Source organism: Lissotriton vulgaris, chromosome 7 (assembly GCF_964263255.1).
Source record: "Lissotriton vulgaris chromosome 7, aLisVul1.2, whole genome shotgun sequence".
Lineage (NCBI taxonomy): Eukaryota > Metazoa > Chordata > Amphibia > Caudata > Salamandridae > Lissotriton > Lissotriton vulgaris.
Window position 1 is genome coordinate 443,582,940 of NC_141695.1, and position 1,153,433 is coordinate 444,736,372.

At 45.3% G+C, this 1,153,433-nt stretch overlaps 4 protein-coding genes and 1 pseudogene across 4 annotated transcripts; 1 reads left to right on the forward strand and 4 right to left on the reverse strand.

Moving 5' to 3' along the window:
- Window positions 1-114,497: 114,497 nt before the first annotated feature.
- On the forward strand, window positions 114,498-120,635 carry LOC147701818 (uncharacterized). The gene has a single exon (XM_086928705.1). It carries the CDS (start codon window positions 114,498-114,500, stop codon window positions 119,337-119,339), a length of 4,842 nt encoding a protein of 1,613 aa, XP_086784831.1. The 3' UTR covers window positions 119,340-120,635.
- Window positions 120,636-133,849: 13,214 nt separating this feature from the next.
- On the reverse strand, window positions 133,850-920,010 carry LOC147701819 (uncharacterized). The gene is made up of 9 exons (XM_086930459.1): window positions 919,954-920,010; window positions 537,235-537,338; window positions 508,572-508,598; window positions 380,298-380,612; window positions 297,758-298,054; window positions 223,149-223,202; window positions 222,548-222,601; window positions 188,477-188,620; window positions 133,850-136,634 (listed from the first exon to the last, which is right to left on the reverse strand). The coding sequence occupies exons 2-9, from the start codon at window positions 537,263-537,265 to the stop codon at window positions 136,237-136,239; spliced, it is 1,320 nt and encodes a 439-aa protein (XP_086786585.1). The 5' UTR covers window positions 537,266-537,338; window positions 919,954-920,010; the 3' UTR covers window positions 133,850-136,236.
- On the reverse strand, window positions 351,022-351,680 carry LOC147701820 (homeobox protein Hox-B1-like; annotated as a pseudogene).
- Window positions 886,321-896,547, reverse strand: LOC147701821 (uncharacterized). The gene is made up of 2 exons (XM_086928389.1): window positions 894,374-896,547; window positions 886,321-886,396 (listed from the first exon to the last, which is right to left on the reverse strand). Exons 1-2 carry the CDS (start codon window positions 896,545-896,547, stop codon window positions 886,321-886,323), a joined length of 2,250 nt encoding a protein of 749 aa, XP_086784515.1.
- A 154,233-nt stretch (window positions 920,011-1,074,243) lies between the features above and the next one.
- On the reverse strand, window positions 1,074,244-1,147,317 carry LOC147701822 (uncharacterized). The gene is made up of 3 exons (XM_086928706.1): window positions 1,147,098-1,147,317; window positions 1,121,070-1,121,294; window positions 1,074,244-1,075,056 (listed from the first exon to the last, which is right to left on the reverse strand). The coding sequence occupies exons 1-3, from the start codon at window positions 1,147,196-1,147,198 to the stop codon at window positions 1,074,918-1,074,920; spliced, it is 465 nt and encodes a 154-aa protein (XP_086784832.1). The 5' UTR covers window positions 1,147,199-1,147,317; the 3' UTR covers window positions 1,074,244-1,074,917.
- Between the last annotated feature and the right edge of the window lie 6,116 nt (window positions 1,147,318-1,153,433).

Consider the following 1,153,433-nt stretch of genomic DNA (forward strand, 5'->3'; position numbering starts at 1 on the left):
CAAAAGTACAATTATATGACGTTCTGTATATTGCTGCAATACCGCCTCCTCTCGAGTCTCTATTGATAGAGGTCATGGAGAATCCCGCCGGTAGCGTGAGATTAGGGATACTGGTGAGTTCATCTTTGAGCCATGTTTCGCTTAGAAACAGTATGTCTGGGTTGTCCTCTATAAGGAGCGTATGAACCTCAGGATGATGTTTAACCAGGGACCTGACATTGAGGTGAGATATTGTCAGCAAGGAAAGCTTCCTACTAGTATCCCTGTATCTGGGGAGATTTGGTTCAGCAATGAGTAAGTTACAGGACTTACAATTGAGGGCGGTCTGTCCCAAGCAGCCCTCTAGTTTGTCACATCGTGGACCCGGGTTGAGTGCCAAGAGTTGACTTTTCCCATAACAGTGTGCCGCTCGCGTTTTTTGAGCAGGGGGACTGGCGAGAGGCGATGACTTGGCGAGGACGGGCGAAGACGGGCTTGCCTTAGGTGCGCCTTCGGCGCGCAAACGGCGCGCCCGCTGCGCCCGCTGCGCCTGCCCGCTGCGCGTCCGGTGAATACACATGTTTTTGTAGGAGAGAGAGGGGCGGGGGCGTGGCCTCGGAGTGGGCGTGGACACTATGGGCTGCTGCAGTGAAGTCCTGATCTTGACATCTTACCTTACTTTGATTCACCGTTTAATCCATACAATTAAGGGACGCCCAGAAAAAGAATCTTTTTCACACAGTCAGATGAACTCCTTGGCTGAATAGGCAGAAGCGAGATTAAACCTATCTGTCTCTCCATCATAGGAGTGTGCCCTCAACTCACTGCTCATACATCAATTGGAAGCTGTCCCATTAAATTATTATGTTTTCTGGGGAATCCTAATTTTGAGTGCTTTCATAATATGCACTTTAAAACCTATTTTCTTGATGTCAACATGAAATGGGCATGATGTATTTTAGCTTTGTTTTGTTATTAATAGTTTGGGAAGCCTCTATTATTAGGGTTAATAATTGTATCCTCCCTTGGTCTTTGGCAAAATTTGGAGATAGAGGAAATATGAAATTGAATGCGTCAGAACGATTTGTGATAGCTGTTGCCAGGGGTGTTAAATTTAATAAAATATCTACTTGTCCACGGGACTGGTTGCTCCATGAATCTACCTGTCCTGTAACAATATCCACTTGCCCCTTTGGTGCTATGTAGTGCGACGTCAAATTATGGCAGCATTCTCATTATGTAAGACCCCTAATAATAGCCTCTCTGATTATGCCAGAGTTCATTCCATAGTGGGGTTTGAATGCTAGCAGTTCCATTATTTTGCCATTTTCCCGCAGCTGTACATACTGGGGCCGGAGGTAGCGATAAGCAATAGATCCTCACAGTTTGAATGCCCTTTTGAGTCTGTGCAAACTTACCAACTTGCATGCTTTATGGGTTTTCATCAGCTTGTCTGTAATCTTTTTCATATAGAGAAGGGTTGGAAATTTACTTGCAACTTTGCATCTAATCAGAGCATTCAAGGAGCTTTATACGTAGCCTCATACTGTTAAACTTTGCAAACGTGTGTACACATTTTTCAGGCCTTGAAAAACCATAAAACTTTTATTAGACCTGCAGATCTAGTGACATAAATAATCCACTCGACCTATTTGTAATTCTCTTGACCAATAAACTGGTTTCAAATGATTTGATCGTGGGCAAATAATTAAATTCATTGAGTTGCCATTTTCTTCATTATCACATATGAGAACACGTTCAAATGTGCGAGTTCAGCATGTCTGCTGTACAAAAAACTATTTTGCTTGATTTAATACACTAAATTTTCTTTCCATATATAATACAAATCTAGCCACATATAGGATACACATGACCCCTGACTTGCCTCTTAGTTAATTAACAGCATTTTCATCAGGGTGGGGGCAGGGATGTTTCCCAAATCATGTTTAAAAACAATACATTTTAATAAATACATAAATACAACTTGAAGTGGTAGCCCACTGTTATTTGTAGTCAGCAGATCTTACATTTAGATGGCACAAACTTTCGCACTGATATACAGCTTTACTGATAAAACTATATAGTGCACAAACAATAATGTTTGTAAATAGAGTTTCTGCAAATGTGTGTCATTTGCACATCACCAAGTAAAGTGTTCTGGTTTCTTTTGCTCCTATTTAACTCTTTGTTTGCATCATACTTCTTAATTACAAAAAAATATGCTTTGTAATTCCTGATATATTCTGAAATATTTGTAATATAATTGTTTAGGCTATTTATGCAAATGTTATGTGTTAAAGAAAAAGAACTAAAATCTTCAGACAGTTCATTTGACAAAAAAAGTCCCAGAGAAAAATAAACCTAATTTTCCAAGCAGAAATGAGTTAAAAGACTGAGATTTTACCTTTTTCCTTGAACAGACAGCAAATGTGTCAAGATAAAAACAAGATTTAATGGCATTGGTATTGCTCATTCACTTTCTGAATGAACAGAACACCTGTTCCTTTCCAGCCTGAGTTTACTCACCAGATGGGACTAGTAGGTGCTAAAAATAGGTAATAAAAATAGCTCCACCTGATAAAACTTTACTCCCAATTGTGGGCAAGTAGATTTTTAGATTTTGCTAGGCCTATTTGAAACTGGAACCACTGTTAGCAGTGCAGCCTGAACTTGCATTTCCTTAGAGCGCTCACTATAATAATAAAGCTTTTGTATTAATGAACCATAAATACCAGTTTAAACAGCATTAACATTTGGATACACATTTTACACTGCAGACAATGTCCTTCCGTGATCCATAATGTGCTATTGTATTCTGACATCCAAAGGGTTTGTGCTGCAAGAGGTTGGACCTACTTGTCCCAAGGATAAAATAAACATGACAACTTCTTGTCCTTAACCCTAAATCATTTGTCCTGGCCATTGAGCTTTGGGAGATTCACACCCGTGTATTGCGCTTTATTATATGTATTTATGTTCGGTTGGCTCTTAGGCGATAAATACCAGCCGATTTCAGACTTTGATATGGTTTTTCCAATGATATTGTTTAATCTCTTTTCAATAATGTGTTTTTTAACTAAGAATGAAATGTGATATTTATTTTTAATGCAATGCATTTTTATGGTTGGCATGGCCAAAATAAAGTAAAAATTGATCGAAGTGCACTGATTCAGTATGTTATGAACTGGGAATATTTGTTTTGTGGTAGCTTGCTTGACGCTCTTGATGTGTCAACTCATCTTGCTGACCTTATCTCTGAAGAACCTGAAAAAGGCATTGCATTAATCATTTGAGTAGTGTAAAGATGCATCTGGTGTGGGTTTAGCATAATGTTTGATGGTTTTGAAAAGTACTTTACTTCTGTATAAGGCATCTCTGATGACGTATTTTTGCTGCAGTGGTAAGGTCTTTGCATGTGGAACTGAAATTTCACTTCCATCAGAATGGCTTGAAATAGTGTTTTGTACCATTTATTTTCTTGTTTTTGGATAGATTGTTTGCCATTGGTGAGTTCTTCCATGTACTGAGGCGTGTAGGTATTCAGTTTTGGGCATCATAGTTTCATGCTGACACAGGATATTGGAATGAGTTGAGGTTTACTTTGTGTTCAATGATAAGCAGATTGTTCTGTTATATATACATTTTGAAGTCTCTGATAGAACTATACTATTGCATGGCTATTGAATTTGGTTGATCATGGTGGGTAGTTGGTATGTGTGGCATTCGAGCAATGTCATGGAGGTGATAATCAGATCTCAGGATAAGTGTTAGTACCTTGATGTGTGGTATGATATTGGTAGGATGTATGAGGTCAAGCAATGTAACTTGGTCTGTCTTGTTGATGGGGTCTTCTGGTAAATTGAAGTCCCTTGGATAAATGTTGTTGATGTACTCAATTGATCTGTTGCTGCACTTAGTTGATTGGCTTGTTTCTATTGAAGGATATTTAACTAACTGGTCCAAAAAAAAGTCTTATGCTAATGTTGAAGCTGATTATCAAACCAGAATAGATACTCTTCAGTTTTGTTTGAAACTGAAGGAAACAAAATAAACATAAACAGAACAAAACATGAAATTTAACTTTGCATTGCCATATAGAGCGAATTGTGCCTCAGTCGTTAAGATAGACTCAGTAAAATAGGACAACAGGGAGCAAATTTTTTTAAGCAAGTTTTTTTAACTGAAACATGGTTTTGCGATGACTCCCTCCCCATTCTATTGGCCACTCTCCCAGCCCCATATTACGCTCTACGCGCAGATCGCCAAAATGGTAGAGCTGGGGGCGGCGTTGCGGTCATCGCCCGAACTGACCTCCCCTTTCAAACTCTTTCTCTGCCAGATATTGCCACAACGGAGTATCTAGCTATCTGTACCACTTCTATTACACCCCCCCTCACTTGCATACTCACCTATCATCCCCCTCAATCCCCTTTGTTGTTTCTCCCCAATTTTCTGGAAGTTTTGGCCACAATCACAGTTAACAACTCCTCCATTTTGCTCTTGGGTGATTTTAATTTTTGGCCCTCAGACCCCGCAGAATGCCCATCCTCAAAAGAATTTTCAGACACCCTTCAAACTCTTAACTTTATATCTCATATTCACTCTCCTACCCATGTCAAGGGTCACATCCTAGACCAGATTTGGTCCTTGAACGGTCCCATAGAGTCCCTATCCATCTCACCTTGTACATGGTCAGACCATCACTTGATTTCATTTGCCCTTCCCACACAAGCCCCCACTTCCTAAGAACATCTGGGTTCGCGCTTGGGGGCGAGTAGGCCCTGAAAATTTATCCACTCTACTCACCACCTCCTACCCCTCCCTACAAGGTCTATCCACCCTTTCCCAGGTCACGGCCATTGAACAGTGGCTCTCCTCAGGCTGCGACTCTATTGCCCCTCTGAAACGGGTCACCTCAAAGCGGGAGAAGGATGCCAACCTGTGGTTTAATGAAGATCTTAAGGCCACCAAACTAGCGGTACGTCGAGCGGAGCGGGCCTGGAGGGGAAACTACTGCCCCTCACTGCGATTGGAGTTCATTAACATCCTGACTCAATATAAAAAGGATATCTTGGTGGCTAAAACAACTTATTTTTCCTCAAAAATCCTCGCAGCTGAGAACCAATCGAGGGAAATCTTCTCGATTGTGCACAACCTGGCATTTTCCGACAGAACCACTCTGAAGCCCACCCCCTCCCAGGAACTCTGTCACTCCCTCAACAATTTCTTCATTCAGAAAATAGCCACCATTAAAGCCAACATCCCTCCCCCCTCTCCTACTTTTGTGGATCCCCAGTGTCCTACCCCCAAGGGACAACTCACTACCCTCCCTTCCTTGACTAAGGAATCCCTGGCTTCCATAATTCCCCTTGTCAAATCCGTCTCCCCGTTAGATCCCTGCCCTGCCCACATTCTCCGTCACATCTTTACTACTTGCTCAGACCCCCCCCTTCACCTCCTCAATAGCTCTCTCTCCTAGGGCGTGGTACCTAATCCACTTAAAACAGCAGTCATCGTTCCCATCCTGAAAAAGCCGGGCGCAGACCCCTCAGTTCCCGCCAATTTTCGCCCCATCTCTCTCCTGCCTTTCCTGGCGAAAGTGCTCGAGCGCCATGTCACCTGCGCTCTGAGCTCTTTTGTGGAGAAGTACGGGGCTCTTGCCCCCTGCCAGGCCGGGTTCCGCCCTGCACACTCTACGGAGTCCGTAGTTCTTTCGGTCCTCGACAACCTCTGGGAGGGAATGGACACTAACCAGACCAAGGCCTTGGTTCTCCTCGATCTCTCAGCCGCTTTTGACACGGTTGATCATACCATCTTGCTTTCCCGTGTCAGGGCGGCGGGGATCGGGGGCACTGCCCTGGTATGGTTATCCTCCTTCCTGAGGGACCGCACCCAGGCAGTTCGCCTGGGTGATTTTACTGCTGACTTTTGGAAAGTTCAGTGCGGGGTCCCCCAAGGCTCCTCCCTTTCACCTCTTTTGTTTAATCTTTACATCGCCCCTCTTATTTTCTCACTGCAGCAAATGGAGGTCACCGTATTTAATTATGCGGATGACCTCCAACTTGTCTTTAATCTGTCTTCTTCCCCTGCCTCTGTCCTTAACTTCCAATCTATTATGATCCATATCCGGGACTGGATGAACCACAACCATCTGAAACTCAACCCAGACAAGACTGAGCTGGTGTTGACGGTGGTTCATACAGCCCCTGGTCTTCCTTGTTTTGGCCCCCTTCCCTAGGCCCTCCACCTGTCCCCTCTACCTCAGTAAAAACATTAGGCATTAATCTCAATTCTCAACTCACCCTTCACTCCCAGGTTAGTTCTGTAGTTTCTTCTTCCTTTCTTTCACTGCGCACTATACGCAAGGTGTCCCTTTTTTTTCTTTTGACGCTCTGAAATTGATCACCCTGGCAATGGTCATCTCCCGCCTGGATTATGGCAACGCCTTATATGCAGGTATACCTGCATATAGTTTAAGGTGTCTGCAGCAGATCCAAAACCAGGCGGCACGCCTGGTGTTCAAACTTCCAAAGTCTCACCACATCACTCCCCTCCTCAAGTCCCTACATTGGCTCCCTGTCCGCGCCCGTGTCCAGTTTAAACTTGCTTCCATCACCTTCCAAGCACGACTGAGCACGGCACCGGCTTTTATCTCATCTGAGATCATCCCCTATGTTCCTTCCAGGGAATTGCGCTCATCCACTCAATCCCTTCCCACAGTCCCGCGGTTCCGGAGGAAGAAATGGGGAGGTTCGAAATTTGCGACCCTTGCCCCACTTTTCTGGAACTCCCTGCCTCCTGAGCTTAGAGCCTTAACTCTTTATCCGCAATTCCGGAAACAGCTCAAAGCTCATTTGTTTACTAAATCTTTTAATTAGTTCATTAGCAGTTTTATTCCCTTTTAACTCAGCTCCTGCTCCTTCGCCCAGATATCTGTTAGTTGTAGCGCCATGAATCCGCTGGTGAACGTGTGCTTTATAAATAATTTTAAATTCAAATTCAATTCAAATGGAGTAGCAGGTATACTTGTGACTTGGGAATGGAAGGGCACTGGTGGTGAGGAGAGGGGCTTGATCAGTGCCTTGGGGCTGTTGGGGGAGGCGTGTTTATCATGGGAGAGAGGAGGCACAGAAGGGGGTGATGGTGTAGAGGAGAGGATGTGGCGTTATGGCCAGAGCTTCAGACTTTTTGGCTGGGAAACCAAGTTTAAGTCCCGCCTCAGAATCTGGGCAAATCACATAATCTCCTCGTGCCTAACAAACGAAGAGTAACCTTGTGTAATGTAACTGGAGATCATAATGTCTCTATCCTGTAGGTGATGGGGCACAACAACCAAGCGCACTGGTGAGTAATTCAAAGTCTTGTTTTAACAAATCACGAAGTCCTATATAAATGACGCTTCACTCTCCCAGGTCCCACCAAAAAGACCCAGTCCTCAATAATGAATTCTACAAATGGAAAGGACCGTCAATGTATCCGCTATGGTATCCAATCAATTATTGTTTTTTGAGAATCATTTATTAATTCAAAGGAAAATCATAGCTCCAAAATATAACAGTATGCAGTCTTCAGCCAAATATAACAATATCCAATCGTCAACCTATGCGTTTCTTCCTCACTTGGACGTCATTAGGGCTAGAAAAAAGGATATGTACGCAAATCAATATAGATCCCTATGTATTTTTAGAAAATCAATAATTCAATCATTCCCCAAAATTAAAAACATCATATCAATTTCCATGTTCAACAGCCCTTTCGAGTCTGCCTATTTACAATCTAATTTCCATATATTATCCCCATAAAGAAAGTAACATTAATGTTTTTTTGGATGGAAAACATCATGTGGTGTCAGCAACCTCCTTATTGCTACGACATCAATCCTCTTCAATTTCTCTCATATACTATATACACTGTTATTGTCATGCATCATGACATCATATTTAAACTTCTGGAAAAAATTGATCATGCAAAAATCTCTTAAATTCTTATCCATCATCAACTCCCAAACAGCCATACTGTCTGCTAAGTTTCTTTAGTCTTTAGGAACATACCTCCAATGTATATCCTAAGCGTTTATCCTTACTGTTCTTCAGCTCTTCATTTGCGCAACCCAAACAAGTGGAAAAGATTATCCTGAACAACAAAAAAAAACACAAAATGTATATGTATGCTTAAAATCAATTTATTAACCCCTATTCCCTTGGGGACGTTGTTGTGATAAATCTCACATTTATATTTAACTTTTTACATACTCCAAAATAGAGACATAATGGACAATGGGAGTCCTGTACATTTTTCAAATATATTATCCAATTATGTAACAAGAGAACACACAATACTTATTGTTCTCTTGATTGTTAGTCACCAAGCTCTACAGGTCTATTGCTAAAAAACCCCAGTCAGGCAAAGCTCCCCCATATCACCCCCTGGTTCTCACCTCTTGCCAGAGTGTCTTTTACTTTGGTCTTCCTGCCACGGCATGGCCCAATAAATCTCGCCGTAAAATTGGCCGTCTAGTATGCCTGTGTTTCAATGTGCCAAATGACCAATTGGAAGTCACTATTTTCAAGCCTCTGTATTAACATTACACCAATCGCGGTTCCCTTTCAGGTACTCACAGTACTTGACCAATCACCTTTCAAGAGCCAATGGTACTATTGTTTGAGCCAATCGTCTGTCAGTTTTATTTTTATGACTGTTTTCTCTCTGGTCTTTACTTATTTAGACCAAAAGGAAGTCGCTATTTCAAGCCTCTGAATTAACATTGCTACAACCGTGGCTCCCTCTCAGGTCCTCACAGTACTTGACCAATCTCCTTTCAAGAGCCAATGGTACTATTATTTGATCCAATTGCCTGTCTAACCAGTAACATCTAAAATCTTTTAATATGGTATTTAAATAATCATTCATTTGTTGTGATTAAATTTAAATTAATCGTTTTACAATTATTAATACGATACTGCCTGACCTGTTTGAAATTTTGCGTGGTGACTCATTACTTCGAGTACAGTTTCTACATTACGGCTGACAGTAACAAAAAGAATATATTCTAATAGTAGCTATTAACTCAAACATCAATGTACCATCTCAAGTAAATAACAAAAAAATGTATATACCTTCAAGATATTGTCAAACGTCTTACACTATATACCGACCTATTGCTCACAGTAGTTTATTTTCACAATATGTAAATCTGTTACAAAAAATAGTGCAACTCATTGTCACTATTTAAACCCTGATCAACTGTTCTGCTTTACGTAACCATCTAGCTTCCTGTTGCCTTATTTTAAGTTCCCAATCACCCCCTCTCACATTTGGAATAAGCCTCTGTATTCCTTGAAATTTAATATTCCTTCTCATAGGGTGATTGTCTCTAATATGTTGAAAAATTGGCGATGTAACCTACTCATTCACAATTGCTCTTATATGCTCTTGTATCCTCAACTTTAAAATTATTTTTGTGCTGCCTCTGTAGATTTTAAAACATTCACATTACAGTATGTAAATCACCCCACAACTGTTGCAATTTATTAATTCATTAATACTATACCACTTGTTGGTATTGTACTTGAACTTTTTGATCCAATTGATTCCAACCACACAAACATTAGATGAACCACAAGTAAAGGATCCCTTAGGTTGATCTGGGAGCCAATATCCGCCCCTAATATTCCTAGGTTCTCTGTAGTTCCTAGTAATTAGATTTCTGATTGTGGGACATCTCCTGTAAGTAACTGCTGGTTTGTCTGCAATGATCCCTGTTTAACCCGGCACTCTCTTCAGTAAGTTCCAGTTTCTGCTCAGTATTTTGTAAATGTTGTCATGCAAAGTATTAAAATTCAAAATAAAGGTCAAATGTTCAAATGCTGGGCCATTTTCCTTTTGGATCCGTGTGGCATTTCGTCTCATTATGCCCACCCGACTCTTCCTTTCCTCAGACCCTCTACATAATATCCTCTATTTGAGAGTCTTGAATGTAACTGATCTAGTTCCCTATTGAAGTCTTTGTCTAGACTGCAATTTCTCCTGATTTGCCCCCTCTCCCTATACAGTATTCCTTTAATTACCGATGGGGGATGAGCGCTGTCTGCTCTTAGGATCGAATTAGTGGCTGTTTTCTTACAAAACATTTGCTGTGTATCTGATTATCAACTACAGACAATTACACATCCAAAAATTCAATCTGATGAGTATGATGATTCACTGTAAATGCTACATTACACTCATTACTGTTCAGAAACTCAAAATACTCCATTAATTCTTGTCATGTGACCCTCCAAACTAATAAAATGTAATCAATTAAGCGACGCAAAACAAAATCAAATCAGTCCATTTGTCATCTCTCTTGCTCGAGGCATCCTCTTTCTCAAACAACCCCATGAAGAGGTTGGCATAAGGGGGAGCAAACCTAGAACCCATTGCTGTTCCCCTTTTTTGGTGGAACCACTCTCCCTAAAATAAGAAGGAAAAAAATTGGAGAATGAGATTACTCCTCTCCATGATCATTACTGAGTGTTCTTGCAAACTAGCACTACGAGTACCCAGGAAGTGATTCAGGGCTCGCATCCCCTTTTCCCTCTGTATGCAGGTGTACAGTCCCACTACGTCCAATGTTACAAAACTCATTCCCTGTTCTCAAACCATGTCTTCAAGTTTATTTAGAAAATCCATAGTGTCCCTTATATAAGACTGTAAATTCACCACTAATGGTTTCAGAAATATATCGTTAAACCAATAAAAAATAGCAAGCTGCTATTTTTTGTTGGTTTAACTGTTTACAGGGATAGTAGTACTGCAGGGTCGTTAAACTGTCCCTAGGAACCTCCCCCCCCTCTGTTTTGCTGATGTTCAGAAATATATCAACAAATTCCGAGAGGTGTTCTGTTAATTTATTTATTTATTTATTTAAAGAGTATTGTATAGCGCGAACAAGACCCACGGGTATCAGAGCGCTTTACATAGCATGAGGTAGAATGGAGACATATTGGAAGGAAGGGTAAAACAAAGAGATATGACATACAATACATGTGCAAGGCCTCAGAGATTAACTTATTGACTAAAAAACTATATCTAACGTGCGACCTCCTGCTTGCAGAATGGCGATAAATATCTTTCCGATGTGTTATACATTCTATATAATCTGGTAACAGGATTGATAACGTGCCGATCTAGGCAGAATTCCAAGAAACTAGCGGATCTATACATCGGATTAACAAAGTATGGTCCAAGATATGAGGTAGATATTGTTTTTAGGATATAAGCTCACTTGTCTTGAGTCTTGTCCTGTGATTTCCAGCTTCACCATCCATAGATTATAATCCTCGAGTAAGACCTACTCCGTTATTTGTAATTCTTTTTGCTTCTTGTGAGTAAGTGTCTTGGACTTGATTCTGACAATGTGTTAAATAAGATCGATCTAGAACTATGGGAGGAATTTGCTCATTAGAAATATTTTCGTTTCCCTCTTAAACGTTCCTGTGTTTGTTATTTTTCTGATGTTTGGTTGAAGAGAGTTCCAGATTCTAGGGGCTGCTCCAGAGAACGCTCTATCATACGTTCTCTTCTTCCGGAAAATAGGAGGTCTCAGTACCAGCTTCTTAGCACTCCTAGCAGGTCTATTTCCTCCCGATACTACTATTTTCTGGGTAAGATATCTTGGAGTGTTGTAATGAAGCGCTTTGTGAGTGATACATGCCATTTTTAGCAGAATTCTAGCTTCGTACGGTAACCAGTTTAATGCTTTTAGGTGTGGAGAAATGTGGTCGAACTTCCTAGACCCGGTTATAAGTCTCGCCGCTGCGTTGAGGCAGGCTTTTAGCGGTGTTGAGGAGATTTGTGATAAGCCTGCTAACGTAGTGCATCCATATTCAATCCTTGAGATGACCAATGATTGGACTGCCAGCTTAAGATCAACTTTTGAAATGAAGGGTTTCACCTTTCTGATATAGTTCAAGTGAAAACGGGCACTTTTTGTCACTGCTCATACATCAATTGGAAGCTGTCCCATTAAATTATTATGTTTTCTGGGGAATCCTAATTTTGACTGCTTTCATAATATGCACTTTAAAACCTATTTTCTTGATGTCAACATGAAATGGGCATGATGTATTTTAGCTTTGTTTTGTTATTAATAGTTTGGGAAGCCTCTATTATTAGGGTTAATAATTGTATCCTCCCTTGGTCTTTGGCAAAATTTGGAGATAGAGGAATTATGAAATTGAATGCGTCAGAACGATTTGTGATAGCTGTTGCCAGGGGTGTTAAATTTAATAAAATATCTACTTGTCCACGGGACTGGTTGCTCCATGAATCTACCTGTCCTGTAACAATATCCACTTGCCCCTTTGGTGCTATGTAGTGCGACGTCAAATTATGGCAGCATTCTCATTATGTAAGACCCCTAATAATAGCCTCTCTGATTATGCCAGAGTTCATTCCATAGTGGGGTTTGAATGCTAGCAGTTCCATTATTTTGCCATTTTCCCGCAGCTGTACATACTGGGGCCGGAGGTAGCGATAAGCAATAGATCCTCACAGTTTGAATGCCCTTTTGAGTCTGTGCAAACCTACCAACTTGCATGCTTTATGGGTTTTCATCAGCTTGTCTGTAATCTTTTTCATATAGAGAAGGGTTGGAAATTTACTTGCAACTTTGCATCTAATCAGAGCATTCAAGGAGCTTTATACGTAGCCTCATACTGTTAAACTTTGCAAACGTGTGTACACATTTTTCAGGCCTTGAAAAACCATAAAACTTTTATTAGACCTGCAGATCTAGTGACATAAATAATCCACTCGACCTATTTGTAATTCTCTTGACCAATAAACTGGTTTCAAATGATTTGATCGTGGGCAAATAATTAAATTCATTGAGTTGCCATTTTCTTCATTATCACATATGAGAACACGTTCAAATGTGCGAGTTCAGCATGTCTGCTGTACAAAAAACTATTTTGCTTGATTTAATACACTAAATTTTCTTTCCATATATAATACAAATCTAGCCACATATAGGATACACATGACCCCTGACTTGCCTCTTAGTTAATTAACAGCATTTTCATCAGGGTGGGGGCAGGGATGTTTCCCAAATCATGTTTAAAAACAATACATTTTAATAAATACATAAATACAACTTGAAGTGGTAGCCCACTGTTATTTGTAGTCAGCAGATCTTACATTTAGATGGCACAAACTTTCGCACTGATATACAGCTTTACTGATAAAACTATATAGTGCACAAACAATAATGTTTGTAAATAGAGTTTCTGCAAATGTGTGTCATTTGCACATCACCAAGTAAAGTGTTCTGGTTTCTTTTGCTCCTATTTAACTCTTTGTTTGCATCATACTTCTTAATTACAAAAAAATATGCTTTGTAATTCCTGATATATTCTGAAATATTTGTAATATAATTGTTTAGGCTATTTATGCAAATGTTATGTGTTAAAGAAAAAGAACTAAAATCTTCAGACAGTTCATTTGACAAAAAAGTCCCAGAGAAAAATAAACCTAATTTTCCAAGCAGAAATGAGTTAAAAGACAAACTGAGATTTTACCTTTTTCCTTGAACAGACAGCAAATGTGTCAAGATAAAAACAAGATTTAATGGCATTGGTATTGCTCATTCACTTTCTGAATGAACAGAACACCTGTTCCTTTCCAGCCTGAGTTTACTCACCAGATGGGACTAGTAGGTGCTAAAAATAGGTAATAAAAATAGCTCCACCTGATAAAACTTTACTCCCAATTGTGGGCAAGTAGATTTTTAGATTTTGCTAGGCCTATTTGAAACTGGAACAACTGTTAGCAGTGCAGCCTGAACTTGCATTTCCTTAGAGCACTCACTATGATAATAAAGCTTTTGTATTAGTGAACCATAAATACCAGTTTAAACAGCATTAACATTTGGATACACATTTTACACTGCAGACAATGTCCTTCCGTGATCTATAATGTGCTATTGTATTCTGACATCCAAAGGGTTTGTGCTGCAAGAGGTTGGACCTACTTGTCCCAAGGATAAAATAAACATGACAACTTCTTGTCCTTAACCCTAAATCATTTGTCCTGGCCATTGAGCTTTGGGAGATTCACACCCGTGTATTGCGCTTTATTATATGTATTTATGTTCGGTTGGCTCTTAGGCGATAAATACCAGCCGATTTCAGACTTTGATATGGTTTTTCCAATGATATTGTTTAATCTCTTTTCAATAATGTGTTTTTTAACTAAGAATGAAATGTGATATTTATTTTTAATGCAATGCATTTTTATGGTTGGCATGGCCAAAATAAAGTAAAAATTGATCGAAGTGCAATGATTCAGTATGTTATGAACTGGGAATATTTGTTTTGTGGTAGCTTGCTTGACGCTCTTGATGTGTCAACTCATCTTGCTGACCTTATCTCTGAAGAACCTGAAAAAGGCATTGCATTAATCATTTGAGTAGTGTAAAGATGCATCTGGTGTGGGTTTAGCATAATGTTTGATGGTTTTGAAAAGTACTTTACTTCTGTATAAGGCATCTCTGATGACGTATTTTTGCTGCAGTGGTAAGGTCTTTGCATGTGGAACTGAAATTTCACTTCCATCAGAATGGTTTGAAATAGTGTTTTGTACCATTTATTTTCTTGTTTTTGGATTGATTGTTTGCCATTGGTGAGTTCTTCAATGTACTGAGGCGTGTAGGTATTCAGTTTTGGGCATCATAGTTTCATGCTGACACAGGATATTGGAATGAGTTGAGGTTTACTTTGTGTTCAATGATAAGCAGATTGTTCTGTTATATATACATTTTGAAGTCTCTGATAGAACTATACTATTGCATGGCTATTGAATTTGGTTGATCATGGTGGGTAGTTGGTATGTGTGGCATTCGAGCAATGTCATGGAGGTGATAATCAGATCTCAGGATAAGTGTTAGTACCTTGATGTGTGGTATGATATTGGTGGGATGTATGAGGTCAAGCAATGTAACTTGGTCTGTCTTGTTGATGGGGTCTTCTGGTAAATTGAAGTCCCTTGGATAAATGTTGTTGATGTACTCAATTGATCTGTTGCTGCACCTAGTTGATTGGCTTGTTTCTATTGAAGGATATTTAACTAACTGGTCCAAAAAAAAGTCTTATGCTAATGTTGAAGCTGATTATCAAACCAGAATAGATACTCTTCAGTTTTGTTTGAAACTGAAGGAAACAAAATAAACATAAACAGAACAAAACATGAAATTTAACTTTGCATTGCCATATAGAGCGAATTGTGCCTCAGTCGTTAAGATAGACTCAGTAAAATAGGACAACAGGGAGCAAATTTTTTTAAGCAAGTTTTTTTAACTGAAACATGGTTTTGCGATGACTCCCTCCCCATTCTATTGGCCACTCTCCCAGCCCCATATTACGCTCTACGCGCAGATCGCCAAAATGGTAGAGCTGGGGGCGGCGTTGCGGTCATCGCCCGAACTGACCTCCCCTTTCAAACTCTTTCTCTGCCAGATATTGCCACAACGGAGTATCTAGCTATCTGTACCACTTCTATTACACCCCCCCTCACTTGCATACTCACCTATCATCCCCCTCAATCCCCTTTGTTGTTTCTCCCCAATTTTCTGGAAGTTTTGGCCACAATCACAGTTAACAACTCCTCCATTTTGCTCTTGGGTGATTTTAATTTTTGGCCCTCAGACCCCGCAGAATGCCCATCCTCAAAAGAATTTTCAGACACCCTTCAATCTCTTAACTTTATATCTCATATTCACTCTCCTACCCATGTCAAGGGTCACATCCTAGACCAGATTTGGTCCTTGAACGGTCCCATAGAGTCCCTATCCATCTCACCTTGTACATGGTCAGACCATCACTTGATTTCATTTGCCCTTCCCACACAAGCCCCCACTTCCTAAGAACATCTGGGTTCGCGCTTGGGGGCGAGTAGGCCCTGAAAATTTATCCACTCTACTCACCACCTCCTACCCCTCCCTACAAGGTCTATCCACCCTTTCCCATGTCACGGCCATTGAACAGTGGCTCTCCTCAGGCTGCGACTCTATTGCCCCTCTGAAACGGGTCACCTCAAAGCGGGAGAAGGATGCCAGCCTGTGGTTTAATGAAGATCTTAAGGCCACCAAACTAGCGGTACGTCGAGCGGAGCGGGCCTGGAGGAGAAACTACTGCCCCTCACTGCGATTGGAGTTCATTAACATCCTGACTCAATATAAAAAGGATATCTTGGTGGCTAAAACAACTTATTTTTCCTCAAAAATCCTCGCAGCTGAGAACCAATCGAGGGAAATCTTCTCGATTGTGCACAACCTGGCATTTTCCGACAGAACCACTCTGAAGCCCACCCCCTCCCAGGAACTCTGTCACTCCCTCAACAATTTCTTCATTCAGAAAATAGCCACCATTAAAGCCAACATCCCTCCCCCCTCTCCTACTTTTGTGGATCCCCAGTGTCCTCCCCCCAAGGGACAACTCACTACCCTCCCTTCCTTGACTAAGGAATCCCTGGCTTCCATAATTCCCCTTGTCAAATCCGTCTCCCCGTTAGATCCCTGCCCTGCCCACATTCTCCGTCACATCTTTACTACTTGCTCAGACCCCCCCCCTTCACCTCCTCAATAGCTCTCTTTCCTGGGGCGTGGTACCTAATCCACTTAAAACAGCAGTCATCGTTCCCATCCTGAAAAAGCTGGGCGCAGACCCCTCAGTTCCCGCCAATTTTCGCCCCATCTCTCTCCTGCCTTTCCTGGCGAAAGTGCTCGAGCGCCATGTCACCTGCGCTCTGAGCTCTTTTGTGGAGAAGTACGGGGCTCTTGCCCCCTGCCAGGCCGGGTTCCGCCCTGCACACTCTACGGAGTCCGTAGTTCTTTCGGTCCTCGACAACCTCTGGGAGGGAATGGACACTAACCAGACCAAGGCCTTGGTTCTCCTCGATCTCTCAGCCGCTTTTGACACGGTTGATCATACCATCTTGCTTTCCCGTGTCAGGGCGGCGGGGATCGGGGGCACTGCCCTGGTATGGTTATCCTCCTTCCTGAGGGACCGCACCCAGGCAGTTCGCCTGGGTGATTTTACTGCGGACTTTTGGAAAGTTCAGTGCGGGGTCCCCCAAGGCTCCTCCCTTTCACCTCTTTTGTTTAATCTTTACATCGCCCCTCTTATTTTCTCACTGCAGCAAATGGAGGTCACCGTATTTAATTATGCGGATGACCTCCAACTTGTCTTTAATCTGTTTTCTTCCCCTGCCTCTGTCCTTAACTTCCAATCTATTATGATCCATATCCGGGACTGGATGAACCACAACCATCTGAAACTCAACCCAGACAAGACTGAGCTGGTGTTGACGGGTGGTTCATACAGCCCCTGGTCTTCCTTGTTTTGGCCCCCTTCCCTAGGCCCTCCACCTGTCCCCTCTACCTCAGTAAAAACATTAGGCATTAATCTCAATTCTCAACTCACCCTTCACTCCCAGGTTAGTTCTGTAGTTTCTTCTTCCTTTCTTTCACTGCGCACTATACGCAAGGTGTCCCTTTTTTTTCTTTTGACGCTCTGAAATTGATCACCCTGGCAATGGTCATCTCCCGCCTGGATTATGGCTACGCCTTATATGCAGGTATACCTGCATATAGTTTAAGGTGTCTGCAGCAGATCCAAAACCAGGCGGCACGCCTGGTGTTCAAACTTCCAAAGTCTCACCACATCACTCCCCTCCTCAAGTCCCTACATTGGCTCCCTGTCCGCGCCCGTGTCCAGTTTAAACTTGCTTCCATCACCTTCCAAGCACGACTGGGCACGGCACCGGCTTTTATCTCATCTGAGATCATCCCCTATGTTCCTTCCAGGGAATTGCGCTCATCCACTCAATCCCTTCCCACAGTCCCGCGGTTCCGGAGGAAGAAATGGGGAGGTTCGAAATTTGCGACCCTTGCCCCACTTTTCTGGAACTCCCTGCCTCTTGAGCTTAGAGCCTTAACTCTTTATCCGCAATTCCGGAAACAGCTCAAAGCTCATTTGTTTACTAAATCTTTTAATTAGTTCATTAGCAGTTTTATTCCCTTTTAACTCAGCTCCTGCTCCTTCGCCCAGATATCTGTTAGTTGTAGCGCCATGAAACCGCTGGTGAACGTGTGCTTTATAAATAATTTTAAATTCAAATTCAATTCAAATGGAGTAGCAGGTATACTTGTGACTTGGGAAGGGAAGGGCACTGGGGGTGAGGAGAGGGGCTTGATCAGTGCCTTGGGGCTGTTGGGGGAGGCGTGTTTATCATGGGAGAGAGGAGGCACAGAAGGGGGTGATGGTGTAGAGGAGAGGATGTGGCGTTATGGCCAGAGCTTCCGACTTTTTGGCTGGGAAACCAAGTTTAAGTCCCGCCTCAGAATCTGGGCAAATCACGTAATCTCCTCGTGCCTAACAAACGAAGAGTAACCTTGTGTAATGTAACTGGAGATCATAATGTCTCTTTCCTGTAGGTGATGGGGCACAACAACCAAGCGCACTGGTGAGTAATTCAAAGTCTTGTTTTAACAAATCACGAAGTCCTATATAAATGACGCTTCACTCTCCCAGGTCCCACCAAAAAGACCCAGTCCTCAATAATGAATTCTACAAATGGAAAGGACCGTCAATGTATCCGCTATGGTATCCAATCAATTATTGTTTTTTGAGAATCAAATCCATAGACAAACTCCTTTCATATGTGTTTTCCATTTATTAATTCAAATGAAAATCATAGCTCCAAAATATAACAGTATCCAGTCTTCAGCCAAATATAACAATATCCAATCGTCAACCTATGCGTTTCTTCCTCACTTGGACGTCATTAGGGCTAGAAAAAAGGATATGTACGCAAATCAATATAGATCCCTATGTATTTTTTGAAAATCAATAATTCAATCATTCCCCAAAATTAAAAACATCATATCAATTTCCATGTTCAACAGCCCTTTCGAGTCTGCCTATTTACAATCTAATTTCCATATATTATACCCATAAAGAAAGTAACATTAATGTTTTTTTGGATGGAAAACATCATGTGGTGTCAGCAACCTCCTTATTGCTACGACATCAATCCTCTTCAATTTCTCTCATATACTATATACACTGTTATTGTCATGCATCATGACATCATATTTAAACTTCTGGAAAAAATTGATCATGCAAAAATCTCTTAAATTCTTATCCATCATCAACTCCCAAACAGCCATACTGTCTGCTAAGTTTCTTTAGTCTTTAGGAACATACCTCCAATGTATATCCTAAGCGTTTATCCTTACTGTTCTTCAGCTCTTCATTTGCGCAACCCAAACAAGTGGAAAAGATTATCCTGAACAACAAAAAAAAACACAAAATGTATATGTATGCTTAAAATCAATTTATTAACCCCTATTCCCTTGGGGACGTTGTTGTGATAAATCTCACATTTATATTTAACTTTTTACATACTCCAAAATAGAGACATAATGGACAATGGGAGTCCTGTACATTTTTCAAATATATTATCCAATTATGTAACAAGAGAACACACAATACTTATTGTTCTCTTGATTGTTAGTCACCAAGCTCTACAGGTCTATTGCTAAAAAACCCCAGTCAGGCAAAGCTCCCCCATATCACCCCCTGGTTCTCACCTCTTGCCAGAGTGTCTTTTACTTTGGTCTTCCTGCCACGGCATGGCCCAATAAATCTCGCCGTAAAATTGGCCGTCTAGTATGCCTGTGTTTCAATGTGCCAAATGACCAATTGGAAGTCACTATTTTCAAGCCTCTGTATTAACATTACACCAATCGCGGTTCCCTCTCAGGTACTCACAGTACTTGACCAATCACCTTTCAAGAGCCAATGGTACTATTGTTTGAGCCAATCGTCTGTCAGTTTTATTTTTATGACTGTTTTCTCTCTGGTCTTTACTTATTTAGACCAAAAGGAAGTCGCTATTTCAAGCCTCTGAATTAACATTGCTACAACCGTGGCTCCCTCTCAGGTCCTCACAGTACTTGACCAATCCCCTTTCAAGAGCCAATGGTACTATTATTTGAGCCAATTGCCTGTCTAACCAGTAACATCTAAAATCTTTTAATATGGTATTTAAATAATCATTCATTTGTTGTGATTAAATTTAAATTAATCGTTTTACAATTATTAATACGATACTGCCTGACCTGTTTGAAATTTTGCGTGGTGACTCATTACTTCGAGTACAGTTTCTACATTACGGCTGACAGTAACAAAAAGAATATATTCTAATAGTAGCTATTAACTCAAACATCAATGTACCATCTCAAGTAAATAACAAAAAAATGTATATACCTTCAAGATATTGTCAAACGTCTTACACTATATACCGACCTATTGCTCACAGTAGTTTATTTTCACAATATGTAAATCTGTTACAAAAAATAGTGCAACTCATTGTCACTATTTAAACCCTGATCAACTGTTCTGCTTTACGTAACCATCTAGCTTCCTGTTGCCTTATTTTAAGTTCCCAATCACCCCCTCTCACATTTGGAATAATCCTCTGTATTCCTTGAAATTTAATATTCCTTCTCATAGGGTGATTGTCTCTAATATGTTGAAAAATTGGCGATGTAACCTACTCATTCACAATTGCTCTTATATGCTCTTGTATCCTCAACTTTAAAATTATTTTTGTGCTGCCTCTGTAGATTTTAAAACATTCACATTACAGTATGTAAATCACCCCACAACTGTTGCAATTTATTAATTCATTAATACTGTACCACTTGTTGGTATTGTACTTGAACTTTTTGATCCAATTGATTCCAACCACACAAACATTAGATGAACCACAAGTAAAGGATCCCTTAGGTTGATCTGGGAGCCAATATCCGCCCCTAATATTCCTAGGTTCTATGTAGTTCCTAGTAATTAGATTTCTGATTGTGGGACATCTCCTGTAAGTAACTGCTGGTTTGTCTGCAATGATCCCTGTTTAACCCGGCACTCTCTTCAGTAAGTTCCAGTTTCTGCTCAGTATTTTGTAAATGTTGTCATGCAAAGTATTAAAATTCAAAATAAAGGCCAAATGTTCAAATGCTGGGCCATTTTCCTTTTGGATCCGTGTGGCATTTCGTCTCATTATGCCCACCCGACTCTTCCTTTCCTCAGACCCTCTACATAATATCCTCTATTTGAGAGTCTTGAATGTAACTGATCTAGTTCCCTATTGAAGTCTTTGTCTAGACTGCAATTTCTCCTGATTTGCCCCCTCTCCCTATACAGTATTCCTTTAATTACCGATGGGGGATGAGCGCTGTCTGCTCTTAGGATCGAATTAGTGGCTGTTTTCTTACAAAACATTTGCTGTGTATCTGATTATCAACTACAGACAATTACACATCCAAAAATTCAATCTGATGAGTATGATGATTCACTGTAAATGCTACATTACACTCATTACTGTTCAGAAACTCAAAATACTCCATTAATTCTTGTCATGTGACCCTCCAAACTAATAAAATGTAATCAATTAAGCGATGCAAAACAAAATCAAATCAGTCCATTTGTCATCTCTCTTGCTCGAGGCATCCTCTTTCTCAAACAACCCCATGAAGAGGTTGGCATAAGGGGGAGCAAACCTAGAACCCATTGCTGTTCCCCTTTTTTGGTGGAACCACTCTCCCTAAAATAAGAAGGAAAGAAATTGGAGAATGAGATTACTCCTCTCCATGATCATTACTGAGTGTTCTTGCAAACTAGCACTACGAGTACCCAGGAAGTGATTCAGGGCTCGCATCCCCTTTTCCCTCTGTATGCAGGTGTACAGTCCCACTACGTCCAATGTTACAAAACTCATTCCCTGTTCTCAAACCATGTCTTCAAGTTTATTTAGAAAATCCATAGTGTCCCTTATATAAGACTGTAAAGTCACCACTAATGGTTTCAGAAATATATCGTTAAACCAATAAAAAATAGCAAGCTGCTATTTTTTGTTGGTTTAACTGTTTACCTGTTTACAGGGATAGTAGTACTGCAGGGTCGTTAAACTGTCCCTAGGAACCTCCCCCCCCCCCCTCTGTTTTGCTGATGTTCAGAAATATATCAACAAATTCCGAGAGGTGTTCTGTTAATTTATTTATTTATTTATTTAAAGAGTATTGTATAGCGCGAACAAGACCCACGGGTATCAGATCGCTTTACATAGCATGAGGTAGAATGGAGACATATTGGAAGGAAGGGTAAAACAAAGAGATATGACATACAATACGTGTGCAAGGCCTCAGAGATTAACTTATTGACTAAAAAACTATATCTAACGTGCGACCTCCTGCTTGCAGAATGGCGATAAATATCTTTCCGATGTGTTATACATTCTATATAATCTGGTAACAGGATTGATAAGGTGCCGATCTAAGCAGAATTCCAAGAAACTAGCGGATCTATACATCGGATTAACAAAGTATGGTCCAAGATATGAGGTAGATATTGTTTTTAGGATATAAGCTCACTTGTCTTGAGTCTTGTCCTGTGATTTCCAGCTTCACCATCCATAGATTATAATCCTCGAGTAAGACCTACTCCGTTATTTGTAATTCTTTTTGCTTCTTGTGAGTAAGTGTCTTGGACTTGATTCTGACAATGTGTTAAATAAGATCGATCTAGAACTATGGGAGGAATTTGCTCATTAGAAATATTTTCGTTTCCCTCTTAAACGTTCCTGTGTTTGTTATTTTTCTGATGTTTGGTTGAAGAGAGTTCCAGATTCTAGGGGCTGCTCCAGAGAACGCTCTATCATACGTTCTCTTCTTCCGGAAAATAGGAGGTCTCAGTACCAGCTTCTTAGCACTCCTAGCAGGTCTATTTCCTCCCGATACTACTATTTTCTGGGTAAGATATCTTGGAGTGTTGTAATGAAGCGCTTTGTGAGTGATACATGCCATTTTTAGCTGAATTCTAGCTTCGTACGGTAACCAGTTTAATGCTTTTAGGTGTGGAGAAATGTGGTCGAACTTCCTAGACCCGGTTATAAGTCTCGGCGCTGCGTTGAGGCAGGCTTTTAGCGGTGTTGAGGAGATTTGTGATAAGCCTGCTAACGTAGTGCATCCATATTCAATCCTTGAGATGACCAATGATTGGACTGCCAGCTTAAGATCAACTTTTGAAATGAAGGGTTTCACCTTTCTGATATAGTTCAAGTGAAAACGGGCACTTTTTGCCATTGCCTTGATATGTTCTTTCATATCCAAGTTCTCATCCAGTGTTATTCCTAGTGATTTAGCTGAGTCGACTAAAGTAGGGGTGCAGTTCAGCGCTGTGATCATTCTAGCCCATTCCTTAACTTCTTTGTGTTTCTTAGAGGGTGATATTAGAAGGAATTCTGTTTTTTGAGCGTTTAATTTTAGATGATTGATTGTTAACCATTGTAATGTCATTTCTAAGGCCTCATTCATTAACCTGATGTCTTCCAACGACGAGATCTTGAGGTATATCTGTCTGTCGGCCGCGTACATGTGAAAGGAAATTTTGGAGTTACGGAGAATTTCTGTGAGCGGTTCGATATATAGCTTGAACAGTGATGGAGATAGTGTGGATCCTTGCGGTACTCCAATTGTGTTAGGACATGAATATGATAGAGATTGATTGACTAAGAATCTTTGTGTTCTATCCTGAAGGAAGGATTCAAACCATTTCAACACCATACCTGATATTCCCATCCTATCCTGGAGCCTATTCAGTAATTTTTCATGATTCACTGTGTCGAATGCAGCTGATGGGTTTAGAAGGATGAGTAGACATGATCTATGTTGGTCTGAAGCTTGTAAAGCATCATCGACTATATGTAACATCGCCGTTTCCATGCTGTGTCCTGATCTAAAGCCCGACTGACATTCATCGAATAGAGAGAAATTGTTTATGTGCTGGCTTAGTTGATTCTGCACACATTTCTCTATTAGTTTGGCTAGTACCGGAATGTTAGTTACCGGGCGAAAGTTATTCGGATCTGTCGGGTCCGCCGTCGTTTTTTTTATGATGGGGACTACTTGACTGGTTTTTAGGCATTGTGGGAGAATCCCTTGTGATAGAGAGGCGTTTATCATTTTTGTCCATAAGGGAATCACGGCCTGGCTGATTTCTTTCATGCATTTCGCCGGTAGTGGATCATTATAGTGGTTATTAGGTCTGATATCTCGTAGCACTTTGGCAATGTTGTTTGGTCTAATGATTTGAAAGATTCCCAATGGGCCTTATTTTTTGCCCCACTCTCCTTAATTAAGGAGTTGGCAAATCTCATTGTAGGTTTTTGGATTATTAGGTTATCCGCTGCACTCTTGAGCTCCCTTTCCAGTTTGTTGGCTTTGTCTGTTAAAAAGGAAGAGAATACTTTGCAGTTTAGTTGTGTTTTTGTGACTTCTTGAGTTGTTGTGGCTGCCTTGTTGGATTGTTGTTTTAGTATTTCGAATAATTTACGAGGTCTGTTTTTGGCGGAATCCAATTCTGACCTGATGAATTCCTTTTTGGAGTTGAGGATCTTTTTGTTATATATTTTCCTGGTTTCTCTCAGAGATTTCAATACGGGAGAAGAAGGGTGTTGTCTCCATTTTCTTTCCGCCATTATCAGTTTTCTTCTTTCTTCATTTATTGTCTCATTGAACCAAGGATTTTTAATCTTCTCTGTAACTCTTTTCTGTTTAAGAGGCATTGTGGAGTTAACTATATCCGTAATAGATGTATAGTATTGGACCGTTAGATCATTTACGTCCTGTAGGCACTTTGGTGGGTGTAAGTCCTTTACACAGCCTTCTTTTAAACGCTCAATGTTCGAATCTTTTGTGTCCCTCATCCATTTTTATATTCTATTCGGTTGTACGTTTTCATTCTTTTTCCATGTGGGAATCACAAATGTTATGATATGGTGGTCTGACCAGTTGCATGGATCTATTGCTAGATTTGATATATTCTCGTTTTTTGAAATTATCCAGTCCAAGGTAGCTCCTTTCGAGTGAGTTGGCTGTGTGCATGCTTGAGTACGATTGAGCTCTGCTAGGAAATCTTTGAAGGCATTTATTTGTTTGTCATTGTTGTTGTTCCAGTGTAGATTAAAGTCCCCTAGTAAAATGTTCTTTGTGTCTGAGTTGTGATTTGCTGTGATGATGTCCATTAGTTGTTCTATGAACGGCATATTGTTTCCAGGTGGATGATAAAGTGCATGCAGGTTGCATGTTAGGTTGTTGTCTGCCCTTAAATTGATGCCTATGTATTCGTACTCTTTGATCGGTTCCGAGTGAATTTGGGCGATTTCTATATCCGAACAATGTATGCATGCAATGCCAACTCCTTTCTTCTCTCGTCTATCCAGTCTCACGATGTTATATAAAGGGGGCACTAGTAGGTCTAGAACTGGAGATGATGAATCTGATAGCCATGTTTCAGTGAGGATTGTCACGCCAATTGGTATGTCTGATGCATGTTTAGCTGCAGACCTGCAGTTGATCAGAAGGCATTTCAGCGATTTTTCCATGCACTTTGAGGTCACAATTTGCGGTTCGGGGATTATCTGAACTTGTAAGTTATTAAGGTTGAGTTTCCTATCATTTAGCCTCGCCTTTCTATTGACATTGAACTGGATTGTTTTGATTTCCTCTCCTCTGTTGCTTTCCGATATCTCATAATCCCGGAGTAAGGATAAGGTTTCGTCTTCCGACAATTCTATAGGTTTCCTATCTGGTCGATTATGCCTGTTTGATAATGGCATCGCCGACTCATTCCTTTTGCTTTTGAGAGTGGTGTAACAGCTTTATGAAGCGCTCTATTTTTTTGTGGGTGTTTTCTGTACTTACATGGAGTTTTTCTATCTCTTTCAGAGAGCTTAGTATGTCTTGCGACATGTTGTTCATTTTTGTTCTAAGACCTTCAACTTCTCTCATGATCTGAGGAGATGTGATTGTTATGTTCCCTCGTTTGTTTCGTGATTTACCTTTTGTTGGATTTGATCTTTTCATCAAGATTCTTTTCTTTTTGAGATTATTTTGGTTGTCCGTTCCACTAAAAATAGTCTTGTTGTCTGTTCTGTCCTGATTTTGTGTTCTTGTTTTCCTGTTTGGGTGAGATAGATTTTTTGTATTAAGATAGGTACTTTGAGAGGTTCTTTGTGTTAGGGTAGAATGAGGTATATCTGTGTTGTGGTTTTCTAACTCTAGGCTTACTCAAGTTTTAGTGCGGGGCCTAATCGAGGGTGATGCTCCTTGGATGTTTCGGGATGTTGCATCTTCCTTCTGAACTTCATTGTCGTTATTCGATGTTGCGTAGCCATTTCCGTTATCTCTGCTTCAACTCTGGGCGGTGTGCTCCTTACTCGGTTTATGACTGTTCCCAGCGTAGATTGCGATTCTCTGATTATTATATTATCTGAAGATGTAATGCTCCTGGTGTCCAGGGTACCATGTGTTGTTCGGATCTTGTGTTCTCCGTATACCCTTTTAAAGTAGGGAATATATTGTCAAATTTTCCTAATTCGTTGTTAGAGGCCTGTATTAGCACTATACCGTTCTTGTATATAGTTATGCTTAGGTCAGCTCTGCATCTTGGCGCTGACTTTGTCATGATTTTTGTGCCATGTGGAATATTGGTAATGAATATTACGTTTAGTAAATTCGTAAAGGCATAGCGCCATTTAGCCGTTCGTCTTGTAAAGAATATCATGTCATTCATTATATTTCCTCCGATTGTGATGGACGTGGGGTCAGATATCAGCGTGTCTGGGTTTCTCCTTAGTAGGTTATGCTAGAATTTTTTGCTGCATTTTTGGACATTTTGGTAGGATACCTTATGATGTGTGAGTTCATGCTTACTGGTTCTAAGTGGTTGTCTGCCATGGTAGTTGATTGGTTGAGAGTGATATATCTGTGTAGTTGTATTATATTGACCGTGATGAAAGATCCAGTAATCTTTTAAATAGGCTAGATTTTTTTTTTTTTTGGAATATCTACTGTATAAACGTTCTCTATCTCTCTAGCTGCGTAGTCCTCTTTCCTATGTTTTTATCAGATGTACTAACGTAGTCCTTTTTAGTCCTTTCACACTTCTTCTTGTGGAATAGTCCCTTTTTCCTTTCTACTGCCCTGTGTTGTTTACTGGTCCCTGAGCTCATAGGATTGGGCGTACTCTACGGCTGCCATTGTAAAGTCAGGCCAACCAGGTTTAGTCATTTCACTCTTTTAGGGTAGTCCTCTTTTCCTTTCTACTTGCCCTATGTTGTTTACTGGTCACTGAAGCTCGCAGGATTGGGCGTCCTCGACGGCCACCATTTTAAAGTCTGGCAAGCCAAGTCTAGGCTCCTCTGCTCTTTCCTCCCCAATGTTGCAGGGATCAAATGCCAATTTTTGATTGAATCACATTGGTTGATATATATTAGTCAAATTCAGGCGCTCACCCAACTTTGCATGGGGGCTCTCTGTTGTTGACCACGCTCGCTTGATTTTCTCCTCCAGCGTCAGTTTCTCCCCTTGCTCGGTAGTGGTTTCGATCCTATCCCTCGACCTTCCTTTCCCTGCAAAGGCCACACTGCGCAGCCCGACACTTGAAGCTGAATCGCCCGAAGACACCGATCCTTTCGACGCGGCCGCAGGCAGCCCAGACAAGTCTCTGCACCGGCTCGCAACGACTCGTTGTCTGCCCCCTCCTTGCGCTACAGGGCCAAGTGTACTCTGGGTACCGATTCGCCTAGGGGCATCGAACCGCCCCCGGTGACCTGTATCCCACTCTCGGCAAGGCTCCGGCGCTTCTCTCGGGCACTCCTGCCAACGGGGCATCGATCGTCACTCCAGTGCATCTGGAGCCCGATCCCCACTTTCACTGCCATTCCCGGCTGTTCCTATCCACAGAGTTCCTCTCCCGCTTGGATTTCTCGAATTCTCTCTATCACGGTCTGCCCAAGGCCCTTCTTTTTAGATTACAGATCGTCCAGAACCAAGCGGCGAGATTGGCCTTCGGGATCCCGAAATGGCAATCCGCTAAACCTCTTCTTACCAACTTGCATTGGCTTTCTGTCACTTCGAGGGTAGCCTTTAAGATCGGCTGCCTCACCTTCAAATCTTTAACTGGTCCCTGCCCTGCCTTCCTGAAATCCCTTATCAGTCCCTATTGCCCTTCACGTAACCTCAGATCTTCTCACCTCCGCCTCCTGGTTGTCCCCTCTTTCAAACTCTGCAGAATCGGAGGCCGGAGATTTGCACATTTGGCCCCCAAATTCTGGAACTCTCTTCCACCCTTGCTTAAATTCTCCAATTCACTCATCCAATTTCGCAGATCTTTGAAAACATGGCTCTTCCCACAATCTGGCTAATTTCCCCTGCCTCCCTTAGCACCAGATCAGCGCCAGGAAACCCACGGTGACAGAGCGCTCTATAAGCTCACCTTAACATAACATAACATAACAGACCTCAGCCTTTTCCACTGCTGGAGATCCGTCTCTCATTTCAGACTCTCTCCAGTTGAGTCTTCGTCAATACGCCCTCGGTGAGTGCCATCTTCTCTTTTTTTTTCTACTTTCTTGTTGTTGCTTATATCTTCATGTTACTTTGCGGTGGGGGCTGGGGGGTGGTGGCGGGGTTATTTCAGGGATTTAGATTCGAATTTCGATATCCCGAACCCGGGAGCTCTTAGTAAGAACTCCTACTTGGCGGGTCTGCCTGGCGGTTTTTGTGTAGACGTATGGATTTTTGGTAAAACATCAATTAAACGAAAAGTCGTATTTGTGACATTAAGATATTTAAATCCCTGTTCATCCAAAAGATGTGTTCCTTCCATGTGTAAAGCCTCTCAGTAATGTGTCTGGCTGCTTCTTTAGTGGCATTCGACATCAATTTTGTGTAACATGTGACATCACTCAACTGTCTCCTGATTTTCTGACAATAATTTATTCTTCTCATAATCACTATATTTCCGCCTTTGTCGGCTTCTCTTATTACTATATCCTTGTCCTGTCTCAAACTCATTAATGCTCATTGTTCAATCTTGCAAAAACAACAGTTGATGGACAGAATGCAGAACAATGTCATTAATTCACCCCAGTACAGAGATCTGGGCCTAAATCCATTGTTTTTTTAGCACTCCCCACCAGCCCAGTTCAGACATGGCCATATGCAAATCAGCCTTGACCCTGTGCCTCATGGGAACAGTCCAGCCCGAACTGCCATCATCCCCTTTTGTATTGCTTTGTTCGCCCTAAGTTGGCAGGGTATGCTCAGACGTGAGTCCCTTGCTCACTTTGCCACTGGATTCAAGATAGCATGGCTGTTGAGGGTGATGAACCCGAAACCGGTCCCAGGATGCTTGTTTCCGGTTCAATGAAGACATGGCTTGGCAGTTCGGGCTAGACTGTTCCCATGAGGCACAGGGTCAGACTGATTTGCATATGGCCATGTCTGAACTGGGGTGGCGGAGTGAGCTAAAGAATGATGATAGATTAAACCCAGATCAGTTGACTGGGGGTGAGTGTTTGATTTGCTCAAACGCTCCGTTCATCATCCCCTTTTGTATTGCTTTGTTTGCCCTACGTTGGCAGGGTATGCTCAGACGTGAGTCCCTTGCTCACTTTGTCACTGGATTCAAGATTGCCTGGCTGATGAGGGTTATGAACCCAAAACCGGTCCCAGGATGCTTGTTTCCGGTCCAGGGAAGACATGGCTTGTCAGTTCTACCTGGACTGTTCCCATGAGGCACAGGGTCAGACTGATTTGCATATGGGAATGTCTGAACTGGGGGGTGGAGTGAGCTAAAGAATGATGATGGATTAATCCCAGATCAGTTGACTGGGGGTGTTTGATTTTCTCAAACGGTCCGTCCATCATCCCCTTTTGTATCGCGTCGTTCATCCTTAGACAAGTTCTCATTTGACCTGAGATTCACATTTTTCTGACCTACTTGGTTTTCTAATCTATATATATCCATTAAAGTTCTTTTGACGAATAAGTCAATGGCAGTATATTGTGAACCTTCTGCTATAAATTTAGACAAAGGTTTTAAACCACTGGTGCACCCATAATCTGTCCGGATATCTAACATAGTGGTAAAGTCTTCTACCCCAAACCTCTCCACTTCTGTTAAAGATATAAGTAATTGCACATTACGCATATGTTCTGTAGTCAACTTCGATTTTTTAATGGTGCTTTTTGCATATATGGGTTTATCCACAATTGAAAAAAAGCTTTTCAATTTTAATCTCTGTGCAAATTTATAGAAATCAATTTCAATGTCAGTGAAATCACACATCCTATTTGGACAATAAGATAATCCTCTCTTAAGTACAGAAAATTCATGTTCGTTTAGATTTCTATCTGATAGATTAATGACCTCTAAATCATGATTTTGTGATATAGACCACAAGAGTTCCCTCTCCTGTTCTATTTCCTGAACTTGTCCTGACTGCGTGTCCCAATTCGTGTATTTTCTGTGCCTTCTCTTGCCCCTCTTTGTTCTTTTACTATCTTTTTCTTCCTTCTTCGTATTCTTTGAATCTCCTCGGAAAAAGAACTAGTCGTTGATCTGAGTTCAGCTGAGTTACTAGCTCCTTGTTCTTCACTAGATGACAAATCAGAGCTACTGTAATTAACAGAGCTCAGTTCCCCTTGTGCCTCACCTATTCCTGGTCCTTTTGGCTTCTGAACCTCAACAAAACCTTTCCCAAAGGTGATTACCCTACCTTGCCTGTAGTCCCTTACACCCCTCCTATTTTTGCTGAGTTTCTTATCCTTAATCTGTAATTGATGTTGATTGATCACTCCCTTCAAGATAGCGTAATTCTTCTCTGTTAAATCTGGCAGATTCATATCTTGAATCTCCTTTTCTAATTCTTCAATTTGACCCTTCAATTTCTCCACTTTCCTTTCTGTGTTCTTAATAAGTATATGCATCATGCAAAATGAAGATAAATGCAAATTTTCTTTCCACTCTTTAAGTAAATCATCATCCAAGTCATCGAACGTTGGGAAGATCAATATTCTGAGACCTCTGGGTACACATTTTTGTTCCACAGTATTCTTTGAAGTAATACCGTCCCACCATTTAGACAGTTCTAATTTCTTCAATATCTCCAATTAAAAAAATTATCTTTTTAGACTGCTGTTGGGAAGATCTATATTAACATCCTTGGTGTTCAATTTGCTTGTTGAAAGAATTCTGCTTCTAGTTTTTCCCGGTCATCCTCCATCCTTGTACCTTGTTATTCCAGATAAGGGCCTTAATTAATTCATCTATATCCGTCTCTACCATGCTGCAACGCCCTTTTAAACACAATGTCTCTTTCCTGTAGGCGATGGGGGCACAACAACCAGGCGCACTGGTGAGCAATTCAAAGTCCTGTTTGAATAAATCACGAAGTTCCATATAAATGACGCTACACTCTCCCAGGTCCCACCGCCAAAGATCCAATCCTCAAAAATGAATTTTACAAATGGAAAGGAGCACCAATGTATCCGCTATGGATTATTGTTTTTAGAGAATCAAATCCATAGGCAAACTCATTTCTATGTGTTTTCCATTTATTAATTCAAAGGAAAATTATAGCTCCAAAATATAACAGTATCCAGTTGTCAGTCAAATATAACAAAATCCAGTCGTCAGCCTACGTGTTTTGTCCTCTCTTGGACGTCATCAGGACTGGAAAAAAGGATAAGTACACAAATCGATATAGATCCCTATGTATTTTTAGAAAATCAATAATTCAATCACATTCCCCAAAATTAAAAACATCATATCAATTTCATTTTTCATCAGCCCCTTCGAGTCTGCCTATTTACAATCTAATTTCCACATATTATCCCCATAAAGAAAGTAACATTAATGGTTTTTTGGATGGAAAACATCATGTGGTGTCAATACCCTCCTTATTGCTACCACATCAATCCTCTTCAATTTCTCTCATGTACTATATACACTGTTATTATCATGCATGATGACATTATATTTAGACTTCTGGCAAAAATTGATCATACAAAAATCTCTTTAAATTCTTATCCATCATCAACTCCCCAACAGCCATACTGTCTCCTAATTTTCTTTAGTCACCTTTTGGAACATACCTCCAATGGATCTCCTAAGCGTTTATCCTTACAGTTCTTCAGCTCTTCATTTGTGCAACCCATACAAGTGGAAAAGATTATCCTGAACAAAAAGACAAAAAAATCTATATGTATGCTTAAAACCAATTTATAAAGCCCTAACATGGGAGAGAGTGGGTGATGGTGTAGAGGAGAGGATGTGGCGTTATGGCCACAGCTTCAGACTTTGGGGCTGGGGAACCAGGTTTAAGTTCCGCCTCAGATTCTGGGCAAATCATTTAAACTCCCTGTGCCTAACAAATGAAGAGTAAACTTCATAAAGCTGCAAAAGATAAAGAGCCAAGGGACAGCAGGTCCCTCAAAACAAAAGGGAGGGCAGGGCTTGTCAGCACAAGAGGAGGGAAATTAAAACCTCTGCAGTTAGCTAACCTGTTGCTCACACTCCTTTTATTGGCTCAGCATAGAGCTGATAAAAGTAGGATCAGCCTCAAATTATTTAGAATGTCAAGTTTTACAGGCACTTTTGTAAAAATCACTGGATTTTTACAGAAGTGCTGATTTCACAATTAGTTTGCTAATTTTAAAATCACAATATCCTGGGGGGTCTGTTCAAATGAATCAGTGTAGGGTTTTCTTACAGTTGATAGGCTCAAACTCTAATCGTGGCAATAAGTCTTAGTAAAAATGACATATCTGATATTCACTCATGTTTGCTCAAACTTACATATACATTCTCAAATGCTTTCTTTCACGTTCTGACAATTTTAAAATGTATTCTGCTGATAAAAAAACTCTATTGAGATTTGTATATTTGGAATGCCATTTACTGTGAAAAATTATGTTGTCTCTTTCCGTGAGCTGCAAAAATCATATTCTCTCCAGGCAAATGAATTATGGAATTATCTTAATCCATGCAAGGTTTTCTTAGCCTTTCTGCACATGGTATCAAATTGTTGTCTAAGACATTATGTCAAAAATGTTATGTAATCTAACCTTTTTTTCAAATATTTTTATTTGCATTTTAAAAGCACACACAGAAGGAGCACAGATAAACTTACCTTTAGGCCCCAAGTTAATGCCATGACGTAAGCCATTCATTTCACACTGAAAATAATCCGGAAAATACTCCCTTTTTTACCCGACGAGTGCAGGAAAACAGTGGTGACGGCCTTGGTCCTATCTTGCCTTGATTATTGCAACAGCCTATTGCTCAATGCCCAACAGGGGCTCCTCAACAAATTTCAGGCCTTGCAAAATGCAGCAGCTCGTCTTATCACAGGCGTACCAAAGTTTGCCTCCATCTCCCAGGAATTGGTGAAGCTGCACTGGCTCCCAGTGCGGAAACGGATCTCCTTTAAAGCCTTGTGCATAGTTTTCAAGACCCTTCGGGGGCTTGGCCCGGCCTTTTTAACACAGTACTTTCAATGGTACCGGCCGGGTAGACATCTTAGGTCAGCCAATCTGTGGCTGATCGCTACCCCTCGGAAAAGGAAAGCTCGATGGGGTGAGCAGAAGCTTTATCCTGCGAGGGCCTGGAATGCTCGCCGTTGTCTACTAGGCCGATTTCAGATTTAATGACCTTCCGCAAAAATTTGAAAATGTGGCTTTTCGTTCAGTAAGTTTCAGGCCAGGCTAGGGGAGCTTTCATTCAGCGCCAGGACACCGACTGGTAACAGTGCGCTCTATAAATGTTATAAATAAATAAAACATCATTAATTATTTCATATTATTATCACAAAAAGTAAACGGGAGTGTAAGAGGGAGGGGAAGAAAATAAAAAATACAAAACGATAACCTCGTGGCTAATCATTATCCCTCTTCAGAAATTCATGACATGATAAGCCAGTCACAAATAAAGTGCAGGTGCAATAAATAATGCTTCCCTTAATTTACATTCCTATCATTAGACAAAAGTAGAAAGCTTATATCAAGAGGGGAGGTGTATATAAAATACTATACATTCCTTACCAATGACAGATCTACAACAAGGTTACCCTGTAACATAAAATCATTAAATCGTACTGTCAATCCATTTTGTAACAGGCTGTCATATCCTGATCCCCATTTCTGTGATTTCCGTTACATTCATATGACTTTAATTCCATATTATAAATAGCCAGAAACCTAGATCTCCATTGAATAAATTTGAGAGGTTCAGAGTTGAGCCACTTTGTAGCAAGGCACATTCGTGCTACAGCCATAGCAATAAATAGCAAATACTTCTCTTTTTTAGCCAGCCCATTACCAATTGAATCCTGTACTAATTGCTTTTCCTGAGCACTCACAGTCTATGCAATTCAATACCACAAAATACAATAGTATTTCCAATATATCCAAAGCAGTCCCAGGTGGGTAATCCAAAATGATATATCAAAGTCCTTCAGATCATGAGTCTTTATTTTTACTTCTCTTCAAATGTAACTTCTCCACATTCCATGTACAGATGTCATTGGATTTATTCAGCCAACACGTGTTTCGTCTCGTATATTATTTACACAACGACTTCCTCAGGGCTGAAATCATAATACAAATACAAATAAACAACTCTGTAATTCATTCAAACTGCATAATTTATACTAGTTCATAGAGTCCCGTGATGGGCAGAAAGAAAGAACCCGGCAGGAGAATTCCAAGAAGATCATACACCCGATATGTGCACGTCCTCAGAAAGCCACCACCAAATTATATACGTAAGTTCCATGCTCTCAGTCCAAATTATCAATAGCGTGTAATATAAGTCCTCATTATACTGAAGATACTATCAAAACAATTACGCCGCACTTAGGATCAACTATCCAGTGTCCCTCTATTATTAACGGACTGCCCTATATTGGGTGATATCCGTGATATTAGAATGATTATTCTCACGAATTACCATCTCATGTTAAATAGAGTGATATAAACTCTTAGTCACCACATACTATCAAAAGTGACTTTACATCTGTTTACAAAAGTTATTTATGTCAAAAAGAATATTTACCGTAATCTCAGTATCTATGAAAGCTCGTAGTTTGAAATAGTCTCTTTCCTCCTTACTTCTAATGGTGAAGTATAAGACCCTGCAATTAAAACAAGCCCAAGGACCTCCATTATAAATAGCTTCGTTTTTAATTACCAACAATCTATATTATCCATGGGTCTATAATCCACTTACCCTATTCCTTTAGAAAATGTTCATAAACAGGAGTCTTCCTATATCTCAAATGTGTTCTGTTATCAACGATCTACAATAAAGATCGAGTAAATATTAGAGGATTTCCTCATTCCATTGTACGCTCGATACTATCTAATTCTAACTTCTAGTGCATCGGTGCATACCTTGGTTTCACTCCGTGTTCGTCTATCCACGAACGCGTTCCGACCGGCGTTCAGCACCAGCGCCATATTGGATTTGATATTTATATTCTCTAATACTGGGCGCCATCTTGTAGTGGCCTAATAGGTCCAAGTACAAATGGAAAGGGGCGACCACTCGGTCCCCCCGAACGTATGGTAGGGGGACCGGATCCCCCCGGGAAACCATTTTGGGCGGGAGGTGTGTCTCGGCTGGTATGCCCGAAGCGGCGTAGCCAGGGCGCGCCTTTTTCCCGCCCAAGAGGGGTTGTCCTAGACACCTACACCGTTGGCCATGCCCTGTAGGCGGACCGGAGGAGGGTACACGCCCTCCCGAAGAAGAATAAAAGGAGCAACAATCCAAAGAAGCATCCTCTTGTTCCTGTGCTTGGAAGCTGCACCTCCTCGTTGCACGTGAGCCCTCAACGGAACAAGGAGCCAATTTTGAAAACTTGTAATTTTGTGCTTCTCTTTCAGTGACTCCGAATCTTTGGATCCAGGACCTCGTCGAGCAGCAAGGTTCGAATATCCGACAACGATGCCTGGCAAGAAGGTCGGAAAGAAGGCTGGAACTGAACAGATGCTTCGCATGCTGATGAAGGATATGGCGAGCATGAAAAAACAGATGGCGGCAATAAACAATACGGGCAGACCGAAGAAAGTCATCGGACCTGCATTGCCAGGAGTAGTCCCCGCTGGGAGAGGTAAAAGGGCCAGGAATAGGGCGGCAGGGGGGGGAGGCCCCAGTTCCCGAGTCACCCCCGGCAAGCCCGGTTAGTCCAGTGGAGGCCCCGGTTCCGATCCCGGACGCGGGACAACCGATCCCTGTTGTAGTTACGCCCATTAACGAGGTGGATATGCCTCCGGAGTTGGCCGCTCAGTTAGCCGCATGGCTCGGCAAAAATACTGAGGGTGCTACGGCGCCAGGAGACACGGCCGAAGAGGCCAGGTTACTAATGAAGCAGTTGCGGCAATCGAGAGATGCTGCGAAGGCAAATCTCCCTCTTGTTTCCCCTCAGGTTCCCTCGGAACGACCGGCGTCTGGCGTTGGAACAACAGCACGACCAGCTACCGATTCGGGTAAGCAGCCGTTGCCAATGGCAAGGGAGGGATCGTTACCCTCAAGAAGGGAAAGGGTGGTCCAACATATCCCGCTGGCCACGAAAGAATTGATTTGGGCTGATAAATATGTGAATATGTTTTCTCTCTTGACTGACCACCACGAGGTAGAGCATGTTAAAAGTCAGAAGGATTTGTTGCACCCGAGCGTATGGCGTGCGAAAATGGCGGGATTCAGGGTGGATGAGACGATCTCTAATTGGGCCAAGGCATTTGCAATGTTCACTGCGATCATGGGGGAACGTAGGCCCGAGGTGTTGACTGAATTGGCTTGCTACCAGACACGTATAATGGATTTCTATGAAACATATGAAGGCAATCAATGGTTGGGTTATGATAGTAAGTTTCGTAAGGCCAAGGAGCACGACTCATCTCTGACGTGGGATTGTTTCGACTCCATCTCTTGGCAGAAGCAGCTCCTGCCGGGCACGACGAAGTCGTCTTCGCTTGGTCGGAGCCCTCCCGCCATTATTTGGCGGCGCCCTTTCGAGCAGGCACCAATAGTGACCACCAACCAAGGAGTAGTGGGAACGGGGGTAAAAAAGGGGTCTGTTGGAGCTTTAGCAGAGGCAAGTGCACGAGGCCACAAGGGACATGTAAGTTCAGGCATGAGTGTGTGGGGTGCGGACACTCTTCACACCCAGAGAGTTCGTGCAGAGCCAAGAATGGTGATACAGGGGGTAGAGGAGGGGCCAAACAGGTCTAATGTCGACCAAGGGGCACCGCTACCTACCCCCGTAGACATCATGGCAATGATCCCCTGGCTGAATGAATACCCTGATCATGTCGCCGCTGGGGTGTTGCGAGACGGCTTCTCGTATGGTTTCCACATCCCGGCGGGGGATTTTCGGGGGGAATCACGGTGTAAGAACCAACTGTCGGTTCAGCAGCATACGGCGGTGGTGGAGAGTAAGATTGCAAAAGAGGTTGCCCGTGGCCGAGTTGCTGGCCCATATAGGCACCCGCCAGTCAATAATTTTGTTTGTTCACCACTGGGTGTAGTTCCCAAGAAGGACCCAGGTGAGTTTAGGTTAATTCATAACTTGTCGGCTCCTAGGGGTCTTTCGGTAAACGATGCGATTGATCCAGGAATCTGTACGGTGCGGTACGCATCATTCGATGAGGCCGTCGCCATGTTGAATCGCCTGGGGCCTGGAGCGCTGATGGCTAAATCGGATATTGAGTCAGCGTTTTGGTTGCTCCCGGTACACCCACAGGATCAGCGTCTGTTATGTTTTGTTTTTCAAGGACGCTATTACATGGATAGATGTATGCCAATGGGTTGCTCCATCTCCTGTGCTTATTTTGAGAAATTCAGTTGTTTTTTGCAATGGGCCTTCACTAGGGCCACGGGCTATGCCCAGGTTATGCACTACCTAGACGATTTTTTGTTCTTAGGGCCAGCCGGTGACACGGAATGTGCACAGGCTTTACGTGAATTTTGCACGCTCATGAAGCAGTTTGGTGTGCCATTGGCACCAGGGAATTGAGCTCGATTCTGTGAAGGGATGCTTCCGTCTGCCCAAGGAAAAAGTGGTGAAGTTCAGGGCCTCTCTAGAACTATGCATTAGCAAAGTGAAAGTAACTCTCCATCAGTTACAGCAAACTGTGGGACAGCTTAACTTTGCCCTTAGAGTGATACCGATGGCTCGCCCCTTTTCCCGCTCTATTGCACAAGCCATGGTCGGTCTCAAGGAAGGGCACCACCGCACAAGACTTTCTGCAGAGGTTCGCCAGGATATGCGCATATGGTTGGCATTTCTGGCGGACTTCAACGGTCGAGTTGTGTGGAGCAAGCCACCAGCTTCCTCGGAGGAGCTGGGTTTATGGACCGACTCGGCGGGGAGTGTGGGATTTGGCGCCATCTTCGGTAATCGATGGTCGGCACAAACATGGCCGACGTGGTGGCACGATAGTGGGCTCACAGGTAACATTGGGTTTCTTGAGCTGTTCCCCATTTTTGTGGCCTTGAATGCATGGCCAGATGGGTTTCGTGATTGCGCAGTGGTGTTTTGGTCCGACAACATGACCGTGGTCGAATGTATAAATAATCAGGCAGCACGCTGCAAGTGGATATTGAGATTACTGAAGGAAATTGTACTGCTGTGTATGAGACTGAACGTCCAGTTTAGGGCAAGACACGTGCCAGGTGTACTGAACCAGGCGGCTGATGCACTCTCTCGTTCCCACATGCAGGCCTTCAGGGGTTACCTACCTTCCGCGGACTTGGTGGCGGCACCATTTCCCGAAGCTCTCTGGTTACTCGGTGCCCCGGATTACAGGACCTCATGGGAGCAAGTCTAGCCCCCAGGACAAGGAAGGCATACGAAGGAGCGTTTCGTTCCTATTGGTCATTTTTGGGTCCAGCAAGAGGGGATCATTGGGGGCAGGAGGAGTATGTCCTGAAGTTTCTTGTGTCACTCCACCAGGCAGGCCGATCAGCGGCAACAGCCAATAGGCACCGGGCCGCCATTGCATTCATGGCGCAGGCGCATGGCATCAAGGACCCCACGTCGTCCTTTCTGGTAAAGAAGGCACTGCGTGGGTGGCAACGCCTCGAGGGTCATAGAATGGACGAGAGGCGCCCGATTGGGCTAGAAAGGTTGTCCCTGTTAATGTCCGTACTCCCTGCGACATGTTCATCCCAGTCAGAGCAGTGCTGTTCCGGGCCGCTTTCGCATTAGCGTTCCATGGGGCTATGCGGGTGAGCGAGCTGGTGGCAAGGAATAAGCAGGATACGGGGGAGGTCTGTGTCGAGAACACATTCTGATCAAGGGTGATTCAATGGTAGTCACAATAGCCAGGTCCAAAACCGATCAGGGAGCTATCGGGGACAGTATTGTTGTCCAGCGCATTCGAGGGTCCCCCATGTGCCCAGTGAAATGCGTTGAGGAATATTTAGCGCAAAGGGCGGAATCATGGGGGGGAAGCTTGCTGAGACACACCGACGCCACCCCACTGACTAGGTTTCAGTTTCAGCGGGTGCTAACAATGGCAATCGCGGCAGCGGGCTTGGACCCGAGCGATTTTGGGACCCATTCCTTTCGGATAGGGGCTGCTACAGAGGCTACAGCCAGGGGTCTGAGTGTTGAAAAGGTGAAACAATTGGGACGTTGGTCCTCGAACTGTTATAAAAGGTATGTGCGGTTGCACATGTTGTGAAGCCAATGTCATGCACTCACGCTTCTTGTTTTCTGTTTGGTTTACAGTTTCGCGAGCAGGCTATGCGGGGCGGACTGTGCAGTTGACCCGACACCTGGGGACCAGCGGTCAAAGATCACCGGCTGAGGGAAGAGTGGTGTGGGTCGTTGGCCACTCATACGTGAGGCGTGCCGGGGACGTATTCAAAGCAGGTGACATGATTCACGTGGCTGGGGAATACGGGTACAGGGTGACCTTCCACGGAAGGGGCGGGCTCTGTTTTGACCAATTTCAATGTTTTATTGAGGGACTGTTAGGGCGGACAAGTTCACCGCCGTCTGTAATCATAGTACACCTGGGAGGCAATGATTTGGTGACCGTTGGTCGACGAGTACTACTCGAGCGAATTCTATCCACTGTTAGTTGGTTGGCGAGAAGGGTCCCAGGGTGCACGATAGCATGGTCACACATGATTCCCAGGAAGGTGTGGCGGGGGGCCCTCTCTGTGACAGCTTTGAATCATTCGGTAAAGAAAGTCAATAACAAACTTAGTAGGTTGTTTCGCTCAGGACAGTTGCATTGTATTCCACATGGATGTATTTGGGGGGACCACATGTATCTCGAAGATGGGGTCCATTTGTCCCGGGAGGGGAATGTCTTACTCATAGGAGACTTCATAGCATGGTTAAGGGGTTTGTGAATCCATGACCTTTAGTAGGAGTTTGTGGGGGGTCCGGATAGCCGGTCAACTATCCGGCCTGTGGCGGTAAGGTCATGATCGGTGAGCAGTAATTTCAAGATCCCTAGAGGGGGGGCGCCACCCATTATGGATGGGAGCGCCCGGGGGGAGGCGGCCATTGGCCCCTCACACGGGGAGGCGGCACCCTCTAAGTATAGGGTCGCCTAAAGGGAAGGCGGTCATAGGCCCCTCCCAGGGGAGGAGGCGGCTACGTGCCCCTCCTACGAATTTCCCGGGGCAAGGACATCCGCGACGGCGGATGTGGTAAGCAGTGTGGGTTGGGAGGGGGGTCTACGCTACCTTCTAGACACCTCACACGAGTCCTCGGACGACCACTAAGATGGCGTCGAGTTAAATAAGGGGCCCCCGCTAAGACAAGGGAAATTGGAAGTTGGCACAGAGGTACAGTCCTCTGTGCGCCCGCCCCTCACAAGTGAGGGGGGAGTTCTGGTATTAGGGATCTGACACCGGTTACGACCTTGCCGTTGGCCCGTAATGTTAGGATGTACAATTTTTATTTAGAAAGTATGCATTTGCAGGATGTCTAGACTCGGCTAGGAGAACCTTTGTATTAGAGATTTGTTAAGGTTAGCCAATACGCGTGTTTGCATCGTAATGTCATAAATGAAAATTGTACATGATATGAAACTGTTATTTTAATGTTTTAATTTTGTTTCATATTTTAATAAATACGGCCGGGAGGGTAACTCCCTCCCGCCTTCCAAAAGTTCAAGAACTGTGTCCGTCTTCCCATCCTTGGGGATTGTGTTGGGAGGGGGTGACAGGCATCCCGGCCATATGGAAAGGGGCGACCACTCGGTCCCCCTGAACGTATGGTAGGGGGCCCGGATCCCCCCGGGAAACCATTTTGGGCGGGAGGCGTGTCTCGGCTGGTATGCCCGAAGCGGCGTAGCTGGGGCGTGCCTTTTTCCCGCCCAAGAGGGGTTGTCCTAGACACCTACACCGTTGGCCACGCCCTGTAGGCAGACCAGAGGAGGGTACACGCCCTCCCGAAGAAGAATAAAAGGAGCAACAATCCAAAGAAGCATCCTCTTGTTCCTGTGCTTGGAAGCTGCACCTCCTCGTTGCACGTTAGCCCTCGACGGAACAAGGAGCCAATTTTGACCCACCCACCAGCCCCTTATGGCAACGATTAGTATTGCAATTAAGTTGATTTGCGGTGATAATATCTCCTTTTTCCAGGGTTTTATGTGTAATAAAGTTTGGATCGTTTTTAAGGCAATAAAATGATTTGTTTCATAGCATGTTTTCTCACTCAAATTAAGCGGAGTATCACAGTCTAGTTTAAAGATGTGTTACATGTGTAGATAAAGGTTTATATGGCTAATGTCCAGTTTAACCGCTTTTCCGCTCTTCATTAGGTTCAAAACGTCGTATTTATTTTGGTCGGGCGGTAAGGTCATGATCGGTGAGCAGTAATTTCAAGATCCCTAGAGGGGGGGCGCCACCCATTATGGATGGAAGCGCCCGGGGGGAGGCGGCACCCTCTAAGTATGGGGTCGCCTAAAGGGAAGGCGGTCATAGGCCCCTCCCAGGGGAGGAGGCGGCTACGTGCCCCTCCTACGAATTTCCCGGGGCCAGGACATCCGCGACGGCGGATGTGGTAAGCAGTGTGGGGTGGGAGGGGGGTCTACGCTACCTTCTAGACACCTCACACGAGTCCTCGGACGACCACTAAGATGGCGTCGAGTTAAATAAGGGACCCCCGCTAAGACAAGGGAAATTGGAAGTTGGCACAGAGGTACAGTCCTCTGTGCACCCGCCCCTCACAAGTGAGGGGGGAGTTCTGGTATTAGGGATCTGACACCGGTTACGACCTTGCCGTTGGCCCGTAATGTTAGGATGTACAATTTTTATTTAGAAAGTATGCATTTGCAGGATGTCTAGACTCGGCTAGGAGAACCTTTGTATTAGAGATTTGTTAAGGTTAGCCAATACGCGTGTCTGCATCGTAATGTCATAAATGAAAATTGTACATGATATGAAACTGTTATTTTAATGTTTTAATTTTGTTTCATATTTTAATAAATACGGCCGGGAGGGTAACTCCCTCCCGCCTTCCAAAAGTTCAAGAACTGTGTCCGTCTTCCCATCCTTGGGGATTGTGTTGGGAGGGGGTGACAGGCATCCCGGCCATATGGAAAGGGGCGACCACTCGGTCCCCCTGAACGTATGGTAGGGGGCCCGGATCCCCCCGGGAAACCATTTTGGGCGGGAGGCGTGTCTCGGCTGGTATGCCCGAAGCGGCGTAGCTGGGGCGCGCCTTTTTCCCGCCCAAGAGGGGTTGTCCTAGACACCTACACCGTTGGCCACGCCCTGTAGGCAGACCAGAGGAGGGTACACGCCCTCCCGAAGAAGAATAAAAGGAGCAACAATCCAAAGAAGCATCCTCTTGTTCCTGTGCTTGGAAGCTGCACCTCCTCGTTGCACGTTAGCCCTCGACGGAACAAGGAGCCAATTTCGACCCACCCACCAGCCCCTTATGGCAACGATTAGTATTGCAATTAAGTTGATTTGCGGTGATAATATCTCCTTTTTCCAGGGTTTTATGTGTAATAAAGTTTGGATTGTTTTTAAGGCAATAAAATGATTTGTTTCATAGCATGTTTTCTCACTCAAATTAAGCGGAGTATCACAGTCTAGTTTAAAGATGTGTTACATGTGTAGATAAAGGTTTATATGGCTAATGTCCAGTTTAACCGCTTTTCCGCTCTTCATTAGGTTCAAAACGTCGTATTTATTTTGGTCGGGCGGTAAGGTCATGATCGGTGAGCAGTAATTTCAAGATCCCTAGAGGGGGGGCGCCACCCATTATGGATGGAAGCGCCCGGGGGGAGGCGGCACCCTCTAAGTATGGGGTCGCCTAAAGGGAAGGCGGTTATAGGCCCCTCCCAGGGGAGGAGGCGGCTACGTGCCCCTCCTACGAATTTCCCGGGGCCAGGACATCCGCGACGGCGGATGTGGTAAGCAGTGTGGGATGGGAGGGGGGTCTACGCTACCTTCTAGACACCTCACACGAGTCCTCGGACGACCACTAAGACGGCGTCGAGTTAAATAAGGGACCCCCGCTAAGACAAGGGGAATTGGAAGTCGGCACAGAGGTACAGTCCTCTGTGCACCCGCCCCTCACAAGTGAGGGGGGAGTTCTGGTATTAGGGATCTGACACCGGTTACGACCTTGCCGTTGGCCCGTAATGTTAGGATGTACAATTTTTATTTAGAAAGTATGCATTTGCAGGATGTCTAGACTCGGCTAGGAGAACCTTTGTATTAGAGATTTGTTAAGGTTAGCCAATACGCGTGTCTGCATCGTAATGTCATAAATGAAAATTGTACATGATATGAAACTGTTATTTTAATGTTTTAATTTTGTTTCATATTTTAATAAATACGGCCGGGAGGGTAACTCCCTCCCGCCTTCCAAAAGTTCAAGAACTGTGTCCGTCTTCCCATCCTTGGGGATTGTGTTGGGAGGGGGTGACAGGCATCCCGGCCATACTATCTATCAACCTGTGCCTATTGCACAAGTCCCAGGGTTTTAACTGAATTATTAAAACTTATCTGCTGACCGCTTTCTATTTTACATCGATTCGTACCCTAATTACTCACGTACTATTTTACATTCAAACACCACCTCGGACTTTAAAAGGTTTGCACGTTCACAAATCATCCCAGATCATCAGTATCCTCTCAGACTCCTGAAAGCTCACTCCTTTCAGCACATATCCAGTTTATTTAATTTAATTCCGAGTTAATTCCGAGTTGTAAGTAGTTTAGGGTAAATACTACACCTAGTAATACAAGTGTCCCGGGTCTGTAAAGAACGCACTGTCTCATGCATTCCATAGCATAGTAATAGATGGAGACAAAAGGTCGGAGGTAGGTTAGGCAGTAAGGCATCCTCAAATTCACATCTCTCCTGAAACATTTGAAACAAATCATCCTCATGTAAGTCACAATAAAGCAAAAAACCTCCTCTGAATTACACTTCTCATAAGTCTAATGAAACAATTATTAATAGAGCATCCTGTAATAAGCTCCATCCATTATCAGAATACAAGTAGGTTCACGAAAAGGAGATTCTCACATTTTCACAAATACAGCAAAATATCTGTACGGACAATTTACTCTATACATTATTCACGATACTTAATTATTTACCAGATGTTCATATAAATAAATCATATCATGTCTTATTTTGTCTTATTTTATCTTATTCCTGATCAGTGTTCAACATTAATCAATATCATCTTTAACAGCCAAAGTTCAGTCAAAATTATTGTCATGAAAATTTGCATATCATTCTTCTCCCAAATAGTACTGGAGCTCATGGTCATTATTCAAACCAAGTTCCACAGCTTTAAGTCTCATCAACCATATAACCTCAGTGCGTCTCAATTTAAGGAGTGAGCTTTCAGGAGTCTGAGAGGATACTGATTAGGTAAATAGGTCCATGTACCGATCTGTTTTGCCACTACAAGATGGCGCTGGTTCTTTAGATCGAACGCTAACGTTAGAAACGGATTGTTCCTTCAATAATACGGAACACCTAATATACTGGTTCTAGTAAAGGATACATTTTCCCTTTAAAGTTGTAGAGGATGATCTGGGATGATTTGTGAACGTGCAAACCTTTTAAAGTCCGAGGTGGTGTTTGAATGTAAAATAGTACGTGAGTAATTAGGGTACGAATCGATGTAAAATAGAAAGCGGTCAGCAGATAAAGTTTTAATAATTCAGTTAAACCCCTGGGACTTGTGCAATAGGCACAGGTTGATAGATAGTTTGTACTTGGACCTATTAGGCCACTACAAGATGGCGCCCAGTATTAGAGAATATAAATATCAAATCCAATATGGCGCTGGTGCTGAACGCCGGTCGGAACGCGTTAGATCTCATTCTGACGTAGATAACAGAGGTCTCATATTTAGAGCCACTATAATGGCTCTAAATAAGGTGGGCACTGGACTGGACTGGTGCCCGAGGGCCAGCTGCGTGCCGTTTGTTTGGCAGCATGTTGACTTTGCTGTATGTATTATTCGGCTATGGCAAGCAGCCCAATGGGGCCTGCACGGTCTATTGGAGGCCTGCGCAGGGGCAAGAGGGTCTCTGCTCCCTTCCTACCCAGATGGAGCCTCTCCTTGTCCTCATCTCCCCCCCTGCCATGCATCGATGCTGGATCCGTGGAGGCATGCAGGCACAAAGGGTCATTTTCACCCCTAGACCTCCCACTGGAGTCTGTCATTCGCACCGCCCGCTGGGACATTAAGTCCGTCATGGGCGGGTATGAGGTGATGAAGATGGCTTTAGTAGCCTCCTGGGGCCCAGGTGAGGGGGGGGAGGTCAACTGCCCTCTACCCTGCTGAACTCTGCATGTAATCGGGACCCTGTAGTGCTCACTGTCTGCCACAGCAGGGTCTGCGGCCGTCGGGCCTTTTGCGGAGGGGAGAGGAGGGAAAATGTGGGTGAATGAAGGTGAAGAGTGAGGGGAAGGAGCAGAGAGTTTAAACTAGGCAAAGGTAGAGAGAGAGGCAGAAGGAGTAAGCGCAGACAGAGATATGGAAGACATCCAGACGGTTATAGAAAGAGGTAGAGAGGCACGAAGAGGGCAGATCAGACATAGAAAAAGTGATGAGAGAGAGAGTGATAGGATACAATTGGGGAAATGAGAATGGGACAGCATTAGCTACAAATGGGAGAGAGGTGAGTGTGGGAGGAATCTGGAGCTTAGAGACGTGAAAACAGAGTGTGTGTTTGAGAGTAACAGAATCAGGAGGTATTTGAATAGAAATGTGTGGAATGCTTGTTTGTTTTTCTACACTCTTGTGTGTATATATAAGGATTGCACCAGATGCAAGCAAGTAGGAACATTAGAAATATTATGATATCAAGAAGATGCAAATATTACAAAACAAGAAAACATGAACATTTGGTAGTTCACCTTCATTTTGTATTATGAGTTAACACATTTTGTTGGGATTGATACATTTCTCACATGATTTGTTCTGTCCTGCAACAGGTGTAAGTGCCAGTCTCTATCGTCCTAAAGATCACTGATTATTAGCCTGAAAGTGCTAAAAGTACTGTTGATGGTTTGGCTCATTCGGGGTTAGTTGTTAATCTTCACAATGAAAAGTTTGAGACCACTATCTAGGGCAGTGCAAGGACAACATGAATACTCAATAGAAGTGTTTTTGTATTATGACTAACTCCGCCTCTAACCCCGCCCACAAGCCACACCCCTAGCTCAATTTAATGAGTACCTGCACTTATTTTTTCCCATTTAAAGCACTGGTGACAGCACGGCAAAATGTGACTCCCGCTCTTTTTAGGTCTCGCCTGGAATTAGCATCCGAAGGATGCGTCCAGGTTGGAGACTTATAGCTAGCTGACTCGGGGGAATGAGGACAAGAAAGTGCCACTCGCTTCCACTCGCTGGATTTAACTGCGTGCACGCGCTTTTCCTTCAGTTTCCTTCAGCATGTTTCTTTGTCTGTGTAGGCGTGCCTTCGGTTTCGTTTCTTAGAGCATCATTGCTTTCCCGCGCCGCGCCGTCCACATCTCTCCGATTTTTTCACGTTGCCACACATGAGCGCGCATATACAAACACAGCCAGACAGACACTCGCTCACACACATCCCCTCCCCTCCCCCACCACAGTCATCGGCCTCTTTTAAACACACGCATACACACACGCATACACACAGACTCCAAGACACACACACGCACGCTCACACACATACACAGCCCCCGCCGCCGCACGCGCACACACACATGCCCCACCCCCGCCCTCGCAGCTCAACGACAAGGTGAAGCCCCACTCATCGGCTTCATTGGTGCGGCGGCTCTCCTCTCATCGGCAGCTGCAGGGCCCGGCAGCAGGACTCTTCCTCCCTCCTTCGGCACCGGAGCGCAGGGTAGGCTCCTGCCTGCTCCGGTGCTCCAAACAGCCGCGGCTCTTCTGTGGGAGGCGGGGTAGGCTCCCACCCTCCTACTTCCGGTTTCCGGTTGTCCCGCCCGGCCTGCCTGACTTCCTGGTCACAGGCCGGCGGCGATGTTTGGTGATAAATTCATACCAGAGGTACTGCTGGTATTTATATCACGGACTACTATTTTTCAAAGAACACAGTCTCCATAATGAAGAGTATAGCCGTTTGCTACATAATGAGTTCCGTCCGCCCACGCTTCATTACCCCAGACTAGTACAGGAAAACGTGGTGTATTTTAACGATCCTTATTTTTCTGATGCTTGCCTTATCGCCTTACAGAATCTGTTTGTAAGGTCGGCCATAATCAACAATGCAGCCATTCAAGATGTCGGACATCGTAGGATTAAACACACCACAAATGATTTAGGCACAATCTGAAAGCATACAGAAGAGAACATGAAATAAGTATCGGGTTCCGGGTTTTTGCTTCTGTAGAATTTTATGAATGCTCAGAATCGTCAGGACAAAACTGCTTTATTGTCTCGTGGAAATAGTAGTTCTGGCTGAGAAAAAGGCAGACTGGTGTAATCAATTTGGATTCTGAGTGTTATTGACCTAATACTTCCGCCACGCGGTGGGTGTGCTGCTGTTTGGATATGTGACTCAGCGCTGAGTCATGGCGTCTCAAAGAAACATCAAAGCCACCTCAGTAATCACCTGAGAACAGGAGGGCCTCCCGTGGTCACCTCATCCCACGGACAGCGGCTCAGACACTCGAACACAGGCCCCCTAGCAGGGTTTCCGCGTTTACATGCACAGAGCAGCTGTCATTTGTTCAAACCCCTGTAGTAAATAATAACGACGTCAACGCTACGCAGAGGCGAGCGAGTACACTTAACGGGAAACACAGTGAATATTTGAAAAGCCTCCTTTGCTTTAAATTGAGTGCTGGGAAATGCTCACGTAGCGTTCAAGGCGCTAAAAAACGATATGCTTTACAGCTATGGTCCTGCACAAATCATATCCGTTCTGAAGAAAACGTATAGTATTGGAGACTATTTGTAAGACTCCATTCCCCTGTCGAGGTAGCCAAACACTGCTTTACATTTCTTGTGTAGTTAACTTCAAAGCTGAGTCCAGCAGGTGGGACTAGGGGGGCGTGGGGCTGGAAGAATTGAGGACAGCCCCCGGTTAGACCAGTACTGCAAGGAAGTTGAATGGGGGACATATGAAGTCTTCCATGTCTACCAAGCAGCGTTTTAGGCGTTTTTCTATACCATTTGATTTTACTAAAATTGTATATAGAATATACTTAAAAGAGTTTTGAGCCAGCCCTCATCATCCATTGGTCAGTTCTGTCATTTCTGATGTTCTTTCCAGTGTTCTGGACCCGTTGTCATACGCCCGTCTGCGGCTCCCTCTGTGCACTAGCGCCACTAAGGAAGGGGCGCGTTCGGTTCGCACCTGCCATTGTGGACGAATAATGCCCGCGCTCGGCTCGGTCCATTCGGTGCTTCGTTTGATAAATGTTTCCTAGCCTCGGCGCGGCTGGCACCTCGGCTGGCCGTGTCCTTTTCCACTCATTCACGGCATGTGTGAGGTTTGCCCAAGTCCGAGCCTCGTTTTCTCAAAGGATTTGACGTTCACACCCAGTTTCGGTCCGTTCGAGTAAGTGGATTCCAGTATATTACAAAAATAACAAATACAGTCCAGTAAGGGTTTTGGTTGTGCAGTTGTATTGATTTTAAGTGTGTGTGGTCTTCAACACTTCGTCTTCACACCTCTTAGATCCTTTATTCTCTTCTGTCATAGCTCCTCACACACACTGCACCCTCACACACACTGCACACACTGCACCCTTGCACGCACTGCACCCTTGCACACACTGCACCCTTGCACACACTGCACCCTCACACACACTGCACCCTCACACACACTTCACCCTCACACACACTGCCTACATTGCACCCTCACACACTGCACCCTCGCACACACTGCACCCTCACACACACTGCACCCTCACACACACTGCACACACTGCACCCTCACACACTGCACACACTGCACCATCACACACACTGCACACACTGCACCCTCACACACACTGTGCACCCTCACACACACTGCGCACCCTCACACACACTGCGCACCCTCACACACACTGTGCACCCTCACACACACTGCGCACCCTCACACTCTGCGCACCCTCACACCCTGCGCACCCTCACACCCTGCGCACCCTCACACCCTGCGCACCCTCACACCCTGCGCACCCTCACACCCTGTGCACCCTCACACCCTGCGCGCCCTCACACCCTGCGTGCCCTCACACACTCTGCACCCTCACAAACTCTGCACCCTCACACACTCTGCACCCTCACACACTCTGCACCCTCACACACTCTGCACCCTCACACACTCTTCAATGGAACATACACTCCAAATACCACTCAATGCCACATAACACTCTATATATCTGTCGCCCTCCCTCTATCTATCACCCTCACTCTATCTATCTATCGCATCACCATAGCATCACTCAGCTCCACCACAGCATCACTCAGGGCCACCACAACATCACTATGCGCTACCACAGCATCACTGAACGCCACAGCATCACTCGTCACCACCACAATATCAGTCAGCGCCACTACAGCATCAATATGTGCAACCATTCAACAACAACTGGTTCTTTTGTGTAGTGTTGTCCACTTTTGGGTCAAAAGCTTTGGAACCTCTCACATTCACACTTGATTATAAGTTTTTCACTTGTATAATATAACACACATGCAAGACACATACTTAGGTGCACTGAACAAGGTATTAGCTGCCGAATTCACAAGCTACATTTTGAGGGAGTTTACATTTTTAAATTAAGTTTACTACTTTTCAATATTCACAAACTACACTTTTGCAGTAACTTACCCTTTTAGGTTGAGCCTAGCAGCAGCACGCATGCACTGCTTGTTATAGATCGCCTTTGTCTTTGATTTGGAAAGGGTCAAAAATGATGCAGTACACATTTGTGTATCCTCTTACATTAGTTGTACTTTTAGGTACCCTTTCTGGTGCACATGTTGCTGAAGATCTTTTAGCAGCACTACACCTAGAGAGTCTGAAACCTTTGGCCTACCCAGCAGTGGAGACATGTTAAGGCATGGGCAAAGAGCCTTTCAGGAGGCCTCCTTATAAAGCTAGCTCTGTTCTGAAGCTGAGCATTGCCCTGATTAACTTGACTAATTCGTTTTTTAAACAGATTGTTTTAAATACTGTTTTTCCTTTTTAATGTGGGTGATATCTGAGAGTCTATAATGGACATTTTGGAGAGACATGCTGTTTTTATATTTCATGTAACTTCTATAAAAAAGTTTCTTTTAGACCAAAACGGTACCTCTCAAACATCACAGAGATTATTTGCATCAGTATTACTATGCTGCTGCTGTGTTAAATGTTGGAAACATAAGTCATAATCCTTCAATATTAGATGTAAACACATTTAAAATTTGGACGAATGTTCCCTGATCACATCACTTGCCTATCCCTGAGGCCTGCACTACTGGGCATTCATTGTCCACAAAAAATGCATTTTCCAAAGGTTTGAAGCACTGGACTAATATCAGCTGGCTATTTAATATGAATTAGCCAAAGGCATGTGGTAGTCTGCAAATATCAGCTGCCCATATGATGTGCATAGGCTTTCACAACTTGCCGCATATAATATACTAACCAAACAGAAGCCTGCACAAGTGGACATTTCTGGCTCGGGCATGTGACATTTGCAGACCTCTAGTATATGCACTGTAATGCTTAAGGCAAAAACATAAATAAAAGGCATTGCCATTTACAATGCCAATAGCTCTAACTTTAATAATGCGAGACCTATTGCATTGCAAATGCTTGTTTTAACTACAGAAAATGATTTTCCGGTTGTACCATAACGCTCGTGTAACTGACAGTAAACCTCTCCAGTGGTTGCTGTCAAGCTTTCGTTGGTTCCCCGATCACAATGCGTTTGCTATTGTGCTGAATTAATCTGCCACTATCAGATTGTAAAAAAAGAAAATATTTACCCGTAGTTATGGCCATTTTTGTAAAAGGTGATTTTTAAAAATGACCTGTTTGGGTTGCGAGGTTCTGTGGTAGTTGATGTAACACTTTTGGAGCGGACCTGTGATACCAGCAATCTGATCTGCTTGCATTAAAATCTGTTGTGGGCGTGACTTTTAATCCATGTAGTTAGCGCGTAGTTGTATTAGCCTCCATCTAACCCAGCAGCGTGTTTATTGTCTGAGGTAGTAGCCATTGTAGGCCATCCCTTGCTGGCCAGCTGTTTAACACTTAATTATGTTAACTAATCCATCGCTCAATGTGCATTGTCGATGCCTGTCTAGGATAAAAATGGCACCAGGCCTTTTATCATTAGTCCGCCTTATCCTGTTCAGTAAATAAAAAAAATGGTTTGCCTGCTAAATTGCCTGCTAAATTAGCAGCTGGTGTATGCTGCTATGATCCACCTATACGCAAGTCTTGCTGTTTACATTCCTCCCCGTGTTATTGTGCTATTGAAGTTTCCCTTGTAACGCATCTACTTGTTTGATTGCAGCAGTCGGATTTTTTTTAACACTTAACCCCTTCGATGCTGATGACGAGCTCAGCTCGTCATCAGCCACGGGGGGCGTGTGCGGATGACGGATGACGAGCTGAGCTCGTCATCTAACGCAGCTTTTGGAAAAAAAGCCGCATAGGGGAAAAATCACCGCAGCAGCGATGCGGTTAAGCCATTCAATGTGCGTTTTTGCTTTACTTGTATTCCGAAGTGATTTTAAAACGGCGTATTTTGTTTGTTAATGCAACGACAACCGATGTTATACGGTGTAATAAAATACTAATTTTATTATTTTTACACCTGCAGCTCCGGGATGATGTTGTGCCAAAGACAGCCGGTTGTATTTTTCCCTTTATATCCAATGTGGTCACACTATGTTATTGATATCGCCAAGCTCCAAAGATTGAGTTCAAACCTGTTCCTTTTCTGCAGGGCCTCTAAAGTAGTGTTATCAAAGGAGAGGGACAAGTAGGGCTTATTTGGAAGGGTCCAGCATACGTGCCCGGGAAAGTAACAACAAAGAGAGGTACGCAGTTCCCTGGCCAGGGAGCTGCGTACCTCTCTTTGTTGTTAAGGGCCTCTAAAGTACCCAGGTGGCAGGTGACTCTTGCATGCTGTCTGCCCTACTTCTGCAGGATTGGCGCTGTATGCAAACCACGCACACATGAACAGAACTGCTTCTAGGCATTGCGGTAGATCGGTATGTCAATTTTAATATCGCCAAAGATATTGCATCTATTTTCCTGAATGCCCAACTCCAGAAACGCGGGCTGTACTTTTTCCAAACAAAGTTTTAGTATATAAGGAAGCGGCAGCAATTTCCGTCAGGGAGCTTCCTTTGGCTTCCAGCCATCCACGTGGGAGATAGTTTTGATTGCTCAGACTTTTCAAAGTTATGCTCTGTGTTTTTTAAAAACTATTTATTGTCTAGTACGCCTCTGTTTTTATTATATTGAGCAAATGGGACCCCTGGTTTTGATACTTCACTACCCGCCTTCTTGAGGAAGGGGCAGCGTAGTTCAGATAGAACGGGGAAGAGGTTTAAATATTATGTATATATCAGCAGTGCCCTCTATCAGGCCTTCCCACGTGCACCATCGCAGATCTTGTATCCCTCTACTGCAGGCCTTCTTTCTTGTCATACTTTATGAATTAAAGTTTATTGTCTCTATAATGTGCTGCACGGCTAAATACTTATTCGGCCCCAAAGGCGAGACCTATTGGCTATGCAAATGCTTGTTTAATACGATCAACTGTACCACAAAAGGGGATAAGCCAATGTTGTCTGGGAGATACTAGCGTAGCAATATAACTACCTAACCAATTTGCCAATATTTTAGAATAAAGCTTGGCATCACAATTAATCAATGTTATCAGCCTATACGACCCAGGATTCAGCTGGAATTTATTTTATTTCTCAAATGCCACTATATGTGTATCCCCCCTGAAGCCTGCACTTTCCCCCATTTGTGCTTTTTGAAGGATCACTAACAAATCCCCTGCCAGTTCTTTTAGCAGAGCTTTATATAGCTCTAGTGGGATATTAATCGGCCCAGTGTCCTTCCCTCTGGATAATGAATCTATTGCTATAACCAGCTCTTCTAATAAGATTGGTTGCTCTAAGATGGCCCTATCCTCTGAGTTAAGTCTAGCTCAGTCAATTAATTGCAGGATCTAATTGTTATCCCCAACCAGGACCCCCTCATCATCTGTATATAACTTCTGATAATAATCTTTAAAGGCTTTCACAACTTCAGGAGGTAGCACATGTTTACAGCCTTTCTCATCCTCTATTGATTTTATCCCTATAGCCACTTTCTTTTGCCTGGTTCGAAGAGCCAGTAGGCATCCAACATTCTCCCCATACTCATAACATTCCATTGTCCACGTATGGAATTTAGCAATGACTTCCTTACTAAAAATCTGCATATTTTAGACTTAACTGCTGCTATTTTCTGTTGCGTTTCGAGGTTATCCCTCATCTGATGTCCTTCAAGGATATCTAATTCATTGGATAGAGCCTGCAGTTCCCTCCATTTCTTTCTTTCCAGATGCAGTGCAAAACTTGAAGTTTCCTTCCGGATCCCGGCTTTTAGTGCATTCCAAAACCACTGTTTCTCCCGTAGAGCCTCTATTAACCTCCAGAAATTGATTCATCCATTTTAGTTTGACTTCTGAAATATTCTTCTTCACATAAAAGCTTCATGTCAAACGTCCACTAGCCCGAGGTTTACACATTCCATCTATCGGAACCCTTATAATCACAGGGTTATGATCAGATAAGACACCTTGGATTTGTTTGTCCTAGTTTGACGTTATAGTTTGATTGCTGAGTGCCTTAGACATAAAAAAGTAGTCCAATCTGACTAACTTATTATGAAGATATGAGAAGAATGTGTATCCTGGGTCTGGGCCATATGTTTCCCCCATATATCATCAAAACCGTGCTTATCAACTGTAGGAAGGTAGGATCCTTCTGCATGGTTACCACCACTTTTTGCCTGGTGCTATGCTGTTGACTAGTCTGACTGGGATTCTGCTAATCAAGACTCCAGTCTCTCTGCTTTCTCCTTTAAATTGTTGTGGTTAGTACTTAAGTACATCCCAGATTGGATACTGGAGTACCCTTATCAGTCCCTAGTATATGATACTAAGGTACCCAGGCATAGATACCCCAGAGGTCCCCCATGGGCTGAAGCATGCATTGTGCCACCCATGGGAGACTCTGGACTTCGCTGGACTTTGTTTGGGCTCAACGTCATCTCCCTTCCTGTCTGCTGCATCGTCTGTACCTGGGCACCATACAGGAAACGTCAAAGGCCTGGGGGCATCAAAGACAGCTGAAGGAATCTCCCTTGGAGTGAAGGAGTCACTCCCCTGCAGTCACAGGAACCGCAACTAAGTCGACCGGTCTGCTGAACCTGAGCTCCTCCAGACTCCTTAAGGTTCTGCAACACAGGTGGTAATTTTACACAGCTCCCGAGGCCTGCCCTGCCCTCTCATCAAGTTTTAGGCCAGTATCCCTCATGGGGGTTGAAATAACCAAACCCCTGCGCACCACGTCAGCTTGCAGTTGCAAATGCTTGTTGATTTCCTTCCAAAGAGATCTACGGGCTCCAAGTAGCCCCACTTTGAGCACCTCCAGTAATCAGAATATTAAGCCATATCGCATTGTGTGCATCGTAGCCTGCATCTTCTGGTGAGCTGCTTGAGGCTATCTCGCGACTCCAGTGCCTCCAGCCTGTGGGTCCATTTGAGGGTCACCTTTGTTTCTGTGGACTCCCCTGATTGCTCAAGTCGCCTGCCCTGACTCCCCTGCTTGTGGTGAGTCCCCTGGACATTGCTAATCCCGACGTTGCTCCTTCCTCAATCCCTGCTTTGGGTGCATTTGCCAAGGCTTGTTGGTGCTCCCGCCAGACACCGTCCCCTAAGCACTTGACATCCTTCGTGGGACAGCTGGTGCACAGCTCCATTCCTCCTCAGCATCACCTGGTCCTCACAGCTGCAGAGCCAAGGTCCTCGTCACCCATCCTGCAACACCCGACATCGAAGTGCATTCGTCTTCCAAGTCTCATGGTTACTCCTGAGTGACATAGTCTCTGTCCCCTCTGCTTGCAGTGACCTCTCAACTAGAATCCACCTTCAGATTCCACCGGACACTGTCTCCTCCTTCAGCAGCGGCACTTTCCTGAAGTCCTTCATTGGGTTCGACGGTGATTTCCAACATCACTTTACACGTATGCACACGGCTTCCATGGTGTTAGTAATGTGGGTACTAGGGTATCCATAGATGGGTTGGCTCGCCAACCTTCTGTCTTCCACAGGGTTTCTTCGCGGTTCACTGGGAAGGGTCCTTAATTTTAAAAAATCACACTGCGACTTACACATAGAGTTGTACGGAGCACGGGGTTGTGTTCCCACACAGCACATGCTCCCTGTGGGGTCCCTATCTACTCACCTGCCATGGTTACCCAGCACTTCTACCTTCTCTCAACATTGTTTTGACCCAAGTCGTGGTTCATATACCACTTTCTTAGTATATGGTTAGGTCACCCACTGGGGTCCACTGTGTATTACGTGCTATGTACTGTATCTCTTTGCTAAAGTATTGTATGAATTGCGCATATCTCTGGGTAGGAGATATTTCTGTGTTATAGAGAGTATTATATAATAAAAACATCATTTTATAAATACTTCGTGTTGTTCTTTTTCACTAAATCTATACTATAAGTTTGCATTCTGGTAAAACAAGCTGTTTTACACTCCTTCTGGACTAAACCTGAAGGCTGCTCTCCACAGGCACTCTCCACAGTTACCACTTAGATAGCTTTCTAAGGTTGCCTAAGACCTCTTAAATCACCTTAAGGGTAGTCTGGACTGGTGCAAGGTGTCCACTTACATAAGTGTACATCATATACCAGGCCAGCTTTTCAAATTAACCAAATGAACAAGTGACTTAAAAAGTAAAAGCCTCCTCCCTGTATATACTTGAGGGAAATCTAACCTATTATTGATCTCTAAATGTAAGTTAAAATCCCCACATATTATCAATGGGGATAGCCATTTTGAGAGTCCAATATTAAGAAAGTCCAGGGAGTCAGCCTCATCTATATTTGCTCCATAGATTGAGCATAATGTGAACCTCTCTGTCCCACCTGGCAATCTATAATGACCCACCTCATCATCTTATCAGATAATTTACAAAGTACTTTTCAGGTGGATCTTTTAGCCAATACTGCAACACCTCTACGTGTTAGCCCTTGTTGTGTACACTCCAAAACATCCAATCCAAGATCGGAGAAAACACTCTTCTTACCCCAAGGGATGTGAATCTTTTGAAGACAAATAATATCAAACTTCGATATCCTAAAGGCTACTGCCATCCTCCATCTCTTAACTCTTAACTTTAAGCAACATATATTAAGTTTGTCAATCCTAAAATTGGTATTCCTCATATCGCGCTCCTATATCCATTACCATCACAGCCTTGCCTAAAGTTTCATAAAATCTTAACTGCCCACACAGCCCTCCCAAATTCCGTATTCCTCAAATGCCCTCTCATCTCTCAAAAGGTTTCTATCATAGTTTCCACCTTCCCTAAATAATCCTTCCTAGTAGAAAACCGCAGTTTATGGACATTTAGAAATGTATTTGTGACAATTTTCCTAGCTAGAAAACATTGGCTGAATTTGGGAACAAGATCTAATCATGAATATCTCTAACATAGTTTGTTCAACCTGTTTAGAGAACATCCAAATTAGTTAGAGTCTTTGGACAATTTTCTCTCAACAAAGAATTGTCATGACATGTTATTGTACCCCCTCTAAGATATAGATGTTTTATCTGTAAGATTATTTTTTCTTGTTAGAGATACAAAGGGGTATATTTACAAGAATTTCCGCTAACTAGCGTTAGCGTTAGTCTGAGCTAATTTTCGTAACGCTGCCTATCGCTGAAAACTATTGACGCATGTACTATATGTCACTACACTGCGATAGCATCACCTACCCACGGCGAAAACTGCTGCTAATGCTACTGTCAAGGCGATAAAATGTATGCCGCTAACGAGAGAAAAGTGAAAGGCCAATTAGAGGCAAAAAAACGTACGTTAGTCAGCCCAACATCACTTTTCTGCCCGTAGAGGCAAAAATAGCCTATAAGTCCACCACCAATGATAAAAAGAAAAAAACAATGGAATGCAGAAGGCAGCAGCCAAGACCAACTTCAGTACAGGTAAACAACCACCCCTCCATCTTTGCATAACACACGCCACCACTACATCGGGGTGCATGCAGGAGATTTCCAATGGTGTCCACGCCTCTCTGTACCAATCAATCAGGAGTTTGTTAAAGTGTGACTACTCCCCCATAACGGTCTCAGGGCCCTAGGGGTATGGGAGGTGTGCAGGTTCCATTCCATCAAGGAGGAGGTCTGTCGAAGAGCCAGGTTTTGAGGTTTCTTGTAAAGGGCATTCCATGGTTTGGCTGCGTGGAAGGAGATGGAGCGGCCTCCTGATCTGGTGTTTCTGGTGTGGGGGCCACGGCCTTGGAAAGCTGGGCTGCTCGTAGGGTCCTTTGGCGTGCATGGAATTTGAGTCGTCTGTTCAGGTATGCTAGTCCGTTGCTGTGGAGGGCATTGCGTGCGTGGGTGAATATCTTGAAGGTGATTCTCGCCCTGACGTGGAGCCAGTGGAGTGGGGACAGGTGCTTGGAGATGTGGCAGTGTTTTGGCAGGTTGAGGACCAGTCTTGCGGCGGTGTTCTGGATGTTCTTTAGCTTGCGGGTGAGGTTTTTGTTTATTCCGGCGTAGAGTGCCTTGCTGTAGTCGAGTCTGTTGGTGACCAGGGCGTGAGTGACGGTCTTTCTGTGTTCCAGGGGGATCCATTTAAAGGTCTCATGAAGGAGGCGGAGGGTGTGGAAGCAGGAAGGTGAGACGGAGCTGATCTGGCGGTCCATTTTGAGCTTCGAGTCCAGGATGATTCCCAAGTTGCATGCGTGGTCCGTGGGGGTTAACGGATTTCCGAAGGCGGGGAGCCACCAGGTGTCGCTCCAAGCATCAGGGTTTGGGCCCATGAGGAGTACTTCTGTTTTGTTGGTGTTTAGTTGTTGGCAGCTGTTTTCATCCATTTGGCGATGGCTTCCTTGCCTTCTTGAAAGTTGTGTCTAGCGGTGTTGGATTCATTGGATAGGGAGAGGATGAGTTGGGTGCGTCTGTGTATGACACAATGTTGAGTCCATAGGTTCTGAAAGATGGTGGAAAGTGGAGCTATGTAGACGTTAAAAGAGCGTCGGGCTGTGGGAGGAGACCTGGGGACTCCGCAGGTGGTAGTAGTAGGGTCCGAGAGGAAAGGGGGGAGTCTGACCCACTGCGTTCTGCCGGAGAGAAAGGAGCAGATCGAGTCGGGGCCTTGTCCTGGATTCATGCATCGTAGAGTCTGCATATTAGGGTGCGGTGAGAGACTGTGTTGAACGCCGCTAAGAGGTCGAGGAGGATGAGGGCTACTGTTTCTCCTTTGTCCAGTAGGGTGCGGATGTCATCTGTTGCGGCGAGGAGGGCGGTTTCCGTACTGTGTTTTTTTCTGAAGCCGGATTGGGAGGAGTCGAGGATGTTGTGTTCTTCAATGAATGTGGCGATTTGTCTGTTGATGGCTTTCTCAATGACTTTTGCTGGGAACGGGAGCAGGGAGATGGGTCTGTGGTTTTTGAGGTCGGTGGGGTCCACTGAGGGTTTCTTTAGGAGGGGGTTGACCACAGTGTGCTTCCAGTCGTCGGGGAATGAGGCGGTCGCCAGGGAGCGGTTGATGGTCTGGTGGAGCATGGGTGCGAAGGTGTCGGCGGCTCTGTTAAGGATGTGGTGGGGGCAGGGGTCCGAGTGAGACCCTGAGTGGATTGACTTCATGGTCTTCAGTGTGTCTTTGGTCGTGATGGCTGTCCAGTTGTCAATCACTGGTTTCCGGGTGTCGGGGAGGTTGGTTAGGGTTCAGTGTATTGGTTGTCTTCATTGAAGTTGTCGTAGATGCTCTTGATTTTGTGGTGGGAAAAGGTACTGAGTTTGTCGCAGAGGTCTTGTGAGGAAGGGATATCAGTAGACCTGCTGGTGGGTTGGGCGAACTCCTTGATGGTACTGAAAAGTTCCTTGCTGTTGTGCGTGTGGGTGGAGATTCTGTCTTCAATCGTTTTTTTCCTCGTTTCTCTGATGAGTTGGTGGTGGCGGCTCTGAAGTTGTTGTGGGCTTCTGTGGCTTTCTTGGCGCATGTACTGTTGTTTTTCTTGAAGAGGGCTATGGATTTGGCGTTGTCATAGATCCATCTATTCAGGGTTCGGGCTGTGGTGTTGGGGTCGTCAATTTTCGCATTGATTGAGGTGGAATTGTTAGAGTGAGGAGGTGAGCTGGTCATCAGTGATTTTGGTCCAGTTTCTTCTTGGGAGCAGGTGCTGATGTCTGTGAATGGTGGGTGTTCTGAAGGTTAAGTGGATGCAACGATGGTCGGTCCATTGGAGTTTGGTGGTGTGGCTGAAGGGGTGCGGTTTCCTGTAGTGAAGAGGGGGTCAAGGGTGTGTCCTGCTGAGTGCATGGGCTCGTTCACGATCTGGTTGAGTCCAATGTTGTGGAGGTTGTCCAGGAGGGATGATAATGTCCGTTTTTAAGTTGGCGAAGGCTCCTAGGGGTCCAGGGGGTCAGCAGATGAGGGTTCCTCGGAGGGTGGCGTTGGGGCTGGCCAGTATCTTGAAGTGAAGGTGTTCCATCAGGTCTGTGGGCTCGCCGTGGAGTTTGCTCAGGTGGAGGGTGTATTTGTGGACAATGGCGATACCGCAGATGGGGCGGTCCTTCCTAGAGATCTTGTATCCTTGGGGATGGCCATGGCGATGTCTGGTCCCGAGGTGGTGTTGGTCCAGGTTTCGGTGAAGAACGCTACGTCTGGGGTGGTGCTGTCGAAGAGGTCCCAGATTTCGGTTGCATGTTGTAGAGGGATCGGACATTGAGGAGGATGCTTCGCAAGGTCTTTGGTTCAGTGTGTTCTTGTGGGCGGGTTGTGCTGGATCCGTGTTCTTGGCGGTGCTGCAGGTGTGCTAGCAGTGGTGACAGCTGAAGGGTCCGTGGGTGTCGGCTGGTGATGCTAGCTTGCAGTTGTTGTTGCGTCCTGGGTTGAGTGTGTTGAGTACTGCTGGGTCCTAGCATTGGTGGGCGGAGGTCCAGGGTTCCCTGCGCTGTCGCGGACGGGAGCAGATGGGCTTGCCTACAGCGTCCCGTTAGCGCGCCCGCTGTGCGCGTCTGCTGCGCAGCCACCTTTAAGTAGAGGCTGGGGAGGGCTGGACAGCTGGGAGGGGGGAGCAGGGAGTGGAGCTGGATTGGTCACGCTGGTCATGCTGGGGGGAGGGGCCGCGGGGGCAGCAGCGGCAGGGGGAAACAGGTGGGAAAGGAGGAAAAGTAGGAATACAGGGAAAAAGAGAAAACAAGCAGAAATCAGAAAAGTACAGAAAAATAAATTAGAAAAGAGAGTGAAAACAAGGGAAACAATTAGTGAAAATGAATGGAAAAATGAAGCAGAAAGTAGGAGACAGAGGTCTACTGGACCACGAGGGATGAGGCGCAGGTGAACCTGCGTGTGGAGGATGGCCTTGAATACTCACACTAGAGAGTGCAGGGGCTGGGAGAGGCCCCACTGAATGGTGGAGCCGCGGGGGTGGGAGAGCAATTTCACTGACAAAGAGTCAGTGGTCTTTCTCACACAGGCCAGAGGATGTGGCGCTGCCCCGACACTGTGGAGGATGAGACCCAACAGCCAGCATGACCAGCCAGAGTCCCAGGGGAAGAGGAAGTGCAGATTCAGGACTCCATTTATGTAAAGAGGTGCATTGCTGGGGAAAACCAGTGATGCATCACTTTACAATATCTTTTTCCTTGTGACACCATGGCAGCTGAAGCCTGGAAGCGTGGACAGTCCCTGGGGCTCGGAGGCCTCACTAGGCCTGTGTCTGATACCCGGAGTGGGAGGCGGAGGTGCTGTGAAGTTGCGGAGCCTTTTGGCTTGGTGGTAGACATTGGGGCATCGGCGAATGACCTTACCTGGTGTTGAAGTCTATCAGGTCGCATGAAGACACGTTGTTCATCTGTGTGAGAAGACCGGCTTGCACCCCTTGGAGTTGTGATTGGTAGAGGCGCTCTTGCGCACCAATGTAGGGAGGTCCTCACCTCATAACACGAGCCACCACTACATCGGGGTGCATGCAGAAGATTTCCAATGGTTGGCCACGCCTCTCAGTACGACAGACCGGACGCTGTGGAGGGTGAGACCCCTGGGCTGCGCTAGATTTGTGTGGCGGGAGCATTGCAACTTTATCCCTTCGGTGGCCCTATTGCATCACCTGCATCGAGAGGTAGCCCAGCAGACTTGGCGCCCACTGCTGTACCCATACTTGAGTAATCCCATCTGGCTGAGGCTCCTGCTGACTGAGTCACAGATTCGGAGAGAGCGCATTGGATTAAGCACCGGTGTCGATATCCATGTGAGAAGAAGGTAGGACGGGGAGCGGAGGAGGCTTGAGGGTAGTGTTGTGCCAAGCCTAGCACCGGTAGGTGGCGTACACTGTGCCCTGAGCAATCCCTGGACTTCAGAGGATTTACATTGCAGAGGACATCACACAAGACTGGTTGGGGACTCCACTACCTGGCTCAAACTGCTGAGATCAGTCATTGTTGGCAGTGGGTGCCAGGGGGATGGGTCGGTTCAGACCTATGCCCTTGGGTATGCAGCTTGATCCGCTGTTAATCAATAGGGAACTGGGAACATGGAATCTGGTTACCATTGTTAGATCAGAAGAAGAGTCAACTGGGTGGTGCTGCCTTTCCTCGTCCCCTGGTAGTGAGCTCTTTGGTGTACGGGGGACTATCCCTTAGTGGACTTGCTCTTCCCACAGTGCAGCACTGTCTGGTAGCTGCTGCTGCTGTCCCCATCTGCTGTTGCTGGTTCCTCTGACCCGGAGGTCAGGTGTTCGAGGCCTTCCTCCAACCACAGGCTCCTGCCTGTGCCTCATCGTTGGTGGTCCAGTGGTAGAGCGTCACTGCTCTGCTGCCTGACTGACCTCCTGTCCCTCTTTTCTGATGTTCCTGTCCCTCTTTCTGTTCTTGGTTCCTTTCTATATTTGCTATGTTCTTTTTTTCTTTGCTTTGTTTGGCTTTGTCTTTCATGTGACTTTGTACAGTTTCTTTTTCCCTGTCCTCTCCCTCATTGACGTTGCAATCCCCTGCAGCCAAGTGCCCTCCAGTGTCCTTTCCCGCGTTTCCCACCTCCCAGATGTCCAACCCCCCGCAGCACTACTTAATGGCGGCTGTAGTGTGGCCATGCTCAACGGGTGTGCCACAAGTGCACCGAATGCGTGCCAAAGGCGAGCCCATCTGTGCCGTCCCTGCATTTACCGCGTCCAGTGCCAGGGACCCTGCCTCTTGGACACTCCACCTCTATGACGCCAGCACCTTCCTCACTCCCAACTCAGGACACAATGCTGCCTGCCATCTATCATCACCAAAGAATACCCTTACATCCTTCACCTGTCAAAACGGAAAACACACCTTCTGCCACATCAACATTAGCGCCTCCTGCCGCCCAGCTGACCAACAGTGCACCCGACTGGCTAAAATACATTCTCTTCAACGTGTGGTCCCTCCACAAATATGCCAGAGAAATCTGGGACCTCCTCAAAATCAACTCTTCGTCGCGTAAACCTCGACCAACCTCTGCTCCAGAACATGGCACACCTCTACTTCAAGATTCGAACCAAGCTCAACACCACCTTACAGCAGGCACTCTCGTCTACAGACTCCCTGGCCCATGACCCCCATTCACTGATTCTATCGTAGACCTCATCGCACCCCAGGCCCTCCCATTCACTGACTACATCCTGCTCAGAGAACTCAACTTCCACCTGGACAACCCCAGTGACCAGAACACCACCACCCTCCTGGAGAACCTCGCCAACATCGGACTCAAGCATCTAGTTACCGGACCCATCCACATAACCAGACACACACTCGACTCATCCTCTCTGCCAGCAGGAACATTCAACTACAGCCACATCATTGTATACATCATACTGTCACTATGCCCACCGTACACCACCGCCATCATTAGTGTACGCCACTTCTCATCAACTCCCTCAGCACCACCACTCCGTCAATGCTTACAGACACCAACTCCTCAGGCTGCAACCTCCACCAATGGATATCTAACTGCACCGACACCCTGGCACCCCTCAAGAAAATCCAGCAAACACCACTCCAAGAAGGCCAGTTGGTTGACTCCCACCCTCCACTAATCCACACGCACTTGCAGACATATCGTTAATAGTTTTTTTATTGTATATATATCTTGTGTTTTATCTTTTGTATGCTCTTGTCATACTGGACCTTTTCGGAGTTTCCAATCAAGAAAGAAAAACTTGAAGGACTAGATGTGTTTAATGGGAATATCACAGATGCAGGCATCAAAAAGCAGGTTTTTCTACCTGATCTCAGAAACCCTTGGTATGAGGGTGGCGCCAATGACAGGCACAGTAGCTTCGTTTGGTCTATACATTTGAGAGACCGATCTTGCATTTTCCCACAAGAGAAACCAGAAATGCCATGACAGGCCTGCAGGGTGGACACAAGGCAGAGTCTGTATTTTATGAGGATGTGGCTAAGTCAGTGTCAGTCAGAATCTTTTCCAATTGGAAACAATCAAGGCGGAGCATGGGAATTACTTTAGGAGAAGCAGCCAATTAGTTACATTCCCTAACCCTAATCCTTCCATAACCCTCTGAAATATACATAGTTGAAGGAGAGCACAATCATTAGGGAGTCAAAGGGCCTGAAGGTTATTCACTGACAGCGGCTTTCACCGTAGCCTGCAGGTGATTCATCACTTTGGATGGGGCAATGGTTACTTTTTTCAAGGAGCTAGAGTTCTCTCTCTCTGTTGGCTGCTTTTTATTCTGCCTCAAGGAGAAAACACCTATCAAAGTGGGCCTTTTATAGAAGTGACTATGACTAACTAATTCAATTGATGGTCTATTAAACAGATGGTCTATATAAAAGAAATACAGAGAATAAACCCTCTCACTGAGAAGAGACATTATGAGAAAGGATTCTAATTGAGAACACCTGAGAATACTTGTAATATTTAAGCTCTACAGGCTATGAAGTAATATACAGAATACAGATTATGTACACAACCATATCACCTACGTCACAAGACATGTGTATGAGAATGTGCAATGTGTTTCGTTAGTGTTGATGTTTCCTAATTTCATTCATTAACTTCATTCCAAATCATAGATTGTTAAAGCTGTTTGATGGCCAAGTCTCTTCTTATCATCAATGCAATGTGCCAACTGACAGTTGGAAAATACAGATGTCTTAATGTGCCAAATTAGATGTGACTGCCCTTTGTATAACAGACAGAGAGGCATTGTATAACAATATCTGGGGCTATTAGCTTAGCATCTACAATTGCGTTAACATTGACTCTTAGTAATTCAATGCATAAATGTATTGTATTATTAAAAGTCAAATGATCATGTATTCATTTTGTTTTCTGCACCAGAATGCTGTCTTAATTTAAAATGTAATTTAGATTTTCCCTGTAGAATATGTTTGTATGCTTCATTGTGGTATTACCAATATGCTTTAAGTTTTATCTTTTGGTGTCTGGTTTAATAGTAATTTGCTTCATTGTAAGTTTGATCATTTGGTTTCTTTTGGTACTGAATTATTTTATTTGACAATAAAAGGTTATAATAAACAAATATGTGTTGTTGAAGAAGAGAATCATTTCCCCACTTTTTTATTTTATTAAAGTGACATAATTTGATATTTGTCTGCAGACTAAGATAAAATCAGTTGTCTGTGAGGAAGTATTGCTAAGGAGGTACTCTGGAGATGTATGGTTGTTGGATCCAGGACAGCCATGGGTTATGAAAACATAGGGATGACAGAAAATACTCCCCAATATGTGTCTTCTATTGATGTATTACAAATTGTAGTCTGTGAAGAAGAAGGTGTTAAGAATGTGGAGGTGATACTCAGCCAGTTTTCCATGATGATCTATACTCAATGTAGAGTCTGCCATACTAGCTGCATGGAGGGTGGCTGGATGTCATAGATGAGCATAAGGTGTAATGTTTTTCTGTTTCTTGTTTGTGCATGGGGATGAGCAGGATGTGGAAGAGGTTATGAGGATTAGGCGTCCAGAAGTGGCTACTATGTGTGTTGTGTTAGCCTGTGGCAGTGAGTGAGTAGATAGTACTTTAGGACAGGCAGATGGCGATAGCCACCGCTATATGTGGGTTAAAGTATCTGCTCATTTTCAGGCCTTAACCGGGCCTAAGAAGTAGTCGCTGTTGTCTTTCTCAACTCTTTGCATTGAATGATCAGGTCGGAAACCCTGAAGACCCAATGAAGAAAGGCAGGAGATGGCCAGAAATACAGTAGGGACTCTGATTGGTAGTTGTTAGATGGTGCAGGAGCCTGAGGTTTATCCAAGGATGGTATTTATTTCTAAGCACCCAACTCAAAGATTTCGTCCCTTGGGAAATCCTGATGGCGCTTGAAAGGGTTGACGGACCTTTGCCACCGTTTTAGAACAGAGCTAGAACAAAGCCATGCACTTTGCATACTTCATCAACAGTTAGATTAATGTTCAATCAATGATGAGAGCTTGGTGCAGTTTTTAACACCTTTACCTTAAAGGATTAGTATTAATTTTGGTGTCTTTATTTAGAATAGTCATTTTACAGAAATGTCAAAGTCAATACAGATTTTTCCATAAAGGAAATGGTCACTAAACTAGTTAAGTAGCCTAATCTACCCTATATAAAACCCATGAAGAGTTCCTTCCGGAAAAGAGCAAGATTTAGAATATGAAAATAACTACCCACAAAGAGTGGTTCTAGAAACTCATGCGAGTTCCTTACAGCTGCAGCAGTAACTGCTTTAAAAGAGTGATCTTTGCAGTAGCATTGATCAAAGATGATCTTTAAATAAAGGAAGAATAAAGTCATCTTTAGCAGTAGCTGTTGGTACCAAAAGTAAAGAAGCTACTCTTAACTAGAAGAGTCACACTGGCAGGTTAAAGAGATCTTGGTCAGAGTCTTCTTCTCATCCGATTTTTCTTCTAATCTAACTCGCTTGGAACACTCATTAGTATAAAACTACATAACAATGCATCGATAATGGTCAGGTGTTAACTCTCCTCCTCCAATGTAAACCGTTAGTCCGATGGTGTCATCATCTTCCAATGCTACTCAATCAATCAGGGAATTGTAAGCGCGCTACTCACTCTTGAGGGTTTCAAGGCGCGATGGGGGTCCGCAGATCTGTTTAGCCGAAGCACCAGGTCTTGAGGGTCTTCCTGAAGGTTTTCAGGAAGGGGGCGCGTCTGATGTCTGTCGGTAGCTCGTTCCAGGTCTTGGCTGCAATGTGAGAGAAGGGTCTTCTGTCTGCTCTTGCTCTGTGGGTGCGCTGGGTGTCTGCCAGTGCGAGGTTGGAAGATCATAGGTTTATTTTGGGTACGTGGAAGTTGATTCTGTAGTTGAGGTATTTGGGTCCGTTGTTGTGTAGGCATTTGTAGGCATGAGTGAAGATTTTGAATGCGACTCTTTTCTCCACGGGGAGCCAGTGGAGACTTTGTAGGTGTTGGCTGATGTGTTTGTGTCGGGGGATGCCGAGGACGAGTCTGGCGGCGGTGTTCTGTATTGTCTGTAGTTTGCAGAGTAGGGACTTGTTGATGCCGGCGTAAAGTGCATTTCCATAGTCCAGTCTGCTTGTGATGAGTGCGTGGGTGACTACCTTTCTTGACTCAGAGGGGGGGGATCCTCTTGAAGGTATTGCGTAGGATGCGGAGGGTGTTGAAGCAGCTGGAGGTGACGGCGTTGACCTGTCAGTTCATGGTGAGTGAAGAGACGAGTATGATGCCGAGGTTCTTGTCGTGGTCGGAGTCGTAGGTGGGCTTCCGAGGGCAGTCGGCCACCAGGTGCTGTCCCATGCAGAAGGGGTGGTACAGAGGACGAGGACTTCTGTCAGCTCGGTGATGAGCTTCAGGCAGCTGTTGGTGATCCAGACTGCGATGTCTTGCATTTCTTTCTGGAAGTTGAGTTTGGCAGTGGTGAGGACGAGGATGAGCTGGGCATCGTCAGCATGGGATACGATGTTGGGGCCTTGCTGTCGGATGATGGCTGCAATGGAGGCTATGTAGATGTTGAAGAGGGTCGGGCTCAGTGATGAATCCTGTGGGACTCTGCAGGTGATTTTCGTGGGGTCGGAGGGAAAGGGTGGGAGTCTGATCCTTTGGCTTCTTCCGGCGAGGAATGATCGGATCCATTCCAGGGCTGTTCCTTGTATGCCTGCGTCATGTAGTCTGACGAATAGTGTGCGGTGGGAGACGGTGTCGAAGGCCGCTGATAGTTTGAGTAAGATGAGGGCTGCTGAGTGTCCTTGGTGCAGGAGGGTGTGGATGTCATCTATGGCGGCGAGTAGGGCGGTCTCTGTGCTGTTGTTGCTTCGGAATCCGAATTGGGATGGGTCGAGGACGGCTTTCTCTTCAATGAATCATGTCAATTTCCTGTTGACTGTTTTCTCTGCAACGTTGGCTGTGAAGGGAAGGAGCGAGATGGGCCAATAGTTCTTGAGGCCGGTGGGGTCAGCTGTGGGCTTCTTGAGCAGGGATCTGACTTGTGCGCGCTCGCAGTCATCTGGAAAGCTGCCTGTTTTGAAGGTGGTGTTGATGGTGCATTGTAGTTCGGGTGCAATGGCGTCCGCTGCTCTGTGGTAGATGTGAGGGGGCGGGATCGGTTGGGGCCCTCAAGTGGATGCTTTTCATGTTTGAGGCGGTGTCTTCGTCTGTGATCGGTGTCCAGTTGGAGATAGTGGGCTGGCAGGTGTTTCTGGGGGCAGCGGGCCATCTGTGGCACCTGGTGGATGGTCGATGAAGTTCAAAGGTTCAAAATAAGCTTTATTCGATATTCAAACAAATATCATATAAGCATACATTGTTATACAGATTTATAAAACATTAAAAACAAGAGAGATAACAATTTAAAAAGTCATCCAATGCTCGGTAGCAAATTAAAAAAACATTGATACGAGGACTATAAAAAATGAGTAAGAGACGACAGTTAAAAACAGAACTGATTGTTTTCTCCGATATCAGTCTAAAGTATTCCTGAATTTTATCAATAATTTTAAAAACTGCTCCATTTTAGTTATCACCTCCCTATCTTCGAGTTCCTGTAGACGCTCAAAGGCAAGTTTTCACGACCTGAGATTCCATCTCTTGAGCAGGGGTAATAATAAAGCTTTTCTCAATAACCCATAATATTTACAAAAAAGAATGGTATGGATGTTAGTTTGTTGAGATATGTTATCACAGGGGCAGGAGCAGAGAGTCCGAGACCAATCGTTACATATTGGAAATGTTACATAACGGAAGAAAGAACCCAGTCTGAATCTGGTGAGCAGCATCCTTGAATAGCACGAAAAGTCTGTTGAAAGGTAAAGCTGAAGGCCCTTGTGTGGTGTCACCCTTTGATATGCCAGCATGGTAGCACAGTGCTTCTGTTTGTTCCATCTGGCTATTTCCATGTGGGCCATTAGCGTCTTTCTTAGACCTTTCCGTGAGATGTTTTCTAATGACGAAGGATCTGTAAACCATTCTGGGTGCCCAATTTCCAGAAAAAACTTTTTCACGTAGGCCAGCAATTTTGGTAGAGAATGTTTAGCCCCTTCCAGTTTTAAAATGACTTGTATCACCTCTCTATTAAAATCAGTCTCGGGGTGGTCCAAATTTTGTGCCAAAGAAGGGGAGGTTCAGATTTTATGACATCTGATATATACGGTAGGTCCAATTCGATGTGCATCTGGTACACCGAAGTTGTTTTTGAGGAGGCCAGGAGATACCTAACGAATTTATTTTCCACAATTTGTATTGCCGAGAGGTTTTTGTCAATTCCCCAGAGGCCTGCCCCATACGTAGCGGTGCTGACACATTTTGCTTTACATACAGTTAATAATTGTTTCACCGGTCTTCCCCCTATTTTACTTGCGAAATCACGGAGCCCGCCAATGGCACTCACAAAAGCAAGTTTCCTCTTGTCTATTGCCGCCTTCCAGGATAACTTTCTATGTAGGCAGATGCCCAGGTAAGTGAATGCCTCCACTGTTTCCAGTTTTTGGCCCTCGATGAAGATAGGGCAGGGGATTTTTTTATGGCCTTTATTGCTTAGCATGGAGTAAGATTTACCTATGTTCACTTTGAGACCCCTGACCTTCATGAAAGCAGTAAACTCTAAGACTGCCTTTTGTAGGCCCATTCTAGTCTGGGAGAGAATTGCGGCATCGTCTGCATATAGCAGGATTGGAATCGGTTGACCTCCTATTTTTGGGAAATCGCACTCGATGTTTTTGAGATGCTCGCCAATCGCATTTATATAGAGGGAGAAGAGAAGAGGTGCCAGGATGCACCCCTGTCTGACCCCTCTATTGATATTAAAACGTGGCGAGCACTCTCCCCTCAGACCAAATCTAACTCTGGCTCCGGCTTCTCTGTACAGAGCCTTAATGGATAGTAGGATTGATGGATCTATCCCAAATTGATGTAATGTGTCCCATAGTTGGTCATGCTGGACGCAGTCAAATGCTCAAGTAAGGTCTATGTACGTTATGTACAGACTGCGTTTTTTAATGTCGATGTGTTTGGACTTAATTAGATGTAGATTGAGGACCTGTTCAATTGTCCCTCTACCTGTCCGAAAGCCATATTGTAGTTTCGACAATACGTTTTTTTCCTCCAGCCAGATGGTAAGTCTTTTCAGGATTATTCGTCCGACAATTTTCATCAGGGTATCGAGGAGGGATATAGGCCGATAGCATGATGGCGAGTGTCTGTCTCCTTTTTTAAAAATTGGAATTACTATTGCCTCTCCCCATGTTGGAAGGAGATCGACAATGTTTATCGAGTTTAGGACAGAGGTCAGAAGAGGTACCCAAAACTCCATTTCCGCCTTGTAGACGTCTGCAGGGATTGCATCCGGTCCAGGTGCCTTCCCTGCTGGACTTTCTGCGATCGCCAGTTCCACCTCCTCTAGTGAAAAAGGGATTATACGGGGACTCTCTTGCGGTGGATTTAAATTTGATACGGAGAGGCGTTCAAATTCCAAATTATTCTGACGTGTGGGATTTGAATATAGCTTCTGGAAGTGTTCCACCCACGTCTCTCCACTTATTGCCATATCCAAGTTCCTTTCAGGCATTTTCACCCATGGTAAGGGGGAATTGATAAGTCTCCAGAAGGCTGACATATCACCCATTTCTGATGTTGTGACCAAGTTCTGCCATGCTTCCTGTTTAAGTGTCCTTTTCCTATTTTTTATGGCTACACGGTATTGAATCCTTGCCAAGCGTATTTCTGTTTGGGGTTTGGGTATGACATGCAGCAAGTTTTTTAGATGTTTCAGAGCCTTCGAACAATTTGCATCAAACCATCCTTTATGTTCAATGGGACCTGGTTTAAACTGTCTTGTCAAAAGTTCTTTCAGGGTGTCCTGAATTTTTATGAAGGCTTTACAGATGTCATCAGGGTTGTTATTAATAGTAAGACAGGTATGGATCTCCTCCCTCCTCTTGTTGACTAAGTTTTTGAGGAGGTTATTTGGATTGATTTTGGACCATTTAACACAATATCCATTTGTAGCTCCCATTTTGATAGGTTGTTGATAGTTAACCTTGTGTGGGCTTTGATTTTTTATAGACCCCAGTAGCTCGATCGACATGGACAAAGGATAGTGGTCACTGTATAGGTGGTCGAGGGTGTTCCAGTCTTGTATTAACGGTGCATGTGTTTTTGAGAATAGAATAAAATCTATGGTGGTATTCGAACCTCTGCCATGAAAGGTTGATTTATGAGGTCGTGAGGTGTGAAGAAGCTCATTTACAAAACGTAAGTTAAATGAGGTCATAAAATTGTTGAAAAGATCCCCAGATATTGTATGCAGGAAATGGTTAAAAGTAGCGTTACCAGAGTCTGAATCATATGTCACGAAGATGTCACAATCGTCTCTGACAATGTGTGGGCAAATATGGCAATTTAGATCGCCCAGAAAGGCTATTGCACACTCTCCGCCAGATGATTCTTTAATATTTTGCAACGCTTGTTGGAGATTTTCCAAGTCAAACCCCAATTTTTCTACCGTGAGATTATTATAGAAGTTAACAATTAATAATGACAGTGACGGGGCAATGTCCATTACAATTATCTGGAAAGAGTCTCTCAGTATTGTTTTCCTGATCCTATGACCAACTGCTACGCTAATATAAGAGCATAGCCCCCCTTTATGTCTGCCCTGTTTACTCATGGCAGCCGGGGAGTGGAATGTCTGAAAACCTTGAAGATGGATAGAAGAAATAGCCCAAGTTTCCTGAAAACACAAGATGGAGTACTGGTTAACAACCTTTAGCCATTCCGGTATTGTAATTTTTGAAGAAAGTCCTGCCAAGTTCCATGAGAGGAATTGGAGATTGAGCGTATTATTAAGGTCTGCCTTGTGGGTGGAAATTAGGTTGTCAGATGTATTTAAGGAAAGACAGGATAGTCTTCTGGCATTGCCCCTTTCTAGAATTGTTACTCTATTCATAGGCTCGTTTTCTGTGAGGTTTTTAATGGTCCCATCTGCTGGATCGTCCTGTCTGGCATTGGTATGAGTAACTATATGATCCCGACTCCTCCTATCATAATTTACTTCCTTGTCTTGATTGAGTCATTCTACGTCGTCCAGCCCGTAGAGTGTCTCATAGTAGTTATGGCAAGGTAAGTTCCATGTTGGATTAACGAACGGGGGGGGGTTGAGGGAACCCCTCTGGGTAATGCCGTGGAGTCGGCAGATGCATGTAATCAATCAAAGGAAAGAATGGCGGTTCTCTTGTTCCATTCCTTCGGTTGTAGTTCCTGTAATGCGCAGATGTGGGATTATCGTAGTAACGTTTAGATTGGTGTAATTTAGGGTGCATTAACGCCTCGGGATAAAAATAGGCTAGGGGTTTTGGCGAAATTGGGCCCCTATTAAAGCCCGAAAACCAGTCTATAATGTGCGTGATGACCCTTGGATCTTTGAAAGTAACAATTACTACGTCCCCTTCAATATCTTTGGGGCGGATCCCGATCCAGTGGGTTCTTTTGACCATTATTATGTCGCCATTTATGTGAGGGGGTAGGGGCCTATTTTCTCTAAGCCAAAAAATCACCTTATTTTTTAGGCTGTGATGGTTTTCATAACCTCCTGTAGGAGGTAATGGTAGCACTCCCGTCAGAACGATAACGTTCTGTGCTGCGGCAGGGGGTAAGTCAACATATCTTTTGGGTGGGCGTTTTTCCTGTGGGACTGCAGACTGCATTTTTTCAGGGATGGTTTGTGCCTTGCCCATTTTTGATGAGGCTATGAGGGAATTAATTTGTGTTAAGTGAGTATCAGAAGACACTTTTGGAGGGGGAACAGGATTATGAATGGTTGCTGTCTTTTTTGTTGGGGCTGGGGAGTGGGTTTTTTGCTGATTTGAAACCGTAGGTTGCTTGTTAGATTTCTGTGCTTTGGACATTTTTTCTAATTTTGAATTTGTTCCCCCGTCAGCCGATGTAGTGGGTTTTGCATTGGGGGTTGTAAGTTTTGATTCATGAATAGGTTTGTCGCTAGCTGTTAAATTTGAGACGGCATTTACGGCCCCCTTAGCTGGGTGTTTTTGAGTCAGAGATTCTGAGAGAGTGTCAAGTTGGGTAGCTATTCTTTTGACTCTCTCATGTATGGGTATTAGCAAAGCCTTAACAAGATGTTCCATGGCGTCCACAAAATCTTTGATCGTAGGTGGGACGCAGGAGGTAAAGGTTTCCCTAGATGGTCTGGATGTTCCTTCTGCAATTTGTAGTAGTTCTTTGGTTAATAATTCTTTAGCCGATGTTTGGGTTTTAACAATACTTTTCATGGCGGCTTTTTTGCGTCGTTTTTTAGGTGGAGATCTAATAGTAACCTGTTTCTTATTGAGTTGATTTTTAGGATGTGAAGGTTTGTCTAGCTTTAAAACAACTGGCAAAGGTTGAAACATGGTTACCTTTTGGGTGACCAAAGAAGGAGGGATTTCGATTATTTCAGGAGGGACGAACTCTGCAATCTTTGGCAAATTTGGAGTGACCAAATCGATGAGATCAGGGGGTGCAGAGATTGTATTATTAGCGGATTTTAATGGGGATGGGAGAGAGGGTCCATTTTTTGGTGGAAAATAGGATCGGAACACTGAGGGAACATTATCCGTGTTCATTAGATCTTCATCTATGTTTTTTAAGGTCGAGTTAAGTAGAAGGGGCTCGGGAGTAAGAGTCGGATCTGCTAGTTGAGTGGTGTTTTTTAATAGCTTTATGGATTGACGCCATGCAATACGACGCTCTGCCAGGGCCAGGTCTCTGTCAATTTCACCTGTCGCCTTGAAGAAGAATTTATCAAGAGGTCCAAGGATAGGGGTCTCTTCTGCTAGTAGGTGAACCTCAAATCCTGATTTAGGCATGATCCTGGCTGCAAAGGAATATGGCCCAGCCCGGCCTTATCTGGCCTTTGAGGGCCCGCCCTTTGCCCGGGCTTCGCCCCGGGCGTCCCGCTCGCGTCCCGCGACGCTGAGGGCTTTCGGATTTGTAGTGCCCCTCCCGGCGCTTTTGCCGCGTCGGGGAACGCGCCGCCGCTGAGCCTGATGGGAAACGTAGTCCCGAGGCGGCGGCGCGACTGGTGGCGGGAATTTGGCGCTGTTGGCTGGTCCGCTATGTGTCACACTCCGAGCGCTCTCTCGGTTCAGGCGCTGTCAGGTAGGGCTCCGGTCGTTGTGGTATAACAGTGTCTCCCCCCCGCTCCACCGAGGGCTTTCGGATTTGTAGTGCCCCTCCCGGCGCTTTTGCCGCGTCGGGGAACGCGCCGCCGCTGAGCCTGATGGGAAACGTAGTCCCGAGGCGGCGGCGCGACTGGTGGCGGGAATTTGGCGCTGTTGGCTGGTCCGCTATGTGTCACACTCCGAGCGCTCTCTCGGCTCAGGCGCTGTCAGGTAGGGCTCCGGTCGTTGTGGTATAACAGTGTCTCCCCCCCGCTCCACCGAGGGCTTTCGGATTTGTAGTGCCCCTCCCGGCGCTTTTGCCGCGTCGGGGAACGCGCCGCCGCTGAGCCTGATGGGAAACGTAGTCCCGAGGCGGCGGCGCGACTGGTGGCGGGAATTTGGCGCTGTTGGCTGGTCCGCTATGTGTCACACTCCGAGCGCTCTCTCGGCTCAGGCGCTGTCAGGTAGGGCTCCGGTCGTTGTGGTATAACAGTGTCTCCGATGAAGTTGTCGTAGATGTTTTTGATCTTGAGGTGGAAATAGGTTTCAATCAATCAATCATATCATTTGTAAAGCGCACTATTCACCCAGGAGGGTCTCAAGGCGCTGGGGTGGGGAATGCTGCTACTGCTCGAAAAGCCAGGTCTTGAGGAGTTTTCTGAATGTCAGCAGGTCTTGGGTCTGCTGTAGGTGGATGGGGAGGGTGTTCCAGGTCTTGGCGGCGAGGTGGGAGAACGATCTGCCGCCGGAGGTCGCTCTTCGGAAGCGAGGACTGTGGGAAGGGCGAGGTCGGTAGAGCGGAGCTTGCGGGTGGGGGTGTAGAAGCTGAGTTGTCTGTTGAGGTACGTTGGTCCGTTGTTGTGGAGTGCCTTGTGTATGTGGGTGAGAAGCTTTAAGGTTATCCTCTTGTTGACCGGGAGCCAGTGCAGGTCTCTCAGGTGGGGTGTGATGTGGCTGCGGCGAGGAATGTCGAGGATCAGGCGTGCAGAGGCGTTTTGGATGCGTTGAAGCCGTGTTAGGAGTTTGGCCGAGGCTCCTGCATAGAGGCTGTTTCTGTAGTCCAACAAGCTGCTGACGAGGGCCTGGGTGACCATTCTTCTTGTTTCAGTGGGGATCCACTTGTAGACCCTGCGGATCATGTGGAGGGTGTTGAAGCAGGAGGAGGAGACAGCGTTGACCTGTTTAGTAATGGAGAGGGTGAGTCGAGGATGACCCCTAGGTTGCGTGCGTGGTCAGTGGGTATTGGAGCGGTTCCCATTGCGGTTGGCCACCAGGAGTCGTCCCAGGCCAAAGGGGTGGATCCGAGGATGAGGGCCTCCGTCTTGTCCAAGATCAGCTTCAGTTCCTCATCTATTCCTCATACATTCAGCGACGGCCTTCATTTATTTGTGAAGGTTGGTTTTGGCGGTGTGGGGGTCCTTAATGAGGGAGAGGATCAGCTGGGTGTCATCGACGTAGAAGATGATGTTGAGGTGGTGCCGACGGGCGACGTGGGCGAGCGGTGCCATTTAGATGTTAAACAGAGTTGGGGTGAGGAATGAGCCCTGGGGTACACCGCAGACGGCGTGGTTCGGAGCAGAAGGGGGGAAGGTGGACGCTCTGTGTTCTGCCGGAGACGAAGAAGGTGGTCCAGTCCAGGGCCTTCTCTTGGATTCCAGCGTTGTGGATGCGTGCTCATAGTGTGTGGTGGCAGACCATGTCGAAGGCGACTGACAGGTCCATTGGTGGCGGAGATGTGGGCAGTCACAATGCTGTGGTTGCTGCGGAACCTGAATGGGAAGGGCCCAGGATGTTGTTCTCCTCGAGGTTGCGGGTCAGTTGTCCGTTGATGGTCTTCTCGATTACGTTTGCCGGGAACAGGAGCAGGGAGATGGCCCAGAAGTTCCTGAGGTCCTTGGGGTCTGCCTTGGGGTTCTTGAGTAAGGCGTTGATCTCGGCGTGCTTCCAGCTCTCCGGGAAGGTTGCTTTCTCGAAAGAGGTTTTGATGACTGTCCGGAGATGGGGTGCGATGGCTGTGCTGGCTTTGTTGAACATGTGGTGTCGGCATGGGTCTGACGGAGATCCGGAGTGGATGGTATTTATGATCGTGATGGTGTCGCCGTCGTTGATACTGGTCCAGGAGAGCAGGCAGTTGGTGTGGATGGTGTCGTGGGGGCAGAGGTGTCAGTGGTTGTCGATGCGGTCGAGGCGTTGAAGCTGTCGTGGAAGTCTGCGATATTTTGGTGGAAGAAGGTGGCCAGCGAGTCGCACAGGTCTTGCGAGGGTGGGACGTTGTTAGTGTTGGAGCTGGGGTTGGAGAGTTCCTTCATGATGTTGAAGAGCTCTTTGCTGTTGTACGCGTTGTTGGCTAAGCGGTCTTTGACGGAGGCCCTTTTGGTGCATCTGATGAGGTGATGGTGTCTGCGGGTGGCGTTCTTGTGGACTGCGTGGCTGTCTGGTGTTCGTTCACGAAGCCAGATCTTCTCCAGCTTTCGGCAGGTTAGTCAGAGGTCTTCAGTGAACGAGTTGGCTTTCTTGTTGGTGTGACTGTTGGAGGGTTTCTTGATCGGGGCGAGGTTGTTGGCGCAGTCGTTTATCCACTTTCTGAGGTTGTGAGTGGCGGTGTCGGGGTTGGTGGGGTCGGCGGGTGGGCTGTGGGCGAGACTGGTGGTCAGCTGATCTTCCGTAACTTTGCTCCAGCAGCGGCGAGGCATCTGTTTGGTGCCGTGGTGCGTGGTGGGTTTCTTAAAGTTGAAGTGGATGCAGCAATGGTAGGTCTAGTGAAGTTCGGTGGTGTGGATGAAGGAGACGTGGGGGCTTACAGGGAAGATGGGGTCAAGCGTGTGACCGGTGCCGTGGGTGGGTGTTGTGACGAGTTGTCTGAGTCCGAGTTTGGCTGGGTTATTGATCAGGGTGGTGGAGTTGGTGTTATTGTTGTTCTCGAAGTGGAAGTTCAGGTCCCAGAAGAGGATATAGTCCTTGAAGGCGAGGGCGTGTGTGCTGACGTAGTCAGCGATGGAGTCGCTGAACTATAGTTGGGGTCCGGGGGGACTGTAGATGAGGGTTCCTCTGAGGGTGGTGTTGGTGTCGGTGTGGATCTGGAAGTGCAGGTGTTCGATGGTGCTGAGGGTGCCGTCGGTGTTGGTCGAGAGACTGAGAGTGTTCCTGTGGACGATGGCGATTCCTCCTCCTGCTCCGTTGGTGCGGTCCCTGCAGGTGATCTTGTAGCCTTCCGGGACGTCTATGGCTATGTTGGGTGCTGAGGCAGGGTTGAGCCAGGTCTCCGTCAGGAAGGCGACGTCTGGGGAGGTTGAGTCGAGTAGGTCCCAGAGTTCGATGGCGTGTTTGCGGGCGGTGCGGGTGTTGAGAAGGCTGCATCTGAAGTGGTTGGGTTCTTTCCTGGTCGGCAGCATGGTGGGTCGGATGCTTGTGAAGCTGCAGTCCCGGCAGGTGAAAAACTCTGTGGATGCGCTTCGGGCGGCCAGGAAGCAGGTGTGTGATTGTCCGGTATAGAGTGCGTGGAGGGTTTTGGCATGGTAGCTGTGTCGGGCGTCATGGCATTCGAGGGGTCCAAGGGTCCTGGTGCTGGGCGCAGACCAGGCACGGACAGGCGCAGACGGGCTTGCCTTAGGCACGCCCACTGCGCCCGTCCGCTCCACGGCGGCTGCACGTCCTCCATATGAGGGGATGTGGGAGGGAGGAGCAGCTGGGAGGCGGGAGCAGAGCTGCGAATGGGATTGCAGGGGGGCGGGCCACAGGGGAGGGAAAACCGGGGGCCACGGAGAACTGGCACAGGAAGGAAAAATAAGTTTAGGTCAGAAAACAAGTACAGGCACAGAGGAATAAAAACAAGTCTGGGCAAGAAAGCAAGTACAGGCAGAGAGGAATAAAAACAAGTCTGGGCAAGAAAGCAAGTACAGGCACAGAGGAATAAAAACAAGGTTTCAAGCTTGTCGCAGAGGTCTTGGGATGAGGTGATGTCTGTGGCTTTGCTGTGTGGGTTGGTGAATTGTTTAATGGCACTAAAAAGTTTCTAGGAGTTGGTGGAGTTGGGAAGGATTATGTTGTGGGTGATGTTCCTTTTGGTGGCTCTGATCTGGTTGTGGTAGTCCGTTATGGCGTCCTTGTAGGTGGTGTGGTTTTCGGTTGTCTTGGTTTTTCTCCAGTTCTTCTCCAGGCATCTACAGGTGCGTCTGGCTTCTTGGAGAGCAGTGGTGAACCAGGCGGCTTTCCTGGGGCGTTGTCTTTCGTGGTTGCGTAGCGGGGCAAGCTCGTCTGCGCAGTTGGAGATCCAGGTATGGAGTTCTCTGGCTGCGTCGTTGGCATTGTTTGTGTTGGGTGCCCAAATGTGGTTGTCTAGAGTAAGGGCGAGTTAAGTTGCTCGTCGGTAACCTTGCTCAAGTTCCTTCGTGGTGGGTGTGGGGCTGATTTGGGTGCCTTGGGTTTGCTGATGGCGAAGTGTACGCAGTGATGGTCGGTCCATGGAGGCTGCGTTGTGTGGCTGAATTGGCCGCTGTTTCCTGCCGTGAAGATTGGGTCGAGGGTGTGTCCTGTTCTGTGGGTTCGATGTGTTGACGAGTTGTTTAAGTCCGATGCTGGCGAGGTTGTCACGAAGGATAGTGGAGATGGGGTTGCTGGGGTTGTCGAGGTGGAAGTTCAGGTCTCCAATGAGTATGTAGTTTGTTTAGGCGATGGCGTGGGGTGTGATGAAGTTGGTGATGGTGGTGGCGAAGGATGTTCGGGCGAAGGGGGTCTGTATCTGGAAGTGCAGGTGTTCGGCGAAGGGGAAGGTTTCGCTGGAGGAGGTGAGGTGGAGGGTGCTCTTGTGGGCAATGGTGAGGTCCCCTCCTGGGTGTTTGGGGCAGTCTTTCCTCTGGATCTTGTATCCGTCTGGAATGGCGGTGCTGATGTCGGGGGTAGATGGTGCGTTGGTCCAGTTCTCTGTGAAGAAGGTGATGTCGGTCGAGCGAGAGTCGAGTAGGTTCCAGATTTCCATGGTGTGTTTGGGTACGGAGCGTATGTTGAGGTGGATGCATTTCAGGGTGTCGCCAGTGCTGGTGTTGGCGGTGTTGGAGACCAGCGTGGCGGTGAAGGTCTGGCAGCAGAGGAGGCACGAGAACTGGCCGTGGGTCGTTTTTGGCAAGGCTTGTTGGCATTCTCTAAGTCTTCCAGGGTTGAGTGCGAGGAAGGTGGTGATGTTGTAGCAATGGGTAGTGGGAGGTCCAGGGTTCCTGGTGCTGGCCGCGGTCGGGTCACGAACGGGCGCAGACAGGCTTGCGATTGGCCTGCCAGTGGCGCGCCCGCTGCGCGCTTCCGCTGTGTGACCACGCAGCGGCCGCCATTAGGTAGAGGAGGTGGGAGGGAGGAGAGGCTGGGAGACGGGAGCGGGGGAATTCCGTGGGAGAATTCCGGGGAGGAGGGGCAGCAGCGGCAAAAGGCGAAAGGAACAGACAGGCACGAGGAATTAAAAACAGTGATGGAATTAGAGCAAGACACAGATGGGCACAATAACATTGGCAGAACAGGGAAACAATTAAGAAAAAAACGGCTGAGAAAGGTTTAGGTGGATGCAGGCAGTCTGGTCCCTGTTTTAGTGCGCAGCAGGTGCACGAGTGGGCAGCAGCCTCGAACCTCCCAAGGAGAAGGTCGGGGTCTGGAGGCAAGAGCTGCGGGGAGAGGATGGACCTAGACCTAGGGTCGGAGGTCTCACTCCATTTCTCCACTCAATTTCCACAGTAAACATTTTTGTCAATATAGTGCAAACATTGTTTCAAGACTTTGTTACATGGAGGAAAGTTCTCACCATTAAAGTGACCTAATAATGATGTGGGGAAGCTAAGAAACAGGTATTTGAGGTCAGCACATTCTCAATCAAGATGCTGGTACTAGACAAAATGTTCTAAATACCATGTATTAAGTTATAAGCAAGATTTGCAAGGAAAGCCTTTAGGCCCTACTAAAGAATCACATTTAAAAATGATAGATTAGTACAAAAATGTCTTTCTATATTAGTTTGCATATGTTTAAATACTTCACATTTTCCCTACATACTTTTAGTTTAGGAATAATTTACTAAATTAATAATACATTTGAATATGAGTCTTTAATGTAATAAAACAGGCACAATTTTCTGTGTGTCATTTTATATGTGAAAACGTTTTTACACTGTTTAGAACATTTTGGAAAGTGCTTTACTACCAAGGGGTGTGAGTTGTGTTTTTTTTATTTTTAAAGCAATTTTCCTCAAATCCCTCCCTTTGATGATTTAATCATTACAAATATTTGTTTTCACATTCAAATTTGAGTCTAGAGAGCAATTTCATCTTTAGTAATTGCACAATTGAAAATTTGCATCAGTACCTGGTGGACCTAGGTTTAATTTCTCCCCAAGAATTGGGAAGAAGGCAGACCATTGGGTCTTGATTAGGGTTACCAAAACTTCCAATGTGGGTGATCAAAAAAAGGTATTATAAAACATCCAGAGGGGAAAAGTGGTGTGCCCCCAAAGATAAAAAGCAAGAGTCTTCTAAAGGCCCCCAGAAAACCTGCTCAGGAGGGTAGGCCCGAAGTCTTTCCAGCCCACTGGTGAGTAGAAGGGTAAAAATTATGATCCCCTAATGGCTTGGTGTCGCACCTGTAAGTAGGTTGGGCACCAAGCTGGAGACACTGCCTGTCCTAACAAGACTAGCTCTAGCCGACTTCTAGTAAACACTGGCATGGCAAAGCTCCAGATGGGGTCAACAGTGTCCCCAGAGCAAATCAGGGTACACAGTGAAGCTGTTCTAGTCTCTGAAGTAGAGGGTTGATTTGGCCACTTTAGTTGTCAGCCCCCCTAACTTAAAGATAGACCTACAGTACTCCTTGGTTAATGGGACTAGAGTAGAAGCACTGAGGGATACAGGTGCCAGTGTCACTCTGGTGAAATACACAATGGTATCCCCAGGACAATCAATAATTTGGTGGGTGCACAGCTAACAGTTAATCTAAAAAATACTTAAGTTCTAAGCAAAACTATATATACAGGTTGGGTGCTCCTTCAGGTGGCGTGTCCGTCCATTACACGTCAGTGTAATATAATCCAAAATGTGCAACCAACAAAATCTGGATGCATCCCTGATTAGGGCACACCTTAGGTTCTGTAGATAAACAGACTCCTAGTCCAGTTTTCTGTTCAAACCAATATTTCAAAATTGATTATGAGGTTTTTTTTATTTCAATTCTTCCAACTTTATTCAAAAGAACATTTCTTGTTAGAATCCATATTCATTCCATAGGTAATTCCGTTTATAAACAAGTCAAAAATGCTCCAATGCATTTCGGGCAGCTTGGCCCTTCATCCGGGAGCTCTATAACAAAAGAATATAGCATAAACATATAGAAAATGCACCCACTATTCAGTCATCATTTCAACTACATGTATATTCACACAGCGTGCTGTGAAGTGCAGTGATATCACGCGTGCTCAGTGGTGCATAGAAATGGCGATGGCATGCAAAAAATGAAAAAAACGAGAGTTTAGAGCTTAAACGTCTCGTAAACTTACATGATTGTGACGAGCTTCGCGATCTAACTGAAAAAATACATGACTCCGATTAAAATCGCAATGCTGCAGGAATGTAAATCCTACATGATAACAAACAAGTACGCGGCACATTGCCGACTTACTCATAATGCTGTACGTTGTTCTGTAAAAGTTGAATGAAGCGCTCACGGCGGTCGAGTCTAACAGGGACGTTTGTTGCTAGAGCGGTGAGCGTGTCAATAAAGAACACGCGCCGCCAAAATCAAAAACAGACTAACGTAAGGGTCGTACTCGCAGAAAGCATAGAGCGCTAACTAACAGAGTGACAGGTGGCAACCATATTGAACGAGGCGAAGTAAAACAACATGCAAGTGAAAAACGTTACGAAAAAGTGACACAAAGTGATCATAGGGTTCTAATGGGTAACAATTCTCAACGAGTAGTGATACAATTTAATCGACACACAGCACAAAAGAGAGCTAGCATCAATAATCTAAACAGGTGTCATTAAAGATAACATGAAAATTCAAAACGATCATTAAGCCTGAAGGGTTTCAAGAGTGCAATTTAAAAATCCAAGCATTTTCTCTCTGCAGGAGATATTTATTATTTTCTCTGCCCTCACATTTGATTACAGGACAATACCTGACTGGAAAAACCTATCCAGTCACCAATTCTTACAGAGTCACTACAGACCATTCCATGGTCATAGTGACATTAAACTGGAGGGTGGGGTGGTTGAGGGTTTACTGGCCTGAATGGGTAGTGATCTCTCCAAAGCTTCCAGCTGCATGTCTGCTTTAAAATGACCTGGAGGCCTCAGCATGGGCTGAGTTAGAGCCGAAAAGCTGTGCAGAGATACTGCACATCTCTGATATAGTATGTTTAAAGACCAGAGCACAAAGCACAAGGTGAAAAAGAAGTATTGGAGCCTCAAAAGATGGCTCAACCTTCTAAAGGGAAAGGCAAGAAGACTGGGGGACCAGCTTTTGAACAGCAGGGAGAGGACTTATCAACCCAAGAGGGAAGTGAGCCCATGGAACTTGGACGCTACCATGAGCTACCAGGTTGAACTCCTGGGCCCAGGGGGACCCTTCTAGGGAGCAGCTGTGCCTAGGACAGCGGGCCTGTCCCACTCTTGAGTGCCTGCGACAGCAAGCTCCTGCACAGAAAAAGGGATATGTCAGTGGCTCCCTAAGGACCTATTGGGAGGAGGTACTGAGGCAAGTGACCCCAAACCTGGTGCCACTAGCAGAGTGGTATTGCCTCAGCTGTATACAGCTTTCCTACTCACATTGGTCCATGACATTCCCTAGCCGGGTATCCTGGCCAGACTAAAACCAGTCATTTCTACTGGCCCCAGATGTCCCAGAAAGTAAAGGAGTTTGTCAGCTCCTATTTTACCTGTGAGGAAAGTGGCAAAACAGGTGGATACCCAAAGGCCCCCTTAATCCCACTACAAGTGGATGGGGTTCCCTTTGAGAGGGTTGGTGTGGACATAGTGGGTCCACTTGAGCCACCCACAGCGTCAGGAAATACATCTATACTGGTAGAAGTGGATCATGCTACCAGGTATCCTGAGGCAATTCTCCTTAGGACTACTATGGCCCCTGCAGTAGCTAATGCCCTCATTGGTATCTTTACCAGGGTAGGGGTTCCTAACGAGGAGGTGTCAGACAAAGGTGCCAACTTCATGTCTGCATACCTGAAATACATGTGGTGTTATGAATCCCAATGTACCCCAATATAGGCCTAAGTAGTTACGCAACTTTTTACCTACATCTGTCCTGCCATTGTTCTAGATAACGGGTTTTGACGCTGACCTTTTACCTAGTTAGGTGCTGTATGACTGTCCTGTGATTTTCTCCAAAACCTCGCCTCATGTATTATGCCTGAGGATTCCCAGTATCAAAGCAGGATTTCCATCTTCTCAATAATAACTCTGTATAAGGGTCACCTCTGTCGTCATTCGTGCCCGACATGCCCACAGTACACTTCTAGGTGGAGCCCCTGAAGATACCTTTTGTGTATATAAGTACTACGTCTTTACTTGGCAAACTAGTGGAGAAATAGTTTCATGCTGCCATGCTGACACGAGGCGCTTAGGTCCCTGCATGCAGACCCTCCAGCACACAGTGATCTGACATCCCTTGCGGGTTGTCCATCTTGAGACCAAGATGGGGTCCTTCACTCTCCCACATCTGGTAATGGGTTTGGCTCTATCCTAAGGGGATTCTCAGCTATACACCTACGTACATGCTAGGTACATTTAGGTACATCTAGTTAGGGTTTGAATCATAGGAGTACGCATTAGTACTGTTATGTATCTATACACCTTGTTTAAGCACTATGGTAGAATTCTACCTTTTCTTTACTCTACCCACCACCGTTTCTTCTGTATAGCTTTCTGATACAAAGTAAGCACGAGTGACTGAGCGATCCTTAACAGGTCAGGGTTGTCATGTTCAATAGTTGCCAGAACCTATTCACTCCTTGGTGAGAGGGGTTCATTCTATGGTCAAGTAATGTTCCCTAACGTGTACCCCACCGTCTCCATGTACCAGCTTAAAGTGCATGTAACTTCCCTCCTGTGCCAGTTATGAAGACGCAAATACATTTGCGTCCAAAGTTAACATGTCCTCTTTCAGTCCCGCCATGAACGGGTTGAATATTCAGTTTCTAAATATGCTATGCCAACGTCTTTTTGTGGTGTACTTTACACATTTTCCAGCCCAGGCGAAGTAGGCCCTGAATTCTGCCATCAAGCCTTTTCTGCCTTCTGACTCTGAGATGCCTCAGCCTGGGCCGGCCTCTGTATCCGTGACCTCTGCCTTACTCCCTGTGCGGCTCACGGCGCTTAGCTCAGCCTGCTGCCTGCCAAGACTGTATTCAACCTTCAAATTATCTGTTCCGCTCCTCGAAAATGCATTCCTGCCTACTAGTTTAAGTAAACATCCCCTCAGCTGCAGAGCAAAGGGCCCGGCCTCACTGTCTCCGTGCAAGTAATTCATAGCCTCTGTTACCATGGTAGGCCCATGCCCCCTCGCTTCTCATGCAGACACTTAGACGCTTATACACGCACTCACAGTCAGTATAGAATAGCTTCTGCCCCAGAGACCTTTTCCGTCTAGATAATATAGTTCCTAAAACATCAGATATCAGATAGGATAGAGGCACGAGTTGATCTGACCTGCCAGACTTCTGTCTCTTTCCGCTAGTGTAAATGTCAAGTCCCCTGCACCCTCCCGCTTCACGTCAATCACACGTCATGCAGCTGCGCGCGCATCCAGGCCTCAGATTTCTGCTGACATTACAAGATTCTGCTTTGGTTGCCACCCACTTATGACACCTACCTGTGACGTTTCTAGCACACACGCCTAGTTCACGTCTTCTAATTACGTGTCACTACCACGTGTGTGTTTTTATCTTGTTTCTCTCAGCTGTTACGCCTACTGTATTGGTTTCTATAATGTGATTTAAGTATATAAGCTATGTATTGTCAATAAAATATGGCTCTATCCCTTCCTGCACCCCAGTGGTGGCAGGAACAAGATATCCGATCTGGTACCATGACCATTCCTTTTTAAGGAATAAAACCCCTAAGAACTCTAACACCACGGACTCTGCCTCTTTCTTTCCGATTGAGTTATTATTGATTAAGAACTTACCTGCATAGAAATTAGGACGGTAAATCAAATATTTACCACATTATTTTGGCGCCCGAATAGGGACCCCTCCCCCACCCCACGCGCCGGTTGGTGCGTTGCAAGCTCTGTCCCCTGCCATCAGTTAGACGGAACTACGCGTACTGGCAGGATTTCCTGTATCTCCCTCTGGCCCACGGAGGTGACGAAGACTGCGATCAGCACTCAGACGAGGCGGTGAGGAGTGCGGCGGATCCCGACCAGAGCCTAGCCGAAAGAAGCAAGGTCCGAGGTGTCAAGAGGCCCACCAGTTTCCGAAGTATCCACGTGTCGAGTCGAGTCGAGTCCGGTCCAGTCCAGTCGAGTTTTCCGAGGCCTTCTGTTTCCGTGCTTCCCGGTGAGTACCATTGCTGGGACGTATCTAGACGGGTGCATTATTATGTATCCGGTAAAGACGGGTTTGGGTACACAAACACGGTCTGCACTGTTTTAGACAGTGTATCTGTACTGTTTAGCAGTATATCCGGTATTCCAGTTCTTGCACTGTTCTTAGCAGTGTATCTGTACTGTTTAGCAGTACATCCAGTATAGGGGGGTAGTCATATATGTCTCAAACGTCTTTCATGTGATTAATGTCGTGGTATGAGTGACTGTTTTTAATGTGCATTATTGTGTTCTTGTGTAACTAGCTGTGTTCAGAGTTAAGTAGTAAGGATTGAGCATTCAGTACTAAGTAAACAAGATGCCGTTTTTCAATAAGTTAAAGCAGATATGAACTAGGAAAGGGATACTAGAGGAAGAAATTCCTATCCCCCCTAGGGACACGCCTGGAAATTTCATGTACCATAAACATGGCATAGACGCCATATTGTATCTAGATTTATGGGCCGATTATACTAAGCACCTAGAAGAAAGACACAGGTGGCCCGTTACAGGAACGTGGGATGCTGAGTGCATCCTGAAAGTAGAAGAAGCTCTATGGAGAAAGAAAGCCAGACAATCCCAGAAAGATGCCATAGAACTGTGGCGTAAAGAATCACATAAACGTGCCGAAAAAGAACTCCGTAGAGAAGACAGACTTAGAGAGGCGCCGGATAAAGTCCGAGAAAATGAATTAGTTATTGAAGGGATTCGAGTAAAAGCAGAACAAGTAGACCGCGCACGAAACAATCTTGTAAATGGCATGTACTTAGTGGCCGAGGGTTCGCCTGAAGCCACTTCAGAAATACCGAAAGATCTGCCGCCACCATTGGTTCCAACTAAAGTAACTCACAGGACCACTAAAGACATATTTCTGAACTCCTATCTAGATGATGTAGCACCCGCTTACACAAATTCACACGCCCCGCCTACTGACGGTGACGGGGACGGAGGTGGCAACCCGCCTCCAGACCATATCCCGCCATTACCGCAACAAAGTTCCCCCGTCCGACAGCCTGTCGTCCCTCCACCCCCACCACTTCCCACACCTAAGGTTAAGATACCAAATCCGTTTCTGCCTGATCCTACTAAGAGACAAGTTCAAGTACATATACAGACTCCACAGAGGGATAATGCCCAAGCCTCTGCCTCGGGAGGTGCGACCGGGGGTTACCAGACCCCGCCAGCAACACACAGATTACACCTTAGGGACATGCAGAAGCACCCTACACTCCAATCACCCCGTCTCGACATACTTAAAGAACAGCTTCCAGTTTGCAGATACGATCCAGTACCCGGTAAAGAAGATAGGATGTTGATAGCATCACTACGCTTACGACAAGCTACAGATTACCTAGTGTTATTCTCAGGGATGACTGATCACCTAGATAGAATATATCATTTTGTCCAGACTGGGGAAAATCCTGAAAGTATTAAGGAGGCCCTGGCACATCAGAAAGTTGACACTCAAGCATATATACTACGTTTTTTCATAAATTGCTTAATAAGAGACCGAGACAGGCCAGAGACAGACCAGGATGAAATGGAAGCCCTAAACAAGTGGGGCCAAAATATATCCGAAGGAAAACATGATAAAGTGAATTGTATAGCTAGTATGTACAAGAAAATAAGAAAAACAGTCATAGAAATGCACGAAAAAGAAAAAGAAAATGCCTCCTCTGAAGAGGAGGAAGGACCTGAAGAACGAGAAAAGACTACAGATACGATAGCGTATGTAGGTAGGGGAACTTACCTTAGGAAAGGCATTCGCCCGGAAAGCAAGAGAGTTTTTCTCTCTGGCATATCAAAACAGAATTCTCCTGAACATCAGTTTCAAGACACTGATAAAATGCTTCGAGAACGAATGGGGTACCATGTACTCAATTCTATGGATGAACAAGAACTAGCCCGGTCAGCAGTACTATGGGCTGACAATCCTAATATATACAATGATGACACAGTAGCGCAGACATTTCTGAACCTTTCCCCAGACGAGCAGAAATTAGCAGGTACATATATGATTCAGCACCTCCTCACGTTATACAGAAATCAACATTCTGATCCAGGTTCCTTACATGATACATTAGAAGCACTACTCATGGATAGATGGAGAGGCCTAAGTACCAAGTTAATACAAATAATTCTAGAACAACGGCACAGATATAACACTTTCTTAGGCCCACAATGTGTTTCCGCTCCGCCCCCAGAAAGAAAAATGTATCATATGGAGCGTCTTGAAAGACAGAACCCATTACGAGAAGTACATCCAGTTATGGGTACCGATAATACCTTGAAACGTGTGTATGTATACGCACCTCTGACCAAGTTAGAACTATTGGAGATGAAGAAACTATTACCCTGTCATGATAAAGACCCTGCAGGTTTTCATAGAGAACTTAAAGACATGTTACTGATGGGAGATTACACATATACTGATGTTATGAAATTGTTAAAGGTATTGCTGCCAACAGGCATCTACGAGAAACTCAAGGAAAGAGAATGGGAGGTGGGAGACAAAAAGATTATATGGACAGAAATAGAAGACGAGGAAAAACTTCGTACCCCAGGGCTAGGCCTTGGGGAGAAAGCTAAAGCATTACCAGGTTTGATAGTACAGGTTCTACCAAGATTACTGACAACTAAAAAGGAAGACTGGGACGCAATCTCAGCCTGTAAACAGAAACACGATGAAGATACTAGTGACTTCTATTCAAGATTCGAGAAATGTTTCATTATTAATAGTGGCCTAAAACCAGGTAGCGAGTCGTACCCGCATCTTTTTGTAACGAAATTAGTAGAGAATTCCTTGACATCAGTTAAGAACCGTGTATACAAAGTTGAAAGCACATGGCAAGCAAATACGCCATCCCAGATGTTACAAATGTTACAGTATCACCAGAACAGAATTAGAGAAGAACAGGATCATGAACAGAGACACATGAAAGACACGAAAATGAAAATGTTAGTGGCCCAGTCGGTTCCAGCCGTCGGCCAGAAAAAAGGTACGACCCAGACCCAGAATACAGCAGCTCCCGTTAAAGGGACATGCAACTATTGCAAACAGCCAGGTCACTACGTACATGAATGTCCAGTTCTGAAACACAATATATTAACAGGTAAAACTAAAGAAAGACCGCGTCAGCCTAGACAAGATCAGGTCCAGCAACAGACTTCACAGAATATACAGCCTATGCATGTTTCACCACATCCAGCACAGACAGTAGCGGTACCACAGTCACAGCCACAGCCCATTGCCGCGACTCAGCAAGTTTCACAACAGATGTACCAGTATGCCCAATCTGATTACCCCGATTATCAACGATACACATGAAACAGGCTAGAGAGGGAGTTTGGCTTGCCTCTTATTGAGATTCCTGTAGATCAAGAGGGTCCTTATGTACACAGTCAAGTATTGGGAAAAGACAGAAAGTTTTTAATTGACACAGGGGCAAGTCGCACAACAATCAGCCATGATGAAGTCCCAGGGGCACCCCTCTCAGGCTCACAGAATGTTTCCCTTGGTTTTTCAGGACAACCTATTGTAAATGAGGTATCGAAACCCGTCCCCCTGGCTGTGGGTCCATTATCACGTGTTACAGACCTGTTACTAACGAAATCATGTCCAGAAAACTTGTTAGGAATAAAGACACTGAAGGCTCTAGGAGCCGTGATATGTTGTTCTCCGGAAGGAGTTAGACTTTTCTTGCGAGATTTCAAGGTTCACTATGTATTACGAGAGTTTGACGTCAGATTGAAAAATGTACCGGATCACCTGTGGGCACAAGGCCCAACTGATGTAGGCTGCATGCACATTACACCATACCGTGTTACACTCAAACCAGGTGTTGTTCTACCCCGAATCAGACAATACAAGTTACCACCCGATGCTGTAGTGGCTTTACTGGAAATCATTGAAGAGCTCATTGCCCAAGGAGTGGTCGTAGAGACCGACTCCAATATCTGTAATTCCCCTATCATTCCGATTCTTAAACGTACTGATCCCAATGCACCGCCAGTATATCGGCTGGTGATTGATTTACGAGAACTGAATAAATGCATTGTACCACAGTACCCTGTGGTTCCCGACATCTCATCCCTATTGACTGCTATTGATTCAGAAGCAACGTTCTTTACTGTAATTGACCTCAAGAACGCCTTCTTTAGTGTACCTATTGACCCAGAGAGCCAATATCTCTTCGGATTCAGTTTAAATGGACGAAGTTTCAAATTTTCACGCGCACCTCAAGGATTCACAGAAAGCCCCAGCATCTATAGCCAAGCACTGAAAAGACAACTTGATTGTATCATAATGCCAGCTAACACTGCCTTACTACAGTACGTCGATGATCTGCTGATCACCGCACGAAGTGAACCCGAATGTGAGCAAGCATCACTGACAGTTTTACATTTTCTGGCCGACAAGGGACACAAGGTGTCTCCTTCGAAGCTACAATTCTGTGGTCAGCAAGTTGTGTACTTGGGTCACTTGCTGTCCAAAGTGGGGAGACAGCTCACTCCTGACCGTATCCAGTTAATTGTAAATATGCCACAACCCCAGACACAAAAGGAAGTGCGGGCCTTTATAGGCCTCACCTCGTACTGCAGACAATGGATTCCTCAGTATGCATTTCTAGCTAAACCACTCATTCAGTTGACAACACAGGAGGCAGCGACTTCGACTGCCCTTCCTTGGACTCAGGAACATACACAGGCTTTTGAAGAATTAAAGAAAGCTTTATGCCAAGCACCAGTTCTAGCGACACCATGTTACAGCAAACCTTTTACACTTTTTGTTACAGAACGTGATGGTACAGCGGTGTCTGTCCTCACTCAAGACCAAGCAGGTTCACATAAGCCTTGCGCTTATTTTTCAAGTACATTGGATTCAGTAGCCCAGGCACTCCCTGCGTGCTTAAAGTCAGTTGCAGCGACAGCCTTAGCAATCAGACAGAGCGACTCAATTGTTTTAGGACATCCATTAACAGTTCAAGTTCCACATTCTGTAGAGGTTCTTAAAAACAGAACCCAGACTCAGCACTTGACTATAGCACGACTGACAGGTTATGAATTGACGCTATTCCAGCCACACATAGAAATCAGGCGCTGCAGCATTCTGAATCCCGCAACATTGTTACCTTCGAGTATGACAGATCCAGCCTCGCATGATTGTATAGAGATCATTAATGCAGTAACAAAGCCTCAACGAGACTTAACAGATGTCCCACTGACAAATCCAGACCTGACACTTTATGTGGATGGTTCATGCATGAGAACAAGTACAGGAGAATTAGTGGCCGCGTATGCAGTGACCACTAAAACTGAAGTAAAAGAAACATATCGTATTGATACACTGTCTGCTCAAGCAGCGGAGCTCATCGCTCTGACCCGAGCCTGTATACTAGCCAAGAACAGAAATGTTAACATATACACTGATTCCCGTTATGCGTTCGGAGTCGTACACGACTTCGGAATGTTATGGCAAGAACGAGGTTTCTTGACCTCTCACGGTGCCAAGATCCAACACGGTCCCCTCATTCAAGCACTATTAGAAGCAATACATCTGCCTTCATGCATATCCGTCATGAAGTGTAAAGCACATACTAAAGTTACAGATTCTGTTTCCCAGGGTAACGACCTGGCAGACCAGACAGCAAAACATACAGCATTGACTCATACCCAGACAACTGACGTGACAAAGACAATAGTACCGACACATTGTATGACAGTTAGGGATCCCACACTAGATGTAATCGATATTCAGACACATGCTACTCCAGATGAAATAAAGAAATGGACTGAACTAGGAGGGATCCAGACAGACCAAGGATGGATGACGAAGGGAAAATCTACATGGTTTCTCCCCGACTCTATGGTTCAAGTTATAATAAATACAGCACATAGTCCAGCACATCTAGGAGAGAAAGCGATGTTAGACAGTTTACAGAATCTCTGGTACAACAAACACTTACGAGCAGCAGCAAAACAGAAAGTGCGTACTTGCATGATCTGTTGTCAGTTCAATCCAGGTAAAAGCGTCCCTGTAGAGCAAGGTGGATTTCATCCTCCCGATCACCCTTTTGAAGTCCTCCAGATGGATTATATCCAGATGGACCGTTGTCGAGGATTCAAATATGTCCTCGTAGTTGTTTGTGCACTTTCCCGTTGGACCGAAGCATATCCAGTTTCAGATTACACTGCCCCGACCACTGCCAGGCAGCTGGTTCGAGAATTCTTCCCACGGTACGGCTTGCCTCGTGTCGTGTACTCAGATAACGGACAGCCATTCTCGTCCGAGCTCATGAAACAGGTTTCCCTTCTGCTAGGATATCAGTGGAGATTCCATTGTGTCCGACATCCCGAAGCCGCTGGCCTTGTAGAAAGGCATAACCAGACACTGAAAACACGCCTTGCTAAAGTTTGTAAAGAGAAAGGGGTCGACTGGATAGTCGCCCTGCCAGTTGCATTGTTCTATATGAGAATGGTCGCCCATTCGAGATCAGGACTATCCCCGTATGAGGTGGTCTTTGGCAGACCACCGAATATGTGGGGGACGCCCATGCCTAAGAAAATAACCGATGTTGATTGTAACATGCTGACAGATTACCTTGCCTCCTTGATGTCTGCACTCCAATCATGTCGTTCACAGGTTGCCGCAGCCTTCCCTGACAACACTGATGTAAAGCCACACGATGTCCGCCCCGGGGATACGGTGCTAATTAGGAACTTCGACAGGAAAAGTCCGCTGGAGCCCCGCTGGAAAGAGCCGAAGACCGTCCTTCTTACCACGAGGACCGCTATCAAGGTGGAAGGCCGAAAGGGGTGGATCCACACGAGTCATATTAAAAAATGTAATGAACTGTTGCCAGAAACAGACTCGTCCACCCCCTCCAAAGACTGCATCGAACCTAGTGACTTTAAAGTTCCCAAACAAGAGAAAACTCCCCAAGAGGAGTATCGAATGAAACTTCGATCTAGCAAGTCAGACAGTTTAATTGTTTAAGTCCTCCCCTAGGTGAATCGGTTAAATAGTTTCTGACATGTATCCCCTAGATCGAGATAGAGAGAGAGAGAGACAACTCAAGAAACGTACATATTGTAAATCACTCCGCAGTCACTGTATAGTTACATTATTGATTATGTTTTTTCTAAGTCTTCTGATTATTGTTGCCAGTATATTGCTTCCCATATATTACCCTATCTTCAAGCGTGAACAATCTGCTTACAATATTTCTGCCGAACATTCTTTTAGTGAATTACCGCCTCACGAACTATCTTACAGACTCGCGCTGCGCAACAACACATTCATTAGTATGTTACATCACTCCCATCAGACTAACAACGCTACAAACTGCTGGATATGTGGCTGACTCCCTCCCTATCAGAAATACAAGGGAGTTCTGCCTCTCTTTCCGTACCCGTTCACTCACAATGGCTCCTGTGGTGCATGGTTTAGAATAATTAATTCTTTAGATCCTGATATTGCTGTTTTCAAAGGAAGCTGGGTTTGGGGAAACTTGAACTTAGTTCTGCTTAATGCCTGTTACCCTGACAAGAAGGGACTTCCCATTAGAATAGGAACTGATCTAGAAAATGAAGTATATGGATTAGGTAATTATACAATTAGCCTCATGATTCTTACTATTGAATCCGAAGCTGCACCAGTTCTCCCCGCTATGTCAGTATTACCAGTCACTGGTCATTTTTGTGTCAGAAAGAAGGGTTCAGTACACTTAGGTCATAGTAAATGTACTACTGTGGTCGAATTCAGTGATGAGGGTAGGTCCTCATTCAGAGCTACACGTCATTCCTACTTTGTTTGTGGTCATACCGCATACATACGCTTACCTCCAGATTGGGATGGTACCTGTTACATTGCCTTCCTTCTGCCCCCTGTTTTTCTAGCCCCTCCTGATTATCACAGAAATACAAATCTAGTAAAGAATAGACTCCGAAGAGATCTCCCGATTGTCGACTATACTGAAACGGCATGGGAGCAATACACAGATTTCAATAAAGGATTCTTTTTCTTCACAGGCCCCGTCCAAAATAGCAAACTAATACGCCGATTAACTAGAACACTTGAAGCTGTAGTGAATGAAACTGCCTCCGCTCTAGGCAACTTAACAGAGGAGCAGTCCGCCATGCGGGTTGTTGTTCTTCAGAATCGTCTTGTTATTGACGTCATCTTGGCAGATAGAGGCGGAGCTTGTAAGGTCATCGGGTCAAGTTGCTGTGTTTTCATTCCAGAAAACGCGCCAACAGTATACCAAGCTATTACACGTCTTCATAAAATTGCAGGTTTGATACATCAGAATCCAGGCACCTGGACTTGGTCCGGTTGGTTCTGGACAACGTTGACCGCTTGGGGATGGAAGATCCTATCCTTCCTGGGCATTGCCCTTGTCATAGTATTCAGTTGCTGCCTGTGCCTACAGTGTGGGCCAGCGATTTGTGGACTGTGTGCCACATCGTGCATTGAACATTCCAGTTTTCTCTCAAAACGTGAAAGGAAGAAAGAAGAACAAATGGTGTTACAAGAACAGACTGATCGATTCATGAGGATCGATATATCATGAAGGGTCCGTAGGGAACAAGGAGGGAATGAGGAAAATTAAATTCTATGGTCAAGTAATGTTCCCTAACGTGTACCCCACCGTCTCCATGTACCAGCTTAAAGTGCATGTAACTTCCCTCCTGTGCCAGCTATGAAGACGCAAATACATTTGCGTCCAAAGTTAACATGTCCTCTTTCAGTCCCGCCATGAACGGGTTGAATATTCAGTTTCTAAATATGCTATGCCAACGTCTTTTTGTGGTGTACTTTACACATTTTCCAGCCCAGGCGAAGTAGGCCCTGAATTCTGCCATCAAGCCTTTTCTGCCTTCTGACTCTGAGATGCCTCAGCCTGGGCCGGCCTCTGTATCCGTGACCTCTGCCTTACTCCCTGTGCGGCTCACGGCGCTTAGCTCAGCCTGCTGCCTGCCAAGACTGTATTCAACCTTCGAATTATCTGTTCCGCTCCTCGAAAATGCATTCCTGCCTACTAGTTTAAGTAAACATCCCCTCAGCTGCAGAGCAAAGGGCCTGGCCTCACTGTCTCCGTGCAAGTAATTCATAGCCTCTGTTACCATGGTAGGCCCATGCCCCCTCGCTTCTCATGCAGACACTTAGACGCTTATACACGCACTCACAGTCAGTATAGAATAGCTTCTGCCCCAGAGACCTTTTCCGTCTAGATAATATAGTTCCTAAAACATCAGATATCAGATATGATAGAGGCACGAGTTGATCTGACCTGCCAGACTTCTGTCTCTTTCCGCTAGTGTAAATGTCAAGTCCCCTGCACCCTCCAGCTTCACGTCAATCACACGTCATGCAGCTGCGCGCGCATCCAGGCCTCAGATTTCTGCTGACATTACAAGATTCTGCTTTGGTTGCCACCCACTTATGACACCTACCTGTGACGTTTCTAGCACACACGCCTAGTTCACGTCTTCTAATTACGTGTCACTACCACGTGTGTGTTTTTATCTTGTTTCTCTCAGCTGTTACGCCTACTGTATTGGTTTCTATAATGTGATTTAAGTATATAAGCTATGTATTGTCAATAAAATATGGCTCTATCCCTTCCTGCACCCCAGTGGTGGCAGGAACAAGATATCCGATCTGGTACCATGACCATTCCTTTTTAAGGAATAAAACCCCTAAGAACTCTAACACCACGGACTCTGCCTCTTTCTTTCCGATTGAGTTATTATTGATTAAGTACTTACCTGCATAGAAATTAGGACGGTAAATCAAATATTTACCACACTGTGAGCTAACTGGTCTACAGGATAACGTATCCTTTGGGGGTACCTGGAATCAGTCTGGACACCAATCCCTTAATTTATGTTTTCTAAATGCGCAGATCCTATATTGATTTGTAGGAACCACATGACATGGTGCCGACAACATTGGTTTGGTTCTTATTTAACGTTCAAGTCTTAGTAGTTCCATTGTGCTTTCTCAGAAGAACCCTACTGACATATGCCCAGAGACGTCTGGAATGGGAAGGGGAAATTTCGCCACAGCTGAGTAGCCAAATCCTTTGTATTGGCTGTAGGTAAATTCAAGCTTAAAGGATTGTTGTTTCCTACATGGGGCATAAAACCTTATCTCCTTTTCCTTGAAAATCTTTTAACAATGTCTGTCGAAGAGCACACTGCCAGCATCACTTGCGAATGTAGCTCAGGAGCAGGAAGGTGCTATAAATATTTCAGAGAATGTCAGAAATGCACTTTGTTTAAAACTAGCAGAGTTTGGAGTCTCAGCATTAGGGGGGACTGTAACATTCATGATTGAGGCACACAAATCGTTCAGGACGGAGATATTCTATTCATGGGTTAAATTCCCACCTGCAGATGCACGCACTTATACATTTCATTTTTATACTCCACTCAGCAGAGACGGAGCAACTTGGCCTGTCCTAGCGGCTTACACAAAGCATCCAGATGTTTACACATTGCCAATAGCAGACCTACTTCCACTTCACAAAGAAAAATAAAACTTTACAGAAACCCGACACAGTTTGTCATGAGAACACTTACACGTCAACCAACTAAAATTACCCCAGCAGGTCAACTACAAGGAACTACAACTAAAATACCCCACAAACACTGAAAGTAGACATGGCAAGAATGCCCAGTAAACATGAGCAAATACCATTCTTGTTAGCACAGAAAGTAGCCCATTTAGAGGAAGTGTTTCCACAAGAAAAACACAGAATACTGACAATCTGCTTGCCAATGGGGATTACTCCCCGATAGAGGATTGTACCACTTGGGGTACAGTTACCGTTGCCCTCCATACCAGAACTCGTGGTATCCCTTCAATAGCAGTGATACCAGAAGTATTAAGACAAATACAGAATGAGTATGGAGCAGAACCTGCTCTGAACTTGGGGATGACATTATTAGGTACTTTTTCTCAGGTATCTACAATTATGTTAGCAAACATAAGGGCAGCGATGGCTATACACCAATGCTTGAGGGAATGTACTCCTGCACAACAGGAGCAAGAATTACCAAAACTTATCGAAGATACATATGCCGAATTAGGTAGAGATAATTTGGGAGCTAGGGCGATGAAACCACAAGTAATTGGTAGTCCTGAAAAGGATAACACCAAGCAAGCACCTGATTCTTCTAAGAAGAAATGGAATAATAAAAATAAAAAAAATAGAGAGAATAGATCACAATCAAGGGGTAGGTCTTCTCAGCAGGAGCCCTCCGAAAAGAGGTATAACCTTTGAAATCATGATAACACTAAAGAACCTGACAGGTATCACGATACTGATACACGTTCCTCTCGTTCCTTTCAGGGTTCATAAAAAACCTCCGAGAGGGAAGGACGGTCAGAACACAGATCAGAAGAGTGAACAGTCGCGAGACACGCATCACAGTTCAGACTTTATTATCAGAAAGGAAGATAAACCAAAATCAAAACCTCAATTTAAAAAGAAGAAGGTAGCAGGCCTTAATATAAGAAATGCCATGGCTACTGAGGCCTCAGCTTATGAATGGGGAATGGGCTCTGATGATGCTAGATAAGGCAGCAGAAATAACAATACCTCGCCAGACCCTGATGGAACTTCTGGTGACAGTGATGTTCAATGAACATATCACAGTGGAAACACCTTATACTCTGGCAAATGTCCCACACCAGTTATACGAAATAACGCTCAACATGAGGGGACATACCCTGGAAAGTTAAAGGTCTCTTTTGGGAGAACCTGTCCTTTGGATACGACATTCTTTTAGCAGAAAAAGATTGGGCACCTGAGTTTGTTATGGATTTCCCAAAAGGAGATACAGTGGGCCTCATTTATGAGGCTGTGCGTCACTTTTACGCCGCCAGTGCGTCACTTTTTGTGATGCACCAGTGGCGTAAAAAATGCGCCTTATTGCGCCATATTTACAAAGTGGCGCATCTAGGTAGAAGCGTTGCTTTGTAAACCCCTGCGCCACATTATACCTGCGGCAGGTATAATGTATGCAAGGGGGGGCGTATTGACGCAAGGAAGGGTCGTATAAGTGATGCAGTGAAATCTATGAGATTTCACTGCGTCACTTTTAGGACGCCGTTACGTCAAAATATTGTGCCTGCCTCACAGCAGGCGTAAGACTGACGCAGGCCCTTTCACATGGGGCTTGCCCCATGTGAAAGGACGCATTGCTGGAGTTGCGTCACTTTTGTGACACACTCCAGCAATGCGTCACTTTTGCGCTTACAGATACGTCAGAAATACTGACGTATCTGTAACTCCTTGCGACATGATGCGTCATACATTAAATATGACGCATCAGGAATTTCGCAAGGAGTGCGCACTGAGAAGTGACGCATCGCTGCTTTCACGAGGAAGAAGGACTAAAGAGCTATGCAGCAGTGGAGAAGAAGAAAATGCCTGACTTGGCACCAGCCCTACCGGCCTGTCTCCTCCTCCAGCGACCCTGCTCCAAAAAAATGGAGTTGCTCGCAGCCAGCAACCTCCACGAACCCTGGGGACCTGTGCTGTCTTCAACAAAGACTCTTGTCTCCTGTGGACACTGGATTTGTCCAGCCAAGAAACCAACACAAAGACTCCGGATCCAGCCAGATCTGAGAAACTTGCACAACTCTGCACCCGATGCCCATGGCCGAGTCCAGGTGGCTCAACGGCCCAGCAAAGTCTTTCTGGCAATCCTGACCTGGGATCTAGCATTGGAAGACCTCTCCTGACCTTCATCTCGACGCCTGCAGCCTCAACCTGAAGGGTTCCCCCAACTGATCTGATGAGAAAACCCAATGCCAAAAGACACCTCTGCAGCCCTCTGGTCTTGGCTTGCCCAACCCATGGTGTCCCTGTCTCCCCCCACTATCCAACTTACCTCTCCTGTTGTGAAAGTCCTTCAGCCAGCCTTGGGAACCGAGCCTGCAGTAGTTTTCTCCAACTGAGTATCTCCATTGATTTCAACAGGGCCCAACACCTCCTTTGTACTCTGCATCTGACCGCCTCTGTGCCGCTTGTGGTGCAGTCTCTGTGCTCTTTTGTGGCCCTTCCAGTGTTGATCTTAACCTCCCTGGCCTGTATCCTTGGACCGCAAATATTTACCTGTAACAGGTGCCTCTTCTAGGTGCCCCCAGCCTCCAAAGGATAACATTGGGCTCATTGACCTCTGCACCCAGCCACCCCAGTGCCGCTGGTGGTGCAGTACCTACCTTGGTCCGACCATTTCCCAGTGTTGACCAAATCCCCTGGAGACTGAAACCCAAACCTGCTTACTTGCCTCTAAGTTACTTAGCTGTCTTTGCCCATAGGATTGCTTTGGCCATTCACTGCATTGATCCTGAATACAAAGTATCTTTTACTATATTGAAAAGCATTTTATGTACATGCAAAGTGGTTTTTGATGCAAATCTATTGCCAGTAATTTGAAAGTATTGCATAAAAGTTTACATACCTGTAACTGAGTTCAACTTGATTCCTAGAAATAAAAGTAACTAAAGTAATATTTTTCTACAACCATTGGCCCGGAGCCAGTCATTGTGTGTGTGTGTTCCTGTTTTATATGAGTATGTCTTCCTTATGAATTCACACTACCCTCTGATAAGCCTAACTGTTCAGCCCAGGTACAACTAAATTTAGAGTAAGGGGTTATCTACTTTAAGCTCTGCCATACCTTTGGAGACTCACTGGATTCTGTGTACACCATACCTCTTTTTGGTATAGTATATTCAGAGCCAGCTTCCTACACTTACTCTTCTCTAACTTTCTTCTCGGTTCTAAGTTAGTCTTCTGTAAAACAAATAATTAACACAATAAACATCTAATAGGCACAGTTCATAATTCTTCTTTTAAGTTTGATTTGCTTTTCAATTGGCTTCTTGATATCAATCTCTAAAGCTTTCAAGAGGGTTCTAACAGTTCAGGATTTATGTTGTGCAGATCTGGCATTGTAATATTTAGTGCTGCGTTTACAAAATAAGACCATTCAGGTGCAGAATATCTCTGGCAAGGTACTCAAGACCTTCTTTGAACTTGATGATTTGGATCGAGTGAATCTTCGTCCTCCATCTCAATCTCTTCAGGTGCTCTTTCTGGAATTCGTGCTATTGATGAGCTTATTTTTATTCTCTCTTTTCCATGATTTCTTGGTCACTTTGCATGACATCGAATTGATTTTGTCCCAGCGATCTTTCCTTCACTGAGATCATGTTCGTTCTTCTCCTAGTTCTATTTCACAGATACCCTCAGCATGCATTTCAGTGTCTGCTACATCTCCGTCTGAGATCTTGATGCCACTTTGCGTTATTTCAGACACTTGTTCTTTTCTTTCAACTTGCTGATCTTCATCCCTCTCTACTACTTGTTCTTCTCTCTACATGTCAGCAGGCGCTGGCACTGCGGTCTAGGTGGCCTTGCAACTGATGGTGGAACTACTAAGGCTCTTCTCTTCACATCATAGACCAAAGACTCCTCCTCTGGAATACTCACTCTCTTGGTGTGCAAGGCATGTATCCAGTTCACAAATCCAGTACATTTAACAACAGAGTTCAAAAGGGGCCTTTCCATCTGGGTTCTAGACAAGTCCTCCAAACGTGCTTCTTGATCATGACCCAGTCATCAGGATTGAGATTGTGGCACTGTTCTTGATGAGGGTCTCGTGTAGCAGCTGATACCAGAAGAAAGACAGAATAAATCACATCAGAGAGTGTCTTGCAGTACTCAAAAATCATATCATCTGTGATATTCACAAGGGTGTTCGCAGTCACAGCTGGTAGCCTCATTGCCCTTCCCATAAGAATCTCATGAGAAGATAATCCTGTCTTCCTGTCTGGAATATTTCGGACACTCATCAACACCAATTGGTAAATCATCTGGCCATTTCAGTGCAGGTGAAGCACAAACCTTTGCCAATTTGAACTTTATTGTTCCGTTCATCTGCTCATCTGTGCCTAACCTTTCTGGTCTGCAACTGTAATGTAGCTTATGTTCAGTATGTAGTGCAGCACATAGCATGTTCATCACTTCATTATTGAAGTGTGTTCCTCTATCTAACTCAAGCAGGACCCGAATCTAGATATGATCTCCCATAATAACAGTTTGCACAGGCATTTTGTTAAAATCCATCTGTGGTCTGTTAAAAGGGACATTCGACCTCAGTGTGTGCTTCTTCTAACACGTATTTTCTGCCCTACATTTGGTTGTTGGCATGTGACACATCTGCATTTTTCATCTGCAGTCATTGGAAAACCTATGGTTAAACCAGCTTAGTCAGAAAAGTCTCACCATGACATCTCTCCCTAAATGTGTGTAACTGTGGTAATATCGGGTCATTGGAAACAGCAAGCTATCAGGCAACACTGGCCTTACATCAGCTGACATCCAGATTTCATTTGCATTCTTTACACAGCCTGATCTGATCCACCCATTTTGATATGCTTCAGACACTTTCTCTTGTACCCTTTTTAGTTCCTCACAGGTATCAGTTGTTCCTATCATCATTATAAAAGCACTTTCTTCCTCAGATTTGCATGCGAAACCTCCATTAAATGTGCATGATAGCAATGCACAGTATCTGGCTACTGAGCCAGCGTATCTGTTGCTCATGGCAAACTACCTGCTTCCAGCTTGGTGTCCTAGACATTTTACAACAGAAATTTATTTAGGTAACTGTAGAGCCTTAAGCATGTTCTTTACATGCTGGCCATTCCTGTGGAGGTAAGAAACCCTTGTTGCGACCATAATTGCCTAAAGTCGTGAACTACATCAAAACCATACTGGCTGTCAGTAAAGATGGTGACTCTCAATTGTGCAGTTAAACTGCTATCATGTGTAAGGGCAATTAACTTAGCAACTTGTGGGGAGAAAACAGACTGAAGCCAGGAAGATTCCAATACATCATTATGGAACACATGGCAAATGCTGCTCTTAGTGTGCCTTCATTTCCTCTCAGACATGAACCATCAACAAATAGGACATAATCAAGCTCAATTAGCGGTTCGTCCTTAATATCGGGTCTTAGCTTTGTGCATAGTTCAGTGACACTTAGGCAGTCATGAGCAAACTCTTCACATATGTCATCTGGCTCAGTTACAGGCATCAGAGTAAAAACATTCAATACATTACAACGTTTGATTGTAATATTTCTGGAGGCGAGCAAGGTCTTCTCATTTCTAGAAAAGTCTATTGTGGGTAAGATATTGTGTTTTGGTCTTAGTCAACAATAATTCAACTGAGTGTGGGACCATGACAATTAAATAATGTCCCATATCTATGTTGTCGCTCTTTTCCAAACTAAACCTTACTGCAGCAACTGCCTTTAAACAGCCAGGGAGACCTTCTGCTGCAGGGTCAAGTGTTTCAGAAAAGGGGGTGGTGATGAACAGAGTGTCTGAATTAAGCAGACCACTCTTACCTAGTCCAAAGATCAGGGTTTGATCCATCACCGTTATTTAGCTCACTGCACCATCCCAGCTCAGAACCTGGCTATATGCAAATTAGTCTCTCCCTGGCCCAGTGCATCATGGGAACAGGGCAGACCAAACTACCAAGCCAATTCTTCACCAGAAAGGAGACAAGCTTCCGGGGACCGGTTTCTGGCATTTCAGCCGTCGTCGGCCCGGCTTGCTTGAATCCTGATGGTGCAGTGAGCAAGGGACTCATGTCTGAGTATACCCTGCCACACCTATAGTGGCCAAAAACGATTCAGAAAAGGGGGTGGTGATGAACAGAGTGTCTGAATTAAGCAGACCACTCTTACCTAGTCCAAAGATCAGGGCTTGATCCATCACCGTTATTTAGCTCACTGCACCATCCCAGATCAGAACCTGGCTATATGCAAATTAGTCTGTCCCTGGCCCAGTGCATCATGGGAACAGGGCAGACCAAACTACCAAGCCAATTCTTCACCAGAAAGGAGACAAGCTTCCGGGTCAAGTGTGGCAGAAAAATAGTCCACAGGTCTTTGTACCCCTCCATGTGTCTGTGTCAAAACTAAGAGTGCACATCCATCTCTTTCACTGCAAAACAAGGTAAACTCTTTTCGATAGTCAGACATTCCAAAGCTGGAGCACAAAACAGTTTATCTTTTAATTCTAGAAGATCCTTGGTGCATTCCTTGTCCCAGGGGAGCGGACCGGACACATCCCGATGTGTTAGCCTTAGTAGAGGCTTCGCCATCAAACAAAATTACAGTGCCCACTGTCTTCTGTAGCCGACCATTCCTAGAAACATCCTGATCTCTCTATGTGACACCTTTCCGACTCTTTTCATGATAAAGTATCTCAGATGTTGAGCTTCTTTTTGACAGTACTTTCTGTCCATTCTCTGCCAGGTGATTCAAAACGTCATTGGTGTCGTACTTACAAGCATCAGGTGTATCTGATCAGTACATTATATATATACTGTACAAGGGTAGACTTGCAAGGCATCTTCAGGGATTCATGATTCTACTTTATGATCTGATGAAAAATGGAGGGACTCTCTGTACACCCTTGAGGAAGGCAACGCCACATGATTGTCTTCTTGTCTTCTATTGGAAGACAAAACAGAACTATTACTGGCTATCTTGGTGCAATGGCATGGAGAAGAAAACCTTGGACAAATCAATGACTGCATACCATTCTGCAGTACAGGAAATTTGAAAAAGTACAGTAGAAGGATTTGGCACTCTGAGACAAGGTACCACTATTTCATTGATCCGCCTCAGGTTCTGAACAATCCTATACTTGTTGTTAGGCTTTTGTAAACCCATTATAGGTGAATTTCATGGGCTACCAATCAACTGTCTTAATATGCCTTTCTGAAGCATGTCTTCTATCACTGGTTGTATTCCTGCAATGGTCACTGGGGACAAATGATAGGATCGTGTTCTGGGAAAAACATAATTCAGTTTTAATTTGACTTTAATTGGTTCTACGTCTTTTATATGTCTTTCCTTGTAAAATCCCAAATTCCAGCCTTTACAGTGTCGCTGAGATGTTCTGGCAGTTCAGAAATAGTCATTAGAGGAAACATTTCTACTTCAGCATTTTTCCATAACAATTTAAATCCAACATCATAATCGGGGGTCTGGAAGGCTACACTGTCTGGTGTGCAGTATATTGTACAATTTAACTTACACAATAAATCTCTTCCTAAAAGATTTACTGGGCTAATATCACAAACCACAAATTGGTTCTTTTCTTCAAAGGTTCCTATTTTTACTGGAACTTATTTTGAGATGGGATTTTGCCTCTTTTAATTGTACCCCAACTACTTGGATCATTTTCCCTGAGAGAATACTTCCACAGTTCTAACTGTAGAACGGATAGCTCCTGTGCCAATAAGAAAGGACACTTTCAGACCAAAGACGTTTAGATCTACAAATGGGCCACTCTGATCTACTTCTAAGACTGCGCCAAGTACGCAATCTTCTCCCTCTCTCCGGCACCATCATTGTGAATTATCAGAACCAAACTCATCTGTCTTAACCAAGGGATATTGTCCCACAATATCATGATCCAGGTTCTGGAATTGTGGCATTGCATTCTGGGATTGATTTACATTAAACATTGGCTTTTGGTTTAAATTCAATTTAGGATTTCCTATTTTAGTAGGAGCAATGGGCACAATCTGGGATTATTTTGCATAGGATTCTGCATTTGCTGTACGGGCATTCTCTGACCTGCCATACCTTGTTAATTTTGATTAATCCCCCAGAATGTTCAGGATTAAATCAACATTCTAATTTCCAGTTCCCTACTTCATTACAAAAGTGACAGGCGGTAACCTTTTTCATAGCAGCAGCGTCTGTCCCAAATCCCACATCTGAGGGAACAGCTCTACCTCTGCCATGGGGCACACGCATTCCATTCTGATTTCCTGTAAATCCAGCCTACGGAGCAACCACTCCCTACACCACTCCCTGATTTCCTACAAAAGAAAGATTCTGGGAGCCTTTCTGAGCCAACCTAGTCCGAGCTAACATTAATTTCTCCTTTATTTTCCTCTGCTTCATGTCCAATTCATCACTGAAATGTTTTGCGTACCACAAGATATTGCGTAGAGTCTGTCTGCCAGCAGATAACACTTTGCGTTAACATGAGCACTAATTTCAGGTTTCAATCCGAGAACAAACTGAGTCACAAAAATCCCCATATCCTTTTCTTCAGGATATTCACATCCACTGTGCTGTTTAAACACCTGCAACAACATTTCATAGTAGTCATGAACTGTCTCCTTCCGTACCTGTTTGGTTCCTTTTACCAATCTGTATCCCTGGGATGTATTTTTCCTTTCAAAAAGGTCACAACTGCTTAATATTTCTCCATCACCGATGGAGAAGATGCATCAGTTCCTCTCTCTCTCTGTGGTTCTACCTTTAGCCACTGCACTGTTACCTTACATTCTTCCCACAAATCACCTGGTACCACAATGTCAAGAAACTTATCTAGGTCTCTCCCCAACATCTTCAAAATCTTTATAAACCTTTCTACTTGTGCATACCACTGTACTGGTCTGGCTATCAATTTTGTCAAATCACCACTATTCCATGGAACATGTACATGTACAACCTCTTCCCTCAATGGATATACCACTGCCTAATCTAACCTGTTTTTCCTCTGCTTTGCACATTTTCTTTTCATTTCATTTTCTTTGCCCATCTAAGTTCCAACTTTTCCACATCCTTCCATCTGCGTATGCATTAAACTAAATCAGTAATGTGCAAACACAGTCCTGTAATCCTCATGTTTTTTATTGCTTGATCATCCAACTCGATTCGATAGCTACGATGCAGGTTCACATTGTGAGAAAGATCCACATCGTACTTCTTTCCTATCCCTGCCAACCTGTCATGTATTATAGCAGCTCTCTGAGTAATCTTCTTACACAAGTAAGTGGACTCATGTCTAACCCTGGGCAAAGTACTATGGTACGCTTGCGTAGTTTGCGAAGTTTGAGCTACTTCGCACTATGCGAATTGCACGTAATAGTGCGAATTTCGGTAGCATAGTGTAGCGGTCATTTTTGGCGTGCTCGCGGTACTCAACTTCAAATTGGCGACCGCGAGCGAGCAAAATGACACCCCGTCGAGACTTTTTTCTCATTTGCGATCAGCAACATCAAATTGGCAATCGCGAGCGTGGAAAATAAGCCTCCCGGCGAGATTCTCAACATGGGGAGGTCAGGTTTCTCATTGTGAGTGGTCGCGTATGCTCGTGACCGCTTGCGATGAGAAACTACCAGTCCGTGTTGAGAAAGCTGCTGCTCGAGTAAAAATGTACTCCAGTGGCAGAAAAAGGCAATTCGCGCTGTGCAAGATGCAATTCTTAATGGTTGCACAGTGCGGACAAGCATCTGGCACTGTGAAATCATCGCGAACAGCGTGCCATGCAGTTCACATAGCGCTACGCATAGCTCGCGTAGTGCGAAGTGTACTTTGCGTAGCTACGCCTAGCGCTACTTCACGAACTACGCCCAGGGTTACTCATGTCTCTGGTACTGATCTAGGTGATCAATTTTCAGGCAACCCTTGATCAATTTTTCCATTGTCATTTATAATTTAGGAATGTCAAATTGTTTCTCTTTTCTTGTCTCCAACTCCGTTGGGGGCTCTGTGGTGTCTACCTTTCTCTCCCTTGTATGTTCTTCAAGCCATGCTGGTAAACCTCCAGCTTCAGTGCCAGTCAGTTCATTTGAAGCTAAAGGAGTTGTAAAGTCTAGGGTTCCCTCTCCATCTACTAGAGCCTGCAAATTTAGTTGGGGTCTCCACAGAACTAACAGTGTATTTTGGGTTGTCGGTACCCAACAACCAGTGTTGTTAAGACCTCTGACCTTCTCTCAATTTGGGGTAGTGCAGTAGGAACAACTAGTGTAGCAAGTGGATCCGTATCAATAGGAGCCACAGCTATTGGCTGTCGCACAACTTGTAGTTCAGTAGGAGGTGGATCTGAATCAACTGGAGCAGTAGCTGCAGTCTGATAAGCACTTGCACTTATCTCTCCCCGGTCAGTATATGTTATAGGTGGTAGTGGTCAAGAAGATAACATTTCTTCTGATATCTTGTCTCCCAAGTCAGTATCTGAGTCACTCTCTTCTTGCTTAGCCAGATCCTTACTCTTTCTCGTACTCTCTAATGTAATACCAGATATAGTCTGGTTCCTTTAATAATTGCCTTCCTCCATCTACGCTGTTCTTCATCCCAGAGGGCATTTTTCAATATTTTTTTATTGCGCACCCTGTTCTTCGCTTATATTTCGCCTTCTCTTTTTCCCTGGCAACCTTTTCCCAAGCCTTAAAAGCCTCATATTGTATGGGTCGAGGTGGTGGCTTCATCTCATACAATTTTCCCTTCAAATGATCTAGGATTCTGGTGTAAAATGTCCCATACCTCGGAAATCTTAAAGCACCCTCAATTTCCGTAATTCTTTCCCATTGTTTTAGCTGTAGACATGAATTTAATACATGTTCGGTAGTCATGTGTGCTGAAGCATTCTCAGGAGGTGCCTCCTCAACTATCATACAGTAATAGTTACATCACCCCTGACAAATTTCTTAAAATCTTTAAAACATTTCATAGTGACAGTCGAATCTTCAACATTTTCATGAAAATCCAAATGTTTTGATAGAGGACAGCTAAAATTCCACGTAATTATTTACCAAATCCGATAGAACTCAAATTAACAAAACCCAATCCCAATGGGACCCAAGAAACCTTCTAACCAATGGCAGCACAAGAGTTCACCAACTGTCCAATCCCAGCGTGAAACACTGCGACGTATGACTCACTCCCCGCAGCAGCTCACACTCCTTCACAATTTTCTTCGCTTTAAAACACTCTATCAAATAAACTCTGAAATTACTTCTTGTTTGTTCTTCTAAAGAAATATGAAGTATCTCATTTACTCAAGAATATACTACACCTGCAAGTGCATTATCGACCAGCAAAAATTGTCACAAATAAATATGGCTTCACTCGTTTGCACAATAAGGTTCCACTAACATTAACGGGGATTCATCAAACAGAACAGCATGTCCCTAACGTTACAGATAGAAGTGATGATACCTCACATTCTACATCAACTTCTCCTGCAAACAAGATTATAACATTTGGTATTATTCCGGGGTCTTTCGACTTCAACAAGCCTGAAATCAACATCTCCCCTTCAACAACTCTTAAGATTTCTCATTCTTCTTCTCATACAACCTGCAAGGAAAAACACATACAAGCACCACACTCACAGCTGCTATATTTTCACCCTATTAATACTCACACCTTCAAAACTGCAACTCCTTTTGGACACCGCTTCGCCACACCATCTGGATCTGGACACTGGGATCGGGGATTACTTTTAATATAGCTTGGATATTAGTTCTCATGCTCCATTCAGGGTGCTAACCATTTTCTCTGCTACCAGAAACTGCGGCAGCCTGAGGATTAACCAAGAATGGTATTTATTTCTAAACACCCAACTTACAGATTTCTTCCCTTGGGAAATCCTGATGGCTCTTAAAGGTTGACGGACCTTTGCCACTGTTTTAGAACAGAGCTAGAACAAAGGGATAAACTTTGCATACATCATCAAAAGTTAGATTAATCTTCAGCCAATGATGAGAGGTTGGTGAAGTTTTCAACAACTTTATTTATCTTAAAGGATTAGTATTCATGTAGTTGTCTTCATTCAAATTAGTCATTTTACAGAGATGGCAATAAAAGTTTGATTAGTGACTGCATACATCAATACAGATTGTTCCATAACGAAAATTGTTACTAATCTAGCTAAGGAGCCTAATCTGTTCTAAATAGAACTCATGAAGTGTTGTTTCTAAAAAGAGCAATATTTAGAATATGAAAATAACTACCTATAAAGAGTGGTTGTAGAAACTCATTGGAGTTCCTAACACCTGCAGCAGCAACCACTTTAAAGAGTGATCTTTGCCGTAGCATTGATCAAAGTAGGTCTCTAAATAAAGGAAGAATAAAGTCACCTTTAGCAGTAGATTTCGATAACAAAAGTAAAGAAGCCACTCTTTAGTAGAAGAGTTGCACAGGGAGATTAACCCCTTCGCTGCGGCGGCTATTCCGCCGCAGCGCTAAAGGGGCGGGGCGGCCGCGCGGCCGCCGCATGCTGGTGACAGAACCGCTCCGTCACCAGCTACAGTTGAGCTGTGCTGGTGACGGAGCGGTTCCGTCATGACCCGCCCCGCTCTTTAGAACGCCCGCGCAGGCGCGAAATCAGCGCCGCGCAGGCGTGGCGGCCGGGCCATGACGGAACCGCTCCGTCATCAGCACAGCTCAACTGTAGCTGATGACGGAGCGATTCCGTCATCAGCATGGAAGGGGTTAAAGAGCTCTGGATCAGAGTCTTCTACTCATCCGATCCTTGTTCTACTCTAACTAGCTAGGATCACTCATTAATATAAAACCATATAATAATGTATCAATAATGGTTAGGTGTTAACTCTGCTCTTCCAATGGAAACCGCTTGTCATATGGCATCATCAAATTCCATTGCTTCTTCTGTCAATTCCATTGGTAAACATTCTCGTCGATATAGTGTCAAACGTTGCTTCAAGACTTTGTTCCATGGAGGAAAGTTCTCATGAGAACCCTCTTATCTAAGCTAAAAGATGCACTGTATGTCCATTTTGAATTCAAAGCAAGTTGAAAATGATGAAGCAAAGATAGCATTAACATTCTGTAAGGCATTCCTAAAATATATCTAAATCATTATTTATTCAAGTAGTCACAACAGCTCATTGTATTAAGAAAGTGGTGTAATGAAGCTGAAGAAACAGGGATTTGAAGTCAGCACATTCTTAAGCAAGATGCTGGTGCTAGGCAAAATGTTTTAAATTACGTGTATTAAACTTGAAGCAAAAGTCGAAAGGAAAGGCCTTTAGGCACTACTAAAGAGGCACATTTAAGAATGATAACTTGGTACAAAAAGTTTCTTCTACATTATTCTGCATACATAAAAATACTACACATTTTCCCTACATATGATTAGTCTAGAAATCATTTACTAAAATAATAATACACTTGAATATGACTTTCACGTAATAAAACACAATTTTCTGTGTGTCATTTTCTATGTGAAAAGTTTTCTACAACAGTTTAAACGCATTCTAAGTGCAATTCTACTGTTGTCTGTTAGTCAAATTCTTTTAAAGCAATGTCCTTCAATGTCCCTCAAGGGTATTCAGGAATGACAGATGACTTAACCCTGCACTCGTCATGCGAATGCCGGAGGGTAGTTAGCGACCTTTTCCTTTTAAAATAATTTCTGAGAGCGAGACACCAATTTAGGAATCAGATTGGTTTGTTCCTGGTGGTGGGTGGAGAATCACTTGACAGCTCTTACTGCTCTTTCTGTGAATGTTGGTAGGATATCTAGAGAACTTTTTAAAACTCTTTTTACGTGGGTCACAAAAGAAGGTAGGGATTTAAATGGTTGCTGGATGGTAAATGAACCCATGTGGACTCACATTGCTACTCTTTCTGTGGATGCCTTCCCATTGTGGTAAAGCTAGTATAGGTTCTGATTGGTTGATGCTGACTAGTGGCTGGAAAACCTCATTGACAGTAAAGACTGACACACGTGGGAACGTCATGCAGTCTCATGTCCCTGATCTGTCTGCTGATGTCATAGAGCTGGCGATGGTCTCCTTTGGTTAAAGTTACTTTTCCTAGGTAAAAAATTATATTTGGAGTCTTGTTGGTTGGTGTAGAGTAGTGGGCGGGATGTCCATAGAAATCTATCCAATATCTCTTACAGAGGAGATGTAATGGCTAGCGGGTGGACTCTTCTAATCAATGTATTTCCCAACTGCGAACAATGTCTTTGGTGCTGGCTGAGAAGTCATATGACCTGAACCTCTGCTTTTTTATAGATTCCAGAGAGCTGGCAGATTGCTCCTTCTTTTCTTAAACTCATTTCCTGGCTCAGGAAGCTAGGTGGTAGCTCAGAATGATTTGACTGAGTGGTGGGAAAATTCAGCACATGACCTCAACCTCCTGCTCTTCCTATGGATGACAACGTTAATGAAATTAAAGTTCAGGCGAAGTGCATGGATGTCTCTGTCTAATTTAGCCTAATCCTGAAAATGAAAGCAAGTCTGACTTAATGAGTTCCTTCTCATGGAGGTATAAAGGCACTTGCTCAGACTGTCCAACCTCATGCAGAGCACCCTAGCAATGTGGGATTTCAGGGATAAATGTTCCGTAAAATGCCCTTTATCCATGTGTATTCCTTCACATGCTGGTTAGAGCAACAGGATTGTATGTGCAATTTTATAGAACTGTGCTATTGTCAATGTGTATCATCGCCACTTTAGACCCAGCATTGATAGCTCATAAAAACTAGCTATACATTTACCATGTTTCTATGAAGGAAGGATTCAGACTTCTCTTATAAAAACACTTTCAGTCAGATCCCTACAATGCATCCTCCAACCAAACACAAAGAAGTCACTTATCACTGGGATATTTGCTAATGTAAAATGCAGATCGACACCAGAGTGCCTGACATGCAGACTAGGACATGTTTTGAATGGTGAGCTGAATTTGATCCCAGTGTTCTACTACTGGAACTGAAGGAGACATAAATGCTGTCTGGCATTGGGACTATGACAACAACAGTGTTGGATGCCTGGAGCCCCTTAAATAACAGAATATGATGAAGCTGTGCTACCATTTGTACTATGACCAAATCCTCCCGGGATGAGGGCAGACTCTTGCAAGTCTGCTCTCTAGAATAGCCATTATGAGCACTTTTAGCTACTTTCAGCTAGTATGAGAGAGTATTTTGCCAATATCTCAGTAAATCAGATTGAATAAGGCCTAATGCACCTGGGTCTAACAGGAAACCTCTCCAACTTGTTATCGCTTCTTAGAAGACAGTCGTCCAGATGAGCGTAATAGATAACCTTCCGAAGCCAAGAATAAGCCATCAAGGCTATCAGCAGTTTGCTGAACACTTAAAAAGCTGAATTCATATGCAAATAAGCTGTATTAAAATGCTGATTCCCTCTCAAAACAGTAGGCACTGTCTTTGGTCCTATTACACTGCTATTGTAAACCTGGGGCAGTAGTTTGCTTTAAGAAAGAGGGAACAACCATGTATAGTCCACAATACCAGCATATAAAAGGCCCCCTACTTGAACTGTGTATTAAAAAATATAAACATAATATTGGTGCATGGGCTGCTCAGACCTCTAGGTACCGGTATCACTGCGCCTTCTACACTCATGACAGCCATACCGAAGCATGCATCTGTTTTTTACTTCAGGTCTGCCAACTAGCCCCTTTAATATGCTGCTAGGCATGAACCTGGTGAGTGGCACAACGAAGAGTGTGTTGAAATAATAAAGGTGCAATTGGTGACAGTGTTTGGGCTGCATTTGCATTTTAGGTTTGCCTACATGTTTTCAAAAGACTTTTTATGTACAATATTAATACATAGTGGAATTTGGGTCACAATTGCTCACAATTAGTTGGATATCTTGCTTTTCCCAATTACAAATTTCCATCTTCTTGTGTTTGCTCCTCCCTGGACCATAGCTCAGTGGCGGCGAGACGGCGCCTCACTACTTTTAAGCAGTGTGACTAAAGGAAAAATAAAATGATAATAACTGAATGTTATTATCATGTTATTTGTTCCTTCTGCTTTGTGGGGCTGCTCTGCTCTCAGAGCAGGGCAGGGGAGGAGTGGTTGGCACACTGAAGTGCGCATGACACTTTGGCCGGCCCTCTGGGGCTGGCCAAACAGTCATGCGCACTTTCATGTTTTCCATCCAGGTGGCATTACAGCCAGGGTGGAGAACATGCCTAGGCCCCCAGTCCCCGTCTGAGCGCCCAACCAAGGTGCTCAGACCAATTGCAATGCTTTATTGCAGCGTTGTGATTGGTCTGTGGAGCCTTGGTGTGCCTCCTGGTTCCTGTTCGGATGCAAAGACGCGGCGATGAGGTAAGTGTTTTTTAATTCATTCCTTTTCCTCCTCCCCCACCCTCCTGCGCCTGATCCATGCTGGCCGCTGCTTCCATAGCTGTTTTACAGAGTTTACAATAGGATGAGTTGTGCCCTTCAGGAGCTTACAGTCAGGAAATTCGTTTTCATTTTTGTTTCAGCACTACGTGGGAGTGCATGTGTTTTCTTGCTGCTTCCCACCCCAAATTCTTTGACTCGTAAAAGGACTTTTGTGATCATTTGGAAAGGAATGCTTCCATGGTTTGTTAATGCAGCTGCAGTTGGAAACCATTGACGAGTATCAGCTCTCAACTTGGGGTAGTAACTGATTTGCATAGAGGGGCACCTTCCTGTTTGTAAACCATGGACAGTGTACATTGACATGCCAAGAATATAACTGATTGCTCACACCACTCAAGATTCATTGATCTTGGTACAGGTATGAATATTTTTTTTCATTTACACAAAGAAGGGTACGAAGTTCCTGGGTGAAATAGTGGTCACCATTAAAATGCCATGGCTGGTGATGTCCGGCAACGTGTTACAGGGGGTCAGCAGAAGGAGGGGGGAATTCCTCCTTTCGGAACTAGGGCTCTTGCACACCCAGCAAGCTAGGTGTCATGCTTCATCATATGAGCCTGCTCCTCGTTGGGCCGGCGCTGCAATGCCCAATGGGCACCCTTAAAAGGGCTCTTTGTCGGAGCTCTTTCGTTCCTTGCCGTAAGGGTGCAGTGGGTGTGAGGGGCCTAGTCTAGTGTAGATGTGTGTTGTGCAGTTTAAAACAGGTCAGGGAATCCTGTTGAAGACTTTATTCTGTTAGGTACCCTACCTGAAAAAAAAAATACGGGAGGGGTAACATATTTTGTTTTCTATGTGACAAATTACCTACTCAATCCCAGATGGTCGACATGTTTCTCGCCCTAGACTTGTCACAAAATGATCAATGGCGATTCTTCAGGACCGTGAACATACAATATTATAATGTAAGCTATCTACAAAAATGTGGAAAAGGTGCAATGCTACCTGCCACTGGTATTGGCCTGCTAGGGGAGTGATGCTACCTGTAATAGAAAAAACAATTAAAAACACAACTGTCCTGATTGTATACAGTGTTTGTCATGAGACGTTGTGCGCAAATTGCTTATTGTTGATTTAAAACACTGTGTTCCAAGGGGGTATCACAATACTCAGTGCTCACTTGAAAAACACAATGTTACTTCAATATATACAGGGAGACATATAAAACACCATGAAAAACGTGAGGGAACTGCACCAAAACACGTGAGTATAAAGAGCACTCACCTAAAATAGTATAGTGTATGGCCTCATCTGGTGCAGCGGATTAAAAGGACACCCAAAAGCGGTGTCACTGCGTAAATCGGAAGTTAGAAACGCATTGAAAGGGAGATGAATATTTGGGGCCTGGGAGAATGTAGGTTCACTAATACCTTCCGGATGAAACGGTGTGTGCTCGAAGCGTTTGGTAGTGCTAATTTAATTGTAAATACTGTGAGCTCAGGTATGAACATGCTGTCTGATCATCAACTCTCTTCGGGAAATTGCTTGTTGATAAAGGGTAACCTGGCACACCGGCTGGAGATGTACAATTTCTTTGATATAATTAACTTGAGACAATTTCATATCTATAGTTGTAATTTATTGTTGTTTTGCTTGTAAACATAGACTCATACTTTTCTGTTATGTCTTGCAGCAGAGGTTCAAAAATGGAACCCGAAGTGACTGAAGTTTTTGTCAATGGCGTCCTCAGTGAAGATGTCCCATCGGGCAGTTATGAACCAGCAGCCTATTGGACACTGTCTACAAAAGAGCCTGGAATGCTGGTACGGGCAGAACCAGAACCTCCCCTGGAGATAATTGAAAAAGTAATAGGCAAGCCAGACCAGTCCGAACTGGACCCCATATGGGTAATTAGTGATGATTCAGACACAGGAGAATGTGAAGAAACTGACTGTCAGTGGGTGGCACCTGTCCAATACCCAGGAACACTATTTGTGGCGGAGCCAGATCCTGTGTTGAACTCAATCAAGGATGGGGTAAACAAGGCAATGTGGGTAGAAGAAATACCTGGGTTGAATCTAGTCAATGAAATGCAAGGCCCACCCACACAAGGGGTAGAATCTCAGCTGGAGGTGCCCATGGAAGATCCAAGTACCCGAAAGCAGAAAGAAAAAGATCCTCTTACAAACATTTACATAAAAGAGTCACATCCAGCCAAAAATTCTGAAGCTAGTCAATACAAGGCGACTGAGAAAGGCCTGCCTGGCCCTAATAAGGTAAAAGACGTACATCAATGGCAAGAACTACGGGCCAATTCCAAAATTGAACATATGGCAGAATCTCAATGCATTGTACTGGAAAAAGAGCCACATGTACCCTTGCAAATAGATGAAAACCATTCCAAGGTGGTACCTGAGAAAGAGTCATGCTCAATGAAACAGTTAGACGATCTCCAGCTGAACTTGGACAATCTATCTTCTGAAATGCTGGATTTAGATGATCATCAAGAATTAATGCCCATGATAGCACCAAGAGCAGCCAAACTGATAGTCGACGAGCCTCGGTGGAACATAGTCAGAGAAGTAACAGACATGCCTAAGGCAGCAGATGAGCACAAAAGCCAGATTTACAAAGATGGGATAGGCACTCACACACTAACAGAAGATCTTCAAATGAATTTGTTCGAGAACAGACCAAGCATACCCAAAAAGACAGCAGAAAGCAAATGGAAGTCAGCAGGAAAAGAAACAGATGAGCTCAATCAGATAGGAGGGACTTCTTGGAGTATAACAAATCACAAGTCAGACACATCCACATTAATAGAAGGCAACCAGTGCAATATGGCTAAAGAAATGTCCAGTATTCCATTGTGGACTGAAGAACCTTGGAGTATGCTTTTCAAGAAAGATCAAGGTTCATCCAACACAGCCGAAGTACCTCAATTGAGAGTAGCCCATAAAGTAACAGCTAAACTCGTACTGGAAGACGAACTTTTGAACAACTTTCACTGGAAAGAGCAAGACATATCTAAGCAGACAGAAGCATTTTATTGCAAGTTGTTAAACAATGAGATAGGTAGTCAACAGCAGAATCAAGGAGAACCACGTAACATGCACAAAGAAATTCCAAGTGCAGCCAAAAAGGCTGAACACCTTCATTGGAATTTAGACAAGCAAGAATTAGGTTCATTAGATAATCCAGAAGAGGCTTGGGCAAATGTTCTGAAAAATGGGCAACGCTCCCTCAAACTAATGGAAGTGGCTCCAGAGAAAGTGTCCTCAAAAGTACCAAACATACTCAAAATGGAAGAAAAACACCTCAATACATCCCTTAGGAAAGACACTGATATGGCTAAACAGACATACCAGTCACAGTTTAACGTTCTAAATGAAGACATGGATAACCAAAACCAGGCAGAGGAACAACCCCAGTGGAAAAAATCCACAGGAGAGAAAGGCACAGTCAAACACATAGATCACGTAGATAATCCCTTATGGCAGTTGGCCAAGGAACCATTGTGTACACCCAAAAAAGCTGAAGAGCCTTGGAGGACGGATCTCAAGAAAGAGCGAGGTTCACCAACACCCATAGAAAAGCCACACACAAAGGTGCCTCTAAATGTTCCCAGTAAGCTCACACTGGGAGGGGAGCCTAAAAATAAAGACCCTATGAAAGAACAGGGTATGCCTATACTGACAGAAAAATTACAGTGGAACATGTTAAACGGTGAGGCCAGTACACCAAAACAGATCAATAATGGTCACCAATGGAAGGACCTAAAGAAAGAAACAGACACACACCAGCAAATCGAAAATACCGAATGGAATTTGGACAAGGAGTTTTTAATTACCCCAGGTCAGAATGAAGAGCCTTTGAAGAAGGTTCTTAAGAGAGAGCGAGGATCACCTAAACCAATAGAAGTTCCACTAGATAGAGTTCACCAGAAAGTACCAGAAAAGGCCAAACTTCATGAAGAAGATCTCAAGAAGCTATTCAGGAAAGAGCCTGCCATTCCTAATCAAATGGAAAAATCTGAGCAGATGATGTTGCATGACAACAAGGTTGCCTTGAAAAATACAGATGAATCAGCTCAGTGGAAGGTGCTTAATGAAGATACAGGCATGACCAAACAAACAGAAGACCATCTAAGGAACCAGGGCAAAGAAGAGTCATGTTCAGCAGAGTGGACTATAGAGCCATGGAAGAAAGCTCTCAAGAAAGAGCGAGGATCTCCAAAACCAATAGAAGTACCTCAATGTAAGGAGCCCCAGAAAGCACCAGACAAACTGAAACTGGAAGATGTACCACAGGGAAAGGCTATCAAGGAAGAGCCTGGCTCAACTAAACAGACAAAAGAAATGGTCAACTTGAAGATGTCTAAGGAAGGGACAAGTGTGCACAAGCATTCAGATGAGTCCCACTTGAAAATACCTAAAGACGAACCAGGTATCCACAAGATGTCTGAAAAAGAACCGCAACATAACTTGTTCAGGGAAGCAATTGGCCTGCCAGGACTCAATGAAGTAGACGCCTTTCAAAATAGTTTGAACAAGTGTCTTGACCCATCCATAGAGTATGCAAAACGACCAGAATGTCCTTCAGGACAGCATATGTACAAATGCCTTGCCTGTGCCAAATTGTTTACAAGCCCTTCTTTTCTGCACAGCCATTACTCCATGCACTTAGAGCAGAAGCCCGGGGAGTGTCCTGTTTGTGGTAAAGTGTTCAGCTGGCCACCACAATTGCAGCAGCACCTGCTGGAACATACTGGCCCATGGCCCTACAAGTGTTGTGTTTGTCAGTATCATCCATCAGATCCTAGAGCACTTCTTCAGGGCAGTTATTCCAACACAGGTGACCGGCTTTACAGGTGTATTTCCTGCAGACTCTGCTTTGTCAATGCCTATGACTTCCAGAGACACAAACAGAAGCACCACAACCCCTTCAATGGGAGAGGCTTCTCAGAAAAAGCAACAACACGAGAGTCTGGAAGGTTCCAATGTCCGGGCTGCAGCAGGTTTTTTGAATCAGACCTTTCGTTAAGGGTACATAGGTGCCGAGGAATTAGAAAAAAACTCCACAAGTGCTCTATTTGTGGTATGCAATTCAAATATCCATATTATTTAGCTAGGCACTATGCTACTCATACAAAGGTCAAACCCTTTCAGTGCAACATCTGTCTCAAGTCATTCCGCCGCCTGACTCACCTGACCCGGCATTATCTTATTCACAGCAACAGTCAGCTGACCCCAGGCACTGTTTGTTCAATGAGCTCCTTGGAACCCAACAGCCTGGTTCAGCAGCAGCAACAAAGTTACAAAGAGGAGAAAGAAGGGGAGGCTGAAGTGGCTCCATTAGACATTAAGAGAGAAAAATCGAATGATACAAGCTTAGTAAAAACAGAGCCTGGAGAGGGCAAGGAGACCACTCAAGGCCAAAGGGAAGGACTCACAGAGACAAGACCAAAGGAAAAACAGTTCTTGCTGCTGGAAGACTGGACATTCCTTTGTCTGGCTTGCAACCGGGCTTTCGAGAGAAAATGGGATGTAAAAGTCCATAAGTGCCCGGGGAGGGAGGGGAGCGTAGAAGGATCGAGGGGATATCAGTGCACTGTGTGCAGAAAATATTTTGCCCGACCATGGTCACTTAATAGACATTATCGAGTGCACACGGCTGAGAAACCTTTCACATGCCAGGACTGTGGCATGTCTTTTCGCCTTTTGTCCTCCCTGAAGCAGCACAGCCGCACCCACCTAGGTGAACTACCATTCTCCTGCACTCTCTGTCACCAAAGTTTCCAGAAATCCAGTGACTTGTCTCATCACCTCCAGGGACATGCAGAGAAAGAGCCCTACCGTTGCATCTATTGTGACCGCAGATTCTCTCAGGCCTGCAGTATGCAGCAGCACCAGCAGACCCATGCCCACATTCACGCCGCCTTGCGTGCTACCAAAGAAGAAATATCGCCAATTGACAATGGTGACTACCAGTGCCATGAATGCAATACCATTTACCCAGATGCCAAAGGTCTACAGGAGCATGATTGTCCCAAAGATCTCAGTAGCCCTGTGGATACAATGCGTCGGAAGGCCTACATGTGCCATGTGTGTGAAAAAGGCTTCAAGAGTAAGTATGACTTGGCCTCTCATTACCTTATTCACACTGGTGAGTTGCCCTTCCAGTGCCCACAGTGTGGGAAACGCTTCCGCCGGCTGTCTCACCTCAAGCAGCATGATGTATCCCACACTGTGGCAAGGCCTTTCCAGTGTGTGGTATGTAAGAAGGAGTTCAAGAGGCTGGCTGATCTCTCCAGGCATCGGGAGGTGCACAATAACCAGAAGGCACACCAGTGTGGTGTCTGCTACAAGTACTTCTCACGTTCATATAGCCTCCTGCGCCACCAGCGTAGCCATAACCCCTGTTTTGTACCCAACACTATGCAGGAATCCTTCATCAGCAACTCCTGCTTCGACAGCCAGGATCATTCTGCCTTTGCACAGATGGAAGAAGAGCAGATAGAGTAGGAAAAAAGACTATGGACATTAATAGGAAGGAGCACCCCGACTTTTAGGAGCATTGCACACTTTGGCTGCTAAGTTGGTATGGTGGTATTGCCATGGCAATCTTATTTCATTGTCAGTGGGATAAGTGAGAGACGATTGTAATCTCTGCCAGATCATTCAGGTGAGAAGCTGGCAGCTATGCTGCAGCTGCTGTTAAAAAGGCTGGATTATCCAGAAAAATACATAGTAACCATACGTCAAAAAGCACAGTAACCAGCAGAGATCCATACAAACTCATGAACGCTCAGACACCTGAAAGCACTTAAGTGGCAAAATCTAGCTAACTTACTTTGAGAAAATCACTCAAAACATATTTGCTCCTCCAACACTACAACTTCGAAATTGAGGCTCGAACTCTGCTCACAAAGTGCTTGGTTGCCCCAACTGGGTTTTTAGCAGATAAGTAACAATACAGAAATCACAGGTTATCATTGACAGTTATGTGCATTATGTTTGACTGACTTCTGAAAAAAACTAAGGAGCAGTGGCCCAGGTAACATGGTGGCAGCCATTTTGTATTGGCGTAGGCTGCCGATTCAAATAACATAATGTTTTTTTTTGACAGTGCATTGACCCGTGTGAGACACCTGTCTATGGCCAATAGAAATCAGCCGCATGACTTGCCCTGAAGAACTTCATAAACCTAAATCAGGGGCAGTAGTGACCTAAATCATCATTACTAGATGGCAACTTCTTTGTGGATCCTGTGAAATAGGACTGCTTGCAATAAGTTGGTGGCCTCAGTCTAGTTGCCAAGAGAAGGTTTCTACATACCCGCAACAACATATCTCACTGACAAAATGACATACAATCGAAAACAGTGCATAGAAGGGAGAGGAAAATCTTACACCCCCTTAAGCGCTGACAGTGAGGGATGCAAGGTAGAGGAAATGGCCGCCCGAATACATTGGGATCATTGAATGTGTGGAGTAAGACGAGTTTACACCCCTGCAGGCGTGCTGCATCTGTTCTAAATTGAGATTATGTACAAAATAAAATGTGGTAGATGGGAAACTGGTAAAAGCAGAGACACTTTGATCTTTTCTTTCATCATCTCTGACATCATCGGACTATCTTGTTGAAAAAGATAGATTCATTGTTTACCTTCAGCTACATATCTGAACATTATCAATAGTATTCAGAGCAGACCCCCAGCCACCTCATTAATGTTCAGCGCTAAAGTTGCAATGTAACTTAACGTAACAGTATTTTTTATTATTTACATAATCTAACTTGTGTTATATAAATTAAAAAGGCATTGGCAGACTAACAGAGTTACAAAGTATACCTTTTTAATGGAAGTAGTTGTGGTCATGTTGCAACATTGTTTGTGTCAGGATCTGATGGTCATCGCTTAAGTCTGAGCAGGAACCAAGACACACTAGTTTGGGACTAATCCATCATGGGCAGCTCCCCAGCTTGAGAATGATCCCAGATGCTCACCTTCCTAGCTTTAGACTGTTGTATAAATTAGACTCCCTCAGAAAGAGCAGAGCTTTGTGGGTATATATCCTGTTTGCCAATAAGAATATTCAATATTTAAAGTGTGCCTTCTAAAAAAGTTACTAAACACACAAGTATTTTCAAAGCAGTAAGGCCTCTGCGCAGATGGTGCACTGGTGGCAGCACACCAAAGGCAAGCTCATCAGAGCTAAGTTGCACTTAGTGCCTGGAACCTTGATTACCCAGCATCCCTTCTGTTGCAGGGGATCGCCTACTCTGCTATGTGCTGCATCTCATTCATCCCGCAGTTAATGTTTGCTCCTGTTGCTGCCTAGCTTAATTGCATCACACACTCCTTTTATTTGCAGCAAATGCAGTTTCTCTTTTCAAACCTCTCTCGATTCACCCTACACCATCAGATCATAAGACGGACTCGTACGACATTATTTCAGACCCTACATTGGCTAACTGCTATGTTGGATTCCTCCCAACAAATCAAGGTGAAGTTATCACTTTGAAATGGTCACACAAACCGGATATATTGTTTTAACTAAAACCTGACTTCGTGATACTTCTGGGCCAGATCTTGCAGTTACCATTCCCTCCGACTACTTGATCGTCCGTTGGGACTGTCAGATATAGAGTTGGTGGGGGCATGCCATTATTTTTGTCTTAACTCTTTCATGCACCTTTTATGGCAGTCATGATTTTCCAGACGCAGAGTGTCTTTTATATTTTTGTTAAACATCCTTCACAGGGGAATTAATCTGTTGCCCCCTAGGACCCAGAACAGACTTCTCTAATACATTACCTAACTTTCTAGCTCTATTCTGGGTGATCTTGATTTACATCTCGATTATCTTTCTCATCCTGACATTTCTGAACTTATTAAGCCAATGATGGTCCTTGGACTCTGGCAGGACTTGACTGTTCCCACTCACATCACTGGACACGTTCTTAACCCTTTTTTTTTATCAATCACACGTTCTTTCAAGAAAAAGTCCCTCTTTCGTAGTCTGATCACCTATCACTGATCCCTAGCAATATCACCACTTCTAACTTTCAAAGTCATTACTTAACTACCAGTAATTATCATCTAGACCACCCTTACTTCAAAACTAGTCAATCTAAATTGGCAAATGCTCTCAGGGGGAAACAATCATTACAACGCAGTTATACCACGCACTACCTTTACAAAGCAGTCATTACAATGCAGCTGCCTTTACATCCAATGCCATTACAACGCATGCCTTTACAACGCATGTCACTGCAATGCATGCCATTACAATGCATTATATGGTAAGTAATGGGGATTTTTTAGTTTTAAGATGGGTATGGGTTTTGAGGTACATGGGGATAGTATTTTTACCCCTAAACTATCCAACACTTGCCCTACTGTTACACTCACTGGCGTGGGAATAGTAATTTTTACCCCAACACTATCGAACACTTATCCTACAATTGCCCTAAAAGTATTACGCGTTGTGTTGGTATGCGTTGTAATGGTATGCGTTGTTATGGTATGCGTTGTAAATGTATGCGTTGTTATGGTATGCGTTGTAAATGTAGTTTCTAAAAATGTGTTGTGATGGCATGCATTATAATTGTTTGCATTGTAACGTCATATATTCCTCTCAGGGACACCTCCTCAAATCTCCAAAATATATATCCTCTCTTTCTGAAACTTTTGATACCTGGATCTCATTTCGTCCGGACTCTAGAGTGCCTAGGAAAATGACCAGGCCACATAGAAAGCTGCCCTCAGGACTCTGGATGCTGAATGCCACTGTAAAATCTTGAATTTGTATTAGTAGGTAATTATTTGTATTAATTAATTTTTATATGTATTTTTAATTGATTAATTAATATATTATATAAAAGTGTTAAGTATTTTAATTAATTTGTAATTGTTATTATTATTTATTTTATTTTTATTTATATATGAAGTATTTACTTTCCCTACTGTTGCACTCACTGGAGTGGGAATAGTAATTTTTACCCTCCTGCTATCCAATGCTTTCCCTACTGTTGCACTCACTGGAGTGGGAATAGTAATTTTTACCCCTACGCTATCCAATACTTTCCCTACTGTTGCACTCTCTGGAGTTGGAATAGTAATTTTTACCCCTACGCTATCCAATGCTTTCCCTACTGTTGCACTCTCTGGAGTGGGAATAGTAATTGTTACCCCTACGCTATCCAACGCTTTCCCTACTGTTGCACTCTCTGGAGTGGGAATAGTAATTTTTACCCCTACGCTATCCAGCGCTTTCCCTACTGTTGCACTCTCAGGAGTGTGAATAGTAATTTTTACCCCTACGCTAGCCAACGCTTTCCCTACTGTTGCACTCTCTGGAGTGGGAATAGTATTATTTACCTCTACGGTATCCAACGCTTTCCCTACTGTTGCACTCTCTGGAGTGGGAATAGTAATTTTTACCCCTACGCTATCCAGCGCTTTCCCTACTGTTGCACTCTCTGGAGTGGGAATAGTAATTTTTACCTCTACGCTATCCAACACTTTCCCTACTGTTGCACTCTCTGGAGATGGAATAGTAATTTTTACCCCTACGCTATCCAGCGCTTTCCCTACTGTTGCACTCTCTGGAGTGGGAATAGTAATTTTTACCCCTACGCTATCCAATGCTTTCCCTACTGTTGCACTCTGTGGAGTGGGAATAGTAATTTTTACCCCTACGCTATCCAGCGCTTTCCCTACTGTTGCGCTCTCTGGAGTTGGAATAGTAATTTTTACCCCTACGCTATCCAATGCTTTCCCTACTGTTGCACTCTCTGGAGTGGGAATAGTAATTTTTACCTCTACGCTATCCAACGCTTTCCCTACTGTTGCACTCTCTGGAGTGGGAATAGTAATTTTTACCTTTGCACTATCCAACGCTTTCCCTACTGTTGCACTCTCTGGAGTGGGAATAGCAATTTTTACCTCTACGCTATCCAACGCTTTCCCTACTGTTGCACTCTCTGGAGTGGGAATAGTAATTTTTACCCCTACGCTATCCAGCGCTTTCCCTACTGTTGCACTCTCTGGAGTTGGAATAGTAATTTTTACCCCTATGCTATCCAACGCTTTGCCGGCGCGGCTGGGGAGGCAAGATGGCGGCCGTGTAGAACGGCCGGGAAGCAGCTCGATTGAGGAGGTGCACAAATGAATGGATGACAACCCCGTAATCCCCCTACCGATTGTACTATGATGGCATGGTACCTATAGAGGTTGAAATCTAACCTGACGGTAGACGCGAGGCATGAGACGCGAGCTGGAAACACTCGGGTATTGGAAAAAAACTGCTGCATGAAACTGACCTGCCGTCAGCCGCTGAAGCGGCTGCTACTGGACGTATTGCAGGTGACGAGGAGGCTGAGAGGCGGGGCGGCTGTCGGGCTGCTGGCGGAGGCGGAGGCGACGGAGTTTGCAGAGTCTGCTTTCACTAGACAAGCGGTGCGGAGCCTCTCGACAAAACGGAGTCGGCAGCGGAGCAGAAAGCCCAGTTCAGCTGGACTTCGACAAGCTGAGACCGGATTGCGCTGGCAAGCGAGCTCTCCACAAGGCGAGGAGGGAGTGAAACTTTACGCCCTGGAGGTTCCTCTGGACTCGAAGGTGGAGGATTCTAACAGCGGTATTATCACAGGCGGTAAGGAGCAGTTTGGGCTGGAGGAGAGGAGGAGGGAAATTATGGCCCCTAAGATGAGCGCCAGCGCCAAAGCCGCTGCGAGGAGGAAGGCAGCAGCTGAATTAGCAGAATCAATGGTAGATCTAGAGGGCAATAAGAGGAAGAAACAAGGTTCTCCTTCATTAAAAAAACAGGTACAGCAACAAGGAGCCAGCAAATTGAATACGGACTCCCAGGGCATTACCCCAATCTCTGACATTTTTCAAAAATTGAGTAAAAATAAAGACTCCAAAGATATCAAGGCTGACGCTACCCAGACGCAGACCATATTAAAGATTGATGAGGGGATCCCCGATAATACAGAAGAGGGGCACATTGAACAACCTAATACTGTCGGAAACATAGAGGGGGAAGAACAGCAGGGGGAGGCTCCTGTAGCTGATCCCATGGTCAATGTCTCGGCAATACCACGAGCATTAGAAGAGATCCTGGAGGACGATACCGGGGGGAGTTACAGTGGTAAAAAAGAAGCCCCAAGTGAGGCATTCTTTTCAGTATCAGAGGGTGGTGAATGGTCGGAAGAAGAGGAGGTCAGCCTGGATCAAGAAGTCAGTGATTTAGATACTGGCAGTGATTTGGAACAAGATGAAGGTAGCCCCCCGAGCACAGCGGTGAAAACTATGGTGAGAACAAAAATACACGGCCAGAAGAGAGAACAGCCGCTGACTAATACTGCGTCAGATAGTCCAGGTGGGGAATCTGCACAAATGTCCCTTCTGGAGGTTATTCACCAGGAGATTTTAGCGCATCGAGAGGAAGCAAAACAGGAGAGCCGTAAATCTCAGGCGGCAGTCAGAAAAATGCAAGGGGTGGTCAGGAAGTTGACCAAGGCATGTGTGAACTTGGGAGAGCGGGTTACCAACTTGGAAGACAGAGTTGTCTCCACTGAAGCCGAATCAGCAGCTGCGTCCAACAAGGTTGATATGCAAACAAAGCAGTTAACTGATATACAGTGGAAACTTGAGTCATTGGAAAATAGATTGCGTCAGAATAACCTACGTATTCTGGGAATCCCTGAAGGATCAGAGGGTACAGATATGAAAACATTTGTTGTTAAACTTTTTGAACATGCCTTTACGGACCTGAAAGATTGGGATTTTGACAGGGAGGTTCAGAGAGCGCATCGTACCCCTGCCAATATCCATAAGAATGCGAAAGAGGGTGACAAGCCTAGACCGATTTTAATTTTTTTGGGCAACTTTAATTTGAGGCAAGCAAGCTCTGAGAGGGCGAGACCAGATAAAAAAAAGGCAGTTGATGGTTATACTTTTTTTGTTCGCCCTGACTTCTGCCATATTACGGTCGAGAGACGCTGGAGATTACGGCAGATGATCAAACCGTTTCAGGACAAGGGTATGCAGGCCTACCTGATTAACCCCGCTCAGTTGAAGATAATCAAAGATGGAAAAACATTATATTTCTCCTCTGAGATTAAGGCAAAAGAATTTCTGATGTCGCAGGTGGCTTAGCAAATGTGTAAAACTGTTAAATCTGACTGAAATAGTGGATTGTAACCTATATGTGAGTTCATTATATAGGCAGTTCAGATAAATGGGTGTCCTGTCATGTCCGGTCAAGCTTTTGCAAAAAGTATAAAGCGGGAATATAGACAGTGGGGTGGAGTGAAATTTATAAGGTAGGGGGTCACAGAATTTAAATAAAAAAGAATTTAAAAAAAAAGAAAGGGGAAAAATGGATACAGGTTTTTCTCCTCAATCTGAGCTGCAAACCATCACGTGCACAGACCATCGGTCTGAGCGCCTCTGAACAAGGGGGGTGGGTGAAGGGGAGCTCCGTTCTGGAGCTGGGCAAGGGGAGGGAGAGAGTGCAGAGGGAGGGAGGGGCGGGGGAGGGGAGGGAAGGGGGGGTGAAAACATTGGAAAATTTTGAGATGGAAAGGAATTGGATTTGGGCGGATATCAGATATATGGTTAATAGTCAATGTAGGAAATGCAAATACTTTAATAATGTCAGACATTAGGATCTGTACTATTAATGCAGGTGGTTTAAATGACTGGAAGAAGCGGCAGAGATTGAGTCATTTGGTTAGATCAAATAATATAGATATAGTCTGTATTCAGGAAACCCATATTCCTTGGAATAAAAGAAAGTTGTTGGAGATGTATGGGTATACCCTGATCGGATGCTCATCGCAATCATCAATGATCAGAGGGGTGGCTATTTTAGCTAAAAGTAATCTGGGTGGAGTGAAACGCAGTAAAACAGATGGTTCTGGTAGATGGGTATTAGTGGAACTGAACCTGGGGTTCACTCTGTGCGCAATATATGGTCCGAACGAGGACGATCCAATGGTATATTATAAATTAGAAGAAGAGTTGGCTAATTGGACTACCCCAATGATAGTATGTGGTGATATGAATATTTCTGCAGACTGGCAACAGGGAAGTAATTATATAGGTCGTAAACGCAAAGTTAATAGAGCTTTAAGCTCCTTGATCCAGTCTCATGGTTTGGTGGAGGTATGGGGAGAAAAAGTGCCCGGAGACCGAGGGTATACATATTTCTCCCACCCGGCACAGAAATATTCCAAACTGGATTATTTTTTTGTCACAGCGGGGGAAATCGGCAAGGTTAATATTGACAAATTACCGAGAATAATCTCCGATCATAATCCCCTAATTTTGACGTATAAGGTCCCTAATGTACAGAGGAAAACATCTAGATGGACATTTGAAAGGAAATTATTAAATGACGAAAGGTTTGTAAAACATATTAAAAAATGGGCAAAGGAATTTTTCGAGTGTAATAGATATAGTGCTTCCAGAAATGGAGTTTGGGAATCCTTTAAGGCTGCATTAAGGGGTGAGACGATCACCTGTGCAGCAAAACTAAGGAAAGAGGATAAAAGTAAGGTGGAAAAACTTATTTCAGAGCTAGCAGAAATAGAGAGGTGTCATATCGAGGAAATTGCTTCAGGTAAAGATAGTGGGGAGACCGTTAGAAACATGGCTCGGGTTAAGGGTGAAATTTTAAAAATAATCACGCAGAAGGAGATATGTGAATATCAAACACAAAGAGCAAGGAGGTACGAGACTGGAGAACAAGCTGGTAGAGCATTAGCGCTCCGCATTAGACAAGAATCAAATCGTAATAAAATTGGAAAGATTAAATATAATGGGAGAGAATATACAGACCCAAAATCTATAATGGATGTCTTTCAGAAATTTTATCAAAAACTTTACGATCAAGAGCCAGGGGTGGTACCATTCATGCAAGATCAGTCTCCCCTAATCCCAAGGGTGGAGGAGGAAGATAGGGCCCGATTGGAACTGGATATAACAGCAGAGGAGATAAAAACTGCTTTGAATGAACTGGCAGTGGGTAAAGCGGCAGGTCCAGACGGTCTACCAATAGAGGTTTACAGGGCTTTGGGGGATGAAATTCTTCCCTTGCTCGAAGATCTTTTTAATGGAATAATCTGCTCAGGTAATATCCCGGATACATGGAAACAGACCAATATTGTTATATTTCATAAGAAGGGAAAACCAGAGGAGAACCCCATATCATATCGGCCTATTTCATTAATAAATACAGACGCTAAATTATACTCTAAAGTATGGGCGAAAAGGCTAGGAAGGATTATTGGCCAACTTGTCTCACCCTGGCAGCATGGGTTTGTCCCAGGGAGAGGTACTACTGAGCATACAGCAAGGGCAATTTCATTATTTGATGCGGTCGCTGCTACGGGTGGAGATATGGCCATGATCCTTTTGGACGCCGAGAAGGCTTTCGACCGTGTGGTCTGGGACTTTATGTGGGAGGTATTGGTCAGAAGGGGTTTCGGAGAAAAATGCAGGAAAGCTATTAAAGCGATGTATATGGACCCAGTAGCCAGAATTACTACAATGGGTTTTCAATCGGATGAGGTAGTGATTAGAAGAGGCACCCGCCAGGGATGCCCCTGTTCACCCATACTCTTCTCATTGTACATAGACCCGCTAATCAGGAAGATTCTCGCTTCTGATAGAATATCTCCTGTTATATCTCACGGATATACCACCAAGCTATTGGCGTACGCGGATGACCTGGCAATTGTTACCACTAATCCGCAAACGGCAATACGGGAACTAAACAGTCTGGCTCATGAGTTTGGGAGTTATTCACGGTACAAGCTCAATACAGAAAAAACAATAATAATTTGTACTAAGAACATTCAGAAAAGGGATCAAAGGTATGTGGACTCCGCGGTCTATCTAGGAGTAAAAATCAATGCAAATGTAGGTAAAATCATTCAGGAAAATTATGGGCCCTTACTCGCTTCAATAGACAAAGATTTGAGAAGAATTGATGCATTACATTTGTCTTTGATTGGAAGGGTGAATGTTCTGAAAATGTCAATGTTCCCAAAACTATTGTATTTATTCCGCGCCATACAGTTATTAATTGATGAAGGCTTGATGAGAAAAATGGAAGCAGTGTTTTCACAATTTTTATGGCAATATGGTAAAGTTAGAAGATCGCTAGCCCGACTTTCTACACCATTAGAGGGAGGAGGATTATCTGCACCTAACTTAAGGCTTTACCACTGGGTCTGTTTATCGTTGCATATGAACCATCTATTGTATTATGATGCTCCCGAAGGGTCGCCCGGTACTCACAGAATCCCCACAATATATGAATTAGTAATGGGTGAAAAAAAAAAAAAAAAGCTATCCAACGCTTTGCCTACTATTGCACTCTCTGGAGTGGGAATAGTAATTTTTACCTCTACGCTATCCAACGCTTTTCCTACTGTTGCACTCTCTGGAGTGGGAATAGTAATTTTTACCCCTACGCTATCCAACGCTTTCCCTACTGTTGCACTCTCTGGAGTTGGAATAGTAAATTTTACACCTACTCTATCCAACGCTTTCCCTACTGTTGCACTCTCTGGAGTGGGAATAGTAATTTTTACCTCTACGCTATCCAACACTTTCCCTACGGTTGCACTCTCTGGAGTGGCAATAGTAATTTTTACCCCTTTGCTATCCAGCGCTTTCCCTACTGTTGCACTCTCTGGAGATGGAATAGTAATTTTTACCCCTACGCTATCCAACGCTTTCCCTTCTGTTGCACTCTCTGGAATTGGAATAGTAATTTTTACCCCTACGCTATCCAACGCTTTCCCTACTGTTGCACTCTCTGGAGTGGGAATAGTCATTTTTTTTTCTACGCTATCCAAAGCTTTCTCTACTGTTGCACTCTCTGGAGTAGGAATAGTAATTTTTAACCCTACGCTATCCAATGCTTTCCCTACTGTTGCACTCTGTGGAGTGGGAATAGTAATTTTTACCCCTACGCTATCCAACGCTTTCCCTACTGTTACACTCTCTGGAGTTGGAATAGTAATTTGTACCCCTACGCTATCCAAAGCTTTTCCTACTGTTGCACTCTCTGGAGTGGGAATAGTAATTTTTACCTCTACGCTATCCAACGCTTTCCCTACTGTTGCACTCTCTGGAGTGGGAATAGTAATTTTTACCCCTACGCTATCCAACACTTTCCCTACTGTTGCACTCTGTGGAGTGGGTATAGTAATTGTTACCCCTACACTATCCAGCGCTTTCCCTACTGTTGCACTCTCTGGAGTTGGAATAGTAAGTTTTTACCCCTACGCTATCCAACGGTTTCCCTACTGTTGCACTCTTTGGAGTGGGAATAGTAATTTTTACCCCTACGCTATCCAGCGCTTTCCCTACTGTTGCACTCTCTGGAGTTGGAATAGTAGTTTTTTACCCCTATGCTATCCAACGCAAATCAATTTGTATTTTTTTTTTACTTACATTAATTATTTATTAATTTTAGGTTATTTAAGTATTTTAAGTATGTTTAAGTTAATTATATTTATTATTTAATTAACTTTTTATTAATTTAAAGCATTTTTAAAAATTCGATATTTTGACTAACTATAGTTTTTTACATCGATATTTTTGATTCGATATTTTTGTACTTACCTGTTTGGAGATAGGAGGTCGATATTTTGGCATTCTATATTTTTTCCTCGATATTTTGGTAGGTCAATATTTTTGCATTCTATATTATGTCAGTGATCCATTTTCTTCCCATATGAACTCCCCTACAGGTACCTGGTAGAATTCCACTGCCCAACACAAAGATTCAAGCCTTAATGATTGCCACCAAGTTAAGTTTTCCCCTTGACGCTTGTCCTCCTCATGTTATTTCCTTGGCATGGAATCTCATCACTCCTGCTCTCCCTAAGTTTTGCAACTTTTCATTGACCATTGCTCCAGTCCCCAGCAACTGGAAGCTTTCCCTGATAGTTCCTATATTTAAAATGCCTTCTGAGGATACTGGCATCTTGGCCAACTACTGAACTGATCCCCTCCTACTTCTGTCACCAAAGGTTTTAGAGAAAGCAGTCAATCTCCAACTCTTCAATTATCTAGAAGACAATGCCTAATTCGAGCTTTGTCAGTCAGGCTTTCAACCACTGCATAGCACTAATGTTGCTTTGCTGGCAAAGTTAGATGAACCCAGAACCATTCAGGTGAGTATTGTTAGATTTATTTGCAGCATTTGTTACTGTATCTCACTCTGTTCTCATCTCTTGTCTCTTTGACCATGGGTTTTTTAACACCTTGGCTGCTATGGCTTTTCCCCTCCTGTGCTGATTATTTTTGAGCCCATTGTTCATGACGAGCTCAGCTCGTCATCAGCACAGCTCAAACGTGCCTCATGACGAGCTGAGCTTGTCATGAGCATGGAAGGGGTTAAGCAAGCCCTCAATTGGTTTCCCTCTTTTCTGTCGAATACAACTCATTCTGTATCTCTGCCACTTCTACAGGCAACTGAAGACTCCATCAAGTTCAGCACACATTATGGGTCATTTTTTAGAGTCTATTCAACTTACACCTCAACCCGCTGGCTGATTTGGTCTGTTCCTTTGGATTTAAAATTGTATTTTGTCTAAATCATCATATCTACTTCCAAAACTATCTCTTAACCCGATGACCGCGGTGCAAATTCTGCCGCGGTGTGGGCGTTTCAATCAGTGGGGGGGGGGGGGGGTTTGGACGGGTTGGCCGTCCTCCGCACATGCCCACCGTCACGTGGGGCTGCCGGGGGCTGTCCGCAGCACCAAACGGGTTCAAAGTAGGTCAGTTTTAATGCCTGCGTCTTCAAATGTTAAAACATAAACTTTCTTAAGCACAGTGGTGACAAAACCAAGGTTCTTTTGTTTGGTAAGGAGCCCTTGACTTGGTCTCACCTGTGATAGCCTTCAGATTAACAATACTCTCATACTCAGGTCAATTCTGCAAAAATCATAGTGTCTTTTTTTGACCCAAAGTCATCTTTTTCCACCTAAATAGATCATGTGGCCAAACGTTGAGGATGCTATAGAACGTCTTTCCTCTTGTTCCCACAGTCTCTCACAAAATGGTGGTTCAAGCTCTCATCTCCTCCCATCTCTATTTAGGCATACCAATCTGTCTGTTACTCTTCCTCCGCTTCGTCTTGAACCCCCTCCCCCACACCCCCAATGACTCTGTTTCCTCCTACCTTGAAATTTTACTCTGACTGCCTATCTGCAAACACTAATGAAGAGCAATCAATATTTCTGGCTCGATCGACCGCAGACATCATTTTTTACCTTACTACCGCTTTCATTTTCTGTGTTCCTCATCTTTGTACAATCTGGTCATTCTCCAGATCAAGCAAAGAAGACTTGGAGGATACTGCTCCTTTTCCTATTTGTCTACAACATACTGGAACTCCCTTTTAGCATATATCTGCAATATTCACAGCATTAGTCTCTTTAGGAACAAATGAGACCATAGCTTTTACAACAAGCTGAATCCCCTACTGAAAGACTGCATCTGCTGCCAGGATCCCCTTTAGGTAACATCTTGCTTTAAACAATCACTTTATCATCAGGACTTGTTCTACCAGACAGCCAAATGAAACGCCCAATGGACTGATTTAAAATCCAGCCACTGAGACAATTATTTTTCCATCACCTAAGTTGAGACTGATCACATAGGACTTTCAACTGAAAGTTGTAATGATTGGTGCCAGCACTTGTAAGGAGAGACATCACAAAGGTGGAAAAAAGATCTCCTGTTACAAGGGACAAGGGAAATGTTTTGGAGATATTCTCTGAAATGATAGACATGTGTGTTGTGCTTACATATGCTTGTTTAAGGTTCCACATAGAACCTTTATGTGTTGTCATGGTGCTCTGTGGTGCCTGTTCTGAGAAGAGTCAGTTGGTGCCTCTCTTCTGTGCTGAGAGGAGCGGTGGCTCGTTGTACCCACAAAATAAATCCTGTGACCAAAATACAGCGTCCTGTGGTGAATAGTCTACCCTTGGGTCACAACACTATTTTTGGCGACGACCGGGCGAGCCCCCGCAACATTTCACTGCTTCATTGTATATGCCTTGAAGAAATAAAGAAGGTGTACTCACAGCCTGAGACAAGGAGAATCCAGAAAAGAAATTGGAAGAACTATAGAAAACTTCCCTCCACAACGAAAGTTATTCTCTACCTCCTCCAGCGGCAAATTGACATTGAAGAGACGCTTACCTTTAAACTTCTCCCGCGGCTGCCAGAAGATCATCGCTAATCTGCATCTGTGCCGTGAGGAGGTCAAAGGGAGGGGTTGGAGTTTGCTCTGGAAGTCAGCTGGTGTCTCGTCGTTAGGAGAATCACTCCTGGGTGGCTGTGTGCTGGATGTGAACATCTCCTGCCTAATGGCCGTTGGCAGTATTTGTTTGTGAAGAGCTCATCTCTCTTCACCAGCAAAGGAAGAATGATGACGTATTAGAATCCTTCAAAGGATTCAGCGATTCATCTGCGTCATCAGTTTCACCGCGTAGAGGCTCAGCGTGAATACTCTGGAATTCCTTCCAGTCAAAGGTCAACAGCGCTCTGCATAGGTGTGCGTGAGCGTCTATCACATATCTGCTGTTTCCTGTCATAACGTTTTGTATGTGGCAGAGCTCTGATGTATTGTTTGGCATTCCAGTGACAGTCTTTAAACAGAGCTGCGGCGAATTTTGAAAAAAGAAAACTCGGCTCAGTGGTATTTTGTTTGCACATATTTTGAGCTCTAAATGCCATGTGTGATTTTAACATATGCAGCGTTTGACTTGCATTTTTTGTTCAAGATTTAACTTAGTACTTGCACATTTACAATTTAATATTCTTTCCTGGAAAAATGTATTCTGGATGCTTTCACAACTGATTCTTCTCAGAATAGGCACCACAGAGCACCATACTATACAAGAGAAGTCTCCACCCGAAATAAATCAAAAGGGCGCTAAGAATTAGATCTCCCTTCCAGGAAGGAACGACCAATAAACAAAATTAGAACATATTCATTAATTAGCTTTAATCAGCATTTGATTATATATACAGACGATAAATGTTCATTAATGAAATATCACAGAAAAAATAAATTTAAGAAAAGATACACATCCCCTCAGCACAATCATTCAAGCATTCAACACAACACATATTCCTCATCCACTCAATCTCATTCGTCCTGATCCTAAGGGATCCAATCATTCAGGCTAAATTTAAAACTATTCAGAGAAAGGTGGAGAAACCACAGTGCTAATTCATAGGTCTAAGAGACAGATAGCATTCCTACACCTATACCATTTTAGATGAAAATTTAACACAAAAATCAATTTTTCAAAAATATAACTGAAGTTTATACAATAGAATGTATGCAGTCCAAATGTCTAACCAAGATTTAGGATAATGAATAAACAAGAACATTTGGTATAAAGTATTACAATATGTGGTTAATCCGCGGGTTTCTTTTCTGTAGTGCATAGCACCATGACAACACATAAAAGTTCTATGTGGAACCTTAAACAAGCATATGTAAGCACAACAATGTGATAACAGTAAGATCTATGCTCTACAAAGAGAACTTACAAGAAAAGGAAGGTTCAATCTTCGGGTGAGAGATGTGCTAGCTAAGTGTGGAAAGTCTCCAATGAACTGTAAAGCTGGGTAGAAACCTGGCAGCCATGTTATGGTTAGAAGGACACAAAAGAGGTGTGAGAAATATGCTTTCTGTTGAGAGAGAATGAACAATTACTCATATAATTAGGTACACACGCAGGGGTCTGAGAATACCATTTCCTGTGAAGCATGAGAGATGTGAGGGGCATACTATGTGGCAAAGGCCATGCGGACGGGTCATGAATGTCACCTGAATTGAGGTCTACTTTAGAAATGTGAGGGAAATTTCAAGTAATTAAAGGAACATTGATTACGTAATTACTAACCTTTGGATTTGTAGGTTCATGTAATAGAAGTGTGGGATTGCTATGCTCTTTGAAGCTTTAGAAGGGTTGATGGTCATTCTATGTGGCAAAGGGCATATCACTTGTGATGAAAAGCCCATGAGATGTGCGAGGGTAATCCCTACAATAAAGGGGTATTAAAGAGGAGTGATCAAAATCCACTAATGTGGGACATGTAACAGCAATAAGGGCATGCTGTGTGCTATGGGCATAGCAAAGTTACTTATGAGGGGCATCTTTCAAGGTGAATAACATTTGAGAGATACTTTCTCTAATGAGGATAAAACTAGTGGACAGAACATAGCTGCTGATGAGGGATGTGCGAGAGAAGTGAGGGACTCCTGTTCGCTATAAAAGAAATGGGAGCATGTTATGTAGCTGAGGTTCTACCACTGATCTGAAGAATGGCGGATGTGTGAAGGGCTATGTGGTGATAGACATGTAAACATTGTGAGCTCATCCTCTTCAATGAAGGGCATGCTAAAGGAGGGACTGCCCTGTGTAAGAAAGAATGGAAGATGCCAGTAAAACCCTTCAATGAGCGATTTACAGGATAAATAGAGACTCAATGATTATAACTAGGAGAGAGGGTAAATCTACTTCCTTTGGCAACATGTAGATAAATGCTGGGAAAAATGCTTGGCAGTCAAGTGTTACGATATGGGGCACCTGGGCTAAAACATGATGAGAAGCAATATGGCTGCCCACCTTTAATAATGAATGGGCATGATGCATAACAGACATCTTTTGCCATAGAGCACTTTTGAGCGATGGGTGAGCGTCATGAGGCATAGTCTCTGAAGTATGTTAACATCATGTAAAAAAATGCACTTTACATGCATCTTAATTGCTCATGAAGCTATTAATGGTAGTGACACCAACTATTCCAGAGCCTGATTTCCCGATCCTTTTGACACCCGCACCCTCCACCCAAGGATCTTTCTTTGTCACCTCAAATTGTGCCTGGAATGTAGATACCAAACTTCACTATGCTTGGCTGGTCCATAACTTAACAATCTACACCTACATTAAATCATCTGGTACTTTAAACCAAGCAATCTGCTCTATTTGGATAAAGGCCCAACAAAGTCCTCATGTTCTGACACCATAACACCTACGGAATTACAATGCCCAGCCAAGCAAAATTTAATCCTACATTATTTTGCAAAATGCTATACAAAGCTGCCATACATTCACTGAATCATTTATATCCGTTTCACAATATACTCAATTTCTGTCTTAATTCGGCTCTAGCAAACAAGCACTGTCCCAATGTACACCTGTGAACTGTCCTCCATATGGCCCACTACTGTAGAAAACATTTAGGGGCCATGTGCTGCCTGCAGGGTAGCGGATAATCAGCAAGAATGTATTGTGGCCACCATGTGTCTACGGTTGCTTAAGGGATACATAGCCTTGGATATCCCAGCACATGCCTTCCACTTTAGCTTAATGTAGAACTACATTCTCCTTCCGTATCTTTAAATTGATTCGTACTCAGAGTGTCGTATACATTCTCTCCTAGTGTCTCCAAGTTGAGAGCCTGATAAGTACTGCCTTCATTGCTGTCGCTAGTAGGCTTGGATAAATGGTTGTTTTGAACCATCGTCTCATAGAGTCCACTTTTTTTCTGCATTTGTCCATTGGCGTCATTCAGAGGACCAGAGGACCGACATGCCGGAGTGACTTTTTCATAGATGTGAGGCGTGCCTGGCCTCCCTTCTGTCTGTATCACATAACGATTCTCATAATGGTGAATTGTGAATGGTGACTTGATGCTGCTGATGGATCCTCTCAACTTTGCTTGGTCACTACCCATGATCCTGCCATCATTGATATTCTCTGGAGGAGACATTGAAAGAACAACACATTAGAAAAGGCACTTCAGGATAAAGCAGGAGAGCACGTTAAAAAAACAGACGTTTGACGTATTAGCACCCACTAGGTATTAATCTGTAATCAGTCCTACTCAAGTCATGAACGAGGAACACAATCACAAATAAATTGCTCCACAAAATCAATGAAAATAAACTATAACAATACCCCAGAACACCAAAAAACGGCTCACAAATCAGTATTCAGTTGCACCATATGGGACAAGACTTGGATTGTCATCCATCAGTTCTCTACACAATATGACAAATGAAATGCTTGTGTCTTCTTACTTGAAATTGCCCATGAATTTGCGAAAATATAACTATACTGCAATATCTTATGAGGAGATAAGGTATGAGACAATGAGCAACGAGTTTGCTAAAGTATGTACCGTGCATTATCCAACAAAGTTATCACTAGTAATCCAGGATAAGATGTTTTCCATTCATTTCTTAACATGAGAGACACTCATTCTTGGTCCATGAACTGATCATATGAGCAATGGCGACAAGAGTAATGAATCTTCAAAAATATGACCAATGAGATTCCTACCACAGAAGCCATGAGTACCATAAATTGTATGCTATTAAATGTGCCACTTAATGAGACTCTAGTTCATAACATAACATTATATAAATTTAATATATATTTGAGACAACACGGGTGAGTAGCGTGCTTTAAAACCCCTGATTGATTGACAGAGTGAGGAGAGGCAAAGCCTTGAACAGGGTTGAGAGATAGGGCCAGACTGGCGTTGTGGGCATCAGGTGTTATCCCAGGAGACTGGAAGGGTGGCAGAAGGTTTTGTTACTATGGGTCGGCTTTACAGCAGTGCTGCTACATTAACCCCCAGTAACAAAAGCAGAAGGGGGCTGGTCAGGTTAAAATTGCCAGGGCTGCTTTTGGTTCTCAGTCTGGCTCTGTTGGGAGAGGAGCATTGGGCACTTCACACCAGCCAAAAATGGAGAGGGTGGGCTGGAGAGCAATGAGAGGAGGCAGGACTTAGAGACCAGCTCTGACCGAGAAGACCCCACCACTCGTCCAAAAAAACACATTACAGAGACTTTTAATGCTGCTGCTGACAGCCTGGGATAGTTGTAAAACACCTAATGGACATTGCTTGGGCAGAGTCTCCACACAATGAATTGGAAACATGCTCGCTTCAGGAATTTCCAGCTCACTGTATACACACTCCGTGATATCAGCTGTTCTCCAGGAGACCGTGTGAAGATATCCATTTTCCACAACTTAGGCAAAGTTTAAACCATGAATCTGCACCATTCATGAAGAAAACTGTGTTAAAGGGTAGCACATTTACAAAGTGTTGATAAGCCACGCAAAGTGGCCTAATTCCACTTTGTAAATATGATGCAGGGCATTCTGCCACCGGAACGTCAGAAACTATTATTTTTCCAAACTATTAGTCAGTCTTTTACAAACATACCCACTTTTGCAGGGTGGGTGTAAGTCATGTGTCAGGATATGAATAAGGAAATACATGAGCCAGACATTTTCCAAGGCAAGGATTGGCTCAGATATCAATCAGGAATTTACGAAACATGGTGCAAGTCATCTCAGGTTTTCTCCACCACTGAGCTGAGCACTCTACATGCTCATTGGAGGTGCTCTACAGTTTTGCCATTCTAGTTATTAACTGCTTAACAGCGGCACGAATTCCGCCGTGTGCGGCGGTTTGAAAGAGTGGGCGGGGCACGTCGGCCAACGGAAGTGCGCCGCACTAGCAAGATAGAGCTCGTGACGGCCATTGGCCGACAGAAGTTACGAACGGTTTAACAGAGCTTACCTCTGCTGACAAGGAGTGACCAACAGTGAAACGCAAACTTGAGTATGTATGGGGACTAAGTGCCCCGTTATCCTCAGCCATGAAGTGACTGTCAAGCTATCCACGTCGTCCCTTACCTTGCTTGAACAGAAGCCCTCTAGGAAGACGCAGATGATTCCGCAGAGACGTAAGGGACCAACTTCCCTGATTGCTAACTAACACTTACTGATCCTAAAATTACAGCAAGAAATTAACTAGAAATTAGGGAGGAGGGCCGGTACTGGACGTTGCAGTGAAGACTCTTGATTCTTGCTGTCGACCTGCGAGGCAACAAGCACAGAAGACTTTACTATTCAAGTCCTATAGTTTCCTCCTATTCTGTTCTAATCTTGAACTACTCTGGTTAAGATACTTAAAACTCTAACTGGTTTTCTAAACGTTCGCCTACCTGCGATCAGTAAGGAGTGGGCCTTCGTCCAGTATTTCTTTATGGAGGTGAAGACGGTGTCATCAAGTGTCCTCTGGGAATAAGTGGTCAGCTTGTAGGCTTGAAGACTCTAGTTGAATTAGGCTGGAAATGAAAGAGGAGGATTACTTATCATTCTTTAAAAGGCTTTCGCAAATCCTACCTAACTCTTTCACCACTTACTTGCAATAAACGTCTTGCCTCCTAGACTCGGGGTTCTTGAAAATCGTCCTCTAATTTCGGGAAAACAAGCAAATACACAAATCCCATACCTTAACAACATCAAGCGATGACTGTATTCGCTAACAAAATATAAATCTAAATAACATGCAAGAAAACCTAAACAAGTTCTTCTGAGACTGAAGTACAAGAACTAAATAGTCCAAAGTCTTTTCTTGCGTTTTCCTCTGTGAAGCAAAGTTCCAAAAATTGTCTTTGACCTTTCTTGCGAAGGGCGCCTTTAACCAAAAAATGAAAGTACTTAGCTTTCCGACTCTCTGTCCTCTAGGGTCTTCATCGCTATTTTCCAAGAATGATTAGCCAGTTGAAGAGCCATGAAGATGTCCTGCCGGTAAGAAGAATACGCGACCTTCTCCAAGTGAAGACTGAAGGCAAAGCGCCTTCCAGAAGGCTGGGTGCGGTTTAAATACAGGGCCGCACCCAGCTCCACCCAGTTACGCACACGGACGGTGCGCGAGACAGAAGTTTCCTGAAACCCCTCTGAGGCGCACCAAAAAGGCGCGTGCAAAGGATGCGATGAGACCGTTCTCAGAGCGAAGGTCTGGCTTCCGTGAGCGCTCAAAGCGAAGGCTTGGTCTTTCGTCTGCGCTTGCTCCTAAATCTAAATTAAACCACATGAAAACACAGAAACCTGCACAAATAGTGGAAACAATCACAATAGGACACAAGGCATGAAATAATGGCATGAAAAACAGTTCCACCAAACACACTGACTTTGAAGCGTGCGGGCGCACGGGACAGGGGTGGGTTTCAAAAAGGGAAAATAAAACTGTAGCCTAAAGGGGATACGTAGTTCTTAAGGATGAGCAGGTGTGGAATCATGACAGTACTCCCTCCTCAAGATCCCCCCAAGAACGGTGGAAATGGGTCTAGGTTTGTCCGGGAATCGTAAATGAAAGTTCCGAATCAATCTGGGAGCATTTTTAAGGTGTTCTAGAGGCTCCCAAGACCTTTCCTCAGGACCATAACCTTTCCAGTCAATGAGGTAATATAACCTTCCCTTAACTCTCTTGGAATCCAAGATAGTTCTTACTTCAAATTCTGAGTTGCCTTCAACAATGATGGGAGGCGGGGACTTGGGAATACGAGTTTGAGGATGAAAAGGCTTGATTAGAGAGACATGGAAGACTGGATGCATCAAGTACTTACTAGGGAGGGTCAATCTAACACAAACTGGATTTAGTATTTTCTCAATGGGAAAGGGGCCAATAAATTTTGGATTGAATTTTCTGTTCCCTCTTAATTTCAAATTTTTTGTACTCAACCATACTTTATCCCCTATTTCATAAAGAGGTTGTTTAGTTCGATGTTTATCCTTGGCTTCTTTCTGAGATTCTTTCGCTTTGGCCAAATTGAATTTGGCATCCTCCTGAATGGAAAATACCTGGGACACATAGTCATAAACTGTGGGTACGGAGTCATTGAGGTTATTGTTGGAGTTTTCAGGAATACTTTTTGGATGAAAACCGAAATTACAAAAGAATGGGGACATTTTAATAGAAGAATGCTCAGAGTTATTGTAGGCAAACTCCAAAGGACTTAGTAGATCGGACCATTCTTCGGTAACATTAGGTAACATACAACGAAGATATTGTTCAATAGTCTGGTTAGTCCTCTCAGTCAAACCATCGGTCTGAGGATGATAACTAGAGGACAATCGAACCTCCATATGTAGCAAAGAACTCAGTTTCTGCCAAACCTTAGAAATAAACTGTGATCCTCTGTCCGAAATGACAACCGAAGGAATTCCGTGTAACCTTATCACATGGATCATGAGCAAATGAGCTAGCTCCAAGGCAGTAGGAAGCTTTTTTAGAGGAACAAAATGGGCCATACGGGAAAACTGGTCTACTACTGTCAGAATTGTATTGAATCCCTTCTTGGTTTCAGGTAGTTCAACAATGAAATCTAAAGATATAGTGTGCCAAGGTTGAGGAGGAATAGGTAATGGCATTAACAAACCACTAGGAGCCTGGTGAGGAGACTTGTGCTGAATACAGATGCTACAAGTTTCCACAAATTGTTTAATGTCTTTGGACATAGAAGGCCACCAAAACTTCCTCTTGATGAGTTCCATAGTTTTTATAAAGCTTGGGTGTGCAGACAGAACGGTCTCATGATGAAAGTGAATAATGGCTCTTTGAATTTCCTCTTTTGGAACAAAGATCAAGTCATGGACCATTAGCAACCCGTCCTTCTCAAAAAGAAAAGGATGATCTTTTCTCCAAAGATCCAATGTCTTTTCTTTCAGAGCTTCCTTGATGTTATCAATGATGTCACAAACAGTTAAGCTTCCCTGAAAACAAGAAGTAGGGATTACAGGGTGAACGACTACCGGTTGATCCGACGCCATTTCTCCTAGTCTGGATAAAGCATCTGCTTTTAAATTCTCCTTCCCTGGGCGATATGTAATCACAAAATTGTAGTCGTTAAAAAACATGGACCATCGCAGTTGTCTAGCAGATAAAGCCTTTACAGATCTTAGAGCTTGGAGATTTCTATGATCTGTATAAATCGTTACAGGATGACTTAGAATTGGAGCCATGGTAAATAACCTTTTTAGGTTCTGAAATGCGTCTTCTGCGGCTGGGGACCATATAAACTTGGCTCCTTTTCTTAACAGTTTGGTAATAGGAGTTATAACCTGAGAAAAGTTCTGAATGAATCTGCGGTAAAAATTTGCAAACCCCAAAAAACTTTGGATTTGTTTCACAGAAGTGGGACTAGGCCAGGTTGTTACAGCTTCTACCTTCTTAGGGTCCATTTCTATTCCCTCTGGGCTGATAATATAGCCCAGAAAATCCACCTTGGAAACGTGAAATAGACTTTTTTCCAATTTTACGTAGAGTGAGTTTGAAAGTAGTCTTTGAAGAATGGCGCGAACCTGTCTTACATGTTCTTCCTCCGAATCAGAATATATGAGGATATCATCTATGTAGACTACACAGCAGATGTCAATGAACTCATGTAGAACCTCATTTATAAAAAACTGGAAAGCGGCAGGAGCGTTACACAAACCAAATGGCATGACTTGGTACTCAAAGAGACCGAATTTAGTACGGAATGCTGTCTTCCACTCGTCTCCTTTTCTTACTCTTACCAAATGGTATGCTCCGCGTAAGTCCAATTTTGTATAAATTTTAGCCTTCTTAATTTGATCTAGTAGTGTAGGGATCAAAGGCAAGGGGTACCTGTTCTTAATGGTCACGTTGTTCAAGGCTCTGTAGTCTATGCAAGTTCGCAACTCGCCTCCCTTTTTTGGAATAAAAAAAAGAGCTGATGAGACCGGAGACTTGGAGTGCCTTATAAAGCCATTAGCTAGATATTCATCTAGATAATCTCTGAGATGGGCGTTTTCAGCTTCCGTAAGAGCATATATTCGACTGCAGGGTAAGGTTGCTCCAGGCACTAAATCTATCCTACAGTCGAAATCTCTATGTGGTGGTAGGGTGTTGGCCTTCTTCTTGTCAAAAACATCAGACAGGTCATTATACACTGATGGAACTCCTTCCAGAATCAGTATATTGGGTGATTCCATTCCAAATTCAAAACCTTGAACCACATCCTTAGCCCTCTTAGTAAGGAAGCAAAGTTCTGTGCAAGCAGGAGACTGAAAAGTGATAGTCTTGGTCACCCAATCTATGGACGGGTTATGTTTAACTAACCAAGGGATTCCTAATATCATCTTGAATTGAGGGGCATCTATGATGTCTAATTGTATTCTTTCCCTATGTATCGGAGAGCAATCCATTTCTAATACCTCAGTCTGTCTATTAACTGGACCCGAAGTCAATTCCTTGCCATCTACAGCTCTAACGATTTCTGGATGGTCCTTCGACACGGATCTGAAGCCTAACTGGAGGAAGAAATGAGAGTCTATGAAATTACCTGTAGCACCAGAATCTATGATGGCTTCCACCTGTTTGGAGTAAGACTCTGGAAGTAGACCTCGGAGTTCTACAAGAATCGAAAAGTGTCTACATCCAATGGGAGGAATAGTTGAGGCCAAACTAGGGAACAAACTCGATAAACCGACCTCTCCTTTTACCGAGTTTTCTAGTTTTCCGACTTCTCTTGTGTGACTGCTAAGTCGGAAGATCTAACCTTAAATTTGTTTGGTCGTGTGGGACATTCCTTCACAAAATGTCCTGACTTCCCACAATAGAGACATTGATTTAATCGCCGTCTCTTTTCTTTCTCCTCCTTAGACAAGGGACCTCGGATAGATCCTATCTGCATAGGTTCTGCAGAATCAGTTTTGGAACTTGGTTCTCGGTTAGTTACTGATGTGGATCTTTCCTTAAAGAAAACCAACTTGTGCTCTGACTTCCCTCTTTCCCCCTTTCTCTCGAATATTCGATGATTTAATTTCACCACTAGGTCTATGAAGGCACTAATCTCTTCAGGGGGGTCTAAAATCTGGGTGATCATGTCTTTCAATTCGTCCTTCAATCCCCTATAGAAGATCGAGATTCGCTTGTCGTGAGGCCAATCGGCTTCTAAGACCAAACGATTGAAGGTAGAAATATAATGTAGCAAATCAGATGAGCCTTGTTTTAAACCTAACAGCTCATTGTCTGCAGACTGGACAAATAGATGTTTAGAAAACATCTTCTTTAAAGCTCTCTCAAAATCCTTGAAGTTATACAAGATCCGATCATCAGCTTCAACTAAAGGGACAGACCAAAGGGCAGCGTCACCACCCATGTAGGATAACATGAATGCAACCCTGGAAGAATCATCAGGAAAAGCTGTGGTTTTTGCTATAAAGTGTAAGTGACATTGTTGTAAAAACACAGAGAACTTATTACAATCCCCATAAAATCTCTCTGGGGGAGCTAAAGGGGTGGGGACCGGAGTTACAACATGGATTTGTGATGGAGAACTAGAACTGGAAGAGCCCTGAGTTGTAGCTGATTTCTGCTGTACCGAGTCCTGGAGAGAGGATAAATCCCTACGTAGAGCAGCGTTATCCTGCCTAATAGCGTCTAGCACAGCTACTAAATCCTGCATAGATACCTGATCCATTGCGTCTGGGCGGAATTATCAACGTGGGCTTTGCCTTCTGTCAAGCTATCCACGTCGTCCCTTACCTTGCTTGAACAGAAGCCCTCTAGGAAGACGCAGATGATTCCGCAGAGACGTAAGGGACCAACTTCCCTGATTGCTAACTAACACTTACTGATCCTAAAATTACAGCAAGAAATTAACTAGAAATTAGGGAGGAGGGCCGGTACTGGACGTTGCAGTGAAGACTCTTGATTCTTGCTGTCGACCTGCGAGGCAACAAGCACAGAAGACTTTACTATTCAAGTCCTATAGTTTCCTCCTATTCTGTTCTAATCTTGAACTACTCTGGTTAAGATACTTAAAACTCTAACTGGTTTTCTAAACGTTCGCCTACCTGCGATCAGTAAGGAGTGGGCCTTCGTCCAGTATTTCTTTATGGAGGTGAAGACGGTGTCATCAAGTGTCCTCTGGGAATAAGTGGTCAGCTTGTAGGCTTGAAGACTCTAGTTGAATTAGGCTGGAAATGAAAGAGGAGGATTACTTATCATTCTTTAAAAGGCTTTCGCAAATCCTACCTAACTCTTTCACCACTTACTTGCAATAAACGTCTTGCCTCCTAGACTCGGGGTTCTTGAAAATCGTCCTCTAATTTCGGGAAAACAAGCAAATACACAAATCCCATACCTTAACAACATCAAGCGATGACTGTATTCGCTAACAAAATATAAATCTAAATAACATGCAAGAAAACCTAAACAAGTTCTTCTGAGACTGAAGTACAAGAACTAAATAGTCCAAAGTCTTTTCTTGCGTTTTCCTCTGTGAAGCAAAGTTCCAAAAATTGTCTTTGACCTTTCTTGCGAAGGGCGCCTTTAACCAAAAAATGAAAGTACTTAGCTTTCCGACTCTCTGTCCTCTAGGGTCTTCATCGCTATTTTCCAAGAATGATTAGCCAGTTGAAGAGCCATGAAGATGTCCTGCCGGTAAGAAGAATACGCGACCTTCTCCAAGTGAAGACTGAAGGCAAAGCGCCTTCCAGAAGGCTGGGTGCGGTTTAAATACAGGGCCGCACCCAGCTCCACCCAGTTACGCACACGGACGGTGCGCGAGACAGAAGTTTCCTGAAACCCCTCTGAGGCGCACCAAAAAGGCGCGTGCAAAGGATGCGATGAGACCGTTCTCAGAGCGAAGGTCTGGCTTCCGTGAGCGCTCAAAGCGAAGGCTTGGTCTTTCGTCTGCGCTTGCTCCTAAATCTAAATTAAACCACATGAAAACACAGAAACCTGCACAAATAGTGGAAACAATCACAATAGGACACAAGGCATGAAATAATGGCATGAAAAACAGTTCCACCAAACACACTGACTTTGAAGCGTGCGGGCGCACGGGACAGGGGTGGGTTTCAAAAAGGGAAAATAAAACTGTAGCCTAAAGGGGATACGTAGTTCTTAAGGATGAGCAGGTGTGGAATCATGACAGTGACTAGCAGAGGTGGAAGTATGATTCTAAGCCAGGGTCAAAGGTTTCTTGGGGAGATGGTTTATGTGTTTGTTTGGGACAGGAAGTGACCTCTTTACATAATAGTGGGTCTTCCAGCAGATTTGTTTTAGCCCTTTTATGAGCATGACAAATTGAATGCTCATTCGATTAACCCCTCTCTGAAAGTGCTGGTTTACATTGGGTTAGTGAGGTTTTCTATTGCTTATTTCTTCGCCAGACCTTCAAATGGATCCCCCTGAATCCAGGAAAGACCATCATCCATGCACTCATAACTAGTAGACTGGACTACGGAAACAATGTCTATGCCAGAATCAACAAATCCTTGCTATGCAAACTCCAGACCATCCAAAATACCACAGCCAGACTCGTCCTCGGCATCTCACAGCATGAACACATGACCCAACACCTGCGAGACCTCCACTGACCCCAGTCGAGAAGAGAGTAACTTTCAAGCTACTCACCCATGCCTACAAATCCCTCCACAACACCGGACCTAAATACCTCAACGACATAGTCTCCTACTACGTACCCAAGAGAAACCTCCGCTCTGCCGACCTCGCCCTCGCCGAAACCCCACGCATTCACAGAACAAGAGGGGGTGGAGATTCTTTTCCTACATCGGGGCAAAGACCTGGAACGAGCTCCCGATCAATGTCAGATGCTCCCCGAACTTGCTCGCCTTCAGGAAGAGCCTCTAGACCTGTCTCTTCAGCTGACTCAGAGTATACCTGCTCTTGGAAAAGTCTCTCTTGCCATTAACTCTTGTCACCTTGTATTGGTGGTCTTCTACCGGATTTTGTCAAAGGGCAATCCACATTCAAATGCTGCTAAGTTTCAGCAGATCTGACTTTCAATAGTTTGATCTTTGAGCCCACCACAGCCATAGGACAACTCGGATGTATTCTGTCTTCCGTCCTTCTGGACTGAAGACTGATTTAAGCTTTTGAAAAGGCAACACTTTGGTTTTCTAAGGTTTCCTGTCCTAGTCACCAAGTTGGAATAAACATTGTCCACCTAGGACCTGTTTTTTTATTTTATTTGTAATCTTTACATCTAGAGGGCTCTGTGGCTCACACTGGAGCAAATGTATTACTAGGAACTGAACCTCTTCTGGTGTTAAATTATATTACTCACCCTGGAATCAAGCATGTGCTCTAAATAACCTTTACAGCTCTGACATGTGGAGAGAAGAGAAGTTATTCTGCCTTGGGATATTAGAGCTGGACTGCTCCAGTAGAGGCACACTCAAGGAACTGAGATCCCCCACAAGCCTTGAGCTACAAGTCACACGATCAAAGCAGTCCCTCTGGCATAGAGAAGTGAATATAAAGGTATTCACCATCTGGATAGAGGAGCCTCAAATAATCCTACTGACTCTTTCCCTTTAAATATACATACTAGTCCCATAACTGCAGTCCGTTGGCTTCCTTGTGTGGAGGTTGAATTAGTAGCGCCTGATGTCATGGTACATTTCGACTATGTGTTTGCTGCACAAAATAGTGATTCTCCTTCATGCAGGCTGGCTCTGTCCAGGTCACACCTTTTAACCCACTTAACCAGCTGTACAGGACCCCTCTTCGAATACTGATCTACCTGATGGGTGTGGGGGGGGGGGGGGGGGGAGGCACCCAGCACAATCCCTTTGTATAATACTACAGTAGTTTCCCCTGCCCAAGTGAAACCAATACCTCCTTCTCATCCTGTAATGCTGTTAAACGCATCCGTGTTGGAGTTTATTAGACATGAAATTCACAAAGTCAGCTTGACCATATCCAACCGTTCCAACCTCTAGCTCATTGCCTAAGAAACCCAGGAAACTTGAACTAGAAAGTGAAGATGCCTTTCTCTAGTATAGAAGTAGCCTTTAAAAAGTCAGCAAATTGGTTGGCTTTGACTTCCCATCTTTTCCACAAAAAGGGATAAAGACTATAAAACTGGCATCTTTATCCCATTCTAGATTAGTCCAGATTATTTTAAATCTTTTTACATTGATTCCAGGTACTCTTTGCAGTGGCTCTGAGTGTATGAGAAACAAGATAAAGCATGGAATAAAGAATGAAACCTGGGGACTTTGTAGTGGTGACTATCTTAGAGTCAGATCTGAGAGAATTATCTTTCTCTTGGTAATCTTTTCTTTTTGTTTATGGCAGATCATCAACTGTAGCTCAGTATATTGGGGAAAGTTAAACCAAGTTCGGTCAATATGCCACTAAAAGGTTCAACATAAAGTTTAGAAAGTAAAGGGTAAAGCATAGAGCCTGGAAGAACATCACAAGAAATTGGGGAGGGTTGAGATAGAAAGTTTCTAATCTTTACTTTTTGAAATTTGATTTATAAATAAAACCTGAAGCGATAAATTACTTTTTTTTTTACCAGATTCCATTCTCTTGCTGAAGCTATTGAGAAGGGTCTCATGGCCAACCATATAAAAAGCCAATGATAGATACAAGTGGACTAACTGACAGGAGAGCCCCCCCAGCAAACGTGCAAAGAATCATTGGCAATCCCGATTGATTTCAGTGCTTTGTGTATAGCAGAAACCAGATTGGAAATGACATTACCCATTTCATGATACTTAGTGGATTATTTGCCTGGGATGGGAGTCCAGTGATAAGTCTGGAATTCTCAGCTTGTTGCAACGGTATTTGTCTTTTAGAAGAGGATCAACAAGATCAATATTAAAGATGTCTCGAATGTAACCATATTCAGGGTGGGGCCAGCCAGTGTGGGATGAGGCAAATGTTATGCTCCTTAGCAAGGGAGATGAATTGTGTCAGCAAAGTAGTTAAAGGTTTGATATCTGATTTCACATTACTAAGAATGGTAGAAGTAATGGAGTTAATTGCGTTACACGAAGCGGAATTCTTGTTATTCATTGTTATCCCATCATCAGCAAGCAATTGGGGAAGAGGACCACTCTATCCTAATTTACTTTATTTTGTTTGAGAAATGAACAGCTAATTTGGTGCATCTCGAGTCAGAAAGTCATTTTAAAGAAGAGTCTGCAGATTTTCTCTGTTTAGCAACTGTCTACGATGGTGGCCATCACTGTTGACTTTTCGTTTGGAAAACAGCTTAAGTGTATGATATCCATTGAATGCTTCTTTCGAACAGGGCACAAAAGGGAACAACTGAGAGTTCTGATCAGTCTACTGATAATAGGATCATATTAAAATGTCATGCATGGAGATTACTAGGCTAATTGTAAGTTGGTTTCAAACAATGTTGAAAAAAACTTGTCGAACACATCTTTTCTTTTTCTCAAGAAAATATGCTAAAGTGAGCAGAGGAATCAATCAGTGAGCAAAGTTAAGAGTTCAGCAATAAATACATTATTTTTCTGTGGTCGTTGATAGATGATGTTGAGTTTCCAAAGTTGTTTATAGGTTATGGAATCTCTATTGGCAGACATTGGAAATATTTTGAGGTAGATGTTTTTGCACAGAGTTCTACACTGTTAATAAAGAAGCAATTCCATACATTTATGCAAATATTACCACGGAGTATCGATATGATGATCTATAACGCTAACCCATGGTGATATTATGCAGTTCTGCAACGTTAGCATGGGTGTGGAAAACAGACAGCTTAACAATGTTTACTTATAATCTTTATTGTAGAATTCGAAAATTCTACAGTGTTTACTCAAGCTAATTAGCACACAAAATTACACAATAAAAGTAGAGATTGTTATTGGATGTTTTATTAGGAGCATTACTGATTACTCACTGTATTCATAATATCTGAAAATATTTTAACGGCAGGTAAGTCTCTCCGACTGCTTGTAGGCGTAAGCAATTACAAATATGCTCTCAAAGGGTAGAAAGTGATGTTTAAGGAAATTACTCAAGTGTATATAGGCACAGAGAAATACATCAAATGGATCCACACCTATAAATGAGGGCCTTTGACAGGAGTGATTGTGGGTGAAGAGATGGCAAATAGTGGAAGTAAGACTCATACTGCCTAGCCCATGATAGGCACAACTAGGAATAGGTCCTTTGCTGAGGTACTCATCTGGGATGCCTCCCCAATGGTAGCTTTGTTTGGGTAACAAATAAGGGCATATGCATAGGAGGAAGAACCCACCGCTCAATGGTAAGATAGAAAAAGGAATAAAGGAAAATAGCTAAATCCAAGGAGCCTGCACTCCCACCCTGCAACTGACGTGAAGCAGGCATGGACATCCAGCTCATTGGCACCTGTGAAAGACAAACTATAAGTGTGGCATGATTGTAGAAAGCCTCCCAAAGCACGTTGGTGGATTTCTCTTACCCTATGGTCAGGGTTGCCTTATCTAAAATGGCTGCTTCACGCTCTGGCCTTCACCGAGTGATGCTGGTGGGTTGCTTGCCTGGGTATAAGGGTTAAGACATTTGTCATATTAAATGGAGAGTGAGAATGAGCTCATCCTGGGAGAGTGAACCCCTGTGATTGACGCTAAAACAGGCCACAGGACTACATTGGCAATTGGTCAAAGCTATAGAAAATCGCTAAAGCGGCGAAAATGGGCTTGATAATATGCTCTTGTGAATTTCTGGTGTAAACCTGGGCTTCTATTGGAATTCACAAGGGCATATTATCAAGCCCATTATCGCCGCTTTAGCAGCAGTTTCCTGTCACTGAAGCGGCTATAATTTTATCACCTTTCTTGATAATATGCCCCTATTCTTCTTTGAAGTTAGAGCAATGATAGAACATTGTTGCTATTGAATTTCATTTACTGGTCATGCTGTATGTGAATTTTCTGAATCCTGACACCTCACACAGTAAGTCTAAATTGTTCACCTATTGTTCCTAAAGAGAGTAAAGTGCCCATCGGGAGAAACTTGTTTTTCGAAATGGAGTTCAATAATATTGGTGGCCCTGTGACGCCAGTACCAAACTACAGTTCAGGCATAGGACTGGGACAGAAAATAAGTCTGGCACTAAAATAAATACAATACAAACACATTTTGAAGGAGGATCTGAGGCAATGTTTAAAGACCTGGCCTGGATACATAGCCCAACTAGACGTGTTTTAACACTGAACTACATTTCCCGTGATGGCCTGCGACATGCTGGGCAATGCGCGTATGACGCACTTTACAACACGTCGCGTAGTGACGTAGATGCGTTGTACCCAATGTGATTCATTGAATTGACAGAAAAAAATGGCGGCGCCCCGCTGGTCGGTACCTCCCCAGATGGCGTGGATGCCGGCCCGAGGTACCACCAGGAAGGTCAGCGGGGTTGTTGCGAGCATGTTATGCAGGCGCAGGGTGTATGTGACATTTACCTACTATCTAGAGATTTTCACCATGCCAATGTTTAGACAGCAGCATGAAGCGTTTTAGGCTTAATAGCAGTACGCTAGCCATAGATACACTTTGCTCATTTCACCGATTACCCACGCGCTTATACTTGGGTTACGGTAGGGATATGAGCTCCCATGGCATTGTTGCATTAACTGGAGTAGGCTACATCGTAATATATTAAGACACATGAGCGGTACTGGCGGACGATTTTAACATTCTAAACAGAGTAGAGACTCACGTCTTAACATCCATTACCTCAAGCTATAGCATAGCTAAAACAGAATATTTCTTTTAATATTAGGCATTTGGTATGACGAGGAGGCTAACATCTGCACAGTGCGGTTGTTTCTGCTTAATCTGTGTAGTAATATTTGTTCTAATAGCATTAAGTCTACGGGACAGACATAAGTAGTACAAGGGACTAATAATAATCCCCTGTCTATCCCTAAAATGGTGTTGGAGATTAGACAAGACTCACTTTATATCAGGAAATGATTCTAGGATTACATTACATACTGGACTCTTTTTAGTTTTTTTTAGTTCTGTGGGTTATGTGCACACGTGTAGCTATTGTGACGTATGGATAGCTTTTAGAATGTTGGGATTGGTAGAGTGCCATTACGAATTTGGTATTCCCCCTTTTTTTCCCTTCGAGCAGTGCCTCCGTATTCCATGAGCCACAGCCAGGTGAGGTGAGGTATCCTCCTCATGTCTTTCGGGTAAGGACGAGAGTGCATGAACTCACTTTTGAGTATTTGCAGATGATAAATATTTTATCACTGCAGTGCGAATAGTTTCCTTTGCTCTGAATGGGTGTACTCCTGTGTATACAAAGATGGTTGTGTTTATTGCCTTAATTTTCTTACAGAAACCGTGAGCTGTACGCGATATGCTGAGGAAGGTCTACACAAGCCTAAGTACAGGTGATTCCGTTGTATCTGTTCCAACCTTCTCTGGTGATGTCTTATGTATTTTTATACATTGTAGTGTCGTTATTCTACATTTTTACACTTATGCAGTAGCAATTAAGTAGTGCTCCTGAAGAAGGCATTGGACTAAATGTTGTCTGTAGGTGCTGAAACATGTTGACCCTCTTGTTTTGAACAACAGATAGTTATTTGTTCAAGACTGTAATTTTACACTGTTTTTAGGTTTGATTTGTGAGAGACAATAATAAAGATAGGGTCTCCCATAGGTCAATTTTAATTCACTGTTTTCTCTCTTTGAGTGCACTGCATTTTTTTTCCCATAACAAACTTGAAGACCTTATTTGCTCTCATCTGTAAGCGCAGATAGTGACCCTTATAGAACATCCTCATGCTCCCTCATCCCTCTGAAGAGGTTGTAGCCCTTAGTGGCACCAGTGTGACATCAATGAGGAGACCCAGATGATGAAGCATGTCACCCAAGGGTGAGTGATGGGAATCCGTCTATTTGAAAATTATTTCCAAATATAGTAGTTTCTATTAAGGAAGTTAGCGCACACATTTGGTTTGTTCAGGTTAGTATAGCATTCAGAGCTGCAGTCCTAGACCGTTGGATATTGTTTGTGACTAAAATAAATACCTCATCTCACCCTGGCATAGTTCTCTTCATGTAATTTGATAAGGAGTGTCAGGATTTCTAGGGGCATGCCCATCTCCTTGAGCACCCGCCAGAGCTTGTTCCTGGGCACGAGGTCCAACGCTGACTTCAAGTCAATAAGCCCTACATAGAGACTCCCCTTTCCCAGCAGTACCACCTTCCAATAGAGGAGAAGGAAGCAGAAGACCCAGTCGATAGTTCCCGTTTTCTAGCGGAACGCTGCTTGAAGTGAGCACAGAATATGATTGTCGGTCATCCAGTCTTGGATCTTCACTAGGAGGCTGTGGCAGAAAACTTTTTTGACACAATCGATCAGGCTAATAGGCAGATGGTTGGCCGGAATGCTCCTGTCGCTCTTTTTAAAAATAGGGATCACTTCTGCTGTCTTCCTTGATACTGAGATAGCCCCCCTCACCCAGCGATGTCATTAGAGAGAGCCCATATATATGAAATCCAGTTGTCCCTGTCAAAGCGAAAGAGGTCTCCCGGAATTCCATCCGGTCCAGGTGCTTTGGCAGATACAATTGCCTCTATAGAGGCCAAGATTCCCTCCTTAGTAAACAAAAGTCTCTGGGCAAGATGGAATGAGTTAGGGGAAAGTGACACTATTTCATGGCTGGGGATAATCATATATATGGCACTAAAGTGCTCATGCTACATGTTGGCTGCAATGTTATTGGTTATTGGCACATTTTCAACCCCACATTTCCTGGTGTTTGACTGGGAACAAGCCTCCCCGAGTTCTTCCCACCTCTTCTCATCCCAGCCTCACTTAGCCCTTACTTGAGTTTATATAGCCTCCTTAAGTTGCGTATCAGGGGTATGTGCCTGATTCTGAGAGCTGTGGCCAATCATCTCCTTAGGGACCTACATTCCTGTGAAAACCAAGGGTTCGCCTTGTTCGCTTCTTTCCATTTTGAACCACAGTTGTGAGGATGGGCAATGAAGTTTTGAGTCAAGCGGTCAAAAACTCTGGGTGCAAGGTGCTAATGTTCACCGAAGAGAGCAACTCATCTGGTGAAGATTGAATCACAAGTGGGCCTCAATGTCTCTTTTTAGGGTGTTAAGTTTGGACTCATCCTTCATAATGATATACCATTTGAGGCGGCTTTTGACATTCGATAATATCAGCTCTTTGGTGGTCAGTTTGTTTATCACTATGCTACCCTTCTCACCCACAGATGTTCAAGCATCAGATTTAATGAATTGTGGTCACTTTCAAATTTTTTAACTATGGCCATATCGATTACAGTTGGTCATAGCATAAGATCAACTAGGATGTAGTCTATACAACTGCCACCATTTGGGCAGATCAGCCCCCTCTGTCAGAGCTCGTTCTTCCATTCTTGGCCCGAAACCTGTATTCTAGGACCAGTGCATTAATTTGTAGGGCTGCTTGGGACCATTTATTTATTGGTGGGAGGTCCAGAGGTAGGACTGACCACTATTTGTCCTCCTCATCGACTTTTGGATGTCATCCCTGTTAAGGGGCTCAAAAGGTATGTTAAAATTGCCACCTACAATTAGAGGGTATGCGACTCGCCTTGTATTCAACATCTCATCAGAAATTTGTAGGTGATTTTCCCCCATTTGTGCCTTATGCATCGATGGTATAAATGTCTTGGCTCTTTTCTGTGCTACCCCCTAGCCGCTAGATTATCAGTAGGCAGCTCTTTGATGTTGCAGACTAGTGCATATTCAGTATACGTCTTTTTCAAGGTATGTCAGACTGCCTGGATTTTAGCTTTCTGCAGGCAATGTTTGTTATACTAATAATGAAATCAATAGTAAAAAAAATGGCCCACACACTGACCTATCAGACCAGCCCCTCTAGAACTGCCTGATTGCCCTGCAGGCGGGTCCATCCCTGTACAGTTTTCACACATGAAGCTACAGAAGAAAAACAGAATGTGTATGAACCCTCAAAGTAAGCAATACATATGGTGTGGAATGAATCTGCATTCTGAAGCCTAAAGGCATCATCAGAGCTTTGTAAGACCAGGGGCTTACCCATCATCAGGCACAAATAATTAATAGTTGATTTCTACCATTCTAACTTCTATATCCAGTGGGGGATTGGTACCATGTACCAGGAATAAGTAGTGGCTTAGAAGTCAGGGCTAGTCATTCAGGTCCACTCTTAGCCCTTCACAGGCATCACCCATATGGTGGTCCTCCTTTTGAAAACAAAAACAACTCTTGGTCCTTTTTCAAAGTGTGTTATCAATCAGTTTTGGAAAAATATTAATGTATTGTCGTAAATGAAAGGACAAAATATAAACACCGTTGCACACCTCTGAGTATATTGAGATGTGAATAAAGTATCTGAAGGTATCATACAGGCGTATTTTAAACCAGTTACTGTTGCGTTTTCTTGAGAGGGAATAACGTCCCCACGATGCACTCCAACTAAGTAGTTTTAGCAATGTGTGTTCTTTTCTGAGTCCTTCTTTGGGGTAATAATCAGAGTGCATTCTTGTTCATCAGTTACACTCTTTCTTTATTCGAAGTGCATCATGGGGCCATAAATGAAAGGACACATTCTGACATTTGTGTATAGTATGAATGTAATCCACATATTTAAAAATATGTACAAAAGCAGAAAAGTGCAAGTGACACAATACCCTGTTAGAATATGCAAATACATCAGACCATAGTGCATAATGTATTTAGAAATCACTAGGTTATCCCTAAATATAATGTGACAGTCTAAAAGGGGGTGAAGGACTTAACAAATCCTTATAAATCAGTCCTAATAAAGTATCATTTCCACTTCCATAATTTCAATGTTTAGACCCATACAAAACAATCAGCAGACCACCATCAGACCACCAATATATTTTACAGCCTCTGAAAATAAGGCAAACAACCCGCAGTCACTACCTGCCCTTGAGTAAAATCAGTGTTGGAAGCGTGTGTAGTATGCAGGGAATGTATTAAATGTTGTAGAATTATGATGTAGGTAGATTTCTGGAAAATTCATACCATTCGACATTAGCGATGCTGGCCAAGAAGTTGAGCATAAAAGGCGACCGTGGCCATCGCAGTATTTACATTGTTAGGTTGTCCTTTCCTGGCAGTTCTTAGTCCTAGTAGTTGCCACTCACCTGAACAGTGATGGCCTTTCTGTAAACATATGTCATAGATGATGAGAGGGCATGATGATTAAAGGGCAAAGGATTAAGCAGTAGCAGCAGGATATGCGAATGCTGAGACAAAACAGGATACAGCTTTAGAGACTATGGGGCATATGTATCAAGGAATGTTTTTGCGATTCTCAAATATAGATTTTTAGAGTATCGCTATTTGAGAATCGCAAAATGAGATGTAATTAGAAAATAGCTAATTTTTAGCGATTTCCTTGCATTCCTTAATTGTCGCAAAGTGCGAGTCGCAATTAAGGAATGGCTTCCCATTCATTACTATGGGCCAAGAGGCCTATAGGAATGAATGGGAATTGCGCGCGCAATTTCAAGGGTGCAAGGGTTCTAAAAGGACACCCTGTTGCACCCCTGAAATGTGCCCTAAGGGCATGTATGTGTGCCACATGGCACTTTGAAAAAAAAAGCAAAAAAGTGTTTTTTTAAAGGAAATCACAAATTACACCCAACTTCAAGTTGGTGGTAATTTGTGATTCCTTAAGGCAATGTCGCAATGTGCGATGCCTACTAGCATAGCATTTAGGGAATCACAAATTATGATTCTCTAAATGCTCATACAAAATAAGGAATTGCAATTTTTGCGATTCCTTATTTTGTGAGTAGGTATTTGCCTACCTACATAGCACACTGCTAGATTGCTATCGCAAACGCTGAAATTCTGTGAATTTCAGCGTTTTGCAAATGCAATTTAGCTTGATTTATCTGGCCCAAAGCTCCCCAATCTGTTGAAGCTTAAAGAATAGAGGCACCAAAGCTCTCCACTGCTTCACTACAGTTTCCACTTCATTTGCTTCTGTAACCATCTGTAATCTGTCTCATGTGTCAACATGCTTAAGGACACATCTCACTTTCACCATTGGCGCAGTTATACTTGTGTGGATTGCAGACATGTAGTTAACCTGCACATCATCTCCCCCAAATTGATCAAGGTTATTGTTGTAAGTAAGGTAGGTAGGTAGCAGGACACGTCTTCAGGTTACAAGATAGAATTATTAAGATAACACAGCAGAGCAGTACACCTCGCCAGCTGAACAGACCATCAACTGACAAGACTGGAACTTTCACATACAAGTTAGAACACTCATGGGTACTATGGGAGACTGGGAAGGTGGGAACACAAAGGAAGGCCTACTGACACCAAGTAGCCATATTGAAGGAAGCACAAATATACAACAGCTATCTTCAAGTTTAGTGATACTGAAAGTTTGAAATATTAAGTCATGAACGATGATTGGGGGAAATGTTTGGCCTGAAATAAGAACTTTAAGAGCCACAGTATGAGCTAAGGGTTCTCTTTTGAGATTTGGATGCATATTGCTCATAGGAACATTGAAGGCTAGTTAACTGAGAGGTAGGAAATATATTTTAAATCCCTGTACATAATTATATTTTCTGAGTGCTGTCTGAAGTAGTGCTCACCAGAACTGAAGCATCAACCTGCAGACCTAAAAGAGACTGAACAAAAACTATTGATTGTAGTAGCTGAGTAGTGGCTAGCAATAGAGTACACCAGATAGGGGAAGGTAACAGCATAGACAGGAGTCTGAAATAAATTACCTGAAAGCAAAGAGAGGCATTGATTCCTAGAACAAGCAACCAGTTAGCTGCTTTAACAGGAAGAGAGATAGCACAGAGCTGAATCACCACCCTGATAGACAATGCTCTGAATGAATACACTGAAGAGGAGTTTGCAGGAACCCCAACAGAATTAGGCCTGGTGGTCATAATTTGCAGAAAGGCAGATCTAGATTTTTCTCTCAGATCCCACTCAACAACAGCTACCCATACACATTTTAGGTAGCCACAGAAAAACTGCCCTCCAATATAGTTTAGCCAGCAGGTTAATAGTAAAGTCTAAATTTGTGTCCTGGGAGAGGTAGCTCTGAGGTAGCACAGACTCCTTGTACAGAAGCTTTGTAAACACCCCATGGCTTGTGTCTCCTTCTAGTTTGAAGGCATAGTAGACTGAACTTTGGTGGAGATAAGGAGGATCTTCCGGCTGAGTGACTCCGATGGTGTGATCTTCTTGAAACTGGTATAATATTGTGTTTCTTATCACAAGAGTCCTTTAGTGGACGCTCCTGGGACATATTCGCACCAGTAGTTCTAAGGCAGATTAGGTGTGTCTCTGACGGTTTCCTTAGAACAGTCATTTCCAGTGGCTACTTTGCAAACTAAGGAAGCTCACCAACTGCACGTAAAAAAACTCACAGACATGGAGCATATCGGAGTATATCATTCATAGAGTCTAATCTTAGAAAGGGCTCTGCTCCAAAGACAATACGTAGGAGTCAGTGCTGTAAAAGTCCAGACCCACGGAATGACAGCTAGACAAACCAATGGCAAAGACCCTTGCTCACAAACACGGTGCACATGACATCACTAGGTCTGCAACACATCCAATCGCCATGATTTGGGAGTCAAAGCAACATACTGAATGATGTTGCAGATCCTGATGCTATTAATCCCATGGTAAAGTGAACATGAGAATAGAAAAGACTATCAGTTGTACACTGAATAGTTTGAGTGTAGGACTGCAAGAGTGAGGATGCAAGTGTGTGAACTGGTGTGGCAGCAGACCGGTCCAGTAGCAAAGGACATCTTAGACTGGAGCAGACATGGAGACTTGTAAGGAGGGCGGGAATAGATGCAGCATATAAGGAGTGTGGGGGAATAGGTGCAGTATATGTGTTTATGTTCCAAATCTCGATCTCCCTATCCTCTCTAAATGCTATCAAATACAGCTACCTCAATTAACCTGCAGGCGAATGCCCCTTTTAACCTATCCTTAGAATGGGGTGAGGTGCCATCCATTTGGAAAAAAGCACTTGGTGTAACTTCTAAAAAAAAGAAAATGCTGATCCGCCTACTCTGGGAAATTATAGACCTATTTCCTGCCTCTCTGTCTTGGGGAAGATGTTGTGATATCTGGTGAACTATTAAATCACCAGGCATGTTAAGCAGAATATTATCCTTCATTCCTCTCAGTTGGGCTTCCGTGCAGGTTTCAGCACTGAATCTGCCCTCTTAGAAGTTGCTGAATATATTAGAGGGAGGCTTGACTTAGGACGTAAAGCGGTGGGTATTTTATTAAACCTATCTGCTGCCTTTGACTGTGTCCCATAAAATCCTTGAGCAGAGATTGGAGAAGGCACGAATTGTAGGAAGAGCCTTAGATTGGCTTCATTCCAATGTATCTTTTTTTAATCACCGTTCACCTCCAAGATTAGAGCCATAGGTTGTGGTGTCCCAGAGGTCTAAGCATTGAGTCCTACTCTCTTTAACATCTATATAGCTCCACTAGCCATGCTAGTTCAAAGTTGGGGTCTGAACATCTTTTATCTGCAGACCACACACCATGTATGTTGGCATTTCGACAGCTCGATGACACTGTGATTGGTGATTTTCAGGGCTGTCATTGCTGTTGCTGACTGGATATATAAAAGCTGACTACAACTTCATTCTGATAAATCAGAAATGTCCTGTCGATGGTACAAGACTTTGGTCTTCCGAGGTGGGGCTAGCACCCCCCCACAACTGTTGCCAGAAATCTGGGGGTGTTGTTGGATACGGCTCACTCTTTCACCCCCAGATACACGGCGCTGCATGCCACCTGTTTTGGGCTTTTAAAATCATTAAGAAAGTTCCTAAAACATAAATACCTTCCCCTAGTCACTCCGAAGGGTACTGTGCACGCATTAAGGACTTCCAGATTAGACTATGATAACCTACTCTATCTGGGAGTCTCTCAGGTCCTGGTCACTTGGCCTCAGCGTGTCCAGAATGCTACAGCTCAGCTTGTTCTTTACATTTCAAAAAGACAATCGATTAGGCGAGGCTTGAAACACCTTCACTGGTTGGCATTTAAATCTAGAATCAAATTTAAAATAATAAGGTTACACACAGAGCTTTTCTTCAGAATGGCCCTAGGAATATTCAAGAATAAATAATTTTTATCTCACAGTCTTTGGAATGCTTTACCATTATACCTCCGATCCATTCAAAGTGAAAGTCTGTTTAAGGCCCAGCTGAAGACTTTACTGCTCCTTGAAGTGTAATTCTGCTTTTACTTCCATTACCGACATAGCGACAGGACACTTTGAATGAAGTAGCAATTGCGCTCTATACATTTTTCTTCATCTATTCATTCATGTGTGTGTTCCTTGGTGTGTGCGTATGTGTTAAGCATGGGCGGAAAATCCACTCCGCTCGCGGATTTTGCGGATTTTCGGTACATTCGCAATCCACGAACGCTCGTGAATTTACCGAAAATCCGCAAATTCGCACGCAGCAGATTTTTTTTTCTTGGTGATACAATTTTGCGGCGTGCGGCGTTCACTTACCGTCATTCAGCGTTTGACGAGTTGTTTTTCTCGATATTTTGCAAGTGCTGCGCCATTTTGGATCTTGCTGCAGGATCCCACGGGAGTTTGGCGACGCATCGCGAGAGTTCGCAATTGCGAACATGTAGGTGCGGCGGGCAGCAACAATCTTGTACTCGCGAAATTACAAAATTTGCAATTCTGCACAAGAAATCCACTAGCAGGCAGCATAGACCTTCTGAAAATGATGATTTTTATCAGAATAACTCCTCAGGTTGACATTTGCCTGCACTTTTTTGGATTTGAGGCCTTTTGACTTTCTTTGGATCACTTTTGGATTAGAAATCAACTTTCACAAGTAAGTTTGTTTGGGGCATTACAGTTGCTGTTCTGCAGAAAAACGAGTTTTGCAAAACTGAAAGCACTCAGCAGGTGCAAAAGTTCACTCATCATTAGTAACCATTCCCTGTAGTACTTCCTGAGGGGCCCCTCCAGAGTTCAGTTGTCTATGTTTGTTTGGGGCATTACAGTTGCTGTTCTGCAGAAAAACGAGTTTTGCAAAACTGAAAGCACTCAGCAGGTGCAAAAGTTCAAACTCATCATTAGTAATAGTAACCATTCCCTGTAGTGCTTCCTGACTTGGGCCCCTCCAGAGTTCAGTTGCTAGTTGCAACAATTCTATGACCCTGCTCTGACCCTCACAGCAGGCTCATAGAATAGCTACAAGCAGGCCACAAAGGTCCTGGAAAAAAAATTGCACTGCAACAGAAAGCAAATTACAGATAAGGAAGCAGGTGCCAGACTGGAATTTTAAAACAGTGACACATTAATAAATCAACCCCAAATTAATTCATGTCAGTTGAAGCAGGGCAGGTGTGCTTGCTTTTCCCCCCCATAATCTACAGTGATGATGAACCAGAGGGTGGCATTGATGTACCAGAGGGTGGCATGGGTGAAACAGAGGGTGCTGGGAACCTGTGATGATGAACCAGACGTAGAAACAACATATTCGCGACCGTTGCGAGCCGACAAGTAAGTTCGCAATTGCGAACTGGTACAAAACCCTCGCGAACTAGCAGAAACCCTTGCGAACACAAAAAAAACAATCCGCAAATTCGCGAGAATTCGCGGATTTTGCGGATTGCGAGTTCGCAAATACGCAAATTCGCGAACGCCTGATTCGCAAAATTCGCCCATGCTTAGTATGTGTGCATGCGGTTATGCACATGTGGGTGTGTGCATCAATCAATCAAGAAATGTATTGAGCGCGCTACTCACTCTTGGGGGTCTGAAGGCGCTGGGGGTAGGGGGAGCGGTGCTGCTACTGTTCGAACAGCCAGGTCTTGAGGTGTCTCCTGAAGGTGATGTGGTCCTTGGTCAGACGTAGGTGGGGGGGAGGGAGTTCCATGTCTTGGCGGCCAGCTAGGAGAACGATCTTCCTCCGGTGATGGTTCTGCGGATCCGTGGGATGGGGAGGAGGGCGAGGGTGGCAGAGCGGAGCTGGCGGGTTAGAGTGTAGAACATGAGGCTTCTGTTGAGGTATTCGGGTCCGGCGTTGTGGAGTGCTTTGTGTGCGTGAGTGAGGAGCCTGAACGTGATTCTTTTGTTGATGGGGAGCCAGTGCAGGTCTCTCAGGTGGGCGGTTATGTGGCTGTGTCGGGGGATGTCCAGGATGAGGTGTGTGGATGCGTTCTGTATGCGCTGGAGCCTGTTCTGAAGTTTTGCTATGGTTCCAGCGTATAGGGTGCTTCCGTAGTCCAACCGGCTGGTGACGAGGGCCTGGGTGACCGCCCTTCTCGTTTCGGTGGGGATTCACTTGAAGATCTTTCAAAGCATGAGCAGGGTGTTAAAGCATGAGGACGACATGGCGTTGACTTGTTTGGACATGGTGAGCGAAGAGCCCAAGATGAATCCTAGGTTGCATGCGTGGTCCGTGAGTGTCGGTGGGGAGCCCTGCACAGTGGGCCACCAGGAGTCGTTCCAGGCAGATTGTGATGTTCCTGGGATGAGGTCCTCCGTTTTGTCTGAGTTTAGCTTTAGACCGCTGTATTTCATCCATTCCGCAACGTCTTTCATTCCTTCCTGGAGGTTGATTCTGGCGGTGGCTGGGTCTTTGGTGAGGGAGAGGATCAGCTGGGTGTCGTCGGCGTAGGTGATGATGTTGAGGTTGTGTTTGCGTACGATGGCGGCAAGGGGGCTCATGTAGACATTGAAGAATGTCGGGCTGAGTGAGGAGCCTTGTGGTACGCCGCAGATGATTTTGTTTGCTGCGGACCGGAAGGGAGGGAGGCGGACTCTCTAGGAGCGAAATGAGGTGATCCTTTCCAGGGCCTTTCCTTGGATCCCTGAGTTGTGGAGGCGGAATCTTAGAGTTTGGTGGCAGACGGTATCGAAGGCGGCAGAGAGTTCTAGAAGGATGAGGGCGGCGGTTCTCCCCTTGTTGAGCATGGTCCTGATGTCGTCGGTGGCTGCAATGAGGGGGGTCTCGGTGCTGCGGTTGGCTTGGAAGCCGGACTGGGAAGGGCCGAGGGGTCCATTTGCCTCGAGGAAGGTGGTCAGCTGTTTGTTGACGGTCTTCTCGATGACCTTCGCTGGGAAGGGAAGAAGGGAGATGGGCCGGAAGTTCTTGAGATCCTTTGGGTCCGCTGTGGGTTTCTTCAGTAGGGCGTTGATCTCTGCATGCTTCCAGCTCTCTGGGAAGGTGGTGGACAAGAAGGAGTTGTTCATGACGTTCCGGAGGTGGGGTGCAATGATGGCGTCCTGGTGTGCAGGCCCTTCTTGGCAGACAGTGTGCATTCCTGTTTGCAATTCCAAACATTATAGACCATCAGTGGCATTTGGTGGTCCCCTGTAATACCCAATCATCTCAGGCACACTTGTTACCATTTGACGACAACATTTTGCATAACGGTAACCCTTGCATTATAGTATCCATCTAGGCGTGGCTTATGATCACCCTAAGCTTTATTTAAACTTCTTCTTCTATAGTGGTGGCCTATCCCATCATTATGGTAGTGTCACTGAATAACATGTACAATATGCTGCTTTTGTGGTTTCTTCAGGAGTGACATGGATCCAACACTCCTTCACAACTTGCAATTACAGCCACAATTTTTCACAGGACAAAGGATACAAGAGTGATGGATCAAGATATGGAAGAGACCGAGAGAGAGTACACCTTGTGCTGCTTGATCAACATGCTACTGGTTGGAATGCACCCAGAATCTGGTCACGTCCTGTGTGCTGGATATGATGTATTGGACAACAGATCACAACAGTGGAAAAAGCAACAAGTTATACAGCAATCATTATTTTACAAAGGATCAGTCTACAGACACACAATCAACCCTGGAATTCCGTATCTAGAAAGCACAGTGTGGAGTGCTAAATGTTTATGTATATTCAATTGTACTGTGAAGGTAATACAAGCAAGTTTATCACAGTTCTGTCAAAGCTACTACTAAATATTAACAAAAAGTTATGAGGAAATATTTATGTATACTTGTTCTCACTCTTGGTGGGATGTTCTTGGATTTGACTTGCATTTATACATACACTGAGAAAAAAAACTGAGAGGTGCTGAAGTTCTAAAAATATTAACAATCAAAAGAACCTTCCACAGTATCTAGACAACTGCCAAGCTGCGTGAAACCAGGCCTGTCTCGAGTGCTGTGTTACGAGGCCTAGTTTGTAGTGCTGTAATACTAGGTAAAACTATGCTGGTCTCAAGTAGATCTTTTAGGTGCAAAACTGTAAAATACGAGCAAACCATATGATCTCCCTAAATGACTAAGTAATATTACTTTAATCTTGATCTTCCAGCATTCATCAAAGAAAGACCTGTGATGCAAGTGCTAGAATCGTACTTCTGGATCTTATAAGTCCTAGCACCTCGACTCTGAAAAACATGATGAAGCTCTACAGGAATACAGGCGAAGAGCTGGATTAGCTGGTCTGAAATGAAATAAACATTTATATAGCGCATGGCTACCTGGGAGCATCCCAGCGCTGGGCCGAGCACGAGAGAGGAAGCAGGAACTTAAAGGAACAGTAAATCTTCAGTTGTTTTCAGACGATAAGATGACTGGGTTCCCTGTGAAGATGCAGCGGCAAGGAGTTCCAGAGTTTGGCAGCGTTATATAAGAAGAGCCGTCCACCGCTTCTGGCCTTCTTAATCCTGGGGACTTCAGCCAAATGCAGCTCATCCGAGCGTAGTTTCCTATTGGTCTGGTAGGGACGGATCATGGCTGAGTTTATAGAAGGCCTGTTCCTTTGCAGGTGGGACCAGGAAAGGGGGATAAGGAGGTGGTCAGACCATGGGAGAGGAATGGAATGTTTCCCTTTTAAGTCCTCTAAGTTAGAAAACACTGGATCAAGAAGGTGTCCTTTGACATGTGTTGCTTGTAAAATCTTTTGTAGCCGTTGAAAGGCCGCAAGGTCTCTAGCTAATTCAACTGCATTTACTGCTCCCAAATCATCGCAATTAAGATTAAAATCTCCAAGGAGAGTAAAGTTTCTGCAGTGCTGGCTAGGTTAACTGCTGCCTATAGCAGAGATTTACAGAATGTCCCTATTGCCCCGGGGGTCGATAGATAAGAATGCCTGTGAAAGAGAGGTGTGGAGTGAGTTCTATAGCGAAGTGGGCATTCTTGCAGTCTGGGAGGGGATTCACAAAGCCTTAAAGTTGATTCTTTCCTGCACTGGTAGCCAATGGAGGGAGTGAAAGGCAGGTTTTGCCGATTGTCGATTAGAAACCCCCATCAATAGTCTGCCTGCACAATTTTGTACAGTCTGGAGCTTCATGACTACTGCCATTGGGGCACCCAGATATAAGGAGTTTACATAATCTATTCTGGAAAGTATGAGCAATTGAACTCATATTTTTATGGCTTGGAAAGGGAGGAGAGGGAGCAATTTGCTGGCCATTCTGAGCAGGCCATAGGAAATAGATGCCGTCTACCTGGCCTGCACCTTGAAGGTCAAGTCCTGATCTAACCAGATGCCCAGGCTCTTGTCTCGGTCTTAGGGACAGGTATGGGGCCCATACAAGCCGGCCACATGGTGCTGGATTTAAAGCTTAGGGGTTTGCCTAAAATCATGAGCTCCATTTTTCCACCATTAAGCTTAAGGTGAGATGCATCCATCCAGTTAGATACTTCCTCGAGACAAGAATAGGGGCCGTTAGACCTCTGATCTGCATGGTTTAGTGCTACCACCAATTACATATCATCCGCGTAGGTCACCATGCGGATCCCGGAGGGGGCTACAATAGCCGCCACCGGGTCATATAAACATTAAAAAGAGTTCGGCTAAGCGATGAGGCTTAAAGGGACTCCGCACAGTGAAGAGGTGGGTTTAGAGGTGGTGTCATCCTCGAAAACCTGAAAAAATCTTCCCTCCAGAAAGGAACACAGCCATTTCAGCGCAGTGCCAGTTACTCCTATGCTCCTGAGATGGTGAGCCAGGATACAATGGTTTACCGTTTCAAATGCTGCGCTCAGGTCGAGGTGTATAATGGCTGAGGACCCTACTGAATCAAGGATCTTTCTGCTTTCTTCCACCATGGCTAACAGAGCAGTTTCAGTGCTCTGTCGCGGGCAGAATCCTGTTTGAAAGGAGTGAAGCAGGTTATGAGACTCAAGGAAAAAGGAGAGAGTGTGATTTACATATTTTTCTGCGATCTTGCCTATTCCTGGAAGAAGGGAGATAGAGCGATAGTTGCCCAAGTCCGCAGGATCCAGATTAGGTTTTTTTTAGTAAAGTTTTCACCATAGCCCCTTTTCAATGGTAGGGATTATTCCTGTGGAAAGTGAAGCATTAATTAGGTCTATGATGGTGTGGGCGATTATCGGTGCTACCTGTTTCACGATGTTTAGTGGTGCAGGGTCCCTTGGCGACCCATTTTTTACCAAGGACAGCAAAGTAAAAAATTATTCCTGGGGTAAAGGGGGAATGGCCTTCAATAGGTGTTCAGTTAAATGTGGACGCAAATCCCCATAGTTGTTGGAGGTGTCACGTTCATCGTCCATTTGGGGTAGGGATTTAAGAATATTCTGAACCTTGGTGGTGAAGAATTCTGCCTGTTTGTTGCATCGTAGGCCTGAGACGTCAGGTGCAACTGGTGGAACACGGGATTTAAGTAGTTAATTATAATAATAAAAGTTTCTCTGGGAGAGTTGGTGGCTGACTGGATCTTTTCCTTGTAATTGGAGGCCTTTTTTATTTCTTCTTTATAAACGCCAATAGCTGCCCTATATTCCAACTTTTTGTAGGATAAAAAGTATTTCCTCCAGCTTCATTCCATTACCTTACAGCGCTGTTTTAAAATACGTAGTTCGGAGGAGAACCAGGGAGACTTATGAGGCCCGCCCTTCTTCTTTATCAATGTTTTTTGGAGGACCACATTCAATGATTCCTCTTTCCAGTTAGAGAAGTCATCATTGGCTTTGGCTGGACAGGGATCAGACTTAGGTCTGGTCCTTTCCAGTTCGTGGGCCCACTTGTCCAGGGGGAGCTTGGACCAGGAGGGACTCCAGGTCTGTGTGGATTGAGTAAGGGATGTGGTGACCTGGTGGGACCAGGAAAGGGGGATAAGGAGGTGGTCAGACCATGGGAGAGGAATGGAATGTTTCCCTTTTAAGTCCTCTAAGTTAGAAAACACTGGATCAAGAAGGTGTCCTTTGACATGTGTTGCTTGTAAAATCTTTTGTAGCCGTTGAAAGGCCGCAAGGTCTCTAGCTAATTCAACTGCATTTACTGCTCCCAAATCATCGCAATGAAGATTAAAATCTCCAAGGAGAGTAAAGTTTCTGCAGTGCTGGCTAGGTTAACTGCTGCCTATAGCAGAGATTTACAGAATGTCCCTATTGCCCCGGGGGTCGATAGATAAGAATGCCTGTGAAAGAGAGGTGTGGAGTGAGTTCTATAGCGAAGTGGGCATTCTTGCAGTCTGGGAGGGGATTCCCAAGTCGGCGGCAGGTGAGGTGTGTTTTATACATAATGGTGATACCATTGCCCTTGCCTGTTGTTCTATCCATTCTCTGCATCACATACCCCTGGGGGAGTGTTTGAACAATATCTGTCTCCCAGCTGGGGTTGAGCCACGTTTCCGTGATAAACAGGACGTCTGGGTCAGAATCTTTTAGTAGCATCCAGATCTCTGCCTTATGTTTAGGAAGGGATCTACACTTCAGCAGAAGGAGTTTGAAGGAATCATTGGATGAGGTGGGCGCTGTTGGCAGAAAATTTATACCTGCAATGAGGACATCTTTCAGGAAACGTTTCAGGCAAGATGGAATGGATGCAAGTTGTTCCCTGAGTGTGGTTTAACTGTCTGAGCTGTAGGCTGGAGTAACAGTACTGGTACGGGAAGGAAGATGCAGGGGTACTGGCTCCTGGGCCTGTAGGGGCGCAGAAGGGCTTGCCTTAGGCGTGCCCGCTGCTCGGTCGCGTCCTCAGGTGCCTTTATGCTGGTGGTCCGGCACCGGGAACAGCAACTAGACCGCTGACACGGTGTTCGACGTGCAAAAAATGTGGAAGAGAACAAGCCCTCCTACCCCCAGAGCACTGAGCACAGCTCTTTCCTAGCAAGCAGTAAACAATTTAAAAGTGTTAAAACAGTAATAAAGTAGCAGCAGTATGTGTTTAAAAAATAATTCAGCAGGTAAAAACCACTCTAAGTACGCCAGTGTTCTACCTCGGGTCTCGTGTCAGCCCCTGAAGCCATAAGAGTGGCTGCTTGAAAGAAAATCACCTACAAAAACATGGAGATTTAGAAATATTGCAGAAAATATATTCAGGACCATAATATCGACTTATAAAAGATGTACAAGAATATTGACTACAAATATATTGTAGACCAAAGAGTCAAAATTACTTAGGTAAGTATATGTATTTAAATTAATGGACCTTAAAATAATACATTCATAATGTTTCTTTAACAGGTATACATTTTTAAAATATATAATATAAAACTCAAAAAAATCACACATATATTTCTAAATTTGAAATAACTTAAAAAATAATGTAGAATAAATAGTTTTCATAGGCAAAATCTAAAATGCATGTTTAAACGAATAAAATAATTATTAATAAATATACCATAAACATCTACAATTATTAATACTTTTTTAAATATTGAAAGCATAATGTTATTTATCAAACTATTAAAATACATTTAAAAATGATGTTTCTAAACTAAAATATGACAAATAATAAATTACAATACAAAACACAATTACAAATATAAAGAAATTTAATTATTTTATGTACATTTTAAAATGAATACCGTTAGTATATCTAATGCACAAATAAAGGCTGAAAAAACCACAACCTAATGATAAACTTAAATCATTTTAAAGTTAGCCAATACCAAACTATTGAAATACACTACTATATATACAATCCTACAAATATTGTGAAAAATACATACATTGCCTGGGGACAGGGTCATATTTGCTATTTCAGATCCAATCTCACAGACTTTGGGGAAAATGCACAAACAGGGGGTCAAATATACTATTCTAACTCCAGTTCACCAAACATTGGAGAACGTGTGTATACATTACTCACCCATTTCACCTATTAACCCAAAATGCCAAATTGTACATCATTTAGTGCATATAAAAAATAATCAAATTACTAATCAGTAAACAAATAAGTGACAGTTGAAAAATGTTTGCAATCAATAGATGAATACATTTATTATATCTCTTTAATATAATTAATACAATTCAGACATCTATATAATTTATATAATTATTATAGCTTTAGAAAACAATACCTACTCATTCACACAATAAACCCATCAGCTTGAAATTACAAATTAATCCACAACTAAAAAGATATTAAGGAGTTAAACAAATAAATAACAAGTCATAACAAATTGAATACATTAGTCAATTATCATTAATTAATATATACATTAAAAACACTTCTCATCCACTCCTCCAATAAAACCCGCAATCCAGAATTAAAATGTGATACATCATTTAAGAAAAAACATTTAAACAAATTAGCAACAATTAAAGGATATACATGATTAACAAATGAATCAATGTAAATGAATATTTAAATATACAATAGTACACGCTACATTCACCAATTAAACCCAACAACTCGCGAAATATTACAATAATATTTTTTCATAAAAGTACATTTTACAATATCCAAAATACATTTTAAACATATATCATCAACATAAAAACAATGTTAACATGAATGATGTTTTAAACTGATATTATAGTATAACAATTACAACATTAGATACCTACTTTTGATATTTTTGTCCCCTATATTTTTGTAGTCACAATATTTTGAGCTCAATTTTATGATCAGATGATATTGATACTCAGGTGGAGACATGAAGAGCTGGAGTCCCAAGAGATGCTGCTGTCACCAGTTCAGAAGTCTAACAGGTATGCATAGAGGTCCAGACTGGGTGGGGATTTTATAATGAGACACACCCAAGAGATGGAGATGCACCCAAGAGCTGGAGCCAGAAAAAGTCTCCAGGCAACAGTGAGTTCTAGACTGGATTTGGTTTTCAAACTGAATCACACCAGAGGTCCACATGAACAAAGAATGACAAGTGGCCACTTCTAGAGTAATGATATCTATGCTTCATATATCATGAAGATCTTTGGAATTAAGGTACCAAGCACTGGCATAATAGCTGCAAAGTGTGGGCATCATCAACCTAACTGTGCCAACCGTATTCACAATGGTGGACATGCCTGATATAGTGATGGCTCTTGTTGGCATTCTTGGCATGAGCCCAGACATAGTAATATGTGAACAATGGTGGCCATCTTTGGACTATTGTAGAAATCCTTGGTATTACGGTACCCACCTCTGACATAATTGTGACCTTCCATGGCCTATTGGGGGCATTCTTGCCCTTCAGATATAATTGCTGCCATGTAATGATAAGGTGTTGCCATTTTAGGCAGAATGTATCTATGTAAAGAAGCTGCACATTTGAGTAGTTCATTAAAATGACAAGTTAATGTTTGGGGAAAACGATATATTTGTTCAAAAACAAAAATTAGCACCCTGAGGCAAAAATATATTTTTCAGAAAATGAAAATCTTTGGTTTGATAGAATTTTTGGGAGCATATTTATTTACCAAACATTAAAAGCTGATATCTGGAAACAAGATCAGCGCACTTCTAAAATATAGCTAAGGCTGATAGCTGAATGTTAATTTATGCTAAGAGGGAAAGACACATGGTAATATTATGTACCTCGTTTCAGAGAAGAAGTACTTTTCACACAGATATTTCATTATTGATATAAAGGTATTTCATATTGATAAAGCTTTCATCACATTACTGCTGGCAACCCAGCCTGATAATAGATGCGGACCCATGAAGGGTGTGACCTGGGAAATCTGCCACCATGAGCCAAAGGGTCAGTTGCTGAAGATTTAAACAAAAATTTCAACATGTTGTGAACAAGGCTATGGAGGTCTCTGACCCTCTGGAGATGCAGGTAAGCCTCACCAACAAAGAACACCCTGCATCAGTGAGAGATACTCTGGCGTATGTCTTTCTGGACTTTCCGTGCCCACAAACTATTATCCATTCTCAGTTGGAGCCTCTGAGAGTTATCTAGTACACTGGGAGCATGGGTCCTTTTGGGGCCCTGTGCTGTGCAGATAACTGGGAGGTCTCTGGGACCGCAAAGGTGTCCTCAGGTTAATACCATGGGTTCCAATGTCTCTTTGGAATGATGGGTCGGTATTTCTTGCTGCATACTCAGTGAAAAATCCCAATTGTCTAGTTGGGCCCTTGATCCATGAAAGGTGAAATGTCCTCCTCAACTCTTAGAGGAGAGGGAAAGCAGCCCCAAAAGGGCGGCCCTTAGGAATAATATTTTATGAGATAAGACTGGTTCTTTTACCTGGGAGAAAATAGTGCACTTCAGCACCACTGGATCAGTGGGACTGGGTTAGAGAGCAGTAAGGAGTTGTTGTCACTTCCCTTTGTACTAAGAATCTGAGCCCGTTCTATGTTTAATTCCATCCTCGTACTTACTTGCTCTGCTGAAACACAACCCTGTCTCTGCGATTGTGGCTGTCATCTGGCAATTACTGTTTTTTGATTGACTTTGTTATAGGGCTGCCAATGTTCACACCTTAGCCAATTTCATATTGGTCTGAGATTTGGCACTCTGCTTTGGAATCCATTGAACAAGGTGGAAGATACACTTGTCCAGGATTGGAGAAAGATGTAAAGGTTTGAAAAAGCTAGTGCTTTGGTTGGCTGTAGCCTCCATGCCATGGGATAAAAACTGCTGCTATTAATCCAGTAATGCGTACGTCATTTGGACATCAAGGTAACTCTGTGCACCAGCCAAAAGGAAATGGATCCATAAGCTGCAACCTATGCTGGGTTGCAGATTTCCTACTCAACATTAACTCTTGGAAGAATCCTTCCGCCCGATTCATCAAACAAAATTGCGCTCGCAAAGGGCCAGATTCTGAGAATCTGGCCCTTTGCGAGTGCGATTTTTGCATTTGGGATTCAGCATCCCAAATGTAAAAATCGCTAATTGCGATCTCGCAATTTTGCGAGGAATTACATTTAAGGAATCTCTATTTGAGATTCCTTAAATGCAATTCATCATCCAATTTAATTTTGCGAATTCGCAATTTCTGGCCGCAATTTACCGCGAGGTCAGACCTCGTGGTAAATTGCGAAAACTCAGAAAAATGCATTTAAATGCATTTTTCTGAGTTGCGTGTTACACACACACACATGTCCTTTGGACATGTGTGTGTGCAACACCTGTGTAAAATTTCATTTGAGGGGTGCTACAGGGTGTCCTTTGGACACCCCTGGCACCCTTCAAATCGCTATCTTATTTGCGATTAGCAAATTGCTAATCGCGAATAAGGAATACTCCCCATTCATTCCTATGGGCCTTTTGGCCCATAGGAATGAATGGCGAGTTATTCCTTATTTGCGATTAGCAATTTGCTAATCGCAAATAAGGAATATGTAGGAATCGCATTTCTTCATGCAATTTCTACATGAATCCCGTTTTGCGAGTCCTTAATAGCGATTCGCTATGAATCGCTATTAGGGGCTCGCAAAACGGGAGAATGATGAATCAGGCTGCTTGTTTCTGTACCTGCAGGGAGAATATGAGCAAACCTGCCTTGCAAGAAAGGAGCTGACTCGCATGGGGAATTGGAGAAAAACTCCTGATACTGAGAAGGCCCAGCTGACTGGAGAATCTGTCTGGAGGTTGCATCAAGGAACTGAGGCAGCTCAGGAGCAATGGCGTTCCCTATGGTTCAGTTGGGCTGAAGAACAAAAAAGTATCACCCAACTTGGGAAGGTGAAAATGTGCCTTTTCCCTATGTGATCCGTTGTACCTGCACCAACCCAAGTTCTCCCCTTACCTCTAAGGTGCTCTGTAATGGCCCCTATTAATACTGATTAGGTGGCTTCACCTACATACTCCAGGTGTGATTTTCGGAGATCAAGAACTATTCGAATAGCCTCATTAGTCTATATGGTTCCTTACAACAACACACAGTGTATTTGTGGTCAATATCTATCCTATAGACCTGCTCCCAAATGGTACTGTTGTGGCCTTTCGTCCAATGCATGCCCCCAGTCCAGTCAGTGCAGCTGCCACTTGAATATATAGACCATGACAGGTCGTTTCAGAGATATTGTCTAATGGCTGGTACCACTAAGTAGTTGGGGTTGATGATTAGGTACATCTGTCCTTTAAAAGTGTCTGAATGCCAGCTGGTCCTAATAGTGTATTTATATGCGGTCACTGGGTCGTGGCCCTACTCTGGTAACAGGACATCTGCTCCCCATTGGATTGTACTGAATTGTGACACTGATTTCACTAGGTGGGATCCCAGTTGTTTAGGGGGTTGAGATTTGGGTTCATGTTTTTTAAAATATCTCATTTGCTGGAAATGCATCCATTGAGGCTTCAGCCTGGCTCCGGCCTACTGAGTTGTCCAGTTTTTCACTCAGAGAGACATATAGCAAGGTAGTTGATTTTTATTATTTTGTCTTGTATTTCTGTCCCTTTGACTGAAACCTAAAATACAATATTTGTAAATATTATAAGATAACTCTTAAAGTAACCTGAGACAACCAGAGTCTAGCCCCATAAGAACAAACTGGCCATAGAGCTTAGTGTAGACAAAGCAAACACAAGGAGATCATGAACGGAGCGCCGAAACATTTCAGACACTTAACCCCAGTCACATAGTGCTTAGTGTGTAAAAGCTATAGAAGCGTTTGGTGCCACATCTCAGCCCCAGAATACTCTAACACCTTTTTGTTTTCTTTATGTATCACACTTCTTTGTTTGCACAGCTTTAAATAAAAGTCCTATACTTGAAGTTATACCGCTGGCTGGACACTCACATTTATTGCTTGGTATTTACTGTGTTATGCAATATCTTTTTTATTTTTTCATTTTTTTATTTGCATTTCCAACCAACATAAGCACAGCTAGTAAGTCACAGGTAGTTAACCTCACACCCAGGCGCTCCACCCACCATCCACAAGAACAACATCATGAGCATTAATTCCACAGTATCTAGCCACTTCTTACAGTACATAGTTCTGCAATACTCCGTTAGCCCCTACAAATCACTATACATTTCGGTCCCACCGCCCGTCTTCCGACAGCTCGAAACATGGCCTCAGCCTTTAGGACTCTTAGTGCATCAATCTGGACACAAACGCCCATCGAGACCATGGTACCTTCTCCATTTACGGGGACATCCTCTAGCCTTGTAGGTGACCCTTTCAGCCGCCATATACATATCCATCCCCTCCTCCATTCTCCATGCTCGCGCCACATCTCGTTTTGCCACCACCTGGGCCATAATCACAAGGATCAAATGTGGGTGACTCAAATCTACATCGGTAGTTATCCCAAGTAAAACCAGTTTTGGATCCATTGGGAGCGCTACCTCTAGCACCTCACTCGGCTCCCTCAATATATGTGTCCAGTAGGTGTGGATTGTAGGGCAGTCCCAGATGATATGGTAGAAGGCCCCTTGTGGGTGTCTACATCTGAGTCAGCAGGAGTCACTAGCATGGCCCACGCGGTGAAGTCTGACCCTGTTGTAATACATCCTGTGCAGTATCTTATATTGTATGAGTCGTAGTCGGGATTTAATTGCGACTTCTCTGTGATGCATCAAGGCTGCCTCCCAGTCTATTGTGTCTTGTGTTCCCATGTTGCTCTCAGCTTCCCTAATCTGTCCAGTGTGTTATTATTCAGGGTCTTGTACACCAGTGATACTAGCTTACTGGTTACCCATTCTTGCAACAGATGACCCTCCAGTGGGGCATATTCTGGTAATGCAGAGGCGAACGCCGTCTTAGCCCCTCATGCATGGCGCAGTTGCGCGTATTTGAGGAACTGAGCAGGGCCCAGTCCATATTCCGCCGCCAGGGTCCCGTAGGGTTTAAGTTTCCCCTTTGCTACCAGGTCCCCCAACGTGGAGATCCCGATATCGTCCCTTCTCCTAAAACCTGTGTGTTTGTGGAGCTCCTTTAACCATGTGCAGGTCCATATCGGTGTCTGGTAGGTTTATGTGACCACCCCATCATCTTTGTCGTCCTGTCCCAGTCAGTTATTTGTGTAGCCGGGAGTAATTGGATCCTCCCCATCCCTCCATACAGATAGTGGGGACTAGTACGGCGTGCCATAGTCTCTCTTTCTAGCCTATACGTCGGTGTTCTGCAGGTGCGTGAAGCCATTCATTGATTGGTGCCAAGTGTTCAGCCCAGTAATATGCCTCCTTATCTAGTAAGGAAATCCCCCCATTCTACTGATTTCTCTGTAATGTGTCTAGGGCTATTCTCAGTTGTTTCCCTAACCACAGCAATGAGCGTAGTTCCGCATTTATTACCTTGAACATCTGTCTGGGGAGGGGGAAGTACTCGTTCTGTAGGGCATACAGGAAGCGGGGCAATGTGATCATCTTAAACATTGCAGCCCGGCCTAAGATCGTGAGAGGGAGGGCCGTCCATCTAAGAGCATCATCTGCAAAGTTCCTAATCACTCAGACGTTTGTTTGATAGGAGACGTGTCAGTCCGTTATCAGATAGATCCCCAGGTATGTGAACCCCATCTGGGTAATCTGGAGGGTGGCAGGCAGAGGGGGCCACTCCCCCTCCTCGCGTGGGCAATACAGTACCGATTTATGCCAGTTTATCATGTATCTTGAGAAGGAGCCATACCTGCCCAGTAGCTTGAACAGTGCAGGGACTGTCGTTGCCGGTTGGGCCACATACAGAAGAATATCATCCGCGTACAGTGAAATCTTTTTCCTCCTGCATGTCGGCCTGTGATATATGAAATCCTCTTATCTCGTCCTTCTGCCGGACCTCACAGGCCACTACTTCACAAGGGGCAACCCTGCCGGGTCCCCCTCCTGATAGGGAAATCTTCAGATAGGATCCCGTTCTCCTCCACCCGGGCTCTAGGGTCTGCATATAGCAGTCCCACCCATTTCCTAAAGTTGGGGCCAATGCCAAACTTGACCAGAGTCGCCACCAGAAAGGGCCCGTGGACATCGTTGAATGCTTTTTCAGCGTCCAGAGAGAGGAACATATGCGGTTCCTCCCGCCCCCTCACCTCCATAAGCCAGTTATGTGTTTGTCTCAAATTTTGCCTGGTCGCCCTGTCTAGCAGGAATCCCGTCTGGTCCTGTTGGACCAGGCCTGAAATCACCTGGCATAAGCGAAGGGCCAGGACCGTCGCCAGGAGCTTAGCCTCCATGTTCAGGAAGGGGATTGGTCTATAGGATGCGCAGTCCTCAGGACGTCTGCGCCAGTACCTTATAAGCACCCCTCGCCAGAAACCCGCATTTCGTCCCTTTAAGGTGGGTCTCCTGGAGGAGGACTATATCCGGGTGTAATCGCTTAATATGCGCAGTCACCAGTCCTCTCTTAATGTTGTCCCCTAGACCATTCACATTCCACATAAGTACCTTTTAGGGGCCAGGCACTAGCCCACTCTTGGGGGTTCTATGCACCGTCAGGGGCCATGGAGTAGTGTGTGTCCAGTTCATCCCTGGTGGGGGGGTGGGCGATATGTGCGCCTACCAGTGTGATCCTGCGGTCAGTGTACCAAACAAACCTTATACAGAGCATAACCCAAATCATTCCCAACCAGAAAACAAGCACTTCCCCCTCTCCCCTCCCCTTACCCCACCTCCCCCCCCCATGACTAATCCCTGGCAATATATCGGGGAGTGTACTTTTAGGGAAGGCAGAGGTCTGTTGCCCTCCCGCACCCAACCTATGCCACAAGCTCAAACTCCTGCGGCAGTCCCAGAACCATCAAAACAATGTCCAGAAAGATACAAGGTCAAACACGTCAGTGCAAGAAACAAAAGAAAGAAAGGTAGAAACAGAGTCTAGATCAGCAGAGAAAGATTAGAAAGAAGAGAGCGTGCGCCCAGCTTGCCTGCTCCAGCATGTTTTAGTCCAAACCACGGTCATCCCTGCAGGCCCCTGTTGAAGAGTTGGAATCCGGGGGTTCACTCTGTCAACGTTGCCTGCTCCATCGCCAATATTTCGGCCGCGAAGTGGTGCATCGAGGTGCCCACTACCTCCTCCCCTCCGGAGGAAGAGTGTCCGCTCTCAGTTCCAACGTCCTTGACAGTGTCATTGCCAGTGCTTAATTTGTAAAATATGAAGTGCAGGTGCTAAAATGTTTGTCTGAGGCCACACCCACTTCCTCCACTGGCTCCACCCACTTTCTCCACTGGCTCCACCTACTTACTCTATTGGCTCCATCTCCACCAACATCCTCAACTGGCACAGCTAAAAGTCAGATGTAATATCCAATCTGAATTTCAGCAAGGGAGCTTTGCTCATAGTAAGGGGACAACAGTGCAAGATTCCCAAGTGTGAATCACAAGCTGTGGCCACCACTGCCATGTGCTACCATCACCTTATGTGCATTACTTGCGCTTGCAAACTTTTAAAAGTTAGAAATTATTAATGCACATTTCATACAAGTATGTACATAAATAATGCTGCACAGCACTAAACAACACTGCAGTCTTATCTTAACAGACTACAAACGCACTCATGAATGGCTGATGCCACCAGGGTTTAAGTTTCAACAACTGCCTGGAGAGCATTTGTATTCAAAAAGAGGATGAGGATCACAACTTTGTATACGTAATTGGGGTGGTTTCTCACCCATAGATTCTTTAAGGCAAGGCAAAGTAGGCAATTAATCTGGCCCCACCTCCCAAGGCCCTCCCCGGTATTCTATCTCTCACTTATTTGCTTCTATTCTTCTCTCTTAATCTCTCACCCCACCCCTTCTACCTCTGAGTGTCATTCTCTACCTATCACTCCCTCAACACCCTTTCTATACATATTTCCTTCTCTCCTCGCCCATCTCTTGCTCCGTCATCTCTCTCTTGGTATCTAGCCTAACCCCTCTTTACCTGCCTCTCTCTGTTTCCTACCCTTCCTTCCTACCCTCTGCTAAATTATGCTTCACCTCCAACCTCCCTCTTGCTACTATCATGCTTCTGGTGCTGGTACTCTTTCTTCACTTTTTTATTACTACCATTCTCATAGTAATAATAAAGTGAAGAAAGTAGAGGCATAAATAAACTTCTTTAAGCCCCAGGTATTTCTGTAGTAGACACACGCTGTAGCTCTACCGGCCTCTGCCAAAAATAAAGAAACAATGAATTCTTAAGAAAAATAAATCTTTGAACCCGGAGGCCAAAATTATTGCTAAGGTGTTGGCGAGCAGGATCCTGCCGTGTCTGTCCCACCTGATCCACCCGGACCAGTCTGGCTTCATGCCACATCGTAGCACTGTTTTAAATCTCCGCAGGGTGCATGGAGTGCTGGCGCGAGTTCCACTACTGCAGGAACCGGCTGCCATCCTTTCCTTGGACGCCAAGATGGCGTTCGATATGGTGGAATGGAGCTATCTTTTTGCAGTGCTTGAGCGTATGGGTTTTGGCCCGGTGTTCCTTTCATGGATACGCATGCTGTACAGAGACCCCGTAGCCAAGGTGACGGCCAACGGCCACATTTTGAGGACCATCTCCCTAGGCCGAGGTACACGACAGGGATGCCCGCTCTCGCCCCTACTCTTCGCTTTAGTTTTAGAACCACTAGCGGTTACGATACGTACCACCCAACTCCTGAAAGGAATACAATGGACCCCGTTATGGGAGGACAGAGTATCCCTCTACGCAGACGACATGCTAATTTATCTCACGGACCTAGAAGAGAGTCTCCCTAACCTCCTGGCTCTCTGTACGGCTCATGGGCGAATCTCGGGTTACACCATCAACTGGGCCAAATCCATAATTTTTGAACTACGGGGGCCGCTTCCGCCCCTCCCAGACTCCTGTCCATTAGAAAGGGCGCATTCGTCCTTCAAATATCTGGGGATTCATATCACCCGAGACGAGGCGGACTTCGCACGACTGAACTTACAGCCCCCCTTGGTACGTCTTCGTGGGGATGTACGCCATTGGAAGGACCTCCCCCTAACGCTACTAGGACGGGCAGCGCTGTTTAAAATGATGGCTCTGCCACGTTTCTTATATGTACTGGAAAACGCTCCGCATTTGGTGCCGGATAGCTTCCTCCAGAAAATAACGGCACAGATCTCAGGCCTGTTGTGGGGTAGTCAGCCAGCCCGAATTTCCCACGCCAAATTAAACAGGGGGTGGTACGACGGGGGAATTGCACTCCCAAACATACAGCTGTACTACTGGGCGGCTCAGCTCAAAATCCTTAACCAGTGGATACATGCCCCGCAGGATGACCCAGCGTTCAAGGCAGACAGGGCACAACTGGGTACGAACAGTTTACTGGCCCCTCTGTACCACCGTGGAGTGGCGGCAAAACTCACCGGGCCTACGAAACACACAGTTCGCATATGGTACAAGGCACAGGCAAGGTTGAAGTGGGATGGCATCATCACGAAACTTACACCTCTATGGGACGCGAAGGCGCTGGGCCATTTGCGGCGCTCCAAGGGCTTCACACAGTGGGACAACATCGGCATATCCACGGTGGGGGACATGTGGACGAGGGAAGGAGTGATCTCCTTTGCTACTCTGCAAGAACAATACGAGTTAGGTAACACAGAGCTCTACAGATACATTCAGGTCCGACACGCGCTACAAGCAGCGATCCCGCCCGACACCTCCCCACCCGAATCCTCCCCTCTGGAGGACCGTCTACTTACTGACTACCTGCAGGAAGGGGCGACATCGCTAACATACCGTAAATTGGTTAACAATATGCCTGATCCACTGGGGAAACTGAAGGATAAATGGATGTTAGAGGTGGGTGATCTAGATGAAACTGAGTGGAACGCAGCCATGGCGTCCCCACGTGAAGCAGGCATATCCTCCAAATTTCGCCTAGTGCAGCTAAAAATCCTACACAGAATCTACTACACCCGCACGATGCTTCATAAACTGCACAGGGCTGATCATCCGTACTGCCTTAGAGGCTGCGGAACAGAAGGAACCTTCATACACACGGTGTGGGAATGTCCACTGATTGTCAGTTACTGGCAACGGGTAGTACGCACAATGGCTCAGGCACTTCACACCACCCTTACTCTAGACTCACGGCTCTGCCTGCTAAACATCTGGGTGCCGACTGACCTCACCTTTTACGCAAGGACCTGGGTTACAGTAGGGATGGTAACAGCGAAACGGGACATAGCTCAGAAGTGGGGGTCGGCAGATCTCCCCACACTGGCCCAATGGATCCGCAACATGGACATGCTTATGTTGACTGAAAGGGCGGTGTACAAACTGAGAGGTAATCCACGTAAATGGAATGGGGTGTGGAAACCCTGGAACTCCTATAGAGGGGATATCTGTGAACCACTGGAGGAGGACGACCTCGAAGGATCTGAGAGTGACGAAGAACCTTGATTGGGTGTGTGCATGCATGTAGGGTGTGTGATACGGATTTGGGCGGGACCTAATTTCGGAAGGTGGTAGGGGGGGGGTGTAGGTGATGGGGGGCTTAGATACAACCGATTGCTCCTTTTACAGATGGACTGTGCTACGAGTTCCGAAAGATATTACTTCAAGTACGTGCCGGACTAAGTGTGCTAATTTTACTGTTTCATGTTTATTGCAAGAAAAAAAGGCAAAACTCGGAAGAATAGTAATCAACAAAACACAAAATTGCAAACTGTATTTCTACGACACATGTACATTCCTATTCATCACGTCGCCGATGAGGCCAGTAGCGCATTGGAGCTAATGCGGGTGGTCTACGTTCTATCATTTTCTGTATATTATATGACCTCATTCACCCAGTAATCATATATGACTACGTGACTGATGATGATGTAAATGCTATCTTTGTTCTGCACCAAAAATAAAAATTAAAAAAAAAGAAAAATATATCTGCACGAGTCACCTAAGAAAGCCAGGGGCATGAAGAGTCCACTATCCAAGGGACTGTCTGTTTAATCAAATGCTATTACGCTAGGTAGCATTGAATAGGGCTTGTCACAAGGTCACAACATAAATATCATACTACAGGAGTGTTTTCCTAGACAATTGGGCGGTAGCTAGAGATTTTCACCCACACACTTGAACCAGACATCCGCTCGGTTTAACACTCCTCTCTTGACACCTCTCAGACCACACAAGGGCATGCAAAAATTCATCCCTTGCCAAGGCTGTTTAAGTCGAGTTTATACCTACCGCTGAACTACCAAAGGCCAGGAAAAAGGACAGACACCAGCTGCCCTCCAGGGTGCTTTATGGGCACTTTCAAAAGAAAATAATTTCTTACCTTCAAAGTTGTGTTTTAAAAATTACAATTGCAGAGACTAAAATTGCTTATTAAACAGCTGTAAATGGCAACAGCAGATTCATTTGCAACCACCAATAGAAGAATATCCCATTCATATTCATTGGCAAAATGACGTCAGGCAGATTTACAAAAGACAATTTAAAAAAAAACACTGGCAATATATTGGAACATGTAATATCAAACAAACATTTCTTGTTGCTGTGAAACAACAGCATCAACTGATACCACAGGAACGTCAAAACTGAAAACATGCCATATGATCAAACACAAACTATTTCAAAACCACTGATGGGCAGATATAACAATCCGAAGTGTGAAAGCGGAGATCAGCAGGAAGTTAAAGCAACAATACGTTCACCGTAAATAGTGCTTACATTAGCCAAGCTCCTCGATGTGCTTTACACCTAGACAAAGTAATCAAAACACCCGACAACAAGTAAATGTCACTGTTGGGCCTCATTGTGCACCTGAGTGTATATTTTAGATGCTGGAGCCTGGATTTATCTACAAAACTGTTTTAGGAATTACAACTCTGTCTTCATTAGGACCCCAGCATAACGCCCTCCCTCCCACGCCCACACCCCCTCCTGCAACCAGGGCTGGAAACCGCACCGAATAGCCAGTATTATCATGAGTGACTCAGTGGTGTCGGATTGTGCCAGAGGTGAGGGCGAGGCCAGTCGTGTGGCCTGGTATGCGCCAAATTAATTGCCAAAGCAGCGAATGCGCGTGCATTGCTTGCAATGCAATCTGAAAAACAACTGTGCACGTTGCTTTCCCAGGCCCGGACTGGCCGTTGAGGGCACCGGGCAATCCCCCGGTGGGCCGCATGGTTGGGGGCCGGTTTTGGGCCCCTGGGGGCCGTTTTTGTTACAGGGCCGTTATGCTGCAAAAACGGCCCTGTAACAAAAACGGCCGAAAACCGGCCCTGCCACATAGCACGGTCGCACCTCTCCCCCCCTACCTTCTCCTCCCAGAGGGGGGGGAGGGGGCCGGCCGAGCACTTTGCCAGGGCCGGTTCTGGTTCCCAGTCCGGCCCTGTGCTTTCCGCGCACAGCCCCAATCCCCCCCACACTGTGTCCTAGGGGTCCTAAAGCTGCAATCCCCATTGCGGCCATGGCCATCCCCCTGATGACATCAGAGGCTAATGAAAGCAAGCAAGTCCAATAAACTCTGCTGAGTTGGAGCGCCGGTGCCAGTTGCAGCTCAAGGAAAGGTGGCGGGCTTCGCCCTCTTTGTGTCCGAGGTTGTCCTTCACAAGCAGATTGCGCACCATCCAGTGCAGGTGCGCCACCTTCCTGGGTACAGGCCGGTATTCAGTTTGGCCCAGTCCACCACCCGCAGCCGCAGGGCAGGTGCGCCGAGCCGAGAGCTGCCTGCAGCCACTTTCTAAAATCCCAGAAATGCCTTCAACCTCGGGGCTGTGGAGGGCCCCCATCCAGATCGCAGCCATAGCCCAAATCGCTACGCGTGTTATGCAGGCTGGTCAGAGTGTCGTCGGAGACCGCACAGGCCGGCATAATGCATGTCCAGGGCAGCTGAGCTCCCTCCCTCCCTCCCTCTCACCTGCAGGGCCTGGGCAACCTTCCAGCCCTCCTGCACTTGGTCCACCCTCAGAGGGCAGTGCACACTGCACATCCAAGTCTGTGCCCCCTCAGGATCAGCAGTGCCCCCTTTTCTTTAAGGGTCCTGCATGGCAGGGTGATGCATAAATGTTATTTACCATAAAGGATGATTGAAGAGGGATTCGAGGTCAGTGGCTCGGAGCTCGCAGCGCTTAACTTGCGACTGCCAGCAGTGCCATCTCAGATCTTCAGTCCATGCCTCCCCATTTCACATTATTTAATCAAATATTTATTCATGAAAGAAAGGTAAAGAACGTATATAGTCTAATTACAACCAATGCCCATTGCTAGGTGCAATTTAACGAAAAAAGCTAGGTAACAACCGCAAAATAAATAATTTAAAATACATAATGGGTAATATGTGTAATATGGTCCTAAATTGGCATCATGCACTCAGCCTTAGGTCTTGTGGTTAGGTCACCGTCACCCACAGACTTGTAAAACGCAGCACTGGTAAAACGGGAACCAAAACTGAATCTAGCCGCAACATCAAACTAAGGGCCCGCGGCCACCGGCCCACGCCATCAACATATATAGTGATCACCTCACCAGTTGAACCGAATAATCATAATCATCACGCAGGCACGCCATAATCAATCAACATATAATTATTAGTCGAATCGAATAATAAATTAAACAGTCGGACTCTCAATCACTCGGGATTACATCATTACTCGACTCTGTTAGGCAGGCTGCTGTGCAGCTTCAATAACTGATCAGGGCAGACCCCGCCTCGCCCTCACCACCCTCATTGGTGCGTGCTGCTTAGGCTGCGGCTGCGCACCTTTCTTTAATTTTAACTGATGGCTATTTAGACCTACCACCAGGCCTTGCCTCACCTGGTGCTGTGCTGCCTGCCTGGTTGTAAGTACTGGTATAACCACGTCGTCCAGATTGCGCTCGCCTCTCACAAGACAGAGCGAGGGGCAGCCGACCACGATGACTCGTGAGGCCGTGCAGGTATGCTGGGGCATGGTGGCAAAGCAGCATATGCGCGCGCATTCAATCAAAAAAAATATCTGCGCACGCTGCCTGCTGCCGCGCACAGCCCCAACCCCTGCAGAAGACCGTCACCAAAGCCCTGCCCAACTCAGTGTCCCGCCCACTGGGCCGGCAACACTGAGCCGCAGCTGCTGCATTCAACACGTCTTCGTCAAGAGATTAATTTCTGCATCAATGAGATGGATCATTATTACTAATACTTACTGACTGAAATACAAAGTAAGTGAGAAGCGTGTGAGTGGTGAAGCAGTACTTAACGTACACTACAGCAGTAACAGCAGCGCAACACTTATGGTGCCACGCATAAATAATTACTATAAAATCAATTAGGGCACTAAACGGGTGTAGACCCGGCCCTGATAATTAAGTGCCGGTGCTAAGCACCGGCAAGCACCGGCACAATTTAAGCACTGGTCATTGCCCATCTGAAACTGTCCAGAGGAGCGGAGCGACTGAGCGCCCGCCAAGAGCCAGGAGTTGAGAGATCACCCATGCATCTTCTGCGTCTGGCTGTGCCCTTCCTGGTCATATGGGGTTGCTTCCAGGGTGTGGGCCTTTCGGAACTGCCTGGGTCGAAGCATGCGCTGCGAGTCCAGGGGCCGGCCGCCCGATCCACTGGGAGGTGCCCCACCGCTGGTCTATGTTTCTGGGTGCCTCAGGGGGGGGCTCCTTGAGCCATTGCCAGGCCTCTTCCGGCGTCTGGAAGAAGTGGGACTTTCCCAGGAACAGGACATTCAGTTTGGCCAGGAAGAGCAGCATGTATTGTATCTTGCGTTCTCTCAGTTTAGCTTTCACTGAGTTAAAAATGCATCTTTGCTTTTGTACCTCCCTACTGTAGTCCGGGAAGATCATTATGCGGGTATTCTCATGCCGTATTTCCCACAGCTTCGAGCCTCTCTGAGGATCATGTCTCTGTCCAAAAAGTTCAGGAAGCACGCTATTACGGGTGTAGGCTGCGCCCCTGCAGGTGGCCGGGCCAACAGCGCCTGGTGGGCTCTTTCTATGACAAAACAAGAAGAGAACTTATCCGTCGGGAAGGTGTTCCGAAGCAAGGCGTAGAGAAATTCCGGCATATTTGTCCCTTCAATTCCTTCTCTAAAGCCCACGAAGCGGAGATTGTTCCGTCGGGCTGTGTTTTCCGCATCGTCCACTCTCCACAGGTCCTTATGAGAAGATTGGAGTTCCTGCACACCCTTACGTAGATCGCGCACTGAGTCCTTCATCTCTCCCAGCCGCGTCTCCGCCTCCGTGACCCTTCTGGACAGGTTCCCAAGGTCTTGGCGCAGGAGCGCCATTTCCGACCCAACTGCGCCAATCTGGCCTTCTAGCGCTACCTGGGATGTCTGGATTGCTTGGAGGAGGGTATCCGTATCCAAGCAGGTGCCCAGGCGCTGCTCCTGGGAGGGGGGCGATAACCTTCACATACTGATCCATCTTGCCCTAGTGCGGTGGTTTTGGGTCTCTGTTCTTTCCCATGATGAGCCCAGGCAGGCTCAGATGTTAGGCAGCCTCCACTACCGCGTGACCTGTAGTCCAGGCACCCCCGGCCCGCAGCGCACGCGATGCCCTCCTGACGCCCCCGCGAGCGGGAACCTCCACCAGTATACAGTTTTGCAGGAGGGGGGGCAGCCAAGTTCCAGTAGGGATGCAGGTACACAGGACATGGGGGAGGGGGGAAAGATGGCCAGCCGACGCTCCAACCCACCACCTGGCATCACCTCAGTAGCTCAGGTGCTCAAACCTAGGGTGCTCGAACCTCTGGCGGCCTCGCCCGCCTCCTTCAGTCAGGGCAGCCCGGTCTGAGTCTTCCCGATCACCTCTAGGCGTCGCGTTCAGAAGCGCCTCCTCCTGACTGTATGATCCGTGGCACCCTCTCCCGCCGATAGTGGGGCTATCCTCAATGCCCACCTATCACTCCACTTGCCAGGTGCCCGCCAGGGTGGTAGTAGCGGTGCCCGCCCTAGTGTGATGTCAATGGTTCAGGGGGAAGACGCCTCATCTGTCGCGGCCTCCCCCGTCGCCGTGCCAGGCTCCTTCTCACAGGAGTGATGCCCTGTGGGGGGGGGGAACGCCCACTCCAACCTGTCCACAGACCAAGCACGCGCCCCTTCTCTCCGCACCTCACCCCGCCTCACCCTCACCACTCTCCAGGCGAGTTCAGGGGCACCGGGGCACTCCACCGCCCAGCTGCACAGTGCAGAATTGTTGGCCCATGATTGGCTTGCTGTCGCTGTTCAGGCCCTACCCGTTCAGTCCCGCACTCCCAGGGGGTTCCACTCGAACGTTGGCAGCCTCCCTGCCGCGGTTTTCACTCGTGCCTCACAGCGCTGCCAGGGAGCGGACCCACACTCACCCTACGTGGGTCTCGGCAGTGAGCGCAGGTCTCCCCGTCGTCCCGCTCATAAAACTGTCTCCGCGGCTTCGCAGTCCACCACCTCAGCCGTCCTTAGGTCCGGTGGAGGAGGGGCCGCGATCTACCAGCCTCGGCTATATCCTCAGGAGTGTGGAGCCTATCGAGGCACTCCAGCCGTTGTTCCGGCGGGGCACCTTACCGCAGATCAGCCCCAGTACCCAGCGACTCCTCCGTATCAGGTCGCAGGTCCCTATGCAGCACCGCCAGTCCTCGACTGCAGCGTGGCGCCATTTTGGAGAATCGCCAGCTTGTCCGGGCGTCCCAGATTTTCAGCCCCTCGCCTTCAAATAACGGGATATTCCTCCCAAATTCAGCCCCAAGCAGCAGCGGGGCGCTTCCTCGAGCAGGTACAGTGTTGCCGGGTCTACAGGGTACCATAATCAATGTCGGATGCAGCTTTCAGCCGGAGCTCAGTGAAAGCACGTCTTACCCAGCCATGCACCATGTTATGCAATATCTGAGCTTCTAACTTCTACCATCTCCTAGAGTAAATTGTGATTGCTTACCTTTGTTTCTCTAGGAGAGTCAAGCTCCTGTTAGCCAATGAAAGTGTATTAGTATTGGGTGGGACTAAAATATTTTGGGCAAGAGACAGAACAACTGCCATAAATCCCCAAGAAGAGGCTTCCCAATGTGTGTTAGATTTACCACGTTACCTACTAGAGAATGACAAGTAGTGAATCAGTAATTTGATAACATGTAAGAACTGACTAATCAGTGTGCTCCCTCTTTTTTGTCAACATTTCCTAGTGATTCTTAATGTTGTGCTGAGGGGCTTTCCAAGTTGATTTAAAAATATTGAAAGAAAGGGACCCGGTAAGTGTGACGAAATATCAGGTACTTATGAGAGGTCACTGGAATAGGAAGGGGAACAAGGAAAGCAAAATGGAAGAAAGGAGGGAAGGAAAGAGGAACTGGAAGGTGGCGGGGAAGAGCAGAGCCCAACGTGAAGAGGGAGGTAGGTCGGAAGAATGAGAGGGTTGTGGAAGGGGGAACAGGGTTTGTACAGTGGAAGAAGGGTGCCCAGGAGAAATTAGAGAGGCTGACGGGCAGGAGGAACAGGAGCAAACAGGGAGAAGACAGGAGGAACAAGAAGGGTGATTAACAATAAGCAGAAAGAGCACCTAAAAGCGAGACACATAGGAGAGGCTGAAGGAAGCCAGTAGAAGCAGACATACATCTTCTAAAGTAATTACTTATGCAGTTCAATGTAAGTACCACTTAGGAGGATGGAAGATCCACTCTAACAACCAATAGCATCAGGTGAGAGAGTCCTTCTCATCTGGACTGAGCCTATATCGGAATGACAACGTCTAGACCACAAAGAGGCTGGTTCAAAAAAACAGTGGTTGAAGGGGGCAGAGCTAATGGCCATTGTAAGTATAGTGCAAGCTCCTTTGACAGCTGCAGTGGTGGCTGGTATCAGGGCAGAGTGGTGGTGTGGGGGAGACGAATGGACTAGGAAGAAAAAAAATAAATAATAAAAAAAAGAACTTACCTTCAGCTGCATCGCGCTCTTCAGCTCCTCTGCAGACAGGATTCCAGAATCCTGGGTGGCCAATCCGGACGCTGCACTCACAGCATTAGAACAAAGTCAGGATTGGCCTGAGCGTCCTTGATTTGCACTCTTAGGGAGACTGGGAGCCTCTGCTTGCTGTCTCCAACCCAGCCAGACAGATAGGGTTGGAGACGGCTTCAGTGCACATGTTGGTTTGGCCAGTGCTTTAAATGGGCCGGTACTCACCGGTACTGAGTACTGGCACTTCCGATTTTTTTTGCCCACAGTACCGACACTTCTCTACAGCCAGGGAGAGTTCTGGTACCGTGATCCACAGCAGGCACAGGTTAGATTTCTCCTCCAGGGCAGATTTCGCTCTGCTTCCGAGGAGCATCATTAACAGCTCCAGGTAAATGCTGGTCTTTCCTGTGGTCCTTGTCACTGGGCGGCAGCATCATGGTTAGTTTGTGATCGCTGTTTTCAGGATCCGTTTTGTGTGCAGTCGGGTGATAGATTAGAAATGTTGTGGGGTTCACCACGACTAGTTGGACTTGATAATTAGTAATTAGAGTGTGAGTTTTTAGTTGAAGGAGGTTTGTTTACATTTTAATGCAATATATGTGCGTGTGTTTTGACGTGCTGCAACTGGTACAGAAGTTATTAGGTACGATCATATATTACTCTTTGCCCCGCCCCATAGCCCCGCCCACTTGCCACACCTCTATTCTAATGAGTACCTGCACTTATTTTTTCCCATTTAAAGAACTGAGTTTGGCCATCCTGAGATGGACGGCCAAACCCACATGCGCACTGAAGGCAGTGCACCTACCACTCCCCCTCAGAGCCTTTCATCCCCTGACCTCGCCCCCAAGACTCAGCACACTGACAAGAAAAATAAATCGGGGTTACAACCTGCTTTATTACCGTTTTATTGTGCTAATTTTTTAGGGAGCTGACGGGGGGCCGATGCTCTTCCGCCACAGCAGAGGAGCTGCAATTTTATACCAGACTTCAAACTGAGGTAGGAGTTCACTTTTATGCTCATTAGTGAATTTGAATGATCTCACCTGTGGGAGAGCCTGTTTTCTTTGCAGCATTACCACGGCGCCACTTCTTGTTATATACAAAGGCTAGACCAGCAACCACGGCAGCAAGAACTACAAAGGCAACAACGATGGAAGTAGCAAGCACCGTCACATCAGGACCAGGACCTGGGAACAACAGAAGAGCATAGGGGACAGTCAATGACAGACTTCAGGCTGAATGAATGCACATACGAGTGAGTAAAGCACTTGATGACTTTTACCCCCCTACATAAATGGATTGGTCACCCAGTAAATTCATGAGGAAGTGGATCTGTGACCGAATGGTGGAGTAACGTATTAATGTGTGAATGAGTGTTGTAGGGAGAGGATGTTTGATGGAGTGGAACAGTAATTTAGTTCAGTTGTACTTGATATTAATGAAAGAGCTGCTTAGACAAATGGCCCTTATTCTGTGGGGAAACCCCGTCTGACTGTATCAGCCTGTCTTGAGGAGTAACAGACTAGCCTCAAGCCAGAATTTTCTGATTGACTTATGAACCATGTTAGAATTACACCTTAAAATGCGTTTAAACTGCTGCAGAAATGATTTCACATAGAAAATGACACATAGTCAAGTCAAGTCAATTTTTATTGTATAAAATTATTAAAAATTATTACAAAAACATTTCTAAAGTTAAAAACACATATGTAACTATTACTTATATTAGAGTCTGTTGATCATCTATAATAATATAATAAAGAGAGAGCTCAAAACCTTTGAGGCGAGTAATCTCAGGAACCACAGCACCAATCAAAACACCCAATACAGCATTGGAAAGGGAATTTGCAGCAGAAGGACATAGGCTATGTAGACGCCCACCATATACATTTAAAAGGTAAAAGAACCGTGCCAGCAAAGTAGTCCCTTGTGGGCATGTCTGCGTTGTGCTGTGGGTGTGTGCTGGGGGCTTGACAAACGCTGGGGTCGTGTGGTACGTTCTGCCCTTCATGCCATGTCTCATATCGTGTGCTGTGGGCGTGTGCTGGGGGCATGGGCGTGTGCAGGAAAAAAAAGCGAGCATTGTGCCCAATATTTCATTGTTTTTTCTTCCCAGGTTCTGTACATTCCAGGTCCGGGTGTCCACCCTTCTCCCTTTAAATACCCCTGCACCCCATAATCATAACCAACCCTTACTCCTTAAAATACTCCAGCACCCTTAAACACTAACCCATCTTAACCCTACAAATATACCCTGTACCCCAAAACCCAAACCTATCCCTAAACCTTAAAAATATCCCTGTACCCCAAAACCCAAACCTAGCCCAGAACCCTATAAATATCCCTGTACCTCAATACTCAAAGCTACCCCTGAACCCCAAAAATACCCCTGTACCCCAAAACCCAAACCTAAAAATACCCCTTTACCCCAAAACCCAAACCTACCCCTGAACCCTAAAAATACACCTGTACCCCCAAACCCAAACCTAGCCCTGAACCATAAAATACCCCTGTACCCCAAAACCCAAACCTACCCCTGAACCCTAAAATACTCCTGTACCCCAAAACCCAAACTTAGCCCTGAACCCTTAAAATACCCATCTACCCCAAACCCAAACCTACTCCTGAACCCTAAAAATACTCCTGTCCCACAAAACCCAAACCCAGCCCTGAACCATAAAATAATCCTGAACCCCAAAACCCAAAACTAGCCCTGAACCCTAGAAAAATCCCCTTGCCCTAAGACCCATAACTATCCCTAAACCCTTAAAATACCCCTTTACCCCAAAACACAAACCTACACCTGAACCCTAAAAATACCCCTATACCCCAAAACCCAAACCTAGCCCTGAACCCTAAAAATACCCAAACACCCCAAAACATATACCTCAGTACCCCAAAACATATACCCCTATACCCATACTTACCTTATCCAAACATTAAAAAAACATGCTTTTACCATTCTTGCATTTACAACGAATTTCGTTGTAAATATGTGCGTGGTAAAGGCATAAAAAATGTAATGCCAAGCATTATAATGGCATTGCGGAGTCATGGTACTTTCGTAATGAAAGTATGCAGAGTGATGGTATGCGGAAAGAAAGTTGCAGAATAATGGGTGTTTACCCTCCCCGGGTAAGTACTTTTAGGCACACCTCCCGCCACAAGTTCTAGAATTGCGAACTTTAGAGCTGGGGAGCTACGTTCGAATCTCGGCATCAGCTCAACATCCTGTGATTCGAGGCAAATCGCTTTGTCTCACCGTGCCGACCACAAATTAATGTGTTCTTCAGTAATGTAAATTGTACTCATGCCATGTTGTCGAGTTCGCGCAATATAATATTGCAAGGAAAAATAAAGTCGGGAAACTTGAGTTCACACACTACTGAATGTGCACTCTTAAGTGCATCAGCAGTGCACTGTAATTCAGAGCGTTTCACAGGCCTGTCACAGATAAGAAATGCTATCAAAATGAAATCCTACAAAACAATATATTACTGGCCGGCAGCAATTCATACCCGGACAACGTCGGGACGGGCTGCTAGTATGAAGAATAAAATGAAATATATTTCAGTTTTTTGCTATAATTCCCTGTTCGGCCTGCTGTAGGAGGGAGGACACATAGAAAAATGTGCTTGCTTTATAATGTGAAAGAATAATTTAGGAATGTATTATTGGCGCAAATAATTCATAAATTATTCACAGGTAGGGAAAATGTGCATTACTTAAATGTATACGAAATGTGACCTGTTACTTAGGCTTAAAATACTTTTTCTTTCAACTCTTGCTCATAGCTAATAAACGTTAATTTAGAACAACTTTGCCTAGCATCAGCATCCTGCTTAAGAATGCACTGACTTTAAGCTTATGTTTCTTTGGCCCCATCATGCCAAATAAGCACAGGTAAACTAATCAATGTACTATGCTGTATTTATTAGAATAAATAATGATTTAGTTATTTTTTGTATGCCTCACCAGAATATTATTGCTGGTTTATCCCAGCATATTCAATTTACTTTTGTATTCACAATGGACATACAGTGTATCTTTTAGCTTAGGTAAGAAGGCTCCCATGAGAACATTTCTCCATTTTGCAAGTGTACTACACATTGGTTTACTATACACCGGCATGAATGTTTACTGTAGGAATGGAGTGGAGAAGCATCGGAAGGTGATGACACCAACCGATGAGCAGTTTCCATTGGAAGACAGCTATCAACGGTTTCTAAAGTTTCGATACATCATTGTGCGATTTTATATTTATGAGTGTCCCTAGCTAGTTAGTCGGCCTGTCATCGTCGGCGTTCTGCAGTCGGCAGTTGGCACTCTCACCCTTTCTTGGGACTTATTTTGAGACTCGAGACTTAACCTATTTTCCTACGAGAATCTCTTAAAGGAGTCTTTATCCTTGTTACCGACAGCTATTGCTAAAGGTGACTCTTTTCTCTGCCTTATCTAAACCCTTTCTTGATCAATGCTACTGCAACAATCATTCCTCATTTACTGATACTTTGATGTTTGCTCCTGTGACTGGGGAACTCGGCTGAGTTTCCAGAAGAACTGTTTATGGGAAGTTCAACTTGCTCTTTTCCGAAAAGGAACTCTTCATGGATTCTATTACAGGGTAGATAAGGCTCTCAGTTAGTTTAGTGACAATTTTCCTTCTTGGAACACTTTGTATACATTTATGCCTGTAACTAATCAGTCTTTTACTAATATTTCTGCAAACTGAACTAATCTGAATAAAGATGATGAAAATCATACTAATCCTTTAAAAAAAGGTTTTGAAACTTTACCAACCTCTCATCATTGACTGAACATTAAGAATCTGCAAGTTGATTATGTATGTATAACTTGTATTAGTGTATAAGCTTCCTTCAAACTATGGTGGCCAAGGCCAATTGACCTATGAGGGAACCATCAGGATTTCCAAGGGATTACATTTGTAAGTTGGGGTGTTAGGTCTTTGAGACACTTTGTGAACTTTCCTGAGATTTCCTACTCATATCTGTGTCTATTTACTCTATTGCCTATGTTCATGGCAGTAATTGGAGTTATTGGAAGCTGCTGATAGCTTAAAGACCTTGGAAGCCCTCTATTAGTTTGAGGGAGTGAGGTTTGCGGCTCATGCTGCCATGGTTATGTGGTTTTAACTGGCATGTTGGGCAAGCTGCCTTTATATCATACTCCCATAATACCATCTTACTCTACATGGCACCAACGAGGTCTTTAAGAGGGGTAGGGTGACCAGTAATTATGGGTAGATAGGGAGAGGGTAGACCTTGTCTTCTCTGGTGCTATCCGAAGGGGCATCTGGGAGAAGCACAGCCACTGTAAGATGTCGAGTCCCTCTGGGCAATGCGATACCAGTGGTTTCATGATGGGCACAACAATGGTTGGTGCAACCACTTTGCTGTTGTGCGAGTTAGTATACAAAGGTGGTAAATATATCTCTCAACAAATATCCACTTTGTTTGACACAAATAAGCTTTGAAAGTTGGAAAGCCTATGTTAATGATTTGCTGTTTTTTTGGCGTATATTATGCGATGCATATTGTGCCACAGAAGTATGAAAGAATTCATAGAGGTTTACAAATACAAACAGCTACGTTGACAGGCTATCAAAATATTTGCTTGCAGGGTACATGCAGGTGGCATAGTTACAATTGGGTCATAGTGGCTTTTGGCTTTACAAACTGGATTAGGGGTGGCAGTTGGGTATATGCATTGGTTCATACACAGGAGGAGGGTATTCTGGTCAAGGGTGCTAGGGTAAGTAAGACTGTCACTCAGACATTTTGAGCAGATCTCACACCAAACTCTATGCTATCTTCTGGGGACACCTTCTCTAGAACAACCCTAAAATGGAGTCATGTTTAGGAAAACGCCTGGTCAGGAGTCAGGAAATGCCCAAGAATCAAGTTCCTTTCCCAGCATTCAAAGACCATGTTTATTCAGGAAATATATCAGATCTCTGGGAAAGAAGAGGAAGGCCAAGAATTGGCCACTGAGAAGAGAGGGTTTGGGGGGCAGTTGACTATCGGGTAGTCTGCCTCCTGGCAGTGTTGGGAAGTGGTTGCAGCCTGGCCACCCAACAAGCTTATTGGTTTTTTTTGGGCTTGCAGGGCTGGTGGCGCTATAAAGCCGGCCATTTTAAGTAGCCAGCCATCCATTGTTTATTGGTACCCAGTGGTTGTCAGTTTTTCAGGCAGGTTTTTCCCCCTCTCACCCATCCCTTTTGCCATGAAGTCTTTTTTTACTCTTATGGGCCTAGGTTTGAGGAAACAGAAGCAGGGTTTACAGTTTATGTATGTTGTCGCTTGAAGGTGCAGGGGCAGTTGTCCAAATTTAGTAGTTTATTAGTGACATAAACGCTTCATGATTTTAGAAAGGAAAGATTTTTCTCCCTTAAACTTCTGATAATTGATTTATTTACTTTTTCTTTGTAAAGTAAGAAAACTATTGCTGCAGTGCATTTTTAGTATTAAGAATACGCTACAAAGAGATGCCCGAAAAACAAACCAAGAGCAGAAGGGATGAGTTTTCAAACCCAACTATAAAGAGGGTAGTCACTAATTTGATGAAGCTGGACAGGGAGAGAATTCTAAAGTTTTAGACCAATAGCAGGAATGTTCCACCGCCACAGGGAATGCTTATGGAAAGCGGCATCTTTAAGAGATGGGAAAGGAACTGTGTTGATAAGAGACACGTCATACTTGCGGAGCTCACAAGCAAGTATGACTGACATATTGTGTGGTTTTTGCAGCAATTAGTAATTCTGGAAATCCAAAATATATATGACATCGCTGTAATCCAGATGTGATAGAATTGTTGCCGCAGAGACGACTGTTAGGACAGCGGTACGTCCTTTGAAGCCGGACCCATCCAGTTTCTAGGCACAAGCTAGTTCTGGGCACAACGGAGCGTAACGAAGAAACCGTCAGGCTCAGATCAAATCACAGTAGCCTGCTTTTATTGTTGAAACATTGGTTGCTATTTGATAGCCTATTCTTCAATCTCTAACCAAAATCTTGATTGACTTGACCACAACCTGAATCAGTCCACATAAATTGTTAAGGGTCATCCAACACTTGAATTTTATGTCCTGAAGATGGTCTAGCGGATGACTACAATGTAGACCGAAACGTCAACAATTGCACCTACTTTTACTTGGACTGTTGTTTTAAAGGATCTGAAACGTCAACAATTGCACCTACTTTTACTTGGACTGTTGTTTTAAAGGATCTGTTGTCTGTTGAACCAGTCACATCATCCTGTTGTATTTTTTTTAAATAGGTTTCCACATTAGTGATAAAGAGGTGTTTGTAATATCAAATTCAATTCTTTAAAAACATTTACACCTGTGTAAGATCTTTTTCTAACAGATTAGTTCAAGTACAAATGAGTTAAATTGAATTTCTAAATAATGTATTGCAAGTATATTGAATGTTAAAACTATGTGTGTTTTAGAAAATCCCATGTAGTAACCCTCACCTACTATTATAGCAGTGACTGTGGAGCACTTCTATGGGGGAGTGAAAGAAACAATATATCTCAAAAGCCCCTCTCCCCAACACAAACTTAAACCTTCAATGTTCTACCTCCTCCTAGACTAAGCTTCCTGACTTGAGAGTGAGACCTTAGCAGCACATTAACATGTTAGAACTGTAAATAAGGTGCCAAAATGACTGAGAGCATTGCTTTGTAATCTTCCAGCATCTTCATGAACTCCATATTCCAAAATCCATATTCCAAAAGTATGCATTTATTTTGAATGCTAAGATATTCCAGAAACTATTAACTATACAATGAATATTGTAGCAGTGTTCTTGATATAAAAGTAATTTGCTGCAAACTACAGCACAGGGTGATGCTGGGAGTGACTAAATTACCCTTCAGCAGAACATCAATTGTTCACTGTTTGATCACTGAATTTGTCACTATTCTTTGAATTGCTAATGCAGGTTTCTTACCAAGAGACGTCCTGTGTGCAAATACAACTTCAAATACAAGCAACGGCGGTTCCTCCGCTAAGACGGAGGAGCGTCGCCACACAGGAAAAATGACATGATAATAACTCCACAATATTATCGTATTTTGTTTTTAGAAGGCGCTGAAGGTGTGTGGCGTATCTGCCCACAGAGCAGGGGGAGGAGTGGTGAGCACTTTCTAATTGTGTATTACGGTTACGCTGGCCGTGTTGGGCCGGTCAAACTTTCGGTCATATGCAAATCAGTCTGACCCTGTGCCTCATGGGAACAGTCCAGCGCGAACTGCCACTGGATTCAAGCTAGCCTGACTGATGACGGCTGATTAGCCAGAAACCAGTTACAGGATGCTTGTTTCCGGTCAAGGGAAGACATGGCTTGGCAGTTTGGGCTGGACTGTTCCCATGAGGCACAGGGTCAGACTGATTTGCATAATGCCATGTCTGAACTGGAGTGGCGGATTGAGCTAACAAATGATGATGGATTAAACCCTGATCAGTTGACTGGGGGTGAGTGCTTGCAATGTTCAATGTTCAACACTCCGTCCATTATACCCTTTGGTTTTGCTTTGTTCGCCCTAAGCTGGCAGGGGATGCCCAGACGTGGGTCCCTTGCTCACTTTGCCACTGGATTCAAGCTAGCCTGGCTGATGACGGCTGAAGACATGGCATGGCAGTTTCGGCTGGACTGTTCCCATGAGGCACAGGGTCAGGCTGATTTGCATATGGCCATGTCTGAACTGGAGTGAGCTAAAGAATGATGATGGATTAAACCCAGATCAGTTGACTGGGGGTGAGTGCTTGCAATTTTCAACACTCGGTCCATCAACCCCTTTGGTTATGCGCTGCCTTTGCGACCCCTGGCTTTAAAGGTAGCAAAGTCAGAGCCAAAAAAACTAAGGCGCCGCTTGCTATTATGCTCATCTGCGCTCTATCCCTGTTTTCTGCCCGTCTTTTATTATTCTAATAGCGAATAATAGTTTATTATTAACCTGCGATTTTGCTATATTAATTTTGTGGCCTGAGACGTGCTCATTAGTGAGTGAGATTAATGCCGGGAGGGAGTCTCTGGGACTGGTCATATTGAGAAGAAGGTCATCTGCAAATAATCCAACCTTGTGGTCCTCCCCACCGAAGGGAATACCCTGGATTGTGGTGGATCGACGGATGGCTATTGCAAGGCGTTCTACTGCAAGGGCAAAAAGTAGAGGGGATAGCAGGCATCCCCACCGGGTGCCCCAGCGAATATGCACTGAAGGGGACGGGGGCAAGGAGTCCATTGATCTTAATTTGCGCCGAAGGGGAAATGTAAACCACCATAATCCAGGCGACCATGACCGGTCGAAGCCCAATCTTTTTCAAAACCGTTCTTAGAAAGGTTCAAGCCTATTGAATGCTTTCCCTGCACCAAAACAGAGGAGACATGCAGGGATGTTTAGCCGCTGAACCTTTTCCACCAGGTGGGCTATGTCAGATGTTGGCAGTGGTGTATGGATCCCTCTTGGGCAGGCTCTATCAAGCTAGGAAGATATGTCTCTATCAGTTTGCTAGGAGTTTAGTATACATCTTAGCTTCTATATTGAGGAGAGATAGGGCGACAGGATCTGCAACTCAGCTCGAGTCATCGTAGGGGTCACGTTAGTACTAGCAGAGAAAGAATTAAAGAGCTTGAGGAGGTAATCCTGAATTTGAGAGAAAAACAGGCGGTAGAAGGGAACAGTAAGTTTGTCAGCGCCCGGGGTCTTACCTACCGGTAGGCTTTTCAAAGCCTTTTGGAGTTCATCCAGTGTAAATGGGGCCTCAAGATGGTCTGCATGGGAGGAGTCGAGGGGCTGCCATGCGCAAGAGGCAAGGAAGGGCCCGATCTCCTCTTGGGATGTTTCACCTTGTCCATATAGGGCAGTGAAAAATGTATGAAATGCCAGCGGTTTGTCAAATTCAGAGGTAGCCCACGAGCCATCCTCGTTTTTAACCTTGGAGATGTTAGCACGAGAGACGTGCACGGAGTTGAGGGTCAACAGAGAACCGATCTTGTTACCATCTTCATAATATTTTTCCTTCAAGGCAAGTAGCTTGTGTCCGAGCAGTTACAAGATAGTACCACGAATAGTTGACTTCTCACAAGATATGTCTGTTGATGTCAGGAAAAGCGTTTGTCTCAAAGTAGCTTTGGATTGCATACCGTATTTCTGCCACATTGACCTGGTCGTGCATGGAAAGAGGGGGAGGGTATTCCAACAATAACAAAGACAAGAAGACCAACTGGGCCGTAACAGACCATTCAAGTCCTGGAGAGGCCCAGTGGTAGAGACCAGGACCACTCTGAGGAATCCACTTCCCTTCGGGACCAATTAAATGGAGGGTACCCTAGAAGGTAGTGTTGCAAGGCGCAAACTCCTCATCTGGCGGCCGGCCCTTGGTGCCTAAGTGGGGGAGGAGGGGCACCCCCGGGACCCGAGATCTCATTGAGCCTACTCTATAAGAGGAAAATCATGAAGAGAGAGAGGCAGGGATCGCAAAAGGAGTGTTAGGGCCCGGCTGACTCTCCCCCTTAGTCTCACAGTCCAGCCAGCAAATTAAAGCACACAGCATGCCAGTTCAGTTTGCGGGCAAGGAAGTTGTCAAACCAGTTCACCTGGGTTCCCAGGGCCCCGGGCACAAGCGGCTGCAATGACTAAGATGCTCGAGGTGAGGACGCAGTTGGGGTGGGCGGAGAGTGGGTCTGCAATGGGCCGCCATCCAAAGACAGTAGGTGTTGAAATATGTTTTGCTTAGCTTGCACAGCTCCCCGTCTGAGCCTTTTTTTGGGAACGCTGCACAGTTGTCCAATCTGGATGCAGTGGGACACTGGACCGGCTGTGTAGCGTGGCTGGGCTGGAAGGGCAGGACCCTGCCAAAAGCTAGAGTAGTTGCTGAGGTTCTCGTAATGCTCATATCGACTTTCGTCTGCCCTCCCACATGAAGACCACAGCAAACGGGAGGCCCCATTGGTATTTAACATTCAGCTCTTTCAGCTTGTCTGTGCCCTGTTTGAAATCCTTACGCCATCGCAGTGTGACAGGGAAGAGGTCCAGTGAGATTTGAATGTGGTGTCCCTCATAGGTAAGTTCTGGTTTCTCCTTAGAGGCTTTGAAAATTGCCTCGTTCTCTGTAAAGTGCACCCGGGTAATAATGTCCAGTACAAAGCCAGGGTTACCACGTAGGGTCACAACCCAGTGATCCCTGTCCAAGGTGGTCGGAAAGGCGTCATCGTTGCCCCTGACAGCCTGAAGGAGTTCTGCTGTATAGGTCATGATGTCCTGCCCCTCTGCACCCAGAGGGACTCCTCTAATACAGAGATTGTTCCTCCTTTTCCTATTTTCTAGGTCTTCCCGTTTGATTTGAAGTTCTATGTGTTGCTCTTCTAGAGTGGTCATCCTGCGCCAAAGGTCCTCTTGCCTCCGTTCAAGTGTCAAGGGTCCACTTAAGTTTGTCTGCCCCTAATCTAGGCCACATCATGCTTCAGATGGTGGAGACATTCTTTGAAATCAGATTTGAGGGAGCCTATTTCAGCCTTTATTTCTTGCAAGAAGTTGGTCATGAAGGCTTGCGTGAGCAGGCTTGCCTCAGGCCATTCAGGGTCACACACCATCAGGGGGTCCGGCAGAGCCACAGTGGTAGGGTTCATATTTAGCCACGTGGATTGAACTGTAGCTTCTCTGGTGGGGATCAAGGAGGATTCCTTTCCTGTTTTTGTACGAGGCATGGACCTACTGGACCTCACCACCCCAGCTCATCAAGGTGGGCGTCTAGGTCTTGGACAGGGGGCACTATGATGTATGAACTGGTCAAGTGTGGGCCTGATCTTCAGGGCTTAGCGGAGGAAGCAGCACAAGCCTCTCCAGTGTTAACTATCCCTTAGATCCACCTCGCCCCGATGAGGGACACTGAGCAGCCAGGTCACGAGCGCTCACCCACCAGCCCCTGCCCATGGTGCACCGCGTTGGCATGGAGGACCCCTCTCCACAACGTAATGCGAGGTCTCGGTCCACTAGGGAGTGCAGGGATCAAAAATTCAGTCCAGGTGACCACACTGAGGGGGAGAAAGCTATTCCAAACTGATGTACCTCTAAGTAGGCACCCCCAGTCCCAGTCCACAGTTCTCTATTTCCTTGATGAGGAGGGGGGCTGTGTTGTCCCCACTACCCGTAGAGCTTGGGTGATTTAGGAGAGAGTGAAGAAGGGAGTAGGGGAGATGCCCACTGCTTGATTGTACAGCTGATCACTCCGCCCCACCCCACCAATCCAGACAGGGGCCCTCCACTAAGATGTGGATCTGTGCCGCCGCCCACCTCGTCTTGATGCCGGCAGTGGCGCCCAACATCACACCAGGCCCCTTCCGGTCACATCATCCCATGGGCCTCTGCAGATCTGTGCATTCCGCATTGGAACCAGGGAGAGCTCAGGGCACCGCGTCTCTCAGGCCAAAGAAAGCGGGTGGGCTCGGGTATCAGTGGAGGAGGATGCAAGACTGGGCTTCCGGGGTCCCACAATGAGAGGGACGGGGCCCCAGCCCGACCACCGCAGCTTTAGAGTAGTCCACAGGGTCCAGACGGCCTTCTGCTGTAGTCCAATCCGCAAATCAAAGTCAGATGAGGAGAGAATGGGGGAGTGAGCGGGGAAGATGCCTGCTGCCCGATTATGCAGCTGCTCTCTCTCCCACCCCACCAGCCCAGACAACAGCCCTCCACCAAGGGAAGAATCTGCCTTGAAGTTGGTGGCAACACCACACTGCACGCCAGGCAACCCCTCCCCCCGGTCACAGCCTCCCTGGGGCCTTTGTAGATCTGCGCAGACCATGTAGGAGCTGTGGAGAGTTCGACAGCATGTCTCCCTGGCCAAGACGAGCTGGTAGATTCAGGAAGCAGGAGGGTGTGATATTAAGCCTCTGGGGTCCCACAGTGAGGCGGACGGGGCCCCGGCTCAGCCCGCCGCGACTCCTGAGCAGCCCGCAGGGTCCCGATGTACAGGGGAGGAGGGGCACCAAGTCACCTAGCAGCTTCGGACTCGAGGCCTACAAAATGGCGCCTCCAGTCTCCGGTGGTTGGGCGGCCCTCCAGGCTGGGCCAGGCAGCAAGCTAGAGCTGCGTTTGCTCCCCCTCCATTATGGCTTGTGTGCTAGCCCCCCTGGGTAATAACCAGCCGGCACCAGAAAAGCCCCAGGCCTTCCGGGGACGAGTTGCCTCCTCCGGGCCTGACCCCAAGATGGAGGGTCGGGCCACTCCTCGTCCCTGGGCCCTTCTCTCGCAGCTTCAAATTCCGCTCCAGAAGGCTCTGGGCACTCAAAGGGCATGGCAAATGGCAGGCTGTGTTGAAATGCTGAGTCTGCCTGCATTCCCCACGTCCCAATGCCAGTGGATTCTTTAGGGCCAGCCACGGGAGGACGGAGACACCGCAAGGTGCGTCCTACTCTATCGGCAGCTTGGCCACGCCCCCATGCCCACACGTTTAAAACCAGCATTTTAGATTCTACTGCTTTCTGATATATCCAGGTATTATTTCTATCCTGATGTAGCTCTCTATAGGTGCTGAGCCCTGGTGGGCCCTTCCACACCTAGAAGAGGTTTCAAACATGTTGAGCACATCGGGGCAATATAGTAGTATGGTACTGGGATGGTACCAAAGCATGCTGCTATAAGTACAGCATATGAAGTTGGTGTTTTTGATTTCAGCACATTTCAAACTTTCATGCTCAAAGCTACATCTTAAGAACTCCCCCTCTTGACATACCTATTCTGCTTGCAAGTGAAATCAGAAAAAACAAACTAACAACATAAAAAATATTACCAGTTCAAGGTTCTTCTTACACTGTTTTGGAGATCAACTCAGCTTTGTAGAGTACTTTATTGCTAGTGCTTCATGTGTATGTTACTCAAAACGTATCTTAGGGTAAAGTGTCAGTCATAACATTTTAGCTGGCAACCCTGAACCTCATAAATTGAGCCTTATGCCACAATGCCACAAGACTTGCATACTTCACTTTCAAAGAGCTCTCCCAGCATCACAACACTGTCTTTGCCTCCAGGCACAACGCTCTTGCTTCTTTCATACTCTCCTTACTTCCTTCCACACTATCCGCGTCATCTATTTGTTTTAAATTTTTAGTACACCTCTTCATCTACCCTTCTATCCATGCACTCAGCTATTCTCATCGATCAATTCATCTATACATTTATTCAAACACTGAATCATTCTGATGTTTATCTAATTACCCATCAACACAATAACACCGACATAAAGAATCAATTGAACCAGCACTTCAACTCATAAACCAGGTTTATTTGCTTTGTCAGTGCTTGTTTTAGATGCAAGGACTATTTCCTTTGAGAGTTTCAAGAGAGATCGTGCCTAATGCTAATAAGGGATCAGAATGACTCGTATGACACATGAAAAAGAGGGCCATATTTACAAAGAGTTAACTCCACCAGAACGTCATTTATTCTGACGTTCTGGTAGCGTTAACTCCTGTGCCTTATTTACAAGGCGCGTTAAGCCACTTAACATGGCTTCACACCGCCATGTAAATAATTCACCTATTCACGCAGCATTTTGTGTTAAAGGGGCGTGCAATTGGTGTTGCAGTGGGTGTTCCGCCGCAACACCCATTCCTTTTCTGCTTCATATTCACAAGGTATTGGTCAGCGTCAAAAATACCACCAGGGAATACCTGGTCTTAAGCAGGCGATACGAATGCTTTATTCCTCCTCATATTATGCTCTTTCCACGTCTGCTGCATTCTGCAGCACACATTGATAGAACAAATTGCATATAAAGATTGCATAAACAATATTGCCCCTGCAGCGCAGGCACCCTAGCAAACTGTTGCTTGGGTGCGTGCGCACCCACTAGGCAGCTTTTTTAGCACCAGCGCTAGGGGTAATTTAGGGGTGCGCCGCATCCCTGTGAATACGGCATATCCCTGAGTTTTGAAACTGTGAGAGCACGACGTTACCAATTTTGGCGTAACACCGCGCTCCGCCAGCTTCTTGAAAATATGACCGAGAGTTGCAAACAGTTGCACAAAATGAAAATACATTTTATTTCTAGAATGATTTTGAGATTGAGTTTGAGGAAGAATAAATATCTAAAAAAATCTGCTCTCAATTTCTTTTTTCTTTTTATAAATCTTTTTATTAACATGCATCGACATAACATACAGTGCAGTGAGTTCGACATGTGAGAATACAGCGGAGACAGACTATGATCACAAATATAACAGAATGTTTCTTTGGGTGCTATGGAGTTGGGACATTGTCACCGTCAATGGTACGGGGGGTACATATATTCCCACGAAATGAGTTCCAGGGGGCCCAGATGTTGGGCCATTCACGGGGGCAGCCTCGGGCAATGTAAACTATCTTTTCTCTGAACATGCACCAATCAAGGTCTTTCTTCCAGTCTATAATCGTTGGTGCATGCGCGGCTCCCCAGAGCTGTGCTATGTTCCTCCTCGCCACCATGAGCCCAAGCATAACCCATTGTGTTTTGTAGGTGTTGAGGTCAGTGGGCTCCCAAATATTTAGGAGGCATCTGTGAGCATTCAGTGACTGTCATTACTTCACTAATTACTTCATGTATCTTTTGCCAGTAATATTATATGGAGATTATCGCAGCCCCAAAGGATATGTATAAAAGTGCCTAATTGAGTGCACCCCCTTCTACAGTTCCCCCCACCCACCGGGCCACTCCCATGTGTAGCAGCTGGGGCCCTGTGACATAGATTCTGTGGAGGATTTTGAGTTGTATCAATCGGAGACATGCTGGGATCGCAAATGTCTTAGTGGAAGACACCTCTTCCTGCCACTCCTCATCATCTGTCGCAGGGATTCCGTGCTCAGACAGAACTGTGCATAGAGGCTTGGATCCTCAGCGAATTAGTTTGTGCCAAAATCCCCTACCAGACTAACTACAGTATCTCATTGGTTATCATAAACTCCCAATGCTCAGACAAACCAGAACATGAACTTAGTACACCTCAGGTAACGTGGATCACATGAACACTCTTTCGTTATACAATCATTTCAATCCAGAACAAGGAGTAAAAGAGGACACGTGCATATTTGAAATGTTTATTCACTAATGCCGTGCTCTCAAGCGCAGTATCTTAGCCAATACAAGCAAACCTATTATAAGAAACAAAGTAATCAGCATAGTCACTAGTCCATAGAACACAAACGGTTCAAGCATAGTATTATGCTAAAATGAATAGGGTTTAACAAAACCTAATTCTCACCCTCCCTACCTAGTATATTATATTATATCTAAGAAGGTCTCTTGTGGGTTTTAGCAGAGCGGCCCCATACCTCAAGATCCTAGTGGTAAGAGATCACATCATCAGCAACCATCAAGTGTGTGTGTGTGTCTGCTCTTGTGCAAAGCAATATAAAACGCGCCTAAAGCCAGAACTTGGCTGCAGCTGCATGTATGTTATGTCTAGGGACGTGCGAAGATCAGTGCTCATAACAACTACTGTGTTGAGATATCCTTGAAGGTTTCAGCACTCACTGTACAGACACAGCTCGCCAAGCAAGGCTGATATCAGTGTAACAACATATTATTCTCATATGAACCGAAAACATTTTACTAGGCTCAAAGCTAAAGCAGCAGATGTGTGTCATGTGCAAAAAGCAGCAGAAAGGTAAAATGGCGTTTAAACTCCTAAAAAGCTCATGCTAACTTAACACAGTAATCAGGCTATATCTATCCCTATATCACCCTCCCTTGATCCTAGCACGTATCAGATAAGATAAGATAAGAAAAGGGACTGTTGAAAGCAGAGTTCAAGAAAACGCTCAGTTCGAAATCGAGTAGGTAAGAAAAAAATGTTTTCCGCAGAAAAATCCAAAATCTGAGCAGCATGACATTGTAATGTCCACTGTTAGTAAAGCCAATAGGTCGGTATTTTTTTCTTTTTTTTTTTTTTAAAATGTCCATAAGAATTTGGAAAAATTTTGAGAGAAGAAAAAAGCATGACATCAATGGCTTCAATAGGAGTCAGCCTAAAACTGAGTAGGCAAAATAAGCACCAACCGCTTCCAAAAGAAAGTCACTGTTATCATCCGAAAACAACTCAGCCATCCAATTTAATAGAGAGAAAGAACATACATGCTCTTCAATTACCGGAGCCTCTAGTACCATCAGAGGACAACTCGGCGGGTTCTCAATGAAGCTGGGTGCCAAGAAATCTTGCGCCGCTGCGAATATATTCCAACAACCCAGAACTCCATGCATCACTGCAAAGGCCATAATCCCTCCGTTAGAACAAAGCAATTCATGAGCAACTAAGGGACTCATGAGATGATCATAATCCACTTCAGGAGACACCAAATTGCAGAGACACAAATCCAGGGCCCACATGAAATCACAGCTCAGGCAATGAAATACAGGCTGGACACAGTTGAAATAGGAAAATCGAAACGATAATCCATATGAAGCACTCAAAGTGGCAAGTGGCAGCACACCATAGTATTCAAGCATCCTGTTGCGAAACAGTGCTAACTGTTCCCGCTTGTTTCCGAAGACAGGACTGTCATCCATTTTGCAATAAACAAAATAGTAACAAAAAACCAGCAGTCAGTGCCAGCAAAACAGGAAGTCCACCAAATAGACCGGAGAATATCGAGTGAAGGAAAGCAGGAATGACTCCAAATATTTTCTGGAAAGAAGTCACTAAGCCACCGCTTATTACTTTAAAAAAATGAGCCAGCCCCGAAGTGGAGGATGCGTTAAAGATTGTGTGAATCAGCTCACCAAAATGTAAAGGAAGATCATTATTTAATAAGGCATGCACTTCTGTGCGGGTGTTAGCTACGTGAAGGACAAATGTTTCGCGAGCAGATGTCAGGGCAACTTCTTTTTGTGACAATAAGGCTCTTATTCTGCTCATCTTATTGAACTCTGACTTCAAGGCCAGAATTCTCGGGCAGATGGAAACATCCAGGTTCCCATGCGGGGTGGATAAAGCACATTCTTACAGCAAACGACACGCTCACTCACTGTTACAACGTAAGCTATGCCTTTCAATAAACCACAACAATCCTCATTGTTTAAACGTAAATAACTCCCGTTAACTAATAAGGTAAAAGTCGGGACTATAGCAGGCACCGGTGTACCTTTTAAAACACATGCTAAATTAGGGCGGTTCTGGTTACATGAACCATGCAATTGGATGTGCCTACACATCAACGAGTGATCTGGTGTTTCTTTACACTCATCTCCATTCAGATATACCTCTTTTCCGTCCCTAAGGCATCTATAAGTAAAAGGGAGCGACCAGGCTTCATGTACGTAGGAGGTACTGAGCCGCTCGTATCTGCCTATGGCAAAATACTTCATTCAATTTGAAAACTGGAAAAGCGCGAAGGGTAAAGTAATCAATCCGTGGATTAGCCACGTTGCAGCCGTGGCCTCTGCCACTGAAAAGAGTAAAGACTCTAAGCGTTCAATGTGTAACATTGAAAAAGAAGCATCTCTCATGGAAAGCAAACGTTGTTTTTCAGTCAAATTAAAAGGTGCAAACAGAGATGTGACATTAACACAGGTCCAAGGCACTTTACCATTTTTCAGCGTCTGTAAGGTACATGCAAACTGCTAACAGAACGCAATTGATTTTGACCATGGTACAAAACAGACACCTCATCATGTACAATTTCAACAACAGATGAAACAATATTATCTAATGTGTAAATTCGGGAGGAAAGGGTATTAATGCTGTTGTCCACAACTGAGAGCACTTTTTCTAAATTAGCTTGGTCAATAGCCCTAAGGCGGGTAGCCGCTTCAATCTGTGATGTTTTCCAGAGTTCATTATAAATGGCATAGATCCTTCTTTTAGATCGACCGTTCGCCGGGCCCTTTATGAAATCATTCAAGTCAACCTCGTCGGCCAGTTCAGATAAATGCATTTTAACTGACTCCAATGTAGAGTGCTTGAGCCAATTCTGACATAATTTGCCTACAGAATAAGTGGTAACAGAATGGTCACTCTCAAAACGGGGATCTACTCTGACTTGTGCAAAACCCTCAGCTAGGCCCAAAAACGATGCTGGCACGAGTCTGCACTTCGGTGCCACATTACCCAACCCTTGGGATCCAAACTGGAAATTTTAAATGATGAATTCAGAAAATGGGTTTGCAATTCTTTAATTGAAAATTTAGTCGAATTTTCCCAACCTGAATATTCCTCCAAATTTGGGAAGGAAGGAGAATTTAATTTTTTAGAAGTAGCCAATCCAAAGCATGTTGTCTGTGAGATAGTACAATTCAAAAACAACACATGATTTGGAATGAGACATGCACGGTGCAAAGCCTCAGTGCCTTGTACCTGCCAACTTTTAGAACCCCAAACTGATTTAAGGTCAATAGTTTCCTTCCACAACTCGTAGCCACCAACAGCCAGTTGGTCTAGAAAGGACTTCGAATACAGTAACTTAGTATCGGTAAGTCTAACTTTGGAATTGGATTTGTCTGTCATTTTAAAATAAAAGGACACGGGATTCGACTGAATAAAGTCAGTAAAATATATATACTTTTTCAAAAATGTGTCTGAGCTGCCTCTCAAAGGAGCTGGGCAATGTTCCCACTGGGTATAATTCACAGTACCCCTCCTATAATTAGTTTTGTGCAAGTAGTGATTGCCAAAATGTTGGTAACAAAACAAATCACAATAATTAGCAGATTATAAATATAAATCTTCAGCATCAAAGGCAGCATAATATTTCAAATCAGCAAACAAAGCCTCTACGGCCCGAACTTCCCAATCATCAGAACGTATTTTTTGTTGAACCACATCCCCCATATTAACTCTAAGTACAATAGGAATATTAAAAACTTCAGTCGGGCCATGGATTTGAAATTTAACTGCATCCCAGACTATTCCATCCAGGACAGGCCACGCGGTGATGTTAACAAAGGCCAAGTCTCTCTTCAACCTGTGTGCTGAATGTGATGAGGAGTGGGGAGCTAAAGTTCCATTCAGATGTTTAATGCATGTTCTCTCCTCGACATAATGTCCATTGACAAATCGGAAAAAATAAAACACAAAACCAATTGACATTAAAATATAGAGAGCAAAAAGCCCCAGCCAAATGTAAGTCCAAGGGGGTATCAAAAAATGTTTTTTAAACAAAGTCGCATAGGCTCTCAGCCTTGAGGGCTTCTCTGATGTACGTGAAACAGTGTCAAATGAAAATCTGGATTCTGTGGCTACACGAGTTTGCAAATCAGGCATCGATAAGTCAGTTGGGTAGGTGTAATCTGTATCATCAAGGTGAGCACCAGGCAAAGCACTCAATAAAGGACACTGCAGGCATCTCGGGGACCACCTCCGGTGCAAAATCTGAAGCAGTGGTCAAAACAGAATTTCTCACCATCGAAGGACATGAGACTGTCGGTGTCATGCTAAGAAAAATCGGCAACTCTGTGTATTTTGCCAACCAATTTCTACCAGTGACTATAACTTGAGCTGTCAGTGATTGCTTTAAGTCACGGTTCATTCGTTCCACAACACTATTACCCTCAGGCCGGTATGGAGACGAAAACTTGACTTGGACCCCCATCGAAGCCATGGCATCCCTATATGCCTTAGAGGCGAAAGCAGGACCCTGATCCGAATGGAAGGTACCACAGGCAAAAATCCCTACAAATACACGCAAATCCCTGATGACAGTCCGTGAATCAGCGCTGCGATGAGGCCAGACCCAAACAAAGCGTGTGCATGAATCAACTGCTACTAAGATGTACTTATACACAGTATCAGAAGAAAAAGGACCGCAGTGATCTAAATAAACACAACCAAAGGGTTTATTAGAAATGAACAACTGTGTTTGGGGCGGACGCGAAGCAGTTGAAGGCTTAATCTGCTGGCATATGTCACATTGAAGGACATAGTCACGCGTCTGTTTGTACAGTCCCCGCCACCAAAAACGTAGTTGTAACTGAGTCACAGTAGCCGAAACGCCCGCATGCGCAGACGCAACGCTCTCATGTGCTGCCGTGATCAGTGAATGTCTGCAATCAGAGTTGGGAATCAATCTCTCACCAACTTCAGGTATTTTCACATAAGGAACCTTATCGGGACTTAAGTGGTATGTGTACTTCAAAGGGAACCCCTGAGGATATTTATCTCCCTTCTCAGTGGCAGCAATAGCCGCCAAGATATCATCATCAATCTTACTCTTGGCCCGTGTGACTGCTGCAACTAAATATCTCGATACCGCTGATTTTGCTGCTTCATCAGCAAGCGAGTTGCCAACAGCGTGAACTCCCACGCGCTGGTGACCGAGAGTATGAATTACAAACACAAGTGGCAATTGCTCTTTAAGCTCAGCCACTCGGACCCAGATCATTTTATGTTTTATTGTGCTACCCTTGGAATCACAAAAATCAATCTGAATCCAGAAGAACAAGTTTTCATTGTAAAACTGGACACAATAGTAAGAATCACTTACGATAAGCGTAGTCACACACGGATCAGCGTACTCCAATCCAAGCTTCAGAGCACGAAGCTCTGTCAATTGTGTGGTGCAGTCCCCTAGAGTCTGCGTGTGCACGCCCCTGGACTTGAACTCATCGTTCACCATGGCACCTACAACAATGGCGTAACCGGAAACGTAGGCGTGTTTAGAACCATGCGCAACCTGCGTCGAACCATCAGTGTATATGATGCAATGGAAATCTTCCAAAGGCCGCATAGCCAAAGGAGCAGGATGAACAAACTCATACTGCAAAAACTCCTGCGAGCGTAAGGAGGCATCAAACATGAACGTGACATCCGGAGACGTCAATGATGCTGCCCATTGTATCCACCGAGGGTGCAAAGCCTTAGAATTAGGTACACTGGCTTTCGTAACTGCTTCCAAAGCATGACACGGGGTAACAACCAACACACGTTTTCCCTGTGACAGAGCGTGTTCCTTCAGAATCGCCATCTGCACAGCCGTCAAAACTCTCTCCACAGTGGAAAATTGCATTTCAGCCGAAGTGTACAAGTGTGACTTGTAAGCGATAGGTACTGTATCTCCTTTATTAAAAGTAAGGTATGTGAAACCCACCGTCCCAGGGATTTTTCTTATCACCAGCTTGGTGTGATTATCACGAGTCAATAAGTATTTAGAAGCGAGCAGGTCAGCTTGTAATTACTGCAGTATAGCTGAATGCTCAGGCAGCCAGTTCGATTTTGTAAAATCTGGTTGTATCAATGCATGCAAGGGCTTGATACGCTGAGCATAATCCGGAATGTATGTCCTTCCGAAATTCAAAAAGCCCAGCAAGGACTGTAATTTTTTCTGAGTTGTTTGAGCGCGCAATTGTGCACATTTCTCCAAGAAGTGAGGAGCCAATCCTCGACCTTCATTGTTGAGCTCGTAGCCCCAGAAACAACACTGTGTACTCTGCAATGTGCGATTTTGCAAAGTTGAATTTGTAACCGAAGTCCGCAAAACTACAAATTAAGCGGTCAACCCGACAAAGATGCTCTCAAAGTTCATCATCCATGAGATAAATGTCATCCACATATGAACAAGCATCCGGGTCAACCCTCTCTAAGAGGGAGACTATGCGAGCAGCAAACACTCCAGGACTATTCCTGTAGCCCATCGGTAAACGTTTGAAATGTGTATGAACACCCCCGCAAGTAAAGGAGGTCCATTGGGAACAAAGACCATCCAAATGGTGGGCATAAAAACCGTTGGAAATGTCAAGCGTGGTTTTAAACCACTTACGCACCAGACTATCCACTAAAGCAGAGCCGTGTGTATTCTGTACTGCACAAGTACGGCAATGCAAGTTTAAATGCCGGTAATCCAATACCAAACGATACGAACCGGCAGGCTTGGTTACAGTAAAAAGAGGGTTATTCATTGGTGACACACAAGTTTCAATAACACCCTGATATTCCAATTGTTCAAGGATTTCCGCAACAGAAGCCTTCGCTTCACGCTTTAAGGGATATTGGGGTTGAGGCTGAGGCATAGACCGCAAAGGAATCTCGTGGTGAGGGGAAAATGTATCCCATCCACAGTGAGTACGGTACAGAGCCGGCGCAAGGGCCTTAGCCCACTCTTCTGCAAAATTCAGCGCATGCTCCTTCGAGACTGTGTGCGCGAAACTAGGGAGGATTACCTCCTCTCCTCTTGGAGCTGCGAGCACAAAAGGGGGGGGCCAGTCAGCCTCCGCTAACAAAATATCATAGATAGTCGTAAGATTCTCCTAAAATACCCCCTCTATGGTGCGTTGAATGTTATGTTATGTTATGTTATGTTATTTATTTATTTCTATAGCGCACGGCTACTCAAAAAGAGTGTCCCGGCGCTTTATTGGAGAAAGAGACAATACTGCAACATACAAACATAACACCAGATAAAAAACTAACAGAAGAGTGGGCCAGAGATTCACGGAAGACCGGCTACTGAGTGAACAGCCAAGTTTTAAGGCCTTTCCAAAAAGCCAGTAGGCTGGTGGCTCCCCGCAGGGCCAGTGGTAAAGAGTTCCACAGCTGAGATGCCAGCAGTCCAAAGGAGCGGCCTCCGAGGCGCGCTTTCTTTACCCGGGGGACAACAGCAAGGTGCAGGGCTTCCGACCTCAGAGACCTGGTCGGATGATAAAAGACCAGTCTCTTTTGGAGGTACTTGGCTCCCTCCTTGTGAAGAGCTTTGTAGGCCAAGGTCAGCGCCTTAAAGGCGATCCTCTTGCGGATAGGAAGCCAGTGTAAAGTTGCCAGCAAGCCCGAGGCCCTGGAGCGCCTGCTAAGGCCAAAGATTGCCCTGGCAGCGGCATTCTGTACCACTTGAAGCCGCTGCAACAAGTACTCTGGGAGGCCCAGGTAAAGAACGTTGGAATAATCCAACCTGGACCCAATCAGAGCCTGGACAGTCAGCGTCCTATGTTCCACGGATAACAGAGGAAGAAACCTCCGCAGCATCCTGAGGATGCCAAAGCAAATGCCCGACACCCCCAGGATCTGGGATTTCAAGGTAAGCCTGTTATCCATCTTCACCCCCAGATTCTTAGCAACCTGAGAGGAGCAGGACGGAGGGAACATATCCCGTGGCCACCAGGTCTGCCAATCTGGTTCTGTGTCGCACCCAAAGAAGAGTACTTCGGACTTGTCGGAATTGCACTTAAGGCTGTTTAGATGGAACCAGTGAAAAACAGCCCCAAGGCAATCCCGAATACTCTCCCCATCAAAGTCGCCTCCTCTCTTACAAGAGAAGAGGAGCTGGGTGTCGTCCGCATAGGATACGATCTGGGCACCATGCGACTCCACCAACGCCGCCAATGGGGTCATAATGATGTTAAAGAGGGTCGGGCTCAAAATAGAGCTCGCACCTGCTTTATTTTATCTATTAGAGCTTCCTGTTGAAGCTAATTTAGTAAGTATTTTAGGATGGCGTTGGCAGCTTGCCGGCGCCATCGTAAAATATTTACAACATGCCCTTCCTGTGAGTGACTCATTCATCAGCCCAAAAACAATCGTGAGTGTCGTCGAGGCAGGTGTGCCTTCTTCCCAAATCTACCGTGGAAAATCAGCTGTGATGCTGGATAGAGGCTTTTGCATCCTTGACTTTCACAAGCGCAATACCCGTGCTGTTCCTGTGACCAGGAGCTTCTTTCTCTTCATCTGCTGAACTGATCTTTCTCTGACCTTTTATACACACAAGAAGCATGTGTGAACTCGCATGGAAGCCCTGCCCGTGTGGCTCCGCCCACACACTCGCGGTTTGCACCGTCTTCCCACCATTCACCCACTGTGATGGACAGCTCACTCAAGGGACCCCTGCGCCCTTCGGGGCGCCTGACTTTGGGCTTGGAAGCCCTCCCCCCCCCACCCACACACTCGTAGTGTGCACCGTCTTCCCACCATTGACCCACTATGATGGACAGCTCACCCAAGGGAACCCTGCGCCCCTCGGGGCGATTGCATAGTAACACACACATGGCCGCTGAAAGCCGTGGAAAATCAGCTGTGATGCTGGATAGAGGCTTTTGCATCCTTGACTTTCACGAGCGCAATACCCGTGCTGTTCCTGTGATCAGGAGCTTCTTTCTCTTCATCTGCTGAACTGATCTTTCTCTGACCTTTTATACACACAAGAAGCATGTGTGAACTCGCATGGAAGCCCTGCCCGTTTGGCCCCGCCCACACCCTCGCGGTTTGCACCGTCTTCCCGCCATTCACCCACTATGATGGACAGCTCACTCAAGGGACCCCCGCGCCCTTCGGGGCGCCTGACTTTGGGCTTGGAAGCCCCCCCCCCCCACACACTCGCAGTGTGCACCGTCTTCCCACCATTGACCCACTATGATGGACAGCTCACCCAAGGGAACCCTGCGCCCCTCGGGGCGATTGCATAGTAACACACACATGGCCGCTGAAACTAGTAAGCTGAAATGATTCAGCAGGGCAAATCCGCGGATCCGCAAATCCTCAAATCTGCCGATTTTGCGGATCTACGATCCGCAAATCCGCAAAATCCGCGGATCGTGGATCCGCAAAATCCGCCCATACCTAGGTAACGTGGAACACATGAACACTCTTTCGTTATACAATCATTTCAATCCAGAACAAGGAGTAAAAGAGGACACGTGCATATTTGAAGTGTTTATTCACTAATGCCGTGCTCTCAAGCGCAGTATCTTAGCCAATACAAGCAAACATATTATAAGAAACAAAAAAATCTGCATAGTCACTAGTCCATAGAACACAAACGGTGCAAGCATAGAATTATGCCAAAATGAATAGGGTTTAACAAAACCTAATTCCCACCCTCCCTAGCTAGTATATTATATTATATCTAAGAAGGTCTCTTGTGGGTTTTAGCAGAGCGGCCCCATTCCTCAAGATCCTAGTTGTAAGGGATCACATCATCAGCAACCAGCTCTCTGCATGCGAAGCACCATCAAGTGTGTGTGTATGATCTTGTGCAAAGCAATATAAAACCCGCCTAAAGCCAGAACTTGGCTGCAGCTGCATGTATGTTATGTCTAGGGACGTGCGAAGATCAGTGCTCATAACAACTACTGTGTTGAGATATCCTTGAAGGTTTCAGCACTCACTGTACAGACACAGCTCGCCAAGCAAGGCTGATATCAGTGTAACAACATATTATTCTTGTATGAACCGAAAACATTTTACTAGGCTCAAAGCTAAAGCAGCAGATGTATGTCGTGTACAAAAAGCAGCAGAAAGGTAAAATGGTGTTTAAACTCCTAAAAAGCTCATGCTAACTTAACACAGTAATCAGGCTACATCTATCCATATATCACATCTATTTCAAGGACGTCCCCCAACCATTTTTCTCGCAGTGTGTGGAGGGCGTTTTCCATGTTGTTTATAAGTTGTTTATATATTAGGGATTTAGGCCCATATGTAGGTAGCTTAATATCGGTCGGTAACGGCCGAAATTTGGTAAATTAGCCGTTACCGACCGGTATTTGGGCATTTGAGATGTAGGAGGCCAAAAATAAGGGTTCGGTAATTATGAATCGGTAAATACCAATCCATCATTACCGAATTCCAAATTACTGAGTCGGTATTTACCGAATACTTATTTACTGATTCGGTAAATAAGAAACTGTAAAAAAGAGAAAAGAGATGTAGGTAAAATCGGAAATAAATTATTTAAGAGTCAGTAATTACCATGGATTGAAAGCAGGTGGTAACCAGGTGCAGGACATAAAACAGGCCCCAAAATTCAACAGTGTGATCAGAATGGCAGCTTTCTATGTGATAGCAAGGCGGCGGCGGCTACGGCTACAGGCAGCAGGAGTGAGGATCTGGAGACGGGAGGAGCAAGTCTACAGACAGCGGATCACACTCTTCCAACTTACTGAGGCAGAGATCCATGAAAGGTACAGGCTACACCCCCACACCATCCTGGACTTGATAAGGGACCTGCACCACTCCTGGAGGACCCAACACTAAGGGCGCACGCCATACCACCACATGTGCAGCTGCTCTGTAGCCTACACCTACTTGCATCTGGCAGTTACCTGGGGGTGATAGCTGCGGTAGGTGGGGTGTCCCAGAGCAGCCTGTCCCGTTTCTACAGGAAGATCCTGGAGGCCATGATACAGAGAATGCATCATTACATCAGCTTCCCTGACACACATGCGGAACTGCTGAAGACCAAGACTGACTTTTACCAAATGGCACAGTTTCCACATGTCATCGGCTGTATTGATGGCACACACATCCCAATCTGCCCACCTGCAGCAACTGAGTACATCTACAGGAACAGAAAGTCCACCCACTCCATAAATGTGCAGGAAATCTGTGATGCTAACAACATAATCACAGACATCGTGGCCAAATTCCCTGGAAGTACCCACAACTCCAATAAGTAAAGGTGTCTAGCTAGCTAATTGATACCAAATGTAACTAAAATCTCTCTAGAATTGACAAAACCACCCTATTATAACAGATATATATACACCAGTGTATTACAAAACAATATGTTTTTTATTTAATTTTTTTGTATAAAGCTCTTGATTAGCTTGTTATTTGTTTAAACCATTTATGTATATCTTATTTCATTTCATTCATTTCAAATAAGATATTAATTTGAAAACAACATGATTACATATGGTCAAGATACGATAGACGTAGAGATGACGTAGAGATGATGGAGGCAGTGTGGCAGGTGTCAACTACGCGCGTTTCGGCATACTTGCCTTCATCAGGTAGCCGACTATTGCACAAGAAACACTTGAACCCGATATATGATAGTGTGAACTGAAGATCTAGCACTTCATATGTATGATAGTAGCTGGATGCTGCGGGATGACTGATATCACATACGTATTATAGGGCTCCAAAGATTAAAGCTTCATACGTGATACAAAAGTTATTTTTGATGATGCACGCGTGGTGTATACAAACGCTGCAACAACTCAAATGTTCAGGTGTAGATATTATTGATTATCTTATTGAACCGACTAATAAAAATGGTATTCAGGTCATATAACCACGATGGCGAAGAATAATAGACTGGGCTATACTGCGGTCGGGTACATTCCCCTTTCAGAAACCCTTATTCTGCTAGCCGCAAGCGTGGACGCCTGATGGGACTCCAAATGATGAGCACCCACGATGCCTACATATTCCAGAACAGTGGGATCTACACACGCCTGGCAGCGGGCGAATTCAGAGAAGGATACCTGCTAGGTAAAACACTGTGACACATCCTGATAGCGCATATCGATAGGCGATAGCGCATATGCCGTCCGCTCATTCATCCTTACTCCCTACCTGAATCCATCAACCCCGAGTGAGAGACGATACAATGTGGCACACAAATCTACACGCAACGTTGTGGAGCGCACCTTCGGGCTGTTAAAAAGCAGGTTCTGCTGCCTCCACAAAAGCGGAGGCGCACGCTAGTACTCACCCCTCATCTGCTGTAAAATCATTGCAACTTACGCAATGCTGCACAACCTTGCCACTAGGAAAGGACCAGCCATGGAATTAACAGATATTGAGGATGATGATGATTAATTTGCACACCCTGAGCCCAACACAGCAGGAGTGGTGCCAGCAACAGATGGGAGACAAAGACGGGCAGGGATCACACTCAACTATTTCTAAGTAAGTAAGGACACACAGTCAGTTGTTGTATGAACACAACGTAGTTTTAATATCAGGGCACTACACCAGTACACAAAGGCCCAAATGTGCCAGTCCAATTGTTGCCATCCATTAGGGAAGTCCTGGATTACTTCACCCATTCCAGTTCAGGGAGTGTGGGCAGAATCAGTGTCTGCGGGCACGCCCATCGGTGCTGGATGCCATTGGCTGGCTGTCCTCACTGAATGTGTGGGCAGTGGCAGCCCCATGCCGCCTGCTGCTCCTCCGGGTGTCAGTAACAGGGGGGGGGGGGGCGGCATGCTGCTCCTACTGGTGGTCTCCTCGCTCTCGCATTGGCTAGCCAGTTCACTGCCCTTGTGTGTTGTTCAGACCTCTGGCTCTCCCTGCGCCTTGTTGCCCTGTCCTCGTCCAGCTTGCTGCACAGCAGCAGCACTGACTGGGACATGTCCCACATACCCGCAGCCATCTCTCTCATTCCCTCGGCCATTGAGCTGATGCCCTTATCAATGTTTTTTATATTTTCATTTAGGTGCTTCATCTGTCGTTGGACCGTCTGGATGGCCTTCCCCTGCATGAGCTGCAGCTTTACCATACTTGCCTCCAGGCCGCAGAAGACACCAGGACCCTCGCCATGTTGGTTTTCACTGCTGTCCCTGGCCCTGCGGGGCTTGGCACCTGTGTGGGCTCCCTCGGCCGTGGACTGCTGATGAGTATTGCTGTCCAAAACTGCCACGGTTGATGTGTCAACCCCCCACCGTGTCTTCTGCTGAAGACTCCATTTCCCGGAGTGTGTCCACAACATGCCTCCTGGTTCTTTGCACTGCAGGTGTTGTTGCAGCTGGTGACGCTACCAGTTGAGGTGAGGACAGGAGTAGTGGTGAGGCCAGCTGCTGTGGGGAGGCCAGCAGCTGTGGTAACGGTGGCAGGTGTGGGGAGGCCAGCAGCTGTGGTGAAGCTGGCATGTGTGGCAAGGCTGGCAGTGTTGGTGATGCTGCTGTTGCTTGTGTGGTGTGCCCTGCACTGGTACTTGCCTCCTGTGTGCTTTCCCTCCTGGGTGCACTACCTTCCTTGTCCTTGGGACACCTGCGAGATGTCTCGCCTGTGTACAGAAAATCGTACATTAGCTCTGTGGTCCTGCAGCCCTGCTTAATCAATTAAATTCTCATCTCTGAAACACTGTCGCTATGCCTCAGCTTGCTCATCACTGATGTGTGTCGCATGCCTAGTTGTTTGGTGTGTTGTCTGACATGGTAGGTGTTTCACTGACATCTCCCATAATGCATTGATGGTGTATACTAATACCTGTACTGGAGTGGGGTTCACACTAACACATTGGGGAAGGGGAAAGGGAAGGGGAAGGGGTGGTGGTGATTACTGTGCATGCTTGTTACCTTTTTTGGTGGCAGCTCGGGCTGAGCTCTCTGCATCCCCAATCCCACAGACGCTGTCTGGCTCTATGGTGGACTCCACCAGCTCCTCAAGCTCAGTCAGGGCAGGTGCCCTGTTCTTTCCTCCTCCTTTGTGCCTCGCTTGTTTCTGGAGCTCAGCCATTTTCCTCTTTGTCACGCTCCGGAGGTCATACCACCTCTTCTTGAGGTCGTTGATGTCCCGTGGAGTCACTCAAATGGCATTCACCTTGGTTTGTATTGCCAGCCAAATCTTCCTTTTGGAAGATTCTGCCATCTGTAGGGTCTGTTTGCCAAACAACGTGTGGTGCTCCTTTACTACCTCCTCCACAAGGACCTGCAACTCCATGGTGCTGAATTTCACCTTCCTCTTTCTCTCTGCTCCTTCCCTTTCAGTGTACTTGCTTGACATCGTGCTGTTTTCCTGGAGTAAGTATCCCAGTGTCTCAAGGGCTCTGCTCTGCTCTCCCAGCCTCTCCAGCAGCTTCAGATTTGAGTGCACCTGCATGTGTGTGGCCACTTCCTGGTTGGGAGGTGGGGTGGTTGCACCGGATTGGCTGATTCCTTAATTGTTTCTTTTTTTTAATTACCGATTCGGTATTTACCGAATCTGTATTTACCGAATCGGATTTTACAGAATCGGATTTTACCGATTAGGTTTTTACCGATCGGTGTTGGTGTTTCGGTATTTCTTTACCGAATTTTACCGATTCAGTAAATATTACCGAATTTTTACCTACATCCCAAATACCGAATTCTTATTACTGAATCAGTAAAATTTGGTAATAATCAGTATTTAAGATTCGGGATTTGGGATTTACCTACATATGGCCCATAGTTTTCTCAAGTAAGTGTCCATCAAGTGTCCTGTCCTCTAATGGGGAATTGTCTGGGGGGGCGGACCCCTCCGGGGGAAATCATTGGAGAGCATGCCGAGCCTGCAGGTACCGAAACCATTCTGAATCCGCTAGTTCATGCTGGTGTTGAAGCGTGGCAAATGATTTCACTTCACCTTTGACCCAGAGATCTTTTATATGTACGATGCCTATGAGTTCCCATTTGCTTAAGGCCTTCGATTTCCACAGGTCACCCAGCATCTGCGAGTCCCACAGGGGAGTTGCTAGTGTAGGTCTCTGCCTTCATCCGAGTGATTTGTCGGATGAGTGCCAGACGTCGACTAAATGTTTAGTGGGGCCCGTGAGTGGGTATCTGCCTGGCTTTGTGTAAAGTGCTCGGTTATAGGAGCCCCCACGGAGGATCCACCTGTCCATCATAAAGCCAGGTTCATCAGGTCGGCCATATATGCTGTGGTTAATAGCTGCAAGGTGTGCTGCCCAATAATATTTTCTGATGTCTGGTAAGCTGATGCCTCTGTCATATCAGTTATGTGTGCAGTGCGATGTGTGGTTTACCGTCCCACAGAAGGTCACGCTGGAGTTCTTCAATTTCTTTGAAATAAGAGTTAGGGACAGGGTCGGCTGAGTTCTGCAAAGCATATAAAAACTGGGGTAGCGACATCATTTTTAAAAGAGCTGCCTTGGCTAACAGGGAGAGTGGAAGTGATTTCCAGCCGGCTATGTCTCGTTTGAGTCTTTGCAGTGGGGGTGGAGGTTACAGGAGTAGTGGAGCATCTGATCAAGGGTGACGAATATTCCCAGGTTTTTAAAACCTTCTGTGGCGATTTGTATTGGGCAATTTCGTGGTGGCAGGGGCGGGTTTCCCCAACGGGGATAGAGGAGGGATTTCTGCTAACTGATGCGAATCAGGAGTATCTGCCAAATATGGCCAGGATGTCAAGAACCACAATCGGGGATTTCTTAGAGGAAGCAAGGTACAACAGGATATCATCGGCGTAAAGGGAAATACGATCTTCCGAGTTCGAGGAACAGCGCAGTCCGCGTATGACTGGGTCTCTTTGGATCCACGCCGCAAGGGGTTCTAGTGCCAGTGCAAATAATAGGGGAGAAAGAGGGCACACCTGCCGAGTCCCCGGACTAAGCCTAAAGGTGTCTGAATTTTTGTTGTTAACTACTACTTGAGCCATAGGCTCACAGTATAGGAGACGTACCCACTGGACAAACCCAGGTCCAAATCCCATCTTTATGAGCGCAGCAAAGAGATATGCCCACTCAATTGTATCAAATGCCATGGTGGCATCTAGGGAAACTATTATAGCCTGCTCCTGTATAGTGCTACCCTACCCAGGACACCATGAACCCTGCGCAGATTCAGCGCAGTGTTCCTGTGTGGCATAAAGCCGGACTGGTCAGGGTGCACCAAACCCACTATGATTTTAACTAACCGATTAGCTAGCAGTTTGGCCAGCATTTTAGTAGTAGTCACCTCCAGTTGTTTGACCTTTTCTCTATTATTACTGAGGTCGGCTCTAATGAGCATCATCTCAGAGGATAGGGTGTCCATCCGTTGTTCCATGGAGGCTCGCACCCCGCTGATAGCTTCCATGACGTCCTTCAATGTCAGGTCTGGAGTGTCACTTTAGACTCCCCCCTGTTGCTTGTCTTTAGACTGCTTCTGGTCAGGTAGGTCTGCTTTTGGGCAGGTGTAGTTGTCCAGCCTACTTTGTTAGACCGTCTTGGTGCCCTTCTCACTAGACATGATGAGATCCGAGGAGTCGCAGATTCAGTGCTCCACTGCTGAGGGCTAAACTTCTGGGCAAACGCAGGCCTTATTTGAGCACTATAGGGTGGGGGGAGGCAGCAGAACGCACAATCGAGGCCTCGGCATCCACCGCAAGGTCGGGGTGCAGCACACTGCTTTCCGCAACAGTTGGGGGAGGGGCTCACAAAACGAGCGGTCTAGCCCTTCAGGGTGAACCAGGATGGCAAATTTCCAGCTGGCGCCGAGGTCAGGGGACCCCTCACTGCTCCCAATGGTCACAGACCCAGCTGCGTCACGTACTCCGGTCTGCATACAAGGGGGGGGGGGGGCAATACATTCAGCCAGGCCACAGCCTCCCACCGCAAGTCACCAGTCTCCAGTAGCCCCAGGATGCAAGTTGAAGCGTTTGACCCCGGCGCCTCAAGTATTTCCACTGTGTGCTGTTAGAATTACCCCAGTTGGGACAATGTGCATGGGGCATGGTCCGTTCCCGCACCACCCAATTTTCGGCCCTCTCCGCGGGCGCCACCCTGTGTAGGGATTCCACAGGTCCTCAATAGGCCCTTATACCGTCCTGTCTCTCTGCCGTGATGGTCCGTACCCTCCGCCCGCTCCGACCCCTCCTCTGCGCTGGCTCTGTCGCTGTCCTGCGCAGCTCTTTAATCGCTGGGCATAATCAGGCTGGAGCTGCGGGATCTTACTGTGTGGTAACAGTTGTGCCATAGTTTTGAGGAGGAAATCGGTCTACGAGTCAGTGCGGCGATTAAGACTCGCCACCAGCCACTCCCACTCTCCGGAGTTTCATTCGCCACATCAGGCCCCGGCTTCTGCTCAGCGAAGGCCTCTGCTAGCCGCGCCGCTAACTTCTGTTCCGGAGGTCCGCCATCGTCGCAACTTAGTTCGGTGTGCTCAGCGGCACCTCCGGTTGCAGATCCTGGCCTTAGGGGGTAGGGATGGATATGGCGGATAGGCGATTACAGGGAGGGTGTTACAGAAACCCCTCATCTAGCGGCCATCTTACTTCGCCACGTTGCCACGCCCCCTGATCTCAATTTCTTGAGAGTCCACTTACTTCTGGTTTAGGAAACCAACAAATAACTCTAGCTCAATATTTAGCTAAACACAAATGCGCTTATTTAGATTGCTATATAAAAGGCACACAAGTATATATTGCTGTTGTAAATATAGACTTTGAGTGATGTTGCAGTACTATGGTATCATATCACAGAGTGCACGAACGGTTACCACCTGCAAAAAGGAAAGTTGTAACAAAGTGGAAATAAATGTGAAATAAAAAGTGAAATTCTTTAACCTCAAGTTATTCCTCATATAGGGCCCGATGTAGGTGGCCAATACCGGTCGGAAACGGCCGAATTCGGCCGTTTCCGACCGGTATTTGGCCTTTTGAGAAATAGGGGACCTTTTTTTGTCCGATTCAGTATTTTACCAATTTCGTAAAATTACCGAATTTGAAAAATACCGAATCGGTAAGTTTACCGAGTTTTAAAAATCGGGATGTAGGTGGGACTACTTTCAGTCCCACAGGCCCTTCAGATTCGGTATTTTAACACCCAATCCAATTGGGTGTTAAAATACCGAATCCAGGTGTGCATGCACATGTGTGCATGCACACCTATGCCATGTGACAGACAGACATGCCCCAGGGCATGTCTGTGTGCCACATGGCACACAAGCCAGTATTGGGGGTGCTAGAGGGTGTCAAAGTGACACCCCCTGCACCCTTGCAGAAATCGGTAATTACCGATTTGGTTAATACCGATTCTTTAATGCACATTGATTCCTATGGGCTTCAAGGTCCATAGGAATCAATGGGGGATACCGATTCGGTATTTACAGAATCGGTAAATACCGAATCTTACAGATTCGGTATTTACCGATTCTGAAATACCCACATCTCCCCCCCTCCAATTTACCACTTCTTAAATACCGAATCGGTATGATTCGGTATTTAAGAAGTGGTAAATTGGAGTTTACCTACATAGGGCCCTTAATCACAACAGTACAGCCTGGAGTAGTTCCATGAATCAACATTACCATCTCAAGCGTCTGTTTTTCTTTAGTGTGAGAGTGTCTGTGTCAAATTATAGAAACTGATGTCCAAAAGTAACCCACTTGTTTCTGCAAAACTTCCTTCTATAGCTTGTTGACCAGACTACTGAAGACTATGAAAACATTATAAGCTGTGATTTATTTGTTAAAAAGAAAAAAAAGAATGGTGTTCATGTGTTGTTCTGGAAGCAGAAGTTCTAGAAGAAGACCTTCTTGTAGCATTAAGAATGAGGCTGAAACCTCATTTTTTCATTCAAGTTTGCAACTGTTAATTTAGCTGCTGCTATACTTGCAAGCTCACAGAAAATTGGCTTACTCTCTTTTTTTCTACTTTAGGTGCACCCAACAGTGTGTGATTGTGAGTTTGGTACCACCTTCATGGATGAAAGCCAGGCTATTTGTAACTCACCTGTCTCTTTTGGGCTTCTGCTTGTCATAGTAAATTCCGGCCCCAAAGAAGAACCTGAGACAGAAATGCAAACTGTTAATATGTTTGAACATTTATACACTCATCAAACATTTTTAATTACGCCATGGATAGTAGTAATTTAAAGTCTGGGGTAATACCATGAGGCAACATTACTATTTCATGCACTTGTTTTTTTTTTTAGAGTGAGTGTGCCTGGTACATATGCTAGATAGTAATGCCCAAAAGTAACCCACCTTTCTCTGCAAATCTTCCTTTTGTCGTTGAAGTTGCCCAGACTGCTGTAGACCCTGAAAGATAATTCTAAGCTGTAGTTTGCGTGTTAAAAAGAAAAACGAATGGTGTTTATGTGTTTTTCTGGACGTGAAACTTCAAGAAGCAGAACCTGTAGCATTAGAAATGAGGCTGAAACCCCATTTATCCATTCAAGTTTTTTTCAACTCCTAATTTATCTCCTGCCGTACTAGCAGGCTCACAGAAACATGGATTACTTAGTTCTTACTACAATAGGAGCACCTGTTAAGGTGTTATTGGGAGTTTGGGACTACCTTCATGGATGGAAGACAAGCTATTTCTAACTCACCATTCTCTACTAGGCTTCTGTCTGTCACAGTAAATTCCAGCCCCGGAGAGGAACCTGAAACAGAAATGCAAACTGTTATTATGTTTGAAAATATAGATACTCCTGCAAGCATTTTTTTAAAGTTAATAGAAATGCGAAAATAAAATAAGAAGGAAAGGAACCTGCTATTCAGTGTAATATAAATTCCTTAACCGAGGTAAAAGCAAAGGCCTGTATAATAAAACTGCAAAACTATTACTTCTCCTTTATGTTCCAACATCTCTGACGTCCCTGGTACTTTTTGAAGGTAGCATTATCTCTGCAAGTACTTTCAGGTGCCTCTGACTTTACACCAGGAGAATCTTAGCATTTCATCATAGTATGCTGTGTATCCAGGACATAATGGAAACGAAATCAATCATCCCATGTTGCGACAATGCATTTAAGCATGTAGATACACCAGTTCGTTAATTTGGAGGGGCTACTGGCGAGTTGGGCACATGCCCATCAGTGCAGGTAATTAAGGGAACTCGCCACGACAAAGTGCCTCAGTGTCTAGAGGCAACATTTGGGCTGTTGGGCTCATGAAGGAGCAGGAATTTGGGAAGTGAAGACACCATTGATGTATCTTTGACCAAGACCTTTTCATTCTCCCCTTAGTGTGGAATGCTGCTGTAAAGAAAGAAAGGATGGTGGACTAGAGCACATGTCTCGATAGTATGTACTATGGTTGTTGAAGTATTGTGGACAAGAAGTTGGAAACCATGTATATTCTTGCCTGGTACCCTGAAAGAGCAGTCAAGTGATGGAGCATTTCTAGGGGAAAGTGATGTAAATGAGTTGTTAGGTAGCTGGAGAGAACCATGGTAGTCACACGAAAGGCAGTGACAGTGATTCAGAGCAGGCACATCAAAGTAGATCCATCTAATTATACATTTTTTGCTTCAATCCAGCATAGTTCGCAAATCTTTTCTCCATGATTAGGTGTGACAAATTCCATGAAATTCAAGGCTTTTTCAGTAGAAGGTCACACCCCAAAAACTTTTTGGGAATTTGGCACATAGACGTTACCCTTTGCAGAGCCAGGATGCATTAGCAGAGAAATATAGTCAAATTTCCACAGACGGTGGGGGACATCACTGCATCTTGATATTGAGTCTGATGAATGGGAGTCTTCTCCAAAACGTATTGAATCTTCATGATGTATGAGACTATTCGTAAAGATAATTTACTTATGTAGTTCAACGTTCTTTAAAACGTACCGTAAAAGAGTAAAAAAGCATCAAATCACTGTGAGTAGACAGTAAAAATCACAATTTTATTTCATTATCAACAATGAACATGTCATTCTAAAAGACATAATAATCAGGAGAAACACTTGACTAGAAGATGCACATGTGCAAAAAAATTAGGAATAAGGCTGTTATTAGTGTAGGCTAAAAACAAGGGTTCCGATTCACAGACTGCATTTTGTAATATGGCGTACTACTCAGGTACTACAAAATACAATTCACAGACGTATGGGCTGAGACCTCTGCCTCTCCAAACTTTTTTCTGTGAAGATCTGCCACTTGTATGTTCAGATATATTTTTAGGTCTCACCCAGGCAATGATAGCGCTGTCTCTTCGAGACATGCTGTATTCAGCTATGGACTTGAAGCTCCGCCCATTTTCTGCCCATCTTTTCAATTGGCTCCTGGTACTGTCCGTTCTAAATGGTTGCTTTTGATTCACAAATAGGCCTAGTAGTCCCTCCTTAGTACCGCCTTTTCTCCTTTTGTAACCTCCCATGAGGACGAGCCCTTTTACTTGTGTTGTTACTCAGCATGTTTCATTTACAGTCTGTGTTTCTATTTTCTTAAATTAGTTTCTCCTACCTGCTGTTGCAGGCACACTTTTGGCTTCTCAGCCAACACATACAGCATTTGTTTCCTGTTCATCCTCAGAGGCGTTTGGAGGGCGCCTGTTCTGGTTCGTGCACTTCCCTCCTGCCCTCCCCCCTGCTTGTTTTTTTAAATAATTGTGAACATAATTTATCACCAATGCGCACGTTTCACAAGCGCTGCGATGGCTTTGCTTTCATTGTTGTGTATTTTACTGGCTTCTCGTCCCACTTTCTCTGCTCTCCCTCTCCCTCCCAATCATTCAGCAGGTGCCAGCCTGGCCTGCTTCACAGCAGGCAGCGGAGCCAGACAGACGAGAGGAGGGTTGGGCTGCAGCCTGCCACCGAGCAAGGGTCACTGCTGTGTGTGCCTGCTCCTCGCAGCTTTCCCGGCCCTGGACTGGCTCTAGTCTCTGCAGAGAACTGCAGGTATGAGTTCTTTCTATCAGTGTGGTGCCCATTTCACAAGCGACATATTGGTTATGCTTTCCTTGTTGTGTCCTTGCCCCTGCTCCTTCCTCACTCTCTGCTCTCCCTTCCCCTCCCTTCCAATCAGTCATGGGGCTCCAGCTTTCTCACAGCGGAGCCTGGTGGATGGAGAGGGAGGGCTGTGCTGCTAGTTTACAATGCCCCCGCCATAAGGCTGAAGAGCTGGCGGCAGAGACCGGTGTCCTTGCCTCGCCTGCTGTTGGGATTAGGACTTAGAACTTCCTTTGTTTACTCAGGCATACTTTCCTAACTTCGTCGTAACATTTTCACCATATCCCATATGCCCCTGGAAGACCTCTCTTTGATTGCTTGTTTTTAGAAGAGACAGTTCACATCACATGTCTCTGCCTACAAAATGATTTTGACAGACCGTCAAAATCATGCTGGGGCAGATCATTGCTTGGCTAAATGTAACTTGGCTCTCACAGCTATTACCAGGTGTGAAGCAACATCATGGTTAATATAGTGACTAGTTTTTTGCTTCTCACGCGTTAGGACGGTGCACAGTCAAAATATGGATTTTTAAATATTGACCTACCTTAATATTGAGTTTTTAATATCGTAGGGACAGAATATCGAAGTCAAGAATATCGTTGACCAGAATATCGACCTTAAGGTAAGTAATATAATTGTTTTTAATATCAAAGTAAGTAATATCAAAGTAAGTAATATTGTTAGCAAAAAATGTGTTTATGAATTAATATGTTTTTATTTATTGTTATTGATTATTAATGTATTGTCATAATTATTAATAGGTAATAAAAAAATATTAATTGGTTAAATTATCATTATAATAATTATAATAATGTATTACTATTATTTATTGTTATTGTTAATTTATTTATTGTTAAATATTTATTGATTGGTAATTAATTGTTATTAATGTATTAATTGATAATTAAATTAATTATGTGATTTTTTATGTGTAGTGGGTTGTGTGTTTATAGGGGAATAGGGTGGGAAGTAATTAAAATAATGAATTAATATGATTTTATTTATTGTTATTGATTATTAATTAATTGTTAACTAAATATTAATTGGTAATTAATTGTTATTAATGGTTTAATGTATAATTATATTATTTATAAATAATGTATTAACAATTTTTATTTATTGTTATTAATTAATAATGTATTAATACATTTTTCATTGCTAAATATTTTTTATTAATTGATTAATTGATCATTCAAATACTTGTGTTTTTTATGTGTAGCGTGTTATGTGTTAATGGGGGAATAGTGTGGGAAGTAATTTAAGTTTATTTTAAAAATATTTTAATTTTATTGGTATTTAATAATAACATTATTAATATGTTTTTTATTTTACAAAAATTATTTAAATGATAAGTATGTTAATTTAACCCTACGCTATCCTACATTTTCCACACTGTTACACTCACAGGAGTTGGAATAGTAATTTTAACCATTACGCTATCCTACACTTTCACTACTGATGCACTCATTGGAGTGGGAATATTAATTTTTACCCTTACGCTATCTAGCACTTTCCCCACTGTTGCATTCACTGGAGTGAGAATAGTAATGTTTACCCCTACGCTATCCAACATTTTGCCTACTGTTGCACTCACTGGCATGAGAATAGTGATTTTTACCCCTATGCTATCCAACACTTTCCCTACTGTTGCACTCATTGGATTGGGAATAGGAATTTTTACCCCTATGCTATCCAACACTTTCCCAACTGTTGCACTCACTGGAGTGGGAATAGTAATTTTCCCCCTACGCTAGCCAACATTTTGCCTACTGTTGCACTCACTGGCTTGGGAATAGTGATTTTTACCCCTATGCTATCCAACACTTTCCCTACTGTTGCACTTATTGGATTGGGAATAGTAATTTTTACCCCTATGCTATCCAACACATTCTCTACTGTTGCATTCACTGGCGTGGGAATAGTGATATTTACCCCTACGCTATCCAACACTTTCCCTACTGTTGCACTCATTGGATTGGGAATAGTAATTTTTATCCCTTCGCTATCCAACACTTTCCCTACTGTTGCACTACCTGGAGTGTGAATAGTAATTTTAACCCGTGCGCTATCTAACACTTTCCCTACTCTTGAACTCATTGGATGGGGAATAGTAATTTTTACCCCTACGCTGTCCAACACTTTCCCTACTGTCGCACTCGCTGGAGTGGGAATAGTAATTTTAATCCCACGCTATCCAACATTTTCACTACTGTTGCACTGTTTGGAGTTGGAATAGTAATATTATTTCCTCCGCTATCTAATATTTTTTGTATTATTATAGGTAATGTAGTATATAATTAATTTTAAAACGATTTAAATTTTTTTAAATTTGTTACATATATTTATTTAATTTGTATTTATATTATTGTTTTATGTGTATAGAATAATTTATAATTTAGAATATTTTTTTAACAATTTATAAGTTGTTAAAATAATTATTAAACCATATTAATGAGTGAGTATATATATTATATATTATATTTATGTTTAATGTATTCTTAAATTATATATATTATTTATATTTTTTACATTTTAAAATATTTTTAACTATGTTTATTTTAATTATATGTATTATTTACTTTATTTTACATTCCTTTTTATTTTTAACAACAATATTTTTGACATCGATATTTTTTTTCCGATATTTTTGTTCTTACCATAATGTAGATAGGATGTCAATATTCTTGATTTCTATATTCTTGCTGCAATATTTCTGTATGTCGATATTCTGAACTTCGATATTTTGTCAGTGATTCACATTATGACACGTGCCCATTCATGACACCGAAAATCTTGTGTGCACTTCAACGACAACTTATGCTCCTGACTCACTGTTTACGAAAGATAAACAAATATTTATTTCTCTGTCTCTTACCACCTATCCCATCGTAGGAGTATTTTGTTTATTTACTTAGGGCATTTTGGTATTGCATTTGGTTGTTTTTTATGGTTTGTTCTCTCCAGTGAGAAAATGTCACAAAAGGGCAGCAAGGCACTTTGTAATGTGGTGTTGACAAAGTTAAAGAAAACCATGAGCGCAAACATTTTAAATCATATGCCACAGCACTTTAGAAACCCAATCACAGAATAATTAATCTTCGCACAAAGTAGCACTGTGTAAAAAGTAGCTGCAGGTTAAGCGAAGTGCAAATATAGTGCAGCGTCAAAATTACGGTGGCCCGAACAAACATACATAGTGGCACAATACCAAACGCTAAGGAGCCAAACTGCATTTTGTGTAGAAAATCAAGCAACATTTTGCATCTCTTTACTACTTGGGTTTCACCCTCGAGTACAAATGGTTCACATTTGACCTACCAGGGTACATGGCATAATATGTATGATTTTTGCCCAAAAAATGCATGTTTCACACTTCGGAAAATTAGGTCCAGTGACTGCCCTTAATTTCACCCATTAGTTGGAGAAATTTTCATTTATCACTAATTTTCCATGCAATGTGCACAGATGCCACTTTGACTGACTTTTTAAATATAAGGGCCTTATTTATGAGGCCTTGCAACAGTATTGCGCTGCAGTTGTGTCACTTTTTGTGACGCATCAGTGGCATAAAACATGCCCCCTGTTGCGCGCTATTTACAAAATGATTCATCTAAGCAGATGCGTCACTTTGTAAACCCCTGCGCTACATTATACTGTCGGCAGGTATAAGGGGGGGGGGGGGCGTTCCCAAGCAAGTAAGTCTGGTAGAAGTGACGCAGTGAAAGCTATGAGATTTCACTGCGCCACTTCTAGGACGCAAATACGTCAAAACCTAATGATTATGGAGAAGTGTGGCTCAATGATTAGAGCGGCAGACCCTGATGCAGAGGTCTAGCCTGGGACCAGGGTTCAATTCCCCGCCTCGGCGCGTCTTGGGCTCAAAATTCCACGGACCTGATAATTCTCGCCTCGGTGCCTATTCCAATCATGGAGTCCCACTCTGCAACTCTGGGCAATAGCTTGCTTAATCTCCACAACGGCCCCCACAACGCTAAGGATGCCTGGCCTCCACCCTGGGGGTGCCCAGGAGTGGATGCCTCACAGGGAAAGCCAGGATGGGTTCCACAGCGGTATTCGTACAAGCGCCTTGAGACCCTTGCGGGTGAGTAGTGCGCTATACAAGTATCAATTTACATTTACATTTACATTTACGCTTGCCTCATAGCAGGTGTAAGGGTGAAGCAGAGCTAAATCCATAGCCCTCCCCCTGCATTGCTGTAGTTGCGTCATTCTTCCGATACAGCTCCAGCAATGCGTCATTTATGCGCCGACAGACACGTCAGTAAAGCTGACATATCTGTCATTCCTTGTGACATGATACATCATACAGTAAATGTGACGCATCTATCATGTTGCAAAGAGGGTGCAATGAAAAGTGACGCATCGCTGTTTTCACGCAGCTATGCTTTACTTTTCATAAATGAGGCCCATAGGGGCTTTTTTACAAGCAACCTGTGCTGCTTGGGTGAGTCACTTTTAATAAGGGAATAAATGACGTACCGGCAGCGCAAGGGGCTTGTAAATATGCTACCTGCAACATGCCCAATTTGAATAAATTACTGGATGTTTTTCAATGCATGTTAGCAATGCACTGGGGTCATCGCTCAGCAGAAAAATTCCGTTTGCATCTGAAAGTTGATTGAAAAGGTTGTGCCTGACTTCTCTCTCAAAGTAGGCATGCGTTCATATTTTGAAATGCTTCCGTGGCACCGCTAGCTGAAGTTGGAGTTGTCACAGGCAGAGCTGTGCCCACCAACGTCTAATGGTTTCTGTGCCCATTCTTTTAGAACAACCCGGTTTTTCAGAAAATGACACTGGAAGAAGATGACGACATGAGTTTTAACTTTCACTTCTCAGTGAAGGCCACTAATGCCGCCATGGAAAAACAACAAAGGCGATTTACCCTGCAAAAAAAAGGAAAAAAACAAGATAAGTGTTTCATCTCATCAGTGCAGCTCTTGCTCATCTCGCAGTGTCACGCTTGCAAGTCTCCCGTCGCATCAGTGCCACTCTGGCTGGTCTCTCATCGCACCGACGCCCCCTCTTGTAGGGTGACCAGACGTCCCCGTTTTGCCAGGACGGTCCCCGTTTTTGGAGAAGTGCCCCGTGTCCCGAGACTTTTCTCCAAGTGACTCAAATGTCCCCGTTTTCAAACAGTGTCCCAGTTAAACACAGAAATGTCCCTGTTTTTCATTGTTCCGGTTGAGCATGCGCCTTCATGCTCTCTTTGCACTGGCATTTGGTATCCTGTGATGTTTTATTGATTTTTGGCAAATATATGCTATAGTCCTTAACCCTTTCGATGCTGATGACGAGCTGGGCTCGTCATGGTGCACGGTGGTCGTGTGCTGATGACGAGCCCAGCTCGTCATGAGCCCCACCCTCGGGGGAAGCGCTGGCGCTCCCCCCGAGGTTCTCTGATCTTCGTTGTTTTGCTCGGGGCGGCAGCGGAAGAGCTTCCGCTGCCGCCCCCGCCCCCCCCCCCCCTGGGAATCCCTGATGACGTCAGCGCGCACAGCGCGCGCTGACATCATCAGGGATTCCCTGCGCTCGGGAAGCCATTTGCTTCCTGCGCGCCAAGGAGAAAGGTGAGTTTCTCGTGTCCGGCGGGGGTTTGGGGCCGCAAAGAGGCATCAGGGGAGAGGAAAGAGATTTTCCTTTCCCCTGAAGTCTCTTTGCAGGGCATTTCTGCCTCACGATCGCACACAGCGTCGCGATCGTGCGGCGGAAATGCCCCCACTAGCACCAGGGATTGTAAATTTAGCTTTTCGGAAGCGACCCCTTGGGCAAGGGTCGCTTCCAGGTGGGCAGACATTTTCTCGACGATTTTCTGCCCCCCCTGGGGGCAAATCGGCCCGTTATTTCGGCCGTTTTGCCCCCAGGGGGGGCAGAAATAAACCACTGGCACCAGGGATTATTTGTTTTGGCAATGTTTGTTTTTGGAAGCGACCCCTTGGGTAAGGGTCGCTTCCTGGGGGCCATTATTTTGTCGTTTATTTTCTGTCCCCCCTGGGGGCAAATCGGCCCGTTTTTTTTGCCGTTTTGCCCCTGGGGGGGTCCGAAAATGCCCACTAGCACCAGGGATCGTGAAATTAGCTTTTAGGAAGCGACCCCTTGGGCAAGGGTCGCTTCCAGGTGGGCAGCCATTTTATTTTCGATTTTCTGCTGACCCTGGGGGCAAATCGGGCCGTTATTTCGGCCGTTTTGCCCCCGGGGGGGGCAGAAATAAACCACTGGCACCAGGGATTTTTTATTAGTGCATGTTTGTTTTGGGAAGCGACCCCTTGGGTAAGGGTCGCCTCCAGGGGGCCTTGATTTTGTTGTTTATTTTCTGTCCCCCCCCCCCCTTGGGGCAAATAGGGCCTTTTTTTGCCGTTTTGCCCCCGGGGGGGGGGGGCAGAAAATGCCCACTAGCACCAGGGATCTTGAAATTAGCTTTTAGGAAGCGACCCCTTGGGCAAGGGTCGCTTCCAGGTGGGCTGTGATAATATTTTTGTTTTTCTGCCCCCCCGGGGGGAAAATCAGCCCGTTTTTTTAGTTGCTTTGCCCCCAGGTGGGGGCAGAAATTCCCCACTGGCACCAGGGAACTGTTTTGAGGCAATGTATATGTTTTGGAGGCGACCCCTTGGGCAAGGGTCTCTTCCTGGTGGCAAGTAATTGTTTTTGAATTTCTGCCCCCCCTTGGGGCAAATCGGAGTGGTGTTTGCCTGGCGGTGTGTGTAGTGGTGCTTGGCTGGATGGTGTGCGTGGAGTGGTACTTGGCTGTATGTGCACGGAGTGCTGCTTGGCTGGCGGTGTGTGTGGAGTGGCGCATGGCTGGATGGTGTGCGTGGAGCGGTACTTGGCTGTCTGTGCACGGAGTGGTGCTTTGCTTGCGGTGTGCGTGGAGTGGCGCTTTGCTTGCGGTGTGCGTGGAGTGGTGCTTGGCTGGCGGTGTGCGTGGAGTGGCGCTTGCGGTGTGCGTGGAGTGGTGCTTGGCTGGTGGTGTGCGTGGAGTGGTACTTGGCTGTCTGTGCGTGGAGTGGTGCTTGGCTGTCGGTGTGTGTGGACTGGTGCTTGGCTGGCGGTGTGCGTGGAGTGGTGCTTGGCTTGCGGTGTGGTGCTTGGCTGGCGGTGTGTGTGGAGTGGCGCTTGGCTGGATGGTGTGCGTGGAGTGGCGCTTGGCTGGATGGTGTGCGTGGAGTGGCGCTTGGCTGGATGGTGTGCGTGGAGTGGTGCTTGGCTTGCGGTGTGCGTGGAGTGGTGCTTGGCTTGCGGTGTGCGTGGAGTGGCGCTTGGCTTGCGGTGTGCGTGGAGTGGCGCTTGGCTTGCGGTGTGCGTGGAGTGGTGCTTGGCTTGCGGTGTGCGTGGAGTGGCGCTTGGCTTGCGGTGTGCGTGGAGTGGCGCTTGGCTGGCGGTGTGGTGCTTGGCTGGCGGTGTGGTGCTTGGCTGGCGGTGTGTGTGGAGTGGCGCATGGCTGGATGGTGTGCGTGGAGTAGTACTTGGCTGTCTGTGCACGGAGTGGTGCTTGGCTGGTGGTGTGTGTGGAGTGGACCTTGGCTGGATGGTGTGCGTGGGGTGGCGCTTGGCTGGATGGTGTGGGTGGAGTGGCGCTTGGCTGGATGGTGTGCGTGGAGTGGTGCTTGGCTTGCGGTGTGCGTGGAGTGGTGCTTGGCTTGCGGTATGCGTGGAGTGGCGCTTGGCTTGCGGTGTACATGGAGTGGCGCTTGGCTTGCGGTGTGCGTGGAGTGGCGCTTGGCTGGCGGTGTGGTGCTTGGCTGGCGGTGTGGTGCTTGGCTGGCGGTGTGTGTGGAGTGGCGCATGGCTGGATGGTGTGCGTGGAGTAGTACTTGGCTGTCTGTGCACGGAGTGGTGCTTGGCTGGTGGTGTGTGTGGAGTGGCGCCTGGCTGGATGGTGTGCATGGAGTGGTGCTTGGCTTGCGGTGTGCGTGGAGTGGCGCTTGGCTTGCGGTGTGCGTGGAGTGGCGCTTGGCTTGCGGTGTGCGTGGAGTGGTGCTTGGCTTGCGGTGTGCATGGAGTGGCACTTGGCTTGCGGTGTGGTGCTTGGCTGGCGGTGTGTGTGGAGTGGCGCATGGCTGGATGGTGTGCGTGGAGTAGTACTTGGCTGTCTGTGCACGGAGTGGTGCTTGGCTGGATGGTGTGCGTGGAGTGGCGCTTGGCTGGATGGTGTGCGTGGAGTGGCGCTTGGCTGGATGGTGTGCGTGGAGTGGTGCTTGGCTTGCGGTGTGCGTGGAGTGGCGCTTGGCTTGCGGTGTGCGTGGAGTGGCGCTGTGCTTGCGGTGTGCGTGGAGTGGTGCTTGGCTTGCGGTGTGCGTGGAGTGGTGCTTGGCTTGCGGTGTGCATGGAGTGGCGCTTGGCTTACGGTGTGCGTGGAGTGGCGCTTGGCTAGCGGTGTGGTGCTTGGCTGGCGGTGTGTGTGGAGTGGCGCATGGCTGGATGGTGTGCATGGAGTAGTACTTGGCTGTCTGTGCACGGAGTGGTGCTTGGCTGGCAGTGTGTGTGGAGTGGCGCTTGGCTGGATGGTGTGCGTGGAGTGGTACTTGGCTGTCTGTGCATGGAGTGGTACTTGGCTGTCTGTGCATGGAGTGGTGTTTGGCTGGCGGTGTGTGTGGAGTGGCGCTTGGCTGGATGGTGTGCGTGGAGTGGTTCGTGGCTGTCTGTGCACGGAGTGCTGCTTGTCTGGCGGTGTGTGTGGAGTGGTGCTTGGCTGGCGGTGTGCGTGGAGTGGCGCTTGGCTTGCGGTGTGGTGCTTGGCTGGCGGTGTGTGTGGAGTGGCGCATGGCTGGATGGTGTGCGTGGAGTAGTACTTGGCTGTCTGTGCACGGAGTGGTGCTTGGCTGGTGGTGTGTGTGGAGTGGCGCTTGGCTGGATGGTGTGCGTGGAGTTGTGCTTGGCTTGCGGTGTGCGTGGAGTGGCGCTTGGCTTGCGGTGTGCGTGGAGTGGCGCTTGGCTTGCGGTGTGCGTGGAGTGGTGCTTGGCTTGCGGTGTGCATGGAGTGGCGCTTGGCTTGCGGTGTGGTGCTTGGCTGGCGGTGTGTGTGGAGTGGCGCATGGCTGGATGGTGTGCGTGGAGTAGTACTTGGCTGTCTGTGCACGGAGTGGTGCTTGGCTGGATGGTGTGCGTGGAGTGGCGCTTGGCTGGATGGTGTGCGTGGAGTGGCGCTTGGCTGGATGGTGTGCGTGGAGTGGCGCTTGGCTTGCGGTGTGCGTGGAGTGGCGCTTTGCTTGCGGTGTGCGTGGAGTGGTGCTTGGCTTGCGGTGTTCGTGGAGTGGTGTTTGGCTGGCAGTGTGCATGGTCTGTCGCTTGGATGGTGGTGTGGGTGGACTGGCGCTCGGCTGGCGGTGTGTGAGTACCTACTTTCTGTTGGTCACTACACACACTGCTAGTTGAGTGACACTCTACTCAGTCCATCATTTTGTGTAGTTGCTGTGGCAGATATTTGGGTGTGTGAAAGTGATGGGCCCTTGAATGGCGCTGTCTGCTGGTGTGAGTGTTGTAATGTGATGGGTCTGTGGCTGGTGGTGTGAATGTTTTGTATGTGTCACACGTACGAAAGGTGTATGAATGTCCTTACTGCCCCCGTGTGATGGGGGTACTGGTAGGAGCAGAAGACCGACTGGCACCAAAGGGGTTAGGCAGTAAAATAAATTCAAAAAATTAACCAGTGTCTTGATGTTAAACCTCATCTAATCCCAATTGGTCTTTGCCCTATTTGATGGCCCCTCTGTGCAAATGTAAATTTGGGGGGCAAATTTGTGTGTGGTTTTTTCAATTGTTATATTGTTTGTGAAATGTGGTAGTAATTTTTTTATCTTCTCCATTTTTGCCTTGTTCCAGGCTTTTGCTGTTTGGATTGTTGTAGGTTGCGGGTCCGTTACTGTTGGTTTTGCAGCTTGTGTAGTTGCTTGTGCTTGGTAAGTGAATGTATTTTGTACTACTTTCCCTTGTTTTTTGTCTTTTTGAAAAAGGTTGTACTTATATCACTTTGTGTGGCTCTGTTTCTTTTTTTCTTCAGCATTAGTGTTTTATGTGCACTTTGATTTCTAATTTGTTTTTTTTCTTTTCTTTCTAGTGGGATATCATTTCTTTTTGCTGTGTCTCAGCAGAGTAGGTGCTGGTGAGTGTAGCTGTATTTGGTAAGAGTGAAATTGTTTTGGATTGTATTGATCTTTGTGTGAAAGCCTTACCTTGTTTACTTCTTACTTTGCACAGTGTAGGTTGTTGTTCACTTGTGTGTGCTGTCTTTCTTTGTAAGGATAATGGCTAGTCGCAGGATTACTGCTCAGCAGGTTCTTAGTTTGCTTTTTGAGTCTTCCTCTGACCATGGTTCAGAGACTGACTCTGATTCGGATTTGGAGGTTGGTGGAGAAGATTCAGGCAGTGAGTTTTCTCTTTGCCTGCATTCATCATCATCGGATGAAGAATCTTCTTCTAGTGCTGATGAAGTGTCTATGGTAGCGGAGGACATTGTTGCGCCGGTAGTGGACCAAGAGGCAGCTGTGCTACTTCCTAGGGCTGCAAGGTATCCTTTCTTTTTACGTCGGCATGAGGCAGGTGGGCTACAGCCTGCGCCCAAAAGGCTTCACATTGCTGTGGTGCACCAAGCGGCATATGGTGCTGTTAGGCCTCCTATTGTTGTAGAGCGGCAAGGTGCATCAGGGTCTGATTTGTTTTCCGGTGGTGTAGTGCAGCAAGAAGCTTCTCAGGCTGCTGGGCTTCCCGTTGGTGAAGTGCTGCAAGAGGCATCTGGGGCTGGTAGGCTTCCCATTGTTGTAGAGCAGCAAGATGCATCTGGACCTGCTTTGTTTCCCGGTGGTGTAGTGCAGCAAGAGTCTTCTGGGGATGCTATGTTTTCTGTTGGTGATGTGCAGCCAGAAGTATCTGTGGATGTTAGGCTTCCCGTACGTGTACAGCAACAAGTGGCTTCTGGTCTGCAGGCTGAGGTGGCTGCTCCCCCCGTTCATGGGGATGGCCTCTGGGTTCCCCCTGGCATGGTGCAGCCGGCATTGCCAGAGTTCACTGGTGTTCCTGGGTGTAGAGTGAATACTGAGAATTTTCAGCCAATAAATTTTTTTCAGTTGTTTATGGACGATGTGTTTTTGCAAAATATTGTTGACCAAACCAATTTGTATGCAGAACAGTTTTTGAGGGACAATAGTGCCAGGTTTAAGCCCCATTCTAGAGCTACTCTGTGGACTCCCACAAATGTTGAAGAGATGAAGAAGTTTTTGGGTTTAACTTTTTTGATGGGCTTGCTAAGGAAGCCATCAATGTCTTCATATTGGTCCACTAGTCCCTTGATGACAACAGCTATATATCCAGCAGTCATAAGTCGTGATCGGTTTTTGCTTCTTCTTCGGATGATGCATTTTGTTGATAATGGTTTAGCCTTGGCACGCGATCACCCTGATTGTGACCGTCTGTTTAAAATTCGGCCTGTCCTTGATCACTTTGTTGATCGTTTTTCTGAGATCTTTGCTCCTGGAAAAGAAATTGCAGTGGATGAGTCTTTGCTATTGTTCAAGGGCCGCTTGGTTTTTAGGCAGTACATTCCTAGTAAGAGGGCACGCTATGGAATCAAACTGTATATGTTGTGTGACAGTGAGACTGGATATGTCTACAATTTCAGGGTGTACACTGGTAAGGAGTCCAGCATTAACCCTCCTGGTTGTCCTTCCACTTTTGGAGTGACTGAGAAGATTGTATGGGAACTAGGTAGAGGATTATTTCACAAAGGCCACCATTTGTATGTAGATAACTTCTACACTGGTGTGCGGTTGTTCAAGGAGTTGGCCAAAGTGGGCACTGTTGCTTGTGGCACAATGCGCAGTAACCGGAAAGGTTTCCCAAAGGAACTTGTTTGCAAAAGGCTTGTGAGGGGACAGTCTACTGCATTGCGATGTGGGGAGCTTCTGGCTGTGAAGTTTTCAGACAAGAGAGATCTGTACATGCTGACTACTATCCATGACGAAAGTACTGTACCTCTGCCTGTTTGGGGTCAGGTTGCTGAAGTGCGCAAACCTGTGTGCATTCTAGATTACAATAAGTACATGGGTGGTGTTGACTGAGTAGATCAGAGGTTGGAACCTTATGATGCTATTCGAAAGGCTTACGTTTGGTACAAGAAATTGGCTATTCATCTTTTCCATTTGGCATCCTTCAATGCTTTTGTTGTGTTCCAGAAGTCTTGTCCTGAGTCGAAGATGCCTTTTGTTAAGTTTCAGGAGTCTGTAAAAGCCAGCCTTGTACTAGTGGAGCAGGCAAGTGTTCCTAGATTTGGAGTGGTGGAGGAGGTGGCTAGATTGAAAGATCGCCACTTTGCTGAATTCATTCCTCCCACTACCGCAAAAGACTTTCCGACTAGAAGATGCAGAGTCTGTTGGCGTAGAGGCGTGCGGAAGGAGTCTCGTATGTACTGCCCTGACTGTCCTTCTAAGCCTGGATTGTGTCTGTCAGCTTGTTTTAAATCATACCACACGAAAAAGAAGTATTGGGAGTTTTAATGAGCTGTGAAGTGAATTGCCTGGTCTGTATTCTGTAAAAAAATTTGGTTTGTTTCAAGGTTTGGCTTTAGTGCAATGTGTTTGGTTTTAGAATTTGTGTAAGTTGATTTGTAGGTATTTCCATTTGTTTAGTGTTTTTTTGAAAAGAATAATTCTAAATGTGATTGTGGTGTGTGCAGGCTGGCGCTTGGATGGCGGTGTGCGTGGACTGGCGCTTGGCTGGAGGTGTGTGTGGATTGGTGCCTCCCTGGCAGAGTGCATGGTTTGGTGTTTTGCGGGTGGTGTGTGTGGATTTTTGTTTGGCAGGCGGAGTGCATGGTTAGGTGCTTGGCTGGCAGTGTGAGTGTATGGTGCTTGGCTGGTGGAGTGCAAGGAATGGTGTTTGGTTGGCGGTGTGTGTGGAGTGGCGCTTGGCTGGATGGTGTGCGTGGAGTGGCGCTTGGCTGGATGGTGTGCGTGGAGTGGTGCTTGGCTTGCGGTGTGCGCGGAGTGGTGCTTGGCTTGCGGTGTGGTGCTTGGCTGGCGGTGTGTGTGGAGTGGCGCATGGCTGGATGGTGTGCATGGAGTGGTACTTGGCTGTCTGTGCATGGAGTACTGCTTGGCTGGCGGTGTGTGTCGAGTGGTGTTTGGCTGGCGGTGTGTGTGGAGTGGCGCTTGGCTGGATGGTGAGCGTGGAGTGGTACTTGGCTGTCTGTGCACGGAGTGGTGCTTGGCTGGCGGTGTGCGTGGAGTGGCGCTTTGCTTGCGGTGTGCTTGGAGTGGTTCTTGGCTGGCGGTGTGCGTGGAGTGGTACTTGGCTGGCGGTGTGCGTGGTGTGGTACTTGGCTGTCTGTGTGCGCTGAGTGATGTTTGGCTGGCTGTGTGCATGGTTTGGTGCTTGGATGGTGGTGTGGGTGGTCTGGCGCTCGGCTGGCGGTGTGTGAGTATTAACTTTCTGTTGGTCACTACATACACTGCTAGTTGAGTGACACTCTACGCAGTCCATCATTTTGTGTAGTTGCTGTGGCAGATATATGGGCGTGTGAAAGTGATGGGCCCTTGAATGGCGCTGTCTGCTGGTGTGAGTGTTGTAATGTGATGGGTCCGCGGCTGGCGGCGTGAATGTTTTGTATGTGTCACACGTACGAAAGGTGTATGAATGGCCTGTAAAGAGGTTGGTGCCTTGACGTGGCTTTACAGCTCACGAGCTGTGAGTCAGTGGTTCAGTTTATCATACTTTCAATTATACGCAGTGTATTTCATTTTTGTGAAATTACTTGCAAATAAAATTGTATGTACTGAATCATCACTCATCCTCGTGCCAAATCCAACCAGTATGTGTGTGTGTTTGCGGTTTAGATGGCTGTCCAGTAATATTTGTTTTTGTTTTCCCTTTTAGAAGTAGGGTGTACCTTGTCCCTTTTTGTGAATGTTGTAATGTGTTGCTTTTCCTTCCGGATGGTGTCAATGGTCTGGTGTGTAACAGGTATGAAAGGTGCGTGAATGGCCTGTAAAACGGTTGGTGCCTTGTCGTGGCTTTACAGCTCACGAGTTGGGAGTCACTGGTTTGGTTTTTATGCATTTATTTATTGACAGAGCATTTCATTTTTGGAAATATCTTGTTAATAAAATTTTATGTACTGAACCATCACTCGCCCTCGTGCCAAATCCAACCTGTATGTGTGTGTCTTTGAGGAATAGTTAGCCGTGCTTGAATGTTTGACTTTTGAGTAACTCTGTTACGGTGTACATTATAGCTATAAATAACTTACTAAATTTAGATTTTATTGTTAAACCATGGAAGTATATGGTCATGTCTTTCTGGTGAATTTTATTGATTTTTTTCCACAATCTCCTGCAAACTTGAAATTGTCGGTCAAAATTTCCTTGAATCACACGCTCTCAAATTGAAAACTTAATTCGCCACCGTACAATTTGGACCGTTTCCTTTTGCAGCCACTATGCCTACCCACGCAAGTGAGGTACCATTTTTATCGGGAGACCTGGGGGAACGCTGGGTGGGAGGAAATTTGTGTGAGCCCAGTGACGCCACGCTTTCCCACGCAAAAAAAGTATGTAAACACTGATTTTTCCAGCAAAAATTGAGGTTTGCAAGGGATTCTGGGTAAAGGAACGTCGGAGGATCCACGCAAGCCATACCTCCTTGGAAGCCCCTGGGTGTCTACTTTTCAGAAATGTGTGGGTTTAGTAGGTTTCCCTACATGGCCGTCTCGCACGGGGCCAAAAACCCAGGTAACCCCTCTTTCAAAAGCTGGTGCTATTGACATTCAATAGCCACAGCTTTTGCAAGAGAGGTTACCTGGGTTTTTGGCCCCGTGCGAGACGGCCATGTAGAGAAACCTACCAAACCCACACATTTCTGACAAGTAGACACCCAGGGGCTTCCAAGGAGGTATGGCTTGCGTGGATCCTCCAACGTTCCTTTACCCAGAATCCCTTGCAAACCTCAATTTTTGCTGGAAAAATCATTTTTTACACACTTTTTTTGCGTGGGAAAGCGTGGCGTCACTGGGCTCACACAAATTTCCTCCCACCCTGCGTTCCCCCAGGTCTCCCGATAAAAATGGTACCTCACTTGCGTGGGTAGGCATAGTGGCTGCAACAGGAAAAGGTCCAAATCGTACGGTGGAGACATTACAATAACCAATAGCAAGATTACCTTCTTTTTTTAGGGGGGGGGACTGAGTTATTGGACCGGGGCTCGGCGGGCATCTTTGGTAACTACCAAACCCAAACATTTCTAAAAACTAGACACCCGGGGGAGTCTGGGGAGGTATGGCATGCGTGGGTCCCCCAATGTTTTCCTACCCAGAAATCCCTGCAAACCATAAATTTAGGTTAAAAAAACAGTTTTCCATACATTTTTGCGTGGGATCGCCGTGTCGGCACAAATGTCCTACCACCCTGCGTTCCCCTTGTTCTCCCGAGTAAAATGATACCTCACTTGTGTGGGTGGGCCAAAGGCCTGTGACTAAGGCAGGGGGGCTTAATTTGCAACACTGAAATACTACTTTTTTCAACATTCATTTTTGGCCTGTTCTGCTTTGGGGCACCCACACAAGTGAGGTATCCTTTTACTCGGGAGAACAGGGGGAGCGCTGGGTGGTAGGACATTTTTGCCGGCACGGTGATCCCACGCAAAAAAGTTTGGAAAAGTGATTATTTTACCTAATTTTAAGGTTTGCAAGGTGGTCTGGGTAGGAAAACGTTTGGGGACCCACGCATGCCATACCTCCCTGGACTCCCCCGGGGGTCTACTTTTCAGATCTGTTTGGGTTTGGTACTTTCCAAAGAATACCACCGAGCCCCGGGCCAAAAACTCAGGTGCCCCCCCCCCAAAAATGAAGGTTGTTTAGTAATTTGGTATTGTAAATTCACCACCGTACAATTTGAACCATTTCCTTTCGCAGCCACTATGCCTACCCACGCAATTGAGGTACCATTTTTATCGGGAGACCTGGGGGAACGCTGGGTGGGAGGAAATTTGTGTGAGCCCAGTGACGCCACGCTTTCCCACGCAAAAAAAGTGTGTAAAAACTGATTTTTCCAGCAAAAATTGTGGTTTGCAAGGGATTCTGGGTAAAGGAACGTTGGAGGATCCACGCAAGCCATACCTCCTTGGAAGCCCCTGGGTGTCTACTTTTCAGAAATGTGTGGGTTTAGTAGGTTTCCCTACATGGCCGTCTCGCACGGGGCTTAAAAACCCAGGTAACCTCTCTTTCAAAAGCTGGTGGTATTCAATGTCAATACCACCAGCTTTTGCAAGAGGGGTTACCTGGGTTTTTGGCCCAGTGCGAGGCGGCCATGTAGGGAAACCTACCAAACCCACACATTTCAGATAAGTAGACACCCGGGGGCTTCCAAGGAGGTATGGCTTGCGTGGATCCTCCAACGTTCCTTTACCCAGAATCCCTTGCAAACCTCAATTTTTGCAGGAAAAATCATTTTTTACACACTTTTTTTGCGTGGGAAAGCGTGGCGTCACTGGGCTCACACAAATTTCCTCCCACCCTGCGTTCCCCCAGGTCTCCCGATAAAAATGGTACCTCACTTGCGTGGGTAGGCATAGTGGCTGCAACAGGAACAGGTCCAAATCGTACGGTGGAGACATTACAATAACCAATAGCAAGATTACCTTCTTTTTTTAGGGGGGGGGACTGAGTTATTGGACCGGGGCTCGGCGGGCATCTTTGGTAACTACCAAACCCAAACATTTCTAAAAACTAGACACCCGGGGGAGTCTGGGGAGGTATGGCATGCGTGGGTCCCCCAATGTTTTCCTACCCAGAAATCCCTGCAAACCATAAATTTAGGTTAAAAAAACAGTTTTCCATACATTTTTGCGTGGGATCGCCGTGTCGGCACAAATGTCCTACCACCCTGCGTTCCCCTTGTTCTCCCGAGTAAAATGATACCTCACTTGTGTGGGTGGGCCAAAGGCCTGTGACTAAGGCAGGGGGGCTTAATTTGCAACACTGAAATACTACTTTTTTCAACATTCATTTTTGGCCTGTTCTGCTTTGGGGCACCCACACAAGTGAGGTATCCTTTTACTCGGGAGAACAGGGGGAGCGCTGGGTGGTAGGACATTTTTGCCGGCACGGTGATCCCACGCAAAAAAGTTTGGAAAAGTGATTATTTTACCTAATTTTAAGGTTTGCAAGGTGGTCTGGGTAGGAAAACGTTCGGGGACCCACGCATGCCATACCTCCCTGGACTCCCCCGGGGGTCTACTTGTCAGATCTGTTTGGGTTTGGTACTTTCCAAAGAATACCACCGAGCCCCGGGCCAAAAACTCAGGTGCCCCCCCCCAAAAATGAAGGTTGTTTAGCAATTTGGTATTGTAAATTCACCACCGTACAATTTGAACCATTTCCTTTCGCAGCCACTATGCCTACCCACGCAAGTGAGGTACCATTTTTATCGGGAGACCTGGGGGAACGCTGGGTGGGAGGAAATTTGTGTGAGCCCAGTGACGCCACGCTTTCCCACGCAAAAAAATTGTGTAAAAACTGATTTTTCCAGCAAAAATTGTGGTTTGCAAGGGATTCTGGGTAAAGGAACGTTGGAGGATCCACGCAAGCCATACCTCCTTGGAAGCCCCTGGGTGTCTACTTTTCAGAAATGTGTGGGTTTAGTAGGTTTCCCTACATGGCCGTCTCGCACGGGGCCAAAAACCCAGGTAACCTCTCTTTCAAAAGCTGGTGGTATTCAATGTCAATACCACCAGCTTTTGCAAGAGGGGTTACCTGGGTTTTTGGCCCCGTGCGAGGCGGCCATGTAGGGAAACCTACCAAACCCACACATTTCTGACAAGTAGACACCAGGGGGCTTCCAAGGAGGTATGGCTTGCGTGGATCCTCCAACGTTCCTTTACCCAGAATCCCTTGCAAACCTCAATTTTTGCTGGAAAGATCATTTTTTACACACTTTTTTTGCGTGGGAAAGCGTGGCGTCCCTGGGCTCACACAAATTTCCTCCCACCCTGCGTTCCCCCAGGTCTCCCGATAAAAATGGTACCTCACTTGCGTGGGTAGGCATAGTGGCGGCAACAGGAAAAGGTCCAAATCGTACGGTGGAGACATTACAATAACCAATAGCAAGATTACCTTCTTTTTTTAGGGGGGGGGGGACTGAGTTATTGGACCGGGGCTCGGCGGGCATCTTTGGTAACTACCAAACCCAAACATTTCTGAAAACTAGACACCCGGGGGAGTCTGGGGAGGTATGGCATGCGTGGGTCCCCCAATGTTTTCCTACCCAGAAATCCCTGCAAACCATAAATTTAGGTTAAAAAAACAGTTTTCCATACATTTTTGCGTGGGATCGCCGTGTCGGCACAAATGTCCTACCACCCTGCGTTCCCCTTGTTCTCCCGAGTAAAATGATACCTCACTTGTGTGAGTGGGCCAAAGGCCTGTGACTAAGGCAGGGGGGCTTAATTTGCAACACTGAAATACTACTTTTTTCAACATTCATTTTTGGCCTGTTCTGCTTTGGGGCACCCACACAAGTGAGGTATCCTTTTACTCGGGAGAACAGGGGGAGCGCTGGGTGGTAGGACATTTTTGCCGGCACGGTGATCCCACGCAAAAAAGTTTGGAAAAGTGATTATTTTACCTAATTTTAAGGTTTGCAAGGTGGTCTGGGTAGGAAAACGTTCGGGGACCCACGCATGCCATACCTCCCTGGACTCCCCCGGGGGTCTACTTTTCAGATCTGTTTGGGTTTGGTACTTTCCAAAGAATACCACCGAGCCCCGGGCCAAAAACTCAGGTGCCCCCCCCCAAAAATGAAGGTTGTTTAGCAATTTGGTATTGTAAATTCACCACCGTACAATTTGAACCATTTCCTTTCGCAGCCACTATGCCTACCCACGCAAGTGAGGTACCATTTTTCTCGGGGGACCTGGGGGAACGCTGGGTGGGTGGAAATTTGTTGATCCACGCAGATTCCGGAACTTTCCACCACAGAAATGTGAGGAAAATGTTTTTTTTTTCCAATTTCTTAGCTTTGCAAGGGATTCTGGGTAAGAGAACCTGGGGGTAGGCAGTCGAGTCACCCCATCCTGAATTCCCCTGGGTGTCTACTTTTCAAAAATATATAGGTTTGCTAGGTTTCCCTAGGTGCCGGCAGAGCTAGGGTTCAAAAACAAAAGGTAGTCTCTTTGCCCAAAAAGGCCACAATTTCACAGAAAAATTGAGTTGTGACCACGTTGCGTTTTGTGCTGTTTCCTGTCGCAGCCACTATGTCTACCCACGCAAGTGAGATACCATTTTTCTCGGGAGACCTGGGGGAACGCTGGGTGGGTGGAAATTTGTTGATCCACGCAGATTCCGGAACTTTCCACCACAGAAATGTGAGGAAAATGTGTTTTTTTTCCGATTTCTTAGCTTTGCAAGGGATTCTGGGTAAGAGAACCTGGGGGTAGGCAGTCGAGTCACCCCATCCTGAATTCCCCTGGGTGTCTACTTTTCAAAAATATATAGGTTTGCTAGGTTTCCCTGGGTGCCGGCAGAGCTAGGGTTCAAAAACAAAAGGTAGTCTCTTTGCCCAAAAAGGCCACAATTTGACAGAAAAATTGAGTTGTGACCACGTTGCGTTTTGCGCTGTTTCCTGTCGCAGCCACTATGCCTACCCACGCAAGTGAGATACAATTTTTCTTGGGAGACCTGGGGGAACGCTGGGTGGGTGGAAATTTGTAGATCCACGCAGATTCCGGAACTTTCCACCACAGAAATGTGAGGAAAATGTGTTTTTTTCTCCGATTTCTTAGCTTTGCAAGGGATTCTGGGTAAGAGAACCTGGGGGTAGGCAGTCGAGTCACCCCATCCTGAATTCCCCTTGGTGTCTACTTTTCAAAAATATATAGGTTTGCTAGGTTTCCCTGGGTGCCGGCAGAGCTAGGGTTCAAAAACAAAAGGTAGTCTCTTTGCCCAAAAAGGCCACAATTTCACAGAAAAATTGAGTTGTGACCACGTTGCGTTTTGCGCTGTTTCCTGTCGCAGCCACTATGCCTACCCACGCAAGTGAGATACCATTTTTCTCGGGAGACCTGGGGGAAAGCAGGGTGGGTGGAAATTTGTTGATCCACGCAGATTCCGGAACTTTCCACCACAGAAATGTGAGGAAAATGTGTTTTTTTTTCCAATTTCTTAGCTTTGCAAGGGATTCTGGGTAAGAGAACCTGGGGGTAGGCAGTCGAGTCACCCCATCCTGAATTCCCCTGGGTGTCTACTTTTCAAAAATATATAGGTTTGCTAGGTTTCCCTGGGTGCCGGCAGAGCTAGGGTTCAAAAACAAAAGGTAGTCTCTTTGCCCAAAAAGGCCACAATTTCACAGAAAAATTGAGTTGTGACCACGTTGCGTTTTGCGCTGTTTCCTGTCGCAGCCACTATGCCTACCCACGCAAGTGAGATACCATTTTTCTCGGGAGACCTGGGGGAACGCTGGGTGGGTGGAAATTTGTTGATCCACGCAGATTCCGGAACTTTTCACCACAGAAATGTGAGGAAAATGCGTTTTTTTTCCAATTTCTTAGATTTGCAAGGGATTCTGGGTAAGAGAACCTGGGGGTAGGCAGTCGAGTCACCCCATCCTGAATTCCCCTGGGTGTCTACTTTTCAAAAATATATAGGTTTGCTAGGTTTCCCTGGGTGCCGGCAGAGCTAGGGTTCAAAAACAAAAGGTAGTCTCTTTGCCCAAAAAGGCCACAATTTCACAGAAAAATTGAGTTGTGACCACGTTGCGTTTTGCGCTGTTTCCTGTCGCAGCCACTATGCCTACCCACGCAAGTGAGATACCATTTTTTTCGGGAGACCTGGGGACACGCTGGGTGGGTGGAAATTTGTTGACCCACGCAGATTCCGGAACTTTCCACCACAGAAATGTGAGGAAAATGTGGTTTTTTTTCCAATTTCTTAGCTTTGCAAGGGATTCTGGGTAAGAGAACCTGGGGGTAGGCAGTCGAGTCACCCCATCCTGAATTCCCCTGGGTGTCTACTTTTCAAAAATATATAGGTTTGCTAGGTTTCCCTGGGTGCCGGCAGAGCTAGGGTTCAAAAACAAAAGGTAGTCTCTTTGCCCAAAAAGGCCACAATTTCACAGAAAAATTGAGTTGTGACCACGTTGCGTTTTGCGCTGTTTCCTGTCGCAGCCACTATGCCTACCCACGCAAGTGAGATACCATTTTTCTTGGGAGACCTGGGGGAACGCTTGGTGGGTGGAAATTTGTTGATCCACGCAGATTCCGGAACTTTCCACCACAGAAATGTGAGGAAAATGTGTTTTTTTTCCAATTTCTTAGCTTTGCAAGGGATTCTGGTAAGAGAACCTGGGGGTAGGCAGTCGAGTCACCCCATCCTGAATTCCCCTGGGTGTCTACGTTTCAAAAATATATAGGTTTGCTAGGTTTCCCTAGGTGCCGGCAGAGCTAGGGTTCAAAAACAAAAGGTAGTCTCTTTGCCCAAAAAGGCCACAATTTCACAGAAAAATTGAGTTGTGACCACGTTGCGTTTTGCGCTGTTTCCTGTCGCAGCCACTATGCCTACCCACGCAAGTGAGATACCATTTTTCTCGGGAGACCTGGGGGAACGCTGGGTGGGTGGAAATTTGTTGATCCACGCAGATTCCGGAACTTTCCACCACAGAAATGTGAGGAAAATGTGTTTTTTTTCCGATTTCTTAGATTTGCAAGGGATTCTGGGTAAGAGAACCTGGGGGTAGGCAGTCGAGTCACCCCATCCTGAATTCCCCTGGGTGTCTACTTTTCAAAAATATATAGGTTTGCTAGGTTTCCCTGGGTGCCGGCAGAGCTAGGGTTCAAAAACAAAAGGTAGTCTCTTTGCCCAAAAAGGCCACAATTTCACAGAAAAATTGAGTTGTGACCACGTTGCGTTTTGCGCTGTTTCCTGTCGCAGCCACTATGCCTACCCACGCAAGTGAGATACCATTTTTCTCTGGAGACCTGGGGGAACGCTGGGTGGGTGGAAATTTGTTGATCCACGCAGATTCCGGAACTTGTCACCACAGAAATGTGAGGAAAATGCGTTTTTTTTTCCAATTTCTAAGCTTTGCAAGGGATTCTGGGTAAGAGAACCTGGGGGTAGGCAGTCGAGTCACCCCATCCTGAATTTCCCTGGGTGTCTACTTTTCAAAAATATATAGGTTTGCTAGGTTTCCCTGGGTGCCGGCAGAGCTAGGGTTCAAAAACAAAAGGTAGTCTCTTTGCCCAAAAAGGCCACAATTTCACAGAAAAATTGAGTTGTGACCACGTTGCGTTTTGCGCTGTTTCCTGTCGCAGCCACTATGCCTACCCACGCAAGTGAGATACCATTTTTCTCGGGAGACCTGGGGGAACGCTGGGTGGGTGGAAATATGTTGATCCACGCAGATTCCGGAACGTCCCACCACAGAAATGTGAGGAAAATGTGTTTTTTTTTCCAATTTCTTAGCTTTGCAAGGGATTCTGGGTAAGAGAACCTGGGGGTAGGCAGTCGAGTCACCCCATCCTGAATTCCCCTGGGTGTCTACTTTTCAAAAATATATAGGTTTGCTAGGTTTCCCTGGGTGCCGGCAGAGCTAGGGTTCAAAAACAAAAGGTAGTCTCTTTGCCCAAAAAGGCCACAATTTCACAGAAAAATTGAGTTGTGACCACGTTGCGTTTTGCGCTGTTTCCTGTCGCAGCCACTATGCCTACCCACGCAAGTGAGATACCATTTTTCTTGGGAGACCTGGGGGAACGCTGGGTGGGTGGAAATTTGTTGATCCACGCAGATTCCGGAACTTTCCACCACAGAAATGTGAGGAAAATGCGTTTTGTTTTCCAATTTCTTAGCTTTGCAAGGGATTCTGGGTAAGAGAACCTGGGGGTAGGCAGTCGAGTCACCCCATCCTGAATTCCCCTGGGTGTCTACTTTTCAAAAATATATAGGTTTGCTAGGTTTCCCTGGGTGCCGGCAGAGCTAGGGTTCAAAAACAAAAGGTAGTCTCTTTGCCCAAAAAGGCCACAATTTCACAGAAAAATTGAGTTGTGACCACGTTGCGTTTTGCGCTGTTTCCTGTCGCAGCCACTATGCCTACCCACGCAAGTGAGATACCATTTTTTCTCGGGAGACCTGGGGGAACGCTGGGTGGGTGGAAATTTGTTGATCCACGCAGATTCCGGAACTTTCCACCACAGAAATGTGAGGAAAATGAGTTTTTTTCCCAATTTCTTAGCTTTGCAAGGGATTCTGGGTAAAAGAACCTGGGGGTAGGCAGTCGAGTCACCCCATCCTGAATTCCCCTGGGTGTCTACTTTTCAAAAATATATAGGTTTGCTAGGTTTCCCTGGGTGCCGGCAGAGCTAGGGTTCAAAAACAAAAGATAGTCTCTTTGCCCAAAAAGGCCACAATTTCACAGAAAAATTGAGTTGTGACCACGTTGCGTTTTGCGCTGTTTCCTGTCGCAGCCACTATGCCTACCCACGCAAGTGAGATACCATTTTTCTCGGGAGACCTGGGGAAACGCTGGGTGGGTGGAAATTTGTTGATCCACGCAGATTCCGGAACTTTCCACCACAGAAATGTGAGGAAAATGTGTTTTTTTTCCGATTTCTTAGATTTGCAAGGGATTCTGGGTAAGAGAACCTGGGGGTAGGCAGTCGAGTCACCCCATCCTGAATTCCCCTGGGTGTCTACTTTTCAAAAATATATAGGTTTGCTAGGTTTCCCTGGGTGCCGGCAGAGCTAGGGTTCAAAAACAAAAGGTAGTCTCTTTGCCCAAAAAGGCCACAATTTGACAGAAAAATTGAGTTGTGACCACGTTGCGTTTTGCGCTGTTTCCTGTCGCAGCCACTATGCCTACCCACGCAAGTGAGATACAATTTTTCTTGGGAGACCTGGGGGAACGCTGGGTGGGTGGAAATTTGTAGATCCACGCAGATTCCGGAACTTTCCACCACAGAAATGTGAGGAAAATGTGTTTTTTTCTCCGATTTCTTAGCTTTGCAAGGGATTCTGGGTAAGAGAACCTGGGGGTAGGCAGTCGAGTCACCCCATCCTGAATTCCCCTTGGTGTCTACTTTTCAAAAATATATAGGTTTGCTAGGTTTCCCTGGGTGCCGGCAGAGCTAGGGTTCAAAAACAAAAGGTAGTCTCTTTGCCCAAAAAGGCCACAATTTCACAGAAAAATTGAGTTGTGACCACGTTGCGTTTTGCGCTGTTTCCTGTCGCAGCCACTATGCCTACCCACGCAAGTGAGATACCATTTTTCTCGGGAGACCTGGGGGAAAGCAGGGTGGGTGGAAATTTGTTGATCCACGCAGATTCCGGAACTTTCCACCACAGAAATGTGAGGAAAATGTGTTTTTTTTCCAATTTCTTAGCTTTGCAAGGGATTCTGGGTAAGAGAACCTGGGGGTAGGCAGTCGAGTCACCCCATCCTGAATTCCCCTGGGTGTCTACTTTTCAAAAATATATAGGTTTGCTAGGTTTCCCTGGGTGCCGGCAGAGCTAGGGTTCAAAAACAAAAGGTAGTCTCTTTGCCCAAAAAGGCCACAATTTCACAGAAAAATTGAGTTGTGACCACGTTGCGTTTTGCGCTGTTTCCTGTCGCAGCCACTATGCCTACCCACGCAAGTGAGATACCATTTTTCTCGGGAGACCTGGGGGAACGCTGGGTGGGTGGAAATTTGTTGATCCACGCAGATTCCGGAACTTTCCACCACAGAAATGTGAGGAAAATGTGTTTTTTTTCCAATTTCTTAGATTTGCAAGGGATTCTGGGTAAGAGAACCTGGGGGTAGGCAGTCGAGTCACCCCATCCTGAATTCCCCTGGGTGTCTACTTTTCAAAAATATATAGGTTTGCTAGGTTTCCCTGGGTGCCGGCAGAGCTAGGGTTCAAAAACAAAAGGTAGTCTCTTTGCCCAAAAAGGCCACAATTTCACAGAAAAATTGAGTTGTGACCACGTTGCGTTTTGCGCTGTTTCCTGTCGCAGCCACTATGCCTACCCACGCAAGTGAGATACCATTTTTTTCGGGAGACCTGGGGACACGCTGGGTGGGTGGAAATTTGTTGACCCACGCAGATTCCGGAACTTTCCACCACAGAAATGTGAGGAAAATGTGTTTTTTTTTCCAATTTCTTAGCTTTGCAAGGGATTCTGGGTAAGAGAACCTGGGGGTAGGCAGTCGAGTCACCCCATCCTGAATTCCCCTGGGTGTCTACTTTTCAAAAATATATAGGTTTGCTAGGTTTCCCTGGGTGCCGGCAGAGCTAGGGTTCAAAAACAAAAGGTAGTCTCTTTGCCCAAAAAGGCCACAATTTCACAGAAAAATTGAGTTGTGACCACGTTGCGTTTTGCGCTGTTTCCTGTCGCAGCCACTATGCCTACCCACGCAAGTGAGATACCATTTTTCTTGGGAGACCTGGGGGAACGCTTGGTGGGTGGAAATTTGTTGATCCACGCAGATTCCGGAACTTTCCACCACAGAAATGTGAGGAAAATGTGTTTTTTTTCCAATTTCTTAGCTTTGCAAGGGATTCTGGTAAGAGAACCTGGGGGTAGGCAGTCGAGTCACCCCATCCTGAATTCCCCTGGGTGTCTACGTTTCAAAAATATATAGGTTTGCTAGGTTTCCCTAGGTGCCGGCAGAGCTAGGGTTCAAAAACAAAAGGTAGTCTCTTTGCCCAAAAAGGCCACAATTTCACAGAAAAATTGAGTTGTGACCACGTTGCGTTTTGCGCTGTTTCCTGTCGCAGCCACTATGCCTACCCACGCAAGTGAGATACCATTTTTCTCGGGAGACCTGGGGGAACGCTGGGTGGGTGGAAATTTGTTGATCCACGCAGATTCCGGAACTTTCCACCACAGAAATGTGAGGAAAATGTGTTTTTTTTCCGATTTCTTAGATTTGCAAGGGATTCTGGGTAAGAGAACCTGGGGGTAGGCAGTCGAGTCACCCCATCCTGAATTCCCCTGGGTGTCTACTTTTCAAAAATATATAGGTTTGCTAGGTTTCCCTGGGTGCCGGCAGAGCTAGGGTTCAAAAACAAAAGGTAGTCTCTTTGCCCAAAAAGGCCACAATTTCACAGAAAAATTGAGTTGTGACCACGTTGCGTTTTGCGCTGTTTCCTGTCGCAGCCACTATGCCTACCCACGCAAGTGAGATACCATTTTTCTCTGGAGACCTGGGGGAACGCTGGGTGGGTGGAAATTTGTTGATCCACGCAGATTCCGGAACTTGTCACCACAGAAATGTGAGGAAAATGCGTTTTTTTTTCCAATTTCTAAGCTTTGCAAGGGATTCTGGGTAAGAGAACCTGGGGGTAGGCAGTCGAGTCACCCCATCCTGAATTTCCCTGGGTGTCTACTTTTCAAAAATATATAGGTTTGCTAGGTTTCCCTGGGTGCCGGCAGAGCTAGGGTTCAAAAACAAAAGGTAGTCTCTTTGCCCAAAAAGGCCACAATTTCACAGAAAAATTGAGTTGTGACCACGTTGCGTTTTGCGCTGTTTCCTGTCGCAGCCACTATGCCTACCCACGCAAGTGAGATACCATTTTTCTCGGGAGACCTGGGGGAACGCTGGGTGGGTGGAAATATGTTGATCCACGCAGATTCCGGAACGTCCCACCACAGAAATGTGAGGAAAATGTGTTTTTTTTTCCAATTTCTTAGCTTTGCAAGGGATTCTGGGTAAGAGAACCTGGGGGTAGGCAGTCGAGTCACCCCATCCTGAATTCCCCTGGGTGTCTACTTTTCAAAAATATATAGGTTTGCTAGGTTTCCCTGGGTGCCGGCAGAGCTAGGGTTCAAAAACAAAAGGTAGTCTCTTTGCCCAAAAAGGCCACAATTTCACAGAAAAATTGAGTTGTGACCACGTTGCGTTTTGCGCTGTTTCCTGTCGCAGCCACTATGCCTACCCACGCAAGTGAGATACCATTTTTCTTGGGAGACCTGGGGGAACGCTGGGTGGGTGGAAATTTGTTGATCCACGCAGATTCCGGAACTTTCCACCACAGAAATGTGAGGAAAATGCGTTTTGTTTTCCAATTTCTTAGCTTTGCAAGGGATTCTGGGTAAGAGAACCTGGGGGTAGGCAGTCGAGTCACCCCATCCTGAATTCCCCTGGGTGTCTACTTTTCAAAAATATATAGGTTTGCTAGGTTTCCCTGGGTGCCGGCAGAGCTAGGGTTCAAAAACAAAAGGTAGTCTCTTTGCCCAAAAAGGCCACAATTTCACAGAAAAATTGAGTTGTGACCACGTTGCGTTTTGCGCTGTTTCCTGTCGCAGCCACTATGCCTACCCACGCAAGTGAGATACCATTTTTTCTCGGGAGACCTGGGGGAACGCTGGGTGGGTGGAAATTTGTTGATCCACGCAGATTCCGGAACTTTCCACCACAGAAATGTGAGGAAAATGAGTTTTTTTCCCAATTTCTTAGCTTTGCAAGGGATTCTGGGTAAAAGAACCTGGGGGTAGGCAGTCGAGTCACCCCATCCTGAATTCCCCTGGGTGTCTACTTTTCAAAAATATATAGGTTTGCTAGGTTTCCCTGGGTGCCGGCAGAGCTAGGGTTCAAAAACAAAAGATAGTCTCTTTGCCCAAAAAGGCCACAATTTCACAGAAAAATTGAGTTGTGACCACGTTGCGTTTTGCGCTGTTTCCTGTCGCAGCCACTATGCCTACCCACGCAAGTGAGATACCATTTTTCTCGGGAGACCTGGGGAAACGCTGGGTGGGTGGAAATTTGTTGATCCACGCAGATTCCGGAACTTTCCACCACAGAAATGTGAGGAAAATGTGTTTTTTTTTCCAATTTCTTAGCTTTGCAAGGGATTCTGGGTAAGAGAACCTGGGGGTAGGCAGTCGAGTCACCCCATCCTGAATTCCCCTGGGTGTCTACTTTTCAAAAATATATAGGTTTGCTAGGTTTCCCTGGGTGCCGGCAGAGCTAGGGTTCAAAAACAAAAGGTAGTCTCTTTGCCCAAAAAGGCCACAATTTCACAGAAAAATTGAGTTGTGACCACGTTGCGTTTTGCGCTGTTTCCTGTCGCAGCCACTATGCCTACCCACGCAAGTGAGATACCATTGTTCTCGGGAGACCTGGGGGAACGCTGGGTGGGTGGAAATTTGTTGATCCACGCAGATTCCGGAACTTTCCACCACAGAAATGTGAGGAAAATGCGTTTTTTTTTCTCCAATTTCTTAGCTTTGCAAGGGATTCTGGGTAAGAGAACCTGGGGGTAGGCAGTCGAGTCACCCCATCCTGAATTCCCCTGGGTGTCTACTTTTCAAAAATATATAGGTTTGCTAGGTTTCCCTGGGTGCCGGCAGAGCTAGGGTTCAAAAACAAAAGGTAGTCTCTTTGCCCAAAAAGGCCACAATTTCACAGGAAAATTGAGTTGTGACCATGTTGCGTTTTGCGCTGTTTCCTGTCGCAGCCACTATGCCTACCCACGCAAGTGAGATACCATTTTTCTCGGGAGACCTGGGGGAACGCTGGGTGGGTGGAAATTTGTTGATCCACGCAGATTCCGGAACTTTCCACCACAGAAATGTGAGGAAAATGTGTTTTTTTCCCGATTTCTTAGCTTTGCAAGGGATTCTGGGTAAGAGAACCTGGGGGTAGGCAGTCGAGTCACCCCATCCTGAATTCCCCTGGGTGTCTACTTTTCAAAAATATATAGGTTTGCTAGGTTTCCCTGGGTGCCGGCAGAGCTAGGGTTCAAAAACAAAAGGTAGTCTCTTTGCCCAAAAAGGCCACAATTTCACGTAAAAAAATTGAGTTGTGACCACGTTGCGTTTTGCGCTGTTTCCTGTCGCAGCCACTATGCCTACCCACGCAAGTGAGATACCATTGTTCTCGGGAGATCTGGGGGAACGCTGGGTGGGTGGAAATCTGGTGATCCACGCAGATTCCAGAACTTTCCACCACAGAAATATGAGGAAAATGTGTTTTTTTTTCCAATTTCTTAGCTTTGCAAGGGATTCTGGGTAAGAGAACCTGGGGGTAGGCAGTCGAGTCACCCCATCCTGAATTCCCCTGGGTGGCTAGTTTTCAAAAATGTATAGGTTTGCTAGGTTTCCCTATGTGCTGGCAGAGCTAGGACTCAAAAACAAAAGGTAGTCTCTTTGTCCAAATAGCACAAGATTTCACTGGGAAATTGAGGTGCAACCGCGTTGCGTTTTGCGCTGTTTCGTGTTGCAGCCACTATGCCTACCCACGCAAGTGAGGTATCATTTTTCTCAGGAGACCTGGGGGAACGCTGGGTGGGTGGAAATTTGTTAATCCACGCAGATTCCAGAACTTTCCACCACAGAAATGTGAGGAAAATGTGTTTTTTTGTCATAATTTTAGCTTTGCAAGGGATTCTGGGTAACAAAACCTGGGGGTAGGCAGACGAGGCACCCCATCCTGAATTCCCCTCGGTGTCTAGTTTTCAAAAATGTATAGGTTTGCTAGGTTTCCTTATGTGCTGGCAGAGCTAGGACTCAAAAACGAAAGGTAGTCTCTTTGTCCAAATAGCACAAGATTTCACTGGGAAATTGAAGTGCAACCACGTTGCATTTTGAGCTGTTTCGTGTCGCAGCCACTATGCCTACCCACGCAAGTGAGGTACCATTTTTCTCGGGAGACCTGGGGGAACGCTGGGTGGGTGGAAGTTTGTTGATCCACGCAGATTCCAGAACTTTACACTACAGAAATTTGAGGAAAATGTGTTTTTTTTGTCAAATTCTAAACTTTGCAAGGGATTCTGGGTAACAAAGCCTGGTGGTAGGCAGTCGAGTCACCCCATCCTGAATTCCCCAGGGTGTCTACTTTCCAAAAATGTATAGGTTTGCTAGGTTTCCCTAGGTGCCGGCAGAGCTAGGGTGCAAAAACTACAGGTAGGCACTTTGCCATAAAAGGGTCAATTTGTAACTGCAAAATTGAGGTGTGACCACGTTGCATTTTGCGCCGTTTCCTATCGCAGGCACAAGGCCGACCCACACAAGTGAGGTACCGTTTTTATCGGGAGACTTCGGGTAATTCAGATTTGTAAATCAACTGTTATTACCAAATGAGCTTTCTAGCATTTCTCCCTTTCAATGACAGACATTGTGTAAAAAAAAAATGTTTTTGAAAAATGACCAATAATTCTCAAGCTAGTATGGGTATTCCCAATTTTGAAAATGTGCAATTATATACTGTTTCTGAACTCTATATTTTGTACCCAAATCAGAAATACATAGGTGTCTTTCATACAGATTTTTCCATGTATACATTTTCTAAGACAAAGTGCTCTATACCCAGTAAAAGAAAAAAAACCATTGCAAGTTGCTGCTCAGTTTTTGGATCTGGGTTCGTTGGGTTCTTGGTGAAACTACAAGTCCTATATATCCCCACAACCAGGAAGGTCTAACGGATGTAACAGTATATTGTTTCCCAAGAGCTGTCAAGATTAGAAAAAGTTATAGGTGAAAACGTTGAGACAAAAGGCTGTTTTTTTCAACAAATTTTCTATTATTCCAAGATTTAACTGTTACTTTCGATAATGAATCCTTCATGGATTTAGACAAATGACCCCTTTCTGAATTCAGAATTTTGTTTACTTTCCGAAAATGTACAGCTTTCTAGGATCCATTATTGCTTTCAAACTCTTTTCTACCATTAATTGGAAGGAGGTGGAAAGCTCTAAAAATAGCAAAAATAGGCTATGTCCCAGAAAAATGCCAAAACTGTGTGAAAAATGTTGGTTCCCTGACAAAAGACTGTCATTCCCTGAAAGCTGAGAAAACGGAGATTTCAGCCCCACAAACCCTTTTTTGATACCATTTTCAGGGAAAAACCCAGAGGCTTTCATTTGCAGCCCGTTTTTCCCATTTTTCTGAAAAAAACAAAAAAATCACTATATTTTGGTTAATTTCTGGGACCCCTCCAAGGGAATCCACAAACCCTGGGCGCCTTTGGAATCCACATGATGTTGGAAGAAAAGGACGCAAATTTGGCGTGGATAGCTTATGTGGTCAAAAAGTTACAGGGGCCTAAGCGCGCACTACCCCAAATAGCCAAAAAAGGGCTCAGCACAGGAGGGGAAAAGGCCCAGCAGCGAAGGGGTTAAAAGTGTAAATGTACTAAGAAGTAGTAATGCTGCTGTGTAAAGGAGACGGGTGACAATAAGAGACCTCAGATTTTTTGTCTGTAATGCTTCATCTCGGTCTGTGGAGGGAGCTGTCATTGTAGTCCCCTTTCTATGTCTATGACAGCTGTCAAATAATCCTACTTTTATGTCGATGGTTACCGCAAACTGTAGTCCTACTTCTATGTCTATGTCCTGTCCCCGTTTTTTAGGTCTCGTGACCTACAAAGCGCGCAAGCGCATTGAGTGAACGAGAATTCAAGTGGCGAAAATCATCGTCAAACCAAGGGCTTTCAGCCCCGCGGTTTTCATGCAGTTCACGTGAATCACGTGATTAAACATGCACGCACATCGGCAGCATTTGTCCTGCAGGCTCGCAAAAGGCTCTCCTCCCTCCCCACATCAAAGTCATCAATCACCCTCCCACAGGCTTCCCCAGCGCTGCCCCGCCCCCTGCTTCACGGCCAGGCCATCTGTTCCCTGACAGACCTCTCACACCTCTGTCACAGCATGCCTGTGTACTTCAAAGGCTTATCACTTCACACGTGCAACCAGAGCACTTCAGTTGGTGCTCAGCCCCCTCCCAGCACTGCCTTGTTATTACTCTCGGCAGCCGTGACTCCCTAAACACTTTTTATATTTAAATAGCAGCAGCAGCATTTCGCCTGCGCCAGGCCACATCAAAGGCTCTGTGCCACTTTCACCCACACAGCACCACTTTCAGACACGCAACGCCACTCACACCCACGCAAGCCCACTATCACCCACGTAACACCACACTCACCCACGCAACGCCACTCACCCAAGCAACACCACTCACACACGCAACGCAACTCATCCACGCAACCCCACTCATCCACGCAACCCCACTCATCCACTCAACCCCACTCATCCACGCAACGCCACTCATCCACGCAACACCACTCACACATGCAACGCCACTCACCCACGCAACGCCACTCACCCACACAACGCCACTCACCCACGCAACGCCACTCACTCACGCAAAGCCACTCACACCCACGCAGTGCCACTTTCACCCACACAGCGCCACTTTCAGACACGCAACGCCACTCACACCCACGCAAGCCCACTATCACCCACGCAATGCCACACTCACCCAAGCAACGCTACTCACCCAAGCAACACCACTCACCCAAGCAACGCCACTCATCCACGCAACGCCACTCATCCACGCAACGCCACTCACAAACGCAACGCCACTCACACACGCAACGCCACTCACACCCACGCAAGCCCACTATCACCCAAGCAACGCCACTCATCCAGGCAACGCCACTCATCCACGCAACGCCACTCATCCACGCAACACCACTCATCCACGCAATGCCACTCACACACGCAACGCCACTCACACCCACGCAGTGCCACTTTCACCCACACAGCACCACTTTCAGACACGCAACGCCACTCACACTCACGCAAGCCCACTATCACCCAAGCAACGCCACTCATCCACGCAACGCCACTCATCCATGCAACGCCACTCATCCACGCAACGCCACTCACCCACGCAACGCCACTCACCCATGCAACGCCACTCACCCACGCAACACCACTCACCCACGCAACACCACTCACCTACGCAACGCCACTCACACACGCAACGCCATTCACACACGCAACACCACTCACACACGCAATGCCATGTAACGCCACTCACACATGTAACGCCACTCACACACAATGCCACTCACACACGCAATGCCACTCATCCATGCAACGCCACTCATCCACGCAACGCCACTCATCCACGCAACGCCACTCACCCACGCAACGCCACTCACCCACGCAACACCACTCACCCACGCAACACCACTCACCTACGCAACGCCACTCACACACGCAACGCCATTCACACATGCAACGCCACTCACACACGCAATGCCACGCAACGCCACTCATCCACGCAACACCACTCATCCACGCAATGCCACTCACACACGCAACGCCACTCACACCCACGCAGTGCCACTTTCACCCACACAGCACCACTTTCAGACACGCAACGCCACTCACACTCACGCAAGCCCACTATCACCCAAGCAACGCCACTCATCCACGCAACGCCACTCATCCATGCAACGCCACTCATCCACGCAACGCCACTCATCCACGCAACGCCACTCACCCACGCAACGCCACTCACCCACGCAACGCCACTCACCCACGCAACACCACTCACCCACGCAACACCACTCACCTACGCAACGCCACTCACACACGCAACGCCATTCACACACGCAACGCCACTCACACGCAATGCCACGTAACGCCACTCACACACGTAACGCCACTCACACACACAATGCCACTCACACACGCAATGCCACTCACACACGCAATGCCACTCACACACGCAACGCCACTCACACACGCAACGCCACTCACACACGCAACGCCACTCACCCACGCAACGCCACTCACCCACGCAACACCACTCACCCACGCAACACCACTCACCTGCGCAACGCCACTCACACACGCAACGCCATTCACACATGCAACGCCACTCACACACGCAATGCCACGTAACGCCACTCACACACGTAACGCCACTCACACACACAATGCCACTCACACACGCAATGCCACTCATCCATGCAACGCCACTCATCCACGCAACGCCACTCATCCACGCAACGCCACTCACCCACGCAATGCCACTCACCCACGCAACGCCACTCACCCACGCAACACCACTCACCCACGCAACACCACTCACCTACGCAACGCCACTCACACACGCAACGCCATTCACACACGCAACGCCACTCACACACGCAATGCCACGCAACGCCACTCATCCACGCAACACCACTCATCCACGCAATGCCACTCACACACGCAACGCCACTCACACCCACGCAGTGCCACTTTCACCCACACAGCACCACTTTCAGACACGCGTGTGAGTGGCGTTGCGTGTGTGAGTGGCGTTGCGTGTGTGAGTGGCGTTGCGTGTGTGAGTGGCGTTGCGTGTGTGAGTGGCATTGCGTGTGTGAGTGGCATTGCGTGTGTGAGTGGCATTGTGTGTGTTCTTAGGATGGTGCCTGCGGATGCAGGGTGACTACTCCTTAGTCACAAGGGAGAATCTTGAAGAAGAAATCTTGAGGTGCTTTCGCAGAAAGTCATGTCTTGATTCCAAAGATGATCTAATTTGAACAGGGGGCCCGCTCCTATCTTTATACTAAGAAAAGGGGCTGACCCGGTGACTAGGTCCTGCCTATGGGTGGGACTAGGAGGGGGGTGGTTACACCCCTCTCCCATGCCGGACTACCCCCAGGCCAGGGGCTGGTGTGCCCCTGGAACTGGTTCTGACCGGCCTATGCGTAGTGAGCACCGGGGTGCCACTCAGCAGTCACCTTCCTGTAAAGCCCTGCCTACCCAGGATACACAAAACCCTGTCTGGGATGGTGCTAGCACCACCCCGGACAGGAAACCCTTTCTCCAGGCTCTCCTCGCTGGAAGGACTCCCAGCAGCAGGAGGTCAGACTCGTGTCTGTGGTGGCAGCATCCATTTTGTGGAGCTGAGGCTTCGTTTAACTTTAACCGGGGTTCACAGTTACATACATGTCGTGTCCCTCTAGAAGGGTGGAATGCTAACCCCGTCGCCAGAATTGGCGAGGGGTTAGTATTCCAATTCGTATGACACCTTACTCGACAGGTTTTGATAAAGCAATACCAAAGATAGCATTTAACCGCGAGGATTATAATGCACTTAAGAGTATATGGTATGCGTTATCATGGAACAGCTATTAGGACTTGGTTCCGCAAGCTGCAAACGGGCTCAGCTCATGCCAGAGCACCATTTCACACAATTCCAAGCACTCTGCCTTCAGGATTGTTAAGGCCTGCCATAGGAGTGACTGATAGGAATCTTTGTGTCCATTTTTAGGGTTAGATATAGGTATACTATATCTACAGCAAAGGGTGATTACACGACTTTGCCCCAGCTGTCATGCAGCCAGTTGTGTCAAATTTAGGAGGCCAGCCAGGGGTGGCATAATACATGCTTCAGCCCCTGGCAGCCCTGGGTACACCCATGCCCTGAGTTACAGGGTCTGATAGGGTGGCCCAGTACCAATTGGAAATGCACCTAGGGTACATGGAATCCATTTTACAGAGAGAGCAGTAGGCCTGGGGTCCTGATTGGCAGGGTCCCAGGTCGACTATGTCAAAAACCAGCTAAAACACAGGGCAAAAAGTTGGGAGCAACCATAGTCAGGAGGTACCTTCCTACACAACCCCCCCCCCCCCAAACGAAAGGAGATAAGGCTATCCTTGTCCAGGTAAGCCTCTATTACCTAAGTGGCCATATAAGGAAGGACCAGCTGTGGCTTGGTTTCCCCCTGTGTCATGATCCACTAAGCAACCCCTCACCCTAAGGGTATCTGAGGGTCTCCACCATAGGGAATCTCTGTCTTTGGTGTGTCTTGGGAAAGAAGAAGGCTGATGCTGGGATGGAGCTCTGAAGTGAGGATCCTCTACCTTTGGGCTCAACTTCCTCCAATCACCATTCATCATGTGTGCCTTTCTTTCTTTAGCTGAGATGCACTGAGCTCTCAGGGTCAGCCTCTGGCTACCTAAAGCTGGAGGCTGAGTCCCTCTGTTTGGCTTACTGGAGGGACAGGTCAGGTCTGGGGTTTTTAGGCCCCATGTTTGGCTGTGCCCAACAGTGTCCAGCTGTGGGAGGTCCCTAACTACTTTTAAGGGGGATCCCTCAGGAGTCTGTCTTATTTTCACTTGGCTAGGTTTACCAGCTCCAGTGATCCTAATCTGCTGATTAAGGGGTTCTTTTGGACAGGGGGCCCTTTGGGGTCCACCACTGGCCTCCCTGACCTCTTCAGCCCTGGGCTGACTGAGGCAGGGTAGAGAGGGGCAGGTTACCTGCTCCAGACTGGGTCCCACCTTGGAAGGGTCCACTGACATCAGGGGCTCTGCCAGGCTAGGCCTGACTACCTCTGGGGCAGTTCCTTCACAAGGGGTCAGATCAGTTCCCTGAGGAGGCTGATCCTTTCCTAAAGTCTGGTGAGAGGGAGATTTCTCTTCCTCCTCAATACTCTCTGTCTGAGTGGAGTGATCCATAGTTTCAGGCTTCACAACACTATTATCTGTTTGAGTAGAGGCTGAGACCATTACAGCCTTGCCAACCTTTTCAGGAAGGCACTCAGTTTGTGTTTGGGCTGTGACTGTCACAGCCCTCCTATCCTGTTCTGGAAAGCCTGTCTGAGCCTGGGTAGTGGCTACCACTGCCCTTCCAACCTTTTCAGGGAGGAATGGTGCTTGGACTGGGGCTGTAGCTATTACTGCCCCACTAACTTGTCTGGATAGGCCTATCATTCTGGAGTGAGTTTCTTGCTCCACCTCAGCCCATGCTGAGAGTTCCAGGTCATTCCCCAGTAAGCAATCTACAGGTAGGTTATCTGTCACTGCCACTCTCATGGGCCCTGTGACATTACCCCAGCTGAGCTTGACTACTGCCATGGGATGCCTTCTTTTCACTCCATGAATATCTGTCACCTGATAACTGAAACCAGGGGTCAGTTGAGCAGAGGGGACCAGATGGTCAATCACTATGGTGATGCTGGCCCCTGTGTCTCTGAATGCCTCAACTTTCTGACCATTGACTAGGAGCTCTTGTCTATACTTTCCCAAAATGTGGGGTCCAGTAGTGAAGTTGGCAAACCCCATGCCAGTCTCACAGACAAGAGTGTTGTTAGGGGACCTGGCTAGGCCATAGTCCTCCTGATTGCCCAAAGTAATGCCCACCACATTCTTGGGGGCACTCCCACCACCTGGGGGATTACCACTAGTGGTAACAGGAGGTTTGGGAGTATTACCTGGGGGTATATTTCCCTTATTGCTATTTTGAGGGCAACTGGCATCACTTTTGTAATGGCCCACCTGTTTACAGGTATGGCAATAAGGTTTCTTCTGTTCTGAAGGAGTGTTCTGGGACCCACCACCCTTGTTGGAGTTTTGGGGCCCTTGGGAAGTCTTCTCTGTGGATTTATCCCCACCCTTCTCTTGAGGCTTGGTTGATTCCTTCTTTTGGTCACCACCCTGGTTCCTAGGCCTGACCCTGGTTCTGACCCATTTGTCTGCCCTCTTACCCAATTCCTGTGGAGAGGTCAGATCAGAGTCTACCAGGTGCTGGTGTAATAACTGGTTCTGACAATTACTTAAGATTTGCTCCATCATAATTAGATTGTACAATCCTTTAAAATCAGTAACCTTACTACCCAGTAGCCAGCCTTCAAAAGCCTTAGTGGCACAATCAACAAAGTCAGTCCAATCCTGAGACTGAGTTTTCTGGGTGTCTCTGAACAGCATCCTGTACTGTTCAGTGGTTAAATCAAACCCATCAACCAGTGTATTCTTCAGGACTTGGTAATTGTTAGCATCCCCAACTCTAGTAGTGAGGAGCTTATCTCTACCTTTACCTTCAAAGGAGAGCCACAAGATAGCTGCCCACTGACTTTGGGGAACACCCTGCACAGTGCAGGCCCTCTCCAAAGCAGTTATCCATTTGTGGATGTCATCCCCTTGCTTAAAGGGGGGCACTATCTTATTCAGGTGCTTTGTATCAAAACTCCTTTCCCTATTGCTAGGTATATTGCTGCCACCAGTGGGGACTACCCCACTTAACTGTTGCTCTTTAGCAAAGGCAAGCCTCTCTTTGGCCAGGGCAAGTTCTTCCCTTTCAATCCTCAGATTGACTGCCCTTTCTTTAGCTTCATACACTCTCCTCTGAGGGGATGTCATCCCTCTGTGAGAAGAGTTGTGAGAGCCATTGGTTTGAAGGGATCTGTTAGAGCCTCTGGATAGAGACCTAACTCGTCCATTCCCAATGTTAAGCTGGCCTGAGAGTGGTCCCAGGGGTCCCCTAGTACCATTCTCATGCCTGCTTAAGTTGGACCTGGTTAGTCTGCTGACTTCTACCTGTCCCTTATCTGCCTCATCCCCTGACAACTCATCCTCATCCTCATCCTCAGCATCATCTGCCTCCTGGAGGTGATGGTCATGGTTATCAAAGGGACCCTGTAAGGAGGGCATACTCCCATCTGGATTAGAAGGGTCTGGGTTACCAGCCCTCCTGGCATCATAAGTCTCTAAGAGACCAATCAGAAAGGGAATTGTAGGGTTAGAACCCTGTTTTAGCTTCCTGGATGTGCAGATTTGCCTCATCTCCTGGAAGCTAAGAGCAGCATATCTGGAAGTGACCTGTGGAAGGTCTACTGACACAAGGGGAGACTCAGAGTTTCCTCCTTTGTCTGACATGCTGATTCTAGTGTGGTGTAAGTGATGCACCTACCTACACTATGTGTTTGCCTACTGATCCCTTGCTAAGAGTTGTAGCCAAGGTGTGCTAAGCCTTGAGGAGCTACAACAGCTGGTTCAGTAGAACTCAGAGTATTCTAAGCTAAGTTATATGTACCTGAAGTACTTATGTGATCTTTCAACAAGATATTCTTTGGATACGTGTGGTAAAACAACAGCAAGCTCAAATCCCAACCGCTGCTCACCAATGTGAGAAGGTTACCTGATATGCAGTGCTCACTATTCTAGTGAACACTATGTATCAGTCCAACAACCCTTATTGATGATTGGTTGTAAGTCAACCTTATAGACCAGCTATCCTAGTAGCGTGGATACGAGCAGTCTAAGGCTAAAGACTCGAGAGGGCGTGTTAAGCCAGCTGTTATACCACACATATACCCCTTAAACACCAAGTGAAAGGACACCACACAAGTGTTATGAAAATAAACAGTGTATTTATTAAAATCACAACAGCCCTGTACTCTTTATGAGGACAGGGTACTAAGCACAAAACAAAACTCTTACGAAAATACTTAAGTTAGCACAGTATTTACAAATGCCCGAGGGGCACGGAAAACCATATACTCTGGAAGTGGAATGCGAAATTACTAGCAGGTAAGTACAGTACTAATAGGCTTTGGAATCGCTAGGTCTTGACTATAGAATCGTTAGATTACTTCTAGGAGGCCCAGGGGACTCGGGTGCAGTGTGTGCACTCTCACGCGAGATGCGGGACAAAGTCTATGGTAGCTAGATTTCACAGAGTTAGTGTTCTTGGGGGAACCCGACCTGGTAGGAGGGAAACGAAAGTGGATTCTGACCCTTGGATAGTGAGGCTATGCTGGGGCACCGAAATGCCGAAGTTACCTAGCCCAGGGGCTGCAGCTGCATATGTCTCAAAAGACGTCGGGAATCCTCGTAGACGGACCAGGAGCCTGGAAGAAAGATGCTGGCAGGCGACCAGTGAAGAGAGTTCGAAGTGATCCAAGCCTGGATCTTGAAGATGGATGACACCTGAAAGCAGAGGGGACCAAGTTCGAGACTACTAGCCAGTAGTCAGGTGGCACCAGGAGGGCACCGGATGGTAGTCACCTCGACTAGGTGAGTGGGCGACGCTGGGCTCTGCAGATCTCACGGACCAGGAGGCGTTGTCGGCGACCAGGATGGAGGAGCGAGCTGTCCCACGATGGATGAAGCTGTCGGCGTCGCTGGACCCAGGATTGGGCAAAAAAGTCTTGGCAAATTCAAGCCCACGCGGTGGGCCTAAAATGGCGTCTTGAGTGGACCAGGAGGGTCCGGGGTGCTCCTCTTTTGAAAGGGAGCAAGGGCCAGTCTGGAGCAACCAGACCAGCAGCAGTGATGTCATCGGGCGTCGTGAAGAAGGCCACAAGCCAGCGGGCTAGTAGCCAAACAACGCGGTGAGCAGGCAAAAGAAGAAGGGCCCCACGCAGATCGTGGAGATGCTGGAGGGCTGATCTTCGGTGCTGGAGCTGCTCAGGGTTGGGGCTTTTCGGACCCCAAAGCACTCACCAGAGGGACACTCGGCGGGCTTGTTGTGAAGAAGTCTTGCAGTCTTGGCGATCGTCGGTCCCTCGAGGTCTCGTCGCACTCACGGTTCTCAGCTTGGCTGTAGAGGTGAGTAGAGGTCAGAGGTGCCAGGGAAGCCGGGTCTCGTCGAGCTATGTCGTCAGATTCCTGAGGAAGGACTTGCAGCAGACCGCAGTGTTCTTAGGATGGTGCCTGCGGATGCAGGGTGACTACACCTTAGTCACAAGGGAAAATCTTGAAGAAGAAATCTTGAGGTGCTTTCACAGAAAGTCGTGTCTTGATTCCAAAGATGATCTAATTTGAACAGGGGGCCCGCTCCTATCTTTATACTAAGAAAAGGGGCTGACCCGGTGACTAGGTCCTGCCTATGGGTGGGACTAGGAGGGGGGTGGTTACACCCCTCTCCCATGCCGGACTTCCCCCAGGCCAGGGGCTGGTGTGCCCCTGGAACTGGTTCTGACCGGCCTATGCGTAGTGAGCACCGGGGTCACCTTCCTGTAAAGCCCTGCCTACCCAGGATACACAAAACCCTGTCTGGGATGGTGCTAGCACCGCCCCGGACAGGAAACCCTTTGTCCAGGCTCTCCTCGCTGGAAGGACTCCCAGCAGCAGGAGGTCAGACTCGTGTCTGTGGTGGCAGCATCCATTTTGTGGAGCGGAGGCTTCGTTTAACTTTAACCGGGGTTCACAGTTACATACATGTCGTGTCCCTCTAGAAGGGTGGAATGCTAACCCCGTCACCAGAATTGGCGAGGGGTTAGTATTCCAATTCGTATGACACCTTACTCGACATGTTTTGATAAAGCAATACCAAAGATAGCATTTAACCGCGAGGATTATAATGCACTTAAGAGTATATGGTTTGCATTATCATGGAACAGCTATTAGGACTTGGTTCCGCAAGCTGCAAACGGGCTCAGCTCATGCCAGAGCACCATTTCACACGATTCCAAGCACTCTGCCTTCAGGATTGTCAAGGCCTGCCATAGGAGTGACTGATAGGAATCTTTGTGTCCATTTTTAGGGTTAGATATAGGTATACTATATCTACAGCAGAGGGTGATTACACGACTTTGCCCCAGCTGTCATGCAGCCAGTTGTGTCAAATTTAGGAGGCCAGCCAGGGGTGGCATAATACATGCTTCAGCCCCTGGCAGCCCTGGGTACACCCATGCCCTGAGTTACAGGGTCTGATAGGGTGGCCCAGTACCAATTGGAAATGCACCTAGGGTACATGGAATCCATTTTACAGAGAGAGCAGTAGGCCTGGGGTCCTGATTGGCAGGGTCCCAGGTCGACTATGTCAAAAACCAGCTAAAACACAGGGCAAAAAGTTGGGGGCAACCATAGTCAGGAGGTACCTTCCTACAATACCAATGCCCACTCACCCAGCGTCTTTGTGTCACCAGGGATGACCAACGACTGGTCTTGCTCCACATCAACATTAGTACACACTGCTGACTATTCCCGGGTCACCAAGTGAGCTGCCAAAAGGCTTTAAAGACTTTAAAGCGCGGAGAGGCGGGCCGATGCGGTGAGCTCAAAGTAAGTGGTTTTATTTATTTATTTTAAGTATTTATTCGTTTCTTATTTACTTTTATCACGATGGCAGTGGTCCTCAATATTTTTGCTGTTGATATGATTCACTTTACAAAGTATGTAAAATTGATATTTGTGTTCTTGATATTTTTCTAGCAATATTCTTGTCACCGACAGTTTGTGTCAGTGATATTTCGTCATACAACTGTTTTGCATGTTGCAAAAACCTATGTCCTATAACGGCATGCAGCAAGCCTCATGAAACACAGAAGGCCTGTCTTGTGGATTGATTGCTGTTCCTTAATTGCTCTTTCTTTCAACAATTTCCGAAGATGCAAAGGAATTGTCAATATGGTAAATTGTCAAATAAGGTTATGTAAGGTCTGTGGGTGCTGGCTACATGAAAGTAGCAAAACAAAGACAATAAAGTATTACTTTTGTGAATTAATAAGAACAAAAGGCATGAAATGGGCTACTACTTGTACTATGCCCCTAACAGTGTCCCTTTGTATAACTATCCCGAACCTTTATGCAACTTGGATTTCTTTCATTTACCCAGCACAGGCAATCATTTACTGTATACAAATCCAACAAGGGCACATGTGTATATTTCCATTCCTCTGCCAATAACAGAACATTCTTTGTGCCATGAATGAATTATTTCAAACAGTATCTGTTACACTTCTCCTGCAAATTGTATGCAATAAAATAATGCCTACTTTTGCTTTAGGTTTAACTGAACACTCTGGTATTTATAATATCATTAACTTGAATACCATTAACTTGACATATAATAAGCTATAGGAAGTTACATAATGTCCTATATTTTAAAAAAATGACGTAATTTTAGTAGCCTTCTCCCTTTCAAAAAAATGTTACAACTTTGGGCCTGATCACGACTTTGGCAGTTTAGGAGCGGGCTGCCATGCCAGCGCCCGCTTCCAGAGTGCCAAAGTCAACAGACGCCTGCCCGTCAGATTACGAGTTTCCTCCTTGCCTGGAGTCATCAGTCCTCAACCTCCTCCGACAGAGTCTGTATCTGCTACATCAGAACTCACTACCATTCTCAAACTCGCAGAGGCTGCCGCACCCCCCCGCAGGGTGGGGGAGGCTTAGAGGCCGGCGCCATAACCCACGCGGTGCCCACCGGTGGGGGAAACTGGTTCTGGGCGCCTGAAAGCGCCCAGGAACCAGCAGAAGCGGAGTGCGCACCAGCCACTCCGACCGGAAGTGACCTGTGACCTGGGCGCCCCTAAAGGGCGGCCAATGGTCACCATGGCTTGGTTTGAACCCCCCAATCAGGGGGTTCACCTGAGCCCCCTATGGAGGGGTCAAGGGGATTTAAGTCGCCGCCTCTCCCAGCAAAGACATAACTTCTTCGAGGAGCTGGGAGAGCGGTGCAACAAAGACGACAATTGAAGAGGACAATCGAAGCGGAAGGCGAAAGTCGGAAGGCGAGGCCCTGTCAGTGAACACCAGGCCGCGGAATCGAAGAGGATCCAACAGCCTGCAGTGCGCCGAACCTCGCCTCATCTCCTCGGGTCAGAAGCAGTTTGCCGCGACAGGACAGAAATTGCTGCGGAGCGTGATCGCGAAGCCCTGCCCGGCCCCAATAAGTTTTTGGCGCCAAAAGGTCGCGTTCATGACATCGCCGCAGCCAGACGAGGTCTGAAGCCGTTAGCGTGGGTGAGAACTGCGGGAAGCGACGTGGGGGCTCGCTCGGCAACACCAGCCAAGCCCTCACAAAGAAAGCAACCGTGTCCGTCCGACCCAGTCCTTTCCTCCGTCACCCCCCTCGGACCTAGCGCGCATTGGGCCGCTACGAGGAAGGGAGAGCTCCTACGAGCGGAGGAATCTGGGTAGGCCTTAGAACAGTTGCCAGCACGCCCGCTCTCCGGCTGCATCAGAAGGCGAGGTGCTCTCTTCCCGCCTCAGCGACCTCACCGGACTGAAAGAAAAAAGGAAAGCGAGCAGAGAGCCTACCTGCCCCCGCAGTCCCGGGTCAGGACTTCCATATCTCTCCGTCGATCGGCTGGCGGCGCAGGAGTGAGCCCGCTAGGACTCCGCCCTCCCGGGCACCCCCCCGACCACGTGGGGATCGGAGCGCGTAGTCAGAGCGCGCCCCCGCCATCGGAGCCCACGCATCAGGCGGAGCATTTGCCATAAAGGGAGCGGTACGCTCAGAGCCCTGTGACCCTGTGAGAGCACACGCATCGAGCAAACGGCTTGACGCAGGTGCGCTGAGACGACAGAGGCAAGCCACAACATAGGCTGAACAGCCAGCAAGAGGCTGACGGCAGCTACACTAAGGAGCCATGGCAGAGGGTCAGCCCGAAGAGGTTGCAGAGCTACTGAAAAGGATTCGGGAGGTATCTGCCATTCACGGAAACGACTGGCTGCAGCCTCATTTGGACATGGGGAAGGAGAACAGACCGGAGGACCGGGCAGAGGAGGAACCAGGCCCTTCAGCACCCAAGAAGCGCAAAGGCACACCGCTGAAGAAGGCATCCAACAAGAACCCCCCGAAGAAAGAGCGCCAGAAAGCCCCTCCGCCAAGGCTGGACGATGGGGACCAGAGCGAGGCGACTGGCAGTGCAGCGAATGGTGAGCATATCAGTAACATCGTTAAAGAGTGCTTAAAGTCACTGGCGCCAGCATGGCTTAAAGGCACAGGGCAGGGGGTAGCAGGACCCAGGGAGCAGTGCGCAGAAGAAGCAGCAGGCATATTATGAATATGGTCGACCCAGGGTGGGCGCGCCAGACAAGGGTGCAGGAGCAGGTGGGTTTGTCAGCACAGGGCTAGCAAATTTCCCCGGTATCCGGTTGGGGGTACGGTCCCACGTCAGGGAGCCCAGCACTGTGTGGGCTAGTCACTGACCCCTACACCAGGCCATCCCCCGGCCCGGCGTCCTTGACAACAAAGGCCACTGGCCTAGCATGCCTCATCCCCCTTGCTGTGAAGGAAAGGATATGGCGCAAGGAATTCATAGATATATTTTCACTACTTGAGATACAACTCGAGGGCCTCGACCTCACCACGTGTGACAGAAAAGAAGAGGACAGGAAGGAAAGGCGCGGTGCCAGAAAGGAGCGTACTTTTGAAAATTGGTTGGATGCATTCAGAATTATGGCATGTATTATAGTGGAGAAGTTCCCCCATGGTTATACGAAGCCAATATCCATTTAGCACAGAGGCAGTTCCCTGGAGAGGCATGGCTGGAATACGATAAAGGTTTTAGGCTGAAGATGCAGAGGCATCCTGAGATAGAGTGGAACGAGGAGGACGTCTCGGGGTTCATCCACAAAATGCTCGCAGCCAAAGAAGTGAAATCTTGGGCAGGTAGAAACGACCAGTCCTTTCGGAGTTCTTACCAAAAAGGTAGTTGCAGAACTTATCAGAGGCAGACCACCGGGAGATCTTACTCACCAACCAAAGCCAAAGCGATCTGTTGGAGATATGATGCAGGGGATTGCTCATGGGGCTCCTCTTGCAAATTCCAACACGCACGCTCTAGCTATGGAGGCAGGCACGCTGCGGCCTCATGCAAGGGGGGCAAGCGCGAGTCAAAGGGTGACAAAAAAGAGAAGAGCAAGAAGCATTAGCCGCAAGGCAGGTAGGGGGGTGACCTGGTAGACTGTCGAGATTGCCAGCTGGCCAGATCCCCTATTAATACGCAACAGCTGCGCAGATTGGCAAACAAATATCCAAACAGATTGGATGCCAGGGTTCTGGTGGAAGGATTTGAGGAAGGATTTGTCATCCCATTCCAGGGCCCATTACCACTAGAAGGGGCGAGCAACCTAAAATCAGGGATGCAGCACCCGGAAGTGGTACGCGCCAAAATAGCAAAGGAAAAGTACTTGGGCAGAATTGAGGGCCCTCTCCCAAAGGAACTACACAGAGGCATACTGGTCTCTCCGCTGGGGGTGGTCCCCAAGAAGGAGCAGGGTCAATTTAGATTAATACATCACCTCTCATTTCCCGAAGGATCGTCCGTGAATGACGGAATCGCTCCTGAAGTCCTGCTCTGTGGGTTATGCATCGGTGCAGGACGCAATTGAGCTAGTTAAAGCGTCAGGAAAAGGATCCCTCATGGCCAAAGCGGACATCGAATCCGCTTTCCGCCTGCTGCCCGTCCACCCCTCCAGTTTTCATTTACTGGGCTTCCAGTGGGAGGGAGACATGTTTATCGATAAGGCCATGCCCATGGGCTACGCCATATCGTGTGCCTATTTTGAACAGTTCGCTACCTTTTTGGAGTGGGCTCTTCATGACTGTCACCAGGAAGGCGGCAAATTGCATTACCTGGATGATTTCCTGTTCACAGGCCCAGCAGGATCCCCTATGTGCGCTAGTACGCTGGCAGCTTTTGAGGGTTTGGCTAGGACCCTTGGGGTCCCCCTGGCAACAGAAAAAACGACAGGCCCAACCACGAGACTCACTTTCCTGGGCATAGAACTGGACTCCATTGCAGGGACTGCCAGGCTGCCAGCAGACAAAGTGAAGGAATTCAGGGAGGAGGTGGCCAGGTTGCGGGGCCGGAACAAAGCCACTCTCCGTGACATTCAAGGAGTGATAGGAAGGCTGAACTTTGCAGCCAGGGTGATCCCCACCGCCAGGGTATTCTCCAGGCGCCTGACAGGGCTGACATCATGCGTTACCCACAGACATCACCACATCCGGTTGAGTGCGGGTGTAAGACAGGACCTGCTGATGTGGGACGAGTTCCTTCAGGATTTCAACGGGGTTTTGATCTGGAGAGAGGGATGGGTGACGGCCAAGCAGATAGCCCTCTTCACGGACGCAGCCGGGAGCCTGGGCTTCGGGGCAATCCTGGGGAAACTATGGTGTGCGAGCCAGTGGCCAGACAGGTGGCATGCGCAGGGGCTCACCAAGAATATCACATTCCTTGAGCTGTTTCCAATAATAGTGGCTCTGACCATCTGGAAAAAGGAATTAAAAAACATTAAAAACTAACCCTATGGTCAGACAATAAGGGAGTAGTGCAGGCCATTAACAGAGGCGCAGCGAGATGCCCTGACATGTTGAGGCTAATGCGGCAGTTAATTAAACTACAGCTGGAGGGGAACCTGGAGCTGAAGGCTCGCCACGTGCCAGGGCCAGAGAACACGGCAGCGGATGCACTATCCCGGTCCCAAATGAAGCGGTTCAGAGAGTTGGTTCCTGGGGCAGACAGGGAGATGACCCCTTTCCCAGCGTACCTTTGGGACCTGGGGGGTAGACCTGTCCAGACTGATAGGGCACTCACTCACTCCAGAAGCAACCAGGAGATAAAAGAAATGCGCAAGTACAGTAATGAGAGTCGGGGGCATAAAGTCACTTGAGGACAAAGCAAGGACACGTACAGCAGTAGAGAAGTTCGTGCAATGGGCATTCAACGCCAAGAAAACAAGATCATGGGCACAGGCACACTTGTCCGCCATTGCCCATTTTGCCAGGCTCCACACAGGGGAGGATCCCACGGTCTCCCCATATCTAAAGACAGCCTTGAAGGGCTGGAGGAGGGTTGAAGGGACAAAGAAGGATAACAGGCACCCCATTGACTTCGACACACTGGGCCAGCTCCTGGGCGCTTTAGTAGGAATTATTTCAGATAAGTATGAGCTACTGCTATTTAGGGCAGCATTCACCACGGCCTTCTTAGGCGCTTTTCGCATCAGCCAGATAGTCGCGCCCAACAAGACAGGCCCAGCACAACGATGCCTACAGGCTAGGGACATCAAACCGATGGCAAGGGCCGTGGAGCTCACATTAAGGCAGTCCAAGACGGACAGGGCACGTAAGGGGGTGACGATACGTCTCCATTGCATTCCAGAGGCTGGGCTTTGTGCGGTATGCTGGCTATTCAAATACATGGTGGCTCACCCGGCTGGCGAGGGCCCCCTCTTTAAACATCGGGATGGAAGGAACCTGAGCAAGTTTCAATTCATGGCCGTGATGAGCCAGGGTCTTGGAAAAACCGGGTTTCACTCGGCGTCTTTTGCCCCTCACTCTTTCAGGATCGGCGCGGCGACCTCGGCATCGCAGCATGGCATGCCTGAGGACAGGATCCAGGCCGTGGGCAGATGGCGATCCAGGGCCTACAAGTCTTACATACGCCCACACCTGGTATAAAAAAAAAAAAAAAAAAAAAAAACCAATAGAGGAAAGGGGGGAGGGGCAGTCACTTTGGGATGTCGCACGGCAGGGTGCTGGGGGGGCCACCTCCCTACTAAATGCCCCTACACTACCAACAACAAACACGGTGCGCAGCACGCCACCATAACCGGATTCTTGTCTCTCAGCCAAACCAGGTGCGCAGCAGGCCACCTTAACGGAATTCTTTCTCTTGGCAGGGGGACGCCCGCGGCTGGTCTGGGTGGTGGGACATTCTTTCGTGTCCAGAATGGAGTCTTGGTGGCGGCGGTCGGGGCACAAAGCGAGCAGGCCCAAAGCGACGTACATCCGCTGGATAGGGCAACCGGGTATGAGATTGGAGCAACTACTGCCAACGTTGGACAGCCTCATGGCAGACTCGGCGTGGCAGCCTGACGTCCTGATCATTCACCTCGGAGGCAATGACCTTACGCGGCTAGGGCGCAAGGCGGTGGGACAGGCCATCCAAAGGGACCTCACCAAGGCGACGACATGGCTGGGCCCCACGACGGTGGTCTGGTCAGAAATGATCAGCAGAAGGCACTGGAGAGGTGCTGATTCCAACAAGGTGGTGGATAATGCAAGGAGAAAATTGAATATTGCAATGCACAAGTTTTGCTCCACGAATGGCCTGGAATCAATCAGGCACGGCCTCATCCACCCGGGACGCCCGGAGCTTTATGGCCAGGACGGGGTACACCTCTCCGACAAGGGGATGAAGGTCTTTTGGGATAACCTGTGGGGTGCAATGGTGCTTGCAGGTTGTAGATAAAAAAAAAAAAAGAGGAGCCACGAACCAGGGGCGGGGGGGGGGAGCCTCAGAAAGACGTGAGCCTCCCTGCGGCGTGGCGGAAATCCTACAATGATTGGCTAAGGAAACACACCGGCGGGCGGTGTGTAGGAGGAGGGCCACTCACTTTTGAATGCCGCACGGCAGGGTGACGTGGCCGCACCAAGGAGGGGAGTATCAGGAGGAGACAGCACTCGCGGCCCAGACCCGGCCGGACGGCAGGGTGCAAATGGTAGCGAGCTGGGGACCTAACTCCAGACAGAAAAACTCCCCTCCACAACACGCAGAAGGCGTGGGCAACCAACCACTGGAACACCAATGGACTGACAAGGAACTGGTTTTGTACAGTGCCATTTACGAACTGAGGAGTACACAAAAAGACTGACACCTGTTATCACAAGATGGTGTCATGGATTGTATATGACATGTATGATTGATGGGTACAGTTCGCAAATGGAAGATTGCATAACTAGTATGTGTTTTAATATTAATAAAACTGCGGCCAACAACGACCATCACTAATAACCATTATTGTTGGCTGACATTATTTTGAAGAATGGCATGCGGGCATTCTGAGGGGGGTGAGAAGCCGGGGAGTTGCGGTTGGATAACCACGGAATAGGCACGTGCGGGGGTTATCACACTATTGTATTTTCACTCCCTGCACTGCATTTCTGCAAGTCAAAGCCATGACCCTAAAAACCATTACCAAAGGCAATAGGTGTGGCCCTCGAGTGCATACACACAAAGACATAACATGCAGGGATCCCACACTCACAAAAATCCCTTCATAAAGGCAAATACCTCACGCTGAACTCACACAGGCATATGCCTCACTTGGCATAGGCACAACTTTCAACCTGTGGACCAGAGGTTCCCAATCTCTGTGCCAGGACACCCGAGTGCGTCCTCAAACCTAGCCTGGGGCACCGCAAACAGATTTGGGTACAACTGGAAGAAAGTCCTGCATACCCTGATCATAAATCACAGGCCTGCATTCCCCAGCACGGACTCTTAGAAGCTGGCTGCTTGACTGAAAAGCTCAGTGCTCGATGCGATACACTAGGAAATGCAACAATGACATTTTTTTTGATGTGGGGAAATTATGAAAACGTTGCTGTATGGCAAAATTAAAGGCAATGCTTGAGACTGACAGAGCTGGTCACACGCATCATTAGGATTGATGTTTTTAATTTTTAGGTAATACCCCAGAATAAAATTTAAAATGGTTACTGTGACATCTCCTAGTTTAAGCATTGTTAGTATTTCCTTTCAAACTTTGAAAACCACGCAAGGCCCTGGGCTTGCAGGTTTTAGAATGCCACAACTGTTCCAGCTCTTGGTAGCTACTTAAAGCTAAACATTTTAATCTGTGCATTTTGAATTTATTATTTGCAAGGACAGCTTCACCCAAGTATCTTGGCGCTAAACAGGACTGCTATAGACGGGGCAGTGTTCACAAGAGTTAATAAGAAAGATTAAAAATATAGGGGCATATGGAGGAGAAAATGTAGGAGCGCCGAGCTATAATAAATTTCGCAGCGCCTCGCTTTGACATTTTCAAAATGCAGATTTGTGTCGTATTCACAAGAATATGGTGCACCCCGGTGTTTTCCTTAGCGCTGTTGCTAAATTTAGCCATCTAGCGTCAATGCAGTCACCCTTGCACCAGAGTGCAAGGGTGCCTGCGTTAAAGGGAATGTTTGTTTATGCAGGAAGGTGTTCCTTCCTGCACATAAATAATCACTTATGATGATTTATTACTACTGTACTTACTGCATAGAACTAGCAAATCTTCATTATTTAATAATTGTTTATGTACAGGAAAGGACACCTTCCTGCACATAAACAATCATTAATGCCATTTTGCTCATACTATGGGCACATTAGGTATCATTATTAATGCTGTTTGCTATTTGAGTGTATCTATCCAATTCCACTTAAATGCTTGCATTGAACTGCATGACAAATTAATTGATAACTATAGTACTCTATGCTCACTCTACTCCTGCTGGCATGCATTGGCACAATAGCGTGATCTCGCAAGTGGTGCCAATGAGAATTATTTATTTCGTCCCCCGCCCATCTCCCCCTCCACTTGGTTCCCAGGAGTGAGCCCCTCAAAAGGCAATATGTTTAAAACAAAAAAATAGTTTTAAAAATTCCATATGCAGACCCCAGTGCTGAAGAGTATTCTTTTTGACTTAACCAATTAAAGTTTTTTTATTAAATAACTGTTTTATGTTTATTTTGTTACATCTATGATTATAATACCTTCATCAGCTACATCCCAATTATTTTCAGGTTGGAAAATGGAAGTACTCCTGAAGCCAGGCAAAAAAAAGTAACATAATGTCCAATAGGTCTAGGGACCCGTGGATTGAAAATGTTTGGGAACAACTGCTATAGACCACTTACTCTGTACTTAAAGAAGACAGTGTTAATCCCATATTCTCACAGACAGATCCCTCACGATGAACTCACAAAACATGTTGGCTATCCTTCACTCACAGAAGCACATTGCACAAACACAGAAGCACCGTTTGGAAAGATGGTGGCACATAAGACACTGGAAGAATATCTGGTGCATTGGTCCTGTAGTGTAAATCAAGGAGGTTCTTGAAGTAAGTTTCACTGAAACCTGAATGTTCACTGGGGTTATCTAATACCCCATAGGTCACACATGGACTAACACTGCAGACTATTGAAGTCTGATCTTTGTGGACTTTTGCGGCAAGATTAATGGCATCAATAAAAGTCTCACTTGCCTTCTAAAAACAAGGCGATGGTTTTCTTTGTAGTGCAAGTATATGCTGAAATAATGAAAAAAGAAAGAAAACTAAAAGAAAAAGATATGCTAGCTAAATGTGGAGGGCATGTGCGTCAATAAAAAAGTTAAAAAGTAAAGTTTCACATTGATCCACCATCTTGGAACAGAAAAAACTGATAAAGTATGCAGAATACAGTTTCAAGATGGTGACATGGTTTAGAAACTTGCAGCAGTGATCCCTGGCTGGTACAGTATTAATGGCAGCGGAGCTGCTGTCATTTTCGTAACGGAATCAGAACTGGTATGTGTTTGCAGGTGAGCTGCTGGGTGTGAACTAAAGAAAATATATCCTGAAGTTTCACTTCTGTGTATGCTGAGTAACAAATTAAGCAGTAAAAATCTTGTTACTCAGATTGCCTGACATCCTAAAGACCTGCGGTAACCATTGGCAGCAAAGCCACTGGCCAAATAGGGCTGATCCACTGCCCAATTTTACGTATGCTGTACAGAAGGGCTGAACTAATGTGTGATTTAGACTCTGGTGAATGACTGAAGTGTGCTTACCTAATGGCCATTTTCGCTAAGCAAAATAATGTCCTATTTATGAAAAAATTGTGCTGGTGAGACCGCTAAACCAGTCATTTAGTAAGACCTAAAACACACAGTAACAGTTATAGCACATGGAGCAGGAGCACAGAGGCACAGGGGGTCCTCCTTGGTCCACTTTTATAAGATACACATTACTGGTCAAGAGCACGGCAATCTTCCCTTAAAGGCATTGAACGAATATGCCACGTTACAATGCATACGTTTAGAACGCATGCCATTAATATGCGGTCAGTACAACAACCAGGTTGTTACATCGCAGACCATTACAATTCAAGTCATTACAACGACTTGCTGTAGGGGGGCGCTGGATGTTGGAATAGTATCATTTACTATTCCAACTCCAGTCTGTGCAACTGTAGGTAAGGTGTTTGATTTAAAATCCAACACCTTCTGCCACCTACAGAAAGTTGTTCTAATGGCTTGCGTTGTAATGGCATGCGATGTAACAACGCGGTCATTGTAATTACTGCATTATAATGGTATGCGATGTGTAAACATCGTTGTAAATGATGTTTACCCATGGAATAAGTGTAGTACTGCAGGACCACTGCAAGTTTCAGGCCCAGCTCGCTCATGCTGCTGCACCGCTCTGTTCCTCCCCATTTTTCTGAATGCTTTACGCTGCTTTCCGCTGCTTTTGCCTCGGTTTTTACTGTTTTCTCTTTCATTTCACCCATTTTTTCTGAATGCTTTCTCCTGTTTTTGTCTTGGTTTTTACAACTTCCTCCTTACTTTCCTCCTTTTTCTCAGAGTGTTTTCTCCTGAGGGTGCCTCATTTTTTACTGCTTTCTTCCTATTTTACCCACTGATCTGAGTGCTTGCTCCTGCTTTTCCCTCGCCTTTCACTGCTTCTCCTTGTTTTTTCCTCATTTGCTGCTCCCGCCTGCCACCCGCTCACTGCCGCCCAGCACTCCTCCCAGGACCTACTTATTGGAGACTTCAGCGCAACATCATTTAGCAGGTCCCAGGCCAAGATCTTCAGTGCTGCTGCACCGCTTGCTTCCTCCCCATTATTCTGAGTGCTTACTTCTGCTTTTGGTGCATTTTTTTTACTGCTTTCTCCTTTCTTTCCCCCCATTTTTTCTGAGTGCTTTCTCTTGCTTTTCCCTAGTTTTTCACTGCTTCTCCTTGTTTTTTCCCTCATTTGCCGCTTGCGCCACCCGTTTTCCCGCCTCCTGCCTAGCCCTGCTCATCGCCTCCCACCGCACCTGCCTCCTCCCAGGACATACCTAATGGAGGCTGCAGAGCGGCCATGCCGGCAGCTCTCCACAGACTCTCTAAAGGCAAGCCTGCCTATGCCTCTACATGCCTGGACCGCACTCAGTGCCAAGAACTCTGGTTCTTCCACCCCACGAAGCTACACCAGCGTAGACCGCCGAACCCTGGACCCCAGGCTCATCAACAACAACTGTTGCCGCACTACTCCATGCACCACCAGAGGACCGCTCTCAATACAGTACTGCCACTACACCTGCAACACAAAGCAACTGGCAAGGCAGGAGACACTGCAAACATGACTGCGCCCACCACGCAGCCCAAGACCGCCACAGCACAACTCCAGTGCATTCTACTCAATGCACAATTGCTCGGCAAACATGCCACAGAGATCTGGGACACGATCACATCCCTCACCCCAGATGTTATCTTCCTCACAGAGACCTGGCTTAACCTCACCTCCACGCCAGGCATCACCTTCGCCACACCCGTAGGCTATAAGATAACACACCAGGACTGGTTCAAAAAACGCAGTGATGGAATTTCCATCATCTGCAAGTACACCATCAGCTGGTCAACCCCCTCAAATGACTCAACCCCGATAATGAAACATGTTCATTTTCAGCTTCACACATACAGAAAAAGCACCATCACAGGGACCCTTGCATACAGACCATCTGGACCACAACTTCTGCAACACCATCCCTGTCCTTTTCACCCGAATCGCCATTGAATCAGAGAACTACATCTTTATGGGAGACCTTAACTTCCACCTTGACGACACCAACACAACCAACCTCATGGGGCTCAAGTATATCCACGTATCAGAGCTCATCCGGACCGATCAATACAGCATCCAATTCACCATCTCAGGATCTACCAGCACTGTCACCCCCGCTACACACACAGAAACTGGAAAAGATATAAGAAGACCAGTGGAACATCGCTCTCAACTCCCACCTTCCAGACACATCACCTGAGCCAAAACAGGCTGTTAACAATTTCTCCCACTGGAACACGGAATGCACTGACACAATTGCCCCCGCCAAGACAGCCTACCCAATGTACCGGCCAGAAGAGCCAACAGGTACTCTGCAGAGCTGGGATCCCTGAAACGCAACTGCCGGCAACTAGAAAGGAAGTGTTGTACTAGCCAAAAGACAGACGACCATACTACCTTCAAAACAGCACTCAACCAGTATTACCACTCCAGAGAGAAAGAAAGAAGAACATTCTAGCAGACCATATAGAAGCCATCACAAACCACAGCAAATAGCTCTTCATCATCATGAAGGAGTTCTCCAACACCGCATCAACCAAGAACAACACCACCCACTCCCAAGAACTGTGTGACACCCTGACAGACTTCTACTGTAACAAGATCTGTCCATCTACGAGAACTTCAAACTCCAACACCCTGCCATCGACTGCATCAGCCTACTCAGACCCAGAAACACAAACCCCAAACACCTGCTCACCTGTTGTGACCCTCTCACAACTCGAGCCACAGTCTCCATCATGAACTCCGCATACTCTGGAGCAACCACAAACCCATGTCCACACCACCTCTGCAGCAAGATGAATGGCGACAAGCTCAAGAAAGTCCTGAACACCTCTCAATCACCATGACCTCCTTCCCGAAGGACTGGAAACACACTGAAGTGAGGGACCTCCTGAAGAAACCATTCGCTGACCCAGCAGATCCGAAGAACTACCTGCCCATCTCCCTGCTCCCCTTTACAGCAAAGGTTCTCAAAAGGGCAATAGACCAGCAACTCATCAAACACTTGGAACACCAGGTAGCCCTGATAGCAGCCACCAACGACCTAGACTATGGCAAAACTGTAGCCCTCATCCTATTGGACCTGTCAGCCACCTTCGACACAGTCTCCCACCACATCTTGATCAACTGATTCCTCTAGATTGACATCCAGTGAGACTCCCTCAAATGGATGGCCTCATACCTCACCGGAAGAACCCAGAGAATTTGTCTCCCACCATTTGCCTCAGAACCCAAGGAGACCATATGCAGCGTACCACAGGGATCGTCCCTCAGCCCCACCCTCTTCAACATTTACATGGCCCCATTGGCCAACACCATCAGATTGCATAGATTGAACATTATCTACTATGCTGATGACAACCAGCTCATCATCTTGCTGTCACACCACTCCACCACCAGAACCAACTTCCACAGATGTATGATGAACATTGCTGACCGGATGAAGGGCAACTGTCTCAAGCCCATCTCGGACAGGACAGAAGTCCTCATCTTTCAGAACACCTCGCTCTGGAACGACACTTGGTGGCCTGCTGAACTTGGCCTCCCTCCCCCCCACCCCCGATGCTCCCAAACTTAGCATCATTTTGGACAACGAGTTAACTATGCAGAAACAGGTAAACGCAGTCTGGTCTGCCTGCTTCCATATCCTACGCATGCTCTGTAATGTAATATCTACAGGTGGCTCCGAATTAACACCAGAATAACAGTCACTCTAGTTCTCATCACAAGCATGCTGGACTAAGGTAACACTCCTTAGGTAGGAATCACCAGACACCTCCTGAAGAGATTACAGACAATACATAACACAGTGGCAAGACTCATCCCAGACCTCCCTGGAATGACTCACATCACACCACACCTCAAGAAGCTACACTGGCTTCTGATCTAGAAGAAATGCCAGTTGAAGATGCTGACCTACTCATACAAAGCCTGGCACGATGAAGGACACGCATACATCAACAAACAAATGACCTTCTGTAAGAAAGTGGCTCTGTATATACTGCACCAAAGTAAGGTACAGTGTGCACAGAGTCCAGTAGCCTCCAGAGGTTTGGCAGAGGCTAAAGTTAGATAGAACCTTACTCTTTAAAGTGGTAGCTCGGTCAAACAGTAAGGCAGTATCAGAGGACAGTGTAAAGCATTTGATGTACACACTCAATCAGCAAATGGTCTCACACACTCAAGAACTGAACTCTAGGCCAATTGTTTTGTATCAAATAGATACTGTTGTTTTATTTCTAGAACCAAGCAAGCTTGGTACTAGTAAGCATAAAAATACTTTTCAGTAGTAAATTATTTGTATGAACACAGTTCAAAATAGTAGTGTAACTTGTAGTGGTTTTAATTACAGTTTTTAGGTCTCGCGACCTATCAATGCGCGCATGTCCTCAAAACGCTTGTGAAACCAAGGGTTTCGTTCATGCGGTTTTGTTTAAGTTCACGTGGATCACGTGACCAAACAAGCACGCGCATCAGGCACTCCTCCCACACCTCACGGACATCTGTTCATTTCTCCTCCCCCTCCCCAGCCAGCTTCCCCCAGGCCCCTGCTGCTTCACACCCTCATCGCCGCTCGGCCCCCTCCCCTGCCCGCCGTGTCGCATTTCTCCTCCCCCCTCCCCTTCTCTGCCTTCCCTCCGTCTTGTTATTTTGCTGATCAAACATTTACTATCGTCTTTCTTGTATTATACAGCTCTATTTTGTCAGCGTTAACTTCAGGCCGGGGGGGAGGGCGTTTTAAAGACGGCTTGGATTAGAACTAGCCAAGTAAACAGGTAAGGCCTGCAGACTTTGGTCAACACTGCGGATGGGAAACCAGGCATCGTTGAACGATATGTCTATTTCCACCAGATACATTCTACTTAATATAGCTCATCTAATTCTCCTTTTCATGTCATTTCTGTCTTTCTCCGTACACACATTTCTGTTCACCTCTTCAGATACGAACGTGCTAATACAATATGGCCGTCTATACGTCCACAATAATTTTCATTTTGAATTGAACACTTATGCATCTGGCTTAATTTAAGCGATCGGGCTGGCACTAATAGAGTCGCTCAGTTTGGATTCTCGGGGTTGCATACCCCTGGCATTTTGTAATTTTGTTTAAAGATTAACCACATCCCCTCCCGTGTGTGAGCTGCGCAGGGGCATGATGGATTGAACTGAAGTCAGAACCTGAAAAACCGGAGAAAATTCCATCCCTTTTGTAAGGCCTGTCTCAGATTTTTTTCCAGGTCTCTTGTAGTTAAAATATAACTACGCTCATTCAGCAACTTCTCTTTGCCCCACAAAGTAAGTCAACGGATCAGCGTTTCTTTCTTTAATACTTTGATCCCCCTAGCTGTCCAAATAATGGTAAATCAACATTATTATAAGGCTATATTTCAAACAAACGTTATCGAAACAAAGTAATTATCTGCTTTTTCACGATAATTCCTGTATCACCCTGTTAGAAACACATGTAAAGTGATAGCGTGGATTGGCGAGAGTGCGTGTAATCTTGGATATATTATAGATGTTGTTATCTTGTTTCATGGTGGAAGAGGGTACCTCACAGTGTGTTTGATCCAGCCACAGGCACACACAACTCGCACGCCTTGGACTCGAGGTTTGGCCTGAGCGGCTCCGGTGAAGTTCGCCTGCATGAATTAGCATGGAGAGTGGTGGTAGTGATGCATGCTCCGTTTTTTGTAACATTTATCAAGGAAACAGCTTCAAGATGGCCACACACAGAATGTTACAGTGCTGTTGCCTTTCATCAAGCCACTCGTTTATTTTCTGCATTGGAGTTAAAAAGATTTGGAATGTGTTCAAAATTGTTTACTAAGGCATGCATATATCGCTAACCCAGACTGCAGTGTAGCTATTGTATCTCTCTTCAATCCCTGGTGGCACAGCATCAAGGATTATGTACTGCTTGGCTAAACACTTGTCTATTTTGCCACTATTTTATCTACTTCGAACCATTGCCATTATAAATTACAATCACTTTAATTTAAATATTAATTATTTAAAAAAATTAAAAGCCATTATTTGTAATATCAATACATCTAAGTCACGTCAATACAAAACATGTGGCATTACAAATGCTAAAAGTGTCACATTTGCTCAAGTTAAAAGTATTGGCATTGTAAATCACAAAACATAAATATAAAATGTCATTTACAAAACCAATAGCTCCAACTTTCCTACTGCGAGACCTATTGGCAACGCCAGTGCTTGTTAAGAAAGCAGTCTGCAACACATTGCAGGTATAGTACATTCAATTGAATGTTTTTTTAAGTAAAATGCAGTTAATTACTTTTCTGATTACTTTTGCTACCACAGGAATGGATCATGGATTCAGTCCTGGGACATTTCCTGAAAACAGGTGAGTAAATGTGTTTTGGTTAAAGGTACGATGTTTAAGGAATATTATTGTATTTCAAAAGTTGACACAAACTTTTTCACTTAGAATCACCAATGGTATCCTATGAGAAGAAATTCACTTAGCAGGTAAGTTAGGTTATTTTTACTTTTTCTTACTCAGTGTTGGATCCTGGATTCAGCACTGGGACATTTCCTGAAAACAGTTGAGAAACTGTGTTTTGGTTAATCGTCTGATTTTTAAGGAATATTTGTAGTTTTCAAAAGTCGAAACTTTTTGGGAGAAAAAGTGTCAATGTTATCCTTTAAGGAAAAATGAGTTATCGGTTTGAAGGTAAGTAATCAGTCTTTTGAGTTAGGGTTCTGGGGCTAGACTCAGGGGTCTCCCAGGGTCAGTGATGCACTGTTGTTGCACCCTCAGCGGCACTCGGGCGGCCGGGTGCAGAGAGTGTTGAGGCCCAATGTTATCCAATAGGAGATAGGGGAACTCCAGTTAGTGGCGGCTGGCAAGCAGGCCACAGGGCTGTGGGAGCAAAGCTCCTAGGGTTAAGCTCAGGGCACGTTGGTGACCAAGTTAGCACCAAAGGGGCACCCTCAGCTGCGCTAGGGCAGCCGGGTGCAGGGTGCTGTTTTGAGGTCGGGTGCCTTGTTGATTTCAATGGGATTTCTCCGGGACAAAGAAACACTGCAGGCTCGGGGATGAGGATCTTCCAGGAGTGACAACCACTTCGAGGGGTAAGTAGGATGTAGAGGGATGGTTAGGCACCACTGGGTTGGGCACACAAGGCTGGTGGGAGTCTGGTGCAGGGGTGCCTTTGGACGTCGGATTTTCTTACCCGCTCTGGGTCCCTTCACTTGGGTGGGTACACCCCCTATTCTGCCACTCTCTAGTGGGAGTGGGGCAGGAGTCTCTCCCTGGTTGGCTGGGTCCCCCCATCCTCAAGATGGAGGGGACTCGAGGTTGTGCTTCACCTTATCCCCCCCACCCGAGAGGTGGAGTTGGCAGAGGTGGGCACACCTCTCTTTCTCACTTTGCTTTTCCCGCCGGGTCTCCCGCCCAAAGTGAGGGGTAGAACCAGTGGGGACCAGTTGCTGAGTACAGCAAGTGGTCGTGAGAGGCTCACAAAGGCCGTATGCCTTTGAAGCTTCTCCCTCGTTAACCCTGCCCATTCTGGGGGAGGAGGCTTGGCACCACGTCCCAGGATGTGCATTGTCACAGGCCCCTGAGAGCAGCAAGCTCTCGGCCCAGGGGTTCAGAAACATGTCTGGGGTGGCAGCCTCGGCAGCCACTCAGTCAGGTCACTGGGGTTGGTCGAGTTTAATGGGGCATCTCTAAGGTGGCTTCTGTTGTGCATTTTACATTAAATCCCACACTGGCATCAGTGTGGGTTTAATGTGCTGGGAAATTTGATACCAAACTTCTGAGCCTTCAGTATAGCCATTATGGTGCTGTGGAGTTCGTAATGACAACCTCCCAGCCCCCTATACTCTTAATGGCAGCGCTGCACTTACAGTGCCCAGGAATGGACCTGGGCACTGTAGGGGTACAGGGCTCATGCACATGTCCCACCACCACTGACATAGGGCACCCAGCTAGAGGGGTGACTGATGTATGCCAGGGCAGTGGTTTGTGGGCATGGCACACAGGGATGTGTGCCATGTCGACTCTTTGTTTTGTTCTGCACCAAGACACGCAGCCTGCCAAGGCAGTGTGCGTGTGTCCGGGCACAGGGCCCCTAAGGGTTGCACAATAAGTGCTGCAGCCCTAAGGGGCCTTCTCTCGTCACAGTGCCCTGGGTACCATTTACCAGGGTCTGACATGTGGCCAGAGATGTCAATTGGGTTTAGGCTTCAATGCAGTTTTAGGGAAGGAACACAGGCCCTGGGTACCTGATTGGCAGGAGTCCAGGCACACTCAGTCAAAGCACATCAGCAATTCAGCAAAAAGTGGGGGCATACCATGCAAGAAAGAGGGCACTTTCTCACATCTTCCACCAACCAACCATACACCTGCAATCCACCTCCCTTTTCCTCACAGACACCCCCAGGATCTGCTTATCCAAGAGTGGAGGATGCTTTTACTCTCACCTGGTGGCCAAATCCTGGAACAACCTCCCCTGCACCTCAGAAACACCGCACCGCTCCAGGAATTCAGAAAAGAACTCTAGAAATGGTTGTTCGAATGAACAGAGCTCGCGAAGGAGCTAGCAACTCCAGCGTCTCAAGACCCTCACAGGTAATTTGCCGCACTTTATAAATCCTGACTGATGCTATCTTAGGGCCAGTCAGTGCAAGCTTCCTTCAAAGACATGCAACAGTGTGGTACTGCATGGTCAGTGCAAGCTGAATTCAAAGACATGGAACAAGTGTGGCACAGCAGGGTCAGTGCTACCTTCCTACAAAGACATGGAACAAGCATGGTAGTCAGGGCCAGTGCAAGGCAAGTTTACTTCTAGACATGGAACAAGTGTGGTACTGCAGTGCCAGCCAGTGCAAGCTTCCTTCAAAGACATGTAACAAATGGGATACTGCAGGACCAGTCAGTGCAAGCTTGATTGGAACAAATGTGGCACTCACGCCCAGTGCAAACTTGCTTCAAAGACATAGAGCAAGTGTGGTACTGCAGGTCCAACCAATGTAAACGTCCTTCAAAGAAATGGTGGCATTGCATGGCCTCTGCAGACCTTCTTTCGAAGACAAGGAACAAGTGTGACACTAAGCAGCCCTATTTAACGCCTATCTTAGATACAATAAACAAGCAACATTTCAGATTTGGTACAAGTGTAAGGAGCAGCACTCGGTTGTATGAGTGCAAGCTAGATTCATACACGTAGCAAGATTTAAGCACACAAAACAAGAATGCTTCCATCACACCCATAGAACCCATAATGGTCTGGTCAGAAGCAATGCAATCTTCCCTCGCATGGACAGAACTTGGACAGTAAAAACATTTTAAAACATTTATATAGTACTATATACAAGTATTAATCCTCCAATCCTAATATTCACAATAGTAAGACAGAGGCAGATTTACTTTGCACACAGTTCTCTAATCCTCTAGAACACTCTGTTATATATTTACAAGCTTTACTATAAACACATCAAAAAATGCACTGTCTATACAGTGATGTTCTACTATCTTATGTATGTTCAATATTTGTCCACTCTAAGACCTTAGTAGCAACCACTCACATTTACCCTCATAGGTTTGATTTCAGTTGGATTTACCACATTTAACAATGTGGTAAATTCAACTGTGAGCACGGCTGGTTCAGCCCCCTCCTTGTGCCAGCTGACTGTCTGGCTGGCCCAAGATCCTGGCTCCCGAGGGAGGCACGCTTTGTGTACACTGAGCGGACTGCCCGGAAGCCTGACGGTGGAGCGGCCTTTTCCTGAGCCCTGGCTGAGCGAGTGGAGCGTTCCCGTGACGCACTGCTTGTGCAGGATGCAAACAGGCAAAGTGTTCTGGGCGTCCAACTGGTGCTGGTGAGTGGGCCAGGGGTGGGCACGTTCCCCCCGGTCGGGGCCTGAAGGGCGAAGCTGTCTGCTTTGGGTCTGCTTGGGGAGACCAGGAGCCGCGTCTGCGCTTGGTGCCCACCCTGGAACTGAGAGACTGATGCTGGGGCCTCCTGGACCTCGGGGTGGTGCGTAGGTGGAGGGGTTGTGGTCCATCGCCACCCCTTCATGCAAATCAGTCTTGAACCTGTTCCTTATGGGAACAGTTCAGCCCGAACTACTAAGCCAGGTCCTCCCTGGACCGGACACAAGCATCCTGGGACCGGTTTCAGGGCATCACCCTGCATCAGCCAGGCTAGCTTGAATCCAGTGGTGTAGTGAGCACGGGACCCACGTCTGGGCATTCCTTTCCCACTTAGGGCAACATACGCAAAAGAAACAATTGATGGACGGAATGAAAGACAGTGAAAACATTCACCCCCAGTCACAGGGCGTGAATGCAAACATTCACCCCCTGTCTCAAGGATCTGGGTTTAATCCATCGTTTTTTGCTCACCACACCACCCCAGTTTGGACCTAGCCAACTGCAATCAGTGTTGACCCTGTTCCTTATGGGGATAGTCCAGCCCGAACTGCTAAGCCAGGTCCTCCCTGGACCGGAAACAAGCATCCTGGGACCGGTTTCAGGGCATCACCCTGCATCAGCCAGGCTAGCTTGAATCCAGTGGTGTAGTGAGCATGGGACCCACGTCTGGGCATACCCTTCCCACTTAGGGCAACATATGCAAAAGAAACAATTGATGGGGGAATACTAGACAATGCAAACATTCACCCCCAGTCACAAGGATCTGGGTTTAATCCATTGTTCTCTTGCTCACCACACCACCCCAGTTTGGACCAATCCTCATGCAAATCAGTCTTGACCCTGTTCCTTATGGGAACAGTCCAGCCTGAACTGCCAAGCCAGGTCCTCCCTGGACCGGAAACAAGCATCCTGGGACCGGCTTCAGGGCACCAGCCAGGCTAGCTTGAATCCAGTGGTGTAGTGAGCATGGGACCCACGTCTGGGCATACCCTTCCCACTTAGGGCAACATATTCAAAACAAACAATTGATGGAGAAGTGTGGCTCAATGGTTAGAGCGGCAGACCTTGATGCAGAAGTCTAGCCCGGGACCAGGGTTCAATTCCCCGCCTCGGCGGGTCTTGGGCTCAAATTTCCACAGACGTGATAATTCTCGCCTCGGTGCCTATTCCAATCATGGAGTCCCACTCTGCAACTCTGGGCAATAGCTTGCTTAATCTCCACAACGGCCCCCACAACGCTAAGGATGCCTGGCCTCCACCTTGGGGGTGCCCAGGAGTGGATGCCTCACAGGGAAAGCCAGGATGGGTTCCACAGCGGTATTCGTACAAGCGCCTTGAGACCCTTGCGGGTGAGTAGTGCGCTATACAGGTATCAATTTACATTTACATGGACGGAATGCTAGACAATGGAAACATTCACCCCCAGTCACAAGGATCTGGGTTTAATCCATTGTTCTCTTGCTCACTACACCACCCCAGTTTGGACCAATCCTCATGCAAATCAGTCTTGACCCTGTTCCTTATGGGAACAGTCCAGCCTGAACTGCCAAGCCAGGTCCTCCCTGGACCGGAAACAAGCATCCTGGGACCGGTTTCAGGGCATCACCCTGCATCAGCCAGGCTAGCTTGAATCCAGTGGCACAGTGAGCAAGGGACCCACGTCTGGGCATACCCATCTCTCTTATGGTGAAAAGGGCTACAAATAGAAGTGATGGACGGAATGCTGAATAAATCATACATTCACACCCCAGTCAAGAGATCTGGGTTAAATCCATCGTTCATTTGCTTACCATGCCACCGCAGTTTAGACCCAGCCATAGGCAAATCAGTATTGACCCTGTGCCTCATGGGACATCAGTATATTAAACACCTATGTCTCTAATATTGATGAGCCACATTTCTTTGCGGTCTTACAGGGTTTGATCACTGTAGACTTGGACACTCCCCTATTATGGCTTTGTGTGGTGTATCCAGAATTGGATAGATGCCCCTCTCGAAGGGGTACCAAGCTGCGTATGACTAAGCCGTTGCAAAAATTAATGAGTGACCTAGGCACCCGAGATGTTTGGAGGGAGCACCACCCGACCTAGAAAATATTCACCTGTTTTACACCCACTCACAACACGCACAGTCACCTAGATAGGGTACTAGCGACAGAGCATCCAGCGTTTATGGAAGTGGAGATTATATACCTGGCACTTTTTTGTCTAATCATGTGCCGGGGTGTTGCGCGGTGCGTTGGGCGGCTGGGGAGCAGGGCTCCCTTAGATGGAGGCTCCCTGTTGATATTCTGGAGGATCCGGTTTGGAAGGAGGCAATTTCGAGCGAGTTAACATGGTATGTGTCCCTTAATTGGGATACTTCTAGCAATAGAGCTCACAAGTGGAATACGATGAAGGCCTTGGTTAGAGCGGCGGAGATGGGGCTGACATATGGTATCCGGAGGCAATTACAATCTGAGCTGCAGAATAGGGAGAAAATGTTAGCTGAACTTCAGTCAGGGTCGCAAGGGCAAGGTGATTCCCAGGAACGGGAGCGTGCGGTACAGGAACAGGTTGCTGATATTTATGATAGTCTGAATAAATATACCCTTATGAAATATCGCCAGCGGCTACATGCAGAGGGTGATGAATCTGGTTGGTTATTGGCTTGGATATTGCATAGGGAGCAGTCCCTCCCCCCTGGTTACCAGTCTTCGGGCAAAGTCGGGCGAGCTGGTTTATTCTCGGGCAGTATGCTTGAGGTATTCCGGCAACACCTGCAGACAGGGTATATGGCAGACCCCCTCGTGGGTGCAGACCATTATATCCCCTGTTTAGAGGGTCTACAGTTGAGGCAGGTATCTGATGAGGTTAAGAAGGAACTGGATATGCAGATTGCTGAGGAGGAACGCAGGGAGGCGATAGCAGACATACCTAGGGCCAAAGCTCTGGGAGGGGAGGGGTTGCCCATTGAGTATTATCAAGCATATTTAGCAATACTGGCCGGGCCGTTGTTGCAAACGTTTAATGAGTCCTTTGAGAGTGGAATATTGCCCCCTACGATGCTTGAGGGTGAAATTTGTCTGATTCCAAAGCTGGGTGGCAATGTCCAGGACCCGGCAGCATACGACCCCTGCCGATGATTAATTCGGACGTAAAAATGTTATGTAAAGTGCTGGCCAAGCGATGGGTCTGCATATGTCCCATCTAGTCCACGAGGACCAGTGCGGTTTCATCTCAGGCTGTAGTATGTCAATGAATATAAGGAGGCTGGCGCATGTCATGCGCGAGACGCAGGGGGCTTGGGGAGATTGCGTTGGTGTCCATCGACCTTGAAAAGGCGTTTGACACGGTGGATTGGGGTACTTACTCGAAATCCTTGGGAAGTTAGGGATTGGGCCGTGTTTTTGCAGATGAGTTAAAATACTATATACTAATCCAGCAGTATGTGTGCGAATGGGTCAAACCAGATCAGCGCAGTAGTTGTTGGGGCAGGGTACACAACAGGGATGACCACTGTTGCCGCTGCTGTTTGCTCCGCCATTGAGCCTATGGCAATATGGGCAAGACAGGAACTGGGCCGCTGGGGCATTCAAATTGGACAGAGTACGCATCTTATTTCACTCTATGCAGGTGATGGGCTGTTTTATGTTACATCTCCGTGTGAAGCCATACCGCGCTTGCTAAGGCTGATGGACAGGTTCGCGACTTATTCAGGAGGGCGCATGAATAGATGTAAATCCCTGGCATTCCCCTTAGCAGGACTGCGAGATAGTGAGGGGGAGGACTTGCCTAATCTGGGATTGAGATGGAAGAGGGATCACTTTAGATATCTAGGGGTGCAGGTGGCTCATGGGGACGCTAGGCTGCTCCAGCTGAACATGGACAGGGTGGTGGAGTCGCTGAGGCACTCCATAGAGTTCTGGAATACACTGACACTGTCCTTAATGTGTAGAATGGCAATGGCAATGATGGTGATGCTGCAGCGATGTCAATATGCTTTGCAGAACGCTCTGTGCCCGATTCCTGCGAAAGTGTTTCGACACCTGAATTCTCTTCTGGTGACCCTACTTTGGGCAGGGAAGTGTTGTAGAGTTGCGCTGCAGATGCTCCAGAAACAGTGCGAGGAGGGTGGTCTTGGAGTACCCAGATTTGATCTTTATTATTATACGACACACCTTCAGTATGCAGAGCATGGTTGGATGAGGACTATCACTGGGAAAAGCGTTTATTAGCCGGACGAGTGCAGTCAGAGGATCTCCCTACGATCTTGATGGAGGGTGCTGGGGTGAGCGTGGAGTTGTCATATGTTGTTAGAAAAACGGCCTATATATGGCAGAAAGTTGTGGAACGAGTGCTGGGGTGCTCTACCTTCCACCGGAATTGTCCGTTTGGCAGTTGGTCCCTGTGTGCAGGATGGTGGAAAACATGTATTTCCTGGCATGGATCGAGTGTGACTGCAAGGTACTGGCTGATCTATATATAAATGATACCTACCTTACATTTGAGCAGGCATGTTAAGGGTTCGGTTTGGGACAGGGGCAATATCTACAATATGCTGGTCTGAAGGAAGTGACCAAAGTGACATGGCCTACATATCCGGGTATGCCCCGGACCACTGAGACCTTGGATATTTTGTTGACATGTGGAGGGGGCGAAGGTTGGAGTCTTTGTTGTATAAGGCTATGAGGGCATACTCGGGGTCTTTGGCACTTAGGGAGTGGGATGCTTGGAACGACAATTTGCAGGCACCGTTACTGGGGAGGGAGTGGGGCAGAGTATGTGCACTAATACGCAAGGTGTCTTGCAATGCCCGGCTGAAGTTGCTGCACTATAACTTCTTGCAACGGGTGAAGCTCCAGTGTATCGATGCCTCCCAATTGCATGAATGTCCTAGATGTCATTGAGCCCATGCTGGGTTCATGCATTTGGCATGGGAATGCCCAGAAGTGCATCAGTATTGGCTTGAGGTAGTAGCATGGCGCTTTGGAAGGGCGGGAATTGCGTTGGAGGTTAAGCCTAAGCATTGCCTCATAGGGCTAGTACTGCACCGCAAGAAGAGGAAAATGGACAAAAAGCTATTGCAGTTAGCAGTGGTATTACCTAAACTGAGGGATGCCATTCGCTGGATGGGTGAGTGGGCCCCCACTTTTGTGAATTGGATGAGAGACATGGGGGAGTGGTCCTTGGCGAAGGAACTACATATGAAAGCCTGCCGAAGGGATGAAAGGTTGGATGAGGACATAGCAACCTTGAGAGAACTTTGTAGAGAATTGTTGCACTCAACAGGGACAGATAGTGATCAGACTGCCAAGACTGATGGTGACGATAGCATGTAAATGCTGGTGCCTGTGTCTCCCTAACTGTACACAATGCTGTGTCTGCTGCTAAGCCATGAAAAGCGTGAAGTGTATCTAGCTGTGCTATGTGTTTGGGACTCTAATGTGTGTAACTTAAACAAGTCCATGGATATTGTCTCAAAGGATTCTGTATATGACCGCTCAGTTTGAGGTGAACATTTACAAATAACGTTTTTTTTTTAAAGCATGGAAAGATCTTGTGGGGGACTGCCAGTTGACTACACTTGCACTTTAGCTGGATCGGGTGTCCTACCCCATCAGAAAAGATATGGCCAAATAATTTTAGCTTTGTCCTTTAGAATTCACATTTATCGGCATTTAAAGTAAACTACATACTTGCCTGAGAGCTTTATCATGCTCCTTCTATCGAGCTCTGAAAACCAATATGTCATCACTATAATTAAACACATTCATAACAGGCTGTATGATACATCAAATGACATCTTGAAACAGCTCTGCAGCTGATGACACACCAAAACTTTGTCTTTTTCATTAGAACAGACCAATATGTGTAGAAAAGGTTGTGATGTGCATGCAGCTCTCCTCGAGTTCCCACTGATTTTATCCTTTATACAAATCAAGATGAGAGAAGACCTTCGCACCATTCAATTGTGTTATGATGTCGGCGATGTGTGGAACGGGATGATATTCTCATTTAATTGGCTAGTTCGCTTAGTGCATACAGTTCCTTCACTGTCCTTTTTGGGTGCTACCACCATAGGAAAAGCCCAGGGCGTTTGACCATCAGAACAATCAATGATATTTTGTTTGACCAATGATTCAAGTTCTTTTTCAACAGCTTCTTGTGATTGTAATGCAGTATGTCTATGTCTTTAAGCAATAGGACAAAAGTCCTCATTAATGTGTAATTGTACTTTCATAGTCTTGAGTTTTTCTAACCCATGAAACAACAAAGGGAACTGACTTACTATTTCTTGATGAGCATTCATGTTATAGTTTACTGATATCAGTCCCATATCAGCAGCTATGCTGAAACGGAATAAACAGGCACTTGACGCCATACCTTGAAATACATCAATGGGAGCTTGTACTTTTGTTTTCTTGTGTTTCTTTTTTGCTTCAAATGTAAATTGACTTTTTAATGGCGTTAATGCAGCCCATGTCTACACTTTAGTTTTCAATGGCATAAGTTGTGGCAATGGAGACAGTTCATTGTACTTCATTCAAGCATTATGTTCAAAGACGCACCACTTTCGCAAATAAAAGGTATTGAGCAACCATATATTTTTAGCGTATTCTTAAACAATGTTTGATTACTTTGGTGCTTTTTCATGTTGACGTTTCTTTGACTTGCATTTTCTTCACAAGTGGCCAGTCCAACATGAGCGTGTTTTTCTGAGGTAAACATTGACATTTTACAACCATCATCTTCACTTTCACTTGATGTTAACACTGAAGCACTTTTTGATAATGATTTAGATGACAATTAACTTTGTTTGATGTTGATTTGCCTCAACTGGTGTACTTGCCTGGCCTTATGGGCGTGCATTGAACGTCACTTCTGAAATGCACACCTGAAGCACAGCTTTTTCTGTGGAGACAGCACTCTGTGTCCCTCTGCCTTGTGCTTTGGCTTCCTTTTCATGTTTATGACTGACTCACTCTTGGCACCTCCAAACTCCATGCTCTGGAAGCCATGAGAACTCGTTCCAGACTAAGGGCCTGATTAAATGTTGGCAGACAGTTAGCTCCATCTCAACGATGACGCATATCCCATCAGCTGAAATATTAATCCCATAGGATATAATGGGATTTATATTTTCCCGGGCGGGATATGTGTCACCGTTGTGATGGACTAACCCATCCGCCAAGACCTAAATCAGGCCCTAAAAGTTTTCTCAACTCTGAGACGAATAACTGCCTCATCATTTAATTAATTGAACGTACAATGCACATCCAGTCTCTCAACAAATTTGTTGATGGTTTCACCAACTTTCTGTTCTTCTCCACTGAATTTTTGTATTTACATTTGGCATTGGATTCGACTTGAGATTCAAGATTTGATGGTATGTATTTATTTTTTATTTTCAAACTTTTACATAGCGCGAAACAGATCCTTACAGATATCAGAGCGCTTTACAAAAAGACAAATAGGACATGGAAGACAGTGTAGTACAGTGGAAAGATAGGCAGTCAAACAATATTTACAAAGTTTATATTCAAGTGAATTTAGCAATAAGGATCGATTTGACTTCCTTTTTGAAGGATGCAGTGGATGAGATAAGTCTTGTTTCTGGAGGGAGGGCATTCCAGATCCTGGGAGCCATCCCTGAGAAGGAGCGTTTGAAAGTTTTTTTCTTGTGGAATCTTTGTGGTTTTAGGAGGAGAGTTTGTGCGCTTCTTGTTGCTCTTGAGCCTCCTGAGATTGTCAATTTCTGAGCAATGTAACTGGGGAGTTGTGGTGTAAGGCCTTGTGCGTGATGCACGCGATTTTCAGGTGTATTCGGGCTTCTTATGGTTACCAGTTCAGAGAAGTCGGGGGAGATGTGTGAGTGTTTTTTAGATACAGTGATGAGCCTAGCTGCCGCATTGATAGAGACTCTTAATGGTGCAGTTGTAGATAGAGGGAGACCGCAGAGGGCGGGCCTTCCATAGTCAATCCGAGGGATAACTAGCGCTTAGACTGCAGTTCGCAAGTCGTTGGTTGGGAGGAAGGGTTTAAGTTTCCTCAAGGTGTTGATTTGGAAATGAGCTCTCTTCGTTGCATTGCTGATATGTCGTTGCATGTTGAGATTGGAGTCGAGGGTTATACCTAAGGATTTTGCAGAGTCTACAATGGAAGGTTGGACGTTGAATGCATTGAGGTGTTTAAGCCAATCTTGAGCGATGCAGATTTTGGAGTGGGAGGCTATTAGTAGGAATTCAGTCTTTAGAGCATTAAGTTTAAGATGGTTCTCTGCAAGCCATGCTTGTGTGTTCTTCGGCGTTGCTTTGAGAAGTTTGATGTGTTCCGGGGATTGAAGTTTGAGGTAGAGTTGGGTATCGTCCGCGTACATGTGGAATTGTACATTAGAGGCATGAAGCATTGCTGTGAGTGGCTCCATGTCTGGATTGAACAGGGTTGGGGATAAGGATGATCCTTGCGGGACTCCTAATGTTACTGGAACGGGGCTGGACATAGTGTTGTTAATTTTGAATTTCTGAGTACGGTTATGAAGGAAAGAGGTGAACCATTTGAGTACAGTCCCTGAAATACCCATTATGGTGTTCAACAGATCAAGTAAGTTCTCGTGTTTGACCGTGTCGAATGCTGATGAAAGGTCGAGTAGGATGAGAAAGCAGGTACCATTTTGGTCAAGAATTTGAAGCGCGTCATCAATAATTTGTGTCATGGCTGATTCAGTGCTGTGGCTTGCACGGAAGCCGGATTGATGTCGGTTGAGGAGGTTAAAGTGATCGATGTGTTTAGTCAGTTGGAGGTGAACACATTTTTCTAGCAGTTTGGCTAAAGTAGGGATGTTGGAGATAGGGCGATAGTTATTAAGGTCAGTAGGGTCAGCTGTAGGTTTCTTTAATATGGACGATACTTGTCCCACCTTGCTGCATTTTCTGTATGACTTCTTTTACTCCTTCACTAGCTAGATTCTTACGGTATTTGATAATCTTCTGTTAGCTGTTTCTTCTAGTGCATCAATAAAATTATCAGATGTCCCTATCCAAGCAGTTCATCTGCTGCAAATGTTCCGCTTTTTGGTGGAATTGAATGGTGATGGTGGTTTCAGGAAGGTGGCAGTATAATAACCATTGGTGGAACTTATTGGTGTAGACAGTAGTGTTCTTTCTGACGCTGCTTGATGATCTTGTTTATGCAAACCATCTCTGAGGGCCTGCAATGTGCCTCAGGGTCATCTTTGATAATTACAGGAAACGTGGCCTCTAACTTGGTCTCCATTGGGAAAACAACATTTCACTTTTTCGATCATCGCTCTCGGATTTCTGATCTTCAAGGACCTCTGGAGTTGTTCTGAGCCCCACTCAGCAGCATTGGTAGTGTGCAGCTTCGTGTATGGACGTCTCTGTAAACACAACCCCAGGTACTTCCAGGGCCACTTCCCCCAATGTTGCAGTATGAAAAATCTCTTTACTCTGTTCCGCAGATGATCATTTTTTGTATCTGACTTGCTTTGTTTTTAGGCGTATCCTTGTACTGTCTGACACCTGGTTGATCTCTGCCTCGCAGCGCTTTTAATCACAGTGTTATCTTACAATCTGCTGTTGCTTTCAAAATCTGGTTGTATCCGCCTTTATTGTTATCACTCCATATGATGTAGAGCTTTAGGTTGCATAATAGCCATGTACCTCTCTTTAGTGCCTTACCAGCGGGTTCTTGGCCAACGATGTATAGGCTTCTCTGTGAACCTTTCGTTATCTTCAAATGCTTTACACAGATGAGCTGAGCTTTGACTCCACATCCATCCAATGTTGCTTCTGACCTTCGACGGAGGCACACGTGGCATGCACAAGCTGGACCACAACAAACTCTCTCGGAGAGCACTGTCGATCTTGGGGATACTTATCCGCTATCTTGTCACCAGTTGTAGTGTCCTTCACAGCCTGGCTCCACGCTAATGACTATGCAACACACAGAGCCTAACGTAATCATGTCTATTCATTTACGTGTAACCACAAACTTTACATTCTAAGCCTGCATTCACTTTACAATGCTCTAACACTCATGTCACAGTTCTATGAATTCAATTAGGAGGCAAAGGGGTTCCATCATTGCTAACTCACATGACACTACAACTACAAAGAAGTGTAGTTTTGCTATAAAAAAGTTTCAGGAAATTCTTCAAGTTTATGTTCTCTATGATAACAAGAAATTAATTGATTAGCCCAAATATTACACCTGGTGAGAACGACTACTGACATTTGTGAAATTCATACACAGAGGGCTATGGTGACATTTTTATCTGCTTCCTGCAACACCTTTATTCGTCAATGAAAGTTATGCATTTAGAAAAAACGTTTGTGCTTTTTTTTAGAGCTGTACAAATGACTTACTGATGTGCTCATAAGTAACAGAAACTCACATGAATGTGGGCTTGGGTCTGTTCCATATATTATTCACCACCGATAATTATGGCGCTATATCATTAGTGATTTAATAGAAATAGACAACAGACTTACTGTTCACCTGTTTCACTATGCCTGCATCACTCATCGGGGAGAGGAACACCTGTAATGTTCGAGGAGCCTTCACTTCATACTGGCACTTATATGCACCCTGGATTGCAGTTTCTGCTCCAATGTCATGCACTGCAACTCTGATCCCGATGGACAATGATATGGTCTTTATGGGATTGAGGTCATCATCTTGATAAAAATGAACAATAACACTTTGGTGAAGTGGCGGCACGGTGCAAGTCAGCCTCAGGCCCCCTGACCTCAAGTCAGAGAGGGAGATGTTTGGTTTGGCTAAATCTCCTGCAGAAGAAACAAAGACACAGTGCAAGAGATAGGGTTACTGTTAAGCACCGTCTGCATCACGTGGATATAAAATGTTCCCTAAGGCTGCTGACAAACCACACGGAAGTTGAGTAGCCTGGGCCTAGTGCAATTCAACATCGAATTTAAAACTGAGGGGTTGGTATGAGGTTGCAATGCATTGAACAAATACATTCAGACCATAACTATACCTGAAACGAGGTAGAAGGAATAATCAAATCTCAAAACACAAGCATCAGAAGATAAAAGTGTGCAAAGCAGTAGTACTAAAAAGAGCCCAAAGCAAGCAGCACATCCCAAAGACAATCTATTTTATAAATATAAATATCACTGTGATCAACAAGTGTCAACACATATTTTTTTCTGTTAGCCCATTGACTTTAAATCAGTGGTGCTCCATTGAAAATGAACACTTAAAAGAAAATGTATGTCTATATCTCATTCCACTGAATCCTGTTCCTTGCCCACTCCCACCTCTCCTGGACCACTGTTAAATACAAAGATGTCTCATAGTCAAGTCATGTAGAAAACAAGTTATTTGTTTATTTATCAGGTTACAGGTTCAAATATAAGTTACAAGATGATAGTAAGATCCATAAAATACCCAACCAGGAGCAGTCTCCTTGCTGCTCAGCCCATCCGCTCCAACTGATTTCTCCTCAAGCAGAAACACACTCAACATTCCAATGACATCACCATTGGCTGAGCAGCAAAGCAGAGAACAAGAATTGGGAGGCTGCATTAACCTAACAAGTTGATTATAACAACTACAAAACAATCATTGCTGTTGTGGACTAATATTTATTCCTATCTCCCTTGGAATATTTTGTATACCTGGTAATCCTAAAATGTCCCATTCACTATGTCCTATATTAACTTTTTGTAAATTTCAACCTCTTCTGGATTGTGCCTGATTCCCAGATAAAAAAAGAACGTATCCATACCTACAAGAAGACTACTTTAAACAAGATACTGAAGGACGTTTCTTTTAAGAGGAAGGGGAGGTTACCAAGGCAATAGGAGGTTCACCAATGTCTCAGATTCCTCCTACAGCTCTGCCAGTGACAACGGACCATCAGGACCAACCAACAGTAACCAATATCAGGACCAATGGTACCAACCACAACAGAATTGCAGATGGGCCATCAACAGCCTTTTTTAGAGGACAGTACATGGAGACCTCCCAGAGGCAGAGGCGATCCTTGGAGCAGATGACCCAGAAGAGGCCAGAACCAGCAGAACTGGGATGGGGGAAGGCAACAGGGACAGATACCCAAACAAGTAAGATTCCCGCCCGAGGTCCATGGAGAAATCAGCACCAGGAGGAAAACCTACAGATGGTAATCCAAAAGAATCCAATCATCAACCTTTCCAAACATGAACTTTCGATGGAAGAGACAAATGTTTTGAGCAAAGGTTTGTCATTTGTGCCGACATCACGTGCCAATAAGTTCAATATAAAAACAGAACTGTTTAGATTTTTCCGTAAAATAAGGCTGATAATTTTTTTCAAGCACTTTCCTCCTATAGCCCCAGCATCATTCACTGGACTACGACCTCCCTCAACATTTACTCCACCGACACACTCTGTCCCACATAGGATTTTATCTTACGAAAGTATGGTACTCAGACACGTGATGCAAATCTGTACTATAAGATCATATGTGAAGCATAACATCTCAAAAGGTGAGAGAGAAGCCCTCAACTCTTTAAAGAATAACAAATCTGTTGTGATAAAACCTGCAGATAAGGGGGGGAGCAATTGTTCTACAGGATGTACAAGACTACAAAGATGAGATCTACTCACAACTGAGGGATGGTGTGAGCTATAAAGCAATTCTCGAGGGGGAACAGCGTTTACAACGCAACTTTTACAACGAAGTACCTTTACGACGCAACCTTTACAACGCAAGTCATTACAACGACTTGCGCTGGGGGGCGCTCTGGGATAGGGAATAGTTTTAATTTACTATCCAACACCTTCCCTACTATCCACAGGGACTGGAGTTGGAATAGTAAATTAAACTATTCACTATTCAGGGCCCCCCAACGCAAGTCGTTGTAACGACTTGCGTTGTAAAAGTTGCGTCGTAAAGGCATGTGCTGTAAAAGCATGCGTTGTACCGACGTACATCCATCTCGAGGGACCCCACTAAGGAGATCAGGACTAAGATTCAGGAGATCACAAGAAGAGGAAAAGAGGCTGGATTCCTCAACACCAAAGAGTATGAATATCTTAATGTGAACCAACCAAGAGTGCCAACAATCTACACCTTACCCAAGGTGCACAAAAATCCGCAGAAACCTCCTGGACGCCCCATAATATCGGGGTGCGGCTCCCTCTTGGAACCCATATGCAAATATGTGGACATTTTTTCGAAACCTCTGGCAGAAACTACAGCAACATATGTGAGAGATACTATGCAAGTGATAAACCTGATGGACCGGATGGCCTTGGACAAAGATAAACAAATATTGGTAACAATGGATATTGTCTCGCTATATACCAATATCCCCCAAGTACCAGCACTTGAATCAATGGCAAGAGCATTACAGAGACGACCACAACCTGCGGCGGTCCCCACTGACTTCATAATAGAACTTCTTGAAGTGGTGATGACACAAAACTTCTTTATTTTCCAAAATGAGTATTTTATTCAAAGTAAGGGACGATTACGAACAGAATTGCATCTTGTCACCACAAATCCACACAGGAATAACATCAGCGAATGGCGACGATACATCGACGAGGTGGTCATGCTGTGGACAGGAAATGATGATGACCTTGCATCTTTCCTAGCTTGGCTCAACACACAATCTACTGACATCAATTTTACAATGCATTGGAGCAGAGAAAGCATTGACTTCCTCGATTTAAGTATAAAATCTGCCAATGGACACCTATACACCACCTAATATAGGAAGCCAATGGAAAGGAACACGCTATTCAGATATACCAGCCATCATACGAGAAGCCTCCGTGACAATTTACCATTTGGACAATTTCTCCGACTCCGGAGCAATTGTTCTTTGAAAGAAGACTTTTTCAAAGAATCAGATGAACTTATTTCTCGCCTCCAGGAAAGAGGTTATCCAAAGAGACTGGTAATAAGAGCCAGAAAGAGAGCCTGGTATAATAACAGAGAGGATGTATTGACACCTAGAGAACGTACACCCAAACAAGACAGAATCACATGTGTAACAACACATTGCACGAGAAGCAATGATATAAAAAAGACAATCAACAAATATTGGGACCTTGTGGCTGACTTCATTGAAATGAAAGAATGTCCTATGTACGCATTCAAAAAAGCCAAAAACATCAGGGACCATGTTGTTCGGTCCCTTTTGGAGAAACCCGCTCCACCGACAATACAGACATTATGGAATCTACCTGAGATAGTAGGACACTACAAATGTACCAGATGTAAAGCTTTTGCCATATCTCTTGAGACTAAAACTTGGAAATAAAGAAACAATACTATTGAATTGAAATCGCACACCAACTGTAACACCAGTGAGGTGATATACGCCATTATCTACCCATGCAACCTTGCCTACATAGAACAGACCAAACAGAAAATCAAGAACCGTATTCTACAACATTGCAGCCGCATTATGTGCCAAACAGTAGGGCACCACTGGTCGAACATTTCCAAACAAAAGAGCACAGTCCAGAATCAATGAAATGGCTGGTACTGGAAAGAATAACTCTTGGCCCAAGAGGTGGAGACCTCAGCCCCATTATGAACATAAGGGAATGTAAATGGATGCATCAATTGGACACAGTAGAGAACGGTCTCAATGAGTTGGATGCTACTTATGCCCAAATGGCTGGTCTCGACCCAGAATAGGAGGGTCTGGGCCTCCAGCAAATGATAAACTACGCACATACTTTCTGGAGCCACACACAGAACACTGGCAACGATATACTAGCCCCGATGCACATCATATCCCCTGATATTGCATATAATATAACAACTGTTTGTGCACATCGAAATCCTAAGGAGAAATTGCAGCCCAAATGCACCACGTATTCCCTTATAATGTACAGATTGTAGGAACTTTGTATAGACACTTAATTGCATGGTTCTCCCAAGTATCACCATATGGGCATTTTGAACCATGCACTGATAGATGATGTATGACCACTCTTTTTGATAATGAAAAGTATGCGCAGTGTGCCTTGAGATGTATATAATGTGGTTCAAGGTACAGACATTGCGTGAATTGCTTAACGATCCTATATGTAGTTTCCAACTGTATGTCCTACCAAGATTGTATATAACGAATTCTTTTAAATTCGCCCAAAAAGTCTACAGTACTTTACGATGCACTAAAAGTAACAACAGAATGTATAAAGACATTGCGAGAATTATATAAATGATGATAAATGTGACCGCCACTTTCCCAACTTACGACGAGAAATGACTTGATGTACATTACAAATGCCTTACCACGATCTAACACGCGAAATATGTTTACTGTACTTTATTATGCATATAATGGAATCATATTGGAAGTAACAACAGAATCTACCAAGACGTTTGCGAGAACTATGTAATGATGACAAATGTGATCTTGAGTTTATCATGGTACATGACATTTGGGTATTATTTGATATACATCTCAGACAATTGACACTGCGGTATAATGAGATTCATCTATTTACATCCCATTAGTTGTGAATACTCAATAGAGAATGTCAAGAGGAATTAAACTATAATTTAGAACACGCCCGTGGTAGCACTATGATTATGCAAAGTTCCTTGGCTCCGGTCGATATTCCTATTGGCTAACTGACAACCTTGCCCCCGCCGGTATCTAGCGGCAGCACCGCGTGTATTGGCCACGCCCTCTGCTGCCCGTCAAGCAGATAGGACTGGTTTAAACAGCGTCTCTGCTTGTTAGAACAGTCATCGCAGGAGACGAAGTAAGATCTGTGCCCTTACCCCAAGTCAGTGGTAAGTGAGTGACTGTGGGTGACACACTTAAGACCCCATGCTATTTGTAGAGAAATACGGCACTCCAGGCCAGCGGCTGGCAGGTGGACCGGCAGTAACGAATGGCATACACAGGTTGTTTACAGAACTTGGAGTCAGCCATCCACCCCCTTTTTATGTGGCCATAGAAGCCGATTCAATGATCGTTTATTCATTCTCTGTGACAATAGAAGCCGTTTTTATGATTGGAGCCGCGGCGAGTGTATTTCATTCCCCGCGACTTAACGGCCAAGACGAGCTGTGTATAGAACCTGAAGTCAGGCACCCACTCTACCTTTCTGTGGCATATGAAACCAGTTTAAGGATCGGAGTCGTTGTGAGTGTAATCTATCTCCCTCGACGTCGTACTTTGATGTACAGACTCAGAACTGTAAGGGTAATATGTATTTGGCAACTTAATAACCACAGTCTGACCGTGCCGTCCCAGGCAGTAAATAAGCACACGACCCGTGTTCCTACGCTATCGACGCTTAACCAGTGGAATCATTATCCACTACTTTTAAGCACAGACTAATATACCTCCATAGTAGCAAATGCCCTAATTTGTCCTGTACTACTAACACGCACCATTCTTTAACTTTTTTATTTGAACATCTGTTTGTTCTCTCTTCAGGATGCGGATATCGACTGATTAGCGACATACCCCCCCTTTAATATTGGACTGCCATCAAGATATCAGACACTGATGCATACTGGGTAGCTGCACTATCCTATTAACCATTTATATTGATATACAGGAGGCACCTCCAGCGTACACCTGAGTAAGTCTCCCTGATTCATGCATTGGTTTCGAGTCACACAGATGTGTAACCTAATGATCTCATCCTACAGATACGGTTGAGCATCGCTGCCGCCACACAAGTTCGGACCTTTGGAGCCGACTTGAAGAGTAGGTACATTCCAGGTTACTTTGACAATAGTAGACCCCTTTCTCTGAAACTCGTACTGAACAACATTTATCGTTTCAGGTGCTCTACCACCACATCCTGTCCTGAGGAAGATCCCAGAATGAGGAATCATTAACCCTTTACTACCAGGGGTCGAAACTTTGACAACCATACGTTCATCAACATACACCATAGAATTGGAAGAGAACGAAATATTGTCACCCTATGTGTAATGTTTCATAAAGGGAAATACAGACCGAAACTAGGCAGTAAAGGTTCCATTGTACTCAATTGAATTGTGTCTACGTCACATCACCTTTACCCTGTCACTCACTGACCCAACCATTCCCATTCTCTTATATCCTTTTTCTTCTCTGCACCGAGAGCACTGTATCATATTGTATAAAATGAGACTATGTAGCAAACCGCATTGTATATAATGAAACTATGCAGAAATCACAAAAATGTACATGAATATTCTGAATTATAAGAGCATGTACTGATGACTTGATTGAATGAATTAAATTCACGTTCTTAAAGCAAACAATTTTGATTCACTCCATGGCCTACTGTTCAAAGTAATTTTTTTAATACTATTTCACTATACCGACTATTTTGCCATTGTACCTATGATATGACCCAAGTTGGGTAGTTTTAAGGGCCAACCCTGTTAAAACTTATCATTCCCAGATGGTGGGCAGACTTTGGTCTGCGTTTATTATCGTGAGGGACATTTCGCCACCCACACTGCATCACTTATTTGGAAAGTGCTGTAGCCGTAGGTGATGAAATACCTGTGGCACAGTGGGAGTGTAGCGGGGTCATGTGGGAGGGTGCACCCCTCCCTGTGCCCCGTAAGAAAAAACAGCAATCATCGCGGGGCAAACACTGGCGTTCAGAGTTTTTCGTTGTTTGCAGGGATTTAAGTGGGCCGGGTCTTGCAGAAGCCCGTTGAGCCCAATGGGTGTTGCTCATCTGCATGGAGGACATTCATTGTCAAGGTGTCGAGTTCATTCATTGACTGGTGCTGCTGTTGCTCAAATGTGAGCAGAAAAACTTGGAGCGTGTCATGCACCCCACTTTACACTCAACAATGAGATGGACGCATGCTTGTTAACTAGTTACACAAGATGTTAAGGAAATATAAGGATTTAAAGAGTCATTTAAAGGCCAGGATCAAAATTTACACGTAAATTGTGCAACAAACATCATGTTTGAATTTGATAGGCTGTCTCCAAAATTGTAATAAAGTATATTTCTTTAACACAGAGTAATGTTTTACCTTAGTGCATCACATAATATCATTGCATTAAAAGACATTTATTAAAAAAGAGAGTTTTTAAAGATGCAATGACAAATATTTCTGCCTGTCCTGAGAACAATGCTAGCAGTGAACTAAGAGATATTTGAGTGTACCCTTTTTTAGCATCATTTATCACACATGGAGCAACATTATAGGCTTTTAAAACAAACACAAAAGAGGTTTTTTGTACATAGCATATTCTGATTTGGGCCACGTCCCATTTCAAGTAATCCACACCTCTTTAGTATGTTTGCCACACCTCTTTTAGAGTCCCCCCCCGTCCCCCAAAACCCCCCCTCACCCCAATTTTTTTCACCCCACTTAAAGTCCTGGGTGTTTGTCCCGCAGTGAACTGTCCACAAATCTTCCCAGATATATGATCTGTATCATTCCTAGCTGCCCTGAAATACATTCCTCTTCCATCCAGCCTTGACTACATCCCATGTATTGGAGTTCTGGACTTTTTGGTTCCGTCCAGAGGTGTCAGGGAACAACACCCAAAGACCCCGGAGTTCCACCTGCCTTGGTGCGCAAATGAACAGAAACACGGGCTTCTCGATGGTGGCGTCAAAGACCAAAGGTTTATTACTGCAGGGACACAGAAGTCACAGAATCTACACACGGGCAGAGACTAGGAGCCTGTTCGATTTGTACATTGAGGGTTGCTCCTTATATACTAAAATTTGTGCTTCAGGCAAATATTTCACATCCTAGTACATTCCTAAACCTTTGTGTCTTAAACAATAAATATTTGGCGTTACACAGGAACTGTCGATAATATCTGATGCCAAACATCACGAAGAGGGGTTCCCACTAGTCCATCACAATCCCTTGTCAATATTGCATTCAAGAGCCGGACCGCCTCATCGTAAAGTTCGTTACCTCCCCCTAATAAAGGCCCAGAAGGAAAGGAGCAGAGCCAGGTGCAGGAGATAGAAAAGCGGGATAAGAGATGTTTGTGGGTTGTAAATGGGCAAGGCTACCGGCTTCGGCCGCCTAATCATGATCGGAACAATGGACACGAGAACCAGTTCAGGTGGGCTGGCCTCGGGCAGAGGAGGCAGCCTTTGTCGATTCATGCAGCTACAGCGTGATCTGGTTTAAGGCACACGTGTCATGAAAGAGGTGAATCTCCGGCTAAGGCTACGTGTCCTTAATCGAAATGAAGTGATCAGAGGTTATTGCATATGTGAGGGCAAGAAACACAAAATGGCGGACATGATCTAAGATGGATGCCGTGGGTAGATCAGAAATGTGTTCATAACAGGAGTGCTCTTGCTCGTATCGTAGCGAAAACACCAGGGTATACTAAATGGATCATTTGCGGTTCGCTGATACTAATATTATGTATTTCCGACAAACTTGAAAACACGGGTTCAAATCGTCACGGAACCTCAGACCCTCCTTTTGCCCTTACATAGGCAATTACTCAGTCTATATCAGAGTCTAGTTCTATACTCATCAGGTCAGTGACATGTTGTTGTATCATCATCCTTTCTCGTGCCTTTTCTCCAAACGCAGGTGGTTTTCTGAGACAAGTTGCAGCGCAAAAACTACACAGAGCAGGACCACACTGGATAATCAGGCAGCATGAGAACAGGAATACTAAGATGACACCGATGACCATTAGAACCTTCCATCCCCACGCTGAGATCAGAGTCCAAAACCACTCCATAAAGGACCAGTTTCCCTTGTCTACATGTATAGAGTCGGAAATCTTGTGTAGCTTAGAGATCGCCTCATAGACTGTTGGAGCATTATTAGGAATAAAGACACAGCAGCTCGATTGGATCATTCTGCATACCCCACCTCGATCTGCAAGTATAACATCTAGAACCATACGGTTCTGCAACGTCATGAGTCTATCCGCCTGAAGCTCAGCTGTCAAATTGCTAAGGGCACCAGCAGTTTCAGTAATAGTAGATTCAACTACCCGTGTTAGCTGACGTATGTTTCTACTATTGGCCATAGGCCCCCAGAACGGAAGGAAGCCTTTGAAGAAGTCTCCAGCTTCCTGACCAGCAGTATCTTCCTTGCTGAAGACACCTCTCGCTAATCTGGTTCTGTGGTAATCAGATGAAGCAGTGTATGTTGGAGGCAACAATCGAGCAATATAGCATGAACCTGAAAAGTCAGCAGGCAACCATGTATAAGCTCGGTCTCGACAAATGAAATAGGTACCCCTAGCAGTAAGGAAGGCAGGGGAAGAGTTAGCCGGAAACACATAAGTCTCAACGCACTCACTCTTCCCTAGCTGAGCTCTCGGATTTCTCCCATTACCTTGCAAACAGACCTGACCTCGGTGAGGTACGACCCAGATTGGAGTTGAGCTTTTACGCTTGCTTTCTCCTAAACTAAGGCGATACTCTGAAGAATTCCAACTTAAATACACTCGTAGTTCGTCTCTAGGGTATGATGGAGTATTATTGACATCCTTGATCATGTCAATAATTCCCTGGACTAAAGCTTTGTTGGCAGAGTTATATCTAGTGAAACGTGGTGGACGCGGAGGATAGGTTTCAAGGGCATAAGCAAAGATGGTTTGAAGGGCCTGAAATGATCCATTGTAGCTGAAAGGCAAAACCAGATAGGGAATACCTTTATCCATAGTGTGGGGTATCAAGCCACACACCCAGCAGTCTGTAGTGTTAACTACCAGTTGGTGTTGGTGCAAGAGCTGTACAAAAGTGTTGTTAATGAACTCTGTGCGTCGGGCTTGCTCATGTTCAGGAAACGAGTGAAAAGAGTGTATAGAAGAAACAGTAGAAATGGCAGGATCAAGGGGAGGTACTGTAGTAACTGGCACAAAAATCAGATTTATACTAAAGACGATTCCACCCACCAATGTTGCTAAGATAATCAAAAATGTAACGGCACATTGCATCAAAAAGCATTTGCTACGAAGAATTCTGTACAGTCTGTTTCTGCGAACATAAATCACATTTTCTTGTTGCAGCGCAGGAAGCTCCATCTTCTACAATCCGCTCGCGACCACTGATGATGTGTACGTAGATGAAAATGCCTCTGTCAGCCCTGGGAGTTCCCAGAACCAACAGAAAGATCGACCTTGTGTCAGACCCCTGCAAATTCAAACTAGGCACACAGCCACGACCCTACGGCTACCCAGACGGCAAGGCAATTTAAAAAAAACAATAAACAATAGCAAACTTCCTGGCTGAAGGCAAATGTTCAATATATCAAATGTCACAATATGCAGTTGCCTGCTTTATTTGTCCATTTTACGTTTTCTCAGGTTGTATTTCTGCTTCGCAGGTATTGTCTGATCGGAAAATAATGTATCACTAGCAGCTGTTGCAGTGTTTAAGTTCGCAGATTGCAAAGTTTCTTCTGATGCTGGAGACAAATGTTCAGTGTTCAAAAGAGTCTTTTCAGGAGGAGAGTCAGATTTTGGAGTGTCAGTAATCAATTCGGCATCGCTGAAAGGGATGAACTTCGGTGTGCTGTCAGTTTCGGAGGCACCAATTCCCTTTTTCACCCAGTTGTCGTAAGGTAGCGGCAAGGGTACACGCTTAACGTGAGACGCGTGCACCCAGTGTTTGCGGCCAGCTACACGAACGGCTGTCCTCGTTGTCAGTAAGATCTGGAAGGGCCCCACAAATCTTTGTTGAAGGTTCTTCGTCCTCGCGAAGTTCTTGATTACAACCAGGTCTCCTGGTTTCAGCTGATGCCCTGGACTCTCCGGAGGTTTTGGCAATGCATCGAAAACCTGTTGATGAATAAGACTCAATTTAGCAGTCAAGTCGTAAAGGTAGTCTATCAACATAGGATATTCCAGCTGTCTGAACTCCCTTGGTCTTGGTACCCCCCAAATATTGGCAGGACGACCAAATACAATCTCGTAAGGGCTAAGCCCCACTCGAGAATGTACAGTTGCTCTTGTTGATAGCAGAGCCAAAGGAAGTGCGTCTGGCCAGGCTAAACCTGTGGATGCTTGTATTTTAGCTATCTTCAGCTTAAGGGTGCCATTGTAACCCTCCACTAAACCAGCTGACTGGGGATGGTTCGCACTGTGAAATTTTTGTTTCAAACCTAGGCCTGCACATACACTCTGCATAACTTTCCCTATAAACTCACTTCCGTTATCTGACCATACAATCCGTGGCATTCCAAATCTAGGGAAATATTCTTTGAGAAGAATTTTGGCAGTTGATAAGGCAGTATTGTCCTTTAGTGGGTATGCTTCTATCCACCTGGAAAAAGCACAAACCACCACCAAGACGTATTTTAAATTATTACAGCGTTCCATGTGAATGAAGTCTAACTGAATCACCTCAAAGGGGCAGGAAGGAGGAGCGAAATGACCAGCTGGAGTTGGAGTTCCCTTGCCAGGATTATGCATCAAGCACACCATACAATTTTTCACCACTCTCTCTGCACACTTACTGATCCCATCATTCTTCCAGACCGGAGCCAACATCTTACAGATACCTTTAGAACTTATATGCGCTACTCCGTGCGCCATTGTCACTACTGCAAGCACATACGCATCCGGCAACATCCAACGCTGCTGTTCTGTCAAATCAATCCAACATCCATTCGAGTCCAACTTGCCCGTACTCTCTCTCCATACACGTTTCTCTTCCTCAGTTGCTTCTCTCTGAATCTCTTTCACACTTTCCATTGTATCTTCACACATCCCAGACTCAGCGATCCATCTTGCAGACGTTGCAACATACATTCTACTCATCATGTCTCTAGCTGTCTGTTTAGCAATTTCATCAGCAAAAGCATTCCCACGTCCAACATCATCCGTGATTGCTTTATGAGCACTGCACTTTACAATTGCAACTTCAGTCGGCAAGGTTAGAGATTCCAACAAGTCGTTAACTAGCTGACCATGTTGAATCTTAGTCCCATGGGACGTAATGAAACCTCTTTCTCTCCACAACCGGCCAAAACTATGGGCCACGCTAAATGCGTACTGACTATCTGTGAACACATTCACTCTCTTTCCCTCAGCTAAAACACATGCTCTCGTTAGAGCTATTAATTCTGCAGCTTGGGCAGAATTCTGACTCACTCTTGCAGTCTCCACAATCGTCTTCAACGTCGTCACCGCGTATGCAGCAGTCACATCACCATTCTCCAATTTAAAACATGACCCGTCCACATACAGCGTACCATCCGGATCGGGTAACGGAGTATCTTTCAAATCGATGCGTCCTTTTGTCTCTTCCTCCGTTTTAAAACAGCAGTCATGTGGCTCAGAATCACTCGACTCTTGATCAGTCGGCAACAGCGTTGCTGGATTCAATACATTACACCTTTTGATCTGAATATGACTCGCTAGTAGTGTCAGCTCGTAACCAGATAATCTCGCACTGGTAAGGTGTTGTGTCTTCGTTCGGTTCATGAGTGTATCCACTGCATGAGGAACCATGACCACTAGCATGTTGTTCATCACCAAACCAGCAGATTGTCGAATGGAAGCCGCAGCTGCCGCTGTAGCTCTCAAACAACTAGGCAACGCTCTAGCTACCGGATCTAATGTTGATGAGAAATACGCACAAGGGCGTTGTTTATCACCAAACTTCTGTGTCAGGACACTCAACGCGCAACCTTCTCTCTCGTGAACATAGAGCGTGAATGGTTTACTGTAATCGGGTGTACCCAATACAGGAGCTGAACACAAGGCTTTTCGTAATTCAGTAAAACTCTCTTGACATTCATCAGACCATGGCACCGGACTCGGAACATTTTTCCCAGTCAAAGCTACCAATGGTTTCGCTAAAAGAGAAAAATTTGGAATCCACTGCCTACAGTAGGAGGTAATACCTAAAAAGGCACGTACTTCTCTCTGTGTGCGTGGAACACTCATTTGCGTAATTGCTTTTATTCTTTCTGGGGTCAACTTCCTTCCCTCCTTTGACAAGAGATGACCTAGGTAGGTCACTTCTTGGCAGCAGTATTGCATCTTGGAAGGTGACACCTTGTGATTCAAATCAGACAAATGATGCAATAACGAAACCGTAGCTGCTTTGCAAGTTTCCTTGTCATCGGCAGCCACTAGAAGATCGTCTACGTACTGTACTAGGGCAGAACCTGGAGGAAGGACAAAAGAATCTAGCTGGCTTTTTAATACTTGACTATAAATAGATGGACTTTCACAGTAGCCCTGTGGTGCGCGTTTAAATCTGAAACTTCGACCTCCTAGACAGAAGCCAAACATATCCCTGCTTTCCTCGGCTATCGGAATGCTGAAAAAAGCATTCTTCAAGTCGATGACTGAGAACCAAGTGACTGTAGCAGGAATCAATGTTAACAATGCAGTAATGTCTGGAACCACAGGGAATTGCGGAACTACAATCTTATTAACTTCTCTAAGGTCTATGACAAACCTGTACACTGGAGGTTTCGTAGGATCAGTTCGTTTCAGAATCGGCAATACAGGACTATTACAAACATTTCCTCGAGTTTCTTCAACCACACCCTTCTTAATCAAATCTTGCACAATCAATAAAAGTGCACGTTCTCCTTCACTGGATATTTTATATTGGGGAATTCTTGGAAATTTTACATTTGGTTTCAAAGTGACTACATACGGTGGTATTTCTAAAAGGCCTACATCATTAGGACCAGTCGCCCAAAGAGAATCAGGGAGTGAGCGCAGCTCTGGCGGGAGTGCGTCCATTGACAAGTACATCGGAGAAGTGATTCTTTTACCCAGAGTAAGCTGTACCCCTTCCGGAGAACAGTACAATGTCGCATATAGTCGTTTTAACAAATCTAAACCAAGCAGATTTTCATTACAACCTGTCGTCAAAATCAAGGGTGCTTTCAATTGACATGGTCCAACAGAAATAGACAAAGGACCAGATATCGGGTTGTAAACAGGGGCGCCTGAAAAACCTACGGAAACATTTGTTGAGCCGGACAAAGGTGCGCCAGGGAGTTTCGCATGAATGATAGAACTTTTTGCGGCACCAGTATCCAACAGAAACGGTTCGACTACACCTGATGTTGCTACCGCGACATAAGGCCCACTCTGATCCACTGGAACTGATACTACTCCCTCTCTCTGTCCATGGCTGTCCTAGTACCCATTTTGCTGAAATCCCTCATCCACTTCACAATAATCTTCAACAAGATATTGCTGAGATCTATTCTGTTGAGCTGACTGTACATTTCGTTGATCAAAGTGATTGGAGGGACGATCATTCGTTTGCGGAGGCATAGCACCTCGCCCTCGACCTCTAGAATTCTGCGCAAAACCACCACGACCTCTCTGAGCTGCTGCTGCATTATTTTGCGCTAAGATCGGACATTCATTTTTGTAGTGACCCTCTTTCTTACAGTACGCACACTGATTCCACTGGTATTGGGGCCTGGTTGAACTATAATCTGTCCTCTGATACGAATTCTGTTGCATATTAGTCTGATTCGTGCGAGGCGGATACGCCTGCTGTAAAAGAACTTTGGTCTTTAAATCTTTCGTTTTCTTCTCTGATTTTTCCTTTTCCTCTTTATCCCTATTTTCGTAGTACTGTGCAGTCGCAAGTATTTGCGCAGTTGTGGAAACAGCCCACGCACTCTCTGAATCCTTTAATTTATTGCATAATTCAGGTAACAAATTATGCACAAATTTATCGACAAACAGTCTCTGTCCTCCTTCAGTGCTCATATCCTGACCACTATGATCTACAAAAGTCTCTTCGAACCTCGTGAAGAAGTCGGAGACACTTTCATCTTTCTTTTGCCTGCATGCGGATAATTTATCCCAATTAACACGCAACGCAGGCATCAGAGTCTTCATTAAGTCAATTATTCTACCTGGAAGATTAGCAATCAGGGGTTCGGGTTTTGCACCACCCGTTTGCTGACCATCCGCTGCAGTGATAGCTGCCCAATCACCACCTAAGGCTGCTTGATGATCCTCCCTACGAATTTTAGCCCACACTGGTTGTGGAACTACATTACCAAATAACATATCGATGTCCGCTAAGTTCATTATACAAGCCTCAACTGTCTGTGTTAATTCCTTGTAATATCCAGCTGGATTTTTACGCGGATCTGGCAAGGCCTGTTTAACCGCTAGCACTTCAGCTCGCTTCCATGGAATGTGTATCCACACTCGTTGGAACTGTGCTGGAGCAGCTGCAATACCCGCATTATCATCACGTTGTATTGCTTCGCGCCAAATTGGAGGAACCTCCCTCATAGGATATTGGCGACTTGGCTTCATTTTACCTTTCTCTAAATCTCTCGGCGAACGAAGAGATGGATCATTCCTAAAACTCAAAATAAGTTCCATCGCTTCTTTTATATTATCACCCACTATCATTCCTGCAGCAAACTCTTTTTGAATTTTAATTAAATCCTCCAAGTCTGATTCAACATCATCTTCCTCTATTTCCTCACGTAACAACGAGCACATCTCATCAAAGACGTACCGTTGCGTTGGTTCCTTCCACTGCATAAACGTATCTAGTACATCTCTCGTACTATATCTTCTAACTTTCGTAATCCATCTGAGAGCCGTGGAATCTAAAACTCCCCGTTCTTCAGTACTTGGTAGCTGACTACGTCTCTGAACTGAATCAGAAGTAGGAGTCTTAATTAAAGATTTATATAAAGGAGACAGTATATTAGCAACAGAATCAGTTATTTTTCGACGTACAGAAAGTGGAGTTAACACACTTGCAGACGTAGAGAACACAGTAGAGGTAGGAACAGATAGTGAGGCAGTAGGAGTATCGAGAAAAATAGTTCGTGATTTAGTAGGTGTAAGCGAGATAGATACAGGTATAGAAGACGGCAATCCAGGAAGAGGAGGAGCCGTAGGAACATTCACATTAACCACAGGAGGTACAGGAACTTGATTCTGAGGAACAAGAACACCAGGTTGTCCAGCAACCGGCAATTGGACATTCGGTACAAGTTGGGCCGTAGCACCTTGTGCATACGGTGGAGGTGACCGTAACAGATAAGACAACAGAGGATCGTTTTCGGGATCCTCCAGTATCTTAGCTGTTCTCGATGGCAAGGCAGGGTAGCACTTGTCAATCGCTAAATTATGCTCTCTAATTGCTACATCTATGGCCTTTTCGCACTCATTATCTTGCAATTGTTTAGTTGCTTGCTCTAGAGTTAGCTCTTCTTTCTCTTTCTGTTCTTTCTTCAACCTTTTCATTTCTCTCTGTTTGGATTCTTTTCGCCAATAACGGAAAGAATCAAACATTGCCGGCCGGGCTTTCTTACTAAACAATTTCGCTTCTAAATTATCAAGGATCTCGGGTTCAAAACTACCATGTAGTGGCCAACTAAGGACACCATCCTTCTTACAGTAACGGACCCACACCTCGTTATAGGATATAGGACCCACTCCAAATTTGCAATATAGGTCATAAAGGGGAGTCCCAATCGGAGGAACCAGACAAGAATCCTCCAATCGTGAGTCATGGTTGCAACCAAAACAAGACAACATTTTCCGACTTACCATTTTCAGTCTGGAACACAAAACAAACAAAACACGAAACAAATATGTGCACTTGAACCAAGAACTTAGGCCTACCAAAACCAAACTAATGTATCGATACCCAAACTGAACCAAATAGATTATCGTAACCAGAACAACTAGTGATAATCTTACGAAACCAAACCAAGAACCGATCAAGGATTTTAACAATCCTCACAAAGTAACCAGCTAGCTATCACTAAATACTTAACTGAGGCACTGAAGACGTCACCAAGGAGAAACCCGTCACGTTTCGCTGTACTAAGGGCTGCACCTCGGGTCCAAGACAGGGCGACGGTCAAGGCAACGGCCCACTGCAGCCGTCCTGAACGGGAACCCTCGTGGAAGAGAACTTCAGGGCCACTTTTGCGATATGCCGGGATCGATGAAGTGGGGCGCCTCCCTCGGAAATCTTCACACGAAGCTCCTCGAACTCTTCAGGCTTTTGGACCGGTACCGAATGACGTCGCCCCACATTGGGCGCCAATTGGAGTTCTGGACTTTTTGGTTCCGTCCAGAGGTGTCAGGGAACAACACCCAAAGACCCCGGAGTTCCACCTGCCTTGGTGCGCAAATGAACAGAAACACGGGCTTCTCGATGGTGGCGTCAAAGACCAAAGGTTTATTACTGCAGGGACACAGAAGTCACAGAATCTACACACGGGCAGAGACTAGGAGCCTGTTCGATTTGTACATTGAGGGTTGCTCCTTATATACTAAAATTTGTGCTTCAGGCAAATATTTCACATCCTAGTACATTCCTAAACCTTTGTGTCTTAAACAATAAATATTTGGCGTTACACAGGAACCGTCGATAATATCTGATGCCAAACATCACGAAGAGGGGTTCCCACTAGTCCATCACAATCCCTTGTCAATATTGCATTCAAGAGCCGGACCGCCTCATCGTAAAGTTCGTTACCTCCCCCTAATAAAGGCCCAGAAGGAAAGGAGCAGAGCCAGGTGCAGGAGATAGAAAAGCGGGATAAGAGATGTTTGTGGGTTGTAAATGGGCAAGGCTACCGGCTTCGGCCGCCTAATCATGATCGGAACAATGGACACGAGAACCAGTTCAGGTGGGCTGGCCTCGGGCAGAGGAGGCAGCCTTTGTCGATTCATGCAGCTACAGCGTGATCTGGTTTAAGGCACACGTGTCATGAAAGAGGTGAATCTCCGGCTAAGGCTACGTGTCCTTAATCGAAATGAAGTGATCAGAGGTTATTGCATATGTGAGGGCAAGAAACACAAAATGGCGGACATGATCTAAGATGGATGCCGTGGGTAGATCAGAAATGTGTTCATAACAGGAGTGCTCTTGCTCGTATCGTAGCGAAAACACCAGGATAGGCTAAATGGATCATTTGCGGTTCGCTGATACTAATATTATGTATTTCCGACAAACTTGAAAACACGGGTTCAAATCGTCACGGAACCTCAGTATAGCCATTCCGAACTGCAATCAATTCCCAACTGACCCGGCCTGCACATTATTATTTGCTGTGTACGAGTACTTCCCATTCTCGCCCTAGCTATCTCGGCTCATGCACATCTCTTTTTCACCCTGGATTATGTTCCTTTTGTATTTGTCCGAACTGTATACCATTCCTAAATGCCATAAAGTATTACACATTTCAGACTATTCTGCTTCATGCTGTGTTTCTACTTAACATGGACTACCACCCTTTCATGGCTGTGCAGGACTACTTGCCTTTTAAAACTATCCTTGATTAAATGCCATGCACAGCTAATATTAGCTCTGATCCAAATCTAAATGGCCTAAGCTATATATATTACTAGCTAATACTTTGGGTCGGACCACTGGTGCTGCAGTAGCCGCACCGCCACCATGGGTTTAGCGGTCCACCAAACCGCCAAACTATAATAAGGCCCTTAAGCATAAGAAATGTGCAGTGGCCTCACCAGTAAGTACTTGAATATTCTATTTCTGTTATAATCCTTTCATTGCATGCAGCCACATAAAGCTCCCTTCAGCCGGAAAGAATGAATCAATGCAGAATGCGTACCGTAGAAATAGGGTGCGTTTTGTGGCGCTCTGCCCTTATTTTGTACCCTGTACTTGGGCATATTCAATTAATCAATTTGGAATCTGTCATTTTTATCTAAATAATTTTGTTGCTCCGAATTTATACAGAATAATCCTTTATTTCATGAGTTTTTCTGTTCACATATTTTGTATTCAGTCACATCTTCAGTTGTGCATTGTTGATGTTTGGGTTCCTAATGCATTTCGGACTCGTCTCCTAGTATTTAAAACCAGGACATTTCCTACACATGGGTGGTGCTATATTTGTGGACAGAAAGCATTTTCTTTGGCTACTCTCGTAGGGACAAAAAGGATGGTGCATAAAGACGTCCACTTCTTCAACACTCCTAAAATTGCACATTTAATTTGCCGCATTATTTTCAACATTATTTTGAGCGGGGCGAAAAAACTAATTTGAACTTTTGCCCCCATCTGTTGTGCACAACGAATGCACACATATCCCATGGTACACAGCTGTAAACAATGTACAGAAAGACTGGATGATATTCTTCAAAGTACTATCCAATGTAATAATAGAAGCCAGAATCGCAAACAGACAGTTCTGTTTGTGCCATGATGAATGGGGAGGGTTCCGATGACAGGGTGGGAGCATGTGGATGTAACATCACTGAAGGGAGAAAATGCAGAAAAATGAAGTCCTTATTCACGATCAGGAGAGATCAAACAAATACCCTAAAAAAACTCAATCTGTCTTCTGAGCTCATGATGAGGTCTTGGAACATCTACAGTATAGATTCAAAAATGAAACAGCAAAAGGTTATGGATTATATCAAATGAGGTAAAGCAAATATAATCTTACTACAAGAGAAACAAAGGCCCCCTGGAAAGATCTCACAGAAATATTTAAGTGGGATGAGTCAAACAGATAGTATGTACAGACTACATAGGATAACACAAGGAGTAGCAATAATAGACAATCCCCCAAGATGGAGGTCTTGCAGTCTGAGACAGACATATCACTAAGGTGGGTAATAGCTAGAATTAAATATTATAGTAACTATGTGTGTGTGAGCTATTACGACCCAACCTAGATGAGAGTGGTCCTATATATTCATTGGTATCTCATATCCTGAAATTTCAAGGACACTATATCATCATGGGAGATTTTAACACCCTATTAAATATTATCTTAGTTAGATAATCACATAGTCCTACTATAAATACCCCAAGGATGCAGAAAGAAGTTTTGGATATGATGCAGAACGTGGGAGTGTGTCCGATATATGGAGGGAGAAGAATGGGGTGACAGAAAGTGTAGACCTTTAATGCCAAGAAAAATGAACACTTTTCAAGACTCATCAAGGCCCTTTGGACAGAACATGAGAATAATACCTTATTATGTAGCTATTCAATTAGACTCTCCTACAGTCCTATACATATTATGGTTTCGATTATGATGGCAGTGAATCCTCATCCTCCGGGCCGGTGGAAGCCACCGCCGGCCCGGAGGATGCGGACTCACCGCCGCGGATATTGTGAGGTTCCGTGACAATTGTAAGTGGTGTTTTTAACTCGCACGAATATGGTCGAGTCTAGTATCTATGAACCGCAAATGACAAGTTTTGTAAGTGTGCGCAGTTTCGCTGTGCTAACTTAAACCGTTCGTTTGTTATGTGGGTTTGTCATCTGTACCCACGGGTTCCATCTTAGATACGGCATCCATTTTGTCTCTTGCCCTCAAGTAGCCAGCGAACGGACGCTGTCCGCTTCGCGACCCTGGGACTCCCAAGATATGGCGGAAGACGCATGTTCTTTGTAAGTGTCTTTATGACGAGGGGGATGCTACTGTAAGGCAGATGGCGCCGCTCGAGGCTCATCTTGCCGCACGGACTTATTGTCTCAGCCGTGCATCTCATTAGGCACGTCCCTTTGATGCCTGTATCTCGTGCTTCTCGACACTCCCCTTTTTACACCCTTTCCGATCTCCCCACTGTCTCCGTCTTCCTCTGCACCTGTCTTCGTTCCTATTTCGATCTACTTTACTGCTGATTGGAATTTGCTAATGGTGGGAAGATGGGTTTTTACAGTTGGGAACCGCCAAATGTTTCCGCACTTATGTTCCGGATCTTGTGTGTTTCAAAGTGATCTAAGCGACCCCTCTGAGAGCGACTTGTGGGAACCAGGTTGTAAACTATTGTGTATCATGTTATCCTATGGGTAAAAACTGTATAAAAGGAGCGATCCACAAATACAATTTGAAGCAGTCTCCCCGAACTACACTCGATGTACTTCCTGTGACTTCTGTGTTCCCTGCAGTAAATAAACCTTGACTCTTTGACGCCGAAGGAAGTGTCCCGTGTCTCTGTGACTTGTACGCCGGAGCAGGTTACCCACGAAGGTTTCAGGTGTTGTGCCCTGGCACCGCTGGGTCCAAAGAACCCAGTCCTTCAGTTGGCGCCCAACGTGGGGCTGCATCAGTGGTACCGGTCCAAGCCCGATGATCGTGAGGAACTTCGTGTGAAATCTCCGAGGGAAGGTGCACCCCGCTTCATCGATCCTGTTGTCGAAATAAGTGGCCCGAAGACTTTTCCCGCGAAGATTCCCGCCTCCTAACGGCTGCGACGGACTGCTGCCCTGACTGTAGACCTGTTTTGGCGCCTGGCGTAGACCTTGGTATAGCGAGACGACTGACGGGCCTTCCTGAGGACGCCATTGATCTTTGAGTTAAGTATTTGTGGGTCGCTCCCAGAGTTCTTAGTTGTAGACACTTTAGCGAGTGTCTTTGTTGTAAACACTTTAGCGAGTGTTTTTGTTGTAGACACTTTAGCGGGTGTCTTTGTTGTACACGCTGTGTGAGTGTTTTTGTCGGTGACACTTTACTAGCGTACTTTGTTGTTGTTGTATTTGTTTGACGACTGCAGCCGCCAAAGACCGAGGGTTTAGTTCTTTGCTGGGACTTGGTAAATCCCGAAATCCCGTAACCCTTGAAGTTTGTGAAACTCGGCTAGTGTGCAAGATGCCTGGCCGCAGTACTTTGTTCAGTTGCTTTAGACCTTGTGGTGCGGATTCCCTGCTGGAGGACTCGTGTCCGATACCTCCGGTTGGAACTCCTACATATGACTTATATAGCAAACATGGGCTAGGCCCGATTGCTTTTAACGATTATTGGATCAAATATACAAAGAAAGACGGCGATCTTCGTTGGCCACCTCACGGTAGCTTCGAAGCGTCGATCTTAGATAATTTGGAAATAAAGTTGTTCGAACGTAAATCAAGGCCGGCCATGTTTGATGCCTTTCGGTTCTGGCGCAAAGAAGCCCGACAGAAAGAGATCAGACAAAATAAACGTAGTCAGCGAGATACTGTTGCTACTATAGTGAAGAAAGCTGAGCAGTTTCAGCGTGATAAGGAGGATAAGGATAAGGAAGTGTTTGAGAGATTACAGCGTATGTCCATAGACAAATGCTATCCTGTTTTGCCTACGGAGTCGGATAAGAAGGAAGAGGCAGTTGAGGATTCTTTAATGTCCTATCTTATGAAGTCGCCACCTCCGTACGTACAGGGTACCGCAGCTCCTGTGGTCCCTGCCGTACCTGTTCTTCCACCTGTTATTCCTCCACCAGTTCCTCAACCTGCACCTGCTCTTCCGACTGTTCCTGCTCCTTTGCCTATTTCTATTCCTACTGCTCCTCCGCTTCCACATACTCCTGTTCCCGCTACTGCTCACGCTACTGCTCCTGTGTTGTTAACCCCTGTTGCTGCTAACGTCTCTACTCCTTCTCTTGTTAGTCCTGTGTCTTACTCTTCTCCCTCTACTCGTAATCGTGATTCTCCCCTTGCGACAAACTTCTTTCAGTCGCTCGGACCTGTTTTTGGGTCTGCAGGTTCTGATGGTCCACAGAGACGTAGCCAGCTTCCTGGTAATAGAGAACGTGTTGCGCTATACAATATGGCGATGGGTTGGATGATAAACCCTGTTAGAAATCCACCTCGTGTTGTCCTCGAAACGTTTGATCAATTCAACATACCTACTCAGAGATATGTGTTTGATGAAATGTGCAAGTTCTTACATGATCAGATAGCGGCCAATGCGCCTGACGAGGTGCTGACCGCCCTGTCTGAACTCCGGCTTCAGTTCGCAACTGGACTGATAGTCGACACTAATGTCCGACGTGCTATTGAGCGGTTGCTATCTCTTCGTCCCGCTCCTATTCCTCATGCATTGTTCGTTGAGGACATTGAACAACGAGATGGGTCTGGCCAATATCCTATGCGTGAAGTTCCGCCAGTTTGGGTGCCCGCTGATAATACTAATGCTAATGCTCCAATACCAGCACATTTCCAGAGAGTGTGGATACACCTCCCTTGGAAACGATCGGAAGTGCTTCAGGTGAAACAAACTTTGCCTGATCCTCGCAAAAATCCTGCGGGGTATTACAAAGAATTATCGCAGCTCGTAGACGCTACGATAATGAATCTGGCCGATATCGACATGTTGTTTGGCAATGTCGTACCGCAACCGGTATGGGCCAAGATTCGTCACCAAGATCACGCGAATGAATTAGGTGGTGATTGGGCTGCCATTACAGCGGCAGACGCTGGACAAGTGGCTGCTACTAAACCCGATCAGTTGATTGAACTTCTTCCCCAGCGAATCATTACATTAATGAAAACGCTTATGCCAGCTATGAGGGTAAATTGGGACAAGTTGTCAGCCTGTAAGCAGAAGAAAGATGAGAGTGTTTCAGACTTCTTTACGAGGTTCGAGGAAACATTCGTTGATCATAGTGGGCAGGATATGGGTACTGAGGGTGGACAGAGGTTGTTTGTGGACAAATTCGTATCGAATTTATTGCCCGACTTGTGCAATAAATTGAAGAATTCAGAAAGTGCGTGGGCCGTTTCTACCTCAGCTCAGATATTGGCTACGGCACAATATTACGAAAATAGAGCAAAAGAGGATAATGACCGTGCCGATAAAAAGACGAAAGAGCTGAAAACTAAAGTGTTGTTACAACAAGCATATCCGCCGCGTTCTAATCAGAATGCGCCTCAGCAGAATAGATCGCAGTCGCAATCGAATCGATCGCAGCCGCGTAATGATTCATCTTTTCAGAGATCTTCATTAGGGTACAATCAATGTGCTTATTGTAGACAGGAGGGACACATTAAATTCAATTGTCCTGCTTTAAATGACCGTAGTGGTGGTAATTCATCCAGAGGAGGTCGTGGTGGTGCACAGCACGCATCACGTGGTAGAGGTCGTGGTGCTCAGAATGATCGCTCTGACCATTCATCAAATTCTGATAACTGTTTCGATCAACGTGGATCATCGCAAGGACGATCTGCGCAGTACAATGTAGACGATTATTACGTCGATCAGGGACCTGACGATAGTAATTACTAGGACAGCCAAAGACAAGGAGAGGGAGTGGTATCAGTTCCGGTTGATCAGAGAGGGCCTTACGTCGCAGTTGCTACATCGGGCGTCGTTGAGCCTTTTCTGTTGGACACTGGTGCAGCGAAAAGTTCTATCATGCATTCGAAACTCCCTGGCGCACCTTTGTCTGGCTTAACAAATGTTTCCGTTGGATTCTCTGGCGCCCCCGTTAGCAATCCAGTTTCGCGCCCTTTGCCCCTCAAAATTGGGCCACGTGAGCTCGAAGCTCCATTGATTTTGTCTACTGGTTGTGGCGAAAATCTTTTGGGTCTGGATTTGCTTAAACGCTTGTATGCGACTTTGTATTGTTCTCCTGCGGGTGTAAAGCTTACGTTCGGAGAGAGGGTAGTCTCTCCCATGTACTTGTCCCTCGATAAGCTTCCACCGGAATTGAGTTCTCTTCCTGCATCTTTGTGGGCGACGGGTCCAAATGACGTGGGCCTACTTGATATCTCCCCTTATGTTGTTCAGTTGAAATCGAATGTGCGATTGCCACGTATTTCCCAATATCGTATCTCCCTTGATGGTGAACGAGCTTTGTTAGCGATCATCTATGATTTGATCGAGAAAGATGTCATTGAAGAAACTCGGGGAAACGTGTGCAATAGTCCTGTACTGCCCATTCTTAAACGTACTGATCCTACCAAACCGCCTGTTTATCGTTTTGTTATCGATTTACGGGAGGTGAATAAAATTGTGGTTCCTCAATTCCCTGTTGTGCCTGACATTACGGCGCTACTGACTCTGATTCCAGCTACAGCTTCATGGTTTTCGGTGATTGATTTGAAAAATGCGTTTTTCAGCATCCCGATTGCCGAAGAGAGCAGGGACCTTTTCGGTTTCTCTCTTGGTGGACGTAGCTTCCGGTTCAAACGCGCTCCTCAGGGCTACTGTGAAAGTCCATCGATTTACAGTCAAGCTTTGAAGGGTCAACTAGATGCGTTTAGGTTGCCGGTTGGTGCGGCTTTAATCCAATACGTCGACGACTTATTGGTGGCTGCTGATACTCAGCACATTTGCAAAATTGCTACAGTGTCGTTGCTGCAACATCTCTGTGAGTTAAATCACAAGGTGTCACCTTCTAAACTCCAATATTGTTGTCAAGAAGTAACCTACCTAGGTCACTTATTGTCAAAGGAGGGAAGGAGATTGACCCCAGAGAGAATTGCAGCGATTGCGCGCATGGCTGTGCCACAAACCCAAAGAGATGTGCGTGCCTTTCTAGGTATCACATCGTACTGCAGGCAGTGGATTCCTAATTTTTCATTGCTAGCGAAACCATTGGTGGCTCTTACGTGCAAGGATGTTTCGACTCCTTTACCATGGACGGAAGAATGTCAGAAAAGTTTTTCTGAATTACGTGATTCATTGTGTTCGGCTCCTGTGTTAGGTACCCCTGATTACAGTAAACCGTTCACGTTATATGTTCACGAGAGGGAAGGTTGTGCTTTAAGCGTCTTAACGCAACCTTTTGGTGGTAAGCAACGTCCATGTGCATATTTTTCCTCGACCTTAGACCCAGTAGCTAGAGCATTGCCGAGTTGTTTGAGAGCAACTGCGGCAGCTGCGGTCTCCATCCGACAATCAGCAGGATTGGTCATGGATAATATGCTTACGGTGATGGTTCCGCATGCAGTCGATACTCTTTTGAACCGTACGAAAACTCAGCACTTGACGAGTGCGAGGTTATCTGGGTACGAATTGACGCTCTTGGCAAGCCACATTCAGATAAAACGTTGTAATGTCCTAAATCCGGCAACTTTGTTACCAATTAGTGCAGAGTCAGATGCAGTAACAGAACATGACTGTTACTTGCGGACAGAGGAGGAAACAAAAGGTCGTGTGGACCTTAAAAACACCCCATTGGAAGACCCGGATGGCATCCTGTATGTGGATGGGTCATGTTTTAAATTGCCGAATGGTGATGTGACTACTGCTTATGCTGTGGTGACATTGAATACTGTTGTTGAGACTGCGAGATTGAATCAGAATTCTGCCCAAGCTGCAGAGCTGATCGCTCTTACTAGAGCATGTGTATTAGCAAAAGGTAAACGTGTGAATGTGTACACCGATAGTCAGTATGCTTTCGGTGTAGCGCATAGTTTCGGACGATTGTGGCGAGAACGTGGTTTCTTGACGTCACATGGCATGAAAATACAGCATGGCCAGCTTGTGAACGATCTTTTGGATGCATTGACTTTGCCTGCTCAAGTTGCAATTGTTAAATGTAGTGCGCATCGTAAAGTGACGGATGATGTTGGTCGTGGTAATGCGTTTGCAGATGAGATTGCTAAGGAGACTGCCCGGAACCTTAGCACTCGAATGTATGTGACGAATTCGGTTAGGTGGCCTACAGAATCAAGTATGTGTGAGAATACTATAGAGAGTGTGAAAGCAATTCAGAATGAGGCCACCGACACTGAAAAGATGAAGTGGAAAGAAAGTACGGGAAGGTTGGATGTGAATGGTTGCTGGATTGATTTGTCAGATCAGAAAAGATGGATGTTGCCTGATGCGTATGTACTGGCCGTTGTGCAAATGGCACATGGGTTAGCACATATTAGCGCGAAAGGTATTTGCAAGTTGTTGGCTGATGTGTGGAAGAATGATGGAATTACTAAGTGTGCTGAACGGTTGGTGAAGAATTGTATGGTGTGTATAATGTACAATCCTGGCAAAGGAACCCCAACTCCCCCTGGCAGTTTTGCTCCTCCTTTGTATCCCTTTGAGGTGATCCAATTGGACTTCATCCATATGGAGCGATGCAATAACCTGAAATACGTTTTGGTTGTGGTTTGCGCATTCTCCCGATGGATCGAGGCCTATCCCCTCAAAGACAATACTGCTTTGTCTACTGCGAAAATCCTACTGAAGGAATACTTTCCTCGGTATGGAATGCCTAGAGTCGTGTGGTCAGATAACGGAAGTGAGTTTGTTGGAAGTGTGATGAAGAGTGTGTGTAAGGGCCTTGGAATAAATCAGAAATTCCATAGCGCCAATCATCCCCAGTCAGCTGGATTGGTTGAAGGGTACAATGGCACCCTTAAACTAAAACTAGCGAAGATTCAGGCTACGACTGGACTTTCGTGGCCTGACGCTTTGCCTCTAGCATTACTGTCAACTAGGGCGACTGTACACTCCCGACTAGGGCTTAGTCCCTATGAAATAGTGTTCGGCCGTCCTGCGAATGTGTGGGGGGTTCCTAGGCCAGGAATATTCGTCGATCTTGAGTATCCGATGTTGATTGACTACTTACATGACTTGACTGCTAAACTGAGATTAATTCATCAACAGGTTTACGACGCCTTGCCGACGCAGACGGAGGGTCCAGGTCACCAGCTCCAGCCCGGTGATTGGGTAGTCACCCGTAACTTCTCACGCAAGAAGAATCTGGACCCCCGTTTTGTTGGACCTTACCAGGTGCTCCTGGCCACGAGGACTGCCGTTCGTCTTGAGGGGCGGAAGAATTGGGTACATGCTACCCATTGTAAACGAGTCCCTATTCCTTTGCCGGCAGACCCGTGGGTGAGGAAAGGCATTGCGTCAACAGAAGCAGAGACATTGCCGGCGTTTGTACCTTTTAGCGACGCACAGCTTGTTGGTGAACACTCAGCGCAGCAGAAAGCCACTGTTGGAACATTGTCAGCAAAAGACTCAAGATCAAATCAACCAATTGATCAACCGGACGCTGTCTCTTCAACGGATCCTTTGTTCGACGAGCAGACACGTCCCGGGAAACATCGATATTCTTTGCGTTCTCATACTAAGGACAAATAAATTTTTTTCCTTGCTTTGCTGAAACTGATAACTGCAATATCCTCGTTTCCCCTGATCAACTTTGAACAATCCGTGTCATTGAGAATTGTTTTGTACATGTATTAAGATTTTTCCTTGTATCTTTTTCCTTCCTCAGCTGAACTTTTGTGCTAAATAAAATACATATTGTGTATTGAGGGCCGTAGGGCCGCGCGCGTACTTCCTTCTGGACAGTAGGTCTTGACGCTAGGTTAAAGACCGTCGGTTCCTAGGAACTCCTGGGAATTGACTATTGCTGCACAGAACGAAGTGCGTCAAGAAACGTTGCGGACGGTCGTAGGGAAATGGCATTTTCGAAGCTGAATGATTTGGAAGGAGCTCAGGCATATAGAGTCAAGCTGCAGAAACTTAGTCGTACGAAATGTTTTGTATCCCAGTTGTTTGTTTTGTTTTTAACTGCTTCTGCATTTTTGGCGGGTGGGGTGTATTACACTATGTCTTACTTCTTACTTCCTACCCCTACTCCTACTCCTTACCCTAACCTTACTTCTATTACTTCTACTGCTTCTCCTCATTCCTTTCATATGTTACCGGAACACGAACAGGCTAGACGTGTAGAATTCCGCAACAATTCCTTTATCCAGCTCCTCCATCAGCATCAGTTAGTGGTTAACACTACTAATTGTTGGGTGTGTGGGTTGATGCCACATACTACGGGTAAGGGAATTCCATATCTGGTGTTACCGTATAGTTCCCAAGGGTCAGCTCGAGCATACCAAACAATGCTTCGAAGCGCACTAGGTTTCCACCCCTCTTTAGAACGTTCCCCCAAACCGGGTCCTACCTCATGGCAGTGGGTGGTATCGATGATAATACAGGATTTGGAAGATGAGATCCATGATGCTTTTCTCATCCCTAAGGCAGAGGTACAAGCCTATAGGGCCTCGGATAGAGTGGAATATACTGCGTTCATTAATGAAAAGCAACTTAAAAGCTCGCCTCCGATCTGGGTCGTACCCCACACTGGTAACTTTTGTATCGTGGGTCGTGGTTCGCAAGCCTCACTTGGAGTAAGTGCTTGCACTGAAAGTTACGTTTTGTCAATGTCCCCGATCCCTGTGCTTCTGGCTGCCAAGGGTACATACTTTATCTGTCATGATCGTGCATACACATGGTTGCCCGCAGACTTCATGGGCTCATGTTTTGTTGCAAATCTGTTGCCTCCGACGTTTACTGTAGATGCCGATTATCATAAGACTAGAGTTGTACGAGGCGTAATTAGCGAAGAGGATACTGCCGGTCAAGAGGCAGGAGACTTTTTCAAGGGTTTCCTCCCGTTTTGGGGACCTATGGTTAATAGTAGGAACCTGAGACATTTGACTCGAGTGGTAGAATCGACAGCTAACATTACTGCCAGTGCCCTTGGTAATATCACCACAGAACTTCAGGCGGAGAGGCTTATGACATTACAAAACCGTATGGTTTTAGATGTCGTTTTAGCAGATCGCGGTGGGGTATGTAAAGTGATCCATTCGAGCTGTTGCATTTTCATTCCAGATAATGCTCCTACTGTCTATCAAGCCATCTCGAAGTTGCACAAGATCTCCGAATCCATACACGTGGATGTAGGGGATTGGACGCTACTTGGTTGGTTTTGGGGCCTGGTGTCGACTTGGGGTTGGAAGATTCTGACGATCATCGGGGTTGTGGTAGTGTTCCTGTTCACGTGTTGCCTTTGTGTGCAGTGTGGTCCTGCCTTATGTGGCCTCTGTGCTACAACGTGTATGAGACAACCATCTGTTACCAAGGGGACTCGGTTGGACAGAGCTATGCTACAGCGACATCTTGATGGTCTGATGAATATCGAGTATGATCCCGACTAGTGCTTGCCTACATGAGGGCAAAAGGAGCGTCTGAGGTTCCGTGACAATTGTAAGTGGTGTTTTTAACTCGCACGAATATGGTCGAGTCTAGTATCTATGAACCGCAAATGACAAGTTTTGTAAGTGTGCGCAGTTTCGCTGTGCTAACTTAAACCGTTCGTTTGTTATGTGGGTTTGTCATCTGTACCCACGGGTTCCATCTTAGATACGGCATCCATTTTGTCTCTTGCCCTCAAGTAGCCAGCGAACGGACGCTGTCCGCTTCGCGACCCTGGGACTCCCAAGATATGGCGGAAGACGCATGTTCTTTGTAAGTGTCTTTATGACGAGGGGGATGCTACTGTAAGGCAGATGGCGCCGCTCGAGGCTCATCTTGCCGCACGGACTTATTGTCTCAGCCGTGCATCTCATTAGGCACGTCCCTTTGATGCCTGTATCTCGTGCTTCTCGACACTCCCCTTTTTACACCCTTTCCGATCTCCCCACTGTCTCCGTCTTCCTCTGCACCTGTCTTCGTTCCTATTTCGATCTACTTTACTGCTGATTGGAATTTGCTAATGGTGGGAAGATGGGTTTTTACAGTTGGGAACCGCCAAATGTTTCCGCACTTATGTTCCGGATCTTGTGTGTTTCAAAGTGATCTAAGCGACCCCTCTGAGAGCGACTTGTGGGAACCAGGTTGTAAACTATTGTGTATCATGTTATCCTATGGGTAAAAACTGTATAAAAGGAGCGATCCACAAATACAATTTGAAGCAGTCTCCCCGAACTACACTCGATGTACTTCCTGTGACTTCTGTGTTCCCTGCAGTAAATAAACCTTGACTCTTTGACGCCGAAGGAAGTGTCCCGTGTCTCTGTGACTTGTACGCCGGAGCAGGTTACCCACGAAGGTTTCAGGTGTTGTGCCCTGGCACCGCTGGGTCCAAAGAACCCAGTCCTTCAGTTGGAAATACCCACCGCCACATTAGGATGGTGGTGGGATCAGCGGCGGACGGCAAGTCCGTCCGCCGCTGATCCGCGGTGTATGCACGCAAATATAGTGGCAGTGTCTGCAAGACACCGCCAACCATAATAGGATGCAGGCGGAAACATGCTTTTCCACAGCGGCTTTTCCGCCGTGGAAAAGCATGTGGTCTTTTGTTTTTGGGGGCCCGTTGCGGGCCCCCAGGGTGTTGGGGGGTGGGGAGTGCACATGGGGGGTACCTATGGTACCCCCTGCTTTGGCATGCACAAGGTGGTAGGCACAACGCGGTGCCTGCCAAGTTGTACATGCCAAAAGTAAACATGAATATTTTACATTGCGGCGGGTGCTGCTCAAAGCAGCACTCGCCGCAATGTAAAATATACGGGATGTGACCGCCAGGCTGGCGGTCACATCCTAATTGGTATGGAGGGGACGCCGCAGCCCCTGCGGATGGTCCCTCCACCTCGGGGGTGGCGTACGGACGCAGGTCCGTCCGCCAACATAATCGACCCCTATGTCGGTTTTATGTCACTACAACGCGGGCTATTACCACGCGTGCCATTACAACGCTGTTTTTACAAAGCAAGTCGTTACAACGACTTGCGCTGGATAGTGGAATAGTTTAATTTTCTATTCCAACTCCAGTCTACGTTACAGTAGGGAAGGTGTTGGAAAAGAAAATTAAACTATTCCCTATCCAACAGCGCCCTCCAGCACAAGTCGTCGTAATGGCTTGCGCTGTAATAGCAGAGTAGTAATGGCAGCGCGTGGTAATATTGTAAAGGCTGCTCACCATTATGTCCATGCCGCAGTAAAGAATATATAATAAAATATGATAAAATTACTGGCTCAGCAGGTATGCAATAGATTGAATTTTGACCACAAGTTCTTATATGAGGATAGCTTTACTGATCAAATAAGGGCCGAACTAAGGGTTGACATTCCCTTGGATTGCATGAGACACTTATAAAGTATATCTGAGAACTAGCCTGTCAAATTATAGGTTAATTGTCCTAAAAGATGTAGAAGCAAAGTACTCTCTCATCTCGGCAGACCTGATCGATTGGTCGGGTAAGTTTAACCTGATTCTGGTTAACCAGACAGGTTTTAGAAAAGGGATCGTAAAGATCACAAATATTCTAATTCTCTCACTTATAGCAGACAAATGCAAGCCGAAGAAACAACAACTGCCCCTTTGCTTTATAGATCTGAAGGTAACTTTTGACAGTGTGGATCGTCACCACCTGTGGAAAAAACTGAGAGCTTGGAACATCCCTGAGAGAATATTAAGAGGTATACTGCTATTCTACTCCCATTCATGGTTAAGAATAAAGTTAGGCGACCGCCCCAGATTATGAAGAAAGCTGAATACAAACAAAGACTTAAAACAAGGATGCATGTTGGCACTGTACCATTTTAGTCTGTTTATGTCTGACTTGACACAAGAGCCTCGATAAGAACAATTCTCATCCACTGCAATTGGGAAAGTTATCATCATCGCACCTTTCATGCAGACGATATGGTGTTAATGGGCCTGACTAAGATTGGTCTTCGAAGGTCGCTTATGGAAATGATGGAATGTATCCCACTAACAAACTAGAAATTAATACATCAAAAAGTAAAACAATGCTCATCGGCAATCAACCAAGCACCAAGCAGCATCTGGCTTGACGGCAAACCGTTAGGCAAAGTAACTAGTTATAAATACTTGGGGTGTTACATGGATAATAGATGAAACCATCAAGAGCAGGAAAATTAAGTGTCACAGAGGACTACCTCATTAACGTTTGCCTTTAGGACTTTGGCAAAAAAACTGAAGGGGCTGTCCTGCAAACCATTGCTTGCTGTGATAGCAGCAAAAATGCTTCCAACAATAACGTACGGCAGTATTGTTTTTCATGGCAAAGATTCGTCATTCTGAAAAAACTGTTAGTTACAACTTATTAAAAGGTCTTATTGACAGATCCATCAGTCAGCTTCACCAGCCGAGGTGTGACTAAAATTTGGGCTTATTAATGAAACAATAGGGAGAATGTATACCTCAATAAAGCTCTGGAAACAACTGAAACAGAATAACGTGTGTTCCCTACTTAATAAGGCCCTTTGGATAGAACTTGAAAATGATATCAAAATCAGTATATAATCAATATCTCCAAAAAGAGTTAACAATCACCTGAACGGCCGAGCTATTGAACAACAATCTCCTATTTTCAACTTTTTAACAAGTAATAAACAAAACAGCACATTTTCACTCCTTGCTACTCAATAAAAATACATTCAGCCTGAGATCGCAAAATTATAAGACACTTGCACCAGCACCTTGATTAAGTATTACATTTTTGATTCATCTAAAAAGGCAGCCGATGGCCCTACGCTTTGGAAAATTATTGTAGATTACAGACCAGCCAAGCTGGGTACCTAAAGGGTCTACAATATGCCACCTTTGAGGCAGCAAAAAAGAGAACTTGAATAATTTATTCTGCATATGCCTCAAACTTTATACAGCCAAGTCAGGTTATTTAAAAACGCCCTAAACATAGGAGGAATAAGGACTTGTAGAGGGGCTATATTAAAAGAGTTAGATCTGTCAGATTCTCAAATAAACTGCCAGCTGATAAAATCTCTCAACCTACACGACCAGGCTCTGAAAACCAACATTCAACTAGAGCACTGATCATATCCTTTTAAAATGATGGTGGCATATTAGGTTTTAATGTTTGAAAAAGAAAAAACCAACATGTAATTAAATACTGCATTGAAGTATGTTAGCCAGAGGTCTTATGTTCACAGTGGAGCAAATGACCATTTAATCTATCTAATTGTTATAATATCCTATTCACAATGAATTTTTATTTTATAAGTAAAAAAGTGTGTTATTGAATTTTGAAACTAAGTTTAATTGTGGATCAAGTTTCATATCATCATGAATCATAACTGAAGTTTATTTGACTTCTTTTTAAGACAATATTGGAGTTATTACTTAGGATCAGGAACTTTACTGGATGCATAGGAAGACTATTCATCATGAGGACCAAGGGTTTATACTGTAGAATGTGAAAAGTTTAGTAATTTTTAAGAAATGTTATTGTACAGGTTACGAACTTCATCAGATGTACACGAATATCATTGATCCTAACTACAGAGGATGCAAATCCTAAAATGAAAAATCTTGTTTTAAAAGTGTGAAGACATTTTATTGTATTCGTTTATCCATGCGAGAAATCGTTAAGGTTTTAATTAACTAAACAATAAACATTCATTATCATTATCATATCATGTCTGAGAGGGATTGATTATAAATAGAGATATAAAATATAGAATTGAGAAAATGTAGATAGACAAGCAAATGGATACCCATCCAAAGAGAAGTCTTCCAGGCATAGAAACTGAGGGCTGTTATAGTTAGAAATGTAGTTACATTTAAAAATTGGTCTGCACCCAAACTTAACTGATAACCAAAGACCCTAAAAGGATAGAGGAAATTTCTCATAATTATTTCCACTCAATGGATTAAGAGGAACAGATAGTAAGTCTTCGCTTATGTCATTCCTGGCTGAAGAATCAAAAGTTACCAACTATCACTGATGAAAAACTGAATAATTAAAAAAATGTAAACTCATCAATCACAGCGGAGGAAATTGCAATGGCCTAGAGGAGGCTGAATAAAGGGGAAAAGCTGCTGGGCCTGACAGTACTCCCAAAGAGGTATTAGAAACTGTGGGCCCTGTCCTAAAAGATTTTTTATTTTAACCTAATTAAAGGACAGAACATCCCATAAACCTGCAATGCGGAAACGATAACCCTAATATTGAAACCTAATAAAAAATCCAAAGAAATGGGACTCCTATAGGTCTGTATTGCTCCTCCATAGTGAGTATAAAATTGTTTCCACTTTTTCTTGCCGGACACTGAGTGTATTAATGGAACTTTTGATTCACAAGGACCAAAAAGGCATTATTCCTGGCAGGCAATTCCAAGATTTGACCCATCTTCTGATTGACATGTCAGTGGAAACTCTGACCCCTCTTACAGTCATCACTATAGATGCTGCTTAAGCTTTCAATAAAGTCAATTAGTCATACTTGTAGTAGGCACTTAAACAGTTCTGGAGAAAAGGGACATTTGCTAAAATAATGCAATCATTTTATAAAGAGCCTAGTGGATAGATATATCCTGGTTAAAGGCAATCTGACTTTGCATTTTTTCTAAATAGAGAGGGACTCATCAAGGCTGATCACTGTCCCCTTTATAATTTATCCTATTCATAAAACCACCATCTCAAGCATTCAGACGAGATGATGAGATTATCCCTTTAAATATCTAAAATAAAACATAACCGAAGGATTTATAGAAATATCAGGTTATAAGATAAACAAGTAAAAATCGGAAATAATGAAGTATCCACATTACTCTGATCCTAGAATAAAATAAGAACTTAGATATTAAAGGCATTAATAACACTCAGAAGGTGGAAGACATAGTCGCAAAACATTTTGGAGAAATGAAGGAGATCTGCCATTGTCTTTCAAGATGGGAAAATATTCTATCAACAACATATGGAAGGATCCACCTCTTTCAATGGCTTTTATTCCCAAATTTACTTATATGTTCGTTCAAATTCCACTAAACTTAGACAACTATGCTCTGAGCACTCCAAAATCATTAGATTTATCTAGAGGTCCCAGAGAGCTAGACTTTCCAGGAAAAAGACAAAAAAAAGAACAGAGGTCGACTGTGACTTCCTGAATATAAACTCAAGCTTCAGATTCAGACTTTAAGACTATTATTTAGGGGGTCCTAGACAATCGAAAATGGGAATACTTCTTCAGGAAATAATACCGGGGCAATATAAAAAACATTCTATATATTTCGAGGTGCTTTAAAAAGGTAAGGTTGAAGGTTTAGAGATCTGCCACAAGATGAAGGTTAAACATTGGAAGAATTATGAGTATCCCATATTATGGACTAATGGCACCAATTTGGGATTCAGCTAGAACCCCAGAATCATTGCAGACATATCTTCGTAGGAACATATAGTCTATATAGACAAGATAATTAGCATTGTTGCTGAAAACGGACAAAAAAATTAAGCATTTTCATGACATTTAAATCATTTTAATGTTGTGTTTGGTTCTGTTGTTCACACTCTAAATGCATTTTTCTGAAAGAAGGAGAAACACTTACACAAAGCTGCCATGAATAAGCACAGGATTGCTTAGCGATGTCTGCTTGTACTTTCTTTTTATTTTTTTCTTTTTTTTTATTGACAGAACAAGTAGGCATTCATTACAAAAATAAAGCATTTCCAAAAAATAAAATTATTGTACATACAGTTCCTTAATGACTTAATCAAATAGCAAATAGGCAAAAGGATTTACAGTATATCGAAGAAAAATACATCAGTTTTGTCTTGAGGTGCATCAAATAGGCTCGCAAACAGCTTTTAAACCAAAAGTTAGTCAATTAAGTAAGGATTCCCTAATGTTAATAGCCGGGTTTACTAAACATCATAGTCAGATAAGTGCTATACAGTTCAAATCCAACACGGAAAGGCAGTAAATCCAGGTCCTTAAATATTAAAGTGAAGGAAATAGGAGCTATTCACAGATCTAATACGTCAAAGAAAAAAAAAAGTCATTCATTCATAAGTAGGGAACAAGATACCCCATATTTTATCCACTTTCTTCAAGGAGCCTATCCCTCGAATTTTTGCGGATGAGAATTCCATATCGTATATCTCATTTATCAAAAGCCACCATTCGGTTACCAGTGGTGGTTTGTCTGAGATCCAGGCCCTAGCAATTATCAATCTGGCACAGGAAGTTAGAATAAACATTAGGTCCTTATAGATAACAGTATTTGGTTGTATTCCCAAAAGTATCATCTCGGCAGAAAGTTTACCGAAGATCATTTCATTCAGTTTCAACACTTTTTCTATTTCGTCCCAGAATGTTTGCAGAGTCGGGCATGAGAAAATTATATGTACTAAATCAGCTGCTAGTAGGTCGCATTTTGGGCATTTTGTACGTTCGGGTAATGCATTGTTCCCTGACCACTTAAAAAAGTGAAGAGGCGTGTAGTATAGCTGGCATACAGTCTTGTAAGATTGGAGTTTTAAGCTAGAAGAGTGAGTTAAAGAGTTGCTGTTATGGAGAAAAGTGGAGATGTTATGCGGGGAGATGGGCATTCCTAAGTTAGTGGTCCATTTCTGTGCAATTTTAGTGCAGTCATCAGGTTTAGATTGACAAAGACATTTGTACCCCAAGCTCATTATATCATTGTTTGTTTCCCCGTAAATGCAAGCCCATATTTCTGAGTCTAAAGTTTCCTTTAGTTTCATTTTATTCACAAATCACGTATCTGTGTATACTTGAATAGCGCGTTTAACAGTAGTTTATAAAGTATTCTTAAGGTGCCAAATGTTAGAAAGCCTGATGGTCCGTATAGACCAGAAAGTTTGGTTTATACCAAGATTAGCCCATGTTCTAACTATTAGATCGCTAAAAATCTCGGGTAGGCCCGGGTTATTCCAGATGCTTAGCTTAGGGTGAAAGAACGTAGTTTTATTGATAGCCATGATGGTATTCCATATATGAACCGCATCTTTAGCGGTCTTAAACTTCACTCGTTTGAAGTAGTTTGGGTCATTGCTTCTAGCTAGAAATTGTACAGAATTTGCTCCAAGCATAAATTGGTGAAAAAATAAGGGTATCTAGAGGAAAAAAGGCTGCGTATCCGACCCAGGAAAGAAGCGTAAAAATAAAATTTAAAATCGGGGAATTCAAGGCCGCCCTTATTAGCTGTTAATTTGAGAAGAGAAAGAGCTCTGCGATTTTTCTTGTAACCCCAGATATAGCTGCCTTGAACACCATCCAGTTTTTTAAAGAATAAGTTGTTAACAAAGAGAGGGATAGACCTAAATAAATACAAAAATTTAGGCAGGATGTTCATTTTTATAAGGTTGATTCGTCCAAGTAAATTTAAGGGAACCTTATGCCATTTTTTGAGAATCCCTGTTGTCTCCTTCAATAAAGTATCATAATTTAGAGCCATAATTTCTTTTAAGTTAGATGTTATTTTATTACCCAGGTAGTTCGCGGTATGACAGACCCCCAAAACTGGGGCCGGCAGCTTATAGTTAACAACGATTTGCGTTTTGTTCAGATTTAGTTTGTATCCCGAAACCGAGCCGAATTCTTCAGCTTCCTTAATGATCCCTGCTATGGCTTTCGGTACATCAGTTGTATAAATTGCTAGATCGTCTGCATAAGCAGTAATTTTGAGGGAGTTATTACAATGAATAAATGGTATAATACATTCTTGAGTCAGTATCGAATTAATAAAAGGCTCCATTGAAAGAGCAAACAGAAGGGGTGATAAGGGGCACCCTTGACGTGTACCTCTTAAAACCGGGAAACTATTAGAGATTAAATTGGCATACCCTATTTTTGCATTGGGTGAGTCATACAGTACTTGAATCCTGGTTAAAAACAGTTTCCCAAAGCCCATCCTCCTTAATATAGCCCAGAGGTAGTCCCACCCCACTCGGTCGAAAGCTTTTCCTGCATCTAATAACACCATACCGAGTGGGGAGGAATTAGTATTGGCGACGTCAAATGCAGTAATAGCAGTGTTAACATGTGCTGTTGTGTCTCTGCCATCACAAAACCGTGTTGATGTTGACTAACTAATTTAGGCATTAGCGGGGCTAATCTCATGGCTAGTAACTTGGAATAAACCTTAGCCTCGGCGTTTATCAAGGAGATGGGCGTGTAAGACCCACACTCCACAGGTGATTTGCCCTTTTTTAAAAAAAAGATTATTTTAGCAGTTTTCCAGGAGTTAGGGGCTTTGCCTGTGTTTCCAATTTGATTAATCACTGAGCAGAGTGTAGGTAACAGTTCCTTGCTACAGCATTTATAAATTTCCATTGGAAGTGTATCATCACCAGCGGATTTCCCCTGTGGGAGAGAGGAAATAGCCGTTTGTAGTGGTTCCATTAAGTCAGGTTCCCTATCTAATGACCAATTCTTGGTTATATATCATTGCATATTCTCTTCAGTAGGGGTAGATTCAGGTGTGTAAAGGTTGCCATAATATGTTACAAATTGTTGTAGTATCTGTTCTGGTTGGTTGTAGCTAATCCCATCCGCCCCTTTAATGTTTTTAATCAAAAAATTGGCCCTATCTTCAGCAACCTTATAAGCAAGAATTTTGCCAACTCTATCACCGCTTTCATATTGCGACTGTTTGTATTTGTGTAGTTTCGAACTAACTTTTTCTCTTAAAAATGTTTTAGTTTTAGACCGGAGGGTAGTCAGTTTTATTTCCAGTAAAGGTTTATTTTTTGATGTACGTCCCCCTAAGATGGGGTGTAATGAGTCCAAATTTAATTCCAAGAATTCTTTGATATGTTTCTTCAATTGAGAAACAAAAAAAGTGTCTGTTAACAAATATCTTGGAAAAGAAAATAACCTGGCAGCCGGTTTAGTAGATAAAATATTAAACAGTAGTATGATGGGATTGTGATCCGAAGTTGCTTTTGGACAGATCTCTATTTTACAACCCTCTAAAACACGATCAGTCGTCCATGCCATGTCAATGCTGGAGCACATTTGGTGGGGGGCATAGTAATATGTATAGCTCTGAAATAGCTGCCCTCGTTTTACGCATACGCTGTGATGGACTCATCTTGGTCGTGCCCCTGGTGTAGTTCATAACGCAGTTAAAGTCCCCCATCATTATTATGTCCCCTTCCCAGTCCAAAAGTTCAATATTGAGACGATCAAAAACCCCTGCATCATCAATGTTAGATCCGTACAAGGCACCTACAGCCTGATTCATCAATCATATTTGCGCTCGCAAAGGGCCAGATTCTGAGAATCTGGCCCTTTGCGAGTGCAATTTTTGCATTTGGGATTCATCATCCCAAATGCAAAAATCGCTATTTAGAAACTCGCAAATTTGCGAGGAATAGCATTTAAGGAATCTCTATTAGAGATTCCTTAAATGCTATTCTTGAAACATTTTAAAATTGCGAAATCGCAAATTTCGGCCGCTATTTACTGCGAGGTCAAACCTCGTGGTAAATAGCGAAAACTTAGAAAAATGCTTTTAAAAGCATTTTTCTAAGTTGCATGTTACACACACACATGTCCTTAAGACATGTGTGTGCGCAACACCTGTTGAAATGTGCATTTAAGGGGTGCTACAGGGTGTCCTTTGGACAACCCTGGCACCCTTCAAATCGCTATCTTATTTGCGATTAGCAAATTGCTAATCGCAAATAAGGAATACTCCCCATTCATTCCTATGGGCCTTTTGGCCCATAGGAATGAATGGGGAGTTATTCCTTATTTGCAATTAGCAATTTGCTAATCGTAAATAAGGAATCTGTAGGAATCGCATTTAATTTTGCGATTCCTACATGAATCCCGTTTTGCGAGTCTGTAATAGCGATTCCTTATGAATTGCTATTTCAGACTCGCAAAATGGGTCTTTCAAGAATCTGGCCGATAGTACATATTTTGAATTCGTTAGGTTAAGTTGTGCTAATGCCCATCTACCGGCGTTATCTGCAGCAGTTCTAAGTACCTCCACCTTAAAAGTTTTCTTCTTAAGTATGGCAACCCCCCTAATTGGTGCATTCAAAGAGGTGCAAGTAATCAATTCATATCCCCCTTGTTCCATCATTTTACGATCCTGAAAGAGAATATGGGTCTCATTTAAAAGAGCAAAGTGAGGGTTATACATTTTCAGTTCTTCGAAGACTAATTGTCTTTTAGTTCTATTGTTGAGACCAGAGACATTCCATGCTAGACAATTTATTTGATACATTTATTCGATTTTAACCTCTGTAAACAGTGCCCATTGCATTTATTCTTTAAATCATTATTCAGGTCTGTACATGTGCTTGTGCTGTCGCTTTCCCCCTTATTTCCTCTAACCCAGGGGTCTCCAAACCGGTCCTGGAGGGCCGGATCCATGCCGGATTTTTTGGTAATCCCCATTGAGATACATGTAGTAATTTTAAAAATCTGGCATGGATCCGGCCCTCCAGGACCGGTTTGGAGACCCCTGCTCTAACCCTTTTCCCCTCAGCCCTCTCCCCTTGAGCCTCTCCCCCTGGTCTAGAGGTCCTGCACCAAGTACCTACCCGGAAGCCTCCCACTATCTTCTGCTGCCGCTGAAAGGGCAGCTAACCAGAGAGGCCTCCCCACGATCTCCCCCTCCATATTAAACTCATATACGAGATCCCAACCAATCCCAACCCAAAAAACGTGCTTTTTTAGTTAGTAAAAATAAAGAACAAAGGGGTTATTCGTAACTTTCAGGTTCTAGGTTTCTGTAGGGCTGACTACTTAAGTTTAGGTGTCCATTTTCGCCAGAAATTGCTCTGCTTCAATAACGTCATTAAAAAAATAAGTGTGCCCTGCATTTATAACTTTAAGACGTGCGGGTTCTTGAAGATATACTGTGGCCCCCCTAGACTTGAAAGGATCTATCAATTTCCGCAGCCCCCATCTTTTGTCCATAGTAGCCTTACTGAGGTCTGATTTAGCAAAGAAAGTTACATTATCACAAGTCACCGGTGTATTCGGTCGAGCTTTAATTGAAATTGCCTGTCTTAGCAAACAATTGCCGAAATAAGCCAGAATTGGTCGAGGGTATTTGCTCTCTTTGTTTTTAGAAATGATCGGTAGTCTATGTACCCGTTGGAGTTGGCAGTCCCAATCCCAATCCCCAAGGTCCGGGAATGCCTTTGAAATAATTGGACCAGATAGGCCCTTGCGTCGGAGCCTTCAGACCCTTCGGGGATTCCAAAAATTCTTAAAATCTGGCGCCTCTGTCGGTTTTCAAGATCCTCAACTTTGTTCTTCAAGGTCTCAATGTCTTCCTTATGTTCTCCTGTGGAGGCCGTAGTAGTGGCCAGTGTTTCCTCGACGTCAACTACCCTCTGCTGTAGTTCTTCAATATCTTTAGTGACTCCACTTAGCTTGTTAGTGACTTCCTGTAGACAGGTATGTATCTTGCAGTTATCTTCCTTTAGTTGGCGAAAGTGTTGTTGAGACTCTTCATGATGGACCATTAATGTTTTGAAGATTAGGTCCAAAGATGAAGAAGAAGTCTCTGTTGGAGAAGGAGTAGGAGAAAAAATGAGAGATGTAACAGGAGATGTAATGGGTGTAGCCATTGTAGCTGATATAACCGGTAATGCTGTTGCTTCGTTGCATGGGGTGGTAGATATAAAGGAGTTATCTCTCAGATTAGATGTTGCACACCCAATTGGTGTGTGAAGCCTTGCAGGTGTGACATCCGTGGAGACCATAGTGATGGGAGCCAAATTGGTTATTGAGTTTTGAGCTAGGTCTAAACTTGGTAAGTCCCCTTTGCTGTAAGAGGTCTTAAGAGTATAGTCTTGTGAGTTATCAGCTTCTAAGGCGTGGTTTCCTGGTAATACAGTAGACTGTTTTTGAGGGCCCCCTTTAACCTGCATCCACTTAAGTAAGGGGATTTGATCTTTGATTATGTTCCCTCTTATAGCTCCTGCAGCTGTTGATAGTAGAGTTGTAAGCAGTGTTGCTGTATCTTTGGTCTTCCCTTTCTTAGCTCTTACTTTTGCTTTCTCCTTTCTTTTAATAGCAGAGGATTTCTCCCTTCTTGTTTGAGCTTGGGCATTCTCCACTCCTTCCTCCATTCCTTCAGTTCCTTCCACAAATTCCTCATACTCATCATTAGAGTTGATTTCCTGCATTGAATTAACCTCAGTATTCCCTGTGTCATTATCGATACTGGAGCCTTTCTCTTCCAGAATTGTATTCGATGGTGACATCAGTATCTGTGCTTTTAGTTGTAGGTGTGTAGGTTGAGGAATTAGTGGAGTGACTATGGGAGCCATATCGTTTTGTAAAAGTAAATTGATATCATGTACATCAGTGTCAATGTCAGTGTTCGTCTCTGATTTAACCCCCCCATTAGAAGCCTCAGAGGCCTCCGAAGGCCCGGTTATAGTATTCAGCGTGGATTGCGCAAATGCCCCTTTGTTTAGGTTACTCTCCCCCTGTGAATTACAGTCTGGCTCTCCCCCTGATGGTACGTCGTTATTTAATTCCCCTTGTTGAGTAGCCTTGCTACTAATGTTATTGATCTTCTTGGTCTTATTAGTAGCCTTAACAGAAAGATCATCCTCTTTTGTTTTAGTTTTTAATTTAGACAAAGTCGCTTTCTCCTTTACATTCAGAATAGTAAGGGGGAGATTAGGATGTGGCTTACCAGCTTGGGGCTCCGGTTGACTGAAGCGAGGCGTGCGTGCAACCACTGCAGGTGAAATAGGTCTGAGCGGCTGTGCTCTCCCTTCGTCCGTTCCTCTCCTCCGATCTTCTGATTCTTCCTTCAAGGAAGTACCTTTCAGCAGAGCTTTATTCTGCCTTGTGTTTTTGGGAGCCATGAGAGCCATAAGGGTAGTCCTTCGTACCCGTTCTTCTTGTCTGGCCAAGTCCTAGTTATATCGGCAGTAGTCAGTTGTCAGCCTCACCGATAATATTTGTCAGTGCTGGATGGAGCAGGACGGTGCTCCTCGAATCTCTGAACTAATAGCCCCCTGGTAATGCGCTAACAAGTAGCTCTCACTCGGGGAAAACGGCGCTGTATGGGAACTTTGTATTTGAAAACTTTGTAGTAGGCTTTGGTAAGGAGGCGGGTAGAAGCCGCAGAAACAGCACATCATCACAAAAGCAGCTCCGGCGGCAGGTCCTCTCACCACTCCTCGCTTTCTCCTGCCCCGGTCTCGGTGCCTCAGTGCCTCAGTTCCGCCCTCGCTGCAGCCGCAGTCCGCAGCCGCAGTCCTCAGTCAGCAATCCGCCCAGCCGAGCCCAGCTGAGTCGAGCGGTAAGTAGTAGATGCCAGACGCCAAACGCCAAGCGCCGGACAATCCCGGTCAGCAAAGCAATCAAAAGCAATCACCATCAGCGAGTCTCTGTCACTCGGTCACCCGCTATCCATTAGCGGTCAGTTGTTCTCAGTTCTCAGTTTCTCGGTTCTTCGCAATCGATCAGTTGGGTTGGCATGCCATTAACTTCACAGGAGGGAGATCTCTATAAGAGGACGTCGCTGCAGCGGCTTCAATCCGCCATCTTGCTTCCGCAATGTACTTTCTAGATACTAGATTGATTACCGTTTTATGGTCTTAGCCACATTTTTTATCAAGAATGAGGGGGTTTCATCCTTAGTTATCAATATTTCTAACTTTCCAGGTATGTGGCATATTCTAGAATGCATTTAAGTCCTAGCTAGCCTAAGCTATGTCCCTTTCTTAACTACTCTGTATGTTTTCAGATTGCTCTGTCCTATTTTTACTCTCCTCAACTTTTCCTAGTTCAAATGTATCCTCTACCACTTCTCCTTCCAAGTTGTTCTGGACTTTGTCCCATTACTAGTCATCCAGAACTACACCACATTTTAATGAAGGAATGCAACCTGACATTCCTGGTGCAAGACCCGCCCGCGCTAATGCCATATGCAGATATGTTTCATTGAGGTGTATAAACAATAGGGTGCCCCTTTGTGGTCTGCCATGCTGGTAAATCCACGTTAAGCAGATGGGGCAGCTTTCCAGGGATGCACAGCAATCCAGCCGAGTGAGTTTGCCCTTTCCTTCCTGGTCAGCCTTTGACCGTACAGGTTCAACACCATGTGACTCTCTCCCATGTATACATGTTTTAGTCACAGACATGTATTCCCTGGGTCACCCTTGGGTTGTTCTTGGAGTGACCCTTCAGCTCGCTGATTCTATAAGCCCCAATAAATGGTAAAGAAAAGGCAGCCTCTGTTGCGCTCCCCCTGTATGGTGATACCACCCATCACCCTCTGGAAGCGCACCCAGCACTTACGGTATGTGGTGGCGGTTTTGGGTGTGAGGGTCTTATCAACAAGGACTGCTAGGTCTGTTCTACCACAACCCAAAGGCTGATGAGGAATAGTGTCATCTGTTCCTCTGCCTACCGTGCCAGCTGGTAGAACCATTTTCACTGAAAACGAGAGAGCACATCCACGAATGAGTTATCGTATCATAACACGTCAAACTGTTATCACTATTTTGGTGCTCAACCGACAGCTCACCAAGTGCAGTAACAGACCCAAGACCATAGGGCTACTAGCTGTGCCCAGGTTTATCGAATGCATGGTAATCTGACCACAGAGTCATATGCTTATTGGTCACTTTTTTATCACATAATGAGACTGCAATGTTTTTTGTCAGGTCTGTCTCATGCCACTTGTTTGTCCTCTGAGCAGTGCACCAGGCTGAACCCAGAAGGGTGCTGAAGACCTCGCCCCCTGCAGCATTGGTAAAAAGGTTCAATTCCTCTGCAGTCAATGAAGGCTCATAATAGACTGGTGTCCCGCTGAAGTTGTCTAGGAAAGCTTTCTGCTGCAGGCGGTCTTGTTTAACCCCAACCATCAGCCTGATTCTATGGTGCTTCTGGATGAGGCCCCTTGTCAGCCATGCCAATCGCTTAGGGAATGTTCTTCCTGCAGGGGTGACTCTCCCTGCAAAGTTGAGTTTGCCCAGTAGTTGCTGAATCTCCCAGACTCCTTACTGAAGGGCTTCTTTCTGCTTTCAATTCCTCATTTACATAGAGACCTTTCTGAGAGAAGGTCTTTCATAATACTAAAGTCTAAACTTTGAAACAGCCTTCCTGTCGACCTTTGCGAAATCACCTCTCACCAAATATTTTGCAAACAGCTGAAAACCTTCATTTTTTATTACGAATGTTGCCATATTTCCTCTTTTTCCACTTAACTATGTGGCTCTCAGTTCCTTTGCTTGGCTGCTTTGAGTGTTTTCTCTGTTGCATCTGAGTTCTTGTTTTTCGCTATTTCTTGTGTCCACCGGAGTCCTAGTACCAGGATGCCCGCGAGTGGTAGTCTATGCTTTACAAATAAATAAATAAATAAACAAATAAATAAATTAATTAAATAATGTGTTTTCTGTCGCTCCTTTTTGTTCATGTTTTTCCTTTTTCTCGCTTTCTGGGTGTTATAAAAATAGTTTTTGACATTATGATTATGTATGATACATAAATATAATTAAAAAAATATAGTTAATACAGAAATATTGTATCACAGAATATTGTTGTTAAGAATATCATTTTATGGTATTTATTGTCATTTTCAACAATATTGTTCATTATCGTTTACCTAAATATAGTTGTAAAAAATATAGTTTTTTGTTTAATTTAACCCCTTCCATGCTGATGACAGAACGGTTCCGTCATCAGCTACGGGTGAGCTGTGCTGATGACGGAACCGTTCCGTCATGAGCCCGTTAGAACCTTAGAACCCTCAGCACAGCGCGAAAATTCGCGCCGCGCTGAAGGGGTTAACATATATTAGTTAACATATTAATTGTATGTGTTATTATGGTTAGAATAGTTATTATTAACTTTTTATATTTTAGTTTGCAGTTTTAAATATTTCATTTTTTTACATTAAGTTAGTAATGGTTGGTTTGTAGGGGAATAGGGTGGAAAGTAATTGACATTATCCTTAATATAATGTTATTGTTAATTACTTTTGTATTGGAAATTAAACATTTACTTGATTAATAATTATTCTGTCTACCGTTGTTACTCCCAGTCAATTTTGAGCAGTTGCTTGTAAGTTCTTTGCCTCTCCTTTCTACTATTTGCCATTGCTTGTTCATGCCATATTTAAACTTCTCTCCCTCTGCGTTACTTTCTTAGTCTGTCCCATTTTACCATCATTATTCCTCATTTTTAAGTCTTGGCTAGTGTAGGCTGCGCACATGCGCAGTCTCGCTGACGAGATTTAATGATGTAGGGTATTTTCTACTAACGAGGTTAAGCCCCGCCCCTATTTTCCATTGGCTGGCGTCCTAAATGGTGATCAGCCATTGGAGAAGAGGTCCTAGTGACGTTCTTCTTTCTCTTTAAGCCCCGTCCTTTTCAGACTGGGCTCCTTGACTTACTGCTGAGGTAAAAGGTTTCTTATCTTCTTTATGGGTCCAGATGGCCCCATAAAGAAGATAAGGAACCTTTTACCACAGGAGGAAGTCGGGGCACCCAGTCTGAAAAAGACGGGGTTAAAATAGAAAAGTTTACGCGAGCGATGATTCTAGAGTTGTGGTAGATCGAGTTGATTTGGTATTTTGTTTTCATTTCCTGGCCCCGGTCCTCGTAAGCCTTGCTTTTATCAGTAGTAGCGAGGAAAGATGGAGGGCGGGGATTGCAGCATGCGTGCGTGGTAGAACTTTCGCCTGCTCATTTGTCAGTAACCGGCCTATCGAACTTTGCTTTAGAATGTAAACAAAAGATGGCCTCCAGGAGCTTCATTGCTGCCTATTTTGGAGAAAGCATCTGAATATTTAAAAACTAAAAAGCTAGAACGGCTCAAACAAGCTGCAGGGGGATGCCATCTTATGTGAGGATAAATTCTTCAGTTGCCTACGGGAAAAGATACTACGTGTTCCGGGTTTAGTTTACTTCTATTAAGAATTCAGCGTGCTCAGTCTAGTTCGTGACAAGTCGCTACCCCTTGTACTCCTTCTCGAATCGTCACTGCCAAGCGTTTCTGGTTAACAGCGCCGGGCTGTTGATAGTGCTGGTAGCTCTTTGCCCTCCAAAGTGACGTCGGCCTGCCACAGGTTTTCTTAGACCCCACCATGGCTCCCATGGGCATCTACCTGTCGCCGCTGGGCATAGGCGTTTTAGCACTGCTAGCTCTGGGCGTGCTCTACCACCTATATGCAGGTTTCCTGGGTGGCCGCTTGTCCGCTCTCCTGCTGCCCGTGGAAGAAGAGGATGGACAGGCGCCTGTGGCTGTAGAACATGTTGACCTGCGTAAACTGCTAGCTGTATTTCTGCTAGCTGCGAAGCGCAGGGGAGACAAGGTGCGAGAAGTGCGGGAGGTGGGTGTCTTGGGTGAGAAAAGCAAGGGCAAGACCCGCGAAGGAGCCGACGACAAGATCACAGTGGCGAAGTGCAGTCTAACCGGCTGATGTACTACACTATCCACAACACCTTCCCCGATCTCCAGGTATCGCTCTTTCGGGCCAGCTACTGACAGTAGCCCTGTGTGTGTGTGTGTGTGTGTGAGAGAGAGAGATTGTGCGCTTGCATATCCCTCTCGAAGCCAAACTAATGTTTGGTGGTCACAGCTAAATTCCCCACCACAAGATTTCTCCTATAGCCCACCATGCAAACCATCCTCCCACTTCATACAGTTGTTAATCTCCACTGATTTTAACAATGCCAAAATTTAAGACTAACAATCTTACCTTTGTTGGAGAATCAGCAGTTTAGTGGCATATCCTTGTGTTTGTAGCACATGCCCTGTGTTATGAAAGTTGATGTTTTGTTGCCTTTTCCATTGTGTCTGTAAATTAACCTCCATAATTAAACATTAATCATATCCTTCCATACTACCTTGCCAACCTAGTCCTCATGACTGTCCTCCCCAGTAATTGTTTGATGTAATCCATGTCATCATATTATATGATTTACAAATTAATTTCCTAGTCCCTTCTCATCAACAGGCACGCGTATAATGTGGAGCTGTGTGTGTGGGGGGGCTCAGTGTGTGTGGGGCTCTGTGTGTGTGGGGGGGGCTCTGTGTGTGTGTGTCTGTGTGTGTGGGGGGGCTCTGTGTGTGTGTGGGGCTCTGTGTGTGTGTGTGTGGGGCTCTGTGTGTGTGTGTGGGTCTGTGTGTGTGGGGGGGTTCTGTGTGTGTGGGGGGTTCTGTGTGTGTGGTGGTGCTCTGTGTGTGTGTGGGTCTGTGTGTTTGTGTGTGGCTCTGTGTGTGGCTCTCTGTGTGTGTGTGTGGCTCTGTGTGTGTGTGTGGCTCTGTGTGTCTGTGTATGTGTGTGTGGGGGGCTCTTTGTGTGTGTGGGGCTCTGTGTGTGTGTGTGTGGGGGGGTCTGTGTGTGTGGGGCTCTGTGTGTGTGCGGGTCTTTGTGTTTGTGTGTGTGTGTATGGCTCAGTGTGTGTGTGGGGGCTGAGTGTGTGTGTGTGCATGACTGTGTATGGCTCTGTGTGTGTGGGGTCCTGTATGTGTGGAGGGCTCTGTGTGTGTGTGTGTGGGTCTCTGTGTGTGTGTGGGGGTCTCTGTGTGTGTGTGTCTGTGTGTGTGTGTGTGGCTGTGTGTGTGTGTGTGTGTGTGTGTGTGTGGCTCTGTGTGTGTGGGAGGCTATGTGTGTGTTTGGGGCTCTGTGTGGGTGTGGGGCTCTGTGTGTGTATGTGGCTCTGTGTGTGTGTGTTGCTTTGTGTGTATGTGGGGCTCTGTGTGTGTGTGTGGGGCTCTGTGTGTGTGTGTGTGTGTGTGTGTGGGTCTGTGTGTTTGCGTGTGACATTTGCGAGAGATTAAGCTATTGGCATTGTAAATGACAATGCCATTTATTTATCTGTTTTCAAAACCAGCACATAAGTAAAAATGTTGTAATTTACAATGCCAATAGCTCTAACTTTTGCAAAGGCGAGACCATTGCATTTTAAATGATTGTTTCTGTTTTCTTTCTGGCTCTTGAATGCACAGGCTAGTGAAGTGTCATGCTCAAAGAATGTATGGGAACCCGTCTCACCAAATTATTTTTGTGATCCTAGTAGTATTAGTAACACTGTCGAGACCAAACACCCTGCAAAAAGAGCATGACATCCTTACCTACATGCACGAACAGCAGTGGAAAAACCCAGGAATGACCATACCATGAGATCCTTCGGTTATTAATTTTGTTGAAGACCTACATACAAGAGCCATACACCTACTTTGTCTTCCTTTGAGCCTTAATAACAGGGAACAAGACCAAAAGATATAGCTGGAGACAAATTAGCAGTCGAAAGTTGCAATTATGAAACAATGGTCCGAGTGCACCTCTCAGATATCACCAGGCATACATACTTCATACACTTATATAGTTTATTCAATTCATATACTTCATTTTCACATGTACCCTATCCTGATTTACCAAGTACAAATCATCACACACTATGTTCATGCTATCTAGTCTGGTGTCCCCAAATCAAATCACTTCCGAATCATTTACCTGCAATATGTTCACGATTGTCTTAATATTCTTAGAACATAGATTCCTTTAAAGAGAATAATCAATACATTCAATTTATTGCACTTCTTCAGAGGATTCATGCTCTGTATTCCTATCTGACAGCTGTTTAACTTTTTAATTACATTTGTAGAAATAAAGTAATTTCAATATAAATCCTGTTCATCTTCTCAAATATCTTCTCAAAGTAATAATGTGTGACAACAGGACCATTTTTACTGAGTAGATCAAATGTTCTTTTTACATTGTTACAGTAAATACTTTAGTGCTAGAGGGCAGCCACCAGCCGGCTAGTGTGCGGTCACATATCGGAGTCCATGGAGGAAATCCCTATAATGACAGGACCACTCCCTCCATCCTATATTTTAAAGGAATCTTGTTCCAGTACCTGGCAGGCCCCTCACAAACGTCTACACGCCACTGTGTGTAAGAATGGGTAGTGTATTCAGGCAGCCTCATCTATGAGTTGTGGCAGGAGAGACCTGCCCAGATCTCTCTGAATAGCAGCGTTGGCAGAGTGTCAGCCTGCTGTGCCTCACCCGGATTGTGGAGCATCCAGGATTCAGGCATGGCTCGAGTGGGAGCACTGAAAAGTGACATAAAAGCGAGAGCCTGGGCCATAGGAAGGAGCAAAGCCCCCAACAGCAGTTCTTTTCCGTCATTTGCAGCAGAGAAAGAAGCTATCAGTACACTACAATCACTTTGTCATGCATGGAGTCACCTAACGCTGTGAGGGCTCCTTTATCCGTGCAAGGCTCAGGGGGGACCACACCGCAGCAGATACTCACAAGGCTCCGGTGTGGTGGGGAGCATGGTGGGAGCATGGTTTGTCCACGCATAAGGATAAGGGTGGAGAGGCAACCCATGCAGACGCTGATGATAACTGCACTCCTTGTGTTACAGATCTGAAAGGTGCCTTACTGGTAAAAGCTTCAAGGCTGCACCCCCCTAAATCACTGGCCAGAAAGTTGGGCGGTGCATATATTTAGAGGCAGGGCAAAGGTGCTGGTAAAGTTACATGGGGTATATCTATAAGTTCTAAGATTACACGATCCCTTAACTCATTCTTTAGAATCACAGCACACAATGGCAGTAGCCCAATCATCTGAGTTGAGCACAACATGGGTGTGACCCCAGCGACTACAGAGACAGATGGGATTGTTCCAGAGGGGCTTCCCAATCACCAGGGTACAGAAGCTGGGGAGGTTGGATGCCAACATACCGTGCAAAATTGTTCTGCAACCAGCGCAGGAATGTTGACCAACAGTAGGTTTGAGGCATTGAAAGTATGCTAGATGCCGTAGGAGATTGTGAGGGAGGGGCGAAGCGAGTAAAGAATAATTTAATGGAGGTTAGCAACACAACTTTGATAACATCAAATCCCAGTTCCACCTCCAGAAGCTCCACAGGAGCAAGCTCCCTCCAAAATATTCTCTTAGATCTTCGATCCAAGATACAAAAAAGGTTTGAGTTATCGGAATATAACTAGAAGAATATCCAAGGGACGTGCCAGACCATAGAAGCAAAGTTGGATAAAGTCACCCAGAAAACTATGGCCTAGAAATTAATATGGGCAAAATACAACAGGAGCTAAAACACAACTCTGCTGAGACTGAGGTATTGAGAATGAAAGATTCAGGCCTGCAGGATGATCTTTAGAGACTGGAAAACCTCTTGCAAATAACAATCTGAAAATCTTCCTGAAGGGAGGGGAGGGGGTAATGCTCGTATCTCAAGCGTTCTGTGATCAAGCTACTCAACAAGGTAGTGCTCAGGAGCAAGCCAGGTAAAGACCTGGAGATAGAAATCCAAAGAGAACACAGGGACCCCCTTCAGGCTTAAAGAGAACCAAAAGAAGCCAAGGAAAATCAGACTAAACTTCTTGTCCTTTAGCATGAAGGAGCAGATTCCGGGACTTGCGAGTGAAGCTCAGTTATTGTTACTTCAAGAAACACACTTGACACCCTTAGAATGTGAGGTTTGGTTTGGTAAATTAAATTGGGTTAGGGGGGTGGCAAGTATGGAACAAGCGAAGAACTGAACGTCTTTTTAGGTCTTGCTCGAGACCTATTGCTGCTAAGATGCCTGTCAAGGGAGACAGACCGGTGCACGAGCTGCTCAGGGTCTGTGGACGCGCTTACGCAGGCCGGCCGTAGGCACCCACACACGTGGATACACACAGACAGACGCACACATGCACGCGTGCACACAAACACACACACACAGACAGAAACACACACGCCGCCGCCCCCGCCTCCCTTACCCGCCGCCGCCGCTGCATGGAATGACCCACATCTTCTTCTCCTGCCTCGATCTTTGTTGTTTCTCCTGTTACTGCTTCCTCCTCTTTATCTTGCTCTACCTTCTTCGCCGGCAGCAGTCCCAGGGCCGGTCCTAGGCATGGTCTGTATGGGCAGCTGCCCAGGGGGCCCCGCAGAATAGACCGCAGATCAGTGGGCCCGGCCCGACATGAAATGCGGAAAGTGCACTCGCGCAGGCAGGAAGTGGAACTAGTGCATGTCACAGTGCGCGCGCGCACCCCTAGTGGTGGTGGTGTCATGCGCAGTGCGTACGATGTGGATCCCAGGACTGTCAATTTGGTAGCGCTACCAATGACGGCCCTGGACATCATTTTGGCCAGCCCCCACTCAGCAGTGATACAGCACGCCCGCCGCATGCGCTCCCTGGCCTGCAGTCTCTACTCTCTTCAGCCAGATGCAGGGCGGAGTCGGGAGTCGGTTTGGGCCGCGTTGCCTTAACGTCTTAGATGAGGGTAAGATCACAGTCTGTTTACTATCTGGTTGTCACACAGGTATCACTGACTCTTGAACATGAGATATGTGTGAGTCCATTGCACATATCACACAGGCCTCTCCAGCCCCCGAACATGAGATCTTTGTAAATACACCTTACATATCACGCAGACACCATCAACCCCTGAACAAGAGATCTGTGAGACTACAAAGATCACACAGGCCTCTCGAGCCCCTGAACATGAAAACTGTGTGAGTCCACTGCACGGATCACACAGGCATCTCCAGCGTGAGATCTGTGGGACTGCACTGGACAGATCGTGAGATCACTGTGAGTGCACTGTATAGATGACAGTTCTTCTGGTTGAAGCATTGCTGCTCACTAAAGAGCTCTATAAACTATAGTGAACAAAGCCACTTACCGTTTTTTGGGGGATTTCTCTTCACTTTCATCCAGTCGAAGGTGTGCGTGGTGGAGGCCTGTTCGGGGTTTCCGAGAGGCGAGGTCGGCATGTGAGTGTAGGTGCTCTGCAGGAAGCCCTGCTGCTCCTGTAGAAAGGGGTGCTGCTGCTGGTAGAGGCCGGGGGAGGGGCAGTAGGTGTCCGTCAGGCCGCCGAGGCTGGATCCGGTGTTTGCGGGGTATACAGAGGGCTGGAAGTACATCTCCTCGCCCTCCTGGCTCAGGTAAAACTGGTGCCCGTAACCCGTGCTGCAGCTTTGAGAAGGGTACACGGGCGCCTGGCCTGGGTATGCCAGGCCACCCCCCGATGGGTAGGCTGAGCCCTGTTGATGGAGCTGGCTGGACACAGCTGCGCTGCCCCTCACCATGAAGCGCCCATCTTAATTGTAAGTGTCAGCACCTGAGCAGGCCGGGAAGGCTGGGGCACCCTGGTCCAGGGGGTGGTGGTAGCCCTTGGGCGAGTAGGCGCTCGTTCCGCGGCTACAAATTGCAAACTCTAAAAAGGAGTTCATCCTGGGATTGTCCATCTGCCACTGCCAGCGGAGTGACAACCTGTGTGAGAAGACTCCTCCCGCCCGAGACCTTTGAATAGACTGTCAGAGCTGCGAACCTTCTCTTCCATGGTAGGCGAGCCTTCAATCCTCGTCCCCTGCACCAGGACATGTGTTTCTGGCGAGGAGCCAATGGCAGAGGACCTCCTGAAGCCTGTCACATATCTGAGCCCATCCATCACCCCTCTGACATTTGCATGACAAAGAAACTTCAATCAAACCCGGCCCATCAATCTGATAACAACACACTCTTTGCTGACGCTCACATTGAATACAGAGGAAGCCGTGATTCAAATCTGCTTTCTATTCATACTGGTTTCAGTTCACTCCCAGGCTTTTCTTGTTATCACCGAGAAGCTTCATCACACCGAATACCTTTAACAATAGGATACTAGTGAGAAATCTCAGCGGGGGCACACTCCACGAAGAGATCTGTGAGAATCTGCAAGTTACAGTTCTGAATACTACCTGAGCGGACTTTCATCATCCGGAGGTTCACACAATGAAGTTGGCAAATAAGGGCGTTGTTGTCTTGTTACAACTGTGATTATTGATGTTGTTAAGTTGGCAAGAACAATTTTCGATTCTAACTTTTGAAATACCAGCCCCTTTCACCCTCTCAGATATTGTGTCTGTCTGTCTGTATCTCTCTCTCTCCTGACTGGCATTCAGACTCCGAGTGTTTTGTTTTGAAAGCGTTTAAACTTTGCAAATACTCCACCTTAGTGTTTTGGTTTAACTAGATAACAGTACAATAAAAGCCAAAATAATTTGATAATGGTGCATTTCTTAAACATTTGAAAAATGCTATGCATTCTGTCAAAATAAAACTCGTAAGTCAGAGAGACTCAGTGCCCTGTTGATGTATCATGTTAATTGGTCCTTTGTGCCTTTTGTTATTCCCGATTCGCCTTTTGCACCTCTGCTTCTAGCACTCTTGTTACCTTTCTTATATTCGCTGGGAAAAGACACAGTGCACAGAGCAACAATGTGTTGGATTACTCGTAAAAGGATGTTTTCTTCCTACTTGCTTTTGTACTTGGTGTGCTTTTTGTAAACATGGACAATTCAAAATCCCTTTGGAAGAAAATAGGTTGAGGCTTTAAGTAGTACTGCGCTACACCAACAGACGAGAAACAATTTGTGTCGGGCAAATAAAATAACAGAATCTCCTGCTGGTTCGGATATTTTAATCTACCATGGTCCGCACAATTAACCCCTGTTCCAAAACTACTGGCAGACAATTATGCTCATGGCAGGACAGCTTGCGGTAAAGGCAAAGTGTGAATAGAATAACTGTGCATAGTTGCTACATTATACATACGACATCTGAGATGAGTTATAACTTTTGATAACCTTGTTACTGTTGGTTATTTTGTTAATCTTATTTCAATAACTCAAGGCTGCTACATACACCGCGAATATTACTGAAACTTGGTTATTTTCACACGAATGTCCACCCTCCCTCCATGTTGCCTGTCCATGTTGCCTCCTGCCCGCCCACCCTCCCTACGTGTTGCCTCCCGCCCACCCTCCCTCCGTGTTGCCGCCTAAACAGTGTTGCCTCACACCCGCCCCGACACCCACCCACCCTCCGTGCTGCCTCTCGCCCACCCACCCTCCGTGCTGCCTCTCGCCCACCCAGCCACCCTCTGTGCTGCCTCTCACCCAGCCACCCTCCGTGTTGCCTCTTGCCCAATGTGTTGCCTCTCGCTCAATGTGTTGCCTATTGCCCCTCCACCCAGTGTTGCCTACCACCCACCCACCCTCTGTGTTACCTACCACCCACCCTCCGTGTTGCCTAGCGAACCCCAAACCACAGTCAGTGTTGCCTGCCGCCCGCCCACCCATTCCCTGTGTTACCTCCCACCCTTAGTGTAGCCGATCGCCCACCCACCCTCCGTGGGGCTCACCGCTGGCCCACCCATCCTGCATGTTGCCTAACCCTCCGTGTTGCCTAACCCTGAGTGTTGCCTAACCCCCCGTGTTGCCTATCCCCCCTGTTGCCTAACCCCGTGTTGCCTAACCCCACGTTGCCTAACCCCGCGTTGCCTAACCCTCCGTGTTGCCTAACCCTCCGTGTTGCCTAACCACCCGTGTTGCCTTACCCCCCGTGTTGCCTAACCCCCCGTATTGCCTAACCCCCTGTGTTGCCTAACCCCCTGTGTTGTCTAACCCACCGTGTTGCCTAACCACCCGTGTTGCCTTACCCCCTGTGTTGCCTAACCCCCGTATTGCCTAACCCCCTTTGTTGCCTAACCCCCTGTGCTGTCTAACCCTCCGTGTTGCCATACCCACCCTCTGTGTAGCATTACACCCACCCACCCTCTGTGTAGCATTACACCCACCCACCCTCCGTGTTGGCATCCCGGCCACCCGCCCTCTGTGTTGCATCCCACCCACTCACCCACTGTGTTGCAATCTGTGTTGCAACCCGCCAACTATCCTTCTGTGTTGCCTCCCTGTTGTCTAACCACCCACCCTCCATCACTGATGCCTATTTGTCACTGTTTGCTCCAACCCACCATCCCTCCCTGTTGCCTCCCATCCACCCTTGCTCCTTCCCTGGTGCCGAAACGTGTTTCTTTCCAAACGCCCTTCCTACATCCGTGTTGCCGTGGACTGCCGTCCCTCTGTATTGCATCCTGTTTACCCTCCCTCTGTGCTGCCTCTGCCCTCCTTCTGAGTTGCCTACTGACCGCCCTCCCTCACTCTGTTTTGCCTACCATCCAGTAGCAAAATAAAGCACAGAGTTCCCCAGAAAGACTGAGAAGGAAGAGTGTGTATGTGTATAGGGAAAGCCAAGAGGGGAATGAAAAGGGAAATTCCCCTCTTGGGAACTAGAACCCTCACACACCCAGCAAGCTAGGTGTCATGCTTCATCATATGGGTCCTGCTCCTCGTCAGACTGGCGTTGCAATGTCTGATGGGCACCCGCGAAGGGGCTCTTTTGCGGAGATCTTTTGTTCCAGCCATATGGTGCATGCGTGTGAGAGGGCAAAAGAAATGTGTAGTTGTGAGAAGGTGGTGGTGATTAAAAAGGTAAGTCAGTCACAAGGATTTTTAATAGCGTGGCTGACTCCCTTGGTTAAAAGGTGGGAGGGGAGATAGAACGCTACAGAAGTAAGTGGCGGTGGTATCTACAACACTCTGGTTAGGTCGACATGTTTCATGCTAAACTAGTAATTCTTCAGGACCTTGGTGACTAGTACTACACAGTGAACTAAAAAACGTATATACAATGGTTTGTCTGTGATGAGCAGGCCAAATGGTCCTGCTTCAAGTGATGCAACCCTGGGAGTATCCCTAAGGTGCCCCGCAGTCTGCTCCTGTGGGACCTGCACAGAGGAGTCAGGGACCCGAACGGCGTGTGGTCTCAGCCTGCAACACCTACCCCCACGTGGAATCCGTGGCGGATCCGGAGCGACTGGTACCCTCCCTCTGTGCTGCCTCTGCCCTCCTTCTGAGTTGCCTACTGACCGCCCTCCCTCACTCTGTGTTGCCTACCATCCACCCTCTGTGTTGCCTCCCACATGCCCTCCCTCCTTCTGTGTTGCATCCTGATCTATCGCCCTCACTCTATCACCCTCACTCCATCGCCCTATCGCCCTCACTCTATCTATTTATCGCCTTCACTCTATCGATCGCCTTCACTCGATCTATCTATCGCCTTCCCTCTATATATGTATTGCATCACCACAGCATCAATCTGTGCAACCTTTCAACAACAACTGGTTCAAATATGTTCTATCAATGTTTCAAGCTTTATTACAAATGAAACAAAAAGATGTTAATATTTCACTTCTGTTCTTTGATTTTCGTCGCAATAAAATACAATGAACACAATCTTCACAAAAGGTATTTACAAATGTTTGAGCTATTGCCATTATAAATTACAGTAACTTTTATTTAAGTATTAACTATTAAAGCCTTTGTTATTTGTAATATCAATACATCTAAGTCACGTAAATACAACACATATTGCATTACAAATGGTATAGGTGTCACATTAGCGAAAGTTAAAACTATTGGCATTGTAAATGACAAAGCCATTAATTTGGCTATTTTCAAAACCATCACATAAATAAAAAATATGTGTCATTTACAATACCAATAGGTCAAATTTTCCTAATGCGAGACCTATTGCATTGCAAATGCTTGTTTTAACGGGGAACATCACTTACAACGCATTTTTTACAACGCACTACCATTACATCGCAACCATTACAACGCATACCATTACAACGCATTGCGCTGGGGGGCGCTCTAGGATAGGGAATATATTTAATTTACTATCCAACACCTTCCCCGCTATCCACGGGGACTGGAGTTGGAATAGTAAATTAAATAATTCACTATCCAGCGCCTAAAAGCATTATGCGTTGTAATGGACTGCGTGGTAAAAACCGCGTTGTAAAGGCATGCGATGTAAAAGCATGCGTTGTAGTGACACCAATCCGTTTTAACTTGTTTTTATTAGCAATGGTATAGCACACATCAGGACAGTGCAGTATACATGTCGGTGTCACAAAGAATGAACATAGCACAATCCAGTATAGCCTTCAACAAAAATAAAACAATTTGAAGAATTATCCACATTTGAGGGCTGAGATCCCAGTACAATAGCCTTATCCGGTCCGACACACAACCACACTTCCGCAGCCAATTGTGGACAAACAAGAAGCAATACCAAGCCTGCATTTTTCCTGATCAAACTGAAAGGAAACAAAAGGAGTCTAACAACATTAACAAAACATAGATTGACTGCAGCTGCACCTTATACCCATTGTGGACTCCCCTCTTCTGGACCCCAAACTGTCTTCAGGAGGAGAAGGGAAGGTTGGGAGGAAGGAATACAGGGGGGAAATCACCATCTCAAGAGAATGTGGGGGCAAAAAAGGTTTAAGGATCATCAGAGCACAACCTTTGGAGTCCACCTTTCAGCCCTCTGACAGCCGCAGAATTGAACTTCTGAGGACTATTCGTATGTGTCCACCTCAGGCACCATTGAGTCCTCATCTGATGTGTGCTCTAGAGTGGCAGCAGACTGAGGTCCCTCTGCTACCAAACACTCCCAGCATATCACCCCATATCTCCAAGTCTCTCTCCGCATTTTAATTTGTGCGCACCAGTCCTAAACTCCACTCCTCTGCAACTCCCCACTCGTGCAAGCCCACCAGCCATTGGCCAAACACAGGAAGACTGGTACACGTCCAGTGGATGGCGAGTCGTCGCTGAGCCAGCACTAACCCCAACACAGCGAACCTGTGTTTCATCCGAGTTCCCTGTTTTGGAGTCTGTAACACTCCCAACAGGCAGTGTTTGATCAAGAGCTCCACCGGGACCCACATGATCTCCTGCAGCTCCTCCAGCACCTCATCCCAATAACTCTGCAATCTATGCAGTCCCAAATCATGTCTTAGGAATGTTGCAGGCTCCACCCCACATCTAGGGTAGCTGGCAAACCGTACTACGTTACACCCTTGCAATCACTGAGGAGTTAAAAAGGTGCGGTGTAAATACCCAAATTGGGTGAGCTTGAATCTGAAGTTACTGGCAATCTCCTGGTCCTGCCCACAGGCCCATCCCCACTCGCCATCTGTGAGAGGTTCAGGAAGATCATCTAACTACCTGTTATGGACTCCCGTCATATCAATCCTGCGGTCCGCCTTCAGGGTCTTATGAATGTGGGAGATCAGGCCCCTTTAGTAGCCCGGGTCCAGCAGCATTTGTAACATCTTCAACTCCTCCAGTTCTGTAGGGAAATCAGTCCAAACCTTGTGTGATGCCCGGAACACCTTGGCATATTGTAGAAACTCCAGACACAAGTGTAAGAACTCCAAAGCCTCTTCTAGCGTGAGGAAGGTGCCATTGAAATATAAGTCCCTAGCAGTGGTGCATCCCCTATTGTCCCACTGCATTAGGTCCATCACAGAGTGTATCTGTCGCAAAAATAGACACTTAACTTCTTAATTTCAGGATAGGCATTTCTGGTAAATGGATTATTGTAAGTTTTAGGTCAGGGTCTTGGTCATTAACCTTTACTGCTCGCCTAGGGTGGGACTAGGTCCCCCAGCCTTTTTTGCTGCCTTGCCTGTCACCTGGGCCACCCACAATAACTACGGACATCAATCTAAAATCGCGCTGCCGCCCCAGCAAAGCAGAACAACCTTGCTGCTTGGCTGAGGTGGGACCATGTCTTCCAGCCTCTTTTGCTGCCTTGTATGTCATCTGGGCCACCCACAACAATGCCAGACAACGTGCTAAAAGTAAATGGCACAATAGCAAGACGGTAAAGGAAAGGCGGGGCCGACATCTGCCCTGCCGCAGTTATGGCGGGGCGCACCGGCCCCCACCCGGCCCCAGGGTCCCCTTGGTGACCCGGAAGTGATTGAATCACTTCCGGGTCACGAAGGGAACAAAGGCCAGGCCGGTTAGATCCGGCCTGGCCTACGAAGGGTTAAAAGGCCGTGCAGCGCAGGAGTCGGCCTCTTTGACTCCTGCGCGCCACAGCCTTTCCCTTCCAGCCTCTAGGAGGCGGTAATTCATTTTCTTTTTCATGCTTGTAGGTCATCGAGACGGAGGCAGCTGTGCGACCTTTTCAAGTTCCGGAGTGGAGGTTTCCGACAGCCAGTGGTGTGCGCGCTCGGAGAAGCAATGAAGAGGAAGCCGCGCCAATGATCGTCCTGGTGGAGGAGGGTCGGCAGCTGTGCGACCTGTGCAGTTTTTTCAAAGTTGATTCATGGTGATAGATTCCGGGCAGCAGTGGTGTGCGCGGTCGGAGGGGCAATGAAGAGAGGCAGCGCCAAAGTTGAGTATACGTGGCGTTTGGGTGCATGTGCGGTTGGTAGCAGTAAGCTGTTTTGTGCACTGTAGGCGTGCAGCTTTTGCGGTGCAAAGCAAGCAGGGTTGTTTGCGAGTTTGCCAACGTTGGCGCTAGAGATCAAAGTTCCAGCCTCATGGTCACGTTCACAATCGGTGATTTAGCAAATGATTTAATGGGAATTTGTGTGTTTAATTGCACAACATTTGGGGATAACTGTTTACTCTGAAAAGTAATCGGTGCTCATGATTTGCTGCCTGTGCGCGTCTCAAGGTGAGCTATGGGCCGCGGGTAGCGTGTTCTCCTGAGCGCGGGTGTTGTGGGCATGCTGGGGCCAGGTGGTGCGGTTTGCTTTGGTGAATGTTTAGATCCAGACTCGAGCGGGGGCCAAAAGATATAATCGATGTGGCCTAACCGATAGAGCTGCCGTCTATGAAGCTGAAAAACAAGGTTCTAATGCCAGCTTCTGCACAGCGTTCGGTTATTCTGGGCAAATTATAAATGTCTAATATCTGGCATTCGAGTTCGCTGTTTGCCCTTTGAGATAAGTGCGCGCTGTAGTGAACTCCTAAACAAAATACGTATATACCAAGTTTGTCTTTCGTTTTTCTGACCTGTTGAGGACAGCTTAAGTGCATTTTATCTAGACGCGTCGAAAAGGCCTAACCTCATAATGGCCGTCTTGTCTTGCAAAATCACAGCACTTGCTTAGCCACGCCTTATTATCGCAATAACTGTGTTCCTATTGCTGGCGGGCTCTTGTGGGCACTTGCGGTGCTCCTGGCGGCTCCTTTGGTGCTGCTGCTTCGCATGCCGGGCGGGTGCTTGTCTACAAATCCCGGCTTTCGTCCGGAGCGCGATGCAGCAAGCATCAAGGGGGGGGGCTGCAGTGTTATACTTCGGAATCTCCAGCACAGCCGAAGTGTTCCAAAACATAGTCAAAAATGTCATCCAGGGGCTGGAAGGAGTACTCAATGTAAGCAATGATATTCTAGTGCACCCACCCACACTAGAGGAACATATCCAACGCCTCCAAACCGCGTTCTCCCGCATCCAAGACAGTGAACTCATCCTCCACTGCTAAAAGTGTGAGTTCTTGAGAAGGGACATCAGTTTTTTTGGCTATCGCTTCTCCGACACGGGCATTGGCCCCGACCCGGACAAAGTAAAAGACATACAAAATCCCCCCGCACTGACGTCAGTGTCCGGTGTCCGCAGCTTCCTGGGCATGGTCACATATTATAGACGTTTTATCAAAAATCTGTTTGACCTGACTGGACCCCTCCGAGACCTCAACAAGACCACCAGCCAATTGATGCGGGAAGCAGAGCAGGAGGAAGCATTCCGCCTCACAAAAGCTGCCCTTTCACCTGACACAACGCTGGTGTACTTTGACCCCCGAAATGAGTCCCAGCGTGGTGTGGATGCCAGCCCCACGGGCTTAGGAGCAGTCTTGACACAACAACAGACCTGCGGAGAATGGCCCCCTGTTGCCCACGCCAGCAGGACTCTCACGCCCATGGAGCAATGCTACTCCCAAATTGAGAAGGAAGCTATCGCGATTCTGTGGGGCTGCCGCCACTTCCACATCTACCTGTACGGGCACCCCTTTACGGTTGTGACCGACTGCAAACCCCTCATTGTACTCTTTCAGGGTTCTTTGTAACGCCCTTCCCCGTGGATAGAGAAGTGGGTGTTGCAACTCCAAGAATTCCAGTTCACTGTAGAGTACAGACCAGGCACCCCCAATCCAGCAGACTTCTTATCCAGGCACGCCAGACCGGTCACCGAGCCAGAAGCAGCAGCAACCGAAGACTACGTGCGAATGATCATTGAACGGTCCAGACCGCTCCCGTTCTCGCTGTAGGAAGTCAAACAAGCCACAAGAGAGGAAGACTGCCTTCAAATCGCTACCCAGGCGGTCACATCAGGAGACTGGAGGCCATTACAAAACCCGACACCGTTTCGCACGATCGAAGCACAGGCCACGTTGAAAGCCCTCCTCCAAGGTGCGCCACGAGTTGTCTGTGTCCACCGATGGCTGCCTCCTGAGAGGTCCTCGCCTTGTCCTATCAGAGCACCTGACCCACCAGGCCACCGTCCTCGCACATGGAGCGCACCAGGGAATTGTGAAGTCCAAGAACCGCCTCCGGAGCAAAGTCACAGCCTAATTGGAGAGCTCTAAACAGACAACGCCCCCCCATTCACTAGCGCGGAACTATCAGAATTCCTCTCGTCCCATCGGATCAAGCACCGAACGGGTGACCTCCAGGTGGCCCCTAGCGAATGGAGAAAAGGAGCAGCTGATGGGGACATTAAACAAAATGATCCAAATAGCTCTAGCTGACGGCCACATCTTGGAACAAGCTCTGTACCAGTTTCTTAGAGAATACAGCCTCACACCTCACTGCACCACCGGCATCTCTCCGAGGAGCTTGTATTTTAGTCGAGCAGTGACCGACACCCTCCTGCACATCCGTTGTGGGCCGAGTCCCCGAACCCGTCGAACCAGTCACTAGCACGGAGGACGAAGACCAACCAAGAAGCGTCCCGGAGGAGGCATGCAAGGGAGACCCCGATCACCATTGGCGGCCAAGTGCTCGTGCGAGACAGCCACCCTGGCGGAAAGTTCAGGATGCCATTTGAGCTGGATCCATGGGCTGTGACCGAAGTCAAAGGCAGGATTGTGACTGCATCGCGAGGACATGAAATTGTAACCCACAATGTATTGTTCTTCAAGAGGGTCCTGGACGACGACGCAGAAGCGTTTCCCCTACCGGACAGCCCGGAGAGGTGGAACTAGATAGTCCTCCTAGGTCCGAAGGAAATAGTGACCGTCATGCAACCGTCAGCGTGGAAGTTGAAACACCCCTGCTCCAGAAAAGACCCAGGACCAGGACCTTTGAAGCGGTCAGCCAGGGCGAGACACTGATTGCCAGGCTGAGGCGTCTCCGACCCCTCCCGCCAGAAACAGCCAGAGTCGGTACAGCCGGCGGCCCTACCCTAAGCAGCCTCAAAAGTATCAGGACTATGTGGCCTGCTGTCGACCCCCCTGCAGGCTGGGGACAGGAGAACCTCTGCAGACCAAGTAAGACTGTTCCATGTGTACACTGTTTGATAGATATCGATGTTTACAGTTGTTGGAAGCTTGCTGTGCATAATTAACCGATTGGAGCAGTTTGGCGCAAACCACCGTTTGAATGGCGATGGATGTTGGACTATCGAGGGTGGTATTTCATTTACACAGGGCATTTGAAACCATTCTTGCTTTGCTTTTCATTTTGTGTAGGTACTGAGACTGTTTTCTGGTTTTGCATAGCCATGCTCCCAGATAGTTATGATGTTGAGCACAATCTAGCCTCTGTGGCCCCAGCCACCACCTGGAGGCCCTCTTCTTGGAGTATTTACTAAAGATCACTACTTTCTTTTACTCCCATTGGCCACAAGCTCATTCCTGAGATTGTATGTATTCAGGGCATTGAGGGCTTTTTGCAGGCCGATTTTTGTATGATCTAACAGCACTAAGTCATGCACGTGCTGCATGAGTTGGATTCTCCTATCAATGAGTCTTGGAATGACTAGGGCCGCGCTAGATAAGGCCCAGACAAAAGAGGTTGCATAACAGTGGGGCCAGCATTCAGCACTGTTTAGGCCGTCAATCTTAGCAGCGCTGTCTCCCCCATGAGTTTCACTTGTACCCAGGTCCTGGTGTAGAGAGACATGATAGCTCATAGCAGTTTACAACAGATGTTCTACCTCTTTAGCTTCTGCCATAAGATGTTCCAGGCAACTCCGTCAAAAGCGGCCATGTAGTCAAACAAACAGGCAAAAACACAGACAGATGTGTAAGTTAATGCTTGATGGCAAGGTATGAAATTACGATGATATTGGCACCGTTCATGAAACCCCGTTTAGCCTTATGAGCTGGCTCATTGGACTAGCTCCTGGATCTGTATGCTGGCGTAGGCTTTGTGCTTGATGTCCATCAGTGCTATTAGCTGATAATTTTTACTGTCAGTAATGGACCCCTTCTTGAAGATAGGCTGAAGAAGTGATCCTCACCATGAATCCAGTACATCTTTGAGGAGCCTGTATGCGGCGTACCTTGGTGCCAATATCGAGGCCCAATAATGCGTGTTTTCCTTGAATAAAGACTGGGGGAGACCATTAGGACCCGGGGCACTGTCTTTTCTGATCTTCTTTAGGACTTTGAAGATTGCATATTCGCTCTGTGCCAAATATTCCTTTGGTGGTGCTTTCATCGCAGCATCATTTACTTATACGTCCATCTTGTGAACTGAATAGATAGAGAAGGGTTCGTCCTGAAGTTCGGAGTAAAGAGATTTGACTTGCGAACCATTCCCCTGCTTGAACACAGTTTCCTCTGCTTCTGTCCCCGTGGCATATGGAATTGAGATATTGCTGAAATTACTGATGTTTCTTCGCATCTGTCAGGTCGAATATTTAGATCGACTTGTCCTCCTGGGCTTTCCTCCAATGCTCCCATACCAGTTGTTTGTGTTCCCTGGGTTCTGGTCTTAGCTGCTCCTTTGAATAGGTGGTGTTCCATTTCCTATGCGCTCTTTGTTTGACCCTTAATTGCTGTGTGCTTTTCCTGATCCCTGCCTCTGCACCTAACGTAAGGGTGCTGTTATGTTTCGTTGCAATCGGAGGTTTCCCTTAGAGGAGTGCACACAGACCAGAAGACGGTTCGGATGAGCATGAGAGGATTGCCAGCTTTTGGGGCATAGAAGGCCATCCAACCCAACTTGATTTCCATCTTCCCTTCGGACACAGCTGTCCATTTGATTCTCCGTGTGAGTTTATAATGTTCTTCGTCGTTGGTACTTCCAAATGGACATAGGCAGAGGCAAGTTCTAGTTGATGCATCTAGTCCAACTAGGAAGGCGGTGTGTTCGCTTTTGTATTGGTGGATCACCTTGTGGTGGTGATGCATTTGCTTAAGCCCTGACTAAGAAAAACATAATCAATGGTATTGTTAAAGGATGGGGGATATATGCAAGACCAGACTAGCCGCTGCGGGCACTGGGTCTTTTCCCAGTAGACCGGAAGGGTGGAGGTCGGTTCTAGAGCAGTGGGGGCCGGTTTTGCAGCAGTGCTGCAATATCGGCTCTCTGTAACAAAAGCATCTGCAGTGTTTCCCACCAATTCACCCCTCCAGCCCCCTTAATTGCCAGGGCTGGTTTGAGTTCTCAGTCCCTCCGTGAATATATGACCCATGGGCATTAGCAAGGCAATAACTTGAATGGCAAGGTAGATGGCTACTTGAAATGAGAGCACAGATACTAGCTGGTGACCAGAGACTTACTGAAGGGAGTAGATCTACTAGAGCCACTCATCTACACCACATCTTCACCACATATGCCTGCATGAGTGATTGAGCTCACACTGGAGGCGACTATAACCTATGGAGCTTTTGTATGCACAGAAAACATCAAGATCATCGAACAGTGGAGAAATTTCAGCAATAATGTGTGAAAATAGGGGTACCCCTGAATTAATTTCCTAAGTCAGGGTAGAAATATTATGTGTTGAATAAACATTTAGGAAATGAGTAAAGGAGCGGACCTATGCTAAACAAAAACAATGTGCGGCCTTAAAAGATTAGATATCAAAAATATAATATTTTATTTATTTTTTAAGTAATAAGTTATTTAAATATTTTTTCTTTTCAATTAATGGAAAAAGAGGATAATTAAGCATAACATCAATAATAACAAATTTGGTAAATATACAATTTTTCTCTTTGCCTATGTATGTAGTACAGATTAAATACATGGATGTTAACATTATTTACACATATTAGTCTCTTCATACATGGCCTAATGATGCATCATATTATAGTACTGTGTGTCTGACATGATGTTGTGCTGTTTAGACATAAATTAATACAAACAAATGATATTTAAAGCAAAAAAACTCAATACATGTATAGACAATATGGTTATGGCTAACGTAATTCATGTCTACGCGCATTTCAGTGGTACGCCTTCATCCGGTAGCCATATTGGTCTTATTAGATGCAGTATATCATCTAATAAAGAAGTGTTGAGTAGAAACTGATAATGCCGACTACGCGCGTTTTGGCAAGACGCCTTCCTCAGGTAGCCATATTGGTCTTATTAGATGCGGTATATCATCTAATCAAGAAGTGTTGATCAGAAACTGATAATGACGGCAAGTTCAGAAGGAGCGTCTCATGTCATATCAACAGAACAATCCTGTTGGTAAACTGATAATTCTGCTAGATATCCGAGGCGGTACTAGATTAGGGTGTTGAGAATATAATCTAAATGACACGCGTTGAGTTTATGACCAAACATTCTGCCAGATTAACTAATGTTGGTGGCAACAGCTCGATACGGTGATAAAAATGCAGAGTTCTCACTTAAATAGAAAACCGATAAAAATCCTCTAATTGATGTAGACAAAACCACGATGGATGATGTCAAGAGGTTCCACTGCAGGAGTCAGTAGCAATGCGAGAATGGCTTCCCCAGCCAGGTAAAGGCCTCAATGTTCTCTCGGTGTAACTGCAGGAACCACAATACCGTACCTTGGAGGAACGCAGAGTCCTCTTTTGCTCATTTCCTAAATGTTTGTTCAACACAAAATATCAGCAATATGCATGGAAATGTTCTCAAACTTCCTTTGGTAAACAGCAATTCTAATGAAGACAGGCAACCTGTTGGCTATGACCTACAGAACTGTTAAGAGCAAACAGATCCAGGACCCTTGCACATGTTTTTGGACAGGGAGGCATTTTAGGCTAATTCTCTGAGTCATGTTTTTCCATCTTTCCTAGTTTTCTCACATATTGGATCTGTTTTTGTAGCATTTTCCACCCACATATGTGTACTTCCCCCTTTCTACTCAATGTGATTTAATTCCTTTCCTTTTTCTTATCCATTCTTGAATGTTTATTGTTAGAAATTGGATTTTTGGTAGGCTAGGGTGCAGGCAAAAGCCAGGCAAAAATCTCCACTCTAGTCAGGCTAAGGGAGTTACACAACTAAAATAACCCCTGCTCACCCCCTTGGTAGCTTGGCACGAGCAGCCAGACTTATCTTAGAGGCAATGTGTAAAGCATTTGCACATGACCAACAGTAAGACAGTGTACGCACCACAAAAGGACACCACACCAGTTTAGAAAAATATCCAATATTTTTATATAATTAAAACGAGACCAAAAATGAGGAAAATCGACAATACTATACATAAATGTTCACAGTTCAAAAATACTTTGATTAAAAAGAGTTCCTTGTGTGGATAGCTCCGTCCGGGCTTCCACGGCGTCATGAGCATACAAATCCAAAAACAGTTCTGGCTGACCGCGGGGTCACAGGCCAACTACGGTGTCGGGAAGACCCGCAAACAGTATCTTTCAGAGATGCAGGGCGATGGGGCCCTTGAAGTCACTCGCATTGCAGGTCAAGTTCCTTTTGGATGGGATCCAGAGCGCTGGCGTCAACAGGTGTGAAGCGCAGCAGTGTGTTGTTCGGTGCCCCCAGGTCACGGTGCAAACAGCAGCACGGTGGCGGCGTCAGATGGCAGCGTTGGTGAGACCAGGGTCGTGGGGGCTAGATGGAGGCAGTGCTCGTCACTGTGCTAGCAGGTGACGGTGCAAGCAGGGAGGTCATCGTAGCTGAAGCGCTGTAGTCGGCTGACGAACGAGAGTCGATGACACCGGCGTCAGTGGGCCGAGGCTGTAGTGTGGGATGAGGGTGGAGCGTTATGTAACTTACGAGCGTTGCCCCCGAACCATGGTGCAAGCAGCTTCTTCGATTTCGGGGGGAAGGGGCAGCGTCAGGAAAGCCACAACATTTTTGTGTAGCGAGGTGGTGCAGAGTGCAGGCCCACAGGTCGCGGTGCGAGCAGCGGCTTGGTGATGGCGTCAGCAGTGAGAACAGGGTCACGGTGCAGCGTGGTGGTGGTGCCCTCTGCGATGCCAAAGCTTTGGCATAAAACAAGGTGGTGCGGAGTGCAGTGCCCACGGGTTGCGGTGCGAGTAGCGGCTCTGTGGTGGCTTCAGCAGTTGTCGTCGGTGAGACCAGGGTAGCGATGCGGCGTTGCAGCGGTGTCCCCTGCGGTGCCTTCAGGACACAGTTTCAGCAGGGTCATCGTAGACGTCGTCGAGTGGTGTTCTTCAGGTTGCAGCACAAAACACACAATCCCCAGTGCTGCGGGTCGAAGAACCTGAAATCTTTGCTGTTTCTGAGTCTTCGTGAACAGGGGGCAAGCTCTACCTCAAGCCCTTGGGGAGTCTCACCAGTTCAGTTGCAGAAAGTCCAGTCTAGGCCTTTCACTGCCCAACAAAGAAGCAGCCACTGCAGGTCAGCCCAGCAAAGCATGCAGCAAAGCGGTCAGTCCTTTTAGCAGCTTCTCCGGCTCTTCTTCTGTGCAGTCTTCTTGATTCAGATGAGTTCTAAATTTAAGTGGTCTGGGACCCAATATTTGTACACAGAAATCCTTTGATCTTCCAGGCAGAGGGTATCGGTGTCCGGCCAGAACCAGTTGGGCCTTCTCTGGCATGAATTCCTGGCAGGAGGTGGAGACAGCTTTGCCAGAGGCAATAAAGGCCCTTTGAGGTGCACGGAAATCTCCTCCCTCTTCCCTCATCGTAACCCAGGTCTATTTTCTTTCCTGACCTACCTAGACTATCAGGAGTGTTAGAAATGGCCCTTTTTGCAGGGTTATCCCCAAACTTTTTTGCTTCTTCCTCCCTTGTTTTTCCTGACCTGTGGTTGTTGGCTATAGGACTCTGGGCACTTTAACACTGCTGATCAGTGCTAAAGTGCATATGCTCGCCCTGTAAATTGTTATTGTGATTGGTTATCCATGATTGGCATATTTGTTTTACTAGTAGGTCCCTAGTAAAGTGCACTGAGTGTGCCAGAGCTGGTGATTCAAATGCTACTAGTGGGCTTGCAGCACTGATTGTGCCAACCACATGAGTAGCCCCAAAATAGTGTCTCATGTCTGCCACTGCAGTGCCTGTGCGCAGTCTGTGAACTGCCATGTTTTCCTGGCCAGTGTACACACTGGCCAGGTCTGACCCTTCCCTTTTATTACACATTGGACACCCCTGTGGTTAGCCCAAGGTTCCCCCTGGGCAGGGTGCAGTGTATGTGAAAGGTAGGATATGTAATAGTGTGGGTAACATGTCCTGATAGTGAAATACTGCCAATTTCGTTTTTCACTATTGAAAGGCTATCTTGCCCATAGGTTAATATAGGGAATGCTGTGTAACATGGTTACTTGCAGATCTTCCTATAATGGCAAGAGAGACATATGGAATCTGGTATCCCTGAACTCAGAATGTAATAACACATCTTTCAGTGAAGATGGTTTTTAAATTCTAAGTTTGGAAATAGCACTTTTAGAAAGTGGCTATTTTCTTGTTCATGCTTTCTGTGTGCCTCTGCCTGTTTGTGAATTGGTTGTCTGGTTTGTGATTGAGAGGGGTTGGGGGTGGCTCCAGGAGGCTGGGTGAGTCAACCATGGGCTGAATAGAACCATCTGCATGTAGAGTGGTGGGGAGGAGTAGCACCTGGGTCTGAATAGGGCTGTGCCTGCCTGCCACAATGCTGGCTCCACCTCCTGCGGTGCGTCTGATGGCCCTTGCCCACACTCACAGAAGAATATGATGTGCCCTGGCAGAATGCACCCAGAACTGGTTTGGACTGGGTCCAGGAACCCTCACAAAGAAAGAACAAACACTTTTAGGGTATAAAAGTAGGACTGGAACCCCTGTAAAATTAGATTAGGAAACTTTGTGATCAAGAAGGAATGCCTGCCAAAGAAGAACGCCAGGAATACTAAGGAAAAGTGCTGCCATTGCGGAGTGTCTGGAAGCTGACCTATAGTTGCTCTTACTACTGAGGAGAAGGACTAAGGGACTCTTGCTGTGTGCTGTGTTCCCCATTACTTGAAGAGGAGCTGTGCTGCGTGCTTTGTCCCTCTAAAGCCTGCCTATCTCCAAGGGCCTGAGAAGAGCTGGCCTCCTGTTGGGAACTCAGGGATACAAAGGTTCTCAAGAACACACGCTTCCAGCTGTTGTGTGGATGTCTCTGCACACAGCCTGTGCCTTCGTGAAGCTGCCCGTGTGAACTTTAACTCGTGTGCCCTTGGCACACGGTTGTGGCCTGTCATGAGGTCTGCTCTGCCTCAAGTGTGACCTGCCCCATGATCGTGCCTCCCACGCACTGGGCAGACTAGTGCGCCGCTGAAGATATGCGGGCGTCTGCTTTGCTCCTGATTGCGGTATGTGCACAGATTTCATCGCCAACGGCCCGGTACAGAAAAGAAGTGAATCGCTTGGCCCAGAGATCACTGCTGCTACTGAAGCAGCCTGCCGGAGGCCAGTTCAGTGATCTAAGAGGGGCAGCGTCACCATGGAGTCAAGCCGGAGGTTTGCCTAGTGATGAGGACGCCTGTGTTGACGTCATCGCTGGAAGGAGCAGGAAGGCCGCCGGAAGGAAGACCGGTCCCGACCAGCGCGTCACCGCCAGACGAGAAGGGCTCCTGCTGAGGATCTCGTGAGGAGCACCATCACCGTGAGAGCAGCCTGAGGTAACACACTCCCGGCAGTGCTGTTTTCAGTGAGAGGTCAGGAGCATGTGGGGGAACCAGCGGGGGCTGCCAGGGACCGTTGGTGTAACACTGTAGCAGAGTGCATCCGTCTCTCAACAGAGCAAAGAGAGGGCAATATTCAAAGATTGCATTCTTAGCGGGGACTAGTGCGTGCTTGCGCTTTTGAAAGCCCAGTTTGATTTCAAGTGCAGAGAGGCGTTTAAGAGACCGACACCCTTTTGGATCCAAAGTGCAGCTGCAGCGGAGGCATTTAAAAGAACAGAGCCCCATGTGAACTAAGGTGCAGTAGGAGCAGTGAAGAAAACGTCGCCCTTTGGTATTTAAAGTGCAAGGAGGGCATTTTGAAAATAAAGTGTGGGCAATAGTTGAAAGCAGTGGCCTGTTGGTGACTGGCACGCGCTCGAGCTTTGGTAAGGGGGTGATTTCACAAAGGTGAAAGCGAGCACAGCAGGGTGTTCATCAATACAGGCACCATTTTTGGAGTTCATACAAACTAGAAAGAAGGGCTCACAGCCGGTCTGAGCCTACCAGTATTTTGACTATTTTCAATACGTTTTATAGAGAGAACATTGCTACAAAAGGACATGTCTAAGGAAAGGATTAATTGTGTATGTGATTTTTATGTCGTTATTGATCTGCCTAATCTATATAGAGATATCTTTATTTTTATAAATACCTTGTTTAGTATCCTTTTGTGGTGTTGCATGATGCCACTGTGAGGGTTGGTACAAATACTTTACACATTTCCTTGGGTATAAGCCTGTCTGCTCGTGCCAAGCTACCAAGGGGGTGAGCAGAGGTTATCTACACTGTGTTTTCCCCCTTGCCCTGACTAGAGTGGTTGTTTTTGCCTGGCTTTGGCGCAAGCCTTAGCCAACCAGAAATCCCATTTCTAACATTGGTGGTCAGCGGTGAGGATTTGAACTTGTGTTTATACTTGACCAACAGTGATTGGTGTACATCATTGGATTAGTGGAGACCACTAGGCAACCACATACTGTGTTTGTCTTTTTTGATTCTATTTTTGAGTAAACCTGAAAGTCATCCGTGCATCATGTCTCAGAAGGGTGAACCAGCAAGTGGTGTTGCAGGACTGGAGTTTGATATCAAAATGTTTAGTATTTACAAAGTAGGTCACCTCAAGCTGTTCTGCAAGAACTTTGGATATCCCCTGAAGAGCAGCTCCAGGAAGGAGGAGCTCCAGGAGGCCTTAAGCTTTGGTGGGAGGCCAAAGAGGCTGGAGAGGCAGAGGATGCAGAGGTGGATGAGGATGCACAAGGGGATGGTTTCAGGTCACAGATCTGTCTGTGTCCAGAGCAGCCTCCAGGGATGACAGCAACCATTCCGCTAGCAGTCTTTCCGCAGAGGAGTTGGAGGAAAGCCAAAGGGTTAGAGATCATGAGTTAGAAGTCATGAGACTAGAGATGAAACTACTGGAAATGGAGATCTAAAAGGCTGAAATGGAAGAAAAGATTGCTTGAGAAAAGCAAGAAGATTTATGCTTTGGAAGATTTGACCTTGGCATATGAGTTAAGAATGGGGGAACTTGATTTGGAGCTAGAGAGGCTTGAGGCCATGAGGGTCTCAGCCCCGCAAGAAGAAATGTGTGTAGCTCAGGAAGTGAGCTTTGCTGAGTTGGAAGTGGAGTCCAGCTCAGATGGTGGCAGCAAGTTTGAGTTATCTACTGCTGAGGGAGCAGTACAAACACCCAGACATGGGGAGCACCTGACTTGAGGGAGGGGGTTGGCATACACCAGGGGGTGCAGGTTTATGAGGTAGCTCCAGTGGTGTGCAGTGTTCTTGAAGAAGATTTGGGAACTGACACAGGGGATCATATTCCCAGAATTGGGAGGGACTCTCTACTGACTAGATGAGAGACACAGGGAGAGGGGTTCCCCCATGGTAGAAGTCCTGGTGTGTGAATGTGGAGACCGTCCAGAAAAGTGTGGGTTGAGTGACAGAGACAGTCAGACACTGTCTTGCCAATCTCAGGAGAGTGGTTTGGGGTACTTGTTTGAGGCACTGGAGGGGGAGGCAAAGGGTGGCTTGGCTAACAACTGGAGGGGGGGGGGGCTGTGTGATTAATTTGTTGGAGAGCATATTTTAAGTTCCTGTTTTCCAGAGCTTTGCCAACACCCGGTGGAGTGTGAGTTCTCTGATTCCAGGGAGCTTGCTTTGGAGGCAGACCTCTTGGTTGATTCCAGAGGGGCTGAAGAGGCATTTGGGAGTAATCCTAAATGGAGTGGCTCAGATATCTTCCAGACCTGTGTGGTGGAAGAGGTTCACAGTAGCCCAGCTAGGTCCCGGTGTAGTGGGAGGGTATAGGGGCTCACGTCCTATCTCAGTGAATGTGGGACTGTGTGACCCAAGGTCTCAGGGCCTGGAGGGTTCCCTAATGGAACACCAGGATGGGGGCCTAGGCTGTACTGGTAGACCATTTGAGGGGGATCTCCTAGTGTCAGGAGAACCCAGAGCGTCTGTAAACGTAGCTCCAGGGGTTCTGGTGTCTGGTGGCACCACTCCAGTTGGGAGGGTGCAGAAGTCTAGATTAAGGGGTGAGAAGGGGATGCGTCCCCCAGTGGAAGAATCAGTGGGTCAGGGAACAGCCAGTAGGGCGGAGCCTCCCAGGAGTGACCATGGTGAAACCACTTCTGTCCTGGGGGATCTTCACGCACAGATGGACAGGGGTTGGTCACTCCCCACGCTCCCTGCCTGAATTTTGCAGCGCTTGGCTCACACTGCTTGCCTGTGAAGAATTTTGGTGCCTGGGTATTGTAGCGCTATTGCTCACTATTAGATTGCTATTGCTCGCTATTGATAATTAATTAGTGTGTCCTTTGCTCGCTTTTATTTTGTGCAACTTAGCGCTCGCATTGCTAGACTTTTAAATTTAGAATTATTTCTTGATTGTGCCGGTGCCACTGCCCATAGCGTCGTTTATCTCGGTGCCCCAATCTCGTCCTGTTTTAGTTTTACTTTCGCTGCCATTTTGTTTGTTGTGCCTCGTAGCCAGCCTCCAGCCTCTACACCCCGCTCCCGCCTCCCAGCTGCTCCTCCCTCGCCCCACCCCCTCCACTATCCACTTATGACACATGCATTTGCGCGCAGCGTTCACGCGCAGCGGACGCGCCCCATGCGCGCCGAAGGTGCGCCAAAGGTAAGCCCGTCTACGCCCGTCTGCGCCTGGACCGCGCCCAGCACCAGACTCCCTGGCCCCCGCAAACCCCTCTCCACCCGCATAATTAGTTACGACTCCGCTACCCTCTCATCTCTTAACCCTGCCCGACTCCCAAACTGCTACGCAGCCGCCCCAGGACACAGCCATGGACCCTTCACCTACCTCTCCTGCAAGTTCGACTGCATCAGGACCCACACCAAATCCACTAACTCCAAACAAAGCTCCAACACTAACCACCTGAAATGTATCCTGCTCAACACCCGCTCGGTCCACAGACACGCCATTGAACTCTGGAACCTACTCGACACTACATCGCTGGATGCCGCCTTCCTTACAGAAACCTGGATGAACGCCTCATCAGCGCCCGACATCGCCATAGCCATCCCGGACGGCTACAAGAATATCCAAAAGGACCGCACCAACCAAACAGGAGGAGGCATCGCCATCGTCCATAAGAACACCATCCACATCACGACCACTTCAGATAATGACCTCACTACCGCCGAACACCTTCACTTCCAGATCCACACCGACCCCAAGACCACACTCAGAGGCACCCTCATCTACAGGCCACCTGGACCCCGCACACAATTCAGCGAAGACATCACTGACTTCATCAGCCCACACGCCCTCCCCTCCGAAGACTACATTCTACTGGGAGACCTCAACTTCCACCTGGAAAAGAAAAACGACCGCAACACCACCACCCTTCTGGACAACCTGGCCAACCTCGGTCTCGAACAACTTGTTAATACCCCCACCCACTATGCCGGGCACACGCTCGACCCAACCTTCACCTCCAACAAGCACATCTACTTCAACCACACCACAGCTCTCCATTGGACGGATAACAGCTGCGTTCACTTCAACTACAAAAAAAACCTCGACCCACAACCTCCCACAACCAATTCCCCGAAGAAACTGGAACAAAATTACCACCGACCAGCTCTTCACATCGCTACACCAAAACCCTCCCGCCAAGTCATCGGACCCAAACCAAGCAGCCACCAACCTCACACATTGGATCACCCACAGCGCCAACAAAGTAGCACCCCTGAAAAACCATCAAAACATGCAAGGTAGCAAAAAAGCCCCCTGGTTCAACGATGACCTTAAGAAATCCAAGAAGTTCTGTCGCACCCTCGAGAAAGCCTGGTGAAACCCCAACCACTGAAAACCTGACCACCTTCAAGAACGCCACACGCAAACACCATCAACTGATCCGATCCACCAAGAAAGCAGCATTCAAGGATCGACTTGACAACAACGTCCACAACAGCAAGGAACTATTCAACATCGTCAAAGAATTTACCAATCCCACCGCCGGCACCAACGATATCACTCCCTCCCAAGACCTATGCAACTCCCTAGCCTCATCCTTCCACAACAAAATCGCCGACATACATAACAGCTTTGAAAACCAGTCCCAAGACCAATCCACTCCACCCACCTGCGAACCAAAACCCCCCTCTAACAACCTCTGCGCCTGGAACCCAATCACCACGGAAGACACCATCCGCCTGATGAACTCCATCCACTCAGGATCGCCAACCGACCCATACCCACACCACATTTTCAACAAAGCAGACTCCATCATCGCTCCCCATCTCCGAGACGTCATCAACTGCTCCCTCAACTCCGCCACCTTCCCAGAAAGCTGGAAACATGCCGAACTCAGCGCCCTCCTGAAGAAACCCACAGCAGACCCCACTGAACTTAAGAACTACCGCCCCATCTCGCTCCTCCCATTCCCTGCCAAAGTCATTGAGAAAGCCGTCAACAGTCAGCTCGCCGCCAACGGCTCCCTCGACCCATCTCAGTCCGGCTTCCGAGGCAAACACAGCACCGAGACCGCCCTCATCGCAGCAATAGACAACATTCGAACACTACTGGATAATGGAGAAACAGTTGCCCTCATCCTACTTGACCTCTCCGCAGCCTTCGACACTGTCTGCCATAACACCCTCATACAACGCCTCAGCAATGTCGGAATACAAGGAAAAGGATTGGACTGGATCATCTCGTTCCTCGCCGGAAGAACCCAGAGAGTCCGCCTCCCACCTTTTAGATCAGAGGCCACCGAAGTCATCTGCGGCGTATCACAAGGATCATCTCTCAGTCCCACCCTCTTCAACGTATACATGAGTCCCCTCGCACCCATCGCGCGCCAGCACAACCTCAACATCATCTCCTACGCAGACGACACCCAGCTGGTCCTCTCCCTCACCAAAGACCCAAACACCGCCAAAACCAACCTACACGAAGGAATGAAAGATGTAGCCGAGTGGATGAAGAACAGCCGTTTAAAACTGAACTCGGACAAAACGGAAGTCCTCATCTTAGGCTCATCCCCCTCTCCTTGGGACGACTCATGGTGGCCACCGGCCCTGGGAACCGCACCCATACCTACGGACCACGCGCGCAACCTAGGCTTCATCCTAGACTCCTCCCTCTCGATGACCAGACAAGTCAACGCCGTCTCTTCATCATGCTTCAACATCCTACGCATGCTCAAAAAAATCTTCCGTTGGATCCCCGCCGAAACAAGAAAAACGGTCACCCACGCACTGGTCACAAGCTGACTGGATTACGGAAACACCATCTACGCCGGAACCACAGCCAAACTACAGAAAAAACTCCAACGCATCCAAAACGCCTCAGCTAGACTCATACTAGACCTCCCCCGCCAAGCTCACATTTCCGGTCACCTGAAAGACCTCCACTGGCTCCCCGTCAACAAGAGAATAACGTTCCGTCTCCTCACCCACGCACACAAAGCCCTCTACGACCTAGGTCCTGAATGCCTCAACACGCGCCTGTCCTTTTACACCCCCACCCGCCAACTACGATCGTCCAATCAAGCCCTCGCCGCAATTCCGCGCATCCATAGATCCACCATGGAGGGAAGATCCTTCTCCTACTTAGCGGCCAAAACCTGGAACTCTCTCCCCACCCACCTCCGCCTTACACAGAACCACCTCTCCTTCAGAAAGCAACTTAAAACTTGGATATTCGATAAGTAAACTACCCCCCCTCCCCCTCAAGCGCCTTGAGACCCCCTGGGTGAGTAGTGCGCTATACAAATGTTAAACTTGAACTTGAACTTGTCACACAACACGAGTCATGTGTTACCCTTGGGGGATACTGTGTGAGTCCCCAGAAGTCCTGGTGTGGCAGGAAAGTGTTCAACTGCAGGGTTTGGTCCCTGGGTTTGGAGGCCAGGTTCAGGATCAGCCTGACCTGGAGGGAAGATTGGAGTAACTGCTTTCATTTTCTCTTAACCACAGGAACCCGGGTCTGTGGTTAGGAGAAAATGAAAGCAGTTACCACTGACGAAGAGCAAGTAATTGCTCGAAATGCATTGGGTCATGAATAAAAGAACGCTGATGAGAACTACTTTTTGTGTATGGATCGTATTTACAAGGAAGCTTGGATGGGCACATGTTAATACGTTAAGTTTCAAAAACGTAATTTGGTGAAAATGTGGAACAGACGGATATATTGAATACAACATAACAAAGACAATGGTTGAAATATGGATAAATATGTACGAAGACAAATGGATAAACGAACGGTGGATCTAGTATCCTCAGATTAAAAATGCAGTGCATCAGGGTGCGGAGTGTGAATGCAGCTCTCCCCACTTTTGGATTCAGTTTGCTCATCGGCACACAGCTGGGGCCTGTCGTGAGGTCTGCTCTGCCTCAAGGGTGACCTGCCCCAGGATCGTGTCTCTCGCGCTCTGGGCAGACTAGCGCGCCGCTGAAGATCTGCGGGGTGTCTGCTTTGTCCCCGATTGCTGTATGTGCACTGATTTCACTGCTGCCGGCCTGGGCCCAGAGAAATCACCGCAGCTACTCGAGCAGCCTGCCCGAGGCCGGGTCCGTGATCTAAGAAGGGCTGCATCACCATAGAGTGAAGCCGGAGGGTTGCCTCGTGACGAGAACGCCTGGGTCGACGTCATCGCTGTGAGGAGCCAGAAGGCCGCCGGAAGGAAGACCCGTCCCAACCAGTGCACCACCTCTGGACAAGAAGGGCTCCCGCTGAGGATCTCCTGAGGAGCACCATCACCGTGAGAGAAGCCTGAGGTAACACGCTCCCGGCCGCGCCATTTTCAGTGCGAGGTCAGGAGCAGGTGGGGGAACCAGCGTGGGCCGCCTGGGACTGTTGGTGTAACACGGGAGCAGAGTGCATCCGTCTCTAAACAGAGCAAAGCGAGGGCAATATTCACAGATCGCATCCTTGGCGGGGACTAGCGCGCACTTGCGCTTTTGAAAGCCTAGTTTGATTTCAAGTGCAGCAGGGGCGTTTAAGAGAATGGCGCCCTTTTGGATCCCAAGTGCAGCTGCAGCTGGGGCATTTAAAAGAACGGTGTCCCATGTGAATTAAGGTGCAGCGGGGGCAGTGAAGATAACGTCGTCCTTTGGTATTTAAAGGGCAACAAGGGCATTTTGAAAATACTATGTGGGCAATAGTTGAAGGCAGTGGCCTATTGGTGACTGGCGCGCGCTCGCACTTTAGTAAGGGGGTGATTTCCCAAACGTGAAAGCAAGCACGCCCAGGTAGTGCATTCCGTGCTACAAGTACAGCAGGGCGGTCATCAATGCAGGCACCATTTTGGGAGTACCCACATGCTAGAAAGAAGGGCTCACAGCCGGTCTGAGCCTACCAGTATTTTGACTATCTTCAATACGTTTTATAGAGAGAGCATTGATAAAAAGAACTTTCTCAACAAAAGAACATCTCTAAGGAAAGGAATAATTGTGTATGTGATATTTATGTCGTTTTTGATCTTCCTAATCTATATAAAGATAACTTTATTTTTTTAAATAACTTGTGTAGTGTCCGTTTGTGGTGTTTCATGATGTCACTGTGAGTGTTGGTACAAATACTTTACACATTGCCTTGGGGATAAGCCTGTCTGCGCTTACCAAGCTACCAGGGGGGTGAGCAGGGGTTATTTACAGTGTGTTTACTCTTTCCCTGACTAGAGTGGTGGGGTCTGCCTGGCTTTGGCGCAAGCTTTAGCCAACCAGAAATCCCATTTCTAACAGGGAGCCACCCTGCTTCCTAGCCATCTGTCATCCAAAAACCAGACAGGCAATCCACATTCCAGCAGAGGCACACAGGATGGCAGAGCAAAATAGTACCCACTTTCTAAAAGTGGCCTCTATGAACTCAGAATGAAAAGGGCACCCTCGCTAAAGGCTGCGGGCCTCATTTATGAGGCCTTGCATAAGTTTTGCGCTTCCGATGCGTACCTTTTTTTAACGCATCAGTGGCGTAAAACATGCCTCCTGTTGCGCACTATTTACAAAGTGACGCGTCTAAGCAGATGCGTCCCTTTGTAAACCCCTGCACTACATTATACCTGCGTCTGGTATAATGCATGCAGGGGGGGCGTTCCCCCGCAAAAAGCCTTGTAGAAGTGACGCTGTGAAATCTATGAGATTTCACTGCTTTACTTCTAGGACGCCGCTGCGTCAAAATCTTGCGCCTGCCTCACAGCAGGCGTAAGACTGACGCAGGCCCTTTCACATGGGGCGAGCCCCATGTGAAAGGACGCATTGCTGGAGTTGCGTCACTTTTGTGACACACTCCAGCTATGCCTCACTTTTGCGCTTACAGATACATCAGAAATATTGACATAGCTGTAATTGCTTAGAATATGATGCGTCATACATTAAATATGACGCATCAGGTATGTCGCAAGGAGTGCGCACTGAGAAGTGACGCATCGCTGCTTTCGCGCAGCGATGCGTCATTTCTCATAAATGAAGCCCTGCATCTTTAGATGCTGAGTTCAGGCATGCCAAACTTCATTCACTTATACCTTTTTCGGGCTACGTACGTGGGTGGCACAATCCGTGCTGCAAGCCCCCGAGAAGCGGTTGATTCACAAACTCCGGCACCTGCAATGCCCTTTACTGGGGACTGACAAGTAAGTCACACATCCAATCATAACACAATTTACCACAGGAGCACCAGAGCTTTACCACTGTTCAGCAGTGCAAAAAGCGCGCAGAAACGTTATACCAGCAAAAACAGAGTCAAAACCAGGAGGGCAGAAAGCAAAAACTTGGGGGAAACACGCCAAAAGATGCCAAGTCTAACATTTTTACTGTAAAATGTGTTAGGCTGGAGCTAAATTGAAGAGCTTACTTCCCTGGCTGTGGCTTGGGTGACTTAATAATAAAGACTTTTTTAATCCACTTGGAACTGTTTACCTAGTTTTATTGGATTTTTCACTGACGGTGTGGATGGTATAAGTACTTGATAACGGACACACCCTAACACACCTGGTATGTCAATGCCATTTTACTTATAAGCAACAGTGTGAGTGCAGGAGAGGGGCTGAATCCTGATATTGTAGGATTACAACTGCCCCTCCAGTGCGCATGTCCTGCTGGCCAGCTGGTTTGATACGGCCAGTTCGACATGTGCACTGTAGACCCAGAAATCCTATGGCTGTGAAACAACCGGGTATTGCTCGCACAGGCCCCCACCTCCAGGGCAGGACTGGCCGTAGCAAGCACCTGGCATTTCCCCGGTGGGCCGCCAGAGCGGGGGCCCCGTTTGGGCCCCTGGGGGCCAGTTCTGTTACAGGGCCATTTTTGCAGCATAGCTGCAATATCGGCCCCTGTAACAAAATCGGCCGAAACCAGCCCTGGTTCACTGCTCGGCCGCACCCCCAACCCCCTGGGGGGGCCAGCTGAGCACTTTGCCAGGGCCGCTTTTGGTTCCCAGTCCAGCCCTGCCCACTTCAAAATTAGCGCTGGGTTAGCATGTCCCACCATTGTCTTATTGCTCCATATTACACTTTTAGGGAGTTAAATAAAGAAAATGTTTAACCTCACCTTTCACTCACTCACACCACTGTTGTGAATAAACCTGCTCCATTGTAGACCGGTGTTGAAGCACACCCACGTAGCATTCGTCTACTCGAGTGGGACCGCAGTGATGAAGCATGTCACCAACTAGGTTGGTGAGTGAGAGGTCTTTTTAGAAAAGGAACTCTTTCCTTTTCTTCCATGTTTACCTCCTCATTTCGTTGATATTCTGTATCCCCTGGGTTTACTCCTTTATTTGTTTTTGGTTCAGATTGTAATTATTCAGTCAGAGAGAAGGAGGTGTTAGCTGTACTTTGGGCACTGACCAAGTTTAGGATTTTTGTGTGGGGCATACAATTCAAAGTACGGACTGAAAACAAAGCAATGAGGGAGATTTCACAAAGAAAGGTTTAGATGCTATCTCCATTAGGATAAGACGCTGGGTGATCAATCTGCAGGAGTTAACATTTGATGTGGTGTACATTCCTGGTATAAAGAATAAAGCTGCAGATTGTCCAGATTAGTAGAGGGTAATAATCTGAACAAGGATGAGGAGAGAAATCTAGATTGTGAACAATGGTTTCGTGTAAAGGTGGGCTTATTCGCACAGTGTGTGGTATCAGAAAAGGAGTTGAAGAAAACATTGGATCAGGACCAATTGAAGCACTTCGTAGATGAGCCAGGCTCTGGCCAATTTTACCCATCTTGAGCTACCCCGCCTCATTAGCCAATGCCAGGTTTCTTGGACAATGAACCATTTCTAATTATAGGAGTAAGTAACTTATCTAACTGTACTAGTCTGTCTTCTTTTCTAGCTACTTAGAGTCCTTATAACTAGGCCATGTTGAAAGAACGTACAACATACTTACAGAAATCCCAACCATCTCTCGCTATAATAGATTCAGTGTATGCAGCCAAAATACATGAATACTCTTACACATATTTATGGTGCTTGTTGTCACCTCTGTTGAATTAAATCAAGGCACTCGTAGGGTTTTGCTGCATTAAAAAACAATTGAATGGGATGACTGGCCATGCATATTGCAGGATTTTCCATCCCTGTTTCCTGTTCCGCAGTAACACACTTTCCTGTGCACAAGCTTTTAATTAATTCAATATTCACACACCAGCAAATTTCACACAAACCTTTTGCTCCCTAAGTTGCTAACTTCCGCCCCATCTATGTTTATGCTTCATCATACATTAGGAGAGCACATACCTGAGCACACGGCACTAGCTGCTTCTATACTGTGACAGTTATGCTTTCCCCAGGGCCTGGCAGTGCAGTCACTGAGCTTGCTCTCCGTCCCATCGCAGTTGACATCATCCAGCCAGAAAGCATCAGTTTCAAAGCCGAAGGCAGCATTGCCTGGTGCAGACAGAACCACGCCGCAGTCCAGCTGTCTGCACACAACTCCTCCCCTCAGTGTGTCCCAGTTGTCATCGCACACGGGTCCCCATCGATTCTGGTAAAGGATCTCCACTCTGCCAGCACAACGGCTAGGGCCGTTGACCAGACGTATAGGTTCTTGATCTGCAAAAAACCAAAACAAATTCCTTTACAGCTGATTGATACAAGTTTAATGCCACCAGACTGGGCTGCTCAGCCAAGTGTGGTCCTATCAAGAGAAGGTCATGTGTGTTGTTTAAGCTCAAATAACCAGTATGTAATATAATGTACCAGACAACACCAGATAATATCTATTCAAAACAACCCTCACTTGACAGGTGCATTACAGCATGAAGTGCATAATGTGCCTAGGGGTTCATTTAATTGACAATGCTCCTTAACATAACATAACATAACATAACATAACATAACATAACATAAAATAACATAACATAACATAACATAACTTTGTTTCAGATTAGTGTCATGAAGTAAAATAATGTAGCACGACAGCAAAATTGCATGATCCATGAAGAGCTATACCATATTCTATAATGTACCAAGACATAAATAAACCATAATATAATTTATTGCAGTATCACATGCCAGATTATATGTTACAGCGTAACATTTACACATTTCTTAGCCTTTTGGAGTCTTGGGGTGCCTTGGCATGCATACTGCTGTTTGCTGGATGGCCACAGTTTCAATGCAAGAGGTAGAAAGACAAGTTGGGTCTTGAGAACCAGCCACAAGCAGTGTGTTTTGAGTATTTCCCTGAGCTCTGTATTTCCCTGTCATGAGTATTCCGATTGTTGGCTACTGGTTGTGTGTTTTCACATTGGTGGGGGATAGAGATGTTTTAACTTCCTACCATACCCAAATTCAAGTGATCAATGGATGCTGCTATTCTGGAGAAGTTGTGCAAGCCTTGCCTTGACCAAATTTCTAGGTATTATCTCAAATGTTATGGATGTTCCTCCTTTTCCCAGCTGTGTAAGCGGAGGACCATAAAGGAAAAGCTGCTTCTCAGAAACAAGGACTCACTGAACATTTGTCCTTCACTGTGTGCCTGCTTACAACCGCTCTACAAGGCCTTCTAGGGAGTAGACCTCCCGGCTCACACTGTGTCACTGTGTGTTACACAATATCAGCTCCCTTCACATGGTCACTAATTTCCAATATCACACAGTGGCAGGCAAGACCAGCAGGAAACACTTGCACTGTGTGGGTTTTCAGCTAGTTTTGTTTCAAGGATCTAAGCAGTAAACGTCCATTAAGAGGTGCTAAAACACCCCAGGACATCAGCTGCAGCCTCCGCAAGCTTTTTATTTTTTTGAAAGGGTGGAGATGTTGGAGGCAGAGGGCAGAAGCTGCCTCTCAGGCAGTTCTCGATGTGAAGCCCTCCCCCTCAAAGGCCTCTGTCCGTCCTCACATGGTGATATTTAGGTCTCGCCTAGCGATGCAGCGCATGCGGTGCTCGCCTTGGCGAGCTCTATTGTTGTTGGTTTTGCTTCCAAAGGGGGACAGGAGATGTGCATTTGCACGTATCTCACGGCTACAGCTTATTGATATAGAAGAGACTGTGCCAGGAACGCTCCCGTTCGGTGTGATTGACAAGACGTCATTTGTTTTTATTTTATGTGTTGGCGCCACCTGGAGGTCTTCAAAACGTTTTGTTTTTTAATATTACTACTTTTTAGAACAACGCAGCGACTGCTTCATGAACACCGCGTGTTCTTTCACCTTTTGTGTGTTTTATAAAAAATGTGCATGCTGAGCGTGGTGTCCCTATGCTGAGCGCGGCGCCCACTTCAGGTACACAGCGCTCAGTTTCATTTTTTTATTTGTTTAACTATGTCAAGCACGGCGCCCGCTTTAGGGACACCATGCTCTACAATACAATAGGTCTATCTGACTGGAATGACCTTTCATTGCTAACTTCCTGTGACTGTGGCTGGCCCTTTCAATGACTGTCACAGGAAGATAACTTGTGCCGCCAGAGAGCAGAGCGCCCTGGCTGGGGTCTCTGGAAGCAGGGTGCACTGTCTGGTTCTCTCTGGAAGGGAGTGTACAGGACCTAGTGGTCTCTGGATTGAAGTGCGCACCACATGGCACTATCTGGGTTCAGTTTCTGTTGCTCTCTGAAAGCAGTACGCAACGCCTGTTATTCATGCCTGATGCTCTCTGGAGGCACGTGCAGTGCTGGTATTTAGGCACTGCCTGGTGCTCAATGGGGCAGTGTTCGTTTTAATTGCTCCCTGCAAGCAATTTGGAACGACAGATATTCCCTACAATTGAGTGTGCAGTGTCGTATGCACTCTGCATGCCTGTGCAGTGTCTGGTATTACCTGAAAGGGAGTGCATAGTAGCTGCTGCTGTCTGGAAGCAGTTAACAGGTCTGGTGCTCTCTTGAGGGGAGGCTATAGTGAACGCTGGTCTCTGGGGACAGTGTGACCTGCTCTGGCAGGGAGCGTGTGTGCAAGGCCCGGTGGTCTCAGAAAGGAAGTGCGCACCGCATGGCGCTTGCTCTCATGGATAAGTTCAGTTTATGTTGCTCTCTGCAAGAAGTATGCAGCGCTTATTATTCCCTGCAGTGTGCAGTGTCTGACAGGGACTGTGGAGTGACCGTTGCTCAGCTCTCCAAGTGCAGAGTGAAGTCTGTGGTATTCATTACCTCGGTGGCAGAGTGCAAGGAGGGTTCTTTCTCCCAGGCACTGTGTATACAGCACCAGGGCATCTCTGTTAAGAAGTGTGCAATTCCGGGCTCTCCCTGGCATGGAGTGAGTAGTTCCTAGCACAACCAGACAGGTGAAAACAACCAGAGGCCGCATCTGCTTGAGCGTTCCCGGTCGCTTCTTATCCATGCTCAGTTTTCCCCTTAATTAAAGCAAAAATAAACATGCAGCTTTTTCATCCCAAGTGGTGTCTGGCTAGAGTTCCGTATGGAACTTTTTCACATGGAACATTTTGATAGTGTTAATGTCTGTTCTCACTAGGGGATGGAATTGCCGTATTGTCGCTCGTCTAATCTGTGTAGGTGTGGTGACCTTGTGAATGGCCATGAAACACCTCGCCCTTTGTAAGGAAAATTGAAAGAAATATATATCTTGAGTACGTGCCTCTTATTTAGCAACCAGGCCCCTCCATCACTTCGTATGCAGATAAGGATTAGAAATAGGAATATTTTTGCTCCCTACTTTTGAAGGCTGAGAATAAAATGCTTTTTTGCATAAAAAAAGTAGTTCTCATTCCTGATGAAAATATTTTAATAGGATTAAACATTAACATATATATTTTCATTGTAAACAATATGTATTTATTTGTATATGGAAATTCACGCATGAAAAGATGTAATCAATAATCTGAAAAATGCGGCTGATTTCATTTAATGTTTGGTATATATAGGGGGATTGATTCAATTAAGGACTTCAGAGGCTGGAATCGATAACACTATTTCAACACAAAGGATACCTCTGACACCATAAATTACACTTATTATTTTTAACACATGAGTCCCTTTTATTGACTATGTGCTGTCTTACGTTTTGACTTTTTCTTTGTATATCTTATTATATATTGGTATCTGCATTCATTTCAAAACTCTCCTTTATACATATCATATATTGCTATTGAAAGACAAAATACATTTAAATTCACAGTACATTCAACTATACACAAAACATATATACACTGTACATGTTGCTAATTATTTCATTATGTACATATTCATTAGTTGGTTTAATCGGATCATTCCAAGAAGCAATAATAATATTCAATAGCTCCTACTTTATATAGTCAGGGATTCACTAACTGGGGTGATTAGATTTTTAGTCCCTCAGTTTAAAGCTATGTTTCTGGTCCTAGATAGTGTAGGAGGATATCACTATATACAATGATGCTCTGCTGGGAAATTGTTCTATTGTCCAGTGTTCCTCATATAAATAAGGTCAAGAGAGCATCAATGTCTCCAATCCACTATTAGATACCAACGCGTTTCGACCGTCTTAGGATTAGGACAAGGTAAGTATTCTGTATGCGGTCTTCATCAGGGCTGTGTGCTTGGGCTGTAGGACGTCACCCTTAGTTTTCTTTATCCATTGTGGTAGATTCAGTTCTCCCACCTCTGGGTCTGTATTGCAAATGCCGACGTGTTTTCTTCTGTGTTTTCTTCTTGTTCCGTAGTTTGTTGCGTTCTTGCTCCCGGCTAGATTTGCATCTACATCCAACTAGAGAAATGATGTGTCTCTTGATCATAGAGAGGTACTACCATTCTAACGGTAGTAGGCTGGATCACACCCACACTCACTTTCGAGAAAGCAATGAACAACTGAATAGTTGATCATAAAAGAAATGAAGTGCAGTGCATAACACAAAAAAACTTGTGATGAGTTAAAATAGGGTGATGCGGCCCAAAATAGAGAACATTTTATTAAGGTATAGACACATACCCTAATTAAAAACAGAACAATGCAAGGGGCAGTTTAAACAAATGACTGCCAAAAAAGGGCCAACATGTTTCAGCCAATTGGGCAGGTAATCCCTAGGCTTTCTTCAGGGCCTCTGCTCTCAAATGTTGCTACTGCATAAACACGTGCTGATTAAGCATGAGTGAATTTTGCGAATCTGGCGTTCGCGAATTTTGCGAATTTGCGAACTCGCAATCCGCAAAATCCTCGAATTCTCGCGTTTTTTTTTGTATTCGCAAGGATTTCTGGCAGTTCGCGAGGGTTTTGTACCAGTTCGCAATTGCAAACTTACATGTCGGCTCGCAACGGTCGCGATTATGTTGTTTCTACGTCTGGTTCATCATCACAGGTTCCCAGCACCCTCTGTTTCACCCCTGCAACCCTCTGTTTCACCCATGCCACCCTCTGGTACATCAATGCCACCCTCTGGTTCATCATCACTGTAGATTATGGGGGAAAAAGCAAGCACACCAGCCCTGCTTCAACTGACATGAATTAATTTGGGGTTGATTTATTAATGTGTCACTGTTTTAAAATTCCAGTCTGGCACCTGCTTCCTTATCTGTAATTTGCTTTCTGTTGCAGTGCAATTTTTTTCCAGGACCTTTTATGGCCTACTTGTAGCTATTCTATGAGCCTGCTGTGAGGGTCAGAGCAGGGTCATACAATTGTTGCAACTAGCAACTGAACTCTGGAGGGGCCCCAGTCAGGAAGCATGACAGGGAATGGTTACTAATGATGAGTTTGAACTTTTGAACCTGCTGAATGCTTTCACTTTTCTGCAGAACAGCATTACAGCAACTGTAATGCCCCAAACAAGCTTACTTGTGAAAGTTGATTTCTAATCCAAAAGTGATCCAAAGAAAGTCAAAAGGCCTCAAATCCAAAAAAGTGCAGGCAAATGCCAACCCGAGGAGTTATTCTGATAAAAATCATCATTTTCAGAAGGTCTATGCTGCTTGCTAGTGGATGTCTTGTGCAGAATTGCTATTTTTGTAATTTCGCGAGTGCGAGATTGTTGCTCCCTACATGTTCGCAATTGCGAACTTACACCGCACGCCGCAAAATTGTATCACCAAGAAAAAAAAATCCGCTGCGTGCGAATTTGCGGATTTTCGGTAAATTCGCCAGCGTTCGCGGATTGCGAATTTCCCGAAAATCCACAACATTCGCGAGCGGAACGGATTTTCCGCTCATGCTTAGTGCTGATCCAACCCAGAGTAAATCTAGTGCAAACAAAAAGAGTTAATCAAAATTCCTACAACTAATCATAAATAAAATAAAGCAATAGAGGTTGGAGTGAATACAACCTGTAGCGTACTAATCCTCCGCATCAAGGAATGCAGATGGCATCCAGCTTGACCGGAGACTGGACCTCACCTCACCTGGACCGTGCTTAGGACTTAGAGGCCCCGCTCTTTCCATCGTTGCCACGAGACTATCCTGAGTATTGGAACGGTCCAGGTGAGGTGAGGTTCAGTCCCCGGTCAAGCTGGATGACATCTGCATTCCTTGATGCGGAGGATTAGTACACTAGAGGTTGTATTCACTCCAACCTCTTTTTCTTTATTTCATTTATGATTAGTTGTAGGAATTTTGATTAACTCTTTTTGTTTGAACTAGATTTTCTCTGGGTAGGATCAACACGTGGGAAGAGGTGTGGCACCGCGGCCAGGGGGACTGACGCTGGGGATCACGGTTCGATCCCCGGCTCCGGCGGCAGGGGTCTGCCCAGCACCATGCGACTTTGGGCAACAGCTCGGTTAATCTTCCCAACGGCCCCTGCGACGAGATACCCCTTCGGGGGTGATTCGTGCGCTATACAAGTACTGGATTTTTTTAAAAAATGTTAGGCAGTAGCAACATTTGAGAGCAGAGGCCCTGAAGAAAGCCTAGGGATTACCTGCCCGATTGGCTGAAACATGTTGGCCCTTTTTTGGCAGTCATTTGTTTAAACTGCCCCTTGCACTGTTCTGTTTTTAATTAGGGGATGTGTCTATACCTTAATAAAATGTTCTCTATTTTCGGCCGCATCACCCTATTTTAACTCACCACATATTTTTGTGTGTTTTGCACTGCACTTCATTTCTCTTATGATCATCTATTCAGTTGTTCATTGCTTTCTCGAAAGTGACTGTGGGTGTGATCCAGCCTACTACAGTTGGAATGGTAGTACGTCTCTATGATCAAGAGACAAACCATTTCTCCAGTTGGATGACCAAATGATAAGACTGATCACGACAAATAAGTTGATGGCAATCCAGATACCTGAACTTGGATCTTACCACTTATCACTTTAGTGTTATCTTTCTGTTGTGAGTTCTCTTTCTTGGGCTTTTTTGTGACTTGGGTACCAACTTACCTTTGTGAAGTTAAGGTTAGCCCGCCATAGTACTGGCCTTTAGACCCCCGGTTCGTTCTGGTGTTCATATGTTAGTATTTGGGGATGTGAACCTGGGCTGGTCTTTAAAATTTCCTTATGACCCTTCCTTTCCCGGTATCGTTGTATTCGTTTTGTAACAAGACACCTGCAGCAGTGAGTGCCGCTATGCAGCTAGGAGAGGAAGGGTATATATAACTGCTAGATCCTGCTGGATGCCTTCCACCTGGGCACTTGCAGGTTGTTTAGGGTGATACCTAAGGGCATGGGAGCGGTCATGGCCAAGTAATCCTGGACCGATTCACCTACTGGGTGTGGTTGTGGTCCCTACCTCATTTCACAGGATCACTCCCTGTTGGGTTTATCCATTTATCATTCCAATTAGCATGTAGTACTGCAAGATTTTGAACAGGGTCAAACAGGCAGGGAACTGACTTGGGGGGCACAAAAGACAATCCCCCAAGACCATTTCGCAACATTGTTTCAATACAGTTGTATCAACAATCCAGGGGAGGGGCAAACCTGAGGCCGGTTAACGGGATCGTCCCTCAGCATAACCAGGGGGGGGGGGTGCACCGGTACGGCTGCACCTCGTCCAGTCATAACCCTTGGTCGGATGGGGCTTGGAGCCTGATGAGTCTACCCCCCCGTTCTCACCACCCACTTACCTGCTTCCTGGTATACACTAACAGAGGTTTGGCACAGGGCAACTCACGCCAGAGTTGGGTCAGGAGCAGGGTGACTCAGCAGCTATAGATCGCTGTCAGGTGGCGAGGAAACTGCAGGCTAGTGTACAATAAAGGGCAAGCTCGTTGTGCGTGTTATTTTCTCCATGGTCCCACCAGCCAAAATCAGGGGCCCTGTTTTGACACACTGGTATACCTCTAGCAACTGCTGACTTATGGGCTACATCTCTAGTTCCAACTGTCAGCCTGGCAGGTTTCGCTAGTTGGTCATGCAAAATGTAGCAGATTACTGTGGGGTCAGGTGCGATGCACCCCTGTGAGGCACCTGAGGTTTGGTGGGGTGCAGTGTTATTAGGCAAATATGTGCAAGCTGGATTATGTGGTATAGAACGGTGTGCAGTGCTCAACAAAGGGGGTTTTGCAACTTAGCATTTCCTCAAGTTGCCAGGACTAAGGGTCGGGGGAGAGGGCTTTCCGGGCGTCCTGTGAGTGGGGGTCCCAGTCATGTGAGTGAACAGCTTGCTGTAGCGGCTGCAACATAGACAAGGGGGGGTGTCTCCCCTCCCAACAACTTTGGCCATACACCTGGGAGGCAATGACCTGATTTTCCTGGGTAGGGGGGCAATGAGTGGAAGCCATGGAGACCTCGCGAAGGAGGGTGAACAACGCAATGCATAAGTTCACCGACCAAAGGGGTTTTGGTTTTATCCGGCATGGGTTGCTACACACTAAGTCCACAGGGTGTTTTGATACAGATGGGCTACTCCTGTCCAAAGTGGGAATGGACATATTCTTACTTGATCTGGGGGAGGCCATGGAATCAGCAGGGTGTAGGTAACTAGGTCTATTGTGGTGGGGGGCCCAGGGGTGACGTTGCCACTCCCAGTGCTGTGGCGGAGATACACAGTGATCCAGAGGCTGAAAGGTTCAGAACGGTACCCTCGGCAGGAGCAGAGTAAGGGTGCTTGAGCCTAATATCCCCATGGAGGTCCTCGCATTGGATCCTGGAGGAGCGACGGCGCCCCATTAGTCCTACGGGCGTTTGTGGACCTGAGCAACCGGGGGTTGCCTGCAACGCTCCGGCCCAATTAGCAGGGGGGCGTGAGTAAGAGGGTGGACTGGTGGTCCACCGGTGAGAGGGGCTACCACCTCCCCCAAATTCGACAAACACCGGTTGGCTAAGGCCACAGTGTAATTTGGCTCATCATGCGGGCAGGCGGTGAGGGGCTGCCTACCGTGGGATCGCTCGTAAGATAACCCACCATGTTGGCATATTTATCAAGCAAATAAACCTGCAGCAATTTTCTCCACTAAGAATGTGTCTTGTCTATTTATTTATCCAAAGTATTGCTGTGGGAGGTATGAGGAGTGTGGCCGATATTGGCACTAATTTATACTGCAGCTGCAACATGGAGTTTGGGTCCTGTTTAAAGTAGACCACAGAAAACAGTTCAGTGGGCAGTGAGGCATGGAATATGTATTTGGGCAGAACTAGGCAGCACATAGCACAGTGCTATCTTCTGTTAAACATATTTGCATTGTGTATACATACAGGTTCATGCGTCTCAATCGGTTTTCGCAGAATTACAAGATGTGCTAGTCCGTTGCGATGCTGGGATTAGATTTAGGATCCCAGCATTGCAGGGTCAGTAATTTTACCACGACGCACTAATTCCTTTCCATATTCCCCATGGCGTCCATTTTTAGGAAAGGCACGTGGAGTCAGTTTGGGACCCTAAAGATTTATCCATCCATTCATCACTCGAAAGATATCCGGCACATTACCATCCATACATACGTATACTTGAGTATGCACACAAATAAGGTGTGCTAATTACGTGCTTTTTTTTCTTCTTCTTTTTACAATTTTATATAGCGTTAACTCGCCGGGTGGTTTCAGAGCGCTTTACATGAACACCAGTTACGTTAAACGAGGACACATTAATTCCTGGTAGACACAGGGAGATGAAGTGATGTGACCAGAATCACAGGATGTTGAGCAGACGCCAAGACTTGAACCTAGTTCCCAGCTCCAAAGTCAGCAGCTCTAGCCTCAGTCACCCCTTGAATATATAACATGTTCCTTATGTTTGCGATATGCTAATTGAACTCCAGTACACATTGTAAACAAAACATGCAGTTATTCGCATAGGGCGGGCGTATTTCAGTAGGGACCCGTTTATGATGCATTTAAAGTGACTGGGGCTCAGCTTACGTTTCCTGCTCATTGGCCACTTCGGGCGCCAGTGCCTCCAAAGGTATTTGCACCGTCATAAAACCATAAACACAAATGCTGCGTGTCAGTTGTCGGATTGACTCGGCCTAATTTGAATGCTAGTACCTCCCCTTCTTTTAATGTTGAGCTGAAGTTGAGAGTATTTGCCCAGTTTCAGCTTTCATCTTTGCTTCTAAAAATGGCCATTTCAACACCTACTGTATTTTGCTTCAGTTGTATTTGGAGTGGTGTGGCTCACTGGTTAAAGGTGGCAGACTCGTAAGCAAAGAACGACCCGGGACCAGGGTTCAATTCCCGACGCGGCAGGGTCGTGGACCAGGGTCAAACAGACTTGATAATTCTTGCCTCGGTGCCTACTCTAACTAGGGAACACACTCTGCAACTCTGGGCATTAAGCTTGCCTCATCTCTACAACGGCCCCCCCGCAGACGCCGGGGATGCCTGGTCTCACCTTGGAGATGCCCAGAAAGGGACCATCTCACAGGGAAAACCAGAACGGGTTCCCCAGCGGTCTTCAGCGCCAGGATACTCCTTGGAGTCACAGTGCGCTTTACAAGTACACCCACATTTACATTTATTTCTTCTTTTTTCTTCATAGTTATTTATCCTGCTTTCTTTACTGGGTATCCCACCTACATGGCCACATGATTTTGTCAGACCCCATGTACCACTCTTGAAAAGGCTATCTGACTTTGCTCTTCTTCAGTTTGATCTTTCCAATATGGATAATGCATGCTGTCCCCTTTCGCTTAATGTCCTGCTCAATATGCCTACAAAGCTTGGATGCTCTTTAGTGGCACCTCCTGGCACATGCTTTTTTCATAATAGAGCTCCTCCAACACACAAGCATCTCAGGCAAGCTTTCTACTACTTTTCTTAGAGGTCCTGTGAGGACACAACACATGCATGTTTGGAATCTCCCTTAAGTCCACTCCAATGTGGCTGGATTCACTGACCTTTGTTTTTCCCATTCGGGTAAGATGCACCCCCTTGTTCACAACAAACAAATCACCAGGGCATATTCGGGCCTGGGACTTCATCTATAATGGGTCTGATCCACCTGGTCCACCTCCAATGAGGCTGTGGTTTGATCATAACAACTGAAACTTGGGGCTACATTAATCTCCCTGTTACCAACTCTGAGGTCCAGGCTGTAAAGGCCAACACCGCCCTAATGGCCCTCAAGTAGCTCATAGGACCAGATATTAAATTGAACTTTGCTCACATAGAACAGGTACTGAACAGGGACCAGCAGTGCCGGCTTACTTAACATAGATAGGCCAGTTGCGGTATAGGCAATGGCAGCCGAAGCTTGTCTGTCCTTGCGGATGTTTGAGTTCTTATATCAATTGCCTCAAAATAGGTAAAGGTTATGGCAAAGTAATTTGTTTAGTTCTGAAGGAGACCTCCTTTGAATCGTGACCAGTTTCGGATGTCTCATCGACAACACTGTGTAGTCTGGAGGTACTCTATCAACGGTATGACTTCATTTTAAGTTTTGTGTGCAGTTTGTGAGACCTCACTTGGAGTATTGCTATTATAAGTACAGGACTCATCTGGCATATTGTGGGCAGTTTTGTGGGCAACATCTGTATTGCTGTGTCCAGTCTCAATGCCTCATTTGGAGCCGTGTGTGCACTTCTAGAAGCCTCCTTCTGAATATGTGCCTATCTCTTGAGGTCTCATAGGCGGTATTATGTCTGTTTCAGGAGGCCACCTCTAACATGTTGTGTTCATTACTGGTGGCCACATATGAAGAGTAATGTTCAATTTGAAGTCCACCACTAGCATATAATATTCTGTTGTGAGGGCCAACCATGAGTTGGCCCTCACAACAGCTCTGTAACCAACCTGTTGTGTAAAGCTCTGAGAGAGTGGTATTGTCGATCTCATTCTCGGTGCATTTCTGGTGTGTACAGTTTGGACATGAAAACATCTATGGTCCAAATTTCCAAGGTATGGTATTGATCTCTGTTTCTTAAATTTAATTCAGAGATTTCAAGATGTCACATGGGTGTTGGTTGACCAGAGTAATTCAGGTGCTTGCATGAACCAAATCCTAACCAGCAGTGGTCTTATAGAGGGGGAACTCAGAACAGCCAAAGGAGACAGCAAACAGTTGGAGAGGAGATGGCACTCCAGCAAGGACCCTCCTACTGGGCAGCCTTCAAGACCTCCTTCAACCTCTCCCATCACCTGCTGAAGGCAAAAAGAAGACAGCCATTGCCCCACGTATTGAAACCAGTGCTAACAACACCAAGGAACTTTTCAACATCGTTAAGGAATTCTCAAACGTGTCTGCCACAGACAACAACTTCACACCCTCACAGGAGCTGTGTGACAACATTGTCCACTTCTTCAGCAACAAGTTTGCAATCATATACGTAAACTTCGAACACCAACCCACGTATATGGGCTTCCTCGACAGATACGCCACCACTGTAACCGACACGAACCACATACTGACCACCTGGAACATCTTCTCTACCCAGGGCTCCACCTCCACCATGAAATCCATCCACTCAGGAGCTCCCACAGACCCATGCCCGCACCATATCTTCAACTTCGGAAAACAAAGGATCGTCTAGCAACTCAAAACTCTACTCAACACCTCTATCACCACGGCAACATTTCCCGACAACTAGAAACACGCCAAAGTCAGACCACTACTCAAAAAACTCTTTGCCAACCACATGGAACTTAAAAACTACTGGCAAATCTCCCTGACCCCATTTCCAGTGAAGGTATTGGAGAAGATCACCAACAATCAACTCATGACACCTGGAGCAGACCCAGCTACTCAACGCCTCCAAATCCAGATTCCACAGCAATCACAGCACCATAACTACCCTGATCGCAGCCACCAATGACATCCAAACCCTCCACAACTGAGAAGACACAGCAGCTTTGATCCTCCTTGACCTCTTGGCAGCCTTTGATACCATTTCCCACTACACACTGATCGAAAGACTCCACCACATCGGCATCCATGGTGACGCACTCAAATGGATCACCTCCTTCCTCACCGGAAAAACCCAAAGGATCCACCTCCCTCTTTTCACCTCTGAACCCAAGGAGATCACCTGTGGTGTCTCCCAGGGCTCATCCCTCAGCCCCACTATTTTTAATGCACATATGACCCCACTGGCTAACATCGTCAGATCCCACGGTCTCAAAATAATTTCCTATGCAGACATCACCCAAAACATCCTCTCACTCACTGACAACACCACCACCAGAACTAACTTCCACAGATGTATGACAAAGATCGCAGACTGGATGAAGAATAACTGCCTGCAACTGAACTCAAACAAGACGGAAGTACTGATATTTGGCAACAGCAGCAACATACGGAATGGCTCCTGGTGGCCATTAGACCTAGGACCCACACCCACACCCTCTCCCTCCAACGATACCAGAAACCTTGAAATTATCATTGACAACAAGCTCACCATTAGATCACAGATCAATGCTGTCTCCTCTGCCTGCTTCCTCACTCTGCGCATGATGCCTGAGATCTTTAAGTGGCTACTCCTACACATGAGACGCACAGTGACACAAGTCCTTATCCCCACCTGACTGGAGTATGACAATGCCCTCTATATAGGAATCACAGCACACTATCCACAGTGACTTCAGACCATACAGAATGCCGCAGACAGACTCATCCTTCCCCGATGAACCCACATCACACTGCACCTCAGGAAACTCCACCGGCTCCCCATACAGAAGGGATACCAATTCAAGCTGTCGACCCATGAACACAAGGCTCTACATAACCAAGAACATGCTACATTAACCACCGCCTGAACTTTCACCATCCATAGAGAAGAATACGCTCCGCCTCCCTTTCACGTGCCCATATTCCCCACATCTACTGAAGCAGAAATGGAGGATGCTTCTTCTCCCCCACCCAAGCAAAGACCCGGAACAGCCTCCCCATTCACCTCTGGACCATGACCTCACATTCCGAATTCCGTATGGCCTTCAAGACCAGGCTGTTCAAATAAGCCTCTGAGGCCTGAAAACGCCTGGATACCCTATTGGGTGATTAGCTGCACTTTATAAACCCTGATTGATTGTGTCCTTGCGAATACCCTCTTTAACCTATACTTTGCAGATCTTCCATCTCAGATAAAAAATGTGAATTGTGTTCTAGCAAATCTTGGAGTTTTCCAACTCTCATTACTAATGTATGTTCCCCAAAGACCCTCCTGTGGGCCTGTGGAGTATTGCCGCGCTGACCCCACAAGGAGCCAAGCCCAATGATCCACAAACACTGGCAGACTGGAGCACTATGTAGAAACTATGCTGTGGGAGATTATTGGAGCTGAGCACATGTCTGCCACATTAATAGTGGAGCTGGCACACTGGTCTCTAATGGCTCGGCTTCCTCCAGGAATACCCCCACAACCAATTATTGTCAAACTGCAGAATTACACCGACCATGACATGGTACTCTGATTATCAAGGGAGAGGAAGGCCATACAGTATCAAGGGAACGATATTGCTCTCTACCCGGGTTTCAAGGCAGCAGTGCAGGTAGCCAGCAAGGAATTCCTTCCTGTCAAAAAGAGGTTGCAGGCAGCGGGAATCTTATATGCCATGCTATAGTCAGCATGCGTATGTATTGAACATTGGGGCGCACAACATTTTTTACCATGCCCAAGGCAGCAATGGATTTTGTCAAGACAGGTCGGCCACGACGGAGCCTGCCGGAACGCGAGTCATATACAAATGACAACTGAACCTATGCACAGATAGGACAGCTAGGATTGTTTTACGATGCTGTATAGAACCTGGTAGGAGGCACAGGGTTCACGGACTGCCAATGACACTGAACAGTGAATTTACAGCAGCCCTTGTGCTGGAATGGCCGGGGTTTGGTATTGTGTACTCCAAATGCATATAGACTGCTTAGGGCCATGGCCCGTGTGCCCCTTGGCTGTCAGGGAGCTCAAGGGGAAAGGAGATGATATCTACTGCTGATATTTCTCTGTCCCCTGCAGGTATACCTCTCCTACATAGCCAACATGTGTTGTTCCTGGCCACCTCTGTCCACCAGGAGGGAAGTTAGGGTCATATGTATCAAGCAGAATTGCATTCGCAAACGCCGAAATTCACAGAATTTCAGCGTTTGCGATCGCAATTTTGCCAAATGGTATGTATGAGGCAAATCTGCGTGTAAAATAAGGAATCGCACAATTTGCGATTCCTTATTTTGTGATTGTATTTAAGGAATCAACTTCTAATTGGTGGTAATTTGCAATTTCTTTGAAAAATTCACTCTTTTGCATTTTTGCTATGTGAAGCACATACATGCCCTTAGGGCATGTTTGTGCGCCACATGTGCACCCATGCTTATTTCAGGGGTGCAACAGGGTGTCCTTTTGACACCCCTGCACCCTTGAAATTGCATTCTCAATTTGCGATTCGCTAATTGCAAATCGCAAATTGAGAATGTCTTCCCATTCGTTCCTATGGGCCTCTAGGCCCATAGAAATGAATGGGGAGGTATTCCTTAATTGCGAATCGCAAATTGTGATTCACAATTAAGGAATATGTAGGATTCGCAACATTTATTGCAAATCCTACATGCATAGCATTTTGCGATTCTCAAATAGCAAATCTCAAAGAAACGCTATTTGAGAATCGCAAAATGACTTTTTGATACATATGGCCCTTGAGCCTCTAGCTGCCCCACAAGGGTATTTCCCACATGACCTTTAACCGAGATGTTCAATTTGCCAGTATGTACTGTGATGTTATGTTGGCATGTTTGTTACTTTTTCTATTGTTGTAGGGATGTCTTTAGCATAATTGGGATGCTGAAGTGGTTTATTTGTTTGCAATGGCACTACTGTACTAATGCTTATGCCCACCATGCATCATGCCAGGCCCTGCCACGACTAGTACACAAACCGCCACAGGCATGTTCCAATGACTCCACCATGGGTCCCATATCCGTCCTCACAAGGAATATACCTGTGCTTAACAGCCCACGAAAGACACGCCCGATCACCATCACATGGAAATTAAACTATTGCAAGAGACACACCTCACACAATACAAAGAACAGACCATAGTCATTAAATGGGCAGAGATCCGAGTGGCTTCATCCTATTCATCATATTCAAGGGAGGGGGGCTTCTATTAATCAAAAGCGGGTGCCTTTTTCAATCACCCACTCTGAATCCGATGATCAGGGCTGTCTGTGCAGTACCAGGGTGACTGTAATAAACTCTTATGGACCCTGCATTGACAACCAGGAGTTCTACACCCAGATCTAGTGCCGTCTGCACACACTGCAATCCTCCACTGTTATTTGGGGACGGGACCTCAACACGTTCCTTGACCAAGCACTGGACTGCACTGCTACAGCAGACTGACGGGGCAAACAATCCACCCAAGTACTAAGAGAGGGCATGGATGGGGGGGGGGCTTGCTCTAGAGCAAGATGACAAATATCCAACAGCCTCATAGAGATAAGTCCTGCATAGAACGACATTTGCCTACCTTAACACGCCCAGAGCACAGCGGTGGAACTCTGTTTTTTCAGCGACCGAGGGAAGGGACGCTGCGTGACCCGGATGCTGGGTGCCTCGGAGGGCCCGGATCCCCGTGCTGTGGTGGTGCCCTGTGGTGAGCGCTGATCGGGATTGAGCTGCTGGAGCACCGGGACCTTGCCTGGTCCCTTGAGCCCCTGCGAACTTGGTCCGATTCGCTGCCCTGGAGTACCCTGCTACCGCGAGGAGCCCCCTGGAAGGACTAGAGCTCAGGACGCCATAAGGTGAGAGGGGAGGGGGCGCAGAGGCATCGGGAGTCGGCTGGGCAAGCCTTGGAGATTCCGGTGAGCTACTGCGCCCGGATATCACTGTGGCGGCGGGTATACCGCCCCTCCCCCTCTGTACCGAGGAATCAGGAGTTAATCTACGGGGCGATTGACTGGAGACGGAGCACATGTTCGCTAAATAGACATACCTCCTAGCCAGTGAGACTCTGCACCCTCCGTCACCACCATTTTGCCTAGCAGGGGTTGCTCACGTTCAGCAATCCCTGGAAGAACTGGTGTGTGTAGTGCGGTCAGCACTCTAGTGGACGCACGCACGCATCCACGCATCCGCAGGCCAGGCGTGGCCTGCGGGGATCAATAAAAGGAAGGCGCGCGCTCGGGCACGTCACTTCCGACCAAGATAGTGTGTGTGGCTAACTGGCTGGCGCTGCGCGTTGCCACCCCTGCGCAAGCGGCCATGCCGGCCTAACGAGGCCCACACACACCAGCACAACATTGGCGACGAGCGGAGGGGGCCCAACCCTCGCCCGTACACCGTGCTGTGATCGGAGCAGTCCGTTCACCCCCCGCGGTGCCTACCGCGTATGTCCAGGCGCTCGCTCCTGTGCCCTGCTGAGCCGGCGCGCTCCTTCTGGCCTGCCCGTACCTGCTGGAGGTCACGCTGCCATCCGCCCCCCCACTGCCTGCTTGGGGATCGCTCCTGCACCAGCGTCTGCCGAGAGAGAGACGCGACGCGGAGCACACCGACACGGCGCACGTGGTGCCGCTTCGCACGCATCTCGCGTGGTACGCGAGAGAGCCGCCCCCTGCCATTCCTCACGCATCAGGGGTGAGGTTTTGGGTGCATGCTGCAAACGGATGGATTTTTCCCTACCCGACCTCCTCCTCACCACAAGAGTGATCTAGCTGCTGCCTGGGACTGTCCCTGAGATTGGTACCTGCCTGATTGGAGCTCCATAAGACCCCTGTGACCACCCCACCTGTGGATCACGTGCCTCACGGACCTAGTCGACGAGGGAGACGACGCCACTGCCAAGGTACCTCCTACTACAAGTTTGCGCGAGAGCTGGGGTATCCAGAACTTTACATCTAAGAGTCCCTGCACACTGCCACTATGGGGGATGGAGACGCGGCGGCCCCTATTATCAACATCCCTTTCCAGCACGCTGCCGCCGGGGTATTGCCGCCCTTCAGTGAAGCGAGCGACCCCTCTACGGCGTCACCTCGCTGGAAAATTTGGTTGGAAAGACTTGAGAACTACTTCGTAGTCACAAGGGAAACAGATGACGCAGTAAAAAGATCGCTACTCCTCCACTATGCGGGAGACGAGGTCTTCAGGCTCTTCAAACATCTACCTAACCCGACGGGGGTGACCACCTATGCTGCCGCTGTGACCGCCCTGAACAACCATTTCGACCCTCAATTAAATGTGGACTTTGAGGTCTTCAAGCTAGGGCAAGCCGGCAACGTGAGGGTGAGTCCATGGACCAATTCCACACCCGAGTTCGGGAGCTGGCTAGCTCCACGGACGAAGATCAGCCAAAGGCCATACGACGCCAGCTAATTCAAGGGTGCCGAGACAAGACCCTGAGGGGCCACATCCTGAGAAAACCAGGAATCTCGCTGGAAGATATCCTCATCCTGGCTAGAGCGCATGAACTCTCTGACGCCAGAGCCACGGCCATGGAGCAGGCCCTGCACAAAACTCCCGCCAAACCGGAAACCATCAAGGTTGAGCGCGCTGACGCAGTACGCCCACGACCGCGTGGCCAAGGGAAAAAGGGATTCCGAAGAGACACGCCGCAAAGCCGCTGTGGATACTGCGGACACGAACCGCATGCAGCCAAAGATTGCCCCGCCCAAGGTCAAACCTGTGGGAACTGCGGAATACCCAACCACTTCGCGGCGGTCTGCCGCAGGAAGAACCAACCCCGGAATGCCAAGAAGTCATGGACACCTACCAATGCTGTCCGCCAACTATCACTCACTGATCCACCCCCGGAGAGAACAGACAAATTCCTACCAACGACCTATGATGAATCAGATTCGGATGACGAGGAGGCGTTTGTAGTCACGTTTGCCAGAGAACTGAAACTCAGACGTCGACCACAACCAACATGCGTAATACAGGTGGGAGAGAACGAGGTGAAAGCCGTCATTGACACCGGCGCCACCGTCAACGTCATGGGACTGCAAGAATTTAATAAGCTACGCCCTCGCCCGGAGGTCCTGCGCTCCAAGACCAGAATCTTCGCCTATGGAGCAGACACCCCCCTTCCCCTGAAGGGTAAGATCATAATACCCATACGAGCTGATGAGAATGAAGTGACGGCAATGATACACATCATCGACCGGGAAGCCGACACACTGTTGAGCAGCCACACAGCGGAGGACCTGAAGCTGATCGCCTTCGCTAATCGCATCAGGAACCACCAGGTGGAAGAACTACTGGAGCGTTTCCCTGAACTGTTCAAGGGTCTGGGGTGCATCAAATGTGATCCGATAAAACTCCACATTGACAAATTCGTCACCCCCACCGCCCTGCGCCATCGGCGAATACCATTCCACCTGAGGCCGCTGGTGGAAAAAGAACTCGAAAAGTTTGAGAAGATGGGGTTCATCGAGAAAGTTACGGGACCCACCCCCTGGGTCTCCCCTATGGTCATAGTCGAAAAACCCAAGCAACCGGGCGAAATCCGGCTATGCATCGATATGAGGCTGCCAAACACCACGATTAGGAGGGAGAGACACCTAACACCCACGATGGATGACATCATAGCCGACGTGAATGGATCGAGATGGTTCTCGAAGATCGACCTCAATGCGGGCTACCACCAACTGCCCCTTGCCGAGGAAAGCCGCTTCATCACTACGTTCAGCACTCACCTTGGCCTCCGACGGTATAAGCGCCTCAACTTCGGAATATCCTCGGCAGCGGAGGTGTTCCAAAACACCATCAGGGAGCTGCTGTCGGGACTGCCGGGGGTCATCAACGTGAGCGATGATATCCTCATCCATTCTGCCACTGCCTCTGAACACTACAAACAGCTACGAGACGTGTTGAAGAGACTAAGCACCTATGGCGCTACCCTTCACAAAGAAAAATGCCAATTTTTCCAATCATCCATCGAATTCTTTGGTTATGTGTTCAACCAGGAAGGAGTCCAAATCGATCCAAGGAAGTTAAAATCCATTAAAGATGCCCCAGCCCCGAAGTCCCCAAGGGAGGTGAGGAGTTTCCTCGGAATGGCCACATACTGTGGCCACTTCATTCCAGGATTGGCCACCCGCAGCGAACCCCTCCGAGCACTAACGAAGACGGATGCCACGTGGACATGGGGCCCAAAAGAGCACGATGCGTTTCAGGGCATAAAAGACGCACTCCTGGAAAACGCAACACTCTCATACTTTGACCCAACCAAGCGAACCGAGGTCATCGTGGACGCGAGCCCAGTGGGCCTAGGGGCGGTCCTAACGCAAGAACACGAACCAGGAAAGTGGACGGCCCTGGCATTCGCTAGCAAGGCGCTAACTCCAACCGAGACCAGATATGCACAGATAGAACGGGAGGCTTTAGCCATCAAGTGGGCCTGCAGCCATTTTCACCTCTATTTACAAGGCCAATCGTTCGTGATGGTCACCGATCATCAGCCCTTAGTGCCGCTCTTTAAGGGCACCGCTCCACATCCGCCACCACGCATTGAGAGATGGGTGATCCAGCTGCAGACGTACGACATGAAAGTAACCTACAGGCCGGGGGCCAAAAACCCCGCTGACTACCTGTCGCGCCACCCCCTTCCTCAAGAACCAGCGGCTGCCGATGAAGACTGCGAAGAATATGTCCAGTGGGTAGCACTCACATCCTGCCCCCAATGCATGACCATCGAGGAGATCAAGGAGGCGACCGTAGACGATAACCCGTACATGCGAACACTGCAAGCAGTGCAAGAGGGATCTTGGACCGACTACCTACACCCTCCCAACAGCTGGACAGCGTCAGATAAGGAAGCACTCACGAAGTTCTGGCACATCCGCCACGAGCTCAGCGCCACAGAAGAGGGAATACTACTAAGAGGGGCACGCCTAGTGATACCAAAACGACTCAGACACCGAGCCACCCAACTTGCACACGGGGGCCACCAGGGGGCCACGAAAATGAAGGCACGCATGCGCGAGAAGGTATGGTTCCCCGAACTAGAAAACACCGTGGATGAGTATGTTAAAAACTGCATGCCCTGTCAATTGACCAGCGATCCTGAAAGGCCGGTCCCCATAATCACTGAAGAAGCATGCACGACCCCGTGGTCAAAAGTCAGCGTAGACTTTGGAAGTTTCCCCGGAGAGGGCCACACTCTAGTGGTCATTGACTCATACTCTAAGTACCCCATCGTAGAAAGAGTACCATCCACAGCATTCACACATGTGGGGCCAGTGTTAGAAAAGATATTTGCCCTGTTTGGACTGCCTGGTGAGATCAAGAGCGACAACGGACCACCCTTCCAGGGAACGGATTTCGCCACGTTTCTGAAAACCAGAGGCATCGTCCACCGGCGCATCACTCTCCAGTGGCCACAAGCCAACGGGGAGGCAGAAAGGTTCATGCGGACTCTCAATAAAATGTTCAGGATCGCGGTGGTAGAGGAGGCCGACCCAGAACAGAGACTGCACGAATTCCTGAGAAAATATCGGGGAACGCCTCACTGCACCACCCAGAAAAGCCTGTGGTCCTTAATGTTTCAAGGTCAACGCAGAGACCTCCTCCCCATGCCTGTGAGACCGGCACCAACGGGGAATGACATGAGGGAGGTCCAGGAACGCCGGCGCAGGAACAACATGCGAGTAAGCCACCGACGCCGAGCGACACCAAGACAGCTACATCTAGGAGACCGGGTTGTCATCAGGAACAGACGCCCTGGAGGTAAATTTCAAACATTCTATGAACCAGGGCCATGGACTGTAACCAACACCAAGGGGACCATGGTAACTGCCAGCAAAGGGGGAGAAGAGGTATCGAGAAACACCTCATGGTTCAAGATGATCTCTCCTGGCCCGAGCGCTACCACCGAAGCCACAGATGGAACCAATGAGCCATCTCGAGCAGCGACCCAAGAAGAAGGGGCCAGCCCGGCAAACGACACCCGAGGACCGGGGCTCGAGCAGGGAGGAGGAACATCGATTACATCCACCCCCACCAAGAATCCATCACGCAGCGGGGAACGCGGGCCGGGTCGCAACCCCCGCCCAAGCCAAAGACTCACCGACTACGCCTGTCAGCTGAGACCCTGAAGTCGTCATCTAAGGGACACGCAAGTACAGATCGTCTGATGTGGTCATTGTGAACATTTTGGTTTTGAACATTATTGAAATTGTGTATAGTTGGATAGAGATGTAGTGCGGTCAGCACTCTAGTGGACGCACGCACGCATCCACGCATCCGCAGGCCAGGCGTGGCCTGCGGGGATCAATAAAAGGAAGGCGCGCGCTCGGGCACGTCACTTCCGACCAAGATAGTGTGTGTGGCTAACTGGCTGGCGCTGCGCGTCCCCACCCCTGCGCAAGCGGCCATCCCGGCCTAACGAGGCCCACACACACCAGCACAACAGTGTGCACAGCGCTTGTGGTTGCGGATCCACGTGACACAGGGCCCGGGGATAACCCCCAGTATCTGGTCACCTGCGGTGTGCGGACAGTGGGGCTTGCCGCGGAGGAGTAGTGGAGATGAGGGAAACGCCAGCAATTTATCACCTGCAGGCGCGGCATAGACACACCTGTTAGCATTGAAAAGTGAAGAGCTCCACGGGGAGGAGGATTGAGATCTTTGCAATCTGTTGTCCTGGCCCCCGGGTTAGGAACTTTGGATTCGCACTTAGGCGGCTGGGAGGCACAACCTGGGATACAGTGACGACAGGCAGGGCGGCCTGAAGCAAAGCGATTGATTCCTGGATTGAAGCTGCAGTACTTATAGCCGATTACTGAGGCATAGCTTTGTTCAGCACTACAGACCACGGCTTGCCCAGGGGGCCACCCTGATCACGAAAGTAAGGGTCAGTCGCCAGCTGCTGGCATATGAGAGCTTGACCCTGGCCATAGCCTGCGTGGTGCACAACTCCCAGAACGAAGTACAGGACACCCCACGGTTCTAATTATCGGATGGTGTACAGTGTTTCAGGGCTGGAGCCATGAAGTTTCCTGCTTAAGAGGTCTAGTTGTGAATCAGAACGGGCAGGGTAGACAGAGCTCAGCCCCTCTTTTGAACAGAAACAATTGAAATCGCATGATGCCTCAACAGATGAGACAGACTGGATGCAAGTCCCCCCGACATTCAACCCTAACCCAGACATCAGGGGGATGTTAGTGGCCATGGAAAAGAACTTACAGGGCGGAATCACCTCTCTGGGTACGAAGATGGATGCCCTCCCCTTTAGAATGGATAGAATGGCAGAGCGAATGGACAAACAGACTGAACGCTCAGACATGTCCGAGCGTAGAATAATGGAGGTGGAGGAAGCCACACTTCAATGGACTTGGAACATAAGCAATTGGGGAGAGTTCTACGTATCCACCAAGACAAAACTGAGGATTTGGAAGCACTTTCCCGACGCTGTAACCTCAAGATCTCCGGTCTCCCGGAATCCACCCCGACGGGCAACATGGAACAGTTTATTGAGAAACTGCTGGTTACGTTATTGGGAGAGGGGTCTTCTCTACCATGTTCGTGGTGGAAAGAGCCCACTGCTCCCTGGGACCTATCCTACCCCCGGGGGCACCTCCGCTACCTATCATCGCTGAACTGCTTAACTATTGTGATAGGGACACCGCGCTGAAACTGGCAAGGGCAAAGCAGTCATTATCTTACGAAGGCTTTGCGATATCACTGTTTCCAGACTTTACTATCTGAGTTCAGTAGGCACGTCGTCAATTTGTGCTCATGAAGAAACAACTGCGGGACATGGGCACAGATTACGCCATGTTATATCCAGCAAAGCTTTGAGTCAACAGACAGGGACGTTTCCACATTTTCATGGACCCAAAGGCCTTGCAGAAGGCCCAAAGAATTGGTCCAGGCAGCGCCACCGTAGCCCAGAGTGGTGCCTGTTGGATGAGGCTGCTGGGGGATCCTTGGAAAAACAAGGCTTATGATGGCCTTTTGCCTCTAGGCGATAAATATGATCTGCGGGTCTGCGGTGGGGGGGGGAGTGGGGGGGGAGTTTTTTTTCGGAGAGGGGGCAGATATTTGTGTGGTTAACTAGATGCATACTGTGGTCTGCAATTGTTCAGTCTTAACTGTTGCGAAAGGGGGGAAAGAGGCCAGGTCCAAGATCTAATGTAGCATGGATTTACAACACTCCCTAGCACACGTACAGTTATAATATAGTTCATGTGTATCAGTGTTTCCACCGGTTCTTGCAGGAAAAGTAGAAAAGAGTTCTTGTTCTCGTAATTCAATTCCAATTTTTATTCTTGATCACTGGAAAGCGTTCACACAGCCAACACGTGTTTTTCACCTTGAAAAAGTCGTAGGTTACATTCCCAATTACAACGAAACACGTGTTGGCTGTGTGAACGCTTTCCAGTGATCAAGAATAAAACTTGGAATTGAATTACGAGAACAAGAACTCTTTTCTACTTTTCCTGCAAGAACCGGTGGAAACACTGATACACATGAACTATATTATAACTGTACGTGTGCTAGGGAGTGTTGTAAATTAAGTGCAGTAGCCAAATTGAACAGGGATAGTAGTTCCTTTTACCCTATAGCACCGTCAAATAAATTGGAATTCTCATACTGTGTAACATTCTAAGAGGCGCCTTAAAACCTATAACAAACCACTGCCAAGTCCATTTAATGTAGCATGGATGTAGTAGATACTGGACAAAAAACTGTGAGATTGGGGTGCCAGTGGTTCTATAAGTTGAGGGCATGGAGCTGGTGCTATAACTGTGCCAGTAATGTGACAAGTGATCTGTCGTGCTTCTTGGTATTATGGGACCTGGATATGAAAGGGACATCGACAAATTTGTTCTGTAGGTATGTTAGGGCCCAAAATATACAGGGCCTGTGAAGCTGTTTTGTTATCCATTTACGGTTCATGGAGGGAGGCTGTTCATGTGTTTGTGGTGTTGGATACTGGGACGAGCAACATCCGCCCACGAGTGCATCACACAAAGGGGGATCTATGACAGAATTTCGACAGACAGAATTTCGACCTACACAAATATTGGCGTAATTATATCGATAGCAAAAATATCGACGCCCTATGTACAACATGGTAAGTACCAAAATATCGAAAAAATAATATCGATGTTAAAAATATCGTTGTTAAATATATCGATTTTTTTAAAATTTAAAATAACATAAAAATACTGTAAATAATACTTATTAATTACTTAAACATATTTAAATATATGTAATAATGGTAAAAAAATTAATAATACATATTTAATTTAAAAAATAATAATTAAAAATCATATATAATATATACTTACTTAACAATAATTACTATTCCCACTCCAGTGGGTGCAACAGTAGGGAAAACTGACCATAAACCCTAAAAATACCCCTTTACCCAAAAACCTAAAACTGACCCTGAACCCTAAAAATACCCCTTTACCCAAAAACTGAAAACTGACCCTGAACCCAAAAAATACCCCTTTACCCAAAAACTGAAAACTGACCTTGAACCCTAAAAATACCCCTTTACCCAAAAACTAAAAACTGACCCTGAACCCTAAAAATACCCCTTTACCCAAAAACTGAAAACTGACCCTGAACTTTAAAAATACCTCTTTACCCAAAAACTGAAAACTGACCCTGAACCCTAAAAATACCCCTTTACCCAAAAACTAAAAACTGACCCTGAACCCTAAAAATACCCCTTTACCCAAAAACTGAAAACTGACCCTGAACCCCAAAAATACCCCTTTACCCAAAAACTGAAAACTGACCCTGAACCCTAAAAATACCCCTTTACCCAAAAACTGAAAACTGACCCTTAACCCTAAAAATACCCCTTTACCCAAAAACTGAAAACTGACCCTGAACCCTAAAAATACCCCTTTACCCAAAAACTGAAAACTGACCCTGAATCCTAAAAATACCCCTTCACCCCAAAAACCAAAACTGACCCAGAACACAAAAAATACCCCTTTACCCAAAAACCCAAAACTGACCCTGAACACTAAAAATACTCCTTTACCCAAAATTAATTAATATTACAATTAAATTACTTCCCACCCTATTCCCCTATAAACCCACAACCCGCTCCAGTAGTAAAACATATAATTTAGTTAAAAATAAACATAAATTATCAATTAATTATTCTATTAATCAATTAAAATGATTCATTGCCAATTAATATTTAATAGCAAAAAAATAAATCATTAAAAAATAATTATTTAATTACAAATAAATTACTTCCCACCCTATTCCCCTATAAACCCACAACCCGCTCCAGTAGTAAAACATATAATTTAATTAAAAAAATACATAAATTATCAATTAATTAATCAATTAATCAATTAAAATAATTCATTGCCAATTAATATTGAATTGAAAAATAAATTAATCATTGAAAAATAATTATTTAATTACAAATAAATTACTTCCCACCCTATTCCCCTATAAACCCACAACCCGCTCCAGTAGTAAAACATATAATTTAATTTAAAAAATACATAAATTATCAATTAATTAATCAATTAATCAATTAAAATAATTCATTGCCAATTAATATTGAATTGAAAAATAAATTAATCATTGAAAAATAATTATTTAATTACAAATAAATTACTTCCCACCCTATTCCCCTACAAACCCACAACCCGCTCCAGTAGTAAAACATATAATTTACTTAAAAATATACATAAATTATCAATTAATTAATCAATTAATCAATTAAAATAATTCATTGCCAATTAATATTTAATTGCAAAATAAATTAATCATTAAAAAATAATTATTTAATTACAAATAAATTACTTCCCACCCTATTCCCCTAAAAACCCACAACCCGCTCTGGTAGTAAAACATAATTTTTACTTTTATATATTTTTTATTTATAAAAACATATTAAACACATATTATAACAATTAATTTAAATACTTAACTAACATTTCTAACACATATTAGTAAATCGAAATTACTTACATCGATATATATGCTATCGATATAAGTAATTTCGATATTACTTACCTTAGGGTCGATATTCTGGCCATCGATATTCTGGACATCGATATTCTGTCCCATCGATATTAGCAACTCGATATAAGTGTAAGTCGAAATTAAAAAATCGATATTTTGACTGTTTACCCACAAAGGGAACTTACTTGGTTTTGAGGTGGGGCGTAGGGGGAGGATGATCAGGAGATCTAAGGGATGCATCACAGCCGAGTTGGGGGTGGGGACGGGAGGGACGAGGGGAGAGTTCTGGTGTTTTGGTTGTTTGAAGCTTGACATTTGTTTTTATATGATGTGCGGAAAAAAAAGAGAGAGGGCATGGATGAATAAGGGCTCCTTGATTTATGGAGATTACAAAACCCAAGAAGGTGGGAGGGCACTTTCACACCTTCAGCACATGTCTTGCGGTTCAGATTGGACTACTGGGTTGGTGACACGGGAGGTGCCCGCCTGTGTGACAGCTGTAAGACGGATGCAGGGAACACTCTCAGACCATACATGGGTGCTTATGGTAACTACAATTCCTACTGAAACCCCAAATTAATTCTAGTAGATGATCCAGGCCAAGGCCATACTGGATATGGCATTTTGGGACTGTGTGTGCATAGTTATCCTAGAATACTGTGAGATGAATAAAGGCTCAGTTGAAGGGACGGACACATTATGGGAAGTGTTTAAGGTCACCATCAGAGGGGTATTCATTGGGTTGCAAGTGGGCATTTTAAAATGTATACGCTCCCTAATCACAGCAGCTAGAAACTAACCTGAGGAAACTAGAACAAGCCTATGAAAATACCTCAAGCACTGAGATATTCACAGAAATCAGGGAACAGATCACTAACTATAATTTGATATCCACAAGGAGCATAGTCAAAGTTAGACAGCGTCTGACAAGCCTATCTAACTTTGATTCGGACTTTGGACGTTGCACATGCTTCGTGTTGGGCTCCTACGCTTCATGTGGCTGAAAAAAGAAAAGACTTTGTTTTAACGTAGATTCGGACTGTGGAGTTAACATATGCCTCCCGAAAATAATAACTGTCGCGTTGGGTACCTATGCTCCTTGTGGATATCAAATTGAAAAAGAAAGATCATTTAAGGAAGAAGAATTGCATTACAAATTAGAGTGATGGTTTTCCCATACTAATCTAGGAATGTGATGTTGAATCACTATACGCTGCCTGGTGACACGACATGGGAAACTAAGGTGCACATTTATCAATGACGTGAGAATTCAAGACCATTGAGGAGAACTCTGGTTTAACCTCCATACCAGCACTTATAACAGGAATTTTTTAGGAATTATTTGGTCAATGCAATTGATGTGGGAATTACAACCACTTTGTTCCAGAGAAGGGGTCATCATATAGATCTCTGCTTTGCCCCGTCACAGTTTGTCCTGAAGAAGACTCGCATGGCCCAGGCATAATTAACCGTATGGCCGCAAGACGAGTCGAAACGTCGACAATATATTGAAACCTGGACCACTACTAATATCTCTCCCCACGATTATGTGCAGATATTAATGACATATAATTCTTTTTGAAGTTAACAATAGAGAGAGTGTGGATTAATCAATTTAAGTGGCTAGGTTATGCAGATCGGGCATTTATAGGCCTGTTACTGTCTGTTAATTACTACATTTTTGGAACTGTATTTCACCTTTTTTGATTTTCATTTTCCTTCTTCTTTAATCACTTTCACAATTCTTGACACCCTTTGCTATGCTGCACGTTTTATACGGGGCAATGTACATATTTCTGTGTTGATTTACAAATTGAAGCTTTGAATTTCATATTCTTGGTTGAAATTGATACAATAGATTAAAATATTGTACCTGTGTTTGGAATTGGATGCTATTGCCTTATTCATGTGTTTTTCATTTATGGAGTGGAGCTGATCAAAAGGGATATGCTCCTAATTTGAGAATCTTGATTGTTCTATTTGATTGTAAATATAGAGGTCTCGGACCATTGTTGTTTAATATCGATGTAATACCCAGGTCCAGTACCTTTTGGCTTACCCCATTTCTTTAATGGATCAATGCTTGAAGACACCTTGGCCATTGTACACTGACATACATCATCACTGAACTCTGCCTACTATAATTCCACACATCGCTGGCCTCGTCCTTGAAAACCCCTTCTGGTGGCTTTTCCTGTCGCTGTGATGCCACAGACCTGTAGTAGACACATTGTTTTCGTGAGGTGTATTGCTGAGTGCCCCCATTTGAATATTTGCCCTTCCTCAAATTGCGCCGCTTATTCACTTCACGATGGGATGCAGTGATCCCAAGCAGCGCCCACTCTCCGTTGACATATCTAAAACCCATTGGCACGTAGAAGATGGTGGTTACCACGGTGACCTCATGGGCCAACTGGGGCAGATGCCCCCCCCTCTAGACGGTGCTGCGGCCACAGTTGTGTAGTTAAAGCGGGCTTTAAGTCAATTGATGCAAGATTTAACATGATGACTGCTCAGCTGGAGGACATGCATGGCCGACTTGAGCAACACTAGACCTGCATTGGTACAGCCGAGAAGAGATTGTCTGATCTGAAGGAAGTTTAACCCTGCTTTTGCGGAAAGATTTGAAGGAGCCAAACGACTCCTCAAAACAGTTTCAGCCGAGGCTGAAGATTTAGAGGTACGCTTGTGCCAGAATAATATCCGCATAGCCAACGAACCAGAAACCCACAATACCGGCCCTATGATAACTTATTTTAAGGATTTACTTGAAGACCTATTTGGCAGGAAGGCATTCTCGTTTACATTTGCAATGGAGCAGGCCCACAGGTCATTGGCTCCACGACTGGCGCTTTGCACACCTCCTCAGTTGATAATCTCCAAGCACTTCAATTACCATGACGAGACGCAGTTATTCATCTTGCCCCTGACAAGGGGACCGTTCAACATCAGGCACGACTCTTGCGTTCTTTCTCAACTTCACCACTCTTGTACAGGAGGCGTACCCCAAATTCATTTACATCAAGCATACACTCCAGAAATCAAACGTAAGTTATGCTATGTTGTACCCTGCACAACTTCGCATTCAGAATAATGGCAAATTCCATATCTTTGATTCGCCTTCTGAGGCCATTAACTTCTGTAAGCAACATCGGGCTGAATCTGGATCCCCTACTGGTGGGGAATTGGCTGCTTCCCCTCATTTAGACGGGCGGACCAGTGAAGATTCCTAGCTTCTCTAACCTCTTCATTCAATTGAATGTTCACTGCCCCTCCTGATGTCTTGCACCAATTTGATCAAAAAATCTAAAAAAAAAAAAAAAAAAAAGAGACCAATACTCTTCTATGTACAGGCAGAGGTACAGCGCCTCCTAGGGCGTAATTTCGCCAATCAGGAGGGTAGGGTTCCTCGGGGGGAGGGAGGGGAGGGTTCACAGGGGAGAGGGAAAAAAACAGATAAAAAAGTCCTCATTTGCCATAAATCTTTATTTTTCTAAACTCAAATGCTACTATAGGTCACTATGCTCTTTATTGGCCATATACAGAAGGGTAGTTATGCCACATGATGACTCAGTCTAGATGTAATAAAATCCTCTCCTGGAACTTGAATAGTTTGGGGAGCCGTAAGAAGCAACAAAATATCTGTCACTTTCTGAAAAACACTGGAGCTTCTATACTCCTTTTACAGGAAACCCATCTGGAGGCAGAGGAATGTAGGAAAGTATTTATTAGGTACAAATGGGTTCAGGATATCTTTTGCTCAAAACAAACGGGTGCCACGAGAGGGGTAGCAATAGTAGTTAGTGCCAATAAAGGGATTAAAGTTCATGACTGGACTACAGACCAGTCAGGAAGGTGGCTGGCTGCTGTAGTCTCAATAGGTATTGTAAAGTTTCTATGCGGGGTTTATTATGGCCCGAATGAAGACAATGCCTGTTTTCTACAAAAGCTGGAAAAATACATGCTACAGCATACAATTCCTATCATATTAGGAGATGACTTTAATTTACTATTATATCCTGAAGTAGATCGCACCTCGAAAGCCAAATATAACTGTCCAAAAAAATCCCTTACAATCTTGAAAAATATTATGAAAGATTATACATTTTGCGACGCGTGGAGAGTTAAACATGGTACCCAAAGAGAATATTCCTTTTATAGCAAAAAGTACCACCAGTTTTCAAGAATAGATTTCTTTTTACTAGACCAATCTTTCTTAGCAAATATTTCTTCCATTTCTTACATTCCAGTAGGTCTGTCAGACCACTCAGCGGTTGAAATAAACATTAATCTCCAAAATAACATTCTAGAATATAGGTGGACACTGGATAGGACCATTTTACTAAATGAAGAGTTCAAGAATAAAATTAAGGAAAAGTCAACAGAATTTTTCAAGTTTAACAATAATACCACTGCTGATCACATTATATGGGATGCATTTAAGTCTTATATAAGAGGAATATACGGCTCCCAAATGACTTTAAACAGGAAGCTTAATAAAGAAAATGATATTAAAGAGCTTAGCTTGATTAAAATAAAAGAACAGCAACTTCATTCCGCAATTTTGGATGATAGAACCAATGTACCAAGACTAGAAAAGGAATTATTAGATCTACAAATAAACTTCAGAACAAGAACTGAAAAAATACTTGAAGATAAAAGGGAAACAAGTAAGTTACGCAACTTTGACTATGGAGAGAAATGTGGGTCTTTGCTAGCATGGAAGGCTAGGACGGAGAGAAGCAGAAACAATATTAAATCCCTGATACAACGTTCGACCGGTGTTTTCCTAACAGAAGATGCAGAGATTAAAAGGGAAGCAACTTTATCTAGAAAAAATCAATCGACCTACGGGAGAACTGGACATTTTGTGGATTTTAAGAGACCTGCCACAGCTGAGTGATATAGATATAGCTTTGCTGGTAAAGGAGATATCAGAGGGAGAGATTAGGTCCCAATTGAAGAAGATGGCAAGAAATAAGGCTTCTGGACCCGACGGACTCCCGATAGAGGTCTACAAAGACAGTGTTGAAGAAATTTTAGACCCATTACAGAAACTATTTAATAAAATATTCATTCAGGGAGAACAAATACCGTCTTCTTGGTTAGATGCCACAATTTCTTTAATAGCTAAACCAAATAAAGATCCCGAAAGAATTGAGTCGTATCGTCCCATCTCACTCTTGAATTCTGATTTAAAAATATATTCCAGTATTTTGGCAACCAGACTCGCTAAAGTCATAAAATCTATCATCCATCCAGACCAGAGGGGATTTATTCCTGGCAGTCAATTAAATGAACTCACCTTCCAAGTAATTGGAGCCATAGACTTTGCAATAGAGAAGCCGCTCGCCATTGTTGCAATAGACGCAGCCAAAGCGTTGGTCAAGTGAACTGGCTTTTTCTATGGAAAGCGATGGTGAAATTCGGCTTCCCAGAGATCTTTGTTAAAGAGTTGAAACCTTATATAGGGGCCTGAGAGCTAAGATCTTGGTAAACGGTGGTGTGTCCGACTGGCTGAACATCTGCAGAGGGACAAGGCAAGGATGCCCCTTGTCTCCACTTTTGTTTGATATATATATTGAGCCTTTTGTTTGTTCCCTTAGACAGGACCCAGTAATTAAACCATTTAAAATAGGAGATTTAACAATTAAGACAGCTCTATACGCAGATGATCTTCTTCTTTATACTTCAAACCCTCTTGAATCAATACCAAGATTATTTAAACTAGCTGAGGACTTTGGTACAGTATCTGGGTATATAGTATCAACAGAGATAAAACTGATATTATGTGCTGGAATAATACTGTTCCTATCCCAGAAGCTAAAGCCAAGATTAGATTTTTGGGTATTCAACTTACTCAAAAACTGGAAGATACTCCTAAGACCAGCTGGGAAATTGTAATAAAAGAGGTTAAAAAACTCCTATCCAGGTGGAACACCCTGCCTTTAAACATCTATGGCAGAGTGAATTTAATTAAAATGATAATCTTGCCAAAGGTAACGTTTCTCTTTAACTCCATCCCCCTAGTATTCAATAAAAAAGATATTCTTAACTTGCAAGGCAGGATAGGCTCTTTCATTTGGGCGACAAAATCTCCCAGGATAGCTTGGAAGAAGCTGAGGAGAGGATTAAAACTTGGTGGTTTTGCACTCCCAGACTTACTTCTTTATTGCTATGCCTTCCAATTCAAAAACTTTAGACTTTTAGCCAATAAGCTGGATTTTACTTCCCATGGTATACTCTTTCAGGCTATGCTACTAGACCTCCCACATAGTGCAGATTTCTTTCTGTTTAAGTTTGGTGACCAAAAATGTTTTAAAAAAGTACGACTGAAGCTTCTGAAGGCAGCCCTAGATAATTGGCTACAGATCCGCAAGATGTTAGGTATTCACTACTATCACTCACAAGCCCCAATTTGGGACTCCCCCGGCACCCCGGACTGTTTGATGGATCAATTAGCTCTTCCATTGAGGAGAGCCGGTCTCTCAAAATGGGGGGACCTTTGTGATGCTTCGAAATTATTAAACTGGGAAGTCCTAGTGAGTTTAACCGGGGGCACTCTTACGAGATGTAAATTTTATCAACTGTCGGCCTGGTGGGGAAGTCAAACTTGGAATATAGAAGATGAGAACCCCTTGTTAGACCTAATAAGTGGCAATACAGGAAGGAAAGGGGAGACTGCTCAATGGTACAAAATTTTGCTGGAAAGTAAGGATAAATTGGAAACAGATATTAGTAAATTATGGGACCCCTCCACGGTTCAGATCTCAGATAATTTAGTGGAACTTTGGGTAGATTCTTTTACGATGTCTCAAAAAATTATTAAACCTTCAAATTTAAGAAGAAATCATTTATTTACAATGTACAGGGCTGATTGGACTCCAACCAAACTTTCCAAGATGTCAGCAGTTCAATACTCTTGTCCCAGATGTAAGTCTCAAGAAGCTAATGACATACATATGTTTGTTGAATGTCCCGAAATAGGTAACTTCTGGGGACAAGTGTGTGGTTTTCTGGAAGAGGTACTTTCATCTTCATTCACATGTACCCCTAGATTGGTTTTCTTTGGTTTCCCATCTGATTATGATATTAACAGCAATATATCACAGTTTATTTTTTATGTAATAGTCATCGCTAGAACTGAGATCTGTAAAGAGTGGAAGTCGGAACTCCCTCCAAAATTTGCAGACTGCCTTAAAAACATCATGGCGGTGAGTAGACTCGATACACTATGTGGGGGTGAGAAGTCTGTTAATCTGTGGTCGGCCTTTAATGCATGGAGTGAGAAATAAAAAACTAATATTCCAATGATTATCCCAGAGGTATTGTGGTCCTGTCCTCCCTAAGTAGCAAGTACCATCATGAGAGGGAGTTGGACGGGTAACAGCCCTTCCTCTGGGCAATCTTCATAGGCTATCCACAAACACAAGGGTTGGAAAGGAAGGTTTGTGTCAGTGGCCTGAAGAACGCCTATCTAGAGCTAACATCTACTGGTGGCATATATGAGGACGCAAAACAAAAAAAAAAACCTAAAAAAAGAAAATTTGATCTCATACTTCCTATGTACACTAAGGTGGAACTTTATCCACAGACTCATAGTCTTGCGGTCCTAATTGGGCAGTTTTTTTTACAGAGTTTTATATAGTGAAGACTTGACTCCAATTGGGTATCAGAGCGCTTTACACAGCACTAGTTGCATTACATGAAGACACATTCATTTTTTGTTAGGCACGGGGAGATTAAGTGATTTGCCCAGAATCACAGGATATTCAGCGTCATTACCGAGACTCGAACCCAGTTCCCCAGATTCAAGGTCAACCACCCTAGCCGTTAGGCCAACTCCTCTCCTGTTCATTGGCTCATCAACATTATTGACTTTAGGTGGTCTCCATTGAGTGTTGCCTCCCCCAAGGAGTACTGATACTAATTGAGTTAGTTGCTTGCTGTTTGGGAAACGATGGGATTAACTGGATACTGGATGTTTGTTATCCGATGTAGGTGGGGGTTATAGGTTCTTATGTTATTTGTGTTATGTACTTTGCTGTCTCTTTATACAGGGTGTTGATTATGCAATTAGCTTTGCATCTTTATTTACCACGCATGCACACAGGTCCATGCACATACCCATGGTTTAGTTAACACCGCCATCTAGGGGGTCTGAGGCGCTAACTTTGAAATGTATGACGCTGAATGTCAGCGGGCTATTTAATCCACAAAAGGGGTGACAAATCCTGTCCTAGCTTGCCAGACATACTGTTCAGGTGGCATTTTTGCAAGAGACCCATTAGTCTCCGAATTTCTCCAATCGGTTTGTATCGCACAGAGGTGACAATCGTTTTTTTGCAAATTACAGCACCTTCTCCAGAGCGGTGTGTATCCAGATCCACAAACCGATCCAATTTCGCATGCGGGATGTGGTTGCTGACCCTGAAGGCCATTATCTCTTGGTCGCTGTTACCCTGGGGACTGAATCCCTCCTTTTGATGAATGTTTATGCTCCAAATATGGACTTGCCAAAATTCTTCTCCAGCATATCGATACATAGCTTCCAACTATCTGCGGACACTATACTAATGGGGGTGACTTTAATCTCGCATTTGATCCATCTTTAGATGGGCACTGGACAGATAACTAAGCTACACTCATTGCGGGTACTTTCTTCCCTTTTGCAGCACTTCCTTCTTGCAGAGTGAGGTCACGGACGCCAAAGTTGAGTACTTCTGGCTTAATGCCGGAATAGTTTCACGTCATACCACTCTCTGGGAGGCTTTTAAGGTTTATATTAGAGAGATATGTATCACCAGATTACTGCTCTTACTTCTCGTGAGGCGGAAGCTCTCCCCCCCTGCCTGATACTTAGAGCTCCCGGATTTTAGCGTGACGCTCTATTTTATCTCTTACCTCTCCCTGCCGTGACACGGACCTCCCAGCACCTTGCACTTTGTTCCGCTGACTATTACCATCAATTCCCCTACTTACACACCTCAGGCGGTTCTCGGCCGATTGAAGGGCTGAAGCTCCGGGGCTGTGCAAATCGGCGGCGGCCATCTTACATTGGGCATTCTTCGTTCGGCGCTCTAGTCGCCAGTACTTAAGCAACTAGTCATGGCTCCGCGCAGCAGACGCGTTCAGCGGTCACGCCGCAATTGCGCCGGAGTCGTGCCAGAGTCCTGCCCGTCTGCGCCTGTCTGTGGCCGAACAGGGCGCAGGGCCGGACCCCCTGATCCTCACGCCCTCACTGATAGTGATAATAACAATAGAGAAAAGTTTTCCTATACTACAAATGATATACTTGCCCTCCGTCCATATTTCAAAGACAGCTGCTGTCACACACTGTCAGTGGACTTGCCGTCGCTTCACTGCGCGACTTGCAATTTTACCACCCTATGGAGGAAGAGCTATGAGTTGGTGCCGACTACAACAAAAATTATATTATTAAACTGCAGATCTATGAAAATGCACAAACTAGAGATACATGATCTGTTGCAAGAAGGGGACCTTGATGTTCTCTTCCTAACAGAGACATGGCTAGATGAAGCCTCGACGCCCGAAATTCTGGAAGCTGTTCCCCCAGGTTACTGTCTGCTCAGAATTGATAGAGAAGGGCAGAAAGGCGGGGGACGGGCATTAATCTATAAAAGTGATCTACAATGCACTTTGGAGAAGGCAACACTGCCCAACAGTAAGAGCGGCTTTTTTTTTATAAAAGTCAACCCTAAAAATATCATCAATGGGTTCCTTCTATACCGCCCCCCAGGCAGGACTACACAGTTCTGCAATCATTTGATTGAACTGGTAACTCAGCCGGCACTCCGGTATAAAAAAATTCTCATCTTGGGAGACCTCAACCTCCATTTTGAGGACATTAACTGCGTGGAAGCAATGGCTGTGGCTGATGCACTGAAGTCCCTGACGCTTAATTTACAATCAATGTCCCCGTTCCATCAATTAGGTCACCTCTTAGACCCTGTATTCGCCAATTGGGAGGGTATCAAAGTTTCCTCTCCGATCAGAATAACATGGTCTGATCATTTTATCATTCCCTTCGAGGTAGAAGATGCCCCACAGGATATCAGGATGATCAAGCCCAGGCCCCAGAAGAGATTGGAAGAAATTCAATCAGGAAACCTTTAAAACCGCCTTGCTCAAGGAGCCCCCCCCCGTAGCGACACTCTGTTGGAGGCGTGGGACGACTATGAAAAATGGATGTCCAGGGCTCTAGACACAGTAGCGCCATGGACACTCAATCCCCCTGCCAGAAAAACCAAAACCGCTCCTTGGTTCTCCAAAGAGCTTAAGGAAGCTAAAGCCAAATGCAAAAACCTCGAACGAGGCTGGAGGAAAAATTAAAATTCAGATTGTAAGCTTAAATATAAAGGAGAGTTAAAAATATACCACAAACTTGTGAGAGCAGCCAAGAGCGCTCATTTTAGGGAACGTATAGAATCTGCCAATAATCCCACCAAAGAACTTTTCTCCATTTATAGAGCGCTTACGGTCCCCATCAGACTTGAGGCCCAAGACACCTACTCCAATGAGCTATGTGATGACATTGCAGATTATTTTGTAAACAAAGTGGACATAATACATACCACTTTCACAGGCAGCACGGACTTGCCGATTAAACTCACGGAAGTGGGAAATGACTCTGCCATCAAACCTCATCTAACTTGCTTTAAAGTTCCTGACAGGCAAGATCTGCTCAATATTACAAATAGCATCCAGTCCGGCTCCCCCAATGATGTGATTACTCCTAATCGCTGTAAGGGAATCCTAGAATGCATGATCAACCAGATTGAACATCTGATCACCCTTTCCTTTCAAGAGTGCCATGTGCTTGACGCATGGAAAACAGCCCAAGTCATCCCCTTGAAAAAAAAATCCAACGTACATATCTCCCAGTTACAGAATATCCGTCCCTTCTTCCCTTTTGTGGGAAAGTGGTGGAGAAGGTGGTTAACAGCCAACTTATGAAATACCTTGAGGAGGAATCCCTTCTCCATCCCACACAGTCAGGGTTCAGAGCAGGCTACTCGATGGAGTCGGATGTTCTCTTCTCCACAGAATGTCTCAGACAGTCAGTAGATGAGGGGCAGACAGCAGCGTTAGTTTTATTAGATCTTAGTGCAGCTTTCGGCACCGTGCTGCACACGACGCTGCTGTCTCGCCTCTCAGATATGGGAGTGGAGGAATCTGCCTATGAATGGATAAGATCTTTTCTAGAAAACAGGAGTTTTCAGATGTATTGCCCTCCTTATAAATCCTCCCCCCGTAAGCTGAGGCATGGGGTTCCACAGGGCTCTAGTCTGAGCCCTACCCTGTTTAATCTTTACAGGGAACCCCTTGCTCATATTGTGGAAGCTTTCGGAGTGTATATCGTCACATATGCTGATGACACCCAACTGATGATCAAACTCACGCACAATCAGATGGAAGATGCCACCAACTATTCCAACTGTATGCTAGCTGTGGCAAGGTGGTTGAACAACAACTGCCTGCGCCTGAACGGCGACAAAACAGAATTGCTGGTTGTTGGCAAATCCCCCTCTGCCTGGTCGCATGCATGGTGGCCCACTGAATTGGGCGCGATTCCCTCCCCGGAAGAATCCGTCAGAAATCTGGGAATCATGCTTGACGCGGAGCTTTCTTTTAAACAACAAGTCAGTAAAATCACGGGAAGATGTTTTGGCATACTCAAAACTCTTCGCAAAGTTCTTGACCTTCTCCCCATCTGCGCCAGGAAGACACTTATTCATTCCCTAGTCACACCACATCTGGACTACGGCAATGCCCTGCTCTTAGGCTAAAGCAAAAAAGGTATACACCAACGGCAGAGCGTTCAAAATGCTGCCGCTCGCCTGGTGCTCAACCTTCCACGTAGAGCATCAGGAAAGACGGCACTATTTAAACTTCACTGGCTCCCTATGGAGGAACGCATTACGTTTAAAGCACTTTGCTTTGCACACCGCATTGCCCAGAGAAAAGGTCCAGGTTACTTGCGACAACTTCTTACCATCCACAGCCCCATCCGGAATTTGAGATCTGCCGGAGCGATGCTGTTTCAACTTCCCCGCACTCGTACGGCCAGGATGGGAGGTCGTTCCTTCAGACTTTTAGCAAGTAAACATTGGAATAAACTTCCACTTGACCTGCGCATGGAACCTTCTGAAACTAGATTCAGATTGAAACTGAAAACCCATCTTTTCCCACGTGAATAAAGCTTTCAGGTTCCTTTTGACCCAGGTCATTCACTTCCGGACCTCTGTCTCTCGGGGAGTAGCAGTAATTTTAGCGCGGGGACACACTGTCTTGAGTGTAACCAGGCGCTCTACAAATGGTTTTATTATTATTATTATTATTACCTAACAGTCTGGGGTGCTCCGCTCCGTATGTCGGAAGCTAGAGACTCTTGAGAATGCGCTGTAGGAGCTTGATGAGCAAGCTTTGACTGATGCCCCCCAGGTTGCTGCATTGGTGAGCAGCACTCCTCTCAGTTTTTCAGGACCCTGCAGCTCACTAGGTGAACTATCGCAGCAAATAGGCACGGGCTAGGATGTTTGGCTAGGGTGAGAGACCTGGTCGAACACTAGCTAAGTTCTCCCCCAGTACCAATCTTCCTGTATTACACACCTCTGAGTGGACGATAGTACCTCGGTCACGTGCAGCTAGGAAATTTCCTTTGCCTTTCCTATTTATTATACTTGCTTATAGGACACTCGCTGCCCCCAGCTGACAACGCGCTTACCGATAATCTTGCTGAAGTGGCTATGGTCTGGCTTGATGGACGGCAGCAGCAGTTCCTGGCCTCACCCATTACAACTGATGAAATATCGCAGGTCTTTGATGACCTGAGTGGTAACCAAGCCCTGGGGATGGATGGATTATCTGCATATTCTATAACAATTATAAATCTTTACTGGTTCCCCAGCTATTGGAAATATACACAAAATTCTTGGAGGGTGGATCTCTCCCTCCTACGATGCGCGAAGCGGTGATCACCCTTTTACCTAAGCCGGACAAGCCTCCTCATTGCTGCACTTCCTACAGACCCTTGTCTTTGTTGAATCACAATTATAAAATTCTGACTAAAGTCCTCGCTACTCGCTTTTCCCTACTTATGGATAAGATAATCTTCCTGTTACAGTCTCGTTTTGTACTGAATTGATCCACATCGGTTAAGCTTTGTGCTGTTTTCGCGGCCCATAACCAAATGACAACTGATCTTTCTGCCACATCTGTATTGTTGGATGCTGAAAAAGTGTTTGACTCACTGGAATGGTCTTTCTTATATGAAACATTACGGAAGCTGGGGGTTCTAACGAGCTTTTCAGATCTTATCCGCCTCTTGTATTTGAGTCTAATGGCCCGGCTTCGAGTAAACGGCAACTTAAACGACCAATTTATGCTCTCACGCGGTACCAGGCAGGGGTGTCCCCTGTCGCCTTTACTACTCATCATAGCCATGCACCCCCTAGTTCAGCTTTTTCAGAAACACCATTTACAGCGTAAGTTAAGGTTTCAACAAAGACCACTTTTAACCTCTTTATATGTTTATATGCAGAAGATGTGATGTAGATCTTAAGGGACCCCAAAACCAATCTCTCTCCTCTTCTTCACGAAATGTTGTGCTTCTGGGTGTTCTTTGGCCCCCTTCACTTTAGACTTCCTTCTGCGTTGGTGCACAGATCCTGCCACCCCCCCCAAGTATCTAGGCATCTTTCTATATTGTAGTGCTGCGGAGGTTATCCGTCTCAATTACTGAGCCGTGACTGTTAGATTATCAATACAATGAAAATAGTCAGCTATTCCTGTCCAATCATTTGATTAATATTCTCAATTGACATGATGTGGGTCCATATTTTGATAGTCGGGACGATGGGGTATATTTATTAACAATTAATTCTAATTCACCATCATATATTTTAATAGGAGGGGAACACAGGACATTTCTTGGTGATTTGCGCTATATAAATAACTGTACATTTACATTTACATTTTCTTAACAGATTTACATGGTGCACTATTGGTACCAGCCTGACGCACAGCTACAATACTTGAAACTGAAATGGACTCAGGCTCGCCCATGCTCACTCTCCACTACCATACCACGATACCTACCTAGGTCTCCCTCAGGAATGCAAACACATCCAACCACACACTGGGTTAAGCTCTAATGGTATCTGAAGGCCAACCACCTTTTCTACCCACAAAAGCCGCTCTACGACAACACTTGGCTTCCTCTAATACCAGAAGCACTATCCAAGGAAACCCTAGCCTCGCCTCAACTCCGTACTCTGGGTGACCTCTTTCTTGGTCTCCCGACCCTATCACTTATCCTTAACACTTCGTCCTGTGGTAGGGATGGTGCCTTGGGCAGCGTGGAAGAGAGATCTGGGTCACCCCCTACTGGAGACGACATGGCTCTATTGTTGTGAATAAATCTAGTTCATATCTAACAATCACCAGCATAAATTTTTACATTTTAAATACTTACGCAGGGCATACACCACGTCACAATTGCTAGCGAAAATGGATCCTACCAAATCACCCTGCTGCTCTAGATGCACAGCAGAGCAGGCCTACTTTTCTCATCTGCTGTGGAATAGTCCACCAATACTGGCGTACTGGGAGGAAGTTTTTTGGAAGCTCTCTTGGATGATAGAAGCCAAACTCAGCCCGAGCACGCTATTGAACCTGTTGGGCTATGGTAAGCCACTAGCCGCAGGAGTTCGGTGTTACATTGTCATTGCTTTGCTTCTCGCTAAACGGCTGGTCTCTCTACACTGGGGTGGAACCACTGTCCCAACAGTGAAGGCTTGGATTCGGGAAATAATGCATTGTGACGTTACTAGTGACACGTATGCTACACTGAAACCACCTACCTCCAGACCCAAAGACACATGACAGCCATTGCGGTCCTATTTATTACTTTACCCAGAAGAGAAGGAGGGATCACACAGTACTTGAACCATGCACAACTGGGATACACATGAGCACACAAGCATGAATATTTATTTCTGCAATCGTACCCCCCGGACACCCTCCCAGTGTGGTTTTTGCTGCCCTCCTCTTCAATGTGAACCATTAGTGGTACTAAACACCTCTCTTCATAGTAGCATCTGTGGCTCCCTATTCATTCCCTCCCATCGTCATGCCTATTGTCACCGGCGACATCTGGCTCCTCTATGTATGTGTGGACATGCTCTTTACCAAACAGTGTGTATTTGTTTTGTTATTCATGATGCCTAAGCTGACGCTTCCTTTTTTGTAACATTCCTGATCCCCCTGTATATCCCTTTGTTTCACTCCCCTCTTTTTCTGTTGGTATCCCTTATTGTAAAACTCATTAAATAAAGTTTTTTAAAAAGAGGGAAAGTTTGCATGGTTGTAAACTGGCAGATTTATGGACTATGGCATTAAATGGTACATGTGATGTGTAATGCTGAATTTGATACATGATGGCACAGTAATTGCACCTGTTATGTATGTTTGAAAAAACGAATAAAAAGAAATAATTTAAAAAAAATCACAACTGAAGTGTTTTTTGTGTGTTCAATGATGGGTGAGGCTATCTAGTTGTTAGATGGGTGATTGGAAACATAGATGGGTAACTGAATGGGTGAGTGGATGGATGGAGGGGTGAATGGGAGGATGAGGGTGTATGAATGTAGCGGAGTCAAGCGGGGATGGATGGTTCCCAGTCAAGCGCAAAGTGAGAAGCATGTACTTACAGTAAGGACAGCTAACTGCTGTATGGTGGTAAAACTGGCCCTGTATTCATGCTCTTAACATTAATGCCAAAAACATGGATTGATTTACGAACAACGGATGGTAAAAATGTTAAGGTAATGCATGGCAGCAATTTAATTTTTCACGTTACACGTTTTACTTAATCTTGCATTCTACAAGAGAATGTTTCTGTATTTTTTTGTGCATCCTATTACTCTTGCATGGTGCATACTTTGTTGTGTGCCAGGTGCTTATGAGGGGCTTTGTTTGAGAGGTCTGGCACTGAGGCTGAAGGCAAAGCAAAGTGCGTGTCAGTGAGTTGGCGTCCCTGCAGAGCACACAGAACAATGGTTGTGTATTCCAGTTGCAATTGAAATTCCATGTATATGGTGTTCAGGGGCTTCACGGATGCCAGAATATTTGCAAGTTAAAAGCAAATGGAAATAAAGTGCTTAAATGTGAGTGAGTGCAGTGTATGTTTAGGGGTGGTGAAATGAGGGAGATGCGAGGAAGTGCTTTAAGGGGAGAGTGAAAAGAGGGTGCTGAAGAGGCAAGAGAGGAAGTTAAAAATCTGCTTGTGGATGAGATGTGCACAGAAAAAGAGCATACATATCTAGGATAAAGCACATATAACCGAAGGCCAATATTCCTCTCACTGGCCTAAATAATATTAAATTCAGTCTCACAATTTCTGAATTGAAACATTTACAATGTTAATTATTTATAACAAATCATTGCTGTTACTTATTTATTTTATACAGCTAACAACCATTGACAAAGCCAATCGTTTTGACAGGTTTTAGGTGTATGTCAGTTGCTGTGTAATATATCTGGATGCAATAACATCTTAGAGAGAAACCAAAATACCGGTCGGGGAGCACACTATGGAAATTACAGAATTTTTTTTGACATGTTCCCTTTTAGAGAGCCCCCACTTTTTCCATTCCATTTAAAGACTTGCCTGCACTGATTTCTATGTGACTGGTTGCAGCCAGCAGTTGTGGGTGCTGACCGAAGCCAGGTTAGAGCATTTGCTTCCAAAGTCGATCCTGTATACAGTGCAAGACATTAGGCAAGAACACACTTTAAAGGGCCCGAAGTTGTCCTGATGTACAATTTGCACATTAAAATAACTTAAACATATTAATGCAGTAAGATATGGGGCAGTTGTTAATGTGTTTAATATTTCAAGACTATATGTTCCCACTACTTGTTAACCTTTTTTCTCACTAAATTCATTTGTTTTCAAATGCCCTATTTGACAGGTGTTTTTCATTTTTTCTCGGGAGGAGGACCCACCCGGGACCCCATATGTGTCCATTAAGCTTGGGGCGTCGCTGGCAACTAGCCGCCACTGAAAGGTTTTTTAGGCATATCACAGCTACTTCAGCAAGGATTTAAAAATCCATAAGGACTGGGTCCATCGGCGGCGGCGCCTCTCGCACCCTCCATGCAGCAGGTGCTCCTAAGAGGCTGACTGTACTGCTGAAAGGAGTCAATCACGATTCATGGCCTACTCGACACTCGAAGACTGTGCATCTTCCCAGCCGGCCTTCAGAGACCCCAGCTCTGCCAGATTTCACCAGCATCTGCTTATTGGGATATTTCTGTGACTCTGAAAGTAATTAGCAAATGCAAAATTGTATGTGGACAACTTGAGATAAATATTCTCGTTTTCTTTTCTAGATTTCCTCCAGCAGGTGGCAGACTGACCTCAGTTTACTCCGAAGTGGTGTTCATGCATGTGCCAGGAATTGTGGTAACGTTATCTAGCTTTAGGTAGCTGGGCACGTGAACATGAAGTAATACAATGAATTGATGCCAAAAATTCCCAGCGGCACAACTAAACGATTGTTGCTCAAAAACGAAGCCATGCTAGAAAAAACAAATACCCCCTGGCATCGCCAGTAATAATAATCAGAAGCAAAAAACAGGAAAGGTAAAGGACGGTGGTTTAAGGATTAAGAGTCTCCCACCCTGTCCTAGCCACACATTGGATAATAAACAAACATTGGCCAAGCCAATGATCGATCTGGTGTTGGCTGGCATCCTTTTGACTTTGTGAATGCTTGTTATGTTTTGTGATGGGTTCTCCAAAACGTTATTGTTGGGGAGGTTATTGGGCCCTTGTCAATCTTAAAAAAAAACATTGGCTAAAAGCAAAAATATTCTTCTGGTCTTAAAAAGTAAACGTTGTCATAGTAGTCCCTGGTACTGAAAGGAACTACTTTGGGTGTGGACAGCGGCCTTGTGGAAGGGCAGAATGTTGTCACTCACAGTGAAGTTAGCCAATGGCTGAAATGGTCTGACACACTGCTTCATGCAGTATGCTGCGGTGGGAGGAAGAAACATGGGAATAACACAATAACAGACACATGGATGTAGGGGTTTGGCTGATAGCCTCAATAAGTAAGTATATGATACATAGAATTTTGTTAAAGTCAAAAAAGTTTTGGTTCTCGCCAGACCAATACACAAAGTTACCATGTGGGCCCATTGGGTCACAAACTCCAGTGGGCCCTGGTGTGACTGCACCTGCTACACTATTGATAGCTACGCCCCGGAAAGGTGTATGTATTTATTGCAACTTGCAGTGTTCACAATATGCATCGGCAAAGCCATTAGGCTTGGCTTTTTTTGTAGTGTATCCATTCCAAGGCACACACTATAGTAGCCCACACTAACACGCTTATATCCAGACCTATAAAGTGCCCCAGGTACGTGCCTGAGTAGTCTGGTTTATCCCATTATAAACTCTGGCCCTAACTACAAACATGCAAATAAAAAATCTGAACTGGATGAGTATTTATGTATGTATGAATATGGTATTTCTATAGTGCAATCCTCGCCAAAAGACTGGTGAGCGCTGTACATGACATAAGTTTAACGAGTAATAAGGGAAGAAGCTGGGTTTGGGATGGTTAATGCATTGTGAGATAGGGATCTTTCTTCAATACAGACCCACACGCTTAAATGTTCTCATGCACACTAAGCAGCATAGATACAGGCACAATGAACGCCTGCGAATTGGTATACACGTATTCTACAAATGAAAAGAGGCGTGTAGGTACCCGTGCACACAGACTAACAGTCAACTACAACACTACAGAAAGGAACACGGGGTGGTGTGCATAAGGAGAGCACAACGCATTATGTAGTAGGAGAGGGCAGAGTTGTGTCCTTCAGGGGGGCACTCAACAATACCCAGTATGGAGCACAGGGTGATGTGCAAAAAGAGAAATATGCAAATTATTATGTTGACTCCACACCTTTTACATGATCTAGCGTGGTCAAAGGAGAAGTACAGTTTAGTTTAGGTATTTGTTAATGTCTTCTTTTTACTAAGGAGACATTTAAGGGCATTTGCTCTGTTCATAATTTGCTGCTGTACTGAGATTGAGGGGCAGTGAAGGGTGCCCTATTGGACCTCTAGTAAGGAGCTACGGTCCGGCAGCCTGCTACAGAAAGGACTTGTGTTGGACTTGATGGGCCTTCAGAAAAGGCTGAAGGTGCCGCAACCTGCATTAGGAAAGTGTGATTGCAGCTTGTCAAACTTTCCTGGGCATGAAATGCCACAACTGGGTGAGTTTTTTTGATGGTATTTTCGGTTTATTTAAAGCTTGTAAGGTTTTCACCAGGTGCAGACTAGATAGAGATGGGATAGCGCGGGAGCTGCGAACAACCACTGTCAAAGCCAATGAATTTAATGTGGCATGCATTTTCAGTTACAAGTCAGACCCACTGACTTTAGCAATGCTTACAATAAAAATGTGAAACTGTGTGGCTTTGCTAATGTGCGTGCTCTTATCGTTCTTTACAGTGCTGAGTCCAAAATACAAAAACGTGATGGATGGAATGCTTGAATTCATTTTAGCCACTGGTAATTACTTGGGCCGGATCCCAGTCCATCCTTGTATGCTACGGTGTGATGCCCTAAGTGGGATAGGTGTGCCCAGATGTGGGTCCAGGGCACACTGGGCCACTTGACCTAAATTATATACCTCGCTGATAAGCCCCAATAAGGCCAAAACCGGTCCTGGGTTGTTTTTTTGAATTTATCAAACCAAAATTCCCCAAAACTGCAGATAGCTGGAAAGCAAGATGCACAGTGTAAAGAGACCCCATATACCTGCTGTGCAAACTGTGGCAGATTGCCACTGATTAGTGTAAGCAAACCAGCCGTTTTCTAACCTCTGAAATAATTTTCGTGTTTAAACCATCAATTTTAAATCAGGCCTTTGACTCAAACGATGGAGAAAAGGTCGATTACAGAGAATCTGTAATCAACACCGACAATACATATTGGTTTAGCATTAGCACATTAAAAACTTTTCTTACTTGTGAGTCAGATATAAAGAGCTGGCACCACTTAGAGAGGAGAGCATGCTTCAAGCACACAACAGTAGCAACACATAAAAAGAGGAACAACCAGAGGACTTGTTGTGCATGCAATGTAAACCAAAAATGTAAAACTTATTTTAAAACACAACTGTGAAGAACTGAACAAACGTGACACATCTTGAATAAAAAAAAGTGGTTACACACAGGCTTGTTTTCTTAGGGAAACAACCTTTACATCGCGGTCATTAGACTGCGGTGCCTTTACAACGCGGTTGTTACAACGACCACGTTGTTACAACGCAATGCCTTTATTGTAGTGTAGTTCCTATTTTCCCTATAGGCCCTGCGCATTGGAATAACATAAACAGCATTGTAGACGTAGAAGTGCGGTCTTCCAGGTCTCTACTGACTATGTTAGACTTAATTGGGTTTGTACCAACTAGCTCAGAGGTCACTGGAAACTTTCTTGACTGAATAGGAAGTGATCCGCTCCCCTGGCTCAGACAAGAAGGGATTCAGTTTTCCAACAACCGCATAAACATGACAACTTTGCTCCTTAGAACAAGAGTCAATCTCTAGAGTCGTGTGAAACAATAGACAGCTATTTCACTCAGTCAGTTGTGCAAGAATTACTTTCACCAGGATGCAGAGAATAGAGAGACGGGCGTTTTCAATAAAAGGTATTATTTATTGAACAGTCTTTCTTCTCATGCAACAGAAATGAATTGCCACAATTGCAAGACTTGTTATTATAAAAAGTGCGTACAGTAAAAGGACGATTGCGAAATAATACTGTAAAAGCATTGATATGGTTTCTTAGCCATACAATAGTTAAAATGAGTAAAATATATACATTCATATATACATTTAGCTAACGTCCTCAACTGGTGCTTCTAACTACGCCTACCCCAGTGTACCTGACCTAAGCCTAATACTTGGGAGGGAGTAAGTAAGTAGCAGTTTAAGTTAATTTGGTTTTGCCCAGTGTTTGCTTCAAGAATTCTCTCTAAGGGTTTAGTCAACACTGCACATCTGGAATAGAATGTTGGAGGTCTGGTATCTCCCCTCAGGACTCGATATCCCAGTCACCCGCAAGGGTAGGCTGGGATTTTCTCGGCAGGATAAAAGACAGCATCTTTCTCAGCGCGTCAAGGAGGAGGAGGGGCAGCGTCCGTGGGCTTCTCGCATCTGCTGGGCTCTGCAAGGGACAGCTGTTCTGCTCCTGTATTCACAATCACCACCGCTGTGTTTGCTTAAGGCAACGTTGGTATTATTTATACCTGGAAGGTGCCTTGTTTGACGTACGTTTTTGGACATAAGACGTCAATAAAGATGTCACTAAGAACCGGTCGTTCTTACAGTGCTCATTAGAGTTCTATTACTAATCAAAACATAGCAAGCGGGGCTTTCCCAGGTTGCTGGGGGTTTTATCTTTTGAAAGAACTCGGAGTGTAATCTAGGAATCTAAGATAGTGGCTTCTGCTGTGTCATATATTTTAATGAGCTGCAGATACGAGTTTCTGAAATATAGCTGAAATATGGCTCTGATCGTTTATGCCATTTTAGGGGTATGGATTGATTATAGCCGTATAGGGGCATAAGGTCACAATATTGATCGGGGTCCTAGATAGAACACAACATTATTATGCGTCATTACATCGACTTGCAGTAGATGGTGCTCTAACATAAGGAATAGTATAGTTTATAATCCAACACCTTCCCTACTGTTGCGTAGGCTGGAATTGGAATAGTAAATGATACATTCCTAATGTTATAGCACCATCTACTGCAAGTCGATGTAATGCTTAGTAATGGCATAGCGTTGTTACCTACCGCGTAGTAAAAGCACGCATTGAAACATGCTATATTCGTTTTCTTATCAATGCAACATTCTAGGAAGTAGAAAGGTGGTGGTGGTAATGGTGGTGGTGGTAGAGGTGACGGTGGTGGAGGTGGTGGCTGTGGTGGCGGTGATGGTGATGGTGGAGGTGATAGTGGTGGTGGAGATGGTGGGGCGTGTCTTCATGCAAGATAATGCCACTTTTTGTTGGTGCATAACATTTTCAATAAGATCTATTGAATTAAATGTTTTCATTTGGAAGAAACCTGTATATTTTTTAGAATTTAGATCCATTTAATCATAAGAAAGGCAAACCTCAGCACAAGTCTTCAAGTGAAAAAAAAACAAGAGTAATGCAAAGTAGTGTACGGAATTGAGAAACACAGTAGTCGGAATCCTTTCTTCCTTTATTCTTTTCTTTTTTTCATTACTTGCAAGAGTTCTTAGCCAGCCAACACGTGTTTCATCGCCACACTGGAAAGTTGTTGCGCGAGTTTTTCGAGGTTAAGTAAACAAATAACGAATAAATGGCCATTGTGACACCATACGGAAACTGGTCCACATCTGACATTTCCAGACATCACAAAGTGACTGAGTACAGCTCCAATCAAATCACAGATTGGAGCAACATGAACAAAACATGCACAGTGTGGATCCCTCATGCCCAATTACAAAAAGCTAGGAAAATTGGTGGAGAAGAGAAGGTCTTATGATCCAAATGTTAACCTCATGCGCGCTAGCGTTATTCTGCTCCTGCGCTGAGATTTTTCAAATCGCACTTTGCGTGACGAGCTGGGCTCGTCATCAGCGTGCGAGCGGGCTACGCCATGACGAGCCCAGCTCGTCATCAGCCTCGAAGGGGTTAAAAGAGGACCCCAATACCCCCAACACTAAAGTTTTGAAGAAACAATGGGGCATATTATCAAGGATGGGCGATACATTATCACCGCTTTTATCGGCAGGAAACTGCCGATAAAGCGACGATAATGGGCTTGATAATATGCTCTACGGAATTCCAATCGAAGCCCATGTTAGATGTCTTGACATCTAACATGGGCTTCGATTGGAATTCCATAGAGCATATTATCAAGCCCATTATCACTGCTTTATCTGCAGTTTCCTGCCGATAAAAGAAGCGATAATGTATCGCCCGTCCTTGATAATATGGCCCAATATGCGTGAATATAATAGCTGCATGATGCAAGAAAAAAAAGTATATCAATAGTATGCTTGAGAGCAGCATAGAAAAGACGGAAAAGTGTAATGGACACCAACCAAATCCAAGAAAATCATGTGCAAAAAAGAAATCTCCAAGTACCTCAAATATCTCTAGTAGAAATCTATGTCAAGGGAAATGAAATCAATAGAAATCAGAAAAGCCAAGTCCATCTACAGCCTACTCTCATCTGTAATCACGAAAGAACACCATCAAAACACTGTATCACCTACTTCTCATGTGGTGATAATTCCATCCCCAAATTATATAGGACGATATTGTCTGGTCAGGTTTATTATCCGACCTTGATGAAGATCCCATTTGATCCAAAGAGTCTAAAACCTGAAATTGAAAAAATATATATATGTGTATATCACCTTCTAATATAGGCCAGTGTCAAATCATACCACACATCCTCCTACGATATCGCACTACCACCAAAAATATGAAAATCGGTCGTTAAGACCGTATATTACATCCTGCCCATATGTTAAGATGAACAGGTGAATTCCGGGGTAGGAAGTAGAAAGTAAACCCACATCTGTGTGTCAGACATTCTGTGCCAATATCATTATTCAAAGCATGTTTAAAATTACACATTTTCATAAGACATAACAATGTACTTTATAATTGTTCAAACCCACAGTCATAATAAGTGATAAAGCAGTTATAAGTGCTCATAACAAGCGTAGGCTAACAAATCCCAAACCAAGCAACCTTTCGCTTACCAATGCATATGCCTATGTAGAACTATATATCAGGGATAATAAGATTCATAGTACACTCTTTCGCAAAATAACTGCTTGTAATGCGTTGCTGCATGCCTCTAGTGCACACCCTGCACACCAAATTAGGGCTATAACCTTTGGAGAACTAATTCAGGTGAGACGTAGTTACAGCTAATACCCCGAATTTGAGGAATGTACAAAAGGAATTATGGCTCGCTTCAAAAGAAAGGGCTATGATAAAAATACACTTGCAAGAGCTAAACATAGAATACATAAGATCAAGAGATAGGATACATTAAAAGAGCAAAAAAAGCTGACCAAGAAGGATGAAAAAATATGCACGGTCCCGACTTACAATGCTCCGTCAGGAATACTTGTGCGTAGCCTGAAAAGGCATTGGGACATTCTGAAGGCAGACAGATCCCTATTTGGCTCAATTACGGAAAGAATCTGACACTACCTATCGAAGAGGTGTCTGCCTCACGAACCTATTAAGTCCCAGTTACCCTGGGGCGAAAATTATTGTTAATTGGTTGACTCCACACACGACAGGATTTTATGGATGTGGTCTTTGTAATGTATGCCTGTGGGCCTGCAACAAGAAAACACATTTCAACGGCCCTGGTGATAAAATATACAGGATCATGTCTAATATTAATTGCAATACGAAATTTGTTGTGTATGTCATTGAGTGCAAATGTAGTAAGAGGTATGTGGGCAGCACTATCAGAACCTTACGCAAGAGAATTGGGGAGCATACCAGAGCTGTCAAGCAAGGAGGCAATAGATATCCCATTGCAGCACATATAACGCAGTGCCCTTCCCAGAACAGAATAGAGACTTTCAAATGTATGGGATTAACCAGACCCTGAGGCACTCAAGGGGTGGCAACAGGGAATTGGCTTTACGCAGACGAGAAGCCTTTTGGATTCTAAGACTACCTAGCACAGAAATAGGACTCAAACTCGATCAACAGCTTCATTACTTTATGGGCAGATAAATGTCATGGGGTATCTGATGTCAGGAATACATAATGTACGAAAAAGGTTATGTTTGTCACTGTTACTGTCATGCTTATTAATGAAGGGTGTTACTTTAATGATTTTTGATACACATGTCTGAATTTGATTTTGTTACATTGAGGAGTTTGAGGAGATGTTATAATATGCCATTTTTTGGTTTTCACCCATTCTAGTCATTGACCTCCTTTTTACTTTACCTTTTCTGCTCAAATAAATTTTTTTCTTTTGTGTGAGCACACCATTATTAAGCATTTTCCCATTACACATTTTCGGTAACATCTATATATAGGAGCACCTCGAGAAGATGGAAAGTCCAATATGTATGATTCAGACCAGCATCATATAACTGGTGAACGGACCCTGAGGGATCTGAGCTTTTGCGCACTGAGTAAGAGGAATATTGATGAGAATGATTTGAACTTTGATTATTGTCACATGTTTCTCCAGAGTTCGTTTCTATTGTGCAGCCTTTTGCTTTATACACATATGGGATATCATATTCACAAATACATATGACTGTCAGGTACATTGGCTGTCATATCCGTACTGATACATATACGGTTTATGTTGGTGACACTTTACTGATTGATATTGTGTACAGAACATGCAGAGTCACGGTATTAAAGTATATCGACTCGTAAAGTAATGCGGGCTTCAAGATACCTAGGGAGCCAAACCCCACCCATCCAGAACATATGCGATCAACAGGGCACGAAGGCTCGAAGAATCTTCGTCTTACCGGTAAAGAAGAAGAAGCCGGTTTTCACTCAGCACACCCGAACGCCGAGCTACAGAGTTTAGACTAGAAATAGTTAATGGGCTTTGAAAACACGCTCGCGAAGTATCGGGAGGGCCCGGGTCCGCCATATTGGAAAGGGGAGAGTCGCATATAGCATGCGGAAAGGCACGAGTTAGTGAATAATTGCCTCTCGACTGCTAGAAGCGCACCATGGAGCCGGGAAAGCTAGTATGATGTAAATACATTGAAGGGGCACTAGATATAGAGAACAAACTTGCGAATTGTCGCAAGAACGGGGGTCTGCCATATTGGAATGGATAAAGTCCCTCTCTTTAAAAAGAAGGAAAAAGGAATTTGATCCAATTACTGCATAAAACAACGAACAATGCAGATGTTTAAAAAGGGGGGAAAAAAGGAAGTTTCCACTAGGAGAAAGGAAAGTACTGATAAGAAAGCGAAGGAATTAAAGACGAAAGTGATGTTGGCTCAGGTTCATGCTACACAGCCGAGAGGGAACGATTGCGCAGTTTTGCCCGTAAACTAAATTTGAACAAAATAACTATGTCAGAGAATAATGATGAAATGAGTAAGTGGTCCGAACGAGAACGGTTGTATTTTTTGAGTCAGTTTGGAGATGAAGTTGTAGAACGGTTTAGGAAAAATTCAACTGATCTAGAGCCTAAGGATATATCAGTTAATCGTGAGAATATGCGTAAAGGTTTATTTGTTATTGCAGATGCGGATCGGTTTTTCCAACGGTTGGTCCAGCTACGGGATGAGGCGTCAAGATTATGGGAAGCAAGAAAAGCATCAGATGTGCCTGCGCCGGGGTCGACGGAGATATCCAAAAGTGTTCTATCTTTGGAGCAGATAAGAGTTCTACGGTTCATGTTGTGCCTATGCGTGAAGCTGCACCTTTGTAGGTCCCCCCTAAAGGGCAAGGTACAAGTGACGATAAATTGTCTGGGGATGCCAACGGTTATTTCATATATAATTGGGTTTATACACCTTGGAATAGAGCAGATGTTATGGCACTGAAAAATGCTTTACCTGATCCCCGTAAAAATCCGGCAGCTTTCTATGAAGGAGTGGAAGGGGCTATTTCTTCATGTGTTATGACGTTAGTTGATATTGATCTTTTCTTTGGGTTGATATTGCCCCCTGATATGTGGAGAGCGATTCGTAAGTTCGACGATCAAACGATCTTGGGAGCGGATTGGAAAACTTTGGCTCAAGCTGATTTAGATAGGGAGCCTACATGTAAGCCGTGTCAATTAATCTTAGATCTTCCGACGGCTATCTTAAACAAATTAAAAACGCTTGTCCCCCCTAAAAAGATTGATTGGACTATGCTAGCCTCTTGCAAACAGAAGGCGGATGAGTCGGTGTCTGACTTCTTCTCACGTTTTGAAGAAGCATTTCATGATTACAGTGGGCAATTATTAACAGATGACACGGGTAGGCATTTGTTTGTCGACAAGTACGTGGCTAATCTCCTGCTGGAGATTGCAAAGCGTTTAAAGACTAGTGAAAGTTCCTGGACCACGGCAACCCCTGCGTCCTTATTGACTATGGCTCAGTATTATGAGCGACAGGAATTAGAGGCCAAGGAAAGTACTGATAAGAAAGCGAAGGAATTAAAGACGAAAGTGATGTTGGCTCAGGTTCATGCTACACAGCCGAGAGGGAACGATAGAGGCAGGCGTGGAACGTATGGTGCGTCTTCTGGTCGCACCGACATTGCTGAGGATCAGTGTGCGTACTGTAAAGAGTTTGGACATTGGGCCACAGATTGTCCGGTGCTCCGTGAACAACGTAACCAGCGTGGTCGAGGAGGTGGAAGGACACGGAATAGTTATTCAGGAGCGAGGGGTGGAGTAAGTGATCGTGGCAGGTTTGAGGCGAGGGGTCATGGTCAGGATGATCATAATACTTTTGATCGACGGAATCAGTATCAGATATCGGAGGGTGAGAATGTGGAGTCTCAGGACTATGTCCATGCATAGGAGTGCGTAGGATGGGGTGTGGAATCGGTTGAAGTACCAGTAGATCAAAGAGGTCCATATGTATCAGCGGGCGTTTTGGGTTCTACTGATCAGTTCCTGGTTGATACAGGAGCTACTCGTAGTGCTCTGTCTAAAAACTTGGTTCCAAGGGCTCCCCTGTCTGGCAAAACGATTACATCTATAGGGTTCGATGGAACACCCTCTCTTAGCCCATTGTCACAACCCCTTACGCTTTACATTGACAGATTCTTTGGTCCGTGCCCATTTTTATTGTCGCCGAATACTCCAGACAATATTATGGGAATAGATTTGCTCAAATACTTGCGAGCAACAATACGCTGCACCCCTGAAGGAGTGCGGGTTATCTTGAACGATAATTACCCAGCTGTAGAGAGACTGTGTACTATGCAAGAAATTGAAGCGTTGGCCTCTCTCCCACAAACGTTATGGGCTACTTCGGACACGGATGTGGGACAGATGCTTATTCCCCCTATTCTAATAACTGTTAAGGAGGGTGTGTCTCTGCCACGTGTGCCACAATACAAAATCTCTAGGGAAGGTGAAATTGCCTTAACTCACATTGTACACGATTTGATTATTGCAGGAGTAGTGGAGGAAGTTCCCTATAATGTCTGTAATAGCCCGATTCTTCCGATCTTAAAGAAAGATACTGATGACAAAGTCTATCGATTTATTATTGATTTGAGGGAAATTAACAAGATTGTAGTGCCCCAGTACCCGGTGGTGTCTGATATTACCACCTTACTTACTTTGATTCCGCCCACTGCTACCACGTTTACTGTGATAGACCTCAAAAATGCCTTCTTTTCCATTCCCATCCATCCCGATAGCAGATATCTATTTGGCTTCACATTAAATAATAAATCGTATAGATTTTGTCGAGTTCCTCAAGGCTATACAGAAAGTCCTAGCATTTATAGCCAGGCTTTAAAAAGACAGCTCGATTCTTTTGATTTGCAGCCTGGAGTGACTCTCATTCAGTATGTCGATGACATCTTACTGACAGCAGATACGCATGAACAGTGTGAGGAAAGTACTCTTGCTTTGCTATCCTTTCTTGCTCAGAATAATCATAAGGTATCTAGAAAGAAACTACAATATTGTAGACCAAAGGTGACCTACCTTGGTCATCTTTTGTCTAAGGAGGGACGTGCATTAACATCTGATCGAATTCAAGCGATTTTAGATACACCAGTTCCTCGCACTCAGAGAGATGTGCGCGCTTTTATAGGTTTAACGTCTTTTTGCAGGCAGTGGATAATGGGGTTTTCACACATTATAAAACCCTTGTTAGCGTTATTGTCCAAAACTACACCACTGCCCCTTGAATGGACAGATGAATGCCAGAATGCTTTTGAACAATTGAGACAAGCTCTTTGCTCTGCACCAGTGTTAGGTACACCAGATTACACGAAGATTTTCACGTTGTACGTACACGAGAAAGATGGGTGTGCATTGTCAGTTTTAGTGCAGACTCACAGGGATAAGCAGAGGCCATGTGCATACTTTTCGGCAATATTTGACCCTGTAGCACGAGGATTACCTGGGTGCTTTCGAGCAGTTGCAGCAACAGCAGTGGCGATACGGCAGAGTGAGGGAATAGTTTTGTCACACAAATTGCTGGTGTTAGTTCCCCATGCGGTAGATGCTCTGTTAAACCAAACAAAGACCCAGTATCTCACAAGTGCGCGTTTAACAGGATATGAGCTCACACTGTTGGCGCCACACATCACACTAAAGAGATGTGATACCCTGAAATGTATGTATGTATGTATATGTATGTATGTATGTATAGGCATTTATATAGCGCACTACTTACCTGGAGGGTCCCAAGGCGCTTCGACCGCTGCGAAACCCTTCCTGGCTTCCCTGAGAGATGGTCCCTTAATGGGTATCTCCAGGGTGAGACCAGGCATCCCCGGCGGTCTGGTGGGGCCGTTAGTGAGGATGAGGCAAGCTAATGCCCAGAGTTGCCGAGTGTGATCGCTGATCAGAGTGGGCACCGAGGCGAGAGAATTATTGAGTCCGCTGACCCTGGTCCAGAAACCTGCCGCGCCGGGAATCGCCTGCTACTTTATTGCCGTATCCAGTTGCTGAGGGCCAGGAGGAAGAACACCATGATTGTGTTTTCCTGACTGAAGAACAAACAAAGGGTTGTGTCGACTTACAGGATACGCCACTTCCAGATGTGGATGGGGAACTGTCTGTTGATGGAGCGTGTTTGAGGCTGCCAGATGGTACAACTTCTGCAGCATATGCGATCACGAGACTTAAGACAGTGGTAGAAGCAGCACGAATACCACAGAAATTGGCCCATGCAGCGGAACTGATAGCCTTAACAAGAGCATGTGAGTTAAGCGCTGGCTTGTGCGTGAACATCTACACTGATAGCCGGTACGCCTTTGGAGTAGCGCATGATTTTGGCCTACTCTGGAGAGAGCGAGGGTTTTTGACTTCACATGGAGTGCACATCATGCACGGAGAACTAGTGCGTGATCTCTTGAATGCGTTACTTTGTCCAAAGAAAGTGGCGATAATCAAATGCAGTGCACATAAGAAAGTCACGGATAAAGTGGGACAAGGAAACGCTTTTGCAGATAGCATAGCGAGGGAAACTGCTATGTTACGAAATGCCTCACCAATGTATGTAGTAAAATCACAGGCTGAGCGATGGCATGATGCTAGAGAAGAGATACTAGATATTCAGAAATCAGCGTCTGAAGCAGAACTCGCAACCTGGGCAGCAGAGGGAGTGCTGGATGATGAGGGTTGTTGGAGAAGCAAAGATATGGAAAGATGGAAATTGCCTGCAGCTTACTTGCAAGCGATGGTCCAAATGACACATGGATTGGCACATGTTGGAGCTCTTGCAATTACTCGATTGCTAACACGAGTTTGGGAGCATCCTGAGATTGCCAATACGGCCAAAAGAGTAGTGCAGACCTGTCTGATATGCTTGCAGCACAATCCTGCAAAAGGGACCCATACTCCAAAAGGAGGGTTTGTTCCACCTACTGCACCATTCGAGGTACTGCAAATGGATTACATCCAGCTTGAGCGTTGCAATAACCTTAAGTATGTCTTAGTGGTGGTGTGTTCTTTCCGTAAATGGATTGAGGCCTTCCCCACGAAGGATAATACAGCGCTGACAACAGCTAAGGTTTTGCTCAAAGAGTACTTCCCACGCTACGGTGTTCGTACATTTTTGTGGAGCGATAATGGTCCTCATTTTGTTGGGAAAATTGTGGAATACGTAATTAAGGGATTGGGAATTCAGCAGAAATTTCATGCTGTATTCCATCCGCAGTCAGCAGGTCTCGTGGAAAGATATAATTCTACTCTGAAATTAAAGCTAGCAAAGATCGTGGCATCCACGTCTTTGAAATGGCCGGATGCTCTGCCACTGGCATTGCTATCCATCAGATCAGTGCCCCATTCTCGAACTGGCCTCACACCTTATGAAGTGGTGTTTGGAAGGCCTATGAATATATGGGGAGTTCCTAAGCCTCGATTGTTACATGATGTGCCTTGTATAATGATGAACGATTATTTGGCACGGTTAACAAATGATTTTCTTTCTATTCATCAACAGGTTCGAGAAGCGCTCCCTGACAATTCCATTGGAGAGGCTCACAATCTTCGTCCTGGCGACCATGTGATGGTCCGATCCTTTGAGAGAACAAGCAGCTTGGAGCTGAGGTGGCGTGGCCCCGAGCAGGTGCTACTCGCAACTCGAACGGCTGTGCGAGTTACCAACAGGAAGCGCTGGGTGCATTCTACTCACTGCCGTCATGTCTCTCCGGACCTGGTGAATCCAACTGTGCTATCTGATTATCGAGACATCTTGGACGAGGAGAAGAGCCCAGCTGTTGCATCCAGTGAATCGGAGGGAGCCTTCCTGGACCACACCATCTCTGGAAGAGAAAGATGCAATCTACGACCAAGAAAAGCAGTTGTTTTGTGTGAGACTGGTTGAGTTACCGCTCCAGGTTTGTGAAACGGAAGCCGGGAATATCAAGGGGGGGGGATCTGTTCTGCCAAGTGTAGCGACACCCGTTTTGAATCTCGGAGAAGAAACCAACGGCTACCTCGGAGCTCAGCACTCATATTTTTATTTTTTAGTTGTTTTTGAGACATTTTGAACTTTTGAACTATGGCATCTTCTACAATGCGAAATAAGAACATTTTTGGTGCAGTACTATTTGTTATGACAATTGTGGTGATAGCTGTGATAGCTTGGGTAGTAGAACTCCTGGTGCCGGCAAGAGAACATTTATTGCCAACTACCCCAATTCCGTCTGAACATTTTCATTTTACTCTGCCTTATCATGAAGAACGACACAGACAAACTTATTTGAATAATAGTTTTATCCAGATTCTGCATCACACCCATAATATGACAAATACTTCGAACTGTTGGGTATGTGGGATGTTGCCTGGACATCAAAAGAAAGGAGGCACACCACTTATTCCACTCCTGTTTTCCCATAATAGTTCTTGCAATGCTTGGTATACACTTTTGTTTACTTTGCGATGGCCAACGAAAGGTGGACTACTTTTCCGACTTAACAAGGTCTGCTTTAATGATTGAGACGGTTATCCACAAGCTGCAGGAACTAAGTTCGAATGGGAAGAGTACAGACCTGATAATGTATCCTCGCCACGAATTTATAGCAACCAAAGAAGTGTAAATATGTCTAATCTGCACGTGATTACTGTTATCGATACGAAAGCCGATTTATGCGTTCGTAATAAAGGTACAATCCCAGTAGGAAGAAGTGAATGTAACACCACTCTCACCTTTGACACTCCAAATGGTATTACATTTGTGGCCTCACGAAACACGTACTTTATTTGTGGAAATAAAGGTTATCACCGTCTCCCTATAGGATGGTTAGGAACATGTTATATATCCTTTGTATTACCCCCTGTGTTTATTGCCCCGCCTATGTATCATAATGATTACGTGTTGTATCATGACTTTATATTGAATAGAGTGAAGAGAACATTAGTTCTCGATGATATCGACCAAACCGACACTTCTCTGCAACAGTATGTTGATTTTAATTTAGGCCTCTTTTCATTTGTTGGGGCTGCTTTAAATAGTCGAAAAATAAGACGACTGACATGTGTTGTAGAAGCTGTCGCTAATGAGACAGTCTTCGCCTTAGGAAACTTAACAGAGGAACTTCAGATTACCAGAATTGTAACGCTCCAGAATCGTATGGTTTTAGATGTAATATTAGCTGACCATGGAGGTGCATGTCGCATTATCGGAAGTAGTTGTTGTGTATACGTGCCAGATAATTCACCTTGTGTATATGATGCAATATCTAAGTTACACAAGATAGCTGCTGAGATACATCCTGATAATGGTACTTGGACACTTTCAGGGTGGTTCTGGACGTTACTTAGTATGTGGGGTTGGAAGTTGCTGACAATCTTATGTGTAATAATGAGGATATTATTATTTTTATGTCTTTGTATCCAATGTGGCCCTATGTTATATTCCATGTGTCTTTCTGCTTGTATCCCGTCCAAACGAGCTATTGTAAAAAATGAACAAATGATTCATAGAGAAGTAGCGAAAATAATGTCCATTGATATTGAGGATGAATACCCTGATTATGTCCACTATGAGGTAGCTTCAGCTGAACGCTAAAAGGGTCGTCTGTCGTAATTTGACGGTGATCGGGTTAGCGTTAAGCTTTGCTACACGTATTTCCCCTTATCTTGACTATAGTGTTCAGGGGCCATTTTGAATGCATTGGCGGCCATTTTATATGAATGCGTCGCCTCGTGGCCAGCATACCCTTTGTCCTTTTTCTGTACCACTGACCACTCGAATTTGCCCAGCAACAGGCTATTTTTAGTACTGGTCAAGCCCGCACATGCGCAGTTAAACCCTCTGTATTAGGGGACAGTCATCACTTAGGAATGTCCCTCCAAACTGACCAGTGGTGTTGTAACTCCTCCCATGAGTTGGCTGTGTTCCAAAAATGACCATATATGTACCTAAAACTCTGTAAATGTGTTCCGCCTACACTTTTTATTATTGTAAAACTGTATGAAAGAGGGCTCGCACCAATGTTGGGTGTGATACTTCTTGCATTGCCGAAGGGTGCTGTAGGAATGTACCACCACCCCATGGGGTCCGAATAAACTTGTCTTTTGCATTTTCCAGTTTCCGTGCCAACATCTTTTTATGGTGTAGCGGGTTTTGCGGAATATGTAGGCCAGAAGAACCCAATACCACAAATGCAGTGGCTTAAAAATCTGTAACGTGATGAAGAAATTGCCCAGAATGGAAGTGGCAATGAAACATGTCGGCAAGTGGAGTATGGCTAGATAGGCATTAGCCACTCGCACTTTTTTAACACCCCACGACCAACACGAAAGTGACAGAATAAAGCTAAGTTCTGTGTTGCTCGTGGTCTTTTACGTATTTGTTGTGTGACACGTATTGTGTTGTTTGTTACTCCCACACACTGCATTCTCTCACAAACACTGTTTTTGTTTGTTTTGTGGACACCCATCTTTCTTTTGAGCTTGATGGCGCCAATGATGAGATCAGGGCAATCCTGGTGAGTACCTGCCAGGTTCCCATTGGTGGTTCGCCCGTGAGGTGCCCTCTCGCTCACACACACTTTTTTCTAAATTCTTTCCATTTACCTATTTAGGCACATAGGTGTGTGTTATTTGTTGTCTCACAACTGGTTTATGTTTTCAAGGGTTTGGGCATAGTTCTTTAATTATGGCATAATTTGGATGTACCTCCTACCTAGGCAATTAAAAGAGAGGAGTATTTTGCAAAAAGGTTTGTATTTGATGGTACACCAGTAATTGATTGAATGTTTTATGCCGACTTGGTCTAGGTCTTGTTTTGTGAATACATAACTGAGTGGAGGACGACCTATGACCATTTTTCCCTCTAAGCTCCTTGTTGGTAACTGGAAACTTTAAAGCGACAGTTTGGGAGTAAGTGGTTTGTGCAAACTGGAGGTGAGTTTGTGAGCCTGTGGAAAATGAGGTATCAATTTATGGGCACTTTATGGAAAACATTGAGGCACAAATGATGAAAGCTGATTGGCTCCCTTAAACGTGGAAGACTCGAAACTCTTCAGGCTATTGTATCTGCTTACATGGTATCAAGTGGTGCTTGGATTATGAAATTGTCTATTTCCATTCCTACTCTGCATGAGACACTTTCCGGCTTTAGGGTAGGTTTCTTTATCTAATAAAACAGATTTGTTTGACATTTTGACTGCAAATTATGAATGCAATAAAAAAGTTACAATACATGAAGGATATAGTGCTGCACAGTGCATTCATGTTAAATTCATGTGCTGTGTGTCTGTGAGTGGTATAAAATATGAAGGTACTCTGTTGTGCAGCATGTGTATGCTGAATACAGGTGCTGGGTGTATTTGTGACTGTAAAGGATAAAATAAATGGAGGTCTTTGGATTGCCAGTTTGGGAGACCCGGGGCTGCCTGGTGAAACATGAGGAGATGAGGTGGAGAAATCCCCAGCTCCCCCGGGCAGATTTGTGTGTTAGTGCATTACTAAAAGCTGGGTGTGGCACCTGGAGAAGGAAGAGCCATACTCCCTCAGTACATTTCAAAGGGTGCTCTTTGATTTAGAGAGAGAGAGAGAGAGAGAGACAGAGACAGAGAGACAGAGAGAGAGAGAGATCAAGAGATCACAAGGAAGGGGCCTGGCATATCTCAGGAAGGAGTTGGGGCTCGTAAGAGAATCATAAAGAGTAGCGCTGAGACCCTGGGCTAACCTATTCATATCAATGTGACTGACACCCAAGTGTGAGCTCTTGTCAATCTTGTGTACTGTGTTGTGGGGCTATCCGCTTTGAAGTCCGCTATCCGCTATCCGCTATCCGCTGGCTGTGCTTGCTCTCCTGCCCCCTGGCTGTGCTTGCTCCCCTGCCCCCTGGCTGTGCTTGATCCCCTGCCCCCTGGCTGTTCTTGCTCCCCTGTCCCCTGGCTGTGTCATCAGCCGGGAGTATTTAAACTGGCCTGGTGAAGCTGTTCGTGCCCCATCCTTCGTGCCGTGACGTCTTGGCTCTTGCAGACCTGCTGACAGTCTTATACAGGTAAGCCTACTTAGGGAACATTGTTGCTTTGTTTTGCTTGATGCCTGGATGTTCTAGTCTTTGATGAATTGTGTCAGGTATAATGTCTCTTGCCTGAGCGGCTACCATGTGTATGTATTTCCAAGGGGGGGATGGGCTATACTTTAACTCTGGAACACTGCCTTGATTTCATACTTGATGGGTGAGACTCGAGGCTTAATGAGGAGGGCCTAGCCATATGGTCATTACATATATCTATCAGTGATGGCATTATGCCTTTAGTTAGCAGAAGCTTGGATCATAAGTGGCTCTGTCTGTGTGTGGCTCTGTCTGTGTGTGGCTCTGTGTGTGTGGCTCTGTTGTGTGGCTCTGTGTGTGTGTGTGGCTCTGTGTGTGTGTGTGGCTCTGCGTGTGTGGCTCTGTGTGTGTGGGGGTGGCTCTGTGTGTGTGGCTCTGTGTGTGTGTGTATGGCTCTGTGTGTGTGTGTGTGGCTCGGTGTGTGTGTGTGTGTGTGGCTCTGTGCGTGTGTGTGTGGCTCTGTGCGTGTGTGTGGCTCTGTGTGTGTGTGTGTGTGTGTGTGTCTGGCTCTGTGTGTGTGGCTCTGTGTGTGTGTGGCTCTGTGTGTGTGGCTCTGTTGTGTGGCTCTGTGTGTGTGTGTGTGGCTCTGTGTGTGTGGCTCTGTGTGTGTGTGGGTGGCTCTGTGTGTGTGGCTCTGTGTGTGTGTGTGGCTCTGTGTGTGTGTGTGTGTGTGGCTCTGTGTGTGTGTGTGTGGCTCGGTGTGTGTGTGTGCATGTGTGTGGCTCTGTGTGTGTGTGGCTCTGTGTGTGTGTGTGGCTCTGTGCGTGTGTGTGGCTCTGTGTGTGTGTGTGTGGCTCTGTGTGTGTGGCTCTGTGTGTGTGTGTGGCTCTGTGTGTGTGTGTGTGGCCCTGTGTGTGTGTGTGTGTGTGGGTGTGGGTGTGTGTGTGTGTGTGTGGCTAGCTTTTTTTGTAGGTGGCTCTATGTGTGGGTGGCTCTGTCTGTGTGAGAGTGGCTCTGTGTAGGTGGGTCTATGTGAATGACTCTGTGTGGGTGGATCTGTGTGGGTGGCTCTATGTGTGTGTGGGTGGCTTTGTGTGTGTGGCTTTGTGTGGGTGTAAATGCAATAGGTCATGCATTTGCGAGCGATTAAGCTATTGGCATTGTAAATGGCAATGCCATTTATTTAACGATTAAGCTATTGGCATTGTAAATGACAATGCCATTTATTTATGATTTAAAAAAAAAGTCATGAGCAATGCCATTAGCTCTACCTTTAATAATGCCGAGACCATTGCATTGTACATGCTTGTTTTACGGTTGACATGCGTTTTTTCCACATCACCAAATTCCCTCGTTGTTTTTTGAGTATTACTTAAACGTTATGCGTTTTTAATAAAACCAGCCTTTCAGAATTCCCATGTGTGGGCATTTTCTTGCCTTACTTGCAGGGCAATATATACAGAAACGTGCAAGAAACTGGTATGAATGTAAAGGCCTGGCGTCATCTAATCTGGCATTCTAAAGTGTACATAGCCTAGGTATAAGTGCTGCCCTGTGTTCTCACTGCAGCACGAACCTTAGTTTGTAAATGGGCGGTCACAGGAAGAAAAAATACTACTGTCTAGGTGCTCCTAGCTCCTTTTAATAGAAGTGAATCTCCCCCAACCCTGGTGTCCGGTGTACCTGCTAAAATATTTTCTCTTTAACTGCCTGGCAGGCTCATGTGGACGAAGCAGAACTCTGGGATGCATGTTATGAAAAATGCATTGTAATATTCTGTTCTTTCAAGTAGGAGGGCGGAGTCTCCATTTTAACTTGACTCCAAAGCAACCCCACCACGGAATTCACACAACCACACACACACAACCGCACACAACCACATACACAACCACACACACAACCACAACCACACACACAACCACACACACACAACCAACCACACACACATCCAAACAACCAACCACACACACAACCACAACCACACACACAACCACACCGTCAGTGCACACTTTCACCAGGCACAGAAACCATCAGTCGTCAGTGCACGCTTTTAACGGGCACAAACACCACCAGCCGTCAGTGCACGCTTCCACCAGGCACACACCACCAGACGTCAGTGCACGCTTTCACCAGGCACACACACACCACCAGCCGTCAGTGCACGCTTCCACCAGGTGCACACACACCACCAGCCGGCAGTGCACACTTCCATCTGGCACACACACCACCAGACATCAGTGCACAATTTCTACAGGCACACACACCACCAGCCATCAGTGTACACATCAATTGTTAACGCATCCACAATTAACTATTGTAGCAATCGCAGTATGGCACACTTTACTTTTAAACATATTCATCTAAAGCGCAGTATGCCACCATTGCTGCAAAAAATTAATAAACATTATTTTTGCCTACAATTTATAGACCTTTGTTGCAATTGGTGTTGCAATATTGAGCAATGCCAATAGCTAAAACTTAATTAATGTGAGACCTATTGCGTTGCAAATGCTTGTTGTAATTGGGCATGAGTGATCCACACTGTGCATGTTTGGCTTATGTGTCCCCAATCTGTGATTGAAGCCGTACTCTGTCACTGTGAGATGTCTGGAAATGTCAGATGTACACCAGTTTCTGTATGGTGTTACAATGGCCATTTATTCTTTATTTGTTTACTTAGTCTTGAAAAAGTTGCGGTACAATTTCCCAGTGTGGTGACGAAACAAATGTTGGCTGGCTAAGAAAACTTTAAGTAACGAAAAAAGAAAGAAAGGATTACATTACTGTATTTCTAAATTCCGTACACTACTAAGCATTACCATTGTTTTTTAACTTGAAGACTTGTGGGGAGAAATGCATTTACCTGTTTTGTTGGCCTAGGCCAAACGTTTGGGTAGGTTGTTGGTTCTCTTCACCTTGCAGCTCCGTTATCTAATATTGTTCTATCTTTCAATACATGTGTGACATCTCCTGAGTGGCACCAGTTTACCTAGTTATATACCACCGAGCGTTGGAACCATTTTGGCAATTAATTATTGCCACAAAACGTGCCACCTAATCTGCCTTTATTCACAGATTTTGAGCATAATTTGCTCTTCTTTCAGTGCTTTTATTGCCTCCTATTTGAGATAATGCTGTAACATAGTTTGGTCCTGCCTAGCCTCTTAGTTCAGGTGGTTCTGCCTGTACCTGTTTGCATGATACTAGCCTGTACTGTACAATGAAAATAGAGGGATTGTAAACCTTTATGACTGTATGTTGTTCAATGCTTGGATTCCTTTCTGTACTGGCTGACGTCAATGCTCTAAGGTATGAATTTGGCGTCTCACAGTGAGAAGGTGCTGAAGAGCAAGCATTAAACTGCAGGCTTGCAGCTTAAACTTCAGTGTCATGTCTTGTTAATGCATCTTTTGGAAATTACTGTATGTGGCCAGGCCACAACCTGTCATCTCTGTTAGCCTGGAGACCCCATAGCAAACTAAACACATCCAATGCAAGTCAGCATGTGAAAGTACAGTGGACTATGCAGGGATCCTCCATGCTTGTGAGTCGTGGAAGCTGCTCCACTTTTACTGTTGCTAGGTGAGCTGACACTGGTACAAACTGCTTTTATTCACTGCAATGCGCAAATGGGAACGAGGATGGCACAGGGCCTAACCACCTTTCAACACTAGAACTCTTTCGCTCTGTGTACTCGGCTAGCCGACTTCCTTGTGGCTTTTACATATATAACTAATGGGGAAGCCAGAAACACATATCTCTACATAATTATTTGACTCAGCCTCCAGTACTTTTGAAGCTTAATTTGAGCCGGTGGTTGTAGGTCAGGCCCGTCAGTACTTAATTTCCTTCATTAGACTTGACCTAGAGCACGAAAGAGAAAACAAGAAAAGGAGAAAAGAAAGAGGAGGAGAAGGAGAAAGGCTGAAACAGTGACAAAGAAAAAAGGCAGAGACAAAAAAGAACATGAAACAGTGAGATAACGGGGCTGTGCGTGTGTGACGGTGGATGAAAGAGGCTTGAGGTGGAATTAGGACCACGCAGCCTTGGTGTTCACTACCCCAAAATTCAATATCTATGAGTTTTTGAGCAAAACATTGGGACCCAGCACTTATTCTTTTAGTAAATATATGGTAAATATATGGTGTTAGTAAATATATAGTGACAATGACACACTAACCAAAAACTGCTCCCCTCCAGTGGCGTAACACAGGCTTCGTCAGCCCTTGCGGTGCAGGGGGCCCCTAAGCTCCAGGGGACACCCTGAGCGCATAGTACTCTGGCAAGAGAGCTCTCGATTTAATCCAAAGAGGGCCCCTCCATGTACCTTGCAGGGACCCCCTCAAGTTCTGTTACGCCAGTGCTTCCCTTATGTGATTGAATGAGATCTTATTAGACCTGTCAGTAGAATTTGCCCATTTCCCTCTTTCTTTCTTCATGGGCTAGACTCAGAAGGGATTGGTGGTAAGGTACTTCCATGGTCCCATTCTTTTCTATCAGAGGGGACACAAGCAGTAGCATTTGCAAAGTTTAGATCTATTTCAAAACCAATTTCCACTGAAGTGCCACAAGTTTAGTTTTAAACCCAACTCTTTTTAGGTCTCGCCTAGGCAATGGCAAAAACAAGGAGAAGACTAGCTTGAATCCAGTGACAAAAAGAGCAAAGGACCCACATCTGGGTATACCTTACCAACATACGTCGAACAAAGCAAACACAAGGAGATGATGGATGGAGCGCTGAAACTTTTCAGACACTCACCCCGTCACAGATCTGAGTTGAATCCATCTTCGTTCTTTAGCTCACTTCACCACCCCAGTTCAGACACAGCTATATTGCAAATCAGTCTTGACCCTGTGCCTCATGGGAACAGTCCAGACCGAACTGCCAAGCCATGTCTTCCATGGACTAGAAACAAGCATCCTGGAACTGTTTTCGGGCTAACAGCCCACATCAGCCAGGCTAGCTTGAATCTAGTGGCAAAGTGAGCAAGGGGCCCACGTCTGGACATACTCTGCCAACATACGGAGAACAAAGCAAACACAAGGAGATGATGGACGGAGCGCTGAAACTTTTCAGACACTCACCCCCAATCACAGGTCTGGGTTGATTCCATCATCGTTCTATAGCTCACTTTGCCACCCCAGTTCAGACACAGCTATATGCAAATCAGTCTTGACCCTGTGCCTCATGGAAACAGTCCACACTGAACCGCCAAGCCATGTCTTCCCGGGACTGGAAACAAGCATCCTGGGATCGGTTTCGGGCTAACAACACTCATCAGCCAGGCTAGCTTGAATCCAGTGGCAAAGTGAGCAAGGAAACCAAGTCTGGGCATACCCTGCCAACTTAGGTCGAAGAAAATAAACACAAGAAGATAATGGATGGGGCGCTCAAACTTTTCAGACACTCACCCCAGTCACAGATCTGGGTTGAATCTATCATCGTTCTTTAGCTCACTTCCCCACCCCAGTTCAGATACAGCTATATGCAAATCAGTCTTGACCCTTTGTCTCATGGGAACAGTCCCAACCGAACTGCCAAGCCATGTGTTCCCTGGACCAGAAACAAGCATCCTGGGGCCGGTTTCGGGCTAACAGCCCACATCAGCCAGGCTAGCTTGAATCCAGTGGCAAAGTGAGCAAGGGGCCCACGTCTGGGCATACCCTGCCAACTTAGGGTGAACAAAGCAAACACAAGGAGATGATGGACGAAGCGCTGAAACTTTTCAGACACTCACCCCCAGTCACAGATCTGGGTTGAATCCATCATCGTCCTTTAGCTCACTTTGCCACCCCAGTTCAGACACAGCTATATGCAAATCAGTCTTGACCCTGTGCCTCATGGGAACAGTCCAGACTGAACTGCAATGCCATGTCTTCCCTGGGCCGGAAACAAGCATCCTGGGACCGGTTTCAGGCTAACAGCCCTCATCAGCCAGGCTAGCTTGAATCCAGTGGCACAGGGAGCAAGGGACCCACGTCTGGGCATACTCTGCCAACATATGGCGTACAAAGCAAACACAAGGAGATGATGAATGGAGCGCTGAAACTTTTCAGACACTCACCCCCACACACAGGTCTGAGTTGAATCCATCATTGTTCTTTAGCTCACTTCGCCACACCAGTTAAGACACAGCTATATGCAAATCAGTCTTGACCCTGTGCCTCATGGGAACAGTCTAGACCAAACTGCCAATCCATGTCTTCCCTGGACCGTAAACAAGCATCCTGGGACCGGTTTCAGGCCAGCATCCCTCATCAGCAAGGCTAGCTGGAATCCAGTGGCAAAGTGATCAAGGGACCCATGTCTGGACATACCTTGCCAACTTAGGGCGAACAAAGCAAACACAAGGAGATGATGGATGGAGCGCTGAAACTTTTCAGACACTCACCCCCGTCACAGATCAGGGTTTAATCCATCATCATTTTTTAGCTCACTTTGCGACCCCAGTTCACACCAAAGGCAAGCCCATCTGCACCCGTCCGCCCACCACCTGCGTGTAGTGCCAGCCATGCTGCCAGAAATTGGAAAGTAGGGTAAGAGTGCAACCTAGTTGCGGTTAATCCAGAGACAACTACTTGACATGGGTAAGCTGTTTGCTCCTACTGGGGTTACACTGCTACTAGGGACTGACCCCACTGCCCTCCTTGCTCAGCAACCCGGCTCCTTTGGCGGTATCCTTCAATGCAGGCTGTTAAATGTCAGATCCCTGGTCAAAAAGACGATTCTACTCTGATGTAATAACCAATATGCACTATTTCTAACAGAAACCTTGACCTCCCCTGACTCGCCGGTTGATCTGGGTTTAGCCTGCCCCACGGGATATAGGATTTTTAACGAACAAAGGAAGGATAGGACTGGCGGGTGTAGGAATTATTTATAAGGAGAAGTAGAACTTTGTCCCACTTAGTCTCAAAGATTTGGTCTGGCGCAATTTACTAGGTTTTTCCCTCAAGGACGGTGAAGGCTGTATATCTTCTGGTATCTTGTGTTACCGCCCTGCTGGGCCAGATGGCTCATACCTATTTGATTTATTAGACCTATTTAGAAACATGATGCTTTGGCTGCCCCAAATGCCCCAAATTTTAAATGCCTTAAATAAATTGTACCCTCACATGGTCACCCTGTAAAAGCCTTTAAGGTCAGGGTCTGAGACTGAACAGGTGCCCTGGCAGTCCAGAACATTCGGGGGTGGGAGACACCACTCCTTTCAATGGTGACACAACCGGTCTGCGTGATATAAATCTCCTGCACTCTGTCTCTGTGACAGTGCAGGCAGCAACTCCAGGTCAGAAGTAGCCTTACCAGGGTCAATCTTGGGGTGCTCTTCCCTCAAAGCAGGTAACCCCTGGCTCACTAGTCCTCTCAATGGGGGGGCATACGACTATTGCTCCTTACTTTTTATCTAGGACACTATACCCACTGTTTCTCATTGGTAGGAGCTCATTCCCAAGGGTGCATTCAATGGGCATCTGGGGACTGACAATGACCTTCCTCTGGGCAAGTTCCCCATCCCAATCTAAGGATCGTACAGCCATAAGGTGGAGAAAATTCTACCAACGGGCCTGGGTTACCCTCCTGGCAGATACTGTTCTGGGGAAACTAACCTTGCTACCACCATGGTATGGCTGGCACAGGTGTCGCAATGAGCACTGACAGGGACCCCATTCACTGTGACCTCCGGGAAGAGATGTCCACTACCATCAGGGATTACGAGCTACTCTGAGGGTGGGGGGGAACATGGTGGCCACCAGCTAAGCAGCCGCGGGTCTTTTGTCAATCGGGTATCATAATATGTGGGGCACTATCTCTAAATTCTCCGTCCCCATTTGTAATTCCAATGTTCTAAAAGAAGCCTTCCTGCTCCTTCTCCTTTGAGGGCTTTGTGCATTCTGCTGCTTCATGGTGCCAGAGCCGCATCAGGCAATAGACGCTGGCCGAGTCCCGCTGGGGGAGGGTGCGGCCCGGGAGCTGCGTTGCTGCCACGCGGCCTCCCTTCAGATCCATGTTAGAAGAGGAAGGGCCAGCACCGGCCGAGGTGCCTGGGAGCTCTTTCCAGGCATGTATTCTTCTTCGTGGCTGCCTCCTATTGAAAGCGGGGAAATGAAGATACCTTCCTGCTACTGGCAAGCTGGAGGTGGTAAGAGAGCTTACGGAGCCGTAGAGGGCCCCTTGTGTTTAGTTTTGGCTCTCTCTACCAGGGGAGGCCTTATACCTTATGGAGAGGGGTAGGAATCCACAACCTAGACCTCCCCTGCCCATAGGAAAAATCTATAGGTACACACTTCGTACAAGGGGTGCGCTACCCAATTCCTTGCCAGGATTGGCTGCCTTGGCGCCTTCTCCTACTCCTGCAATCAGTCCTGGAAATACAACTGAGGGTCAGTTTAACTCACCTGAGTGCCCAGAAAAGGAGAGAGTATTGGCGGGAAAGTGGGTGAAGACAACTGCAGTCAACAAGAACCCCAGAAGCAGGGGCAGGGGAAAGAAGGCCACTTTATCAAAAGTAAAGGTAACATCCTCGTTAAAATCTTTCTACAAGGTTATTGCGTCACCGGCCTTCATTCCTACTCAGGAAAGTGTTTCCAGTAAATATAATTTCACTACGATGGAGGAAGATAGAAGTCAATCTCATTCCTTATCTTCCCTTGGATGCCCGCCGAACAATCACTCAGGCCCTCATCACCTCTCACCTAGATTACGCCAACAGCTTATATGCCGGTGCTCCTCAATATTTGATCGATCGGCTTCAGATCGTTCAGAATGCGGCAGCCAGATTGATCGGAAATATCCCCTACCGTCAATCGGTTGCCGCCTACCGCAAAGAGCTCCACTGGCTTCCTATTGCAAGCCGCATTCAATTTAAGATCTTAACCCTCGCCTTTAGAGCCATCAACGGCCTCGGACCTGGCTACCTGAAAAAGCCAGTGATAATTTCTCAATCTGTCAGATCACTTAGATCCAACAACCTTCGCCTCTTGATCACACCCCGCTTTCGCCGCTCCAGGATGGGCGGTAGAGGGTTCAGCGTGATCAGTGCCAAACTATGGAACTGCCTCCCTATCGACCTCAGGTTCAGCCCGTCCGAATCCATCTTCCGTGCCAAATTAAAAACCTGGCTATTCTCCAGACTTAGATTGTCTGTATAAAGCTGGTTCCACCCCTCCCTCCCCTGAGATCCTGTTTCTAGCGCCCAGACACCCCTCCGGGGGTAGCTGTGCGCTGTATAAGCTACTTAAATAAATGAGGCCAGTTTGTTCCCTGCATCCACTCCGCACCCAGTTTCCAGGATCCCTAGTTGGGCTGACCGGTGGAGCCCTAGAACAACTATGCAACCTTTAATAACTACAGTAAATAGGATGACTGCATTGGAGACACTCAACAAGGACAGCAAGGAGGAGCAGGTGACCCCCCCCCCCCACAGTCTAATTCAGGAATCAGTCAAGTACCTCAGACGGCCCCAGGGACTTTGGCCGATATCCTTTTAGCCCTTAAGATAGAAATTAAAAATAGGTTTACAGTCTCTGAAACAAATCAAGTCACGATCCAGTCCTCTTGTGCAGTCCTAGCTCAGAAGCTGGTAAAAGTTTCTACAAGAACTGGCATCCTGGAGCAGGAAATCCCTAAAATAAATCAGGAATTAGATACATCCTTTGCAGAGATGAGCCGATTATTGAGGCAAAACAAAGAAATGAGGGATGTTTTAGAACGCCCTGATAATCACTCAAGAAGGAACAATCGAAGATTAATCAATATCCCCGAAGCCTCAGAAGGATCAGACATCAAGACCTTTATGATCTTGTTGTTGTGAGATACGGCTTTAAAGAATCGATTGGACATTGATCTTTCCTTGGAAATTCAGTGTGTCCATCAGGATCCTTTTAAGAGGAATCCTGCGAGGCAGAAGCCGAGGAAAATTGTAATCAACTTTCTTACATATACTACGAAGGAGGCAATCTTGTCCATAGCAATAAAGGAAGACTCCCTGTCGGCTGGATCCTACTCTTTTTTCGATATGGTCTGATGTGGGTCACACTACTGCCCAGAAACAATGGGAAATGGGGAAACGGATGGAGGAGCTGAACAAACAGGGGGCTAAGGCACAGTTAAAATTTCCGGCCTCGCTCTGCACAATGTGGAACAACAATATGTATTTGCATTGCTCAGTAGAGGAGGTTGATGATTTGACTGCAGAAATTAAGAAGGGGGCAGGTACTTAGGGGAGGCGGGAGAAAGAGGGAGAAAGGAGGCCCGACACATTGCGTTTCCCTCTACCCGATGATTGAAGCCCATTGGGCTTTATGCCTAATACAGTAGGGAGGATTCAGCAGGAACTGGGGGAGACAGGGCACAGGGGTTGGGCGAGGGGATGGGTGAGGGGTGAGGCACAAGGTGAGGGGCAGTGAGAAAAAATCATTTAAAAATGCTCTTTCATCTCAGAAAGCTTTCTGTTATGTTATAGTATCAGTTTTGATAGTATATCCTCGACAATGGGAGTTAATAATTTAGTATTCCTCTCATGGAATGTTAATGGTCTCAGGTGCAAGCGCAGGCAGAGACTGGTTATGAAATATATTGAGCAAAGTACGGCGCAGATATGTCTGATTCAGGAGACCCATTTAGATATTTTGGAGAGTCGAGCCATTTTTCCTGGGTACCCTTGAATAGAGTCCTTTTTTTGTCTCAGAGCAGACAGATCATTGTAAGGGTGTCACTATATTGATTAAACGGTGGGCAGGCTCTGTTATAAAATATTTCAAAACTGATAAAACAGGGAGGTGGTTAATTGCTGTATTAGACTTTGTAGGGACAGAGCTACCCTGTACAACTTTTTATGGCCTTAGTATCGACGACCCTACCTACCTATCTAACCTCCAATGCAACTTGATGGAAATTGCAGCTCCTATAATAAATCGGGGGCGATTTCAATGTTTTACTTGACCCCAGATTGATAGATTGAATAGGAGTTGTCATGATAGTGCTCCTAGGGTTCGTCAGGCCGTAAACAACATGATGCATGACTTGGCCCTATCGGACGTATGGAGGACTAAGAGGGGTGACAGCCAAGGCTTCACCTTTCATAGTAAAAAGCATGGGCATTTGTCAAGATTAGATTATCTTTTCGCAGATAGATCCATTATAGAATCCATAACCACTATCAATATTCTCCTTAGTTATATCTCAGACCATGCTGCGATCTGTTTGTCTATTGTGGCCTATAGTCGGCCATCTAGACCAAGATGGACTTTAAAGAGGGTAATGCTCACTGATCCAGAGATAGCAGAAGCACTCAAACAAGCATGTGTGGGTTATTTGGCGGGTAATATCTGTCTACTTCCCTAGATGTGGTATGGGATGCCTTTAAGGCTTTTATTTGGGGCACTCTACATAGTCTTACCCCCGAAAAAATAAGCGGAATCTTTAATCCTCAAAAAGATGGAGGATAAAGTGGGCTCATTAGAGACTCAAATGGATAGCACTGGCGCATGCATGCGTGAGCGACTCCCAGGTCACTGGTGATTAGCTGAAATATTCAGCAAAGTTTATCAATAAAGTTTTGTACCATCACAATTTCAACAATGATGATGAACGTATCCTCTTGTTTTTCTTTCGAAAATCATTTATTCATATTATATTTTTACTTCCTAGGTGCACCCTTTTTGAATGACCACAGGGTAGGTTGACATACCTACCCTGTGGTCATTCAAAAAGGGTGCACCTAGGAAGTAAAAATATAATACCACCTGGAACCCTAGTGGTGTAACCCAATACAAATCGCAACCACAGTGGTGTCAGGCAGGCAGGCGTAATACTCCATCTGCCCCCGCCTGTCTCTTGGTTTCATACCCCTAAGGACTGGTTTTTGTTTGTAGGAACTTTTTCACTGTATATAAATACAATTTATGTTTGGACATTGATTAATGTTATTTTTCTTTTGGTGTGTCGTTTACAACTGTATTTCACTCAAATTTCACTCACTATGTAAATAATGTATATTGGTAGTTGTGTATAAATGTAAATACTGTATTCATGTATTCACTGTCGTGACAGTCTTCAGTTTGTCCATATGTTTTGATGAATCTAAAAACCAGAAAAACTAAATAAATTTGTTTTTGGTACAGAAGGCCTTGGTTACGTAGTACATTTTGACTACGTCACTGTCACTAATGATAATGACTTTTCCTATCCAGCCATCCCTGTTCTGTTGACAGTGCCTTCAGCACGTTTCTGCACGGTGCGGCATGCATGCCACACCGTGCAGGAATAGGGATGCAATTACAGGGGGGGGCACAACATGTGCCCACCCCACATCCTCCCCCGGTCCAAATCACCACCACCCTTTTCATGGCAGGCTCACTACCATGAAAAAAGCAGTAAAAAGACAACTAAGAATATTCGTGCCAGTTGCAGACAGCCCACCCAGCGGGTTCCTTGTTCCTGATTGAGCAGGCAGTCTCAGGGCGGTCCGGCTGCCACACTCATAATACTGCAGGCAGGCTCGCAGTGTGGCGGTGTGGTCAGACCACCACTGTGAGTTCGTCATAATCAGGCCCTAAGTCAAAAAGTACTGACAGCCTATCTCTATGGGATGTTTATTGATTTTACTGACATGAAAGCTGGTACTGTTGTTTATATCTTCGGGCACAATTTCCTGAAAAATCGTATTTAAAATGACCAAACTTATTCTTCCTGACGAGAGAAAGTCGATTTGTTGCACTATGTTTGCTGAACTAATGTGTAAATCATTTGGGCAAAATGTTGTGATGTAACCATATTTCACAATTACTATCTTTATTACTCGCCATAAAAATGAAATAAAGCCTCAGAAAACTAGAGTGTGATGACATAATAGGTGCCAGGTGCTTCGAATGATCTTTCCTGAAAAAAATATTTTGGGTGCAAAGTTTTCCAATCTAATTAACGAAAGCATATTTTGTGCAGTTCCTACTGCACAATGGGTTTTTTTAATTAACAAACCTAAAGCTTTATTATGTGCAATTATATAACAATTTGTAATTAGGCACATCATGTTCTATTTCCGTGCCAAATTAGAGTTGCTTTTACAAAAAAAAAAAGAATGTTGCATGCAAAAAATACACTGTAATGTGAACTTCGACCTAGTAATTAATTGAACGTTACAAAAATCTGATGCTTGACAAAAAATGCCTATGTTGTGAGAAGTCGTCCGACGTTAACAATCATCTTCAATCTTTGCACACATCATAATATCGTGAAAAGGCATGCTTTGGGAGCAGAAAGGACCATAAACACTGCTTTATGCAAGTAATGAAATGTTACCCTTGATGTGTGGTTTCATTTCACACAGCGCGGGTGCACACATTGAGACACTTGCGGGTGAGTAGTGCGCTATACAAGTATCAAATTACATTTTGTGTGTAGGATCGCAGGCTGGCATTACAAGAATTGGCCCTAAAGGTCCCCTTCTCTAACTTTAATTTCATGGCCGTAGTGACATATTTCCACATTCCAGATGGGAAAAGTCTGTGGACAACCTAGGATATTGCTTACAAAGTACACTGCTCCATCCCAGGTGGGAGCTTTAGGAATGAAGAAGAATACTTAGCAATCCAAGCGCTCCTACACGCAAGGATGGAGGGCTATTATGCATCACCTCGGTGGGGTTGACTTGCTTGCCAAACCAGGCCTTGGGCGCTCTGGAAGAGAGCTTGGAGCCAGGTTCGCGGGTTGCCTTGCCTCAGTGACAGCCTCGTACCCACTGCTTTCTTAATGAGAAGCAGGTGACGCCGCCGCTTACAGCTCGCTGTGCCGCACAGCAGGAAATACACCTGCAAAGTATAGTTTTTATGACCCCATGCACATTATGAAACGGAGAATGGGGCAAGTAATTTAGTGTACCTCTCAGTTTCCCTGCAATGCCCGGCCTATCATCATACAGCCTATGGCGTACCTGATGTATTCTTACTGCGCCTATGCCTCATATTACGGTATAATATCAACGAAGCGCCAACATATGATAAAAGACGGCACAAGTTTGAAACCTCACCGTGTATAGTGGCACGGAGTGGGTAAACATCGACCCCATAGGGCAGGCAGGTGACCTTGTTCTGTATACGGAGTTGTGCTTATCGTATTGAATTATTGAGACAGTATTCTACACTCGTTAAAAAAGCGCAGGTTGATGGCTTCAAGTCCCTCTTTCAAGCGCTGCTTGGCTGAGGGGAGTCGGTGCGCTATGCAGACTGTCACGAGGAATGGGCATCACCCGGTCTCCCCTCGGCACGGGAGACCGGACGGACACAGCAAAGGCTTCCCCCAGGCAGGGGGAAGCGGAAACCACGTCCTCCCGGCCCCGCCCACAACCAGGCGGCGGCCATCTTAAGGCACCTCGGGCTGCGGCGGTGATCTCGGGGGGCAAAACGAGGAGTGGGCACCCTCGAAATTAAATAAAAAACAATAAAATGAAAGAGAGAAGCCCCCCAAGCCCCCCCCACAAGCCCCCCCCCAAAAAAATCGCGAAAAATAGTGGGGTGCGCGCACGCGTTCGCGCTTATAGATATATAACTGATTTCTCTTTGATTTCTCTTCTAATTTTCTCAGGAACCACTGGAGGGATTTACACAATTTTACCAAAAGCGTGATCTGCATACCAGACACTACCATTTTGACAAGTTTTGTGTAATTCCCTTCAGCGGTTCAAGCTGTAGCTGAGTCTAAAGGTCCTATGGAAATTAACATGGGGAAAACACGTTTTGGGACCCCCCTTTTTTCTCAGCCCCCACTTGACGAATCCCCCCCAAACTTTCAGGGAAGGAGCGGAGCGGAGCGAGCCATCTTCTTTGAGAAATTTGCGAAGATTCATCAACCAGGGCCAAAGTTATTCCCAATAGAATGTTGGGGATTTCCTATGGTAAACCGTCCTAACTATATATACCTACTGGCGACCGCCAGTAGGTTATATATATATATATGATGTCATCAGTGATGTCACTGACCATGTCATGAGTGATGTAATATGCGACGTCATCAGCAGTGCATTGCGGGCGCGCGAGTTATGGTTAACTAGAACGCTGGAATTTCAATGGTTTTGTATGAGTGAAATGTCCAGCTAACTATAACATGTGTGAAACCTATGGGTTTTCAGTGAATTTCTAAGGTTTTTTAAATGCTAATTTTTAACTATAACATGTGTGAAATCTATAGTTTTTTCAGTGAATCTCTAAGGTTTTTTAAATGCTAATTTTTAACAATAACGTGTGTGAAATCTGTGTTTTTTTCAGTGAATTTCTAAGGTTTTTTAAATGCTAATTTTTAACTATAACGTGTGTGAAACCTATGGTCTTTTTCATTGAATTTCAAAGGTTTTGTAAATGATCATTTTTAAATGTATTAATTGTTATATTTTTTTATACTGATTTACTACATTATTTTAAATTATTTATTTTTAGATGTTTTATTTTTTAAATTACATTACATATTTTTTATATAAATTGAAAAATAAATGTTTTTAAAAAATATTGAAATTGTAATATTTTTATATTTTTTTTATATTTTTTTAATTTATATATATTTTATATAGCAGGCAATGATATCCTATGAAAGGAAATTCAAGTTACTGTAACTATGATTAGAATTACTTTGCAGGATCAATAGTGGGCTGTAAGATGCAGCACTGAGGTCTCTCCTGATAACAGGTGAGTAAATCGGAATTTGTAGTTTGGCTGATTTTTGAGGAATTTTTTAAAGTTCCAAAACTCCACACTTAGAAGAATTTTCAAGTAAAACATATCAATGTTAGCCTATGAAAGGAAATTCAAGTTACTGTAAGTATGGTTAAATTACTTTTTAGGATCAGTAGTGGGCTGAAAGATGCAGCACTGACGTCTTTTGTGATAACAGGTGAGTAAATCGGAATTCGTACTTCGGCTGATTTTAGAATAATATTTCGCTAAATAGTGAAGGAAGAGGTTGGGGCCTGAGGAGACATGTGTGCAAACACGCCCTGTGGCGCGTTTTAGGTTGGGGAATATATTCCTCTTCAATCCTGAGGTCATCTGTGAGCCAACTAAAAATATATATATGGAGAACCAGTTTACACAACAACTGACAAAGTGATACAGATATTCACACAGTTTAGTCTCTATCCACTATATTTAGTGAGACACTAAAAATTGGTAAAGTAAACAGTCAATTACACTGCTACTAAAACCTCCATCCAAATATTTATTTTTTATATATCCACTCATTCTTCAATGCAAATTGCTATATATATATAATGCATATTTAAATAACGAAGCAAACCACATTCACTGGATGATGTCATCAGTGATGTGATCAGTGATGTCATTTGAGATGTCATCAGTGATGTCACTGACCATGTCATGAATGATGTAATATGTGACATCATCAGCAGTGGATTGCGGGTGCGCGAAATATAGTTAGTACAACTAACTATATAGGAGCCATTTCAATGGTTTTGTATGAGTGAAATGTCCAGCTAACTATAACACCCCTGAAACTTATAGTTTTTTGAGTGAATTTCAAAGGTTTTTTAAATGCTAATTCTTAACTATATAAGCCCTGAAACCTATGCGTTTTTCAGTGAATTTGCAAGGTTTTTTAAATGCTAATTCTTAACTATATAAGGCCTGAAACCTATGGTTTTTTCAGTTAATTGTCAAAGGTTTTTTAAATGCTAATTCCTAACTATACAAGGCCTGAAACCTATGTTTTTTAAGTGAATTTGCAAGGTTTCTATATATATATTTAAACTGCTATTATCATAATGCAGCTAAAGCAATCAGCATTAGCCATAAATATTCCGGGCCTTTGGCCTGAGGCACATGGTATGCAGGTACTTGGTGGGCACAAGTATAAATAATGGAAGTTTTCAGTGTGCTGTGCTTCAAGGTGTAGTGGAGCACATTCCATTTGTGGCTAATGAATACCACTTATTTGCAGGTGACCCAGCTCTCATGATATAGAGAGAGATGCATGCAATGCTATAGACATTCAGGAAGCATTGTGCACATTAAAACTGAGGATCAGTATATTAAAATGTAAATATACGGTCGTAGAGAAGCCCATCGCCTCAGAAAGCAAACCCAGTCTCAGAGGAGAAAAAAAAGAAAAGGTACCATTTTAAGATTAACAGGACATATGCTATGAAGGCCACTCTGCCTCATTGTGAGGTGTGATTTGCTCTCCAATGGCCTTATTTGTAGTTTGGCAGACAGAGTACTTTGGTACAAAGACAACTGAGTACCCTGCCCACCAAACTCCCAGTCTTTCTGGACAAATCTGAATCAGGCAGAGTCAGATTTATGCAGACAGAGTGCAACCTTCCTCTGATGACCGAGGGAGCAGGAACCGTTGGAAGTAAGCCATCCAACTATCTGCCCTATTTAGAGGAGGGGGTTGGATGCTTTTATTTTTACTGTTTATCACCATTAGGAATAGCCTTGCGCTGAGGGATTGTAAAAATAAAACGATGACCCCCCAGCCCCATGGAGTTAGGTTCATTAGCTTTTGCTTTTCAAAAAACAAACTAAGTTTCAGGGGTTAGTTGTTGGAAAACTAGAAACTTTTAAAAGTTTGGCATAAGCATTCATGACCAATGATGCACGTACATCAAATATTTCAATGGTTTGTATGAACCGCTGTGACAGTCGTTCATGTAAACCCATAGTGTCTGGGAGCAATACACAAAGTATATGCTAACAAGGGAGAGAGAAAAGGATCGTGTTCACTAGAAGTGAACGGAGAGTACTCCTGTTCCCCTGAGGAATAACTTAGATAAACAAGTCGAGGAGTTGTAGCGTTCTAATCTAGGACCCTGATCGATACTGTGACTTTATGCCCCTATTCGGCTATAAATCCATTTATTCCCTATATTGGCATAACCGTTCAAGTGCAATATTCAGAAACTCGTCTCTGGCCTCACACGAACAGAGCCACATTTCAGAATAGCTTTCTCTGCCACTTCCTTTGCAACCAATTAGTGCAATGACATAGCAGAAGTTACTATCTGAGATTCCTAGATTAACACTCTGAGATCTTCAACAAGATAAAAACTCAGCAAACCTGGAAATCCCCGCTTGCTGTGTTTTGATTAGTAATAGAACTCTAATGAGCACTGATAGACGATCACTTCCTAGTGACATCTTTATTGACGTCTTATGTCCAAAAACTTACGTCAAACAAGGCACCTTTCAGGTATAAATATTACCAACGTTGCCTTAAGCAAACGCTGATGTTGCTGCTGTTTACGCTAATGCCATCGCTGAAGCTGATGCTGCCAGCTATCTCGCTGCTGCTGAAAAAGCTGTCATGCTGATGATACCATAGCTGCTATCGCTACTGCTATCGCTGCTAACTAGCGAACGATGGTGTGGTGAACTTAGGAGCTGAACAGCCGTCCCCTGCAAAAAGCCCAGCAGATGCAAGCTGCCCGCGGACGCTGCCCCTCCTCCTCCTCCTCGACGCGCTGAGAAGAGACGCTCTCTTTCTCCTGCCGAGAAATCCAGCTCCGGCGTTTCTGGTCTACCCTTGCGGGTGACTGGGATATCGAGTCCTGAGGGAGATACCAGACCTCCGTCATTCTATTCCAGAGGTATGGTGTTGACTAAACCCTTAGAGAGAATTCTTGAAGCAAACCTTGGCAAAACCAACTTGACTTAAAGCTACTTACTTACTCCCCTCCCAAGTATTAGGCTTAGGTCAGGTACACTGGGGTAGGCGTAGTTAGAAGCACCAGTTGAGTATTTTAGCCTAATGTATATATGAATGTATATATGTTTTATTCCTTTTAAACCATTGTATGGCTAAGAAACCATATCAATGCTTTTACAGTATTATTTCGCAATACTTATCTTACTGTATGTACTTTTTATAATAACAAGTCTTGCAATTTTGGTAATTCATTTCTCTTGTACGAGAAGAAAGACTGTTCAATAAATGTTACCCTTTATTGACAACGCCCGTCTCTCTATTCTCTACATATTGTGAAAGTAAACTGCACAACCACTGACTGAGTAAAATAACTGTCTATTGTTTCACACGACCCTAGAGATTGACTCTTGATCTGAGGAGCAAAGTTGTCATGTTGCACGGCTGTTGGAAAACTGAATCCCTTCTTGTCTGTGCCAGGGAAGCTGATCACTTCCTATTCAGTCAAGAAAGTTTCCAGTGACCTCTGAGCTAGTTGGTAACAAACCCAATTAAGTTTAGCATAGTCAGTAGAGGCCTGGAAGATCCGCACTTCTACGTCGATACTACTGTTTATGTTATTCCAATGCGCAGGGCCTATTGGGAAAATAGGAACTACACTACATGGCGCCCAAACGTTTGGTAAGGCGATAAACTAACGCAAGACGGTAGAGTAACTCAGTCGTGCTTTTTTCACACAGACCCCTTTCTCCCGTAAGTACTCCAATAGACGTCTGGAGTGGGTGAAAGGTTAAAATCCGCCCGAACTCAGTAGGAAGAGATTCCTATGTAAAGCTCTGGTTTATTCAACGTTGAAGGATACAGTGTTCCAAAATATTGTGCACCTAATCTTTGTCTCCTTGGAGACCTACTCTGCAAAGCCTGCATTTATAAAATGTCAGACAGTGAAGAAGAAAAGGAAGCAGCTAGGCTGGCAACCCTACTAATAGAGGAAGACTCGAGTCTCCTACAGACTGACCCGGATGCTATCGACATCCCGGTCCACTTAAGAAAATCTATAACTTTAAAACTTATAGAAAACGGACTGACACCACAAGGTGGTACAGTAATTTTCGTGATAGAGGCTCACGAATATCGGCAGACAGAGGTATTCTATTCATGGATAAACTTTCCAGCGGCAAACGCTAGAACAAAAGAGTTTCACTATTACAAAATAGAGAAACCTCCGGATGAGTACGCTCCTTTCAACGAGACTGAAATCCCACTAAAATTCCAAGAGCACCTGCTCTGGTTTAATGGCGCCCTAAAACATAATGATCATATTACCAGGCTCGGTCCACTAGGTAGACCAGGAGCAACGTGGCCGGTTCTAGCCAGCTACACACCACATCCGGACATTGAAAAAATATCAAAAGAAGAGCTGTTAGTACAGCTAAAAACATTAATAAAACTACATAGGCAATTAGTCCAATATGTAATGCGGACTGCAACAGTCCAACCAGCTGTTAATGTACCACAGCTGACCCCTCATCAGGGGAACAATAATAAAATTACACCACAGAACATACAGTCATGTCTTGGTAAAACACCTGTAAAACGGGAACAAATTCCTTTCTGGTTAGCACAGAAAATCACTCAAATAGAGGCAGTATTTCCGGATACTACCCCTATTGAGAAACACAGAATCTTGACCATCTGCCTTCCTATGGGAATCGCACCACACATAGAGGACTGTGACACTTGGGGTACAGTCTTTGCTTCCATTTACACAAAAACACATGGTGTTCCGTCTATGGCGGTAATACCAGAAGTGCTACGACAGATTCAAAATGAATACGGTCCTGAGCCCGCTTTAACTCTTGGTATGAAATTACTGAAAGACTTCAAGCAGGTCTCGGCTATATTATTAGCCAACATAAAGGGAGAAGCAGCATCTGTGGCGATCCGCCAGAAGTTGAAGGAAACAGATATAACACATCAGCCAGTTGAGCTTGCCAGAATCATAGAAAAGTGCTATGAAGAATTAGGTAGAGACAGCTTAGGTGGAAAACCAGTAAAGCCCCAACTGCTCGAAAATCCTGAAAAATTATTTATTAAAAATAATTTAAACACTCCTAAAAAGAGCTGGGATGGAAATAAACAATCCACTCCCAAGGAAAAAGTTTTCCAGTCCAGAGGAAGGTCTCCTCGACGGAGGGAAAGAACTCCGACTCGAGAACACCAGTCTCCCCAGAGGGAGCCCTCTGAGAAAAGATATAACCTTAGAAATAGGGATAATTTGAAAAAACCTGATAGATATCAAAGTATTGATACACGTCCCTCTCGATCTTTTTCGCAGAAATCGGAAAGAAGAGGACGGTCAGACCCAGGAGAGCACACCAAGTCCAAAGACAAGGAACCTGCTCAGAGTAAAAAATCTCAATTTCCAAAAAAGAAGGTAGCCAGTATTAGAGTAATCAACCATGCCAAGAATACTGAGGACACAGTTGAAAAACGGGGAGTGGACACAGACAATGTTAGACAGTGCAGCAGAAATCAGTATAGCCCGCAAGATCTTGTTGAGTCATCTGGAGACAGTGGACACGAATGAATACATTCAGGTTGAAACTGCCGACACCAGACTTAGCGAGCCCCATAAGATATACGAAATAACATTGCGTATAGAGGGTGATAAGACAAGGAAAAAAAAGGGTCTATTTTGGGATAAAATCTCAAAAGGCTATGATATTCTGTTAGCTGAAAAAGATTGGCCCCCAGAGTTTGTCAGGGAGTGCCCTCGTGGCGAAGAAATGATTATGCCTGCCTTCTCGAATCACATTCCGATTCACAAAAAATATACTTATGCAAGGAAATGGGCAATAGCCCAGGCACCGGCATTATATAAAAATCATGTAGGATGGGATGAGGACTCACCTCCTCACAAAATCCAGTTAAAAAGTGAACCAACTGCCCAACGGCAGTATCCCATTAAGCAAGAAGCTAAAAAACAAGTCAGGGAGATCTTAGATCAACTTGAATACCAGGGGATGATTGAAACATGCACCTCTCAAATGAACAATCCTTTGTTTCCTGTCTCCAAGCCAGACAATTCATATCGTCTAGTTTTGGATTACAGACACTTTAATGCATGTTGCAAAACATTTGCAGTGCAAAACTCGCATAGTGCAGCCCTAATGAATAACATAGTTAGGAAAAAATATAAAACGACATTAGACATATCTAATGGTTTCTTTTGTCAAAACATTGCACCAGAAAGCAGATATTTGACCGCTTTCTCAGCATTTGGGTCGCAGAAAAAATTCTGTCGACTCCCACAGGGGTTCAAGAACAGCCCAGGACTATTCTCAGCTAGGGTAACAGAGTTACTACAAATGTATGATGATGAGGCATTATCCTACGTAGATGATATCTATCTCACAGACGACGACTTGGATACTCATTTGAAAAGAGTGAACACCATTATACTTGGGTTCGCAGCAGAGGGTTACAAATTCAACTTTAAAAAGTCTCGAATTGCCCATCTGACAGTATTATTTTTGGGATACGAATTATCAAGTGAGGGAAAAAGCCTAGCGGACAACTTCTTAGAGAAGTGCGCTGTACTCCAAGCTCCAAAATCGCTGAAGAATTTACAATCCATACTAGGTTTTCTGAATTTCGGAAGAACTTACATTCTAAATTACGCAGAGAGGGTTAAACCTCTCTACGAACTAATTAAACCTGATTTTAAACAAATCAATTGGACTCAAAAACACACAGAAATTTTGAGATCACTGCAAACAGACATGTTAGCAAAAAGAAAATTAGATACACGTGACAACACACGCGATCTTGTAATCCGAGTCATCCCAGGAGGATGCAGATTCACGTACCTAACCTCTAATGAGGGAGAAAAGGTACCAATTTCAATTAAATCTCACTTGTACACACAAGTAGAAAAAACATTCAGTCACACAGAAAGAACTGTGAAAGCAGTGCAAATTGCATTGGCAAATGAACGAGAATTAGCACATGGTAAAAGGATTAATATCCTCACAGCGGAATCCGCCTTCGAGGCGCTATTCAGCCCAGTAAACCTGCCTACAGTGTCACTGGATCCGAAATGGATACAGTGTGTAGATTCTCTAGGAGCGGAAGATGTGAAATACTATTTCGCCCCGCAATTCGAAGAACTGAATGATTTAGAATATGAAGAAGAATATCCTCTGCCAATCGAACTTCTGCCTCTCCCACAGTACGCCTGTATAATCTATACAGATAGATTTGTTCAGCATTTCAACGTAGAGAGCAAATCCTACGATGCAGCTTGTGCGATTGTTAAAGGTCGTTGGCTGTGCGGTAAATTGAGACCGAAAGTAACAAAAACAGAATCAGTAAGAAACTGTTCGGCTCAGAGAGCTGAAATCAGATGTTTGAAGATGGCGCTCGAAAATGCAGAACGTGAATTCCCGACACTAATCGTGTGCGATTCTCATTTTTGCGTCAACTCTTACAATAATAAACTGCAGAGTTGGATTGAAAACGATTACAAAGATGACACAGGTGCCACAATAAAGCATAAATTGCTCTGGAAACAGGTAGCTCTTTTACAAAAAGAACTACAAAAGACTCACGTGATACACGAGTAGAGTCTTCCACGTGATGGCGTTCACGTTGTAGGGAATTCATTGGCTAATACAGCCATAGCGGAAGCAACTAAACCGGCTTCCGTAGCCACAAAAAAGCGTACAGAAAAATACATAGACGGGGAAACCATGCTGGCAGTAAAAACGACCGTAAAAGGCGACTGTGCAGCACTACCCGTGAACTATCCACTCAATTATGCATACGTAATTGATGCAAACTCCGTTCCTTTTGCTCGAATCCCTGGAGTGGGGGATAGGGTAATTCCAAACAGGGACCGGAGGGGCTTCCTATTACAGGAAGCACATATGGGATTGGGTCTGAGACACCAAACAATCAGGGACTCTCTGAAAGAATTAGAATCAGAGTACTGGTGGCCGGAAATGAGTGAAGGCATTCATGAATTTGCAAAAAACTGTGAAGGCTGCAATAGAGATTGCAGTGGTGAACCGGCCAGTGTAGTGTCAGAAGCCATGATAGAAAGCATCAGGCAATCTATCCGCGCTATCAAAAAAGAGAAACGCGTTCCATTGTACATCCTTAAGGCTAAACACACTTAAAAAATGCGGCCTCCAGCGCTCGGCTGACGCTAGAACGGTTATAAGAAAGATCTGCGAGTCTTTATCGGCACATACGCAATTGCCAAGTTCCATTCTGACCAGGGTCCTGCTTTCAGCTCTCGAGCTTATAAGGAGGCCATGGCCAGTATGGGAATTGGGTTGCGGTATTCTTGTCCGTCGCACCCCAAACGGAATAGTGTGGTAGCAAGAAAAAACCGGGACATAAAGCGATCTATAACAGCGAAGGTATTAGGTTCAGGCGCTGGGTGGGTCAAACATCTAATAAGTGTCCAAACCAGTCTTAACAATTTGCCAAGAAATTCTCTAAAAGGTTTCAGCCCATACGAACTATTGTTCGGAATTAGAATGAGAATTCAGGACTTAGATCATCAGGTATCAGTGGTACAAGATAAGAAAACAAACTTTGACATCAAAGATCGTTTGGCTGTTTTACAGGAACTGAATGAAACAAGAAAATCCTTAAGCAACATAAAGTTAAAGCAACAGCCAAATACCACTGACGAGGCACCACAAGCAACAGCCCCAGCAAGGCCTGTCTGGATTCCAAAGATTGGGGATCTAGTCAGAGAAAAAATAGCGGTGAAGAAGGAATTTGGGCCTTCTTACAGAAAAGCAGTACCTGTCTTGGCAGTCACCGGAACAAGATCAGTAGTACTACCGCCCCTTGCTGGTAAAAAGGAGAACAGAGTCGTGTCCATCGACCTGGTAAAACCACAAGCATGTGGCCTATAATCAACAGTAGGCCCAGTGGACTCCCAAGAAACAACAGAATACCCAAACTTGCAACAATCCAAGAGGTTCAAACTGAAAGACTAATCACATTCGATCAGCCTTCAGTGCACAGAGAAGGACTATGCAATAATGCCATGGAACTCGTGCCTCTTGAGACACAGATTGAAACAGTTCGTCAAGAAATACCAATTTACAATAATGTGGCATCAGAAAGTGCTACCGAAAGACAGATTGAAAGAACAATCCCAACAATTGACAGAACTGCCTCTGGTTATTTCATCGACTTCGACAACTTTTCCGAGGATCAAAGTAACCCCGAAGTGATGCCAGAAATAAAAATGACTTTTAAAGAAAATACAATGGGACTCCTTCAACAAATCAAAGAATTATATCTGGATACACCGTTGATTGAGCATTGGATTATTTCAGGGGTACTCATACTCCTACTATGCCTAATTTTAGTTTTAATTTTAGGAAAGTTTATTACAATTGAATGGACACAGCAAGTCAGAACATCAACCTAGTCCTCAAACCACATCCCACGTGAAGAAAAGAGAACTGTCAACAGTAAATGTCACAGCCATTCCAATACCTGGTGGGGTAGTATGGGAGAAAACTGACTATGAGATCTATGGTCCGGTCGAGATCCTGAAGTATCCTCATCAACTGAAGGTTTCCTTAAGTGACTTTGTAAAAACTAGTACATTCTCTGATGATTGGGACTTTAACAGTATTAATGACATGATGTCTGATTTAGTAATGTCAGCTAGATTCACAGAACATGATTATTTACAAGGTTCGTCTAGTTATGAACAGTTATTCTGTTATACACATTATGGCGATCAATTTTTGCATAAATCTGCACAGCCTAGAAATGTTTTTAAGTATAATCAATGGGAACATTGTGCTACACCACCTAAAAGCAGTTCCAAAACATTCTTTGAGAAATTCAAATACTTCTCAGGGTTTAACACCAGTGATGCAGAAACGTTTTATTACAAACTGTTAGATAAAACAGGAATGAAAACAATGCTGACAATCACTAAATTAATATATTCAGAAACATTTTATGAAAAAATTATGACATTTGGTTTTGATTATTGGAAAAATAACATTGAAATAAAAATCATTTGGGGTACAAAAGATTGACAGGTACAAGGTCAAGAAGCACTATTCAGAACCTGCATGATACCAGAACAAATGATGTTTTTAAATGACACAATTCACCAAACATCCTGTCTTGGCCTAGCTAAGATCAAAGACCTTAACAAACCGTCTATTCCGAAGCCAATACCTGATAATGCAACAACAGATATTGAGATAGACGTAACTAAAATTTTACATTTTAACAGAACACATCCTGATTGGAAAAAGTGGTTAATCTGGCCTACTGACACAAATAACTGTCAAGATAGATTCCTGAATAAAACACAGGGGTTAAAAATGACCAGACAAGACCCTAGATACTCCCAGAGACAACATCCAGGGATAGTAACAACATACAGTGTAGGGAAACTCTGCCTCGAATGGCTAGGATCATCCACACTGGCTGATTTTAAGCAACACTTATCTTTACTTAAAGATGGTGCTGATTTGCGCGATTTTATTATGGGACCACGCAAACAGCGTCAAAAGCGTTTCATAGCGGCCAGCATCTATGCTGCGTACAACGAGGCTTGGAAAGTCACACAAATTGAAACAGCAGAAAAAATACGAGGAATTGATCGTATTAATTTGGAAAAATCACTTTCTGTAGTGGACAATTGGTTAATGACTCTGTCCTCCAGAATATATTCGTTGGACAATATTGTATCTTCTGCCTTTGACATAATAGACAGAGACTTGCTAATGTTACAGCATGGCCAATCTCAATTACGTTCTATTGTACAATTAGGCTGGACGCTGCAAAATCTTCGTTCAGGCTATGTGCCTTGGCGTTTAATCAACACAACGTCATTATTTTCCATTTTTAACCTTACTGATAAACAAATCAGTTTGGCACAGAAAGGAGCAGACTATACAATCCTGAGCATCGAAAAACTTGAGAGATTACCATTGACAATGTCAGAAAGTCCTGTCATTGAATGGATAATACACGGAATTATCACTATTCCGATAACAACTTTCCGATTTAAAAAGTGCCTTCAATACATACCTACTGGCCAGTATGACTGATTGGGTAAAGGATATGTTAAATCAGCATGGAAATTACCATATACACATTCATGCTATAGTGACAGCGACAAAAATGTATTACTTAGTGGTGAAAACTGTAAACGTTCACTAAGCGTTATACTTTTGTGTCAGGGTATTAATTTACACGGAGCCTGTGAAGGTAATTCAAACAACCTTTCATGCCACCTGCTTATCACACCTGCAACTCAAATAGAGCCTTTCTTTATGCAACTTGCGAATGGGAGTTACATTCTTAGAACGGATCACAGATGTTGTGGCCTTGTTCCAGGGAAAAGTTATCTCGTAAGCGTGACTTCCATGGTCAAATGCTGTATGCAAGCATTGTTCCCGAGCGGGCCTGGAGACATAGAGACTCCCATCTGGCCTCGTCTGAATCTCTATTCTATACGAATTGATACTTTAAGCAAAATGAAGTCTGTGCTTTTGCAGACAACAGTGCCCATAACGTCATCAAAAGAGAAGTATGATCTCCTAGTTGCAAGGACAGCTACGGAGGTTCATAACCTTTTATCAACAAATTGCCCCGTGCATTTCGTAGAAATGTTGAGCCAACTCCTTAACATGTCTAGTGCCACAGGCATCCCAGGCATATTTAAGACGATTTTTACGGGACTGCTAACACCATTTCAAGCAATTCTGGGAATCGTTCCAAATTTTGTCCACTCTGTTTTTCGCGGCATACCCCTAGTTTTGGGACTTGTAGCAGGGATTTTATTTTGGACCCTCCTGCTTCGTTATGGCAAGCCACAGCTCAGACATGATTCCTATGGGAATGGAAGAAACAATCCTAGCAGTTCGCTACCGGGACAGAATAACTAGAGTCCTTGGATTGGCCAGGCTGAGAGATCTAAACATGAACTGGTTCCTTTCATTCAGACCGATATGGCAAAATTGCATCTTACCTGTACTACGATGTATGCTATGCGGAGATGAGTGCGTGTTGGACATCTGTCTTTCACTTCCATCAGCAGTACCAATGGATATCAATAGTTTGCTAAGTCCGATAACGGCTCACGCATTGTGTTGTCCCCAGCGGCTACCAATCCTGATGACGGCATTCGTTGAGACTCCTGTGCTACGACTAGGTGGTAACAGTGGAGCGAGTGACAAAAGCAACATCACCCAGGTACGACTTTCTGTGAGCATTGCTGATCCAGCCTTTGATGACAGCAATCATTCTCACACCTGCCAAGTTACAGCACTATCGAATTTGGTCGAACTGTCACCTGATTTTGTAGACCAATTCTTTGAGAGCCTGTCTGATATGATGTTCTCACCCGAACAGAAACAATAACTTTGGAGAAGCATTCTGACACACAGCGTTCCCATGAACTCTGAATTCGGCCTTCAGTTTTGATCAACAAAAACTACTAAAAGCGTTGGAACTCTAATTTCCCCGTTCAAGCATTAATTCTTTTGAATTGAATACTTTTTAATATTCACCCTTTTTGGCACGAAATATTCTTTGCTTAAAGTAAAAACTATTCATAGGGAACAGAAGCTTCAACTTCTATTTCTAAATACATCTAGAGACATAATAACTTTACACCAGCCTCTAGCACATTTTATTGCAATGCATTTATATGTGATGAAATTATCTCGCCCTTCTTCTGTTTCAGAGATATTTCATGTGTAATTCTTTTTGCATAATCGTTCATTGATTTCATATGCTATAATTTTTGAATGATTTCTATGCTTTAAAAACGTACAGTACCTAAATTTTCACGTACTACAAATACGCCTATTTCAAATGCATATATGTATTTTGGGGTGGGCAATGTTACACATGCATCTTATTGCACTAGTTTTAGTAATTTGATGGACATGAATTTGTGGAATGGGTGTAGCGTTCTAATCTAGGACCCTGATCGATACTGTGACCTTATGCCCCTATTCGGCTATAAATCCATTTATTCCCTATATTGGCATAACCGTTCAAGTGCAATATTCAGAAACTCGTCTCTGGCCTCACATGAACAGAGCCACATTTCAGAATAGCTTTCTCTGCCACTTCCTTTGCAACCAATTAGTGCAATGATATAGCAGAAGTTACTATCTGAGATTCCTAGATTAACACTCCGAGTTCTTCAACAAGATAAAAACTCAGCAAACCTGGAAATCCCCGCTTGCTGTGTTTTGATTAGTAATAGAACTCTAATGAGCACTGATAGACGATCACTTCCTAGTGACATCTTTATTGACGTCTTATGTCCAAAAACTTACGTCAAACAAGGCACCTTTCAGGTATAAATATTACCAACGTTGCCTTAAGCAAACGCTGATGTTGCTGCTGTTTACGCTAATGCCATCGCTGAAACTGATGCTGCCAGCTATCTCGCTGCTGCTGAAGAAGCTGTCATACTGATGATACCATAGCTGCTATCGCTACTGCTATCGCTGCTAACTAGCGAACGATGGTGTGGTGAACTTAGGAGCTGAACAGCCGTCCCCTGCAAAGAGCCCAGCAGATGCAAGCTGCCCGCGGACGCTGCCCCTCCTCCTCCTCCTCGACGCGCTGAGAAGAGACGCTGTCTTTCTCCTGCCGAGAAATCCAGCTCCGGCGTTTCTGGTCTACCATTGCGGGTGACTGGGATATCGAGTCCTGAGGGAGATACCAGACCTCCGTCATTCTATTCCAGAGGTATGGTGTTGACTAAACCCTTAGAGAGAATTCTTGAAGCAAACCTTGGCAAAACCAACTTAACTTAAAGCTACTTACTTACTCCCCTCCCAAGTATTAGGCTTAGGTCAGGTACACTGGGGTAGGCGTAGTTAGAAGCACCAGTTGAGTATTTTAGCCTAATGTATATATGAATGTATATATGTTTTATTCATTTTAAACCATTGTATGGCTAAGAAACCATATCAATGCTTTTACAGTATTATTTCGCAATACTTATCTTACTGTACGTACTTTTTATAATAACAAGTCTTGCAATTGTGGCAATTCATTTCTCTTGTACGAGAAGAAAAACTGTTCAATAAATGTTACCCTTTATTGACAACGCCCGTCTCTCTATTCTCTACATATTGTGAAAGTAAACTGCACAACCACTGACTGAGTAAAATAACTGTCTATTGTTTCACACGACCCTAGAGATTGACTCTTGATCTGAGGAGCAAAGTTGTCATGTTGCACAGTTGTTGGAAAACTGAATCCCTTCTTGTCTGTGCCAGGGAAGCTGATCACTTCCTATTCAGCCAAGAAAGTTTCCAGTGACCTCTGAGCTAGTTGGTAACAAACCCAATTAAGTTTAGCATAGTCAGTAGAGGCCTGGAAGATCCGCACTTCTACGTCGCTACTACTGTTTATGTTATTCCAATGCACAGGGCCTATTGGCAAAATAGGAACTACACTACAGAGTACCATCATGGGAAAGTCAATGGAATGAGATTCCTAATGTGGTGATAGATAGACAAAAGGAAAGAATTTATCCTTTTGTAAAAAAAACCCTCACTCACCAGCCTAGTGGTGACATGCTTCATCATCGGGGTCCACCCTAGTGGCCTAGCGTCACTAGGGTGTGCTACGACACCTGAGTTACAGTGGAGCAGGTTGTGAATGTAAGTGCAAAAAAATGTTAAAAATTGTCCTGGTTTAACTTGATGGGTGCATATATTTTATTAACAAGTAACTGGACAATATTAAAAAGGGTGGGGTGAGATACTGTGAGGGTATATTAAGGCCAAGAGTATCTCTTATATGTGTGTTGGTCTATATGTGTGTTGGTCTACATGTTTCAACCATAATGGTTGAAACATGTAGACAATTTGTAAAACATTTTTTGCACTTACATTCACAACCTGCTCCACTGTAACTCAGGTGTCGTAGCACACCCTAGTGACGCTAGGCCACTAGGGTGGACCCGATGATGAAGCATGTCACCACTAGGCTGGTGAGTGAGGGTTTTTTTACAAAAGGATACATTCTTTCCTTTTGTCTATCTATCACCACATTAGGAATCTCATTCCATTGACTTTCCCATGATTGTACTCCTCGACTTGTTTATCTAAGCAATTCACAAAGACCATCTGCCAGCTACTCCAAGTCATGTACCCAGGATACAGGCATCAAAAAGTTAGGACAAGAAAATGCCAACTTTCTAAAATTTTGTTAAATTAAGGAGTTAGGTCCTGGGACATGCAGTTGGTTGGACGATCAAATTCTCAATCATATACAAGATTACCAACTACACATTTCTTTTTACCTCAAAATTGAGCGGAACAAACTAGTATCAATTTAGTTTGTTAGGTACCCTTTATTCATACCTCTTTATTTTGTTATTTTTAATTATTTTGATTTTTATCAATGTATGAGAAAAACACTATACACTTTACACATAAATACAATACAAATCCGCATACATACAATACAATTCCGCAATCCATATATATATGCAATATACAATTTATATCCAATTTTCACCAGCAAACATCTGATTCTGTGAGGTGTTATTTAATGACACCAACAACAGGGCTACGTCACGTTAAGCTAGATATTCAATCAACAGCAAATTAATGTGGAAAAAAATATTGAAAAAGGAGATTCAAAGAACCACAAATACATTCATTGGTCTACTAGACATTTAGTGTCAGTCTCTTTTAATATGCCTTTTTTTTGATTTGTTTTTTAGTTTGTTAGGTACCCTTTATTCATACCTCTTTATTTTGTAATTTTTAATTATTTTGATTTTTATCAATGTATGAGAAAAACACTATACACTTTACACATAAATACAATACAAATCCACATACATACAATACAATTCCACAATCCATATATATACAATATACAATGTATATCCAATTTTCACCAGCAAACATCTAATTCTGTGAGGTGTTATTTAATGACACCAACAACAGGGCTACGTCACGTTAAGCTAGATATTCAATCAACAGCAAACTAATGTGGAAAAAAAAGATTGAAAAAAGAGATTCAAAGGACCACAAATAAATTCATTGGTCTACTAGACATTTGGGCCTAGATGTAGGTAATAGCAAATTACCGAATGGTAAATATCGAATTTTACAGATTCGGTATTTACTATTCGGTAGTTGCTATATAGGTTAAAAAATTGGTAAAAATACCGAATCGGCAAGATTCGTTACCGAATCTGTATTAGGCCCATAGGAATCAATGTCAATTACCGAATCGATAAATACCGTTTCTGTAAAATTACCGATTTTGCAAGGGTAACAGGGTGTCACTTTGACACCCTGTTGCACCCCTGATTTTGACTTGTGTGCCATGTGACACACATACATGCACTTAGGGCATGTCTGTGTGCCACATGGCACAGGTGTACATGCACAGATGTGCATGTACACAGGTATTCGTTATTTACCATGCAATATAATAACATGGTAAATAACGAATCGGTAAGGGCCTGTGGCACTGTTTTCTGTGCCACCTACATATTGATTTACAGATTCGGGAAATTTACAGAATCGGTATTTTACGGAATCGGTAACTTTACCGATTCAGTAAATATACCGATTCTGTACATTTTAAGGCCCCTACATCTCCATTTGTGACTACCAGTCGGTAACGGCCGAAACCGGCCGTTACAGACCGGTATTTGTTGACCTACATCTGGCCCTTAGTGTCAGTCTCTTTTAATATGCCGACGCGTTTCAAACCCAATGACATCAATTTTTGGGTTCTCTTCAGGGCTCTGTCTTTTGTGTTTGTCTGTGAAATATACATAAAAAAAACTTTGTTTTAGTTCTCTATCCTTCCTAGTAGCTCTCCCTTGATTTGTTATTGTCGCTACGTTATACCTGTTCTCCAGCTTGTTGCCGGTCCACAGGGTCACTTATTGTTCGATCATTCTTCTATAATGCTACCTACAATGCAAGTGGGACATATCATCACCATTTGTAGGGGCGGTAAGCTTAGTAGGCGAAATTTTCAAGCCCCTCTTAGACATACCGGCATGTGTCATCGATTTAGTGTAGACACTTCTTTCTATCTTTTATTCTTTCAGGTTCACACTTTTGTCGTTATCAGTTTGTGGCCAAACGCACCTGCAAGCCACAAAAAAATTGCTTTCAGTCTCTCATCTACAATTTATCCTACTCGCGTTTGCGTGAAAAAAGGCATACCTGTTTTATCTGTATGCGTGTTTGGCGCTGTGTACTTCGCGCTCTTCGTCTAGTTTTTAAAACCGATTTCCACAGCTTCCTCCTCGTGGGGCCATTGTACTTTTGATTCCCTGTACACAAATAAGGGTTTTAGTCGCGAGTTTAATGTTTTGGTTTATTAGTTCTCTAATCGTTCTGTTCTTCTTAACTGTGCATGCTGCAGACCGGGGACTAATGCTTCAGTCTCGGGTGTGGCGTCCATCTTTTAGTGTGTTTTTATGTGATTCAACTATGTACTAGATTATGGTATAGAACGTGGCGGCCATCTTTTAATGTGTTCCGATGTATGTACTTTTGGGTTTTATTATGGGTGAATGCTCTCGTGCCACCAGAGGGGACAGTTTATGCTCATCAAACTTCATAGTCTTGATACTCCAGACAGCGCATTGAGCCCAGTCAATGCGCTGTTGAATTTCAAGATTAGATACGCTTGTTTCTTTAAAAGTGTTTTTTCTAAATCAGCAGGATTCTGTTGTTGATTGATAGTAAACAATACTGACCATCTGAAGTCATTTTCTCCATGTTGTTTCTCAATAAAATGTTCGACCATCGGTGCAGTTAAGACTTTATTCTTAATGCGTGATCGATGCTGGGTTATTAGTGTATTAACTTGCTGATTGGTTTTACTAGTATAGATTTTTGGGCATGGGCACATAACTAAACGACATTGCGTGTTCGACAATTTGAAAAACCAACATGATTCCACTTTACGTTATTATGTTGGATTCTTTGCCCTCAATCGTGCTAGCACAGGACACACAGTTCCCACACTTGTGGTGCCCTTCGATGGGTTTCATCCCCCATTGTGACAATAAGTCGCTTTTTGGTTTTGGCAAGGCTATATTGGCGCGCACAATTTGTTGGCCGATGTTTCTATTTTTCCTGTACGCAAAGAGTGGACGGGGAAATGGGAATTCCAAATTTTCAAGAAGATGCCAGTTTCTTAACACCATCTGTCTAAGTTTATGGGTGTCTGGGCCAAAAGTGGTCACACAGACCAATCGGTCCAGTCCCTGCTTTTCTTTTATCCCCAGTAGACACTCTCGGGGCATGAAGCGTGCCCACTTATAAGAGTGTTTGAGCAATTTCTGGGGGTATCCTCTGTATTTCATTTCTCCACAGAACATCTGTGCATGCTGTTCATAGTCAGCTATTTCCGTACAGTTTCTCCTTATGCGGAGTAGTTGGCCACATGGCAAATTAGCCTTTAGGTTCCTCAGGTGTGCGCTCCGATGGTGCAATATTGTATTTTTGTCTGTCTTTTTCTTATTTAAGGAAGAATTAAGGAGCCCGTCTGTGCATGTAATTTCTACATCCAAAAATGTCATTTTAGTACAGCTAGATTCAATGGAGAATTTAATGTCTTGATGTTTTGTGTTCAACCACATGTGGAACTCAATCAATTCGGTGTGGCTCCCCTGCCACAGGAGCCACACGTCATGGATGTAGCGGTACCACTGTTTTATGTGTCCTTTGTATGGGTTATTGTTATCAACAAATCTTCTTTCGTACTCTGCCATGTACAGTACTGCCATCTCTGGGGCATAAGGGCATCCCATCGCTGTACCGTTCGCTTGCATAAAAAACTGATCATTGAATCTGAAGTAATTCCTTTTTAGAGCCACTTCCGCTAGCTTGAGGATAAATGATGTGGGGACTCTATGTGGTCTCCCATGAGCATCTAGGTAAAGCTCCATAACCTCTAGTGCTTCTTCCTGAGGTAACTGGGTATACAAGGACGTAACGTCCATTGTTACCATTAGTTGGAATTCAGGATCAAACTGGGTTTTCTAGACTTTTACTAAAAAGTCAGTAGTGTCTCTTAGATATGACTTGACTGTGCTAACAAAAGGTTTTAGAAAAAAGTCCACATATTTTGCAATCGGCTCTAAGCAAGAATCGCACCCAGAGACGATGGGCCATCCTGGGAGATCACTTAAATTTTTGTGAAGTTTTGGGAGGAAATATAAAATCGGAGTTCTCGGGAATTTTTTGACTATGTACTCACTTTCTTTGGGGCCCACAAACCCATGATCTCTCCCTAGCTTGATGATGTCAGCAATTGTCCCTTGTATTTCTTTTACAGGATCTTCCTGTAGCTTTCTGTACCAAACCTGATTTCCTACCTGTGAAAGTGCCTCAGCTATATATTTCTCCCTAGGCCAGAGGACAACCGCACCGCCTTTATTGGCCTGTTTTACCACTATTGTGGGATCATCTTTTAGATTTTTTAGCGCGGCTCTTTGGCCTTTACTGATAATTTGTTGGACATATTTTTTGCTCTTTTCTAATTTGTTTATTGATGACAACATTATTTGTTCGAAGGCATAGACCTGTTTTGGGATATTCTGACTTGGTACAAAGCCTGATCTGTTCCTTAGACCCGTGGTCTCGTTATCTGGGCTCGGTGGTTGATTGGAAAAAAAGACCTTTAGTCTTATCTTGCGACAAAACTCAATCATTTCAAGTTTAGTTTTTGTGAAGTCTGTATGTTGGCTGGGGACAAATTTGAGTCAGAGATTTAATACAGACTCCTCGTCTTTCGTCAATATCTTAGGGGATAGGTTTACTACAGTGGTTGGGCCCCCTACGATTTGTAGTAGTTCCTTCTTGTTCGCATCTCCCATGGTGTCTTGAACCTTGCTTTTGGTTGTGGGCCTTTCTCTAATAAAGAGACCTGTTTCTTATTACTATTACCATGTGTGTCTGATCCAGTTGAATCGGACGATGAGGTCTCTGAAAATGGTTTGAATCTATACCGAGATCGCCCTTGATAATTATACAAGGCCCCACGGGAGTCTGGCTGCGTGTAATATTCGTCTTTTAAAAAGTGATATGCCTTTTCAAGTGTGAACGACTTAGAATCTCTTTCGTATTGTGCAGTCTTATTATTGATCGTAATGTCTTTAACCCCTTCCCTGCTCATGACGAGCTCAGCTCGTCATGAGGCACACTGGAGCTGTGCTTATGATGAGCTGAGCTCGTCATGAACAATGGTATATCTTACTTTGTAGCAAAGGAGGGGAAAACCTCTAGCAGCCAAGGTGTTAAATGATCAAATTTCTTTCTCTATTTTCTCTAAGAGAGATTTGGCATCTGGGGCTACCTCGCTGTTCTTGATAGCTTGAGTTAGTTCCTCTATTTCTTGAAGTTCTTTTACACAGAGTCTTTGTGCTGTTTCTTTTGTGTGTACCATTAAATCCCTGCTACACTTTGTGTTTATACAGCTGAATCCTTTTCTATATTCAACGTCCTCTGTGAATATCACTGGGGTGTTTTTGACTTGGAGCCCCCAAGGAATCGTTCCTCCTACTAGGTGCTTTAGGAGGAAGTGTCCATGGAGCTCAGTTCTGATGTGTTTCTTACTCAATCTAATCAGTTTATCTGACTCATTTTCCTGTTGCGCAGAGGTGCTTAGTGCGACATTTGCAAATGGGGAGGAAGCTATTAGGTTTTGTATATGGCTCTCAGTGAACGATAAGGTGTCTTTCTCAGCCATTCCTTTGGAAAGACCAACAGTCCCCCCACGTAATTAATTCTATCCAGTAATGAGACTCGACTAAGTTGGGTGCCCTTGGAATTCTCGCGGGTGGACGTTGAGTATAGAAAAGGATTCAGCTGTATAAACACAAAGTGTAGCAGGGATTTAATGGTACACACAATAGAAACAGCACAACGACTCTGTGTAAAAGAACTTCAAGAAATAGAGGAACTAACTCAAGAATAGCGAGGTAGTCCCAGATGCCAAAGCTCTCTTAGAGAAAATAGAGAAAGAAATGTTATCATTTAAAAACATTACAATCAATAATAAGACTGCACAATACGAAAGAGATTCTAAGTCGTTCACACTTGAAAAGGCATATCCCTTTTTAAAAGATGAATATTACACGCAGCCAGACTCCCGTGGGGCCTTGTATAATTATCAAGGGAGATCTCGGTATAGATTCAAAACCTTTTCCGAGACCTCATCGTCCGATTCATCTGGATCAGACACACAAGGTAATAGTAATAAGAAACAGGTCTTTTTTTTAGAGGAAGGCCCACAACCAAAAGCAAGGTTCAAGACACCATGGGAGATGTGAACAAGAAGGAACTACTACAAATCGTAGGGGGCCCAACCACTGTAGTAAACCTATCCCCTAAGATATTGACGAAAGACGAGGAGTCTGTATTAAATCTCGGACTCAAATTTGTCCCCAGCCAACATACAGACTTCACAAAAACTAAACTTGAAATGATTGAGTTTTGTCGCAAGATAAGACTAAAGGTCTTTTTTTCCAATCAACCACCGAGCCCAGATAACGAGACCACGGGTCTCCGGAACAGATCAGGCTTTGTACCAAGTCAGAATATCCCAAAACAGGTCTATGCCTTCGAACAAATAATGTTGTCATCAATAAACAAATTAGAAAAGAGCAAAAAATATGTCCAACAAAATATCAGTAAAGGCCAAAGAGCCGCGCTAATAAATCTAAAAGATGATCCCACAATTGTGGTAAAACAGGCCGATAAAGGCGGTGCGGTTGCCCTCTGGCTAGGGAGAAATATATAGCTGAGGCACTTTCACAGGTAGGAAATCAGGTTTGGTACAGAAAGCTACAGGAAGATCCTGTAAAAGAAATACAAGGGACAATTGCTGACATCATCAAGCTAGGGAGAGATCATGGGTTTGTGGGCCCCAAAGAAAGTGAGTACTTAGTCAAAAAATTCCCGAGAACTCCGATTTTATATTTCCTCCCAAAAATTGACAAAAATGTAAGTGATCCCCCAGGACGGCCCAACGTCTCTGGGTGTGATTCTTGCTTAGAGCCGATTGCAAAATATGTGGACTTTTTTCTAAAACCTTTTTTTAGCACACTCAAGTCATATCTAAGAGACACTACTGACTTTTTAGTTAAAGTCCAGAAAACCCAGTTTGATCCTGAATTCCAACTAATGGTAACAATGGACGTTACGTCCTTGTATACCCAGATACCTCAGGACGAAGCACTAGAGGTTATGGAGCTTTACCTAGATGCTCGTGAGAGACCACATAGAATCCCCACATCATTTATCCTCAAGCTAACAGAAGTGGCCCTACAAAAGGAATTACTTCAGATTCAATGATTATTTTTTTATGCAAACGAAGGGTACAGCGATGGGATGCCCTTATGCCCCAGAGATGGCAGTACTGTACATGGCAGAGTACGAAAGAAGATTCGCTGATAACAATAACCCATACAAAAAAACACATAAAACAGTGGTACCGCTACATCGATGACGTGTGGCTCCTGTGGCAGGGGAGCCACACCGAATTGATGGCGTTCCACATGTGGTTGAACACAAAACATCAAGACATTAAATTCTCCATTGAATCTAGCTGTACTAAAATGACATTTTTGGATGTAGAAATTACATGCACAGACGGGCTCCTTAAATCTTCCTTATATAAGCAAAAGGACAACAAAAATACAATATTGCACCATCGAAGCGCACACCTGAGGAACCTAAAGGCTAATTTGCCATATGGCCAACTATTCCGCATAAGGAGAAACTGTACGGAAATAGCTGCCTATGAACAGCATGCACAGACGTTCTGTGGAGAAATGAAATACAGAGGATACCCCCAGAAATTGCTCAAACACTCATATAAGAGGGCACGCTTTACGCCCCGAGAGTGTCTACTGGAGATAAAAGAAAAGCAGGGACTGGATCGATTGGTCTGTGTGACCACTTTTGGCCCAGACACCCATAAACCTAGACAGATGGTGTTAAGAAACTGGCATCTTCTTGAAAATTTGGAATGCCCATTTCCCCGTCCACTCTTTGCGTACAGGAAAAATAGAAACATCGGCCAACAAATTGTGCGCACCGATATAGCCTTGCCCAAACCAAAAAGCGACTTATTGTCACAATGGGGGATGAAACCCATCGAAGGGCACCACAAGTGTGGGAACTGTGTGTCCTGTGCAAGCATGATTGAGGGCAAAGAATTCCAACATAATAACGTAAAGTGGAATCATGTTGGTTTTTCAAATTGTCGAACAGGCAATGTCGTGTACACAGTTATGTGCCCGGGTCCAAAAATCTATATTGGTAAAACCAATCAGCAAGTTAATACACGAATAACCCAGCCTCGATCACGCATAAAGAATAAAGTCTTAACTGCACCGATGGTCGAACATTTTATTGAGAAACAACATGGAGAAAATGACTTCAGATGGTCAGTATTGTTTACTATCAATCAACAACAAAGTCCTGCCTATTTAGAAAAAACACACTTAAAGAAAGAAGCGTATCTAATCTTGAAATTCAACAGCGCATTGACTGGGCTCAATGTGCTGTCTGAAGTATCAAGACTATGAAGATTGATGAGCATAAACTGTCCCCTCTGGTGGCACGAGAGCATTCACCCATAATAAAACCCAAAAGTACATACATCGGAACATAATAAAAGATGGCGCCACTTTCTATACCATAATCTAGGACATAGTTGAATCACATGAAAACACACTAAAAGATGGCCGCCACACCCCGAGACTGAAGCATTAGTCCCCGGTCTGCCGAATGCACAGGTAAGAAGAACAGAACGATTAGAGAACTAATAAACCAAAACATTAGACTTGCGACTAAAACCCTTATTTGTGTACAGTGAATGAAAAGTACAATGGCCCCACGCGGAAGAAGCTGTGGAAATCGGTTTTAAAAACTAGACGAAGAGCGCGAAGTACACAGCGCCAAACACGCATACAGATAAAACAGGTATACCTTTTTTCGCGCGAACGCGAGTAGGATAAATTGTAGATGAGAGACTGAAAGCAATTTTTTGTGGCTTGCAGGTGTTTTTGGCCAAAAACTGATAACGATAAAAATGTGAACCATAAAGGATAAAAGATAGAAAGAAGTTTCTACACTAAATCAATGACACGTGCAGGTATGTCTAAGAGGGGCTTGAACATTTCGGCTACTTAGCTTACTGCCCCTACAAATGGTGATGATATGTCCCACTTGCATTGTAGGTAGCATTACAGAAGAATGATCGAACAATAAGTGACCCTGTGGACCGGCAACAAGCTGAAGAACAGGTATAACGTAGCGACAATAACAAATCAAGGGACAGGTACTAGGAAGGATAGAGAACTAAAACGAAGTTGTTTTTTATGTATATTTCACAGACAAACACAAAAGACAGAGCCCTGAAGAGAACCCGAAATTTTATGTCATTGGGTTTGAAATGCGTCGGCATATTAAAAGAGACTGACACTAAATGTCTAGTAGACCAATGAATTTATTTGTCGTCCTTTGAATCTCTTTTTTCATTTTTTTTTCCACATTAATTCGCTGTTGATTGAATATCTAGCTTAACGTGACGTAGCCCTGTTGTTGGTGTCATTAAATAACACCTCACAGAATTAGATGTTTGCTGGTGGAAATTGGATATAAATTGTATATTGTATATATATGGATTGTGGAATTGTATTGTATGTATGTGGATTTGTATTGTATTTATGTGTAAAGTGTATAGTGTTTTTCCCATACATTGATAAAAATCAAACTAATTAAAAATAACAAAATAAAGAGGTATGAATGAAGGGTACCTAACAAACTAAATTGATACTAGTTTGTTCCGCTCAATTTTGAGGTAAAAAGAAATGTGTAGTTGGTAATCTTGTATATGATTGAGAACTTTCTAAAATTGGCATTGTCAGAATTGTGACTTAAAATGCAATTTTACCATTAAAGAGGGTTCTTTATTACAATTCTTTAGACACCCACCAAACTTGAAATTCTTACCTGCTCCCAATTGAAAGTTAGCATTTATTAAATGTAATAAGGTAACCCAAGGACATCCTATGGGAGAGGTAGGCCTTGCACTAGTGAAAAACAAATTGAAGAGTATTTCGCTACTGCATGTAAGATATGTAAAACTTTAAAGTACATGCCCAGCTATTTAAATACACCGCACCCTGCCCTCTGGCTGCTTAGGGCCTACCCAAGGATGCAAGCATTTACAATGCAATCGGTCTGGCTTTTGGGACCTGATAAGTGCTTAGGAAGAGCTTTTGGCTCCGATAATGCACATGTGGGGTTACAGAAAAATAATGTTAGAACAACAAAAAAAGGCATGCACTAATAGACTGGCACTGCTTTTTATTTTTTGTTAGAGTCAGTTATTTTAACTCATTAGTGAATGCAGCATTTTCCCACCAACCCCTGTTCCTGTAAATGTTCTTAGGGTTCTTTCCACGTTTCACTACCAATGACCCAGGGTTTCAGTCATTCTCAAGAAATCAACTAGTTGCTCCTAACACACATCAGAAATCTTGAGAACTTTCAGGAAAAGTACTGCAAGCCACATGTTCCCACAGAATTTCAAAATTATGAAAATGTCTCACATACACAATCTGAAACCTTAACAACTATGGGTAAACTGACGCTCAGGTGTACTGTAGGAATAAAATCCGCCCTGCAACTACTATAATAAGCATAGTAGGCATTGAGTATAGAGAACTGTGTAGCATAAAACATGCTACAGTGAAGAGTATCAGAGTTGAACATACTGCAGTGGAGACAGAGATAATGGAACACTGCCATAAAGCACAACAGGCACCAGTCCATTGGTGCATCAAGGGCATTGCACAGTGTAGAGACATTAGGGACGGAGCACAGTGAATGCACAAAACACATTGCAATGAAGAGCATCAGGACTGAGCCCACTGCAGCCAAGTGCATCTGCAAGGAATCATAATAGTCAGACAAAGCAAGTATACTGCAGTGTAATACATCAGGCCGTTTTTTTTGTATGTATGTCATTACATCGCATACTAATACCACGCATGCCATTACAACGCGGGTATTAGTACGCAATGTCAATGACATTGCATGCCATAACATCGCATACTTTTACCACGAGTATGCTTTTACCACTCATGCCATTACAATGCAAAGGCATGCGTGGTAAAGCTATACTTGTGGTAAAAGTATGCAAGGTAAGTAACATCCCTATCCCTACACATACACAACAGACTACTCCCACCCCATACACTGCCCCAACCCAAAAACACTGCCACACTACTACACTACCCACACTACTCCCACCCTTGCACTACCCTAAACCACTACTACACTACCCACACTACTCCCACCCTTACACTATCCTAAACCCTAAAACACTACTACGCAACCCACACTACTCCCACCCTTACACTACCCTAAACCCTAAAACTCTACTACGCTACCCACACTACTCCCACCCCTACACTACCCTAAACCCTAAAACACTACTACGCTACCCACACTACTCCCACCCTTACACTACCCTAAACCTTAAACACTACTACGCTACCCACACTACTCCCACCCCTACACTACCCTAAACCTTAAAACACTACTACGCTACCCACACTACTCCCACCCCTACACTACCCTAAACCCTAAAACACTACTACACTACAACACTACCCACACTACTCCCAACCTTTTACTACCCTAAACCCTAAAACACTACTACGCTACCCACACTACTCCCACCCCTACACTACCCTAAACCCTAAAACACTACTATGCTACCCACACTACTCCCACCCCTACACTACCCTAAACTCTAAAACACTACTACGCTACCCACACTACTCCCACCCCAACACTACTCTAAACCCTAAAACACTACTACACTACCCACACTACTCCCACCCCTACACTACCCTAAAACCTAACAACACTACACTACCCTAAAACCTAAATCACTACACTACATAACATAACCACTACACTACACTCTCCAATACACCACACTAAACAAACACAACACACACTAAAACGTTTTTAAAAAACACACATACACAACACAAACATTACCACACTACTTTTAAACTACCCTAAATCCTACAAAAGTAACCCCCACCCCATGCACAAACCCCCTTACCTCTCTCCTTTCCAGCGTCGCTGTGGGATCCTGCTTCCTCCTTCCTGTTTGCTTCACGTCGTTGTGAGGAAACAGCCTAAATTTCCTCACAACGACGTGAATAGCCACCGCCACCGCCATTACACATTACATCGCATGCGTTGTAAAAGAGCATGCGATGTAATGGTACGCGTGGTTTTACCATGCGTTGTAACATCGCATGCGTTGTAATGCATGCAAGATAAAAGCAACGCGTGGTAAAACCCGCGTTGTAATGGCTGTTCCCCGTTTTTTTTACCAAACTTGCTGAGTACACACGACTGCTGCCAGATTTATGCCGGTTTAGACATGGAAGAGTTCCTCTCCCCACGTGTATATGTGTCCGACCGCCCAGTGTTCTGTAACCTTGTTGGTACTATCCGGCCATGTCATTTGTTTGGTGCATCTCTTGCCTGAGCGCGTACAGAGGTGAGTGGAATTTGCGCTTTTTAGGTATAATTGTATACCGAGTGAAGCTGTGAGGTTACAGTGTGCGCGGGTTGATGAACGCATATACGAGTAAATATGCATTGGCCCCAAATTTGTAACGTCTTTTAGCTGTCTCAGATCAACTAGATGAAGCCAGGGCATAATTGGGCATATATTAGGACGTGTTGGCACTGTTGAATATTTGTTTGATTTAGGTGTCACAATCTACGCATGTGCGTGAATGTGAGAGGCGATGGCCGTAAGTGCGCAAGGAGTTCAGCCCAAGTGGGCTTTGGCTCGTTACTCGTAGGAGAGATGCCTGGATTGCAAAGATCTCGGTGGTTTCTGAGGCTATTAGTACGGATTGACGTTTGTTGTAAGGGAGCATGCAATTTATTAGTACGAAGGGGGAAACTCTGTTAACGCGGTGGCTGGCCGGCATGTTTCGGGCTCATGGTTGTTGTGCGTAATTGGTGCATGTGTATGTGCGTTTAATGGTGGAAATAATAAGTTTAACTAATCCCAGTTGAGGGGTGCACTAAGTGATTTAAAAAGGATTAAGTCCTAGATGGTGAAAGAAGATGTTGCTCAGTAAATGGGTATGTCTTAAGGAACGTGGTTAAGGATGTTACTGCAATTAGTGCAACGCCATATCATAGATGCACACTAAGTGCCTCATCAGCGTTGAGACCAAAGGGTATCTTACTGTTGAGCTCTATGATATATTTCGATTCGAGTCTTCTTAATTTTTGGACTCTATTTCCTCCCCTGGGGTTCGGTGCTACGCTGTCCAAAACAAAGTATGTGAGTTCGTCAATTTTACCACTGTGGTGAGCGTTGATATGGCGGGCCACAGGGTATGCTGGATCGTCATTAGTGATTGCTCTTAAATGCTGGAGGATCCTCACATGAGCTGGATGTATGGTGCTACCCACATAGATTAAATTGCAGGAGCATTTAAGCACGTACACCGCAAAGTCCGTTTTACACGTGTAGTGTTGTCTGATTTTAAATGGGGATTTTCTAAAGGGGAATTTGACCGTTTTGGTATTAACCCCATCGTGGCATGCTTTGCACTTTGTGCATTTGTAGAAACCCGGTTGGGAATGTAACCAGATTTTTTTGGTTGGAGCAGATGGTGCATAATTGACTAATTCTTGGCACATTGAAGTTGCTCTTCTGAAGGTCAACTGTGGAGGTTTAGTGCAGCTCTGCCCTATGACTGTGTCGTTTTTGATCAGAGGCCAGTGTCTGTACAGGATTTTCCTTAGGTTCTTGTGGTGTATGTTGTATCCTGTAATCAATCTGGGCGTAGTGTCAATCTTAGTTGTTGTAGTGTCATTCATTTCTTTGAGCTTTTTTTGGAGTAAGATTGACCTCTCTAAACGTTCGCTCTTTATTCTTGCTTTGTTTAAAGTGGCTGGGCTGTACCCTCTTTCTTTTAGTCTATCACAGAGGGCGTCCGTGCTTGAGGTAAGATCTTTTTGTAAGCTACAGGTTCGCTTCATCCTTATGCATTCTGCATAAGGGATACTTTTTTTGAGGCTAGTGGGATGAAAACTAGTTGAGTGCAAGATGGTATTCCCTGCAGTTTCTATTCTGTGGGTGCGGGTCTGTATTTTCCCTCCCTCATGGAAGACCTCAAGGTCAAAAAAGGTGATTTTTTCTTTACTAGCCGTACATGTGAATTTGAGATTCAGATTGTTGTTGTTTATGACTTTTGAGAATTGGAGGGCGCTCTCTTCTGTGCCTCGCCTTAGAATGAATATGTCGTCTATGTAGCGTCTATACAGGACAATGTTGTTAGTGACTGCATCCTGGTATTGGGTCATGAGTACTTGCTCCTCCCACCAGCCCATATGCAAATTAGCATAACTGGGGGCGAAGCAAGTACCCATGGCAGTGTCCTGTATTTGCTTGTACAAGAGCTTGTTATACGTGAAGGTGTTGTTCTCCAGGCACCATTCTGCCATGTGAAGGAGCATCAGAGTGTGTTGGAACAAAGAAATATTTCTGCTGCCAAAAAAGTGTTGCATTGCCTTTAAACCATCTCTGTGTCTGATGCTCGTATACAAGCTCTGGACATCTAAGGTAACCAAATTCAAATCCTGTTCCCATACAAAATCATTTATACAGTTCAAAAAATCCCCAGTATCCTGAAGGTAAGCTGGCAAAGTTCTCACTATAGGTTGCAGAAAATAGTCAATAAATTTACTAGTGTTCTCAAAAAGGCTTCCTATTGCCGAAATTATAGGCTTTCCTGGTGGACAGTTCGGGTTCTTGTGAATTTTGAGGATCAAATACAGTTGGGGAGTGATTGGGTAGTCATTTTTCAGGTATTCCAATTCCTGTTTTGAGATGAGTCCTTTTGCTCTCCAGCCGTAGAGACTAGTGTGGTATCTCTCCTTGATATTATGGATGTTCGTGCTGCTAGTTCTAATATAGCATTCTCTGTCTTGCAATTGGAGCATGGCCTCTTTATCATACATCTCGAATGGCCATAACACAATGTTCCCTCCTTTCTCCGCGTTGCGGATAACAATGTCAGGTCTTTGTTTTATCTTTTCCATTATTGTATAGTACTTCTTTCTTTGGTTGTTGATGTTTTTGTTGTAATCCTTGTTGCTTGAGAGAGCTAATTCCTTTAGGTCATTGATTACTTTATCCGCAAAAATGTCAATGTTGTCTCTGGGCATAGGCGGATAGAACGTGGATTTAGGTTTGAACGGGCTTTTCTCCGTAGCATGTATTTGAATGTTAGACAGTGCCCCTGTTTGTGTGTTGGTTAGACTGCCATCTTCGACGTTCATTTCCAGTTCTGTGATATTCCTTAAAGTCCCCAAATCAGCCACATTCATGGGATGTGGGTTTGTAGTTGATTCTGTTGAGAGCATGTTTTTCATTGTTTTTTTCTTTTTGTGATGAAAAATATTTTTGTAATTTTAGTTTGCGTGTAAACTGATAAAGATCAACTCTTGTTTCAGCATAATTAAAATTAGTTTCTTTGCAAAAGGAAAGTCCCAGAGTTAAAGTTTTTAATTCATCATTCGTTAGCTCCATGGATGAAAGATTTATAACTGTGTTGGTGGTTGTTGTGTCTGTATTCACCGTCTCCGTCTGTATGTGTTTTTTGTTCTTTGCACAATTAATTTATGTATGCAGTTTTTAAATACAGCGGAGTGACATCCAACATTCTGCGACTCCCTGGACTTCACAGACACCGGTGGGCATGTCTCCCTCCGTGCCTTTGCAGCCCCTCGGTACTGTTCTTCCTTCGTTTCTTCATATGACGTAGAGGGGCCTATTGACTTCCTGGCCTAGGGGTAATGGTGGGTGTGAGCTGCAGGGTATTCATGTTGCACGCATTCCTCGCTGCAGCTGCAAATCCCGCAGGAAGTTTGTTGAAGTTCGGGACTCCAGGGGTGGGGGAGTAGGGACATGCCTGGTCCTGGGAAGTGTATGGCAGCTGGAGAGGCACAATTATGCATGCAAATATTTTTACATTCCATTCCATTAAAGAGGAATCGTTTTAAAAATAAGCGCCACGTCTTAAGTCTAGCTTTTGGGTGGGTTAGTTGGGGGAATCACCGGCATGGCTCTTTCTGAAAAGCCATTGACAAACCCTGACGCAGAAGCTGACAAGCCTTGTTTGTCTGCCTGCCAAGGGCCCTGCTTGGAAATTAGGATGCACCTTGCAGATTCAAGAATTTAAAAGACAACCAAGGTCTGTCTTTATCATTGTAAGCCTCTGGCATCTCAATGCCGATGCAGGCGAAGGGAGGAGGGGCCATCACACGCTGGACAGTGTGATGGCCAAACAAAACCTTCTGTGAGTGAAATCGCTGGAAAGAGAGCTAAGCACATGAAGGAGGGACATTTACAGAAATGCACCAATAACAAGCCAGCATTTCTACATGCCACATGAACCAACCAATGGCAATTGGTGGGTGGGCCAGAGCACATAGAAGAGGATACAACAGGTCGATCGAGGCTCGACCTAAAAAGGAAGGTTTAGGCCTGGCAAAGGTTAATTTTGCCAGGTCAGAATGGCAGTTTAAAACTCAATTATTCAATCAATCAATCAGGATTTGTACAGAGCGGCTAATCAGCAATGAGGGTATCCAGCCACTGTGAGTGCTGCAGTAGGGGGGGAGGGGTTCAGTCGAACAGCCATGTCTTGAGTCCTTTTCTGAATTCCAGCAGAAAGGATAAGGTCCGTTGGTGAAGTGAGAGGTCATTACAGGACTTTGCAGCGAGGCAGGAGAAGGAGAATCCTCCATACTTACTTCGGAAAATGTAGGAGTGGGCGAGGCAGTGGGAGGCAGAGTGTTGGTCTCTGGAGGGAAGGTGGAAGTTCAGTTGGTGGTTTATTTAAGGATGTCCCTGGTTGTGGAGAGATTTGAAGGTGTGGATCAACATCTTGAACTGGCATTTCTTCTGAATGGGGGCCAGTGGAGTTTCTTGAAATGGTAAGTGATGTAGGTCTGTTTAGGGAGGTCCAGGATGAGTCTGGCTGCTGAGTTATGAATTGTTTGCAGTCTCTTGAGGAGGTGTGAGATGATTCCTACATGGTGGGTGTTGCCGTAGTCCAGTCATCTGGGGAGAAGTTCAAGTTCAAGTTCAGGAATTTGTATAGCGCACTACTCACCCAGAGGGTCTCAAGGCGCTTGTGGGATGGGGTGCATTATTTATCGAATAGCCAGGTTTTAAGTTCCTTTCTGAAGGAAATGTGGTTCTGTGTGAGGCGGGGGTGAGTGGGGAGAGAATTCCAGGTCTTGGCCGCTAGGTAGGAGAAAGATCTTCCTCCCATGGTGGATCTGTGGATGCGCGGAACTGCGGCGAGGGCTTGATTGGAGGATCTTAGTTTGCGGGTGGGTGTGTAGAAGGACAGTCGTGTGTTGAGGCAATCAGGTCCTAGTTTGTAGAGGGCCTTGTGTGCGTGAGTGAAGAGACGGAACGTTATTCTCTTGTTGACGGGAAGCCAGTGGAGGTCTTTCAGGTGGCCGGTGATGTGAGCTTGGCGAGGGATGTCCAATATGAGTCTGGCTGATGCATTTTGGATGCGTTGGAGTTTTTTCTGTAATTTGGCTGTGGTTCCGACATAGAGGGTGTTACCATAGTCCAGTCGGCTAGTGACCAGTGCGTGGGTGACAGTCTTTCTTGTTTCTGTGGGGATCCAACAGAAGATTTTTTTGAGCATACGGAGTACGTTGAAGCAAGAGGATGAGACGGTGTTGACTTGTCTGTGGTAAAATTAATTACCTGGTACTGAATTTCTATGCGGTAAAGTCAATAAGAATAACTCATAATAAATAAGAGGCAAAATCTGTGATATTTGAGGTTTCTCAAAAAGGGTTTTATTCCTATAAAAGGAATTGGGTGATTAGCATATTGGCTCGAGCCAAGGTGGCATACCGTTCCGTCACCACATAGGTTCGGGAAGGGACAGACTGACAGAGTCAATGGTAATATGCGAATATGCAAGTATGCGACAATACATTATTGACAGGCATTCATATATATAGTCAATGCATTACAGTAAAGGCATATGCAGGAGGCGTAACAGCTGAGAAGAGAGATAAGAGTGCATGTATGTAATACAAAAAGGCGTTACAATAGGCGTGCATGAAGGCGTGAACAAGAACGTCATTTATCATGATGTCACAAGTAGGCGGATCCATGAGTGAATCCGGCAGTGTCAGCAAAAATACATGGCAGAGATGCGCGCGCAGCAGTATGACGTGTAATGTACGTGTAACTTGAGGGGTGAAGGGGGACTTGACATTTAGCCCTACATGTGGAGACAGATGTCTGGATGTCAGATCAACCTAATCCCAAGTCGTATCTAATATCTCATGTTTAAGGAACTGTATTATCTGGAAGGAAAAGGTTTCTCGGACAAAAGGCTATTCTATACTGACTGTGAGTGCGTGTATGAGCGTCTACGTGTCTGCGTGAGATGCGAGGGGTGCGAGGGAGGGCATGGGCCTACCATGGAAACAGAGCCATGAATTACTTGCATAGAGACAGTGAGGCCAAGCCCTTTGCTCTGCAGCTGGAGGGATGTTGACATGAAACTACTAGACAGGAATGTATTTTCGAGGAGTGGAGCAGATAATTCGAAGGTTGAATACAGTCTTGGCAGGCAACAGGCTGAGCCAAGCACCGTTAGCCGCACAGGGAGTGAGGCAGAGGTCACGGGTACAGATGCAAGCCCAGGTTTGAGATTCAGAGTCAGAAGGCAGGAAAAGGCTCGATGGCAGAATTCAGGGCCTACTTCGCCAGAGCTGAAAAACGTGTAAAGTACACTACATAAAGACGTTGGCATGGCATATTTAGGAACGGACTATTTGACCCATTCATGGTGGATCTGAAAGAGGACATGTTAACGTTGGACGCAAATGTATTTGCGTCTTCATAGCTTGAAGGGGAGGGAACATACATGTACTTGTAGCGTGTACACGGAGTCGTTGGGGTCTAAGATAGGGGACACAATTGATCACAAAATTTATATTACCTCATTCCCTCCTTGTCCCCTACGGACCCTTCATGATATATCGATCTGCATGAATCGATCAATCTGTTCATGTAACATCATTTGCTCTTCTTTCTTCTTTTGACGTTTTGAATGGGAATTTGAATGCGGAATACATGATGTGGCGCACAGGCCGCAAATCGCCGGTCCACATTGTAAACATAGGCAGCAACTGAATACTATGAGAAGGCCAATGCCTAGGAAGGATAGGATCTTCCATCCCCAAGCGGTCAACGTTGTCCAGAACCAACCGGACCAAGTCCAGGTGCCTGGATTCTGATGTATCAGACTTGCAATTTTATGGAGACGTGTTATAGCTTTATATACCGTTGGCGCGTTTTCTGGAATGAAAACACAGCAACTTGACCCGATGACCTTACAAGCTCCACCCCTATCAGCTAGGATGACGTCAATGACGAGACGATTCTGAAGAACAACAACCCGCATGGCGGACTGCTCTTCTGTTAAGTTGCCTAGAGCGGAGGTAGTTTCATTCACTACTGCTTCGAGGGTTCTAGTTAATTTGCGTATCAGTTTACTATTGAAAACAGCACCTAAGTAGGGGAAGAAACCTTTATTGAAGTCTGTGTATTGCTCCCATGCCGTTTCAGTGTAGTCGACAATCGGGAGATCTCTTCGGAGTCTATTGTTTACTAGATTGGTATTTCTGTGATAATCAGGAGGAGCTAGGAAGACAGGTGGCAGAAGGAATGCAATGTAACAGGTACCATCCCAATCTGGAGGCAAACGTATGTATGCGGTATGGCCACAGACAAAGTAGGAATGACGAGTAGCTCTAAACGTGGATTTGCCTTGATCACTGAATTCGATCACAGTAGTACATTTACTATGACCTAAGTGTATGGAACCATTCTTTCTGATACATAATTCACCTTTGACTGGTAACACTGACATAGCAGGTAATACTGGTGCGGCTTCGGACTCAACAGTAAGAATCATGAGGTTAATTGTGTAATTACCTAATCCATATACTTCATTTTCTAGATCAGTTCCTGTTCTAGTGGGAAGTCCCTTCTTGTCAGGGTAACAGACTTTAAGTAGAACTAAGTTCAGGTTTCCCCAAACCCAATTCCCATCGTAAACAGCAATGTCAGAATCTAAGGAATTAATCAATCTAAACCATGCCCCACAGGAGCCATTGTGAGTGAACGGGTACGGAAAGAGGGGCAGAACTCCCTTGTATTTCTGGTAGGGAGGGAGTCGGCCACATATCCAGCAGTTTGTAGCATTGTTAGTCTGATGGGAGTGATGTAACATACTAATGAATGTGTTGTTGCGCAGCGCAAGTCTGTAAGACAATTCATGGGGAGGTAATTCGCTAAAAGAATGTTCGGCAGTGACATTGTAAGCAGATTGTGCACGCTTGAAAATAGGGTAGTACATGTGTAATAATATACTGGCAGCAATAATAAGAAGGCTTAGAAAAAACATAATTAATAATGTCACTATACAGTGACTACGAAGTGATTTACAATATGCACGTTTCTTGAGTTGTCTCTGTCTATCTCTCTCTCTATCTCGGTCTAGGGGATACATGTCAGAAACTAATTTAACCGATTCACCTAGGGGAGGACTTAAACAATTAAACTGTCTGACTTGCTAGACCGTAACTTTAGTCTATATTCTTCGGAGGCGGTTTTCTCAACCAGGGGGAGTTTTGAGTCAGTATGTGGAGGAGGGCAGGGCTTAGAGTCCAAGTCCGAAGGAAGTCCGTGAAACTTTTTGATGTGGCTCGAGTGCAGCCATCCTTTTCTGCCCTCCAATTTAACAGCCGTCCTTGTCGTCAGAAGAACCAACTTCGGGGTCTGCCAGCGGGGCTCCAGTGGACTTCTCCGGTCAAAATTCCGCACGAACACAAAATCGCCAGGGACCACTTCATGGGGCTTCACCTCGGTGTTGTCGGGAAAGGCTGCAGCTACCTGTGAACGACAAGATTGTAGTGCAGACATCAAGGAGGCAAGGTAATCTGTCAGCATAACGCAATCAACATCTGTGATTTTACGAGGTATAGGCGTCCCCCACATATTTGGTGGCCTACCGAAGACCACTTCATACGGGGATAGCCCAGTTCGAGAGTGCGCAACCATCCTCATATAGAAAAGGGCAACTGGCAAGGCTACTATCCAGTCAACGCCTTTCTCTCTACATATTTTTGAAAGTCGGATCTTTAGAGTCTGATTATGGCGCTCCACGAGACCTGCTGCCTCGGGATGCCGGACACAGTGGAACTTCCACTGATACCCTAACAGGAGTGTTATGTGTTTCACAAGCTCGGATGAGAATGGCTGACCGTTATCTGAGTACACAATACGGGGCAAACCATACCGTGGGAAGAACTCGCGAACCAGCTGCTTGGCTGTGGTCGGAGCAGTGTAATCTGGGACTGGATATGCTTCTGTCCATCGGGAAAGTGCACATACGACTACGAGGACATACTTGAATCCTCGACAACGTTCCATCTGGATATAATCCATCTGGAGGACTTCAAAAGGGTGATCGGGGGGCTGAAATCCACCTTTCTCTACAGGAATGCTTTTACCTGGATTGAACTGACAACAAATCATGCAAGAACGCACTTTTTGTTTCGCTGCTGCTCGTAAGTTCTTATTGTACCATATGTGTTGAATGCTATCTAGCATTGCCTTTTCTCCTAGGTGTGCTGGGCTATGTATAGTGTTAATGATGACTTGAACCATAGAATCGGGGAGAAACCATGTAGATTTTCCCTTCGTCATCCATCCCTGATCTGTTTGGATCCCTCCTAGTTCAGTCCACTTCTTTATTTCATCTGGTGTGGCATGTGTCTGTATGTCAATTACATCATGTGCGGGATCCTTGACTGTCATGCAGTGCAATTGCGTCGGAACTATTGTCTTTGTCAAGTCAGTTGCATGCATTCGATTCTGGGCAGTTTGCTTAGCTGTTCGGTCTGCCAGGTCGTTACCCTGGGAGATCGTATCGGTAACCTTTGTATGTGCCTTACACTTCATAATAGATATCGCAGTAGGTAGATGTATTGCATCTAACAAGGCTTGAATGAGGGGACCGTGTTGAATGTTGGCACCGTGAGAAGTTAAGTAACCTCTCTCTCGCCAAAGGACTCCGAAATCGTGAACGACTCCGAATGCATAACGTGAATCAGTGTATATGTTAACTCTCTTATTTTTGGCTTGAATACAGGCTTGTGTCAGAGCGATGAGCTCTGCTGCTTGAGCTGACAGGGTGTCGATACAATTTGTTTCTATAACTTCGGTGTCTGTCGTGACTGCGTAAGCTGCCACTAATTCTCCTGTACCTGTTCTCATACATGAACCATCCACATAAAGTGTCAGGTCTGGGTCTGGTAATGGGACATCTGTCAAGTCTTGTCTGGGTTTCGTCGTAATAGTGATGACTTCGATACAATCATGCTTCAGTGGGACTACACCGCTTAATGGCAAAAGTGTGGCAGGATTCAATGTGCTGCAGCGTCTGATTTCTATGTGTGGTTGAAACAATGTCAATTCATAACCTGTCAGTCTTGCTATGGTCAAGTGTTGGGTCTGTGTACGATTTAAAAGAACTTCCACGGAATGTGGAACTTGTACTGTCAATTGATGTCCTAATACTATGGAATCACTCTGTCTGATTGCTAAAGCTGTCGCTGCGACTGATTTCAAACATGCAGGTAAAGCTTGGGCTACTGGATCTAATGTGCTAGAAAAGTAAGCACACGGTTTGTGTGAACCTGCTTGTTCCTGAGTGAGGACTGACAAGGCAGTACCTTCACGTTCTGTAACAAAAAGTGTAAAGGGCTTACTGTAACATGGTGTTGCTAAAACTGGTGCTTGACATAAGGCTTTCTTTAAGTCTTCAAAAGCTTGTGTATGTTCCTGAGTCCAAGGGAGGACAGTTGATGTCGCTGCCTCCTGAGTTGTCAACTGAATGAGTGGCTTTGCTAGAAATGCATATTGGGGAATCCATTGTCTGCAGTACGAGGTGAGGCCTATGAAAGCCCGCACCTCCTTTTGTGTTTTCGGTGGTGACATGTTTACAATTAACTGGATTCGATCTGGAGTGAGCTGTCTCCCCACTTTGGACAGCAAGTGACCCAGGTACACAACTTGCTGAACACAGAATTGCAGCTTTGAAGGGGAAACCTTGTGCCCCTTGTCAGCCAGGAAATTTAAAACCGTCAGTGATGCTTTTTCACATTCGGGTTCGCTTCGGGCGGTGATCAGCAGATCATCGACATACTGGAGTAGGGCGGTGTTAACAGGCATATGGATACTGTCAAGTTGTCTTTTCAGTGCTTGGCTATAGATGCTGGGGCTTTCTGTGAATCCTTGAGGTGCGCGTGAAAATTTGAAACTTCGTCCATTTAAACTGAATCCGAACAAGTATTGGCTTTCTGGATCAATTGGGACGCTAAAGAAGGCGTTCTTGAGGTCAATTACAGTAAAGAACGTCGCTTCTGAATCAATAGCTGTCAGTAATGAAGAGATATCTGGAACCACAGGATACTGTGGTACAATGCATTTATTCAATTCGCGCAGATCAATAACTAATCGATAAACAGGTGTTGCATTTGGATCAGTACGTTTAAGAACTGGGATGATAGGAGAATTACATACATTGGAGTCGGTTTCCACGACCACTCCTTGTGCAATGAGCTCGTCAATGATTCTCAGTAAAGCCACTACAGCATCTGGAGGTAACTTGTATTGTCGAATTCGTGGTAATACCACTCCTGCTTTAAGTGTGACTCGATATGGTGTAATGTGCATACAACCTACATCAGTGGGGCCTTTCGCCCACAAGTGTGCAGGTACACTCTGTAACCGGGGATCCATGTCTCTTAATACATAATGGCCTTTAAAATCTCGCAAGAATAATCGTACTCCTTCCGGAGAACAGCATATTATAGCTCCTAGAGCTTTCAGTGTCTTTATACCTAATACGTTTTCTGGAAATGATTTTGTAAGCAATAAATCTGTAGTCCGTGTCAAAGGACCAACTGCAAGTGGAAGTGGCTGTGATACTTCATTAATAATAGGCTTTCCTGAAAATCCAAGGGAAACATTCTGTGAGCCTGAGAGGGGTGCCCCTGGAACCTCATTGTGACTGATTGTGGTCCTGCTTGCCCCTGTGTCAATTAAAAACTTTCTGTCTTTTCCTAACACTTGACTGTGTACATAAGGACCCTCTTGATCTACAGGAACTTCAATAAGGGGCAAGCCAAACTCCCTCTCTAGGCTGTTTCATGTGTACCGCTGATAATCGGGGTAGTCATTCTGTGCATACTGGTACATCTGTTGTGTCGTGTTCTGTGTTGCAGTAATAGGCTGTTGCTGTGGCACTGCTACAGTTTGTAATGAAGCTGGCATAGGCGGAATATGTTGTATATTCTGTGGTGCTTGTTGCTGGGCCTGATCTTGTCTAGGTACGCGCGGTCTCTCCTTGGTCTTACCCGTGGAGATATTGTGTTTCAGAACTGCACAATCGTTTACATAATGACCTGGCTGTTTACAATAGTTACATGTCCCTTTAACAGGAGCCGTCGAATTACTAGGCTGGGTCGCACCCTTTTTGTGACCATCAGCAGGAACTGACTGGGCAACTAACATTTTCATTTTCGTGTCTTTCATACGTCTTTGTTCATGTTCTTGTTCTTCTATAATTCTATTCTGGTGGTACTGTAACATTTGTAACATTTGTGAAGGGGTGTTAGCTTGCCAAGTGCTTTCGACTTTCAGTACTCTGTTCTTAACCTGGGGCAGGGAATTCTCGACTAATTTCGTCACAAAAAGGTGTGGATAGGACTCGCTACTTGGTTTCAGGCCGCTATTAATACCAAAACATTTCTCAAATCGAGTATAAAAATCACTAGTGTCTTCATCGGGTTTCTGTTTACAGGCTGAGATTGCAACCCAATCTTCCTTTTTCGTACTTAATAAACGTGGCAACACTTGCACTAACAATCCTGGTAATGCTTTAACCTTATCCCCAAGCCCTTGGCCTGGAATTCTAGTATTTTCTTCGTTTTCTAATGCAGTCCAATCAATCTTTGCATTTCCCACTTCCCATTCTTTTTCTTTAAGTTTCTCATAAATACCAGGAGGCAGTAGTACTTTCAATATCTTCATAAGGTCGGGGTAAGTATAGTCACCCATGAGTAACATGTCTTTTATTTCACGGTGAAAACCTGCGGGATCTTTATCATGGCTAGGTACTAGTTTCTTCATTTCCAATAATTCTATTTTGGTTATGGGTGTGAACACAAACACACGTCTAAGTGTATTATCGGCATTCTGAACTGGGTGCACTTCTCGTAACGGATTCTGTCTATCCAGGTAATACATTTTTCTTTCCATGGAGTGTGCTGAATCAGATTGTGGACATAGGAAGGCACTATATCTGTGCCGCTGTTCTAGAATTACCTTAATTAGATCGGTACCTAGACCTCTCCACTTATTCATGAGTAGTTCTGCTAATATATCAGGCAGGGGGCCTGGATCGGAATGTTGGCTTCTATACAATAGAAGTAGGTGTTGTATCATGTATGTACCAGCTAAACGCTGTTCACTTGGTGTCATGTTCAAAAATGTGTGTGCTAACGCATCATCACTATATTTCTCGGGACTGTCAGCCCATTGTACTGCTGACCTCGCTAATTCTTGTTCATCCATAGAATCTAGTACATGGTACCCCATTCGTTCTCGGAGTCTGTTATCAGTAGCTTGAAATAAGTGTTCAGGAGTTCTTGGATTACACATGGCTTCTTGAAAAATTCTTTTACTTTCTGGACGCACTGGGCGCATTGAATTATTAAAGGGTCTTCCTTTACCTACATACGCTATCATTTCTCTAACTGGTAATTGTGTTTGTCCTGTAGCTTCTTCTGGTTGCTCCTCTTCTGAGGACTCAAACTTGTCTGATTCATTTTCTGGTTCTATCTGTCTTGTTTCATGTATTTTTATTACTACGCTTCTGATTCTTTGATACATGTTTTTTATACAATTCTGTTTATCATGGCTCCCGTCTGCTATATTCTGACCCCATCTATGAAGTGCTTTCATTTCCTCCGGGTCCATCCCCGGCCTATCTTGTTCTCTTATTAAGCAGTTTATAAAAAACCGTAATATCTTGGCTTGAATCTCAACTTTCTGGTGAGCCATGGCTTCCTTAATACTTTCAGGTCCCTGCCCTGTTTGGACAAAATGATATATTCTGTCTAGATGTTCAACCATTCCGGGTAGGGTCAACAAAAAATTGGTGACCCGTCTTAGTCGTACTGATGCTAGTATTAATCTTTCATCATTTCTACCGGGTACTGGATCATATCTACAATCCCCGAGACGTTCTTTTATTATATCGAAATCGGCTGATCGAGGTGTACGTTGTTGTGCTAGATCCCTGTAAGTCAATCTATGTACCTGTGGAGGTGTCTGGAAACCTATCGCCCCTCCGGACGCGCCTCCTGAGGCACTGCCTCCGAAGGGGTTGTTCGGATGTAAAGTGGGAGGAATGGGTGCGGGAAGAGCTGGAAGAACGGGAGGAAGACCAGGAGGGACATTCGGAACGGGAGGAAGAGGTGGAGGAGTAGCTTGTCGCGGGGGTAGGGGCTGATTGTCTCGGGGTCGAGCGCCGCCAGAAGGAGGTGTGCGCGGCGGTGCGGTATTAGCATATGCGGGCGCTACATCATCTAGATAGGAAGAAAGGAAAATGTCCTTCGCGGTTTTGGGATGCATTTTAGTCGGGAGCATGGGAGGTGGTAGATCTTTTGGTACTTCCGGAGTGGCCTTAGGTAAACCTTCGGCCAGGAGAGGATACATACCATTCCTAAGGGTGTTTAGTTGTCTGTCTACTTGTTCTATTTTTACTCGGATACCTTCCTCAACTAATACGTTTTCTTGGGCCTTGTCTGAATCCTCTTTCCTTTTCTCTTCCTTTCTAAGTGCTTTTTCTGTACGCCTATGCGATTCTTTACGCCATAATTCGATGGCATCTTTCTTTGACTGTCTGGCTTTCTTTTTTCGTAATGCTTCTTCTACTCTTATGATGCAATCTGAATCCCATGTCCCTGCAGCGGGCCACCTCTGATTCTCTGCTAGATCTTTAGTGTAGTCCACCCATAAATCGAGAAATAGAACGGCATCTAGGCCGTGCTTGTGGTACATAAAGTACCCTGGAGTGTCCCTAGGTGGGATGGGAACAGCTTCCTCGAGTATCCCTTTTCTAGTCTTTATCTGTCTTAATTTGGAGAACAACGGCATCTTAAAAATCTGGCTACTTAGTGCTTACTCAGATATGAACACAATGAACACAATAATCACAATAATGACGATCGAACAATCACTCATACCACGACATTTTGAGACACATTAAAACATTTTGAGATGAACAATCACAATTAGAATGTAACTCGCTAACTGCATAATACTAGATACACTGCTCAACAGTGCAGACTGGATATACTGCTAAACAGTACAGATACACTGTCTAAAACAGTGCAGACCAGGTCTGTGTACCCAAACCTGTCTTGACCGGCACAACCTAATGCGCACGTCTAGATGCGTCCCCAGCAACGGTACTGACCGGGAAGCACGGAAACAGAAGGCCTCGGAAACTCTGGACTGGACTCGACTGGATTCGGACTGGATTCGGACTCGACTCGTGACGCAGATACTTCGGAACTTCGGAACCTGGTGGGCCTCCGTATACCTCGGATCTTGCTCTCTCAGCTAGGCTCTGGTCGGGATCCTCCGCACTTCTCACCGCCTCGTCTGGGTGTCGATCGCGGCCTCAGTCACCTCCGTTGGCCTGAGGGAGATACAGGAAATCCTGCGGGTACGCGTAGTTTCCGTCCGGCTGTGGCAGGGGGCTAAGCCTGCAAAGCACCTCCGGCGGGTGAGAGGGGGGGAGGGGTCCCTGTTCGGGCGCCAATTATGTGGTAAAATTAATTACCTGGTACTGAATTTCTATGCGGTAAAGTCAATAAGAATAACTCATAATAAATAAGAGGCAAAATCCGTGATATTTGAGGTTTCTCAAAAAGGGTTTTATTCCTATAAAAGGAATTGGGTGATTAGCATATTGGCTCGAGCCAAGGTGGCATACCGTTCCGTCACCACATAGGTTCGGGAAGGGACAGACTGACAGAGTCAATGGTAATATGCGAATATGCAAGTATGCGACAATACATTATTGACAGGCATTCATATATATAGTCAATGCATTACAGTAAAGGCATATGCAGGAGGCGTAACAGCTGAGAAGAGAGATAAGAGTGCATGTATGTAATACAAAAAGGCGTTACAATAGGCGTGCATGAAGGCGTGAACAAGAACGTCATTTATCATGATGTCACAAGTAGGCGGATCCATGAGTGAATCCGGCAGTGTCAGCAAAAATACATGGCAGAGATGCGCGCGCAGCAGTATGACGTGTAATGTACGTGTAACTTGAGGGGTGAAGGGGGACTTGACATTTAGCCCTACATGTGGAGACAGATGTCTGGATGTCAGATCAACCTAATCCCAAGTCGTATCTAATATCTCATGTTTAAGGAACTGTATTATCTGGAAGGAAAAGGTTTCTCGGACAAAAGGCTATTCTATACTGACTGTGAGTGCGTGTATGAGCGTCTACGTGTCTGCGTGAGATGCGAGGGGTGCGAGGGAGGGCATGGGCCTACCATGGAAACAGAGCCATGAATTACTTGCATAGAGACAGTGAGGCCAAGCCCTTTGCTCTGCAGCTGGAGGGATGTTGACATGAAACTACTAGACAGGAATGTATTTTCGAGGAGTGGAGCAGATAATTTGAAGGTTGAATACAGTCTTGGCAGGCAACAGGCTGAGCCAAGCACCGTTAGCCGCACAGGGAGTGAGGCAGAGGTCACGGGTACAGATGCAAGCCCAGGTTTGAGATTCAGAGTCAGAAGGCAGGAAAAGGCTCGATGGCAGAATTCAGGGCCTACTTCGCCAGAGCTGAAAAACGTGTAAAGTACACTACATAAAGACGTTGGCATGGCATATTTAGGAACGGACTATTTGACCCATTCATGGTGGATCTGAAAGAGGACATGTTAACGTTGGACGCAAATGTATTTGCGTCTTCATAGCTTGAAGGGGAGGGAACATACATGTACTTGTAGCGTGTACACGGAGTCGTTGGGGTCTAAGATAGGGGACACAATTGATCACAAAATTTATATTACCTCATGTCTAGTCATCGAGAGGGAGGAGTCTAGGATGAAGCCTAGGTTACGTGAGTGGTCTGTGGGTATGGGTGCTGTGCCCAGGGCCGATGGCCACCATGAGTCGTCCCAGACAGAGGGGGATGACCCTAGGATGAGGACTTCCGTTTTGTCTGAGTTAAGTTTTAGGCGGCTGTTTTTCATCCATTCGGCTACTTCTTTCATGCCTTCATGAAGATTGGTTTTGGCGGTGTTTGGGTCTTTGGTGAGGGAGAGGATCAGCTGGGTGTCGTCAGAGTAGGAGATGATGTTGAGGTTGTGTTGTTGCGCGATGGATGCGAGGGGGCTCATGTAAACGTTGAAGAGGGTGGGACTGAGTGATGATCCTTGTGGTACTCCACAGATGACTTCGGTGGCCTCTGATTTCAATGGGGAGAGTCGGACTCTCTGGGTTCTCCCGGCGAGGAATGAGATGATCCAGTCCAAGGCTTTTCCTTGTATTCTGACGTTGCTGAGGCGTTGTATGAGGGTGCTATGACAGACTGTGTCGAAGGCGGCGGAGAGGTCGAGTGGGATGAGGGCAACTGTTTCTCCGTTGTCCAATAGCGATCGGATGTCGTCTGTCGCTGCAATGAGGGCGGTTTCGGTGCTGTGTTTGGCTCGGAAGCCGGATTGTGAAGGGTCGAGGGAGTTGTTGGATTCAAGGAAGGCGGCGAGCTGGCTATTGACGGCTTTCTCAATGACTTTGGCAGGGAATGGGAGGAGGGAAATGGGGCGGTAGTTCTTAAGTTCAGAGGGGTCTGCTGTGGGTTTCTTCAGGAGAGCGCTGAGTTTAGCATGTTTCCAGCTTTCTGGGAAGGTAGCGGAGTTGAAGGAGCAATTGATGACATCACGGAGGTGGGGTGCCATGATGGAGTCTGCTTTGTTGAAGATGTGGTGGGGACAGGGGTCGGTTGGCGAACCTGAATGGATGGAGTTCATTAGGCGGATGGTGTCTTCAGTGGTGATTGGGTTCCAGGCGCTAAGGTTGCTAGAGAGCGGTTTAGGTTCGGAGGTGGGTGGAGTGGACTGTTCTTTGGAAATGTTCTTAAAGCTGTTATGTATGTCGGCGATTTTGATGTAGAAGAAAGAGGATAACGAATCGCAGAGGTCTTGGGAGGGAGTAATGTCGTTTGAGGCTACGGCGGGGTTGGTAAATTCTTTGACGATGTTGAAAAGTTCCTTGCTGTTATGGGTGTTGTTGTCGAGTCGATCCTTAAATGCTGTTTTCTTGGTGGATCGGATCAATTGGTGGTGTTTGCGGGTGGCTGTCTTGAAGGTGGTCAGGTTGTCAGTGGTTGGGTTTTTTCTCCATGTTTTCTCGAGAGTACGGCATAGTTTCTTGGATTTCTTAAGGTCATTGTTGAACCAGGGGGCCTTTTTGCTACCCTGTTTGGTTTGGTGGTTTTTCAAGGGTGCTAATTCGTCAATGCTGTGAGTGATCCATTGTTTGAGTTTGGTGGCAGCTTCGTTTGGGTCCGATGAGAGGGTGGGAGGGTTTTGGTTGAGCGATGTGAGGAGTTGGTCGGTGGTGATTTTGTTCCAGTTTCTTCGAGGAATAGGTTGTGGGGGGTTGTGGATCGTGGTAGTTTTGAAGCTGAAGTGAACACAGCTGTGGTCCGTCCAATGGAGAGCTGTGGTGTGATCGAAGGAGATGTGTTTGCAGGAGGTGAAGATAGAGTCGAGCGTATGTCCGGCTACATGGGTGGGGGTGTCAACGAGTAGTTTGAGTCCGAGATTGGCCAGGTTGTCCAGAAGAGTGGTGGTGTTGCAGTCGTTTTTCTTTTCCAGGTTGAAGTTGAGGTCACCCAGTAGAATGTAGTTCTCGGAGGGAGGGCATGTGGGCTGATGAAATCAGTGATGTCTTCGCTGAATTGTTTACGGGTTCCTGGTGCTCTGTAGATAAGGGTGCCTCTAAGTGTGGTCCTGGGGGTCGGTATGGATCTGGAAGTGGAGGTGTTCGGCGGTTGCAAGGTTATCGTCGGTGCTGGTCGTGATTCTGATGGTGTTCTTATGGACGATGGCGATGCCTCCTCCTGTTTGGTTGGTGCGGTCTTTTCGGATGATCTTGTAAGCGTCCGGGATGGCTATGGCGATGTCGGGTGCTGATGATGCGTTCATCCAGGTTTCTGTAAGGAAGGCGATGTCCGGTGACGCAGTGTCGAGTAGGTCCCAGAGTTCAGTGGCGTGTCTGTGAACCGAGCGGGTGTTCAGCAGGATGCACTTCAGGTGGTTAGAGTCGGAGCTGTGTTTGGAGGTCATGGATTTGGTGTGGGTCTTGATGCAGGCGAACTTGCAGGAGTGGCAGGCGAAGGGACCGTGGGTACGTCCTGGGGCAGCTTCGTAGCATTGTGGTGTGAGTCCGGGGTTAAGGGCTAAGAGGGTGGCGGCGTCATACGTTATGCGGGAGGAGTGCGGTTTGCGGGGACCAGGGGGTCTGGCGCGGTCCAGGCGCGGACGGGCGTAGACGGGCTTACCTTTGGCGCAGCTTCGGCACGCATGGGGCGCGACCGCTGCGCGCGAATGCATCTGTCATATATGGATAGTGGAGGGGGAGGGGCGAGGGAGGAGCAGCTGGGAGGCGGGTGCGTGGTGGAGAGGGCGGGCTCCGGGCACAACAACAACAAGAATGGCGGCAGAAACGAAACCGGAATCCGGTTGGGGGAATTAAATAAATAAATTACTCTGTGGGCAGAGAGGCACTAACAAAATGGGGCACAAGTAATTAAGACAATCAGGTAATGCGAGCGCTACTATTTCCAGGCAATAAAGGCACTCTACACATTCAATGCGAGCAGGTACAGTGGGGCTTGTGTGACGGTCCATCTGGTGTCGATGGGGAGCCACTTGGAGATTTTGCGTAGCATGCAAAGGGTGAGGAAGCAGGCAGATGAAACTGTGTTTATCTGCACACACAGGCTACAATGAAGGCCTGAGGCATGTTTAAAAGGCTACTTAGTGCTGCAGGCCCACTAGTAGCATTCAATTTACATGCCCTGGGTACATGTGTTTTCACTTTACTAAATTTGCAAGGCATTTAGAAGTCAATTAAATGTGCCAATGGGGTGCAGGCCAATGTTACCATGTTTTATGGAGTGAGGACCCGCACTTGGGCACTAGCTAGCAGTGGTAACGTGTGCGGAGTCCTAAGGCCAACAAAAACAAGACAAGCAAAAATGGAAGAGTGAGGGAAAATATTTGGGGGAAGACTACCCTAAGAATGACAGGTCTAACACCACCCCAAAACCCTAAAATTACCCTTACCACCCCTAAACTATAATATTATTCTTAACACCCTTTATCAATATCCACCCATAAACCCCAAAATTACTCCTACCACCCTTTATCACTACCCACTCCATAACACCATTACTACCCCTAAACCCTAAAATTACCCTTACTGCCCTTTACCACTGCACATCCCTATACTCTTAAATTACCCTTACCATCCACCATTAGTTACCCCCTAAAATTAGTCTTACCGCCTTTTAGAAATACCCACCTTTAAATCCTAAACTTGCCCTCTCCTCCCTTTACTACTACTCACCCCAAACCCTAAATTTAGCTTAAAGGCATCTGCGCGGTAAAGGCATGGTGGTAATGTGTCTATCATCCTGAGAAGTCACTTTCAAGCACCTTGTAGATTTTTCTTGCAGCTGTTTTTTTTCTGGCTACTGTTAGAAATAAGTGTTAGAGATTTCCCTGACACTTTGGTCCACTAATAAATGTCGCAGTTGGCTCCCGCTCCATTTACAGATTCATTTATATGTTCCTTCCCTTGTTCCCTAGGTGGTTGTGGAAGGAAATCTATGATTTTATTTGGGAGAACTCATGTGCTCTGTATGGTTGTGGGAAGGCTTCTTTGGTCCCAATATTCTAAGCTCTTGGGGTAAATTTCTCATTCCCGTATTAGGAAAGTCAATGAGACTCTTCTCTGGTTCTAGAACTAGTGACCTTTCCTAGATGCTATGAGTGGCTGTGAGAGGACTTCTCTAGTCCCCCTTCGAGCCATCATTCCCATGAACTTTGACTGGCTGGGAGAAGTCTTCTCCTGCCCCATATGATTGATCCTCAACCGTGCTCCCATGACAGCGTCTTCACCCATATGCTTTGTGTTTCTGTCAACTGATCTTTGTCATCTCGTTAGATAGACCCTTCCACAGTTCTTTTAGTAAAATTACTTCTCTCATCCGCTGGCTTTGAGCAACTGAGACAGGAATATTCTGTACCCCCTTATGAGACAGCTTAGGAGGTTTGCTGTGGACTTCCTGTATGAGGAAACCTTTTTTTGGCACACGGACTGAGGCAGTAGTAATCATGGAAGCCTTCAGTAAACACTCAAGTTGTCCACATAGTGAGCTATTATGCTGCTCCGAGGATGGACAAGAACGTGGCATACAGTTCTCCTTGCCCCACCTCACCCTGAGTCATGGTGGAGGTGCACACACTTCCATCTCTCACACCTTTAACCACTTAGGTGGTCCTACAGAAACATACACAGCAGAGAACAGAATTCTCTAGAGACACCGGTTTGGCTGCACACACAGCCTGAAAATTGTGCTCTTTTCACATCTGGGACTAACTGCTTTGTTTCAAGGGACAATGGTGTCCAGACCCTCACATCTACATAGACACAGAAGTGTGGCTCAATGGTTAGAGCAGCAGACCCTGATGCAGAGGTCTAGCCCGGGACCAGGGTTCAAGTCCCTGCCTCGGCGGGTCTTGGACTCAAAATTCCACGACCTGATAATTCTCGCCTCGGTGCCTATTCCAATCAGAGTCCCACTCTGCAACTCTGGGCAATGGCTTGCTTAATCTCCACAACGGCCCCCACAAAGCTAAGGATGCCTGGCCTCCACCTTGGGGGTGCCCAGGAGTGGACGCTTCACAGGGAAAAGCCAGGACGGGTTCCACAGCGGTATTCGTACAAGCGCCTTGAGACCCTTGCAGGCGAGTAGTGCGCTATACAAGTATCAATTTACACACAACTAGAGTGATTTACAAAACTGACAGCACCCAGCACGAACAGGTCCACTTGCCAAAGCCAGGAGAAATCTTGCCCTGATCCAAGGCCATTTCCGCCATGAGAGCGGCGGTAACCGTTTCGAGTTACCTCACAGGTTGCATGGATCTAAATACCCTGGCACCTTGAGTAAGGACTCCAAAGAAAAAATCATCCAACAGTCCTACAAAATACCCCTCACATTTCTAATAATAGAATCAGACGACTGCCTGCAAAGTTTGGTTGTGTGGTCTTTAATGCTCATTATCAAACAGCATAACACGTACATTTGGTGACACATTGCAATGCCCTAGCTTTAGCTGGGATTTGCACTGGTTTATCAATCGAAAAGGCCCTGTTACTAAACCGGCAACTATTTATAGTTAGAAGTTTCCAAACAAGGCCTTGCCTGTTTAATCATTTGAGGAATTGCATCTCAAAAGTGCTGGCCAGGCAATTCGTTTTTAATCGCAACCCAATTTACCACTTTTTCTGTTCATTTTGAAAGTACTCAGTACCAGGTGGTGTGAAAGGCGAACCGTGAAAAAACGTAATACTCAAAATCAAATCATTAGATCAAAATGGTTACTTGCCTGCCACTGAAAACTCCATGATGATCACTGAAAGACATAAATAAGGGAATTTGTTTAGATATCAACGCAAGTGTCTACAAATGGAATGTGGTGTTCAGTCAAATTTTCAAGATAATGCTTTTTGAGATAACACCAACACACTTTAGCAAACCTTGATTGAGCAAAAAATTTTGCGACAACCAAAACAGAGAAAAGAGATGCCACCTATAGAGAACAATGAGATGTATAAAAAGTATATGTGAACTTCCTCTGCTCTACATGAGCAGCAGTGGAAGTTATAATATGCAAACACAAACAGCTGCAATTTGCAACAAATGAAGTCAGGAGAAAGCTGCGTAGGAAAGAATTTGCAGAGAAAGTGTCACAATATTTGGGTCGCCAGACGTCATCATAGCTATCTTCTAAGATGTACAAATATATTAGAACTCCTTGAACACATGTTTCAGTCCTGTGACTCAAATACTGGTTGGCCCCTTGCAATCCCATTCTATGTACAAGAACTTGCAGTACTGGATCTTCTGTTCTTTAGCTCCTTTCAATGCACCTGTGCAGTAGTAGCCGGTGTCTCGCAGCTTGCATTATCTGTATTCCTGCAAAATGCTTGGGGACCTATGTACATCAAACCACAGCATCTCAGGCACCCTAAATTAGTGCTAAGTTTGCAAATGAAAAAGGTGGGTTCTATCGTATAGCCAATTTCTCGCATATCACAGTTGCCATAGATTGCATACATCTCCCATGTGCCCTACCCGCTGATATGGCACACAATTATTGAAACAGAAAACCCATAAACTCCATCAATTTGCAGGCATAATGTGTTACATTTTACTGCTTCATAAATATGATTCTTACATTTTCAGACACAGTACAATGCGTTCAAACTAATGTTTAAATATAACACCCACTTACTGTTAGATATATATGAAAGACATAAGCACATGAAAACATTGAAACATATGTAATATGTTCTTAAATCCCTGAGAAAATGGGTCCAGGGCTATGTATTCAGACAATGGCAGGTTTCGTTGATGGGAAATAGCTGAAACATGGTGTGATGGGTCAAACAACACACTTTTGTTGATCACCTGCTGACCCAAGGTGGGGGACATGTTGCTTTTCCAATGCTTAATATGACTTGGCCGTCACATTTTTGCTTCCACCCCTGTCAATTCCTGGATGTATGATAGAAATGCAACCCATCATAGAAGGAGGCCCTATCTTTGGTGAGATTGGGTTTTCCATAGAGTTCCCTGGTTCAGGGCTTGACTGACTTTGCGATGATTTACCTGACCATGGTATGATTACTACTCTCCCTATTTCCTTCCTTCCCTTTGCCAGTGAGTATACCTCAGACAAAGCCTGTTTGGTCCTATGAATTTGCCAGAGTCAAGGCATGATTGCCTCCCTCGTCCAACATTTGGCATACGTTTGGCATTGCATGACTGTCTGTTTTGGGTTCAAACACCTGGAAGTGGTAACAAAGCTATAGTCACCCAAGTACCCCCCTCAGTTTAGTCAAATTAAGAAAAAAGAAAATTAAATCTGACTTACTAGTTGAAAACCCTGTGCTGCTACTAGCAACTCTTACCTCTTTCCTAGAAAAAGGAGAAAAGAACATCGACTTCCTATTCTACTCACTAAGCACCTCAGTCTGGAAAGAGACCCTCCAGCTACCGTTTCATAGCAGACATGGTCGGCAATTCCAGGTGGTCACAAACTCTTACTTTTCCTGAGTACAACACCCCATGACCGTCTACATCTTTAACCCCTTAAGTGCTGCTGACGGCCAATGGTCGTCAGCAGCGCTACCTCCCCAGTGCTGCGCACGACCATTGAACGTCCATTCAGCACTAGTTCTAATGGACAGCGCAGCACTGGGGAGAAATGTTTACACGCAGCTAAGGTGTTAAAAATGGTAAAATGGAAAGATAATGATCTAGAAAAAACACAATAACATCCTACACTTTGATCGAATGTTCCACATGCTAAAGGACTCCCAAATGACAGATATATACTGTTGTTGCCTCACTTGGTCAGCTGGGACACCCAATGACCACCCTTCAAGCAATAAAACCACCTTGGATGTTTCAGCATCTGCCACCTTCTCCCACAGTTGCCCTATCCTGTGTGCCCTTACAAATGCTAGATCTCTAGTTAACCACACCATTGCTGTTTATTACCTCATTCTAAACAATGTACTACACTTCCTGGCAACACAGAGACCTGGTTCAACTACTCAGAAGCCTCTCATATAGTTAATGCCCTTCTCTTAAACTATATCCTGATGACAAATAGATTTTAGGAATTTGGAGGCGGCGTGGCTATGGTACATCTCCACGGAATGGCCCTTTCTATGGTTCCCTTGAGTATCTGTTATTCACAGTGATCACAACCCCAACCAGTTTGTGCTGTCAGCTACCACCTTCTCAAAAAACGACTGGCCACATTCTAATCCATTATCCTACCCCTCAAACAACATTTCCTTGCCATCTCTGACAATGCCATTATTATGGAAGATCAGAGTATCTGGGTCGAACACTCCTCAAATACATATAGAAAAATCTACTTTATAATATGGACTCAGGAGGTTTTATTCAAATTGTCAAGGAGCCAACAAACTCCAACAGCAGCCCAGCTACTCGATAAGGATTTGTGTGGATGGGATTTGGCACCATTCTGCTTAATGTAGCAGGTCCTGCTGAGGATACATTCACTCAACACCTGCATTGTTATCGGATTATCTCTATCCAGAAAAGCATCAATAAAAGAGATAAGAACAATAATTTTTCTAATCCCTGATGAAGTCCCTGTTAGAGACAAAACACGTTGGCTAGGCTGCTGTTGGATTTTGTAAAGAATAAGTTTGCTTTGAAATATCATGCATTGGCACCTGCATTATATTGAAATCTATGAGAAGAATCTCAGAGTTCGAATGATTACTACATCAAGTCAAATTTGGAATAAAGCTTACTTGGCTTGCCAAGCAATTTTTGTGCATTGGCTGGACCTGAAAGTGGAAGTTGCATGATTAGAATAAGAATTTGGACTCACATTGTATTGAGTGAATTAAAATTTAGATGTCATTTTTTGGGGGGACTTCCCATGCACTCCCTTTTTACTTATATTTGTTCATTTGAATTTATGGTTTCTGAGCAGTAGACCCATTAAAAGGTTGAGTGTGAGTGTATTCATACTCAGTGTTGGGTCCTCTGCAAAAGAGGAGGAGCGTTGCCCCACTGACAAGGTCAAATAAGCAAAGAAAAAATGATGATAACTCATTGTTATTATAATTGTATTTGTATGTCCTTGCTCAGCTGGGTTGTGGCTGCCCTGCTCACAGAGCAGGGCAGGGGAGAAGTGGTTTGCCCACTTCTAGTGAGAATGATGCTCTGGCCTGCCTTTTATAAAGAGGACCCTTATAAAATGAGTTTTACATGCCCTGGGTTAACTGAAATTGCATATTTCACTCCCCACATTGTGATAAAGTACTTCACAAAATCGACTTTTGTGCTAGAAGGACTTTGGAGTGAGTTTCTGCAATATGTGTGCATATTCAGATTCCTAAAGTCTCCCCTAAGTGTGCCAGGGGTGGGGGGGGGGGGGCCTGTGGATATAGACAGGGACCTTATAAAAGATAGTTTAATTTGCCCTGGTTTCCCATTGCAAATCTCCTGTCACAAAGGTTAACATGGCAAGAAGTTATTAACTAATAATTCCCGCTACATGAATCATAAAAATAGCATTCAAGGACTTCCTCAAATGGTATTGATAAATCCAATAATATTGTAGCGTAGTTCCTATTTTCCCAATAGGCCCTGCGCATTGGAATAACATAAACAGTAGTATCGACGTAGAAGTGCGGATCTTCCAGGCCTCCACTGACTATGCTAAACTTAATTGGGTTTGTTACCAACTAGCTCAGAGGTCACTGGAAACTTTCTTCTCTGAAATAGGAAGTGATCAGCTTCCCTGGCACAGACAAGAAGGGATTCAGTTTTCCAACAACCGTGCAACATGACAACTTTGCTCCTCAGATCAAGAGTCAATCTCTAGGGTCGTGTGAAACAATAGACAGTTATTTTACTCAGTCAGGTTGGTGCAGTTTACTTTCACAATATGTAGAGAATAGAGAGACGGGCGTTGTCAATAAAAGGTAACATTTATTGAACAGTCTATCTTCTCGTACAAGAGAAATGAATTGCCACAATTGCAAGACTTGTTATTATAAAAAGTACGTACAGTAAGATAAGTATTGCGAAATAATACTGTAAAAGCATTGATATGGTTTCTTAGCCATACAATGGTTTAAAAGTAATAAAACATATATACATTCATATATACATTAGGCTAAAATACTCAACTGGTGCTTCTAACTACGCCTACCCCAGTGTACCTGACCTAAGCCTAATACTTGGGAGGGGAGTAAGTAAGTAGCTTTAAGTTAAGTTGGTTTTGCCAAGGTTTGCTTCAAGAATTCTCCTCAAGGGTTTAGTCAACACCACACCATACCTCTGGATTAGAATGATGGAGGTCTGGTATCTCCCTCAGGGCTCGATATCTCAGTCACCCGCAAGGGTAGACCAGAAACGCTGGAGCTGGATTTCTCGGCAGGAGAAAGGCAGCGTCTCTTCTCAGCGCGTCGAGGAGGAGAAGGAGGGGGGACAGTGTCCGCGGGCAGCTTGCATCTGCTGGGCTCTTGCAGGGGGACGGCTGTTCAGCTCCTAAGTTCACCACACCATCGTTCGCTAGTTAGCAGCGATAGCAGTAGCAATAGCAGCTATGATATCTTCAGCATAACAGCAGCTTCAGGCGACGGGCAACAGGGGACTTGCTTAAGGCCACGTTGGTAGTATTTATACCTGAAAGGTGCCTTGTTTGACGTAAGTTTGCTGGACATAAGACGTCAATAAAGATGTTACTAGGAAGTGATCGTCTATCAGTGCTCATTAGAGTTCTGTTACTAATCAAAACACAGCAAGCGGGGATTTCCAGGTTTGCTAAGTTTTTATCTTGTTGAAGAACTCAGAGTGTTAATCTAGGAATCTCAGATAGTGACTTCTGCTCTGTCATTGCACTAATTGGTTGCAAAGGAAGTGGCAGAGAAAGCTATTCTGGAATGTGGCTCTGTTCGTGTGAGGCCAGAGATGAGTTTCTGAATATTGCACTTGAACGGTTATGCCAATATAGGGAATAAATGGATTTATAGCCGAATAGGGGCATAAGGTCACAGTATCGATCAGGATCCTAGATTAGAACGCTACACCCACTCCGCGAATTCATGTCCATCAAATTACTAAAACTAGAGCAATAAGATGCATGTGTAACATTGCCCACCCCAAAATACATAAATGCATTTGAAATAGGCGTATATTGTAATACGTGAAAATTTAGGTACTGTACGTTTTTTGAAGCATAGAAATCATTCAAAAATTATAGCATATGAAATTAATGAACGATTATGCAAAAAGAATTACACATGAAATATCTCTGAAACAGAAGAAGGGCGAGATAAATCATCACATATAAATGCATTGCAATAAATGTGCTAGAGGCTGGTGTAAAGTTATTATGTCTCTAGATGTGTTTAGAAATAGAAGTTTGAAGCTTCTGTTCTCTATGAATAGTTTTTACTTCAAGCAAAGAATTTTAGGTGCCAAAAAAAGGGTGAATATTAAAAAGTGTTCAATTCAAAAGAATTATTGCTTGAACGGGGAAATTAGAGTTCCAACGCTTTTAGCAGTTTTTGTTGATCAAAACTGAAGGCCGAATTCAGAGTTCATGGGAACGCTGTGTGTCGGAAAGCTTCTCCAAAGTTATTATTTCTGTTCGGGTGAGAACATCGTATCAGACAGGCTCTCAAAGAATAGGTCTACAAAATCAGGTGACAGTTCGACCAAATTCGATAGTGCTGTAAATTGGCAAGTGTGAGAATGATTGCTGTCATCATAGTCGGGATCAGCAATGCTCACAGATGGTCGTTCCTGGGTGATGCTGCTTTTGTCACTCGCTCCACTGTTACCACCTAGTCGTAGCACAGGAGTCTCAACGAATGCCGTCATCAGGATTGGTAGCCGCTGGAGACAACACAATGCGTGAGCCGTTATCAAGTCAAGTCAAAGAATTTATATAGCGCGCTACATACCCGGAGGGTCTCAAGGCGCTTGAAGAAGGGTGGGGAGTTATTTGTCGAATATCCAAGTTTTAAGTTGCTTTCTGAATGCTAGATGGTTCTGAGTGAGACGAAGGCGAGTGGGGAGTGAGTTCCAGGTTTTAGCTGCGAGGTAGGAAAAGGATCTACCTCCCATGGTGGTTTTATTGATGCGAGGTATGGTAGCAAGGGCTTGGTTGGAGGATCGTAGCTGACGGGATGGGGTGTAGAAGGAAAGACGTGTGTTGAGGCATTCAGGTCCAATTTCATAAAGTGCTTTGTGTGCGTGGGTTAGGAGTCGGAAAGTAATCCTCTTATTGACGGGGAGCCAGTGGAGGTTTTTCAGGTGACTAGAGATGTGGTCTTTACGCGGGATGTCTAGTATGAGTCTGGCTGATGCGTTCTGGATGCGTTGGAGTTTATTCTGGAGTTTTGCTGTGATACCGGCGTATAAGGTGTTTCCGTAGTCCAGGCGGCTTGTAACCAGTGCATGGGTGACCGTTTTTCTGCTTTCGGTGGGGATCCAGCGAAATGTTTTTTTGAGCATGCGAAGAATGTTGAAGCAAGATGATGAAACAGCGTTGACTTGTCTGTTCATAGAGAGTGCGGAGTCCAGGATGACGCCCAGGTTCCGTGCGTGGTCCGTCGGGATGGGTGCTTTTCCAAGGGCCTCTGGCCACCAAGAGTCGTCCCAGGAGGAGGGGGATGTACCTAAGACAAGGACTTCTGTTTTGTCTGAGTTCAGTTTCAGACGCCTGTGCTTCATCCACTCGGCTACTTCTTTCATTCCTTCATGTAGGTTAGTTTTGGCGGTGTTAGGGTCTTTGGTGAGTGATAGGATCAATTGAGTGTCATCCGCGTAGGAGATGATGTTGAGGTTGTGTTGGCGTGCGATGGCCGCGAGGGGGCTCATGTATACGTTGAAGAGGGTGGGACTGAGTGAGGATCCTTGGGGTACGCCGCAGATGACTTCAGTGGCTTCTGAGTTGAATGGTGGGAGGCGGACTCTCTGGGTTCTTCCGGTGATCCAATTCAATGCTTTTCCTTGTATTCCAATGTTTCTGAGGCGCTGTAGAAGGGTGCTATGACAGACTGTGTCGAAGGCTGCGGAGAGGTCGAGGAGGATGAGGGCGACTGTGTCTCCATTGTCCAAGAGAGTTCGAATGTCGTCTGTTGCTGCGATGAGGGCGGTCTCCGCGCTGTGTTTGGCTCGGAAGCCGGACTGTGAGGGGTTGAGGGATTTGTTTGTTTCGAGGAAGGCAGCGAGCTGGTTGTTGACAGCTTTCTCGATAACTTTGGCTGGGAATGGAAGGAGCGAGATGGGGCGGTAGTTTTTGAGTTCGGTGGGGTCCGCTGTGGGTTTTTTCTGAAGGGCGCTAAGTTCTGCGTGTTTCCAGCTATCCGGAAAGGTGGCGGAGTTGAGGGAGCAGTTGATGACGTCTCGAAGGTGTGGTGCTATGATGGTGTCTGCTTTGTTGAAGATGTGGGTGGTGAGGGCAGGGGTCTGTGGGGGATCCTGAGTGGATGGAGTTCATCAGGCGGATGGTGTCCTCAGTGGAGATTGGGTTCCAGTCATTAAGGATATTCAAGGGGGGTGAGGGTCCTGCAGAAGGTTGGGTGGGTTGGTCTCCGGGACGGTTGTCGAAGCTGTTGTGGATGTCTGCGATTTTGTTGTGGAAGAACGAAGCTATGGAGTCGCAGAGGGCTTGAGAGGGGGTGATGTCGTTGGAGTTAGCTGCGGGGTTGGTAAATTCTTTGACGATATTGAATAATTCCTTGCTGTTGTGGGCGTTGTTGTCTAGTTGGTCTTTGAATGCGGCTTTCTTGGCAGATCGGATTAGTTGGTGGTGTATGCGTGTAGCGTTCTTGAAGGCGTCCCTGGTGCTGGTGTTTGGGTCTTTTTTCCAGGCCTTCTCGAGGAAGCGACAGAGTTTCTTGGATTTCTTAAGATCATCGTTGAACCAGGATGCGTTTTTGCTGCCTAGTTTGATTTGGCGTTTTTTCAGCGGTGCTAGGATGTCAGCGCTGTTGGATAGCCATTGGGTGAGGTTAATGGCTGCTTGGTCGGGGTTTGAGGAGAGGGCAGGGGGGTTTTGGAGAAGCGATGAGGAGATCTGGTCGATGGTGATTTTGTTCCAGTTTCTTCGCATAGTAGGTTGAGGATGGTTGTGAGTTGTGGTCTTTTTGTAGGTAAAGTGAACGCAGCTGTGGTCCGTCCAATGGAGAGTAGTGGTGTGACTGAAGGAGACATGTTTGCTGGAGGTGAAGATAGGGTCGAGTGTGTGCCCAGCGATGTGGGTGGGCATAGTGACAAGTTGTTTGAGTCCGAGGTTGGCGAGATTGTCCAGAAGGGAGGTGGCGTTGCTGTCATTGCTCTTTTCTAGGTGAAAGTTGAGGTCTCCCAGCAGAATGTATTCCTTGGAAGGGAGGGCGTGTGGGGTGATAAAGTCAGTGATAACGTCGCTGAATTGTGCACGGGGTCCTGGAGGTCGGTAGAGGAGTGTGCCTCTAAGTGTGGTCTTGGGGTCGGTGTGGATCTGGAAGTGAAGGTGTTCGGCGCTGGTAAGGTTGACGTCTGAGCTGGTTGAGATGCGGATGGATTTCTTATGGACGATAGCGATGCCTCCTCCTGTTTGGTCGGTGCGGTCCTTACGGATGATCTTGTATCCTTCCGGGATGGCTATGGTGATGTCTGGAGCTGATGAGGCGTTCATCCATGTTTCTGTTAGGAAGGCGACGTCGGGAGAAATGGTGTCTAGTAGGTTCCAGAGGTCGATGGCGTGTCTGTGGACTGATCGGGTGTTGAGCAGGATGCATTTTAGGTTGTTGGAGTCAGATCTCGGTTGTGTGATCGTGGATGAGGGGTATTTCTTGGTGCCGTCGAACTTGCAGGAGTAGCAAGTGAAGGGTCCATGGGTGTGTCCAGGAGCGGCTTGGGCGCAGTTGGAGAGTCGGCCGGGGTTAAGGGCTAGGAGGGTGGTGGCATCGTAAGTAATGCGGGAGGGCTGGGCATTGTGTGGACCAGGGGGTCTGGCGCTGGGCGCGGCCTTGGCGCGGACGGGCGTAGACGGGCTTACCTTTGGCGCACCTTCGGCGCGGCCGTAGCGCGTGGACGCTGCGCGTGGGACCATCTGACTTAAATGGATGGTGGAGGGGGCGGAGCGTGGGAGGGTCAGCTGGGAGGCGGGATCGTAGTGGCGGGCCAGGGGATATCACAACAACAAAATGGAGGGCAGAAATGAAAGTGAAAACAGCGAGGGCACAGCACAATGCACACCAGCAAGCAGTCTAAGGCTCCTAGGTACAGCAGACTAATTCTCCACTTAAAGCGCTATTCACCAAATAGTCAGCCTTAAAATCGGACTGAGCAAAGTATCGACGTCCATTGGTACTGCCGATGGAAGTGAAAGACAGATGTCCAACACGCACTCATCTCCGCATAGCATACATCGAAGTACCGGTAAGATACAAGTCTGCCATATAGGTCTGAATGAAAGGAACCAGGTCATGTTTAGATCTCTCAGCCTGACCAATCCAAGGACTCTAGTTATTCTGTCCCGGTAGCGCATTGCTAGGATTGTCTCTTCCATTCCCATAGGAGCTATGTCTGAGCTTTGGCTTGCCATAACGAAGCAGGAGGGTCAAAAATAAAATCCCTGCTACTAGTCCCAAAAATAGGGGTATGCCGCCAAAAACAGAGTGGACAAAATTTGGAACGATTCCCAGAATTGCTTGAAATGGTGTAAGCAGTCCCGTAAAAATCGTCTTAAATATGCCTGGGATGCCTGTGGCACTAGACATGTTAAGGAGTTGGCTCAACATTTCTACGAAATGCACGGGGCAATTTGTTGATAAAAGGTCATGAACCTCCGTAGCTGTCCTTGCAACTAGAAGATCATACGTCTCTTTTGATGACGTTATGGGCTCAGTTGTCTGTAAAAGCACAGACTTCATTTTGCTTAAAGTATCAATTCGTATAGAATAGAGATTCAGACGAGGCCAGATGGGAGTCTCTATGTCTCCAGGCCCGCTCGGGAACAATGCTTGCATACAGCATTTGACCATGGATGTTACGCTTACGAGATAACTTTTCCCTGGAACAAGGCCACAACATCTGTGATCCGTTCTAAGAATGTAACTCCCATTCGCGAGTTGCATAAAGAAGGGCTCTATCTGAGTTGCAGGTGTGACTAGCTGGTGGCATGAAAGGTTGTTAGAACTACCTTCACAGGCTCCGTGTAAATTAATACCCTGGCACAAAAGTATACCGCTTAGTGAACGTTTACAATTTTCACCACTAAGAAATACATTTTTGTCGCTGTCACTATAGCATGAATGTGTGTATGGTAATTTCCATGTTCATTTAACATATCCTTTACCCAATCGTTCATACTGGCCAGTAGGTATGTATTCAAGGCACTTTTTAAAACGGAAAGTTGTCATCGGAATAGTGATAATTCCGTGTATTATCCATTCAATGACAGGACTCTCTGACATTGTCAATGGTAATCTCTCAAGTTTTTCGATGCTCAGGATTGTATAGTCTGCTCCTTTCTGTGCCAAACTGATTTGTTTATCAGTAAGGTTAAAAATGGAAAATAATGACGTTGTGTTGATTAAACGCCAAGGCACATAGCCTGAACGAAGATTTTGCAGCGTCCAGCCTAATTGTACAATAGAACGTAATTGAGATGGGCCATGCTGTAACATTAGCAAGTCTCTGTCTATTATGTCAAAGGCAGAAGATACAATATTGTCCAACGAATATATTCTGGAGGACAAAGTCATTAACCCATTGTCCACTACAGAAAGTGATTTTTCCAAATTAATACGATCAATTTCTCGTATTTTTTCTGCTGTTTCAATTTGTGTGACTTTCCAAGCCTCGTTGTACGCAGCATAGATACTGGTCGCTATGAAAAGCTTTTGACGCTGTTTGCGCGGTCCAAGAATGAAATCGCGCAAATCAGCACCATCTTTTAGTAAAGACAAGTGTTGCTTAATTTCAGCCAGTGTGGATGATCCTAGCCATTCGAGGCAGAGTTTCCCTACACTGTATGTTGTTACTATCCCTGGATGTTGTCTCTGGGAGTATCTAGGGTCTTGTCTGGTCATTTTTAACCCCTGTGTTTTGTTCAGGAATCTATCTTGACAGTTGTTTGTGTCAGTAGGCCAGATTAACCACTTTTTCCAATCAGGATGTGTTCTGTTAAAATTTAAAATTTTTGTTGCGTCTATCTCAATATCTGTTGTTGCATTATCAGGTAATGGCTTCGGAATAGACGGTTTGTTAAGGTCTTTGATCTTAGCTAGGCAAGACAGGATGTTTGGTGAATTGTGTCATTTAAAAACATCATTTGTTCTGGTATGATGCAGGTTCTGAATAGTGCTTCAAGACCTTGTACCTGCCAATCTTTCGTACCCCAAATGGTTTTTGTTTCAATGTTATTTTTCCAATAATCAAAACCAAATGTCATCATTTTTTCATAAAATGCTTCTGAATATATCAATTTAGAATTTGTCAGCATTGTTTTCATTCCTGTTTTATCTAACAGTTTGTAATAAAACGTTTCTGCATCACTGGTGTTAAACCCTGAGAAGTATTTGAATTTCTCAAAAAAAGCTTTAGAACTGCTTTTAGGTGGTGTAGCACAATGTTCCCATTGATTATACTTAAAAACATTTCTAGGCTGTGCAGATTTATGCAAATAATGATCGCCATAATGTGTGTAGCAGAATAACCGTTCATAACTAGATGAACCTTGTAAATAATCATGTTCTGTGAATCTAGCTGACATTAGTAAATCAGACATCATGTCATTAATACTGTTAAAGTCCCAATCATCAGAGAATGTACTAGGTTTTACAAAGTCACTTAAGGAAACCTTAAGTTGATGAGGATACTTCAGGATCTCGACCGGACCATAGATCTCATAGTCAGTTTTCTCCCATACTACCCCACCAGGTATTGGAATGGCTGTGACATTTACTGTTGACAGTTCTCTTTTCTTCACGTGGGATGATCTGTGTGGTTTGAGGACTAGGTTGATGTTCTGACTTGCTGTGTCCATTGTACTATATTTTCCCTCAATGAATTTTCCCAAACAAAGTACCATGATGAGCCAAAGCAGGAGGAAAAATACACCTAGACCGAACCAGAACTCTAACCAAGGGGAAATAAGGTAGATTTCCTTCAGTTGATGAAAGAGTTCTGTTGCTTTTTCTTTAAAAGTCTTTTTTGTTTCTGGCATCACTTCGGGGTCGTTTTGATCTTCAGAGAAGTTGTTGAAGTTGATGAAATAACCAGAGGCAGTTCTGTCAATTGTTGGGATTGTTCCTTCAATCTGTCTCTCGGTAGCACTTTCTGATGCCACATTATTGTAGACTGGTGTTTCTTGACAAACTGTTTCAATCTGTGTCTCAAGAGGCACGAGTTCCATGGCATTATTGCATAGTCCTTCTCTGTGCACTGCAGGCTGATCAAATGTGATTAGTCTTTCAGTTTGAACCTCTTGGATTGTTGCAAGTTTGGGTATTCTGTTGTTTCTTGGGAGTCCACTGGGCCTACTGTTGATTATAGGCCACATGCTTGTGGTTTTACCAGGTCGATGGACAAGACTCTGTTCTTCTTTTTACCAGCAAGGGGCGGTAGTACTAGTGATCTTGTTCCGGTGACTGCCAAGACAGGTACTGCTTTTCTGTAAGAAGGCCCAAATTCCTTCTTCACCGCGAATTTTTCTCTGACTAGATCCCCAATCTTTGGAATCCAGACAGGCCTTGCTGGGGCTGTTGCTTGTGGTGCCTCATCAGTGGTATCTGGCTGTTGCTTTAACTTTATGTTGCTTAAGGATTTTCTTGTTTCATTCAATTCCTGTAAAACAGCCAAACGATCTTTGATGTCAAAGTCTGTTTTCTTATCTTGTACCACTGATACCTGACTATCTAAGTCCTGAATTGTCATTCTAATTTCGAACAATAGTTCGTATGGGCCGAAAACTTTTAGAGAATTTCTTGGCAAATTGTTAAGACTGGTCTGGACACTTATTAAATGTTTGACCCACCCAGCGCCTGAACCTAATACCTTCGCTGTTATAGATCGCTTTATGTCCCGGTTTTTTCTTTCTACCACACTATTCCCTTCGGGGTGCGACGGACAAGAATACCGCAACCCAATTCCCATGCTGGCCATGGCCTCCTTATAAGCTTGAGAGCTAAAAGCAGGACCCTGGTCAGAATGGAACCTGGTAATTGCGTATGTGCCGATAAAGACTCGCAGATCTTTTATAACCGTTCTAGCGTCAGCCGAGCGCTGGAGGCCACATTTTTTAAGTGTGTTTAGTCTTAACTGATTAATAGGACGCTGAATGGCTTGCGGACATCATTACCCTTTCTATAAATGGTAACTGTGCAACAGGCAGGACCGGTTCATTACTGCGATCCCTGTCACAGTCCGGACAGTTCTTTACATATATCTGATGTTGCACGCTCATCCCCGGCCACCAGTATACTGATTGCAATTCAGTCAGAGATTCCCTCATCTGAATGTGCCTTGGACCTTCACCCATGTGTGCGTCTGCTATTAAAAATATTCTCCTGTTCGTGTTTGGAATTACCCTATCCCCCACTCCAGGGATTCGAGCAAAAGGAACGGAGTTTGCATCAATTACGTATGCATAATTGAGTGGATAGTTCACGGGTAGTGCTGCACAGTCGCCTTTTACGGTCGTTTTTACTGCCAGCATGGTTTCCCCGTCTATGTATTTTTCTGTACGCTTTTTTGTGGCTACGGAAGCCGGTTTAGTTGCTTCCGCTGTGGCTGTAATAGCCAATGAATTCCCTGCAACGTGAACGCCATCACGTTGAAGACTCTGTGCGTGAATCACGTGAGTCTTTTGTAGTACTTTATGTAAAAGAGCTACCTGTTTCCAGAGCAATTTATGCTTTATTGTGGCACCTGTGTCATCTTTGTAATCATTTTCAATCCAACTCTGCAGTTTATTATTGTAAGAGTTGACGCATAAATGAGAATCGCATACGATAAGTGTCGGGAATTCACGTTCTGCATTTTCGAGCGCCATCTTTAAAGATCTGATTTCAGCTCTCTGAGCCGAACAGTTTCTCAATGATTCAGTTTTTGTTACTTTCGGTCTGAATTTACCGCACAGCCAACGACCTTTAACAATCACACAGGCTGCATCGTAGGATTTGCTCTCTACGTTGAAATGCTGTACAAATCTATCTGTATAGATTATACAGGCGTATTGTGGGAGAGGCAGAAGTTCGATTGGCAGAGGATATTCTTCTTCATATTCTAAATCATTCAGTTCTTCGAATTGCGGGGCGAAATAGTATTTCACATCATCCGCTCCTAGAGAATCTACACACTGTATCCATTTCGGATCCAGTGACACTGTAGGCAGGTTTACTGGGCTGAATAGCGCCTCGAAGGCGGATTCCGCTGTGAGGATATTAATCCTTTTGCCGTGTGCTAGTTCTCTTTCATTTGCTCATGCAATTTGCACTGCTTTCACAGTTCTTTCTGTGTGACTGAATGTTTTTTCTACTTGTGTGTACAAGTGAGATTTAATTGAAATTGGTACCTTTTCTCCCTCATTAGAGGTCAGGTACGTGAATCTGCATCTTCCTGGGATGACTCGGATTACAAGACCTCGTGTATTGTCACGTGTATCTAATTTAGTTTTAGCTAACATGTCTGTTTGCAGTGATCTCAAAATTTCTGTGTGTTTTTGAGTCCAATTGATTTGTTTAAAATCAGGTTTAATTAGTTCGTAAAGAGGTTTAACCCTCTCTGCGTAATTTAGGATGTAAGTTCTTCCGAAATTCAGAAAACCTAGTATGGATTGTAAATTCTTCAGCGTTTTTGGAGCTTGGAGTACAGCGCACTTCTCTAAGAAGTTGTCCTCTAGGCTTTTTCCTTCACTTGATAATTCGTACCCTAAGAACAGTACTGTCAGATGGGCAATTCGAGACTTTTTAAAGTTGAATTTGTAACCCTCTGCTGCGAACCCAAGTATAATGGTGTTCACTCTTTTCAAGTGAGTATCCAAGTCGTCGTCTGTGAGATAAATATCATCTACGTAAGATAATGCCTCATCATCATATATTTGTAGTAACTCTGTTACCCTAGCTGAGAATAGTCCTGGGCTGTTCTTGAACCCCTGTATGAGTCGACAGAATTTTTTCTGCGACCCAAATGCTGAGAAAGCGGTCAAATATCTGCTTTCTGGTGCAATGTTTTGACAAAAGAAACCATTAGATATGTCTAATGTCGTTTTATATTTTTTCCTAACTATGTTATTCATTAGGGCTGCACTATGCGAGTTTTGTACTGCAAATGTTTTACAACATGCATTAAGGTGTCTGTAATCCAAAACTAGACGATATGAATTGTCTGGCTTGGAGACAGGAAACAAAGGATTGTTCATTTGAGAGGTGCATGTTTCAATCACCCCCTGGTATTCAAGTTGATCTAAGATCTCCCTGACCTGTTTTTTAGCTTCTTGCTTAATGGGATACTGCCGTTGGGCAGTTGGTTCACTTTTTAACTGGATTTTGTGAGGAGGTGAGTCCTCATCCCATCCTACATGGTTTTTATATAATGCCGGTGCCTGGGCTACTGCCCATTTCCTTGCATATGTATATTTTTTGTGAATCGGAATGTGATTCGAGAAGGCAGGCATAATCACTTCTTCACCACGAGGGCACTCCCTGACAAACTCTGGGGGCCAATATTTTTCAGCTAACAGAATATCATAGCCTTTTGAGAGTTTATCCCAAAATAGACCCTTTATTTTCCTAGTCTTATCACCCTCTATACGCAATGTTATTTCGTATATTTTATGGGGCTCGCTAAGTCTGGTGTCGGCAGTTTCAACCTGAATGTATTCATTCATGTCCACTGTCTCCAGATGACTCATCAAGATCTTGCGGGCTATACTGATTTCTGCTGCACTGTCCAACATTGTCAATGCCCACTCCCCGTTTTTCAACTGTGTCCTCAGTATTCTTGGCATGGTTGATTACTCTAATACTGGCTACCTTCTTTTTTGGAAATTGAGATTTTTTACTCTGAGCAGGTTCCTTGTCTTTGGACTTGGTGTGCTCTCCTGGGTCTGACCGTCCTCTTCTTTCCGATTTCTGCGAAAAAGAGCAAGAGGGACGTGTATCAATATCTTGATATCTATCAGGTTTTTTCAAATTATCCCTATTTCTAAGGTTATATCTTTTCTCAGAGGGCTCCCTCTGGGGAGACTGGTGTTCTCGAGTCGGAGTTCTTTCCCTCCGTCGAGGAGACCTTCCTCTGGACTGGAAAACTTTTTCCTTGGGAGTGGATTGTTTATTTCCATCCCAGCCCTTTTTAGGAGTGTTTGAATTATTTTTAATAAATAATTTTTCAGGATTTTCGAGCAGTTGGGGCTTTACTGGTTTCCCACCCAAGCTGTCTCTACCTAATTCTTCATAGCATTTCTCTATGATTTTGGCAAGCTCAATTGGCTGATCTGTTATATCTGTTGCCTTTAACTTCTGGCGGATCGCCACAGATGCTGCTTCTCCCTTTATGTTGGCTAATAATATAGCCGAGACCTGCTTGAAGTCTTTCAGTAATTTTATACCAAGATTTAAAGCGGGCTCTGGACCATATTCATTTTGAATCTGTTTTAGCACTTCTGGTATTACCGCCATAGACGGAACACCATGTGTTTTTGTGTAAATGGAAGCAAAGACTGTACCCCAAGTGTCGCAGTCCTCCACGTGTGGTGCGATTCCCATAGGAAGGCAGATGGTCAAGATTCTGTGTTTCTCTATAGGGGTAGTATCAGGAAATACTGCCTCTATTTGAGTGATTTTCTGTGCTAACCAGAAAGGAATTTGTTCCCGTTTTATGGGTGTTTTACCAAGACATGACTGTATGTTCTGTGGTGTAATTTTATTAGTGTTCCCCTGATGAGGGGTCAGCTGTGGTACATTAACAGCTGGTTGGACTGTTGCAGTCCGCATTACATATTGGACTAATTGCCTATGTATTTTTATAAGGGTTTTTAGCTGTACTAACAGCTCTTCTCTAGACATTTTTCCAATGTCCGGATGTGGTGTGTAGCTGGCTAGAACCGGCCACGTTGCTCCTGGTCTACCTAGTGGACCGAGCCTGGTAATATGATCATTATGTTTTAGGGCGCCATTAAACCAGAGCAGGTGCTCTTGGAATTTTAGTGGGATTTCAGTCTCCTCGAAAGGAGCGTACTCTTCCGGAGGTTTCTCTATTTTGTATACTGAAACTCTTGTGTTCTAGCGTTTGCCGCTGGAAAGTTTATCCATGAATAGAATACCTCTGTCTGCCGATATTCGTGTGCCTCTATCACGAAAATTACTGTACCACCTTGTGGTGTCAGTCCGTGTTCTATAAGTTTTAAAGTTATAGATTTTCTTAAATGTACCGGGATGATAATTGCATCCGGGTCTGTGTCTTCGGGACCCTGCTGAGTCGCATCTGCTGCGCCCCCAGTGGTTCCGTTTTCTAAGTCTGACATTTTATAAATGCAGGCTTTGCAGAGTAGGTTTCCAAGGAGACAAAGATTAGGTGCACAATATTTTGGAACACTGTATCCTTCAACGTTGAATAAACCAGAGCTTTACATAGGAATCTCTTCCTACTGAGTTCGGGCGGATTTTAACCTTTCACCCACTCCAGACGTCTATTGGAGTATTTACAGGAGAAAGGGGTCTGTGTGAAATATGCACGACTGAGTTACTCTAACGTCTTGCGTTAGTTTATCGCCTTACCAAACGTTGGGCGCCATGTAGCGTAGTTCCTATTTTCCCAATAGGCCCTGCGCATTGGAATAACATAAACAGTAGTATCGACGTAGAAGTGCGGATCTTCCAGGCCTCCACTGACTATGCTAAACTTAATTGGGTTTGTTACCAACTAGCTCAGAGGTCACTGGAAACTTTCTTCTCTGAAATAGGAAGTGATCAGCTTCCCTGGCACAGACAAGAAGGGATTCAGTTTTCCAATAACCGTGCAACATGACAACTTTGCTCCTCAGATCAAGAGTCAATCTCTAGGGTCGTGTGAAACAATAGACAGTTATTTTACTCAGTCAGGTTGGTGCAGTTTACTTTCACAATATGTAGAGAATAGAGAGACGGGCGTTGTCAATAAAAGGTAACATTTATTGAACAGTCTTTCTTCTCGTACAAGAGAAATGAATTGCCACAATTGCAAGACTTGTTATTATAAAAAGTACGTACAGTAAGATAAGTATTGCGAAATAATACTGTAAAAGCATTGATATGGTTTCTTAGCCATACAATGGTTTAAAAGTAATAAAACATTTATACATTCATATATACATTAGGCAAAAATACTCAACTGGTGCTTCTAACTACGCCTACCCCAGTGTACCTGACCTAAGCCTAATACTTGGGAGGGGAGTAAGTAAGTAGCTTTAAGTTAAGTTGGTTTTGCCAAGGTTTGCTTCAAGAATTCTCTCTCAAGGGTTCAGTCAACACCATACCTCTGGAATAGAATGATGGAGGTCTGGTATCTCCCTCAGGGCTCGATATCCCAGTCACCCGCAAGGGTAGACCAGAAACGCTGGAGCTGGATTTCTCGGCAGGAGAAAGGCAGCGTCTCTTCTCAGCGCGTCGAGGAGGAGAAGGAGGGGGGACAGCGTCCGCGGGCAGCTTGCATCTGCTGGGCTCTTGCAGGGGGACGGCTGTTCAGCTCCTAAGTTCACCACACCATCTTTCGCTAGTTAGCAGCGATAGCAGTAGCGATAGCAGCTATGATATCTTCAGCATAACAGCAGCTTCAGGCGACGGGCAACAGGGGACTTGCTTAAGGCCACGTTGGTAGTATTTATACCTGAAAGGTGCCTTGTTTGACGTAAGTTTGCTGGTTATAAGACGTCAATAAAGATGTCACTAGGAAGTGATCGTCTATCAGTGCTCATTAGAGTTCTGTTACTAATCAAAACACAGCAAGCGGGGATTTCCAGGTTTGCTAAGTTTTTATCTTGTTGAAGAACTCAGAGTGTTAATCTAGGAATCTCAGATAGTGACTTCTGCTCTGTCATTGCACTAATTGGTTGCAAAGGAAGTGGCAGAGAAAGCTATTCTGGAATGTGGCTCTGTTCGTGTGAGGCCAGAGATGAGTTTCTGAATATTGCACTTGAACGGTTATGCCAATATAGGGAATACATGGATTTATAGCCGAATAGGAGCATACGGTCACAGTATCGATCAGGATCCTAGATTAGAACGCTACAATATGGTATTCTTTAGTTTTTCCTAAAATGAACAGACAAGAAGTTATAAGGCTTTCTTGTCTTTTTGCCAAAATTCAGCCTTCCAGTGGTCTGGCCTGATTGGTCAGAGTTAAGTGGATTAGCTTGGCTCCTTTGATGAGGTGATAAAGAGCCATTGGGGTAGCCATCTCTTCTGGGAAGGCAGGTTTCTGCTACACAGGAATGCCAGAGCAGGGGGGGGGTTCGTAAACAATATCCTTGAATGGAAGGAGACGGGCAGAAGACACAATTTTAATTTACACCTCTCCTCTTTGGAACCCAGCCAAAGGCTATGTTTAAGGAAGGAATGAGCAGATGCAAGGGGAGAGACTATGGAGATAAACCATCCTGGGGGTGTGTTTAGCCAGTTCTCCTCTTCCTGCTGGAAAATCAGCCATGATGAATTTTGGAGAAATGGTGCTCTCTGGGAGAAAATAGTGCCACACTTTGGAGGATGTGGCCCTACCCGGGTGTGTTGCCCTGCACCTCGTTGGACAGGGGTGCCCTCCTGCTTGACCCAGAGAACTTGGAATAATTATCTGAGAGGGGCAGAGCCTCTCAGATCTGCTGCTCGAAACTTAAGAAAGAAGAAGAAGGGTCCATGCTGAGATGTTTGATTTGCTCCCACCAGGCCATGCACTCTGAAGACTGTGCTTGATGCTGCTCAATCTAGAACTAAAACCCTGAGGAGTACCTTGCTTCAAAATGACTGAAGAGTGGGGTCCCTGCAAGCTACAGGTTAACTGAGCTCTCCTGGAATATCACCACCAAGAATCCTCATGCTGGATTACTACCAGTGCATTTGTAAGGGTTTTGTCCAAGTGGATTGTGGGAACTGAAGTCCCGTACTTTCAAGGACCATCTCGAAGCTTCCAAAACCTTGGAGTAAGTTTAGGACAAGTTGGGACCCTTTGAGGAACTTCATGGTGAAGTTCTAGAAGTTTGGAGCAACTTTGGAAAAAAGCTCCATAAGTGAACTGATTCGACCTAGCCATCCAAGTCGGCGACCTTCAATCTTGAGCAGGTCGGCCGTCCATCTTCGTCTGGCTGAAAAACTCCGGAGGTTCGACGTCCAGAGTTTGACCAGGAGTAGGCTGAAACCCAAGCCAGTGAACCCTCATGGAATCTGACCTGGGAAGAGCATCGATGAACACTGCAAGAAAAAGCTCCTTAAAAGTTTCTAAGTCGAACATAGAAAATGTGACCGGGACCAACTGCGAGAGCCAAGCCGCCCACCTTCAACTGCGCGTTGGCCTGGATCCCTGGTTCGTCCCACTGGAAAGCTCTGGAGGTCTGACTTCCACAAGTTTGACCGGTAGATGGTCGCCAGGCAAGCTGGCAAACCCTCACCAAATCCAAACTGCCTGAGAGCTTCGAGGGACCCCGGAAGAAAAGCTCAAGAAATGTTTCTGAGTCAGAAGGTAAAAACTTTAAACCAGACCTACCATGAGGGGGACCTTTAAACCAGACCTACCTACTGTGCAGGGCTTCATTGCGGTTGGCCTGAAACTTTGACTTTGTCTCGGAGTAGCGTGACCATATGTCCGAAAAGGCGCTATAGGCTTCTATGTGCTATATAGTGCTAAATCTTTAAAAAACACATCTCTGGTTCCCTACATTGGGTTTTGTTAGTTTTGGTGTCATTTTAAAAATTCAAAATATGTCCTATTTTTATAAATTGGTGTTGGATTTCTATTGTGTGATGTGTCTTAATTATTTACTGAATTGGTGTTTTTAAATGCTTTACATACCTTGTTTTCGAAATTAAGCCTGCCTGCTCACAGCCAAGCTACCAAGGCTTGAGAATGGGAATAATTTTCTAAGACCTATTCTGAGCCCTATACTGTTTTAGTAGATTTATAGCCAGTGACAGATATACATTTGCCACTACTAATAGTCCACTTTCCAACAATGCTTAGAGGACGTCAAGGAGTGGATGACCAACTCCTCCCTAAAGCTAAACGGAGAAAAAACTGAGCTCATGCTCCTAGGCCCAGCCTCACCAGTGCCTTTCACCTCCTTGTGGCCCCGCGCATTGGGCCCTCCTCCCACCCCTAAGGATAGTGTTAAGAGCCTAGGAGTGTGGCTGGACAAAAAGCTCTCCTTCTCCACCCAGGCCACCAAGCTGTCCGCTACTTGCTTTGGCCTACTCAGAACCTTGAGGAAGGTCCTCCCGCTTCTGCCTCTGGATGCCAAAAAGGTGGCAGTACAAGGCCTCATCCAGTCCCGCCTGGACTCAAACAATGCCCTATACGTAGGGGCACCTGAGATGACTCTCCAGAAACTGCAGGTGGTACAAAACTGCGCAGCACGTACCCTGCTGCAGATCCCGCGAACCCAGTCAGCCAGACCTGGACTGAAAAGTCTCCACTGGCTGCCAGTGAGGCAGAGAGTGGCATTTAAGGCGCTGTGCATTGCGCATCGTGCCTTCTGGAAGACGGGCCCAGCAATCAATAATAACCTTGTCATCCCCTACCACCCAAACAGGAACCTCCGGTCCACGGAGGCTTTCCTGGCTGTTGTTCCCAGAGTGAAGAGAGCCAGGTCCGGGGGTAGGCTGTTCTCTCTGAACACCGCCAAGCTCTGGAATGCTCTCCCCCTTTCACTTCGGTCCAACCCAGACCTGCTCTCATTCCGGAAAGCATTGAAAACACTACTGTTTGCCAAATCCTCCTTGCCTTAAACTCCTCTGCTCCGCCACATCTCTGCTTCAACTCAGCGCTTGGACGGCCGTGGGCAGCAACCGCGCTTAACAAATCTATTTTCATTTCATTTCATTTCATTTCACAGTTCACTTGCATGCAAAAATAAGTATCCTACGTTTTTGGGGGTCAGTTATAAGACACACATCAGGTAAGTTTTTCAAGCAACTGTGACTTCAAAGGATGCTTACAATAGCAGCGTTTATGTGAGTTCCTAGCTATATCAGTTAACAGCTACTGTCAATTTTGCAGCGCCTGATCTTTGGCGACAACCCAAATTCCACCAGTAACTTTGCCACTTTCCAGGTGAATCTAATTTCCATGTTGACAATCAAGACAATCTTTCTACTTTGAATTTCTTATGGCTTTGGATTGTTTGGTCTCATATCATTGGTGAATGTGCCCTCTCACATAGCTGGCAAGTGCTTGGTTTATTAGTAGCTAAAGAATAGTGAAAGACCGCATAGTTTCAGCCTTTAGTGTCTACAGATCATTACATGGTGCAGCTTATGGCTTTTATCCGTATTCCTCAGGGTCCACTCTTTTGGCACCCAACCCACTTATTTGGCTTGGAACAAGGATAATCGTGATGCATGTAGACTTGATCTAACCACTCAGAACGTGCCTTGTAGGAAGGCCACCACTAACAACCTGCAGAACATTTATTCTCCTGGTTCCCTGAGAGCAATTACGTTTTGCACCAGATAGGCTGAATGAACCTGAAGAGCCTAAAACTACGGATTGTCTTTAAAACACAGTCCGAGCTTTCTAAAAAAAACGAATTACAACTAAATTGAAACCTTTATCCGAGATCGTTCGAGCAGCTGAAAACATGTCCAAACAATTGTTTACTTCTTTGAAATCCTTTACTTATCTTTTTTGCCTCTCCGTTAACAGTCCAGCTAGCCAAGCCTTTTGTGAGAGAGCTGCCATGATGAATGTATGATTTTTCCATTTTGAGGGAGGTGCTGGAGTTGAAGGGTTTAAATTCCCACTGTATTCCAAATAGCAATACACTTGATCAAGCCATGGATTTGTCCTGTGAGCATAGTTCCAGGGAGGTGTCAAGGGTGAAGTCTAGAGATGTAGCGGTAATAACCACTTTATGGGTAATATTGATATCTGGCAGGGAGATGGTTAATTCCTTTTCAAGTGTACATTCATGTTGAGGAATTCTGATTTATAGGTATTAATTTTTTTCATGGCACATGCGTTCATTTTATTGAGGCATTTAAAACATTTAATTGCCATCTTAAAATAAGCAGAAACAGAAAGATAAACACACCAAAAGGTGACAAAAGGGAAAGATACAATTCTATTCTGGATAAAAGAAAAAGCACTCCTTCAGATGAAGTACACATCACTATAATACCAGTAAACCTAAATGAGATTGCCCTCCCAGCCAGTGGATGACCCAGAATATTGATGTTTTAATGGCGGTGATGCTTTGAGCTCAGTCTCCTCTCAGAATTTTAGTAGATCCCTTTTTTCACCCACGGGTTAAAGTTGGTTTACCTCACCCCTAGTGCATTTCAATGACCAGTTGTAGCTGGATTGTTCTTGCTTCCAGTGCAGATCAAAGGGAAGATAACGTATTATTATTTTTAGGTTTTACATAGCGCTAGCTAGACCCGAAGGTATCAGAGTGCTTTACATATAATGTGAGATTGTTTGATTGAAGTACATACATATATACAGACAAAGAAAAGCATAAGACATTCAAAGTAGTTACATCAGGTGCACATCAGAACAGCATAAGAGAATGAAGTAAATGACAGAGTAACAGCTGAAACAATCAATTGACCGCCACAATGGGTCTAGTCGGTTTGGGTGTGAGCTTTGAGAACATAGCTCGGTTTGTGTGCGTGTTGAATTAGTTTTTGAGCAGTAGGTATTTAAGGTCCTGTTTCAAGCAGTAAAGGAGGAATTGCGGTGGAAATCTTTAGGTAGAGAGTTCCAGATCCTATGTGCATTTTCTGAGAATGAGCATGTCTGGGAAGATTACTTCCTACGCCGACGACACCCAGCTCATCCTTTCCCTCACCAAGGACCCACACACCGCCAAACGCAACCTCCATGAGGGAATGATGGCCGTCACCGACTGAATGAGGAGAAGCGTTCTGAGGCTGAACTTGGACAAGACGGAGGTCCTCAACCTCGGACCCACCCCCTCAGCCTGGGACGACTCCTGGTGGGCGACCACACTGGGAACAGCACCAACACCCACCGCCCATGCACACAATGTAATCTAATCTCATCCTCGACTCCTCCCTCCCCATGTCTAAGCAGGTCAATGCCGTCTCCTCCTCCTGCTACAACACCCTGCGCATGCTCCGCAGGATCTACAAGTGGACCCCGACCGAAACCGGAAGAACGGTGACACAGGTCCTCGTCAGCAGCAGACTGGACTACGGCAACGCACTCTACGCAGGAATGCAAGCCAAACACCTACGACGACTACAACGCATCCAAAACGCCTCCGCCCGACTGATCGTCAACGTCCCCCACCGCAGTCACATCACCCCCACCTGAGAGACCTACACTGGCTCCCCGTCAACAAGAGGATCACCTTCCAGCTCCTCACCCACGCACACAAAGCACTCCACAATGCTGGACCAGCCTACCTGAACAGCAGACTCAGCTTCCACACCCCCACCCGCCAGCTCCGCTGCCAGCCTCACCCTCGCCACGGTCCCCCGCAACCAACGAACAACCTTCAGTGGCAGATCCTTCACCTACCTTGCCGCCAAGACCTGGAACACCCTCCCCACCCACATACGGCAGACCCTGGACCTGCTCGCCTTCAGAAGACTCCTCAAGACCTGGCTCTTGGAGCAGTAGCAGCATCCCCTCCCCTCAGCACCTTGGACCCTCACGGGTAAATTGAGCGCTTTACAAGTACTCTGATTGATTGATTTATTGATTGACTTTTACAGATTAGGAGGTGTGAGAAGAAGTAAGTTGAAGCTTCTCAGGGTCCTGGCTCTTCTTGCTTTCGAATGTCTGGTTTCTAGATATTTGCAGTTATGTGTATGAAGGGCTTTGTGGGTGATGCAAGCAGACTTGTAGATACATCTTCTTTTGATGGGAAGCCAATTAAGGCGCTCGAGGGCCAGTGAGATGTGCTTAGACTGTGCAATACCTATTAGGAGCCAAACAGACGCATTGAGAACTGTTTTAGGGGGCAATGTCATTTTTCGGAGTTCCTGTGAAGATGGAGTTGCCATAGTAAACTTTCAAGAGGACTAAAGATTGCACCATTGTCTTAAAATCATCAGGGAAAATGACCAGTTGGATTTTCTTGAGATGTTTTTGAGTGTAAAGTGCTCCTTCGGCTGAGTTGTCGATGTGCTCCTTCATTGACATGTTTTTGTCCAGGGTGATGCCCCAAGCATTCATATTCTTGAAACATTCTAGGATTGGTAGAGGTTTGTTTTGAGAGAGAAAAGTAGTAGTTCAGTTTTGCTGGGGTTCAACTTAAAGTGGTTTGTGTTAAGCCAAGTTTGTATCTTGGTTAGTGCAGAATATGTAGTATGTCACTGGGTGATTACATTTTGTAGTAGAGATAGATGTCATCAGCATATAGGTGATGTGTGTGTTTCCTACATGGACATTGTTGTTTTCCCTATGTTAGTATAACAATGCATGTTGTAGGTTGCTTCTGCTTTGCACACATTATTAAAGCACACACTTGTTTTTGTGCCACATTGTATTTTCACATATAGTTCGCACACAGTTTTGTCCTTTTCCTGGGATTTAATCTGCACAGCCTAGGCAAGGTCAAACAACACTGCATTTTGATATTCCCTGTGGCCAGATACTAGCACCTAGACATAATAGATACACCCAGCTGCTGTTTTTGAAAACAAATGTTTTGTCATATAACTCTGGACATGTCGTTTTAAACACACACAGAGCGGAGACTGGCAGACAGCGCAAACATCCTGAGACAAGAAAGCTGCGTCAGCTGGGATTTAGAACAACTACCTATTACTGCTAAGGTATGTGGGCCGCAATCTATAATATATAATCATTTAGCTTTCATAGTGAGGGTGGGTTTAGGCAAATCTGTCAGATAATATGATAGGACTCTTTATTGTATACGATCTAATATCTATGCACATTAGAGCACGATAGTTTAAATAACCATTATAAACTTTCCTTGTGTCTCTTTTCTATTTGTTGTGTACAAGTGAGAGAGCTAAAGGCGATGACCTGCTACCTCGATCCTGAGAGGGTTGAGAGTGTCTTGTTCTGGGGTGCCACATCACTTGTCTCTCTGGAATAGGTAGGAAGGCAAGTGAGGCACTATGAGCTAGTCGGATTCGGGCCCATAGATGCTGATGGGGTATGGTGTTCAGTCCCTACATGCTGACATTCTATGGTCCCAAGCATAGTTCTGTTTCTGAGCGGAATCGTGCAATAGTGATTATTTACCCTTGCTTGGTTCAGAATAACAGTGAGAGGTTCCATCAAGAGATTGAAAAGAGTTGGGGAGAGAATTGAACCTTGAGGTACACCATGTGGAACTAGTGTAGGTTCTGAGATACACTTGTTGAATTTTATTTGTTGTGAGCGATGTTGCAGATAAGATGGGAACCATCTCAGGACTGTGACATTGATACTAGTGCGGTTCTTGAGTGTCTTGTGTGATGCTGGGTGAGCTACTGCATCAAAAGCCGCAGACAAGTCAAATAGGATTAGGAGGCAGGCTTCACCTTCTTCTAAGGATCTGTCATCAGAGATATTGAGCATTGCATTTTCTGTGCTACAGCCTTTCCTGAATCCTGACTGGAAGGTGTCATGGAGGTCGAATTTGTCTATGTGTTGGTCGAGTTGTAGTAGGTCTTCTTCATTGTTTTGGCTAGGAACATAAGGTAGATGAAAGGTCTGAGGTTACTGAGGTCATTGGGGTCCGCCCCTGGTCTTTTTGAGTATGGGTGTGATTTGGTCTAGTTGGAGGGAGTCAGGCACACAGCTTGAGGAGAGAGATGCATTGATGATTTTTGTCCAGAACGGGGAGATGATATGGTTGAGGTTCTGTAATATTGTGGATGGGAGGGGGTCAGTAGTGTGTAATGTAGGCTTCAAATTTGCATTTATATTGAAGACTTCACTTTGTATCATAGGTTTGAAGTCAGACCAATTAGCATTGTTTTTCAGTTAAAGGAGATCATAGTTGACTTTAGTTTTTCTTGTTCAATTAGGTCATTATGTTAAGTGTTGAGGGGGAGCTTCCGTGGTGGTTTGTGATTCAGTGTTGAAGGTTGGTAGGGATGTCAGATTTGTGACTTGGATGAGGGATTGCTCACTTTTTTGCTAATTTATCAGTGAGGAAGTTAGCAATTTCTTCACAGCGTTAATTTGTTGCTGTTGTTTCGTGTGGGGAGGGAAGGGCAGTGTGTTGTTTAATAATGTTGAAGAGCTCACTGTGTCTGTTCATAGTGCGGCCAAGTTGGGTGTGAAAGAAAGTTATCATTGTGCCCAACTTACTTATATTAAATTTGGAACACATGCAATAATTTAATAGGGGAGACTGAATAATTCTGCCACATTACTGAAAATAACTCCTCCCATTGTGTTTTCTTACGTCAGAAATTAATCTGATGAAGGCTGATTAGGAGTCTGACAAAGGCTTGGTCATTGGTATCTTTAAACAAACTCAACTATTGTTAAAAGCAATATGATGCCTGCAATCAATGTAAAAAACCTGTGTCTATTGTTAGCATGAAAGTATAATGATGACACTATTAACCACCTGCAGTAAGAAATAGTATAGCTGTTACTCAACTGTAACTTATCACAATTCAGTTGTGATGCCATAATGCCTGCTGCCAGAGCTAGCAGAAGGAGTAAAAGGAAAGTAATAAGCAAAATTACAACCGCTGGCTAATCAATGGGAACCAGAAACAGCTTTTCAGTTCATGATGTGTTTCCCTGAACTGAAGAGTCATTACAAAGATGACGATATTGATGGCAGTGTGTTTATTTCTTACACGTCTATAGTTCATTACACCAAAACAGGAATCTGAACATTCGGCCTGGTTCCTTTTAGAGGGGCATATATATCCTTGTAATATACAATAGAGGGTCCTTTACCACATATATTAGGATAAAAGCAGTAAGATATAAGAAGCATGGCCAATTACGCAAGCGGACAGCTCAAAAACATTATATTAATATTTTGTTGACAATTAAAACAAACCTTTCGACATACCAGAAGGGAGACAAAATTGCATTTGAGAAACCACAACCTTGCCTTTCTCAAGCAAGTTTCCGCTACGAGCTATGTGGTGTTTCTAGAATTAGACAATACTTGGCCATGGTCCATCAGAGTTGAGTAACTCCAGTTTCAGTCCCGTGATCTCCTTCACACACCCAATCTCACACCCTCCAGGGAATTCAGCATGTTTGGAAGCCTTGTCTCCTGGCACCTGTGGTTCCATAAAGTTCCCTGCTCATTCTTTCAATATATAAGGCAAATATTTCACGAGTGTACTCACCCAAGCCAATACACCACAGAGACATCTTCATGTATGGTCTGGCCTTTGGATTAAAACCAAGATGTGTTCCGCCTGAAGGTGGCTGTCCCCACAATTTATAAGGCCTGTATATAAAGGTAGAAATAGAATAATATAAAAGTTGTAATTGTGTGGAAGATCTCCTGATCATTCAGCATAGCTGCAAGCAACAGAGCCTCACAAGGCCTCCAATAGACTCTCAGGCAGCTTCCACCATAGTCCTGAACTATACCTCACATGCTCCACAACAAACACTTACATAGGACCTAAGAGACTTGACAGCTCCCATAGAACCTTTTTATAGCTCAAATCAAACCCTTGTTCAGCCCCAACAGCTCATACCACACCCCACAACAGACCCATACATGGATCTCAACCGACCAGCAAATAGCACTCAATGATCCTCACGTGACCCTGACCTTGAGCAGAGTACCCTGCTGGACTAGCACCTGTTTCAGAGGCATTACCCTTGAAACCCACCTTCACCCTAAAGCATATGGTAAAACGAGCAAGTCAGCAAATCTCACAGCTTTAGAGATGGAAACACCAAACTAAGCTATTGACATAATTAAGTGATGGAATGCAGTAATACAAACTTGAATCAAAATATATTTGACACCAATAACAATGTAACGCTGACCACAACAATGAAAGACCAGGAGATGTACACGAGCTGTCCCACGTCAGATGTCAAGAGTTGAGGGGTCAGTGTCCAGTGGGAGCACCAACAAGCCTTGGCAACTGCAAGCAATGTGGAAGTTAAAGAACATGCAGTGTCGGTAACAGCAAGGTCCAGGTGATACACTACAAGCAGGGGAGTCAGGGAAGGCCCCAAGCAATCAGGGGAGCCCAAATAATTCAAAGATTTCCCTCAAGAGAACCCACAAGCCAGAGGCACTGGAGTCGCGAGAGGACCTCGAGCAGCTCACCATAGATGCAGGCCCTCGGTGCAAGTGATGTGCTTAGGATGAATATCTTGGTCACTGGAGATGCTTGAGATTGGGGCTACTTGGAGCCCCCCCGAAGATATTGGTGGAAGGAAGCCAATAAAACTTTGCAGCTGCAAGTTGACATACTGCACAGGGGCTCAGTTCCTGCGGCTTCGACAAGGGATATTGGCCTCAAACTTAGTGAGAGTACAAAGACATGGCAGACCTCAAGGAATGTGAAAAACCAACATCTGTGATGCTGAGCCTTTCAGAGTCTGTGCGAGCCCATGATCAGCAAACCAGTCAGCTCAGTTGCGGTGCCTGCAGATGCAGGGAAGGGACTCCTTCCCTTCAAGGGAGATTCCTTTAGGTGTCTTGGATGCCCACAGGTCTTGAAAGGTTCCTGTATGGTGCACAGGCACGGACGTTGCAGCAGACAAGCAGGGGGATGAGATCACAAGCAGCAGGAGTCTTCCATTTTGCAGCCTTGATGCCTAGAGCGAAGTCCATAGTGCCCAGATGGTTGAAGAAAAATCTGGGGGCCCACCAAAAGGTAAGCCCTTAAATACCCTAAGGAAAGGGTTGAGACAATTTAGGGGTCCCTCCCTAAGGAGGAGCTGGTCAAGGGGAGGATACTCCCCTGTCCTTTGTCCAGTTTCACGCCAGAGCGGGGTCCAATGGCTCCCTCAGCTGGTTTGAACTGGACTATCCATTGAGGGCACCAAGTGTGCCCTGCACACAGACTATGTGGTGCTGCCAAGTGCCCCCACCCTGCCCTAATACACTAAAACCTGTCTGAGAGGTGGTCACACCTCCCTGTGACAGGATACCTATTGTTCTGCCTTCCCCTCCCGAGCTTGTCTCAGCAGCAGGAGAGCAGAAACTATCTCTGGCTGGCAGCAGCCCAAGCATGCAGTCCAGGTCAGGAAGCTCTGAGGGACTCCTAAATGAGCTTAACAGTGCATGGAATCAAACTCCCACACAAGTATGATTCCAGCATGTTCGATACCAAACATGATAGGATTCGTTACAGCCAGTTTCGGGATGGCCATTGCGTAATGACATGGTTTCCCTTTATATGTTATATGGCTGTTTCACTTACAACGCAAGAGAATGGACTTCGTAGGCTGTAGGGGTGTCCTGCTCATGCAGGGGCACCCTTACACTTAGAACCGAGCACCCTGCCTTCAGGATTGTAAGGCCTGCCTTAGGGGTGACATATAAGTTTTAAGTGCAGTGACCTTCGATATAAGTAAACCTATAACTTTCATAATTGGTTTTAGCACCAACTTACACAGGCTGCAATGACAGTCCTGTTGTTACAAATTGAGGGGTCTTCCATGGGTGGCATAATACTCCAGTCCATGGGGGATCCTTGGTTTAGCTTTGCCCTGGGTACATTACACCATATACTAGGGACTGGTAAGGTTACACCAGTGTCCAATCTGGGATGTACCTAACTTACTTACAAAACCAATTTAGGGGAGAAAGTACAGAGACTGGGGTCCTGATTAGCAGGATCCCAGTCAGACTAGTCAGAAACAGCATTACATCAAGCAAAAAGTGGGGGTAACCTTAAAAAGCAGATCCTACTTTCCTACAGTGTATCAATGTCAGTTGAGGAGTAGAAAGCACAAGTCACGAGTAAGCAGAAGTGAACATTCTGCATACTGATAGAATGCCGAGGCTGCTGTTAACTGACACATCATCACAGTTAGAAATTGGGTCTCTAGTTGGCAGTGGTAGGCACCCTGTCCAAGTAGAGACCACAATCCTATCGAGGGTAAGCTAGATACACACTGAAGTATAACCTGTGCTCACAATCTGGTAGCTTGGCACAGAGCAGTCAGGCGTATCTAAAGAAACAATATGTAAACTACTTGTGCAACACACACACACACACACACACAGTAACACAATGAAAGCACCATAAAAATACTCCACAGGGGTTTAGAACAATAAAGAATAATTTTATGAATTAAACAAAACCACAATGACAAACATCCAGTAAGTAGAACCAGAGTTCTAATTTTTTATAGAATAAACTAAAAATAGTGCTTAGAAGTCAAAAGTGTCAAAGGGTAACTTGAGATTGCGCTAGACTGTGGGAAATCCAAAGTTCATTGTGTCCACGATGGAGGACAGGCCAGCCACAGAACTCAGAAAGATCCGATGGAGGCAAAGCATCTGCATTGATCTGCACAGTCGAGGAAAGCTTCGGCGTCGAACCCCTTTATGGTGCAGGCACTGCATCAATGTCGAGTCAAGCTGTCCATTGGCGTTGATCCACGCAGTCCGTTGAGGCGATGTCATCACTTGGCTGCTGCGTCAAAGGTCAATGCCTCAGTTCTGAACAGCGCAAAGTTGTCCCTAAATCGGTTTTGAGGGTTCTGGAAAGGAGAAATCACCATTCAAGTGCCCAGGAATGTGTTAACATCACTTGGCAGGTTAGGACTCATAGATTGTAGATTCCAGGTGCTGTAGCAAAAGTGAAGGAAGTCTTTGATGTCCCTGAGACTTCAGAAAAGGGAACAAGCCGGCAAGCCTTTGGTGTAACTTTGGGTTTAAGTGAGTTGGGTCCAGTCCTTTTCCTCAGCAGGACAGAGAACGAAGGCAGCAGGGCAGCTCAGTAAAGCAGAGAGTAGTTCCTTCAGAGCTGCAATCAGGCAAAGTGGCATTCCTTATTGCATAACAGTCCTTACTAAACATATATGGGGACTAAGAACACTTTAAGGTCCAGCATAAAGGCTCCATGGGATACTAAGTAATACAAAAGGTATGCAGTTCCTGGGGGGAGTGAAGGACAGGAGGATTTAGGTAAGGGAAACTGAGTCAACAGATCAGGTGACCTGATTGCTCAGAAGCAAGAGCCTTCATTCACCCATGTAGGTGTCAAGCTTTATCATCGGGCAGCTCCTTGTTGGGCCAGCGATGTAATACCCAAGGGATCCCTCAAGGGGGATCTTTGCCAGGGCTCTTTAAGCAAGAGATGCCGATGTGAGGTGTAGGGTGGAGGTGCTCTAGGTGTAGATTGGTGTAATATGAATAAGTAATTTAAAAATACCTAAAAGATACCTAATTTAATTTAAATGGGTGATTTCTCTTGTTATGATTAAAAAGTAATGGGTGGCTGAATATGGAAGAAATGGTCCTATTTAGCTCAGAAAATAGTGTGTGTGTAGATCAACATGCTTCTTGCCTCAAGTGTTGCTATCGACCCGGGCAATTCTTCAGGACCGAAAAATGAAACTTAATCTAGTTGTGGTTGGGGAAAAATGTATATAGCACTAGAAAAAGGTACCTCAATCACACAATCAAATTGTTACAGCACGATATACATGGGGATATCTAAAACCCCTCCAGGGTGGCAGAGAAGAGGTAGGTCACAGCTGAATCAGCATGCCGGAAACCTTTTGTTCCACAGGTAGCGTGGTCTCTGTCATCACCCAAGGTGTCAGTAGCTTACCGAACTTAGGTTGGGACTTATAGCCAAAAGGCCTTCGAAGCGGGGCAAGTTTAAAGCAGGCCCTTGAAGTGCACAGGACCCCTTTTATTCCAACCCTGTCTGCCAGGCTATCTGTGGGGATTAATCAGCCCTTTATGTGGGACACAGGACACTACCTAATCAGGTGTAAGTGTCAGCTCCCCCTCCCTCTTCCTGCCCAGGAAGAGGTATCAGAATGTAAATAAGTTATCTGTCACACCCACCCTTCCTGTGTTTGTGGCTGTATGGAAGGAACACACAAAGGGTAGCTGTCACCCATCCCAGACGTGTATTGTAGACAGGCTGCAAGGCACACAGGGTGGTAAGAGCAGAGAAATGTCCACTTTCTAAAAGTGGCATTTCTACAACAATAATGATAATACAACTATACCATTAAAGGAGATTTATCATTATCATTCTAAGCATATTGAACATGATGCAGCTACTCCTTCCTAATCAGGAATTACAGCTTAAAAGTGGGTTAAGGAATTTCTAATGCTAGCCTATGAGGGGATCAGGCCTCACAGTAGTGAAAAACTAATTTAGCTGTTTGTCACTCCCAGGACATGTAAAACATAATGGTGCATCTCCTACCTTTTAATTGCACGTCACCCTGCCCTTAGGGCTACCTTAGCCCTACCTTAGGGGTGACATATGTGTAATAAAAGGAAAGTTTAAGGCTTGGAAAGTGGTTTTAAATGCCAAGTCGAAGTGGCAGTAAACTGCACACACAAGCCTTGCAATAGCAGGCCTGAGACAGGTTTGAAAGGCCACTTGTGTGGGTGTCACAACTAGTGCTGCAGGCCCACTAGTAGCATTTAGATAACAGGCCCTGTGTGTATTGTATACCACTTTACAAGGGACTTATCAGTAAACTAAATATGCCAATCATGTATATACCAGTGTCACCATGTAAAGGGGAGAAGCACAAGCACTTTAGCGCAGGTCAGCAGTGGTAAAGTGCTCAGAGTCCTAAGGCCAATAAAAATAAATAATCAAAAAGTGGAGGTAAGCAGGCAACACCATCCTAAGTAGGACAGGTCTAACAATCATCTTTAATTATATTTGAGCTTAGCAACATGCCGATAATATGCCTTTGTTGTCAATTAAATATAGTCTAAAATAATGGTCCTTTGAAAATACAATCCTGCATGTCCTGGTAGCTCCAACCAAACACTGCCTTAATCTCAACAGACCCACCTCTGAATGCATATTCCTTACCACATCCAGTTGACCCAAACCACTACACTGCTGTCCCAGGTAGCTCTATCATACTCTTACACAACTCTCTGGCTACGCACCCTAACCTCAACACCACAGCACTATGGCAGATCCATCATACCCTCACCATTACTGCAATATTCCAATGTTCTGCCAGCTTTATTCTACCACACCCTATCCTCATTAGGTCCACACCCTTGCTCCATAAACGTACCCCACCTCAGTCACAAAACAGCCACATATTGCAGCACTGGACTATATTTTTGGGTGGATCCTTCACCAGGTGTGGAGGAAGTTATGTTGCATGGGCTCATCACTTCCTCAATCAGTGAGGAAATATCTGAGAGAACTTTATGGTGAATAGATGGTGATGGTGGATGAAGCATGGCTCTCCCTTTCACAGAAGCCTGATGGAGACAAGGTCTTGTCACTCTCAAAAAGCTATGTGGATGTCTCAAATGATCTTTTGCTACATTTGGTGATGTGGGACTCTTCATGGAGTGACACTGTGCCTATTCCTGATGTATTTACCCTGACCAGTGCACACCAAGCTTTCTCCTTGAGGATGCCTCTAATCTCAGTCTACATGTCAGTGTAGAAAGGCATGGACGTTGTAGTATTCAGAGAGTTGACAACAATGATGTCTTCCATGTGTTCATGGAGGTCATACTCCCAGAGAGGTCCTGGGTGGATGGGTAATAGTCAAAGTGCAATATCGGTGCAGCAACTGCTTCATCAGAGACTTTTGGTTGCCTAGGGTTCTTATGGCCTCCATTTCTGATTGATGTGTGCTGTGAACCAGGTTAAGGGGACATTTCAACTGTGTGATTCCCACTATAATCCTCAGGGTTGGTGATCAGGATGTCCCCAGGCAACTACAGTGGGAGGACCACCTTTCCAAACTCAGTGCCTACTAGGCATGGAAATAGCATTAGAGTTCATAAACACTGTGGTGCTACTTTCTGCATAGGCGGTGGAGGCAGATGTCTATGCACCTGATGGGCCCTTATCCCCATCGTGTCATCCAAATCAGAATGGTGTGAGCCAGCTGCTTAGGGATGAGTTGATCACTGTGTGATCCACTCTGAGACCACTGGACTGATTAGGTGGTGAATGATCTATCTAAAACACTTTTACCACACATTCACAGTATTACTCCAAACACATTTACTGCCCAATTCCAATCTTTCTCATTTGGAATGGGGAATACCATGTCATTTAGTTCTTCATAATTATTTTTTGTTTATTTTATTTATTGTGGTTTTCAAACATAGAAACAGACCATAGCTTTATCAATATACAGACATTGCCAGGTACATGAAAGCATCAAAATGAAAATTACATGCATTGAGATCTCATGTTTGTATCTGCCTTGTATATTAACACCTATATGACTCAGCCCACAACCCCCGATAATTCACGGCTCGCCCACGGAGCCTGAGGACCCGCCTCCCATAGATGTCAAGAGGCTTGTGTAACAGAATTTTTAATCTGATATATACAGTGCTCTCTTTGGGTAACTAGTTACATACATTATTGTGGTAATAATGAAGCAGGAACTCGTGGAAAGTTGTAGATAGGTTTAATCTTGTAAGTAACCATGAAGAAACCCGACCAGCAGAGCAGAGTCGAAGTCAAAGACTAACGGCTACCTGAGAGAACACTGGGCTCGGAGGCACGAGAATATTGCCGGCACGAGCTCAGGTAGTCGCACGAGCCAGCACGAGAAGGTAAAGTAATACAGTAAATATAACAATTATGTTGCATTGCTACAATTTAGAGATACCCATTGCTCATCCAGCAGGGGTGGCACACAGTTTCACTCATTATGTACCCTCAGGTATGATATCAGTGGTTCCCAAATGTCTCTGGGGCGGGATGTAGCTGGTAGTAGTTCTGCATAGGTTGTGAGCTGGTCTTATCCATAGATGAAGTCGTTAAGCCAGTCTTTGAATTTTGGGATCTTCCCCTACCCCATCTGCAGGCCACCTTGCATTTGGCCAGTAGTAAGCCCTGGCAGCCACGTGATCTCCCACTGTAGAAAAAGGTAGGGCTAGGACCTTTCTCAAGATTTGCCCGGCGCTAACCGCCCTTGTACCATTCAAGTTTACCAAGCAATGAGGCAGGCGCCGGAGACCAGAAGGCAGGAAACAGAAGTTTTATTCCGACGGAGCAGAACACATCAGATCAGACAACAAGGTATCATCTCGAGGTGCTCTAACAGCCTCTCGGAGGCCTGGCCTCTTATACACTGGTTTATGGCATGTGACCTTCCTTTAATACAATCAGATCTTTGTAAGGCAAGAAAAAGACATCCCCGTAATCCTAGTGTCAATCCCACCCCCATATACCTTCACAATAGAGGTCCTCAACCTGCTGATAAGAGGAGGGGGCCATCACGCAGCTGAGTGTTCCGTCGAGTCTTAGGATGTGTGCGCCTGATCATATCACAGGGGGGTGGGGAGGCCTGGATCAATAGAGGGTCCTTTGAAGGAGAGCGACCTCATACAATAAAGGGCAGTAAATGATATCTCCCGGCTTATGCAATGCCTCGGACCTGTGTGGACAGTCGGACACGGGGTGAGGGGCCATCAATGGAGTGGTATTCATGCTGCGTGGACAATCCAGCGCAGGAGGGAGGTTTATCAACAGAGGGGCATTCATGGGAGGAGAGGAGGTGTTGGTCAGGCGCTGGCGTGACTCCCAAGGACAGGGTCATGCAGAAGGGTCATGCTCATAAGGAGGAGGAGGGAGGGGGGAGCCAGGGTGCGCGGAGGATGCTTGCTGGGTCAGAGGGACGTGCTGGCGATCGATCGTGGACAGGGAGACCATGATATCTAAAATGGCTGCCGTGCACGTAGTACATAGGTGACAAGCTGGCGCAGATAATGTTCAGATCGCAAATTAAAATTCCACAGTCCTCCCTTTTAACATGTCTCGCCAACTTGTCAGTTTGGATTTATCCCCATAAGGCCACGTATTTCTACTTCATAGAGGGGACTCATGTGCTCATTTCGGAAGTCCAAAGTCTTTGGGCACATACAGTTAGAAACAAGGCCGCACAAAGGTGGCAGACATTGGATACCTAAGCAACACCCACATAATATTACAACAGGTATCAGCACGAAGGAAAACAACTTCCAACCCCAATTCTTCAAAGTGTCCCAAAACCAGCTCCCAAGCGACCATCCTTCTTGTTCTTGGTGAACCTCTGAGGAAAGTCTGTGGAGGTGTTCAATGGCTTTGTAGACTGAAGGCGAGTTGTCAGGCACGTATGTGCAGCAGCTGGATCCGATGATGCGGCATGCTCCTCCTCGGTCGGCTAGGACCACGTCTAGGACAAGTCTATTTTGAAGGGTCACGAGGCGGACCGCCTGAAGTTCCGCAGTGTTGTTGGCGAGGATACCAGCAGTGATGTTGATCGTTGTTTCTACTGCCTGGGTCAGGTGCCGGATAGCGCGGCTGTTTGCCATTGGGCCCCACAGAGGAACAAGTCCCTTTGCTGCATCTAGGAACTGTGCTCCGGTGGAGTCGGCTTGTCCAAGGTCGTCTGCACGCCTCTGCCGGTGATGGTTGGCAGGGGCTACATATGTGGGTGGGAGAACGAAGGCAATGTAACAGGTACCCTTCCAACCCTTCGGGAGCCAGGTGTAAGCCTTGGTGCCACACACAAAGTACATGTTTGGAGAAGCAACAAAGGAAGGGGGGTCAGCTGAGTCCAATGTTCTGGTGATTCGGCAGGCGCTGTGACCCACCAGTTGCGTTCCCTGGCCTTCTAGGCATACAAGGCCGGTGACATTGATAACAGACAGGGCCACAGTCAGAGTGGCGGTAGTTTGTTTTTGCAGATGAGAGAAGGTGGTTCTGGCTGGATTGTGGAGCACCTGTACTTCGACTCGTTCCTTGGCTGGAATGTCTTTGAGGAAGGTGGCGCCGGCGAGCGCAGGACACAGGGCAGTAGGAGTCTTTCCTGTTTTGTTCAGCCAGAACCCAGAGTAGAAGTGTGACACTGTCCGGCTGGAGGTGGCGTTGTCCTTGTGGCTCTCTTGCATGAGGATCAGCCAGGCGAGGCAAGAGCCGTGAACTGAGAAGGGTGAAGGGATGAAGGGAATAGAGTGTCCAGTGGCATGCGGGAGCAACCCGCAGATCCAACAGTTCGTAGCATTCGCAGCAAGGTTGTGTTGGTGCAACAGTTGCACGAAGGAATTGTTCCAGAATTCCCTGCGCCTTTCTCGGAGCTGAGGCGACAGAGAGATTAGGTGATGCTCTTTCAGGGGGGTCGGCTGTGCAGTAGGTAGCAATGCCTCATGAGCCGGTGTGCTTTCCTCCAGAATCCAGAAGGAGGTCATGAGGAGGAGGCAGAAGAGGAAGACAATGAAGAGCGCGATTGTCTTTGATTTGTGCAAGTTGTCAGTCTTTGGATTTCTATACTGGGTATTTCCTGTTGCTTCCATCATCTTCTTATCTGGCGCTTCCATCATCTTCTTATCTGGCGCTTCCATCACCTTCAAGGGAGCTCGGTAGCGGGCAGAACCACAGACTTCGTTTAGCTTCTCTCCCGGCAACCCTTGATTGTGTTTAGGTCACCGTTCTGAGATTTAACTTAGTCCGTGGCCTACTTAGCCGAAACTCCCTCCTTTTGACGCAGGAAATACCCTTCTCTGGATGGCACAGTGGGATCGGAGAATTTTGCAAGTTCGAGTGCCTCAGTATCGGGATAACAGTCCAATATCGGTCGGTCTTTGCTCAGGAGCTCTTCTTGGGTGCTGACGTTTTCTGTCGTGGCCAGGTTTGCAGAGACCTTCCGACAATGATGCGCGTGCAGCCAGTGCTTCTTCCCCTCCACTCGGAGTGCCGTTCGGGTGGTGATCAGCACTTGCCAGGGGCCCGTCCACCGAGGTTCCAGACTCTTGGTTCGCTGGAAATTTCGTATCAGCACGAAATCTCCCGGTTGGATGTCATGGCCGGGGCCCCTGGAAGCATCGGGGATGGCTTGCTGCACCTGTTGATGAATGACAGACAACGTTTTGGTTAACTTGCACAAATAATCAGATAGTAGGACGTCTGGGACGTCATGAATGGAGGTCGGTTTGGGAGCAGTCCAGAGGTTCATCGGTCGCCCAAACACGACCTCGTAGGGGGTCAAATGGTGCTTGGTGGGGGTGGAGCGCATCGATAACAAGGCCAGTGGGAGGGCATCCGGCCAGTTAAGTCCAGTGGTGGCCACTATTTTTGCCAGTTTCAGCTTCAGTGTGGCATTATGGCGTTCCACTAGACCGGCGGATTGGGGGTGGAAGACCGCATGAAACCGTTGCTTCACTCCCAACCCCTTTAGGATTAGTTGGATAACCTCAGCTATGAAGTGGGGGCCATTGTCGCTCCATAAAATTCGGCAAAGGCCATAGCGAGGGAAGAATTCCTTCAGTAGTACTTTGGCAGTAGTCATGGCAGTGTTGTCACGGGTTGGATAGGCCTCTACCCATTTACTGAAGGCACATACAATGACTAGTACATACTTCAGGTTCTGGCATCTCTCTAGTTGGATGTAATCCATCTGAAGGACCTCAAAGGGATGATTGGGGGTCCCGAACCCTCCCCGGGGTACTACAGCTCCTTTCCCGGGGTTGTGTTGCAGACAGATAAGGCACTGCTGAACTAGGCGTCTGGCTGAGTCGGGGATTTTGTCGTTATGCCAGACTTTGGAAACGAGTTCGATCATGGGTGCAGATCCTATGTGTGCGGGGGAGTGGGCCATTGTCAGTATGGGAATCAGATATGAGTCGGGCAGCAACCATTTGTTCGCATCCTTTGTTCGCCAGCAACCCTCTTCGTCCTTCAAACCCACCCTTGTCCACTTAGTCAATTCGTGAGGGGTGCTGGCCGACTGTATGTCTCTGATCATTTCCCTTGTGTCACTCCATTTTTCTGCTTGCGACCTGGTCACATATATGTGTGTCACCGTCCTATTCTCAGCTGTGGTTCGTGCAGTGATGTCGGCTAATGCATTCCCTTGTCCGACTAGGTCTGTCACTCTTTTGTGTGCCTGACATTTGATCACCGCTAATCGCTTGGGGAGGAGAACTGCCTCAATCAGAGCGGACACTAAATCTCCGTGGAGGATTGGGGTACCGTGGGATGTCAGGAATCCCCTCTCCCTCCACAGGAGCCCAAAATGGTGGACCACCCCGAAGGCATACTGGCTGTCCGTATATACGTTCGCGGTGGTCCCTGCGGCTATGATGCATGCTCGGGTGAGGGCTACCAGCTCTGCAGCTTGGGCAGATCGTTGTGTGATGCAGGCTGTCTCAACTACTGTTCGGGCTGTCGTGACTGCATAGGCAGCTGAAGTGGTGCCATCTGGGAGTTTGATGCATGAGCCGTCTACCCATAGCTCCCCGTCGGGGTCAGTGAAAGCAGTGTCTCGGAGGTCAACCCTACTCCTAGTTTGTTCGTCCGTGAGGGTCACACAGTCGTGGATGGGAGGAATGTCGGGGTCATTTTCAGGCAGGGGTAACAATGTGGCAGGATTCAGAGTCGTGCATCTTTTTAGTGTAATGTGGGGTGCAAGCAGAGTCAACTCGTACCCTGTCAGTCGTGCGCTAGTCAGGTGTTGGGTCTTTGTCTGGTTCAAAAGGGTGTCAACTGCATGGGGCACTAATACAGTGAGGGAGTTGGAAAGTACGATTCCCTCGCTCTGACGGATGGAGACAGCAGCGGCAGCTACTGCTCGAAGGCAGGCAGGTAAAGCTCTGGCTACAGGATCAAGAGTGGCGGAGAAGTAGGCACAAGGGCGCTGCTTAGGACCAATCGATTGAGTCAGGACAGACAATGCGCATCCCTCCCTTTCGTGGGTGAAGAGGGAGAAGGGTTTGGAGTAATCCGGCGTTCCGAGGACGGGTGCTGAGCAGAGTGCATCCCGTAATTCCTTAAAGGAGGCTTGACACTCAGTGGTCCAAGGAAGCGGGTAGGGGACATCTTTGGTCAGCAGGGCAAGTAATGGTTTCACAATGAGGCTGTAATTAGGCAACCACTGTCTGCAAAAAGAGGTTAGGCCAACCAAAGAGCGGACCTGTTTTTGTGTTTTTGGGATGGGGGTGTCTAGGATGGTTTGGATTCGGTCAGGGGTAAGTTTCCTCCCTTCTTTGGACAGAAGATGGCCTAGGTAAGTCACTTGTGGCTGGCAGAACTGTAACTTCTTTTTGGAGACTTTATGGCCATTTTCTGCAAGAAAGTGTAGGAGTTGGACGGTGGCTGTCGTTGCAAGCGGGGTGGTGTCGGCCGCCAAAAGGATATCATCGACATATTGGATCAACACCACTCCCTCTGGTAGCTGGAAGGCATCCAGCTGTCTTTTGAGGGCCTGGCTGTAAATGCTGGGACTTTCAGTGTACCCCTGGGGAGCTCTACAAAATCGGTACGAGCGGGACTTTAAAGTGAAGCCGAAGAGATAACGGCTGTCTGGATGGATGGGGATAGAGAAAAACGCGTTCTTAAGGTCGATAACAGTGAAGGTGGTGGCGGTGGACGGGATGAGGGTCAAAATGGTGGTGATATCAGAGACTACGGGATATTGGGGTATAACCACTTTGTTAATCTCTCGTAAGTCGATGATGAAGCGGTACGCTTTCTCATCTCCTTCACCTTGCTTCTTAACAATAGGTAGGATTGGGCTGTTGCAGACGTTGCTAACCACCTCTTCAACCACTCCTGCATCTACCAGAGACTGAATGATCGCTACCAGTGCCTTCTCACCCTCTGGGGATATCCGATATTGCGGGAGTTTCGGGAGCATAGCGTCCTGTCGTACAGTTATGTGGATAGGATCAATCATCATTCGCCCCACATCAGAGTCGTTTTTGGCCCACAAGTACGGGGGCAGGGCGTCAAGCAAGGACATGTCAGCGTCAGTTATGGGGCACATGTGTCGTGGGGGACGGGATCTGGGCATGTCTGGGTTGTCGTACAGGATGACTCGTATTCCATCTGGGGAACACCTAATGGTAGCTCGAAAATGCTTCAGTAAGTCAATGCCCATAATGGCGTCAGGGGAGTTGGAGGAGAGTAGGAATGTCGCGTCAGCAGTGTTGTTTTCTAGGTCAAAGGTAATAGGTACGGACAGGGGGTTAGTGGAGGGCGTCCCATCGAAACCTATCGACGTTATGTGTGAGCCAGACAAGGGTGCCCTTGGAATCAGTCGTTTTGATAACACACTACGTGTCGCCCCAGTGTCTACCAAGAATGGAGACTCTGTACCCAGGACCTTAGCGGTGACATAAGGACCTTGCTGGTCAACACAGAGCTCGACTGGATCCCTCCCTTGCCCCTGGCAGTCCTATGCAAAGTCGGGGGCATGTTCACCTTCGGACAGCTGGTATTGATTCTGTCGGGGACGGTCAAACGTGTTCAGTCTCCCTGATCTGTCATTGCTGGTGTCGTTGGAGCTCCCTCGTCCTTGTACTCTATTTCTCGGACCACCTGCCACATCCCTGGAATCCCTATTTCTATTCATTTCTAGCAAAACCGGACACTGGAATTTCCAATGGCCGAGCCCTTTGCAGAAGGCGCATTGGTCATTGCTAACGTCTCTCCGTCCAGTGTGGGATGTTGGGGTGTGATCCTTAGGAGGTAGATCTCTGGGGGTGTTTGATTGGTAGTTCCCCCTTTGATGTTCCCGTCCTAGCGCTATACCCTGTATCTGGGCTATCATTACCCTTTCCTTTAAATCTTTCTTTTTTTTCTCGGACGCCCTATCATTCTCATTCTTTTGGTGCTCGTAATACTGAGCCATCTGAAGGATAGCTGCGGGTTTGGAGGCCCCCCAACTACTCTCACTTGTCTGCAGTTTTTGGGAGACTTCTTGTGTTAGTCCCTTTACATAATTTTGCACAAACAGGTGCTGGCCGGTTGCGGTGGTCATGTCTTGGCCACTGTAGTCGGAGAACACTGTCTCAAATCGGGAGAAGTATTCTGACACATCTTCCTGGGGTTTCTGTCGACAGGCCGTGACTATCGACCAGTCTACTTTTCTTTCCGGGACCAGTGTTTTTAATTTCTGAACTATTTTATCTGGGAGTTCCAGTATGTCCTTCACTGGTTTACTCCCCGGCTCTCGCTGTCTATCTAGTTTACCGAGTTGGTCCCAGGTATGTCCGAACAGATCCGTGTGGTCAGCCTTCCGGATTTGCTTCCACACGTCAGCCGGCAGACATAGCCCAAAGAACAAGTCAATATCTGCTAAAGTCATTATTGTCGAACCCAAGGCTGTGCCTAATTCGGTATAAAATGCTGTCGGGTTCTTTCTTAAGTCGGGCAGGGTTTGCTTAAAGGTTAGGATATCTTGTCGGTCCCATGGTTGGTAAACCCAATTGTACACAACCCTTCCCTTTGCATTTTCGTTATTAATATCATCGCTCGTTCCCTGGCCCCGTGGCGGGATCCAGTAAGGAGCCGCTTCTCTGATAGGCATCATAGTATTGGCTACTCCTGCCGAGGTTGTTTCGGGGACCGTAACCTTGGCTTCGGGTTTCTGTTCCGCGAGGTGGCGGAAGACCTCAAGCATTTGCATGAAGAGCTCCGTCGCCTCACGTTCAGTCCCATCTCCAACATCAATTTTCCTATACAGTGTTGTTAGTTTAGCGGGTCCCTTACTCTGATACCTATCTTCATACGCGTTCAGGGTATAGTAGCTAAATCGCAAGATGAAATGCCATCTGTGGCTGTCGGCATGTGAATTATATACGCTCATTGTGTAATCTTAGCTCTCCCTTCGTTCTACTAATGTCTTTGCTATTTTGTCGATCCCATCCCGCTCGTCTTTGCTCAACCTATTTAGTCTGGCTGGTGATTGTTTGCTAGGCTCGGGGTCGTCTGATGAGGTTGTTAATGTGGCTGGTGCAAAGGCCGTGAGGGCTGGTGCACTAGCACTCAGATCGCTTTCGCTCACACTCGGAGCGTGAAAGCTTTGTCGGCAGGGGGCATATGGAGGGGGCATGTAGATGATTGGGGGACCAAGTAGTAACTCATCGTTCGCCCGTTGTTTGGAGGGCAATTCAGGGTAGAGCGCAGAGGGGGTCCTAACAGGACATTGGCCTGTCGACCCTGATTCTTGGTTTTGCACAGTATCTTTTCTTTCTTTTATGTCTTCTTCTAGTTGCTTCGCGGCTAGGTGGGATGCCTTTCGTAATTCTTTCCCTATTTTTGCTTCTTCTCTTTTCTTTCGTTGTTCCGTTTCTTTGCGCCACATGCCGATACTGTCGAGCATAGTGGGCGTGGTCTTATTCTTCTGGAGCGCTATTTCTAATGTTTTTATTTTATTTTCGTCAAAGGAACCTATCAGTGGCCACTGACTTTCAGGGTTCTTCTTCGTATATTTATGCCATAGTTTAGTGTAAGCTATAGCGACTAGTCCATACTTAGTGAACATGTCCTTATTAGGGGTGCCCTCCAGTGGAGCTGGATGGTTCATCTCTAATAAGCGGTCCGGGCTAAACAGGCTACCAACCAGTGGGGAGAAGACAGGCATGACGGATTACAACGGGGACAAAAGTCTGCACTACCTATCTTATCACGGCGGACAAAGACTAGACAGAATATTTCTATTCTACGTTATTTGGAGGCCGTGAATACCTCAAAAGAACCAATACCGAATAATCGGCCAATCAAACAATCCAGTGGGGAGAATAAGTGGGCACGAAAAATTATCGTTACCCACTCTTTCTCTACCTGCAAAGAGAGGCCTTGTTCTTCCCTGTTTGCAGACAAAGAATCTCCAGACAATAATCCACGAACGACAGTTCGGGAAACAGTGGGGGAGGAAGATAGGCACGACGGATTACAATGGGGACAAAAGTCTGCGTTACCTATCCTTCACTGCTTGCAAAGAGAGAGCCTGTTTGTTTTTCCCCGTTTGCAGACAGTGAATCTCCAGAGGGTTTCAACAAAGCGTAATACTAGTATTATCCAAACAAAAACAATTTTCCTCAATTCGTCGTGTTTACACGACCTTACCCGGACCGCATGGACGGTTTCCTGTCCTCCGGATCCAGCGCCCGATCGTCCTCTCTCCTTCGTGTTGTTCGCGGCACTCCTGATGGTTCCCAGTCAGGACCGTAGATCACTCGAGAGAGGTCTGTTCAGAACTAGTGAAGGTCGGATGATCGGCTGTCAGACGAGGGTCTATCGGACACGAGCTCTTCCCGATCGTTGCAGTCGTTCACTCTGTCATCGGGACCTCTTCCACTGGATCCACGTGTCGCTGATGGGCCCCACGCTTTGGGACGCCAATTGTAGAAAAAGGTAGGGCTAGGACCTTTCTCAAGATTTGCCCGGCGCTAACCGCCCTTGTACCATTCAAGTTTACCAAGCAATGAGGCAGGCGCCGGAGACCAGAAGGCAGGAAACAGAAGTTTTATTCCGACGGAGCAGAACACATCAGATCAGACAACAAGGTATCATCTCGAGGTGCTCTAACAGCCTCTCGGAGGCCTGGCCTCTTATACACTGGTTTATGGCATGTGACCTTCCTTTAATACAATCAGATCTTTGTAAGGCAAGAAAAAGACATCCCCGTAATCCTAGTGTCAATCCCACCCCCATATACCTTCACAATAGAGGTCCTCAACCTGCTGATAAGAGGAGGGGGCCATCACGCAGCTGAGTGTTCCGTCGAGTCTTAGGATGTGTGCGCCTGATCATATCACAGGGGGGTGGGGAGGCCTGGATCAATAGAGGGTCCTTTGAAGGAGAGCGACCTCATACAATAAAGGGCAGTAAATGATATCTCCCGGCTTATGCAATGGCCTCGGACCTGTGTGGACAGTCGGACACGGGGTGAGGGGCCATCAATGGAGTTGTATTCATGCTGCGTGGACAATCCAGCGCAGGAGGGAGGTTTATCAACAGAGGGGCATTCATGGGAGGAGAGGAGGTGTTGGTCAGGCGCTGGCGTGACTCCCAAGGACAGGGTCATGCAGAAGGGTCATGCTCATAAGGAGGAGGAGGGAGGGGGGAGCCAGGGTGCGCGGAGGATGCTTGCTGGGTCAGAGGGACGTGCTGGCGATCGATCGTGGACAGGGAGACCATGATATCTAAAATGGCTGCCGTGCACGTAGTACATAGGTGACAAGCTGGCGCAGATAATGTTCAGATCGCAAATTAAAATTCCACACCACATACAACACTGCATTTTAGTTGGGGTTTGCGGTGATATTACTCACAATCTTCATGTCGTTGTTTCATCACTTTTTAATGCCATTCACTTCCCAGACATATATGGACACAGTGTTGAATTTGTCGGAGACTGCTTGCCAAGTTTTAGATCTGGCCTCTATGATTGTTTTGAACATTGGGCCTCCTTCCAGACAACATTCCCAGCTAGTTGTGAAAGACTGTATATGTTTTGGCTGATAAAGATCCTCACTAAACCTAACCCATCCTGTGACGAGAAAGAGAGGTGACAAAGCAAGAAATTGAAAGCTGGTGCCTTCATATCACTGCTCAGACTCCAGCTTTAGCTTTCTTGCTTCAGTGGGAGCTGTGTTCTCGTCCCAAGTGTATATCCTGTATCAGCATTTAAGGACCATCGAAGGAAGCTAAAGGTAAATTAAAAACAAAACCTCTAAAATTTAGTAAGCATGGATGTGTGTGTGTGTGTGTGTGTGTGTGTCTGTGTGTGTGTGTTTGTATGTGAGCATTTGTGTGCATGTGATGTGAGAGTGAGTGACAAGGAGAATGAGTTAGAATAAATGACAGCGTAGCTGTGAATGAGAGCAATTAATAAGTGGGATTAAGTTAGAATGAGAAAGTTAGTGTGAGAGGGAGTAAGAAAGAGTAATTGTGAGTGCAAGTGAGTGTGACAGTCACAGAGTGAGAATATTAAGTGTGAGGGAGCCTTAGAGAGTATGAGTGCGAAGGAGTATGACGGAGTGAATGTAAGTATTAGTGTGTAAGTGTGTGTGTGAGAGAGCGGTGTTTGCAAGTGTGTGTGTCAATCAAGTTGGAGCAGTGAGAATGAGTGACAGGGAATGAGTGAAAATAAATGCTATAAAGTACAACTGTGAGTGGGAGTTGATGGATAAGCGAGGCTGAGTGTAAATGAGAGATTAACACACACACCCGCATGCACACACACACTCACACACACACGGATGGAGACTCAGGGAATAACCACAATGAATATAACAAAAATAGTGTAATCAGTGTAGAAATGTGGTTATTATAATGAGTAAACTAGGAGTGTGGAGATAACTAGAAAAGAGACTGTAACCTAAGTGACTACAGATCCCTTGCTTCAGTAAAAGCACCCCTTAATAGCTCTCCTTCATTCTTGGAAAAGAGAAATAACAACCTGAGAATACACTTGGCATAAAACAACACCAGGGACTTTTTAAGGATTTTGGGGCCCTGGGATGAACGTATTTTGGGGACCCCTGTTCAAAACAGCTTTTATTTTATGTTCAAGTTTCGGCTCTTCCATGCCTCAAACATATGCCCACCCCTAACGTTTTAGTCACCAAATGTGCCTAGTATTGGGCAGGGTACTTATGGTGTGCCATGTGATGACAATCCTCCAAGAGCAAATGCGTCTCCTGTAAGAAGATTATTTCTGGGTTGTGGTGGGGGAGGTAGCACCATAGCTGTTTCTGCTTACTGGGAGAATTAAGCCCCTTCACATTTAGGGAGAGAAACTTGGCCTTAGTCAGGGCTCCAATGAAAAGAGAGAGAGGGAGATGCATCAATGCAGTTGCAGTATTGGCCCCACAAGAGTATTCAGGCAGAACCAGGGGAGGTAACAATCCCAGACCAGCATCACCTAGGCATCCAGGGAGCATGCCACGCTAAACAAATTGCAAACCAAAAGAAAACCAACAGGCCAACTGGCCCAACATAGTGAAGCCCTCCATCTTCGGACCAATGAGGGGTCCCATCAAGATCTGGAGAGGTGTCTCCTCAGGTGGAGAAGTGCCCAAGTAGGTGGGTGGGGGTGGGGGGGGGGGGAGGCCAGACAGGTAAATAAGAGCAGGTAATAGTGCAGTATATGTCTATTTGACTACTTCAGACTACCAGCATAAAGCACTACACAGGGCAATTCAAGGAAGGATGGCCCGGAGCTGTGGGCCCTGCAAGAAAAAAGGAAAGGTTAGCATGACAATGTGCTCCAGCTAAACGCATAGGTCTGGTGCAGCCCATTCAGGCTAAGGTCAAGTGTCCGAGCCAGAGTGTTGAGAAGATTCCTACTTCATGTTCTGTAGATGGGATATGATGTTGTCTTTCACCGCAAATAAGGCCCTCACTTTCCCCAAGAGATCCCTCCGGCAGGCCCAGAAAGCACCTGGCTTCAGTCAAGGAGTGTGCCAACCGTTGTTTACCATTCAACTGGAAGAACAAGCCGAAGGGGAGCGCCAATTATACATTATTACATTATTAAGGCATGTCATGCAATTGAGATTTTGTTAGAGTAAAAAACCTGTGATGGGAGCATGAGAACAGCGTGAACTAACCAAACATGAGTGAATGTTGCTAATCTCATGTGCAATTTTACACTTTTTTTAAAGCGAAATTCTAATATCCAAAACAGAAATGTTGTTATAAAAAGGTAGTGCGAATTTCAGACTGGAATTCTGTGTAATAATGTATAATTTCACATCATTTTTGGGCATTTCACATAATTTCTGCTAAAGAAACTCTGCAAATTTCCCTCAGGCCTATATACAAACATGAACAAAATGGCCTAACAAGAATTATCATGCTGAAAATCTTCTACCTCCAGGGCTTGTCAAAGCAGAGGCCAACACCAAAGTCCTAGCTCTACTGTGGTGCTCAATCTGAGTTCATGTAAAAAATTACATCTCTACAACCTACAACACAGTCTAATAACACTCCACTTTCAGGGCCTAATAAATGCATCACACAATAAATAAACTAGACCAACTGCATTTATTTTAAGTTTTCATAATAAACAGAATATACCTATGGCATTGGAAATAACTTTTCCCAGCAAACCCAACTGGCTAAATTGTCTTTATCATTGATCTGTCACCATAATCATTTCAGGGCGGCTGTTTTGAGCATAAGCTTTCACATAAGGCAACTATAGGGTATAAAGTAATACATTTGCAAATATGCACTCATTTACAGATGTCAACACAATATAACATCCCTCCTAAAGAGGTCTAATAAGAATCATGACATTGCAAATATTCTATCACCCTGGTTTGTGTAAGTGGGCCACCAACACCAAACCCCTTGTCTATTATGGCAATCAGTAACATTCCATGTAAAAGCAAATACACTGTAATGATGATCAAGCCTTAAAAGCCTGTTGGATTTACCACGTTTCTCACAATCAGTCAGGCCTACAGGCTTTGTCATAACTTTTCATAATAAGCAGATCAAACAAATAGAATCTGACATAACTTTTCCCAATGATCCAATAATGGATATAGCCAGGGCTACCGTATTTATGCAGGGCAGGGTGACAGGATTATACAGCAAGAAAATGCAAACCATGCCGCATAATACAACATATTCTGTGGCATTATTATTTTGCTATTTTTATACATGCTAGCACTGTCTATTGAAAACTGTCCCCTCTTTAGCACTCAGTCAACACAAAATATAGAAATTAAAAACTGAAAGGTGACTAGTTAATCCATGGAAATCATCCCACTGTCTGGCACACCATGTGGTGCTTTTACTAGTAATCGGTAACCTGTTTATTCTAGAACTAAAGTGTTTTTCTTGAAATCTGCAAATTGTGCAGCAGATAATGGATTATGTGATAAGTGCAGTCAAATTATATCTATGGAGAAAAAGTATTAGCTGAAGACTTGCATAATTCCAGTGGCCTTGCTTATAGCCTTCGCCATTGGCTTGTCAGTATAACCAACATATGCCTAATAAACTATGCATATGCTGGCAACCTCAAATAGGTATACAATTAGAGTTTACAAAACAATACAGGATCTCTCACAAAAATGAACGAACTAACAAGGATTGTCATATTGAAAATCTTTTACAACCAGACTTGGTCAAAGGGGATTACCAACACCAAAACCCTTGCTTATTACAGTGATCTGTAAGACTGCATATAAAAAAATATCTGTCAGTGTGTTATAATATATATGGGATAAAGTCGCCCCTTCCATACACCATAATGATACTGCAAGTCACTGAGGAGTTCTGTGACCATATAGGGAAATTAGGCCATAGGCCTTCTTTTATAAGGTCATGAGACTTGCAATATAATTATAATTACATTAGGGGGGTACTTTATTCCTTATAATACATGGTCAAACAATAACCCTTCCACAAACTACTTAAATACTTGATGTAGTGCTCTTTTTTAAAAAAAGATATAGATGTTTACCAACAGGAATAATAAAAAAAGAACCTCTAATGCAAAATTAAACACACAAAATGAGTTATATTTTGTTGTAAAAAGACATTAAAATCAGTTTTATAGAAGTCAGACTTAAAAAATGATGTAGCTCAGAATGTTTAGAAACATGAACAGTTCATTTTGAAAGAAAGGCCAGAAGTGGGTACATCAACATTTCATTTTTTTAAATGCAGGGTCAATATGCTCTTTGTCTGTTGCAGGCTCTGGCAGCAGGCACTGTGATGTCAGAACTCAAGTGTAACAATGTATTACAGTGGAGCGACTATGTCATTTTCTTTATTATAGGCGGCTAGAGATGCTACAAGTCACTGGCAGAAAGGAAATTACAAAAGGGCTTTTTCACAGGGAATGCAGACTTCCATGCATTATAGAGTAATAACAATCCACCCTTAAATGCTTATTGTATTTAACATATGCTTTTTACAAATAAAAACATCAAGCTTACTGCCTTTATTGTAACTTTTCATACTAAGGTCAGGTCAATAACCTTGATCAATGGCTTGCCTCTATAACCAACAATGTTCTGCTAAAATGAGCACACGCTTTTCTACAGTGCAAATAGTGAAAAACAAGCACTCTTTTTCAGTGGAAGGACACATCTGTCCAATCAAAAGCGGTACTCAAGACAATCAACATGAGGACAGAACAAATATTTCACTCTCAGTAGTTTTTTTAAAAGTATCTTCACATATGGTCTGCCAACAGTTGTGCTGTCAAGACGTACATAACAAGCCTTGACAATTCTGATAGATTTGATTGATGAATGAATGTGCCTTTTGTGTCACTGATGGAGTTAGGCACTCAATAAGCCATCACACATGCACTGTCAGACATCTTTGCACTCATGCATCCAGTACACTGACTTATTCTTGCATTTTCCCTCTGACGCAACCTCAATAAAACAATCACAAACTCAACTACAGATGCACGATAAATTAATAGAATACATATAGAAATAAGAAACATGCTGGTGGCTAAACATGTTGGTCATATGCTTGCAATAATGAAAATACAAATAACAGGGGTGTCCATCTTATCAGGGTATTGTGAATTGTCTATCTATTTTAAAATTTTAAGCATGGCTGCCACATTTAGAATCAACGTGTTGGCCATCTTGAAATGGTACAAATATTAGACACTATAGACAACATCATTTCATAATGGTATCCTAGTCTACAGGAAGTTGCAACATGGATGCAGCCCACTGTAGATGAACTGAAGGACAAGCAAGAGGCCCATTAGAACTGCCTGAAGAGCTGAAGTGTCCTGCTAACAAACGTTAAAAAAGAGGAGATGCTAAGGTGGAAAGTAAAACTCGAAAAAAGATTGCCAACCAGCCTTGACACTGAAGCACACTCGTTTTCAGGTGGATGTACACATTGTATCAGAAAATATTGTCATACACATGACTGATGTGGACTTAACCATTACCCCATTCAGGACACACTGTTGTGGATTAAAGTGGAGTGGAAATGACACTCAGACCAATGGCAGAACAGAGCTGACCCAAAGACCCTTCATGTATCTATATGGGCATAGATGTATACATATGGATGTATATATTAGTTAATTGTGTTATTACAAGACCCATTACAAGACCCTGGCAGACAGCTAAGAAGCGATTCTAGCAAGAAGTATTACAGTGTAAATCTCCTACCCTTAGGGTTTGTTATAGTTAGCGATCAACACTAAACTCCTTCCCTACAGAGGTAATTTGTGACATTTGAGTAACAAAATACCTATCTGTTTGCTTTAATACAGAGAATTAGCAACCCAAACTTAAAAGCCTATTAACTTTAAAATAAGCTTTTCACCATCAATATGTCAGGCCTACTGTGTTTATCATAATTTTTCATACTAAAACTATTTTTTCTTAGGTAACCCATCAGGCATCTAGCTGTTATCATTGGCTTGTCACCATAACCAACTGAGGCCTCATGTACTGAATTTAGGTTTTGTACCACATGGCAACTATCAGGCATACAGTCATAAAATTACATAGTATACAAAATTACAGTTGGCAAAGAAAAATACAATTTTTTCCTAATAGGTTCTAACATGGATTCTGACAGTGTGAATCTTCTATGCCTACGGTCTGTCAGAGGGAGTAGGAAACAACATGACACATGCCTACTATGCTAATATGGTAGATTCCATGTAAAAACAATACATATCTGTAGGCTTTAATACAGAGTGAGAACAATATTGCCTTAAATGCCTATTGAATTTAACATGTGCTTTTCACAATGAATATGTCAGGCTTACTGCCTTCATGGTGACTTTTCATTATAAACATGCAGACCTCTAACCTTTTTATCACTGGCTTATCACCATAACCAACCCAGACCTTCTATGTTGGTCATAAGCCTTTCCATTAGGCAACCATCAGGTATATTGTAATAAAATTACAAACATGTGCAAAATACAGTTATCAGAATAATATAAATTCCTGATAATAAAGCCTAATAATGATTTCAATACTGCGAGTCGCCTATCCCTATGGTTTGTTGGGGTGGGTCACCAACACCAAAACCCTTGCCTACTATGGTACTCTGCTAGATTCCTTGTAACAAAATACCTACCTACAGGCTTTGACACAGTGTAATAGCAATCCATCATTAAAAGCCTATTACCTTTAACAAGCAGGTTACACAACAAGTACGCTCTACTTGCTTTGTCATAACTTTTTATTATAAACAGATCACACCTGGGCAATCGAACATAACTTTTCTCCTTGAATCAATAAGACTTCTAACCATTTACAATGGCTTAACACTATATACAACCATGGCCTACTGAAGTGTGCATAAATTGGCAACCTTCAGGCCTATAATTAAAATATTACAAATATGTACAAAATTACAGTTGGCAAAACAATACACAACTCCTCTCAAAGTCATCACAGTGAAAACCCTCAGTATTTGTCAGGGTCTGAGACCAACACCAAAACCCTTGCCAACTACTCTATTCTGTGAGATTAAAAGTAACCCCATGTGATAACAACCAGCTATTAAAAGCTTGCTGGCTTTAACAAATGCTTTTCATAGTAAACAAACCAGACAAACTACAGTTGTCATACCATTTATTAATATGCATACCAGACCTTTGGCATTAGACATAATGCTCCCTGGGAGAGATGTGGCGCCTCGGCCAGGGCGACTGACGCTGGAATCTGGGGATCATTGTTCGTTTGTCGGCAGCAGATTAGCCCAGCACCATGTGACTCTGGGCAATCGCTTGTTTAATCTTCCCGACGGCCCCCAGCGCCTGGAGACCCTTACAGATGATTGTTCGCGCTTTATAAATGTGGATTAATATAGTGCACCAATCAGGTCTATGGCTTATCATCATAACTAACTCATGCCTACAGTTTTGAGAGTAAACTTTCCTCAGGCACACAGTCATAAAATTAGAAAGGTAAGCAAAAGTAAAGTTGGCTAAGCTAAACACCATCTCTCCTATGAGTGCCTAAAAAGGAATCTCATGGAGCAAAGCCTTCAATATCCATAGTTTGTTACATTAAGTACCCAATACCAAAGCCTTCGCCTATTACAGTAATCTGTGAAATTCTATTTAAGAAAATACCTATATTAAGGCTTTCATATAGGGTAAACAACAATTCACACTTACATTCCTAATGACTTTAACATATGTTTTTCTGGATAAATATATCAGGTCTAGTGGTTTTACAATAACATTTCATAATAAACAGATCAGGACTAAAGCCATGATCATTGGCTTGCCATCATAACCAACTCAGTCTTGCTATATTGAGTATAAGCTTTCCCACATGCTAAAAATTGCAATACAAGTAGTCTTTTTAGATGAAGCGCTCAATCAAATTCTATATTCAGGGGAACCAACATGTAGGTGGAGCCTACGTCCCTCTCTCAGCAGTATTCTGAAGGCTCTTTTTAGGTTTTGCCTGCACAGAGCTTGCACTGTGCTTGAAAAATCTATTGTTTTTAATATAAACTTAAAAGGGACTTTTAAGGTTCTAATCTCTTTCCTGGCTTCTCATTGGTTCCTGTGCGAGCTACTTACCTTTCCTTCACTTCTATTGGCTGTAGCATATTTTCCTGCATATACCAATGCATGTCCTCCTCTGCGTCCCTATCAGTTTCCTGCCACAGAGATATTGTTAACATCTGCTTTGGTGGAATTATATTTTCATAAAGTTTTGCCTTTTATTATTGCAGCATATTTATATAATAATTTATCACCCGAAGAGATTAAGTGATTTGCATAGAATCACAGGATGGTACGCTCACACTCAAAACTGCACTCTGAAATCTAAAGTTAATAATAGAACTAGAGGGTGCTGAGACTGCAATACATTCCTCATAACTTCCCTCCTCCTTATTCAGCTGCCAGAGAAAAACAAACAACGTAAATTACGTGGTTAACTAAAACACGTTAAAAGCATTACAATGCCCCCAAAAGATCAAGCTTAGTTAGCCATAGCGATGTTGGCTCAAGCAAGTAGATAAATAAACAATATAAACACATCTGCCTCAAGAGGAAGCACATTTTTCTAAATACGTGTAGGAGAGTAGGATCTGCTTCTTATAGTTACCCACACTTTTTGCTGATGTTTCACTGTTTTTCGACTTTAGTCTGGCTGGGGCCCTGCTATCCAGGACCCCAGCCTAGCTCCTTCCTCTTTAAAATGATTCCATGTAATTTAGGTACACTCCAGTTTGGTTATGGGGGTACCCTTATGAGTCCCTAGTATATGGTACACTAGGTACCAAGGGCATAGGTGCCCCAGAGGCCTACCAGGGGCTGAAGCATGTATTATGCCACCCCTGGGCAGCCTTCCAAAATGACACAACAGGTCTGCTACACCAACCTGTGTAAGGTGGTGTATGCACCCCTTACTTAGATATAGGTTCCTATATCTACCTTATATCACTACACACATAAACCTATCAGTTACCCCTATGGCAGGCCTTATCAATCCTGAAGGCAGGGTGCTGGGTTTTGTGTGAGAGGGTGCCCATGCATGAACAGGGCCCCTCTGCAGCCTTTGGAATCTATTCTCTGGGGTTGTTCTGTGATACAGCCAGACCATATACTCTTAAGTGCATTATAACCTCGCAGTAAATGCTAACTTGGGAAAGCTGCAAGGAAACATGTCATATTGGGTGTCAAACACTTTGGAATCATACCCCCCCCTCCGCCAGTTCTGGCGGCAGGGGTATGATTCCACCCTTCTAGAGGGACAGACATGTACACACCGGTACACCCGGTACCAGTTTAAAAGAACCCTGGCATCACAAAAAGGATGCCACAGACACGAGTCTGGCCTTCTGCTGCTGGCAGGCCTGGACAATAGGTTTCCTGTCACAGGGGTTGTCACAAACTCCCAGACAGGCTTTATTGTATTGTGGCTGGGTGGGTGTTCTCCAAGAGTACTTTGAAGTCAGCACTGGGGGCACATTTGGTGCCCCTGTGCATAGCCCAGTTCAAACCTGTTGCAGGGGCTACCAGTCCCTGCTCTGGCGCAAAACTGGACAAAGGAAATGGGTGTAGCCACCCCTCTTTCCAAACCCTACCATAGGTGGGTCCCCAGAGTTTGTTCCACACCTTCCTTGGGTATAAGATAGGAACCCCTGGCAACAGGACTTTTGATTACACCGGGAAGAAACTCTGATACTGAATCCTGGAACTTCGACAATCTGCATGACACTGGATGACTGAAGAATCACCCTTGGAGTAAAGGAGTTACTCCCCTGCGTAGCAGGCACCAAAGACGCATCTGACCGGTTTGCATCTCCGAAGCTCCCGCCAGACTCCGAAGTATTTGCAACACAGGAGGGTAGCAGTATCTCTGCAACATTACAGCAGTGCGGGGACACACTGTCTTTAGTTTAACCATTGGGCTTTATAAATGTGCCTAATAAAATACATTTAAAAAAACAGGAGGTGGGTTTCCAGACCTCCCAGAAGCTGACCCGAGTCCCCAGCAAAACTGAGACATGTAGCCCTCGTGGGTACCGTGGAACCAGAACACCTGGACATTTGCAAGTGCATCAGCTTCTCAACGATCTTTGAGGCTGTGCATTGGGTTATTTGTAGCCCAGACCCCACGCACCTTTTCCACTAAAGATTGCTGGCCTACACTCCACAAGTGTTCCGTGAGCCGGCCCTTTGTGTTTTCGCTTGAGGTACCTATGCGATCCCTGGTCCGTCGACTGAGAAGGCAACTTTGACTTTCCTTGGGCTTCCCTGGTTGCTCCAGACGTGCCCTGACTCTCCATCGCTTGGGGAGTCCCCTGGACCTTGCTGGTCCACACCGAAGCATCTTTTCTCTTTCTGCGTGGGTTTCTATTGCCAAGGCTTGTTGTGTTCAATTCGAGCACCAATGCCGCAGCACTCGACATCCTTCGTGGGACAGCTCAAATCCAGCTCCTTGTCGACGTCTCCTGGTCATCGTGGCTGCACAGTGAAGCTTCAGCTCTTCAACCTGGAAACACCTGACATCGGTGGGCATTCGTTTATCGTGCCCCTGGTCACTGGCAAGTGGCCCAGACTCTGTCCCCTCTGCTTTCAGGTTCCTCCCATCTTCGATCCAGGCAGGGATCACACCAGACACTTTTCTTCTCCACGGCAGCAGCACTTTGCAGCAGATCACCAGTGAAATCAATGCCGATTCCCTACACCATTTGACACCTATGCACTCAGCTTCCCTTGGTGAGGCAACTCGAGTACTCTGTTGCTCCCCTGGGTGTTTGCCCTAGAACCCTTAAGTCTAAAGGGGCTTGCCCCAAGTCCTCTCCTAAGTGTCCTTTATCTTTAAAATCCCAACCGTGCCTTTCCCCATAGAAGCTAACGGCGTCTCATGGCTGGAAGTAACAAAAATACAACGATGGACCCTTCCTAATGTCAGCACCTGACTACCTTTCTCCCCGTAATATTTTGTGGCCCTTAAGTTAATGAAGGGAATTGTGTGCACACTGGATGGCACCCATCATTACTATGCCTATTCCCTAGGGAATCACAGTGCAAATAAAACAACCACAAAGGTGCACCACAAAGGACAAGACAATAAGTGCAAATGGTATTAAGCACAAGGAGGAATTATTTCTCAAAGAGATGTTGATAATCTTCTGATAATCTTTATTTTCAGTTTTCAGTAAAACATACAGCCGACGCGTTTCGTCCCAAGCTGGGACTTCTTCAGGGCTGTCGGTAAAAACATATACATTCCATCAATTTTTTATGTACAAAAATCAACACCCATTCAAACAGCATGTACAATAAAAAACAGTTTAAAAACACTACAAAATAGACATGGAGCTTGTGCATACATAGTTAAGAGTATCAGCCCACAAGAGATCTATAGACAGGGGCCTATATGTATACGCAGGGATATGTACAAATATATATACATTATTTACAGTTGCAAGGAGTGATTCCTTGGGCTATTTACATTTGGGACAAACGATTCCATTGAGCAGTTGGCGAGCATGTACATAAGGCATAAAGTATTTGCTAAGCCTGTGTTTGTACAAAGGATTTACATGGCAAACCGAAGACCGGGAAAAGAAGAACAGAGAAGAGAGGAGAAAGCACATTAAGAGAAAGATCCGGATAGAGAATGGGCTAATGGTATATTAAAGGTTTATTGTTATTTCTGGCAACTGAATCAGACTTGGGCATTTATTGAGAGAAGGAGGGTGGGGCACTTAGGGTCCAACTGAGCCCCTGGGTAAGGAGGCCACTAACTTAGAAAACCTTTGTAGCACGAAATAAAATATTAAGTTACCTTTTAAAGTTTTGATACGTCGCTTTTTAAGCGGATGTAAAAGAAACGGGGGTCCAAGGGGCGCCTTCCCAGACACTGTGGTCCTAATGTGCGAGCCGGAATATATATTTTCCTTCCAATATCGAACAGTCAGGGTTGTACCTTCACGAATACAGGAAAATGAAAATAACAGACTTAAATTTTATCGTTGTTTAGTTTGGCGGCAAGGTTAGCAGTGCTTTTTTGACTTTGCGGTGGAATAATACAGATAGCGGGGGGGGTATCCTAGAATTAAGTCTAAATATCCATTGCGTCAGTCTGCTTACTGTAAAAATATTTTCGAACGGTGAGGACAGTGCTTTGCAGGATTCCTGAACAGTAAGTGAGGACGTTCTTGCAACCTTAATTTGTGTATGACTCAATTCGTGTTCTGTAAAACATATAGAAGGAAAGCAGGATCATCCCCTATGTGAGGGCTTTGTAATTGGAGGCTGGAGTATTTTAAACATTTTAAACTAAGGGAGAGAAGAGGAATAACGTATTCAACATGGTGTTTACCTGAGTAATTTGTAGGAATTGCAGAGGACAGGTGGTCCTATCTGTCCCCGGGAGGAGGGTGTGGGCACTGTGTTCCAGTAGGCCTGCCAAATGGAGAGCAAATGGATAAGGTGCTGTCTATTAGTGTGGCACAACTTATTAGGATCATGGAACAGCATTTATACGTTCAGTTTCCAAAAAATATGTGTAACCTAGGTGTACATCTTTAGAAACAATAGCTCAAGGAGGGTCCCACTATCTATTTTTAGGAATGTGGAGCAATTAATATATAATCTGCCCCATAGCGTTTGTACATATATGTAAACAGTATAAAAATAAAAAATAAAAAAAAAAAGAATGGTGATGAGGTTTATTTAAAGAAGATTCCAACTGGTGGAAACATTGTATATAGCAGGAGTTCCCTTGGTGGAAACATTGTATTTAGCAGGAGTTCCCTTGGTCTAGGAGAGAAAAATAGCCTAATATCAGATTAGTGCAGAAAAGGCAATTAGTTAGGGACCGCTATTACAGGGAGTCCTAACAGAGTTGAGGGGAAAGAACATGGATCCCACAATTGTTTCAGATTTTGCAGCCACCCTTACCGTTCGTAATAAAGCAGCCGGCGCCCATCCACAGCCCTCGTCCCGCTGAAACACCCGCAAAGACGATGTGTTCGAGCGTTGTGAACACATCTTGTCCTTTTTATGCTAAGGTCAATTACGTTTGAAAGCCTACACCTGACAGTAACGCGCCAAAAAACGAACGCGCTGAGTGTGGGTAATGCGCGATTGAAACATAAGTAGAGGTGGCGGCCATATTGTAGTGTCTACAAAGACCCAGGCTTGCATGCACACCCTCTTCCACTTGTGCCTGTATTGGGGGATATCCGCCCTTCTTGGCGCCCGAAATTCCTATATAATCCCAGTAGAAATGCCATGTGAAATGTAGAAGGCATTGTGAGAAAAAAAAAAAACGGCATAAATTTTATAAAACCCGGATGAAATGCGAACGAGAGCTTGGGAGTCGTAATACTGTTCTGTTGGATTAAACTGGGTGGAAAAACAGGAAAACCTTGTTTTTAGAAGAGTTTGGTAGTAAGGGAGGGAGGCATGTTACAATGAGGTAAGGTTTACAATTCTGTGGTCAATGGGAAACCGAAGAGAGTGCGGCGGCCATCTTTGCCTATGTTCCTGTCTGTGAAGTTAAAGTGGAATTTGTTGTAGGAACGTGTCTCGCGGTTGGTGTAGTTCCCTATGGGGAAGAAAGAATGTATACAGTCAAGCCCTGTTAGTCTTTATTGGAGTTGCCAAAACTATGAAACCGTCAAAAAGTCGTAAAGCGCGCGTTTCTATGGGTCCAAAAAGTGGAAACCTGCCCAAATCTGTGTCTACAGCCCATTTTCATAAGGCTGAAGGTTGGGAAAACGGATGAGATTATATCAAGCTTCGTCCGCATAAAATAGACGTAAAACATAACCTGCCTATTTTATAGCCATTCAACCCAGGTTATTAGGAGCCTCTAACGCGTAAAGAGGGAAGGCGGTGGAGGGCAGCAAGGTGCAGAGAGACAGAAATGAGATTGTAATGTGCTAAACTGTAAACAAAGAGAGGCGTCTCATGGCTGGGTTCTCACACTGCACGCGTCCCCCATGGGTCCCCTGTGTCACTACCTTGGGGGGTTCCTTGTGGTCCCAGCGATTCTAAAGGCTCTAAGCCTTGTGTCTAGTCAAGTCGTGGTTCCTATACCACTTTCTTAATATATGGTTTGGTTCCCCTCTGGGGTCCGGTGTATATTGTGCTATTTACTGAAGTTCTATTGCATTTAAAGTGTGTACTTTGCTCTGTATTCTCATTAAGGAATTACTAGAGAGTGTTTAGTAATAAATACATGTATTTTATATATATACCTTGTGTGGTTCTCCTATCATTTAGACATTCAAGTGGTTATATTCTGGTGAACCAAGCTTCTTTACACTCCTTGAAGACTTAGCCTGGAGGCTGCTCTCCATAGCTGCCACTAGGATAGCTCTCAATAAAGGTTATCTTAAACCTATCATCAATAAGGGTTGTTTGGACTGGTGCAAGGTATAACCAGTGGACAGCATATGCCAGGCCAACTTCTCACACTAAGCACACAACTTCTTTGAAATCAGGATATTACTTCTTGCTACCAACATGTGACTGAGCCAAAGTCCCTCTCTGTGGTTCTCTTGAAAGCTCTTTTTCTAGGTTGATCACATTTCGTTTGGTGACAGCTCTGCTGTCAAGTCAGACCTAAAAATCAGGGGACTGTAATTTCCCCATTCCACAGGGTATATAGGATTTACATTAAAGCTGTATGTCTGTGATATTCAGCCGAGACACGAAGAAGATGCAGCTTGCTGGAAGGTGGTTGAAGAGCGGATGGAGGAAAGGCGCGCCACATCAATACACTGTAAGGTTTCTAAATGTGGAAAGAGCCCTTCTTTCTGCACATGCTGCTGCCTGATTTGCGCTCTACTTCCACTGCCAATCCTGCCTTGAGCTTATTCAATGTCCTACTGTTACAGCAGCGTCTGTTGCGGTTAATGACTTCTTTGCCATTAAGTAATGCTAGCAAGTGTTGAAATATTAGGAGTTGGAATAGTGCTGAAACAATTTTCAGACTTTGGGGTGCTGCAATCAATGGTCCATCACTAAAGTCATAGGGATTGTGAAAAATCCACGTGTCACACACAGAACAAGTGCAGCAAAGGAGCCACGCCCATTCAGCTGGAGAGGGGTAAGAGTGCTGTATGTAGCTGGTGGTGCTTTTTTTGTAGCACACCGCTCAAACCCACAAATAAATTACCAGAGCATTGGCTGATAGCGGCTAAAACTTGCAATTCTCTTCCTCTTTTCGTATGCCTGCTTGATCAACTGTTTCCTTTTTGCAAAGTCTGGCACTGATCTCGTCAACTCTGATACTGTTTTCTGCATCCTTTTCCTGGCTTGCAGCGCTAGCACACCATTGGGTGATCGTTGCGCTCTATAAATGAAAAAATACAAATGCAACTATAATTGTCCTTCTCCTCCTACGCTGAGCTTTTGCTCAGATTAATTTGCTTGATTTGCTGGTGGGATTACAGGTAAAACCTGAGGGTGACTTTACTTTGCTTGTGCTGGCACTCCCGAAATGAGGCATCTGGCTCCATCCATGCACTGTGGCCTCCATTCTGAGTGGCAAACTCGCATATTTTGATGCTTTTATAATTTAATTTCTCATGACTTATATTTCTTTTGTATGTCCTTTACCAGCACTTCCCACTAGAAGGGAAGCATTCCAGTGGTTTGGGGAGTTGCTGGGCTATCATGAAAATTATATTTCCCCTTTTCTTGAGACTTGACCGCAATATGCCCGTAGCCACTTCCCTTTGTCATGGCGAGCTATTTGAACTTGTGCAGCAGAAATGCAGAAGTCATGCTGTTGGCAAGCCGAAGCCTGTCCATGACCCCTGGTCCACTTATATGTGTCCATTCTCTTTATGCTGCCTCAGAGCAACTGCCATTGAGCCCTTCTAAAAAAATATCCAGGCTTCCACACCTTTTGTCCTAGAAGAACATAAGATCTTAGACTCCTCTCAATCAGGTTTTAGAGAGCTGCACGGTACTGAGACTGCTTTGTTGGCAGTCACTGACAACATCAGATTCACTTTAGACGCAGGAAGTCCAGTCATGTTAGTACTACTAGATCTATCTGCGGCTTTTGACATGGTCTCCCACTCCATCTTAGTCCGCAGACAACATGAAGCCGGTCTTCATGGCAGAGCGCTACATTGGCTCAAGGACTTCCTGGACAGTTGTGTCCAAAATGTCTGTCTCAGCCAAGTTAAATTGAGAAAGATGTATACTAACAAGGGGGTTTCCCAGGGTGCATGCCTGAGTCCAACATTGTTCAATATCTACGTAGCGTCTCTGGCACAAATTGTGAAATTGTTCGTGTGGAGATAGTGTCATAAGGAGATGACACTCAACTTCTCATTTCCTTTGGCCCTGATCCAGATAAAGTGAAAGCTCAATATGCCAGTTGCATGAGGGAAATCGCTGTCTGTCTGTCTGATCAATGACTGTCATCAACTAAACAGTGAGAAACACTAGATTATGTTATTTGGCAAAGCCCACAAGCTATGGTTGGCTAACTGGTGGTCAACTAAAGTTGGTCCAGTCCCTGCTCCTAAGTGAGTGGGGAAAAACCTTTTTTGGTTCTAGTCAACATTGAACATAGCATCCATTACATTATATCACAATCATGTATAATGTAAGATTACATCACATAGTACACATTCATAGTAGTGTGGTTCTTTTTTTCCAGTATCCCGGGGGATCACATATCTGTCAGCCCCACTCAGGTTACTCAACTTAGATTCCTTAAACGTACTACCATAAAATGTACCTTCTTTTTTTGGACATTCTGATTCACATTTCCAAACAACACCACTGGTCCCCTCCTACCAGGAGGCCCATAGGATTGTCATATATTCTACTGTCCCACTATTTACCATGATGTTTTTTTTACCCGTCTGTTTGTGCATGTTGGAGATATTGCAACGGGGGTTCCCAGTAGTCTCTAGGCCTGGATGCTTGCGGTAGTTCTTCCGCATAGACCTCCAAGGTGTCTCTACAATATGACATGTCCTTAAGCCAGTCTTTGAATCTGGGAGGGCGTTTACTACCCCATCTGATGGCAACCCGGCGCTTTGCTAGTAGAAGCGATAAAGCGAACAATTTCTGTCTTTTTACAGGTGTCAACTTATATATACCTAATAAACATACCAGTGGCGCATTTGGTATCCTTTTGGATAACATGGTTGTGAGTGCTCTCGTAACCTCCTCCCAGTATTTATGTATCTGTGGGCAGGCCCATGCCGTATGTAAGAGTGGTGAAAAACCTTGGAGTAAAAATAGATCAATCACTTTGCATTAAAGATCAACTTAATGCTGCGTGTGGCACTTGCTTTGCTACAACGTTTTTCCAGGATAACACTTGTCCAGGCTCTTATAACTAGTCACCTGGACTATGGGAACGCTTTACTGGTAGCAGCAAATGACACCTTGCTGGCCAAACTGCATATTGTGCAGAAACCAGCTACACAACTGATCTGTTATTTACCTGTACAGTTGTCCTCAACCCCCATTTAAAAATGAATTATTGGTTTCCTATGAGAAAGCAGGCAGTCTTTAAGCTATGCTGTCTGACACGTGAGGCACTTTACAAGGCCCGTCCTGCCTACCTGCATTCTTGACTAAGTCACTGTCAGCCTTCCAGACAGTTAAGGTCCTCAAACAAAGATCTTTTGCAGATTCAACGCATTTTCACCTCCAGATTTAGGGGCAGATCTTCTTTTGTACATAGCCCCTTAACACAGCAATAGGCTCCCTCTCCATCTTCGTACCTCGCATAAATTTTGTGAATTTAAAAAGATGCTAAAAACTTGGATCTTTTAGAATATACCAGTTTCCTGATCAGCACATCGCCGAGATACTCCTTCAGGAGTGAGTTGTGTGATATAAAGAACAAGAAATAAAATTAACTAAATAAATAACCTGGATACTACCTTCAAGCATTGTAAGTTTTCATTAAAGCCAAGGCTTACTTGCGAAAATGGACCTATACCATCAGCTAAAAACTAAGGGGCATATTACCTACAAACAGGGATATTTATCGCTAAGTAGGGTTAGCGGCAAAATTATTATCGCCGCGCTTCACCGATTTTTATCGCTGAGATAACTTGCTATTAGCAAGGTTTATCACAAAAGCGATAAAAATCAGGCGAAATGCGTGAATATCTCTGACAATACAGCGATATTCACGCATTAGCGTGAAACAGCTCTTAGCCATGTTATCCACCTCCCATTGGATAACATGGCTAAGAACTGGTATTAGCAGGTGTTAGCTTTCAAAGATATTCGCGCTTAGCGCGAATATTTCCATCGCTTCGCCTTTGTAGGTAATGGGTGATAGCGATGTTAGGGACTGTTTTCAGTCGCTAACATTTTGGCACGCCCACTTTGCATGTCATTAGCGATAATTATCGCTGACATGCAAAGTGGGCCCCAAAATGCTCGCTATCGCCTACAAACTGTCGCTAACTGCTGTTAGCAACAGCTTGGTAATTGGGCGATGAAATTTTCGCCGCTTTAGCGGCAAAAAGTCCCGCTAAAGCGGCGAAAAGGCCTTTGGTAATATGTTTTGTGTTTGTTTAGCATGAACTGCATATCTGTGGCTATACCCAAAGTAGATATCTTCAATTTTATTCTGGATTATCATTTTAATGCCTTATTTCTCACAGAACGTAGCTTAGTGAAGGCTCTATGCCAGATATGGTTCAATCCCTTCCAATGGGCTACTCTATTATTAAGCAAGACCACATTGACAAAAAGGTGTTGCCATTGTCTTTAATTCCTTCCTTACCTGTTCAATTTATGATCTGAAAGTTTCCGAAAGAGAATCTTCACACTTAAGCTTTCAAACAATTCTTCCTTCTCCAGCGCTCATCTTTATCAATCTCCACGCCTGGCCTCTAAATTTGCTGGTGGTTTTCTGAGGTTATCATACATTATGCTCTCAAATTTGCGAATTTCATATTATGGGATCTACATTAGCACTTTGATAATAAAAGTTGCTCCCATGCAGTGGTGGCTGGTGAAGTTTAGAAGTAGTGGGGCGTAAAAAGCATTGTTCACCCCTTTCACCTAATTAACAAGTGAAGCAACAAAAGTGTGTAAGCACTAGTGCCAGGCAGCTACAGAGAGAATTAAACACAAATGCGCTGTGACACACATGCTCTGACACGAACACACACACTCTGACACATTTGCTCTGACACAGACGCCCACGCTCTGACACACACACTATGACACATGCTCTGACACAAACACACACGCTCCAATACATTTGCTTTGATACACACGCCCACGCTCTGACACACACACTATGACACACATGCTCTGACACAAAGACAGACACACACACGCCCACGCTCTGACCCATATGTGCTTGGACACAAGGACGGACACACACACACACACACACAGATGAGCCCTGACAGTACCTTTCTGCCTCCAGTCTTGTACTGGGATCTTATTGACCTGCTGGAAAATAAGCAGCATCACGGCACGAAAGACAGCAATACGAGCTCCAGAGCAAATATGCCCAGAGGTGCAGATGATGGTTTCAGGCTACTGTGACTCAGACTTTTCCCGTCATATTCCGGCCATGACTGCGTGTTAGGTTTTGAAGTTAATTCAAAGACTTTGTATTAACTTCAAAACCTAACACGCAGTCACAGCCAGCATATGACAGGCGGGTGGGGGGGAAGGGGTGGAAATGGGGCCATCGCGAGTGGGGGGGCTTGGGCTGAGGCATGAGGGGTGTATTTTAAAAATTAAAACATACAGGCCCACAGCACCTCAGCTCCCGCTCTCCTGCGTCCTCCAGCAGCAGCTCTCGTCACCAGGACAGGGAGCCTCCCTCCCTACCCTCTGCCAATCATACCGGGTGAGGCGCATTGGGGCGCGCCCCACCTGGGCCATTTTCTCTATGTAGGCAGCCGCAGGCAGCAGCATACATAGAGAAAAAGGGAGTGGGCGGTGTTGCTCGAGGGCTGGGGGGGAGTGGCTTGCCCATTATTGTTTATACTGACTGTTTGGGCAGCCTGAGGGCGCCCAAACAGGCAGTATGAACAACAGTGGGCAAGCCACTCCCCCCTGCCCTCGAGCAGGACCGCCCACCCCAACCAGGAACTTCTGCTTTCTCGCCGTGCGAGAAGGCAGAAACAAATGGTAGTTATTATGGTAATAACTACCATTTGTTTCTGCCTTCTCGCACGGCGAGAAAGCAGGGGGGCGGCACCCAAACGCCCCTAAAGAGGAACTGCCACTGCTCCCATGTGATGAACCTTATAAATGACCTAGAAAGTATTGAATTATCACAACGAGTCAGCTCTACTATTCACGCAGCTGGTCTTCTTCTGGACCCAGTGTTTACGAATGTAATTACTCTTGTAACCAACTCTCTAATCCCACTTATGTGGTTTGATTGTAATGCCATACCATTCTCCATTTGTTTGGATGCTGGCACTACTCCTAATCTCTTGCTGACTACCATGACTAGATGCTGGTCCAAACTCTCATCTGCTACCTTTTGAAATTCTCTATTCGCAGCCAAATCTAGTCATCCACTGGATATCACAGCATCTGATTGTGCTTTTAGCACATAGCTTGGGTCCACAATCCCGCATGAATCCTTCTAATAAGACTCAGTTCCCACTTTCATCTCAGGCGCTTTCTGTTTACAGAAATCTAATTATATTTATGTCTCTTTTCTCTAAGCCTGGAATGCTATGGCCCCTGACACTTACAAGCAATTAATTATTGTATGCACTTGCTTGTCCATATTCAGTTCTATTCAGAAGGAAGACTTTCACATTCTGTGTAATTTAATTAAATCTGGCTCTCCACTGGATTCTGCCCCCTGCACAGTGTTAGCAAAGGCTTGCCAATCATTTAATCTGTCCTAGTTGAGACATAAAACCTTTCAATTACCTCGGCTACAATTCCTAAATCTTGGAAGTATGCTGTGGCTATTCCACTGCTGAAAACAAATACACACTTTAGAACCTTTCAGGGCAGAAAACTAATGTCTCATCCCATTGCTTCCTTTACCTGCCAAAATTGGGGAAAAACACATCAAGTCAAGTCAAGTCAGAAACACTTTATTCGATTGTTTTAAAATCATAAAAGTATGCTACAGAACCATTTTCAATCATACAGACAAGTTTTTAAAACAAGTTAAAAAGTTAAGAAGTTACTATACACATGAGAAATTCATATAAAAATCATCTTTACAAACATATTTACAGTAATCACAATCTTATGGTCCCTTGACGGTATTCAGATTATAAATACAGTGCAAATCTAGAATGTCTTTACGATTTTAAGTACAAAAATGCTAGCCGCCTGGGGGTAAAGTGCAAAACGTGCAGTTCATGAGTTCATAATTGGCACAATTCATGGTTACATAAACAATGGCCAGTTATTCAATACAAGCAGTTAAGTTACGTTAATTATTTGACTTTACTCTTGCTTGCTTTGACCGGATTGACATAGTCAGAAAATTGGCTACCCCGTACATTACTACTGAAGTTTCCATGAGTTGTAGGTACAATAGGGCTGGTTTAACCTGCACAAAACCTCTCAGAATTGGTTTAATGTATCTTTCCCTCCCATTCTTATAAAAGGGACAGAAGAACAAAAAATGTAATATATCCTGATCTGAGAAGTAGTCACATTTGCAGGGAGCATTTTCGTGAGGCTTACACCATTTTTCAAATTTGCCTAGCAAAAAATGTGCTTGATTAAAACGGAATTTAGTGAGGACCCACCTATGAAAAGGTTTATTTACTATTGTTAAATAGGATTGAATAGATAACGAAGCAATCATCATATAGTGGGCCCTAACAGTTGGTTTTAAAATTTCGATAGCCTCTCTCTCTGATTCCTTTTTCTCTATAAAGTTTTTCTTTACCCAGTCAATGTCCTCTCTCATAATGCTCTCGGGGTTTGTATATAACTCCGGTCGGCCTAAGTATTCTGCTGTAATTTTAATGTATTGTAGCCACCCGATCTTAGCCACGTTTTCCCTCCCCATACAGTCCCTAATAATCACATGGTTTAAAATTAAAGCTGGATTAAGCCATATCCTAATCCATGACAGTAATGGGGCCAGAGTCAAAGAGTCTTCAATGTACCCTATCCCCAGTTCCATATGTAAGGGAAAGGCTGGGGTGGATTTTGGGAGGCCCAGTAGGGATCGCAAAAATAAGTTTTCTTCTCTTTGTATATGGGCCAGATTTTTATAACCCCATATCATGGCCCCATACCTCGCAATGGACAGTGTTTTAGCTTTATAAATTGCTAATATAGCCTCAGGTGGTTTACCACCCAACCTTTTAGCAAAGCCTAGGATGGCGGCAGCCGATCTTTTTACTGCCGCAGCTTTACTTTTAATTTGTGGAGCCCATGTCCCATTCTCATCGAACACCACACCTAGGTAGGTAAAAACTTTTACTTTAGATAACACTGAACCATTACAGGTGAGGGTTTTCATACCATTTTTGCGACTACCTACTGCCATAACGTGGGATTTCTCAATATTAACTGCTAGATCCAAGCTTTGCATAAAAGCCCCAAAAGATTTTAAAAGGCGTTGTAAACCATTAGGGGTTCTTGCCAGCAATACCGTATCATCGGCATATAATAAAACCGGCATTAAAGAGTCACCCATACGTGGTACATCAATGGAGGCCGTTTCCAGGGTCTTTCCCAGTGAGTTAATATAAAGTGAGAAGAGCATTGGTGCCAAAATGCACCCTTGGCGCACCCCCCTTCCTGATTTAAAAAAGGCAGTGCAATTTCCCTCTTGTGACATGCGTATCGTTGCCCTCAAATCACTATGCAGTTGTGCCATGAAATTCACCAGTGCTTGGTCTAACCCCAGTTCCAAAAGTATTGTCCACAGCTTTGACCTATTAACTAGGTCAAAGGCTGTGGACAAATCCATAAAAGCCAAATACATCATACCCTTTGACGCTACAGTGTATTTACCCAGGGTAAGAAGTAAATTTAGGCACTGATCCTCTGTGCCTCTCCCGGCTCGAAAGCCATACTGGGCTTCACACAGAATGTCATTATTTGTCGCCCAAGTTGAGATTCTTTCCAAAATAACTTTACCCAAAATTTTAAAAGAAGAATCTAACAAAGAAATGGGTCTATAGCATCTAGGGTCTCCCCTTTGACCCTTCTTAAAAATGGGAATTATAACAGACTGTGACCATGTAGTTGGCGCTTTTGTCCTTTCCAGGCTAATCACATTGAAGACATTAGTGAGAACCACTGCCCACATGCCCGAATTTGATTTAAACATATCGGCTGGTACGCCGTCTGGGCCAGGGGCCTTCTTTCCTGCTGTGTCCTCTATTGCCTTCTGCACCTCTTTAATGGTGAAACTGGCCAAAACCTCTTCTGTTTGAATCAGTTTTTGATCTAAGGGGTCTGCAGCAATGTTACTACCATAGATGTTTTGGAAATGCTCTAACCAATCTCGCTCCGCAATATTCACTTCTAACGGTGCATTTTCAATCCCGTTAAATAAGGGGGTATTAACGATTTTCCAAAATTTGGCACTGTCCTTCAGGGTGGCTTTTTCATATAGATCTTCCCATGCACTTTTTTTAATTTCGTTTTTCCTTCTTAGGATGTTTGCCTTATACTTTTGCCTTTTACTGGCCACTTCCTGCTTATCACGTGGTATCTTATTTAGAGCTTTATATAATTCACTATGGGATTTGGAGCATTCTTTGTCGAACCATCCCATAACCCTTTTCTCCTTCTTTTTCGTGTTACTTTTTAGGTCGTCCGATACTTGACAACAAATTTTTCAAAGGACTGGACTATATTCCCCTCATACCTAGTAGGGTCCATACAGATGTTAATTTCTTTACCCATCTTTAGGTTAAGAGAGTAGAGAAAGTCCTCGGGGATGATATTGCTCCATTTGACCCGTCTCCCCTGGTCCTTAGCAATCAATTCTGTAATTCCTACTGTATTCAAATCAATGTTGTTTCCTTTTGAAAATAAAAACAAATTATTATTATCTACTTCTAATATTACCGGATTGTGGTCACTGAAGGTCGTCTGTACAGCGTTATAGAACAATACATTTTGTAGCATGCCCGGTGAGATAAAAATATAATCAATTATTGTATTGCTGTCCCTAGCACTATAGGTAGGCACCCGTTCCTTTCTGTCGCAGAACTCTGGTTCATGTAAGTCATTTTCTAAAAGAAGTTCTTCTAAGGCAAACCCCTTTTCTGAGTGCTCAAAATGTGGTCATTGTGGCATGTCAGTGTTGATTGTATCTATAACATGACAGTTCTGTTGACATAAATGAGTATTAAAATCTCCCATCAGGAAAAAATATACAAAAGTGGTCTGACTCTCCCTATATCTTTTAAAAAACTCCATCAGGGAGTTGATATTGGCATTTAAAGCTATACATTGAATACTGTTATAAAAATTAATGTAAACACATTTATATCTATTAGGCATTGTAACCTCAAGAACTAAATAGTTTTGGGATGGTGCATCCAGTACCTTCACCGTGCCTTTTACATTTACAGATATCAAAAACAACAGGCCCCCTTTATTTCGGCCTGAACTTGATGTCTGGGCAGCTAGAAAATAAGAGGTGTATCCATCTAGCCAAAAATCACAGTCCCTATCCCACGTCTCCTGCAGGGCCACCACATCACATTTTTTTAACAGGTCCAACCATCTTATATCGCTCCTCTTAGAGCGTAAGCCTGCAATATTCCAGCTCATCAATTTCACTCTACTATCTTTTCCAACAATATTTGACCAAGTATGTTGGGATGGAGGGAGGGCATCTCCTAGTTTAGTTGCTGCGTTGCCCTTATCTATTACAAGTGGGATAGGGGGTTGTGGCTGATTTGTGGTACAACCTGGTGAGGTTAGTCAATCATTTTCCTCTAAATTGGAAAGGGCAGCAAACCTATTTGTTAACATAAGATCGTTTCTAAGTTCACCTCCCTGTTTATCACTGTTTCTTGGCATCATACCTGTTTTTTGTGTGGCCCATGTACTCGGGCGGGGGGTGTATCTAGGTTGTGCTCGGTGCAAATCCCTTCCCAATTGGGGCTTTTGTATTGTAGGTGGAGGATAAAAGTATCCTAGCGGTAGTGCTCTGATCCCATCTTCCGTCACTTCAGTGGCATCCCAAAATAACCGTTGGGCCTCATGTGGTCTATTAAAATTAACAATCATGCAGTCCCCTGCAAATTTTTTGGGCGTGTACCCCACCCATTTGACCCTTCTGCCTGTTTGGATATGCTCTGATATATTATTGGGGCCTGTACAGTTTGCATCACACCACATCTTAATATTATTTAATTGAGCAATATCCGACTCACATTCTCCACTTTTCAGTACTGGTACGTTCACTAGGATAGCAACAAAAGGTGTTGCTTCCGGGGGAAGGTGTACAGGTGGTCTTACGCGTTGGGTTCTAGGCCCTGGAAGATTAGAGGTGTCTATTGCAGGGGCTCTAGATGTAACTACAGCAGAACGGGGATTGCTCGTCTGGTGTACCCTGGTTATGCTGGTGACCGTTTGGGAATTTACATTACCCGCAGATACTTGGGGCGGGGCAGATGGCATTGGAGGATGTAACTCTCCTATTTCTTCCGTCACAGATTTTGTTTGTATATTTGGATTGCGAGATAGCTGTGATGCAGTATTTAAGGTGCATGTGCAAGGCCTACTCGGACCAGAGGACAAAAATGTATTAATCCTATCACATTTCCCCATTATATCTGCTACACAATCCTTTAGAGTTTCAATTATATCATTAGAAATCTGCACTAGTATCCCTTCAATTTTATCCACAAGTACTCCCTCCACCATATCTTTCAAAGAGGATTCAATGTCAGTTAACGGGTGTCGGACCTTTTTCCGTAAGTATAATCCTTGTTTGTTTGATCTTTGGATTACACGTTTAGTACGTTTAGGAACCTGAGGAGTTTGTACATGTGTGCTGGTATCTTCTAGTTGTTGAGTATCTTGAATGGCATTATCTTGGCCCTCATGAGAAATGATATATGTTAAGCCTTGTGCGTCAGTGTTAGGCAAATTCCCAATGACTATAACTGGGTCCAGAGGAATAGGGAGACTATTAACAGTGGGAGATAATTGACTGTCCAGAGTTATCTGTTCTAGTCCCAACTCACGTTCTTTGGCAGCAATTTCCTTGGTCAGTTTTCCCACTGCAGTAGTTAAATAGTTCATAATACTTTCTGATGCAATAGCTTTGCGTGGTACTTTGGCTTTGACTGGACCCCCATTTGCAGAAGTCTGCAATTTTCGCTTACCCATTTTGAGGAGCGGATCGAAAGGAGGGGGCCCGTCCCATCCCTCAACGTCCCTAGACGGCCACAGACGGCCCGCCCTTTTCCCGGGCTTCTCCCGCGCGCGACTCGCGGGTGCGAGAGGCGTTCCCTGCTAATGAAGCGCCTCCTGGCGCGTGTCCGTCGTCACGCCCGCCGCGTCCACCCCCGGGGCAGCTGGGTGATGTAGTTCCCCAGCTGCTGCTGCACCGGGTGGATGGCGGTGGATGGCGTTGTGAGCGCTGGCCGTTTCCCTCACGGCGCGGTTGTAGAGCTGAGCAGGGGTAAGTTTTGTAAGACAAGTTGGCCGTTCCCCTCACGGCAGGTTAGGCAATGATTGAGTGTCCACATCAACAGACAACTTTCAACTTAAGTTGAACTACATAAGCTACTCTACCCATCACAATCAGGCTTTCGACCTTATGATAGCATGGAATCTGCTCAGTTAGCGAGGATTTAAGATTGACCCGTCATCAAAGGTGCTCTGCAGCACTCATACTGCTTGACGTGAGTGCAGCTTTCAACAGTGTAGGCCATAATGCCTTATTAGCCAGATTACTTGAATATAGAGGGTCTGCAATGAAGCCCTGACATGGCTTGCTTCTAGCGTGCTGCACGGTGTCCCTCAGGGCTTGGCAATTAGCCCTATTTTATTCAACATTTACTTAAAACCTCTAATTGCGGTCTTCAAAACACATAATATCAACATCATAAATTATGCGGATGACACACAGCTGACCCACTCCTTTGAGGGAGAGGACTCGACACCAGTGGAGGTGTTTCATAACTGAACAACTCCCTACAATTTAATGCAGGAAATACCAAGGTGCTCTTTTGCTCCGCGAACGGGATCCCTCATTCCCTTCCCTGTAATTTCTGTCCCCCTGGAACTACGACCGCAGTTCGGCCGGTGAAAACTGTCCATAATCTGGGCATCATGCTTGACAACAGGCTTACTATGGAAGCTCAGGTCACTAAAACGACAATATGCTGTTTTGCGATCATCAGGTCCCTTCGGAAAATGTTTCCGTTATTACCTTCTCAGGCGCATGCACAAGTGGCAAGGTGTACGATTCTCAGTAGGCTTGACTACTGTTACACCCTTCTGCTTGACTCCCCTAATTTCCTGCTGGACAGATTACAAAGGACCCAGTCAGCAGCAGCCAAGTTAGTCTTAGGGCTGCCTAGAAGATCTTCTGCATCTGCAGCTCTGGCAGAACTTCACTGGCTCCCTATGAGACAGAGAGTGCAATTTAAATCTCTCTGCCTTGTTTTTAAAGCCCTTCATGGGATAGGGCCTGTGCTGATGCGAAAAAAAATTGACTGGTACACCCCAACAAGATTGCTCCACTCCTCATCGGCGAGACTGGTGAAGGTACCAAGGTTTAGGAAAGCTAGGTCAGGGGTTAGATCTTTTGGGGTGGCAGCGGCCAAACTGTGGAATAGACTCCCCTGGGAGATCAGACAAATTAGGGAGCTCCTCCCATTCAGAAAAAGTGTAAAAACCTGGCTGTTCCCCAAGACCTAGATGCCTGACCATGTCTTTGACACATCCTCCTGCCTTTTCGAGACGCCAGCGCCAGGATGCCTGCAAGGTGACAGTGCGCTTTATAAGCTGAATAAAATAATATAGTTCCTTTCAAGTTTTCATTAAACCTTTTTCATACAATAGCTTCTCACAGGCCCAGAGGGATCCCTCAAGGCTCATCCTTGAGTCTATTTGTACGTCCACTAGCTGGCATTATAGAATTGTTCCGTTTACTTTCCTTACATATGCTGACGATGTTAGAATAGAATAGAATAGAACAGAAGTGGCATTTATAGAGCGCATGGCTACACGTGGGCATCCCAGCTGTTCAGCTTATCCTTTATCTCTCTCAAGATTCTAGAAAGTACTCTTCCCAAGAGAGAAACTGCCTTACAGACATTGATGAATGGATGAGCCCCAGCTGCCATAACCTTAATGGCGGAAAAGCCGAAGTGATGGTGCGGGGTAATAACATAACCTATAGTCCACTTCATGGTGGCTCGCTTCTCTGGGCACTTTTACATCTCACTAACCCAGAGTGAAAACCCTTAATAAAGTCATTTGGCTCCTTCCATTTTCTGCTCATAAACCTGTGGTCCAGGCCACTCTCACCTCTTGCCTGGACTATGGGCAAGTTCTGTATATGGGGCTCTTCCAGAAGGTTTTGAGACATCTCCAAATAATACAAAAGTTGGCAGCTCGGCTGCTCTTAAAAGCTCCTAGACATCTCTCCATCTTGTCCCCCCCTTAAAGATCTGCTTTGTTTACAAGTCGACAGGCAGATTAAATGTACGTCTCCATGCTTTGCATATCGGGCCTTCCCCAACACAGGACGTGTTTACCTTAAGCACTTCAATCAGCCCCAATATGATAGGGCCCTTCAGTCCTCCTTCAGGTCACTCTTTCACATACTTGGCCCCCAACCTGTGGAATAGCTTACCTCTGTACCTTCGCATGAACTCTTGTCCTGAAACAGTGTTTAGGAAACAACCTTGAACTAAGCTTTTTTACATTGGTTTTCACGCATCCCCCCTTGCAATTCTAATGGTCAGCATCCTAGCGCTCTACAAATCACATTAAATCAAATCACATCCTATAGCGCACAAACAATACTGTGCGGAAAAAGGGTTCCAGTGAATATTTATCATTTGCACATTGCCAAGTAAAGTACCTTGGTCTGTTTTGATCCTATTCATTTTTTTGTGAACATCACAGTTCAGAACTGCACAAAAATATGCTTCATTTGGGCTATCCTAAGTGCTGATTTATTTTGAAATATTCGTACACTTTATTTACAGGTATCTAAATTGTTATGTGTAAGAAAACAATTTGCATTCCACAGCCTTTCCTTTTACAATCCATGTACCCAAGCAAGATTGTCGCATAGATAACTTCACAAAAGCCTCACTAGTAGCGAAACAAAAGTAAATATCAATCTCCGTGTAAAACAATATGCAGCAATTTGTGAGAAGACAGAGCCTGACATTTGACTTCCGTCAAAAGTGTGACAAGATAGAACTGCAGTTTAAACACATATTTATTGCTCACTTGCCTTCAGAACGCCAGTTTTGTTACTTTGGATGTAGTGCAGCACCCCTATATCCCTTACATCCAGCGCCAATGCATTAGCTGTAAAATGCCAGACACAGGTTTCATTTGCACTTCAGAGAGTCTGCCCACCTGCGACTCGAAAAGAAACAAACACTGACACAGATGTAGGATTATTTGCAAAAGCACACCCGAATACCCCTGTTGATTACATTCATTAGGAGGAGGCATAGCTCTAAATTGGCAGCAATAGAATCAATAATAATCAAAGTATGTGACAGAATAAAAGATTAGAGAACAGCTTTCAGATAACAGAGAAAACACTTTAGCGCTCATGGGACATGTTTGAGCTATATAAACCTAAAAATAAGTAGGGAAATGCCTTGCATTTAAAGTATCAAATGAAGCATTCAAAGAAATTGAGATTTTCCTCTTTGACCTCTGGGTAGCTGAATTATGGGGTACTTAGCCAGAGTGTACAGATGGATATATTTACTACAGAGGTAACATGCTTTCCAGGTATATCCCTTACATACAGAAATAGTTTAACATACTACATGGTTGTCTCATTTTGTAACAGCATTTTCATGGTCTGGCTTGACAAAGCAGCTGTCGCCAGACAATTATGTTAGCATCACTAGAGAGGGGCGCTTGCTCCGCCCACATATTGGTAGGCAGGATTACATGTTTTGATTGGTCAGAAGTTGTGAGCTTCCACAAAAAAGTGCTGGCCCTCAATGCAACTGTTATCATCCTGTTTTTTTATCTAACTGCCTTAAGCTTGAATTTTCAGGGGCACGCATGACATTTGAATGCTGTACTATTGCCTTAGATAACTAGGTAATGTGTGTTGTTTTCTCTGGCAGCAGCACAGGTGAGAGGAGGGCAGTCATTAATCTACATGAATTTTTAGGTCTGGCTTAACAGAGCAGTCACCACAGGACATTTTAATCTACACCAATATTATTCAACAGTTCTTTGCTTCCACCTAAGACACATATATTCCCATGCTATTCACTTACACAGCTTCACATTACCTTATAACATTCCTTTAAAACCAGACCTATTGGCATTGCCTGTTGGCAATGCTTGTTAAAACTTTGGTCTGATGCGAGGGTATCCCTACAATCAGGTTCAAATACATGTAGATTCTGTACAGGCCAGCAATGTCAACAGTCGGAGCGATGACTGTTGGCTGAAAAACAAGACTGGCTGAAAGTCAAGCTCAGGCATGTGGCCAGGTGAAACCTTAGCAGCTCTTCAACTGAAAAATCTGCTTAGTGTCTAACAAAGCACCTACCTTTGTGTCATGACTGAGTTTCATAACATTTAGGCCAGTGACAAACATTCAAAGCGACTCTGTAGGTCAGTGCAAATCTCTTCCCTTCCTCCTCTTTCATCACACGGTGCAAACTACCGTTTTTTGTCGGACCTACCTCTCAGGGACGTATTTCGGTCAAGATGTAAATCCTATGAAAGATTAGACACTGAAAACCAACACAGCAAAACATAAACTGAGAGGCAGAAACCGGATCCCTCTTTTCTCTGGTAAACAGGTGTTCTCAAAATAAAAAAAGGACTGGTGGAAGTGAGATTAGTACGATACTCTAATGCCATCATCCGGTTTCAGTAGCCCTCATAGACAGAGGCAAGAGCGGAGGCTAACAGTCTAGAACACGAACCTTCACATAGCACATCTCTGCAAAGTAAATCCCCTCAAGGCGCTTCCTGGCTCACATGAGAAGATGCATGAGGAATTAATCAAATAAATGATGATTGTTTTTCTGAATGTTCTGAAATGGGTGTGCTGTCTGCAGATAGCGAGCGTGATGACCATGCTTATCTGCCCTCATGTTGAGCTTTGGTGCTATTTTTGAGCCAGTCGTTTATTGTCAGGTTTCCACTTTGGGTGATACGTGCGACATGTTGAACGGATACGATGACCGTGAGCTGAGTGGCCCTTAGGTGGCAGGGCCTTGAAGAGTCCATTGAGGATGGGATAACTGACACTTATCCATCAGCAATAGGTGTTTTTTTGGATAGGTTACCTAGGCCGGGCCTGGCCGTTGATGTTCCAGGTGCTAGAGCGATATTAGGTGTGTGCCAGAATGTTCTCTGATTGACTGAGTTCCCTTCTGAAGGCTGTAGTAAGTGAAGCCGCGAAAGAGGTGGTACATTATACATGCTTTTACACATCACCTGCCAAAGACCCTCTTGAAGAAGGGTACAACCCCAGTGAGGAGCAGAACCCAAGGACGACCCCTGATGCCAGGAGGTGCACACTAAAACCAACGTGAGTACTTAGTCAGGTGATCTCTTGAGGTTATATAATTTCACCATTTTGGAGATCAAAGATGTGCAACAGCATGTGACATAATGAAGCAGACCCATAAGGGGAGCACTAAGTGAATGAGACATCTCCACCAGGTCCACCGCCTCTGTAGACTGGACGGTAACTGTGTCAGTCTTCGGCTTACAGACACAGGTGGGTGCGGCCCCAACCCAGCCCATATGCCCTACAGATCAATCCCTGAGGTATATCAGGCAGGATGGTGTGTTTCCCTCACAATGGCTCACAGACTGCTCTCCGTTCCACTGGCTGGTGGGAGTGCTAAGAGTTATGGATGCCAATTATAGATGCCACAGGTAAGGTGAGTGGACAGCACGACAGGGCACCTTATTACTGGATAACAGTGCTAGCGCCCATGCCATACAGTAGTCTCTTCTATGGTTTCTTACATCAAATAGCGCCTATGACCCCAGGACTGGTGCTTCCTCTTCTAATGCAGTTCATTACTGAGACAGTATCCTTCCATTTTTCAACAGCAAGTTGACCTTTGTGTTTGCTTTTCTTTTCTAGGGCCTTTTGGTCAGATTTTGTCACTTTTCTCTAAGAACACCAAAGTTTCATTCTTTCTTTTCTTTTCAGGAGCACGCATGCCACCTTTTCTCCCTGAATTAAACTCTCATATTTCCAGTTCTTTTCCCCTAAGGCCCTAATTCTGTGTGCAAATGGAGGACTTGATTTACTTATACAGTAAATCAGTATTTAGTACATATGCAATTCTACTTTTGTCACCTCAGAATGGAGAATAACACGCTAATGGGATGTATTAATCCCCTATCCTGGATGAACAAAAGACAAACTTTGCACTTGTACACATGATTTGTGTCTGATTTTACCTGATGAAAATACTGTGAACAAAAACCAAGAGGGCTCTAATTAGCGCCAGGTATAGAATCCTATTTAACTCCTATTTGCACCTGAAATAAGATTTGCACGCACGTGGGAATGACAGCCTAAATGATTTTGGAACTAGTGTTCTAAAATATTTTCTTCTCGATACTCCATCGTTTTCTTTTCTTTTATAGGGCACTTTGACGTCCAAGTTAACATTGCTTTCCCTTCTATGTAGGGAACATTGACACCAGTAATTCACTGTCTTTCCTAGGGCACTATTATTCATTATTTCCAGTCTTTTCTAAACCCCCAAATCAGGAGTTATTAATGTACTTAAGTTACTGTGCAGTCTGAAAAGTTTTTCTGACTTGCATAGTGCAAAGACAGGGTGTGTGAGAGAAGGGTCGGTCCTCCTCCTCTTTGCAATTTGCAATGTTCTGTATCCACAGCTTGCAGCCTCAAGTGAGATCGCAAAGTAATGTAGAGTTACCAACACTCGTTTTGGAGTGATGTCTAATTCACAAAGTAGAATCTGTCTCTGAGAACGGTGGTGGGCAGACTCAGACAAAGGGGACAGTGGGCCAGAAGACCCCTGCATCCTCCCCACTGATGCAGTTACCTGCTTATGAACATTAAAAAAACGCTGTCTTCTTAGGGGATGGGGGTCACTTAACCACATGCGTGCAGGGGTTATTTTTGCACTACGCTGCTTTTTTGCAAAAGCCGCGTTACATGACGAGCTCAGCTCGTCATCAGCACACGACCACCGTGGCTGATGACGAGCTGAGCTCGTCATCAGCATCGAAGGGGTTAAAAAAAACTCACATTCAAGCAATTAAATTAGAGGAGCGGAGGTCTTCTGTCCCTCGTAGACCTCCATTACTGCATTCACAATGATTCACCAGGAAGTGCACTAAGCCTCCTGCCTAATAAAGATCTATGAGTCAAGAGGCTTTGCGACATTTTGCAAAAGTGCATTTTGGGATGCAATTGATTAGTATGGCAGTTACAAGCATACAATGGAAAGCATGGAGTCACTAGGGACCTGTGGTATGTTAGTTTAGTGCATGAACCATGATCTGTAGTTCCTCAAGCAAACTGCACTCTAAGCTAAATGGGAATTTAATGTACAAAATAAATGCAAAAAAGCAAAAAGGAATAACGTAATACACAACGGAGTGGGTGCTAGTGACAAACATGCTTGGTGCTCTTTGAAGTGTGATATACATGTGTGATAAAGGTGCTAAAAGTGCCTATCAAAGCAGTAAAGAACAGCACGGCCGGTGAATTATAATATACAATGCAATGAGGAGCAATTCAGATACAGGACCAGATTCATCCCGCTGAAGATTTTATCTTCTCTGAGTCCAAGTCCACGCGGGTAGCTGCAGAGGAGCTTGGCATTGGCAGACGACACAAGGAGACTGCTGTAGCGACGTGTATTAGTTCAGGCGTCACAGAACACGACTGTATGGTAGTTGCTGCACCCTCGCATTGGCGGTCGATGTGGGCTGTTGCCATTGTTGCTGATTCCTGGGCCTGACATGAAGAACAGGCCAACACTGGAGATTTGTGTCATCAGGCATCTTGCATGGTCATTGAGCTTAGCTAGGACTCCATTCACTGTTGCAAAGAGCCCATAAACCTCTGGATCTTCACCTGGAGCTCAGGATTTGTGATTTTGAGGTATGAGGAGTGCTCTCTGATGCCAGCCAAGTGTCCTGGACCTGGAGGGCTACCTCCGTGGGATCAGGACTTACACCAGCAGAGGCCAGCAGCAGGACTCAGGCAGATCCAAGCAGGTCCAGTTGGGCAGTAGCAGGACATAGCTCTGGAAGCTTGTTGTGCCCCTGTAGCTCAAACAGGAGTTAATTCAAATGTCCCTTGGAGTCACTTCTGTGGAGCCAGGGTTCAGGGCAAGAGGGTCCAATCTTCCTTCTTCGGACAGCAGTGCAGTCCTTATAAGGAACATTCCACAGGTTCAGAAGTAGTCTGAAGGTGCCACTTTGATCCCCAGTGACAGCCTCTAAATGGGGGATGCCCCCTTCGTCTAACCTTCCCGCTCTCCATGGTTTGGCTTGAATCTGTCTAGGAAGGTCTAGGTGTGAGCTGCAGCAGTCAGTGGCAGAGCAGGCAGTCCTTACATCTCTGAAATGTAGGGCAGGCTTCCAGCTTTCCACTGAGGCTTAGAAAGGTCTGAATACAACCCCCAGAATATCTTGCTCAGAAGATAACACCCTGCCCCACAACCAAGGCTTTTTGTCCCCATGTCTGGAAGGAATACAGAAAGCTCCACGGGAGAGCCATTCACGGTCATGTGATCCTGGACCCTGACAGAAAGGCACATTTAGTTTAGCAGAAAAATGAGAATTTTCTAAAAGTGATACTTTCAGCATAGCAACTTAAAATCAGTCTTTACCATTAAAGAGGATTTTAAATTGCAATTCATTTGAGTGGAAGAAGCATTCCTCTATCTGTTCTCAAAGGTTAAGGGTAATAAGATAAACCAGTGTTAGTCTAAGGGAGCGAATATAATACACACAATTGATGGACGGAATGCAGAACAAATCAAAACATTCATCCACCAGTCAATAGATTTGGGTTAAATCCTTCATTTTTTTGCTCACCATGCCACCCCAGTTTAGACCTGGCCATATGCAAATCAATCTTGACCCATGCCTCATGGGAACAGTCCAGCACGAACTGCCAAGCCAGGTCCTCCCTGGACTGGAAACAAGCATCCTAGGACCGGTTTCGGGGTTTCACCCCTCTTCAGCCAGGATAGCTTACTTCTAGTGGCACAGTCAGCCCAGGGCCCACATCTGGGCATACCTGGCGCACTTAGGGCGAGAAAGCAAAATACACACAATTGATGGACAGAATGCAGAACAAATCAAAACATTCACCCCCAGTCAAGAGAACTGGGTTAAATCCGTCATTCTTTTGCTAACCATGCCACCCCAGTTTAGACCCGGACATATGCAAATCAGTCTTGACCCTGTGCTTCATTGGAACAGTCCAGCCCGAACTGCCAGGGAGGGAACATGTCACATGTTTTACATGTCAAGACAGCAAAAACAACGTTAGGAGTGTTTCACAGTCATGACATGTAAAACTTAAATACACAGGTCCTACATTTACATACCATGCGCCATGCCCAGGAATGGTTAGGGCCAATAGTAAGGGTGACTTATAGGTATTAAAAAGGAAGGTTTAGGCCTGACAAAAGGTTTATTTTGCCAGGTTGAACTGGCAGTTTAAAACTGCACCACAGGCTGCAGTGGCAGGCCTGAGATGTTTTATAGCGCTACTTAAGTGATGCAATAAGTTCTGCAGCCCACTAGTAGCATATAATTGAGAGGCCCTGGGTCATGTAATACCACTACTCTCTACTAGGAACATAGTAGTAAATTAAATGTACCAATTAGGTACAGGTCATTTTTACTTGAGGGGGAGAGCACCAGCACTTTACCACAGGTGTAGCAGGGGTAAAGTGCACAGAGTCCTAATGCCAACAGTATTGAGCTACGCAAAAGAGGGGCGTACAGGTAAAAGGTCTGGGGGCATACTCCCAAGGATGACAGGTGTAACAAATGCCCAACCCCAAGCAGAAAGCTTGGGCATGGGATTTCTAATTGCTAAGGGGGGGAATCTGACAAGTCTCATTGCAACGTTCCACCATAAAGTTCTTTCCCTGTAGGGAGCTGGACCACCTCAACAGTTTGGCATTTTCACACATCATCTGCATTAGCCATATGAGGAGCCTGTGGTCTGCCTGAACCCAGACGTGAGTCCCAAATAAGTATGGTCTCAACTTCTTCAGTGCCCAAACCATCCGAGCCCTCACTGTACAGCTGTAAGAGAATAACCCCAATGCCATGCTCTGGTGTATCAGTCCAAACTCTTTGGTGTTGTCAGGTGCCATGAGTACTGGTGTTGTTCACATGGCGTCCATCAAGGTGTTTTATGCTATTAAGATCAACAGATCACCTTCTTGGGCTGTTTCTTATACTTAGAAGTCAGCTCTGTTAATGGGACAAAAACATTGCCATAACCCTTAACAGGTCTTCTGTAATAACTAGAGAGATCTAGGAGGGCTCTCACCTCAGTGTAGGTCTTGGGGGGTTCCCAAGCCAAGAGGATTTGTATCTTGGAGAGGCTGAACCTTGGCCCCACTGACATCCCAAGATCCCTGCCCTATCAGACACTTACTGGCCTTGATAGTCAGGCCTGCTGTCTGCAGGGCCTGAAGCACTATTCGGCGGTGGGGTAGGTTGTTATTCCAATAACAGCTGAAGATTGTAATGTTTTCTAAGTAGGCAGCATAGAAGTCCTCCAACCTGCCATGGCCCGATTAACCAACCTCTGGAAGGGGGAGAGACATGTTTTGATTCCAAGCCCATCAGCCCAATTTGTAAGTGGCCTCTGGGGTAAAGAATGCAGACCTCTGCTTGGCCTCTTCAATTAAGGCAATCTGCCAGTACCCTGACGTCAAATAATTAGGGACCCTATAGACTCTAAGCCAGTTGCTCCATTTCCAGGGAGAACCAACCTTAATGATGAGGGGGAGAGGAAGACCAAACTCTGGCTATAAAGAAACCAATGTTTGAGGCTTACTAGACAATGGACAACCACTGGGACAATTCAGTGATGACTCATTCAATATTTTCCTTCGAATATATCTTTTAATTAAAAAAAGGGGAGTGTCCATGGCTACAAGGCAAGAATGAGATTAATCAATGTTTAAAGAAAATGTGCAGATAATTGCTAAAGTGAGAATAGGAGGCAAGGCCACTCTCACCCCAATAATATCCCAGCTGAAATAGTGGTCTTTGAGCAAACCCTTTTGTAAGGAGTTGTAAAACATGAAAAGCAGGAACTCTCCCCACCAAACATGTTGAACTCATGGGGGGGAGGGAAGAATTGAAAACTCTTGGACACAGCAACTTGATTCAATCAAACCTAAAGACAAAGGTGGGGCCATGTAGGAGATTCATAACCAGTTTAAAAATCTGGATCACTATGCTAATGTTTTAGGTGATCTCCCCAATTGTATCCTTACACCTTGCTTTCAGGACTTGAAGGTGGCTGGGTGAGCAAGAAAGAATTTCAATTTCTGAACAATCTGGACCCTAGCACTCCAGTGTTATAAACCATAAGAAAGATACACCAAAATGACAATCTTGCCCCAGGAAGACCCAATGTCTCTGGTTCACAGTCCAAGTTGGAACTACTGCCAAAATGCGGGGATCATTTCCTCAAGCTATTTATTCCCAATATCAGCTCCTAAACTAGGGATAGCATTGACATTATTTAAAAAACAGAAGGTTTTCCACTTGATCCAACATGAAACAATTTGGTAAATCTGGATGTACAGGAACTGTACAGAAACATCCCCCAAAATATGGCATTTGAGGTCATGAAGAAGGAACTGAATTCCTAATAAAACTGCCCAAAATGTGTCCCATAAAGAATTTCTTCAAATTCAAAGATGAGTTTTACATCCAGTTTAAAGGGACAGCTATAGGATGCTCTTTTGCTTCAGAAATGAGTGTTCTATACATGACAGAATATAAGGACAAAGGGATTTATAGTAATAGTTTGTTCAGTAATTCAATGTCCTTGTGGGCCAAGTAAGTCAATGATGTTTTAAGTTTAGTTAAGTTTATTTATTTTGCATAGTTTGTTAGAACCATTGCAACACAAAAATATTTCATTACAAACACATAAAATCTCCATAATTATAAAAAGGTAAAACATTCTTTTAAAAAGACTGTACATTAAAAGTTCGGATATAGGCAGACACTTGATCAGGCAGGTTAAATCCAGAAATACATATCGCAATTATTTACACCACGGTGATTCTTGGATATAATACTTTGTTTATAAATGCATAATTACATTTTAAAAGTTAGTTTTCAGTCAGTATTTTTAAGTTCCGGCAATTTCTTAGTGCATGCTGTCAAAAATTTTACCAAGGCGCAGTTTAGTTGGAGATCACTTGGAGCAAGGCATGCCAGAACTGCTTGCCTCCTTGTTCGAATTCCCCGCTGGTTGAATTTTGCTTTTAATAATTGTTGCTGTTCTTGCGAGAGTTATTTACAGGAGCATAATAGATGCAACAGGTCTTCCGATGCTAACCCACATAGGCGGCATCTAGGGTCCGCCTTCTCCTTCAGCCAGGGTGGAGAATGTTGAGTGCCAGGCAACAAGCCAAGTCTAAACTTCATAAACCTAATTTTGGTATGTTTGGCGTAACCTGTGTTAAAGTACTTCTGGGCTGCTGGCTCACAGTACGTATTCAATGTCATCCAGCCGTGAGACCTTTCAGCAAGTGAACCTTTATCCTCCAACCGCGATAGGTATTTGACCGATTTCCAGGTTAATTTCTTGAGTACACCGGAGCTAGTGGGAGTTTCCCACAGCTGGTTCAGACCCAGTTTGTTTAATCCTTCTTTGAGATATTCCGCTCCAGGTGAAGTAATATATCTGCTTATCTCTTTCCACAGATGTACATTTAATGATCCTGGAGCAGCTCTTCGTATTTTATCCCACGTTATGATATATGCCCCATGTCTTGCAAGTGATTGCTTCTGGATACCAAGCTCAAGCCTTATTTGCGAGGGGGACGTGTATTTGGGTAGTCCGAATATAATTCTAATCGTATTTGTAACTGTGGAGTCCAGTAATTTGGCGTCTCTTCCTTTCTGGGCTTCACTTCCATACGTTATTGCAGGCAATAACTTTGCACGAATCACCTCGACTATAGGCAGGATCGACGGGCCTGTTAATTTGGAGTTCAAATTTTTTAGAGAGATTGCCAAAGCGATACCTTTGCACCTGATGCTATTTCTTTGTGCAAGGAATTGACCTCCTTTGTCGATCTTTACACCCAGGCATTTGTATTCCGTGGTGCTCTCTATACGGGTATTACCCCAGTACCAAGTTGAGGACTTTTCCCTTTTTTTACTCACGGTGATGGTTTTAGTTTTATCGAGGTTTATTGTTAAGCCATTTTCCTTTGAGTAATCATGAGTTGCATTTATAAGATGTTGAAGGCCTACTCTCGTTTTACTGATCAAGACTATATCGTTTGCATATAGGAGACACGGTACTAAGATATCTCCCAGTTTTGGAGCGTGCGAGTTGCAGGCGTTTAATCTCGGTACAAGGTCAGCTACAAACTGGTTGAAAAGTGTGGGGGCCAGAACGCAACCTTGCTTAAACCATTTGTCCGTTGGAATGCGTCTCGACAAGTGTGTTCCGTCGCCCAGCTTAATCTGGACCCAGGTGTTAGTATGCAGACTTATCAGGAGGTTTAGAAGGGGTTGGGGGAGCCCCCAGTTATAAAGTTTGGACCACAATCTGTTGCATTTTACATGGTCGAAGGCTGCTTTATAATCAATAAAGCACAAATGCAGGGAGCTCCCAGTCGTTTCCCCTCTGTCGAAAAGCATTGCCATTGTTATTATATTCGTGGTCGTCCCCACATTCTTTGCAAAACCAGTCTGATTCAGGGGGATGATGGATTTTGCTTCTGCCCAGGCCTGTAGTTCTTCCAGGAGCGTGCCCGCAAAAAATGTTGCCTCATTATCCTGTAATGCCACTAACCAATAGTTCTGAGGCTCTGACCTATCCCCTGCCTTGTGGATTGGTACGATGATGGATCCCCTCGATGACTCTGGCAGAATATTTGTCATCCTGATTTCCCAAAACAGTGGGTCTAATGCTTCTGCCCAGAATGTTGGCTCTTGCTTATAGAGTACAGGCGGTATGCCATTTGGGCCAGGGGCCCCTTCCCTCCTTCTCTTGCCTATTTGCATTTTTATTGTCATCATTCGGATTAGTTGAAGTATTGGCAGTTAAGCTATCGTTATCAGTTTTGCTTTGTATGATCTGGTTAATTCCTGCATGTGCAGCGCTGATAAAAGCATCATGGAAAGTACCCAAGGAGTGTTTCCCTTTTATTTCTGACTCTATAGCTTCATGGAAGTGAGACCCGAGATATTTTGACCAGACTGCCTCAGAAATGTTGGAGGTAGTTCCCTGGTTATTTGGATGGACAAAGCTGTTTATGGTTCTCCAAAATTGTGCGCTGTTGTTTTGCTTTGTATCAGCATGTAGTATCACCCAAATTGCATTCTCTTGGTCTCTTTTTGCATCCTTTTTTAATTTTTTTAACTGGGCCTTTTGTTTTTGCAATGAATTTAGTAGTGTTAAATATTGGGGGTTCCACCATAGCTCTCTCAATATGCGGTAGATAACTCTCTTGATGTGCTTTATTTCTTTCAGAGCAAGTTGAGATATCGATTTCACTCCGCCAGTTCTTTGTTGGGTTTTTGGCTTGATGATCGTAGTGTAAGCTGCCATGCTTTCGGTGAAGCTTTCCCACTTTTTGACTTCATCTGATCCGGCTCTCAGTTCAAAATGCTCCTTAGCTACTCCAACCATTCTGCAATGTGTCTCTGGCCCGAATTTAATTCTTTTAAGATTAATAGTATAGTCTGCGCCTTCGGTGGTCCGGCAGTGCTCGAACACTTGGACTGTTGTTCTAAGCTTAATTTCCTGTGGCCGGTGATCACTGTCCTCTTTGTCCCCTAAATGAAATAGAGTAAGTCAATGATGTGTTTATGACATGGACCAACACCGAAGAGAGCTTGTTGGAATTCAAACAATGGTAGACTGGAAGATTATCTGACATCCAATAATTAATGGCATATGACAGATGCACCATTCCGGACCAGCCTATCTGAACAGCAGACTCAGCTTTTACACCTCCACCCACCAGCCCCGCTCCTCCTGTCTCGCCCTTGCTGCCGTCCCCCGCATCCAACGAACGACATCCAGTGGCAGATCCTTCTCCTTCCTCACCGCCAAGACCTGAAACACCCTCCCTGTTCACCTGCGGCAGACCCAAGACCTGCTCCCCTTTAGAAGACTCCTCAAGACCTGGCTGTTCGAGCAGTAGCAGCACCCCCTCCCCTCAGCGCCTTGAGACCCTCACGGGTGAGTAGCGAGCTTTACAAGTGATTGATTGATTGATTCCCTTCTTATAACTACAAATACAGAATTTCAAAGACCTGTTTATGCCAAATGATGAAACCTGTGTTTTTATGATTCATTGATAAATATTTGTCTGCATTACTTATTTTATTACGTTTCAGTGCCCCCTCTGTCTGAAGCAATTGTATGCAATTTTTGTTTTTTGGTGAGTATGTGTTGTGTGGTCTCTACACTTTAATCTGATTCAAGACAAGAGCGTTAACATTCATCTTATAGAATTTTAAATCAGTGGAAATGGTCTTATAGTTAACAGAAGAATACTCAGGCACACACTTATGGTTGGCTCTTCTCTCCCACCAACACCAGCACACACAGTGTCAATTGATCTTAGACCAGGGGCAGATAGACATATTACATGCTCTCCCATGGGTGAAACCGCTGACCCCAATCAGGGGCTGAATCATAAACTCCCCATTCCACAGAGCCATACACTAAACAGTGCTCTATGGCACACCGCCCCACCTAATCAGTGTGGGAAATCTGTAGCTCTAGGGCGCCCCGGAACATCAAATATTAGAAGCACAACAGAGGCTCACGGTCCACTCTCCATTCTATCCTGGAATGTGGCTGGGTTAGCTAACAAATTAGATTCCCCCGATTGGATAGATTTAGTAGAGGGCTATGACATCTGTCTCTTACAAGAGACTTGGGCTAGAGAACAACTTAGCCGCCAGGGATTCGCGACCTTTAGCATTGAAGCGAAATGGGGTGGAAAAGGCCGCCCTTCAGGAGGCCTTTCAACCTGGGTGGGGTCCCACCTGGCCTGCAGGGCCACACCTATGGAAACCAATTCTTGTGACTTCCAATGTGTCTCCCTAGAATGGCCATGTGGAGGGAAACTTGTAGTGATCAACTTTTATTCGAGGCCAGTTGGGGTTGCTGCAACATCGGGCCCAGTGGAAGATCTAGCACATTTCCTCGATACACACAATTTTTCCTCCCCTTTAATCATAGGTGGTGACTTTAATAATCAATTTGAACCACTCCCCGCCTATGTGGAAGGTATATCGGCCGAGGAGGATGACCTATGGGATATTCCCTCCTTGGCAGATGTAGCCACCAAGATATGTTCCCCCCTCGCCATTCAGATAATGTCCCTTACACTCAGTCACTCTCTCAGGGCATGCAATGGCCGGATGGAGGGTGATATTCCGCCTAAAAACACCTTCAATAGGCTGGGACACGAGTCAAGGATCGACTACATAATGGTATCAACCAGAGATTGGAAGAGGGCGAAAGACTTCAGAGTCATCTCCAGATATGACAGTGACCACAATCTGCTCTCACTAAGGTTTGAGATCCCTTATCGCCATCTTGAGAAGGTAGATCCCAATGCACCATCCCAGTCCGACCTAACGTTAACCAGCAATAGGCGCAGGATAAAATGGACCAAATTGCCTGAAAACCAAACCAATATTGAAAGACTTTATGCATTAATCACACCTGCCCTGGAAAAAGTAGAGTGCTGTGTGAACTATCTGGGGAGCGATTTAGAGACTAACACCATGGGTAGCCTGGACTCTCAGGTACATCTGGCAGCAATGGGGAACATCCACTCGGAGCTATGTACAAACCTTGCAGATATTTTGAACCCAGTTGTGCCAGGCTTCGGAAGCCCAAAAAGAGAAGAGCGACCTGGTTCAACGCCTCTTGCAGGGAAGCAAAAACCCTCCTGCTCCAATCATTGAAAGCCCGAGAAACCCCAACCGTAATTAGGGAGAAACGTCTTTCATACAAATCTGCCCTCCACACCGCAAAAATAGAATGGGACGAGGAGAATTGGTTAAAGATTACAGCCGCCCTTGCTTGCCAAGACTCACGGACCTTTTGGCAAATTGTTAGGCACGGCTCCTCTGAACCACTTGCTGCTGTTGAGGCTTGTATTGCACCATCTGTTTGGGAGGAACATTTTAAAAACTTATATCTCCCACATAACAGTGACAATGAAAGCAGCGATCATGGTGGAGAGACCCCCTACATCACAAACAGGCCAACTGAGATCGAGGGCTTCACTCTAGAAGAAATTACCCTGGCAATTTCCTCCCTGTCTGCTGGCAAGGCGCCGGGCCTAGATAGGCTCCCAGGCGATCTCTACAAGCATGAACCAAATGTCTGGGCTCCCTATCTAGGGGTACTATTTAATGCTATCTTGAAGGGCTTGCCAATCCCTTCCACTTGGCCAGGGGCAGAAATTGTGCCAATTTTTAAAAAGGGCTCTCCCCTCCTTCCCGCAAACTATAGGCCTATAAGCCTAATCGACGTTTCCCAGAAACTCTTTTCCAAACTCTTGTTAAACCGCCTACATGAGTGGATCAGAGATTATAACATCTTGAGCCCCTTTCAAGCAGGCTTTAGGGAGAAGGTCTCCACAGTGGACCAGGTCTTTCGCCTGGCCATGATACACTGGAAAACAGTACTACTGGAGGGTGGCAGCCTCTACACGGTATTTGTGGACCTAAGGGCAGCGTTCGACCTGGTACCGAGGAACAAGTTATGGGAGGTCCTCGATAATCTGGGGGTCCCTGATGGCCTCTTGAAAATGATAATACGTCTCCACACTAGAAACTATGCCCAGGTTAGATGCGGCAGGATGGGAGAACTGTCTGAGAAGTTCCCCGTTGGCAGGGGGGTAAGGCAGGGTTGTGTGCTTGCACCAACCCTGTTTTGCCTCTATGTCAACGGGGTAATTGCCCACTTAACAGGTGTAACCAACTCTGATGCACCGAAACTGGCCTCCGAGAGGGTATCAGCCATCATGTTCGCCGACGATACACTGCTCTTATCCAAGTCGGCAAAAGGTATCCAGTGCACTCTTGACGGCTTTGTGGACTTCTGTGAAACCCACGGATTAGAAATTAATGCCACAAAGACTAAATTCATGGTCTTCAACCCTCCACAGAAATTTCACTTCTGTCCTAGTATTTTACACACCAAACTGGAAAGGGTAAATACCTTTGAATACCTAGGAATTGTTTTGAACGATAAATTTACCTGGAACTCCCACCTGGAAAAAGCGGCACTGAAATTGACCCAGCAGACGGGAGGCGTAATGAAGCTCGTGGCAAACAACAAATCCTCGGTTAGGCCGATTGGCCCCCCACTACAGATCTACAAATCCCAGGCCAAGGGGGCAGCCCTCTATGGATCTGAACTCTGGGGCCACGAAAATACATCTAAATTGTTGTTGGTGGAGAACAGATTTATCCGTAACCTTGTAGGGTTACCACCGAGCACCCCCCTTGTTCCGCTGAGGATGGACCTTGGTTTACGACCACTTAATGAGGAGCTGGCTCTACGCCCACTGGCCTTCTGGCGTAGATTATGGTCAACCCCTGAATTGGCCAGCTATAGGGAAGGACTACGGGAGATCCTAGCCACTCCTGGTGCCGGAAAAATCAAATGGCTCTTCCACATCAAGCTCGAACTGGTGGCTGCAGGTTTTTCAAGTATGTGGTCTGACCCCCAAAACGAGTGCCAAACCCACTCTAAAAAAGATCTAGCCAGGTCTTATTGAGAATCTAAACTTTCACGGATTCTTAATCATCTAGATCCTGGGTCCCTGACAGCGTCCTTTTTCTCCCATAAGGTGAACTATAATATGGAACTGACTCTAGACAAAATGTATCCCAATGTACTGAGAAAACTATATCTTCAGTGGAGGCACGGCTCTCTTCCAATTAAATCTTTTACAACCAAATGGAACCGTGATTCCAGCAGTACATGTCCTGCTTGTAGAAACACAGATGAGAGCGAGCTCCACATTCTCTTTTTTTGTCCAGCTTATCATGGGATCCGTAGGCACTGGATTCTTCCTTTATGCAGAAACTTGGGATTCAAGAAGTGCCTGCAGGCTTACAGAGTCCTAAAAACTGATTTGTCAGACCAAATTGTATTTACAATGGCCAAGTACCTGGGCGCCCTCTGGTCCACCAGAAGGAAATACCTCAAAATATAGACTGAATATGGATCCGTTTTTATCACATGCAGGTTTCTTTCCAGTAACGTTTTTATGCATTTTACATTTTATTGCACAAATCATTTAAATGTATTGTTCTACATGACTGTCTTTTATGGTAAATTTTTACCGAAATAAAGGTTTTTCAAGTCAAGAATACTCAGGTACATTTATTATGTCTGCAACATAGTTGTGAGGGTATGTTCACGGCCTAGATATCAAGGTGTAATGTGCAGTTTAAAAGTTGAAGCGTGTGCAATGCAACAACACAGACTTTCATCCTTCCAATACAAGTGAAATGAGTGCCATTCAATTAGATTCAAATTGCAAGGTTGCCTGGTGATTTAAGTGCTGACTGCAGGTATCTCTATATGACCTGCTGCTCATGCACTTAAATACCTGCAAGATCAGCAGCACCTTTTATCTTTGGGTATTAGTTGCATCCATCAGTCAGACACATGAAAGCAACACAACTGTTATCATGCTCTGTAAAAAATTATTAGTAGTGGTAAGAGAACCTGTTAATGTGTTATTTTGTTCTTTTGGAATAGGTGTGCATCTTTTCATTCGCTTTGTAGGAAGTTACTATGCATTGTTTGAGATTCTGAGGGCTTATGCAGATTTCAAGTTTAGGGGGGGGAGTAGGCAAAGACGTCTAATATTCATTGGGTCCATTTGGAGTTTTATGCTTAGTATTTGGCTGTGTGTGAATTAAAGACCTGTTTGACGAGATACTGCGTTAGCTCATGTAATCACATAATTAAGTTTTAACAAGCATTTGCAATGCAATACGTCTCGCATTTTCGAGAGTTTAAGCTATTGGCATTGTAAATGACAATGCATTTTATTAATGTGATTGAAAACCTGCAAGCGATGGGTAAACACGCACTTTGTACTTATAGTGCTTGCTTATGAGAAACAAGGCTGGAAGTACAGGAAGCACAGTTTGCCAGCCTTGCTTCACCTAAGCAATGACTAAAAATAAAGTGCATGTTTTCATTTAAAATGCCATGTAGCTTTCTTTGGCCTTAGTGAAGCTTGGCAAAACATTTGACTGTAAAAAAAATCTCAACAAATGGCTTTATTAATGAATACAGGTGGAGGTCCAGGTGTATAGCCTGACACTGTCTATGCTCTGGGGTCGATTTCAGTGCATAGCTGCCACGTGACACCGTAAGCCAGTCTCTGCGGGGTTTAACATGTAATATTGTGCACTACAAGACTTCTACACCTTTACCGTTTATAGAAAAAACAGAAATTGCCATTTCCAGTATAGAAAAAAGTGGCTGGCTTAGTTTAAAAATGTAAATAAATAGCGTGCAGCTGATGAAATCACGTGACAAGGAGAGGGGAGAGATCTGACGCCCTGGTCCTGCCTTATGATCTGTTGGCAATGCATTACATCTGCATAAAGAACAGCACTTCCGTACTTTGTGCAGGGAGACCTAAAACTCCCTTTTTCTAAATACACATAAAACCCGTGTAGAAATCTCTCTCTCGAGAAGATTAGGGGATTTGCCCAGAATCACAGGATGTTGAGCCCCCTCAGAGACTCGAGGGGTGATTTACAGTAAGGGCTAAATAATATAGATACTAAAGAGCCCATATATAGGCATTCCATTGTTTGTATACACCGAAACTAGTTCTGTGTCTAGTCTGTTTGCAAACTCTACAAATTTTGGTTTGTATGTAAGCAAGCCCAAACAAGGAGTAAAGTGGCTGGTCCAGGGTCACATAATTTTATCATGAGGGTGCGCCAGGATTGTCACTCAGGTATTAAGGTCTCTTAAGAAAACATTTAGCTCCTGCCAGGCCCCATTATTTTAATGGCTAAATTACACCCTCTGCTAAGATTACATTGCATATGAGAACAGCACATTTTTTTGGGCCAAGTCCGTTATTTAGATAGCACTATATAAGCAGCATGTGACATATTTGTAATTGTAAGTACTCCTAGGGCTGGCATACAGGCACAGAGGAACACTGAGATGATGTAATCTGTCCAGGATCACAGGGTGTTTTGCCATGTGGTAAAGCCTGAGCTTGCACTTAAGCCTGGTGGATACACATTCACACCTTAGGCTCTAGGCTAGGGCATACATTGTTTTGCAGTCAAAGCATTTTATTTTTGTTCTCCTTGCTAAATTCTGCCCAAAAAATACACTTGGATAGTAATAATGAAATATCTTGGTGTGAAAGATGGGGTGCCAGTGCACTGACGATTCGAAACAAACCCCATGCTTTTCACTAATGAGCTTTTAATGTGGATAAAAGGCGGCTTAATCGGTCGAATCCGCAATTTGTAGTTGGGGGTGAATGATGCAGTGGCATATTGTGCTCTCAATATCAAGCAAAATGGCTCTGCGAACTAACAGCCTGATTCATGAAAGGTAATTGCGCTCGCAAAGGGCCAGATTCTGAGAATCTGGCCCTTTGCGAGTGCAATTTTTGTATTTGGGATTCATCATCCCAAATGCAAATTTGGCTATTTCAGAACTCGCAAATTTGCGAGGAATAGCATTTAAGGAATCTCTATTAGAGATTCCTTAAATGCTATTCTAGAAACATTTAAAAATTGCGAATTCGCAATTTGGGGCGCTATTTACCACATACAATGATGAATCTGGCCGTTAGTGTTATTATCTACTAAACAAGTGCAATGTTCAAGTCACAAGCTCTGATCCCGGCCCGAACAACTCATGATTTCACCCGGGAGTCCTGACACAACCCTTTTCTGAATAAAAATATTACAGCTACTAAGTTAAACACACTGATATAGAGCTCAACAAACTAAGAGGATACCTCACTCAATTTACAGCAAACATTTGTGACACTCACCGGCATGGTAACCACAACGATGTTTATTAGCACCAAGGTCTGTAAACTATGGCTGCCATATATATGGCCCAAAAGCTAATCACGTGGTAATCATGTGTTCCATTCAACCACCATGAGCTTGATTAGCAGATTGCGGCCCCCAGGGGAAGTGAGGTCGGCAGACCAGTCTTCCCCTGGGGAATTTGCGCGAGACAGGGACAAGGTGTGAGGTAGGGTAGGGGGTGTATTAGAGTGTGGGGTTAGGGGAGTTTACTTAAGGGGGCAGGGGAGGAAGTTCTTCCTTTTGCTGTCCCCAGTGCCTCAGGGTGCAGGTTAGGAAGTTTGGGGAGGTTAGCGCGGGTGGTGTTAGTTAGTTAGGTGTGAGGTACCTGGTCGGCCGGCTGGGGTGGACAAAGGACGCTGCTGGTGCCCCGGTGTGCCATCCTCTAAGCGGTGTCGGCTGTGGGAAGGCTTCGCCGGCGTGAACCCGGGACATGCGGTGTGTTGTGGGGCGGGGCCATGGAGGCGCCCGATCCGACGGCGGTCCGCGCCGCACTGTTGGTGCTGGGCCGGGCTGGGAGGGCTGACCTTCTGCAGCCCGGCCTCCAAGAGCCGGGGCGAAGCAGCAGGGGGGTCTGCGGCGGCCTGCCCTCCACCAAGGGAGCGGGCAGCAGCTGTTCTGGAGTGCGAGTTTGTGCCTGGAGTGAAAGGGAAAGGTGCGAAGAGAGTGGGGAGCGAAGTGGGGAGAGCTGTGGTGGAGGTTGTGGATGAGGAGCAGCTGGACTATGATGAGGATGGTGAGGACTTGGACGAGGGTGAAGTGCGTGATGAGGGATGTTGGGAGAGGAGCAGAGCGGCAACAGGAAAGCTTGATCTTTTGCAGGGGGTGCAGGCCAGCACCGGTCGGGTCACCAAGGATGGTCAGAAGACGGCGGATGCCAGGATGAAAATCCGGGAGGTGCCTGCGTCGCTTTCAGGTGAGGGTGACTGGTGGGATGCGTGGGACGAAGGTCCTAAAGGGGGGCGTAAAAAGGCCTGCCGGTCGGTGGGTGTGGGGGATGGGTCTGTCAGGGATGTGGGGCCCCAAGGGGATGCGGGGGCCCTTGCAAAGGATGGTAAGACTCAGGTTGTGGGGGCCAGTGCGCTGACTGACAAGACTGACGACAAGGGTGGGAAGAAGGATGGGGGGGACAAACATCAGAAGAAGTTGCCATATATGGGTTTGGCGATGCCACTCGGGTTTCACCTGTCAGAGAAGACGAAGGCTACGATTTGGAAGCATGAGTACGTCGATGTTTTCAAATTGTTGCATAGGGAGATTCAGGCCAAGGAAGGTTCCAAAGAGGAAGAATGGGAGTTGACGAGGTGGCCGAGGGTGCCTGTCAACATGGAAAATTGGACGTCGGCATTTTTGATCTACACCAGTATCTATTGTGAGAATCATGTGGACAGGGCGATAGCTTTGTTTAAGTACATGGATGTGATCAGAAAGGCGCAGATGCATTTCGGGGGGTTTGCCTGGCTCAGTTATGATGAGGAGTTTAGGGCCAGGATTAGGGTTTACCCCGATAAAGCGTGGGGGGATATTGACAAAGAGCTTTAGGTGCAGTGGATGTCCTCTACGCAGGCGGCGGCGTCTACGCATACTGCCAGTGGCCTCCCGGTCGCCTATGGGCCGTTTCAGTTGCGTCCCACCCAGTCTGGGGCGGGCGGACAGGGATCTTCCTCCGGAGTGGGGAGTCAAGGGACTTACACAGGAACCGCTGGTCAGCAAACAAAGCCTGGGGAAGCTACCACTGGGGCATGCTAGGACTTTAATAAAGGTTTCTGCACGCGACACCCTTGCAGGTTTAAGCGCAAGTGTTCCAAGTGCGGTGGACGCCACCGGTCACGCAATACCTTAAGCTGGCCGCACCCTCTGAACAGTGGAGGATTGCTAAAGGAAGGGGACAAGCTGGGCCAAAGGGCCCCTACTCCTGTTGATGTAGAGGCCATGGGTCCATGGCTCTCTCGGTACCCCGATAGAGAGGCAGCGCTGAAGTTGCATTGGAGGTTCACAGAGGGGTTTCGAGTTGGTTACCAGGGTCCTTGGGAGAGGCGATGGGCTGAGAACTTGCGTTCTGCAAAGGAATTACCAGGGATGGTGACGAAAAAACTGCAGAAAGAAGTGTTGGAAGGCAGGATTGTGGGCCCGTTTGACACGTGGCCGGTGCCAGACCTCATAATTTTGCCGTTGGGTGTGGTCCCCGGGAAGGAACAAGGGGAGTTCAGGCTGATTCGCCATCTGTCCTGGCAGGAAGGGAGTTCAGTGAATGATTTCATTGCGGAGGAGGACTCCAGGGTGTTGTATGCTTCGGTTGATGATGCCATTGGGCTGGTGCGGGTTTGTGGTAAGGGGCGGAGTTGGCTAAATGTGACATCAAGTCAGCCTTTCGCCTCCTTCCCATTCACCCAGCTGATTTCTCCTTGTTGGGCATGCAGTTTGAGGGGGCCATCTTTGTGGACAGGGTTCTGCTGATGGGTTGTGCGATTTCCTGCGCACTTTTTGAGACCTTTAGTTCCTTTTTGCAGTGGGCCTTTGTGGACAGGAGTGGGCATCGGCTGGTGTCGCACTACCTTGATGATTTTTTGTTTGTAGGGAAGGGTCAGACGGGGGAGTTTGGTGTGGCTCTGGGGCAGTTTCCGATGTTGACTCAGGAGTTTGGAGTTCCTTTGGCGCCGTAGAAGACGGCCGGACCTAGTTGCTGCTTGACCTTTTGGGTATTGAGCTTGATTCTTTGGCACGGCTGGCACGTTTGCCGGCGCAGAAGGTGGCGGAGATGCAGGTTTTTCTGTCCCATGTGATTGGGGTTCGCAGGATTGATTTGAAGTCCGTGCAGCATCTTCTGAGGTTGCTGAACTTTGCTTGCCGGGTGGTGAGGGCTGGGAGGACGTTTTGTAGGCGCCTCAGCATGGCCATGTCAGGGGCAGTGCTCCCTCACCACAGAGTCAAAGTCACGCTGGGGGTCCGGGCAGACTTGCGGGTGTGGCTCAGTTTCTTGGAGGATTTCAATGGCGGGTCCCTGGATTTTGCACATGATAAGATGGTCTGGCAGGTGCAACTCTATTCAGATTGGTTTGGAATCTTCTGGAACGGGCAATGGTGCGCTGAGCAATGGCCGGCTCATTGGTTGCGGCAGGGCAGGAGCATTGCTTTTCTTGACTTCTTCCCCTTATTGGTGGCATTGCAGGTGTGGGGACCCGAGTTTCAGAACAGGTCAGTTTTGTTTCATGTCGACAACAGGACGGTGGTGGACCTGGTGAACAACCAAAAAGCAAGGGATCTGCGAGTGTTGCGCTTGTTGCGAAGTTTCATGCTGCTTTGTTTGCGATTTAATGTGCTGTTTCGTGCGCAACATCTTCCGGGGGCGAGTAATGACATTGCGGATGCGTTATAACGTTCGCAGTGGCAGCGTTTCAGGAGGCTGGCGACGGTAGCGGAGGCTTGCAAGACCAAGGTGCCGGAGGGTTGCTGGGCCTGGGGGGAGTGAGAGTAGTGGGTTTGGTGGAAAAATCTACAGCTGAATCCACGAAGCGCTCTTACAGGTTGGCATGGTCTGAGTTTGGTGCCTTTTTGGGTTGGAGCAGGGATGCATGGCGTATGTCCAATAGTGCCTGTGAGCAGGGGGTAGTGTGTTTTGTGTTGGATTGCATGGACAGGGGATTGTCACCGACTACGATCGCTGGCAAACTGGCAGGCATTTCCTTTTACAGCATGGTATACTTGGGATTTGATCCGGCTAGGACTGATTTGCTGAGCAGGATGTTGAAGGGTTGGGGACGGGTGAGGGAAGAGGCGGGGGAGGTGCCTCGGGAGGGGATTACATTTAAGTTGTTGCGGAGTTTGTTGGCGGAGTTGCCACATTGCTGTTATGATGGTTATGAAGTGGCTTTGTTTCGGTTGTGCATGGTGTGGATGTTTTTCAGGGCTTTTAGGGTGTCGGAGTTGGTAGGTTCATGGGGGGGCTCCTGGTAGGATGTTTGAGGATGTGCTTTTTGATGGGTCCCAGCTAGGTATTTGGTTGGGACGTTCTAAGATGGATCAGGTTGGCCGGGGCAAGTGGGTTTGGCTCAGAGAGAGTGGTTGCGAAGATGTGTGCCCTGTGCATGAGTGGAAGGTTTCTGTAGCCGAGTACAGAGGTCTGTGGGGGAGATATTTTGGTATGCCTCTCAGAAGCGTTTGACATCCTTTCAGTTGTTGGCAGTGTTGAGGATGGCACTGCGGCAATTTGGTAGGGATCCAGCTCGGTATGGGACGCACTCGTTTCGCATTGGGGCGGCCACGGCAGCGGCAGGGTTAGAATGGTCATGGGATGAGATCAGGAGGATTGGGCGTTGGAGGTCTCGCTGCTGCAAATGCTATGTGCGCAAATGATGAAGGGGAGGTGTTGGGTAGGCATGGCTGCTGCTGTTCTGTATAGTGCCTTAGCTGTGGTGTTAATCTCTTTTTTCTTCGTAGGTTGCGTTCAGGGGCCGGGAGCCAAGACGGTTACCCGGATTGTTGGGCACTCCTTTGTTCACTGGGCCTCAAAGTATGCGGACAGACAGGTGTACGGTCGTAGCCTGGGCCTGCGGAGAAGTCATCATGAGGTCCATTGGTGGTGTAAGAGCGGGATACGATGGGGCTCTTTGTTGCCATGGCTGACGAAGAAAGTGTCTCAGCTGGGCTGCCCGGACATGATTGTTATCCACCTGGTGGGAAATGACTTGGTCAAGCAGTCAGGAGTGTCATTTCTACATTTGATGCAACGGGATTTGGAGGCAATGAGGAGCAATCTGACTGGCGCCTGCATTGTTTGGACTGAGTTTGTACCACGAAGAATCTGGAGGGGGCGCTGAAGCCTGCAGCCACTGAAAGGGCAAGGCGAAAGTTGAATAGGGCTATGAGACTTTTTTGTGGTGACCACGGGATCAAAGTGATTTCTCATGTGGGGTTCCGGCTCGAGGAGCCCCTTCTCTTTCGTGATGACAGAGTGCACCTTGCAAACACCCACAGACCTAATAGAAAATGTTGACATCATTTATACATCGGGACAGACACCATCCATTATACTGTAAGCCCTTGCTTGCATGCTTTTCCAGGCTCTGGTAGGTACGTGTAAGCACTAGCCCCTTCCCTCCTCACATTCCCCAGCTCCTGCTGCTGCCCTGTTCACCTTGTGTGGGCGGGTGTGTGTGTGAGCAAGCTCAGATACTTCTCAAGCAGCCACAAAATTGCAATCAACTTCAAGGACCATGATTGCTTCATTCAATTAAGTTATAGCGAAGCCAGCACCTGGTACGTGATCAGGGTTAGACCCGCTATACCTTTGCATTAAAAAAAAAGACTGGCGAGCTGCCAGGAGATGACTTAAAGAACAAGGAGCAAGGGGCGGGCGGGGGATGACAACACAGAGGAAGGCGGCCGTGCAACTCCGAGGAAAGCGGCTGTGCATATTAAACATATTATTGCGCGAACCAGGCGCCTTGGCAAAAAAAGAAAAGTAGTCCCTACATTAAAATATAACGCCCTGCAGCATAAGTTAACTCTAGTTAGTTGTTGCTTCTTCCTCCAGAAACGGAATAAAACGGAAGTGACGTATCCGACCACTAGCCAACAATGAGCAAGATAAGAAGGGCAATGCCAGATTTCACCAATGGCAAGCGACAAAACAAAGAGAAACGCACAGGGTGGAGTTTCACTAGTAATACTGATTGCTTGATGCCTCGAGAGGCAGCGAATGAGCTGCCTATGCGAGACCTAAAAAGCAGTATTTCAAGAGGGACATTGCTTCCACACTTATGTTGATCTTCTTCTCAGCAGGCATTTGATTGGTCAGCAGTTGCCTTATTTTATTTCAAAGGGAGTTCCACTGAAGTGCATGAAAGTAGACGTTGTATGGATTCAATATATATTTCCTTTGATCTCCCTAAAATAATGTATTGGGTTCCTCCTTGTGTTTATTTATTTAAAATTATAAATTGCTGTTGAAGTATATGAGTTTTCTTTTGAACACCTGATTTGTATCTCTTTATATTTACCTGCAACAGTGCAGAGACACCTAGAGAGATATTTGTTCCTTTGGGTTCTTATAAGGGTATATGGGCATTAAGGGCAGAAAGATCTTCTTATGGAGTATTAACAGCTGTACCAGCGCTTTCACCATAGGGTGGCTCAGGTGATCATCGATAAATGCTAAAATAGTGTGCAACAGTTTCAATTGAGAAGTACAAGACTAGTGACTTCTGAGACATGCATAGATTTGAGTTCAGCTCAATACACAGATTCTGAAATGAGGACTTAGAGGTAGGGGAAGAGCCATGAAAGGTGGTCAAAGCAGATTGCCAAAAGTAAGGTTTTGTGAGGCCATCAGAAGTACATGAGCTTCTTTGCAACTGGTTCAGTCATTTGTCTCTGGTTGAAACTAAAAGCTCTTGATTTGATCAAATATTCCACATGCCTAGTGACAAGCGGTTTTCCATTACAGATCTTCAGGCTCATACCTTTTCTTTAGCATACATCTATGCCTCTTAACCGACCTCCTTGTGCAGTACCTGGAAAAAAACTCAAATGTATGCCAATGCCACTCAAATCTGTTTCCCCTTATAAAATAGACAAAATAACCTAATTAACATTTCAGTGTGCTTCGACCACATTCCACTGGATTTAGAACCTAGTAATCAGAGATTCTGAAGCTCCTGAGCCACTGTTTGTCATGCAGCTGCGGCAATTCCCAGGGCAGCTGCCATCCCGCCATTCCACAGACAGCATGCCTTAAACGGACGGAACACCTTTCTTTCCCCTGATTTCCTCTTTACGATTTACCTGGTGACAACCAACCCGCTGGTGCATCCTCCTTTGTGGCATTCCTCTCTGAAAGGGCTATTTTGTAGACAACATGTGATAAGTCATGGGCATGGTTGACCTCCTCCTTCCCCGGGTTCTTTGGTCAGGTACTTAAAGAAGTCCAAATGTAAGATGGTTGTTGCCTTGCAAGTTACTGAAAGTCTTTTCCATATCAATATGGAGATGATACGACTTCCTGTTTCCTGACCATTCAAAGAAATTGACTCTGTCTATTCTTTGTATCACAATGCTGCAAGTAGTTGTTCGTCGGGTACCCTTCTCCTAGATTTCTTCCTGGACCTATGCCTGTATCATCTTTCAGTAGTCTGAGCTGCCCCTTGTTATATTATAAAAACATTTCCCTTGTATGGAGAGCATTCCTTCATTCGTGCAGCATCTTATGTTATGCTTCTTGAACATCCCCTTCGAAGGCCTTCTTGCAACAATACCTGCTGTGACTTATTTTCCAAATACATTTCCTTGCTGGAAAAATGTCACTGGGTGCTGTACTCCTGACTTTGGTAAGAAATAAATGGTAGGGTAATTATTTTTCTCCAGTTGGCAATCCTTCAGTTCTTGTATGCCTTACATATTTTATGTGCCTTTATTTTATGTTTTCAGTATTTACCTTGCCTGATGTTGACATGTCAACACTTCATCCATAAAACAGAGTATCACCGAATTCCCAAATGTAATAACCGTAATAATAAACTATCACAACCTTTATCAGAACACATTAGACAGAGCATGGCAAACATATCCAACACAGCGTGGAGGTATTATTTTGTACCTCACTGAGATCATATCAACACTTCATAAAACAATAGTAACAAAACAGAATAAATGTTTACGAATAAATCCATACGTGGCTTAGAAGCCGCGTATGGATAATTGACGAGGTTTCGAGACATTTATGATGGAACTTATCCTGGCTCCACGACTATTGGAATTAAAGAGAATTTGACGACTTCCATTTGCTACACTGAATGTGATTACATTTACAGCGAATCTTATAAAAAGAATTTCGTACATTGGCAAACCTGTGATTGCATGACTTTAGTGCTCAATACATTGTGAATAAGCCTTGAGGAAGGGCGAAACACGCGTCGGCTGTGGAGCATTGTGTTTTAAAAGAAATGAAGTCTGAATTTTCTACGCAACGTTACTCTCTTGGATTGGAATAGAGTGTTCCGACAAGAATACTAATTGAAGAAAAGTGCTGACTGCACAGAGGATAAAAGTTACCATATTTGATGTGCGCTGGTGCTTTGTTACTGTTGATGTGATTATCTGCTACACTTTTTGTGGGCGGAAAGACTTTTTTGATATCTTAGGTGGATGAGCATCAAACACCAAAGTTGCACTCAATATATAATGCTTTGAACTCAGTATTCAGAAGAATTCAACATAATAAGGGGACACTATCTAATGTGCACGTCTCTAAAAGCAAATCCAGCTTTCTTTGTTTGTTGTATACTTCATATAACATTTTTTAACTCCCCAGAACATAGTAAAAAAAAACAACACCCAACAGTTAGTTTAGTTCAAGGGATACTATGGATCCCTAACAAGCAGTGGGAGTTGATGAACTTTGAAAGTGGCGTGGCAAACAATACCTACCACGAATAGGGTTGAGTGAGTGTGTGAAGTGATAGAGCCCAACTCCTTCTAAGAGACTTTGAGGGAGAGGTAATCCTCCCACCAGAAAATACTGAATAGACCTGAGCAAAATGCGCATTTGTCAGCACAATTGCTAGTTAATGAAGGAAAAATTACAGTATTTTGTGGCACATCAGATAAACCTAACTCTCCTCACTGGTACTGCGAATCACCTCACCCTCCCCAAGGATAGTGATTTCCTTTAGCACAAGTTTCTTAACAATTGGATGAAGAACTATATATCACATGCTAGTTATCCAATGCCACATGACCCAATATGCTTTCAATATCTCTACTACTTATTTCTTCAATGCATGTTTCCATCATGGCTCATCAGTGCAGATTCTTAGTTATATTTTATGACTGAGTGTATACTTTGAAGGGGCAGAATGTAAAAATAAAAAGTAACATAAATTGAACAATCACAGGCCAAAGGCACCAGAGGTAGATGAACCTTACAGGCTCATACAGTAATGCACTCACAGGATGAGACAGGTTAAGCCAACTGTGTATGCTCAGCCCTCAACAACAATAGTGATCATCTCATAGAATGTATTATCAACATAAATTATGAAATGTCACCACATAAGTCATGAAATATAAACCATAGCAGTATGTGGTATCTGGTACCAAGCAGCCAAAATCAACAATATAATTCCAGAATTAAATATCACTTGGCCTCAAATACTAGCATTAAGTGTATTTCATAATTGTCTAAAACATCAGTTTGATAGCTAAAAAATGTAAACTTCTCATCAGAAGAACATAATTTTTGTTTTAGATCTTTATGTTCAATTCTCCTAAGCATATACATATTATTTACATTTTTTATTTGGTCCCCAAAGAACTGTTTGTCTTTTAAACCATGTACTACCATGAACTACTGTCACACATGCACAGACTGTACCTTTCATGCCCACTTGTCATCAAATACCAGGGAAGGTCATTATATGACAGCGATTTTCATAATCATTATGACAAAAATAGCTAGAATTAGTTCAGGAATGCTCACAATACACCAGGTACCCGCCACTATTAAGCTAGGGAGAGCTGGAATTCTGCCAAAAATGCTGTCAATATGACAGAGATAGGCAGTATGTCAACAAGAATGCTCACCTTATAACAAGGACAGGTCTGTATAATCTGTATATTGTCAGAGAAAGGCAGACCTTAATAAAGAATTCAGACAATATATCAAGGAGGAGCCACTGTCATGTCAGAGATAGGCAGAATGTTGTCAGGAAGGGCAAAAGTAATGACAATATGCCAAGTAATAGCCAATATTATGCGATGAGTAGCCAGATGTATGCCTGCTTGTCCAACAATACGTCAACCCTCCACTCAGGCAAACATATGCAGATGGCAGTTACCTCACTCAGGCTCACATCAATACCAAAATCAAACACATTCTCACGCTCATTCACACTCATCATGCTCATTATTACTCTCACAAACTGTCATTCCTCTAACTCACACTCCTCTCTTATACACACACTCCTTTCACTAACATTCATATTCCTTTCACTCTCACTCCTCGCATTCCTCTAACATTCACCACACACACACACCTCTCACTCTTACACCTCTCACTCACACTTCTCTCTTCCAATCTCACTTCAAATCTAACTCACACTCTTTCTCCTCTGACATTCATATTCCACTTCATCACACACTCACTTAAAATCACACTTTTCACAGAGATGTTCATATCACTCTCACACCTTATCCTGGGTGAAGACAAGCAAGCATATACTTTACAAAAGCTCAGACAGACACACGCTCTCATGTGCACTTACACTTCTCTGACTCATACTGTCACGCACACCCCTCTTACCCATACTCTTAAACTAATTAAACTCACTGATTCTATCATACACACCACTCACACATATACTTTTTGATTCTTGACACTCCTGTCCTTCACAAGTCCTTCTCACACTTCTCACTGGCACTCTCACTCCTCTCTCGCAAATTCACTCATACTTATCTCATTCACTCACTCTTATACACATACTCAGCTCATTTACACTCTCACAACTCTAATTTCCATACTCTTCTCACTCACACTCACGCTCTGCCCTACTACATTCTTCAATCACATTCACACACTTTTCATTCACACTTGCTCACACTTCTCTCACTCACATTCACACTCCTCTTACCCATACCTATCTTTTTCCTCATGCAGTTTGCCAACCCTTTGAAATGTTACAACAAATCGTTTGCCCCCTCTAAGGCCAGGGGTCGCAAGGAAGTGCCAGGAGTATCAGGGAGCAAGCTAGAGGTCACAGCTGCGACCCTGTACTACACCAAATGATGTTTATGATCACCAGAAAGATGGACTAAGGTAAAGCATTATATGTTGGAGTCAATGCTCAACTGACCAGAAGACTCCAGACCAAACAAAAATTTAATGGCCAGGCTCACCCTTGACAGCCCACCTCACACTCACAGCAACCCACACTTCAAATAGCTCCACTCGCTCCCAATCCACAAACCACCACTATTCATACTCCTCATGTAGAAAGCCTTATACAGCATTGGCCCGTATACCTCAACAAGTGCATAACTCCCACAAATCTATTAGACACCTCCACTTAGTTGGACTCCTACTTGCACACACTGCACATACGCAGATTCTGATCAGGCAGTGGCGCCTTCTCCTATCTTGCTCTACACCTGGAATGACTTGCCTCTGCACATAAGAGCATCCTCCCTTGAGCTCCGCAATTCCACAAAAAAACTGAAGACCTGGCTCTTCACCTAGCTGCGACCCTGACTCAGCCCAAATAGTTCCTGCTTCAGCAACAGGATAATTTCCAGGGTTACTTGTGTGCTATACAAATATACATAACATAACATAAACGATTTATATCACATAATATTATGCAGGCCAATGAATCATAAAGCTGAAAAAGTAAACGTACCGAAATGTTACATAAGACAAGGAGGGTTACAAGATGCAGAAGTCAGATATCATTCCTACTGGTAGGAATTACATATTTTGAGCGAATGTCTGACATAATATCGACAGACAGAATATCGAAATACTAAAATATCGGCACAAAAATATCGACATCAAAAATATCGGAGTCATATCTTCATAAAGGTAAGTACAAAAATATCGAAATTAAAAATATCGTTTTTTTAAATGTATTAATAATAATGTAAAAATAATTTAAAAATACATATAATTTTACAAATATTAAATAAAAATATTAAAACAAAATTAAAACTAATACTTATACATTTAAAATAAATAAAACACTTAATAATTTAATGTAATTTTCTTTTTTTTAATTTCATTTAATTGATTTAATGTAAAAAAAAATATTTTTACCCTGTACGCCTGTACCCCAAAAACCCAAAACTGACCCTGAACCCTAAAAATATCCCTGTACCCCAAAAACCCAAAACTGACCCTGAACCCTAAAAATACCCCTTTACCCAAAAAGTGAAAACTGACCCGGAACCCTAAAAATACCCCTTTACCCAAAAACTGAAAACTGACCCTGAACCCTAAAAATACCCCTTTACCCAAGAACTGAAAACTGACCCTGAACCCTAAAAATACCCCTTCACCCAAAAACTGAAAACTGACCCTGAACCCTAAAAATACCCTTTTACCCAAAAACTGAAAACTGACCCTGAACCCTAAAAATACCCCTTTACCCAAGAACTGAAAACTGACCCTGAACCCTAAAAATACCCCTTTACCCAAAAACTGAAAACTGACCCTGAACCCTAAAAATACCCCTTTACCCAAAAACTGAAAACTGACCCTGAACCCTAAAAATACTCCTTTACCCAAAATTAATTAATATTATTTAATTACCAATTAATTATTAATTAACAATAACAATAAAGTAAATATATTACCACATTAGCTGTAATTAATGTAATTTAATAATTAATATTATTTTTCCCAATTAATTAATTAAGAATAACAAAAAATTATATATAAAAAAATTACTCTAATTAATATAATTAACTAATTAATATTAATTAATCACCAACTAATTAATAATTAAAAAATGTACAAAATTATATTAATTAATTAACTAATTAATATAAATTAATTACCAATTAATTATTAATTATAATATGTACAAACATATATTAATTAATTAATTATTATTAAATTACTTCCCACCCTATTCCCCTATAAACCCATAACCCGCTACAGAACATATTTATCAATTAATCAATTAATTCTCAATTAATTAAAAATTAATTCTCAATTAATTAATTAATAATTCATACTAATTAATAATTAATTTAACATAATTAAATTACTTCCCACCCTATTCCCCTATAAACCCACAACCCGCTACAGTAGTAAAAGACAATATTTAATTAAATTACATTAAAAATAAATAATAAAACATAATAAATACAATATAATATACACTAAATTTATTTAAAAATTGATATTAGTGACATCGAAGTTATTTATTTCAATATTATTGACATCGATATTTAAAACTTCGATATTACTGATATCATACTAATATCAATATTAAGACTGTCGATATTACTTACCTTCGATATTTTGTCCCATCGATATTTAAACTTCGATATAACTGTATATCGAAATTTAAAACTCAATATTTTGTCTGTGTACCATTTTGAGCGCTTCGTCAGGAGAAATGCAAAGTCAGGATTTAAAATGTGTTTGAGTTCTGTAATTTCTGTATTTGTAATTTAGGTACAAAGTCTATTTAACCACAGCACAATGCCTGCGAAGTTAAACATCTCACTCTTTTCCCGCTGGGTTGTATAATTTCCCCTCTTCCTAGTACACCGGCTATCTAATCCGAGACACATGGTCTCCACTGCAATCTCAGAGACTCCAACTAGAAGACCACATTGACCCCAACTCAAAAGCACTCATTGAAGAAACCTGAGCCTCACCCAGCGTGTAAAGTAACCTAGCCACATTCCCGGACACCCCATGGGTTCTGTTTTTACCACCTTTGAAAACATCTGAATCAATGAGCTCACATCAGTCTCATCCGTCACCTGGACAGACCCCATCCTCATCAAGTTCAACATCTGCGTCCTGGCCCAACGCACACACACCACTAGCAGACCAGCCTGCTGAAACTGGAACAAGAACTGGAACACCGCTCTCAACACCTATTGATCCAAATACAGCAACAACCTCCCCAAACCTTTAAGAGATGTCAACAATTGGTTCACCTCCTGCGCCGTCTCCCTTGTCTCCTTGAACACACTAATACAAGAACTAACTCCAGGCCACACAGGAACTGAGACTGATGAAACACCACTGCAAACAACTGGAGTGTAAATGTAGAATGAAACAGGACAATGCAGTTTGGAACATGTTAAATCCGCCCTTAGATATTACCACCAAAAGATCTGGACCAATAAATGCGCCACCCTGATAGGCTGCATCGATGCCAGCACAAACAGTAGCAAAGAAATCTTCGTTATCATGAAGAATTTCACCTCAATAGCGGCTGCCTTCAAGTTCCTCATACTCATGGAACCTCTGCAACGGTCTATCTCCGTTCTTCAATATAGAAAAAAGTGGTCCTCAAACCAATCAGTTTACAAGAGTAAAGTTATTTCCAGTATTTTCTTAGTTTAGAGCTAAAGTAAATTTGCGCTCCTTGTGGACAACAATGTTCAAACATAAGATATTTGCAATGGTACAGACATATATATATGTGACAATTTAGAAAAAATTTAAAGAATTGGACGTGCAGAAACTTAAATTTGTAGGCAAACAGCATGAGTTTATTTTCATTCCAAGCTTTTTTGGAGGTTTCTCATTAGAAACAGTGGTTGCTCCAAGGGGAACGTGCAAAGAAGTAGTGCTCGGAGATTTGAGTGGGTGGGGTAGTATTCCCAGGGTAAGAAATGAAGAGAAATTAGAGAGGTTCATTGTGAGATTGATCTAGAGTATCAATCTCAATATTTTACATGGTCTATTTACATTGGTTTATACAATCACAGATTGTAATCATCTGTGGCACGTTATCAATAGGGGCTGAGTAGGTCCAGGTACAAGGGTGTGTGTTCGTCGACGTTTCGACTCGGCTTGTGGCATATAGACAGTTGAGCCTTTGCCTGCGAGTCTTCCTCAGGAAGGGATAGGTAGGGGATGGGAGGCAACCAGCTTGTGGTTTTAGGACCTCATCTAGTGGGAAGAGAGTAGCTATCAGTCTAACATTCATGCTTGCACATCAAATAACCAACACTATAGAACCTTCATAGTGCTTACCCGCACTAGAAACATAGCGGGGATTGTAGCCATGTCAAAGACATAATTCCATATTCATCGGATGCCCCGGGGTCAGTCCTGAAAACTATTCAATTGTTTAAGTCCTGTGTAGGAAAAGTCCTTTCTTAGTATCACTCGCAACCATATACAATAGTTCAAGTTAATATGTGAATAAAGATCTATTCACTCATAACCATATTCAGTAGTTCAAGTTTATGTGAATAAAGATCTATTCTCAGTATCAATCCTAACCATATTGTCTCCTTCATATTCGATACTGAAAAGGGTGAAATGGAATCACCATCGCTTGCCCAACGCGGTATAAGTGTTTACGGCTCTACTGAATAAACGATTTCCATGGGTACGCAGATGTATCAATGTGGACAACCCTTTCTCGCTGCGGGGGCGGTGTGTCGTTAAAATGAGTGCACTCCCAATTTAAAACAAAATTAAATTCATCGCTGTGACTCTGCAGCGTCTAATGATTAATGGCCATTCACAAAATCCTATACATGCAAGTGGGAACCAACGCACTTACAGGCGATTCAATCAACAATAGTATCTACAAAGTGGAAAATCGCTCAGTGCGGGATAATTACACACGGTGTTAGGAAAGGGGGCCCTGAGTTATACATGAACAACCGTAATCCGTAACTAATTCTCAAACAAACATCCCGTGGGCACCACCTGTTGCGGGCCGCCGTGAGAGCTGGCGATAAAATCAAAGTGCTCCATAGGCACCTCAAGCCACTATTCAAGGGGAGAGGGGGGTCCAGGCACCTGCTCACCTGGTCTAACAGCCGATGATCGCTACCGGCAACAGAGACCTTACCACAGGGCACGTTCACAGATATGCGTACTGGGGCGAAATCTCCCGCCTTGCGCATGGAGAATGGAAATGGAAGGAAGACTTCCATGTCAGCGTGTCCCAACGTATCATGCTTAGCACGGGGTGCTGACAGTAATTCACTTTTAAATTTCAGTACAGCTTAGAAAAAAACATACAATTGTAACAGTAACTGTGCACGTTGTGTGAGATATTTACAGTATGTACAGAGCTACGTGTACATAGCTGGCGTGAGCTAACATATCGCGCTTATGGTGGTGCATAGCGCGGGGTAACTGTAATAAACGTATTAATTCCGGTATCGTTTTTACAAGGGGGAACACAGACATAAAAAAAAAATTAACTGTGCATTTGCACATTGTGCGAGATATGTACAGTATATACAGACTTAGGTGTGCATTATACACAGTGCATCGAAAAATGGTTTTAAATTGAAAAAGCATATATAGGTTAAAGGGCGTGCACAAATAGGCAGTAATACAGTAATGCATAATCCTCATGTTTGTATGTTGTGTGGCACAGACAGGTGACAAGTAATCGATGGGTAGCCACAGTACAATAGGTCGCATGTGTCTGCGTCTAAAGAACAAGAGTTCTGTGGAAATGAGCTTGGTTTAAGTGTAGTGAAGCATTAGACAAATGGACTCACCGAAGCAAGCCATAGCAAGGCCTGTAAGTTGCGAAGGCCTATGTGTATGCAAGGTTGTCAGGTAGGGAGTGTCTGATTCAGGAGCGGAACTAGGTGTTATTTAGAACCGCTGCCTGTCGCCCTATTTCCTCTGATTCGTTAAGGCCCCTTGTCACTGTGCCTAACAAATGTAACAAATGTATCCACCTACATTCTCTGACGCTGAGGATGTTAGCAAAGTCTCCACCTCGTGGGTTGGGTTTGACCTTCTCAATGAACGACCACTTCAAGCTTGCTGGAGTATGTTCAAATGCAGTGAAATGGTCAACTAGTGGTGCCCCTTGAACCTTGCACCGGATACGACTGCAGTGTTGTAAGATTCTGCTCTTGACTTTTTGAATCATTTGACCCACGTACATGAAGTTACAGGGGCATGTGATGGCGTAAATAACTCCTTATGTGTTGCAGTTACTATGTTCCTGAAGCTGGTGGGTGTAGTTGTTGTGGCTGAAAGATTTACATTCCGTAGTCATAGGGCACGCCTTACAATTACCACATCTGTGGTGTCCCTTGACAGGTGGAATGCCCCACAAAGTAGTCACTTGTTGGGATTCCGACAAGGGTAGCAGTGATTTCACCACGTGCTCCCTCACGTTCTTCGCTTTCTTCAATGCATGTAGGGGCGGTGGTATTCCCCCTATGTCATCCTTGACCAAATGCCAATGTTGGTTAATCACCTTTTTTTTAATTTTTTTTAATTTACTTTATTGTCAGGATGCATCATATACATGACTGTCCGCCTACAACCCTTCTCAGGCCGGCATTACAATGTGATTGAGCAGATAATAACACATTACCAAGAGGCAGACAGTATACAAATCAGTTGATCAAATAGGTGTCACAGACGGAGGAAGACACTCCGCCCTCTCTGTAGTATCCTGTAATATTTTGTTTTAACATTTTCATCCCCCCCCCCGAACAGCCCGTCCCAACTCCCCCCCTCCCCCCGGACTGGCTCCAGAAATACGGGCATGCAGGTGTGGTGAATGTAGTGCTTAGGTCAGTCGTGTGGGCTTCAAACTCGTCCTCTGGGCCCGCCCAAGAGAGGACCTCAACTGGACACGCACCCCCTCTCTCCAGTGAAGTCAAGGCACTGAGTGCCACCCAGCTGTCTTCCACCCAGGGTATCTGCTTTATCGTGTACCCCTAAGTCGCACTTCTACTCTTACGATGCCTCTGTGTCTGCGTCGTGTAGCTCCGACTGCTCCTCCCCCTCCCGCTCCTCAATGGTGTCCCTCGAATTGAGGTAGGTCTGGTATAGTCCCCAGAAGTTCTTGGGTCGACTCCTGGGAGAGAGCAATTCAGCATATATTTCTGATTGCGTGTTACAATACAACATGTCACTGGACCATCGTTTCAATGTAGGTAAGGGGCCCCTCATCCAGCACTTTGCCACCACTCTTTTGGCCAGGAGCATTTCCATACCAATCAATTTCCTCACTGCCACTGGCACCCCTTTCGAGTAGCCTAGTAGGGCAAGGACAGGGTCCATTGCCAGTTCTAACTCAACCACAGCACCCAGTTCTGTGAACACCGAGCGCCAGAACTTCAGCACTCCCGGGCAATTCCAGGCCATGTGTAAGAAGTCCGCCACTGGGGCGCGGCACCGTTTACATTCCGGGGTCTTGCGCAGGCCATACCTGTGGAGTCTCTCCGGCGTGTAATAAACATGTTGCAGGTATTTGAAGTGGACCAGACGATGTCGTCCGTTCAGTGATATCTTCCTAGAATTCGCGCAGCAGTCTGCCCACATGTTATCATCTATTTGGATATGTAAGTCGTTTTGCTAGTCTAGGCGCGCCTTAGTGTACCTCTGTGCAGTGTGCTCGTGTCCTATCTTGTAAAGTTTCGTAATGAGCTTCTGAGGTGCAGCTGTGTTGATGACACATGTCAGCTCCGGGACCTCGGGTGGCTCCTCCAAGTCCGGGCCCAACAGCTCGAGGAATGCACTGCGCACCCTATGGAAGTGAAATCGTTGTAAGTGTGTAGGTTGTATACCCTCCCGCGTGATCTGCTCCCATGTCTTGACCTTCCCTTGTTCGAATAAGTCCCCGACCGTGTGTACACCAAGTTTCCGAAGCGCTCCTGAGACTGCTGGCTCCACCAGAGTCGGACAACCACAATGCCCAATTTGTAGGCATGTGCGGCGAGTACAGCAACTCCTTGTTCTGCTTCCGCAACAGGGAGTGCCAAGCGTGGTTGGTTGTCATAATGGAGTCTAATGTCCCCACTCTGCGGTCCATACGGCTGCATATCGTTGCTGGGAGGGGGGACGGATCAGCAAACAGTTTCTCCATTATTACATGCGGGATATTCGGATCGCCGTGTATCCACGTGTGGAGATGAGCGGCCTGTGCAACCCTGTAATACCGATCCAGATCTGGCGCGCCTAGGCCTCCCTGTTCATACGGCAGCTTTAAGACATCCCATTTCACTCTCGGTTGTTTGCAGCCCCAAGCCAAACGAATAAGTAGTTTTGTCAGAGTGGCAAAAAATGCTTTTTATTGACAGTACTATCGGGATGTTATTGAAGAGGAATAAAAACCTTGGGAGGACTACCATCTTCATTATGGCTATTCGTACCATAAGTGACAGGGGGAGTTTACACCAGATCTCCACATCGTCTCCAGCTTACTATAGGCCACGCCATAATTTTCTCTGGTCATGACATCCGGGTCCGTATGCAACTTAATGCCCAAGTACCGGATCGGCTCCGTAGTCCACTGTAGTGGATAGTCCATTTCAAAGGGCTCGGTGACGGGAGTAAGCGGGAAGGCAACTGACTTAGCCCAATTCACACCGAGTCCAGAGAGTACGCCGAAGTGCACCACCTCCCTCAGGACTGAGGACAGGTTGTTAGCCGGGTCTCTGACATAGAGAAGGGTATCATCCGCGTAGGTAGATATTCCGATCTTGTATGTCGGGTAGTTGATGGCTTCAAATGAGTGGTATTCCCTGATCGCACAGGCCAGAGGCTCCGCCACTAGAGCGTAGAGCAGAGGCGAGAGCGGGCAACCTTGCCTGGTGCCCCTGCTTATTTCAAACGGCTCCGAGACCCTGTCGCCCAGTCGGACGCGTGCCGTGGGCCTGTAGTAGAGTGCACCCAGCATCTGGAGAAAAGGTTCTCCCAGTCCCAGTCTCCTAAGGACCCTATTCAGGAATGGCCACTCTACTGAATCAAACGCCTTCTCCATGTCCAGGAACACCGCTATCGCCTTGGTGTCCTGACACGTGTGCTGGATGGTCCCCATCACCGTGCGTATGTTATAGGTGAGGTGGCGTGTAGGGATGAACCCCGCCTGCTCTGGGGCCACCAGATCCGGGGCCACCAACGCCAGTCGGGCTGCAAGCACTTTCGCATAGAGTTTGGCGTCTACATTTAACAGGGACAGCGGCCGATATGAGCTCGTTTGCGCAGGGGGCTTACCCGGTTTTAGGACTGTAACGAGCATCGCCTCTCTCATTAAGGGCGGCATGGTCCCCTCTTTGCAAATATCGTCAAACAGCGTGGAGAGATGCGGGAGGAGCCTGTCTTTAAATGCCTTGTAGAAGCCTACCGTCAACCTGTCCACGCCGGGTGCACTTTCAGACCTCATGCTATCCAGTGTATCCGAGATCTCTTCCTGTAGAATGGGTGCCATCAGGAATTCTCTTTGCCAGTTCTCTAGAAGCGGCATCTTTATGTAGCTTAGGTAATTGTCAATCTGTTCCTCTACCCCCGAGAGCTTAGTGGAGTATAGATCTGCATAGTAGTGTTTAAACTCGTTCAGAATGTCTCCCTCCTCAGTAAGCAGACCCCCCGCCTCCGAGTTCAGTTCCGTGATCACCCGTCATCTCCTGGTACCCTTCATAATTTTAGCTAGCAGGGAGCCGGGCGCTCACCCTCTCCATACACTCGCGCCGTCACATATTTGCCCATGTGCCGGACTTCCCTGTCTGCCTCCTCATGAAATTCTGCGAGTAGCTTCTGCAGATCCCCCGACTCGGCCTCTGCTGTAACCGCCATGTGTTGCTTCTCCAGGTCCGCTATCTGCGTCTCAAGGTGTGCCAGCCTCTGTCTGATGTCTTTCAGCACGCTAGAGTGTTTAGCCATCGCCACTCCCCTTATATAGACTTTGAATGCTTCCCACACTGTTCGGAAACTGTCTACCGATCCTATATTTGTAGCAAAGAAGGATTCTATCCCTTCACTTAGCTCGCCTCTAAACACCTTGTCCAGCAATGAGAATGGGGGGAAGCACCATGTGAATGGGAGGATCCTACATTTCGGGAAATCAAGTATCAGTAATAGCGGGGAATGGTCTGACAGTGTGCGCGGCAGTATCTTGCACGTTCGCACCCCCTCTCATATAGAGAGAGCGTGGCCAGCCAGTAGTCTATCCTGGTGTGTATATTGTGGTAGGCAGAATAGTGCGTAAAGCCCCCCTGTCCTGGTGTCTCTCCCTCCAGACATCTACCAATTCCAGCCGTACCATTTCGGCCTGCATTTGTATCGCGGCTGCCGCCAGTCGTCTAGGGGGGCCAGCAGATCTGTCAAGCTCAGTGTTGAATATCAAATTGAAATCCCCTCCCCACAGCATTCTAGAGGGACCAACCCCCGCACAGTGCCTGACCGCATCCGCATAAAAGTCCGGGGAATCATAGTTGGGACCGTACACATTCATTACCACCATGTCGTGTCCTTTACCCACATACCGTGATAGCACATATCTCCCCTCTGGGTCAGCGCTCAGCAATGAAAGGTTCAATTTGGACTTTGGGGTCACCCACGTGATAACCCCCCTCGCGTGTGTCGAAAAGCCCGCATGTGTGATGTTCCCAAGGGAGCATCTTACTGTGAACGGGGAGGTGCGTCTCCTGTAACAATGCTAAGTCTATCTGGTGTCTCTGGAAGTAGTTTAGGACTTTACGAAGCTTCCGGTAGTCATTGAGACCCCTTACATTCCATGTCAGTGCCTTGAAGGACTCAGTGTCTCCCATCGTGTTACCTGAGTGGACATCAGCCATAGCCATGCTTGTGTTCTATTGTGTGTACACGTACAGTCCTATTCCGGCTACCCATCGTAGAAGGGATCCCAACAGGTGGGGCGCAGGGAAGTAGACCTATGAACAACCTGAGTGCAGAGGCAAACCTGTCAATAGTGTTCGAGCACTGAGCCGTGGGCAGTCCAACCCAGCGTGGAAGGACCTGGGCTCCAGCACTTGAACTACTCAGAGCACACATCCAGACCCCCATACCACTCAGTGACAGAGCATCCCCGAACTTTCCCTGAAGCCGCTCAACATTTAGGAACCGTAACATTGCCCCCGAACCCCCCCTCCACCCACAGCCAACCAACCCCAGCCTGGTCAGACCGAAATCCCTACCCTCCCTCTCTACCCTCCCCCGTCCGAGGCCCCTACCCGAACCCAAACTGGGCCCAATGTGGGCCAGAAGTGCCAACAGCGCTAGGGCGTAGATTGCCACACAGAATACATTGTCCAGCTCCTCCAGACTGGCTCAACCGTCTTGTATCACATACCCGCTCCTACACCATCGCCCCTCACATGTTTGTCGACCGCCACTTAGAAGTGTCTTTCTCCAAAAGGTGGCAGTGCCCCTCTTCGTCACCCCCCCACCCAGGGGCGCGACCGTAGTCAATCCACGTAGATTAGGCAGCAAACATCATACGGTCCCCAACTCCCAGCAGGGTCGAGAGTCAATGCACCCCTCCCACCCAGCGCCAAAACCAGTATGCAAGGATCTCACCCAGTGTAGGTCCTGTTGATTCTCCCGTCCATGTTCGCCAGGACCACAAGGAGCCTCCGCCCACACCCTGGGGGTCTGCAGTTCGAGACCTTGGCTCCAGGGACGCCGGTGGCGCACCCAGCTCCTCAGCCGCCACCTAGTCCTGTTCCTGCAGGTCGTTGTTACCGGCGTGCTCTCCGGACTGGCTTCTTGGGCTGCTGCGTTGTTCCTTGGCCCAAACCTTCAAAGACTTCTGCAGTTCTTTAGGGTCCGTGAAGAAATGCGAGCGCCCCTGCCTGTTGATCCGCAGCCTCGCAGGATACAGCATGGCGTAGTCTAGTCCGAGGTCACGGAGCTGCTGCTTGTATGGAGCGAAGTGCCTTCTCTCCTCCTGAACCTTCGCGGTGAAGTCCGGGTAGAGTGAGATTTCCATCCCCTCGTACTGCAGATTCCCTTTCTCCCGCGCCGTCTTTAGTGCCGCATCTCTGTCTCTGTAATTGAGGAGTTTCGCTATGATCGGTCTGGGGTTTGCGCCCAGGGATGGACGTGGACCCAGAGTGCGGTGTGCCCGCTCCACTATGAACATTGGGGAGAAGACGCTGTCCCCCAGGAGAGTGACCAGGAGTTTCTCAACAAACAGTTCCATCTTCCCAGTTTGTGTTGTTTCCGCCACCCCGTGATACGAATGTTCGATCTTCGAGAGCGCGCCTCCAAGTCCTCGGACTTGTCTTGTATGACCTGGAGCAGTCTGCTGAACTGTTTGCGGTCACGGTCCCATTCCGTTTGGGCTTCCTCAGCTTCAGTGAGGCGTCTTTCCGTCATGTCCAGCCTCTCCGCATGTTTGTCTACTCTCTCGGACATGCGGTCCATGCGGTATGAGAGCGCGTCTATTTTGGTGCCAATCGCAGACATACCCTCCTGAAGCCCTTTCTCCATAGTTGTCAGCATGTCCTTGATTTCCGCGCAGAGTGAGCTCCCCGGGTCTCCGCCACGTGTTGGTGTCGACTCTGCCCTAGGCTCTGGGTCTTTTTGCCGGCGTTGTTCAAAGGACAGTTTGGTCTGGGTTCTGTCTCCCTTCCCCATGTCCACTCCGAGGGGGGGCAGGGAGCGCCCGTGAGCCTGTGTCGTCGGCGGGGGTCTGTGCGCTGGACAAACGCTCTGTCGCCCGCTTCAGTACGCGCACCAGTCTGGTCCCTGCACTGCGCGGGGCCCCTCACAGCGGGGGGGCTGTACCCTGCTAGGATCCTCAACTTCACTGGTGCCCCAGTGCGTGAGAGCCCGGCCTGGCGCCCGCGTCCCCGCAGGTACACAGGAGGGCAGGAGGCGAGGTGGCAATATAGAGCCGATGGTGTCGCTCCGAGGATGTTCACAATGCACTCCCCCCACAGGGTCAGGGGGATAGCGCAGATCTGCAGAGGCCTTCGCGGCGATTCCGCGTAGTTTGGTGCGTAGCCCAACGTCCGTCTGGCCGAGGCGCGCTCCTCCCGTTAGGCCGCAGCCGCCACTTCTATGTCCATATTGTCACCGCCACCGGTCCGCTCCCCGCAGTGTTTACACCCCCCGACACAGACCGTCAGTCCAGAAACAGGAGCCACTCCGCAAATGGGGAGGGGGGTGGGGGGGGCCTCCACCGTCAGCCGCCACGAGGTGCCCCCGGACTCCGAGTCCGAGCGCCGACTCCGGGCCACACCGGGGGGGGGGGCTGCAGGCTTCCACGGTCTCCCAGCAGGACGGAGACCCCGACCCCCACTGTGCAGTACCTGTAGTGCCGGGAGGGTGCGGGATCAAAGGCAGTTTCTCCGAGGCCCCGGAGCCTCCGGGGGCCGGCCCTGCCTGCGCCCGCACGCAGGGTGACGCTGGGCGGCGCTCCTTCCAGGGGAGCTCGGTGCTTGCGGCCCGGTCCGGCGCTCAATGGAGGGGCTTGCTTCCAGCGATGTTCGGGAGCGTTCCGTTCTGAATCGGACACCGGAGCCTGGGCAGGGGGATCCGAGGGGACCCCCGAGTGTCTTGAATCGGTCAGGTCAAAAAAAGGATCAATTAGCGGATTTTGTTGAGGCGATAGTCCGGAGCTTCGCGCTTACACGTCCGCCATTGACGCTGGCTAGCTCCGCCCTCCCGGTTAATCACCTTTTTAATGGCATTACTCAAAGTAGAGAATGTAGTGACACAAACCAACCGTTCTTTTTCTTCTTGTGATTTGATATGTGGCACGAGGAGGCATTCTCTGTGGTTAAACTATGCTCGTTTACGTGCACTTTTTAGGAGCCTGATGGGGTATCCTCAGTTTCTCAGTCGGTTTAATAACATAAATCTGATAAGTCTGATGATTGCTCGAAGAAGTCTTCCTTTCTAGAGCAATTCCTCCGCAATCTCCGGAACTGCCCAAAGGGTAGGTTTTCTCTGAGATTGCGGGGATGGTAGCTGGTGTATCTAAGCAACGTGTTACGGTCACTTGTCTTGCGGTACAGGTTAGTGTACAGTTTACCTTGTTCTACACTGATAGTTATGTCTAGAAAATGTATGGTAGACGCATTAGACTCCATGGTAAACTGGATATCCATTGACCGTGTGTTCAGCCACATTTGGTAGGCTTTAAGTTGTTCCTCATTGCCCTTCCAAATGATCAGGACATCGTCTATATAACGACGCCATAGATCTATATTCTCTCTGTATGGGTTGTTCTCACTCAGGACATGCTCAAACTCGTCCATGAATATGATGGCCAAATTCGGTGCAAAGCTGGCCCCCATGGCCACTCCCTCGGTTCGCAAGAAATATGTGCCTTGGAAGAAGAAAACATTCTTTGTCATTGCCACCTCCAGAAGTTCTATCAGAAATTCGGTGGGCACTTGATGTGGTCTGGGCCGTTTGTTCAATACCGTAAAAATACACCTTAAGGCTTGATCTTGTGGGATGTTGGTGTATTGCGCCGTCATGTCCATAGTAGCCAGTAAACGGCTATCTGCATCGTACGGGCATTTATCCACCAGCTAAATGGTGTACATCGTAACCCTAAGGTACGTGTCAGTGTTCTCAGCAATGGGCCTAAGGATCACGTCTATGTATATGCATACAGATTCAATCAAGGAACCGCACCCTGAGATGATTGGTCTGCCTGGTGGGTCCCGCATCCGTTTATGAATTTTTGGTAAGGTATATATGGTAGATGTTCTAGGAAGATGGTTATTGAGGTAATCGTGTTCTTGTGTGGTGAGGAAGCCACTGTCTAGACCTCTTTTGGTAGAGCCCTCTTATTGTCTCACTGATTTCTCCTGTGGGATCACCTCTCAACTTCATGTAGTTTCCTTCTACTCCTAGTTGTGACAAAATCTCTTTTCTATAGTATTCAGTGTTTTGTATGACTATAGCTCCACCCTTGTCGGAGGGCTTAATAACTATCCCTCTATTGTTCGTAAGGGTGTCGAGGGCCAGTTTCTCAGATTTGGAGGTGTTGTAGCTCAGGTATTTTTGCTGTCCCAAAATCTGGTTGACGTCACGCATGACGACCTGCTCATAGGCCAAGATTCTATGTGTCATCATGTGTGTAGGGGGAATGAATTTAGATGGTGGTCCCAGCCCACCCACACAAAACTCCAAGCACTACTTCTTTGCACGTTCCCCTTGGAACAACCACTGTTTCTAACGAAAAACCTCCAGCTTGGAATGAAAATAAACTCATGTTGTTCGCCTACAAATTTAAGTTTCTGCACATCCAATTCTTTTCGTTTTTTCTAAATTGTCACATATATATATGTCTGTACCATTGACAAATAACTAATATTTGAACATTGTTGTCCACAAGCAGCGCAAATTTACTTTAGCTCTATACTAAGAAAATACTTGAAATAACTTTACTCTTGCAAACTGATTGGTTTGAGGACCACTTTTTCTATATTGAATGCTACCCAGGTCCACAGGCTTGTTTGGGTTACCCCATACTTGTAATGGCATCTCGGTTCTTCAGCAACAAAATCACTGCCATTTACAGCAACTGCAACCTGCAAATGGACCTGACATACTTGGCACAACACCTTGCAATCTGATCCAAAGAACCATTCCTAACAACATGGTTAGTCATCACCTCCCGAAGAAACCCCTGCAATCATGAAGTCCATCCACTCTGGGGCTCCACTGTACCCCTGACCCCCATTCCTACTCCAGGACTGCAACCAATTAATACCTTTCGCACACCCATTCTAAACGTCTCCTGCTCTTCTGCTACTTTACCAGATGTTTCAAAAGATTCAACTATATTCCCAATGCTGAAAAATCCTTCCACAGACCCTTCACTGCTTGCCAGCTAAAGATCTTCTTGCAACAATTCCAGGTTGAGATCTTAGAGAAAATCATCAACAGATACCTCACTGAATAACTCAATGACCCCCAACTCCTCAACACCACTCAGTATAGTTTTAGATCCAACTACAGCATGGAAACTGCCATAATCCCTGCAATGGATGACATCTGAATAACTCTGGACAGAGGAGACACAGCGGCCCTCTTCCTCCTTGACCTTTCTGCAACGTTTGACACGGTCTCCCACCCCATTCTCATCCAACACCTACATGACATCAGAATCCAAGGACAAACACCCTGATGGATCCACTCCTCCCTGGCTAGAAGGACCCAGTCAGTCAGCCTGACATCGTGCTCCACAGACACCTTGTGACCTCATTTTCAGAGTTCAGCACCCTGAGCCCGACTCTCTTCAAATCATACATGAACCCTGTAGTCAGCAGCATCCGCTCTCACGCCATCAGTGTCCTCTCTTAGGCCAGCGACACGCAACTCATTCTTTCCCTCACAGACAAAACGCCCAGTACACTGGATGAAGAACAACTGTCTGAAGTTGAACACTGCCAAGACTGAAATTGTAATCTTCAGGAAGAGCACTTCACCATGGGGCTCCACCTGGTGGCCAACAAGGCTAGGACCAACAACCACCCCATCCACTGACAAGAACCTTGGGATCATCAATGACAACACAATCAACATGACTATGCAAGTCAATGCCGTCACCACTTCATGCTTCCATACCCTGAAGATACTGAGGAAGATTTCCAAATGGTTTCCAAACATCATCCCAAAAACCGTCACACACGCCCTTGTCATAAGTAAGCTGGACTAGGGAACACCCTCTTTGCCAGGATCAACAAGAAACCCACCAGAAAGCTGCAGACCATTCAGAACTCAGCGGCCAGAATCACTCTCAACCTCCCACACTGAGCTCACATTACACCACACGTAAAGGAGCTCCACTGGCTACCCAAAAACAATTCAAACTCCTCACCCACACTTTCAAGGTACCACATAAACAATGGCCCAGAATACCTCAATTGCATCTGCTTTTACAAAACTTCCAAACATTGCCACTTGTTCAGACTCCTACTTGCACACATTCCACACATATGGAAAACCAGATTCAGCAGCCAAGCCTTACCCTGCATTCCTCCAACAGCATGGAATGACCTGTCGCTTCATACAAGCGCCTCCTCCTCAATGGTTGAATTCCACAAGAAGCTGAAGACTTGGCTTTTTGAGTTGTCACACTAGGCCCTAGGTTTGGCCAGACTCACACCTGCTTAGCACCAGGATACCCTCCTGTGTAATAGTGGGCTCTACAAATCTGCATAACCTAACAACATGATTCTAAGGGCAATCCTTGTTATTTACCAGAAGGCTGTCTCAGTGGTCCGACCATATCGAAAAACCCTTATTGAAATGTATCAGGCAGATTGTTGTCCTTTGTAAATTAAGTTTTGTGTTGAAGCAGCATGTTAGTATGTTGGCCAGAATAGCAGTACTGAGACCAGACGATGGTTGTTGAGGTCTCTTGGTTATCAGTTGGTTTTTTTTTAACAAAGAAGAGACTTGCCCTATTTTTAGGCAGTGTTTGCAAGTGCTTTTCTGTAGGGAAAGATTTATGAAGTTAAACCAGTGAGGCATTAGGACATTGCTAATCTCTTTGGCTAGATTGTCATTGAGTCTAAGATGTGGCTAGACAGATTATATCCTTACCAACAAGGTGATGGTATACATTCTCATTAGAGGGAGGGATGTTTCAATGCTTTTGAATTTTAGTGTCAAAGAAGTATGCAAATTTCCCAAATTTTTTTCTCTGGGTCTGGGAGTTCTTAAGTGGTACCAGGCTTGGAGGCAGCTTTATTTCGAAAACTTTCGATGTCTCTTTTTAGCTGACTTAATCTGGGATATTTTGGATTGAGCTTTTGCTCAAACGACATGTTTTTGTAGGGTCTTCTTGCATCATGCAGGAGTTCTAAGTTGTTCCTTTTGACAACATAAGCGTTCCCACAGTCTGGAGATTTTTTTTCACTGAGGTTTTTCATATACCATAAGTGGGTTTGTCTCCTTTTGAACATCCTTTCTTTGAAGAGCTCAACGTCATCAATGCAGTTGAGGAGTTGTTGAAGTGAGTAGCTGCTCATTTATATCTTGCTCTGCTAATTGGTAAGCAATACTGGCAGATATGCAAGATTCTACTGTTTCTCAATTGATGTTCTTGGTGTCTTCAATCCATTATATTGGTTGTCTAGGTTAGCCATGTGTCCTAAGTTTGGAAAAGAAAAGGTCTAAAGGGCTTTTGAGGTGGTCTACCCAGTCAACTGCAACAGTATTAGCAGTGCGTATTAGTTTTTTTTCTGTAATAATCAAATCTATCATTAATAAGGAAAAGGTTAAAAAACTACTAGTCTTTTGGATGTCCACAGTACAGGTTGAAATCACCGAGAAATATATGATGGTGGGCAGATATTATGAATTGTGAGTTGATTAAGCCCATGTATTGTGCCACAAATAATTTGTCTCCTTGTAGGTGGAAGATGCCTTTAAATCTAGAGATTTTGGGTGAGCAGCTCACAGACCTACAGTGAATAATTAGAAAGCAGGAAGGGAGTCTGCCCCCTCTTGTTTACAAGTGATGTTTTTTTCTGGATGATGGCGACTCCACAGCTAATTTTGCCTTCTCTATTCATGTGTATAATATCTTACTCCGGCGGAATGACGAGAGTCATAGCCAGATGGGAGTATTCATTGAGCCATGTTTAAGTCAGTATCTTAAGATATAGATCAAGGTCTAGGTGGGAGTTTGGCGGCAGACCTGCAGTTATCTGTAGGGCGTTGGACCCTGTAGGGACCCATCAGAACTGGTAACTTATAACTTGTAGGTAACAGAAGGATTTCTGGTACAAAAGCAATAATCACTGCTCATTCGTCAAAACATACAAATTATTGACCTGCATGTTACATGTTATGCTTTGCAAAAGCATCAATAAGTTCTATTGTATTTTATGATAAGTCAAACCTGTGACTAGATCACACAAAGATCTCTCCAACAAGTGCATTAACCACTAGAGTTATCTTATAATTGCTATACACTGAACATTGCTGGATACAGAAGGATCTCTGCAGCAGGTGCCTTAACCCTTTGAGATATCTAGAAGGTGGCCTGTCACTGACCAATTAAGTAAGCCAGAAACGATTTAGTGTCACATTTGTCCTTGTGGGCAATTTCTTTGGAGCAGAGTTTTAAAAAATATATGTATACGTTGACTGCCAAACTCCACTCCTCATGACTGCTCCATGTGATTCCAATCCCTTTCTGCTGCCACACCTTCAGGTCCTAATTTAGGGGATCCGTGGATATATGTTTCATTTGTCAGCACTGACCTCACATACACAAGGATGAAAGCAGACGATGAACCAACTCTACTACACTCCGGTTTGTGACAGAACCCCCGAGACCAGTGTGCGAAGGCATCCGAATTCCACCCGCTCCGCGAGGCCACCATAATGGCAGGCCGAGCTAGGCAAAATTCTATAACATTATTAAATTAAACATAACCTCCACGTTATTCTCCTTCTTATAAGCATTCTCGCCCAAAATGCTATGAGGCTACCGCAAGTCAGCATGGAGCGGTTCAGAAACCCCACAATAAATAAATGAATAACTCGTCATAAGGCGGTCATCCGGTGGCCAATGGGAGCACTTACCAGGGAGGTGCAAGTGTCACTACTTGTCGGCTCCAGACAGTGCGTCACAGGCCTCCGTGATGTCGGCCCGGCAGCTGACCTCTTCAGGCAGGTCGCGCGCCTTTCACCAACGACTGCTTCCGAAATCTGCCGCTCGGCTGAGCCCGGTCACGGGCATCTAGCAGGAAGGAACCCAGTGAGAAAAAAAAACACACCACAAGCCGCCTGCGGGGAATTCCCGTCGGATCGGCAGCCTTGGCAGTCTAAAGAGCCGCGGCGTGCCCACTGTCCTTCGCAAGTCGACTGCCAACCACGTGCGGCTCTGTTTGTTGAAATTATGGTTTAAGAGAGCAAGGGTTGTTTACCTCTCTGGCAGCATTAATCGCTACCATTTGAAAGTTGCTCCACATAAGGATTATTGCAGCCTTTCGGCTAAGAAAACGTGCAATGGTTTGGTAAACCTTTCGCTGTGTGAACAAGCCTCTTGTTGCCTTACACAAAGACAGCAAACACGTTTTATTTACATTTGAATTCGTCTTTGGCGATTTAGACGATAAATTGTCTTACCTAATACAACACTAGATGTACTTTTGACTGAAAAGTTGCTCAAGTCCAAAGAAAATAGAAGGGGAATAATGATCATATTCCATTGAGGAAGACATCACAGGAAGTGACCTCCGGTTAGTAATTACATTCTAAAACTTTTAGTAAGTAAATGTGTGTATTTTTTTGCATTAAACTTACTGTTATTGATTCTTATGTTTTCTTATGGTGTTATTTATCTACCTCCAGAGCACTATGGTTTCACATAAAGCAATTCGTTTGTTAATACTTAAGCAATCTTGAATAGTGTTATGTTCCTCAGACAGATTAAAACACTCCTGTGTCATTCCCACAAATAAAGGGCATGCTGCCAGTGGGATGGAGGTTTACAAACACATCGAGACCAGATTAAATGCTTAGTGTTTTCAAACACAAGCAGTTGCAGGGCTCGGGCACTCAGAGATAAATCTCAGCCTAAGGCTAAGGGGAACGGAATCCTCTTCCTAAAAAATAGTGCGGGGACTACACCCACGTCCACTCCACCCCCAATTTGTGCTCTGCTTTTCAGCCAGGACTTCTCTACAAGAGCTGCTGACTGCAAAAGCATTTTGCTGCACATAAGGCCAGACCTCTAGTTCCACTGCTTCCAACTGGACAAGTTTGTCTGCTTCGCTTATGTAAATATAACATTAGGTCGAGCTGAGGCAGCACACATGCATTGCTCTGCGAGACATACTGAATCCAGATTATGAGCTTCAAGCACCTCCCATATTTTCTATTGGCTCATTTTACTGTCCTTCATGAATTCCGGATTTTGATTGGTGAAATGCCTTACTAGTTCCTCCATTTGCATTTCTGTGAACATGAACATGAAGATGAAAACAATATTTAATAAAGCGCACTGCTACCAAGCGGCTTCCTGGCGCTGGGGGACCTGGGTCAGAACTCACAGAGGGGGACACAAGGGAACCTAAGAAGGGAAAGCCAAAGAAAAAAGAAAAGTTTTTAAGGCTTTACGGAAGTGGCTAAAAATAGGAATGGAGCGAAGATGAAGTGGGAGACTATTCCAGAACTGGGGAGCCAAGACGGAAATACGAGTGCCCCCGGATCTGGATTTGCGGAAGCGGGGAATGTGAAGAAGGGAGAGAGAGGAAGAGCGGAGGGTGCGACTGGGAACATAGGAAGAAATGAGGGAAGTGATGTAAGCAGGGGCAGAGCGAGAGTGGGCACGAAAGGCAAAGCAAGCAATTTTGAAAAGGGATCTGAAGCGGATGGGGAGCCAGTGAAGGGATTTTAAAGCCGGGTAATGTGAGAGGATTTGGGGAGGGAGAGAATGAGACGGGCAGCCTGGTTTTGAATGGCCTGTAAGCGTCGGGATTCGTGGGAGGGGATGCCCACGTACAGGCCATTGCCATAGTCGGGGCGTGAGATGACTAAAGCCAAGACAATGGTTTTAAGCGCGTCGATGGTGAAAAAGCGAGATATTTTCCAAATAAGACGGAGGGAAAGGAAACATGAAGACACAACAGAGCTGATCTGGCTGTGCATGGTTAAGTCAGAGCTGACTTTAATGCCAAGGGTACGAACAGAGGAAGAGGGTGTGGGGGGGGGGGCCAAAAGAAGGGGGCCAATGTGCAGGGGACCAAGGGTTAGAAGGGCCACCCGTGAGGACAAGTTCCGTCTTATCGGGGTTGAGCTTAAGATGGTTGGCGCTCATCCACTCTGAGATAAAGATAAGGGTGGAACTGAACTTGGGAATAGAATCGGGAGAAGAAGACAGATCAAAGACAAGCTGGAGGTCATCTGCGTAATTATATACAGAGACCCCCAGCTTGAGAAGAGAAGAAACAAGGGGACAGATGTACAGATTAAAGAGGAGAGGGGAAAGAGAGGAGCCCTGAGGAACACCAAAGGTGACCGAACAGGAGGGGGCAGAGAAACCAGAGAGATGAACAGCCTGATGCCTATCCTGAAGAAAGGATGCTAGCCAGGAGAAGGCCGCGCCCCGAATGCCCGCTGCGCAGACACAGTCGAGAAGAATGGAATGGTCGACCGTGTCAAACGCAGCGGACAAGTCGAGAAGCACCAAGGCTTGGGGAAGGTTAACATCTGCCTTGCCCTTGAGTTCATCCAAGACCGCTAGAACCACCGCTTCTGTAGAATGGCCAGGGCGGAAGCCCGCCTGGTGGGAAGCTAAAAGGCCATTGTCCTCGATGTATGAGGAGAGGCAGGAGGTGACGTGGGTCTCTAGGATCTTACCCAAGTAGGGGAGAAGGGAAATGGGACGGAAATTAGCGGGGAGGGAAGGATCTAGACCAGGTTTTTTTAGAATAGGGAGAACAACAGCAGATTTAAAGGATGAGGGGACAGCACCGGAGGCCAGTGAGGAGTTGAGAAGAGAGAGGGGAGGACCATGACAATTAGTGAAGAGGATTTTGAGGATGCGCGTAGGAGCGCCGTACAAAGGAGAACCAGATTTAACTTTAGACAGGTAGTTGTGAAACAAGTCAGGGGAGATAGGGGGGAAAGTGTCGAGGGAAGAAGAAGGGGGAGTGGCAGGGCTGGCGAGGATAGGCTGAGGCACAGTAGGAATGTTAGCTTTAATTTTTGCAATCTTGTCGATAAAAAAGTTATTGAGTGAAAGACAGAGGGGTTGGGAGGGGACCAAGCCGGGGGAGGAGCGATCAGAAGTGGCAAGATTGCGAACCAAAGAGAAGATTTCGCGGGGTTTATTCACGGAGTGCGATACTCTCTCCGTGAAATAAGAGGTTTTGGCATTAAGGACTGCTTTTTTGTAGTTGGTAAGGAGTTGTCTGTACTGAACTCGCAGAGGAGGGGAATACTGACGTCTCCAGAGGCGTTCCGCCCGCCTGGGATCAAGTTTTAGTGCTTTGAGCTCAGTGGAGAACCATTTGTGCGCGTCGTATGGATGAACCGCTTTGATCTTTTTAAGCGGGGCCACACGGTCACACGAAGCAGCAAGCCATGTACTTAAGGCTTTGGCCTGGGATTCAAGGGGGAGACAAGTAAGATCAGGAGCGGAAGAAACCAAAGAGAGTGAAAGGGAATCAAGGTCGGTTTGGTTCCAGTTGCGGGCTAGAAGGTTTTTAGGGGGAGAGGGTTTGTCAACCACACCTAAGTGAACAGAAAAGGAAATAATAGAGTGATCGGACCAGACACAAGGAGAGATGGAGGGAGGTAAAGCAAGGGGACAAGACGACCAGATTTGGTCAAGTATATGGCCATGCACGTGGGTCGGGGCTGTGACGTAAGTGGTAAGGTTCAGACATTGAAGAGTGGCAGAGAAGTCTTTTGAAGAAAGATCTTCCTTAGGGTCTCCTGGCCAGAAGTTAAAGTCACCAAGAAGGAGCACAGAGGAGTTGTTGACCACGAGGGTGGCCAGCAACTCCTGGATGGAGGCTACAAAAGAAGGCATTGATTGAGGGGGGCAATAGACAAGAACCACAGTAAGGGGGGAAGGAAGGTTGAGGGAACGGGCCACCAGGTAGTCCACGTTAGGAATAGGGGGGTGAGGAAGGAGCTGAAATTTAAGTGGCGACCGGACAATCATCGCCACCCCCCCGCCGGCCTTGCCATCCGGGCGGTCTGTAACCTCCCATTTGGATTTCCCCTGACACATGTGCTGTTACTCTTCATTATCTGCGATACTTTCGGGGCACTCTGTTCTTTTGTTGGCCAGCCTCTGCTCATGTAATCAGAAGTGTTCGCGTTTACTTTCTGTGCCGGCTTGTTTTGTTTACTACTACAACGCCAATGCTTCGTCTTTAACAGTGATGCTGCACGCATTTCTTTTGCTCTTGCCGGCTCGGCCAACTCTATTTACTTTTAGCAACATTGTATGTTTTTTTGAGGCACCGCGGAACGCTTTGCTTCATCTTTAACAATGGTGGCCGAGCGCGTTGTTTTGTTCTGCACAGCTTGCCCAACTCTATTTACTTTTAGTAACAGTCTCGGGTTTTTTGGGGCAGGGTGGCACGCTGAGCTTCACCTTTGACAATGGTGGCCGTGTGCCTTTCTTTTGTTCTGCGATGCTCGCCCAACTCTATTTACTTTCCTCAACATTCTACTGTTTTGGCCAGCACTTCAGCTTTAACAATGGCAACTGAGTTCCTTTTTTGTTCTGTGTGGCTTGCTCAACTTTTTATTTAGTGTGCCTCAATCCTACTTGCACTGGCCAGCCGTGAATTCAGTCTGATACCTGCAGTTGATCTTTTAATGGATGTAATCTGTCATTGATTTTAGCACCTCCCTGTCACCTAGCAACAGATCCCTCAGTAAAACATAAATATTGAGAATCGTCTAGGAGTATAAGAGTTCATAATATGTAAGAGCACCGAGGATTGGACCACTGGTGGGCCTCAACCAATCCCAGTGTGTTGCACAAAATTTCGAAGTGTTGATTGGCTATGGAGTCACTTTCTGGCCGTCCTCCAGGCTCAAACAATTCAATGTATGCTACCCAGAAATGGAGAAAATTCGGTACTCGCCGGAGATGAGAGATTAGGGGAATGTCACGGACAGGGCGGTAGCAGTGTATTTCGACTTTGGTAGACGAGTCTGCTGTTTTGGATGACAAGAGGGAATGATACAAAAAGAGGGACGGATGCAAGAAGGCCTGACCCCGGGTTGTCATATTGAGCCATGGTTCGACCAGGTCAATGGGTCATTGTTGCTCAGATTGCAGAGTCTCAAGCTGTGCTGATGGCTTTACAACCAGGTGCTTGCAGCCTACTTGATGGCATTTCTTTATGTACCATTGTATTTTTACAGACAATTAACCCCGATTGGCCCCGATTAGAATAGTAGAAACAAAGGGCGGACTCTCGCTACCTCTGTTTCCTCGGTCGCCATATTGTGTAAACCGACGGCGATCATATTGAAGCCGCCGCACTCCCTCAGATTATCTTCAATATGATCGCCGTCGGTTTACACAATATGGCGACCGAGGAAACAGAGGTAGCGAGAGTCCGCCCTTTGTTTCTACTATTCTAATCGGGGCCAGCTGAGAAGGAAAGCCCAGGAAGCGCGAACATGACGATACTTAAATAGGACGCCAGAAACGTGAGAGAAGCCGACATCGATCAACTGGCCGACAGACTTAGTCGGCGGAACCCCAATTTGAGGACACTGGCGTCCGGGAAAAAGGTAAGCGCTTTGACCGAGTCTCGCGAATTTCGGAACACTACTAGGGGTATTCTCCGTTTTTAAATACTCTCTACTATCCCCCCTTAGGCGATGTAGCAGTTAGCTCCATATGAAAGTGGCCCGGAACTACGAGACCCGTTCACTTCTATCAAATAGCAGGGAAACAGAATAATAGTGAAACCGCTATCCAGTTACGACCATCCCGCCTACAAAGAGGTAAATACGATAGCATTAAAAACGAAAAAATGAAGAGGGATAATTTAGGTTACTAGCCGCCTTAAATCGCTGTTTCTATTCGCAGGCTTATAGGTGCCTACTGGAATATTGCATCCCTATGCCCCCGGAACCCACTTAGAGACAGAACACATATACTTGAATACGAGTGGCATTCCTGAGTGTTAACACCGCTTTGAATCCTGAAAGGTAAACAAAACTAGATAAAGATCTAAATGTACTAAAATCTCGAGGGTTGGGTGGATCAGTTTCTTGAAACACCCTTTCACCACTAATATAGACTGTATAGGCTCTATACAAGTGTATACCCCTGGACATTAGACACCTCGAAAAGAAACGGATTAACACTAAAAGTTTGCATCCCAGTTATGTACCTGATTAGAACACCTGCCACGGGGAGTAGTGTTGGAATGTGTTAACAAATGTCCCCACAATCTCCTCATAGCGATAACTATCTACTAGGGGTGGCCAGTATTCTAAATCGATATAACTATGTTTTACTTGATAGGCCCTGTGTCTGCCAACTGCTATCTTGAACTGCTATCTAGAACCCAGATGAACGCTAAAATCGGAAGGTGCTATAAAATATAACGCAGAGAAGTCAAACTATTCTGGTAGGTGATTAGAACATCATAAAATACATCTTGAGCGCGATCAACAATAGATAGGTTTCCTTTTAGTAGGAGTCTATACAAATAGTTTCTATCTAGCTAAATAAATGAAAGAAATGGTAGAGAGATACTCCTATAAATTCCGTATGATATGAAGCTTAGAAAAGATTAAGGTTCAAGTTAAGCACTTTAATTTTGACCTGTCTAGAAATAAAATAGGTTTTCCATCTGCTCCCCACAGGAATCGAACTGTTAATAGCCTGTCTCGTGAAATAATTACAGCGTAGACGCTCATGCACCCTATGATGTCATCTAAAGTCTGCTACCTTTGAACAGCAGAACCCAATAAGGAATCAGGTAAAATATTGAAAGTATTGACTTTACATGGCGGAGAAAGTATCTAACAACTGTACACTTGGTCATAAAAACCTGGCCACTCTCCACTAGGACCCACTCTGACTAACCAGGATTAGTTAACTATAGTGCTGTCCCAAAATTCTTTTTGGACTGTAACAGCAAGTCATGTGTGTACCCTAGAGGAGTACTGAAAGAAACCTAAATACAAGTGAATGTGTGTGATAAAAGGAAGATACAGCTGTATGTAAGGGAAGATGTCTCTTTTTGTGCTAAATGTGCTCTATGGTCCATACAGTCAAGGCCCTCATGATGCCTTCCAGATTCCACTTATCAGGGAATCTGTACAAGGGAGTGTCTTAAGAGGGTTGACATGGCATAGCGATCACTGGCCAAATGTAGGAGCTTTGCTCCAAAACTGTTTAGACTGAAAAAGTAATTGATTGAAATATTGGAAGCATGGTTTTCTAAACATTTGAAAAATGAAATTATCTATGTTGATGAAAACTGGTTGTTGTGTTTTTTAAAAAAAAGATCAGTATTCTGAATATGTACATGACTAAACAGAATAGTAAAAATGTATTTTGTTCTGCTCTTTATATTGCAGAGTTTTTACCTTTGTGCCCGCCCCAGTATACTGCCCCTTGCCCTGACGAAGGTGCGGCCTCATTGGCCGGTCACCGAAACGCGCGTCGGCGTATGTCTCCTGGAACACAGTTATTGTCCTCATTACACCAGGACCCGTAGCTAAAACCAACCACCCGGATGAACATCCCGACTTGACCATCTATGTGCTATAATTGCAAGGAAAAATAGAATGAATGATAGAGTGATGGGTGTATGAAATTAGGAGAGAGAGTGTGAGTAGGGATGAAGTGAATGATTATGTGCGTGTAAATATAGGCTGCTACTGGGTAGGACGAATTGTTGTGACATTATTGTTTCCATATCTGTCTGTCTTATTTATGACTTATATGTACCTATAATATATCCCCAAAAAAATATATTGCTCCCAAAGAAAAGTTTTTTAATTCCTAGTATCAGAAAATAAAAATAAAAATAAAAAATATATTTTCTTAAAATTGAACTGTTTAGTCCTCTTGATTCGACCATGTGATTGTTTTATGTCCTGTCAACCCCTAGGTTAACCACCCCTCAATACATATCAGTCAGGACCCCCTAGTTAGGGCCTATATATCTTGAGGCAGGGTACTCTCTTTTTCTATTTTTGGTTACAGAGAATACACGAACAGGCAACATGCATAGGCGGATAGAGCTGGCCCCCTTCTAGCCCGCCTCTTGCGGGACTCCCCAGTGAACCACCCCATTCTAAGAATCTTGGACCAAGCAGGCAGCCCAACTACCACCCAGGTCGGGATCAACACTGCGTTCAAGGAATACTACACAACGCTGTACAGCCCCCCACAACCCCTTCCTGAGGTTGCATTCGAGGCCTTCACGAGGGACTTAGCCCTGCCTCGACTTACTGACGGGCAAATTAAAGACCTTAAGCGCACCATTACTATAACTGAAATCAGACAGGCAATACGCGCCCTTCCAAAGGGCAAGACCCCTGGAACAGATGGCCTACCAGCCGACTTTTATGCAACATACATAGACCTACTAGCCCCACGGTTACACGCTCTCTATTTAGAAGCTCTGCGGACAACTACCCTACCGCAATCGTCTATGCAGGCGTTAATCACGTCCCTTTTGAAACCTACTAAGGAAGGGCTTCAGATGGCTGACTTTAGACCCCTGTCCCTTCTCAATACTGACTCCAAGATATTGAGCAAGGTGCTGGCATCGAGGCTCGTGCAATACGTACCTCAGCTGGTCCATTCGGACCAATGTGGTTTTGTCCCTGGCCGCAATACGGCCATGAACCTCAGGCGATTAGCCCAGCTCATGCTCAGTGACCGTGAGGACACGAGCTCCGAAGGCTGCATATCCCTAGATCTGAAGCAAGCATTTGATTCCCTTAGATGGGACTATATGTTCGACACGCTGTCGAAATTTAGGATTCCACCCGAATTCCTCGCTTGGATCAGATTGCTGTACACCGCCCCCACAGCTAGAGTGCGCACCTCAGGCCATATATCAGCCCCTATAGCTATAGCACGGGGCACCAGACAAGGCTGCCCACTTTCCCCCCTCCTCTTCGTCCTTGCCCTAGAGCCGATGCTCTGTAGGCTCCGCCAGATGGCCCCCCGATATGGCATTCTACGACATGGGACGGCACATATAGTGTCCTCTTACGCGGATGATATTATCTTATATCTCCGGGACTTGAGGGGCGACTTGAGCCCTGTTGCCCAGGTCTTTGAGGACTTTAGGTCGATCTCAGGCCTGACCATAAGCGAATCCAAACCATATGGATATACATTTGCAGCCGCAGGTCTGGCTACTCCGCTACCCTTCGCCCCCCACGAGTTCCAGATGGCTGAAGCCACCTTCAGATACCTGGGGATGCAGATCTACAGAGAGGCCGACAAGATGCTTGACGGTAACCTTGGGAGGGCCATCAGAGCACTGAAATCGCAGATACAATTTTGGCTCACGCTACCACTTTCTATACCCGGCAGAGTGGCGATATCTAAGATGGTGATGCTCCCCCGCCTACTCTACCACTTCACTAACTTGCCACACCTGATCCCGGCAGCAACCTTTAAGACTCTAGACACTCTACTCACCGAACTTGTGTGGGGGCACGGCCGCAGGCGTATAGGTCTGTCCAAGCTGCAGCTCCCCTCTGATGCTGGTGGCATGGGTTTGCCTGATTTTAGAGCCTACAACTATGCATGCCAGCTGCAATGGCTGGCCTTCTGGGTAGCGGGCCGCAATCTTCAGGAGATCAATATGACGGATAGGGAGCATGCGTTGGGGAGAATACACACGTTACTTTTGCCCAACTCGGTTATACCGAGGGATGCCCCCCCTCTCCTCAAACTGGCGATAACTTACTGGCGAAAGGCATTAAAGTATACGTCCCCTGGGTCGTCTTATGCACCCACGATCCCGCTCTTGGGTATCCCGCTGGCCACGGGGACTCTATCGGCGGACTCGCTGGAACAATGGAATGACGCGGGAGTGTCACACGTAGGTGACCTGTTCGCGGAAGAGCACCTGTTGTCCTTTGCAGACTTTAGAACTACCCATGGAGTCCCTAGAGGCACCTTCCTCCTACACGCTGGCCTTCGCCACTATATCACACACAAGTGGTCCCCTAGGGGCCGAGAGCCAGCTACAAATCCTCTCATCACAATGCACTACCTGATGGGCACGGGCGCCCACCCGACAAGGTGGCTCACTGCTAGTGTTAAGAAGGGGAGGGCTTTCGATCTGTCACCACTCCGGGCAGCATGGGAGGGGGACATTGGTAGGCCCCTGAGGGATAGAGAGTGGGAACGTATCCTTCAGTTTCCCAAAAAAGTAGCTAGGAACCCCAAGTTTAAGTTCATTCAATTGATGCTCCTACACAGAGCCTACCTGACCCCACGCCGCATACATATGATGTTTCCTGATGCGAAAAGTAATTGCCCCCGATGTGACACCGAGGACGCAACACTAATACACATGCTTTGGCAATGCCCCAAACTAGGATACTACTGGACCACGGTCCATGAATCGCTTCAGAAAGCGGGCGCTCTGTCCCGATCTCCTACACTGGAATGCACGTTACTGGGGTTGGGGCCCTCACAACGCACCAGAACCGTGGCGGCACGTTTCTCGGACCTGGCCCTGTTGCTGGCGAAGCATGCCATCACGATGAGGTGGAAGTCACCCAGACCTCCCAACCCTGAACTGTGGAGGGCAGAAGTGGTGCGGTGGGGTAAAGCAGAGGGAGATGCTCTGCAGCGGGAGGAATACAGAGGCCTGAGGAAAACGCCAATCTCACTGGACTGGTTTACCACACTAGGTATGTTTGAAACTGGGGACGACGGAGAGGACGAGGATGCAGGTGCCTCCCCGAATGTAAGATAAATGTGTCCTTAGCCGGACTGACATGCACTGTCACGGACCATGGTGCGCTATGGAGAGGTGCGAGGGGTCCCCCATTCACATTCACAATCACTGTACTTGTCTCGTTCCATCTATGTGTACAGACGGATGGAGCCATATGTTGTAATGCCGTAAGTGCCCCAGTCTAATGATTGCTCAATCATATGTTTTTGTGAGAGTGTTGTGTGGGTTTGTTGAGGGTGAGGGGAGGGATAGCATTGACTGGGGTTTGTCTATAGTGTGACGGTTGTTGTCACCAACAAAATGAAAAAATCAAGACAACTATGCAATTATATGTTCTAAGCAACCTTATGTATGTATTACCCTGTTTCCCTTCGGGACTGGAAATTTCTGTGACTGCTTTACCTACTATGCTAATAAACAGATTTTCAAAAAAAAAAATGATGGACTCAAACACCCCCCAATTATTTCAGATCACTTTCATGTTTTAACATGCAGCGCCTACACATAAGTTTTAGCAGACTATCCAGCACATTCATGTACCTATACATTGTAGAGAAATGCCTGTACGTCCTCATCACCGAAACTCTTTAGTAGAGCTGTTCACGTTTTCATTAAGATGCATCTAGTGCAACTCTGAACTCTCTCTCATGCCTCTTTACTGAGAAGTGTAATTTGCCTACATTTTGTATCTTGTGAAATGCCCATTACATTGACTCTGCCTCAGCTTAGCCAACCTTTCCGAGCCTGTGGCATGTTGTGTCATCTTACAGTGTTCGCAGACAAATCAATTTTAGGAAGGCAGTGTTGATGAATGGTTGCATTTCTCAATCATAACCTAAAAAAATATTTTAAACAATATTAAAAAAAACTGAGTATGACCTCATCATAAAACATTAATTCCCTCCAATTCTGCAAATTTTAATGAATGGATTGGTTCGACTGGCTGCTTCTGCTCACAACGCTTTATGCAGCAAGGTTTAGTAAATTATGCGGCAAGAAAAATACAATTTGAAATATTGAAAGTACAATCAGTGGTCAGCTAAGTTTCTTTGTGCATATTTAGCAACCACTCTCATCTCTCATTGCACACACATTTGACCATAATTGTTTTATGACAAGTACTCAAAGCAGTGCTATAATGTACCTATTAGTGTGAAAGCTTCCGTGTTAAAGAACAGTGGATGTTGCAGCACCCAGGATAATATGCAGCATTACCAAATACTAATAAGGTCCCAAAGGCAAGACCGATTGCTTTGCAAATGCTTTTTAGTTCTCGAATACAGACCGAAATACATCTTGTGAACAATACAAAAGCTTACCGTGGGCTTAGACCCAGCTCATTTTATACCACTGGTTGGCTTTATTGTCACTCTTATTTGCTTGAGTTTTAATGTATGGCTTTTCTTCCTCTTGTGTTTGTCCCTCTCTAGCAACTCAGCTTCTTTACCATCCTTTTGATTCAATGACTTGCATCCTTCCGCTGTGCACATTCAGGAACTACTTTTTACTTTTTCTGTACCTTGTGTGATGCTTCTTCCACAACTCTCCTCCACGAATGTATTGTGTTGTTCACTCCTCCCCTAGTGCCAAGCTCACCCTTGCTTGCACCTAGTTTTTTTGGCTTTTTGTTTAATACCCTCCCTTCAAAGCCCCCTGTTGCTTCCCTCCTGAATTTTTCCATTGCTTCTCCTAAATTTATTGTCTTCCACACACTCCCCTCATTCTTTGCTCCCCACCTCACCAGTAACAGTCCTTAAAAAAAACTAAAATGTTAGTCTCATGTTTTATGGAGGCCCCGGCAGCTGCCATTGGCTGCCAGGCTGCTGCGTTTTTCAAGTGAGCTTTCACACTTAAAATTCTTTTATTTACTGCAATAAGTGAAAAATAATTAAACTGGCAGCTATGTTATGTGTTACGTGTTACGTGTGTGCATGCATGATGATGTTATCACACTGGCCCTTATAGCATCTTTAGGCATAATCGCGCATGTGCGCATATATTTTATTGCACTCTTTTGAAATGTTTTTCAGCCTCGGCCAGTGCTGCACATTAACGACAATTTATTTTTCTTTTCACCTATGTAATACAGCTGATTGGCAGGAACCATACGCCATGCCAATAGGTTAAAATGTAAGAGCTATTGGGTTTGTTGTCTTCATTTAGCACTCATTGCTGGGGGTTATTCTGCTCTGAGAACTCCCATTTTCACAGGAAAGGTACCTGAGGTACATTGACATTCAGGGGCATTTGATCAAGTACGGCATTGCAATTATCGCCAGTTCAGAGGCAAAAAGCTGCAGCTAAAGCGGCGATAATGGGCTTGATAATATGCCCTGAAGAATTCCAATAGAAGCCCATGTTCACACCAGAACATGGATTTCTATTGGAATTCTCAAGGGCATATTATCAAGCCCATTATCGCCGCATTAGCAGCAGTTTTCTGCCGCAAAACCGGCAATAATTTTTAAAGTCATTCTTGATAATATGCCACAAAGTGTTTTGAGCAGTATCACACAATTGAATGAATTGCAGAAGTCGAGATTTTCAGTGCAACCTGATTATCACAAGATTTTCCTCTTAATGACTAGTTTTCCCTGCACACATTTCATCGTGTTTTCCCTGACAACATTTGCACGAGGAAAAGCCTAGCCTGTCTGCGTCAGTCGACGCAAGCGGCCCACTCAGAATGAAGACCTGCACCTGCTGAAGCATAAGCTGGTGATGGTTGACTTAGGTGCTCACTGCTTATTTCTGTGTGCGATCAGCAGTATACTATCTGCAATCCTGGCAGAGCCAATTCAACCTTAATCCCGCTGTGTTCAAATAAATCAGTAACATATTTGCATTAAGCTCTAAATACGAAACACATTATTATGTAGCAATCAACTAACTACTAAGGGCCTGAAATCTAGTTTGGAGGGCAGAGCAATGTCCGTCTGGATGGCAGAGGACATTATCCCCACCATTCCAAGTGTATTCCACTGCCAAATTTAGAGATGACTGCTGGCCCTGCAAACATCTATGTACATTGAAAGGAATCACTATCATGGCGGTTCCTATCAATGCACTAAACCTATAATGTACGCCTGCTGTCAGATTTGAAGGCCATCCACCAATAAATATTTGGGTTTTCAAAAACAAACTCCCATTGGTGGAGTATATATTTGAAAAACTAAAAAGACGAATGCCCGCCCCCCACAAACATCCTGGAACTTTTCTTTCAGGGTATGTGAGTCATTATTGGTTTTCTTCCTGTCCCTCCCTTGCAGATTGTTTTTTTTCCTGTTCCTCCCTGGCAGGTTTTACCTGGCAGTGACCGACAGGAATAAAAAGGCATTATACCATCCATTGGGCAGGCTGTGTATTGTATTGTATTGTAATTGCATTTTTTATAGCGCTTACTACCCCTGATGAGGTGTCGAAGCACTTTTTCGGCGGGTAGCATGCTACTCCGGGACCCATAGAGGATTAGTGTGAATTAGTATAGTGAAACATGCAAGTACATTTTAAGTGGTGGGTAGGTTAGTCAGTTATTTGGATTTGGAATGATAGCAGAAGGATAGAGGAGGAAAAATAAGGTTTGTATTTATATAGCGCTTGTTACCCCTGATGGGGTATTGAAGCACTCTATTCAGGAAGCCCATAAAGGGTTAGTGGTGAATTAATATGGTGAAATATGAAAGTAATTTCAGTGGTGGATATTAGTCAGTTATCTGGAGTGAGAAGGGTAGGGAGGGATAAAAGTGGAAGAATGGTCTACATTCATATAGCACACGTTACCCCTGATGGATGTTGAAGCAATTTTCTGGCGAGTAGCACGGCACTCCGGAACTCATAAAGGATTAGTGTTGAAAATTAGTATAGTAAAATATGAAGTAATTTGAGTAGTGTTTATGTTATCCAGTTATTTGGGTAGAGAAGGGTAGGTGGCGGGATAGTGAAGGGAAACAGGTTTGTATTTATATAGCGCTTGCTACCCCTGATGGGGTTTTGAAGCACAAGTAGTACGCTACTCTGGAACCCATCAGGATTATTGTTGAATTAGTATGGTGAAACATGAAAGTAATTTTAGTGGTGGATATGTTAGTCAGTTATTTGGATTGAGAAGGGTTGGGGAGGGGTAGAAAAGAGGGAAGAGTTTAGAAAGGTTTGTTTTGGGGGATCGTTATAGTAAAAGAGGTGTAAGATGATGCAAGGAGGGGTAGAGTAGGAGAGAGTCTAGAAAGGGTTATTTTGGGGATCATAGTAGTGGTATGGGGTTTGGGGTTAAATGAGAGAGTGGATGTAGAGGAGATATTGAACGAACTATAGGCTGAGAAATAGGGAAGTGCATTGGAAATGTTAAATTAGAAGAAAGTGATAAATATATAGATCCATAAGTACATAGAAAGTATATAGATGCATAATGGAGGTATGTATATTGGGCAGAATTTCTGGCTCTGGCCCTCGTCAGTCTCAAATAGGCTCAAACAGGCAACTGCCCTTGTCCACTCCGCCCTTAGCTGAGACGCCCTAAGCCTGGCCTTTTGTAGCGCTAGTAATCAGGTGACCCCATCAGCCAATGGGAACCCAAGCCCTAACACTATCCAGCTGCTTTTCCTGTTCAGAATCTCCTAGGAGACAGACAGGCTTAATCCTCACTCTGGACTTCTGCAGGTAAAGGCCTCACTAACATGAAATCTAACAATACTGTTTGAATAAAACTTTACTCCCTCTACTGGCCAAAAAAACCGAAGTGCACAGTCCCTAGTAAACACAGTTTAAACAGCTCACAGAAGCACCCTCTGATGTAGAATATCCCTGTTGCTGGGGGGGAGGCAGGAGGGCTGGTTTCACGGGCTTGTGAACACAAAATGGTGGCTGGGGGTGCACTGTTTTAACATACATGTCTTAGCACAGAGCAAAGGGGACATTTGGAGGGAAAACTGAAAGTCATCAGCAATGAGAGGGAAAAACTACAGAGTTTGGACTGCAAATTCCACAATTCAGCACGTTAAATGGAAACAATCATGGGCAGGAAAAAAGACAAGTTTAAAACACAAAACAGGTGATAAAATATCCAATCACAGGCAGGTTAAAACAACAATTTTAAACTGTAACAACCACAGGCAAAGACAGAAATCACAGAAAGGGAAAATCGTTTTTTTTAAAAAACGTTTGTTTAGGGGAAGAGACAGCACTAGTCTGCCTCCTTATCACTTACTGTACTCTGCTCACTGCAATCTGGGGCACAGGGAGGCTGCAACTCACAAGATGGAGGAGAATGATTTGGGGTGCATCCAGCAATGCCTTAAGGGGCCTTGCTGGGTGCAAGTTGGGCTTTCGGAGGGAGTGTTCCATCGATGGAGCCAACCGGGGCTCAGTCGATGGAATACCTGTCTCTAATTGAGATGAGCAGACCGAGGGTTTGGTGGGTAGGCTACTCAGTCGCGTCTGCAACCCTGTCAGCCATACTCTAAATGGGGGCCTAAGTAAGACCTCTTTAAATGACTGTAAGGAGGAGTTTCAATTCCTTTGAGTTCAACCTGTGATATTGAATTTAATAAATAAAAGGCAAGGCAAAGACAAAGAAATTATTCTTCTAAAAACAAATGTTGCAACTATCAACTAATAAGCAATATGTGGGGACACGGCCGAGATGGACGCACTGTAAGGAGCTGTGGAGAGGGCCCGCTCATGCTCCTACAAAATCCTGCCATGTACTGTGTTTACCTTACTTCACTACCAGCTGCAGAACGATTTAGGGCAAGCAGCCACCCAAGCTGATACAGACAGATGCCGTTGGACAGGAGGGCACCAGCAGGGCCTCCACGGACAGACGTCTGCCACAAGGCCTCCAACGGCTTTACGCCGAGAGGTGCTGCTGTCAGAGGCAGCTGAGGTGGGCGGCTGGGAGCATGGAGAGGCTTGCGAAAAGGTGTGGGGTAAAAAAGTATATGATTCCCTTGGCTATAATGATATTGTGATTACCGTGGCCAGAACAAGACAAAATATTGGTTCTTTCACCCAAAAAAACAATTACTGTATCATGATATTTATTCAAATATTAAAACCGAAAGATATACACCTTTCCAACATATAAAGAATTATTTAAAAACATAACACATTATACATTTCATAAAAATTTGTTTCCAATCCTATCAACACAAAATTCCACAGTGACAGTTATCTAAATTCTATTCATGACCAGCATAAAAAGAGACAATATGGCGGTATGACCTAAACCCTTGTCAATTACTCATACACATTTAGGGACAATTATAAAAACCTCCTAGTCCATGTTGCAATTTCATTAAAATTTAACCAGACAACGTTCCTCCTTAAATTGTGTGCACCCCAGCGTCGACGCGTTTCGATGGTATCTTTTTTATATTCCCATCTTTTTCAAGACCAAAATAATTCTGTCTCCTTTTCTGATGTTCTTGACAGTGATTTTCTCTTTAGTCCTAGCTGTTGTGAGTTCAGATATCTTTCAATTGTACTGCATTACAATTTGATTTTCCTTCTGCTGCTGCGCTAAACTTCTGCTCGTCTAGACTGTTTTAATATTGGTCCATAGAAAACAAAATCCCGCGCACACAGATTAGGTACAAACAAGTAGAATGCTACTATATATGATTCACAGTGACACATGTCCAACGTAGGTTCTTTGATGTATATTTCCTTTTATTAGATCGTCACACCAATGGGAATTCACAGCCAGCCGACACGTGTTTCGTTATAGGACTATACAATTCTAGACGCTATAACTCTTCAGGGCTGGAAAGATACAGAAAACGAATGACCTATAATTGATATACTACCAAAGTAGTATGTAATCAATGTGCCAAAGTGAATGTGACATATCCTCATTCCAAAAGATAAAACCAATCATATGGAACCCAAAAGTGATTCTAAAAGCAAATTTAAAATGAAATTAATCCTATTTCGTCAGGTCTTAATAAATGCAAAGTAATTGAAACAGCACTATTGAATGTAATAGTCAATATGATCACAGAAACAGTGGAAAGACACCCGTGTTGACTATGAGATATAAATCCATTATTCATGGTAAATGCAGCATGAGTATCCACACAATTTAATTCAAAAAATTGTTACTATAAGTACATGAGCATAATCCGACTGTATTTTTCGCTAAGGAATATGTGACAGAGTAAAGCCGTAATAGTTCCACCGCATGCAACCCCATCAGTGCAATGCGTTATACAAAATGTTAAGAGCTACCTTAATGGCTGGATCCTTATCTGTAAGGGCTGTGTATATCAAGATAAGTCAGAAAGAGAAAAAGAAAAAGAAACAACAGAAAAAGCAAAGGTTACGCAGGTAACAGAGTGTGATAATGCGAGAGATCAAATAAAATTGCAGAGTAGCATAAACAAAGATTCTTACCCCCAGTCCGGTGATAATTCCAACCCGGCAGGGTAACCTATTAGTAGGAGGATGACGGCGAAGTAGTCCTGTTAAAATGAATGAGTGCCCCAAATTAGGCATAGGATATATCACAAAGGTAGTAACCAACAACAGAGTTATCTAGAGGCTAAATTCTATTACAAATGCTCATATCAAGCGACTAAGAAAAGGGGGTGGTGATGAACAGGGTGTCTGAATTAAGCAGACCACTCTTACCCAGTCCAAAGATCAGGGCTTGATCCATCACCGTTATTTATCTCACTGCACCATCCCAGCTCAGAACCTGGCTATATGCAAATCAGTCTGTCCCTGGCCCAGTGCATCATGGGAACAGGGCAGACTAAACTACCAAGCCAATTCTTCACCAGAAAGGAGACAAGCTACCGGGGACCGGTTTCTGGCATTTCAGCCGTCTTCGGCCCGGCTTGCTTGAATCCTGATGGTGCAGTGAGAAAGGAACTCATGTCTGCGTATACCCTGCCACACCTATAGTGGCCAAAAACGATTAAGAAAAGGGGGTGGTGATGAACAGAGTGTCTGAATTAAGCAGACCACGCTTACCCAGTCCAAAGATCAGGGCTTGATCCATCACTGTTATTTATCTCACTGCACCATCCCAGCTCAGAACCTGGCTATATGCAAATCAGTCTGTCCCTGGCCCAGTGCATCATGGGAACAGGGCAGACTAAACTACCAAGCCAATTCTTCACCAGAAAGGAGACAAGCTACCGGGGACCGGTTTCTGGCATTTCAGCCGTCTTCGGCCCGGCTTGCTTGAATCCTGATGGTGCAGTGAGAAAGGGACTCATGTCTGAGTATACCCTGCCACACCTATAGTGGCCAAAAACGATTAAGAAAAGGGGGTGGTGATGAACAGAGTGTCTGAATTAAGCAGACCACTCTTACCCAGTCCAAAGATCAGGGCTTGATCCATCACCGTTATTTATCTCACTGCACCATCCCAGCTCAGAACCTGGCTATATGGAAATCAGTCTGTCACTGGCCCAGTGCATCATGGGAACAGGGCAGACTAAACTACCAATCCAATTCTTCACCAGAAAGGAGACAAGCTACCGGGGACCGGTTTCTGGCATTTCAGCCGTCTTCGGCCCGGCTTGCTTGAATCCTGATGGTGCAGTGAGAAAGGGACTCATGTCTGAGTATACCCTGCCACACCTATAGTGGCCAAAAACAATTAAGAAAAGGGGGTGGTGATGAACAGAGTGTCTGAATTAAGCAGACCACTCTTACCCAGTCCAAAGATCAGGGCTTGATCCATCACCGTTATTTATCTCACTCTACCATCCCAGCTCAGAACCTGGCTATATGCAAATCAGTCTGTCCCTGGCCCAGTGCATCATGGGAACAGGGCAGACTAAACTACCAGGCCAATTATTCACCAGAAAGGAGACAAGCTACCGGGGACCGGTTTCTGGCATTTCAGCCGTCTTCGGCCCGGCTTGCTTGAATCCTGATGGTGCAGTGAGAAAGGGACTCATGTCTCAATATACCCTGCCACACCTATAGTGGCCAAAAACGATTAAGAAAAGGGGGTGGTGATGAACAGAGTGTCTGAATTAAGCAGACCACTCCTACCCAGTCCAAAGATCAGGGCTTGATCCATCACCGTTATTTATCTCACTGCACCATCCCAGCTCAGAACCTGGCTATATGCAAATCAGTCTGTCCCTGGCCCAGTGCATCATGGGAACAGGGCAGACTAAACTACCAAGCCAATTCTTCACCAGAAAGGAGAAAAGCTACCGGGGACCGGTTTCTGGCATTTCAGCCGTCTTCGGCCCGGCTTGCTTGAATCCTGATGGTGCAGTGAGAAAGGAACTCATGTCTGAGTATACCCTGCCACACCTATAGTGGCCAAAAACGATTAAGAAAAGAGGGTGGTGATGAACAGAGTGTCTGAATTAAGCAGACAACTCTTACCCAGTCCAAAGATCAGGGCTTGATCCATCACCGTTATTTATCTCACTGCACCATCCCAGCTCAGAACCTGGCTATATGCAAATCAGTCTGTCCCTGGCCCAGTGCATCATGGCAACAGGGCAGACTAAACTACCAAGCCAATTCTTCACCAGAAAGGAGACAAGCTCCCGGGGACCGGTTTCTGGCATTTCAGCCGTCTTCGGCCCGGCTTGCTTGAATCCTGATGGTGCAGTGAGAAAGGGACTCATGTCTGAGTATACCCTGCCACACCTATAGTGGCCAAAAACGATTAAGAAAAGGGGGTGGTGATGAACAGACTGTCTGAATTAAGCAGACCACTCTTACCCAGTCCAAAGATCAGGGCTTGATCCATCACCGTTATTTATCTCACTGCACCATCCCAGCTCAGAACCTGGCTATATGCAAATCAGTCTGTCCCTGGCCCAGTGCATCATGTGAACAGGGCAGACTAAACTACCAAGCCAATTCTTCACCAGAAAGGAGACAAGCTACCGGGGACCGGTTTCTGACATTTCAGCCGTCTTCGGCCCGGCTTGCTTGAATCCTGATGGTGCAGTGAGAAAGGGACTCATGTCTGAGTATACCCTGCCACACCTATAATGGCCAAAAACAATTAAGAAAAGGGGGTGGTGATGAACAGGGTGTCTGAATTAAGCAGACCACTCTTACCCAGTCTAAAGATCAGGGCTTGATCCATCACCGTTATTTATCTCACTGCACCATCCCATCTCAGAACCTGGCTATATGCAAATCAGTCTGTCCCTGGCCCAGTGCATCATGGGAACAGGGCAGACTAAACTACCAAGCCAATTCTTCACCAGAAAGGAGACAAGCTACCGGGGACCGGTTTCTGGCATTTCAGCCGTCTTCGGCCCGGCTTGCTTGAATCCTGATGGTGCAGTGAGAAAGGGACTCATGTCTGAGTATACCCTGCCACACCTATAATGGCCAAAAACAATTAAGAAAAGGGGGTGGTGATGAACAGAGTGTCTGAATTAAGCAGACCACTCTTACCCAGTCCAAAGATCAGGGCTTGATCCATCACCGTTATTTATCTCACTGCACCATCCCAGCTCAGGACCTGGCTATATGCAAATCAGTCTGTCCCTGGCCCAGTGCATCATGGGAACAGGGCAGACTAAACTACCAAGCCAATTCTTCACCAGAAAGCGGCAACATCTCAAATCAAAGAAGGATCACTGATGTATCAGATACAATAACCAATCTCACGATCACTACATAGTGTTTAAAATTAACAACTATAATTGAAACCAACTGGCGTGGCTGTCACAGCCCCACGTATTAAACTAAAGTAGCCTATAATTGGGTACATGAACTGAGCTGTCATCAGTCCTACCCCAACATACAAAGGTAGTTTCTTACCCGTTAAAACAGTTCAAAACACACTGTATTGAGGAGACGCCAACTTCCATCATATCTATGCAAGCAACAAATCCATGTTCCCAATCGTGGAGTTAAAGAAATTCTTCAATGCACACCACATGGGTACGTGTGGTGTCCGAGTTCTAAAAATGAGAAAAACCGATCTATTAGTAGATCGATCCCAGTACAGAAAGCTACTCATGTCATTCAAGCAGTATCCGATTCAAAGTCCGCAAAATAACAAAAACTGGCCATACCTGGGTAGAATCACCCTCGATGTAACTCGCGCCCCCGACCCGGAAGTGAATCACCCCCGACCCGGAAGGCACAGTTATAGCCTCCGCAAGTAGAGAAAGCCTGGAATGTGAACCTCCAATGTGGATGGCGAGATAGATAACAGACTGAATAACCGCTGGGGAGGTTAGAAGTCCCGCAAATATATAACTAGGGAGGTTCGAGGTCCCGTTAGTCAAAGTAAACACCGGCAAGTAAAAAGTACAATTAAGCGGCTCCAACTACAGTGGAAAAAGGTAGGGCTGATGACCTTTTTCAGAGTTGCCCGGCGTTAACCGCCTCTATACCCACTCAAGTTACCAAACAAAGAGGCAGGCGCTGGAGACTGGAAGGCAGGAAACAGAAGTTTTATTCCGACGGAGCAGAACACATCAAATCAGACAACAGGGTATCTTCTCGAGGTGCTCTAACCGCATCTCTGAGGCCTGGCCTCTTATACACAAGTTTATTGTTTTATTACGTCAAACACATCTCTGTCATTTCTTTGATGTAAGGAAAGACATCCTCGGAATCCCCGCTTCAGGCCCATTCCCACACACATTTACAGTTGAAGTCCCCACCCTAGTCACAACAGGTGATGATTATCGCGCAGCTGGACATTCCGCCGATTCACGGAATGTATGAGGTCGATCGGATCTCATGGGGTGGGGGCTTTGATCAACTCATGGATCCTTTGATGTGGGAAGCTTCCTACTGTACAGGAGGAAGGGGGCAATAACAGTATCCGCAGGGCCAGGTGGCGGCCTGGGAACGAGTAAGACAAACGGGCACAAAGGAAAGGGGGTTTTATCAAAGGATCCGGGACCATGAAAGGAATGGAGGGAGGTGTCGCGCTGGGAACAGGATGGGGTTCCGAGGCAGAGCTGTGTGGAAGAGGGGTTTATGACCCAAGGCATGTGAGAGCGGGGGCTGTCAGCGTGCGGGGGGGATGTTTTGCGAGGTCATGAGAGAGAGAGAGACGCGCTGGCTATCAACGATGGGCAGAGAGGCCATGGTACTCAAAATGGCCGCCGCTTACGCGCACGAATGGGCTCGAAAAGGGGGGCAAGATGGCGCCGATAATGTTGATGCTGCAGCTAAAGTTTTAACAGTCCTCCCTTTTCAACATATCTAGCCAGCTTGCCTACTCGATATCGATCTTCATTAAATTCCTGACCTCGGTATCATACAATGCTCCCATGCGTTCATTTCCAAAGTCCACAGTCTTAGGGCAAATACAATTTGTACATAATGAACACAGTGGTGGCAGGCATTGAATTCCTAAGCATAGACCACATATTGCAACTACAGGAATCAGGATAATAGTAAACAGTCTCCAGCCCCAGTTCTTAACAGTGCTCCAGAACCATCCACCAAGTGACCATTCTTCCTGCTCCTGGTGGACTTCTGAAGAGAGTCTGTGGAGATGTTCGATGGCTTTATATACTGAGGGTGAATTGACCGGTATGTATGTACAGCATCTGGACCCAATAATGCGGCATGCTCCACCACGGTCCGCAAGAACCACATCTAGGACAAGGCGGTTCTGGGGTGCCACCAAGCGGACCGCTTGAAGCTCGGCCGTGTTGTTAGCAAGGATACCAGCTGTGATGTTCATTGTTGTCTCAACTGCCTGAGTCAGATGTCGGATGGCACGGCTGTTTGCCATCAGGCCCCAGAGCGGAACGAGTCCCTTCATAGCATCGAGGAACTGTGCTCCTGTTGAGTCGGCTTGTTCAATGTCCTTGGCTCGTTTTTGTCTGTGGTGATTCGCTGGAGCCACATAAGTCGGAGGAAGGATGAAGGAGATGAAACAAGTTCCCCTCCAGCCTTTGGGGAGCCAGGTGTAAGCCTTTGTGCCACAGACGAAGTACATGTTTGGGGATGATACAAAGGAAGGTGGATCAGCGGAGTCCAAAGTTCTGGTAAAACGGCAAGCACTGCGGCCTACCAACTGTGTCCCAAGCCCTTCTATGCACATGTGGCCTGTGACGTTGATGACAGATAGAGCCACTGTCAGGGTGGCAGCCGTTTGTTTCCGTAGGTAGGAGAAGGTGGGTCTGGTTGGATTGTTGAACACCTGCATTTCAATTCGTTCTTTAGCAGGGATGTCCATGTGGATAGAGTTGTTGGAGGTCTGCGGGCAGAAGTGAGTCTTGGTTTTGTTCCGCCAGACCTCGTGGAAGAAATGCGTTATGGTTTTGCTGGAGGTGGCATTGTCCTTATAGCTTTCTTGCAGGAGGATCAGCCAAGCAAGGCAGCAGCCGTGAATTGAGAAGGGCGAAGGGATGAAAGGTATTGAATGTCCAGTGGCGTTGGGTAGCAACCCACAGATCCAGCAATTGGTGGCATTGATGGCAAGATTGTGCTGGTGCAGCAGCTGTACAAAGGAGTTATTCCAAAACTCCTTTCGCCTCTCTCTGAGTTGAGGAGAGAGCGAAATCAGATAATGTTCCTTCATGGTGGTAGGCTGAGCAGTGGTCAGGAATGTTTCATGGGCAGGTGCATTTTCTTCCACAATCCAGAGTGTGGTCATGAGGAGAAAGCAGAAAAGGATTGTGATGAAGAGTGCAATTGTCTTTGAGCTGTGGAGTCTGTCTGTTTTTGGGTTTCTGTAGTGGGTATTTCCTGTTGCTTCCATTATCTTCTCATTTGGCGCTTCCATCATCTTCTTATCTGGCGCTTCCATCATCTTCAAGGTGCTCGGTAGCGGGCAGAACCACAGACTTCGTTTAGCTTCTCTCCGGGTGACCCTTGGTGGTGTTTAGGTCACCGTTCTGAGATTTAACTTAGTCCGTGGTCTACTTAGCCGAAGCTCCCTCCTTTCGACGCAGGAAATACCCTTCTCTGGATGGCACAGTGGGATCAGAGAATTTTGTACGTTCAAGTGCCTCGGTATCAGGATAGCAGGTTAGTGACGGTCGGTCCTTGTTCAGGAGCTCTTCTTGGTTGTTGATGCTTTCTGTTGTGGCCAAGGTCGAGGAGACCTTTTTGCAGTGGTGTGTGTGCAGCCAGTGCCGTTTCCCCTCCACTCGAAGAGCCGTCCGGGTGGTGATCAGTACTTGCCAGGGGCCCGTCCACCGGGGTTCCAGACTCTTCGCCCGCTGAAAATTCCGGATCAAAACATAATCCCCCGGTTGGATGTCGTGACCCGGACCCCTGGAAGCATCGGGGATGGCCTGCTGCACCTGCTGATGAATGACAGACAGAGTTTCAGTCAATTTATACAGATAATCAGACATTAGGACCTCTGGGACGTCATGAATGGGAGTCGGTTTTGGTGCAGACCAGACGCTCATGGGTCGGCCGAAAGTGACCTCGTAAGGTGTCAAGTGGTGCTTGGTGGGGGTGGAACGCATCGATAGCAATGCCAGGGGGAGAGCGTCTGGCCATTTCAGTCCTGTGGTAGCTACTATCTTGTTTATTTATTTTATTTATTTTATCAATTTATAGGGCGCAACAGCTACCCAAAAAGGGTTTCCCGGCGCCTAATCTTGGCTAATTTTAATTTTAATGTGGCATTGTGTCGTTCGACAAGTCCAGCAGACTGGGGGTGGAAGACTGCGTGGAACTTCTGCTTGATACCCAGCCCCTTTAAGATGAGCTGGATGACTTCGGCTATGAAGTGGGGGCCATTGTCGCTCCAAAAAATTCGACAAAGGCCGTAGCGAGGGAAGAATTCCTTTAATAGTACTTTTGCAGTGGCCATAGCGGTGTTGTCACGGGGTGGGTATGCCTCCACCCACTTGCTAAATGCACACACCACAACAAGTACGTATTTCAGGCCTTGGCATCTGTCTAGCTGGATGTAGTCCATCTGCAGGACTTCAAACGGGTGATTTGGGACCCCAAACCCTCCCCGGGGTACTACAGTTCCTTTCCCGGGGTTGTGTTGCAGGCATATCAAGCATTGTTGGACCAGACGTTTGGCGGGGTCTGTGATTTTATCATTGTGCCAAACTCTGGAGACAAGTTTAATCACGGGGGCTGATCCTATGTGGGCAGGGGAGTATGCCATAGTCAGTATGGGAATCAGGTATGAGTCAGGTAGCAACCATTTGTTTGTGTCTTTTGTCCGCCAGCAGCCTTCGTCGTCTTTTAATCCCACCCGTGCCCATTCAGTCAATTCGTGTTGTGTGCTAGCCATCGGAATGTCTCTAATAGTTTCCCTAGCGTCAGTCCATTTTTCTGCTTGTGACCTGGTCACGTACATACGTGTTGTCGTCCTATTTTCAGCTGTCGTTCGAGCAGTGATGTCGGCTAGTGCATTTCCCTGTCCAATAATGTCTGTCACTTTCTTGTGTGCCTGGCATTTGATGACCGCAAGTCTTTTGGGGAGAAGGACAGCTTCGATCAAGGCGGAGACTAGATCTCCATGTAAGATGGGGGTGCCGTGTGAGGTCAAGAATCCCCTTTACCTCCAAAGGAGCCAAAAATGGTGAACCACCCCGAAGACGTACTGGCTGTCGGTGTAAATGTTCGCTGTGGTTCCTGCTGCTAGAATGCAGGCTCGTGTCAGGGCAATCAGTTCCGCTGCCTGAGCAGATCGTTGCGTGATCCGGGCCGTCTCGACTACAGTTCGAGCCGTGGTGACTGCATAGGCAGCTGAAGTGGTGCCATCGGGGAGTTTGATGCAAGAGCCGTCCACCCACAGCTCTCCGTCGGGGTCAGGGAAAGCCGTGTCTCTGAGGTCAATTCTACTTCTAGTCTGTTTGTCCGTAAGGGTCACACAGTCATGCACCGGGGGCGTATCGGGATCATTCTCTGGTAGGGGTAACAGAGTTGCTGGGTTCAGAGTGGTGCACCTTTTCAGAGTGATATGGGGTGCAAGCAGAGTCAGTTCGTATCCAGTCAGTCGTGCACTCGTCAGGTGTTGTGTCTTGGTCTGGTTCAGGAGGGTGTCAACTGCATGGGGTACTAGTACCGTGAGGGAATTCGAGAGTACGATCCCCTCACTCTGTCGGATAGAGATAGCAGCGGCAGCTACAGCTCAAAGGCAGGCAGGTAAGGCTCTGGCTACAGGGTCAAGAGTGGCAGAGAAGTAAGCGCACGGTCGTTGCTTTGGGCCAATGGACTGGGTCAGGACAGATAAAGCGCACCCCTCCCTTTCGTGAGTGTAAAGGGAGAAGGGCTTTGTGTAATCAGGGGTACCTAGGACAGGGGCCGAACAAAGGGCATCTCGTAATTCCGTGAAGGAGGATTGGCATTCAGTAGTCCAAGGGAGGGGGGAAGGGACATCTTTGGCAAGCAGAGAAAGCAACGGTTTTACAATGAGACTGAAGTTTGGTAACCACTGTCGACAGAAGGAGGTGAGGCCTAGTAGGGAGCGAACCTGTTTCTGAGTCTTAGGGACAGGGGTGTCGAGAATGGTTTGGATTCGGTCGGTCGTGAGTTTCCTTCCGTCTTTGGACAGGAGGTGGCCTAAGTAAGTGACCTGGGGTTGGCAGAATTGCAACTTTTTCTTGGAAACCTTGTGGCCATTTTCCGCAAGAAAGTGCAAGAGCTGAATGGTGGCTGTGACTGCTAGCGGAGTGGTGTCAGCCGCCAAAAGGATGTCATCGACGTATTGCACCAACCCCACTCCATCGGGTAACTGGACTTGATCCAGCTGTCTCTTGAGGGCCTGGCTGTAGATGCTGGGGCTTTCCGTGTAGCCTTGGGGTGCTCGGCAGAACCTATATGAGCGGGCTTTTAGGGTGAAGCCGAAGAGATATCGGCTGTCTGGGTGGATGGGGATAGAGAAAAATGCATTCTTGAGGTCAATGACAGTGAAGGTGGTGGCAGTAGAAGGAATCAAAGTCAGGATGGTGGTGATGTCTGAGACCACGGGTACTGGGGTACAACCACTTTGTTGATCTCTCGAAGGTCAATGATAAAACGGTATGCTTTCTCATCTCCCTCTCCTTGTTTCTTGATGATGGGCAAGATAGGGCTGTTGCAAACGTTGCTCACCACTTCCTCTACCACTCCTGCGTCTATCAGTGACTGAATAATCTTTACCAATGCCTTCTCGCCCTCGGGCGATATCCGATATTGTGGAAGTTTTGGGAGTACTGCGTCCGGTCGGACAGTAATGTGCACTGGGTCAATCAACATGCGCCCTACGTCCGAATCTGTCTTGGCCCACAGATACGGAGGCAGAGTGTCAAGCAGGGATGTGTCAGCGTCAGTGATGGAAAACATGCGTCGGGGAGGGCAATGTCTAAGCAGAACGGGGTTGTCGTAAAGGAAAACTCGAACTCCGTCTTGAGAACATCTAATTGTCGCTCGGAAGTGTTTCAATAAGTCAAGTCCCATAATGGCGTCAGGGCTATTGGAGGAAAGCAAAAACGTGGTGTCAGTGGTGTTGTTTTCTAAGTCGAAGAGGATCGGAGCAGACAAAGGGTTAGTGGAGGGCGTTCCATCGAAACCTGTCAATGTTATAAGTGAGCCAGACAAGGGTGCCCTTGGAATCAGTCGTTTAGATAACGCACTACGTGTTGCGCCAGTGTCTACCAGAAATGGAGACTTTGTACCCAAGACCTTAGCAGTGACATAAGGGCCTTGCTGGTCAACATAGAGCTTGACTGGATCCCTCCCTTGCCCTTGGCAGTCCTATGCAAAGTCGTGGGCGTCATCGTAGTCAGATTGCTGGCACTGGTTCTGTCTGGGTCGATCAAATGTATTTGGTCTGCTTAATCTATCGTTAGTCGTGTCATTTGTGGGCCCTCGCTGCTGTCCCCTATTTCTCGGTCCGCTTGCTATGTCCTTGGGGTCTTTATTTCTGATTATTTCCAAAAGAACCGGGCACTGGGATTTCCAATGGCCGGTTCCTTTACAGAAAGCACACTGGTCCTCTCTAATGTCTGTACGTCCAATGTGGGGAGTCGAAGTGCGGTCTTTGGGAGGTGCGGTCCTAGGGACGTTCGTCTGATAGTTTCCCTTGTATTGGTCTCGTCCTATAGTCACCCCTTGCAGTTGTGCAATCATCACCCTCTCTTTCAAGTCTTTCTTCTTTTTCTCTGTTGCTCTATCGTTTTCATTTTTCTGTTGTTCGTAATATTGGGCCATCTGGAGGATAGCCGCAGGTTTGGAGGCTGCCCAACTACTCTCACTGGCCTGCAGTTTCTGGGAGACCTCTGGTGACAAACCCTTAACATAATTCTGGACAAACAGATGGTGTCCGGTTGCAGTGGTCATGTCCTGGCCGCTGTAATCGGAGAACACCATTTCAAACCGGGAGAAGTAGTCCGATACATCCTCCTGGGGTTTCTGGCGACAGGCCGTTACTATCGACCAGTCCACTTTCTTTTCTGGAATCAGGGTTTTTAATTTCTGTACGATTTTATCTGGGAGGTCTAAAATGGATTTCAAAGGCTTCTGTCCAGGTTCTCGTTGTCTATCTATGCCATCGAGTTGCGACCAGGTATGTCCAAACAGCTCAAGGTGGTCGACTTTCCGGATTTGCTTCCACACATCAGCTGGTAGACATAACCCGAAAAACAAGTCGATGTCGGCTAGGGTCATAATGGTCGAACCTAGGGCTGTACCTAATTCAGTATAGAAGGCAGTGGGGTTTTTACGCAGATCAGGCAGAGATTTCCGGAACGTCAGAATATCTTGCCGATCCCACGGCTGGTAGACCCAGTTGTATACTACCCTCCCTCTTGCATCTTTGTGATTAACATCATCGTTAGTTCCTTCACCTCGTGGAGGAACCCAGTAAGGGGCAGCCTCTCGTATCGGCATCATGGAGTTAGATCGCTCAGTTTGTGGTTCGGTTGCTACGGATGTCGTGGGTTTAGCTCCCGATTCTTGTTCAGTGAGGTGGCGGAAAACCTCAAGCGTACGCGTAAGAAGGTCCGTCACATCACACTCACCCTCATCCCCGATATCGACCTTCCGGTACAGAGTCGTTAGGCTCTCGGGACCTTTGTCTCGATATCGGTCCTCGTATGCGTTCAAGACATGATAACACAGTCGTATGGTAAAATGTCGCCTGTGACTCCCTGTATACGAGTTGAACATATCCGTGATGTACTCTTCATCTTCCTTTCTTTCTACTAATGTCCTTGCTATCTTATCAATCCCTGCTCGCTCATCTTTGCTTAATCTGTTAGTTCTTGCGGAACCAGCCCTTCGGGTCTCAGGGTCGCCTAACGTTGTCGTTTGTGTAGTATCCAATACAAGGAGTTCGGCCGGCACAGAGGCCATGGGGGCCGAAGCTGTGGTGCTACTCTCGTTTGTGCCTGGGGGTAGTGGGTGCTGTGCTAAGGGTTGGGAGGGGGCGTATGGAGGGGGCATATAGATGATTGGAGGACCTAACAAAAGATCATCGTTGGCTCGTTGTTTCAAGGGCAATTCAGGATAGAGCGTAGGGGGCGTTCTAACCGGACACTGGTTTGATGTTTCTACCTCTGGTTTCTGCTTGGCTTCCTCTCTTTCCTTGATCTCTTCTTCTAGTTTCTTAGCAGCTAGGTGGGCTGCCTTTCGCAGCTCTTTTCCCAACCTACTCTCATTTCTCTTTTTACGCTGTTCGGTTTCTTTGCGCCACATGCCAAGACTATCAAGCATAGTGGGCGTTGTCTTGTTTTTCCCAAGGGCTGTTTCTAGCGCGCTTATTTTATCCTCATCAAAGGACCCTATCAGTGGCCACTGACTTTCTCGATCCTTTTTCGTATATTTATGCCACAGCTTGCTATATGCTATAGCGGTCAATCCATGCTTTATGAACATGTCCTTATTAGGGGTGCCTTCCAGTGGAGCCGGATGGTTCATCTCTAATAAGCGGTCTGGGCTAAACAGGCTACCAATCAGTGGGGAGAAGACAGGCATGACGGATTACAATAGGGACAAAAAGTCTGCACTACCTATCTTATCACTGCGTGCAAAAACTAGACAGAATATTTCTATTCTTCGTTGTTTGCAGGCAGTGAATACCTCAAGAACCAATATCGAACAGTCAATGTTTGGTCAATCAAACAATCAATGGGGAGAATAAGTAGGCACGGCGGGTTACAACGGGGACAAAAGTCTGCGTTACCTACCCTTTCACTACCTGCAAAGAGAGAACCTGTTCTTTCCTGTTTGCAGACAGAGAATCTCCAGACAACAATCCGCGAACAGTAGTTCGGGTTCAAACAATCAATCAGTGGGGGAGAAAAGATAGGCACGACGGATTACAATGGGGACAAAAGTCTGCGTTACCTATCCTTCACTGCTTGCAAAGAGAGAGCCTGTTGTTTCTCCGTTTGCAGACAGTGAATCTCCAAACAAATCAATCAAAAGAGTAATACTAGTATTTTCAAAACAAATCAAACAATCATTTCGCAATTTGTCATGTTTACACTACCTTACCCGGACCGCATGGACAGTTTCTTGCCTTCCGAATCCAGCGCCCGATCGTCCTCTATTCTTCGTGATCCTCGCGGCACTCCTGATGGTTCCCAGTCAGGACCGTAGATCACTCGAGAGAGGTCCGTTCGGAACCAGTGAAGTTCGGATGATCGGCTGTCAGACGAGGGTCTATCGGACAGGAGCTCTCCCGATCGTTGCAGTCGTTCACTCTGTCGTTGGGACCTCTCCCACTGGATCCACGAGTCGCTGATGGGCCCCACGTTTGGGACGCCAATTGTGGAAAAAGGTATGACCTTTTTCAGAGTTGCCCAGCGTTGACCGCCTCTATACCTACTCAAGTTACCAAACAAAGAGGCAGGCGCTGGAGACTGGAAGGCAGGAAACAGAAGTTTTATTCCGACGGAGCAGAACACATCAAATCAGACAACAGGGTATCTTCTCGAGGTGCTCTAACCGCATCTCTGAGGCCTGGCCTCTTATACACAAGTTTATTGTTTTATTACGTCAAACACATCTCTGTCATTTCTTTGATGTAAGGAAAGACATCCTCGGAATCCCCGCTTCAGGCCCGTTCCCACACACATTTACAGTTGAAGTCCCCACCCCGGTCACAACAGGTGATGATTATCGCGCAGCTGGACATTCCGCCGATTCACGGAATGTATGAGGTCGATCGGATCTCATGGGGTGGGGGCTTTGATCAACTCATGGATCCTTTGATGGGGGAAGCTTCCTACTGTACAGGAGGAAGGGGGCAATAACAGTATCCGCAGGGCCAGGTGGCGGCCTGGGAACGAGTAAGACAAACGGGCACAAAGGAAAGGGGGTTTTATCAAAGGATCCGGGACCATGAAAGGAATGGAGGGAGGTGTCGCGCTGGGAACAGGATGGGGTTCCGAGGCAGAGCTGCGTGGAAGAGGGGTTTATGACCCAAGGCATGTGAGAGCGGGGGCTGTCAGCGTGCGGGGGGGGGATGTTTTGCGAGGTCAAGAGAGAGAGAGAGAGACGAGATGGCTATCAACGATGGGCAGAGAGGCCATGGTACTCAAAATGGCCGCCGCTTACGCGCACGAATGTGCTCGAAAAGGGGGGCAAGATGGCGCCGATAATGTTGATGCTGCAGCCTAAGTTTTAACACTACATATTTAGCCCGTATTACGGCTATCATTACAAAAATGCTCATGTACTGAAAAGGCCACCATTAGTAGCCCACAAAGGTCCCCATGTAACGCAAAGAAAGCGGAAAAGAAAGGGTATTGCGGATAACGTGAAGGTGTACAACGAGGAGAGAGTGTAATAGCAAAGCAATATGAGAAAGATAAAAAAATTTACTGATAGAGAAAGAAAAGTGGAACATGGTAGACTCTATTCAGTGTGACAATAATTCACAAGGGTACAGATCAATAATAAGTGACATAGTGAAAATTACAATAAGCCATTGTTCAGACAACAATACGTATGAGTGTTACAACATCCACTCTACTTGTCCCCAATAACAATAGGTTTAGGTTTGAGAGTTTCTCCCCTCTTGACTCGCCCAATTCTCTTTCTGGCCTTGTGAAGAATGTTAGGGGAATATCCTCTTTCTACGAAGCGTTGGTTCATATCTTCAAGACATTCTAGAAATTCTGGTATATATAGATATATAGATGATTGTCTCCTTCTATGGACAGGCACACAGGTTGAACTTTTTGAATTTCTTACATACATGAACAACAATTTATATGGGATGCAATTCACTATGGAATTCAGCAGTACACACATGTCTTTCCGAGATATAGAACTGTACACTGAGCACAACAGATTAAAGACCCGTCTCTTCAGGAAAAACACTGCTTGTAATTCCATCTTACATGCTGATAGCTCACACCCTATACACCAAATCAGCGCTATACCATATGGTGAGTTTGTTAGGGCCAGACGTAATTGTAGTGAGGAACCAGAATTTCTAGAATGTCTTGAAGATATGAACCAACGCTTCGTAGAAAGAGGATATTGCCCTAACATTCTTCACAAGGCCAGAAAGAGAATTGGGCGAGTCAAGAGGGGAGAAACTGTCAAACCTAAACCTATTGCTATTGGGGACAAAAAAGACAATATCCGTATGGTCACTGACTTTAATGAATTGAGCCATGTCCTACGTAGGAGCCTCAAGAGACATTGGAGCATCCTTACTGCGGACAAGACTCTGACCAATTATGTGACCAAACAACCTCAGATTACATTTAGAAGGGGTAGGACTCTGCGCAACAGACTTAGCCCTACAGTTCCTAGAACACTAAAAACCAACTCATGGCTGACCTCTCAGAATAAAGGTTTTTTCAAATGTGGATTCTGTGGAATATGCAGGTGGGCTAAACATAAGACGAAAAACTTCAAGGGTTGTGACAACAAAACCTATGACATTCAAATGAATATCAATTGCTTAACCAAATTCATGGTATACATCATCGAATGTAAATGTGGACTCCAGTATGTGGGTAGCACCATTAGGAGCTTGAAAGAGAGAATTGGGGAACATGTTAGAGCGCTTTTACAACAAGATGCTAGATATCCAGTGGCAATTCACGCAAGTATCTGCCAAGCTCAAGGCCCCAAAAAAGAATTTGTCTTTTTTGGAATTGATCACATTCCTATTGACACTAGAGGGGGCAACCGAGTGCTTCGCCTTAGACGTGCTGAAGCGTTTTGGATCATGAGACTTCATACAGTGGGGCGGTGTCTCAATTGTGACCCCGAGATGCAATTCTTTCTGGGGGACTGATGGACTTTTATTGGTCTGAAATATAGTCAATTTAGGTATGCCATAGTCCTGTGTCTCACCATTTTCTCCTTATTTGTGCTCATATTCTGTAACCATATTTTTTATTAATGGTAACTGGAATAGATCATTTTCGGAATTTTGATTAGATCGCTTTACACATGTTTTGGGCATGACTCTGTCCTCTGCCCTTCACATTAGGCGTATTTCTGTACCCACTTAATAACCTGGACGTAGAGTGGATGTTGTAACACTCATACGTATCGTTGTCTGAACAATGGCTTATTGTAATTTTCACTATGTCACTTATTGATCTGTACCCTCGTGAATTATCGTCACACTGAATAGAGTCTACCATGTTCCACTTTTCTTTCTCTATCAGTAATTTTTTTTATCTTTCTCATATTGCTTTGCTATTACACTCTCTCCTCATTGTACACCTTCACGTTATCCGCAATACCCTTTCTTTTCCGCTTTCTTTGCGTTACATGGGGACCTTTGTGGGCTACTAATGGTGGCCTTTTCAGTACATGAGCATTTTTGTAATGATAGCCGTAATACGGGCTAAAGATGTAGTTGGAGCCGCTTAATTGTACTTTTTACTTGCCGGTGTTTACTTTGACTAACGGGACCTCGTACCTCCCTAGTTATATATTTGCGGGACGTCTAACCTCCCCAGGGGTTATTCAGTCCGTTATCTATCTCGCCATCCACATTGGAGGTTCACATTCCAGGCTTTCTCTACTTGCGGAGGCTATAACTGTGTCTTCCGGGTCGGGGGTGATTCCTTTCCGGGTCGGGGACGCGAGTTACATCGAGGGTGATTCTACCCAGGTATGGTCGTTTTTTGTTATTTTGCGGACTTTGAATCTATATCCTTCGGATACTGCTTGAATGACATGAGTAGCTTTCTGTACTGGGATCGATCTACTAATAGATCGTTTTTTCTCATTTTTAGAACTCAGACACCACACGTACCCATGTGGTGTGCATTGAAGAATTTCTTTAACTCCACGATTGGGAACATGGATTTGTTGCTTGCATAGATATGCTGGAAGTTGGCGTCTCCTCTATACAGTGTGTTTTGAACTGTTTTAACGGGTAAGAAACTACCTTTGTATGTTGGGGTAGGACTGATGACAGCTCAGTTCATGTACCCAATTATAGGCTACTTTAGTTTAATACGTGGGGCTGTGACAGCCACGCCAGTTGGTTTCAATTATAGTTGTTAATTTCAAACACTATGTAGTGATCGTGAGATTGGTTATTTTATCTGATACATCAGTGATCCTTCTTTGATTTGAGATGTTGCCGCTTGATATGAGCATTTGTAATAGAATTTAGCCTCTAGATAACTCTGTTGTTGGTTACTACCTTTGTTATATATCCTATGCCTAATTTGGGGCACTCATTCATTTTAACAGAACTACTACGCCGTCATCCTCCTACTAATAGGTTACCCTGCCGGGTTGGAATTATCACCGGACTGGGGGTAAGAATCTTTGTTTATGCTATTCTACCATTTTATTTGATCTCTCGCATTATCACACTCTGTTACCTGCGTAACCTTTGCTCTTTCTGTTGTTTCTTTTTCTTTTTCTCTTTCTGACTTATCTCGATATACACAGCCCTTACAGATAAGGATCCAGCCATTGAGGTAGCTCTTAACATTTTGTATAACGCATTGCACTGATGAGGTTGCATGCGGTGGAACTATTACGGCTTTACTCTGTCACATATTCCTTAGCGAAAAATACAGTCGGATTATGCTCATGTACTTATAGTAACAATTTTTTTAATTAAATTGTGTGGATACTCCTGTTGCATTTACCATGAATAATGGATTTATATCTCATAGTCAACACGGGTGTCTTTCCACTGTTTCTGTGATCATATTGACTATTACATTCAATAGTGCTGTTTCAATTACTATGCATTCATTAAGACCTGACGAAATAGGATTAATTTTGTTTTAAATTTGCTTTTAGAATCACTTTTGGGTTCCATATGATTGGTTTTATCTTTTGGAATGAGGATATGTCACATTCACTTTGGCACATTGATTACATACTGCTTTGGTAGTATATCAATTATAGGTCATTCGTTTTCTGTATCTTTCCAGCCCTGAAGAGTTATAGCGTCTAGAATTGTATAGACCTATAACGAAACACGTGTCGGCTGGCTGTGAATTCCCATTGGTGTGACGATCTAATAAAAGGAAATATACATCAAAGAACCTACGTTGGACATTTGTCACTGTGAATCATATACAGTAGCATTCTACTTGTTTGTACCTAATCTGTGTGCGCGGGATTTTGTTTTCTTAATTCTTAGATGTGAATTCTCACATTTAAATTGAGGGGTTCTTGGGGTCTCCCCTCCGTGCTAGCACCAGTGATTATTGTAATTTCCACTTGATATACACGCTAATACTGTTTGAGCGCCATTATTTCCCGTATACTTAATACCCTTTAATTTCTGTTGTGTTTAATATTGGTCCATGGTTGCTATTATCATGTACCCCTGCAAACTTGTCCTACGTGATATTGTTCCCTGAGTTGTGCCGTATTCCTCGATACTGATTTTTCTCTATTAGTTCTAAGTGAAAACCGGCGGCTGATTTGCCTGTTTGTCGGTTCTTTTGATTGTCGCGGCTTTGTCGATGTTGCCGTTGATTATCTAAGTGAACTGGTTTGTAATTTGGTTACGTTGGTGATGGAAATCATAGTAGGTGCCATCTGTGACATCTGATCGTAAGGTGAGATGAAACACATTCCCCTAGGGCTGTGATTGAATCCTAAGCGTTGGGGACTCCCCTGCCTGACCCATCGTGGAATGCCGAGAGACTAGTGACTCAGCTTCACTGCATACTAGGGGTGGTGAGCCACCCACTTGAAATCCAGCCAAAGTAACAGTACTTACCTGCTGGGTATCAATGGCACCCTCCCCCTGCGGATGCCAGTTGATACGAAAAGAAATACGCAGTGGTCAGTAGGGTCCTGTGCCTGTTAGGATATCAGGACCGGCTCACTCGCTGATGGCGGCGATAATTTGGGCGTTTCCCGCTGCAGCGTTTAGCTCTGCTGCTTGGCGGTGAAGGTGGGAATTAAGCCCCCAGTCTTCGTGCAGTCGGGGTGAAAAGGTAGGATTTTACAATGACAAATTATCACACACAAAGGTTCAAATTCAGCGCAATTTTGTTAAAAACAATGCTCCCGGCTGTGCCTCAGGAGTACATTCTGACCAGAGCTTGCGATCAGCTCGGTTTTTATAGGCGGAGAGGGCATGGCCTCGAGCGAGTGGGCGTGGCCACAGGACCGGCTCACTCGCTGATGGCGGCGATAATTTGGGCGTTTCCCGCTGCAGCGTTTAGCTCTGCTGCTTGGCGGTGAAGGTGGGAATTAAGCGGGGGATGGATCTGTCTGGGTGGTTTGACGGCGGCTGCGTAGCATGGAGAGCCTGGAAATGTTGCAAAACGCGACAAGACTCCCAGTTGACATTTCGATTAAACATTGCCTCTTATCAATCAATCAATCAATCAATCAAGCAAATTTGTAAAGCACGCTACTCACCCGCTAGGGTCTCAAGGCGCTGGGAGAGCAGGGATCCGCTACTGTTCGAATAGCCAGGTCTTGAGTTGTTTCCTGAAGGAGAGATGGTCTTGCGTCAGTCGTAGGTGGATGGGGAGGGAGTTCCATTTCTTGGCCACCAGGTAGGAGAAGGATCTTCCTCCGGCGGTGGCTCTGCGCATGCGTGGGACGGTGGCGAGGGCGAGGCTATACGAGCGGCTGCTGGCGGGTGGGTGTGTAGAATGTGAGGCAGTTGTTGAGGTACTTGGGGCCCAAGTCATGGAGAGCCTTGTGTGCGTGGGTCAGGAGTCTGAACGTGATTCTCTTGCAGACGGGGATCCAGTGCAGGTCTCTCAGGTGGGCAGAGATGTGGCTGTGGCGGGGGATGTCCAGGATGAGTCGGGCGGAGTCGTTCTGTATGCGCTGGAGTCTTCTCTGGAGTTTGGCTGTGGTTCCCGCGTAGAGGGTGTTCCCGTAGTCCAGTCGGCTGGTGACGATGGCCTGGGTGACCGTCTTCCTGGTTTCGGTGGGGATCCATTGGAAGATCTTTCGGAGCATGCGCAGGGTGTTGAAGCAGGATGATGAGACGGCATTGACTTGTTTGGTCATCGTGAGGGAGGAGTCCAGGATGAAGCCCAGTTTGCGTGCATGGTCTGTTGGCTTGGGGCCGGTGCCCAGGGCAGGGGGCCACCAGGAGTCGTCCCATGTGGATGGGGATGATCCTAGGATGAGTACTTCCGTCTTGTCTGAGTTCAGTTTCAGGCGGCTGGTCTTCATCCACTCTGCGTCGCCTTTCATTCCTTCCTGGAGGCTGGCTCTGGCGGTGGAGGGGTCATTGGTGAGGGAGAGAATCAGCTGGGTGTCGTCTGGGTAGGAAATGATGTTAAGGTTGTGTTGGCGTGCGATGGCTGCGAGGGGGCTCATGTAGACGTTGAAGAGGGTGGGGCTGAGCGATGATCCTTGGGATACGCCGCAGATGACTTCGGTGGCCGCGGATCGGAACGGGGGGAGGCAGACTCTCTGGGTTCTTACGGCGAAGAACGAGATGATCCACTCCAGGGCCTTCCCTTGGATTCCGGTGTTGTTGAGGTGCTGTATTAGTGTGCGGTGGCATACTGTGTCGAACGCTGCTGAGAGATCCAGGAGGATGAGGGCAGCTGTTTCCCCGTTGTCAAGCAGGGATCTGATGTTGTCGGTAGCTGTGATGAGGGTGGTCTCGGTGCTGTGGTTAGCTCGGAAACCGGACTGTGAGGGGTCGAGGGATCCGTTTGTCTCAAGGAAGGCGGCGAGTTGCTTGTTGACGGTCTTCTCGATGACTTTGGCAGGAAAAGGGAGGAGCGAGATGGGCGCGGAAGTTCTTGAGGTCCGCGGTGGGTTTCTTCAGGAGGGCGCTGAGTTTGGCATGTTTCCAGCTCTCTGGGAAGGTGGCGGTGGCGAAGGAGATGTTGATGATGTCCCGGAGTTGGGGTGCGATGATGGAGTTGGCCTTGTTGAAGCCGTGGTGAGGGCAGGGGTCAGTTGGTGATCTGGAGTGGATGGTGTTCATCGTACGGCTGGTGTCTTCGGTGCTTACCGGGGTCCAGTTGCAGATGGTGGTGGTCGGGGGCACTGGTTCGGTGGTTGGGTGCGTGGTCTGTGCGCCGAAGCTGTTGTGTATGTCGGCGATCTTGCGGTGGTAGAACGAGGCGAGTGAGTCGCAGAGGTCTTGAGAGGGTGTGATGTCGTTGTTGCAGGCGCTGGGGTTGTGGAGCTCTTTGACGATGCTGAAGAGTTCCTTGCAGTTGTGAGTGTTATTGTCCAGTCGTTCTTTGAATGTTGCTCTTTTGGTGGTGCGGATCAGCTGGTGGTGTATGCGGGTGGCATTCTTGAGGGCTGTCATGTTTTCTGTAGTCTGGTCGTGGCGCCAGGCTTTCTCGAGGATGCAGCAGTTTTTCTTGGAAGTTTTGAGTTCGTTGGTGAACCACAAGGTTTTCTTGCTGCCCGGTCTGCTGGGAGGGTTCTTCAGTGGTGCGAGGTCATCAGCGCAGTTGGTGAGCCACTGTGTGAAGTTGCGGGCTGCTTCGTTGGCGTCCTTTGTGTTGGCGGGAGGGTTCTGGCTGATGGAGGTGGTGAGCTGGTCGGCGGTGATCTTGCTCCAGCTCTTGCGGGGAACCTGTTGCGGGTGGTGGTGGGTCATGGTTCTCCTGAAGTTGAAGTGGACGCAACTGTGATCAGTCCAGTGTAGTCCGGTGGAGTGCCTGAAGGAGATGTGCTTGCTGGAGGAGAAGATGGGGTCTAGCGTGTGGCCGGCGTAGTGGGTGGGGATGTTCACCAGTTGCTTGAGTCCGAGGTTGGCGAGGTTGTCCAGCAGGGCGGTGGTGTTGCTGTCATTGTTGTTCTCCAGGTGGAAGTTGAGGTCCCCTAGGAGGATGTAGTCTGGGGAGGTGAGGGCGTGCGGGCTGATGAAGTCTGCGATGGCTTCGCTGAATTGTGTGCGTGGTCCCGGGGGTATGTAGATGAGGGTGCCTCTGAGGGTGGTCTTGGGGTCGGTGTGTATCTGGAAGTGAAGGTGCTCTGCGGCGGTGAGGGTGTCTTCAGAGTTGGTTGTGATGCGGATGGTATTTCTGTGGACGATGGCGAGTTACCGGGAACGAACACAGTGTCCCCAAATAAATTATAAAGGCAGCCGTGGCCGCAACGGCCCTCCAGTGCCGCCGCCGCCGCCCGTGGCCGTTTAGAAGTGCAAAGCCGCCGGGTAGAAGATTTAAAGAACAGGGTATCACACATGCGTCCCGTTCTACCGAGGTGTTTTTGACTTCGCAGACAAAAAGAAGGGTGAACATTATACTCCGTGGATCTCCAGTTAATCTTGGTCAGTAATGTTGTCCTATGACTTTAGAGTCATTCCGAGTGATTGTAGTTTATGTTGGTAGAACTCATTTCATTTATTTTGGCAGTCTGGTGCTTCCACAAGGATAACGTTTTGGATCAGTGTAATCGTTAACAAAGGAGCAGCCCGAATTTCGAGATAGAACTCCCAGGTTAGTAGAGAGACGAGTTTTTTAGTAGTGTGTGGTTTATATTATACCCATTGACGAACCATGACAGGTCTCTACATTCTATGTTCCTTGTATATCACTCCATTGATTCGCACGTTTTCAGGAGCGCTTTCAAAGTAAAATTTTATTCTTTAGTGGTTCAGTTTTCACGAGGCTCTTCGGTTTAAAGTTTGGTGACACCAGGGGGACTCGAACGTGCTTTATTTATTTATTCTTTGAAGTGTGCATCCAGCACTGAGAACCCTTATTTTCCACATTTCACTTTTCAAACCTCTTGAATGTGGCCTTTCATTTTTGAAGTGTGCATTCAGACTGATAACTGAGCAAAGATGCAGTGTTCACAAGGCAATAGTTCTGACTTGTATGTATGATGTTACTTGTTGTATCATATATCTGGATGCAATGACAGAAACAGCAAAATACAAGTCGGGCGGCACACTATGCGAAACACAGATTTTTAGCTTACATGTTTTGAAGCCATGCACTTAATTACATTGACTACGCCCTTTTGAGAGATCCTCCAGGTATTACATTCCACTTAAAGCCCTATTAGTTTATAACCTAAACGAAGTAAAGGGAAAATATGGTTGCCCTGTTTGGCATTTCTAATTGGGGTGAAACATGAGGTAAAGGGTGCAAGAACAATCAGTGAATTTGCAAATTTCTTAAGTATCATAATTTCAGGTTTGAATAACCTAAAGGGGGATGTTTGACTTCCACTGGTATAGTTTCAGTAATAGTAAATGCATATTTCTCTCCCTAGGCCAGGACAAATAATTAATAAACATGATAGATCTGGAAGAGAAGATTATCCTGAAATTTCCAAAGGTAACAATTCTCCTGTCAGGAGACTTCGATGCAAACATTTCCAGCCAACCCATGTGAGACAACTTCCAATCAGAAACTAGAAATTCCCTGGGTATTTTTTTCCAGATCCTAACATCAAACCTGGGATATGGTAAAGGTAGAAAACTGGGCAGAAACCTGGAAAGTCTGCGTATGACCGTAATAAATGGGAGAATCAAAGGAGACCAGCTGGCGAAATAAGCCTTTGATAATGGGAAGTCATGTTCACTTATTGACTGCACCGTAATGTCATCTTTATATCTTGACACTGTAAAAGGTCATGAAATTGGAAAGTTATGAGGAAGTGACCATAAGCCCCATCTGGTATCACTTAACAGTTCTTCAAAAAAGGGAGGGTGTTCGCAGAATAGCTATTCAATGCAGTGGAAGCAGAAATGGCAGATCATATGAGCAGCAAGCCTAAAAAAACCCAAAGGATAAAAAAAATCTGCGACCAACTGAATACAAAAGATTAATTTACTCAGTGAGAGATACTGCATCTAAGGCCTTAAATTATGGAAAGAGGCTCAAGGGTAAACAATGGTCAGCTAGGGACAAGGCACAGACAAAGATAAATAAACAGATAAGGGAGGCTTTTAAATTGAGCGTAGACAACAGAAAAGCCCTAATCAAACTATACAGGAAGGAGATTAGAAAGTAGATAAGTAAGACTACCTGGACAGAGAAAGACACAGCCTGGTCCAAGGTTATAACAGATTTACGTAAAGGAAGATCAAAGTGTTTCTGGGACACTGTGCGCAAACTTTTGGGATCAATGAGTAAACCAGTAGCAACTCTTGTGACTGAGGATGAATGTGTCATAAGAGAGCTATGTAAGGAAAAAGAGTCCAATAAGAATGTAGCCCTCATGGAGATCCCCATAATTCAAATGGACAATATAGAACTGATTTGGAGTATCTCTCCCTGAATCCAATGGTGAGAGAACTTAAATAGTTTGCAGCCACAAGGCATAGTTGTATTATCTGCTGATATACTAAAGCTTAACCCAAGCCTGTGGGCCGAAGTGTTGACCCCAGTGTTTGAAGCTGAAATAAGAGGTCAAGAAATTCCAGAATACTGGAATGGAAGCATACAGGTCCTGAATAAAAAAAAAAGGGCCTCAAGAGTTACAAAGAGCTACCACATGAGCACCCTGTGGGAAATACCAAGCAAAATCTAAGTTAGATACCTATTAGAATCACTGGATGCATGGGCTGTCAAGGAGGGAGTGTGCCCGAAGACACAGTTAGGCTTTAGGAGAGGATATTCAATGGTGTGGTGGAAGGTTTCCTGATATTGAAATTGCTGGCCAAAGAATATGCCTTCAGATGAAAACATGAAAACAGACCCTCTATGTCTCATATATAGACTTACCTACAGCGTACAACACCATTAACGTGCCCTCCTTTGGGGAAAAAATATAAATAGGAGTGAATATATATATATGTATATATATATATATATATATATATATATATATATATATATATATATATATATATATATATATATATATATATATATATATATATATATATATATATATATATATATATATATATTGCCACAGCTTCTTCTTCCTACGTTAAGTAGACCAAAGGTCACGGCACAGCAACAGATGGCTTTCAGCGTTCTTTATTTACACACCAGTGCAAAAAGTAACGTGCATCAGATGGACGGTCAATATATATATATATATATATATATATATATCTATATATATATATATATATATATATATATATATATATATATGTTGTAAAAATTGATCATTCAACTTCATGAGGGTCATGGATGAGAATTAAATAGGGTAGGAATTAAGCTTTATCAAGAAAAATACTTGAACCAAATATCTTAAGGCAAAGGTGTATATTAAACCCACTCCTTTTCTCCATATATATCGCAGATGCACTTACGACACACTTCACTGACATGAAGCAGGTTAAGTGTGATTGTCAGCTGCTAAAATACAAGTGAAATACATCTATATTAAAGGAAGTAAATGTACATAGATGAGTCTTGAGCAAACCAGGTAGGCTGCATTATGCAGCTAAACTTACATGAGATGCTTTAGGTGTGTTTATTTAAATATATTGCCAAAATAATACCATATGACTAAATTATACATTAGAGAAGATGGTTCGCTGAACAGTGTCATGTATGTGCATGTTTGCATTGTGCTCTCTGATGGATGTCACATACGATTTTTCTGAGTCCCCAGATAGATCATGCAGTCTGTGTGTTCTCTTTTGTACTGCCAGTCACCAGTATATTCAACTGTGTAGCCTTTGACCGTGTCATGTATGTGCATTAGCGGGGAACCGAGGTGCTTGCTTACCAATTTTTAAACACCTGAAGGGAGGGGGGCGACTAGGCACTCACCCAGACGGCCGCCATTTCGAGTGGGCCAAGGTGAGCGCTCTAGCCTTTTTCCCTCCCCAGCACGTAAAAATCGGGCTGGCGCGACTGCGCCGCCGGCGCGCCAAAGGCAAGCCCGTTTGCGCCCGTCCGCGCCGGGCCCACGCTCGGCGCTAGGACCCCTGGTCGGACCAAGACAGGTACGAATCTCCGAATCAGTTATGACAGGGGAATACTACTGGGACTCAAAGGATCAGGTGGTGGGGCAGACTGCACATGTTTAGATCCTAGAAGTGAGCTAGCCCGTAGTGTTAAGACATGCCTGGGTTGTAAGACAGTTCTACCTAGACTACGAATGACCCCTAGTCAGCTAAAAGGGGTGGTGGGGGATATAGGGGCCAGAAAGGAGGAAAGGAAAGGAAAGGACGAGGTGCATAATTACAAATGTGTATCCATCAACACTAGGTCCCTGGTGAAGCACAGCATGGAATGTGCAGAACTACTAATAGAGAAAGAGATACATATAGCATTCATTACGGAAACCTGGATGGACGCTGCATCTGGGCCAGACGTAGTGAAGGCTACTCCCCCTGGATATCTTTGCCACAGGCATGATAGGAAGGGGAAAAGAGGAGGCGGCCTAGCGGTGATCTACCAAAGTGACATTAAGGCCATCACCGATGGACGCCTGTGAAGCTCTATCTTTCAATTTTACGTTTCTGAACCACCATGCTTTCAAAGGAATACTACTATATAGGCCCCCTGGGGCGAAAACTACGTTTTTGTACTCCATGGGGAGCTTATTAGAAGTAGGTATGTGCGAAGAGACCTTTACTATACTAGGGGATTTCAATTTTCATTTGGAGGATGGTGGAGACCCTGAGACTATGGCCTTACTAGACTTGATGGAAGCAGTTGACCTTAAACAACTGATGGCTGGACCCACCCACTGTGCCGGCCATAGGTTGGATGGTTTATTTTCTAACCATCCAGCAGTAGTGGGAGCTGGAACATGGCCAGTGGCATGGTCTGACCACGTGATAGTAGAACTTAGCATAGTGGTTAGGAAGCTTAAGAACAAATAAAGACTAATAGAGCCTGGAATAAGTTGGCAGGAGGAGATTTGGAGGAACTCCTTATGGCATCAAAAGAGGAGCCTCCACTAGACGTGAAGGAAGCGGCTCTAGCATATACGAGCTGGCTGGAACACGCAACTCCGACACTAGTGCCTTTGAAAAAAGGCTGCAGGCAGAGGGAGATCCCTTCAGCCCCCTGGTTTTCTGAGGAGCTCAGATTAGCTAAAATAGGATGTAAAAAGCTTGAACGGGAATGGTGGAAAGGTTATAAGGAAAGGGGAAGAGGAACCTAAAATATGGGCTTCTTGAATATAAGAAGTTGATTGCCCAAGCAAAACAAGATTATTTTACGACCCGTATCAATCAAGCTAGTAACTGCTCAAAAGAATTATTCAGGACACTTTCTAATCTTGTATCCCCAAAAGTTGCAGGGCCGCAGCCCACCCAATATCTGTGTGAGATCCTGGCAACATTCTTCAGGAATAAAGTTGAGACGGTTTTTAATGCTTTCTCAGGCTTAACTAGGAGATGGCCATTAGCACGAAAGCAGATCCTTAGGGGTGACCCACGGAAAGACATTCTAGAAGAGTTCATACCTGTAAGCACGGAAGAGACAAAAAAAGTGCTTTACGGGATAAAATCAGGATCCCCGTATGACCCATGTCCAGCAACGGTAGCCAAGCTGGCGCCTGGTCCCATTGTGGAAACATTAAGAGCGATCTTTAACAACATGTACGCAACCGGGCAGTTCCCCTCTTGCTGGAAACGTGCATCGATCCTTCCACTGTTGAAAAAGTCAAATCTAGATACAACGGATCCCAACAACTATCAACCCATATCAAGGCTCCCACTCCCAGCCAAACTAATTGAAAAGATGATGAATTCTCAACTCAGTGTGTTCTGGACCCCTCTCAGCACGGTTTCAGAGTGGGCCATAGTACTGAGTCGGCCCTAATAAAGGCAACTGAGGAAATTAGAGAAGTAATGGACCTAGGGGGTAGAGCTGCACTGGTCCTTTTGGACCTTTCCGCAGCCTTTGACACGGTCCATCATGGAATTTTGATGGACCAGTTGAAGAGCTGTGGGGTGCAGGGGAAAGCAGGAGACCTGGTGAATGCGTTTTTGACTAATAGAGAACAGAGTGTGGCGATGGGGGAGTACGCATCCAAATCTTTTGTTCTACCATGTGGGGTTCCTCAGGGCTCCTCCCTTAGCCCCACTCTGTTCAACTTATATGTCTCCTCCCTGGCCCCAATTATTAAATCCTTTGGCTTTAATCTAACCTCCTACGCTGACGACACACAAATTGTGGTGTTAGTGCTGCCAGGAAGGGACAATGGAGTGGCTTTACAATTTCAAGAATGTATGCTGGGGGTGAGAAGGTGGAAGGGCGAAAATTGCTTGATGTTGAACACCGCAAAAACGGAAGTTATGGTTTTTGGCCTCAGCAATGTCTTATGGAGCCCAAAATGGTGTCCAGAAGAGATGGGGGTCCCCCCGCTTCCGGTGGCAAAGGTGAAGAATCTAGGGGTTCTAATAGACGACCAATTCACATTCAGGCCCCAGGTCAAAGCTTTAACTTCTTCAATTTATTTTCTGCTGAAAATGTTGCGGAAGATACTTCCTTTTCTCCCTGAAAGCAGTAAAAAGACAGTGGTTACAGCCCTGGTTCTACCCCGGCTGGATTACTGCAATAGTCTGTTGTTGAATGCCCAACAGGGACTACTTAACAAGATGCAGGTCCTGCAAAATGCAGCAGTCAGACTCCAGACGGGCATTCCGAAATACGCCTCCGCGTCGTGTGAACGAACGAAATTACACTTGTTGCCAGTGCGGAAGCGGATTGCGTTTAAGGCCTTGTGTCTGGTTTTTAAGGCCCTTCAAGGCCTTGGACTGGCACGTCTGAAGGATTATTTTCAATGGTATAACCCCCGCAGACAGTTAAGATCATCGAGCTCGCGCTTGGTCACAGTTCCTCGCATAAGGAAAGCACGATGGGGGGATAGGGGCTTTGTGTTGGGGGCCTCAAAGGCCTGGAACGCCTTGCCCTTTGCCCTGAGAAACACCACCTATCTTATGACTTTCAGGAAAGGCATCAAGACTTGGTTATTCACAAAGTAATCTCGTTCGGCTAATACCTTTGGGAGCATTTCATCAGCGCCAGGACACCTCCGGGTAACAGTGCGCTCTATAAATGTCAAAAATACATAAATAACTTGCACGATCAAGGTAACTATTAGCGGCAATACTACGTGTCTCTCGGACATCTTTCTAGTGCTCGCCATCCTTTTTCCCCAGAAGCTCCCCTCCCCCCCCCCCCCGCCCACGGGGCGGCAATCTGAGGGATAGCCCCTGGCACCACGAGCTCTAGCTACGCCTCTGTTCCTGAGGCACCGAATTGCTCTACACTGGACACAGGCTCTGACTCCTCGCCCGACTAAGTGAAGGCAGATATGTGTGATTGGGGGATTGCAGAGGAACGCCGTCTGCAATCTGCGTGAACGGTCAAATATGCTGAAAGAGACTTGGCAATGTGGGGTTTTATGCTAGAAAGGTTACGGGCGACGGATCAACCAAGTGGGAACACATCAAGCCTGCCCGAGGGGGTGACCCCCCACACAGCGGGGACCGCCACCGGAAAGTCCCCTCGGCAACAGATAGCGACCATGGCTAATGGTTTAATAGACGGACGGCAGAGTGGGGGTCGGAAACCTTGAAGCAGAGCCAAATACCCCATTCGCATTTTCGAGGGTGGGACCTCGGTGGGGCACAACAGCGGTGGCAATAAAACGCATGCCTGCTTATATGTTGGCCGAATTGGCGTTCAATGTAGACCCTCAAAGCATTGTCCCCTTCCCCCGCCCAGAACTAGTGGGGCCACACCTCCAGGAGGGGGCTGGGAGGGACATCTGCTAACATATATATGGGCCTCTCTTAATGTTGTATAAAATAAGAAAAAAAGATAAAAAGATCATGCTGAATTGTACCACTACTGCCAATATCTGCCGAAAGTTCTGTCTTGTTCTGCGTACATAAAAGAATAGGCCATAAAAGCACAAGTTAATGCATTATGGCCGAAATACTGCAATGTTCAGTGGTTAAGCGCCCACGGACAAATACCTGTTGGTTTAAGGGTGTGATTATCACTCTTAACATGTATGTTGTATTGTATTTATACGTGTCCAATCGACCATATACGATAACCATGTGCCACCTATATACAGACATTAAGGTAAATTGATATGTATCATGAGGTCGTTGCCCGCACCAGTCAGACACACTGGAGATATGCTTAATATATGTATATGCGTAAATGTCCTTTATAACAAATACTAATGAAAAAATGGTTAATAAAACAAACTAATAAGTAATATTGTTATATGCCCTCCATTTGGAACACAATACATGTTTCAATAGAATGAATCTTGCCAGCTTAAAGTAAAAATATTATGTCTATGATGAAACATTAGTTTCGATGTAAGAAATAAGATATCTGAATACACACTGATTCTTGTAAGAGCTTGTATACAAATTAGTGTGAGGTAACTTTTACAGCTGAGCAATCATTTAAATACAATGGCTCAATGATAGGGGTTGATCTCATAGGTCATGAAGTTATGTGCTGAACGAGGTCCAGAGAGGTTGTTTGAGTTTATAACTAAAAATTATATTTTCAGGTCTTCCTGCATCTCCTTTACAGTACCAGCAAGAATCAGACTTAAACAGTCCTAGTCCAGTCAGTCTGACAGGCGTTCAATCAATCAATCAATCCGGTTACTTGTAAAGTGGGACTACTCACCTCTAAGGGTCTCAAGGTGCTTGGGGGGAGGGGGACAGATGGTCCACCGGAGGCCTTCAGAATGCTGGATGGCACAGGAATAGTTTGCATTGCGAGAGAGATGTCCAAATCTTATTTGCCCAAGGATTGGCACAACTGTCCATGACATATTTGCTATAATATGTTTGTTTATTGTCAGAAGTATGCTTAGGCTGATTTTCCGGGGTCCGATCCCGCCCAGGCCCTTCGCAACACACTCTGTCCTCCTTGGGGTCCGGGTCCCACCCGGGAACCCTGTTCTTCCACTCGCTGGACAGCCACTCGGGGAGCCCACCCCGGGTGGCTCCGGCCGGCTCCCAACCCGGCCAGCACCCTCGCATGCTTGCATCATCAGTGATGTCATGAGTGATGTCACTGACCATGTCATGAGTGATGTAATATGTGACGTCATCAACAGTGCATTGCGGACGCGCGAGTTATAGTTAGCTGAACTAACTATAACGGGGGAATTTCAAAGGTTTTGTATGAGTGAAATGTCCAGCTGATTATGACATGTGTGAAACCTATGGTTTTTTCAATGAATTTGCAAGGTTTTTTAAATGCTAATTCCTAACTATAACATGTGTGAAACATATGTTTTTTTCAGTTTTTTTCAGTCCTCTCTGGTTCAGAGAGGACTTTGCTCATATGTATATATACACGAAACTCCACCACGCCACTTCCAATCCCCACTCGGATCAGCGAAGCGATAACCAGGAGACGGACTACTGGATCAAGTTGCAGGTTCTTTATTTCAGTTCAGCTGGTAAAAGTGCACAACACGTTTCGGGATAAGCAAGCCCTTGCTCACATGCAATTACTGTTTGTAACTTTTTTAATTTTATACTGCTAGGTGGACCGCCTACACCCGCCCTCTAACCAGGCCATGTGACCATGAACATGGACAACATACTATACATTGTAGTTCTTACTGTGCAAATAGGCAAAGTTGACAGTATAAATAGCTGTATACAATAAAACAAGTATTTAAAATGTTCAACTATTACCGGATAAATCCATAAATATGCAGAATAAAATAACAGATTCCTAAATAATATGTCTTGCGAGCACATCAGTATGTAAAGGTAGAGGATCTAGAACTAGAATAGGCGGGTAAACTTTAAAGTGATATTAACAGTGCAAAAACAGTTCATGTCTAAAGTGCAAAGAAGCTGACTAACACGTGCAAAAATTTGGGAACAAAGTGCTCTAGTGAATGATAAAACAACTTGTATAAATATGATAAATCAATGCTTTCTAAACAATTAGGATAAACCCTTATTTTGTCAGATACAAAAGCATGATAAAAACATTTCATATTAATTACGGAGTTTATCATTAAAAGTGATAAAAAACACCCTGTGTATAAAAAAGTGCTAAAAAAGATCTTATTAGAAAAAACAGTATATTTAAATATATTTACACAGAGGAGCTGGGGAACTGAAGAACTTCAGCCCCTGGCTAACAGGGAACCTGACTAGCCATGGGGAATTTAATAGTCAAGATACTGAAACACAGGGAACCATTATATATAATTTTAAACCCCCCAGGCAACAGGGAACCTGACTACCTGGGGTCACAGAATTCATATCACCAGAATAATGGAGTAGGCCAGAATGTAGTGAGTCCCTTTATAAGAAAGTATGCAGCTCCTCTGTATTATTCAGCCCATTGGGCCACTTACTGTCAAACTCAAGGATCATGCTGGACTCTAGTTGTCTTAGTTTGAGCTCTCTATTACCACCTCTACGGAGTTTGGGCACTGCTCCAACTACATAGTACGATAAACAGTTGACATCCTTGTTGTGTTTAATTTCAAAGTGGCGCGCCACTGGGTAGGAAGGGTCGCTGTGCAAAATTGCTCGTAGGTGTTGCAAGATCCTGACGTGCACCTGTTGTTTAGTGCTCCCAATATATTTGAGACCACAGGTGCATGTCAGGACATACACAGCGAATTCCGTTTTACAAGTATGATTACCAATAATCGGAATTTCTTCCAAACTGAAAGGGGTACAGTAGTGGGTCTTATTGACACCAAACTTGCATGCTCTGCAACTGGAGCATTTGCGAAACCCTGCTGCAGGTTGCAGCCAAATGTTTTTTTGCTTTAGTTCTGGACTGTTTGATCCAGAACTGCTCCCATATTGCGTGCTTTGCGAAAGGTCACCTTGGTTTGGGTGGTAATATGACCCCTAGGACATTGTTTGTGAGGACAATAGGCCAATTTTTGTTGATAATCTTTCTTTACTTACTTTTCTGATCACTAAAGGCCGTGATGAATCTGGGACAGACATTGGACCTTTCATCTGCAGTCTGGTTCTGTTATTCAGTAGCATTACTGGTAGAATCAACAGGGAAGAGATTTGCTCGGGTTCTGGAACTAGTTTTAGCTAGCATAACGTTTGAATACCCCCGGTCTTTAAGCCGGTCTCGTAATTCCCTCACACATCTTTCAAAGTCGTCAGCAGAGCTGCACATTCTTTTTAATCGTAAGATTTCTCCAAAGGGAATGCTATGGATGGTATGCTTGGGGTGGAGACTAGAGGCATGTAGAGTGGTGTTACCTGCGGTAAATAGTGTGGTTTGTATTTTACTAGAGTCATCTATATATACCTTGACATCTAGAAACTCTACCTGTTCCGCACTAATATTAAATGTAAATTTCAAATTCAGGGAGTTATTATTGATTTCCTCAATGAAGGAGACAGCTTCTTCCTCTTCTCCTTGCCACACAATAAAAATATCGTCAATGTACCGCAAGTATTTGAATACTTTTTCATTCACCCAAACCATGTGCGTGGCGTTGAGGATCCGCTCCTTCCACCAGCCCACGTGCAAGCACGCATAGCTGGGGGAGAAACAGGCTCCTATCGCAACGCCCCTCAATTGTCTCCACACTTCTTTCCCAAATGCAAAATAGTTATTATTGAGGCACCAGTCCATTAAACTTAGTACAACTTTGTTGTGTTCATAATATTCCACAGGTCGTAGACTCAAAAAATGTCTTGCAGCGTTAAGGTCACTCTCATGGGCTATACTGGTGAACAAGGACTCCACGCCCAACGTTATTAACAGCATGTCGTCCTGCCACTCAACTGCTTCTATTTTCTTCAGGAAGTCACTAGTGTCCCGGACAAAACTTGGCAGGTTCTTTACTAGATCTTGTAAGAAGAAATCTATGTATTGTCCAACTTTCTCTCCCATACTGTTGATGGCCGAAATTATCGGTCTTCCAGGTATGGGCGTGATTCCTTTATGGACTTTTGGTATTAGGTAAAAAACTGGTAGCACTGGGAACTCATTGTGCATAAATTTAAAATCATCTCCTGAAATGAGGCCATCCCTACTATCTATAGCAGCAGTTACGAAAAAGGATTGTTGGGGAATCGCGATAGCACAAGAACTTGGCAAAATTCATCTCCCATTGAAGGGAAATCATCGTTGGCGGCAAAGCAACTACAGTGACCAGGAATCGCGATAGCACAAGAACTTGGCAAAATTCATCTCCCATTGAAGGGAAATCATCGTTGGCGGCAAAGCAACTACAGTGACCAGGATGCTCGACGTTAAATATACGCCCATTGATGGGCTGGACAATGGACTGAAGCACCGATATGACCATGGTGGTTGCAGCGCTGCCTGTTCAGATGCGCCGAGCTCCTCCTCTGAAGAAGACCGTTGCACGGTCGAAATGCATTAGGAAATTAAAACGGAGCTTTAAATAAATCAGCTGCAAAGAAACGCGATGTGTGTGCGACTCGAATCTTTTTTCAGAAAGGTGATAACAATATATATATATATATATATATATAGATATATATATATATATATAGATATATATATATATATATATATATCTATAGATCTAGTGGATCTAGCACAGATCTCAGTGTCAACAACCAACCTCTGCCTGTTTTGGAAATTGATGAGGAGCTGGGTTTTTTAGTGGAAGAAAAACTGCGCACATTGAGGCCACGCCAAAAAGCAACGGCAAAACCCGCCGCAACCAAAAGCGCCGGGAAAGGCGAAGAAGAAGAAAACAAAGGGTCCAAGAAACCACAGAAAAACAACCAGCAATGGAAGAAAAAGAAACAATAATGGACAATTCAATTATCAACCTGTCCAATGTAGTTCTGACCAAGGCGGAGCAACAACTTCTCGCGTTGGGTTTAAACTACTGTCCTAAACAAAAATTTAACTATGCTTCCACCAGGGTGGATGTTTATTGTTACATCCGAAAATTAAAACTGCAGAAATTTTTTGCTCTACAACGACTTAAAACTCCGATTGGCACCAACAGCTCTGCCAACTCAAATACTGCTGACACAAATCAACCTTTTGTAGTGTCGGATGCCCCGGCGCTTCTGCAATACATGGTTTGATAAATGATGATAATGTGGAAGTAACCGGAGAAAGTGAAATGGAGAGTACACAAATCCAATTAGAAAGAATCAACATCGCTAAATCAGGAGCAGGCATTACTCCTTTTAAGCGCAAATCGGATTTTGTACCCATTATGACTCGTGATGCAGTTGATGTTTTCCAGGATTGTGTCATTACTGAAATGAAGGAACTGCATAAAACCACCAACATCCACAAACAAAGAAAGAAATTTGATGCCAAACAAGCGCAATACTCTGCATTAATGAAGAAATTGAAAGATAATCCGGACATTGTTGTAAAAACGGCAGATAAGGGTGGCAACCTTGTCATTTGGCCAAAGGCAGCATATATTCAAGAGGCTCAAAGACAGCTATCGGATCCAATTTGTTATAAGAAATCCACAAACAAAGAATACATTAAGGCTAATGAGAATTTGAACAAATTGCTACAAAAACATCGAAGAGAGGGCCTGATCTCAGAGGAAGAATATTTATTCATGCTCAATGAACATCCAACTCTACCTACTATGTACCTGATCCCGAAAGTGCATAAAGGACAATCACCAATACCCGGGAGGCCAATAATCTCGGCAATCAACAGCTGTGGTGAAAGAGTTGGTCAATACGTGGATTTCTTTCTGCAAAAGTGGGTAAGCGGACTGCCTAGTTTTGTACGCGACACTGGAGACTTTCTTGCCAAAATAGAGGATCTAGAATGGCAGAATGATATGCTCCTTATAACTTTGGATGTTGAACAATTGTATACCAGCATTGCACATACAGATGGTATAAATGCAGTTTCTCACTTTCTAGGCCAACGGCCAATTGATTTCTATGAGCATAACAAGGTGATTCTGGGCTTAATAGAATGGTGTTTGTATAATAACTATTTTTTATTTGGCAAAGAGATTTGGAAGCAATTGAGAGGCGTGGCTATGGGGGCCTGCTTCTCCCCCAGCTATGCGTGCTTGCACGTTGGCTGGTGGGAGGAGCGGGTCCTCAATGTCACGCATCAGGTGTGGGTACGTGAGAAAATTGTCCGTTACCTTCGCTACATTGATGATATCTTTTTAGTGTGGCAAGGTGATGAAACTGAAGCATGTGCGTTTATAAAAGCCATCAATGATAATCCATACAACCTTAAGTTTACCTCCAAAATAAGTAACAAACAAACAGAATTTTTGGATGTAACTGTATACATTGATGAACATGATAGAGTGCAAACTACTCTCCACCGCAAAGCTACTGCAGGTAACACTACCCTTCATGCCTCTAGTTTACACCCTAGGCACACGATCCAGAGTATTCCCTATGGGGAAATACTTAGGCTGAAAAGAATCTGCAGTAGTACAAATGATTTTGAGAGCAGTGTCAAAGACTTACGCATTCGCATGCAAGCCCGAGGATACACTGAAAAAATGTTCAACCAAGCATTAGCTAAATCAAAAAATAGAACCCGGGCAAGTCTTTTAAGCACATCTTCTGAAATAACTAACTCACCTGACGAGACAATTGATACCACCAAACAGGAATGTCCCAGGTTCATCACCAATTACAGTAGCCAACAAAATAAAATAAGACAAATCATCAACCATAATTGGCCCATTGTACTAACGGACAACGTACTAGGCAATATGCTTCCTAATAAACCTATGGTTACTTTTCGACGTGCTCACAGTATGGGCGCTGTGCTTGACCAAAGCAGCCCTGAACTCAAGTGCAAACAGAACTGGCTAATCAAGGAGGGATTCCGAAAATGCTCTACTTGTAGAGCATGTAAATTCGGAATAAATAAGACCCATTACACAACTCCCTTCAGTGATACAGAGATCCCAATTAAAGGCCAGCATACTTGCAAAACAGAATATGCAGTATACGTCCTGACATGTACGTGTGGCCTCAATTATGTAGGCAGCACCAGTCAACCTGTACATGTCAGAATTTTACAGCATATACGCGCAATTTTGCACTCGGACCCAGCATACCCAGTAGCACGTCATTTTTTGAGCACTCACAGTAAAGATATTAATTGCTTATCTTACTATGTAATAGCCTCGATTCCCAAGCCAAGACGGGGGGGCAACCGTGAGCTTAAACTAAGGCAATTGGAATCACGAATGATCCTCGAACTTGACAGTAAATGGCCTAACGGGCTTAACATTACTGAGGATCTTCGTCACTTTTTATGAGATGCTCTTGGGAATACTATACCTAGGTTTCCTTTCCACTAGATAGTCAGGTTCCCTGTTATCTAGTGGGCCAAATTTTCTAAGTGCTAGCAATGTATTATGGTGTCGTACTCACTAACTGTACAGTTGACCAGTCAAGTTCCTTGCTGGTCAACCTACCATTGACAAATGTAACTCCTTACCTTTTTCTAAAATTGTAAATATTGTTATATAATAATTTTGATACACGGGTTTTATCAAAAAAATGAAAAAATATTTTTGTACACCTTTTATCACTGTATTTTACACCGGGTATTTTTTAACAACTATGAATTCTATACATGGTGGTTTTATTAAGTATGAATTGTTAACTTTTGTATGAGATTTATATGGGTTTATGTTCCCATCTCTGACTTTATGCATTTATGCAATGATAACAAAAGGTACTTAATAACCTGTGAATTCAGCACTTTATTCTCACCTACCTCTCCTCCTTATGCACTTTATCACTCTCCACCACTCGCAGACTTGGAACCAGGTTAAAATGTAAATATTGGCACCTTTAGCAATCCCACAATTCCCCAGTCACTACAATACTGTATATAGACATTTTTTATGGTTATTTATATAAGGATTTATCCTGTTATGAAATCTGAGTACCGTATTTTTCTAATCTGTTTACTGACTTGATTTTACATCCCATTGTTTTTATATTAATTTGTATGCAAATAATATGTATAATATTGAAAAAATGGTTTGTTTAAAGACAAGGGAAAACTATAGATTAGACAGTACCTTTTTCCTCATAATGTGGAAGTAAAATGTGTTTTTTATGTCTATGCAGTTGTTTACCATGTGACAGGGCGGGCCAATTGGGTGTGCACAGCAGTATAAAATTAGAAAGTTGAAACTGGCTCATTTGCATGTGAACAAGGGCTTTTCCAGCCCGAAACGCGTAGTGCCCTCTGGCTTACCGGCTTCTCTGCAAAATAAAAGAACCTGTGCAGCGCATTCTGTGGTCCGTCTCCTCTGTTGCCTCGCCGGTTCGACGTTTGTTGACCAGGAAGTGGTATTTGGAGCTTTGTTGGATCTATATATCTATATATATATCTATATATATAGATATATATATAGATATATATATATATATAGATATATATATATTTTTTTTTTTTCACAAAGAACCAGAGCTTCGGAGAGCACACAATTTTCAAGCATAAATAGCGCACGATGGCTCGTACATCCTCGGGTCAATTTTCATATGTCTTACGCGTTTCGGAGCTTTTGTCCTCCTTGATCACAGGCTGTTCCCGAAAGGTACAGGATTGAGAGAGGCACAATTTTGACACGTTTTATTCTTTACGTCAATGGTTCTCTTAAAATTGCATGATGGTACTTTGAGTCCATATATTAACTATAGTAGTCTGGGGTGCCCCTTTCTCAGTGATTTTACCTTAGTAGGTTCCGTACTCAGTCCGAGTCTTTCATTAACTTTGCAACACCCTCAGTGGGCCCCCAGGACAAGATGAACCATCACAGGTGCAGTTTGAAAATTCCAACAGGAAACTCGGCACAGTTCCATTGTTTCCATGGCCCTCATTTCGGCGGTGCTTCTCCGCGACACGGAACTGCCGCCTTATTAGTTTTTCACAAAGAACCAGAGCTTCGGAGAGCACACAATTTTCAAGCATAAATAGCGCACGATGGCTCATACATCCTCGGGTCAATTTTCATATGCCTTACGCGTTTCAGAGCTTTTGTCCTACTTGATCACAGGCTGTTCCCGAAAGGTACAGAATTGAGAGAGGCACCATTTTGACACGTTTTATTCTTTACGTCAATGATTCTCTTAAAATTGCATGATGGTACTTTGAGTCCATATATTAACTATAGTAGTCTGGGGTGCCCCTTTCTTAGTGATTTCATTAACTTTGCAACACCCTCAGTGGGCCCCCAGGGAACAGCCTGTGATCAAGGAGGACAAAAGCTCCAAACCGCGTAAGGCATATGAAAATTGACCCGAGGATGTACGAGCCATCGTGCGCTATTTATGCTTGAAAATTGTGTGCTCTCCGAAGCTCTGGTTCTTTGTGAAAAACTAATAAGGCGGCAGTTCCGTGTCGCGGAGAAGCACCGCCGAAATGAGGGCCATGGAAACAATGGAACTGTACCGAGTTTCCCGTTGGAATTTTCAAACTGCACCTGTGATGGTTCATCTTGTCCTGGGGGCCCACTGAGGGTGTTGCAAAGTTAATGAAAGACTCGGACTGAGTACGGAACCTACTAAGGTAAAATCACTAAGAAAGGGGCACCCCAGACTACTATAGTTAATATATGGACTCAAAGTACCATCATGCAATTTTAAGAGAATCATTGACGTAAAGAATAAAACGTGTCAAAATGGTGCCTCTCTCAATTCTGTACCTTTCGGGAACAGCCTGTGATCAAGGAGGACAAAAGCTCCGAAACGCGTAAGGCATATGAAAATTGACCCGAGGATGTACGAGCCATCGTGCGCTATTTATGCTATTTATGATACCGTGGATAAGCCACACAGCTGAATCGGATCTCCAATGAGTGACCACTTGTAACCATTCTCATAGCGCGCCCTGTGCTCTGATTTGACAGTGAGAGAGTGATCGCACCATAGTTTGTACTGCTAATCATTCTCAGCATACGCTAAGAATACGCTTTCATGTTACGCGTCGCATCAAAGCTTCCGTGTGACATCATGTACGGCACCCCGTACGCAAAGACGCAAATTGTTTTTAAATATTACTTTTAAAAGCAATTACACAAATCGCGGTGGAATGTCATGCGTACTCGCATCGTAAGAGTACCGTAATCACAGCGTAAGCGTACGCAAAGCCATGTGACTTTAAAAGAAGAGATTTGATTGGTTCATAACACTTCCTATTACAACTGTTGAAACTTCCGTCCCATTTTAATAATTCTACTTTGACTTTCTAAGAAGAAGCATCTCTTCTGAGAATCTTGTCAAATAGAACGAAGTTTACCATAATAACAGCAATGGAGTCATCTTCCAGCCATTCTTCAGAGGAATATTTCATTCCTAAAGAACCTCCAAAGAAGAGGAAAGAGGCTCTAATTTGGCAGTTTTTTACTTTTCCAGAACGGCAAAAAAAGGTTAATGCTCCAAAAGTAACCTGTAAAATTTTGCAAACTCTTTCAAGAGGTGATCCATCTCAAAAATACACCTTTGACACAGCAAATATGGAGCGACACTTGAAGAACTTACACCCCAACAACTTTGCTCGAGCTGCAACACGGAGGTTGAAGGACAACCCACCTGCTGCTGCTCCACGGGATCCCCCCTCGGCGTGATCCTGTTGGATGCTGAGAAGGCATTCGACAGGGTCTCCTGGGGGTTCCTATGGTCTGTGCTGCGCTGGAAGGGATTTGGCTCTGAGTTTGTTCAAGCTCTACAATCATTATACATCTCTCCAGTCGCTACAACCCGGGTCTCAGGGCAAGAGTCAAGGTGTTTTATCATCAGCAGGGGAGCCAGACAAGGATGCCCCTGCTCCCCCCTGCTCTTTGCCCTGTATATTGAGCCTTTTCTCAGTATAATTGAAGCGAGCGAAGCTATCTCTCCAATCAGGGTCCAGGGGGTAGAGTATAAGATATTTGCCTATGCCAATGACATGATGGTTTTAACTAACGATGTTGGATCTGCTTTCCCTGCCTTAGAGAGGCTGGCTGCACAATTCGGTTCTCTTTCAGGATATAAGCTGAATATCACAAATACTCAGGTTATTCAGTCGGAAAGTATGCCCCTTTCGGGTGTGCCTGTTGTAATGGAAGCAACATACCTTGGGGTTCAAATTTCCTCTGCAGTTACTGAAATTCCGGACTTAAATCTTCTCCCGGCTGTTGACTCTCTTAACATTAAGTTGGAGAGGCTAGACCACCTGCACTTGTCACTTTTTGGTCGTTGTAATGTCCTGAAAATGTTAATCCTCCCAAAGTTCCTATATTTCTTTAGGACAATTCCCCTGGTGATTCCACAGATAACGCTGGCCGGGGCTGAGAGAGTTTGTCTTCGGTTCCTCTGGGGCTATCGCCGGGCATGAAGAGCGGCAAAGTGGACTTGTCTTCCCAGGGATCGTGGGGGTTGGGCTGTTCCTAATTTCCTATATTATTATTAGTCTGCCATGCTACAACATTTTGGTTCACCATTGCTGGGTGACAGGGCTGATGTTCCTCTAAGTATCAGACCACCTATATATGAGATAGCCCTGGTTGACGCTGTCAAGGGTGTTTTAACACAGGTTTTAGAGCTGAGCTATTTAAAAAAAATAAGGTTTAAGGTTAGCTGGGACATGTTTTCCGTCTGGCCGAAAATTCGTCACAAGTTTACTATTTCGAAGGTTTCTTTTTTACACCCCTCTCAATGCTGCGAGTTTGCTTCCACCTATATTTCAGGATAGTGTCACTTTTAAATGGCAGAGCATGGGCTTAAACAATTTTGATGATCTAAGTCTAGATGGGCAGATGGCTTCCTTCTCCTCTTTAAGGGAAAAGTTTCATCTGCACTCTAATGATTTTTTTAAATATCTTCAGATCAGGAGCTTTCTAGATAGATATTATTATAATACTCCTACTCTTTATAATAAGATTCCTTTAATTGAACTTGTTAAAACGAGGGCTAGAATAGGAGTTATCTATCGATGTCTCTTATCAGATCTTCCTGATGATTTGGATGTTCAGAATAATAAGTGGGCGGGGAAACTGGGTATTACAGGAGTGGATCTGAGACCGGCGCTGGAGCTAGCTAGCTATGCTTTAGTATCAGGTAGTATACGTACGCAAGGCTATATGGCTCTCTTCGATTTATATCATACTCCGACCAAAATCGCTAAATGGGGGGGGCAAGGAAGACTCTTGCTCTAGGTGTAGATTTCAAGCAGCAGATGCAATCCATATGTTTTATTCGTGCCCAAATTTGAGGGATTTTCTTTAGGATATCGAGGTCTTTATTAATCAGGTGCTCCTAGTTCCAGTTGAGATTTCTCCAGAGTTAGTCATATTGGGGTGTTTATATTCTGGAACTATCGAAAGATTAAGGTATACTAGAGCATTTCTTTTCATTGCTATGGCAATGATACGTCTATGTATAACCTCACAGTGGCTAAGTTCGGAGGCTCCTACATTTGTAAATTGGAGAGCTAGGATGTTAGCTTGACATAATCTGGAGTCTTCTGTGTATTTGCTAAGGGGGAGAAGAAGGCGTCAGTTGGCCTCTAAGATTTGGGCCCCCTTTGCGCATTGGTCTATCCTTTGATATGTTCTTTTTTTCTTGTATTTTCTCCGCTGTTTCTACTTCCTTTTTTTCTTTTTGTTCTTTAAAACAAATGTTATTATGTTCTGATTCAGATTCATGTGATTATGAATATTGTATCCATGACTCGGTATATATTTTTTTGTGTTATGCATTTTTTGAAAAATAATAAATAAAGTTAAAAAAAAGAAAAACCAGAGATGTATTTGTATTCGGTTGGCTTCTGCCAAATAGTCAAGAACCGCTCTTCATATGCATAGCTCATTGACCCGGCATCAAATATCCCAACTTCAGGGTATGAGCATCTTTCCAAATGCAGCATTTCTGATCAACTTTTACTTTGTGGAAACTCTTGGCATCAACTGAAAGAAAGGATTGGCCTGAAATAGAGCTCCATGTTGGAAACAGGGCTAGAGTCAAGGGAGGGAAAGAAATCTGATGTGACTGAAACTTGAGGAAAATAGAGAAGACTGCTACAAGTGTAGAAATCCTCACTCGGACAACAGGGAAGCCAAGATGATTTTACCTTGCCCCGAAAAACTCCTGACTGTGAGAAGAATCTATGTCAGGACCCGAATGTTGCTGCTGCTACCTAGACCATCCAAGAATAACAGTATTACATTGAGTGTCAGCTTTTGCACTTGCCTTTTCGTTTCTCTGCAAGAGAGCTGAAAGGCAGTCCTCATCTACAAGCCACAGAGAATGGGGCTTACTCTTGGTAAGGCAGTATGAGTCTTTATATAATTGTGTGACCCTGCCTTTCCACTACCCCTGTAGTCATTGAGACCTGAAGTTCTACTACCTGGTCCTGAGGCCTATGGTAACAGAACAATGGCCTGTCTGGCAGGGGCGGCTGGTGACATTTGAAAGTGGTGAGGCGTAAATACTGCACTGTGGCGAGCGCGCGCAGCGAGCGAGGCCCAACCACCTTAGGGGATTCGGGGGTTCTCCCACGAGAACATTTTGAAAAAAGAGTGGGCAAATGGTGCATCCTTAAGCACCCTGGACTCACACAGGCACACTGCTCACCCTGCGCTTACACAGACATCACCAACCCTGCACTGTCACAGACATCACTCACCCTGGACTCACACAGGCACACTGCTCACCCTGCGCTCACACAGACATCACGGACCCTGCACTGTCACCGACATCACTCACACAGGCACACTGCTGACCATGCGCTCACACAGACATCACTCACCCAGGACTCACACAGGCACACTGCTCACCCTATACTCACATAGACATCACTCACCCAGGACTCACACAGGCACACTGCTCACCCTATACTCACACAAACATCACTCACCCAGCACTCAATTTTGTGCACTCTCCCTTGCTCTTTAAAATGGTGGTGCCTGTGCATACATTAGTGCAGACGCAGTGTGTCAAGTTTGGCCACCCTAACTACGCAGCCTCCTTTCAGCTGCTTGGCGAGCTTGGGAGCAGCCTGACGCAACTGAAGGCCTGTTTACGCCAGCCACCACTGGCGAGTCAGACTATGATATCACCAAATCCATACAATGCTCATCCTTTAGAGATGCCACAGTCTGCTCAACATCTCGGCATTTTGCTCAAGTTGCCACTCCATACTGTTTGTGAGGCCTGTTTGCATGAAACGCTGGAGCCAGTAGGTTTCCATATTGAAAACATAATGCAATGCCCCATAGAAGCGACAGTAGTAAAACTCTACTAAAGCCCTGCCGCATGACAAAATGAACAATGCACACATTCTGAACTGAAAACTGGCCAGCCCATCAATATACATACAACTGTGATGAGCAAAAAACACGGAGCATGTATATGTTTCACTTTTTAACAATCATTGTTGCTTAGATTTAGGTGACCGTTTTGACCGATAATTGGTAATTGTCTGTCCACGGTTACACAACGTTGTGTTTCATCTATCCCTTAAAGAGAATAATATTCATAATGTGTATAGAACCGTTCACAAAGCGACTCGTCAAATGGATGGTGATGTTTACGTCAGAGTGGATGACGTAGGACTGCTAGGGTTCGAACCTGGGATTGCTGCAGCAAAGGCTTAACCCATGGAACTATCCTACCAGTTGGAAGTAATCTAGAATAGACACTCTCACTCTGTTCTGCTACTGATGACAATTGTTTGACATGCATCAACTTCAAGGTCGGAAACAGAGCAATGATGTTATAGCGCTATACATTATCTATGTGAAGAGATCAAGAGATGAACGCATGAACACTTTAACAAACTGACAAATTAATGGAGTACTCGCGAGGGGGGGTGGCGGGGTGTTTGCGGTGGGAGGGGGTCGCGGTGGGGGGTGCGCCAAGGGAGATAACATTAAGAAAACTTACCTGACCGCCTCTGCTCCTGGTCCGCGTTGGCGCCTCATCTCCAAACAGGAACCGGAACAGGAACAGCAGCACCGAGTGGCAACCCATAAACCAATCTGCAGCGCCAGGGCACAGTTAATCCTCGCCCGCAGCACGCCCATTAGGAGACCTAATGGGCATGCGCTAACAAGTTAGAACACAAGTGCGCATGCGTGGGCACGGTGCAGAAATTCGCCCTCCGTCCCCACTCATGCGCACTTGTGTTGTGCTGCTGCCCCCATGTCTGACAATGCATGTCAGTCAACATGACGCGCGGTCTGACGTCATGCTGGCTGGCATGCATTGTCAGTTCTCCCTCGGCGTCGGTCTTTGAACTTAAGTAAACTATTCAGTTTACTTAAGTTCAGAAACGTCGGAGCTGCGGGCGGCTGCGGGCGGGGGGGCTACTCCCCCACGCCCTAATGGACGCACCGCGCCTGCTGTCTAGTTTGTATGCTAGCCCCACACCTTTCAATGAAACTACCCAGCCACTCCCTGGCCTGTTTTTGGGAACCTAATGCCTCTCTCAGTGCTAACACAGCGTAGAGAGACAGAATGTGTTGACAGAAGAGCTGACATGACAAAGTATCAAAAGTGATGGACGCAACCTATAATTAAATAACAAAATAACTACAGGAAACGTGATTCAGGAAAAAACAGGAAGATTACACAACACCAATTATAAACAACCTACATGATAAACCTTCTGTATTTGTCCCGTAGGGCAGAGACGAGTGGAAACCATAGACACCCGAATGCCACATTTGGGGCATTTTGAGTCTTGATGAAGACCCTACAAAAGTGTTCCCTAGGGTTGAAACATGTTGACAACATTTAATGAGGAATATATGTTTAAAAACGTACAGTTTAGCACTGACCACAGGGTTCCATCGTATAGTGCAATTAGTACTTGGAAGCATACAGCATTACATAATATTTAAGAGCATGTCTTAGCAACTTAAAGTGTTGAGCACGTTTGGATTCACATTTCTTTTCAGACTCATCTTATTGGTCTATGCATCACATCTGTAGCTAATAATTTACCACTCTTAAAAGAAAATGTTTATACTGGATGGTTCAGTTTTAGTGGGGAGAACTACCCCCTGCTACTCAAGGCCATACATGGAATGCTTTGAAATAGTACCCATTCACCTGCCCCCTAAGACAATAGGCTATACTTGTTACAAGATTGCCCAGGAACTCCAGGTCTACCCCACTTTCTAGAAGAAGGTCTCCAAATCACACTCTGCAGCTGAGATCGCAAACACAGAGCAGTACAAGGCCCTACACTCAAGGATGCAAAAGCGGCCATGTTTGTAGTCTACTTTAAGAATCACTCAAGCAAAGACTTGGCCCAGCCTCTTCCCACAGACACAGGTACTGACATTAAAAAATGAATATCATTCACCATTAATAAATAAAGAGGTGATCAAAAATTTAAAGAAGTGGTCAATGTCCTAATGAGGTAAGCCCATGACAGCCCTTAAACTCTCAGGTTACTCGCCGTGTGGGTCACACTTGGGCTCCCTCCAGGTGGATCTCCTCAATAGAGGAGGGGCTCCTGCCAATGACAGCTGATCAGATTACCTCAAGATAATGCCTGATTGTTCCAAAAGGGAATTTCAACAGCTGTATTTTAGGAACTAGCTTAAGTGAATGTCACATAAAGACACATTGTTTTAATTAATCATAATATCTTAATTTGGGACTTTCCACCGAGTCGTTATGTACGACAGCAGACAGTAACTACTCTATTCCATTGTAAAGCGTCCACTCCTCTTAGAATAATTTGATGCAGAACCAGATACACACTATTTCTGGGAGGGCCAGTGAGCTATGTGGCCCAATCCCTGTAGTGTTTTTAGGTACTTTCGAGCGAGTGTATCAAAAAGGTAAACGTGCAGTAATTGTTTCTTCGGTCCGCTTTATAACCGACCCCAGTATCAACCCGCGTGTGGAGTTAGATAGTAAATACACAATCTATTACAGTGAATGGCCTGTCCTGTGTGTTTGTGTGTGTGTATGTGCGAGGGAGAGGGAGAGAGAAAGAGAGAGAGAGAGAAGAAGGGAGAGAAAAAGAGAAGGAGGGAGAGTTGCTGTATATTTGCAGATAAAACTGAAACACAATGTTGAAAGCGGAGTAGTTCGTACATGACTTTGTCCGACCATAATAGATAAGCTATTCATCATGCATTTTTTATAATCTGCATATTTTGTAGCAGTTGCATTTTTTTTAATAGTTAGTGAATTAATGGGAGGACATTTAGCCTCTCACGAAGAGCCAAGATTCTTCTTTGATTTTGGTGTGAGCATATTCAGTAACTTTTTTGTAGTACTAAAAGGAAAATTCATGTAATTCTTGGTGGGAAAGCACGAGAAGATTAGGGATGTAAGAGCACTTCACGGTGTAATGAGTGGATATGGAATCAAATTAGATGCCCATCAGCTATCCTGAATTCCACAGACATCGTCTGGAAAATATATATAAAAGTAGTAGGGTTCCTTTGGTCCTGGACAGTCAGTGATTATTGGGCATTGAGCACGTTTAAGTAGGTAAGGGGGCCTCGGATTCTTGTGCACTCCAATTCAATAACCAAGTTAGCCTCTTTAGGCATTTTACTTTCTGGGGGTAGTTAAGTTGGGTAGTCAAGGACTACTTTGGGAACGGCAGAGGTTAGCAGCCCAGAAACAGCATGACACTGAATAACCCTCAATAAACTGAAGGTACAGCCAGTGCTGTACCTTAAAAAACAGGAATTTGTAAAGAGTTAAGTGCAATTTACTTATAAAATGTGATTCACACAAAAACAATAAGTGCTAGTACTGTCTGAGATCAAATACAACCACAAATGAAAGGAGAAATATGTTAATTTCTCCTCGTTTTTTCCTCTTTGAAAATGCCTAGTAGGATTGTTTTTGATCAGGAAGGTGCCCCTTACTGCACAAAAACAATCCTTCCTGGCCCAGTGGCACCCTTACACAAATGTACAAGGGTGCCTATGTTGGTTGGCTCTAGGCTGCCAATACGGCGCCAGCACAGGCAGAAAGGACATTTCACTTTGGCGTAGGGCAGCGCAGCAACGTAACGTGCCTTGATACAGCCTGTCTCTAATGTTTTTATTAGAGTCGATTTATATTGTCTTCAGTTCCCAATAATAATGAAAATAAAATAGCTACTAAAATGTAATTGGTTATTACAGTTGGGTTGTGGCATTACAATGCCTGCTGCCAGAGCCAGTAGCCAGGGTGAAAGACAGGTTGCAGAGCATAATTGCAAATGCATTTTAAACAATGAAAACCAGAAAAGGTTTTTCCCTCTCATGATCTGTTTTTCTAAAATGGGAAGTGATTAGCAGAAAGGAGATATTCTGGCAACTTCTTTTTTATTTGCACCTAAGGGTCATTTTTAGGAAAGAAAACATCTCTGCATGTTTCTACACATTCTGATATATAGCATTTTTTTTAGCCTGGCTTAAATTTAATTGAATCTAATATCTTTTTGCAGCAGGCTGCTAACTTTCTTTTGCACAAATATTAACAATAGGTCGTTCTATAGGTAAATCTTTGTGCATGGTTCCTCAAAATAACTTGCCCTTATGATCCAGGTATTGCTTTTACTGTTTTTTCGCATAAATATTAACAATAGGTCATTATATGGGTAAATCTTTGTTTGTGGTGCCTCAGAATTAGGGTTGGGCGGAAATTTCGTTATGCCACTTTCGCTGAATTTTTGAAAAAATGTGTGGAAAACTAGCGCACGTCCTGAGCGCAGGCTCCCCAATCTCCCCGGCCTGGCGGGATTGAGAAACAGGGACCGACCCCGGGGCCTGGGTTTTGGTCAGGGCCTGGGATGTCGGAGCGCCCGTCCTGCGGCCTGCCAAATGTCCATCTGCCTGGGACAAGGGTCCCTGGTGCAGAGCCCCGGAGCCCTGCAAGGGCAGGCGGGAGCCCTACCGCAATGGCTCGGCTCAGGGAGGGGGCAGATGGGAGTCCTTTCAGTCCCTGCCAACTGGTCGCACCTTTCCCCTCGGCCATCTGGTCGCACGCAATTCTTTCCAATGGGGCGACCAGATGGCCGTGCTGCCCTGGAAGTCCTGATGAGGGCTTATTTGCCTCCCCGATCCCAGCCAGGGCTCCAGGAGGCTGGGTGCTTCCAGGCCTAGGGTCCCCTGAGTCTCTCGGTGCACTGGTTCCCAGAAAGAGGGGTGGCTTTCCTACGGATTAGTAGGGGCAGGGTATGCCGGAACACCAACCCCGGGGCTGGCTGTTCTTTGCGGAGACCAGATGGGCTATGCCCGGACAACACCTCCACTCTGTCTTGGGGCTCCTTCCTCCAGCTCACAGCGAGGCAAAGTGCCTGGGACGGGCTCCATGGGTCCCGGGCAGTCCACCCCCGGGCGTCCAGGCCCGAGAGCTCCGGTGGTCCTCCCCGTGCCTGAGGCCCAGCCGGAGTCCTGAGCCCCAAGGAAGCAGAGCCCCCGAGCCCTGCGTGGGCAGGCGGGAGTCCTACCGCCAAGGCTCGGGGTGGGCAGATGAGAGTCCTTTCGGTCCCGGCAATCTGGCCGCACCTTTCTCCTCGGCCATCTGGTTGTACGCAATGCTTTCCAATGGGGCGACCTGCCGTGCTGCCCTGGAAGTCCTGATGAGGGCACATTTACCTCCTGGATCCCAGCCAGGGTTCCAGGAGGTCGGGCACCTTTGCACCTAGGGTCCCCTGAGCCTCTCGGTAGGCACGGGTTCCCAGAAAGAGGGGTAGCCTTCCTCTTGATTACTAGGGACAAAGTAATCTGGGACCCCTCTCGGCCTAGTGGTCCTCAGCCGGCAGCTGGATGGACCAGGATGCCGCCCCAGCCCTGGGTCTGTCCCTGGGCCTGCCGCGTGGCAGGCTGCCCTGGATGGGGTTCGGCAAGACCGGGGAGCCTTCCCCTGATGGGCTGGGTCCAGGGGCCTGGGAGGGCGGCCTCCCCACCCCAGGCTCCGTCCTCGGTCCTGCTGAATGGCAGGGTGCCTGAATGAGGTCCGCCAGGCCCCGGCTTGGGTACTCCAGCGCTGGGGCCGTCCCCCAGCCTGCTGCCCTGCCAATGGCCCGGGACGGGATTCCATTGTGCCCCGGGAGCCTCCCCTGGCACGTCTGGGTTCCGGGGCTCACTGCGGCACTGGGGAGGACCCCTGGCTCCGTCCTCAGTCCCGGAGCGTGGCAGGGTGCCTGGGATGGTGTCCGGCGGGCCTGGGGAGACTTTCCCTATGCCTCCAGACCTTGGAGTCCCGGCTGAGTCCAGGGACCCTGCCAGACCCCGGGTCGGGTGCTCTGGCCCTCGACCTCGTCCCCCGACCTGCCGGCCCACCAAAGGCCTGGGATGGGGTTCTGTCGTGCCCGGGGAGCCTCCCCTTCTCGGCTGGGTTCAGCGGCTTCCAGGGGCCCCGGGGAGGGCGGCCTCCCCACCCAGGCTCCGTCCTTGGTCCTGTCATGTGGCAGGGTGCCCAGGACGGGTGCAGCAGGCCCGGGGAGGCTTCCCCTTCATCTCTGGGCCTGGGAGCCCTGGCTGTGTCCAAGGGCCTGCCGGTCCCCGGGTCGGGTGCTCCTGCCCTGGGTCCCATCCCCCGGCCTGCCGCTCTGCCAAATTCCTGGTACAGGGTTCCGTTCTGCCTGGGGAGCCTCCCCCTGCTAGACTGGGTTCAGGAGCTCAGGCCGGGGCCCCTGAGGGCCCTGGGAGAGCGGCCTCCCCTTCCCGGGCTCTGTCATCGGTCCTACCCGTGGCAGGGTGCCCGGGATGATGCCTGGAGGGCCCGGGGAGGCTTCCTCTGTGTCTCTGGCCCTGGAAGCCCGCGGCTGGATCCAGGGGCCCGGCCGGGCCCCGGGTTGGGTACTTCGGCCCTGGGCCCCATCCTCTGGCCTGCCGCTCTGCCAAAGTCCTGGGACAGAGTTCTGTTGTGCCTGGGAGCCTTCCCTTGCTTTGCTGGGTTCAGGAGCTCTGGCCCGGGCCCCTGAGGGCCCTGAGGAGGGCGGCCTCCCCACCCTGGGCTCTCTCCTTGGTCATTTTAAATCCTTTAATGAGGATCCCTTAGAGGGCAAGTCTAGGGTGTCAGCAGCCGCGGTAATTCTAGCTCCAATAGCGTATATTAAAATTGCTGCATTTAAAAAGCTCGTAGTTGGATCTTGGGATCGAGCTGGCGGTCCACCGCAAGGCGAGCTACCTCCTGTCCCAGCCCCTGCTTCTCGGCGCCCTCTTGATGCTCTTGACTGAGTGTCCTAGGGGTCCGAAGCGTTTACTTTGAAAAAATTAGCCGGTCGACTGAATACTTCAGCTAGGAATAATGGAATAGGACTCTGGTTCTATTTTTATGGTTTTCGGAACTGGGGCCATGATTAAGAGGGACGGCCGAGAGCATTCGTATTGTGCCTCTGGAGGTGAAATTCTTGGACTGGCGCAAGATGAACCAAAGCGAAAGCATTTGCCAAGAATGTTTTCATTAATCAAGTCGAAAGTCGGAGTTTCGAAGACAATCAGATACCATCATCCACGATCCGGCAGCGTTATTCCCATGACCCGCCAAGCAGCTTCTGGAACACCAAAGTCTTTGGGTTACGGGGGGAGTATGGTTGCAACGCTGAAATTTAAAAAAAATTACAGAAGGGCACCAGCAGGAGTGGAGCCTTTAGCTTAATTTGACTCAACACGGGAAGCCTCACCCGGCCCAGAAATGGAAAGGATTGACAGATTGATAGCTCTTTCTCGATTCTGTGGGTGGTGGTGCATGGCCGTTCTTAGTTGGTGGAGCGATATGTCTGGTTATTTCCAAATACGAATGAGACGCCTCCATGCTAACTAGCGGTCGGCGTCCAACTTCTTAGAGGGACAAGTGGCGCCCAGCCACACGAGATCAAGCAATAACAGGTCTGTGATGCCCTAAGTTGTCCGGGGCTGCACGTGTGCTACGTGACCTGCTCCAGGGACAGTGGCAGGTGGGGAGTTTGACCGGGGCGTTACACCTTTCAAACGATAACACAGGTGTCCTAAGGTGAGCTCAGGGAGGACAGAAACCTCCCGCGGAGCAGAAGGGCAAAAGCTCGCTTGATCTTGATTTTCAGTATGAATACAGACCATGAAAGCGGGGCCTCATGATCCTTCTGACTTTTTGGGTTTCAAGCAGTAGGTGTCAGAAAAGTTACCACAGGGATAACTGGCTTGTGGCTGCCAAGCGTTCATAGTGACGTCGCTTTTTGATCGTTCGATGTCGGCTCTTCCTATCATTGTGAAGCAGAATTCTCCAAGCATTGGTCTGTTCACCCACTAATAGGGAACATGAGCTGAGTTTAGTGCGTCGTGAGACAGGTTAGTTTTATCCTACTGATGATGTGCTGTTGCAATAGTAATCCTATTCAGTACTAGAGGAACCGCAGGTTCAGACATTTGGCATATGTGCTCGGCTGAGGAGCCAATGGGGCGAAGCTACCATCTATGGGATTATGACTGAATGCCTCTAAGCCAGAATCCCCCCTAAACCGTAACGATACCGCAGTGCCGTGGAGCCTCGGTTGGCCTGGGATATCCGGGCCTCTCTCGGGGGACCGGTGTGTAGAGCTGCTCGCTTGGGAACCGGAGCTCAGATGGAAGGGGGCCACCTCCATCGCCGTTAGTGCACTGCATGTTCGTGGGGCACCTGGTGCTAAATCATTTGTAGACAAACTAATTCTGGGTCAGGGTTTTGTAAGTAGCAGAGCAGCTACCTCGCTGCGATCTAGTGAAAATCATCCTCTGAGCCAAGCTTTTGTCTCTCCGTGTGTGGACGCCCATGGACGCCCTCCTCCACCACACCCAGGGGTGGGTCCCTCTGCCGTCGGGCCGGCGGGAGGGATGTGGAGGGAGTAATACGGGCTTGCAGGAGACTGCCTCCACCACGTGCCCTCCGGCACGGGGGCCTCCCCCTCCTATCCCTGCCCCACCGGGGTGCAGGGACGGGGGCCACCATCCCTTGTGGGTCGGCAGGGTCACCAGATAGCATGGGTCGGCTGGGCCCCCCTTTTCTGCTGCTCCCGGGCAAGTCGAGCAAAGAGGTGAGCAGCGGCAACCCCGGGGAAGGAGCCTCCGAGCGGCTGCCTCGGAGCCCCATGGCTACCCTCGCTGGACTGTAAGGGCGACTGGGTACCGCACCCTCCCAGGCCATCCGGGCGCTGGGTCATCATGGGTCATCTGGTTGCCTGGCTTTGCGACCAGATGACCCTGCAGGCCGGGTGACCTGATGGCCCTGCGGGCTGGATGACCAGATGGCCCTGCGGGCTGGGTGACCAGGTGGCCCTGCGGGCTGGCGGACGGGCTAACTTCAACTTTTGTCCTTTTATTATTATTATTATTATTAAGTGACATTTATAGAGCGCACTGACACCATGAGTTTCCTGGCGCTGTAGGACAGAGGCAAGATGCAGGCTGGGAGATTTACAAGATTAGCAGGGTGGAGGGAAGATAAAGGTTTTAAGCTGCTTCCTGAAATGAAGGAGGGAGCTGCTTGATTTAATGGTCAGAGGGAGGGGATTCCAGAGCTTTGGGGCCAGGGAGGCAAACCTTCGTCCACCGAATTTATTGGTTCTGATTTTGGGTACGACAAGCTTTTGAAGGTGGGAAGAGCGTAGGTCGCGAGCAGGGCGATAAGGATGAATAAGTGAGGTTATGAAGGCGGGGCTGGTGCCGTGAAGTGCTCTGAACTTAAGGCAGCCCACCTTGAAAGCCACTCTCTGCTCTATAGGCAGCCAATGAAGTTTGTGCAGCAATGGTTTGGCCGATTGCCATTTGGGGGATTTATAAATGAGGCGGGCAGCTTGGTTCTGAACTACCTGTAGGCGGTAGAGAAGTGACTTGGGAAGACCGTGGTAAAGGGAGTTGGAGAAGTCCAACCGGGAGAGCACTAGGGAGACAATCACTTGAATTAGAGCAGCAGGGGGGAGTAAATGGCTGATTTTACGGATCTTGCGGAGTTGGAAGGAGCAGGATGAAACCACAGAACCGACTTGAGATCGGAGGGAGGGTTCGGCGTCGATGGTCACGCCGAGGCTCTTTACAGTGTTCACAGGAGGTGGTGGGATGCCCAGTTCCGTGGGCCAGAAATGCGCCCCCCAGGAAGACGGACTACAGCCCGGAAGGAGGAGCTCTATTTTCCCAGGGTTCAATTTCAGATGGTTGATGTTCAGCCATTTCTGTATGTGGACCATGGCGGTGTGGAAGTTGGCTACCGCGTTCTGGGAATTAAGGGGGAAGATGATTTTCCCAAACTTCGGTAAGCCCCCACTATGTGGGTGCTTAATAGTCAAGAAAAATGGGCTCTCGGGCAGGCCATCAGGAAGAGGACATGGCTTGGGCTTAACCCTCCTTGGTTCCAGCCCAGGGTCCGTGCCCTGGCGACGGGGTCCACTGCGTCCCAGGGAGGCCCTTCCCAGCCTGTCTAGGGTTCGGAAGCTGGGCACGTGGCTTGTGCTCCGTCCCAGTGTGCCAGGGTGAGGGAGCACCCTGTCCTGCAAGTCATCCGAGGCTCCGGGCGCTGGGGACGGGGGTCCACCGGGGCCCGGGAGAGGCTCTCCCTGGCCTGGCTAGGGTTCAGAAGCTGGGACCGGATCCGGGGCTCGTGCTCCGTCCCAGTGTCCCAAGAGCCTCTTATCCTGCAAGCCAGCCAAGGGTCCATGCGCTGGGGAAGGGGGTCACCGCGGCCCGGGGAGGCTCTCCCCGGCCTGGCTAGGGTTTGGAAGCTGGGACCGGGCCCAGTACTCGAGCTCCGTCCCAGGGTGCAGGAGCCCCCCTGTCCTGCAAGCCAGCCAAGGGTCCAGACGCTGGGGAAGGGGGTCCATCGGGGTTTGGGGAGGCTCTCCCCAGCCTGGCTGGCGTTCTGAAGCTCGGACCGGACTTGGGCTCATGCTCCGTCCGGCGGGCCCCGGGGTGCAGGAGCATCCTGCAAGCCAGCCGAGGGTCCAGGCACTGGGGAAGCGGGTCCACCGGGGCCCGGGGTGGCTCTCCCAGGACTGGCTGGGATTCGGAAGCTCAGGCTCTCCCCAGCCTGGCTGGTGTTCTGAAGCTCGGACCGGACTTGGGGCTCATGCCCCGTCCGACGGGCCCCGGGGTGCGGGAGCCCCCATCCTGCAAGCCAGCCGAGGGTCCGGGCGCTGGGGATGGTGGTCAACCGGGCCTGGGGAGGCTCTCTCCTGCCTGGCTGCTTTCAGAAGCAGATACCGGGCCGGGAGCGGGGGTGGCTGGCCGCAGAGCAGAGCAGAGTTTTCTGCCCATCCCCACTCAGAATTATTCACTCTTATGATCTGGGTATTGCTTTTATTTTGTTTACCCTACATACTCTTGTATCCCACATATTTTATAAAAAAGGAGAGGTTCACTTTTGCACTGTTATAATTGTACTTTGCATATTAGAATTGTATTTAGTATAGTTAATAAGGGAATGGGTATTTGCATATCTTGAAAATAAATAATTGCATTTTGCATAAAATAAGAAATTGCTATACTGTAGGTAATACCAGCTTGTGTTTTTTAGGTTGCAGCCTACCAGACGGCACAGCTGTATGGTATACGAAAGACATCTTGGGGCGTGTCAGAAAGTTGAACAGGGAAAGCATTCTGCCCATTGCTTGCCATTGGCTTTGTGGTTTGTAACTCACATTTCCTTGTTTTTCATTTGTTGGCTTAAGCTCGACCTTCACTTAACCCCTCCCCATACCAAAACTTTATTTACCAGTATCCTTCTGAGAGCTCCTTTTGTATAAACAAGCCTGTACGTCTTGTTCTTCATTTACTTTGCCATCGGCTCACTTCAAAGTGAGAGCGTTTATAGGAAAGACATATGCAGATTACTTTCACCATGAAGCCCACTAGTGTCAACTTTGCTCCATTTATGATGCTGTAACATGACCTTTATATGGTACATCATGTAACAGGCAGATGACAGATTTTTTTTTAAGCACCGGTAAGTGACTTGCCCAGAATCACAGGACGTTGTAGAGTCAAACAAACACAAGACATAAATAAACAAGTGATTCCACAGGAACACTCTTAACACAAACACTTAGGGCCTGATTCCGATGGCTGATGGACTTCTGTCCGTCCGCCATCGGATGGGGACTTACAATGCTTCTGCCACCACGGCGGCCGCAAGTGCCATGTTTTCCATTGCAGCGGTTGCTGCTGGCAGCATCACCCACCTCAATGAAAAATTAGCAATTTTTGCATTTCTCTCAACTATGTGGCAGGCACCATGCGGTGCCTGCCACTTGGTGTAGGGAAGTGCAAAACCGAACTGCCCCTGCTCAAGGGGGGCCTGCAACGAGCCCCCAACGTCCATTCCGCCAGCCTTTCCATGACGTGTGAACTGCCATTAAAAGGCTGGCGGGGAGGCACATTCTAATCTCTACGGCGGTGCCTGGTAGGCACTGACACCATTTTGGTGATGTGAAGGCCTCCACCACACCGAAGAGCTCAAGGAGCCCGTCGGATGCGGGGCAGTTGGATTTTCCCACTGCCATGGACCCACCTGCCATTATAATATGGTGGGCGGGAAATGGCCTCACGATGGCGGTGAATCCTCCACCAACAGCCTGTCGGTGGCGGGTTCACCTCAATCATAATGACCCCCAATATTATCATCATGGTAATGGAAAAGCTACACATTTCAGAACAGGAACAGACTGTAGTTTTAATCTCGTTCCCACTGAAATGTTTTTAAATCATAGTCACCCCAAAAATTCTCACAACAATCCTACTGAAGCACCAGTGTCTGTTAACTGCCAAACCCTTGATCGGATTTAATGTTTTTTTTTAAAATAATTTTTATTGCAGATACAAAGAAAGAAACCAGCATAGAATGCATATTTCAGCCGTCCCAGACGCGGGAGAGTCAGTATGTAGAACACAGTGTCACACGGCCATTCAGCCCACACCCCGGAGGTTGGGTGGCGTTTGTAAGTTTCGTGCTGAGGGCATACCAGCAGAGCCGGCATTGGCATTCCAAATCATATTGAACATCTGCTTTTCCTGTTTGAATTTAGTCCCAATTAACCCCCAACTCCTCCCCCTCCCCCCAACTGTTCAACTGAACTGCCGCAAATGCGACAGGCTTGTGTCGAGCCACGTTTTGCACCTTGGGCTGCTTTCGAAGCTTATTCTCCGAACATATACATATCCATGTGCAACCCTTCCAACCCCGTCCCACCCCTCCCCCCACGTAACCGCATTCTTTAGCATTTCTAATTTACAACCTGTTCCCAACCTCCCGAGGTACCTCACAGCGGGGTTCACAGTGAATACAGGTCCATTTTCATGACATTTTTACATTTCACTCCTCCTCTTCCCTCCGGTGCCCTCCTCACTGCCCCCCTTCCAGACCATGATATTGTCTCCACTTTGCCCACACTCTATGGAATTTTTTGGGGCACCCTCTCGCCTTATATGTTACCCTCTCCGCTGCCATATAGAGGTCTAGCCCCCGTCTCCATTCCTCAATGCTCGGCGATTCTGCGGCCCCCCCAATATTTTGCTATGTCTCGTTTGGCAACTACCAACACTAGCACCAGGAAAATGAGCAGAGGTCGAGGCAGGTCTACTTCGTTGGTCATGCCCAATAGGGCCAGTTTAGGCTCCTGCGTAAGTTCCACCCCTAAAACTTCCACAAGTTCAGTGAAGATGTGTGACCAGTAGGTTTGTATGTTTGTGCACCCCCATATGGTATGGTAGAAGTCCCCCTGCTGTTGGCAGCCCCTAAGGCATGTTGGGTCGCTTATTTTCCCCATTTTAAGGAGACGTACTCTGTCGAAATACGTCCTATGAAGCACGTTTAACTGAATGAGACGTAACCTAGATTTGATAGCTACTTCTCGAGGGTGCATGAGGACCATCTCCCAGTCTAGATCTTCCATCACCCCCACCTCTGCCTCCCATATGCCCCTAAGTCTCGCCAAGTCACCCAGCATATTATTAGTCAGGGTTTTGTAAGTGAGGGAAACCGCTCTGCCCACTATATGTTCTTGGAGGAGTCTGCCCTCTAGTGGTGCGTATTCAGGTATTTCCGTAAGTGTGATATTTTGTGCCCTCCAGGCATGTCTCAGCTGCGTGTATTTGAACATTTGTGAATGGTGGAGCCCGAATTCAGTCCGGAGTGCCTGGAATGACTTCAATTTCCCCCTGGAGATCACGTCGCCTATGTTTGATACACCGATAGCGTCCCACCGTTGGAAGCCCCTGAGCTTAGCAATTTCTCTCAGCCACTGGCAGTGCCATAACGGTGTTTGTCTGGTGGGTTTTCCTTCCCATCCCGTACGTTTGGTGGCCTGCAGCCAAGCTTTCAGTGTGATTACCGTCGCAGGTAGGAGCAACTTCCTCACCTTACCCCCGTACAGATAATACAGAATGTTTTTGGGTGACAGTTTATATCTTTCAAGTGCATATGTCGGGTGGTCCGCCGGGACATGGATCCAGTCGTTTATCGGAGTCAGGTGTTCCGCCCAGTAGTAGGCCTCTAAGTTAGGTAGGGAGATACCCCCACTGTATTGGTGTCGCTGGAGAGTCTGCAGGGCTATCCGCGGTAGCTTTCCCAGCCATAAAAAGGTGCGAAGATCTGCATGTATCTTTTGTATCGTATTGGTCGGTAGCGGGTAGTATTCATTTTGGAGCGCGTATAGGAACTTGGGCAGGGTAATCATTTTGTACATTGCCGCCCGGCCCAAAAGCGCGAGCGGCAACCGTTTCCATCTATCCATGTCCTGCACAGCGTCCCCCATGATTCTGCCTATATTTTTGGAGAATGAGAGTTTCTTGTCCAGTGTAATATATACTCCCAAGTATTGAAAGCCTGTGGAGGTTGTGACCAGGCACTCAGGGACGTTTCCCCATTGCTCCCTCCCCTGTGGGTCGTAGAGAACCGACTTGTGCCAGTTTATGGTGTGGCCTGCTCTTGCCCCAAAGCTGTCCAGTTCCCTAAACAACTCTGGATTGGTGATGTAAAGCAGTACATCGTCGGCATAAAGTGATATTTTTTCCTGCACAGCCACTGAGGGGTCTAGTGAAAAGCCCTGGATGTCCGGGTTCCATCTTATATTAAGCGCCAAGATTTCGATGGTTAGTGTAAATAGGAGGGGGGACAGCGGGCACCCCTGGCGTGTACCCCGTTCAACCTTGAATTCGCGGGATAGTCTCCCATTCACTCTCACTCGTGCTCTCGGGGCAGTGTACAGGAGTTGTATCCAGCCACGCAGTTTTGGTCCGAAGCCAAGCCGTTGGAGCACCGCCATGAGGAAGGGCCAGTGCGCCGCATCGAACGCTTTTTCTGCGTCGAGTGAGAGGAACCAGTGCGGTTCGCTCCTCCCCTTGACCTCTTGCAACCAGTTGTGCGTGCGCCTAAGGTTTAATTTTGTCGCTCTATCAGGGAGAAACCCCGACTGGTCCATATAGACAAGGTCTGGGATCACCGATCTCATGCGGGTTGCTAAGATCGTCGCTATCACCTTCACTTCCATATTAAGGAGGGAAATGGGGCGGTAGGATGCGCAATCCTCTTTAGGTTTGCCTTCCTTGTATATCGGCACAATGGTGGCCAACGCGAGGTCCGGTGGCAGCGACTTCTGCTGATATGATTCAGTAAAGAGGTTTTTAAGGTGGCGTGTCAGGAGATCTGCCGCCTTCTTAAAGAATTCCGCTGGGAACCCGTTAGGGCCCGGCGTCCTGCCCGTTTTCAATTTCGCTATGGCTTCGGAAATCTCGTCTAACGTGCTGGTACCTCCATCTGTTCCATATATTGTAGCGCCACCTCTATGTCCCCCAGGTCTTTGGCTTCGTAAAATCGTTCGTAGTGGGTCGCAAATGCCTCCGCTATCTCCTCGTCAGTGCACCACATACCACCGTCCTCCAATTTGATTTGTTCCACCCACCTGGCATCCCGTTCTTTCCTGCTCAGCCAGGCCAGGAGCCTACCCGATTTGTCTCCCACATCGTATAAACGATGGAGAGTTGCCAGTGATTGTGTCCTTGCCTCGTTCGAGACTACCTCCCTATACTTCTGTGGGGTATCTAGCAGTCGTCGCAGAATGTCCGCACCCTTATGTACCTGGTATTCTTCCTCCAGTTTCAGGATAGAGGCCTCCATGTCCGCCACCTCCTCCTGCTGTTTTCGTCTTGCCTCTCCCAACCTTCCCTGGATTCTGTCCCTTAGTACTGGTTTCATCGCCTCCCAGAGGGTTATCCCAGAGGAGACTGACCCCTCATTTTCCGCTATGTACACCTTGATGTCAGCCCTGACGCCACGTGCGATCTCCGGAGACTGGATATCCCATGCCGCCAGGCGCCATTCAGTGCCTCTCCCCTTTCTCGCACCACCTATCTTCGCGTACAGGGGTGAGTGGTCCGAAATACCCCTCGCTTTGTATTCAACCACATCATTTGCCGTTAGGTGTTGCCTTGCCACGAAAATATAGTCGAGCCTGGAGAAGACTTTGTGTGCCCCCGAGTAGAAGGAGTAAGCAGTTCGTGTAGGATGACGCCATCGCCATGTGTCTGTGAGTCCTATAGTGGTCATCGTTTGTGCCAGAACTGTCTGTGTTCCCCCTCTGCGTGGTTGTCCCGTGCGGTCCAATTCGTCAGACATCACGTCATTGAAATCATCCCCCACTATTTGTATAGTGTCTGCTGTGTCTATGAGGATGGACGTGATTGCCTTAAGCGTACGCGACTGGAGCTTCGGCGGCGCATACACCGACACTATAGTGAAGTGCTGTCTCCTCCACGTCCCCTGTATCCCCACATACGTACCCTGCGGGTCACTCCATGTGCGCGTGGTGCTAAAAGGTGTTGATTTTTTAACCAGAATCGCTACGCCTCTGGAGTCTGAGGTGTACCCTGCATGTGCCAGAACCCTGTGTCTACCTCTCGCTATGAATGCACATTTATCCCCTCTGAGGTGTGTTTCCTGCAAAAGAATGACGTCCGGTGCCATTCTCTTAAGGTATGCATTCACTAGTCCCCGTTTAACTTTCGATCCCAGGCCATTCACATTCCATGTTAGAATGGAGAGTCCCCTGTCCTCCCTAGGCTGTGCTGCTAATGTACTTGCCATTGTGTGGGCCGAATCTCATCTGCCAGCGGTGCAGACGGTGGGTGTCTGGGACGGAGTGTCAAAGTGTGCATTCGTGGCTTTCCCCTAACTGTGTCCCCCCCCAACCTTGTTCCCCCTCCCCAACTCATTGTAACTCTGGCCCCCCTCGTACCCCCCACCTCCCCACCACCCTCCCCTTCCAGACTCATCCCAGTATAGGGCAAAGCTTTCAGCGGGAGTCGGTCTGTCGCCCACCCTCGCCCCCCCTCGCTTAACTACGCCTCACCCTTCCCCCAACGTGGAATGCTGTGAGGTCACTAGGCCCAGTACCGTGCCTAGTCAGATAACTTAACCAATGCAAAGAAACATACAAACTGGGCAGGGTGAAAATAACAAGGGGGATTGTCAACTTGCTTGTCTCCGGTCTCCCCGGCCGCCTTCTCTGGTACGCCACTCGGTCATTGTTCATGAGTGTGAATCTTGTGTAGCTGAGTCAGTTCCGCTATTTTTGTCGGAAGAGTCCTGCTCCAGATGGCGGATCTCCTTCTCCAGTGGATGCATCGAGTCCTGATCCCCCCTCGGCTCTTCCTCCTCAGGGTCCGACTCTCCACCATCTGCTTGGTCCTCGCCGTCTCCCTCCGAGAGTGTTGATTGACGGAGGACCTGTCTTCTTGAGCCCGCAGTGGAGGATTCCCCCGGCGACTCCGATCGCCCTCTCCTTATACCCGCGGATGTGGGGGCCTGGTATGGTGTCCCAGGTGTGCGAGAATGCAGTCTTCTGGACTTCCGCCGTTGTGGTTTTGGGAGCCCCCATTGCGTCCTCTCCCTCAGAGACCTGTCCAATTCCTCGCGCCCTGCCGTCTCTCTGCTGTTGAGGATCGGCCTCTCTTCGAGCCACTCCCATGCGTCCTCAGGGTGGTTAAAGAATATCGATTTCTCTTTGTATAGAACTTTGAGTTTCGCAGGGAAGAGCAGCATGTATGTAATCTTCAGTGCCCTCAGTTTTGCCTTCACCAGGTCAAAGGAGCGTCTCTGTTTCTGGACCTCCTGGCTGTTCCGGGAAGATCATGATGTTGGTGTTCTCTAGTCGGATCTCTCCCAATTTCCTGGCCTCCCGAAGTATCAAGTCCCTGTCCGCAAAGTTCAGAAAGCGTGCGATCACTGTCCTAGGCCTTGCACCTTCAGGGGGTTTCGACAGCAGTGCCCTATGCGCTCTTTCAATGACGAAGCACACAGAGAAGTGTGCCGTCGGGAAGGTCGTAGTCAGCCACGTGTGGAGGAAGGCCGCCATGTCGTTCCCCTCGATTCCTTCCCTAAATCCCACAAAGCGCAGGTTGTTGCGGCGTGCCCTATTTTCCGCATCATCCACCTTCCAGAGGAGTTGCCTGTGTGATGCTTGGAGTTCCACCATGTCTTTTCGGAGCGTGGTGAGTGAGTCTTCCGCCTCCCCAATTTGTGTTTCCGTTTCAGTGACTCTTGCTGACAAGTTCCTGAAGTCTTGTCGCAGGAGGGTGACCTCCGACACCACCTCACCGATTTTGACCTCTAGAGCCGTTCTAGATTCATGGATGTCTGATCTCGATGCTTGAATAGCTGCCAGCAGCCTACCAATGTCTATTGGCCCCTCCTGCGCTGTGTTGGGGGTCTCCCTGCCCGGGCGGGAAGTCGCAAAGTTGTCCATTGGGTCTTGTTTCAGGGATTTGGGTATAGTCTCTTTCTTCCCCATGATTGCCTGCGGTAAGTCTGTACTCCACAGGTGTCGCTGTAGTGCTCTCACCTCCGAACACTGTTCCGTCACGCCGTAGGTCTGCACACGCGGCGAGTACCTGTCACCAGAGCCTTTACAGTGTGCCGGATGTGACCCCACGTGTCCACTCTTCTTCTCACTTGTACATCCCCAGCATCAGAGGCATTTTGCGGGGGTTCGCTGCTGTTCCGCGATGAGCCCACTGTCTCACCTGTCCCAAGGGCCCTCAAGTAGATCTCTGCGCTCTCTGAACACGTCCCTGCAAGTGTTCTCCCCCCAGCGTTGATGGTCATGGAAGCTCAGCTTTCCGTGAAGGTTAGGTCAGGCAGGGATGCGGGGTCAGGAGATTATTTATGTCGAGGATCAGTGTGCGCCTCTCGTTGCAGTCTCCTGGTAGTCTCAGGCAGAGATGTCGCCTCGATCCATGACCCGCAACACACTGTACGTAGAGCCTCACCGCACACACCACAGCCTGGGCCACCCTCTTCTAATATCCGTCAGGTTGTACTTAGGCTTTTCCCTCTTGTCTGGCGGTCAAACCCAGTGCGCCAGCGAGTGCCCGCGGGCTCTTCCGCCCGTATCAGCCTCTATCAGCGGCGTTCCGCCCAGTCTCCTGGAAAGCCCTGGTTCTGACCCGCGCCCGCTGCCTGCAGTCGCGGGCTTCTTTTACCTAGCCGTCATGTTTGTAAAGGGCGGCCGGGTACATGGAGGGTTAGCAGCTGCTTCCCCCTTCGCCTGCTCCTCCAGTGACTGCGTGGGGCCTCCTCCGGATCGCGCGCACCGTTTCCGACCAGGTTGGGCCCCCCGAGCGACCCCCGAGGTCCGCCGACAAGTCACGCCGCTATCTTGGTTAGGTGTGCTCGGGCTCGGGGGGGGGGGGCTCTCACCTCTGTCTCGGGTCCGTCGGTGCTGCCGCCTCAGGGGGGTCTCGGGCTCCGGATGGGGTCTGCTTCGTGGAGCGCCTGTACCTTCCCAGTGCAGGCTCCTGGTCACTCCGTCCTCCTCATGCCGCCATCTTGGTGAGGTGCGGCTGGGTATCGGGATCGCTAGTACCGGGTAATCGGCCTGCCAAGCTCGCTCCTACTGCCCTGAGTCCTCCCGGTGTCCGCCAATTGGCCTTCTGGTTACCGCAGGTCACTCCAGGCTCTCCGATGGTCGTCCGGCCTTAATGGCATGCCGGCGTCGCCATCTTGCTCCCACGGCCCTCTCGGTCGTCGGCCAGGCAAACTGCGGATTTCAGGCTCCTACCGCTCCAGCAGGTTCCTTCCGACAGCGCAGCAGTTACTGTAGGCTCATCTGCACTCTGTCGGTTATTTTCGAGTGTGTGGCAACGATTTTAAGACGGATTAAGGAATCGGCGGCCGGGAGCTCCCGAGCTGCACGTCTAGCTCGGCATGCTGCAAGCCACGCCCCCCGATCGGATTTAATGTTGATGAACAGCCACTCATATTTTACTCCAACTCGTGCATCTACACTACAGCACAAATCAGTGTATTGCATGCAGATCACATGCTTAAATAAAGGTGGGAAGACTATCTCTTTCATCTTTCTGAGGCTAAGAAAAAAACACCCGCTGCCCACAACATCCCAAAGATGCAATACTGTGCCAGCTAGATCTTCATATACAAGTACTTTCATGGTCAGGGCAAAGGCTGGGGACGTCGAAGTGGGCTGTGGGCTCAGCACCTAGTTACACTCAACACCAACTCCTGGCCTGCGCATGGCCATTTCTTTCAGAGTCTGCTGGGTATAGTTTAAAAGTTAAAACCACTAGATACTGGGATGTGTAATCGTTCAACGTCTTTGTCTTGTTAGAGTTGATGCAATATTACCAATGACACCTGTTGATTTCAGCATATCATGCAAATTGCCGTGGATTTTAGGTTGTTCATTGCAACGGCATTACATATATATTTGTGTGTTTGTATGGAGACACACAAGCCCACATTTATGCATTGGCAGTGAACCAGTGGGCGTGATCAGTAACTCATGTTATTTTGAGCAACTGTCCTAAGAAATAAATATTTACTCATGTTGTTTGTAAATGTCATCTGAACACTGAGATATCGATATAGGACCCTGTAACAAGTACGTTACCCATTACGATTTTAACAGAGTAGCTGTAAAACAGGCCTATTGCTAGTAATGTACATAGAGTTGGATTTTAATCGGCCCCTTTCAACTATCTCCTTTCTTCACCAAGCCTTTTTCAGACATTGACCTGAGACTTTGTTGTTCATGGCTTGGCCAAGCCCAGGGGAGTTTTTACATCCCTCCCTTAATGCTGTTACCTGTTTGAGTGAATCCTTGAGTCCTTGGACAAAACTGCATGGGGAACTGTTTTTCAACTGTAGCCCTCTGCTGACTACCTCCTGTAGGTCTCACTGTAATATGCTAGAAGTCTGTGTCTTAACACATTAGACCCAGATCTATTGGCTTTGCCAGTGGCTTTTTATATTACATGTTTACTTTGAGAGAATTCAATTGTGAAACATGTTTTTATTTTAAACATCAAAATGTTTATTGAAAACTGTAAGTGGAATAGTAGATTATGCATTTGATTGTCGGCAATATAATCAAGAGAACATGTCTTAGACTGTTGAAGCTGTTTTCTGCAATGTGCAAATAACAATGGGTACCCTCTGTTGATACATTTATACAGGTTTTGCTTGCCTTTCATGCAGAGAAAGTTGATTAAACAAGCAGTACAGAATTGTTTGGGGCAGTTATAATGATGAAGCCCATATGTTACAGTGACTCGTATCATATTTTCCATAATTGACTGGTCCCTGAGAAATGGTTTTTAGGTTGAAGTCTACCAGACAGCATAGCTGTCAGGTTTGCTGAAGACATCTGGGGACATTCAGAAAACGTTACTGGGAATATATTCCACCCATTGCTTACCAGTGGCTTTGTGGTTTGTAACTCACATTTGCTTGCTTTCTATTTGCTGACTTTATTTGTGTTCGGCTGTCCAGCTGAGTTAGTCCATCCCGTGGATTATATCCTGTTTACTGTATCCTTCCACAAACTCGCTTTCTCTAAACAGGCCTTTAAATTTGGTTATTATCCATTATCTTGTCACATTTGCTGTGCATTCAAAGACAAAGGTCAAAAGTCAAGCTCTGTTCTCCGAGGGAGTTTGGTGTTTAATTTTCTTTCTCTTACTTCAAACTGAGAGGATTTAGTGCCAATCCTGCTGGGTAGTCATGGGAGATGAAAGGCTGTAGTGTTTTATTTTTTTTAGCACACAACAAAATTTAAATGTCTGTAAATTAACTATGCAAATATTTCAGAATATATAAGAATTCGGAAAGCACAAATAAAGCACTTTTTTTTGTAATTCTGAAGTATGGAGGAAACACATATTTTAATGCAATCAATACGCTTGGTGATGCCATTTCCACAATTTTTTTGATAGTGTGCTGTATACTTTTATCAGTAAAACTGGGTGTCTGCACAAATGTAATGAACATTTCAATTGAAAATGTAATGTCTGTAATGTCAACGTCCTATCTCACTCTACGCAATTCCAATATACAACAGTCTGCTCCACTCTACGTCAGTCCACTCTACAACATTTTACAACACACTACGACACTCTACTTCCCTCTCAGCTTCACCACTCCACTCCAGGCCACTCCTCTCTACAGTCCTCTACTCCACTCTGCGCCACTTCACTCAATGACACTTTACTCAATTCTATTCTATGCCACTACATTCTACTACACTCCACTCCAGTACACTCTAAGCCTATCCACTGTACTCCCCCCTATGCCCCTCCCCGCTATACCCCTCTCCTCTATGCCCTGTTATCTATGCCTGTCCCTTCTATGCACTCCACTCTGACACTTCAATCTACTACACTATGCCACTTTATTCCATTGTACGACACTCCAAGCTACAACATTCTATGCCACTTTTCTGCACTCTTCCTGACTCCACACTATGACATGCCACACCACTGACACTCTACTTTACTCTAGGACAGTCTACTGTACGATAATCTATGCCACTGTACTCTACTGTACACCACCCCAATCTATGACACTATGCCACTTTACTTCACTCAAAAACACTCCAATCTATGACACCTTACTCCACTCCACGCCACTCTACTGCACTCTATTCCACTCCACTCTACAACACTTTACTATACACTACAAGACTTTACTCTACTCTGTGCTACCTATCCTAGCTCACTCTCTAACTAAGGTCTGTAATATCTCCCTGGATACAGCCTCTTTCCCAAGAAATTAGAAAAAGGAGCATGAAAAACCTTTGCTTAAAAAAGCGCTGGTAGACCCGATGGAGCTGCAAAATTACAGACCAATCTCCCTTCTTCCGAGTAGTTCAAAGGTCTTGGAGACTTTCTTAAATAGGCAACTGATGCTATATTTGGAACAGCATAGTATACTTGATCCCTCGCAATCTGGATTCCGCCCGGCCCACAGCACTGAGGCGGCATTAGTGGATGTCACCGATACCATCAGGATGTCACTTAACAGAGGGTCCCCCACTATGCTTGTGCTCTTAGATCTTTCGGCAGCCTTCGACACCATCTCCCATCATGTCATGTTGGATAGACTGCGGGAGATTGGTGTCGGAGGGGCGGCCTGGGCTTGGATACAGAGTTATTTGAACAACAGAACTCAATGTGTACAATTAGACACATTTGTCTCTCAGACCATGGCAGTAGACAAGGGCGTGCCACAGGGCTGAATTGTAAGCCCCACTTTATTTAACATCTACATGGCTCCCATGGCTTTCATTATTAGAGCCTGTGGCTTTGAGACAATCTCGTATGCAGACAATACGCAGGTAATAGTCCCCATCGAGACAAATCCAGCTCAGACGAAAGCCAAGTTTAAGTCCTGTATGCTGCAAATTGCCGTCTGGATGAATCAGAACTTCCTGCAGTTAAACTCCAACAAAATGGAGATCCTCCCATTTGGGAAAGCAACAGAGATATGGTCCGTAGACTGGTGGCCATCAGAACTAGGGGAGACACAAAATCCTAAGACACATGCACGGAACCTGGGCATATGGATCGATAATAAAATCTCGATGGAGGAGCATGTAAAGGCAGTATCAGAAACCTGCTTTGGTATCATTCGAATGCTAGGAAAAATGTTCCCATGGCTCTCTATGAGTGATAGAAAGACCTTAGTACAAGCTGTACTAGTCAGGTACTTGTCGGGTGAAATGATCTGGTTCTGATCACTGCAATGGCAGCGATGCATCAGCGTTGAGAGTTGCAGCACAGAAAACCTCAATTCCAAGAGCTCAGGACTGGATTGGCACTGATTGGCAGGAAAGGTCTCACAGATGGCAGAGTCCAGGTGCTGTTGCAGGGTTGAAGGAAGTCTTTGATGTCCCTGAGACTTCGGAACAAGTGGCAAGCCAGCATGCCCTTCGAATCACTCTGGTTTCAAGTGATATGGACCCAGTACTTATTCTCAGTGGGGCAAACGATAGCAGGCAGCACGGCAGCACAGCAGAGTAGAAAAGCAGTTCTTCCAGAGCAGCAGTCCAGCAGAGTGTCTGTCCTTGTAGTTGCACAGCAGTCTTTCCTCCTAGCAGTTTTTCACAGGTCCAGTAGTGTCTGATTTCTAAAAGAAGGGGCTTTGAAGTACACAATGGTCTTATCTTCACATCCATGGTTCCAGACAATCAATAAGGGGTAATCAGCCCTCTGTGTGGGGACAGGGCACTGCCTTTTCAGGTGTAATTGTCTGCCCCTCGTTCCCTTCCTGCCCAGTAAGAGCCATCAGAATGCAAATGAGTGCTCAGACATACCTAACCTTACTGTGTTTGTGGTTGTCTAGAGGGAATTCACAAAGAGTAGCTGTTATCCATCAGACTTGACTATGGCAATGCGCTCTTGACAGGCATTAGAGAAGATCTTGCAGCAAGGCTACAGGTGGTGCAAAATACAGCTGCACGACTGGTTCTTAATAAACCATGGCGTACTCCATCTCGCCCTCTCTTGCAACATCTGCACTGGTTACCTGTAAAGAAGAGAGCATTGATCAAGCTACTGGTAATGGTGTTCAGAGCTCGACAGGGGATCGGCCCCCTTTATTTAAGAAGAAAGATTACAGCCTATACCCCTGGGCGCGTTTTAAGATCCAGTAATCAAAACCTACTCCGTCCATGCAAGATTAAGAAAACAAAAATGTGAGGACGTGTATTTTTTTATCTAGCCCCTCTCCATTGGAATAGCTTGCGGACGAGCTGCGTGCTTGACCCAGCCTGAAACATTTTAAGAAGCTACTAAAAACGTGGTTGTTTTAAAGTCGCAACTCCTGGATTAACAGTGTGCATTTTGCTGCCAAACACGCAAGAGATCCCTCTGGGGATGATTCGTTTTGCGCGATATAAGTCTAAAAAATAAAAATAAATAAATACTCCATTCTATGTCCCTCTACTCTATGGCCGCCACTCTAAGCCCCTCCACTCCACAACACAACACTCTACTGCACTCCACCCCACAACACTCTACTCCACTCTACTCTATTCTGTGCCACTCAATGGCCCTCCAAAGTACTCTACGACCCGCTACTCATTGACAATCCAAGCCACAGCTACTACACTCCACATCACTCTGCTCCACTTTAAGCAACTCCACGCTACTCCCCTCGACTCTACACCACTCTACTTCATATCACTCTGCACCGCTCCACTCTACTTCACTCCACGACACTCCACTCTATGACACGCTGGGGCATATGTACAAACCCTTATCGCCACCACAACGTCACCATTACCGATGTTGTGGTGGAGATAGGGACTGGGCCTTATTTGCAAGTCAGCGTTAAGTCACTTAACAGGGCTTAACGCTGCCTTGTAATTAAGGCCCCTTTTCACGCTATGTTAGCGTGAAAGGGGTGGGCAGTCGGTGTTGCTGTGGGCATTCCACTGCAACACCCATTTATTTTGACGCTGCCCCCTATGTACAAGGGTGGCATACATAGGAGGCAGCGCCAAAATTAAGACCAGGTAAATCCTGATGTTAAGGTGGCGAGACGAGGAGAAATGCATTTGTTTCTCCTCGATTTTTGCTTTTTCCAAGTGTGTTGCCTTGTGCAGCACACATGGAAAATGCAAATTGCCATGGTTTGTTTATGTACAGGAAGGTGTAGCTTCCTGTACATAAACCATCTTTTTAAAAAATGCCAGTTTGTCACTTTCATGTGTGCTCCATGAAACAGCACACATGAAAGTGACAGAATGTCAATTTAGCATTGTTTATGTGCAGAAAGGAGCACCTTCCAACACATAAACAATCCTCCCCTGCACGCAGAAACCCTTGCACTACGGTGCAAGAGTGCCTCTGTTGGCGCTAAGTTGATAAACTTAGCGCCATCGCAGGGGGAAACGCAAGGCTGCCCCACATTCTTGTAAACGTTGTGCAGCCTTGCGTTTCAGAAGTGGCCAGGAAGGCTAATGCCTCTCTCCACCACTTCATTGTACATATGGCCCTCTGTGCCACTTAGCAGACGTGTATTGGAGACCGGCTGCAGGCACACAGAGCTATAAAGAGCAGAGAATGGACGCTGTCTAAAAGTGGCATTTCTAAAATAGTGATGTTAAATCCAACTTTACCAGTAAAGAGGATTTATCTTTATCATTCAGAGATATTAACATGATGCAGCTACTCCGAAATCAGAAATTACAGCTAGTGAAAAACTAACTTAGGTGCTTTTCCCACACTAGTACATATACAGATTAAAAATACATCCTACCTTTTATTTACACATCACCCTGCCCTATGGGCTACCTAGAGTATACCTTAGGGTTGGCTTATGTGTAATAAAAGGTTTTTTTACGGCATGGATAAAGGTTTAACATGCTAAATCAAAGTGGCTGTAAAACTGCACACACAGGCTCTGAAGTGGCAGGCCTGAGACATGTTTAAAGGGCTGCTTGTGTGGGCGGCACAATCAGTGCTGCAGGCACACTAGTAGCATTAAAGTTACAGTCCCTGGGTATTTGATATATCACTTTACAAGGGACTTGCAATGTTACCATGCTTAGGGGAGAAGTACATGCACTTTAGCTCTGTTCAGCAGTAGTAAAGTGCTCTGAGTTCTAAGGCCAACAAAAAGAATCAGCAAAAAGAGGAGGTAAACAGGCAAAATATTTGTGGGACGACCACCCTATGGCTGAAAAATCTAACAATCTGCAATGCATTTGTTAAGTTAATTGGCTACAGAGGCATGGATGTCTCAGCTGTGCTAGTACTTTGTCGACCTGGGCAGGTTTTTTACCACAAATTTGATACCCCAGTGTTTGAAAACATTTTTGTTTGCATTTTGGGTCTGAGCCTGTGGAAATGAATGATCCCATCCATTGTTCGAGACTGCAAAAGCAACAGATGCAGGTAGTTAATCAACATTCTGGACTTCCTTTTGTGGGAGCACTGCTGTGTAAAAGATGGCCACCAGACAGCTTGGTTGGGGCTTTCATGACCAGACTTTCAAGCATGGTGGAAACCCAAATCTCCACACTCTTTGCATGCAACATTTTGTGCCTCACAGGAATCCTGGGCTCTCACCAACACCGCTGCAGAGAGGAGAAAGACTGGGAGAGGCAGAGAGGAGAAAGACTGGGAGATACAGAGTAGCTGCACATCCAGAGGGAAGGATCTTACACACCACTGTCCAACAGATACGTTATACAAGTTGGATTTTCTTACTCTGAATGCACAAGTCAAAAGTAAAGCAACCAATATCAGCATATTTACTTATTTAATGCTAATGGCAATGTCTTAATGTCTTAAGGTTGACCAAAAGGGTGCAGGATCTCGTCTTCTGTGACTGTAGAGCTTGCACTTCAATTCCGTGTGAGAACGCTACAGCCATCGGATCTTCTTGCCTGAAAATATGCATCACCCTTTGCTAAACCTATCAGCCATAGGGTGGTCTTCCCCCAAACTCTTTGCCTGCTTGCCTCACACTTTGCTGAGTTCATTTTTGTTGGCCATAGGACTCTGTGCACTTTATCATTGTTAACCAGTGCTAAAGTGCTTGTGTTCACTCCCATAAACATGGTTTGATTTACATATACTTAATTTGCATATTAAATGTACTAAATAATCTCTTGTAGAGTGGTATACCACATACACAGGGCCTGTAAATTAAATACTACTAGTGGGTCTGCAGCATTTATCGTACCACCTACTTAAGCAGCACTCTGAAACCTGTCCCAGGCCTGGGGAATTTGTAAAGCACAAATACACCAATTGGTCTCTTTACAACCACCACAGATGATGTGTCTAGCAATTGGCTTGAGTAAAGAGCCAGATTTTCAATTTTTTCCTAAAACTTATATAATCAGCTGTCTGTCTAATCTCGATCTGCATGGAGTTCCAAAGTAGAGGGGGACCAACTTGAAAAAGCACCAACCGCCCATTCTTCTGCGCTTAAATCTGGGAATTATCAACAAGTTCATTGGTGCCTGTCTGAGATTCCGTCTTGGGAGGAATGGGTAGATCTTTGTGGAAAGGAATGTGGGACTTCTGTTGGTGATCCCGTTGAAAATAATACAACCCGTCTTAAAGATGGACCGCTGTACTACAAGAATCCAATGGAGCTCCTTCATCAATGCTTTCGTATGACAGTCCTGGGTTGTTAAAACATGATTCTGTCAGCTTGATTTTGGATCAACTGAAGTTAATAGGTTTGGTTGGTAGGGAGACCTAAGTAAATGGCATTGGAATAGTCAATTCTAGACTGAACCATTGTCCTCATGATTAACGTGCTGGCCCCCCTGGTGAAAATTATTCAGATGTTTCTGAAATTTCTCAGTTGACAAAAGCAGGATGACGCAACCATGATTATCTGGAATTGAATAGAAAGGTTAGTGTCTATTTGGATGCCAAGACTCTTTACAGCACTCTTGGGGGTTGGTGGAATTCCTAATGTTTTAGGCCAGTGTGTAGGGGTCCAATGGTTTAGTCTGTTGTTGGAAATGACTATCTCTGTTTTATCAGAGTTCAGTTTAAGGTGGTTGTGATGAAACCAGTCTTTGATGAATAACATAGTGCCTTGGAAGAATACCTTGGAGTCCTGTGTCTCGTCAATTGAAAAAATCAATTTCATCTTGTCCGCGAAAGTGTGAATATTAACCTTCATTTGTTGGAGGGAGTAGATCAGGGGGTGAATATAGAGGTTAAAAAGGTGGGGGGACAGGAAAGAACCGTGAGGTACCCCACAGTTTGTGGTGACTATCGCAGAGCTCTAGGGGGCAGACCTAACTGATTGGGTCTGATCTGTCAGAAAGGATCTCATCCATTCTAAAGCAGTGCCTCTAAGACCTGCTGCCATTCTATCTGCTAGTATCGCCTGATCAACGGTATCTAATGCTGCAGACAGGTCAAGTAGTAATGCTTGCGTGTGCCCCCCCTCAGCTCCTTCTTTCAAGTCATCCACAACACAGTTGAATGAGAGGTCCGAAAACCTGCTTGAAGTTGGTCTCTTCAATGAAAGCAAAATAAGTTTGGCTACATGTGCCTCGAGGACTTTTGCAGGGTATGGAAGAAGCGAGATAGGTCTATAGTTTTCTAACTGTCGGGGGTCCATACCAGTTTTCTTTTGGAGCGGGATTAGGACTGCTTCTTTAAAGACGTGTGGGACTGCACCTTGCATAAGTGAAAGGTTAAGAAAGGGGAGGGTACTGTCTGAGAAGAGGCTAAGGATGTCTTTTTGTGTTGCAGGGGGGGCAGTTGTATTTAGGTGAGACTGATTTTACTTTATTTGTTAATTCTGTGAGACGTTCTAAATGTATGCCATGGAAGTTAGAAAGCGTGGAGGTGTTGCTATCTTGCTGTTGGGATTTCCAGTCCTGTGTGCTAGGAGCAATGGAGTCTTGTATTTTCTTTATTTTATTCACAAAGAAAGAATTAAAACCCATCTATTTAGACACTTATTTACCCATTTATTCTTCCGTCGACCTTTAGATATACATATATAAAAAATATGTATTTTTTAGAAAGACACACATTCACTGGATGATGTCATCAGTGATATCATTTGAGATGTCATCAGTGATGTCATGAGTGATGTCACTGACCATGTCATGAGTGATGTAATATGTGACGTCATCAGCAGTGCATTGCGGGCGCGCGAGTTATAGTTAGCTGAAATAACTATAACAGGGGAATTTCAATGGTTTTGTATGAGTGAAATGTGAAATTACGTATGGTTTTTCAGTGAATTTCGAAGGTTTTTTAAATGCTAATTCCTAACTAAAACGTGGCTGAAACCTAGGGTTTTTTCAGTGAATTTCTAAGGTTTTTTAAATGCTAATTCCTAACTATAACGTGGCTGAAACCTATGTTTTTTTCAGTGAATTTCAAAGGTTTTGTAAACGATAATTTTCTAAATGTATTAATTGTTATCTTTTTTTATACTAATTTACTACATTGTTTTAAAGTATTTATTTTTAGATATTTTATACCCTTTCGGTGCTCTTGTGCTCATGACGAGCTGAGCTCGTCATGACCACACCAGTTTCTATTATGGTCCAGCACAGGAGATAAATATCTCAAGCAGCCAAGGTGTTAATATAAATTGAAAATATTTTTTTTAAATATTGAAATTGTAATTTTTTATTTTTATTTTATATTTTTTTAATTTATATACATTTTATATAGCAGGCAATGATATCCTATGGAAAGAAATTCAAGTTACTGGTAAGTTCAGCTAAATTTACTTTTCAGGAATAGAAACCAGTCAATGTTAGCCTACGGAAGGAAATTCAAGTTACTGTAACTACGATTAGAATAACTTTTCAGGATCAGTAGTGGGCTGAAAGATGCAGCACTGAGGTCTCTCCAGATGACAGGTGAGTAAATCGGAATTCGTAGTTCAGCTGATTTTTGAGGAATTTATTAAAGTTCCAAATCTCCACACTTAGAAAATTTTCCAAGGGAAACCAGTCAATGTTAGCCTATGGAAGGAAATTCAAGTTACTGTAAATATGGTTAGAATTACTTTTCAGGATCAGTAGTGGGCTGAAAGATGCAGCACTGAGGTCTCTCCTGATAACAGGTGAGTAAATCGGAATTCGTAGTTCGGCTGATTTTAGAGGAATATTTTGTTCAATAGTGAAGGAAGGGGGCGGGGCCTGGGGTGACATATGTGCAAACATGCCCTGTGGCGTGTTTTAGTTTGGGGAATCAATTCCTGTACAATCCCGAGGTCCCCTGTGAGCCAACTAGCCCACCAGGTACCTCCAGTATGCACCAGGCAGCTGTGTTGCAGAGAGGTGTTCAAAGGGCACGTCCCCTTTTTACAACACCATGCAACGCAGCTCTGTGGCACTTACTGGAGGTACCTGTTGGAATAGTTGGCCCCTTGGGGACCTCTGGATTGAAGAGGAATTAATTCCCCAACTTAAAACGCGCCACAGGGCATGTTTGCACACATATCACCTCAAGCCTCGCCCCTACCTCTAACACTGTGCAAACACGCCCCGTAGCGCGTTCTAAATTGGGGGATTAAGTCCCCTTGCATACTGGGGGTCCATGGGGGCCAACTAGCCCACCAGGAACCTCCAGTGTGCGCCAGGGGGCTGCGTTGCAGAGAGGTGTAAAAAGGGGCGTGGCCTCATTACACCTCTCTGCAACGCAGCCCCCTGGCGCGTTTACAGAGGGGGAACTAATTCCCCTTGCGTACTGGGGGTCCCTGGGGGCCAATTAGCCCACCAGGAACCTCCAGTATGCGCCATGGGGCTGCGCTGCAGAGAGGTGTAATGAGGCCAAGCCTCTTTTTACACCTCTCTGCAACGCAGCCCCCTGGCACATTTGCAGAGGAGGAACTAACTCCCCTTGTATACTGGGTGTCCCTGGGGGCCAACTAGCCCACCCGGAACCTCCAGGATGCGCCAGGGGGCTGCATTGCAGAGAGGTGTAATGAGACAACGCCCCTTTTTATACCTCTCTGCAACGCAGCCCCCTGGCGCGTTTGCACAGGGGGAACTAATTCCCCTTGCATACTGGGGGTCCCTGGGGGCCAACTAGCCCACCAGGAACCTCCAGTATCCGCTCGGGAAGGTACGGAGTACAGTACAGAGTACTGTACAGAGTACTGTACTTCGTACAACGCGATTTAAAAAAAGATATATATTTGGCCTTGGGGGTCCTTGTAAGACCCCCTGAGCAGGCCTAGGGGGTCAGGGTGTTTCTACCCTTCCCCCTTTGCGTGTTTTGCACATTTGTTTCACTGCATTCTTGTGCCTCGGTTCTACCGAGGCACAAGATGGCTGCCAACATGTCCTGGTTTGGAGTGTTGACAGCCATTCAGCATGAAGCTCATGCTCGGGAAGGTACAGAGTACAGTACAGAGTACAGTACAAAGTACGGTACTTCATTTATAGATATATCTATGATTTTACTTTTGATTTTCTCAGGAACTACTGAACGGATTTACACCATTTAAAAAAAAGGGTAATGCGAACCGAACTCTACTTTTTTGCCAAATTTGGTGTAATTCCGTTCAGCCGTTCTGGCTGTAGCCCTGGCTTAAGGTCCCTGTGGAAAATTGCATGCGGAAACAACGTTTTGGGACCCCCTTTTTTCTCAGCCCCCACTTCATGAATCATCCCCAAACTTTCAGGGAAGGAGTGGAGCAGAGCAGGCCATTTTCTTGGAGAATTTCGCGTGTATTTGTTGACCGGCACCAAAGTTATTCCAAATAGAATGTTGAGGATTTCCTATGGAAACTAGGTCCTAACTATAACTACCTACTGGCGACCTGAGTAGGTAATATACACACACACATATAACTATATATATATATATATATATATAACTATATATATATATATATATATATATATATATATATATATATATATATATATATATATATATATATATATATATATATATATATATATATATATTACCTACTGGCGGTCGCCAGTAGGTATATATAGTTAGGATTTTTTCCCTATGGGATTTCTGAAAATTCTATGTCTAATAACTTTGGCGTTTGTGGACGGAATCGGCTGAAATTTTCAGGAAAATGGCACATTTTGTTTCTGAGCAGCTCCTGGAAATTTGGGGGGTGTTCGGCAAGGGGGGGCTGAGATAAAAGGGGGGTCCCAAAACGCGTTTTCCCATGTTAATTTCCATAGGGCGGTTGGCCTCACTTTTAGCCCGAACGGCTGAATGGATTTCCGCGAAACTTGGCAAAATTGTAGGGACTGTTAGCCCGATGTGCCTTTGCTAGGTCTCAATATATGTGCTTCAGTGGATTTTGAGAAATTAACGTTTAAAACAAGATATATATCTGTAACAGCGCTCCGGGCAGCGCTCCGGTTCGCGAACTTTTCGCGTATCGGAACTTTGCGAAGCGAAGCTGATTGGCTCTCCGGTGTCTGTCAACATTCTAAACAGTCCGGAGCGGCCGCCATCTTGTCTCTCGGTAGGATCGAGAGACAAGAGGAGGCCAAAACAAAGGGGGAAATTACCATAAGGGGGCATAGTAGATCCTCGTTGACCCCCTAGGTTTTATGTGGAGGTTTTAAAAGGGCCCAGGAGCTTGGTGAGCGCCAAGTTCGCGAACCGGGAAGCGTTCTGGGCAGCGTACTATAAGGATAAAAGAATGATAGACTTTTCTAATACTGTATGTTAATTGTTTGTTGTTTTTGTTGTTTTTTTTTTGTTTTCTTTATTTTTAAAGTATTTTTTTTTATTTTGATTGTTTTTCATAATTTATTAAACTTTCTAACATTTCAGTGTCTGAAATGTCATTATTTTCTTGGAATATTGTTTGCAATCTGTGAGGTTGTAAAATGTCCTCATTTTCAAGGAGGTCATCTACTGCTTGGACACATTGCAGCAGTAAATTTATCTTTGGGCAGTGTATAGTATCAGAGTGGAAGTAGGAATATAAAAAAGTGTATGATTTAACGTAAGTAAATTTATAATTATACAAGAGAAGTCTAAGTCCATCCATAACTATAACAGAGAAGTCTATCTAAATCTATAACTACTACAGAGGGATAGTATATAACTATCTGAAAAAGTTTACCATATTTACTTATAGTGCACAATATACTTCAGTTTTAAAAATAACAACTTACCTTTAGAAACAAGTTGAAGTGATTACTGATATTCCAAATGATATATACAACAAGAAGTAGTAGTCAAAATGGCTGTGTTTCCTTCTCTTCCTTTATACATATTCAGGTATATAACCAATCAAATGTCAGGTAATAAAAGTAGAAAATGAAAGTAACATTTTCATTGGTTGTCAATTCCAACACTTCAGATGTGTTTTGTGAAGTAATTTACCTCACGGTACTTAGAGAGGTCTACAGGCTAAATGGCTAAATGGAATTTCAATCAAATTTGTGAAAATGAAAGGGATTGTTATGTAGTATGAGCTAATCTATATTTGGTGAGAGTGTCTCTGGTCGTTTTTCTGTAAATTACTTTCCCACCTTTTTTTGACCGCTTCCCGGGAAGCGGCTCGGTTCGCGAACTTTAAGCGTCACGGGAGTCCACCATTTTGTGTTTCGGTCGCATTAAGATACAAGATGGAGGGCAAATAATGTTTAGAATGGGTAGAATGGGTCATGGTAGACTTATCTTGACCCCCTAGGTTTTCTGAGGGTGGCTGAGGAGGCTTATATGTGCGGAAAAAAACATTTTTTTTAAAAATTCCGCGAGGTTAGCTTCCGGTTCGCGAACCGGGTAGCGCCCCGGGGAGCGTATTTTGTGAAAAATTAGTGAAAAAAGTTAGAAAAAAATAATAATTGTGAGTGATCAGATGAAGGGTAGCTCTGAGAAGAGCTTTTGGGTTTATGGTACATTTAGGTACTTATAAGTAGGTACCAATGCACAGTCTTAAATTCAGAATGAAAATTCTGTTGCCCTCATCTGAGAAGTGAACTCCATCTCCTCTGTAGATATCTTGCATGTAGTAACGCAAGTTATTGTTGTACAAGGAGCCCATTCCATGGTCTCTCATGTAAGCTGAAACAGATTTGTTTACATGCTTCCTCGCTTTCTCAATTTGTGGACAAAATTGGTTGGACCACCTCCATTTCTGTCTTTGGCATATATTGGAATATACCAAGGCAGTTTGAGGAAAAAATGCCATTAATTGCTCAAAGGTGTCCTTTAAAAGCATTTCCAGACCTACCCCAGTCAAAGTGCCCAAATCATTACCTCCACAGTGCACAATTAACAGGTCAGGTTTTGGCAAATGCATAAAGGTTTTCACCAATGGTATCAATTGGTGACATTTTAATCCCCTTTGGCCCAACCACTTAATTTCCACATCTTGTAAATTGAGGTTAGGTAAATTTCTGTTCTCAGCATACCTTTGAGCCCAGTGGATGTAACTATGTCCAACAATCCAGACTTTAAACATGGTGAAAGAAGGTTGTGCTGCAGTCAGATGAAGTGTGGTAATGAAAGGGCAGTTGAAACAGTTGGAGTTTGTAAAGAAAAAAAACTGTGGAGTTTCAGTGCTAATGATTCATTAGCAGTGATTGGTGGATTTCCATTTCTGAAAACAGAAAGTTAGGGTGCATGGATGTGTTCTTTGAAAGATGTAATTTGAATGGTCAAGGAAAAAACATTTAATGAAAGATTGCACTGGATACGCAGGTGCACTGAGAGTTCAGAGTTCAATTGAAACATTGTTGTGTGAACTTGCAAACATGAGAGGTCTTTCAGGAGGTGGTTGCTAAGCAAAAAAGGCAGAGAGGGCAGAGGGGGGAAGGGTTTTGATTTGAAAAAAGTGAGGGAAGAGTTATGATTGGCTAATATGAGAGATATGTGTAATGAATATCTGTATTTCTGTGCTTTCAATAGCTGCAGCCTCTGGAGTGCATCCTCTTTGTTCTGCTGAAGACAATTTGGTGTATTTCTGAGACTGTTTTGAAACTCAAAAAGTATTTGCTAAGGTGAGAAAAGATTTATTTAATTTAGATAGAGAATAGTATGATTTAAGGAGAAAATGATGAAGAAAGCTGTGTTTTTAAAATGTGGCTTTGTCTCAAGTGATATACAAATAGATTTTGTTTCTTTGAGAAATTTTAATTGCATATTTTGTATAGCAATCTGGCATGCAGTAACACAAGTTATTGTTGTACATGGAGCCCATTCCATGGTCTCTCATGTAAGCTGAAACAGATATGTTGTGTTTAAAAACGATTTTTGAAAACAATTACATTTCTGGATATGTTCTGCTAGAGCTTCATAGGTTGTTTGGGTCATATTTATAAGGCATTTGAGTGTCTATGATGTTATTTTACCCTTTTTAAATGGAAAGCGTTCTTCATGGGGCAAGTTTGTTGTAAATACGCTCCCACCTGTGCTTTGCAAATTTAGATTTTGATTATGGGAGTTACATAGCCATGTTAATAATGTCCCAAAAATGGTGCAAGGGCATTCAATAAAACGCTTTCATGTGTCTCAAGGACATTTTCAGTCATTTCCTCTTGAATGCAGGTATACAATTGATTTATATGCTGTGTTTAAAAATGATTTTTTGAAATCAATTACATTTCTGGATATGTACTGCTAGAGCTTCATAGGTTGTTTTGGGTCATATATATAAGGCATTTGAGTGTCTATGATGTTATTTTTCCCTTTTTAAATGGAAAGCGTTCCTCATGGGGCAAGTTTGTTGTAAATACGCTCCCACCTGTGCTTGGCAAATTTAGATTTTGATTATGGGAGTTACATAGCCATGTTAATAATGTCCCAAAAATGGTGCAAGGGCATTCAATAAAACGCTTTCATGTGTCTCAAGAACATTTTCAGTCATTTCCTCTTGAATGCAGGTATACAATTGATTTATATGCTGTGTTTAAAAACGTTTTTTTTAAATCAATTACATTTCTGGATATGTACTGCTAGAGCTTCATAGGTTGTTTTGGGTCATATTTATAAGGCATTTGAGTGTCTATGATGTTATTTTTCCCTTTTTAAATGGAAAGCGTTCCTCATGGGGCAAGTTTCTTGTAAATACGCTTCCACCTGTGGTTGGCAAATTTAGATTTTGATTATGGGAGTAACATAGCCATGTTAATAATGTCCCAAAAATGGTGCAAGGGCATTCCTAAAAACGCTTTCGTATGTTTCAAGGACATTTGTAATCATTTCCTCTTGAATGTAGGTATACAATTGATTTATTTGCTGTGTTTAAAAACGATTTTTTGAAATCAATTACATTTCTGGATATGTACTGCTAGAGCTTCATAGGTTGTTTGGGTCATATTTATAAGGCATTTGAGTGTCTATGATGTTATTTTTCCCTTTTTAAATGGAAAGCGTTCCTCATGGGGCAAGTTTCTTGTAAATACGCTTCCACCTGTGGTTGGCAAATTTAGATTTTGATTATGGGAGTAACATAGCCATGTTAATAATGTCCCAAAAATGGTGCAAGGGCATTCCTAAAAACGCTTTCGTATGTTTCAAGGACATTTTTAATCATTTCCTCTTGAATGTAGGTATACAATTGATTTATTTGCTGTGTTTAAAAACGATTTTTTGAAATCAATTACATTTCTGGATATGTACTGCTAGAGCTTCATAGGTTGTTTGGGTCATATTTATAAGGCATTTGAGTGTCTATGATGTTATTTTTCCCTTTTTAAATGGAAAGCGTTCTTCATGGGGCAAGTTTGTTGTAAATACGCTCCCACCTGTGCTTGGCAAATTTAGATTTTGATTATGGGAGTTACATAGCCATGTTAATAATGTCCCAAAAATGGTGCAAGGGCATTCAATAAAACGCTTTCATGTGTCTCAAGGACATTTTCAGTCATTTCCTCTTGAATGCAGGTATACAATTGATTTATATGCTGTGTTTAAAAACGATTTTTTGAAATCAATTACATTTCTAGATATGTACTGCTAGAGCTTCATAGGTTGTTTTGGGTCATATTTATAAGGCATTTGAGTGTCTATGATGTTATTTTTCCCTTTTTAAATGGAAAGCGTTCCTCATGGGGCAAGTTTCTTGTAAATTCGCTCCCACCTGTGGTTGGCAAATTTAGATTTTGATTATGGGAGTAACATAGCCATGTTCAAAATGACCCTAAAATGGTGCAAGGGCAATTTAAAAAACGGTTTCATGTGCATTAAGGACATTTTAAGTCAATAAGGAAACACAGGTGATGTAATTCTGAAATGAGGAAAAGAAATTTCACATTTTTCAATTACATCACTAGTGTTTCCTAAGTTTATGAATGACATTGTGCAGATGAAGTTTAGGTGTGACCACAGATTCAAAAGATGTCTGCCCTTTGTTCAAGAGTGAAGTGGACATGGCTTACTTCATTGCTAGGCCTTCACATGTATTATCTCCTTTGTTTTCTTAAACAAGTGAAAATCTCATCTGCAACCATGTGTTGGCCTCACCTCAAACAAACAAAACAGGTGATGGACCGAATGTGGATCAATGACACCCATTTACCCCAGTCCAAAGATCTGGGCCCAAACAAACCTCTAGATAGGCCACACTTTATCGTCAACCTGAATAAATCATTTAAAATGTTAGGGAGAGATTTATGATTGTTGTATGCCTGTTTTATACCACTGTGTGTCATTTTTGTGACGCAGTGGTGGTGCAAAAGATTTGCTATGTTATATAATAAGTAGGGTGTTAAGTTTTTGATGACTGTTATTCATTTACTGTTTGGTAATAGTGGTTAATAACATTTTTTATTATATTTTTCCACAGATTCAACTGCACATCATTTCTAAATTTAAAAAATGCCAACTAAGAATCGAATTAGAAAGGCGAGAAAACGTCAAAGACAGCAAGATCATGTATTATTGCAGCAGTCCTCTACCCAAAATACTCGTGAAATCACCAAGAAAGCTCCGGGTAAGAGCACGAAATCATTCATAAGAAATATTTGTAGTAAAAAAAGTATTTCTCCAAAAAATGTTTCAATCCAGAAAAAGAAAAGCAATTTAAATGGAAAGGAAAGACCCATCAAAAATGTTACTGGTAGAGGAAGAGATAACTCTGTGCATGATAGTAGAAGGAAACAACAGTTTAGGGACATTCAAAAACGAATGTTCCGCAACAGGATAATAGTTAATTTATTAAAAAATATTAAGAAAGGCCAACAGAAAGTGGCATTTTATAAGAAGAAGAAAAATGTAGAGAAAATTATTGATCATGCTTTTGAAATTAGGCGAAAGTTGTTTATTTTGATAATCAATAGAATTAGGAAACTAAACAAGGTAATTTCTGATTTCAAATCAAATAGTAGATGGAAGAGAGTAGTAAATCGTAGTAACTTTTGTGAAGTTTTTTCCGGAGAATGGATGCATAGTTCAAGTTGTGAGGCATTTTTTAATGAGGAGAGTTATTTTCAGGATAATGATTTGGTGTTTGCAGTTGACACCAGTGGTCGAGCTTATGAAGTGAAGGATGGTTGTCCAGTTGAAAAAGAAAAACTTGTGACAACAGAGACAGACGAGGTGTTAGGTAATGAGGTTTTAGGAAGACGTCCTAAGGGTCCTGTGTACATTTGGAAGTGTAGTTCTATTTGCAGTGTGCGACAGGTTTCCATCAATTTGTTTTGTGATTCTATACGGACATTTAATAAGAAAAGTTTGAAGCAGAAAATGAAGTTGTTGCAAGATTTAGATCCTTGCAGAGTGAGACAAATGACAGGTTTGCGTGGTCATTCACTGGCTTGTCTTTCCAGGAGAGTATGCCAGAGTGTTTTTCATCATTTCAGGATGCTAGCAGTGCATCATAATAAAGTGAGAAAATTAGTGAGAATGTTGTATTATGCTAAGAGTCCAGCAATTATGCTTAAACAATTATGTGCTGCTCTTTTGCATGGTTCTGAAATAGATGTCAAGAATATTTGTGAAGAAATTGAGTTTTGTTACTTTGGTAGTAAAGATGAGAATGTTCAAATTGACCCAGAAGTAGAGGGTAATGTTGAAGATAATGTACAGGTTTCTAGTACAGATAAATTTCAGAAGGAAATTGCCACGTTTCAGATGAAATCAAGTGAGAGGCCTAATTTCACTTGTGTGTGTTGTCGACGTACTTATTATAAGAATCAGACTAAGTTAGTGGATTTATATGCAAAAAGTGAAAGGGAAAATAATAGTGAATGGAAGGATTTTGCCACATACTTGATGGTAGAAAATTATTTTGATTTGGGATTGGATCAACGTGTATGTACTTATTGTTGTAACAAATTAAACCAAAACCAGATGCCTGCTAGGGCGGTTCATAATAATCTGGAATTGGTTGAGGTTCCTTCTGAATTGAAGGATTTAAATACTTATGAATCTATTTTGATTCAAAGTATCCATCACTTTCAGGCTATTGTAAGAATGGAGCCAAAGACAGGGAAGTTGCCTCCATCAGATTTACAGAGAGGATTAAAGGGAAGAGTTGTTTATTTGCCTCTAGATTTGAACAAAAACATTAACACAATTGGAGTAGAAAAAGTGGAAGAGGAACCTCTGGTTATCTTGGTTAATGGGGTTCCGACAAAGAATAAGAAAATATGGCAAGATTTAGTGGATGTTAGGAAAGTCAAAAAGGCAACATTGTATTTGAAGAAAATAATAAGTACTATATAAATGTATATGTTGCAGAAGAGGAAGTAAGTGATGAAGAGGATAGCGATTTGTGTGCTGGCCAAATTGAGAAAGTAGAGGCCTCTAAAAGTGAAGAAATATATGAACATTATAGTGTTCATCCTTTGCATTCCAAGGAAGTCATGGGGAATGCAATTGAGTTGTTTCAAATGAAACTAGCCAAAGGGAGTCCCATTAGTGTTTGGGAGGAAAGTTTAGAAGCTCGGTGTTTCCCACAGCTATTTCCAACAGGTCAAGGAGGAAGATATGATGAGCGGCCTCATCAAATTCCTGCGTCTGAATACCGGACTTTACGATTGTATGCAGAAGATCCTAGGTTTCGTCAATGCATTCCCTATTTGTTTCATCTCCTGTTTGAAAGCGATCTGTCTGGACTGTCATATGCAGTGAACCACATCTTAAAAAGTGGTATACAGATGCGAAACATCTCGGCAAGTGACTTTATGCATAAAGTCAATGTCCAAGACAGTATTTTGGATTCTCACCTAATTAATCTCATGGCGTGTCAGCGTGGTACTAATGAGTACTGGTACCGTCGTCATGGTGATTTAAAATGTATGCTGAGGAACTTAGGAACTCCAACATGGTTCCTTACTCTGAGCTGTGCCGAGTATGGCTGGGAAGACTTACTTGAATTTCTACGAGAGGCAAATGGAAATATTGAAAACATTGAATTCAAGACACCTGGAGAACTGTGTTCTTTGGATCCAGTGAATGTATGCAGGTACTTCAATCATAGATTTGAAGCTATGATGTCTTTCATCACAAATAAGAAGAATCCACCTCTTGGAGAGGTGTTGGATTTCTTCTGGAGAAAGGAGTACCAAGCAAGAGGTGCTCCTCATATACATATGTTGCTGTGGATCAAGGATGCACCTAAATTTGGAACAGATCCGGATGACTTAGTGATGAACTTCATAGAACAGTATTCTACGTGTGCTGTTCCAAACGCAACGGAGAAGAAAAGCCTAAGAGAACAAGTTCTACGTTTCCAAAGCCATCGTTGTGGAAAGTACTGTCGTCGTAAATTCAGAAACAAGGACAAGTTCTACACCAAATGTCGTTTCAACTTTCCACGACCGGTGATTTCTAAAGGAAGAGTGAACAGTTTGATGTCTTCGCTGCGACAATGTCACGAGGAAATCACCCAAAAATACATACAATTTGAAAAGGAACGAAGAGTCCAAGTACATCAACGACTACAACCCAGTGATTTTGTCCATGTGGAATGCTAACATGGATATACAGTTTGTGGCTGACAACTGTATGGCTGTGGCTCGGTATGTGACATCTTACATCACCAAAAAAGAAAAGACAGAATTGAAGGATATGTGGGAGGACATTTCCCATGAAAAGAGCCTCAGCAAGAAGTTGTACAGTTTCAGTCTGAAGATGTTGTCGCATCGAGAAATCGGAGCTTACGAATGTTCTGACCGGTTGTCTTCAGCAAGTCTCTATGCCAAATCCAGGAGTATCGTTTGGGCGAGTCTTGGTCTTGCTGCAACGCGAAATCGAGTTCTAAAACCTGTCCGGGAAATTGAGTATTTGGCAGAAAAGGAACCAAACAGTACCGACATTTTGAAGACCAACATGTTGGATACATACTATCCAAATCGAAGCAGTCATCTTGAGAATGTTTGTCTATATGAGGTTCTCCAAAATTATATATTCAAGAGGAACATCAAAGAAGATATTGAGAAAGGAGTGTATGCTGTAATTGGAAGTGAGGGATGTCTGGTCAAGCAAAGAAAATGCCAATTAGTAAACCATCGAAAATTGAGTGGCGAATCTCCAGAAAAAAAGGAGTTTTTCTATTTAGCACTTTTGCAACTTTTCAAGCCTTGGCGTGCAGAAGAGGAACTGCTTGGAGATTTCCTCTGTTACGAAGACTCTTTCACTGCTGCTAAGGAGACCATAGAATGTCCTGCTTTTCCCAAATATCAAGAAATGTTGACTTTGGAAATTGAGCAGGAAGCAATGATTGCAGCCGAAATTGCCAGAGACAGTTCTCAGGATAGTCAGAGTTCTGTTTCATTGAGTCAGGATCCACTAGGAGGACCTATTATCGAAAATGAAGCTACCACTGCTATGAATGAAGTGGAAAGAGCCACGGCACATGCTCAGGAGGATTCAGTTAACTTAGAAGACTTGGAAAAACAACTCAACGTTGAGCAGAGGAAAATATATGATGAAGTTACCAAGCAAATTGAGCATGGATTAAGTCATGAGAAGAAAGAGTGCTCATGTACATCGTTGAAGCCTGTCCGACTGTACGTGAGTGGAGAAGCGGGAACTGGAAAAAGTTTCCTTATTAAAGCAATTTCTTGTTATTTGCAGGAAAGGACTGAGTCATCGCTGTCTTGTGTTGTCACCGCTCCTACTGGACTGGCAGCACATAACATTAAAGGTATTACTTTGCATCGTCTACTGATGCTGCCAGTGGAGCATGACAACAAATTACAATACCACAAGTTATCTGGGGATGCTTGTTGTGAAGTTTCAAGAGTCTTGAGGAAAATGAAACTTCTTATCATTGATGAAGTAAGCATGGTTTCCAATGTCATGCTTGCCTTTGTGCATTTGAGAATGCAAGAAGTTCTTAAAACTGAGTATGATGTGTTATTTGGTGGCAAACACATCATTGTTTTCGGAGATCTTCTGCAGCTGACACCAGTAAAAGGTCAACCTGTGTTCAAAATACTCACGCATGAAGATACCAGGAAGTGCCTAGGGAGCATTGGCAACGTCAATATATGGTTAAACTTCAATTATGCTGAACTGCATGAAAATATGCGTCAGGCGAAGGATGAAGATTACAAGAATATTCTACAAGATATTAAAATTGGAAAAGTGACCGAGCATGGAAAAGAAGCTTTAAATGCAAGATTACTTTCAAATTTATATCCCGAACAAGACATTGTGCCTGAGAATATTTTTCAGAAAATTACTGAGAAGAAATCCGGAATATGTTTGATGCCAACTCTTGCAGAATGTGCCATCTTCAACAACAAAATGTTGAATTTAGAAAAGCAAGAGATTGTCAAACTTGAAGCTATTGACAGAATAGAGCATATGGGATCAACAATTATTTTGTCTGAGAATTTGAAATCAAAATTGGATTCATTAGAGAAGACTATATCTAAAACAGCGGGTTTTGAAAAGACTTTGAATGTGTGTTTAAATTGCCGAATCATTTTGAGAAGGAATTTACATGTTGAAAGAGGTCTGGTAAATGGATCAATGGGTAATGTTGTGGATTTAGAGAAATACCGAAATAGAGATGGAATTGAATTTTTAAAAATTAAATTTGATGGCATTGAGGAAGTACAGCTAATTGGTCGTTGTTCTGCTAGGTTTTTGCTTGTTAAAGACTTATATGTTCGCCGTAAACAGTTTCCTGTTTGCTTGGCATATGCGGTGACAATCCATAAATCGCAAGGTTTAAGTGTAGATAGTGCATTGGTGAATATTGGCAGTTCTGTGTTCAAGGAGGGTATGGCATATGTGGCATTGTCACGAGTTAGAACTTTATCAGGATTGTACTTGATTGACTGTGATGTCACAAACATTTGTGCGGATCTAGATTGTGTTAAGGAATACAATAGGTTAAGAAAAGAGTATGCGCCACATTTGCCTCAATATCCTATGTTTGAGAAATGTGTGGTAGGCCGGAAACGAAGAAATATCAGTAATAGTAGGGAGGTTGTAGCAAAAAGACCAAAAGTCGATGAACCGAAAATTGTTAGCAGAAAGAAAGTGGATTCTGTTGAAGATGTTGTCGGTTTTCAATTTGAAAACAGTTCTGGTGTCAACTGCTATGCAAATGTAGTGGTTAATGTTCTCTTTTCACTAGAGAGTTTAAAAGAACAGATTGTGTTGAATTCAGAACAAAGTTTATGCTGTTTGTTGAATTCTGTTTTCGAGAAATGTAGCACTGATCGAACAAAAGTAGAAAGTGTGTCTGAAGTTTGTTATCTGTTAGATGAATGTTCAGGTCAAACAGACTTCTCTGAAAATAATCAGCAAGATTGTCAGGAGTTTTTAATGTATATGCTTGATGTATTGCAAGATGAGGGTGTAGATGTAGATCACCTGTTTGGGCTTTCTTATCAATGGCAGCATGACTGCGAGAACTGTATGGTATCAAGTACTACTAGTGTAGACTCAGAAAGATTTATATATTTAACTTTGCCAGACAGTAAATCAGTCTCCTTTAATAAGCTAGTAAATGCAGCGGATCACAACATGGAGTGTAGCCAATGTAAATCTGAAATGATGTCAACATTATTTATACGTAGATATGGCCAGTATGTCATTTTAATGATCCAACGATGTAGGCCTGATGGATCAAAATTGTCAACTTTAATAAAAAAATTTGTGGCTTCTCAGCTGTCAATATCAGGAAGGACTTTTGTAACTGTAGCAATTATCTATCACGATGGTCCTTCAACAACATCAGGACATTACACAGCTTATTTAAAGTCTCGAAACGGCTGGTCATTCTGCAATGATTCTGTTGTAACTTTCAAAAAAAATTTGCCGTTTGACCTTAAAAATTCTTACCTGGTGTTTTTAAAACCAAAATTTTAAGGAAAGAATCTCGGGATTTCCTCTAAGGAATTGCAAAAGGTTCATCAAGTAGAGGGAATGTAAGTCTGCAATGCTGTCTAGATTATTGGTCCAAAACTTTTAATTATAATGTCAATTTAAAAATCCAACTATATAAACCTGATGCAAGTAAGTCTGCTTCATAGTAAGCAGTATCAGTGTCATAGGAAAAGGAGAACATGAGTGAGAAAGAAGGGTAAGATATTAGTAGTCCAGGATTGTGAAAATAATCTTAAATGTTTTCTTTTTGAAAGTTGCGAAAATAGAAAATGACGGGATTTGATTGGAAGAATTACAAGAGTTGTGAATCGCTGCAACATGATTTGGCCAAGTGGAAACATGTGGTAGAATGTGAGAAGTCTTTTCTTGTATGTAACATATTTTTCAAAACGATGGAGGTTTTCTTTCAGAAAGTGGCGGGCTGAAAATATTTATAGCACAACAGAGTGGACGCTGTTCATAGGACATCCTTCGACGTTATGGAAAGTAAGTTAATTTTAAGGAGTTTTGAATTCAGATTTCTTATGTTGTATGGGTTTTTTAAACACAATCATTTTGATTGTGTTTTTTTTTCCCCGCTGTTACATGATGAATACCTTCAAGTCACTGATTTAAGTGAAATTTGATACATTCTGAGAACAGCAAAAATAAACCATTTAACATGTATAATTAATGTTCTGCTTTTTGTACTTATGATATACATTTAGAAATGTGAGGTAGATATGGAGAAACTGAGTCTTCTGTAAGTGTCAAAGTTAACGCTTACAGTGCTGTACTTCTGGGTACTGTTTTTAAAAAGAAAACTGAATAGGCCTCACCTCAAAGAAACCTCTTGAAAGCACACATCTTATTTGCATCCTGAAGCAATCATTTAAAATGCTAGACACAATTTTATGATGGCTTTACATCTTTTTTGCGCTGCTATTGCATCACTATTGTGAGACATCAGCAGTGCAAAAGAAGCACCATGTTCCAAAATAGGCCTCACTTCATCAGCATGAAGATACTGTTTGTTTAAAATATATATCTTTAGGATTGTGTAGGGGACGTAGAGAAGCAGAGGCTTCTGTAAATGTCAAAGTTGTTGAAAAACTGTTTCTTCTTGAACCTTTTCCCTTCTCTTTTCTAATTTTTAAATACATGTTTTAATATTTTTGGAAATGTTTGTTCTCTCTTTTACAGATTGAAAGTATGAAAAAATATTTTAAAAAGTTAACAAGAATTATAAGGTAAATGTTTTCTACTCTTTTTACCCGAAATGCACTGCTGATGATGTCACTGACCATGTCATGAATGATGTAATAAGAGGACATGACTTACTTCATTGGTAGGCCTTCACATGTATTATCTCCTCTGTATTCTTCAACAAGCGTAAAATTGATCTGTAACCCTGAGTAGGTCTCACCTTAAACAAACCTCAGGAGAGACCACACCTTATCGTCATCCTGAATTAATTATTTAAAATGTTAGGGACAGATTTATGATATATGTATGCCTCTTTTGCGCCACTGTGCGTCAGTTTTGTGACGCAGTGGCGGTGCAAAAGATATGTTATGAGGCGTCAAAATTACAAATTGATGCATCTAGGCAAATGTGTCATGCTGTTTTAAAACCGTGCCACATGAAACCGATGCAGCAGTGATGAAAAAGATGCACCATGTTGCAAGACAGGCCTCACTTGGGGTCATATGTATCAAGCTAATTAGAATGCTTTGGCGACATATTTCTGATGATAAAAAATGCAAAACTTTTATTGCCTATGTTGATGATATGGCTCTATGTTATTTACATTTCTTTGCTGTTTCAATTAATCTTTTTCTGTTATTTTTTCTTTTCTGTTTTCTATTTTTTCTCTCTGTTATTCCACATGTTTTAATCTTATTTTGAACATTCACTCACATTCTCCAAGAAACTCTTCTTTGTTATTGTTCTACTCTCTTTTTTTTCTTTCACTTCCTTATCCATTTTGTTTTTCGCAATTATACCCTCTTCCATCTTTTCTTCGGTAAATAGATCTATTAAACAGTATCTCTGGTTTACTCCCTATAGCTGTCTTTCTTTTAACATTACTCTCTGTTTACTTCCCTTATACTAACTCTTCTTTTTTTTAAAAAAAAATTTGTTGGTTCGCTTCTAGTTCGCGAACCGGGCAGCGAACGGGAAAGCGAACCAAAAGAAATAGAGCTTGCCAGAGTGCTAAACATTCTAGCAATTTTATTTGAAAGGGGAGGTAGTTCTGAAAAGAACTTTTTTTTAAATGTTTTTGTTGTTTTATTTATTTATTTTTTTTTCTAAACATTTTTTGTTTTTTTTGTATTTTTTGAACAGTTTTATGTTTTTTTTTGTTTTTGATGGAGGGGAAACAACAAAAAACAGGCATTGAAAAGGGCTCAACAGGAGCAAAAAAAAAATTCCTGTCTGGGTTGGTTAGGGCAATTGTGATTTTCATAAGCAATGTTCATTAACTTTATGCTCATGTTACCACATGAAAGCAATGCACCGCAATACAAACAGGTTAGTTTCATGTGTTTAAAGTTCTTCTGAATGTTTGGTACGGTTTCCTGTGCCTCTCCTCCTGTCAAAGAGATATGCGAAGTTGACCTGGCCACAGGAGTTGTTGGTGGATTATCCTGCAGGTCACGCAACTCTGCACGGCTGTAGTTCAGTGGATGCCACCTGGTCATATGGCGATGCATGGTATAGTTTCCCATGCTATACTTTTTTTCAGTGCCTCTTGAAAACCTGTGTTTGCAAATGAGGCAGGTGGCATACTTTGCATTCACTTTCTTCTCCCCTCGAGGGATTGAAAAAAACTGCCAGATGAAACTGGTTTTCCGACGGGAAACACTGGGCAACTCCTGTATGAACTGTGGTTCTTCTGTCTCCTCTTCCTCTAGTTCATCCTCTTCCTCCTCTGTGTTGGTGATGAACTGAGATGGTGGTCCTCTCTTCTCATGAGGAGGTGGAGGTGGTGGTGGGGGTGCACCAGCTGAAGCAAGTACAGAAGCCATTGCTCAACTATAGGAAAATGGTCTTTCTCTCACCAAGATGAAAGTCAGAGTGAGGAAAGAAGGAGGGGTTTTCATCATTTGGGAAAAGCAAAAGTTCTAAACCAATGAAAAGTGTTATTTTTAGGTCATATGACCTAGTCTTACATCATTTGGAAACCAAAAGTGAAATGAACCAATGAAAAGTTTTATAAACAAGTCACATGACTTGTTCCGCTCACGTTACGCGGTGCGCGCCGCGTCCCGGATCGCTTCCGGTTCGCTGTCCGGAGCACTTCCGGGAGCGCTAACGCGGCGCGTCATAAGACGCATTATGCGACAAAGTGATACGTCGCGCTTCCGCGACGCGTCACAGTTGCGCAAACGAAACGTTTACCGGTTCGCGGACTAGGTCGCGGCATCAAGATGAGCTAACGGAAAGCTTCCCGGTTCGCGAACTGGAAGCGAAGAAAAAAAATATTTTAAAAAAAATTATTAATAAACATCTAAAATATATTTTTGGATTTAAAGAAGAATACATTTTACAGCTACAGATGTTAGCTTTTAAAAAAACAATGAAATTCACTGAAAAAACCATAGGTTATAGACCATATATAGTTAGGAATTAGCATTTACAAAACCTTGAAAATTCACTGAAAAAACCATAGGTTATAGACCATATATAGTTAGGAATAGGCATTTACAAAACCATATTTTACTCACACAAAACCATTGAAATTCCATATATAGTTAGTTGCACTAACTATATATCGCGCACCCGCAATCCACTGCTGATGATGTCACACATTACATCATTCATTACATGGTCAGTGACATCACTGATGACATCACTGATGACATCTCAAATGACATCACTGATGACATCACTGATGACAACATCCAGTGACTGTATGTTTCTGTAAAGTTAAAATATGTCTTACATATTGAAGAATGAGTGGATGTATAAGTGTCTGGATGAAGGATTTAGTAGGTGCATGACTGACTGTATGAGTGAGTGATTAAATGTGTCTCACTGAGTGCATGGGTTAGTGACTAAACTGTCTTAATTTGTGCATCATTATGTCTGTTGTTCTGTAAACTGTTGCATGTGTTGATAAGTAGCTATATGAGTAACTATATGGGTTATTGATTGGTTGCCCAAGTATTTGTATGGGAGACTGAGTGTGTGTGTGGGTGGCTGGGAGGTGTATGACTCTGTGCATAGATGTGTGAGCAGTTGATTCACTAGATGTATGGTTTCAAAAGTGCATGTGGAAACAGCTGTATGGGCGGTTGACTGTGTGCATGAGTGTATTGGCGAGTGAATGGATATCTCAGTGCTACATGTCAAAGTAAGTACATATGTAAAACACAGTACATGTGAGAGTTGACATATATAAATAACTGTGCATAAGAGCCAGTGAATGTGTGAGTGGGTGTATGGATCATTGTGAACTTGTATCAGGGATTGTATAAGAGAGTAAATATGTGTTAGTATATGTTTGAATAAGTAAAGTTTGTATAACTGTATAGTTGAGGAAATGGAGGTGTGATTGATTCTTTGCATGACTGACTAGGTGTGTGAGTAACTCCATGGATGAGTGGCAGTCTGTGAGTGTCTGTTTACACTGATTGTATCTAAGGTTATATTAGAGTCTGAAGAGGTTCATCGTATTATCACATGAATGATATCATCAGTGATGTGATCAGTAATGTCAAATGAGATGTCATCAGTGATGTCATCAGTGATGTCATTTGAGATGTCATCAGTGATGTCATTTTGAGATGTCATCAGTGATGTCATCAGTGATGTCACTGACCATGTCATGAATGATGTAATGTGTGACATCATCAGCAGTGGATTGCGGGTGCGCGATATATAGTTAGTGCAACTAACTATATATGGAATTTCAATGGTTTTGTGTGAGTAAAATATGGTTTTGTAAATGCTTATTCCTAACTATATATGGTCTATAACCTATGGTTTTTTCAGTGAATTTTCAAGGTTTTGTAAATGCTAATTCCTAACTATATATGGTCTATAACCTATGGTTTTTTCAGTGAATATATATATATATATATATATATATATATATATATATATATATATATATGTGTGTATATATATATATATATTCACTGAAAAAACCATAGGTTTCACACCAGTTATAGTTAGGAATTAGCATTTAAAAAACCTATTAAATTCACTGAAAAAACCATAGGTTTCACACCAGTTATAGTTAGCTGGAAATTTTACTGATATAAAACCATTGAAATTCCCACGTTATAGTTAGTCGGACTCACTATAACTTGCGCGTGCAATGCACTGCTGATGACATCACATATTACATCACTCATGACATGGTCAGTGACATCACTCATGACATCACTGATGACATCTCAAATGACATCACTGATGACATCGTCCAGTGAATGTGTGTCTTTCTGAAAAATAAATATATTTTATATATGTATATGTTAAGGTCGATGGAAGAATAAATGTTTAAATAAGTGTCTAAATGGATGTTTTTTTTTTTTAAATTGATTGGTTAACTGGCTTATTAAGTGTATCTTAGTGAATACATATATTAGCGAGTAATGTTTAAATATTTAAATATATGTAGCAGTGTTTTACTTTGTGTATAAGTGGCTGCATGGGTTGGTGAGTAGCTACATGTGTGTGTATATGGGTTATTAGATGTATTTTTAGTATCAGTATGAGTGTCTGTATGGTTTGGTGGGGCTGTTACTTAGCACATAGATGCATCAATGACTGACTCACTGTTTGTATGTGTTTTGAAGACAGCATTTGTGTAGGATTGTATGGGTGGATGAGTGTGTATATGTGTGTGTTAGAGAGTGAATGCCTCTCTCACTAGTGTCTTTATGAGTAACTACATATGTTTTAATCTTGTATATATTAGAATTGATGTATATAAGTGAGTATATGTGAGAGTGAGAGATTGAAAGAGTTCCTGTTTAAATAAGTATGTGTTTCTATAAGTGATTGTTTAAGAGAGTAAGTATGTGTAAGTTTCCTTAGAAGTAATGTGCTAATGTGTGTATAGTTGTATATGCAAATAAATGGATGTTTATTAGTTTATTTGCATGTGTGAGTATATGTATGAGTAAGTTTTTGGTGACTGTCGGTGTGTAACAGAATGAATAGGGTTATCACTACATATGATGAGTGAGTATATGTATTAGTGAATACATAAAACTGTTGGTGAATGTGTGAATTTGTATATAGATGGTGAAATTACTGAATTGGTTGTTGTAACTGGTATGGGTATATCCACTTTTTTGTTAATGTTAGTTTCTATTTTTGAATATGTGTTTCAAAGGTTACTTTACAGTGAAAGGAGGTCTGTCACTGTGTCACAAGGATGTTGTCATCAGTGATGTCATGAGTGATGTCACTGACCATGTCATGAGTGATGTAATATGTGATGTCATCAGCAGTGCATTGCACGCGCAAGTTATAGTGAGTCCGACTAACTATAACGTGGGAATTTCAATGGTTTTATATCAGTAAAATTTCCAGCTAACTATAACTGGTGTGAAACCTATGGTTTTTTCAGTGAATTTAATAGGTTTTTTAAATGCTAATTCCTAACTATAACTGGTGTGAAACCTATGGTTTTTTCAGTGAATTTCATAGGTTTTTTAAATGCTAATTCCTAACTATAACTGGTGTGAAACCTATGGTTTTTTCAGTGAATTTCATAGGTTTTTTTAATGCTAATTCCTAACTTTTTATACAGACTCATACCTATGTGTTTTTTAGTGAATTGCTAAAGTATGTTTTTGTAAAAATGAACACTATAATGTATATTGAGATAATATTTTTAATTTAAAATATTTTTTTTTTATATTTCACTTTGGTGCGCTTCCGGTGCGCGCACCGGTGCGCGTACCGTCAGCGCACTAACAAAAAAAAAAGAAAAAAAAAATGAAGGAGTGACTGTGTAATAGATAGTAAGACAGATAAAAAGTTTAAAAGGAAGTAACTGAGAAAAGAAAAATGAATAAGGGAGCAAAAGAAAGAAGAAATAGGAAGAACACTAAAGTAGAGGTTAAGGGAGAATATAAATGGATATTGAAAGTAAAAAGAAGGACAGATAAGTATGAGAATGACAGGTAGTGACGGAATCAGAGGAAAAGAATAGCAGTGATTGAGGGAAAGTAAATATCAGTGAATATAAGTAAAGAGGGGTGAAAGAGGGTACATATAAGTGAATAAGGGCAACACATGGGGAGTAATAGAGAGAAAGAAGAGAGAGAGTAAAAGAAAGACAAAAGGAAGAACTAACTGAACTACAGTACAATGAGTGTGAAAGAAAAAAAAATGGAGAAAGAGAAAGAGGGTTAGGAAACTAAAGCAGTGGTACTAAGAGAATATAAAAAAGATAAAAAGTGGTGGAAGGAACTGAGGAAATGCAGATAGTTCTTATTACATTAAGAAGTTGTGAATGAAGTACAGTAAAGAAACAGCAATGAAAAAAGAGTGTAAATTAGTAAAGAGAGGTAAATAAGGGTGAAGAAGAAAATGAGTGCATAACAATGTGAACACAATATAAATTACATAATGCAAACTACACAATAACTTCTACAATATGTTACATTATTTATTTTTGCTGTTCTCAGAATATATTGAATTCCACTTAAATTAGTGAGTTCAAAGTCTTCATCATATAACAGCGGGAAAAAAAAAACACAATCTAAAAGATTGTGTTTAAAAAAACCCATTCAAACATACATCTCATATATGTACACTAATCTTTGATTCACTTACTTTTCCATGAGGCCAAGTAGAAGATAGTGAAGGTCCTTTTGGTAGAAAAAAAGTCTGCTGTTCCTTATAAGTTCCATTTCATCGACTTCCTATGAAAAAAGATCTAAAAACATCATACCATACACAATCCTCACGGCCAATTTGTGTCTGATATATCGGTATTTTTTACTTTGAGATCCACTTAAAGTATCTACATGAGATAAATAATTTAAAATATTAGATTAACTAACTAACTAACTAACTTTTATTAACTATTCCCGTCTTCAAAGGCCAATTCCCCTTACTAAAACTTTGGTTTTAAAAACACTAGATAAGAATTTGTAGAGTCATAAGGCAAACATTGTTTATAAGTTAAATGAGAATCATTGCAGTAACTCCATCCATTTTCAGATTTTAAGTAGCATGTATAATGTCCTGAGGTGGTCGAAGGTCCATCATGATAAATAATAGCTTCAGTTGTAAAGGTCCTTCCAGAAATTGATAACTGAGAAGCCACAAAATTTTTTATAGAAGTTGTCAATTTAGTTCCATCAGGTCTACATCGTTGGAAAACTAAAATGATATACTGCCCATACCTTTGTATAAATAATGTGGACAGCATTGTACAGTTACATTGGGTACACACCATATTATGATCTGCTGCTTTAACTAGATTTTTAAAAGACACTGATTTACAGTCTGGTAAAGTCAAATATATAAATCTTTCAGTGTCTATTCTAGTAGTACTTGATAAACTACAATTGTGGCAGTCATGCTGCCATTGATAAGAAAGACTGAAAAGATTATCTACATCTACTCCTTCATCTTCCAAAACACCAAACATATACATTAAAAATTCCTGACAATCCTGCTGAATGTTTTGTGAAAATTTATCTTGACCAGAACACAAATCTAAAATATTTCGAATTTCCGTTACACTTTCTATTTGTGGTGTACCACTGCTACATTTCTGAAACACAGAATTCAATAAACCACACAATCTTTGATCCCGATTTTCAACAATCTGTTCTTGTAAACTTTTAAGAAAAAAAACAACATTAACCACTACATTAGCATAGCAGTTGACACCAGAACTATTTTCAAACTGAAATCCAACAACATTTTCTCCACAATTCTTTTTCTTCCTGTTTTCAATTACAGTTTTCTCTACTTTTTGTCTTTTTGCAACTACCTCACTACAATTATCCTCATTTCTTCTTTTTCGGCCTACCACACGTTTTTCAAACAGAGGATATTGAGGCAAATGTGGAGCATACTCTCTTCTTAACCTATTGTATTCTTTAACACAATCTAGATCGGCAGAAATCTTTGTCTCATCACACGCAATCAAGTACAATCCTGATAAAGTTCTGACTCGAGATAATGCCACATATGCCATACCCTCTTTAAACACAGATCTTCCAATGTTCACCAATGCACTATCTACACTTAAACCTTGAGATTTATGAATTGTCACCGCATACGCTAAACAAACAGGAAACTGTTTTCGGCGAACATATAAGTCTTTTACAAGTAAAAATCTAGCAGAACAACGACTTATTTGTTGTACTTCTTCAATGCCATCAAATTTTATTTTTAAAAATTCAATTCCATCTCTATTTCTGTAATTCACAAAATCAACAACATAACCCATTGCTCCATTTACCAGACCGCTTTCAACATTTAAATTCCTTCTCAAAATGATACGACAATTTAAACACACATTCAGAGTCTTTTCAAAACCAGCTGTTTTTGAAATACTTTTCTCCAATGAATGCAATTTAGTTTTCAAATTTTCTGACAAAACAATTGTTGCACCCATATGCTCTATTTTATCTATTGCTTCCAGTTTCACAATCTCTTCATTTTCTAAGTCTAACATTTTTTGATTGAAGATGGAACATTCTTGCAGAGTTGGCATCAAACATATCCCAGATTTCTTCTCAGTCATTTTTTTAAAAATATTTTCTGGAAGAATGTTTTCATTTGCATACAAATTTGAAATTAATCGACTATGCAAAGCTTTTTTCCCTTTCTCAGTCATTTTTCCAATTCTTACATCTTGTAGAATATTTTTATAATCTTCATCCTTAGCCTGTCGCATATTTTGAAGCAGTTCAGCATATTTAAAATTTAGCCATATATTAACATTTCCAATGCTTCCAAGGGACTTCCTGGTATCTTCATGCGTGAGCATTTTAAACACTGGTTGTCCTTTTACTGGAGTCAACTGCAATAGATCTCCAAAAACAATAATGTGTTTTCCTCCAAATAACACATCATAGTCTGTTTTAAGAATTTCTTGCATTCTCAAATGCACAAAAGCAAGCATTAGATTTGAGACCATGCTTACTTCATCTATGATAAGAAGTTTCATTTTCTTCAAGACTCTTGAAACTTCAGAACACGCATCTCCAGATAGCTTGTTGTAATGCAATTTATTATCATGTTCAACTGGCAGCATCAATAAACGATGTAGAGTAATCCCTTTAATATTATGTGCTGCCAGACCAGTTGGAGCAGTTACAACACAAGACAGTGGTGAATCAGTCCTTTTCTGCAGATAACTTGCAACGGCTTTAATTAGAAAACTTTTTCCTGTCCCCGCTTCTCCACTTACATACAGTCGGACAGGGTCAAATAATATACATGAGCACTCTTTTTTCTCATGTCTGAATCCATGTTCAATCTGCTCTGTGACTTCATCATATATCTTTTTCTGCTCAATGTTTAGTTGCTTTACCAAATCTTCTAAGTTAACTCCATCTTCTTGAGCTTGTTCCATAGCTCTTTCCACCTCATCCATGGCAGTGGCAGCTTCATTTTGGATAATTGGTCCTCCTAGTGGATCCTGGCTCAATGAAGTAGAACTCTGACTATCTTGAGAACTGTTTCTAGCTATCTCTTCAGCAATTGTGGTTTCTTGCTCCATTTCTTCATTCAACATTTGCAGATAATTTAGAAAAATAGGACATTCTATGGTATCCTTAGTTGCATTAAAAGAGTCTTCATAACACAGAAAATCTCCAAGTAGTTCCTCTTCTGTACGCCATGGCTTAAAGAGTTGCAAAAGAGCTAAATAGTAAAATTCTCTTTTGTCTGGAACTTCACAACTCAATTTTCGATGATTAATCAAATGGCCTTTTTTCTGCTTCACTAGACATCCTTCATTGCCAATGAGTGCATATTTTCCATTATTGATATCTTCTGTGATGTTCCTCTTATAACTGTAGTTTTGAAGAACTTCATACAAACATGTGTTCTCAAGGTGAGTACTTCTATTTGGATAGTATGTATCCAACATATTTGTCTTCAAAATATCTGTACTGTTTGGTTCTTTTTCCGTCAAATATTCAATTTCTTGTACAGATTTCAAAACTCGGTTTCGTGTTGCAGCAAGACCAAGACTCACCCAAATGATTGTTCTTGATTTGGCATAGAGACTTGCTGATGATAACCGATCAGAACATTCATATGCTCCGATTTCTCGATGCGACAACATCTTCAGACTGAAACTGTATAATTTCTTGCTTAGACTCTTTTCATGTGAAATGTCCTCCCACATTTCCTTCAGTTCTGTCTTTTCTTTTTTGGTGATGTAAGATGTCACATATCGAGCCACAGCAATAGAGTTGTCAGCAACGAACTGAATATCCATGTTAGCATTCCACATGGACAAAATCACTGGGTTGTAATCGTTGATATACTTAGATTCTTCATTTCTTTTCAAATTATATGTGTTTTTAGGAGATTTTCTCGTCACAGTATGTCGTAGAGATGACATCAAATTATTTACTCTTCCCTTAGAAATCACTGGTCGAGGAAATGCAAAACGACATTTCGTGTAGTACTTTTCCTTGTTTTTAAATTTTCGACGACAGTACTTTCCACAACGATGAGATTGAAAACGTAAAACTTGTTGCCTTAAATTGTTTTCTTCAGTAGATTTTGGAACAGCACAAGTTGAATACTCTTCAATGAAACTCATCACTGTTTCATCTGAATCTGATCCAAATTTGGGTGCATCTTTAATCCACAACAACATATGTATATGAGGAGCACCTCTCGCTTGATATTCCTTCCTCCAAAAGAAATCCAAAACCTCTCCAAGGGGAGGATTTTTTTTGTTGGTAATAAAAGACATCATAGCTTCAAATCTATGATTAAAATATCTGCAAACATTCACTGGATCTAAAGAACACAGTTCTCCTGGTGTTTTCAATTCTATATTTGGTATGTTTTCATTTGCCTCTCGTAGAAATTGAAGTAAATCGTCCCATGCATACTCAGCACAGCTAAGAGTGAGGAACCATGTAGGAGTTCCTAAGTTTCTTAGCATACATTTCAATTCTCCATGACGACGAAACCAATACTCGTTGGTTCCACGTTGACATGCCATGAGATTGATTAGCTGAGATTCCAAAATACTGTCTTGCAGATTAACTTTCTCCATAAAGTCCCTCGCACAAACATTCTGCAAATGAGGTCCACTTTTTAATATATGATTAACTGCATAAGAAAGCCCAGACAAATCACTTTCAAACAGTAGATGAAATAAATAAGGAATGCATTGACGAAACCTTGGATCTTCTGCATATAATCTTAGAGTCCGGTATTCAGCTGCAGGAATTTGAACTGGTCGATCATCATATCGTCCACCACAACCTGTTGGAAATAATTGTGGAAAACAACGAGCTTCCAAACTTTCTTCCCATACACTAATGGGACTTCCTTTTGCTGCTTTCATTTGAAATAAGTCAATTGCATTTCCCATTACTTCTTTGGAATGCAAAGGATGAACAGTATAATGTTCATATATTTCTTCAGTTCTAGACACATCAACTTTTTCAATTTGACCAACTGAAGAATCACTATCTTCTTCTGTAGCTGTTTCCTCTACTCCAACACTTACATTTTTGTAGTACTCATTGTTTTTAACTAAATACAACGTTGCCTTCTTGACTTTTTTAACATCCACTAAATCTTGCCAAATTTTCTTACTCTTTGTTGGAACCCCATTAACTAGAATAACTAAAGGATCTTCTTCTACTCTTTCTACACCAATTGTATTAATATTTTTCTTTACATCTAGAGGCAAATAAACAACTCTTCCCTTTAATCCTCTCAGTAAATCTGATGGAGGCAATTTCCCTGTCTTAGGCTCCATGCGTACAATAGCCTGAAAAGGATGGACACATTGAATCAAAATAGATTCATAAGTATTTAGATCCATCAATTCAGAAGGGATATCTATCAACTGAAGATTATTATAAACTGCTCTTGCAGGCATTCTATTTTCATTTAATTTTTTCAAACAATAATTGCAAATACGCTGATCCAAACTCAAATCAAAAGAATTCTCCACCAACAAATAACTTACAAAATCCTCCCATTCACTATTATTTTCCAATTCACTTTTTGCATATAAATCAACTAACCTAGTCTGAATTTTATAATGAGTCCGTCGACAACACACACAAGTTACATTAGGCCTCTCACTTGATTTCACCTTAAACTTGATAATTTCCTCATCAAACTTTTCAATACTTGAAATTTGTCCATTATCTTCTGCATTACCATCCATTACTATATCTATTTCTACACTGTCCTCTTTGTTCCCAAAATAACAAAACTCAATTTCTTCACAAATAGTCTTCACATCCACTTCAGATCCATGCAAAAGAGCACTATTTAACTGTTTAAGCTTAAGTGCAGGACTTTTTGCATAATACAACTTCCTCACTAATTTCCTTACGTTATTATGATGCACTGCTAACATCCTAAAATGATGAAAAACACTCCGACAAACTTTTCTAGAAAGACATGCTAGTGAATGCCCTTGCAAACCTGTGCTTTCTCTCACTCTGCAAGGATCTAACTCTTGCAGGATCTTCATTTTTTGTTTGAGACTTTTTTTACTATATGTACGTAAGAAATTTCGAAGCAAATCAATTGATTCCTGTCGCACACTACAAATACTACTGCATTTCCATGTGTACACTGGACCCTTAGTACGTCTCCCTAAAACTTCATCAGCTAACACCTCTTCTGCATCTCTAGATACAAGTTTCTCTTTTTCCATCACACAACTATCTTTCACCTCATATGCACGACCACTGGTGTCAACTGCATGCACCAAATCATTTTCCTGAAAGTAACTCTCCTCATTAAAAAAAGGCTCAGAACTTGAACTATGCATCCATTCACCAGAAAATACTTCACAAAAATTACTCCGATTAATAATTCTTTTCCATCTACTGTTCGATTTGAAAACATCCATTGCCTTATTAAGTATCCTAATTCTATTGATTATTAAAATAAATAATTTTTTCTTAACTTCAAAAGCCTGATCAACAATCTTTTCTACACTTTTCTTTTTCTTGTAAAAAGCAGCTTTTAGTTTACTTTTCTTATCATTTTTTAGCAAATTTAAAACTACCCTATTGCGGAACATTCGCCTACGAATGTCCCTAAAAACATTTACCCTTCTATTGCTAACCATTCTCTTCTCTCCTGGTCCAATGGAAACATTTTTTGTGGGCTTCTCTTTCCTTTTTAGATTTGTTGACTTTTTCTGTATATTCACATTAGCAATTTCATTTTTTTTCCTACGACATATGTTGCGAAGAAAGGACTTAATTGGCTTACCAGAAGCTTTTCTGGTGTTTTTTGAAGTACTTGTTGAAGAGGATTCCATAAAGTCTGTTGTTGATGTTCTCCTTTTCCGTATGGTATTTTTGATATTTCTTTGCCTTGAAGGCATTTTTGCTTCCTTTTCAGAAGTTGATTTGAATCTGTTGTTCTGTTAAAAAAACAAATTAAAGACCACTATTAGCAAACAACAAAGTAATGTTAAAAAGCAAACAATATAAACAATAAATTGCAACATATTTAAGTTTATACAATAGCAACTCATGGCTTTATTTTTAAAGGCCTTGCGCCACCAGTGCGTCACTTATTACCCATGTTTAAAGTGATGCATCAGCTGCACATGGCATTCATAAATAAGGGCCAAATGCATATACCAATCAATTGCACCAAAAAATCGATTTTTGAATAACATGTAAGAAACACTGCGCAGAACCTATGTACAACCACTCAATATCATCAAACAAAGTCAGGGCCTGATTTATAAAGGCCTTGCACCACCAGTGCATCACTTATTACCCATGTTTAAAGTGATGCATCAGCTGCACATGGCATTCATAAATAAGGGCCAAATGCATATACCAATCAATTGCACCCAAAAATCGATTTTTGAATAACATATAAGAAACACTGGGCAGAACCTATGTACAACCACTCAATATCATCAAACAAAGTCAGGGCCTGATTTATAAAGGCCTTGCGCCACCAGTGCATCACTTATTACCCATGTTTAAAGTGATGCATCAGCTGCACATGGCATTCATAAATAAGGGCCAAATGCATATACCAATCAATTGCACCCAAAAATCGATTTTTGAATAACATGTAAGAAACACTGGGCAGAACCTATGTACAACCACTCAATATCATCAAACAAAGTCAGGGTCTGATTTATAAAGGCCTTGCGCCACCAGTGCATCACTTATTACCCATGTTTAAAGTGATACATCAGCTCCACATGGCATTCTTAAATAAGGGCCAAATGCATATACCAATCAATTGCACCCAAAAATCGATTTTTGAATAACATATAAGAAACACTGGGCAGAACCTATGTACAACTACTCAATATCATCAAACAAAGTCAGGGTCTGATTTATAAAGGCCTTGCGCCACCAGTGCATCACTTATTACCCATGTTTAAAGTGATACATCAGCTCCACATGGCATTCATAAATAAGGGCCAAATGCATATACCAATCAATTGCACCCAAAAATCGATTTTTGAATAACATATAAGAAACACTGGGCAGAACCTATGTACAACTACTCAATATCATCAAACAAAGTCAGGGTCTGATTTATAAAGGCCTTGCGCCACCAGTGCATCACTTATTACCCATGTTTAAAGTGATACATCAGCTCCACATGGCATTCATAAATAAGGGCCAAATGCATATACTAATCAATTGCACCCAAAAATCGATTTTTGAATAACATATAAGAAACACTGGGCAGAACCTATGTACAACTACTCAATATCATCAAACAAAGTCAGGGTCTGATTTATAAAGGCCTTGCGCCACCAGTGCATCACTTATTACCCATGTTTAAAGTGATACATCAGCTCCACATGGCATTCATAAATAAGGGCCAAATGCATATACCAATCAATTGCACCCAAAAATCGATTTTTGAATAACATATAAGAAACACTGGGCAGAACCTATGTACAACCACTCAATATCATCAAAGAAAGTCAGGGCCTTATTTATGAAAGCCTTGCGCCACCAGTGCATCACTTATTACCCATGTTTAAAGTGATGCATCAGCTGCACATGGCATTCATAAATAAGGGCCAAATGCATATACCAATCAATTGCACCCAAAAATCGATTTTTGAATAACATGTAAGAAACACTGGGCAGAACCTATGTACAACCACTCAATATCATCAAACAAAATCAGGGCCTTATTTATGAAAGCCTTGCGCCACCAGTGCATCACTTATTACCCATGTTTAAACTGATGCATCAGCTGCACATGGCATTCATAAATAAGGGCCAAATGCATATACCAATCAATTGCACCCAAAAATCGATTTTTGAATAACATGTAAGAAACACTGGGCAGAACCTATGTACAACTACTCAATATCATCAAACAAAGTCAGGGTCTGATTTATAAAGGCCTTGCGCCACCAGTGCATCACTTATTACCCATGTTTAAAGTGATACATCAGCTCCACATGGCATTCATAAATAAGGGCCAAATGCATATACCAATTAATTGCACCCAAAAATCGATTTTTGAATAACATGTAAGAAACACTGGGCAGAACCTATGTACAACTACTCAATATCATCAAACAAAGTCAGGGTCTGATTTATAAAGGCCTTGCGCCACCAGTGCATCACTTATTACCCATGTTTAAAGTGATACATCAGCTCCACATGGCATTCATAAATAAGGGCCAAATGCATATACCAATCAATTGCACCCAAAAATCGATTTTTGAATAACATATAAGAAACACTGGGCAGAACCTATGTACAACTACTCAATATCATCAAACAAAGTCAGGGTCTGATTTATAAAGGCCTTGCGCCACCAGTGCATCACTTATTACCCATGTTTAAAGTGATACATCAGCTCCACATGGCATTCATAAATAAGGGCCAAATGCATATACCAATCAATTGCACCCAAAAATCGATTTTTGAATAACATATAAGAAACACTGGGCAGAACCTATGTACAACCACTCAATATCATCAAAGAAAGTCAGGGCCTTATTTATGAAAGCCTTGCGCCACCAGTGCATCACTTATTACCCATGTTTAAAGTGATGCATCAGCTGCACATGGCATTCATAAATAAGGGCCAAATGCATATACCAATCAATTGCACCAAAAAATCGATTTTTGAATAACATGTAAGAAACACTGCGCAGAACCTATGTACAACCACTCAATATCATCAAACAAAGTCAGGGCCTGATTTATAAAGGCCTTGCACCACCAGTGCATCACTTATTACCCATGTTTAAAGTGATGCATCAGCTGCACATGGCATTCATAAATAAGGGCCAAATGCATATACCAATCAATTGCACCCAAAAATCGATTTTTGAATAACATGTAAGAAACACTGGGCAGAACCTATGTACAACCACTCAATATCATCAAACAAAGTCAGGGTCTGATTTATAAAGGCCTTGCGCCACCAGTGCATCACTTATTACCCATGTTTAAAGTGATACATCAGCTCCACATGGCATTCATAAATAAGGGCCAAATGCATATACCAATCAATTGCACCCAAAAATCGATTTTTGAATAACATATAAGAAACACTGGGCAGAACCTATGTACAACTACTCAATATCATCAAACAAAGTCAGGGTCTGATTTATAAAGGCCTTGCGCCACCAGTGCATCACTTATTACCCATGTTTAAAGTGATACATCAGCTCCACATGGCATTCATAAATAAGGGCCAAATGCATATACCAATCAATTGCACCCAAAAATCGATTTTTGAATAACATGTAAGAAACACTGGGCAGAACCTATGTACAACTACTCAATATCATCAAACAAAGTCAGGGTCTGATTTATAAAGGCCTTGCGCCACCAGTGCATCACTTATTACCCATGTTTAAAGTGATACATCAGCTCCACATGGCATTCATAAATAAGGGCCAAATGCATATACCAATCAATTGCACCCAAAAATCGATTTTTGAATAACATGTAAGAAACACTGGGCAGAACCTATGTACAACTACTCAATATCATCAAACAAAGTCAGGGTCTGATTTATAAAGGCCTTGCGCCACCAGTGCATCACTTATTACCCATGTTTAAAGTGATGCATCAGCTCCACATGGCATTCATAAATAAGGGCCAAATGCATATACCAATCAATTGCACCCAAAAATCGATTTTTGAATAACATATAAGAAACACTGGGCAGAACCTATGTACAACCACTCAATATCATCAAAGAAAGTCAGGGCCTTATTTATGAAAGGCTTGCGCCACCAGTGCATCACTTATTACCCATGTTTAAACTGATGCATCAGCTGCACATGGCATTCATAAATAAGGGCCAAATGCATATACCAATCAATTGCACCCAAAAATCGATTTTTGAATAACATGTAAGAAACACTGGGCAGAACCTATGTACAACCACTCAATATCATCAAAGAAAGTCAGGGCCTTATTTATGAAAGCCTTGCGCCACCAGTGCGTCACTTATTACCCATGTTTAAAGTCATGCATCAGCTGCACATGGCAATCATAAAAAAGAACCAAATGCACATACCAATCAATTGCACCCAAAAATCGATTTTTAAATAACATGTAAGAAGCACTGCGCAGGACTTATATAGTAACATACAATTTCACTTCTAAAACATAACTATCTGCTTCCAAATATTCTCCATAGAGCAAATAAATCTTTATCTAAATTAAATGAATCATTACTTACCTTTACAAATGCTTTTGGAGATTGAAAACAGTGTCAGACACACACACCAATTTTTCTTTAGCAGAGGAAAAGGTGTGCTCTCAATACACTGAAACCAAGACTGGCATAGAAAATCTCTATCTTTGTACACATATGCCTTAATTCAACCAATGAAAACTCTTCCCTCACTATTTTCAAACCAAAACCCATCCCCCTCTCAAACCTTTCTATCTGTTACCATAGCAACTCCCTCCTAACTGAACTGTAAGGTTCAAAAGTTTATCTTACAATGTTGCAAATTAACTCAGCAAGGATGTTTGACCTCTCAATACAGCAGCCTATACAGGGTATTTTTGCTTTTGGTGACTTTTTTTGAACCATTCAAATTGCTTCTTTCACACAACATAACCATGCACCCTAACTTTCAGTTTTCAACTATCTGAATCCACCAATCATTGCTTGTGATTCAAGAGCAGAGAAACTCCACAATTATTTTTTTGTAAACTCCTACTGTTCCAACTACCATTTCATTCCCACACTTCATCTGACTGGACCAGAACCTTCTCACATCATGTACTCTGTCTGGATTATTGGACATAGCTACATCCACTGGGCTCAAAGGTATGCAGCTAGCAGAAATTTTCATAACCTTGATTTATCAAATGTGGAAATCAAGTGGATTGGCCACAGAGGATTAAAATGTCACCAATTGATACCATTGGTGAAAACCTTTTTGCATCTGCCAGAACCTGACCTTATAATTGTGCACTGTGGTGGGAACGATCTAGGCACATTGACTGGGGTAGGTCTGGAAATGCTTTTAAAGGACACCTTTCATCAATTGATGATACTTTTTCCCCACACTGCCTTGGTATATTCCAATATATGCCAAAGACAGAAATGGAACTGGTCCAACCAATTTTGTCCACAATTTGAGAAAGCACGGAAACATGTGAATAAATCTGTTTCTGCTTACATGAGAGACTATGGAATGGGTTCAATATACAATAATAACTTGCGTTACAACATGCAAGACATCTACAGAGGAGATGGAGTGCACTTCTCAGATGAAGGGAATAGAGTATTCCTCCTGAATTTAAGAATGTGCATTGGAACCTACTTGTAGGTACCTAAATCAACCACAGAACCCAAAAGCTCTTTTCAGAGCTACCCTACCTCTGATCATTCAAAACGTTTATTTTTTTTAACTTTTTTCACTATTTTTCACCAAAGTACGCTTTCCGGTACGCTCCCCGGTGCGCGTACCGGGCGCTTCCCCCGCGAAAAATATCACATATTTTTTTTTTGTTTTCACCTTTATGAGCCTCCTAAGACCCCCTCAGAAAACGTAGAGGGTCAAGAAGTCTCTACAGTGCCCCCTTCTACCCATACCGAACATTGTTTACCCTCCATCTTGTGTCTCGATTGTACCGAAACACAAAATGGAGGACTCCCGTTACGCTGCCGGTGCGCGCACCGGAGCGCGCACCAGTAAGCGCACAATAAAAAAAGGTGGGAAAGTAATTAACGGAAAACCCAATGGAGACACTTTCATCAAATATAGAATACGCCCTACTACATAGCAGTCCCTACCATTTGCCCAAATTTGGTGAAATTCCATTGAGACATTTAGGCTACAGGCCTGTCTAAATATCCTGAGGTAAATTACATGACAAAAACACACTTGTAATGTTAGAATTTACAACCAATTAAAAAGTATCTTTCATTTTCTACGATTATTTCCTGACGTTTGATTGGTTAAGTACAAGAATATATATAAAAGAAGAGAGGGAAACACAGCCATTTTGACTACTGCTTCCAGAAGTACATTTGAAAACAAATATCACTGACAACTTCAACTGATTTCTCTAAGGTAAATTGTTATTATGGAAGTATATTGTACCCTTTAAGTTAATTTCTGAAAAAATATTCTGTTAGTTATATGCTTTCCCTCTTTAATACTTAGAGATAGAGATAGACTTCTCTGTAATAGTTATGGATTGAGTTAGGCTTCTCTGGTATACAGTACCCTAACTCTACTAATATAGTTAATTTCTATGCAATTTTCAGAAAGAAAATGGAAGGAGAAAATAAGACAAATGATACTTCTATCAAAGTAAAGGTGGAAAAAGCAGAAGAGCAAAAAAAAGAAGTTGATTTCATGGATGACTCTTTGGATGAACAGTTTATAGAATGTTTGGAACAAATGGAATCATGTACTTATAATTATGAGGAAATTCCGGACAATATTATGTTAGAAATTTTATTAAATTATGAAAAAGAATCAGAGGAATAAATTTATATTTAATAATTTCAAATTGTTTGAGACAATATTCATTTTTATATGTAATTCATAAAGTATTACGAAAAAATTTTAAAATATAAAGTGAGACTTATAGTATACTGTTCAACTATTTTTCTATTATTACATAGTAAGTTTACTCATAGTTACTACCTTTCTCACACTATAGTATCTCCTATGTATATTTTACACCTCTTTTTCATAAGGGAGCAGGATAGACTACTCATGATCCCCGAGAAATTCTCAGGGAGTGCTTAAAAGATCTGTTTCAGCTTTCCAGACAGACTATGTTATAACTTCCATATACCACAAGAAATACAATAACAACATGCAAGATATCTACAGAGGAGATGGTGTACATTAAATTAAAGTCTCTGCATTGGTACCTACATGTAGGTACTTACAAAAAATAAAAAAAACAATTAATAAACATACAATTTTTAAAAGTGATTATTTTTCCAAAGTACCCTCCTTGGAGCGCTCCCCGGTGCGCTCCCCGGTGCGCGTACCGGGCGCTTCCCCCGCGAAAAACGCAAAAAAAAAAAAAATTTTTTGAGGCCCCGCGGGGCCCTTTAATGGCCCCCATATCAAACCTAGGGGGTCAGCGGGGGTCTACCCTACCCCCTTATGGTCAATTCCCCCCTTTGTTTTTGCCACCTCTTATGACTAGATTTTACCGATAGACAAGATGGCGGCCGCTCCGGACTGTTTAGAATGTTTACAGACAACTAAGAGCCAATCAGCTTTCTGCGCGCAAGTCGCGTGGCGCGCCCGGTGCGCGTACCGGAGCGCGTACCGGAGCGCGGCTACAGATATATATATTTTTTTGAACCTTAATTACTCAAAATCGACTGGAGCACATATCTTGAGACATAGCAAAGGCACATCGGGCTACCAGTCCCTACAATTTTGCCAAGTTTGGTGGAAATCCATTCAGCCGTTCGGGCTAAAAGTGAAATCGACCGCCCTATGGAAATTAACATGGGGAAAACGCGTTTTGGGACCCCCCTTTTATCTCGGCCCCCGCTTGACAAATCCCCCCCAAACTTTCAGGGAAGGACCGGAACGCCGCGAGGCCATTTTCAGGAAATTTTCAGGCAGATTCGTCAACCGGCGCAAAAGTTATTCCAAATAGAATTTTGAGATTTAACATTGAAAAAAATCCTAACTATAACTACCTACTGGCGACCGCCAGTAGGTAATATATAAATGTATATATATATATATATATATATATATATATGTATATATATATATATATATATATATATATATATATATATATATATATATATATTACCTACTGGGGGTCGCCAGTAGGTAGTTATAGTTAGGATTTTTTTCAATGCAAAATGTCAAAATTCTATTGTGAATAACTTTGGCGTCGGTTGACGAATCTGCCTGAAAATTTCCTCAAATTTGCCTCGCGGCGCTCCGGTCCTTCCCTGAAACTTTGGGGGGATTTGTCAAGCAGGGGCCAAGATAAAAGGGGGGTCCCAAAACGTGTTTTCCCCATGTTAATTTCCATAGGCCGGTCGAACTCACTTTTAGCCCGAACGGTTGAATGGATTTACACCAAACTTGGCAAAATTGTAGGGACTGGTAGCCCGATGTGCCTTTGCTATGTCTACTTTTTTGCCAAATTTGGTGTAATTCCGTTCAGCCGTTCTGGCTGTAGCCCTGGCTTAAGGTCCCTGTGGAAAATTGCATGCGGAAACAACGTTTTGGGACCCCCTTTTTTCTCAGCCCCCACTTCACGAATCATCCCCAAACTTTCAGGGAAGGAGTGGAGCGGAGCAGGCCATTTTCTTGGAGAATTTCGCGTGTATTTGTTGACCGGCACCAAAGTTATTCCAAATAGAATGTTGAGGATTTCCTATGGAAACTAGGTCCTAACTATAACTACCTACTGGCGACCTGAGTAGGTAATATACACACACACATATAACTATATATATATATATATATATATATATATATATATATATATATATATATATATATATATATATATTACCTACTGGCGGTCGCCAGTAGGTAGTTATAGTTAGGATTTTTTTCAATGCAAAATGTCAAAATTCTATTGTGAATAACTTTGGCGTCGGTTGACGAATCTGCCTGAAAATTTCCTCAAATTTGCCTCACGGAGCTCCGGTCCTTCCCTGAAACTTTGGGGGGATTCGTCAAGCAGGGGCCAAGATAAAAGGGGGGTCCCAAAACGTGTTTTCCCCATGTTAATTTCCATAGGCCGGTCAAACTCACTTTTAGCCCGAACGGTTGAATGGATTTACACCAAACTTGGCAAAATTGTAGGGACTGGTAGCCCGATGTGCCTTTGCTATGTCTCAAGATATGTGCTCCAGTGGATTTTGAGTAATTTAGGTTAAAAAAAATATATATCTATGGCCGCGCCCCGGTACGCGCTCAGGGGAGCGCACCGGGCGCGCCACGCGACTTGCGCGCGGAAATCTGATTGGCTGTCGGGTGTCTGTAAACATTCTAAACAGTCCGGAGCGGCCGCCATCTTGTGTCTCGGTAGGATAGAGACACAAGAGGGGCCAAAAACAAAGGGGGAAATAACCAAAAGGGGCAGGGTAGACCCCCCTGACCCCCTAGGTTTGACGTGGGGGACGGTGCTGGAAAAAAAAAAAGATTTTCGCGGGGGGAGCGACCGGTACGTGCCCCGGTACGCGTACCGGGGAGCGTACCATGGAGAAAAAAGCATGACAGAGTTTCCCCAAAAAAGTTGCTTTTTTTATACATTAGAGGTAGTTCTAAAAAGAACTGTTGTTTTTATTCTTTTTGTTGTTTTATATGTTTTTTATTGTTTTTTTGAACATTTTTTACTTTTTTTTTACTTTTCTGAACATTTTTTTTTTGTATTTTTTAAGGGGAGAAACAAAAAACAGAGAATTCTAAAGGGCTCACCAGGAGCAAAAAAAAATGTTTCCTTGGGCACTTGTGGTTATCCCAAGCACGGTTAATAAGTGTGATGCATTGCTCTCCATAGCATATTGTTTGTCCACAAAAAATACAAACCATTTTAAAATTGTAAAACTTGGTTTGTATGGTGGAGCACATCTCCCTAACTTCCGGTCCTGATGGGGTGGAAACATTAGTTTGGGAGGTGCTGGCAGAAGATTGGACAGGGTTTTTGGCCAGTTCCCTGACCTCTTCCCTAGCATAGTTATTTGGATGCTTCTGTTGCATGTGACTGATCATGGTGTGGTTTCCAAAGGAGTATTTTTTGTTGGGATTCCCCTTGACAGCTCCTGATGACATATTAAGCAGGTTGCCTTAGGCGCATTTACTTTTTTTTTGTCATTGGGGATTGAAAAAAATTGCCAGATGATGTGCTCTTTAGGTTTGTAGGTAATATTGTCCTCTGGGACGAATCTCCTCTCCTCCTCCTCCTCATCCTCCTCCTCTTCTTGATCTCCACCACTGTGAAGTTGTGGTGGTCCTTGTGGTGGTGGTGGTGGTGGTGGTCCAGAAGATCCAGCAGCTGCAGCTAATGTAGCCATTTTCTACTGAAATAACTGCAAGTCTACCTCTCTCAAAGCACAAAGGTAGAATGAGGAAAAAAGGTGGGGTCTTTCATCATTTGGAAAAGAAAACTGTTCTGAACCAATGAAAAGTGTTATTTTTAGGTCACATGACCTGGCCTTACATCATTAGGAAACCAAAAGTGAAATGAACCAATAAAAAGTTTTATTTTCAGGTCACATGACCCGATGCGCTTACGCTACGCGCCCCGGGCTGAGCCCCGAGGTGCGCCCGAAGTCGCGGGCCGGTAGCGCGCCCGGGGGCGCGTAGCATAAGCATGTCAGGACGTTGCGCGATCGTATGCGCTCACGTGCTCCCAGGTGCGCTTATGCAGTGCGTCATATGATGCATCACACGGTTACGTGAAACGTCACAATGTTGTTTTCGTACGCGAGAATAGCGCTAACGGGACGCTCACCGGTACGCGCCCCGGGGCGCGCAAAAGCACTGCGCTTACCCGTGCGTTCACTGGTAGGCGCCCCGGGAGCACTCCGGGGCAAAAAATAAAAAAATAAAAAAAATATTACATAATTATACAATATAAAATTCGTTATAAAATGTTTTACTTTTTATACCTATAGAGAAATGCTATTAAAAAACCATTGAAATTCACTGAAAAAACCATAGGTTTCATACCAGTTATAGTTAGGAATTAGCATTTAAAAAACCTATTAAATTCACTGAAAAAACCATAGGTTTGACACCAGTTATAGTTAGCTGGAAATTTTACTGACATAAAACCATTGAAATTCCCACGTTATAGTTAGTTGGACTCACTATAACTTGTGCGTGTAATGCACTGCTGATGACATCACATATTACATCACTCATGACATGGTCAGTGACATCACTCATGACATCACTGATGACACCATCCTTGTGACAGAGTGACAGACCTCCTTTCTCTGTAAAGTAACCCTTGAAACACATATTCAAAAATAGAAACTAACATTTTCAAAAAAGTGGAGATACCCATACCAGTTACAACAACCAATTCAGTAATTCCACCATTTATATACACATTCACTCATTCACCAACAGTTCTATATAGTCACTCATACATATACTCACTCATCATATGCAGTGATACACCTATACATCCTGTGACACCGACAGTCTTCCAAAAGTTACTCACACATGCAAATAAACTATTGAACATCCATTTATTTGCATATACAGCTATACACACACTACCACCTTACTTCTAAGGAAACTTACACATACTTACTCTCTTAAACAATCACTTATAGAAACACATACTTATTTAAACAAGAACTCTTTCAATCTCTCACTCTCACATATACTCACTTATATACATCAATACTCACATATACTAGATTAAAACATATGTAGTTACTGATAAAGACACTAGTGAGACAGTCATTCACTTACTAGCACACACATATACACACTCATCCATCCATACAGTCCTGCACATATGCCGTCTTCCAAACACATAAACAGTGAGTCAGTCATTGATGCATATATGTACTAAGTAATACCCCCACCAAACCATACAGACACTCATACTGATACTAAAAAAACATCTGTTAACCCATATACACATACATGTAGCTACTCACCAACCCATGCAGCCACTTATACACAAAGTGAAACACTGATACAAACATTTAAATATTTAAACAATACTCGCTAATATATGTATTCACAAAAATACACGTAATAAGCCAGTTAACCAATCTTTTTTTTAAAAAAAACATCCATTAAGACACATATTTAAACATTTATTCTTCCATCGACCTTTACATATACATATATAAAACATATTTATTTTTCAGAAAGACACACATTCACTGGATGGTGTCATCAGTGATGTCATGAGTGATGTCACTGACCATGTCATGAGTGATGTAATATGTGATGTCATCAGCAGTGCATTACACGTGCAGGTTATAGTGAGTCCAACTAACTATAACGTGGGAATTTCAATGGTTTTATGTCAGTAAAATTTCCAGCTAACTATAACTGGTGTCAAACCTATGGTTTTTTTCAGTGAATATATATATATATATGTGACAATAAGCATTCCTCCATGTCTGTGTCAACTACTGCCTTCGATCCACACTACGGACAGCAGGGTTAAAAACTTGAATTCAGCTTTCCATCTACACTATGCACAGCATTCAAATTAGCCTTCATTTATGTAGGGCAGACACAATTTTATTAATGGATGGCCCAAGAAACATTCCTTAATGTCTATACTAAGTACTACCTTCAAATGTACACTACGAACAACAGAGTTTACCTCTTCATACCACGAGCACATCAGTACTACAGAAAACATTGAATCCAGCCTTCCTTTATTTAAGGTAGAGACTAATGGATTCTATATCTTCCGATTTGTAAAAGAATGTGACAAATAGTATTCATCTATAACTGTGCTCACTGGACCCTCCAATCTACACTGCGGACAGCAGATTTCAAAACTTGAATCCACCTTTCCATCTACACTAAGGACAACATTGAATCCAGCCTTGCTTTATTTAGGACAGAAAAGTGTACTGTGTCCTCAGATTCTGTTAACTGTGACAAAACAGCATTAATGTATCTTTGTGTCAACAACTGCCTTCAATCTACACTGCGGACAGCTGGGTTCACTAATTGAATTCCGCTTTGGAACTAAATTTGTCTTCAATATCTGTGCTGACAACTACCTTCAATATATTCTGCGGCTAGTAAAAATCAAAACTTGGTAACAGGAGCTCCACTACTACAGAAAACATTCAATTCAGACTTGCTTTATTTAAGGTAGAGACTAATGGATTTTATGTCTTCCGGTTTTGTAAAAGAATCTCACAAATAGCATTCATCTATAACTGTGCTCATTAGAGCCTTCAATCTACACTGCGGACAGTAGGGTTCACAAATTGATTTCACCTTTTACATCTACACTAAAGACAACATTGAATCTAGCCTTGCTTTATTTAAGACAGACAAATGTACTGTGTCCTCAAATTCTGTTAACTGTGACAAAACAGCATTCATCGATCTTTGTGTCAACAATTGCCTTCAATCTACACTGCGGACAGCTGGGTTCACAACTTGAATTCAGCTTTGGAACTAAATTTCTCTTCAATATCTGTGCTGACAACTACCTTCAATATATTCTGCGGCCAGTAAAAATCAAAACTTGATAACAGGAGCTCCACTACTACAGAAAACATTCAATTCAGCCTTGCTTTATTTAAGGTAGAGACTAATGGATTTTATGTCTTCCGATTTTGTAAAAGAATCTCACAAATAGCATTCATCTATAACTGTGCTCATTAGAGCCTTCAATCTACACTGCGGACAGTAGGGTTCACAAATTGAATTCACCTTTTACATCTACACTAAAGACAACATTGAATCTAGCCTTGCTTTATTTAAGACAGACAATTGTACTGTGTCCTCAAATTCTGTTAACTGTGACAAAACAGCATTCATCGATCTTTGTGTCAACAATCGCCTTCAATCTACACTGCGGACAGCTGGGTTCACAACTTGAATTCAGCTTTGGAACTAAATTTGTCTTCAATAACTGTGCTGACGACTGCCTTCAATATATTCTGCGGCCAGTAAAAATCAAAAGTTGCTAGCAGGAGCTCCTCTGCTACAGAAAACATTCAATTCAGCCTTGCTTTATTTAAGGTAGAGACTAATGGATTTTATGTCTTCTGATTTTGTAAAAGAATCTCACAAATAACATTCATCTATAACTGTGCTCACTGGAGCCTTCAATCTACACTGCGGACAGTAGGGTTCGCAACTTGAATTCACCTTTCCATCTACACTAAGGACAACATTCAATCTAGCCTTGCTTTATTTAAGACAGACAATTGTACTGTGTCTTCAGATTCTGTTAACTGTAACAAAACAGCATTCATCGATCTTTGTGTCAACAACGGCCTTCAATCTACACTGCGGACAGCTGGGTTCACAACTTGAATTCAGCTTTCCTTCTACATTAAGTACAGCATTGTACTCAGTCTTGCTTTCATTAAGGCAGAGACAATTATACTATGTCCTCACATTCTGTTAACTGTACAAAATAGCATTCATCGATGTTTGTGTCAATTAGTACCTTCGATGTACATTACGGACAGCAGGGTTCACAACTTCAATTGAGTTTTGCATGTAAATTTCTCTTCATTTTGTGTGCTTAGAAGTGCCTTCAATCAAGTCTGCACTCAGAAGAGTTCACAACAAGATACCAAGAGCTCCAGCACTACAGAAAACATTCAATACAATCTTGATTTACTTAAAACAGAGACAATTGCACAATGTCCTCAGATTTTCTTAAAGTTTGAACACTAGGAAATTCAGCCTTCATTTATTTAATGCAGACACAATTCTACTATATGTGTTCACATTTAGTTTAAATAAGTGACAAAAACCATATGGCTGAGATACCCGCCACCCCCTCTCAACACAATCCCCAAAGGAGGGAAACCGGAAACAGTTCTTGAAGTTTTTTGGAAGAGGGAGGGAGTGACCCTCCCCGGCCGTATTTATTAAAACAAAAATTAAAACATTAAAAGGTTTCATATTAATGTACAATTTCATTACCACATTGCGATGTTTGGCTAACCTTAACAGATTCTCTAATACAGAGGTTCTCCTAGCCGAACTAACAACCTACAAAACATTTTCTTGAATTTTTGAAATTGTACATCCTAACGTTTAAGGGCCAACGGCAAGGTCGTAACCGGTGTCAAGATCCCTAACCAGAAATACCCCCCCCCCACTTGGGAGGGGCGACAGCACTGAGGCGTACCTCAAGTGCAACTACCAATTTCCCTTGACTTGACGGGGGCCCCAATAAACTCGACGCCACTTAAAGGTCGTTCGAGGACTCGTGTGAGTTATCTAGAAGGTAGCGTAGACCTCCCCCCAAACCCCACACAACTTACCACATCTGCCGTCGCAGACGTCACTGGCCCCGGGAAATTCCCCAGGAGGGGGCTGTAACCCCTCCTACACAGGAAGGGGCCTTGACCGCCTTTCCTTTTCTTTCGGCGACCCATCCTTAGAAGGGACCGCCTCCCCGTTGAGGGGCCAAAGGCCACCTCTCCCGAGCGCTCCCATCCGTGTTGGGTGACGCCCACTCATAGGGATCTTCCAATTACTGCTCACCGATCATGACCTTACCGCCCGACCAAAATAAATACAACAATGCTAACTAAACCAACAATATATTGGCCACTATGACCGAAAAAAGCATGCTTATAAATGGACACTAAATCCGAATTTCTTTAATCACAAAACATACATAAAATCGACCAACTTTATTACCCACTCAATATCAACACGATAATACCACAACCTGTAAACGAAATAGAATTATTGATCCATTTTTATTACAAACAACTGGCTGTCTTCAGGGGCTGGTGGGTGGGTCAAAATTGGCTCTTCGTTCCGTCTCGAGCTCACGTGCAGCGAGGAGGTGCAGCTTCAGAGCACAGGAACAAGAGGATGCCTTCTGGTCTTGCGTCCCTTTTTATCCGTCTTCAGGGCGGGCGTAAACCCGCCCCTGCCTGCCCCGAGGGCGTGGCCAGCCGCGTCAGTGTCTAGGCCAGCCCACTCTAGGGCGGGAAAAAGCGCGCCCCGGCTACGCCGCTTCGGGCATACCAGCCGAGACGCGCCTCCCGCCCAAAATGGCTTCCCGGGGGGATCGAGGTACTCTGCCATACGTTCGGGGGGACCGAGTGGTCGCCCCTTTCCATATGGCTGAGATACCCGCCACCCCCTCTCAACACAATCCCCAAAGGAGGGAAACCGGAAACAGTTCTTGAAGTTTTTTGGAAGAGGGAGGGAGTGACCCTCCCCGGCCGTATTTATTAAAACAAAAATTAAAACATTAAACAGTTTCATATTAATGTACAATTTCATTACCACATTGCGATGTTTGGCTAACCTTAACAGATTCTCTAATACAGAGGTTCTCCTAGCCGAACTAACAACCTACAAAACATTTTCTTGAATTTTTGAAATTGTACATCCTAACGTTTAAGGGCCAACGGCAAGGTCGTAACCGGTGTCAAGATCCCTAACCAGAAATACCCCCCCCCCACTTGGGAGGGGCGACAGCACTGAGGCGTACCTCAAGTGCAACTACCAATTTCCCTTGACTTGACGGGGGCCCCAATAAACTCGACGCCACTTAAAGGTCGTTCGAGGACTCGTGTGAGTTATCTAGAAGGTAGCGTAGACCTCCCCCCAAACCCCACACAACTTACCACATCTGCCGTCGCAGACGTCACTGGCCCCGGGAAATTCCCCAGGAGGGGGCTGTAACCCCTCCTACACAGGAAGGGGCCTTGACCGCCTTTCCTTTTCTTTCGGCGACCCATCCTTAGAAGGGACCGCCTCCCCGTTGAGGGGCCAAAGGCCACCTCTCCCGAGCGCTCCCATCCGTGTTGGGTGACGCCCACTCATAGGGATCTTCCAATTACTGCTCACCGATCATGACCTTACCGCCACAGGCCGGATAGTTGACCGGCTATCCGGACCCCCCACAAAGCTCCTACCTAAAGGTCATGCTTTAACGTTTTTAACCATGCTAAGAAGTCTCCTATGAGTAACTCATTCCCCACCCGAGACAAATGCACACCATCCCCCAAATACATACTGTCATCATTAATACAGCCATGCGGAATAGAATGCAATGTCCTGGAACGGAACAACCTACTCACTTTGTTATTAAGCTTTCTAACAGACTGATTCAAAGCAGGAATAGAAATAGCCCCCCCGCCACACCTTTCGTGGGATCATATGGGACCACGCAATTGTGCACCCCGGAACTCTCCTCGCCAACCAACTTACAGTGGAAAGCATTGCCTCCAGGAGAAGTCGTCTACCGGTGGTGACCAAATCATTGCCCCCTAAATGTACTATGACTATAGACGGCGGTGACCTCGTCCGCCCTAACAAACCCTCGAAAAATGCTTGAAACTGGTCAATACAGAGACCGCCTCTTCCGTAGAAGGACACCCTGTACCCGTATTCTCCAGCTACGTGAATCATGTCACCTGCTTTGAATACGTCCGCGGCACGCCTCACGTATGAGTGGCCCACGACCCACACCTCCTTTCTCACAGCCGGTGATGTCTGACCGCTGGCCCGGTGTTGGGTCGACTGCATAGTCCGCCCCGCCTCGTAGGCTTGCGCAACTGAAAACCAAACAAAAACAAGAGGCGTGAGTACATCATTACAGCTTCACAACATGTGCAACCGCACATACCTCTTATAACAATTGGAGGACCAACGCCCCACTCGTTTCACTTGTTCAACATTAAGACCCCTGGCTGTAGCTTCCGTAGCAGCCCCTATCCGAAAGGAATGGGTCCCAAACTCGCCCGGGTTCAAGCCCGCAGCGGCAATTGACATCGCAAGCACCCGCTGAAACTGAAATTTCGTCAGTGGGGTGGCGTCCGCGTGTCTCAACAAGGTCCCCCCCCATAATGCCACCCTTCGTGCTAGGTAATCTTCTAAACACTTTACCGGACACATGGAGGACCCGGGAATCCTGCGTATGATTATGCAGTCACCCATCCCATCTTGATCGGTCTTGGACCTGACAAAGGAGACAGTCATTGCCTCTCCTCTGATCTGAACGTGTTCTTGGCACAAACCCCCTGCCACATCCTGTTTGTTCCTTGCCACCAGTTCGCTTACCCGCATCGCCCCGTGAAATGCTAGCGTAAAAGCGGCTCGGAACAACACCGCCTCAAACTGAGATGAACATGTGGCAGGGAGTGTAGCCAACAACTGGGCCAACCTATCCAAACCTATCGGGCGCCTCTCATCTACTCTGCGACCCTCAAGGCGTTGCCACCCACGCAGCGCTTTCTGTACAACGAAAGACGCTGTCGGGTCCTGGATACTATGAGCCCTGGCAACAAAGGAAATAGCAGCACGATGCCTCTGGGCCGTAGCCACCGATTTCCCAGCCCTACGTAAGGACATCAGAAAATTCACTACCCATTCCTCGTGGCCCCAAAGCCTCTCTCTATCAGTCCCCAAAAAGGCTAAATAGGACCGAAACGCCCCTTCATATGCCTTCCTCGTCCTTGGTGCTAGACTCTCTCCCACGAGGTGACGAAGTTCGGGGCACCGAGAGACCAGAGAGCTTCGGGAAAGGGTGCCGGCTCTGGGTCCGCTGAGGGAAGGAAACCCGAGAAAGCCTGCATATGAAAACGAGACAGTGCATCAGCCGCCTGATTCATTACCCCTGGGACATGTTTTGCTCTGAATAGCACATTCAGTTGCATACACAGTAAAACAATTTCTTTGAGCAGTCTTAAAATCAGTTTACATCGTGCTGCCTGACTATTGATGCACTCGACCACGGTCATATTGTCAGACCAAAATATCACAGAGTGATCTTTGAACCCTTCTGGCCAGGTTCTCAGGGCCACCAAAATGGGGAAAAGTTCCAGGAAAGCAATATTACTTGTCAGACCATTGTCATGCCACCATGTCGGCCACCTTTGTGCCGACCATTTTGTGCCGAAGATGGCACCAAAACCTATGCTACCTGCTGAATCTGTCCATAGCCCCAGCTCTTCAGAGGACACGGCTGGTTTGTTCCAGATGACTCGACCATTAAAGTCCGCCAGAAATGCTAACCAAATACGCACGTCCTGGCGGACCTCAGCCGATAGTCTCGTGCGATGATGGCCCTCCCTTAGGCCGACCATAGCTTGGGCAATTGAACGGGAAAAGGGGCGGGCCATCGGTATAACTCTCAGGGCAAAATTCAACTGTCCCACCAACTGCTGTAATTGATGCAGCGTAACTTTAGATCCATTTAGACACACTTGCAGGGCTGCCCTGAACTTCCACACTTTGTCAGTTGGCAAACGAAAACAACCCTCTCTGGAGTCTAACTCGATCCCCAGAAACTCGAGGCAAGTCGCAGGACCCACCGTCTTACCTGGTGCCAATGGCACACCAAACTGCTTCATTAACACACAAAATTCGGCCAAGGCCCGGCCACATTCGAGATCCCCGGCTGCCCCAAGGAACAGAAAATCATCAAGGTAATGCATTACATGTTGGAAACCCGTCTTCTTTGTGAAGACCCATTGTAGAAAACTACTGAATTTCTCGAAATAGGCACAAGATATAGAGCACCCCATCGGCATACACCTATCCATGTAATAATAACCCTGAAACATGAAACCCAGGAGACGCTGGTCGTCTGGGTGTACCGGGAGCAACCGGAACGCTGACTCGATATCTGACTTCGCCATCAGCACCCCGGGCCCCAGGCGATTCAAAATGGCTACGGCCTCATCGAAGGATGCGTACCGCACCGAACACACTTCTGGATCTATTGCATCGTTTACAGAAAGACCACGTGGAGCTGACAAATTATGAATCAGTCGGAACTCACCTGGGTCCTTCTTGGGGACCACCCCTAAAGGAGAACAAACAAAATTCTGTACCGGGGGTACACTAAACGGGCCGGCGACCCGACCTCGAGTAACCTCTTTCCGGATCTTATCCTGAACCACGGTCGTATGCTGCAGGACGGAAAGTTGATTTTTACACTTCTCCACACCCTGAAAGTCCCCTACCGGGATGCGGAAACCATACGAAAATCCGTTCCGCAGCACCCCAGCAGAAGTACGATCCGGGTATTCACTGAGCCAGGGAATCATCGCCAAGGTATCAATCGGGGTAGGTAAAGGCGCCCCTCGGACTACGTTAGACCTGTTTGGCGCCTCCTCTCCCCCCGTTATCACCCGTTTTGGCTCTGCACGTGGACTCAGGATGGGACAACCCGCACCCACTACATTCATGTTTAAATTTACACGATCCCTGGGGCCTGGTACATTTACCTCTGTTGAAATTGAAGCAGAACCCCCTTTTTCCTGTATTGCCGGCAGGTCTCGAGTAATCGTCGGTACTCGTACCTGAACGAAAGGGCGTCCCCACATATTGGCGGGAGGATTCGCCAACATTACTTCCTACCAATGGCATTTTCAACATACCTGTCTCCTTCATTTTATCCCATGTCAAAGAATCATAACAATCCCAGGTTAAGCTTTTATTATGCTCTTTAGCCTTTCTAAAAAGATTATCGTAGCAGAACCAATGGTTACCCTGGTGTGATGTCGAGTACCCCATGATTCGTGACTGATAGGTCGGCAACTCGGAAAGCAACTCGGGCCTACGTTCCCCCAAGATCGACGTAAAAATTCCCCATGCATTGCCCCAATTGCCAATATTCTCATTCACTTTAAAGGCGGCCATTTTTGCGCGCCAAACACTCGGATGCATAAGATCTTTCTGACCCTTAACATGCTCCACCTCATAATGATCAACAAGCAACGAGAAGATGTTCACATATTCCCCCGCCCAAATCTTCTCCTTAATTGCCAAAGGCACATGTTGACCCAACCTTTCTCTACGAGAGGGTGCTGACTCATCCCTCGCAATCGGCAATGGCCGCTTACCTGCACCGGACGCTGCATCTGCGGTCGCAATCGTCCCTTGTGGCTTGTCAACTACTGCAGCCGGCGCGGACACCTTGGCTGCATCCCGTTTCTCGCGCAATTGCTTCATCAGCGCCTGGGCCTCGGCAGCCGTGGCGCCCTCACTACTGTCGCCCAACCACGCTGCAAGTTGTGCTGCCAGCTCGGGCGGCATATCCTCATTCCTGTGGGGTGACCACCACAGGAATCGGATTCCCCTCCGCCGGTACTGGGGTTGGCGCTTCGAGCGGGGTACAGGGAACCGGGACGTCTCCCCCAGCTGGTCCCCTCCTTGGCCTCTTGGCTCTTCCTCCTGGAGCTGCTCCAGCCGACGGACGTTCCGGCCCCCCTTCCCCGTCTCTCTCCGCCACCCGCTTCTTCAGCTCAGTCATCTCCTTCATGAGGACCCGAACCATCTGTTCAGTCGTCATTCTCTTCCCGCCTTTCTTGGGCATTTCTCCGACAGAGTATCTGTAAGACAAAAGAAAGATTACAACGCTCAAAATTGGCTCTTCGTTCCGTCTCGAGCTCACGTGCAGCGAGGAGGTGCAGCTTCAGAGCACAGGAACAAGAGGATGCCTTCTGGTCTTGCGTCCCTTTTTATCCGTCTTCAGGGCGGGGGTAAACCCGCACCTGCCTGCCCCGAGGGCGTGGCCAGCCGCGTCAGTGTCTAGGCCAGCCCACTCTAGGGCGGGAAAAAGCGCGCCCCGGCTACGCCGCTTCGGGCATACCAGCCGAGACGCGCCTCCCGCCCAAAATGGCTTCCCGGGGGGATCGAGGTACTCTGCCATACGTTCGGGGGGACCGAGTGGTCGCCCCTTTCCATTCTTCTATGACTGTTAACAACTGCCTTCAATCTACACTGCACAGGAAACGTACAAGCTCAACGCCAAAGATACTACTTACTCAGTGCACCATAAATCATCACAAAGAAGAGTGAACAGTTTTACGTCACAGTGAGACATACTGTCTTTTTAAATGGAATTGATACAGAATTCAATCAACAAAAGACATGACTTCAATTACTGTACCTCCCCCCGACCACACATCATCACAAGGTACATTCAAGCTCAGCGCCAAAGGTATTACTAACCCAGTGCACCACAACTCATCACAACGTGACCGTATTGAATGAGATGACTTATTTAGAAAAAATATATCATACTTTTTAAAGATGTACTTCAACTTCTGTGAATGGACAACCAATATTTATTAGAAAACTTGATTTTAAAGACTATGGGACATATGTATGAAGCAGAAATTAGCTCGCAAACGATGAGAATCGCTAAAAAGAGCGTTAGCGAACCTATAAATCGCAAATTCCAATGTATGAAGTAAAAAAGGCATGCAAAAGAAGGAATCGCTATTTTGCGATTTGCAAACCGTGCGAAAGTGGCAAATAGCGAATTCCATAGCGATTACCAAATTTGCGCTGAAACCGGTTAGCGAAATTCGTAAATCTGGGAATCGCAATTAAGAATTCGCAATGGAATATATCAACCAATCGCAAATTGCAAAATAAGGGAATTCGCAAATTAAGGAATCACAATTACCATCAAGTGGGAGCAGGTGGTAACCAGGTGCAAAGTATAAAATGAAGCCCAGAAAGCAACACACTCTTATCCACAATGTCTGGGCTGTACATGATAGTGAGGAGGCGAAGACTGAGAGCCGTGGCGCAGAGGAGGAGACGGCAGGAGAGGATATTCCGGTTGCGCACCACCATCTTCCAGCGCACTGAGGAGGACATCTACACCCATTACAGACTGGAGGAACAGAGCATACTTGATTTAATTGAGGAACTGAGGCCCCACCTAGAACAACCCACCCGCAGGACCCAGGCCATACCCACACACATCCAGGTCCTGTGTTCACTACACCTGCTAGCCTCAGGCAGTGTTCAGGGGTTCATAGCCTCAGCAGGAGGGGTGTCACAAAGTGCCCTGTTGCGCTTCTTCCATGCGTTCCTCGACGCCATGACACATAGAATGCAATACCACATACACTTCCCCAGCACCCCACAGGAACTAGCACAGACAAAGTAGGACTTTTACAACATTGCCAAATTTCCCCACGTCATAGGATGTATAGATGGGACACATGTTGCCATTTCCCCCCCTCAAACATAGAGTATGTATTCCAGAACAGGAAATGCTACCACTCACTGAACATACAGATGGTGTGTGATGCTAAAAACATAATCCCCGACATAGTGGCAAAGTATCCAGGAAGCACACATGACGCCTTCATATTCCGTCACAGTGGGCTATACCGTAGACTCTCAAGAGGGGAATTTGGAAGGGATACCTACTAGGTAAAAGCACACAATGACAGCCCACATTCCAAATGGCCAGCATGTTCATGACAGTGACTGACCTTTCTACATTTCCACCCACAGGGGACAGTGCCTATGCAGTCTGGGATTTCATCCTGACACCCTACCTGAATCCTGCCACTGCTGGGGAGCGGCGCTACAACCGGGCACACATTTCAACAAGAGGCACCATCGAGAGAACATTTGGCATATTGAAGAGCAGGTTCAGATGCATTCACAAAAGTGGAGGAGCCCTCCAATACAGCCCAGAAACGCGCTGCAAAATTGTAGTAGCTTGCGCCATGCTGCACAACATTGCTACCAGGAAAGGGACACCAATGGAGTTGAGTGACTCAGAATCCTCTGACGTGGAGGGACCTGGACCTGTACACATGGAAGCTGGCATAGCTGCTGCAGCAGCTGGGCTACAGAGGCGTGATGAGATCATGCACAACTACTTCTAGGTGAGAAATAATGATACCATGACAACTTGAGCCTTTGCTAATGTGTTTAATTCCCAATAGCAAAAATGTCACACATCAAAAGTAACAGAAAGGAACTCTCCCTATCCAATGCACATGTTGTATTCACAGTGCAACAATTGTAGTCTAAACAAAAACATTACTGCCTATTGTGACTACATCTCCCATAAAGCATTGCTGTGGGTGCCTGTGTACTTGCTCAGGGCTGACATGTGGTTCCCCTTATGCCTAGGTCGCTGCAGGGGGTTGCTGGGGGTGGTTTAGGGTGGGGAAGGCATGCTCCTTACCTGGTCTTGCAGCTGGTTGGGCTGAGCTGTCCAGCAGGGACACGCCCGCAACACTCTGTGAAGGCAGTGTGCCCTCTACCAGTTCCTCCAGTGGTGTTGAGTCTGTGACATTGGAGGTTCCCCACCGGTGAGCTGGGACTGCTCCAGCCTGGCAGCCAACTTCTCCTTGGAGCGCTGGCGCAGGTCGTACCAGCGCTTTCTCAACACTTCTATTGTCCGGTGTGTCACTCCAAGGGCATTGACTTTAGCTTGGATGCCTTCCCAAATCCTTCTCTTCCTGGCTTCAGGCACCTTGTGCGAACTCCTCCCAAATAATGCCTCATGGTTTGGCACCATTTCTGTGATGAGGGTTTCTAGTTCTGCCTCAGAGAACTTGAGCTTTCTCTTCCTGGCTGCTTCCCCGTTTGCTGCTCCTGCTGGGTTGCTGGAACATCCTGATTTCCTCCTTCTGCCATGGCTCCTGAGTAGCAAACAACAGTCACACCCTCTCTCAGTAGCAATACTGAAGCACCATGGGAAATCACTCACTTTCTGGATGGTGATGTCATCATAAAGCATCAGGAATGCGATTGGAAGTTTCCAGAAAATCGCAACATTGCGATTTTTCCCGTTGGAACATCACAATTTTGCGATTTTCGGCCAGCGATCTCGCAATTTAGCGATTTACAGTCTGCGATCTCGCAAATTAGCGATTTACAGTCTGCGATCTCGCAAATTAGCGATTTTTTATGATTAAGGAATCGCTATTGGCCATCGCGCAATTATTTAGCGATTTTATCCGAATCGCTAAATATTTGCGATTGTGTTGATACATGCCGATTTGCTATTCTGAATTTGTGATTCGGTAAAAATCGCAATTTCCGATTCGCAAATCGGTTTCTTGATACATATGGCCCTTTGCTACCAATGCGTCGTGCTTGGACCACGCATCAACACACTCCACAGAACTTTGTTGCTTTAGATACACACTTGCTGCCTTTCTTGGCTGGGATTATCAATTATTCCTCAATTTCATATTCTGATTGAACATCATGGCCCTTTATCGAACCTTTTTGTCATAGCTACTACCCCAGCCAAAGGTTAATACTCCAAAAGTAATCTGTAAAATTTGCCAAACAACTCTTTCAAAGGGTGATCCATACAAAAAATACTTCTTTAGCACAACAAATATAGTGCGACACATGAAGAACTTGTACCTCAACAACTTTGGTTGAGCTGCAACACAAAGATTGAAGGGCAACCCACCTGCCGCTCCACCAAGCACATCAACTGCTGCAACAGCATCTTCGGCAACCAGTCCATACTCGCATATTAATCTTGATTGTGGAAAGGGGCGACCAATCGGTCCCCCCGAACGTATGGCAGAGTACCACGATCCCCCCGGGAAGCCATCTTGGGCGGGAGGCGAGTCTCGGCTGGTATGCCCGAAGCGGCGTAGCCGGGGCGCGCCTTTTCCCGCCCTAGAGTGGGTTGGCCTAGACACTGACGCGGCTGGCCACGCCCTTGGGGCAGGCAGGGGCGGGTTTACGCCCGCCCTGAAGACGGATAAAAGGAAGAACAAGACCGGAAAGCATCCTCTTGTTCCTGTGCTCTGAAGCTGCACCTCCTCGCTGCACGTGAGCTCGAGACGGAACGAAGAGCCAATTTTGAGCGTTGTAATCGTTCTTGTTTGTTTTCCAGATACTCTGTTGGAGAATGCCGAAGAAGGCGGGAAAGCGAATGACTACCGACCAGATGCTGCGTGTTCTCATGAAAGAGGTGACCGACCTAAAGAGGCGAATGGATAAAGACGAGGAAGGGGGCCGAAACGTCCTTTGGTGGGAGCAGCCCCGGGAGGAAAAGGCAAGAGGCCCAGGAGGGGAGCAGCTGGGGGAGATATCCCGGGTCCCAGTGTCCCGCTCGAAGCACCCACTCCCGTGCCGGAGGAAGGGAATCCGATTCCCGTTGTGGTCACCCCCGTGTCCGGGGAAGATATGCCGCCCGAGCTGGCAGCACAATTAGCAGCGTGGTTGGGTAAAGGTAGCGAGGGCGCCACGGCTGTCGACGCGCAGGTGTTGATGAAGCAACTGCGTGAAACACGGGAAGCAGCGAGGGTATCCACGCCGGCTGCGGCCGTAGAGAAGCCACAGGGGATGGTTTCAGTCACAGACACAGCGTCCGGTTCAGGTAAGCGGCCATTGCCGATTGCGAGGGAGGAGTCGGCACCCTCTCGAAGGGAGAAGTTGGGTCAGCATGTCCCTTAAGCTATTAAAGAAAAGATATGGGCAGGGGAGTATGTAAACATCTTCTCGTTGCTTACTGATCATTATGAGATGGAGCATGTTAAAGGCCAGAAGGACCTCATGCATCCGGGTGTTTGGCGCGCAAAGATGGCCGCCTTTAAGGTAAATGAAAACATTGGCAATTGGGGAAAGGCGTGGGGGGTTTTCACATCGATCTTGGGAGAACGAAGGCCCGAATTGCTACCCGAATTGCCGATTTATCAGTCACGGATCATGGGGTACTCTGTATCACACGAGGGTAATCATTGGTTCTGCTATGATAATATTTTCAGAAAAGCAAAAGAACATGATAAAAACTTAACTTGGGATTGTTATGATTCTGTGTCCTGGTCCAAAATGAAGGATACTGGTATGTTGAAATTGCCATTGGTAGGGAGTAACGGGGGCGAATCCTCCCGTCAGTATGCGGGGACACCCTTTCGATCAGGTACGGGTACCGACAATCACTCGAGACCTACCGGTAATACAGGTAAAAAGGGGGTTTGTTGGAACTTTAACAGGGGAAAATGTTCTAGGCCCCAGGGGTCGTGCAAATTTAGACACGAATGTAGTGGGTGTGGGCAATCATCCCATCCTGAGTCCACGTGCAGAGCCAAAACGGGTGATAACGGGGGTAGAGGAGGTGCCAAACAGGTCTAACATAGTCCGAGGGGCGCCTTTACCTACCCCGATTGATACCTTGGCAATGATTCCCTGGCTCAGTGAATACCCGGATCGTGCTTCCGCTGGGGTGGTGCGGAACGGGTTTTCATATGGTTTCCGCATCCCAGTGGGGGACTTTCAGGGTGTGGAAAAATGCAAGAATCAGATATCGGTCTTGCAGCATACGACCGTGGTACAGGAAAAGATCCGGAAGGAGGTTACTCGAGGTCGAGTCGCCGGTCCGTTTAGTGTACCCCCGGTTGCTAACTTTGTTTGTTCGCCTTTAGGAGTGGTCCCCAAGAAGGACCCGGGTGAGTTTCGGCTGATACATAATTTGTCAGCCCCACGTGGTCTTTCTGTAAACGAAGCGATAGACCCGGAAATGTGTTCGGTGCGGTACGCATCCTTCGATGAGGCCGTAGCCATTTTGAATCGCCTGGGGCCCGGTGCGCTGATGGCAAAATCTGATATCGAGTCAGCGTTCCGGTTGCTCCCGGTACATCCAGACGATCAGCGTCTCCTGGGATTCAGGTTTCAGGGTCAGTATTACATGGATAGGTGTATGCCGATGGGATGCTCTATATCTTGTGCCTATTTCGAGAAATTCAGTAGTTTCCTACAATGGGTCTTCACTAGGAAGACGGGTTTCCAACATGTGATGCATTATCTCGATGATTTTTTGTTCCTGGGGGCAGCCGGGGATCCGGAATGTGGGCAAGCTTTGGCTGCATTTTGTGTTTTAATGAATCAGTTTGGCGTGCCATTAGCACCAGGTAAGACGGCGGGTCCTTCGACTTGCCTCGAGTTTCTGGGGATCGAGTTAGACTCCGGAGAAGGTTGTTTCCGTTTGCCAGGTGATAAAGTGTTAAAGTTCAGGGCATCCCTGCAAATGTGTATGAGTGAATCTAAGGTTAAGCTGCATCAATTACAGCAGTTAGTGGGACAGTTGAATTTTGCCCTAAGAGTTATACCAATGGCCCGCCCTTTTTCCCGTTCGATCGCTCAAGCCATGGTCGGACTGAAGGAGGGCCATCATCGCACAAGGCTCTCGGCAGAGGTCCGCCAGGACATGCGCATTTGGTTGGCATTTCTGGCGGATTTCAATGGTCGAGTCGTCTGGAACAAACCGGCCGTGTCCTCTGAGGAGCTGGGGCTGTGGACAGATTCGGCAGGGAGCATGGGTTTTGGTGCCATTTTCGGCACTCGATGGTCTGCACAAAAATGGCCGACATGGTGGCATAACAGTGGCCTGACAAGTAACATTGCTTTCCTGGAACTTTTCCCCATTTTGGTGGCCCTGAGAACGTGGCCCGAGGGGTTCAGAGATCACTCTGTGGTATTTTGGTCTGACAATATGACCGTGGTTGAGTGTATCAATAGCCAGGCAGCATGATGTAAATGGATTTTGAGACTGCTCAAGGAAATCGTATTACTGTGTATGCAATTGAATGTGCTATTCAAAGCAAGACATGTCCCGGGGGTAATGAACCAGGCGGCTGATGCCCTTTCTCGTTTTCGTATGCAGGCCTTCTGGGGTTTTCTTCCCACAGCGGACCCGGAGCCAGCACCCTTTCCCGAAGCTCTCTGGTCTCTCGGTGCCCCGAACTTCGTAACCTCGTGGGAGAGAGTTTAGCACCCAGGACGAGGAAGGCATATGAAGGGGCGTTCCGGTCCTATTTAGCCTTTTTGGGGACCGCTAGGGAGGAGCTTTGGGGCCAGGAAGAATGGGTGGTGAACTTTCTGATGTCGTTACATCTGGCAGGGAAATCGGTGGCCACGGCCCAGAGGCATCGGGCTGCCATTTCCTTTGTTGCTAGGGCTCATGGGATCCAGGACCCGACAGCGTCTTTCGTTGTGCAAAAAGCGCTACGTGGGTGGCAACGCCTTGAGGGTCGCAGAGTAGATGAGAGGCGCCCGATAGGTTTGGATAGGTTGGCCCAGTTATTATCCAGACTCCCTACAACATGTTCATCTCAGTTTGAGACAGTGTTATTCCGAGCCGCTTTTACGCTGGCATTTCATGGGGCTATGCGGGTAAGCGAATTAGTGGCGAGGAACAAGCAGGATGTGACGGGAGGGCTGTGCGCAGAGCACGTTCAGTTCAGAGGGGAGACAATGACTGTCTCATTTGTGAGGTCCAAGACCGATCAGAGTGGGATGGGTGACTGCATAATTATACGCAGGATTCCCGGGTCGTCCATGTGCCCAGTGAAGTGTTTAGAGGATTATTTAACACGAAGGGTGGCATCATGGGGGGGGACCTTGTTGAGACACGCGGACGCCACCCCACTGACAAGGTTTCAGTTTCAGCGGGTGCTTGCGATGTCGATTACAGCTGCGGGCTTGAACCCGGGCGAGTTTGGGACCCATTCCTTTCGGATAGGGGCTGCTACAGAGGCTACAGCCAGGGGTCTGAGTGTGGAACAAGTTAAACGTGTGGGGCGTTGGTCCTCCAATTGTTATAAATGGTATGTGCGTTTGCACATGTTGTGAAGCTGTAATGATGTACTCACGCTTCTTGTTTTGTTTGGTTTTCAGTTACGCAAGCCTACGAGGCGGGGCGGACTATGCAGTCGACCCAACACCGGGCCAGCGGTCAGACATCACCGGCTGTGAAAAAGGAGGTGTGGGTCGTGGGCCACTCATACGTGAGGCGTGCCGCGGACGTATTCAAGGCAGGTGACATGGGGCACGTGGCTGGGGAATACGGGTACAGTGTGTCCTTCTACGGAAAGGGCGGTCTCTGTATTGACCAGTTTCAATCATTTTTCGAGGGTTTGCTAGGGCGGACGAGGTCACCGCCGTCTGTAGTCATAGTACATCTTGGGGGCAATGATTTGGTCACCACTGGTAGACGACTTCTCCTGGAGGCGATGCTTTCCACTGTAAGTTGGTTAGCGAGGAGAGTTCCAGGGTGCACAATTGCGTGGTCCCATATGATCCCACGAAAAGTGTGGCGGGGGGCTTTTTCTGTTTCTGCTTTAAATCATTCTGTCAGAAAAATTAATAACAAAGTGAGTAGGTTGTTCCGTTCCAATGCACTGCATTCTATCTCGCATGGGTGTATTAATGATGACAGTATGTACTTGGGGGATGGTGTTCATTTGTCTCGGATGGGGAATGAGTTACTCATAGGAGACTTCATAGCTTGGCTGAAGACGTTAAAACATGACCTTTAGGTAGGAGTGTGGTGGGGGGTCCGGATAGCCGGTCAACTATCCGGACCTGTGGCGGTAAGGTCATGATCGGTGAGCACTAATTGGAAGATCCCTATGAGTGGGCGTCACCCATTACGGATGGGGGCGCTCGGGGGAGGTGGCCATTGGCCCCTCAACGGGGAGGCGGTCCCTTCTAAGGATGGGTCGCCGAAAGGAAAGGGAAGGCGGTCAAGGCCCCTTCATGGGTAGGAGGGGTTACAGCCCCCTCCTGGGGAATTTCCCGGGGCCAGGACGTCTGCGACGGCAGATGTGGTAAGTTGTGTGGGGTTTGGGGGGGGTCTACGCTACCTTCTAGATACCTCACACGAGTCCTCGTACGACCTTTAAGTGGCGTCGAGTTTTATTGGGGCCCCCGTCAAGTCAAGGGAAATTGGTAGTTGCACTTGAGGTATGCCTCCGTGCCGCCCCTCACAAGTGAGGGGCTATATGTCTGGGTTAGGGATCTTGACACCGGTTACGACCTTGCCGTTGGCCCTTAAACGTTAGGATGTACAATTTCAAAAGTTAAGTAAATGTTTGGTAGGATGTTAGTTCGGCTAGGAGAACCTTTGTATTAGAGGATATGTTAAGGTTAGCCAAACATCGCAATGTGGTAATGAAATTGTACATAATATGAAACTGTTGATTTAATGTTTTAATTTTGTTTCATATTTTTAATAAATACGGCCGGGAGGGTCACTCCCTCCCGTCTTCCAAAAACTTCAGAACTGTTTCCGGTTTCCCATCCTTGGGGATTGTGTTGAGAGGGGGTGGCGGGTATCTCAGCCATATGGAAAGGGGCGACCAATCGGTCCCCCCGAACGTATGGCAGAGTACCACGATCCCCCCGGGAAGCCATCTTGGGCGGGAGGCGAGTCTCGGCTGGTATGCCCGAAGCGGCGTAGCCGGGGCGCGCCTTTTCCCGCCCTAGAGTGGGTTGGCCTAGACACTGACGCGGCTGGCCACGCCCTTGGGGCAGGCAGGGGCGGGTTTACGCCCGCCCTGAAGACGGATAAAAGGAAGAACAAGACCGGAAAGCATCCTCTTGTTCCTGTGCTCTGAAGCTGCACCTCCTCGCTGCACGTGAGCTCGAGACGGAACGAAGAGCCAATTTTGACCCACCCACCAGCCCCTGAAGACAGCGAGTGGTTTTAAATAAAGTTTGATGGATAATTCTGATTTTCGTTTACAGGTTGTGGTATTATCGTGAAGATTTTGAGTATACAATAAAGAATGATCGATTTGTGTGATGTTTTGCAAATAAAGTAATTCTGCTTTAGTGTTCATCAGTAAGCATGCTTTGAATAAAGTTGTTGTTGCTACTGTCTGTTATATTTAGTCTTTAGTTATTTAGTTATCATTGTCGTATTTATTTTGGTCGGGCGGTAAGGTCATGATCGGTGAGCACTAATTGGAAGATCCCTATGAGTGGGCGTCACCCATTACGGATGGGGGCGCTCGGGGGAGGTGGCCATTGGCCCCTCAACGGGGAGGCGGTCCCTTCTAAGGATGGGTCACCGAAAGGAAAGGGAAGGCGGTCAAGGCCCCTTCATGGGTAGGAGGGGTTACAGCCCCCTCCTGGGGAATTTCCCGGGGCCAGGACGTCTGCGACGGCAGATGTGGTAAGTTGTGTGGGGTTTGGGGGGGGGTCTACGCTACCTTCTAGATACCTCACACGAGTCCTCGTACGACCTTTAAGTGGCGTCGAGTTTTATTGGGGCCCCCGTCAAGTCAAGGGAAATTGGTAGTTGCACTTGAGGTATGCCTCCGTGCCGCCCCTCACAAGTGAGGGGGTATATGTCTGGGTTAGGGATCTTGACACCGGTTACGACCTTGCCGTTGGCCCTTAAACGTTAGGATGTACAATTTCAAAAGTTAAGTAAATGTTTGGTAGGATGTTAGTTCGGCTAGGAGAACCTTTGTATTAGAGGATATGTTAAGGTTAGCCAAACATCGCAATGTGGTAATGAAATTGTACATAATATGAAACTGTTGATTTAATGTTTTAATTTTGTTTCATATTTTTAATAAATACGGCCGGGAGGGTCACTCCCTCCCGTCTTCCAAAAACTTCAGAACTGTTTCCGGTTTCCCATCCTTGGGGATTGTGTTGAGAGGGGGTGGCGGGTATCTCAGCCATATGGTAAACTACAATTTCTATGCATTTATTGCGATGAACTTTTGTGTTACATGAAATAGTCTATCAACCTCATCAAAAACAAGAAACAGGAGCATCGCTGTCCTCAACATCAGTCACTACAAATTTATCAAGTTTTTTTGTTGTAAGAACTACCCCGTCCGAAGGCAGTGGGAAATCTGCACACTTTCTGCCTTTCTTGGCTGGAGTTATCAATTATTGTTCAATTTGATGTTCTGATTCAAAGTCAAGGCCAGATATCAATTATTGTTCAATTTGATATTCTGATTCAAAGTCAAGGCCCTTTATCAAGCCTTTTTCATATACATACTACCCCAGCAGAAGGAAGTGCGAAATATGCGCATTTACTGCCTTTCTTCGCAGAGGTTATGAACTATTGTTCAATTTGATATTCTGATTCAAAGTCAAGGCCCTTTATCTAGCCTTTTTGTTGTTACTACTTCCCCAGCTAAAGATACTGATTATTTTGCACACTTGCAGCCTTTTTTATTTTTGACATAATTCATCTTCCACTCAATCAACACATCATCTACACGTACACACACCTACTTGCTACCTTTCTTGGCTACGGTTATCAACTATTCTTCTTTTTCATACCCCTATTCAAAGTACACCCCCTTTATCAAGCCTTTTTTATTGTAACAACTACCCCAGCCGAACGCAGTAAGAAATGTGTACACTTACTGCCTCTCTTAGCTATGGTTATCAATTAATCTTGTATTTTATAATACAGTTGTGACTAATTTAATTAGGAAAGTGAAGAATTTTTTTAAAACGCATTTTATAAGAAAAAGAAACTAGAAAATCTACTTGACAAGGTTTTCAAATTGTTTTTTTAAAAATTTGTTATAGTAATCAATACAATTTGATTACTAGATAAACCAATTCCTTTAATGAAGGGCAAAAGTAAGTGGAAAAGAGTAACTAACAGAAGTAACTTTTTCAGAGTTTTTTTGGGTGAATGGAACCATAGTTCAAGTTCTGAGCCTTTTTTTAATGATGACAGCTATCTTCAGAGTAATGATTTCTGACATGCAGTTGACACTAGTGGTCGTGCCTATGAGCTTAGAAATGGTTGTGTTATTGTGAAAGACCACATTGTTTCTAGAAATGCAAAAGAGGTGTTAGCTGAGGAAGTTTTAGGGAAACGTCCTAAAGCTCCAGTGAACACTTGCAATGTAGTAGTATTTATACTGTAACTCAAAAATCTATTGCTTTTCGTATGCAATTTCTTACATAACTATATTAAGAAAAGTGTTAAACAAAAGATTAAGATGTTGCAAGGACTACAGTCTTGTAGAGTGAGAGAAAATACTCGTTTGCAAGGTCATTCTCTAGCTTGTCTTTCTAAAAAAGTATGGCGAAGTGTTTTTCACCAATTCAGAATGTTACCAGTTCATCAAACTCAAATGAGGAAATTAGTCAGAACATTGTATTACGCAAAAATTCCAGCACTAATGTTAAAAAAAGTTGAACAGTACTCTTTTCCGTGCATCTGTATTTGATGTAACGAATGTCTCTCATGAAATTCAGCTTACTTACTTTGGTCCTCAGGAAGACAGTGCAGAAACTGAGATATTAATAGAAGAAAATGTGAAAGAGAATGTACAATGTTCTACTGTAGAAATTTTTGAGCAAGATATTACAAAGTTTAAGGTGATTTCACTTCAAACGCCAAATTATTCTTCTATTTGTTTTCAACGAACTCATTATAAAAATGAAACCAGGACTGTTCATCTCTATTTAAAAACGAAAATAATAATGAATGGAAGCATTTTGCAACTTATTTGTTGGTAGAGAATTCTTTTGATTTGGGTTCTGATCAGCGTATTTGTAAATATTGTTATAACAAATTAGATGAGAACAAAATGCCTGCTAGAGCTGTGCATAATAATCTTGAGTTCGTAATTATTCCCTCTGAACTGATGGATTTAAATACCTATGAGTCTATTCTTATTCAATGTGTGCAATCATTTCAGGCTATTGTTCGTATGGAGCCTAAAACAGGAAAATTGCCTCCTTCAGATTTACAAACAGGATTAAAGGGAAGAGTTGTATATTTGCCTGTAGATTTTTTTTATAAAAAATTTAAATTGGTGTAGAAAATGTACAAGAGCAACCTTTAGTTATTCTTGATAATGGCGTTCCTACTAGGTGTATGAAAATCTGGCAAGAATTAGTGAATGTTAGCAAAGTGTAAAAGACAATGTATCTACTAAAAAATGTATCATTATAAAAATGTGTATGTGAGCTGTGCTGAGAACGCTTGGGATGATTTACTTCAATTTCTTTGAGACACAAATCCAAAGATACTAAATATTGAATACAAGACACCTGGAGAATTGTGCTCTTTGGATCCAGTTAATGTATACAAGTATTTCAATCATAGATTCAAAGCTATAATATCTTTTATCACCAATAAAAAAAATTCTCCTCTTGGAAAGGTTTTGGATTTCTTTTGGACAAAAGATGCTCCTCACACACATATGCTAATATGAATCAAATATGCTCCTAAATTTACAACTGAGTCAGATGATACTGTGCTGTCTTTTATTAGAAAATATGCCACATGTAATATACCGAAAAGTACACAAGATAAGGACCTAAAACAACAAGTCTTACGATTACAAAGCCATCGTTGTGGGAAATACTGTCATCAAAACTACAAATTTAAGAACAAGTTCTACACCAAATGTCATTTTGGATTTCCACGTCCTGTAATATTGTAAGGAAGAGTGAACAGTTTAATGTCATCTTTGCTACATACTATCACAAAAAAGTCTCCAAAAAATACAGACAACTTAAAAAGAAATGAAAAGTCAAAATATATAAATGACTACAACCCAGTCATTTTGTCCTTGTGGAATGCTAACATAGACGTTCAATATATTGCAGACAATTCTGTTGCTCGATATCTAACACCCTACATAACAAAATGAGGAAAGACAGAATTGAAGGAGATGTGAAAAGAGATTTCCTACAAGAAAATTCTAAGTAAAAAATTATATAGTTACAGTTTAAAAATGTTATATCATCGAGAAATTGGAGCTTATGAATGTTCAGATCGCTAATCATTTTCAAGTCTTTACTCCAAATCTAGAAGAATCATTTGGGTGAGTCTAAGTCTTCATGCAACACAAAATTGAATACTTAAATCTGTAGAAGAAATTGACTATTTAACTGAAAAAAAGCCAGAAAGTATACGTATTATAGTGTATTAGTTCATAACACTTCCTATTCCAACTGTTCAAAGATCCCACCCTTTTTATTCATTCTACCTAAGAAGGACCATCTCTTCGGAGAATCCTGTCAAATAGAAAGAAGATCATCATAATAACAGTAATGCACTCATCTTCCAGCTTTTCTTCAAAAAGAGATTTCATTCCTGAAGACCCTCCAAAGAAGAAGAAAAAAGCTCTAATTTGGAACTTATATACTATCCCTGAAGAACAAAAAAAGGGTAATGCTCAGTTAGTAACCTGTAAATTTGCTAAACAACTCTTTAAAGGAGTGATGCATCCCAAAAAATACTCCGTTGGCACACCAAGTATGATATGATATATCAAGAACTTGCACCCCAATAACTTTGCTTGAGCTCCAACACGGACGTTACAGGAAAACCCACCTGCTGCTGCACCAAGCACATCGATTGCTGCAGCAGCATATTCAGCAAACAATCCACACCCTCAAATTGATCCTCAGTTCGGTGAAATTAACATTCTATGCATTTATTGTGATGAACATTTGTGTTACGGGGAACAGTCTATCGACCTAATAAAATGCAGGGAGCAGGAGCATCGCTATGCTCAAAATTACTTTTTTTGACATTATCTTGTAATTGGTACCAACTACCCCAGCCGAAAGCAGTGCTTAATTTGCTCACTTTCTGCCTTTCTTGACTGGAATTATCAATTATTCTTCAATTTTATATTCTAATTGAATGTCAAAGCCCTTTATCGAACCTTTTTGTCGTGGCTAATACTCCAGCTGAAGTTTAATGCTCCAAAAGTAATCTGTAAGCATGGGCGAATTTTGCGAATCTGGCATTAGCGAATTTGCGTATTTGCAAACTCGCAATCAGCAAAATCCGCGAATTCTCGCAAATTTGCGGATTTTTTTTTGTGTTCGCAAGGGATTCTGCCAGTTCGCGAGGGTTTTGTACCAGTTGCCAATTGCGAACTTTCTTGTCGGCTCGCAACGGTTGCGACTATGTTGTTTCTACGTCTGGTTCATCATCACAGGTTCACAGCACCCTCTGTTTCACCACTGCCACCCTGTTTCACCCATGCCACCCTCTGGTACATCAATGCCACCCTCTGGTTCATCACTGTAGATTATGGGGGGGAAAAGCAAGCACACCTGCTCTGCTTCAACTGACATTAATTAATTTGGGGTTGATTTATTAATGTGTCACTGTTTTAAAATTCCAGTCTGGCACCTGCTTCCTTATCTGTAATTTGCTTTCTGTTGCAGATCAATATTTTTCCAGGACCATTGTGGCCTACTTGTAGCTATTCTATGAGCCTGCTGTGAGGGTCAGAGCAGGGTCATAGAATTGTTGCAACTAGCAACTGAACTCTGGAGGGGCCTCAGTCAGGAAGCACTACAGGGAATGGTTACTAATGATGAGTTTGAACTTTTGCACCTGCTGAGTGCTTTCAGTTTTGCAAAACTCGTTTTTCTGCAGAACAGCAACTGTAATGCCCCAAACAAACATAGGCAACTGAACTCTGGAGGGGCCCCTCAGGAAGTACTAAAGGGAATGGTTACTAATGATGAGTGAACTTTTGCACCTGCTGAGTGCTTTCAGTTTTGAAAAACTCGTTTTTCTGCAGAACAGCAACTGTAATGCCCCAAACAAACTTACTTGTGAAAGTTGATTTCTAATCCAAAAGTGATCCAAAGAAAGTCAAAAGGCCTCAAATCCAAAAAAGTGCAGGCAAATGTCAACCTGAGGAGTTATTATGATAAAAATCATCATTTTCAGAAGGTCTATGCTGCTTGCTAGTGGATTTCTTGTGCAGAATTGCAAATTTTGTAATTTCGTGAGTGCGAGATTGTTGCTGCCCCCCGCACCTACATGTTTGCAATTGCGAACTCTTGCGATGCGTCGCCAAACTCCCGCGGGATCCCACAGCAAGATCCAAAATGGCGCAGCACTCGCAAAATATTGATAAAAACAACTCGGCAAACGCTGAATGACGGTAAGTGCATGCCGCAATATTGTATCGCCAAGATAAAAAATCCGCTGCGTGCGAATTTGCTGATTTTTGGTAAATTCGCGAGAGTTCGCGGATTGCAAATTTACCGAAAATCCGCTACCGGAACCGATTTTCCGCCCATGCTTAGTAATCTGTAAAATTTACCAAACAACTCTTTCAAAGGGTAATCCATCCAAAAAAGACTTCTTTGACACAACAAATATAGTGTGACACATGAAGAACTTGCACCACAACAACTTTGCTTGAGCTGCAACACAAAAATTGCAGGGCAACCCACCTGCTGCTGCACCAAGCACATAAACTGCTGCAACAGCATCTTCGGCAAGCAGTCCATACTCACATATTATTCTTGACTTTAGTAAAGTTACATTTCTATACATTTATTGCGATGAACTTTTCTGTTACGTGAAACAGTCTATCAACTTCATAAAAACAGGAACATATCTCTCCTCAACATTACTCATTAGACATTTATCAACCTTTTTTGTTGTAACTACTCCCACCAAAAGCAGTTGGAAATATGCACACTTGTTGCCTTTCTTGACTGGGGTTATAAATTCTTCTTCTTCTAATACAAATTCAAAGTGCACACCCTTTATTCAGCCTTCTTGTTAACTACTTCCCGTAAATTGCAGTGCGTAATTTCCACACTTGCATCCTTTCTTCCGACGCACAGTCTGTAATGAGCTCGGTATCCAAATATCTACTTCCATGGTAAGACAATGCTTACATTTCTACCTTTTTACCTTATTCATCTTCCAATCAATGAACACATCATCCACATGTACACACACCTACTTGCTGCCTTTCTTGTCTGGGGTTATCAATTATTCTTGAATTTCATATTCTGATTCAACTTCTAGGTCCTTTATCGAGCCTTTTTAATGGAGATACTACCCGGGCCGAAGGCAGTGAGAAATTTGCGCACTTGCTGCTTTTCTTGGCTGGGGTTATCAATTATTCTTCTTGTAATACAAATTCAAAGTACAGGCCCTTTATTGAGCCTTCTTGGTAACTATTACTCGCGAATGGCAGTGGGTAATTCGCACACTTCCTGGTGTTCATGTATAATAAAAAGCTTAATAAAAGTCTACCAATGTTAAAAAAGAGCCAGTAAGGTCTATTGTTATCAAATCTTCTGTTTGTTATTCTAATTCAAAGTACTGGCCTTTTATTGAGCCTTCTTGGTAACTACTACCCATGAATGACAGTGGGTAATTTGCACACTTGCAGCCTTTCTTATTTTTTACATTATTTATCTTCCACTCAATCAACACACCATCAACACGTACACACACCTGGCTATGGTTATCCACTATTCTATTTCATATTCGTAGTCAAAGTGCAGGCCCTTTATCAAGCCTTTTTGTTGTAACAACTACCCCAGCCAAAGGCAGTAAGAAATTTGAACACTTGCTGCCTTTCTAGAAGTGTATTAGTGTTTCCTAGAAGTGTAAGGAAACAGAAAAAGTGCATACATAGTCTATAGGAGTATGAAGCAGTCCATGCCCTAAGACCCACTTTGCAACATAAGTACTTCAGTACTAGCTGAATGATTAAAATTCTGCAAGAAGAATGTCTCAAACCATTTTAATAAATGTATTCTTATAAAATCTCATAACTTAATAGAGCTTCTAAAATAATTTCATCATGTATTTCATATTCCTGATTATCAATTTCAAAAGTCATATGATCATACTCAATGTCATCTAATGCTTACAGAAAATCAACGTCTAAGGTTTAGTCTAGGAAATCACAGCTAATATCTGCATCATTTATATCTTCCTCTTCATTCTCGCTACTTGTAAAAAGTATGTTCACCTCTTCTATGACACTGTTACTAATTTCGAAACTGTATTCCAAAATGTTTTGTTGATTTTCCATACTAAAGTTCTTATGTTGTAGGTCCTTGTACAAAAACATAAACACTTCATTTTGTCTTTACTGTAATATCAGCATATGTGGTGATTCATATGAATTGAATTAGATATTTATCTTGCAAATAAAGCAACAATATTTTGTACATGAGTGTATTTTATTTTGAAAACATTTGAAAATTAAATACAATAAATAGTGTCACTCTGCTTTGTGTCAAGTGCTTTATTTATTTATCCTACCTTCTGTGTTGCAAACTTAAAACAGTGACAACACCAGTGCCATGCTCTGACTCACCCCATTACGTTGTAAATTAGGGTGGAGGGAGGCAAAGAAAAGGAGTAAAGTACATGTCTACAGATAAACTGCTATATTCAGAACACTGGATGAAGCACTGAATAAAAAACTCAGATTCAAAAAAACATAACAAAATAAGGCTGCACAAAAGATACACAAATGAAAGCTACTCAAATAAGACACCGAATCTTGAACACAAACTGGTAAGTAAGCAACAAAAAACATAAAAGCTAAAAGCACTGCAACGCGCGCTACGCTGTGGAACTCATTCTTAAGAGAGGTAGAAACATACTGTAAATAAAACTGAATTCAAATAAAGAAAAAGTAAAAAACATACATGGATGACAAAGTCACTAGAGGAATACTCTGTTCCCCAACACAAAAAAGGATTTTGCAGAAATTAAATGTACGAATGTTTAAGGAGCTGCAAAGGAACCCATTCCCCGGGACTCAAAAAATATCATTATGGACCGTGTAGGGAACACCAATGCCCCCACCGTCCCAGCCGGCTCCCCGCATCCTTCGAGAGCCGGCATTGCTTTGTCAAAGAGAGCAGTTTATATGCTGCTCTGTCTAATGAAAAGGAATCTGCTTTCCTACTTGAAAGACACAGCAGCTTAACTTGCTCTCTCTTTCAAATAGGAAACCGGTTTCCTGTGCTAAAGTGGGAGCCGCGACGCTCCTGCCCTACCATACCAAACGGCAGTGTCCTGTGGGTAGACACTCCGGGACACTGCCGGAGTCGGCCCTGAGAGATGGTGGTCCCCAGAGCCATCAAGAGCTCCAGGACAGAGACCACGCGACCCCCTCCCAACATTAAAAAAGCCCGAAAAGTGGTAATCCCCGGGGCTGGGAGGTCCGTGCCGTCACGGACCCCCCCTTTTTAAAATATTACTGCCCCAGGAAGGTGGCGGTCCCCGGGGCATGTACAAGGGGCATGAGCCCCCCTGCATACTTCATTATAAGATGGCTGCCAACACTTCCTAGTTTGGAGCGTTGACACCCAATCAGCATGCAGCTTGTGCTCATAATTGTACAGATTTCCATACGCGTACGCCGCGATTTTTTAAATTTTTTTAAATTAGAATATATAGCCTACAAATCCATGAACAACCCCCTGAGCAACCCTAAAGGTTCAGGATGTTTCTACACTGCCCCCTTTCTTTATTTCTCAACTTTGTTTTACTATTTCCTTGTGACTCGGTTCTTGCGACCCACAAGATGGCTGCCAACACTTCCTGGTTTGGAGTGTTGACAGACAGTTGACAACCAATCAGCATGCAGCTCGTAATTGTACCGATTTCCGTACGCGTGCCGTACTCCGTCTCTAGATATTGCTATGATTTTACTTGTAATTTTCTCGGAAACTACTGAACAGATTTACACCATTTAACAAAAAGCACAATCTGCACACTGAACTCTACCTCTCTGCCAAATTTGGTGTAATTCCGTTCAGCCGTTCGGGCTGTAGCCCTGGCTTAAGGTCCCTATGGAAAATTGCATGGGGAAAACATGTCTTGGTACCCCCTTTTTTCTCAGCCCCCACTTGACGAATCACCCCCAAACTTTCAGGGAAGGAGCGGAACTGAGCAGGCCATTTTCTTGGAGAAATTCGCGAAGATCCGTCAACCGCCGCCAAAGCTATTCCAAATAGAATGTTGTGAATTTCCTATATATATATATATATATATATATATATATATATATATATATATATATATATATATATATATATATATATATATATATATATATATATGGCTGTGTGAACTGCAATAAATAAACACTATTTGCCTGCCAGATTGGTGGTTCGTCTTTTCCTTCCTGTGGTTGGCGTGGAGGCTGTGACCGCGTACGCAGAGCTGAAGTGAGGGAATCCTGTGCTCATATATATATATATATATATATATATATATATATATATATATATATATATATATATATATATATATATATCCTAATAGAATGCAACACCAGGCATTAAATATATGATCCAGGGCACACGATTCATGGGGGCCCTATAATAAAGACAGGGATCAGGTGTCACCTTTGGCTGAAAAGCTTATGCAGTCACCCGCCTTGAAGTTGACAAGCTCAATTTGCACAATCACATTTTTTGTACTAATGATCACTCAGTTTTAAAATGAGTTTAATTTACATGTTTTTTATAACTATTTTTAAAAACAAGTATTTGACTTGTATTATTCTATTTATTTATTCAAGTATTTATTTGCCTATGATCCTGTATTAGGCCATTGAAATTGCTTCATTACACAATCAGGCTATTTACAAACTCATGGTATTACAAGACTGGGGGCTGCCTTTATATATTGAATATTTAAGTACTAGTATTTTATCTACGCACTTACTACGGGTCCATGTCTACGTTGCTGCGGTGGGGACAGGATTGCCTTCGCCGACGCTGTGGATGCTGTGATATATAATGGCGGCATATGATGGCGGCATTGGCAAAATAAAATAATGCACTAAGAAAACCTGGGTCTACGCTTGTCTGTTCGAGTTTTTGGATTTGATGCAGTAAGGCGAGTTTGGAGCTATATATATATATATATATATATCTATATCTATCTATCTATCTATATATATATATATATATATATATATATATATATATATATATATATTCACTGAAAAAAACATTGGTTTGATACCAGTTATAGTTAGCTGGAAATTTTACTGACATAAAACCATTGAAATTCCCACGTTATAGTTAGTTGGACTCACTATAACTTGCGCGCCTGCAATGCACTGCTGATGACGTCACATATTACATCACTCATGACATGGTCAGTGACATCACTCATGACATCACTGATGACACCATCCAGTGAATGTGTGTCTTTCTGAAAAATAAATATGATTATATATGTATATGTAAAGGTCGATGGAAGAATAAATGTTTAAATAAGTGTCTTAATGGATGTTTTTTTGTAATTGATTGGTTAACTGGTTTATTAAGTGTATCTTTGTGAATACATATATTAGCGAGTATTGTTTAAATATTTAAATGTTTGTATCAGTGTTTCACTTTGTGTATAAGTGGCTGCATGGGTTGGTGAGTAGCTACATGTGTGTGTGTATATGGGTAATTAGATGTTTTTTTAGTATCAGTATGAGTGTCTGTATGGTTTGGTGGGGTGTTACTTAGCACATAGATGCATCAATGACTGACTCACTGTTTGTATGTGTTTTGAAGACAGCATATGTGCAGGACTGTATGGGTGGATGAGTGTGTATATGTGTGTGTGTTAGTGAGTGAATGACTGTCTCACTAGTCTCTTTATCAGTAACTACATATCTTTTAATCTAGTATTGATGGAGCAAGGATTCGCACGTTACGCGACTTGCTTGTATTCATGAACCTCGAATAACGTTATCGTCATAACCAACACGTTTTGTCTTATTAATATTGCACTTTTACACTATACAAGGGTATCCCAGCGAGGCTTGCCTATGTGTTTACTAATCCAAACTACGCTTGCATCTAAAATGGTCGCTGCTATGCGGGATTCTAGTCTGCGCATGCGTCGGTCATACCCATGTGATGTGACGCACTCGCAGTTCTGGAGGGAACTTGTCACTCATGCGCAGTACTGCTAAAGATGGCTGCTTTGTTTCTCACATGCTCTTCGCTTGCACTGCTGCTTTTGCTCAGCCGTTTCGTTCTGCTTAACTCCTAATGCTATAGTTATTATAAAGTAAGGGATGTAGTATAGCCAATCATGGTATACAGTGTATTCATTTTTTCTGTGTTTCTAAATTGTTTTCGCTTACTTTTCATGTATCGATCTTTGCGGGCCTGGGAGAGGTGTACCACTCCATCTTTGAAGCCCGTGCGGTACTAATCACGTGATGAGGGAAAAGAGAGTCTCGCAGCAGTGGAAATCCGCCAGATGGCTGCTGAAGCTAAGATGCTCCTGGGAAAGTGACCCATGCCCAGCGAAAAGACTTCAACTCGTACCTGTACTCAATACATTTTATGATGTTTTTGTATGCTCTATTGTATTCTGAATTTCTATGCCATGGGAACTGGAATGTAAGGGGTGGGTTCAAAAATTGAATATTTAATCTGGGAAAAAGAAAATTATAGGTGGTTTCATGACCTAATCACCACTCTTGTCCAATCCGAAGTTGGGGATCCTTTCACTTGCAACATTGGTGGGTGGTGCACTGACCCGAAAACAGTATAACTAGCCTAGGTTTAGCTAGAGAAATTGTCCGACTTGTCCGAATAGCTGACCTGTCACTGACCGTACGAACTCTATAGGTGATTGATACAGAGAACTGCGGAGCACTCTGTCCGTAATTTCCACAAACTCAGTCTGGGGTGGAGAAACCTTAAGTGCTGGCGAAGCACTTTGCTGGGAGATTCGAGAACCCAATCGGGGTTATTGGCAGATTCCTTGCAGAGAGGGCATAGCGCAGGCGTTGCATCCAAAGCTGCAGGTGTTGGTCGTAGCCTTTGGTGAGCCCAGTACTGACCCAAATCCAGGGGTTATCCTGTCTTGACTGTCCATTAGATGTACCTGCTCGCCTACTGGCATCCAAAGTCCTTGAGGGTTCTTTCCCGCCTTTCCTAACTGACCCGTGGCCAGGGTTAGTTTCCGTCCTGTCCTAGGAAAATATAATCTCCATGTGGGTGTTTGTCTATCTAAACTCTCTCTCTCCCATTTCTTAAATAAAGCAATCTTGCCTATGTAAAGTTCTCTGTCATTTTACTCTCACGTAAAGTATTTTTCCTAGCATATTCCATATCTTTTCCCTACCTTTAGTCAAACACTGAACTGTTTTTCCTATTTAGTATGTTCCACTCTTACCCTCCCTATAGAAAATAAGTACATCTTGAAAAGTTTCATTTTCTTCTAAATCATTAGTATAATTCGAAATCAGCATTGATTAGTATGTTCCTTTTCCTTACCCGCCTTTAGTAACGCCGTGAAAGTCTGGTAGACAAAATTTAGCGTGTTCCTTATTTTTCCCCTTCCTTTATTTTTCGAGTTATAGATGATTCTTACTTTGATTCATAGCTATATTATATTTCTGATCTTAGTTATTGATGTTTTGATCTGTGTAAATTTCATTCTCATGGCACTGGATAATGAAGATTAATTAGATAAAGGTGTTTAAAACTTCTTGCGTTTGTGGTTATTATAAAAGGACAAACATTTTCAATGGTATATGGTATTTTTGGTTTGTGTTATCTTCCTACCCACTGCTAGCTCCTGATCCGTCGAGATCTTAGGTACCTGTGACAAGGAGTGGTAAGTCAGGTACACGGAAATAAAAATTAAGGGAACAAGAATTACTGATAGCGGTGTGTAAGTTACCTGACAAATAAAATATAGTGATAAACAAGTTATGGGCCCAGAAGTGCATATTTTGGTAAAATAAGAGTCGGGTGACCTGCGCGCTCTATCAGTAATTTTCTGATAGCAGAGCTATGGTTAGGACTAGTTAAGATAGGTAGATAAATTTGTTGCGTGTTTATCTAGGTTCCTGATCGATACTGCGACCTTATGCCCCTATTCGGCTATAAATCCATTTATTCCCTATATTGGCATAACCGTTCAAGTGCGATTTTCAGAAAAGTCATCTCTGGCCTCACACGAACAGAGCCACATTCCAGCATAGCTCTCTGCGACTTCCTTTGCAACCAATTAGTGCAATGACAGAGCAGAAGTCACTATCTGATATTCCTAGATTAACACTCCGAGTTCTTCAACAAGATAAAAACTCAGCAAACCTGGAAATCCCCGCTTGCTGTGTTTTGATTAGTAATGGAACTCTAATGAGCAACTGATAACTATCACTTCCTAGTGACATCTTTAATTGACGTCTTATGTCCAGCAAACTTGCGTCAAACCCGGCACCTGTCAGGTATAAATATTACCAACGTTGCCTTAAGCTCGTAGCTCGTTGCCTGTTGCTAAGCTGTCTGCAAGACCTGTGTTGGTGAAGCTAGCACCCTGTCGCTGCAGCCTGCTGTCCCCTTGGTGGTGAAGCTACTGATACCATTATCGCTGCTAAAGCGCGAACGATGGTGCAGTACGCTTAGGAGCTGAACAGCCGTCCCTCTGCGAAGAAGCCCAGCAGATTCCAGCTGCCGCGGACGCTGTCCCCCCTCCTCCTCCCGACGCGCTGAAGAAGAGCCGCTGCCTTTCTCCTGCAGAGAAATCCAGCTCCAGCGTTTCCGGTCTGCCCTCGCGGGTGACTGGGATATTGAGTGCCCCCTGAAGGAAATACCAGACTTCCATCATTCTATTCAGAGGTATGGTGTTGACTAAACCCTTAGATGAGAATTCTTGAAGCAAACCTTGGCAAAACCAACTTAACTTAAAGCTACTTACTTACTCCCCTTCCACGTGTTAGGCTTAGGTCAGGCACACTGGGGTAGGCGTAGTTAGAAGCACCAGTTGAGTATTTTAGCCTAATGTATATATGACTGTATATATCTTTTATTACTTTTAAACCATTGTATGGCTAAGAAACCATATCAATGCTTTTACAGTTCTATTTCGCAATCCTTATCTTACTGTACGTACTTTTTATAATAACAAGTCTTGCAATTGTGGCAATACATTTCTCTTGTACGAGAAGAAAGACTGTTCAATAAATGTTAACCCTTTATTGACAAACGCCCGTCTATCTATTCTCTACATCTCGTGAAAGTAAACTGCACTAAACTGACTGATTGAAATACATGTCTATTGTTTCACACGACCCTAGAGATTGACTCTTGATCTGAGGAGCAAAGTTGTCATGTTGCACGGTTGTTGGAAAACTGAATCCCTTCTTGTCTGTGCCAGGGAAGCTGATCACTTCCCATGCAGAGAAGAAAGTTTCCAGTGACCTCTGAGCTAGTTGGTAACACACCCAATTAAGTTTAGCATAGTCAGTGGAGGCCTGGAATATCCGCAGTTCCACGTCGATACTACTGTTTATGTTATTCCAATGCGCAGGACTAGTGGGAAACTAGGAACTACACTACATGGCGCCCAACGTTTGGTAAGGCGATAAACTAACGCAAAACGGTAGAGTAACTCAGTCGTGCATATTTCACAGACCCCTTTCTCCCGTAAAATACTCCAATAGACGTCTGGAGTGGGTGAAAGGTTAAAATCCGCCCGACCTTAGTAGGAAGAGATTCCTATGTAAAGCTCTGGTTTATTCAACGTTGAAGGATACAGTGTTCCAAAATATTGTGCACCTAATCTTTGTCTCCTTGGAGACCTACTCTGCAAACCTTGCATTTTAACAATGCCAGAAAATAACGGAACCACTGGGGCCGCAGCAGATGCGACTCAGCAAGGTCCCGAACACACAGACCCGGATGCTATTATCATCCCGGTCCACTTAAGAAGATCTATAACATTAAAACTTATAGATAACGGACTGACACCTCAAGGTGGTACAGTAATTTTCGTGATAGAGGCTCACGAATATCGGCAGACAGAGGTATTCTATTCATGGATAAACTTTCCAGCGGCAAACGCTATAACAAAAGAGTTTCACTATTACAAAATAGAGAAACCCCCGGAAGAGTACGCTCCTTTCGAGGAGATTGAAATTCCACTTAAATTTCAAGAGCACCTGCTCTGGTTTAATGGCGCCCTAAAACACAATGATCACATTACCAGGCTCGGTCCACTAGGTAGACCAGGAGCAACGTGGCCGGTTCTAGCCAGCTACACACCACATCCGGACATTGTAAAAATGTCTAAAGAAGAGCTGTTAGTACAGCTAAAAACATTAATTAAAATATATAGGCAATTAGTCCAATAAGTAATGCGGACTGCAACAGTCCAACCAGCTGTTAATGTACCACAGCTGACCCCTCATCAGGGGAACACTAATAAAATTACACCACAGAACATACAGTCATGTCTTGGTAAAACACCCGTAAAACGGGAACAAATTCCTTTCTGGTTAGCACAGAAAATCACTCAAATAGAGGCAGTATTTCCTGATACTACCCCTATAGAGAAACACAGAATCTTGACCATCTGCCTTCCTATGGGAATCGCACCACACGTGGAGGACTGTGACACTTGGGGTACAGTCTTTGCTTCCATTTACACGAAAACACACGGTGTTCCGTCTATGGCGGTAATACCAGAAGTGCTAAAACAGATTCAAAATGAATACGGTCCAGAGCCCGCTTTAAATCTAGGTATGAAATTACTGAAAGACTTCAAGCAGGTCTCGGCTCGATTATTAGCCAACATAAAAGGAGAAGCAGCATCTGTGGCGATTCGCCAGAAGTTGAAGGAAACAGTTATAGAAGATCCTGTTGAGCTTGCAAAAATCATAGAAAAATGCTATGAAGAATTAGGTAGAGACAGCTTGGGTGGGAAACCGGTAAAGCCCCAACTGCTCGAAAATCCAGAAAAATTATTTATTAAAAATAAAATAAAATAAAATTAAAAATAATTCAAACACTCCTAAAAAGAGCTGGGATGGAAATAAACAATCCATTCCCAAGGAAAAAGTTTTCCAGTCCAGAGGAAGGTCTCCTCGACGGAGGGAAAGCACTCCGACTCGAGAACGCCAGTCTCCCCAGAGGGAGCCCTCTGAGAAAAGATATAACCTTAGAAATAGGGATAATCTGAAAAAACCTGATAGATATCAAAGTATTGATACACGTCCCTCTCGATCTTTTCCACAGAAATCGGAAAGAAGAGGACGGCCAGATCCAGGAGAGCACACCAAGTCCAAAGACAAGGAACCTGCTCAAAATAAGAAATCTCAATTTCAGAAAAAGAAGGTAGCCAGTATTAGAGTAATCAACCATGCCGAGGATACTGAGGACACAGTTGAAAAACGGGGAGTGGGCATTGACAATGTTGGACAGTGCAGCAAAAATCAGTATAGCGCGCAAGATCTTGATGAGTCATCTGGAGACAGTGGACACGAATGAATACATTCAGGTTGATACTGCCGACACCAGACTTAGCGAGCCCCATAAAATATACGAAATAACATTGCGTATAGAGGGTGATAAGACTAGGAAAATAAGAGGTCTATTTTGGGATAAGCTCTCAAAAGGCTATGATATTCTGTTAGCTGAAAAAGATTGGCCCCCAGAGTTTGTCAGGGAGTGCCCTCGTGGCGAAGAAGTGATTATGCCTGCCTTCTCGAATCACATTCCGATTCACAAAAAATATACATATGCAAGGAAATGGGCAGTGGCCCAGGCACCTGCATTATATAAAAATCATGTAGGATGGGATGAGGACTCACCTCCTCACAAAATCCAATTAAAAAGTGAACCAACTGCCCAACGGCAGTATACCATAAAGCAAGAAGCTAAAAAACAAGTCAGGGAGATCTTAGATCAACTTGAATACCAGGGGGTGATTGAAACATGCACCTCTCAAATGAACAATCCTTTGTTTCCTGTCTCCAAGCCAGACAGTTCATATCGTCTAGTTTTGGACTACAGACATCTTAATACATGTTGTAAAACTTTTGCAGTACAAAACTCGCATAGTGCAGCCCTAATGAATAACATAGTTAGGAAAAAATATAAAACGACATTAGACATATCTAATGTTTTCTTTTGTCAAAACATTGCACCAGAAAGCAGATATTTGACCGCTTTCTCTGCATTTGGGTGCAGAAAAAATTCTGTCGACTCCCACAGGGGTTCAAGAACAGCCCAGGACTATTCTCAGCTAGGGTAACAGAGTTACTACAAATATATGATGATGAGGCATTATCTAACGTAGATGATATCTATCTCACAGACGACGACTTGGATACTCACTTGAAAAGAGTGAACACCATTATACTTGGGTTCGCAGCAGAGGGTTACAAATTCAACTTTAAAAAGTCCCGAATTGCCCATCTGACAGTACTATTTTTAGGGTACAAATTATCAAGTGAAGGGAAAAGCCTAGCGGACAACTTCTTAGAGAAGTACGCTCCAAAAACGCTGAAGAATTTACAATCCATTCTAGGTTTTCTGAATTTCGGAAGAACTTACATTCTAAATTACGCAGAGAGGGTTAAACCTCCCTACAAACTAATTAAACCTGATTTTAAACAAATCAATTGGACTCAAAAACACACAGAATTTTTGAGATCACTGCAAACAGACATGCTAGCAAAAACTAAATTAGATACACGTGACAACACACGTGATCTTGTAATCCGAGTCATCCCAGGAAGATGCGGATTCACATACCTGACCTCTAATGAGGGAGAAAAGGTACCAATTTCAGTTAAATCTCACTTGTACACACAAGCAGAAAAAACATTCAGTCACACAGAAAGAACTGTGAAAGTAGTGCAAATCGCATTAGCAAATGAACGAGAACTAGCACACGGCAAACGGATTAATATCCTTACAGCGGAATCCGCCTTCAAGGCGCTATTCAGCCCGGTAAACCTGCCAACAGTGTCACTGGATCCGAAATGGATACAGTGTGTAGATTCTCTAGGAGCGGAAGACGTAAAATACTATTCCGCCCCGCAATTTGAAGAACTGAATGATTTAGAATATGAAGAAGAATATCCTCTGCCAATCGAAATTCTGCCTCTCCCACAATATGCCTGTATAATCGATACAGATAGTTTTGTACAGCATTTCAATGTAGAGAGCAAATCCTACAATGCAGCATGTGCGATTATTTAAGGTCGTTGGCTGTGCGGTAAATTCAGACCGAAAGTAACAAAAACTGAATCTGTAAGAAACTGTTCGGTTCAGAGAACTGAAATCAGATCTTTAAAGATGGCGCTCGAAAATGCAGAACGTGAATTCCCGACACTTATAGTGTGAGATTCTCATTTTTGCGTCAACTCTTACAACAATAAACTGAAGAGTTGGATTGAAAACGATTACAAAGATGACACAGGTGCCACAATAAAGCATAAATTGCTCTGGGAACAGTTAGCTCTTTTAGACAAAGAACTACAAAAGACTCACGTGATTCACGCACAGAGTCTTCGACGTGATGGTGTTCACGTTGCAGGGAATTCATTGGCTAATACAGCCACAGCGGAAGCAACTAACCCGGCTTCCGTAGCCACAAAAAAGCGTACAGAAAAATACATAGACGGGGAAACCATGCTGGCAGTAAAAACGACCGTAAAAGGCGACTGTGCAGCACTACCCGTAAACTATCCACTCAATTATGCATACATAATCGATGCAAACTCCGTTCCTTTTGCTCGAATCCCTGGAGTGGGGGACAGAGTAATTCCAAACAGGAGCAGGAGGGGCTTCCTCTTACTGGAAGCACACATGGGGTTGGGTCTGAGACACCAAACAATTAAGGTTTCTCTGAAAGAATTACAATCAGAGTACTGGTGGCCAGGAATGAGCATAGATATTCAATGTTTTGCTCAAAATTGTGAAGACTGCAACAGAGATCGCAGTAATGAACAGGCCAGTGTAGTTTCAGGATCCCTTCTAGACAGCATAAGGCGGTCTATCTGCGCAATCAAAGAAGAGAAGCGCGTCCCATTGTACACAGTTAAGGCTAAACACACTTAAAAAATGAGGCCTCCAGCGCTCGGCTGACGCTAGAACGGTTATAAAAGATTTGCGAGTCTTTATCGGCACATACGCAATTACCACGTTCCATTTTGACCAGGGTCCTGCTTTCAGCTCTCGAGCTTATAGGGAGGCCATGGCCAGCATGGGAATTGGGTTGCGGTATTCTTGTCCGTCGCACCCCGAAGGGAACAGTGTGGTAGAAAGAAAAAACCGTGACATAAAGCAATCTATAACAGCGAAGGTATTAGGTTCAGGCGCTGGGTGGGTCAAACATTTAATAAGTGTCCAGACTAGTCTTAACAACATGCCAAGAAATTCTCTAAAAGGTTTCAGCCCATACGAACTATTGTTCGGAATTAGAATGCGTATTCAGGACCTCGAAAGTCAGATGTCAGTGGTACAAGAAGAAACAACGCACTTTGATGTAAAGGATCGTTTGGCTGTTTTACAGGAACTGAATGAAACAAGAAAATCCTTAAGCAACATAAAGTTAAAGCAACAGCCAAGTACCACTGACGAGGCACCACCAGCAACAGCCCCAGAAAGGCCTGTCTGGATTCCAAAGATTGGGGATCTAGTCAGAGAAAAGATCGCGGTTAAGAAGGAATTTGGGCCTTCTTACAGAAAAGCAGTACCTGTCTTGGCAGTCACCGGAACAAGATCAGTTGTGCTACAGCCCCTTGCTGGTAAAAAGGAGAACAGAGTCGTGTCCATCGACCTGGTAAAACCACAAGCATGTGGCCTATAATCAATAGTAGGCCCAGTGGACTCCCAAGAAACAACAGAATACCCAAACTTGCAACAATCCAAGAGGTTCAAACTGAAAGACTAATCACATTCGATCAGCCTGCAGTGCACAATGAAGGACTTTGCAATAATGCCATGGAACTCGTTCCTCTTGAAACACAGATTGAAACAGTTCGTCAAGAAACACCAGTCTACACTAATGTGGCATCAGAAAGTGCTACAGAGAGACAGATTGAAAGAACAATCCCATCAATTGACAGAACTGCCTCTGGTTATTTCATCAACTTCGACAACTTCTCTGAAGATCAAAACGACCCCGAAGTGATGCCAGAAACAAAAAAGACTTTTAAAGAAAAAGCAACGGAACTCTTTCATCAACTAAAGGAAATCTACCTTATTTCACCTTGGTTAGAGTTCTGGTTCGGTCTAGGTGTATTTTTCCTCGTGCTTTGGCTCATCATGGTACTTTGCTTGGGAAAATTCATTGAAGGAAAATATGTTACAATGGACACAGCAAGTCAGAACATCAACCTAGTCCTGAAACCACACAGATCATCCCACGTGAAGAAAAGAGAACTGTCAACAGTAAATGTCACAGCAATTCCAATACCTGGTGGGGTAGTATGGGAGAAAACAGACTATGAGATCTATGGTCCGGTCGAAATCCTGAAGTATCCTCATCAACTGAAGGTTTCCTTAAGTGACTTTGTAACGCCTAGCACATTCTCTGATGATTGGGACTTTAACAGTATTAATGACATGATGTCTGATTTAGTAATGTCAGCTAGATTCACAGATCATGATTTTTTACAAGGTTCATCTAGTTATGAGCAGTTATTCTGTTACACACACTATGGTGATCACTACTTGCATAAATCTGCACAACCTAGAAATGTTTTTATGTATAATCAATGGGAACATTGTGCTACACCACCTAAAAGCAGTTCTAAAGCATTTTTTGAGAAATTCAAACACTTTTCAGGGTTTAACACCAGTGATGCAGAAACGTTTTATTACAAACTGTTAGATAAAACAGGAATGAAAACAATGCTGACAAATTCTAAATTGATATATTCAGAAGCATTTTATGACAAAATGATGACATTTGGTTTTGATTATTGGAAAAATAACATTGAAATGAAAACAATTTGGGGTACAAAAGATTGGCAGGTACAAGGCATTGAAGCACTCTTTAGAACCTGCATGATACCAGAACAAATGTTGTTTTTAAATGACACAATACACCAAACATCCTGTCTTGGCCTAGCTAAGATCAAAGACCTTAAAACACCGTCTATTCCAAAGCCAATACCTGAAAATGCAACCGCAGATATTGAGTTAGACGTGTCACAAATTTTACATTTTAACAGATCACATCCTGATTGGAAAAAGTGGTTAATCTGGCCTATTGACACAAACAACTGTCAAGATAGATTCCTGAATAAAACACAGGGGTTAAAAATGACCAGACTAGACCCGAGATATTCCCAGAGACAACATCCAGGGATAATAACAACATACAGTGTAGGGAAACTCTGCCTTGAATGGCTAACATCATCCACACTGGCTGAAATTAAGCAACACTTGTCTTTACTAAAAGATGGTGCTGATTTGCGCGATTTCATTCTTGGACCACGCAAACAGCGTCAAAAGCGTTTCATAGCGACCAGTATCTATGCTGCTTACAACGAGGCTTGGAAAGTCAAACAAATTGAAACAGCTGAAAAAATACGAGAAATTGATCGTATTAATTTGGAGAAATCACTTTCTGTGGTAGACAATGGGTTAATGACTCTGTCTTCCAGAATATATTCATTGGACAGTATTGTATCCTCTGCCTTTGATGTGATAGACAGAGACTTGCTAATGTTACAACATGGCCAGTCTCAATTACGTTCTATTATAGAATTAGGCTGGACGCTGCAAAATCTTCGTTCAGGCTATGTGCCTTGGCGTTTAATCAACACAACGTCATTATTTTCCATTTTTAACCTTACTGATAAACAGATCAGTTTGGCACAGAAAGGAGCAGACTATACAATCCTGAGCATCGAAAAACTTGAGAGATTACCATTGACAATGTCAGAGAGTCCTGTCATTGAATGGATAATACACGGAATTATCACTATTCCGATAACAACTTTCCGATTTAAAAAGTGCCTTGAGTACATACCTGCTGGCCAGTATGAACAATTGGGTAAAGGATATGTGAAATCTGAATGGAAATTACCATACACACATTCTTGCTATAGTGACAGCGACAAAAATGTATTTCTTAGTGGTGAAAATTGTAAACATTCACTAAGCGGTATACTTTTGTGTCAGGGTATTAATTTACACGGAGCATGTGATGGAAATTCAAACAACCTTTCATGCCACCAGCTAGTCACACCTGCAACTCAGATAGAGCCCTTCTTTATGCAACTCGCAAACGGGAGTTACATTCTTAGAACGGATCACAGATGTTGTGGCCTCGTGCCAGGGAAAAGTTATCTAGTAAAAGTAACATCCATGGTCAAATGCTGTATGCAAGCATTGTTCCCGAGTGGGCCTGCAGACACAGTGACTCCCATCTGGCCTCGTCTGAATCTCTATTCTATACGAATTGATACATTAAGCAAAATTAAATCTGTACTTTTACAGACAACAGTGCCTATAATGTCATCAAAAGAGACGTATGATCTTCTAGTTGCAAGGACAGCTACTGAAGTTCATGACCTTTTATCAACAAATTGCCCCGTGCATTTCGTAGAAATGTTGAGCCAACTCCTTAACATGTCTAGTGCAACAAGCATCCCAGGCATATTTAAGACAGTCTTTCCGGGACTGCTAACACCTTTTCAGGCAATTTTGGGAATCATTCCTAATTTTGTACACTCTGTTTTTGGCGGCATACCATTATTTTTGGGACTTGTAGCAGGGATTTTATTTTTGACCCTCCTGCTTCGTTATGGCAAGCCTCGGCTCAGACATAGCTCCCATGGGAATGGAAGAGACAATCCTAGCAATGCGCTACCGGGACAGGATAACTAACGTCCTTGGATTGGCCAGGCTGAGAGATCTAAACATGACCTGGTTCCTTTCATTCAGACCTATATGGCAGAACTGTATCTTACCGGTACTAAGATGTATGCTTTGCGGAGATGAATGCGTGTTGGACATCTGTCTTTCACTTCCATCAACAGTACCAATGGACGTCGATACTTTGCTCAGTCCAATAACGGCTCACGCATTGTGTTGTCCCCAGCGGCTACCAATCCTGATGACGGCATTCGTTGAGACTCCTGTACTACGACTAGGTGGTAACAGTGGAGCGAGTGACAAAAGCAACATCACACAGGTACGACCATCTGTGAGCATTGCTGCTCCCGACTATGATGACAGCAATCATTCTCACACCTGCCAAGTTACAGCACTATCTAATTTGGTTGAACTGTCACCTGAATTTGTAGACCAATTCTTTGAGAGCCTGTCTGATACGATGTTCTCACCCGTACAGAAACAATAACTTTGGAGAAGCTTTCCGACACACAGCGTTCCCATGAACTCTGAATTCGGCCTTCAGTTTTGATCAACAAAAACTGTTAAAAGCGTTGGAACTCTATTTCCCCGGTCAAGCAATAATTCTTTTGAATTGGACATTTTTTTTTAATATTGACCCTTTTTGGCACGAACAATTCTTTGCTTAACGTAAAAACTATTCTTAGAGAACAGAAGCTTCACACTTCTATTTCTAATCACATCTAGAGACATAACAACATTACATCAGCCTCTAGCACATGTTATTACAATGCATTTTTATGTGATTTATCTCGCCCTTCTTCTGTTTCAGAGATACTTCATGTGTAATTCTTTATGCATAATCGTTCATTGATTTCATTTGCAATAATTTTTGAATGATTTCTATGCTTAAAAAACGTACAGTACCTAAATTTTCACGTATGACAAATACGCCTATTTCGAATGCATTTATGTATTTTGGGGTGGGCAATGTTACACATGCATCTAATTGCTCTAGTTTTAGTAATTTGATGGACATGAAAACGTGGAGTGGGTGTTGCGTGTTTATCTAGGTTCCTGATCGATACTGCGACCTTATGCCCCTATTCGGCTATAAATCCATTTATTCCCTATATTGGCATAACCGTTCAAGTGCGATTTTCAGAAAAGTCATCTCTGGCCTCACACGAACAGAGCCATATTCCAGCATAGCTCTCTGCGACTTCCTTTGCAACCAATTAGTGCAATGACAGAGCAGAAGTCACTATCTGATATTCCTAGATTAACACTCCGAGTTCTTCAACAAGATAAAAACTCAGCAAACCTGGAAATCCCCGCTTGCTGTGTTTTGATTAGTAATGGAACTCTAATGAGCAACTGATAACTATCACTTCCTAGTGACATCTTTAATTGACGTCTTATGTCCAGCAAACTTGCGTCAAACCCGGCACCTGTCAGGTATAAATATTACCAACGTTGCCTTAAGCTCGTAGCTCGTTGCCTGTTGCTAAGCTGTCTGCAAGACCCGTGTTGGTGAAGCTAGCACCCTGTCGCTGCAGCCTGCTGTCCCCTTGGTGGTGAAGCTACTGATACCATTATCGCTGCTAAAGCGCGAACGATGGTGCAGTACGCTTAGGAGCTGAACAGCCGTCCCTCTGCGAAGAAGCCCAGCAGATTCCAGCTGCCGCGGACGCTGTCCCCCCTCCTCCTCCCGACGCGCTGAAGAAGAGCCGCTGCCTTTCTCCTGCAGGGAAATCCAGCTCCAGCGTTTCCGGTCTGCCCTCGCGGGTGACTGGGATATTGAGTGCCCCCTGAAGGAAATACCAGACTTCCGTCATTCTATTCAGAGGTATGGTGTTGACTAAACCCTTAGATGAGAATTCTTGAAGCAAACCTTGGCAAAACCAACTTAACTTAAAGCTACTTACTTACTCCCCTTCCACGTGTTAGGCTTAGGTCAGGCACACTGGGGTAGGCGTAGTTAGAAGCACCAGTTGAGTATTTTAGCCTAATGTATATATGACTGTATATATGTTTTATTACTTTTAAACCATTGTATGGCTAAGAAACCATATCAATGCTTTTACAGTTCTATTTCGCAATCCTTATCTTACTGTACGTACTTTTTATAATAACAAGTCTTGCAATTGTGGCAATACATTTCTCTTGTACGAGAAGAAAGACTGTTCAATAAATGTTAACACTTTATTGACAAACGCCCGTCTCTCTATTCTCTACATCTCGTGAAAGTAAACTGCACTAAACTGACTGATTGAAATACATGTCTATTGTTTCACACGACCCTAGAGATTGACTCTTGATCTGAGGAGCAAAGTTGTCATGTTGCACGGTTGTTGGAAAACTGAATCCCTTCTTGTCTGTGCCAGGGAAGCTGATCACTTCCCATGCAGAGAAGAAAGTTTCCAGTGACCTCTGAGCTAGTTGGTAACACACCCAATTAAGTTTAGCATAGTCAGTGGAGGCCTGGAATATCCGCAGTTCCACGTCGATACTACTGTTTATGTTATTCCAATGCGCAGGGCCTAGTGGGAAACTAGGAACTACACTACAAATTAACTTGCTGGTAAACCGTGAAAATCTAAATGTACTGTTAACAATTATTTTTCTCCTTAAGATTGATCTGCTGTAAAAGTTATTGCTTTAAAATGTTTTGAAAATGTTTTGAAATCATATTTTATGAAATGCTGCTATATTAAGTGTTTATTAACAAACTGTTAGTGATTGTTATATGTTGTCTGGAAATTCCCCGGGGATAGAATAGCGGGTGGTGAGTAGAATCCACTCCGCAGAGAGGTCACTGGCTGTGAGGAAGATTAGTGCATGGTTAGGCAGAACTGGAAGCGCTAATTAGGGTTTTCTGAATAAATAGTTGAATGAATGACAGCAACGAGTTCGCTGATGAAACTTCAGTTGTGATATAACCTAGTAAGGGTCACACGAGGAAGGAGTAGTAGGTTCATCGAAGCTTGAGTGATAGCAAAGGAGTTCACTGGTGAAACTTTAGACTTAGTATATATCCCGGAAAGAGTGGATGAGTCAAAGAAGTAACAGGTTCTCTAATGCTTGTTTGAAGGGTAGGCAGAAGGGTCAATCCGTAGTGTATGAAAAGTAGACAGAAGAGGTTTACTTGCAGTAAAACAAATCTTTCCTTTTAGACACTCGAGTACAGTGGCAAATGTTATACGTTGTATATTAAACTAAGCACTTGCACTTTAAGAAAAATGTAAAAGTTTCCGTTACCTTGTGAAGGAGGGAGTCTGTCGCGGAGCTGCGCTGAAGTCACTCTGTGCCGCGGTCAAAACAGCTGGTGTGTAACGAAGCTAGTATTGTAAAGGAGGGGTGAGTGCCGGAGCGTGAGACCACGTCTCGCGAAAAAAGCCGCGCACCCTTTGGTCAGAAACAATTGTAATCATAGTGTTGATTGGTGGTTGAAAAACTGAAAGACGCGCTAGCATTGGAAAAGGATTTGTAAACAAAATACGTAGTTTAACACGAAAATTCTGGTTACGGAGTATATGTGGTATCCCGAATTTTTACCTGATCCACAACACTTAGGTTTCCATAAGGATCAGATGCTAAGAGGCAGACCTTACAATATGTACGGAAGCAAGAGAAAAATGTCTTTCACAGACAAGATAAAAAATAACTTCAGGAAAGATAAGTCCATTAAGACTAGGGAAGGTGTAATCATTCCACCATCTAATACTCCTGCGTCATTTATGATGTTTGACAAAGGATATCATACCTGTGTATGGTTGGAAAATTGGGTAAAGTATACCAAGGACGATGGAATCTTAGCATTTCCCCTAGATGGTACCTTTAATAGTAGAATTCTGTTTAATTTGAGGACCCGAATGAATGACTTACATCCCAGACCAAGATTGACGCAATATGAGGCTTTAGAAGAATGGGAGATTGAGGCCTTGGAGCGAGACAGACCCAGAATGGATAAGGGAGTAAGTAAATGGTACCCGAAAATGCAGAGAGAGACTAAAGAGAAAAAGATGAAACAGTGGAGACAGAATATGATGGTCGAGGGACTATTTCCAGTACTTCCTGTAAACGAACCTGAAGGAGGAAAAAGGACAGAGAAGACCCGACACTTAATGACTATGGGTGATTCGGAAGATGAATACCTGGAGGATTTATATGAAAAATCCACCACCCTATGATGAGGAGTGTAGGTCCCTGAGCTCGAAAAACCCATTCTTCAGACATCCTAGAAGTAGAAGGGCCAGTGAAACAGATACAGCAGGTATAGGTAATAGGCATAGTAGTAAAGAGGGATTTTGCAGGCCTGATACAACTGTCCCAAATTATAGACCATTCGGAGAGATCAGGTATGACAGTCCCAACTGCCCCGAGTCTGTACCCTCCTTTGGATCCACAAGTAATACATGAAACATCAATTGAAAGAGTTTTACACGAACGAGAAAAGGAAGCCTTAGTTAAACAGTGAAATAAACTCATTCAGAAAATAGCCCAGATAAATCCCAGTCCTGAAGCTCTGACAATTCCAGTAACTATTGGTCCAGTTGTTCCTCTTTATGGGGATAGACAGGCTAGTCCAAAAACTCCAGTTATTACACCATCTGTAGCACAGCCCAGAAAAAAGCCTCTCATAGTTGATGATCAGGCAAGTGAATGCGAATCTGTGATTTCCCTGATGGATCTGCCCATAAGGGAACCGGAAAGCAGTGTGCCACGGACTAGAACTCAGACTAGTGCAAAGGAAATCCTAATAGAAACAGCTTCAGGTACTCGAAGCGCCACAGTAGTGACTCCGGAAGAAATAGATCGATGGACCTGAGAATTGGAAAAAGAAACTCCTCCGCCCAAACCATTAGATATTTACAAGCTAAGAATAGAGTTGGAAGAACTAATGGCTGCAAACGTGGGACTAGACAGATTGAACACCCTTAGTGAGGAAGAGTTGCTGTTTATATGGAAGAGCATTACCTGAAACACCAGGGTGTTCCATGAGAAACTAATGGACACTGCAGCTAATATGGGAATAGATGTTAGCAGACCCAAAGTATTACAAAAGCCCTACCGAGCAAAATATTCTGATAAGGATTTAGAAAACATGAAAGTGTCAGGGAAAAAGGTACAGATAAGAGAATTGTTGAATCTGTTGCAGAAATGGGGAGATTTAGAAAAATGGAAAGCCAGATGGGCAAAGAAAAAGGAAGACAGTAAGGCCAGACAAAGGACTTCTGAATATGTTCTAAAAGAAGTCGACAAGGCAGAGACTTTGTATCCCATGAGAGAAGTGCCAGATGGGAAATATGTACATGTACCATGGTCCCGACAAGATATTGTGTCATTTACGAATGATTTCCCGAAATTACGAGAAAAGCCTGTAGAGTGGTATAGACAGGTTGAAAGATTTGTAAAAGTTCAAAAATGTCTTTTGAAGGACCTAGATGGATTCTTCGACATTGTAGTTCCTGTAGATTTATGGACAGAATGTAAAATTGCAGTTGATTGGCCCAGTGAGGAGTATGAAAGAGACTCAAGAACCGGATGTCCCTCCCCGGAGGTGATGAGAAAATATGACCAAGTAATACTGTATTTAAAAGGAAAAGTGCCCGCCAAAGAAACTGATTGGACCCGCATAGATAGAACTACCCAAAATCGTGATGAAACTGTTCACTCATATTATGAACGGCTGTTACAAGTGTTCAAAACCTACAGTGGAATCGATAACACTGGGATGAAGGATATGACCCACTTTATTTATCGATTTGTGTTAGGGCTAAGACCCGAGATCTCACAGTGGATTAGAGATAATAACATCTGTTGGCAAGGAAAACCTATAGATGAGGTCCTGAAATACGCCAAGTATTGTGAAGATGAGATGGAAAATAAACGGAAAGCTCTAAAAGAAAAAGTCATGTGGGCACAAGTGAAATTGGCAGAACAACAAGAAAAGCAGTAAGGTAAAATGAATAGTAATACCCCGAACACAGGCCCTGGGGGAGGAGGGAAACCCCGAGTAAAAATGAGTCAAGAGGAAGCCCGAAGGAAATTCCCCTGTCACGGGTGCGGTCAGATAGGGCACTGGAGAGACGAGTGTCCCTTGCTACAGAATAGTAATGTGCCAAATAATGATTTCAATCCACAGGTGCAGAAAGAGGGGCCACGAAAGACACTGTTACACAAACAAAAAGAATCCTACTCACAGTGGACAGGGAGAGTGTAGACCACAGATGTGGGGGACACTCAGTGTTTTGTAAAATACCCCTCACACACCAACAGGCCCCTTGGTGTCATGCTTCATCATCGGGGTCTTCGCACCTCACACTGCACTTCTTTTAATAGTACCAGCCCGAGGTTGTGAATAAAGTTTTTTCCTGACACCTACGAGCCAGGTACTTTTTAAACCTTCACCATACCCCACCACTCACATCCATATCACTTTCATCACACGCATGCTTCATCATCGGGGTCTTCGCACCCCTCTAACGGGATGCGCGTGCTGCGACCTGCGACTACGCGGGAGCACTGAAAGGGTAGACTATGTGTGGTGCGTGTGATGAAAAGTGATATGGATGTGAGTGGTGGGGTATGGTGAAGGTTTAAAAAGTACCTGGCTCGTAGGTGTCAGGAAAAAACTTTATTCACAACCTCGGGCTGGTACTATTAAAAGAAGTGCAGTGTGAGGTTAGTTGTCGTAATTATGGACATTACCTAAAGTTTTTTCCTGACACCTACGAGCCAGGTACTTTTTAAACCTTCACCATACCCCACCACTCACATCCATATCACTTTCATCACACGCACCACACATAGTCTACCCTTTCAGTGCTCCCGCGTAGTCGCAGGTCGCAGCACGCGCATCCCGTTAGAGGGGTGCGAAGACCCCGATGATGAAGCATGACACCAAGGGGCCTGTTGGTGTGTGAGGGATATTTTACAAAACACTGAGTGTCCCCCACATCTGTGGTCTACACTCTCCCTGTCCACTGTGAGTAGGATTCTTTTTGTTTGTGTAACAGTGCCCGTGGAGTAAGAATCCTATCTCTATACTCTACCTCCCTCCTGTTGTTATTCTATGCCACGAAAGACACAGCAGCAGGTAAAGCAGCCTCAGTTGCCTCGCGCACCTAGGCCAAACTATAAGAATAGAACGCAGCAGAATGAGGAAATTGAGGTATGAGAGAATAGAAATGCAGCAACTTCGCAATTCCTGTTGAATGATACGTTTCTCTATGATGAACCTTACTGACGGGGCCTGAGGGGGGAGGACGAGGAGTGCGTACTTGGCGCCTCCTTACCGGTAGACCAGACAGGGCCATACATTGAAGGAAAGGTTGAAGGAAATGACGTCACCTTTCTGTTGGACACTGGTGCTACCCGTTCTACTGTGAGAACAGCAGACGTTCCAAACCTACCCCTCTCGGGAGAAGCAATCCAAGTAGTGGGTGTGTCAAACCAAATAATTAGTACCCCAGTAACTGAACCAATGGAAATCTCAATAGGGAATTTCAAAGAGATGCACAGATTTGTCATCTGTGACTCCAGTCCTGTGAACTTACTGGGACATGATTTGCTGTGCAAAATGAACTGTACCATCTTTTGCACACCAAAGGGCGTTGAAATTCAGACCCCGGACGAAGATGGACTGTATAAATTAATGTTAATAAGGCCTGACTCAGAAATTAAGAAATTGACAATACAAGACTTACCTGAAGAGCTCCAACAGACAGTGAAACCAGAGGTGTGGGATTTCACTGGAAAAGATGTAGGATTAATGGCAAATGTAGACCCGATTCAAATAGCCATAAAATCAAATGCAGTTTACCCAAATACCAGGCAATATAAAATGAGTGCAGAAGTGAAAGCAGGAGTTGCCATTGAAATAAAAAGATTATTGGAAGCAAACATCATACAAGAAGTAATGAGCAGTCCTTGTAATTCGCCCATAATTGGAATCAAAAAGCCTAACGGGAAGTACAGGGTAGTGCAGGACCTGCGCAAGGTAAACAAAATGTTGTCCATTGCTGTCCTATTGTACCAAACCCTGCAGTGATTTTGTATCAAATTCCATGGAATGCTGGATGGTTTACCGTCATTGACTTATGTCACGCATTCTTTTCGATCCCATTGCATCCAGACAGCAAATTTCTTTTCTCGTTTGAATTTGACAGTCATGTCTATGTCTGGAATCGTGTTCCTCAAGGGTACACAGAAAGTCCTTCGATTTTCAATCAGATTTTGAAAAGATGCCTTGAATCATTAGTCTTACCTGGAGAATCAGTTTTGGTCCAGTACATAGACGACCTCTTGATTGCGTCTAAAAGTCGGAACGACTGTGTTACTGATACCATTGCATTGTTGAATCATTTAGGTAAAGGAGGACATAAAGTATCACCAGACAAATTACAGTTCTGTACAAACTCAATAAAATATCTGGGGCACCAGATAGAAAAGGGTATCCGGAAAGTTACTTCAGAACGAATTAGGATAATTCGAGACATGGAATTTCCAAATACTCAAAAAGAAATCAGAATGTTCCTGGGAGTAGTAGGATACTGTAGACAGTGGATTGTGGGATTTGCAGTCCTAGCAAAGCCATTAATAAAAATGACAAAGAAAGGAGCAAAAGATCCAGTGGAACGGGATGATGAAAGCATGACATCTTTTGTGAAATTGCGAGACTGTCTATGCACAGCTCCTGCATTAGGAATGCCCGACTATTCAAAAGACTTTGCCCTGTTTTGTGATACACGAGACAATTGTGCACTCTCAGTCCTAACTCAAATTCATGGTCTGGCCAGACGTCCAGTGGCATATTTTTCTGCTACCTTAGATCCAGTGGCTGCTGGATTGCCTGGATGTCTGAAAGCAGTAGCTGCAACTTGCATGAGTCTTGAACAAAGTAAATCCATTGTCATGGGACATCTGGTAACTGTGTATTTCCCACATGCAGTTGTAATCCTACTGACCCGAACCAAGACTCAGTACCTCACACCTAGTCAACTGATTAAGTATGAAAGAATCCTGGTGGGTGCAGCAAATGTAACCATCACTACATGTAACATACTGATTCCAGCAACTCTGTTACCCAATACACTGGCTGCAGAAGTCAAAGAAGAGGTCGAGCATAATTGCATTGATCTGACTGAATTTAGCACAAAACCACGCCCAGATATCAAGGAAACGGCCTTGCCGATAGAAGATATTGAATTGTTTGTAGATGGCTCATGTTTAAGACATAGGGATGGAGGTCTAAGTGCTGCCTATGCTGTGTGCACTCTAGAAAAGACAATAGAAGCATCCTACCTATTTGGAGTAAAGTCTGCACAAGTAGCCGAATTGGTTGCATTGGCAAGAGCCTGTAAAAATGGGAAAAATAAAAGAGTAACCATATACACCATATGGTTACTGATAGCCAGGATGGTTACGGGGTTGTGCATGACTTCGGCCAATTGTGGCTGCAAAGAGAATTTATGACTTCCTCGGGTACCCCTATCAGAAATGGAAAAGTGGTACAGAAAGTGGTACAGAACCTACTGGAAGCAATCCAGTTACCAAAAGAATTGGCAGTGGTCAAGTGCTCACAAATCTGGCAATGACGATGTGACAGCCGGAAACAGATATGATGACCAAGTAGCCCAACATTGTGCAAGACATAGAATGTCAGTGAATATCAATTTGGGGGGAATCGGAAACAGCTGCCAACTTATGGTGTTTGAGGATGTATCAACTTGGGAGGAACTGAAAGAGTAGCAAAGGGCAGCAGAACCAGAGGAAAGGGAAAAATGGGAAAAATCTGGTTGTCGATCAAGGAATGCAGATGGTGTCATTGTCTGTAGTGATGGTTTGCCTGTGTTACCAGACAGCTTGATGGCTCCTATGGCTAGACTGATACATGGAGACACACACATAGGGAGAGATGCAATGGTCCGTGTTTTCAAACAGGCATGGTACAATTCGAAGTTCAGGAACATTGCAGAGGCACTTTGCCAGAGGTGCTTAACTTGTCAGCAGTTTAATCCTGAGAAGAAAACAGTGGTGTTGCCAAGTACAATTGGAAAGACAGAGGGCCCTTTTATCAGACTACAAGTTGACTTTATACAGTTACCCCGTTGTAAAGGAATGAAGTACGTCCTTGTCATAGTCTGCCTATTCTCAAAATGGGTGGAAGCTTACCCAGCTAAGAAAAATGATGCCATTACTGTAGCCAAGTTGTTACTAAGGGAACTGATACCTGGGTTCGGTTTTCCGGTCACAATTGAATCAGACAGAGGTGGGCATTTTGCCAATGACGTAATAACTCAGCTCTTGAAGCATTCAAAATTACCCAAAAACTGCACTGTGCATATCATCCAGAGGCTTCTGGAGTTGTAGAACAGCTGAATGGCACTATAAAATCAAGACTGGGAAAAATGTGTAACTCTACTTGATTGAATTGGATAGTCCTGATGGGACTGAGAAGTATTCCAGACCGAAAAACAGGCCTGAGTCCCCATGAGATACTGATGGGAAGAGTGATGCGGCAGGCATAGGTACCAGGACACAAACTGCTAAGTATTTCTGATGATTTGGTACTAGAGTACTGCAAGCAACTGGGTGACCAAGTGCGTTCTATCTCTCACCAGATTGGGGAAGACGCCATCGCCAGGCCAACAACTCCAGTCCATAATCTGAACCCAGGTGATTGGGTTGTTCTAAAGAAACACAAGCAGTCGAGTTGCCTAGCACCGAAGTGGGGGAAACCGAGACAAGTGATTCTTGTCACCACAACTGCGGTGAAGTGTGCAGGTGTGCCAAAGTGGATCCATGCAAGTCATACCAAGAAGGTGACAGAAGAAGAAGCAACTGAGGCTGAAGGTTGTGCAGCTGAAGGGTCTCCAGACGTTGGTCCTGAAATAGCTGATGACGAACAACCGAGCACCAGTCAAGACGAGTGGGTCCCAGCAGACGATCTGACTCTCGATCCAATAAGATCCCAAAGATACACCTACTTGGATAGAGAGTGGGAGAGTGAGGACGAGACAGGACTAGAGGGGGATTATCAGATAATCGAAATCCATGTCAAATCTGAGGAGGAAGGTCAGATAGGGACAGGGCAGGTTATCGACACACCTCCAAGAACTCCAGAGACTGAAAAGGGACAGTTAGAAATTAGGGCTGAAGTTCATGCGGAAGAAAATCAAGGGTTCGAAGTGCATTAACAGGATCGAATAGAAATAGACGAATGTGTTCAGGAAACAGAATTTGAAACAAACGAAAGTCACAATCAGCTTACCCCTGAACAAGGCCAGATTAGTAACCAGGCAGAAGAGACTGAAATAAGACCTGGAACTAGTCAGACAGGAAGGGAAGAAGATAATGTTGAAACAAATGTGCCACAACTAAACAAAAATAAACGACCATTAGAAGGAAGCAAAACCACAGTGCCAGTTAAAAGACTCAAAAAGAAGAAGAGTGAACCAAGATTCATAAAAAGACTGAGACTAAGATTGAAAACTGTTGAGGAAAAGCTAGAAGAGAGGAAAAGGGTCTCCACTGAAAAAGAGAAAGCTGGAGCCAAGCCTAAAAGAAGAAGTAGCAGCCAAAAAAGACAAAACGAAAAGTATCGGAGTCCCGAATGGACTTACCTAGTGCTAGAGGAATTTGAAGACCTCGAGATAAGTGACGAGAGTGATGAAGAACTGATTACTGACCAAGTGTCCGAAGAAGAAGACCCAACCTGAAAGTTACCCTGCGTAAGCCACCTGTGTAAAGTTACAAAGAGGGGTTGGAAAACTTCTTTTGAGTCACAATGTCTGATTCTAGTGTGAATGGAATACCTAGATGAAATTGTTGTAAAACATGCTGTAAAATAGGTTTGTGTAGTGTAGCAATAGTACTGATATTATGGATAGGACTAACAATTACAATACCGTTCATGATGAGTAAAGACTCTAACCTGTATCCCACTAAACAAGTGACAAAAGACACAGAAGTTCTGCCGACAGAAGAGACACCACGAAGTGTAGAAAGACGTGAGAAAACATTTAGTCTTAGACAGACAAAAATGGACATAGATGCATCAGATGAGGGAGGACTACATTATCACAGAATCAAAAACAGAACACATTTAAATGTATTTGCAAACCTTTTAGTACACTATGTAGAAGCCATGGAAATAGAAGACTGCTATGTCTGTATGAAGCTACCCACTTCTGTAGCTGAAGGTGTGACCTATCACCATTTACCCCTAACCTATAGAATTTCCTGTAGTATTTTAGCAAGCTTATTTTATAGAGGAACTTTACAGTATTATTATTCTAACTCTGACGTAATCTTTTCAGAACTTCCTATTCGTGGAAACCTGAATATTGTACATACTAAAAGTGATGTGACACGTTCTATGGGAGAATACTTTCTGACAGTAGGTACTATAGATTTAGGTGAAGCACACCAAGACAACTTGACCTGTACATTACATGAACAAGAGAAAATGTTTCTAAACATGGCAGAGAAAAGAAGGGAAAGTTTCCAAAGAAAGGCAATTGATAAAAGACAGAAAACTCCTAAATGGGCAGAAAACATAGAAAGGACCACAAATGGTGAAGCAAACCCTGCACTGTTACTGGATTTCGAAAGAAAAGGGAAACTTTGTCTTCATAGAGAAAAGACCAGTTATTATAATAATATATTCATTAGTTCCAGTGAATGCAAACACAATTACAAGGTAATTGGAGGTTGGGGTTTCAAAAATGGGTCAGAACCTGTGTTTCCCCGAATTTATTATATATGTGGAAACAAGGCTTATTTCAAATTGCCAGATCACTGGTATGGAAGCTGCTATTTTGGAATTGTCTTCCCGAAAATATACCATGTGAATGACGCCGCTGGAAGCAATGAAAATACTAATGGTTTAGTGCGTAGTAGAAGAGAAAGTGTAGGAGAAATTTTAGGTGATATATTTAGTGCATTGATACCTGGAGTGGGAGTGGTTCTGAATACACACCGAATTTGCAAATTGTCTACAGTGGTGGATCGGTTATCAACTGACACTGCTGCTTGTTTCCTGCTGGTCAATTCTGAAATGGTTGCGATCAGATCAATGGTTTTACAAAATCGACTTGCTCTTGATACCTTATTGGCAAAAGAGGGCGGAGTATGTTCAATGTTGAAAGCTCAACATTGTTGCACTTACATTCCTGATAAAAGTATTGAAATTAAGAAATATGTGAGAAACATAACTAATTTGGAAAAGGAGCTCAAACCACTGGAGGTTGACAGTGCCTGGAAGAGATTAACTGATGGTCTCTCCTCAGTAGGTAGTTGGTTTTCTAACATAGGTAAAAGTCTCGTGAGTAAAATACTGATGCCAATAGCAGGAATACGTTTAATTGTGCTAATAATAATAATTTGCTGTAAATGTCAAAAATGCAAAAAGTATGCTGTGAATAAGAAAGGAGTGAAACGGAATGTTGATGAGCTTGAATTGGAAGAGCTGAATAATCAGATCTATAAAAGAATAAAGAATTACCATCCTAATAAGTATGCAGAAAAAAGGCTCAACAAAACGTTTGTAGAAATTGAAATGGGTGAACTGTGAATGGGAAAAGTTGGCATCTGGTTCCATTAATAGAGATGATAGTAAATATCATCAAAGAGGGGATTGATGGAGCAAGGATTCGCACGTTACGCGACTTGCTGGTATTCATGAACCTCGAATAATGTTAACGTCATAACCAACACGTTTTGTCTTATTAATATTGCACTTTTACACTACACGAGGGTGTCCCAGCGAGGCTTGCCTATGTGTTTACTAATCCTAACTACGCTTGCATCTAAAATGGTCACTGCTATGCGGGATTCTAGTCTGCGCATGCGTCGGTCATACCCATGTGATGTGACACACTCGCAGTTCTGGAGGGAACTTGTCGCTCATGCCAGTACTGCTAAAGATGGCTGCTTTGTTTCTCACATGCTCTTCGCTTGCACTGCTGCTTTTGCTCAGCCGTTTCGTTCTGCTTAACTCCTAATGCTATAGTTATTATAAAGTAAGGGATGTAGTATAGCCAATCATGGTATACAGTGTATTCATTTTTTCTGTGTTTTTAAATTGTTTTCGCTTACTTTTCATGTATCGATCTTTGCGGGCCTGGGAGAGGTGTACCACTCCATCTTTGAAGCCTGTGCGGTACTAATCACGTGATGAGGGAAAAGAGAGTCTCGCAGCACTGGAAATCCGCCAGCTGGCTGCTGAAGCTAAGATGCTCCTGGGAAAGTGACCCATGCCCAGCGAGAAGACTTCAACTCGTACCTGTACTCGATACATTTTATGATGTTTTTGTATGCTCTATTGTATTCTGAATTTCGATGCCATGGGAACTGGAATGTAAGGGGTGGGTTCGAAAATTGAATATTTAATCTGGGAAAGAGAAAATTATAGGTGGTGTCATGACCTAACCACCTCTCTTGCCAATCCGAAAACAGTATAACTAGGCTAGGTTTAGCTAGAGAAATTGTCCGACTTGTCCGAATAGCTGACCTGTCACTGACCCTACGAACTCTATAGGTGATTGATACAGAGAGCTGCGGAGCACTATGTCCGTAATTTCCACAAACACAGTCTGGGGTGGAGAAACCTTAAGTGCTGGCGAAGCACTTTGCTGGGAGATTCGAGAACCCAATCGTGGTTATTGGCAGATTCCTTGCAGAGAGGGTGTAGCGCAGTCGTTGCATCCGAAGCTGCAGGTGTTGGTCGTACCCTTTGGTGAGCCCAGTCCTGACCCAAATCCTGGGGTTATCCTGTCCTGACTGTCCATGAGCTGTACCTGCTCGCCTACTGGCATCCAAAGTCCTTGAGGGTTCTTTCCCGCCTTTCCTAACTGACCCGTGGCCAGGGTTAGTTTCCGTCCTGTCCTAGGTAAATATAATCTCCATGTGGGTGTTTGTCTATCTAAACTCTTCCTCTCCCATTTCTTAAATAAAGCATTTTTGCCTATGTAAAGTTCTCTGTCATTTTACTGTCATGTAAAGTATTTTTCCTAGCATGTTAAATATCTTTTCCCTACCTTTAGTCAAACACTGAACTGTTTTTCATATTTAGTATGTTCCACTCTTACCCTCCCTATAGAAAATAAGTACATCTTGAAAAGTTTCATTTTCTTCTAAATCATTAGTATAATTCGAAATCAGCATTGATTAGTATGTTCCTTTTCCTTACCCGCCTTTAGTAACGTCGTGAAAGTCTGGTAGACAAAATTTAGCGTGTTCCTTATTTTTCCCCTTCTTTTATTTTTCGAGTTATAGATGATTCTTACTTTGATTCATAGCTATATTATATTTCTGATCTTAGTTATTGATGTTTTGATCTGTGTAAATTTAATTCTCATAGCATTGGATAATGAAGATTAATTAGATAAAGGTGTTTAAAACTTCTTGCGTTTGTGGTTATTATAAAAGTACAAACATTTTCAATGGTATATGGTATTTTTGGTTTGTGTTATCTTCCTACCCACTACTAGCTCCTGATCCGTCGAGATCTTAGGTACCTGTGACAAGGAGGGGTAAGTCAGGTACACGGAAATAAAATTAAGGGAACAAGAATTACTGATAGCGGTGTGTAAGTTACCTGACAAATAAAATACTGTGATAAACACGTTATGGGCCCAGAAGTGCATATTTTGGTAAAATAAGAGTCGGGTGACCTGCGCGCTCTATCAGTATATGTGAGCATTGATGTATATAAGTGAGTATATGTGAGAGTGAGAGATTGAAAGAGTTCTTGTTTAAATAAGTATGTGTTTCTATAAGTGATTGTTTAAGAGAGTAAGTATGTGTAAGTTTCCTTAGAAGTAAGGTGGTAGTGTGTGTATCGCTGTATATGCAAATAAATGGATGTTCAATAGTTTATTTGCATGTGTGATTATGTGTGTGAGTAACTTTTAGATGACCGTCGGTGTGTAACAGGATGTATAGGTGTTTCACTACATATGATGAGTGAATATATGTATGAGTGACTATATAGAACTGTCGGTGAATGAGTGGATGTGTATATAGATGGTGGTATTACTGAATTGGTTGTTGTAACTGGTATGGGTATCTCTATTTTTTGAAAATGTTAGTTTCTATTTTGGAATATGTGTTTCAAGGGTTACATTACACTGAAAGGAGGTCTGTCACTCTGTCACAAGGATGGTGTCATCAGTGATGTCATGAGTGATGTCACTGACCATGTCATGAGTGATGTAATATGTGACGTCATCAGCAGTGCATTGCAGGTGCGCAAATTATAGTGAGTCCAACTAACTATAACATGGGAATTTCAATGGTTTTATGTCAGCAAAATTTCCAGCTAACTATAACTGGTGTCAAACCTATGGTTTTTTCAGTGAATTTAATAGGTTTTTTAAATGCTAATTCCTAACTATAACTGGTGTGAAACCTATGGTTTTTTCTGTGAATTTCATAGGTTTTGTAAATGCTAATTCCTTACTATATATAGTGCCTCAAACCTATGTTTTTTTCAGTGAATTTCAAAGGTTTTTTAATAGCAAATTTCTATTGCTATCAAATATAATATTTTTTATAATGAATCCTATATTGTATATTATGTAATACTATATTTTTTATGTATATTCTTCATTTAAAAAAATGCGCGTCCCGTTGAGCGTCCCGTTTGCGCTATTGCCATGAACGAAAACATTATCGTGACGTATCGCGTAGCCGCGCCGGCGTGATACGCACGGCGTAAGCGCACCCGGAAGCACCCGTGCGCATACGATATAAGCGCGAAATATAGTTAGTACAACTAACTATATAGAAGCAATTCCAATGGTTTTGTATGAGTAAAATGTCCAGCTAACTATAACACCCCTAAAACGTATAGTTTTTTGAGTGAATTTTTTAAGGTTTTTAAAATGCTAATTCCTAACTATATAAGGCCTGAAACCTATGCTTTTTTCAGTGAATTTCAAAGGTTTTTTAAATGCTAATTCCTAACTATATAAGGACTGAAACCTATGTTTTTTTCAGTGAATTTGCAAGGTTTTTTAAATGCTAATTCCTAACTATATAAGGCCTGAAACCTATGTTTTTTTCAGTGAATTTCAAAGGTTTTTTTAATGCTAATTCCTAACTATATAAGACCTGAAAGCCCACCAGGAATCTCCAGTATGCGCCAGGGGACTGCATTGCAGAGAGGTGTAATGAAGCCATGCCCTTTTTCACACCTCTCTGCAACGCAGCCCCCGTGCATGTTTGAAGAGGGGGAACTAATTCCCCTTGCATACTGGGGGCCCCTGGGGGCCAACTAGCCCACCTGGAACCTCCAGTATGCGCCAGGGGGCTGCATTGCAGAGGTGTAATGAGGCTATGCCTCTTGTTACACCTCTCTGCAACGCAGCCCCCTGCCGCGTTTGCAGAGGGGGAACTAATTCCCCTTGCATACTGGGCGTCCCTGGGGGCCAACTAGCCCACCAGGAGCCTCCAGTATGCGCCAGGGGGCTGCATTGCACAGAGGTGTAATGAGGCTATGCCCCTTTTTACACCTCTCTGCAACGCCGGCCACTGGCGCGTTTACAGAGGGGGGACTAATTCCCCTTGCATACTGGGGGTCCCTGGGTCATATCTGCCCAAACACCGATATTCCGAACGATTGAAAATGACTTTTCTTGAGAAACATTTGGATTTGGATTATCATGTCCTATACTTTGAAATTTTTGAAAGACTGACTTTGAGGATGCTATAAATTACTCAAGTCTACCCGAATTGTGTGGGTAAAATTGATACCTAGTCACTTTGAATAAGAATGTACTTACGTCTTGTCTAACATTTGGAAGAAATATCTAGTTATATGACAACAGGATACCGACATAACTTGAAGGAAATAAGAAAGCCCTGAAGAAGTTCTGTTGTACAGAACGAAACTTTTCGGCTGGCTGTGGTACATAAACTTAAGGAAAATAAAAGCATTTGAATATACACCAAGATTCAGCGCTTCAATAAGGACTCTAAGTGATATGATTTGATTGGACATATTGTGCAAGTGGTGCTGTGCCAAACTTTGGAATATTCTCCACTACTCTCTACTACTTACTCTCTCCTACTCCACTACTCTCAAATACTCACTCTCTACTACTCATTCTCTACTACTCTACTACTCTCTACTACTCTCTCTTTACTACTCACTCCCTACTACTCACTATCTACTACTCTCTACTACTCACTCTCTACTACTCTCTCTCTACTACTCACTCTTTACTACTCACTCTCTACTACTCTCTACTACTCACTCTACTACTCTCTACTACTCACTCTCTACTACTCTCTCTCTACTACTCACTCTCTACTACTCACTCTACTACTCACTCTCTACTACTCTCTACTACTCACTCTCTACTACTCCTACTATCCTCTCTCCCTGCTACTCACTCTCTACTACTCTCTACTACTCACTCTCTACTACTCACTCTCTACTACTCACTCTTTACTACTCTCTACTACTCACTCTCTACTGCTCTCTACTACTCACTCTACTACTTACTATCTACTACTCTTTACTACTCACTCTCTACTACTCTCTACTACTCACTCTACTATTCACTCTACTACTCTCTACTAACTCTCTGCTACTCTCTCTACTGCTCTCTACTACTCTCTACTACTCACTATCTACTCTCTATTACTCACTCTCTACTCTCTACCTCTCTACCTCTCTCTACTAGTCTCTACCTCTCTGCCGCTACCTCTCTACCTCTACCTCTCTACCTCTACACCTCTACCTCTCTACCTCTCTCTACACGCACACATATACACATATATATATGCATATATATGCATATGCATTTATATATATGTATGTGTATGTATATGTATGTAATATATATACATACATATATAAACATATATAATCTGTATATCTATATAAACACAAATATAAATGCATGCATACATATACATATATGCATACAGATGCATGCTATTTACATGAAAGTTTAAAAATCATAAAAGCAAAGCTAAAAAGCCACCTCATTACAAACAGAATGGCTTTAACTTAAACGAGGGCGAGATCTATTGCATTTTCATTGCTTGTTTACTTTGGTTCCATCAAGAAGGCATTCAGATGTGTCACACATTTGCCATAAATTCTGAGTGTTAGCACTCTAGTTGCTCATTAGACCACTGTAGTAAAGCTACTGCTCACCAGGGAAGTCTGCTGCTCGTATTCAAAGTGCATGTTTCAGTCTGCATGTCAGAATTTTTTTAATGAAATAGAAGAGGATTTGAGAAGTCACTCAAAATGATCCCTAATTTTTCTTTCTGAAGCAATAATCATACTTTCTATGGCAAAATGAACCCCCTCCTTTTGTTCCATTTTAAATTAAATGTTTTCAGACTTACCACTTCATTCCAATCAAGATGGCTTCTGGTGTGCCATACTTTTGTCATAAGTAAGACTGTTAGCGCTCTAGTTGTTCTTTAGAACACTCTGGGACATTCTGTCATTGGGCTATACTTGGGCTACATCTGGGTGATATTTGGGCTACATTTATGCTCTTTTGTCTCTGGTGGCCATCTTGGGAGACTGCATGCCAGAATTTTTTAATGAAATTGAAGAGGATTTGAGAAGTCACTCAAAATGTGCCCTAATTTTTCTTTCTGCAGCATTAATCATACTTTCTATGGCAAAATATACACCCTCATTTTGTTCCTTTTTAAATTAAATGTTTTAAGAGTTACCACTTTATTCCAATCAAGATGGCTTCAGGTGTGCCATACCTTTGTAATAAGTAGTACTGTTAGCGCTCTAGTTGTTCTTTAGAACACTCTGGGACATTCTGTCATTGGGCTATACTTGGGCTACATCTGGGTGATATTTGGGCTACATTTGGGCTCTTTTGTCTCTGGCGGCCATCTTGGGAGACTGCATGTCAGTATTTTTTAATGAAATAGAAGAGGATTTGAGAAGTCACTCAAAATGTGCCCTATTTTTTCATTCTTTGGCACTAATAATATTTTATATGGCATAATATACCCCCTCATGTTGTTCCTTTTTAAATTAAATGTTTTAAGAGTTACCACTTTATTCCCATCACGATGGCTTCAGGTGTGTTATACCTTTGTAATAAGTTAGCGCTCTAGTTGTTCTTTAGAACACTCTAGGAGGCTGCAGTAGAACACAAAGGAATCAACTGACAGTCTCTGTCCTTGTTGAATGTACATGTTTTACTGAGAATATCAGACTTCCTTCTCCCATGACTGAGAAAGATAATGTGAATTTACAGAAAATATGCTTTCAGTTTAGCTTATAGATCCTCTTCCAAACCACTGTGGGAAAATCATGAGATATTAGTTGTCTTTCAAACATGATTCATGATATCACAGCAGAAGGCTTTTTCACATGGTAAAATCACCTTAGAACACACCACAATTCCTAAAATGAGTATGGTACCATCAACAAATGATTTATAATGTAACTAAAGTCCTAAAACCCTCTATTAACTACAATGCTTTTTAATGAGGTGCTATCATATATATTGGTCCCAAGATGGCTGCCAACACTTCTTGGATGAAGTGCTGACAGCCAATCAGATCAGATGTGTGGTTAGGCTCCGCCCAGATATATATATTTTTTTAAGTTTGAAAAGCTTTATTGAGTTGAAGAAAACAATGTAAAACATCAGTACAGTAGCACAAATAAAGAGCAATAGGAATTAAAATAATTGTTTTGTTTTGGGACCCCCCTTTTATCTCGGCCTCCGCTTGACGAATCCCCCCAAAACTTTCAGGGAAGGAGCGGAGCGCAGCGAGGCAAATTTAAGGAAAATTACAGGCAGATTCCCCAACCGGCGCCAAAGGTATTCCCAATAGAATGTTGCGGATTTCCTATAGAAAACAATCCTAACTATAACTACCTACTGGCGACCGCCAGTAGGTAATATATATATATATATATATATATATATATATATATATATATATATATTGTTAACCTTACCAATCGCCAGCTATCATACTTGGAAAAGGAAAGTCTATGCCTTGGCCTATCTTTCTGCCCCACTGGATTGTTTAGCTACTATAATACCCGCATTGACATGTTTACATTTGTCAGGAAAGTTAAACTGACCAAGTGGCATACATTGAAAAGTAGCACGTCTCGACAGAATACCATGTACAGTTATACGACTAGCCAACCTAATCTCATAGTGGGAGATGCGAACATCCTTAGAACAATGCAGGATCTAGCTCCCAATATTGAAATAACGAATAGTGAGAGTGATGACAGAACTACTAAGATCATGGATATTGTCACAGATAAAGCAGCTAACACCACTTTCAAGCCCAAATCTATCTTTTAGCCAATCCTTCCACACGACCATATAGACACGTTTCATGATGTGGTTGCAAAATCATTGCTTGAATGCAAACATCAACAAGAAGTTGTAAATCCTTCGACCTAACCATGAAACAGAAAACCATAATTTCGTGCCTTGCCAATGACAAAAACATAATAATTTGTCCAGCTGATAAAAGGGGGAAATGTTGTGTTGCAGAGTAAAGAAATGTATCTTAAATAGGCATACAGACAATTGAAAAATGACAGGTTTTATTGCAGATGCAATACGAAAACATATAATGACAGCATTACGACCACTTGGGGGAAACTGTCAGAGTGGCAACAACAATGGGTCATCTCATGGGAGGAATATCTATTTCTCAAAAAGGATTACCCCAAACTCCAGATAATATACTTTCTCCCCAAAAATACAGAAGAATCCACCTGCACCCCCGGGGAGGCCAATTGTTTCGTCCATAGGAGGCGTCTTTGAAAACATTTTGAGATATGTGGACCATTTTTTACAGGACTATGTGTCAAAACTCCCGTCCCATGTCAAAGATACAAAGGACTTCCTATGTAAAATTGAGAACAGTGTATGGGAAGAAAGTTATATGTTTTTAACATTGGATGTATGCTCTCTATACACTATTGTTGAACACAACCAAGGGATTAGAGCTTGCACACTTTATTTAAGTGAAAAACATATCATGTATCTGGTACACACGAAAATGCTTACAGAAATGATGGACATGTGTCTCCAGAATAAGATTTTTATGTTTAATGGGGACCAGTACAAACAAACCACAGGTACTTCTATGGGGACATGTTTTGCGCCAAGTTTCAGAAACTTGTTCCTAGGCTTGTGGGAGGAGGAAATACAAAAAGATGGCAAGCACGCTGCCTACTTTGATAAAGTGGTCATATTGTTACGTTATATCGATGACCTTTTTATAATATGGAAAGGCAGTGAACAAGAAGCCAACAAGTCCTTAAATCTACTCAATGAGAACAGATACAATATTGTCCTGACTCATAATATGCTTAAGGAATAAATAGAATTTCTTATTTATTTATTTATTTATGCAATTTGTTAAGCGCGACAAATACCCGAAGGTGTCTCGGCGCTGTTCAGATCAGGTGCGTGGAAATCAGAACTTACTGGTTAAAGAGCCACGTTTTTAATTGTCTCCGGAAGATCATGAGGGAAGGGCATGATTTTATGTGAAGGGGGAGAGTGTTCCACAGCCTAGATGCAGCGACCGTGAATCGTCTTTCCCCCCTTTTCACTTTTTTAGTGCGGGAATTGGTAGCAGGTTAGCAGAGGAGGAGCGCAACGCTCTTTTAGGTGCATCGACAGAGAAGGCTTGCTTTAAAAACTCAGGGCCTGTGCCGTTCCTGGCCTTATAGGTGATACATAAGGCCTTAAATTTTATACAGCTCCTGATCGGAAGCCAGTGCAGATGCCGGATGATCGAAGAAATGGATGAGAATTTTGGGGTATGGGTTAAAATTCTGGCAGCAGAGTTCTGGACAAGTTGTAGCTTATTCAGAACTTGTGCTTGAGCATTTAATAGTAGGCCGTTACAGTAGTCAACCTTGGATAAAACCAAGGTTGACATCAGGGTTTTGCCTACGCTGGCTGGGAGAAACAGCAATAATTTCTTAATCATCCACAAAGTGTAAAAGGATGCTGAGACAACCGCATTAGCATGGTTTACAAATGAGAGTTTATTATCAAATAGAACACCTAGGTTCCTAACTTTATTCACCAGTGTCGGGGGAAGGCCTAAGTCAGAGGGCCACCATAATGGGGACCAAGACGGGGTCAAGCTGCCGAATATCATGACCTCCGTCTTGTCTGAATTTAATTTTAAGCAATTGTGGTCCATCCAAGAGCTGATGGCCATCATTCCGTCTTAGAAGTTAGCTGCAACCGCTCCTCCATTGTTATGAACAGCCAGTACCAACTATGTGCCATCAGCATAAGATGTTAAACCTATACCGTAGGATTTAATTACCCTCGCCAAGTCCGACACATAGATGTTGAATAGTGTCGGACTTAGCGAGGATCCCTGAGGAACACCACACGGCAAGGTAAAGATAGGAGAGATGAAATCACCCAGTTTGACTGACTGCTCATGGCCCGATAGAAAGGAGGTTAGCAGTGATTTGGCCTTGTCCTGAATGCCGATCCTTCCAACACGGTCGATCAAGATGTTGTGATCGACCGTGTCGAAAGCCTCAGACAGGTCCAGTAGTATCACGACTGCTGCGCCTCCTTGATCCATGATTACTCTGACCTCGTCTGCTGCCTTTATAAGGGCAGTTTCGGTCCCATGGCCTTTCCTGAACCCGAATTGGGTATCATCAAGAAGGTTGTTCTGGTCGATGTAATTGGCCAACTGATGGTTCATGATTTTCTCGAATATTTTTGAGGGGAAAGGAAGGCATGCAATAGGTCGGTAGTTTTTAGAATCAGAGGGGTTCAGGCTTGATTTTTTTAATAGAGGCTTGATAATTGCTTTCTTCCAAACCGAAGGAGAGGACCCTGAGCGAAACATGGCGTTGCAGATATCAGTCAGCATGGGGGCTATCAAGTTGGTCACTGGTTTAATGATCATAGGTGGACATGGATCGAGTGGTGATCCTAATTTGATGATAGTCATAGTTTCCATTGACTGAGTGGGAGTGATTTGAGCAAATTCTGACAGAGATGTAGAAATGGGGGAGTGATTTGAGTTGTGACTGATGGGTTCTAAAGTGGACTTTGTAGAAAAAGTGGAAAATATGTCGTTGACCTTAAGTTTGAAAAAATCTGCCAGTTCATTGCAAAGATTTTGCGATGGTTCAATAGTGGTGCAGGTGGGTGGGGTGGACAGGTTCGAAACCACTTGGTAAAGTTATTCAGTGGAATTTTTAGCTGCTTCTATTTGCTCCGTGTAGTATCTTTTTTTTTCAGTATTTAACATTGCTCTGTAAATGGATAGCGCTTTTTTATAGTCATCTCTATCGTTATTATTGTAGAGTTTATGCCAGTGTCTTTCTAAATTTCGACAGCGTTGCCTCTCAAGTCTGAGGGTTTCAGTGAACCAAGGAGCGGAGGGTGTGTTACGGTTTGATAGTGTAGATTTTATAGGAGCCAGTGTATTTAAGGCATCGTTAAGCCAAGCCGTATACTTCTTTGAGGCAATGTGAGGGTCTGAAATATTGCCTGGTTGAGTGGCCAGTAGAGTGGAGTGTAAGGTTTGGTCATCCAGCTTCTTCCAATCACGGAATTGTATGACCGGGTTTTTGAGGTGTGTGTTTTGGACATCCCTTATCCCAATGGTGAAGATTAATGCAGAGTGGTCAGTCCATGTTAAGGGTTTTACTAAAGGTGGGGTGATATACAGATTGTTGGAAAAAATACCGTCAAGTGTATGCCCAGCATGGTGGGTGGGAGCGGTATTCAATAGTTTGAGGCCTACAGCGGAAAAATCAGATACTAGAGTTGAGGTGTCTTTGTCAGTGGGATTTTCTAGGTGAAAATTAAAATCACCTAATATTGTATAATCAGGATGAGCTGCTATGGGTTCTAACAAGGTATTGAGGGATGCTAGAAAGGAGGTTCGCGGGAGGGAGGGCAGTAAATAAGAATGCGGTTAAAGGATTGCATGGGGGAGAGTTTGATGCAGAAAGTGAGAGCTTCCGCTCCTTCATGATTAGTTGGTTCAATCCTAGTGACCAGATTATTTCTATATACAATGGCAATACCGCCACCTCTTTTCCCTGGCATTCTGTCCTGCCTGATCATGTAGTATCCATCCGGAACAACTGTTCGGAGATCAGGGTCGGATGCTGGGTCTGTCCATATTTCCGTTACAAAGAGGAGATCTAGGTCTTGGTTTAGAATGAATCCATGGATGTCCTCTTTATGTTTTATAAGTGACCGCGCGTTAATTAGCGTGCATTGTATAGGTTTGGCCGCATTATGTAGTTGAGGCAAGTATTGTGTTTGTTGAGGATAGGGGAGTGTCAGTTTGTACTTACAGTTAGGGCATTGGACAGATTGTAGGTTTGTTGAACAGTCTGTGTTGAAGTGGGAACAGCATGAGCTTAAAGAAGCCCCAGGTGCTTTAAGGTAAGTGTTCCATATATCCCTCATCATATCTTGATGTAAAGGTAAAAGGTTCTGCTAACACCTTACAGACAAAACTATTCAGGAAAGACAGAGCAGGTAACAGTCTCCTTCACGCTCTCAGCAGCCACCCGGACACCCTTAAGTGGTGCATTCCGTTTGGGGTTCTGCTAAGAGAGCAAGAAGAAATTGCAGCGACAATGAAGGTTAGCAGGGGGAAGAAAAAAATCATGCTGACAATATTCAGGGAGCGAAGGTACCCTGATTGGGTTCTAAATAGGGCAGTATCCAAAATGAAAGATATAACAAGAGAGAAAACCCTAGAACCGATAACAAAAGAAAACCCCACTGAGATTTCAGGCACTAGAGTTATTCTGACCTTTAACAAGGATTCCCACATAATACAGAAGATTCTTAATGACAATTGGAATATTTTAAAAAGTGATTCCATCATAGGCCCCTCTATCAGTGACAGACCAAGAATCACGTACAGCAAGAGCAGAAGTCTCAGAGATATACTAGTGCATGGAGATGTTACAGAACGTGCAGATCATAGCCAACACAATCTTAAAGGATTCTATCCTTGTGGCCATTACAAGGCATGTAAGAATAGCAAGATGGTACATAAACTCACTACACCCTTCAACAAGAGTAAAAGAACCATAACTCAGTTCCTCGGGTGCAGCACCACATATGTCATTTACATTTTGGAGTGTCCGTGCAAATAAAGATATGTGGGCAGTACATCCTTGGTGGCGAAAAAAGAGTTGTTGAACATCTTAGAGCTATTAACAATAAAGATCCCCACTATCCAGTAGCACGACACTATGCTGACTTCCACCTGTCTAACAGCAGCTTATTTACATTACTCTGCTATAGAACAGGTACATATGGGCCTAAGGGGTGCAACAGAGAACTAACCCTCAGAAAGCGAGAATCAAAATGGATTCTCGACCTCAAAACCAAGTACCCTATGGGACACAATCAGGATGAGGAATTAGCAACACATTTAATCGAAGAATAAATAGATAACTAATGTGCTAGTCCGTAACCTGTGTTCCCATCCATGATGCTTAAGAATATAATATAACTGTATAAACCTGTGTTTTAATTTTAATTAGGGTATATTTGTGCTCTATTTTAATCCACAATTTCTTGTTTTTTTCTTTTCACAGGAGGAAAGGAAAGGGCCCTTTGTATTTCCACAGGCTGCCTACCCTTTTCTTCATCTTTACAGGGAACGCACCCTTGGAAGAATAGATAAGAACTTCTCACTAATTTTCACTTTTTTCACTATGTTATTCACGTTTACATGTGGTACTTATGTAGTGTATATAGATTAGCTTGACGCCACTTGGCAATAGCATATTTTCTTGCAGTTCATGCGGTTGTGACCTAGAAACCTGTGTGTTGTGGGTTTCAGTATTTGGATCTGGTTCAAAGACACATAGTCTTTTTTAGCCTGTAAGGACATACTTGCAATGTGTTTCATAAAATAACCTTGGGAATCAACTAAATATTAGGTACCCCTAGACTATATTACCCTTTGCCCCTTGGCGCGGGTATTGGTTGACACTAGATAATAGTTTCATCTACACACTTGTTAGATTTTAACTACGTTGGGCAGAGCCTGTTAATTAGGTTGGGCAGAGCCTTTTCTGTGACGACACACGGAGAATAGAATACGGACTAGGCTTAACAATTGATACGGTGGTACACAATTGGTACCATTTGAATTAGAAAGAAATATAATTTCCCAGTACTCTTTTTTTTTTCTGTCCCAACCGATTTGGGAAATCTGGAGAGTGCCAAGCCAGTATTTCTCGAAACATTGTCATTCAATAGAGAAATGTGGAGTTAACATTTATGTACTGTATATATGAACATGTTCCAATATGGCCGCCGTAGAGGGGCAATCCGTGGGTGACTCAGAAGGTAAGTCCCCTTTCCATGCTCAGTACCTTCAGCATGTATGTATAGCACCATGTCACAAACGCTCAGTGTGTGATCAAGAGAGTGTAAACTTTCGAAACGCATAACATTGAGGAATAAAACCACTGCTTTTCAACTGCATCTGAGAGCGCGCTTCATTTGTGGGTCTATGGTAATATATATATATACTAGTGAGCAAGGTGTTTCTGTACACCGAAACACGTCTGAGCAGATAATTGTGGAACAAAAGCTATTCTTACTTTGAAGTATCCATGGAGTCAGCGCCTTCTTTTGGAAGTAAAAGGTTGGACTGGGACTCTGAAATCTGCTGGGAAGCGAGCAGTGAAATGGATTCAAATAAACGTGCTCATTGAAAAACTTCATGTGGCAGAGCTTCTGTTAAGGCTACCTGTTTTGATTGAATATTTTCGGCTGTTGCCCAGTCGGGAAGCAAGTCCCACCTTGAATGAGGGTCCATGCAGGCTTTTGGTAGGAGCTTGCAGTCCTGGAACGAAGGCAGGCGCAGCGCCAACGCAGGTGGTGCTGCCTTGGACACGAATTCACTGCTGCAAGTGCGCTTCCAGTCAGGTTCCAGTGCCCTCCTCGCTCCAATGGGAGAACATTGGTTTCAAATTGCAAGGTTGAAGAAGCAGCCCCACTGTGGGTTAAAGGACAGTGTACTACAAAGCCCAGGATGCAGTGCGCCTGAGACACGCCCATAGAGGCAGGTGAGAGCTATTTGAGTAGACACTACCAGGAACTGTTTGATTGACCTTCACGAACATTGCCTCTGAGGAAAGGGTCATCCCTGAAACGCGTCAGGCTTTTATGTTCGAAGGAGACTCTGAAATCTGCTGGGAAGCGAGCAGTGAAATGGATTCAAATAAACGTGCTCATTGAAAAACTTCGTGTGGCAGAGCTTCTGTTAAGGCTACCTGTTTTGATTGAATATATATATATATATATATATATATATCCAAACCACGTTCCCTTCCAACGGAAAGAACAAGCCACACCAGTTCAGCAGGTCAGAAACACGCTTTATTAAGCATTTCCAGGCATGACGCGTTTCGTCGTTAGACTTTCTCAAATGCCCTAATGTTAGGGAAGTGCTTTCCAAGTCCACCTTTTAACCCAGCTGGCCTCACTACGATTGGTTGACGCCTGCTGGCAAGCGTCAGGGAGCATAGCGAAACTCCGTGCTCCGAGTTTCACAGAAGGCAGTCACGATGTCAGTACTCCCCCAAGTGGGCGGTGACTGCCTCCTCTCACCTGGCGCTTGAATCCCGGTGGAAAAAGCGGCTGACCAGGAACCATCACCCACCCGCAGGGCACACTCTGTTTCCCAGGAGCGACATCCAAGTGCGAGGCGCTCCCTCTTGTGATCACGATCCAAACAGTGGGCAGGTCACAGACGCGCCATGCGGTGGTTCGGCAGCATCCCCAGTCTGTGCGGTAATACCAAAGTTTGTTTGCCACTACTGCCGCCGAACAGTCTTTGTTGAGTGGGGGGCCCTCTGTGTGCTGTGGCCGCACACAAACATCTCCAAACCACGTTCCCTTCCAACGGAAAGAACAAGCCACACCAGTTCAGCAGGTCAGAAACACGCTTTATTAAGCATTTCCAGGCATGACGCGTTTCGTCGTTAGACTTTCTCAAATGCCCTAATGTTAGGGAAGTGCTTTCCAAGTCCACCTTTTAACCCAGCTGGCCTCACTACGATTGGTTGACGCCTGCTGGCAAGCGTCAGGGAGCATAGCGAAACTCCGTGCTCCGAGTTTCACAGAAGGCAGTCACGATGTCAGTACTCCCCCAAGTGGGCGGTGACTGCCTCCTCTCACCTGGCGCTTGAATCCCGGTGGAAAAAGCGGCTGACCAGGAACCATCACCCACCCGCAGGGCACACTCTGTTTCCCAGGAGCGACATCCAAGTGCGAGGCGCTCCCTCGTGTGATCACGATCCAAACAGTGGGCAGGTCACAGACGCGCCATGCGGTGGTTCGGCAGCATCCCCAGTCTGTGAGGTAATACCAAAGTTTGTTTGCCACTACTGCCGCCAAACAGTCTTTGTTGAGTGGGGGGCCCTCTGTGTGCTGTGGCCGCACACAAACATCTCCAAACCACGTTCCCTTCCAACGGAAAGAACAAGCCACACCAGTTCAGCAGATCAGAAACACGCTTTATTAAGCATTTCCAGGCATGACGCGTTTCGTCGTTAGACTTTCTCAAATGCCCTAATATATATACATTTCGATATCGATTTATTCCACTCAAGACGTTTACAAATAAGCAACAGCAAATAAGCAGCCTCCTAGTCGTTTCACAAGCTCAAATGGGCCAGCTTTTCAGTTTTTCTTGTAGCCATGCAAAGGCTTGTAGGAAAACTATGCCCTCATATAGCTTAAAATAGTGTAGGGCGATTGGAAAAGGTCATAGGGCCATATTACGATAGCGGTGAGACTTCACAATGAGAGGCTGTCGGTGGTGGTCTGAATGCTGACAGCTCTCTAGTCCAACAGCCGGATTACAATCCAGGCGGCCAAACCCACAGCGGTTGAGGGAAAAGACCGCAGCCTCCAACAGCATCAGTGATCCCAATGGGGTGGCGATTGGAATCATAGTCCTGAATGGAGGTGATGCTGAGGCAGGCATTGCCATTTGGATTACGATATCCCTTTCTGACAGCCATGTCATGTTAGGAAGACCGCCATTAAAAGGCTGTTGGAAACAGAATTTTGGGGTCCCAAACAGGGCCCAATTCCATTGTGGGCCACATTTAGTGCCCCACTCACCTTCGTACATGAACGTGCAGGAGGTGCTCCAATCCACGGTGGCTTGTGCTGTGGTCCTTTCCCTTGGTCACAGCATAAGCCGCCGTGGTTTGGAGCATCTGACCGACAGCACGGCGGTCATATCCCAATGCGCAATCTGACCGCTGCCTCCTTGTCAGGCGGACTCCTGACCACACCAACAACAGACGGTGGTTGGTCGACGGCCATCTTAATGAGGGCCTTAGGTATTAAGTGATTGCAGTACACCTGGGGCAGGATCAGGAAGAGCTTTGCTGGCTGAGTGCACTTCGGGACATGCAAATTGTTTTGCGTTTGGCGTGTGGTAACTTGGGATTTCTCTAAGTTAATACATACATTTTAGATGGAAAAAATCGGAAACAAGAGAGAGGCAATGTCTGCTCACTGTTTTTGATTTCTGCTGTCTGCATTTATTTCATTAATTTGGGGAAATTCCAAGTTATGTGTATGAACTTTAGACATCTTAAACACAAAAAACAGGCGCTTGGCTCTGTGATGGCTCTTCATTATATGCTTCCCTCTTAAAAGGCATTTGTTCACTGGCCAGTGTGTCAATACCTCCTAAACAAAGCCGTTCTTTATCTATTACATAATATATATTTTCTGCCAATAGCTACGATGCCAGTGCCAATTGAAATTATCGCAGTGCTCATTGTCCTTTATGTTTAAACCAAGAACATACCAAAATGGCTGAGCCCAGGTAGCAGTCATACAGCAGCAAACACAGGGCCTGATTCACAAAGATAAACATGTTTACAATGTTTTTGCTATTCACAAACTTCAAGTAAATAGTAAGTTTACAACTGCGGCGACTTCGCAGTAGGGGGTGGAGAACTTCGCACAAAAAAAAGTTAAGCCTGTCCTTTGTCTTTGTTGGATCTTATTTAAACAGACCTCAGCTCTTGCCAAATCCTTTTTTGCCTTTACTGGCAGTGTGCTGGATGTCCACTGCCAATAGGTGAATGTTGATGTTTCTGTGGTATTGGGGGAGCTGTGACTGTCTCTCTTCAAGGAACTAGCTCTTCTTTTTAAACTAGTGTTTCATCTTATACATCGAGACATATTTACAATAGAAGTGACGGAGCACGGCGTTAGCCCTCTTGGCTTGATGCCGCACTCCGCCACTTCTGAAACACCGGGCTGTACCATATTAACAACAATATGGTGCAGCCCTGTGTTTCACCCTGTGCTGCAGCTAAATTTAGCTGCCTAGCGCCAACACAAGCACCCATGCAACCATGTGTTGCAGGGGAAATTATTTATGTGCAGGAAGGTGTCTCTTCCTGCACATAAACCATCTTTAAATGGTGCTTTGTAAATTCTATGTGTGCTGCTTAATGCATTTTTTAAATGAAATTGTATGTGCAAGAAGGGACACTTTCCTGTACATAAACAATCAATAGCATTTTGCTGTTTCTATGTGTGCGTACAACACAGCACACATGGAAACAGCAAAAATGAGAAGAAGTGAAAGATTTCTCTTAGTTGTGCTAGGGTAAGACTGTTTTTTCCCTGGTCTTAATTTTGACACTGCCCCATATTTACGCCAACCTTGTATATATGGTTGAATGGCAGTTGCGGTGAAACGCCCACCACCTCACCCATTGCCCTCCCCTTTCACGCTAAGTATTGAGTGAAAGGGTGCCTCATTTACAATGCAGCGTTAAGCCACGATAAGTGGCTTAACGCTGCTTTGTAAATAAGGCAAAACCCTTTTCGCCACCACAACGTAGTGAAAAGTGGCGTTGCGGTGGTGATAGGGGCTTGTAACTATGCCCCCTAGTGTTATGACTGTTGCTATATTGTGCACTCTTTTGCCTTTGTCATTGCTGTTTGTTAGTATCATTTTTTGTTCTACTGTATACTTGGTTTCCCTTTTCACTAATTACTGGGTTCATTACTGTCCTATTTGTCTATTCTTTCTTACATATTTATATCTTTTATTTAATGTCACATTCTGTAAAACTATTGTATTTGATTCTTTATCAGCTCCTTCAAGGTTCATGGTTTTAATGGGTTCGCTACTCCATAATACAGCGTCACCCTCAAATATGAGATGGAGATATACTCTGTGTTCTGGTTGCACCAGTGGTTTAGGTCGATGCTCATAATGTTTCAATAGTGAGACACCTCGGGACACTACTAAAGTGCACCCGTACATCAAGAGCATAATAGGGCTGGATAAAGCAAATGTCATGCACAGCTTCCATGCCAGAAGATTCAGAGCATTTTTTTAGTGCTTGCTGCCCGATACCAGAGGCAAGGAAAACACATTCCTTACATTCACAATAGTTATTGTTGTCTTTGAGCATTGTTGTCCATTTTACACCTTTTAGAGAGGGTCAAGCCTATGAACAGTCTTATTTATCCTTCCAACAACAGCAAATAAACAATGTTTCCTTCCAGGTGATCATTATGTGTGAACTGGTTGGAATGTTGATGCATACTGCACCAAAATCTGCATGTTTCGGTAAAGCTGGTGTTGGAGCAAGGTTGGAAACAAAAAATTTTGTATACTCCTTGTGAAGTCACTTCTCCATAACAGTAATATGAATTAATCATGTGGTTTGGAAATTAACCGACATAAAATAGAATGCACATACACAAATACACGTGGGATACTAAATTGCATGTAATTGCAAACCATAATCTACCATTTGTGTGATATATTGTGTCCAAACTGTACTCATTTGCCATAATCTATTTGAAAATTGCATGAATGTGCTTTTTGTCTGTTTATTTGTGGCATAAATATTGAAGATTGATAAGTAAACCATGCCTATATGTTGCTTAAAACTAGGTAACTACTAATTGGGATACTATTAGTATGGGGGAGGTAAACAGAAGGGCTTTATTTCTCAAATTTACGTTTATTTGTGTTTGTTTCTATAATAGTTCCCGAATGTGGCCTATGTGGCCTAAAAAAGATTGAGGCTTACCGGGACTCTGAGTTTGCGTTGATGTACGCATGTGAGAATATGAGAGGAGAAGCGCGAGCAGCCTGTACCTGTGCAGAATGAGTCAAGGACAGTGTGGCCTGGATATTGGAATGGGTGCCAACTTTTCGAAAGTCAGCATCATGAATGTGGGAATAGGGCATCGAGTAACAAATTAAAGGACACAAGCGGAAGAGGAATGATGCGAACAATAAAGACTTTATTTTCTCAAGTATAACGATGACTCTGCGGAAATTGAGCAATAAGGTGATGCGGCGATGCTCATCCACCCCTCAAGTGACCAATCACGGACAGTCTAAGACCCCAAAGTTACAACTTTTAGAAAGATAAGTTAGTGAAAAAGGGTATAAAAGAGGACATTTGGGACAATGAAAGGAGCTTGCTTTTCCGATTTTATCTTTGCACCCCGACATGCTGCCGGTCTGCGCAACTTTTCCTATGGTGCAGGGACTTTGACATTTTCGGGACTTTAACTTTTGAATGGGTGCGGAGTCCAATGAGGGGGGAACATCGAGAGAGATAGAGAGGTGTCCATTGGGAACTATTCTGTCCTTATGCTGATGTCTGCGTTTCCAAACTTTGGTAATATAAAACTTTTCTTCTTTTTCAAACTGTCATGCTAATAAATGAATGTTTTGAATCTTACATTTTTTCATCTAGGTTATTGATGTTTAAAGCATTTCTTTATAATTAAAAGATAAAGGTCTTGCTAGGAGATTAAGGGGCATATTACCAACAACTAGCGATAATTATCGCTATGTTGTCTTAGCGGCAATATTTTTATCGCCGAGCTGCGGCGATTTTTATCGCGTAGGAACCTTGCTATTATCAAGGTTTATCTCCTAAGTGATAACAATTGGCCGAAAAAGATGAATATCGCTGAAAAGTCAGCGATATTCATGCATTACCGAGCTAATGCTCTTACCCATGTTATCCACCTACCATTGGATAACATGGCTAAGAACTGCTCAGGGGCAGGTGTTAGCTTTTGGAGATAATCGCGCTTAGCGCGAATATCTCCAAAAGTTGGTAATAGGAGATAGCGATGTTAGCGACTGTTTCCAGTCGCTAACATCTTGGCACGCCCACTTTGCATGTCATTAGTGATAAATTTCACTGACATGCAAAGCGGGGCCCAAGATGGTCGCTATCTCCTACTAGCTGTCGCTAACTGATAGCTAGGTAATAGGGAGATAATTTTATCTCTGCTTTCTTGGTTTTTAAAGCCAAAAAAACTGAGATAAACCCCCTTGATAATATGCCCCTTAGTCTCTAAATAAGAATTAAGCTGGTCTTTTTGTCCTTTAGTTAAATTTTACTAGCTGATTCATTGAAAAATAATGGTAGAGTCTTTTAAATGTTCTTCTTAATTCAAAACCATGGTATCAGAAATAAACTGCAGATGTAAATAATGTATAAAATTTAGTTTTAGACACTCCGCTATAATCCAGCAGCTCTCCTTTGGTCTTCATCGAATACTCAGAGCAGGGTAAATGTGTGTATGAGTGACTCGCAGTGTTATGGGCCCCACTGATGAGTATTGTGTGAGTAGCTCCCTGGGATAAGGTGATGGTTTTACAGAGAATTTCTGGAGTCGCGCTGCATCACTGGCATTTCCTTTTGATAAATGACATCAGGTTTGACTTGCTAAACTTAATCCAGAGGATGCAGATGTTACCTTACTCAGAATTTACCCGGCCCTATGAAATGTGCACAATCATAATTCTGATATGTGGGGCGACCAGAGAAACCGCACATATCAGAATTATATGAGACACTTGTAAAGAGAGCCCTAATATCTTTAGGAGTTAAGACACTGGCAGTGTTGTTTTTAGATGTGCTGTCACACATATACATCTATTGTAAAGTCATTGGAACTGAATGTATTACCAAATTCTTTGCAATACACCTGAAAGTCATTTGTTCACTGTCTAGTGTGTTAACACAGTACAAGCAAAGTAGTTGCTTCTCTGTTCCATCATATTTACCTTTTGCCAAAATACAAAAGGCCAATCAAAACCTCGATTGCTTATTATTCTTTACTTTTAAACTAGGAACAATCCATAATGTTGCACCCTCCTATGAGGCTTCTTGCAGCAAGCATATGTACTGACCTCACATTTTTCTCAGCAATGGTATAATGCATATAGTTGCTATGGGAAATCATCACAGAATTTGTTTGTTTTCTGGAACTTGGAATGTTCGTGCATGTGCATGGCATGTCTAAGGTCAGTCAACTCAGAATGGCTCAAAGGCCAGCAGCTGCAGCAGCTGAGGATACCCTATGGTTACAATTACAACCTCCTGCTCCCATCTCCCCCCCCTCACATCCAGCAAAGTACTGCTTCCTACAAGTGCCTAGTAAACTCTTGTTTGGGATTTGTCCTCCCCAGGACCTGCACCCACCATCATTTCCTTCTGGGTGCAACTTTCAGCTAGCTTGGGCACGAGTAATTGTGTGATGGATCATATTTGGGGAGTTTCAGGTCTTTCTTGTAAGTCTGACCTTGAAATCATGTTGAAATGTAATTATAGTCGCTAAAAAAAACACTGTTAAAGGTTAGCTATTGTTAAAGGAACATAAACCAGAAAAAGCCCTGAAATTCACACGTTATGATATGCAACACACAACGAACACAATAACTCATGCCAAATGCCATGTTCTTCTTTTGGAAGAAAAGCTTTTTTTTCATGCCATTGGCAAAGTTGTGTCATGAGCATGACAGGCGCCACCAGTTATGGTGTGCCTTGTATGTTGCACATCATAACTGGCATATTTTTTGGTATTGTGTTCACTGCACCGTAACTAGCCTTTAACATTGTTTTTTATCATGTACTGCATTCACCCTGTACCCACTCCATGCTGATTGATTGATTGATTGATCGATTGTGAAATTTATATAGTGCACGAATGCCCAAGGGCCTCTAGGCGGTGTGCCGAGGTATCTGATGGAATTTCAGTGGACGAAGGTGCAAGTTAATTGGAGAATAGCCACGTTTTTAATGATTTCCTAAAGGAAAGTAGCGTTGAGCTGTTTTTGATGTCTATCGGAAGCGTGTTCCACAATTTCACTGTGCCCAGGACAAAACATCTGCTCCCCAACAAGCTTTCTTAAATGTAGGTATCTGGAGGAGTTTGCTCTGAGATGAACGTAGGGTTCTGGGAGGTTGATACCAGGTGAGGTGTTTTTTTAGGAACACAGGTCCGGTTCCTTGTACAGCTTTATATGCTTGGCATAGAGATTTAAAATCCATCCTTTTTTTCATAGCGAGCCAGTGACGTTTTTTTAAGCCTTGGGAAATGGACTGGAATTTGGGAATATCCAGCAGCAGTCAGGCAGCTGCGTTCTGCGCCCACTGGAGTTTAAGTATGTACTGTTTTTGGAGGCCCATATATAGTGCATTCCAATAGTCCAATCTAGCCAAGGCTAGCACCCTCACCAGTGTTTTTACTGCTGCACGGGGGATGAACAAGCGCACTTTCCTAATTGACGTTAATGTTAAAAAGACCAATTAAGAGTCCTAATTTAACTGATGTTGGAAGGTCAGTCTGTCATCAAAGATGATGCCCAGATTCCTCAACTTACTGACTGAGACTGGAAGAGTTCCTATGCCGGGAGGCCACCAGTTCTGTGACCAAAATGAAGTATCAGATCCAAGCAGGAGAACCTCTGATTTTGCTTCCGTTAAGCTTTAGGCAGTTTGCGCTCATCCATTTGTCTACCAGGGACATACATTGACTGAAGCGCTCAGCAGTTTCCTCCGAGTTGCTTGAGATGGACACTACAATTTGGGTGTCATCCGATTAGGAGACCAACGAAAAGCCAAACTGCCTGATGATATCAGCTAAGGAGGTCACATAAATATTGAACAGTGTAGGGCTCAGTGAAGAGCCCTGCGGCACCCCACATGGAAGCAAAAACTGCTCTGAGCAAGAGTCCCTAATCTGAACATATTGAAGCCTATCGTTCAAATACGATTTGATCAGGTTAAGAGCAAGATTCTTGACTCCTGCCTCTAGGAGCCTTCTGATTAGGCTGTGCACAACCTTAAGCTGTGCACAACTGGGGTTAGCCGCAGAGCCTAGTTTGCGGCAAGGCCATCCATCCAACTCTTGTGGGTTTACAGCATCCAGACAACCTTCAGTGTGCATGCCTCCAGCCCTGTGCAGCAGGGGTTGGGCACAAGAGTAGGCACCTTTGTTATGTACTGACTTTGAATCCAGGTTTGAATACAGTTCAAGGACCCTGGGTTTTTTAGTTTGGGTCCTTGAACAGTTTTTGTGCCAGGGTTCGAGAACAGTTTGTGGTCTCTGGGTGTCAGGCATATGGGTTACCAGCAATGATCACATCTAAGGGTACATTACGCCTGCATTCATACTTTGCAAAACAATCATAAGTGTGGAACAATGGCAGGTAAAATGGAGGTGTTACAAACAGAGAGCCAGAGTTTAGCAATAGACTTTTTTTGGCTGGTGAGCAGCCATTTCCAGGTTAAGGCAAGCAGAGCCAGTATAAATTTCAATCACTATAACAAATCAAAGCCTGGCAACATCTCGAGGTTGATGCAGCTTGTCAGCACTTCATTCTAGTTCGCATCTGGCCTCTCATTCCCTCACCTTTATTTTATTTTTCCTTCTGTTTTTCCTCAGGTTCTCTCTTTGCCCTAGAATATGGTACTTCCTTTTGCTCCTGCCTTCTGGTTGCCTTGGCTCTTGAGTGTTTGCAGATGTTGGAATAGATTCCTGGTGTTCACAAATGTTCATTACCACATTCACAAGTACAAAGGCTGGTAAGAGATACTGTCCTTACCTGTTTCTTGGCATTATAAGTATTTGTCCATTAGGTCACATTGTTATTTGGCTTAAATGTGAGCATAAGAGATGAATGAGTTCAAGTTCAAGTTCACAAACTTTATTCGGATGAACAATGTATCCATAAAAGTACAGCAATGATTTAAAAAAAAAATTATTAGCAATTTGTAATAGTAAGAATTACAGTTGTATAAACACAGTAACATGAGATTTTTAGATGGCAATTCAAGACAAAAATGTATCATAAATGAGTCGCTAGCATATAAACCAATCCATTAATTAATTAGGAACTGTCTGTACATTGTTAAAACTCAGTCCATAAGCATTGACTTGCATGCCCTAGTGGCAATTCTCAGAAATGTGCTTAGGCAAAAGGCCAACTCTTCGTTTTCTAAGGCAAGCATAAATGAATAGGCAGAGGCCAAACTAATAGGCCTACTCTTAGTAAAGAATGGGAGAAGAAGCCACTTAATATATTTCATGTAAAATTTGCAGAAAAACAAGAAATGCTGGGTTGATTGTCCACTCTCCCCATCACATGGGCAGCGTAGTGAAACAAGCTTCGAGTGATAACCCATAGGGAAACACAATGCAAATTTGACTGTCCCAGCCTTCAAGCAGAATAGGAGGCTCCTTTCCCAACGACTCATGGGCAGGGTGAGATATCTTAGTAGGGGATAGCAATGCCGTTCATAAGCCATATAAATGGAAACAGAAGGTTTCTTGGATTCCAACGCAGTTCTTGCAATGCTATATGATGAATAGCGTGTGATTCTAAGTTTTTTCTTATTTACATTTTCTACTTTGCTGGGGCTTAAGAAAATAGAGCCCTTGTTAACACTACATAAGCTCTAGAACACTCCAGATAGCCAGGGAATAGCCATCCCCCACTCACACTTCAAACAGTCTGTTAAGATGCTTTGTGTTAATGTGGCTGCCTGATTCTTCCAAACTGATATTCAAAAAAGGGCAGGGCGTGCACGTATAAAATCAGATATGTAATTTAAATTCAGCTCCCTGTGTCAAAAAGTACTGTGGAGTTGAGATTGGGATGCTCAGCAGCTTTCTACAAAACCGATTTTCTGCCTGCTGAATGCAGGAGCTATCTGTGGTGCCTAAAATCTCAGCACCATATGTGGCCACAAGGACACACTGAAGTTTAAACAATGTTTAAATAGCTAAAATAGCACCTGTATTCTTTGGCCGGGGGAAGCTAAAAATGGAATTGATGGTCTTTCAGAACTTGCTCCTGGAGTGAGTAAGATGCTCAGTCCAGGAGCTGTTCGCAGCAAAGACAACTGCTAAATAAGGGAATTTACAGGTAGTTGTCATTTTTTGATTGCCAGCAATATTAGAACTGAGCTGGCGTTTCCTGGGGCCACCAGACATAAGAAATGATTTTTTAAAATTAACACACAAATCCAAACTGTCCATATATTTAACAAAGGACTGTACTAAAGTGCGCAGGGAGTTAGGAGTGCGGCCTATGAGGACCCCGTTATCAGCGTAAAGTAGGACGGGGAGAGGTTTCCCATGGATGATGGGAACATCATGGGTCATGGTTACCAGTGACTTATTCAGGCCGTTAATATAAATAATAAAAAGGAGGGGGGCCAGGACACAACCCTGCCTGACACCCCTTCCGTCCCTAATGGCTCCGGATACCTCTCCACCACTACTTATCCTCACCTGTGCCTGGAGGTCTTTGAGGAGTTGTGCCAAAAAAATGAACCAATGGCTCATCCAGCCCATAAGCCAGTAGGATAGCCCACAGCCTTGACCTATTCACAAGGTTGAATGCTGATGATAAATCCATAAAGGCCAAGTAGACCGGGTAATGCCGAGCAATAGTGTACTTTCTGATTACAAGATTAAGATTAAGACATTGTTCGGCAGTACCAACCTTGCTACGGAATCCTAACTGGCAGGGCTCTAAAATGTTGCATTCCTCACACCACTCCAGGATCTTATTATATAAGACCCTGCCCAAAATTTTGAGGGTATTGTCAATCAGTGAGATCGGCCTATAGCTACTTGGCTGTGATCGATCCCCTTTTTTGTATATTGGGACGATGATACTCCTAGCCCAAGTCCTAGGTTGTGGAGCATTCTGCAGGATATTAAAAACATTCAAGAAGAGCGGGGCCCAGAAGTCCAGGTTCCATTTGATCAAATCTATGGGTAGCCCATCTGGGCCCGGGGCCTTGTTCCCAGCGCTTTGAGGAATGGCCTCTTCTACTTCAGGGAGTGTTATCTGGATGCCAATAAATGGGCCAAGTTCATACTGTTCCGCCACCGTTGAAGGGGTGGCGTAAATATTGGAAAAATTATTTTCCCAGGATTCGCTGGATATAGTACAGCTAATGGGGGTTAGTAGCTGTTCAGTGGACCGAAGGTCCCTTACAGCAGACCAAAACATTTTGCCCTTTTTGTTTGTAGCTGCCTGGGATAATAATTCCCATCGATCATTTAAGAGAACTCCCTTCCTGTTGTTAACCGCTACTTTATAGTCCTGCCTTGCCAATTTCACATCTGAAGCACACCTAGGAGGGGCTGAGAGGGCCCTACATAGGTTCCTGTTCGCCAAAGAACATTTATCATCAAACCATCTAGGCCCTGCTTCCTCAAAGAAGTGGGCTACGACAGTAAGGTTTTGATGACCATGCAGTGTGCGGAGAAATCATTAACTAACTCTAGGTGTGGTGTTTGAAATGACAGACATGAATTAATAAGGGGTAGATTATCCTTCACTAGTTACTTAAACAGTTCATCGCTGTCAACGCCCCTCCATATTAATCTTAAATTGTTGGAGGATGGCGTTAGGTCTTTAGCCCCACATTCCACTGCAAACATGGGTCGCGATGCCAGTTTTAACGCTATTTAATAGAGTTATGATCCCCATGTATCGTAGCGATAACCTCTGCGGCCATAAAATGGTCCATAAGTGCAGAAGAGATAAAAACAAAGGGGCAAATCAGTTCAGTTCAGTTCATAAACTTTATTTGGGTACCTTGGTACCCATAAAAGCACAAAATCATGACAAATACAAACAACAGTCTGGGAGTTTACATGACAATTTAAGAATATACAACAGTATTTACATAACATTTAAAATTTGAATCTGCCTATTAAAAGTGATTTCATTGGGAAAAGATATAGCTAAAACCATAAAAACATTTTACAATTGTACCAAAAGTCTCAGGGATCCAACATGGACTTGCGTGTTCTAATGGCAATTAAAAAAAAGTGCATGTGCAAAAAATCAAGTCTGCATCATCCAGGGTTGCTATACACCTATAGGCCTCATCCAAACTAATAGGCCGTCTCTTTTTAAAATAAGAGTTTAAAAGCGACTTAGAGTATTTAATATAGTACTTGCAAAAAAATAAAAAATGTATTATTGATTTACCGCTCCTCCTGTCTCAAGGACATGGTATTTGGTTGAGGAAAGCACAGTGCAAATCTGACAGTTCCAGCTCTTAGGTGGAATAATAGGCTCCTATCCCAGCGGCTCATGGGTAAGGTGAGATATATATGCAGAGGGTGACAATATTGTTCAATAAACATATAATTGCAAACAGATGATTTCACAGATTCTAAATCAATCCTCTCTTTATTATAAAGGGAGTAGAGAGCATCTCTCAATTCCTTTTTGGACACAATCAATCAATCAATCATCGCATTTATACACAGCTTCAACTATGCTAGAATCTAAGAAGATGTGTTCCCTGTTGATGCTACGCAGACTTTGCTGCACTCCACACAACTAAGGGATATCAATCCCATTACGCAGTCACTAATAATCTCTTGAGTAAGGGAAGCAGCCTGATTCTTCCATACTGAAAGCCAAAAAAGAGCTGGTCGGGCACAAAAAAAATCTGATATAAAATTAAGATTAAGTTCCTTGTGACGTATGTACTGTGGTGTCGAGATTGGGATACCCAACAGTTTCCTACAAAACCTATTTTCTTCCTGTTGGATACATAAACTATTTACAGTGCCCCAAATCTCAGCCCCATTTGTGGCCTCAGGGATGCACAGGGATGCACTGTAGCTTGTATATTTTCTGAATGGCTAAAATAGCTCCAGTGGTCTTAGGGCGGAGGAGACTCAGAATTGAATTGGTGGCCTTTGAGAACTTGCTCCTGGAATGGGCTAAATGCTCATTCCAGGAGCCGTTTGCAGCAAAGACCAACCCAAGATAAACAAATTAACGTGTACATGTCAATTTTTGGCTATCCAGGGCTGCTACACATTAAAAAAGACTTTTTGAAATTGACGCGCAGATCTAGACCCTCCATATACTTAACAAAGTTGTGTACTAAAGTGCGCAGAGAGTTTGGAGTGTGGCCTATAAGGACCGCATCATCTGCGTATAGAAGCACAGGGAGAGATTTCCCATTAATAATGGGAACATCTTGGGTAGCAGTATTCAAAGAGCTGTTCAACCCATTAATATAAATAATGAAGAGAAGGGGGGCCAGGACGCAACCCTGTCTTACCCCCCTTCCTACTTCAATTGCTCCAGAAACCTCTCCGCCCATGCCAGTCCTCACCTGTGCCTGGAGATCTTTGTGGAGATACGCTAAAAAGTGTACCAGCGGCTCATCCAGCCCACCTGCCAGAAGGATTTTCCACAGCTTCGCCCTGTTGACAAGGTCAAAAGCTGTGGACAAATCCATAAATGCCATATAAACCAGGGACCTCCGTGCAATGGTGTATTTTCCATTAACCAAATTAAGGTTAAGGCATTGTTCAACTGTTCCCACCTTGCTCCGGAAGCCTAACTGGTATGGTTTTAAAATGTTGTTTCCTTCTGTCCAGGTTAGAATTTTATTATACAGAACTCTCCCCAATATTTTTAGGGTGTTGTCTATTAGAGATATTGGTCTGTAATTGCTCAGCTGGGACCTGTCTCCTTTTTTGAAAATCGGTACTATAATACTACTTGCCCATGTTGCAGGTAAGGTGGCAAAAGTCAAGCTATTAAAAACATTCATTAAAAACATTCAGAAGCAATGGAGCCCAGAAATCTGGGTTCCATTTAATTAAGTCGATTGGCAACCCATCTGGCCCAGGTGCTTTATTCCCTAAGCTCTGATGGATTGCCGCTTCTACTTCTGAAATAGTTAGCTCTATGGGGGCCAACATACCGGGCACATAATATTCTATCTCAGATTGTGGGGTAGCATACATTTCCGAGAAATGGTTTACCCATGACTCGCTGGAAATATTGCAACTAATCGGGGTTCATAGCTGGCTCATTGATCGAAGGTCCCTTACTGCGGACCAAAACATGTTACCCATAGCGGCCCATTATCGCCATTTTAGCGGCAGTTTCCTGCCGCTAAATCGGCGGTATTTATATCGCCGTTCTTGATAATATGCCCCAAAGTCTATTGTAGACGAGTGGCCCCTACCTCTATATGTTGGAGGCTAATAACTGGTGGCGTTTAGTTGGCGCATCTGATGAATGAAACTAAGCAATGGCTAGAGAACAAAAGCACTAACAAGAATCTGTCAACAAAAATAGCAGAAAATGCCACCAAAGAAAAACAAAGAAGAACCACTAACCAAAGAAACAATATACTACACACAAGGTTCTCCAACAAATCCCAATAGCCGTTCTAAAACATGATCGCCATGCAGCATGACCAAATCAGTAACACACAAAAGCACTACTTGGCTGGGTTTTCCTCCTCACCTCACATCAAGCAACAATATTTTGTATTGCTCATCCTCCTTCATCTCACCCACCTCTAAAATGTGTGCTTTGTTCATAGACGTTTACTGAGCAGCAACCCCTGTGACAACTAAGGCCAGGCCCCACCCAGCAATTGCCATTAAAACATTCTAAAGACATCATGAATGGAACACCACTGACATCATTCTTATACATAGCTAACATTCCATAGAACCCATCCTTACCATTACTAAGTATACAACATCCCCCCTCAAGAGGCAGGGGGTCAAGGGATGCTCTCTCTTCCCCCTCATGGCTTTTATAAGGGCCAAACCCAGTGTCCTGTCATGGTGGCTGCAAGAGATACTATTCATGCACCTGTAACGGATGTAAGAAAAAAATCTCCCCATATCTTTTCTTTACTTTTTGAATTTGGTGCTCTAACCTAGGTTCAAGGGCAGTTTGAGGACTTAAACAGCTAAGACACCTCTAAATGTTATCTCTTCGATGCTCACTTGGCACATAATGCAAATGCGAATATCTCAAAAACTTCTCAATGGGTTAACACTAAATAATAAAGCACACATTACACGATGAATCGGTACTGCATGTCTTGTTTGTATGTCCTACCTTTGTCCAGCCCCAGTCAGCATGGCTGGCACCCATTTGCAGACAACTGAGTACCAGTAGCTGTGTGACTGTATGTATCCTGTGTGTATAGGTGTGTGAAGGACTGTTTGGGTGGTTAAGTGGGTGTGTGAGTAGCTGTGTCAGTGAGTGAGTGGCTGTATTGGTGAGTGAGTGGGTGTGTCAGTGGCTGTATGGGTGAGTGAGTGGCAGTGTAGGTGGCTCTATGGGTAGGTAAGTGGGTATGTAGTGACTGTGTGGGTGAGAAAGTGCATGTCCTCATGGCTGTATGAGCGAGTGACTAGGTGTGTAAGTTGCTGTATGAGTGAGTGAGTGGGTGTTTGGTTAAGTGAGTTGGTGTGTGAGTGGCTGTATTGGAGATTAAGGGGCCTATTAGCATGGTGGGCGGATCGCCAACGGCGGTGGCGATCCTCCCGCCAAAACACCCCGACGGATGGCCATTTACCCCCCCCCCCCGCCACATTATTATTGCGGGGGTACCGCGGCGGATGGAAAGACCATCCGTCGCTTTTCTGCCGGTAGGCAATCGTCACGATTGCCTGCCGGACAGAAAAGGCCCATAATGCGGTGGTGGTGCCTTGCAGGCACCGCCATTCATATTATGCTGATGGCGGTGTAATTCCTTTCCACATCAGAGACTCCGCCATGGAAAGGCATACAGAATTTACTTTGGGGGCCTGTTGTGGGCCACCGGGGGGTGTGGGGGTGGTGGGCTGCACTTGGGGGGTACCCATGGGTGGGTGTGTGAGTGAGTGTGTTTAGAGGCTTTATGGGTATGTGAGTGAGGGAGCGAGTGAGTGACTGTGCAGGTAAATATGTGGGTGTGTGAGTAGCTGTATGGGTGAGTGTGTGGCTCTGTGACTGGCTGTATGGGTGAGTGACTGTTTGCATGAGTGGCTGTATGGATGGGTGAATGGTTCTGTGAGTGGCTGCACAAATGAGCACGTGGGTGTGTCAGTGGCTCTATAGAGGAATGAGTGGGTGTGTGGGTACTAGTATGGGTCTGTTAATGAGTATATGAGTGGTTGTGTAAGTGTGTGAGTGGGCGTGTAAGTGTGTGAGTGGGCATACAAGAGGTTGCATGGTGGTGTGAGTGGTTCTGTGGATTACATTACCAGTGATGTCATCAATGATGTCATTTGAGATGTCATCAGTGATGTCATCTGTGATGTCACTGACCATGGCATGAGGGATGTAATATGTGAAGTCATAATCAGTGCATTGCTGGGCCTTAAGTTATAGTTAACTCAGGTAACTATAACTGCTGAATTTCAATGGTTTTGTATGTGTGAAATCTGTGCCTAGATATTACGCCACTGTAACCATTGTTTTTTCAGTGAATTTCTAAAGTTTTTCCAATTCTATTTCCTAACTATAGTGTCCCTGTGACCATAATTTTTTCCAATGAATTTCTATGAATTTATAACTACCAGTTGCATTTGCAGAGTGGTGGAGAAAGGGGGTGGACCACTGACCAGCTCTCAGGAATCCTGCTGTGTCAGACTTACTGGAGGTAATAGGAGGGCTTCTTGGCCCGAAGGACCCTCAACATCCAAGACTTTATCCCCCAACCAGTAGTGCACCAGGTGGTGCATTTGCATTGTGCTAGAGAAAGAGGGTGGGCCTCTAACCAGCTCTCAGCAATCACGCTGGGTGGGACTTATGGGAGTTACCAGGAAGGGTTACTCCCCAGCAGCCCTCAACATCCACTGGGACTTCATCCCCCAACCAGCAGTGTGCCAGGAGGTGAGTTTGCAGAGTGGTGGTGAAAGGGGGCGGGCCTCTGATGAACTCTCTGCGATCCCACTGTTTGGGACTTACTGGGGGTAACTGCAGGGCTTCTTGGACCCCAAGCAACCTCAGGAGCCAAGGCGAATTCATCCCTCAACCAGTAGTGCACCAGGAGATGCGTTTGCAGAGTGGTGGAGAAAGGGGGCGGAGTCTCCCACCAGCTCTCAGCAATCACGCTGTGTTGAACTTACTGGAGGTAAAAGGAGGGCTTCTTGGCCCCCAAGGACCCTCAGAACCCAAGGAGACTTTATCCCCCAACAAGTGGTGCTGTAGCTTTATGTATATACATCTATTTCTACATACACTGATTGTATTTATTTGTGATTGCTGATTTTGTATGTGACAAACTGTTTTGAAATGCTGTGGCATGGCTTCCGGGTACTGGATGGCATAGTCCACCAAGACCAGGATGAACTTGTTGCCCATGGCTGTCTTGTGGTCCAGTGGCACCACAATGTCAAATGTCAAATGTCAAAGGGGGTGCTGACCACAGGGAATGGCTGGAGAGGAGCCTTCTACTTCCTCCCACTCTTTCCACTTGCCTGGCAAGTCTGACATGTCCTGCAATGAGTGTCTGAACTCATGCGCATTTGGGGCCAATAAAAGTGGGAGACAAGCCTCTCAAAGGTCTTGGCCTATCCCAAATGTCCTGCCAACTGTACATCATGAACCAGCCCCAGTAGGAAGGCTCTGAAGCGCTGGGGTACCACCAGCACACGGGCTGGCCCAGGCTCAGCAACCTTAGGCTCACTATACAGGAGACCTTTCACCCAGTAAATCCAATGTGATAGGGTCTGATCACTAGCTGCCTGGTTTGCAGCCTGCTGCCGCAAAACCCACAAGAGAAGGGCATTCTTTCTGCTCCTTGCAGAACTCTTCCCTGGAGGGTCCTCCTTCCTGCTGGCAATGGGTCAGCTCAGGCAGGTCCCCCAGTTCAGCTACCTGCTCCCCTGTAGGCTCCAGGGCATTCCCCTCAGGGTCTACCTCCTCCAGGACCGTGGGAACTTCGGGGGCCGGTTTCCCACGCCCCCGCCTCTTCTCTTTTCGGCAGGCACCTGGACCTCCCTCTCAGGCTCCAGGTCCTCTTGAGCACCCCTACTGGCTGCCATTTACCGCATGGTCACACACGTCCAGTCAGGCAGACCCAGCATCTCCAAGTGAGTACTCTGCTCCACCTTTCCCCAAGTTGAGCTCTTCAAATCGTACCCCAATAAACAGTCAACAGGCATGGCGGGCCTCACAGCTACCTGAAAAGTACCATAGACCCCCCACTCAAAGGGAACCTGAGCCATTGGACAATGGCTCTCTGTGTTGTCGGTGGCAACAACTCAACAAAATGCATGAGGGACAATCTGCTCTTGAGACACCAGGTGACACTTGACAGCTGTTATACTGGCTCCTGTATCTCTAAGAGCCTCAACCTTATGGCCATTGATGGTCACCCACTGCCCATATTTCTTAGTGTTGTTAGGCAGTTGGGTCCCAGGGACCACCTCACAGTCTCCTAGTGAGACAAGGGTCATTTCTGCAGTACCCCACCCACCTTGGACATCCATCTCCTCCCCCAGGGCTACACTCACCATCTGCCGGGGTGGAGCACCCGTGGGTGCTGTTTTTCCAAACTGTTGGCACTGAGGATCAACCGACCTATGACCCACCTCACCACAGGTATGACACCTCAGGGGTCCCTTGTGAACAGGTCTACTTGTCGTGCCCGGTTGTTTCTCAGGGGGAGGCTGGATTCCCTTCCCTTGGTTCACTTGGGAATTACTTTGGGGCACTTTCTGGAATTCCCTCTGTTTACACTTGTCCCCCCACTCTTCTGCTGGGGACCCGGCCCACTCTTGGCTGAGTCTCCTACGTGACCCTTGTGGACCCGGATGCTCACCCAGCGATCCACCTCCTCAGCAAGCTTACTAGGGTTAGTCAGCTTACTATCGATCAGGTGCTGGCGTAGCTCCGGAAAACAATTACTTGACAAGTGCTCCCATACAATCCAATCAAAGAGAACTTCAAAATCATCAACTTTGCTACCCTTCACCCAACCATCCAACGCTCTGCAGAAAAAGGTGACATACTCTACCCAGGTACTGCCCTCTATCTTCTTGCAGCCCCTGAATCTCTGTCTGTACAGTTCAGGACTCAACCCATACCTGGACATCAATGCATCTTTCATGTGGCCATAAGAATTATGGACTTCAGAAGGCAAGTCTAACAGTGTATCCCGCCCTACACTAAGGAATCGTCCCCACAACCCCGCTCCCCAATCCTTCTCAGGGACCCGGTGAGAAGACATGGCTACCTCATAGGCCTTGAACCACTGCCCAATATCATCATTCTTATAAAACTCTCTCATCACATCTTTCGGAATATACACCTGTAGCAGGGATTCCGTTCTCCTACAGAACTGTGCATAGAGATTTGGAACCTCAGTGAATTAGGATGGCCCAAAACTCACCTTAGTACCCAAAATCCCCTTACCAAGCTAGCTACAGTGTCTCATTGGTCATATCAAACTCCCAATGTTTAGACAAATCAGAACATGAACTTAGAATACCTCAGGTATCGTGGAACACATGAACACTCTTTCGCTATATAATCATTTCAAACCAGAACGTGGAGTAAAAGAGGACACGTGCATATTTGAAATATTTATTTACTACTGCAGGGTTCTCAAACGCAGTATCTTATATAATACAAGCAAACATATTATAAGAAACAAAGTTATCAGCATAGTTACTAGTCCATAGAAAGCGAACGGTGACAGCATACTAAAATGCTGAAATGAATAGGAATTAACAACACCTATTTCTCACCCTCCCTATTTAGCATAGTATATTATATCTATGAAGGTCTCTTTTGGGTTTTAGCAGGGCGGGCCCATACCTCAAAATCTCAGTGGCAGAGGATCACATCATCTTCCACCAGCTCTCTGCATGCGAGGCACCATCAAGTGTGTTTTTGCATTCTCAGTAAAGCAATCTTAAACCCGCTTAGAGCCAGATTTTGGCAGCAGCTGCATTTATGTTATGTCTAGGAAGGTGCGAAGATCAGACCTCACAACAACACTGTGCCGAATTATCCTTAGAGGTTTCAGCACTCACTGTGCAGACAGTGTACCAAGCAAAGCTGATATCAAAGCAATAACATATTATTTCTCAAGTAAATCACAACGCTCTTCTAGGTTGAAAGCTAAAATAACAATTATGTGTTGTGTGCAAAATGAAGCAAAAGGAAAAATGGCGTTTAAACATTTAATAAGCTTATGCTAACTTAACACAGTATATAGAAAAGACGTAGCTATATGACACACCCTTCCTTCAACAGGCGTTGACAGTGTGCTGCCACCAGAGGGATTAATCTCTAATCTTCTAGCTTTTATCTCCAACTCCCTCAAACTCTTCTCATGCTCCAGCTGCATTCTTTTCTCCTCCAAGGCCAATCTCCTATTTTCTAACTCCAGTGGTCCACCCAAATTGAGCTTGGCAAGCTCCAATTTGTGCATCCTGTTTTCTTTCCTGTCCACCAACTCCACTGGGGCCAGGCCTTGGGCAGAAACACTGCTACCTATCGGGGAGGTTGCTCCCCTCCCCTCTGGATCCAGTGGTCCATCTGGCTGCTCATCTGAGTTCTTGTTTCCCTCCCCATTCTCAGGGGCACTCCTTGCTGCGATCCAGGCCCTCAGCGCCTTTTGAAGCTCATCCTTCTTGGAGAGCCAGGTCATGGAAATGTGGAACTTCTTGCAGAATTGCTTGAGCTGCTTGAGGGTGTAGCTTTCCAGTTTCTCCCCCTCCCAATTGAAGTCAACAGATGCTATGGACCCTGCTTTCTCCATGGCGGTTAAACTCGGAGGTTCTTCGCAAAAATAGAGATCCCTGGTAAAAGCAAATTACCAGAAGTACGTGGTTGCGTTTTTGGTCTGTACTCACAAGTAGTGTTGACCGCTCACTGTATATGAATCACAAATGCAAATCCGAATCCTCACCGCTGACCACCAATGTTAGATTTGGGGGTCTCTTGTTGGCAGAGGTAGGTACCTATGACAAATAGGGACCCTTGCGTCTAGTCTGGGTAAGGGGGTACACTTCTAAAAGAACCCCTGCTCACCCCCTCGGTAGCTTGGCATGAGCAGGCAGGCTTATCTCAGAGGCAGTGTGTAAAGCATTTGTGAATGCATACAGTAACCCAGTGACAACACTACAGACAGACACCAAACAAGATGTAGTATAAAAATAAGTATTGATTTTTCACGGGGGCGTGGCCAAGATGGCAGAGTAGGAGGACGTGCGCTCCGGAGCTCCTGATCCCCGCCGAGGCCCCAAGCCCTATTGTCAGCTAATCTCTCCCCCCCGGAGCCACAAAGTACGCTGACAGTGTGGGGGAAACGGTGATCTCTCGAACAAACCCGAAGAGCCCAGCGGCGCACATACTTGCGGGGGCCGGAGCGCCTGGCGTCTGATCGGCAGTGACGGGAGCCGGTGCGGCTTATTGCCCTAGCGGAGGTAGTGAACGGAGAAACTGCGGGGAGGCCAACGACCGGCCAACCAGGTGAAACGGGGGACCGGTGCAGAACGGTCCCGAAACCAACTACGGACACCCGGGGCCGGCGACGCCCGCGAAACTCCTACCCTACCCCGCCCCCCGGAGAACAAGATGGCGGCGAGCTGATCCGGAGTTCTCACCCGGCTTGGCGGAGAGCGTCTTCCTAGGGGACCGAAGAACGAAATAGAGCAGCTGATCCCCTGAGACAGGTCAGGAAGCTGAGCGGAGGTGAGAGGGAGAACCTGGAGCGGAGGGTCCGGCTACCGGAGTGTAGAATCCGCTTCGCTCTGGGACGCCGGATAGGCCGGACTCAGAACCACGCGAGCGCCCGGCTTTGGGGCCTACTGCAGGACTGGCTGGCGATCGGCAACAGCCGACCAGGGAGCTACGGACCACTGACACACCGGTGGGCACCAGGGGGTTCCCTGAAGCTGTCCGAAGGCTGAGCCCGCTGCTTCCAGCACCAGTCGCATCCAGCACGGCCCCATCAGCGAGGCAACAGATCACCAGGCCGCATACGGGTCAGGCTGAGGCCGGAGCCAGGGTGGAAGACGCCTCTCAGCCGCCACCCCGCCCCCGGCCACGACGACATCGGAACAGTAGACGGGGAGGAATAACACTGGCCTGCGCTGCGGCCCTCGCGCACGACCATTCACAGAAGGTGCCTGGCTTCTGGGGAACTAGTGGGGACCCACGGAGGAACCGGCGCAGGCCGCACCGGAGGGGCCTGCTGGGGAGCCCCTGCTGGGATTCTGGGACTCCGCCGTGGACTAGGCCTGGAAGCCATCTTTGCGTTTGAGGCTCAGCGCTACTGACCGCCCTAGAGGTGTGGAGCCAGAGACCTGCACAGACTAGAAGAAGAGGAAACCCAGCCTCGGGCTGTGGAAATGGAAGCATACTGACTCACCAACAGCCTGTAGGGGGGACGCAGCCCAGCTTTCACCCCGAGCCGGGGACAGGGACCTATAAAAGCCCCGCTCCAGGGAGACCCAAAGCAGTGTACGACACGCACACCTGTGATAAGCCTGCACCATGGCCGGTCAAAAAGGAAGTAAACGTACCGGAGGTACACTGCCGGAGCTGCTCAGCAGGTCACAAAGTAAAGGGGACAAAGCGCCCTCCACCCCAGGAGCAGCGGGAAGTTCACATTCTGGCGCTACGGCGGAGCCCCCGGTCACCAGATCATTTCTCGAATCTCTCTTTGGCACACTACGAGAAGACTTCCAGGCCCTGAAACAGGAAGTTGCAGGTGAGGTACGAGAAATACGCAGGGAGGTGGACGGCCTGGCCGAACGAATGGCCACAGTCGAGAGCTCCACACACAGACAAGACAAGGAAATCACTTTTCTACAGCAGGAAGTGTTGACCCTCAGGGAACAACATCTAGACCTCCAATTGCATAACGAGGACTTAGAAAATAGGTCACGAAGGAACAACATAAGGGTCCGGGGAGTGCCATCATCAGAAGAGAACCCGGACATAGTTAAGTACCTGCAGGAACTCTTTCGAACCGTGCTGGGGGAAGGGTCTGATTTCCCCATCAGGATTGACAGAGCACATAGGGTGGGACCTCCCAGACGAGCAAATGGCCCACCACCGGACATTTTGGCATTCCTCCCGGACTTCCCGCTAAAGGAAAGAATAATGTCGGAAGCGCGGAAAGAGCGATCCCTCACCTTTCGGGAGCACCCTGTGGCACTTTACCAGGACCTCTCCACGATCACGCTCCAAAAGCGCAAGGCCTTCAAGATAGTGACTGACTTCCTCAGACTGCATGAAACGCCCTACTCGTGGGGTCACCCCTTTCGAATTATCTTTAAGTGGCGTGGGGAGACACATCAGTTGCGATCCCTGCAGGATACTTGCGAGGTACTGGGCATCACCACGGAAGAGGAGGACTCATCCACACCGCAGAGACGACGTGCGACCGATGGGGGATGGCAGAGAGTCGCACGACGGAGAACACGCGGGGGATCTCGCAGGCCAGGCTCGCCCACGATCAGGGCAGGAATGGAGAATGCCATCCAGACAGCCTCCGAGGAATTGGGGAGTACAGAGGAAGTGGCACTAACCGCTTAATGATGCTCCGGGGGGAGTTCATCTTAGCATCACTGGTACTGCTGGCTTGGGGCGTGGGGGAGGGAGCGATGGCGCTGACACGAGTGGCTGGACGTCCACCAAGGTAACACACCGTGGGCTAGTCTTTTGAGACTTGCCCGGGACTATTTTCAGTAATTGTTGGGGTTGGTCGGAATGGGAAGGAGTTGGGAGGTGGGGTTGAGTGTTGAGAGAATGAAGGGGGGGGACTGTTGGGTCAGGAGTTTCGGTGTGAGTTGAGGGACAGAGGGGGGAGGGAATGTTGGGAGTTGAGGAAGGGGAATGTTGAAGGGGGAGAGTTAGGGGCTGCCCTACCCAGTGCTTTTACAGTATCTACAAGTAATGGTCCAGACGCACATGTTCACTTGGTAGTCATCGAGATGCCACGCATTCTAATTTGCACTCATAGCCAGAGTAGTCCCGACCATCCATGGCAGAGTTAAAGATAGTCACCCTGAATGTTAAGGGGCTGAACAATCCCACGATGAGGAGGGCTGTACTGTCACTATTAGAACACTCCCAAGCAGACATCTGTTTGCTTCAGGAAACCCACTTATTGGCCGGTGATTGTCACAGGTTAAGGTCCCGCCATTTCCCCACGCAGTTCTTTTCCTCCAACACAACCAAAACGGCTGGGGTGGCCATTCTTTTGTCCAAAGCATTCAGGGGGGAAGTTCTGCACAAATTTGTAGAACAAAAGGGGAGGCTCTTGGCCTACAGATTTAGATTGGGTACCCTGGTATTCACGGTAGGCACAGTTTACGGCCCAAACGAACAACAAGATAGATTCTTACGCAAGGCACTAGAGGATATCACAGCGTCACCAGATATACATATTATATTGGGAGGGGACATTAACCTGGTCTTTGACTCTTCGACAGACAGATCAACGCAGCGATACCCGCAGACGGGTGAACTCTCGCAAGCGGTGAAGGCGCAGTTAATTGATTCCGACCTACACGACCTCTGGCGCGAGCTCCACCCCACCGACAGGGACTTTTCCTATTACTCACACACACACAAGACATACGCTAGGCTAGATCACCTGCTGGTCTCTGGACCGGTCCGTAACTTGGCTACCGCCTCAGACATGGGTGTCATTTCTCTTTCGGACCATGCCCCGGTCTCGGGGACCTTCCTTCTCCGGCAGGGCTCCGCCCGGAGGGGAGTCTGGCGACTCCGAGACACACTCCTACATAAAAAAGCAGTAGTGCAGAGTATTATGGACTCAGTGAAGGATTTCCAGCTACACAACTCTAACACTGATACTTCACTATCGACTCAATAGGGGGCCCTCAAGGCGGTAATACGGGGAGAGTTCATAGCAATTTCCGCAGCGGACAATCGCGAGAGGAAAATAAAACGAGATGAGCTCACCCAGAGGGTCAGGGAGCTGGAGCACGTACACCGTCGCACTGGGGCTCCGAGAGTTTGGAAGCAGTTGAAAGTGGCTAGGAAACTCTTGTCCTCATTGGACTTAGATAGGGCTGAATATGCTGCGCTACGCCTAAAACACGCCTATTACACGGGAGGGGACCGCTGTGGCCGCCTCCTAGCAGCCAAACTAAGAGTAGCACATCAGAGTCGCCAGGTGAAAGATTTGGCAGGGAGCGCGGGACAGGAGATTTCAGGCGACGAAGAAATTGCTGAGACCTTACGTCAATTCTACGCTGACCTGTATGCGGCGGAGACCGCACACATGGAAGACCCAGATGATTACCTTGATTCGGTGACCCTATCATCCCTGACCCCCGAACAAGCAAGCTATCTTGAGAGAGAAATTAGGATTGAGGAGGTGATAGCAGCGATCTCTAAACTCAAATTGGGGAAAGCCCCAGGCCCGGACGGTTACACCGCCCTCTTCTATAGAACGTTCAGCACGACACTGGCTCCGGTCCTGACCAAACTGTTTAACTCTTTCTCTGACCCAGGAGCCATCTCTCCAGACCTCCTACAGGCAACGGTATCGGTAATTCCTAAACCGGGTAAAGACAGGAAACAATGCGGCTCATATAGACCGATCTCCTTACTAAATGTAGATTTGAAAATCTACACGGGGATCCTAGCAACAAGACTAGCACAGTACCTTCCCGGCCTGATTGAACCGGATCAGGCTGGCTTCGTGCCTGGACGCCAGACTGTGGACAACACTAAGAGAATAACACACATCCTAGAAAAAGCTTCGCGTATTCCGGGGGAGAGGATGTTGCTCTCAGTTGACGCAGAGAAAGCGTTTGACCGGGTGCACTGGCCCTACCTCGAACGGGTGATGGCGCGGCTGGGAATGGGGGAGAAATTCCGGACCATGGTGTTTAACTGCTATAAATTCCCTTCTGCGACCGTGCGAGTGAATGGCTGTGGTTCCCGACGGTTTGATATCGAACGTGGAACAAGACAGGGCTGCCCTCTCTCCCCCCTTCTCTTTGCGCTCTATATGGAGCCCTTCGCCCAACGGGTTCGGCAGAATGAGGCGGTGACTGGGGTGCGAATGGGCGGTTTCACCCATGCAATAAGCCTCTACGCGGACGATGTACTTTTCACATTGGAAAACCCGGGGCAGGCCCTGCCTGCATGTATGGCTGAACTTAAGGCTTTCGAGAATGTGGCGGGCTTTCGCATGAATGTTGAAAAGTCCACAGCCTTGGACATATCCCTGTCATCGGCGGCAAAAAGCGACCTACAGAGGCTCTTTCCCCTGCGTTGGTCACGAGATCGGGTACAATACCTGGGGATTGCGTTAGCCCCAACATTGCAGGCCATGGTTTCCATTAACTATGAAGCGATGGGTGTGAAGGTGAGGGAGGAACTTGGGAGATGGAACAAAGGGATGATCTCCATGCTTGGTAGGGTGGCAGCGGTCAAAATGACCGTTTTGCCCCAAATCTTGTAGTGTCCCGCTTTGTGTGGCAGGGACGTAAGCCCCGAATGCGCCGCGCCCTCACGACCTTAGCTCCAGAAGCCGGGGGGCTAGGAATCCCTGATCTCCGCAAATACTTCCAAGCATCACAACTGCGATACTTGGTGGAATGGAGTAGGTGGGAATCCGATAAACACTGGCTCTTCCAAGACCAAGCAATAGCCGGACGCCCCTTACAGGAAATTCCATTCCTTCGCAGGCCTCACCACCCCCCCGAATCTCTATGCTTCTTATATCACGCGAGTGCCGCTGAGAGTGTGGGACACTACCTACCGCACATTTGAACTCACCTCATTTCCCTCACCATTCACACCGATCATAGACAATCCAGATTTCACACCAGGAACGGAGCAAGGGGCCTTCTCACACTGGAGGAACAGGGGCTGCAGGGCACTTTTCCACATGTATGCTGCTCAGGGGGTGATTTCCTTCCAGGACTTTAAAGATGAGTACCAGATGGCCGAAACAGACCGCATGAGGTACTGGCAGGTTCGACACTGGGCCTTACAGCCGAGTGTTAGAGAATCAGCGGATAGGAAGTTACTGCCATATGAAAGGTGGCTAATTACCCGCACCTCGGACGCCAAACTCATAACGGACCTATACAAGATGCTCCAGCTCCCGTCCTCCCACTTCCACATTCCTGGCCGGGAACGTTGGAACAAGGAACTAGGGAGAACACTCAGCCATAAGGAGTGGGACCAAATTTCACACAGAGCGAGGCACTCGGCCTATCACGTGGGCCTCACGGAAACCTTTACCAAGGTTTCCACCTACTGGCATTACACCCCGGAACGATTGCATGAAATGAACAGGCTCCTTAGCGACAAATGCTGGCGCGAGTGTGGGCAGATTGGTACGCTAACACACATCCTCTGGGACTGCCCCGTACTGCAAGCCTACTGGTCAGCGGTGATAGATGACATTGATGCATGCTTTGAGATTGAACTGCCTCGGTTTCCAGCGTACGCTCTGTTGGGTCTCCCAAATGGCTTAATGTACCCGCTGAAATCTAAGAAGGGAAGGCAGATTGCTATTATGCTAGGCTCGGCAGTACAAAACATACTGATACACTGGCGCACACCTACCATTCCATCTCACACAGGTTGGCTTCACAGGTTGTGGCATGTTCTGGGGATGGAAAAGCTGTCTCTCACGTTAGCGGGAGATGTTACTGGTTTTGAGGAGCTGTGGCAGCCCTTTCACTCGCTATTGGCCACAGAATTCAGGGAAATTACATGCCCTAGATACCTAAGACTACTGAGGCTTACACCCCCGTTGTGAAGCACTGTTCCATTGGAGGGAAGGGAGTAGGACCCCACGAGTGAGAATGGGACCGGGACGAACTACAAAGTAGACGGTTTATTTCCACACTATGCAGCACTGGGCAGGGCGGGTGACGGGGAGGGGAGGGTTGTTGGGGGGTATTGTTTATTCACGGAGGGGTACAGGACTGTACGAAGAAGCTCCTTCTCTCCATTTGCTTATTTCCACGCAAGACGCAGGATACTGAGACAGCCTCAGGGCTGGGACATAGGAACTCTAATCCTGGGACACTTCCTGCCGCTACCATTGCATATCTATATGTTTGTTTTACTATGCAGCTGTACCTTTCTAATAAAATACTTTAAACCTAAAAATAAGTATTTTTACATAGACTTATCACAATACCGTAAACAGCAAAATGATCCACAATACTGTTATCAAAAATAGCGATCTTCTTAGGAATACTTGAATCAAAGTTCTTTACGAGCCGGAAGCCTCCTCCGGCTACGGCGATGTTAACACAACAGAGTCTCGCAATTCCTGCTGACTGTGTCGATACGGGTTAGCACAGCGGGACAGACTCGGTCACAGTACCTTTAGTTGTCGCAGCAAGGACGGGGGTGCAAGCCAGGTGTGGCAACCGTCGAGGTTGCGTTGCAAGATGGAAGCTGTGTAGGGCGGGGTGTCCTCTCGATGCAGTGCAGGCAGTGGCTCGGTGATGTTGGCGATACGGCATCGTTGAGACCAAGGCAGTGCGTTGCAGGGTGAGACGTAGCTCGATGCGGTGCTGGCAGCTCCCTTTCCCCTGTAGCGACTAAAACAGCGTTTCCAGAAGCAATTCACTGAGGGGGTGAAGTCTACTGGTCCCGAGACTTCGGTCAGAGGGCAAGCTCTCTCTCAAGCCCTTGGAGATCAGTCAAAAGTTGATAAAAGTATACACAAAGTTCCTCTCTCCTCTCGTTGGCAGTAAGGCAACGACTGCAGGCCAATCCCTCACTCTTAGGGATAGTCTCTCCTCAGTTTCTATGGTTCTCTCCTCGGCAGAGGTTTCTTCTTGTTTCACAAAAGTGATTTTATTCTCTGGGGTCTGGGTCCCCTCTTTTATACACAGTTTTTCTTTGTTCTCTGAAGGCAGAGAGGCCTTTGCCTAGTCCAAACCAGTTCTGGTCAGTCCTGGAGGAGCACTCTGTTGACAGGACTCCTTCTTTCTTTTCATGGTGAAGGCCAGGGTCATCAGACGCACCACAGGAGGTGTAGCCATCATTGTGGAGGGAAGGCACAGCCCTATTCAGGTCCCAGGTGCAACTCCTCCCACCCGTCTACATGTAGATCTTTCTTTTCAGCCCTGGGCTGACTCACCCTGTCTCCTGGAATTCCCCATCCCCTGTCACTCAAACTCCAGACAAGGAATACACAACCTAGCAGAGGCAGGATTGGATGGTTAGACAAGAAAATGCCTACTTTCTAAAAGTGGTATTTTCAAACACAGAATGTTATAACCAACTTCACTAAAAGATGTATTTTATCATTCTGAGTTCAGGCATACTAAAGTCGAATCTCTACCTGGTTCCCCGAGTCAGTTAGGATTGTAGGATGTTATAATCAAACTGCCCATTCTGGCCTATGGGGAACCGGTAGCCTTGCAATAGTGAAAAACAAAGATGGCCATAATTCACTACCAGGACATGCCACACGCATCAGGGCATATCCTACCTTGTACCTACAATGCACCCTGTCCTCGGGCCTACCATAGGGATGACTAATATGCAGAAAAGGGAAGGTTTAGGGGCATGCAAGTGGGTGTACTTGCCCAGTGGACATGGCAGTACTGGACTGCACACAGGCTCTGCGGTGGCAGACCTGAGACACATTTTACGAGGCTGCTTCCGTGGGTGGCACAACCAGTGCTGCAAGCCCACCAGCGGCATTTTGTTTACAAGCCTGGGCACACTCAGTGCACTACACGGGGGTCTCACAAGTAAAACAAACAAGTCAATCATGGAGTCACTAATTTGCACATCAATTTACATAGGGAGCACTCGCACTGTGGCACTGGACAGCAGTGGCACAGAGCCCAAAGCATCTAACACTAGCAAAAACACATGAGGCAACAGCAGGAAATGGAAGGGAGACCCACGCCAAGGTGCCAGGTCTAACAAGATACCTGAGCTAGATTCCGCCTGCAATGGTCAACAAAAGTAGATGGAGAAGCCAAGGTGACCACAGCTCATATATCTGTAATGGAAACACAACCCCACTCTGCGCATGATGCTGCCATTTCACGAGATGAACGAGCCTGAACAGACCCAGGAGCCACAAGGTCCACCCTGGAGTAAGCAATGGAATTCACCTAACTTATCCAATGGGATATGGTTGAAAAAGAGAACCTTGTGCCTGTTTGCCTGACCAAAACTCACAAAAAGGAATCATTCATCCTAAAATCTGCAGATCTAGTCAAATAAATATTTACTGCCCTGACGACTACATCCAGAAGAGATTTACCAAGGCAGGCAAGTGTTTTGGGAGCTTTGCATTTAATAGGCTGTTTTAAAAAACTCTACCTAAGTTATAACTACTCTTTTAATTGCTGACCTCCTTTGCTTTGTGGGTGGGATTGCCTCTTTCCTGGGCATTTTTTTCTTTGTGCCGAATTCAATTGACTTCCCGGTCTACTGCGGGCCTTCCGTTTGAGCGAAGGGAGCCAAACCAAATTATGCCCAGACTGGTAGCTAGCAGTTTAGATGCTTAAGACTCCTCACTTGAGGCAAAAATACAGCTTAAACTAGCTTGCATTACATACAAGACTTCATACTCAAACTCCCCCTCATATCTTGCACAGAAACTTGTGGTCTCCAGAGGAATCAGAAACTCTCGGTCCTCCAGAGACCTCTTGCTCCAACCTACACGTTTTCGGGGGGAAAAAAACTATAATCGAGCTTTCTTCGGGGCCGCTCCAACTCTCTCCCACCCACCATCACAAGAATCCCTTCTCTGGCAAGCTTTAAAAAGGATGCCAAAACCTTCCTTATGGGGAAATTCCTCGTTTAAATTCTGCCTTCAAACACCACTGAGTCCCTGATCTATTTCCGATTATTGCCTCCCCTCGGATTACCGAGTCACCCCACCAAGAAACCTGTGGCCTTATCTTGAGTAATTTTTATTATAAACTGTACATACATGCCCTTTTATCCACTATGTAACCAGCAATTGGGTCTTGTCTGGAGTCATTGTAAATGTATACTGTACGTGTCTTTCTATCCCTTATGTATCCAGCACCACCCCCTCCCTATCGATTGTTTACTTTGTGATTCCAAGCCTTTTGTACAATTCTATGATTCCTGTAAAGTGCTCTGATACCCTAACAGGTCAAGTTCGCACTCTATAAAACACAAACATAAATAAATAAATAAACTTCATAAATCGATGTCAGCACTGATGCTCCAAAGTCAAGCCTGTCTGCACCTGTCTGCGCCTGGACCGGGCCTAGGCCCTGTGTCCCTGGTAGGTTGAAAACTTTGGTCGAAGTGGGCAGGATTGAAGAGGCATGATGTAGCCATACCCTTTTTTATGTAAGGACAACAGTTCCCCTATTTTCTGTGAAAAGATAACCATTCCGGTATAGTTCATTCGGAGAGCTGAAATGCTTCAGCAAACGGGTAAGGCAGGTAGTCTCCTGTGCTGTGACCCCGAGGGAAGGGCAGACAGCTAAACAAACCTTCTTGCCAAAGTGCCTACTTATCTAAAAGAAACGCAAACGTGCAAATGGGTCCATTGCAAATTTAAAGGGAACTCAGAAGCAAGTATTGGCTTTGACTAACGGAATCACTTTACACTTCCTGACGACACAGATTTTTTGTTGTTGAGTGTTATTGGAAAGGAGTTACCAGCTGAGTGATGAAGTGTGTGCGTTTTAAAGGTGTGTAACACAGGCCCCTGCGCATCAGAGGCCTGTGTTATCCACTAACTATTCTCCACTGCTTGAAACAGGATTCAATTCCGTGGCTGTCTGGTTACAGGCACAGACCTCTGATGTGCATTAAGAAACAGAGATTTAAAAAAGTATGATAGTACATTTCCCACTGAGTAACGTAACCTGTATTTATTTTACATTTAAGCTGAGTGGTATTTTATACATACATACCTGAAGATGAAAGATATTTTTTGTTTTTTCAGCCACGCCTTTGATCCCATCACCACACTTATTCCCCTTGCCCCCATTGAGCACAGCATCACAGTTCCCTTACTTTTTTTAATGAACTTCAACCGCTGGTTAAACATCTATAGTGTGGGGCAGCTGAGCTATTCTACAGATGCCCTGCTGGCTCTAAGCCACAAGGTACGGTCCTCAATTGTCATAAACTCAGCTCCACAAACCCAGATGTCCCTGGGGACTTCTGCCAAGAGCGTAACACCAGAATTACCCACACTGACACCCACAAAGACCCTCAGGTTTTGTTAAATACCTCGCCAAATTCTTGTACAAATGTCAAATTTGTGTTAATTAATGCCAAGTCTCTGGTTAAACACCATTTAGAAAATCGCCGAATTTATGGACACACATCAGCCAGCTTTGGCTTTTGTAGTGGAAACCTGGGCTGACCAGGCCTCAGGCCCTGAGATGACTGTTGTCACTCATCCTGGTTATGCTATTTTTAGACTGGAAAGAGAGCATGAGAAGGATGAAGGTCTAGCGGTCTTTTACCGCGACTACCTGACCATTATGTTTACTCCAGCCCCCTCCTCAGACTTCGAGGGACCCTTGATTAACTTTGAATTAACTAAAACTCAATCTTTTAATGGTATTCATCTGTACCGCCCATCAGGGCCGTGAACAACGTTTATTCAAGCCATAGGATCTCGATTAGAATCCTCTATGTCGAAATCCAAAATCACTTTACTAGGTGACTTTAATTTTCACCTGGAGAATCAGACAGAACCTGACACTGAAGTTCTAGTTGACACCCTACTAGGAATGTGTTTTGAACATCGAGTGGGCGGTTCCACCCACTCAGCTGGTCACACAATGGATGGCATATTTTCAAACAACTCTGCCATGTCTAACCCAGTTTTACTCCTGTTAACCTGGTCAGATCATATACTGCAGTTTTATGGGAAATCACGCTCACAGGAAGTAAACCCCCTGCCAAGGTTTTATGAAAGTATCTCTGTCACGTTCTTGGCATTTGGCCCAAGCCACAGATCTTAATGCTATCTTGGCTGAGACACAGCTAGAAAAATCTAACGGCATCAATTTAATGTCAATTATTCTACCTGGCTGAATATTGCAGCTAATAAACTGGCACTTGCTAAACACAAGACTTTTAAGAGAAGTAAACCTTCTGTACCCTGGTTTGACTACGCATTTTGAGCCGCTAAACAGGGGTGCCGCAGACAGGCGTGCATCTTGTGAAGAAAAAGAAAAAAAAAAGCCTTGATCATTCGATATAAAAAACGTATTCTTATAAAATAATTAGTTTATTATATTAAATAAATTGAATCAGCTCGCTGTTCCAACAAAGCCTTGTTTCAAACAGTACCAAATTCTCCTTTCCTGACACTAGAAATTCAGAGGATTTTAGTCAGGCTTTTTGCAATTCACTGGACCTGTGATTCCAGAAAAAAGTTAAAACTATCTTTAAAAGATTTTCTTTGATCTCAGGCAAAAATTCAACTAGTAAGAACATAGAGGATCTCGTTTACTGAATTTGAACATCTCTTCAAGGAACAAATTAAACTAGCCATCCTAAGCACTGATTATGAGTTTGGCACTCCATTGGACTGCCGAGCCCACCATGAAAAGGTTGGCGGTGGGAAAACAAAGGGACACCTTACATGTCCCCCACATGTCCCCCTGTTGCCCCTGTGCATGGGACTGATCAGTCCACGCCATGCAGGAACGTCCATTGGCAGTCCCCTGGCGGCGCAGTTATATGTCTCAATATCTGCCTTTAACCCCTCCCATGCTCGTGACGGAACCGTTCCGTCACAAGCCTCGGGTGGGCTGTGCTGGTGACGGAATGGTTCCATCACAGCCCGCTCGCCGCGACTGCGCGGCGCGAATTCCACGCCTGCGCTGGACGTTCTGAAGAGCGGGCGGGGCCATGACGGAACCGTTCCGTCACAAGCACAGCTCACCCGCGGGCCGTGACGGAGCAGTTCCGTCACGAGCGCGGGACCGCCTCACGGCCCAGCCTCCCCCTTAGCGCTGCGGCGGAATAGCCACCGCAGCGAAGGTGTTAAACTGCATCACTGCGGGACTGCCAGTCTGCCCGCCCGCCAGACAATGAAATTACTCCTAATTGGGCAGGTGGCAGTTGAGTTTGGCAGTACTGGTGCAGGGCACTGGTGGGCAGGCACGCTCCAGGACCGCCAAACTTGTAATCAGGCCCCAAGCCAGGATCTCCCTCAGACCCGTGCCCCCCCCCACCATTGACCAGCTAGCACCTGACCTAGTAGCCACCTAGTTAGCGGTGATCTTTAATGCCATGTTTCGGGCAGGTTGCTTTCCTAATCAGTTGAAATCAGCGTCAATTCTCTCATTGCTGAAGAAACCCAACTTGAATGCCCTCGATCCAAACAACTATAGACCTATGTCAAGGCTGCCTTTTCCAGGTAAACTTGTTGAAAAGTTAATAAATTCGCTGCTGGAGGCCTTTTTTGGAAAACAATAATTTGCTAAGTGACACACGATTTGGGTTTCGCAAAGGCCACATTACTGAGTCTGCAATAATAGTGGCCACAGTGGTAATCAAGGCATCTGTGGATAGAGGCGGTAATGCTGCACTTATCCTACTTGACCTATCTGCAGAGTTTGACATGGTCTTGACTGACCGGTTGAAACCATGACAGATTGAGGGTGTTGCACTCTCACAATTAATTGTTTTAAAATTTATTTAGAGTTTTATATAGCGTGAACTACAACCGAGTTAGGTATCAGAGCGCTTTACAAGAGCACCAGTTTCGTTACAGATGGACACATTCATTTTTGTTAAGCATGGGGAGATTAAGTGATTTGCCCAGAATGACAGGATGGGGAGCCTCGTCGCCGAGACTCGAACCCAGTTCCCCAGCTTCGAGGTCGACTGCTCTAGCCCCTCTATTGCGCTCCTTCCTCACTGACCGTGTTCAGTCTGTTTCCCTGAATGATTTTACATCTGAACCCATTTTCCTTTACCTTGCGGTATTCAACAGGGCTCGTCTTTAAGCCCAACGCTTTTTAACCTGTACATCCCATCTTTGACTTCTCCAATGAAATCATTTGGGTTGTCATTAGTGTGATGAACTGATGACGCCCAGATCGAGGTTTCTCTTCCTAGTAAATGCCCTGATATGAGCAGCATATTTCATAATTGCATGAGCATTGTGAGCCAATGGATGGACATCAACTGTCTAAAATTAATTCATCAAAAACTGAAGTCATCCTAATTGGCAACAACACCTCATTTTGGTCCCCTTTCTGGTGGCCAGATGAATTAGGCCCTCTTCCGACCCTGCTAAAAAAAAAGTGAGAAATCTCGGGGCCCGATTCACAGCACTAACTTAAGACAAAATCCTAAATTTACTACTTTTGGTATTCACAGAATGCACTCACAACTTTTGGTATTCACAGAATGCACTTACTACTTTTAGTATTCACAGAATGGATTTACGACTACTAACTTTACTTCTGCACTCGGGCCGGCCGGCGGAGCTTCTGGCTTGGAGGCCGAGCTTGCGGCCCAGAGGTGGAGCTTCTGGCTCAGAGGTGGGGATTTAGCCAGCTCCCCCTCCGGGCCGCAAGCTCCGCCTCCAAGCCAGAAGCTCTGCCTCCGGGCCGGAAGCTCAGCCTCCGGGCCGGAAATTCCGGCCCGAGTGCGAACGTAAAATTAGTAGTCGTAAATCCATTCATTAGAACTAAAAAGAGTAATTCATCATTAGTGGACCACTTTATAGAGAAGAACCTTGGACAAAAATATATCCGTTGGTTAATTTTGGAGAAAATTATTTGACTTAAAGCAACATCACAACATGTTCAGCTAAACCAAGAGTGCTTACTTATCCATAAATGTGTGCGGACTGACAGAAGCCCTCATTTGGCTCTTTGCAGGTGGGCTGCCAGCCCACCATTTTGATCGAGGCTTTTCTCATCCACAGAACCAGAGTGTCTGCACAATCTGAAGATCCCTCACATGTAATCAAAGTTCTCATTACCAAAAATGCACCAACCAGTACAGAGGATTAACTTCTGATAAAACCGAATGGTGAACAGTTCCTCCTATAGCCTTAGGCTTCTTTGCACTGACCATCTTTTTCTTTTGCCAGAAGCAACCCCCCACAATAATCATAGGTTTGTTTCTTAAAACACAAAAACCATGGCCCTGATGAAGGGCCATGGGTGCCGTGGGTGGACGGGAGGGGTCATTCTTTATTTTCCCTCCCTCGGTCTGGAATGTATCACCGTGTAGACACAGGTGTGAAAAAGGAGGACTGACCAACATATGTTCCTCTGGCAGAAATGACATCACCTTTGATTGACTGCACCTGGAGGTGACCTAGGCTCCACCAGTGATCAAACAAGGGTTCCCTGCCCACTTAGTAAGGCAGGAGGACCATGGGTTTGGCAGGCCGGCAGGGCGCCAGTTTGTGACAGGAATCCCGCCCCTCCAAACCCTAAATGAGGCACAAAGTGCTTTTTTATCTCAAAAAGTACTGAATGGGCTTACATCATATTTAGAAAAGAACAATCAATCAATCAATCAAACATTTTTAGGGTGCACTAATCACCCGTGTGGGTCTCAAGGTGCTAAAAGGGGTGCAGCTACTGCTCGAACAGCCAGGTTTTGAGAAGTCTCCTGAAGGTCAGCAGGTCCTGGGTCTGTCGCAGCTGTGTGGGTAGGGTGTTCCATGTCTTGGTGGCGAGGTAAGAGAAGGATCTGCCGGTGGAGGTCCTGTGGATGCATGGGACAGTGGCGTGGGCGAGGTCGGCAGAGCGAAACTGGCGGTTTGGCGTTGTGGAGTGCTTTGTGAGCGTGGGTGAGGAGCTTGAAGGTGATCCTCTTGTTGGCTGGGAGCCAGTGCAGGTCTTTCAGGTGAGAGGTGATGTGGGTGTGGCGGGGTATGTCAAGGATGAGGCGTGCGTAGGCTTTCTGTATGTATTGGAGTCTTTTCTGGAGTTTTCCTGTGATTCCCGCGTAGAGGGCATTGCAGTAGTCCAGTCTCCTGCTGACGAGGGCCTGGGTGACCGTCCTTCTGGTTTTGGTGGGAATCCATCTGTAGATCTTGCACAGCATTCGGAGGGTGTTGAAGCAGGAGGAGATGGTGTTGACTTGCTGGGTCATTGAGAGCGATGAGCCCAGGATGAACCCCAGGTTGCATGCACGGTTGGTAGGTGTGGGTCAGGCTCCCAGGGTGGTTGGCCACCAAGAGTCGTCCCAGGCGGAGGGGGTGGAGCCGAGAATGAGGACCTCTGTCTTCTCTGAGTTAAGTTTTAGGCGACTGTTCTGCATCCAGTAGGCAAGGGCCTTCATTCCTTCGTAGAAGTTGGTTTTGGCGGTGGTGGGGCTCTTGGTGAGTGAGAGGATCAGCTGAGTGTCATTGGCGTAGGAGACAATGTTTAGGTTGCGCAATCAGACGATGTTGGCAAACGGTGCCATGAAGATGTTGAAAAGGGTAGGGCTGAGGGATGATCCTTGGGGCACACCGCAGATGTTCTTGGTGACTTCAGAACGGAAAGGGGGGAGGCGAACCCTCTGGGTTCTGTCAGGGAGGAAGGAGGTGATCCAGTCCAGGGCTTTGTCGCGTATTCCTGCGTTGTGTAGGCGTGTGCATAGGGTGTGGTGGTAGATGGTGTCGAAGGCGACCAAGAGGTCCAAGAGGATAAGGGCTGTGGTTTCGCCATTGTCCAAGAGGGTCCTGATGTCGTCTGTGGCAGCGATGAGGGTGGTTTTGGTGCTTTGATTGCTGCAGAATTCAGATTGGGATGGGTCCAGGATGTTGTTCTCCTAATGGGAATGGGTCAGTTGCCTGTTGACGATCTTTTCGATGACTTTTGCAGGGAACGGAAGCAGGGAGATGGGCCGGAAGTTCTTGAGGTCCTTTGGGTCTGCTGTGGGTTTTTTTAGTAGGGCGTTGATCTCGGCGTACTACCAGCTTTCCAGGAAGTTGGCGGTCTTGAAGGAGCTATTGATGATCTTCCGGAGTTGGGGTGCGATGATGCGGTTTGCTTTGTTGAAGATGTGGTGAGGGCAGGGGTCGGATGGTGAGCCGGAGTGGATGGTGTTCATGGTCTTGATGGTGTCGTCGTCGTTGACGTGGGTCCATGAGAGAGGTGGTTGGTAAGGCTGGGGGGTAGTGAGTCTGTGGTGTTGGCGGCTTTAGGGGGGGTCTGGGCATTGAAGCTGTAGTTGATGCCTGCAATCTTGCGGTAAAAGACGGTGGCTAAGGAGTCGCATACGTCTTGCGACTGTGAAATGTCATTGGAGCGGGAGCTGGGTAGGAGAGTTCCTTCACAATGTTCAATAGCTCTTTGCTGTTGTGTGTATTGTTATCGATGTGTTCTTTTAAGGAGGTCCTTTTGGTGGTTCGGATGAGTTGGTATATGTGTTCCTGTGATTCACTCTAAAATTCCTTATCGGTAAACATATTTTCAAAAGAGTAACATCTACTCATAACTAAAAATGTGCGAATGCTACCTCAACAACATATGCATAATCCATGGTTCACACAGTGCCCTTTATTTGTGCTCATAAATATTCTCTCAAAATACTTCATTTGAAGGAACGTTAGGGTTTCGACTTAAAACCTAAAAGCCTCTGAAATTTGAAAAATATACTTAGCTACACAGGCACAAGTTACTCTGAAATGCACTATTAGTGACTTCACGCATAGGGGAATATTTTCTAGTTTTTCTTGCTAAGCAGTGCAGCAAAAAGAGTTTCTGCAGTGTGTTGACTGAGATAGAGTGGAACAGCACCGTAACTACTAAGATATGATATGGTTTTTCTCTCTCCGCCCCTCCGCACTTGTGCATGTTTGTCTACCTTGCATCAATCCGCACACCCTTCCACTAATGTGCAATGGTGTCTGCTTGATGTCCAGGATTGTTTTTTCGTTGGAAGGGCTCCTTTCCCGGACAAAATACTATGCTTAGAAAGTTTAACACGTTTCACAATGTGAATGTGTGCTGTACAGCGCAGCGCACATGCAAGGTTGGAAAAGTTTAGAGAAAAGGAAAATGTTCTCAAACTTTATGGCTGCCTTGAAGGGGCATTCTTTTTAGGTGCAATGTCCTATCTCCCTTTTATAGTAGGTAGGGCTTTGCTTAAAAATCCATGGGAGGTTGAATGGGAATGCCCAGATACCAACCATTGAATGCCCCTGAAACAAAATAGTGCAATGTAGCACATAGTGCTATACTGCGTTACTTTAGGGCTATGTTACAACACAAATCAGAATTTGCACTGGAAAATAAATTCCAAAACAACACTTAGCACCAGTTTGCAATGCTTTTGTGATTTAAAACAGCCACAAAGTGTTAGTAAAACTACTCTATAATTTCACAGATGGCATTACAAAAAACATTATCGACAAAATTAGTGATGACTCCACATTATCTCCTCACTGACACCATCAATGCAATCACGATGGGCCTACAGTTGTTTGTTTGTTTGCATATTTACTGATGTTGTGTTGTTATGCGGTTTTATTTATTATCATGACATATCACTTCTTCATCAGACAAGCACTATGCCAAGTGGCCAAGTGAACAAAGTCAACTGAGCATGGCCTTTAGCCATGGACAGTATGCACTGGGCGAGAATATTCGACTAGGCTCTTTGTGCAGCTCCGTGTGGACATAACTCCCTTTGCAGCAGGAATTTAATGCCGGGTCTGCTTCCTGGTGAAGCCATGTGCTATGCCTCAATTTAGACATAACCTGTTGTGCCTAGACTATGGGTGAAAGAGTGGGTAGACAAACAGAGGACCAACCCCCTGTATGGTCAAAACCAACTGTGCTTGGACTTTGGCTGCGCCCTAGTAAACGTTCCACTCAGTGCCCATTGGCGGGCACGTGCTCAAATAAAAAAAAATTATTTTAATGGGTGCGCGCACATGAACATAAAATAAAATAGAAGTAAACTTACTTCATTCATGCTCTGGACCTCTCACGACTGCAGCTCAGTCACCATGAAACTCCGAAGACCAATCCTGGTGCTGCTCTCATGCTATGAAAGCACTGCTCTGATTGGAGGGAGTGACCTCACTTGTTGATCCACAGTGCTCTGAAGGTCTGCACTTGCTTGGTTAGAGGTCAGTGTGCTTGTCTGGCTGGCCACCGCAAGATGGTGTCCAAAGGGACATGCTCACTTTGAAAAGTGCACACCTAGCACACCCAGTCATTCAGTAGCAGCCCTGCCACCTTCCTGATGCTCGCTTCAGGATGGAAGATAAAATGGGAATAAATTACCATTTTATTTTTCATTTCTGGCCAATTTTTAAGTGGGGCGACGCTCCTCCGATCAGACTGAGGAGCCGCCCTTGTCAGTGCCTATCCTTTATCCAGGCCCTACACCAAGCTGAGCCCTATTACTGATACCATCCACTGCACTAATGAGCCATCGCAGAAGAGCTAAACACAGGTCCTGACGATTGTCATTTGGCTAAGCTCAGCAGCCACTTGTGTCTAGAAATGGAAGTGTAAGGCACTGTTTTGCATGAGCGCCTTGTGAACTATGGCAGTCTTGCACAGAATACCATTAAAATGTCCCTGATGTACAGGGTGAAAACTTGAGCAGTATATTGCAAGTACTAACATTTTGTTCAAAATTGGCAAGTACCACAGCATCCACTCCGGCTTTTCCCCTGTGTTTTCCCTCCCCATCAAGGAAGTAGGAAACATAAATGAGAAAAATGAGAATTAGGATTTACCTGTGCTCTAAATGGTCAAGGCACTTACGGACTCTGCTCCAGCGCCTCGAGGCTCCCGCCTTGCTCCTCTCTTCTTCCTTTCTCATTCACTCTTTTACGCCCTTTCAATCTCTCTATCCCTCTCATTCACTCTTCTTACACTGCTTTCTCATTTTCTTTTGTGCCCTTGCTTTGTTTACAAATCTCTATTTTTGTGTTAATTTTTCTGCCACTGTGTTGTCTACTAATCTCTTTCCTTATGCTCACTTTGTGGCCTTGGTGCCTGTTGTTCTGCCACTGTTTTTTTCAGTTAATTGGTCTCTTTGGGCATTTTTTTTTTATATTCTTTTTATTGAACAATCACCAAGACATAATAACCATTACAGAGGAAGCAAGGACAGTACATTCAATGAAGGTAGTAAGAATAGCAGATAGTGTGGGAAAGCAATGGGTACAAATTATGGGATTGGGAGATCTTCATGGTCCATTACAAGCTGGGGGGTACAGATATGTCTTCTGTAGGCGTTCTAGGGGTCCCAAGCCCTGGAAGATTTTTTTGGGCAGCCACGAGCCGTGTAGACAGTCTTTTCTCTATACATGCACCAGTCTAGGGGGTCCATTACAATGTTGGCGCGTATCGCCACTGCCATGGTGGCGGTGGCGATCCGCCCAACAGAAATGCCCTCCCGCCACCCTTTTCCCCCCGCCACATTACAATGGCGGGGGAGACCGCAGCGGAGGCAAACACTGCCCGCCACTTTTCCACCCCGGTCGCCTTGTGGCCAGAGCGGAAAAGGGTTCATATGGTGGCGGTGTCTATCAGACACCGCTAGCCATATTTGGATGCGTGCAAATAGGTGCCTTTCCGCGGCGGCAATGCCGCCTCGGAAAGGCAGGCAGTCTTTGCTTTGGGGAGCCCTTGCGGCCCCCCCTGGTGAAGGCCGAGGTGGAGGTGCACAGGGGGGGGGGGGTACCTATGGTACCCCCCTTCATTTGCATGTATATGCAAATGCGAAAATGCATTTTTAGCATTGTGGCGGGCGGTGCAGAGTGCACCGCCCGCCACAATGCTAAAAATGAAGGATGTGCCCGCCACTGTGGTGGGCACATCCTAATTCCCCGCCCTTATGGCAGGCGGTCCAGAATACCGATAGGGTGGCGGGCGGACAAAGTCCGCCCATCATCCTAATGAGGCCCCAAGTCTTCGTTCCAGGCGTGTACTGCAGGTGCTTGTGGCGCCTCCCACTTTTGTGCTATATTCCTTTTTGCCACCATAAGTCCTAGCGTGGCCCACTGCCTGTGAGAAACATTGAGATTCAGTGGGCTCCCAGATGTTTAAGAGACATCGCCTTGCTTCAGGGAGTAGGACGACTGAAAGCACCTCACTTAGTACTTTGTGGATCTGGCGCTAATAATGTTGGATATATTCACATTCCCATACCACGTGCAGAAATGACTACTCCTGCCCGCACCCCCTCCTACAATCCCCTGATTCGGATCTACCCATACGGACCAGGATAGGCCATGTGATGTAGACTCTGTGAAGAATTTTCAGTTGGACTAGCCTAAGCCTTGCCGAAATGGACACAACTCTAAGTGAGGACACTGCCTCCTGCCAATCTTCATCGTCTAACTTGAGGCCATCTCACACACATTTCTCACGTAGTGGCCCAAGTGGGTCTATCATATTGTTTATGAGTTTTTTTTAGGTTAGTGATATGGCTTTTCGGGTAGGTGTCCGTCCAACAACCTGTCTTCTAAAGGTGATAATGCCGGAGGGGAGGAGCCGGCAGGGAATTGGGATTTTAGTGCATGATGAAGTTGTATGTACCTGAAATTTTCTGAGTTAACCAGTTCATGCTGCTGCTGCAGAGAGGTAAAGGACTTCACTTCGCCCTTATCCCACATGTCTTTAATCAGTGAGATTCCAATAAGATCCCACTTATCAAATCCCTTGGACTGCCAAAGGCTGCCTAGTTGCTCTGAGTCCCACGGGGGGAGGAGGGGCGGGGGGGTTGCCAGTGTTTGTCGTCTCTCCCAGCCCAGATTTTTGTTAACTGTGTGCCAGATGTGGACAGAATGGTCAGTTGGACCTGTAAGGGTGTACCACTTGGGCCTGGAAAATAGAGCCCGATTGAAGTTCCCACCCGGTAGAGTCTATCTGTCCATGGCATAGCCAGGGTCATCAAGTAGACCATAGGTGCCCTTATTAATGGCTGCAAGGTGCGCTGCCCAGTATTATTTTTTAATATCGGGACGGCTGATCCCCCCATCATACCAGTTAATTGTGAGTTTGGTCAGAACGATAAGGGGTTTCCCGTCCTACAGCAGGTCTCTTTGGAGGCTTTCAACCTCTCTGAAATATCTAGCTGGGACTGGGTCCATGGCGTTCTGCAAAACGTATAGGAAGCGGGGCAGTGACATCATCGTGAAGAGGGCCGCTTTGCCTAACAGTGACAGTGGGAGAGTTTTCCAAAATGGCTATGTTGCGCTTAAGCCTTTCCAATGGTGGGAGAAGGTTTTGGGTATAACTGAGTTTGGGGTCTACTGTAATATAAATACTCAGATATTTGAAGCCCACAATGTTAACTGGGATCGGGAAATTGACTGGCATAACAGGAGGGTCACCTACTACTTTGGACATGTTTTATGCTCTCTGTGCTCGTTTATCTGCCATGGTCTGTCTGCTAATCTCTCTTGTTGGGCCTGTTTTGTGCTCTTTGTGCCCGTTTTTCTGCAACATTTTGTCTGTTTCTGTATTTGTGATCATTTTGTGCACTTTTTGCTAATTTTTCTGCCACTGTTTTGTCCTAACTGCTACTCGTGTGAGCCCTTCCTGCTCTCCTGGGACCCTCTACGACCTGCTCACCTCCACTTGCACTCCTCCCCACTCCCAGGACCTACATAATGGCAGCCACAGTGTGGACACACAGCGGATACACACAGGAATGTGCTGCTGCTGTACCAAAGGCACACCAAACTTAAGCCTGTTTGCTTCTTCTATGACCCACTGCTCCCACACTGCTCTTCCATACCCTCAACCCAAGATGCCGCTCACCATGCAGCTGCCACACCACATCACACAGCACAGAAGAAGCCTTCACCTGCACCCTCTGCCACTTCACCTGCACTACCACACCCACTGCCTCAACAAGCCCCCACCCACCACAACTACACCAACAACCTTCTCCCACCCATTCAAGCACCCTTGAACCACCTCCAACTGCACCACAATCCTCGATATCATGCCTGCTTTTCCACAGCCACTCACTCAGCAAATATGCCATGGAGATCTGGGACCTGCTGGACAATAACACCTTGGACCTCTTGTTCCTCATGGAAACATGGCTGACTGGAGAATCAACACCACACATCAGCACAGCCATTCCCACCAGATACAGGATCATCAGGCAAGACCGACAACACAGACCCAGAGGAGGAACCACCACCATCCTCAAAGACACCATCAGTTGCACCAACTCCACCGAAACCAGAACCGACAACATGGAATACCTCAACTTCAAACTTCAAATCACAGCCAACTTCACCCTGGGCCAAACCCTGATCAACTGACCCCCAGCATCCCAGTACGATTTCACCAGCAACATAACAGACTTTGTCGCCCCACTAGTCATCAACTCCATTGCCATCATTCTCCTAGGAGACTTTAACTTCCAACTAGAAGACTGGACCATTCGCAATTCAGTTGCACTCCCCAAAAGCAGTGGAAATCTCAAACTAACAAAACAAGTTCCAAGATCCACTCACGCTGCCAGACACATACTTGACCCAATCTTTACCTTTTTCAACAACATCACGATTAAGACCCACACCTATCACTTGGAAAGACCACACCATTGGCAGCTTCACAATCAATATTCCTCACCACAGAAGAACTACCACAACAGGCCTAGCCTGCCAATACCCTGGTTCCTCACAAGCAAAGCCAATTAGCAAGAACACAAACGCAGGCCAGCTGGTACATGGAGGAACTCAGAATGACCAAACCTCACTGCAAGCAATTGAACAGAGGTAGAGAGCAGCAAACCAGGTAGAACAAGACAAGGATATGTTCAACCCACCCTGAGGATGCACCACCAGCAGATCTGAGACACCAAGAGAAAGGCCAAAGCTGAATGCATCAACAACAGCAGCATAGAAATGTTCAAAATCATTAAGGACTTCACCTCACCCGCAACAACAGCCAGTAGCATCACCTCAAAACAGGAACTGTATAACAACCTCTCTGACTTCTTCTGCTGCAAAATCAAGCTATATATGACAATGGCGACCCACAAATGAACCCCAGCATCCTGGAAACATGTCTACTGATATTGGACAAAGGAAAAACCGAGACCTCATGGAACGCAACCAAAGCAGAGGAAACATCTACAATCATGAAGACCATCCACTATGGGGTACCGTCTGATTATAAGACCATTAGTAGCATCATGATGTCAACAAAGGGTCCACCCTAATCACCAAAGTGCTCACCCTTATCCTCAACACCTCTATCAACACAGTCACCTTCCTTGAAACATGGAAACACACATAAGACCCAGGTCTGAATGATGAAACTAGAAGAGAGAATGTAGAGGAATCCCCCCAACACCAATTTGTGTATTGCTGCATTCCTGTAAGCTGGGAGGGGCACACTGAAGAAGGGGGAGCCAGCCGTTCCTTTTACACTTCAAAAGGTGCTCTTTGATTAAAAGAAAGGACACAAGGAAGAGCCGGGGCACATCTCAAGAAGGAGATAGAAGTGGGGGCGTGGCTAGCAGCCGAACATGGTGGCAGCCTAAAGGAAGAGCTCCGTGAGTAGAGCGGCTTTCTCCGTCTATCCGACCGTTAATCCGTTCATTTCCCGTGCTCTGAGGGAAGGTCCCAAGGCCCAGGACCGGGCAGGGTCGGTAGCAGAAGAGCCGGCGCGAATCCATGACCGGGAGCAGAACGAGCCAGAAGCGTCCGGCAGCGGCCTAGAACTGTGAGCCTTGGACTGTGGTATCAAGGGCGGCCGAGCGGAAGTGCCTGCGGCTGAGACGTGTGGAGGACGACGCGGCGAAGTGGCACAGCGGCAGCAGTCACAAGGGGTGAGGCTCAAGAAGAACAGCAAAAGGTGGAGCCTAGCTATAGGACGCAGAGGTGGCACATACATTGCGACAGAGAGCCGGACTGCGGGCAAAGAGATTGCGAGCGCCGGAATAGCCATTAGCGACATCACCGGCATCCAGGAGCGTGGCGTAGACCGCAGAGACACGGCTGCTATCACTGAATGGCACTTCGGGGGCACTTATCAAGCGGTATGTCAACGGATGACCGCAAAGACAAAACGGCACACTTCCAGTAGTGGTAACACGCTGTGACCAGGACACGAGGCGGAGCGAGGTATCCACGGAGCACCAGTGAAGGGAATATCAGCGGTGTGCGCTCCGACCGAGAACTGTATACCAGGAATCACTGAGGACACAGTTGCAGCGGTGAGGCGGCAGGGGGCCACGGCGGCGGAAAGCCATACAACAAACAACGGCAGTGAGGCACGGCCGGGGCACGAGACGATGCAGGGTCTCTCCACATACCTATAAGGGGGAGGTTAACAGTGTGGAGAGCCAGCCTAGACCCACGTGCAAGTGCCTAGACTGGAAAAGGACACTCTGCCCCCCGTTTTGAAGGCTGAAGCTGGTGGGAACAGCAGTGCGACACGATTGGCTCAATACCACAGCATAGGGCCCCCAAGAGAGATTAAGGACTGATTGCCTGACTTATATAAGGCGCGTGGAGCGGCGACCGCTAGGCCGCTGGAAATACGGCTGAACAGATAGAGGTGGCACAGACAGCCCGGAGAGCACGCAGAAGTGGGAAGAGTCCTTTCCCTCGCCCCACATATTCTTCCAACTCTGAGCTAGTGAAACACTCCAGTGGTACAGAGGTGCTACAGGAGACAACATGGCGGGCAGGGGCGCAAAAGGCAGCGCGACGCAGACCAGAATCGACAAATTCGCTTATGATAAGACCACTTCACCTCATGCAGAGTCGAGGACCTCAGGAAAGCCATCAGAAGATGATGGGGGGAAAAAAGTGACGTTGGAAGACGTTATGAAGGCGCTAACACAGGTACAAGCCACAGTAGGTTTGATTTCCACCGAAGTCACCCTAATACGCGCAGAGTTCCATAAAATGGCTGAGCACGTGAACTCACTTGAGGTGGTCGCGAAATCACTAGTGGAGGATGTGTCGGAGCTACAGACGTCTATGGAGCGGATGACGGCTGTGAACAAATCCTTAAGAGAACAACTGGACGACCAAGAAGGGTGCTCAAGAAGAAATAACGTCAGAATTCTTGGGGTTCCGGAGTCTGAGGGCACTAGAGCAACGCACACAGAGTTCCGGGAGGACGGCCAAAACCGGGAGTGGCGCCGAGACCCATTATAGCAAGACTCTTCAACTTCCGTGACAGAGACGCAATTCTGCAGGCGGCAAGGGTGTCCCCTCCTATCAAGATTCAGAACCCTACGCTTGCCTTCTTCCCGGATTATACGGCGGAAGTCGCCCGTTGTCGGAGAATATTCCTAGATGTCAAGAAGGAATTAAGGGCGAGAGAGATTCTGTACTCAATGTTGTTCCCAGCCAGATTGCGAGTAGTAGCGGACACAAAACATGGTTTTTTGATACACCTGACATGGCCCAGGGCTGGTTGGAGGGGTGGAGACCGGTCAATCAGCCTCGACGCTCGAATAGAAAACATCAGGATCAGCGTGCTGGAGAACACTCAGGATCACAAACATCAGGGCATGAGGAGATGGAGCGCTCACCATCGAGAGAAGATCTAGAAGAGGCAGTCGGAACAAGGCAATAAGTACCCGGTACCTAATTGACTATAGATGGAAACGGTATCTGCACGGCGAACTGCCATTGGACACTGGACTAAGGGACTCCGAAGAGGGTATGAGGGGCCGCCGACTCCGGGGGGTCTTTCACCCCAACAAGCAAGTATCTTGTGTGTGGGATGGGTTAAGCACTCTGCTAAGTTGGGGGGGCGGGCAGTTCAATGTCCGTGTAGCAGGGAGGCAGGGAGGGGGGAGTTTCAGAGGGGGGAGTTTTTGCTTTTTTAACCTCACAAGTAGGGGTACTGTTTATTGTATTGTTGACTCAATGTGTAAGGGTAGGACTCGACGACAACGACACACTGGTGACGTGGCTGAGGGATAAACCATATGCGCTATCGACCGGAACACGGTCTTGTACACAACACCAGCTTAGGTATGGCACAAGACACACGGGATAACACATTGGATGGGGGTACCCAGGAAACACTAGTGTCACCACTGCAGATAATGTCGTGGAATGTGAGGGGTCTAGGTGACAAAATTAAAAGGGGACTGGTTATGCAGAGTATAAAGAGATTGGGTCCAGCACTGGTTCTCCTCCAGGAGACGCACCTGATGGGCACCGCATGTCAGCAATGGATAGACGGGGCTACCATATGGTAGTCCACTCGGAGTTCACTTCGGGGTCGCGAGGGACAGGCATACTGCTGCGGAAATCTTCCCCGTTTATACTTAAAACCACCAAAACAGACGACCAGGGCCGCTTCGCAGCAGTCCACGGGCAATGGGAGGGCATACAGCTGAACATAGTATCAATATACATTCCGCCGGCACTCCGCGCAATTGCATTACCTGAGCTGAGGAAGTTTCTTCTAGAATTGCCAGAGGGCGACCTCATCGTGGGGGAGGATTTCAATGCAGTAGCTCACAACACGCAAGATAGATACCCGGTACGGTCACAGACAACAGGGCCCTCGTGGCTCAGCGACTTTCTAGAGGCGCATGGGCTTATGGACATATGGCGACACATGCACCCCGCCGCACAGCAATACACTTACTACTCCGCTACGCACGGTAGTTTATCTCGAATAGACTACTTCCTGACCTCGGGCGACAGCCGCCTCACTATTGATGATGTACATATTAGACCCAGGGGCATTTCCGACCACTCCCCGATAACACTATCGCTGTCCTGTCCAGAAAAAACCCGCAAGAGAATATACCTGATCTACCCGGGATACCTCAAAGTTCCGTCCATACGGAAATACTTGAAGAAAACGACCAGGTACTATTTCGCAGAAAACACGACTTCAGTGGAATCCCCCTCGGTCCTGTGGGAGACGTATAAAACGGTCTTAAGAGGCAAGCCATTTCATCCATAGCGGGGCACAAGCACACACAGAGAAAGGAATTGATGGATCTAGAATTGGCCCTCCATACGGCGAACACAGCACACATGGCAGACCCAACAGCGGACACACTCCACGCACAGCAGCTATGCCAACAGCACTATGACAGTCACCTGAGGCGCTGGACCATAGACAGCATAGCGGCGACCACACATAGAATATACGACGTAGGGGACAAAAAAGAAGAAAAAAAAAGGAGATAGAAGTGATATGAGAATCATAAGGAGCAGGGCTGAGGCCTTGACTAAGCTTTAATACACATATCCTCATGGCTGATACCCAGGCCTGTGTTGTGGGGCTATCAGATTTGGAGCCACTCCTGGTGTGACAGACTGCTTTTCAGATTTGGAGCCACTCCTGGTGTGACAGACTGCTTTCATTAGGAAGAGAGGGCAGAGGCAGGGGCACTTTAAAAGGTACCAGACCCACAACATAAACTTCAAAGACTTGGACTCTAAACCACATTTGGTGTCTAAAAACTATAAGAAGGGGAGCTTGATACCCCCAATGTTATGAACTGCCATGCAGCCAGGTGGGCTGTGTGAGAAGGGGAAACTCTGCAAGACTTTTGCCTGTTACCAAAACTGGAGGCCAAGGTCAACTAGTCTCCTTGATGGGTAAAGGGACTTCACCTAGGGTATCTAAGGCCACCAGTCTGGGACCCTGGCGCTCCATTGCCTGCCTGCTTGCCAAAACCAGTGTGCCCTCTGAGGAAGTGAAGAGCGTTGAATGGAGCTAGGTCCTGAGAGAGCCAATTAGAGTGGAGTTCCTTTGCAACGTGTTAAAAGCAGGGGCCGGTGTGAGAAGATTGCCATGCAGTGAGGGCCGTAACCGTTGTGTGATGTTGAGCCACGACTCTGTTTGACAGTACCAGCCGCTGGCAAGGACTTCGCTATGCATATCGGGCCGAAGCCCGTGTGCATTAAGGCTACGGTGACCCTATATGACAGAGGGGGTCACCGGGACCAGCAAGATGTGTGAACTGGTTGGGATTGCTGGAAAAGTGAGGACATTTTGGGAACCCCAGCATACTGGCACTGGGCCCAGGATCTTCGCTCCTCGAGTTTAACTGGATTGTGTAGATTGCTTTTGCACAGCTCTGGATGGTTGGTAAAGGGCAGTCAAGTGAAGGTTTACCAGTAAAATTGAATTGCTACAGAACACATGTTCAGTCTCTGTTTTGAAGACCTACACTAGCATCTGATTTAGGGTAAGCTCACTGACCCCAGGGAGCTTGCTAAGGAGGTAGACCACTGGCTCAGCACCATTGTCCACAAGAAGGTGATTGGGGGGGAATCATCATAGGGGTGGGCAGAGTCCCCACCAGAAGAATGAGGTGGGAGACATACATAAATACAAGGAGTTCTTCAAAGGTCCCCAAACTAGCTCTGAGGGTTAGTACTCCCCACCTGAACAGCAAATGAAATTATTCCCTGATAAGTACCACCTAAGTGTTATGACTGTCAGCGGGTTGGGTACTACAAGCAGGATGTCAAGTGTCCTAAGCGGGCACACCCCTAATCAATCAATCAAGCATTTGTAAAGCGCACTAGTCACCCGTGAGGGTCTCAAGGCGCTGAGGGAAGGCTACTGAGGCGCTGAGGGTGCAGCTACTGTTTGAACAGCCAGGTCTTGAGGCGTCTCCTGAAGGTTAGCAGGTCCTGAATTTGTCGAAGATGGGTGGGAAGGGAGTTCCATGTCTTGGCGGCGAGGTAGGGGAATGATCTGCCCCCGGTGGTCATCCTGTGGATGCGTGGAACGTTGGCGAGTGCAAAGCGAAGCTGGCGGTACGGGTGTAGAAGGTGAGTCGTTTGTTGAGGTATGCTGGTCCGGTGTTGTGGAGTGCTTTGTGAGCGTGGGTGAGGAGCTTAAAGGTGATCCTCTTGTTGACTGGGAGCCAGTGCAGGTCTCTCAGGTGGGCTAAGTGTAGTGTAGTTCCTATTTTCCCTATAGGCCCTGAGCATTGGAATAACATAAACAGCAGTGTAGACGTAGGACTGAGGTCTTCTAGGTCTCTACTGACTATGTTAGACTTAATTTAGGTTTGCGCCAGCTAGCTCAGAGGTCACTGGAAACTTTCTTGGCTGAATAGGAAGTGATCAGCTTCCCTGGCTAAGACAAGAAGGGATTCGGCTTCCGACAACCGCATAAACATGACAAATTTGCTCCCCAGAATAAGAGTGCATCTCTAGAGTTGTGTGAAAACAATAGACAATTATTTCACTCAGTCAGACGTGCGTTCTTAGTTTCACCAGAGTGCATTGAAGAGAGAGACGGGCGTTTTCAATAAAAGGTATTATTTATTGAACAGTCTTCCTTCTCATGCAAGAGAAATGGATTGCCACAATTGCAATACTTAATATAAAGTAAATGACGTACAGTAAAAGGAGTATTATGAAATAATACTGTAAAAGCATTGATATGGTTTCTTAACCATAAGATGGTTTAAAATGAATAAAATATATACAATATATACATTCATATATACATTGGCTAACGACCTCAACTGGTGCTTCTAACTACGCCTACCCCGGTGTACCTGACCTAAGCCTAATACGTGGGAGGGGAGTAAGTAAGTAGCAGTTTAAGTTAAGTTGGTTTTGCCAAGAGTCTGATCCAAGAATTCTCTCTAAGGGTTTAGTCAGCACCGTACCTTTGGAATAGAATGTAGGAGGTCTAGTATCTCTCTCTCAGGACCCGATATCCCAGTCACCCGCAAGGGTAGGCTGGAAACGCCGGAGCTGGATTTTCTCGGCAGGAGAAAAGACAGCGTCTTTCTCAGCGCGTCAAAGAGGAGGGGCAGCGTCCGTGGGCTTCTCGCATCTGCTGGGCTCTCTGCAAGGGGACAACTGTTCTGCTCCAGAATTCACCACTGTGTATTTGCTTAAGGCAGCGTTGGCATATTTATACCTGAAAGGTGCCGGGTTTGACGTAAGGTTGGACATAAGACGTCAATAAAGATGTCACTAAGAACTGGTCGTTTTTACAGTGCTCGCAGGAGTTCTATTACAAATCAAAACAAAGCAAGCGGGACTTTCCCAGGTTGCTGGGGGTTTGGTGTGTCGAAAGAACTCGGTGTGCTCTCTAGGAATCTAAGGAGTAGCTTCTGCTGTGTCATGGACTGCAGAGGCGATTTACTGAAAATATGGCTCTGATTATAATGCCATTATAAGGATATGTATTGATTATAGCCGTATAGGGGCATAAGGTCACAATATTGATCGGGTTCCTAGATAAAACACATCACCCACTCCACGGTTTTATGTCCATCAATTACTAAAAACTTAAGCAATAAAGATGCATGTGTATTCCATCCCACCCCAAAATACATTTTGCATTTGAAATGGTGTATACGAAATACATGAAAATGATAATAGGTACTGTACGTTTTAAGCAGTATGGTCATTCAGAAGAATTGCTTATGTATATCAACTGAACGAGTTGCGAAATATTACACATGAAATGTCTCTCAATACAGAAAAGAAGGGCGAGACTATTTCATCACATATAAATACAGTTGCTGTAAAAATGTGCTAGAGGCTGAGGTAATGCTTTGTCTCTAGATCTACTAAAAAGAGAAGCTCTGTTCTTTATGAATAGTTCTACTTTAAGCAAAGTACGTGTGCCAGAAAAAGGTAAATATTTTGGAATTTTGGAAAAAATAATTTCATGATGAGCGGGGGAACAATTAGTTCCAAACGTTTTTCAGTAGCTCTTGTTTATCAAAGCCGAAGGCCGAATTCAGAGTTCATGGGAACGCTGTGTGCCGCATTGTTTTCCAAAAAGTTATTGTTTCTGTTCAGGGGAGAACATCATTTCAGACAGACCAACAGCGGACCCCACCGACCTCAAGAATTACCGCCCCATCTCGCTTCTCCCGTTTCCAGCCAAAGTCATCGAGAAGACCGTCAACAAGCAGATGGCCGCCTTCCTCGAGACGAACGGATCCCTCGACCCCTCACAGTCCGGCTTCCGAGCCAAACACAGCACCGAGACCGCCCTCATCGCCGCCACCGATGACATCCGAGCCCTGATGGACAAGGGAGAAACAGCGGCCCTCATCCTCCTAGACCTCTCCGCGGCATTCGACACGGTCTGCCACCGCACCCTAATACAGCGCCTCAGCAACATCGGAATCCAGGACAAGGCGCTGGAATGGATCATCTCCTTCCTCGACGGAAGAACTCAGCGAGTCCGCCTACCACCGTACAAGTCAGAGGCCTCCGAAGTCATCTGCGGCGTCCCCCAAGGATCATCCCTGAGCCCAACCCTCTTCAACGTCTACATGAGCCCCCTCGCGGCCATCGTACGCAAACACCACCTCAGCATCATCTCCTACGCCGACGACACCCAGCTGATCCTCTCCCTGACCAACGACCCCGCCGCCGCCAGAGCCAACCTGCACGAAGGGATGAGAGAGGTAGCCGAGTGGATGACGACCAGCCGCCTGAAACTGAACTCGGACAAGACGGAGGTCCTCATCCTGGGCTCCTCACCCTCCGCCTGGGACGACTCCTGGTGGCCTCCCGCCCTGGGCACCGCACCCAAACCGACAGACCATGCACGAAACCTGGGCTTCATCCTGGACTCCTCCCTCTCCATGACCAGGCAAGTCAACAGCGTCTCCTCGGCGTGCTTCAACATCCTACGCATGCTACGAAAGATCTTCTGGTGGATCCCCACAGAGACCAGGAAGACCGTCACCCAGGCCCTCGTCACCAGCCGACTGGACTACGGCAACGCCCTCTACGCCGGGACCACCGCCAAGCTCCAGAAGAGACTCCAGCGGATCCAAAACGCCTCAGCCAGACTCATCCTCGACATCCCACGATCCAGCCACATATCCGGACATCTGAGAGACCTTCACTGGCTCCCCATCAACAAGAGAATCACCTTCCGCCTCCTCACCCACGCACACAAAGCCCTACACGACCAAGGCCCGAGCTACCTCAACAGCCGAGTCAACTTCTACGCTCCCAAACGCCACCTCCGATCAGCCAACCACGCCCTCGCCGCCGTCCCCCGCATCCGAAGAGCGACTACAGGAGGAAGGTCCTTCTCCTACCTGGCCGCCAAGACCTGGAACTCCCTCCCGTCCGACCTACGCCTGACCCAAGACCACCTCTCCTTCAGGAAGAAGCTGAAGACCTGGCTGTTCGAGCAGTAGCGGCACCCCCCCCCCCCCCCCCAAGCGCCTTGAGACCCTACGGGTATGTAGCGCGCTCTACAAGTGTCACTGATTGATTGATTGATTGATAGACAGACTTGCAAAAAATTGGTCTACATATTCAGGTGACAGTTCTACCAAGTTTAATAATGCTGTAACCTGGCAGTCGTGAGAATGATTGCTATCATCGATTTCAGGATCAGCAATGCCCACAGAGGGTCGTACGTGGGTGATGTTGCTTTCATTTCTTGCTTCACTGCCACCACCTAATCATAGTGCAGGAGTCTCAACGAATGCCGTCATCAGGATTGGTAACCGCTGGGGACAACACAATGCATGAGCCGTTACAGGACTTAGCAAAGTATCGATATCCATTGGTACTGCTGATTGTAGTGCAAGACAGGTGTCCAACACGCATTCTTCTACGCATAGCATACATCGAAGCACAGGTAAGATGCAGGTCTGCCAAATAGGTCTGAATGAAAGAAACTAGGTAATGTTCAGATCTCTTAGCCGGGCTAATCCAAGGACTTTAGTTATGCGGTCCCGATAGCGTATAGCTAGGATCATTTCTTCCATTGCTGCTGGAGTCATGTCTACGTTTTGGCTTGCCATATCGGAGCAGTAGGGTCAAAAATAAAATCCCTGCTACGAGTCACAAAAGTAGTAGTAGGCCGCCAAAGACCGAATGGACAAAATTGGGAAAGATGCCCAGGACTGCTTCGAAGGGTGTTAACAGTCCTGAAAAAATTGTCTTAAATACATACGAGATACCACTGGCATCCGACATATTTAGGATTTGGCTTAACATTTATACGAAATGCACGGGGCAAATTGTTGATAAAAGTGTATGTATCTCTGCAGTTGTCCTTGCAACTTGGAGATCATACGTCTCTTTTGATGACGTGATGGGCACTGTTGTCTGTAAAAGTACAGACTTCATTCTGCTTAAAGTATCAATTCGTATAGAAGAGATATTCAATGGAGGCCAAATCGGAGCCTCTGAGTCTCCAGGGCCATTTGGATACAATGCTTGCATACAGCAAGTGACCATGGAAGTAACGCTTACGAGATATGCTTTCCCTGGCACCATGCCACAACAGCTGTGGTCCGTTATTAGAACGTAACTCCCGTTAGAAAGTTGTCTAAAGAATGGCTCTATCTGTCTTGCAGGTGTGCCGTGCTGGTGGCATGAAAGGTTATTTGAAGTCCCCTCACAGGCCCCATGCAAGTTAATACCTTGGCACAAAAGTATACTGCTTAGTGATTGTTTACACTCATTACCACTAAGAAATACATTTTTGTTATTGTCACTATAACATGTGTGTGTATAAGGTAATCTCCATGATGACTTAATGTATCCTTTACCCAACCTTTCATACTGGCCTGCTGGTATATACTCTTGGCAATTTTTAAATTGGAAAGTTGTTATCGGAATTGTGATTATTCCGTGTATTATCCATTCAATGACAGGTCTTTCTGACATTGTCAATGTTAATCTCTCAAGTTTTTCAATGCTCAGAATTGTATAGTCTGCTCCTTTCTGTGCCAAACTGATTTGTTTATCAGTAAGGTTAAAGATAGAAAACAATGACGTTGTGTTGATTAAACGCCATGGCACATAGGCTGAACGCAGGTTTTGCAACGTCCAGCCTAGCTGTACAATAGAACGTAATTGGGACTGGCCATGTTGTAACATTAGCAGGTCCTGGTCTATTATATCGATAGCAGATGATGCAATACTGTCCAGTGAATATATTCTGGCGGACAGAGTCATTAACCCATTGTCCACAACAGAAAGTGATTTTTCCAAATTAATACAATCAATTTCTCGTATTTTCTCTGCTGTCTCAATTTGAGTCACTTTCCATGCCTCGTTGTAAGCAGCGTATATACTGGCCGCTATGAAACGTTTTTGACGCTGTTTGCGTGGTCCCATTATGAAATCCCGCAAGTCAGCACCATCTTTAAGTAAAGATAAGTGTTGCCTAATTTGTGCCAGTGTGGATGTTTGTAGCCATTCAAGGCATAGTTTCCCTACACTGTATGTTGTTACTATCCCTGGATGTTGTCTCTGGGAGTATCTAGGGTCTGGTCTGGTCATTTTTAACCCCTGTATTTTGTTCAGGAATCTATCTTGACAGTTATTTGTGTCTGTAGGCCATATTAACCACTTTTTCCAATCAGGATGTGTTCTGTTTTGATGTAAAATTTGGGATACGTCTATCTCAATATCTGTGGTTGCATTATCAGGTATTGGCTTTGGAATAGACGGTTTGTTAAGGTCTTTAATCTTGGCTAGGCCAAGACAGGTTATTTGTTGAATTGTATCACTCAAGAACATTATTTGTTCTGGGATCATGCAGGCTCGAAATAATGCTTCTAGGCCTTGTACCTGCCACTCTTTTGTACCCCAGATGGTTTTCGTTTCAATGTTATTTTTCCAGAAATCAAAACCAAAAGTAATCATTTTTTCATAAATCATTTCAGAATAAATCAGTTTAGTATTTGTCAGCATGTTTTTTGCCCCTGTTTTATCTAACAGTTTGTAATAAAATGTTTCTGCATCACTTGTGTTGAACCCTGAGAAGTATGGAAATTTCTCATAAAATGTTTTTGAACTGCTTTTGGGTGGTGTTGCACAATGTTCCCATTGATTATATTTAAAAACATTTCTAGGTTGTGCAGATTTATGCAAATAGTGGTGTGCATAATGGTTGTAGCAATACATCTGGTCATAGTTCGATGACCCCTGTAAATAATCATGTTCTGTAAATTTTGCTGATAATACTATATCTGACATCATATTATTAATGCTCTCAAAGTCCCAATCATCTGAAAATGTACTTGGTTTTACAAAGTCACCTAATGAAACCTTGAATTGATGTGGATATTTCAATAGCTCGACCGGGCCATATATTTCGTAATCCGTTTTGTCCCAAACTACCCCGCCGGGTATTGGAATGGCTGTGACATTCACTGGTGATAGTTCTCTTTTCTCGATGTGAGATGACTTGTGTGGTTTCAGAACTAAGTTGATGTTCTGACTTGCTGTGTCCATTGTACTGTATTTTCCTTCAATGAATTTTCCCAAACAAAGTACCAGGATGAGCCAAAGCAGTAGGAAAAGTACACCTAACACAATCCAAAATTCAATCCATGGAGAAATCAGATAGGTTTCTTTGAGTTGAAGCAAGAGTTTTGTTGCTTTGTCTTTAAAAGTTTTTGTTGTTGGCTTTTCTTCTGGTTCACTTGGATCTACAGAAAAGTTATCGAAATTGATGAAGTAGCCAGATGCAGTTCTGTCAATTGTTGGGATTGTTTTTCCAATTTGTCTTTCATCAGCACATTCTGATGCTACATCGTTGTAGACCGGTGTTTCTTGACGAACTGTTTCAATTTGAGTTTTAAGAGGCACAAGTTCCATGGCATTGTTGCATAGTCCTTTTTTATTCACTGTTGGTTTATCAAACGTGATTAGTCTTTCAGTTTGAACCTCTTGGATTGTAGCAAATTTGGGTATTCTGTTATTTCTTGGGAGTCCACTGGGCCTACTATTTATTATTGGCCACATGATTGTGGTTTTACCAGGTCGATGGATACAACTCGGTTCTCCTTTTTTCCAGCAAGGGGCGGTAGTACAACTGATCTTGTTCCGTTGATGGCTAAGACAGGTACTGCTTTTCTGTAAGAAGGCCCAAATTCCTTCTTCACCGCGATCTTTTCTCTGACCAGATCCCCAATCTTTGGAATCCAGACAGGTCTTGCTGGGACAGGTGGTGCTGCTTCAGTGGTTGTTGGCTCTAGTTTTAATTTTACGTTGCTCAGGGCTTTTCTTGTTTCATTTAAGTCCTGTAAAACAGCCAAACGGTCTTTGATATCAAAGCATTTTTTCTTATTTTCTACCACTGAAGCATGACTATCTAAGTCCTGAACATACATTCTAGTTCCGAACAATAGTTCGTACGGGCTGAAACCTTTTAGAGAATTTCTTGGCAGGTTATTAAGACTTCGTTGGACACTTATTAAATGTTGTACCCACCCATCACCCAAACCTAATACCTTTGCCATTATAGATTGCTTTATGTCTTCTTTTTTTCTTTCCACAATCCCGTTTCCCTCAGGATGGAAGGGACAAGAGTATCGCAATTCAATACCCATACTGGTCATGGCCTCCTTATAAGCTCGAGAGCTAAAAGCAGGACCCGTGTCAGAATGTAGCATGGCAATTGCGTTTGTGCCGATAAAGACTCGCAAAACTTTTATAACAGTTCTGGCGTCAGCCGAGCGCTGGTGTTCTACATTTTTAAATGTGTTTTGTCCTAAAAGAAATTAATTGGACGCTGGATTTTACATATAGATAGCCTTATGCTATCTACTCGAATGGCCATGGCACTACACCGGTTGGCTCACTGCTACGATCTCTGTTGCAGTCTGGACAGCTCTTTGCAAATTTGTAATGTTGCATGCTCATCCCCGGCCACCAGTATTCTGATTGTAATTCTATTAAAGATTCTTTTATCTGTTTGTACCTTGGACCCAATCCCATGTGTGCGTCTGCTATTAAAAAGATTCTCAGATTCGTGTTTGGAATTACCCTATCCCCCACTCCAGGGATTCGAGCAAATGGAACGGAGTTTGCATCAATTATGTTTGTATAATTGAGTGGATAATTCACGGGTAGTACTGCACAGTTGCCTTTTGAAGACGTTTTTACCGCCAGCATGGTTTCCCCGTCTATGTATTTTTCTGAACGCTTTTTTGTGGCTACGGAAGCCGGTTGAGTTGCTTCCGCTGTGGCTGTTTTAGCCAATTAATTCCCTGCAACGTGAACGCCATCACGTTGATGACTCGATGTGTGTATCACATGAGTCTTCTATTGTTCCCAAAGCATTTTATGCTTGATTGTGGCACCTGTGTCATCTTTGTAATCGTTTTCAACCCATCTCGGCAAATCATTATTGTAAGATTTGACGCAGGAATGTGAATCGCACACTATTAGTGTTGGGAATTCACGATCGGCATTCTCAAGCGCCATCTTTAAAGATCGGATTTCAGCTCGCTGAGCCGAACAGTTTCTCAGTGATTCAGTTTTTGTTATTTTCGGTCTGAATTTACCGCAGAGCCAGCGACCCTTAACAATCGCGTAGGCTGCATTGTAGGATTTATCATCTACATTGTAATGTTGTACAAATCTGTCCGTATAGATTATACAAGAGTACTGTTGGAGAGGCAGAATTTCGATTGGCAGAGGATATTCTTCTTCATATTTCAAATCATTCAGTTTTTTCATTTCTGGGACAAAATAGTATGTCACGTCATCTGCTGCAAGAGAATTTTCCCAATGTATCCATTTAGGATCTAGTGCCACCGTTTTTAGATTAACTGGGCTGAATAACGCCTCAAAGGCTGATTCTGCTGTAAAAACAGTTATCCTTTTGCCTTGGGCTAGGGCTCTTTCTTTTGCTATTGTAGTCTGTACTGCCTTCACAGTATTTTCGTTAAGACTGAATGTTTTTTCTGTTTGTGTGTACAAATGTGATTTGTAAGCTATTGGTACCGTTTCTCCCTCATTAGAGGTCAGGTACGTGAATCCGCATCTTCCTGGGATGACTCGGATTACAAGGTTGCGTGTATTGTCACGTGTTTCAAATTTTGTTTTTGCTAACATGTCTGTTTGCAGTGATATTAAAATGTCTGTGTGTGTCTGAGTCCAATGTATTGGTTTGAAATCAGGTTTTATTAATTCGTAGAGAGGTTTAACCCTCTCTGCATAATTTAAAATGTAAGTTCTTCCGAAATTCAGGAAGCCTATTACTGATTGTAAGTTCTTCAACGTTTTTGGTGCTTGGAGTACAGCGCACTTCTCTAAAAATTTGTCTGCTAGGCTTTTGCCTTCAATTGATAATTCGTATCCTAATAACAGGACCGTCAGATGGGCAATTCGTGACTTTTTAAAGTTGAATTTGTAACCCTCTGCTGCAAACCCAAGTATTATGGTGTTCACTCTTTTTAAGTGAGTATCCAAGTCGTCGTCTGTAAGATAGATGTCATCGACATAAGATAATGCCTCATCATCATACATTTGTAGTAACTCTGTTACTCTGCCTGAGAATAATCCTGGGCTATTCATCAATCCCTGTGGGAGTCGACAGAAATTTTCTGAGACCCCATTATTGAGAAAGTGGTTAAATACCTGCTTTCGGGTGCAATGTTTTGACAAAAGAATCCATTAGAAATGTCTAATGTTGTTTTGTATTTTTTACGAACTATGTTATTCATTAGTGCCACACTGTGTGAATTTTGTACCGCAAATGATTTGCAACACGAGTTAAGGTGTCTGTAGTCCAAGACTAGATGATATGAATTGTCTGGTTTGGAGACAGGAAACAAAGGATTGTTCATTTAAGAGGTGCATGTTTCAATCACCCCTTGGTATTCAAGTTGATCTAAAATCTCCCTGACCTGTTTTTTAGCTTCTTGCTTAATTGGGTACTGTCTTTGTGCAGTAGGTTGGCTTTTTAGCTGGATTTTGTGAGGAGGAGAGTCCTCATCCTATCCTACATGATTCTTATATAATGCAGGTGCTTGAGCTACTGCCCATTTTCTAGCATATATATATATTTTCTATGAATTGGAATATTATTTGAGAAGGCAGGCATAATCATTTCTTCGCCATGTGGGTACTCCCTGACAAACTCTGGTGGCCAGTCTTTTTCAGCTAATAAGATGTCATAGCCTTTTGAGAGGTTATCCCAAAACAGACCCCTTATTTTCCTAGGCTTATCTCCCTCTATACGCAGTGTTATTTCGTATATCTTATGAGGTTCGTTAACTCTGGTATCTGCAGTTTCCACTTGAATGTATTCATTCGTGTCCACTGTCTCCAGATGAGTCATCAGGATCTTGCGAGCTATGCTGATTTCTGCTGCGCTGTCTAGCATTGTCTGGGCCCACTCTCCGTTTTTCAGCTGTGTCCTCAGTATTCTCGGCATTTTCGATTACTCTAATACTGGCTACCTTCTTACTTGGAAATTGTCATTTTTTACTTTGAGCAGGTTCCTTGTCTTTGGACTTGGCGTGCTCTTCCCTTTGTTCTGACCGTCCTCTTCTTTCCGATTTCTACGAAAAAGATCGAGAGGGACGTGTGTCATTACTTTGATATCTATCAGGTTTTTTCAAATTATCCCTATTTTTAAGGTTGTATCTTTTCTCAGAGGGCTCCCTTTGGGGGGACTGGTTTTCTCGGTTCGGAGTTCTTTCCCTCCGCCGAGGAGACCTTCCACTGGACTGGAATCTTTTTTCTTTGGGACTGGATTGTTTATTTCCATCCCAGCTCTTTTTTGGAGTGTTTATATTATTTTTAATAAATATTTTCTCTGGATTTTCAAGTAGTTGGGGTTTTACCGGCTTACCACCCAAACTATCTCTACCTAGTTCTTCATAGGGTTTTTCTATGATTCTGGCAAGTTCAATTGGTTGATCTGTTATATCTGTTTCTTTCAATTTCTGGTGGATCGCCACAGATGCTGCTTCCCCCTTTATATTGGCTAATAATATAGCCGAGACCTGCTTGATGTCTTTTAGCAATTTCATACCAAGAGTTAAAGCAGGTTCTGGACCGTATTCATTTTGAATCTGTCTTAGTGCATCTGGTATTACCGCCAGAGACGGAACACCATGTGTTTTTGTGTAAATGGAAGCAAAGACTGTACCCCAAGTGTCACAGTCCTCCACATGTGGTGCGACCCCCATTGGAAGGCAGATGGTCAGAATTCTGTGTTTCTCGCTAGGGGTAGTATTTGGGAATACTGCCTCTATCTGAGTTATTTTTTGTGCTAGCCAGAATGGAATTTGTTCCCGTTTTGCAGGTGTTTTACCAAGACATGATTGTATGTTCTGTGGTGTAATTTTATTTGTGTTCCCCTGATGAGGGGTCAGCTGTTGAATGTTAACTGCTGGTTGGACTGTTGCAGTCTTCATTACATATTGGACTAACTGTCTGTGAATTTTAATCAGTAATTTTAGCTGTGCTAAAAGTTCCTTGTCTGTCATTTTTTCAATGTCAGGATGTGGTGTGTAGCTGGCTAGAACCGGCCACGTTGCTCCTGGTCTACCTAGTGGACCGAGCCTGGTGATGTGACCATTATGTTTTAGGGAGCCTTTAAACCAGAGCAGGTGCTCTTGGTATTTTAATGGAATTTCAATCTCCTCAAAAGGAGCGTATTCTTCCGGAGGTTCCTCTATTTTGTAATAGTGGAATTCGTGTGTTGTAGCGTTTGACGCTGGAAAGTTTATCCATGAATAGAATACCTCTGTCTGCCGATATTCGTGTGCCTCTATCACGAAGATGACTGTACCACCTCGTGCTGTCAGTCCATTTTCTATAAGTTTTAAAGTTATAGTTTTTCTTATGTTGACCGGAATGAGGGTAGCATTCAGGTCGTTTTGTAGGAGACTCGTGTCATCCTCTATTAGTTGGGCTGCTATTCTAGCTGCTTCCCTTTCGTCTTCACTATCTGGCATTTTACTTTCAAAAAGGTTTTTTGTTGCAGATCAGGTTTCAAGGAAACAAAAGATTAGGTGCACAATATTTTGGAACACTGGATCCTTCAACGTTGACTAAACCAAAAACTTTACATAGGAATCTCTTCCTACTAAGTTCCGGGGGATTTGAACCTTTTACCCACTCCAGACGTCTATTGGAGTATTTACGGGAAAAAGGGTCTGCGTGAAAAAGCACGACTGAGTTACTCTAACGTCTTGCGTTAGTTTTATCGCCTTACCAAACGTTGGGCGCCATGTAGTGTAGTTCCTATTTTCCCTATAGGCCCAGCGCATTGGAATAACATAAACAGCAGTGTAGACGTAGGACTGAGGTCTTCTAGGTCTCTACTGGCTATGTTAGGTTTAATTTAGGTTTGCGCCAGCTAGCACAGAGGTCACTGGAAACTTTCTTGACTGAATAGAAAATGATCAGCTTCCCTGGCTCAGACAAGAAGGGATTCAGCTTCCGACAACCGCATAAACATGACAACTTTGCTCCCCAGAATAAGAGTACATCTCTAGAGTCGTGTGAAAACAATAGACAATTATTTCACTCAGTCAGACGTGCGTTCTTAGTTTCACCAGAGTGCAGAGAAGAGAGAGACGGGCGTTTCCAATAAAAGGTATTATTTATTGAACAGTCTTCCTTCTCATGCAAGAGAAATGGATTGCCACAATTGCAATACTTAATATAAAGTAAATGATGTACAGTAAAAGGAGTATTATGAAATAATACTGTAAAAGCATTGATATGGTTTCTTTGCCATAAGATGGTTTAAAACGAATAAAATATATACAATATATACATTCACATATACATTGGCTAATGACCTCAACTGGTGCTTCTAACTACTCCTACCCCGGTGTACCTGACCTAAGCCTAATAGGTGGGAGGGGAGTAAGTAAGTAGCAGTTTAAGTTAAGTTGGTTTTGCCAAGAGTCTGATCCAAGAATTCTCTCTAAGGGTTTAGTCAGCACCGTACCTTTGGAATAGAATGTAGGAGGTCTAGTATCTCTCTCTCAGGACCCGATATCCCAGTCACCCGCAAGGGTAGGCTGGAAACGCCGGAGCTGGATTTTCTCGGCAGGAGAAAAGACAGCGTCTTTCTCAGTGCGTCAAAGAGGAGGGGCAGCGTCCGTGGGCTTCTCGCATCTGCTGGGCTCTCTGCAAGGGGACAGCTGTTCTGCTCCAGAATTCACCACCGTGTGTTTGCTTAAGGCAGCGTTGGCATATTTATACCTGAAAGGTGCCGGGTTTGACGTAAGGTTGGACATAAGACGTCAATAAAGATGTCACTAAGAACTGGTCGTTTTTACAGTGCTCGCAGGTGTTCTATTACAAATCAAAACAAAGCAAGCGGGGCTTTTCCAGGTTGCTGGCGGTTTTGTGTGTCGAAAGAACTCGGTGTGCTCTCTAGGAATCTAAGGAGTAGCTTCTGCTGTGTCATGGACTGCAGAGGCGATGTCCTGAAAATATGGCTCTGATTATTATGCCATTATAAGGATATGTATTGTTTATAGCCGTATAGGGGCATAAGGTCACAACATTGATCGGGTTCCTAGATAAAACACATCATGAGATGTGGGTGCGGCGGGGGCTGTCGAGGATGAGTCGTGCGGGGGCGTTCTGTATGCATTGAAGTCTTTTCTGGAGTTTGGCCGTGGTTCCTGCGTAGAGGGCGTTGCCGTAGTCCAGTCTGCTGTTGACGAGGGCCTGGGTGACCGTCCTTCTGGTTTTAGTTGGGATCCATTTGTAGATCTTGCGAAGCATGCGGAGGGTGTTGAAGCAGGAAGAGGAGACGGCATTGACTTGTTGGGTTATTGAGAGCGATGAGTCCAGGATGGACCCCAGGTTGCGTGCGTGGTCGGTGGGTGTTGGTGCGGCTCCCAGAGCGGTCGGCAACCAGGAGTCGCCCCAGGCAGAGGGGGTGGAGTCGAGGATGAGGAACTCTGTCTTGTCTGAGTTCAGTTTCAGGTGACTGTTCTTCATCCATGCGGCGACGATCCTCATGCCATCGTGGATGTTAGTTTTGGTGGTGGTGCGGTCTTTGGTGAGGGGGAGGATCAGCTAGGTCTCATAGGTGTAAGAGACGATGTTGAGGTTGTGTGAACAGACGATGTTGGTGAGCCGTGCCATGTAGGTGTTGAAAAGGGTTGGGCTGAGGGATGATCCTTGGGGTACACCGCAGGTGATCTTGGTGGCTTCAGATCGGAATGGAGGGAGGCGGACCCTCTGGCTTCTATCGGTAAGAAAGGAGTTGATCCAGTCCAGGGCTTGTCGCGTATCTCTCTGTCGTGGAGGCATGTACGTAGGGTGTGGTGGCAGACGGTGTCGAAGGCGGCCGAAGGTCCAGGAGGATGAGGGCCGCGGTTTTGCAGTTGTCTAGCATGGTCCTGATGTCGTCGGTGGCAGCGATGAGGGCGGTTTCGGTGTTGTGGTTGCTGCTTAAACCGGATTGGGACGGGTCCAGGGTGTTGTTCTCCTCGAGGAATTTGTTCAATTGTCTGTTGGCGATCTTCTCTGTGACCTTCGCCGGGAACGGGAGCAGGGAGATAGGCCGGAAGTACTTGAGGTCCTTAGGGTCCGCCTTGGGTTTCTTGAGTAGGGCCCCCCAATGGTGGGCAGTCACTGCGATTGGTTAGTGCTTGGGGAGGAGATTGCCCTAAATAGTGTAAAAGATAGCATAGAGGTTTCCCTAGTGTCCCATGGTGACAGAGAGAGGGTGCAGAGAACTCACATGCCTAGTAACACCAGGAAATACAGGCAGTTGGTCATCAATTGCCAAAGGGCGAAGACCTGTAGTTCTGTAGTAGGGGATCTCTGTGTATAGTCATAATCTAGAGATTAGTCCCGCCCATGTGCGTGGACCCCGGAGCAATCAAAAATAATCTCTTAAGCTGTCTTCTTTGCAGTCCTGCATAGACACCTAGGAGAGAATTAAGACAAAAAATGCAGCCTAACATATACAAGGCTACAAAGGCCACCACTTCATCTAAACAGTGAAAAGGATAGCCCACCATGTCCGGTTTAACACGTTTTACCAAGTTTTCCTCACAGGGAAAATTCCCCTTCACCAAAATCCTTGAAATGATAGAGAGGAAGGGTTGGACAGACAAGCCCCTATAGGCTGCCATTATGTGTCTTGAAAAGGGATACCATGCCTTTAAGGAACTCTCCAGAGACCCTCGGTAACCCAGGATGCACAGCCAAAGTCTTTTTACTTTCAGTTCTTTTTTCCGGCTCCTGCTAGCAGGACCCTGGAGCATTGAGCTCTCCCTTTTTGGGTGTTTTTTCAATATTTTGCACATTTTTCAAGTGTTTTGAGTGTTTCACTCGACATCTGACTGCTTCTTCTTCCTTTTGCTGGGTTTTTTGGCCAGTTTTGCCCACTCTTCTGTCTAATATGCCAGCTTTGTTCGACAAGTGCCCTGAGTGTGCCAGGCTAAATCAGACGCTCACAGAGTGTGTATCCTCTGTCTCCCATCCTCTCATGTCCCTGAAGACTGTGAGATTTGTTAGTCCTTCTCCAGGAGGACCCTGAGGGACAGGGAGAAAATCCGTCTCCAAGGCCTGGAGCTAAGGAGACATCAGGAACCAGGTGGGTCTGGGCATGCAGGGACTCGGTCTTCGTCCTCTGCCCATGCTTAGGCCTCTGGGGGGCTCCCCAGTCAAGAAAAGGCAAGGAAACGGCACAGATCTCCGTCGACGTCGATACCCTCGATGTCGGCGTCGAGAGAGATGACCACCATCTGCTCCCCATCGACCCAGGGCTCTGGGTCGAAGCGACATCGCCGTTCGACATCGAGGGGACTGACGTCGAGACCTCGGACGAGGTCGACGTCGAGGGCTTCATAGGCGTCGAGACACCATCGACGTCTGGATGGGTCAAGGAGGCACCGGCGCTCGCCGTCGAGGCGACACCGCCGTTCACCGTCGAGGTCGACTCGACGTTCCACGTCGAGGAGAAGAGAGTCGACGTCGAGGGACGTATCACCGTTGAGACGTTTGCCGTCGAGGAAGGGGTCGACATTGAGGAAGGAGAAATCGACGTCGAGGAGGCGATCAAGGGCCAAGACGGTGTCCTCTGCCTCAGTGGTCAGCCTGTCTTCTGCATCCAGGAGCCCCCAGTCGCAGCGGTGCTGGCGCTCGTCTGAAAAGCGGTCGGCCTTGAGAACATCCTCGTCAAGGCCTGCGCAAAAGAAGAAGAGGAGAGTGGTTAGGTCTTCGGACTCTGAATATTCTCAGACCTATTCGCCTTCTAGGCCCAGGACGCCAATGCCTCCTCCATTACCTAAGGAGAATCCTCCTCCTCCTCATCTTCCATCTTCCTCCTCCTCCTCCACCGGGGCCTCCTCCACGGTCTCTATCTCTGCCGCGCTTCACGTCACCGCCTACGGGGCCTCCACAGCCTAGGTTCCGGTTCTGACTCCTCAGCTTTCACCTCCTGTACGGCCAGTGGATCGCCTGAGGCCTAGGAGGTCTAGGTCACGGTCTAGTCGGAGGCACCGATCAAGGAGTGACCGTCGATCTTCAACACGGCCCGGCATCGTCACCGGAGGGACAGGTCAAGGTCCCATCATACGGACTCTTCCAGTGCCCAGGGATATTCGCCCGCCTTTTCGGATTCCCCCAATACGAGAGTGTCACCGGTGGATGACATCGTATCGTTTCAGGAGGTGTTATTGAGAGGGGCAGCGAAGATGGGGATCACTCTAACAGTACCCACACCTTCTACATCGGTGATTTTCGAGACCTTACACAAGTGGCAGTTGTTTCGACCCTTGTTGCCCTTGGTGCCAGGGCTGGAGGAACCGGCTATGGAGCTCTTCCTGACTCCGGTGTCAATGAAATCCGCTCCTGCCCGGCTGCAGAAAAAGTACAAGCCCCCTGACTACGATCCAGCGTTCCTTCGATCAGACCCGGTGCCGGATTCGGTGATCGTTACTGTGGACAGGAAGCAGCACGCTACTGCCCCGTCTTCTACGGTGCCTCCGGACAAGGAGAGCTGTCAGATGGACTCAGCGGGACGAAAAGTCTGCAGTACGGCTGCTACTTCCATGAAAGCTGCGGCTCTTTTGGGTCGGTATGACCGGTCTCTGTGGGAGTCCCTGCAGCAGTTTCTGGAGCACCTTCCTATGGACATGAGGGAGGACTTCCAGGAAATCATCAATGAGGGCGTGATGGTATCCAATCAGGTTATCAGCTCGGCTGCAGATTCCTCTCTCTTGGCGGCTCATGGATACTGCCACGGGATTAATCTGAGACGCCATGCCTGGTTGCGCCTGACATCGCTGAAACCGGAGGCGCAGCAGAGAGTCGCCAACTTGCCGTTCTCTGGGTCGACGCTCTTTGGTAAGCATGCGGATGAGGAGATGGCCCGCATGAAGGCAGAGGCAGAAACCCTGGCGGCCGTCGGGTTAGAGAAGCCTAAAGAGCAGAAGAAGACCTTCCGTCCCTTCCAGAGACGTTTTGGTGCCCAGGGATGAGGGCAAGGTCGTCAAGCTGGCCAGCAGCACCAACAGTAGCAGCAGTACCAGCGGCGACCATTCCTCCTCGTCCGTTACCCGCTCCGGTGGGGGTAAGCATACAACATTACTTGGCAGAGTGGAGAAAAATGACTCAGGACAAGTGGGTGCTGAATATTGTTTGCAATGGATACAGTCTTCGTTTCGTCAGCCCGCCTCCAGCGATTCCACCGGTTTTCTCGCAGTTCCAACTGCGCGAGCTTCAAGTGGAGGCCGATACCCTGTTAAGAAAAAGGGCAATAGAAGACGTCCCTCTGTCTCAAAGGGGAAAGGGTCTTTACTCACGGTTCTTTCTGGTTCGCAAGAAGGACAAGAACGAGTTCAGGCCCATTCTGGATTTGCGACAAGCAAACAAATGGATTCGCAAGGAAAAGTTTTGCATGCTATTGTTGCACCAGATTTATCCTCAGCTGCAAAGGAGAGACTGGCTTTGCGCAATAGATCTGAAACATGTGTACTTCCATGTGCCCATAGCACGGAAACACCGGAGGTTCCTGCGCTTTCTAGTTGGCACCAATCACTATCAGTACACCGTACTACAGTTTGGACTGAAGTCTGCACCCAGGACGTTTTCAAAATGCATGGCAGTGGTGGCAGCACACCTGCGAAAGAACAAGGTGTTTCTCTACCCGTACCTGGACGACTGGTTGATCATAGCCTCCACCTTCCAGGAAGCGCAACTGCACTTCAACAGGATGGCCGTTCTGTTGAACCAGCTGGGGTTGCACATAAACATGTCCAAGTTTGTTCCGACACCTGTCCAGTGCCTACAGTACTTGGGAGACTCCATCAATACTCTTTCAGCAAGCGTGCCTTCTTTGGAGGAGAGACGCTTATCGATCCTTTGGAAGGCTCTCATATCTGTTCCATCTACAACAGCGAGGACGGTGTCTTCTCTACTGGGGTCGATGGCCTCTTGCATCTTCCTCACGCCACACGCATGCCTACACATGAGGCCGTTGCAGGAATGTCTGTAGGATCAATGGGACCAGAAGCGGTGGAGCTGGGACGACAAGATCAAGCTGTCCCTCCACGCTCAACAGTCCCTGAGATGGTGGTGCTCCGTGGAGAATCTCCTCAAGGGGGTTCCATTCCACAAGGACATTCCCATTCAGACTGTTGTCACGGATGCTTCTCTCCATGGCTGGGGAGCGCATTCAGACCATCTACAGATCCAGGGAATGTGGTCCCCGGTGGAATCCACGTATCACATCAATTTCCTGGAGCTCAGAGCTGTCCACTTGGCACTGAAGGCCTTTCATACGTCCTTCCAGAACAACTCCTTGCTTGTGCAGACGGACAATACGACCACAATGTATTACCTCAACAAGCAGGGGGGATCGAGATCACGCACACTGTCACAGGAAGCACAGGCGATCTGGCACTGGCTGTTAACCAGAGGACTGACGATAAAGGCTACCCATCTGCCGGGTGTGCAGAATGCTCAGGCGGATGCCCTCAGCAGGCTGGTGCAAGAAAACCATGAGTGGGTTCTAAATGACGAAGTGCTAGGAGACATCTTCGACAGGTGGGGCACTCCGGACGTAGACCTGTTCGCCACCGCCAAAAACAGAAAATGCCGAGACTTCGCCTCCAGGTATTACCAACCGGGGACTCTGGGGACCCGTTATGGAGCAGCTGGTCGAACAGCTTTCTGTACGCTTTTCCACCCATTTCCCTGATTCGGGCAGTACTCATCAAGCTGTCTCAATCCAGAGCACAGATGATCCTCATTGCTCCGGAGTGGCCCCGACAGTGGCGGTTCACGGACCTGCTTCACCGGTCTCTCCTACCCTACATGAGGCTGCTGTGTCGGCCGGACCTTCCCAAGAAGTTCGGGGGGCAGATGGTGCACCCCAACCTCTCATCATTGAGTTTGGCGGCATGGCTCCTGAGATAGTGCAATATGGGCACTTGAATCTTCCTGACGATTGCATGACTATACTTAAGGAAGCTAAGAGACCTTCCACGAGGACTTCCTATGCCTACAAGTGGAAGAGGTTCTGCATCTGGTGCACTTCCAAGGACTATGATCCCACAACCTGCAAGGAAGATGTCATCCTTCCATATCTTTTGCATTTGGCTCAGTCTGGCCTTAATTTTCATTCTATTAAGGTTCACCTCGCAGCATTGACTGCGTATAGGAAATGCCCTTCACAGACATCCTTCTTCCAGATCCCTGTGATTAAAGATTTTTTGGAAGGATTGAAGAAAGTGTTTCCTCCTATCCGGCATCCTTCGCCATCATGGGAGCTGCATGTGGTGCTGTCCAGGTTGATGAAGGAGCCTTTTAAACCCATCCATAAGGCTTATCTGCAACTTGTCATGGAAGGCGGCCTTCCTTGTGGCCATTACTTCAGCCCACTGGGTGAGTGAAATTCAGGCGTTGTGTTGTCAAGAACCTTATACTGTATTTCATGCTGCTAAGGTTGTGATGCGTACTCACCCTAAGTTCCTTCCTAAGGTGATTTCTGATTTCCATGTCAATCAGACCATAACTTTACCTACGTTGTTCCAGAATCCTTCCACTCCAGCGGAAAGGTCTCTACATTCCCTGGATGCCAGAAGGGTGTTGAAATTCTACTTGGATAAGACCAAGGACATTCGTAGGTCAGACCAATTATTTGTCAACTATGGGTCGGTAAGGACTGGTCTTGCCACCTCAAAACAGTCCATCTCTAGGTGGATTGTGTCCTGTATCCAGTTATGTTACCAGAAGGCTAACAGGACCTTAGGAGGTAAGCCTAAGGCTCATTCTACCAGGGGCAAAGAAGCTATAACAGCTTTGCTTCGTAATGATCCCATTCCAGAGATCTGAAGGGCTGCCACTTGGAAGTCGGTCCACACCTTTGCTAAGCACTACTGTCTGGACTCTGATGCCAGAGCAGATGCTCAGGTTGGGCAGGCTTCATTGAGAAATCTGTTTGCACAGTAGTGGTGTTGTCTGTTTTTCTCCACCGCCTGGTTGGTTTTTTGGGATGGGCTTGCCATTCTATTCACTAGATTATGACTATACACAGAGATCCCCTACTACAGAAGGAGTAGTTTCTTACCTGTATCTCCAGTTCTGTAGTAGGGGTATCTCTGTTATAGTCATAAGCGCCAGCCCTCCTCCCCGGTGGAGAAAATGGTACTGTAATTTATGCTACAGGCTCTTCAAAAAGAACTGAAAGTAAAAGGACTTGGCTGTGCAACCTGGGATACCGAGGGTCTCTGCAGAGTTCCTTAAAGGCACGGTATCCCTTTTCAAGACACATAATGGCAGCCTATGGGGGCTTGTCTGTCCAACCCTTCCTCTCTATCATTTCAAGGATTTTGGTGAAGGGGAGTTTTCCCTGCGAGGAAAACTTGGTAAAAAGTATTAAACCAGACATGGTGGGCTATCCTTTTCACTGTTTAGATGAAGTGGTGGCCTTTGTAGCCTTGTATATGTTAGGCTGCATTATGTGTCTTAATTCTCTCTTAAGTGTCTATGAAGGACTGCAAAGAAGACAGCTTAAGAGATTATTTTTGATTGCTCGGGGGTCCACGCACATGGGCGGGACTATTCTCTAGATTATGACTATAACAGAGATACCCCTACTACAGAACTGGAGTTACAGGTAAGAAATTACTCCATGTAGTGCAGCCAGCATGACAACTGACAGATGTCATCTAATGACCTCAGAGCAGGTCGTTCCTAATGCATTCCACCAATGTATTGCAGCTAACAGCTATGAAAGTCACTATGCATTAACTCTGGTAGCATTGAATGGGGGTGGAGTCTCAGGTTCCTTTAGGGTAACTGTGAGTCCAAACATGTCTGTGGATTGTCTTCTTGCCAATGACCCAGAGCACACCATCTAGAAGGAGGTGGAACCCAATTCGTACTTGGAGATGTTACGGTTGGCTGAGTGAGTAGGTGTGCCTGCCACATGGTTTATGGCTGCCCGAGAGGGAACGCAGGAGGACCTGGAGCTTGGAGTAATTGCTCAGTTGTCTGCCAGAAAGAGGAAAGGCAATGGGCACAGGAAACTCATTCCCTAGGCTCCCATGGTCTGGGAGGAGGCTGAACCTGAAGGTGACACCCCAGAGCCTACCGGGGAGAACATTACCACCCTGGGAAACTTACTTGAGCTAGCCAACTGGCATCAGGAAGGGGGTCCCACCAAGGAGAATTTATGCAAGGCGCAGTTGGAGTGCCCTTCTCTTGAGGGGCTTCGGTGGCAGGCTGAGGCCTAGGCAGCTGACGACACCTCCGGTGATCACCTAGTTTACTGGGAAAATGGTCCCATGTAAAGTGAGCCTAAGGTTCCTTACCCTAGTGAAACTTGTGTGTGGGTGGTCCCTCAGTGCTACAGGGCATTCCACCTGGAGCTGGCTCACAATGTACCACTGGCAGGTCATCAAGGGTAGGACAAGACCTTTGAAAGGCTTGTTACCCACTTTTTTTGGCCCAGGATGAGGGTGGCCTCAGATGTGTTCTGCAGGTCATATCCTATCTTCCAGGCCAGTGGCAGGTCAGGGGGGGGGGGCAAGGCTCTCCTGGAGCCATTTCCTTTCATTGGCACTCCCTTTGAATGGATAGGTATTAACACTGTTGGGCCTCTGGACCCAAAAACAGACCTGGCAACAGACCTTGGCAATAGGTTCATCTTGGTCTTGGTGGACCATTCCACCCAGTACCCGAAGGCTATCCTTCTGAGGATGGCGACTGGGCCTGCAGTGGACAGGGCACTGATGGGGATCTTTATCCATGTGGGGGTCCCTAAAGAGGTGGTATCCAACTATGGTACCAACTTCATGTTGTTGTACATGACGTCTATGCAGAAAGAGTGGGGAATAACTTGCAAGGTCTCCACTACTTACCATCCCCAAACCAATGGGCTTGTTGAGAGATTCAACAAGACCTTAAAGGGCATGATCATGGGCCTGTCAGAGCCCTTGAGGTGGAAGTTGGACATCCTCCTGCCATGCCTATTGTTTGTGTATGGGGATACAGAGAAAAAGGGTTTGCTTTCGCCTCTTTGAACTTCACTATGAGCACCTTGTGAGAGGATCACTCAGTCTGGCAAAGGAGGGGCCAGAAGATAATAAAACATTGGTATCACCAGAAGGCCACTCTGGTTGAATTTTAGTCTGGCCCAACATTGTGGGTGATGGAGCCCGTGGAGCGCAGCACCCAGCAAGACCCCTGGTCTGGGCCTTATGAGGTGAAGAAGGCGAGGTCACCTACCTGGTAGCCCTCAAAACTCCCAGGAACCCTTTAAGAGTTTTACACATCCATCGCCTCAAACCCCACTACTAGAGGAAACAATGTTCCTAGTCAAGAATGATGGAGTGGAAAAATAGAGTAAACCTCTCCCTGACCTCCTGAGTAAGATGGGTGAGTGGGGGGTGCCAGCCTTTCCCCTGCCCTAGCCCTAGTACAGCAGAGAGCTTGCCACCACTTGTTGGGGCATTTCACCGCACTTTTCTCACTTACCCCAGGACTCACTACATTGTGTACTCATGATATTGAAACTTGGGACAGCATGCCCGTAAAAAGTAAAATCTTCAGGCTGTCTGACAAGTGAGTCCAGCATTAAGGAGTATGTTTTCAAAATGATAGAGTAAGGGGTTATTGAGCCCTCACACCGCCCTTGGTTCAGCACAGTGGTATTGGTCCCCAAGACTGCTCCTCCAGGTACCCCAACATAATTTAGGTTCTGCGTGGATTACTGAGGGCTTGATTCAGTCACCAAAGCTGATACACACTCCATCCCCAGAGTGGATAAGCTCATAGATTGATTGGGAGCTGTCCAGTTCCTCAGCACGTTTGACTTAACGTCTGGGTGCTAACAGATTGCCTTGACCGAGGGGGCCAAAATGAGGTCTGTGATCTCTACACCAAAAGAGCACTTCTAGTTCCGGGTACATCCCTTTGGGTTGAAGAATGCCCCTGCCACTTTCCAGTGGTAGGTCAACTAGGTCCTAGCTGTGTTGGAGAACTTCAGTGCCGCCTTTCTGGATGACATTGCAGCATTACTCCTAGGTGGGAGGACCACCTGTGCCACCTCAGGGAAGTGCTTCAGGCACTGCAGAGGGCAGGCCTGACTCTCAAGGCCAGTAAGTGTCAGATAGGGCAGGGTTCAGTGGTCTACTTGGGTCACCAAGTGGGAAGAGGCAAGGTGCAGCCCCTCCAGCCCAAGATCCAAACAAAACTGGCTTGAGAACTCCCCAAGACCCAGACAGAAGTGGGAGCTTTCTTAGGCTTCACTGGTTATTACAGGCGTTTTGTCAAGTGGTATGGCACCATTTTTAAACCCTTGACAGAGCTGACTTCTAAGAAGCAGCCACGTCAGGTGACCTGAACAGAGGCATGCAAGAACCCTTTTGACATCCCGAAGGAGCCCATGTGCACAGCACCCATTCTCAAGGCCCCTTAATTCTCCCAAATATTCAATGTCCAGACAGATGCCTCAGAGCATGGCATGTGGGCTGTGATCTCACAGATGAACATAGAGGGCCTGGATCAACCTGTAGCTGTCATTAGTGGTTTGCTTCTCCAGGAACAGGGATGAAGTGCAATAGAGAGTGAAGCCTTAGCACTGGTCTGGGCACTGAAGACTTGAGACCATTTCATGTTTGGTAGTCACTTCCAGGTTCAGACAGACCACAGACCCCTCATATGACTAATGCAGAGGAGGGGTTAGAATCCCAAACTGTTGAGATGGTCCATCTGTATACAGGGAATGGACCTTACAGGGGAATACCACTCTGGAACAGACCAGGCCAAAGCTTATGGTCTCACCAGGCTTTTCCACCTTAGCAAAGAGAACTCCAAAGTTTGTTGGGTAGCTCACCCTACTTCCAGATTGCGGGCACGTGTTTGACCTGGCATTCTTGCTGTGGCTTACCCTCTAATGTTTTGCTTTCAACCCTCCTGTTTGCTGACTTTATGACTCTGCACCCTTTAACACTGCTAGCCAGTGCTAAAGTGCTTATGCTCTCTCCTTGAAACATGTTAGAATTGGCTTCGACCCAATTGGCATATATAATTTCCTTGTAAGCCACTAATAAAGTGACACAGCCTGTGGCCAGGGCCTGTAAATTAAATTCTACTAGTGGGTCCGCAGTTGACAAGGGAACCCGAGGATCACTGGGGACCTTGCGTACGTGCATGGACAAGAAACATTTGTCCCACAATTAAAAACAATTAAATCAATACAAATGAACCAAATGGGTATTTAAATCATTACTTATAATAAATCACATACAAAGAACCTTTACAAAATAAACTTCTAATTTGTGATGGCGCAGTGAGTATGTAGTGAGAAATGTGCTATGTGCTCTTTTCAAAGTGATACACACATGTGATCAAATCCAGTTATCACAGTTTTGTATCTTAAAAACAAGAACAACACGACCCATTTACATATAATATAATCTACAGGGTCCATAGTGGTAGTAGATGATGTTTTGATCCGCCATGATGATGGGGGACAATTATCAGGACTCGTAAGATAAAGAAGAGCCCAAAAAAGTAGAATGAGGGTTGAAAGAAAGAATAATAGACATAGTTCAGAAATAATAGTGTTGCGGTGAGAGGTGTAAGCCTTCAATATAGAGCATATACAGAAAGTCAATATAAAAAACTTCTGTGGGGAAGAACGATGGCCGTCCCTGAAATAAGAGGTCAGAGTTCAAGATATAGCCAGAAGGCTGTTTAATAAAAACAAACATTGCGAAAGTGGTGAGAACAAGCCGTACCTGAATCCTGGTAGGTTGAAATAACAGGTAACAATAGTGTAAGTGTGATGTTTATCCCGCTGGAGCATGGCTAAAAAAGACAATAATAAAAAAGGGGGGAAAGGGTTTGGAATGCCCTGAGTGCAGAAGTGTGAATAGAAAACATGGTTAAAATTACAAAGAACATACCTTTCAGATTTTCCAGAAGAACAATGATAATAGGCAGGAAATACTGCTGATTCCAGAGGTAATGTGGGGTCCCAAATGTCCATACTGTATTCTCCAGGAAGGTGGAAAGAAAGCCAGCACACAGAAATCGTGCTCTCTGTATCGCAGTGCGTGAGAGCACAGAGTGATTCGCCGAGCTCATAAAAAAAACTGGGGACCATATTATCAAGAAAGGGCGATACATTATGGCCACTTTTATCGTCAGGAAACTGCCACTAAAGCGGCGATAATGGGCTTGATAATATGCCCTTGTGAATTCCCATAGAAGCCCAGATTAACACCAGAACCTGTGCTTCTATGGGAATTCACAAGAGCATATTATCAAGCCCATTATCGCCGCTTTTGCAGCAGTTTCCTGCCGATAAAAGCGGCGATAAAGTATCGCACTTTCTTGATAACATGGCCCTGGATTCTCAAAGAATGGACCGTGGACATTAGGTCTGCACTCCAGTCAGTTAAATACCGACAAGGAGAGCTGTGCTCGTTTATATAGAGAAGCACCTATTCTTAGTAGGGAGGCCCAGAATGCCATGGAAGAGTAGTGGAGGGCAAAGAAGGACTGATGGGCAAAAGGGAATAAAACAGATGTATTGTCAGGCAAAATAAATCACAGAGTTAATGTGTAACACAACAATATAGTATACATGATGAATGCAGAGAACAGCCTGGTAAAACCGCTTAATGAGTACAGATCATCAGCTACAAGGGAGGAAAATGATAGAGTCTGAAGCAGTCAAGTTGAAAATCGATAACTGATATCATAATAATTAAAGGGTCCATAGTTAAGGTGCTGATCGACACACTGGGTATTGCTCAAATCAAATTAGTCCATTCTTCCTGCCGTTTCAGGCCGGTCCTCATCATGTCCATTCTGAGGATACATTTTAATTCCTCCTTATTGATTAGCTGTTCCAAACTGCCCCCTCGTTCAGGTAATTTTACAACACTGCTCACCTGTCATCCTATATCATTCTCTGTATGTGTTCTACCAAGGAGGCACTGAGGACTTTGAAGCGGATATGACTCTGATGTTGACAGATATTCTGATCTTTTAATTGGTTTGCCCACAATATAGTTTACTGCATGGACACTTTAACAGTAAATCTCATTACATTATTGCCTTTAGAGAGCCCATGCAGGGGTATCTTAAAGTTGCAATGTTGAATTTATTTAGATTCTATACAGAACTGGCACAGACTACACTGGCCACATTTAATGTGTCCAGTGATGGGATGTAGTGCCCAAAGATCAATAAGGGCTTGTGGTGATTTTTCCGGTTTGAGTGTGGCCCTTACTAAGTGCTCTTTCAGATTTTTACTTCGTTTGTTGCAGAACATCGGAGGTTTGCATTGAGTGTATTGTTTTCAACTGTGGTATTCTTGTTTCTTGTACTAGTGGGCGTGCAGCACTGCTTGTGTTACCCACTTATGTAGCCCTTTCAACATGTCAAAGTCCTGCCAGTGCAGCCTGGGTGTGCAGCTTTAACCAGGTATTTCCAGCCGGCAAAATAAACCTTTTGCCAGACCCAAACCTTCCTTTTTAATACATGTAAGTCACCCGTAGGTTGGGCACAGGACATCCCAGAGGGCAGGGTGCAGTCTATTTAAAAAGTTGGACATGTACTTTTAAGTTTTTCATGTGCTAGTAGTGAAACTCTAAAAGTCCTTTTTTACTACTGCAAGGCCTACCTCTCCAATAGGATAACATTGGAGTTACCTCACATTTAATAAACAAAACATTTCAAATGGGAGTAGGTAACCAGTTTCTGTTTGTTGTCTTTGTAATTTTAATGAAAAATCATAACTTATTGTGAAGTCGTATTTTATATTTACATTTTGAAAATACAACTTTTAGAAAGTTGGTATTTTCCTGCATTAGCTATTTGGTGTCTGCAGCCGTCTCTGGGTCACATGACTGGGTATAGCTGACAGTTGGGCTTTGTGTATCCCTCATAGCTTATGTATGCCTGGATGGGCTATCACTTTTAGGATCGGGGGAGGTGTTGGGCACAGCCCTACACACACATGAATAGGCTGTGTCCTGCCTACACGCAAAGGGCTGCATAACCCTTGTAGTTAATCTGGAGCCAGGAAGGGAGGGCACCTGTGCACTTCAAAGGCTTGAAACTAAAAGCTCCTCCCCACTTCAAAGGCACAACTGGGTATATATACTATATTTCAGAAACCACCACTTAAGTTCACTTCTGGACCTGTGAATACTCTACCAGGAAGAAGGAGTGCTGTGCTGCTGATATGACTATGACTACTGGGACTGCTATTCTGCTGCCCTCCTGCCTGGGTGAGAAATACTGGACTCCATCTCTTGAACCCAGAACCCCGGAGGAACTCCAAGGGCTTGTTGGCTGGCCTACTGATCTTACGCCTCAGGAATAGAACAGGCTTCCCTTCAACTTTGCACCTGCACCTGGACGCTGCCATCTATGAAGCTACCCTGCCAAGTAGTGCCAGCCCAGTACTGACCCCTTGGAAGTGAACATAAGGTGCTTCCCAGCTACTGTGGATCCAGCAAAACCGATGCATCTCCTCTGTTGCGCAATGCAACCTCGAGGTGAACTGACGCATTGACGCTGCTGCGGGGATTGGACCCATCACAAAGACTAGCATCGCCTCTGCAGCTCGCAACCACCTTGGAACCGCCACTGTGCGATGTATCCAGGGCTCAGGTCCTGGCATCCCTCAACTGCGGCAGCATTGGTGACTACGATGCCGGACTCTGCATCATAGCCTTGCAGCTCTTTGGAACCAACACTTCAACTCAAGTGTGTAATGCATCTTCGATATCAGAGTACACTTCCTCGACAGGATCCTCGAGTATGATGCAGAAGCTTGCATCATAGCCTTGCCACACCTCGGAATCGACGCACCACCTCGGCTGCATGACAACTCTTTGGCACGGATCCTCGTAATTGTCTGCAAACCAGGATTTAAAGTGGTCAGTGAGGCTAACTCTCCACAGTTAACGCTTTGTGCTTTTTGGAGCTATTTCAACTTAAATCTTCAAAATTGCATGCATATCTCTGGTTCTGCTAATTGAATTTTTGTCATTTTGGTGTTGTCTTATTTATAAAAAAATCACTCTATTGTTCTTAACTGATGTGGGATATTATTGTGTAGTGTTCACACCTTATTACTGTTTGAAGTGTTACACAAATGCCTTCCCCTTTGCTTCTAAGTTAGGCCTGACTGCTCTGCACCAAGCAACCAGAGGGTGCAGCACAGGTGGATTTAGGGTTGGCTTGTGCATCACCCTGACAAGGATTGTGGTTGCTACTTGACCAGCACACACAGTCCAGTCAATCAACATCCCAATTTCTTACACCCTCTATGCAGCTCACAAAAACACAAAAGATCACCCAGAAAACAGCAGCTAGACTTGTCCTCCATCTTCTACGCTGGTCTCACATCACCCCACCCTTGAGGGAATTCCACTGACAAGTACACCGAGATCAAGCTTCTCATCCACACATACAAAGCACTACACAGCTCAGGTTCAGCCTCCCTGAACAACCACGTACATTTACTGCGAGCCTCTGGGGACCTCTGTTCAGTCAAACTCTCACTAGCACACCTTCCACGCATACACAAAGGCAGGTCGGGGGCATGCCTTCTCATGCATAGCCTTTTAATGCATTAAATGACTTCCCACACCACATCAGAGCCTCCTCCCTTCTTTCTGTCTTCTGCAAGAAGCTAAAGATCCAGCTCTTCAAGTAGTTCCCTCAATGCTTGTCTCAGCCATCTGCAATGCATCAGAATATCCTCACAGGTAATAGTGCACTATAGAAATACACATAACATAACTTAACTAATCTTTTTCTGGAGTTGTGAAGTGTTTAAATTGTAGCTCAGCTATCAGTGATAGCAGTATGAAGTAAAAGCTTTTCAAATGTAGGTAAATACATATGCAAAGCTCCTCAACAAATAAATAACTATGGAGTGAAAAAAATGTACATAACAGCAGGCCAGACACAACAAGACACAAACACCCTTTGTTGATTAGTGTTTTCTGGTTCCAAAAAGTCTTAGCAGACTAAGATGTTATCAATGATGTAATTTGAGATGTCATGAGTTATGTCATTAAATGTAATTGTACATATCATGAGTGACGTAAAATGTGAAGTCATAAGCAGTGCATGGCGGGGGCACAAGTTATAGTTAGCTAGTTAAGTATAACTGGTCAATTTCAGTGTTGTTTGTATTTAAAATGCTTTTTTTACTAAGATTTTCACCTAACTATAACAACACTTTAGCCTTGGTTTTTGTTAAGTGAATTTCTGAGTTTTACCCACTCATCAGGGGTAGCAAGCGCTATATAAATGTAAACCTTTTCCTCTTCTATCCATCCACTATCCTCCTCAATCCAAATAGCAGACTAACTCCACTGCTCAAATTAATTTCATATTTTACTATACTAATTCACCACTAATCCTTTTGGTTCCGGAGTTGCATGCTACTCACCGAAAATGCATTTGACGCCTCGTTAGGGGTAGTAAGCGCTATGTAAATGCAATTACAATACAATACAGAGGCGGCCTCCACAGCGTGAAATATATCTATCTATCTATCTATCTATCTATCTATCTATCTATCTATCTATCTATCTATCTATCTATCTATCTATCTATCTATCTATCTATCTATCTCTTTATCTATCTATCTATCTGTCTGTCTTTCTATCTATCTCCCTAAAACTGAAATTAAATACTTCATACTCATGTTCAACTTAATGCTCATGTCACAGAGGTAGCCTGCACAGTAGCTCAAATGGAAGGTTATTCGAAGGTACTGTGCCCTTACAAAAGACCGGGAAGGTTCGGACAGAGCGTTTTAAATGTCAGGGGTGTTGACTGTTGGCTGATGGGGAAATCCTCTTTTTTCCTACTACATATCCGCATTTGATTTCCCCATGGTCTTCCTAAAACCACAATTATTCCCCACACTGATTGTACCTTCGATTCTGCGTAGACGCCGGCGATTCTTTGCGATGCTGTCTCTGGCAGAGAGGCTGCTGCTCAAAGTGCACCACTTAATACTCACAGTAGTTCCTAAACGGAGACATAGACAAGACAGGAAATGTAAAATGTTGCACAAACAGACAGTATGTGAACACATCCATCATGTGCTAGTTCTACGGAATAAATGTGATAAATCTGCGAAACAGGTCATGTGCCTTTCTAAGATGTTTCAATGAACACCAAACCTTCCCAACTCTGGAGCTGTTTAAAAAATAAAGTGCTTAATACCAGTATCCGGCCGTATTCTAAGCACCACAATTTCATGATTTAAGGGAGTTCAAGCACAGAAAAATGAGTTGATTTTTCCATTATCAAGTTGTAAGGCTGTATCCCAATATAGTTTAACAAGAATTAGCATAGACATTAGGTACCGCCTTAGCATGCTGGCACAATTTCTTTCAAGTTTCCTAATTACTAGCATATGCCACAAAATGAATAATAAGGACGTTTTAGGCCTTAACGTAACGGCCATACACAAGTATTACACATTTATATTATTTGTAAAGAAACTAACCTTTGCATATCGTTTAGTACAACTGAATAAATGCTCCCTATCTGGCAGATGTATTGACTACATATATAGAAATAATTTTAAGTTGTAATGAAATTAAGATTCTTATTTTGCGCCAAAAATCACTGTAACCTGAAAGCACAAATTAACCACAAAAGGATAATTGAAAAAAAAGACAACAAGGAATATGAAAGCCATCGGCAAAATAAAGCGTTGGCACACCAACTCTTGTACTGAAGTGTACTTCTGTTTACACAGATGTGCACATGTGATCAGGCAATACAGCATCACTCACCATGCAAAAGAGCCAATGGCTGAAGTAGGCTGACCCATTGCACCTTGCTGTATGCTACGATAGATGCACGCAAAATGTGAATAACCTTTCAAAAGACCAATGGATGAACAGGGTTGAAACAAAGCCCTTCTATGTGTCCATTTTTTGTTGTTGATTTTTTTGATTAAATGCAGCTGGTGATAATTAGGCTTGGCCTAAAATGGGTTCATCTAATGTAAGCTATTATTGTAGCTGTATCATGGCCTGACCTAGAGTTTGGCTCACTGAATTCCAGGATGCTACAACAGGGCTCTCTGAGAGCCTGTCAGCACAGACCAGAAGAGTGGGGAGCACATGTTTGTGAGTGGAGGAAAGGGAAGGCACAAAGGGTGGTGGGGCATGGGGCAGGGGACTAGTTTGTTTCTGTTTTGGGGGGCATATTATGCACGGTTCCCCCATTACGTCTCTGCCAATGTGTATGCTTTTGGGAGGAGGGGCTGCTGAAGCACACATAACATAAAATTATAGATGGTTAAAGACTGAATAACTAGGATGCTTTTCGCCTCGGTGTTCAGAATGACAACAAAGCCAACTTACTCCACGATTCATTCGCGTCCTGCTCCAAATGTCAAATGTCAGATGCTTTTGTATAGCGCGCTTATCACCAAGAAGGTCTCAAGGCGCTTTGCAGGAGGAGGCATTGACCAATTAGCGTGGAAGCATATTGCGGGAGACTTTATTTTGGAAAGAGCCACGTCTTTAAACCCCTTCGAAACTCCAAATGGTTGGAGAGTGACAGGAGATAAATGGGTAACTTATTCCAGAGTTGGGGGGCCAAGTATGGAAAAGACCGACATCCATTCCTGGACGTCCGGACTCTAGGCAGGAACAGCAGGAATTTTGAGCTGGAGCGAAGGGCTCTAGACGGGGTGTAGCAAATCAAATTTTTTTTTGTGACAGAGCGTCACATTTCTTGTGTTAGAGGCATCTTCTCTACAGAGCTACATTATTGTGATGAATTTGGCCTCCCTACGGATGCATCGTTGTATCAGCATCCACTGCTTTGTCTCCTTGGAAGTCCCTATACGTTTGAAAAGTATAGAGCAGCAATCAATCCTGTTTTGTTCTCTTTTTTTGTCCACATTATTACCTGAAAAATTGAAGAAGGTCCTATCACCTTCCTTGTTGAAAAAGGGACACTTTTTCTGCAGTGACAGATCTGAAAACTTTTGATTATTTTTCTACTCAACCACAATATCTATCATTACTTTTTGCTGCTCCTGAACCCTTATGTGTTTCATTTTGCACCACTAACACAAATCTCACGAGCACTGTGTGTTCATCTTGCACAGTGAGCACAATTTCTTTTTGAGTCATAATTGATGCTGCTGCTTTTGGATTGTTAGCAGATTCAATTACCATCTTTTGTACTTTCTTTGGTCATATCTCCTGTTTTACAATTCAGTTATGATTACAATACATGACTTCTAGTATTGTGTGATTGAAAAGAAGTTGTGCCCTTAATGATGTTGTGAGGTGCAAATTTGACCCCGGTCCCTAGGGTGTATGGTTTACCTGTTGTTGATATCACAGGCAACGCTCTTGCTGTCTATGTCATGTCCCTCGGAACCGACGGTGAAAAACAGGCCCATGTTTTCCCCGTTAGCTGCCTGCACTTTAATATTTTATGCATGGTTGTCATAGACAGCCGTTGGCATTAATTACTGGATTATATATTCAGTATTTCACTGGTAAGGTTGGGCGACAGAACTTGTTCCCCTCTGTTGCTACATCATAAAAATATTCCAGACTGCTCCAGCTGGTCTCTATGAGAGCCTGGCAAAGCAATGATAGAAAGCAGGGAGCAAAGCTTCTGAAGCAGAGGGATGGAAAGGCACAGAGAATGCTGGGTGGCAGGAGGTCATGTCTGGGACCTGGCTGTCTCAGCAGGGTCTCCCTCAAAGTTTTGCCTTTACCTTAACTTTTTTGCTGAATTCGTTTTTGGTGGCCTTAGGGCTCTGTGCACTTTACCACTTCTAAGCAGATGTAAAGTGCTTGTGCTCTCTTCTCTAAACATAGTATAATTGGTTTACAACCAATTTGAAAATGTAATTTACTTATAAGTCCCAAGTAAAGGGCTACTACATGTACCCAAGGCTTGTAAAGTAAGTGCTACTAGGGGGCACTTGTTGTGCCACCCACATACGTAGCCTTGCAAACCTATTTCAGATCCTGCCATTGCAGCCTGTGTGTGCAATTTTCAACTGCTATTTCAACATTATAAAATAAACCGTTTGCCAGGCTCAAACCTTTCTTTTCAGTGCAAATAAGTCACCCTTAGGGCAGACTCTAAACAGTCCAAAGGGTAAGCCAAACCATCTCTGCTTTAGCATTAACCAATTGTGGGGTGCATGATTGCAAAGCTCCGGACTGACTGATCGTGGCGACAACAGGATCTTCGCGCTACAGCGATGACCGTCCATGGCACCAGATCTGCTCTTCATGCTACATCAACGACCCTCTGCGATGCTTCCCTGCTCCTCATGGCAACCTCCACCATGAACAGGAATCTTTGTGCTGGATAGAGAAGGTAACTTTTCAGTGGGCCTAACCTGGTATCTGTATCCGACCAACGATCCATCGCAGTCGACCTGAACTAGTGAGTTTCTCCTGGTCTCGCGGGACCAGATAGCCGCAAGGGGTGCTTTGCCTCTATTTTCACTTAAATAATTAAAATTGCAAATCTCTGCTTCTACTGATTGGAATTTATTTCTTTTGGTCTTTGTTTATTTATAAAATGTTGCTCTATTTTCCTAAATGGGTGTGGGATTTGTCTTGTGTTGTGTTTTCCTTTTGTTACTGCTCGAATTGCTGCATAAATACTTTACACATTGCCTCTAAGTCAAGCCTGATGGCTCTCTTCCAAGCTACCAAAGGGTTGAGATCAGGTTAATTTGTGGTTTACTTGTGACATCACCGTAACAAGTACTGTGGATGCTTCTTGAGTAGGCCCCCCCCCCCCCCCCCCCAACTAGTAACCCTATTTCTTACACTGTTGGTCACCGGTGAGGATTTGGACAGGAATATTGGCTCATGAGAGGAGCCTCAAAGAGCTGGACCTTAAACTTAGGCAAGTAAAGCCCAGCAGCAATGGGGACAGCATACACTCAGTGTCTAAGAGAGACAAGAACGCCCCATATCTAATTACCTGGTGCCTAATCATTGTACCAGGGATGATATAGATAAGTGGTTTTCTGCTTATGAGGTGACCCTGAGACTGCACAAGATCGCACATGAACACTGGGGCGGTTGCTTGTGGAAACATTTAGCAACACAAAAAGATGATGGACCCACTGCTGGCCATTGTCAAAAAGCTACCCCCAGTACAGAGATTTGGGCCTAAATCCATTGTGTTTTTGCTCACCATGCCATTCCAGTTTGGACCCAACCATATGCAATCCTGTCTTGATCCTGCTCTCCATGGGAACAGTCCAGCCCGAACTGCTATGCCAGGTCCTCCCTGGACCAGGAAACAAGCATCCTGGGAACGATTTCAGGGTATCACCCCTCAGCAGGCTAGCTTGAATCCAGTGGCATAGCGAGAACGAGACGCATGTCTGGGCATACCCTTCCACTTAGGGCGACTATCGCAACACAAAAAAATTATGGACAAAATGCTGGACCTTATGAAACATTCACTCCCAGAGTGACATCAAGGGCTAATCTGCTGGCCTATTGTCCAGAGCCACAGGGGCATAACAGGGTTTCAACCACCTCGAGCCGCATTCAGATCCAGCTGGAGCAAGCCCCTGACCGACAAGTGGTACCTCTCAATTCATTTACCCTTGGTATTGCCTCAGTGGAGCTCCATGAACGTTTTTGGGCTCTTCACATCCATGAATGCCTAAACGTTGTCACTCACACTGCCCGCCATTGTGAAGTTCTGTCAGCCCAACCCTTCATGTTACAGCATAGACAGCTCACTGGGAGTGCTAACGCAAAGGTCCGGCTTGATTGCCTGCAACAACAACAGGATCTTTGTGCTAAAGTGATAACTTGTGCAATGCCAGAACTTATCTTCTCGCTATATCGACTATCATCTGAGACGATTTACTGCTCCTCGAGTCCCCTTCTACTGCGAACGCGGCTCTTTGTGCTGGACTGAGAAGGTAACTTTTCAGTGGAATTAACCTGGCCCCTGTTTCTCACCCGTGTTTCATCATGGTAGGAATGAACTTGTGACTTTTTCCTGGTCTTGCATGACCAGATAGCCGCGAGTGACGCTTTGGGCTTTCGGGCACTATTTTCATTTTAATGTTTAAAATTGCATATCTGTTTCTACTGATTGGATTTTTGTCGTTTTGGTCTTGATTTATTTATTACATTGTGCTCTATATTTCTAAATTGTGTTTTTCTTATGTTGTGTTTTTACTTTTGCTATTGTTTGAAGTGCTGCATAAATACTTTTCACATTACCTCTAAGTTCAGCCTGACTTCTGACTGCCAAGCTACCAGAGGGTTGAGCACAGGTAAATTCGGGGTTTACTTGTGACTTCACCCTGACAAAGATTGTGGTTGCTTCGTGAGTAGGGGTTTTCCCGCTCAACCAATTGCCCAATTTCATACACCATACATTTTTTTTTCAATGTGGGAGAGGAAGGAGAGGCTATGTTATGTATGGCTCCTCCATTTCTTCTCTACCCCTCTGAGGAGGTTGAAAGCACCGACAAATTCTTTGGTGGAGCATATATAATATAAAATTATAAATGGGTAAAAAGTGAATAACTAGGATGTTATTCACTTTCTATAATTCTGCATGTGCAAAAAGAAGTGTTGACCTCATAAATACATTAAACAAATCCCAAATGAACTGTCAGTTCTTCGCTACTATTTAACCCATGGGGCACTTTGGTCTGCAGATCTATTATATAGTGTGATTCAAGACACCAAAGTGCCCCATGGGTTAAATAGTAGCAAAGGACTGACAGTTCATTTGGGATAACTGCACATTACTTTCTTTCTCAAGCTGAATAGCATTTTATATGTAGTTGACTATGACACATTGTTTAATGTATTTATGAGGTCAACACTTTCTTTTGTATCCATGTTTTGATATTTGTTGGTAATTTTGAATCTATTGCTGAAACGATCGCACTATGACAATATTGATAATGTAGTGTTTATGAACGGATTCTATCCATGCCGATACACGGCTCAATTATTACTTTTGTGGTCCACTTGTGGGGCTCGTGAACATGTTAGCTGAGAGTATTTCTCTCAAAGCATAATTTTCCAGTGAATTATATTTGATACCCCGCATCATTGATATGTGGACTTATGCCGATCCACGACAAGATCTTTCACAATCTCTGTTCATATCTATTATGTTAGATGTGCTCAAACAGAAAAATGTAGAAATTGTATCTTTTTTCACTATTAGTTTGTGTGAATCATGACTTCTGTGTACATGGATACATAGATTTTGACCGTTCTAAGATGGCGGCCGCCATTACAGACGGTCCTGCTGAGTGAACCCATCGTCTCTGTCTTGTAAGTGACGCGGGAATGTTTAAAAATGGTGTCTGACTAGTAATCACAGTAACACTGACGAAGGAGTATATCCGAAACGCGTCTGCTTCTTTTACCATCTGCTGAATAAACAACCTCGATGGTGGCTTCCTGTGTGCCCTAGTTTCTGTTGTTCACTGACGGAACTGGTAGCGTAATTTATTTCGCGGCACGCACCGCCGCGTCTGGGCACCCGCCCGAGAGTGCAGAGTCAAGGTGCACTTTGGAGCGTATATATATATATATATATATATATATATATATATATATATATATATATATATATATATATATATATATATATATATATATATATATATATCCCAAACAATACGATCCGTTGATGCACGAGAGCGCTCGCCAGTGTGTGCTCGACCCAAGGGCAGGATCACAGCCCCAAATTCAATTTTGTACAAGAAGGGCGGCACAACCGGATACTTTTTGAAAGTTACTTTATTTCACCAACACTCCACCGACGCGTTTCAGCCTCACGGCTTTTCTCACGGTCCCTTTCAAAAAGTATCCGGTTGTGCCGCCCTTCTTGTACAAAAAAAAAAATATATATATATATATATATATATATATATATATATATATATATATATATATATATATATATATATATATATCAACTCAGCTTCTCCTCCTCACGGTGCAGAGAACCACAGGACACAGCAGGGCTTCTATAGTTGTTTTATTTTTGAGGCTTGCATGACCGGTTTCGGCGCGATGCATTTTTCAAATGCACTTCTCAAAACAGCGTGTTGTCCTTTCACAAATCTTTATAGGCTGGCTCCTCCTCCCAAGTGGTGGTTGGCCCACCTGCACCACTCTAGCCATGCTCGCTATTTTTTATCTAGGGACTACCAGTCCCATGGTGCCGCAAGCCGCTATCCTTAGTGCAGGTGAAAAGGAAAATCACACTGTAATTGAAAGGTATTCACTTTCAGTCCCTTTCTTTCTTCCCATCGACCTCCGTGTCTAAATGAAATGTTAGGACGCAGGTGTAGTGACGACATCCCTTTTCTCTGGGGTTTCGATGGTGGGTCAAGGAAAATAATCCGATGCCTCGGTTAATTTCGCAAAAGTTCCCATGTTGCCTTGACCTTCAAATCCAAAAGGGTCCTGTGTGCGCGCCATAGGCAGCGCGGTGAAATATAAACTCAGCTTCTCCTCCTCACGGTGCAGAGAACCACAGGACACAGCAGGGCTTCTATAGTTGTTTTATTTTTGAGGCTTGCATGACCGGTTTCGGCGCGATGCCTTTTTCAAAGGCACTTCTCTAAACAGCGTGTTGTCCTTTCACAAATCTTTATAGGCTGGCTCCTCCTCCCAAGTGGTGGTTGTCCCACCTGCACCAATCTAGCCATGCTCGCAATTTTTTATCTAGGGACTACAAGTCCCATGGTGCCGCAAGCCGCTATCCTTAGTGCAGGTGAAAAGGAAAATCACACTGTAATTGAAAGTCCCTTTCTTTCTTCCCATCGACCTCCGTGTCTAAATGAAATGTTAGGACGCAGGTGCAGTGACGACGTCCCTTTTCTCTGAGGTTTCGATGGTGGGTCAAGGAAAACTATATATATATATATATATATATATATATATATATATATATATATATATATATATATACATACATCATACATCCCTGTAATGTAACAATGTAACAATAAAATATATCTGAACAACTGTAACTGCTGTGTTGGTGTCAGGCGTGAGGATCTTGTGAACAGGAAGTGTTTGGAAATATATATACATATATTGATGCACTCATGGGGGGGTTCCATTAATCCTTTATTGAACTCGGTAGCAAACACAGATGCATTTCGGCAGTTGCCTTTGTCAGTAACAGGCGTGCCGGAAACGGTCACTATTCGACATTTCATCATAGTAATCAAAAAGGACTCCTGCGAGGAAACTAATAGCGCCGTTTTGGCGTGGTCTTGAATACGATAGAATTCATTCGTTTACATTGTAGAGTTCATTATAGAATACCGATCAGTCTATATAGTAACTGAAATCGGTAATGAAATACATTTTTAGCATTCTTACTCTTACTGTACATTTAAACAATAAGTGTTTTCTACGTGAATGTTTCAATCACGCCCTGTTTGGGCTTTGCCTTCACGGAAGAAGAAAAGGAGAAAAGAAAAGATCAAAGAAAGTAAAAAAGAGAAGAGAAAGAAAAAGAAAGAGAAAGAACCCTAATAGACGACTGCACCCTTATTTCGCTGGTTGAACATTCGTCAACATATCATTCGGGTATAGATACTAATTTCTTATCCAGTGCTCTCACTGGGCGGTGTCCTTCACAAGATACTTCTGATACCACAATAACTCCCTGTCTGGGCTTTTCAGGGAGAAGGGGTTGGAGCCCAAGTCTGGCATGTGGCATATGCCATGACATATGCCACAGTATGCCACATTTTGTGTCTATGTTGTTTGAGGTATAATTGTGTTATAAACCCCCTTAAGTGCTAGTGGAATGTTTTTAAGATATATCTTCCATCTGGATTAAATTTAAAAAAAACATAATTTTAAAAAACGATTTTCCCCAGCTGGGGATTGAACCCTGGTCTAAAATCACTCATAGAGGCTGTGAACTGCCCCTGTACCAACTGTTCTGCATAGTCTTTCTCAGCCCAAAGCCTTTGTGTCTTTCAAAAAGGGTGATGTCCTTTTTCTCTTTCAACGCTGGTTTACTTAGAGCATGCCACAAATGTACACTTGATTTTCGTTATTTATAAACAAAGAGCCTTTCCTTCCTCCCATTCTGGCACTTGGCCCATGCATTTAGTTTTCTTACACAACCATTCCCAAAGTCTCATTCCACAAATTAAGGGATTTATTTCATAGCAAACCTGCCTCCCATTTCACGTGCCAGTGCAAGTCGCAAATCTCTGACATGCACTGGCTTGACTAAAAAGGACACAAATCTCACAGACACTGCTAGGGGTGATTTACAAAAGGTAATCTTTCATTTCTGGAATTTAGAAAATAAATTAAAAAAATAAATAAAAAACGATTTTTCCCAGCTGGGAATTGAACCCTGGTCTAAAAGCACTCATAGAGGCTGTGAATTGCCCCTATACCAACTGTTCTGCATACTTTTCTAAGCCCAAAGCCTCTGTGTCTTTCAAAAAGGGTGAAATTCTTTTCAGGTTCTCTCTACACTTTGCTGTTTTCCTCATGTTTTATACACAGGTTGTTGGTATTCATCCGTGTAAAGGAAATTACCCTCTGACCCTTGACATTTCCTCATAAGTCTTCATATTCAATTTTGTGTGAGCAATGAACCGAAGAAGAAAAAAGAGAAGAAGAAGAGAAAAGAGAGGACTAGGAGATAACAAATAATAATAATAAAGATAAAAATCCAAATACATATGAGCAATCATTTATCCCACATATAGGGAATTTGTATGAGACATAGGGCCATATGTAGGTGGCCCAATACGAATCAGTAACAGTGAAATTAGTTACTTTTCACCGTTACCGAGCCGGTATTTAGGCATTTGAGATGTAGGGAGGATTCGGTATTTAGGAATTCCTTAAATGCAATGTAGGTAGCAGATAAAACAGTGCACCTCAGCCTTAAGGAATCGCTATTTACCACCAACTCCAAGTTGGTGTTAAATAGCGATTTCCTTTCAAAAAACACTTTTTTGCTTTTTGAGAAGTTCCATGTGGCACACATCCATGACCTTAGGGCATGCATGTGTGTCACATGTTCACACATGCACATTTCAGGGGTGCGACAGGGTGCCCAAAGGACACCCTGGCACCCTTGAAATACCTCCCAGTAATACCGAATCTATAATACAGAATGTCTTCGCATTCATTCCTATGGGCCCCAGGGCCCATAGGAATGAATGGGTAGGTATTCGTTATTACTGAATCTCACTTACCGATTCGGTAATAACGAACATTCGGTATTTAGGAATCGGTATTTCCAAATTACCTAGATCTAGCCCTTAGTCTCTAATGAGCAGGCACCATAAGTCTATTGTCTTTCTCCGAGGTGGACTGAGAGCTCTTCATTACTGTTCATTCCTTTGGGGACCTTGGTCTGTAAATCAATGATATTTCGTGAATTTAACCTTCTCAGTCTTAGAATCATGTCCACACCCCTGGGATTAATCAAAACATGATCTAAACAGAAGTAAGACAAAAGGTCTCTGTTGCTATTATGGTATGTACTAAAAGGTCCTGCAACAGGATATGCCGCATCCTTCTTCACAATTGCCCTCATGTTCTCCAATATGCGTATTTTTGTAGGATGAATGGTACTCCCAATATATTTGAGCCCACAAGGACAACTGAGACAATACACTGTTTAAGGTGTACGTAGGCTGTCCGAAATTCGGTTAAAACCGAACCTGAACGACAGTACCCTACAGGATGAAAATCAGTTGACCCTGTTTAAACCAAGTGTCACTGATTTTCATTGCTGTTGCACTACTAGGCCACCTGATGGAGCCAAAGCATTAGAAGCAAAACTCCAATTTAGGCCCAAGAACAAAGCAAAGGGAGGACAGGGTTGGCCTATTTGTGTCTTAGTGTGTGTGGAGGGCAAGGAGTTAACTAACTGCAATCCTCTGGCGCACTAGTTCTTGGCCTCAGCAGTGTAGAAAGCCATTCACATAGAGCCACAACAGTAAACAGCAACTGCACCGCAGCTCAGTGGGTGTATACAACACTTCCAGGGCAGTTGACCTGTGCGCAAAGATGAGAATTACGTTGACACATCTGAGACCCAGAGCGCCCTCTCCAGAGCTCTGTAACATGAGCTATGGTGTCCACAGCCAGGGACAGGGATCCCAACACTTAAGCACCACGCAGCTCTGGGGCCATCAGCCTGGCGGGCTTACCGGCGACACCCTTCTCACCAGACTCAGGGTAGGCCACCTGAATGGGCACAGAGAAATTTGGAGCCCGTAAACTGAGGTAATCTGATATTATGTGCGCCAGTCAAACCTGAGAGCAGGTGGAGATATTATAGAGGCACAGTCATTGCAGTAAGACCCTCCCCTACCCCCTCCCTGCAGTGACAATCCAGGAGGCACAAAGCGTCTCTGCAGGCCTCCCCTCCTTGTTTAACATTTTTTTATTTTATGGGATCAGCAGGACCCTGCAGCGGCCGCCCCTCTCACCACACGGTGCAGGTCCGCTGCTTCAGCATACCAAACCACGAGCTGATGCAGCAGTCACCACGCCACACCAGCGAGTCAGCAAACGTTTGCCCCAGGTAGGCCTCCGAGCACCAGGCAGAGCCCTGCGGCCCCCGCGAGTCCCCACAGCCAGCTCACCTTCCACCAGAATTGGTGCGCAGGACCCCCCATGATGCCGTAGGCTGCCTCAGATCCAGTAGTGTAGATCAGTGCAAGTCCTCAGTCACGACTGGTAGCCGCCATAAGGTCTCTACCGTTGGGCCAGTCCGGCATCTCCTCGCTGCCCCGCACACCTGCCCAAGTCAGGACGAGCAGTCCAACACGCACCCAGTAGGCAAAAAGTGCAGCATTTCGGTAAGCGAGTGCCACGCTTGGGTAGTTTCTAAGTATCCCCATATACAATTCCGAGGGCCTCACATTTTTTTTTTATTTTTTTTTTTAAATATATTTTTATTGCAGAGTTAGAAACCACAGGATACAAGTAGTCAGCCAGTGCACCCGTGACCTCCCCCCGGTCAATAGTAGAACACAGATCGTACACAGCCATTCAGCCCGCATCCCGGAGGCCGGGCGGCATGATACTCCGCTCAATAGGAAAACATCACTGTGCACGTCCCATAGGGACCATGGTTGATATGTCGTTTTACGTATCTGCTTTTACCCCCCCACCCTCAACAACACTCCGTCAGCCATCCCAGTGGTTATCGGTGGTACCGCCCATGTCGGGTCCTGCCCCGAACACTGTAGGTCTATCATGCCTGGCCGCACCCCCCAGCCATTCCTCACTCCGCACAGCACTCCACCATCCTATTGGATTCAAGGTGCCCTGTTGGGCAACCATCTATTTGGCTTCCGACCCACCCCAAACTCCCATTAACCAACCCCCCGAAGCCCCCCCCCCTGGCAACTGCGAAAGGTATATGCCTCGTTCCGACATGTTGGATGGATCCACTACAGTGCGGATTATGATTCTGTTGTGTTCGCCCCGCAGTGTCCGCTGGCCGAATTCCCACCGTCCTCATCCTCCACCAAAGAATCACGCAAGGCCTGCACCACTAACTCCCATGCACGCGCCGCATCCAAAGCCTTCTCATTCCCAATCTTGACAGCCTGCTTCATCCGGAGAACACTCTCGCAGTCTGACCACCGCAGCAATTCATTCTTCCATCTACGCAGTGAGGGTCCCCCCCTGGACTTCCAATGCCACGATATTTCCCTTTGCGCCAGTATCAGACCCAGATCAATAAATTTGCTCGTCACCTTGGTGTGTTTGGTGTGCGGGAACCAGAGCAACAGGCATGCCGCCATATCGAAGTCCACCTCCCTGTCAGTCACTTCGTTTAGGAGGTCCCCCACCTCCGCCCAATAGGCCTCCAAGTGCGAGCACCCCCAGAACAAATGGTCCATGTCCGCTCCCGGAGACGAGCACCGTGGGCATCGGGCATCCGGTACCTGAAAGTGCCGCTGTATTTTCTCAGGGGTTAAGTAGGCCCTATGAAGCACGTAGAAATGCACTTGCTGGAAGCGCGCATTTCTCGTGCCTTTCCACGTGCGCCGCAAGATGTGGCCCCATGCCGTGTCCGGTATGGGCCGGCCCACACTCTCCTCCCATTTAGTCTTGAGCCTCTGGAGCGGTTCCAGTCCCTCATTCAGCATCCTATTATGGAGGCATGTCACAGCCTTGAACGTACCCGCCGCCATTACCACATACTGGCACGCCATAGTCGTTGTCGGTTCCATGAGCCCCCCTTTCCAGTGCTTCTGTATGGCAGCCACCACTGCCGCGTGCAGAAGGAACCCCCCTTCGGGCAGCCCAAACTGTTCCCGGAGCGCATCGAACGGTGCTAAGGCCCCATCTATGTATAGGTCGCCCACTACCTGTAGGCCCGCCTCCTCCCAGTCCAGCAATGGGGACCAATCTCCCCCGTGCGGCAAGGCCGTCAGCATACCGATCGGGATCTCCGGTGCATAAGGCCGCGTCGCCTTCGCTCTCCGAAGGCTCCTCTGCCAGCACAGCCGGAGCGTCCGTTCCTCCATAGTGAGGCCCCGCAACTCGAGCCTCTGTTGCATGATAATATAGGATAGCACATGGCGTGGTATCCCCCGGTTCCGGTCCTCCTCTGGACCCCTGAACACCCTAGCCACGTTCTGTGTGAGGACCTGCAACTGCGCCGCTAAATAATACAGCTCAAAATCGGGCACAGCCATGCCCCCCTCTATCTTGGGGCGAAGTAGCGTGCTCAGCGCCACTCTACGGCGACCATGCCCCCATAGGAAGCCAATGATCATTGTCCTCAGGTCTTTGAAGATCCCCTGAGGGATCCAGACAGGCAACGTCCGGAAGTAGTAGAGAAAGCGGGGGAGCGCCACCATTTTTAAAAGCGCGATCCTACCCAGAACCGTCAGCGGGAGGGTCGACCAGAAGGACAAGCTGCCCCTCAGTGCCCGGACACATCGACCAATGTTGCCCTCCAATAGGTCCGCAGTCGCGTGGTAGATGCGGACTCCTAGATAGGTGAAACAAGATGGCTCCCAGACCACACCCAGATCGCCACCAGGGTCGGGCGATCCCGCTCTAAGCGGAAACACACAAGTCTTTGCCCAATTGACCTTAAGGCCCGATAGCTGGCCAAACTCCGACAACAGGTCCATCGCTCCGTCCAGGGCCCGCGCCGTGTTGTCGAGGTACAGGAGCAGGTCATCCGCATATAACGATATATAATGCCGCTGCTCACCGTTGGCTATCCCCGCGTACCTGTCGCCTGACCTCGCATGGACCGCCAAAGGTTCCATCGCCAGAGCAAACAATAGGGGGGATAGGGAGCATCCCTGTCGCGTGCCCCTACCCACTGGGTATGCCGCCGACACCAGACCGCCCAAGCGCACCCTCGCCGTCGCCGAGGCATATAGGACCTTCGTCCACTGGCTTAACCCCTCTCCCATGCCAAACCTCTCTAACACTCCATCCAGAAAAGACCATTCTAAACTATCAAAAGCCTTCTCGATGTCCACGGACAGGACCGCCGGAGCTCCTTCCCCGTCCAAGATGGCGTCCATTATTCCCACCAAGCGGCGAATGTTCAGCGCCGTGCTCCTCGTGGGTATAAACCCGGCCTGATCCCTGTGCACCAAGCCCGTCATGTGTGGGGCCAGTCTGGTGGCTAGGATTCGGCTCAGAATCTTGTAATCCACCGTCAACATGGATAGCGGGCGGTAGGACCGCACATCCGCCGTATCCCTGCCAGGCTTTAAGAGCGGTATAATCAAGGCCTCTCGCATGGACCCAGGCAGTTCCCCGGCCTCAAAAGGTTCCGTATACACCACCAGAAGCCTGGGAGCCAAGCTGTCGACATATTGTTGGTAAAATTCAATTGGCAATCCGTCCACCCCGGGTGTTTTATTACGGGCCATGTGTTTAATGGCCACCCGTATTTCAGTGAGCGTGATCGGGCCACCCAGCTCCTTCGCGTCCTCTTCGTCCAGGACCGGAAGCTGCCTCTCCCCCAGGTAGTCTGCAATGTCCTGAACCCCCACTCCCAGCTGACTCTGGTATAAACCCTCATAGTACACCCTGAAACATTCCAACACCGCTGCCTGGGAGTGCACCATCTCCCCCCGCGCATTACTAATGCTGAGGACCGGGCAGCCCCTAAGTTCCGGGTTAGCTAATCTGGCCAAGAGTGTGCCCACCTTGTCCCGTTCCGCATGTGCTCTGACGATATACTGCCTGTAGTCGTAACACCTCAAACGTTCTGTCTCGGTGGCGACCACTTCCTTCGCTTCCAGTAACTGGGTCTGCAAGTCCGGCCTAGCCGGCCTGCGGCGCTCCAGGTCCCTCAAAGTCTCCTCCGCTTTCATGAGCGCATTCAACACAGTCGTGCGAGCATTCGAAAACCTTCCCAGACACACCCCTTTCACCACCACTTTCATTGCATCCCATTCCGTGGACCTACTCGTAGCCGTGCCCTCATTCACGCCGAAATAACTATCAATGCCTTGCGGGACCGCGTCTCTGAACACAGAATCCTCTAGCGTCTCCGGCCGAAGCCGCCATGTTGGTATCGCTGAGCGCTCCCGCTGCCACTGAATGTGCACCAATAGGGGGTTATGATCCGAGATGGTCCTAGCCAGGTACTCCGTATGAGAAATCAAGGGGGCAAGGGACCCTCCATAGAGCACCGAATCTATCCTGACATGCAGATCGTGGAGAGCAGAATAAAAGGAGTAATCCCTGGCGTTTCTGTGCTGCTCCCGCCAAACATCCAGCAACCCCCATCTATCCTGCCAGTCCTTCCTGTGCAAGGCCAACCTGCGTACCGGGGAGTCCACCAGGGGGGGATGGGACCTATCCAGAGCCACATCCGTGATCGAATTGAAGTCCCCCCCTAACACTATCGGGCACGCCAGGAAAGAGGCCAAGGACCCCGAGAGGCCATCAAAGTATCGAGCTTGATCAGTGTTCGGCGCATACACACAGCAGAGAACCACATCTCTGCCATACAACCTCCCCTCCACCGCCACGAACCGGCCATCAGGGTCCACCACTTGATTCAGCACTTGAAAGGGTATCCCCGCCCTCACCCAGATCAACACCCCCCTGGCATACGCTGAATAAGTGGTGCCAATTACCAGGCCCCGCCATCTTTTTTGCAATGCAGCGCAAGCGCACTCTTTTTTGGTGAGATGAGTCTCCTGTAGCATAGCGATCTGAACCCCCCTACGCACCAGGTATGCATGAACTTTGTGACGTTTCACCATAGTACGCAGCCCCCGGACATTCCACGTCAGGCATTTCAAATTAGGTAATGTCCCCATTCCAACATCGAACAGTCCGATTCAAATAATAAAGGTTCACAACCCCCCCAATGCAGTTGCCCCCCCCCAAACACACCCGGAACAGAAAAACTCCCCAAACCCCACTCCCCAGGACAGAGCACACGAACCCAATGGCCGCCCCCATCCAAACCTTGAACCAACTTCCCACACTCCTACCCTGTGGTCTCCACCACAGCAGGCCTTAAGGGCCCAAGGGGGGTGAGTCACCGCCGATCCCAGCTAGCGGAGCCCGCGTCCCGCGCCTTCATCCCCCACTAGGCACTCAGCCCCCATACCCAGCAACCCGCTCTTCACCAACAGGATACCACCCTACCATGAAGTCTCGATCAAGTCCCATAACAGTCTCAGCCGCAAAATATTCCATCCGATGTTTGTGGGGTCACTATCGGCCCCTTCGAGCTTTCCGCCTCAGAGAGTTCTTCTCCCGTCCTGCTGCCTTCCCCGCCTGAGTCCGATTCTGCCAGTTCACTAGTCTGTTGCGACCCCGTAATGGCCGCCGTCGCTGCGAGTGCATCCCTCTTCTCCGCCTCCATTTGAGCCTCTCGCTTCTCCCGCTGGCGCCTGTTGCGGGACCTGATGCGCTGCGATTGCCTAATCCGGGGCGGCTTAGGCTGATCTCGCCTACTTTTGTGCGACCTGTCCGTCCCCGCTCTGTACGACTCCAGCCATTGCCAAACTTCGTCCGGAGTCTGAAAAAAGTGCGTAGTGCCATCCAGTATGATCCGCAGCTTGGCCGGGTAGAGCAGGGAATATTGGATGCCCTCCTCCCGGAGCTCCTTCTTCACCGCTAGGAACGATGCCCTGTTCTTCTGGACCGCTTGGGTGTAGTCCGGGAATATTGTGACCTTACTGTTCTCCACCTCATATGGGCCCGACATCCTAGCCCGCTGGATGAGGAGATCCCGGTCCTTGTAGTGGAGGAGCCGCACCACCATCGGTCGGGGGGGGGCGGCCAAGCCCCGGCGGGCGAGCAGGTACCCGGTGAGCTCGCTCCAGAGTGAAGAAAGGAGTAAGCCCCTCCGGCGCCACCACTGTGCGGAACCAGTTCTCCATGTAGGCCACCGCATCTTCCCCCTCAATCCGTTCCGGCAGGCCTATGACCCGTACGTTGTTCTGTCTATTGCGGCCTTCGGCATCCTCCGCCCGTCGTTCCAGCGAGTCCAGCCGGGCCAAAATATCCGTGATCCTGTGTTCCGCCGTCACCACCGACGGCTTCAGGTCCAGCAACAGTTGGTCATGGTCCTTGACCCTGTCCGCCAGCTTCGCGTGGTCCGCTCGTAGTAGCCCCAGGCCCGTGGCCACTTGGGCGATATCTTGATGCAGCGCCTCCTTGGTCGAGGTGATCGCATCCAGTATGGCATCCGAACGTCGGTTCAGACGCTGCTCCTGGTCCAACTCCGGCGAAGGAATCTCGCCCATCCGAGTTGATGTCGCTGGGTCCCCCTCAGCGCGCTCCTCGGCCATCAGCCCTCCGATCGCCGCCATTCCAGGGTGCCGCGTCGCAGGCCCAAGTGCCCGTCTAGTGTCTGTGCTCGTGGTTCCGTGCCGGCTCCCCGGCACCGGGCAGTGTCCAATGTCGCCGCCGATGCCCTCAGGAGCAATGACCAGCTTGGCGAGCCCTGTTCAGCCGACCCCCTCGGAAGCCTGAGGGGGAAGGAGAGATCTCGGGACGGCGGCCAGCGAGGGTTCCAAGGACTGGGCGGGACGGGTCAACGTCCCTTGGTCTTTGGGCACAGCACCGTTGGTCCTAGTGCCCCGATCTATCGGTTGCAGGATCTCCTGCCAGTCGGCGACAACTCGGCTCAAAACTGAAGTCCGGGCCGCCCGGTCTCATCGCCGCCATTTTCTTCTCACTCTCGGCAACACCTCGGCCGTCTCCTCAACTCGATCTCCTTGGGGCCAGCAGTCCCCCAGCGACTCGCCGATCGTGCCCGGCTGTCCCCTTACACTTCAGAGGGCAGGTGCGTCGCCTCCGGGTCGCCCAGGGTACCGAAAACAGGAGAATTAGCGGGATTCCGCACGGAGCTGCGAGCTCACGCCGCCATCCCGATCGGCATCCAAGCCACGCCCCCCGAGGGCCTCACATGATGCATTCTGGGGTTGCCTGCATGTGGAGACAGACTGGTGTGCATTTATAAAAGGGACGCTATGATTGCTGGCATGCGGAGACGCTCTAAAGAGATTTGATTTATTGCTGAACGCTTCAGTGTCAGCATTTCACAGCACTTGCAGATTGTCACAGACTATGTGAATAATTGAAGATATACATGACTCGTCTCTCTGAGAAGTTATGTTATGTTATGTTATGTTATACAGTTTATTAAGCGCACAGCTGCGCCAGCAAAGGGGCGTCCCGGCGCTAGTCCCAAGTGAAGAAACATAGCTGAGGAAGAGAAAAAGATGGAGAGACACTATTTCTTCGGAAATAGATACGTTTTAATGGCTTTTCTAAATTGCAGTACATCCTTTATCTCTCGAACATGAGCAGGAAGTGAGTTCCAAAGCTATGCGCCAGGAACCGAAAGGAGCGACCTCCTGCTCTACTGCGCTTAAACCGAGGTACAATCAACAGATTTTGTCCTGCCGACCGCAAAGGCTGCGTGGGCACGTACAGATTAAGCAATGGGCTCAGTAGTTTAGGAGTGGATAGTCTAATGATTTTAAAAGCAATACACAAAGTTTTAAACTGCAGCCGCTGAGCCACAGGAAGCCAGTGAAGTTTCCGGATAGTGGCCGATGTAGGACTAAAACGTGGCAAGCCTATTAATGCTCTATCAGCAGAGTTGAATACGTTGAAGGTGGATAATTTCCGCCTTATTAGCACCAATAAGTAAAGAGCTGGCATAATCCAGCCTTGAAAGTACCATCAACTGAACAATTAATTGTGTGAATGGTCACGCCACAGGCTCACATTCCTACCAACCAACAATACTTCCGTCTTAGCAGCATTTAATTGGAGACAGTTAGCTGTAATCCAATTAGCAACTGCTGCCAGACCTGCTTTGAATCTATTGTGGTCCATGGTAAAACCTTCCGTTAGGGCTACCACTAGCTGCGTGTCGTCAACATAGGAAACGATGTTAAGACCCCATGTTTTAGCGACCGCAGCCAGTGGTTGAACATAAAGATTGAACAGGGTGGGTCTTAAGGCTGAGCCCTGGGGAACACCCTGCTCAATCAAACGTGCCCCAGAAAGGAAGGGAGGAGTGGAAACACTGAAAGTTCTATCGGTCAGAAACGAACGGAACCAAGCAAGAGCCCTATCCGTGATCCCAGCCTCTTCAAGCCGGGGGAGAAGGATCTGGTGGGAGACAGTGTCAAAGGCGGCACTGAGGTCCAACAGAACCAGTGCCACCATTTGGCCATTGTCCATAGTGGAACGGAGGGGCTCAGTCACAGCTAGGAGCGCCGTCTCCGTGCTGTGGCTGGACCGGAACCCATGTTGGGTGTCATCCAGAATGTCCCCATCACTCAGAACGCTGGTAAGAACTGAGTTCACATGAGACTCCGCAATGTTCGCCGCCCAAGGTAGCAAAGATATGGGTCTGAAGTTTTCTGGTTTTAGTGGATCTAAAATGTTTTTTTTAGAATAGGTGACACCCAGGCCTGCTTCCACCTAGCTGGAACAGTAGCCGTAGCAAAGGAGTTATTGACAAGGTTCAATAGGGGAGGCAGACAAAGAAGGGACAGCTTTCGGCAATGGTCTGGTTTTAAAGGGTCTGCTGGGGAACCAGATTTAATCTGTCTAGTAAGCCTATCAAACTCTTCTATAGACAGCTCAGGAATAGTTGGCATCTTAGAAATTGAACCCAATACGGGACCAGAAACAGGGTTCTCTTGAGGCACCGGGTCAAAAGCTTGATAAATGCCCCAAATTTTGGGCCAGATGTAGGTGGCCGTTTGAGGCCATTTACCGATCGATAACGGCCGATTTTGGCCGTTACCGATCAGTAAATGGGTGACAGGTATGTATGGGGCTTTTTTTTACTGAATCAGTAAAATTACCGAATCGGTAATTTTACCGATTCGGTTAAATAAAAATTCGGTAATTTTACCGATTCTGAGGCACCCAGATGTAGGTGGGACTCTTCAGAGTCCCAGAGGCCTTACCGAATCGGTATTTTACCATCAAATCCAATTTGATGGTAAAATACTGATTCCGGTGTGCATGCACATGTGTGCATGCACACCTATGCCATGTGACAGGCAGACCTGCCCTTAGGGCATGTATGCCTGCCACATGGCACCCGAGCCTGTTTTGGGGGTGCCAGAGGGTGTCAAAGTGACACCTCCTGCACCCTTGTGAAAATCGGTATTTACCGATTCAGTAAATACCGAATCGGTAATGCCCATTCATTCCTATGGGCTTCAAAGCCCATAGGAATGAATGGGCATTACCGATTCGGTATTTACCGAATCAGTAAATACCAAAATCTTCCGAATCGGTATTCCAGCACATCTGGAATACCTACATATCCACCCCTTAGATTTACCGATTTTTAATTACCGAATCGGTAATATTCGGTAATTAAAAATCGGTAAATCTATTTTACCTACATCTGGCCCTATGTCTGCAAAAAAGGTAGCCAATTCTTCACATAGGACAGCCGAAGTCGGGGTAGCATTATCTGATTTTTTCATATTGAGCTCATTAAGAATTTTAAAAATAACTTTGGCAGGGTTAGTGCTGGCTTTTATTTCAGAGGCATAGAATTCTGCTCACACCCTACAAATAGTTTATGGTAAGCCTTTTGCTCCTTCATATAGCTGATCTTTTTCTGTAAGGAATAATCCTTTCTCCAATCCAAGTAACTGAGTGTTCCACTGTTTAGTGTAACACAGAGTGCAGGGTGCGAAGACAGATTAAAGAATGGGGAGCTGAGGTGTGAATGGCCAAAGGGCCAGAGCAACACCAGGCCCCCTGCCTGGCTCACGTGGGGGGTTGGAGGAGCAATTGTGTTCTGGCGTCTGTCTCACTGCAGCCGCTCCTGAGTACTTCACAGATCTGTAAAAGACCATTTTACTTAACGAGGCGTTCTTGTTTTTCACCCCTTCTTAGAGCCCCTGCGTCAGACTATGCGTTGATTAAAACTGTGAGTAATATGACAAACAAAGCAAGCTTGTCTGAGCCTGGGTGTGGTGATCAAAGGGCGACAGAATACCAAAGGCTGGTAAGAACGACATTTCTGAACTGGGGCAAGTCATTTGAGGGCCCCACCACTGTAGGCTTGTTTCTTTAATAGGATTCTTGCGTATTGATGTACCTCTGCTTTTGGTCTGTTGCCTGAATCTCGTCTCTGAGAACAGAGTTGTGTAGGATGATAACGCTGAGCGATAGATGAAGATGGAAGCCGAAGCCTTCTGTGGTGCTTATGAGACCATGTTCCATCTTGCAGAACCAAAGAACACACCAGCTTCTGGGGGTCTTGAGACAAACATTGGCAAAGACAGTTTTTGTAATTCATGTGAAGTGATAACCTCTGAGACCCGGAGTCCATCTCTCGTTGGCACTTACTCAGACTAATAAGCCAGAGAAGCAATTGTTTGTTTCAGGTCGAATAAATGGTAGGAAGTGTTACTGAACGGTTTAAAAGCACCAGAAGAAACATGTCACGCAGCTAGTCACCAGCACATGATATTAGGCACACAGATAAGAGACATATTTCTTTAGTGCTTACTTCTGTGGTCCTTATTAACTTCAGTGGGCACTGAGGCATATGTTTCCTAAAGGTCACGTGCTGACTGAACTGGAATTGTTGTATGATAACATTGTCCAGGGATGGCTATAGCATGGTCGTAGTATTACTCTGGGTGGGTCTGCTGCACGATTTTTATTTTCACCATTCAGAATGGAGAACAATGAGCAGCTTCCATTTTGCTGAATAGTAAAATTGCTGTCAGATCCCCATTTCAACCAGTTTATCTGGTGCAAATTCCTCTAGGTAGCTCCAGGAGGGACTTGTGCTCAGGAATATCATGGATCTATGTGCAATTGGCAACTGGCTCTGAGATTTGGTGCAAATTGTGTTTGAAGCCGATTCGGGATTCATCCCAAAACTATGAATGAGCTCCACAGTAGGCCAAAATCCTTCAGAACGACTTGATCAGAGACCGAGCTCCCACTCAAATGCTTCAAATTAGACCAACTCCCTCTAAAGGGTTCTAGAGGGGATTAGAGTGGGGAGCTTAGTGCCACCGGACAGAGTCAGTTTTGCACAGTTAAAACTTGCAATGATGTCAGAATTTTATTGAAGGTTGGAAAGCACTTCATTCCTTTGCCCCAGGACTGCCTGTCCTGCAGGGTTATTGAGGCACTACTTTTTTTGAGGGAAGGAAGGAATAGTCAAATATTTGGACTCACTGATTACTCACATGCCTGACTAGGAGTGGATGACAAGTTAAACACTGGTTGGATGTATCATGCAGGTTGACAGGAGATACTAGGCCTTGGATGACCTGGTTTTAGTGACATTTGTTAATGGGCGTGAGAACATAGAGGATTTCATGTATGCACTTTCTGCAAGAGTCCTGGTTGTCTGCAGAAGTCCTTGCGCTGAAGGTAGACTTAGGAAGTCGTCCCTTGCTTGGAAGGATGGGGCAATGATTAAAGTTGGTCGTTACTGTTGGTTTGGACACTAAGCAGTCTTTTATCCATTCAGAATGAATGGCATCAACATTTACTTCAGTACATTCAGGGCAAACATGGGATACACCTACCGCACAGCACTTGTGTACTGTGACTGTTTTTCTCCAGATCCTGTGCTTTGTAAGGAACCTTTACCAGTGTAGGTTTTAAAACCCTATGTTCTTCCTGTTGAGCAGAAATAATAAACACTAGGGAACCTATGTTTCAACACATTTCTCCAGAGATTCAAAATGCGAAAACATTTTGATACGTCTGGCCCCTGTAGTGCAGAGGTTGCTCAGACTCCCTTTATTTCATTCACTTTTCCAGGGGTACACGTGGTTGTTCAGGCAAGGTTTATTTATAGGCGTGGGGTATATGTTGTTTTCTAATACAGGTTACCGGGCCAGTACAGGTCAATGTTAAAGAAGAGGTTTGTTTTTTAAGAAAGCATACTTATTTTGTTTACAATTCTAGAACAGTACCACATTTACAATACCTTTATTCATGTGCTAACTTTTTTAATGCTCACCCATGTTAATAGAGCAGTTAACTTGGTGATAGTGGTGAAAACTAGAAGTGTCTTGTCCTTAAGGTTTCCCAGTAATGACTCCAGATAGTTTCAGCGTGGCATAACGTAACCAAGAAGACTGCCATAAAATGGATGGGATTTTTTTTTATTGAAGATAGTCATTGGGCCAATGTTACTATGGGGATGGGCACAGTAGCATGAGATGGCAGGCAGGAAAAAAAAAGTACATTGTACTGCATTCTTGTATTTTTACAGGAAAACATGACTGCTGTAGTGGAAATAATTAAAAAACTTGAGTCAGAAAACACCCTTGTCTACCAAGTTTTCAGCATAATTGGTGTAGATGTCAAACATCTCCTCGAGAGTAGGCTAGGCGACACTTTTAGTGACTTTGGCACTGCAACATGTTCCCTTTTAGAATGCTTGCCACTTGGTAAGCAAAGAAGTGTTGAGGACCAATTCAGGAAATTTTATTTTACAATGCATGAGAAATGGCTAGCTATGATGCATAGAAAAGTCCCTTCCCCAACCATGGCGTTTGAAGTTAATGAAGCCTCACTTTGGTACTCTGTGCAAGTGTTAGATCCCTTACGTAAAGGGGAATTTTCTCCAGACTTTGAAAAGCACAGCTTCATTTTTGACCGCTTTAACACCTCTGAGGGCATATGCACCCAGTTCAACGCATATGTTTCAGAACCTGGCCCAGAGAATGTCAACCTTGAGGTGCACCAGTATTGGCATGGAAAGCTACGTCAGTGGCCAGAATTGGCAAATTGTTTACTGTCTGTTTTGGCGTTGCCAGTCTCAAGTGTCAATGTCAAGTGGGCCTTTTTGCAAATAAAAGTGTACATGGGAAGGAAAGAGAGAGCGCGAATGACCAAAGATTCACTGAAGAAATATTGTAAGATGTACTACAATAAATTCGACTTGTAAAAATGCATTTGGACATCATATACACTGTACATAGACTGTCTATATACCATGCATCAATTAAGAAAGCAAGCAATAATAAAAGCAAAGTGTCCCATAAACACCAGTAATACACTGTTTCAGTTGTTTTTTATGACGCGAAAATGAGTAACCACTAAAAGCACTGTTTTTTGAGGTATTGAAATCACTGGAAAACACTGAAAAAACACCACCAGAATTTACCAAAAATAGAAACTGAAAACAGGAAAGCCTAGGTTGTAGTGTAGTTCCTAGTTTCCCACTAGGCCCTGCGCATTGGAATAACATAAACAGTAGTATCGACGTGGAACTGCGGATATTCCAGGCCTCCACTGACTATGCTAAACTTAATTGGGTTGTGTTACCAACTAGCTCAGAGGTCACTGGAAACTTTCTTCTCTGCATAGGAAGTGATCAGCTTCCTTGGCACAGACAAGAAGGGATTCAGTTTTCCAACAACCGTGCAACATGACAACTTTGCTCCTCAGATCAAGAGTCAATCTCTAGGGTCGTGTGAAACAATAGACACAGATTTCACTCAGTCAGTCTAGTGCAGTTTACTTTCACGAGATGTAGAGAATAGAGAGACGGGCGTGTATCAATAAAGGTTAACATTTATTGAACAGTCTTTCTTCTCGTACAAGAGAAATGTATTGCCACAATTGCAATAACTGTTATTATGAAAAGTACGTACAGTAAGATAAGTATTGCGAAATAGAACTGTAAAAGCATTGATATGGTTTCTTAGCCATACAATGGTTTAAAAGTAATAAAACATATATACAGTCATATATACATTAGGCTAACATACTCAACTGGTGCTTCTAACTAAGCCTACCCCAGTGTGCCTGACCTAAGCCTAACACGTGAAAAAGGGGAGTAAGTAAGTAGCTTAAGTTAAGTTGGTTTTGCCAAGGTTTGTTTCAAGAATTCTCGTCTAAGGGTTTAGTCAACACCATACCTCTGAATAGAATGATGGAGGATTGGTATCTCCTTCAGGGGTCTCTCTCGATATCCCAGTCACCCACGAGGGTAAACCGGAAGCGCCGGGACTGGATTTCTCTGCACGAGAAAGGCAGCGGCTTCTCTCAGCGCGTCGAGGAAGGAGGCGGGGGACAGCGTCCGCGGGCAGCTGGGCTGGATGTCTTCGCAGAGGACGGCTGCTCGGCTCCTCAAGCGTACTGCACCATAGTTCGCGCTGTAGCGGCGATAATGGTAATCAGTAGCTTCACCACCACAGGATAGCAGGCTGCAGCGACAGAGTGCTAGTTTTTACCAACACGGGGTCTTGCAGGCAGCTGGCATCAGCAACAGGTTCTCGCTCATTGCTTAAGGCAACGTTGGTAATATTTATACCTGACAGGTGCCGGGTTTGACGCAAGTTTGCTGGACATAAGACGTCAATTAAAGATGTCACTAGGAAGTGATAGTTATCAGTTGCTCATTAGAGTTCCATTACTAATCAAAACATAGCAAGCGGGGATTTCCAGGTTTGCTAAGTTTTTATCTTGTTGAAGAACTCGGAGTGTTATCTAGGAATATCAGATAGTGACTGCTGCTCTGTCATTGCACTAATTGGTCGCAAAGGAAGTAGCAGAGAGTCATGCTGGAATGTGGCTCTGTTCGTGTGAGGCCAGAGATGACTTTACAGAAAATCGCACTTGAACGGTTATGCCAATATAGGGAATAAATGGATTTATAGCCGAATAGGGGCATAAGGTCACAGTATCGATCAGGAACCTAGATAAGCACGCAACACCCACTCCACGGGTTAATGTCCATCAAAATTACTAAAACTAAGCAATTAGATGCATGTGTAACATTGCCCACCCCAAAATACATAAATGCATTCGAAATAGGCGTACTTGTAATACATGGAATTTAGGTACTGTACGTTTTTTTAAAAGCATAGTAATCATTCAAAAATTATTGCATATGAAATCAATGAACGATTATGCATAAAGAATTACACATGAAGTATCTCTGACAGAAGAAATGCGAGATAAATCATCACATAAAAATGCATTGTAATAACATGTGTGCTAGAGGCTGGTGTTATGTTGTTATGTCTCTAGATGTGTTTAGAAATAGAAGTGTGAAGCTTCTGTTCTCTAAGAATAATTTTTACGTTAAGCAAAGAATTGTTCGTGCCAAAAAAAGGTCAATATTAGAAAAAATTGTCCAATTCAAAGAAAATAGATTTCCAAAGCTCCTGGCAGTTTTTGTTGATCAAAACTGAAGGCCGAATTCAGAGTTCATGGGAACGCTGTGTGTCGGAAAGCTTCTAAAAGTTATTGTTTCTCTGTGGGTGAGAACATCGTATCAGACAGGCTCGCAAAGAATTGGTCTACAAAATCAGGTGATAGTTCAACCAAATTAGATAGCGCTGTAACTTGGCAGGTGTGAGAATGATTGCTGTCATCATATTCGGGAGCAGCAATGCTCACAGAACGTTGTACCTGGGTGATGTTGCTTTTGTCACTCGCTCCACTGTTACCACTTGGCTGTAGTACAGGAGTCTCCACAAATGCCGTCATCAGGATTGGTAGCCGCTGGGGACAACACAATGCGTGAGCCGTTATTGGACTGAGCAAAGTATCGACGTCCATTGGTACTGCTGATGGAAGTGAAAGACAGATGTCCAACACGCATTCATCTCCGCAAAGCATACACCGTAGCACAGGTAAAATGCAATTTTGCCATATTGGTCTGAATGAAAGGAACCAGGTCATGTTTAGATCTCTCAGCCTGGCCAATCCGAGGACGTTAGTTATCCTGTCCCTGTAGCGCATTGCTAGGATTGTCTCTTCCATTCCCATGGGAGCTATGTCTGAGCCGAGGCTTGCCATAACGTAGCAGGATGGTCAAAAATAGAATCCCTGCAACGAGTCCCAAAAATAGTGGAATGCCGCCAAAGATGGAGTGCACAAAATTAGGAAAGATTCCCAAAATTGCCTGGAAGGGTGTTAGCAGTCCCGTAAAGACTGTCTTAAATATGCCTGGGATGCTTGTTGCACTAGACATGTTAAGGAGTTGGCTGCACATTTCTACGAAATGCACGGGGCAATTTGTTGATAAAAGGTCATGGACCTCAGTAGCCGTCCTTGCGACTAGAAGATCATACGTCTCTTTAGATGACGTTATAGGCACTGTTGTCTGTAAAAGCACAGATTTCATTTTGCTTAATGTATCAATTCGTATAGAATAGAGATTCAGACGAGGCCAGAGGGGAGTCACTATGTCTGGAGGCCCGCTCGGAAACAATGCTTGCATACAGCATTTGACCGTGGACGTTACTTGTACTAGATAACTTGTCCCTGGCGCGAGGCCACAGCACCTGTGATCCGTTCTTAGAATGTAACTCCCGTTTGAAAGTTGCATAAAGAAGGGCTCTATCTGAGTTGCAGGTGTGACTAGCTGGTGGCATGAAAGGTTGTTTGAATTTCCATCACATGCTCCGTGTAAATTAATACCCTGACACAAAAGCATACCGCTTAGTGAATGTTTACAGTTCTCACCACTAAGAAATACATTTTTGTCGCTGTCACTATAGCAAGAATGAGTGTATGGTAATTTCCATATAGATTTTACATATCCTTTACCCAATTGTTCATACTGGCCAGCAGGTATGTATTCAAGGCACTTTTTAAATCGGAAAGTTGTTATCGGAATTGTGATAATCCCGTGTATTATCCATTCAATGACAGGACTCTCTGACATTGTCAATGGTAATCTCTCGAGTCTTTCGATGCTCAGGATTGTATAGTCTGCTCCTTTCTGTGTCAAACTGATCTGTTTATCAGTAAGGTTAAAACTGGAAAATAATGACGTTGTGTTGATTAAACGCCGAGGCACATAGCCTGAACGAAGGTTTTGCAGCGTCCAGCCTAGTTCTATAATAGAGCGTAATTGAGACTGGCCATGTTGTAACATTAGCAAATCTCTGTCTATCACATCAAAGGCAGAGGATACAATATTGTCCAAAGAATATATTCTGGAAGACAGAGTCATTAACCCATTGTCTACCACAGAAAGTGATTTCTCCAAATTAATACGATCAATTTCTCGTATTTTTTCAGCAGTTTCAATTTGCTTTACTTTCCAAGCCTCGTTGTAAGCAGCATAGATGCTGGTCGCTATGAAACGCTTTTGACGCTGTTTGCGTGGTCCAAGAATGAAATCGCGCAAATCAGCACCATCTTTTAATAAAGACAAGTGTTGCTTAATTTCAGCCAGTGTGGATGTAGCTAGCCATTCTAGGCAGAGTTTCCCTACACTGTATGTTGTTATAATCCCTGGATGTTGTCTCTGGGAGTATCTAGGGTCTAATCTGGTCAATTTTAACCCCTGTGTTTTATTCAGGAACCTATCTTGACAGCTATTTGTGTCTGTAGGCCAGATTAACCACTTTTTCCAATCAGGATGTGTTCTGTTGAAATGTAAAATTTTTGATACGTCTAACTCAATATCTGCGGTTACATTTTCAGGTATTGGCTTTGGTATAGACGGTGTTTTAAGGTCTTTGTTCTTAGCTAGGCCAAGACAAGATGTTTGGTGTATTGTGTCATTTAAAAACAACATTTGTTCTGGTATCATGCAGGTTCTAAATAGTGCTTCTATGCCTTGCACCTGCCAATCTTTTGTACCCCAAATTGTTTTCGTTTCAATATTATTTTTCCAATAATCAAAACCAAATGTCATCATTTTGTCATAAAATGCTTCTGAATATATCAATTTAGAATTTGCCAGCATTGTTTTCATTCCTGTTTTATCTAACAGTTTATAATAAAACGTTTCTGCATCACTGGTGTTAAACCCTGAGAAGTATTTGAATCTCTCAAAGAATGCTTTAGAACTGCTTTTAGGTGGTGTAGAACAATGTTCCCATTGATTATACATAAAAACATTTCTAGGCTGTGCAGATTTATGCAAGTAATGATCCCCATAGTGGGTGTAACAGAATAATTGCTCATAACTAGATGAACCTTGTAAATAATCATGATCTGTGAATCTAGCTGACATTACTAAATCAGACATCATGTCATTAATACTGTTAAAGTCCCAATCATCAGAGAATGTACTAGGAGTCACAAAGTCACTTAAGGAAACCTTTAGTTGATGAGGATACTTCAGGATTTCGACCGGACCATATATCTCATAGTCTGTTTTCTCCCATACTACCCCACCAGGTATTGGAATTGCTGTGACATTTACTGTTGACAGTTCTCTTTTCTTCACGTGGGATGATCTGTGTGGTTTCAGGACTAGGTTGATGTTCTGACTTGCTGTGTCCACTGTAATATATTTTCCTTCAATGAATTTTCCCAAACACAGTACCATGATGAGCCAAAGCAGGAGGAAAAATACACCTAGACCGAACCAGAACTCTAGCCAAGGGGAAACAAGGTAGATTTTCTTCAGTTGATGAAAGAGTTCTGTTGCTTTTTCTTTAAAAGACTTTTTTGTTTCTGGCATCACTTCGGGGTCATTTAAATCTTCAGAGAAGTTGTCGAAGTTGATGAAATAACCAGAGGCAGCTCTGTCAATTGATGGGATTGTTCTTTCAATCTGTCTCTCGGTAGCACTTTCTGATGCTACATCATTGTAGACTGGTATTATTTCTTGACGAACTGTTTCAATCTGTGTTTCAAGAGGCACGAGTTCCATGGCATTATTGCATAGTCCTTCATTGTGCACTGCAGGCTGATCGAATGTGATTAGTCTTTCAGTTTGAACCTCTTGGATTGTTGCAAGTTTGGGTATTCTGTTGTTTCTTGGGAGTCCACTGGGCCTACTGTTGATTATAGGCCACATGCTTGTGGTTTTACCAGATCGATGGACACGATTCTGTTCTCCTTTTTACCAGCAAGGGGCGGTAGCACAACTGATCTTGTTCCGGTGACTGCCAAGACAGGTACTGCTTTTCTGTAAGAAGGCCCAAATTCCTTCTTAACCGCGATCTTTTCTCTGACTAGATCCCCAATCTTTGGAATCCAGACAGGCCTTGCTGGGGCTGTTGCGGGTGGTGCCTCGTCAGTGGTACTTGGCTGTTGCTTTAACTTTATGTTGCTTAATGATTTTCTTGTTTCATTCAGTTCCTGTAAAACAGCCAAACGATCCTTTACATCAAAGTGCTTTGTTTCTTCTTGTACCACTGACATCTGACTATCGAGGTCCTGAACGTTCATTCTAATTCCGAACAATAGTTCGTATGGGCTGAAACCTTTTAGAGAATTTCTTGGCATGTTGTTAAGACTAGTCTGGACACTTATTAAATGTTTGACCCACCCAGCGCCTGAACCTAATACCTTCGCTGTTATAGATTGCTTTATGTCACGGTTTTTTTCTTTCTACCACACTTGTGCGACGGACAAGAATACCGCAACCCAATTCCCATGCTGGCCATGGCCTCCTTATAGGCTCGAGAGCTGAAAGCAGGACCCTGGTCAGAATGGAACGTGGTAATTGCGTATGTGCCGATAAAGACTCGCAAATCTTTTATAACCGTTCTAGGCGTCAGCCGAGTGCTGGAGGACTCATTTTTTAAAAAGTGCTTTTCGTCTTAACTATTTAATAGGACGCAGGTTGGGGTGCAGGCAGCGTTACGCTCTTTCTGACTGGCAGCCGGTAGCAAGGTTCACTACTGCGATCCCTATTACAGTTTTCACAGTTGTTTGCATATATTTGGTGTTCTACACTCATTCCTGGCCACCAGTATACTGATTGTAATTCAGTCAGAGAAACCTTAATTGTTTGGTGTCTCAGACCCAAACCCATATGTGCATCTGCTATTAAAAATATTCTCCTGTTCGTGTTTGGAATTACTCTATCCCCCACTCCAGGGATTCGAGCAAACGGAACGGAGTTTGCATCGATTATGTATGCATAATTGAGTGGATAGTTTACGGGTAGTGCTGCACAGTCGCCTTTTACGGTCATTTTTACTGCCAGCATGGTTTCCCCGTCTATGTATTTATCTGTACGCTTTTTTGTGGCTACGGAAGCCGGTTTAGTTGCTTCCGCTTTGGCTGTATTAGCCAATGAATTCCCTGCAACGTGAACGCCATCACGTCGAAGACTCTGTGCGTGAATCACGTGAGTCTTTTGTAGTTCTTTGTGTAAAAGAGCTACCTCGTTCCAGAGCTTTCTATGCTTTATTGTGGCACCTGTGTCATCTTTGTAGTCGTTTTCGATCCAACTCTGCAGTTTGTTGTTGTAAGAGTTGACGCAAAAATGAGAATCGCACACTATAAGTGTGGGGAATTCGCGTTCTGCATTTTCGAGCGCCATCTTTAAACATCTGATTTCAGTTCTCTGAACCGAACAGTTTCTTACAGATTCAGTTTTTGTTACTTTCGGTCTGAATTTACCGCACAGCCAACGACCTTTAATGATCGCACATGCTGCATTGTAGGATTTACTCTCTACATTAAAATGCTGTACAAAGCTATCTGTATAGATTATACAGGCGTATTGTGGGAGAGGCAGGATTTCGATTGGCAGAGGATATTCTTCTTCATACTCTAAATCATTCAGTTCTTCGTATTGCGGGGCGAAATAGTATTTCACGTCTTCCGCTCCTAGAGAATCTATGCACTGTATCCATTTTGGATCCAGTGACACTGTAGGCAGGTTTACTGGGCTGAATAGCGCTTCGAAGGCGGATTCCGCTGTGAGGATGTTAATCCTTTTGCCGTGTGCTAGTTCTCGTTCATTGGCTAGTGCGATTTGCACTGCGTTCACAGTTCTTTCTGTGTGACTGAATGTTTTTTCTGCTTGTGTGTACAAGTGAGATTTAATTGAAATTGGTACCTTTTCTCCCTCATTAGAGGTTAGGTATGTGAATCCGCATCTTCCTGGGATGACTCGGATTACAAGATCGATCGTGTTGTCACGTGTATCTAATTTTGTTTTTGCTAACATGTCTGTTTGCAATGATCTCAAAATTTCTGTGTGTTTTTGAGTCCAATTGATTTGTTTTAAATCAGGTTTAATTAGTTCGTAGAGAGGTTTAACCCTCTCTGCGTAATTTAGAATGTAAGTTCTTCCGAAATTCAGAAAACCTAGTATTGATTGTAAATTCTTCAGCGTTTTTGGAGCTTGGAGTACAGCGCACTTCTCTAAGAAGTTGTCCGCTAGGCTTTTCCCTTCACTTGATAATTCGTACCCTAAGAATAGTACTGTCAGATGGGCAATTCGGGACTTTTTAAAGTTGAATTTGTAACCCTCTGCTGCGAACCCAAGTATAATGGTGTTCAAGTGAGTATCCAAGTCGTCGTCTGTGAGATAAATATCATCTACGTAAGATAATGCTTCATCATCATAGATTTGTAGTAACTCTGTTAGCCTAGCTGAGAATAGTCCTGGGCTGTTCTTGAACCCCTGTGGGAGTCGACAGAATTTTTTCTGCGACCCAAATGCGGAGAAAGCGGTCAAATATCTGCTTTCTGGTGCAATGTTTTGACAAAAGAAACCGTTAGATATGTCTAATGTCGTTTTATATTTTTTCCTAACTATGTTATTCATTAGGGCTGCACTATGCGAGTTTTGTACTGCAAAAGTTTTGCAACATGTATTAAGATGTCTGTAGTCCAAAACTAGACGATATGAATTGTCTGGCTTGGAGACAGGAAACAAAGGATTGTTCATTTGAGAGGTGCATGTTTCAATCACCCCCTGGTATTCAAGTTGATCTAAGATCTCCCTGACCTGTTTTTTAGCTTCTTGCTTTATGGGATACTGCCGTTGGGCAGTTGGTTCACTTTTTAGTTGGATTTTGTGAGGCGTTGAATCCTCATCCCATCCTACATGATTTTTATATAATGCAGGTGCCTGGGCTACTGCCCATTTCTGTGCATATGTATATTTTTTATGAATCGGTATGTGATTCGAGAAGGCAGGCATAATCACTTCTTCGCCACGAGGGCACTCCCTGACAAACTCCGGGGGCCAATCTTTTTCAGCTAACAGAATATCATAGCCTTTTGAGAGTTTATCCCAAAATAGACCCTTAATTTTCCTAGTCTTATCACCCTCCATACGCAATGTTATTTCGTATATTTTATGGGGCTCGCTAAGTCTGGTGTCGGCAGTTTCAACCTGAATGTATTCATTCGTGTCCACTGTCTCCAGATGACTCATCAAGTTCTTGTGCGCTATACTGATTTCTGCTGCACTGTCCAACATTGTCAATGCCCACTCCCCGTTTTTCAACTGTGTCCTCAGTATCCTCGGCATGGTTGATTACTCTAATACTGGCTACCTTCTTTTTAGGAAATTGAGATTTCTTATTTTGAGCAGGTTCCTTGTCTTTGGACTTGGTGTGCTCTCCTGGGTCTGACCGTCCTCTTCTTTCCGAATTCTGTGGAAAAGATCGAGAGGGACGTGTATCAATACTTTGATATCTATCAGGTTTTTTCAGATTATCCCTATTTCTAAGGTTATATCTTTTCTCAGAGGGCTCCCTCTGGGGAGACTGGCGTTCTCGAGTCGGAGTTCTTTCCCTCCGTCGAGGAGACCTTCCTCTGGACTGGAAATTTTTTTCCTTGGGAGTGGATTGTTTATTTCCATCCCAGCTCTTTTTAGGAGTGTTTAAATTATTTTTAATAAATAATTTTTCAGGGCTTTCGAGCAGTTGGGGTTTTACTGGTTTCCCACCCAAGCTGTCTCTACCTAATTCTTCATAGCATTTTTCTATGATTTTTGCAAGCTCAACAGGATCTTTTATATCTGTTTCCCTCAACTTCTGGCGAATCGCCACAGATGCTGCTTCTCCCTTTACATTAGCTAATAATATAGCTGTGACCTGCTTGAAATCTTTCAGTAATTTCATACCCAGATTTAAAGCGGGCTCTGGACCGAATTCATTTTGAATCTGTTTTAGCACTTCTGGTATTACCGCCATAGACGGAACACCGTGTGTTTTTGTGTAAATGGAAGCAAAGACTGTACCCCAAGTGTCACAGTCCTCCACGTGTGGTGCGATTCCCATAGGAAGGCAGATGGTCAAGATTCTGTGTTTCTCTATAGGGGTAGTATCAGGAAATACTGCCTCTATTTGAGTGATTTTCTGGGCTAACCAGAAAGGAATTTGTTCCCGTTTTACGGGTGTTTTACCAAGACATGACTGTATGTTCTGTGGTGTAATTTTATTTGTGTTCCCCTGATGAGGGGTTAGCTGTGGTGTATTAACAGCTGGCTGGATTGTAGCAATCCGCATTACATATTGGACTAATTGCCTATGTATTTTTATTAATGTGTTTAGCTGTACTAACAGCTCTTCCTTAGACATTCTTGCAATGTCAGGATGTGGTGTGTAGCTGGCTAGAACCGGCCACGTGGCTCCTGGTCTACCTAGTGGACCGAGCCTGGTTATATGATTATTGTGTTTTAGGGCGCCATTAAACCAGAGCAGGTGCTCTTGAAATTTAAGTGGGATTTCAATCTCCTCGAAAGGAGCGTACTCTCCCGGAGGTTCCTCTATTTTGTAATAGTGAAACTCTTGTGTTGCAGCGTTTGCCGCTGGAACGTTTATCCATGAATAGAATACCTCTGTCTGCCGATACTCGTGAGCCTCTATCACGAAAATTACTGTACCACCCTGAGGTGTCAGTCCGTTTTCTATAAGTTTTAAAGTTATAGATTTTCTTAACTGGACCGGGATGATAATAGCATCCGGGTCTGCTTGTAGGAGACTCGTGTCTTCCTCCATTAGCTGGGATGCCAGTCTAACTGCTTCCCTTTCTTCTTCACTGTCTGTCATTTAAACAATGCAGGTTTTCAGAGTAGGTCTCCAAGGAGACAAAGATTAGGTGCACAATATTTTGGAACACTGTATCCTTCAACGTTGAATAAACCGGAGCTTTACATAGGAATCTCTTCCTACTAAGGTCGGGCGGATTTTAACCTTTCACCCACTCCAGACGTCTATTGGAGTTTTTACGGGAGAAAGGGGTCTGTGAAATATGCACGACTGAGTTACTCTATAAGTCTTACGTTAGTTTATCGCCTTACCAAACGTTGGGCGCCATGTAGTGTAGTTCCTAGTTTCCCACTAGGCCCTGCGCATTGGAATAACATAAACAGTAGTATCGACGTGGAACTGCGGATATTCCAGCCCTCCACTGACTATGCTAAACTTAATTGGGTTGTGTTACCAACTAGCTCAGAGGTCACTGGAAACTTTCTTCTCTGCATAGGAAGTGATCAGCTTCCTTGGCACAGACAAGAAGGGATTCAGTTTTCCAACAACCGTGCACCATGACAACTTTGCTCCTCAGATCAAGAGTCAATCTCTAGGGTCGTGTGAAACAATAGACACAGATTTCACTCAGTCAGTCTAGTGCAGTTTACTTTCACGAGATGTAGAGAATAGAGAGACGGGCGTGTATCAATAAAGGTTAACATTTATTGAACAGTCTTTCTTCTCGTACAAGAGAAATGTATTGCCACAATTGCAATAACTGTTATTATGAAAAGTACGTACAGTAAGATAAGTATTGCGAAATAGAACTGTAAAAGCATTGATATGGTTTCTTAGCCATACAATGGTTTAAAAGTAATAAAACATATATACAGTCATATATACATTAGGCTAACATACTCAACTGGTGCTTCTAACTAAGCCTACCCCAGTGTGCCTGACCTAAGCCTAACACGTGAAAAAGGGGAGTAAGTAAGTAGCTTAAGTTAAGTTGGTTTTGCCAAGGTTTGTTTCAAGAATTCTCGTCTAAGGGTTTAGTCAACACCATACCTCTGAATAGAATGATGGAGGATTGGTATCTCCTTCAGGGGTCTCTCTCGATATCCCAGTCACCCGCGAGGGTAAACCGGAAGCGCCGGGACTGGATTTCTCTGCACGAGAAAGGCAGCGGCTTCTCTCAGCGCGTCGAGGAAGGAGGCGGGGTGAAGGACTGGGTTCTTTGGACCCAGCGGTGCCAGGGCACAACACCTGAAACCTTCGTGGGTAACCTGCTCCGGCGTACAAGTCACAGAGACACGGGACACTTCCTTCGGCGTCAAAGAGTCAAGGTTTATTTACTGCAGGGAACACAGAAGTCACAGGAAGTACATCGAGTGTAGTTCGGGGAGACTGCTTCAAATTGTATTTGTGGATCGCTCCTTTTATACAGTTTTTACCCATAGGATAACATGATACACAATAGTTTACAACCTGGTTCCCACAAGTCGCTCTCAGAGGGGTCGCTTAGATCACTTTGAAACACACAAGATCCGGAACATAAGTGCGGAAACATTTGGCGGTTCCCAACTGTAAAAACCCATCTTCCCACCATTAGCAAATTCCAATCAGCAGTAAAGTAGATCGAAACAGGAACGAAGACAGGTGCAGAGGAAGACGGAGACAGTGGGGAGATCGGAAAGGGTGTAAAAGGGGAGGTGCCGGGAAGCACGAGATACAGGCATCAAAGGGACGTGCCTAATGAGATGCACGGCTGAGACAATAAGCCCGTGCGGCAAGATGAGCCTCGAGCGGCGCCACCTGCCTTACAGTAGCAACCCCCTCATCATAAAGACACTTTCAAAGAACATGCGTCTTCCGCCATATCTTGGGAGTCCCAGGGTCGCGAAGCGGACAGCGTCCGTTCGCTGGCTACTTGAGGGCAAGAGACAAAATGGATGCCGTGTCTAAGATGGAACCCGTGGGTACAGATGAAAAACCCACATAACAAACGAACGGTTTAAGTTAGCACAGCGAAACTGCGCACACTTACAAAACTCGTCATTTGCGGTTCATAGATACTAGACTCGACCATATTCGTGCGAGTTAAAAACACCACTTACAATTGTCACGGAACCTCAGACGCTCCTTTTGCCCTCATGTAGGCAAGCACTAGTCGGAATCATACTCGATATTCATCAGACCATCAAGATGTCGTTGTAGCATAGCTCTGTCCAACCGAGTCCCCTTGGTAACAGATGGTTGTCTCATACACGTTGTAGCACAGAGGCCACATAAGGCAGGACCACACTGCACACAAAGGCAACACGTGAACAGGAACACTACCACAACCCCGATGATCGTCAGAATCTTCCAACCCCAAGTCGACACCAGGCCCCAAAACCAACCAAGTAGCGTCCAATCCCCTACATCCACGTGTATGGATTCGGAGATCTTGTGCAACTTCGAGATGGCTTGATAGACAGTAGGAGCATTATCAGGTATGAAAATGCAACAGCTCGAATGGATCACCTTACATACCCCACCGCGATCTGCCAAAACGACATCTAAAACCATACGGTTTTGTAATGTCATAAGCCTCTCCGCCTGAAGTTCTGTGGTGATATTACCAAGGGCACTGGCAGTAATGTTAGCTGTCGATTCTACCACTCGAGTCAAATGTCTCAGGTTCCTACTATTAACCATAGGTCCCCAAAACGGGAGGAAACCCTTGAAAAAGTCTCCTGCCTCTTGACCGGCAGTATCCTCTTCGCTAATTACGCCTCGTACAACTCTAGTCTTATGGTAATCGGCATCTACAGTAAACGTCGGAGGCAACAGATTTGCAACAAAACATGAGCCCATGAAGTCTGCGGGCAACCATGTGTATGCACGATCATGACAGATGAAGTACGTACCCTTGGCAGCCAGAAGCACAGGGATCGGGGACATTGACAAAACGTAACTTTCAGTGCAAGCACTTACTCCAAGTGAGGCTTGCGAACCACGACCCACGATACAAAAGTTACCAGTGTGGGGTACGACCCAGATCGGAGGCGAGCTTTTAAGTTGCTTTTCATTAATGATCTCATCTTCCAAATCCTGTATTATCATCGATACCACCCACTGCCATGAGGTAGGACCCGGTTTGGGGGAACGTTCTGGAGAGGGGTGGAAACCTAGTGCGCTTCGAAGCATTGTTTGGTATGCTCGAGCTGACCCTTGGGAACTATACGGCAGTACCAGATATGGGATTCCCTTACCCGTAGTATGTGGCATCAACCCACACACCCAACAATTAGTAGTGTTAACCACTAACTGATGCTGATGGAGGAGCTGGATAAAGGAATTGTTGCGGAATTCTACACGTCTAGCCTGTTCGTGTTCCGGTAAAATGTGAAAGGAATGAGGAGAAACAGTAGAAGTAATAGAAGTAAGGTTAGGGTAAGGAGTAGAAGTGGGGGTAGGAAGTAAGAAATAAGACATAGTGTAATACACCCCACCCGCCAAAAATGCAGAAGCAGTTAAAAACAAAACAAACAACTGGGATACAAAACATTTCGTACGACTAAGTTTCTGCAGCTTGACTCTATATGCCTGAGCTCCTTCCAAATCATTCAGCTTCGAAAATGCCATTTCCCTACGACCGTCCGCAACGTTTCTTGACGCACTTCGTTCTGTGCAGCAATAGTCAATTCCCAGGAGTTCCTAGGAACCGACGGTCTTTAACCTAGCGTCAAGACCTACTGTCCAGAAGGAAGTACGCGCGCGGCCCTACGGCCCTCAATACACAATATGTATATATTTAGCACAAAAGTTCAGCTGAGGAAGGAAAAAGATACAAGGAAAAATCTTAATACATGTACAAAACAATTCTCAATGACACGGATTGTTCAAAGTTGATCAGGGGAAACGAGGATATTGCAGTTATCAGTTGCAGCAAAGCAAGGAAAAAAATTTATTTGTCCTTAGTATGAGAACGCAAAGAATATCGATGTTTCCCGGGACGTGTCTGCTCGTCGAACAAAGGATCCGTTGAAGAGACAGCGTCCGGTTGATCAATTGGTTGATTTGATCTTGAGTCTTTTGCTGACAATGTTCCAACAGTGGCTTTCTGCTGCGCTGAGTGTTCAACAACAAGCTGTGCGTCGCTAAAAGGTACAAACGCCGGCAATGTCTCTGCTTCTGTTGACGCAATGCCTTTCCTTACCCACGGGTCTGCCGACAAAGGAATAGGGACTCGCTTACAATGGGTAGCATGTACCCAATTTTTCCGCCCCTCAAGACGAACGGCAGTCCTCGTGGCCAGGAGCACCTGGTAAGGTCCGGTGAAGCGAGGGTCCAGATTGTTTTTTCGTGAAAAATTTCGGGTAACCACCCAATCTCCGGGCTGGAGCTGGTGGCCTGGACCCTCCGTCTGCGTCGGCAAGGCGTCGTAAACCTGTTGATGAATTAACCTCAGTTTAGCAGTCAAGTCATGTAAGTAATCAATCAACATCGGATACTCAAGATCGATGAATATTCCTGGCCTAGGAACCCCCCACACATTCGCAGGACGGCCGAACACTATTTCATAGGGACTAAGCCCTAGTCGGGAGTGTACAGTCGCCCTAGTTGACAGTAATGCTAGAGGCAAAGCGTCAGGCCACGAAAGTCCAGTCGTAGCCTGAATCTTCGCTAGTTTTAGTTTAAGGGTGCCATTGTACCCTTCAACCAATCCAGCTGACTGGGGATGATTGGCGCTATGGAATTTCTGATTTATTCCAAGGCCCTTACACACACTCTTCATCACACTTCCAACAAACTCACTTCCGTTATCTGACCACACGACTCTAGGCATTCCATACCGAGGAAAGTATTCCTTCAGTAGGATTTTCGCAGTAGACAAAGCAGTGTTATCTTTGAGGGGATAGGCCTCGATCCATCGGGAGAATGCGCAAACCACAACCAAAACGTATTTCAGGTTATTGCATCGCTCCATATGGATGAAGTCCAATTGGATCACCTCAAAGGGATACAAAGGAGGAGCAAAACTGCCAGGGGGAGTTGGGGTTCCTTTGCCAGGATTGTACATTATACACACCATACAATTCTTCACCAAACGTTCAGCACACTTAGTAATTCCATCATTCTTCCACACATCAGCCAACAACTTGCAAATACCTTTCGCGCTAATATGTGCTAACCCATGTGCCATTTGCACAACGGCCAGTACATACGCATCAGGCAACATCCATCTTTTCTGATCTGACAAATCAATCCAGCAACCATTCACATCCAACCTTCCCGTACTTTCTTTCCACTTCATCTTTTCAGTGTCGGTGGCCTCATTCTGAATTGCTTTCACACTCTCTATAGTATTCTCACACATACTTGATTCTGTAGGCCACCTAACCGAATTCGTCACATACATTCGAGTGCTAAGGTTCCGGGCAGTCTCCTTAGCAATCTCATCTGCAAACGCATTACCACGACCAACATCATCCGTCACTTTACGATGCGCACTACATTTAACAATTGCAACTTGAGCAGGCAAAGTCAATGCATCCAAAAGATCGTTCACAAGGTGGCCATGCTGTATTTTCATGCCATGTGACGTCAAGAAACCACGTTCTCGCCACAATCGTCCGAAACTATGCGCTACACCGAAAGCATACTGACTATCGGTGTATACATTCACACGTTTACCTTTTGCTAATACACATGCTCTAGTAAGAGCGATCAGCTCTGCAGCTTGGGCAGAATTCTGATTCAATCTCGCAGTCTCAACAACAGTATTCAATGTCACCACAGCATAAGCAGTAGTCACATCACCATTCGGCAATTTAAAACATGACCCATCCACATACAGGATGCCATCCGGGTCTTCCAATGGGGTGTTTTTAAGGTCCACACGACCTTTTGTTTCCTCCTCTGTCCGCAAGTAACAGTCATGTTCTGTTACTGCATCTGACTCTGCACTAATTGGTAACAAAGTTGCCGGATTTAGGACATTACAACGTTTTATCTGAATGTGGCTTGCCAAGAGCGTCAATTCGTACCCAGATAACCTCGCACTCGTCAAGTGCTGAGTTTTCGTACGGTTCAAAAGAGTATCGACTGCATGCGGAACCATCACCGTAAGCATATTATCCATGACCAATCCTGCTGATTGTCGGATGGAGACCGCAGCTGCCGCAGTTGCTCTCAAACAACTCGGCAATGCTCTAGCTACTGGGTCTAAGGTCGAGGAAAAATATGCACATGGACGTTGCTTACCACCAAAAGGTTGCGTTAAGACGCTTAAAGCACAACCTTCCCTCTCGTGAACATATAACGTGAACGGTTTACTGTAATCAGGGGTACCTAACACAGGAGCCGAACACAATGAATCACGTAATTCAGAAAAACTTTTCTGACATTCTTCCGTCCATGGTAAAGGAGTCGAAACATCCTTGCACGTCAGAGCCACCAATGGTTTCGCTAGCAATGAAAAATTAGGAATCCACTGCCTGCAGTACGATGTGATACCTAGAAAGGCACGCACATCTCTTTGGGTTTGTGGCACAGCCATGCGCGCAATCGCTGCAATTCTCTCTGGGGTCAATCTCCTTCCCTCCTTTGACAATAAGTGACCTAGGTAGGTTACTTCTTGGCAACAATATTGGAGTTTAGAAGGTGACACCTTGTGATTTAACTCACAGAGATGTTGCAGCAACGACACTGTAGCAATTTTGCAAATGTCCTGAGTATCAGCAGCCACCAATAAGTCGTCGACGTATTGGATTAAAGCCGCACCAACCGGCAACCTAAACGCATCTAGTTGACCCTTCAAAGCTTGACTGTAAATCGATGGACTTTCACAGTAGCCCTGAGGAGCGCGTTTGAACCGGAAGCTACGTCCACCAAGAGAGAAACCGAAAAGGTCCCTGCTCTCTTCGGCAATCGGGATGCTGAAAAACGCATTTTTCAAATCAATCACCGAAAACCATGAAGCTGTAGCTGGAATCAGAGTCAGTAGCGCCGTAATGTCAGGCACAACAGGGAATTGAGGAACCACAATTTTATTCACCTCTCGTAAATCGATAACAAGACGATAAACAGGCGGTTTGGTAGGATCAGTACGTTTAAGAATGGGCAGTACAGGACTATTGCACACGTTTCCCCGAGTTTCTTCAATGACATCTTTCTCGATCAAATCATAGATGATCGCTAACAAAGCTCGTTCACCATCAAGGGAGATACGATATTGGGGAATACGTGGCAATCGCACATTCGATTTCAACTGAACAACATAAGGGGAGATATCAAGTAGGCCCACGTCATTTGGACCCGTCGCCCACAAAGATACAGGAAGAGAACTCAATTCCGGTGGAAGCTTATCGAGGGACAAGTACATGGGAGAGACTACCCTCTCTCCGAACGTAAGCTTTACACCCGCAGGAGAACAATACAAAGTCGCATACAAGCGTTTAAGCAAATCCAGACCCAAAAGATTTTCGCCACAACCAGTAGACAAAATCAATGGAGCTTCGAGCTCACGTGGCCCAATTTTAAGGGGCAAAGGGCGCGAAACTGGATTGCTAACGGGGGCGCCAGAGAATCCAACGGAAACATTTGTTAAGCCAGACAAAGGTGCGCCAGGGAGTTTCGAATGCATGATAGAACTTTTCGCTGCACCAGTGTCCAACAGAAAAGGCTCAACGACGCCCGATGTAGCAACTGCGACGTAAGGCCCTCTCTGATCAACCGGAACTGATACCACTCCCTCTCCTTGTCTTTGGCTGTCCTAGTAATTACTATCGTCAGTTCCCTGATCGACGTAATAATCGTCTACATTGTACTGCGCAGATCGTCCTTGCGATGATCCACGTTGATCGAAACAATTATTAGAATTTGACGAGTTATCAGAACGGTCGTTCTGAGCACCACGACCTCTACCACGTGATGCGTGCTGTGCACCACCACGACCTCCTCTGGATGAATTACCACCACTACGGTCATTTAAAACAGGACAATTGAATTTAATGTGTCCCTCCTGTCTACAATAAGCACATTGATTGTACCCTAATGAAGATCTCTGAAAAGATGAATCATTACGCGGCTGCGATCTATTCGATTGCGACTGCGATCTATTCTGCTGAGGCGCATTCTGATTAGAACGCGGCGGATATGCTTGTTGTAACAACACTTTAGTTTTCAGCTCTTTCGTCTTTTTATCGGCACGGTCATTTTCCTCTTTTTCTCTATTTTCGTAATATTGTGCCGTAGCCAATATCTGAGCTGAGGTAGAAACGGCCCATGAACTTTCTGAATTCTTCAATTTATTGCACAAGTCGGGCAATAAATTCGATACGAATTTGTCCACAAACAACCTCTGTCCACCCTCAGTACCCATATCCTGCCCACTATGATCAACGAATGTTTCCTCGAACCTCGTAAAGAAGTCTGAAACACTCTCATCTTTCTTCTGCTTACAGGCTGACAACTTGTCCCAATTTACCCTCATAGCTGGCATAAGCGTTTTCATTAATGTAATGATTCGCTGGGGAAGAAGTTCAATCAACTGATCGGGTTTAGTAGCAGCCACTTGTCCAGCGTCTGCCGCTGTAATGGCAGCCCAATCACCACCTAATTCATTCGCGTGATCTTGGTGACGAATCTTGGCCCATACCGGTTGCGGTACGACATTGCCAAACAACATGTCGATATCGGCCAGATTCATTATCGTAGCGTCTACGAGCTGCGATAATTCTTTGTAATACCCCGCAGGATTTTTGCGAGGATCAGGCAAAGTTTGTTTCACCTGAAGCACTTCCGATCGTTTCCAAGGGAGGTGTATCCACACTCTCTGGAAATGTGCTGGTATTGGAGCATTAGCATTAGTATTATCAGCGGGTACCCAAACTGGCGGAACTTCACGCATAGGATATTGGCCAGACCCATCTCGTTGTTCAATGTCCTCAACGAACAATGCATGAGGAATAGGAGCGGGACGAAGAGATAGCAACCGCTCAATAGCACGTCGGACATTAGTGTCGACTATCAGTCCAGTTGCGAACTGAAGCCGGAGTTCAGACAGGGCGGTCAGCACCTCGTCAGGCGCATTGGCCGCTATCTGATCATGTAAGAACTTGCACATTTCATCAAACACATATCTCTGAGTAGGTATGTTGAATTGATCAAACGTTTCGAGGACAACACGAGGTGGATTTCTAACAGGGTTTATCATCCAACCCATCGCCATATTGTATAGCGCAACACGTTCTCTATTACCAGGAAGCTGGCTACGTCTCTGTGGACCATCAGAACCTGCAGACCCAAAAACAGGTCCGAGCGACTGAAAGAAGTTTGTCGCAAGGGGAGAATCACGATTACGAGTAGAGGGAGAAGAGTAAGACACAGGACTAACAAGAGAAGGAGTAGAGACGTTAGCAGCAACAGGGGTTAACAACACAGGAGCAGTAGCGTGAGCAGTAGCGGGAACAGGAGTATGTGGAAGCGGAGGAGCAGTAGGAATAGAAATAGGCAAAGGAGCAGGAACAATCGGAAGAGCAGGAGCAGGTTGAGGAACTGGTGGAGGAATAACAGGTGGAAGAACAGGTACGGCAGGGACCACAGGAGCTGCGGTACCCTGTACGTACGGAGGTGGCGACTTCATAAGATAGGACATTAAAGAATCCTCAACTGCCTCTTCCTTCTTATCCGACTCCGTAGGCAAAACAGGATAGCATTTGTCTATGGACATACGCTGTAATCTCTCAAACACTTCCTTATCCTTATCCTCCTTATCACGCTGAAACTGCTCAGCTTTCTTCACTATAGTAGCAACAGTATCTCGCTGACTACGTTTATTTTGTCTGATCTCTTTCTGTCGGGCTTCTTTGCGCCAGAACCGAAAGGCATCAAACATGGCCGGCCTTGATTTACGTTCGAACAACTTTATTTCCAAATTATCTAAGATCGACGCTTCGAAGCTACCGTGAGGTGGCCAACGAAGATCGCCGTCTTTCTTTGTATATTTGATCCAATAATCGTTAAAAGCAATCGGGCCTAGCCCATGTTTGCTATATAAGTCATATGTAGGAGTTCCAACCGGAGGTATCGGACACGAGTCCTCCAGCAGGGAATCCGCACCACAAGGTCTAAAGCAACTGAACAAAGTACTGCGACCAGGCATCTTGCACACTAGCCGAGTTTCACAAACTTCAAGGGTTACGGGATTTCGGGATTTACCAAGTCCCAGCAAAGAACTAAACCCTCGGTCTTTGGCGGCTGCAGTCGTCAAACAAATACAACAACAACAAAGTACGCTAGTAAAGTGTCACCGACAAAAACACTCACACAGCGTGTACAACAAAGACACCCGCTAAAGTGTCTACAACAAAAACTCTGGGAGCGACCCACAAATACTTAACTCAAAGATCAATGGCGTCCTCAGGAAGGCCCGTCAATCGTCTCGCTATACCAAGGTCTACGCCAGGCGCCAAAACAGGTCTACAGTCAGGGCAGCAGTCCGTCGCAGCCGTTAGGAGGCGGGAATCTTCGCGGGAAAAGTCTTCGGGCCACTTATTTCGACAACAGGATCGATGAAGCGGGGTGCACCTTCCCTCGGAGATTTCACACGAAGTTCCTCACGATCATCGGGCTTGGACCAGTACCACTGATGCAGCCCCACGTTGGGCGCCAACTGAAGGACTGGGTTCTTTGGACCCAGCGGTGCCAGGGCACAACACCTGAAACCTTCGTGGGTAACCTGCTCCGGCGTACAAGTCACAGAGACACGGGACACTTCCTTCGGCGTCAAAGAGTCAAGGTTTATTTACTGCAGGGAACACAGAAGTCACAGGAAGTACATCGAGTGTAGTTCGGGGAGACTGCTTCAAATTGTATTTGTGGATCGCTCCTTTTATACAGTTTTTACCCATAGGATAACATGATACACAATAGTTTACAACCTGGTTCCCACAAGTCGCTCTCAGAGGGGTCGCTTAGATCACTTTGAAACACACAAGATCCGGAACATAAGTGCGGAAACATTTGGCGGTTCCCAACTGTAAAAACCCATCTTCCCACCATTAGCAAATTCCAATCAGCAGTAAAGTAGATCGAAACAGGAACGAAGACAGGTGCAGAGGAAGACGGAGACAGTGGGGAGATCGGAAAGGGTGTAAAAGGGGAGGTGCCGGGAAGCACGAGATACAGGCATCAAAGGGACGTGCCTAATGAGATGCACGGCTGAGACAATAAGCCCGTGCGGCAAGATGAGCCTCGAGCGGCGCCACCTGCCTTACAGTAGCAACCCCCTCATCATAAAGACACTTTCAAAGAACATGCGTCTTCCGCCATATCTTGGGAGTCCCAGGGTCGCGAAGCGGACAGCGTCCGTTCGCTGGCTACTTGAGGGCAAGAGACAAAATGGATGCCGTGTCTAAGATGGAACCCGTGGGTACAGATGAAAAACCCACATAACAAACGAACGGTTTAAGTTAGCACAGCGAAACTGCGCACACTTACAAAACTCGTCATTTGCGGTTCATAGATACTAGACTCGACCATATTCGTGCGAGTTAAAAACACCACTTACAATTGTCACGGAACCTCAGGGGGACAGCGTCCGCGGGCAGCTGGGCTGGATGTCTTCGCAGAGGACGGCTGCTCGGCTCCTCAAGCGTACTGCACCATAGTTCGCGCTGTAGCGGCGATAATGGTAATCAGTAGCTTCACCACCACAGGATAGCAGGCTGCAGCGACAGAGTGCTAGTTTTTACCAACACGGGGTCTTGCAGGCAGCTGGCATCAGCAACAGGTTCTCGCTCATTGCTTAAGGCAACGTTGGTAATATTTATACCTGACAGGTGCCGGGTTTGACGCAAGTTTGCTGGACATAAGACGTCAATTAAAGATGTCACTAGGAAGTGATAGTTATCAGTTGCTCATTAGAGTTCCATTACTAATCAAAACATAGCAAGCGGGGATTTCCAGGTTTGCTAAGTTTTTATCTTGTTGAAGAACTCGGAGTGTTATCTAGGAATATCAGATAGTGACTGCTGCTCTGTCATTGCACTAATTGGTCGCAAAGGAAGTAGCAGAGAGTCATGCTGGAATGTGGCTCTGTTCGTGTGAGGCCAGAGATGACTTTACAGAAAATCGCACTTGAACGGTTATGCCAATATAGGGAATAAATGGATTTATAGCCGAATAGGGGCATAAGGTCACAGTATCGATCAGGAACCTAGATAAGCACGCAACAAGGTGTACAGCAGGTAAGAAACGTATTGATCAGTGTAGGTTTCCTTACTCCTGGTACTGTGTATGAGGTGGTTCTCTTGCTATTGTGACAGGCCTTACACTTCCCACACGGGAAGAAACCATGCAAATCCTGTATGATCGAACCTGTACCCTCTTTTTTATAATTGCTGCTCACCAAATTTTCCCTCAGGGATCTAGCCTTTCTAATGGTTATCATCGGTCTTGAAGGTATATCCTGCCCTAAGATCCCATCAGTTATTAGTATTAAATCTTAGTTAACACAACATGCCGCCTACAACCCAAAGAGGGCCAGCCGTTTGGTAAAAAGGATAGGAGGGAGGCGACAACCGCCTCCCCGCAATATGGGTATCCATATGGTCCAGTGTGCTGCCAGACTTGCGAGCAGTGATAGCTGGTGGCCTGTGACAAGTCGTAGCTGCATAGTGGTGAAGCTTTTCACAAGAGGCAAGGAAGGCAAGAGGCAAGGAAAATGAGTGAGCAGGAAATAAAGGAAAAGGAAAGGGTTCAGCCTGTGGGCATTGTAGGGAGCGTGACCTCCATTAGTCTGAGGAGTTTGTGGGTCCCACAAGGAGCCACCGTATTAGGTAGGGGAATTGTCCCCTGGGATCAGTTTCAGGAGCCGGAGATAGCAGGGGCATGTCGGTTCCCGAAATTCAGTGGAGAGGCCAAATCTTGGCATCATCTGCGTAGTTCCCTAGGGTAGCCATCAAGAGTCTTTCCATACCCAAAAGATACCAAAGTTGATGTAACCATTGCGTATGGTCTGGGATTCTATCTGATTTCCACCCAGCCGGAATCACTTGGTGTGCGGCGTTCAGCGCAAGCGCCATCTGTCTCCTTCTAATAGAGCACAGGGGGAAGGTCAGCGCGTTAGGTAGGCCTAGTAGAGTGTAAGCCGGGAGCCTGGGAATAGTAGTGCAGAAGGCCTTATCAATGTTGTCTAGTATCCTCTCCTAGTGTTACATGAGCTTTGGGCAGTACCATTACAAGTGGAGGACGGTACCAGGGCTACCACGCCCTCGCCAGCAAAGGCAGTCACAACGAGAGTGCCATTTAGCGAGTCGGGCTGGGGTGTTGTACCAATAGGACGTAATCTTAAAAGCAGTTTCCACATCACCTAGGGAGTGTGCTGTGTAGTGTGATCTATAGAACATAGCTTCCCATTCCTTATCAGACAATGTGTGCCCCAGTTCCACCTCCCAGCATCTCTGTCCTGCTGAGCTGGTTTTTTGGATGCCTAACGTAAGAAAGGAGTATATTTCAGATATAAGCCCACGATCGTTCTTTTTGCCACTTTTTGCCACTTCTCGAACGGTTGCATCGGTCGGTGCACTAGAGGGCGTGTCGAGGTTCCCATGATCCAGTGCGTCATCTGGCAGTGGAGGAAGAGGTCAGAGCCACAAAGGCCATAGCTCTCCTGCAGGGCCTTAAAGGGGATGAGACCCTGAATGTCAAGCAGATGCCCTAAGCATTTGCAGCCACCCTCTAACCAGCACGTTGCTACCTTTTGGTCCATGCCAGGTGGGAAGGCGGGGTTGGAAAAAATCGGGGTCATCTGCGAGAGAAACTTAGTCAGGTTAGCCTGCAGAGAGACTCTATCCCAGACTAACATTGTGGGGTTGGTGACTGGCGAGGAATAAAAACCTAGGTGCGAGCGGGTTGCGGAAGGCAGGCATCACACCAGATGTGGTGGCCTGCCACCGTCTGATCCATGAAGACCCAATATTTCTCAGTCATAGGGCGATTCCTCTCCACCAGGTACCGTAGTAGAGAAGCTTGGTAGTAGCGGGTGATATTAAGGAAGGCGAGGCCGCCCTCTTTCTTAGGGCTTTGTAGCAAGGTCTTCTGCAAGCGAGGGGAGATCAGACCCCATACAAAATGCTTGATCACAGTCTGAATATGGCAAAATGACTGCGGTGGGGGCTCCAAAGGGAGTGTTTGAAACAAATACAGAGCTTGCGGTAGTACGTTCATTTTGACAGCGGACAGCCTACCAAACCATGACAAATGCAGGCGCCTCCAGCGGGCCAGATCTGCTAGGATGCGAGCTAGAAGGGCCGCATAGTTCATCTCCGCTGTTTTTGCTAGACTCTTGTGGAGGACCAGTCCAAGATATGTGATACCGTCCGACACCCAGTCGAAGGCAAAGTTGGGCCGTAGTGCATCAACCGTTGGCTGGGCAGCGGTGAGGTTGAGTACCTCAGATTGCTGCATATTAATTTTGAAGCGAGAATCCTGGCTGAAGCTCTGTAGGTCTTCCAAAACATCCGGTACTGAGGTCTTGGGAAGTGCCATTGAAAAGATGACATCATCTGCGTAGAGGCTGATAAGATGGTGGTCTAAGCCGAACGGGACACCCTGCGCCTTGGAGTTGTCCTGAAGCCGTTGGGCGAAGGGCTCCATATAAAGAGCGAAGAGCAGAGGAGAGAGGGGACAGCCTTGCTGCGTTCTCCTCTCCACCGCAAAGCTATCGGAAAGCAAGCTGTTGACCCGCACTGCTGCTGTTGGAGAACTATAAATGCTTGCAATCCACTGTAGCAAATACATAAGGCCAGTGCACACGGTCATAAGCCTTTTTAGAATAGACCGCTAGTAGTAAGGCTTCTTCTTTGGACCGTTGTACTTTGTCAATTAGGTGGCAGAGTCGTTTGGTGTTGTCCCCACATTGCCTACCGGTGATGAAGTCTGATTGGTCCGCGTCGACCAGACCCGACAAGTGAGTGTTCAACCAGGAGGCCAGTTTTGCATCAATATTCAGCAGCGAACTGCAAAGCTTCGGGTCTTTCCCCGGTTTAGGGATGACCGAGATAGAGGCCTGTAACATTGAGGCTGTGAGGGACCCTGTATCTGCCAAAGAGTTGTACAAGACAGAGGGGTCCCCAACTAATATGGAGTAGGTAAAGAAAAGAAACATGGAAATGCAAGAAATTATTATGAGACTACAAAAAAGAAAGAGAATCAGAAATGTTATAGAAATGCAGTGTTTTATTCACAGTGCATTCATGTCATCATAGTTGAGTTGCTTTTAAAACGCCAAAGTATATAGGTATTTGTCATTTGTTTGTGTGCCCAAAGAAAGAAAAGGGAAAAAGGGGGGGCGGAGTAAAGTTAGCAAAAGGGTTGTGACTTACTTTACATTCAATTGTGACATAAAGAATACATTTAAATTCATGTATAAATTATTCATCAATGATCCCCATCAATCGGGGTCGCATACAGTATATACAAGTTCAGAATATCGTGTAATCAAGCTCCTATTATGCTGTATACATCACGCTGGTGATAGGAGTTGAAAATGGTAGATGGCAGTCTACGTTTCGACCCAAGGTTGTGTAGGATAGTTGATCCTTACAGTGCGGGTCTTCATCAGGACATGTGGGGGTGGAGGGTGGGCAAACCTCCTAGGGTTGGAAAAGTAAAAATAAAAACTAATTAATCGTAAAGGGCTGTGAGTCCCTATCAAACCGTAGCAGAGAGTACCGCTCGGGAACAACGTTAAAAACACTGAGGACTAAACAAAGAACCGTGCAACATATTTACCTGCTGTAAAATACAGGTCAGGAGAGTAACAGGGGGTGGTCACAAATGGCTCCGGATTAATCTAAAGGGATCGAGAGATCGGGAAGAGAAGGTCAGGATCGTGGTGTTGATACAATTGGTAGACCGCTGGTGGGTCAGGAGAAAGGTTGCTAGCTTTACCTTATTTTCGGAAAACGGCTGGGCTAATTCAACAGTCCGTATCTAAAGAAAAAGGGATGAAATAGAGGGACCAATGAAGTGTCCGTCGAGTATAAAATGTCAACGAAGCTTAGGTAAAGAGTTCTCAGGCAGGCTTACCCTTAGGCACAAGTATTGCCGTGTTCACAGGGAGGTCTCGAGGTCGATGGCGTCTCCCGTAACCAGGAAGTAAGACGGGAGGGGGCGTGGTGACCTTAAGTATGCTATAATGGAGTTGGAAGAAAGACTACTGCATCGTGGTTGCTACGTGACCGTCCCGGGGTGGGGAAGCATCGGGTTGTTATTAAACCTACATTTCGGTACGTATGCATGTAGTATCATATCATAAAGCTTACACATAACAATTATCATAATTACGCTAGATGGCTTGTCAGCATGAACCTACCGACATGGTGGTTGGATGCATTCAAGTTTGCATAATACGATCAAAGTGGAAAAAAGACTTTTGAGAAGGGCGTGAGATTTTTTGAAATGATTTTGGGACGGGGTGGGAATTAATCCAGTGAGCCTCTCCGGATGGTACATTGTGTTGCACTAAATTACTTTGTTGCATGAACCTGCCGGACATGGCGGTTTAGATGCGAGATACATTCCGAATATGAAACAGACAAAGATTCCTCTAGATCGCCTATCTGTATTAACCTACCGACATGGTGGTTTAAATGCACGTCATAGTATAATACCAATATAAGAAAAAGGTAAAATGATTCACTTGTCCGCATGAACCTGCCCACATGGCGGTTGAATGCATGACATTTCACAGAGTATGATCAAAAATGGAAGACAGATTTGATAGAGTGAGAATTAGAGATTAGCCAGTTGAGCAAAGGTGTTCTCAGATTCATTTAGCCCATTTTTTACAGAGTCGAAAAAATTAATCCATTTCAGTTCCCTGATATTCAGAACAGGGGCTATGTTGCCACCCCTAGGGCCCAGTTTCACCTGCTCTAGTATGACCCACCTCAGGCTATCAGGTAAGTGGTTTTCTTTGATGCAATGTTCTACTAGGGGGGCTCCTTGCACCTTACACTTGACCCTGCTGCAGTGTTGAAGAAACCGCACTTTGGCACGTTGTTGTGTTTGTCCAACATAGGGTAAGTCACATGGACAGATAATGCAGTATACCACATTGGTGGTGTTGCAGTTAGTATGTGACTTAAGTGTTACTCGTAGCTGTTTAAGATTAAATTCCTTTGTCTGTATGGTCGCAGGGCAAGCTTTGCAACGGCCACAGGCCACATCTAAAGTGACCCACAATAGGTGGAAGGTTCCACATTGAAGTGATAGTAGGTTCATTCTCGGTTTCAAGGAGTGAACATACTACGTGGTCGCGAATGTTCTTAGCCTTTTTGAAGGAGTGTAGTGGTAGGTCTTTACTGTCGAGGTCCTCTGAAATTAAACTCCAATGTTTGTTAATTGCTTTCTTGATTGAGTTGCTTTGAGTCGAGAAAGTTGTTACACAGATAAGGCGCTTTTCAATATTTTGTTTTTGCTCATTAGGTTGTAACAAGATTTCCCGGGGGTTGAACCATGCTCTCTTCCTGGCTTTTTTGATCAGGCGCTTGGGATAGCCACGTTCTATTAGTCGTTCCATGAGGTTTTCAGATTGCTCCATATAGTCCTCTCTCTTGCTGCAGTTGCGATGAATTCGCAAGAATTGCCCAAAAGGCAGATTGTCCCTCAGACCTCGTGGGTGATGGCTGGAATATTGGAGTAATGAATTCCTCTCTGTCGGCTTCCTGAATAGAGTTGTGTGTAGTACATCCTCTTCAGCAATGATGGTAATGTCTAAAAAATTGATAGCCTTTTTGTCGGATTGAATGGTAAATTGGATATCTTGTGACCTCCTGTTGAGCCAAATGAAGAAATCATTTATTTCAGTCTCTGTCCCAGTCCAGATTAGCAGAATATCATCTATATATCTCATCCACATACGTATGTTGGATCTAAAGGGATTGATATCATTCAACATGAATGTTTCTTCGAAGGTTGACATGAAAATTATGGCCAGGTCTGGCGCAAATGCCGCCCCCATAGCCACCCCTTTGGTCTGAAGATAGAAAGAGTTCTGGAACATGAAAAAGTTTTTCATCATGGCAATTCTGAGAAGTGAGATGATAAATGAAGTAGGAACCTGGACAGGTGCCACTCTTTTGTTCAGCGCGAGTGTGGCCACAACAAGTGCTTCTTCTTGGGGTATGCTAGTGTACAGCGACACAATGTCACATGTCGCAAGTAGTTCCTGTCTTGAGTCAAAAGGACATCCATCTATCAAGTTGATTGTGTGTGTTGTGTCACGGATGTAAGTTGCAGTGTCTTCGGCCAGTGGTTTAAGAAAAAAGTCTATATATTTACATAGGGGTTCCAGTATAGAGCCGCAGCCGGATACGATTGGTCGTCCCGGTGGTTGGTTTAGGTCTTTGTGCACCTTCGGCAAGGTGTAAATCGTTGGAATCCTTGGGTCTTTCTGATTTAGAAATCCGAACTCTTGGTCGGATAGGAATCCTTGATCCAGACCTTCTTGTGTTGCTCTCAGTATTTCCCCCGCCAGTTCCTTTGACGGATCTCCTGGTAGTCTCCTATAGCTGATTCCATCCCCTAGTTGCCTCATGATCTCGTTCTTGTAGTTGTCCACGTCCTGGACAACAATTGCACCGCCTTTGTCGGCGGGTTTCACGACCACAGTCTTGTTCTCTTTCAAGGATGATAAAGCGAGTTTCTCTGCTTTACTGATGTTGTATCTGATGAATTTCTTTTCGTCCAGGATCCTCTTTACATCACGTAGTACAAGGCTTTCATAGGCCAGGATGCGTTGGGTCATGGCGTAGGTGGGGGGGACAAAAGTTGATGGAATTCTAAGGCCCGTGATGGAGGAGATTTGTTGGATTGGTCTGTCTTTGAAAAAGTATCTGAGTCTAATTTTTCTGAAAAAATTATGAAGTTCAGCCAAGGTGGTAAAGACGTTAGGTGTGGCAGTGGGTACAAATGATAAGCCACGACTGAGTACTCTCATTTCTTCCTCCTTCAGAGTATATTTCGAGATGTTTATCACAGGAGACGAAGTGGGTCTCACCATCTGTAGTTCTTTCTGCGGGTCGATCTCTCCCCGTGCTCTTCCTGGGGGGGAAGTTCACCTGTTTCGTGCCTCTTCCCCTGCCGGAATCCCATTCCTCTCTCAAGTTCTGTTGACCCCTGCCAGAGCCTCTGTTCCAGGTATTGCCTCTGCCACGGGGGGGTCTCCATCCACCCTGTCCTAAAAAAGAGTTGGGTTGGTAGTTAGGGCCGTATGCTTCTTGGTATCTGTAGGATCCACTGGGGCCGGCTTGTTCGGAATCCTCTCCGGAGCTGTAGGACGAGTCGGAGAAGGTGGTGAAGTTTCTTCTTCCTCTATAACCACCTCGTCCCCGGTTGGTGAATCTACCTTGCTGATCTTGCCGGTAGTATTCCTCCTGGAGGTAGGGGTAAGTTTTTTTCTTATCGTACAATCTCAGATCTCGTGCAAGCTTCTCCAATTTTTTCTTTATGGTAGTTGTTTCGAAGTCTTGGAGTGTGGAGACAAGTTTGGTAAGAGCTTCCTTTGAGTTAGTCAGGGTTGAGTCACTGGTTATTTCTGCCTTCAAATCCGATATTTGTTTTGTCAGGACTGCGACTTGTTCATTGGCGGTTTCGATTCCTAGCACCATCCAATGTCGCAAACAGTTGTTCGCGACAAAGCTGAAACCTTCCCGGAACTTCGGGACATCCACAAAAATTGCTGGCTCCACTTTAACCTGTAGACCTACAGGAATAATATTAGACTGCAAGCATTGTGCAAGAAAATGTCCGTGCAATTTCGTTCTGATCAATTTTTTCTCAAGGCGTTCTAGATTATTGATCTTGTCATTGAGTGTAAAATCAAGGTTCGGTATGTTATGTGAAAGGAAATTATTAGCTGGATCTAGGAGAAGTTGTTTAATGTAGTCCTCAGTGTAAGATAACATTTCTTTGTCAACCATTTTACATTGGTTATTAATCCCAAACGGTTATATTTTAATGTTAAAAAACGGAGAAACCTCGCAGACGGCGTCTGCTCGAAGTATATTGCAAACAACAGGGTTGAACCCAAATAGTCAAAGGGACCTGGGTGATCGATTGTTATAGACAGAGGGGTCCCCAACTAATATGGAGTAGGTAAAGAAAAGAAACATGGAAATGCAAGAAATTATTATGAGACTACAAAAAAGAAAGAGAATCAGAAATGTTATAGAAATGCAGTGTTTTATTCACAGTGCATTCATGTCATCATAGTTGAGTTGCTTTTAAAACGCCAAAGTATATAGGTATTTGTCATTTGTTTGTGTGCCCAAAGAAAGAAAAGGGAAAAAGGGGGGGCGGAGTAAAGTTAGCAAAAGGGTTGTGACTTACTTTACATTCAATTGTGACATAAAGCATACATTTAAATTCATGTATAAATTATTCATCAATGATCCCCATCAATCGGGGTCGCATACAGTATATACAAGTTCAGAATATCGTGTAATCAAGCTCCTATTATGCTGTATAAATCACGCTGGTGATAGGAGTTGAAAATGGTAGATGGCAGTCTACGTTTCGACCCAAGGTTGTGTAGGATAGTTGATCCTTACAGTGCGGGTCTTCATCAGGACATGTGGGGGTGGGGGGTGGGCAAACCTCCTAGGGTTGGAAAAGTAAAAATAAAAACTAATTAATCGTAAAGGGCTGTGAGTCCCTATCAAACCGTAGCAGAGAGTACCGCTCGGGAACAACGTTAAAAACACTGAGGACTAAACAAAGAACCGTGCAACATATTTACCTGCTGTAAAATACAGGTCAGGAGAGTAACAGGGGGTGGTCACAAATGGCTCCGGATTAATCTAAAGGGATCGAGAGATCGGGAAGAGAAGGTCAGGATCGTGGTGTTGATACAATTGGTAGACCGCTGGTGGGTCAGGAGAAAGGTTGCTAGCTTTACCTTATTTTCGGAAAACGGCTGGGCTAATTCAACAGTCCGTATCTAAAGAAAAAGGGATGAAATAGAGGGACCAATGAAGTGTCCGTCGAGTATAAAATGTCAACGAAGCTTAGGTAAAGAGTTCTCAGGCAGGCTTACCCGTAGGCACAAGTATTGCCGTGTTCACAGGGAGGTCTCGAGGTCGATGGCGTCTCCCGTAACCAGGAAGTAAGACGGGAGGGGGCGTGGTGACCTTAAGTATGCTATAATGGAGTTGGAAGAAAGACTACTGCATCGTGGTTGCTAGGTGACCGTCCCGGGGTGGGGAAGCATCGGGTTGTTATTAAACCTACATTTCGGTACGTATGCATGTAGTATCATATCATAAAGCTTACACATAACAATTATCATAATTACGCTAGATGGCTTGTCAGCATGAACCTACCGACATGGTGGTTGGATGCATTCAAGTTTGCATAATACGATCAAAGTGGAAAAAAGACTTTTGAGAAGGGCGTGAGATTTTTTTAAATGATTTTGGGACGGGGTGGGAATTAATCCAGTGAGCCTCTCCGGATGGTACATTGTGTTGCACTAAATTACTTTGTTGCATGAACCTGCCGGACATGGCGGTTTAGATGCGTGATACATTCCGAATATGAAACAGACAAAGATTCCTCTAGATCGCCTATCTGCATTAACCTACCGACATGGTGGTTTAAATGCACGTCATAGTATAATACCAATATAAGAAAAAGGTAAAATGATTCACTTGTCCGCATGAACCTGCCCACATGGCGGTTGAATGCATGACATTTCACAGAGTATGATCAAAAATGGAAGACAGATTTGATAGAGTGAGAATTAGAGATTAGCCAGTTGAGCAAAGGTGTTCTCAGATTCATTTAGCCCATTTTTTACAGAGTCGAAAAAATTAATCCATTTCAGTTCCTTGATATTCAGAACAGGGGCTATGTTGCCACCCCTAGGGCCCAGTTTCACCTGCTCTAGTATGACCCACCTCAGGCTATCAGGTAAGTGGTTTTCTTTGATGCAATGTTCTACCAGGGGGGCTCCTTGCACCTTACACTTGACCCTGCTGCAGTGTTGAAGAAACCGCACTTTGGCACGTTGTTGTGTTTGTCCAACATAGGGTAAGTCACATGGACAGATAATGCAGTATACCACATTGGTGGTGTTGCAGTTAGTATGTGACTTAAGTGTTACTCGTAGCTGTTTAAGATTAAATTCCTTTGTCTGTATGGTCGCAGGGCAAGCTTTGCAACGGCCACATCTAAAGTGACCCACAATAGGTGGAAGGTTCCACATTGAAGTGATAGTAGGTTCATTCTCGGTTTCAAGGAGTGAACATACTACGTGGTCGCGAATGTTCTTAGCCTTTTTGAAGGAGTGTAGTGGTAGGTCTTTACTGTCGAGGTCCTCTGAAATTAAACTCCAATGTTTGTTAATTGCTTTCTTGATTGAGTTGCTTTGAGTCGAGAAAGTTGTTACACAGATAAGGCGCTTTTCAATATTTCGTTTTTGCTCATTAGGTTGTAACAAGATTTCCCGGGGGTTGAACCATGCTCTCTTCCTGGCTTTTTTGATCAGGCACTTGGGATAGCCACGTTCTATTAGTCGTTCCATGAGGTTTTCAGATTGCTCCATATAGTCCTCTCTCTTGCTGCAGTTGCGATGAATTCGCAAGAATTGCCCAAAAGGCAGATTGTCCCTCAGACCTCGTGGGTGATGGCTGGAATATTGGAGTAATGAATTCCTCTCTGTCGGCTTCCTGAATAGAGTTGTGTGTAGTACATCCTCTTCAGCAATGATGGTAATGTCTAAAAAATTGATAGCCTTTTTGTCGGATTGAATGGTAAATTGGATATCTTGTGACCTCCTGTTGAGCCAAATGAAGAAATCATTTATTTCAGTCTCTGTCCCAGTCCAGATTAGCAGAATATCATCTATATATCTCATCCACATACGTATGTTGGATCTAAAGGGATTGATATCATTCAACACGAATGTTTCTTCGAAGGTTGACATGAAAATTATGGCCAGGTCCGGCGCAAATGCCGCCCCCATAGCCACCCCTTTGGTCTGAAGATAGAAAGAGTTCTGGAACATGAAAAAGTTTTTCATCATGGCAATTCTGAGAAGTGAGATGATAAATGAAGTAGGAACCTGGACAGGTGCCACTCTTTTGTTCAGCGCGAGTGTGGCCACAACAAGTGCTTCTTCTTGGGGTATTCTAGTGTACAGCGACACAATGTCACATGTCGCAAGTAGTTCCTGTCTTGAGTCAAAAGGACATCCATCTATCAAGTTGATTGTGTGTGTTGTGTCACGGATGTAAGTTGCAGTGTCTTCGGCCAGTGGTTTAAGAAAAAAGTCTATATATTTACATAGGGGTTCCAGTATAGAGCCGCAGCCGGATACGATTGGTCGTCCCGGTGGTTGGTTTAGGTCTTTGTGCACCTTCGGCAAGGTGTAAATCGTTGGAATCCTTGGGTCTTTCTGATTTAGAAATCCGAACTCTTGGTCGGATAGGAATCCTTGATCCAGACCTTCTTGTGTTGCTCTCAGTATTTCCCCCGCCAGTTCCTTAGACGGATCTCCTGGTAGTCTCCTATAGCTGATTCCATCCCCTAGTTGCCTCATGATCTCGTTCTTGTAGTTGTCCACGTCCTGGACAACAATTGCACCGCCTTTGTCGGCGGGTTTCACGACCACAGTCTTGTTCTCTTTCAAGGATGATAAAGCGAGTTTCTCTGCTTTACTGATGTTGTATCTGATGAATTTCTTTTCGTCCAGGATCCTCTTTACATCACGTAGTACAAGGCTTTCATAGGCCAGGATGCGTTGGGTCATGGCGTAGGTGGGGGGGACAAAAGTTGATGGAATTCTAAGGCCCGTGATGGAGGAGATTTGTTGGATTGGTCTGTCTTTGAAAAAGTATCTGAGTCTAATTTTTCGGAAAAAATTATGAAGTTCAGCCAAGGTGGTAAAGACGTTAGGTGTGGCAGTGGGTACAAATGATAACCCACGACTGAGTACTCTCATTTCTTCCTCCTTCAGAGTATATTTCGAGATGTTTATCACAGGAGACGAAGTGGGTCTCACCATCTGTAGTTCTTTCTGCGGGTCGATCTCTCCCCGTGCTCTTCCTGGGGGGGAAGTTCACCTGTTTCGTGCCTCTTCCCCTGCCGGAATCCCATTCCTCTCTCAAGTTCTGTTGACCCCTGCCAGAGCCTCTGTTCCAGGTATTGCCTCTGCCACGGGGGGGTCTCCATCCACCCTGTCCTAAAAAAGAGTTGGGTTGGTAGTTAGGGCCGTATGCTTCTTGGTATCTGTAGGATCCACTGGGGCCGGCTTGTTCGGAATCCTCTCCGGAGCTGTAGGACGAGTCTGAGAAGGTGGTGAAGTTTCTTCTTCCTCTATAACCACCTCGTCCCCGGTTGGTGAATCTACCTTGCTGATCTTGCCGGTAGTATTCCTCCTGGAGGTAGGGGTACGTTTTTTTCTTATCGTACAATCTCAGATCTCGTGCAAGCTTCTCCAATTTTTTCTTTATGGTAGTTGTTTCGAAGTCTTGGAGTGTGGAGACAAGTTTGGTAAGAGCTTCCTTTGAGTTAGTCAGGGTTGAGTCACTGGTTATTTCTGCCTTCAAATCCGATATTTGTTTTGTCAGGACTGCGACTTGTTCATTGGCGGTTTCGATTCCTAGCACCATCCAATGTCGCGAACAGTTGTTCGCGACAAAGCTGAAACCTTCCCGGAACTTCGGGACATCCACAAAAATTGCTGGCTCCACTTTAACCTGTAGACCTACAGGAATAATATTAGACTGCAAGCATTGTGCAAGAAAATGTCCGTGCAATTTCGTTCTGATCAATTTTTTCTCAAGGCGTTCTAGATTATTGATCTTGTCATTGAGTGTAAAATCAAGGTTCGGTATGTTATGTGAAAGGAAATTATTAGCTGGATCTAGGAGAAGTTGTTTAATGTAGTCCTCAGTGTAAGATAACATTTCTTTGTCAACCATTTTACATTGGTTATTAATCCCAAACGGTTATATTTTAATGTTAAAAAACGGAGAAACCTCGCAGACGGCGTCTGCTCGAAGTATATTGCAAACAACAGGGTTGAACCCAAATAGTCAAAGGGACCTGGGTGATCGATTGTTATAGACAGAGGGGTCCCCAACTAATATGGAGTAGGTAAAGAAAAGAAACATGGAAATGAAGAAATTATTATGAGACTACAAAAAAGAAAGAGAATCAGAAATGTTATAGAAATGCAGTGTTTTATTCACAGTGCATTCATGTCATCATAGTTGAGTTGCTTTTAAAACGCCAAAGTATATAGGTATTTGTCATTTGTTTGTGTGCCCAAAGAAAGAAAAGGGAAAAAGGGGGGGCGGAGTAAAGTTAGCAAAAGGGTTGTGACTTACTTTACATTCAATTATGACATAAAGCATACATTTAAATTCATGTATAAATTATTCATCAATGATCCCCATCAATCGGGGTCGCATACAGTATATACAAGTTCAGAATATCGTGTAATCAAGCTCCTATTATGCTGTATAAATCACGCTGGTGATAGGAGTTGAAAATGGTAGATGGCAGTCTACGTTTCGACCCAAGGTTGTGTAGGATAGTTGATCCTTACAGTGCGGGTCTTCATCAGGACATGTGGGGGTGGGGGGTGGGCAAACCTCCTAGGGTTGGAAAAGTAAAAATAAAAACTAATTAATCGTAAAGGACTGTGAGTCCCTATCAAACCGTAGCAGAGAGTACCGCTCGGGAACAACGTTAAAAACACTGAGGACTAAACAAAGAACCGTGCAACATATTTACCTGCTGTAAAATACAGGTCAGGAGAGTAACAGGGGGTGGTCACAAATGGCTCCGGATTAATCTAAAGGGATCGAGAGATCGGGAAGAGAAGGTCAGGATCGTGGTGTTGATACAATTGGTAGACCGCTGGTGGGTCAGGAGAAAGGTTGCTAGCTTTACCTTATTTTCGGAAAACGGCTGGGCTAATTCAACAGTCCGTATCTAAAGAAAAAGGGATGAAATAGAGGGACCAATGAAGTGTCCGTCGAGTATAAAATGTCAACGAAGCTTAGGTAAAGAGTTCTCAGGCAGGCTTACCCGTAGGCACAAGTATTGCCGTGTTCACAGGGAGGTCTCGAGGTCGATGGCGTCTCCCGTAACCAGGAAGTAAGACGGGAGGGGGCGTGGTGACCTTAAGTATGCTATAATGGAGTTGGAAGAAAGACTACTGCATCGTGGTTGCTAGGTGACCGTCCCGGGGTGGGGAAGCATCGGGTTGTTATTAAACCTACATTTCGGTACGTATGCATGTAGTATCATATCATAAAGCTTACACATAACAATTATCATAATTACGCTAGATGGCTTGTCAGCATGAACCTACCGACATGGTGGTTGGATGCATTCAAGTTTGCATAATACGATCAAAGTGGAAAAAAGACTTTTGAGAAGGGCGTGAGATTTTTTGAAATGATTTTGGGACGGGGTGGGAATTAATCCAGTGAGCCTCTCCGGATGGTACATTGTGTTGCACTAAATTACTTTGTTGCATGAACCTGCCGGACATGGCGGTTTAGATGCGTGATACATTCCGAATATGAAACAGACAAAGATTCCTCTAGATCGCCCATCTGCATTAACCTACCGACATGGTGGTTTAAATGCACGTCATAGTATAATACCAATATAAGAAAAAGGTAAAATGATTCACTTGTCCGCATGAACCTGCCCACATGGCGGTTGAATGCATGACATTTCACAGAGTATGATCAAAAATGGAAGACAGATTTGATAGAGTGAGAATTAGAGATTAGCCAGTTGAGCAAAGGTGTTCTCAGATTCATTTAGCCCATTTTTTACAGAGTCGAAAAAATTAATCCATTTCAGTTCCTTGATATTCAGAACAGGGGCTATGTTGCCACCCCTAGGGCCCAGTTTCACCTGCTCTAGTATGACCCACCTCAGGCTATCAGGTAAGTGGTTTTCTTTGATGCAATGTTCTACCAGGGGGGCTCCTTGCACCTTACACTTGACCCTGCTGCAGTGTTGAAGAAACCGCACTTTGGCACGTTGTTGTGTTTGTCCAACATAGGGTAAGTCACATGGACAGATAATGCAGTATACCACATTGGTGGTGTTGCAGTTAGTATGTGACTTAAGTGTTACTCGTAGCTGTTTAAGATTAAATTCCTTTGTCTGTATGGTCGCAGGGCAAGCTTTGCAACGGCCACATCTAAAGTGACCCACAATAGGTGGAAGGTTCCACATTGAAGTGATAGTAGGTTCATTCTCGGTTTCAAGGAGTGAACATACTACGTGGTCGCGAATGTTCTTAGCCTTTTTGAAGGAGTGTAGTGGTAGGTCTTTACTGTCGAGGTCCTCTGAAATTAAACTCCAATGTTTGTTAATTGCTTTCTTGATTGAGTTGCTTTGAGTCGAGAAAGTTGTTACACAGATAAGGCGCTTTTCAATATTTCGTTTTTGCTCATTAGGTTGTAACAAGATTTCCCGGGGGTTGAACCATGCTCTCTTCCTGGCTTTTTTGATCAGGCACTTGGGATAGCCACGTTCTATTAGTCGTTCCATGAGGTTTTCAGATTGCTCCATATAGTCCTCTCTCTTGCTGCAGTTGCGATGAATTCGCAAGAATTGCCCAAAAGGCAGATTGTCCCTCAGACCTCGTGGGTGATGGCTGGAATATTGGAGTAATGAATTCCTCTCTGTCGGCTTCCTGAATAGAGTTGTGTGTAGTACATCCTCTTCAGCAATGATGGTAATGTCTAAAAAATTGATAGCCTTTTTGTCGGATTGAATGGTAAATTGGATATCTTGTGACCTCCTGTTGAGCCAAATGAAGAAATCATTTATTTCAGTCTCTGTCCCAGTCCAGATTAGCAGAATATCATCTATATATCTCATCCACATACGTATGTTGGATCTAAAGGGATTGATATCATTCAACACGAATGTTTCTTCGAAGGTTGACATGAAAATTATGGCCAGGTCCGGCGCAAATGCCGCCCCCATAGCCACCCCTTTGGTCTGAAGATAGAAAGAGTTCTGGAACATGAAAAAGTTTTTCATCATGGCAATTCTGAGAAGTGAGATGATAAATGAAGTAGGAACCTGGACAGGTGCCACTCTTTTGTTCAGCGCGAGTGTGGCCACAACAAGTGCTTCTTCTTGGGGTATTCTAGTGTACAGCGACACAATGTCACATGTCGCAAGTAGTTCCTGTCTTGAGTCAAAAGGACATCCATCTATCAAGTTGATTGTGTGTGTTGTGTCACGGATGTAAGTTGCAGTGTCTTCGGCCAGTGGTTTAAGAAAAAAGTCTATATATTTACATAGGGGTTCCAGTATAGAGCCGCAGCCGGATACGATTGGTCGTCCCGGTGGTTGGTTTAGGTCTTTGTGCACCTTCGGCAAGGTGTAAATCGTTGGAATCCTTGGGTCTTTCTGATTTAGAAATCCGAACTCTTGGTCGGATAGGAATCCTTGATCCAGACCTTCTTGTGTTGCTCTCAGTATTTCCCCCGCCAGTTCCTTAGACGGATCTCCTGGTAGTCTCCTATAGCTGATTCCATCCCCTAGTTGCCTCATGATCTCGTTCTTGTAGTTGTCCACGTCCTGGACAACAATTGCACCGCCTTTGTCGGCGGGTTTCACGACCACAGTCTTGTTCTCTTTCAAGGATGATAAAGCGAGTTTCTCTGCTTTACTGATGTTGTATCTGATGAATTTCTTTTCGTCCAGGATCCTCTTTACATCACGTAGTACAAGGCTTTCATAGGCCAGGATGCGTTGGGTCATGGCGTAGGTGGGGGGGACAAAAGTTGATGGAATTCTAAGGCCCGTGATGGAGGAGATTTGTTGGATTGGTCTGTCTTTGAAAAAGTATCTGAGTCTAATTTTTCGGAAAAAATTATGAAGTTCAGCCAAGGTGGTAAAGACGTTAGGTGTGGCAGTGGGTACAAATGATAACCCACGACTGAGTACTCTCATTTCTTCCTCCTTCAGAGTATATTTCGAGATGTTTATCACAGGAGACGAAGTGGGTCTCACCATCTGTAGTTCTTTCTGCGGGTCGATCTCTCCCCGTGCTCTTCCTGGGGGGGAAGTTCACCTGTTTCGTGCCTCTTCCCCTGCCGGAATCCCATTCCTCTCTCAAGTTCTGTTGACCCAGGCCAGAGCCTCTGTTCCAGGTATTGCCTCTGCCACTGGGGGGTCTCCATCCACCCTGTCCTAAAAAAGAGTTGGGTTGGTAGTTAGGGCCGTATGCTTCTTGGTATCTGTAGGATCCACTGGGGCCGGCTTGTTCGGAATCCTCTCCGGAGCTGTAGGACGAGTCCGAGAAGGTGGTGAAGTTTCTTCTTCCTCTATAACCACCTCGTCCCCGGTTGGTGAATCTACCTTGCTGATCTTGCCGGTAGTATTCCTCCTGGAGGTAGGGGTACGTTTTTTTCTTATCGTACAATCTCAGATCTCGTGCAAGCTTCTCCAATTTTTTCTTTATGGTAGTTGTTTCGAAGTCTTGGAGTGTGGAGACAAGTTTGGTAAGAGCTTCCTTTGAGTTAGTCAGGGTTGAGTCACTGGTTATTTCTGCCTTCAAATCCGATATTTGTTTTGTCAGGACTGCGACTTGTTCATTGGCGGTTTCGATTCCTAGCACCATCCAATGTCGTGAACAGTTGTTCGCGACAAAGCTGAAACCTTCCCGGAACTTCGGGACATCCACAAAAATTGCTGGCTCCACTTTAACCTGTAGACCTACAGGAATAATATTAGACTGCAAGCATTGTGCAAGAAAATGTCCGTGCAATTTCGTTCTGATCAATTTTTTCTCAAGGCGTTCTAGATTATTGATCTTGTCATTGAGTGTAAAATCAAGGTTCGGTATGTTATGTGAAAGGAAATTATTAGCTGGATCTAGGAGAAGTTGTTTAATGTAGTCCTCAGTGTAAGATAAAATTTCTTTGTCAACCATTTTACATTGGTTATTAATCCCAAACGGTTATATTTTAATGTTAAAAAACGGAGAAACCTCGCAGACGGCGTCTGCTCGAAGTATATTGCAAACAACAGGGTTGAACCCAAATAGTCAAAGGGACCTGGGTGATCGATTGTTATAGACAGAGGGGTCCCCAACTAATATGGAGTAGGTAAAGAAAAGAAACATGGAAATGCAAGAAATTATTATGAGACTACAAAAAAGAAAGAGAATCAGAAATGTTATAGAAATGCAGTGTTTTATTCACAGTGCATTCATGTCATCATAGTTGAGTTGCTTTTAAAACGCCAAAGTATATAGGTATTTGTCATTTGTTTGTGTGCCCAAAGAAAGAAAAGGGAAAAAGGGGGGGCGGAGTAAAGTTAGCAAAAGGGTTGTGACTTACTTTACATTCAATTGTGACATAAAGAATACATTTAAATTCATGTATAAATTATTCATCAATGATCCCCATCAATCGGGGTCGCATACAGTATATACAAGTTCAGAATATCGTGTAATCAAGCTCCTATTATGCTGTATAAATCACGCTGGTGATAGGAGTTGAAAATGGTAGATGGCAGTCTACGTTTCGACCCAAGGTTGTGTAGGATAGTTGATCCTTACAGTGCGGGTCTTCATCAGGACATGTGGGGGTGGGGGGTGGGCAAACCTCCTAGGGTTGGAAAAGTAAAAATAAAAACTAATTAATCGTAAAGGGCTGTGAGTCCCTATCAAACCGTAGCTGGGAGCCCAGAGTCCCCGGGGTGTTGTGGCCACTTAGTCTAAGCCAGATGTCTGCTTCAGTAGCATTTCCTTGAGGGTATTTGAGGGTATTCTCCCTCCTCGCCCGGGCTGATGCCATGATACTATGCGTGGGATGCTGGAAAGGGCTGCAGGGGGCCACTAGGGTGATGCTCAGCCGCTTGCTGAGGTCAGGAGTCCGACAGAGTCATGGCAGTGGCCGAAGTTTGCACCACAGTGCCGTCAGGCCGTTGGAACGTCACCGGGGTCAACGGGATGTAGTGGGTATACCTCCAGACTCACCAGTCATGGCCAGTCAGGCTTTGTGGGTCCGGGGTGGATCCCCCAGTCCTCGTGTTCCAGCGCCCACGTGGCAGGCCAGAGCCCTGGGCCGCTCTGGGCAGAGGCACCAATGCTCGTGCAGGCAGGGTGGGTCTTAGACCGGTCGTAACATGCAGGGCTACTCCCACCCCTAGCGTTCAAAGGGCAGGTCTGGATGAGGGGCAGACGCAGCTCTCAGTCTTTATCCCCAAACTGTAGCAGATCCCCACGAAGGGAGAGGGGACGGCGAGTGGCAGTGTTGTCACACCGTGACCACAGTCCTCTATGGTAGCCATTGAAGGGGCGTTTCGGAGCCAGGTGGGTGCAGGCAGGTGCGCAAGGAGGGGAAGGCCGCACTTACCGGAGGTCCGGGGTTTGAAGTGATGCTCTGCGGGAGGACCTAGGTGTTGTCAAATGCTGAACTTTGCACAAAGCGGGAGAGGCTGATGGGGCAGCTCCCTGGCTAGGCTCTGCAGCCAGGAGACCCCAGGCTCTTGGGTGCCCCATTAGTGGTACTGCCACCCAGCATGGTCGGGAGAGAAGACAAGATGGCGGATGGGAGGCCGGCCTCCTGATGGAGGAACTCTACCACCCCAGTTCGTGCCAGGCCACAAGCTGCAGTCCAGGCAGAACGGGGAGCCGGACCGGGAGTTCAAGCAGGGGCCGGCAGCAATGTTGCAAGGTTCCAGGTGTGGCAGCTTACAGCCCGCCAGGCCGGGCCGCGTGGAGGAAATGCAAGATGGTGGGTGGCGGGCAGACCGCTCTGCGGTCTGGTACCGTGCCGCTGCGTGGCAAAGCTGCTCACCTCCTGCTGTCCTCGAACTGGCCTCCGGTCCGGGTCAGTGCCGGTCGCTGGGTCCGTGGCACGGTCACTCGGTGCCCATGCCGTGTTCAGGCATGACTTCTCCAGTGCACCGGCGTTGCCGCCACTGTGATCTCTCCTGCACCGTTGCGGCCTCAGCGCGCCTCCGTCCAGAAGCGCCGATGCAGTTGGTAATTTCCTCCCCGCTGGTATTGGAGGAACAAAAGGGGGTGGTGATGGAAATTTGTGAATTCGTGGTGCCTCCAAATTGAAGGCACCACATGGGGCGTATGTTCAAATCTTTATTTGCAAGGCAGCATTCAAAACAACCTTACGGGCACAGAGGTTACAGTGTTCAAATGCCATCATAATCCAACGCGTTTCGGGCGCCCTCTTGCCCTTTGTCACAGGAATGACAACTGGAGTGTGGCGGTGAAAATTAACTCGCACCTGCGGTATTTATAAGTCCCGCCCCATGGGCGTATCTGCTGAATGCATTGTGGTATCTGCAGTCTTTAATGTTTGATGTTAGCCATAGTGGATACCGCCACTCATTCTCCTACTTGAAAATAAAAGCCATAGTGTTCTTGTGTACCTTGGGGTTGTTTGTCTTGCTGTTTTACACCTCGTAAATTCACACATCGCTCCATCGTGGCTGCATTCGTGACAACCACGGACCCGCTCATCCGCAGGGGGGTGTCTTCGCGACCAGAGCTATACAATCGAGAAGCTCCAAGTTGAAGGCACCACATGCGGCGTGTGTTCAAATCTTTATTTGCAAGGCAGCATTCAAAACATCCTTAAAGGCACAGGTTTCAGTGTTCAAATGCCATCATAATCCAACGTGTTTCGGGCGTCCTCTCGCCTATAACACTGTACTATTGGTAGAATTGGATGTGCGACTGTTCTAACCACCACTACCGTCCTATGATATTGTTCTGTGTAGCGTTACTTGTTTTTGATGACAAAACGATCTGCATACTTAAATACCCAAAAAGTGCTTCACTTACAAAAGGAGGGTTGTTATTTGCGTGAGCAAGTTTAGATTCCTGTAATGTATGTAACACATTAGTTTTTTTATAATTTTGCGGATGAAGTCCATTTTGGAAATGTTATTTTATTTGAAGTGACTCTTTTGCAACCTATCCTGCCTGAAAAAGAATATTAAAGCAGATATTGTTTTGCAGGCTAAGGTGGCTGAAACAAAGGAAAAAAAGATCTGCGTATTTCAAAATCCAGTAGGAAAATGAAGCAAAAGGGAGTTGTTGGTACCTGGTGAGTGGAGGGAACAAAAAATATAAAAAAATAATAAAGTTCGTTGTTGTATTGTTTTACAGCTTCTGTTGTAGTTTGTTAATGTAGTTGTTGTTTGTAATGAGGTTTAAAGTTACTACAGATTCCTTTCCTTATTAGATTTTAAAGATTTCAATATTATTAGAGTCCTACAATGTTGAATTAAGTGGCAGTTCCATCTTAAAGAACTGTAACTGGTCTGCTACATGATGATGTATGTTTAAGGTACTATAGAGAGATTAGTCCCTCTTCCCGTAGTATAAAGGTTTTTATACAAGAGATAGATTTTGGTACAGAGGCGAATGTATTTTCATATTGTACTACGCACTGCTGTCAGTTGCCGGAGAAGGCAGTTCTTTTGCACATCTTAGTATATATGCTAATCCCTCTTGAGTGAAGTTTCAGGGCAGAGGTCTGCCTCTACATACACTTTCCTATAAATGACTGTCCCCATAAGGAATGTCTGAGAGAGAAGTGAGAGTGTTATTACATTCAAATATGCACACTGGTTGTCCTAGACACAGATGTCGACATAGAGGAAACTCCATTTTATACTTTACTACTGACATTCATTATCATGAACAGAGGTATGAGCAGAGAGATCAGTCTCTACCACAGCTTATTTTGGACATGTGTTACTATGAGGAGATGTCTGAGCTGCCACAGCAGTCTCTTTATGTCTGTATGCTTGTCATCAAAGAAAAACTTATCAGTATTGAGCTCATTTCTTCCCCACATCCTAGTTGTATATCTGTCATTCAACAGAGATGTCTCAGCAGAGAGGCCAGTCCCCCCAATACCCTACTACATGTACTCATCATACATGAGAGAGATCCAAGTCCCTCTGTTGTGTGGCGTTTAGAGCTCCGAGTGAATTGTCCCGATTCATGCCCTTATATAGGTACAATTTACATTACCCTTATATAAGCATAGAAATCAATCCCTTATTTAGGCATAGCCCATGTAAACCAAATACAGGCATGGCTACTTCCACGCGTACCAAACGTCACAACGGTTTCTTGGAAAATCAGCTTAAGCAGTTAGGGAACTTCCCCTTGTTTGAATATTGATTTGTCCAAGAACTCATGTACTTTGCAAAGAACAACTATTCCCTAGGGGTTCTTTCCTGACGTTATTATGCCCAACTTTACGTCATTCTATGGCATTCCTAAACGCCTTCAAGGTATAAATATACCTTCACTTGCTATAGAAAACTACAGTGGTTTGGAGCAGTTCAAATATCTACTTGCCCGACGCAGCTCGCTACAGCAATTGCCAAAGGAAGCTGACTCTCCAGTTGACACACTGATCAAGAGGCTGTCTTTCTCTTGCCGAGGATCCTTCTCCGGTGTTTCCAAGCTCCCCTTGTGCGGTGTTGGGAAATCGAGCCCTGACACAGAGATACCAAACCTCCTTCATTTTAAACCAAGGTATGGAGCTGATTAGAACCTAGAGAAACCTTTGGTAGATTCTTGGCAAAAACAACTAAACCTATGCTACACAATACTTACTTCTTCCTGCGTACTAGACTTAGGTTAGGTACATTAGGGTAGGCATATTTAGAAACACCAGTTGAGTATTTTGGTCAATGTTATTTATGTATGTATTTGTAAATGGCTTAGAAACCATACAATGCTTTTACAGTATTATTTTATAATACTATTCTCGCAGTACGCATTATACTTTGCAGTCTGCTTAACAATTGTAGCAGTTCACTTCTCTTGTATAAGAAAGAAGACTGTTTATTAAACCTTTTTATTGAAAACGCCATCTCTCTATTTCTCTACAAACCCTGTTGAAACGAAGCATGCACGATTGACTGAGTGAAATACGTATCTATTGTTTCCACGACTCTAGAGATATATTTCTTATTCTTGGAAAACAAAGTTGTCATGTTTATGCGGTTTGTCAGAAACGAATCCCTTCTTGTGAATTAGAGAAAGTTTCTACTGACATCTGAGCTAGCTGGCACTCACTATTAGGTTTAGTATATTTGATAGAGACCTAGTCGACCTCAGTCCTACCTCTAATCTATAGAATATATTGTTCCAATGCGCAGAGCCTAATGGGAGTATAGGAACTACAGTACATGGCGCCCAACATTTAGTAAGGAACTCATTTAATGCTAGATACTAAAGTAACTCAGTTGTGCTTTTCTCAGAGACCCCCTTTCCGAAAAATACTCCAATAGACGTCTGGAGTGGGTAAAGGGATAAAATATCCGCCATAGCTGAGAAGGATGAAAATCCTATGTATTAGTTTTTGGTTTGTTCAACGTTGAAGGATACAGTGTTCCAAAATATTGTGCACCTTATCTTTGTTTCCTTGAAACTTGCTCTGCAACTTTCATTAAATAATGTCGGTTAACAGTGACAACACCGCAACCGGTGGAGCTGCAGTAAATCCAGCAGCTTTTGACATAACAAGTTTCCACGCGACCAACGCGGGTGCTATAATCATCCCAGAAACTTTAGGAAAAGCCATCACTATGAAACTTATAAGAAATGGCCCATCAGCAAGAGGTGGTAGGGTAGTTTTTGTGATAGAGGCACATGAATATCATCGGACAGAGGTATTCTATTCATGGATTATCTTCCCTGAAGCAAATCCAGTATCAAAAGTGTTTCACTTTTACAAAGAGGATGAAGCTCCAGAGGAATACATTCCTTTCAAGGATGTTGACATTCCACTGACATACCAAGAGCATGCGCTCTGATTTAAAGGCACCCTAAAACATACACATCACATTACCAGGCTTGGTCCACTAGGTAGACCAGGAGCAACATGGCCGGTATTAGCCAACTATATACCTGACCCTGACATTGAAGCAATGTCAGACAATGAATTACTAAGTAATATTCAAAAATTTGTAGAATTATATAGTTAAAGGTCTTTATTAACAACACTCTCACTGCTCCCAAAAAGAAGTGGAAAAATACTAAACAAACTTCTACAGAGAGGCTTTTTCAATCCAGAGGTAGGTCTCCTCAAAAGGAGCCCTCTGAAAAGAGGAACAACCTCAGGAATAGGGATAATTTGAGAAAACCTGATAGATATCAAGATACTGATACACGTTCCTCTTGTACCTTTCAGACTTCCTCACATAAATCTGAAAGAAGAGGACGATCAGAACAGAAAGAAGAGCGTGTGAAGTCCAAAGATGATCAACACGTTCTAAAAAATAAGAAAACTCAATTCACCAAAAAGAAGGAGGCAGGTCTAAAAATCAGACATGCAGAGGATCTTAAGGACACAACTCAAGAACGGGGAATGGGCTCAAACGATGTTGGACAGTGCAGAGGAAGTCATCATAGCTCGCAAGAACTTGAAGGATCATCTGGAGACATGAATGAGTACATCCAAGTTGAAACTGCAGATACCAGGGTTAGTGTCCCACATAAGTTATATGAAGTAACACTCTGGAGGGAAGAGGACATAACTAGAAAAATAAGAGCACTCTTTTGGGAAAAGCTCTCTCAGGGTTATGACATACTTTTAGCTGAACAAGACTAGCCACCTGAATTTGCCAGGGAGTACCCACATGGCAAAGAAATCATTAAGCCAGCTTTCTCCAACTATATTCCAATTCATAAAAATATACCTATGCCAGGAAATGGCCAGTAGCCCAGGCTCCTGCATTATATAAAACTCATGTAGGATGGGATGAGGATTCTCCTCAATATAAAATCCAGTTAAAAACTCAACCAACTGCACAAAGGCAGTACCCAGTTAAGCAAGAAGCTAAGAAACAAGTCTGGGATATTAGATCAACTTGAATACCAAGGGGTGATTGAAACATGCACCTCGTCCATGAACAATCCTTTGTTTCCTGTCTCCAAACTAGACAATAAATATTGTCAATTCTGGATTACAGACATTTAAACTCTTGTTGCAAAACTTTTGCAGTATAAAATGCACACAGTGCAGCACAAATGAATAACATTGTGCGTAAAAAATACAAAACTAAATTAGATATTTCTAACGGTTTCTTCTGTCAAAACATTGCACATGAAAGTAGGTATTTGACCGCTTTCTCAATCATGGGGACACAGCGTCAATTCTGTCGTCTCCCCCAGAGATTCAAGAATAGTCCAGGATTATTTTCAGTCAGAGTAACAGAGTTACTACAAACCTATGATGATGAGGCATTATCATATGTCGATGACATCTATCTAACAGATGATGACTTGGATAGGCACTTCAACAGAGTGAACACCATTATTTTGGGATTCGCCTCTGAAGGGTATAAATTCAATTTCAAGAAATTGAGAATTGCCCACCTCAAGGTCTTTTTCCTAGGATACGAGTTATCAAGTGAGGGCAAAATCCTGGCAGCAAACTTTCTAGAGAAATGTGCGCTGCTCCGATCTCCAAAAACGCTGAAAAACTTACAGTTGATTCCAAGTTTCCTAAATTTCAGAAGAACTTACATTCTACACTACGCAGAAAGGGTTAAACCTCTCTACGAATTAATCAAACCAGATTTCAAACAAATTAATTGGACTCAAAAACACACAGACAATTTGCGTTCAGTCCAAACGGACATGTTGGCAACAAAACATTTTCAAACACGCGTAAAAGTACGCAACTTAGTGATCCCAATCATCCCAGGAAGATGCAGATTCACGTACTTAACCTATAATGAAGGAGAAAAAGTATGAATAGCTCACAAATCTCACTTGTACACACACGCAGAAATGAAATTCACCTCTACAGAAAAAATTCTGACAGCTGTTCAAACTGCAGTAGCAAATGAGAGAACCCTCTAACAGGGTAAGCGCATAATGGTCGTTACTCCTGTACCTGCCTTAGAGGCAGTGACAAAAGCGAGCATTCCAAATGCAAAGGCTTTACATCCAAGATGGATACAATGGCTTAATTCTCTTGCTGCAACAGATGTTGAATACGTTTTTTAAGCTTATTTGAAAACACAAGAATTTCTACAATATGAACATGAATGTCCTCTGCCTACTGAAATTCTACCTCTAGAGCAGTATGAATGTATCATTTATACTGACGGATCAGCACAACCCGCGATTGGGGGTAAACAAGCTTATACTGCTGGGTGCGCGATTGTTAACCTCATAAGTGCTGCGCCTAGTCCAACGGCCGACGGCACCACTACCTCGGGAGTGCTGCCGTAGGCCGTTGGACGTTCGAACCTCACCTGCGCAATGGAACGTTCAGCACTGGAGCTGGACGTTCCAAAGCAGCTAAGGTGTTAAAGGTCGCTGGCGAGATGGCAAATTCCGACCAATGGTCACTAAAACTCTGGGGTATATTATCATGGCAGGTGAAATGAAATTATTGCCGCTTTTGCAGCCGTTTTTGGCTGCAAAGCGGCGATAATTTCATCGCCGATTAGCAGGCTGACGCTAACATCAGTTAGCGACAGCTTTTAGGCGATAGCGAGTAGTTTGGGGCCCGCTTTGCATGTCAGCGATTTTTTATCGCTAATGACATGCAAAGTGGGCGTACCCAACCTGTTAGCGACTGAAAGCAGTTGCTAACATCGCTATCGCCTATTATCAACGCAGGCGTAGCGACAAAAGTTTTTGCGCTAAGCGCGAATATCGCTGAAAACTAAAGCCTGCTAAGATCAGTTCTTAGCCTGTATATCCAATGGGAGGTGGATATTCAGGCCAAGTCCCTAATAGCGATAATGCCTGAATATCGCTGGATTTCCAGCGATATTCACGCATTTCGCCGCTATCAACAAATATTTTATCGCTTTGGAGATAAACGTTGCTAATAGCACCTTATCTCTGCGATAAAATCCGGCGATGCGAGGCGATAAAAAAAAATGTTGCTAAGCTTATTTAGCAATAAATATCGGTAGTTGTTGATAATATGCCCCTCAATCTCTAGTAGATTGTACAGCTCAGCGAGCTGAACTACAAGCATTCAAGATGGCGCTTGAAAATACTGATGGCGAATTCCCCACACTCATTGTGTGCGAAACGTATTACTGTGTTCAATCTTATAATGAATACTTGCAGAACTGAATTGAAAACGGTTTCAAAGATGCAAAAGGTAGCACAATCAATCATAAGTTGCTATGGGAACAACTAGTTCGGTTACGACAAGAACTACAAAAAGTTGACGTGATCCATACACTGAGTCATCAATGTGATGGCGTTCACGTAGCAGGGAATTCATTGGCTGATGAATCCGCGAAGGCAGCTGTGCAAACGGCCTCCGTAGCTGCAATCACTCGTTCAAAAACGAAAATAGACTGCAAAATAATGCTAGCTGTCAATGTGACAAGCAAAGGCAGCGGTGCAGCGTTACCTAAAAACTATCCACTCAAATATTCATACATAATTTATGCAAACTCTGTTCCTTTCGCTCGAATTCCTGGAGTGGGAGATAGAGTGATTCCAAACAGGAAACGTAGAGTAGCTTTGATACACGAAGCACATTTGGGAGAGGGTCTGATACATCAGGGGATCTCTAAATCTATACTAGAATTAAAAGAGACGTACTGGTGGCCAGGGATGAATGGTCACATTTACACATTTGCAATTAATTGCCATGACTGCAACAGAGATCGCAGCAGAGAACGCCGCCAGATACCTGACTACAGTGTAGCCAGCCCAGTACAGACACCACTGTTAGACAGCATTAGACTTTCTACACGCAGACCTCCCTATGAACAGATGCGGTCCCATAATTATTAAGACAAGATTCATTTGGATGTGGCCTCAGCTCTCGGCTGACGCCCAAACTGTTAAAAAAGATTTGCGAGTCTTTATCGGCACATATGCAGTCGGCACGCTACATTCTGACCAGGGTCCCGCGATTAGCTATCAAGCTTACAAAGAGGCCATGACCAGCATGGGCGTTGCATTGCGGTATTCTAGTCCATTCCATCCTGAGGGAAATTTGGTAGTGGAGAGAAAAAACCAGGACATAAAGCAATCTATAACAGCTAGGGTACTAGGCTCGGATGACGGGTGGGTCAAACAACTAAAAAGTGTCCAACGTAGTCTTAACAATCAGCCAAGAAGTTTTCTAGGGGGTATCACTCCATATGAAATCCTTTTTGGAGCTAGAATGATTGTGCAGGACCTCGATTGTCACACTTCAGTGGTGGAACAAAAACTCTTTGATATCAAAGGTCGTTTGGCTGTTTTGCAGAACTTAAATGAAATAAGATCCAGACAAAGTAACGTACTCCAGAAGCCAAGGACCACTGAAGAGAAGCCATCCGTCCCAGCAAGACCTGTCTGGATTCCAAAGATTGGGGATCTAGTCGGAGAAAAGATCGCGGACAAGAAGGAATTTTGGCTTTCTTACTGACAACCAGTACCTGTCCTAACAATCCACGGATCAAGAACAGTGTTACTGCCGCCCCTTGCTGGAAGAACGGAGAACAGGTTTGTGTCCATCGACCTGGTCAAACCACATCATGTGGCCGATCATAAGTAGTAGGCCAAGTGGAGTCGAAAGATGTAGCAGACGCCCAAACTATGCAACAAGGCCATGGAACTTGTACCTCTTGAGACCCAAATCACAGTTCGTCAAGAAACGCCTTTTTACAATGAAATAGCAACTGACTATACAAATGTAACAAGTGATCAAGTGGTTCCAGTGATTTCACCAAATCCTGATGCAATCCCTACAATTGACAGAACTGCCTCTGGCTATTTCATTAACTTTGATACGTTTTCCAAGGATCCCAGGGAACCTGAAACAACGCCAGTAAAAAGAACTTTCAAAGAACAAGCAACTGAACTTTTTCATCAATTGGAAAAGACTTATCTGGTTTCACCATGAATTGAACTTTGGATTGTGTTGGGTGTACTTTTTCTTCTACTTTGGTTGACTCTTGTATTTTCTTTGGGAATGCTGATAAATGGAAGATATGTTAAAAAGGACACAGCAAGTAAGAACATCAACTTACTCCTCAAGCCACACAAATCATCTCATCGTGAACAAAGAGACTTTTTATCAGTGAACATCACAGCCGTTCCTATACCAGGTGGTATAGCTTGGGACAGACTGAAAATGACATTTTTGGTCCGGCGAAGCTGTTGAAGATTCCACACCAAGTCAAGATTTCCTTGAGTGACTTTGTTTCATCTAGTACCTTTTCTGATAATTGGGAATTCGAGACTGTTAATAATATGATGTGAGACTTAGAAATGTCTGCAAAATTTACAAATCATGAATACTTAGAAGGTTCATCAGATTATAAACAAATGTATTGTTTTAATCACTATGGTCATCATTTTTTGCATAAATCTGCAAATCCTAGAAATGTATTAACTTATAACCAATGGGAACATTGTCCTACGCCACCAAAGGGTAGCTCAAAAACATTTTTGGGCAAATTTCTATAGTTTTCAGGGTATAATGTTTCAAATCCAGAACCATTTTACTTTAAAAATGTTAATAAGACAGGATTTAAAAGTATGTTGACAAATACAAAGCAAATTAATTCTGCAGCCTTTTATGCTCAGCTGTCCACATTAGGTTTTGACTTTTGGAGAGACATCATTGAGACAAAAACTGTCTGGGGCACAAAAGACTGACAGGTGCAGGGATTCAAATCTTTATTGAGAGCCTGCATCATCCCAGAACAAATAATGTTTTCGAATGACACTGTTCAACAGACATCTTGTCTTGGGTTAGCCAAGATAAAAGATTTAAACAAGCCGCCCATACCTCCACTATTGTGTTTTTATCTAGGAACCTGAATCAATATTGCTATTTTATGCCCTTGTACGGCTATAATCAATAATATCCCTATAATGGCATATGAATCAAATCCAAATTTAAGTAAATAGCCCTTGCAGTCCAAGGCACGGCAAAAGCTACTTCCTTGGATTCCTAGAAAGCACAACGAGTTCTTTCAACACACCAAACCTCCAGCAACCTGGGAAATCCCCATTTGCTTTGTTTTGATTTGTAATAGAACTCCTGCGAGCACTGTAGGAACGGCCAGTTCTTAGTGACATCTTTATTGACGTCTTATGTCCAAACCTTACGTCAAACTCGGCACCTTTCAGGTATAAATATACCAACGTTGCCTTAAGCAAACACACAGTGGTGGTTTTGGAGCAGAGCAGCTATCTACTTGCCCGAGAGCCCAGCTGATGCGAGAGCCCACGGACGCTGCCCCTCCTCTTTGACGCGCTGAGAAAGACACTGTCTTTTCTACTGCCGAGAAAATCCAGCTCCAGCGTTTCCAGCCTACCCTTGCAGGTTGCTGGGATATCAAGTCCTGAGGAAAGAGATACCAGACCTCCTACATTCTATTCCCAAGGTACAGTGCTGACTAAACCCTTAAAGAGAATTCTTGAATCAGATTCTTGGCAAAACCTACTTAACTTAAACTGCTACTTACTTACTCCTTTCCACGTATTAGGCTTAGGTCAGGTACACCGGGGTAGGCGTATTTTAGAAGCGCCAGTTGAGCACGTTAGTCAATGTATATATGTATGTATATATTTTATCCATTTTAAAGTATCTTATGGCTAAGAAACCATATCAATGCTTTTACAGTATTATTTCATAATACTCCTTTTACTGTACGAAAATTTACTTTACATTAAGTATTGCAATTGTGGCAATTAATTTCTCTTGCATGAGAAGGAAGACTGCTCAATAAATAATACCTTTTATTGAAAATGACCGTCTCTCTATTCTCTGCACTCTGGTGAAACTAAGAACGCACAAAACTGACTGAGTGAAATAGCTGTCTATTGTTTTCACACGACTCTAGAGATCTACTCTTATTCTGGGGGAGCAAAGTTGTCATGTTATATGGTTGTCGGAAGCTAATCCCTTCTTTTCTATCCAGGGAGGTTAAACTCCTCCTCGTTTATTCGAGAAAGTTTCTAGTGACCTCTGAGCTAGCTGGCAAACCTTAAGTCTAATATAGTCAGTAGAGACCTAGTCGACCTTAGTCCTACGTCTACACTGCTGAATATATTATTCCAATGCGCAGAGCCTATTGGGAATATAGGAACTACACTACAACACCTACACCTGATAGCAGTAACACTTCAGAGTTGGTGGTCGACGTACATACTATTTTGCTTCACAACAGAACAGATCCTGAATGGAAAAATTGTTAATCTGGCCCTCAGACACAAACAACTGTCAAGATAGATTCCTGAATAGGACAGAAGGGTTCACATACACTAGGCCAGATCCAAGATATGGTCAGAGACAGCATCCAGGGATAGTAACATCATACAGTGTAGGGAAACTGTGGTTTGAGTGGCTACACAAGTCCACACTAAAGGAAGTGAAACAACACTTATCTTTACTTAAAGATGGCGCTGACCTGAGGAACTTCTTACAAGGACCGAAGAAGCTGCGTCATAAATATTTTATATTCGCCGGTATCTATGCTCTTTATAATGAAGCGTGGAAGATTATGCAAGCAGAGACTGCAGAACGTATACGAGAAATTGATCGTATTCATTTAGAGAAATCTCTCTCTGTAGTTGGCAATGGGGTAACGACTCTGTCATCCATAATATATTCTTTGGACAGCATAGTATCCTCTGCCATAGACATAATGGAACAGGACATGGTCATGTTGCAACATGGTCACGATTGCGTTCTATAATGCTAATAGGGTGGACATTACAAAACCTTCATTCCAACTTGAACATTGCTAACTCGACCAACGCTGAAGGCAATGCTTCCCATCTTTGTGCAATTAATCTTCTTAACGAGGTAATCCAACTTTCACCTACAATGGTAGACAAATTCTTTTCAGATTTGGAAGATTTGATGTTTTCTCCGAACAATAACACTGACTTTTGAATTGGCACACAGTGTTCTGAGAGACTCTGAATTCGGACGTCATTTATTCAAAACAAGGTTTCTAACTGTGGAACTGTATTTTTTCTATGATCTGTAGTTCCGTAGTTCGAGGGTCTGAGGTTTGGTGGTTCCGAACCCGTTCAATACAGGTCGTCTGAAATAGACGATTTTGGTGTCAGCGGACCGCAAATCATGAGTGCTGTATGTATGAGTGTTTTCGCATTAATCGATCAATGAGAACACTATGTATTTAGGGATTTCGTTTGAACCCTCGGGTTCCAATTTATGAACGGCAGCCATTTTGTGTGGTTGCCCTCACATAGGCCGATGATTACGGCCAAGCGAGTCCTTGGGACATGTACGTCTTAGCTGACTTCTGAATGACCTGGCCAAACTGACTCCCTTGCCTGAAGCTGACCTCGCTGAGCCAGTTCCTTGTATATAGGTACAATTCACATTACCCTTATATAGGCATAGAAATCAATCCCTTATTTAGACATAGCCCATGTAAACCAAATACAGGCATGGCTACATCCACCCGAACCAAACGTCACAACGCTTTCTTGGAAAATCAGCTTAAGCAGTTAGGGAACTTCCCCCTTGCTTGAATATTAATTTGTCCAAGAACTCATGTACTTTGCACAAAACAACTATTCCCTAGGGGTTCTTTCCTGACGTTATTATGCCCGACTTTACATCAATCTATGGCATTCCTAAACAGCTTCAAGGTATAAATATACCTTCACCTGCTATAGCAAACTACAGTGGTTTGGAGCGGTTCGACTATCTACTTGCACACCTGTCATCCCAGAGATAGGTCTCAGCGTAAAGGCCAGTACCTCACCACACCCAATTATGCACACCTGTAACCTGAGACAGGACACAGTGGAGAGGCCAGTTTCTTCCTACATTCTAGTAAACACACCCCACATCTAAGAGAAAGTTCTTAGTATTGAGGCTAGTCCTTCCCTACACTGTATTGCACATCCTTGTTGTCCAGGGCAGAGGTCTCATTTGAATGGCCAGTCCATATTATACCCTACTATGGGGACAATTACAATGTCGGTCAGAAAGGCTCTAAATGGCATTCGGTTTGTCGGAATCCGATTCGGAAGCTTTGTTTCCGACAGACTCTGAAACATTTCTGACCAACCAAATATGATGGTCAGAAACCATTCGTACTGTCCAACTCGGTTCCAACTTGCATCCGAACGGCACTGACTCGTACTTCTCTATGGGCCGTGTTTCCAACCAAGCGATTACGATGTCAGATTCAGGCAGCCTTTCAAAATCGGTCTTTTGACATGGATCAGCTGTCGGAGACTGACTTTGGGGGCCAAAGCAGGACCCCTTTCACCCTGAGGCCTCTGGTTGGGGCCCATGGGGGTACCCATGGGTCCTCTTTTTCAAACCATGCACAGTGTGGCAGGCAACATGGGGTGGCCACCACAGGGTGCAAGCCTGTGTAGTCAGTCAGAACACATGCTGCCATTGAAGTCAATGGGAGCAAGACACAACGGTGTTCAGAAACATCATAATTGGTTGGTCGCACTGCCCGACCTCGAGTCGGTCGTAACCATTCCGAAACAGAGTCGGTCGGAATGCTTCATCATAATCGGACCCTATGTAGAGTGGTTATCCTGCGGTGAGGTGTTTTTTAAGAGTCTAGTTACTCGTCACTCCCTACTACATACTGCTGCCATGCTGTGGAAAGCTGGGCCTGGGGTGGTCACTTTCTCCTAAAGTCCTAGGCGAAGGAATTAAAAGTTGTAAGTATTGTAATGAAGAAGAGTGCACATTATGTGATTTAAAGATTTTATGATCTTGTGAGAGTCTTGTGAGATCATGGAAAAAAGGTGGGGGTGGTAAAGAAAATTGTTTAAGAGAAAGGTGTCTGTGCACAAACTTATGTGTTTGAATACTCTACTATCCACACTGAAGCAGGACCGGACTGGGAACCAAAACCGGCCCAGGCAAAGTGCTCAGCCGGCCCCCGGGGGGAGGTCTGAGCTCTTTGCCGGGGCCGGTTTTCTACCGATTTTGTTGCAGGGCCGATTTTGCAGCTATGCTGCATAAACGGCCCTGTAACAACAAGCATTTGCAATGCAATAAGGCTCGTATTAGTAAAGTTAGAGGTATTAGTATTGTAAATGACAAATTTTTTATTTATGTTTTTGTTTTGAAAATAGCGAAATTAATAACTTTGTCATTTACAATGCCAATAGTGTTAACTTTTGCAAACGTGACACCTATAGCATTTGTAATGCAATATGTGTTGTATTTACATGACTTAGATGTATTAATATTAAAAATAACAATGGGTTGTATTTTTTTCAATATTTAATACTTAAATAAAAGTTATTGTACTTTATAATGGCAATAGCTTAAACTTTTGCAAATAACTTTTTGGAAGATTATGTTTAGTGTATTTTATTGTGATGAAAATACAAGAACAGAAGTGAAATATTAACATTTTTTGTGACATTTGAAATAAAGTTTGAAACATTGAGCGAACATATTTGAATCAGCTGTTGTTGAATGGTTGCACAGATTGATGCTGTGGTGGCTCTGAATGATGTGGCGGCGACGAGTGATGCTGTGGCGTTCAGTGATGCTCTGGTAGCGCATAGTGATGTTGTGATGCCCCTGAGTGATGCTGTGGTGATGCGATGGATAGTGAGGGTGATAGATAGATAGAGGGAAAGCAAAAGATAGATAGAGGGAGGGTGAGAGATAGAGGCAGGGTGAGAGATAGAGGCAGGGCAAGAAGGCGAGGGATGGAATGTGGGCGAGGGATGGAGTGTGGGAGAGGGATGGAGTGTGGGCCGGGGAAGGGATGGAGTGTGGGCCGGGGGAGGGATGGAGTGTGGGTCGGGGGAGGGATGGAGTGTGGTGTGGGGGAGGGATGGAATGTGCGGTGGGGGAGAGATGGAGTGTGGGCTGGGATGGCTGGATGGAGTAGGGTGAATGGATGGATGGATCGATGGATGGAGTGCGGGGATGGATGGATGGAGTGGGGGGATGGATGGATGGAGTGGGGGGGATGGATGGATGGATGGATGGAGTGGGGGGATGGATGAATGGATGGAGTGGGATGGATGGATGGATGGAGTGGGATAGATGGAGTGGGATGGATGGATGGATGGATGGATGAGTGGGGGGATGGATGGATGGAGAGGGGGGATGGATGGATGGAGTGGGATGGGTGGAGATGGATGGATGGATCAATGGAGTGGGGTGGATGGATCGATGGAGTGGGGTGGATGGATGGATGGAGTGGGGGGGATGGATGGATGGAGTGGGACGGATGGATGGATGGAGTGGGATGGATGGATGGATGGAGTGGGATAGATGGATGGAGTGGGGGATGGATGGATGGATGGAGTGGGATGGATGGATGGAGTGGGGGGATGGATGGATGGAGTGGGGGGATGGATGGATGGATGGAGTGGGGGGAGGGATGGATGGAGGGGTTGGATGGATGGATGGAGTGGGGGGATGGATGGATGGATAAATGGAGTGGGATGGATGATTGGAGTGGGAAGGATGGATGGATGGAGTGGGGGGATGGATGGATGGAGTGGGGGGGATGGATGGATGGAGTGGGATGGATGGATGGAGTGGGGGGATGGATGGATGGGAATTTACGAGAGAAGCGGGAGGACAGCGCATAACAATGAGACTAACAGATCGGAAACATACTCATGTGTTTTTGCAGTATGATTAAGCATCAAATGAAAAGAGCCTATGGAGCGCTACAGTAGATTTCACGTTAGTTCGAGATAGAGACTGGGAAGGAATGAAAAAGCACCAATTAAAATCAGGTGCATGGGGTCTCTGTGAGAAAGCTAGGCAGCTTAGAGTAAAGGGGCACTTACTGGGAAGGCTGAATTAAAATGCCAGTATCTTGAAAAACAGCTGTATTGTTCGGGTTCGAAACTCAGAGCCGAATAATCCATTAAAGGCAAGTGAAAAAGGATCAGGTGGGCTCAAGTGTTCGGAGCCACACTTTTAGCAGAGGCGGCAGATTTACTTAATATTTTAGGATGAACCCAGGTCACTGAATGAAGCCCCAGGAACGGAAAGTGGAGCGTTTCCTGCTGCTACGGCTGCCTGCGCTGAGTGCGAGGAGGAGCCAGTGTGGAAGAAGTTAATGAAGGCAATTACAGCTGGAGGGGCAATCAGAATCTCAAGGGCCGTGACATATCATAGCACTGCTCTGCCCACACTGACGAGGGAGGGATCTAGGACAGAGGTAGCAGCGCCATCACAATGGTAAGAGAGTGACCCTCATGGGTATACCCCCAACAGACAGGAATGCCCCAGCAGTTCGCAGAAGGTGAGGAAATGTCCAGAAAGATGGACACTGATGGCCAAGAGTGGATTGGAGTGGAGCATGAACACAAATTGCGTGTGGGTTCACCAAGGAAATCCACACAGGATATCACACAGATCCTGCGCCAGGTACACTCACATGGATGGTACGTCCCAGCCATCTGACTGCAGTGCAGAGCCGAACTACCTGTCATGAGCAGTGAGTAGCTGCGAGCAGTCAGAAAATAGGATGCGGATCGCTGCTGAAGATTGCCAGCCAGCCAGATGTTTATTATTTCTTCTATTATTTCTTCAATTGTATTTGAAGCCGTCTTATATGAAGTTGAATTAAAGACCGTAGATGGCGCTGTTGCTACACAGTCGACAAGGTTACAGTTGAACAATGGAAGTGTGAAAGTGTGACTAGACAACGTTGATACGTTCTCCGAACTATCGATTTAACTCTTGAGATCTTTGTCCTATGCAATCAAATTAATAAGAATCGATCTAACAGGTGTTTGTGATTCCCTTATGTTTTTGGTTAAAGCCCGAAGTTTAAGTGACCTTTAGCCAAATGGGAGATAATAAGTCCCTTCCATGCTATTTTCAGTTGAAAATCTATAACCTGGCCCGGGAGATTTCAGCCCCTGGTGACCCTGTCCCTCTCGCCTTCCGCGATAGGTGAGTTAATAGCAGATCGTGTGTATTTGAATCCCGCACTATGTGTTCTTGTGTCTTATGTACAATTTGACAACACGTTTTTAATTGATAAATTTTTCCTTAAATCCGCCCTCCTTGTAATAATCAACAGGATGGGTGTGTGTTAATTGATTTCTTTTTAACTGCCCTCAGGAGGTTGCCCACCCACAACTCCTTTGTCCTGAAGAAGACCCGTTCTGTAAGGACCACTTTCCTACTTATAATCTGGGTCGAAACGTAGACTACACAACAACCACCAACTCCTACCCCAAGCAAGACCTTAGCGGCTGAAGCGGAGTTTGGCTGTTTGCATCAGTTGTTTTCTGGACTCTCTATGAGCCTTATGTTGTGGCCTTTGGCTAAAGGAACCACATGTACTCATTTTCTGAATTGAGAATAATACCTGTCACTAAATTAATTTGTCATGTTTCGGGCCGCCGAACGCGCGCAAGTCGTCAAAAAGATAAACAAACTACAATTCCCGGCATGCCGCGCTGACGTCGCGTTCCAACGCGAGATGCGCGTGCATGCCAGGAAATAAAGAGTGAGTGCAAACGGCGGTGGAGCGCCGATAATTCCGTTTGCGGTGGCGTTTCTTGTGTCTTTGGGTGTGGAGGCGGTAAGAGGCGTCGGGCGACTCCTTTTTTCCTCCATAACCGTGAGTACTCTGTTCTAGGTGAGGTGTGTGGCGTTGGTAGCTTCGATCCCAACAACACATCCACTATCTGTTGGATCTGTTCTGTGAGGCATTCATTTGCCGTGCTACGTGGAGGCTCAAGTGTTTGTTGGTCCTGTTGCATACTGTGGGGGATACACGTTGGTTCAGAGGGAAAAGGACCCGTTTTTGGAGCAATGTTAAACTGAGCCCTCATTATTGTATATACTTTGGAAACAACATGGATCAGAGTCTTCACGGGTGTACATAGTTGTATATAGTGTGAATACTGGAAAACTTGCACAGTGGCGATAGGACTCACCTGGAGCTGTTCCTTGAGCCTCGCCATCTTAAGCCCACACGGAAGGCTATCTGGCAGGTCTTCTTAGGGCGCAAGTAATATCAAACCCATCATAGAGTGATTTCTAACTCTGTTGATTCAAGTGAGAAGTAATTCACTGGCTGTGTTATCCGGAAACAATTCGGAGAAGTGCAGCGTTCATTATCATTTGCTTATTTCGTTCTCACAGGAGACAGGAGGGGTATTGAAAAGGTCAATCAAGGGAACTGTGTGGCTGCCCATTGAAGGAAACTTACATGTTACATTGGGGTATGTGTAGTGTCTTCTGTTTCTAGACCATAACCAGCAAATCTAGTACTTGGAGAATAGGGAGTGAATTGTGTTTGTTTTTATCCACAGTTGGGCCCAGTTCTTCACCCCACAACCGTCTCCTGTTTCCATTTGGATTAGAGCATTGTGTATTTTCCTTTACAGGTATTGAATGGTGATCAGAGGGGGGGAGGAAACGCTGGGTAGAGATTATAGGGCACCTTGGTGTAGTATAGGGAGTTAGGGTGCCTTAATATCTTGTTCTTTGTCGTTACAGATCTCCCTCCCCGCTGTTCCCTTCCTTTCCCGCGGCCTGCTGCACTCTCTTAGTAGTTCTGTGTTTATATCATTGAACGCTGAGGACGTTCGGTAGGGCCGGGATTGGACTCTCATCACAGCCCCGAGGAAGTGCGGAGCCGAGCCTGATAGAATTATCGGCCCAAGGATTTTGCCTCCTCTTGGCTGTGTTGAGAGTACGTCATGACTACTTTAGAGGATGTCATGGCTGCTTTGGCCTTAGTACAGGTTGAGTTAACAGCTGCCAATAGGGAGGTAGCGGCTTCTAGGGCAGAGAATGCCCAGTTGCGAGCTAGAATAGATAGAATGCCCACCCCTACCACCACAGCAGGGGCATCTAGTAGCACTTCTCCGACCACTTCTGTGGTGGTGGAAATGCCGGCACAAATCCCACTAGCACCACCTGAAAGATACTATGGGGACATAAAAAAGATTCAAGTATTCATGACACAAGTTCAGATGCACTTTATGTGTAAACCCAAGATGTTTTCTACACACCAAGCGAGAGTAGCTTTCCTGATATCATACTTAGGTGGGGAAGCTGCGCAGTGGGCAGTGCCAATAGTCAAAAGAGATGACCCACTCCTATATCACTGGGATAATTTCAAAGAGGAATTTGAAAGAACTTTTGACAGGAGAGCAGAGACCCTCACAGCAGACAGAGAATTGTTACAATTGAAACAGGGAGACCATGATCTGGTCACTTATCTCAACAATTTCAGGAGACTCGTGGCCGAAACAGAGTGGCCTGAAGCCAAAAGAACAGCCCTGTTCTATCAAGGCCTCCATGAGGACATGAAAGACGTCTTAGCGCAGATAGATCCTCAGCCCCGTACATGCTCTGCTTTAATAGACCTTACATTACGATTGGATCATCGCATGAAGGAAAGAAAAGGAGAGAATAAGAAGAAGGACAAAGCTGTGATGCCTTATGAACACCCTGGTACCAGTGAGAAATCGGCTCCTTCACCCGAAGCCATGGAGATAGGGGCGGTGAGAGCATCCTTGACCACCAGCGAAAGAGAATACAGACGTAAACAGGGTTTATGTCTTTATTGTGGGAAGAAAGGACATTTCGTAAGGGAGTGCCCAGTTAAGCCAAAAAATAACCGGGGACGGGGAGGCCCGAGTGTGGCAGGAGTCTTCGCAAAGGAGTCGGAAAACTACAAGGCTTGAAGGCAAAGGAAGGGAAACCCTCAAGCATTCACATCATCCCTTCACTCACCCCGGATTCTGTGGATATGAGAAACCACCTATTTTTGAACATGACTATAACCATCAAAGAAAAACAACATGAGGTGCATGTGATGATCGATTCAGGAGCTACAGGGTGTTTTATGGATTGTTCAATGGCTCATCGATTGGGAGTGACTCTAATCCCCAAAGAAAGACCTGAAACAGTCTACGCAGTGGATGGACACGAACTCCAAGCAGGTCCGATTGCTTATCATACGAGCCAGTTTGAAATGGTGTGTTCCAAGGCTCATCGTGAACTTCTGAGCTTCAACATCATTGAAGCCCCGCAATATGGGATCATCCTAGGTCTCCCGTGGCTGCAGACACATGATCCGGATGTACGGTGGGCCACCAAATCAGTTCAGTTTCTTTCCCCATATTGTCGAGAACACTGTTTTCCCAAGAATGAGACGCCTGCACATAATCTAGAGTCTACGTATGCAATAGCCACAGCAGCGGAAAAAGACGTCACCCTGCCTTCATGTTATGCTGAGTTTGGATCCGTGTTCAGCGACAAGGAGGCCGAGGTGCTTCCACCACACCGCATGTATGATTGCCGCATTGACCTCATCCCTGGCTCTGAAATACCCAATGGAAGGATTTACGCACTTACTCTACCGGAAACCGAGACGCTGCGAGAATACCTTGATAAATACTTGGCTTTGGGATATATCCGCCCGTCTCGATCACTTGCAGCCTCTCCCTTGTTCTTCATACCAAAGGCAAATGGTGAAAAAAGATGCTGCATAGATTATAGAGCATTAAATGCCATAACCGTGAAGAATCAATATCCGCTACCTTTGATCCCAGTGCTGCTGGAACAGGTTAGGGCAGCACACATCTACACAAAGCTGGATTTACGTGGGGCATATCACCTCGTTCGCATAAGACGGGGTGATGAGTGGAAAACGGCCTTTAAGACGCGGTACGGATTATACGAGTATTTAGTGATGCCCTTTGGGCTCTGCAATGCCCCGGCCGCATTCCAATTTTTTCTGAATGAGGTCCTTCGGGAATTCCTGGATCGCTATGCAGTCGTTTATATAGACGACATACTCATTTATTCCAACTCAACAGACGAACACATCACCCATGTAAAATCAGTGCTGCAAGCACTCCAGAAACATCACCTCTTCTGCAAGATTACCAAGTGTGAGTTCCACGTCACAACGGTGGAGTTTCTGGGGGTAATGCTTACTCCGTCAGGGCAAGTGATGGCAGAAAGAAAAGTCCAAGCAATAGTGGATTGGCCACGTCCCAACAATGTTAAAGACATCCAGAGCCTGTTGGGGTTTGCTAACTTCTACAGGCGATTCATTGCTGGTTTCTCTGGAATGGTGTCACCCCTCACACAGCTTACGAAGAAAAACATCCCGTTTGTATGGACTAACAAAGCTCAACAAGCGTTCGAGGATCTCAAGGTAGCCTTTTCCTCAGCACCGGTGTTAACGCACGCCAACCCGGATTTACCATTCATTGTAGAGGCAGATGCCTCAGAAATAGCTCTGGGGGCTGTGTTATCTCAAAAGGAGGAATATACAAACACCCTGCACCCGATTGCTTACATGTCCAGAAAGCTCAGTCCCTCGGAAGTAAACTACACCATCGCCGAAAAGGAGCTGCTCGCTATACGGGATGCCTTTATGGAATGGCGACACTGGTTAATGGGGGCTCGTCACCAAATCACGGTCTATACAGATCATTGAAATCTACAGTTTTTAAGGGCAGCGAGACACCTTTCCCCCAGGCAATTAAGGTGGATGATGTTTTTTGAGGAATTTCGTTTTGTGGTTACCTTTAGGCCTGGTACCTACAACAGGAAGGCGGATGCGCTTACCAGAAGAGAGAATCTCCTACTACCAGAGGAGAAACCCGTTCAGTCAATCATTGAACCTACAAATGTCATAGGGGTCACTCATACCGACGTCTTTTTGTTTCGAGTCAGGAGGGGAGTACAAACCTGTGTGTGGCGCACATGGCGCACATGGCTCAGACATCATCCGGAATGGAAACCAAGACATGGCGTTCCAATGAGAGGAAAACAGGTACTGATGCCCTCAGAAACCTTACGTCGACTTGTGTTCTCTTGCTGCCCCGAAGTTCCGTGTGCTGGTCACATGGGATTTGTCAAAACTTTGGAAAAAATCCAGAGGCAGTTTTGGTGGCCTTCCATCAGACCGGATGTGCTTCGTTGGGTGGCGGAGTGTGTTACATGCAGTCAAATGAAGACGAACAGACAAAAACCTCAAGGAATGTTGATCCCTTTGCCCACTCCGGAGAATCCGTGGGAGAGGTTCTCAGTTGACTTCATTGTGGGGCTTCCAAAGGACCAAGGCAAAACAGCCATAATAGTGGTAGTGGACTTTTTGACCAAGATGGGCCACTTCATTCCTTGTGCTCAAGTGCCCACGGCAGGACAATTGGCACAACTCCTCCTGGTGAACATCGTAAGATTGCATGGCCTTCCCCGAGACATAGTGTCAGATCGAGAGGCGCAATTCACTGCGAGATTTTGGAAAACCTGGTGTAAGGCGTTACACATAACTTCATCTGTGTCCACCAGCTTCCATCCGCAGACTGATGGACAAACGGAGAGACTAAACCAATCCCTAAAGCAGTATCTACGATGCTACGTCCAAGAAAGCAGCGAGTCCTGGGTTGATTGGTTGTGGGTGGCAGAGATAGCTTACAATAAAACTCAACATGCATCCACTCAATATACGCCTTTCTTTTGTTCATATGGTCACCATCCCAGGTTCACGCCCATGCTGTTGCCATCTGATAATGTGAAGTTGCCAGAGGTAAAGAACAGGTTGTTGAGAGTGCGCAAAATACTTTTGAGCACACGCAAAAACCTTGAGAAGGCCAAAGCTAGGTATAAATTCCATGCAGACAAACACAGAAGACCCAATCCAGTGTATAGAAAGGGTGATTTAGTATGGTTGTCCACCAAACATATTAAATTCAAGAAACACAGCGTGTTTAATCCTAGGTATATTGGTCCTTACCGGGTGGTGGGTCATGTGAACCCAGTAGCTGTGCGCCTGCGTTTGCCGGCGCAGCTTCGCATACATCCTGTGTTCCACGTTTCCCTTTTAAAACCCTCTAGAAGTCCGATTCGGAAGTCCCCGGTGCCTATCTGGGTGTTGCAGGATCAGGAATATGAGGTGAGGTGCATCCGAGACTCTAGATGGGTGACGGGTCGACTGCAATACCTAATCTCCTGGAAGGGGTTTGGTCCCGAGGAGGATTCTTGGGAACCAGTGAACGCTGTTCGGGCTCCCAGGCTGGTGGCCCGGTTCCATCGATTGTTTCCTGGTAAGCCTGGGGGCGGTGGAGCCCCTTTGTAAAGGGGGGTGTACTGTCATGTTTCGGGCCGCCGAACGCACGCAAGTCGTCAAAAAGATAAACAAACTACAATTCCCGGCATGCCGCGCTGACGTCGCGTTCCAACGCGAGATGCGCGCGCATGCCAGGAAATAAAGAGTGAGTGCAAACGGCGGTGGAGCGCCGATAATTCCGTTTGCGGTGGCGTTTCTTGTGTCTTTGGGTGTGGAGGCGGTAAGAGGCGTCGGGCGACTCCTTTTTTCCTCCATAACCGTGAGTACTCTGTTCTAGGTGAGGTGTGTGGCGTTGGTAGCTTCGATCCCAACAACACACCCACTATCTGTTGGATCTGTTCTGTGAGGCATTCATTTGCCGTGCTACGTGGAGGCTCAAGTGTTTGTTGGTCCTGTTGCATACTGTGGGGGATACACGTTGGTTCAGAGGGAAAAGGACCCGTTTTTGGAGCAATGTTGAACTGAGCCCTCATTATTGTATATACTTTGGAAACAACATGGATCAGAGTCTTCACGGGTGTACATAGTTGTATATAGTGTGAATACTGGAAAACTTGCACAGTGGCGATAGGACTCACCTGGGGCTGTTCCTTGAGCCTCGCCATCTTAAGCCCACATGGAAGGCTATCTGGCAGATCTTCTTAGGGCGCAAGTAATATCAAACCCATCATAGAGTGATTTCTAACTCTGTTGATTCAAGTGAGAAGTAATTCACTGGCTGTGTTATCCGGAAACAATTCGGAGAAGTGCAGCGTTCATTATCATTTGCTTATTTCGTTCTCACAGGAGACAGGAGGGGTATTGAAAAGGTCAATCAAGGTAACTGTGTGGCTGCCCATTGAAGGAAACTTACATGTTACATTGGGGTATGTGTAGTGTCTTCTGTTTCTAGACCATAACCAGCAAATCTAGTACTTGGAGAATAGGGAGTGAATTGTGTTTGTTTTTATCCACAGTTGGGCCCAGTTCTTCACCCCACAACCGTCTCCTGTTTCCATTTGGATTAGAGCATTGTGTATTTTCCTTTACAGGTATTGAATGGTGATCAGAGGGGGGGAGGAAACGCTGGGTAGAGATTATAGGGCACCTTGGTTTAGTATAGGGAGTTAGGGTGCCTTAATATCTTGTTCTTTGTCGTTACAGATCTCCCTCCCCGCTGTTCCCTTCCTTTCCCGCAGCCTGCTGCACTCTCTTAGTAGTTCTGTGTTTATATCATTGAACGCTGAGGACGTTCGGTAGGGCCGGGATTGGACTCTCAACACAGCCCCGAGGAAGTGCGGAGCCGAGCCTGATAGAATTAGACTATCCCTTTACCCTATCCTATCCTTGACACTTCCCTCACTTCACCCCCTCCCCGTTGTGAATGTGGGCACACATAAATAAAATTTGTCATTTATATATATAAAAAAATGTATTATGTGTTCTAACCAATGAAAGGCAATACATGCAAATCTGAAATAAACTTTTTTGCATTCAATAGCTTTGCTTTTTGGAATAATTGTATATCTTTTCAAATCAAGTTATATTTTGAATCATTTTTTCCTTGTCTGGGCCCCCTTCCTTTTGTACTGATAGCTACCCAGGTCCCTTTGACTCCAGTGGGTATAACCCTGTTTCCTATAACACCCCCTGGGTACAAGCAACATCTCTGGGAGTGGAGAGCCTAAGGAGTCCATGTGGGGGAGGCCTGCATGATTCCTGGTTGCCCCTGCTAATCCTGAGGCCTGTGCCTCTGCTGGGGGCGACACTGGCGATCATTGGGAGCTCTGTGATTGCCCAATTAACACGGCATCTTCCCTCCACCCCGTCTCCTCCCCCTCTCCCCAACTCCCGGCACGTCTCCTACAACCTGCAGCTGAGGTTAACTGACCCTGCTGGGCCTCTCCTCTCTGGGACTGGCGCTGACCATTACTGATGTCACCTGCCACATCAGTCCTGGACCCGCTACTATCCCTGCGGACATTGTGTGTAACCACCCTGCGGAGCATTCTGTGGCCCTCATGGGGGATCCCTGTTAAACCCTGGAACGGGGTCCTTCTCCCTCCCTCCCCCTTGACTCCAGCCGCACATTTCGGGTGGCAGCACTATGACCCGTGCCGAGTCCTTGCGCTAGCTGCTTGTCCCGGCTGACCCACTGCTCGCCTGCTTTAACTTGTTGACTTCCCACTATGGGGTTTGCTCGTGGAGACGTGAGGAATCCTTGACTCCCAGGATCCGCCATGGGCAGAAAATACAGGTCGGCAAAGACTCCTGCCACCCACATCAAGATGGACCGCTTTACTACATTGGAAGCGGGGGATACCGGGGGTGTGCCTGAACAGGAGGCCCCTCCATCCGTGGATTTGGCCACCATCCTCCAGGTCATCCACGCATCCCAGACCTCGGTGGAAGGCAAAATCGCCGAAGTGCAAGTCGGCATGACTCTCATTCGGCAGGACCTCCATAATGCCACTGCCCGAATTACAGAGACCGAAACCCGCATCTCCACTGTCGTAGATGGCGTTCTGCAAATTAAGGGGCAGTTGGCCCATCTTCAGTCGCACACTCGGGAGTTGCACTGTCGGGCAGAGGATGCTGAAAATAGAACTCGACGCAATAACCTCTGCCTGGTGGGCTTTCCGAAAGGAGTGGGGCAGGGCCGCACGGCGGATTTCCTGGAGAGGTGGCTGGAGTCGTGGGCCCCGGAGGGATCTCCCCATGGTTTGCGATTGAGCTGGCCCACAGGTCCTTTTCCCCGAAGCCGCCGCCTGGTGTGCCCGCCCATTCATCATGCGGATTCTCAACTTCAAAGACCACGACATTGTCTTGGCTGAAGCCCGCAAGCAACTGCGGCTGCACTACGAAAATTGTGCTATCATGATCTTCCCAGACTACACCTGCGAGGTCCAGGGCCAGAGGGGCTCCTTTGGGGACCGAGGAATGCCCTCTGCGGACCGGGGATTGGGCGCTGGACTCAGGGGGGCAGAGGGCGGTCTTGACCTCCCTGCTCCTTAACCTCAGCGTAACCGCTCCTGCAGGTGCCGTGGGCAGAGAGGGGCCCGCTCGGCCTCCCCGCCAGGACTCTCACAGCAACTGGTGTCTCTCTCAAGGGGACCCTAAACTTGGAGGCGCTCCGGCTGCCTGGATGGCAGGGGTGCTTCGCCCAGGCCCTTGGCGATCGACCTTCCAGAATCGGACCTCTCCCGTAGCCCGATGCTCTGGCGCGACCCTGCTTGAACTGGAGATGGTGCTCTAACCCAGAACATTTCTTACTTTCCCGATGGACTCGTATACACATACCCTGCCTGAGGAGGGGTCCTCCACGTTTTCCCATTCCCAAATGTTTTAATTTGGTAGCTACTCACTGGTTTATTGTTAGGCCGACAGATGCTTCCGTTCCTGAAGTGTAGGGTGGGGGGTGGAAGAGGGGTTGAGAGGGTGGGACCGTTGTCCCAGGTTTCAATTGTATTGTTGGTTCTTTTCCTTTTCTTTAGTTTTGCTACACCAGCTTTCCTATGGCACCCGGATTTGCACCCCGTGAGGCATACAGATCTCCCTTCGGAGGCTCAGTTTGACCTGTTTTTATATTTTGGGTGTTTTAGTTCTACCACACCAGCATTCATTAAGCACCTGACGCACACCCGATAGGGCAGACAGACTGGGCCTCCTATTTCAGACTTGTAGTCCCACTGCCAACCCAAGCGCCATGTCCGACACACCATTGATAAACGCCCCCCTGCGTATCATGTCATGGAACATTAATGGTCTCCTGGACCGCTTTAAATGTATGGCTGTCCTCAGATATGCACAGCGCTCAGGAGCGGACATCTTACTTTCACAAGAGACCCACCTGCTGGGTACTCGTTGTTCCTTCTTAACGCAGTAAAACTATCAGTGTGGCACTCGGGTTTTACTAGTGTTTCCCGAGGGGTGGCGATCCTGGTGAAACGCTCCCTTCCTCTGGTGACTGTTCGAACGACTCTTGATGCTCAGTGCACTTTCATGGCCCTCAGTGGCACACTAAACGGCAACCCACTCAACCTGGTGTCCCTTATTCTCCTCACTTGATGCTGACGACGATACTAGCTCAGTCTGTTGACCTCCTGGTGTCCCTGCCCCCTCGCCCCACATTTCTTGGGGGTGACGTTAACACGGTCTCATCATCCAACCTTGACACAACAGGCCCTCCATCCCCTGGTGGAATTGCACAGGCCAAACAGCTGAGGTCTTGGTCCGCGTCACTAGGTTTATGCGATGCCTGGCGATTATGGCACCCTCATTCGAAACAATTGACGCACACCTCAGCTGCGCACCACACACAGGCACGCATTGACACCATCTTTGTTCCTTCGACGGACTGTCTGCTGATTCAAGATGTCTCAATTCTTCTGAGAGGTATCTCTGACCATTCGCCCGTGATGATCCGCACAGGTCGCCCCCCGTCTCTGTCCACACTTGGAGGTTCGATGCCTGGTTTCTTCAAGACAAGGGCTCCAGGAAGGTGGTAAGACAGGGGCTAACACAGTACTTTCTTTCTAATGAGGGCTCTGTGTCCTCCCCAGGCACCCTATGGGAGGGGGGCAAGGCCATGATTAGGGGGGTTGCCAAGGCTCAACTCAAGCTCCAGCGACAAGCTCAGCTGGAACAGATTACCTCGCGAGAGGCGCAGGCTCTGCGCCTCGGACGTGCCTCGGCCCAATCCCCTGATGCTTCTGACAAGAGACTTCTGACCCGGCTCCGGTCAGAGATCAAGCAGCTGTCGCTGGATGCGGCCAAGCTCCTCTGGCGCTCCTCGGTGGCCAGGGTGTATGGATGGGACGATAAGAATGGCTCGCTCCGTCACCGCCTGGCTACGTACCCAAGGGCAAACCGTATAAACCCTGAAATAGCGACACCAGACGGGTCACTGTGCCGTGCCCATTGGAAATGGCGGAAGCCTTTGACACCTACTACCACAACCTATATGAGGCCAAAGCACCATCCCTGTCCCTTACGGATCTGATGGACGTTTTGGGTGTCCGCCTTCCATGTGTGGACGCCACCGCCCAAGTCGATCTGGATCGCCCCATTTCCTGCGAGGAAATTAGTGAGGCAATCACTCTTGTGTCATCCGGCAAGACACCAGGCCCTGATGGCCTTCCTCAAGAAAACTATTCCCAATTCCGGGATATTCTCATCCCCCATGTGAACGCGTTATTTCGCGAGGCGGTGGAGAAGGGCTCCTTCCCTCAGGAAACGGACATAGCCACCATTGTAGTCCTTCCGAAATCCCAACCCCCCTCACCACAGTGCACAGATTGCAACATTTTATGTGCATAATTCTTTATAATTGTCAACGACATAATACCTGTTGAGACATTGTTGTACGGTATATTTTTACTGTATTGTGGCGGGTGCTGTGTGCTGCACACAGCACCCGCCACAATACAGGATCCCAGGAACCGACCTCTGACAAGCGCAACAAACACAAATATCGGGGGCATGTCACCTCTCTAAATTCTGTAGCCAGCAGGGACAAGAACGGCTGCCACAATTCCACATACTTGGCCTTTTCCCCTGCCTTGATTAGTGATAACTTTTCCATACCCAGAACTGACCAAAGGCGATGCAACCAACCTTGGAATGTAGGGATATGCTGGGTGCGCCAAAAGGCCAGCACGGTCTGCATGGCGGAGCCCAAAGCAATAGCGATCAGTCTACCCCCTGCGTGATTTCAACGGGTAGCATTAGGCAAACCTAGCAATACGTAGGCAGGGAACCTTGGGACTTCCGTGTCAAAGTGTGCGTCTATCTCATCAAGGACCATCTTCCAGTACCCCTGAATCTGTGCACATTCCCACAATGAATGGGACAACGTGCCCCTCTCCCCACATCCCCGCCAGCAGGAGACCTCCCTTGTGTGATTCATCTCGTGCAACCGCTCAGGCGTGTAGTACCAGTATGTCACCAATTTAGTGAAGGTGTCTGTCAACCTCATATGATAGGCGGAGTGCCGAGCTTGATAGTAGATGCCCTCCCATTCGTTGGTGCTTAACACCCACCCCAGCTCCCTCTCCCAGCGGGCCCTTCCTGAGTTATAAACACGTGAGTACCGATCTAGTAGCATGTGGTATAAGTCCGATATGAGCCGTTTATCCACCTTCTGCGTAATTAGCCAATTGACTGAGCCAATGGACTGAGCTTCCAATCTGCCCCTTCCCTGACTTGGGCATTGAGTGCCTAGTGATGCACCTGCAGATCTCGAAGCCGTTCCGTTTCCGGCAAGCCATACTCCCGTCTAAAATTCTCGAAGGGTGCCACTCCCTCCTCTGTATATAAGTGTAACAGAAATCTACACCCCGCTGGGCGCCACCGGGCGAAAGCCTGGCTGTCTCGCCCAGGCCCAAAATCCGGGTTCTCTAACAACGGCGTAAGGGGAGACAGAAATGTCGTCAAGTCGTGTTTCGTGCTGGTCTGGTCCCATGCTTCCAACGGGTCTCTCGTGAAAACGAGGCATACAGGTTGGGAGGTCGGTGCTGTTACAGGAGGAAAGGAACCTCCTGTAACGGGCGGCCCGCCACTGCCTGATCCTGAAAGAGCCAATGTTTTTCTGATTCCCACCTGCTCCACTCCACCAGGGTCCGGAGTTGGGCCTGCCTGATAATAGAGCATCAGGTCAGGCAGACCTAGGCCACCCTTCTCCGGCGGCAACATTGCCAACCTAAGCTTCATTCTTGGACGCTTACCGTTCCAAATGAACTGGGCGAGTTCCGACTGTGTTTGCTGGATCCAACCCTCGGGAGAGGCGAAGCGGAATGGCACGGAATATGTACAGGATTTGCAGAAGAATGGTAATTTTTATGGCAGCTACTCTATCCAGCCAAGAAAGCGGGAGGCATCTCCATCTGCCCAATTCCGTACGGAGTGTCTGAGGAAGCCTGGCGTAATTGATACGTACTGTGTCCTACAATGTGGTCGCCAATTGAATCCCCAGGTACGGGATAGCCTCCGACGCTGTCAAGGTCCGGCTCACCTGAACATCCAGATGGTTCTGTTGGGAAGCTGAAGACAGTTTGTACCCACCCTCAAGCCCCCGATCTTGCTGCACTGAACTGAAACAGTGCGCAACGAAAAGAAGCTCAAGGGAAGGGGGAAGTGGATAAAATAATAAAAGAGAGATAAACACAGCTCCTCAGATTGCGTCAACTGGGGTTGCGTGGAAACTGGCTGTTGTACCTAGCAAAAACATAAATACAAACAATACATTACTATTCTCTTCTATTGTGTAAGTATTATTCCTCGTATACTAAGAATGGTTTCTAACAAACATGATTCAACTAGTACCTCTCGGATTCTGGTCTTTCTGTTCACCAGATTGAATTGCCTTGAGATGAAAGCGATTTTCTGCCTTAAGATAAAACAACTGTGCTTAGTATCTGTTACATTACACAATTCACAAGATGCATATGAGTAGGAGAAACTGTATTCCAACTCACTTTTCAATTGTCCAGTATTAATATTCAAATCACTTTTGTCTTTTATCTTTAACAGTATGCCTATACATATATGTAAACTTTTGGGTTTTTGCAATGTTCACGTGAAGGGAAAGGTCCCTAGGATACAATGTCTCTCGATAGGGTAGAATCCAAAGGAGTAAGTCTTTCAGAACCACAGTCTGTTATGCACCAAGAAATTCCAAGATATAGTCTTTGCCTTTTACCTTCTGGGAATTTTGCAGAAGTCCTTTACCAAAAAAAGTCTTAAAGACTTACTTGCATTGGTGCTTCTGTGTTAGCGCGCTAACCTTACTCTTTGTTTCTCTTTTGTTGCAGGTTGTCTGGAGTGCCGGAAATGAGGGGGGACGATGTCGGCGCTGGACCGGGAGCTGAAAGCAGGAAGAAGCTCTGCGGCCGATGGAGGAACGAGGACTCGGAGGACAACGCTGGGGCTGGATCTTTAGGTAAGCGAGAACCATCCGACCAGCACAAGCAAATGCGAGCGCTCCAGGGAAGCTTTTATAGACGAAGGCGGGTGGAACTCACACACGCTGCACGCTGAAAGCGTTTTCGTTAGGAAACGTGCAGCGCTTAATTATGTATGCAAACCAAGGATTCTATTAACGCTTGGAACTGAAACTAAGCACCTGTACAGGAATAAAACAAACCTTTGCAAAAACCATTACATAACACTTGTAAACTAGAAGCAAGCTCACATATATCGTACTTTCTAAGCGACATTGCTTTGTGACAGCGATTTAGTCAATGCTTTAGTCGCAATACATATATACAATGAAAGGGGATTAATACCATGTATGGAAGGAGAGGTTAGACAATGCAATACAAATACCACGCACAACTAAGGTAAGGGGAGAGGACAAGCTCTTTGTGTTGAACAGACCCTAACAGACGCACAGCGGAAGGGGAGGCGCTCCTGCAGGTAGGCTCTGGTGTGCCCCTAGAGTGAGAGGTCCAACGCCACAGACTTCATCATGTTAACTTTAAAGCCCGCCGCACCAGCAAACTTTTCCAGAATCTATACACTGGCCGGCAGATAATCACTAGGGAAGGCCAGGGAGAGGAGGACATCGTCCACATATAAGCTGATCTTGTGCATGCATGCACCAAACTTAATCCCCTTCGCTCTCTGGTCTGCTCGCATTGCCTGCGCCAACTGCTCCATATAGAGCGCAAAGAGCAGAGGTGACAATGGGCACCCCTGCCGCGTCCCCCGTTCAATGGGAAAACGGGGTGAGGAGCACCCGTTGACTCGTACTGTCGCCGTGGGGAAGGTGTAACAATTCAGGACCCAGGTTCGAAACTTCACTCCTGTCCCCGCCTTAGTCAGGACTTGCTCCAAATATGGCCAATTGACCCGATCAAACGCTTTTTCGGCGTCAATCGCGAGCATCATGTATTCCCCTGATGTCCGCATAGCCTTCTCTATCAAGTGAAGGGCCCTCTTGGTATTGTCGGCAGTTTGGTGCTTCGGAATAAACCCTGCCTGGTCTGATTCAATCAGCCCCTGCATGAGTGGAGCCAGACTTGATGCCAGGATGCTAGTATAGAGTTTGAGATCGACATTAAGGAGGGAAATAGGGCGGTAGGCTCCACATTGCGTGCGGTCCTTCCCCGGTTTAGGGATGACCGATATGGTGGCGTCTAATAAGTCACGTGGGATTGCGTCGCTCTCCGCAAACGAATTAAAGGCAAGCCCGTCTGCGCCCGTCCGCGCCTGTACGTCGCCTCTCACCAAGACCCCTGGTGGGACACGGAGAGGTAGACTGGCTCATGGGGGGGGAGCCTATTAGCCGCTAATGAGGAGTCTATCAGCTGTAGGGGAAATATTAACTTGGGGGAAGAAAGCCATGGCTGCCTGGTGTGCGGCTACATTATACCGGCTTCACACCAGTCGTCTGGCTGAAATGAATGCAGCTTAATGTGAGGTCATTAGCGAAGCATTATTTGGAAATCTATGACCTTATCTTGGAGGAAGCTCGTGATGTGTTCTTCCTGTGTGAAACATGGCTTAACGAAGACATGGTGGGGGAGACAAATTTAGCACTACCTGCTGGATACTCTATCTGTACTGTCAACAGGGAATCCAGAGGTGGAAGCATTGTAGCTATTTTTAAAACGTGCTATTCCTGCGTGTTTTCTAAGGTACTCATCGCAGGATGTGAGTCTGACCGTTTTAGTATCTCTGTCAGCCCCTATTCCACCTTTTCCTGACCTTTGGTTTATCGCCCTCCTGGTCCTACCGCCAAGTTTAGAAACGCATTCCTAGACACTGTTAGCTTGCTGGTCGTGGGCCCGGCTAACTTCACTATTTTTGGGGATCTTAATTTACATCTTGATTCCATCCAGGACAGCGAAATCGGCAGCTTTACTGCAGATCTGGCGGCTTTTCAACTGATCCAATTGATAACAGGCGCTACTCATATTGCAGGTCACTTATTTTCTTTAATATTCAATCTTCTAAGGTAGATTCACCTGTACCTATGGGCTGGACCGACCATGCTCTGGCTGTCATGTCTGTTCCTCTAGCTGAGCCCTGTAACATCGACACCGTAAAATCGGTCTTTAAACACCCTTGGCGTAAGCTGAGGCTTGAGGAGTTTCATGACTTCCTTCATCCTCTGGGACCTCAGATTCTGATTATGGCTCGTTCTGTGAGTAGATAAAATTTGGCCTAGACTCTTTGATTTGCCGTATGGTTTAAGGGTCTCTCCTCTGCTTCAAGTGCGTGGTACAACGACTCCTTGAGTGCTTTAAGGAAAATGTGTAAGAAAGCTGAACGTAAATGGAGAAGGGACTATGACCCCAATGAAAAACTAGGCTTTCTGGCCACCATCAAGCAGTATCATAAAGCCATCTGTCAAGCTTGGGCTGCGTATTATGCTAGTGAAATCAAGCTTAGCGCTAACCCAGCTAAATGTATCTTTAAGATCCTCAAAGATCTTAGATTTCATAAGACCATTGAATCTGTCATATCTACCGCACAACAATGCGATGATTTGGCATCTTACTTTGTAGAAAAAGTCTGTGCCATTTATTTATCCTTTCCTCCTATCCCTTCTCATCCTACGTCGACGCCCCCTGACCTTAGACCTCAGTTTGTGCTGTCAGCTAGTACACTAGTCTACGGAGGAGCTCACTCGTTTGAGTGGGGCTTTTAAATCAGGCTCCCCAGCTGACCCCTTTAGGCCTTCACAGTTCAGAGAATCTTTCTCCATTTTTCAGGACCCACTCTACCACATCATTAGTACCTCCTTTTCCACCGGCACTGTACCTGCTCTCTGGAAACAGGCGTGGGTCTCTCCCATTCTCAAGAAACCCACATTGGACCCGGCCAAACCAGAAAACTTCAGGCCTATCTCCCTTCTCCCTTGAGTGGCTAAGGTGGCAGAGGCACTCGTTAACAACATGCTTACCCAATTTCTAAATTCCAACCATATCTTGGATAGCTCCCAAAATGGGTTTTGATCGGGGCATAGTATGGAGACCGCCCTCCTGGCCACTACTGAACATCTGCCGGATATTCTTGACGCCGGTCAAAGGGCTGCACTCATTTTGTTAGACCGTAGTGCAGCTTTTGATACGGTCTTGCATGATATCTTGCTACAATGTTTGGAGAAGTCAGGGGTGGCGGGGTCTGCCCTGAAATGGTTCATATCCTTTCTGTCCGAAAGATCATTCAGAGTATCCGCACCTCCGTTTCTCTCTCAGGCCCATTCTATTGATCAGGCGGTTCCTCGGGGCTCAGCTTTGAGCCCGGCACTATTCAATCTATATGTCCAACCTTTGGCAGCGATCGCCAGGCGCAGGGTCCTGGTGATGCTCTCATATGCCGATGACACACAGCTGGTTGTTACTCTGGCCGAAGGAACCTCCCCTAATGCCTCCAGGTTTAGAGATGGGATGGCGGCTGTGGATCAATGGATGGCTTCCAACCATCTACAACTAAATGCCAACAAGACCGAGGTTTTGTTGGCAGGGAAGAATACCAACCTATGGAGTCCGCAGTGGTGGCCCACTGTTCTGGGTTCACCCCCTACACCCAAAACGTTGGTCAAAAATCTTGGGGTGTGGATGGACTCATCCCTCAGTTTTCGAGATCACACCAGGAAAACTGCGGGTACATGTTTTGGCCTGCTGCGGGGACTTAAATACCTCTTGAAATTTTTTGACCCTAATACACGTCAGCTAGTCATGCAGGCCACCATCCTTTCCCGCCTTGATTATGCCAATTCTCTTTTACTGGGGGCAAACAAGGCTGAGATCTGTCGGCTGCAGCATGTTCAAAACGCTGCTGCCCGAGTCTTGGTAGGCCTCCCGCGATTCTACTCAGCTGCCAACACCATTCGGAGGCTGCATTGGCTTCCTATTGAAAGACGGATTCAATTCAAAGCCTTGTGCCTATCTTTTAAGATCCTGAAATTTGATAATCCCAACCTGTTGTGCAACTTGCTTACGGTATATGCTCCTACGCGTAGGCTGCGGTCAGCAGGGCAGCAGCTGGTCACGGTCCCGCGGGTTAAAGCGCAGTCGTGTGGGAGGCCGCTCCTTTCGCTTCTTGGCTGCAAGGCTATGAAACTCTCTGCCGGAACAGATCCGGGGCATGGACTGTTTACTTGCATTCAGGAAAGCTGTTAAACCCTTACTTTTTCCTCCTGCCTAACTAGACATTTCTGCTAGCTTTCAGGATCTGTAGGTATTTATGTCTCTTCTCACTTCTTAGCTACAGCTGCGGGACGCCCCTTCGCTGGGGCAGCTGTGCGCTATATAAGCCTCACTAACATAACATAACAATGGTTATGCATTTTAGTTCACATATTATTTTTTATGATTTATATTAAGGTTTAGTAAACTGGACTAATGATATATTATGATTAACTTTAGTTAGTATATGTGCAGTTTAATAGTGTCATGAGTCTGTCTAGGTGCCTCACTTTATGTTTGAAATGCATGTCTGCTTGATGTGCATAACTCTTTTACTGTTTCAGGCACCAGAGTCATAGTGTGATCATTTCGAAATCTTATGGCTAGCTAACATTTGAAGGTCGTAGGGTAGCAATTAGTTGGTTTGGACAGTGACTTCAGTACCTGTAGGGGAGGGGAAACTGAGGAGGGGTATACCCCATTGTGAGATATTGTGAACTTTTGCAATAAAAGAAGATGGTGGCATTGAATTAACCAAGTATGGAGAAAAACGGACTTCTAATTGGTTTTTGCCCAGTGGAACCTGAAGATGTATCACTTGGATTAAATGTGATGTTTTATCTGTGTGAAACTTGTTAGTTAGTTAGATCACAATTCCACTGTCTACCTTTGCAAGCAGACGCCCTAGTTCTCCTCTCAAGAAAAATGCTTATTTTTCTGCTCATAGAGATATTCTTGAGTGCAAGTACATTCTTTCTCATTCTAATTGCAACCTTTATTTGGTTCTTCTCTAGATGCCATATTTGCTGGCAACTGCTGCTTCTGCACTTCACCGACATACCCACAAACTTAGCTTAGCATTAAGGAGTTTCCTTTATGGAAAGAAGACTTTCCTTTGGTTTGCATACGTTGCCTTCAGTAATATAATATTTGCAATACTAATCGAATTTGTCAGTGTATAGTCATGTATGTCGTATTCAGGTAAATTTCGATTTATGTCAAATTGATTTAATTGTAGAATATAAAGTTACTAATTTGCTCATAAAACTTTATGACATAGACATAGGTTAGGCGAGATACTGGGACTGTCTAATTCGCTATCTATCAAATGGCTTCTCTATGTTTAGTCTATCGTTCAGGCTCTAGGCATGAATACTTAATGGAGTGACCCTTTATCAATTAGAGGTAATACGAGATAAGCTGTAAAGAAGCACACTGTTGATCATTACTGGAGCGCAGTCAAAATATCAATTATTTTTAATATCGACCTACACTAAAATTGAGTTTTTAATATCTTAGGGACAGAATATTGAAATCAAGAATTTCGTTGACCAGAATATCAACTTTAAGGTAAGGAATATCGATTTTCTTAATATCAAAGTAAATATCGTTAGCAAAAATATCGTTGTAAATAATATCTATTTTTTTCTTTTAGTGTTATGTATTTTAGTATGTATTTTATATGTATAATACTCTTTTTAATGTTTTTTCATTATATTTAAATATATGTTAAATGTTTAGAAAATAGTAATTTATTTAAAGTAAATTTTGCGTTTTGGTATCAGAGCTGGTTGTGGGTTTATAGGGGAATAGGGTGGGAAGTAATTTCATTTGAATTAATTAATTAATATGTTTTTATTTATTGTTAGATTGTTAATTAATTATTAATTGGTAATTACATTTTATTAATTGGTTACTTTATAATTATATTGATTACAATGAATTATTCATTTTTATTTGTTGTTATTGCTAATTAATTTATTGTATATGAATTCATTAATTGCCAATTAGAGTTTATTAATTGATAATTGCATTCATTATGTTATTTTTAATGTGTAGCAGGTTGGGGTTTATAGGGGAATATGGTGGGAAGTAATTTAAAGATAAGTAATTAATTAATATGTTTTTATTTATTGTTATTGATTAATTTATTGTAAATTAATTATTAATTGGTAATTAATTTTATTAATTGATTAATTAGATTAATTGTGTTATTTTTTATGTGTAGCGTATTGTGTGTTTATAGGGGTATAGGGTGGGAAATAATTTAATGTTATTTAAGTAAATATTAATTTAATATGTATTTATTAATAATTTATTTGTTAAATAACTATGTTATGTATTTTACAAACAATTATTCATTGATAAGTATGTTAATTTAACCCCTAAGCTATCCTACATTTTCAACACTGTTACACTCACTAGAGTTGGAATAGTAATTGTAACCCCTATGCTATCCAACACTTTCCCTACTGTTGCACTCACTGGCGTTGGAATAGTAATTTTTACCCCACCGCTATCCAACACTTTCCCTACTGTTGCACTCACTGGAGTGGGAATAGTAATTTCTACCCTTCTGCTATCCAACACTTTCCTAGCTGCACTCACTGAAGTGGGAATAGTAATTTTAACCCCTACACTATCCAACACTTTCCCTACTGTTGCACTCACTGGAGTGGGAATAGTAATTTTAATCCCTATGCTATCCAACACTTCCCCTACTGTTGCACTCACTGGAGTGGGAATAGTAATTTTTACCCCTCCGCTATCCAACACTTTCCCTACTGTTGCACTCACTGGAGTGGGAATAGTCATTTTTACCCCTCCCCTATCCAACACTTTCCCTACTGTTGCACTCTCTGGAGTGGGAATAGTAATTTTTACCCCTAAGCTATCCAACACTTTCCCTACAGATGCACTCACTGGAGTGGGAATAGTAATTTTTACCCCTACGCTATCCAACACTTTTCCTACTGTTGCAGTCACTGGAGTTGGAATAGTAATTTTATTTCCTCTGCTATCGAATATTTTTTGTATTCTTTTAACTAATGTACTGATTAATTAATTTTTAAAAGATTTTTAAAAAAATCATTTTTTAAAATTTGTTAGATATATTCATTACATTTGTATTTATATAATTGTTTAATGTGTATAGATGTATTTATAATGTATTTAAAAAATCAACAATGTATAAGTTATTAAAATAAATATTAAACACATTAATAAGTATACATAGTATATGTATATATTTAATATATTTCTAAATGATATATATTACGTATCATTTTTAAGCATTTTAAAATATTTCCAACTATGTTTATTTTTAATGATATGTATTATTGACTTTATTTTTTTAACTTCAATAAAAACAATATTTTTAGCAATGATAATTATGACCAATATTTTTTGTTCGATATTTTTGTACTTACCATTAAGTAGATAGGACTTCGATATTCTGGACATAGATATTTTGGTCCGATATTTCTATTGTCGATATTCTGTCAGTGATTCATCACTACTATAGAAACAGTAGTTCTGGTTCCCTTACGGTCAACTACCTTTCCTTCAAATGTATCCCTCCATTTAAGCCATATTTAGATTAAATTACTCCACCTACAGCACATACTTTTTACATTAAGTAAAGAGTGGGTACCCTTCAGTTAGGCTATTTTAAAAGCAACTGGAATAAAAGATCTGGGGTTAATGGCCGTTGTGTATTTTATTGGGACACGCTAACAGATCTTGAACGTCTATTTTTTTTGTCCCCAATATTGAAACGCAAAAACGTAAATGGATCAAACCTCTAAGCCTTATCCTAGGCATCAGCCATTTCCTATTGGCTACTTGAGTCCTTCAGACATATACGAGTCTTTGCTATGAGTAGATATTTATACTCAGGCTGCTTGATTATGAGGAGTCAGGCGCTTCCTTTGTAAAAATGTTTTTTTATTCTGCCTCGCTGATACTAGCAACTAGGGATTGATGTGAATTATCTGCTTTTTGAGACCCAACCTATGCACCTATCCCACTGTTTGGTTCAGAGAATTAGTGAAATACTAAGTGCATCTAGATTTAATTGTTGGTACTTCAAATGTAACACTTTTGACACGGTATAATCCATATTTTATGTGTCCCTAAATGTTTATTCATTATTTGCATGTTGCAGATTCTGTGCTGGATTTTATATCTGTGTTTTACTCAGTATATTTATTGGGCTCTGACCAATACGTATTGTTGTTTCACAGCCTTATACTTTATATGTTTGCCCATGATTTTCAAGTTGCGGATTCTGTGAAGTATTTTATATCTGTGTTTTTTATTATTATATTCATTGGGCACTAGTCTATATGTTCTGCTCAAAACTGTGATCTGATCTTAACTTTTGTTTTAAGGTTTTATGTAAATATTGTATTACTTTGGTATTTATGCTTCTTTTATGGTGTTACGCTCCAAAATAAAGTTGATAAAGTAGTTGGTTTATATTCATGTATGCTTTATTCAGTTACATTTCGATTTGATTACAGATTGTAACTTTGCTAATAAATCTTTATGGTTTGCAACCTAATCCTCTGACCAATACGTATTGTTGTTTCACAGCCTTCTACTTTATCTGTCTACCCATGATTTTCACGTTGCGGATTCTGTGAAGTATTTTATATCTGTGTTTTTGAATATTAGATTCATTGGGCAGTAGTCTATATGTTCTGCTCAAAACTCTGATCTGATCTTAACTTATGTTTTAAGGTTTTATGTAAATATTGTCCTACTTTGGTATTTATGCTCCTTTTATGGGGTTACGCTCCAAAATAAAGTTGATAAAGTACTTTGTTTATATTCATGTATGCTTTATTCAGTTAAATTTCGATTTGACTGGAGATTGTAACTTTTCTAATTTGCTAATAAATCTTTATGGTTTGCAATTTATTCTTCTCTGTCATTAGTATGGGCAAAACCGACTTCCCTGACATTGCAATGTGAATGAATTTTGTGACTTCAGACTAATTTGAGCTAAAGGTCCATCCTTGTGGACAAAGAAGAGTTACAGGTTTGCAGCACATTTGCACAATGCAAATACTCGCCTTATCTATCCAGTTATCCGTGTAAGCCTAGGATAGGTAATTACTGCCCTCTATTTATACTCTCCTCCAATCGCTCTCTGCTGTTCTTTCTCTTTCTGCTTCCTTCCAGTGCCGTTCTCTTTGTGTTCTCCTCATATGCTCTCTTCCAGTGCTCTTTGCAAGTATTCTCCTCCTGTGCTCTATGGCCAGATGTACGGCCAATAATTTTGCGAAATGGGAGGTACAACCGTAACAAAGACAATGTTTGCGTAACTCAATGGGGTCGCAAGTTGCGAGGCTCACAAATATTAATGAGCCACACGCAATTTGCTACCTCTTTGGGAATGGCAAGCCCTTCCAGGTATGAAGGCCTGCTGGGCTCAGCAGACCAACATGTCTTGGAAGATAATGCACAAGGCTCAGTTGATTAAGGCCTGCGAGGAAGAGGATGCAAGGAAGGCAGTCTGCATAACAGCCACACTTACATCACAGAAACACTGCTCTTAATCATATGTTGGCCCCAGGAGGTGTTAGAACTCACTAGATGTCTATGCTAATTTCCCTGTAAGGAGCATGTCCACACACTGCCCAAATTCTTTGAGGGAGTATGCTCACTTGTCTACACACCAGGAAAGACGCTTGGGCCCCAATCTGTATTTCAGCAGATGGCCTGTTGTTCCCCAGGGGGGATGGAGCAAATTACCTACCCGCCAAATTTATAAATGACTGCCATTGGCAGGAACAGTCCCTCAGCCCCTACTGTGGATCCTGTCAAAGCTCTTCGCTGTTAGTTGGAAGTTATCTCCTATGGCCTGGAGAGGATTATTCCTTTTTTACTGTCTCTTGCCACAAGGGCTTGCCTGATAGGGATGGACTGCGAAACAATAGCTATATATCCAGCCATCATAATTGTGTGGGCAGGAAATTAACCATTTCTCTGACGGCCCTTGCTCCATTGGGCAGGTTTGGCTATGGCAGTGACGGAGTCGTCACCACCAAAGACAAACCTATGGTCTGCCCACATCTAAATCAGCCAGACAGACCATTATCCTGACAGTACGCATAGTCAGTCACTGTTACGACGGAGTATGCTTACAACCAAGATATAAATTGGGACCTTTTTCGACACGTGTCAATTAATTTTCAAGAAGCTGGAAAGATAATCTGTCTTTTGGTGTGTGGTACTCTGTGGAGAGGCAGGCAATTTGGTATGGAACAAGCCTCGGGTGTCATGGTTTGTAGAGGCAAGAGGAGGCTCTTGGTAATACAGCCTGCTCCAAAATCAGCCAGAAGCATCTCAGTTCTCAAATACTGGCTGATCAGGACACCCAGGCGCTGCAGCACTGCTTGCTCTGAGGGCTGTAACTTTGACAATAAAAGAGTACATAGAAACCCCATATAATAGCCAATGTGTGTTGGGTTCTTTTTTTAGGTCACATGCATGGCAGCTTTTACCCTGATTCTAAGTGCCATCAAAGTTGGAAAAAATGAGAAGAGGATTAGTTCAGCAAGTGATTGCCAGACAGCAATCTGGCCAAATGGGTATACTGGGATAACAAGCCATTTTTCCTGGTTCGACTGTTTCCACCCTGCCGAGCAGACCGTATTTTGTGTAGGAGGTGGTTCTGATGGCTAAGCAATTAGATTTCCCTCACAAGGGAAATGCCAGTTTTGTTGGGATAAAATGCCAGTTTGTTGGGACCATGCCTGTATTTCTGGATTCAAGCAAGCCGGGCTGATGACGGCTGGAATGCCGGAAACCGGTCCTCGGAAGCTTGTTTCCGGTCCAGGGAAGGCATGGCTTGGCAGTTCGGGATGGACTGTTCCCATGAGGCACAGGGTCAGACTGATTTGCATATAGCCATGTCTGAACTGGGGTGGCAGAGTGGGCTAAAGAACGGTGATGGATTAAACCCAGATCTTTTGACTGGGTGTGAGTATTTGTTTGGTTCAGATGCTCCGTCCATTACCACCCCCTTTTGTACCTGTATTTCTGATACCAGCATATTTAAATAATGGTAAAGCATGAACTTAGATCTCAAGTCTTCCACTTCCATGGCTGGATCGCATCCTCAGGATCACATGAAGCAATGGTTTCTGCCCAATATTGTGAATTGCTCACCTTGTTTGAGTCCTTTGGTGGTTTTCTTTATAGCAATTACTACAGTAATTGACCCGCTTTCCAAGCACTCTTTAAGTTTGCAGATGGAAAGTGCTTTCTTGTCATGCGTGATGGATGCCAAAATGCAGTCATTGTTATGAGACACTTCATTTTACGTTCTGAAATATACTTAGCTCTGCAGGTCTCATTTTTAGGTCTAACCTAGACAAGCTCTGCACGGTCTGTTCAAAGCCTTTTGGGCCATATTATCAAGAAAGGGCGAGACACTTTTGCCGCAGGTTAACACCAGAACCTGGGCTTCTTTGGGAATTCACAAGGGCATATTATCAAGCCCATTATTGCCGCTTTAGCGGCAGTTTCCTGCCGATAAAAGCGGCGATAATGTATCGCCCTTTCTTGATAATATGGCCCTTCGTTTTTTGTCAGTGGGCTCAGAGACCACCCACTGATTGGCTTCATTGTCACTGCCATTTACTTGCTTCTTACTGGTCACCTGCCATAGGCATCCTTCTTCTGCCTGTCCCTCCCCTGGACCAAGGATGCTATACTCCCTGTGCTGTTCTGCCTTCTTCTTCTTGCCCCTCCCAATACTCCTTCAATTCTTCTGTTGTTGCTTGCCCCACCCCCAACTGTCATGTCTCGTTCTGCAGTTACTGTCTTCACCCCCCCCCCACTCCCACCACCTCTGGCTCTTCTTCCTTCCGTTGACCCCTGCTGTAACAAGAGACAGGGGCTATTACAAGGCATATTGCTTTTTTTACCCCATCCGCCCTATCAGTCTGTTGTTGCCTGATCCGCCCTCCCTACTTCCATTGTTGCTTGCCTACCCCTGCTATAACAAAAAAAGCTCCGACTTACGGTGCCCATGTGGAACTCGGTTGGGAGTATCTGACTGACATCATTAGATACCAGCCGATTCTACTATGGCACCGTATATGGACTCAGGAGCAATGTCATCTAACTAGGTCATTAATATCTGACTGTCTCACCTTGTCCCACTGGAAAAAGATTCCCTGGTTGTTATATGTTTCAAAATTTTTGACAGATTTGAACCACCCTGCATATTTCACCGACCCTGAATCTCTAGTGGGCATTTCTAGAAAATCAATGAAAAAGCTATGTGCTGACCACCTAAGCGATCTCCGTCTGTGCTCTGAACTAGTTAAAAAGTCAAATGTTCACTTAACGATGGTCCAAAGTTCTTATGGCATTCAACCCTATTTGTCTTTTTTTCTGTCAAATTATGAGAGATATGTTTTAACCAGATTTCGGTTTGATGTATTTTATCGTCTTGTCTCACTGCCTGTGCCTTTAGACTGGTCACGGGAATTAGCAAATTGCCCCTGTGACGGTCTTACTCGCCAGTCAACTATGCATGTAACCTTCTTCTGCGGTTTTTATAAATTTCCGCGGAAACGATGGCTGGTTCCATTGCTTCGGCACTTAGGATTGAAAAGATGTAGACCGGCTCTTCTGGCACTCCAATACTTAGACACCCCGTACGTTGCCAAAACTGTTGCCTGCTTCCTCAAAGCCTCTTTGAAAATTCATTCTCAGCTGTTGGTAACTGTCCCCTAAGATTCGCTACTACCTCGTATAAAGAGAGTTATTGATTACTTGTAAGTTATCTGCCTTCCTTAGCAGCAATTGAGCAAACTGAATCTATACTGACTATTGTGCTATTATATTTGTACATTGAGTGTTAGAGTTTATTTGTAAAATGCCTTCCTTAGAAGTCAATGACCACATTGAATTTTTATAATGTTTTAACGTTTTTAAAAATGTACTTTTTATGATTGTAAATTCAATCGAAATAAAGTTATCTTTTGACTTTGACTATAACAAAAAAAGCACTGACTCAGACTGTTGGCCGCGTCATAGGGCATTTTTTTCCCAACCCATCAGCAATAAAAAAAAAAACAGTACGATGCAGCCATTGCTGGCCATGTCGAACGTTTTAAAAACATTCTTCCATGCTGCACAGCAGTCCCGCTTCTGTACACAATGTTAAAACATTGCTGAAGGTTATACCTCATGTAGGCAAGGACTATTGACTGTCTCAGTGCTTCTTGGTATTTGTAATTATTTAAAAGGAGGTTCCGACCCTGTTTCTGAATTGGTTGCTACTCTAAGGTTCCCCATGCTGCTATCTTATGAGGCCGGACAAGTAATAGGAAGGAAGGGTATAAAGCTTCATTAGGACTATGCAGTGCGCTCATTTTCTGTCTAGGAAGGAATTACACAAGGTTGCCTGAACAATAAAATTTGAACCAAAATCGCGGCACTCATTTTTATCAACGTATACAAAATAGATAAAAGGTTGAGAAGTCAATGGGAGTCAAATAAAAAAAAAACATACATTTTAGCATTGAGCATCTTCCATGCTGCTCTCTCTTCCCCAGTGAGTGGTTGCATCTTTGGTGCACCTATATTTGACCCAGTGCAGAATCCCTTTGTTGCTACATAGAAGAAAAACAAGCATTGAAAATGCAATAGGTCTCGCCTTTGATTAAGTTAAAGCCATTTGCTTTGCTAATGGTATTGTATAGCAAAGTAAATGGCTTTAACTTAAAAGGCGAGACCTGTTGCATTTTCAATGCTTGTTTATAATCTGAATTTGGATTTAAGAAGGTTAACTGAATCCCATTGATCACCCGATGTGCAATGTGAGGGGCTTTGAAGGATATTCTTCTTGACACTGTTAACCAGCGGAGAGCTTAGTGAGGGGTGGCGATATGGTCCCGTCTGTTTAGATTGAGGACTCACCTAGCTTCTGCATATCGAATTAGTTGTATCCTTCAGATTAAGTTTCTAGAGGGTACAGATCAGTGGTTGATTTAAAGACAGTCATATTTTAAATCGAATTTCAGTGACGCTTGTATACTCATTAATTGGCCTAGGTAGGGTAAAGAATTGTTGATGTATTCTCTTAGTATATATTAAATCTCAAGGCACTTTGCTTATTTGAAATTGAAATGAATTTCAAATGTACTATAATTCTAAAATTACTCTTTTCGCTAAACGTCACAGGAGGCTGTCCCAGGCCCATAAACCTCAAGTATATAGAGTTATAGTTTAGGCAAGACCCACAGGTGAGTATTTCAGTTTTTGAGGCATTTAGTTTGAGAGGGTTCTCTAGCATCCAACAATTCACGGCAATGAAACATTTCCTCTAGTCCAAAGGTCATGCCTCAGAATTGTGTTCCAGTTTTAGGATGATCTATGTATTGTTTGTATTGCTGTAGCATATGAGGCTCAGGGAGTTCACAAGGTCAGCAAGGGCATAAAGAGGTGCAAGGTGGACATTGAAGAGTAGGGATGCGATTATTGAGCCTTGTGGATACCTCCTCGCCAGGTATAAAGTTGGAAGCTGAGCTGGCCAAAACTCTCTATGAAGTTACTCTTGCAAACAGAATCAAATGAAAGTGAAATGTTACATGGATGCCTTCTCCAATAAAGAAATTCTGTACTTTTATTTATGCAAGTACTGTTTTATCCATCTCTGTGAGACAGACTACAAAAAAACTGTCTCTGTCCCTTCATCTCCTTGTTATCATAAATGTGTTTTGTGTGGCATCTTTTGTTCATCCTGCAATGTCTTTCACCTTTCACAGGGTGTTGATTTCCTTTATTGACAGGTAAGTGCTTTACATTCTGTTTTTCCCTCATTTCTTCTGTTACTGGAGACCCAGTTTTCTATCAGTGACGTGTACAGTGTGGGTTTTGCTTTGTGATTATTTCTCATACTGGGATTTATTTTCTGCGTAGTAGATTTTCTATTGTATCTGTAGAAATAGGAGTGTGTTCTGAGAACGAAAATATAATCGTAGTTGCTGATGCCTTTCAGAGGTTCTCCTCACTATTGTAAGAATCAGTGCAGAGAATGGGTCGAGGACGAGTCATGCTCCTACACAAGTCTTCCTGATCTTCCCTCCAATGAGCGTCCCATGTCAGAGAAGGCTGATGCAATTCTTCTATGGCAGAAACTAAGTCACCGGACAGTTGACTCTTTCAGAGAGGCGCCCCACTAGGCTGAGCAGAATGAATTTGTACACATAACCACCATGTAACCAGTTCCTGTCTCCAAAGCATTCCAATGTCTAGTGTCTTGGGTCCCAGTAACTCTGAAGTTGCACCCTCATGCTTATTAGTCTAAATGCTGAATTACACCACAAAGTGCGGATTTCATCTACTGGTCACTAGAAGGCCTTTATAATGATTCTTTATAATGATTCTTTAACAGCGGCGGTTCCTCCACTAAGGAAGAGTGTCGCCCCCACTGCTCTCAGAGTAGGGAAAATAAAATGATAGCGTTATTATCATTTTATTTTTTGTAGGTTCGGGGCTGGGGTAGGCGGAGCAGGGCTGGTGACACAGTGGGAGGAGTGGTGTTTGCACTCTCCAAGTGTGCATGGCTGTTAGATCGGCCGTCTTGAGCCGGCCAAATAGTCATGCGCACTTTGCATGTTCCCCACCAGGCTGTAATGCCCAGCCTGGTGAGGAACATTCACAGGTTCCCATTCCCTGTCTGAGTGCTGAACCATGGCACTCAGACCAATCATAACACTGCATTGCAGCGTTGGGATTGGCTTAGGGGAGTCTGTGTGCTTCCTGCTTCTGGGACTCGCCGGAGAAGGAGACACGACCTTGAAGAGACGGTCACGGCGTTTATAAGGAGGTAAATGGTATATTTTGGGGGGTATTTTCCCCGCCAACCCCTCCCAACTCACCATCCCTGTTACCTGCCAGCTGCTACGATAGGAATTAGGACATATTGTGCAGTAGAGAAAAGGAAAAAAGACAGCAAGAACTGAAGCAATGAAAAAGATGGAAATACAGACAAACGGAAGAAGGATATATGAAGAAGAAAGAGATGGAGAACTCTATTCAGGAGGCCAGGGAGAAAGTGTGAGCTATGTAGTTGAATGATAGGAGGTAGGAGGAGGAGTGTGAAGAACAAAGGAGTGCAAAAGGGAGAAGACAGAGGAAATGGAAGAATGAAAAGGAAAGGGTAAAAAGTAGAAAGCAGAAGGAAATGATAGATGGGGATATGAGATACGAGCCAGAAAGGAAATAAAACAAGGCAACGGGAGATGGGGAAAGAAAAATAGGAAAAATAAAAGGTGATAAGAAGGAGAATTCAATATATAGATGTGAAATAGAATGGAAGTGTAATAGAGAGGAACACTAGAATAAAGTGTGGGATTGGGAGAGGGGAGAAATAGATATAAGCAGAAAGAAATGGGATGATGGAGAAATTGAAAAGAGAAGAGATGGAACGGAATGAAAAATGTGAACGTGGGAGACAGACCGGAATAGGGACTAATTGCCAAGATTGAAAGGGAGAAAGATCGGGAGGCAGCTTTATCTCCTTCCTCGCAGCCAGAGCCTGAAACACCCTTTGCTCCACCTCGGACAGACATCATTGCTCTCCATCTTCGCAAGAAACCTTAAAACCTGGCTCTTTGATGGACCCCCTCCTTGGTGGACCAGAAGGATTAGTTACTTACCTTTAATCCTAGTTCTCATCCAGGGGTATACTCATCAAAGTCATAATCTATGAACAATCTCGCCCCATGTGCGGGATCCCGGAGCATATAGAAAATACATATATATATACATATATATTCATAGGTGAAACATATAGCTGCAGCCTAAAATGTTTCCAACCTGGCAAAAAAAGCTGAAAATTACAACGGTTTGCATTGTAGACACCATACCTTCCAGCCCATAAGGAAAAGCAGGAGCAGTAAACATTTGTCATACAACCGATGCTTTATTGCCATAGAGAAAATCTGTAATTGCAGGCATTTGCAGTAAGCTGCAGCAGAGTACTAAGAAACCAAGAAAAACTGGCACCTTGCCTTTAAGGCATTAGAGTAAGGGTACTGTGCCTTTAAGACCTGCAGGAGACCCCTTGCTCCCATGATGCACCACAGGTGACAGTTCTTTTTGGAGGTGCCTATGCACCTGTGCAGATCCGTAATCACAAAAATACTTCTAAGTAATGCTCGTCCGGGGAGGTGGGTGGGTCGCTTATGACTTTGATGAGTATACACCTGGATGAGAACTAGGATTACAGGTAAGTACCTAATCCTTCTCATCCTGGGGATACTCATCAATAGTCATAATCTATGAATAGAGTAGCAAGCCCATACCCAAAGTGTCGCGGACGAGCAACCAAGTACACAGAAAACATGAATCAATATCACATTTAAAATGCAGTTATGCAAACAAATTCCTCAAAGAGGCCTGTCCCACGGGGGCATCTGAATCCAGGCAGTAATGGCGGATAAAGGTATGTACTGAGCGCCATGTAGCCGCCTTGCAAATCTCAGATATCGGAATGTTGCAAAGGAGAGCTGTGGTAGAAGCTTTCCCTCAAGTGGAATGTGCACGTGGTCTGCCCTGTAAAGCTTTGTTAGCTAATTGGTAAGACAGAGCTAAACAGAAGGCGATCCATCTAGAGATAGACCTTTTTGAAGCTGCCAGACCAGTATTAGTTGAACCATATTTGACAAAGAGCAGGTCAGACTTCCTAAGTGGAAGAGTCTTAGCCAGGTAAAATTTCAAGACCCTGCGGAGATCTAGGGAGTGTAAAGATCTCTCCAGGGGAGTGGTTGATTGCAGACAGAAAGTAGGCAGTGTGATCGTCTGATTGATGTGGAAATCCGAGACCACCGTGGGCAGGACACTTGGATGAGTTCGCAGCACCACTCTATTGGCATGAAAGACCGTGTAAGGCTTCTTGCAGCAGAGGGCCTGAATTTCAATCATCCTGCGGGCTGAGGTGATGGCTACCAAGAAATCAGCTTTCCAGGTCAAGTGCTGCAAAGATGCCTTATGAATAGGCTCGAAAGGAGCACCCATCAATTTGGTAAGTACGATGTTAAGCTCCCAGGGAGGAGAGGGAGACCTCACTGATGGAAACACCTTCTTAAGCCCCTCTAGGAAATCTTGGACCACAGACATTAGGAAGAATGAGGACTGGGAAAGAGACTTCCTATACACTGTGATAGCGGCTAAGTGAACCCTGATGGAGGTGTACTTCAGGCCTGACCTTGCCAAGTGTGATAAGTATGGGAGAATCACCTGCTCCTGACCTTGAATCGGATCAAGAGCATTGTCCTTATACCAAATGTAAAACCTCTTCCACTTGAAAGCATAAGACTTTCTGGTGGAGTGCATCTTCGCCTCTCTGAGTATGTTCGTATAGTCAGCCAAAAGGTCTAGGTGGCCTTACTGGATGACCTCAGGAGCCATGCAGTCAATCGGAGGGAAGGGAGGTTGGGGTGAAACACCCTCCCCTCGTCCTTGGTCAGTAAGTCCAGGCGGCATGGCAGCCTCCGGTGAGGAACTTCTGACAATTGGAGGAGATCCGGGTACCACCACTGTCGTGGTCACTCCGGCGCTATCAGGATCATTCTGGTGTTGGTCCTGTAGAACTTCTGTATCACCGCCGGGATCAGAGGGAGTGGAGGAAAAGTATACAGCAATGTCTGCGACCAGCTGATCAAAAGTGCATTCCCCCGTGATCCTTGCTGGGGGAATCTGGACGCGAAGACGGTGCATTTCGGGTTTGCTGCGTTTGCGAACAGATCGATATCTGGCACTCCCCATTGCCGAAACACCTCCTGGGGGACGTCTTCGTTGAGCACCCAGTCGTGCGCATCTACGAAGTCTCTGCTTAGACCGTCTGCCTGAACATTCAGCGTCCCTGGAAGGTGAACTGCAACGATGGAGAGACTTCTCGCCAGAAGCCACCGCCAAATGGATTGAGCTCCCAGAGACAGAGCTCGTGACCTGGTGCCTTCTTGTTTGTTTGGATAGAACATCGTTTTGTTATCTGGCTGGACTGAAGAGACGGGTACAGGGACTTGAGCGCCAGAAAGACCGACCGTAGCTCCAAGAAGTTGATATGATAGCTTCTTTCTGTCTCGGACCAGAGACCTTGTGCCTTGCATTGAGGCATCTGTGACCACTGTCTGCGTTGGAGGCGACTGATGAAACGGAACCCCTTGCAGCAGGTGAGAGCGTTTCATCCACCATCTGATGGAGTCTGTGGCAACTTGGTGGAGAGAGACATGATCTTCCCAGTGAACTGACCTCTGAGACCATTGATCCTCGAGTGCGTGCTGCAGAGGCCGCATATGCACAAGGTCATCGATCCCAGTAGTGACGACTGTTGTCTGGCTGCAGGTCTTTGGGTGTCGAGAAGGATGCAGCACTTCAGAAGCATGGATGACAACCTCTCCTCCGAAGGACACACGCTTGCCTCCGCGGAGTCCAAGGAGGCGCCCAGATAGTGTATTTATTGGGTGGGGTTGAGGACCGACTTTTTGTAGTTGACTTGCAACCCCAAGGAATGCATCAGGTTGAGGCAATAGGTGAGATGGCTCTGAAGTCGAACAGGTGTGGAGCTTTTCAGGAGCCAGTCGTTTAGGTGTGGGTAGACAAATATCTTCCGTCTGCGGAGGAAGGCAGCCACCACCGCCATACATTTGGAGAATGTTCGCGGGGCGGGTTTGAGGCTGAACGGAAGCACTCAATACTGATAGTGGTGATGAGAGATCCGGAACCTGAGACATTTTTGATGCTTCACTGAGACAGGTATATGAAAGTAGGCGTCCTGCAGATCAATGGCACACATCCAGTCTCCCTGGTGAAGGTGCGGAAAGATCTGATGCAGGGCTAGCATACGAAATTTCTCCTTTCTAATAAACATGCTCAGCAGGCGCAGGTCGAGGATAGGTCTGTACTCTTTGGCTGCTCCTCGCTTTTGGACTAGGAAGTAGCGGGAATATACCCCCTGATTTCTTTGGAGGGCTGGGACCTCCTCTATGGCCTTCTTGTTGAGAAGGATAGATACTTCGTCCTTTAACAGCTGACTTTGAATTTGAGGAAGGCGTTTGAATTGCGTGGGCACCTGCGGAGGAGGAGACTTGAACCTCAGCAAGTAACCATGCTGCACAATATTCAGCACTGATTTGTCTCTTGTTATGGTTTCCCACTCCTCCAGGTGAAAAACTATACTCCCTCCTACAGGAGTGGCGAACGGGTGACCAATGGAATGGAAGGCTGGGAATGGGTTTCTGGTGTTTGGGTTCAGAGAGCTGTATCTAGGCGGGCAGGTATAACGTGGAGGAGCTTGGTGGCAAACGGGCAACTCTGGAAAAGTGCTTCGAGGCAGTTGCAACTTCTTCACCAATTACAGAAGCATATTTCCCCCGTAGATATTTTCACATCAGTTTCAAAGATATTTTGCTATTATGAACACATTTCATTGAAATAAATACTCTTCTCACTATATGCATTTTTGAACTGTAGGGTCTAGCAAACAAACTGCTGTTGTGTGGTCTAGTTTTTTCCCCGTTCGAAGCCGTGGTGCCCATCAACGTGATCCCAAAAGGACGTACCAGTCCCGCCCCCTCGCCCAGTCCCACTGAGTGGCTCCACAGCCCCCACCCTTTTTCCATCCCTCCTCTGCCCACCAGCATACAATAGCGACTCACATGGGGGCCCCGGGGAGGGCTGCGTTGTTCGGCTCGAATGAGTGGGGGGAGTGTGCTCGCCATGCTGGGTAGTCCGTGGCTTGCCGCAGTGTCACTGGGAATTGGGAAACAGAGTGCGAAGAAGCAGTGGGTGAAGAGCAGCACTCCAGGCTTTTGCCGTGGCTGACGCTGATTGGCGGCACCCAAGGAGGCAGAGACTCAGATACCCACCCAGTTATTAATGTACCCGTGCCGTGATTCTGCCACACGCTCTCAGCCCGGCAGCCCAGCATGCTCACCCACAAGTGAGTTGAGGCGAAAGGATTTATGGCACACACCTGACACATTTGTTATTCATGTCACTGGGACCACTTTTTATGCCTGATGCAGAGCAACAAGCGCTAAATTCATTCTGATGTTAGACGTGCTCTATATAAACCCATGCGGAGGGCTGGATTGAGATAAAAAAAATCGGCCTGGGCACGATAAAAAGAAGGCCTCGCCAGACAGAGACATTTCTCTTTGTCGGACGGCCCACTTGGACGGGCTTGTCCGACTTACTTCTGGCCCCATAAAGATTAGTAATCTTTTACAGCAGAAGTCGGACGAGCCCGTCCTAGTGGGCTGTCCGACAAAGAGAAAAGTGTACGTCAAGAACACCCCTTTTCCAATGGCTGGCTACCGTTTAGCATGAACGGTGATGCCGACCAATGGGAAAGAGGGTCAGGGCTTAAAGCCTGCTAGTGAAATCTCCCTGATAACACTACATCTCGCCAGCGAGACAGCGCATGTGCACAGTCTTACGCTAGGCTCCAACCTAAAAATGAGTAAACATTGGTGTGCAACTAAGCCAACATGTAATGCATCAGTGGTGATGGTCACTGCAAATTGCTTGTTTGAACTTCCTGAATATTGTCATGTTCTCTATTGTCCAACGCTAACTCCTTTGCTCGTGACCACAACTTGATCTCCTCAATGCTCTGCTGGCTGTGGCTATTGACTCATAAGCTCCATATGAAGCATGGTAAAGGGGGATGCACAATTCCATCATTTGTAAAAATCTTTCCCACAGTTCTCATTGTCTGTGATGTCCGGTAACGAGAAATTTTCCTCCATCAATGCAAGACGTTTGTTCCATTTAGATATAGCCTTGGCTTTGTTCGCGTCTAGCTCTGCCCTAAGAAAAATGTCTCTTTGATGGGTGTGGGGGGATTTCTCGATGTTCACTGAGAATCCTAATGGGTTTATTGTCACAGTGACTTCATTTGTGCTGTTCTGGCGCACACTCCAATTGTCTCAGAAGGGTTAAACATGTTTCCCTGCCGCCTCAAGTGAGCTATGCCTACTACCAGTCATTTTGTGAACACTCTTTGACCTGAGAATCATTATTGCCAATTACAAAATTGCGTTCTTTGTTCAGGGAGAAATTGAATGAGGTGTCTTTCAGAGCAACAGGTGCCGCCAAGTAGTCTACCTCTTTCTCCAGTGATATCACTTCCTTGTCATTTAAACTTTTTGCACCTTAACAAGCTTATTCAGGAACCTTAGGTCCATTATTGGCCTTGAAGCCATGTGCTTTGGGGGATTAAGAAGGATACAGAGTAAATTCCCTGATTACACTACTCTTCAAAGATCTTGCACTTCCTGTTGTAGCAGATTGAGGTGCTCTGCCTTGCACCCTTGATATGTGGTGGAATTCTGGGAGGCATACGTTTTCTAATCTAATAATCCCTGTCTGGGATTATTTTATGAAATTCCTGAGGGAAACCTTCCAGACTGCCCCCTACAATTGTTGAATACTGAGACAGTCTGTGTACAAGTCATTGGTTAGATGGGCCTGATCCCCTAAAGAATGCTTTTTACCTGACTTGAAAGAAGTGTTTCCCTTCTGCAGGATGTTGCCATTGTGGATTTTCCCATATTAACCTGATCCCTACTGTGAGACTGAAGCTGTGGGAAAGGTGAGCATCATACAGGGATTCAGTCGCTTGGTGAGCCTCTTCTGAAAGAGCCTCTAGCCTGCAGTGCTCCTATTCCTCCTATAGTGTTGTTATACTTTTTCATTTGTTGTAATGATTCATTCACTGCTGACCCAAAGAGATTGTTTCCAGTGAAGTGCATGTTGCTTTCATTTTAGGTGTTGGGAGATGAGTCTCCAGCAAGAATCAAGTTTTAGCTTGTTCTTTATTCAGCTGCACACCAAAAGGGTCCACTGTCCTTTTCATTAAGGCATTGAATAAAGTGTGATCGTCTTGTGGTGAGGTTCTTGATGAGCAGGATTGTACCTCCTCCTATGGCGAGACAGGGTCCGGAGCCTGCTACATAGCCTCCTCCTCATGTGTGCCTTCTTTTAGTGAGGCCGGCACACCTTCATAAATTTCTTCCTCCAGCACTGCTTGCACTTCCTGAATTGCAGGGGAGCTTCAAAATTCTAAATCTAAGGCAGTGTTTTCACTGGGACTCCTATCGTGCATCTTGGAAGGTTTTTAGAGTATCATCTTTTGGAGAAATTCAGCCATTTTAGCCTCGAGCCAGTACTGCTTCCTTTCAAAGTCTAGTGTATGTTCTCTGGGCTCAATATCAATAGTTAAACTGCTCTTCCTGTTTGAAGATGGTGGTGAACCTCTCTCCTTATGGGGATCATTTTCCTTCCGCTGATCACGATCCCCTTTCAGTGTCGCAGTGTGAAAGTCTGTACCTACAGGAGTCTTTTGTTATTGATCTAGGGTCTCTTTGGTGTTAAATGCTGTTTTGATTGCCAGAATTCAACAGCTGTCTTTGAGTTTGTTTTTCTCAGCTCAGATAACTTGGTGGTGACAGGTCGCGCTATACAAGTATGCCACAATACAATACAATACAATACAACCATGAGGCATTGTGGATGTTTCACAGTATGTTCCCAATGTCAACTTGCGCTGATGCTACTTCCTCAACATGAAATCCTTGCTGATCTTTCAGGGCAACTTACGCCTCTTAAATAAATTCTGCCTTTTTTTCATTTGATAAAAGTCACACCTTCCAGGCATAACCGCTTTGCATGGAACATCATGTAACGTGATCAAAGTAGTTTCACATCTTCAAAGTTCTTTGTAAAAAAGCACCACAACTCTCAGAGCTTCTGGAAAGCATACATTACAAATCTTATTAATATTTTTTTCTTGCCAACTTATGGTGACAGTTTTAGCAAACTCTAAAGGGGAGTATTTTCCATAACTCCTGACTCAGAAGAGACCCGAGGATAATTGTCTACCCCTGAGTACTTTCTTTGACATCCCCACTTATCGCCCCCCCGTGGTTAAAGCCCAAAAAGAAGAATCTGTCTCCTTCGTTTTCCAACACACGTCTCGTCCTTCCAGAGTATATCTCCACAATTCTTCAATTTTGGCTTTGCACTGAGTCTCACTGCCACATGCTCCACTGCTTCTTTAGAGGACATTTGACCCAGGGCTTGACTTTGCTTACAAACACAATGGCGACTACATACTAGGCTTTTGTTTTGTGTTATAGGTTGTTGGTAGAATTCCACCTCTGGTCAATGGCCTTAAGGAAGATAAAAGACACAGATATATCAAAGTCCCAGGCCTAATCGCCAGATGGCAGAACAATGCACAGCATGTGAATCTAGAAGAAAATTTACGCTCCAAAAATGACATTCCATGAATATATATATAGAAAGGAGTAGGAGCAGTTTGGGAGTTGCAAACAGGTAGAACTGTCATTTAAAATGTAAGGCAGGTAAGGGCTTCCCTCATCCATTTACAGGAGAACATGTCTTAACTGGAGGCAAATAAGGATAAGTTACATACCTGTAATCCTAGTTCTCTTCCAGGGGTATACTCACCAATAGTCATAAGCACTGATTTATCTCCGGCCACGTGCGGGAACCTGGAGCCTATATAAAAAAACATATATGTGTATGTTTTAGAAAAGAAGTACATAGTACTAAATAAACACACACATATACATGTATAACATAAAAATATGCAGCCCCATACATATCAAATAGGCTAAGAAGCCAAGGTTACATGTATTCTCTAGTATGAAAAAAACAACATATACCTGTAATGTAAGAGAAGGACATGCACAGTAATAGTATTCCGCAGTAATCTTTTATTTTCATAAAAGAAAATAGGTAATAGCAGACAATTAGTCTAAAAAGGCTACATAGATAAATAACATCCTTGTAGAGAAAAGAAAACTGGCACCTCGCCTTTAAGGCCTCAGAGACCCTGAGCCCCTTGCCTTTAAGGCCTCCAGGAGCCCCCTGCTCCCATCATGCACCACAGGTGACAGTTAGGTCAGTTCTTTTGTACGGTATATGAAACCTGTAGGACCCTGCATCTAAGATGCAACAATACCGTATAACTGTTAATGCTCGTCCGGGAAGGCGAGAGGGTTGCTTATGACGTTGAGTATACCCCTGGAAGAGAACTAGGATTACAGGTAAGTAACTTATCCTTCTCTTCCAAGGGATACTCATCAATAGTCATAAGCACTGAATAGAGTAGCAAGCCCATAACCACTTCCTCGCAGACGAGCAAAAAACAGCAAACAAAGTTGACAAGCACATGTTAAATGGTATTAGCAAACCAACTCTTACAGGTTTCTCAGCGAGGCTTGGCCAACCTGAGCATCTGCCTGTGTGTCATCATCTAAACAGTAGTGGCGAGTAAACGTATGAACTGATCGCCATGTAGCTGCTTTACAAATCCCTGCCATGGGGACATTCCTCAGGAGAGCCGTGGTAGAAGCTTTTCCTCTAGTGGAATGGGCCTTAGGTTTTCCTGGAAGGCATTTGTTGGCCAATTGGTATGACAATATAATACAAGAAACTATCCATCTCGAAATGGATCTTTTGGAGGCCGCAAAACCTGTATTAACAGGACCATTGTTAATAAACAAACATTCTGATTTCCTGTCTTTGTTTTGTCTAGGTAAAACTTTAGAACCCTCTTGAGATCCAGGGAGTGGAGAGACCTTTCCGGAGGATTAGAAGGATTTGGGAAAAAAGTAAGTAAAGTGATAGTTTGGTTAATATGAAAGTCCAAGACAACTTTAGACAAAAAACTAGAATGTGTTCTGAGAACTACTCTGTTGGCATGAAACACAGTGTAAGGTTATTTACAACAGAGAGCCTGGATCTCACTCACCCTGCAAGCTGATGTAATAGGCACCAGGAATGCGGCTTTCCATGTCAAATGCTGCAAAGAAGGTTTATGAATAGGCTTGAAAGGAGCTCCCATCAATTTTGTTAATACAATGTTAATCTCCCATGGAGGAGAAGGAGACCTGACTGGTGGGTAAACCTTTCTCAATCCCTCAAGAAAATCCTTTACCACAGGAATTCTAATAAAATAAATCTGAATGGGGACTTCCTAAAGGCTGAGATAGCGGCAAGGTGGGCTTTGATAGAAGTGAACTGATGACCCGATTTGGCCAAATGCAGCAAGTAGGATAAAATCACCTGTTCCTGACCCCGGATGGGATCATGTCTATTGTCCACACACCATAGGAAGCAAAGATTCCACTTGAAGACATCCGATTTCCTTGTGGGAGGTCTTTTCGCTTCTTTGAGAATAGCCATACATTCTGGATTCAACTGTAGGTGTCCATATTGTATGACTCCAGGAGCCATGCTGTCAACCGTAGGGAAGAGAGGTTGAGGTGGAATACTCTCCCTGTCTGCTTGGATAGGAGATACGAGCGGCATGCCAACCTCCTGTGTGGCACTTCCGATAGTTGAAGGAGGTCCGGAAAACCACCACTGGCGAGGCCATTCAGGGGCTATTAGGATCATCCTGGCGTTGGTCCTGTACAGCTTGTTGATTACAGTTAGGATCAACGGAATTGGTGGAATAGTGTACAGTAAGCTATGAGACCATTCGATCAAAAGGGCATTCCCTTGAGATCCTTGTTGGGGAAATTTGGATGCGAAGACGGGGCATTTTCCATTTACCACATCTGCAAACAGGTAGATGTCTAGCATTCCCCAGTCTCGAAAAATGCTTTGAGTGACCTCGTTGTTGAGAACCCAATCGTGGGCTTCGAGGAAGTCTCTGCTGAGGAAGTCCGCTTGGGAGTTGAGAGAGCCTGATAGATGAATGGCCATGATTGACAAGTCTCTCACTAGAAGCCAGTTCCATATGGTTTGAGACTCTATGGAGAGTGGTCTTGATCAAGTACCGCCCTGTTTGTTCAAGTAATACATAGTTGTTGTATTGTCCGTTTGGATTAGAATAGACCGAGACTTGAACGACGGGAATAGTGATTTGAGAGCTTGATGTACGCTCTCAGCTCTAGCAGATTGATATGGTAACTTTCTTCTGAGTGAGACCATAGGCCTTGTACTTGTAAAGGACCAATATGTGCACCCCATCCCTGGAGAGAGGCGTCCGTGACTATCGTCTGAGTTGGAGGGTACTGATGAAAAGGAACTCCTTTTATTAGGTGCGATCGTTTCATCCACCACCCGATGGAGTCTTTGGCTGATTGGTGGAGAACTACATGATCTTCCCAGCACCCTGATGCTTGCATCCACTGGTCTTCCAAGCATTGTTGTAATGGACGCATGCGCAATCGTGCGTTTGGTACTAAAAAGATGCATGACACCATCGAGCCCAGCAGTAATGACACATGTCGGACGATGCATGTGGAGGAGGTTCAGGCATTTTTCTTGGATTGAGGACAACCTCTCCTCCGAAGGACACACGCCTGCTTTTTCGGTATCCAGAAAGGAGCCTAGGTAATGGATCTTTTGCGTTGGATTTAGTATTGATTTCCTGAAATTGGCATGAAGGCCCAAGTTGTTGAGGAACTGAAGACAGCACAACAGATGAGCCTGCAGCAGTGTTGGGGACGAGCTTTGCAGGAGCCAGTCGTCCAGGTAAGGATATATGAATATTTTCTGTTTGCAGAGACAAGCGGCCACCACAGCCATACATTTGGAGAATGTTCGGGAGGCTAATTTGAGCCCGAACGGGAGAACTGAGTACTGGTAATGTTGGAATGACACTTGAAACATTAGAAATTTTCGATGTATCTTCGACACTGGCACGTGGAAGTATGGGTCCTCTAAGTTGATTGAGCACATCCAATCCCTTTGATGAAGCTGTGGGAATATTTGATGCAGTGCCAACATTCGAAATTTCTCTCTGCGAATGTATTTGTTAAATAGTCTCAAGTCCAGTATCAGCCTGTATTCTGTAGTGGGACCTCTTTTCTGCACGAGGAAGTAGCGAGAGTAGACTCATTTCCTTAATTGAGTGTTTACCTCCGTTTGTAACAACCGATGGTCGTGGCGAGATGGCCCTCTCGAAGGTATTGATAAAGGAGTTCTGAACCTGAGAAGATAACCATTTTGCACAATATTGATGACCCATTTGTCCTTTGTTATATGTTTCCACCCCTCCAGATGTAACAAAACACTTCCTCCCACCGGAGTGGCCAACAGCTTTGGAGGAAGACACACCTCATTGCTTTTGTGGCGGCTCTGGTACTGTTGACTGTTGTTTGTTTGCACCTCTACCTCGTCCAGGTCTACGTTATTGATATTGAGACCTTTGTTGCGTCTGGCCTTGGGTCGGCGAGGTCCAGTTTGGGTTTGAACCCGCTGCTGGAAAGGGCGTTTTTCATAAGAGCGGAACCGTCAACGGAATTCCTTCTTCTTTTGGAGGCCTACAGTCTTGAGGGTATCCAACTCAGTTTTCATTTTTGCCATTTCGTCGTCCGCGTGTGAACCGATCAACGACGAGCCATTGCAGGGCAGATTGACTATTTTCCTTTGCACATCAGGCTTGAGACCCGTGAGCGAAGCCATGCTGATCGTTTGGAGCAAATACCATGTGCGTATCCATGGGATGCCAAGTCTGAAGAATCGGCTGCTGCACTAATGATTTGATTTGCTACAAGACCGCCTTCATGTAAGATCTTTTGGAAATCCTGTTGGTTGTCTTTGGGTAGTTTATCTGTAAATCTTGTTAGAGTCCCATAAAGACCGGACATATCGTCCCAGTATGGCGGTTGCGCTAGCCACCCTCATGACAGATCCAGAAGTACTGCACATTCCCTTTCCCAAAGAATCCATAATCTTACTGTCCTTCTATGGAGTAGCAGAAGAGATCAAGGTGTTGGAATGAGCCTTCCTGGCGGCAGCAACTAAAAGTGAGTCTGGTGGCGGATCAGACCAAAGAAACAGAGGATCTTGGTCTGGAGCCTTATACTTTTTAAAAATTATTACAGGACCCGAGCCCACTGTGGCAGGTGTTAAAAAGATTTTTATCGCAGGTTCTAACAATCCTGGCACCAAAGGTAGAAGAGGCCTTGCTGAAGCTCAATGGTGCAGAGTTTCAAATATGACAGAAGTGGACACCTGAGGTACAGTCATACTTGTATTCAGTTTGCTGGCACCTCTACAGAGAACCTCGTTGAATGTCCCAATATCATCAAACTGGTAAAACCCTTGATGGTGGCGTGGATGAATTAGTAGGAGAGTAGTCTCTATACGAGGACCTTGTTGATAAGGTCGTTGTAGGGGACCTCCGTCTTCTCCTTGGTGCATGCGAACGGCGGGACCGTGCGCGCTCTCTTGAGCGTGAACGCCGTCTTAAAGGAGATCTGGATCACCTCGGGGACCTACGAGCAGAAGGTCGTGAGGATTCCGTGGGAGGAGGTCTCTCTGAAGGCCTGGGTTGGATTTTCCAGTGCCTAATGTCTTTCAGCCATCTTGGTGACATGTTGATAGTAGGAGACTTGTTCCTGTTAGTCGGAGAGCCCTCCGGTGTAACCTATATGATAGTGATACCAGGCGAGGAAGAAGCTTCCCTCGATGTCGAGCACCGTGATCTAGATGTCGGTCTAGCTATATCTTCAGCAGGAACAAGCTGTCTGTCTCTCGACATCGATTGTCTCGACGACGAGCCGGATTGTGCCACCATCGACGTTGGCAGTTGCGGCGACTCTCTTGGAGGTGGAGACCTACGAGGGAAAGCTCTCAATGTTGGTTTCTTCGATGTCGACCGCCGGTGTACGTGCGGCATCTTCGACGGCGACTTCTTCAACGGCAATCGTGCCCTCGACATAGACCGCTTATGGGTCCGAGGGGGTGATCTGGAGTGTCTCGACACCGACCTTTGAGAAGGAGGAGGAGATCTCAACGTCGACCTCTGACTTGATGTCGACGAGCGCTTCGACGTCGATTGCGGTCTATCATACTTCGAGCCTGAAGCATGACGTCGACTTACTTCTCGACGGTAATCTGTTGTTCGACGTCGATCTCACTTGCATCGTTGGACTCGACGTCGGCGACAAGCTGTCATGTTTTTGCTTACTTCTAGCGTCTGGTGATGTAGATCTTCGCCGTTTTTTCTGAGAGGCGGACTGTCTAGAGGTATGCTGACTCTGTGGGCCACTTTTCTGGGGTTTTCCTCTCGCCATTAAACCGAGGAGTCTGATCTTTTATCTGTCTTTCAAAGTTCTTCTGGAAAGTTGAAGACAGTGATAACAGGTCTCTGTGCCATGAGAAGAAGGTAGACACATGAAGCAGACTGAATGGGGGTCAGATTTCACCATCTTCTTCCCATAGGAAGGGCATTTATAAAATAAAGGTGGCATATCTGACTAAAAATTCTAGATTGTCAGAAAAAAACTGGTAAATACAACCAGTAACAAGAAATGTCAAATGAAGTTGAGGAAATTCAAATTCTGACTGGAAAAAGTCAAAAGCTGGTAAGCTCAAGCTCAGGTTCTTAGCCTGTTGAATATGTATGGGGCTGCATATTTTTATGTTATGCATGTATATGTGTGTGTGTTTATTTAGTACTATGTACTTCTTTTCTAAAACATACAGATATATATATTTTTTTGTATATGCTCCGGGTTTCCGCACGTGGTGGGAGATAATTCAGTGCTTATGACTGTTGATGAGTATCCACTTGAAGAGAACATCTTGTGATTGAGATGCAGCAGCTCCATTAGGAAGGACAGGATTGGAGGGAAGGCAAACCTACCAACTAATTGATTATGGAACTGTCTCTCAGTGAGCTATGACTCCTGCCCATCCAATTGGCAAAGCATATGGTTTTGATATGAGATGTATAAGATCAAATCCAGATGACCAGGGGCAAAGAAGCAAAAATTCAAAGCTGTCGGCTTGACCTGCCATGTATTTTATGTAGGGAACAAACTGTTGAATGTGCCCAACTGTAGTTTAAACATCACCAAAGTGGAAATCGAAAGGAGAGATTGAACTAGCTATTTCCAATTTTACAGTGTGTAGAGGAGTAAGTTAAGCCATGATATGGATTTGAGAGGGCAAGGTTCAGGAAATATATATACACCTTTGACCTGCTCAGTGATTTAAATGTTTTAGAAGCCAAGCTGATTGCCATCTGGCCCATTGTATCAATTAAGTGGGATACATCTGGTCTGTAATGGGACCACAGTAAGCCCTCCAATTAATCCATAGTCACCAAAAATGCCAAAGCAGCTGTCCAATACCAGACTGAGAGAATCCATCCAACATCTTAGAGACAGGAGGAGGCCCATCTTAGGATGACCTCCCAAAACTGAAGAAAACAAGTTACTTACCAGTAACTTTGGTTCTCCAGTATTGGTAACTTTCATAGATTCCCATAGCTTGTATCAGAATAGGTAACAGTCAGAAGCACATTTTACTCGCTGCTCAGGAGCCATGCAGACAGATGTAAGGAGCGAGGGTCCCAATGCCAGACCTGGCCCTGGGACATCATGAGAAGGTGTGGACGTGGAGAGTCCAGAGAGACCATCCTGCACGGCTCCGATTTGATCTACCTGAGTATTCTCGGTATCAACGGAATGAGGGGAAAGGCCTATACAAATGCGCCCGACCAGGCTATCGAAAGCGCTTTCCTTAGCGATCCGTGATGGTGTAGCTGGCTGGCGTAAAACTGGCATTTTCTGTTCTCCGGGGTGGCAAAGAGATCTATTGAGGGTTTGCCCCACCAGCGAAAAATTTCCTCCAAGACAGTCTGGTTCAGTTCCCATTCGGGGCTGACTGACGACAGCCTGCTGAGCATGTCTGCCTTTCCGTTTAGTATTCCCAGAAGATGTTCTGCTTTTAGTGATATTCCGTCCAGGATCGCCCACTCCCAAATCTTCTGGGCTTCCTGTGACAACGAAAGAGACCTGGTACCCCCTTCTTTGTTTATGTAGTGCATGGCCGTGGTATTGTCCGGGCGGACGAGAACCATCGATCCCTGCAGCCGTGGGAGAAAGGCTTGTAGTGAGTTCCAGGAGATTGATATGGAGAAGGTGGTGCGGGCAACCAATGTCGACTTACATGCAAGTCTTGAAGCAACGCGCCCCAGCCTTCCAGTGAGGCATCCATAGTCACTACCTGAGGAGCTGGATTAATTACAATTAATAAAGGATAGACCTTGGGATACATTTTCTTCCTTCGTCCACCACAAGGCTGCCTTTTTCATAGCCGGAGTGATCACTACCTTGTCATCGAAGGATCCATGTACTTGCTGCCATTGCATGTCGAGCTCCTCCTTAAGTGAACGCATCCGCAACTGGCAGTGAGGTATTAAAGGAATGCAAGATGAAATTGCTCCTAGGAGGGATTTGTAACGGTGAACTGAAATACACTTTCTTTTTCGCAACAGTTGAGCCATGGACATCAGTTTCTCTTGCCTTTCGAAGGATGGAGAAGCCTTGCTGAGAGACGTGTCCAGTATGGCCCCTAGGAATCGTGCTTCTGTGGACAGCCAGACAGATGAATTCTCCCTGTTGAGAGCCAGGCCTAGATTGCTGAACAGACGCATACATGCATCGACTGTCTCTTCCGCTGCACGCCTGGTCAGGGCCTTCAGCAACCAATCATCCAGGTAGGGGAAGTCTTGAACATGCTGCTTCCTTAGGAAGGCTGCCACCGGTGCCAGCACCTTGGTAAAGATCCTCGGAGCAGACCGAAGACCAAAAGGAAGAACCTTGAACTGGAAGTGGCTCTTGGCTACTGTAAACCGTCGTAACCTTCGGTGGGCTGGATGAATGGGTATGTGAAAATACGCATCCTTGAGATCGAGAGTGGTCATAAAGTCCCCCGGGTTGAGGAGACGTAAAATGTCCTGGAGAGACACCATCCGAAAGGATTGTCTTATGAGATAGGTGTTTAGCTCCCTGAGATCTAAAATGGGGCGCCACTTCTCCAGCGCCTTCTTGACCAGATAAAATCTGGAATAGAAGCCTTCTCCCTTCTGAGAAAAGGGGACCAGCTCTACAGCTCCTTTGAGAAGCATTTGATGAACTTCGAGCCACAGAAGACGCAGATGTTTCAAAGGCATGGGGACAGGGGTATTGGAAGGTGGAAGCTGAACAAACTCCAGCGTATGGCCACATTGAATGTTGTGGAGTACTCAACGGTCTGATGTTATCCGTTGCCAGTTGTGGAGGTATTGAGATACCCTGCCTCCCACAGATATTGTCGGGGAGGGAGGTACAGCAGGAAGAGCCAGAAAACCGCTATTGTCGTTTAGTGGTGTCACACCCCTGGCGATTCTGTTTTCCTCTAGAGTTGGACCTAGAGAAAGAAGAGGTCTGGCCTTGTCTTTAATGATAAGATGGACGATAAGACGGAGGCGTTGAACTATAAGGATTCCGTTGCTGCTGGTATGAACCCCTGTGGTACTTTCCTCTGGCCCCACGGAAAGGAAACTTTCGATATTGTAGGGTTCCCAATAATCTTGCAGTCTATGTATCCTTTTTGATGTCCTAGAGGGCATCAACAATACGTTAACCAAATAATGCCTCACCATCAAACGGCAGGTCCAGGATCTTGTTTTGGACCTCTGGCCGGAACCATTTCGCCCTGAGCCAGCCTTAGCGACGAAGAACGGCTGCGCCTGCCAGTAAGCGGAAAGCCGTAGTGGCAATGTCCATCGCGCAGTCGATAATCTCAGCCGATGTAGCCTCTCCCTCCTGCAAGATTTTCTTTGCCTCCACCTTGGACTCCTGAGGCAGCTGGTCTAGATATGGTGAGAGGTTGCACCACATCTGGCGATGGTACCTGCCAAGAAGTTATTGTCATCGAGGAGCCCGGCGACAGACGTTGATAGATGGAGATTTGAAGGTACCGTCGATGAGCCAGACGACGGCGGAACTTTTTTAACCTGTACCTTTGCAGCCTTTGTCGACTGAGTCTTTTGCAGCATCGTCGACGATTGATTATCTTTGTCAGACTTCTCAGATGTTACAGAAGAGGGCTTTTTGAAAGCTTTAGCAGACTCCACAACTGCTGCTGCAGGCAGTCCTTCCGTCTCCTTTGCACCATGGTGCGGAGATTTGCTAGGACTCTGGCTTTCAGACTCAGGGGGGTCTTTTTTGAGGCCTTTGCGTGACGTCTGTAGATGGTGAAGGGGAAGCCCTACCCCTCTTCACTGACCTTCTGGACGAAGTGGCTGAAGATGAATCCTCGCTGTCATTTGACAGTGTTTCCTTCCTCGACTTCAGCTTTTGGAGCCAGGTGAGGAGGCGACCCTCATGGTCCCGGGGAGTGTTCGTTGAAAAGGTGCAGCAGATCTTGCAGTCCGCTGACTTGTGGTCAGGATACAGGCAATATATGCAGTCTTTATGCCTGTCTTCCACATACAACCCTTTCTTGCTACAGGTGGAACAAGCCTTAAAAAGGATTTTTTTTCTCTTTTTCAGACATTCCAAGATGAAATATCAAACAATTCTGAAGAAGAAACTGCTGAGAAACAGTAAACTAAAGTTGAAGTGAGCAGAGCTCAAACGAGACTCCCTTAGCACAACGTGCAGTAGAAAATCTGAGGCTCTGAGGTTCTCTCTGGAGGGTTCTATGGGGTGAGGCTAATCTGATTGGTTGGGAATGATACAAGCTATGGGAATCTATGAAAGTTCCAATACTGGAGCAATCCTAGTGCTCTGCTTCTGACATTCATTGGCTGCCCGTATCTGAAACGGTAACATTCAAGACTCTGCAAAGTGCATAAAGCCCTGCACAGCACTGGTCCTCTTTATTTTCAAAATACCTTGAAGTGGTTTGTTCTGTGTTGTGAGTTAAGATCTTCCTAGACCAGATCAGTGACTACCCCCAAAATAAAGAGGACTAGATGGGGAAGCAAAAGCTTCTCCTTTTTAGCTTGCAAACTCTGAAGTTCTTTGTCCCTGTCTATAAGATCTCAAACAAAGCTTGTCCCCTTCAGGAAATCATTAAATACATGACTCTTTGTTTCTTCTTCAAAGTAGGCCATCTGTCCCTTAATACTTCTGGAGGTCGCTAGCTCCAAGACAGTTAGGTATTCGCGCGCTTCACAAAACTGATACTCTTTTTCTAGGTGACAAAGCTCAAAGCATTTTCTGTGGTCTTAAAGCACCAGAACAATAAAGTGTAAGGGTCATATGTATCAACACCCTCATTTGCGATTCTCAAATAGCGTTTTTTTTTAGAAATCGCTATTTGAGAATTGCAAAAAGGGATGTATGTAAAAAAAAAAAAATCGCACTTTTTTAGCGATTTCTTAATATTCCTTAGTTGCAATTAGCAAATTGCGAAATCGCAATTAAGGAATACTTTCCCATTCATTTCTATTGGCCAGGAGGCCCATAGGAATGAATGGGAATTATTCTCAATTTGTGATTCTCAATTTGAAAATCGCAAATTGAGAATAATTTCAAGGGTGCAAGGGTGTCATAACGACACCCTGATGCACCCCTGAAATTTACATGTGTGTGCATATGGGCATGTATGTGCGCCACATGGCACCTTCACAAATGGCAAAAAGTGCATTTGTGAAAGAAATCGCAAATTACCACCAACTTCAAGTTGGTGGTAATTTGCGATTTCTTAATGAGAAATCGCACAACTTGGGTGCAGAATACATAGCATTTAAGGAATCGTAATTTGCGATTCCTTAAATGCTGACGCAAAATTAAGAAATCAATCAATCAATCAAAAGTAGCTTTATTCGGGTTCAAATTTGAGAATCCATAAAAGCATAACTTACACTATTCTAAAACACAGATTAAATACAAAGTTAAAATGACCATTGAAGGGCAAAGTCGCAAACAGAAGCACAGTCTTTACAAAGTGTTAAGATCAAACAGTTCATTGATAATCTAAATCTCAACATGTTTTTCAAAAACATTGATACTGCATACAATGTCAGCTCCTCCTCTAGCATTTGTAGTCTAAGCAAGGCTGGTTTACTCTGCCCAAGTCCCCATTTCTTGAACAATGTAAATAAGTACTTTTTCCTAATTAACGTGTAGTATTTACAAAACAATATGCAGTGTATCATAGACTGATGGGAAACACCATCACACAGGCACAAGATTAGGGTCCTTGACCAGAAGTTTATGAGAGGAAAGGTTACTAGCCTGAAAAAAGCTTCCTCCCCTGAACCGTGTCAGTATCATCTGAGTGTAGCTACTTTTCGTACACACTAGATAATGCTGTAAGCCTTGATTCTGCAACATTAATTGGTTTTGAACCACCAAGCTTTTCTTGCCCTCTCTTTCCCACCTTTTATTTTCCAGGAAAATTAAGCACATTTCCTTCAACCCTTTTCTAGGGATTACTGTCATGGTCTGTGGATTCGCAAAGAATTCAGTATGTCCAATATCCATTACGAACTGCTTCACATATTTAAACCAATCAATTGTTTGACTCCCCTGCAATTTCATGCAGTCCAGAATGGTATCCCTATTCAGTTCAGTCTCCTTAGAGACCCAAATCTTATGCCATAACAGTATTGGGCTAACTTTGATGAGATCAGTTACATACGTAAGGCCCAACTCCTGATGGCAAACATATGTGGAAGTTGTCTTGGGCACGGCTAATAAATATCGCAAAAAGGCGTTTTCACATGACTATCTCACTTGTGTCCGTAATCCCCCATAACCCTGCTCCATAGATGACAGTTGACACGCACTTAGATCTGTAATTGTCCAATAGGACATTTACAGGTCGGCCGGTGTAATGTAATGTATACTGTGTGTCATACACCGAGTGATGTTCCACGCGGTGTAGGACCGTTCTATTACACGTGCTGTTGCTCGTGGATAAACATGTTGTGTTTCAAATGTAATGTTACTCGCGCATGGATGTCTGATCCGCGGTTGGCCTTTGTCACCATTGGCTTGCCGCTGGTCAGACGCTCCGTGATCGGGTGGAGTTTCTCTATTGAATACATTTCATCTTAATTATCTTTAAAAGTCTTCCGACTCATCCATCACAGCCACCAGGCCTAATAGCAAAATTCTTCACGGCTCCATTGCGCGTGAAAAAGCAAGATTCCTAGCATTAGCAGCAGAAGTCCACGTGCCATTCCTATAAAAAACAATCCCCAAATAGGAGAACGTTTTTGTGCTTTCGATCCTGGTCTCAGAGAGGGAAATATTACACTGCAGTCCTCTTTTTACAACAGCACATACTGAAGGTTTTGCTACTGTTCATTTTCAAACCTCTCGCCCCCATATATTCTGAAAAAACCCTAAGCAACCTTTGGAGCCCCACTTGGGTGCTGGCGATGGCCACAGCATCATCTGCATATAGCAGAATCGGAGCGGGTTCCCCTCCAATTTGAGGGTAATCCTGTTTAGAATCTGCTAAATGGGATGCTCTGCTATTAATGTATAGGTTAAATAAAAAAGGAGGCATCCCTGACGGGCTCCCTTTCTAATAGGGAACTTAGTAGTGCACTCTGCCTTGCTGCCAAAGCGAACTTTGGCACCAGCCCCCCTGTACAGCTCTTTAATAAAATTAAGTAAACTCGTTGCAACTCCCAGCCGAGTTAATGTTTCCCACAAAATTTCATGGCTTAGGCAATCGAATGCCGAGCTTAAATCCACGACTACTAAGAACAAGTTATCTCCTTTTGCAACCACGTGTTTCCCAATGATTGTTGCTAGGTTCAACCCTTGCTCTACGTGCCTAGTCCAGCCTTAAAGCCATATTGAAATTTTGATCAAATTCCTGTGGCATCTGCCCAATCCTGCAACCTATTTAAAATGACCCTGCCTGCCACTTTCATTAGGGAATCTAATAATGAAACAGGCCTATAACATTTGGGGTCATTGCGATCCCTTTTTAAAAATAGGGACCACTACTGCTTCCTGCCATGTTATAAAAAACCCTGTTTTATTCACACAGTTTGAAACATTTGTCAATAAAGGGGCCCATAAATTAATATCAGATTTAAAAATATCTACAGGGACCCCTGAACTTTCACAGATGGCTACTTCCACCTCGTGTAGTTCAAAAATAATATCCAGAGGGAATAAACCCGTAGGATTCTCATTGGGCTCAACATCACTTTTCCCTGGATCTTCGATCTCACTGCTCATGGGTAGGTCATCCCTTTTATAAAGTCCTGTAAAATACGAGATCCAGACATCTTCTGCTATTGCCCTTTCTACAACATCAGTTTTTCTGTCTATGAAGAATGGCGCTTTCACCGCCACCCAGAAGCTGATGTTGTCCTTCTGAAGGCAAGCTTGGTGAAGAGTATTCCACGCCTCCCCTTTAATTTCCGGTTTCCTTTTCTTAATTTCGTTATAGTAGGTAGATCTGGCTTTTTTAATCTCTGTGGTGGATTTTGGGACTCCCTTAAGTGCCGCTTTTAAGGCTGTATGGGCTTTACTACATTCATGATTGAACCAGCCCTCGGGTTTTTCCCCACGTACTTTCGTCGGTGGTCCCTCCAGAAATTTACTTATCTCCTCCGTGATGTTACGATAAGCCAAAGTGACTACAGCACCATCATTTATCTCTGTGAGGCAGACCATAAAATCATTTAGCTTAGTCTTTACTAGGTTTTGGACAAAACCTACTGGCTCAATTGTATTCCATTTGAGTGCGTATCCATTTCTATTGGCTAAGTTTATCCTATGACGTTACAAGGTGTTAACTGTTTGGTTCTTCCCCAGATAATTTAGCTCCACATCTAGAGAGAAACTAATAGAATAATGGTCACTAATTGCAATTCCGACTGTTTCAAACTTAGCAACATTTGACGAAATGCTATTTGAGACCAAAACAAAATCTATTAAAGAGTTACAACCCCTACCATTATATGTAGGTGTGAAGTCAATCTGTGGGACACATAATTCATTTCCAAAACCTAGGTCCATCTCAAACATTAAATTATTCACAAAGTTCCCAAACAAAGAATGAACAAAATGGGTACAGGGGTCACCTTCCTTATTAACTAAACCACATATATCTGCATGGCCATTAGGACACAAAAAACAGTTAAAATCATCCACCCAAACAACACGGTTTCCCGTAAAACAATCCATGTTCGATTTCAGTTTCATGTGTGAAAGACATTCAAATACGTTTGTCAATTCCTCCTTAGGGGCATTGTTATTAAAATTAATCAAATTAATAGTCTCCTGTCCCTCAAATATCAGCTCCACCCTCTGAAAATATTTCGAGGGACTACTGAATTTACCAATCCCAACTTTGGAGGTATTTGAGACGTAAACACAGAGCCCTCCTTTATTCCTGCCCCTGATCGATAACTCTGGGGCCCTGTGGAACGTTCAATACACATTTATATGCATTTCCTCCCTCTCCCATGTTTCTTGGAGACATACAATAGATTTTTTTTTTAAGAAAGGCAAAAAGGCCGGGTCGTTTAATTTGTTTGACAACCCTGCCACATTCCAAGAAACAAAAGTTGTTGGCTTGCTCCAATCCCTTTTTTAAGGCTTGGCATAGATAATATCTGTGTAGTAGCCCCATTCAAGTTTCTAAGTTGAGAGTCACCGGAAGATATTAAGTTTTGGGCAATACGTTCCAAATCCCCCGTTCTATTTTCTACGTCTGGCATTGTGCTACAAATCTGGATACCCAATCTTAAGGGGCCCTGATTATTCTTAGTCGAGTCGTTCGTCATGTCTTTCGTCTGCCCATTCTTTGTGTGCTTCAGCGGGCTATGCTGTTTGCAATCATGACTTAGATTCAGTCAATCTACCATCTCTAGCGTACTAAATCTATTTTGGAGAGGTACAGGACACTATGTGTTTAGCGATCCAGGATAATAATTCCCAACACTAGCATGACGTTTGTACTGAATATTCGGTGATCCAGAATAGTAATTACCAACCCTGTCACGATAGTTATGATTTACCCTGGCCCACGGCCCTCCATTATCCCAATAGATCGGTGGGGGATAGAAGAAAGACAGTGGCCGGGGCTCTATCAGGGATCCAAACTCCTTGCAGCTGTCATTCCAGGAACAGATATAATCCACTGTCCGGGGATCTTTAAAGTTAACGACTACGCAGTCCCCTATAATGGTTTTGGGGATGTTGCCCAACCAGGGCAACCGGCGCACTGTCACAATTTCCGCCCTAATGTTGGGGGTTAGTGGTCTGTTTTTATTAAACCAAAATACCACCTTATTTTTTAGGCATGAGAAAGACTCTTGGCAATTCTGTTGTAGGTCTGGCACCCCCGTTAGCACAACCACATAAGGACTCGACTCGGGAGGTAAATTTACAATCCGAGCCCTCTTAGGCATTTCCTTAAACACCCTCTCTGAACTCTTTAGCTGTGTAATTGCTAATTTTTGTTGGTCATTGCCTGGCTTATTGGGGGGCACCGACTGGCGCACAACCTCCTGGGCCCTCATGGTTTTTGGGCAAGTTTTCTCAGTAGGGGGTGCAGGTCGGGGGGCTGCCTGAGTATTGGCAGTCAGGCTAATCTCAGGTTTGCTCGTGGAGTTGTTGTTCTTAGGAGTTCCAGTATTCTTGATACTTATCATTGCTGTCTCCAGCTTTAAGAGCTGTTTTTCAATCCCAGCAAGTTTAGTGACTAGGGGGGCAAGACTCATAGTTAGCAAGCTCTTCAGCTTAGTAAATGAAGACCTTAGAGAGGTCTTCATTTACTCTGCTGGGGGAATCCGGTATAATTACACTAACACCATCTCCATGAACCTGGACTAAATTTACAGGCTTTAGAGTGGATAGGGCGCCTTCACTTGACATTGTCTGTTGGCCCACCTCCCCATGTTGCGTTATTAAGTCTTGGCTCCGTTTCCCTTCAGGAAGATTGTTTTTTCTTTCTTTCCTATAGCTGCAGAATTCTTCGTTTTAGGGATAGCACCTTCCCGTCTGCCCCGAAGTTGCCTGATATTCGTTTCCTAAGGGGTATTATTTAAAACTAGTGTCTGTGTAGCCTCTAAATCTGTGTCTATTAGTGCATTAGAAATTGGCACAGGCAATGTGCAGAAAGAACCTTGAGAGCTAGGGGGACTGTGTATGAGTACATCAATGTCCATTAGACCTACTCCAGGGTTTGGTTTAGGCGTGCGGGCATTTGCAGGATGGCCCATGGATGAGCGTTTAGCGAGTGCCAGATCCTGCGATACCCTCCGTTCCATTAACGATATCCCTTCATTGATAACGGAATTAGTTCTTATGATAAAATTGTCCAGAGTACCCAGCAATAGTGACCCCGTCGCTGCTCTACTTCTACTTTCACGTGTAGACATTATGAGTATCTCTTTTAACAAACACTACAATTAAACACTCACAGTTATGGCAAAGTCCAGGAACGATGAATAAAGATGAACATAACAATAATAATGCCCCCTATTTAGGAAACATTAGGGGGAGGGCCCGGTCTGGTCTAGATCGGTCTTTAACGTGTCCGCCCTTTGCCCGGGCTTCGCCCGCGTGCGTGAGCGTGGCTAAATAGAGTTTAGGTAGGCGGGCGGGAAGAGGACCAGCTGCGCCCAATGCCGTGCACTGGCTTCTGGTCCTCGCAGTCCTGCTGTCTCCGGGTCTTCCACTCTCTGCAGCCTCAGTCCACGTTCAGGCAAAGTCCCTCACTCGTGAAGCCCTGGTCGGCGTCCGTGGCAAGGGAAGGTCAATTCTCTGGCGCTATGGCAGGTAAAAGCAAGGAAGGGTCACAACTCCTTAGAACGGCAATGAGCGGCACCCCTGAAATTAAGAAATCGCTAAATTAGCGATTCCTTAATTTTGTGATGCGATTTTAATCATACATCGCATTTTCTGAATTTTTAGTCGCAAACGCTGCTTTTTTGCGAATCGCAGCGTTTGCGACTAAAGAAACTGATGATACATATGCCCCTAAGGGCCATATGTATCAACACCCTCATCTGCGATTCTCAAATAGCGATTTTTGAGAATTGCATAAAGGGATGTACGGTAAAAAAAAATCGCAATTTTTTTGCGATTTCTTAATTGCAATTAGCAAATTGCGAAATCGCAATTAAGGAATACTTTCCCATTAATTTCTATGGGCCAGGAGGGCCATAGGAATGAATGGGAAGTTATTCTCAATTTGCAATTTGAAAATCGCAAATTGAGAATAATTTCAAGGGTGCAAGGTTGTCATAAGGACACTCTGATGCACCTCTCGGGCATGTATGTGCGCCACATGGCACCTTCACAAATGGCAAAAAGTGCGTTTGTGAAAGAAATCGCAAATAACCACCAACTTGAAGCTGGTAATTTGAGATTTCTTAAGGAGAAATCTCAAACTTCAGTGGTTGCTGCATAGCATTCCAGGAATCGCAAATTGTGATTCCTTAAATGCTTACGCAAATTAAGAAAGCGTAAATTTTGCGATTCCTTAAATTTGCATTGAGATTATCCTCATACATAGTTTTCTGAATTTTGAGTCGTAACGCTGCATTTGCGAATCAAAATTCGGTTGATACATATGGCCCTAAGTTCTTTAAATCCACTGCCTACACCAATTGTGTTGAACTTACCTGAGGTAAAAACACTACTTTGAATGCCTGGAGGAGGAAAAACTGTTTTAGATCAAATAGTTCTAGAAGACTAAACTGGATTGGTTGCAGACAAGAACAATGTATAATCTTTGGTGCCCTGTAGATGTTCTTCACTGACTAGGCATGGTCAGCTCAGATCTGAGTTCTTCCAAGCCTCCTGACTATCTTTCAGAATGTGCTGTTTAATTTGGAGGGGTTAATTTTAATGGGAACGCACGCTAATGAGGCAAACCGGGCTTTGCGCTTGACAAACCTCTTGTATTAAAAAAAAAAAATCTTAAAAGGGACTTAGAACCCGCCCAATATTTACCTTTACTTACCATTTGTTGATTCCAACTTCACTCTAAATTTACATGTTTCTCATTGGTCACTTTGCATGTCTTCCCGCTTTGCCTGTCCATGCATGGTGTGGATCATGGTCCAAGTACAGCTTTCAGTCACTGGCCAGAGGCTAGCTTTTCCACTGGCTGCAGGTACTTCCTTTAATTTTAAACCTGCATTCATGGACAGAGCATATGCCTGAAGACTCTCTTGTTGACCTCTGCCATTCAGCCCGCCCGCTGTTGTTTTTAAACCGCAGCAGAGTAATTCATGTCATACAACTTCCCTGCCATCTCACGGCTCTCACCCCATTAATCACCAAGACAGATCGCACTTCACACTGCCCCTGCAGACTTTTCAAGCTCACTATTACTATGCAACACCGGTGGTACTTTTTTTTTTAAATTACTCTCTTCACGCTGATGAAGTCATGCCATAGCTTTCATTCCATAAACACCCGATGTGCCATTAAAATTCCATTTAATTACTCTTCCCCCCCCCCCTTCACGCATAGGAATGCATGTAGTAGCATTCATTCAATCAACACCATGCACTGTGAAAACTGCATGTATAGCGCTTACTATCCCTAACAGCAGCCCAAACATGGTCCCAGGATCTCAAATGCTCATGAACCTTTGTTCATTTTCAATGATAAAGGTAGCTTTTCTTTAAGGATAGCGTGTGTGGGGAGGGTGACTTGGCCAGTGTGGGATAGCTGGGTGAGCATGGGGGGGTGGGGAAGGGGTAGTTGGAGGTTGACTCAGAACAGCATTCTGTTCAGTAAAATCACTTTGCCAGTTTGCAGTGACTGGCAGCTGCCTTTCACACGGCTCTCACACCAAGTAATCACCGAAACAGAGCACTCTTCACACAGCCCGAGCAGACTTTCTAGTTTACTGTTTCTATGCAACACTGCTGGTACTTTTGCTTTTAATTAATCTCTTCCCCGCTTCATGCATATAAATTCATAGCGTAGCATTATTCCGAAAAATGCACCATGCACTGTTAAAATTACATTTATAGCACTTACTACCCCTAACTAGGCATCCTGAAATGATCCCAGGATCACCCATGCACAGAAATCAGTAAATTTGCTCATTCTTAATGGTTGAAAGTTGCTCTTCTTTAAGTATAGCATGTGTGTGTGTGTAGCCTTGTCATGGGAGGATGCAAGCTGTACCATCTCTCTCCTCCTATAGGATGAAGAGTATGTGATGACCCTGGAGATCATGGAGCTATGCCGCACTGCGCTTGCATTTATCGCGCTACTGTTTTAAATTACCTTTTATGCCTTTTGAGTTGTTTTGTTTAACACAGCTTATCCCTTGTTTTTAAAATTTGTCACCGCCGCATTGCTGCACTATAATTGTGCCCCTCACCGCTATTTTAGCGGGCCGGACCCTCGCGCTAGGATTTTGACGGGCGCCATCTTGGGTGGGTGCTAGGGAGCTCTTACATTCGCCGCGCTCTAGCAGTCAGGTGGACTGGCTAGAGGCAGCGCGTTGTTCTTCAGTATAAAGGGGCTGAGGTAAGAGCAAGCTCGGTCTATGCCGCACTGCGCTTGCATTTATCGCGCTGTTTTAAATTACCTTTTATGCCTTTTGAGTTGTTTTGTTTAACACAGCTTATCCCTTGTTTTTAAAATTTGTCACCGCCGCATTGCTGCACTATAATTGTGCCCCTCACCGCTATTTTAGCGGGCCGGACCCTCGCGCTAGGATTTTGGCGGGCGCCATCTTGGGTGGGTGCTAGGGAGCTCTTACATTCGCCGCGCTCTAGCAGTCAGGTGGACTGGCTAGAGGCAGCGCGTTGTTCTTCAGTATAAAGGGGCTGAGGTAAGAGCAAGCTCGGTCTATGCCGCACTGCGCTTGCATTTATCGCGCTACTGTTTTAAATTACCTTTTATGCCTTTTGAGTTGTTTTGTTTAACACAGCTTATCCCTTGTTTTTAAAATTTGTCACCGCCGCATTGCTGCACTATAATTGTGCCCCTCACCGCTATTTTAGCGGGCCGGACCCTCGCGCTAGGATTTTGGCAGGCGCCATCTTGGGTGGGTGCTAGGGAGCTCTTACATTCGCCGCGCTCTAGCAGTCAGGTGGACTGGCTAGAGCCCTACATTAATCAGTGGAAATGACGCGCAGCGTGTGCGCGCAGCGGGTAAGCCGTCGCTACGCCGGAGTCACGCCAGAGTCCAGCCCGTCTGCGCCCGTCCGCGCTGAGGACGGGCGGACCTACAGGCCGAACACTGTGGGCCACGGAATATTGAAATATTCCTTACTGGATATGTTACGCCTTCGACCTAAAACTGCTCCTTGCTTCCACAGCCTCACTCCGGAGGACCTCCTTGTGTCCAAGGGATGTGGGTGCTTCTCGACAAACTCGGCTGATATGATTCCCGCCTTGTCCACCTTCCCTCGGGAGTCCTGCTCGCCGGCTTCTCCTAGTGAACTGCGTGTAGAATGCTTGCTCCTTAATGCGCGCTCACTTATTAAAAATAACATTATTTTTAAAGAGCTTATTTTGGAGAAGAATCCGATCTGGGCTTTTATCACGGAAACGTGGGCCAAGGACTCCTCGGGTCCTGACCTTATTGAAGCAGTCCCTGATGGGTACTGCCTGACTCGGCAGGACAGAGTTGGCCGGGTCGGTGGCGGCTTAGCCATCTTGCATAGGGACAGCTTTCAATGTCATACTACGCCTTTATCTGACCCCAAGGATGCTATTCAGGTGGTGCATTTCTCTTTACATGATTCCCATATCTCCCCATTTAATGGGATTCTGGTCTATCGTCCGCCCGGTCCCAGAGCAGATTTTAGCTTAAAACTGCTTCAGCTCCTGGAGCCCTACTTTGGTCGGGAGAATCTTACTATTCTGGGTGATTTCAATTTTCATTTAGAGCTATTGGAATCACATACCACCTCCGTGTTGCTGGAAGCACTGACAGCATGTGGATTCACTCAACTGGTGAAAGGACCCACCCACCGAGCCGGTCATACGCTCGATGGGATTTTCTCTAATGACCAGAGACTCTCAGTTACGGTTCCTTTCTCCCTTTCCTGGTCAGACCACTTGGCCGTTCCTTTCAATGTGGCCTTCCCCAGTCAGGAAAGTGTCAGGAAAGTCCCGAGTACCGTTGAAGTACGCAGGAATTTTAAAAACATCGGTGAACATTCTTTTGACCCATGGACTTCCAGTCTGTCTTCTATTCGGGAGATGGATCCCTCTTCAGCGGTGCCGCATTATGATAACATTCTTAAAGAAGCCCTGGATGAACTGGCGCCAGCCCGGTCCTGCTATTCAGCAAGGAAAAGACCATCAGCCCCTTGGTTCTCCGAACAACTCAGACTCCTTAGGCAGGAAGTAAGGAGACAGGAGCGTCAATGGCATGCCAGTTGGGATCTCAAAGACAGGGAAGCTCATAAAACCCTGCTCAAGAGATATAAGTCGGAAATTATCAGGACCAAACAAGACTACTTTGTGGCCCTGACTTCCTCTCTTTCATCTCCCAAAGAGCTCTTCAGGATCGTGGACTCTCTTACATCTCTTCAGGTCCCCGATCCAGTTGTTCCATCTCAGGAGCTCTGTAATGACATTGCTCGCTTCTTTCAGTCCAAAATAGCAGACATTTACACTGCTTTGGAGTCTCAGAGGCTTTCTACGGCCGAGCCACCAGTTACTGTAGTCCCGGGTGTTCCCTCGGCAGAGCCTCCCTTGGCCGGCTATCTGGAATCTTTCCCCCCGCTCTCCCTACAAGATCTTGACACGCGGCTTGATAAAACCAAGTCAGGGTCTCCACTAGATGCTTGCCCTCTTAAGATCTTGAAGCAGTGTAGGGGATCTCTTTTACCCCCCCTACTTGAGATCATGAACGGGGCCATGAGGGAGGGTGTCTTTCCACAGCAGTGGAAAAATGCTGTGGTCAAACCTCTTCTTAAGAAACCCTCCCTAGACCCTGGGGTTTTAAAAAACTATCGCCCCATCTCACTGCTTCCGGCCCCTGCAAAGATGCTCGAGTCCCATCTTAATGAGCATCTAGCTGCCTTTGTGGAGAATTCAGGCTGCCTTGACCCTTCCCAGCATGGTTTCAGGAGGGAACATAGCACCGAGTCCGCCCTCACCCTGGTTCTCGACTCCATCCGCATGAGTGTGGACGAGGGCCGGACATCCCTCCTGATCCTTCTGGATCTCACAGCTGCCTTCGATACCCTATCTCCCCAGGTCTTAACATCTCGACTGGGTGAGATTGGGGTCCGGGGGGCAGCCTTGGGTTTGCTCTCTTCCTTTCTTGACCATAGGGAGCAGAGGGTAATGCTGGGAAAATTTCTATCTCCATCCCGGTCTGTGCAATGTGGGGTCCCTCAAGGGTCGGCGCTTAGTCCCACCCTTTTCAACATCTATGTGACCCCCCTTGCCAGACTTATTAGATCTTTTGGGATGGAGGTAGTTTCCTACGCGGACAACACTCAGATCCTCGTGTCTCTCTCCCAGTCAATTGAGCTGACCGCCTCCAGATTTAGATCCTGTATGGAGGCCGTCGGCCAGTGGATGATTTACAATTCACTCAAATTGAATGGGGAGAAGACCGAGGTGATGGTGTTCGGCGGAAGGGAAGATATTTGGTCCATGGAGTGGTGGCCTGACTCGCTCGGTCTCTGCCCTAAACCTACTTCTTCGGCTGAAAATCTTGGGGTAATGATTGACCCTACCCTGGACATGCGCCAGCAAGTCAATAGGACGGTATCGACCTGTTGGGGCATAATCCATGTTCTCAGGAAAATTAGGAACTACCTTTCCCAGCCGGCAAGAAGGCAACTTGCTGTCGCCCTTTTGGGATCACGTCTGGACTACTGTAATGCGCTGTATCCTGGACTGAATAAGAGTCAGATGCAGCGCTTGCAGGTAGTCCAGAATGCGGCAGCCAGATTTGTCCTCGATCTTCCCCGTCGCTCTTCGGCCACACTGGCCAGGAAGCAGCTGCATTGGCTTCCGATAAAGGAGCGGATTGTTTTCAAATCCATGTGTATGGTCTATAAGGCCTTGGCTAAAAGCAGCTCCACAGGGATTAGAGCCATCTTGACCTACTACAACCCTGGCAGGAGCCTCCGCTCCTCCAATCACTCTTTCCTCCACATCCCTCGCATTCGGAAAGCCAGATGGGGTGGTAAGGCATTTTCCCTCTTGGCCCCTAAATGGTGGAACGATCTTCCATTAGAACTTAGATCCCTCCCTTCCCTTCAAACCTTCAGAGCTGCCCTTAAAACACGCCTCTTTGTTCAAGCGTACATGTAAGTGCATGAGTGCCCGCTTTCTGATCTTTTTTGTTAGGCGCCTTGACACCTTCGGGTTTTAGTTTGTGCGGTATAAGATGCAAAATAAATAAATAAATAAATAGGGAGGGAAGGAGATCTCAGTCAGTATGTTCTTCTTAGTTGTCAGATATTTTTGTTGCCAATCCTTTCCCCATCACAATGCTTGTATTGCTCTACAACATATAAAAAACACAAAGCCAACAGATTTTGCACCAGCGAAACCTATTAGCTTTGCCAATGCTTGTTAGGCAGTTGCAATACTGCTGTCTGTACCACTGCAAGTAGTACTGGTCAGGTTTTTCCTGTAAGATGTATGTCCTCATAATCCTCAGCACTCTTCATCATTTGAATTTGAATCCATATTAGGATCCTTGTACCACAGTTCTTAGCGTTAGAATCGCAAACAAGCATTTACAATGCAATGGTCTCTGCATTATTAAAGGTAGAGCTATTGGCATTGCTCATGACATTTATTTTTTTTATTTTTTAAAGCATAAATAAATGGCATTGTCATTTATATTGCCAATAACTTAATCGCTTGCATATGCGAGACCTATTGCATTAGCACTCACACACAGAGTAAGTCGTAGAGTGAGTAGTTGATAGTGAGCAGGAGAGAGTTATTAGTAAAGAGAGTATTAGAGAGAGAGTAGTAAAAAGTGAAAGAGTGAGTATTAAATAGTGAGAGAGTGAGTAGTAGAGTCCTAGAGCCACACATTTACATGCACAGCCACACTCTTACACATACAAAGTGTATTTTTAGTTTCAGTAGTAAAGAGTGAGTAGTATAGTGACTAATTATGAGTGAGTAATGTTGAGCAGTAGAGTGTAGCAGAGTGTGTAATACAGTATTACAGTAAGAACTATACATTAGATGCTATTTAGTAGAGTGAGTAGTAGCGAGTAGTTGACATTTGAGTATTACAGGGAGTAGAGTATTATGGAGGTGTACAGTAAGTATTCGAGTGAGTATTGATAATATTTGATAGTGAGTAGTATAGAGTGACTATTTGAGTATCTGTGAGTAGTAGAGCGTGTAGTAAAGGGTGTGTAGTAGAGTGCGTAATAGAGCGTTATAGTGAGTACTGTAGAGTATTTATTTGTGTACTAAAGTGAGTAGAGTATTAGAGAGCTGTTGAATAAGTAAATTAGTAGTAGAGTGAGTAGTTGATATTGAGTAGTACAGTGAGTATACAGTATTAGATATTTGTTGTGTAACTAGTGAGTAGTGAGATTAGAGAGTGAGTAGTAGTGTGTGTAGTAGACAGTTTTTTGTAGAGTATTACAGTCAGTACCTCACAGCATTTTTTCTTATTACTAAATCTATTAGGCAGTGAGTAGTAGAGAGTGATTAGTAGAGAGTATTAGTAAAGAGTCATGAGCGGTACTGCCAAGTGAATATAAACAATACGGTTAACCGATGCGATGGAGGCTAATGTGTATTAAACAGCCGAATAAAAATAAAAACGTAAGCAAAGATAATCAATTTGTTCTAGGGTATTGTTCTTAGAAATATATTTCACACTAGACACGTTTGCGATGATTTGAAATATGCACAGTAACAACGAGAATGTCACGATCGTCCGTCCCCAAAATACTGCCTCCGCATGTCTCACGATTTTGATAGGTATTACAATCTGATAAACAAAATAAAATGGTTGGTTTGAAGACCGTTGCTACGATGCAGCTGTAACCCTCCTTTGTTTGAACACCAAGCTTCTCTCCCCGCCCACCTCTTCCTGAGGCACGGTCAGTCCTCGAAGTATTTTTAATGAGATTTTATATAGCGCGAACATTACCCGAAGGTGTCGGAGCGCTCTACATAAGAACCAGTTGCGATACATAAGGATTTAGGATTACATGAGTTACATAAAAGATGCAAACAGAAATAAATTGCAAATGTACAAGTGGCAAAGTCACACAAGGAAGAGATACAAGCAGAAAAAATTGCAAATGTACAAGTTGTAGTCACAAGGAAGAGATACAAACAGAAATAATTGCTACTGTACAAGTTGTAAAGTCACTCAAGGAAGAGATACAAGCAGAAAAAAATTGCAAATGTACAAGTTGTAGTCACACAAGGAAGAGATAGAAACAGAAAAAATTGCAAATGTATAAGTTGTAACGCCACTCAAGGAAGAGATAGAAATGGATAAACTCTGGAGTCATATAGGAATGGTAGAGAGTACAGGTCTACTACATATACTAGTGGTTAGAGTTATCTCTATATACATGTATATACAAATAGTAGAATTTCTCAGGTCAAGGCCCACATTTATTTTTAAATGGCATTGTGACCTATTGCATTTTCCCCTCCACACACAGAGAGAGAGACACACACACACACACATAGATGTGGTGATGGTGGATGTGGTGTTTTATGTGGTGGATGTGGTTGTGGATGTGGTGGTGGTGGTGGAGGATGTGGTGGTGATGGTGGATGTGGTGGCTCAAACAGCTCTCACAGTCCACACAGCTCAGACAGCTCTCATTCCCCACACGGCTCTCACAGCTCAAATTTCTCACACAGCGTACACAACTCTCACAGCATACACAGCTCTAACAGCCCACACAGCTCACATAACGCACACAGCTCTCACAACTCAAACAGCTGTCACAGCTCAAACAGCTCTCACTGTCCACACAGCGCTTAGAGTCCACACAGCTCTCATTCCTCACAGCTCCTCTCACAGCTCAGTCGTCAATGTAATGCAAGATCAAAGACAACATTTTAGACAATGTATTAATTATAATGTTTTATATACCACTTGACAATACTTCTGATGACGGTAAACACCAGGTGTTCATTTTTACCAATTTATAGTACTCTAGTTACCGACCGCAGAATGATGAAATGCTGAGTCTGGCTTGCTAGAAATCAAAGTAGTGGCCCCTAATCACATTTGTTGCCAGCCAGCGTTCAACTCGCTGAGCAGTCTTGCCAGCTAGACAGCGTCTTATGTTGTTTCTTTAAATCAGGGGTAGTGACGTCTAGCGGTGATTAACTATCAACTGTCTCCCATTAACATGGGATTAAATCAAACATAGATGAATACACAGTGCGCGGTAGGTCGGTCCTGGGTTAGGGTCAGTGGTGGTGAAATGTGTGTTTTTGATGCAATTTCTTGAGTGCTTAAGAGACGGGTGCTGTCTCCCCAGGGGAAATACCCAGTTTGTACAGGGGCCCCTTTGATTTTATCATCGACATACCACGAGCAGTGAGCTTGATTTGAACCAATTTCAATCTTTGCATAGAACAGGAGGGGTGACTAAATACAAATATCCAAAATTAATCCTTTTGAAAATTGAAGTGCACTTCCATTAGATTTCCAGGTCACAGCTCTCATTCCTCACCCAGCTCAAACAGCTCTCGCAGCTCAAATTTCTTACCCAGCTCACACAGCTTTCACAGCCCACACAGCTCTCACAGCTCCAACAGCCCACACAGCTCTCACAGCCCACTCAGCTCTCACAGCCCACACAGCTCTCACAGCCCACTCAGCTCTCACAGCCCACACGGCTCACACAGCTCTCACAGCCCACACACCTCCAACAGCCCTCACAGTTCTCATTCTTCACACGGCTCCCACGGCTTACGCAGCTCAAATTTCTTACCCAGCTCACACAACTCTCACAGCCTACACAGCTGTCACAGCTCGCATAGTTCACACAGCTTTCACAGCCCTCGCAGCCCCCACAGCTCTCACAGCCCACACAGCTCCAACAGCCCTCACAGTTCTCATTCCTCACACAGCTCAAATGTCATCCCAGCTCACACAGCTTTCACAGCCCACACAGCTCTCCCAGCCCACAAAGCTCTCACAGCTCCAACAGCCCTCACAGTTCTCATTCTTCACTCGGCTCTCACAGCTTACACAGCTCTCGCAGCTCACATTTCTTACCCAGCTCACACAACTCTCACAGCATACACAGCTTGCATAGTTCACATAGCTTTCACAGCCCCCACAGCCCACAGCTCTCACAGCCCACACAGCTCTCACAGCTCCAACAGCCCACACATGCAATGGTCTCGGCATTATTAAAGGTAGAGCTATTGGCATTGCTCATGACCTTTTTGCTTTTTTTTTAAATCATTAATAAATGGCAGTCATTTACATTGTCAATAGCTTAATCGTGAAATAAATGGCATTGTCATTTACAATGCCAATAGCTTAATCCCTTGCAAATGCATGACCTATTGCATTTACACCCACAGAGCCACACACACAAAGCCACCCACACACACATACAGAGCCACAGTCACACACACAGAGCTCCACACAGATCCCCCCTACACACACAGAGCCCCCCACATACACAGAGCGCCACACACACACACAGGCACAGAGCCACACACACAGAGCCGCACACACACACCCAGAGCCACATACACACAAAGGAGAGCAAGCACAGCGAGGGGGCAGGAAAGCAAGCACAGCCAGGGGACAGGGGAGCAAGCAAAGCCAGGGGGCAGGGGATCAAGCACAGCCAGGGGAGCAAGCACAGCTAGGGGGCAGGGGAGCAAGCACGGCCAGGGTGCAGGGAAGCAAGCACAGGCAGGGGAGCAAGCACAGCCAGGGGGCAGGGTAGCAAGCACAGCCAGGAAGGCAAGCACAGCCAGGGGGCAGGGGAGCAAGCACAGCCAGGGGGCTGGGGAGCAAGCTCAGCGAGGGGGCAGGGGAGCAAGCACAACCAGGGGGGCAGGGGAGCAAGCACAGCCAGGGGGCTGGGGAGCAAGCACAGCGAGGGGGCAGGGGAGCAACCACAACCAGGGGGGCAGGGGAGCAAGCACAGCCAGGGGGAAGGGAAGCAAGCACAGCCAGGGGGCAGGGAATCAAGCACAGCCAGGGGGCAGGGGAGCAAGCATATCCAGGGGGCAGGGGAGCAAGCACAGACATGGGAGCAAGCACAGCTGCACTGGTACTGGAGGGGCTCCGTGTCAGTGCTGGAGTACAACCTTTGAGGCCTGCACTGGTGCTGGAGGGGCTATATGTCAGAGCTGGAGTACAACCTCTGAGGCCTGCACTGGTGCAGGAGCCGCTTCGTGTCAGAGCTGGAGTACAACCGCTGAGGCCTGCGCTGGTACTGGAAGGGCTCCATGTCAGAGCTGGAGTACAACCTCTGAGGCCTGCACTGGTGCTGGAGGGGCTCAATGTCAGAGCTGGAGTACAACCTCTGAGGCCTGCACTGGTGCAGGAGCAGCTTCGTGTCAAAGCGGGAGTACAACCGCTGAGGCCTGCGCTGGTACTGGAGGGACTGTCAAAGTTGAAGTACAACCTCTGAGCCCTACACTGGTGCTGGGGGAGGGGCTGGTGTTGTAGCTGTTGTGTAACCTCCCTGAATCCCGAGATATAGCCATATGTGGGTAATCCGCAGGTTTCTTTTTGTAGCACCCCTGCTATGCCCACAGTATTTTGCAAGGGGGGCCTGGACTACCACAGATCACTCAGTGTCAGTCCCGGTGTACTGCCCTCTGCCCGCTGAACTACGGGCCGATGACAGTCCTCACTGCCACTCAAGCGCAGTAGGCCACGGGCACCAGGCCTCACAGTATTTTGCAAGGGGGGCCTGGACTATCACAGATAACTAAAACCTGCTCACAGTATCGGTGTGCTGCCCTCCGCCCGCTGAACTATGGGCCGATGACAGGCCTTACTGCCACTCAAGCGCAGTAGGCCACGGGCACCAGGCCTCACAGTATTTTGCAAGGGGGGCCTGGATTACCACAGATCACTAAAGCCTGCTCACAGTCCCGGTGTGCTACCCTCTGCCCGCTGAACTACGGCCCGATGACAGGCCTCACTGCCACTCAAGCGCAGTAGGCCACGGGCACCAGGCCTCAGCAAACGCTCTGTACAAGTACCGCCAATCTCCTCAACCCGTACCTGCCATCAACTACTGTGGGTCGGAGCTCCGGTCGCAGGGCAGCACACTAGCGATGACTCAGCTACAACACTCTACCGTAGGCACCTCAAAGATACAGCAGTTCCGCAAGCTCACCACCGCAGGGAGCCCTCTCAAGGTCCGCCGGGCCGCAGCAGACTGAATCCCGGAAAAAGTCACCAGGAAAGCAAACAAGAAAAACGCAAAATGGCGGCCGCAACTCCGAAAATTTCGGATTCGGGGGCGTGTTTGGCGTTGTGAGTGACGGATGACGTCACAGTCGCAAAAAAACACGCCCCTGAATCCGAAAGAGACGGGGCTTTAACGGAGTGACGCCTCTCTCCTCCAATGGCTGGCCTCCGTTTAGGAAGCCAGCCAATGGAGGAGAGAGGCGGGTTCAAGCCCCCTTACAGAAAATACTTCAAATCATTAAATCTCCCCCGGAGACTGCGCAAGCGCAGCCTTCGGTCCTCGACCTAAAAAGGAGGGATCCGACATTGCGGTACATGCAGTCATGAGGTGCCAAGGCCACGTATTTTACATTTGCTGCTATCTGATGCCAAAAAATTATTTCTGGAACAAAGAAGGATGAGCAAGTCAGGAATCTCTCCGCCAGCCATGTTGGCCCATTAATCTTTGGAGTAGTGGGTCCCTGGAGAGTCTGGTAAATACGAATGCCCTGTTACCCCACTGCTGGATTTGCAGTGGACAGTAGGCTAACCCCATAATCTGTGACTGTGTAACAACTTGGCCAAGGACACCATAACCAGACAGCTGGTTTGACTCAACCAGAAGATAGAAAAAATATTTCTCTTCATCTGGGGTTCTACTTGATGTGCATCACACTTTCCCTGGACTGTACAGATTGGATCAGAATTATATGCTGTGGGAGATTGCGCAAGTCAAATGACACAACGTGTTCACATAAAACTTGGTGCAGCTCTGACAAAAGAATCTAAGAATATATTGAGTGCAAGCTAACCAGTTTCCACTGATGGAAAATAGAAATGCTGAGTGTGCAAACATCCATGTGGGAATAATAAGGAAAGCATATCATACATGCACATATGTGTGACTGTGCTAAGAACTCAAGAATCAAAAATGGTAGGAAGAAGTTTAAGTTCCACTCAATTTCCCTTCAATGAACACATAAAATAAAATGGAGTGGAAGAGTTGTGTTGGGGGGGGGGGGACCAACACCAATATTGTTGTGAGACCCTCAACAGTGTTGCTCCGCCAAAGGCATGTCTCCCATTGCTGAACTTTGGCACTGATCGTTACATCAAGTCATTTCCTCCAACAGGATGGACTGTTTCTTGAATCCGAGACCATATGGGATCCACCATGTGAGGAAAAAAGTTTTGAAAATACCTCCTACCTTTAGAAAATACACACTTTATTAAAAAGATCAAACATAGTGGTATGATTAAAAAATGCGAGATGTGAAAAGAAAAGTATTCGGTGTCTCTAACATATTTCTCTGGAAGAGCCAGGTCAACATGTTTCAGCCAACTTTGCGCCCTATGGGTCGATGGCTTTCGTCAGGACCAAAAGGTTCTTTTGTAGAATCCCTTCACGAAGTCAAATTAAATCAAATGGGACACTTTCCCCCCACTTGTTAAAGTTTTTTCTTCTTTTGTTGTTATATGGGACTCTTTGTCCTATCCTAAAAGGAGGCAAAAAAACATGGAGAATAATGTGTTATGTATTAGAACATAGTACTGATGTTGTCCCATATTTCTAATAATGCTTACACCCTATGATTTCTATAAATGTGTATTTCTTCTTTATAGGCATCCCGAATTGGTTGGACATCTTCCAAAGTCATCTGTAGGTATCGCTATTCTTGCTGTATTTCTTTTCCAGTTCATCAATTAATAATGCTTTCTGTTGGGGCAAAAGTCTAGACCATACATGGATTCCTAAGTTTTCAAACATGTTCACCCACTTTTCATATTCTACTGGAGGGTAGCCTATGTCAAGAATATTGGTGGTGGGATTATAGCTGAAGATTTCATGTTGAAAGCACTGTGTGGAAACTCCTAAACTCCAAACCAATCGTATTTTAATGCGATATTCCATTTATTTATGGTGCAATATAACTATCCTATAACAAATACAAAGACCGTCTGGACATAATTTTTCAGATGGGCCATTCCTTTAATGGAAAATATAACAACAAAATAGCACAAAAGTCAGAGCAGGAGGGCAGGCTGGAACGATACAGTGAGCAACAGTAGCGTTGAAGTATAAAAAAAAGAATAAATTGGCGATGTAGATTGGTTGCTGTCTGTGAGTTTGCTATTGCGGAAGTATGAGCACCATTGGCCAGTTAGTTGAGCCGTGACATGCGCTCATCGGGTCCCCGTGGGTTTGAAATTGGTGGCATGAAGAGAAGTGATGAGTTGAGCCACAGCATGAGCTCATTCGCTTTGACACAGATGGTGGGATTTATCGATGTCAGGTTTGGTTTGATGTATGATTGTTACTCCAGCAGAAGTATCTTAATGGGGTTTTAAGGGATAATTAGAGTTTGCATGACCCAGGCATAACAAATTAGGGACATAAAACATTGTGCCAGGGCATTCACAGAGCATTTTCACTAGGTGGAAAGTATAATATCCAAATTAGCTTAATTCCCAGTCTCTACCAACAAAACCTGCTCTTAACTTTGTTGCACCACCAACTATTTTGCAATGAAGGATTTTATTTACATAAACTGGCGATTAGTGCTCAATAATAAATGTCTTTTTAACAGAATTTTTTAAACTGCACAAAAAATTGAATACAACATATTTTCAAAATAAATCTAAAAGTATTAATAACCAGAATGGAAAGTATTGCGGATTGCAGCTATGGCACATGCTGGCAGGTCTATGTGGTAGTCATTTCCTAGCATCCCCCAGCACCATCTTGTCAGCTGCCGGTATGCCGTGTATCGGTACATCCGGTAGTTACTAAAAGAAGAAGCAGAAGGAATTTAGGGTTTCGCATCTGGTAGTACAGAGTAGGTGCTTTTACATGATTTAGTGGGGTCATAACATGCTCACAAAATCACTACCTCCCAAGACATATTACACACACCCTACAAAAGCATGTTGAAACAGAACTCTTATGATACACTCAATAAAGTCCGATTATGCAATTGTCTAGTAAGGCATTCAAAAGCGCATATGGGATCACCTACTTACCGCAAATACATTTACTGTGCAAACGGGCACCTGTAAAAACCAAAGAAATAAGGATAAGTTACTTACCTGTAATCCTAGTTCTCTTCCAGGGGTACGCATCAGTAACAAGCACTGAATAATCTCCGCCCACGTGCGGGAACCCGGCGCATATACAAAAAATACATATTTATGTGTATGTGGTAGAAAAGAAGTACATAGTACGCAATAAACACACACATATACATGTATAACATAAAAAATATGCAGCCCTAAACATATCCAATAGGCTAAGAAGCCAGAGTTACGTGTATTTCTCTAGTATGAAAATAACACATATACATGTATTGTAAGAGAAGGACATGTACAGCAATAGCATTCCGCAATAACCTTTTATTTTCATAAAAGAAACAGGTAATGGCAGGCAATTAGCCTAAAGAAGGCTGCATAAATAAATAACATCCTTGTATTGTAATTGCATTTATATAGCGCTTACTACCACTGACGAGGCGTCGAAGCGCTTTTTCAGCGAGTAGCATGCTACTCCGGGACCCATAGTGGATTAGTGTTGGATTAGTGCACAAGTTACTACTTGTGTAACGATATATCTGTAAGAGACATTAGTTAGTGATAGATTCCTTACCTTAGAATATCCCCAGGCGTCAGACTGGATCCGGAAAGTTTTGCGTAGCAGTACCCTTGCGCGTCGGTAGGCGTCGTCTGCGGCTCCGCGTCCGCGTCGTGATGACGTCGTCGGAGTACTTAGACGCCGCCTCCGCGTGCTGACGTCAGTTCTTAGTCACAGCTTTTCCGCGCCAGAAGCGCAGAGCCATGACAAAAACCAACACTGGTTCCAAGAAACTAGGGCCCTGAAAGGGGATGACCTTAACCCTAGATATCGGTTCGCAGAACGGGGAGAATGGGTGGGTCGGTAAGGAATCGATCACTAACTAATGTCTCTTACAGATATATCGTTACACAAGTAGTAACTTGTGCATCGGAAAGAGACACGTTAGTGATAAATTCCTTACCTTAGAATAGATACCCCAGCAATACCATCCCCCTGGTGGTGGGTCTGCGAACCAATAATCACACCAGAAAGTCCTGGAGGACGGAACGGCCAAAGTAGCCGTCCCTCCGGACTTGACTGTCCAGGCAATAGTGTCTTGCAAACGTGTGCAGCGAGGCCCACGTAGCCGCCTGGCAAATGTCCTGCAAGGGCACACCTCGCCCCATGGCAGTTGTAGTGGCCGTGGCTCGAGTGGAATGAGCCCTCAGCCCAATATGGGGTTCCTTCTTAGCCAAGGAGTAACACGCCTGGATGCACAAGATAATCCACCGGGAGATGGTCCGCTTGTGCACCGCTTTTCCTTTCTTAGCGCCCGCGTACCCAACAAAGAGTTGATCATCCACCCGGAACTGTTGTGTGCTGTTCAGATAAAATGAGAGCGCACGTTTTGGGTGCAGACGGTGGAGCCTCTCCTCCTCTCTCGAGGGGTGCGGAGGCGGAAAGAAGGTGGGCAATGTGATGGATTGCCCAATGTGGAAGGCCGTGACTACCTTGGGAAGGAAGGAGGGCCTTGTCCGTAACACAACCTTGTCCGGATGGACTGAAAGGAAAGGAGGCTTACAAGACAGAGCCTGGAGCTCACTCACTCTCCTGGCAGAGGTGATGGCAACCAGGAAGGCAGTCTTCAGAGAAAGAAGGCGAAGAGGACAGTTGTGAAGTGGCTCAAAGGGAGCGCACATCAGAAACGTTAGAACCAGGTTCAAGTCCCACTGAGGCATCACGAAGGGAACAGGAGGAAAGGTATGAGTGATGCCTTTCAGGAATCTGTTTACGATAGGGGACTTGAACAAAGAAGGTTGGTCAGGCAGCCTCAGAAAGGCTGAAAGAGCTGAAAGATAGCCCTTGATAGTGCCCAGAGCAGAGCCCTGCTGGGCAAGAGAGAGAAGAAAGAGGAGAACCTCAGAGAGAGGGGCATTGAGGGGATCCACAGCCTTTGCTGTGCACCATGCCACAAATCTGTTCCACCTGCAGGCGTATACCGACTTAGTGGAGGGACGCCTGGCTGCCAGAATGATGTTGCAAACCTCAGGAGGCAAGTCAAATGGCCTCAACTGTCGCCGCTCAATCTCCAAGCATGGAGGTGGAGACTGGACAGGTTCGGGTGGAGGACCGTCCCCTGCTGCTGCGACAGAAGGTCCTCCTGAAGAGGCAGACGAACCGGGGGATCGACTGACATACTGAGTAGCTCGGGATACCAGTACCTTCGTGCCCAGCCCAGAGCCACAAGGATGACTTGTGCCCGGTCGCGCTTGATCTTCTTCAGCACTCTGGGCAGAAGTGGTATAGGCGGAAAGGCGTACAACAGACCGCAGCTCCACTCGCGACGAAAAGTGTCGCCGAGTGAGTGTCGCCTTGGAAATTCCAACGCGCAGAACTGATGACATTGCGCGTTCTCTTCGGTGGTGAATAGATCTAACCAAGGCTCTCCCCATCGCAGAAAGAGGCCTTGCGCCACGTCAGAGTTCAGACGCCATTCGTGATCCATCGAGCACCGACGGCTGAGTTCGTCCGCCCTGGCGTTCAGAGAACCTGTGCCAGGTGTTGAACAACCAGAGTCACGCCCTGATGTTCCAGCCATTGCCAGAGACGCAGAGCCTCCTGGCAAAAGGTCCACGACCCCACTCCGCCCTGTTTGTTGCAGTACCACATGGCGGTGGTGTTGTCCGTCAACACCTGCACTGCGCTCCCTCGGACAGACGGGAGGAATGCTTTCAGTGCCAGACGAATCGCCCGCAGCTCCAACAGATTGATATGGAGCCGGGACTCCGCCGGAGACCAGAGTCCTCTGATCTCCGCCTCTCCCAAGTGGCCTCCCCAGCCCTGGAGGGACGCGTCCGTCACAACTACGTGCTCCGGTTGGGGAAGGGAGAGGGATCTGCAGTTGACCCAATCGCGGTCCGTGAGCCACCACTGCAGCTGCCTCGCAGTGCCCTCCGAGATCAGGACATGGTTGGACAGGTTGCCCCGGGCTGGGCCCACTGAAACTTCAGGTCCCACTGCAGAGCCCGCATCCGCCACCGTGCGTGATGCACCAGAAGGATGTAGGAGGCCATCAGCCCCAGAAGCCGCAGCGTCAACCTGACCGAAACTCGGGATAACGGCCCGAAGATCGGAATCAGAGCCTGAATATCCCGAACCCGCTGTTCGGGCGGATAAACCCGAAACTGCGCCGAGTCGAGAACCGCTCCGATGAAAAGGAGCTTCTGAGAGGGGCACAGGTGTGACTTCGGCACATTGATGGAAAATCCCAGCTGGTGCAGGAGATCCGCCGTAGTCTGGAGGTGGCTGACGACCGTCTGGGGCGAGCCCGCCTTCAACAACCAGTCGTCTAGGTAGGGGAAGACTGAGATCCCTAACCTGCGCAGATGAGCTGCGACCACCGCCATCACCTCGTGAACACCCGTGGGGCACTGGTAAGGCCGAAGGGGAGCACGGTAAACTGAAAGTGCTCGAGGCCTACTGTGAACCGCAGGTACCGCCGGTGGGCCGGCAGGACGGGGATGTGGAAATACGCGTCCGGCAAGTCCAACGCTACCATCCAGTCTCCTGGGTCTAGGGCAGCCAAGACCTGAGCCAGTGTCAGCATTTTGAACTTCTCCTTTCGGAGGAAGCCGTTGACGTTCCTCAGATCCAAGATAGGGCGTAGGCCCCCTTTGCGCTTCTTGGGTACCAGAAAGTAGTGGGAGTAGCAACTACGTCCTACTTCTGGCCCAGGAACGCGCTCGATGGCCCCCTTGGCCAAGAGGGCCGAAACTTCCTACTGCAGGAGCCGCAAATGATCCCCCGATACGCGGTGGTGTTGCGGTGGCATGGCTTGAGGGGTCGTCACGAAGGGGAGGGAGTAGCCCCTTCGGACGATCTGCAGCACCCACCTGTCCGAAGTGACTGTGCGCCAGTGAGAGTGGTGATGGCGAACCCTGCCTCCCACTGGCGTCACATGGGCCGAAAAGCACGGACTAGGAGGGTTCAGAGGTGGATGCGCTGGACGACAGTTTGCGGCGAGTGGCTGGCGGCACGTGTGGGGACGCCCCTTCCTTGGCCACGAAAGGAGCGAAAAGCACCCATTTGCTGGCGCGGGGCCGAGAGGCCCAAGGACTTGGCCGTAGCCCTGGAGTCCTTAAAGCGTTCAAGCGCGTGGTCTGCCTTGTCACCAAAGAGGCGACGGCCATCGAACGGCATGTCCATGAGGGTGTTTTGGACGTCGGCCGAACAATTGGCGGATCTCAGCCAGGCGTGGCGTCGTACCGCCACCGTCGTAGCCATCGCTCTGCCCAGCGAGTCAGTAGTATCCAGTCCACACCTGATTGAATACTTGGCTGCCTCCCGGCCCTCCACAAGGGCTTGGCCGAGTTTGGCCCGTACCTCCAACGGGCACTCTGGCAGCACTTCCGCAACCGTTTCCCACAGAGAGTGGGTGTAACGGCCCAAGAGGCATGCGGTGTTGGAAGACCGCAGTCCCAAGCTAAGGGACGAGAAGATCTTCTTACCATAGTTCTCGTACCTCTTGGACTACCTGTCCGGCGGGGCCGGCGGGAAGGCGGTCTGGGAGTTAGAGGCCTGGATGACCAGACTCTCGGGGGTGGGGTGGGAGGACAGAAAACATGGGTCGCCCGGGGCCGGGCGGTGGCGTCTGGCCACGTTCCTATCTACAGGCGAACCTGTAGCCGGCCTGGACCAAGTGCCCAAAAGAACGTCCGTCAAGGCCTCATTAAACGGCAGCAGAGGCTCCATGGAGCATGACTGCGGCTTAAGGACCTCAGTGAGGAGGTTAGTCCTCACGGCCGCGACGGTGAGCTCAAGGCCCTCATCAACACCACACCATAGGTAGCTCCCTCCTCCGAAGCCACGGTAGGAGAGACAAATCCAGTGTCTGGAGAGGTGTCCAGGCCACTGGCCTCCCCATGGTCTCCTGTCCAGTCCATGTTAGACTGGCACTCTCTGGCCAGAGGGTCCTCAGACCCCTCCCAATCCTCCTCATCCCTCATCTCCTGAGATTCAGGGTCGTAATTGAATGAGGTCGGTTCATACAAACTAAAATCTCCGAACGGCGTCGAGATCGGCGCCGATAGGCGTCGTCCCGACGTCGGAACCGAATGAAAGGAGGCATCGGGGACGGCGCCGCCCGAGGACGGCGCCGGAGGGGACACCACACGGGCCGGGGGGGTCGTAAGGTCCACCAGTGACGATCCATTGCCGAGGAAGGTCCAGCGGCGTCGGGCCCGAAGGCGCCGACCACGCCGGGGCAGCTGTACCCTACGGCGCCGGGCCCGAGGGCACCGGCGGTGTCGGGATCGTGGGGCCCTGCGGCGCCGGGTCCGAAGGCGTCGGCGCCGAAGCACCCAACGGCATCGGGGTCGAAGCCCCCGACCCACTAGGGCCCCCAGATGGGTTCGCTGGGCCCGAAGGCACCGCGGAACCCGTCGGAGGAGAAAGGGACCTCATGGCCATGAGGAAACGCTCAATCTCCTCCAGCGTAGCGTTCAGTCCAGGGACCGGGGGGTATGGGGCCGAATGCGGCACCCGCGACTCCCGAGGAGCCGCGTGGGCGGTGTCACCCGAACCCCCGGCCGCATCGTGCGAGCGTCGGGGGAGTCAGAAGAGCAATGATGTCTCTTCGACTTCTTATGCTTCTTACCTGACGACTTGGACCCAGAGGAGTGGTGCAGACTCCCGGAGCTGTTACGGCTCCGTCCCCGGACCTGTCCCTCGACCTCCCGTGGGAACGGGACCTCACACGGCGCTGGGCCGACTGCCGGAGTTCGAGTCGCCTGCGGGACCGCTCCCGCCTGGCCTACCTCGAAAGGGCCCGACAGTCGGGGCAGGCCTTGTCGTCATGGTCGACGCCCAAACACGTCAGGCACAGGCGGTGGGGATCCGTGACCGACATGGTACGGTCGCACTCGTCGCAATGCTTGAATCCGGGCATCCCTACAGGCACCGTCGGAGTCGTACAGACTTCGAATTGGATCAAAAGATCACCAAAAGTTAGTTAAAAAGTGACTAGGGAACTGCTCTTTCCAGATCTGCGCTGGCTGGCGCGGAAAAAAGAACTGACGTCAGCACGCGGAGGCGGCGTCTAAGTACTCCGACGACGTCATCACGGCGCCCACGACGCCGGACGCGGAGCCACAGACGGCGCCTACCGACGCGCAAGGGTACTGCTACGCAAAACTTTCCGGATCCAGTCTGACGCCTGGGGATATTCTAAGGTAAGGAATCTATCACTAACGTGTCTCTTTCAGATATAGTGAAACATGCAAGTATATTTTAAGTGGTGGATAGGTTAGTCAGTTATTTGGATTTGGAATGATAGCAGAAGGGAAACAACCGTTACAACGCAACTATTACAACGCACACCGTTTCAACGCACACCATTACAACGCAGGATCCTTTACAACGCATGCCTTTACAACGCATGTCATTACATAACAGATGCTATAACAACGCATTCCCATTACAACATAAGTATAGGTAAGTATATCATTTTATTTAACCTTTTTTTTATTACAAAAAATATTAAAAATAAATCAAATAAATTAATTAAAGTAATTTTATATATAGTTTGGGTTTTGGGGTACAGGGGTATTTTTAGGGTTTAAGGCTAGGTTTGGGTTTTGGGGTACAGGGGTATTTTTAGGGTTCAGGGTTGGGTTTGGTGGTACAGGGGTATTTTTAGGGTTCAGGTCTGGGTGTTGGGGTACAGGAGTATTTTTAGGGTTCAGGGCTGGGTTTGGGTTTTAGGGTACAGGGGTATTTTTAGGGTTCAGGGTTGGGTTTGGGGTACAGGGGTATTTTTAGGGTTCAGGGTTGGGTTTGGGGTACATGGGTATTTTTAGGGTTCAGGGCTGGGTTTGGGGTACAGGGGTATTTTTAGGGTTCAGGGTTGGGTTTGGGTTTCAGGGGTATTTTTAGGGTTCAGGGCTGGGTTTGGGTTTTGGGGTACAGGGGTATTTTTAGGGTTCAGGGTTGGGTTTCAGGGGTATTTTTAGGGTTCAGGGCTGGGTTTTGGGGTACAGGGGTATTTTTAGGGTTCAGGGCTGGGTTTGGGTTTTGGGGTACAGGGGTATTTTTAGGGTTCAGGGTTGGGTTTGGGTTGCAGGGGTATTTTTAGGGTTTTGGGGAACTGTGGTATTTTTAGGGTTCAGTTTTAAAATAAATAATTTAAAATAATTTAAAAAATGATTTTTAATAATTTTATTATTTATTAATAATAGTTCTTTATTAATAATAGTTATTTTAAAAATAAACTTAAAGTAATTTTTTACCCTACACTATCCAGCACTTACCCTACTATTACACTCCCCTGGAGTTAGATTTTTTCTTTTTAAATACCTAAACTATTTTTTTATATATATATATATATATATATATATATATATATATATATATATATATATATATATATATATATGTACAAATTAATTATTAAAAAATAATTTAATTTATTAAATTAATTACTTTTTTTAAAATAAAATAATATACTTACCTATACTTACGTTGTAATGGCATGCATTGTAATAGCATCTGCTATGTAATGTCATGCGTTGTAAAGGCATTCGTTGTAAATGTATCTGCGCTGTAGAAATTGCGTTGTAACGGTGTGCGTTGTAAAGGTTTGCGATGTAACGTCATACATCCATAGCAGAAGGATAGAGGAGGACAAAGGTTTGTATTTATATAGCTCTTGTTGACGCACGCTATTCAGGAAGCCTAAAAAGGATTAGCGGTGAATTAATATAGTGAAATATGAAGTAATTTCAGTGGTGGATAATAGTCAGTTACTTGGAGTGAGAAGGATAGCGGAGGGATAAAGGGGGAAGAAAGATTTGATATAGCACTTGTTACCTCTGATGGGTGTTGAATCGCTTTTCTGGCGAGTAGCACGCCACTCCGGAACCCATAAAGGATTACTGTTGAAAATTAGTATTGTAAAAAAAAAAAAAAATTAAGTAATTTGAGTATTGGATATGTCATTCAGCGTTTTGGGTAGTACATTAGTATAGTTTAATATGGAATTTGAGAAGTGAACACGTTAGTCTGTTAATTTCGATGAAAAAGGATAGAGGAGGGATAAAAGAGTGAACGATTGTTTTAGGTCTTAGCAATAGGAGGCTTTTGGATGAGTAAAAAGGAGTTTTGGGTATTGCTAAGTGAGAAAAAGAGCAGCATTTCTGGCCCTAGTCCCGACCAGGCTCTAACGGGCAACTGCCCATGTCCTCTATGCCCTTAACAGGCTCCAACAGGCAACTGCCCTTGTCCTCTATGCCCTTAGCCTGGCCTTTTTCATAGCCCTAGTAATCAGTTGACCCCTTCAGCCAATGGGAACCCTAGCTCTAACACTATCCAATCACAACACTAGCCCTAACATCTAGAACCAATAGGAGACCAGAACCTTTCAGCCAATCTTAGCCCTAGTCCAAGCACCTAATCAGTTAAAAAACCCTGATCTCTACGTCCAATAAAGGCTCTAGCCCTACCAGTAGTCCCAAAACAAGTCCATGCAACCAATGGCACAGGTATCCCTAGTCCCTACTTCCAATAGAAAGCCTAACCCTACTCCAAGTCCCACACCTAGTCCAGCAACCAATCACACCAGAAGCCCTAATCGCTACTTCCAATTAAAGGTCTAACCCTAGCCCTAGTCCCACCCTACTCCCAACAACCACTAACATAGGAAGCCCTAGTCCCTACTTCCAATAGAAATCCTAACCCTAGCCCTAGTCCCAACCCTACAATAGATTGATTGGTGGTTGTATCTGGTGTTTCTATTGGATTAGGGTTAATGTCCTCATTGGTTGGGTATTCGAGGGTTCTGATTGGTTTCTGGGTCTGTGATTCAGTGTACACAAGTACCAACCACTAGCAGACCATATAAGGTCCCAGCGACCTCAGACAAGGTTTGCTGGCCAGGGAGTTGGAAGCTGCTTCTCCTGTTCAGAATCTCCTAGGAGACAGACAGGCTCAATCCACACTTTGGACTGCAGCAGTAAGGGCCTCACTAACTTGAAATCGAACAATACTGTTTGAATAAAACATTACTCCCCCTGCTGGCCAAAAAACGAAGTGCGCAGGCCCTAGTAAAACACAGTTTATTAAACAGCTCACAGAAGCACCCTCTGATGTAGAAAATCCTTGTTGCTGGGGGATGGGGAGGCAGGTTTCACTGGCTTGTGAACACAAAATGGTGGCTGGGAGTGCACTGTTTTAACACACAGGTCTTAGCACAGAGCAAAGGAGAAATTTGGAGGGAAAACAGACTTGTCACCAAGGAATGAGAGGGACAAACTACATATGTTGGACTGCAAATCCCACAATTCAACTCACTAAATGGAGGCAATCATGGGTAGGGAAAACCACAAATTTAAAACACAACACAGGTGATAAAATATAGCAATTACAGGCAGGCTAAAACTACCATTTTTAACTGTAACAACCACAGGCATAGACAGTAAACACAGAAAGTGAAAATCGTTTTTCAAACAACTTTTTGTCTTGGGAAGAGACAGCACTAGTAACTTAATAACACTAGTAATTTAATTGTAAGCAGAACTTGTACAGCGCACTGTAACCCAACAGGCATCCTGGCGCTAAAAGAGGGAGGTAGTGAAGAGCCACTGAGAACTGAACAGCTAAAGATTTGCTTGTAGGAAAGAGCCAAGTTTGTATTTGTTTGCGGAATGGTAAAAGTCTAGTCTGTCTCCTTACCACTTCCTGGAGTCTGCTCACTGCAATCTGGGGCACAGGTAGGCTGCAACTCACAAGATGGAGGAGAATGATTTGGGGTGCACCCAGCAAGGCCTTAAGGGGCCTGGGCAGGTGTGAGAAGAGGGCTCAGACTTGCCTGGTAGCTGAATAGCCATTGGTCTGCTGGCCTGGGGGTGGGTGCTGGGCAGCTGCTTCTCCTGTTCAGAATCTCCTAGGAAACAGACAGGCTCAATCCACACTTTGGACTGCAGCAGGTAAGGGCCTCACTAACTTGAAATCTAACAATACTGTTTGAATAAAACTTTACTCCCCCTGCTGGCCAAAAACCGAAGTGCACAGGCCCTAGTAAAGCACAGTTTAAACAGCTCACAGAAGCACCCTCTGATGTAGAAAAATCCCTGTTGCTGGGGGTGGGGGGAGGCAGGAGGGCTGGTTTCCCTGGCTTGTGAACACAAAATGGTGGCTGGGAGTGTACAGAAAAGGAAACTGGCGCCTCACTTTTAAGGCCTCAGAGACCCTGAGCACTTTGCCTTTTAGGCCTCCAGGAGCCCCCTGCTCCCATCATGCACCACAGGTGACAGTTAGGTCAGTTGTTTTGTACGGTTTAGGAAACATGTAGGAACCTGCATCAAAGATGCAAGAATACCGAATAAACTGTTAATGCTCGTCCGGGGAGGCAAGAGGGTTGCTTATGACTTTGATGAGTATACCCCTGGAATATTACAGGTAAGTAACTTATCCTCCTCTTCCAGGGGATACTCATGAATAGTCATAAGCACTGAATAGAGTAGCAAGCCCATACCCACTTCCTCGCGGACGAGCAAAAAACAGCAACAAAATTGACGTACACATGTTAAACAGTATTAGCAAACATGTTTCTCAGCGAGGCCTGCCCAACCTGAGCATCTGCCTGCGTGTCAGCATCTAAACAGTAGTGACGAGTAAACGTATGAACTGATCGCCATGAAGCTGCTTTACAAATTTCTGTCATGGGGACATTCCTCAGGAGAACTGTGGTAGAAGCTTTCCTTTTAGTGCAGTGGTTCCCAAACTTTTTTGACCTGTGGCTCCCCTGACCTAATCGGCAGTTGGCCGTGGCTCCCCGCCATTTTTTTACCGGTGGGTGGGTGGGTGGTGTGTACCTCCTGTTATCTTCCTTAAAGCATTTGGGACACAATGAAGGTATTATATTGGTTGGAGTGCTTGAATTATTAATCTCATCCACTGGCAATCACTTTGGCTGCATCCCAATCCATTGTTTTTTCCCCAACAGAGTGCCTGGTCCCAAACCCTTATTTATGCCAGCTGCTGCTTTCAGTACATTTTGGTACTGAGACCCGCTCTGAGAATTTGGTCTGTCATAATCAGTATCCCCAGCCTTATTTTTACACTAAAAAGGTCTTTCCTTCCATGTGTGTGCCCATCTATATCCAAACATATTCAACCATTTGCACACCTATCCACCATATATCCTTCCGTCCATCATTTCTCTCATCCATCCCTCCATCCACCCTTTCACTCATCCATCCATTATTCATCTACCCACCCTTTCACCCCATCCATCTGTACAATCATCCATGCATCCACTCTTCCACCCAGCCATCCATTCACTTACGCATCCATCCACCCATACACTTACTCATCCATTCACCCAGTCATTTATCCTTCCACCCATTCACCCTTTCAGTCATTCATCCTCCCTTTCTCTCTCCATCCCCCTTTCACTTATCCATCTACCCACCCATTTACTCATCCATTCATGAATCCATCCATTGATCCTATTACTCATCCATTCTTTCACTCATCCAACCATCCGTTCACTCATCCAGCCATCCGTTCTCTCATCCATCCACCCTTTCACTTCACTCATCTATCCATCCTTTTGTCCATCTACCCCCTTTCACTAACTCATCAATCCTTACATCCTCCCTTTCACTCGTCCATCCATTCACCATTTCACTTATCAATTCATCCATCCACCCATTCACTTGCCCATCATCTACCCTTTCATTCATCCATCCATCCTTTCACACACCCATCCACCAAGTCACTCGCCCATCAGCTGCCCTTTCACTCATCCATCCATCCTTTCACACACCCATCCACACTTTTACCCATCCATCTACCCTTCCACCCATACATCTACCCTTCCACCCATACATCCATCTATTTACCTTTTCTCTCATCCATACTTCCATTCATTCACTCATCCATCCATCCTTTCTTTCATTATCTATCCATTTCCCCTTTCATTCATGCATTTATCCTTTCAGTAATCCATCCAGCCATTTAGACATTCCTTCACTTATTTACTCACCCACCTTTTCACATTATGAGCGGAGCCTTTGTTTTCAGAGTTGCAGGCAGAAGAGTCCCATCAAGAATGAACTACATCAAAGGGTGGGCTGGTGGAGAGTTCCCTATGACCCTGCACATAGGCAGACTGAAAACGTAGAAGTCATGCATGATGCACAGCGCCAGGATGTGAGGTTACTGTAACATGGTGTTGTTTCCAGGGCTTTAAGCGGTGTAAAAAAACTGGGGGGTCTCTTCAAAGGGGGTGTTCGATGTAATTAAGAGCGCAGCTTAAAACACCTAGGCTAAAAATCTGCGCTTAGCATAGTGGTATTATGTTATTCCTGTCATTGCATCCAGATATATAATACAGCAAGTATCATTACACCTCAACAAGCCAGGACTATTGGCTTTGCCAATGGTTGCTAGTTCCTTAAAAAAAAAAGGAGCAACCATGGTTTTCTTGAATACAATATTGAAAATACTTTAGTTCTAAAATGACAGGACAGTGAGAGAACGATAACCTGTTCTTTGAAACTTATTTTACAGGCTTCTTTGAATTAAGTGTTTTCTAACGTTGCAGCGTGGGCGTTTTACTTTTTATCGCACAGAATGCCCTTCTGTACCCTGAGGCAGGAGGAGGCCGCAACATGGTGTCACACCCCCAGACTGCCCCATTGTCATTCAGTAGGTGGCAATCAGCGGCATACTGAATGACAATGGACGGGAGGGGCTGCTCTCGTGCTCCTGGAGGAGTGCGAGGCGCCTCCAGCAGCAGGGGTGAGGCCTCTCACAGGGGAGCAGCGCTGCTCCCTGTGATGGCCAAAATTACAGATAAAAGGCCCGTGGGACGGTTGGTCACTGTAGTGTGCGCGGCGCCCCTTGCACCTAATTACGGCGCACCGGGGCGCCGCGGCGCACAGTTTGGGAACCACAGTTCTAGTGGAATGGGCCTTAGGCTTCCCCGGAAGGGATTTATTGGCCAATTGGTAAGACAGAAGAATACAAGAAACTATCCATCTCGAAATGGATCTTTTGGGAGCTGCAGATCCTGTGTTAACAGGACCATAGTTAATAAACAAATTTTCAGATTTCCTCAGTGTCTTTGTTCTGTCCAAATAAAACTTCAGAACCCTCTTGAGATCTAAGGAGTGGAGAGATCTTTCCAGAGGACTCGAAGGATTCGGTAAAAAGGTAGGTAAAGCGATAGCCTGGTTAATATGAAAGACCCAGACTTCTTTAGGTAAAAAACCTGGATGTGTTTTGAGAACCACTCTGTTGGTGTTAAACAGTGTAAGGTTCCTTACAGCAAAGAGCCTAGATCTCACTCACCCTGCGATCAGATGAAATGGCCACCAGGAACGCGGCTTTCCATGTTAAATGCTTTAAGGAAGCTTTATGAATAGGCTTGAAAGGGGCCCCATCAATTTTGTTAACACAATGTTAAGCGCCCATGGAGGAGAGGGAGACCTGACTGGTGGGTAAACCTTTCTCAAGCCCTCAAGAAAATCCTTTACCACAGGAATCCTAAACAAAGAAGTCTGGTTGGGGGACTTCCTACAGGCTGTGATAGCAGCTGGGTGGACTTTGATAGAAGCGAACCGAAGACCAGATCTAGCCAATTGCAGCAAGTCTATTGTCCACACATCATAGGAAGAAACGCTTCCACTTGAAGGCATACGATCTCCTTGTGGAAGGTCTTTTGCTTCTTTAAGAATAGCCATATATTCTGGATTAAATTGTAGATGTCCATATTGTATGACTTCAGGAGCCATGCTGTCAACTGGAGGGAGGACAGGTTGGGGTGGAATACTCTCCCTGCCTGCTTGGATAGGAGATCCGGGCAGCATGGCAACTTCCTGTGCGGCACTTCCGATAGTTGAAGGCGGACTGGAAACCACAACTGGCGAGGCCACTCCGGGGCTATTAGGATCATCCTGGAGTTGGTCCTGTACAGCTTGTTGATTACAACTGGGATCAACGGAATCGGTGGAAAAGCGTACAGTAAGCTCCGAGACCATTCTATTAAAAGGGCATTCCCACGAGATCCTTGTTGGGGAAACCTGGATGTGAAGACGGGGCATTTTGCGTTTACCGCCTCTGCAAACAGGTCGATGTCTGGTGTTCCCCATTCTCGAAAGATGCTGTGAACAACCTCGTTGTTGAGAACCCAAACGTGGCCTTCCATAAAGTCTCTGCTGAGGAAATCCACCTGGGAGTTGAGAGAGCCCGGTAGATGAATCGCTACTATTGACAGGTCTCTCGCTAGAAGCCAGTTCCATATAGTTTGAGACTCTATGGAGAGTGTTCTTGATCAGGTACCGCCCTGTTTGTTCAAATATTACATTGTCGTTGTATTGTCCATTTGGATTAGAATGGAGCGAGACTTGAACGACGGAAACAGAGACTGGAGAGCTAGATGTACCGCTCTCAGCTCCAGCACGTTGATGTGGTAGCTCTTTTCTGAGTCGGACTATGGACCGTGTACTTGCGAAGGACCCATATGAGCACCCCAACCCTGGAGAGAGGCATCCGTGACTAAAGTCCGGGTTGGAGGGTCCTGGTGAAAAGGGACTCCCTTCATCAGGTGCAATCGCTTCATCCACCACCGGATGGAGTCTTTGGCTGAATGATGGAGAATTACATGATCCTCCCAGCGCCCTGATACTTGCATCCAGTGGTCCTCCAAACATTGTTGTAGTGGACTCATGTGCAATCGTGCTTTTGGTACTATAAGGATGCACAACGCCATTGATCTCAGTAGTGATGACACCTGTTGAACTGTCGGGAGGTGCATGTAAAGGAGTGTCAGGCATTTTCCTTGGATTGATGACAACCTCTCCTCCGAAGGACGCACGCTTGCTTTTTCGGTGTCCAAGAAGGAGCCTAGGTAATGGATCTTTTGCGTTGGATTTCGTATGGTTTTTTGTTGAAATTGACATGAAGGTCCAATTTGTTGAGAAGATGATGGCAGCACGAGAGATGATCCTGCAGCAGTTAGAGATGAGCTCTCCAGGAGCCAGTCGTCCAGGTAAGGATATATGAATATTTACTGCTTGCGGAGAAAAGCGGCCACCACAGCCAAAAATTGGAGAATGTTTAGGGGCTGATCTGAGCCCGAATGGGAAAACTGAGTACTGGTAATGTTGAACAGCCACTCGAAATCGTAGAAATTTGTGATTTTATTTTTATATTGGTACGTGGAAGTATGCGTCCTGTAAGTCGATGGAGCCCATCCAATCCCCTTAATGAAGCTGTGGGAAAATTTGATGGATGCTAACATTCGAAATTTCTTTCTGCGAATGTATTTGTGCAACAGTCTCGAGTCCAGTATAGGTCGGAATTCTGTGATGGGGCCTTTTTTCTGCACAAGGAAGTAACAAGAGTAGACTCCTTGATTTCTTTGAGGAGCAGGGACTTTTTCTATAGCTCCTTTCTTCAATAAGGTGCTTAACCCGTTTGTAACAATTGGTGTCGCAGTGAGAAATGCCTCTCGGTGGTATAGAGGAGGAGTTTTGAATTTGAGAAGGTAGACATTTTGTTCAATGATGATGACTTATTTTCTTTTGTTATACGTTTCCACTCCTCCAGATGTAACTAAACACTTCTTCCCACAGCTTTTGAGGAAGACACACCTCATTGCTTTTGTGGCTGCTTGGATGCTGTTTACTGCTGTCTGTTACCACCACTTCCACGTTCAGGTCTACGCTGTTGGAACTGGGACCTTTGTTGCGTTTGACCTTGGGTTGCGTTGACCAGTTAGAGGATTGACCCCGCTGTTGAAAAGAGCGTTTGTCATAGGAACGAAAACGACAACGGAATTCCTTCTTCTTTTCGAGGCCTACAGCCTTGACAGTATCCAACTCAGTTTTCATTTTTGATAGCATTAATGTGCCGTCCATTCGACCCTGAAACATTCGAGGAACTCGTTGAAAGAATTTGACAAAGATTTTATTACAAGACGTGAGGCTAAGATCTTCCTTTATTGCGCCACCCACAGCAGCACCTTTAAAGAACATTGAGTAAAAGTTCTAAGAGTCAACAAAGGACCAGAACCTCCGGGCATCTTCTTTTTCGCTGCTGCCCATCAGATAAATCTTGTCTGCCGTCACTCTTATGTTTGTATGAATGATTTGGTGAAATATGGTTAGAAATACTTTGTATCTAGTAAATTATTAACAATATACCTAGTTATAGTTTAGAACATAGCGAGAACAATTGGAAACACTTGTGCGAGTCAGTGTCAAATCTAAATGCTTGTATTATGCCTTGCATGCTTGTTATCTATATATACAATATGAACTGCCTTTATCTAATCAGGAAATACCAGTTAACTTAAATGCCCTCCCTGTGAACGTTTAACGTTTGATTTATGTCTGAGGTAGGACTTCAGCCCCGTTATAATATTCCCGTTAATGAGCATGCTTCCTGAGCGGGTCAAGCGATGTAAATAACGTACTGTTTTGCGAGTTCTGGCGAGCTAACAAGGCTCATTTTTTTAATTTGGCAGCGGGCAAGGAACGGTCTGGTAACTCAAGACAATTCTCGTTTACAGCATACACTTTGTAAATTGATACTTGTATAGCGCACTACTCACCAGCAAGGGTCTCAAGGCGCTTGTACGAATACCGCTGTGGAACCCATCCTGGCTTTCCCTGTGAGGCGTCCACTCCTGGGCACCCCCAAGGTGGAGGCCAGGCATCCTTTAGCGTTGTGGGGGCCATTGTGAAGATTAAGCAAGCTATTGCCCAGAGTTGCAGAGTGGGACTCCATTATTGGAATAGGCACCGAGGCGAGATTTATCAGGTCCGTGGAATTTTGAGCCCAAGACCCGCCGAGGCGGGGAATTGAACCCTGGTCCCGGGCTAGACCTCTGCATCAGGGTATGCCTCTCTAATCATTGAACCACACTGAAAAATGCAATGGCACGAGTTTAAGCGTGTGTACTCACCGTTGCCAGATGCGAGCTGATCATAATAATGGGAAACATCCTTAACCACGATGTTTGTATAACGACTTACCTTAACCACGAAGAGTTAACCACGAAGAGGGCTGATCCACGAAGGTCAGAACAACGAAGGACGGAACAACGAAGGGCTGATCCACGAAGGTCGGAACAAAGACTGCTGCTGGTGCAATTGGTTTAGAATATAGTTACCTGTTTTAGCCAGTAGATGGCAGTGTTGGCTTGTTGTTCAACGTGGTTAAGCCTTTCTCATTTAGATGCGAAAATGTTCTAACATTCTAATACACCTGTAGGCTGACTATGCGGAGAATGATTTAATGCCATTGTCAATCAAGTTTTATTGATAGTGAGAGCCCTATGTGACTCCATCTTTATTAGATGCCGGTATCTCATTGCTATTTCTACTTCAGATAATGAGATTAGTGGCACCTATCATAGAATTGATGTACACCTCATCGGATATTTTGTAATCTAAGCGCAAGGGTCCTGTGTCATACTAGATTTGTCCGGTACTTAACTTATTTAAAATAACAATTGAAAAGAACATTTGCCCTTCAATAATAGTAATTACCAAGCATTCCTTGTAGGACCGTATATATCTATCAAATATTATCAATATGCAGCGAATTACTATGCTGGAACTGCAAGTTCCTATTTGCAATTATACGAAGAAAGACACAGAATTAACTTTTTTATTTTAAAGAAAATAGTCTCAGAAATTAGTAATTGGCCATTTAAAGGATTTTCGTTGTTTAGGAAGTCGTTACAAAATAAGTAGTGGTTCAGAATAGGTCGTTGTTAAACTTTCGTTGTTCAGGAAGTCGTGGTTCAGGCAGTAGTTGTTTAGTCATACAATCCATAATAATGCTGCTCGTTCTGTCCAGTGCAGCGCGCAGTTACGCATGCCCTTCTCTCCTTGAGCTGACGCTCACGCATGCACTCATGTAGATTAGCTGTGCACGAGTGCTCGAGACAGTTTTATCGATTTCTTCTGAGGGGCTTGATTTCAATTGAAGGTGAAGCTTGCCAAGTTTTTTTCGAATTGGACGTTTGGGAGGGCTTTTCTGTTAGCGGTTGGCTGTTTTAAGGCATATTACCACCTTAATTGATAGCAGATCTGTTTATATTTAGTGACAGTTAATGATATACGTCTTTTAACAGTATTAGTTGGTCTTTTCATCAGATATAAATACGTGGGTTATTTTGTGATTGTTGGTAAGTGAAGAATATTTTAGAGAAAATGTCTGAACCAACTGTTGAATTGAGTCTGCTGGTTCTTCACAAGAAGAGCGTTTTTGGTCCGCAGGCGAAGATCCTGCGCAGGTGCCTAGCAAGGGAGGAAAGGCTTCTAGGAAAAAGAAGAATTTGAATGAGACTGGTTTTAAAAGTAAAAGATCCAAAGCTGCACATGCAGAGACAGGTTTTCGTAAACGTACGAATCAAGGTAGTGTCGAGGACACATGGGGACCTACCGAGAGGTCAGATAGTCATTGATTACAAAAATAAAAGAAGTAGAAACAATACCACCATTCTCTGTGACGAGTCTTCTGGCAGCTCAGAAATAGAGCTAAGTTGCTCGTTTGAATTTGACGAGGATGTAGAAATTGTGGATAAATATATGGTTGTGGATGCATTGGTTACTGAAAAGGCAGATGGCCTTAGTGGAGTCGTGGACCCACTAGGTGACTCAATGTTTGACCCTATGATGCTAAAACATCCTCTCTCACTTGAATGGAGCCTGGCTCCACATGTGGAACTGTGGTTGTGAAAACAGAACCTAAAGGATGTGAGAGTGAGATTAAGGTCTGAGTGCCCACGACGAATCCTGGCAAATAAGATTGGAATGACACCAGACCTGGATGCTAAAACTATAGCATTTATTGGGAAAGGAGGAAAAGATCTTAGGAAAGGTTTACGAATGTGCCAGGATAGACTCTTGGGACCTCACGGGTACACTCACAAAAACATTTAATATGGCCGTAGAGGCCTATGTGGAAAGGAAGGATCTGGACATGGAACTGAGAGAGTGGATACAAAAATTAATTTGTTTGCTGGGCAATGTGAACACAGCCCTCTCGGTTGAGAGAAGGAAGAGTATCCCTCTTAAGAGTGACCCGAAGTTGGCTGAACTGGCCAATAATGAAGGTGTTGGAGGCCAATGGAATGCTGTTTGGTCAGTAATTCATTAAAAAAAGTCCAAACATGTTGGGCCTTTAGCTCTCTGCAAAAGTCACAGAGAGAAATTAAGAAAGTCTTTGACTGTCATGTTTTTGGCGAGGCCGGGCGAAAGAGAGGTTGTTTCCCCGGCCGAGGGCAAGGTATCACAAGGGCCTCTTTTCAAGAAGGTTTAGGGGCTATCAATACCAGACACAGAGTGGCTATCAACCCGGAAGTTTCTACTCTCAAAGACAGGGGCAACACAAGAGGAAATAGGAGGTCAAGGACCACAGGCAAGTGAAGACCCTTTGTTCTCCATATTAAGTTGGGTGGCAGACTTGCTACATTTTTATCACAAATGGTGTACAATTTCAAAGGACCCATGGGTTCTTCAGACAGCTATGGGGTATCATATAGAGGAACAGTTCCAACAAAAATACCCGATTATGATAAGGTTTGACACAAAGTTAACAAAATTAGTGGATAGATGTAAAAGAGCTACTAGGCAAAGGTGCGATTGTGGAAGAGTTGGACTTGACTGTGGGTTTTGTGAGCAATATCTTTCTGTTGGAAAAGAAAGGGAAAGGTATGAGACCTGTCATAAATCTGAGGAAGTTAAACGATTGGGTGGAATACCACAATTACAAGATGAAAAAAATGCATATGTTGAGAGACGTATTGCAGTTAGGAGACTGGATGACTAGTCTGGATTTGAAAGATGGAGTAGTTTCTGTCCTGTAACTCCAGTTCTGTAGTAGGAGTATCTCTGTTATAGTCATAATCTAGTGAATAGTCCCGCCCATATGCGTGGACCCCGGCAATCAAAAATAATCTCTTAAGTTGTCAAATCATGCAGAAACTGCAAAGACACTTAAGAGAGAATTTAAAGACAAATAATGCAGCCTATATCCACAGGCTACACTGTCCAGTACTTCAACTAGAAATTCCACCAAATAACACCACACATAACACAGCCAGCCCAGTTTCTACCATAGAGAAACTTGCCTCCACCAGTAAAAAACTCTGGAATGATAGAGAGGAAGGCATGGACAGACAAGCCCCATAGGCTGCCATTATGTGGCTTAAATAGGATACTGTGCCTTTAAGAGAGCCTTCTAGAACTTTCTCCCAGTATCCCAGAATGCATAGCAGGTCCCTCTACTTTCAGTTCTTTTTGAAGGCTGTCGCATTCTTTACATGAAGAAATATCTCCACCGGGGAGGAGGGCGGGCGCTTATGACTATAACAGAGATACCCCTACTACAGAAGAACATAAGTTACTTACCTGTAAACTGTGGTTCTCCAGTATTGGTGTCTTTCATAGATTCACATGCTTGAATATTCCCCGTCGTCGAAGTGGGAGTCCCACGGTACATAAAATAGCAGTAATATATGCATGTATACATGAGAAATATCATAAATAAAATATACATACATATAATGCAATAAAAATGTAAACTTAAAAAGGTACCATAGAACAGAATAGGCCCATTGAAAAGCCCAAGGGAGAATTCACTTTAGTAACTTATAGGAGTCATTATGTGTTGGTCCACATTCCAGCCAATCAGGCTGTAGCCTCCTCTAGAACCTTCTCCTCAGAAGCCCAAGTCCTCAGATTTTCGTAGCACAAGTAAGTATAAATGCTTGAGGAGAAGAGAGCCTCTGAGGGGAGGATGGGAGGGTCGCATGTGAATCTATGAAAGACACCAATACTGGAGAACCACAGTTTACAGGTAAGTAACTTATGTTCTTCTCCAGTATTAGGGGTGTCTTCCATAGATTTGCATGCTTGAATAAGAATAGAAAGCAGTAAACCATACATAAGTCATAAAGGAAGATACAAATTAAGTTTAGGCATAACTTATCACTTAATAAGCAATAAAAAACCAAAACATGACAATACCTTTATGACTGGAGGCGGGTAGTAACAGAGGCTCACCTTTATTGGAAAAAATTCCGCAGCACCGCTTGACCTACTGCCGCATCCGCGGCATCTGTTGATTGCAGGCAGTAGTGCTTCGTAAAAGTATGGCTGCTTGACCAAGTAGCAGCTCTGCAGATTTGTCTTAGAGGTACCCCCGCAAAGAGGGCAGCAGAAGTTGACACAGCTCTCGTGGAATGAGCTCGAGCAGGAGCAGGAAGGGGCTTGCCAGCCCGTTGATGACAATAGGATATATTTACAACAAGGGGTGGTGAGGGACAGAGTCTCTGAATTAAACAGAATACTCTCACCCAGTCAAGAGATCAGGGCTAGATCCAACACCGTTTTTTAGCTCACTGCACCATCCCAGTTTCAGAACCTGGCTGTATGCAAATTAGTCTGTTCCTGTCCCAGTGCATGATGGGAACAGGGCAAACCAAACTACAAAAGCCAATTCTTACACTGGGAAGGAAACAAGCTACCGGGGACCGGTTTCTGGCATTTCAGCCTCTTCGGCCCGGCTTGCTTGAATCCTGATGGTGCAATGAGCAAGGGACTCACATCTGAGTATACCCTTCCACGCTTAGGGTGGACAAAAATATTTACAACAAGGGGTGGTGAGGGACAGAGTCTCTGAATTAAACAGAATACTCTCACCCAGTCAAGAGATCAGGGCTAGATCCAACACCGTTTTTTAGCTCACTGCACCATCCCAGTTTCAGAACCTGGCTGTATGCAAATTAGTCTGTTCCTGTCCCAGTGCATGATGGGAACAGGGCAAACCAAACTACAAAAGCCAATTCTTACACTGGGAAGGAAACAAGCTACCGGGGACCGGTTTCTGGCATTTCAGCCTCTTCGGCCCGGCTTGCTTGAATCCTGATGGTGCAATGAGCAAGGGACTCACATCTGAGTATACCCTTCCACGCTTAGGGTGGACAAAAATATTTACAACAAGGGGTGGTGAGGGACAGAGTCTCTGAATTAAACAGAATACTCTCACCCAGTCAAGAGATCAGGGCTAGATCCAACACCGTTTTTTAGCTCACTGCACCATCCCAGTTTCAGAACCTGGCTGTATGCAAATTAGTCTGTTCCTGTCCCAGTGCATGATGGGAACAGGGCAAACCAAACTACAAAAGCCAATTCTTACACTGGGAAGGAAACAAGCTACCGGGGACCGGTTTCTGGCATTTCAGCCTCTTCGGCCCGGCTTGCTTGAATCCTGATGGTGCAATGAGCAAGGGACTCACATCTGAGTATACCCTTCCACGCTTAGGGTGGACAAAAATATTTACAACAAGGGGTGGTGAGGGACAGAGTCTCTGAATTAAACAGAATACTCTCACCCAGTCAAGAGATCAGGGCTAGATCCAACACCGTTTTTTAGCTCACTGCACCATCCCAGTTTCAGAACCTGGCTGTATGCAAATTAGTCTGTTCCTGTCCCAGTGCATGATGGGAACAGGGCAAACCAAACTACAAAAGCCAATTCTTACACTGGGAAGGAAACAAGCTACCGGGGACCGGTTTCTGGCATTTCAGCCTCTTCGGCCCGGCTTGCTTGAATCCTGATGGTGCAATGAGCAAGGGACTCACATCTGAGTATACCCTTCCACGCTTAGGGTGGACAAAAATATTTACAACAAGGGATGGTGAGGGACAGAGTCTCTGAATTAAACAGAATACTCTCACCCAGTCAAGAGATCAGGGCTAGATCCAACACCGTTTTTTAGCTCACTGCACCATCCCAGTTTCAGAACCTGGCTGTATGCAAATTAGTCTGTTCCTGTCCCAGTGCATGATGGGAACAGGGCAAACCAAACTACAAAAGCCAATTCTTACACTGGGAAGGAAACAAGCTACCGGGGACCGGTTTCTGGCATTTCAGCCTCTTCGGCCCGGCTTGCTTGAATCCTGATGGTGCAATGAGCAAGGGACTCACATCTGAGTATACCCTTCCACGCTTAGGGTGGACAAAAATATTTACAACAAGGGGTGGTGAGGGACAGAGTCTCTGAATTAAACAGAATACTCTCACCCAGTCAAGAGATCAGGGCTAGATCCAACACCGTTTTTTAGCTCACTGCACCATCCCAGTTTCAGAACCTGGCTGTATGCAAATTAGTCTGTTCCTGTCCCAGTGCATGATGGGAACAGGGCAAACCAAACTACAAAAGCCAATTCTTACACTGGGAAGGAAACAAGCTACCGGGGACCGGTTTCTGGCATTTCAGCCTCTTCGGCCCGGCTTGCTTGAATCCTGATGGTGCAATGAGCAAGGGACTCACATCTGAGTATACCCTTCCACGCTTAGGGTGGACAAAAATATTTACAACAAGGGGTGGTGAGGGACAGAGTCTCTGAATTAAACAGAATACTCTCACCCAGTCAAGAGATCAGGGCTAGATCCAACACCGTTTTTTAGCTCACTGCACCATCCCAGTTTCAGAACCTGGCTGTATGCAAATTAGTCTGTTCCTGTCCCAGTGCATGATGGGAACAGGGCAAACCAAACTACAAAAGCCAATTCTTACACTGGGAAGGAAACAAGCTACCGGGGACCGGTTTCTGGCATTTCAGCCTCTTCGGCCCGGCTTGCTTGAATCCTGATGGTGCAATGAGCAAGGGACTCACATCTGAGTATACCCTTCCACGCTTAGGGTGGACAAAAATATTTACAACAAGGGGTGGTGAGGGACAGAGTCTCTGAATTAAACAGAATACTCTCACCCAGTCAAGAGATCAGGGCTAGATCCAACACCGTTTTTTAGCTCACTGCACCATCCCAGTTTCAGAACCTGGCTGTATGCAAATTAGTCTGTTCCTGTCCCAGTGCATGATGGGAACAGGGCAAACCAAACTACAAAAGCCAATTCTTACACTGGGAAGGAAACAAGCTACCGGGGACCGGTTTCTGGCATTTCAGCCTCTTCGGCCCGGCTTGCTTGAATCCTGATGGTGCAATGAGCAAGGGACTCACATCTGAGTATACCCTTCCACGCTTAGGGTGGACAAAAATATTTACAACAAGGGGTGGTGAGGGACAGAGTCTCTGAATTAAACAGAATACTCTCACCCAGTCAAGAGATCACGGCTAGATCCAACACCGTTTTTTAGCTCACTGCACCATCCCAGTTTCAGAACCTGGCTGTATGCAAATTAGTCTGTTCCTGTCCCAGTGCATGATGGGAACAGGGCAAACCAAACTACAAAAGCCAATTCTTACACTGGGAAGGAAACAAGCTACCGGGGACCGGTTTCTGGCATTTCAGCCTCTTCGGCCCGGCTTGCTTGAATCCTGATGGTGCAATGAGCAAGGGACTCACATCTGAGTATACCCTTCCACGCTTAGGGTGGACAAAAATATTTACAACAAGGGGTGGTGAGGGACAGAGTCTCTGAATTAAACAGAATACTCTCACCCAGTCAAGAGATCAGGGCTAGATCCAACACCGTTTTTTAGCTCACTGCACCATCCCAGTTTCAGAACCTGGCTGTATGCAAATTAGTCTGTTCCTGTCCCAGTGCATGATGGGAACAGGGCAAACCAAACTACAAAAGCCAATTCTTACACTGGGAAGGAAACAAGCTACCGGGGACCGGTTTCTGGCATTTCAGCCTCTTCGGCCCGGCTTGCTTGAATCCTGATGGTGCAATGAGCAAGGGACTCACATCTGAGTATACCCTTCCACGCTTAGGGTGGACAAAAATATTTACAACAAGGGGTGGTGAGGGACAGAGTCTCTGAATTAAACAGAATACTCTCACCCAGTCAAGAGATCAGGGCTAGATCCAACACCGTTTTTTAGCTCACTGCACCATCCCAGTTTCAGAACCTGGCTGTATGCAAATTAGTCTGTTCCTGTCCCAGTGCATGATGGGAACAGGGCAAACCAAACTACAAAAGCCAATTCTTACACTGGGAAGGAAACAAGCTACCGGGGACCGGTTTCTGGCATTTCAGCCTCTTCGGCCCGGCTTGCTTGAATCCTGATGGTGCAATGAGCAAGGGACTCACATCTGAGTATACCCTTCCACGCTTAGGGTGGACAAAAATATTTACAACAAGGGGCAGTGAGATAAATAACGGTGATGGATCAAGCCCTGATCTTTGGACTGGGTAAGAGTGGTCTGCTCAATTCAGACACTCTGTTCATCACCACCCCCTTTTGTAAATCGATTTTGGCCACTATAGGTGTGGTAGGGTATACTCAGACATGAGTCCCTTTCTCACTGCTCCATCAGGATTCAAGCAAGCCGGGCCGAAGAGGCTGAAATGCCAGAAACCGGTCCCCGGTAGCTTGTCTCCTTTCTGGTAAAGAATTGGCTTGGTAGTTTAGTCTGCCCTGTTCCCATGATGCACTGGGCCAGGGACAGACTGATTTGCATATAGCCAGGTTCTGAGCTGGGATGGGGCAGTGAGATAAATAACGGTGATGGATCAAGCCCTGATCTTTGGACTGGGTAAGAGTGGTCTGCTCAATTCAGACACTCTGTTCATCACCACCCCCTTTTGTAAATCGATTTTGGCCACTATAGGTGTGGCAGGGTATACTCAGACATGAGTCCCTTTCTCACTGCTCCATCAGGATTCAAGCAAGCCGGGCCGAAGAGGCTGAAATGCCAGAAACCGGTCCCCGGTAGCTTGTCTCCTTTCTGGTAAAGAATTGGCTTGGTAGTTTAGTCTGCCCTGTTCCCATGATGCACTGGGCCAGGGACAGACTGATTTGCATATAGCCAGGTTCTGAGCTGGGATGGGGCAGTGAGATAAATAACGGTGATGGATCAAGCCCTGATCTTTGGACTGGGTAAGAGTGGTCTGCTCAATTCAGACACTCTGTTCATCACCACCCCCTTTTGTAAATCGATTTTGGCCACTATAGGTGTGGCAGGGTATACTCAGACATGAGTCCCTTTCTCACTGCTCCATCAGGATTCAAGCAAGCCGGGCCGAAGAGGCTGAAATGCCAGAAACCGGTCCCCGGTAGCTTGTCTCCTTTCTGGTAAAGAATTGGCTTGGTAGTTTAGTCTGCCCTGTTCCCATGATGCACTGGGCCAGGGACAGACTGATTTGCATATAGCCAGGTTCTGAGCTGGGATGGGGCAGTGAGATAAATAACGGTGATGGATCAAGCCCTGATCTTTGGACTGGGTAAGAGTGGTCTGCTCAATTCAGACACTCTGTTCATCACCACCCCCTTTTGTAAATCGATTTTGGCCACTATAGGTGTGGCTGGGTATACTCAGACATGAGTCCCTTTCTCACTGCTCCATCAGGATTCAAGCAAGCCGGGCCGAAGAGGCTGAAATGCCAGAAACCGGTCCCCGGTAGCTTGTCTCCTTTCTGGTAAAGAATTGGCTTGGTAGTTTAGTCTGCCCTGTTCCCATGATGCACTGGGCCAGGGACAGACTGATTTGCATATAGCCAGGTTCTGAGCTGGGATGGGGCAGTGAGATAAATAACGGTGATGGATCAAGCCCTGATCTTTGGACTGGGTAAGAGTGGTCTGCTCAATTCAGACACTCTGTTCATCACCACCCCCTTTTGTAAATCGATTTTGGCCACTATAGGTGTGGTAGGGTATACTCAGACATGAGTCCCTTTCTCACTGCTCCATCAGGATTCAAGCAAGCCGGGCCGAAGAGGCTGAAATGCCAGAAACCGGTCCCCGGTAGCTTGTCTCCTTTCTGGTAAAGAATTGGCTTGGTAGTTTAGTCTGCCCTGTTCCCATGATGCACTGGGCCAGGGACAGACTGATTTGCATATAGCCAGGTTCTGAGCTGGGATGGGGCAGTGAGATAAATAACGGTGATGGATCAAGCCCTGATCTTTGGACTGGGTAAGAGTGGTCTGCTCAATTCAGACACTCTGTTCATCACCACCCCCTTTTGTAAATCGACAATAGGATATGGCAGACGATATCCATCTGGTGATAGTCTGTTTAGTTACGGGTTGTCCTTTGCATACTGGGCCATATGCAATAAACAATTGATCAGACTTTCTAAAGGCAGCTGTGCGTTGAATGTAAAATTTAAGGCAGCGTTTCACATCCAGAGTGTGTAAGGAGCGCTCCGCTGCAGATTGAGGTGCAGGGAAGAAAGTCTTAAGAACAATAGGTTCATTGAGATGAAAGTCACTGGGAACCTTAGGAATAAAACTGGGATTTGTTCTCAAGGTAACAGCCTCGTTGGAAAATTGCAAAAACGGTGGCTGTATAGTAAAGGCTTGAATGTCGCTGACGCGTCTAGAAGAGGTCAGAGCAAGCAGCAGAGCCACTTTCCAAGTGAGGAATTTCAGATTGGAAGAATGGATGGGCTCGAATGGAGGCAAAAGCAGCTGAGACAAAACTAGGTTGAGTCGCCATGAAGGTGGGGGCCGACGGATTGGAGGGAACATCCTAAAAAGGCCCTTGAAGAACTGTCTTATGATCCTGGAGGAGTACAAAGATGTTATGCCATCATGGCGGAAACTAGAGATAGCAGCCAGAAAAACCTTACGGGTGGAGTGTGATAGTCCTGATTTTGCTAGCGACAAAAAGAATGGTAAGATTTGTTCTGGCTGAGCATGCATGGGATTTAGTGATCTAGTGGAGCACCAAGCGCAGAAACGTTTCCACTTTAGCTGGTAAGTTTTGACAATAGATTGTGCTCGAGCATTTGCTAGCACTGTCCTACAATCTTTGTCGATATTCATGTGTGCAAATTCATTGTACTCAGGTTCCAGGCATGAAGTTGAAGGTATGCTGGATCCGGATGGCATATTTGACCTTGATGCATTGTGAGAAGATGTGGCAGAGGATGCAACTGTATCGGTTGTGTCAGAGAGAATAGAAGGAGATCTGAGAACCAAGGACGTCTCGGCCATTTGGGTGCGATCAGGATTATCCGACATGGTTGGAATCTCATTCTGTGTAACAGACGAGGAATGAGCGGCAGTGGAGGGAATGCATAGCTGAAGGCGTTCGACCAATCTATTGAAAAGGCATTCCCACTCGACTCCTTGTGTGGATGCCGGCTCGCAAACCTTCGACATTTCCTATTGAGAGCAGTTGCAAAAAGATCCAACTGTGGTCGGCCCCACTGTCGGAAGATGTAATCCAACGTTGGTTGGTTGAGTTCCCATTCGTGGTTGTCCGAGAGGGCTCTGCTGAGCGCGTCCGCCAGCACATTGGCCGCACCTGGGACATGGACAGCTTGAAGATGTATTTGATGTTGGAGAGCCCAGTCCCATATTTCCTGTGCCAGCTGTGATAGCACGAGAGATCTTGTGCCGCCCTGTTTGTTGATGTAGTGCATGCTGGTGGTATTGTCTGTCCTCACCAGCAATGTCTGTCCCTGCACTACTCTTTGAAAGGACTTCAAGGCCAAGAAAATCGCCAGTAGTTCTAAGCGATTTATGTGCCAAGTGCGCTGAGACGCCGTCCACTTGCCTCTCACGGACATTCCGTCGAGATGAGCCCCCCAACCTTCTAGGGAGGCGTCTGTCGTCAATGTCAGTGTTGGTTGTTCGTCCTTGAATGAACGACCTGTTGCTATGTTTGGAGGATGAGCCCACCACTCCAAAGCTCTTTGTATGCGGGGCGTTAGATGGATTTTGTCTTCGAACGACCCTGATACCTGCCTCCACTGGCTGTCGAGTTCTTCTTGAAGGACTCTCATATGCAGTCTGCAGTTGGGAATCAGTTGAATGCACGAGGAAGCCATGCCGAGGAATGATTTGTACATCCGGACAGAAACGTACTGCCTTGACTGCAGGAACTGAACTTTCTGTAACATTCGGCTCTGACGTTCCTGTGAAACGAACACCTGCCCTAGCCGAGAATCGAGCGAGGCTCCTAGAAAATCTCGTTGTTGAGAAGGGCGAAAGTGTGACTTTAGGCAATTGATGGAGAAACCTAACGTTTCGAACAGGGATATGTAGACTTGTGTGTGTTCTTGTGTTAGTTGGAAAGTCCTGGCTTTTATGAGGCAGTCGTCCAGATACGGATAAAACTGGATGCTCTGTAAGCGCAGGTAGGCGGCCACCGGGGCTAGGATCTTGGTAAATACCCTCGGTGCCGACCGAAGGCCGAATGGAAGGACCTTGAATTGATAATGAAATTGGCCGACTGTAAAACGAAGGTATTTCCTGTGCCTGGTGTGAATAGGCACATGGAAATATGCATCTTGAAGGTCTATTGTCGAAAAGAACTCTCCTGGAATGAGGAAATTCAAGATTTGAAGCAGGGTTAGCATCTGAAAAGTCTTTGATGCGATGAACTTGTTTAGGGCCCTCAGATCTAAGATGGGGCGCCACTCCCCATATTTTTTCTTTACTAGAAAGAAACGGTAGAACCCCTTGCCGCGTTGACATTGCGGTACCAATTCTATGGCTCCTTTTCTGATCAGAAGCTGCACCTGGGCCAACAGTTCCTTGAAATGGGGAGAAGGTGGGCCCGAAGGCGGGCGAGCGGGGGGAAATTTCGTAAATTCCAGGGTGTGTCCTTTTGAAACCACGTCCAAGACCCATCGGTCGTTGGTGATCTTCGACCAATTGCAGAAGAATTTCGAGATTCGACCTCCAAGATGCACAATCCTCTCACTGTTTTTTGCTGGTGTTCGCACCACCTCTGTAGTTGGACTTCCGCTGGTAAGGTCTGGAGGTGGATGAACGATTTTGGGACTGATAGGATCCTCTTTGTCTGTTGTCGTAAGTGTATCCTCGATATTGGCCCGTGCCTCGAAAAGTAGAGGTTCCTCCTCCTCTACCTCGTGCCCCACGAAATGGCCTCTTTCTATATTGAAGAGTCGTTAAGGACTTCGCTGTATCCGTGTCCTTTTTTATAAGTTCCAAAGCATCATCAACGTGCTTACCGAACAGAGACTCGCCATCGTAGGGCAAATCTAGCACTCTGGATTGAACTTCCGGACGGAAGGTTGTTGACTTCAGCCAGCCTTGGCGACGCAAAACTGCAGCACTCGCCAGTTGTCGGAAGCCAGTAGAGGCTATATCGACGGCACAGTCGATTATTTCCGTTGAAATCTTTTCTCCCTCGAGAATGATGGCCTGTGCTTCATCCCGGATGAAGTCGGGCATTTGGGGGAGTAGACCAGCGATCTCGGACCACATTTGACGGTCGTATCGACCCAGTATGGCTATGGCGTTGGAAGCTCTTACCGTTGTCGCTGCCATTGTGGTAAATTTCTTACCAATGGAGTCCAATTTACGCCCATCCTGATCCGGCGGGGATGTCAGGGGTATGGCTGGATTTCGAGACCTTTTTTGTGCCGCCTGAGTGATAACTGAATCTGCTTTAGGTTGTGAAACTAAGCAGGCCGGAGAAGTAGGCGGCGCTTTATATTTTTTGTCCAGTCTAGGCAGAACGGCTGGAATGGAGTTTGGACGTTCCATTAACTTTAGACCCTCTTCCCATATGTGGTCAATGATAGGAATGGTATGAGTTTGGCGTTGAGGTAAGTCCTTAAAATCATACAAAAAACATTCCGCTTGTTGTGTTTCCAACGTTAAGTGGAACCTCTTTGCTGCACGAACCATAAGGTTGTGGAAACTCGCGATATCCACTGGTGGCGAAGTTATTGGTGATGTTGGTGGAGTAGAGGGTGTCTGTGCCCTATAATTGTCCCATTCCTGCATTTCCTCATCATCAGTGTCATTATCTCCAGTGTTTTGTGGAGTTTGAGCCTCATTATCTGTATCGGGAGCAGCACCTAAAGGAGACGTAGGTGCAACAGTCGCTTGAGCTCGAAGCCTAGGTGCTGGAGACTGTGGTTGAGGCACTGGAGACGGAGGGTGTGGAGCTGGAGGCTGAGACCGCTGCACTTGAGGTGCTGGGGAAGGCGGCAGCGATGGTGGAAACCTACGATTGTAGTCATCCAGCATATGTTGCAGGTTTTTCACCATAGACATAGGAATCTGTGTAAAGCGTTCGTAATTTGGTTGTTGTGAGCTATCTAATGGAAAAAGGACATTCCCATCTTCGACGGTATTATCCGCATCCTCATCCTCGTCACTGTAGTCCTGACACTTTATGTGTAATTCCGATGGACTGGTTGCTGGTTGGTAAAGTTGATCCACTTCAGAATCATTTCCAGATTCCTCTGCTCCAGATTGAAACAATTTCTCCGGAGGCTGAGATCCACTCCTAATAGGACTTAACTGTATAAGTGGTACAGACTTGAGAGACGAAGTAGAAACCGCCTTGAAGGTGGCGGTAGATTGTAGAGGTTGTTGTGTCGTCAACGAGCCCGTCGACGAGAGTTGTACAGCTTTAACACCCTCTAGTTGTTTTTTCGTTGGCGCCGCTGCATCCGGCGTAGGAATTTTTGACTTGGTAGACGATGATTTTTTGTTCGTCGACGAGGCCGTCGACGAGACCGTCGACGAGGTCGTCGACGAGGCCGTCGACGAAGTTGCAGTCTTTGCCGTCGACGAGGAGGTCGTCGGCGGAGCAGCCGCCGACGGGGGGTTCATCGTCTGCGTCGATGGTATCGTCGACGGGATTGTCGTTGACGAGGATCCGGTCGTCGACGACGATGACTTGGTCTTTGTCGACGGAGGAGCCGTCGACGGTGGGTGCGTCGACGATGGTTTCTTCGTCGACGGTTTGATCGACGAGATCATAATAATGGACGAGATGGGTCTCACCTCTTGGCTGCTCGTCGACGAGATGATCGTCGTCGTGGCAGAACTAGTCGACATGGAAGAAGTAGTCGTCGACGTCGAAATTGCCAAAACGGACTTCGTAGACGCTGAAGACGTCGAAGGACGCGTCGACGAGCCAGTCGACGAGCCAATGCCCGTTTTAGATACGGAGGGCATGGTCTTGGGTCGAGACGCCAGAGAGCCAGGTCCCGTAGGCGCGCCCTGAAGCAAGTCTTGTGAGGAGACATCCTTGAAAGATCCCAACTTTTTACTCTTCTTAAGAAAAGGAGAGGGGACTTCAGTCTCAGACCCACGCTTCTGAGAGGTTTTCGAAAAACCAGATGACATACTCTCAACATCGGAAACAATATTATCAGATGATTTCAACTTCTGTAGCCACAGAAGGAGACGAGCCTCTCTGTCCCTCAATGTTTTAGGAGGAAATTTGCGACAGAGTCTGCAGGTAGAGACAACATGGTCCGGATAAAGACAGTAAATACACTTACTGTGTGGATCCTCATGAAAAAGGCGCAGTTTCCCACAGGATGGACAAGCCTTGAACAGAGTTTTCTTTGAAGAAGACATTTTTGAAGAGAAATAAGAAGAAACTTGAAAGAAACTGAGCAGAGCTCAGGGAGACTCCCTTCACACGACGTGCGGTAGAAAATCTGAGGACTTGGGCTTCTGAGGAGAAGGTTCTAGAGGAGGCTACAGCCTGATTGGCTGGAATGTGGACCAACACATAATGACTCCTATAAGTTACTAAAGTGAATTCTCCCTTGGGCTTTTCAATGGGCCTATTCTGTTCTATGGTACCTTTTTAAGTTTACATTTTTATTGCATTATATGTATGTATATTGTATTTATGATATTTCTCATGTATACATGCATATATTACTGCTATTTTATGTACCGTGGGACTCCCACTTCGACGACGGGGAATATTCAAGCATGTGAATCTATGAAAGACACCCCTAATACTGGAGAACTGGAGTTACAGGACAGAAACTACTCCTTCTGTAGTAGGGGATCTCTGTGTATAGTCATAATCTAGTGAATAGAATGGCAAGCCCATCCCCACACCAAAGCGGCGGTGGAGAAAGAAAATAACGCCACTACTGTGCGAACAAGTTCCGCAGCTTAGCCTGCCCAAACTGAGCATCTGCTCTGGCATCAGTGTCCAGACAGTAATGCTTAGCAGAGGTATGGACCGACTTCCAAGTGGCTGCCTTGCAGATTTCAGCAATCGGCACGTTACGGAGCAAGGCCGTCGTGGCAGCTTTGCCCCTGGTGGAATGAGCCTTAGGCTTACCTCCTAAGGTCTTATTAGCCTTTTGGTAACATAATTGTATGCAGGACACAATCCACCTAGAGATGGACTGCTTAGAGGTAGCAAGACCCGTCCTGACTGATCCATAATTAATAAACAACTGGTCAGACCTACGAATATCTTTGGTTTTATCCAGATAAAATTTCAACACCCTCCTAACATCCAGGGAATGGAGAGACCTTTCCGCTGGAGACGAAGGGTTCTGAAAAAACGTAGGCAAAGTTATGGTGTGGTTGACATGAAAATCAGAAATAACCTTGGGAAGAAATTTAGGGTGAGTACGCATAACAACCTTAGCAGCATGAAAGACAGTATAAGGTTCAGTACAACACAACGCCTGAATTTCACTCACCCTGCGGGCCGATGTAATGGCCACGAGGAACGCCACCTTCCAGGACAGGTGCTGCAACGAAGCCTTATGAATGGGTTCAAAAGGCTCCTTCATCAATCTGGACAGCACCACATTCAATTCCCATGAAGGCGAAGGAAGCCTGACAAGAGGGAATACTTTCTTCAATCCTTCCAGAAAATCTTTGATCACAGGGATCTGGAAAAAGGAAGTCTGTGAAGGGCATTTCCTGTAGGTAGTCAATGCAGCAAGATGAACCTTAATGGAATGAACATTAAGGCCAGACTGCGCCAAATGTAAAAGGTAAGGAAGGATGACATCTTCCTTACAGGTCGTAGGGTCATGGTTCTTAGACTGGCACCAGATACAAAACCTCTTCCACTTGCAAGCATATGAAGTGCGAGTGGAAGGCCTCTTAGACTCCTTCAGTATGTCCATGCAATCCTCAGGCAGATTCAGATGGCCATATTGCACTATCTCAGGAGCCATGCCGCCAAACTCAAAGACGAGAGGTTGGGGTGTAACATCCGTCCCCCGAACTTCGTGAGAAGGTCCGGCCTGCACGGCAGCCGAATGTGAGGAAGGAGAGACCGGTGAAGCAGGTCCGTGAACCACCACTGCCTGGGCCACTCCGGGGCAATGAGTATCATCCGAGCCCTGGACCGGGCCAGCTTGATGAGCACCGCCGGAATCAGTGGAATGGGAGGAAAGGCGTACAGAAAGCTGTTCGTCCAGTTGATCCATAACGCATTCCCCAGCGTCCCCTGCTGGCAGTACCTGGAGGCGAAGTCTCTGCACTTGCCGTTTTCGATGGTGGCGAACAAATCTACGTCTGGAGTTCCCCAGCTTGCGAAGACTTCTCCTAGTACTTCGTCGTTTATGACCCATTCGTGGTTTTCCTGAACCAGCCTGCTCAGTGCGTCTGCCTGAACATTCTGCACACCTGGCAGATGGGTAGCCGTTATCGTCAGTCCTCTGGCTAGGAGCCAGTGCCAGATCGCCTGCGCCTCCAGTGACAGAGTGCGTGATCTCGAGCCCCCCTGCTTGTTGAGGTAGTACATCGTGGTAGTATTGTCCGTCTGTACAAGCAGGGAGGTGGTCTGGACGGAAGAAAGGCCTTCAGTGCCAAGTGAACAGCTCTGAGTTCCAGGAAATTGATGCAATACGTGGCCTCCATCGGTGACCACGTTCCTTGAATCTGTAGGCTCCCGGAATGCGCTCCCCATCCCAGGAGAGAAGCATCCGTCACGACAGTCTGCGAGGGAATGTCCTTGTGGAAGGGAACCCCTCTCAGGAGATTCTCCGCCGAACACCACCACTTCAGAGACTGAAGAGCATGCAGAGACAGTTGTATCTTGTCGTCCCAAGATCCTTTCCTCTGATCCCACTGGTCTTCCAAGCACTCCTGCAGCGGTCTCATGTGCAGTCGTGCGTGTGGCGTCAGGAAGATACAAGAGGCCATCGATCCCAGTAGAGAAGACACCGTCCTCACTGTTGTAGATGGAGTTGTCATAAGAGCCTGAGCCTTCCGAAGGAGAGATAATCGTCACTATTCCGAAGGAGACACGCTTGCTGACAGCGTATTGATGGAGGCTCCCAAGTACTGTATGCATTGGACCGGAGTCGGGACAGACTTGGCCATGTTGATGTGCAACCCCAGCTTGTTCAAGAGAACGCACGTCTTCTGGAAGTGTGCTCGCGCTTCCGAGAAGGAGGATGCCTTGATCAACCAATCGTCCAGGTACGGGTAGACAAACACCTTGTTCTTCCTCAGGTGTGCTGCTACCACTGCCATGCACTTTGAAAATGTTCTCGGCGCAGACTTCAGTCCAAATGGGAGTACTGTGTATTGATAATGATTGGCGCTGACTTGGAACTGCAGGAACTTCCTGTGTTTGTGTGCAATGGGCACATGGAAGTAAGCATCCTGTAGGTCTATAGCACACAGCCAGTCTCCCTGTTGCAACTGAGGATAAATCTGATGCAACGACAGCAGGCAAAACTTTTCCCTGCGAATCCATTTGTTTGCCTGTCGCAAGTCCAGAATGGGCCTGAACTCGTTCTTGTCCTTCTTGCGAACCAGGAAGAACCGGAAGTACAGACCTCTTCCTCTCTGGGACAGAGGCACGTCTTCTATCGCCCTCTTCCTTAACAGGATATCGGCCGCCGCCTGGAACTCGCGCAGCTGAAACTGCGAGCTGACCGGAGGAATCGCCGGAGGCGGGCCCGTGAACCGAAGACTCTATCCATTGCAAACAATATTCAGCACCCACTTGTCCCGAGTAATTTTTCTCCACTCTGCCAGAAAAAATTGAATGCTTCCCCCTACCGGAGTGGGTAACAGATCCGGGGGAAGTAGGTTCCTAGGGCCTAGACCCAGCCTGGCCCTTGGGCGCCGGAGCCGACTGCTGGCCTCTTCTGCGCTTCTGGAACGGCTTACGGAACTGTTGTTGTTGTTATTGCGACTGTCCCGAAGCTTGGCCACGTCCTCTGCCTTGCCCGCCGAACCGCCGTTGGAACGGGCGGTACGACTTCTTCGTGTCTTTAGGCTTCTCCAGGCCCACAGCCGTGAGCGTTTCGGCCTCCGCCTTCATGCGGGCCATCTCATCATTTGCATGCTTCCCGACGAGGGTCTTGCCGGAGAATGGCAGGTTGGCTACCCTCTGCTGTGAGTCCGGTTTCAGGGACGTAAGACGGAGCCAGGCGTGACGTCGTTGGTTAACCCCATGGCAAAACCCATGAGCTGCCAACAGGGAAGAGTCCGCTGCAGCGCTGATAATCTGGTTAGCCACCAGCATCCCTTCGTTCAGCACTTCCTGGAAGTCCTCGCGCTTCTCACGAGGTAAGTGCTCCGCAAACTGCTGGAGGGAGTCCCAGTGGGCGCGGTCGTAGCGTCCCAACAGCCCCGTGGCACTCGCAGCCTTGGTGGCTGATGTTCCACACACTTTCCTCCCTGCCGAGTCCATCCATCTGGACTCCTTATCCGGGGGAACCGTGGATGACGGGGTGGTGGCATGTTGTTTTCGGGCCGCCGTCACAATTAGAGAGTCCGGAGGGGGTTCCGCCCTCAGAAATGCCGGGTCCGAGTCGGGAGCCCGGTACTCAGCAACCTCGATGGAGCCGCCTTCGTCACCGCAGGGGTGAGAAAAAGGGCCATAGCCAGTTCCTCCAGGCCCGGCACCAGAGGCAGGAGTGGACGAGACAGGTGTTTTTGATGCACTGTCTCAAAAATGACTGAAGTCTTAGGAGTAGGCACCGTCAAGGATATGCCCAACTTAGCAGCGCCCCTTAAAAGGACATCTTGGAACGCCACCAGGTCGTCAATCGGGGACACCCTCGTGTCTGGTGACCCCGACAAGGTCGGAGAATAGTCCCTTGTACCAGAGGACCTTGTCTGCGAATGAGAGTCGTGCCTCCTACGGCGGCGTCTAGACCGCGTGGACGATCTGTGTCGTGATCTCTCCCTCCTCCCAGAGCGAGACCTGCCAGCCCGTGGCCGCTCCACCGGTTTCCGTGGTGGGGTCTTCCTTGGCTCCTCTTGGGGCTTAGGTTTCGGCGTCCCCTTAGGAGGTGTAGGCAAAGGAGGCAACGACGTGGACCTCGGCGGAGGAACCACCGACCGAGGGGCGGGCCCATGCGGAGGAACCGGTGGCGGTGGGTCGCCTGACGGAAGCGGAGGGTTGGTGGGAGGGTCCTCTTTAGGTACAGGCGGAGGTGGCGACCTAGGCCGAGATGGCGTGTACACCTCTGAGTACACCGAGCCCGGTGACCCCTTAGGCGAAGGGGGCTGAGATCCAGCCCCTTCAGCAGGTGATCGCTTCCTCTTGCGTCCTCCACTAGAAGCAGTCTGACTTCTGGGACCAGAATCCCTCTTGCGCCGTTTTGGAGGCAGAACGACTCCTAGACGCCGACGTCTGCCTTCTCGACGCTGAGCGTCGCTTTTCCGGCGTCGAATGTCGCTTCCGCGACTCCGGCGTCGAACGCCGCCTCCGCGACGTCGACCTCTTCCTCCGTGACGTCGTACGCCGCCTCCGCGACGTCGAACGTTCCGTCCTCGACGACGAGTGTCAATTCCTCCTTCTTCTTGATGCCCTCGACGTCGAGGAGCCCCTCGACGTCGACCGGTGCTTCGATGGCGATCGGTGGCGTCGCCTCGACGGCGAGCGCCGATGCTTGTCACTTCGTCTCCGACGTCGATAGGAAGACTCCGACGTCGACGGTGGCTTCGACGGCGACCTCTCCAGGCCCTTCGATGTCGAGCCGTCACGCCGTCTCGACCCGGAGCCCCGGGGAGAAGGGGAACACACCGCCGTCATCCCTCTCGACGTCGTCGTCGATGCAATCAACGTCGACGGAGACCGGGACCGTTTGCTGGACTTCCTCAGCAGAGGCAGAGGGAACCTTCCCAGCCTGCCCAGACCCACCTGCAGCCTGCAGACGTCTCTCCTCAAGGCCTGAAAGCCTAATCTTGAGCCTGTCCCTCAGAGTCCGAGCAGTAAACTGCTGGCAGATGACACAGTCTTCAGGGACATGATCTTCAGGGAGGCAGACGATGCAGACGTCGTGTGGATCACTCTTGGCCTTCTTCCTCCCACATGCTGGACACTTATCAAAAAGACCAGGCATTTTAGATCCCTAAAACGCCTGAACCAACACACAAAAGAGAAGGAGAACACCAAGAAAGTAAACTGAAACACTTTTAAAACACAAAAGTGCCAAAATATCCAATAAACCCTTGAAACAAGGGAGAGCTCAATGCCAGGGTCCTGTTAGCAGGAGCCGGAAAAAAGAACTGAAAGTAGAGGGACCTGCTATGCATTCTGGGATACTGGGAGAAAGTTCTAGAAGGCTCTCTTAAAGGCACAGTATCCTATTTAAGCCACATAATGGCAGCCTATGGGGCTTGTCTGTCCATGACTTCCTCTCTATCATTCCAGAGTCTTTTACTGGTGGAGGCAAGTTTCTCTATGGTAGAAACTGGGCTGGCTGTGTTATGTGTGGTGTTATTTGGTGGAATTTCTAGTTGAAGTACTGGACAGTGTAGCCTGTGGATATAGGCTGCATTATTTGTCTTTAAATTCTCTCTTAAGTGTCTTTGCAGTTTCTGCATGATTTGACAACTTAAGAGATTATTATTATTTTTATTTTTTTTAATTTTTGGAAACCTTTATTGTGCAACAAAAGCTTACAGGTACGGGCCCACAACCATGCAGGCCGGCCGCGAAATCAAATAGTAGCACATAAAGCAAGATCAGAACAGCCCAGCAGTCCCAAAGACGAAGAGCAGCAATTATCAGATACATCACATATTGGAAAAAGGGTGGGACCACTGAGTACAGGATAAGTGAGGTTAATTTTAAAGTTATAGATAAGAAGGATCAGACGCAGTCACTTTATCAAGAACACATGGCGGGCAATGATCTCAGCGAGTCAGCAACAAATCAGGCAGCAATTAGGGAATCATCAGAAGAACTTGAGGATAAGAACAAGCAGTACAATACATACTGGTCAGTACCCGCCCCATGAACGTGGAAAATACGACTGACGGTATCGGAGAGAACAACAGTCAAAACAATAAGCATCGCTACACCGAACCATCAAACTGGAAAACAGTAAAGAGCACGAAAAGTGAAGAGAAAAAGGAGAAAAATAAGGCCCATAGAACCAAGACAAAACAAAGACCCACCCCCAAACCCTCCACCCAGCACGCATGCAGAGGCTACGGCCTACCCCCCCCCTAGCAGTGTGCCTGTCGCCCAAAACCGAGTCCCGAAATATAGACTCAGAAAAGAGAAAAAGGAAAGGAAAAAGAAGAAAAGGGAAGGGATAAAAAGAACTAGGAACTAATGGGAGAGGAGACATATGAGCAAAACGATCTGCTCCACCACCCACCGGTACACATTTTAAGCCCTCGAGAAGAGGAAGACACTACAGAGTCAAATACAGAGGCTCGATGAGGAAGCGATCAAACTGGTATAAGCAAAAGTACGCCATTAATCCGTACACGAAGTAGTAGTCCGACGATGCAGAATATCTCAACCCTGTCCCTGTCTGTCCGGGGCCATAGACACAGAGTGCACATTGAACCAGCAGCGGACGGGCCAGGAGAGAAGCACCAGAACTCCAGTCCACAACACACGGCACCAGTCACGATGACCTCGGAGCGGGCCAGCAAAAGAAAGCAGCAGTAACAGCAAGTACCTTGAGCAGCGCCCCGTTGACCAAGAAGGGGAACTCGCTCCGCCAGGACAGACTGCAAGTCTCGGCTCGTCAGGAGAAGGCGAACAATCACCGGGAGTCATGGCAAGGCAGGCCCGGACAGACCCCGGCAGGAGTCCCTCCGTCATTTCCACTCCTCGGAGGCGCTCTCGGCAGAGCAGAGCAGCGGGCATCCAGACCTCCAGGCAACCGACGGCCGCAATCACATCAACCTCCGAGAGGGTCTGCGCAGCCTGGAGTAGCGGTTGGTCCGCACACGTGGGGGGCGGCTCAGCAGGCCCGTCAAGGAAGCCATCGTCTAGCCTAGCGGCATGCAGAACCATGGACTCACGCCACGAACTCAAGGAAGCGAGGATGTCGCCAACTGTAGGATCACCCCTACAGTATTCAGCAAACGTGCCGTGCGACAGGCCAGTGTCCCAGTCGACGACGGGTCTGAGATACAGGGCGCTGGCAGCCATCTTGTCAGCACGGCGGGGCCACTGTACACTCCAGCCCCGATCCGGTTGCCAGCGGGGTCCAGTGAGAGCCAGCCGGGGACAGTCAACCGCACCAGTGATGCAGGGAGGCAGGCCGCCCAAACAATGGAGGTAGTCGGCGCCTCTAACCCATGGGCACCGACCGCCAAGTCCGGGCGGAGGGTTCCAAAATGGCCGGTTGGGAGACAAAGGGGAGACGCGTCTCCCATGCGATCAACCCCCGTCCGTGGGATGCGGCACTCCGCCACCAGGTCACTCCAGGTCCGGGGACCATCCGGTCGGGTCCGGTCAATCACAACCGGTCCAACCGCACAGTGGCCTCTTCGGTCTACCCCTCTCCTCCACCAGGGCCGGCGCAGGAACTTCGTTCGAGCCGGGGAGCCGCAGGCAAGTCCGGGCCCGCCCTTCTCGAGGGCTCCGAAGCGAGCAGGGGCACAGCTCAGGATCCGCAGCACCCAGGAGCGTCCGGAGCAGATGGTAAGAATCAGCAATCGTTTAGACTTCCATATTTCCACGAATTTGTCTTCTCGGGGCAGGATTTGGCACAGGATTAATAAAACAGGCGAGAAGGTCGACGGAGCCGAGCTACAACGCGGCCATCACGGTCGCGAGCTAGGCTCCTCCTAAGAGATTATTTTTGATTGCCGGGGTCCACGCACATGGGCGGGACTATTCACTAGATTATGACTATACACAGAGATCCCCTACTACAGAAGCTTATTTAACTATCCCAATTTGCAAAGAACATCAGAGATTTCTAAGGTTCAGATGGGGAGGAAGGTTGTGGAAGCTTGTCTGTCTCCCCTACAGGTTATCCTCCGCCCATGGTGTTTCACCAAAATGCTCCGCCCAGTAGTTGCTTTTTTAAGAGGGAGAGGAATCCATGTAATTATCTATCTGGACGATATCGCTGATCGGAAGACGCCGCGCAGAGGAGGGGTGACCCGGTCTGAGTAAGATCCCGGGTGCTAATTCACATCCGACATATAATGATTGCCATCCGTCAAGAATACGATACCCAGACCTGCGATTAAGCCTTCTGGTACAGCATTGTGTAGGACTTCGCCATCTATAATGCATGGGACGTTGGATTTAAATATTCCCCCGCTCTTATCTTGAAGAGGACAAGGACTCAATCCCTCAAGGTCCTGAGGAGATCCCCCGGAATTAAGGGGCATCGAAACGCGTAGACCCTTTCTTGTTGTTCAGGCCAATCAAACGAGTAGACTGCTCGCGATTGTCTATAGATTGTCATAAAATGTTGAAGGCCTGTGATTTTGATTGATATGTCTTTTCAAAAACTGTTGAAACAATTCCACTAATACCCCACCCCTTAAATCAATAATAGATTCCTTTTACTCTAGGTGAGGGTATTAAAAAAGACTCTTGTCCTTCCTTTCTTTTCTTCTTTTTCCCGAATTTCATCTCACTTGTTTGTCTGACACAGTGCGAAAGGATTCCAGTGTGATTGTTGGTTTTTGATTGTTTTCACTGATTGCTGGATGATTGACGAGTCTGTATGATTAATTATTGACGTTCAGGCACTATTCACTCGCCGCACCTACAATTCTTTGTGTTTCTTTATTCTATTCATAAAAAAGAATTTTAATTCCTGTTCCCTCCCTGTATGTATTTGAATATTGACAACTCTCATAAAATATAAATAATATTTTTCCATTGCAAAAAACTAAAAAAATTAAAATTGATTTAATCTGACATTTGTTCTTCCTTTGTATATGCCAACAGTTTAATATCGTTGCATATAAAAGATAGGTTCACTTCTTTAGCAGTATTGGCATTGTGTATGTATAGTAGGCCTGACCTCGGAATCTAAAGATGCATCTTTTAGTGAAGGTGATTTTTACATTCTGCTTTTGAAAATACCACTTTTAGAAAGTAGGTATTTTCTTGCTCAGTCATCCTGTGCGCCTCTGCTGGAATGTGGATAGCCTGTCTGGATTTTTGACTACAGATGGCTAGGAAGCAGGAGTGGCTCCAGATAGTCTAGGTAAGTCAGGAAAGGGCTGAATAGACCTGGGCTGCGATGGGTGAAGAGGGAGGAGATTTCCTTGCACCTCAAAGGGCCTGGTCTGCCTCTGACAATGCCATCTCCACCTCCTGCCAGGAAATCACACCTGAGAAGGCAGAACAGTTTCTGGCGGGGCACAGACACCCTCTACCTAGAGGATCAAAGGATTTTTGGATGCAAATAATGGGGCCTAGACCCCTGAACTTTAGAACTCATCTGGATCAGGAAGACTGCCAAGAAAAAGAGCTGGAGAAACTGTGAGGAGGAACTACAACTTTGCTGCGTGCTTTGCTGAGCTGACCTGCAGTGGTTGCTTCTGTCTTGGGCAGTGGAAGGCCTGGACTGGACTTTCTGCAACCTAATTTGTGAGTCTCTCCAAGGGCTTGAGGCAGAGTTTGCCCGCTGTTCACGAAGTCTCAGGAACAGCAAAGACTTCAAGCTCTCTGCCCGCCGCACTGAGGACTGTCAGTTTTGTGCTGTACCAGAGGGAAAGCAACTCGGGGCCCCGCAGAGGGCACCGCCGCAAGGCCGCACTGCAACCTTGGTCTCACAGACGACGCCTGTTGACGCCGCCACCGAGCCGCTGCTTGCACCCTGACCTGTGGGCACCGCACTACGCACCGCTTCACGTCAAAGCTTTGACACCGCAGAGAGCACCGCCGCAACATGGCCTTGGTCTCACCGACGACACCTGTTGACGCCACCCATCACACTGTGACCTGTGGACACCGCACTGCCTTGCTTCACAAGAAAGCCTTGGCCTCCTGGGCGCCGCCACGCCCAAATCGACGCCGCTGCTTGCACCGTTGTTCGAGGGCACCGCTCGTAAGTCACACGTAGCACCGCCCTCACCCCGCACAGCAGCCTTGGCCCACCGATCCCGGGACACCATTGACTCCCACTCGTCAGCCGACGACAGAGCTTCAGCAACGACGACACCACTGCTTGCACCGTGAGCTGCTAGCACCGTGACGAGCACCGCCTTCATCTTGCACCGCAACCCTGGTCTCACCGACGCCATCTGACGCTGCCGCCGAGCAGTTGCTCGCGCCGCGACCTGGGGGCACCGCACGCCGCACCTGACGCCAGCGCTCTTGATTCCATCAGAGAGGAGCTCCAACTGCAACAGAAGTGACTTCAAGGGCCTCATTGCCCTGCATTTCTCACAGGTACTGTTTGCGGGTCTTGCAGACACCGTAGCTGGCCCTGTGACCAGCCAGAACTGTTGGATTTGTTGTTCACAACACCGTGGTAGCCCCGGACGGAGCTATCGACATCGAGGAACTTTGTTTGAAACTTATTTTGATAACTACAGATTCTTTTTTACATATAGTATTGTGGATTTTTATCGTTTTTGGTCTTGGTTTAAATTATATAACAATATTGCATATTTTTCTAAACTGGTGTGGAGTCCTTTTTTAGTGCCTACACTGTATTACTGGGGTTTATGTGCAAATGATTTACATATTGCCTCTAAGATAAGTCTGACTGCTCGTGCCAGGCTACCAAGGGGATGAGTAGGGGTTATTTTAGGAGTGTAACTCCCTTATCCTGACTAGGAAGAAGGGCCATTATTTGGACAAAGGCGCACGCCCTTGCCAGCCAGAGACCCACATTTTTAACAGAAGTGTTGAAGAATGTTGGTGTTGGTGTGAGCAGGTTTGGTGCACACTCGGTGAGAGGTGCTTCTGCCTCGAAAGCATTTAAGTTAGGTGGTGCTTTGACTGCTACTTTGAGATGTGTCGATTGGTCTAATGACTATCTTTCGGAAGTTTCATTTTAAACTTGTGATTAATGCAGCTTCTTGTTTGTTAGAGAAGCTTTGAACTTGCAATAATCTTAGCCTCCATTCTTGTCATAAAATGTACATTTTCATCAGCTTTGATGGACAGAAAATCTGGATTTTATTAAAGACACGGAGGCTAATATTATCCCACCACTATTACCCAACCCTTGTTTGGTAATTCTTTTTTTATTCTTTCGCAGGACGAAGTCAATAATGAAGGAAGAACTTGGCTTCCGGTTTAAGCTGTTTAACCTTCACCTGAGGCTTCCGGTTCACGTTGTTTAACCTTCACCTGATCTTATCAAGCTGTTGTTTATGAATTTATGTTTATGTTTCTATGCAGTGCACAAAAAAGAAGGAAGATGCCTGGAGGTTCTGGTCCTTTGTTGACTCTTAGAACTTTTACTCAATGTTCTTGTTATTTAAAGATGCTACTGTGGGTGGCGCAATAAAGGAAGATTGTAATAATAATAGCCTCCATGTCTTTAATAAAATCCAGATTTTTCTGTCCATCAAAGCTGATGAAAAGCTACATTTTCTTGACATTCATATCTGAGGGGTTGTAGTGAAGGAACACAGGAGAAGTTCTAGTATTATTTTTTTTCATTCGTAGGTAAATGCACCCACGACCAGAGCCATCCGCTCACTGAGGATCCAGCAACTGTTTGGCGTTGCTAGGATTCTCAGCAAGCGAACGGCAACGCTCGAGAATGCTTAAGGAACAAAACAGTAGCAGTTTCCATGAGTCTTGTGGGGCCCACGAGACTCATGGTGAAACATGAAGAGAAACACAGCAATATAGTATACCGGTATGAAGAGATACACAACAATATAGTATAATGGTATTACAACATCTTCCCCCTTAGAGTAACAATGAAAATAACGAAAGCTGAGCATTAGACAATAAAAACATCTGTGCTAAACTGTAACGATGAAAAAATTAAAAGGTTGTGAAACAGTGAAAATTATTATTCTAAAACATAATCCCTTAGTTTATAAGAAAGTTGTCTTAGACGTGAGGCCCACTTGGAGATAACCTCTGGCGAGTTATTTGTGACTGTAACCTGATGTTGAGAAGTTTGCAGTGTTTCTGGAATCAAAGGTGATAAATAATAGGTTCCCAGAATGTGGTATTGGAATATAGTGCCTTTAAACACCAGGCCCACACTGTTGCTTGCACATTATTGATACCAGCCTGCTACATTGCAATACATGGGAAACTACTGCTTTGTTAGCACGTAATGCCATCACTATGCAAGTCATTACATCGACTTTCAGTAGATGGTGCCCTAACATTAGGAATAGTATAGTTTACTATTCCACCCCTTCCCTACTATTGCATAGGCTGGAGTTGGAATAGTAAATTATATATTTATGTCAGCGCGTCATCTACTTCAAGTCGATGTAATGACTTGCGTAGTAATAGCATTATGTGGTGACAATGTGGTCGTTGTATCTACTGCATTGTAATGCCACGCGATGTAATGACTCGCGTAGTAACGAGTCCTATTCCAATACATTGGTGCTGTTTTTGTGATATTATAAAAGATCAAAATGGATTGAAGATGGGAAGGTCTTGGGTTCTGGTGATTGCAAAAAAGTGTATTTCTGTTTATAAACATGGTTCAAAAATGGGAACTTTTCATTTAGAGAATGCACTTTACAAATAACTGTTCATTATCGCCTTCTTTAGTCTGCCTTGAACAAAAGATGGTAACCCTACATGCAGCAGAGGGAGGTTAGTCACTTCATGCATTAGTGCAGGTAGTCTGGGTATTTTTGCTTAGGTCTAACTTCCAGGACTTCCCTGCATACCCTACTTCTTGTTTGCATTTGTTGGCATCATACTCACTTCAATTCACCGATGGTCAGCTTGCCCCGTCTATAATTTGTCGTTCGGTAGCTGTAGTAGGCCGTCTCAAGGACAAATGGATCTAACACCACAGACTGAAATGCTGGGTGGGACGTAATGCAGTTCACATCGTAGTCCCTCATGTTCTTCAGCATGCAGTTGTGTTGATGGCAGCAGATATTCTCCTCTTCTGCTTCCATGTATTCACACTCACCACAATAACACCTTCAAGAAGACACACAGCACAGCAATAACAAGACAATCAGATTTATTAGAATGTTTATGCTTATGTTCCTGGTGTACAGAAGCCAAACATACATCTTTGTACATATATAATTTCTATTTACAATGAACACATACTAGACCAGACCGATGCTTAATTTGTGCAAGTGGTCACCACTGGTTGCCACTCCCACTGGACTTATTTTTCATCCTTGTAATTTGATCAGCACAAAAGAAAGGCAGGAAAAGGGGGAAGAGAAGGATGAAATAGAGAGTTTTAATGTGTTTTCCAACAGACTGGCGTATCAAGTCAAGAAAGCCAAGTTTCCACTGAGACAAACGCTTTGCGAAATGTAATGCATCCCTCAGGAGTCAATGATGAAAAATAGCAGCATGACTTATCTTTCAGCATCAGATGATCAGATGTTTGGTAAGTACAGTGCTGGCCAGAGACTACATACCTTAAAACCGTTAGAGTTGATTAAGGCCTAGGCTTTGAGAACATGGAGAAAGACAACCCCTAAGTCAGCCAAAAATTGATAAGGTACGGAGTAGACAAGTTACCTTGACACACTCCACCCTTTACTGAGAGGACTGGATTACACTTCGGTGAACCGCAGTTGCTCTGGCAATTGGTCAATAAATGTATACATTATAACCCAGGCGAACTATGGATCAATGGGTAGCCTAGCGTGCATCTGATATCCTTTACACTATCTAATTAGTCTCTAAGCAGGCTGCTGAAATTAGCTAATGAAAGAATCAAAACCTACCACCCAGCTTCAGCAGTAGGGTTAGTATAACCAAAGTTGTCCACATAAAAGGCAAACAAAATCTGAGCATTGTACTTGCAAATAGGGTTCACGGATGAACATTGCTGACAGCAACTCCAAATACTACATTCTGCATAGCCAATAGCTCTAGCTAAACACTAAAAAGGTCCCAAAGGCGAGACCTATTGGCTATGCCAATGCTTGCTCCGGCCTGCAGATAACGGTTTCATTGACTGTGCTTTCTTATTTTCAAGTGAACTGAGTTCAGGCGTCCTGTGGATGCATAAAGCTGAAACTGGAGGCAAAGTTCTGCCTAGGGATGGGCTTTTCTTCAGTTAACTATATGCATATGGTTTTAGTCAATTTACCCAGTACAACTGCCCCATTGCTCCATCTTGCTCTCCCTTGAGTTCCTGCTTCACCACGGTTAAAACAGCAAACTGGAGTAGAATGAATAAGGGAACAGAAGAATGATGCCACCTATACTATTCAAACTATTGACTTTCTTGGCACTGTATCTAATATTCAAGTAGAATTTTAAAAAATGCTTACAGTTTATATGGTATACGGTGCAAGGCTCGCCTGACACCCGATGGTGACGAGGTCATTGAGTGGTTTGGAACTGCCAAGTTTCTATGCAGGGTGGACCATGCGAGAAGTTATAGTGAAGGTGAACAATCGGGGTCAGCAGAAAGTGACCAATATGGATGAGCAGACCACCATGGTTTTGATTGCTTTTAAATGCACCCATTTTCCTTAAAACTGAGCTGTGTTTAAAACAAGTCTATTTTTTGTGAAAAGTTTTTTTTGAGTAGATAGTTCTCCCAAGGAAATGGGAAAAGGGTTGCGGAGGGAAACAGAAAACTAAGGGTAAAGGTAAAGGACCTATAGAAAAAAAAAGAAGTACAGAGAAGCTGCGGCTGAGCTGCCAATGAAGAAGAGTCACCAAGATACAGTAGGCCCCCAGAGCTTAGTTGTAGATCTAAGAACAGATGTATGAATTAAGGCTCTCAAAAAACTGGGTGCCAGTTGCAACAAATATTTTTGCAGCTAGTGAAGAATTTTATGCACATATCTGTGTATTGATAGGTTGGTTAATTAAATGTTGATTCGAGGTAGGTCGCAGGTTGAACTACCTCATAAATATGACTGAGTTAGGCTGCAAATTGTAACTGATGCTGATTAGTGGCTCTCAACATGTCCTGTGATACTGGGCCATGCCTAAAAAATGAGAATGTGTTTGTGCTGCTCCCATTCGTGAATGAATTATCACCCCAACCTGGGATGGTTCACTTTTTCAATGTTGCCAATAAATTTGCAACGATATTTGTTTTATTTATTTATATGTTTACTTACCTGTATTTTGCCGTATTCAGAACAACTTCTTAAGAAAGTTAACAAGCTTCTCGATGGATGGTCTCCAAAATATCTTTCGTGGTGGGGAAGGGCGGAGACATTAAAGATGATGATTACTCCCCTGATTAACTACTTAGCAAGTATGCTCCCAATTACTTTTTTTTCAGAAGACTTTCTACATAAGATTAACAAATTATTCAATACGTTCTTGTGGCAAGGGAAAAGACCTAGGGTAGCTATGAAAAAACTACAATTGGCTAAATTACAGGGTGGACTGGGCCTTCCCAACTTTAAGAACTACCAAACTGCCTTTTTGTGTAAACAGGGGGTATACTGGGTTGTTGAAACCAAGGGCTACACACCACTATGGATTGATATAGAGAAATCCATCATAGGCAATGCTCCGCTCCTGACGATACTAACCATGGACTTGTCACACCTTATGCATTCCAAATACATTCTGCTTAACACCAGAAGAGTCCTCCTTAGATTAGACCAAACACACAAAACTGGCTTGCAAATAAAAAAGATGACCTCTTCATCCCTATGGCATAACCCATCCATCAGGATCAATGGGGAATTACCCTTCTGGGAGCAGTGGTCATCCACCGGCATCAACATGGTCTCGGACTTATACGAAGGCCAACTACCTCTATCGTACTCCACGATCCAAGAAAAATATAGCCTTCAACCAATAGAATTCTACGTCTTCCTAAAGCTAAAAGCGGCCTTGTCCGCCCGTCCGCTTGCACCCTCAGATCCTTGGCTGAAAACTACTCTCCAACGCCTACTATATGCAGGTCACTTTGTCTCGAAAGCTTATAAAATGCTTTTACCTAAGCTAACCAAGGCCCATAGGAAGAACGAGGTTAAATGGGAAAAAGAACCTAATAACACTGGAATAGATCTGGACTGGGATAAAATTCATACATCAGCTCTTACACATAAAGTCTCCCCGATTCTCTCGCAAGCTAAGTACATGTTGATCAACAGGGTCTTCTGGACTCCCCAAAGGCTATTCAAACTGAAATTGAGAGACACCCCTAAATGCTGGAATTATTCCTCAGCTGACGGAGACCTATCACACATGCTCTTCCATTGCCCCCTACTACAAAAATATTGGTCCAATGTCTTCGATTGCATTGAACACATATTTAAAATTAAACCACAGAGAGAATTTATTTACGTGCTAATAGGTGCCATAGAGCCAACACTCACAAAGGAACACGACCGCCATCTCCTTAACCTGCTACTCACACTAGCGTGCAAAGTTGTCCTGTGCAATTGGAAAAGTACCTCGGGGTCTCATTCAAACAAAGGCAAGAATGGGTGACTTGCATCAGAGGGTCTGATAACCCTGCTTTACACTCCTCTCCTTGGCGGGTATCCAACAAAAACTGTGGAGTGCACTTGACGCTTCTTCCTTTTCGTTTGAGCCACCGTGATAAATTGCTGTAATGGTTGTATACCTGTAGCCCATATAGTTCACCGGACTGCCCCCTAGGATGTCAACACCTGAGATAGAGCCACCTTGCGACGCTGTATGCATTGCATTAATAGATGTTACTCACTAAGTCTATACCTGATGAAACACAGTGTATGTTAGAGTATGTTAGATTATGTTATGCTACTGTTTTAGACTTCTTTTTCTTAGACCGTATATGCTTGTCCTAATGACTCCCTCGAAGTGGCATAACTTTTATGACCCCTGTACTAGATACTACCATCATAACTCAAGACGTTATGAATGTATGCTTACCTGTACTTGTAACGTTAGATCATATATGTACTTCAATCATAATTATGCCATCTGTCTTATATGCGTTATGTGACCTGTCCTTAATCTGGTGTGTTTTGCTTTTGTGATGTATATCTTGTATTATGCCACATTACTACACTTTTCTTATTTGATTAAGGAATCACCAATGTATGTACCCTCACTCTTTGCATTTTATTTATTTTTCTTTTCTTTGCTACTTTACTTTATCTTTCCTTACTTAATAAAAATGATTTGAACTAAAAAAAAAAAAACAGCAAACTGGAGTAGAATGAATAAGGGAACAGAAGAATGATGCCACCTATACTATTCAAACTATTGACTTTCTTGGCACTGTATGTAATATTCAAGTAGAATTTTTAAAAATGCTTACAGTTTATATGGTATACGGTCCAAGGCTCGCCTGACACCCGAAGGTGACTAGGTCATTGAGTGGTTTGGAACTGCCAAGTTTCTATGCAGGGTGGACCATGCGAGAAGTTATAGTGAAGGTGAACAATTGGGGTCAGCAGAAAGTGACCAATATGGATGAGCAGACCACCATGGTTTTGATTGCTTTTAAATGCACCCATTTTCCTTAAAACTGAGCTGTGTTTAAAACAAGTCTATTTTTTGTGAAAAGTTTTGTTTGAGTAGATAGTTGTCCCAAGGAAATGGGAAAAGGGTTGCGGAGGGAAACAGAAAACTAAGGGTAAAGGCAAAGGACCTATAGAGAAAAAAAGAAGTACAGAGAAGCTGTGGCTGAGCTGCCAATGAAGAAGAGTCACCAAGATACAGTAGGCCCACAGAGCTTAGTTGTAGATCTAAGAACAGATGTATGAATTAAGGCTCTCAAAAAACTGGGTGCCAGTTGCAACAAATATTTTTGCAGCTAGTGAAGAATTTTATGCGCATATCTCTGTATTGATAGGTTGGTTAATTAAATGTTGATTCGAGGTAGGTCGCAGGTTGAACTACCTGATAAATATGACTGAGTTAGGCTGCAAATTGTAACTGATGCTGATTAGTGGCTCTCAACATGTCCTGTGATACTGGGCCATGCCTAAAAAATGAGAATGTGTTTGTGCTGCTCCCATTCGTGAATGAATTATCACCCCAACCTGGGATAGTTCACCCTTTCAATGTGGCCAATAAATTTGCAACAATATTTGTTTTATTTAATCATTTGTTTACTTACCTGTATTTTGCCGTATTCCGTAGTTCACTACCCCCACCCTGCCCCTCCTCCGCACCACGTCACCGCCTGGCAGCACTTCCACCACCGACCACTACTGGGAGTCTGACTTATGCGTTTCCCCCCTTTATCCTAATTCCCAGAGTGACATCCCAGATATTGTTTCCCCCCTTTATCCTAATTCCCACAGTGACATCCCAGATTCTCAAACAACAGGTGGAGGTGATCATGGTGACCCGCTTGTAGAAATAGCACCCCTGGTTCCCGATATTATTGGAGATGAGCTGCGATCTCCCCAGGACGCTTCCATGGTCGCATACGCTTCTCCTGGGCCCCACAAAGAGCACCATCTGATGATGATTTCGGGGCAGTTGTCCCTGATGGCATGGAGGCTTTTTCGGCAACAGTACGAAATGCCTGGATTTTTGAATTGGGCTTCAGCATTCATCAAACAGGCCTGGGCCCCCTCAACTAGGAAACGATACTCCTCAGCCTGAAAAGGCTGGATTTGTTGGTGCCTGGAACGGCACTTGGATCTCGTGGGGGCAGAATTATCCCACATTGTGAATTTTCTTTCGGACAAGGCCGCTGAAGGTTTAGCTTACCGTACAGTAACTAATTTTAGATCAGCTATTTTAGCAAGTCATTCACAGGTTGATGGTAAACCTGTTGGCATGCACCCAGTGGTTTGCAAATTACTTAAAGGTATCAGAGTGGCAAACCTTCTCAAACCTAAGTATACATATTTATGGAACGTTTCAATGGTCATATCTTTATTTCATGAATAGCCAACGAATGATCTATTGTCTAGAAAACAGTTGTCAGACAAGTTCGCTATGCGTTTATATTTATCGGCATGTAGACGTTCATCGGATATACGTTTACTGGATCGTACAGGTAGAGTATTTACTCCTGAAGGGGATTCCTTTCATATTACAGGACGAACAAAGACTTTATCACGATGAATTAAATATAATGCCTTTCCAGACAATATCAAATTATGTGTGGCACATTGCTTGAAAGCTTATGTGGAATGTACTCGGTCTCCAAGACCGGAACGTTCTACTCAATTATTATTGCTCTGCAAAAACCTTTTAAGCCAGTGCCATCGACTACTATAGTCAGATGGTTTGAGATCTGTTATGCAAGAAGCTGGTGTTCATATTCAGATGTTTGGAGCACATTCTGTACGTGGTGCCATGGCATCTAAAACATACATGTTGGGTTCAAGTATAATTTCAAGACATTATGCGATGTGCTGACTGGTCGTCCGAATCGACTTAAAAGCTATTTTATTATAAACCAGTGGGTGATATAACTGTTATGGTGTTTGGGAAGCGTTAAACTAGCATAAACAGAAGCCGACGATCCTGTAATAGAATAAAAAATGTGCTACCATTCACGCCAAATTTCTTTAATTATATTAAGGACACGGAGGCAAACATTATTCCACCCAGTTGTATTTCAAAGTGATTGTAATAATTACCCACCCGCATGTAATGTGAGTGCTGATATATGGAGATTACGGGTTGCTACTTCATTTCTTTCAGGTTCGGAAAAGAAATCCAAATAGGAGCTCTTCGAGTTGAAGACATTGGAGGACGTTATGATTCCTTGTAAATTCTTCCGGGTTGGAGGACAATGTTGAAATTGCAGTTTATTGTTCGCACTTGGACTTACTGATCGAGCAAAGAAAGAGGATCATGGGAAGGTGTTACTGGCTCTTATATGGGCTGATGGAACATGAATGGTGCAAGAGCATCATGGGAAATATAGTTTTGTATAAACGTTTTCAATGGCTGCTGTGTTGACAGTAATAGAAAGAGAAAGCATAATCCTTGCCTAATTCTTGGCACGAATGCTAGCAATTTTTCTTTTTTCATTTTGCATGTGGGAGATGTTTGAGAGTCTATTTCGGACATTTTGCAGAGAAATGTCTTGTTTACACAAAACAGTGGAATGTGGGTGGCATGGCTCAGGTTTAGAAGGCCCTGCCCCACCTGCTTAGCCGGTAGGGTTTAATGCAGAATTGCTACTTTTGGCAAAATATAGAGTACTCCAAAGAACATAGGGCTTTGGGACAGTTGGGTATGTAGGCGAGCGTCTCTCTCAAATTATTAACCTGTGGATAAGAGGTTATGGGCCCGATGTAGGTAAGTTCATTTTACCACTTCTTAAATACCGAATCATACCGATTTGGTATTTAAGAAGTGGTAAAATGGAGGAGGGGGTGGGGGATGTAGGTATTTCAGATTCGGTAAATACCGAATCGTTAAGATTCGGTATTTACCGATTCTGTAAATACCGAATCGGTAAAGCCCATTGATTCCTATGGGCATTGAAGCCCATAGGAATCAATGGTCATTACCGAATCGGTATTTACCGATTCGGTAATTACCGATTTTTGCAAGGGTGCAGGGGGTGTCACTTTCACACCCTCTAGCACCCCAATTCCGGACTTGTGTGCCATGTGGCACACAGACATGCCCTAAGGGCATGCCTGTGTGTCACATTGCACAGGTGTGCATGCACAGATCGGCATGCACACCTGTATTCGGTATTTTACCACCCAATTGGATTGGGTGGTAAAATACCGAATCTTAAAGCCCTGTGGCACTCTGACATGTGCCAGCTACATCTGCATTTACAGAATCGGTATTTTACCGAGTCTGTATTTTCCGATTCGGTAATTTTACCGAATCGGTAAATACAGAATCGGTAAAATACCGATTCTGTAAATGCATGCCCTACATCTGAAAACTGTAATACCAGTCGGAAACGGCCGAATTTGGCCGTTTCCGATCGGTATTAGGGCACCTACATCGGGCCTTATATGCCTTACTTTGCTTATTGGACGTGCTCATTAATTTGAATTACAGATGGAAAATGCTGCAATACTTTTTACTAAAATGGATTTGGATGGGATCCCCCTCGCAAGACCTCTGCGACTCACTCGCCTCCTTCTTCCACCACAAGATCGCCGACATACACAACAGCTTCGGCACGCAGACCACGCACCCAACCACCGAACCAACGCCCGCCACCACCACCCTCTGCAACTGGACCCCGGTCAGCACCGAAGACACCACCCGCACGATGAACTCCATCCACTCTGGATCCCCCACCGACCCCTGCCCCACCACGTCTTCAACAAGGCCGTCGCCACCATCGCACCCCATCTCCGGGACATCATCAACGCTTCCTTCCTCACCGCCACCTTCCTGGAGAGCTGGAAGCACGCCGAGCTCAGCGCCATCCTGAAGAAGCCCACAGCGGACCCCACCGACCCAGCGGACCCCACCGACCTCAAGAACTTCTGCCCCATCTCGCTCCTCCCCTTTCCTGCCAGTCATTGAGAAGACCGTCAACAGACAGCTCGCCGCCTTCCTCGAGACGAACGGATCCCTAGACCCCTCAGAGTCCGGTTTCCGAGCCAACCACAGCACCGAGGCTGCCCTGATCTCAGCCACCGATGACATCAGATCCCTGCTCGACAACGGGGAAACAGCGGCCCTCATCCTCCTGGACCTCTCCGCAGCGTTCGACACTGTCTGCCACCGCACGCTACTTCAGCGCCTCAGCAACATCGGAATCCAAGAGAAGGCACTGGAGTGGATCATCTCGTTCCTCGCCGGAAGAACTCAGAGAGTCCGCCTCCCCCGTTCAGATCCGAAGCCACCAAAGTCATCTGTAGAGTACCACAAGGATCATCACTCAGCCCAACCCTCTTTAACGTCTACATGAGCCCCCTCGCGGCAATCGCACGCCAACACAACCTCAACATCATCTCCTACGCCGACGATACCCAGCTGATCCTCTCCCTCACCAACGACTCCGCCACCGCAAGAGCTAGTCTACGCGAGGGGATGAAAGACGTCGCCGAGTGGATGAAGAACAGCCACCTGAAACTGAACTCAGACAAGACGGAAGTCCTCATCCTGGGATCATCGCCCTCCACCTGGGACGACTCCTGGTGGCCCCCTGCCCTGGGCACCACTCCCAAACCAACTGACCATGCACGCAACTTTGGCTTCATCCTGGACTCCTCCCTCTCGATGACCAGACAAGTCAACGCCGTCTCCTCATCATGCTTCAACACCCTGCGCATGCTCCGCAAAATCTTCCGTTGGATCCCCACCGAAACCAGGAAGACTGTCCCCCAGGCTATAGTCACCAGCCGTCTGGACTACGGGAACACCCTCTACGCCGGAACCACAGCCAAACTTCAAAAAAGACTCAAGCGCATCCAGAACGCCTCCGCACGACTCGTCCTGGACATCCCACGACACAGCCACATCTCCGGCCACCTGAGAGACCTGCACTGGCTCCCCATCAGCAAGAGAATCACGTTCAGGCTCCTCACCCACGCACACAAGGCTCTCCACGACCTGGGCCTAAAGTACCCCAACGATCGCCTGACCTTCTACACGCCCACCCGCCAGCTACGATCAACCAGCCACGCCCTCGTCTCCGTACCACGCATCCGCTGAGCCACCGCCGGAGGAAGATCCTTCTCCTACCTTGCAGCAAAGACTTGGAACTCCTTCCCCATCCACCTTCGGCTGACCCGAGACCACCTCTCCTTCAGGAAGCAGCTCAAGACCTGGATGTTCGAGCAGTGACGTAACCCCTCTCCCCCAGCGCCTTGAGACCCTCCCGGGTGAGTAGCGCGCTATACAAATGCCATTGATTGATTGTGTTATGTGTTTTACTGTGCGTTCTATTTCGAGGGTTTTAATTAATCAAGCAACTAAAATGTACCACACCTTTGTTTCCATCACACTTCAGAGTACTAAAAAAGAGCTCCATTTTTGTTTCCCTACCACACCCTTTAGCTGCGTGTACACCAGAAAGATTGTCACCTATTTACTTTACTTCCTGCGACTACAAAAAGTGAGGATTCTGAACACCAGTCCCCACAAGACAAAAAAGCAGCAATTTGTCAGAAGACATGACTGACACCTGCCCTCTGTCTTTTTTTGCAATCAATGTAGCAACATTTCACCGTATTTACCAAAAATGAATATATCCGTGTGTGATGTAACTGGTGCTTCTCCCTATTCTGCCCCAAACGCAGCCAGGGCCGTGGTCTGGGTGTGCACGTGCTGTCATGGGTGTAAATTAGAGATATCTCTGTCACGGCCTTGCTACCTAGGGTGACCAGCCATCCGCAAATTTCACGGACTGCCCGTAATTTGGGCCTCTTGTCCGTTAAGACTTCTTCTACAGACGCCTTTTGTCCATAATTTCAGCTGCCCCCTGCAAGCAGTCTGAGAGTCCTGTAACTCTCACTGCAGGGGCCAGCTCGTGCTCCTGCTGCCATCAGTGGCCTGCAGCAGCCCCTCCCGACCTGGCACAGACTGCTATCAGGCCCATTATCATTCTGTATGTCGGCCTAATTATCACATACAGAATGATGAGTCAGTGACAGCATGTGCTGGGCCTCCTCTTGCACTTACTGCTCTTCTCACAGATCGATCATAATAATTTGACATTTGTAAATGGAAATCTACACAGGCTAGTCTACCTGAAGGCTACATTTTCTGGTTCTCTTTTTAAAAATGTTGTTTTTTCCAATTAAAAAGAGAAATACTTAACCAACCTTGCGGCACAGACCTTAACTTTTACTTTTAACTTTATTGCAGGGAAAAAAACATGAAAAAAAATTAAATAAATTGAAGCCAGATATGCAGTGATCATTTCAAGCTGAAAAACATAGACTAGCTTAATAATGAACGATCAGCAGCTTCCATATGCCATTATCTCCTGTATTGGTTATTGCTGCACAACCTTGGTTCTTTGTTGCGGCTTGCGTGAGAAGGCTTCCCAGAATGCTGTAGGGTTTTTGCTACCCTATTTTGACACGCTTTTTGCCTGTATTCTAAATGTATCCTGTTAGAGCATTTCAACGCATAATTTTTGTCCCACTTTTGGCTACTTATTCCATGATAGTAACTTCATAATTCCTTCAATATTTTTGAAGAGCCATGTCTACGGTAGAAAATCTGCAAATTACATTTGTATTGCCATCTGTCTGCCACTCAAGCACCATGAGTACTGAGAATTTTGCCTTAAAATATTAAAGGAAACTCTTAACGACAGAGATGACATCTGCCTCGGAGGTAAAGTAGAATATCTGAGGAGCAGGAGATATGGAAAGAGCAATCTAATGCAAATCTGGAAGAGACTCCTTCCACTGCAACCTTACCCTCTCAATCTCCAAAAACATATTTTCTAGCAGGAGACAGATTTTTATTTTATGTAGATAGTAAATTGGGTTACTACTTTTAACACAGAGATCATTTTGTTACCTGCAGTGAGCTATGAAGGACATGTGTCTCCCACACCTTGTAACCCTGTCTCATGTAACTCAGCTTGTACATTGATTTACATATGCACATGATTTATTGTCAATGTATAATGTGTATGTTAAGTAAAGAGCTCAGACACCCTGCATTGTGTTTCGTAGCGCTATTAAATAAATAAAATAGTGCTATTGAAATTGTTTATGTAAATACTGAGACAGACCAACGCACCTGACATTCTTAAAGTGAATGCATCTGTTACCTACAGGGACTGAACAAAGGCAAAAGCTGCCTCTCTTAAGTACCCGAGAAGAGATAACAAGCTGTGTGCCTTTCTTTCCCCTCCGTGGCATTTACTTTCAAGTGAGGTTCCAGGCCACTTCCAGACATTATATTCAGACAAAAGGAGGCCTGATGGCCCTTTAACTTCGGCCCAGCTGGAGGTGAAAAAAAGCGCCCTCACTCCCTGCACGTTGCTGCTCATAATGAAATAGACAACGTACGGGCGCTGCTGAACATGTCCCGGGGTCTGAAAATTATACCGGGATAAGTTCCTCACATTTCCATATAGCCCAACTTGTTGGCAGGGGGGACGGAGTCCAAAACTATGAAAATAGTAGGCGGAAGCCATGTACCCCCGACATGTGACCTGGTGTTATATAGCTTGCACCACACATGGAATTGTGTCATGAGCTTTGCGCAATATAGCTTACCCACTGATTGACATTTTATGATCCATGAAAGGGTGAAACGCTGAAAGGCACCAGCAAAGTGTCTAAAGTATTACTTGCAGGTTATTATACTTAAGTTGGCATGCGTAATGAAAAGCTAGAGTACTCACTGCCCAGTTTCCTTAGTTATGTTGCTTTTACTTATTTTACTCTTCTTTATATTTTGATGCTGTTGTTGCCTATAATTCTGTTGCCTTCTTTTGTGTGGCTACATAAAGAAGACAGACTAACATAAGGAATGATGTAAGGTAGTCTAGCCCACTGTGCAGCAAGTGTTTCCCACTTGCAAAAGGTGTGTAAAGGCCTCACGTAGGAGGCATTTTTGAGATTGCAAACCCTGCCAATCACAAAATGTAATGCATGTGTGGAGTAAGGGAGATGTGAACAGAGAAGTTTAAGGATAATGTGGATCAATGATGTCACTGTAGGAATGGTTCTGTAGATTTGTTGGATTGACAGTTCTCTGGCTAGTTCTTTGCATGTACAAGAGTTAGTGTGCGTTTGTTGTGAACAGTATTTTAGAATGATCTGGAGAATTCACTTAACCGTAATGTTCTGGACCTGAGATTTGAGATTTCAGGAGGTGGGGGTGCAGTGAAGGAGAGAGCACAGGGAGGAGGGATTGCAGGACTAAAGCACTGGAGTCGAAGGATACTACAGGAGATTGATGGTCCAGAGACAGGGAGCATCAGGAGGAGAGGGAGCATACGAGCAATGCAAAGGTGTCGAACGATAGCACATGAAACGTCTAGCACATAAACAATGTTCTGGAACCGAAGGAACACAGGCAGTACAAGGCATTGACTGACTGGGAACTAGCTGGAGATAAGAGAGAGCATAAAAACAGTAGGGCCTGGCAGGTCCGAAGATAGAGGCTGGGGCCAGGGCAGAGAGAGATGGGCAGCCATGTCAGACAGACTAACAGCTATGTGGTTATACTGAATAAGTTTCCTATGTCATTATCATATGAAATCTCTTTATAGATGTAATAACTACACGTTCACAATTGCTTTATTAACCTTCTTGCTTTATCAAATATTCTTGGAAAGGCACCATTTGCCCACTCTTTTTTCAAGCATTTCTCAGGGAAGACCCCCCTCCCCCACGAGGTTCAGGCTCACTTGCTGCGCTCGCCACTGGGCACTTATCACAAAGTTTCACGCCCACCACTTTCAAATGTCACCAGCGGCCACTGCTCCTGCAGAGCCCAGGGCATGGCAAACTATTTTTAGGTTTCGCCCTGGCCGTAGCACTGCGAAGCAGTGCTCCGCCCAGGGCGAAACCTTATGTCCTACAGTATGGGGCTTCGCCCCGCCTCTGTCTTCCATTGGCTAGCTCCATAAATGGAGGCTAGCCATTGGAAGAGATTGGCTGTCAGTCACTATTTCCCCGTCAGAACGCGATTCGGGTCGTTTCTGGGTCTTTTTTTAAGTCCGACCCCCTCCTCTTCCCATTGGCTGTAATTTTACCTTCCAGCCGAGGCGCTAGGGGGCGCACAGCGGAATGGCTGTGTGAAACCACAGCTCCGCCGGACGTCCGACATCCATGGATTAAACACACTGCTGATCCGACCGAATATGCCCAACAACCACTGATTTATGGAGCGGATCACATAGCGCTTCAGATGTGGTGAGCTGCTTTCGGTCAACGGGCCGACATCGGGAGATATATGCTGATTTTCTCGCGGGTGCGAGCGACGATAAAGATGGCGGCTGTCCGATAGTCTGACTATCCGGGACCCCGGCCGAGGTCAGTTACATTGCTGTCCAGCGGAGTGGAGGGCTCTGAACTGCATGGCGGAATGCATCCCCACGGCGGCGCTGAACTGTAGAGGTGAGGCGAGGATTAATCCCTGATTCTGTGCCCCTCGGGACCTGAAGGCGACAAGATGGCGGCGCCCAGACCGGTGAGAATCGCCTAGCTCCGACCGGGAGCATAGGAGCCAGTGAGTTGCTGATGTGCCTGCGGCGCTGAGGAGCGGTGAGTCGCCCTTCGCCCCCCTGACCTTTCTGCGCTGATATTGGGGGTGAGCGCTACACCCAGCGTGATTGTCCCTCGCTGCCCGGAGGAGGGAGCCCATTACTGAGGCGCTAAGAGGCGCGAAACTGACTTACATAGAGGCGCGCCCGCCTCACAGAGATCGCACTGCCCGGGGACTCCTGCTGGAGCGACGGCACACCACGGATGGGCGTGAGGGTGCAAAATAAAGACAAAAGGGGGAAAATAAAAGAAAACAGACAAGGAAGCTAGCGGGGTGCACTATGAGGAATACCCTCGACCAGTAGGGGGCTCTTTGATGGCGGCAAGCAAGAGGCGGCGCTCTGAGGAGGTCTGCCTGGGGATACACTCATAAGACTGACACTGCACAACACCAAAGTGCCGGGCAAAACAGAGTGCCTTTATTGTTACGTGAGCTCTAACACTGCAGGACATTGCGTTACAAACGCGATCGGGGGTCCCCGCTAAGTCATCCTTCCCCCGCCTCAAGACTCCGTGGGAGTAATTCACTGGTCACGGTTTTCGGCGACGGCCGGGGAGGTACAGGTGGGCCACCAAAAACGCTGTGCATCCGAGGTCACCCCCTCGCCCACAACCAACGGGAGCATTCACGGCCGAGACGGGGTCGCCAACTACACTACCGAGATCCACGAGGCAGACCACCAAAGCCCAGCTCGCCTCGCGAGGTATGATGGGGAGATCCGATAGGCAACAACCGAAGTTGAGCTTTGAATCCAAAAAGCCCGCTAAAAACGCTGAGGCCATGGCAGAGGGTGGAAGTCTCTCCTAGGCTCCTGTAAACAACAACGTGGAGAAGATTCTTCTTGCCATACAATCGAACCTGCAAGATATCAATGGCAAGCTCGACCATCTGACGTGCAGAATGGATGGCATGGCGGACAAGCTCGAAAAACATGGGGAACGGCTTGATGCGGCAGAGGCGCGGATTTCAGAGGTGGAGGACGAATCCAGAAACACCACAGCGAAATGCAATGGAATGGACAGGGTCCTCGAAGTGATACGTGCCAAGGAGGAAGAGTTGGAAGCGCGTTCTCGGCGCAATAATGTACGCATCACGGGGGTTCCGGAATCGACCAACACTGGGCGCATGGAACTCTACGTTGAGCAACTATGTAAGGATCTATTCGGAGCAGAGGCTCTGTCTGCTGCCTTCATTGTTGAAAGAGCTCACAGGTCCCTCGCACCGCGGCCTCCCCCGGGTGCGACTCCCAGACCCATTGTCGCGCGCATTTTAAACTATCGCGACAGAGACACCATCCTTCGTCTGGCGCGTGAAAAGGGGCAAATAACGCACCAGGGAAACAAGCTGGAATTTTACCCGGATCACACAGTCGCTGTTCAGCAGGCTCGGAAGGAATTTGCTTCAGCAAAAGCGAAATTACGGGAGTTGAACATCGTCTACGCCATGTTGTATCCGGCCAGACTCAGGGTAACATGGGAAGGGAAACCTGTCATTTTGTCAAACCCTAAAGCAGCACTGGAGTTTATCAAAAACGCCAGGAAACAGGCGACCAAGGCATCCCGAGATGACCAAAATGCGGACTCTGACTGAGATGGTAATGTATCACAACGCTTAATCCCTACTGGGCACTCCCTACCTACCACTCAGTAAGGGGGTGTCCATCATCGCTGTTATTTTCCAATTGACTTTCACTCTCTTGCCACGTCATTGCACCCACGTGCGATAGACTTTGTTGCGAAGCTGGCTCCTGACAATAACTTTACTCCGAGCTCTGCTTCTTCTGTTGTACTTTGAATAATGTTCTTATTGACGATATACCTATAGCCTCATCAGCTCCTTCTTGTGCCTTATTCTATGTTGCCAGGTCTTCCAGTTATGCAAAATTGCAGATGTGCATATAATGGCCGTTCACTTTTCCACGCTCTTACTGTATTGCTGTTCACCGGTCATATGGGAGACGTCTAAATGCTGGCCAATGTTTTCATTCCTGTTCACACTGCCTCCCGGATGGCCTTTTTATTGATAGGCTATGTTGCATGGTCCCAAACATGCTGTTATTACTTTGCTGGATGTTCCCTGTCTATGCTGCTCCTCCCATCCATCTGCCTAGTTTTGCGGGGTGGATCCCCCCCCCCCCGACCTATGCCATGGGCTGGTCTGTGCCTACCCCCTCTCTTAGGAGGTCGTGTTCCACTGCATGGCTCTTGAGACTTTCGACCCCAGATGGGTGTACTTATCTGGCGTTGGGTCACTTACACTACTTTTGGTCTGTTGCAGTTGACTCTATTAATAGGGTCAGTGATGTTACACTTGCACTGTAGTGGTGGACGCACAGTTAGTCTGCACTCTGTTGGCTAGCCAGGCCCCTTGCTGCGCGGCCATTGCCGCAGGTAATAACGAGGTCGCGAGAGGGGGGTTAGGAGATGGGGAGGTTGTGCTTGGTTGCGGCCCAGTGTGACTGGAGAATGGGTGACATATAGATAGGTAAATGCAGTGTTATTGGCACCAATCCAGTTGCATTAGAGACGTCCACGCCCGTACATTCGGGTGTTGAGCTGTGCCCCCTGCGGTCCTCCAAAAGGGTGTTCCCCGCACAGTTGCTTTGGATGGGGAACTTATTTTGTCCTCTTTGTATTTGGGGTGGTTGTTCCTGGGGAAGATGGCTTCGGCAGGTTTGGGGTGCTGAAGTGGGTGGGGGAGGGTGGACGGGATGTTTTGTTTTTGTTTTGAGACCGATTGCTCTGCATTACGATTATGATCCTATGTTATCACTTGTGTGCTTATGTTGCATAGACCGGCGCGGCCAGTGCCTCTTGAAATACACACTGCTACGATGTTTGTTTTGGACGCGGTGTACGATGCTAACACGGGGTTATGGCTACTGTGAACACTAGTAGACACAAAACACACTTGTGCCTTCTCACTTGGAATGTCAGGGGGTTCTCACAGCCTAAAAAGATTAGACAGATATTCTCTTACTTGACAAGGTGGGAGGTCGATATCGCATTGATACAGGAGACCCACATCGCTCCTAACTCAAAACTGACCCTAGGTGATCGATGGGCCGAATCTTCTTACACATCATACTACTCTTCCTATTCCAGAGGAGTGATTACTCTAATACGGAAAGGTACGAATTTTGAGCATTTGGGGACGACTAGTGATCCCGAGGGTAGATTCACCATTACAAATGGCATACTACGCGGCCAAAAGGTTGCAATACTAAATGTATATGGTCCTAACGTGGACGCACCAGAATTCTTTCGGGATCTGTGGGGCCGACTACAAAATTGTAGATGCACACATCATTTGTGGGGGGGACTGGAATATAGCTTTGGATGATGATCTAGATAGGTCGCCAAACTCACACGAACCGCACAAACAAGCAAGGTTGCAGCTGCATCACTTAATGCGCGATCTGGCTCTCACGGATATCTGGAGACATAAGTTCCCAGTCACACCTGGTGCGACACACATATCACCGGTACACAGCAGTTGGTCGCGCCTAGATTACTGGCTCGCCTCGACTGACATCGCACTTTGGACCACAGATACAAGGGTTTTACCTAGAACACTTTCCGACCACAACCCTGTCCTGCTTTCCATAACTATCCCGAACTATGCTCCACCCCCCTTCCAATGGAGATTCAACTCTAGAGCTTTGTCTGACTCAAATTATGATCACACTATACACGCGGCCATAGTGGACTATTTCCAGCTGAATGAACCCTCATCAGATGACCCTTGCTTACTCTGGGAAGCTTTTAAAGCCACGATTCGGGGGGTTTGTATCAGCACTACAGTGGGTATACTAAGAGATATACGTCACCAGATCACTAAGCGAGAAAAGCGAATGAGGGAACTGGAAAAGGCTTTCGAAACCTCGCAAGACATCTCCTTATTGAGAGAACTACGTCAGTTGCACACTGAACATAGCGCTTATGTGGAAGATGAAATCAAATACATGGACAAGCGCTACTCGGCCAGGGCTTTTGGGGAGGGCAGAAGACCTGGGGGAATCCTGGCTTCTAAAATCTGCGCGGACAGAAAGCGCAATACTGTCCTACGAGTTCGGTCCGCTGATGGGGACTGTAAGACACAAGCCTCTGACATACTGTCATGTTTCGTTGACGCATATAGCGCACTCTACACTTCCCGTGCTATAGCCTCCCCTGATGAAATATTCAGCTATCTAGAAGACGTGGCCATAGCCTGGCTGTCAAACTCTCAGAGGGAGCACCTGGCCGCCCCAATTACAGTCGAGGAGGTAACGGACATAATTAAATCTTTACCCAATAACAAATCCCCTGGACCAGATGGCTACACAAATGAGTTTTACAAACGCTATGTGGACATTCTGGCTCCACATCTGGTGGCGATGTTCGGCGCGGCGTTCGATCAGGGAGAACTGCCACCCACTCTCAGGGAAGCTGTGATCATCACGTTGTTAAAACCACACAAAGACCCCGAACTCTGCGATTCCAACAGACCTCTGTCGCTCATAAACGCCGACTCTAAAATCCTTGCCAAAATCCTAGCTGTCAGACTCACCCCCCTAATGACTAACTTGGTGCTGCCTGACCAGTCAGGGTTTATTCCCACTCGCTCCACAACGCACAATACGAGGACACTATTCGCGTTGTCCCACTACCTGCAGCCTTCCACGAAGGCCGTGGCTATCATGTTGGACGCCGCAAAGGCGTTCGATTCAGTTGAATGGAGCTATCTCATCACTATTTTGCACAGAATGGGCTTTCCTAAAAGGTTTGTGCAGTGGGTGAAATTACTTTACACCAACCCTGGTGCTAGAGTACGAGTGAATGGCTACATATCCGACGGTTTCCCTATAGGCCGTGGTACGAGACAGGGCTGCCCCCTGTCCCCCCTTTTATTTGCCCTCGCCCTCGAACCACTTGCTTGTCGCATCAGACAGGGATACAAGTCCTCGGCACTGCGTTTTACTGATAGACCTCTGCACATATCATTGTACGCAGATGACATGCTCTTGTATGTGCGAGATCCAGCTACTAACCTAAATCCACTACTAAGGGAATATGTGAAGTTCGAGGGTCATTCCGGGCTTTCCATTAACTGGACAAAATCCTACGTTATCCCGTTGACTGATGGGGCTGACCCTATCCACATGGACTACCCGCTGGTCTGGCAAACGGACCCTGTGCGCTATTTGGGGGTCATGTTTCATAGAGACCCGGAGGTGGTGATTAGGGAGAACTATGGCACCGTCATTTCCAAGTTGGAAGACAAAATCCGGCGCTGGATACAACTCCCTCTGTCCCTGGCAGATCGCATTGCGATTGTTAAAATGAATGTCTTGCCCAAATTCCTGTACCTGTTTAACAACATCCCGATCCCCCCCCCTGCCGAGGTATTCCGTCGCATTAAAACGCTCACACTACAGCTCATATGGGCGGGTAAACAGGCGCGTATAGAGCTTCAGACTTTAACACTACCTTATATCAAGGGGGGCTTTGGTGTCCCGGACTTTTTATTGTATTACCTTTGCGCGCAAGCTCAATTTGCCACTTACTGGTTTCACGAGGTCCCCTACCTCACACACACAGCAATAGAGAAAGATGATGCAGCGCCAGTACCCCTCACGTCCATACTCACGCACAAGCGCCCGCCTCTTCACTCCCAAGATATCAATCTGGTAGATGCCACCATTAAAGCATGGAACAAATTAGGTCAACTGACGCATAAAACACCATTGTATGCCCCTTCCCTGCCGTTGGCACATCACCAGGCTCTATCGGTCACAGGGGAATCGGTGGGCATGTCCATGCTACGACGAGTGGGCATATCCACGGTTGGCGATTTATTCCGTGAGGGGGACTTTATCGAAATAGATGACATGACGTATATACAGAATAAGACTCCGCTTTTCATCTTTACATATTACAGGCTGAAACGGGCATTAAGGGAACACTACCCCACCCTCCCAAAGGAACCAGACACTTTAGCTCCCCTACAACTCATGATTGCATCCCCTGACACCTCCCATATGGTGTCCCGGCTGTACTCCTCAACTCAGGCTGACTTACCTTACTCCACGGCCAAAGCCAAGAGGCGTTGGGACATGGTCCTTGACGACCCGCTCACTGAACAGGAATGGCAGCAGACATGTGCACTGACCCAGATCCTTACCCCCAATGGCAATCTCCGCATTATACACTTCAAATTCCTACACCAAGCATACTATACCCCGGCTCGCATGCACAAATATGGTTTATCAGACGTCGACCAGTGTAAACGATGCGGGAGGGAGGGGGCGGACTTCTTACACCTGGCCTGGTCATGCGTAGCAGTCCAGAACTACTGGCACGAAGTCTTCACTACTTTGTCCGCCATGCTGGGCTCTGATGTGCTGTGTTCTATAAGGACGGGTCTTCTGGGAATAACGGCCCAATTTAAGGCCCTTAAACGTAAATTCTGTGTTATTGCACTGTTGCTGGCCAAGAGACAAGTAGCTCAATGCTGGAATTGCTCCAAGAAACCGACTGTGGCCAGATGGTTGGGGGACATGGCCAGTTGCAGGGATAAGCTCAGGACCTATGAGGAGGACCTGCCAGCGAAATCCAGACCAAAAGACTTTTGGTGTTTTCTAACTGACTTTCTGGTTACAGAACAGGCTGCTGAGGATGATCAATGGGTCCCCGGACTGTCGCCGGGGTGATGTGTCTTTACTAGCTGTTATTATTCTTGGGTGCACTGGTCCTGGTGCGTGCCGCTGTTTTGTGAACTGCACTAATCTTATTTGTCTTTCAGAGGTAATGGTCTCCAGTTTAATGTTGTACCTGGGTCTGCTTGTTACGACCTGGGTTGCCTTACTGTACAAAAAAAACATAAATACCGTCACAAGACCCAACTGTATATTTTACACTGCCGTCCCGACTGCATGTATCTATGTACAATATGCTTTCGCTGTGCCTTTCGCTCTTGCGGCCGGCCCCAGGGTTGTAGGCTACAGGCTGTGTAATGTTATGAATTTGCCACAATAAAGGTCTTGGAAAAAAAAAAAAAAAATTTACCTTCCAGCCAATGGGAAGGGGAGAGCATGAAAAGCACGCCCCCGAATCCCTACAGGACGTAAATATTGCTCCAAGTACATCAATTGAAAAGTAAAATCACATTACAGGTACTGATGCTGATTATTCAATATGAAAAAGAGCGGTGCATGCGCTTACAGCTGTTCGTTGACAGATTTATTCACTGCGGTCGGCAATTTCTATTGTCTGCGTCATTGAAAGTCTCCTTCTGTGATGTACGAATTTAATTGCAATTACACCTTTTTAGTCTGTGTTAGTTCGAAACATACAGAATTAGTTCACTGGCGTAACCCCATAGTGTATTTGGTCCTGAGATGTCACATAAGAACTACCTTTTTAATGATACCTACAAATACACTATCCCGTTCCAAGATGGCTTCCAACCAGACATGCCCTGTTTATGCCTGTGCGCTCTTCTCACTTCCTCATTTCGGTGTCACGGGACGCCCCGTGAGCAGCCTCCTCGTGACAGCCCCTCCCATCACCCTTCAGAGTGAACAGGGAAATCCTGCTGGTAGAAAGCTGGCGCCACGGGTTGGATTGACACACATATTAACCCATGGTTGACATCCGCGAGCGAATCTTGCGCAGCGATTGGCGTAGAACGCCTCGACAATTGATCCCACCCCTCTTCTTTCGGATCTTGCATCCTAGTTCCGGTGACACCATAGGGACAGGTTGCTGAAGGGGCAAGGAATGCATGGGCATGGTGGGGAAGTGAGCAGTTTCTGAGCACTGCTGGATCTGCATTCCGTGCGGTGCCACAGAAGAATCCAGGAAGGGGACGTTCTGCAGAAGGTGAGTTTCGGGGCATCTTTGATACCAATTTCTTTCTCTGTAGCCTCAGGGCAGATGAAATGATCACTTTTGATCTGAGACCTTACCTTGGGCATCACTTTTCATTATAGGGTGGTGGCTGTCCCCAGGTATGTTATCTTCCAGCAGTTACTGATTCACTCCGGGTTCCTTATTTTTTGTCACTATGACTCGTACAGACCTCGATGCATTTATTCTTTTATGTAAAATACTTTATTGCAGCTTTAGGCATTCCATCGACCGGTACTTTATTGCAGCTTTAGGCATTCCATCGACCGGTGCTCTAAATTGAAAAAAAAAACAAGTGTAGGTACTCCTAAATTGATCAATGGTCTGGGGCGGGTTTTCAATGTGCATATTTAATGGAAGGAAGGTTTTCTTTATGTGAAAGCGTGCATGATGCCCGAGACATTTTTTGTATAACTAGAATATAATGTATTATTATTGCCCTTGCATGTATATGCTCTTCATATACTACACAAAAGCCACTGCAGTTTTTTATATTATGCACAGTAATCAGTAGCGTGCGAACTGTAAGAAAAACACGCTTTGAAAATGTAACACTTTGATCTCATCTTTTTTAACAGCAATCTCACCTATTTAACAAGTATGTTTCACATATGTTCGGTGTAATAAAACTATGCCTTCGAGAAGCAGGTTAAGTGGATGACGTACTCACGCATGGAAGTGGGGAACTGGGGAGCTGTGAATCCGCCGGGTTGACTGGGGACTCCGGGAAAGCAGGGGCTTTGATACATTTGCGAGATCCTCGGGGGTGAGTCGGAGCTCTGATGGATTTGTCGGTGTAAATAAGATACTTTTATTGCAAACCAGGCCATATAGCACCAGCCCCTACAGCTCTCCTTGCATCATTCAGATATAACCACTTAGATGGGGAGTGGGAGGCGGAAGCTGCTAAGTGACGCCCTCTCTGAACATTTTCCAACATTAATTAGCATGGTGAAGTTGAAACTCTGCACATATAATTTAAAGACAAACCTACCAGTCCCATAATGCAGTTCGGTTGGCTAGCACGCCGTGGCTGACTGAAGATGCGCACTCGGATGGCGCCGGCACTTGGCAGCCAGGCACAGAGAGGCGCATGATTGACAATGGGCGGCGAGACGAGCGTGACTGAGGGCAGACGCCAACTGAAATGTCCAACCCTTAAAAAGGAAAGATTTCATGACGGTATTTTTTGTGGAACTGGTGGCGAGCTTCCTGTTTCAAGATGAGTGAGTGGACCATGTCCAAAAAGACTGACACTCCAGTAGGGTAGTGTAGTGCTTTCAGCAAGCGTCGCCTTAATGTGCCACCCAAGCACGGTTTCACCCCCTCAGCTGTCAATTGGCCGTCCGTCACGTGACACCTGCAGACCGGACTTTGAATTTCTTCAGTGAAATCCAGTAGGGTACAATAGGTCTTACATTTGCAAGAGATTAAGCTGTTGGCAATGTAAATGACAATGCCATTTATTTATCTGTTTTCAAAACCAACACATAAATAAAAATGTTGTCATTTACAATGCCAATAGCTCTAACTTTTGCAAAGGCGAAACCGTTGCATTGTAAATGCTTGTTGTTTACATCACCAGGGGCCATGCTCTGGATTTGGATAATGTTACCCAGGTGCCTCTAATATACAAACGCAGGTATTTAAGTTTCACTCCGGCACACAACAGATGCAGTGCAAGGTTCTCTCAACCTAATATAAACTTATTTTGGCTTGTGTTGGTTGTCTGTTTACTTATGTAATATTGTGCGACCTCCTTTGATGTGTCTGTAATAAGTTCCTTTTGTCCCAAATATTTGTCCTGAATTCTGTCCTTCTGTCCTGAATTTTGACCCAATGTCATGAATTTTTACACTCACTGTCCTGAATTTGCACCCATGCCAGTTGGTCACCCTATTGCTACCCCAGGTCTCAGGGGTCGTGGAGGCGAAGAACAAGCAGCTATCTCGGCGCACTAGTCTCAAATGTACAGAACAACGACGGGCTAACAGGCTACGGTGCGGTGTGGGGTGAACCACGAGACGTCACTGGGGTAGTGGCAGGTTGTATCCATACCCTTCCCGCCTGCCTTTAATGTCACTATTTTTGCCGAGACTGTACTAAGTTTCAATGACTGCGATAAACTGTCTGCTGAGGCCTCCACAATCCTCACCAACTGCCCTGATCTGGACACTCTCCTGCGCTCCGATGCAGAGCAGACCCGGGGATCGTGGGCTTAACGCATTAACCGTCAGAGGGAGCTGCGCTCTCACGCGTCTCGCCTCCTTACAGAAGTGCGCCACACTGCGACTCGTGAGTGTGTCCGCGCCCGCGTGCCGGAGATTGTCAGTTGAAAGGTGCCAAGTTGTAAAGCGGATACCCGAAGCCTACGCAGGCCTCCTTGTTGTACCTCCAATAAACACATGTAAGTTATTCACTGTGTTTTACCTAGGTTTATTGTACGGTATAGTATGTCTTTCCTTTTCACTCTTTGGTTGCCCCACGTCACTGTTTGTCATCTTCGAATCCTCAGCGGCTACTCCTCCGCCCAGGTTAGGGCCATAAGCCGTTAGATTTAAAATAAAAGAGTTTCACTGCACACTCGGTCCTGTACACTGTTCTCATAGGGCCATAAAGCATCACTGCTGACTGAGAGCGGGAGATGCGCAAGATACCACTCCAGAGTGGTAAATGCGTGTTCGGGAAAGGAACTCTCAGGGCATGGGCTAAAAAATGTAGCAACCAGATCGTGGAGGAGCTAGGGCGTGAGATTGGGTAAAACATGATGTATCGTCATTGAGGTACAGTGGCGGGTCCCATCCATACCCCTCTATTTTTGCCGAGGCTGTGATATGGTTGCCATAACATAAACTATCTGCTGCAGAGGCCTCCGCAACCCTCACCAACTGTCCTGCTCTGGACAGTCTCCTGCGCACCGATGCAGAGCAGACCCGGGGGGTGGTGATGGCGGGCTTTACAGCAACAGAAAACTGTCTGAGGCGGCGCTGCGCTCTCACGCATGTCGCCTCCTTTCAGAAGTGCGCCACACTGCGGCTCGTGAGTGTGTCCGCGTGCTGGAGGGTGTCCGTTGAAAGGTGCTAAATTGTAAAGGGGATACACGAGGCCTGCGCAGGCCTCTCCGCCGAGGACTGATTGGGGCCCAGCGCAGGTTGCTTTAAAATAAAGTGTTTCACTGTACACTTGGTCTGTACTCTTCTCCTAGGCCCGAGTCACAACAGAGCTGACTAGTGTCTTAAGTAGATAGAGCACCGGAGCAGCGCTAGTTACCACCGCATAGAGCGGTAAATGCTGTTGGCTAGAAATGTAGCAGAATTAGTAGTTTATATCTAAGATAAATAACACAATAACGCACAAAACAAGGTAACGGCACAACAAAACAGAAAACTACAGTACAACCAGACAATATCGCACACGGTGCACTATTTAATAGGCCCCCGGCCACAATATGTTAGAGGAGTCTGGATCAATAGGAAACTTGTATTAGTATTGAGGCCTGGCGCATAAATGCAGACTGTGGGTTTTAGAGAACACAAACCAGCTCATCTGCATCACACACAGCGACATTTTAGGAAAGGCACTTTTGGTTACAGACGTTCAATTCTCATAGCTGCAATAAGTAATAGCGGTTAGAAACAATACGGAGGTGTGTTAAGCATGAAAAAGTACAACTCCAGGATGTGTTCTCTTAGCTGCAAAAATTGATAGCTCTTAGAAACAGGAAGGCGGTATAAACAAGTAACAATCCCGGGGCATGAGTGCAAGTTCCAGGCAGTGCTGCCGCCGTAGGAGGCACGTCTGAGAATCAGGTACTCACCAATCGGGGGTCTCTTCTTGACCCCAGTCTGAATCTTCACATTCGGAGGTCTCTCGTTGACTAGAGTTAGAGTTAGAGTCTGAGTCTGAGCTGTCTCCCATCGCAGCACCTCGGCCGTGTCTGTCTGTCTGCTCTCTGCTTCGGTATTCCGCCTCCTCCTGGCCTTCAGCGCTCGTCTATCCCCCGGTCTCTTCCTCTGCTTGTCACCAATGCGTACGCCCACCAGCCCCTCCCCACGACCCTTTTTATCCAGAACCGGGCCCTCCCCTGAAATCTAACGTTGGCAACTTCCAAGCGCAAAAAAACCCAGAAGGGGCTGGAAGGGGTGGAAATACATAATGCAGCAAACGAGTAATTTAACGGTCGCTAGCACGTGCATATTTTGATGTAATAGTGGCATCATGCATCGTTTGAATTTATGAAAAAATCGCAAATTCCGTAATTTCGAATTAAAGGTCATTAAGCTCTAACATTTAGGAAAAGTGAGTTTATATTCATTGCAGATAAAGTAGGATCGCATAACTTCTATCAGCATAAGTGTACTGATAGTTAGCTTCTATGGATGTGGTCAGGCTAGGGAGGGAGCTATGTGGTTTGGGCACCTGTAAATAGCTTCCATGGATGTGGTCAGGCTAGGGAGGGAGCTCAGTGGTTTGCGCACCTGTGCATAGCTTTCATGGGTGTGGTCAGGCTAGGGAGTTAACACAGTGGTTTGAGCACATGTGGATGGCTTTCATGGGTGTGGGCAGATTAGGGAGGTAGCACAGTGCATTGAGTACCTGTGTGCAGCCTCCGGGCCACCAGTTTAAATTACTCATTGGGAGGCCTTTCATTCTTTCAACCTTATAAAATAAGGACCATAGAGTTGAACAACATTCATACATGCCCAGGGCCGGACTGGCCATAGCGGGCACAGGGCAATCCCCCGGTGCGCCGCACGGGTGGGGGCCGGTTTTGGGCCCCTGGGGGTCGTTTTTGTTACAGGGCCGTTTTTGCAGCATAGCTGCAAAATCGCCCCTGTACCAATATCGGACGAAAACCGGCCCCAGCAAAGAGCTCGGTGGCACCTCCAACCCCCCCTCCAACCCCCAGTGGGGAGGGGTGGGGGGGGCGGTCAAGCACTTTGCCAGGGCCGGTTGTGGTTCCCAGTCCGGCCCTGAATATTTTAGAAGAGGGAAGTGGGAGATTAAAAAAAAGATAGTAGAGAGAATGTATTTGTCTCCATTGACTTCTATTGTGGCCTGAATCTGCTCCATTGGCATGTATGGGACTTACACGTGTGCTGCAGGATTAGACAACTGAAAAATTTGAACATACGTATTTTTCTTACCTGTCCGGAGCAGAGAAAGCACTATGGCAGGTAGAGAGCGTATGACAAACTTGTTATGCACTGGCCTGCAAGGAGAGGGTTACTGGCAGTGCGTACTCTGAATCACACAAGATCAGTCCCTGTTGGCTGAAGCCCACTGAGGAACCAGGTTTCTACATGCAGGAATCAGGAGGTGGAAGACTAGCCTCGAAACCGGTAGTCACGTGCCTGAATCACTACTTTAAGGAAGAAGGGGGAGGCAGTAAAAGGAGATTTGTTGCCCGACCGTCTTACATAAGTGGTCTGTGCAGAAGGTATGCTGTTGCTAACTGTATACTTTCTCTCTGAATCCATGCAGGGAGGGCAGTACCCTGTAGCATTGCAAGGTGCCATGGTTCAAGCAAGGAAAATGGCCCCTTTGACTGCTATTTGGGTAGGATAGTAGAGCAATTATGAAGGATCAGGGGGCCCCTCAGGGTTTTGGCCCCTGGTGCACCAAAGGTAGTACCCCCCCACACTTTGTCTTTGGTGTGGTGCTTAGTCATGATCTGTTGGCCACCAATCTGTCACTCATTCCAGCAAATTGAACATCGCCTTCAGTTATAGGGCTTCTAAAAAGTGTGAAGTAACAGTAATATTTGGCACAGTTTGGAGCCACTGTTATTGTTCATGGTTTGGGGTCTTAACAATTGACTAAGCCTCCCAACATTTTCATGTAGCTTAGAGAGATATTCCCAACATATAATATACATTTGAGTGATTTCAAAACCACTTAATGCTGTATTACTCAACTATGACTCTTATGAATCCCCTCAAGTACCGCTTGCAAACGTTATCACATAACATTTAGAGCGCTCTGATACCTTTGGGTCTAGCTAGCGCTATATAAAACTAAAACTAATAATAATATCTTCCACCAATACTCTCTCTCAGTAGAGAGTCATCTGCACCTCATCAGCGGAATTCCACACGGACTGCACAACAACAGTGGGATGCTTTATAATTCTTTATTTTCTTTTAGGGCAACAAACACCAGGACGCCAACGCGTTTCGGCTTACCCCCACAACTGGGCAACCCTGAATCCCACAACCACAGTGATTTGAAGTTAGTTCTTCATTCACTGCACTTCTCCCTTTAGCAGAAACTAAACTGCTGTAAACAATAAACTGTGACCCAACATGGCCGCCATGATAATTGCCTGTCCCAAACATTCAATAGCTGTTATCACATTGCTGCATTCGTGCAAATGATGCGCTGCATGAAAAGGAGAGAGACAGAGAGCACCAAATTTACTGAAATATGGCACTCTCATCACCTTTCTCTAGTCCTGGTGCTGAAATCAGCTGCTGTGCGCCACAGAGGTACCTTTGCGCCATGGTGCACGGGTGTCTCAGTGAGTTTAGCATAGGTTTTGTACTGGAAGGATAACCTTCCAGTACAAAATACTATGCATAGACTGACATAAACCATTTTCCCTCTTTGTATGTGTGCTGTACAGTGCAGCACAAGCAGGGCGGGACTGGCCATAGCGGGCACCGGGCAATACCCCGGTGCGCCGCACGGGTGGGGCCCGTTTTGGGCCCCTGGGGCCGCAAAGTCGGCCTTGTACCGAAATCGGCAGAAAACCGGCCCCGGCAAATAGCTCGGCGGTACCTCCAACCTCCAACCTCACCTGAGTGGGGAGAGGAGAGGGGGGGTGGGGCTGCCCAGTCCGGCCCTGAGCACAAGTACAAAGTCGGAAAAGGAAAGAGAAATGAAAGCATTTCTACTTCCTTGCGCCTACTTCAAAAGGGTGCCATTTTCTGATGCTAAACCCTGTGTACTTTATTTAGTAAATACCCTGATTCCTGCTGATCTTTCTTCGCTGTGTCCTGGGGTTGCTGAGACGCCGAGGTTCACCTTGCTGACCTGATTACTGCTTGCGGAACCCGCTGCGCGGGTCCCGCTTCGTCGGAGGTGGTCGCTGCAGAGGGAAACTTGCCTGTGACTGCGGGGACCTGCAGGGCTGCGAGCGTGTTGTGGGCGCAGGACTTCAAGTCCCAGGAGCGCCCACAACTCCCAATTTCCAACACCTGGGACGCTCTCCCTGCAGGCTCCTCCCCTGGGCTTCCACTGCGGTAAAAGCCGCTTCTTCACTGCCTACCAGCGGATTACCCTGATTCCTGCTGATCTTTCTTCGCTGTGTCCTGGGGTTGCTGAGACGCCGAGGTTCACCTTGCTGACCTGATTACTGCTCGCGGAACCCGCTGCGCGGGTCCCGCTTCGTCGGAGGTGGTCGCTGCAGAGGGAAACTTGCCTGTGACTGCGGGGACCTGCAGGGCTGCGAGCGTGTTGTGGGCGCAGGACTTCAAGTCCCAGGAGCGCCCACAACTCCCAATTTCCAACACCTGGGACGCTCTCCCTGCAGGCTCCTCCCCTGGGCTTCCACTGCGGTAAAAGCCGCTTCTTCACTGCCTACCAGCGGATTACCCTGATTCCTGCTGATCTTTCTTCGCTGTGTCCTGGGGTTGCTGAGACGCCGAGGTTCACCTTGCTGACCTGATTACTGCTCGCGGAACCCGCTGCGCGGGTCCCGCTTCGTCGGAGGTGGTCGCTGCAGAGGGAAACTTGCCTGTGACTGCGGGGACCTGCAGGGCTACGAGCGTGTTGTGGGCGCAGGACTTCAAGTCCCAGGAGCGCCCACAACTCCCAATTTCCAACACCTGGGACGCTCTCCCTGCAGGCTCCTCCCCTTCCTCTTCCCTATCGGATGACTTATCTACAATAGCAGATCCCCGCGGCGCGGGAGTGCGCCGGGAGAAGCCCGGGACAAGGGCGGGACCGTCTGTGGCCGTCCGGGGACGTAAGAGGACGGGCCGGGCCACCCCCCTAAAGCCTTACTTTTGTACCTGGACGTCACTGGACCCAGACTGTAAGGTAGGCTCTTACTCATGGCTGCTAACACTGAGAACTCCAGCATGGTGGGGTCCAGTAAAAAAACATTGGATAATTATTTCCCAAGGGTTTCTGTGGACTTGGACAAGGATGACTCACTACTCGAACGTAGGATTGAACGTCGTTGTTCCATTGAGTCCCTGAAAAATAGACCATGTACTGATCTGGCATCCCCATCCACTATGTCGGACATTATTATTATTATTATTTTTTTTTGAAAACCTTTATTAAGCTCTTTGCACAGTACAAATACGGGCCCACAACCATCCGGCCGGCCACAACACTTCTGAAGCTCGTTAGCAAAGGATACGTCCACTCGGTGGCGCGGCAGCACAGAAAAGCATACGACCCATGTTACAATAAATCTACGTGCACCGAGTGGCAGGAGACAGTAAGGTTAATTTTAAAATAATTTTGTATGTAAGGAGATACAGAAGCTAGTACGGATCAGTGCACAGTACAGACAATCGTATGATGAATGGGTAACGGCCAACAGGAGAGACTACTAGCAGTAAACACATACAAAATGGCGGCACGATACTGTAACATCAGGATAGAGATACGCAGCGAGATGTGCCACCCAACCACTACCCCTCTAACACCAGTCCCCACCACTGACCCTAGAAAGACATAAGAAAAGGACGGAGAAAGAAAAAGAAGGCCCATAGAAATAAAAACTTACCGAAGATGACCCCCCACCCTACACGCATGCCGAGGCTATGGCCTACTCCCCCCCTAGCTACGTGTCTGTCGCCCCAGAAGAACCCGAAATATAGAAATAAGAAAGGAGAAAGGAAAAAGGTCCAGAAAATCACGATTGAACCCAGGGAGAAAGGAAGAGTGCATTACCCTATTACTCCCAGGAAAAGGAAAAGCGGGGAGGAGCCCACCCAACAATCGAACTCCCGGACTCCCACACCGCCCATATATCCTGCGCCAAGTACATTACAGTCTCAATGGACCCCCGTAAACCCGGTGGTCCCGATTCAATACCACCCAGCACCTCAGAACTTCACAAGTCCTCGACCCAGCAGAAAAGGGAAACAGGAGGTGAAATCACAGCGACATGCAGCAAAACACAGGATACCAAAAAACTACTCAGCCAATATTGCAAAACGTGTGTCAGTCCAAGTCCCGGCCAGCCAGTCCAATCGAAGCGACAACAAGCACGCCTTCACCCCTGTCCGGACCGGCAGATACGGTTCAGGCCCGTCCATTGCTGCGAGTCACCTTCAGCCAGGACAAAGGGGCAAGATGGCCGCTCTTGAGGAAAGGGGACAAGGAAAACGTGTCGCACCGCGGGGTCCCAAACACAGCCGTAACATGCCACAAAAGTTCCATCAATTGGTGCAGCCAGGGTAGCATCAGGCAGGTAACGTGGAAAGTCAGGTCTCAACAGGTAGCTCAGAGGCAGAGTCACAGCTTTCAAACCGAAGGGTGTCTCCGCAACTGTATCTGTGCCGGCGGGTTGATGCGATACAATGTAGCCAAGAGGACTCCGCACCGCCGTCCCTCTGCCCTGCAACAGTGTTTCGCCCCCAGAAGAATACATGGGCGGCGGGGGATCTTCCAGCCGGGAACGTCTCGTTGCAGACAGTGCCCCATCGAGTCTCCGGTTCAGTGCCCGGCCGGTGCTCTGCATCTCCATTTTCAACTCCACGAGGGCGGCCAATACATCCCCACAGGTCGGGTCTCTCAGTACCAGGCAACGATCCGCACGTTCCCTCTGCTCCCTCGATGTGACAATCAGCTCCGGGGCATATGGGCGCGCAGGCACTGTGAAACCAGGGACGGACCGCGTCCCAGCAGGATGAGCAGGCGCCATTGTCACCTCCGATGCGGGCAATGAACGGCAAGTCAATAAGCCGTGCATTTCGGAGACATTAGAATACAGTCCCCATAATAGCACCGTGCGCCACTCGGAAACTGCCCAGGGCGAGAGCGCCCTACGATTACTTGAATGCCAGCAGGTCACCTCGGGGAGCCTCCTCAAAATGGAGTCCGCTCGCTTCTTGCCAGGGTGGCGGAGGAGAGCTATTGTTGGAGGGCTCCAGCGTCGTCCATGCCGCCGTCGGCGCAAGGGGGAGTCCGA

What these genes read in the sequence shown, in the direction of transcription:
- LOC147701818 (XM_086928705.1), top strand. Translation starts at nt 114,498, where the DNA reads ATGTCTTGCAGCAGAGGTTCAAAAATGGAACCCGAAGTGACTGAAGTT.
- LOC147701819 (XM_086930459.1), bottom strand. Translation starts at nt 537,265, where the DNA reads ATGAAGATGTCTCTGTGGTGTATTGGCTTGG. An exon ending in TCTGTGGTGTATTGGCTTGG is followed by an intron (nt 508,599 to 537,234) that starts GTGAGTACACTC and finishes TATGTCTTTCAG; the next exon opens with TGATCATCATGGAGTTTTCA. An exon ending in GAAAACAGGCTCTCCCACAG is followed by an intron (nt 136,635 to 188,476) that starts GTGAGATCATTC and finishes TGTCTCCTCCAG; the next exon opens with AGAATATCAATGATGGCAGG.
- LOC147701821 (XM_086928389.1), bottom strand. Translation starts at nt 896,547, where the DNA reads ATGTGGCCAATAATAAATAGTAGGCCCAGTGGACTCCCAAGAAATAAC. An exon ending in CAATTTAAAAATTGCCAAGA is followed by an intron (nt 886,397 to 894,373) that starts GTATATACCAGC and finishes TGCCTCTTCTAG; the next exon opens with ATCTTCTCTCGATGGTGAGC.
- LOC147701822 (XM_086928706.1), bottom strand. Translation starts at nt 1,147,198, where the DNA reads ATGGGAGACAGCTCAGACTCAGACTCTAACTCTAACTCTAGTCAACGA. An exon ending in CAAGAAGAGACCCCCGATTG is followed by an intron (nt 1,121,295 to 1,147,097) that starts GTGAGTACCTGA and finishes GTCTTCTTGAAG; the next exon opens with GTGTTATTGTGGTGAGTGTG. An exon ending in CTGACCATCGGTGAATTGAA is followed by an intron (nt 1,075,057 to 1,121,069) that starts GTGAGTATGATG and finishes TTCTTCTTTTAG; the next exon opens with TAACTACCGGATGTACCGAT.